The sequence below is a fragment of the Antedon bifida genome, chromosome 3 (genome assembly GCF_963402885.1).
Source record: "Antedon bifida chromosome 3, ecAntBifi1.1, whole genome shotgun sequence".
Classification (NCBI taxonomy): Eukaryota; Metazoa; Echinodermata; class Crinoidea; order Comatulida; family Antedonidae; genus Antedon; species Antedon bifida.
In genome coordinates this window covers 33,528,998-34,590,786 of record NC_136228.1, presented here as the reverse complement: position 1 = coordinate 34,590,786, position 1,061,789 = coordinate 33,528,998, and the positions used below count along the sequence as shown (strand labels likewise).

At 32.9% G+C, this 1,061,789-nt stretch overlaps 75 protein-coding genes and 2 long non-coding RNA genes across 129 annotated transcripts; 29 read left to right on the top strand and 48 right to left on the bottom strand.

Annotated features, from left to right (window-relative positions):
• Positions 1-52,030: 52,030 nt before the first annotated feature.
• On the bottom strand, positions 52,031-62,513 carry LOC144838421 (nucleotide exchange factor SIL1-like). 2 transcript variants are annotated; one of them, XM_078693770.1, is made up of 8 exons: positions 62,374-62,513; positions 61,726-61,985; positions 60,900-61,216; positions 60,371-60,556; positions 59,912-60,033; positions 57,720-57,987; positions 56,889-56,962; positions 52,031-52,844 (listed from the first exon to the last, which is right to left on the bottom strand). In XM_078693770.1, the coding sequence occupies exons 2-8, from the start codon at positions 61,979-61,981 to the stop codon at positions 52,568-52,570; spliced, it is 1,500 nt and encodes a 499-aa protein (XP_078549896.1). In that variant the 5' UTR covers positions 61,982-61,985; positions 62,374-62,513; the 3' UTR covers positions 52,031-52,567. The 2 variants fall into 2 exon arrangements, with proteins under 2 accessions (XP_078549896.1, XP_078549897.1); XM_078693771.1 differs by having other exon boundaries at positions 61,726-61,982; positions 62,374-62,507.
• Positions 62,514-62,736: 223 nt separating this feature from the next.
• Positions 62,737-100,033, top strand: LOC144838076 (nucleoplasmin-like protein ANO39). Of its 5 annotated transcripts, none has more exons than XM_078693428.1 (13): positions 62,737-62,895; positions 63,664-63,779; positions 64,509-64,631; positions 69,176-69,266; positions 69,565-69,713; positions 71,687-71,773; positions 73,917-73,982; positions 74,271-74,302; positions 74,494-74,605; positions 84,942-85,007; positions 88,875-88,946; positions 93,587-93,661; positions 97,813-100,033. In XM_078693428.1, the coding sequence occupies exons 1-13, from the start codon at positions 62,868-62,870 to the stop codon at positions 97,855-97,857; spliced, it is 1,062 nt and encodes a 353-aa protein (XP_078549554.1). In that variant the 5' UTR covers positions 62,737-62,867; the 3' UTR covers positions 97,858-100,033. The 5 variants fall into 5 exon arrangements, with proteins under 5 accessions (XP_078549554.1, XP_078549553.1, XP_078549556.1 ...); XM_078693427.1 differs by having other exon boundaries at positions 71,687-71,788; XM_078693430.1 differs by lacking the exon at positions 73,917-73,982.
• Positions 100,034-125,250: 25,217 nt separating this feature from the next.
• On the bottom strand, positions 125,251-144,411 carry LOC144838434 (fibroblast growth factor 8-like). The gene is made up of 5 exons (XM_078693786.1): positions 144,008-144,411; positions 143,710-143,743; positions 141,546-141,714; positions 128,178-128,281; positions 125,251-127,839 (listed from the first exon to the last, which is right to left on the bottom strand). Exons 1-5 carry the CDS (start codon positions 144,031-144,033, stop codon positions 127,633-127,635), a joined length of 540 nt encoding a protein of 179 aa, XP_078549912.1. The 5' UTR covers positions 144,034-144,411; the 3' UTR covers positions 125,251-127,632.
• Positions 144,412-153,568: 9,157 nt separating this feature from the next.
• On the top strand, positions 153,569-158,281 carry LOC144838423 (F-box/WD repeat-containing protein 4-like). The gene is made up of 9 exons (XM_078693773.1): positions 153,569-153,680; positions 154,263-154,456; positions 154,735-154,830; positions 155,374-155,556; positions 155,934-156,164; positions 156,332-156,397; positions 156,639-156,776; positions 157,381-157,522; positions 157,782-158,281. Exons 2-9 carry the CDS (start codon positions 154,263-154,265, stop codon positions 157,899-157,901), a joined length of 1,170 nt encoding a protein of 389 aa, XP_078549899.1. The 5' UTR covers positions 153,569-153,680; the 3' UTR covers positions 157,902-158,281.
• Positions 158,282-159,046: 765 nt separating this feature from the next.
• Positions 159,047-255,883, top strand: LOC144838419 (fibroblast growth factor receptor-like). Of its 6 annotated transcripts, XM_078693763.1 has the most exons (24): positions 159,047-159,062; positions 177,689-177,767; positions 188,989-189,218; positions 196,808-196,990; positions 197,468-197,559; positions 221,945-222,133; positions 235,953-236,006; positions 236,612-236,778; positions 237,408-237,528; positions 237,761-238,039; positions 238,505-238,692; positions 239,048-239,171; positions 240,079-240,272; positions 245,270-245,386; positions 246,956-247,088; positions 248,514-248,725; positions 250,395-250,522; positions 250,644-250,768; positions 251,077-251,187; positions 251,614-251,807; positions 252,243-252,365; positions 252,775-252,983; positions 253,297-253,402; positions 253,879-255,883. In XM_078693763.1, exons 6-24 carry the CDS (start codon positions 222,031-222,033, stop codon positions 253,993-253,995), a joined length of 2,805 nt encoding a protein of 934 aa, XP_078549889.1. In that variant the 5' UTR covers positions 159,047-159,062; positions 177,689-177,767; positions 188,989-189,218; positions 196,808-196,990; positions 197,468-197,559; positions 221,945-222,030; the 3' UTR covers positions 253,996-255,883. The 6 variants fall into 6 exon arrangements, with proteins under 6 accessions (XP_078549889.1, XP_078549891.1, XP_078549890.1 ...); XM_078693765.1 differs by lacking the exons at positions 159,047-159,062; positions 177,689-177,767; positions 188,989-189,218; positions 196,808-196,990; positions 197,468-197,559 and adding an exon at positions 204,371-204,427; XM_078693764.1 differs by lacking the exons at positions 159,047-159,062; positions 177,689-177,767; positions 188,989-189,218; positions 196,808-196,990; positions 197,468-197,559 and adding an exon at positions 204,394-204,544.
• Positions 255,884-263,792: 7,909 nt separating this feature from the next.
• LOC144838426 (uncharacterized) lies at positions 263,793-287,059 on the bottom strand. 3 transcript variants are annotated; one of them, XM_078693775.1, is made up of 4 exons: positions 286,933-287,051; positions 274,785-274,889; positions 266,948-267,097; positions 263,793-266,112 (listed from the first exon to the last, which is right to left on the bottom strand). In XM_078693775.1, the coding sequence occupies exon 4, from the start codon at positions 266,095-266,097 to the stop codon at positions 265,036-265,038; it is 1,062 nt and encodes a 353-aa protein (XP_078549901.1). In that variant the 5' UTR covers positions 266,098-266,112; positions 266,948-267,097; positions 274,785-274,889; positions 286,933-287,051; the 3' UTR covers positions 263,793-265,035. The 3 variants fall into 3 exon arrangements, 2 of the variants coding, with proteins under 2 accessions (XP_078549901.1, XP_078549902.1); XM_078693776.1 differs by having other exon boundaries at positions 263,793-266,109; XR_013611634.1 differs by lacking the exons at positions 263,793-266,112; positions 266,948-267,097; positions 274,785-274,889 and adding an exon at positions 284,316-286,155 and having other exon boundaries at positions 286,933-287,059.
• Positions 278,634-281,590, bottom strand: LOC144838429 (uncharacterized). Its single transcript, XM_078693780.1, has 2 exons — positions 281,143-281,590; positions 278,634-279,799 (listed from the first exon to the last, which is right to left on the bottom strand). The coding sequence occupies exons 1-2, from the start codon at positions 281,162-281,164 to the stop codon at positions 278,976-278,978; spliced, it is 846 nt and encodes a 281-aa protein (XP_078549906.1). The 5' UTR covers positions 281,165-281,590; the 3' UTR covers positions 278,634-278,975.
• Positions 287,060-287,187: 128 nt separating the features above from the next.
• LOC144838420 (NHL repeat-containing protein 2-like) lies at positions 287,188-293,069 on the top strand. Its single transcript, XM_078693769.1, has 8 exons — positions 287,188-287,322; positions 287,537-288,270; positions 288,519-288,733; positions 288,974-289,196; positions 289,504-289,626; positions 291,777-291,986; positions 292,123-292,339; positions 292,431-293,069. The coding sequence occupies exons 1-8, from the start codon at positions 287,202-287,204 to the stop codon at positions 292,691-292,693; spliced, it is 2,106 nt and encodes a 701-aa protein (XP_078549895.1). The 5' UTR covers positions 287,188-287,201; the 3' UTR covers positions 292,694-293,069.
• LOC144838422 (programmed cell death protein 4-like) lies at positions 293,057-307,444 on the bottom strand. Its single transcript, XM_078693772.1, has 10 exons — positions 306,980-307,444; positions 303,294-303,400; positions 302,425-302,538; positions 299,328-299,552; positions 298,154-298,251; positions 297,180-297,294; positions 295,337-295,444; positions 294,977-295,096; positions 294,449-294,588; positions 293,057-294,301 (listed from the first exon to the last, which is right to left on the bottom strand). Exons 1-10 carry the CDS (start codon positions 307,260-307,262, stop codon positions 294,250-294,252), a joined length of 1,362 nt encoding a protein of 453 aa, XP_078549898.1. The 5' UTR covers positions 307,263-307,444; the 3' UTR covers positions 293,057-294,249.
• An 894-nt stretch (positions 307,445-308,338) lies between these two features.
• On the top strand, positions 308,339-323,087 carry LOC144838417 (putative ATP-dependent RNA helicase DHX34). Of its 5 annotated transcripts, XM_078693758.1 has the most exons (28): positions 308,593-308,741; positions 308,930-309,519; positions 309,913-309,998; positions 310,105-310,182; positions 310,800-310,885; positions 311,411-311,548; positions 311,750-311,939; positions 312,324-312,541; positions 313,011-313,064; positions 313,223-313,450; positions 313,992-314,099; positions 314,419-314,515; positions 314,918-315,065; positions 315,432-315,606; positions 315,762-315,848; positions 315,948-316,022; positions 316,264-316,377; positions 316,460-316,615; positions 316,921-317,016; positions 317,228-317,374; positions 317,501-317,634; positions 318,112-318,222; positions 318,756-318,877; positions 319,114-319,281; positions 319,710-319,809; positions 320,053-320,189; positions 320,648-320,829; positions 322,967-323,087. In XM_078693758.1, the coding sequence occupies exons 1-27, from the start codon at positions 308,715-308,717 to the stop codon at positions 320,821-320,823; spliced, it is 3,846 nt and encodes a 1,281-aa protein (XP_078549884.1). In that variant the 5' UTR covers positions 308,593-308,714; the 3' UTR covers positions 320,824-320,829; positions 322,967-323,087. The 5 variants fall into 5 exon arrangements, with proteins under 5 accessions (XP_078549887.1, XP_078549886.1, XP_078549884.1 ...); XM_078693761.1 differs by lacking the exons at positions 308,593-308,741; positions 322,967-323,087 and adding an exon at positions 308,339-308,400 and having other exon boundaries at positions 320,648-320,983; XM_078693760.1 differs by lacking the exons at positions 308,593-308,741; positions 322,967-323,087 and adding an exon at positions 308,350-308,464 and having other exon boundaries at positions 320,648-320,983.
• LOC144838402 (uncharacterized) lies at positions 321,143-323,221 on the bottom strand. The gene is made up of 3 exons (XM_078693740.1): positions 323,191-323,221; positions 322,130-322,395; positions 321,143-321,775 (listed from the first exon to the last, which is right to left on the bottom strand). The coding sequence occupies exons 1-3, from the start codon at positions 323,219-323,221 to the stop codon at positions 321,194-321,196; spliced, it is 879 nt and encodes a 292-aa protein (XP_078549866.1). The 3' UTR covers positions 321,143-321,193.
• A 240-nt stretch (positions 323,222-323,461) lies between these two features.
• Positions 323,462-326,347, bottom strand: LOC144838400 (uncharacterized). Its single transcript, XM_078693739.1, has 5 exons — positions 326,341-326,347; positions 325,388-326,239; positions 325,051-325,269; positions 324,449-324,714; positions 323,462-324,094 (listed from the first exon to the last, which is right to left on the bottom strand). The coding sequence occupies exons 1-5, from the start codon at positions 326,345-326,347 to the stop codon at positions 323,513-323,515; spliced, it is 1,926 nt and encodes a 641-aa protein (XP_078549865.1). The 3' UTR covers positions 323,462-323,512.
• Positions 326,348-327,945: 1,598 nt separating this feature from the next.
• LOC144837471 (uncharacterized) lies at positions 327,946-333,308 on the top strand. The gene is made up of 11 exons (XM_078692605.1): positions 327,946-328,080; positions 328,314-328,563; positions 329,131-329,232; positions 329,646-329,778; positions 330,143-330,259; positions 330,601-330,743; positions 330,850-331,001; positions 331,292-331,360; positions 331,735-331,814; positions 332,292-332,446; positions 332,918-333,308. Exons 2-11 carry the CDS (start codon positions 328,347-328,349, stop codon positions 333,010-333,012), a joined length of 1,263 nt encoding a protein of 420 aa, XP_078548731.1. The 5' UTR covers positions 327,946-328,080; positions 328,314-328,346; the 3' UTR covers positions 333,013-333,308.
• Positions 333,309-334,754: 1,446 nt separating this feature from the next.
• Positions 334,755-348,662, top strand: LOC144838399 (uncharacterized). The gene is made up of 20 exons (XM_078693738.1): positions 334,755-334,910; positions 335,972-337,584; positions 338,361-338,883; positions 339,065-339,119; positions 339,228-339,326; positions 339,730-339,867; positions 340,236-340,310; positions 340,827-340,923; positions 341,121-341,216; positions 341,834-341,974; positions 342,251-342,317; positions 342,624-342,785; positions 343,071-343,151; positions 343,286-343,364; positions 343,608-343,726; positions 344,054-344,144; positions 344,735-344,863; positions 345,692-345,844; positions 345,990-347,381; positions 348,429-348,662. Exons 1-20 carry the CDS (start codon positions 334,888-334,890, stop codon positions 348,660-348,662), a joined length of 5,367 nt encoding a protein of 1,788 aa, XP_078549864.1. The 5' UTR covers positions 334,755-334,887.
• A 6,151-nt stretch (positions 348,663-354,813) lies between these two features.
• LOC144838005 (PWWP domain-containing protein 2A-like) lies at positions 354,814-364,710 on the bottom strand. Of its 2 annotated transcripts, none has more exons than XM_078693340.1 (3): positions 364,538-364,710; positions 362,900-364,259; positions 354,814-355,816 (listed from the first exon to the last, which is right to left on the bottom strand). In XM_078693340.1, exons 1-2 carry the CDS (start codon positions 364,681-364,683, stop codon positions 362,906-362,908), a joined length of 1,500 nt encoding a protein of 499 aa, XP_078549466.1. In that variant the 5' UTR covers positions 364,684-364,710; the 3' UTR covers positions 354,814-355,816; positions 362,900-362,905. The 2 variants fall into 2 exon arrangements, with proteins under 2 accessions (XP_078549466.1, XP_078549467.1); XM_078693341.1 differs by having other exon boundaries at positions 362,900-364,256.
• A 685-nt stretch (positions 364,711-365,395) lies between these two features.
• On the bottom strand, positions 365,396-382,945 carry LOC144838004 (uncharacterized). Its single transcript, XM_078693338.1, has 29 exons — positions 382,790-382,945; positions 380,751-380,846; positions 380,062-380,157; positions 379,133-379,309; positions 378,328-378,459; positions 378,032-378,169; positions 377,373-377,510; positions 376,937-377,068; positions 376,151-376,276; positions 375,691-375,828; positions 375,146-375,271; positions 374,592-374,720; positions 374,232-374,320; positions 373,686-373,872; positions 373,153-373,341; positions 372,503-372,695; positions 372,000-372,100; positions 371,471-371,633; positions 370,863-371,041; positions 370,324-370,416; positions 369,950-370,050; positions 369,497-369,715; positions 368,975-369,047; positions 368,686-368,771; positions 368,129-368,331; positions 367,123-367,617; positions 366,605-366,707; positions 366,416-366,503; positions 365,396-366,080 (listed from the first exon to the last, which is right to left on the bottom strand). Exons 1-29 carry the CDS (start codon positions 382,935-382,937, stop codon positions 365,893-365,895), a joined length of 4,326 nt encoding a protein of 1,441 aa, XP_078549464.1. The 5' UTR covers positions 382,938-382,945; the 3' UTR covers positions 365,396-365,892.
• Positions 382,946-399,643: 16,698 nt separating this feature from the next.
• LOC144837975 (high-affinity choline transporter 1-like) lies at positions 399,644-404,453 on the bottom strand. The gene is made up of 8 exons (XM_078693300.1): positions 404,201-404,453; positions 403,080-403,187; positions 402,626-402,781; positions 402,223-402,371; positions 401,749-401,868; positions 401,301-401,454; positions 400,809-401,014; positions 399,644-400,545 (listed from the first exon to the last, which is right to left on the bottom strand). Exons 1-8 carry the CDS (start codon positions 404,364-404,366, stop codon positions 400,024-400,026), a joined length of 1,581 nt encoding a protein of 526 aa, XP_078549426.1. The 5' UTR covers positions 404,367-404,453; the 3' UTR covers positions 399,644-400,023.
• Positions 404,454-404,806: 353 nt separating this feature from the next.
• LOC144837977 (high-affinity choline transporter 1-like) lies at positions 404,807-410,589 on the bottom strand. Its single transcript, XM_078693302.1, has 9 exons — positions 410,485-410,589; positions 409,160-409,359; positions 408,811-408,918; positions 408,543-408,698; positions 407,812-407,960; positions 407,493-407,612; positions 406,784-406,937; positions 406,447-406,652; positions 404,807-405,881 (listed from the first exon to the last, which is right to left on the bottom strand). The coding sequence occupies exons 2-9, from the start codon at positions 409,323-409,325 to the stop codon at positions 405,390-405,392; spliced, it is 1,551 nt and encodes a 516-aa protein (XP_078549428.1). The 5' UTR covers positions 409,326-409,359; positions 410,485-410,589; the 3' UTR covers positions 404,807-405,389.
• A 607-nt stretch (positions 410,590-411,196) lies between these two features.
• Positions 411,197-418,974, bottom strand: LOC144837993 (deoxyribonuclease TATDN1-like). The gene is made up of 13 exons (XM_078693323.1): positions 418,706-418,974; positions 418,325-418,345; positions 418,130-418,174; positions 417,877-417,926; positions 417,125-417,188; positions 416,537-416,680; positions 415,919-415,961; positions 415,514-415,599; positions 414,882-414,922; positions 414,058-414,134; positions 413,813-413,883; positions 413,312-413,444; positions 411,197-412,926 (listed from the first exon to the last, which is right to left on the bottom strand). Exons 1-13 carry the CDS (start codon positions 418,752-418,754, stop codon positions 412,821-412,823), a joined length of 930 nt encoding a protein of 309 aa, XP_078549449.1. The 5' UTR covers positions 418,755-418,974; the 3' UTR covers positions 411,197-412,820.
• On the top strand, positions 418,827-428,578 carry LOC144837982 (major facilitator superfamily domain-containing protein 10-like). Of its 3 annotated transcripts, none has more exons than XM_078693308.1 (14): positions 418,827-418,957; positions 419,923-420,113; positions 421,087-421,183; positions 423,272-423,375; positions 423,722-423,880; positions 424,204-424,395; positions 424,644-424,740; positions 425,264-425,369; positions 425,845-425,900; positions 426,103-426,155; positions 426,423-426,513; positions 426,797-426,844; positions 427,272-427,361; positions 427,472-428,578. In XM_078693308.1, exons 2-14 carry the CDS (start codon positions 419,943-419,945, stop codon positions 427,573-427,575), a joined length of 1,368 nt encoding a protein of 455 aa, XP_078549434.1. In that variant the 5' UTR covers positions 418,827-418,957; positions 419,923-419,942; the 3' UTR covers positions 427,576-428,578. The 3 variants fall into 3 exon arrangements, with proteins under 3 accessions (XP_078549434.1, XP_078549432.1, XP_078549435.1); XM_078693306.1 differs by having other exon boundaries at positions 418,859-418,957; positions 419,932-420,113; XM_078693309.1 differs by lacking the exon at positions 418,827-418,957 and adding an exon at positions 419,574-419,594.
• LOC144837999 (protein C10-like) lies at positions 420,824-467,219 on the bottom strand. 2 transcript variants are annotated; one of them, XR_013611597.1, is made up of 4 exons: positions 467,081-467,219; positions 466,431-466,607; positions 465,901-466,109; positions 420,824-420,834 (listed from the first exon to the last, which is right to left on the bottom strand). XR_013611597.1 is itself a non-coding variant. In XM_078693332.1 (3 exons), the coding sequence occupies exons 1-3, from the start codon at positions 467,133-467,135 to the stop codon at positions 465,985-465,987; spliced, it is 357 nt and encodes a 118-aa protein (XP_078549458.1). In that variant the 5' UTR covers positions 467,136-467,219; the 3' UTR covers positions 465,277-465,984. The 2 variants fall into 2 exon arrangements, 1 of the variants encoding a protein (XP_078549458.1); XM_078693332.1 differs by lacking the exon at positions 420,824-420,834 and having other exon boundaries at positions 465,277-466,109.
• On the top strand, positions 431,801-433,910 carry LOC144838398 (rhodopsin, GQ-coupled-like). Its single transcript, XM_078693737.1, has 3 exons — positions 431,801-432,674; positions 433,371-433,562; positions 433,836-433,910. The coding sequence occupies exons 1-3, from the start codon at positions 431,910-431,912 to the stop codon at positions 433,908-433,910; spliced, it is 1,032 nt and encodes a 343-aa protein (XP_078549863.1). The 5' UTR covers positions 431,801-431,909.
• Positions 434,313-447,666, top strand: LOC144837972 (AP-5 complex subunit beta-1-like). Its single transcript, XM_078693293.1, has 23 exons — positions 434,313-434,447; positions 434,904-435,119; positions 435,640-435,774; positions 436,323-436,400; positions 437,650-437,708; positions 437,932-437,983; positions 438,142-438,195; positions 438,424-438,585; positions 438,862-438,936; positions 439,390-439,533; positions 439,911-440,052; positions 440,269-440,422; positions 440,688-440,777; positions 441,099-441,234; positions 441,726-441,861; positions 442,203-442,309; positions 444,645-444,772; positions 445,039-445,165; positions 445,389-445,479; positions 445,674-445,773; positions 446,112-446,273; positions 446,828-446,940; positions 447,138-447,666. The coding sequence occupies exons 1-23, from the start codon at positions 434,388-434,390 to the stop codon at positions 447,302-447,304; spliced, it is 2,688 nt and encodes an 895-aa protein (XP_078549419.1). The 5' UTR covers positions 434,313-434,387; the 3' UTR covers positions 447,305-447,666.
• On the bottom strand, positions 445,238-485,336 carry LOC144837969 (uncharacterized). Of its 2 annotated transcripts, XM_078693285.1 has the most exons (10): positions 485,136-485,336; positions 483,141-484,757; positions 482,833-482,919; positions 479,684-479,854; positions 477,978-478,150; positions 477,442-477,564; positions 477,042-477,156; positions 476,511-476,688; positions 475,930-476,141; positions 473,546-475,271 (listed from the first exon to the last, which is right to left on the bottom strand). In XM_078693285.1, exons 2-10 carry the CDS (start codon positions 484,717-484,719, stop codon positions 475,051-475,053), a joined length of 2,859 nt encoding a protein of 952 aa, XP_078549411.1. In that variant the 5' UTR covers positions 484,720-484,757; positions 485,136-485,336; the 3' UTR covers positions 473,546-475,050. The 2 variants fall into 2 exon arrangements, with proteins under 2 accessions (XP_078549412.1, XP_078549411.1); XM_078693286.1 differs by lacking the exons at positions 473,546-475,271; positions 475,930-476,141 and adding an exon at positions 445,238-445,341 and having other exon boundaries at positions 476,667-476,688.
• On the top strand, positions 448,811-461,514 carry LOC144836822 (phosphatidylinositide phosphatase SAC2-like). The gene is made up of 18 exons (XM_078691695.1): positions 448,811-448,989; positions 449,312-449,392; positions 451,290-451,429; positions 452,543-452,659; positions 453,002-453,074; positions 453,506-453,657; positions 455,122-455,278; positions 455,856-456,035; positions 456,558-456,750; positions 457,196-457,273; positions 457,696-457,816; positions 458,109-458,355; positions 458,559-458,772; positions 459,070-459,141; positions 459,223-459,296; positions 459,561-459,689; positions 460,140-460,227; positions 460,503-461,514. Exons 1-18 carry the CDS (start codon positions 448,893-448,895, stop codon positions 461,347-461,349), a joined length of 3,060 nt encoding a protein of 1,019 aa, XP_078547821.1. The 5' UTR covers positions 448,811-448,892; the 3' UTR covers positions 461,350-461,514.
• LOC144837965 (uncharacterized) lies at positions 467,484-469,422 on the bottom strand. Its single transcript, XM_078693280.1, has 3 exons — positions 468,793-469,422; positions 468,514-468,653; positions 467,484-468,151 (listed from the first exon to the last, which is right to left on the bottom strand). The coding sequence occupies exons 1-3, from the start codon at positions 469,076-469,078 to the stop codon at positions 467,525-467,527; spliced, it is 1,053 nt and encodes a 350-aa protein (XP_078549406.1). The 5' UTR covers positions 469,079-469,422; the 3' UTR covers positions 467,484-467,524.
• LOC144837964 (histone-binding protein RBBP4) lies at positions 470,409-472,502 on the top strand. Its single transcript, XM_078693279.1, has one exon. The coding sequence runs from the start codon at positions 470,519-470,521 to the stop codon at positions 471,800-471,802; it is 1,284 nt and encodes a 427-aa protein (XP_078549405.1). The 5' UTR covers positions 470,409-470,518; the 3' UTR covers positions 471,803-472,502.
• A 1,538-nt stretch (positions 485,337-486,874) lies between the features above and the next one.
• LOC144838000 (uncharacterized) lies at positions 486,875-488,775 on the bottom strand. Its single transcript, XR_013611598.1, has 3 exons — positions 488,668-488,775; positions 487,928-488,009; positions 486,875-487,547 (listed from the first exon to the last, which is right to left on the bottom strand). It is a non-coding gene; the product is annotated as an uncharacterized LOC144838000 (long non-coding RNA).
• A 28-nt stretch (positions 488,776-488,803) lies between these two features.
• Positions 488,804-500,585, bottom strand: LOC144837967 (cohesin subunit SA-2-like). The gene is made up of 21 exons (XM_078693282.1): positions 500,571-500,585; positions 500,246-500,305; positions 499,432-499,608; positions 498,727-498,922; positions 498,099-498,297; positions 497,629-497,752; positions 497,063-497,241; positions 496,388-496,619; positions 495,849-495,963; positions 495,426-495,619; positions 494,544-494,693; positions 494,096-494,236; positions 493,808-493,878; positions 493,450-493,618; positions 492,642-492,894; positions 492,399-492,514; positions 491,559-491,660; positions 491,045-491,196; positions 490,516-490,638; positions 490,247-490,412; positions 488,804-489,840 (listed from the first exon to the last, which is right to left on the bottom strand). The coding sequence occupies exons 2-21, from the start codon at positions 500,288-500,290 to the stop codon at positions 489,799-489,801; spliced, it is 2,946 nt and encodes a 981-aa protein (XP_078549408.1). The 5' UTR covers positions 500,291-500,305; positions 500,571-500,585; the 3' UTR covers positions 488,804-489,798.
• A 692-nt stretch (positions 500,586-501,277) lies between these two features.
• LOC144837989 (alpha-N-acetylneuraminide alpha-2,8-sialyltransferase-like) lies at positions 501,278-506,639 on the bottom strand. Its single transcript, XM_078693317.1, has 7 exons — positions 506,494-506,639; positions 505,088-505,240; positions 504,414-504,555; positions 504,086-504,198; positions 503,837-503,926; positions 502,983-503,230; positions 501,278-502,485 (listed from the first exon to the last, which is right to left on the bottom strand). Exons 1-7 carry the CDS (start codon positions 506,607-506,609, stop codon positions 502,256-502,258), a joined length of 1,092 nt encoding a protein of 363 aa, XP_078549443.1. The 5' UTR covers positions 506,610-506,639; the 3' UTR covers positions 501,278-502,255.
• Positions 506,640-507,497: 858 nt separating this feature from the next.
• LOC144837984 (heme A synthase COX15-like) lies at positions 507,498-513,952 on the bottom strand. Of its 2 annotated transcripts, none has more exons than XM_078693311.1 (10): positions 513,796-513,952; positions 513,427-513,492; positions 513,009-513,160; positions 512,398-512,520; positions 510,395-510,581; positions 509,794-509,958; positions 509,441-509,522; positions 508,985-509,139; positions 508,682-508,795; positions 507,498-507,980 (listed from the first exon to the last, which is right to left on the bottom strand). In XM_078693311.1, exons 1-10 carry the CDS (start codon positions 513,859-513,861, stop codon positions 507,849-507,851), a joined length of 1,242 nt encoding a protein of 413 aa, XP_078549437.1. In that variant the 5' UTR covers positions 513,862-513,952; the 3' UTR covers positions 507,498-507,848. The 2 variants fall into 2 exon arrangements, with proteins under 2 accessions (XP_078549437.1, XP_078549438.1); XM_078693312.1 differs by having other exon boundaries at positions 513,427-513,489; positions 513,796-513,937.
• A 677-nt stretch (positions 513,953-514,629) lies between these two features.
• Positions 514,630-517,388, top strand: LOC144837200 (TM2 domain-containing protein 2-like). Its single transcript, XM_078692215.1, has 4 exons — positions 514,630-514,785; positions 516,294-516,375; positions 516,589-516,704; positions 516,898-517,388. Exons 1-4 carry the CDS (start codon positions 514,640-514,642, stop codon positions 517,109-517,111), a joined length of 558 nt encoding a protein of 185 aa, XP_078548341.1. The 5' UTR covers positions 514,630-514,639; the 3' UTR covers positions 517,112-517,388.
• Positions 517,389-519,054: 1,666 nt separating this feature from the next.
• LOC144837453 (high-affinity choline transporter 1-like) lies at positions 519,055-524,786 on the top strand. The gene is made up of 9 exons (XM_078692570.1): positions 519,055-519,243; positions 519,714-519,821; positions 520,014-520,169; positions 520,495-520,643; positions 520,865-520,990; positions 521,764-521,917; positions 522,423-522,628; positions 523,432-523,924; positions 524,507-524,786. Exons 1-9 carry the CDS (start codon positions 519,078-519,080, stop codon positions 524,587-524,589), a joined length of 1,641 nt encoding a protein of 546 aa, XP_078548696.1. The 5' UTR covers positions 519,055-519,077; the 3' UTR covers positions 524,590-524,786.
• Positions 524,787-525,920: 1,134 nt separating this feature from the next.
• LOC144837961 (high-affinity choline transporter 1-like) lies at positions 525,921-535,090 on the top strand. 2 transcript variants are annotated; one of them, XM_078693277.1, is made up of 10 exons: positions 525,921-526,156; positions 527,016-527,123; positions 527,376-527,531; positions 527,893-528,041; positions 530,666-530,791; positions 530,990-531,143; positions 531,464-531,669; positions 532,046-532,526; positions 532,853-532,907; positions 534,212-535,090. In XM_078693277.1, exons 1-9 carry the CDS (start codon positions 525,991-525,993, stop codon positions 532,888-532,890), a joined length of 1,584 nt encoding a protein of 527 aa, XP_078549403.1. In that variant the 5' UTR covers positions 525,921-525,990; the 3' UTR covers positions 532,891-532,907; positions 534,212-535,090. The 2 variants fall into 2 exon arrangements, with proteins under 2 accessions (XP_078549403.1, XP_078549402.1); XM_078693276.1 differs by lacking the exon at positions 532,853-532,907.
• Positions 535,091-539,634: 4,544 nt separating this feature from the next.
• On the bottom strand, positions 539,635-541,580 carry LOC144838397 (uncharacterized). Its single transcript, XM_078693736.1, has one exon. It carries the CDS (start codon positions 541,578-541,580, stop codon positions 539,661-539,663), a length of 1,920 nt encoding a protein of 639 aa, XP_078549862.1. The 3' UTR covers positions 539,635-539,660.
• A 3,481-nt stretch (positions 541,581-545,061) lies between these two features.
• On the top strand, positions 545,062-548,162 carry LOC144837986 (actin-2). Its single transcript, XM_078693315.1, has 5 exons — positions 545,062-545,267; positions 545,666-545,905; positions 546,390-546,636; positions 546,830-547,021; positions 547,506-548,162. The coding sequence occupies exons 1-5, from the start codon at positions 545,142-545,144 to the stop codon at positions 547,829-547,831; spliced, it is 1,131 nt and encodes a 376-aa protein (XP_078549441.1). The 5' UTR covers positions 545,062-545,141; the 3' UTR covers positions 547,832-548,162.
• Positions 548,163-548,215: 53 nt separating this feature from the next.
• LOC144837076 (uncharacterized) lies at positions 548,216-551,216 on the bottom strand. 2 transcript variants are annotated; one of them, XM_078692064.1, is made up of 2 exons: positions 551,073-551,216; positions 548,216-550,508 (listed from the first exon to the last, which is right to left on the bottom strand). In XM_078692064.1, the coding sequence occupies exon 2, from the start codon at positions 550,451-550,453 to the stop codon at positions 548,477-548,479; it is 1,977 nt and encodes a 658-aa protein (XP_078548190.1). In that variant the 5' UTR covers positions 550,454-550,508; positions 551,073-551,216; the 3' UTR covers positions 548,216-548,476. The 2 variants fall into 2 exon arrangements, with proteins under 2 accessions (XP_078548190.1, XP_078548191.1); XM_078692065.1 differs by lacking the exon at positions 551,073-551,216 and adding an exon at positions 550,889-550,907.
• Positions 551,217-551,686: 470 nt separating this feature from the next.
• LOC144838396 (uncharacterized) lies at positions 551,687-553,737 on the bottom strand. Its single transcript, XM_078693735.1, has one exon. The coding sequence runs from the start codon at positions 553,735-553,737 to the stop codon at positions 551,818-551,820; it is 1,920 nt and encodes a 639-aa protein (XP_078549861.1). The 3' UTR covers positions 551,687-551,817.
• A 9,433-nt stretch (positions 553,738-563,170) lies between these two features.
• On the bottom strand, positions 563,171-573,940 carry LOC144837996 (putative tRNA(His) guanylyltransferase). Its single transcript, XM_078693326.1, has 7 exons — positions 573,883-573,940; positions 567,581-567,730; positions 567,209-567,385; positions 566,300-566,469; positions 566,125-566,213; positions 565,745-565,852; positions 563,171-563,611 (listed from the first exon to the last, which is right to left on the bottom strand). The coding sequence occupies exons 2-7, from the start codon at positions 567,682-567,684 to the stop codon at positions 563,456-563,458; spliced, it is 804 nt and encodes a 267-aa protein (XP_078549452.1). The 5' UTR covers positions 567,685-567,730; positions 573,883-573,940; the 3' UTR covers positions 563,171-563,455.
• An 84-nt stretch (positions 573,941-574,024) lies between these two features.
• On the top strand, positions 574,025-587,801 carry LOC144837973 (protein regulator of cytokinesis 1-like). 3 transcript variants are annotated; one of them, XM_078693296.1, is made up of 15 exons: positions 574,025-574,140; positions 574,572-574,827; positions 575,188-575,421; positions 575,736-575,906; positions 576,352-576,501; positions 576,786-576,933; positions 577,250-577,386; positions 578,742-578,837; positions 579,327-579,473; positions 579,895-580,017; positions 580,456-580,566; positions 580,924-581,028; positions 581,708-581,872; positions 583,442-583,580; positions 586,259-587,801. In XM_078693296.1, the coding sequence occupies exons 1-14, from the start codon at positions 574,121-574,123 to the stop codon at positions 583,535-583,537; spliced, it is 1,959 nt and encodes a 652-aa protein (XP_078549422.1). In that variant the 5' UTR covers positions 574,025-574,120; the 3' UTR covers positions 583,538-583,580; positions 586,259-587,801. The 3 variants fall into 3 exon arrangements, with proteins under 3 accessions (XP_078549422.1, XP_078549421.1, XP_078549423.1); XM_078693295.1 differs by lacking the exon at positions 583,442-583,580; XM_078693297.1 differs by lacking the exons at positions 580,924-581,028; positions 583,442-583,580.
• An 8,185-nt stretch (positions 587,802-595,986) lies between these two features.
• Positions 595,987-663,494, top strand: LOC144837845 (E3 ubiquitin-protein ligase RNF38-like). Its single transcript, XM_078693121.1, has 11 exons — positions 595,987-596,070; positions 597,025-597,458; positions 608,601-608,686; positions 643,720-643,934; positions 651,083-651,323; positions 652,352-652,690; positions 654,701-654,859; positions 655,556-655,650; positions 656,909-656,987; positions 657,486-657,613; positions 658,047-663,494. The coding sequence occupies exons 2-11, from the start codon at positions 597,104-597,106 to the stop codon at positions 658,207-658,209; spliced, it is 1,860 nt and encodes a 619-aa protein (XP_078549247.1). The 5' UTR covers positions 595,987-596,070; positions 597,025-597,103; the 3' UTR covers positions 658,210-663,494.
• Positions 663,495-665,885: 2,391 nt separating this feature from the next.
• On the bottom strand, positions 665,886-669,848 carry LOC144836778 (4-hydroxy-2-oxoglutarate aldolase, mitochondrial-like). Of its 2 annotated transcripts, none has more exons than XM_078691630.1 (7): positions 669,591-669,848; positions 669,056-669,184; positions 668,605-668,732; positions 667,988-668,122; positions 667,582-667,668; positions 667,243-667,266; positions 665,886-667,032 (listed from the first exon to the last, which is right to left on the bottom strand). In XM_078691630.1, exons 1-7 carry the CDS (start codon positions 669,778-669,780, stop codon positions 666,883-666,885), a joined length of 843 nt encoding a protein of 280 aa, XP_078547756.1. In that variant the 5' UTR covers positions 669,781-669,848; the 3' UTR covers positions 665,886-666,882. The 2 variants fall into 2 exon arrangements, with proteins under 2 accessions (XP_078547756.1, XP_078547755.1); XM_078691629.1 differs by having other exon boundaries at positions 667,243-667,376; positions 667,572-667,668; positions 669,591-669,846.
• Positions 669,849-669,935: 87 nt separating this feature from the next.
• LOC144836779 (EF-hand calcium-binding domain-containing protein 9-like) lies at positions 669,936-671,808 on the bottom strand. The gene is made up of 4 exons (XM_078691632.1): positions 671,676-671,808; positions 671,374-671,522; positions 671,098-671,274; positions 669,936-670,431 (listed from the first exon to the last, which is right to left on the bottom strand). The coding sequence occupies exons 1-4, from the start codon at positions 671,806-671,808 to the stop codon at positions 670,219-670,221; spliced, it is 672 nt and encodes a 223-aa protein (XP_078547758.1). The 3' UTR covers positions 669,936-670,218.
• A 633-nt stretch (positions 671,809-672,441) lies between these two features.
• Positions 672,442-682,578, bottom strand: LOC144837980 (ectonucleoside triphosphate diphosphohydrolase 3-like). Of its 2 annotated transcripts, none has more exons than XM_078693304.1 (10): positions 682,428-682,578; positions 681,080-681,245; positions 678,248-678,368; positions 677,250-677,385; positions 676,426-676,594; positions 675,910-676,158; positions 675,081-675,347; positions 674,213-674,323; positions 673,683-673,808; positions 672,442-673,340 (listed from the first exon to the last, which is right to left on the bottom strand). In XM_078693304.1, the coding sequence occupies exons 2-10, from the start codon at positions 681,233-681,235 to the stop codon at positions 673,152-673,154; spliced, it is 1,524 nt and encodes a 507-aa protein (XP_078549430.1). In that variant the 5' UTR covers positions 681,236-681,245; positions 682,428-682,578; the 3' UTR covers positions 672,442-673,151. The 2 variants fall into 2 exon arrangements, with proteins under 2 accessions (XP_078549430.1, XP_078549429.1); XM_078693303.1 differs by lacking the exon at positions 682,428-682,578 and adding an exon at positions 681,672-681,786.
• Positions 682,579-683,471: 893 nt separating this feature from the next.
• Positions 683,472-700,513, bottom strand: LOC144837976 (ectonucleoside triphosphate diphosphohydrolase 8-like). The gene is made up of 10 exons (XM_078693301.1): positions 700,370-700,513; positions 699,482-699,734; positions 699,151-699,268; positions 698,183-698,336; positions 697,633-697,798; positions 695,801-696,049; positions 695,194-695,460; positions 691,084-691,194; positions 690,163-690,291; positions 683,472-685,188 (listed from the first exon to the last, which is right to left on the bottom strand). Exons 2-10 carry the CDS (start codon positions 699,617-699,619, stop codon positions 684,970-684,972), a joined length of 1,551 nt encoding a protein of 516 aa, XP_078549427.1. The 5' UTR covers positions 699,620-699,734; positions 700,370-700,513; the 3' UTR covers positions 683,472-684,969.
• A 1,039-nt stretch (positions 700,514-701,552) lies between these two features.
• On the top strand, positions 701,553-726,282 carry LOC144837968 (uncharacterized). 2 transcript variants are annotated; one of them, XM_078693284.1, is made up of 10 exons: positions 701,553-701,646; positions 701,951-702,208; positions 716,080-716,278; positions 719,545-719,781; positions 720,290-720,408; positions 720,708-720,879; positions 721,114-721,264; positions 721,574-721,907; positions 722,228-723,370; positions 723,401-726,282. In XM_078693284.1, exons 1-10 carry the CDS (start codon positions 701,626-701,628, stop codon positions 723,659-723,661), a joined length of 2,895 nt encoding a protein of 964 aa, XP_078549410.1. In that variant the 5' UTR covers positions 701,553-701,625; the 3' UTR covers positions 723,662-726,282. The 2 variants fall into 2 exon arrangements, with proteins under 2 accessions (XP_078549410.1, XP_078549409.1); XM_078693283.1 differs by having other exon boundaries at positions 722,228-726,282.
• Positions 726,283-727,195: 913 nt separating this feature from the next.
• Positions 727,196-732,016, bottom strand: LOC144837985 (26S proteasome non-ATPase regulatory subunit 4-like). Of its 2 annotated transcripts, none has more exons than XM_078693313.1 (11): positions 731,906-732,016; positions 731,256-731,396; positions 730,914-731,025; positions 730,641-730,727; positions 730,418-730,486; positions 730,205-730,266; positions 729,774-729,942; positions 729,556-729,676; positions 729,248-729,415; positions 728,784-728,854; positions 727,196-727,650 (listed from the first exon to the last, which is right to left on the bottom strand). In XM_078693313.1, exons 1-11 carry the CDS (start codon positions 731,929-731,931, stop codon positions 727,471-727,473), a joined length of 1,206 nt encoding a protein of 401 aa, XP_078549439.1. In that variant the 5' UTR covers positions 731,932-732,016; the 3' UTR covers positions 727,196-727,470. The 2 variants fall into 2 exon arrangements, with proteins under 2 accessions (XP_078549439.1, XP_078549440.1); XM_078693314.1 differs by having other exon boundaries at positions 727,593-727,668.
• A 34-nt stretch (positions 732,017-732,050) lies between these two features.
• Positions 732,051-735,619, top strand: LOC144837983 (uncharacterized). The gene is made up of 6 exons (XM_078693310.1): positions 732,051-732,385; positions 732,730-732,978; positions 733,122-733,272; positions 733,671-733,792; positions 734,148-734,573; positions 734,820-735,619. The coding sequence occupies exons 1-6, from the start codon at positions 732,181-732,183 to the stop codon at positions 735,029-735,031; spliced, it is 1,365 nt and encodes a 454-aa protein (XP_078549436.1). The 5' UTR covers positions 732,051-732,180; the 3' UTR covers positions 735,032-735,619.
• On the bottom strand, positions 735,522-744,357 carry LOC144837998 (ras-related protein Rab-24-like). 2 transcript variants are annotated; one of them, XM_078693330.1, is made up of 9 exons: positions 744,215-744,357; positions 743,551-743,770; positions 743,275-743,343; positions 742,818-742,896; positions 740,301-740,368; positions 739,785-739,890; positions 738,982-739,032; positions 738,523-738,582; positions 735,522-737,228 (listed from the first exon to the last, which is right to left on the bottom strand). In XM_078693330.1, the coding sequence occupies exons 2-9, from the start codon at positions 743,668-743,670 to the stop codon at positions 737,164-737,166; spliced, it is 618 nt and encodes a 205-aa protein (XP_078549456.1). In that variant the 5' UTR covers positions 743,671-743,770; positions 744,215-744,357; the 3' UTR covers positions 735,522-737,163. The 2 variants fall into 2 exon arrangements, with proteins under 2 accessions (XP_078549456.1, XP_078549457.1); XM_078693331.1 differs by having other exon boundaries at positions 744,301-744,355.
• Positions 744,358-744,421: 64 nt separating this feature from the next.
• Positions 744,422-746,312, top strand: LOC144837988 (transcription factor IIIB 50 kDa subunit-like). Its single transcript, XM_078693316.1, has 2 exons — positions 744,422-744,533; positions 745,014-746,312. Exon 2 carries the CDS (start codon positions 745,026-745,028, stop codon positions 746,151-746,153), a length of 1,128 nt encoding a protein of 375 aa, XP_078549442.1. The 5' UTR covers positions 744,422-744,533; positions 745,014-745,025; the 3' UTR covers positions 746,154-746,312.
• Positions 746,313-757,573: 11,261 nt separating this feature from the next.
• Positions 757,574-791,659, top strand: LOC144837392 (uncharacterized). 2 transcript variants are annotated; one of them, XR_013611469.1, is made up of 3 exons: positions 757,574-757,617; positions 768,120-768,288; positions 791,065-791,659. It is a non-coding gene; the product is annotated as an uncharacterized LOC144837392 (long non-coding RNA). The 2 variants fall into 2 exon arrangements; XR_013611470.1 differs by lacking the exon at positions 757,574-757,617 and adding an exon at positions 757,901-758,033.
• Positions 757,771-768,529, bottom strand: LOC144837391 (T-cell leukemia homeobox protein 3-like). Its single transcript, XM_078692463.1, has 3 exons — positions 768,098-768,529; positions 763,568-763,784; positions 757,771-758,005 (listed from the first exon to the last, which is right to left on the bottom strand). The coding sequence occupies exons 1-3, from the start codon at positions 768,450-768,452 to the stop codon at positions 757,771-757,773; spliced, it is 807 nt and encodes a 268-aa protein (XP_078548589.1). The 5' UTR covers positions 768,453-768,529.
• A 439-nt stretch (positions 791,660-792,098) lies between the features above and the next one.
• LOC144837992 (uncharacterized) lies at positions 792,099-796,038 on the bottom strand. The gene is made up of 2 exons (XM_078693322.1): positions 795,290-796,038; positions 792,099-793,770 (listed from the first exon to the last, which is right to left on the bottom strand). Exons 1-2 carry the CDS (start codon positions 795,786-795,788, stop codon positions 793,322-793,324), a joined length of 948 nt encoding a protein of 315 aa, XP_078549448.1. The 5' UTR covers positions 795,789-796,038; the 3' UTR covers positions 792,099-793,321.
• A 6,337-nt stretch (positions 796,039-802,375) lies between these two features.
• LOC144837994 (homeobox protein Nkx-2.3-like) lies at positions 802,376-805,054 on the bottom strand. Its single transcript, XM_078693324.1, has 2 exons — positions 804,622-805,054; positions 802,376-803,088 (listed from the first exon to the last, which is right to left on the bottom strand). Exons 1-2 carry the CDS (start codon positions 804,929-804,931, stop codon positions 802,559-802,561), a joined length of 840 nt encoding a protein of 279 aa, XP_078549450.1. The 5' UTR covers positions 804,932-805,054; the 3' UTR covers positions 802,376-802,558.
• Positions 805,055-806,881: 1,827 nt separating this feature from the next.
• On the top strand, positions 806,882-813,968 carry LOC144837991 (sideroflexin-1-like). Of its 2 annotated transcripts, none has more exons than XM_078693320.1 (9): positions 806,882-807,015; positions 807,399-807,587; positions 807,856-808,026; positions 808,181-808,279; positions 809,525-809,600; positions 810,352-810,565; positions 811,090-811,189; positions 811,613-811,660; positions 812,132-813,968. In XM_078693320.1, the coding sequence occupies exons 2-9, from the start codon at positions 807,421-807,423 to the stop codon at positions 812,226-812,228; spliced, it is 972 nt and encodes a 323-aa protein (XP_078549446.1). In that variant the 5' UTR covers positions 806,882-807,015; positions 807,399-807,420; the 3' UTR covers positions 812,229-813,968. The 2 variants fall into 2 exon arrangements, with proteins under 2 accessions (XP_078549446.1, XP_078549447.1); XM_078693321.1 differs by having other exon boundaries at positions 806,901-806,921.
• Positions 813,969-827,103: 13,135 nt separating this feature from the next.
• On the top strand, positions 827,104-1,040,307 carry LOC144837981 (uncharacterized). Its single transcript, XM_078693305.1, has 8 exons — positions 827,104-827,123; positions 1,036,972-1,037,194; positions 1,037,485-1,037,577; positions 1,037,779-1,037,856; positions 1,038,120-1,038,302; positions 1,038,667-1,038,792; positions 1,038,951-1,039,109; positions 1,039,260-1,040,307. The coding sequence occupies exons 2-8, from the start codon at positions 1,037,004-1,037,006 to the stop codon at positions 1,039,840-1,039,842; spliced, it is 1,413 nt and encodes a 470-aa protein (XP_078549431.1). The 5' UTR covers positions 827,104-827,123; positions 1,036,972-1,037,003; the 3' UTR covers positions 1,039,843-1,040,307.
• On the bottom strand, positions 829,885-836,506 carry LOC144836974 (transcription factor LBX1-like). The gene is made up of 2 exons (XM_078691935.1): positions 835,915-836,506; positions 829,885-831,511 (listed from the first exon to the last, which is right to left on the bottom strand). The coding sequence occupies exons 1-2, from the start codon at positions 836,258-836,260 to the stop codon at positions 831,012-831,014; spliced, it is 846 nt and encodes a 281-aa protein (XP_078548061.1). The 5' UTR covers positions 836,261-836,506; the 3' UTR covers positions 829,885-831,011.
• Positions 844,277-850,996, bottom strand: LOC144837838 (uncharacterized). The gene is made up of 13 exons (XM_078693116.1): positions 850,841-850,996; positions 850,125-850,508; positions 849,740-849,988; positions 849,453-849,587; positions 849,083-849,226; positions 848,583-848,714; positions 848,290-848,436; positions 847,565-847,876; positions 847,218-847,285; positions 846,608-846,824; positions 846,050-846,258; positions 845,717-845,810; positions 844,277-845,515 (listed from the first exon to the last, which is right to left on the bottom strand). Exons 1-13 carry the CDS (start codon positions 850,905-850,907, stop codon positions 845,367-845,369), a joined length of 2,307 nt encoding a protein of 768 aa, XP_078549242.1. The 5' UTR covers positions 850,908-850,996; the 3' UTR covers positions 844,277-845,366.
• On the bottom strand, positions 851,233-855,359 carry LOC144837839 (uncharacterized). Its single transcript, XM_078693117.1, has 12 exons — positions 855,177-855,359; positions 854,798-854,932; positions 854,548-854,691; positions 854,247-854,378; positions 854,020-854,163; positions 853,576-853,893; positions 853,076-853,143; positions 852,619-852,850; positions 852,205-852,471; positions 851,905-852,113; positions 851,684-851,813; positions 851,233-851,566 (listed from the first exon to the last, which is right to left on the bottom strand). Exons 1-11 carry the CDS (start codon positions 855,193-855,195, stop codon positions 851,703-851,705), a joined length of 1,779 nt encoding a protein of 592 aa, XP_078549243.1. The 5' UTR covers positions 855,196-855,359; the 3' UTR covers positions 851,233-851,566; positions 851,684-851,702.
• On the bottom strand, positions 855,499-856,726 carry LOC144838395 (uncharacterized). The gene is made up of 3 exons (XM_078693734.1): positions 856,533-856,726; positions 855,717-856,094; positions 855,499-855,599 (listed from the first exon to the last, which is right to left on the bottom strand). The coding sequence occupies exons 1-3, from the start codon at positions 856,597-856,599 to the stop codon at positions 855,499-855,501; spliced, it is 546 nt and encodes a 181-aa protein (XP_078549860.1). The 5' UTR covers positions 856,600-856,726.
• On the bottom strand, positions 857,081-862,082 carry LOC144837629 (uncharacterized). The gene is made up of 14 exons (XM_078692825.1): positions 862,032-862,082; positions 861,439-861,819; positions 860,981-861,223; positions 860,614-860,748; positions 860,364-860,507; positions 860,137-860,268; positions 859,894-860,037; positions 859,368-859,685; positions 859,074-859,141; positions 858,657-858,888; positions 858,022-858,288; positions 857,652-857,860; positions 857,456-857,555; positions 857,081-857,300 (listed from the first exon to the last, which is right to left on the bottom strand). The coding sequence occupies exons 2-14, from the start codon at positions 861,731-861,733 to the stop codon at positions 857,161-857,163; spliced, it is 2,427 nt and encodes an 808-aa protein (XP_078548951.1). The 5' UTR covers positions 861,734-861,819; positions 862,032-862,082; the 3' UTR covers positions 857,081-857,160.
• Positions 862,467-869,590, top strand: LOC144837481 (uncharacterized). Of its 2 annotated transcripts, none has more exons than XM_078692619.1 (15): positions 862,467-862,663; positions 863,133-863,510; positions 863,859-864,101; positions 864,277-864,411; positions 864,570-864,716; positions 865,090-865,221; positions 865,830-865,859; positions 866,351-866,665; positions 866,917-866,984; positions 867,418-867,649; positions 867,781-868,047; positions 868,210-868,418; positions 868,554-868,677; positions 869,037-869,142; positions 869,269-869,590. In XM_078692619.1, the coding sequence occupies exons 1-15, from the start codon at positions 862,597-862,599 to the stop codon at positions 869,360-869,362; spliced, it is 2,547 nt and encodes an 848-aa protein (XP_078548745.1). In that variant the 5' UTR covers positions 862,467-862,596; the 3' UTR covers positions 869,363-869,590. The 2 variants fall into 2 exon arrangements, with proteins under 2 accessions (XP_078548745.1, XP_078548744.1); XM_078692618.1 differs by having other exon boundaries at positions 865,830-865,979.
• Positions 869,862-872,332, top strand: LOC144837834 (transmembrane protein 128-like). 4 transcript variants are annotated; one of them, XR_013611552.1, is made up of 7 exons: positions 869,862-870,022; positions 870,620-870,806; positions 871,032-871,193; positions 871,479-871,663; positions 871,766-871,803; positions 871,838-871,872; positions 871,904-872,332. XR_013611552.1 is itself a non-coding variant. In XM_078693111.1 (6 exons), exons 1-4 carry the CDS (start codon positions 869,893-869,895, stop codon positions 871,660-871,662), a joined length of 663 nt encoding a protein of 220 aa, XP_078549237.1. In that variant the 5' UTR covers positions 869,862-869,892; the 3' UTR covers position 871,663; positions 871,766-871,803; positions 871,838-872,332. The 4 variants fall into 4 exon arrangements, 3 of the variants coding, with proteins under 3 accessions (XP_078549237.1, XP_078549236.1, XP_078549235.1); XM_078693111.1 differs by having other exon boundaries at positions 871,838-872,332; XM_078693110.1 differs by having other exon boundaries at positions 871,766-872,332.
• On the bottom strand, positions 877,384-884,605 carry LOC144837832 (cilia- and flagella-associated protein 206-like). Its single transcript, XM_078693107.1, has 15 exons — positions 884,587-884,605; positions 883,918-884,178; positions 883,483-883,573; positions 883,155-883,343; positions 882,723-882,881; positions 882,056-882,148; positions 881,651-881,763; positions 880,956-881,075; positions 880,645-880,749; positions 880,393-880,479; positions 879,872-879,976; positions 879,139-879,381; positions 878,567-878,710; positions 878,131-878,219; positions 877,384-877,686 (listed from the first exon to the last, which is right to left on the bottom strand). The coding sequence occupies exons 2-15, from the start codon at positions 884,107-884,109 to the stop codon at positions 877,545-877,547; spliced, it is 1,872 nt and encodes a 623-aa protein (XP_078549233.1). The 5' UTR covers positions 884,110-884,178; positions 884,587-884,605; the 3' UTR covers positions 877,384-877,544.
• On the bottom strand, positions 888,197-906,419 carry LOC144837831 (uncharacterized). The gene is made up of 20 exons (XM_078693106.1): positions 906,385-906,419; positions 904,860-904,916; positions 904,464-904,574; positions 903,843-903,869; positions 903,633-903,707; positions 903,305-903,370; positions 903,146-903,184; positions 902,599-902,687; positions 902,355-902,423; positions 900,285-900,470; positions 899,857-899,957; positions 899,477-899,572; positions 898,601-898,717; positions 898,083-898,236; positions 895,006-895,297; positions 894,029-894,148; positions 892,337-893,283; positions 892,014-892,153; positions 891,538-891,597; positions 888,197-891,202 (listed from the first exon to the last, which is right to left on the bottom strand). Exons 2-20 carry the CDS (start codon positions 904,880-904,882, stop codon positions 891,173-891,175), a joined length of 2,742 nt encoding a protein of 913 aa, XP_078549232.1. The 5' UTR covers positions 904,883-904,916; positions 906,385-906,419; the 3' UTR covers positions 888,197-891,172.
• On the bottom strand, positions 909,907-919,710 carry LOC144838006 (uncharacterized). Its single transcript, XM_078693342.1, has 21 exons — positions 919,641-919,710; positions 918,454-918,503; positions 917,923-917,985; positions 917,567-917,638; positions 917,297-917,371; positions 917,008-917,067; positions 916,464-916,520; positions 915,551-915,613; positions 915,195-915,266; positions 914,925-914,999; positions 914,610-914,669; positions 913,752-913,805; positions 913,439-913,545; positions 913,151-913,225; positions 912,988-913,059; positions 912,634-912,698; positions 912,306-912,342; positions 911,889-911,980; positions 911,552-911,597; positions 911,000-911,055; positions 909,907-910,843 (listed from the first exon to the last, which is right to left on the bottom strand). The coding sequence occupies exons 1-21, from the start codon at positions 919,644-919,646 to the stop codon at positions 910,808-910,810; spliced, it is 1,293 nt and encodes a 430-aa protein (XP_078549468.1). The 5' UTR covers positions 919,647-919,710; the 3' UTR covers positions 909,907-910,807.
• Positions 942,866-946,958, bottom strand: LOC144838003 (cell growth-regulating nucleolar protein-like). Of its 2 annotated transcripts, none has more exons than XM_078693336.1 (9): positions 946,814-946,958; positions 945,870-946,002; positions 945,448-945,568; positions 945,228-945,335; positions 944,995-945,078; positions 944,510-944,654; positions 944,081-944,146; positions 943,554-943,639; positions 942,866-943,134 (listed from the first exon to the last, which is right to left on the bottom strand). In XM_078693336.1, the coding sequence occupies exons 2-9, from the start codon at positions 945,992-945,994 to the stop codon at positions 942,994-942,996; spliced, it is 876 nt and encodes a 291-aa protein (XP_078549462.1). In that variant the 5' UTR covers positions 945,995-946,002; positions 946,814-946,958; the 3' UTR covers positions 942,866-942,993. The 2 variants fall into 2 exon arrangements, with proteins under 2 accessions (XP_078549462.1, XP_078549463.1); XM_078693337.1 differs by having other exon boundaries at positions 946,847-946,865.
• Positions 947,316-951,643, bottom strand: LOC144838455 (uncharacterized). 3 transcript variants are annotated; one of them, XM_078693824.1, is made up of 7 exons: positions 951,593-951,643; positions 951,486-951,520; positions 950,978-951,126; positions 950,018-950,582; positions 949,663-949,827; positions 949,198-949,382; positions 947,316-948,977 (listed from the first exon to the last, which is right to left on the bottom strand). In XM_078693824.1, the coding sequence occupies exons 3-7, from the start codon at positions 951,101-951,103 to the stop codon at positions 948,021-948,023; spliced, it is 1,998 nt and encodes a 665-aa protein (XP_078549950.1). In that variant the 5' UTR covers positions 951,104-951,126; positions 951,486-951,520; positions 951,593-951,643; the 3' UTR covers positions 947,316-948,020. The 3 variants fall into 3 exon arrangements, with proteins under 3 accessions (XP_078549950.1, XP_078549949.1, XP_078549951.1); XM_078693823.1 differs by having other exon boundaries at positions 951,486-951,626; XM_078693825.1 differs by having other exon boundaries at positions 949,663-949,821; positions 951,486-951,626.
• On the bottom strand, positions 963,635-976,451 carry LOC144836769 (sideroflexin-5-like). Its single transcript, XM_078691620.1, has 12 exons — positions 976,297-976,451; positions 975,917-975,985; positions 975,704-975,808; positions 975,028-975,082; positions 974,714-974,793; positions 974,444-974,500; positions 974,252-974,317; positions 974,014-974,104; positions 973,668-973,783; positions 973,245-973,330; positions 972,995-973,112; positions 963,635-964,023 (listed from the first exon to the last, which is right to left on the bottom strand). Exons 1-12 carry the CDS (start codon positions 976,339-976,341, stop codon positions 963,946-963,948), a joined length of 966 nt encoding a protein of 321 aa, XP_078547746.1. The 5' UTR covers positions 976,342-976,451; the 3' UTR covers positions 963,635-963,945.
• Positions 965,793-968,787, top strand: LOC144837319 (uncharacterized). The gene is made up of 2 exons (XM_078692370.1): positions 965,793-966,099; positions 966,906-968,787. The coding sequence occupies exon 2, from the start codon at positions 966,907-966,909 to the stop codon at positions 968,785-968,787; it is 1,881 nt and encodes a 626-aa protein (XP_078548496.1). The 5' UTR covers positions 965,793-966,099; position 966,906.
• Positions 970,039-971,919, top strand: LOC144837318 (E3 ubiquitin-protein ligase TRIM45-like). The gene has a single exon (XM_078692369.1). It carries the CDS (start codon positions 970,039-970,041, stop codon positions 971,917-971,919), a length of 1,881 nt encoding a protein of 626 aa, XP_078548495.1.
• Positions 977,644-1,007,294, bottom strand: LOC144837970 (cGMP-specific 3',5'-cyclic phosphodiesterase-like). 8 transcript variants are annotated; one of them, XR_013611595.1, is made up of 20 exons: positions 1,006,190-1,007,294; positions 1,005,141-1,005,999; positions 1,003,299-1,003,457; positions 1,001,626-1,001,715; positions 1,001,013-1,001,153; positions 999,766-999,831; positions 996,522-996,586; positions 995,521-995,584; positions 994,794-994,985; positions 991,828-991,971; positions 989,881-990,027; positions 989,158-989,265; positions 987,187-987,296; positions 985,709-985,796; positions 984,956-985,056; positions 983,979-984,195; positions 983,505-983,588; positions 981,999-982,131; positions 981,399-981,446; positions 979,020-979,095 (listed from the first exon to the last, which is right to left on the bottom strand). XR_013611595.1 is itself a non-coding variant. In XM_078693290.1 (19 exons), exons 2-19 carry the CDS (start codon positions 1,005,798-1,005,800, stop codon positions 978,866-978,868), a joined length of 2,745 nt encoding a protein of 914 aa, XP_078549416.1. In that variant the 5' UTR covers positions 1,005,801-1,005,999; positions 1,006,190-1,007,294; the 3' UTR covers positions 977,644-978,865. The 8 variants fall into 8 exon arrangements, 6 of the variants coding, with proteins under 6 accessions (XP_078549416.1, XP_078549414.1, XP_078549413.1 ...); XR_013611596.1 differs by lacking the exon at positions 981,399-981,446 and adding an exon at positions 982,692-982,776 and having other exon boundaries at positions 979,079-979,095; positions 982,014-982,131; XM_078693290.1 differs by lacking the exons at positions 981,399-981,446; positions 981,999-982,131 and adding an exon at positions 982,698-982,776 and having other exon boundaries at positions 977,644-979,095.
• On the bottom strand, positions 1,007,444-1,014,493 carry LOC144837995 (protein FRA10AC1 homolog). The gene is made up of 9 exons (XM_078693325.1): positions 1,014,403-1,014,493; positions 1,014,046-1,014,080; positions 1,013,890-1,013,935; positions 1,013,405-1,013,481; positions 1,012,703-1,012,871; positions 1,012,362-1,012,521; positions 1,008,583-1,008,795; positions 1,008,130-1,008,193; positions 1,007,444-1,007,761 (listed from the first exon to the last, which is right to left on the bottom strand). Exons 1-9 carry the CDS (start codon positions 1,014,418-1,014,420, stop codon positions 1,007,719-1,007,721), a joined length of 825 nt encoding a protein of 274 aa, XP_078549451.1. The 5' UTR covers positions 1,014,421-1,014,493; the 3' UTR covers positions 1,007,444-1,007,718.
• LOC144837813 (uncharacterized) lies at positions 1,015,229-1,018,682 on the bottom strand. 3 transcript variants are annotated; one of them, XM_078693078.1, is made up of 8 exons: positions 1,018,450-1,018,682; positions 1,017,806-1,018,096; positions 1,017,320-1,017,601; positions 1,016,726-1,016,941; positions 1,016,481-1,016,639; positions 1,016,042-1,016,210; positions 1,015,386-1,015,471; positions 1,015,233-1,015,331 (listed from the first exon to the last, which is right to left on the bottom strand). In XM_078693078.1, the coding sequence occupies exons 1-7, from the start codon at positions 1,018,454-1,018,456 to the stop codon at positions 1,015,420-1,015,422; spliced, it is 1,176 nt and encodes a 391-aa protein (XP_078549204.1). In that variant the 5' UTR covers positions 1,018,457-1,018,682; the 3' UTR covers positions 1,015,233-1,015,331; positions 1,015,386-1,015,419. The 3 variants fall into 3 exon arrangements, with proteins under 3 accessions (XP_078549203.1, XP_078549205.1, XP_078549204.1); XM_078693077.1 differs by having other exon boundaries at positions 1,015,229-1,015,471; positions 1,018,450-1,018,681; XM_078693079.1 differs by having other exon boundaries at positions 1,015,229-1,015,471; positions 1,018,547-1,018,671.
• LOC144837814 (putative cytosolic iron-sulfur protein assembly protein CIAO1 homolog) lies at positions 1,018,863-1,022,916 on the bottom strand. Of its 2 annotated transcripts, XM_078693081.1 has the most exons (8): positions 1,022,845-1,022,916; positions 1,022,284-1,022,471; positions 1,021,817-1,022,077; positions 1,021,378-1,021,469; positions 1,020,724-1,020,925; positions 1,020,181-1,020,268; positions 1,019,259-1,019,527; positions 1,018,863-1,019,180 (listed from the first exon to the last, which is right to left on the bottom strand). In XM_078693081.1, the coding sequence occupies exons 2-7, from the start codon at positions 1,022,420-1,022,422 to the stop codon at positions 1,019,290-1,019,292; spliced, it is 1,020 nt and encodes a 339-aa protein (XP_078549207.1). In that variant the 5' UTR covers positions 1,022,423-1,022,471; positions 1,022,845-1,022,916; the 3' UTR covers positions 1,018,863-1,019,180; positions 1,019,259-1,019,289. The 2 variants fall into 2 exon arrangements, with proteins under 2 accessions (XP_078549207.1, XP_078549206.1); XM_078693080.1 differs by having other exon boundaries at positions 1,018,864-1,019,527.
• LOC144837997 (clarin-3-like) lies at positions 1,023,659-1,028,533 on the top strand. Of its 2 annotated transcripts, none has more exons than XM_078693329.1 (3): positions 1,023,659-1,023,892; positions 1,025,657-1,025,836; positions 1,027,627-1,028,533. In XM_078693329.1, the coding sequence occupies exons 1-3, from the start codon at positions 1,023,700-1,023,702 to the stop codon at positions 1,027,920-1,027,922; spliced, it is 669 nt and encodes a 222-aa protein (XP_078549455.1). In that variant the 5' UTR covers positions 1,023,659-1,023,699; the 3' UTR covers positions 1,027,923-1,028,533. The 2 variants fall into 2 exon arrangements, with proteins under 2 accessions (XP_078549455.1, XP_078549454.1); XM_078693328.1 differs by lacking the exon at positions 1,023,659-1,023,892 and adding an exon at positions 1,024,424-1,025,025 and having other exon boundaries at positions 1,027,627-1,028,531.
• Positions 1,028,850-1,036,328, bottom strand: LOC144837974 (M-phase inducer phosphatase-like). 2 transcript variants are annotated; one of them, XM_078693298.1, is made up of 13 exons: positions 1,036,199-1,036,328; positions 1,035,502-1,035,715; positions 1,034,933-1,035,012; positions 1,033,858-1,033,906; positions 1,033,669-1,033,701; positions 1,033,396-1,033,516; positions 1,032,995-1,033,105; positions 1,032,486-1,032,587; positions 1,031,676-1,031,996; positions 1,031,454-1,031,543; positions 1,030,945-1,031,106; positions 1,030,179-1,030,424; positions 1,028,850-1,029,768 (listed from the first exon to the last, which is right to left on the bottom strand). In XM_078693298.1, exons 2-13 carry the CDS (start codon positions 1,035,639-1,035,641, stop codon positions 1,029,631-1,029,633), a joined length of 1,593 nt encoding a protein of 530 aa, XP_078549424.1. In that variant the 5' UTR covers positions 1,035,642-1,035,715; positions 1,036,199-1,036,328; the 3' UTR covers positions 1,028,850-1,029,630. The 2 variants fall into 2 exon arrangements, with proteins under 2 accessions (XP_078549424.1, XP_078549425.1); XM_078693299.1 differs by having other exon boundaries at positions 1,031,454-1,031,540.
• Positions 1,040,308-1,061,789: the final 21,482 nt, after the last annotated feature.

Here is a 1,061,789-nt window from a genome sequence, read left to right as displayed (position 1 = left end):
TCAACGCGTGGATGATTCGATTACGTCTGGACCTCGGCGGACAACTCGTGTTGATGATCGATCGTATCACCCAATTACTTAATTTAGTCTAAATTCAGTACAATTCGTTCTCTAGTCTGATTTAGTTCGAATCCTAATTAAATTTAGACTAAATCACTATAAATTTTGATTTTTTTCCCGATGTATCGGAGAAACCATTCGTTATATAATGACCTTTACTAAGATTTCTGGTTATAACTGTACTATACAATTGGATTACATGTAATTCTCCCATACGTATACAATACAGATAATTAGGTTATAAATACATTACCTTTAATTCCATTACATTCAATTGTATTATACCAACATGTCATTACATAAAATTGTGTTACATTAAATTGTATTGCATTTACACTAAGGAACATTGGATTATGTTTCCATTCTTCAAGCCTATAATGCATCTATCACCAATTCACAACATAATACAACATTACAATTATATCAATCAATCACCAGTTTCAATAATGTCTTAGACCAAGATGTTATTACTATATTACTACATTAACATTGTCATATTTCCATTCTGTAGGCCTACAATGTATTCCTTTAACTATCAATATATAACATTAACAGTATATTTCATTATACATTCAATTACATTCAGTAATCGTTAAAATGTACGGTACATTACATTACAACTCCAATATAACTTCAGAATACAATAGTGCCCCCCGCCCCCCATACCCAATAGATATTAATCCCAGTGTTATTATTTCCCTTCGTTTGTTTCTTCGTGAGTTTACTACAGATAACCTATGCATATTATTCAAGCCTGTAGCCTGAAGTGCCCTTTTAAAACTAAAGATCAGCAATGAAAAATGGTATATGGCTATTACTAGCCTGTAACGATGTATTTTCCTTTTGTGAAAAAACGAACCTCTTGCAAAGTACTTGGCTATGGGCTTGATATTATACATAGAACTACAAGCATTACATTATGTACAACAAAAAACAGAAGAATATAGATTATAATACAGCATTAACAAGTATAAAAACACAGTAAAATTATATACACAACCATAAAAGCACTATCTACCATAATCCTATACATAGCAATAACAATACAAGTATGGTGGAAAAATACAAAGATACTGTAGTGAAAAGTAGGAAACATCGATTAAAATGTCACTCTTCCCTGAATACAATACGTATAGCAATATAATAACCAACAACAACAAACCAAATATATCCCCTCCTCCACCACACCCTCAAACAATAAGAATGTTATACAGCCTAACATAGCCACTGTTCACAACAACACAACAATAAACTCTACATAATAAAAAAGGAACAACGATCACACTATACGGCCACATCACAACCCAGCATACTTTAAATCAACATGAAACACCTACAACACGAATCAGCGCAACACACGCAACACAACAAAATACACCCTATTATGTAAAACATGTCTCAACACCACATAGAACACAGCACTAACCGACAGAAGATAATGATACATAACCTGACTCAACACAACATTACTGTAATATACACACATTCAACAAAAACTAACCGACAATATATAACGATAAATAACATGAAACAACACTAAACACATAACATTCACCACTAACACAACATACTGTAAATCAACATTATTCAACACAACACTAATCCGATGAAACATACTGCCTAACAACATGACTCAACATAACACCCAGCATTAAATGACAAAAGATAATGTTGTATAACATAGTTCGACACAACATAACATTCGGTACTAAAACGCTAAAACATAATGTGAAACATGACTCAATACAACATAGAAAACACACACACACTAAACCGACACAGCATAATTTGAACGAAAACATGCCTAATAACATAGCAATAAAACATGCCTAATAACATAGCACACAAAACTAACCGACATAACAGAACGTAAAGGACACAACATAAAACAAACTAACCCACATATAATAATAATAACATGACTCTACACAAGATAGACACAGCTCTAACCGAAATATAAAGTGAAGCAACAATACTCAGCACAACACTCGGCACTAAAAGACATAAAATAATGTGAAACATTACTAAACAAAACATACATTCAGCACAACTCTCTGAGGCAACATAATGTAAAAAAACACAACAAAAACTCAACACCGCATTCACCACTAAACCGACACAATATTATACATTATAAATGTCAAACATGACTCAATACAACAAGCAGCACTAGTCGACATAGTATATTGTGAAACATAATAAGCAGAACATAGCACTCGGCATTAAGTCGACACAACATAGCACAATCGACATAACTTATTTTTTTATACAGTACCACCGTGCACTAACTGACAACATGGCTCAACACAACATAGTACCAGGAACTAACTGACACAAAATAATCGAAACATGATTCGACACAACATAGCACCAGGCACTAAATTGACACAACGCAATGTGAAATGTGACCTAATGTAACACTCATTCACTCACACTTAATTCAACACAACATAATGTGAAACAACATTACTCAACACAACATAACATCCACCACTGACACAACATAATGTGAAACAATATGACTCAACACAACATAGCATCCACCACTAACTGACATAACATAATGTGACACAACATGACTCAACACAACATAGCACACACCACTAACTGGCACAGCATAATGTGAAACAGCATTACACAACATAAGATAGAACTAAACCGACATAACAAAATGTGAAACAACATTACGCAACTCAGCATAGATCCACCACTAACTGAAACAGCATTACTCAACACAGCATACTACTAGGCACTAACCGACACAACATAATGTAAACAACATGACTCAACACAACATAGCACTCAAAACTAAACCGACACAACATGTGAAACAATATGAATCAATACTACATAGTACTCAAAACTAAACCGACACAACATAATGTAAAACAAAATGACTCAACACATCATAGCACTTAAAACTAAATCGACACAACATGATGCGAAACAACATTACTCGACACAGCATAGCATCCACTACTAACTGCCATTACATTTACTCAACACAGCATACTACCAGGCACAGCATAATGTGTAACAGCATTACACAACACAGCACTCAGAACTAAACCGACACAACATAATGTAAAACAACATGACTCGACACAACATAGAGTAATGTGGAATAACATGACTTAACATAGCACTCAGAATTAAAACCGACACAACATAATGTGACACAAGATGACTCAACACAACATACCACCATGAACTAACTGAGACAACATAATGTGAAACAACATTACTCAACACATCATAGCACTCAGAACTAAACCGACACAACATAATGTGACACAACATGACTCAAGACAACATAGCACTCAGAACTAAACCGACACAACATAATGTGACACAACATGACTCAACACAGCATAGCACCAGGCACTAACCGACAAAACATAGAGTAATGTGGAATAACATGACTTAACATAGCACTCATAACTAAAACCGACACAACATAATGTGACACAAGATGACTCAACACAACATACCACCATGAACTAACTGAGACAACATAATGTGAAACAACATTACTCAACCCAACATAGCACTCATAACTAAACGACATAGCACACGCCACTAATCGATATAACATACTGTAAAACGACATGACAACATAAAGTTGCACTCAGAACTAAACCGAAACAGCATAATGTGACACAAAATAGCACTCAGAACTAAACCGACACAGCATAATGTGACACAACATGCCTCTACGCAACATATCATTTACCACTAACTGGCACAACATAATGTGACACAACATGACTCAACACAACATAGCATCTACCACTAACTGGCACAACATAATGTGACACAACATGATTCAACACAACATAGCATCTACCACTAACTAACACAACATAATGTGACAAAACATGACTCAACACAACATACCACCAGGCACTTACTGACACAACATACTGTAAAACAACATGACTCAAAACAAAATAACACAATATAGCACTAAACCAACACAACATAATGTGACACAACATAATGTGACACAACATAGCACCCACCACTAACTGGCACAACATAATGTGACACAACATGACTTTACACAACATAGCATCCACCACTAACTGGCACAACATAATGTGACACAACATGACTCAACACAACATAATGTGACACAACATGACTCTATACATCATAGCATCCACCACTAACTGGCACAACATAATGTGACACAACATGACTCAACACAACATAGCATCCACCACTAACTGACACAACATAATGTGACACAACATAATGTGACACAACATGACTCTATACAACATAGCATCCACCACTAACTGACACAACATAATGTGACACAACATGACTCAATACATCATAGCATCCACCACTAACTGACACAACATAATGTGACACAACATGACTCAATACAACATAGCATCCACCACTAACTGACACAACATAATGTGACACAACATGACTCAATACAACATAGCATCTACCACTAACTGGCACAACATAATTCAACACAACATAATGTGACACAACATGACTCTATACATCATAGCATCCACCACTAACTGACACAACATAATGTGACACAACATGACTCTATACATCATAGCATCCACCACTAACTGACACAACATAATGTGACACAACATGACTCAATACAACATAGCATCCACCACTAACTGACACAACATAATGTGACACAACATGACTCTATACATCATAGCATCCACCACTAACTGACACAACATAATGTGACACAACATGACCCAACACAACATAGCATCCACCACTAACTGGCACAACATAATGTGACACAACATGACTCAACACAACATAGCATCCACCACTAACTGACACAACATAATGTGACACAACAGGACTCAATACATCATAGCATCCACCACTAACTGACACAACATAATGAGACACAACATGACTCAATACAACATAGCATCCACCACTAACTGGCACAACATAATTCAACACAACATAGCACACACCACTAATCGACACAACATAATGTGACATACATTAACTCAAACTCAATTATAGTATCCGATACTAAATTGACAAAACACAATGTTAAACAACATGACTCTATATAACGCAACACCAATATGTGTAAAAACACAAATATGAAGTCGAGTTTAATATATACAGTAATAGTATAATATATACAGTTTAATATAATATACAGTAATATGTTATGATGCCGCAAGCCTTGCTCTCGCCGCCGAGGGTTTCAAGTGCAATGTACACAATGACTTTTTGTTGAATATTTCATAAAGTTCAACATCCGGGTGTTGATGATCACTTCATACAATTACACATTTTGTTAACGTCAAATAAAATTGTGAATGATTCCTGAATACCTTCGAGATATGAATAATATTTTTGCGCATACACTAAGTATCAAAAGGTATCTGACTTGATATGCACTTCTTCACACCTAGAGCAACGCACATTCATTCCATGTCATTTGTCTTTCTTTCATAATTTCACTTTTTTCTTCTATTTTCGCTCCTCTAAGGGTGAAACTCCCTGAAACAAATCTACTTATTGTACGATGTGCTATAAATAGTTTACCAATGTAATTCATAATCAATATATGCAGATCAATAATCAATAGCTCCACATTTTTCCTTTTATTTAAGAAAATCAGTGAAACCTGAAAGAATGGATAATTAATTGATCTTGAAATATCCACATGTCATCGTACTATATTATATACCAATGTAATTCATAATCAATATATTTATGCAGATCAATAATCAATAGCTCCAAGTTCCAAATGTTTTCCTATCATTTAAGAAAATCAGTGAAACCCTAAGGGATGGATAATTAATTGATCTTGAAATATCCACATGTCATCGTACTATTATATACAAATCGTTATTTGTGACTGTTGGATATCTTATTTAAACTTTAGCATCATAATCATGCCCTAGAGGTATTCGAATTTTTCATAAAATTCAAATTGTTGATGAATACGATCGTCAAAAAACATATTTTCTTTCCAAGACAATTTAAATATTCATTCCCTAATCAAAACCCAAATACATATCACTCATGATCTCGTGATTATAAGTACCCACAATCCCTCAGCTAATTACGTAATTGTTAGACTAGTAAACACTAGAGACTGGCCAACACCATTGCTCCCATACCTCATTATCACCTACATCCTACGTCTCAATTCAAAGCTAACCGACCGACAATTCAACGAACATTTGTAATTAGCAGTTATTCATTAATGACATCTCACAAAGAAATGGTGAAATAAGAGTGGGACGTACACCCACAAAAGACACAAAAACAAATAACAGCTCACACTGCTTTCCACCACTTAAGCATATGTATATTACGATAATTTACTCACAACAATCCATCGAAAATAAATTGTGGTACTATCAGATAAGTTCGCGCATAACTATATATATTTAATAATGTTGTTCAGTACTTTTCAATAGCGCACACTCATTTAAGCCAGTTTTGCAGTAAATGCTTTGCTTAAATTACCAGTATTGTTAGATAATGGTTTCTAATAGATTTAAGCTTAAGACGTAAGACTCAATCACGATCCGTTGGATCATCCTTCATCGTATAAATTACGTTGCACTTGCTTTAACGTACAGAACACAAATAAAAAATGGCCGAACTGTTAGGGCAGGGTCGCTGTTTACCGTACCTAAAGAGACAACAATATTGGCATGGGTTCGAGGCCGACTCGCTCCTAGTTCTGGTGGCTTAACAAGATAATGACAATACAACGTAGGTCCAGTGTACATAATTTAACAGTGTGTGCACTTTAAAGAACCCATTCATCATTCGAGACGATTATTATTTATTATTATGGTTCTTGAGCAGAATAGAAAACAATGTAATGTTCAACAAATGATTCATATTCTAACAATTCCAAAACAATGTAAATAAAATATCAATACACAACGTTACCCAATAGCACCTCCTGTAGTGAGCATATTGTATAATAATAATAATAACTCTATTGTTGTAACGATGAATATATTGTGAACAATGATTCTATACTAAAACAGTAGTTAGAAGCAATGTATGTTTGCCAGGTAAGTTGCAATGTTTTGTTAAACAGCAATTAGACAACGCAATGCGTTAAACGCGTAATATGAAAATAATGACTGCGTCAAACGCGCGTAATATGAAAAGATGACTGCGTCAGACGCGTTAAACGCGCGTCATATGAAAATATGACTGCGTCAAACGCGTTAAACGCGCGTAATATGAAAACATGACTGCGTCAAACGCAAACTCGTTAAAATGTTTATAGTGGGCAAAAACCTATTGTTATGTGCAATATACCGTAATTACAAACATTGCTGGAAGTTAATTTATTGCATAAACGGGTGTGTGTCGAGTGGAGTTTTCAGGCTAAATAACTGTAAACAACAAGTATGCTTCTATGTGATATTTTTGGCGTGGTTATCAGCCGCTTAGTTCAAGATTAAAAATAAAAACTAGACGGATTTGTGTCATGAGTAGCTAAAGCATTCTTTTCTAGAGCATTCGTCTAATGCCGTCTTCTATAGGAACTAAGATTTACCAAAGAATGTGGTTAAAGAGAATTGATAAGTTTGTTGAGCATATATACAGAACAGTCTCCAATTAGACAGCTTTTAGTTTGAAATTGATACTATATTTTGTCGTTCCTTGGTATTACTAGCCGGGAGACCTGTACATCAAAGTGATCGATACACAATAATGTTATATAATTTAATGACATATTGTTATATTAATTTGTGTTTAAATTATTCATAGTTTATGCCTCTGTGTTAAAGTAATGTTAACAAAGAATACTAAAAGCGAATTGTTGACACATAAAATGTAACATATCGCAAACATTAACATACATTGAAATAAAAGAAATGTTATATTACAAAATATGTGTTATTTGTTATTAACTAAAATGAATGATAATGATTATGATAATTATGATATGATGATAATAATAATGACGATGATGATGATGGTGGTGGTGATAATGATAATGGTGAAAATGATGATGATGATTATGATGATGATAATGATGATTATGATGATCAGGAGGAGGAGAATCATGATATAATGATGACGATTAAAAAAAACACATGATGATGTGGATGACGATGATGACGGTGCGAATGTTGATAACTGAGATGGTGATACAATATTTAAATATAATATATACGCTAATGGTGGAAAAATCGAAAACCCTACTGCCGCAAGAGTAATATCTAATTTATATCGAGAGAGAAAAAAAATCAGCAGATCTTAAATCATATTGAGCAGAGTAATATGGCGTAATTTACTTTAAATATTCATGAATATATTGGATATTATATCGAACAAGAGTAAGAAAATCGTATCATATTTAATCGTATACAAATAACGTCAGCGTAAATTGTATAGGTCTATTGAACGTTGTACACTTGTAAAATATGTTTCTTTTGTGGGGCGACTTCTCCTTCATTAACTCATTGAAGGTTACGAGGCCATTGAAGGTCACGGGGACATTGAATACTACAATGTTGAGAATGTGTTGCATAAAACGTCCTTACACGATTGTTGTATGACGTAATTAGTAAGTTTATCAATACCTTTATTGAGTGATCGTCCTAACATAGTCGTTATTGATAGCCGTCAATGTCGTCACCTTTGTCGCCGCTCTCGTATCATTAAACTATAGCTTCATTCATTCTCATAATAAAAACACATCAATTGTAATAATTTGCCGATACTGTTCAACGAATAATTTATAATTATCATTTGTAAAATTGATATCAATTAAATCACTTCATAATTACACACTTTTAGTTACGACAAATAAGGGCAATGGTTGAAAAAAAAAAACTTATGACGCAACGCAAAGACGTACGCGCAACGCACGTTATCATTCATCTGACATAATTATAATCAAAACTCTTATCATGATATACGACTATTATATTCCATAGTAATAATTTTCTATGACCCATTTTTGAATTATTATAATTTGAGCTTTCAGAACAATGACCAATTACATATAATGAGCTTCAAACGATCGCTTTGAATATAATGAACCGCGATTTTGAATGTCATTATCGTAATTTGACATTATGTCAAATAATCATCAATGGTATATTTTCACAATTTAATACGATAATACCGAGTATAATATTGGCAATACATTTTCTTATGCTAAACCTATATTGCGTTGCGTAGAAACCGACATCGACATAAAAATTAACGTAACCAATGAAAACAGAAAATTGAATAGAAAGCTAACAGAAGAAGGGCAAACAGAAGAAGAGCTAACAGAAGAAGAGCTAACAGAAGAAGAGCTAACAGAAGAGCTAACAGAACAAGAGCTAACAGAAGAAGAGCTAACAGAAGAAGGGCAAACAGAAGAAGAGCTAACTGAAGAAGAGCTAACAGAAAAAGAGCTAACAGAAGAGCTAACAGAACAAGAGCTAACTGAAGAAGAGCTAACTGAAGAAGAGCTAACAGAAGAAGATCTAACAGAAGAAGAGCTAACAGAAGAAGAGCTAACAGAAGAAGAGCTAACAGAAGAAGATCTAACAGAAGAAGAGCTAACAGAAGAAGAGCTAACAGAAGAAGATCTAACAGAAGAAGAGGTACGAGGATCTCAGGATAACCGCATTGGAATAGAACTGGGATTTGTCTATACATCAATCTGTACCATAAATGTATTTAATGGAAATAGATTACATTCCACAGATGAGATGTTTAGCTTTTATACAAAATGTGTTTTTCTCAAATTCATTAATTCAATAACTGTAATGATCAAACTGTTGTAACTAACACGGAATCATACAATGTCTAAAAGGGGCATACATGTATATATTGTTTTAATAACATTACTATAGACTTTCAACATTCGAATTGTAATTGTTAACAACTATGCTCATGTAATTCAATAATATACCAATATGAATCAATCTCATTGTTTGGTTCATTAAGCCTAGAAGTAGGCTGGTCACAAGGATTTCGATTTATTATTCCCCATAGTGTCCATTTGTCCAGTACTATATTGACCATTGAATGCTACATTTCATTTTGAAATAATGATAAACAAACTGTTTGACAACACCAGCTAACTCAATCGATTTGAACGATCAATATCGTACTAAAGTTATTGGTATACATTCTCTTGTCAAATCGTTGTTTGAAAATATGCGATTTATGGGAAATGTAATTTAGAATTACGCGCGCGTATACATAGCTGTATAACGATGAGGAAAGGAACATTTGTTATATCGAGTAGTATTTCTAGTTTTCCGACCTGACAGAATTGTTTAAAGCTAATTTTAGCTGCCGTACTAACCAAAATACCAAACCAATGATAGAAAAAAAACGAATGTATAAGACGTCATTCACTTTATATAAATATAATATAAATTATTTTAATTTCAAATCAAATTATAAAAAAACAATTCGTTTCAAAGCAAATCCTCACTATTTTACCATTTTGCTTAAATTTTAGAAATTGTCTTTTAGGATCTATTTCTTTTTAGACTATTTTATTCCTACTAATATTTGTATATATTTTATGTATCCCTTTAATTTTTCACTCCTTTTTAAAACATTTTAAATATTGTCTGTCTTTGTATTGTGATTTTAAAGTTTATTGTAAGTTTTTTTAATGTCTTTTTATGAAAGTTTTTTATCTATTGCTCTAAAAAAACAGGACCATGATGTAAAACTGGTGCAATATCTATTATTATACCTGATATATTTTTATCCTGTCTAAATATGTTTTTTTTAAATAAATAGATGTAATACACTAGAAGTTGATGTTTGACTATGTCCAGGTAGGCTTGAATTCTTCTAATAATTGATTTCAATATTTTCTTAACCTTAATGCAGGATTATTAGCATAATCCACGCACATCCTTTGTGATTAGTACCATAATCCACCGGCTTTAGCTGTTGATTTAGTCTATCAATTCTTCCATAAAGCTTAAAAAGACTATTAATGTTAACTATTTGCTCTAACACAGATTTGAAGACGATATGTAAATATCAAACCGAGTGTAACATAATTGTCCAATGTTTCCGTTGCCGAAAATCAATGATGATCCGATTAGGCTGTATGAAATATTAGATACTAAGAGAGTTAGCTAATCGATCCATTAAACATAACAAACTTGATGCATTTGTAGTGAGTTATCTTGATCTTAAAGACAGAGGATTGATTAACATATATTTCTGCGGCCATTATTTTATCTAAAAGATATAGTACTGCATGTCTATCAGTCATAATACAGATTTAGTCAAGTACAGTACTATAAAAAAACAATATTGTAAATCTTATGTTTACTCAATATATAGAGCAGATGAATAACAAGTATGCATGTAGGTCTATACCAAATAAACAGATAAAACCTATCACATCACATGTAGGCGGATTTTCAAAAGAATCGCAGGAAAGGACAGTGTGGCGAATTATTTGACAGGAAACTTTTTGCTTCTCTCCATTTTGGCTTCATCTTTATCGTATCCTGACAAAGAAACTAACTTGGCTTCATCTTTATCGTATCCTGACAAAGAAACTAACTTGGCTTCATCTTTATCGTATCACGACAAAAAAACTACCTTTGAATTCATCTTGATGCTTCGAGAAATGTGTTTCTAACATTGTACATTATTTGATTTGATTGATAGCAAAAGTTATACAAATAAGTAACGAATACAAAGATGAAAAACAAATATGTAACAATCAGAAACTAATGCCATTCAGGCTAAAAATGTTTTCAAACCAATTAATCTGGGAGACAAAAAAAACATTAAGATTTAAAAAATAATTAATTAAAAGGCATACAATGCAATCAATTAAGCCCTACGCACTTATTAGAAAGTTCAAATATACCAATTTCAGTTTGGAACAATTTAGCTTAATTAATAAAACTATAAAAGCGGCGAAGCAACGCGTAATTTACAGAAGCACTAGAAATTGTGGAATTGGTCACAACTGCTTGATTGCACTAGTACTACTCGTTGATGCATATATTGATGGTCGTATTAGCTTAGAACCACTTAAACGACGTCGACGGACAATGTATGTTTGTATCACCAGGTGTAGAAATATTATACGGAAACCTGACACATCATCATACTTTGTTTTACAATGTATGTTTATGCAGATGCGTATACGACAACATGTTCATTGGTAACTACCACTGATCTACTTCCTGTGTTTCCCGGCTAAAATGAAAATAGGCCTCTATTATGACCAGTTCTCCGGAGTTTGTGGCATTCAATTTAAAAGATGAACTAGGCCTATGTTATATTTGTTATTCTGTAGATGTTGTCAACGTTTTCTTAGCCGTTGCTGTATTTCTTCAATCTTAATGTGTGTTTATTCTTTGAAAATAAAGATTGATTTTTTTTTTAATTCTTACGAAATTTTTACTTTTTAATTTGATTGATTCTTACGAAATTTTCACTTTTTGGTCATCCTCTTGAAATATGGTGAAATAAATAATAAAGAATTTGATTTATAAACTTTGGAAAATTAATGTGCTATCGCGTGACTTTAATGAGTACATGCGAAAATCTACCTATGGTTTCATGCAACGCATGTTGAATAGTGGTAACATCCTTGTTGCTTGTGTTTGCAAACATATGCTCCATAACTCCAAAATGTATTGTAGATGGAGAAGCATTCTATATACTTAAGTTTAGTTTTATGGTTTATAAGTTTATTAATATGGATGATATTTCCGAAATAAAATGAAATTGAATTGAATTGAATTGAAAGCATGATACAGCTTTTGTACGCGCAAGTCTCGTTGCTTAATACCTAATGACCCAGGTCAAGAAATAATGATTGTTTTTAAGACCAAAGAATATGAAAAAAAAACTGTAGTTAAATCGATGGATTCATGCATTGAACCGTTGGTCAACAAAACGGTGTGTTTGACCACTGGCCACTCAGTGGCTATAGTACACAATGTGTGTAACGACATATCCAATCATTGTATTGATCGAAAACTGGTGTTTGATACTGATGATAGGTATAACTACTCTTGTTAAAAGCAGTTCACATATCATTTATCATAATTTATTGCCTAAGTCTGCTTTATACTTATTGATTGGATTTATTGAAGGGTATGTCAAGTGGTCATTCCAATAACTATGATTTTATATTTTACGTGAGGAGGCTTGCTGCTGCAGACGTTATATAAACAACTTCGGTTGTTTTTTTTATAACCGTACTGAATATTATTACTGCATGTAAAGCTTCTTATTTTCATGGTCAATAATATTAACGCAAATAAAAATAAACGTTAACATGTTTATCAAGCGTTTCGCCGTCATAAATATAACGTAAACACCGGTATGAACACAACCGCACTTTTTATCATGTGATTCATACGCGCGCGACCGTTGCGCATCAGTCATCGTCATCCATCCGCCGCTCTGTTTGATAAACTCACTTTAAACAAATATAAACTGTCAATGTAACTATTTTCTAGTCCCGTCCTAGGCGTATTTGCTTGCACAAGTTATCGTTTAATAATACATGTTTATAAATAAAGAAAATCGGTTGTTGACGGTACTTAGGTTGATACCTTCCTACTACACAAATTAAATTAAGAAAACACATCTAAACTAGATTTATGAAAGTTGTTTGTTGTTTTAGAACGGAAAAACATCTTGGCGTCTTACTATACTTGGAAAACATATACTTTCACTGTACTAAAGAAAAGTATCACAGCTTAATACAGAAGTAGGCCGTGTTATTCTATTCCAATATAAATCATTCAACGCAATTATCGAGAGAAATTACTTTTTTAAGGTTAAAGTTCAAAAAATAAAAAAATAATATTAGTATAAAAAGTGTATAGGCAAATTTTAATGACAATATTTGATGAATTAATTTTAATAGAAAATAAATGGTTCCCGTCTGGTGAAAGTAGGCCTAAGTATTGAGATTTTCATGGGAGGCGTGGCGTGGAGGTGGCACTTATTTAAGCTTGGATAAAACGCAAGGGTAATTCGACAATCACAAATGGGCGGGGGGAGGGGAGAGATAAAAAAAAACCCTTCCGCAGCTTTTAAGAGATTAAATGTAGGCGTAGGTCTAAAATAGATTATTCAAGGGTTCATGAAATAATGTACCGGTTAAACTGGTATATATATTTCTTTTCCAATCAATATAATTTCTTCACTATTCTTTATAATTCAAATGCACATGGTAGACCTTTATAATAGGAATAATATTATTAAATTGCTGAATTAATAATATCATTATTGTACATTTCAAGGTCAATAAAACCATGGGTATTTATTAACGGTGTAATAAGCCGACCCATCAAGACAGACTAGCTGTCTACACACACAAATGCTGGTGGGCGTTCCATACAATTTCAACTTTTATAGAGGACGCTGTTTAGTTATATGTTGATACAGTACTCTAAAGTTATGTCTTCACTATCAAACTAGTTGGACAAAAAAAGTGTGCTGTGCCCAAATATGGTAGTGATATACCGAAATATGGTAATTATATGACATCATCATGTCCATATATCCACACATTTTTTTGTCACATAAAGTTTGATAATGTAGACAGAGCTTAATGTTGGTGAGTAATATATATAGGTTGTTGGTGGGCTAATGCAGGCCTGCATGTTGTCTATTATTGGTATGGCAAGTGTGGACATACTGTATGATACTGTATGTCACAGTTACGTCATTTTACCGTATTGCTGTAGGCCTATATAATAATTGCGCTCAGAAAACTTGAGAGGCACAATTGCGTGTTTTTTTTATATTTTGTGTATTTCACATGCCGTATTGCATGCTTTAAACATAATAAACCTAAATACTATATTAGACATGTCTCTTACTATAAACACATGGTGCTTAAGCTAGCGACGCAAAGACGTAACGTAACGTAAGTGATTTGACCAATCACAAGCGATGGATTATTCGAACAGTGGCTTGTCATTGGTCAACTCGCTTGTGTTGCGCGTACGTCCTTGCGTTGCTTTATTTCGACTGAAAGACGCACTCGATCATTGTGTTCGTTTAACGAAATAGTTTGTTACAATTACAATATTCATAATGTGAATGTTTTGGTGTGTTTTGGTACAATACATTCTACAGATCAATCTTGTTTTTGTCATATTCGATATACAGTTGATTGCTGAAATTCAAAGCTGATACCGCGGGCCTACACAAACAGACGACTATACCAACATGTGTACGTGTGTTACCAAACAGCTGTTGTACCCTGTCCAACATACGCTAATAAAGATGTTACCAATTTATGGATGACAACATTCTTTTATTGAATATGCTAGATTGGAAATAGAGCAATTTACTTTGTGAGAGGGGGGGGGGGGGGGGTTCTTGAAATGTGCATTTTGATGCTAAAGAAAGATAGAGAGAGTTTGCATGTATTGTGAGCCATGTTGGCTGCATTACAATGCAGAAGATAATCTCAAATATCTAATATTGATTGTTCATGTTTTAAAACTCTTCTGCACTTGAAAATAATTTGTCTAGCAAGCATCATTATAAGTAGGTCTATATTTAAGTTCACGGTATTCATGTGCTCCGTGATTATTTTCTTTTTGCTGCTTTTTTAAAATAGTGACATCTACAAAAATTGATATCAATAAGATGATTAATAAGTAAGCGATTACTCTGTGGCTATACTAAATTTGACCACGATGCTATTTTTAATAAGGACCTTGCGGACTTTAGCGAGGGCATAACTTCATGCATTTCATTTTTGTTGATCGATCTCGGAGAAGCGAGGTCTGAGTCTAAAATCGATTGAAATTTTTACTACGGCTTTTTAAATTTGCGTTGATACGGGATAGAATTCATGTCAAATATTTATCGACTAACATCACGTGCACATTTACAAAATATACTCCTCAAAACATACCCGTAATAATCGTACAGAATATTGAAAACAGTAACGGCAATAAATAGATTGTTATAGGCCTATTATGTTTTATTATTAGTAACAAATGGAAAGTTTTGGCTCAGAATGACGTATCTAGGACAGAATGCAACAGAATAATTATCCGCGTACAGGTACATGTACACGCATTATTACGATAATAATTATTACTTTCTCTGAATACTTATGTATTATTTTTTTTAAATTTAACATTCAAATATCTCTTCTAATTATACATAACCTGACAGAATGGGGTAATTGGTACTACATGTTTTAATATAGAACGGTGTTTACTATTGCTAGTCCGCTGCTGCTGTGTACATAGCCCATTTGAAATGCGGTCAGGACTCGTTTGTTCAATCTATACGATGCAGTGATCGTGCGAGTTCCTTTTGTAGAAGTGCGCCTGTGGCAAATATGCTACTGACAAGATTATTGACTTATTGATAATGATAAAAGCATCTTAATCCAAAAATATTAATAAGATTAGAATGCATTACAATCATCGATTAAGAAATTCCAATTGAGGGTGCTATAGATAACATTTTAAAGTAGGCCTAAGTTTGTTTTTAAATTGCATTTGTGTTTTTTCCATTTTAGAACAATCTGCTGCAGGACCCAACTTGCACTCATCATCATACAAATCTACATTTATATTCATAATTGTAGGCCGCGGAGGCCATTTTGGGGATCGGAAGGCAGGTTGGGTAAAGATGAATTTTAACACGACCACCCAAGATATAATAGATCACGGCCTTGTAGAAGAACACCTTTATTGTGACACAAGCTTTTCCGTGTTAAAATAAAGTATTTATTATTATTATTATTATTATAGTACTTCTAGCAAAAACGGGGTACTCAAAATACGGTATAAAATATAGGCCTACCTTATTTTTAACCGTATTTTGAGGATACAGCAGTGAAAACAGCCCCGATTTATGCACTTATGCTAATTTTGTACAAGAATACTATTAAAATCTGATGATTTTTAAATTGTTGTTTTCAATTGGTAAGATTGGTTTATTTATTAGACTGTGAAACCGTGTGCTGCCTATTATTGAAGCAAGTGCGATACGCACACATACCAATCAATATTTAGCGTCCAGAAACTCGGGCGTGGGTCGATACATATCTGATTGGTGCCCCGATGTTTAACATACTCTACACATCGATGAGTTATCCCATCTGCTAAAAAGTAAGTCGGCAATCTAGGCAACAACAATACGTAATGAACCAACCCATGGGATTTTGAATTGAATAGTAATATCTGTCAGGTTTGGTAAACTACATTTTTGATTAACGATTGTATTGAATTTGCTTCTGGGCTTAGGATTTGACAGTGTGTAATCGGTGGTATTGAGTTGATTGATTGAAGTTTGTCATAACATTTAACACTTTACAAATAATTAACAATAATTATTATATTTTTGATAGAATTAGTGACTAAGTTAGCACACTTATAAAGTCAAAGTAGTTTACATTTTGGTTCTGCTTCATTTTTTTTCACTCCCTCAGCCTGCTTTCGTGGCGCGCATTATTACGCGGATATTTTCGCAAGTTTTTTGGCATTGTTGAGTTGGATTTTGCGCGTATGCCTGCTTAGTGACACCGACTGTTCTGGGGATAAGATGTTGGCCATCTTTATATTATCTTAAGGGGAAACCACATGATTTAAAGGTGGTGTGTGGGAATATGAATTTCTATTGGGTTATCGCATGGTTCTTTGCTAAATCTCTTCTGTCATGAGAAGAGTAAAATTAATAATTTCACTCTTCATTGGTCATATCGATATACATTATTGAAAAGAATCTTGCATTTGTAAATGTGAATGGTTTCACTTAACATGTAATATTTATTCACTTTCAATCGTATAATATAAGAACGTACTTACCTGTGTTTAAGCCATGAATTATGTGTTTAGTTATACAACGATGGATTAGTACAGGAAAAACCCTGACATACATAATGTTGAACCTACAACATGGAAGAAATTTAAAACAATATTCTCAATTCTCATCATTATACAAATGTGCTATTGAACTAGTTAACACATTGATGTTAAACTTTTTTAACACATCATTTTTTCTTATTTAAACGCCATTTTCACTATTTCACTGATAAGTTTGATGAAAAAATGAATTCGCATAATAACGTGTGCGCGAGGGGGGGGGGGGGGGGGGTTAATACAAACAACCATGGGCCTATGTAAGTTATTTTTGTATGTAAGTATGTTTAAGTTTAATTAGCAAACATCAACATATACAAACAAAACAACAAAGTATCATTTGCTTGAGGTACGACTTAGAATCATAAGATACATAACCATACACCGCTCCTGCTCTAATTCCAATACGGTTATACAGATATACAGGTTACCATCCCGGAGTCTATGTCTTTTCATACATACTTGTTGTCATTAGATGCATGTAAATGGGTTTAATGACATTTATAGCAGCATTAAATTTGAATTTATCAAAATGTACCTTGTGGTAAATAAAAAGAATGCAATATAACATTAATGTATTTTACCGCCTGTACACTTTATATCATCGAGATCTAAATCCCAACTGACACTTTAAAACATTTTTTTCGAAAACTAAAACGTGATGGATGTAACTTTTACCAATTAATCTATATTCCAAATCAGTTTTAGGATCCTATTTAGTATTTGATTAAGTAAGAATTTATGCTGCACTTAAATGGGAATATATTTTAGATTTATAGCAGAAAAGAAATTTCATCCGAAGATCTAAAAAGAAAATGGAAACGTCAAGAAATAATATTTACGAGCCTTAAGGTAATATGCAAGTGTATTTTATTTCTACGTTCTTGCTTTAAATTGAAGTTATGTGATCCGATGAGATTGGGAGTGATTTAAAATCGAAACACTATAAAATAATTACATTAATCACAGAAGTTAGGTTTTCTTTTTATATTTAGAATATCATAAATCAAAAGCTGTATATTTGCTCTTATTTCTCAACATTTGTCGCGTATACATGCAGTTTAAATCTCTGTCTACACTATCAAACTAGTTTGGAAAAAAAGTGTGATGTGCCCAAATATGGTAGTGGTATGACATCATCATGTCCATATATGGGCACATTACATCTTGTTGTCATAAAGTTTGATAGTGTAGACAGTGCTTTATTTTAATTTGGAAACGGTATGAGCCAGCAATACACTGCCGTTTTAGTGTCTATTGTCATGTGTTTAATACTATTAACAGTAAAAATGCAAAGCTCTTCAAAATATTAATGTTGACGACCAAAATATTAAATTGAATAAACGATTCTAAATCTCTTCAACCATCTGCTTTTAATGATACCTTTGGATAGAATTCTGATTTTAACTTATGTTGAATCAAAATGTTAATGTATGATACTTTGAATTACAAAATGGCGTTGTTAAGGCTAGACTTAATGTCAGGGCAGAGTAAATACAACGTCTCTTAAAAACAATATGAATTGCAATACAAACGTCAAAAAGAAGTACAATCGTGCACGGTAAAAAATCGAGTAATAACATATATAACATATTTGAGTAATAACATATATAACACATTTAATTTAAACTCCTAATATGTTGCAGCATTGGAAACACAAATGGGCTAATTAGCAATGGCTGCTCTTCGTAGTTTCACGGTGACACAATCGAAAAGTTCATACTATTCCCGCATAATGATCAGTAATAAAACTTCGTTGATCTTACCGGGACGCGTTATCACCCAAAACATTAAACACAATGTTGTTCTCTTACGCAGAAAAACAAGGCCAACAGCCATAAGTCGCGTGCTAAAACGCATAGTGATACCGGACCGACAGACAGACCGACAGACCGACCGACCGACATAGTGAACTATAGAGTCGCGTCCACGCGACTAAAAACCCCGGTTAATGAATTTAACCAGCATAAACCCGTTGTTTGACAGTCAATGCTTGCTTTCAGTTGACCTTTTCCCGTTTAAACTATTAGCTGGGTTTTCAGGTTAAATTGTTTCCCGATCCTATTGTTTACAAATTACTTTGTTGAGGGGGACAACTGTAATTAGTACCTAAGTATATTAGATTTTTGTGGAAAGCAACGGCAGATGCGCTTTCTCATTATTCAAATTTACATCAAAAACCAGTAAAAAATATCGATTGAGTCTTAATCATAAGACTTATTTTTAATTAGTATAGGTAACCATAGAAACAGATCAAAGTCACCGTGAATCAGACCAGAGTAACCATAGAAACGTATGTGGTTACATGTTTTTTTAATAAAATAACAATTATTCTAATTTAACAAATTTGTATTATGAAATGATGTCACCGAAGTTCATACAAAATATAGCATAATCATATAATAATATTAAACGTGTTTTAATTTCTTCATATATCCAATTAATGATTGCTCTTAGGCGCACTAGAACTAGAACATGGCTTGAACTAGTAACATTCGAATGTTATGTTAACACATCACATGAAGTCTATCGATATAATGTTTTATATCTCCAGGACAATCGTGTTTGTTTTGCAGTAAAATATCTACAATAGAACTAGTGAAGTCAACAGACTGAATTCTCAATAGCCTCATTTAAACTAAGTGGAGCGGTAAAAATGTGTTTTGTATTAATGTAAATATTATATAAAAAAACATGCACTTTTTTCTTATTAAAGCTCCAGGCCTGGTAGATCATTACTTACAAATCAAGTGTCAATGTCTTTTAAAATCTGTTCGCCGCGTACCGCGTTCTTTTACGCCAACGCAACAAAGCGTGGACCATAACGCCTCATTAATATATTAATAAAACTATTCTTTATAACTAGATTATTATTATTAGTACCGTAGCTCACAAAATAAACATTTTGTACAAATTATATATTAACACTTAGGCCTAATGTTATACATAACGTAATGTCTTCTAATAATGTTTTTTTTTATGCTGTGGCTCATTTTATTATTATTAAAGAACAGTGGGAAAGAGTAATAAAAGAAAGAGTCAAATTATGAATTATACTATTATTATTATTATAGAGTGTCCCATTAATAGGGTATCTCCTGCTAAGTGTCCCAATGAAGGAGTTCGACTGTAAGTAGCCTATACTTATTTGAACGCTCTGACTACATTGTGAAGTGCATTTATATTTCACAGTTGTTCTTGCTTATAACAACATTTTTCAATAGATTTCAATAATTAAAATTTAATATCATTAAGTAATAATGAGGGAAGAGTATAGAATATTCAGTAAAAAACATCACTAAACAGTGTTAGAACGGATTGCTCCTCGGTGAGGTGTTTATCACAGATTGAATTCACAGTTCGTGTATTGCTAATTTAACGAGGTATTCATGATGCTATGTTATTGACATGGTTATTGCTGCTTGTTGAGTGTGATAATAGTACTGTCGTTCTAATTCCACACAATATCACCAATTCTAAACTGTAGTTCAAGGAAAATATAATTATCTCTATTTTTTTCCTAAATTCGCAATCAACAGCCATTTACAGACTGGAATACATAAAAAAAAGACAAAAGAACATCGACAAGGTCCACAAGAACCAATTAAAAAAAACAATTCTTAATTTTGGATTTAAATAAAGATAAACAATTAAAGAAAATATCAATAGTGGAGTCAAAGGCAATATATGAATTAAGTAAGTTTGGTCATTGCCCGGTTTCTCTAACATATATGTTACCATGTCGGTGAATATTCTTCTGACGACAAGTATACAGAACAACGACAAGCATGAGCTACAGTCAATCCATCCGTCCTCTCTATTTATAGCCGTTTTTTTGCATTACGTCATTCATTAATAATAATCAATTTGTAACTAGCGCCATCACAGTTAAGCGTGACTGTGTGCAATGTATTCGCGCGAATTTTAAAGCGTTGGCAATGCACATGCGTATAGCGTCTACTTTACGATGCAAACAAAAGGCGCAGGAATGTTCGAGTCATCTAGGAGAGATGATAATCCTATTCTACGAAAAAAATCGAGCTTACATTCTGATTCTTAAACAAATGGTTTGTTTTCCGTCCAACTTTGAAACAACATACCTTAAATGAGACAAACGAATCGTTTATGTTTGCAAATGTAGTATATCATGAAAACAAATCATTAGAAATACAGGCAAGATTATTAACAATGTAACTGGGTTATGTTGTAGAACAGTAATACGTCATGGCTTTATAACATTATGATCTTTGACAAATTACCCCAAGTTATTGTTTCCAAAGGGACTGTTGGTTTTTAACTGATAACACAGGCTCTGCTCCCGTTTAACACTGCTCTACTTATTCTATACATGTATGATATGTGTTCACAACTCAGAGCAGCACTCGAAGGCCTCCTTAATAAGTTTAATGTGTACAAACACATGATTCGGTGCCATTTTGTGCACTACTGTAACATAATCAATCAGTTTTAATGTGTCATAACATAATAAAGTTATACACTGTTATACTTTGTGATTACCATAGACCCACTGCAGAAACTAGGCCCCATATGTAATATGATTTATGGTTTTCTATAAACATCTTCACGTTTTGTTTAATGCATTTGCAAATTCTTACAACATTAAACATTGATTTATTTGTTTTTATTTAGAAAACCACGGAAACCAATTTATTGATTTTAAACATTTATTTACATCATTATTCACAGCAGCTATAATTGTAACATATCAAAGCCGAGTCGAGTATTGTTTACAAATAAAAGAGAAAGTATTATTTTCAAAGGTTTACACTTTAATTTATACATTATGCAAAACAAAGTATACATATACAGTATAATAAAACCCAGTTTTTTACACCATTTTTATTGTGTTATGATAGAGAAGTCGTCTTACCGTCTACGATCGATAACTTGGCCTATATTTATTCTTAAAATTCTATGAAATAAGATATTTTTACGATCGCATTGTTTTCACATTTTGGAGCGAAATCTAATTTACAAACGTTTACATAATCCGACCACAATACGAAGTATCCTTGAATTTGTTTTAACGATACGTACACATTATTATTCTTTTATCGTAGAAACAAATTTATGTTTGTTGGTTGTAACGAAGTAAGTCAGTAGACGAAGACGAATAACACGCAAGACAAAACGCATTTTCGTCATGTAGATTTAGTTTTTAAAAATCCACTAAGTGAGTTTAAAAATAATATACCTTTATTGCTCTACTGACTGCTGCAAATCGCATACATAATTATCCGACAAAGAAACCGGATTAAAACACGAAAATGTACTGTTTTTTAGCTGTGAATGTTTTAGAAACTACATTACAGATTGTCTTACGCGTCTTACGGTCCACAATCTAGCAAAAACTCAATGATATATTATATGCTCTGTTTTTTTTACGATTGCAAATGCACGCGAGACGACCTACAGCTTAACGTCCCTCCCAAAGGGACGTTGTGGTACTTAACGTTCATGAATTGACTTTTAACACACATGACACAGGTTTAAACTTTATTACCAATTATACATTTTAAGATTAGGCCTATTGATGTTTCAAATCCCTACAGCTCACTATGTCGGTCGGTTGGTCGGTCGGTCGGTAAACACTAACTTGAACACGCGACTGCAGCCATGTATATGGCCTTGTTAAAAACGTACATCAATTTAAAGCATGGCTAAGTTGGATGAGGGGCTAGGTTGAATAAGGGGCTAGTTGGGTGAATGATATGCTAGGCTGGATAATGGGCTAGGTTGGACGAGGGGCTAGGTTGAATGATGGGCTAGGTTGAATGATGGGCTAGGTTGGACGAGGGGCTAGGTTGAATGATGGGCTAGGTTGAATGATGGGCTAGGATAAATGAGGGGATAGGTTGGATGAGGGGCTAGGTTGAATAAGAGGCTAGGGTGAATGATGCGCTAGGTTGAATAAGGGGCTAGGTTGAATGAGGGGCTAGGGTGAATAAGGTGACCATCTTAATTCATGTTACAATCAATAATTGTTCATTAGTTTAAGGTCCCTATGACGTAAACAAAGTTGTACAATTTTCAAAAGTGTCTTTAATAAATTTACGTTACTTTAGTTACACCACTTATTACGGCCAAAGGTCATGACGGGTCACATGTGATGGAAGATAATCCTAGTGTCATGATTCAATTAAAATATTATGCGACATTAAAATGTGATGTTAGCGCACTTTTTATGTTCGAGGATCATTATTTTGTCATTTACTATCATGTTAGCGACATTTCGTTGCCATGACACGCCTTGTGACTACGGGCCTATCGATTAAAAAGTCATTCTGCGCATCTAATGTATTTGAGCATGCGCAGAATGATTTATATTGAAAGCTGTGGGGCTTTCATATTTAACACGACAGTTTAATAACATTTTTATAGAATGCAAATATGTATTTTATGCTGTAATTTAAATTCTTAAAGTCAGATAATCTATTCAACTAAAATCAATGTATCATTCCAGCCAACATCATTCAATTAATTGTTTTTATGGCAAGTTCGCCAAAAACAAGGTTACATTAACTTAATTCATAGCCTAGACAAACACAATTCAAAAATGTCATCGTAAAATAAATTACAACATGAACTTCGACTGAGAGTACAACCATTCCTGCTTAGAAAATAAATTCAGCGAAACATCTTGTACCCATTAAACATGTTATTCAAATTAATTAAATTACCGTAAGCGATGCGATATGAATTTATTTAATAAAAATAGTGACAAAGCGCGCGTGCGTAAAGAATTAAAAGTGTGGCTATAAAAGTGGTAATTAAATGAAGGGATGTTACTGTTTAATACAGTCTTTGTTGGCTTCTTGATTAGATTCAATAAATGTATAATAATATTCAGCTAATTTCTACCTGCCGCATCATTATACTGTTTAGTACCTGTGTAGTGTTCCCCACTAGGACGTAACGCAAAACAAAAAATGCATATAATTATTATGATAGTTGTCTAGTGGGATGCAGGAGTGATATTTTTTTTAGCATCAAAATGCAGTGTCGCGCTAACTATATACAGTCAATAGCCACCATATGTGATCTAGTATCACGGTTACAAGGACCACCAGTACCAGTAATGCAGGGACGTAAGCGCGCAACGCAAATAATTTGACCAATCATAAGCGATGGATTAGTCGAACTATTGCTTATCATTGGTCAACCCGCTCCAAGTGACAACCAAAGACACAAGATTCAGAGATACTCTCATCTATATAACTCGCGTCATAGCTTGGGTGTTGGAGGAGCGCGCGTGCGCAGTTCGATAAAATTAGCATAACACCACGACAATCCTCCTGCCTAGCTCCTATAATTGAATGTAACGAATAATTAGTTGGCAAAGGCGACTTTTAATCTTGACATACGATATGTATTCAACAATGCTTATTAATTCCATAACCTAATTAGATTAGTGAGATCCCCTATTTTCACTGGTCCCCTTGCTCCTATAACTGAACGCTCTATTGGGCAAATCGACTAAACAGCTGCTCATCAGACGTGTAATTACAGTTATGAAATCAGGGATATTTGTTTACCAGTCGACGCACTTTTTGTATTGTACAAATAATATGGGTTTTCTTGTTAATTGAAACTGATGATTATCAAGCTACTCTACGAAACCAAACACAATGTTTCATGTTGGTTTGTTATCAGTTACCTATTAGCAAATTTAACAGAACAGCAAAAAAAAAAGTTATAATAAACTTTTAGAAAATAGATGAAACTATTGCTTGACCACCTGGAATGCACTCAGCATGGTATTAAATATTCAAATGCATTCATAAACAATAGTTAATATGAAATTTAAGTTAATAAGGTGAGCATATTTTATTTATAAATATTGGTTATTTTTACATCAAACGTATAAATATTTAGTTGTTCAGGGTACGTCGAATATACAATATAGAAACATAGAAACAGTAGAAAATGACGCTGTTACAAATATACTTTGCTGTTTGTTATCAGAATAATGTATCTAAATGTTGAAATATGATATTAGTTAAATTAAAAAGCAACAAATATGTCATGAATAAACCTGGTTAAACTACGTCACGCAATACGAATGTGATTAAATGAGCGTAGGCGTACATTATAAACACATTAAGAAAATCTTGAAAGTCAAGTACGCCTTACTTTAATGCTATTAGAAATTCCGAATAAATATAATTGAAATGTTAGTTTTTATGTAAGTTGATTGGATGTTTCCATCAAGCCAACTTCCTGCTAGATCGCAAACTTATATCTACTTTGATATGTTCGGTATTATATAAGATTAATTTAAAGACGAAAACATTTATTACACTTTTAGATTTCAATACATTTAAGGCAAGGAGGGATAAGAATGCTTTTAGTCTGTTTTACGTTTTTATTATTTTTAATTACAACTGAATGTATATTGGTATACCAGAACATTATTTACTTTGTGGACAAATTCAAAAAAAGTATCATAGTTAGCTATGTTATAAATACTAAGGTCTTAGAACTTTTTTCCTCAAACTAATATGCGTAGAAAAAAAGTGTCTTTTTTTTTTGTAAGTTTTCCTCTTTTGAAGTGAGAGATGAGAACACAAATAACATAATGTATTGTAGTGTTTACTATACTAACATGGTGTTAATGTTATGTTATATCTCTCATTGAGAGCCTTGCAATCTGGCATTTAGATTTTTTAATAAACAAATGCTTATACATGCATCTTAATTTCAAATACTTATTTTTCTAGCCAGACGGTTTATTTAACATTAATGCTTCTGTTTACAACATAGCAGTGGAATGAACGAACGGACAAATGGTGGCGGCAGTGCAAAGTTATCGTATAATATTGACTTACAGGGCTTTCACATGAAATAAATAACTCATCGTAAAAAAGTCAAAATGGCGGCAACATTATCAACATCTGAGAAAGTATAATGCTGCAATTAATCCAGCCACATTTGTTTTATTACTAATATAATAATATTCCCAAATGTGCGACTTTAACGACATAATAGAGAATTAAAACTATTTATCATTGATAATCTTCGATGACAAGTTTTGAAAAGCTCTTTCATTTCCAATTTCGATGCTAAAATGTTAGATTCACGTAAAAAACCAACGTTTACAAACCGTGAGGGCTTAAGCATTTACTAAACACATTGAATCACTACTCAATCCTCACCACACAAATCTCATTCCCTGCATGTGACACGCGTGTTCGCTGAATGTGTAGCAACTACTGGGTACTCGAGATGTTTTTCCCTCGCGTTTAACACGATAATTACATGCGAGTACATCGTACAGATGGGTTAGTTAACTGCGATTCCTTTCGTTATATTAAATCAAATTAAAATCTCAAAGTATGTACCAGTACACCGGTATGAATGTTGTACATATGTTCATATAAGGACAAGAACATTTTGTAACATTTGTTATCTGTGTCATTTTGTACAAGTTCAATTCTCTACATATAGGCTCCAGTGATCTGTATTTATAATCAAAATGTTTTCATTTTTGACATCTTTTCTAAGCTCAAATTTTACTTACAATTTATGTTCAATATGATACATGCGCATGTTTGGCACTACGCTAATAAATCTTAATGCATTACCATGGCGACACTACACCTGCTCTCCGTTAAAAGCGCCATCAAGTTGGGTAATTTTAAGGGTATATTATATACAAATTGTTTGCTGAGATTTTGTGCGAAGCAATCTTAAAAGCTATAGATGAGAATAAACTACATGACGTCACAAAAGCTTCTAATCACGGAATTTAGAATTTCCTATAAAATAATCGTTTAAACAATGACGCGTAATTCATTTTCATGTAATTACAAATTCATCTAACACCACTCGGTTTAATTTATTAGACACATTAAAACTGTATTTAAAAGGTCAATGAACTGTTATATACGTAGAGTACTGTATATTGTGTTATTACACCATGCAATCTTATACATTTTATCAAGTAGTAAATTAGTATAACACATTTAGGACGAGTAAAGGGTTTTTTTGTGCATCCATCAATGTTGGCATTTGTAATGGAAGTTCAGTATGTGTGATGATAGATGATTATAGTTTTATTATATTATTATTTAACAACCACCAGCGCATAGAAGACAGCATTTCAGTCACAACCGGTACTTGTACGTACTTGTGGTGCGTCCAAGTGACAACCAAGCTTTATTGGGCTAGCGTGGTCATTTTTTGTTGTGCTGTAAGTGGGATTATTTAAATAAAGTTAGGGCGCTGATATTTTCAATCAATCAATCAATCATCGACATTTCTATTCCATAATCAAAATAAATACAATAAAAATGATAATGGAATGGGATACAAAATAAGCACAAGTGCTTTAAACATGTAACACTAACAAAATAGAACAAACATTGTGAACAAAAAAAGATTTTAACATATAATAATGTTAGTAAATTAATCTGAATTTTTGTAATTACACAACGAACGAGGTTTTACAACTTCCGCTATGTTCATCTATAATAAATAATTTTCCTTTCATAACATTTAACTTCCAGTTTATATTTTTTGTTGCTATTATTATTAATTAAATTTGTATCCGTTTTTTCGACAGGACCACAATGCAAAACAAGTATATTTCTACTTGATTGTGTATAATCCTGTATAAATATATGTTGTTAAATAAATAAATACATTTTGTTTTTACTTCAATATTTTGCGAATTCTAATATTTTAGCAAGACACGACCTGGAAGTCGAGACTTAATTATTTCAGCTTACTCATGCGTATGGTATACATGAATAAGTCGGTCTTATAACAGACATTTGATAACAAGACAAGTATAAATAAAAAGGCAAACTTAGATCACACATTTAACAAACTATAATCAATTTAATATGATGTAATCATACGGTACAACTAAATTGCCTGAACTTAGAAATATGTTGGATGGAATGTAGCCCCACATTGATGTCCCAGCATGCTACGGCGCACTTAATGATCATTTCGGAGTTCACTTTGATGAAAGAACATCAGTTGGTTCAAATAAGTGACGTTTAATGTCAGAACATGTATGAAATGTAAACACAGTTAGCATGACATCTTACATTTAAATTGATTCGATTAAAACTATGTTTACTGTAATTAAAGTGTTGTATTCAGCGAATTACTTCACGATATTTTATATTTTAATGGAGTTGTCTTACTGATATCATACATTATATTTAGGTCTATCTATAATAATTCAAGTACTGACACGTGGATGACGAGTGACAGGATTGAAGTTTGGGTTCCACTAGTGCGCACCGCAAGGTTTGCTACGCATATTGTTTCCCACTAGGACGCAACGCAGGGACGTAAACACAACGTGAAAGTGATTTGACCAATCACAAGTGATATATTACTAACTGCTGCTTAACTCGATTAAGTTGCGTCTACGTCCTTGCGTTGAGTTCTAGTATAGTGGGAACCAAGCTTTACGAACTGCCGCTTAACTCGATTAAGTTGCGTCTACGTCCTTGCGTTGAGTTCTAGTGGGAACCAAGCTTTACGAACTGCTGCTTAACTCGATTAAGTTGCGTCTACGTCCTTGCGTTGAGTTCTAGTGGGAACCAAGCTTTACGAACTGCCGCTTAACTCGATTAAGTTGCGTCTACGTCCTTGCGTTGAGTTCTAGTGGGAACCAAGCTTTACGAACTGCCGCTTAACTCGATTAAGTTGCGTCTACGTCCTTGCGTTGAGTTCTAGTGGGAACCAAGCTTTAGAACCACCAATGTTTCATGATATAGTCGACACCTGCGTCACCTAAATCAGGTTTTGTGCACAGCTAAAGCGTGGTTCCCACTAGCGACGCAAGGACGTAACGCAACGCAAGTGAATTGACCAATCACAAGCGATGGCTTATTCGCTTGTGATTGCTAACTGTCTATAACTTCGCTTGTCATTGGTTAAAACGCTTGCGTTGCGTTTACGTCCTTGCGTTACGTTCTAGTGGGAACCAAGCTTAAGTTGCGTCTACGTCCTTGCGTTGAGTTCTAGTGGGAACCAAGCTTTATAAACACCCAATGTTTCATGATATAGTCGACACCTGCGTCACCCAAATCAGGTTTTTTGCACAGCTAAATAAATAAAGAACCACGGGAGCCTATCAACCCAGTAAGGTAGCTACTGAGCCTACTTTGTGTCAGACACGAGTCCTTAGTCTATCGTTAACGAACAGTAGGTCGCATAAGTACCAGAAAAATAAATTGTGTTTGATGCAATTGTTTATGTAAAATTGAAGAGATGAATTATTATGAAAAAGATAATTTTTTTAGGTAATTGCCTTCATATCGTAGTGGCTGTTAAGATGTTACATTTGCCTACGCGAATTTGATGAATGGTTTATACCCATATAGAGGTTGAATGTAAAAGCATGGGGTAGAATGAGTATAAACACTCTATGGTAGAATACAACACAGTATACGGTTGTACACAGTACAGTTTAAATCAAACTTAACCTAATATTATTAAACTTGCTTGTATGTTGGGGTTAAGCTAGTTATGTTATGTGTCACTCCATATACATGTTAGCTATTTGCCAAAATACTTGATGTCTCGTCACTGTCAGACAGTCGGTAGGCTTTACATCTTTGGAATAGTACATATACATAATAGGCTATACATAATAAATTGAACTTTGAAACGTCCGTGGTACTATTAATTAATATTCCAATGTCACAGCTATTGATAAAATACTTCTATTGTTATGTTTTGTAAATAAATTTATAGTTATTGATGTGCTCTAAGTTTACAAAATTAATTAAAACCCTATTCATAGTCGCGTACTTCTGTGCGCTTCGCATCAATTGTAAATATTAATTTATATCGGAAATTTGCATTATTGTTTTTATTAATATTTGTTTTATATCTTTATTAATAATAATAGTAGTGCCTTTTGTATCATGCATGTTATAGAATCAAATAAGCTGATGCAACAAATAAGCTAGAAACACTTCATCCTTATTAATATCAGTAAACAATAGAGAAACAGAGAGCTGTAACCCCCGCAAGGAGTATAAAGAGAACAGGATCAAGAATCATGAATGTCATCATTAATGTCATCAATAATATCATTACGAATGTTATCATGAATGTCATCATGAATGTCATCATGAATGTCATCATTAATGGCATCATGAGTATCATCATGAATGTCATCAAATGTCGTCATGAATTCAATCATGAATTTCATCATGAATTTTATCATGAATGCCATCATCATGTCGCCGTCGACGTTTTTAACAACAAATATCATCATGAACATCATCATGATTATCATCATCATCATTATTATTATATGCATATATTCATTTTAAAAATGATGATATAAGCTTACTTTCCATTAGAACGCAACGCAACACTAGTAATTAGGCGGCCAATCACCACTCTACTGATTATCCGATTAAATTACTTGCGTTGCGATTACGTACTTGCATTGCGCCATAGTGGGAACCACGCTTTATAGTGTTTTAAAAAAAGGGGGATACGTCATTTTGAAGGGTGTATTGCACTATGAAATAATGAATATCGAAGTACAAATTGACGCCTTTCATTTCATCACGGACATCAATTTGGAAAACACCATGGGGAAAGTTAATTGCAAAACATTTATTGCAGTACTTTATTTCCAAAAGTACACCTGTTAAATATACAATTAATGTTCATAGCAAAATATAAGTAGGCCATAACAGAGGAGGCTTGTTCAATTCATAACGTTTAATGTGAGTTTTCCAATACTCTGATGGACTAAAAAAACTATACCGGTATTAAAAGAGGGCACGTATCAAAATGTGACTCCTACAGCTAATTGTGGCAATACTAAGAGCATCATAATTTTATTGTAAATTTTAAACGGAATTTGTAACATAGAGGTACACGTCCCAATAGTATAAGGGCAATGGTCACTTGTATTGGCGTATCTATGAGTAATGATCAAAGTCGTGTACCCGTATTTTTGAATGGTCACTTTTAGTCGCGTACTAATGGATATATTGACCACTGTAAGTCTCGTACTAATGGGTATATTGGTCACTTAAGTCTCGCATTCTTGAATGGTCACTTTTAGTTGCGTACTCTTGGATAGATTGACCACTGTAAGTCTCGTACTAATGGGTATATTGGTCACTTAAGTCTCGCATTCTTGAATGGTCACTTTTAGTCGCGGATTCTTGGATATATTGATTATTGTCAGTCGGGTACTAAAGGGTATATTGGTAAATGTAAGTCGCGTACTAATAGGTATATTGGTCATTGTAAGTCTCGCATTCTTGATTGGTCACTTTTAGCTGCGCACTCATGGGGTAATAATCACGGTTAGTCAATGTAAATGAACTCGTTGTTGAATGTATGCTAAAATAAAATTAATGTTTTCTTTCAACCTACTTAAATCAAAACGTTTACATTTAAGTTGGTGTACATGTAAGTATGCGTGATAACTTATGTCTTATGTATTCTGCATTAGAGGGGATATGACCCCAGCAGTAACTACAAGTTGTCAATCAATGTTAACAGTTACATATACTAAACGTATTGGGACATTAAGTTATCCGTGACAACTGTTAATGTTTTTAAGTGCTGTAATTATTTATTGTAATTATTTAGCAAGACAGTTCGTTGCTTTACGATATGTCTTATATCTTTAGTTTCACCAAATTACCACCTTATAGAAAGATGTATTTCAAATGTCCTTGTTTCTTCACTAAGGCCTGGTTTCCACTATGACGCAACGCAAGAACGTGTATACAGCGTCAGTATTTCGGCTTAATATAATATACTCCAAGTGTGAACCAAGCTTAAAGCTGAATGGTTCCAAGTTGGACGCAACGCAACGTAATTTGACCAATCATCACGACGCAATGGATCATCACCGAACTGTTGCTTGTGATTGGTCAACGCCTACGTCAAACTTGAAGCTAATTGGTCCCCACTAGGACACAACGCCAAGAGGTACGCGCAACCGATGAATGATGACAAATCATAAGCGAATGTTGCGTCAGAAGTGTGAACTGAGTTCTATTCACATTTTTCAATTTTCGTTGGCGTTTTCCTATATTCGATAGATTGATATCTACACACATCTCATACTGATAGTCCAGGACTGTTTATATTTTGCTATCGTTTGATTTAAACGATAACTTAATAATTTCTATTCTGTCACTAGAAATAGTGTAAAATGAATCAGAAAATCAAAAAGCGAACGACATTCAGTGGCAGCTATGGACATACTGGCGTTACGGATGACATCCCGTCGTCGTCGCCTGGACAACGTAATCCAGGCCGGGTAAAGAAGGCTTATTAATTTTCTCAATCTATTAAGAGCATTGTTTCAGTATTTTTTTAGTTTCAATTAATAAGTTTAATAATACCTGAATGAATGCTGCACTCTTTTCACATAACAGATTATTGGTTGTACACTATATGCTCAACATCGATTATAGTCTGCGTGGGCGTACGGTACGCGCTAAAAATGACATGAACAAATATGTCAAATTGGATAAAATACTAATTATGTATATTTCATGTGTTCTTACGACTTAAGATTTAAATCTAAAGATAATTAATACCAAAAGGCCTACAGGGATGCCTACAAGTCCACCAATATGATCAAAAGGAATAATATAATACCGAAGGCCTATTTGTACAATTCAACAACTTTATACACGCGCGTGTACATTTGATACAGAGTTGAAAAATATATTAAAACAAAACAAATATAAAGAAAAGGCCATCCTTTTAATCATCTTTCTTCAAACATGTACGTCATGATATTTGGACCTCACATAGAGAATCATTTCTATGCGCAGGTCCACCTGTTATTCACTTAGGTGTAAATTAAATTCCACACGTGGAAATATATGCACATCCTATAATGCCGGCCTAATGTCGCGAGTTTGGCGCAATCATGAAAGTTTGTTATCAGCGCTGCTTTTTCATCCAATTCGAGATTTACAACTGTATTATAACAGGTTTAATTGCAATGTTGTCGTATGCATATCAATTGTGATGAGGTTAAATTGGATATGCTATACGTATCGCGCCCAGGGGTGTCATTCTTAATGTAGCTACTGTGTTTAAAATGTGCTATCAATCGTCATGGCATACGATGGTGTTAACATTGACTTGATACTCTATTATCCTTTTTCCTTTTCGTATGTACGGGGTTCTTTTTCAGAAGATATTGATGTAAAAAATAATGAAATGTGACCTATCTGCAATTATTAAAGTTACTAAGACATTTTAAGACAAATTGCGGCTTGCGGTTCATATACGTGTATTATACGGGTATATCAATACATCGACACACACGTGCTACTTATTTCTCTTTCTATGAATTTACTTAAAAAAAACACACTAACTAAACATATAAAGTCTACAATCATTCTGAGCATCTGTGTAATTAATAAACAAGAATTAAACACATAAGGCATAAAATAATTGTGAGCATCTGCTGTGCAATTAATGTTTTCACGATGACCATCCCTTTGGTTTGGCATAGCAGCAGGAACAGTGTATGTTTACGCAAATTTGTTCAGAGTGTCGGTGTATGCCACCAGTGCCACATAAGGTATCGAAACGTTCATGTTTGACAACCCTTCAGTACGACAAACTACACACTGATAATCGATCAATTTTAGTCATGTTCTACTGCTTTCATCTAACATGACGTTTAAATATTTGCTGATCTACGAATCTAAAAGGAAAAGGATCACTTAATCTGTAAATATGTCACGCTATAGCCGACAAACTTCAATAGTGTCAAGTAGCAAATCATTTACGTCATGTCAGTGCGTATGTTAGGTGATGTTTGCTGCGTATTTAAGTTGATGTTCAGTGCGTATACTAAGTGATGTTTAGTGCGTATATTAGACTGCGTCTAGTTGATGTTTGTAGTGCGTATTCTTTGGATGGTAAGTGCGTATGTTAGTTGATGTTCAGTGCGCATGTTAGTTGATGTTCAGTGCGCATACATATTAGGTGGTGTTTGCTGCGTATTTTAGTTGATGTTCAGTGCGCATGTTGGTTGTTGTTTAGTGCGCATACATATCAGGTGTGGTGTTCGCTGCCTGCAGTTAATGTTCACTGTAAACGAAATGCGAGCTGTTAAGTTGTAAAAACAAATTTAAATATTATTTTTAACCAAATGACGTAATTCAGTAATAGTCATGCTTATCTTGAAAGAAATTAAATTGGATTCTAGTAATTCTTTAAATAGATGACAATTTATCTAATTGTAAATGCTAAAAACAGCAGTTTCGTTATATTTATTAAATAATAAATTATTTTTAATAGCACCATATCAATACGTTTGATTACGATATAGGGTTATAAGGTCACGTGGTAAATTGATGATTTATTTACTCTTAAACTGAAGCTTTTGATTATATTAGTATTTTGCTGAACCTGAAAATTAGTGAATTAAAAGGGACGACATCGGTAATAAACCGCACGATGTTAGGATACGTTTTACAATCAATTTTCAAGAGAATGGTTCTGAAATACAGTCGCAAGATATGGTCAAGTTATGCTCAAAACATGCTGTGCGCTATATTTCCATGATTGGTTAAAATAAGTAGTGCGTATGTAGTTGTGTGCGTGTGCGTGTAGAAGTGCGTGCGTAAACAACCAATGACTTCACGTATAAGGTCCTATATTGTGATCAAGATTGAAAGACCGTAAATTAGTGTTTTAAAAAATCAGAATAGAAAAAATGATTGACTTATTAATGCAAAATCAATCACATTAGGTCAAAAGGTTAGGAAATGACTTAATTAATCGACGTGTACATCAAGATCAGATTAAGGCATTGATTTAAGAATGATGACTGTCGCTTAGAATTTATATATATATAAATAGGTTAATTTAGGTATTAGGTATATTACAACACTACACACACCGATAGGCTGCTTTGATATAGGCCTAACGAGTTAATATTCAGTTAGCTCACGTATCACACTAATATTATATATAAATCGAGTATTTATTTATATATTATAAACAATTTAAATTTAGCCCATATTTTTTCAATTCAAATATGTAAACTTCAGACTTGAAATGATGCTGTATATTTTAGCTACAAATATCGAGCTTCCTTTCTAAAAATTGCTGTCCAATTTAAACCTGTGCAAAAAACAAGTTGTTCACTTTTCAACAGACACAGTGGGGATGCCAATATTATCTTTCAATCAACATTTTTCCAAATTACTTTGACTGGGATTGTTGAATTCTTCGCTTGAACCTTAACTGGAGAGTAGAAACTTTTGAACCATCGTCCTGGGAGGCACTAATAAGAGTGACGGAATAAGATGATTATAGACACCTTATGAAAACAAATTAAAGCAAAGGAAACGTCCATGATGTACAAAAGCTGTTGGAAAGGTGTCCTTATTAATTTTTTAATCCGTTTATAATTATTCTGATGTAAATGCTATCAATCTCCTGCGAATGGTCAGCGAGTGGTCAGAGTTTAGCCGCTATGGGTAGTAACACATGTTTATGTCATTCTTCGGTCTTAGAATCGGACATGATAAACGTGTAGCACTACAAAGTGGTTATCATTGGAGATTTCTCAAATCGCAAGTTCCCTATTATAACATTATATCCTTCTTGTTTCTTCATTATTCGCGTTTTTGTTATTTCATTTTATTAACATAGTTTTATTTATAGTATAGTTTTGTATAGGATGTAGCCATATGACGAAGATGGTACCTTGGTACCAAACGATTTTCGTCGTAATATAGCCGTGTTTGGTGTCATTTCAAAGGTCTTGACTTGGAGAATAAGAATATATACAGTAAAACATATTTATGATATTGTGACGTCATTACATTACTTTTGCTGTACCCTGAGTATCGCACATTCGTGCTTGTTATTTTCATACTTCCTTTTTTTTCATTACTGCCATAATTATCATTAACCCAGGGAAGAGTGAAATTACACTCTGATTAACCTAATCCTAATTTCCAATTTCCAAGCCCCTATCAATACCACAGTATCTATCATTTTATAATTGTAACTTATTAATATAAAGTTTGCATTTAACCTTCGGATGTAAGTCATAAGATAATGAAAAGATGATCGGCTGATGTTGCCAATGCAGAATGTCAATTTAATTATGAATAAATCGATCAAGAAATGAAAGACAGAGGAGAAATAAGAACATTTTTGATAGCAATAATAAGTCTACAACTACAATTACTGGGTATATTTTAAACATGGTTTATCTTATTATCTGCTTCACCTTGATGAAGAATTTTAATGAACTTGCTTTCTTGAAAAAAAAAAAAACCAATTGAAGACGCATTTTACATCCACAATGGCAAATTGAAAGGCATTGACAATATTAAAATATGTAATCTAACGATCTACGGAGAAATTGAGAATATTTATTTTTTTTATTATCCTTAATGGATTAGGCCTAATAGGTTCACTTGATGAAATTTGTCAACTTTTTTGTTTCGTCTGTTAACGACAGGTGAGGCTGTAATAATCACACCTATTGTGATTGTATATAATATCTGTAATACACTCAATCATGAAATTGATCCCCTTTCAGACGAAATGAAAACCAGAAGGATTCAAATTTACCGAGATCTTCAGCAAATATAAAAACAGTTATTTTGTTGTTGAAATCACATGATTTCTGTGGAAAATCAGGCAAAATGTTCCATATGGAGTATATTTTGTAAAACCACCGTAATTAATTCGTACTTCGGGTCGGACTAATATTATCTGCGCAGCTATGTTTCGGAGAGTGCGCAGAATGTCTTAGCGGCGCATAAGTGTGACACGATTGACATTCTGAAGTCCTGCGCAACTCACGTTTCTGCGCAACTCACGTTTCTGCGCATAACGTTTCTGCGCATCACGTTTCTGCGCATAACGTTTCTGCGCATCACGTTTCTACGCATCTCACGTTTCTGCACATCTCATGTTTCAGATCGTGCAAATAATGCCTCTCGATGGTTGCGTATCTAGTCGTCAAACAGTCCCTATTATATTTTCGTGCTGACCATAACACGTGTAACATGTTACTTCATAAGGATTTTATAATCTATAGCTTTTCTAACAAATGAACAAATGAATTGAGATCGAACATCGAATGCAAACTTTAATGGATTTAGAAAAGGTCACTTGTTGAAATTTGTCAAACGAATTCTCGAGCGTATTAGCAGGCGACAGGTGATCTGTGTATTGCACTGCTGTTACGTTTCATCCTTAACGGTAGTAATTAATGACACATATCAATTAAAATTTTGACCAATTTGACAATTATAGATATATCACCGTGACTGCATCATTGTCCTATACACATTCGTTTCTGTCACAAACTTTATGATATATTATTTTCCTTTTAAACCTAAGCTTGATGCGTTTTACTTGTTGTCTAGTCTATAGCTGAGCAATTTAGACTTTTATTGTTAAATACAATTATAACCTCTTGACCTTTACCAAGCAAACTCACTCACTAATCAATTATGATCGTCATAAGTTACAGAAGTGAAATTAAAAGTTTTCTATTTTTTATTTTACTTTTCCATTATACTTAAAGATGTATTGTCCAAAATATAGAAAATAAAGATAAACACAACTATGAATAGGTCACTTTTTATTTTTAATAAAATTATTCACTTTATTAAGACAAAAAAACAAAATGATATTCCAAGTTTTATTCATCGATTATTTTGTCTTTTTTAAAAGCGAAATCATTATTTTTCCACTTTTTTGTTTATGCGAAAGGGAATAACTTTCTTAAAAATAAAAAATGACCTATTCAAAATTTGTATTCATCTTTATTTTCACTGTTTTAGAATGTAAAAGTAAGATAAAACGAAACTGTGACTTCCACTTCCAGTTTTTTTTTCTTTAAATTAGTAAACTAGGTAACTTATTTTGTTCGATCCAATTTTTAGTTAAACTATTTTTTAAATAAATTATTTTTGGGGGACAACATATCCTATATATAATTATATATATTTACTTTTTTACTTTATTAATTTACAATCTTCAATTAACAGTGTCCCTGAGCTAAGAACCTCACTTTAAAATCTAATCGACATTTCAACAACTTAGTACTAATTGAAACATCTGATCACAAAATAATACGTACAAAGCGCTACAAGAATGCGATTTCGTTGTTAGCATTTGTAGATTAACAAAAGTGGTGTGATCGTAAGTAATATTATAAATTATCATCTGCAACGCGCACGCGTTTAGTTTGTGTCACACTGACGACACAAGATGTCATACGTATACAATAAATAAAAAAGAGTGTTTCTTTTCGGATGGAACTTCAATTTGCCGGAAAAATGACAAAGACCAAGTTCTAAAAGAAATCGTAAAGTTAATGTTGATAAAGTAATTATTTGCATCGCAAGCTGCATCGCAAAATAGAATATGGCTAATATTCTAGAAATAATATATATAACGTTTTAAAACATTTTAAAAATGTTATTTAACATTTGTTTGTAGACTACTTTGAATATTTATACAATCCAACTTTCTTCTTTGTGGAAAGACCTCATGATGGTATCAAGCACTTGTTAATTGAATGTTTCATATCTCTGCGTATGCAAAAGTCTCTGTGGCGGATTTGAACCTTCGACCTCAAACTATATAGCTAGTCATTCTGTTGTAAATTATTTTTATAGTAATCTTTTACCAGTCTGATATATCTATAAAGATGTTTATTCTGTTTTTCAACATTGGAGACTTTAAGACTACTACGCGAAATTCAACCTCACGTTCCTAGATTTTAGTTAGAATGTTATCTAACATTTTACGATTCTTGCCATCATCTCACTTTCATTATTGCTATTAAAAGTATTCCTATTTTTATGGCATTACGTTTAAACGGACAATAATCCTGGCTTTTAAAGTATGTTATCACTATTTTGGTATTGAGTTATTATATTATGGGTGCTTGGGGTATGGTTATTACATGTATTATCATTTCATCTCTCAATGCTAGTATCAATTACAGAATTTTGATATATTCTAAAGTATTCAATAATAATCGGGACAGTACCGTGCTATAGCTTATCAAATCATTGCATATTGTATGCTCAAAGCCAGACCACAGGCAGCTTTTAGATTATTAAAGTTATAATTCATTTTCTAAAATTATAATAAATAAATAATAAATAAAGCTGGTATAAGAAACGAAATAAAATGCAGTATGATCCAACTAAACTATTATACAGTAAAACAATAATATCGCGAGCTACACGAATACACGCATTTTTTCTGCGCATACTCCTGAGCGTGTGAAAATGACTTTCTGAGCGTGTGAAAAATGACTTTCTGACTCGACAGCGCTGCGTAGTCAGAGTAACGTGTGCAAAAGAAAGGTATCGATTATTGATTTAGTGGAGTTTAGGTAGCCTCCGTCTTACGAATTAAATGCTATGCCATCCATAATAAGACATTTCTGGACTCGGATAGGTTTATTTTGTAACATGGTCATGCTGCATTATGGGTAATACAAAACCATAAAACATATGTGAAGTGCAGATAATCAATCTTAGACGTTATAATTTGACAAAATCTGCAGTAGAAAATTACCCAAGTTGACATCACCTATAAAATATGTTCTAACTAAAAGGTTTCGGTGTCAAATCAACGACTTCAAAATCATTAATTGCATCCGAAGAGAAAAAAAACTTGAGATAGAAGTAAGTTGTATGTATTTCGTATCTTTATGCCAAGTTGTATACAGTAGCAGCATACTTACTGAGAATAACTTCGTGTTGTCTCATTTTGGTAATTTAGCTTCGGCATTCTCATGCTAAATGTCTAATGGATTTCTCTACTAAAATCGCTTCATAATGAGATTTTATAACCTAGAAAAATCCCACCTTTTTTACCTGGATTGCAAAGTAAAGTTTACCTGTTAGCATTTTCTTATTTATGGTTTCTGCTTGTGTGAATACTATTTTTGTACCATACTTGGGATCATCAATCACCCACTGGTCAATAACATAATTACACTGTCATCATCATTCAACAATATTGTATTTTGGGTAGAAAGCTTTGAAGCTTTGTTCCCACAAGTAAACGCAACGCAACAAATTGACCAATCAGAGGCGACGGACTAACCGTAATGTTGCTTGTGATTGGTCAAGTTACTTGCATTGTGTCCTGACGAACAATAAATACATCAAAACATCACATCTTTATACTAAAACATTTTAACAATGATAGCGAGGTAACTTGTAAATAATTTGGGGTTTTTATGAATTCATTGCCTATGGTATATCTTTTATGTACCATTATTTTTAATCATTTATGAACAGGGGTAAGATTTACTTCTGAGGAATTCCATTTCAATGCTGATACGATTCGAAATAGTGAATGACCTAAAATTAATTAGTTTTTACTTATAATTTGAGTTAATTGTCTTCGAAACTGGACATGACAAGAAATGTGGTTTAGAAAATCTAACACAACTGTTTAAATATTTGCACATACGTTGGTTTGGAGTCTCATGAGAAAAGCTTGGACAAAACTGTCAACCATTACCTATTTGTCTACCTATTAGGCACTTAGACCGTGCATAATATACCTCCAATGTTTTATACTATTAACCATTAAGCCTATTTGAAAGTTATATCATTTTAAAATTGTTATTTACAATGCATAATGGTTTTTAAAATGCTGACAGATAAATGAAATTATAAACTACTTTTTTATATAATTTGTTCACAAACTATTATTAAAATTATCAGGGAAGAGTTAAAATTCACATTATGCACTCCCACCTGGCTGTTATTACAAGATATGGCAAGGGTCTCTATACAGTAAAAGTGCGCAAAGTTGGCAAAACAAACACACTCCTTGAATGTTCAAATACAACGTATTTTAATATGTTGTATTTGAACATTAAACAATTAGTGGCGATAATATGGGCAGGTGACCTGAAGGTACAATAAGCATGCATGCCACTTATTGTGAAATGCACCCTCAATCGGTTGGGGGTGAATTCCGCGGAATGGCCATACAAAAACGTTTTTGAGAAACTAACAATTCTATAATATCAGACTAAAGAGATTTATTTTTCACGAATTGTTAATTAATCTACGTTTTACCGAACATTTAACAGTACATTGGCATTACAAGATAATTGACCTTTTTTATGAGATGGTAGAGTATGTTGACATTATACGGTTGTTATCTATAAGTAGGAGTTACTACTCCTGAATAAACCAATTTAGAGAACGAAAGGAGAATGTACAAAATGTCAACTATGTTCGTTTAAGTTTATGAACTTAATGTTCATTCATGTTCCTAAGAATAGCAAATAAGCTCTTGTCAAACATTGTTGATTTTTGCTTATGTTTGTTTGCCTACACGGTTTATTTTGACAGGGGATATTATTCTTCATTGAGTATTGTAGAGAATTAAACTCTGTCCCGTGGTTTGTATACCCACGGGGTAACATTGAATTGAGACATGTATTAAAATATACATCTCACTGCCTTGACACGTTTCATACTCGGTCACGTATGGAATTCTACGAGACATGGTCAAGTATCATTTTAGTGTGTTTGATTTCGGTTTGGGTCGTAGTATTAATTGCCATGTAAACACAGTGTAACGATTCTATAATTTGAAGAAGCAGTCTGATTGATGATGGGGTTATGACAAGCAGCGAAGCAGCCCAAATGAATCAATATTATGATTGACATTAAACACATTGGTAGTGTTTAGGCATCTGCTTGTACTGGGACGCAGTTTGTTGTTATACCCCTAGCGAAATGTAAACCTACCCTACTGATTGAAAGGCCTGGGCCCCGATTGAAAGGCATAGGCCTCTGATTAAGAGATAAGCAAAAGCGATGCGACTGTAACCTGTGGTATAGGCCTATTAGTAAACTTCTTAATATTCTTGATCTAGGCCGAACGTGACTTTATACTTGACCTTATTCTGTAATTGATTTCATAATTGTGTTATGTTTGGATGGGCTGTAAAACAACTTGATCATAAATTAGTAAGCAAATAGGGACTATGCGAGATGATGCACTTTCAAGAAAACCAGAGTGGGTTAATTAACCGGGTAAATAAAGCGTCACTGTGACAGCAGAGAAAAGTTTGGTTCAATTAAGAAGTACAGCGCAACTAATTCCACCAATCACAGGTGCCGGTTCAAACGCGTTCGGATCGTCCGCACGATCCGTGTTTTGTGTGACCAAATTACTTGTGTTACGTCATGGGAACCATCTTGTTTCATTTCATTTTATTCGAAATTAATATTATACATATTTATTTATTTATTTTTTATTTATTTATTCCACATTTATTTAGTCATCAATTCAGTACATCATAATTACAGTAACGTAAAAGGTAATCTTAATATCCATTGCGTTTTTGCGTAGCGGAACATACGCCTGTTAAACATTGATGTTCAAAACTAGATTGTTGTATACATTGCCTTTGTTTATGTATATGCACAGTGAAAGTAATAACTGCTTACAACAACTACGGTACAGGGACGTAACTGATTAAGACCGTGCGTTTGAGAATCCGGAAGACTATTACCGGCGCCTACTTGTCTCCTCGCGATTACTTTCTTGAAAAATTGAAACAAAAATGAAGAAAAAATAATTTGTCTTACAATATAAAGACACATGTCAATAAGTTCATAATTAATCTTTTACATGATAATTCTCTGATGCGATTTGGACAAAAGTGGCTGGCATGCACAGGTGCAATTGCGTCCATTTTCACCGATTCAGAATATCGTCACATACATTGAATTGGACGATCTCCAAATTCTCTAATTAAAGGAGTATAATTAAACCTATAAATACATACACGGTTTTGCATATAATCTATCTATATTTCATATTGTTAGACCTATTTTCGGTAAATTGAAAGCCAATACTTGTAACTTACTACAAACGACAATTTGTGTCTTCTTTCTAGGTGACTTCGTCCGGTATGCTATTACAATTTGCATATAAGCTGGACTCTCAACCACCAGGTTTTTCGTTTTATCCAGTCGTCAAAATTTTCATTACGAAATCCCCGATAATTGTTAAATATTGTAAATTGTTTTATGGTAATATTTAACTCATTTGTTATGAAATAGGAAGGAATGAAAAGATCAAGTAAAATATATTACAATTTTAATAGTATTGTGACCTTTAAGGAAGCCAATTATACCGTCTAAATCAAAGCCCTAGACGCTAGCCCATCACGGGCTTTTGTCGCGTTTTGCTGCTCTTTTCAGCCAGTTTATCATCGACTTGACAACATCAGCTCGTGGAGACAAACATCTCAGATTTTATGGTTTTTTCATAGCTACTAGAATTTGACAAGAGCCGCCAATGTTGTCTATAATAATGTGATTGACATCATATTATGTTGTGTATTATTATCGGATTGTCATACGTCGGGGTAATATCCATTCATTTATCACGAATGATTATTTTTTTTATTTTAGACGCTTCCCTCAGTAATAGCTCGTAGTTTCGAATCCCGTCACGCTCGCGTTTATAATCATTTCCTTGTTTGGAAGAACGTACGCGCAACACAGTAATAATTATGTCGATTGTGATTGATTGAAATATTTGCGATAGACGCAAGCCTCTTTTTGGATCCAAGCATCCAATGATGTAAAAATGTGTTGCGTTGTACTATTTTCCGGGCGGTCAAACGATAATTACTTACCTTCTTTCAATTGAAAATCGATTAAGTATGCTTTTTATCCATTGCCTGATTATTTATTCAACTATTTATGTTAATATTAATTTCTTAAGCCAAGTAGTGTGTCAGAATAAGGATTCAAATTATATGTTCCACTTTGTGCTTGATTTATTTGACATTTCAATTCAAATCAAACAACTTGTTATCCACTGTTGCTTTTTCTAGAAGCTTACCACTTTATTTAATACGTGGGCTCGCTTCATTCAACTATTACTTCTCCATATTCCTATTTAGCTTTGTTCCCACACACGCAACGCAAGGACATACGCATACCGTAAGTGAGTTTACCAATCACAAGCGACAGTTCGGATGATCCATCGCATCGTGATTGGTCAGATTACTTGCGTTGCGCTTACGTCTTTACGTTGCGTCCTGCTAATGCATGGTTCCCACTTGAGACGCAAGACAGGGACGTAACGCAACGTAAGTGAGTTTACCAATCACAAGCGATGGGTTATCCGAACGGTAGCTTGTCATTGGTCAACACGTTTGCGTTGCGTTTACGTACTTACGTTACGTCTTAGTGAGAACCAAGATTACCCAAGCTTTGTAGATAATGTGTTTGTGGAGACAAGTAAATACAAACTAATAACAGCGACGAGTAAAACCGCACATTGTGTTTTGCTTTATGTGTTTTTTATCATGTACCAATGAGGTAGTATGACAATATTGATCAATTTCATAGGATACCTGATATACCTATCAAGAAAAATAAACGTTAAAACTGAGTCTAGACAATACCCTTAGGCTGCTTAAAGAAGATGTATTGTTTGAAACAAACAATAAATTAAATTATGCACTTAAAACAAACAACGAAAAACAAAACGATTTATAAAACAAATGCAATAAGGCTTTTAAAAGTCTAGGAAAATGAATTACTGTTTGTAATCTACCAGTCAGTATTCGCTAACGATTCTACATGCATTGTACCGGCAGCCTATTCACATTAGTGAGAGTGGGATTATTTTAAAATAAGACCAAATTTACTAACACAACCAACATAAGCTCTTAAAGATGGAAATGATCTGAAAACTGCAATAAATTGTCTCTTAGTGTTATATTCATTGATATTGAAAGCGTTGGCTATTGTGCAATCGTATTCATCATTCATTTCGATTTAAAAAAGAGCTTAGAAATGTTCGATTAGTGTAAACATTCGTGTGAAAAGAGCTTAACAATGTTACGGACAGTTTCCAAACAGTGCATACATCACGAATACGATTTGTGTTTAGGAACTCCCGCCATCTTTGTCGCGTCTCCATATTATCAATAATAAAGTTCCTTTACACATTCCGACAATCTCAAAAATCCCATAATATACATGTTTGTAGCCATTAAAGCAATTTCGAATTCGTGTGTAAGTGTTTGCTTAATACCCAGTTCAAAATTTCCATTTAAATTATACGTTACCTCCACATACACGAGTTCGATAACCGGGAACCTACATGCTTTTGACGTAGGCTAAAATGTATTACCACGACCATAAGTTATCGTCATGTTTTACAAAATGACATGCTTTTCATCAATTTGGGGACCACATTATAGACAACGAGAGTTCGCTGTCATGTCTGTCGTAATTATCGATGAGCCTGCAAACATTGCCAGAAAATTAGCACAAAAAGTGGGTGGCGTAACAGTGACGTCACAAGTAATGTGTCTAATGATCAGATAATGAAAACGGGGGTAAAATGTAAATAGAAAATGTTTTTAATTGCGTGTATCGCCTGTTATGTACACATTTAAGCCTACTTCTACTGGTGTACAAACAATGTTTGTTGAAAAGACCATTTGAAAGTCACATAATAATTTTTACCAAAAATTAGATTTAAAAATATTTACCTAATAAATCATAATTTAAAGAAATAAGAGAAAAAGAGATAACCGTAAAACTGCAGTGTTTGGATTCAGTCTAAACGTAACTGTTTATTTTGTTTCGAATCGTTATTTTTTCCATACCTTTAGTAAAACTTCAAAGTTTGATTTTATTCTTTCTTATTTTTCATGTTTTAGGGACAATATACATCATTAATGTTCTGGTTCCGTGTATTCGGTACGTGATTTATGGCATTATTTTGAAAAAATGTCTTAAAAATACGATTACTGGACATTAGTAAGTAGATAAGTAAGAGACTTAGTCCGATGATTATTATACTGCATTAAAACTACGTGCGGACACGATCAGCTACGTGTGTACACGAATCAAGTTTAGTTACTGATGAAAAGACCAAAAAATAAAATATCCCAAAATAAGCTATGATCCATTATACTCATCAGATAGTCTAATGCTCTGTCTACACTGTCAAACATTATGTGACAACAAAATGTGATATGCCCATATATATGGACATGATGATGTCATATCACTACCATATTTGGGCACATCACCACCATATTTGGGCACATTACACTTTTTTTGTCAAACTAGTTTGATAGTGTAGACAGAGCTTAAATGGCAATGTAAAAAAATATACGTTTTTAAGCCTGATTATGAAAATGATATCACGGCGGGTGTGTGTTGAGTCCTTGGTCGCGAACACCTCCCTGGAATACCATATACGAATCCTCGTACGCACGTTGGTCAAATTACCTGCGTTGCGCAGGCGTACGTACGTTGTTGCGTCCAAGTTGTTTTTGCATTGCGACCGGGAATCCTAACTGGTTGATGCTTCCACGGAGGGCAGCATATCTATTGCTATGACGATCAGAGAGCAGCACATTGTTTCTTGCTATATGCACAGAATTAGCTTAGCCCTCGCGACAAAAACAAATCAATCAATCAAGCAATCGATCAAACCGATTATCATTCGATCGATCAACCAATCAATCGCTTAACCGATCAGTCATCACTTTAAACATGCGCACAATACGTCAATAATAATGCATCAACTTTCTGCTTGCTCACAACTTTTCTCTCAATGAGTAATTTTGTTTTTATTTATAATTATACGTCATTCTGGTGTGGGTGTATGAATGTAAATTGAAGTAGCAGACAGTTCACTGAACAAATTGGGAGGATACAACATGGAGTCCATATTAGTTAATGTCTTAATCCTTTAATCATTAAATCTTATTCGATTAATCTATTTTGATAAAAATAGTTGTCCACATTGGGCCTGTCCACTGAGTCCGAATTCCGGTTCGGTTGCCGGATGCAAAATTTAAAAATCGTTGTATCTTTTAGAATACAACCGTTTAACCAAACTCACTCCGGATTCCGTAAAAAACGCAACGTCGCGAAAAACTCATCTTGGTTTATAATGGGTACCGATGTGTAACGATAAACATAATCATTCGTATACTGTGTTATTCAACGAGTCACATAACATCGACATACTACTGTACCTACATATTTTTTATGATGCGTTTCATTTTCTTTTTTTATTACAAAAAAGGTTGATTTATCATGAAAGGTAAAATGTGAATGTTGCGGCACACTGCAGCGGAAGAAGGAACATTAATCATTAATGTACCTCTATGTCATTAATGTAGTATATCATTAAAACGTCTTTAATAAACTTGAAAACGAAAGCTGTATGCCGTCAGACGTAATAAGTAACTGTTGGTCATCACTCCGTGTACGCAGGCTACCCTCTAGGTCACAAAATATCATCATTCTCTAGCAGCATCTCAACAACATTATTTCACATTTAGTTTTATAAGCTCTAGACTTAGGCTGCGTTCACATCACGCCTGGATTTAGTCCGACGCCCTGAGACAAATATCGTGAAAATGAGTTCAATGGTAAAACACCCGTTCACACCCAATCCTACGATTTGAATTCGTACCTGATTCGGACTCCGAATTCGAGCGATGGTTAAGAAGCCACTTTGTTTACTGAATCGATTAACCAATTAACAATGAGTATGAATGATCTCGTTATAATGTCACATAAAGGTTATTCACTTTGGGCTATTAAAAATCTTATTTTATAAATCTTTATTTCTCATGATTTTGGGGGACAATACATCTTTAAGCAAAACACGCTATAGGCATAATTAGTTTAGTAATAAAAATAACCCCTAAAATCACTATAAGAGCACTTCAAGAGGAATTCGATTCATTTTGTTCTTCTTGTATAGAGTCTAGTAGGCTAATGATCATTTGCTACATTACTGCCGATTTGCAAATCACATCTATGGAATTAATTGATTAGATTGATAAAAGATTAATTGCTGTGGTAATGTTCGAGTCAGACCCGAATCAAAGACATTGTACCGACAAACAAGGACATAGTACCGATAAAAATAATCTATGTTCAAGTCAGACCCAAATCAAAGACATAGTACCGATAAACAAAGACATAGTACAGATAAACATAATCTATTTGCATTCAGAATATTGCCTTTGATATATAATTGATTTAAATATTTAAGAAAACATTTGAGCGAATAAAACGAACATAGTGGAACCATTTTAAAAAAAAATTTTTTAACATTGAAGGATCGAGTAATAGGAGTAGTGTCTAACATAGACGACAACAATTTACTGTTTAAATTTTCTCCGCAATGACAATTCGAATAAAACGCGGTTTCATCTAACGCAGACGACAGCAATTCTTACATTTTCCCCGACGACAATTCGAATAAAACGCGTTTTCATATAACGTAGACGACAGCAATCCTTACATTTTCCCCGACGACAATTCGAATAAAACGCGTTTTCATCTAACGCAGAAGACGACAGCAATTCTTACATTTTCCCCGACGACAATTCGAATAAAACGCGTTTTCATCTAACGCAGAAGACGACAGCAATTCTTACACTTTCTCTACACAATGACAATTCGAATAAAACGCGCGTTTTCGTTTAACGCAATTGCACATTTTGTCCACATTGCCCATTCCAGTTTTCTTATAACGCAATGTTGGTAAAGTGTGCACAACAATTATTAATATTCAACGTCGGCGTTTCAGGCGTTTATTCGATCATTACAGTAATTTAATTGTGTGTAACTAATGTTCTTGTATTTGGCCATGGGCATACCGCTAATATTATGACTAAAATGATTCGATTCATTTCAAAATTTAATTTGATTATTTTCTCATTTATCAACTGATGTAAATTTTATAGTACGATTAATGTTAATAGTTAATTATAAGTCCAAAGGTAAAATGGTGTTGTGATCGTGGTGGTGGCGATGGTAGGCCTTGATCATTGCCGATTGTAATGATAGCAGATTTTGACCGACATAATATCATACAAAATAATTTATTTATAATCAACACGGTGGATACTTGTCCGATGCACCTTAAAAACAATTGATAATCTCCTTCTTTCCGCCTCCTTCTTTCTGTATCCTTCTTTCCGCCTCCTTCTTTTCACCTCCTTCTTTCCGCCTCCTTCTTTCTGTATCCTTCTTTACGCCTCCTTCTTTCCGCCTCCGTCTTTCCACCTCCTTCGTTTAACCTCATTCTGTTCGTACCGTTGCTTCTGGCTCAGGGAAATGTTAACGTAACCCTATCTTAAAAGGTTTAGCATTAAATAATGAAAAGTGTCGTCGTCCGACCGGTGACTTCAAAGGCACATCATCATATTATCCCTTTCAATTATTTTGCATTTTGCATAATTTGAATATGATTTTTCTCTTACTGAAATACTAATAATGTATGGCTGCAACATGATTAGCATACCGATGTTATAGTGCTGATGAAGTTGATGATAAGTAGATAGCACCGACAAGCTTAACTTTGATTAATCTTAATTAATATAACTATAAAATCATACTTTTTCATTATCCGTCCGACACGAGCAATCATGCAATTATATAAAAGCTTTAAGCCTAAGTGAAGACAATATTGTTTAATGTATAAACATAATGTATATGGCGCCTTGTTATTTTAATTTCATTCAATTTCCATCCTCATCGAAAAAGAACAAATCATTTGCACAAAATATGTTCTAAATTTCTAAATTGAAATGTGCAAGCAGTAACAACAACATTACCTTACAAAGGTTTTTAAAGAAAATATTGAAATCGAGAAGCAGTGTTATCATGTCCTTCATCTTAACAATGTCATAATTAAATCTAACGCCACTACTGTTTATCCGGAATACATGCGTAATAGGCCTAATTAAGAAGAGAAATAATTGGATTGGATTAAGACATAAATTGATGACGTCAGGAGATGAGTACAAGAAAAATAAAAATGTCCAACGATTAGGGCCATATGCATAATTTGTCATTTTTTACTAAAAAAACAGGCTGTTTCTACTGAATAACAAAGATTTTGGTCGAGCATGGTTTGATTATCAAAAGTTAAGAAAAATGAAAATTGTACGTAGAATACATTATAAGCCTTGCACAACAATGATTGTATTTTGTTTAGCATTTCGTTCACGTCACATTTTCTAACGCATGGTTGATATTAATCTAGGCTCGTACAACCGACGAGGAGAATTAAATTACATTTGTGATCAAGTTAGATGTGAAGAAACAAGAAATAAATCATAAGTTATATCATTCTAAATCTCTTGGGATGTGCATAAGGCAATTCGACACCTTACAGCTTATTTAATTCACAATTTTGGATTCTATTCGGAGAACAAGCGAATCAAAAAATACAAAATAATGATAGCTCAAAAAAGAACCGCTAACTCAAATTAGCGAGCGAGCGGCGTCACAAATGGCGTAACCCTTTAACACTTAAAAACGCTGACTCAAAAATATAATTATAAGGTTTTTACGCCAAAATCGGTATGATTTTGTTGATGAACAACAACACTCTAAATACTATATATCCTATTTTGTATAATTTAGACTTTATACTGGTGGGGTTTGGTTACAATTGATAGGACTTTATGGCTTTATCTAGAAGGATTTAGAGGAATTCATATTTATATCCGAAATTATAAATCAAGACAGTCAGTCAATTCAATTTTCAATTGTTTTATTTTCATTTCGTTTACATAGTGCAGCTTGGTGGTCAACGTGATTGCCTTCCAATCCTAAGGTTCAATCCTGTCCTAGTGCCAGGGTTGTAACTCCACTCCCTAAGCCTCAAATCAGAATTCGTTTATAAGAACAATAATCATAAATTAGTTTATCCATCCTCTGTAATTGGCGAGTTGCTTGCTGTTGGATGCGTATGAAAAAAACTTATAAAAACCCGATTCGATGCCAAAAACTTAAAAAAAAAAACCGATCCGATAATAAGCTGACCATCATCCTCGTTACCATCATGATTTTCATACGAAAAGTATGTTATTTATTCATCTATTTAAATGCATAATGCTTATTAGTGCATAATTCATATTGTTTCTTGGTAAAATGAGATTATTTTACGTTGGCGGCACGCACAATGCAGCATCACATCGTTTAAAACATTGACTCGCTTTTTGTGAAATTAAAATCAGTCCGCGGGCGTTCAAAAACATTTTTTATACATTAAACAAAATAAAATACTACTACATATTATGAACAGTCGGCTTAATATTATTATATTATCAATTGTAGTCTCAAGAATCAAGTGAGAAACAAAAGAAAGCTCAAGGTTTTTTTGATTTAAATTGAATTCGATTTAACGAATTTATTTAACAGCCTATAGACTTAAACTGCCAATAAATAAGATAAGTGTCTTATGTATCAAATCAAATTCACTAGCATTGTAATTAATGTAGACAATTTTATTTAATGTAATACATACTTGATAGCTACAGGTACCAATTAAATAATACAATAATAGAAAATTTGAAATGAAAGTGGAAAATCTTATTAATTTAAAAAAAAGCAAATAATAAACATTCCTTTATTAATACACCAATTACTGTATGATTCCCACTTAGTTAAGTTTAATACTGGAATTTTAGTAAAGTACCACAATTTAATTGCTAAATCTAAACTAAATAGTCCCACTGTATAAAATATGATCTCTTACTTTATCCATAGAGATATTATAGCCTCTATGCTTTATCATGCTAAACATATCAAATACTATTTTTACAATAAAAGTTGTGATAAAACTTTATCGACAAGCACCAACATACTTCTGAAAAACCCTTCAGTGTCCTCGCCTGCTAACTCATCTCGAGCCAATCCGTCGTACTCTATCTTCAACATGTTAAGATGATCAACTAAGTCTTTAAAGTGTGCTTTGCACGGCGTGAGTAGACTGCTCATAGCAAGCAAAACTTTCTCTCTAACATCATGGTCACTGGAGAATATTGGACGCACTATCAAACACCCATGATCTACTATGATTTTAGATATATTTACTCTGGAAGAACAAAAGACAAGCAAAGGTTAATATTAATTTGAATAGAAACAAATTTAGTTTTTTAATTTCAGTGCATGTATTATTTTAGTTGAGTTTTGACTTAATATTAGTAAAAAGATAAATATTTTGACACATATGGCGTTTCATACATATACTACTTGAGCTTGTAAACTGTATTTTACGAAAAAGTTGACTGGTGGACTAACATAAAAAAGACAAAAATACAGACTTGGAGCAAGTCTAGTATTATTTATATACAAAGCATTTAAAGATTCATGTGGAAGATGTCTGCGAGAGTGAGGCGTAATGAAAAACATTTTTTTTTAGTAATCTAAAATAAAAAGCTTTAGTTTATCAAGATCAATGCCAATCATGTGGATGAGCATACTGAATAATAATAATAATAATAAAGTACCAGTGTTTTAATATTAAAACTCTGGACTAAAATAAATGAATTAAACTGAAATATGTTTTAATTATTGTAAGGTTATCCTGTGTATCTTGTGGGCCAATGCTTGCAATGGCATCAACCCAAGTGCTATCCTCCTAACCATGTCAACACTATTATATTATAACAACACTTAACAACTGCAATGCCCACCTTAATGATGCTTTTGAACTGCTAGGTGTCCTTTTAAAACTAGCTACTTTAGGTAGTAGAATTTTTGCAAGGTTGAATGTTAGCCATAAACTTGATTTTAACAGCCTTATCTGAGTACGAACTTAACATGCATGTCGTACATCCATTAAGAAATGCATAAAATAAAAGTAAAATTTACATCCGAGTTCCGAAGATATTTTGCATAAAACTGGAAGTAAGACACATGTACTGACGACAATTTTATAGTTTGTTCCATGTGCTAATTACATTCTTAGGAAATTCAACATAAATCATATCAAGGTATTTCACATTACCTCATCCTTTCAACATGATAGATGGCAAATTTTATAAATTACATTTTGACAATTTCTACATTTTTTGTAAACTATTGTTACATTTATTTTGTTGAAATTTTTATTTCCTGTAAATTAATCATGAATTTTTTTAATTGTCCTACAAAAAAATATCACTAAAATGTTTATCATTTTACATCAAAGGTCTTAAAAATTAAAGCTATCTTAAACGGATTAAAATCATGAACCTTTAAACTTTGATATTTTCATGTCAAACGCAACATAATAACTGGATTCTTTAATTGCCATTTTCGTTGATTTATATTTATTGTCGTTCTCACTGTATTTGTAGTTGTGGACTTGAAATTTAATAACATTAACAGCAATAATGTTGTCAAAAGTTTACGATTCATGAAAATTAATAATAAAATTGAACTCGGATTTCTAAACATGTTGTCACACATAACCTCAAGGTGGAAAACAAATCACATGACGTTTGTTATGCAACGTAATTTATCTCAAGGATTCAAAACAAAACTACAAACAGATAAAGATGTTGAGTACGAACTAAGTAGCAAAGTAATTAAGAAATTAATCAAATTGTAGTTTTGGGAGAAGACTGTACATCCTAGCTTGAACTTTGACGTCACACAAGCCAACTCACTCCAACAACATCAAGTCCAACCTCACTATTGCTGTTATTCATGTATGCTTCATAAAGGGCGATTTACACTAGTCAAGGTAACAGTAATAAAAATATAGAATCTCTGTTATTCCTTATGACCATTTACACAAAGCACGGAGCGGACGGGCGGTTTCCACTGAGGATAGATAGAGATTCTACATTGGACAAGGTACGCCGTATTCCCGTCACAAGATTCACATCTTTCTGGGATCTGCCTTCGTCCATTTTCTTTATTATCTCTTACTTTGTGTCTTTTGGACGTTAATAAATGTTCTTTGAATTGAATTCCGCTCGTCTGTGTAAGTTGGCCTTTATTGAAATCTACAAGTCCCAATTAACATCATCATCATCATGTCCCAATTTAACATAATCATCTGTCTGGTCCATATCATAATTAACCCTCGTTAACCTCCCTCATCGCAATCATTAAAAAAAAAACAGCACACACTTTACTCATTTCTCGCTATTCTTTCATATAGACAAGATCATTATCATTCATCAGCGCTCACTAAATAATAACCTTAATTTGCTTGAAATTCCATCAAAGGAACAAAGATTTGCTTTCGTAAGCCGCCTACAATTTATTATCAAATCATTAAAAACAGCTTCGGATATAAATTCATGCAACGTAGATAAATTAGATATTGATGAATTCTAAACTTCCTAAGTAAAATTACCTTAATAATGAAAGTTAAAACAAATTATTCCGCTTGTTATGACAAAATACAATTCTACTTTGTGATAAGTCGAAAACAAACTCATTATAATCGCTGCTTTAATTCTATTGAAAGCATAACAATAATGAAAGAGGCCAGGACAATATTTACTCTAGAAATAATTCACTACTGACGACGGTCAAAGCAAACTGTGCATCTAGAATTTACAGATAATAATTATTGGTATTTTTTCAGCGCTCTTACTAACGCTGGTGAGGAAATCGATTAAACAAACACTTAGATGTCAATTGCTAAACACCTAGCGTTGATAATCAAAGCATGCATGGAATGTTACTACAGCAATGACTTAAGCAAGTTTACTTTCCTTAAAGTGTTGATAAATACGATCTAGATAGATCTATTAATTGGAGATGTGTTTGCTGTACTTAGAACAACAACCTCTTTTCCAGCAAATACATTAGTCGCTGATTGATTCAACGATTCGATAATTATAAATAGGGTCAAATGTAGCTAATGCACAGCAAAATAATTTAAATCTAGGTAAATATGAACAGTGCATGAACAGTTGGTTAACCAAAAAGCCATCAGCAGTACGACTACAGACTGCATTAAGGCCAATTGATGCAGATGGCGCTATAGTCTTTTGAAAAATACGAGGATATATAACCCAGTGTGGTGTTCTTCTGAAGCATGTTTTGCCAGCAATATTTACTGGAATAAATTGGTTCTAACCGGTATAAAAACATAAATTGGTTCTAACCGGTATAAAAACATAAATTGGTTCTAACCGGTATAAAAACATAAATTGGTTCTAACCGGTATAAAAACATAAATTGGTTCTAACCGGTATAAAAACATAAATTGGTTCTAACCGGTATTAAAACATAAATTGCTTCTAACCGGTATTAAAACATAAATTGGTTCTAACCGGTATAAAAACATAAATTGGTTCTAACCGGTATAAAAACATAAATTGGTTCTAACCGGTATTAAAACATAAATTGCTTCTAACCGGTATTAAAACATAAATTGGTTCTAACCGGTATTAAAACATAAATTGGTTCTAACCGGTATTAAAACATAAATTGGCTCCAACCGGTATTAAACGGTGTAAGAAAATCATACATAAAGTACTATTTTTTCAATAGTGATATTAGGCCAAAAATTTACCAAGAACAATCAAAGGCTATATTTTGTCAATTGAATTGAGTATAATATGTATTGAGTTTAGATTAGATACATATCACCTAGGATCAGGTGTTCCGCTTAATTGTTAACCTTTTGAAAACTAGACAAGTGTTGAAAAATAGATTTCAAGTATATTATTAATTCAATTCCAAATAACACATTATTTTCTTAGAGCAACAGACAAATACAAAAAGATCAAAAGACAAAAACAAAAGACCATACAGTATAAAAACACAAAAAAAACAAACATAAAATTCTTAAAAATGTAACCATGTAACAGGAAAAGGGTAAACCTTTTTATCATTAAATGTTTCTAGAACATACCATTTTTAAAATGGTTAATATTTAGTATCTGTATAACACCTGATTACGAATGATGTGGACGGACTAAGTTTAATTTCGAACCGTAGAAATGTTATATAAAAAAAAAATGATTGTTTTCTATTCGTTGAATGGGGATATTTTCAGTCATAAAAACTTGTTCTATTCAACTCAGCTCCATCTTCTAGAATAGAACTTCAACTCATGAAATTATTATCTCCATTCAACCCATAACATTCATATTTGCAATGCAATAGATAATAAAATATGTTTACTTACTGGTTATACTGTTCTAGACGTTGCCTAGCAACTGTGTCTGAAGGATCATTGTCTACAGTTTCTTGTGCTGAATTCTATAAAATAAGTCACATCATTAAAAATAAATCTCTAAATAGCCTCATTTAGCTATTTAATTTGGATAAATTGATTTTTGTATTTTGTAGACTATTTTTATAATGTAAAAAGAGAATTCATATTAAAAACGATAATAGTGTCGGAGCGAAGAGGAATTTGTTAAGGAGGCCACAATCAACACAATTATCAGATGTTAAGATAGAAATCGCATAGAAAATCTTTCACATTCATAATGACAAATTCTAGAGGGCAGCATAAAGATTTTTCTACTTGTCATGATTTGGTATATTACAGTAAAAATGCTATACTGTATACTTTTTATTTATTTATTCAACTTCTCACTAACACTGTTAGTGAAGGATCGGGACCAACATGTGGTAAACACCTCTAAAAACGGTCCAGTCCCAATTGCACAGTGGCTGTGTGTGGCAGTGGCTGTGTTTGTGTGGACTAGTACACCGGGTAACCTCCTACTGGTCTCGAAAGATGTACTAGGTTCTTTAAAGTGCACATGAGCTATGTGTACACTGGACCTACGGTTTATAGTCCTTATCCGAGAAGACTCGTTCTACAACCAGAACCATGGAGCGAGTGAGCCTCGAACCCTTGTCGATGTTATGGCTACGGAATTACGGTTCCACTGTCTTAACCGCTTGGCCACTCACTCACTCAATACTATAAATATATATATTACTGTTGTTAATATTACTGTTTAAAAATAATTCACAAGTAATAATAGTATATACATTAACTTACATGCTCTACGACTAAATCATTCAATAAACTAACAGCACGAATTTGAAGTGGAAGCATTGCAGAACTTTCCCGTTGGAGAACCTGGGAAAGACTTGTCACGCCCCCTAGCGAAACAAACTTGCGTTGAGCATAGGGAAAGTGACGTATGAGGGACGAGAGTGCATACAGTGCTTTTTTCTGGACATTAAAAGACTGATCAAAATGCATCATACGAAGAAGTAGTGTCATAGCGCCCTCTTCAATACCTTGGATTTGTACTTTTGGATTGCTGAAAGATAATAATAATAATATGGGTATTTATTATTAGAAAATTGTTGAATCACGAAAAATAAATAAAAAACAACAGACAAAAATCTTTTATCTTTTGTAGATCTTGATTGTTATATAGAATACAATAACACAAATATAAAATAAGCCCACTTCCTCACAGAGCAAGGAATGCAAAGAATGTTCTTATGTATAAACTACAAAGCAATTTCTTTACAAATCAGATCGTTTACAGTTCTTTTTTCGTCAACAGTGTGACTTCCTCTAGCCAAAAACTAACCGCAGAATCCCATTGACAAAATATGTCGGTAAATTATCTTTATAGTGGAGATCTGCAAGTGTGTAAATCTATTAGTATTGTACAAATGACTATTAGATTAGAGGTATAGTGATATGATTATAGTTAATAATTTGTTGTTATGGATCTATGAGTGTCATATAGGGTTACCCTTCTCTTTTCAAGTTTGTAGATTTTGTTGTAGATAAGGTAGTTAGTCAGGTGTACTTGACACGTAAACTTTGTGGTCATTCACCTTAAATATCACAAATTTCACACAGATTTTTATAAAAATGATCATAATAATGGGTAGTTGTCTTATTAAAAATGAATTAATGGTTGATTACATTTTTACTCAAATAAAATCTAGAAATGGTTGCTGTGTTTTGTAACATTTAATTAATAAAACATTTTTATTTTTTATTGTCTGTATTGACATCCTCAGTTTCTAATAATAAAAATATAAACTTTAAAATGTTAAGCGATTCTTGAAAAAATATAAAAAATTTAATTAAATCCACATACTTAGACATAATGGGTTCACTAATCTGAAAGTCATTTACTAAAAATAATTTTATGATGACGTTAGTACGTCTATTAGTGTCAACTGAGATTACACACAGCAGAAATATTTAATACAATCAAATTTTGTAAAGCTTAAAAACCAATTATCTATATAACAATCACTTTTTATCACTGCATTCAATATATTCAATTAGCCTATATATCATACAACTGTTCAAATGCAGAGGCGTAGTGTCTATACTATCTACCTATTTACTACTTATTACTAGATCTTTATCTACAAATCTTGATTGTATTACTTACAAATAAGTCTGCTAATATCCCAACACGGTGTCAAATTCATCGCCTAGGGCTTTATTTCAGCTATGTATTAATTAAGTAACTTATTTGTCAGATAATCTTGGTGATAAGCAAGTGCTTTGATGTAAGTATACAAACTAACAAATAATTAATCTTTACATATTTGTAATTTATTGTCAGTGTCAACGCCCTTAATTTCTCCCACTTTTTAATTGTGGATACATTTTGCATTCATACAACATAAAGCATCAAGCAGGAGTTGTAGTTTGGTGGTTAAGATACTTGGCTGCCCAATCCCTGGTACTGGATTCAAATACTGTAGTCAGATTTCAGGATTTGGCCCTCTAAATTTCACAAATGGTAATGCAAAAAATGCACCATTTTTCAGCTCTTCATTTCACCATTTTTAGGTCTACCCTATTTCAAAATCCGCCACTGATTTGTTTTCCAAAGGATATAAAAATCTACTCCTAAAGTTACTTTGTTTGTGTAGAGCATCTTGTGTATATATTTCTCCTGTTAACAGGAATGCCACAGGATAATTGTATTATCAGTATACAGTACTGTGGAGTAGCTTTGCGTCAGGGAGATGTGTAATTGGTTGGCAAGATGTTTGCCATACTCTGACGTAATTTTGTACTTTATACTATAGCATAATTAAAATGATGTCAGAGTAGGGCAAACATCTGACCAGGATTGCCACATTTAAGAAATATAGTTAAAGAATTAAATTACTAGGCAATTTTCTTGAACATAGAAAGAAATAGTTTGATACAAATAAATTCAAAATTTAAACATTTAGAGAATATGGTTATCAACTTACCTCTGGAACGCAGAGCCTAACACAAATGCACATGCCTCCTTCATTTCTGGTTCGGTGTCATTTAGGCCTTTCACCAGCATTTTAAAACCATTGATACTTTCTAGATTTTGAGCATTATCAATCTAGATGGAAAAATAACATAGTGACAGATCATAGAAAATTGATAAACAAAGCAGTGTTATGTCATTGAGTGTCTTGAGCACTATTTCAGTGGATATATGTCTTTTCATTACTGTATGAGTATAATATAGCTTCAGGGACCTGCATACATAATAAGGCAGAAATCAGGAAGTTATACTGTACCAAGATTGCATTACAATACCAATAGATTTTACTAAAGATTAGTGTCCAAATTTAGACTAAATTAGATGGGATTATTATTTATTATTATCAGATATGCCAATATTTTAATTTTTTCTCTAGAACAAAATTTTCTTCTCGTTGAGAATTGAACTCTACCTGATGTACATAGTATTCCAAGTCGTGCAATACATTAATTTTCTGTTCTAAACTAGCGCCCTCTTCCTTGAACTGATCAACAAGACGTTGCATGATTTCTGTGTCTGTTTCAACTTTGACATTCATTGCTTTAAAATCTTGTTTCAACTCCTCATATGATCTGTACTTTTCTTGTAGTTTCTCAGCCTAAACAGAAACAAAATTTAAAATTAATTATAAATATAATCATTCTTGTCTAATAGCAGTATGAAGATTTATGTGACAAAAACATGTGATGTGCCTCTATATGGACATGATGATGTCATATCACTACCATATTTAAGCATATCACTACCATATTTGGGCATATCACACTTTTTTTGTCAAACTGGTTTGATAGTGTATCAAACTGGTTTGATAGTGTGGACAGAGCTTTAAATGTGGATTTATTTGAACCTTTCCTCCTTCCAATTGCACTGTATTGTATTAAAACAAAATGTTTCTAAAAGTATGTATCCAATAATAAATAGTAACTGATAGGCTTTATTACCTCTTCTTTGTTTTTGACGTCATCCATTCCAGATTTAAAGTTCTTGAGTGCATTTTTAAGATCATCTTTTGAGACTCTCTGTTCACCAAAATTAATCTCACTTTCATCCCTGTTATAATCTTTTAGATATTTCATCTTCTCTTTTTCCATATCAACAGATTCTTCAACTTCTCCCTTCACTCCTTCTCCTTCCTCACTTACAACTTGTAGACTGCTTCCTGCATTGCTGTTGTCATCTTCAGGATCCAGGAACTTTGCTTCTTTGATTCCTGTCTGGAAATCCATCCTGATGTGAAGGCCAGGAGGTATAGATTGCCCTACAAATAAAATGCACATTTTGTTCATTCATTTCCTTTTTATTAAACATATATCAAACAGTGTGTTTAAACTAATTAGGCATAAAAAAACATTATATGGAAAAAATAGCATCAGGTAAACATTAATTTATTTTTTAATGCCAAGTTGAATTAATTCAGTGGCACACGTCAAACAATACAAGTGTTATTTGATCAATATCATTACATTATTAGGGATATTGACATTAATGTGAGCAAGTGTGTCTGTAAATAGGCTGGCCCGCCACAAGATTTGTATCTTCTTGGGCACTGCCTACTTCCTTTTTTTGATACCTGTATACTTTTTTTATCATCAATTGACTTGTTATATATTTTACTTGAATTTGTTATGATTACCTCATTGAAGGAAGAAATAAATGTTAAGTTGAACTTGAACTGAAGTATGTTAACCTGAAGTTACACCATCACCACAAAAGGGAAAATCAGATTTTCTTTTAATCCTTAAAACAAATAATATTTGAATAATTTACCTGGTTTTATCACTTGCCATTCGTGCGTTGGTTGAAACATTTCTACAGGACCGCCATCAGACATTTTTGATTCAATATCAAGATCGTCGATTGGCTTGGTTTCAACCTCCTTCTCTTCATCATTAGTGTTGACGCTTAGAACAACAGATGGATTTAAAGAATCATCGTTACCAAGTACGGAAACATAACAGGAGATGGCAAACAGGTGTACCATACAGATGTGGAAGATACTCAAGCTTAGGTTTCCTTTATGCATACTTCTAAAACAGAGTTTGTATGTATACTTTTAGGAATTATTTTTATATAGACGACTATAATCTAAAAAATATAAAATATCCTTAATTAAATTATTTATTATTTAGTTACTAATAATACACTTGTTTAGCCTAGACTAGGTAGGCCTATATATTCAGGCTCTAGCAAATCTAGCCTATCTAGCTCTAGTAGTAGAGTGACTCCATTAGTTAGGGCTAGGCCTAGCTAGTAGTAGGTAGCTAGAAGAATCGCCTAGCCTACCACCCACTTACCTCTCACACAGCATGCTCTTTTCCTAGTACTACTAGTAGCGAGGCTAGCCTAGCCTAGAGGCTAGATTTTAAAGTTAGCTCTGGCTGGGCCTAGGCCTATTTACTATTATGAAGTACTAACCTTAGATGTAGTATGTATCAGTGACACAAATAAAACTTATCTTATACCTAATTAATACGTTTTTCAGGTTTTATAAAGGGTTATTAAGACAATTTGTAACACACCGGTTCCCACACGTGTAATTGTTGTTGATACACGTCATAACAACGTTGACCCGACAATATGACCTGTACTTGAAGAGTACATTTGTAGTACAGAAATCAATTTAATTCCATATTATTTTAATATTTATATAAATTAATAAATGTGTATCTAATAATGTATAAATTTAAATTTATATTTTTGTATTTAAGATATAAATTATAATTTAATATAAAAATGTTATTATAAAAGTGTAGAATAGTGGCCATTATGAAATTTGCATAAAACGAAGCACATGTTCCTTTTTTTTATTGAAGACCACAGTTCGTTGTGTTGACAGTTTCAAATAACAGTTTTTGACTAATTTTGTAGGCTATATAATTTCGTTTATTAATCCCTTTAAAAAAATTAAAATGGCAATGAACAAAGAATATTTTTGGGGTAAGTTAAAAGGTGAAATGCAATGTGGTATCCTTTTTAATTCAAGTTTTTCCAACTGTGTCGTCTTGTAGAATGGTGGCCACACGCTCTGCTGCTGGGAGGCATGATGCAGCGGGATGCAGCATGCTTGCTGTACACTGAAGAGACAGGTGGTTTGGTCAGTGGTGGGCATAGTAGCAATTAACGGCAGACTTTTTAATGACATGGTCCTAGCTATTATATTTAGCTATATAATTCTGACCTGTCCCCACCAAACAGAGTTTTCAATAAACTGAATGTGTATCATGTGTATGCCATCCATCATTGGATTGCGCAATTTTTGCATCAATCAATTACACTACAGAAATAATAATTAGGCCTCCTAGTAAGAAGGAAGGATGTGCGTACTTTTTTTAAATATAAGGTTTATCGCAAGGATGGTGATGAAAACCTTGCTTGACGCATGATGGAAATGATGCGAGTGCAACATTCGCTTGTTGTTTTTCCTCCACTTCTTTCCCACCATGCATTGTGCAATAGATGCTTCCTCACGATTATCGGCTATCTTTGATTAAACGCATTCATCAGACATTAGCATCTACGTCATTAATAGACTTTGTTGTAATTTTAAATACTGATGTTAACAAATTCCAAATTTTACTTAATTCAAAATAGAACATGGATCTATAAATGTGTATGATCAATCAGAAAGTTGTTTTGCTAGACCTATTTAGCAAATTTTTATGTTTTAATAAGTATTAAAAAATGTCACTTGTATTCATATTCTAGCTGCCCAACTAAGTAAGAAAAAACAGACAATTACTTGGAACCCAACGATTGGAGATGAAGATGATGATGACAGTTTTGATGAGAGTTCCGTCCAACACTTTTTATTTCTAAAACAGGTACTGTAACTACTTGTTGTACAAGGTTACCACACATGTCTAGATCATCTTATTCATGCCCTTTATTATTATAAAGCTCTGTCTACACTATAAACTCTATGTGACAACAAATGTGATGTGCCCATATATGGACATGATGTCATATCATTACCATATTTGGATATATTGCTACCATATTTTGACACATCACACTATTTTTGTCAAACTAGTTCGATATTGTAGACAGCTTTAGACATCCCCAGATTTTATACACAAGTAAAAATTGTATAATCTGAGACCTTATTAAAATACCAATCCCTTATGCTAGTCCATGCCTTTTATTATTAAACATGTGATACAGTTTCTGCAAGGACTCCTTTTTACTGTCTTCACAATGCCGCTCAAAATTAATAGGATTAATAACTGTACAACTATATTCATGAAAGATTGTGAAATCAAAACAGTAGCGTACTGGGTTTGGTCTACTAGTGTTCTTGCTTCCAACTAGTCATCCATTCATAGAAGCACTGATGAAAATCTGGTGGTGACTACAGAATGGTCCCGGGACATGACTATACTTTGGCTGTAGTTGAAGATTGAAATGTTTGGTTAGAATAGCGTATACGATGTTTAGTGTAAATAGTTTGATGCTTAGTATTGTACAGTATATTCAGAATAGCCACTCAATAATCTCTTTGCTTGTTTAAATGTCGATACTCTTATGTTTTTCTTTTTTTTTTAACATAACAGGCAGTTTTAGGTGCAGAGGTAAAAGACACTGAAAGATGTGTTGTACAGGTTACATCAGAGGACATTGATGGGGAAACCATTAAACAGCCTTTGTTTTCACTTAAACTTGGACTTAATGAATGTGTACGTATAAAAAACCACAGGTGTTTAGTTATTGAAAAATACTTATGTTTTATAAAAAAAAGAAGAGATTTCAAATCAACAAATTACAAAAGAAGTACAGTCGACTCTGCCTAAGTCGAATTCGCGTAAGTCGAAAAATCGCGAAAGTCGAATTTTTATGAAAGTCCCAATTCTTTCCTATACATTACTGTGTAATTTTTATTTGTAAGTCGAAATTCGTCTAAGTCGACATCTTTTTGCGGTCCGAATACACACATTATTTAGTGATTTATATCGTATAAGTCGAAGTCACAAATCACGCGGCAACAATGCGCTAAAAAAGCCGATGAAACGTACGTAATTCGATAAAAAAAAACGAGAGAGGGGATAATGTGGGACCATATCGGTTCTCTCAAGCAGGTTGTATAGTATAGGTGGCGTCCTACAACTCGCGCTAGTGTATAGTGTATGAGTTGTTTCAGAGTTGAGAACTTGAGCGGCGTTTTGTGGGTACCCATTTTGTGCTAGACAGATGGCAATAAACAATGGATACCGATTTCGAATAAGAACCGAAATGTATTTATTATACGTTTTCGTATTGTTTCGGGCTTAAACTAGGTATCCCAATGAAAAAATTTAAATTAATTTTTTTACTTTTTCTTTCAGTTAACCACAAAAAACTTAATGTAATTAGCATTTTGCAATTTAAATGATTGAAATCCGATTACCCGTTCTGAAGTTATGGTTATTTAAAGTGGTAAAAAAATACTCGATTTTTTGCCTAAAAATGGTGTTTTTTGCAGTTAAAATTGGAAGCATTTTTAAAAGGTTATAACTTTTACAATAATCGGTTAAAAGTTTTGATTTTTTTTAAACCTATAGATATCACAGAGTTGTACAACTTTATTTTTTTTGGAGTCTCAACGAAACCTATTTTTAAAATTATTGGTCCGCAAAGTTGGTCCGAAAGCATTTTGCGCCCATTTTTGCTGGAATTCCCTAAAAAATGAAAAAACTGCAATTTTTCAATGATCTGTAACTTTTGAACTACTGTACTAATTCATTTAATTTTTTTTTGTACTTGTTAGAATGTAGTGTATATTTCATTAATAAATATATTTGATATGTGTAATATGAAAAAAAAAATATTTTTTTAATGGTGAAATTTAAAATTATAAAAAAAAAATGAAAAAGTATGTTAAAAACTGTGTGTACTGTTTCCTTTCTTTCACACTAATTTTAGGTAAGTATGATTATTATATTATTTTAATATACTTTATATTCATAATTTCAATCATAAATACTAAATTATATATAACTTTTGAATACGTAAAACAAAATTTTAGGGCCGTATGATTATGACACCAAATCCAAGCCGGGCTAAGATGCTCTCTTTTTAATAGGCAAACACACAATGGGTCAAAATAAACTCATTTAAAATAATCAATGTTAATTAAAACAATTAATTGTTTACATGAATAGTATATATAACATTATAAAAATGGTTTTCTTTTCGTATTTCTAACCGTAAGTACGTTATTAAATTGAAATACGGAGCTAAAGTTTAGGCCAAATAACGGCTGACTCGCGATCAGCAGTTGCTCCCGTAAAAGTATTTCGGTCGCAGTTAATGACTTTCGGCCGCCGTATACAGAGTCAAATGTAAGGTTGGGAAATTAGCTTAATAAATTCCTTCGGTACATTTAAACCTAACGCATTTGCATTGTATACTTGCATAATAAATCTTCCGCACATTACACCAATTTTAAGTTGTTAAATTAATGCGTAAAACCAGATATTCTACGACGGAAAAGGACATGTCAATCTCCGACATCGCTGCTGTCACACATCTCGCGTCGAGCTGGCCGAACTCGAGCGAGGAAAACTAAACAACGTGTTCAAAATATGGAACGTACCATTCGCTGATAGGGTGCAATAATGTATTAAACGGAAAACGTCACAACAAACTAGCGCATATTTCACAGTACAATATTTTACTCACTACAATATTCACCGGATTATAATGGTTGAATCTTTAAAATTCTGAACGGGATTTACGCCTCATGCACCATTTTAAAATGTAGTTCGCACAATTACCATGCACAATACGTTTGTAATCTATGTTTTATCGATTTCAATGTAGATTTAGCTATAATTTAATACCAAAATCCATAATATTTTTCCATAAACGGTGATTCAAAATTGGATTTTTGTCACAAAAATTGAATTTTCGTTACTAAAAATCTATTTATAAAAGACGATTTTCATATCAAATTAAAGCTCATTTAAAGCCTGATAACATACAACAAAAATTATTCCGCTAGCTTCAATGGTAATCGTGCGATCGTGTTTTGAAAACTGATGGGGATTTTCCGATGAGGTTTTCAACGCGCGGAAATCGGCTCGACGGGATTTTAGAACCATTTTAAAATCGCATTTTCTGGGCGACTACTTCATTAATTTTAATTGTAAACACACTTATACATAGATTAAAACAAGTACTTTCAAACAATATAAATTTTGTAAGTATTAATTAAGAGTGAATACGATTTATTTACCATCAAATTCATACTACTTATTCGAATTTTGTTAATATTTCAAAAGTGATACCCCTCTGTGCGCTTTCATTGGGATACCTACTTAAACCATAAAAGAAAATACAGTTTATCATTGCCGATAAAAGAGGCTTAGCATTTATTAGGCCTAGCTAGCTAGCTAAGCAAACTCAATTCAAGAAGGCTCATCGCGTGGGCCGCGATCGCGACAGGGCAGGGTCTACTACAGGCCTAGCCATAGCGCGGCTAGTGAGTGAACCTAGGCCTAGCATTTTTTTTGCGAATCTGTAAGTCGAAGTTCGCGTAAGTCGAATTTTTATACCGGTCCCATTAGATTCGACTTAGGCGGAGTCGACTGTATCAATCTTTTTGCAAAGGGAACACACAATCATGATAAAGGTACCAAACTCTGATGAAAAATATCTATATTGACACCCTTTTTATCTAATTGATTGAGTATAATGTAATCTGAAAAAAATCCTGCCTTGAAAACCAATAAAATACTTTTAAAAATACAGTTAAAAGGCCTATCTCAACATTCATTTTTTATGTTTAACAAAATACTGTCTTAAATTAAGTACACACATGGCCTGGACATCTGACTCGATTGAGACCCTGGGGAATATAATAAACTTACTATGAAAGAAAGCATTAGTTCTAGGTCTTTGGTGTATGGTGATATCAGTTTCTGTGACTGTCTATTAACCGGATCTCAAAATAGTCAAATCGGAAGAACTTCAAATTACTTTTTATTTTTAATATTTATTCGTTGTAAATTTACTTTAAAAAGAAAAGCAATAAATGTTATTTTGAATTTTAAACAATTAAATCAACTTTCCCCTTTTCTAACCCTTGCTATAGAACATTCCTATTTGTAAATTGTTCAAATATATACATATTTATTCTGTCTGGATAAATAAAAAGTCTTTTGTTGTGTTGACTTATAAAAGGAGGGTGGTATTTGAAGAATTTTGGGTCATTTACCCATATTAAACTGCTTTTCACAATGTAACACAGTTTTAAAATCAATTTTTGTAAAAATTGTGCATGGTATGTGAAACATTGCTCGTGCCTATATATTTCCCTTTAGGGCTAATAGTGAAATAAACTGCTCAATTTAACACATGTTCAGCGACTAGAAATTATAAGACCTATAAAGAGTTGCCGTAATTGTCCCAAATATACCATCATCATGATGTTGTTTATATTACTTTGTCAACGGCCGACCAATTAATTGCACTCAAAAATAATCTACAAAGACTCTATAGGCTTGCGTGACAATTTACAAGTTTTTTTAAAAGGTAGAAATTTCTGATCGCAACATGATACTTTTGCCTGAGGCGAGATCACCTGAGAGAAATAAGGATTTTGTGTGTTGTAAAAGTCTTTAAAGAAATATAAACAGTAGAAATTGGTTTACAAAGTATTTGAACTGTTTCATAGCTAATCCTTGATACTTGTTAGGCAAACATTATCAGAAATATTTGCAATACTCTTGCTTGAATTTTTATTCTTTTCATATATCCCATTACAACGTATATTTTCAATATTGTGTATTTACCCAAGGTGTATAAAACGTGCAATAACAAAACATGTTTTGGGATCACTTTATTTGTACCCAAGCCTTTCTTGGCAAAAGTGTTCCAACCTTATATTTGACACCATAGTTTACAAAAATTATGTAAACTGACCACTATGTTTGAGATTCAAAATAAGTTTATACAGATTTTTTTTAAAAATAGTATCGTTTTTACTTACAGTTACCATCAGTAACATTTAAAAATGCTTTTCTAAAAAAAACAAAATTCTATACAGAACCCTGATCTCAAAATGTCTTAAGCTATCAAACTTTATGCAACAAAAAGTGTGATGTGCCCAAAAATGGTAGTGATATGGCATCATCATGTCCATATATGGGCACATCACATTTTGTTGTCACATAAATTTGATAGTGTAGACAGAGCTTTAGGAAACAATATGTCCATTTATCATTTTAAACTTTTATTGTAGACCACATTGGATGTAGGGTTCCAACCACCTGTTACCTTTACCCTAGTCAATGGTAGTGGTCCTGTGTATATGAGTGGACAACATGCATTAGGTAAGTTTGCTTTAAGTTCAGTTTGCTTTAAGTTAAGTTTGTTCAAAGTTAAGTTTACAAGAATATGGTTTTAATCTGTGTTATCTAGTAAATGCAAGTAAATTTAAGTTTGCTTTTCAATTAAAAACCAAAATATTTTAAATAATTTTAGGTTAAATACCTAGTTGTTAAAGTTGTAATCATAATTAAGTTTATTTCGTTCATGTTATATTTTATAGTATAGGACTCACTCAGTCAATTAATTTGAGGGAGACTAAATTATGAAACCACTTTGAATAAAATGTTTTTTTTTGTTCAGAATTGCAAGATGACAAACTAGATGATTTTGAGGATGAGGATGAAGTGTCAGATGAGGAAGAAGAGGATGAAGAAGTTAAAGAACTGAAAGAGAAAAGCAACAAAAGAAAAAGAGCATTTGATACTCCATCAGACATCAACAAGAAGAAGGTAATCTTATCTTGTTTAGTTGTTTGGTTATAGATCTATTACTCAATAAAGTTAAATTTATTTTAATTTTTCACACAAAAACATAGACACCAGTGTTTGTAAGTTTGCTCTCAGTTTATGAACTCCAGAGTTTTCACGTCACCAGAGCGTCAACACCAATTCAAACTTCTGAGTTTCGCTTGATGAAAGAGGTATTAGACTCAATTTCATAGTGTGGCATGCAATTTTGTTTAAATGAAAGTTTTTTTTTTTCTCTTTTGTGGCGTTAACCACTATTTATTCATTTCATCAACAGATTAATACAATTATTTCTAATAATAATAATAACTATTCATTGTTATTCTTACTTTTGTTTGGTTTATATATATATATATATATATACTTTTTTTTGTTGATTTTATCAACGTTACTGTTCTTGGAATCAGAACATTAATATTTCTTTTCTGTTATCCACCTTTTTTCATAATTTTCTAGTATTTTTGTTTTTGTTCTATAATTCTCAACATCTAAAATTGTGAACACTTGACTAATAAATGTACTGTAGGAGATACATTTACTAATGTAATATAGTTATTTTCGGTAGTATTTTTTGACATATAATTCATTTATACCCTATATACAGATTATATACATTATTTTAAAATACGAATATGAAAAAAAAAAAAAAAAAAAATATTAAAAATGCTTTTCTTACTCCTGTGTCTAGTTTTATGTCTCATGGTTATATTTGTTTGCTTATCTTCTCGTGCGTTACTTATGTTGCGTTACGTTTCTTTTTTGTTTTCAATATTAATTTATACAATTTTTTTTTAAATTGATATTTCATGTAAGATAAAATGAAACTGCCCATGTGTATTATACAACATTATTATGTAATATATTTTAAATAATCAGATTCACATCAATATAAATTATAATAGGTGGTTAAGGTAAGATCTTTTGTTTTTTTCCGCCATAAAAAGACGAGACAATGATCCGGTCCATTTGTTTAAACATTTTTCAAAGTATGTGCCTTGTAAACGCAGAAGCATCCAATAGAGAACATGTGGTCTACATATTTGTTTCCTGTACCTAGTACAATGTTTCGATAATTTGCCTCGATCCCAAATTTGTGCATGGTGTAAACGTTAATATATTCCCATAAGGGTTTTACTTCAGTGCATTCATAAAAGAAATGGGCATCATCCTCTACTATGTTGCATTGTAGGCAAGTATCTGTGTTGCTTATTTTCCATTTTAACAGCCTTCTTTTGGTGGGTGTTATACAATGCAATAATTTGATGTTCAACTGTTTAAGTTTATTATCTTTAATATCTTTAATTTTTCTTTTCCATGTTAGAGACCAAACGTTCTCCATGTTAAAATATGTTTCCCATTTTGTTTTACTTTTGGATGGTTCTAGACATTTTTCCTTAATAAAGAAAGAGCATATTTGTTTGCTACTCATATTCAAACATCAAACGTGTGTTGTTTTTGAGTACTTTTGGTTTTTATCCCTTAAAAAGATTTTCTCTTTCCATTCTTTTGGAATTGCGTTTAATACAATTTGCCATTCAGCAATCCAGTTTGATTTATACCTAAGCATATCAAGTAATTCATTTGCGTTAATGAACCTATTCTCAATTACAATATCCTTAATATTTCGCATACCTGACCTTATCCAGTTTCTAAAAACTAATGACATGTCATTGTATAAAATCATTTTGTTATACCAGAGTTGTTGATGCAATATATCATCATAACATAATTGACGTTTAGTCATACCACTATAAAGTTTGACTAAAATACATAGTATAGATTTATAGAAATCGGGTATGGCTTTAAAAATAGCATTTTTCTTATCAATATATGATGTGTTTTCAATAATATCTTTTGAGCCTATTCTATTAAAATACGTGTTTGGCAGACATTTCCACTTTAAATGAAAGTTCCTTGATCTTGTAAACCAAAACAAATGAAAGTTTTTTTTTCAGCAACCAAAGCTGGACCAAAGCGCATCATCAGCAAAATCAACAGGCGACGAAGATGATGATGATGACGAAGATGACGAGGACTTTGATGTGAGTTTGTTTTCAGTAGGTATCCCAATGAAAGCGCACAGAGGGGTATCACTTTTGAAATATTAACAAAATTCGAATAAGTAGTATGACTTTGATGGTAAATAAATCGTATTCACTCTTAATTAATACTTACGAAATTTATATTGTTTGAAAGTACTTATTTTAATCTATGTATAAGTGTGTTTACAATTAAAATTAATGAAGTAGTCGCCGAGAAAATGCGATTTTAAAACGGTTCTAAAATCCAGTCGAGCCGATTTCCAAACATAGATTACAAACGTATTGTGCATGGTAATTGTGCGAACTACATTTTAAAATGGTGCATGAGGCGTAAATCCCGTTCAGAATTTTAAAGATTCAACCATTATAATCCGGTGAATATTGTAGTGAGTAAAATATTGTACTGTGAAATACGCGCTAGTTTGTTGTGACGTTTTCCGTTTAATACATTATTGCACCCTATCAGCGAATGGTACGTTCCATATTTTGAACACGTTGTTTAGTTTTCCTCGCTCGAGTTCGGCCAGCTCGACGCGAGATGTGTGACAGCAGCGATGTCGGAGATTGACATGTCCCTTTCCGTCGTAGAATATCTGGTTTTACGCATTAATTTAACAACTTAAAATTGGTGTAATGTGCGGAAGATTTATTATGCAAGTATACAATGCAAATGCGTTAGGTTTAAATGTACCGAAGAAATTTATTAAGCTAATTTATCAACGTTACATTTGACTCTGTATACGGCGGCCGAAAGTCATTAACTGCGACCGAAATACTTTTACGGGAGCGACTGCTGATCGCGAGTAAGCCGTTACTTGGCCTAAACTTTAGCTCCGTATTTCAATTTAATAACGTACTTACGGTTAGAAATACGAAAAGAAAACCATTTTTATAATGTTATATATACTATTCATGTAAACATTAATTGTTTTATTAACATTGATTATTTTAAATGAGTTTATTTTGACCCATTGTGTGTTTGCCTATTAAAGAGAGCATCTTAGCCCGGCTTGGATTTGGTGTCATAATCATACAGCCCTAAAATCTTGTTTTACGTATTCAAAAGTTATATATAATTTAGTATTTATGATTGAAATTATGAATATAAAGTATATTAAAATAATATAATAATCATACTTACCTAAAATTAGTGTGAAAGAAAGGAAACAGTACACACAGTTTTTAACATACTTTTTCATTTTTTTTTATAATTTTAAATTTCACCATTAAAAAAATATTTTTTTTTCATATTACACATATCAAATATATTCATTAATGAAATATACACTACATTCTAACAAGTACAAAAAAAAATTAAATGAATTAGTACAGTAGTTCAAAAGTTACAGATCATTGAAAAATTGCAGTTTTTTCATTTTTTAGAGAATTCCAGCAAAAATGGGCGCAAAATGCTTTCGGACCAATAATTTTAAAAATAGGTTCGTTGAGACTCCAAAAAAAATAGAGTTGTACAACTCTGTGATATCTATAGGTTTAAAAAAAATCAAAACTTTTAACTGATTATTGTAAAAGTTATAACCTTTTAAAAATGCTTCCAATTTTAACTGCAAAAAACACCATTTTTAGGCAAAAAATCGAGTATTTTTTTACCATTTTAAATAACCATAACTTCAGAACGGGTAATCGGATTTCAATCATTTAAATTGCAAAATGCTAATTACATTAAGTGCTTTGTGGTTAACTGAAAGAAAAAGTAAAAAAATTAATATAAATTTTTTCATTGGGATACCTATTTTCAGCATACTTTCAAGCATACTCTTAAGCCTTGTCTACACTATCAAACCAGTTTGACAAAAAAAGTGTGATGTACCCAAATATGGTAGTGATACGACATCATTTCCATATATGGGCACATCACATTTTTTTGTCACATAATGTTTGATGGTGTGGACCTTCAAGTATATTCAAAATAAACTACTTTCCTGAAAGAAATTATTTTAAAATTTGATGATACATAAGTTTACATTGCAACAATCATATTTTTATTTCTCTGCCTGTTTACATTTACATTATAATTTAGCTTTTTTTGTTTATTTTGCATCTGTCGTTGGAGCCAGCTACTGTTCTTATTTCTTTGGATTATTATATATTTTTTTCTTAAATATTTAAATTTCTTTATCAGCCTAAAGCAGTGAAAAATGATTCCAAAACAAGTGAGGAAAATGAAGATGACGATGATTTTGAAGATGTAAATATTAAAGATGAGGCTAGATGTGATATATATAAAATGTGTTTATTTGTACTCTCATCTGTTGTCATTCTTAATCATCATCTGAACTAACACTTTTTGACTTGATATTGATGTTAATAACTTTAGGATTGAATTGTTTTGTTTTTCCGTTATGTTTTATCTTTGCATGAGACAAGCACCATTATTTCCACTTGTTTTGTGGACGAAATAATAATAATAATCTTATCTTATCTTGAATCAAACAAAAATTTGGCTATACAATATGACCCATTTATTTTCTTTCAGATGGAAGATGACGATGATGATATCGATGATAGGTATGTTTACAAAATACTTGTTCAACTTTTATTTTAAATGTTAACAAATCTTGTGTTTACTTAAATTTTTTTTTGGTATCAAAACATCAACTGATCATGAATTGAGATAAACATGTTTTTATATGATTTTAGTGAACTCTTTTAGTTAATATATAGAAAAATAAAACCTAAAAAAAACTGTTTGTTTTTAGTGAGGAAGATGATGAAGATGACGACAATGAGGAGGATGATGATGAGGAAGAAGAAGAGGAGGAGGAGAAACCTAAAGCTGTAAAGAAGAAAAATCAAAAAGAACAAAAAAAGGTAAAAAAAAAAAAAAAAAAAAACAGAATGCTTGAAGATTTATTTAAAAGTAATCATTATGGTGATTAAAGGACAGATACACATATTTAGTTTAAAAAAATAGATGTCTACATTTTAAGGTTGATTGTTTTGTACTTTTGAAATTGTGTAGACCCATAATCTCACTAAATCACTTAAAAATTAGAATATTATGTAAACCTGCAGATTGTGTAATAAAAACAATAATTGAATGCTTTTTTATTGTAATAGCGCCCTCTCTGAGACATTGCTAAATAAACTTTTTTTCATATTGCTAGTAATTATATATCCGTCTGCAACCAATTGTATCCGTAACAACAATGTAATTGTGTTTTAAAATATTGATTTAAGGGAATTGGAAATGTCAATATTTAAGGTCCTTTTTCACTTCCTTATTTTCATACACCTCTGACATGTGTACCCCGACAGGAAACATTTTAGGTTGTCGCAAATGTTTGTTGATGGTTTTGTTTTATTTGATAATCCTGAGTGATTCATTAATTTGTGTTTCCCCTCGTAACACTCATCGCTCAGTAAATCAGGTACAGACAAGATGGGTGTTCATAAGGGCACAGTAGGCTAAAAGACAGGAAGTCATAACAAGGCCACCAAGGAAGCTACAGGGCCTAGCATTTTTGTTTTGCTACTGTTGAAAAATGATCTGTTTTTAATAACTGTAGCCACTTTTAAAGCATTTTAAATCACTTTAATGTATTTTAAGGGTATGTGTCATTTTTTAATCCTTCACTGGATTACAATAAGGGTTACAAGATGGGTAACAACTGTTGTTAAAAACAGTCTATGTTATGCATCAGTAAAAGTACACATTTTATCATTTTAATACCACCTGTTTATGGATGCATGCCTTATCTTCTCTGTTTTCTTTGACGTGGAAGAGCACCATCAACGCTTTTTGCGGATATGGTGCTATAAAAATCTACATTATTATTTTAGCAAAAAATGTTATAACAACGTTCACAATATTTCATCTTATAATACCTTGCCATCCTCAGACCTCAGAACTGTTTTACCCTCTAAAAGGAAGGATAAGTGTACACAATCTGTTTAAAGCCAAATTTACAATGTCATTATCATTAAACTAGGCCTGAATATTTGTTTTTTTTATGCAAAGTTTGTGAATTGTCAACCAAAAATGACTCAAAACTGTTTATTTAAAAAAATGTAACATATTTTTCTGATGAATAACAATATTACATAGATATTTATTTATATAAGCTCAAAGCGGATCAACATTGCTAATTCAATATGTACTTGAAGTGTAAATAGACCCACATCTAACTTGATCCTTTAATAATACATTTAAACCACATATAAATTATTTACTTTGTACACTTCCAATTTACAAGTTTTTGTGTGGGATTTCTCATTATGATTTATTATTCAATCAATTACACAAGTCTATTTTTATTTTATTGTTGGTGGTCGTTCAGCTTTATTAGAAAGTTTCGGGAAAAGTGAATTTGTCCGGTAAAGGGATGTAACCCCCACAATGACTAGCATAAATCTATATAAATTTAATTCAACACCACTTTAAGGTAATTCGATGATGACAAATTAATCAATTCATTTACTCTTATTTATTAGCCGAGGGATCGTAAATTCCCCTTGTGGTTGCGAAGGGGAATGCCAATGTTTATTAGATCCTATTGATATAAATAAAATGTTTATGAACCAATTACTGACAAGTTTATGTGCATTAAATTTCTACACTTTTTGATGGATTGGAAGTTGTTAATTGTCTTGTGGTTTAGTCTCTTAATTATTTGCATCAACAGATGAAAAGATTATTCAATAATGTTGATTTTAACTTATTTTCTGCTGTGTCATTTCTTATCAAGGAAATTCTACTTTAAAATAATTCTTTATAATATTTAGCATAATGATTGCCTCACTCTGGAGGAGTGTTCTCTTTGAGTAAAGTAGTAAGAAACATGGGCACTATGCCGAGGTTTATGTTATTTTTTATAATGCCGTGGTGAATAGATTACATAGTTGTCGTCTGCATACAAAATCTCACCTAACATCATCCATGTTTTTTCAAGAATGAGTACCGAGAAAACATGACACTTGCTGTAATGTTATTTATTTATTTATTATTATTACTTGTATAGCGCACATTTATACAATATTTAATTATAATCAGCGGCGCTTCACATCAATCGGTATCGTAACATTGTTTGAAATATAGTGCCTTTAAATGTTTTTTAAACTGATTATAGTTGTCTAAATGTTTAATGTGAATTGGTAATCTGTTCCAAATGTTGGGTCCCGCTACGGCAAACGAACGGTCAGCAAATGTCTTTCGTTTAGTTCGTGGGATTGCCAGGTTAACATTGCTGGTGCTTGAACGTGTACTGCGAGAAACATTCCGCACAGTAAGAATATCTCTCAGGTAACTTGTTACTGTAACATGTAACACACTTGAGCACTCCTGAGTGGTACTGTATGTGCGCTATATAAATATTAGGTCTGACGGAGTATAGGACACAACTAGCTTGATTTCCACATCCTTATGGACTATACCAACTTCATTTTGATTAAAATGTTAAAATTTTGAAACCATATCATTATGTCTTATGTGGCCTTGCCTATCTTTTAGAGCATTTCTTCATCACACCTTTAATATACAATGGTTAAATTTCAATCCCTTACATTTTTAAAATCTTTTTTTTTTATATCAGTAAAAAAAGTTGTATTTCAATAAATTTATTATTTAAACAACTTGTTTAATAAAGAACTTCTAATATACCATGTCTTTTAATACCTATAACTATTAGTAAAAAAAAAAATTTGATCAATAAAGTAGTTATTGTTACCGAGAACACTTATTTAGTATTTAAATTTTTAATTCTATTTTCTATGAAATTATTTTAATTGGCCGACAACTATATTATTAAAACGGATGTTCTTATTTTATGCAATAGAATAATTGATGTGAATTATTTGTCTCTTCTGCATCAGTGATTCTTAAATTGCATACAACATTGAAAACAAATTGTCATCAATTGGCCGCTAATCCCAGCTTCCTTATTGCGTTGTTGAACAAATAATTTGAGGTCATCTAGGTCATTTCTAAATCGTCCGCCGGCCTTAAATGAATTTTACTTTTTTCTATAATTTATTCGGTTGAAATTGTATTTTCCTGCCCTTAGTACAATCCTTTCCATTTCAATGTTTCATGCGGGTCAAAGTAAACATTTATTTCTTTTCTAATTTCATAATAATAAATTACAATATTTCAAAACAGCAAAGCCTCTAAGAGTCGGCCCATTTCTTTTTTTTTGGAATCTTAGATCTTAAAGGGGGGTTCCGGGTTTAAAATGAATAGTAAAAAATGTAAAATATATTTGTTTGTCTCTTGAACGGTAAAAGTTTCAATTTATATAAGCGCCCAGTGAAGCAGAACGAAGGCTGTGAAATGAGGCCAGATTACAAGTGCAGCTACGGCGATATGACACTGTGTTACAGAATAGGAAATTCGTGAAATGGTCAATCTTCCGACGACTCGTTATCATTAACCATATCAATTACTTTTGTAAAATTATACTTATCTGATGTAATTTTAGTCGGTCTTCCCATTTATGAAGTCAATTTTCTATGAAAATTTATCAAAACAGTGAAAACTTAGATATGTTTGCACTTTACGTTTGCCGATTTTCGCACTGACTTAGGGAAAGCCTTCAAAATCAATGAAGTGTAACGTATACATTCCTGAGCGAGGAGAGCGAGACGACGATACACGTGCTCTCTCTGCCCATGCCTGGCATCGTCACGTGATAAGCAGATACAGTATACAATACCAAACTGGTCGGGTCGAGTATACCCCGTCTATAATCACATGAACGATGTACAGTATTTGATTGAAGGTCGACTCGACCTACCGGAATGGTATAGATAATATAGCTCGAATGAGAGAGTTGGAATATTTGTAAACATAAGTATTGCTAATTTTAACAAGTGTAGCCTATAGTAAAAGGCCTGGTAGTATCAATTCGCATAGGGTCTACTACACTAGCTAGCTCAATTTTTAACTGGGCCGGATCGGCCAGGTCTCCTTCCTACTACCTGGTCTACTTGCTTGATGCAGTATCCGCTTTTTTGGAGAGTAAACTAGGCCTACGATCGGGACACCATAGGCATACGTGCGGACGGCGATCGGACCTTGTTTTGCCTCAATATTTACAGCCGATTTTGTAGAACGTTTTAGGTTTAGATTGTTTGGTTGATAGGATGGGTTTGGATCCACTGAGTTTTGTTATTTATGGGCCAATCGTTTAGTAGTACTAGTAGGCTAGCTAGGCCCATGATGGGCCCCAATGTAAAACGTAGGGTAGCCATCGTGGCATGGAATCCCTAGTCAGAATGGCTCTCACCCATGACAAAAAATAATTTAGGCTAGGCCTAGCCTAGTACTTGAAGCCGATAATACGATCTGTACTATTCGAGGTATAAAAATAGTATAACTGTATACAATCTATATATAATCTGTACTAAATTTTGTATTTCATTAAATGTCAAATAAATATATGCTACTACTGTTATTATTACACTTTAGGCCTAGCTTAGAAAATCTACAAAAAATGTATTTCACAATGATCGGGTGGTTGTCGTTTGACAGGGGAGAGGGATGTAAATTAGTTGACAAACACACTGTACATGACGTCGCGAGTTTGGAATCCACTGATGACGTGATTTTGTGAATATCTCATGAATATTAATGAGCTTCCCTAAGCTGCTAAAAAACAGACTTTCCATGAATTTACCCTAAAATGGATATGAAATTTAATTTTTTAAATTTCTCGTTATTACTTCTTCATTCTGACATGTCTATATTGTTATAATATTTTTTATTTAATAAATAAACGATATTTAAAAGCAATTTTAAACCCAGAATCCCCCTTTAAGAGATCCTGATCAACTAGATATCAAATAATGTTCCAATAGGTCTGTTAATATTCTTGAAAGTTTTATATCATTCTTGAATCTTAGATCTTAAGAGAAAGTGATATCTTCCTTTTCAACTAGATATCAATTAATGTTCCAGTAGGTCTGTTAATATTCTTGACAGTTTTCTATCATTATTCATAATCCATTAGTTTGTTCTGGTATGTTTTCCTAGTTAATGCATTACATTCATAGTTTATAGTATTTGTGGTAAAAGTCATGATTCATACCGGAATGAAATGTTTTTTTTTTACTTAAATAATAATCATTTGGGAATCTAAAAATAACGTGAAATAGATTAATTTTAAACTTGAAATCAAATATTAAGGATATTTCCTAATAATATTCATTCCTCAGATTAAAAATTGTTTAAAATAACAAATTGGCTTTTTGTGTTGTAGAGATAGGGAAGAAGAATAGAAAAAAAGGGGGTGGAGTGTGGGGTAGGTCTGTCCTTTGCTATTCTTTCCATTTCCATCCAAGAATTGTTCAAATCAATGTGATGTTGAACTTTATGATGTTTGATGTTCATTATGTTGTTTTAATTACGATAATGGTAATTGAATTAAGGATTCATGTCAAAATTGATGTATTGTTCTAACGTACAGTATATCAATTAGGCATTCTGTTAAATTATATTGATTTAAACTGCAGAAACTATAAACTAATTAATTTTGATATTGATAAAATATTTATGTAAAAAGTTAGAATCCGAGTTAAAACTTTAATCTTCAGCGTGATTTCTCCCCTAAATTGGTGGAGGTGGTTAGAATGGTGTTTTCATGTAAAGTTTCACCTTGCACCTATATTTTGTTATTAACTTTTTTTGCTTTCTCTACATAAATAAGTCAGGATATTTACTAATAGTCATTCTAATGGACTCTGTTTGTGGGTTAATGAATACAGTATGGGCGCTAGTCTTAACGGTTTTTTTATGGCCCTGCAATTAACTCATTTTCTCGCTTAATGTAGCACTTATTGGGTGAAGTTATTGCACTGTTTTGTACCCACTTGGGAACTAAATACTAATAATAAACCTAGTTTGTTTGTTAATCAGAAAAGTTTGATGTCATATTTGTTCACAAGATCTTGGTCTACCCCGTTAATTCTCAACAGAAGTGTGTGCATATGTCGTGCAAATTAAAAATAATTTCTCCAACGATTTATAGCCTGTTGTTGCATTGTCGAACAGGACTTAACGTTTCAGATCAAAATCGCATTTCCTGATCTGAGTTTTTTCTGACACTGAAGCCTCCCAGCAATGACATTACCCCCACGGCTGTGATTGGTCAATCTCTAGTAACTGCCCGAGAATCGGCCACTCCAGACTATTCCCAGGGTACATTAAGGCTGTCAATGCAAAACATACTTTGTGCTTTTTGTTTATCAGCACTTCTTAACTGGAAACAGAATTGTGCAGTTTTGTTCAATTACTATTTCCTTCGTAGTTCAACCAACTCCTTATCTTGGTATTAGAAAAATGAATTCTTTCAATGTGATTCCCTATCTTAATCATTTTTGTATCACCTTTGTATCAGCAATTCAACAAGTGAATTTGGGAGAAAAAATAACTAAAGAAAGTAAACAATTAGCATCAATTTGTCTTAGTTTTAATAAAGTGGTATGTAATGTGCATGTTATCACTCTTGATTATTTTTACTTACGTCAGTATCATTTTTTTACATCCACCTGTTATTTTTTAAATATTTTAAAGCAAAACTTACCTATGGAAGAAATGTGTAACCACAATTATTCTGTACATAGATTATTTTAAGCCTAAAGCGATTGGAAATGACCATAATTCAGGTTCCATCATCAAGCCTGACCAGAAGATATCTGCTGAGGCTAGATAAGTAATAAAACCCAGTCATTCCTCTTATTCCACTCTCTGTTAAAGCGGCCTAGAAATGAAAGTGAAATGGGGAATGCACTTCATAGGTTCTTGCTGGTTTTGATGGAAACCAGATATTTTCTCCTTAGGATTGTCTGATGTGCTTTAGCCCTAGACACCACACTTTATGGTTAGGGTTGTCCAATGTGTGTGTTATACGGCCTTAACACGTTGAAACACCGGTTCTCGTCAGATCACCGAAGTTAAGCAACTTTGGGCCCGGTTAAAGCTTGGATGGGAGACGATCTGGGAATACCGGGTGCTGTATATGGAGCTGGGGTCCCATTAGGCAATTGAAATCAGCACTGCTGACTCTTATGGCAGCCCCTGCATCTACAGTAGTATCTGCCTCAGACGTATTGGCTTATGCCTCTCCTCTGGTTAAGGTGGGCACTGGATTAGAGAAGCCCTTGGTCAATGTTGGGACCAACCAAAGGTGCTTTAAACAGTCCTAGTCATCATTCAAGTGAATGTAAGACTAATTGCTAACTAAAAAAAATGTCCAATGTGCTTTAGCCAAGACATCACACTTTTTCCAAAGCCTTTCATTTAGACTTGTATTTCTTTTTCAATTATAAAACTATTCACATTTTTTTTAAATTTTGTTTAGTAAAGTATATTTTTTTTCATTAAATATTTATTTTTAAGACCGCTTTTGTGCTTTTATTATTTTTAGTAAGAGTAAGGTACTTATCAATTGACAGTGAGCGTGTGAACTTTGTAAATTAGCGGAGAGCACAGTTCACACCTTAGCAATTAGTGTGACCGTTGTACCTAGGGACTTGAGCCTGATGACCGGAGAGGAGATTGAACTTAAGGCATTTAAATGTCTTCAGATATAAAATGACTTGCAGTAGGTGTAATAGAAGGAAGGGAGAGTGATTTAGAAGTTAGCGCTGTCAGCTGACACTTATCAGAGACTTGGACATAATCTTGGGGTTATATCTAGACCGTGAAGGAAGAACTGAAGAATTGGTCGCTGGTCAACAGATTGTTCACATAGCTCATGTTCTTACATTGTATCTATGTTGAGTTTTTAAAGGATTTATTCATATCATTTATACAGTAAAATTCCTGCTTTAGGACACCTCTATTAGATACGTAGACAGACGTAATGGCTGCCGATGACCCTTAGAGGAGAAGAATGTTGTTGAAAAGATGTAACATCTAAGTCCACAGCGCCTTTGATCACTTGTTGCTGGAATTGGCGCTTTACAAATTCGTATATATTATTATTATTAATGGGGGTTCTACTGTATTTAAAATATAAAAACTTTAAAAGATTGTAGAAGTTAATTCCATTCAAAAATTGCGCATTTGATTTTTGGTCATCATAAGCCACAAGGACAGCCAATTGTACAAAAAAAAAATGCAACCGTAGTAATTTATCAACTAATTTAAATGTGTGTATGTCTTACTATTTTTTTCCATATCTATTTCCTTTAGTCTGATAAATTTTGATTAGAAATTTGTTTTTCTACGAACCTGTAAATATGTCTATAAAGTGACACGTTTGTGCATCTGTCGTAATCAAGTAAAAAATGTTGCCATTTTGAATTAGAAACATTACGACTTCCTTTCAGAATTGTACAGTAAGCTTCCTTATATTTGATGTCCTTTGTGTATTTGTCCCAAGACTCGAACACTAACCCATGAAGGAAATGTGCCGCAGAATGAGCAAATACATTTGGATAATACACATTCTATGTGTCTTATGATATCATAGGGTTATGTCATTTACTACACAATATATATTATTTCATTCACATTTATTTGAAACAGTCCAATAAAAAAAACCCAAGCATACATTTACAGGGATTGGAAATAGAATTAAAAGTTGTCTTTATACGTCACCAACCCCTAAACAGAAAAAGACAAATAAACAGCTTCTTGACAGTGACATATCATTTGCTAATGTTAGATATATAAATAATAATCATAAAAATTTCATAAGTGTTTCAGATATTTTATAAAAATTTAGCTATGGCACATTATGATATGATGATGGTTTGCATCAAAGATGAGGATTGTTGAGATACAAAATTCTTTATTAAAAACTGTCAGGTAGTATTTGCAATTTGATATATTTATGAACAAAAAATTGTTTCATTTAATCAAAGATGTGTTGAATGAAAGGATTATAACCTTACTTATAATAAACCTAAACAGGATGGATTTCAAAAACAAAAATTTGCTGTAAACCATAAAATATTACTTTACGCATAGAGGTTTCCGGCGTTAAAATTTAACTTTAAAAAATGTTTTAGGGTGGGATGAAGAATTTGAAGGTGGGTATCGCCACCCAGTTTCATCACGCACAATTACATCTACTACGCTGACTACTTACTTAATCTTGTGGATTATGTCCAGCCTCTTGACAAATGATTAGCGGATATGCAATCTGTCAGTCATGGAAAATGAACCGCTTCCACAGGGAATGTATATGCCATTGGGATGCTTACATTTGTTAGTACATTTAATAGTCTTGTTTAGATAATTGGCACTGGTCTTATATTAATAACATCAATATTTAATATAATTGACTGTCAATGTATAATATTACTAGTTAAGTATTAAATCAAATGTCATTATAATAATTCAGTCTATTAAATCAAATAGTTAACTAAGTCCAGCATGATGGTTTAAATCCGTATAAGAGTCGAGGGACTGTGTCAATTGACAGTTCATATTAAATTATGTTGCTCTAGTTGATAAAATATTAATTTAGCCAAATATCTTATGTATTTATTACTCATGCATTATAGTGCATAGTTTTTTTTCCCGTTTTTTGTTCTTAAAATAAAGTCTATCCACAATACAAATAAATATGGAATTTAAATGTAAAAAAGATTAAAAAAAATGTTATTACTTTTATGTAACTGTTAGTGTTAGCAGATTTTAATTTTTTATATTTTGTTTAAATTTTAAATCCAATATTGCAAATGCTATACTAACTCAATATGATTTACCTGTAAATGTAGAAATAGTATTTTATATTTATAGGTATTTTTTTTTATTAAAATTTTAAAATCTATTTAAATGTATGATAAATTTATTTTTATCCTGTGGCACTCACTATCACTGTTAATTTAAAAAAAAATAATTTAAATTTCCAAAAATAGCGAAACAACCTTGATATTACGAAATGTCATTTTATTAATATCTTACATAATTTGATATTCTTCTATTTATACATGTTTAATTTGCAAGTAATGTCGACTTTTACAAAATGCTTATGATATTTCACACATGGTTTCTGATATGATTTAATTAATTTTCTTAAAAGTTAATTATAGAAATGAGACAATCAATAAACAGGATATTAAAGTGTTTTCCCATTTCCGCTTTTAATGCCTTGTAGGTTTATCGTTATTCGTGAATTAAATAAAATGAAAAACTGAGGCACAATAAATGAAAGGTTTATAAAAAAATTGATAAATTCAAATGTCTTTTGTCTTTTAGAATACAAAGATGAATGGTAAAGCATCAAAAACAGAAGTAAAAACTCCAGGAGGAGGAGATGCTAAGGTAAGCTAGTATATGGGGCATAGAAGGTAAAACTTTGACAACATTAGAACAGTATAGGGGGTTCAAACTGTAACATTCGAGTGGCCGAGCGGTTAATTGCGTAGCCATAACATCGGCAAGGGTTCGAGGCTAACTTGTTCCAAGTCTTCTCAGATAAGGACTATAAACCGTAGGTCCGGTGTACGCATCTAGCTCATGGACCTAGTACATCTTTCCAGACGAGTAGGGGGTTACCCCGGTATACAAGTACACAAGTACACTCACAGCCACTGATCATAACTAGGCCCAGTATAAATAAATAAAAATAGCAAATTCATGATTGACATAACTGCTAAATTGTATCAATATAGTACAGGTACAAGTTGTATGTTTTTGACAAGTGGTTTGATCACTATAAACACAAGTAATATTTGTTATAAAAGGTGTTGGCTATCAACCATCAACTATTCTCCCTTCCTATTTCACTGAGCTAGTCAATACCAAACCAATAGTCTATGGAAATTAAGACTGGAAAAAGATAAAAATTATTTTTGACATATTAAACATTTCTTGAGGAAAAATATTTAATAAGATACACTATTAAACAGTTGTGGCATGGTTTTTAAACCTAATAACTCTGTAAGAGCCAGTATTTAAATCAAGCCTTAGATTTAGTAGTAAAGCAATTTAATCTTTGATTTATTTTTAACCATTAGTTTTTGAAAAAAGTAGTTGAAATGATGATTTAATTAATTACTAATATATTATGAATATTAATTTGCTATCCAATTTATATATAGGCCAAGTACACATCCTGAAATAAAACATACGCAGAATTTTGCCATTTGAATGATTTAAGTAGATTTCTTATTCTAATGGGATTGCAATATTTGACCGTAAATAAATATTATTTTAACCCGTCACCGTCTCATTTAATGTTGCTCTGAAAAAAAAATCGGCAGAAATCTAAACATTTATTCTCCTGTGAGTAGAGATTAATCTTATCTCTTTTTCTGCTGAATATTTCATTTCTTATTGGCCTTCAAAGTTATTTCAAAATGTAATTTTGGTTTTAAATTTTTGATTTGTCAAAAACAATTAACAAACTCATTTTTAGATATTTGAAAGGAAAACACATAAAAGCCAAAAATATTGTAAAGGAAAAAAAAATCATTTTTTTTACCCTAATATATTTAGATTTTAATGAATGCTTGTTTTTAAAGTATAGCATTAGAACATTGACATGTGAAATAGATAATTATTCTGTAATTCTAATTTAAATACAACACATGTATGCTAATTAGTTGAAAGCATTGTCCGTCTTGTCCATCAGAGTACATGTGTCGTACATTACAGTAATTGGCTGTAATGTAATTTTCACCTGTAATTAAGAGTGGACTCAGTTGTCGTTAAAATGTGTAAGAATGTTTTTCTGGGGAATCTCTTAGTTAAGAAAACACTAGTCATCCTTGTCTATAAAGATTGCCAAGTATAATATGATGCTTACCACGAAACCCACTTTCTCCACTACCTTTCTAAAACTGTCTTGAAAAAACTTAGTGTGAAATATTGGTGGTGACAGCTCTCTCTACTCGTTTAAATTTCTTATGAAAATAAAAGGCACATTGTGTGTTAAAGATATAAATATCTTTTGTATAGCTGTTGCCTAATTTACAATATTGTAACCTTTCATTTTGTTGTTGTTTATTGTATATTACACAAACAAATTATACAAATTCAAACATAAAGAAGTGAATGTTAAGGTACGCAGAGTAGCCAATAAGTTTGAAAATTATAGCCTTTCTCATGACCAAGTTTATACATTTCTTTATACTTTATTTCAATTGCATATTGATTGTATTACTTACAGACGAAATTAAAGAATTAGAGAAATGAAAATTAATAAATAACATGACATTGGACATTAGTGGCACAATTCTGCAATGAAAAATCACAAGTGTTTCCTCTGACTAGTTCATTAAAGCTTTCCAAAATGTATTTCCATGGACTACATTATTGGACAATGCATCCAGAAATATTGAATGTGATATGTAATAACATTTATCAATCTGGCCTCTGATGTTTTAATAACGCTGACCATGTGTTTTTGATTTCACGCTTTGAATATTGAAGCTGGCCGTGCGTTTTGTCAAAGTTGTCGGCGCAAGATCAGTTTTAATTTAATTTATGTTTTTTGATTGTGTGGTTTACGAATATATTTAGGTCACTTGTTGAAAATATTGCTTTTCTTTATTTAATGATTTAATTGTAAATTCGATATGAATTCTTCATATATATATTCTGTGTTGTTTCTTGGACCGCACCGTGGGTACCACCGATTGCATTGTCAACAAATAAATAAATAAATAATTAGGTACAATTACGACTTGCGGTAATTCTACCGTTGGGACTGGTATGCGTTTGAATGACCGTATCATTTTTTTTAAGTGGCTTTTTTTAGAATGTGACACAATTTGAGTCATTTTTCTTACACTTTGCATTTTTTTCTTTTGTAGACAATTTTTACATATTTTCTGTACAAAATTATTCCCGTATGACTCTGTAGATTGATTAATGCTGTTCAATAGGGGAGTATACCCAAAGAGACTTAAAATACTCATCACTTGTCTTATACAACAACATAAACACCTGTGTTATCGGATCATCTATAATAATTTGGACCAATACCAACATCACCTGACATGACTTTGGAAAATTAACGCTTGATTTCAAGAGTAGTACGTGTGTATATACTCGTCCATCCAGTTGTTGCAATGCGTAACACGATTTTTCGCAATCTAAGGTCCTCGATGAGATTAACCAGACTACCAGAATATATTGTTGAGGAGGGTTGGGCCGATAAATGTAGAGTTTCTTATTTCTTGCAAACATTCTGCCTACTAAATTGATTTAAATTTAATTTTTAAAAGTATTTTTATGCAACCTTTACTTTTTTGCTATTGTTTTTCTTTGGTTTTCATCTTCAATTTTTTTTTTTTAATGAAATTGTTTCTGAAAGACGACATTGAAATTGTTTATTGAAAATTCTTGCAAAAGAAAGTTGTTTATAAAAAGGCAGTCTATTGTCAGTGTTCCAGGAAAGTGGGTGCCATTTATTATAAATTAAACTTCTTGGAAAATAATTTACTAAAGGAAATGGGGCACAAATGAATCTGTAAAATTGAATATGTTAACATGTGAAGTTAATAGTCTGAACAATTTGACCTTATTAAACCCTTGTTATGTATAGATTTTATTTAATAATACAGACAAGTAAGCCCTTTAAAATGGTCTCTCTATTCTCTAGATAGTACAATAGAAAGAGGAACCAGTATGTCCTCTACTGGGACAAGTTTAAGCAGAGCCCCTACCTGGACCTATTTCTATAAACAATAAATAAAACATTGTTGGGTCGGCTTTAGTCAATCAATGATGGATGCTTGATCTGATTTTCTTTATTTCCTTGTCAGTTTTATACGGAATTTATTCCGAAATAAAATTGGCTAATTGTATGCATGTGTTTGTTGGACATTTTTTAGACTATGTTTTAAAGTGTGAATACTCATTCAGTGTTCATGTTTTAAAAGTCAGTTTGCACACATGAATTAACATTGATTTCGAGCACATCTTTGACAGTTGCTGTACTCTGTTGTCAATTAGGTCATCATATAGCTACATATACTGTTTTGACTGATTTATGTTCTTAAACGGTATATTGCGGAAAATGGTATTGGACCATAAATAAGCACTATAAGTTAAGTAACTATGACAACAGTGTGACCCTTTTCCCGCTCTCGTTGCTGCGCTTGAACAGTTGCGAATTGAGTTTCTGCAGACGTTACTGGTCCGTAATGATTTCTTAATTTGATCATTATTTCTTTTCTACAGGCAAAAGGAACACAGAAGAAAAAAGGAGGAAAACCACAGACCATACAGGAAATTAAGGATGACATAGCAAAGGTAAACAGATTATATTATCGGCCGGCTAGGTTGTGCGCGCCATACGCTGGCCTCTCTTTGTGTGGGTCGGGGACCCCTTGCATTTGACACCTGTGAGTTGAGGTAATCGTGCGGACAGATCGCGTTGCATTTGTGGCGAAGTAATTAAGGAAGTCAAGAGAGTTCACACTTGGAATAAAATTAAGCAACCTACCAATTGCGAATCTGCTAGATGTTTTCAAAACGTGAAACGGTTAAAGAAAACCAGACAAAGCTGTATACTTTGTTCAACCTTTTAAGAAATGTTTCGACTCTGTAAAACATGAATCGTATTGTTCAACCGTTTATGTTCAATTGCACCTCATTTTCACATTGGCAATCTTCCAGTAAATGAAGAACACAATTTGAATAACTAAACTAATAATCAGAATAACAAATCTATGTTAATAGAATTTCTTTCATAACTAATTTGATGTTTTGACTAATTTATACATTAACCCAGTATTTTGTGTAGCTTATGTTGGCATCCTTTGCAAAAAATTCAAATAATTGTGTGCGATCTGTTAAAAGTGAAGAGGGCCTGGGGGCAATCGGTTTAGTTATAACTAAAACATAATCTACTCTGATAACTGGTGAGAGCTCTAGTTTTTTAAACCAATACTTGTTACATTCATGATCAATTTGAATAAAAAAAACATTCACGAAAGTTGATAATCGCAAATCTTGCCAACCAACAATGACAAACGGGTGTGTAGACATTATGTCGCCATGATACTTCTCGTGATGAATCTGCAATTTTTTTTGTGAGGCAGTTTGTGCAGACTGGACGAGCAGTAGATCATCGTTCAGGATGACATAATTTTACACTTTCAGGTCTTTGGCCTTCTTTCTGCCAATACATGTGATAAAAAATAGGTTGGTTCGCGGAAAATGGTCAAAATTAGCTGTTGAAGACTTCCCTTCTATAAATTATTCCTTTCACAAATTATTATCATCAATTGTTTAACCTTTTAGGAAAAATTTTAGTTTTAGATTTTTTGGTTGAATGTGGTGAACTATGTAATTTGTTTAAATGTAGAATAATTTTAGGAGTAGTTTTTTCTTTCATATTATTATGACAATCAAATGGAAACTACAGTAGTATACATCCTGTTAATTAAAAAACATAAAAAAAAAATTAATTGAACAAGACTAATCCCATTGGAATATACTTCCCTAAAATTCAACATTATTCAGATGTGACCTAGAAGATTGTTAGAGGCGTGTCACTATAGCTGATGACACCAGGCAATACTATGGCGGAAACAAGATTACAACGAGTAATTCATTTACAGTATTGTATGCGATTTATTGGCCTGTTTGTTATGGATTTGTAATGTTCAATGCAAAATATCTATTGATTGAAGTAGTTTCACTTGGGTATTTTGTTTAAAATTGGGCTTTCGATGCCCTGTCGATTATTGTCTATCCATTTGTCAGTTGCATTTCTGAAAGGGATGTTTGTCTGCTACTTGTGTTCCCTGATAAGTGTGATTAGTCCGCAAACTCGCGAACCACGTCCCAAATGGGAGGCATCGCACTTGGATTAATCCGTCTAAGCAATGGAACCGCTTGAAGCATACGCGCATGCTCTCCTCACCCACTAGGGAGTTTTTTGGTTGGTTTCCTGAGAGTTTGCCAGAAATCCTTGAGGAATTGCAATAGCATGGAAAAGGCAAGTTCTTAGGAATCATCTACAGTATTTAAACCATGGAAATTCCAAAGATTTAAGTCACTAGCCATTGGTACACCGCAATTTGTGTAAAAAAAAATTTGTTTAAATTTTTGAAAAGTTGTTGGTGACCATGAGTCAGTTTCTATTAAAAGTTTGGAAGAAAGTTGCTTCTGTATTATTTTGTTATTAACAGAAAGTTCCTAGAGTTTAAACTAGGGTGTTTTGTAGGGATTTTTTTACTGAAAATGTTGTTAAAATGCTTATTTGCGACAGATTTTCTTACACTTACCTAATCAAGTTAACTAGTAAGGCCTGTAGTATATTTATGAGTTCCAAAAGTGAGGCTCCATCACGCTATCAAAGCAAGAGGTACTAATGAAAGTATCTATAAAGTTCCATACAGTAATGTAAATAATATTGCTCTTACGGAGACCTATTACATTGTTTAGCTAGTTTGTGACCAGTCATCCTCAGTCGCTTAGCCAACAACGAGGCTAGGATTGACTTTTTCAGAAACAAAGTGCCTACTTTAATTATTTTTTTTTTTGTGGTTTTACATTTTTTATTTCCCATTCATGAACTTTCAAGTTCAAATTATTTTTAGACCGAGAGCCAGATCAACACGGGGGTTGTTTTTCCCTGGGGTCTAAAATTTAATTTACAAAAATCACACATACGGAAAAAAGGAATACGTGTGCGGATGAGACCCTATTAGATTTGAAAAACAAATTTTTGCCTCTTAACCTGCAAGTCGAGATCCAAAGTCGGGGGTTTAAATTTACATGCTTGTTCATACAAGCCCAATAACTTTTTTAACAGTTTGAAATATTTGAATATAAATTGGATTCTTAGAATACAGAAGATCTTCGATTTCCAAAAGATAACATTAAAAATACAATTTTTAAATATTTATTTTATTTTGTTAAAATCTTATCCAAAAAATAAATAAGCTTGTGACAGATAATTACAATTGTAATTGCTTAAATAGTTTGTAACTGATTTTGTTCTTTCTAAATATAGATATGAAGTCTCTAAAGACATAAAAATGAATTCCAAATGTTTATGGGTCAGGTTTAATCTAAGATTGTCATGCAGTGCCTAATTACGATTTTAATGACCATAATTAATGGAAGAAGTCTTGTTAAGTTGTTTGAATGGTTTATCTGGATTCAAATCAAAATCAGTGTGTATTAGAACATGCTGTACACAATTGAATGTGACGCAAGTCTTGACAGCCAAACTGTAAAGTTTAAACTTTAAACATACAATTTATCTGATATATAATTATTATTAAGTATGTACTTGATAGGTCATGTAGTTTCACTTTGTCAAGAAACATAACAGCTCACTGTATCGGGATATCCAGTGGCCATATTCACCAATCATACTTACGCGAGATATTTCTCTTAAATATTAAGTATTTCACTTAAAGTCAATAAATATTTAAGTATTTCCCTTAAATTGTATTCACTTAGATAGGAGATTTGTTTTAATTTGAAGTGTGTTTCCCTTAGCCTAAGAGTGAATGGTGAATACGGTCATAGGGTTTTGAAATAAGGCAGGGCCTAAAAAACACGTAAAATGATGCTGCTGACATTTTTAATTTTATGTCCAATTTTTTGCATTATAATTTTCCAAATACCGGGCTGCACTCCACTTGAAGGGTTGGGTGTACCAGAGTATATTTACAATTCCAAATGTGAAGTGATATATGACGCATAATGCCACTCCCAACCAACTTATTAAGTCTTTATTCATTGTAATATTTCATTTGGCTTCATTTATATAATTTAAAATTATGCACGTGCGTTTTAAGAGGTCCTAACTCCAGCCACATGGGTTTAACTACCACCACATGTATGCAAATTAAAATATTCTTAGACTTGCTATATTGATTAAATAGACATTTAATATTTCCAGTTAATTTTAAAAATTCCTAAGCTAGCTAACCAGGTGAGTAGCTGGTTATGGTTTAGAAACAAAAGTGCTCACAGTAGCATCATGTGAGTTACCTAGTTGTCATTGTTGATTAGTAATTTGTTACCCTAGCGAGTCTTGATTTTTTTTTTTTAATATCGAGGAAGTTTGAAGTGTTGATAAATGTCAAACCAATTAAACCGCTTCAATTTTTTTACTTGTCAAAAATGGCTAAGAAATAGAATAGAAATCTCCTGCACATAACAGTAATTTGGTATTTAACAAAGGGGTTGCACAGACGCCACTTTATATAATTAATAATCACATTTATTGTTATTTTTACGGACAAACAAAACATAAATTTAATTTTCCAGGATGCATGCTACAAAGAGATGGATATGATTTTGTTGTAAAAAAACATTTCCTTGGGTGATACTATAAAGTATAAATAGATTTTGTAGGTGAACCTTGCCAAGCACTTTCATAACATTTCTTAATGTCTTCTGCTTCTTTTTTTTAAACATTTTTTCGGCCGTAAAGAAAACAAGGATATTAAATTTTATTAACTTTTTCTTCACTTTTATTTTAAAATTCTATGACGATAATCTGAAAGCACTCGTCTATCTTAACCGCCTATCAGCGAGAATCATCGTGCGAGCAATCTGAAACCAATCAAAAGCTTCATTGTCCACTCACAGACCTACCAAATTATCTATTCTACTCGTAATTTAATCATTTTTTGACGTGAATACCCATCAAAGAAACGGTAGCCACGGTCCAATACCTCTGACATAAAAACCGTTACATTGAACTCTTGTGGTCTGTAGTATAATAGATAGATAATCAATCTAGATTTAGTAATCAACTTTGTAAATGCTTTGCTAGGCTGCCGCTTTATATAATAAATACATTTATTCCTACACTGATTGACATAATTAGATTTTAATGCAGTACAGTTTCCCTATTGTACTTCTACTTTTATGTAGTTGACTGTTTCTGTGTTGTAATAATTTTCTTTTTTTTTGTCTAGTCGCCTGGCAAGCCTAAAAAAGAGGTGAAATTCTTCAATTACATCAAGAATACTTACCGAGTGACGGATCAACAGGTAACATTGATTTTATGTTTGAAAATTTGTCTAAAAAATCCACTTAACATTTAACAAGATTGCATTTTGAAATGATTTCTCCATTGTTACAAACTATGACATGGTTTACTGACTTATCAAACTTATTGGTGTCTGCTGCCACCTGTGTATAATGTAACCCCGACAACTGTTTGCAGTATCTGTTGGTCACACCTGTGGTCTTCTTCATTAGATATTATTGACCAATCATATTAAAGTGTCTGTCTGTCATCTTTATTGAATATCGTTGTTCAATCGAGTTGCTGTTAATAGTTTGGTCAGCTTTACTTTTTAGAAAAATCATTTGGGCAACGAACTACAACAAAGTAAAATAAAGTAAATTGTACGTTTTAGTAAAATAGTAAGTTTATTTAAAATAACCAGTTGATGGAGACCATTGACTTTAAAGTTGATGTTTAGTTAACTTATTTGATAAATCGATAGATCTTTCTTTTCGTCTCACCATAACTATTTTATATTCAAATGCAATATCAGTTTTCAAGCTGTAGATAGTAAGGTGTAGTGTTATAGAGTTTCAACATCGTTCAGACTATATTACCAACTTATTTATTCCTAATTGGTGAATAACAAGAACAATCTATTCCCTGAAACACGCCATTAACACTACTTTCATTCTATACATTGTTGATGAATTAAAAGGCAAAAAGCAGACAATTCTTTTATTCGACCGCAAGGAAGTTTGCTTTGGGTATAGTTTTATAGAGTTAATTTGCTTTAGAAATAATGATAAAGGTGTTTTATTGTTGATGAATCGAGCTTAATAAGGCCATGTATTTATGCATTGTCAAACAGTCCGGCTTTTGTGTTGTTGAAAATTGACACAAATTCAAAAGGAATTTTGCTTTTCAATTCTTATAAGGTTTACACAATGTGTTGTTGTTACAAATAGAAAAACATCTAATATATGGAATGTTACGATTAACAAAGACTAATTACTGGCATTAGGCAGTTAGGCACTACACATAACAATGATGAAGGGGATAGGTGCTACACATAGCAATCAGTAGCATAACGGCTATGAGTGCTCACTGGCCAAACCCAGGGGCCCTGGAGCTTATGCAGCCCCTGAGCATTGCTCAGAGGAAAAAACAGGCATTAAAACATATCGAAAAAGACTAACAACGTTCAAGGCCTCTCGCATTGGAGGGCTACTTAGGATTCCTAAACCAGGGGCCTCTGCATAACGCCACTGATAGCAATGATGGGGCTACGTGGTGCATGTAGCAATGATAAAGAGGATGATTGAACTTATGCTACAACTAGCAACAAAGAACGATAGGATTGAAGATGGTTGCTAGGAGTGTGCTTACAACGTCAAATTAATCAATAATCAATTTCCACAAAAAAAAAGTTGATAAATGGTACAAACAGTACTTAACTGTGCAGTATTTCTAAAATGTGTTACTGTCTCTTTACTACCCTGCATTGCATAGACAAAATTATTTTTTTGAAATGAACAGTCGAAAGGAGGAAATGATAACTTGTCAAGTGTATCGTGGTGTTAAGATTTAGGATAAGACATTTCCCTTGCGGGGAACGGCATAGGAGAAAAAAACGGCTCAAAAGGTGAACGAAGCAATTCATTGTTGTGTATTGTTCGTTGAGCCGTATGTGTAAATATTAGTGATTCTGGCATGACAATTCACAGTTGCTTATCTGCTGACACTGATAACGATCAGTTACATTTGACAACTAATTGCCGTGAAAGTTAACAAAAAGCACTTTAAAGGCAGAAAAAGTTAATTAATTTCTAACAAAGTTTGGCTGAAGTCAGTTCCAGTCATTGACACCTATACCTCCAAAGTTGAAGGGTACACAGTAGGATCTGAACCCGCTTATTCATATTCTTTGAGAGTTATTTCGTCCTTTCATAACGTTAAACATTAACCTATTCAAATGCTATTTTTAAAATGTGGTATAGTAATTTATTATGAGGTGATATGTTTACAATTGAAGATGTTATTTAGGGTTAATTAATCGGGATTAGATAACAAAGTAGGACCACAAATTATTATGTTTTTCAAAGTTGTACAATTGAGTTAAAAATCTAGTGGTAATAATTTATAATTAATGCATAGTAATAAGTTGCGAAAGTCTCTCATGAACTTTATACACCCTAAGGATGGCTTTATGTTAAATAGCCTGAGGCGTCTGCCTAGAGTGGTGTTTAAAAACTGAGAGCTAAACTAAGTTTTACTGGGGTTACGTGCTCTTATAAAGTTTACAAAGATGACTAGGGGACCAGTGGCCATATTCACTTTACCATTAAAATTTTTTTTAATCTATCAAAGTAAATTAAAATTTAAGGAAAACTTAAATATTTATTGAGGGAAGTGAAATACTTAATATTTAATGGAAATATCTCACTTAAGTGTGATAGGTGAATACAGCAACAGGTCTCATTGGTGTTGTGCTCTTATAGAGTTCACACAGAAGACACTGGGTCTGTGGGGTCATGTGTAGGTACAGTGTACGCAATGATTGGGGTTAGTTAATAGATATTGCTTGTTCTAAGCAGGAAATACTAGTGTCTATTGGTAGCAATAAGACGTACTAAAAGGAGTAAGACATTCACACTAGTGTCTGCTTTAATTACCTATCAGTTTCCTCTTGCTCTTGCTAATTATAATTGGGACGGTCGTACGATAAGTTGAATAGTGCGAACACGTAAAGAATTGCAATTGATAAAATGAGTGCACCTTTAGATAGGATAATGCGAGGGGTGAATGACCGGTCCGGTTTACGCCTCACCTTCTCTACAAATAGGCTTCATTCAAATATTTCTCTATAGTGTCTGAATATTTCATCGGCTTATCGAAAGAATTTTTACTTTAATTTGCAATTGGAATTTATTCTTGTCATAATTGTGATCATTAAAAGACTTAACTATTGATTGTTACCTAAAAGATCTTTTTACAAATGTTAGTACTCAAATGATATAAAAACTGCTCAAAGTTAGTTTTTCTTTCTGTCATATCATGTTTCTTAATAAAGGGATATTTATTAAATTCAGTTGAACATTAACATGAAATGCTTCATATTTGTGAGTAAAAGTTCAATATTCGGAAACCACTGAATTGATGTTGAAAATTGATTTAAATTAAAAATTAAAATCAATAATTTCTGAATAAATGTAAATAACAGGGCAACTAAAGTTTTTGAAAAGAAAAGAATAATATACAGTACTGTATATATTGTATTATAATTTTTCTAGTAGTTCACTAGGAGAGTTCCTTTATGTATTGAATAGTAAGGGCAAAAATACTACGGTGTTCCATGTTTTTGTAAAGCAATTTGACTAAATTCATGGAAGGTATGTTGTAAGTTTTCTGCTAACATGTTAACTTTTATTTATTATCAATAATTTAAATAAAATATTCATTAATTTGCGAAAGTTGATTTGTCTTAATTCATGATCTAGTTGTAACATTAGGTTACTAACCGTACGATTGCTTCACTCCAATTGACCCTTCCAATGGCTACAACTAAATGGTTTCATGGCCAATGTTTTACCCAATTAACACACTGTTATATTCGCTCTATTAAAGCGTCAGCCGGTTATTAAATGCTCTATCAACAGTTTGTTCTTAATTTGCATGTCCTACAGTATTGCTGCTGTCTTACGATTTGCTTAACAATTAAGTTAAAAATGTTTTTATGTTAATTACAATGTTGTGTTTGTTAATGTTTAGGTTGTATCCCAGTAAATTTAATTTATCCTTAAATAACCTATTTTGTAGTTTTAATAAAGTGATCCAAAAATGAACAAAAATAATTATTATAAACGGACAAATTATTAAAATTAACCAAAAACATTTCAATTAAAATGACAAGTTTTTTAGTTAAAATTGTGGGTTTTTTTATCCAATTTTGTGTCAGAAGTGAATAACTATTATGTGAAATTAAAATGGCATACTCAACAAAGCACATTATTAAATTATGTGTGTATAAGAGTGTTCAATAAATGCATTTTGTGAATAGATCATTTTACTAGTAATTTATTCGTAAATGTGTATTTTTTTATTGACTAACTTCCGCAACCCACTTGTTGGTTTATTCTAGCCTAAGGGTGTCTCATTCTAATAACACTTTTTTCTTTTGTTCTTTACTAGAAATTACAAGAACTATGGAATTGGCACAAGAACACAAACTTGTAAGATAGGAAGATGTTGGATGTTTGGCACAAATAATGTTAAGTAAAAATTGAAAAATAAATAAAAAAACGCCAATACTATTTTGTATTTTATTTTACCAGTTCAAATAATTGTGTGTAAATTATTAATAACAATTTTATATTCTATCCAAACGTTTCCATACCAGCCTCTAAACTAAAGAGAGAAAAAAGCATGACAGGTTAAAACAATTTTGCTCTGTAAAACCTTCTCTCGCTGATTTCTAAAGCATACTTTGAAAGAAAATGAGAAGAATGGTTGAGTGGTTTAAAATCATGTAACCTTAAACCATTTATAAGACCTTTCTATAGGTCGGCTGTCTTTATCATTTGCTACAAAAGCGTCATCGGTGTCTTTTTGTAACAGCATCCATTTGCTTAACTAACCATGTTTGAAAAAGATTACTGCCAATGTTGATATACTAAATGTACAAAATAAAAGCTCTATGCCCACTTTGTGTTGTATTAAGCAAACAGCAACTGATTATAAAAACATGATTGTTGAATTCTTTTATTCGATAACAAGGGTTTTGTCATTCTTATTCGTCAACAAGGTTCTCGTCTTGTGTCCTCTTGTTCGGCAATTGGTTCTCTAAGAGCGCTATTATATTGGCAAGCAGAGATTAGGTATTTTGCTTCCTCTAAACCACAGTAGTAAACACAGAACAGCATCAGTAATTGAATCTAAGGATTGAGTTACATTGGTGGAAAAAAAGTGGCGCTAAGCAGGTACTAGGCTAGGTGTCAACCTCAATTATTACTTTTCTACCTCTCGATCAACCAAAATGTATATGCTGTTGCGACAAGCTGTATTTGATCAAACTATAATTTTAAAATATTGTACTGTACTTCTTTATCTCAAAATGTTTTTAGGAGTATTTGGCAATATTCCTAAAACAAAAATTCCAAAGTCGACAGTTTTAAAGGTAGGGTTTGGTCTGTGTTGTCCTACCCTGTCATATAAATTTCAAATTCAATAGGGCCTATTAATAGATCATAAATTGCATCAATAGTAGCGATACCACACATGGTGTGTTATCGCGTTCTTTTAGTGTCATCAGCCCCTATTTAGCAATCGCCCATATTGTTAAGATAATTTTTTAATATGAAATGTTTTCCACCATTTCGTTATATCCGATTAAAGACAACTTAAGTAAATGCTTCAAGCGTGACATCCTTGTCAGATGGCATCCGAGCCAAGCAACAGGTTGGATGCTAATTTTCAAGTATGTTCGCTATTTTCACCGATACTCTCATCTGATGGCAAAGTAATGGAACCTGTTGATGAAATGGCTTAAACACTCCTGAATCCATTCATTTTGAATCTTCAATCAAATCATCTTAATCAGCAAGCGTACAAAAGGTCGTTCAAAATGTGCACCACTCGCGGCGACCTAGCACGATCAGCTGTGCCAACTAATTGTATCGTGTTGTCTCAGATAATAACACCATAATTATTTACTAAGTGAGCCACAAAATGGCTCATTGCAGGATACTCACCATAACCTTGGTTCTAATGGCTTAAAAAGTGGGACATACCTATTCACAGCAGTGCATCGGGCTCAGCACGCGTGCTAACTAGATGCACAAGGAGACCGACCGACCGCAGGCAAGTCTACTTTAAATAGTATGTTTTTTTATGTTATTGCTCAACCAGCCCTGGAGGTTAGAAAAGTTATAGCGCTTCACAAAAACATGTTTTCTATATTAAGGATTTCAAAGTCAGGGATTGACTATAAAAATATCCATGCATGATACTCTATTACCATATTTATGGGAATTTCTAATGTCATTTAATTTGTCACTTAATTTGTCATTGTAATTACCTTGAAGGGTGTTTAATGTTTAGTGATCTGTTTCATAGAAAAAGTAACAAACATTTAGGCATATTTTCTGAAATATATATAGTTTGTAAGATTATTATTTCCTTAAGTAATTCGTAATGATATAGCTGTTGTTTGGTACTGTACTTAATTGACCAGAATGGGCGTTTTAAGTAATTGCTCAAGAGCTGTAGGAAATCTACGTTGCAGGGTATTGGTTTTAGATTACTTTGGTTGCTTTAAGACCAGTTTACATTGTGCCTGTTGTCTTTACACAGCTCAACAAATTTATATTGTTCAGACGAAAAAGGTAAAATAAAGTGCCCATCTTTATACATATTATTGTGTGCTATGATTTTTTAATTCCACCTTCTGTCAATTTTACATAGTAATAGCATATTTTACTGTGCACTATTACATTACTCGTGTTTGTGTTGACTGGATATAACAACAGCGCCGCCACTCGTTAAATTAATGTTGAACTTAATTGAATAATTATGTAAATGTGTATATTGTGAATTATTATTTCGTTTTTGGTTTAAAAAAAAGAGTTATGGGTAGCGCTAGTCTACGGACAAATATTATGACAGGGACAGAATGATAGCAGTACCGCGAAAACGTCTCGTGCAAAAGTAGTACCACTGTTTAAAAGTATTTGGCATAATATGATCAAATGAATCTGTGTTAATGATCTAACGACGTTCAGACAGTAGGTGATAAAATCAGAAGAAAATAAACCGTGACCGTGAGAACATGGGTATGCTTCGCAGAACACTTTAAATCCGCCATTGTTTCACAAATCGTCTCTCGTACAGTGCATAAGTTGTCTTCAGTTCAATCATGAGAGTTTTTTATACAAAATACGATAGTTCAGTAATTCAGGATATTGTAGTAAATGTGTAATTTCTTGACGCAATTACACATGTGCAATTGCTTCATAGGTTTCTGAGAGTGCGCAGATTACGGATTATCTATCACTATGGTGATGCAGAATGCTTAAAATGCTTGTACAAATGTTGATTTCGGACGGTGGGACCAAACATTTATCGGCATAAATATATTTTATTCGAAAATTAATCTTTGAATTTTTTTAAGTATATGTCCAATGCTTATTAATAGATATAGGCATAATTCATCATTTTATGGTATACAATTATACTTTGGTTCACCGGTGTGAACTCAAACGGGGTGAGAATAATTCGGCGTGAAAAACAGGTATAACAGATTTTAGCATGTTTTTGTGTATCTGGTTAGGATTGCTAGGAAATGACAAATTGTCTGTTAACAGTAATATATTTGCTTGTCAAACAGTTTACACAAATTAACCAGGTTCTTTGTGTTTGGTCAAAACGGGTTTTTTAACTTCCAATTCTCACTTTGTCTGAAGTTAAAAACTGCAACTCATTGCAAGAAAGCTGCAAATGAAAAATAAGTAATTTCCTCCAAAGATCTAGCTTGTTTTTTTTCTGTTTTCGCTTGTTTTGTCTTTATCATGTTGTTCGATACAGTGCGGATGAACAAACTCGAAATTATTTTCTATTTTCATTTTATCCTTTGTGCAAAATTAGCAGTGATAATGTATAATTCGATATTAGTATGTTTGTTAAATTTTGTTGAGAATCTGTTGTATAGTATGTCATACGCTGCCTAAGATATGTATACGTAATGGTATAAAATTGCAATAGGGTTGGTGAAATCTGTCCACAATAGGTTACTTTTCTGTCCATAATAGGTTACTTTCTGTCCACAATAGGGACTAGAGGGCGCTGTTGTTTGTCCATAATAGGTTACTTTCTGTCCACAATAGGGACTAGAGGGCGCTGTTGTTTGTCCATAATAGGTGACTTTCATAATTGGCTGTCCAAAATAGGTGACTTTTTGTCCACAATAGGGGATTTTATTGGAGTAGTGCGCCATCCATTGTGTTGTCCATAATAGGTGATTTTTTTGGCGTACTCTCGTACGTACGGACGTACGTACGTAGTTTGTTTCGCGAGTAGAAGTAATACTAATTTGCTTTCTCTTCAGACTTTGACTCAAAGTTTGATTTGAGGCTACCGACCTAGGCCTATAAATTAGTATATTATTTAAGTCTCTCTAGCCTAGGGGTCTCTCTAGCCTAGGCCTAGTCCTGTTAGTTAGGCTACCTCTATACTATAGGCCTACTAGCCTACTAAGGCCTACTAGCCTACTACTAGCCTAGGGCTAGGCCTAGCTTAGATACAGCAGCAGGGTACCTCCCTGCTTACAGGAATACAAATGACATGGGCTCCATATTAGGTAGATATGTTTCCTACTACAAACAACTAGGCCTAGCCTCAGTTATCTTGTTTGTTTGTTTTTTTATTCTTTATTAATATAATATGAATATATATACAGACTAACATACTATTTTACTCGTAACTATATTGCCTATTCTGCAGGTCACTGGCGGACTAAGTGACTAGAGGCCTAGTCACTATTTAATACGGTCTTTTACTACTGCCACCGCTACTATACTTTGAAGACCGAAATCTTCAAATCACAAACATCTAGATTGAACTATTAAAATTTTTGTTTTTTTTTATTATTTTGTGAATGAACGAGTCTTATCCAGACAGTTCGGACAGTTAATAGGTTGGCAGTATAGTAGAACCAGAGCTAGTGTTACTGTGTTATTAATTATGTCATCTATTTAAATCTCACAATTGTTTTCCCATATTTTTTGCGTGTATTACAGATTGTGTACAGTGTATATTCTGATCAATGTTATAGTACAGTAGCATGGAAATGTCTATTAACTAGGCTAAGTAACAGATAGGCCCAACCTACAATTGAAGAAAAATACTTTACATATAACCCACTACATCTTTTAGGAGATTTTTCAATATGATCAAGATACTGTGAAATCCCAAAAAGAAGCCTATTTCAAAACAGTATTTGTTTGCAAAAGTAATCTCGAAAAGGAGGATACAAATGAGACAAACTGAATATTATCAGTACCGTAGTAGAAAAACTTACTGACAATACATTTGAAATGTTCTATTCATTTGCTTTGCTAGGAAAATAAAAGTAGATATTTCTTTGTTTATTTCCATTCATTATAAGCATTACAATCACCATACAAAGAATAGATAAATCCACTGACAAATTCATGCAGAAAATATTTCAAAATTTAATTAAATGTTATATTATTAAAGCATTCATTCAATAAAGCCTTTATCTTTAAACATTTAATATAAGTTTTTATATAGTGAGTATGGTAATAATTGACTCTGACAACTGGCATAAACATAAATTTAGTAAAACAATCCTACATATCTTTTTTTTAAATGCAATAAAATATTTAAACATAACTGTGTCCCACCATACAACATGACAATTTGACTCAGCATTACTAAGATTGAAGTTTGAATTGATTGAATACCTAAACATTATTATAGTGTTTAACTATTTCCTTTTTTTATTATAGGCATACAGATGTTTGATATTCTGCCCATATATCCTGCTGAAATGAAAAGGTACATCATTACAACATAATATCTTTGATCATATCATCATCGGTCAATACTTATAGTAATAAACATAATAATTATGGTGTATTTTTTTTATCTTTGCTATTTTTTAAATTGTAGTTTAACCATATTTTTACACTTTTAAAATTAATATAATTCAGTATTTTTGAATGTGATTTAGATTATGAATAAATTTAGAATACAGAACAAAATTGTTGATTGTACACTGCGTGTATGTAAACTGGATTTATTGTCGTATTCCTAATGATTCAAAATAATATTTATTTTGCTTCATTATTAAAGATGTATTGTCCCTCAAAAACATGAAAAATTAATTCAATCAGACTTTGAATATGTTATTTTGTAGTTTTAATAAAGTTAATCGAAAAAAAAACCCGAAAAAAAAAATAATGTTTTCACTTGTAAAATGACAAAATAAATGGTTAAATTCAACCAAAAATCCATTGGCTAGCAGCCAATTTGACCATTTTTTGCTTTAAATTACATTTTTTCAGGTAATACATTTTTTTTCAATCTAATTTTTGGTCAATGTGGATAACTATTATGTTACAATAAAATGGAATGGAAAATTTTTTTTTTAAGAATTATTTTTTCAGGGGGACAATACATCTTTAAACATTAAAATTGATTCATTTAAACAACAATATAATAAATGGATGAGAACTGCTGCTGTTGATTGACTACTCACTGGGATGATTTGTCATGGATTTTGAAACAAGGGACGACCTAAAATGACGAAATGAAGTGCTGAACTCTGATGTCTTTTGCAATATTAAATTGATAAAGTTGATTTTTATTATTACTGTTAACAAAACAAAAAAAACAAAAAATTAACGGTAAAGAGAAAACATTATCATATATCTATATAACCTATGTGGACTATCATCAGGAATTAAAGGTATAAAGGTATAAAAACGTATTTTACTAAAACAATAGGAAGATTCAAATGTTGTAAGCCTACATACAGTATTTACAAAAGGAATGGAAAACCCAAAGATGAAATGAAAAGCTGTTGGCAAGCGTCTTTAACTCCTATAATTTGTAACATTGTTGAGAAATTGCTTTGATGTATCTAGAATAGTATAATAATATACTAATTACATTTTTTCAGTTTGGAATTAAACAAATGTATAATTATTGAACTTTTACTTTCTAAGGTTTTCATTCATGGGCACAGTTAAAGGCTGTAAAGATTTTTAATTTTTGTTTTCTTGACTTTTCTTCTGCACTGGACGGTGTCTAATAAAAAGAACTTAATAACTCAGTAGCTGTTGGTGAAAACACCAATGGATTACAGATTTTATTTCAAATAAAGCGCAAGTCAAAGTTGGTGATATTGTAAATAATATTTCTTCTTTTTTAATTTGCTGATGATCACACCTTATCACGTCCTATAAAAATAATGATTGTATAATGCTTCAAATAGATTATATTTAATTGCTAAATGAGCAAATGTCAACAATCTTAAAACCTTAAATCCTGTACAATGTGCCATAATATTCTCTCAAACTATTTACATACACACTGTAACTTAGTGAACATTGTCTGATTCTTGCATTATGCATTATATAAAATATGTCTTGGTCAAGTTGAACAAAGCTCTATTACTCCTAGTGGTTAGATTGTAGTGTGGGCACCATTTGAGAAATATTATGTTTAGAGAATAAAAAGTATACAAAGGAAAACAACAAGTCTACCTTATTTTTATAGTTTGAAAGTGCTAGAAATATTACCTATTGGTTGATTGATCACTTTATTTCAGAATAAAAATTTCATACAACAATTAAAAAAAACCCGAAAATCACACTTTAATAGGATTTTTTCTCTCAAAACCTATTTGAAGACTCTATTGAAGACTTGTTTGAATTACATTTAAACTTTTATTAGGATTTAAGGTGTTGAAGGGTTACTAATACTATAGTTTTTTTGGTTTTGTTGGAATTCAAAAGGCAATTCATAATTCTTCCCAGAAAGCAAATTATTATTTACGATACAACTTTCCTACTATTAACTCAGACTTGGAGGCCTAGGATATAGGCCTAGGGCCTAGCCTAGGCTAGGCCTAGTTTAGTTAGTACTTGGTTGGCCACTATCTAGCCTATACTAGGGCCAGGCTACTTAATTACTAGTCTACTATGCTATGGAGTTTCCTACACATTACAAAAATCACCTATTATGGACAACATAATGGATGGCGCACTACTCCAATAAAATCCCCTATTGTGGACAAAAAGTCACCTATTTTGGACAGCCAATTATGAAAGTAACCTATTATGGACAAACAACAGCGCCCTCTAGTCCCTATTGTGGACAGAAAGTAACCTATTATGGACAGAAAAGTAACCTATTGTGGACAGATTTCACCAACCCCGCTCTAAAATTGTGAGCTCTGGCTAAATTGCCGGCAAAATTACCTATAGTCTGATTTTTCTTTTGAATTGAGATCGGTAAATTTGAACCGTCAATCGCTTTGATAAATCTTCTGTCATGTTCAACTGACAAGAAAATTAGCAATAATTATAGGGTTATTCTTTTAGGAAGTTGCATTCAATGTATTGTACTCGCGGCATGTGCTCGAGTTTCTTGAGGCATCTTTCCATCTTCCGCGTTGGCTTATACCGAACCAGTTTATCGATATTGTATCTCTAGTACCAATCCCTAGCGAGAGTACGTATCCGCCGCCCAGCAATGGTGCCAGTCTTTGTCAGTAACCTGCCTTACCGCTTCAACTCTGATTCATGTAGAAAATCAAATTTACGCTAAAACTGTTTTTCCAATATCACACGCTTTTTTTCCAAGTCGTAAACAATCTAGCGATTGCAGGACACTTTATAAGGTCAGATGAATTAATAAACATAATGTTCCATGTTTGATGTAGTGATAAGACTAGCGTGATATTGTAAACATGAAAATGTGTAGTCGATGATGAGACAGCAATTTTTCTAGGCTTAACAAACTTATTTCGTTTTTCTCACGAATTCTTTTAATATTCTATCATTTATCGGTGGTTTATCGAAATATCCTACAATATTGTGCCTTTATTAGGAGACGAGTAGCAAGCCCAATATCAAGAATGTAATGTTTTTAGAACGAAACGAAACTTGTAAGACGAGTAACTCCGTGGGTCATTAATATTAACATTATGCAATGTTATAATGAGATGGAATTCACTGCATCATCTTTGTCATGTCTGTCGGCATCATCTTCGGTGTTTATTATTGATATCGTTATGAGAGGCATCAATCATGTAATATTACTTTATTTAGATCCCTTTTAAAATACCGTTTATTTCAAGTCGTGATGTAATCTAACCGAATCAAGTGTTCATATACCTATCTATTCAGGTGGGCAGTGAGAATCTCGTCTTCTTCTGCTAAATTTAATTTAAAATGAATAGATCTATCGGCCTATATTAAGTAAATTATTTAAAAAATGTATGTTTAATTGACATTTTAAAGTTGAGGATTTGACATAATTGATGACATGTTTAGTGTGTTAGTTTGGTGGATGTTGATTATTAATTAATTATTTCACATTGCTTAAATTTCCCAAATAAAGCCAGTTTGTGTAATTTTGAGTAAAATAGAATAAAGAATCCCGGAGTAATGCAATCCAATCAATGAATTAATTCAATATTCAAACTGAACAATCCGCCGTCATCCCACCCACACATTCCATAACTCTACTTATTAATCATAATAATATTAAAATACGTATAAATAGTTCGCAGTACTTTAGACAAAACAACCGCAGAATGTTCCACTGCTCGGAATATGACTTTTGTTAAATTTTATTTAAATTTCTGTCTCAATGTAAACCTAAAATATAATTTAATAATTATTCAACCGTAAGCAAATTCTGCAATATACACAGTATACATATGACAGACATTTACCCCTATTTTACGGTTAGGTTAGTACCGGTACTATGGCGTCAGATGTGATACGGTACATTATGGGACACCGTATTACAGAATTATGATACAGTGTTAAAAAATAACCATTAACATTAGTCTAATGCGAAAGAGTTGTTTTGCGATTCTAACATTTTTTGCATATCAACCGCGAACTCTTGATATTTTGAAATGCTCTTCTCAATAGCTGTAATCGCCGTGGGCTGTTTTTGAAACTGCTTAAATACTTGTTTAACATATCTGAAAGAAAAACACCCAATTGCTAAGATTGCCCCAAAGGTTACAATTTTGAACTTGCACCCCTTCTGAACTCGTGACATAAAATCTGAAGAATAAATACTGCGATATACGGATCATTAAGCGATTCAATAATACGTCTATTACCCGATTCTTTATAGTGTGGCTATTATTATAATTCTATGAAAAGTTCTTGTAGAACAATCATTAGCTAGAAAAATTACCATTGGCCGGAGGTGATACGACCAATGGTCATTAACGACTAACAAGACCAGTCACTTATAAACTTTCAACGATAGATGTCGCCGTACTGTGACTATTTGTTGCTGATGACACCTCTTGTCGATGGCGCGCGCCTTTAAACAGTAAATACTAATAATTTCCTAATTAATATGGCATAACAAAATATGAAATGCATGGAACATCTCGGGAACATCGCCCATGTGCACTAGGCGGCCTACATACCAAACCAACATGTGTCATTCCTTTATCTCCTACATGACATTATTAGACAACCTTAATGTCATTGCTGCACATTTTTTATTTTGTATGCATCGCAATTAACATCAATTAAACAAAATATCTTAGTACACGTCTGTATAACTTTCGAATGTCTGAACCGTATCGGGACTTTAAATCAAGTTTTAACTGGCTACAAAATGTCAGATTCTCCACATTTAAGTGTTTTCTGCTATTAGTAAAATGACTAGTATGTTTAATCTTTTTTTGCAATCGTAAATTAAAATCGAAAAAAAATGTCTCGAGTTTTTTCCTGAGTAGTAGCAAGCCAGCATTCCTTCGTCGATCAACCAATATGCATCTATTTTGTATATACAAAATGACTAATTATAACACGAATGTCTTGATGTGTCATTTCGATAAATCACTTTTTAAATTAATGTTAGGGAAAGGTTTTAGAAATTGTACAAAAAGAACAGCTTTATCCATGCAAACACTGGATGATGACAGTTGTGTGACGATTGTCCCGGGCATAGAAGTAGTTATCGAAAAGGAACGCTTTTTGTACTTTAGACATTTTTCCGCAATGAGGTGTTTTGGCAAATGTACTATATCCATAGAATTCTCCCAGACAGGTAAACAAGATAAGAATGGACGCGTTAAAACTAACAAGATGAGCAATTGCGTAGTTTAAATACCTTAATGACTTTAATCCAGTCAAATGCAATTCTTATAGGCCTAATTGAATTAGTAAAGACGGTTTAAGCAATCAACAAAACAACATTAGAAAACTCATTAACGTCTCACAAACCGGAACGTGCCCAGTTTAGTTTCTCGCTGATTCTCGGTTGTTCATTATACGCTATCAATTTATAAGCATCTTATGGTCAGGTTGCGATTTAAATACTCTCTAATCTCTTCTGACTCTTTTAAACAAACACTGCATTGCAATGTTTTGCTTCGGCTTAAAAATTAAGATGAATACCATATCAATGTCTATCCGTTCATATATTTGCGATTTCGTTCGTTTTTCTTTAATTTAAATAAAAATAAATAAATATTGTCTCCATACATGATACTGTACGATGTTTATTGTCTCCATACATGATACTGTACGATGTTTATTGTCTCCATGCATGATACTGTACGATGTTTATTGTCGCCATGCATGATACTGTACGATGTTTATTGTCGCCATACATGATACTGTACGATGTTTATTGTCGCCAGACATGATACTGTACGCGAATCATCTCCGATTAACGAAGGCGGGTCTTTCACTTACATTATATAATTTACATAAAAATATCGTAGGTGTGAAATGTATTTGTAAAGTTTATTTTGTCAATTCACGTTATAATTATGCGTGGGGTGTGACGTAACATTGTATTTATTTTTGGATTACAGACATTTATGACATTTTCAATGTTTGTACTTTTAAATTCCGGCGTTAACTATTTTTAATTTGTTTTCTTTCACTTTAAACATACGGAGTCGTATGGGTTATTGAATGTAAACAACTTTCGTGCCATTTATAGAGTTATATAAAAAGGAATTTTAGGAATTGTGTATATACTTATTACCCCATCGATTAGGATGCCTAGATAGATATTATAACGAAGACTTGACAAGACAAGAAAAAAGTAAAAATTGTAGAACTCATGGTGGTCTAATATTCTTTTATGCAACCGTCATACCAGACTGCGGCATTTCTTTGATCTTCTTTGAAAGGTGGACACATCGATGTCGGTAGAAAGGTTTACCGACCAACGGCTTACTTTGTAGTCCATAGTTCTAGGAAGATGGTTTATTGTGACGTTACACGTTGGGCTTGTATCTGGACCGGGTTCGTGGCCTATTGTCATACGCACAATCTATACCACGTTGATAGACGTTTCGAAATTCAAATAATGTTGGAAGATTTGGTTAAGAATGAAGGGCACTTGAAAATAGTAAATTATGTATTTTGCAACTGTCACGTGACCTAGTGCCCTGGATTTTATTCGCATGAACGCGCAATGTTAACATTTGCTGGTAACATTATACACGTACAGTGTGCGAAATTCGAACGCGTAATATTAACATTTTGATGGTAACATTATACACGGTGTACTGTATTGCAACATTCGAACACATCATTAACATCAGTCACAAACATTTAATTTTTTATAAAGAATGCCTTAAATGTCTTACATTTTTACCTATTTCCAGAGTAACCACATGACTCATTGCTTACGCACCGCAATGTCGCGCCGCCGTGTGTTCGCGAACGCAAAGTCATTTTAATTGCGTTTACGATAAAACACATTTTTGATTTTACATATTACATGGAACCGAATAACTATACGGAGTATTCGTTTTACTCGACAACCTTCGCCATCATCTGCCTTAGAAAATTCCAAACATTGTAAGTGTTTCAAATATCGCTCGATCATTTGGAGTAGCCGGCATTTTAGAAGGTTGTTAGGGTTAGTAACAAGTTCAAATTGAACAACGGCAAACACCACAATGTAATGGGTTACGAGCGGCGGCGGCGGCGGCGCCGACATGTTAGGCCCACTCCTTATTTTTATAAACATCTAGATGTCATCAGTGTTTGGTATCATAATTGAGTTGATCAGATGCCGATAGAAAAACATAATCATTACACCGAATTATGGTACGCTTCATGGTTTTGATTTCCGTATAATTGGTGCATATTTGGGCTCGTCTTGTCTGGTACCTCAGGATAAGGGTTGTAATGCGACAACCTTTCGCTTCTTACGCCTGATTCACACCACAAACTGTCGCTTGAAATTGGTCAACTGTTCCCACTACAGACGCAACGCAAAGACGTAGACGCAACTAAAGCGGGTTGACCTATGAAAATAATCCATCGTTAGTGATTGGTCAAATCACTTACGTTGCGTTACGTCCTTGTTTTGCGTCTCTAGTGGGAACCAAGGCTTACGTCGCGCCTACTGTACTTCGATGTGTCGCGTTCTAGTGGGAATCAAGCTTTAGACTCAACGCGTACTTCGATGCGTCGCGTCCTCGCGCAACGCAAGTAATTTTACCACTCACAAGCTACAGTGGTTCGAATAATTCGTGATGGCACATACGTAAACGAGCCGACACGCGGACAGGATAGATGACCGACACCTTATAAGTAACATATCGTCTGGCTGACAGACGATGACAGATCGTTTCGCAAAGTAATTAGTCAACACGAATATCAAACTCCATCCCGCGAGAGATCGTAGACCAGGGTGGTCCTCCTAAATAGGTTCATTTTCTTTTTGACGGCTCAATGAAGAATCTAGACGTTTAGTTACATATTCTTGCAAATTGTCATTTTTGTTAATATTGCTAATACCCTATTACGTATAAATACGTTTCTTTAAATACATACAAATTGTGTAATTGCTAAGTCAATGTTTTAAATAACAATTCTCGACATAAACATTTTAACAAACATTAACACTTCATGTTAAATCAAGCAATGTGCCAATCATAGGTTGAATAGAACCATAGAATCATAAAACAATTCCATCAACCTTTACATTTTCGTCCTGAACAGCGATACGCATGTATTCCATTTCTGTGACGGTAGAAATTGGGATGATTTTGTTAAAATTACAATTTATTGAAATGTCACTTACTACTAGAAATTCCACTGTCATGGAATGATAGTAAGAAGTGCCTAGATGTAACCCATATTGTGTGCAATATGGCATTTTGCGGAAGCAACCGCAAATCATGTTTTCCTTCGGTCATGTTAACGCATTTAAATGTGAACATAAATATTTTCAAATTGGGCCCGAATTACACGTCAAATGCAACCGCTGGTAATTTGTTTTGGCCTACGGACATTCCGCCTTCTAGGAAAGCTAAACGATGTTTGATGACCGAGGCGATAAAGTCTGGTTCCGATCGGATATCCTCTCATTACGATGACTAGCCACCCTCCTTTGTGCTAGTTTACATAACGCGTCATTTCGTGTCCCAATTGGGGGAATCTGAAGCGGGCTCCCTGGGTAGCTAGGTGTTCTTAAACAAGCCGACGCTTACACTTTTGATTAACCTACCTACGAAGTCTACAGCCATTGATTTGTGCAGTATCGTTGACATAATGAAGCCTTGTTTTACTCTTGTCTAACCGTGTTTGCACCCTATACCCTTGTCATGGTGCATTTTGTTAGTCTGTCCTGTCATGACTCATTCAGGACATACGATACCCATTTCAATCTTGTTATATAATCAATATCACATTATTGTTTAATATCGCATGTCCATTAAAATGTATACGCATCATATTTTATGTTCTCTTATCTGAAAGCTCCGACAAGCTGGCTTTATTAATATACTGTGTCCAAATCGTATGTCCAATCAATGTAAGGTCAACATCATGGTAAAGGTCAACATCATGGTAAAGGTCAACATCATCGTAAAGGTCAACATCATCGTAAAGGTCAACATCATCGTAAATGTCATTGTTGAATTACTTGATACATAGGGAAGGGTCCCTATACTATGTCTTTTATTTTCGATGTTTAACTAACGCTTATTGGCCAAAAGTTTCTCCTCAAACTCTAAAATCCTTCAATGCAACCATTTACATCTTCAATATCATCATCACCATCATCATCATCAGCATGCCATTGATCATTACTATATCGCTGCCTTTAATTTGTGTCTTTGTATCAAATGTCTTGTAATGTTACTGAAGTAAAACAGTAAATAATTTCTAACAAGAGATTTGTCATAATGTGATGATTCGGCAGATGTTGTGTGATTGATTGACATCTGCTGTACATCTAGTCGTGCATGACCAACTTCAGCGTGTTTTTCTTCAATTTCTTCACTTTATTTTCTAGAATTCTCACGCAATAAAGGTTTGTCTGAAGGCGTAAGCTGTATATGGTTTTGATAATTATTACGGAATCCTTTTAACTAATTGTTTGATGAAAATTGTATGTTGTTCGTTTATATTTAGATGTACAGTAATAGATTATGATACCAGGTTCTCACGAAGGATTAATTGTTTCTATTTTTCCTTGAAATATAGATACTCACGTGACCCAACTTAATCGACGAATAATGTATAATTCTCGTCACACGCTTTCTTTTCATCTGGATTGAATTTCAATATTTATCAGTCCGTGTTTTGTAGTGGATTTCCCCATTTCTCATGACTTTGTTAGGGGACGTAAACATCCGTGGCCGAGGGCCACTAGTATCGTGTTTAACCACACCAAAAAGGTGTTTGCCAAGGCGCCTCACCGATGCTACATTATATTCGTATTATTTTTTATATATCAATATAACGATGTTGATAAACAAAACTTTTATTTAATAGGCCTGATTAAGGTTAATAAGTTTTTCGAAACACCGCATGCTTAAATCAGTAGGATAATGCTCATTATTGTATTCAAGTCTTATTTATAGTTTCATGTGATTCATATTTAACCATTACCAGATATTGCATGTATTTTGGCCCGTGTCACGGACAGCAATCACCACCCTGCTTCGCCAGCCCTGGCCTGCTAAGTGTTCTTAACTCGTGCCGTATTTACGTGGCGTGACTGAATCGTTTGTAATTGCCGATTCAGGCCCACCAATGCTAGCACACCTGTAGTGGCAACTAACATAGGGGTCACACCGTGTAATGAAAATGTTGCCTCTATGTTTTGTGTATATTACGTTTGTTGTGCGTGATTCTAGATGATTTTTGGTTTCCTAAATTTGTGCGTGTAAATTTCTTAAGTAAGTTGGCAGTTTTCCCTTAGTCATTGCTCTTTGTTTTGCCAAAACAACGTGCATTGGAAAAGTAGTGAGAGAACGTATGCGGTTTGCTAAAAGTACAACGTTATCAAAATGTTTATAGATTCCTTGGCGTTTTTTTCCTATTGAAGGCAGCAAACGTCTATTATGCTAATAATTTTGCTTCTGTTATCATGGTATGGAGTATATAACACCCTATTCAGGGACATCCCTATTAAGGGGACATTTGTCAATGAAAGAAAATGCCTATTGTGGGGACACCCCTAAAGCGTGGTTCCCACTGGGACGCAACGCAGGCAAATTGACCAATCAAACGCGATGGATAATTCGAACTGTCACTTGTTATTGGTCAACTTGCTTACGTTGCTTTAGTTAAAACTTTGTTGTTGTTGTTGAATATGCTCCATTGCGTACTGGTAGTTGATTATTGCAACATTCATTTTGATGAGATCATAAATTCACTTTAATTTACTTTAGCGGAATTGAACACAATATTGAGAATCTTAAATAAATATAACTTTTGTTGTTCATTCTACTCGAATAAATATTTTTCGATTTAATTAATGTTCAATTCGTGTTGTATAGGTACTTTATTGTTTTCACCTTTTCTTCCAGTAATTGTCAGCTTTGTTCTGTTTGGTATTAAACTCTTCCGTGGTGTTTAGTCTTCTTTATTCCCGGATCAAAATAATTATTTATCAAATGAGGCGAGCGAATGATTATTCTGTAGATCAGACATTAAATAAACATTTCAAGTATATTTTCACACGCTTTGTTGGTCATCACTGCGACCTTTTATTGTTATCATCTTACCAGTGCAATAAGCGCTGTTATTTTAATGATACAAACACGTTTTGTTCATTTAACTTTGTACAAAACTATACAGTGATAATTATAATATTGTAACACAAGTGGGTTTTGTCTATGTAATAGCTAAAAATAGTTCATCGTGCGAACCTTCGCAAATAAGGATATAATCTGATCTTCTGCAGCCAAATTTTAATCTTTTTAATTTGTTAAGAATATTTATTTTGGTGCCTCTCTATACCTCCGCTGCTTAAAGCGTGGTTCCCACTAGCGACGCAACGCAAGGACGTAACGCAACGCAAGTGAATTGACCAATCACAAGCGATGGCTTATTCGCTTGTGATTGCTAACTGTCTATAACTTCGTTTGTCATTGGTTAAAACGCTTGCGTTGCGTTTACGTCCTTGCGTTGCGTTCTAGTGGGAACCAAGCTTTATACTACGTCGTATACGGTGATGTATGTGTACACAAAAGTGCGACAGGTATGGTACGCGGTAAAGTTCGACAGGTATGGTACGCGGTAAAGTTCGACAGGTATGGTACGCGGTAAAGTTCGACAGGTATGGTACGCGGTAAAGTTCGACAGGTATGGTACGCGGTAAAGTGCGACAGGTATGGTACGCGGTAAAGTTCGACAGGTATGGTACGCGGTAAAGTTCGACAGGTATGGTACGCGGTAAAGTTCGACAGGTATGGTACGCGGTAAAGTTCGACAGGTATGGTACGCGGTAAAGTGCGACAGGTATGGTACGGTAAAGTGCGACAGGTATGGTACGGTAAAGTGCGGCAGTCATACGGGCTCTCGAGTCGAATTCCAGGAAATGCCGCGTTCCTTTAGTCTAACTTTTGACTAAAACGCCCAACCTATTTAATATAAGGGGATTAGTGTGAAGAGGAAATTGAGCTATATATAATTGGAAGTTGATGAGACCTGGTCTAGTCTACAAACAAACAATTCTATTCAGTAAATTTGCTAATTAATATCAACCACAGTTGACGTTTAAGCGTAAACAAATGGGATAATTTTATCAACGTATATATAGATACAAAATAATAATGATATTATTATCGTATGATTTAGCAATGAACTACGGGGTAATGTCCACCATGTGTGTACCGGCTACTCGTTGTCTCGTAGTTAGAGGCTGTGGTTGTTGTGACAATATCAATTCTCTGAAGGAGCATCACCCCATGCCCTTCGTAGTGTCATCATCACTGTTTAATGTTGATGAAGGCTGCCGACAAAATGGCTTGACCATCATAATATACAGTACAGGGACGGGGTGTCCATTGAATAGGGGTTGGCAGTAGGTTCGACATATATTTCTCCTCGTTCGTTCACGTGCAATGTTCCCTTCATAGAGATCTCCCCGTGAATAAAGGTGCCCCAGAGGAAGGGTTTTACTTGTTGTGTCTCGATAGGCCTTTTATAGCAAATTACTGACCACAAAACTTGGCCAAAACATGAGAAAAGCTAAAAACAAAGTAGAGAACTTAAAAACTGCAAGGGAAAAATAGCAAAGGAAGCTCTATGGGAGTAGGTAGTCCAGAGAAGAAGTAATAATTGACTAAATTGATAGGAACAAAACGAACTATAATATCAGTCTAGGTTCCAGACGGAGTTTTGTTTTAATATTAGTAAAAAGATAAATATTTTGGCACATATGGCGTTTCATACGTATACTACTTGAGCTTGGATATTTTCAGACAAAAATCGAAATAAAAACAAATAAATAAAAAAAAAAGACAATGAATAAAGACTTGGGGCAAGTCTATATATTATCTTACCGTGTGTTTGTACATAATCATCTCCTTAAAATAGGGTACCTTACCATAGAGAACTTAGTGTAATGAAATTATTCACTGCATTGTTGGAATGATTAACGATACAATGCGATCTATAATAAGTCATTACAGTCGAATTAAAATGGTCTCGAAAAGCCAACCAAGTGAACATCATCTATACACTACTCATGAGTGTTGTTTAGATTAATCACTTAAAATAATTGTATGTTTAACAAATTGAAAATCTATCCTGCTTAGACCCTTAAATCTCCTATTGATTTTTAAAAGGATCTCTTTGGTTTGGTCAACTATGGACAAATTGTTACCGATTATTTTGGCCTTGGCTATGTACTTATATTGACACCGGGGTCGATAACAAAGAAGTAGGTAATTACTGTGTTCCGTGTATAAATCGTTTTAAACGTATGAAATCACCTTCATTTTCTTCGACCATTGTAAATGAATTGATGCTTTACAATAGATGGACTGTAAAAGTCACATGATCTCTTGCAAGTTGCGAGTTGTTTGGTTACGGGGATTTGGATAGCCAGTGACTATTTTTAACAGTTTTAAAACATAGCATAAACAATCGAAAACATTGCAATTTCATTTTTTTTTAAATATTAATCTTTATGCCTATTGTCTTTCTAAAAAAAAAAGACAAAAAAATAATAATCTAAACGATTATTTTCTGGCCCCTGTATTTTCTGGCCCCTGTATTTTCTGGCCCCTGTATTTGTTTAGTAGAGGATCTGTGGGCTTCTTGACGTAATTATCTTGACCTGTTATAACGATAGTGAGAGAGTCGCGCACAAAAACGCGCTTGTCTATATTACGTCAATAATTGTTGTTGCTCGTGTGTGCAAATGTGCGCATTTGTGTGTAGTAAACCAACATTGAATGTCCGTTTAAATTATTTTAACCAAGTTTAATAATAGACGTCAAACATTGAATGATGAATATAATGTTTGATTAACAGTTCACCGTCCCACAGTGACCGTTTATGTAATCACATACCGAAGTTGTTGACGACGCCAAAAATATCAACCACATTTAGCAATGTTTTCATTCCTACATATTCAGACGAGCAATACCAAAGTGAAAGGGAAAAAACAATGCAAAACAATGTAATAAAATTAGATTTTGTTATAACATACAGCCATGGAGGTATAACTCCATGATACAGCCGGTCGGCCACCTAAACGTAACTAATTAAGTTGTTACAGTAATATTTGCAGTCGGCATTATGTCTTAAAACATTTTGAAAAAAAACACGAATTGTCATACTCAAATGGAAAATAATAATTAGTATGTGGTCCTTCTTCCCTTAAAATCTCATAACCCTGTTAGATCCTTATACCGCCGACATTCGAACTATCGATTGTGATTGGTCAACTCACTTGCGTTGCGCGTACGTCGTCGCGTTACGCGTCCAAGTGGGAACCAAACTTTTTATAAGAGGCAAGTTTTCATCGAGCCCAAACTTTGTGCTACGCCACCAATAAACGACGAAGCCGTCGTCACATTGACACCAACAATAGTTTGTTTGCCCTCGTAAAATGGTTGATTAACGTTTAATGTCAGTTGTAAATTAGTGTAAATGTCATCTTTAGTCCATACGTGGTCAATTTTGGCGCCGTATCTTTTAGTATATTTCATGAGCTGCAAGAGAATAGAGGTATATCTAGACGTACGGACGGGCGGGCTATTAACATTTAAAGACACTATACTATTTGTTTGTTAGTTATACCATTATAAACGATGAGTTAAGGACTTTGATTGTTTTCAGCACATAAACTTCGTAATTTGTGATCTTCACACTCGATCCTTTGGTCAGATAAATATCGCTTGATATCATTATGTCTGATGATGACCCGTTTATAATGCTGTTATAAAGTTGTTGTTCAGGCCTGAATATTTGTTCAACACAATGGAGGTTGTGACAGAACGGCCATCTACTCTCCTCTTCTTTAATAGTCTATGTTCTAGACTGTATAAATGATAAATATTTTGGCACACATGGCGTTTCATACGTATAATCTTAAGATCGCAATTCCAGACAAAATTCGAAAAGTACAATACAATACAAACTTGGGGCTGTGAATTTGAAAATTTATCAAAATTAATTTATAAAAAACAGGAACGCATTTACGAGACAACCAATTTAACATAATACAGTATATCTCCACAGCAGTATTGTAATTTGTAGGCCTACAAATTACCCATTCTCGAGATTCATATAGCATGGTGTTCGATGTGTATCGCTTATATCGCCATATATACATTGCAATTCTAAAAGTTGTTCTACAAATTTATTGAATTTATAATATGAATTTGTTGTTTAACGCCCATATTGAGTTCCGCATATTTTAAATTTTAAGACATTATTTTTGTCAAATATTTTGTTTGTGATTTATGAACTTCGTAAGTGGTTATGTAAGTTTTTGAAATTCATTTCATTGTAACACTTATTGATGAAATGAATTAAGTCCTGACTTTAAAATGTATTATGAATTGTTGACGCGAAATGCGTTCCATTATTTGCCACAGATATAAGCAAGTGTGGGGTAAGACAACAATTTTTCTCTCAAAATCGTTCTTGCATTGTGTGTAAAAAAAGTTAGGTACGATGGTACGGATTCTGACGCGCTCTAAACAATAAGCGATGTAAATGTTTGGGTTTCCACCACAACAATAAAACATGATGTCATATCCCTTCCATATTTGGGCATATCACACATTTTTTGTCAAACTAGTTTGATAGTGTAGACAGAGCTTAACGTTATGCTCGTTGACTCACCGCGTACTACCATCAATGGCCTACTTTTCCACTAAATATGACAATTCGATACCACAACACGTGCCTCCGCAGGAATACGCCTGTTGCTGAGTGTGATTGTTGCTTTAGGGCCAAAAAGAAACAAACTTCCAGCCTAACTTGAAAGAGAATCCTAATAATAAAGAAAACCGACTAAACTTGTAGGAAATGAAGATTAATTGAATTAGACAATCGGTAAACATCAAATGCTCGTGTCGGCAGCTGGATAACCGAAAACCAAACAAGTCAAACAGGTACTATATTCATTCCATTTATTTTGCTCGCTTTAATATAGATTTTTAGGATGAAATGGAAAAGATTGGCTTCGAAAGATAAATAAAGTTGGTGCTGTGTTGGATAACCTTTGATCTAATAACATAATAATTACATTCAAATTCAGTATTGAATTATCCTATGAGAACAAATAAATGAATAGAATGGGTTATTAATCGATCAATTGAATCATTAGTCGATCGAATGATTATCAAATGAATTCATTTTGTTTTATTTAAATTTTTTTAATTTTGAAATTAAAAAAAAAAGGAAAATTGATTATAGGCCTAAAGTAACTATAAAATCGATGTTCCAGGCCACCCACAAAATTTAAACACCGCATTAAAGTACCGCCTGCTGGACGGAAGCCATTTTATCACACTCAAACTTTAGTTCAACACTCGGCTTGAGTCGGTGGGTTGTCGAAAATTAGTATAATGATACCGAGAGAGGTCAGATGGGTCTAGAGTGCACCTACACATAATTATCATCATTCCATGTAATGACAATGGATGTTTTTTACACTAGGACGATAACGGTCGACGTTTCATACATAAAACAAAGGACATTTAAAAAGTTTTCATCCTAGAACTAAAGGATAATCATCTATGCTTTCTTTGATGAAAATAATATTTCCACACGTCCAATCAATTAATATCGTGCCAATACAAGGATGTTATTGTTTTTATTTATCATGACATCATTTGATTGGATTTAAAAAAATATTATTTTTATCCGAGACAACATAAATGATTATCCCAAAGTTCTAAAACGAAAAACTCCAATTTATTTTGTTTTATGTAAGAAAAATGTATGTTTACTTATTTATCGTCGATCGTTATTCTTCTAATGTAAAGGGGCCTTAGTAGGTCGACCTGACGTTGATCGCAACGATAATGAAATTATTTTATTGAAGTGTCTATTCCAATGACATCTTTGGTGTTTCTGCCTAATTGTCAATAGGTACACAATAAAGTGTACCACACACCAAAATCTATTTTATAAATATGAATTGTCCTAAACCTTTCATTTATTCCGACATTGCTACTCAAATAGCACTTGATATGACTATTAACGCCATAATTGTTGTTTTATAGACATTAAGATGAACATTCTTTGTCGAACTTGACGGATTGGCGACGAAGCGTTACTTAATTTTATTAAGTGTTGACATTGTACCCAAAATTGTCTAAGCGATTGTGTATTTATTCTTTTCATGATGTTTAACTCTTCCCATCGTCACCGTTGTCTACTAGCCACAGTGCAGTCTCCGGGGACCTGTTTTACCAATTTGGGGACATCGCGTCTACGCGTACTTGAAAAGTAGACGAACCAATTTAAGAGGCAAATATACAGTTCGGAGAAGAAAAACTTTATTAGTTGTGTATCAACTTATCCGTATTGTACATACTAAGCAAACATGCTTAGCTTCCAATTACATATTTTTTCTTCCATAGACTGGTTGTTTGTATACAATTTAATCAACTATTAAGGCTCTTATGACTGTAAATTTTCGTATAAGTTTGTTCAACTTTCTTTGTCGTAAACTTGGAAGTTGTCTTGCCGTATTATTTTACCCGTGTAGGTAACTGTGTGTGCGTGATGACTTTCAATTTTGTGTGCAAAGTTAAAATGGGAAAACAGGATGTAAAAATAAAAGAAGACGAAGAATGAAAAGCTACGGTACCGTATTTAGTATTTATTAAAGGAGTACAAAACGAAACATAAAAAGTTAAAAAGGTATCAAAACTGCAATAAAACAATAAAAAGCAGAAAGCGTAAGTTAAAATATTGAAAAATTACAGTCGTAAAAGATGCTAATATTAAAGAGAAACGAACTAGGCTAAAACACACAAAAATGAGACAGTGATGTATAGAGACTACGTACCCACATGCTATTAAGATAGTGGGCCTTATGTCACATTCTAAGGATTTGGTCAAATTTAATCAAATTGAGAAAACGTCTTCCAATGGAATTAATATCAATAATTTAACAATAATTGTGTTGTATTTCAGTTATTGATTGGTTTAATTTGACAGGATTGGATCAAGCTGTTTAGGCACTGTCCACATACCTTGTTCAGAAGTGTTCATTCACCGCCAGCTGTGATTAAACAGTGTTCTTTACTAATCACCGTTAGGCCTACATATTGCCTTCTATATACATCGAAAGAATGTCGAGGAGGCCCGGTACACACAAAAATAACTAGGCCTACAATCGTTAAATCAACCGGCATAATGTTGACCTACAACACCTTAACAATGTTATTCTTGCTGACTCGGGTGTCTAAAGGTAAAGAGATTGGGCTTAACAGGTATTTAGGCCGTTTACTTTAAGCATACAAACTTAACCATCTTGTGGTTGTTGGTCTATTGTAAACTTTGTCCACTGGCTCTTAGCTTGTGTATTATTCCAGCAGCTTTTATTGGCAAATAAAGAGAAATAAAAGACTTAAACTGTACAGGGTTTAATTTACCTTACAAGTCTTTGATCTAGGCCGATAATTGCTTCAAGAATTTGCCAGGAGAGTTTTCACCAGCAACAACAATCGTGGCGAATTCAGGGCACCGCGAAGAAGCGAGCAAAGTATTAATAATCATGCAAGTAAGGTATCATATTACACCGGGATAGTGGGCTACGTATTTTACCATTGAAATGTAACAATACTATGAATAAAATCTGCTGTTTTCACTGTTTTAATACTCATAGCTATAAACATTCCATTTACTTCTAATCCGATATGATATAGTGCATATAGGTTAACGACCAAGCAGTGTTAAATAATTAATACAACTGTGATATAAAGCCTCTTATTTTCTAATATTAGCAGACCCCGACTCCCCCTCCCCCCACACTGATAAGACAGGATAATATCTCATTGTAATATACACACTAAAGTTTAAAAGAATTTTTTTTAAACCAAAACCCCAAAACATACCAAAGTGTTATTAGTTTTTTTAAATTATTCCAACCATTAAAGTGGGTTTGCGGTACACCACGTGTTTCCAAAAAGGAAGTAAAATTTGAGAATGACGTATTCAAATTGTGTTCTAAACACTTGAGTTACAATACAAAGGTAAACGCGTTACCATATGACGCAATCAGATGATAACTGATACGCACATTGAATATGAGAAGAGAACAAACCACTTTGTTGAACGCAAAGTATCAATTTGCTTCATTGTGTTCACTCCTGTGTATTGTATAACTGTATATTCTTAAGAATACAGTATACTAATTATTGTTCTCCGTCGGAGATGTTTATCATTCTCTTGCAGTCACGCAGTAGCGTTTCCATACAAATTGCTTTTTACCTGTTTTACAATAGGCCTACAATCCCGCCTACAGTCTTTAGTAAGTTAATGACACAAGGATTTTACTTCGAACACAGCCTCTCTTCATGTAGATCAAAGAGTGTACAGACATTTTATAAACCGTTTGTTTTACTTAGTTTGCAATAGAAATGAAGTTTTAAAGATGTTTACAATGCAATAGCAAATAGGCATACAGCAGCAGTGTGTACATATAGTACATTCCTAGAAAATGAAAGTGTCCAGCCCCCCCCCCACCCCACCTCTGTGTTTTAACGACATTTTACGCTCAATAGAGAGTTCATCATTGACCTTATCAAACACTCCATTAGCGTGATTTACTGTATTAAGTACAAAACAAACAGTGTGATCACCTCATTAACACGTCATTATCATGTGTACACACATGGCATCATGACGCCATAATCAATAATGTATAATTAACCGTCATTTTCTGATTTCGTTTGTTAGTGGATTCAAACTCGTCGTTCAGACTGACACTTTCAGTAAATGTATTGAGACATTGACATCACGGAGTTCTTTGATAATAGAAATACCCACAAAACGCAAAGATGTGTCTTCTTTTTTATTTGTTCACAATTACAGTATTTTAAAATAGTAGAAATAGACCATCACAACTGTAGGCCTACTACATTTTATACTGTTTAGGTATGGTTGAATGTGACAATAATTTACATGATTGTACTGCATATTTCAATCTCATTCATAGGCCTACTGCCCGGCCTACTGTCGCATTTCATCGGTGATACGATATACTTTTTTTTCTTACATCGAGCTACTTTTACTTTTGTCATCAAGACCTTTCAGATCCGCCGGAAACAATTAATTTTCGTGACCTGTTAGGTCACACCATTCCTTTCATCGGATAAATGTGGGTGGGGGCTTTGAATGACTTTGGTCTATCATGTAATAATCAGAAAACATATGCAGTATAAGTAGTAGTAATACTTCTTGTCCGTAATGGACAATTTTCTTCCGTGGCAGTAAGAAGTAGAAGAGTGTTCTTGTGTTACGCTCACATTCTTTCGACAATTTTATTTTGATCTACTGTTCCCATTTTCTTCGACCTTTATGTCCATCAAAATTATTTGTTGTTCTTCTGACTTTAGCTTCACTTAATTATGCATCTAAGTGAATCTTGACAAACCTGGATTATGACACACCGTATTTTATTATACAGATCAAGCTTTGAGTGAATCATCCAAGACACAACCATGTAAATACGCATTACCGCTCCAAACACCTTAATAGCTATTAATCGAAGAAAGTAACCGTACCGCTAGTAAATAGCCTATCCTACAAATCCTTACAAGTTATTAAACGCTATAATAGATATGATTTATTGTGTAGAGATGCTGTACCTGTCAAAAAGAACCACTCGGGAACGTTTGAATGAGGTGTTTAAACATCATCGACTTCCGACTTTCTCTAAAAACTAATTCTATTTATAATGAGCCGCTTAAGTTATTACAGATAATATAATATAAAATTATTAATAGTTCATGGAAGAAATGTTTAAAAACCAATAAGTGATTTGTCAATGGGAATGTAGATCTAAGGAATATGCATATAAAAAACGGTGAGAGATATTAGAGTTTTTGTTATTCACAAATTCAATTTAGTGAAATTAAAGATTTTATCCAAACATTAGAATGATAATCTATTTCCTGTATTTTTTTTATTATGTTCCTTTTGAGAGTCCTGCATTTATGATACTCCGTTATTAGAAAATGTGGACGAAATTGGCGCTCAATACCTACTGTATTAACTTTTATTTAGAAAAGTACACTCATGATTTATAGACAACAACCATGCATATCTTCTTTTTCTCATTGAAATAAACAAATATTGATAATATTGTGATTCCGGATCTAAATTTAGATATTTTTTTGTATTAACCTTTAAAAGTCAAGTTTCATAAACAAATATTTTGATAACAGAAAGAAAAACAAAAACAAATGTTACATTAGAAACGATTAAAATGAAAAAAGCCGGGGAAATCCCGTATACTTCTTATGGTTTTGTTGAAATTAGTTAACCGTGTTAAATTTAGCTGATACGCACTTATGTCGTCATCAATGCGTTTAATGATTAGCAGTTAAAAATCGAATCCGAAAACATAATGTGATAATGAATTATATAGTTTTATGCAGTATACAAATTGAGTGACTGAATAGAACAGTTCAGAGTCATACACACTATCAAACTTTATGCCCATATATTGACATGATGATGTCATATCACTACCATATTTGAGCATATCACTACCATATTTGGGCACATCACACTTTTTTTTGTCAAACTAGTTGAATGAGTGTAGAGAGAGCTTTACTGTAGTAGAACACACACTGGCCTACTTATCATTGTAGGACTTTTATAAATCGCAAACCGGACACTGGATGGAACTGTTATTCTTTCAGACATCATATTTTCAAAATAGCAATCTGGATGCTGAGGCTAACTGCTCAAAACGAGTTAAAACATAAATTCATAAGGCCGCGCTAATATCGAACTTTTAAAGGTGAGAGGAGAGACTCACTTCCTCACGTCAATGCAAACTGCATCGAATAACACAATTTCAGAACTATAACAACAAAAAACACAAGATCAACAAACCGTTACAAAATAGGCATGATTTAAGTTTATTTGACGCAATATGAATACGTCTGACTTCTAACACTGCTTTGACCTTTGACATGATTGCAAGTTCTATGATAGACATTTTATACTGTATTAGTTTAATAATATTACGTAAAGTAAACACAAGTCCCGACATTTTCGCATAAAGAGTCAACGTAATGTAACTGCACTTTTGACGGCGATCGCCTTCCATACATGGTCTATTACGTTTCAAAGTGTAAAACAAGTAATGAATTTGTTTTAACTAATGTTATTATATCAAGGTATATTTGGATATTACTCTGCTCACAAAGGTTAAACGATCAAATTCAACTGTTGATAATTCATCAGTAATTAAGATAATAATAATGGAAAAATAAAATATAGTTTTAAAATAATAAATAACAATGGTAGAAAATAACAAATGTATTTATAAATAAATATAAAAATAACAATATATCAAAATTATATATTTATTCGTTAACCTTAAACAATGTGTTTTCTATAGAATATGGGATATAATTACGATGTGTATAGAATAGTCACCTCTCTGTTAAACATGTACGAAAACATTTTCTTGGAGATTTGTTTATCATAAATAACTGATGGGTGTTAATTGAGAATAGTTGATATCATTACTATAACCATAAACATTACCCTGTAAAAAGTTGTTTACATTTATCTAAACAACTTTTAAAACCCTTTATAATAATTTGTTATTTAACGATAAGCTTAGAGTTTACACTAGGCCAAAATAGATGCGTTTGATATTTATTTCGAAACTCATACAGGGCTGATTCAGCATGCATAGCATGAGCGTCAAAAACGCGTCTATAGGAATTATGACGCATAACGCGTTAATAAGTATAAACGACGCACTTGTTGCCTGAATCAACCCGTGTAGGAGGCATAGGCCTACATGATGTTTAGAGAAAAACTGTTTGCTGTGATAAGGTATCACGTTCAATCCTCCAACATAACAATGTGTGTAAGCCATGTTTTAATACATTTATCCTCCGTTTCCAGCAGATCATGATTGGTGAGTTTTGTCACTTATGTCATTTTAGGGACTATTAATTTAAAAGCGTATTAAAATCGCCTATTGATCTTTTTGTGTATGAACTAGCACCCCTGAACAAGTCTATTTTCTCCCAGCAGTGGGTTTACATCTTATGGCTAATATAATCGTGTCGGTGGCCTAAGAGAATATCATAGAACAATTGGAACATTGTAGAAGAACAATAAACAGATTTATAATCTAGTATGGTTAATGTAACTATATCTCATTACACATATATAATATTATAGTATACTACGTCATACGGTAAGCGTACACTTACATGACGTCATCATTTTACGTTACGTCACACTAGATCATATAACAAATTCATAACGTGTACGTATTGATCACGAATAATATTTAATACTTTTTCCGGTATTCTACAGTCTTGTTGTTTCAATTTACAGTATAAGAAATTAGGAAATACAATAGTATCTCCGTAACCTTTCAGGGGTCATTTACAACGAAAGGCTTGAATTACATAACTTTGAATAAATACAAAAATATTTTCTATGTCAATCAATATCTGCTCCATCTTGCCCAGTACTAATAAATATCAACACTGTTCAAGATTACTTCTTCCAGTTGGTCGTAATTGTTATGTTTTTGGATATACATATTTATCAATATTGAACCACTGTAGTAACGTGTAGTCATGATGCTTAACTCCTCCGCTTATAGCAGCATTCGATAACTTATTTCACTTTCTTGGATAATACATAACATACGTCGGATAACTCCTGAGTCGTTTATTAATATAACTTTTGATATAAATCGCTGAAGAAACGGTATTTATACCGTATTTTCGAGAATGATAGTACTATACAATAGCATACGGGTGGATGTTGATTGTTGCCAACTCATAGTGTCTTAATGTCATGAATAAACTTAAATCACTCGAGACAAGTTCTGATTGCAATCCGTCATCGAATTTCTACCACGTTTTAGTGTCGATTGTGGCATCCCAATGAGATAGGTGTATATTTATGCTAGAACGCATTGCACACGCATGAAGTTGTTGATAAACGCATAGTTGACGCGTTCCATAATCATTAGTCCTCGCTCTCCATAGTTGGTAATGTGCCTAATTGGTATATCATTTGAGCGTTTTGTTTTCCCTCAGATCCTTACGTTCAATTACGTCAACAAGTGTTTTTACGTGAACGTTATCAACGGTTGGCATTACGTTTCAGTGAGCTGGTTTACGTCTTCCCTCTCCTGCAATTCCACCTTACAATAAATAGTTCTTCTTGGAAGTCGAAATAATTTATAATATAACTTACTCATTTCATATAAAAATTACATCGATTTATACAATAGAATATATGTTGCGTCTCACTGTCTAGTTAATGTTTTTCACCTTTTATTTGATATCACATCTTTTAAAAATATAGTTTTTTTAGGATCTACCCTTGTGTTGTTTGCTCGTCTGGGATAGCCATCTCTTGAAAATAACAACTTCCACGTAAGTTTATCTACAGGGCTATACGTAGTATATAGATCCGGCGTGGTGTCTTCTCTGTAAAAGCAATAATACCTTTTTCTGTCTATTTTTGGCGACGTCTGCAAAATATAAAAAAACATCATTATTTATAAATATAACACACATTTAGAAAACAAACCAAAGCTTAATTGCTATCACGGACACCGACAAGTAAACCAAATTCATGTCTGACCTCATGTGTCACGGTTTTGGAATAATTTGCATACAGGTGGTCGCTTGCTGGATGTGTGTGATGGGGAATGCGGCCATAACACGTCAGTAAAGTAACGGCGTTAAGATTGTATCCTTAAATAGTGGCGATAATTATTTTATGTTTCTTTTTGTTTATATGTGTGTATACTGTATATCTCAATTTTCCTCCTGTATTGATTGAAATTGAAATGAAATAAAAACTTACCATTGCGACCATTTTGCCGTTTTTTCGATGAATGCAAAGATATAATTTACTTTTTTCGCCCATTATTGTAATTCCTTCTTTTCTAAAATCTGTTATTATCACAGCTGTAAGATAAAAACAAAAATGATTTAAAATAAACACAATTCATTCGCAATTAACAAAATAGGTTTGGTTCTCACTTATAGGCGCAACGCAATGGTGTACGCGCAACGCGGTGAATTGACCAATCACAACAACAGTTTGGATGGTCCATCGCGTTTTATAGTGGAAACCAAACGTAAGAGATATTTCTAGAATTTAACTTAGACAATATGGCATTTAGTATAGCAATAGTAATCCAGGCAATATTGAACTTTTGGCTTTTCTACAGCAAGAGTGCTTCGAAACTAGGTCCCATAATAGTACACTAGAAATATGATTTTGAATATTCCGTGAGAGACGTTGGATTTCTCAAACAAGTGGAATAATAGGCGAGCATATAGGAGTGTTTGCTCAAATTCAATGCACCATGTTGTTGTACCAAGGTTTCCTTGAACTTTCGAATAAGCTGATCATCGTAGCATTAATAACTAGCCCTGCTGTAAATATAAAATATGCATACTAAAATCCCCGCCCTGGGCCACCTTTAATACAAGCATCAACAACGGTTTGCAACAATTAAAGAAAATACCAAACCTTAAGGAAACTACAAAGTTATTCATCCACATACTACTGTGTTAATAGTGCCAACTATTCTTTTGCTCATTGCTATAAAGCTATAACGATCTGATTTCTACTGATAATTATATAATTTTCCTATTAATAATATTAGACGGAAGGACAGATCGAGTGTAGATAAGTGTTTTGTTATTATGTTGTAATTGTATCCACTGATTGAGGAGGGCAAAATAACTTGGTGAATGCCTTTCGATGGATAACTTGCATAATATTAAAGCCTATAGCATAATTCACAAAATACTCGTACAACCTTTATAGGCCTATAATACCTTTTTACAGAGGCTGTGATAAACACAAATTTATAACATTATTATTATTAATAAAAGGCTAAATGAAGTTTTTAAAAAATGGTTTACAAATACAAACTTTGATTTAAAAGATGATAATGACAATTAGAATTGTGAAAAGAGTTAAAATGAACGATAGAACTATAAGGGCACGAAAACTGTAAGGTTAAGGGCTTTTTCACACGCAATTCAATTCAGTAGATATGTGCCTATCTGAGAAGCTTTGAATCTTGGGAAAAAAGGTTGCACTTTTTATTCCATTAGGCAATTTAACTCTTTCAGACATTAATTTGATTTCAAACATGGATTACAAAAAGTATAACAGAAAAGGGGCATCATTACGCTATTGCACTGTAACACTGTATCCGTACATGCTAATTTGGTTTTACAAGAGTCAAAGCGTGTAATATCAGGGCATAGCATTGTTAACAGCTGCATATTATGTTTACTTGTTGAATCTGAAGAAAAACGATAATTGTTGTAAATCTGTGTTTCTTGCGTTGTTCAATGATATTTACACGACTGGGTCTGAGGTCACCCTCATTGTGTGCTCATCGGTTATAATAACTTGCTTATCGCTTAATTAGGACGTTCTAGCGTTATGAATTTCATCCATGACGTATTACGTTGGGAGGGATCCATTTTCGGCTCATTAGTCCCCCCTCAAACCTGATTGACCGTGCGGAAAACATATCTGCAAATAACCAATAAAATGACAAAACAAATGAGGCGTTTATTCCGATTGTTGGCCATTTCAAGGTATCGATAGTATTTTGTTTGCATTTTAAATAACACGCGGTTGAATAGAAATTCATTAGACGAACTTAACCGAGGCTCAGTATTAAATTAAATAACACTTTGCTTGTTGAAACAACGGTTAGCTACGCGCGTACGTGAGCTAAGCTAAGTTCGGTATGTTGCGCGTTGCAGGTGACTTATTGTAATGTATTTCATCATTTTGTAAACATTTATATTTTTACTATTTACTAATATTGCTACAATATAGGTGTATTCACACAATTATAAAGTTGACTACGCGCGCGCGTGTACATCCGAATGTGAACGCAAATCATCAGAAATATTCGTGCACTAACGATTAAATAGAAAACAAATGTTATCAATTTATTGATCAAATTGCTGTGAGCCATTTATAACTGAAACATGTTTCCGTTTACTGGCTAATTGTGGATAATTAGTTGGATTAGGAATTGATCAGGGCGTTTAGTGTGTCAGATCGTTATATCAAATAACTTTCATTTAGGCCTACAATAATCGTAATTAGCCTATGCCTGATTATCGATTGGTTTCTTGTTTAGGATTTTACCCTTTAATCTCATTGTACACAGAATTGATCCTTGATGAATATTACATTTTCATTTAAATGCTATATTAAACTAACTTTCGATAATTATGTTATATATTTTGTTGTAGTATGTTTTATATCATGTTGCAAAAAATGGCTAAATGTCAATAACTGGCGAACTGGTCTTTACCCAATGTGACAAATATCCCATAAGTAGGCCTATAGTTACCAACATCTTGACACAGACCTACAGAGCAGAGCTATACGAATCCGTGACTAATATCCGTGTCGAAATTCATTTAAAATGAGTCAGTCAGAATGGTTTTTTTTTTCAGAAATTAAAAAATGATGGTAATTTCTTTGATAGAATTGACGGACATTTTGACAGAAATTGTCAAATTGTTGGTTCTTTAGTTTTTAACAATTTTTAAAATAACTAGGCCGAATAATAAAATGTTACTGCATAAATGTCATATGACATATCCAAAGGTGCTACTTTCGTAACGTAATATCACCCGTCCTAAACAGCCAGTGGATATCGTTACCACCCATCATAACCACCAAATGGTCCCATCGTAACCACAATGGTCCCATCGTAACCACCAAATGGTCCCATCGAACCACTAAATGGTCCCATCGAACCACTAAATGGTCTCATCACCAAATTAACCCCGACGGTACCATTATAACGTTACACGAGGCGGCCTCTAAAACTGACTGACTGACTGCATACACTGTTTGAAAAGTTCTTCACACTTAAAGCTGTTTTACTTCATACTAAATAACGTAATTTGTGGAATCCGTTTGCTTAATTTAGTGAAATTTAGTCATCGTGTAATGAATATACTTACACTACATCACCATTCGTGTACAAATAACATTGTGTATATATGGACATAACATTTATACCGCTCCCTGATTGTTTGTGGTTTAAACACTCTTAAACTCCGTCATCTTTCAGTTGGCATAATATTTAGTTGTCGGTATGTGGTTGTATGTAGTTATATAGTGTTGTTATGTTAGGCTAACAAACCCTGGGGCCTAAAGTCCTTTAAACATGATTGAAGATCGACCTTTCAACAATCTCTTACAACAGATTCTGAATCATCGGCGGCTTAGAAGTTCAGCTAGTCATAACAGACAACAGAGAATGAGAAATTAGATATTGTGCGATCGCGTCGTTTGTATGCGTTTGTACGCGTTTGAACCAAAATAATAGACGCGTAAACTTTTATTTCTTTCATCAATTGCGATGTGTAGATTCTTAACTATTAGTAATTACCAATCTGTTTAATATATCGACATCCAGTTGATGGGTAATTTAGTTTTGTGTTAACCAATTGTTGAAATACCTTTGTAAAATCGAGTACCCAAATTAAGTACGCATTTGAAAACAAAACTTTAAACTTTAAACAGTTTTGTTTGCACTTTATCCGCCGTTGTATTTTAATGATAAATCGATTTAGCTGAATGAAACCGGCTAAGTAGATGTACTCTGAGCGTAAGGCATTATTTGCTTGTTGGGTTGATCTGTAAGCCTGTGCTTTGTGGAGAGGGCTTGCTAGGTTTCTATTCGAACCGACATGCATTGTGCCGAGACATTGAGGGTATTAGATGCGGTAAGAACCTTTGTATATTAACTTCATTAGAAGTTTATTGCTGTTGCAACGGGTCAACACTTTCCTCATCACAATACAAACATTGCTTAGAAATCCACTCAGCTCGTATTAAGTGGACTTTGTTTTGCCATTGTAGAAATAACACGGATGAAGCCTATATGAACACGGAGGAATGATTAGATCGTCTATTCCCACGGAATGATTCGATCGTCTATTTCCACGGAATGATTAGATCATCTATTCCCACGGAATGATTAGATCGTCTATTCCCACGGAATGATTAGATCGTCTATCCCCAGCCATCAACTCCTCCTTTCTACTCAAAACACTTTAAAAACATCAAATCAAACTAGAATTTAATTCGTCACTTTGACGAATTATAGGTGATCATTTTTATCATTTTAATGAAATTAACATTTTTTAAACATGCACGTACGTTAACATACGATCGTAAAAAGCTGATGTACGCCATCCTATGACATGATGCATATACACTTATAGTGCTGAGTTGTACCTATTATGTACAGTATATACTGTATATCTATATACAGTGTAGCATAGGTGAAATTACTGGACCCACATCATGTTCAAATTTGTTGGTATGATGGAATTATCAAAATAAACTCGAAGATGACAATTTCGAAAGATAATGAATTGAGCAAATAAATATAAGGATTGGAAGAGAATTTGATACGTAGAAGCGCAATGCGCGCTCATTGAAATTTGTATAACTTCGACTAAAGAAATATAAAAACTACGTTTTAACTTCAACTGGCCATATGATAACATCACAACATCCGATAGGCTTAATTTTTATATGAATTCATATCTACATTTCAACAGCTTTCATAATAAGTTATAATCTTCAAGGTCACCTTTAATTCTGAAGAGCTATTAGATATTCAAATGTATGGTGTAGCTAAAATTACACGACCTAGGTTATTCAAATTTTTACGCGTGATGACGTCATCGAAATAAAAATGTTGACAACTCATGAGAAAGATAATTAAATGAGCAATCATATACAAAAAATTGAGCGAAAATCGGGCGCAAAATAACCGAGATGCGCTCAGTTGAATGTGATAATCTATGACAAAAGAGAAAAAAACCTAATTTTTTAATTCAAGTGGCCATGTGATGACGTAATACCATTTTGTACGTCTAATGTGTATATACATTTATATCTACAACTCAATGGCTTCCCGAATAAGTTAAAAAATTTAGGGGTCATCGTCCATTCTGAAGAGTTATTTTCATTTAAAAAAAGACATATTTTTCACCATTTTCAGAACTTTTGTGAAATTAATGTGCGCATTTTGTCATTTTTAACATGCTCGTATAGCGTTATTTTAAGTCGGAACGAACTCAAATTCGGTGAATGTACTAAGGATGGTGAGTAGAATGCGATTTCTACAAAAAAAATCGTATTTTTACGCTTTTTAAGAATCGCGCGCTCAAAAACGCATTTTTGCGCAGTAATTTTTTGAAACACGCAAATGGCCTAATTCATGCTCTAAATTGATTAAAACTTAATTTTGAGCTTTTTAAATTTTGAACGCGCGATTTTACGCGCATGACCCTATGTGCGCGTGCGTTTTTACTTGCTAATATTTTTACCCTTGACCTGAAGTTTACGTGTAATAAATTTCATTAATATGTGATAATGAATTATGGAGATATGATTGATAATGTCATTTCACAAAATGGCGTATAAATGACGTCACGGATGAGTGATCACGCTGAAAAGCTTATTAGGACTAAGTTAAAGTATTTGAAAGACATTGTGAAATTTTGGTAATCATTGACATTAAACTTTTTTAGATATTTGTTACACAAAATAGTGCCCAGAAACAATAATAACAACTAGACATGTAACTCGTCACTTTGACGAGTTTGGTTTTCCGCCGCGCAAGTGGTGCAACATGAACGTGTAACGACGTACCTTTTAACATTAAGGGATAGGTTGAGGACAAAAGGAAGTGTTCACGTTGGCATTATGACCTGAACTGAAGAATATGATATGTTGTTATTGCTAAATTCTATTATTTCGATTCATATATAGTATACACAGTATAATCTGTATCCATATCACACAGTGTAGAATAGGTGAAATTACGGGACCCGCTATTTATTGCAAATTTTAAGATGTTGACGGTTTTAAAATGAAATGCAAAGGTAGCAATTTCGGAAGGAAATTATCTCAGCAACAACATATTAACGTCTAGAAGAAATTTGAATACGTGAAATATTGATGCGCGCTCTTTTAAATGTAATGAATTATGACGCAAAAGATGAAAATACGACTTTTTTCATTTAACTGGCCATATGATGACGTCACAACATCCGATTGGCAAAATGTTCACATGATTTCGTATCTACAATCCAATAGCTTCCATAAAACGTTTTAATCGTGATTATCAAATTTTATTCTTACGAGCTATAACAGATTAAAATTTACTGTAAAGATGAAATTAATGCCACACGTAATTTAAATTTTTAGGAATGATGACGTCATAAAAATTAAAATATTTCTAATTCATGCGAAAGACAGTTGATTGACATAGACAATATCAAAATTTGGGTGAAAATGGAAAACGGATAAGTGGAGATGCGCTCTATTAAATGTGATGAGCTATGACGAAAGATACAAAAATCCTAAATTTTATATTAGCGTGGCCATACGATGACGTCACAATATCCGGTTAGCCATATTAATACATGATCCGATATCTACAACTCATTAACTTCCAGAAAATGTCATCCACAAAAAGTTGACCGTCTAGTTTAGAAATTACGATTGTTTAAAAAAATGCATATTTTAAACGAATTTTTTAACCTTTTCATAAAAAACGCGCGCAAATTGTTCAATTCGACGTGCTCGTATGACGTATCTTTAAGTCGAAATTGTTTAAAATTTGGTAAAATTACTAGAAAAGGCTGGAAAAACATAAATCACGCGAAAAAAATACGTTTTCAATGCTACGTGCGCACCGCACACGTAAAAATGTGCGCACGCGTGGGAATTTTTGACATGCTTAAAACGACATGAAACGCGTAGAAAATTGATTATAAATTAATTTTGCGCATTTTGAAATTTTAAATGCGCGTGCGCGCGTAACTTTGTGTAAAACACGCAATTTTTTTTCCACAGAAAGTTAGCGCATGATATAAATTAAACTTTTGCAAAGTTTCAAGTTGAAATGTTATTTGGTTGTCGAGCTATGTTAAATACGAGAAAATCGTTAAATCGCGCGTACGTCACGTTGCGCAATTGTAAGCATCATGAAAAGCTTCGCTTGACGACGTTACATAAATGTCAAAATGTCAACATAGTTAAAAAAATGTTATGTTTGCAAGTTTTAGAGAAAAGCGTTACACAAAAATCATACAGAAAGAAAGAAGATGACAAAAAAGATGATGATGATGATTTCGTACAATCACAAGAGGTTTTCCTGCAACTTCGTTGCGGAAAACCAACTAGACATGTAACTCGTCACTTTGACGAGTTTGGTTTTCCGCCGCGCAAGTGGTGCAACATGAACGTGTAACGACGTACCTTTTAACATTAAGGGATAGGTTGAGGACAAAAGGAAGTGTTCACGTTGGCATTATGACCTGAACTGAAGAATATGATATGTTGTTATTGCTGAATTCTATTATTTCGATTCATATATAGTATACACAGTATAATCTGTATCCATATCACACAGTGTAGAATAGGTGAAATTACGGGACCCGCTATTTATTGCAAATTTTAACATGTTGACGGTTTTAAAATGAAATGCGAAGGTAGCAATTTCGGAAGGAAATTATCTCAGCAACAACATATTAACGTCTAGAAGAAATTTGAATACGTGAAATATTGATGCGCGCTCTTTTAAATGTAATGAATTATGACGCAAAAGATGAAAATACGACTTTTTTCATTTAACTGGCCATATGATGACGTCACAACATCCGATTGGCAAAATTTTCACATGATTTCGTATCTACAATCCAATAGCTTCCATAAAACGTTTTAATCGTGATTATCAAATTTTATTCTTACGAGCTATAACAGATTAAAATTTACTGTAAAGATGAAATTAATGCCACACGTAATTTAAATTTTTAGGAATGATGACGTCAAAAAAATTAAAATATTTCTAATTCATGCGAAAGACAGTTGATTGACCTAGACAATATCAAAATTTGGGTGAAAATGGAAAACGGATAAGTGGAGATGCGCTCTATTAAATGTGATGAGCTATGACGAAAGATACAAAAATCCTAAATTTTATATTAGCGTGGCCATACGATGACGTCACAATGTCCGGTTAGCCATATTAATGCATGATCCGATATCTACAACTCATTAACTTCCAGAAAATGTCATCCACAAAAAGTTGACCGTGCAGTTTAGAAATTACGACTGTTTAAAAAAAGGCATAATTTTGACGAATTTTTTAACTTTTTCAACAAAAACTCGCGCAAATTATCCAATTCCACGTGCTCGTATGACGTTACTTTAAGTCGAAATTGTTTAAAAGTTGGTAAAATTACTAGAAAAGGCTGGAAAAACATAAATCACGCGAAAAAAATATGTTTTTAATGCTACGTGCGCACCGCACACGTAAAAATTTGCGCACGCGTGGGAATTTTTTATATGCTTTAAACGACATGAAACGCGTAGAAAGTTGATTAGAAATTAATTTTGCGCATTTTGAAATTTTAAATGCGCGTGCACGCGTAACTTTGTGTAAAACACGCAATTTTTGTTCAACAGAAAGTTAGCGCATGATATAAATTAAACTTGTGCAAAGTTTCAATTTAAAATGTTATTTGGTTTTTGACCTATGTTAAATACGAGAAAATCGTTAAATCGCGCGTACGTCACGTTGCGCAATTGTAAACATCATGAAAAGCTTCGCTTGACGACGTTACATAAATGTCAAAATGTTAACATAGTTCACAAAATGTTATGTTTGCAAGTTTCAGAGAAAAGCGTTACACAAAAATCATACAGAAAGAAAGAAGATGACAAAAAAGATGATGATGATGATTTCGTACAATCACAAGAGGTTTTCCTGCAACTTCGTTGCGGAAAACCAATAAAGATTTGATACAATAACAATAGGTGATCATTTTATTCTAAATGATCACCTAATTAAAACATCGATATTTTATACAAAAGTTATTTTATACCTTTTATCCAGGGTGAGTATTGTAAAAGAAGCCTTGTATATTACTATAAACGAAGGCCGACGCTTATTAGGAATATCACCAACTCAGTATATCCGCGTATTACTGTTAATTAGTTGCGATTTTTTCTTTATAAAAAAAGACTTTCAAGTTCTTTAGTTATTCATTCGTTTTAATATAAACGCATTAAACCGTAAGTGGGAGTTAAACAGATCCGAGGCCGCGATGAGGGACGACGAGTGAGCGATACATTTAGCAAGTCTTGATATTGATAATTAGTCATAATACCAACGCAAAGTTTACGCGCGCGTACAAGAGCCGTACCGCTTTCATCTGTATATGAACGCGTGCGTGTTTTTCTTCTGTTCTTTTTCCGTATTTTATATGAGTATTCTGCTTTTAGAGGTCAATTTTCCATTGAAATATAAGGTGACCTATAATAATACAGATTTATTTAAAAAGTTCACTGTCATATATTTACAGTTCTAGACTTAGTACTTAGTTCTAGACTTAGTACGGCATTCATTCAATATAACTTCTATAGGACTCTGCTGCAGCATCATATTTTGAGGTCAACAAACGCCGCGGGCGGCATATATCAATGTACTTATAAACATTTACTTTTGAGAAAATATATTGTTATACGGCATAGTTGAGTTTTTCCACATGCCATAGTTTGTAAACAATATACTATAATGATTGTGTCAATTCCAGACTTATTCCTATAAATAAGTACCAAGATAAGTACCAAGTACACCTAATCAAACACGTGGTACAGTCCCCTGACTGTGTCTGGAGAAGGACTCCAGTAACTAAAAATTAAAACTTACCTACAAAATGGAGAGGGGAAGAAAAACATACAAATTAAACAATGCAATTCTTAGAAAGTATTGTGTAAAATATTTAGATATTTACGTTCGTTATTGTTAAGTGAGGCCTATCAAATTAGTCTTCTATTTTTTTAAGTAAAGGTAAATTCAAAATTGAATCTAAATATTTGTTTACTGATCTTGTCCGGTACGGTAGTTTTCGGCAAAATATATAATATATTATATATAATAATATATATATAATTAGGAACTATATTTAACAAACCAATATTACAGCAGCAGACGTCGGCACAATTTGGCAGTGGCAGTGCTGTACTCGACCAAAAGTTCAAACCATTTTAAATTAAAGACATTTTGTGAATCATTTCAATTGTTCAAGATACTTGTAACGGAAACGTAGCGTGAATTATAAGCATGGATTATTATACGATATATTGATATGTAAAACCAAGATCAGAAGGTGAATGATCAGAATAAATACCAGATAATAGTCAACAGATTTACTGGTTAAAGTTGGTTCCCACTTGGTGCAACAACGCAAGGGCGTAAGCGCGTCGCCGATTCGAAACACGCGACGCGCTCACTAGCTTGCGTCATTGCGTTGCGTCCTAGTGAGGACAAAGCTTAAAGCTACAGACTAGGTTTAACTAATAGGAAAAATAGATTCTGCATTTAACGCAAAACAACCCCCCAGAAAACTGCCCTTATCCAACTCCATAAGGGATTAGAAGAAAATTAAATTGTCTATTAAAATGTAAATGTTCCGGAATTTTGGCGATGGTCGCGAGTTCTTGTGAAATTTGGAACGTGTTACGATTAAACAACTGATCTCATGTTACAGTCTTACCCAATCGAATTATTACTAGGCACGTATAACCTGATTTGAGCTAATTATGTATTCACATAAAGCGATTAGTTCACTTATTCTGTTATTTTCATTTTTTAAACCCGAGGTCACTCGGTTATGAGTGAAATTATGACTAGATATTACATGCTTTTTATAGATTTTTGTTTGCAACAGTGAGTTTGAAGAATAACTTGTTGAACCGCCACCCAGGTATCAGATGCCACAGCGTCCTAAGCCGCTGACATGTCAGCTAAACGCCACTGTATTTTACCTTAACAACGGGACATGTGGGATAAACTTAACCTTTGTTGTACAAGATTCTCTAAAATTCATTCTTAGATGCAGAACCCTCCTAAACTTAATTAATACTTAAGTCCGAACTGTAAATACAAAGATTCGACAGGTTGCTTGAAGCTTGGCAAACCAAAAACGTAATTGGGTTTACTTTTTGTATTTGTTTGTTTTATTTGATGCTCATTTACAGTTTACATCGTGTTTCTTCAATATTATTTTAAAGGAAAGGTCATGTCAATATTTGATTTTAATAAAATTCCCCAAAAAATTCCCCAATGTGATAATTGTGTGTTTTGTTATTAAATAAACGTACATATTTCCTTAACAAGTGCACGTGTCCTTAAAAAATGCACATTTCTAATTTTAGCTTTTTAGAATTTTAAAACTCATTTCATACTTTTTAGTAGGCCTACTGTACGCCTAGTATTATAGTACAGTTGGATTTTCCACACGTGTCCAATGTATCATCGTCATTTTTCCAATACATCATTACCTTTTCAGTAAATTAACCAATAGTTCTACTACTTTATTAGAAAATATAACGCAGAATGGTTAATGAAATTAAGATCATCCTTTTTTATAAATTGGAAGGTTAGGCGTATACGGTACATGTTTTTGTTTTGCCATGCGTCTCTGAGGTTTATTTGGAACACACGATATTAGATTGCTTCCTAAATGGCTTTACGCTTTCAATTGTATTTGGCCACACTCCAGATATGCACACAAAAAAATCGCTATATATAAATATGGTTTATGATTATGATTCTATGATCCGTTGGTTTGTGATTGGTGAAATTGCACCAAATTAGCTAGAACAACCCCCCTGTACCTGGGGAAACCCCTTTCTTGAAGCAGTCCAATAATGTTTTATTTGTTTGCCAATCGTTTTATGAAACTATGCCGACTTTGATCTAAGTTTAGTAGTATCTGCTGCTAAGTTGTAATTGATTGGAAAGCCTACTCATGTATTCATAATAATACCTATATTATGTCACGTGACATGAGGTCCTTATGTGAATCGGATGACCAATGACATGCCTTACATTACTGTTATGTCATACACTACAAAATGTAATTTAAAATGTTTTCAAATGCTAATATCGAATTAAATTTATATCATACGCACATTCTTCATCAATAATAACAAGTGTTGACTTAAAGCGATTTTTTTAAAACCAAATTTAGTTTGTTTGCAGTGTATATCAACATTTTCATTATTGACTTAAACGTTAAGTTGTAAAGCACGTTATGATTAAGGCGTAGTAATACGAATGCTTGGTTCCCACTAGGACGCAACGCAAGGACGTAAGCGCAACGCAAGTTTTGACCAATCATAAGCAATGGATTATTTGAACTGTCGCTTCAACTCGCTTGCGTCACGTCCTTGCGTTGCGTCCGTAGTGTGAGCCAAGCTCTAGAAGCGCACGTTGTAACCTACTAATTTATTCGTTGCGCTTACTAAATTTAAATGCCGCTTTAAACTTCACGCGTGGTGGTACAGAAATATCCTTTTCTCATCCTACTGCGTTGCTAATAGAACTGTCGTGAGAGAGGCTACTCAGTGAACGAAATCAATCAACAGTGTTGATTTGGAAAGAGGTCGTACAGCGGTCTTGCGGGGTCCACAAACGGTTTATTGAAGCGCCCAATAGGGGCGACCACTACCTACAACAGGTATCCCGCGGATGGTTATCGTAACATCGTGGTAAGTCTGTGTTTTTAGCCTGACAATCTGTTTCCTTTTTGTTTCTTTTTTTGTTTGGACTAAACAGACGATTGGTGAAAACAGTTACATGTGTTGTAATACAACGTGTAAATGTTAACACACCAAATGTCAGTGCTAAACACCAACTCCACCTTAATATTACATGTCTTGTTTACTTAAGTGTTTAAGTAGGACTAAGTCGCTAAGTTAATGACTTGAATCTACTTGAATAGGTCAAACACAAGCTGGATACGAAGAAGACTTTAGCAAACACAAGCTGGATACGAAGAAGACTTAGCAAACACACCTTGTAAGCTTGTCTTCTATCTTAAATATGTTACACTCAACTTATAACAAAATATCTTATGAAATCTAAAGATCATACTTCAGCCACTATTATGCATATGTGTAAACACAAGCGAACGATACTAATGTTAACCTTCGTTCACACACAATTTGTCGCATCCGACACATGTAATATTCGTGTCAAATTAACATTGTAACATAATTTGTACGCACGTGTCCCTTGGTCACAGTGTTACTTAATAAGAATATTGTAACAATAATTATTTGTCAACAACTCACCATAAGGATCGTCCTTTTTAGCGTTAGCTGATATGTTTTTTCTGCTTACAATTCGTAAGTAACCCTGACTGACTCCGCTATATATTAATAATCGTTTCCCTGCTGATTTTTTCTGTGCGTTTGATTCTGGCCGATCACTCTCCCTTCTAATTACACTTTGCTGTGTAACCTACAAAAACAAATTGATATATTAAACATTATACAGTATCTTATTATAAATCTTCGGTGAGCCTATGAACACACAAAGCATGCATACGGTAGATTGTGAAAGCCGTACTATTTTCATCTTCCGTTTTTTTAATGCGTGCGTATAATCATGTACGGGTTATTATTCTGTTCCTGTTACTGACGAAATGTTAGATAAGCCTCTATCTATCTATCTATTTATCTATCTATATATACAGTACTATATCAGGCTTACTTAAATACATATAGTGTTCGTATTCCAAAGCAATAAAAAATAAAACGTCCTGGCCAAAGTTTCACGTCGTTGTTTTAATTGGCCAATTAATGTCATCGCTATGTCATCAGACGTAAGACCTTGTATATGGAATCGTTGATATTACTGAGCAAGCACATGGAAATCCAAATTAGTTCTTGCTAAATGTGTAAGATAGTTCGTAAGCACAGTTGCAAAGGGTTGTAAAACTCCCCAAGGGGTGGTGACGAATGCATTATCCCTTCCCTCAGGATTCGATAAACCCTGAATTCTTGACCTATCTTACACCATAATAATGTAAATATCACCTTAATCAATATTCATAACCAAAGCCTGTAAAATAATATTATATTGGAACGATACACGACTCAATCGAATTAAAAATAACTATCAGTAATGGGTCACCTGTTGATTTAGAAATTATTATTTATTATTATATGCCGCTATACTTGTCTAGACTGGTATCTCTAGGCCAGCAAATAAATGTCTTTGAAATGATACAGGAATAATGTTAATTGGAGTATCAGAACTACGAATAGAGCGAATTAATTTAGGCCGGTAACACACATTTTTGCGCACCTAGGCAAAACCATAAAATCGCTAAGTCATCAAACTTATACTTCGCTCTCTGACCCTTCATATCAGACCCTAACCCACTAAATAGTTCGGCGGCACCGTTCGAAAACAGACCTAGATCTGAAAAATATACCGGCCTGCGTGACGCATCCAAGTTTATCGTAATTAGACAGCGTAGTTTTCTCATTGATGGATGATAACAAAAATCTACCTCAATTTCTTTATCAACACGTCGTCTATAGGCATTCTAGTTGGTCTACAACACCCGTGTAAACATTCTAACAAAAGCAGAAGAGTTTAGACTCGGTTGTTTCAACAAACGAAAAATGAAAAATCTTTTATTAGTGCCGCCGCCGACAAACTGCAGAAAATATACTGATGGTAAATAAGAGATTTAAAATGATATAAGATTATATCTATATTTGTACGATGACATTTGCAGAAATGTTGCAAGTGACGAAATTTGGTGACTTTTTAAAGTTATTATGCCTACTGTATAAAATGAATGACCTAGGCCTACACTACATAAATGCAATTTTAGACTTTTTTTTAGACAGTCAGAACTTTAGGTATTAAACTAGTTAGACCTGGTTTTTAGTAAGTCCATGAGTAGGTTAAATACACCTTAACCACCGACTTTAAGAATTGAATGTATAGCCTAATCATCAATGATGCATGTTAAACTTGAGGCAGGTAAGGTTAACTAGGACATTGTGTTGTGAAATCCACCTTTTTGTTTAGGTTCTTCAAATAACAAAACAACTTGAGGTCCCCTGCTACGAAGGGACAGTACAGTTAAGGACAGGCCTTTTCACAACTTCTACAATATTATTATCGCCTTGTAAAATGACGTTTCACGCTACAAATCCGTCATATTAACCTGCTTGAGAGATCGGTCGATCAGGCGTACAATTTTGTTGTGTTTTATGTATCTTTCTTTGCAACAGCAGACGTATCTATAAGGAATATCATAGGACGCCCTTGGAAGAATAAAAAGTGAACTAAAAAGGCGTGTTGTGCAGAGATTCGTGTAACGCCTAAACTGTGATGTAACAACTCTACAGTTAAGAGGGTACTCGGGTGAGGGGTCAAAATATGCGCCTTATATAAATATACCAGCGATTACAAACAAATTAATTAGACACTCACCTGTATAGAGAGTACAATGAGGCAATGAAATAACCTGAAAAAAGAAATAAAAAACGCTAGATGAAAGATGACCGCTTATGGGAGTTTAAGCGAGCGTGTTGGTTATAAATCTTAGCCTTGTAAACGGCCTAGTCGCGTGCAATTAACCAGTAAAGCACGGTGTTGACAAGCTAGGCATTAACCATTCGCTCCACCTCCTCGCTGGATTGATATAAGGATCACTTGATATGTTTGTTTTAAACACAGATAACCCATAAGGGTGTGAGAATTGTGCGATATCTATAAAGAAAATACTTACGCAATCGTTAGCAAAGGATACCTCATTGCTTGAATAACTATCGAATATCGCACAGTATTGGTTTCTATTGATAAGCCTCTATACCAGGCCTGTCAATAATTGATCTCCAATGGGGAGCCGTTTATACGCCGACATGTGGTTTTTAAAACCTTCCCGATCAGCATAAAAAGTTTAACACATAAAAGAGTAAAAATCAAAAACAAACAGCTTTTTCTCTCGAATTTCAAAAATCGAGAAATATCTTCCGTTATCCTATGTCCAATTATATCATGATGCCGATATTTTCTGTATAAATTCCGTGAGGGGTAAGCACGTGGATGAGAGTATACACTGCCCTTGATTGAATGGTAAAGTTATCCTAGGACGCAAAACTCAATGAATGGATACGTGGTGTAGTTTAGCCTTATGAGGCGGCACACTCGTTCCGTTCAGTGTATTGTCACTGTGCTCGCTGATTGGTGTACCAACGCTATGCATGATTGCAAGGCATTATGTCCAATAAACTAAATTTCACCCGATGGGCGGGAATATTGACACCATCCGCAGACGATCGCGCAACAAATTAATAACGCTAAATGTATTAAGAGTTAGGACTGGTTAACCCACTACGTCACGTAACCCTCAATTAGACGTTTTATGCAGCGGCTATCGGTCACACTAATTTTGTTTGCAATCGAGTCGTCACGATAAGGATTTAGTTGGCGTTCTCTCGTTAATTAGTACGTAATTAGTATGAACCTGTAACGTTCATTCAGAAGGCTAACAGGCATAATCTGCTTTTGTACTACATTACAACATAAAATCACTAGCGATTGTCTTAAGTCGCTGCTTATTATTCTAAGTTCACACGTTAATTACAGAGGAACGTAAATACAGTGTGATACTAATCTATAGTTAATCAACCAATAACAGAGAAACTTTATATCTCAACAGATCGCTTGCCTATCAACCCTTTGACTTGGATATATACACGGTAATCGTCTTATCGTATGAATAGACTTGTGTGTTTGTGTATATATAACGTTTCACTTAATAAAAATAACCGTACATAAGAGAATTGGTACCGTAATTAAGCAGAGATTTTGAAATGAAAACCACATTAGTTAATTTTTTTAGATACTGTATTTTTTTCAGATTTAGTTTATCGGCAGAAGAACTTTGATAAAACGAAAATTGATAACATATAAATATGTAGCAAATATTTCCTAATTATGTCCTGTTCAGAAGTATTGTTATTGGTATCATAATTAACGGTCCTATAACAGACATTTATACATTATTTAATAGCCCGTACTTATATAGATAGCCCCTACAATTATTATTATTACCACCTCCTATTAATAGCCCATAAGAATTTATATGATTAGCCGTATTTCAAAATATGCGGTTTATTAATTTTATTTAAATTTGAATGAATCAACAACAAATTATATAGAAATACTGTACTTACAATAAATTCCAACTTATATCCATGACTTGAAGTGTTTATCTTTTAGAGGGCGCTGTTAACTTTTCCTCAATTCTCACAATAAGATCCCGACAACGAATGGTTGATAGATGGAGATAGCGTTAAGATCGTACTTATGTCTGCTGGTGCGCGAGAGTAAGTGCCTGCACTATCTCTATTTTAAAAAAATTAACGGTAATTATTTTTTTCCGTTTTGAAGAAAGGACAATCTCACGACGAATTCAAGATTAATATTGATCTGTCTATCGTTATTTGATCGTTTTTATCACCTCCGCAAACTTGTAGAAGTGGGCGGGGTAAAGCTTTTATTTCTGTTGTTGTACTGAAGTGATCTAAACATTCCGGTTTATATTAGTAGACACACTTTAGTGTCGGCGAGACTTGATGTGGATTTGTGCGCGCACCGTCCAAACTTTCCTGTAGTACTATGTACGTGACGTCATGATAAAGACATTTCTATTGTAGGCCTAGACATCATCACAAGGCCATGCTAATCGGCTCTCTATAAACGAACCTTTGCGCCGGTTATTGTTGAAATATCATGAAAGAATTTAAGTTATGCATGTGCAAAAATAAATAATTGTTTTTTGAAGGTGGCCGACGAGGGGAATACAGGTGAGAAAACAATGTTTGATTAAGGATATTCCAGATAAAAACCATAGTTTTCCTAGATCAATCCGCGGGCGTCGTCTGTGATGTGGCATCATTACATTGTACTGTCCGTGTGGCCCGGGCCGTAACAGCTAGCCCAGTATACAATACATCATCATTACCGCCAATTCCCTTTACGTGCGTTATTCTCGTACTTATCTGAAGTCATCATCATAGGTATGTTAAATGTACACATCCTTCAGTTTGATATCTGTGACTTTAATCAAAACCAGGAAACCCCTCACACGTAATATACACACATGGTTTATCATATTTAAATAGCCCCCTTATCAATATTGATAACAATGATATCAACATATATTGCAGAAATACGTCTGCAGCCTTTTATGTTTTTGTATGGGTTATTTTTTATACTCATATTAGTTTCACAGCCTCAAAGTGTGATGTGCCCAAATATGGTAGTGATATGCCCAAATAGGGTACTGATATGACCAAATATGGTAGAGATATGACATCATCATGTCCATTTATGGGCATCTCACATAAAGGTTGATAGTGTAGACAGAGCTTTAGTTAAGATTCTTTTCCCCTTTAAATTGAAATTGATGATGATCAATATGATGAGACAGGGCATTAACCCAAAACATATCGTTTTTTATCAGCGCGTTAAATTACTATATGATTAGTCACATCAATAATTAATAAAAGAATGGAATATTTTTGCTATTGTTATATCATAGCCTCTCCTTGACCGTCTGCGTCTGGCGGTAAACACTAACCGTTTCGTGTAAGTTGTTACTTTTGTTTTCGTACTAATAGCGTACCGGTACTAATAGTACCTGTAAACACGAACCTACTCTCTTGTTGACACTTACTAATACAATTAATAGCAACGTGCTTTGGTTTCTCTTTTTAAAGTTTTTACGTGGTTACGAAGCATTCAGAAGTATATCCCGTTACAGTAAATATATAATTTACCGCAAATAAGTCTTTTTTGTGCTGTACTTTCTTCCTCTTAAAATGTTATTAAAAGTTCGGATGTGATCTATTATGCAATCGATATTGAACTTCCGAAACTATTTTTAGAATTATTTTCTGAACTTTGTTTAGAAATTCAACGTGCTTTATTGTTATGGTAACAGATAACGGTAAGTGATCCGTTTATTTGAGTCGAATCAAAAGAAATGGAATTCTTTTTCGTTCAATAACCCTATTAACACGTTAGCCAATCTTTTATTCTATGATTGTCAGATTATTAATGGTGGATTATATTTTCAATTGTTCGTCTATTGGGGACATACTTTAGAAACCTCAAATAACGCTCTTTCGAAAGTGTGTACAACAGTCGTTCGACTTCGGGTCGTTCGTCCTGAGTTCGGATTTTTCGACGGTGATTTCGGGTCGTTCGTCCTGAGTTCGGATTTTTCGACGGTGATTTCGGGTCGTTCGTCTTGAGTTCGGATTTATCGACGGTGATTTCGGATCGTTCGTTGAGTTTGAACGGCGTTCCTTTAATTCATTATAGTATTCTTTATTGTCTACTTTTTTTATAATTTTGTCTCATTATCTTCAAATTTAAATAATTATTTAGTGACACTATCAATTTAATGCGCGTTCAAATGGTGATAATAATAAGCATAACTTTTGTACGCGCCCTGGTACGCGCGTGTATATTGTGTCTCCTTGTTACGTCACTTACAAATTAGTAGATGGATTTTACTATATCGTTTTTAAATGTCAAGTTGCTTCTTAAAATATGTTATGAAATTATTACCATAGTTTTCGAATTGATCACCAGTACAAGATCAACATTCATGAAATAGTATTCGGGTTATTATAAGTGTACATTTTAAAATGGTAACACACGATGAGAATGGCAGTGACGTCATGCTGAATCAGATCATTATGGAATGCATTCATTTAAAATATTAAACTATTAGTTTGAACAACGGAACATTTTAAATTATATTATCACATTGTTGATATTATGAGTTTGTTTGTAAATTGTTGCTGTTTCTGCTAATGCAACTTTCTTTCACTTTTCATGGTTAGTAGCATAATACTAAAAGTTTGTTGTTTAATTAAAATATTATATTGTAGTCACAATATTGTCTATACATTAAACATATTTGTAAATTACACATCCACCTACATTTTGACGGGTTCTATTTTGTTTTCTTCGAATCCAGCGAATTGATTCATCTAACAGGAACCCATCACACCAAACAATAGTTTATCGGAAGTAAATGCAACATCCTATTGGACAATGTCGACTATCTGTATTTGCTATTTTCAAACAATCTTGAAATTGTGTATCATGACATGCACTTAATTTGACGCCCATTTATTTTCATGTGCGCACACACCTCGTTAAAGTGCGCCCACTTACTTTCACGTGCGCACATCACTTTGGAGTGCGCCCACTTAATTTTACGTGCGCACACGTCCACATTGAAGTGCGCCCATTTACACTTGAAATGTGCGTGCACCACGTTGAAGTGCGCCCACTAACTTTCACGTGCGTACACCACGTTAAAGTGCGCGTTCAAATAATGTTATTACATTGATGACTTTTGTAAACGCCCGCGTCAACTTTATTATGTATCAAGGCTCATTTGAGTTGATGAGGAGGAAACGGATCCAGACATTTGATCCGATGAGTTTAATATCTATTATACGTGATATTTTTATTTCATATGCCAATATACCAACGTGTGGTCTGAAACGTGGGTGATATTTTAACATTAATCGCTTAATTAGTTTTTAATAGTTATGTTTATCACCACAATAAGGATATTATTAATCAAAAGGCTATTATAACACCACATGTAAGACAACACTGGTATTTTCAGCACGATTTTAACCACTTGGTCATAGCTATGGTCCCTGTCAAAAAAGCCTAGTCATGTATTTTCGCGTTTAAGCGTGGTTCCCATTAGAGAGACGCAACTCATGGACGTACGCGCAGCACAAGCGAGTTGACCAATGACAAGCCACTGTTCGAATAATCCATCGTTTGTTATTGGTCAAATCACTTACGTTGCGTTACGTCCTCGCTGTTGGCCAAGATTTAGATACCACTTTATAGTATGAGCGTTCTTCTCGCAAGGAATTTAAACAGACAATTCAACATGTATAATAATTGGAATATTAATCTGGAATAATACACTCACGATTCATTCACTTAAATAATGACATGGAACGGTCTAAACAAACGATAGGCCTCTTATTCTTCGTATTATCAATCGATTATAATTATCGGTTTAATAAGCGCACGAGTAGACGCGCACGAGTAGACGCGCACGAGTAGACGCGCGTGTCGGCGGTAAACATAACCGATATTACTTATAGTGCATAATGTCTTCTTTAATGTTATTTTCGGTATCTGCTAGTTAGACATTTCTAAGAATTTATTCGAAAGATGTAACTCTTGTTTTATCTATAGACGTCATCGAATGTCTTCAAACAGACAAATAAATTCCACCTATTTTTGCAGACAATTCCTCGAAGTTGACATTTACCGTGAGTGTGCAGAGGCGTATTTGTGCGTTTGGTAGCCGAATAAATACGCGCTTGTTTTCAAAAACCAGCTACAAATTGATTATAAATAAGTTTAATTGTGTACCCAACCACTTCATTAAGCTACATGTATCCACGCATTGTTTATTAAGCTCTATGTTGTCGTCCACTTTTACGTAATAAACGATGTAGATTATGAGTTTTAAAAATTAATGATGTTATTAATTTTGCTATGGGCATACGTCACTTGAATCTAATTGGCAACTTTTACGACGGAGGGACAATTTCTGCTCTCAAAATATCAAAAGGTTTGGAACCAAAACACTTGATCAACTTCCGGATCAGTGTGAGGAAACGTCAACATGACACATTAACATGCACTTCTGTTTGTTTTACGTGTTCGACCGGTATACTTAATTTGCTGTTATCGGGGTAACACTGAAAAAACACTCAAACTTGGTTGCTTGCACTATTACACAACGTTGGACGTATCCCCATCACGAGTAATTGACCAATCACGATACGCGATGATGGATCATCCGAACTGTTGCCTGTGATTGGTCAACTCAGTTGCGTTGCGCATACGTCGTTGCGTCAAGCGAGAGCCAAGCTTCATATTAGTAGAGAACGAATGTAAAAATAAGTTCTGTTTCGGCCTATTTGAAAAAATGTTTTTAAATATCTGACCTTATTAACGGCATTCCTACTCAAAATTGCAAGAATTTTAATTTTCAAATTAAATGCTTAAATCGATATAAGCAGACGACCTAAAGTCAGGCCACGGTACTCTGGCGCTAATGAAGTAGGCTTGAACAGGTCTCGACATCCCACCATTTTGACCATCACTTCAACTCTTACTAATGCTTTTATAGGTTAAATTTATTATATACATTTACGCAATTAAAGCATATTTTGAATTTCTGTCGTCGAATAAACCCACGCATTCTCAACTAGAACACGTTTGCTGGAAAAGTAATATTTCATATATCATGTGTATTATATAAAATATCATGCATAAGTTTTTATTTGATGGATAAAGAAATGTAAATTAGCCTATTCTTACGTCTTTCAAACACCGGACGCACATCAACAAAACGCCGGCGTTAACACCCTACATGTTGTGTGCGTGAACTCCGGAGGTTTGCTGGCGATGTGTGAAGGGTAATTAGTCTTGGTAGTTGGCACAGGGAGGGTGAGGTGGTACCATCGAAATATCCATTGAGTTTAATCCATAAAGTCAGTTGATTAAAAAACTTCCGATTCTACTAAACATAGCCTTATTAAAATTGTCATGGATGTCAATCTCTATTGAAGGTTTGATTACCGTTACCGGGACATCTTATTATTATGTCTTTAGGCAATGTGGCCAAGGATTACCAATAGTAAATTAATCACTGTCCTATCAGATAGGTGGTAATCCCTCGATACAGGGGCTATTTTGTGAACCAATTCACCGGGGTAATCCCCTACTCGTCTCGAATGATGAACTGGGTTCTTTAAAGTTCACACTGTGTACACACTGGACCTACGGTTTATAGCATTATCCGAGAAGACTTGTTCCACCACCAGAACTCGCTAATATATAAATATACATTAAACCCATTACCCCCAGTATTCTGGTTCTGCTAAACATAACCTTTTGGATGGATGTGAAGTGAGGTGTTGTTAATTACATGAACCCTGGATAATCCAGGGACTGGTAGAGAACCCGGTCATTCATTACAACATGTAATCACTCACACCAATGGTCACCAAAGCAGAAATCACAATCTGCTATTGTCACGGACTTTCATATTGACTCTTCTTAAATAATATCCAAGTGCAGAGCATACAATCATGATTACGAAAAATAACAAACAGTATCTACAATGACTTTGTAACAAGCGATATAATCAACGAATACGATATTCTTTTGAACAATGAAGACTTCAAAGGACGCCGACGACAATGCAAGATTGTCTAATGTGTTTAATGATGAGGTATAAATCAGCACAATATTGCGGGATCAAAGTCAAGGGCACAACAATACTGCATTCACAATAAACATTGATGATACGGACGAGAACATATCAATCGCGTACAACAGAACAAGGCGACTTATCACAAATAACGCGCGCAACGCACGCAATTTTACCAAATTACAAGTGGTATTTTACGGCCGCGTACAAAACGTGTTTATTCTTATCTCAAGCACGCTGGTGTCGATTAAGCTTGGTTCCCAGTAGTGAGAAACCAACTTCGACAAGGAAAGAGTGAGATTTCTGCTTTACGCTGGTATGGAAATCTCTGGTTATAATAGGGTGTCTACTAAAAAAGAAATAGTAGGCCTAAGTGGAACTTAAGCTTTGTTCACTTGGACGCAACGGATGGACGTAAACGCAACGCAAATGATTTGGCCAATCACTATCGCATTGCCATTGGTCAACTCGCTTGCGTTGCGTTTACGTAATTTTGTTGTGTCCTAGAGAACCAAGCTTCTTGTGCATCAAACCAAACTGTTATTTACAAAAAAAACACGTAAACAAAATTATGATATCTTAATCTGGTTTGATTAATAAACATGCTTGCATTTAACAAGGTAGAACGGATCTCGTATTAAACTCCCCTTATTACTTATTACATACACCCTGGAAAGGGAATCCACACTTTGGGGTTACTGTGTCAAACGATCGAACTTATCATAAGCTATCTGTAGTTTGATTGGTCAAATCTTCTCTTGAAACCGGACCATCCAATTGTCAGATTGAAAGAAAAGAATGAAGAAGTTTCAAGTTCCATTGTACCCCCGATATTGCAACCATTTATTAGAAAGCTTTGTCAATATACAAGTTCTTTAATTCCGTTCTTCCGTGTACCATCATCTATTGTGTTCGTGTGGACGATATTATACCTCCTGTGATGTTGGTAAACAATGCCTTCACAAGGATTGCTTGCTTGACACTTTACAGCGGTATCAGATGTATTTGTCGAACATATTGGATGAAAAGCGTACCGTGATGGCTACATTGAATCGTGGTAAGGCTTAACAAAGCTGGCCGTCTCGCTCCGCACTAAGCCGGTTTTTATTTACTTGAGTTTGCCCTTTGCTATTACTAGGAGAAAGTTGAGCCGCTTGTGTCAAACTCTGAGATTATATTTGTAATAAAGTATTTTATTATTAAGAAAATTGTGAAAAGTACGCAAATGGTCACTTCGTCAATTTGTTAATTTGTTGTGACTCTTACCAAGTGATAAAAACTTTTGGCGCGCGCGCGTAAAGTACGTCATGCGTCAACTATTCGGGCTGTCAATAATGCTAATTTCGCAATATAGAGCTAGGCCTATTCTTTTCTAATGAATAACAGGGGTGCATGCCATGTGACACATTGGATATTACTGTTATAAATATTTGCATAGGCCTATTCCTATTTGCAACTTTCCACTGATTTTGTGACATGCATAAACTGTAAGTTTTTCGGTTTCATAGAGGGCGTAATAATACCTGCAATCTGCCTGAAAACTTATTTTGTATCATAATTTTGAAAACGGATCAATTTGTATGTGAAATTGAGATGTCATATTTGTATCCCCCAAAATATTCAACAGCAAGAGAGAACGAGTATATAAAATGATGGGCGGAAGTTTTGCCAAGTGTAGACAAGGCTTAATACCGTTTTTTATTTTTAAAGATTAAATAAAGTATTCTAAAAAATGTGGGAAGATGTGTATAGGAATGAGGCTTCGTATGGTATCAGCCCTAATTTATAGATACAACCATTCGGATAGTCATATCAAAGATATTCTTTAATGATTATAATAGACTACAAACCATAGATAGCAAGCCGGATTATTATTTTCTCTATGTGTACACACCAGTGAGGTAAAGCCGAAGGCTATATCAAATCTTTGGTACACACCCCATGCTACCACTAGAGAGAGCAGCCGAGAGAGGGAGCCTTTTAAAAAATGTGTCTACTGCCACCACACGATCGATTGCATAATCGTTATTTCACAATTGTAATAACAAATACATGACTCATGAATGTGTAGAAATCTTATCAACAACTGTCACTAACTGTTTTAAATGCTATTTTGGTAAGTTAAGATACATTATTATAAATTATGTCTATTAGGTGTATAGATCTTATTAATGTTATGCATTATTATAATAATATAGTAAGCTAGGCCCTAGTTAGTAATAGTATAGCCTAGTAGGCATGTCGTGTCCGCGTACAGAGTACACTCACGTCCTACTATACCATACTATTACTAGGCTATGCTAGCTGATATTTTATTTATCTAGGCCTATACTTTTATACTAGTTATACTAGTACTACTTATATCTAGGCCTATATTTCAAATAGAAAAACACACCTAGCCTTTAGTTAGGCCTGCTTAACTATTGTAAGCATAATATAACAATACAACAACATTCATGGAAGTGATTAAATGGAGTTGAAGGACAAAGTATTATTGATTGTTAGCAACTTTTCTACCCCACTGCCTAGCCACTATACATCATTTCAAAGGCCTTTCAAATAGCATTATGTCATAAATACCCTGTTGAAATAAAGACTGCAAGATCTTCCAAATAGCATAGCATGTTGACAGTTGAATAAATAAATTCTGTTTTAAAAATTTCAATTTACGAATTAAAGCTTTGCCTTATTCCTATAGATGATGACTACGTGTTCGTTATTAGACTTAAATAAGGACGTGCTGTTCCTGCTTGCATCGTATTTATCCATAAAAGACCTTGGAAGACTCTCGCAAGTATGTCGGCAACTTCGTTTATTCTGCAACCAAGATGCTGTTTGGAGAAATGACAATAAAAAGAGGCTTCTAGCTACAAGTTCAAAGGGCAAAGGAAAGTAAGTTTATAATTTAAGTAAATCATCTGGGAGACACCCCATTATAATAATAATAATTTTAATTTGAAATAAGAGGTGTTTTTTCTATAAAATTTATGATAGATTTGTCTGTATTTATTGTCTTTTTTATGATAGTCCACCAGTCGGATTTTTGATGATTGTCTGAAAAGTAGTATACCATATGTGCCAAAATCTTTTTACTAATATTAAGTCAAAACCTAGACTAAATTTATGATAATCAAGAATTAATACTGCATAATATTTCACTTTCATTCCAGATATCCAAAACTGAATCTGAAGGAGATATGTAGAATTTCAAGAAATTGGGAGAATGGACTGATGAAAGATGTACAACTAATTAAGTTAAAGACACAGTAAGTACGCAATAATAAAATATTTTAACTGATATACAGTCAACTCATGTATACCAGACTCTCTGAAAACCAGAAACTCTCCCAAAACCAAAAGGTGTCCGGTATTGGGAGAGTTGTATTGAATTCATAAAAACTAGAATAATAATAATATCCTGGATTTATATAGCGCCTAATGTTGTGAAACCTCTAAGCGCTGAACATTATTACCCCAGTCATTTTTTCCTGATCAAACACGTATGGACATACTCCCATAATGCAGCTAGTAATCAGCGCAAAGTTGTGTCTTGATCTAACCGGGTTCCCATTTATACACCTGGGTGGAGAGAGGCAAACGTAAGTAAAGTATCTTGCCTAAGGATACAAGCAATGCGGCGGGAGTTGGATTCGAACCTCGATCTCACAATCAGTAGTCGAACGTCCAACACACTGCGCCACACGAAACAAGAACACAGTGGATACACAAGAATAAGTTGTTATCTCAAGAGATATGAATGTGAATTTAACTTTTTAGCATACTTACTTTTGTTTGTTTACTTCATACAGACTGCTGCCACATTTGCAACTTTATAAAGATCAACTGTATGTGAGCCACGGAGAAAGCGTTCATTGTTATCGAATTAAAAACAATGGCAACATTTCAAAGAACCCCGTCTTAGTGTGTTCCAAGCATGTACATGACATATGCCAATTTGTGGTTAAAGATGGCCACATTGTTACTGGGGCAAGGTATGATATCATTACAGTTTATAAAGCTCTGTTTACACTATCAAAGTTTATGTGACAAAAAATGTGATATGCCCAAATATGGACATGATTATGCCATATCACTACCTTATTTGGGTATATCACTACCATATTTGGACACATCACACTTTGTATGTAGACAGAGCTTTATAAAATCAATAGAAAGTGAGTTGTGGAGCTGTTGGTGAGGGTTTACATGCTTGGCTTCCAATCCCAAGGTCCAGGGTTCGATCCTGACGACTTTTTCTACTCCATTTCGTAAGTCTTAAATTATTGTACTCTTGGTTAATTTTGATTGTAAATGTAAATTTATTGTTTTTGTTTTCCAAACCTAGATACCTTGTTTTTATATCTTACAGAGACCATCAAATAAACATTTGGAAGCTAACCAGAGGACCAAATGTCCAGTTTGTCCGCACTCTGAGTGGTCATTCGCTTAAAGTTAACTGTGTTGATACACATGACGGCATGGTATTATCAGGGTCAGCTGACAAATCATGGCGCTTGTGGTCATTGGAGCATGACCGATGTCTGTTGGAGAGCGAAATGTCAGATAGGGTACTTTCTGTTGCAATAAATCCCTGGAATAAGTAAGTTACCAAGTACTTACTGTAAAATGAAGTGAACTTATCTAAACTAAACTAACTTACCAGTTAAATTGTTGCACCTACATTTTGATTCTAGAACTGTTCTAGAATCAAATGTAGGTCAACTCTTTTTGTTTTTAATTTAACTCTAATCTGATTTTGTTTTTCAGGAATATTATTACTGGTACGTCATGTATTAATGACCACAAACCACTTGATATATGGAATATTGAAAAGTAAGAACGTTTTAGTTGTATATATATAGATTAGTGCGGCCCATCCAATAATGTATTAATTAAATAAAATGTATCATTCCATTCAGTAGTACAGTAGTTCTAATAAACTTGGTTCTAGTGAGAGGCTGGTAACTATATTAGGTGTTAAATCATCCAATATTCTCCCCATCATAAATTAATTATTTGTAAAATACTAAATAACTAGTTTCTTTGAAAACAAGTTTGTTTGTGTATTTTTCAGTGGTAAACACATGTTGACACTTGGTAGTAACTTCAAGATGGGGGCAGGTATTTTAGATGTGCAATATGAGGATGCGAATACGGTACTGTCATGTGGTTATGATACATACCTAAGAATATGGGATACAAGATCTAGTAGGTATGTAGAATGGGAACGAGTAGGTATGTAGAATACGGTACTGTCTTGTGGTTATGATACATACCTAAGAATATGGGATACAAGATCTAGTAGGTATGTAGAATGGGAACGAGTAGGTATGTAGAATACGGTACTGTCTTGTGGTTATGATACATACCTAAGAATATGGGATACAAGATCTAGTAGGTATGTAGAATGGGAACGAGTAGGTATGTAGAATATGGTACTGTCTTGTGGTTATGATACATACCTAAGAATATGGGATAAAAGATCAAGTAGGTATGTAGAATGGGAACGAGTAGGTATGTAGAATACGGTACTGTCTTGTGGTTATGATACATACCTAAGAATATGGGATAAAAGATCAAGTAGGTATGTAGAATGGGAACGAGTAGGTATGTAGAATATGGTACTGTCTTGTGGTTATGATACATACCTAAGAATATGGGATACAAGGTCAAGTAGGTATGTAGAATGGGAATGAGTAGGTATGTAGAATGGAGTATGTGTGTGTTATGTCTAGGCTACAGCTAAATGGTTTGTTATTTTAATGTTTAACTATTAATTAATTAATTTGCAAATAACTATTATACTTGCATTTCAGATCATGCGTTAGAGAATATGAAGAGGTGGATGACAATGCTCTGTATTGTTTACAAAGTAATGGCGGGTATCTCATAGCAACTGGCTCAAATCGATTTGGCGTTGTCAGGTTATGGGACAAACGGATGACAGAGTGTTTAAGTGTGAGTAAATCTAACTGCCACTAACATCATGTTGATTTTTCTGGGGGACTAAAACTAGTTTGACAAAAAAGTGTGATGTGTCCAAATATGGTAGTTATGTGATATTATCGTGTCCATATATGGGCACATCACATTTTTTTGTAACATAAATTTTGATAGTGTAGACAGAGCTTTAGGATTATACTCTTGATAATACTTTGTTCTTCCAAGATTAGACCTATATGTTTTTATAAATTCATTTATATCATTCATTTTGCAGAAATTTTACATTGGAAACAAGAAAAGTGGTTCTGTTTATTCATTGCAATTCAATCTTACAAATATATATGCAAGTTTATCCCATTCCATTCAGACGTTGGATTTCTCCGACTCCAGATAACACTGAATTATAATAAGAATATATTTATTTTAATATAATAGTATTTAATGCAAAGTTTATAAATATTAATTGTTTTTAAACTAATATTAGATCATTGTAAGGTTTTTTTTAAATCCAAATTTAACTTTTGGGCTAATATTAAAGCATGGTATACAGTAGTATTATATTTGTGCAGTACATTGACAAAGTATTTTTAAAAATTTGATTTGAGGGATTACAAAGTTGGTATCTGATGAATATTATTAATACTATTCATCATGATACATGATTTTACATTTTAATAAAGATATAACATTCTTATAATACTAAATATAACTTAAGGCCAGAAAACTTAAATAGGATGGTGATAATAATAGAAAAAATAAATCATTTTTAACTGTAATTACGTTTATTTGTATGCTGTAAAAATTGTTATTTGTAAAACTTGTTTGGCGCCCTCTATACCCATGAAAATATTTATACTTTTTTTTGTTGACCACGTGTGTCGCGGGTGATTTGAACGGTCAGACAAGGCTAGGCCTATAGGTGTGGAGGCGAGGTGGTAGCCTAGGTAGGTGTATTTAATCAATATATTTAATAATAATTATGTTAATTGAATGGCCTAACCTTAACTGAAATGCTAATGCAAAAAGTATCTCTAATTTAAAAAGAGCCTAGAGGCCCAGCTAGCCTAGCTAGCCTAGGCCTACCTAAACTGGCTAGCCTGCCCTAGGCCTAGGCTAGCTACACTAGGCCTACCTAAACGTCCAGCCAGCAGAGAGGGAGGGCCCTCTATCTAGTCGCTCTACTAGGCTAGGGCCGGCCGAGCTAGGCTAGACCCACCAGGGCAATATAGTCCTACTTTAATAACCTATTATTGCCTAATCTGCCTAGGCTAGGCCCTAGCCTAGTGATTATGGCTAATTAATGAGCCACCAAATTATAACAATGTAGCTTAATAATAAAGTAGCCTTGTCTAGGCCTTTCTATGTTTGGTTTATAGAACCAAAGGGATGAAAATATTAATAAAATATTGTTTCAAGCTAGATAGAGGCCTAGCTAGCTTATAATATATGTATGCACACACCACAATTTTCTTATGTAGATTTCTTTTATTTAATTTTGTTTCAGTTTAGTTCACTCTTTCTATCATATCTCCTGCCTTCTTCAAGTCAAGTAAAGGTAAGAAGATTCAATATTTCAATAAACCGTTTATACCTTGGGAATGATGGAAGAAGAAAATGAATACAGGTTTAAAAACCTTTTTATGTGAAATGCTGGATACTTGATTGATTTAAGTCATGAATGTTCTGGGTGGAGGTGTGCAGGAACACCAACCCTGTATAGGTCTACAGCTACATCTCTGTGGTGCTAAATTCTGTTGTAATGAAAATTGTAATTCACTTTTCTTGTGACAATTCATCAATTATTGAAATCTTTAGTATTTAATAAGGTTAAACCTAGGAGTCATGTCGATTTAATTGCATAAAAGCTTTGAAAGTGTATCGATGGGCCTGTCCTACTTCAAAAAAAGATTGCACATATTAGATTGTTTAAAATTCTGCAGTTCTGTTTATAACAAGTCTACTATTATTAAAAGCATTAATCTAAACAAGTATCATTCCATTGTTGTTCTGTAATAAAATGTTAATACTTATCAATAACATAAGGCAAGCTAGTTATATGACCTTATTTGGAAATCATGAATATTCATTAGGTTAATATTAGTAACATATTCTTGGCATTTAGCAGGCACATAGATAAGTACAACCTAATACATTCATAATATAAATATTTATAAACCGTGGTAAAGACGTTAATGTAACTAATGTTTACAACATGAGTTAATGGCATCATGTTATAAGGAGCAGATTAATGTGTTAAACAGGAGCATTTATAGTGAAAACAGATTGCTTTTAGTTCAAATAAAGTTTACAAAATAAGTAAAGTATTCCTATATGCAACAACTGAGTCATTATTTCATTTAAAAACAGGATTTTTTGTATTTATGCCCTTTTAAAACCTTCCTAACTAGTACAATTCAGGTCCTTGTATGGAAGCATGCAATAGCAACCATTTGGAAATTATTTGTTTATATATATTACATATATTTTTCCATGTTATTAAACAAAACCATGGAACAAAACATACAACAAAAGCACACTCTTACAATATAAGGATCAAGTCAAGTCAAGTATCATTTATTGTCATTTGTTTTAAGAAAAAAACATAGAAATTTTGTTTGCTCTGTTGGCGGAGCACAATATCCAACGGACACAACACAAACTCAAAAAAAAACATTACAAAAAGTGTCTACATCATGTTTAAGGCTCTAATAGCTCCTGGAAAGAAACTATTTGTAAATCGTGCCTTATTGGCCTTAATAGAACGAAATCGCCGACCGCTGCACATCAACTGGAACATACTAGAGGCCGGATGAAATTGATTATCTTTGATAGCCACTGCCTTTTTCAGAAGACGATCCGAAAAAATGTTCTCCAAAGGCAATTGTGCAGATCCAATTATACGCGATGTGGTCTTGACTATTCTATTTAGGTCACGCTTTTCATTTTCGGTATTAATAATAATAAAATAGATATTATCTCTGCCTAGCATAGATCAACATAATATTGTCTATTAATTAGGGCATTTGGAGTTGACTGTAAGCTGCCTAATTTAAAACAGAAAACGTTCCTGTTTTTCAATTAATACATTTGATTGAAAAGTACAGTGCCTGTAATATGAAATTGCTTTAAAGATCTTTTAACAATGGTGTATAGCGCCCTCATATGGAATAAAAGGGGAAAAAAGATTACTAATACTTGTTAATTTGAATAAATACCAATAAATATTTAAAGTTTTTTTCTCATAAAAACATAATTGTATACACTTTACTTTAGATGTCTAATTATTTATATGAGTCAGATGGTGTGATATATAACACATTACATAATAACAGTAAACATTGAAGCCCAGTTAACCCAGTTATAAGCTCAGTTAACCCAGTTATAAACCCAGTTGTAAGCCCAATTTAACATTATCTGACAATTTTGGTTTTTTTTTTATATACTGTAACAGTAGGGAAATTTCATGTATTTTAAATGATAGTTAATACAGTACAGTATTGAACACAAATACTGTAGAAATAAAAACCTAGGACTCATAATTGAAAGTAATTTTCTGTCTTTAAACAATATTATTTAAACACCTGTTTCTCTCTCTCTGATTGATTTCTTTTTATCCTTCTTTCATTGTAGGCCTACTGTATATTTATATATATATATATTTATTTTTTATATCTTTGTTAATTTTGTGTTTTTATAGTTTATTTTGTATTTACTGTTTGTATTGTTTGAGGGTCCCTAATGATCAGCTGATGCTGGATGGACCACCCTCATAAAATATTGTTAAAATAAAATAAGAAAGCTAACGACAAAAGTTCAATAGCCTACAGTGTCAGGATTGAAAAGGCATAAAAGATGAACTACAAGCCTTGCAATGATCTTCTGTACTACAATTGTTTGTTTTAACATGTCCCTAGATTTATATGTGTTTCCCTAGACCCATTTACAGTGCTTTAATTTAGTAGTGGCCTCTTAGAAAAATAAATACAGTTTTTTATGTGTCTAAGGCATGATGTAAGTATACACCATTTGCTACACACATAACTATTGTAATTTTAAATGGACACTAATAAAAAGAAGTAGACCTACCATATGAGAAACTTCTTGGTGGGAATACTGTAGGCGTATTTTTGAATATTTATTACAAAAAGTCTGTTTATGCACCTTGATCTCTAGCTAGTATAAGTTAATAGTCAGTAGGAGGAAGAACACAAAACAACTAAAGCTCTATCTACACTATCAAACTTTAAGTGACAAAAAATGTGATGTGCCAAATATGGTAGTGATATGCTTAAATATGGTAGTGATATGCTTAAATATGGTAGTGATATGACATCATATTTTGTCACATAAAGTTTGATAGTGTAGAAAGAGCTTAACAACATTATGAATTGTAATGTCAATAATTTATCAGTAATTATATATCATTAAATTTGATAGACATATTCTGCTGATGATGTAATTAAATGTTAAAATATTTAATAATTCTAACATGATAGTATGTTTTCCCTGTGGCAGGGTTTTGAAATAGGAGAGGAAGTGAGAGGGGGCATCTTGTTGCTTGGATGGGCTTAAAAGTTCTGTCTTAATTAAGAGGACGGCGACGCATAGGATGCCAAGAGGGAGTCTTTTACATATTTGACTAAAATTGCCAGCATCTATGTAGATCATGTGTGTTAAGTTTTCATCTTGGCTTGCGACGACGTCAATTTGGTTATTTACTAGAATCCTCAGAGACACCACTTCTGCTTTGTTAAATTAGAACAGATCATGTATAATTTTAAATTTACTACATACTGCTGATGGAAATCACAGGTCGGGTCACAAATAAAATGTTTTTGTGAGTGTGTAAATGTGAACAAAAATAGCAATATAACAGCTGTACAACATTTTGTTACATTGTAGAGGCCTCCTACATGATCAGTTATATTTGCTTCAGATTGCCCTTCAAGTAAATTAATGTCATTAATTAATTAAAAACTAATCATAAATTGCTTAGCAACCTAATGACCATTTGAAATGAATGCTACGTTCTGGCCTAGAATCCTGCTGTTTGATAAGAATGTCCGACTGTCAACTTCATAACAAAATATTTTGATGGACGCTTGTCCTTTGTCATACTGACAGTGAATGCCTCAACAAATACAGTACAGTTGAACGATATCCCATCTTTACCGAAATACTGTACTATAATATATATTATTTGAATTATTTAAATACTATTTGTCCATTATCATAATAAAATAACAATAGAAATTCTTCTTAAAGATTGGTAAATATTAGTATGATAAAAATATATATATAAACAAAAAATTTAAATATAGAATACATAAACATTTTTGTACCAAGTCTATTTAATTGTTTGTGAAGCTATGGATATTTTGAGGGACCACAGAGGACTAGTTATATACAGTATTATCAATCAATATGTAAATAAATATGTATCTGGAATATTTTCTTTTTCTATTTCATGTACAGCTACAGAGCTATCAAATATCTGTTATGCCATATATTTTAATTTATTGGTTGTATTCTAGGATTATTTAACTGTTTTATAACAATTATTATATTAAAAATCCAAAGGCAAATTACTGAAAAAAATGACAATGCTGTGGCTGGATCTCAATGGAGATCTGTATCTGTATCCCGTCCGTAAACGAACAAACTCCATCTCTGGTTATCGCGTATGTTGGTTAGGATTAATTTAGGACACAGCGCAAGCCCTTCAATTTAGACTACAAAAGATATGTATATATCACAGGTACTACTACGGTACTGTATCTGTATCCGTAACGTACAAACACCATCTCTGGTTATCGCGTACGTTGGTAATAGTACGATAATAATAATACGATATACAAAGTAAAATTAGCAAAAAGCTAAATCAAAACGATAAAGTTAAACAGCCAGAAAAAAAAATTAGCAAATGCTAGCCCTTCATCAGTGCAAGGCTATTAATACAGTTTAAAGTTCACTAGAACAAGTACAATATCCAGAAATAAGTTAAAACTAGTTACAAACCACCAATTGCGTATGTTTTATGATTACACAGTTGATTCAAAATAGAAACAACTGGAATGCTATTGTTCTTAAGATTCTTGACATTGTAAATTACCCCATTACTAAACATGTGAAGGATACACATCCCTAGCCACCATACAGTCGCCAAATAATTTGTTATAAATAAACTATAAGATTAAACACTTGTTATAACATACAACATCCTTAAAATAGGTGGATCATTGGCCTACTGTTTCTTTGTCTTCTTGAAAATAATTTATATTATCATATATCACAATTTATTCTATTAATAAAAGGATGATTTTTTATTTATGCTTTGAATTTTGTTACTTCACTTTGTAGGCACTTTTGTGCTCAAAATTTAAATTGTTTTGTGTTTTCACTATAAAATTAATATATCTTATATAATATTAAATTATTAGAGAATCTTATAAAATGGCAAAACAGGTGAAATCTGTCAGTAATAAAAGTAAGTGCTTAATTTTAAGCAATAAGCTTAAGGGTCTCTTTACTCATATTGCACTTCTAGTTAATTCGGCACTGAATGGAAAAGTACTTATTTGGTTTTTTTTGCTTATTCATTCATAAATAAATGTTTTATCCAGTGAGTATTAAGCTCTGTCTACACTATCAAACTAGTCTGACAAAAAAAGTGTGATGTGCCCAAATATGGTAGTGATATGACATCATCATGTCCATATGGGAATATTTTTGATAGTGTAGACAGAGCTTTAAGGTTAAAATTTACATTTGCTTTGTGATAAAAAAAAAATAAATACAGTATACTGCTTTAGCGCTATTCACATTATTATTATGATGAGTCTCAAACATTGAAATCATGTGATCATTAGATAGATGACCAATAACACTAATATTCAGATCCTGTCGAGAACAACACTAGTTTTTAAAACGATATTGGCTGCAGTATGATCATTGGCTATGATTATTAGCTAATAAAATAGGTACGGTAGTTTCTAGTTAATTTCCTGAGAACAGAGAACTATTCACATGAACAACATAGTGGTAACATTTATGTAACTTTTTCACCTCGGTATAAGATGACTTAACAAACAGCCAACAAAGTTTAAAAATACATTTTTTTTCTAAAGAATATAGATTTCACGGTCAGAATTGCTTTGTACTTTGTTTTGTTTGTCATCAAATGTATTACCAGTTGTTTTCTGGTCACGCTTATTCTACTCACAGCAGCAGCTTCTCATCATGGGGGAGTTACTTATCGGAAGTAATAGTTTTACACTTGTGATTTCACAGTCTCTGTCTTTCTCATTACCCACACAATTAATGTTATCGCCCACAGCTTTATATTTGAGAGTATTTTTAAAAAGTTGTGTGGTTTTAGAGATTGAAACTTATGTAAAAGGAAATAACATCTATTATCATTAAATGGCTGTAAGCTAGTGAAGGCAGTGTGGGCTGCTGCCGTTAGTTGAATGATTTGATGTTCTTTAAAGTACTTTTTTCCACGAGTATTGTCCATTAAAATGAATAAGTTTAGGCTTAGTCATACAGTTGCTGAAAATGAAACATATGTTGCAATTTTCTTATTTTCAGCTCTATTTTATTTTTGTTATTTTTAGATATTTCTGAGAAGTAAGAAGCACAAATATTTCTTGAAATTTTCTCATTTTCAGCTCTGTTTTATTCTTGTTATTTAAAGAATAAATTTTATTTTTTAGATATTTCTGAGAAGTATGAAGCACAAGTATTGATTATTTAAATTGTTTGTAACTGTAATGGCTATATGATTAATAGTATTATTGACCAGTTAATAGTTATTGGCCAGTAGTTATTATTGGCCAGTTAATAGTTATTATTAGCCAATTAATAGTTATTATTGGCCAGTTAATATTTATTCGTCATCAAAATCTTTGTCGTGATCTACTGTCATCAATATCTGCATCATCATTAATAATCAGTCATTATCGTTATCATGATCATCGTCAAAACCAGCATATAAATGTAACTATAATTGGAACATTTTAACATTTTAAATATGCCTTTAAGGGTTCATTACACTTTGTCTACACTATCAAACTAGTTTGACAAAAAAACTTTGACGTGCCCAAATATGGTAGTGATATACCCAAAAATGGTAGCGATATGATGTCATCATGTCCATATATGGACACTTCACATTTTTTTGTCACAAAGTTTGATAGTGTAGACAGAGCTTAAGATGTACGAAAATAATGATGATGTACTGTTTGATCTGTTATCATTGCTGCTTGGTCACTGTCACTCTTACTCCAGAAAATTGACTTCAACGCCTTGTTTATTGCTGATTTGTCATTTTTGTTTACTTTCTTTAAAGCCCTAATGAAAGGTCACCTCATAAAACATCATGTAAAATAAATTGATATTCATAAATCATTTTTGTAAACGCTGAAATGCAATTTCTTGATACCATAATACTTTTCAAATTGCAATGTGTTTTAATACTGTCGTGGTTCGGGAATCCTTAATATTGATTTGCTAGGTTTAGACCATTAAGGTTTGGTTTGTGAAGCCATGTATCCCATGCAACAAAACAATACGCAAGATGAGGCTGCATTTACTCTGTATCATTTATTTTTCTAAACAGGAACAAACCCTATATAAAACAACGTCATAATTATTATTTTTCCAGCAGTGTAATATAATTCAACAATAAAAACAATCACAAGCAAGCTTACTATAATATGGTCACTTCACTAATTATCAATTAGTATTACTGTATATAACATTAGTATTACTGTATATAACATTTAACGAACTTATACCTGGATCCAATACACCAATTTCATACTACTAATCACATCAACCTGGTAAGTTATCCAATTAACTTCAACATGGTATGTGATACAACTAACTTCAACATGGTATGTGATACAACTAACTTCAACATGGTATGTGATACAACTAACTTCAACATGTATGCTATCTAATAAGACAAAGCTGTATATCAAAGAGAAATTATAAACAGTGAATTCATTGTCGTTACAAATAATGAACGATAACAACTTAACTCGGTTATGCACATGGAGTAATACTGTAAAACATTATGGTTGTATAGAAAATAATTATCTACTCACAGTATTGGCGAGAATCCACACTTAAAAGAAATACAGTATATAACATGTCTTACTCAGACAACAACTAAAACAACTTCTGCAGAACCAACGCTCACGCAGCCTATTCGATATAATCATTCACCTGATATGCAAATACGCCCGCGAATACCAGTAGTGAACAATAGCAATGCAATGCAATATATTGCGCCACCAATAATGTAGGTATAAGAAACTTCGGAAGCTTTCCGATCCATTACAATTTCCCCGCTTGGATGCCCTTTTGACCCAAAAGGAGCGAAACAAACAAATTTATTTTTGAAGAGTGGACATGGGTAAACGATATCGATTTTTGTGAACACCTTTTGTAGAACGAGATGATCGCCTTGGAATTACTCCCGAATCATCACGCTCAACATCTATTTGTTTATCAGAATTCACATCTACAACAATCTTAAAACTTTCAACATCATCGTCAGATTCAGACTCACAACTTTCATCTTTATAGTTTACATCCGCTTCTAGACCATCATACGGCAACCACTCATTCCAATCAAAATGTACCGGTTCTTCCACCACACTCCTAGGATCTGATCGCAATCGTCTGCGGTTAACATAATTCAAAGGACCCCCAACTGCAGAGCGGATACCAAAAACGTCTGCTTCTTTGTTAATAGTCTCAACAATATATGAGTGCTCCTCGAACTTATTAGCCAATTTATGTCTAGTATTAAAATGTCTTCGGCGAAGTAAAACCCGATCACCAATTTCTAATATTTCCTTCGGAGAACAAGACTTATAACGATGCTCTTCTTTAGCTGCTGCTGATTTGATTCTACGTGAAACCACTTCATATGCCCTCTTCATGAGATCAGCTTCTTTAGTCAAATAATCCTCAGACCAATCTTGTTCCGCACCTCCAATAAAGTGATCTAATGGAATTAATGGTTCACGACCAAACATAAGAAGATACGGTGTTACACCTGTAACGGTATGAGGGGTGGAATTATACATAAACACAATATGCTGCAGCAATTCGGGCCATTTGTGTCGATCTTTCGGGCTTAAAGAACGCAATAAACTGCATAAGGTCTTGTTGAAACGTTCGCACTGCCCATTACCTGCAGGCCAATACGCCGTAGTGCGAGATTTTGTCATGCCATAAAGACTACATATACCTCGAATAATTTTACCCTCAAAGGATCTACCTTGATCCGAATGTAACCGTGCTGGCACACCATAATGGGAAAACCAATTATCTCTCAATACACGAGCCACTGTATCAGCCGTCTGATCTTTACATGGGACCGCTAGTGAAAACTTACTAAACACATCAGTCATAACAAGAATGTCCTCATAGCCTCCCTTTCCACGATCCATCTTTAAGAAATCTATAGCAAGAATCTCTTCGGGACGAAAGGCTAGAATATGACGAAGAGGGGGTTTGACCGTTGGTGTAGGGACTTTACTAGATACACAACTAAAACACTTGGAAATATGCGTACGTACATCACCGTTCATACCTGGCCAGAAACATCGACGCTTTAGAAGTTGTATAGTCCGTTGAACTCCTTGATGAGCCCATTTATCATGACATAAATCTATAAAAAGATTGCGCAAATTAGTAGGCACTAACAATTGATGAATTTTACCATGGATATCTTCATTGATCTCTCTATACAGAACTCCACAAATCTCTCTATAACTTGTCCACTGTCTCAACCAGCCCAACATTCTAGAATTATCTGTATTGTAGCGGTCACCAGGACACCATTTTTCCATCCATAATTTCCAGATTTCTCCCAATTCCCTATCTTTCTTCTGACATTCTGCCAACTGCTCATGAGAGTAAGAAGGAAAAATAGACAATGCCTTGTTAATACTACGTGATGATTGATCAATCTCAATACATGGTTTACACTTATTAATTGAGGGATGAGAATCAACATATATATTAAGACATGAAGCGATAACTCCTAGATCTGACTTAAAATCTGTACACACGCTAATCGGACGACGACTTAAAGTATCGGCACATTTGTTGCTAGAACCTGGCTTATATTTGATTTCAATATCGAACATAGCTAACTGAGAGACCCATCTCATTTCTGTAGCGCCAAGCTTTGCAGTTTTTAAATGCGCTAAAGGATTATGATCAGTAAAAATGGTAACCTTTGAACCCTGAATGTAAGAAGCGAATTTATCCACCACTGCCCATTTTAGCCCCAACAACTCCAACTTAAAACTCGATAAATCAGGGTATCGGCATTCAGCACCACGAAGACTTCTACTTGCATAAGCAATTGGATGAAGAGAACCATTAGAGTCCTGCAACAAGCAAGCACCTAAACCTTTCAAACTGGCATCTACTTCAATAACAAATGGTTCATCAAATTTGGGATATACAAGAACTGGGGGTTTAGTTAAAGCATTTTTTAATTCAACAAATGCAGCTTCTTCAATTTCAGTCCAACGAAACCTGTGGGCCTTCCCCGCTTGTGTGTCAGACAACCGGGTTACCAAATGCAAAGGCGCAGCAATTTTGGCATAATTACAAATAAACTTTCGATAGTATGAAGAGAGTCCCAGAAATGATTTAAGTTCAGTAATGCTGTTTGGCGTTGGCCAGGTCAGTATCTTTTCTATTTTCCCATAGTCTACAGCAACTCCAGCAGATGAAATAACATGACCCAAATAGGTTACCTCCGTCTTAAAGAAATCGCACTTCTTGCCCTTAACCTTTAACCCATACTTATACAATCTAGACAACACATTTTCTAATCTAGATAAATGTTGTTTAAACGAAGAAGAAAATATCAAAATGTCATCCAAGTACAACACAATCTGAGTCAAATTCATGTCGCCTAATACATATTCCATTACACGTTGAAATGTTCCCGGGCTATTAGACAGACCCTGCGGCATACGAACAAATTCATACAGTCCCCAAGGAACCCTAAATGCAGTTTTATTAATAGATTCGTCTGCCATTATAATTTGGAAAAATCCATGAGATAAATCTAAGGTAGAAAAATAACAAGACCCAGTGAGTACTTCTAAAACCTCATCAATGCGTGGTAGGGGAAATGAATCTTTCAACGTTTGGAAATTCAACTTCCTATAATCAACGCACATGCGCAAAGACCCGTCTTTCTTTTTGACCAACACAATGGGACTTGCAAATTCGCTCTTGGACGGCCTAATTATTCCCTGGTCTAACATTTCTTGTAACATAGACTTAACACTTGATATAGAATGAGGAGGAATACGACGATATGGTAGTCTAATTGGAGTTTCATCTTTTAAATTGATAACATGAGGAATAACATCACACTTTCCAACATCAAAAGCACTATGAGAAAAAACATGATTATATTTGGACAATAGGTTAGTCACTAGTTGAGTTTCCACACAATCAAGGTTACCGTTGATAATTACCCCAGGCGGTAACTGCTGGCTCTCAGAATTTAACTCGGTACCACAAAAAGAATTAGAATAAGAGTGATTAATGTCATATAACTTACGCACAGAACCGACGGATACAAGTCGACTTTGGGTGTGGTCACTAAATTTACAATCATCAATATCAGATTTTACACTACCGTCAACAATGTCTGAATGTGAATCACAAGGAACAGTCACGTCAGAATGTTGCAAAGAAACTAAGATACTTGATTCATCCTCATCTACTTGCAAAAGAATTTCAGCCTTTCTATTCCATGGAGCATCAACATGTGTAGCTGTTACCTGTGAAAGATCACGTAATAGATGGAAACCTTGTAATTCGCGTAAAATGTTACACCCAATCAAAACAGGATATTCATTACTATGATTAGTTACAGTGACAGCATCTGAAACTACCAAAAAGCTACCAGTTAACTTTTGTTCACCTATAACAATGGGAATTTCTACATATCCTTCGATTGGAACCTCCACCCCACAAACACCGATAACATTCATGAAAAGTCCATTAACAGATCCCAGCTCTCCAACAATTGACTTTAACTGCTTATTATAGACCGATGACGGAATTATTGAAGCTTCAGCCCCTGTATCCAAGATACAACCTAACTCAGTTGAGCCTGTTCTAACGATAGTACATGGACTTCTGGCTACTAATTTATCTACTAAAACAGCATCGGAACATTTCAAGGATTGGGCGTTAGACATATTTCCATTATTGTCCGTGGCAACAACAGGGATATGAACTTCACGTTCAACATTACCAGTTGGAATTGGATGATTGGCTTGTGACTTAGAAACAGTATTAATTATATCTTGAGTAGGCGTATCTGAATCACTACGTTGGATACCCGGAGTATTAGAATTACTACTACGATTCTTATGTGGACATGCATATGAATAATGACCTCTTCCTCTACAAAACCAACACAACCCAGAAGGTATTTCACAATCAGATTTGGTATGACCATTTTTACCGCAATTGTAACATTTTAAAGGACCTGTAGAATTTTGATTAAACTTAGGTGGACTAGATATAAATTGGGAACGCTGAATTTCGCTAATTTGTTTCTTTAATGCTTGCAATTCTCGCTTTACTTCTGATAGTTCTGAGGGCCGTTCATTACATTCTACGCCATGTGCACGCGGATTTGTCCTAACAATATCAATTTTATACAACTCAAGAACTTCTTCGCGCATATCAAAAAAAGATTTTCCTCTAAAAGCTAGCTCAATGCGACGTAATTCACGCTTAACTGTAGGATCACGAACACCGTCCACTAAACGCTGCTTTAAAGTAGTATCTTGAAGATGTCTCAAAGCGGATTGCTCAGAGGGGCGAGACGCTTCGACAAGTTGGGAGTACAATTTCATTAAAGAAAGGCTATATTCAGCCAAGGTTTCACCCGGTAACAATTGCCTAGAATAGAATGCTGAACTATATGATGCAACAGAATCCTCCGATTTAAAAGCGAGTTCTAAAATTCTTATAGCCGCTTTCACATTCTTCCCATTTTCACACATGCTCATACTGCATTTAACCTCATCCTTCGCACAGCCACCAAGATGACTAATCAGGGTATCGTATCGATCATCATCGCCCAACGAATAATGATCACAATAAATTCGAAAATCTTCAAGCCATTCTTTTAACGTAAGGTCCCCAGGAGATCTTGGAACACCCTTAAATTTTACTAACTTAATCGGAGGAGCTTTCTGAACCGAAACGCCTTTTAAAACATTAGTTAATGCCGCAATCATATCATTAACGCCATCGCCGCTTGCAGCTGCTTCAGATTTAGATTCGCCTAGCGACATTGCAGAAGGTGAATTTGTGACAATATTATAGTAACTACAAATACTTTAAACACTACTACAATAAACAGAGTTTCAATACAAAAAATAAGTATCGTAAATGTAATACAAAAGTAACAATATTTCATATAAGGTAAGTATAAGCATCAATTCACAACATCATCTTAAATAACAACACACTGGCTGCCATGTCCATCGGAACAAAGATTCTGTAATATATATAAAACCATACACTTTCCGTTCTAAAATTAAATTAAGTTCATAAATCTTATCTGTCCAATACTCCTTGTCTTATGCACGATCCAGGGTTTGGTAAAACAATTGTTGAAAATACACAATGCAATCCTCCTTCAGGAACGCTTGAAACGTTGCATCCATCCTGTCCGTGACGCCAATTTGTCGTGGTTCGGGAATCCTTAATATTGATTTGCTAGGTTTAGACCATTAAGGTTTGGTTTGTGAAGCCATGTATCCCATGCAACAAAACAATACGCAAGATGAGGCTGCATTTACTCTGTATCATTTATTTTTCTAAACAGGAACAAACCCTATATAAAACAACGTCATAATTATTATTTTTCCAGCAGTGTAATATAATTCAACAATAAAAACAATCACAAGCAAGCTTACTATAATATGGTCACTTCACTAATTATCAATTAGTATTACTGTATATAACATTAGTATTACTGTATATAACATTTAACGAACTTATACCTGGATCCAATACACCAATTTCATACTACTAATCACATCAACCTGGTAAGTTATCCAATTAACTTCAACATGGTATGTGATACAACTAACTTCAACATGGTATGTGATACAACTAACTTCAACATGGTATGTGATACAACTAACTTCAACATGTATGCTATCTAATAAGACAAAGCTGTATATCAAAGAGAAATTATAAACAGTGAATTCATTGTCGTTACAAATAATGAACGATAACAACTTAACTCGGTTATGCACATGGAGTAATACTGTAAAACATTATGGTTGTATAGAAAATAATTATCTACTCACAGTATTGGCGAGAATCCACACTTAAAAGAAATACAGTATATAACATGTCTTACTCAGACAACAACTAAAACAACTTCTGCAGAACCAACGCTCACGCAGCCTATTCGATATAATCATTCACCTGATATGCAAATACGCCCGCGAATACCAGTAGTGAACAATAGCAATGCAATGCAATATATTGCGCCACCAATAATGTAGGTATAAGAAACTTCGGAAGCTTTCCGATCCATTACAATACTGAACTGCTCAAACTCACGTGTGTATAAATAGCATTAATTGGTCAAGAAAAAGCCAATTTCCTGTGAAAATGATGTAGGGAATCATTGATATTATTAGTAACATGTCTTATAATATATCGATGTGAACTTAATAATAAATTGTTTAATTATTTTTGGGAATTTATGTTGTATTGCAATGTTTCAAAATCGTACCATGGGGAAATGTTCATTATTTTAAGATACATTTAAAATAGATTTAGACAAATCTTGGTAATCAAACATTGATATTTTTCCCCAGTGTCTAGTGGATGAGGGAAAATAACATGAAAGTCACATTCAGAAATTGATATCATTAATGTTCTTTTTTGTCTTATTGTAATTATGTTTTTGTAGCCTCAATATTTCAACATATTTGTTTATTACTTTTCTCTGTTGTAGATAGCTGAACGTCCGTTTCTTGCTGTGACTAAATATATATCCACAGCAAGTCTTGCGCCAAAAGAAGACTGTTGACAAACGTTCAACAACTGTGTTGTGTGTGTATTTTTAATTTGTATTGTACAGTAACAATATTTAATATTATTATTAAACAAAATTGCTTTGAATTTTAAAATAATCATTTTTTTCTATCAGAAATTCTTTTTGTTGTTTTACTATTTTCAATTATTCACTTCCAAATAATATTATTTTTAACAAAATTCCTTTGGTTTTTTAAAATTACTGTACTATATAGCAATATCCAATTTGTTTTAATGTTCAGTTATGTTACAGTACAAATGTCATTTTTACTCGTTTATGGTTTGAAAAGTAAAAAGAATTTAGCATCTTTGAATTAAAGGACAGCAAAAAAATTTTACTTTATGAATTTTCTAAAAATAATAGCAATGATTCGGACCAATGACCAATCAATAAAAAAAACTTTCAGCTGTCCCGATCCATTCAGATTTGATTGTACAATTATAAGGTTGTGTAATGCACTTTTTTTTACTTAATATGCTTTTGAACCAATTTCTTTAATTGTTGATAGTTTTTGCGGTTAATGAGCGTCTCAGCTGTTTCCATTAGTACGTCGTTAGATCACTCATAATTAAAATTTCTTTCAAGATATTATATGGCGATAGTAAGCATTTCATTGGATGACTTCAACGTGAACTTTAATTCCCATGTGTTAACTCATCCCCTTGGTAAATGAATTCAGTTGAGATTATGCAATAATGTTAACATACGCCGCTAAGCTTATCATCCTAAATGGTGAAATATTATTACGGAGCGATCAAGCATTTCATGTAAAATGTTATCGGAAACTTTGCCTTTTGAATTAATTTACATATTGCCTTCACCTGTAGTGTTAATCTGGGTTCAAGTATTATTTGCATAAAATGTCACTTAACAGTAATCAAATTTAGAACTGTAACAGCAAAATTATGCTGAGAACCTTGACAAAATATTACATTGAAATATATCATTGCGAAATGGAAAACATTACTGTCAAATATAATTGTAAGTTACAATTATGTTTTATCTTCGGGATGTTGTTGTTGAAAATTAAGATTAGATGAAATTAGAAATGGCTGAATATTGGGATGGTGACCTTTTGAGACACGCCGAAGCATACAGGTAAAAACATCAAAGCTACTCAAGTAGATCACCTGTGACTAGTCCCCATTTGCTATCGCCTGTAATAATATTAATAAAGAAATGCAGTTTATAGTCAGTTAATATATATTTTATTTATGCGAAACCTGGCTCCAGTGCCAAACAAATTTAAACTTAATGTTTGAAGTGCGGAGAAAAATGCTCAGAGGGAATGCCAGTCATTTTATTTGTAATGAAATTTTGTCAGGTATGGTGCACAGCTTGCCAAAACGATCAACTTCTCTTCGTTAACGGTTCTGTATAATGTTTCCAATTTGATTCATTTTAATAGATAAATTTACCCTTTCTCGTTAAAAGGTTTAAGATAACTGAACTTTGACTGATACACCAGGTGATGGTTTAATATCAACTAATTTTATTTTCCTTCTTCTTCATTTAGAAATTGATTACTGTATATTTGCCATGACCTTTGCCAGGATTTCTAGCTATATTTTTACATTTAATAGTTTTTTATTTTTTCAGTAATCGTATTTGATGTATAAGCACACAACCCATCATACTCTTGAGGTTGTGGTGTGTGCGCATGTTTTCTTCTCTTATTATTATTTTCCAATAATGATAATTCCATTATTTATTGAATTGAATGAATAATACTTATTAAATATAATACTTTTAAATTGAATACTGCAATAGCAATTTAAAACCTCTTCAGCTGTTACTGAGAGGATTGCAATTTTATTGTGCATTTAGAACATAATTTAATCTTTTTTATATGACTATTGACAAGTTCCTGTAATTTCGATCCATTATTCAAGTATTTTTAGAGCCGGAGTTTATCCCTCCTTTCCACGGAATTAATCGCTAAATCCGTCAATTGAGTAATGAAGTGCCGTTAAACAAATCTTGTCACGTGACCAGGTTTAACATTCATTTTTCCTCGTATTCACTTTCATATTATTTTCCATAATTGAAAATGACTAGTAGGCCTACTAACATTACTAGTCCAAGTCCTGTTAAATTAATATCTGTCAGATACTGTTTACTGTATCAGGCCTAAATTATTTACTTAAAAAAAAAAATGTAATGCAAAACAAAACACCTGTGTGGATCGAGAACTAAGTTCGTTGAAGCTTATTCACAAAAACAAACCCAGAAATGGTGGAATAGCAAAAAACAGAGTGAAATTATATTACTATAAATTAAATAAAAAATCAAAACTATAAAAGTAAAACAGCCAGAAAGACATTGCAGAGCTTTCGGGTAATAACACTATCTCAATTGGACTCGATCATTATCAAAGTCAGTTTATTCTGTTTTATTTCATCTTTTGGTACGGACTTAGTGCAAATGCTTAAAATGCCCGAATATCTCTGCTTACAAATAAACAAGTATTAAGCCTCTTAAGTCAACTTTAAGTAAATTCTACTTTTTTGTAAATCCTTGAATCATCTGTTTTTATTATTTTGAATCAATTTGTTCTTGGAATTTCAGCTTTCTTTCTATGTTTGACATTAGTGTACACCTGTAATAATCGATCTCTAGGAACAAAGTATTTTGGAAAAAAAATAAGAAATATTTCTTAAAAAAATGCTGCTCATCTTACGATAACTACCGTCTACATGCATCTCAATATTTATCAGCAAATGTTTTCATAGACTCTCTTTTCCCAGACGTGTTTTAGGGTGGGCGCTTGCCAAGTCCAAGTTTCCAAATACTCATTTGTAGCCGTAGTAAACTATAAGCTACCGCATGGTAACTGTTTCCTGATGTTCTCGTGAATATAACTGCCTAAAGGAGTTGCGCGAAAACTTCCTTATTTGACTTTAAATACTCTATCCATCTATCATTGGCTTTCATAGAATTTGAGTATATTTCATCACTGTTTTACCATAGAGCAATACAAATTGCTCTCTGGTGTAACTGTCTCTTTATCTCTTGTGCACACTAGCTGTCAAACAACTAATTAATTATTGTCTTGCATTAATTATTAATTGTTTAATTATGATTTCATTTAACCAAGGACTATCAATATGAAACATTTTCCCTCTCTCAATATACATTTAACATTGACAGGCAAGAAACATGTGATGCTTTGCAAAGTCTACTAGCGACCTTTTAAGATTATTCTTTAATGTGAGGGCGCCATAAAAGCGTGTGCAAGTTTCAAGTTATTGATCTATCCATACTATATTTTGTGTATGACCTATTGAACTCTGTTATTTATACTGGTATAGTATATATTTTACTAATTTTTGTTGAAACAAAGGCCAATTTTTTTATGACAGTTTATTACATGTTTATCATTTATGATAAGCAGTTAAAGTGGCTCTAGTTTTAAAATTTTGCAATACAACATTTTAGGATAAACAAAGGCAATATTCGCCAAAGATTTTTTGCCTGAAATTGTGCAGCAGAATTGTGGTTGTGTTTTAATTATGATATTATACAAATATAATATTGACATGTCATCATTATTCTGTTGCAGTAACTATATTTTGTATTTGTCGTGAGGTAATTATTGCAACTTCTACAGTGAGAAGCGAGACAAAATAAAATCATACATTACTGCAGTAAAAATATAGTTACTGCAGTAGAATAGTTTTGATATACTCATGCACAAGAGATCTGGAACCAACTTCCTCGTTCCATCCATTACACTCCATCCCCTTTTCAATTCAGTCTCTCCTGACAACTCATCTATTTCAATAGTTATTCTTTCATGTTTCGCTGTGAGACTCTGGTAAAGAGCGCTTTATAAATGTTTGATATTATTTATATGATCCCTAAGTTAGATGGATATCTTTCATAATCAATAGATATAACATTAGTTCAATCACATAATCTTTAAAAAGGTAGTTTTTATCCAAATTTAGGACTGCCAAATATGATGGATGTTTAGCTATACATTGCTAGCTGCTTTCATAGGTCAATAGCTTTTAATATAACCTTCCTTACTAATCTTATACTTCCAGCGTGGATTACAGAATGTGTCTTAGATGATGTATTACAGCGTTGAAGTTCATGTGTTTTAAAAACATCTGCTACATAAAGGTAATGTTGTGATTATTTGTAGAAGTTTTTCAGAGATGAGAATCTTTTTTGATCAATGATACCAAGATAACCTGAAGAACATCTAGATATTTAGCAAGTTTGTCGTGCTTAGCATTTGCTTATTGGTTTTCAAAGCGGCAAGTTTATAATCTTGATCTACCGGACTCTATTCACCATACCGATCCTGCAACACCCGATTCCCAGTGCTGTATCTCCACATACTATCTATTTCCGAAGTATTATAGGAATATTTGGTAATACAGCATCTCATGTCATGTAAGGTTAGGTTTAAGGGTTGGGTTACTACTAGATACATGTGAAACACATGTGATGTTGTATTACCAAATATTCCTATGATACTTCGGAAATAGATACAGAGAATCGGCTGCCTGCAAAGGTGGAATTTTTAAATCAATTAAAAACTTTAAAACTGTTAATGTTATTTGCAAATTTCGGACCCCATATTGTAACAAGACTATGATATTTGTATTCAATATTTTTTATACCGATTTGAGGATATGCAGTTGAAACAAGTCCAGGTTTGTTATTCGTTTTCCATCATCAATTGAGTGTCACAGATCTAGGAGTTAGCTAACATAAAGCCGGCTTATATCACAATCAAACATTGATGGCAAATCACTCTTGACACTAAATAAGTAGTCTGTTGAAATCCAATCTATCAATATTCATTTGCCTTGTCATGAACACCACAACCATATATTGAATGTTATTGATGTATGTTAGGTGTACATTAGAAATAATGCTGAACACTTGATTGTATTATGTTATGTAGAACATTCACATTAGATCATAGACTCATACATTAGGTTGACTAAAGCTCTGTCTACACTATCAAACTTTATGTGACAAAAAATGTGATGTGCCCAAATATGGACATGATGATGTCATCACTACCATATTTGGGTGCAGTGCTTTGAGAGCTTGCTTATATGCGCTATATAAGAATGAATTATTATTATTATATCACTACCATATTTGGGCACATCACACTTTTTTTGTCAAACTAGTTTGATAGTGTAGACAGAGCTTTAGTAAGACAGGACTTATGCTCATTTTCCTTTATCAAACATGACACACATAGGATAACGTTTTTGTCAGACCTATAGTTATATTAGATTTTAGATTTCGTTGTTACTTTGTTAGAGCTCTGCACCTAAAGGCTTGGTTATTCATAAGTTTCCTTTTTCACTCAATGATCTATGGTACTATTCTCTCTTTAAAATTATTCTTATTTACATAAAAGCAATACAGTGAAAAAAATATTACTAACTACAGCTAAACAAATATATTAGACTTTTAAGGCTTTTAAGTGGCAGGAAATAACATTCTAATATAAATGGATAAATTATTGTAAAATTTAAATCTCTTAAAGAGCACAATAATAATTTGTCATCCCTCATTTAATCTTTAATTTATTTCCAATTATTCAGTCACAACTTAACACATTCCCATGTTTACTGGTGAGTGTTTGTAGCACATGGTAGTACCCTATACTGGGTCAATGTGACAATAGGCATCACTTTTAGGCATCTGTTTGGGTTGTAGACAGATGTAGAATACCATAAGGTAATGCTTAAGATTAATAGCACATATCTGTACACCTGTTTACTTTACATTTATCACCACAAAGTACTACTACTACTCTTACATGTAGCGTTTCTTATTAATGTTTATCACCACAAAGTACTACTAGTATACTACTCCTCTTACATGTAGCGTTTTATCACCACAAAGTACTACTACTACTCTTACATGTAGCGTTTCTTATTAATGTTCATCACCACAAAGTACTACTACTACTCTTACATGTAGCGTTTCTTATTAATGTTTATCACCACAAAGTACTACTACTACTCTTACATGTAGCGTTTCTTATTAATGTTTATCACCACAAAGTACTACTACTACTCTTACATGTAGCGTTTCTTATTAATGTTTATCACCACAAAGTACTACTACTATTCTTACATGTAGCGTTTCTTATTAATGTTTATCACCACAAAGTACTACTACTACTCTTACATGTAGCGTTTCTTATTAATGTTTATCACCACAAAGTACTACTACTATTCTTACATGTAGCGTTTCTTATTAATGTTTATCACCACAAAGTACTACTACTACTCTTACATGTAGCGTTTCTTATTAATGTTTATCACCACAAAGTACTACTACTATTCTTACATGTAGCGTTTCTTATTAATGTTTTAAAAAAAAGATATGAAATCCTCCAAATCATTAAATTAAGAACAAAGGTGTGACATAGGAAGTTGGTGTACACCACTCCAATGGTTGTAATCAACTTTCTGAGAGGATTATTGCTGTAGAGAAATTGATGCTCCTTCAGATCTCCTATAGAACATGATTAGTACCATTTTAACCTTTTAAAAGAAAAGTAAAAAGGTAACAATAATTTAAATATAGAATAGAATACATTTTCTTTGCAGCAGGAACGGGACAAAATTTTAGTAACCGGTTATTCTCATCTGCAATACAAAATAATGGTTGTTTGATAATACAACCGCAGACTTTAATCAACAGCACTGAAGTAACATTTGAATTGACCGCCAGAGCCCATTGTATTTGATGCTCATGATTACGTCCACTGATTTAAACGGTTATTTAGGAGCAAAAATTTGGCAGAAAAGCTTTCGAATATGCAAATTATATTTTGAAATAAACAATTTATTTGGCGCTATACAGCAGAAACAAACCCATAGTGTTTGCTAGGCATATTGTATCTACATTGGGATTGGATTTGACATTTGATTGGTACATATGTCAGGTGTTATACAGTAGGATTATTTAAGATTTATCAGCTTGATATCATCTGGCTATGTACATGGTTTATAGCATTCTTTATACCGCTGACCTTGTCAACAAAGCTGATGTAGTAAACAAAACAAAACTATCAATAAAACATATATCATTCAATTTGGCTTTTGTTATTGGCAAATGTTTTTGTTTGGCACCTCCAACCTCCACTAGAATACATACGATGGATGGATGGATGGATGGATGGATGGATGGATGGATGGATGGGAGTGGGATGGATGGATAGGATGGATGGATGGATGGATGGATGGATGGATGGATGGATGGATGGATGGGAGTGGGATGGATGGATAGGATGTTAAGAATGAATGGATGGGATAGAATTGAATGGATGGACGGGAGTGGGATGGATGGATGGATGGATGGGAGTGGGATGGATGGATGGATGGATGGATGGATGGATGGATGGGAGTGGGATGGATGGATAGGATGTTAAGAATGAATGGATGGGATAGAATTGAATGGATGGACGGGAGTGGGATGGATGGATGGATGGATGGGAGTGGGATGGATGGATGGATGGATGGATGGATGGATGGATGGGAGTGGGATGGATGGATAGGATGTTAAGAATGAATGGATGGGATAGAATTGAATGGATGGACGGGAGTGGGATGGATGGATGGACAGACGTACTGTAGGGGATGTTCAATAGAGAAACATGTTTATTTAAAACATTAAATCATGATGCACATTATATGATAATATACAAGTGAATAAAAAAGAAAACTGAGTAACTAATACCAGAGTATTATGAAATTTCCTGTAAAAGGATTATAAAATAGAAATCAGATTAACAGTAAAGTAATGGATAGAGATGTTATTATAAAAACCTGTAGGCCATCATCTACTGGACATCATGTACTGTGCATCTATAAAAACCTGTAGGCCATCATCTACTGGACATCATTTACATATAGCTACACTATATCTTGTACATTATCAGCTCTTTTAAATAGGACAAACGGGGGGTGGGGGAAGCTGGTTATATACATGTTCTATTCAAAATGTTTCAGAACAACACAAAGAACGGTATTTGGATATCATGCTGTAGGCTATTAAATGTTCAATGATATTGATAATGAGAAGTAAATTGTATTTAATCACAATGTTCTACTACTGATAATTGAGCTTTATAACGTAGGCGGTTTAAGATATAGCAACTTGCTCTCATCTTGGTCACTAAAGATGCTTGGAAAAGTATTGATATTAACCTTCTTAAACCAGAAGCCCTTTTTATCTAAGGCATTAATTGTGTTGTTACAGTGTTGTTCACAGACTAAAAAACCTGTTTATTTAATATGTGCACTTTGTGACACTCTAGAGATTTCCAACAAAATATTTTCAGAAATAAAGAATATATTAAAAGTTAATCCTGTAACTATTTAAAAGTCTTACTAGAAAAAAGATCAATAAAATTGACATAAGATAGAGGCTTGATTTATAGCAGCCAGCAGACCCAATGATTTGTGACGCCAAAGATAAGTAAAAAATATTTTAATATTATACAATCATACCAGTAATTGTTATGCATCATAATTTTAAAGTTTGTTTTTTTTCTGACTCATAGTTTAAACAAGTATTTTGAAAAATAGTATTTGCAACTAGCACTACAATGTCTTGCTAAAACTGAAAATAATAATCATAATTTTCTTCTGTTTTAAATAATAAATTTTAACGTCTCGCTATGCCAACACATGGCCACAATTCACTTCTCTCTCAATCTACTTTTTTCCTTGTTTAGTGAAACCCAAGTGCAAATGTCTTGTACCCAGAAGCACTGCACATGTAAATATGTAATTAGATCAAAAAGTCAAGGCAGGTATCTTCTAAAATTCCTTATTTCTCCTATATTATACCACAGCCTGAAGACATTCATACAAAGCCATTGCCATTACTACCATAGACATTCCTCTACTAAACGCCCCACAAGAAGAATCCCAACACACTACCAATGCTGGGATTATTTGCCCCTCTGTACCTTACCCCAGGCATAAATACTTAATTTTTCTGTCGTTTGAATTCTATGTGAATGTAAAATTGAAATGAACATAAAGTAATTTCAATACACACATGTGTATTAGTTTGTTTTATATTATTTGTATTTATACTTTTGCTTTTTTTTTCCCTTTGTGATAATATTTGTTTTTTTCTAAAAGGGTCTTATGACTACAGACAATTACTTGTCTCTGTAAAATCCCTGTAATGTAAATATTATATTTCTGAATAAATGTGAATTGACATGAAATGAAATACATCACAACTCAGACATAAATACTTATTTATTTTTCTGCACCATATTTAAATTTTTGTTGAGAAATTAAAAAGATTGACAGCAAAATATCTAATGATTTATTTTGAGAAATTTAAAAGATCAACAGCAAATATGTAGTTTATCGCTCCTAGAAAATTGTGGACTGGAGATTGGGGCATGCGCAGTTTAAAAGAAGGCGAGGCTTAGTGTGATTTGCCCATATCCAGCGTTTCCCGTCCTGGTGCATAGTAGTAGTACCTACTAATTCAACTATAGAGAAAGCTAGAACACATTGATTTTAAAACAATTTTTTTTAATTTTACTTAACAAAGGAAGATGTTTTATTTGCGAAATAAAATATTTTCTGTGTGTCTTTGATCACATTTTAAAATTTAATAGTGCTGAGAAACAATAAAAATATATAGACCTATTATTATCTACAGTGTATTGTGAAAAATGCATGTAACAATAAAAAAAAGTAATTTGGTTGTGTGGTTATATTTTACATACAGTTCATATACTCTGTTATATAAAGTTAGTATAAAAGGCAGTACTACATAATGCGTTATCATATCTCATAGTCATAGTCATAGTCATATATACTTTATTGTCCATTTAAAAAAACAGAAATGTGATTTGAAAACTGGCAAAATACAGAAATATAAATATAAAATACAATTTACAAAAACACACAAAAAGTTAAGAGGCTAAAAATTGTTAAAATTAGATAAATTTGTTAAATAAATACAGCGCCCTGTATAAACTACACCTTTCATATATTCACAAGACTACGATATTGCTTTATTAATAAATAAAATCATATTTTCTAAACATTTTTTTAAAAGGATATCTTTGTGCTTTATAGTATGGCCACTTATTTCAGTACATTTAGTAAGTGTGTGAGAATTACAAAAATGTTGTATGCTTAGCTTAAAGAATCTTCTTTGAGGTTTAAACCCGTAGGACTCTGCTTCTGAACTGGATGATATTGCACTTACAGACACTGTATATTATTATTTATACAAGTAATAGTATATAGTAACTTTTTTTTTTAGAATTTTATAAAATCTAGTACACTGTACTTAAAGCATCATGAACTTTTGAAACGCCCTCTTGTGAAACGATCATCCATTGCTTGTGGCAATCTGAAACCCAACGCTATGTATGAAACTTCTTAATTCTGCCAGGAACTGATCAAGGTATTTTAGGTCAATGTGTTCTGATTGGCATTCACTTAGGTGTTGGATAGGTATTTCTTTCTATTTAGGATGACACCCAAGGGATGATTTTACTTTCAATGATTTAACAACTCATTACATACATAGAAGACTATTCTATACAGTAATACACATATAAGAGATTCTTCTCTAATCTCAGATTTTCTCTTCTTTTTTTGTAAAGCTCTGTCTACACTATCAAACTTTATGTGACAAAAAATGTGATGTTCCCATATATGGACATGATGATGTCATATCACTACCATACTCGGGCATATCACTACCATATTTGGGCACATCACACTAGTTTCACAGAGCTTTAGACTGTGTAAACTTTCATTCTGATATATTTATGAAAACATTCAAACGCATATTGCTTCTGCATTTTAATAATAGTACAGTATTTTAAATATATATTACTAGGAAAATCCTACTTTTTGCAAAACTAGTTTTTTTGGTAATGGTAAATATAATATTTTATTTTGTTTATTTGTTTTAGGGAAAACTTGTCTAATTAGTTTGTGTCATTGTTTTTGTGTTACTTTTGAATTGACTGTAAAATTGGCAGTGAAACAGGCATTATATTCCCATGCTCTCACAACACCCTTGATCTTTACATGAAACAAACAAATTGAAAGATGGTTTCAATCAAGTTTATTGGCTTTCATAATGCTTGACGACAGTAAGGTCGACAGAACTTTCCTCATTTTGGTATCGCTCATTTCAGTCTCAAACATGCTGTGAAATCATTTTGGTTATATTTAATAACGAATTTTAATTTAGTAGTATTCTCTACACACCACATTAAATATTAAAACTTTTTTTTTTCATTTAATGCGCTTTGAATCCTCAAACTCAAAGCAGATTTCTATGCATCAACATTTACCAGACCTTAATTTTTGCATTCATTTTAGTTCATACTAGCAGTAGGTAACATTGGCTAGATCTAAGTAGATTTATTATTCATGATATCTTTTATTTCCGAAAAAAAAGCAAAAAACTGAAATAAAATATCTTTTAACAATTAAAAATTAGATAAATAAACAACAGCAATACTAGATATTATTGCACTTACTAATACTAAAAAAAAAACATAATAAAAATCAAGAAACAACTACATTCACTGATACAAAAATATCAATATCTATGTAAAATATCATTAACATACAATATTCACAATTTATAAAGTAAAAATGGGTATCGTTATAGATGAGATACAATATACAAAACACCAATTCTGTGTGTGTAACTAGATCGTAAATGCATCAAGAAAAAAATTAATTGAAATACCAAAGCATACCAAACAAAATTAGAAGATTCTCTTGAACACATCTTGATAACATTCATGTGTTTTCTTACTGTACACCTGCCTCGTGTTTGCTGGATATTAAAAGAAAAACATTTTCATTGAAATCTGAAAATTCCATATTCTTTAATTATCATTGTATGAGTATTTCCATTAATATAATCATAATTGTTTAATAAAAATATGATTCATCGTAATGTGCAATAATAACCTCTTTTCAATCTTTCACATTCAATTATGACTAATTATTCATGTTATTCATGTCATTATAGTTCTAATTATTATACATTTTATTATCATTCATCATCATCTATATTGATGCTGAATGTCGCCTTTAAAGCTGTAAGTTGTACACATATGGCTCGTTGGCACTTTAAAGAACCCAGTACATCTTTCGGAAGAGTAGGGGGTTACCCCGATGTACTGGTCCATTCAGCCCTTGTCGTTGTGGACAGACGAACGGGCGCCGTTTGGTGGCAGCACTCGACACGAAGGGACCTTTGGGGAGTAGAAAGTTGCTGTATGTGTTGTCCACACTTGTGCGCAATTCAGCCCAGTAAGCTGCTAGTCGTGGGTTATTCTCCCATTTCTCGAGTGTTTCATCTTGGAATTGAAAATAGTCTCATCACCATTTTGTATCTATGTCATAAAGACAAAACATTTATTAAAAAGGCTTTTCTATAAACGGCAGGCATTGTTAATACAAGATGTCACAATGCTGGATGGCTTTAAATTTGTTATATTTAGCCTGTAGTCTAAAAAAAAAATAAATACCCCCCAAAAAAAATCTATAAATTTTAATGGAAGGACTGTAACATTGTTAATACAAGCTGGTAACGAATGCACTTTTAATGAATTCTTATATCAATTTAAGAAGGCACTTAAATTAAATGATGTAATAATTGGTCCTCGTTGTATACGGTATATCACAAAATGTTCACAACATGACGCCAGCAACTCACCAACAGACACTCACCATATGTACATCATCGTCTTGTTATTAACCAATCAGAAAGCTTCTCTTAATTTTTTCATTTTCTTCATGTTTTGTTTGCGTGTTGATGATGCTAATCCATATTTTGTGAGTTCTTTATTTTTATTTATTTTTACAACATGACGCCAAAAATTCAACATTTCATTAAACCTTCTTCTTAGCCCATATGTTAGTTATGATGCGGAATTTTGTCTTAAGAAGATTTGAAATTGTCTGTCCTTTTTTGTAAATATTTTTTATTACACCTTATTTATAGAGGGTGACCCTCAAGGGGCCCTCTTGATGAGTGACAGTGGTTGTGTGTATACTAGTACACCGGGGTAACCCCCTTTTAGTTTTATCATTTTCAAAATTTTGAATGAATACAGAGTTTTAAGAAATCAAACATTCATTTAATTACCTTAAGACTGAATGATAATTATTATCTGTGCTAAAGTTCTTCATTGATTTAGGTGGAAAACCTCTAAACTAAATGTTTATTTGGTTATCCTGTTAAAGAGGTCTTGTAACAGATGTCATGCCATTGTTTATTATCACTGACTACAAACTAGAGTTCAATGTCCACAGTCATTACCTTACTGCAGTTTGGCCCTCTACAATAACATTATTATAGGCCAATAATTATTTTCTCTCACACCTGGTCCACAGCATTATACATTTCATTTTTTTCCTTAATTCATTTTTACCATATTTGTGAATACTGTGCATTTATGTAAACCGTATTTAATGGAGGTAAAATTATATATGAATATAAAATATGAAGGGCAAGTGTTGCCCGAAAGCTCTGCTACTTTTTCTTGCTGTTTTACTTTATCGTTTTGATTTAGCTTTTTGCTTACAGTATTTTATATTGTATCTCCATTGAGATCAGTAATTCAGTAATTTGCCTTTGGATTTAAGATATATTGCTCTGCTATAATTGACATTATTGGCAAAATGACTTTAATGTGTTAAATAAATTTGATATATTTAAGCGTAATTTTCTGCAATTAAAATATTACCGCTTGAAACCTAAGGTATTCTAAAACTTCAATTACAAGATCAGACGGTTTTCACACTACTTGAATACCATGACATTGTACTGTTTTTTTTATGTTTCATTACAAATTGTGTATACATTATCTAATGTCTGAGCTGGATATAATACCAAATTTGTCTCGAGAGAATTACATTAATTTTCATCAGACAAACTGACCTAATAAAGTTGCACTACAAGTACAAGATTTTTCCGAGGTGGCATTTTTAAACAAAAAATCATTCTCATAAACACCTTTTGTTGAATATGCCATTTTAAAGTTCACTTCGATCAAAAAGTGGATTTCAAAAATAAATTTAAACTGTAAAGTGTAATTTAAAGAAAAGAAATAGTCAACTAGAAGTCATTGTCTGCAAGTGATTTTTGGTTAGCTTTGGTTTTTTTTGTCTGGATAATAATTTTATTGCGTAAACTTAAAGCTTGCATGGCGAAATCACGTATATTTAGTTCTAAAAAGAACTGTTGAGTTTCTCTACGTTTTGATCAATATACTTTGATCGTCCTCAGGAATGAGAATGCATAATGTCCAGGCAACTGGGAATATAAGTTAAATAGGGTGGGACTGGTGAAAATAATTTGACTACTATTACTATAATACTGTAGTTTTGTTTCTATATTTTTTAATGTGTGCAAGTTATCTACGAGGCCCTCTGGGAATACAGTATAAAGGAGAAATAAATAAGTAAAAATAAAAGGTTTATTACTATCAATATATTGATAATAAATGTCTTGTGTATTAGAATGTCAATCATGCGTACCATAATTAACTTGAATTTATTACTGGCTCTGTTGGTCATGTAGAACATATACTAACCACAGAATAGCAATTACGCTTTTCACTACTGCTATCACCCACACTACTGTACATCTGATGATTATTTACTGTCCTACGCTTCCTTCCCACACAAAAATGCACACCTAACTCAAATCGACCAATCACGGGTGGCGGATGATCCAAACTGTTGCTTGTGATTGGTCAGATTATTTGTTTATTTTCATTTGTGAATGTTATTTTTAAAACATGTTTATAGCTTTATTTTTACATATATTTTAGAATTTCATTTATCTACCATTTTGTTTATTTTTTATTTATAAATAAATTTGATCTAAGTTTTAGGATTTTATTTATTGATCATTTTATATTCTGTTCTTTTTTATCTGGTAATACTGCTCTCAATTAGTGGATAGATAAGTAAATACTGTTAATCATAAGTAAATGAGCTATTGCTAGTTGAAATTTTCAAAATCAGTAACGTACAATTAGATTTTACAGTTACTTGAGACTTTTTTTGCCACTTTCTGTAAATTCTTTTTGTAGAATTAATGAATTATTACCAAAAAATGTATTGTTAGTAAAGATTGTAGTTGTAGTAATGTTTGCTGATGGGAAAAAAGGTCTAATATCTACACAAACCCTTGGTTTGTAAGGTTGATATATTTAATACAAGTTGTCTTAATTGCTAGTTGCTAACATCTACATAATCCATTGGTTTGTTGTCTTGAGGCGAACTTTAACAGGGTTCTCAAACAATTACTTCAGATGAGTTTTGTCTTGCAGGCGTCAGCGATCGGTGCCTGATCACAGTTCGACTAGACTTGTTCTAATAATCTGCTGTATCCAGAAACTCTTAATGTGAGAAAACGTCAAATCCAAGACATCCACGCATGTTCATGCTAAAAGCAAGAAGACGAGACATCGAGGGATGAGAAGCTTACTCGCTGTCATAAACAATTTAGCCCGCGTGCCGGTGTTGTACAAACGTCCTACCGTGCACAGCACGAGCAAAGGTAGGACTTCTCATATGCTGTTATCGTTCTAGGAATCCTGATTCTACTTTTTTGTGACTTGTCACATGTCTATGTTGACAGTGTTTATTTAGCCTGCCAATCAAGTTAAATCATTCTGACAAATTTAAAAGTCATTATCATCATGTCTAAATCTAATCAAACTTGCACACAGTATTTTGCCTTATCAATCATTTTACTTTTTCATTTGTTCATTACTTTCACTAACAATACAGTAAAACACCTCAATTTACGAATCCTAATTTTACAACAAAAGAATAAAAAAAAGTGTTATTGTCAAAAAAATATGAATTATTTACTCATGACTATGTAAAAAGAATGTTATATTCTTTCCACTATTTTTGGCAGGCATCCACAGACATTATAATTACGTTATTTTTACATTCAATTCTATTTATTATATCATTTGCATAAAATACATAGAAAATTGTGTTGCTCTGAGAATAGACTACAGCACAATACACACAAAATAAAAAAGTTGAAAAAAAAATTGACACATCATTCTGTAACATTCATTGTTCTAATGGCAGATGGGTATTGACTATTGCGGAGTCCATTGGTATGAGAGGTGATGGACCGGAAGCAGAAGCGTTGCTCGGGTTCTTGGCCCAGGTTATCATTGCCTGTGAGTCTTGCATTGACCCCCATTGACCCCGTACTCAGGTGTACTACTGAAATTTCAATTACTCTTCTGCTATACAAAATATCCATATATCCTCGGGTATAATCCCACCCCCTACTTTGTCTGATTTCACAACCAGGCATATCCCCGGGTATAGTCCCAGTATTGACCTTTGGTCTGGATGTAGGCCTCTCTCTCACCAGTTCAAATGAGTTTTTACAAGAAATGCTTATCAATCATTTTTTCCTGATCCTCGGGTATAGTCCCACCCCTCAAAGTTGGCCTAATTTCCTTTTGTAGGGAAGTCAGTGGGATTATACCAGAGGATCATACAGTACATACATTATCAAATAGTCATCTTTCTCTGAATTGAAATTTGTAGAATTGCAAAGTCTGCAAAAAGCTTAGCATAGTCACCTATAATATACGGAACACTTATACATGATTAGATGTATTTTCATAGTCATGTTTGTGGGGATTTACCAGCATCAGTTCAGCTGTGTGTGTGAAATTAATGTTTAAATTCAACTGACCTATTTCTGCAATTTCACATTTATTGAATACGGTGAGTGCAGATTTAAGATGAATCTGCTGTGTTTGACCTAACTAATTTCAGATTTAGGAAGCAAAAATGAACTGAATCAATTTGATCGGTATAATAATTGGTAAAATGATAGAATATGCTATATTTAATGTAATTAATTAAATGAAAAATGATTGAAAATACTGTAAAAAAAATTAATTACAAAATTAAAAGCAGAAACTACCTGTCAAATTAGACAGCCTAATGGTAAGGCATGGATTATTGATACAAACCGGAGGTGACCTCTGCTGACCTTTTAGCGAATCTAATACATTTGCACATTCTTTCGTGGAAGTTGAAAGTAGTACGCTTTATCTGGCTTGGAAAATTGACTCGTTTTATATTGAATTATATAATTGAACACATTTGAATCATTGGTGTGACCGTTTATTACCTTCTGATAACGCAGATGATAAAACTAGCATCCACGAAATGAGAATCCCAACGAGCATACGCTTAATACTTAAACTTTATTTTGTATAGTCTACATAACAACTTGCCGGGTACTTTTGAAATTGTGTAATAAAAATAAACGGTTGAAAACTAGTGCAAAGTATGCGGCCTAATTTCTTTTAATTATGTTCTTGTGAAAGTACCACATTGTCTCGGTCTGTAAACATTCATCATGTGTTTCAGAAATCATATGATTCGTCTTCAAAATAAAATAGTTTTAAATAGTTTTAAATAACTGTTTAATTTGATTCATTCATTCGCATTTATTTAGTCATCATTTATAACTTCAATTACAGTACATAATTGGATCCTGCATAAAGAAGTTTACAATTCTGTTTTTGCAGGACCTTTACATAAAAACATAAAAATAAAACATGATATAAATAAAATCACTAATGCAAATTACAAATATCGTATATGATAACATAACACATATATATGAATATATAATTTTAATTCCTTTTTTTGGTCTATATGTATAAAATAATTGAAAATGCATAGATGACACAATCAATTAGTTTCATTTGAGAAAGCAATTTAACCAGTTTTTGTGTTGTTTCTCCAGGCAAGGAAATGCAGGTAACTAATGTATTTATCACATACTATTTAACCTGTTTTTATGTAACCGTGAAAAGTAGCTTCTGACATGTGTACAATTAGTAAAAGATGCAGGTTAAAATTTAGTTCATTGCCATGTGGTTAAAGACTCTCCCTACGTTTTTTAGATCTAATTTAAGATCACAAACTATATTTAATGTAAAAATAATACTATATGGTCCTATTGCGATAACTTTTTTCGTCTTTAAACGGTGAAAATGTGAAAAATAAGTCGATTCTAATAATTATAGCGGCCTGCTATAAATCCCAAAATGCATTGCGCGCGGATTGATATTTTTGTTTTTCTTCTGTAATTCACCAACTTTTCGATCGATCGTGAGGCCAAAACAAATGGAAGACTCCTAACTTTTCAGCGAAAATACCGGGTTTTCCCCAATTTGTAACAATGGAGTCTGGCAAAAATAGAAAGACAATTTAAATGCAGCAACTATACAACGTCAGGCTAGGTATATAGCTAAATTGTAGGGAAGGTGTCTTTAAGATAAAAGTATTTTAGTCTAAGATAAGCAATAATAATAAGCAATATATGGTACAAATGTCCTTTTATATGAACTTAAAAAGTTTTTTTTATGAATTTTATTTAATATTTTTTAAATCTGTTTGAGAATTTTAACTTTTATGAATCCTCTTGTATCTAGGAGACTAGACTTTATGTTTGAATGTCCTCTGTATATTTTTGTATTGTTTTTAAGAGTAGTACAGTATAGATAGAGCTACCCTTGTAAAAAAAAGTTAACTTAAAAGAGGCAGTCTACATATTAACTCTTAACAAAACGTACTTACTTAACTTACAAACAAACTTAACAAATCATTTCTTTTTTTTATTCTGGAAATATACTTCATATTGGTTATGAATTGCTAACATTCATGCTTTTGTTACATAAGTGACATTTGTTTTGATAAATGCAGCGTTTTTTAAACATCTATTGGCAAGGTGATAGCTCTACTCATTCATGTATTATTATTCTGTGAAATTCAGCGTCAAAAGGCCTTCTAAGAATTCACATCAATTAATGAATATCAAACATTAAATATAACAATGTTTCTTGATAGGTGACATTTGGTAACATTTATTTAACCAATAGAACATATTAATAACAATTGGAATACAATATGTGATATGAATTTAAGGAAACAATCAAATTTGATGATAATAATTAATAACGCACGAGGATAAGATTGATCATATATTCTATCGGTTTGATTGCAAGCTCAAAATGATAAAGGGACAGTACAATTATAATATGGAGAATTTGAAGTTCAACGTTATTCAAGAACGAAAAAAATAGCTACAATTTATTAAACAATTATTTATATTGATAAACTAAGATATTATTTATTATCGTGTACATTAAAAATAATTTATCAAAAAATCAAACTTAAGTAATAACTTAATAATATTATCTGTTAGTTAGTCATATCAGCTCACTTTCTGTAAATAAAACAATATTCAGAAATATCATTAAATTTAAATATTTAAATAAATAAATGACTAATCCATACTAAAACCAAACATACAGAATTGAATTGAATGAGATGTCTGTGAGCCTGAGACCCATGGTTACAATAACGTAAATACAACCGTATTATCTTAAGCTTGACTTTAAAAGTACAGTCAGTTTATTGTTATATCACAGTATGTTTTATGACATGTTTAATCTTGAACTGTTGTTTTTTAATGATTACGATGTGCGACATTAGTATGCCAGATAAACATTGATATTCTTTGTGAATCATTCTCATAACATTTTAAATCATTTTCTTTTCTTGAATATTTCTTTATCATCACCCTTTCTCTAACATGTGACCGAGTAGTCATGGGATTTTTGATTTGAAATTGGAGTTGGCATCAGAAATGTGTTGAGAAATTAAAATCGACTGAGTAGGTTATGAACGACACAAGTGTGATGGGTAGGGTGCCTGGTGTCACTATTTTCTCCCTGTGTGAATGCACAACGTCCGATTACATCCCCTTGACAGGCCAACTACCGACGCCTCATTCTACCATCTGTCAGTAAACGCTTTAATACCAATCTGATTACCTTTAATTCAATTTATTTCATTCGTTTTGGACGTCTTGCCTACGTTTTATGTTTCTGTTTCATCTGTCCTTATTCTTCTTATAGTGTATTATCTATGATTAGGTTGGATATAAAGCATTCCTTAGTAATCGGCTTGTTTATCGTTCTATACAAATTGAGAACGTATCTGTAGGTGGTAATTATAAACCTATTTATTTCATTTTGTGAAAATATCTTGATGCAATTAAGGAACTCGTTTCTGTATCGATATTAATATGCGGGTTAATTTGGTTGACGTTGGTGAATGGTTCTTGAGCGAGCAGAATCGTTGCCAAAGAATATGAACTGCTTTTACATCTTAAATTTAGTTTATAAAATACAGTAGATCCCATACTTTTGGACACCACTCTTGAGAGGAGACTTCCTTGGGTTCTGAATGTGTCCCCTTAATAGAGGTTCTACTGATGTATAGTATCACATTTTTGGTTTGGTTGTTTTTTTGTACTAATGTTTGTTCAATTTTGTTAGGGTGATTTTTTGTTTTCCATTTTATTGTTTTTATTTTGATTTTGAAATAATGTTGATGATTGATTGATTGATTTAAAAATTTTTCTCAAATAAAGAATTTATTTTTTAAAATGTTGTAATAACTAATAAATAATTTCCATCTATTGCTTACTGGCATGGAAGAAGACCCTAGAGGAACTTGTACCTGATTAGGCTAGATAGCAGTACATTAATGAATTTTATCTCTTATCAACTCAGCAAGTATTGTGATAAATCTAAACAAACCATGTTAGTATAGGAATTAATTTTCTGTGATTATAGTTGACATGAATTGCATAACTGCAAGTCCCATGTTACTGCAGTATGTCCTCAAGGCACCCCATGTTACTGCAGTATGTTTGCTTTGTCCTCTAGGCATCCTATAGAGAAACTCTTGAGACAGGCTGAGAATTCTAAATTGTTATTGGAAGATAATATTGTATCTCTTCCAAATTATGTTTTGGATAAATCTTCTTATCTACACACTACACTAATTTTAATTAGACCTTTTTTCCCCCTTTTTTTTTTGATACCTGGGAAATATCATTTGGTGCTTTAGTACTATGTTCTGTCTTGGACGCGATGTAAGTGCAACAAAAGTAATTTGACCAATCACAAGTGATTGTCCAAACTGTCGCTTTGGTCAAATCACTTACATTGCATCTTAGTGGGAACAAAGCTTTAATGTTTTTTAGGCAAATATGTACAGAATCAATGTACTTCCTTATTGTATTTATGTCTTTGTGACTTCCTGTTTTACAAATTCTGGACATTCCTATGCCGTACATGATACATTTATTGTTACTTTATAGAGAGAGAAAATAAATCACAATTTAAACATTTGATGATAGTATAACAATTCTCAATATATACAAATGTTAAAACAAGAAAAAATATAGAAATTATCAATACAAATTTTAGTTTAAGATGTATACTGAATTAGGAGTGAAAGGAGGGGAAAGTAAATTGTGGCAATGAGATTTTTTTTTTCAACTACTGTAGGTAGCCGCTTTTCAAACCAGTCTCAAAAGTGATATTTATGGAAAAACATGTAGTAGACACATGTCCAAAATCTGCACTGGAATGTCATTTACAACAAGTCAATAATATTCTTTTCATGTCATTACCATGACAACACAGTTTTTCCATACATTTTGCAGCCATCTTGGATGAACCGTAAGCCAATTGAATTTCAGCGAGGTTGATAAGGCAGCTGTAGATACATCTCTTGAGAAATAGTTCAACTTGGTTCTGATTTTACTGCGAAATATTGTATATTTGTGTAATATAATACTGCACATGAATATTCACCTCACCTTACAATTATGGATGCTCAAATGATATTGAATTCCATCACCAAGAGTAAAATGTGTATTTTCCAACATTTCTGTGTATTTTAATAATAATATATGCCTTTATATTTATGTTTTATGTAATCATTTCCTCAGAAGGTATGACGCATTTTAGTTGCTAATATTTCTTATTTTATTTGATTAGAAATGTTTATTATGTAGCTATTGTAAAACATCACATGTCTTCTGAGATTTAACCAAGGCTATCCAAGGCATTATCAATTGATACCATATCCATTATATATCAACTTGTGAACTTGTAACCTTTATATTTTGCCTCTAACATTTACAGAAACCGACTGAAAATCTTAAATAAATTTTATTTATCAAACTACAGTATACTTATGGAACCGAGTGCTCACAGCCATGCTTGTAGGCTGCAGAATAATCAGAACTAGAAAAAACAAATATTAGATAAATACAATTCCAAAAACGTAAAAGTTATTACAAAACATCAACTAATTAACACTTTCTACAGGACGATAAAGAATGCCAAACACAAACATTTAGGAAAATACCATTTTCAACAGAACAAGCGTCCAACCAATTCCCCATCTTTAAATTTTTATTTTTATTGCCAAAAGAATTAATTAATAAATTGTCTAAATAAATCTAATATATTTATATAGTTGCTTTATTGAGGTTTTTAATTATAGAAGAATTAATTTATCTAACATATTAGGTTAATTGGAAATTAGTACCAGATGTACTATTAAGTTCACTGTTTAGTGCGCTTTCTTTAAGTCCCATTAGTAACTTAAAACACACTGCTGTTAATGACAAACTTGATGATGTCACTATACTTTAAAGTAACCATTACCAACAGAAATTTAACCTAAAAGTTACTCAGAAGTTTTACCTTATTTGAATCCCAATTGTAAAGTAAAATGTATGTAATACAGAAACATTTGTAGAGTGCGTTTAAAGTTTGTTGCATTGCCTAGAAGAAAACAAGATACAAAGTACAAAAGAGCGGAAATTAAACGATTAAATTAAAAGATTCTTCTATGAGTCCCAAAAGTGTAACTTGTAAAAGTAATGATAGTGATATATACAACTGTGTTCCAATGTCACTCTCTGAAATTATAATATTAGAAACTAAACAATACAATGCAAGAGGTTGTTGAGCGTTTTGTAAGCATCTGTCATCTGAGCAATGTGCTTTGAAAATAATATGGACACACTTTATACTTCTGAAGAATAAATTCAATCTGGCATACATTTTATAATACAGATTATATTATATTATCCTATAGTAATAAATTACTAATAATGTAGACTTATTGTTTGTCTCATAGTGCATTGACTCAACAATCATTTTTCATTAAATATCATAGATTTATATTTTTAACGTTAAGTTTGTTTGTGTTTTCCAGGTTACTAGAGGCGTTGTGATATGCTTATGCAGAAATACTCTACAGTGTAATATCTATGTCAAAAACTGCTTCTGGCCAAATAAATTTAAGCTAAATTGAAAGGTTGGTGGCTGTTACATATCATTGAGATTTGCCAGTAGGCGGATACTTCAACACTCGACAGTGAAAATGTCCGTATGAAAGGTAACCATCACAAATTAGCTGGGTACGCGAGCCGCATTGATGGTGTATCCAATTAGATAAATCCACAACCAAACAACAACCTGACAATAGACTGAGTGGCCAATAAATTATGACAGAGATTGTCCATTTACACAACCATCTGACAATAGACTGAGTGGTCAATAAAGCATGACAGATATTGTCCATTTAATCTCAATTTTACATTGTGTTTTTACAAAGTATACACTATACAAAAAGAACAAAAAATTATACCTACAAAGTATCCACTGTACAAATAAAGGAAAGGTTTACCAATCTATAAAGAGGACATCTACAAAGTACAGTGTAAAGAAAATTAATTAAAAATAATGTATGTTATTCTTTACTTTAATTTTGGAGAAGCATGACCATATAGTATCTCATAATGTTACAAGGGATATGTTTCTTTTCTCTTATGTAGATTTTTTCTTACATATAAATAACACAATCTATTGACAGACTACTCGTTTCTGGCAACTCATTGAGCATCACCCGTCAACAAAAATGTTATTTAGAGAGAAAAAAGGACATTTAAGGGGAGCTGTTGCGTAGTAAGTATGATAGGCCTACATTTAGATCACTAGATCATAATAGATGCATTCTTATTGTTCCCAAACAATATTCAAATTATACTTTTTAATTATCACTGACGCAATACTAGTGTTTACTAGTTCTCCATCTGTTTTCAACCACTAACTTCCGGTAGTCGCTTAATCATGTTGCTTAATAAAAATCAAGTCCCTCTGTCGATTCAGATGCGAGAAACAGTTGTGGCTTAATTCCAAGATCATTTCGGACTGGCTGATAGATGTGGCCTCAATTTGTAAGCTTTAGGCTTATGTTCACATTGTGCTGCCTACATTTTAGCTCAACACATGTCATTGAAAGCGTATGACAACTGTGGTGCCAACGGCATCACTACATTTTGTTTGTGTCCGTGTATTTGTCCATGTACTGGATAATTCTTTAGTAAGAAGTGTCTCATTTAAGGTTATTAGGAAATAATCATTACAAACTTACAAACAACATAGAAGAAGTATAAAGTACAGGTACTTAGTATGACTAATAATGGCTACACTATCAAACTAGTTCGACAAAAAAAGTGGGATGGTCAAATATGGTAGTGATATGCTCAAATATGATAGTGATATGACATCATCATGCCCATATATGGGCACATCACATTTTTTGTTACATAGAAAGAGTTTATGATAATGATATGACATCATCATGTCCATATATAGGCACATCACATTTTTAGTTACATAGAGTTTGATAGTGTAGACAGAGCTTTACTAAGAATGGGTGGATGGTGTATGGCATGATCAAACATGAAATTAAAAAAGTAAATAAAAATTCTTACATTTTTCTCCATGGTTTGTTTACATTACTGGAAAATTAACAATCATGTAGCATAATATTGCAGGATAGCATTAAAACTTCACTAGATGATGTCGAGTCGAAATTCATACTCGTCAAAAGACCTACAAACAGCTGTCAATCAGAATCAATCAGTTTAGCCGAGATCTGCGTTTCTTGTGTTTGTTTATGAAACCATCAAGGAATTAGTTCGGTTTTTGGATGACGGAATCGCCAGTACCTGAGTCAACACAATTATTAAACATGACATTATGATAAAGATTATCTATACATCACTGTCGTGCTATGACCAAAAAAATCTATCAAACTGAAAAAATATTATTTGTTATTCTGCTGGTTTATTGACCAGATGGACAAAAGGCAATGTTTGAATGTGCCCTCTATTGTCTTTGAATGACATATAGACCTAGACAATTTTGCATGCATTTAAAACTGTCAATATAATGCACTTATGTCAAAATCATAAATGAAAAATGTAAATTTTGACAGAACAAAAGCATACATACATGTACAGATTAGTTTTATTGACTATTGTAAAGATCAAGTTCTTCTTATGAATAGCATGGTACGATTTTCAGGTAAAATGACACTTTTATCATTTTTTTTTTTATTGTCAGTCGTCAGGGAATTAGTATCAATGTAATCCACCTCAGTAGTAGTGATGAATATATGGCTTTGAAATATTATACAGGATGAAAAACAAGCACAAATAATATGTTTTATACTCTGTATTATAATTGGTCAAATTTTTTACCATATTTAATGAGGGTGATCCATCCAGCTATTGCTGATCATTAGGAACCCTCAGAGGTTCACAAGACAAACATATACACAAGATGCTCTACATAAACAAAAAGTCTTATTACAAGTCTTTGAGAGTGGAGTTGTAATTTTGTCCTTAGAAACTCCACTCTAAATGTAAGTTAATTTGCTGTAGAAATTGCCAAAAAAGGTTGTTTTACCCCAAAAATAAGTAGTTAACAACAGAAATTAAATTTTAAAAAACAAATGACATATATCAAGTATGTAGTACACACACGGTTTGCTATGTTTTTTTTGGTTGTTTGCGATGTTTAGCAATAGCAATGCGGCTTATAAGAGATGCCCAGGCCAAATTGGACAGGCTGCTTTAACTTTATTAATTTGTACAGCTGGCTCCCCTAATGTCATTCTTTACTGAAAGGACAATGATGAATGCAATGTCAAATAATTTCTGCATTGCAATTGGTGAAAAATATTTATATATATATATATATATAAATCCAAAGGCAAAATACTGAATGACAACAATGCTGTGGGTATCCATTGGCTGGATCTCAATGGAGATACAAAAAAAAAGCGAAAAGCTAAATCAAAACAATAAGTAAAACAGCCAGAAAAGTTAGCAGAGCTTCCGGGCAACACTAGCCCTTCATCAGTGCAAGTGAAGGTACTTGGACAAAGATAGATAGATATATCAGGCAAGCGCTGCCTGAGTGGATAGGAATAAAAGAAATAAAACAAAAGATATATATATATATATTATTTTTATTGACCTAGTTATAGTATTTTATATATAAGTTTTACATTGTGTCTAGGGACTAAATACGACTAGCAATACTATTTTCTAGCTCCTATTACCCATTTAATTTACATTATATAAATATGTAGTTGAAATCTGATCTTGAAATAAATGAGGTAGGCCTACTAAAAAAGAAAGAAAAAGTTGTAATGATAGCAGTTTTATAACATTTGAAAGGTCGTTTGCCTACAGTTAATATCAAATTGGGGCGGGGAAGGCCCGGGGGAAGGACAATAATATCTAGTTGTCTTCCTTGAACTGTATATAAATTAATTACCTTTGGTTAGTGGATGTCAGTAACTAGTTGTGCCATAGAGGTTATATACAGCTAGAGAGTAAACTAGGAAACAGCGAAGTGATGGGAACAATGAAAATACGTTTTCAAAATGCCCATCGTATCTGTATATTGTTGGAAAACCTTGCAATTATTATTTAAGAGCTGGTTTTCATATATTTAATGAAATTTATATTTAAATGGGGTTCTTTCTTTTATAAGTATTTGCTTTCATTTTCCCCATTCTTTGTTATATATATATTGAAATTTTCATCACCCAAAGAAAATAAAAGAAGTTGTTATTGTCATTCATTGTCAATACAATTGTGGTGTGTGACTGAATAGGTCGCACAACTTATACCGGTATTCTAATTGGAAGATGGAGGATGCTGTTTCGATGCTCTCTCCATCCAATGATGGTTGAGCAGTGATTGTGTGGGAGTTGACTCTCTAGTTGTTGTATAATACCTCTATGAGTAGGCCTATATCAATCCTCGTGTTGCTTGGAAATACAAGATCTCATCACTATAGTTAACATGTGTAATGATGGATTGATGATACTAGGTCAGAGCATCCCTGCCAATCTTCATGAGTAACACGTAATGATGGATTGTCAATATGCCTGTCATTGACACGCTGATTGGTTGGTAACAGGCGAGTACGTACACACACCCCCACCTATTATTTCATGTATAGACATTAGAGTTTTGTTAAATACGCCAACACAATGCCTAAATTATGCTAATAACGTATTGTAATAATATAATAATTGTATTAATAAGTTTAGTTAAATACACCAACACATCCTAAATTATGCTAATAACGTATTGTAATATATAATACTTTTATTAATAAGTTTAGTTAAATACGCCAACACATCCTAAATTATGCTAATAACGTATTGTAATATATAATACTTTTATTAATAAGTTTTGTTAAATACGCCAACACATCCTAAATTATGCTAATAACGTATTGTAATAATAATAATAATTTATTAATACAAAATTTAATGAATATTTGAATGCATAATTATCTTCTCATACCAATTCAACAAAGTAAATAATACTATTCATTCATTCATTCTAACCATTTATTTATTAAAAGATGTAGCCTACTATTACTCATCTAAAAGGATAAATAAATGCTGTTGAATAGGCCATTGTAATATCGCGTATTAACTTAAGCCTACACTATTGGATTGAATTACCTGCCTATTTAGTCTATGGTACCGACTAAATTGATGAAAATAATCTTCTGAAATAGTGACGTAACATAATCAATCGATAATACAATAGTGATCGTTATTTTAGACGATAATTCGAATCAAGAGAGTGAGTAAAGCTCTGTCTACACTATAAAACTTTGTATGACAAAAAAATGTGATGTGCCCATAATGAACATGTAGATGTCATATCACTGCCATATTTGGGCACATCACACTTTTTTTGTCAAACTAGTTTGATAATGTTTCCAGAGCTTTACAGACCTCAAAATCAAATATAGTTTCATATTGAATGCCTCCTAACAATCATGTGAACTCGTTGATAAAAAAAACGCCAAATTTGCGTATTCAGGATAAAGGCCCATTTACACTACAGTAGGACGATAACGATCGACGATAAATAGATAAGCATGCATTTTTCTTACATAAAACAAAATAATGTAGTAAGGTTTTCGTTCTAGAATTATAGAATAATCATTTATGCTGTCTTTGATAAAAATAATATTTTTAAAAATCCAATCAAATGACGTCATGATAAATAAAACAAAAAAAATCGTTGTATTGTCACAATATTATTGCTCTTAGTCTTACTAATCATGACGTCAATTCATCAAAGGAAGAATAGATGGTTCCTAAATAGTTCTAGAATAAAACTTTTTAGATTTCTTTTGTTTTATGTATGAACAATGCATATTTGTTTATTTATCGTCAATCGTTATCGTCCTAGTGTAAATGGGCAAAGACAACACCCACTTAGCGGTGCTTCATCCGTACAAAAAAACGAACCATATAGTATAAAGTATAACTCATCGTGCTACCAATGTTCCCCCCCCCCCTCCCTCCCTCTCTTGTTCGTATACCATCTTTTAAATTGAGACAATCGTTAATTGTTAAAGGTATTATCTAATGGTGATAATGAACAATAGGTTATCGGATACGAACTTCCTGTATTTAACTGCTTGGCGCCGTACACCTACGCGGGTGTACCTTTGAAGGGATTCAACTAATCCAAACCATATAAAGAAATCCTGCATTATCGTTTGAATATAATCCGGGTATAAATGGGTTAATAACACGTGCCGTATAATACACGGGACATCAAAGTTCTATAAAGATGTATTTTTCCCCAAAAAACATGTAAATTGAAGATTAATAAAAAAAAATTAAAATCGATTTTGAATACATTTTGCAGTTTTAATCAAGAGTTATTCACTTCCGTAAGAAAAAAAATAATGATTTATTTATCTTTTAAAAAAGACCACAAACTGTCTATCCAATTGTTGGTCAAAGTGGATAACTAAACTAGTATGTGACATTAAAATGATAGGCCTATAATTTATATTAAACCAACAAAAAATCTAGCGCTGAATATTCCCAATAAAAGTCACGGGCCTAAAAAAAGACGTACAAAGTTCAAGATTTCTTTGAAATGCCGTGTCACACTCTGACGTCAGCACGAGGATCGTAAACTTTTGACAAAACAATTTATTGTAGAAAGATTTTCCTTGTTTGGCGCGCGACGGTCATCTTGTGGGAAGATAAAAAATAAAAATAAATTTTATTGAAATAATATAAAGATTTTTATATTAATCTCTAATTAAGAAACTTTTCAGAAAGTCATGATTCGACGTTTTCGATCTTCATTTTGATCAGGAATGATTTTATCGGCTTCTTTCAGATCGGACGGTAAAACCAGGGAGTTAAAAATATTATTTTACAACTCCCAGCTAAAAAAACTAGAGGATGATGTAAGTTTGTTTCTGCTGGATGACAGACAAAAATGTTCAGGGAGGCCACCACAGCCAATGATTGAATTAAACCCTCTAAACAGGTCCGTAAACAGACGTCTTGTGCCTAATAGTCGTAATCTTTAAACGTACCCGTGAAATAGAATAAAACAAAATTATAACTCCAGTCACGAGAGAGAGGAGTAATGCAAATATATTAATATTGTGTTGATGCTGTCTGTTAGAAGATTAAAGATGCTCTTTAAAAAAGACCATAAAGTATGAAATCCATTTTATTGATACGTTATGTCCTTGTGTAGCACCACCATAATGTTATTGACACTGTAGCCTACAATATAATATTCTAATACCCAAGGTTATTTATATAAAATTGACTACGAATTAATCAAGTATATAAAAGATACACCAACAGTATATTTTATATCAATAGAACAAATAAACAGTGCTTTGAGGAATTATGTCGCCGATTTCCGGTTGGTTTTGATTTTTATTTTAGCTATCACAATAAATAAATAAATTTCGTATACATTAATTATAAAGAAGCGAAACTCCGATTTATGTTTTATACAAGTATGGGTTAAATCTAAATAAGATTAATTTATATGTCTTCGTTTTTATATACTGCACTGTATAGCAGGCCCTACTCTAAATTGTGAAAATTCACTGATTTTCACAATTAAAAACAATCCTGCAGCGTTGTGTTAATTTAATTACAATAATTTCTTGAATCTGATTTGTAACAATTTAACATTTACAGTATTTTTTCCCAAAAACTGTTATTGTATTAGTTGAAGGTCTACCCAATTATATTCATTCATTTTTTCACATGTTTTAGCCCTCATTTTTCGTGCATTAACCCTGATTCCGATCGCCACCATTGGTGTACACCCTGTGGTAAACCCAACAACCATGCAAGGACACGGACCATTCCATTTTGAATGTGGGGTTTTTCAACCATTTATAATAAATATAATACTACAGATTTATACAATATATTTGATATAGATATGTAAAATATTCATTTTTGTTTCAAAACAAAAATTGTAGTTATAGTTTTCAGTCAGTTTTTCTGTGAATAATAGATTTTCCTACAATTTCGTGGAATCGTCATCGTCACTTTCCCATACCAGAAAGCGCCACCCAGGTCATAGCCTTGCGGCAATAGTTTTCGAGAAAAAAAGGAACGAAAGAATGTAAAAGGTTGTGATAGAAGATACTCTACAATAAAAAGGTAAAATCAGTTCTGGATTTGATCATATTTAATACTGTTTTGGAATAATATTTCATACTCAATTCGTCTTTTGTTCATATAACGTTGAAATCGTTCATATTCGTAGCGATAAATACAGTAAGTAAACTGTACTCTTGTTGGTAGTGAAGTAGTTTAGTGTGCTTTGTTCACGGATGGGCCCCGTGCGTGTGTGGGATTGTGTGTGGTGGGTTAACTACAAAATGCATTCATTGTTTGTGCAGTCGATGTGGCTACAAGATTATTTGAAAGTACAATTTGAGGGATTTCAATGGTTATTTTATGCAAATCGTAACCGTAAATTAATCGTAACACGCAATTAATAATGTAAACATAATCAATATTGCTTTAATACCGCTTGCAAATATGATGTAAACGTCTAAAAAAAACGTCTGTTCTTTATTTGTGTAGGCTGAAAATCAATTCATTTCTGTCTGAATGGCGGACTTTGATATGCAAGCATTGTATATGTTTATAAAATGATACTTTCCCTGTACAAATATGCTTACTAGTTTAATTTTTAATGTATTCTTTAACTTTATTATGTGTTCAATGTTGTATATTGCATTTACTGTTTCTATTTTAAATAAATTTTACATTTTAAACGTATGAAAAGTATTTTATTTGTTTTTGTTTTTAATTTAAATAAACATATATGAATTGTTTACTGTATTTGTAAAATATTAATTGTATGTAAGTTACAAAATGTTTGCGACATCCTTTTATTAATGATAAATTTAATTACAAAATGATTAAACGAACTGGGATACAAGCAGAAAATGTTAATAATAACCTAGAGGTAAATTTTTAATTTCCATGCGTAATCCATCCTAGCCCACGCATGATCATAGGCATACATTGTTGTTTAAACACGATCTACGATTGTATTGTTTTTTCAAAAGTACAAGACATTTTTTTAATGCAATCCTACAAGGAGTATTTTGTATTCAGATGGCCTAGTGGATCGTAGGATCAAGATGTCCTGCATCTTTAATGTAGGTTGTACATAGAATGCCAATGATTGAAACAAAAACAAAATGCTGTCCAATACAGCAACTAATTGAAAGCAATCAGGAAGTACTTACTCTACCAATAATTTCCTATTAGTTTTTTTTTTCCCTTCAATCAGTTAATCTTAATATTATTGCATGCACAATTACGGTGACAGTAATATACTTATTATATTATCTCCTTTTATCTCAATCGTCCGCTGAATTTAGATAAGAATAAAATTATACCTTGAACGGGAAAAATATAGATAACTGGAACTGCCATTTGATTTTAATTGTGTTGGTGTTTATGGGCCATCATACTAAATCCTTTGCTTAATTTAAACCAATTCACCAACCATTTATGTTCAGTAATTCTTAGTTCACGCTTGCTGCATGTTAAGATTTAAACTAGATGAAACTCTTTACTGTCTGAATGTTATAGTACAGTACATTGGTATATTACAAAAGATACATAAAGAAATACTAAGCTTACTGGTGCCATCAAACTGTAGCAAATTAAAACCCTACTGTGAGCACTGATATTCTAATTTATTGCTAGATTAAGCAATATACCACATTTCTTGAACATAGATTTAATAGTAAGGGAATTTGAGTTAGGAGGGGGTTGAGTTAAGTTGGGTTAATGCATACTACAGTGGATCTTGATTCAAGACGGTGCATGATATAAAATAATAATAAGGATAATTGAAATACTAAGTGGAAATGTATCAAAATTTGTTCCTGAATTTTTGGGAGACCTTAAAGGGTCAAAGGTTACCTAGCTAAAGCAGCTGCAAATTCATAGTTGAAATAGAGGTGATATTTTAGTTATCTTTTGGAATTCCGAATTTAATGATACCATGCTGTAATTTGGTTGTTGATAAATTCTGTAATTATGTAAGTAGGTTTGAAATGCTAGGTCGCATTATGAATATCTGTTCAAGAAAATTAATTAACTTTTTTAAGATTTTAGTGGAAAATATTTGTTGCTTTGCACTTTTAATGTAGTTTAGATATAAATCCGTATTTAGCAAGTAGGATTAAATTGAGTTCTAATGTTAATAGATAAACCTTTGCTACATACAGTATATTAAGCATTTAAATTAGCGTAATTAGCTGTTCCGACAATACAATTTTAAACTTTACATATTTTAAATAAATTATTCATTGATTTTCTTACATACCACCAATTTCGCATAATTTACAGTACACAGTAACTGTCATCAGGGAAGAATACTATAATTCCTAAATGGTACAGTAGATCGTGATCAAATAATGTTTGTTGTAAAGTTATATTTCAACAAGGTGTCCGTCCAATTAATAATTAATTATAATGCTGTGTATTTGTATACTGAAATTGATGTACGGGTAGCTTAAAATGGGTCTGTCAATCAGGGTCTTTTTGTGGGTGTACTAGCCTTAGGAATCATAAGTACTGGTCTGCACTGTTGACCAATAGTTTGAATTTCATGCGTTTGATATTAATTTCATTACTGAAATCGTGTTTGACAGCCTCAGGCAGTTTGTACATATTCAATCCTAGTTATATTACCATAGCTAGCCTCACCCTTTTCACCCACACCATGGCCTGAAGGCTAAGTTTGCTCAGTCCAGTTGAATAGTATAGTAGAGAGTTTTTGGATTTTGTACATTTGACCAAAGAACTTATAACACAAGAATATCCTGTTCGTCCGAAGCGCGTAACAATTTCGAAAGGCATTGTGGGATAGAATAGAGCTAATGGGTGGCGCCATTGTGAGCCATGGAGTAGGGCGCCCGCATCAAATTAGGAAGTCAAAATCATAAGAGGGGATCTGCTAATACTCTAGGGGGGATAGAGTAATTGACTGAGGAGTAGGGCGCCCGCATCAAATTAGGAAGTCAAAATCATAGAGGGGATCTGCTAATACTCTAGGGGGATAGAGTAATTGACTTCCTAGTTTAGAGGGGGCGCTGCTCCAAGCTGTGAAATGGCGTCGCCCAGTTTGACCTTTTAACCCTGTACTTCCGATACTGTGTTTTGAATGCAAATTGAAGAACAGGAGATTCTTGTGTTATAAGTTCTTTGATTTGACCAAAAAATATCAAAACAATTTGAATGTTGCAGTCATGTTAAATTGGTCTTGCCTCATGTACAGTACTATAATGCCGTATGAGACACCCACCAGAACCCACTCACCTTGCAATAGTATAGATTCCCACATTAACAATAATTGATTTTAGTGGTTAGATATTATTTGAAATGTGAACATTTAAATAATACTGATTGATTTGGAAGGGTAGGTGGAATAAAATAATTGTGTGGGCGTGAGCAATTAAAAGACTTGATTTGGAGTTGGTGCTATACTGTAGGTTGCCAGAAACATGTTTTATACTGTAGGTTTATCATCATTAATCATTCCTAAACAGTTTTTAATGATTGTCCATCTACAGGGGCGTTAGGGGTCGAAGTTGACAGATAACCAATCATTGGCGACTGTGATCTTTCAAGTATATAAATTTTATGCGAGTTCTATGCAAGTCGTGAGCTTTTGTGCACAAAATTGAACGTTATTAGTTGGCGTTAGTGAACGACTGACTAGATTCCAAGAGTTCTCATCCTCTGATTCGAGCAGCATCAATTCAGGTTCTGGTTCTTAAAAATTGTCAAACTGCACATTCACAATTACACACTCATATTTTAGGGAAGAAATGTAAAAATCTGTTGATGTTTTGTTTAGTATGTTCACATGTTATAAGCATACAAGATAATAAATTATGCAATGCATTGAACACCTAAAAGAAATAATTAATGATGGAAGATTAAACATAGAAAAAAATCAAGTTGACATTCTTATCGGCATCACTTAAGAAATGTGACAGTGAATGTGACATGCAAGACATTTTTGCGTGATAGGTTTTGCTCCTATTACATCTCTCTTGTGAAATAAAATATTCATGTGTCTGATAGAATCGTATTAAATTATGTTCTTCAAACTGATGGTTAACCTACTGTATTTTAACACATTGAATTCAAGAATAAACAGAAATTTAGGTTTCTCTTTGCACCATATGGAAAAATTGATTAGAAGGAATTAATATAATTTTGTGGAAAGAAAAAAAATCTTCTTAACGTCAAAGCTTAGGGTCAGTGGTACTGTACAGTAGCTTCTTGTCGTTGGTGGTAAAGTTTTGGGTTGGTGGTCAGTCAGTTGTAACTTCTTAGGGTCGTTAATACTGTAGCTTCAATATTAGGGATAGGGTCGGTGGAAACTTGTAACTTCTTAGCATCGTTGGAAGCTTCAATATTAGGTTCACTGATAACTTGTAACTTCTTAGGGTCGTTGGTAGTTTCAATATTAGCGATAAGGTCAGTGAAAACTTCTTACTATACAGTAGCGTTGGTGGTAACATTAACGTACAGTAGGGTCGGTGGTTGTAGGTTTTATGAAATGTCAGTGTCCTCAGATATCTTGCAGTTTACTTGCAGTCAATACAAATAATTTACATAAATTCAGAATTTTAGACTTATTTTGGGCAACATCCAGTCTCAAAGTACTTACTGTAGGTGGTTATTCAACTTGGTGACGCACACCTTTTGGTATCAGGATTTACTGTACGTGAGAACTTTATAAAAGCTGCTCATTGTGCCAGATCACAAAGTCATTCAATGTTTGTCGTTCTTTGATTTATTGATCTTTTTTTTTATACTGTATGTTTTTAGAGAAATCAAATATGACGGATTTACAAGTTGAAATATTATATATTCTAGATATAAGCAAAGTATTATTTGTAAGCATTGACTTGATTGATTACTTTATAGTGCTTTCTGTCATTTGGTCCATTAATTTTTGAGTTTTCTTTGTACTTGTTTTTTAACTATCTTTTGAAATATTGCCCCATACATTGCCAGTTTTCAATTGTTATACAGTAGTAGGTGTTCTACTTCTCTTTGACATACAGTATATACATACAATCTTACAATTTACCTGATATTTACAAAGTATTCGAAATCCAAGCAAGAACTCAAGATTTCTGGCTCATCATTTTATCATATAATCAGCCAAGAGAAAATTTCCAGACATGTTAATTCATTGAAGATATATTGTCCTCCTCAAAACAATAATTCTTTTGTTGAATACATCTTTATAATAGTTCTACTGTACAACTTGTACCACTTATATTGCGCTACATTGTATGCCAGTACTAACTAGGCCTATCACTGCATTTAACTTTCCATTTAGGTTTCTCAAGTAAGGCTGATAGATTATCATCTGTCACAACATTCCAGGCTTTCTGACCTTGCAGTGGCCTTCTGTCTAAACCTGGTCAAATTGTGAAATATAGTTTAGAAAGCATTTTCTTTCATTATTTGTTAATACTACTCTGTAATAGTTAAATCTATTAAGGGGACACATTCAGGGTGTCTCAGTAGGAGTCTCCCATAAATAGGAATGTCTCCTGAATAGGATTGTCCCCAGAGTAGGAGTGTCCCTTTGGAATAGGAGTGTCCACTCAATAGGTAGGAATGCCTCCTGAGTAGGAATGTCCCTTTTGTAGGAATGTCTCCTGAATAGGAGTGTCCCCGGAGTAGGAGTGTCCCTTTGCAATAGGTAGGAGTGTCCCTTTGCAATAGGTAGGAGTGTCCCCTTGCAATAGGTAGGAGTGTCCCCTGAGGAGGATGCTGTGATGTTTAAACATCCTTTTGTTCATTTCAATTGAAAGTGTCCCCTGACTAGAGGTTACTGTATGTACTAGAGAAATCAATTATTAAAGTATTATGTCCCATTTGATGTTTGATAAGTTTGTATAAAGTTTAAAATGAGAACAGAAGTGAGGAGAACGTGTTGGGACTGAAGCCAGCAAACATTTCAGACAGGACACAAAATGCAATAATTGTTAAATGTTAAAAAAAAAAAAGTATAGTATAAATCAGTTTTTATTTCCCAGACTGCCCTACCCAGAATAGTGAAGAAATAATAATTACCAGGTGACCAGTTGATGTCGTGGGTTTGTTACCATGGTAATTGATGTCTGGAATGCCATGATTCAGAATGACTGAAACCCCTTCTAGAGGTCGTTGGACTCTTCTTCCAGGAATTGATCATCTTGACAGACACCTGGTGTGAACAGTTAAGACAAGTAAACACAAATACCCCAAAACATGCTTTATTTATTATATTATTATTGGTTTAAAAAAAAATCATTTCAACTACATCCTGGTAAAAACATTTAATTCATAGACAGTTGAGAGATATTTAAGTAGCAAGCAGTATAGACCAGGAGCCCAGAGGGGTCAACCTAGCTAGAAAGTTAACCAATTTCTATGCATGTGGCAATTATCTACGTACATATCAATGTATGGAAATGACAGTCTGGCGCGTTTCTTTTGGTGGGTGTGGCTAGGAGGGACATTGTAAAGGGTAAAAAAAATGAGCTAGATCAGCTGAAAAGTTAACCCCATGAAATATTTTGCAAATTGTTTGACATAGAGTGAAATATAAGGAATGGCTATTGCCAGACGATTTTAGTGGTGGGGGGTGCCTGCCAGACCCCCATTTCTGGGGGGCCAAAAATGAGCTAGATCAGCTTAAAAGTTAACCCTCTAAAACTGGTGGGAAAATGTTCAATAAACTCTTAACTATCATGAATGACCACTGCCAGACATTTTCAGTGGTGGATTGTGCCCGCCAGACCCCGTCAAACACCCAACCCGCAAAAAATTGAGCTAGATCAGCTGAAAAGGTAACCCCATGAAATATTTTGTAAATTGTTTGACATAGAGTGAAATATAATGAATGGACATTGCCAGACGATTTTAGTGGTGGGGGGTGCCTGCCAGACCCCCATTTCTGGAGGGCCAAAAATGAGCTAGATCAGCTTAAAAGTTAACCCTCTAAAACTGGTGGGAAAATGTTCAATGTACTCATAACTATTATGAATGACCATTGCCAGACATTTTCAGTGGTGGATTGTGCCCGCCAGACCCCGTCAAACACCCAACCCGCAAAAAATTGAGCTAGATCAGCTGAAAAGTTAACCCCATGAAATATTTTGCAAATTGTTTGACATAGAGTGAAATATAATGAATGGACATTGCCAGACGATTTTAATGGTGGGGGGGGGGGTGCCTGCCAGACCCCCATTTCTGGAGGGCCAAAAATGAGCTAGATCAGCTTAAAAGTTAACCCTCTAAAACTGGTGGGAAAATGTTCAATGTACTCATAACTATTATGAATGACCATTGCCAGACATTTTTAGTGGTGGATTGTGCCCGCCAGACCCCGTCAAACACCCCCACTCCCAAAAATTAGCTAGATCAGCTGAAAAGCTAACCTTTTAAAACATGCTGTAGAATGTTCAGCATGATTCCTAGTATAATAAATGACCATTGCCAGACATTTTAAGTGGTGGGTTGTGTCCACCAGGCCCCCTCAAACACCCCACCCTCAAAAATGACCCAGATTAGGCCAAGGGTTAACCACTGTAAAACTGGTGGGAAAATGTGTAGTATACTGTCAAGGATATGAATTGTCATTACCAGACATTTTTATTTGCTCATTATAGAACCACCCCATCCATCCAACCCCTTACCTAATTCACAAATGTGCCACTATGGTACAGTATATAAGTTCAACATAGTGTAAAATAGGTATTCAGAACAGGACTTCTTTGTCTTTTTGTGGTGTGGAAAAAAGTAAATCAATTAGTCAATTGGTTTATGCAGTTAAAGGACATATTTAGAAACTGACTTATCTTCTATAATGGTTCACTAGAGAATAATGTTGTTGATTATCATCAACATTTCAAAACAAAGGCTGATTTTATTAAATGCATTTTGATTATGATAGAGAGTGGTACATCTTTAAATCAAGGTAAGTGTCCAGCTATGATTTTTTTTAATTGTGTATCTTAACAGTAATACTAAACAAATACAATTAGGCCTAGGCTATTTATGGCTCATTGATAGATATTCCACAGCGTTCAGTGGCGTAACAGCATGAGCGCTCAGTGGCCTATTGCTTAATATAAGGGGCCCAGTAAACAGCCTAATGCAACTATGAACCCAGGCGTTGACACATTTATGTTAATATTCATGTTTTACTTGTTAGAAGTATACGATTGATTACCATTAGGAATGTTGTTTCCTAATTTCTAATATTGTGGTTAGGAAGTCAGTGCCATGTCATTAATTAAGCTTTAGGCAAGTCTAAGTAATATGTATATGTATTGGTTTAATTATATTGTTTGAGATTAGGATACAGTGTAATTAAGAAAGACCTGGACAATGCTTTATTAGGTTGTAAGCACTAGTAAGGGGTATGGTGTTTATATAGTTACAGTTAATTAAAGTAGTGCAATAATATATTAATTCACTAATTGTAGAGTTGTGTTTTGTTCAATGTTTATGACAGCCATAATGAATCTAAAAGAAAAGCAAACAGTACCAAAAGAGCGAGACAAAGTATCTTTAAGAATAAATCAAGAGGAAACGCATTCAGAAGAAACATCAATAACCTTGGAAAAGTCACAAAGTTGTGCAGAAAAAATGCATCCATGTACAGTACAACTACAGAAGAGCAAGGAGATAAAGAATTACAACATAGTAAAACTCAAGAAAAAACCTCTGAAACTACAGAAGAACCGGATATAAGTGAAGCAGTTGGACCAGCAGCAACAAGTATTTTACCTGTATCTGTTAGTAAAGAGGTATAATGTGATCATTAATTTTAAATAGCCTATGTTTTTTCTCTTTGAAAATGTATTCTACATTCCATATTACTTTTATTTGTAGTTTAATTTAAAGTTTGAATATGCTTGACTTGGGACATTACATTTCTTTCAGAACACTGACCATGTTTCAAAGTGCTACATCTGCCAAACGGTAACGGCGGACAACGATTGTAAATTAAGAGCGTTCAGTGAAATGAAATGGTCAACTGTAAAGAATGCTGCTGCATTACGTAAGAAAATGAAGTCTGACAAATATGCTGATACAACAAACAAGATTTTTCTTATGAAACAACCTGAAAATTCAATCAGCTATCACCCTTTATGTCATAGGTATTACACTGCCGTGAAACAAGACAAAGTAGTGTTCTTCGGAAATCAGATGAATGTGGCATGTTAAAGGGAACTTGCATATTTTGTGGAAAAGGCCGAAAAAATGGGAAAGAAGAGAAAAGTCTTAAGATAGCAACTGTTTCTGGGTGCAAGTCACTTTCCCAGCGGGTAAAATTTTCAAAAAACCAATGTATCAATAGTCTAATTCTGTGTGCCGTTGATCTGCCGAGTTCAGTTTCTTCTAGAGTTGGCGTTCTACGGAGCAGTTGGAACGTACATTAACGACAGCGGTATCGAATATATTCTCCAAGAAGCAGATATCTTGGCTGAGGGGTCAATGATGGGTTTCATCAAAGGAAAGTGCACTAGAATTCACCAATTGCTTGCCAATGTCTTGGAGCAAAAGTTGTATAAACGCTTTCTTCAAGAAATAAATGCAGAAGATCATCACACATTTCAAGAAATAATGTCAACTGCACCTTTGGACCCATCATTGATTGAAGAACATATATCGGATCCTGTTGTAATTAATCACCTGCAGAAGTACGAGAATTACTTCAAGTCAGTGCTTACTGGAAATATAGGTTCAACAGCACAATTCTGGGCTATTTACATTTTTCTTATTAATCGACTCCATAGAGAACTTCAGAGATGTGTGAAAACAAATGATGTCACTGGCTACATTAATGTATTTCCAACCATATTATCTGTTTACTTTGCCCTGAACCGACCTAACTACGTCAGATGGGGAACTCTAGGGCCTATTCATACAGAAACTGAAAAACGCTGACCCAAAGTTGCTTGAAGTACTGGAAAAAGGAGCATTTTCCATCAGACGTACAAATAAGCACTACAGTAGATAAGCTGTTGACCTTTCCTTAGAACAGACGGTCAATCGTGATTCTTCTTCAAGTATGAGAGGGATTGTTGCCTTTCCTAATTCGGAAAATGCAATGCGCCGGTGGTCATTGACTATGACTCAACGAGCCATGGCAGTCACGGAGCTGAGAACATTTGCTGGTCTTGAATTGGGAGAAACTGTAACAGCTCAATGCCGTCTATCAAGAATAAAAAAGGACAAATTGACAGTGAAACGGAAGAAATAGAGATCGAAGAATCAAGTGATTCTTATGGCGATGCATGGAGTGAAGACTCTGATTCAGAAGAGGAACATATGGATTAATTTAAAATAATTTGTGCAGAAAAGTCATAGCTTATTAAATAAGACTGCTTTTTGTTGTAACTAGTGAAAACTACTGTAGATAGAATAAGGTACTATATAAAGTATCATATGCTAAAATGTCGGGTGTTGGGATATTTGATGTAGTTCTCATTTTAGTCATTCATGCTGTTTAATGGGTGTCTGGCGGACACAACCCACCACTTTAAATGTCTAGCAATGGTCATTTATTATACTAGGGATCATGCTGAACATTTTACAGCATGTTTTAAAAGGTTAGCTTTTCAGCTGATCTAGCTCATTTTTGGGAGTGGGGGTGTTTGACGGGGTCTGGCAGGCACAATCCACCACTGAAAATGTCTGGCAATGGTCATTCATAATAGTTATGAGTACATTGAACATTTTCCCACCAGTTTTAGAGGGTTAACTTTTAAGCTGATCTAGCTCATTTTTGGCCCTCCAGAAATGGGGGTCTGGCAGGCACCCCCACCACTAAAATCGTCTGGAAATGTTCATTCATTATATTTCACTCTATGTCAAACAATTTGCAAAATATTTCACGGGGTTAACTTTTCAGCTGATCTAGCTCAATTTTTTGGGTTGGGGTGTTTGACGGGGTCTGGCGGTCACAATCCACCACTGAAAATGCCTGGCAAGGGTCATTCATGATAAGTATGAGTTTATTGAACATTTTCCCACCAGTTTCAGAGGGTTAACTTTTAAGCTGATCTAGCTCATTTTTGGCCCCCCAGAAATGGGGGTCTGGCAGGCACCTCCCACCACTAAAATCGTCTGGCAATGGCCATTCCTTATATTTCACTCTATGTCAAACAATTTGCAAAATATTTCACGGGGTTAACTTTTCAGCTGATCTAGCTCATTTTTTTGACCCTTTACAATGTCCTTCCTAGCCACACCCACCAAAAGAAACGCGCCAGACTGTCATTTCCATACATTGATATGTACGTAGATAATTGCCACATGCATAGAAATTGGTTAACTTTCCAGCTAGGTTGACCCCTCTGGGCTCCTGCTCTAGTATTCAATTTAGTTCTACTTTACTGTTCTCTTGAAATCTGATATAGGACATGAGCTTATGACATCACAACCAGTTGACCAATGAAAAGCTTTTGTGAACACTTATATTACAGTGGTAGTGTGTGAAGTGATTTCAGGTCTTTATTCAGAACCAATCATGTACATTATACAGTAGGCCATTACCCCTCAGTGATCAGGCAATGTTGTATTGTGTAGGACGTGTATAAGAATAAACCAGGATATTACTACCGTTGGCTTGGTGTACTTGCACAGCAGTATCAACGCCGTATTTTGATACTTTTGGATTTTACAGTAACTTAGACCTGCTGTTTTTGTTACTGGTTTTTGTGTACAATCACAGCACTCCTGGCAACCAAGTACAATTGAAAATATTGGTAACTTAATGTTGAGAATTTTGTATGGTTTAACTATGTAAGGATCTCAGGATATCTAAACTGATTGGTGACGAAAGTATATTTCTGACTAGAGAACAGATTGAATATTTACAAGAACCTTTCTATTGAGACTCTATATTTGTGGAATATAACTTGCATATAGTTTCCAACTTTGGTTAAAACTCTTTTGCCTTGATAGCTGGATTGTATTATAGTAAGTATAAATTGTTTAGTTGTGAATATTGTGAGTGTGGAATACCAATAAACAAAGTTATATTATATCTGATTCACAAACATGTGATTGATAGCATAGATAATTCTCAAAAGTATTTGATACAAAATAATCTACCTTAAAATGGAAATAACCATATAACACAAACAAATATTCTATTTCACTTTAATCAGTACCATATTTTTATTTTGTTTTCAAAATATTATAAATTTCTACTACAAATAAGGAATTGACCGGTATATTGTTGCTTGCGATTTCTGGTCATTCATTTTAGGTATTTTTAGGTAGACACTTGCTGGCTAAAAAACGTACAGGGTGGGGAACATGTCCGACAACGATTAGCATTTAAGATGATGATGATTTTGGGTGTGGTTTGGTGTTAAAACGGAATTAAATAACCCATTGTTGTTATACTTTTTAGCTAATAAATACACCCAGCATTTGTTTCTAGAACTTGTTTAGACTTTCATATTGCATCTTAATTTTGTTTGATTTGACTTGTGTCCGTGACCTTCAAATAATTTATTATTGTCAATTAAATTGAAGATGATTTTATCACTTGACTTAATATCAATGAGCTTTTGTTCAAAATGACAAGGCATTTTCTTGGAAAATAAAACAATTGTTTAATGTTTTATCTACTTTTGATGAAGAAAGCGAAAAAATGTATATTTAGTAGTTTTGTAATTGGTTTTACAGGAAGAAAATTTCGAATTGAAACAAAAATAACATATTACTAATGATTGTTGTTATTCTTGATTGGTTTGTTTTTATCCAAACAAGTTCTTAGTATCTCAAAATAAACATAACTTATAAATTAGCTTTATATCCTTACATTTTACTTTATTATCGTCTACAATAAAACTGCTAAAGAACAGAATTTACAAAAATAGAAACTGGATTTTAAAATTTCTTTTTGGATGATACAGTATTAGGCTTCTTAGTGTTGGGTGGAAGCGTTTAAAATTAGTGATACATTTGATGAATTAAAAATATCATTCTGTGATTGAAAACTAGAATTAAATTTCAGTATAAGAAAATACTTAAGTTTAAGTGTCCACTACATTAACCTTTTCCATGCAATCATTTAAACAATAAGAAAATTATTTATAATTGACGACAGAGATTGGCACCATAAGCATCATAGAGCAGGGCATCACGTATGCAAAACCCAGGAGAGCAACAAATCGCTCTCCTCAAATCACCGAGGAGAGCAATTCGCTCTCCTTGCAAAAATTTTAAATCGCTCTCCTCAAATATTTATGTTGAAGTTGAAGGATGGTCGCCCTTATTAAAAATGGCTGGCCCTTATTAATTTTTTGTACACATTTTTTTGCCCGACAGGGGATAACCCCCCCCCCCCCCCCCCCCGCCGGGCAGCCAACAAAATTCCCCACACCCACCTTTACACACAATATTTTCCGTGGGGATCGTATTATTCTACAGTACAAAAAACTCAAGCCAATTTTTTTTTTATGGCCTGCCTGGGTAGATTGGGTTTCAGGAGCCTGGAGAATCCTGTCCTGGCCAACTATATGCCTTTAGCCTAGCTTTTCTAGCCTAGCTTGTTGGCCTAGAAATCAGACAGAAAACCTGAAAAGTATTTACCTGCAATTCATAAATTATACAATTCTAACATGCAACAGCCATTAAAATATTGATAATAAGTTACAAAGTGTCATTTTAAAATAATTAAGAAAGATATTTGATCGTGTTTACATGTGTCACACATGGGCGCACGCACAATAGGGGAGGGCTGAGAGAGCTTCTAGAAGATGCTGACGTCACACATCAGCACGTGTTTTGAGGAGGATTTGAGTGACCAAAATTGGTTAGAACTTTCGAAGAAATAATCCATCTTCAAAATGACATAATTAAAGCAACCAGCAGCTAAGCTTTTTTAAATAATAAACATTATATTTAGGCCTCCTATATTAATGTTTCCTTTTAAAATTAAATATATTTTATTAACTCGTTCCATAAAAACATAAAGGGAAAAAGTATTGGTTGGGACATGATCTTCCTGTAAAGGAGGTGTTTCTATGACACCGTACTGGTTGCACTATGAGGCGATGAAGTAAACTCGCCCTTGAATAATGCGCGCAGGCAGGGGAATCCCCTTTGTTGGTACCTCGCACTGTGAGATGGAGCGCGATGAATTGCTCTCCTTTTCGAAGGTTGTTGATTGCGATCGCGCTCGCGATCCTTAAAAACGAGGGACTGCCATTAGGCTTGTAGCTTTATAACTTAGCTTATATATTATTAGCCTAGGCCTAGATTGGTTTTAACTTTTAAAAATCCACGTGTTTTTAGGCTTCTTGACAGAAAAATCAACACTGTCAAAAGCTAGGCTCTATTTTGAAAATTAAGGAGCGCGATAAATTGCTCTCCTCGAAGCCTGTTGAGGAGCGCGGAGGAGCGCGGTCGCGCAGGCGCTCCTTATAAATGATGCCCTGATAGAGGGAGTGGTGTCTAAGATTGTCACAAATTGTAATATTTTTATACAATTCTTTGACTGGCATCATGTAAAATCCACAGACTAGCAACCTTAATGTTATCTTGCACAAAATATTAAAGTAGCAAGCATATTACTTTGTTCTGATTGATGTCTTTAATTTAGTATACTGTACACTTAATTAGTGTGTGTCAATTATAATAACTGTCTACACTATTGTGACCAATCAGGAAGTCTGAGACAAAGGGTGTTCAGGCGATAATTGACCACACCCAAATTTGAATGTAATCATTGGGTTGCACACATTTGATTTTGACTTTATTGAACAGATTTGAACATGTCTTTTTACGCTAAAATGTATGTACATTAGCTGTGTTCCTATATGGTATTGATTGATTTTAAGCCAATACTGTAAAATGTTAAAGTAATGTATTTTCAGGGAATAATTTCGCCAGTGTGGCATAGCAAAAAGCTATACAAAACAAAACAAAATTGTGTAGCAAAAAATACAATACAAAACTATGTTTCTTGACTCAAAAATCAGTTTGATTAGCAATATTGCTAAACAAAATTTTAAAATGAATTTTTCCCTGAATAATGTATTTAAAATAACTGCATTTCAAGTGTTGCTAGCCCAACTAGACACATACACATAGTAACTAATAGTAACATGTCATATTTTTAACTTTTACAATGGATATGCAGTAAATGAAAGACGTTATTGTGATCGTATTGTCAGTTATTGTATTGCTAAGTGGTTAGTGGGAATTATGTGGATTATTGAATATAGTAGAGTTGGTTAAAACAGGAATTCATAAGAGCAATTTTTCGTGAAAGCTTTTTAGATAAGGAAATGATAATAAAAGAAATTCTTAATTTTTCTAAAAATGAATGTCTGTGAAATCTTTGCCAACTATTTTCTCATAAGGTTTATCGAAAATAGCTTTATTTCGCGAGGAATGTTATTGCACAATGCATGATACAAAGGGTTTGGGAGAAAATATGTACGTACAAGCAACAAATCATGTACGTACGCATCATGATGTTTGCTCCAAAACCCTGCCACCATGTGTCACGTAAGCTATTTGCCAAGTGACTGTTAAGGAAGGTTTAAAGAAATATTCAATTTGGAATTCCTTTTAAAAAAAAAACAAATGTTTGTCAATGTCTATAATAATTCAATCAATAAAATAACTCTATAAAACCCCTATAAAAATTGAATAAATTACATTTTTTGTAAATTGTAAAATCAATATTGATAATATTTAAATGTATCAACGTCTACGCCTCAAGTGTAATTGTAATGCAACAACAAGTCTTTGTATTATGTTAAGTTCATCTTCCTCCTTCTGTCATAAGACCTGAGGTATGCATGTGATATGATGTATCAAGAACGATACACTAGAAGCCATCTGGATAAGAAAACATGTGCGCAGACAAGCGAGAAAACGCGAGAATTAACGATTCAGTCATTTGATCTTGAAATATTAATATATTATATTTCGCCTACAAGTGAAAATATGATTTAAGTATCATTTAAAGAATTATATACTGATTTATGGAAGGCTAGTTTGATCACATTAGTTTTTACTGATAATTCAATTTTGTATTAGAAAAGAATTTGATTTTTGGAAGTGTAAAAATGCTTTTAAAAAGCTGTAAAAGCTTATTTAGTCGTTAAAAATGAGGTCAGTTGATGGCAGCTATTTGGTACATTCCAATGAAGAGTATGTTTCACTTGGTCTCTACTGAAGACTCAAACTTAATTGTAATTGATTTGTGTGATTTTGTTCCGTCTAAAAGAATTTTACAATGGCAAAATATATTTGTATTATTTACATTATGGAATTGTTATATTTATACTATTTACCAGTTCTGTCAAAAAAAAACAACAATTTTTTCATATATTTTTTTATTTTTGTTTTAACAAATTAAAAAACTTATAGGTTGGCGTTACCAAGCACAATCTACTGTACGTATCCTGCTGTACCTGACTAAAATTTATACAATGATGATTAAAAGTGTTTTTCTAGCTACAAACAACTAATAAGATTTGAATACAGTAGTATTCTGGTAGCAGGTGCATTAGCTGGTCATTGTAAAGGCAATATAATACATTGGTAATTTCAGGTGTAGAGGTTGCTGCTTACCTTGACCCTCTCTTGAACTGTATTTGGAGTTATGACCCAATGAACAAAAACTGTACCCTAAAAGCGTAATACCAGATGAAGAAACTAGGAAAAAATCATCCCCATAAATTGTAGTTTGGGGCTAAATTCCCTTGTTACTATATTCATCAACCAAGTTTTCTATTCAAATTCCATATTATTTATTAATATAATCAATCATACTGTATATCATTCCTAGATAATCATTCTGAACTTTAGACTAAACTACTAATAGTCGAGTCCCACATCAAATCTTTTCTTTTTGTTTGTCCTAAAATCCAAATAGCATAACATTGGTATTGAACTAAAGTTTCAAATCAATAACTTGGAATTGAGTGATTTTTGTATGAATTTCAATTTTTATTATTAACCAACAATTGTTGTCCTTGAATCACGATAATTACATGGTTATTTTTATTCTCTATTCTACATAAAATATCAGTTATAGTCTTGGATTCTTTCAATAATTGAAAATCAAATCTAGGAATGCAATTTGCTGTACTGTACATAGCACCATTGAGGATTAAATACACATTTTTGTCCTCTTATCTTTTATATTTCTGCTTGAATGCTTTTTGTAATTTACTAGATCAATTTAGTCGCTACATATTTAAAGAATTTGCTTTAAAAAGAAGTTTTAATTGCCTAATTTAATATGTGTAGTTGTTGGTTTAGAATATAAACTTAACCTATTTGTAGATGATATGGTATAGTGATCACAAGCTAAACATTATTCAAAATGATATTGACTATTGATAACACTTCAAATTCACCCTGTATAGAGTAAGGTATGATTGACAGTGTCATTGTAACACCTGACATGGGTAGGTACATGTACTTGGTCAGGTATTCCAGTACATGTCATTCTAAAGGGAACATGCACAATGCTCCTTGATTTGTCTGTTTACGGCACTCTATTGTTCTCAAAACAAAGCAACCTGATTTCAGTCTATTGTTCTTTCTGGGCTAATTCCCATTGTGTGTTTTTTCTTCTAGGAATAAGGGTTCCTACTCTGATGTAAGGGGAAGGTGAAATTAGCCAGTTATAATTTCTCCAGTAATGAAGTAGGAACATATTAGCAATGAAGAGTAAGCAGACTAAATGCTGTACTGCAGCGTTGTTCTACTGCATATTAAGTGGACTATTATTGTCTAATGTAGCAGAGGAATCAATTATTGCCACAGGTGAGTTGATTCAAATAACATTCTTTTATCTGTTTACTACAACACAGTGCATTTCTATATCAAGAAGATCTTCTTTCAATGACATTAGTTTTTTTAAAAACAAAGTACATTGTTCGACTTTGTGATTATCTATGACATAAAGATAACTTATCACATTAGATTTACAACATGTGACCAATGTTATTAATGTTTCACAAGAATTATGGGTAGTAAATATAGAACTGAATGTTATAAATATTACAATATTAATTCCATAATACAAGTTTAAATAAAGTTAATATTAAAACTAATTATTGAAATTAATTCATATAAAACATGTCTTGGAATCTTTAGAATGTACTTTGTAAAAATACGACCATTTTAAGAATATTACTTTTATGATATGGTTCTTCTCTTGTATAAAGTAAACATACCTGCATATTTTGAGTACATTCATTGTGGAAAAAAAATTGAATATACTGTATATACAGTCCTCATAGCTTTAAAAAAGACCTTTAGTGTATTTACACCAACAAACAAAGCAGTTTGATCATATAATTCTGCTGAATTCCTTTAATATTACATTTTACAATAATAAAAATACCTTTCAGCGAGTTGAGAAGGATCTTATAATAAGTCTATAATGCAAACAATTCAAGCCCTCAAAGCATTTAATCTATGTATTATATTTAATACAAAGTTCAATAGATGAATTTCCTGTAAATTAATTTGTAAGGCAGTTAAAATAAAATATAACAGTTATTTGATTGTTTACATAAATAATGGGAGTCTGTCCATGTGATGTCCATTTAGCTTCAACTAAATCTCGTAAGTTTGTTCATTTTGATGAAAATAAATCGGCAAATGATTTCCCGCACATGGTTCGTGTTTCACTTACTTATTTACGCAAGATTCAATATAAAAATGAGTGTGATGTTTTGAAAGTGTTCGGTTCAAAGTAAACGCTCTAAACTAGGTTACGATTGGCTCAGTTTCACTACACTACCCAACGTAGATTATATTAGTAATTGCTGCATATACTTTTTAGAAATTATCTTACAGTTAATTGCCCACAAGAAAATTCAATCATTACTTTTGAAAATTGGGTCAAAGTGGGCTTATAAAAGAGGACCAAAATTGGTCAAGTTGCATGATGGGCTTATAAAAGAGGACCAAAATTGGTCAAGTTGCATGGGGGGCTTATATAAGAGGACCAACATGGGTTAAGTTGGATAATGGTTGTATACCAAACTAACAAAACATGGTCTGATTAAGCATTTTTCTAATTGCAGTCCATATATTTTTGTGTGAATTCTATTTTTATGAATGAAAGAATTTTAAAAGGTGAAACTTTTGTCGTCTTTAGTGAAATGTATACGTTTATCAGTTGTTAATGTTACTAAACCACAAATGTTTCCGTAATGTGGCAACATCAAAGTGTGGGGTCTGGTAATCAGGAATGTATTGCCCTAAACCAAGTCAGCAACTGCAGTGGAAAGGCCGCTGAAATACCACGCAGTAATTAAATTGGTTTCTGTACCTAACAAAAAACCCCGGCAGGGGATACGAAAAAGAAAGTAAGGATTTAGTATTCCATGAATTGATTTATTAGTCATTAAATAATTATATATCATTCAACAGTAATGTTTGAGTAACAATACATTACCACATGTACACTATTTATAAACCAATCTTTTTATTACCATACTAATTATAAAATCATTTAATTGAATATTAGGAAAGCTTTTATATTTCAGAATCGGTAAGAACTGTTTTCAATTTCTTAAAGAGATTCACAAAACACCAACAGGTTGATGTAATTATGGGAGAGATCTGTAATCATATTCGGCAGATGCGAGAAGTTGATTTATACATCTTTTTCTCAATTAAACAAGGGTTGTTGCATTGCCGTTGAATTATCAAATATAATATTTCACCTGACAGTTATAATTAGTGGAAAATATTCCGTCTCCCGAATGATATACGCACACAGATACTTGTGCACGTCGTTGTCGTGAGTGTTTCTTGACGCCATGGGGGGGAGTTGTTGCGCAAAGTATTAATGATGTACATTCTGTGAGCAGCTGTTGGCTACTGGCTTAATCATGGGCTTTAGAAGTCAGTGGGAGATATACCATTAATATTTGTCATCAACTTATCCTTTACCAAATTTACAAACAAAAAACACTTGAAAAAATAATAATGTGTAGAACTAGGACATTTATTAATAAGTTGTCTGGTTTAATTTGTTACATTTTTAATAAGCAAACAAAAAATGTGGATTGCTATTAATGAACTTACTTCATACAGTACAACAATGAAAATTAATATTTTTGAATATATATTAACTTTAATTTAAACTTTAATTATGACGATTATACAGTAAATCCAAAAGAATGAAAGCTTTAACTGGGAGGAATGAAACATTTTGTATCTGTGTTTCTTTGTTAAATGCTACATTTCTTCTGGCAAGTTCCACTCAAATAACTTAAACTAACACTTAGTACAAATGAACCAGAAAACAGACAAGTGTTTATCTTGTTAACCATCGATAGCGATATTTCAGTAATTTATTTCACATTTTAGGGTGAAGGATCTTTTGAATGAGAAACAAAGATGAATGTATCAAAGTCGTCGTCGTTAATTGTTATAAGGTTGATTCATTCACATTGTTGTGTTTTGTTGTGTTGTACTCCGTTGTTAATTTGCATATTTTGGAATTAGTGACAATGAAAGCATAGACTGTATTTTTGGTTGAATGCCTTGATTAACTATTGCATACTCCATTTGATTTTAAGAATACAAAATCATAGAATTTCTTCAGGTTGTTCAGCAAATTCAATAGTTGTAAGTATTCTTCATAATCTGTGTAAGAACTATTTTTCATTCCTTTTCAGTATTCCGAATTGACCCATTTTTATGAATAGCGAGAAACTGTTTAGTCAGGGTCACAACAGAAATAGCTGAGGTTTGTTTTTCATTTACAAGATCGCAAAATTTGAATTGGTTCTGATAGCATACAACGCAGATTGTGTCATACATATTTAAATTGATGATTTTTAATTGTTCCTTATTTTGCGCTGATTTAATATTTTATTAACTATTTGCACAGCGGATATAGTTAGGCTATTTCTATCTATAATTAATAATATGGATAGGCAATTATGCCACAATCTTTTACAAACAAATAAATACAGCAATAACATCAAATTTGCAAACGTACTATTTACTGTACTAACTGAATTGATAGTTTTGAAGGAAAATTTTACGATAATTTTTGATAATCTGTAAGTGGAATCTGTTTGTAACATTTCTTTGTTCGGCATGTCGCATGTTTTCAGCTAGAGACCATTAATAACTGTGCTTATTCTTCACTTTGCTAATGGACTTGTCGCTATACAAATCATATTGATTTTCATATGTTTTGTCCAGCCTACTGAGCACAAGAAATTAATTGACCTTCCGACCTTCTGTCCTGATTTACGAAATGAAAACAATATCATTTTTGCCGTCTTTATTATTGATTAACAATATTTGTTCAAAAATTGTTTTGTTAATTTTTTATTTTCTAATTGTTATTTTTTATCTATTTTTTTTAAAGACATCTATCAAGTAGAAAAGGCAACTGTTATGAAAGGCGTAAACCGCGTTTTTTGTGTTTATATTCTCTTTTTTTAAAACAACGAAAGACTGGTGAATGTATATCAGTAACTTTTGAATACGGAAAACTGAACCACTGTACTTAAAATGTGGGAACTTATTAAGCATGTACTTTAATCATGCAAACGAAGGAGAATATTAGTACTGTATTTTATATTCTGTTTGGTTTGAACAGAATATAGGACGCAAGAGACCTGCTGCTATACGTATGTACATCATCATTATTAATCAATTAAACGTAGTGGATTCATTTCAATAGTCTCTGGAGACATTAATGCTCTATTAAACATTTGATAGATAACCTTTAAACGCGCCTTTGTTGAAAATAATACAGTAAAACAAAGAATGTGCTACTGGTTTGGTTCATACCTTGTGTTCATTAAAATTGATAACAAAGAATATTAGAAAATAATTAATATGATTTATTTCGTTCATGAAATATGACGGATTTTACAATACCATTTAGCCACAATGAATTCTTTGTTTTGATGGATTGCGAGTCTCATAAGCTTAGAAAGCGCAACATTGATTATGTACAATGACATTTTCAAATCGGAATATGTTTATTGATCATGAGTGAGTCTCTGTTATCTTATAGTTTTACCACCAGCAGCGTTTACATTCAGGCCCTTTTTTTTCTATTGTTTTACGATTTCTTTACTCGTTCTATAGAGAAATCAAACTTTGCCATGAGCGTTTAGTTGTTTACCAGTACCTGTTAGTAAGTCTGTCTATTCTACCATTGTTTCGTAAGGTATCTTTACACCAATGTTTGCCAACCAGGTATTTTGTACTTTACTTTGTTTGCACCTGTTTGCCTTTCAAGTTCAAAGCCCTCATCACCTGGTACTCATTCACCCGCTATTAGTAAGAAAAAAAAACCAAAAATACATAATGACTCACAAAAATACAGCAGTAAAAACTACATCCAATTTTAAATGACATCGTTTTGTCTTTTTCATATTTAAAAAAGAACTGATTTATAATTATATATAAAAGTGGTAGTCCAAGATTGGTTAAAAATAAAACCATTTAATACTACGGCCTAGGATCAAGGAACTGATGCCAGTTACAGGTTTTGTAGTTTGTAACATTTACAATTCTTTATTAATACAGTCAACTCTCCATTGGGCTGGCCTAATGTGTCTGAAAAGTCTGTATTCAGAATGTGTTTTTAATGGTAAAAGTGAATTTTTTAGTTTTAGGAGATTTTCCAGTTTTTAGAGAGTCCAGTATTGGATGAGTTAACTGTATTATGACAAATCAATATCTACTCTACCAATTTGTTTGAATATAAGCGGGGATAATAATTTGGAAGATAAACTTTCAGAAAATATTAATACTAGGTCACGTTTAATTTAGGTACAGTAAACATAATATGACAGATATTTAGAAATTACCAAAAAAAAAATTATAAGTCAAGGCGTACAGCAGGCCTTGATCTATTGACAGGCACAATCTGCCTTCTCAGTGGTATTAATCCTGGTAAGTAGATGCACAGAAGAACAAGTTACTAGGCCTAGGATCCCCGATGAGCCACAAAGGTACAGGCATTGGCAGGATGTAATCCTTAAAAGCCTGGTCAATCTGTGAAGATTGTGTAGTGATGAGATGGTGACAGCCAATGTCATGCCTTTTAAATATTTAATTTGAATACCATGTAGTTACTCCTGAAGGGGATGTCACATGTAGAAGAACTCTTTAATACTTTAAATTATGTTTTCAATAAATGACAAAAATGTAAAAGTTGTTTATCATAATATTAATATCTGAGCTAACTTGTTGATTTTAGTAATTCTCTTTCAAGTATTTACAACTAGTTAAAAAAATAATACAGGTATGAATTTTATGAAAAAATAATTTACTGTAGGTATGAATTTTAGGAAAGAAATATACAGGTATGAATTTTAGAAACATATATAGGTATGAATTTTAGGAAAATATATACGGTAGGTATGAATATTGTGATCATTATCTTTTATCTTGTTATCCATCAGGCATGGCAGCAAGCTTACAAAATAGCGTTAAGTTTACATGGGTAATTGGCACTTACACTTTACCGCCATTTCTCACCTCCACCACAGGTGATGCCCTCGTCTCTAAACATAACTACAGTACAGTTGGAACAATCGTGTAACACAACTCAACCAAACTTTCTCACAAGTCAATATTTCTAAAAGTTCATCTTACTTTTACGAGTAATAACACGGCTAGATATGTTGCCATAGTAACCATTACAACTCTATCATCTTCTAATGTTCAATGAGGACCGATAATTTGCTAAATTTGTGGTCGGCTTACTGGTATTGGTGAGAAGTATTTGATAACTTCCGTTGCAATTACGGTCACCTTGTACAGTCATTATAAGTTCTGTATATAGGATTTTACTTCTCACACTAAATTGATAAGTTTTATAGCTGGACTGGGATCTCCTTAATAATTTGCAAGTTTGTAATCTGTTAATGTAATTTCATGCTATTTCAAGTTCCAAATGTGATTGATTTAAATTTATCAAGATATAGTCTGGTATCATCATTCATTTTTACTATAAGATAGGTTGATACAACAATATCCAGTATGTAGTTTATGATTAGTTCACCGTCACTTTCAGATTTAAAGATGTTTTTCCATTCTGTATCTGTCAAACAAGGTTTTTGCTTTTAAAATTATTCACAAGTTTTCATAACTTTTTTTGTCTCTTTGTTTAAGGTGTTGGTTCAGTGTTTTTTTTGGGGTGTTTTTTTTGTATGTATGTGTGTAATTGAAACAGTTCTAATTTTTGTCGACTGGGGTGTCTAGAAAACTTGGATCTAGAAAACTTGGATCTCGGATATATCTGAGCCTTCTAGATATAGAAAGTCTGAGAGACCATGTAACATGTTAACTTTAATCATGAATTTATCTGTTTTCAAAGATGTATCTATGATCGTACTAAATTTAAAATACATGGTAACCGACGTCGTCAATTGTTCTACTGCATGTTCAACACGTGTGTAATCGGACACCAAAGTTTGTGACTCGTTCCCTTAATTAAAGGATAATTAAATGAGTCGTAAATGATTTTGGAAGGATAAACAGTTAATATATTAATATAAACCATGTTTTTTTTGTTAAAAGCTGGCTAGTTCAAGGTGATAGTGATTAGTGTACTGTACTCATGAGGTGGTTACCTGTGGTTAATATTCAAGTACACCAAATTAACAACGCTTCTGTTCATCGACATATTGTACTACTATTACTAGTAGTAGAACCTGATGTAAAATTAATTACTCTAGTACTATGTAGTTCCATCCTTTTCCTCATCCATTTTTGGCATTCTACCAATATTTATATATATTTTTAAAATAACATTCAATGACATTTGTTTTTTTAAAAAAGACAATACTACTTTATACTTTATATTAACACATATCTTAATTTTGGTAGCCTTCTAGACTTTATTGTTTACAAGCGTTGTTGAAAAGTAGATGCATTGCAACATTCATAAATAAATAAAAAGAAAAGCCTTCTTTATCGATTCATTCATTCATTCTCTCCCATTTTCCCTTCCAATTTCATTATCATTTCTCTCCTACTGTAATTTCATTTCCATTTCCCCTCCCATTTCAAACGTACTATAACACTTATACCACAATTAAGATATTGATGGAATTATAACATTTTTAACAATGCAAAATTCTGTTAAATATATTGAAAGAAATCTTATCCAAATATAGTCGCCATTAGTCAAGTAGCTTTAGGCTGTTATTTGAACACTATTGATTATCAAATCTATTACTTCAATGCTAAAAATATTTCATCTCTAAACTTATTCTTCTAAAGAATCTGTAGATACAGCATGCATAAAAGATTAAAAGTTCAGATTTTACAAAGCAATTCTATTGTGGCGAGGATGGTTTAATTGTAGATATAGGAAGTCTATTAAAATATTGATGTCTTGAGGCTCTAGTTTGGTCAGCTACCTCTGGGTTTAATCAACAGCTTTTGTACGCTAGTAAATAATTTTCGTTCCTTTTGTGGCTGTTTCAAAATTTGATCCACACATTTCAAAGAACGGTTTAACCCTCTATTGTTTACCGCAAACTAGCTTTAAAAATTGTGAACAAACAAGAGTACAAGGTCGCTGAATTCAATTAATTCTTTTCAAAGTTAAATACTACGGTTTTGTTTCATTCTTAAGGTATTTATACTTTTCAAGCATTGCACGCGAAGTGGAGTAATTGACTTTTGTTTTTTGTATTTCAATTTGTTAGAAACTAACTTTTACACTTTGGTTATAAGTAGATTTGTTTTGGATTCAACCTTTATTTCCGATCTTTACTTACAAAACAATACAGTAACGTAGATCAATTACAAAAAGCAAAATTGTTTGTGTAGTGGAAAATGTACACTTTTTTTTCCTTGTTGCAAATGTAATGACATTTTTAAAAAGATGTTTCGTTCATTTTAATGTATGATATTTTTTTTCATATGCATGAGTGCTTTTAGTGGATTTTATTAAAAATGATTAGAATAAAATAATAATTGAATAAACATAACTATAGCTTTACTTTGGAATTTAGCATAGATTATCTTTAAAATACATAGATTTAAATTAATACAGTAAATAACTGAATATTATAATTCAACCTTGGAATGGAAACGTGATTGGAAATTAAAATTGGAATTTTTTTTAGTAAATTCAGAACAAAAGTTTTATAGGTTGAAAATGATAATCGTATCCGTTATCTTGCCTAGGATTTTTGTATCCTGTATAAATACCTTTTTTTATGGCACTTTACGGTTGAATTGTTGCCATTTGTTTGCTGGTATTTTAGTCTAGGATAATAAAAGCTGTTTGAATTGAAATGTACTTATTGGAGACAGTTTGTATGGCTGATTGCTAGTTGATTTTTAATGCATCTTCAGTCAACTGGTTCATCATATCTATACAGACAAAGGCTGACCTCTTTTACAAGCATTGTTAGCAATTTCTAGTTTAAGATTTATATGCACTTGTTCCGATCAACAGGATTTAATTGCCAGCCTGTGAAAAACATGTTTACACCGCTCACATTAAAAAACAATTTTTAGTTATTGATAGATATATGAATTTTGTTTTTCATATATTGAATTGCTAGTTTCTTTGTTACATTGGAAAGTTAATTAGTGTTGTCTATCTGCTACTTACTAACATTATTACTAATATCTAAAATAATGTGAAGTTGCTTAGCTACAATGTTATTAATAACATGGGGGTTTTTTTCTGTATTTTCAAAGAATTATTTTGATGTTATTGTCAATTTCGTATTTGATTTTCATTTTGTATATTTTTCTGATATAATGTACTCATAGTCATTGAACTTTTTAATTCTATAAACCGTTATTGTTTTCAAATAAACTATTTACCAGCCAAGAATGATTTAACTTGACGCGAGCTCGGACTTTAAACAATTAAAGCGAAGGTTTACACAAGCATATTTAGGTAAATCTAGAATAAACTTAACAATTCTTCTCAATTAAGTTGTAACTTAACTCTGGTATTTTTGTACCAAATTCATTTCCTGCGTTTAAATTCCATTTTTATGGTCTAAAGTCTATTGATATAATTTCTAAAGGTGGAAAAAAGTAAAAAGGTTCTATTAACAGCTGAAAAAAGGTGCGCGTAATCTGATCGCTCTATTATTTACTGCTCCCTTATTGAATATCAAACAAACAAATTTTCGTTTGACCCATTAGTTGCAAAGCCATTGTTTGTGGAGCTAAACAGGCATTCACAAGCCATAACTATTAACTCAATCATGCCTTAGGACCTTTACTACTCCCACCAAAAATTTGTTCTGAAAAGGTATACCAATACACAATACTCTCATTGTGTTGTTAACCTGCGTCAGTAAAATTGTTCTTTAAAATAAGTGTTTTTATTTCCCACTAGTGTACAGTGGTTATTGAAATCTGTTATGCTTTTTAGCATTATCATATTTCCAATGTATTGTACTTGTATAGACATTCAGACCCCAAGCGACACAGCTATTAGTCTATTTGATTTAATTTCTCTTGTTGGAGAGTTTACATTTATATCGTTTCACCTCATAAAAATGTGCCTAAAAAAAGATAGAATTATTGAAATTACATTCATTGAAATTGTGGTATCAAAAATTATTGTATAAAAATTAATTTTGTGATTTTATTGAATTCAAGTTTAAAACCCTTGGTAAAAAAAAACTCTTCTTTTTTTTCCAGTTTTATTTCCTTATTTCACATGCAACATTATTTATTTATCTCTAACAACATTTTTATAGGAAATATTAATTTATTTTGTTTCCATGATTTCTGTAAACAAATTTATTTTATTTTGAAATCGTGTAAACCAATCTAGATTTTTAACAATCTATCAGAAGTTAACATGTATTTTGCAATTTTTGAACGACTAAATATAAACAAATCAAAAGTCTGAACTTTGTAGGTTTATTACCCAAATTATTCGTTTAGTTCCTCATAACTTGCAAAATACCATGAACTTTTGAATCCAGGTAAGTGCTGCGTAGCTTAGCGCTACCCTGGGCATTCTATTGCATAGGTGTTATGTTATTTGACCAGGGTGGGAAAGTTGCAGTTTCCCAGCCAGTAGATGAACTTAAACAATATACATACTCTGTCAGTGATAGCATTGTTGTGTTTTTGTCAGTAATCCAAGTGGCTAATGCATTTATTTTTGATTTCTACTTGCGCGGTTCGTCTCCCGTTATATATCATCAAAGCTTTTACATCTGTTGTGGTAATTAATTATGTATTAACCGTTTAATATATGATAGAAAACAAAAGATAATTAAAATTCTAGGTCACATAAGTATTGAAACGCTTTCCTACAATATTGTTCATTTCTCATTTAATTGATCAATAATAATAATTAAATACAGAAACTGTTTGAATGTTACAGTAGCTGTCATTTTTTGACATTTTGCTCAAGATGATATTTTTCTATAAAAAAAACAGCTTGTTTTTATCACCATGGTGAAAACATTATATATGATAATTAAGGTTACTAAAAAATGTCTTCTTTTCATACAGTAAATAACATTTTTCAGATCTATACATTTTGTGTACACTAATGAGTAACTATAGCAACATCATCTATTATTAAAGTATAACTATACTATCTGGTATAATTGCGCCTTCCTGTTAGCAGCTATCCATCATGACTTTGGCTTTGCATATTATTGTTTGAAGGCACTAATTCTGCCTAATGAGTTATTTTAGTTCTTAGCTTAAAGGGGGGTTCCGGGTTTAAAATGAATAGTAAAAAATGTAAAATATATTTGTTTGTCTCTTGAACGGTAAAAGTTTCAATTTATATAAGCGCCCAGTGAAGCAGAACGAAGGCTGTGAAATGAGGCCAGATTACAAGTGCAGCTACGGCGATATGACACTGTGTTACAGAATAGGAAATTCGTGAAATGGTCAATCTTCCGACGACTCGTTATCATTAACCATATCAATTACTTTTGTAAAATTATACTTATCTGATGTAATTTTAGTCGGTCTTCCCATTTATGAAGTCAATTTTCTATCAAAATTTATCAAAACAGTGAAAACTTAGATATGTTTGCACTTTACGTTTGCCGATTTTCGCACTGACTTAGGGAAAGCCTTCAAAATCAATGAAGCGTAACGTATACATTCCTGAGCGAGGAGAGCGAGACGACGATACACGTGCTCTCTCTCCCCCCATGCCTGGCATCGTCACGTGATAAGCAGATACAGTATACAATACCAAACTGGTCGGGTCGAGTATACCCCGTCTATAATCACAACATGAACGATGTACAGTATTTGATTGAAGGTCGACTCGACCTACCGGAATGGTATAGATAATATAGCTCGAATGAGAGAGTTGGAATATTTGTAAACATAAGTATTGCTAATTTTAACAAGTGTAGCCTATAGTAAAAGGCCTGGTAGTATCAATTCGCATACACTAGCTAGCTCAATTTTTAACTGGGCCGGATCGGCCAGGTCTCCTTCCTACTACCTGGTCTACTTGCTTAATGCAGTATCCGCTTTTTTGGAGAGTAAACTAGGCCTATTTTAGGCCTACTTAGACGATCGGGACACCATACGTGCGGACGGCGATCGGACCTTGTTTTGCCTCAATATTTACAGCCGATTTTGTAGAACGTTTTATGTTTAGATTGTTTAGGAGTTTGGTTGATAGGATGGGTTTGGATCCACTGAGTTTTGTTATTTATGGGCCAATCGTTTAGTAGTAGGCTAGCTAGGCACATGATGGGCCCCAATGTTTTAAAACGTAGGGTAGCCATCGTGGCTTGGAATCCCTAGTCAGAATGGCTCTCACCCATGACAAAAAAATGATTTAGGCAAGGCCTAATACTTGAAGCCGATAATACGATCTGTACTATTCGAGGTATAAAAATAGTATCCTGTATACAATCTATATATAATCTGTACTAAATTTTGTATTTCATTAAATGTCAAATAAATATATGCTACTACTGTTATTATTACAGTTTAGGCCTAACTTAGAAAATCTACAAAAAATGTATTTCACAATGATCGGGTGGTCGTCGTTTGACAGGGGAGAGGGATGTAAATTAGTTGACAAACACAACGTACATGACGTCGCGAGTTTGGAATCCATGACTGATGACGTGATTTTGTGAATATCTCATGAATATTAATGAGCTTCCCTAAGCTGCTGAAAAACAGACTTTCCATGAATTTACCCTAAAATGTATATGAAATTTAATTTTTTTAATTTCTCGTCATTACTTCTTCATTCTGATATGTCTATATTGTTATAATATTTTTTGTTTAATAAATAAACGATATTTAAAAGCAATTTTAAACCCAGAATCCCCCTTTAACCTACAGCCTTTTTCACATTTCACATGACCTCTCAAACAAACTTGCCTATACCTGATGTTATTTATAAAGAAAATTACAATATTTTAACTGAAAATCATAGCATAATTGTGTATTATGACATCTTAATATTTATTTGAAATGAAATGGTCATGTGATAGAAAGCCCGCCAAGCAAGGTGATCTTAGTGTACTATTGTAATCATTGTATGTAAGAACGTTGGCGACCAAAACACTATCATCATCGTGTACACAATAGGCTTGTTGAACTCTAACAATGCATTCACAACCTTTGTACCCAAGTTCTGTTGGAGTTTATTTGCTGTCTTCGTTAATATTATAACTAAATCTCTTAATAAATAATTTTTCGATGTTGATAGTGAGTTATCAAATCATTAACAATCATCAATTAAACTTGTGGTTTCAGTTTTTTTTGTTTCGCTTTGGATGTTAGTCCCGCTGTTGTGTGGGTGAATGCATAATTTAACATAACAGCATTGAATCCTAATGAATTTAGTTGGTATGTTACTCCTGTAGCATGCTGGTGTAATAACTGTAGTAGTTTCAGTTTTGTAATTCCATTTCAAATACTGCACATACAATATACCAGTTTATAGCTCGTTAAAAATACATTTGAGTTGGTATGCTTAACACACTGTTTTAATACTGTAGTTTAAGTTTTGTAATCATTTCAGTAAAATACATTTTGATCATCAAACATTACACTCAAAATCTCACTGCAATATTCCAGTTTCTAGCCAGTTATGATATTTAGTAAATAATCAATGAAAACCTATAACATTGCTCAGTAAATGATTCTCTGAATTAATACACAAATAGGAAATAAAATTAAAGAGATTTTTAGCCACATTCATGAATCAGATTTTAGTGGCTAGTAGTATTAATGATTTTTTACAAGCTAAAACCACGGATACTATTACCATGTTGGAACAGTACCACTAGTGTGTCTCCCTTATGACATCCAGAAAGTGAAAATGAAATACAGTTTGACATGCTAGTATGGGTTGTAGTTGGCATTCCTGTGGGGGTATAATACCATCACAGGTTGTTGAACTCTTGCGTTATATTATTCATGTAGTCGATTTTCTTTCAAAGGTCGATAATCATTCACTATAGTCATAAAATGTCCTTGTGTATATATTACGAAATGTTATTAATACGGGCAGTGAATGGATTATTTTAACTGCTCTTCCTGATATACAAGTACTACCTCTTACATATTTCAATTAAACAACATCTTTTAGCAGAAAATTGAATTATTAGGAATTTATAATAAATGTTTTTTTGTTTTCTTTTAGAATCACCTTCTATAGATGGCTCAGAAAAAGTCCTGGTTAATGACACAGTCACAGGCAAGTCTATGTCACCTTTCTCCCCTTTCTTTGCTAAAGACCCCACTCATCCGTTACATTACTGTTATAACTTAAATAGATCAGGTATTAGGCTACGACCTCCAAGAGCAAATCTTTGTAGAACTAGAAAATCCTTCGTTGTAAATAGCATTCATATTTTTAATTCTAATGTAAGACGATAATGCAATTTTTAAATAGTTTTACATTTTTAACAGTATTTTTAACTTTTTATCTTGTATTTTTAATCTGTTATAATACTGCACGTTTTAAATTGTTGCAATATTGTTGTTTTAATCTACCAAGCAAAGTGAATTTCCATTTTTATGGACAAATAAAATTTCTTGAATCTTGAATCTTTCTTAAATGTGCTTTTGGGACTATTGTTTGTAGCAATACATTACCTTTAACTAAATGAGGCTAGACCAACAATTTAGGAAATACAGTTTTTAAAGCCATTTTTGAGATGTAACCTATGAAACCTCCTTCTTGTCTAATACTTTCTTTATAAGAATTCTCTAACAAAGTAAATGTTGGAATCCTACATAGCTAAGTGATGTCGACATTTTTTGCCGTTCATTATAATTTATATTTTTGTTCAAAAATAGATACACAAGAAAAGGTTGAAAAAGCACCAACATTTTACAAAGAAATGCAAAATATATATTATGTAGCCGTTGGCGAAACAATCAAGCTAAGCTGTCCAACGAATTTATCACCACCGCTCGTACCAGAATGGCAGAAAAATGGTGAATCGACTTGGACAACTGGCCAGGTAAACAAGTTTTCCCTAGCACTTTCATGGTATAAAGAAAATATTTTATTCACTAGCCAATAGTATTTTTTACACCTTATAAGCAAAAAGCTAAATCAAAAGAAAAAAAAACCAGAGAAAAATGTTTATCAAGATTTAAATTTAAATATCCATATTTGGATTTATTTTTCTTTATGTGAAATATAGACATTTTGTACTGAACACTTTTAATATATATATTCATTGAGAATGACATTTGAATGATTTGTTTATTACCAGTGCAATAAACTTATTTATGCATAAGTTTAAGGTCAAACAGGTTCATTAACAACTGTCATTTGACCTTGTCATTTAGTTGACCTTCATAGGCCATTTAAAAAAATTCCAATTATGAAAATATGTTGGTACTATTGTACGTACTTTAGAAACCTTATTAGGGGACACTATTAAAGGACAAATTGTAAAAATATGGTCCTCGGTCAAGTTGTCCTTTTAAGGGGGACAGCTTCAACACCAGATTGTTCAATGGTTAGCTTTAGTTTTAAAATATATTTCCCCTTGTATGTTTCTTAAGAAAGTGTCCCCTGAAGAGGGATGTCCCAAATAAGGAGTTCTTCTGAAATGTAAACATGCATTCAATTGTCTTACAGCATATGGTTGGTGAAAAGTTAAAACTAAGATCTGTGGTGTTAGAAGATAGCGGTAATTACACATGCATTGTGTCTAATGAATTTGGTTCTATCAACCATACTTTTGAAGTAGTAGTAAAAGGTGAGTATTCTCTGCAATGTTGTACTTTGCTTTAAAGAAATCGACTCTTTGTTTCATGCTCTATACATTTTATACATGGAAAATGTTTCAGAAGTTAATTCTGAATTTATAATATTTGTTTTACCAAAACATTTGCTTGCTTGCTTTTAATTGGCTCGCTTTTTACATTTTGTTCAATTAACAAAGGTGGCTAGTTGACAAACAAAAACACCCTGCTATTTTGTATTTGCAGAGCCTGGCCCACCGATATATTTAATGTCCGTGCATCAGGGTTATATCCGTGCTACAGAGGCCGATATTGTCACATTGACGTGCCCGATAGTCGGAGTTCCAAAAGTTGCCGTCGAGTGGTTGAAATCATCTCTACCAATTGTAAAAACCGGCAGAGTGGAGGTTGTTGGGGATGAGCTACGGTTGGACAGTGCTAATATGTCCGATAGTGGCAACTATCAATGCATTGCTTCAAATGAATTTGGTTCTTTGACAGTTAACATAACGCTTAATATCACTGGTAAATATTTGATGTCTAACAATGTTGTGTTAAGCTCTGTCTACACTATCAAACTTTATGTGATGTGCCAATATATGGACATGATAATGTCATATCATTAACATATTTGGGTACATCACACTTTCTTTGTCAAACTAGTTTGATAGTGTAGACAGACAGAGCTTAAGTATTATATTATGAAATACAAAATGAAAATCATGCAAGGTAAAATACTGTATATAACTGAGTATAATCCCTTACCTAATCCCTTACCTAATCCCCTTAATTTTTAAACTAAACATGGACTTCTGGTCAGTTTATTCCCAATTTTCACCAAATTTATTAGCCACACTCCTTGACACTATACTCATATACAGTAATACTAAAGAATGGAGAGAATTTTTACCTTTTTTAATTATAAGGTTTGTGTTTTTATTATTTTTCCTTAAACTTAAATTTTACCAATATATGTAATTTTTTTTTCAGAATCTCCACCCATAGTGAACCTAACGGGTAACATGGCACCCGAATTTAAAGATGGTTTAAGAAAGTTAGTATTGGTGCCAGCTCAGACTGTTATCAAATTAAATTGTCCGCACGATGCCTACCCCAAACCAACAGTCACATGGTTAAAAAATGGGAATGCTGATTGGACACGAATTGATAATAAGAAGGTAATCTTAGTCTAGTCAATTTAGTTTGTATCAGTATTTTATTACAAGACTTGTTTACAGATATATTTTCCCCCTGAAAAATGATTTTTTTGCATTTTTTGTTGTTGAATGTGCCATTTTGATGTTACATAATAATCACTTTGACCAAAAGTTGGATCGGGGGAAAAAAAGTCTTACTTCATTAAAACTACAAAATGACTTTTTTTTTTTAGCCTTCATGTTTGTGGGGGACAAATACATCTTTAACAACAATAAGGAGTGTTATTTGTTCAAAGTAAATCTATGTTATAGGATTTGGGATTTTATGAAATTTTCCATTATTTTTGCATTAACTTATCTGTTTTTCATTTATTAGCCGATTGAAATGGATGGGAAATTGAAGTTAAAAGACGCATTGCCATTTGACAATGGCAATTACACATGTGTTGTAAAAAATGAATTTGGTTCAATTAATTTTACATTTACAGTTATCGTAAAAGGTGAGTCTGCTTTAGGTTATATATCTTAGAATTAATAAAGCATTAAAATAGCAATTTGAATGGAATTTGTACACATTATCGAAAGGTATGTGTGTGTATGTTATATAGAAAAATGTAACAAAAGATATAATACAGTAAGCACAACGGCAGTTGGCAAACAAAAGTGTGACAGTGTAGACAAGGTTAAAATGGATTTAAAAGAAGAAATAAACATATCTTATATTTTTCCAATCTAAAGATCAAGGGACATCGTCACGTAAGCAAACCAATGCTTTTCTTTGGGTTTTGATACAAACGATTATAATGTAGAGGAGATCTTTATTTACAAAAAGCCGTAGTAAAAAACATAAATAATAATTACACAAGCTATAACAGAAACATCATTACTTGTAAAGTTCATATATAATTAGTTTGGTATGATAATAAAATATGGAGTCCAAGTAATAGTTGCTGGTGCTATCATCAAGGGCGGTCATGCATCGTTTACGTTTGAATGCAAATTATTTTTTAGTTGGGAAGTTAACTATATTCGTTTTTATTTTTTAGCTGCCATTTTTATTTTCCAGTATAATTTATATTTTTGTTTATGTTGAGTTATGAAAGCTTATAGGTTGAGTTAAATAGAATGTTTAACATTTTCTGATAAATCATTAATATGTTATGTTTTCATGTTATAAGAACATGGTAACATTGAAAACCCCCTTCCCCTTATGTTAAAGATATTCATCAAATCATTCATTTATGTTTATCATAAAGCCTTACATGTCATTTGGGGTTATTTTGGGTGTTTTTATAAACTCATCTCATGCATACCTGTAAGGTTAGATTTTTATATAAATCTTGAGCATGTCCTTATAAGGATTTTAATAATAATTATTTTATGAATGATAATGATATGCATTTTTAGAACGTCTTACCCATCGACCAATCATCAAACACATTAAACCAAGCGAGAACCAGACAGTGTACGTGGGCACCAGAGTTGTTTTTAAATGCTCGGTTCTAAGCGATCTTCATCCGTACGTGAAATGGTTGCAATGGAACAGCGATGGTAACTTCTCTGAGGTGTCAGACCGGAAACAGATCCTACAACAATGGGGGGTAAGTGACATTGATAGAACAGTTAAGACTTTGTTGATGTTATTAAAGAAATACATTGTTAGGCTATTTATTATGAAATATTTTACATAATATAAGATATTAACCTAAACATAAAGGTTAGGATGGATAAAACAAGAATAGGATCAGTACAACGAGTTATTCTACAAATAATTCAATTATCAATTAGTTTTACTTCTGGTAATTAACTAAATGAACCCTTTTTTTTATTGTCATTTTATTGTAACTTATTTCAACCATTGCATGTAAACAGTCTATTGTTTTTTTACCCTTGTTTACCCAAGTTTTACTTATTCAGAAGTTGTGAATATTTGTTATATTGTTGTCTTTCTTCATTCTTTTGGTTATCGGATTAATTCTTCATTCAATTTCATGTCTTCCCTTTTGAACCTTAACGCCCAATTTTTTTTTTCAATACAACACAGGATCTTTTCTGCACAACCCACAGTAATTCACTAGCAAAAACCTCTTTTTCTTTATAAGTTGAATAGCTAGGGAAGACCTTTGTTGTTTTATGGCCGTCCTTCAATAGCTATGGTTCAACTTTTATAGTTGAGGGTATCGGTAGAATTAGTTATATAATTTTATTCCTTTAAACCTTGTGAACATTGTCCTATATAGGAGGGCGGGGTGCATGGAATAATTTACTATTGCATGATTTTGAATGATCGAGCATGGATCCACAGCATGGTTTGATGTGTACAGCAGACCTAGATATCTAGGTCTCCTCAATTGATGTGTTAGATCTTAGGGGCCGTCCAAAAACTAATTTTCCGCGAGTTCCGCGATTTTACCTTCATAGTTCATTGAACCTCATTTCCGCGGAACGTGCGATACAAAAATATTCATTCGGAATGCTCGCGGAACGCAATTGATGAATATTCATATAAACAATCAAAATGTTGCCGCCCACATATCGCGAGTTCCGCGGGGAGCCTAATTAAATGTTTACAATTTACCAGGAACTACGACTAGGCTAAAACGGAAAAACATTACATTCAGAACTAATGAATCAACTAGGTCCTTTTACGACGATAATCTCGTATACAGTAGTATCCCTCCTAGGCCCAGCTAGCCGATATGTCAGCTAGCCCAGTCTAGTTAGTAGTACCCACGTCATACAGTAGTATAATAATAATTATTATTGTTTTGGCGGCCTACACTATAAATGATTTAATCCTACCTTTTGTTAGCGAATTATAAAAAACAACGACACCTAGGCTAGGACACCAACAATAAAATATGCAAAATAAATATATATTCCATGTTAAGATTTAAGATAGGCCTTTTAATAATTATTAAATACATGTGTAAAGAAAATGCCCGACTAGAATTTGGATGGAGGGAAAAAAACATGTGAATCGTGGGAACAGTTTAGAGCAGCTAAAAGAGTATTATATTACGTTTCATGTCATGTGACACAAAATCCAGGTACACGATCTTAATTAGCCACCCCTCCTACCGAGTTGAAAAAAAAACATGTGAGAGGTTGCGGTAAACAGAGAGTATCGTGTTTCATGCCATGTGACCAAAAAAAACTAGGTCTGTATAATTACGGTCTTCTGTCGGCAGTCCTTTTGAGCGACCGACTGAACGTTCTGATACTATATTATTTAGAATGAATTGTTTACGATCTTTTTTGTCGGGATCGTTTCTGGATCGACTGGACGTTCGCTATATTATTTTTATTAGTTGGCCTAGTTCATTGTGTTGGATCGTGTCTCTACGTTCATTTACAACGTGGGAAATTTATATTCGCCGTTGAGTAGGTATAACACGCACGAAGGAAACGAATACGATTACAAAATATTATATATTTTTATGATCAAAGTTGCTGCGACTGAGAGTGGATTCTGTGTATTGTGTACGATAGTTTATACCATGCATTGTACTTATATACTATATCGTTCTTAAAATAATTGTAACTACTGTAAAAATAAAAGATTATGCTTTAATACCTTCAAACTGTTTTGTTTTTTCTTTTGTCAAGAGTTCACAAAAATATTTTTGGTTTTTTTATTTTTTTTAAAACTTTTTATGGAGGTATATTTTTTGCGCGATGGACGTTTTGGCCCACTTTTTTTTAGGACGAAACGTCAAACTTTTAAAATGCGAAACAGAACAAAATTGACTATGTATGAAATATTATTGCCGATGACAAAATTGAGTTTTGTATTGTTTATATCCAGACGTAATTAAAACATTAAATTTAATTGCCACCGAGCGAAATTGTAGGCCCTAGGCTAACTAATCCGTCCAAGCTGCTACCCCCGCCTCACTCATCGGCCATGGTCCGCCGTTTCTCGCTCGACTCATCTATCCAGGAAATTCCCTATTCTATCGCGAGAACCATGATGTTGGTCTCAATAATACTAAACAGTGGGCTGATTTATAGTTTGAAAACAGCTTACGGCATTTCTTAAGTGAATTTTTATTCAACGTATTCATTCTTCTTTGATGAATCCTTTGCCAATTGCTGTGTAAATCAGTATTTAAAGTTGTGATGCGAAAAGTGTGTGTAATTATTCCACAGGTAAACCAGGCTTAAGAAAACCCATCGCCCAACAGGACCTCGTGGTGTGCCGATCTCGAGATCATCGTAAACAAAATTGGTAGAGTCCATTATGTATGGGGTGTTTCCAATTTACGAACCTATAAAAAACGCGCTTCGACCACTGTGTAGGCAAACTATTTATTTCGTTAAATCCCTAAATTGATAATCGCGTATTCTGTAATCACGTGACTGATGATGTAATCTCAGCGACGTACTAAATGCACGTGATTTAATGTGTTGGGGGAAAAAGCTTGCTGTTTACCACATTACATGATTCACGGTGCTATTCGCGTTTTCTTGACGTAAATCGGCGGCGTGTAAATGAAACAATTGTTTTCACCAAATTGCCGTTGTCGACATAGAGCGATCGGCGGCTAGCGTAGCTAAGCTAAAAAGTACGTATTTTTCAAAAATTACACTAGCCCAGCAAACATATTTGCTAGTTTTGAAATTTCAACTAGCAATTATGAAGAATCTACTAGCAAAATGCTAGTTTGCTAGCGTGAATTTCAAGCCCTGCTCTGGAGCTGGGCCGGGTCGCTGAACTTTCCGTTGTATATGGGTAAAAAAAAATAAAAATAAAAAGAGAGGCGGCTGGATAATCAGGAGCGGGCGGTGACGCTTAACAAGTATGTTTTTTTATTTGGCCTAATTGTAAACAATATTGAAATACAATTATTTGTTCTTCCGTAAAAATCAAGCGTACAAACGAGTTAACACTATATTCTCCAGTATCGGCAATACTTCCGCGAGTTCCGCGATATTGCAAGGCTTCCGCGAGTCTCGCGATATTAATTAATATTCATGAGTTCCGCGAGAAAATCAAGCTTGAATGATTTTGCCTCATTACCGCAAGAGACGTTCACTTTCATGGTTGAGTAAGTAATAGGGTATATAATCGCGGAACTCGCGGAAAATTAGTTTTTGGACGGCCCCTTAGCCATCTGTTAATGTTACCGCTGCTGCTGCTGCATGATTGACATAAGGTCCACGGACCTTGAATCTATTCTTTATGTACAATAATAGTTAATATTGTTTAGAAAGCTAGTATGCTTTGTTCATGATGTTAGATAGTAATTCATTTAAATGACATTGTCATCAGTGTAATTTATATCAAAGTGCTCTCTTTAAATCGCTGTCCTTTTTTTTTCTGTCTCTTTTTGTGCACGTATTTACGTGCGTGCGTATGTGTTTATGTATATGTATCTGCTCAGGAGTTCTATCAGGTGAGATTCCACTCTTTCAACATCAAGTGAAGCAACTTGATATTGGGTCTATGTTTACAATAGCATGTCTTTATAATCTACTTTGCATTTCTTGATACATTTTATACTTATTAAAAGATCTAAATTGTGGTTGGAAGAAATTAGAATTATATAAATTTTACACAATATATTCTTTTGAGCATTCGTTGCGCATTTTGATTACAAAATTTGAGTCCAACCGTGTTACATTTTGTTTGTGCCACTGCACGCATTTAAATTTCTTTATTTTCAATATTATATTCTGTCCAAATTGTTTGCATGAGATTGGTATATATATCACATTATCTTTATATCGGAGTATACACTATAGTATAAAAAATACATTTTTATATAATCATAAATATTGTATTATATTGCGAAAATATTTATATTTGGTTAGTTATTAAAAAAAATGTATAGATCATTCATGGTTAATTGTCTTACCAACTGAATTCAACAGCAAACAAACTTCATTTGTTTTTACATATCAATGGTCCGTCCATCCATGTTGTATTTGTGCTGACGTTTATACCATTATGTTATTTGTGTCTTTGTTTAAAATGTTGGCATGCTAGTATCAAATTGTTATTTACAATGAATTACTAAAATAATCAAATTCAACTTGGTGTTAATATATTATGACCGAATTATTATTAAATTGGTATTTTTTTTTATCCAACATAATGACATCGTTATTACATCATAAACATGCAATAGTATTACACATTAGTTTTATATTTAAAGCTATGTTATTTTTAGCATACATACTATTCACAATGTTAAAATAAGACTATAACACAACACATGACATGAGATATGCTGAGGGACAATTATTGTATTCACTATTATTACCATACATATTTATGGAAGAAACATTAAAACATTCATTTGTCTCTAATTTCAACACACTCATTCCCAACCCATCCACAATCTTCAACATGTACTGGCGGGTTTTAAATGTTGGTTCTGTATATTTTACATAACACTTGTGTTTGTTTTTTTGGAAATACTGTGTTTCTTGCATTTCAGTCAAAAATGTGTTATTAAAGAAGAGTTGTCATGGAAGACACCATCCTACTTAGCTTGTGATTGATCTCACAGTGTAAGCCTCATACAACGATTTTGCATGTGATTTAACATAGACTTTAACCATTAATGTTTGATTTTGCATGTGTTATTAGGAGTATTGGTTACAGAATCCATTCTGGAACTGCAGTTATGCCACGAGTATCGTCTTCAAAGATCGAAAGGCGCCCCCTTTCACGTGTCTCTCGACAGAGATGCGTAACGAGAAAGAGGTAGATTAAATCATAATTACTACTAATTAAGCTAATTTTAGCACGTAAAATAAGAGCTGAATAAGAAAAAAAGAAATAATACATCATCGTTTCAAATTATGGTTAACAACCTTATTAAATTATATAGAACATTAAAATTTGATGTGCATTTTAGTGGTATATTGTTGTCTGTTTCAAAACCTATTGCAACAGATATCACTATTATTTTAAATACATTTATTGAATTAAATCATTGCAAAATGATATGTTATTTCTTTTATGCTATTCTGCACCTAGTTAGAAGTACAATGCACATTTTTAATCAGTTTTTATTTCAGAATTGTGGGTAAGTATTGAGTTTAACAAACTACTAGTGCATGATGATAATCAATGATATTAATGCATGGTATATTAACAATACAATGAATAGTTAATTGCACAATTAATTTTTTTAATCAAATTTATTAATAAAGCTAATATAAATTGTTTGAAAATAATCTATAACTAATATTAATTTAATCAACTAACAATTATCTGGGTTATTTTGGTTTGTTTATTTTTGGGTACTTCTTTTTTTTTTAATTACCATATTCCTTCTGATAATACCTTCTTTTTTTGGTTCGTTGGTTACTTTTTTTCTCTTTTCTTTATAGCTATTTAAATATGTTAGTGTTACTGTTTATTTTACAGGAATTCTTATTGTTTTTACCGTTATTTTAGTTCTAGTTTATCGCTTATTATATAATCTCAATACTTACTTTTATGTTATTGTATTAAATACTTTCATTTTGTAAACATTCTTTCTAAGATATTTTTACATTTGTTTTATTTCTTTTTTAAATTGGTGATGGTACTTAGTATAAGAAAAGTTTCATAGATTTCAAAGCCGTTAAATGACGAGTACTTCAAATCACAGAATTTAAATTTGTTTAAAACAATAAATTTAAATTGGAAGTGCTTAGTTTAATCAATTATAAAATAAAAAATAAGACGCCTTTGGTAGCAAATCGATGAATCTTATTTGGTGTTGGGATTTTATTTATTTATGTTGAATTATTTCTTAATTTAATAATGGTCACTTAATGCTGTATAGGTCACTCTCCAATTGCATTTAGTTTTGTGGGTGCTTAGCCATGAATAAAACAAGTTGAAGACCGTTTTCACACTGCTCATACTTTGCTGGGCTTTGAAAAAAAACCAAAAATTGTCTTTTTGATTGGATAGTGATCTTATGCATTTTAAATGACTATTAAATACTTAAATATTACATACAGTCAACTCTCCTAATACCGGTCCTCTATGAAAACCGGAAACTCTCACAAAAGTAGATTTTTCTTGAGGTCCAAAAGGTCCCTAATTCTATTTATACCACTAAAAACACATTTGGAATAACAGACATATTAGGCCAGCCCAAAGGTGTGCAGTATTGTGAGAGTTGACTGTATAAAGTAACTTAAATATCATATGAATCATAATGTAAACTGTGTAACATAGTTACATAAATATTAGATAATTATTTAATATGTAATTAAATGCTTTATATAAGTTATATATGTATCAGATTGATAGCAATATATTTATTGAATACAGGGTTCAACTGACCTTACGGTGGAGGTTCTGACACTCGAGAACGTCCAAGTTACTGATAGCGGTCATTTTACATGCATGGCCAGTAACAGTATTGGCGTATCCGAAGAACATGCTTATTTGAATGTGTTACGAGGTAAATATTCAAATTTGATTTTGTCTTGATTTTAAATATATTCAACTATGTTTCAGAATATTCTGTACTGAGCGCATCAACTTCTTTATTTTTCACCCTGAAGTCAAAAACCAAAAAATGAGATTTCGAAGTGGCATATGATATCGCAAATGTGTAATTTTATACTGGAAACTAGTATGACTAGACAGTATTAAATAGCTTTAGCCTCTGTCTACACTATCAAACTTTTATGTGACAACAAAAATGTGATGTGGACATGATGATGTCATATCACTACCATATTTAAGCATATCACTACTATATTTGGGCACATCACACTTTTTTGTCAAACTAGTTTGGTAGTGTAGACAGAGCTTTAGCCTCTTTCCTCGTGGTTTGTAGTATCTTGTGGTCATTTCTCTTATGTCAATTTATTGTATTAAATTACCTCATGAGATATGAGGGTTTTTGTAATTGGGACTAATCTAAGCCATTGAAGCGTCTTCAAACGTAAATAAATCAAATGAAATGATGGTTTAAACATGCCATTTTGATGGTTGGTATATTCTCTTTCTAGGCTTTGAACCTACCAGTATTTTTACTAGTAGTAGTGGTAATGCTAATTTAGGTAATGGTCATTTATCGGGTTACTAATTCAAACATTTATCAGTGGATCAATTATTAATATTGAATTGTATTCCTTATAATTTCATGTATTTTATAAATTGGTATTCTATTCAAAATTATAGTTATATATCATTATCGCCCTTCACTATCATACCTCATGAATAATCATTAGTTGAATTTGCATATAATCTACCAAGACAGTCTTGGTAGTCCTGGTCCTCTACAAAATATGCATGTTGTTATCTACTCATGATACATAACAAGCAGATGAAAACTTAAGTTTGGTTTCCATTGGATATAAGCACACTGCAAGTAAATTGACCAATCACCTAAACTGTCCATTGTGATTGGTCCTTGCATTGCATCTCAGTGGGAACCAAGCCTTAGTTTGGATGCTTAGTTATTTTTAAATAGTACTAGTGGTCATTGCCCCTATTGTTGTATTATCATCTTAAGATCTTGGCGACTCAACTAGTACAATATCTACATCCATACATACTTAAGTATCTCTTAATCTCAACCATTGGAACTTGGTCCTTTTGTTTGATTGTAAATCTGAAAGGCAATATTTGCTTTGATAAGTTTGACATTATAATATTTGAGAACAATGAATCATTGTTGACGAGTAACAAGATGGCTAGCTATATGGTGAACCATCCCAAGTACATGCATGTGTGGCAAAATCTCTATTGTAGTATAATATACAGTATATTGGTAAAATATGACCAATTTTAGCATCTTTATTATTATATTTCTATTGTATACATAATATTACATAATAAAACAGATTTTATTAATATTCATTAACCTTTTTTTTAGTGCCAATAGACAATAGAAAAATGCCGACTCCGACTCCCGACTACGTACATAGAGCAAAATCAACAGATGCTCTGATGTATATCGCCGTCAGCATAGCTTGTATTTTTCTGCTTCTCTGTATTATTGTGACGTACAAGTGTTTTAATCGAAAGAAAGAAAGTTTACACACTCAACTTGCTCGCGTCAACGATAAAATGGTTCTCAACAGACAGGTGAATATCATTTTTTTTACACAATGAATTTAAGAATAGATACCTAAAAAAAGAAATTGTTTCTATCTTTTCTTGTGCTTCTTTTAAGGTTAGACTATTCTAGTCGCGCTAACCTCAGTGGGTTGACGCTAACCCCAGTGGGTTGACGCTAACCCCAGTGGGTTGACGCTAACCCCAGTGGGTTGACGCTAACCCCAGTGGGTTGACGCTAACCCCAGTGGGTTGACGCTAACCCCAGTGGGTTGACGCTAACCCCAGTGGGTTGACGCTAACCCCAGTGGGTTGACGCTAACCCCAGTGGGTTGACGCTAACCCCAGTGGGTTGACGCTAACCCCAGTGGGTTGACGTTAACTAATATACGCTACCATTCCATTCAAATAAGGTAGAATTAGTAAAAATATATGGAGGGACCTTAAGGTAATCGCTAATGTGCATTTTAAGGCATACTTATCAAGCAAAAAATATATATATTATTTCCATCCCAGAACCAGATGTTTGCATGCATGTTAGGTGATCAGACAAATTATAGGACTAAACCTAGCTTGTTCGCAATTTGGGAATTAATAATATTGGCTTTGTTTTAAGATTAATATAACAGTATAATTTAATTGGGGTTGACCCTATTAGTACTGCATGCTAATCTCTACCTACCAAATGACAACAGAACAAAAACACTGCATGTTGGGGCCCAACAGTAATAACAAATTGTATGATAGAGGGCAGTAGAGATGCCTTGATCACATGATCAGTGTAAAAGTGCTTCTTCTTATCTCTTGTTATAAGCTGTATCACTATGACGACGAAGGTGATTCAGCCCTCAAACGCTACATTACTGGGAGTATCACGGTATGATACATTATAAAATGTGTTCTTGCCAGGAATTGCATTGCAAAACAGTAATTATGAAAATAAGCTTGAGTCAACTCTACACAAACTCGCCAAAATCTTTGTGCCTAGAACATTATATCTATTATCATCCCAAATGTGAACCCGCCATTTAAGTAGTGTTTATTATCATAAGTTCTGTTTTGCAATGTACATCCCGATAAAGCATGTTGAACATGGTTGCTTGCTGGTTCTTTTTTTTTTTAATAGTAAATAGCTGAATGCTAGCCTTGTTTGTTCCAGCAGATGCTAGCCTTGCTTGTTCCAGCAAATTTGCTGCTAATGTCCGTCTTTATTTTGCTAAATGCATGTTATTTTTTTTATTCAGTTTTCCCGTAAATAAAATTGTATAATTTATTCTAAATTTAAAAACAAAAGGTAGTATATTTTGTATGTTAAATGTTTTCATATTTATAGCTTAGATATATATTTTTTTTCTCATTGGTGTTTGCATTTTGTACTTTTAATTTTTCCACATTTTTAGAAATTTATCGAGAAATTGTTGACAAATTTACTACCATGAAAGGTTAAATGATGTATTGCTATGTTTGTTTGGTGTTGTTGTAGGTTTGCCCTCTTGATGTGTTGCACTGAACACAAAAGCATAACCACTTCAAATGAGATGCTGTTTGTTGTGAATTTCAACACTGTACATTAATGTTATTCATTTTCATTGTCTATTCCATTTTTTCACTTTTGGTCTAAATGTTTATTTAAACGTACAATATACATTTTTTTCCTGATTTATTTAAATAAATTAATTTTATATATCGTTTTCTATAGTACTCTTCCGATTCTGGACGCTCTACTGCTCCATTTTTCCCTGTGAGAGGGCGCTTGTCATCGTCTATGACTGTTGTTTCTGAATTTGAGCTTCCGTTTGACCCAGAGTGGGAATTTCCTCGTGACAGGTAACATCTTTATACAAAGTCTTTTTAGTGTATATATTTTTGATTTTGAATAGATAAATATTTTGTAATTTCTACTATTACTAAAGTAATTTTAAAATGTTATTTCTGTTCACGTTCATAGATTAACAGTAAGCAGTAAAATCCTGGGTGAGGGCGCTTTTGGTCAAGTCGTACTTGGTGTCGCAGTCGGTCTTAAAGGTGCAAAAGAACATGAACCATATACTGTTGCAGTCAAGATGTTGAAAGGTAAGTTAAAGCTAAACTGAACATTCATTACCTCATTCCTGTTAAGTTCCTCAATAAATATTTCAGTTTATAACGCACATGAGTAGATTCTTGTCATTTGATTAGAGGATTGTGAGTCACATGATACTCTAAACTATTCCAATGAACCTTACATCATCAATAGTGCAATTTCATGAAATTATTTGTACTATTGCACTAATAAACATTCATTATTTGTATACTATTTAACCCAAATGCACGATATTTCATAACCATCCTCTCAAAGAAGGATTAATGTAATTATGACATACTATGACATTATATTGCAGCAAATGCCACTGACCGTGAACTCTCTGATTTAATGTCCGAAATGGACATGATGAAGAACATTGGCAAACATGTGAATATTATCAACATGCTGGGTTGCTGTACACAAGACGGTAAGTATTATGGGTAACAAATATAATGTACTGTTACCACTAGTAGTATGGTTATTGCTCCTTTTCTAAAGCTCTGTCTACACTATCAAACTAGTTTGACTTTGATGTGCCCAAATATGGTAGTGATATGCCCAAATATGATAGTGATATGACATCACCATGTCCATATATGGCACATCACACTTTTTTGTCACAAAAAATTAGATAGTTTAGACAAAGCTTTAGGCCTCTGTCTTCCTCTGGAATGGTTTACCCATCTCTATCCGTAAGCTCCTTCAATTGCTCATTTTGAAAGATCAAATTATTATTAGTTAATTAATTTATCTGGTGTGGGCTTAGTTCTCAGTGCAATTTTGTACAAAATAAAGGAAAAGAATTGGCAAAATAATTTATTTTTTATTCTGCATTTTGTAATATTTTTAATAGGGCCTCCATTTGTTTTGGTTGAATACGCACCAAATGGAAATCTACGTGACTACTTGCGGATGCGAAGGCCTCCAGATGGCATCCCACCTGAGAAGCTTGTGTTATTGCCAGAAATCCAGACACTGACTAACAGAGATCTTCTGTCAATGGCTTATCAAGTCGCCAAAGGAATGGAGTTCTTGGCATCAAAAAAGGTAAGAATCTAGAATCTGTTTTAATCACTTCACCTATTCCTAAAAATGCTTAGACATGAATAAACAATATAATATAGTAGAATAATAAAATGAATATAGTTCAACAATTAATTTAATAGTAATATGAATTATGTACAAGAATAGATTGCTTTACATAAAACTCTCTAAAAAATCTCTAAAAACAATACAACTTGAAACTTACTTACATACTTTGCATAACTTCCTTGTGTTTTAAGGAAGAAAATTTATGTTAAATCTCTGTCTACACTATCAATTTGTATGTGAAAAGAAAATGTGATGTGCCCGATGACATCATATGACTACCATATTTGGGCACATCATACTTTCTTTGTCAAACTAGTTTGATAGTGTAGACAAAACATAATAGATATATCTTTTTTTCTCACTATAATAATCATATATTATTATTTGTAGTGTATTCATCGAGATTTAGCTGCTAGAAATGTACTTGTTACAGAAGACTTGGTGATGAAAATAGCAGACTTTGGATTAGCACGAGATATTCATTATGTTGATTATTACAAGAAAACCACAGATGTAAGTTTAACTTTATTTATAGAAGTCTACTAACATATGAGTAATATAGATTTAATCGCACTTGTTTTCATGTAGCATTATATGAAAAATAAATACTCTTCCAAACACATTCATTCAACACATTGGGCCTTTATGAATTAATAATAGTAAACATTTATAAGGAATAACAGATAATTACAGATTCATTCATTCACATTTATTTAGTCATCGTTTATAATTACAATGTCAGTATATAATTGATGGCAGGGATCCTGCATAAAGAAGTTTACAATTCTGTTTCGCAGGACCCTTTTACATAAAAACATGAACAAATAAAACACAACATAAGTTAATTAAAAGTGAGAAAGAAACGACATTTGATAAGTAAATTGGAAGTGGCATAAACATTTACTTTGTTTGATTTGTACAGGGTCGTTTACCGGTAAAGTGGATGGCACCAGAGGCATTGTTTGATCGGGTGTTCACGACAGAAAGCGACGTGTGGTCTTATGGCGTTCTGTTGTGGGAGATAATGACGTTAGGAGGCACGCCCTATCCCAGCGTTCCTGTTGAGAAAATGTTTGATTACTTAAAGGCAGGCAAACGAATGGAACAACCACAGAACTGTCCATTGGAAGTGTAAGTGGTTTGCGTGTTTGTTTTAAGATGTACTAACTAAAACGTTGTGTATTTAAACATGTAATTGAATCAGCGAAATTGTACTTTTGCGGTTTGTATTCTCAACTACCCAATCCCTGGCTCCTGGGTTTCAAAGCCTGTCAGACTAGTTTCAAGATTTTGTTCGTATTTGTTTCTCATGTGAAATGGATTGCCACCTCTGACTGGCTGTCACTCTTGTGGTGATAATCTGTCTGAATGAGATTATAGTTAGCTTTATTTCTTATTATTTATAAGTGTAGACTGTCTAACTGTATTATGTATTATTATTTAGGTACCATATCATGCGTGAAACATGGCAAACAAACAGAGCATTCCGTCCAACGTTTCCTCAGTTAGCAGAGGATCTTGCAAGAACGCTAGAAATGTCAACAAGTCAGGTAAGTTGTGGCATATCATACCTTTCATTTAGAAATAATGGTATAACAATAAACATTGATATGCCCTGTCGCATACATATAAATAAATCGCCCTTCATCTTGCACTGATGAAAGGTTAGTGTTGTCTGAAAGCTCTGCAAATTTTTCTGGCTGTTTTACTTTAACTTTTTGGTTATTTTATTTTGTATCTCCATTGAGATCCAGCCACTAATACCCACAACATTGTCCTTATTTTCAGTAATTTGCCTTTGGATTTATAAGTAAATCGCCTATATATTATACTGTTTGATTTGATTTATTTACAATCATTAGTATGGCATCAAGGATTGCCCTCTGAACCGAAAAAGACGATTTACATCCTAGGGTTTCCATAAATATATAAATATTAAAACATATTGTCATTTTGAACACAATCATATTGTCATTTTGAACACAACCATATTGTCATTTTGAACACAATCATATTGTTTTTTCAGGAGTACCTAGAACTGGAAGCATTAGGGGATCACCCCCTCACTACTTTCCTTGATAGCGAAGTGGATTCGGGAAACTCCAGCTCGCACAGTCGGCACAGCAGCGAGTCGACTGTGTGAGTGACAACGAGCAACAAGAATCAGAATTTTGAGCACATTTGAAAATTTTAAATTGAAACAATGGAAACAGAAACAATTGAGAGACTTGTTAATGTGTGCTCTTAATACTGAAGTATTGAAGCTTTTTATCGCTGCAGAAATGGATGAGATGAACAATTGTAGTATACCAGTATTCAGATATATGATATGATGTTATGAGAAGAAGAAGAAGAATATATATTTTTTAAGTATTTACAATGTTTTAGTTGAATAGTTTTGGAAGGAATAAGTTTGAAGATAACGGGCAGATTTGATGTCTTTCTGTCTTGCGTTGTACAGTAGTTAAAAATTTGATATTATTTAATTCAATCTAATTTGTTACATTATTCTACCGATACACTGGTGCTAATCTCTCCGTCTCTACACAGACGATTGTTTTGGGATGTTTATGTTAGTATATGCCTTGATAAAAAGTGTGAACATTCGGTTGAAAAATATTGAGTTTGATCGCAGCTTTGTAAATTATGTGCTGCGTATTATTGCCTTGGTTACAATCAATTGCGAAGAAGCAATTTTTTTTATTAATCGAGAAGATTTAAGTTAAATTATATTAAAATGACACCGGTGAAAAAGTGTTAATATATAAGAGTAATTAAATTAGGACAAAGATAGCTACCTTATATTGAACATTTTGTTATCAGCTCGTGTATTCATTGTTCGTGTATTTCATAAGGAAAATATTTTATATAAAAAGTTTGATTTTTGCATACTATTTTCGTTAGTTGAAATAATGTAGAAAAAGACAAAGGGGCAAAAAGCTATTTTTCAAAACCAACCCTCCGAAGATTTTTGCTTTGGTACGCTCTTTATAGTTTTACCCATAGATGTATATAAATGTACAATTGACATTAGTTGTTGTAAGGAGTGTACTACGTAGTCAAACGAGAAAGCACAGTCTTTTTAAAACATTTTTTTTTTTCAGATTAAGGGATATAAAACATTTACGTGTACAATGTGAAAATCTGAACATTATGTCTAGAATCCACCGTTTTTTTAAACCTTTATTCTACTGCCTCTATTATATCTACAACTCAGTTTTTACCTATGTTTGGTATATAAAGTGTAAATTTTAGTTATAAGAAAATTTAAAGTGTATAAAAGGGCCAAAATGTAAACAAATTTATATATTCAGGTTCTCGTGGGTAATAACCAAACATGTTGTTGTCATGGATACTTGATATATCTTTATACGCAGCATTTGTCCATTTTAACACATCTACTATTTTTACTATAAATATAAGTTTATTAGTGATAAGAAGTAAAAAAGTTTTTAATATTTTACAAATAATATCAAAGTATCTGCTGAATTTTTTCAGGGGTTGATATAAGACACATTTTAGTATTTAAAATTGTGCAGTGTTTAATACATATTGCTTTCCAAGTTGTGTTATTCTAAGGTTTGATTTTCTACACATTTGGTACATTATACAAATGTTATTTAGTCATTATGTATCAATACTTGAATCAGTAAGAGTTTGTCATTTGTGTCAAAGGTCAGGACAATCAGCATGCACTTTTTGTAATACACTTTTTATTCTACAGATCGTGTTTATTGCATATCAAACGTGAATCAAATTAATTTTATGAAAAAGAAATATTTTATTTATGAAAAAAAAGATTATTTTGTTAAACTGCGTAAATCATTTACCACTAACTGTGCACTACTTGTTAAATTGGTATTTGATTTATTTTTAAACATTGGTTTAAACAATTACAAATTTGGATCGGCCAATAATTGGATATGTATCTTAATTTGAGATTGCCTGGTATATGATAAATAGTCACCCTGTATGTTAATATCGTTTTGGTTGCTTTTGCAAATTTTGGTAATAAAATAAGTTTGTTCCAAGCAATAGTGTGTATTTTGTTTTGTGACATGCATAGAATCACATAATGTGGTCAAAATTTGCCCATTTTTCGTGTGTCACACAGCCGCAATTACGGCTCTTTCGGACATGTAATTGCTGGTAACCAACGGTGAATAACGGTAAATAGCCACAACTGTACACATATAAATGTAAAAAGTAAAATTTAATAATAATCTTCGACAACCAATTCTTTCTTTTATGATTCAAACCCCCAAAAAAAAAACCCACAAAAAAAACCCAACCAATTCTCAAACAATGATACCGTGTTCCTATTCCCCACAAACTTTATGCAATTCCCCAAATTTCCCAATCCTTCCAAACCAAATATCAACAATCTTCTTATTTTTAAATAAATCCCCGAAACCCCCCTTTTCAAATACAATAATATCACAAGATGAATAATTAAACAATACTAAATGTCCACAATATCGTTCCTTCTTGCCTTCTCTCCTACGCTGACACAAAACAAATTAGAAAGATAAAAGTTAAAACGATTCTGCAAATAAACAACTCCCACGCCTCTGCTCCCGTTCTGCTTGTATTATCAATTATAATTCTTCCTATTTTCTGACATATAAATAAATCAAATATAAAGTTAAAATGTTTCTTGATGTCGTTCTGCCCTGCAATCCGCTCCCCGACCAATTATTTCTTTCTCCTTTCCACGTAAAATAATATCAGTATCAATCCAGTTACTCTTCAATATTTCCAAACAATTCTTTACATGCAACAACGTCTGCTGTTTCCAACAGTTATTTCTTCCGTCAATTTACCTTCACAATTTAAATTAATCCTCAGTAATCTCAACAATTAACAGTTCTACATTTAAGTACAGCCTTATAGTATTACTTCCAACTCACAATTTATTAACTTCATGTATATCACTTTATTTCCTTTCTGCTTCAGCTCTATATCACCATAATTATCTCCAACTCACAATTTATTAACTTCATGTATATCTCTTTATTTCCTTTCTGCTTCAGCTCTATATCACCATAATTCAATTACTTCTTCTCCTGCACGTCTTAGTTTCTCATATCAATATTCACCTATCCCTTTCTGGCTTAACATAACATAGCCCTCCCTCTCTGTCTCCTCTCAATTTCCATCTACCTCAAAATTCCCTCAATTATCCACATATCACCACCTTATCCTTCTCCACCAATCAGCAACTCACACACTAACTTAACTCTTATACCTCTCCTCCAATCAGCAAACACCACACAATCCTTCTCTGCAACACAAAAACTCTGCTCCACTGGCTTCACACAATAGCTTCCTAAAACAAAAGAAAGGTTCAAATAGTGAAAACAAAAGGAAAAGTAAGAATGACTTGCAAAATATATACACAACTTTATGTCACTTGTGACATTTACTCCCCTCTAAAAGAATAATGTATCAACATTTTCTCCATACCGTGACGGGTCCTATTTACACTCGACTTAAATAATCAGCTCCTACATTTTCACTGCCTTTAATCGCCTCTATTCGGAACTTGTACGGTTGTAGAGCCAGGGCCCATCTCATAATTCGCCCATTGGACAATTTCGCTCTGTGCATAAACACAAGCGGCTGGTGATCAGTTTCCAACGTGAAGTTTCGTCCATATAAATAAGACTCAAATTTTCGTACACTCCATACAATGGCTAAGCATTCTTTTTCCATCACTGAATATGCTTTTTCTCGAGGAAGCAGTTTCTTGCTAGCGTACGCCACGGGAAACTTCACGTCACCATACTGCTGCATTAGAACCGCTCCCACTCCATATTCGAACGCATCTGTTCTCAAAATAAAATCTTTGTTTAAATTAGGAAGGCATAAAATTGGAGTACTGTTTAATTTTTCCTTAAGTTTAACAAACGCACTTTCCTGGGCCTTCTCCCAACATATTCGGTTAGGTTCCCGATTCTTCGTTTTGTCGGTTAATGGACAAGCAATCACAGAGTAATTAGGAATGAACTTTCTATAGTAGTTGGTCATCCCAAGGAATGACCGGAGTTGTTTCTTTGTTTCTGGTTGTTTGGCTGACAAGATGCTTTGTATCTTCTCCACTCGAGGTTGAACATTTCCTTTCCCTACCACATGGCCAAGAAACTCGACTTGTTTGTTACTCACAGTTGTAGTTTGTTTCTCTGCAAGATCCTTGAATTTTGCAAGGCTGATATCTTGTTGCTGGGCGGTTTCCATAATTCCCGCTGTGATGATTTGCTTGTGTATTTCTGTAGTTTTAAGTGTTCTGAATGGTTTATCCATAGTGTTAGCTTGAGACCGGGTAACAACAGAACATCCTTGAAGATTTCGCTCTGTCCATGTGGGATCTGGATTTCCTGGTGCTCGTACTCCTGCAATATTACCTAATATCAAGTCATAAATAGGGTTATTCATACATAGTGCATACGTCTTTCCTGAAAAAAATGGAGTATTAACATGTATTAATGCAACCGGTAAGTTGCGGACCGTGCCATCAATCAGCACACAGGTTTTCTCCTTACCAGTAAGTTGTTCGGCTGATACAAGATCTTTCTTCACAACCACCCCACTACAGCCACTGTCACGAAGAACAGAGACGCAGCGTGACCCAACACAACCTGTATAAACGGGCATTTTACTAATTGAATTATTTAGAGCCGCTGTCATAATTGGAAGACAGTGCCCACATTGAAGAGTGACCTTATCACCATCATTATTGATACAACATTGATTTAAAGACTCTGACCTTTTCGTAACCATACTGGCCCCCACATCGGGAATTTCTTCTTTGGCATTACATTCGTGTTGGTTTGTACATTTCTGGCAATCAGACCCTGTTTGTGGTGAAGTAGACAACCCAGCGCAACTGTTGGCGTCCTGTCTACAATTTCTGGCAATATGTCCTGTTTTTAAGCATCGGTAACATTTTGGAGGAGAGTTTGGCTTATGCATAGTTGAGGCTCTGCAATTTCTAGCTAGGTGACCTACACGATGACATATAAAACAAGTTGGACTACGGAAATTAGAAGGGCTTTGTGATGAGGATGTACTGGGAACATTATTAGAGGAGAGTTGAGGAGAATTTGGCTCTTTTTGTTTAAACTCTATTGGTTTACCAAATAATCCCCCACGAGCTTCCAAATATTGCTCCGCAATTTCAGCCATCGCTTGTATCGTTTTCGGTTGACGTTCCCTTAGGAACAGAGCTAGGTCCTTCCCACACCCATCGGTAAACTGCTCTCGCAGCAATAAATCTTTTAACCCCTGAAAGGTTTTTTCCCCCTCTGCTAGGTCAATCCACCTGTCAAGATAATTGCTTATCCTCGCAGCAAATTGCGGGCCGCTTTCTCCGTATTCGGGCTTAGCTGTTCGTAACTTATGTCGAAATCCATCGGCGGTTAACTGAAACCGTTTTAGAAGAGCCAATTTCAACAGTTTGTAATCGTTAGCTTCAGCTGACGACAACCTGGAATAAACCTCGAGAGCCTTCCCAGTTAGTAGGGCACTTAAGTTAACCGGCCACTCAATTTCTTTCCACTCCTGACTAGTCGCATACCGTTCAAACCTTTTCAGATAGGCATCTAGGTCATCTGTTCGATCATGGAAAGGGGGTAATTTAGGTTTACTGGCCTTAACCCGTGACTCAGGATTGGGTAATACTCTACCACCCGGCCGTGCCCGATTCTTTTCTTGTTCTAATTGGATTTCTAACCTTCGCATTTCTATAAGATAGGCCTGATTCTCAGCTTCTTTCGCCCTTTCGTTTTCTCTCTCTTTTTCTTCACTCGCTCTTTTTCTCTCTGCTTCGTCCCTCTCTAGTAACTCTCTCCTCTCTCTCTCTTCCTTCTCTAGTGCCTCTCTTCTCTCTCTCTCTTCCTTCTCTAGTGCCTCTCTTCTCTCTCTCTCTTCCTTCTCTAGTGCCTCTCTTCTCTCTCTCTCTTCCTTCTCTAGTGCCTCTCTCTCTCTGTCTCTATTTCGCTCCATTTCTTCTCTCTCCCTGTCCCTGTTTCGCTGTTTTTCTTCTCTCTCCCTGTTTCTCTCTTCTCTCTCTAGTGCTCTCTCTTCTCTCTCTCGTGCTCTCTCTTCTCTCTCTCTGGCAGCTTCCTCTCTCTTTTCCACAAACTCTCTTAATTCCACTCCTTCTAACCCCAACGCTTTTCCTGCGTCAACAATTTTAGTGAGATCCATTTCTTAAGAAAAAAAAAAATATATATATATAAGTATCCAATATAAGTATACAGTATGCCAATAATATGGCAAATAGACAATCCAAGAATCCCGTACAATTGTTTCATCTACCAATGTTCACGCTAGGTTACAAAGTTTCCCGGACGAGCCCCCATAAATGTCACACAGCCGCAATTACGGCTCTTTCGGACATGTAATTGCTGGTAACCAACGGTGAATAACGGTAAATAGCCACAACTGTACACATATAAATGTAAAAAGTAAAATTTAATAATAATCTTCGACAACCAATTCTTTCTTTTATGATTCAAACCCCCAAAAAAAAAACCCACAAAAAAAACCCAACCAATTCTCAAACAATGATACCGTGTTCCTATTCCCCACAAACTTTATGCAATTCCCCAAATTTCCCAATCCTTCCAAACCAAATATCAACAATCTTCTTATTTTTAAATAAATCCCCGAAACCCCCCTTTTCAAATACAATAATATCACAAGATGAATAATTAAACAATACTAAATGTCCACAATATCGTTCCTTCTTGCCTTCTCTCCTACGCTGACACAAAACAAATTAGAAAGATAAAAGTTAAAACGATTCTGCAAATAAACAACTCCCACGCCTCTGCTCCCGTTCTGCTTGTATTATCAATTATAATTCTTCCTATTTTCTGACATATAAATAAATCAAATATAAAGTTAAAATGTTTCTTGATGTCGTTCTGCCCTGCAATCCGCTCCCCGACCAATTATTTCTTTCTCCTTTCCACGTAAAATAATATCAGTATCAATCCAGTTACTCTTCAATATTTCCAAACAATTCTTTACATGCAACAACGTCTGCTGTTTCCAACAGTTATTTCTTCCGTCAATTTACCTTCACAATTTAAATTAATCCTCAGTAATCTCAACAATTAACAGTTCTACATTTAAGTACAGCCTTATAGTATTACTTCCAACTCACAATTTATTAACTTCATGTATATCACTTTATTTCCTTTCTGCTTCAGCTCTATATCACCATAATTATCTCCAACTCACAATTTATTAACTTCATGTATATCTCTTTATTTCCTTTCTGCTTCAGCTCTATATCACCATAATTCAATTACTTCTTCTCCTGCACGTCTTAGTTTCTCATATCAATATTCACCTATCCCTTTCTGGCTTAACATAACATAGCCCTCCCTCTCTGTCTCCTCTCAATTTCCATCTACCTCAAAATTCCCTCAATTATCCACATATCACCACCTTATCCTTCTCCACCAATCAGCAACTCACACACTAACTTAACTCTTATACCTCTCCTCCAATCAGCAAACACCACACAATCCTTCTCTGCAACACAAAAACTCTGCTCCACTGGCTTCACACAATAGCTTCCTAAAACAAAAGAAAGGTTCAAATAGTGAAAACAAAAGGAAAAGTAAGAATGACTTGCAAAATATATACACAACTTTATGTCACTTGTGACATCGTGAATTTCGAAAAATGGCCAAAATATCCTCTTTTTTAATTCAATAATTATGCGATAATATTGCCATATATGCGCATATATTGCGTTATCAACATCTTATAGAGCCATAGTAACTAGTTATGTCAACAAATAAAAGGGTCGAAATTTGCCCATTTTTCGAAAATTTCCCTGTACTATAGTACAGGGATTTTTTCGAAAAATGGGCAAAATATCCACTTTTTTAAATTCAATAATTATGCGATAATATTGCTATATATGCGCATATATTGCGTTATCATCATCTTATAGAGCCATAGTAACTAGTTATGTCAACAAATAAAAGGGTCAAAATTTGCCCATTTTTCGAAAATTTCCCTGTATTATAGTACAGGGATTTCTTCGAAAAATGGTTAAAATATCCGCTTTTTAAAATTCAATAATTATGCGATAATATTGCTATATATGCGCATATATTGCGTTATCATAATCTTATAGAGCCATAGTAACTAGTTATGTCAACAAATAAAAGGGTCGAAATTTGTCCATTTTTCTAAAATTTCCCTGTACTATAGTACAGGGATTTTTTCGAAAAATGGCCAAAATAGTCACTTTTTAAAATTCAATAATTATGCGATAATATTGCTATATATGCGCATATATTGCGTTATCATCATCTTATAGAGTCATAGTAACTAGTTATGTCAACAAATAAAAGGGTCGAAATTTGTCCATTTTTCTAAAATTTCCCTGTACAGGGATTTTTTCGAAAAATGGCCAAAATATCCACTTTTTTAAATTCAATAATTATGCGATAATATTGCCATATATTGCGTTATCATCATCTTATAGAGTCATAGTAACTAGTTATGTCAACAAATAAAAGGGTCGAAATTTGCCCATTTTTCGAAAATTTCCCTGTACTATAGTACAGGGATTTTTTTCGAAAAATGACCAAAATATCCACTTTTTTAAATTCAATAAATTATGCGATAATATTGCCATATATGCGCATATATTGCGTTATCATCATCTTATACAGCAACACTAACTAGTTATGTCAACAAAAAAAGGGTCGAAATTTGCCCATTTTTCGAAAATTTCCCTGTACTATAGTACAGGGATTTTTTTCGAAAAAATGGCCAAAATATCCACTTTTTTAAATTCAATAATTATGCGATAATATTGCCATATATGCGCATATATTGCGTTATCATCATCTTATAGAGCTATAGTAACTAGTTATGTCAACAAATAAAAGGGTCGAAATTTGTCCATTTTTCGAAAAGTGTCCCTGTACTATAGTACAGGGATTTTTTCGAAAAATGGCCAAAATATCCACTTTTTTAAATTCAATAAATTATGCGATAATATTGCCATATATGCGCATATATTGCGTTATCATCTTTATAGAGCCATAGTAACTATTTATGTCAGCAAATAAAAGGGTCGAAATTTGTCAATTTTTCGAAAATTTCTCTGTACTATAGTACAGGGATTTTTTCGAAAAATGGGCAAAATATCCACTTTTTTAAATTCAATAATTATGCGATAATATTGCCATATATGCGCATATATTGCGTTATCATCATCTTATAGAGCCATAGTAACTAGTTATGTCAACAAATAAAAGGGTCAAAATTTGCCCATTTTTCGAAAATTTCCCTGTATTATAGTACAGGGATTTCATCGAAAAATGGTTAAAATATCCGCTTTTTAAATTCAATAATTATGCGATAATATTGCCATATATGCGCATAATTGCGTTATCATCATCTTATAGAGCCATAGTAACTATTTATGTCAACAAATAAAAGGATCGAAATTTGTCCATTTTTCGAAAATTTCCCTGTACTATAGTACAGGGATTTTTTCGAGAAATGGCCAAAATATCCACTTTTTTAAATTCAATAATTATGCGATAATATTGCCATATATGCGCATATAATTGTGTTATCATCATCTATAGAGCCATAGTAACTAGTTATGTGAAACAAATAAAAGGGTCGAAATTTGCCTATTTTTAGAAAAAAATCCTCCTGTATCATAATAGTAGGCCTACAGAGATTTTTTCTTTAAATGGCAAAATGTCGACCCTTTTTTTTCTCGAAATAACTAATTACTATATTATAATGCGCAGAATCACATAATGTGGTCTGCACATGTATGCGCAGAATCACATAATGTGGTCTGCACATGTATGCGCAGAATCACATAGTGTACTCTGCGCATGTCACCTAACAACAGTTCATATTTTGACAATTTTTTGGTAAATGTTGACTCTTTTATTTTTAAATAACTGCTTACTATATCATAATATTACAAGCGCATAATCACATAATTTGGTCTGCACATAATGCGCATGCAATACATTTCAAACAGTTAACTTTTTGGCAAAAAAACAATTTTAGAAGTAAACTAAATATAAAAATGGCGTAACGTCCCATATAAATTAACAATTGCGGTATGGTTACTTCAGAAGTAAACTAAATTACACTATAATATTAACACAAATATAAACAAATGACTTAAGTAATATGTAAATTTTAGAATCGCGTTATGGCTAGTGTAACCTAAATTAACACTATAATATTTTATCAAATGGAGTAACGTCCCATATACATTAAAACTGTACTTTAGAAGTAAACAAAACTATACAATATTTGCAGGAGAAAAAAGCATGGCTTAATAACTGCTACCTATAGCACAAATTATAAAACAAAAATATATAATAGTACTTTATAAGTACTTTATTACAAATACAGAGATATATAATATATCTATGTTATAAGTAAACTATTAAATAATATTACCAGGGGAAAACATGGCTATATATGAAAGACACTACTTGGATATGGTACTTTATAAGTATATTAAATTAACATTATTAGGCCTATTTATAGTAGGAAAATGGCGTCATGTTCAATTAACTTTACATAAATCGTATTTACAACAACGAGGCAACTGGCTTATACATTATACAAATTGAACTCAATAACATTAGGTCTTTTGAAAGCCTTATTATATATAAGCATTGTACCATTTCCCCTGTTGTTTGTACAGGCATTGTACTTGTTCCGTTAATCTATCAATAGGCTGCATTTTTTTGTGTTAGGTTTCCGCATAACATAAAAAAAACGACGAAACTGTATGGCAATATAAGCTGTATATTTTTTGTACGTTTACTCATACCATAGGAAAAAACTACGACACAGTACACGACGATATTGAAGTTGATGATGATGTCGACGATGATGACGATGTCGACGATGATGACGATGTCGACGATGATGACGATGATGACGATGTCGACGATGATGATGACGATGTCGACGATGATGATGATGACGATGTCGACGATGATGACGATGTCGACGATGATGACGATGTCGACGATGATGATGATGACGACGACGATGTCGACGACGATGACGACTACGATGATGATTATGATGACGACGACGACGACGATGATGATATGATTATGATGATGACGATGATGATATGATTATGATGATAACACTATGCGTCGTAATCGTCGAAACGGTTAACCACTTGTTGAAACCAACTTGCAAAGGCGGCAGACGAGACCAGATTGAGGGATTCATCCAGATAGCGGCACGCCATCACATTGTGCAGAGTGTTCAAGGGTACGTTCACTCTACGCGAATCCTCAGACGTTGGTAATTTAGCATTTTTTAGGATGTTTTCCACTCTGGTGTTCACAAATGATTTCATAGGCGTCAACATACTCAGCTGGCCCTGATTTAATGGCAAAAACATTATGTCAATGTTCTGTTCCTTTAACACGCTGTATTGTATCGCCGTTCTAAGCCAATTTTCCATAATAAAATACGTCTTTTTATTTGATACCTTTGCACCTACAGCCGACAAGAAGTTAACGTAATCAGACTTGCACAAGTCACCGTATTGTATTTTGTGCAAGACAAGCCCCGTAGTAGAAGATGCTGCCACCAGCATGTGGATCATATCTGAACCTGTTACTTTTCCAGTAGATACGGATGCATAGGAAAACAAACAATCCGTAATGAAAACGCAATGTTCTTTAACGCCATGGTTTTTAAACCATTTGGAGTAAAATTGAATGTGTTTACGTTCTTCACTTTGTTTGACCGTTGACACCGGGTTGTGTAAGACCAGGGCGCGTTCCAAATCATTTTTATCTAATTTGGATTGAACTTCCTTCGTGAATATTTCCGTTTCCAACAGAAACGACTCCATGTCGGCAAGAATATCATTGTAGTCCTCATTGGCTTTGCATTGATCAAGATACGTCAGAAATTGCCGTTGTTCAAAATGAGATGACCGCTGTTTCTTTGGACTGAACTCGTAATCAGACAGATGTGTTGTGTCGTCTTCTAACGAGTTCCTCTTTCTATGTAAAGGTGCCACTGTGTCGTCGTCTTCTAACGAGTTCCTCTTTCTATGTAAAGGTGCCACTGTGTCGTTGAATTCCATGATTGCATCCGGGTGAGTCGTCTCTGTCGTACATTCCTGTGAACATGTACATACTGCTGGTTGGTTCACTGACAGATCCAGCGGTGCTTCGTCGTAGCAACTCATCTCAAGTCAGCACTACTGTAAAATAATTGTGTCTTAAACACTTGTTTCAAAGCTAAACTATCTATAACTCGTAAGAAACCCTCTTGGTTTGAAAAATTACGACATAATACGGTCCACTACCGATAGCAATATCTGATGAATAGGACACGGAACCGCAAAATATTGTAGACTGCACAACATTGCATTGATATTACTTGAGCAGTATTTAAGGTTAATTCAGAATTACATTGTTGAACTTTTTTCTCAACAACAATGCTTCACGGTTGATCTGATGTTCTTGAATATCAATTGAATGAATCGTGATTGATAATGCGTCTCGAAAATATCGGCATTCTTTTGTATTACGGAATGAACTCATTGGTGCGTCGTTCACAATGTTTAGGTGGCATTTAATAATTCGAGGGAGGCATTTATTCGAAGGGGAGCTTATTTTTTGGGTATAAAATGATACCCTAAATGTCTCATTTTATTACTGTAATTAATATTATTTCCTATGTAAACAGATGGTTTAAAAATAAATAAATAAAAATAATGTTAATTTAATATAATTAATAATAAGCCATGCCGAATCCCGGAATGTACGACTCGTGATTCCCGATTGCATTGCCATACCTTCATCATGGAGCTGGAATTCATTCAAGGGTCTTCCACACCTGTTCCGGTCAGACGCCGGCAAATCAAATGGAACGTGAATGATATGCGCTGTGCGTTGCCGTGTAAAAACGAAAATTTACGTTAGATTTGATTTTCCGGCACCGGACCGGAACAGGTGTGAAAGACCCTTAACACGGAAAGAGAGAGCCACCAAGGCGCTTCCTGATTTGTATAAAAAAAAGGGGTAGCTGATTACCGGGTTCTTCATTATAGCCTATCAATGATCTGCCTCTTGGTAGCTGTCGTGTGGTCAAGACGATTATGTGAAAAGAACCAGGCGGCAATCGGTCACCAAATCGGTCATGTACTCCTGCCAAGATAACCATACCGCTGTGTGTTCGGTGTTCTAAACAAAATAATAAACAGTAAAAATACATTATATATATTTTTTTGTATCTCCATTGAGATCCAGCCACTGATACCCACAGCATTGTCATTTTTTCAGTAATTTGCCTTTGGATTTATATATATATATATATATATATATATAAAGCAATATATATACTAAAAACACAAATTGAAACTACACGCATTAGTGTATTCCGATGTTACCACTCGTCCTAAAGATTATTATAGTAGTGAATATAGAGGGCGCTGTCACGAATTCGATGTCAGAGCCATATATATAAAGAGTTACGACATTGGATTATAGTCACGTGATATGCAGATCAATTTGTGTCAAACTTGTCTCCGTTAATGCATGTAAAGTATAGGAGCAAGAAAATACTTTAAACTTTTTCTTATATTTAAAAAAATGTAATTGCACATTTTACGGTGAAATATCGATGTGCACAGCGTACAGAAGTACTTGCGGCAAAGAATATTGCGCGCGCGTGCGCTAGTACATTACAAAGTTCGATTGATTGATTTTGGAACGAAACATCCCATAACTACGTCCTATTAATAACAATTATGTAATATTTTCAATTCATAATGCATGCTTTGATGACTAAATAAAATAATAAAGTGTCGTGGATATATTTGTTAATATATTGAATAGGGTATGAACAATATTAAAATAATAAAGGCAAATTAGTACAAATGAAATGATGAACGAGTCTCTGAAAGTTTGTGTCAAAAACACACAGAGAGCCATATACTGTATAAAAAGAGGGGTGAATTTGTGTGTTTTTTGTATTGGTTCATGCTTTGATGTATCCTGACTTGCATGTAGGCCCTAGCATTTATTCTTTTGTTATTATAGACACAATATATATATGTTACCAAATTAATACCATTAATAAAATTAATTACTAAAATAAAAACGGAATATAAACGTTATTTCATAGACAAAAAAATCTAAAAATAATGCATGAACTATAGGAAAACGCTATACAAAAGAGACGCGCGCGCCCTCAGCGTGCGTATTCTTTGACACAAAAATGGCTTCTAATTTTCAATGTCGTAACTCTTTATATATATATTGGCTCTGTTCGATGTCTCTGTGTAGTTATTATAGTATATTTGTATTATTTGGCTAATATTACCCCTCTCGAATATTAATGCTATTTATTTACACATTTTGTTGTGCTAGGACCTGGGCTCGTGGTACGACGTTCTTTCGTAACAAATATTGATCGATCTTCTGATCACGATGTCGTATTTTATCTTTCAATGATTTAATTTCACCTCCCTGTGATCTAATTGTTTTGCAATCCATCGAAATACTGGTAGAAGTGTGAAACTGTTTTCTTTTTTAATGCAAAAATAAATAAATAAATAAAAAAAGGCCATCAATAGATTTAGGACAAAAATCAGGAAATTGTAATCAAAATCATTTCAATGGCAATACAGACAATCAATAAAATTGAGCTAAAATACAAAAACGATATACAATTCAATTCACAATTAAATTATAAATATACAAGACATTCATTCATTAATTTTCTTTATTTCGGATAGTACATCCATATACAAACAAAGGAGAAAATAACAATAAATATTATAATACAACGCATTGTTGTTTATCACTATATACATATTTAGTTAAGATAAATGTAGATATGACCATTATATTGTCGATCATACTTGTGTTTTAAAATAAGGAAAGAGTGGACACTTTCCCTGGTTAAAATGACCTAGGACTCGACATTCTGATACGATATGGGACGGGCCAGATTATCATTGTGCAACTTGTTTTGTCTTCCTTCCGGACATTCAATTGTCTCTCTTTCTACATTGTCTTTCAAGTAGGCCTACCTACAGAACATCTACGTAGATCGAACATTGCTTTCGTAGTATGTATCCTTCACATACGTACACAGCGTCGAGTTCATTGCCATACACCTCTATTGAATTTGAGTTTGCTCCGTTCTTATCCTTTTATATATGACGTCATCTAAAGTGAAGCACACAATAACTCTAATGTCCAATCAAAATTGACAACGCACATACAAGTTTTTTGTCGTGTTGCAGAAATCACATTACATTTTATGACTTAGTGCATGCAGTGTAATAAAAAGATAGCAAAACTCATCGCTGTTCGATGAATAGGCCTAGAAGCCCCTAACACACGACGAATACACCAACAATTTGCTACGATCAATAGTTGCAAGGACTTCTTTTGTATCACCTAAAATCTTCTTAAGATTAACCCGGGTGGTTAAGAAAGCGAACAATAGACGGTCTAATTATTTTGTTTGTTCGTTAACAAATATATTATCATCGGTGTAAAGTCTGGCGAATATTTTGCACGCAGGAAGAGATAGACCAGACGAACTACTACGTTATGCGAGACATCATGTACCACCAGCCTAACTCTCCTCGGATGATAACCGAAGTCAGAGACAAGGATGTTTTTGCAATTTTATCGCCTAAAATTATTCGCAGACAACGTTCGATGACTAATACTACTAACTTGGAAACTAGTACAAGTGTTCCGAATTTTCCACCGATTACGAGAACAAAAAGTGGAGGTAATGATGGACTTAGACGAAGCATGGATGATGTCGCGGGGCAGCATCAGACCAGTGAAGATTCAATTAGAAATTTATACCTTCCACATAAACCAAAACCACCTAGACCAGGAACGCCGACGTTTAACTCACCCTTCTTCAGACGTAAGGCACTTGCTATCAATCCACTAGAGAAAAGAGTGCTTTCAGAACCAGCCATAGGAATTTTAAGCAATAATGAGCAAAGGAACGGCCATGTTGGAACTAGAATAGGTTTGCAAAGCCCACGTTTGCCGAGCAGGACCGGCTCACGGAACTCACAGTTATCAAGGGCTAAACTTCGAACGAGTATGAGCTCGTCTGTATACGAATCTATATCAAATATTTCCACTTCTGAAGAAATAGGTCTTTCGACAGAACTCATAGCAGCAGCAGCAGCAGGTAAACAAGGATCAAATGATATTCCTAACAGACATTACAACAGACAACAATTTTGTAGCAACAGATTTGACCAAGACGATGACCAGGCGCACGAATTAAGCCACGATCGTATTTTTGAATCTGATGAATTAATGATGGACAAAATAACTGATTTGCCAACTAAGGATCTAGTAGATAAATGTCAAAAATGGTTGGAAGGTGTTGAGCATGCGCGAGATGATGTGCAGTGTTAGATATTATTTTCGTACAAACTATCAATGGATATAATATTGTTATGATTAAATGGAATAAACTTGATGTAGACATTAAACGCACAAAATAACTTAAATCTCTGGGAATTACTTCTTGAGTGACAAGGAATTGAATTTGTATTAAACACACCGAGCACAGAGTATCTGCTAATATTGTATTCTATTAATGTTATTGTTTTTACTATGCCATAGTCCTACATACGGCTTAAAAGATTTAATTTCGTTTTCACTTCTCTATTCTAAAACAAAAAGAAAGTAGGCCTACAAATGAAATTTAATGAAAATAATAGGAAACTGGCAAGAAAGCTATAGGCTATACAACTTTTAATTTGATTTACAAAAAAAATTGAATGGGCTGACGAGTAGGCCTCCTACGGGGCTTAATGTTGAGGTAATCTTTTTTCTCCCCTTAATAATCCCTGGACCCGTGTGTAAATTAGGCTTATGATCTAAAAAAGGAATCGGACTGGATGACTAAAGAGGTATAGCTGATATTGTACATTTTTAATATTCTCAAACGATCTGTACAAAATCGGTTGTGATTCTAAATGGTTTGGCGTTTTATCAGGGCATTCTTGGTCAAACAACCATTATTCAACAACATTATTAGATTGCCAAGGTACTGTATTTGAATTGCTATAACGGGATAGGCCTAGGCGAATATAAACTAGCTTTAAACATTTTCAACAATGCTCATTGGCGGATCCAGGAACAGAGCCTGAAATGGTAAATAATCTTATATCCTTTTTTTTGTATTATAATTTCAAAATGTGGATCCGCTTATGATGTTTACATTTAGGCCTAATGTTTGAATCCGGCTTGTGACAATGTATTTGTGACAATGCAAGCAACACTTTATTGACCAAACAGCAATTCTGCTGATGCTAATCTTCAATAAACCGGTTGGTTATTACTAAAGTTTACATAACACGCAGGACCTAGGAAAAAGAGTAAATGTTTGACGACAAAATCATATTTACAATCGAACAGAGGTTCTTTCATAGGATAATACAGTATATCATGGACCTTACAGACATTCAATCATAAATATGCCTATATACGCCAACATGTCTGTACAAAATCAACCAGTATAATATAGTCTACGTTTGTTAACATAAAAAAAAATTGAAAAGCAACCTATATTTTTTTATATAGAATACGATAATCACCATCTCTCTCAAGCTCTGTCTACACTACCAAACTTTATGTGACAAAAACTTGATGTGCCAATATATGAACATGATGATGCCATATTACTACCATATTTGGGCACATCACGCTTTTTATAAAAGTAGTTTGACAGTTTAGACAGAGCTTTAATCAATATAATATATGTTTTTAGAAGAGCAGCCTTTAATAAAAAGTAATTATGTCAATCTGTACAATAATATCAGAAATGGAAGTAAACTAGTCAATTTTCTCATTTTGAATACCTGTACGTCTAATTTTGAAAAACGTAGAATGGCTTTCGACCCGATTTGAAGTCAACCCGATAGCTGCACGAAGAATGGAATTTTCCACCGTAAATCCCACGGTAGCTCGAGTTCACACTGTTGCGTTTCACCGGTACTTAAAGATACCGTACCTGATATGTTATTTACAATGATCATGGAGTAAACTCCATGCAATGATACCTGGTCGGTGTTTTATGCATTGTAAAGTAAGTTCTTGAAGGTGGTAATTAAACATGACCATTAATCATCACATTGCCATTGCGGTCCTATTTTCAGCCGATTCTCGTTACTGTATCTATTTCCAAAGTATCATAGGAATATTTGGTAATACAACATCACATGTGTTTCACATGTATCCCTAGAGTAGCCTAACCCTTAACCTTACATCACATGTGATGCTGTATCACCAAATATTCCTATGATACTTCGGAAATAGATAGTATGTGGAGATACAGCACTGGGAAACGGGTATTCAAGACCAATGTATGCGCGCCTACTTTGATGTTAGTATCGAAATATCCCTATAATACTGTGACGTTTAACCCCTTTCTTTTAACAAATTACAATGTAAAGTGAACTTTGTATGCGTTATAGGGTAATAAATATATAACTGTCAATGCCTAGGCCCCCGCATTGCAACATGACTACTAAATGATGCACGTAAGCAAGGCATGCTTGTCTACATAAAGTGTGTTTACCTAATGCCTGCACATAATTTCACAGGTCTCTGAATATAATGAAAGATCAACTATTGAGGGGGTTAAATCGCCCGTGACGTCACGAAGTAGGCCTATATAAAACATTGCACGGTTCATGCACACCGATTATCGAACAAATGACACATTTTCCCACAAATTGTTTAACATTTTCATTTGCACGGCTGTCCTATAGTTTCATTTTTAAAAACTACTTTAAAGGTAAGCATTATTGAAAACATTCACATGCGTGCGCAGTGCAGTGTCGCTTATGATGGCATGGAGGAATGGAGTTTATCCTTTATGATACAAACGTTGGATACAGACGCGTTGGTCGAACAGGTGTTGAAATTAGCCGCCTTATCCTTACAAATAATCATAGTGAATATGTGAGTTTATATCGAATCGATTCGAATTGTGGAACTTGTCATCAGAAAAGATATTGCAAATGCATTTTGTTCATTCATGCATGAAATGCATTACGTGTACTTTATGGATACCAGAGCTATTATAGTCTGATTGGGCTCAACATCTCACTAGAGGGGGTTCTGTACTATCATGGCTCTGTCCGTACTCTTGCCAGTGCGCCCCCTATTTAACATTCAATGTTGGATCGTCAAACATTGTTGACGCCACCTATCAGCAACATTCTATTCTGAACAAAGGCACCGTAGCAAAGAATTAATTTGTCACATTTGTATGAAGTCTAATATAGTTTCTTCATAATCTTTCACGCTTCATAGAATAGAATATTTTAATATTTTTCTTTCTTTGATGGTTAAATGCAAAATATTGTTAATGATAAAAATCAATAAAGTTAATTTTGACAAACAAAGAGGTAGGAAATCAGGTAATAAGCGGGTCTTCCAATATTTAATAATATACGGGCCTGACTTCCTTACATTTTAAATGGTGTTTTCCCTAACAAACTATAGTAGGCAGTAAGCACTTTAATAGTCCATAGGTATTTCTCAGAGTGAGAATCTTTCAATGAAATCCGGGTTCTAGTAATTAAAACTAAATAGACTAATTCAAAACACATATGATAGATAATAATCCACATCCCTAAAATTCTAGAAGATAGAGACAAATGATTTACGATACGATTCTTTGTGATTGCGTGTTTAGAGCCAAAGAAAGACACTAGTAATATTCAATGAGAAGTTACAGCCACACCCGGGGGATGTTTATTTGACTACCCCCGGGGGACAGACGAGTTAGATGTCTAATTTGTATTGGTTCACTTTATATTGTAAGTGTTAAAAGTTCGCACGTTTAGCTCAAACTTAATCTGATCTAATAGTAAAATTTATGTAGGTTGTCAAGCGGTAACGATGATAAAGAATCGTAAAATGCTAAGATAAGCTTTGTATCATTTTCTCTATTATATTCAGGCCTACAATACTATTTTAACACAATAAGAATCAGTGTTTTTTTTTTCAATTTTTGCGTTGCGCATACGTACGTACAGTCTCGTAGCCTGTGATTGGTCAAACGAATTGCGCTTCGCATCGTTTTTCCGTGCCGTAATTATGTCAAGTGGACAAATGAAAAAAACCCACTCAATTAATTTGTGGTTGTTTAATATAGATATTGAACTTATTTTATTTACTATAGTAGTAGTATTATTATTATGTGGTAAAGCAACCTTGGCCAGCCTAGTTTTGCACTTCAAACCCTTAACCTAAATACGGACTGGACCATGCGGTAATTTTAGACAGCAGAGCCGACACAATTTAAGGGGTGCATTTCTCTTTCCCAGAGAGCGTACCGGTAACCTATCGTTGACCCAAGCATGTGTTTCACAAGTCATGTGACGACGAGTCTGCATTTGGTTTATATTATAATTTACACTTTATTACATCCGTACCTGGTTACCACCATTTTATAAAACTCGTCGGCCATGATGGCCTGCTATTACAATACATAACATTAAATAATGCTCGATAAACTAATTTGACAAAAAAAAGTGCGATGTGCCTACATATGATAGTGATATGCCCAAATACGGTAGTGATATGACATCATCATGTTCATATATGGGCACATCACATTTTTTTGTCAAACTAGTTTGATAGTGTAGACAGAGTTAATGACACACAGCTGTTTAATACTTACAATATACTTTAGTCTACCGTACCTACATTAATTTAAATAAATGTAAATTATATTTAAGTATTGAGCATGATACCTCATATGTTTCTAGGAAAACAGTTGATAATCGATTCTGCAGGGGTATACAATCTGACATAACATCATAAACAATTGTATATATGTCATGATGACGTGTATACTTACGTCACTGGTATTTATACACCCTCTTAACTTTAAAAATAAACAAGGTTTTCCAGCAAGGAGTGTTACTAAAAGGTGAACCAACTCTGGATTTTGGCAGAGAAAAACCTATGGGGAGATTAGAAAGAGAAAAGCGATATTAACATGAATTCATTACAATGTAATACTCATATTAAACAATCGAATTTGTCGACAATTTTCAATTCACTTGTTCTATATCAAATACTCAAAATAAAGATACTATAGAATACATTTAAAGTAGGCTAAATAATGTAATATGAAGCGTTTCGAATGATCAATTTAATTTAATATAGGCTTACTATACTATTGTTCAACTTTCGCCTTCCATGAAAAAGTTCCTGAAGATATTGATTATAATTAGGAGTAACCGTAAAACAGTTTAACTTTTTCAGGACCTTTATGATTGTGATTTGGTATCTACAATACTATTGGTCAATTGTTTGTATATACATGCACGTGACTAGTGCGCGTAATAGAAGTCAGTGGAGGTAACATTTTTAATGTGCAAGGCGGAACTTCCTTTTGAATATGTTCTTTATGATTTATGATGTATGGCGGTCTATCATAATAATAAAACTGTACATTATTAAAGTTGATACATTCCTTGATTTGCTTACTGTTATTTCTCCTTCGATTGGACAGAGAGGGGAGAGGGGGTTCAATTCCATTTTGGGAATTAATTTTTGTGACCGCGCAATAATAATAACTTATTTGAACAATAACTTTGTAATGGTGGCATACGTAGGCCTATAGGCCTATAAAACATTTTATTGAATTTTGAACGAAAACAAAATATATGCAAGGATGGAACTCTAAAACAGAGCCGGACTATGATATACTTGTGTAAACTTGTTTCGATTTGATTGTTCTCTGGGATATGTTTATCTTAGGGAAAAAAGTATTTGCTTATATATAACATGAATATCAATTTATCGACCGTATGCTTTTATCTACTATTGCACTGTCAATAAATAGATCGCAAATAAAGGTAAACAAGAAAGAACTAATTACGAATACTATTAATATCAAAGCAAACACGAAAAACCAACGAATAAAAGATAACGAAACAATCCAAGATCTCCATATCTCTTACTGAACTTTGTTAATTATGTTATATTTAGATAATATCAGTATAACACTACTTCATCATCTACTGTACGATTGTAAAATGTTTTATTTCTGATTGTTGAAGAGGATTAATTGGCAAAAGTCAGTAGATATGCAAAGTCTAACAAAATGAGACACATCACATGTGTAATTATGTGCCCATTGTCTGTCTTCAACATTGATATTAACATTTATCTATTATATTTAGGCTTTATTGCCTACTTTGGGTTCGATATGATTGCTAATTTTTAATTTAAAGATGGCCAAGGTAGTGATATTAACGTTTTATCAATTTATTGAAGAGGCATGGAGTTATAAAAACTCCATGGAAGAGGGTAGTTTTGATGTTTTTGTTACAGACCCAGATACTAAACGTATTAGGGTTTTAAATAAAAGGAGCGTAACAATACAATGACAGAATGGCATTAAACTTGATTGTTACAGGGTCCAATAGCGTCGTCGATATGTCTCGTCTAATGGGATATCAGGGGTCCTTTATAGAAATGTATTATCGGAAAATTACATTTGAACATTTCAAATTGGTATCCTAACATAGTTAATGTCTAGACATAGTCGTGGGTCAAAGGTCACGGTCGCTGGTAGTTAATCGTTCTATTATTATACCACTACCTAAATAAATTTAATCTTTTTTTTAACCTACAAAATAACCAAATAAAGTTACCTTGTAAATTGAAATTATGGTATGAAGGAAAAAGTTAAGGAAAACGTGATTTAATATCACGTACGGGTGAAAGTGCACACTTTTTCCAATATGAGGACTGTCTTCAAACTGTATCCTTGATACACTATTAATTGTGGCTTTTCTTGAAGCTAATAAGCAATTTCAAACTAGATTTCATGAGCGCAACAACATTTACTGTATGCTGACTTTGTAAACGACTTTGACAAAAATTGAAGTTCGGTTAAAATAAACTTTGATGGGAAAGACATTTACTGTGTAGTATTTAAACCCACTCCTGGGAAGTTGAATTTATGGAAGTTTCTATCTTATTAACCCTTTTCATTATAAGATTACCACTGCTGCAATGGGAATATACCCTGCCCCAGAATTTAACCAGGTTAAGGTCTCAACTCTTGCGCATGGCCGATTTACCGCAACAAATGTCATTAAAATATTCTTCCGCATTCCACCACCTGATGACCATACTTACATAAGTTTATCTTTTTAAGTTTTTGATTTTTTTCTAAATAGATTATACAAAGTATCGATCGATTTACACAGCATCGTAATCAAAATATTTGACCACTTTTTGTTTCGGGTTGTACAGTAATTCTCTCATTCTCATATATCATAAAATAATGTTCCAGATATAGAACATAATCTAAATTTAAATCACATATTTTCAATACTAGACCTTATATTATAAAATAAACTTGTATCAGGTATATTAAAATCAAAATGATATATAGCATATTTCATTAAATAATTTTGAAAAAAGGATTGATAAACAATTCAACAATTTAAAACGCGTACGGAGAATAAAAAGGATTTTAGAAGATTTCTGGAGATTACCAATTTACGGATGTAAAAGAGAAAACAATTTCCGTCGGACAACAAACAATAATAATAAAAGCGTAGAACTCAATTGTTATGTTTCTATTTACTAAATCGATTTGTTAGTCGCAATTGGTGCATATAATTTTTTATAATAGTTCTTTGACAGGAGATAAATCGTTTAAGCGTAGGCCCTATAGATTGTTTGTTGTCGCTATAGTAAGAGGAAGAAGAGGTGTAATAAAAAAGTTTTTAAGAAGAAAGCGAACAAAAGCTGAAGTTTACGGGGGTACAGTTAGTTCATGATGGATCTATTTGTTTACAGCGGAAGACAATGAGTTGAAGCAGAGTATCAAACGTAATAATCAGAGTTATAATCTCGGTGAGTAAATGGCCTCCATAATGCTCTCCAGAAAGAATAAAAACTATAATTAAAAAACGGATGGAATTATCAAACAAGTTGACAATGGTTGGATATTGATTACAAGTGAGAATTGAATCCGTTTCGAGGAATCGAGTAAGCTCCATAATATTATTCAGTCTAAATAACAACCTTACAGGTATACAGTCTCACTTTTTAACAGCCATAAAGAAAACATCAGAAAAACTTTAGATTTACTGCTCGAAGTATTTTACTTTGGGAAAAAACAAGTCATAAACAGAGGAATAATTGTTTTTCTTGTCCAAAACGGTTTATTGGACAAATGTCATTTTTAACCCCATACTAAATGTTTTGGTTGTGGTTAAACTGGTGTCTATTAAACGTATGATAAATGAACACTTTTGACATCTGTTGGGTAAATCCGGGTTGAGAATAGTGGTTATTAGTCGCCTTTCACCGACAAGGCACGAAAGGAGGAGATTTTCATCAAATCGCGTTCAATCCTCGCAAGTAGCACGGGACCAAAACGAAACAAAAATGACAAATAAAATTTAGGACAAGATATCTTAGTGGATTTGTGAGAATGTCTCCCAGTGTGTGTTGGTACATTCCGTTGTTATGGTTCGTTGGTCATATCGACAGGAGCCGGATTCGGCCCACCTTTGTATCGGAGATCAATGGACAATATCGTGGGCATCACTTCAACATTCGTTAAAAAGTTCGTTACATACAAGATGATGTTTACGATTTATCAAAGCGTTCACCTCCACGAAAAGCACGAAAAAAAACCACAACAAAGGCAGTATAGAAATTCTTTCACAAGAAATATTTTAGATGAAAATTTAATGCTATAGAATCATCATAAACAAACACATCTATTGTTATCCTTATAAACTATCATACATTACAGGGAGTCGTCGACATTGTTGTTGCGATGATTTGGGTAAATACCAAAATCACCTGGCAACCCCTATAAATTGTTTTCAAGTTTATAATTTGTTTCGTACAGTATAATGACTACAAATAGCAATTACGTAATATAATATTTATGTTATTCACACAAAAACAAAACCACACACACAATATTGTTTATCAAACGCGTAACTAATAGAAAGTATTACAAAATAAATATATTCTTTATAAATAATTTTTGTTTAAATAAGTTGTTTTAGTGAAACATTGAAATGGCTTCTTCTTCGTCTATCATAGGGAGAGATTGTTCTGAATTGTCTGATGTGTCCAAACTTTCCTTAGACCTAGACGTTTGAGTTTTTGTTTCAGTAGTCTGTCTTGCTGTTTCAACTTCCGTTAACCATTTCATAATTCTGTTTTTTGTTTTTCCGTCTAAATATTCTTCGTTCAATTGTCTTTTTCCTGGAGTAATTTGTGTAACATCTTCATTTTGTGCTAAACTTATTTGTTTCGATCCCTGATTGACGATCTTTGACCCGTTGTTATGTTTGGTAGTACGGCTGGTTTTAGGCCGAACTCGTTTAGAGCACTCACTAGGCCTAGAGCACTCACTAGGCCTACTGTTGGTTAGAGTAGACCTGGAAAACGTAGCAGAGTTTTCTCTATAATTATTATCACTGTCTGTAACTCGGAGTCTCTGATTTTCCTCTCTTATAGGTTTAATAGCAGTACAAGATAGCGTTTTCTTCAGTTTGGGTCGTTCACACGGACGCTGTGCGTCTTTCAAACTCGAACCTTTAGCACGTGTGAATGCATGCTTAGGGGTTGGTGTAGCAATTCTTGTTGGTTCTACTATTGGTTTAATCCGATCTTTTGGATTCAATTTAGATTCAGTAATGTATCCACCTTTTGGCCTGATTAAGACCTCGACAGTGATCGGCTGTGACGTGTTCTTGTCGTGTACACTGTTGTTGCTATTTCCTTTAACGTTTCGCCGATATGTATCTTTTCCCTCTGTAATTGGTGGTAAGTTGGTCCGCTCTGCCCAAAATAACGCCGTCATTTCATTTATATTTTTATCTGAAAAAGACGTATATTAATTATTCATATAAGTAGTAGTTAGAGAAAACTTGGACGAAACGCAAGAGAATCAAATCACAATTATTAGCACCAGTTCGTGATTGGTAAAATCACTTGCGTTGCGCTTACGCCCTGTGCGGTTGCGTCCTATCATGTTTACATTAAAAAACCACAAGAAAAAATATATTTATTATAGGAAAAATGTACTGAACATTATAACAGTATACAGACAGTACCAAGTACATTAAGCATGTACTAACATGTTGCGTCACTTTCCAACATTCTAACACGTCGCCCGTGTCAGCGTTCAACATACTTAAAAAAAAGATGATTTATGTTTATGTAACCCTAACGAACTTTGTGTGTATAATATGAAATAAGTAGTGGCCAAACGTCGAAAATTAAGTGAAATTAAGAACTTGTTGACGACAGATAGCAATAATTTAAAAAGTGTTTAGGGGGAATTGACGACAATAAAGCCCATACACAAACACGCATTTTAAATGACACTTGGTTTATAATAACAGTTGTATTGTGTTGGTAGATTTATGTGTTCCAAGAAATAGTAGTTGTGGCAAAAAGCATGTAAATCTTTCAATGTTACCTGGCTTACGTGTTTGTGCATTACAGTTCTTTGGCGAAAAAAAGATACCACCTTACTATAATATACAGTATCGGGAACGTATTATAGAGAAGGGCAAGTTTTTGTCCCGTTTCGTTTATTAGTCCCTTTTTGCCAACATCTGATTTAACATATCCTCTCATTACATTAAAGCTCTTGTTCTTTGGCAAAAACAAAATATAGACCTAAACTAGTCATATAAAGCGAAGTAGGCCTATAATATACAGTATTGTATTATTACATTATGGCAAGTGTTTTGTCCTGTTTCGTTTATTACAGTATTAAATATACTGTATGTTTTGAGATACTGAAAATATCTGTTAACATCCTTTCATTTATACATTTTCTTGTACAGTAGGCCTACTATCAAATTAATAAATTTGCTATTACCAGTCAAATTAAAATTTAATATTATTCAATGTTAATCTTTGGAATAACTGTGTCTGAATAATATATTTCAGAGAAGGCATCTCCAATACTTTTTTTACAACAAAGTTTTTTCAGAACTGTCAATTTAATAACCCTTTTCGAGGATGTTCCGAAAATCTTTATTTAAAATTATTATCATTAGGCCTATTTTACAGTAAATCTATATCAATAATCTAGGCCTAATTTAAGTCAAGCTCACTTTTAGGCCTACTACAGTTTTTGAAATCATGATCATAAACTAATTATTTGATTAATTATTGTTAATAAAACATTAATGTGAATGCATTCTTACCTTGTAATATACCTCTAACCATGATTATGTGCGCTTGTTAAAACCGGCTAAGTTCCAATATCTACTCACAGCAGCAACATGTTCTCGTAAAGGTAGATTCACACTGAATAATCGACAACTTCACAATCTTCTACGTTTTAAAGCCTAGGATCTGCCAACAACCAATCACAGTGCGCCGTTTAAAGTTACATAACAGTGACTGTACTTTGTCATTGTATGCTTCTAGCTCCTTCGTGATGATCGGTATCCTCGTCGCCGTCTCTATAGGCTTACGTGCCACTTCTTGGGTACATCCTGGAACTTTATATCCCCCACACGATGTTCACAATGGCTTGAAATACACGCTTTATTACCGAGCACGAAATACAGTTAACGGAAGGCTGGTTGTTCTATTGTTGTTATAATTGTAATTGTCTGTACAAATAAAGACGTCGTGATGATGTAGGCCTACGACCGACAATATATTCTACAATACTATTTAAAAGAATAAAGACACTAAGTTTCGTCAACAAAATTAATTCAGTTACGCCACAAAAACGAGGCGCGTTATCAATATTCGTACGCTGCGCACGCACGATACCTTGTGCAGATCAAAAGGCGTAAAACTGGGGCGCAACCGAGTTTCATCCAGATACCATATCGGATATGTTATCAGTTCCGTGTGTAGGCCTATTATCACTATCGAATCGAATGGCTTCACCTTCTATCAGTAATTTATTAATAAGAAAGATGTAGAAGTTTTTTCGAGCACGTGCATTTTTTTTCAAATTAAATGATGATGATGATGGTATTCACGCTCTTAATAGTATCATGACCATTAAATGTTATGACCCTGTTCGATCCTCCCAGGTCTGATTATTTGCTGGGGATGGATAGAATAGATTCTTGGAATTTTACCTTAAAGTCTCACAAAAACTGTCCATAAAAATGAGATAAAAATAAGATGATACAGAGGAACCACCGCTCCGTTTTTTGAAGCTCCCAAATGAGAGCTTTGTTGGAACAGAATTCGAGTGGGCACCTGTCTATCAAATAAAAAATCAGATTCAAGTTAACCAAGAGAACAATAATAAGAAGTAAAAAGATGTTGCTTATAAAACCTTAAAAAAATCAGTTGGTGTCGTCCCTTTAACGCAAACACACACAACGAGTGCCTCTTTCAGCTTACAGATGTTACGCAAATATTAAATGAAACTCCCCACTCTACACTTACTCTCTCTCTTTTCCGTATTTGAGCTATGTCTCGAAGAAATGTAGACGTGCAGCAGGCTTAACTATTAGGCCTAGTAAACTGGTATTTCATTATGCCTAACATACACTTAATTTTAATTAAATCAGGAATATACCAAGATAACTTTGCCAGCAGACATCGTGGTTTAAATTTTACGTTCAGACAGGCTAATATTCTACTGGCTTTCTTACCAGTCTTTAAACCATAAATCGTGTTTCTATGACAACGAGTGACAGAAATATCATGCGAGACGCACGTGCTATTGTTTGAACACGTACCAACAGGGTCAAATATATTTGGTATAATATTAAGTCTGATAATATAATTATGATTTAACGATTGAAAACCTTAAAATGTTCCATTAAAACCTATAATTAACTCAAAGCATATCATACACACGATTCTCAGTCAATTAACGGTGCATAGACCGGACGCAGTCCGTCCGATGTTAAAAACACATAGGCTAATTGAAAAAAAATTTACCTGAAAAAACTGTAATTAAAAGCAAAAAAAAGTCAAATTGGCTGCCAGCCAATGGGTTTTTGGTTGAAATTAACCGTTTATTTTGTCATATTATAAGTGAAAACATTATTTTTTCGGGGTTTTTTTCTACGGAAGTAATTAACTTTGTTAAAACTACAAAATGGCATATTCAAAGTCTGTTTTATTAATCTTAATTTTTTGGGGGACAATACATGTTTAATGTATACAGAAATATTACGGAATCAGAATCACAAAAGAAGAAAAAACGGTGTATGGCCACTGTTCCGTGGTGTGGCAAAATTACCAAATACCCCATGTTTGCACCGCACAAAGCATTCCAAACTCGTAGTAGGCCTACTAGAGAAGTAGCTGAATGTGGTCATTACCGCCAACACAATGTTCTCGTGTGTATGCCAGTATCGAATTACTGTCCAGTCACCCTGTTCTGTATTTACTCTCGAGTCTCGCGAGAACATCTTATACAATTCTTGTCATATTTTTAGAATAACGATGTTATACTTAATGAATAGATAAATAAACGCGTCATCAATAAATAAAACACGTCTCATCAATATATTGTATTATATGTAATTCATCATGTTTAGTAAAATACTTACTTCAGAGGTCAGTGACATTCAAGTTTGCGCGATTTTTTAGTTTTTTTTAAAGTGATTACAAAATACAAAGTAGGCCTACACATTTAATACAATTATTCAATTGTTAACCGCGCGGTTTGAACGTTTGGTTTATGCACATGCGTAGTCATATTCTATCTACCTTTTACCAAAGTGGCGCTTTTTACGATATGAACAAATTCGCAGACAATCAGAGCTCGGGAATATCCGATTCGCGCGCGAACAGATACGTCTAAAGGAAAATAAGCTTTAGGGCACAAGTTCTTGAGAATCTAACATTATAGAATAATAATAATTGAAAAGATAGATGAACAGAAATGTAAAATGATCCCGTCACTCATACTGTCTTCAATTAGTAATAGTTAAAACCGCCTTTAGTCGGAATTCAATGTGCGTGCTGGTTATTCAGTTGTCTACTACTACCAATATTTACCAAGCACCCTATCCGAGTCCCATATGTATACAAAGCAAATAGCAAATAGTTGTTATATTAAATACAGTGAATGAGATATCCTTAAACAATATCCGTGACGTAACCAATACGTGGAAATATTTTCACCGTCCTGTTTAATGAAATACTTCTAAATCAATGCCTTCGTTTGACCTGAGGTCAATGACATTAATTACTTGACATTAATTACGCAATGTTTCGTAATAATTTTTAAGAACATTCAGATTTTAACATAAAATTAGTAAGTTCCTAACGTTACGAATCTGCCTCCCTTCAATTTAGACTACAAAAGATAAATATAGCGCAGGAAGCCTACTTTGTTTCTACTACTGTAGGAGGACACAATTATTCATGTTCCGTCTAAATCATAATAAATTACCAACTCAATTTTACTCCTATTTTCAAAATTTTAATCATTCTTACAACACCAGATCTTCAACTGCAAAAAATCTAATATATGAAAAGCATACCATATTACTTAGAAGAACATCTTTTATTTACAATGGACCGTATATATGGAACAACTTACCGCTCAATCTAAAAGCAATAACCATCATAAATACATTTAAAACAAAATACAAACAAACACTTATTTCAAACTATTTAGAACATTAGTAATTCACAATTGCCTTAAGACTGTTTTTTTGTTTCTTTTTTGTGCCTTTTTGTTTAGTTTTATTTGTCAATTTGACGAAAGGAAGAACTTTTTTTTTTTTTTTTTTGTTCTCTCACTTAAATTAGATAATTAAATATGTTACTTATCTGGAGGACCAAACTTAAAGCCTTGGCTTAATGTGTCCTCCTCACACAATTGTATTTATTAATTTATGTTTCTGTTCATATTGTATTATATTGTGTGAAACAATAAACTTGAAACACAACGCAATGACGTACGTACGCGCGCAAATTTGACAGTTCTAATTATATCCATCTTCGCGTGTTCAAAGCTTCAAAGTGTGTAATTAAGCGCACAATTGCCTTTACTGAAGGTTGATGCTGAGGCAACTTACATGTTTTCTTTTAATCATCGCGAATAATGCTATTACATTGAGAAAGAACATTCAATGAAATGTTAAATGGTGTATTATTCACACAATAATACCTTTAAACTATCTCTCCACTCACCTAGATTTATTTTCGGCGAGAAGTTATTGATGTTTTCCTATCGTGTTTTCTTTTAATTACAACGCCATGTTATAACAACGCCGTTGTTAATTAAATAACTAGGCCTATATAACAACAATGGGCCAGTTGCGTGTACAACGTAACAAACTTGGCACTAGTTTCAGAAACGAAAATCAATAATAAAATGATAATAGCCTATACAACTTCTTTCACTGAAAATCAAAATTAAACAAAATACTGACGAGACGGCATCACTAACCTACAGGGAAGTCCCCATCACATCTTTACTGACGTCATAAAAATAGCAATCATGAAATTGATTAATAATAGAGCAAAACTTTTAGATAAAATTTCAAATAAGTAACGAAAAGTTTTCGTTTACGAAGCCACCATCAATAGAATCGTCCTCTTTAGTAAATCCACACTTATTATAAAAACCCATCCCTTTCCTATTTCCCTTATTTGTAGACACTATCATTTTTTTATATCCGTATTTGCAACAAAAATCTCGAGCGGAATCAAAAAGAAGTTTCCCAACACCACGACGCTGATACTGTCTATAAACACGCATGCGCACGAGTTCACCAGTGCGTCTGTCGGGAGTATTGACGACGGCGACGGTTCCGATCACTTTACCGTCAAAGATGGCTACTTTGAAACAACATCCCTCTCTTCGTACGAAATGAGTTGTGATGTCAGCCATTCTGGTTGGCAACTCTCTCTGGCGGAACTTATAGTGCAGAAAAGTGATCTCTCCAAAGCGGATACAGTAACACGTTACAAAAGCAATGCAAGTGTAATATAAAGATACTGTCGTATAAAGTGTTAAAAGGCATATGATAAACGTAATTCGAGTCATAAATACTGCAGTATTGAGAAATGAATAATTTGTAGTAAAAAAAAAAAGCGAAAAATCATAAGCTTCGTCGAAGAGTCGAACAGCTTGTGCATTTTCGTCAGGTTTGAGATCGCGCACAGAGAGCTCCTGACTGCTAAATTTCTTTGTAATACCGTCAGCCATTATTACGCTGTGACGTGTAAAGTAAAACACATTCAACTTTGTGGTAAGAAGTCCAAAGACGACAAAACTATAAAAAAAAAAATAATACGAAAAAACTTAGGCCTACTACAACATAAAACGGAAATGAAAATCACATTTAAAAGCAAAGAGTACCGTAGTAATATATGTATGCAAGTCAATATATTCAAAATGAAGTGTTTAAATGATCAAATTTGGTTTAAATGTATTTGAAATAAATTGTGAAACATTTTGAGATTGAGTGTGAAAAGAGCAAACAAACAAGCCATGGTTTAATTTAAGTTAAATATATTTCTTTATTGAAGCCATGAAGGTTACAATATTATTTCACACATTTTGATTTAAAAAAACTGTTGTTATGTTTGGTTAATAAATTATTGCATTTTTAATAAGACGTGTATATTCATTATTCGATTGAAGACTAGGCTTAGGCCTACTTACTACTACTACTACTACAGTAGCATGTGGTGGTAGTACATCCTAGTTACTACTACTCTAGTAACTACAGTACAATACAAGTCTATTATAGATAAGGCCTAGTACTAGTAGTACTAGGCTAGACTCATTATAGCTACCTGGGCATAGGCAAGCTACGTGCCTTCTTAGTTGACACTAGCCCTAGGTGCCTAGCCTATCTAGAGGTACATAGCTAGCTAAAGAGAGGGGCAGGCCCAGCTAGAGTAGGCGGGCCAAGGCGGCACTAGGCCTAGTACTACTAGTAGTAGCTGCCCTTCCTTCCCCTAGCTAGCCTGCGCCTAGTCAACAATGCATAGTTAAGTAGTAGACACACATCTATCAACGAAAAGCTAACAAAAGGCATACATACCATGCACAAAAGGTATACAAAAACCATGCACGTATCCCCAAAATAATGTTGGCCGTCGTCTGCCGTGCAACACACCTGGACTACTGGACCCTGACACCTGTGTGTGTGGTGTGTCACGTGTGTGTGGTCTCTGTCTGGGGATCGACTCAAAAATGAAAAATTTCGAAGTTTTGAACAACTGAATCGCTTTGGACCGCGAATGGCTTAAATTGTAGTACCTACTGAAAATAATAACAAAACAACTCTCGCGAACCGCGGAAGTCAGAAAGATGTTTTCATTAGAATTTCCAGAAAACACGTCCAAGATTGAGAGGGAAGAAGCAATTAATATATTCCTATCAAAAACTGAAGATGACTCTAAGATTGACAGACTAATATTCATTAAAGACGGTTGGTTTAGTTAATTTGTATTTATGTAGGCTTGAGCCCCTAGCCCATGGTTGTTGTTTTTCAAACTGATGATGCAGGGCCTTGCTGGTGTTTAAACAGGTGTTTCATCTCCACAAGGTCGTTTCGTACAATATAAAACAAATTCCGTTTTGTTAGGATTAAAAATAATATGACGTTTACAACAATAATACAGAATTTAATTGGTTTTTTTAAGGCTTAGAATGGATGAACACGTCTGAAAAATTGGACTTCACAACAAATTTGAAAGGCAAATTGGTTGTGCTAGACTTCTTCACGTACTGTTGTATCAACTGCATGCATATTCTACCAGATCTGGAAAAACTTGAAGATCTTTTCACAGTTGCAGATGGATTGGTTGTTGTAGGGGTGCATTCAGCAAAGTTTGAGAATGAGAAAACATCAGCCAACATTCTGAGTGCGATCATGCGTTACAATATCACTCACCCAGTCGTAAACGATGACACGATAACGCTTTGGAACGAACTGGAGATCACATGCTGGCCGACACTTGTTGTTGTCAGTCCTACAGGAAAACGACTAGTCACATACGTTGGAGAAGGCCATTTTACCGAGCTGGTAGAATTCTGTAAAGTTGCTCTTGATTTCTACAAATGCCGTGGACTTATTTCAGATCACAACCTACCAATAGAGCTAGCTAAAGATTCTTTACCAACCACAGTTCTCTCATTCCCAGGGAAAGTAAATGTGAGCCATGATGGTGAGCATTTGGTGATAAGTGATACTGGTCATCACTGCATTCTTATTACCACAAAGGAGGGTGTGGTCTTGCATACTATTGGTGGTAAGAAGCATGCTGGATACAAAGATGGGACATTTGAGGATGCACAGATGAACTGTCCACAAGGAGTTGTATGGCATCAAGATTCAATATATGTTGCAGACACTGAAAATCATCGTATTCGAATGGTAAACGATGGTTTATTCAATTTTCCAGCAAGGTTTAGTGATTAGAGATGTAACTGAAAAAGAGATGGCAAAATTATGGATGAATGATGTTTTGAAATTAAAAATAAAGCAGCTTCTTAATTTAGTAGAATGCTATTAAGTATTTGATCCTGATTTCCCTGCCCGCACAGGTAATTTAACTTCTGTAAAACTATTTTATAATATTTATAATTAATGATAACCTTTTTTTTATTTTCACTAAATTTTAGATTGACATGAAGAATAAAATGGTATCAACAATAGCTGGGACTGGTGAAATGGGCCAAGACAAAGAAGGTGGCAAGGACGGTGTGAACCAGCCTATCAGCTCCCCATGGGACGTCGCAATTGGCGGGCCTAACAACAGTGTGTTGTTCATTGCAATGGCTGGAACACACCAAATATGGACACTTTTTCTCCAGGACACTACTTGGCTAAAAAATGTGTTAGTTGACAAACTGGATAATAATATATGTTTATTATTAAGTATACTTTTCTAAAAATTAAGCCTCACATTGTTGGCCCTGGGTGAAGTGTTGACTGGTTTAAACAATTGTGTTTGTCGAGAAACGTATTAAAAGTTTATGTATATTAAAGCGAATTACATCAGCTCAGTGTTACAACATCACACAGCACCAACCATATATTTCACATATAAATAGTCATAAGGTTTTGATGTTTACAGGGTTTACAAACAAGGAGTATGCACAAGATTTGCAGGAAGTGGAAAAGAAGAAAATCGAAACAATTCATATCCTCACAAAGCGAGCTTTGCGCAACCCTCCGGCATCACATTAGCAGAAGACGAACGTCTGTTTATAGCGGACAGCGAGAGCAGCAGTATACGTACTGTGGCGTTGAAAGATGGTGCAACCAAAGCCGTCGTTGGTGGTGAACGTGATCCTATGGTAACATTTTGTATACTGTACTGTTAGTTTTTGGCTTTCTATTCAGGGAATACAAGATATAATAATGAAATACCCCAACAACAAAATGTCTCCTTGATAGGAGTGTCCCCTGAATAGGGGTGTCTCCTGAATAGGAGTATCTCCTAAATAGGATGTTCTCTCAATAGTTGTGTCCAAAAGAAAGAGTTGTACTGTATACAATTACAGGTTGACCCAATTAATCTTAAAGAATTGTTTTTTGCAAAAGAGAGTTTCTATAAATAAGTTTCCATGGTGTCGTACAAAAGTTTTTTATTCTTTATCCTAGAATCTTTTTGCTTATGGTGATGTGGATGGCAAAGCAGTTGATGCTAAGTTGCAGCATCCTCTAGGAGTGGCATGGAACCGAGTGAATCACAATCTGTATGTGGCCGATTCCTACAATCATAAGGTAAGTTGCAGCATCCTCTAGGAGTGGCATGGAACCGAGTGAATCACAATCTGTATGTGGCCGATTCCTACAATCATAAGGTAAGTTGCAGCATCCTCTAGGAGTGGCATGGAACCGAGTGAATCACAATCTGTATGTGGCCGATTCCTACAATCATAAGGTAAGTTGCAGCATCCTCTAGGAGTGGCATGGAACCGAGTGAATCACAATCTGTATGTGGCCGATTCCTACAATCATAAGGTAAGTTGCAGCATCCTCTAGGAGTGGCATGGAACCGAGTGAATCACAATCTGTATGTGGCCGATTCCTACAATCATAAGGTAAGTTGCAGCATCCTCTAGGAGTGGCATGGAACCGAGTGAATCACAATCTGTATGTGGCCGATTCCTACAATCATAAGGTAAGTTGCAGCATCCTCTAGGAGTGGCATGGAACCGAGTGAATCACAATCTGTATGTGGCCGATTCCTACAATCATAAGGTAAGTTGCAGCATCCTCTAGGAGTGGCATGGAACCGAGTGAATCACAATCTGTATGTGGCCGATTCCTACAATCATAAGGTAAGTTGCAGCATCCTCTAGGAGTGGCATGGAACCGAGTGAATCACAATCTGTATGTGGCCGATTCCTACAATCATAAGGTAAGTTGCAGCATCCTCTAGGAGTGGCATGGAACCGAGTGAATCACAATCTGTATGTGGCCGATTCCTACAATCATAAGGTAAGTTGCAGCATCCTCTAGGAGTGGCATGGAACCGAGTGAATCACAATCTGTATGTGGCCGATTCCTACAATCATAAGGTAAGTTGCAGCATCCTCTAGGAGTGGCATGGAACCGAGTGAATCACAATCTGTATGTGGCCGATTCCTACAATCATAAGGTAAGTTACAGCATCCTCTAGGAGTGGCATGGAACCGAGTGAATCACAATCTGTATGTGGTCGATTCCTACAATCATAAGGTAAGTTGCAGCATCCTCTAGGAGTGGCATGGAACCGAGTGAATCACAATCTGTATGTGGTCGATTCCTACAATCATAAGGTAAGTTGCAGCATCCTCTAGGAGTGGCATGGAACCGAGTGAATCACAATCTGTATGTGGCCGATTCCTACAATCATAAGGTAAGTTGCAGCATCCTCTAGGAGTGGCATGGAACCGAGTGAATCACAATCTGTATGTGGCCGATTCCTACAATCATAAGGTAAGTTGCAGCATCCTCTAGGAGTGGCATGGAACCGAGTGAATCACAATCTGTATGTGGCCGATTCCTACAATCATAAGGTAAGTTGCAGCATCCTCTAGGAGTGGCATGGAACCGAGTGAATCACAATCTGTATGTGGCCGATTCCTACAATCATAAGGTAAGTTGCAGCATCCTCTAGGAGTGGCATGGAACCGAGTGAATCACAATCTGTATGTGGCCGATTCCTACAATCATAAGGTAAGTTGCAGCATCCTCTAGGAGTGGCATGGAACCGAGTGAATCACAATCTGTATGTGGCCGATTCCTACAATCATAAGGTAAGTTGCAGCATCCTCTAGGAGTGGCATGGAACCGAGTGAATCACAATCTGTATGTGGCCGATTCCTACAATCATAAGGTAAGTTGCAGCATCCTCTAGGAGTGGCATGGAACCGAGTGAATCACAATCTGTATGTGGTCGATTCCTACAATCATAAGGTAAGTTGCAGCATCCTCTAGGAGTGGCATGGAACCGAGTGAATCACAATCTGTATGTGGCCGATTCCTACAATCATAAGGTAAGTTGCAGCATCCTCTAGGAGTGGCATGGAACCGAGTGAATCACAATCTGTATGTGGTCGATTCCTACAATCATAAGGTAAGTTGCAGCATCCTCTAGGAGTGGCATGGAACCGAGTGAATCACAATCTGTATGTGGTCGATTCCTACAATCATAAGGTAAGTTGCAGCATCCTCTAGGAGTGGCATGGAACCGAGTGAATCACAATCTGTATGTGGCCGATTCCTACAATCATAAGGTAAGTTACACCAAGTCAAACTAGACTAGTTCACACCAGAACAACACAGTTACAGCCAAGACAATGGCGTATACTGTAAAAATTAAATCAATGTTAGATACATATCCAAATTAATTCATGAAAAAATATATTTTAATTCTTTCACCCAAGATAAAAGTAGTTGATACAGTAAACAGAATGTGTACAACACTCATAGGCAGCAGTAAACCTGGTAAACAGGATGGTTCCATTTTAAAAGAGGTAGAATTTAATGAACCGGGAGGATTGTGCGCGACTCCCGATGGAAATGGTCTTTACATCGCCGACACAAACAACCATGCTATTCGCTACGTTGACTTGCTACAAAATACCGTTAAGGAGGTTTGTTAGATGATGATGATGTTGAAACCGGTAGTAGTTTAAATATATACCCTAAAGAAAATAAATAATTAAAGGAAAATCTTAATTTCAATCTCTTTGTTTCATATTCTGTGAAATTAACACTTGTTTATTTCAGTTAAAGATAATCACTAGTTCTAACCAATCAGAAACTAAGACATTTGATGATGGATCAAAGGTTACCAGCATCATTTCCAAGAAAACTTCTGTCACTCAGTTAAACGCTGTTAAACTTGCAACTATCTCACAACTGACTGTCCAACTGGATATAAGACTACCAAAAGATTGCAAACTAACAGAGGGCGCTCCGTCAATGTGGCAAGCATATTGTAATGGTATGATAAATTTATTTACAGTTAAGCTTAAGATCTAACGATTGGTTGAGAGACAAATACTAATAACTGAAAATGCTTTCTTGTATAACAGACTCATCTGGCGAGCAGGTTAAATCTCCCTTCCATCAGAAAATAACAACAATTGACAACATCGACGAACAACCATCTTGTACTTGGAAAGTGGATAGCTTTGTTGGTTTCCATGGCATCATTAATGTTGAGGTCAAAGTTTATTATTGCGAGGCATCTGGGATATGCAAGATGCAAGACATTCTATTCAAGCTTCCTATGGAAATCAGTAATGAAGAATCTGCAACTAATTTCAATATTTGTTTAAAACGTGACATTAAATAACCAAAGTTATATTTTTACAAAAAAATAATATTCAATTCTATATATTTTTTACTAATATAATACATAAATAATTGTGCTATTTCTTACTGTTTTTGTACCAATTGATAAGATGGCTGTAAAACCTTCTATAAAATGGATTAATCTAAGTCTTCCATGATTGGTGAAATGATAAACCTAAACAAATCTTAAATTGAAACATATATTTTTCAGATAAGCATAAAGCTCTATCTACACTATCAAACTAGTTTGACAAAAAAATGGACATGATATCACTACCATTTGGGCACATCACACTGTTTTTGTCAAACTAGTTTGATAGTGTAGACAGAGCCTAACAATGATAAAAAATGATTACAGACAATAAATTTTTTTGTCTTTTATTTCTTCAAAGTTTTTCAATTTTTTTTACATTTGTTGTGTACACAATTAAACCTGAACATACTTCTTAACCATTTTCTGTTTGATAACAGAATTTTTTTCCTTCGCACTTTTTAAATTTAAACCTTTCATCCTTAAATGTAACTTTAATAAGGCCAATGTTTTTAAACAAACTAAATGATTTAACGTACAAGATACTAGATAGGGTTACCAAAACATCTTCTAATGGACCTTTAAATTCACAATATAAGTCTGTTGCTAGACCTACAAACACTAGCACAATTTCAAGATCAAATTATACATTTAATATTTATTCTATGACAAATCTTGTTTTATTATATTTGTGATATTGTGAACAACTTTATTATATTTCACCTAAATGTGCATTCTTCCTTCTTACACTCTCTCAATCTCACTTTGTTCTTTTAATTCTCACGGAAAAAAAAATATAGAACTGCAAAACTAGATATTTGTTTCTTCTTATTTTACAAATTTGAACTTATAAGTTCTAGCATACAGACTTAAACTGTATTTATATATAACCTGTAGATACTGCCCCCACCAAATTATTTAATGTATGTTTGCCTAATTTTATTCACAGTGGATAATACCAGTACGGCAAATGATCTAAACTCTTTTTTTTCTGCATTTTTGTTTATAAGAAAAGAGATTTTATCATCACTTGCTACCTAAATATAAAGTGGATAATTAATAGGAGTGACATCCATAACAAAGTAAAATTTGAAAATTAAAATGATAACACAAAACCTTAAACGGGGTGCACAGACAACTAACACAGTTTAAATGTTGCCATTAATCTAGCTTTAGATGTTCATATTTTGCTAAGTACCTAAAGCATAGAAGACATTAATCATGGTACATATTAATTATTTTAATAATCAGTTATCTAACATAACAGAAGCTATGAAGTATTTTTTTTTATCTCCTAAACTTAGAATTTTCTATCAAAAATTATAAATTTATTTTCAAAATTTATCCTTACGGAGATATCAATACTAATGCACAATGCAAGTTAAAATTGCTTACCTTAATATTTAAAAACGGACTTTTTTCCTTAAAAAGAATACTGAATTTTAAATGAAGGTCTATATTTATAACAAACCACTACAATTTAAGTGTATTTAGCGCTGTAGACAGTTGCACTCTTTGAGCTCAAACTACTCCTTGAAGCGCCCGCCATCTCCCTCCGACACAAACCTCTTTCGAACCCTTTGAAAAAATTAGAAAATAATTTTTTTTCATAATCAATATAAGATCAAAATAAATTTTGCTTCAAAAAAGTTTAATTTCAAAGCATTTAGACCACAGTACATACTAAAATTGCATTATTGATAATAAATGAATATTGTTTGATACCTGCTGGGAAGTTGACTTCTGAGAACCTTAGTGAATACATGTTCCTTTTCACATATCTCAGCATACGCTTCCAGATTGGCGTAAGCGTGTGGAACATCTATGACTAAGTCGGGCATAATCGCATACACACGTTGGAATCCCTGATGAAAGAAACATAGATGGTGTCAAATTATTATATTACAAAACAAGGTGAGCTACTTCTAATGATATACATACAAATTGTCTTATGTAATATCTAGAACATTCATAATATAGATTTCTGGATTTGTTGATTATTAAAATTATCTAGACTCTTATAAAGTTAGTGTTTATTCCGTAAATGATGGGAAATTTCCCAATTATGATCTGTCTATATTTATGTACTTTTTATTGCAGGGAGACCTCACTGTTCATAGCCTCTGAATCTCTGTCTATGTTTTGTTATTGTCCTCTTTATTGTATACATTTGAATATCTGTTAAAAAGTCAATATTTACCGATCTTGAAAGCATTTCTCTTAAACATAATATTGAACTAGCAGAAAACTTACAGTATTCAATTGGTCAACAGTGACCACTCCAGTGTCGTACATGACCTTTAATAGTTTGCACATCTTATTTGCAATTGTGTGTCCAGGGTCCTCAAGGTGCTCAATAACCATTACTGTCAACTGAAAATAATAACATACAAAATAACTACTAATCCAGATATCCTGCCCTGCTGCTGCTAACATCATCTTTTTTACACAACTTTTTAACTGTCAAGTAAGTAAACAAACATTTTTATACCGCTCTGAGTTGACCAATGACAAGCAACACATCACTTGTGATTGGTGTTGCATCATAAAACTCACAATGTAACAAACCAGCTACTTAAGAAAAAGAAAAACTAACAATTATCTAAATCCTACCTCATAGACAACCTCATGGTGAAAATGAGGCACCTCTAAATCCCTTAGGCAGTGAATAGCTTCATCAATATCACCTGACGATAAGTACTCCTTCAATAACAGTACAATCTGATGAATAACACAAATCATTTCAATAATTAGACCAAGAAAAAAAAAGACCAATAGTAAATTTGGAATGTTTATACCTCACTTTTAATGTAATGGTACCAATTTTAATTTTTCACTTTGACGAATATGATCTTTGCGATAAAAGATAATTAATTTTCCTGCCTGTATTGCATGATAACTAATAATATATAACTAGTTTGTTTTTCATTTTATAAATCTAGGTATGGTTTGTTTTTGTTGCATTTAAGCATGTACATGTATTTTGAAATACAAAACATATTTTACTATAACAAAGTATTGTATTAGGCATATTAATAGTTAACAAATAAACGCATTCTGTGTGCAGATATCATATTGTTTAGGTTTTTTAATAATAGTCATGGTTGGACAGTTAAGCCTTGAAATTCAAACCTAAATTACTTTAACCCATTGACCCCCAAGTTTATTTTGCTCCCCGGGGACCCAAAAAGCATATGTCACATAATTAACCCTAACTTTTTTTCTAAACACAGACATTAAAAAAATTAAAAAAGAAAAATAATGGAAAGGACATTTTATTTCCAAATATGTTATCAAATTTGTGTTACAACTTATTTTTGCAGAGTACAGATTATGCAAATTTTAGAAATATTTTAGGAAAATTATTAAAAATTTGTAATTTATCTTTGACTACCAAATGCACAAAAAATATTAAATATTTCATAATAAAACTCATCTCTTCATTAGAACCTATTTCTTCTCTTCAAAATAAGACCAAACTTGACCATTATGAATGACCGGTTTCGAAATTATAAAGAAATTAGTAGACCGACTCATCCGAGGTTGACCATATGGGGCCTAGGCCTATCGGGAGCCGCCCCGAGAGCGTCGTCGCCGCTGTTTGTTCACCGGGAATGTTAAAAATAACATCCCGAAAGCGACTTGGAATTCGCGATTCTCACGCGCACCGGCATCCCTCGGGAGCTTAGTCCGCTATTTTAGATGTGTAGCTTGCAGAAAATTAGACGAAAATGCGTCGAAAACTTATGAAATTAAAACAAGTTTGGTATCAAAATGTTTGTCAAAAGTTATGCTTCAATAAACTGACCTTTGCGCAGAGTTTGAACAAATATTTCATGCCCATAATGCATCTGACATGTCAGGGTTCATATTACATTCAAAGGTAAACAATATGGCGCGGCCCTCGTGAGGACATGGTCACGACTTTTCTCCGGTAGAAAAATCACATTTTTACATGGAAATATGACGATTTAGACACTGTAACTGATACATAATCTTTATTTATTATACATTTATTGTATACATGCTTCAAAATAGTGATTATTACAAATAAAGATGGATTTTAGACGATTTTACGTTGTGTGTTTAGGCCTAGATTCATTCAACGCGCCTGTCGCGTTTCGAACAGCGTGCTTCGAAAAACGGTTATATTTTCGAATTTTATTTTCAAACTAACTTCAACAATTGTTTTTATATATTTAGAAGCATATTTTTAAAAAAGAAGTTGTGAGTATTTTGTATAATTTGTTGTCACGATTCATGCACAGCAAACTGCGCATGTAAATTCAATTTACTTTTTTTTTGTTGATAATTTGTTTACAATGACCTTGACTTTTAACCTCATGAGCGCTTTAAGCGCTTATCGTGGTGAATCGGTTAAGGGATAAATTACTAAATCTATTTGTTTAACAACATATGTCAACAAAGTTTTGAGGAAACAAGAAAAATACAATACCCTTTTGACAAGCAGCTTTGTTGGCTTTCTACCCCCTCCTACTCCCCATACATCATCAAGTCTACATAGCCCATGTTTGCGATTCAACAAATTATCGGCCTTGTCAAGAGACTCTCTGTAAAAAAACAATCACACAACATATATTATGATGGTGCTTTCGACATGCAACAACCTGGGACCTGAACATATTGTGTCATTAGTTGTCATCCTGAATTTAAATATTCAAAACTGAAGGTCAGTGATGACATTATGGAGGAAAAAGGCTAGGTGTCATCCAACATTAAGGTAAAATAGATAAGGTACCCAGCCTAAACAAACAAAAGAAAAGGTCAATTTCCCCATTTGTTATAAAGGAGAAAGTTTTAAAAAACAGATAGTATAGGAATAAATTGATTAACAAACATTGTAAATATTGTATCACTGCCTGAATATGGCCTGGTACGTAGTACAGAATCAGTAGTGTCACTATTTATCCATACATCTGAATCACAGTATAACAACGTTAATAGAGTAAATGCTGTTGATTAACATGCACTAATACACAAAGCCTCTTGGGATCATACATTATGAACAGACTGAATATTAATGATAAGTATCGTATGATATGCAACTCTTTACTTAGTGATGTAACGCAGTGGGCAAAAAACTCTGGTATTGGGTAGTTTCATTGGGGCTGCTCATGCGCTTGGGCCCTTAAGCTCTGGGGGCACCTGGTTTAGTGCTCCTAAGGGGCACTCCAACGCTGGGTAGCTGTATTGGGGCTGCTCACCCCCGTCTCTACTCTTTGTTAATAATAAGTACTTAAATTGTACTTTGTATAGGGATTACTGTATATCTGTTAATAAATTGCATTTATAAAGTCCCATTTTAGGATGACAGCACCCGGGTCAAGACATTTTAATGGTTTAAGTATGTGTCTAAGAAAATCAGAAGGAAAATGAAAGTGTTTAAAAACCATTGTTAAAAAGACTTACCTCATAATATCTGTATGAACTTTGCCCTTAAAATCTTGAATAAAACGAGGCGGAAGGCAGTCATCCGCGATGGCTCGTGCAATGAATTGCCCCAGCATCTGAAACACGCATTACAGTAATATTATTAATTGTAGTGTTTAATTTGTATCTATGTGTGTGTTCCAACATCAAACACATAGTATACCTATCTTTAGAAATTCATGCTATAACCTTATTAGTACAGTATCTGTTTACAGTTTACATTTGGGACACTGTCCTACTTTTGCTCAAAGCAGACACAATGGAATTTGAAAACAACAAGATGATCATACTGTAATACTAGACGAATTTGGTAAAACTGATACATATATTATTATCTATGGATTTTCACCTGATGAAATTATTTAATGTCATTATTTATTATCATCACACTGTTACTGTATTACATTACAGAATAGATAGCAACACATAATATTAATCTAATGACGTGACGCAGACCTAGACAACTTTATGAAGCGTGATCTCTCCTACAAAACGACCTCGCTGTCTAAAATGACGACACAATTCATTCACAATGTTGACATGAATTAGTATTTTTAAAGGTTTATTTTATCCGTTATTTATCGGTTAAATATACGATTTTATTTACAATTTCTATTTTCATGATGATGACTTTCTTTTTTGAATAAATGTTGATTGATTGATTATTTTATCATTATAGTGAATTTTATCATATTCCAAATTTGTATCGATCTTTTCACAAACACAAGTTTCTCTAAATAAATTAATATTTTATAATCAATAATAAGAATTGATTATACTGTAAACCTACCCAAGTGTACATTTGTCATTTGATTGAGTAATTGTGTAACATGTGCTGTTAAAATAATAGTTCTACAGAAAAGTGATATTTAATAGGACTAATGCACCTTCAGCTTTTTGTAAACACTTTGGGAATAAAAACAACATGTATTGTACAATGTCTATAAATGTTCTACCCTGCATTCCTAACCAGAGCCGCTGCCTTTTGAATGGCTTAGTCTCCCACCTAGCCTTACTTATTAATTGAAGATGGAAGCAGTGGATTAATTCAATAAAATATTAATTTGGAACGTAATATTCTAATTCTTCAAATCATAAACATTCATTACTTGTATTATTGTATTGTAGGTTGTCTGGCAAGGCAAGTACATACCTCAGGAGCTCCTGGGGTGTCGAGAGTCAGCTCTGGAAGGCCTTCCAACAACCTAAGGAATGCCATTTGCAAGTGGTCCATTGAAATCACTTTCTTGCCAAAGAGGTCAGAGATCAAAGCTGATGTCATCTCCTTGTGCATGGCTTTCTTCTCAAGAGCAAGGGTAACAGCCAAAGCAGGAACATTGTGGTGGTTGTCATTAATGTTTAGTTCTTCAAGGCAAGCCTGGTGATGAAAGAATAATTCAATAAGAATGTGCAGCATTAAGCTCTGTCTACACTATCGAACTATATGTGACAAAAAAGTGTGCTCATATATGGACATGATGATGTCATATCACTACCATATTTGGGCATACCATTACCATATTTGGGCATATCACTCAGAGCTTTATATCATGAATAATATATGATTATACAAAAGAGTGGGTGGGAGTACAATGACCACTGACCATCAGCAAAACCTTTATCAACAAGATTACACGTTGACCTTCAAGTATTAATCAAATCAAAACCCAAAAGAGGTTATCCTTAATCATTCTAGCAGGCGTAAATTAATTTAAAATGATATAATCAAGTTAAAGCATCAGTAATCTATGATAACACCAATACCAAACGGTAATGACCTCTAAGTTGTTGTTGTGACATGGAGTTGCATCATCATTATAATAACTTATTGATTATGTCACAGGCTGTTTTATTGACACCAATACCAATGGTAATGACCTCTGAGTTGTGACATGGAGTTGCATCATCATTGATTATGTCACGGTTTTATTTATTATGTCAAGGGTTAGTGACACCCTCCATAGTGAAAATGTTGGCTAGTTGGTGAAAAACTTAAGCAGAAGGTATGGAGATTGCAATCAATACTATAGGCCTATCCTCAAAGAATGGTCATATCACACTTAAAGCGATGACATTTCTTGTATTTTGTCCCTATAAAACTCATTTTTGTCTTTATCATTTCCAATTTTTTTTTTCTTGTATAATTATTTTTGCATAATATGTATTTTTATTTCTATATTTGAGACTACACCAGCAGTCGAGTACTGACTTAACTTTATAAAATTCTAGACTTCTATATTTACATTCTCTTGGCAATAATTTATTATAAAACATCGTTATTATCACTAGTTTTATGTCAACAAATGATATAACTGAACCATATGGTACATGAGTACACCATATGCTGTAGCTCATCACGTCTAGAGGAAAACAAACGACAACGTTAGTTATTATGTTTGGGTCAAATTCCATTTCAGGAAAGAAAAATAGAGTTGAAAACATAACTTGGAAAATTAAGATAGGTATTAAACCATGATGTTAGCTGCAGAAAATTAAGAGTGGGTAGTACACTAGGAAGAGTAGGTGGGTGGTAGCAACAGTACTATGGTACTAGGGTTGGTTGAACTAGGTGTAAAGCTCTGTCTACACTATCTAACTAGTTTGACAAAAAAAGTGTGATGTGCCCAAATATGGTAGTGATGTACCCAAATATGGTAGTGATATGCCCAAATATGGTAGTGATATGACATCATCATGTCTATATATGGGCACATCACATTTTTTTTTCACATAAAGTTTGATAGTGTAGACAGAGCGTAAGAAGTTTTAAGGGTGGATTAGCTGTGCCAATATGAGGCGCACATGGTGTCAATATTTTGAATAAGCATCTAACTTTAAATTTGATTGTGTTTTTTCTTTTTACTAAATTTATTCTGTGGATGACAATAATAGTTTGATTAACTTTTAAGCTTGCCAGAATCTCTTCTAATATCAAAACCATTCTAAAATAAACGAGTTGATTGCAATGGGGAGATGGGTAAGGACTTCCTGTACATTTATGGTGGCATCTGTAACGGGCCAGTATTACTTTCTCAACAGGAAGCAAAGAATTTCAATTTGGTCAGAGGCCAACAAAGTTGAACAACGCTTACTTTGCCTATCGTTGCACAAAATGAACAGTTGTAATTTTAGGTTGTTTTATTGCTTTTACATTTCACATCTCCTTTCAAACGCAGTAAAATAACAAATTAAAAAATAAACTAAATTGATGCTATGTTTTTCATATTTATAGATAGTTCTTAGTAGTACTAGGGACTACTACTACTAGTATTTAGTACCAACAAATTGTAAACAAGAAATACTGGTAAAAAAAATCCAATTCACACTCTTTATATTAACTTGGGTTTTACTTGTTTCTGTCTCACAAATGATTTCATCAAAACTACCCCCTACTTTGCAATTGCAATACAGAACATTTGATCCTTTTTTTTGTGTACGATTACAAATCCACCCATTTCACAAAGTAAGACTTCTTTTCAAAACATACCATCATATCCTTTGATCAATTTCCTGACAAATTTGAATATGGTTCAATTTTGGACATGTGCCAATTTTTTCCCAAAGGTGCAGAAGGCCACGTCCAGGGTAGGGCAGAAATCTCCCAGGGTAGCACTAGTTAGTGGGAGCCAGTGGACCAAAAATATGGAATTATGATTTTACTTTATCACTAATTTACAATAATAAGTAACTAAAGGCACAATTTTGCAGGTTTAAACATAAAAATCACAAAATAGTCCAAATAAAATTTAAACAATTAATTAATGAAGGTGGTCATTGGTCATAGTTATGTTAATTATAATATAAAATATAATATATTATAATTATGTCATTGTTATGTTAATGAACAGATTGTTAATTTTATCACTAGACCTGGTTCAAGAAGGATATAAGCAACAGAATAAGATTAGTAGCATGTAGAAAAAGCAACGGTCGGTAGAGCAGATCACAGATGCCCAAAAGCATTGTACAATATTACCATCTGTCCTGTTGTTATTAGGTTACCACTACCTCATTGCAGAACATAAGCATTGCAGCACTCCAAAGTGAATGATTTACTGTCTGTGAGAGATGTTCTGAAATGGGCATGTTGTTCCCCCCACCCCAGTTCGTTGTACTCTAAAAAGCTATCTGAGTGAGGCTGAATTTTGGCAGTTTCATCTCTGTTATCAAGTTTTCATTGTATTGTATCGAAATAAATCAAGTTAAATAAAATCAAATACCTTCTAGCTATCTAATTAAAAGATACTTACAATTACTTCAGCAGTATCCCCATGCTCAAAATACTCTTGCATAATAGGGGTGACGGTCACTTCAAATTCATCTTCGGTCAGGGTGGGGATAATTGTCTTCAGTCTGTAACCAGGCTGAAAAACATAAAATAATTCATTAAAATATCAAAATACATTTAAATAAGTTAAAAAAATGACAACAAAGTATTATAAGAAGGAAAATGAACAGTAAGAATGCTATGACAATCTAGCATGCTAATAAAGAGACTGGTGCCATTCGATTTTGAAATAGTTAGTTTAATTAGGGTGCTATAGGGTAAATGTGAAATAAAAAAATACATAGCACTTGCATAATTCTGCCTAATAATTTAAAAAATATACATTACTATTTCCGAAAAGCATTTAATATTTGTTAATCCAGGTCTTTGAAATCAAAATCCTAATTGACTTTGCTAATAGTCCATGCCAACTCATAACTCTGGCTTGCAATTAACTGCTTTTTAATGGACAATCACAACTAACAAAGTTGTCAGTAGTATTGAGTACAAAAACACAATTTAGTTCAAAAGAGAATGGAAAAAGACATTTCTTCTTGCTAATTACAGTTATTGTTTATGTTTCAGATAAAACATGGGCACTGAAGCTCCAAATAAACAGAACACATTTCATGTTTTGATCATTAACAAGTATCTGTGAGCATGACTAAAGAGTTTTGACAAAAAAGTGTGATGTTCCCAAATATGGTAGTCATATTCCATATAGTAGTGATTTGACATCATCATGTCCATATTTGGGCACATCACATTTTGTTGTCCCATAAGGTTTGATAGTGCAGACAAGGCTTAAGGGGTGTGTTTAAAGGGGCGTGTTTAATGGGGTGCTATACTAACCTGGGCATCAGAATCATAGTTGGGGTCATTTGAATCCTGGCAGTCAGCGTCATTCTCGTCATAGATAATGCCATCCTTGCCCCACGTTCCCTTTCCTCCAGCACCACCTACATAAATTACAAAATGAAATAGTACATTGAGATTTAAGCTTGGTGTCCATGTGGACGTAACACGTACTTTATCACAACGCAAACTGCCGTTTGTGATTGGTCACTTGCGTTGTATATGTGAACCAGGCTTTACAATCAACACAAAAGTTACCAAAAAGACAAATATGGAAATAGAGTAAAACATTAATTCAACGACACATAATCTCAACAAAGTAATCAAACAAGGAATTGTTTGTTATACAACACAAGGTGACTCTTTCAACTCTCGGAATTTAGAAAACAAATTATCCTCCTTACGAATTACACACAAGGGATAAACTATTCAATACAAAAATAATTCAGTTTTTACATAAATTTAATTCCTAAACAAATAAATAAATCAAATTCACATTTGAATATAAAAGAATGATAAAGGGTATGTTGGGTTTAATGGCAGGACTGATGGGAAGGATACGCCGCCATTGTGATTCTCCCAATAGTGACAAGTTTGTTGCTAAGTTCAGAGGGTAAACAGTTATTTCAAAGAGTGCTTTGTTGTTATAGAAATGACCTTGGTTGGTTTTAATTGTTCGGAGGGTGCTGAAGTCTGGTAATGTTAGCCCTATGGGTAAGCTGGACGCGATTTTTTTTTCCGTACGAGAGTTCCTCCATCGGTTCGTTTCGGACTCAATCGACTCTTCGGTAAGCCACCGATGCTCACTGATGCGTGACAACAACCACAAGACAAAACGTGAGCAGCTTTTTTTCACGAGTGATTTATACATTACTATACTATACTCACTGTAAATATAATAATAAATATTAATAGTAGTACTGAACCTCATAGTTTTAGTAACGGTAAGAGCATTATTATTATTGGGTGTAATAATAATAATAGGCCTAGAATGTTAATAATATAATACTGTATAGGCAGCCACAAACCAATGTATCATCAGATTCACAAACAGTAAACACACACACACACACAGCATCAGCATTTATTTATAAATAAGTCCAAATAAAATATTAGTACATTTCGCAAACTCTCTGTTAATTTTTTTTTCAACGTAGAGAAGTACTTACCGTAATTGAAAGAAATGTTTACTCATACAAGAAATTTGATTCAAATAAAATTATGACAAGATGTTAGTACGTATCAGTTATTTTTGTAATGTATTTTTAGGATATACTGTAATAATAATAGGATTTAGGCTATATTATTTTTTATGTATTTGTTTTATTCTTAAAAATATAATAAATTTCCATTTTAAGTGGGCCAATACAATTTCTTGAATCTAGACTCTTGGAAAATATAAGTTTTTAATTTTAACGATATACTATCCCCCTGAAGAAAAACCCCAATTTTTGTAAACATTTTATTGTTGAATATGTTATTTTAATGTCACATAATAGTTATTCACTTTGACCAAAAATTGGATTGGCAAAAAAACTATTTACCGGAAAAAACTATAATTTAAAGTAACAAATAGTCAAATTGTCTGTCAGGCAATGGGTTTTTGGTTAGATTTAACTGTATATTTTGTTTTTTTTTATAATTGAAATCATTTTTTTTTCTATTGAATTAAAACTCCCAAAATGGCCTATTATTAAAAGTCTGAAATCTTTATTTTTCATGATTGGGGATAATACATCTTTAACGTAAAATTTCCATCAGCCTACAATATAAATATTAATTTAATAATATTATTTTAAAAAGTATAAAAAACATACACTGTGCATAGGAATTCCTACTGTACATAATCATTTTAAATTCAAAAGTAATACATGGCATAGGCCTACACAAGCGTGGCTAGGCTAGCCATATAGCTACAATACCTAGGCCTAAATATCTACTATTGGGTCGTAGACCTAGGCCTAAATATCTTTAAAATGCTATTGGGTTCTTAATGTAATTACTAAGTAGGCCTAGGCCTAGTATTTATTAATTAATGTCAATCAAAGTTCGTATTTAGTGTAGATTCTTTTTACTGTTGTGAGACTGAGAGCCTGTGAAAGTAACTCGCGGTTTGTAAATTCTACAGTTTATGTTGTCACGCATCAGTGAGCTGACTTACCGAATACCGAAGAGAGTCGATTGAGGCCGAAACGAACCGACGGAGGAACTCTCGTACGGAAAAAAAAATCGCAAGCTGGACTACCTATGGTGTGTTTTGATTGTCTGACCTTTAACCTATGGATGTGTGGGACTACTTGTGGCATGTTTTGATCACCTGACCTTCCTCCAGGGAATTGTTAAACCTGTGTATTGTTACAGGTGCTGTTGGATTTCTCTATTCCAAGCATGCTAAGTTTATTTCTTCTATTCATTTTAATCAAAGCATACTTGTAGGTTCAGAATAAAGTAAAAAGACAGTAAATCTTAATTACTTTGATGAACATTTAATTTTACTCACAAAAATATCAATATCAATGTTATTTTACTTACTGAAAATTTAAATTTCAAAATATTCTCTATTAAAATGTATTCCTTTTTTAAAAAAAGAATTACATTAATTTCTGACATTTATGTTGGCTATGATTTCATTAAAAAAAAAACATTTAGATATGTGTATATAAGAGCCGATGTTTGTCATAATTTTTGAAAAAAAATAGTTTTTAGGTACAATTTCTGTAAATTTTAGTTTCTGTAATTATTAATTTACAAATTTTCTTAGAGTTGGTTGGCTCATATTGCAAATGGATAAAAATGTCTATACATTATATGTGTGTACATCTATTGCTGCCAAAAACATTGTGCTGTATTTCTAATTACTGGTTGAATAGACAGTCAGTAATGAGGTATTGTTGTGTGATTGGTTACGCTTCATTTAGCATTGCCCACCCACTTGTAGAGAACCATTGATTGGTGAAATTCATCCGGAGTTGATTATTAAGGGTATTGACATCAAAACTATCGGTGCATGTGGTAAAATATAGAAAAGACTCTGCACTGCTACTGTAGTTCTACACGGTTTCTGGATCTAAAATATCTTGTTGTAATTCCCCTGCAGACAATTGTCAAAACTGTTATTGATTATTTATGGGAGATTTTTGTTTGCTAAAAATAGGTTGTCTGTGGATGGATGAATGTTGGAATTTCAGACAAAAAATTCTGAAAATACAGTAGTTTAAAAGGTAAATATTTGACAACATAGAATAAGAGCGATAGTCTACTTAAGTATAACATTTTATTCAGCAATTCTATGGTCATTTATTACAATGCAGTGTTTCCCAGTTTTATTATAATTAATTAGTGCTTACTATTACAGTATTATACAAAATATACAATTAAATTTAAATTAAAACATTCAATCTTAAACATTTTAATTTGTCACTGGCATACCTTAAAAAAACCGAAAGACAAAAAAAATAATAATGTATAATATGTATAGGCCTACATAGCAACAGCAGATACACAACTTAAATACACAACAAAAACAAAATACTACTAAAATACTAGCTAAGCCTTGTTGGTAGGCAAGTTTAAGCTTGATAAGTTTCCTTAATATAATAATATATGCATCTCTACTGTACCTCACCCACTAAATAAGGCTAAGCTTAGGCTAAGCTAACTAACTAAAAAGGTGGGGAGCTTACCTTTCTTGGGCAAACCGCGGCCCCTACCGCTACGTGATTTTCTAGAGTTTTTCTCTTTATTAAAGGTGTCCGGGCTAACAATTGGCCCTGAATCCTTAGATGGACTGTGCTTAAGTCTCCTCTTGGCCTTGCGAGTCACTCTGGCCTGAACAGGAGACTCAGAAGGGATTAATTCATTGTTGGTTAGTTTGTTGTTGTTCGTCATCAAGTCCACCTCAAGACCTTCATCCAATCCATTCACGCCATTTTCAACTCCATTCTGCAGAACAACTGTCCCTTCCATGTCTCCTAGTTCGGCTCAACAGACCTTCAAAGCTCCCAAAATGTGAATATATAACACTCAGATAATTGGACTTTCAATAGAAACAAGTCCAATATTGGACATCAAAATTAAAAGACTCGTTTTTATGTTATATTTTCTCCTGTCTCTCGACAACGTGCAGCTACGCAGAGACTCAATGTTGTTTTGGTTTTAACCGCAGATCATGTGACCAGCTTCGTGTTTTCTCATTGGTCGGTTTGACGGAGTGTCTCAGCTCAATCGATTGAAAATTCCCAGGATGTAAACAAGGTCTCGTGTTTTGTTTGCACCTGGTGAACCCTGAACTTGATCGATAATGACGTCACATTCATTTCAATTCGATTCTTCGTCATCATGCATTCCGCAGAGGTCGTCCTCCTCAGCTCCGTGCGTGTACGTGTGCACCATGGAGGTATAAAAATAGACCTATATCTATTTTTATACCTCCATGTGTGCACGTAATAAATTATTTTAATTTATTCAGATTGATTAATTTACTTTATTATTAGTTTAAGAACAAAATATTGTCCTCCAGAATTAAAAAAATAAAGGTTTTTCTTGTTGGATTGTATATACAGTATGCCATTTTAAATGTCACATAATAAATTAAATTAAATTTATTTTTATTGCCTACATGTTTATGTTTCGTGATCATGTCTTGATGTATTTGTGTAAGGGGGCTCTAATGATCAGCTTCGGCTGGATGGACCACCCTCGTCAAATATTGTTGAAATAACAAAAATAATAAATAACAAAATAGATATTCACCTTTTTACCAACAATTGAATTAATTGAATCGAAAAAAATTATTCACCCGAAAAACAATGAAATCAATTGACTCCCAGCCAATGGTACTTTGGTTGTTGAATTTATCCGTTTATTTGGTCTTTTTTAGGTGAAAAGTTAAAACTTAGGCTACCGATATTTTTTCTACGAAAATGATTTAATTAACTTTATTAAAGTTATAAAAATTAAAATGGTTTGATTGATTTTTAGAACGTTCCCATTTAGCAGTCCGCCCTCTGTCGGCAGTGAAAGACTGGGGAAATATAGTATACCAAATCGGTGTGCGGAGCATGTTGCCACTTTATTTATGGATATAGTTTTCGAATAGGCCTAGGTAGGTAGGCCTAAGGAAGCTAGGCCTAGATTATATATTATATATATACAGTGTATATACTATAGTAAGTAAGATCTGAAAAACTGCATTAGCTCCACTTATGCATTTGTTTTAGCATAGTCTAGGCCTCTTACTAGGGCTAGCCTAGGCCTAGGCTAGCTAGAGGCAGGCTTAGCCAGGCTAGGCCAGGCCCTGTCGTTCATATCCCGATCGATGCTGCATGCACTGCAAGAAGGAGGTTAAACCCATGAATTCCCGTGGAGAATAGCGCAACGTTCAACCCTAGCTATCCTAGGCGCGCCTAGGCTAGTTTAATGGACTATGCGCAATCTGAGTTTATGGTAGGCCTAGGCCTATATATAATATTAAAATATTATAAATGCATTTAATAATAATTCTAAAGAAATTCTTGCGCAATGTAAAATTGTGCAAATCATGAATGTAGAAATGCTAATAATTAATAAATAGCCTAGCTAGGACCCAGTACAAGTTAACAGTAACAACATTTTTTTTATGCCATTCTCTAAAGGTCTTATTAATATTAATCATGAAAAAGGGGCAAAGATCCAGAAAACATGTTTCTGAAAGAAGTACGTCAGAGAAGAAATATGAGAGGGAGGATTACCGAGAAAAGAGAAGAGATAATCAATACAAGGAACATAAAAGAGACGAAGACAAAAAAAAGAAGAAAGATGATCATTACAAGAAATATGATGACAGACGGATGGATGAATATCATAAAAAAGAATATGAAACCAAAAGAAACCACAGAAAATGTGACAGGCAATTAAAAGATACAAAATCAAGGTCCTCATCAAATAGAGATAAAAGAAAAAAGATAAATAACAAACAAAAGCAAGATGGAGCCTGGAATAATTATGGTTACTCTATGGACGATATTAATGAATTTCTTCCCACAGAAGAGGAAAAGACAGAAAGTTTGACTGGTCCACCATCATCTGCGGAGCAGGAGAAGAGCCGGCAGAACAATAATTATCAAACAGAAAGTTTAGATGAGGAACGAAAGACCAAGAAGGAAGACAAGGATATGTTTCCATGGGAACAGTATAGACATTTATTGGATAGAATATTTTTTACAAATGAACATCGTATCAGAAGGTAATGTGATATTGTATCCAATTTGTATACAAGATTTATATTGTATACAAGATATATGTAAAGTTGTTTAATCTAAGGAGTATCTGTTTCTTCCACATTCCTCTCATCTCTGATTCCAAGTTAAAGCCTCCCGCTTCCTTTACTTTATCCTTCCTCTTGTCTATAAGGTCAATATTTTAAATGGGGAATAACCTGTGACCCAGTAGGCTGTATTGCGCACAGGTGTGGATGACACATACCACAACGTTCTTCTCCCCAAAGGGTCCCTTCGTATCTATTGCTGCCACCAAATGGTGCCCGTTCATCTGTCCACAATGGCAGGGCTGCATGGACCAGTATGCCAGGGTAACCCCCTACCATTTTGAAAGTAACGGTAAACATTTTATTTTTTAGAGGAAGTTCAGAACACGATGATTTTTGGAACTTCTTTTTACGTTACCAAACATTTCAAAGTAAAAGAAAGCAGTCATCTAAATCAAGTAAGGATTTTAAACTTGTTTAAATTAAATTAAACAAATAAAATTATTATTATTTAATTCTTGTTTAATTATGTGTCTAAAATATCAAACTAAATTTTTATTTCAGAAGATAGTGATGCTACTGGCAAAATTAAGGAGCAAAATGTGGATGACGAGTTAAAATATTACAGCTTAATTTGTAGAGGTTAGAAAATAAATCTTTTAGTGTCTAAACAATTTATCATCAATAATAATGATGAATGTAGACAAATTGTATTATTATAGGTTTAGCAATCTGATGATCTTAACTCCCTGATTAAAGCCGGCTTTATCAGATACACGGTGTTAATAAAGCCATCGCTGTTTAGACCATTGCTAATACCAAATAAATGTTCTTCATACTTGCTCAGTCCACAATCATAACAGTAGTTACATTTCTGCTTGAGAAAATCTATGTTCTATACAAGATCATCATTATGTGATCTAACACGGAAAACTTGTTCAATGTTTTGTATTTCACGATCAATAATACCACTGTCTATTATCAGCAAGGATATGTTGACGAAAACAGAGGTTTAAGACTTCTTGGAGTAGGCTTTCATTTTAGACCGCTTACTGTGGTATAGCAATGATCTCTAATAAATACTGTGTGTTGCGTCACAAATTATAGCCGGCTAAGCAGTAAGACCACTTATAACAATCCAAGAAAATGAGTATCACAACCTACAAAAAAAAACGAGGGACTGTTCCTTTGTAAATGTATGAAAACATTCAATAACTTTTCCAACAGTCCTAATGTAATACTTTATCAATTCTTTTCAGATAGAGAAACTGATTTGACACCTCAACACTTTAAAGAATTCAAGTTAGTTATTAAAATGTATTTAGATTTCTGCGAGAAACAAAAGGTTTGTATATTTTATATATTCTTTATTTATTCACCAATAGCAAATTGGAGCAAACAAAATAGCTTTCACTAATCGAGGGTTTGCCCCCCATACTAACAAATACATTGTATACAGTACAGAGTACAGTACAAGTTGATTAGAAGCATTTAATAGACACATTGAATAGCACTTTTAATCAATCAATCAAACAGCAAATGATAATGAATATTATAAAAGTGGAGTTGTAGCTTGGTGGTTAATGTGCTTGCCTTCCAATCCTAAGGTACAGGGTTCAATCCTGGCCTAGTGCCAGGGTTTTAACTCACAACTCTTTCAACTCTGGGAGACCAGTCTTTGACTGAAGAGGTCACCCAGTATAAATAAAATATTTCAGTATAACTCCACTCCCTTAGCCTCAAATGAGACTTAGTTTATAAGCACAATAAATTATAAAATAAAATAGTTTATCCATCCTGTAATTGGCGCTGTTGGATGCATATGAAATAAATAAAAATAAAATAAAAAACAACATTTCTTTGTTTTTAGGTTGAAAAGATTGCTAAACTAAAGAAAGACAAGAAAAATTTACCAATATATCAATTTAAGGACAAAATCGTTGAAGCATTACAAGAACATCAGGTGATCATTGTTGCTGGGGACACAGGGTGTGGAAAATCTACACAGGTAAATTCACTTTGTTAATTAAAATAACTTTTGAAATAGCATCTTGCTTACCTGGATAACTTAGATTGACCATCAGCATCAAAAGATAAACACCCCTATTCTGATAATGCTATGATCTACTCACAACCAAGTGGGAGGACCCCAATACAAATCCATTTCTTTACATGATATAATATTTTAAAATGTTCTTGTATATTACAGGTACCACAGTATCTAATGGAGGCTGGATACAGTTACATTGCATGCACACAGCCTCGGAGAATAGCTTGCATCTCATTGGCTAAGAGAGTTGGTTATGAGACACTCAATGAGTACGGTGATGAAGTCGGCTACCAGATACGATTTGAGTCAAGTAGAAGTAGTGCCACAAAGATTGTCTTTTTAACAGAAGGTAATATTTAGCATTCATTGATTCTTTTCAGTATACATTACTTAATCTTTAGTTTCAGGTTGTTCAATCACACAGCATTATTCAAGTATGATGATACTGTAAACATTAAGCAAAAACAAGTTTGCTCGGAGAGACCAAAAAAGCTCAAGGAGCTTTAAACCTCTGTCTACACTATCAAACTTTATGTGACAAAAAAATGTGATGTGCCTGTATATGGACATATTTAAGCATATCACTACCATATTTGTCAAACCAGTCAATACATGAAAGGGTTGTCTGTAATTTGTTTTTCTCAAAGATATTTAAAGTTTGTAATTTGAGTGGGTACGTATGCGAACTGCCTTCTTTTGGAGTTTAAACAGTTTAAAATGATTATTTTTACAGGATTATTATTAAGGCAAGTAGCTACGGAACCTACACTAGACCAATACAGTGTTATTGTGATTGATGAAGTACATGAACGGCATATTCACACTGACTTTCTCTTGGGTGTTCTCAAAGCCATTGTACAACAAAGAGATGACCTCAAGGTTGTTCTTATGTCAGCCACTATAAACATCAACCTCTTCTCAAATTATTTTGATAATGCACCGGTTTTACAGGTAGCCTATATGTATTGGTAACTAACTACTCCCACACCTGGGAATTATAGAAATAAGTTTTATTGACTAGGGTTATCAAGATCAGGGGCAGATCCACAAGTATCTATAGCATGAAGCTCCAAACATTAATTATTAAAAACTATTCACCCTTCCCCCTGACTTTTAATGATTATAATTGCCTAATACTTTTCCACATAAGGCTACAGTTCTGTTTCTAGCTTTAAATTTAGCTTCAATCCATGATCTCCAGCCTCCAGTCTTTCCTTCTCCACTGTGCGCCTCCAGGTTGTTTTGGGTCGACCCACAGGACGTTTCCCTTCTGGCATCCATGATAATGATTTCATACAATGACATTCAGGAGTCATTCTCAGAACATGGCCTATCCACTTCCACCTTCTCATTATATACAGTAATTACTGTTTAAATTTGCTTGGTCTAAACTGTTGTTTTGTTACTTTTTTGTTGGCAGGTTCCCGGTAGACTTTACCCAATTACGTTAGAGTATGTTCCTATACGTGAAGAGGTTTGTATTCTATTATTTGGTTTGTATTCTATAATATATGGTTCATTTATTTAGGTTTTGGTAATTTGGTTTACTCTTTTCTTTTTATTATATATACTGTATAGTAAATCAATGTATGAAAGTTCCATTAAAAATTATTTAAACAATTCTATTTATAGGAGATGACAAGTCGGGTGGAACGACTTGACCCACGACCTTACCTCAGAATAATGCAGCGAATCGAACACAAGTATCCAACAACAGAGCGTGGTGATCTGTTGGTATTTTTAAGCGGTATGTCAGAGATAGCTAGTGTTGTAGAGGCAGCAAAGATGTATGCTAGTAAAACAAAGAGGTGGATAGTTCTACCATTGCACAGTACGCTCTCAATTGCTGAGCAAGATAAGGTTAGTATGTACTAATGAATGATGTTTGTCCTAATCTGTAATTGTACTTTTATGCTAAGTACATATTGAGAACGCTTGAAAAATTGTCATCTATTGAATAAAGAATAAGCTCAGCCAATGATTTGACAGTGAAATATATAAACATCTATACAAACCACAACTCATTTTAAACTTACTGTATTTATTAGTAGTATTGAAAAGTTTGAGTGGAGTTGTGGCTTGGTGGTTATGATGCTTGGCTACCACTCCAAGGGTTCAAGTCCCGTCACATGTCAGGATTTTTTCTAAGGACCAAATTACTCCACTCCCAAAGACTTGTAATAAGACTTTGTTTATGTAGAGCATCTTGTGTATATGTTTGTCTTGTGAACCTCTGAGGGTCCCTAATGATCAGCAATAGCTGGATGGATCACCCTCATTAAATATGGTTAAAAAAAAACAAAACAAAAAACATTGTATTTAGTAAATAAATTGTACAATATGTTAAATATGGAATTATGGTGGCCCTAAATTCATGATAATACATGAAATATTCTTGTAGGTATTTGATGTTGCACCTGAGGGCATTAGGAAATGCATAGTGTCAACAAATATTGCAGAAACGTCGGTAACAATAGATGGTGTGCGCTTTATTGTAGATTCTGGCAAGGTATGTATACCAACTAAATGTACGCACCAATCATCTTTGATTAATTTAGAATGTAATTTGGACAATGTTCTATTTTGTAATTTACATATTAATATCGTGAGGTGGTTTCCTGAGTGATCGTACAATCAAAACGGTACTGGGTATGATCAACTAGCTTTTATGTTCCCAACTAATCATCCATTCATAGAAGCACTGATGAAGATATCAATCTGTGGCGACAATAGAATGGACCCGAGACCGGACTGTGGTTCTTGTCTTGAAGGCTAGTCATTGTAAAGTATTATATGTATATGTCTCTTGTTTTGTGATTGTTTTCAAGGTAAAAGAGATGAGTTATGACTCAAAAGCCAAGATGCGTAAACTGAAAGAATTTTGGATCAGCAGAGCAAGCGCAGAGCAGCGAAAAGGACGAGCAGGTAAGAATTGAGAAAGAATAAAGAGAAAGTCTAAATCTCTGTCTACACTATCAAACTAGTTTGAAAGAAAAAAAAGTATTATGTGCCCAAATATAGTAGTGATAGACATCATCATGTCCCTTATGGGCACATCGCATATTTTTGTCACATAAAGTTTGATAGTTTAGATAGAGCTTTAAGAGTGGTATTAGAGATTTGATACCCAGGTGTAGTAATGGGTACCTGATAACTAGCTGCATTATGGGTGTATGATTCTATGCGTGTTTGATCCAAAAATGATGGTAATAATTTTCAGTGCTTAGAACTGAAATTCATGTTATTATTTTAGAAAAAATATTCAAGTATAACATTTTGTTTGTAAAATTAAATTATTCAATTCACCCAACATTTTTTCTGTTCCAGGTAGAACTGGTCCCGGGGTTTGTTTCAGGCTGTATGATGAACCTGATTATGAGGAATTTCAAGATTACACCACCCCAGAGATTCACCGTGTTCCCCTGGACTCAATTCTACTGCAGATGATAGCGATGGGTCTACCAAATGCTAGACAGTAAGAAGTTTATATCTCAATTTGTAAACTTTCTGCTTTGTAAATTATAACCAAATTATTAATATTAGACAATCGTAATGTTGAGACATTCTCATATTTATTTTCTTCAAAGATTCTGTATATATTATTGTATTTTATACAAAGTTGAATTAAATTTTATTCCGGTTCTTATGTAAACAAAGTAATTGAGTTTGTTACTTTTTAAAAATTATTTATAACAACATATTTATTGATTTTGTCATTTTATTGACTTAGTTATTCAGGTATAAAAATTTACAACATGTAGCCGTATGACTAAAAACGTTGCATTTACAAAAACACTGTACAATTTACATAACAAACATGATTTTGTTGATGTTTTGATAGGTTTCCATTTATTGAGCCACCTCCTGCATCAAGCGTTGAGAATTCATTAGCATTCCTCAAAGAGCAAGACACGCTGACAGACAATGAACAATTGACAGCCATTGGTTCAATGTTAGCTAAGCTACCAGTGGATATTGTCATTGGAAAGATGCTTATAATGGGCACCGTCTTTAAGGTATGTGATCTCACTCAGATGATGATAACACTTTTAAAAACAAACAGTTCATTAATTTACTTATAAATGTATAATATATACTACAAACATTGAAGTAGGAAAAATATAATTTGAAAGGGACTTTGTTAATAATCAGCCTTGTATTGTGTTTATAGATGATTGATCCTATACTGTGTATTGCAGCATCGTTGAGCATACAATCTCCATTTACAAGTAAAGCCCATTCAAACCAAGACGCTATGGTAAGTTGAAATCAACCTAAAGCTGGTCTATCAACTCACTTGCATTGGGTTTCCATCAAAGCTTAAAATTTGGTGTTACACCATTTTTTTCATTCGCAGGCTGCAAGACGACCTCTAGAGTCTGATCATGGCGATCCTTTTACTCTCCTGAATGCTTATGATGAATGGGTTCAGGTAATCAAATAATATAACCTAAAGCTCTGTCTACACTATCAAACTAGTTTGACAAAAAAAGTGTGATGTGCCCAAAAATGATATGATATGACATCATCATGTCCATATATGGGAACATCACATTTTTTTGTCACATAAGGTTTGATAGTGTAAACAGAGCTTAAGACAAGTATTAAATTAATTATGTTTTGCAGACATTTTTACTTTGCCAATTCAATATGTGACTTCTATTCCTTACTAGATTAAAGCAGAACGTGGAAACAACTCGCGTAAATGGTGCCGTAGACGAGGTCTTGAGGAACAGAGGTTCTATGAAATGTCCAAACTGGTCAAGCAATTCAGCAATTTATTAACGGTAAGCTATTAAAATTTAAAGTTCTTATTTTGCAGTTTATGATCTTTTTTTTGTTGTTACTTATAAAGTTATTCCTTCGTAGGATTATGGGTTGGTGAAGAAAAGAGCTCCAAATGCCAGTGAGTTGACGAGCTATGGTCGACAACAAAAACATAGAGATCGTAAGAAACTAAGAACTCTAAAAAGACAACATCAGGGAACAAGAAGAAGACGGAAGTTCTTACGTTTGGAGGATGAGGTAAAAACAATTCGCTTCCTAAATTTTTATGTAGATTAAGAATAATACGTACTTGCTATTTCTTATTTCGATCCATCTACTTTCATTAACGCTTATAAAGAAATAGTGTTTTCAAAATCTCTGCAATTTTTTTCTGGATGTGTTAACTTTACCGCATTGAATAGCTTTCCACTTATATCATAGTATTTCCACTAAGATCAAGCCACAGCATTTTCATTTTTTCAGTAATTTGCCTTTGGAGTAATAAATACTATGTTATGATAATAATAAAGAAACTTTTAATTGTTATATTATTTATCTTATAGGATGTAGACGCTAGTGATGTGGAAGATAATGATAATCCAGAGAGTAACATTGCTGATTTAGAATTTAAACTATCAAATGATTTGAATCAGTTACAGGTTTGTTTACTGGCCTTTATCAAATTGATACTGTTGTACAGTATGTAGGTTAGACCATAGAGATATTCTACCGCCAAAACATTTTTCGAGGAGTGCCTTGAACCTGTGCGGATTGTGTAGCTATGGTTTGCGGCACCCCTGCCGTAACTGCTTGGCCACTCAACTCAAAGTTTTTAAACTAATATATGCGTTTACTTTTACACCATTTTAGGAATCAGCGAACGTAACAAGAAGTTTTACACTAGGTGATATAAACCTGTTGAAGGTTATCTTGTGCAGTGGTCTGTATCCGCAACTAGCTATAGCTGATGAATGCAACTCATATAGGAAAGATATGGATCAGGTCTTTCATACAAAAGTAAATGTTTTCCTGTTTCACCCATTCCATATCATTTCTCTTCTCTCTAGTCTGTTATGTCTGATATGATGTACAAATTATTCCCTTTTAGTGTTATATTTTTCTATTTTTGCCATTTTCAATTAGGCTAAGCCGTTTGTATTACTGCATCCAACCGGAGTGTTTGCCACAAATCCAGATGTTCTAGAACCGCCTACTGCTGATGATGAGTCCAATACCAAGGACGTCTTCAGTCATAAACACCAACTACTAGCATTTGTGTAAGTTTTATTTTTAATTTACCGGCATTATTAAAATTATAACTTAAACTATGTACCAAAATACAATTAAATAGCACTTAAACCAATTCAACGTATGGTGTACATTGCCTAGAATTTGACGGCTTTGGATGAATTCATCAAAGCCTAATCGCAGATCAAAGTCTGTTACGATAGACTATCTTGGCAGCGAGAACACTCAGAAACTGAGAGAAATACTATTAGAAAAATACAGAGAGCGACGGAGGCGGTATTTAATAATTTGGCCCATATTGAAGATACTGATAACTCAAGATTTGAATAAACTTTTGTGACTAAATTAATAAGTATGATCTGTTGTTGGTCTATATATCAATTCAGGATGACTTGAAAATTGTTTACGTTACTCTACAATTCTGTACATACACACAAACATACAAAGACATTAATTTGTAATAATTTGTTGTATGGGCTGAGCAATAATTGTTTTCATTTATGTAGGTCACTGTTGGAAACCACCAAACCGTACCTGGTCAACACTCTACGAGTACCTGCCCTGCAGACCATGTTACTCTATTCTCATAGTATAGATACAAACACAGATTATACGAGGTAATTACTCTACCCAAACTGGTCTCCTCAGACAGAAACCCTCCCACAATCAGAACCAAGGGTCACAAAATACTTCCTTTTTTACGAAAACTAGGCTTAACATATTTTTGTGAAATTTAACCATAAAATCTTTGTACTAAAACCTAGTTTTCCTTTAAGCTATGTCTACACTATCAAACTTTATGTGACAAAACTAATGTGATCTGCCCATATATGGACATGATGATGTCATATCACTACCATATTTGGGCACATCACACTTTTTTGTCAAACTAGTTTGATAGTATAGACAGAGCTTTACTCTTTACTGTTGTGACTCAGATATATCAAACATGCTTAGCAAAAAATTCACATTAACTTAAATCAGTGATTTTTTTTTAAAATAACCTAAGCAAAACTATTATTTTTCTTTTCTTAGCATAAAGAATAAAATCTTTTCTGGATTAGTTTTATTACCTGTACATATTGAAATGAATGTGTTTACCATAATAACAGTAATTTTCACCTGATTCTCATTATTGTATTTTTGAAAGGGTTGTGGCTGATGACTGGATAGAGTTTAAGTTCCAGACAGGGGACGATGCTCAGTACATGATCTCATCAGTTGTCCAGTTAAGGGACTCTTGGCAGAAGCTGTTGAATATGAGATTGAATGGTAAATATTATACACTCTTTTTATCTATTTTATCACTTAATTTTTTAGTCTTTTGATGTTTTAATTGCCAAAGAAAAGCAGTTTAAGCTTGGTTCCCACTAGCAACGCAACGCAATGGCTGAAGCGATGGATTATTCAAACAGTGGCTTGTCAATTCGCTTGAGTTGTGTCTCTAGTGGGAACCACGCTTTGTTAACGACGAATAAATAATCTTGAATCTTGTTCTTTTCTGCCAGACACAACAGGTTCAAGTGTAGACAAGCAGCCTGTTAATGTTGCATTGCTACAGCTTGAGAGACAGCTTGCTGACAAGCTTGTCAAGTTCTTGGAATCTCATATCAAGTATACAATGAGAAAATTAGCTGGTGCTGAGCTACAACACCTTCATATTGGTCCTACAGAAGGTACACTGTTTTTTTACTTTATAACATTAAAAACAAATAATAATTTGGTGGCTTATACACTTTTCACAAAATTGTTACAACTTGTAACCCGGTTTGATCTCCTTTCCGTAAAAAACCTCGAGAGAAAGCATATTTGCACGCTATTTGATCAGTTTCATACGAGGACATATACTCGCGCGCAGTAACAACTCTGGACATCTCTGAACAAAAAAACAGGCCTCTCATCGGTGTGTTTTTATCCCCGAGATTTCACAAGGAACCCTGTGAATTTTTCCACAAAATTGTCTTCACACTATGCAAACCTTGTTGTTGCAGTTGTTACTTTTTGCAGGTGTGAAAAGGGTATTAGTTGGAGATTTGATCATCCTCATTGATTAGCTTTTTTATCCTTTATTATATTCATTTCTAATTTTCTTGATTCGTTTTAGAAAGTGACACAGACAACTTTTTCGTGTTACAAAGCAAAGATTCTCAGCCACATCCTACAAAAGGTGGAACTCAGGTGAACAGTTACCTTACAATTGCCAGGTGAGTCCTCATTCCTAGTTTTCTGAAAATGGATGCAATTTTTGTGGGCCGAATATTACATTTTTTGTCCACCTTCATTTCTTCTAAGTACGTTATTGTACTGACTTTATTAGCTATACGGCGTCAATCAATCCTTTACATGATTTCTTAATTAACAAAATGAAGATACTGTATCTTCTATTAAGGAAATGGACCAAATGTGAATTAATGTTTTATTTTATTTTCCCATTGTTATGTTAATAGCCTTCAAGAAAATGAAAAATCCAAATTAGGGTTGTACAGCTCAGTATTACGTGAGCATTGGACCTGTCCGAAGTGCAATGAACCCATGATAGTGACAATGGTGGAACGATTAGAACATCAAAGCCAGTGTAATCAAAGTAAGAATCCACTTTCTGTTCTGTAAAAAATACATGGTCTTAGGCTCTGTCTAAACTATCAAACTTTATGTGACAAAAAAATGTGATGTGCCCATATAAGGTGATGATGTCATAACACTACCATATTTGGGCGTATCACTATCATATTTAGGCACATCACACTTTTTTTGTCAAACTAGTTTGATAGTGTAAACAGAGCTTAATACTCTCATTACCTAGTGAAATTCCATCAGGACGTTAACACTGGCATTTCGTGTGGTGTGTGTCTGTATGGCAAATAAGAAATAATAAAAAAATAAAGGGAAACGATAAAGTATAATACATGGTCTAAAGGAATGCAATCTTGTGAAGGAACCACTGTGAAATATTATGCTGCCATCCCTAGTATTATTATTTATTCAATCCAATATTGATTGATTTCCAATCCCTAATATACCAATATTCCAATTGTTTTTCAGTGCTAGATGAACCAACCGCAGCATCATCAGCAAACTCTACAACAGTTTCTGGCAACAGTGCTATAAAGAGACTCACAAAAGAATTTCACTGTGAAATCTGCAATAAGGACTTAAAACTCTCCAGTGTTGAGATTTTGAAACATAAACGATCCCACAAATCAGAACCTTCCGAATAGTAAGATGTAAGACTTTTACTTTAAACTTGTTGTTTAAACCATCAGTACCTTGATATTTTGAACAATAAAAGAATTCCATTGTTCTAATCAAAAGACCTGCAATACAAACTGTACTTTTTGTTTTATTATTATTATATGAATATCTTTTTAATAAAAAATAAAAATATTATTATCTTGTTTTGTTTGTTTTTTATGACAAAAATTGAATATCTATGAATAAAATTATATCTAGAACTAAATTTTTAAAATTCTACAAATTAAAATTTATTACATAATTTTACAATTTTTTTAGCAAAAATATTTAAAGTACCATGATCATTTTTTTAATCAATTAAATATTAACCATAATTGTATAAAATATTAAACTTAATTATTGACAACTGTCTGGTATCATTTCTACATCGGTTAATATTTCAATCGCGTGTGCGCTCAACCATTCAGCATTCGGAAACTGATCTTCGTCATCATCGTCATTGGTCATGTGATTGAAAATCCTGTTGAGCTCTACACTGGTTTCTGAAATAGAATGTATCGGTGCCATTGCGTCCTCCAAACAATGCTGTTGAATCTTGTCGTCGTGCAGCTCGGCCTCAAGACTCTGATTATTGGAGATGAGATGTGTCGCGTCGAAATCAAGATGAAGACGTTGAACTGGATATCGTAGAAGATTAGCACGTTTACTTCCCTGTCTTGTCTTCATTGGTGACCACATCACGTTTTCCGGTGTTATCGACGATTCTTCCATTTTTAAAACATCTTTACTTATCATCGTCTGATCTCTTTTCTTCATCTGTCCAATAGCAGTCTTCGTTTCTTCTGATGATGGTTTTAGAATAGGCATGACGTGAACCAGTTGAGATTCCTGATTGGTTGGATGTTCATGGATGGATTTCATCATGCATGTAAATTCCTTGGGATTATCTGGGTTAACTTGTAATGGCTCCAATACAAACTATACAATGCAAACAAATAATTATCTAAGTGCAACAATAATATCACCTCATTGTGGCTTGCTTAATGACACTGTATAATACTTCATCGTTTTATTATATTATGCTGTATTACTACAAATGAGGTACTTAACGGGTATATTTGGTGGTAAATGAAGGGCTTTATTAAGTAAGAATTTACTAAAATCGTTAGTTATCAAAATGAGGTACTGAATAAACTGAAATATTTGGTGGTAAACGAGAGAACAGGCTTTATTAAGTAAGAATTTTATTTTCTAAAAATGTTAGTTTTCAAATTTATATCGATTGTATGTAAGCAAATACTTAAACCAAAATAAATCTTTATTCGGGTCTACCTTCTGGCTTTGGACTGCTGCCGACACGTTAGTTGCACCGTTCTTTGCACCGTTCGTCGCCGCTAGCTGGGATGAGATGGTAGATTGAACGGATGCAGTCTTGTTTGCCGACATCTTTCTATATGACGACAGACTGCTAATATCGGCGGACTGCTGCTGCATCGACACCATGTGTTCCTTCATGGCTTCCTCTGATGGGAACAGGTTTGCCAACGAGTATTTGGACTCCCGTCGTTTCTTGGCTGGTCTAGGCTGATATACCCAACCTTTGCAAAATGAACAAGATAATCGGTTTCCGATTAAGCTTTGTCTACACCATCAAACTTTATGCGACAAAAAAATGTGATGTGTCCATATATGGACATGATGATGTCATATCACTACTATATTTGAGCATATCACTACCATATCTGGGCACACCACACCTGTCTAAACTATCAAACTTTATGTGACAAAAAAATGTGATGTGCCCATATAAGGTGATGATGTCATAACACTACCATATTTGGGCGTATCACTATCATATTTAGGCACATCACACTTTTTTTGTCAAACTAGTTTGATAGTGTAAACAGAGCTTAATACTCTCATTACCTAGTGAAATTCCATCAGGACGTTAACACTGGCATTTCGTGTGGTGTGTGTCTGTATGGCAAATAAGAAATAATAAAAAAATAAAGGGAAACGATAAAGTATAATACATGGTCTAAAGGAATGCAATCTTGTGAAGGAACCACTGTGAAATATTATGCTGCCATCCCTAGTATTATTATTTATTCAATCCAATATTGATTGATTTCCAATCCCTAATATACCAATATTCCAATTGTTTTTCAGTGCTAGATGAACCAACCGCAGCATCATCAGCAAACTCTACAACAGTTTCTGGCAACAGTGCTATAAAGAGACTCACAAAAGAATTTCACTGTGAAATCTGCAATAAGGACTTAAAACTCTCCAGTGTTGAGATTTTGAAACATAAACGATCCCACAAATCAGAACCTTCCGAATAGTAAGATGTAAGACTTTTACTTTAAACTTGTTGTTTAAACCATCAGTACCTTGATATTTTGAACAATAAAAGAATTCCATTGTTCTAATCAAAAGACCTGCAATACAAACTGTACTTTTTGTTTTATTATTATTATATGAATATCTTTTTAATAAAAAATAAAAATATTATTATCTTGTTTTGTTTGTTTTTTATGACAAAAATTGAATATCTATGAATAAAATTATATCTAGAACTAAATTTTTAAAATTCTACAAATTAAAATTTATTACATAATTTTACAATTTTTTTAGCAAAAATATTTAAAGTACCATGATCATTTTTTTAATCAATTAAATATTAACCATAATTGTATAAAATATTAAACTTAATTATTGACAACTGTCTGGTATCATTTCTACATCGGTTAATATTTCAATCGCGTGTGCGCTCAACCATTCAGCATTCGGAAACTGATCTTCGTCATCATCGTCATTGGTCATGTGATTGAAAATCCTGTTGAGCTCTACACTGGTTTCTGAAATAGAATGTATCGGTGCCATTGCGTCCTCCAAACAATGCTGTTGAATCTTGTCGTCGTGCAGCTCGGCCTCAAGACTCTGATTATTGGAGATGAGATGTGTCGCGTCGAAATCAAGATGAAGACGTTGAACTGGATATCGTAGAAGATTAGCACGTTTACTTCCCTGTCTTGTCTTCATTGGTGACCACATCACGTTTTCCGGTGTTATCGACGATTCTTCCATTTTTAAAACATCTTTACTTATCATCGTCTGATCTCTTTTCTTCATCTGTCCAATAGCAGTCTTCGTTTCTTCTGATGATGGTTTTAGAATAGGCATGACGTGAACCAGTTGAGATTCCTGATTGGTTGGATGTTCATGGATGGATTTCATCATGCATGTAAATTCCTTGGGATTATCTGGGTTAACTTGTAATGGCTCCAATACAAACTATACAATGCAAACAAATAATTATCTAAGTGCAACAATAATATCACCTCATTGTGGCTTGCTTAATGACACTGTATAATACTTCATCGTTTTATTATATTATGCTGTATTACTACAAATGAGGTACTTAACGGGTATATTTGGTGGTAAATGAAGGGCTTTATTAAGTAAGAATTTACTAAAATCGTTAGTTATCAAAATGAGGTACTGAATAAACTGAAATATTTGGTGGTAAACGAGAGAACAGGCTTTATTAAGTAAGAATTTTATTTTCTAAAAATGTTAGTTTTCAAATTTATATCGATTGTATGTAAGCAAATACTTAAACCAAAATAAATCTTTATTCGGGTCTACCTTCTGGCTTTGGACTGCTGCCGACACGTTAGTTGCACCGTTCTTTGCACCGTTCGTCGCCGCTAGCTGGGATGAGATGGTAGATTGAACGGATGCAGTCTTGTTTGCCGACATCTTTCTATATGACGACAGACTGCTAATATCGGCGGACTGCTGCTGCATCGACACCATGTGTTCCTTCATGGCTTCCTCTGATGGGAACAGGTTTGCCAACGAGTATTTGGACTCCCGTCGTTTCTTGGCTGGTCTAGGCTGATATACCCAACCTTTGCAAAATGAACAAGATAATCGGTTTCCGATTAAGCTTTGTCTACACCATCAAACTTTATGCGACAAAAAAATGTGATGTGTCCATATATGGACATGATGATGTCATATCACTACTATATTTGAGCATATCACTACCATATCTGGGCACATCACACCATGGAGGTATTTTTATACCTCCGTGGTTTGGCATAACTTTAGTTTGGCCGTTCTTTCTAGTTTCCATAATCAAGAAAATAAAGAGAAAACCACCAGGTTCTAAATAAAGTAGTACACATTGAAGCAAACTGATAACATTTTAAACATTTAGAAAACAATTTCTCTTGATAACTGACCTGGAAAATCGCGTTTGTGCTGTCTTTTTATGATGTCAGCTTTGTCGTAATAGCCTTGCTTCTGGTCTTTTGGCAGTGCGTTCCACATTTCTCCAAGTTTGACGCTAATCTGAGAGTTTGTGAGCCCATTAAAGACATTAGCCAGTATCGGACGATGTTCTTTGGCCCACACCATAAAAGCGTTCATTGGACGCTTTATTTTACTTTCTGAATCACTATCTAAAGTATTACCAACAAAAGTTATAGGTTATTATTCGCTATATTCAATATCGGTACCATCATTACAACTTATATATTAAATTATAATCTATGATGTGGTAGGATTAATAGGACATACCATTTCTTTTAAATGAAATCCGTTCGTTTGCAAGATATGCATGAGTAGGTTTTGGCGCAAAATGACTTGGCTGCTGATGAGAACCAACCGACGAGACCACGTGACGTTTATCGGTGGAACGTATTGCTTCTGTTTTACGGAGAACGACGTCGTCTTTATTGACGTTTGTATTTCGAGGAATGACAATTTTTCCCGGATTCGGTACCGTTATCTGCTTGAATGTAATCGAATTGGAAGTACTATTATTGATGGTTCTGATGACAGACGGCTTACAGTTAATGACGATCGTGTTTTTTGGTGATAACTTCTCTCCATAAATATTCTTTTTCTGATTATGAATGGCATTGTTGTTTTTAGCAATAACCCTCTCACTGACAGCATCATTATTCTTCTTCACAACGTTTTGAACTGAACGATTCAGGATTTCTAAGATGGCGCTGACTGACGGAAATGCAGCTGTACTAGATGTGTTTGAAGATTCACCAGCATTATTACAAATGGTGTGTTGTTCTTTGGACACTAATGACGACGTAACACCTGCTGTGTGTCTATTGCCTAGTGTCGAAGAAGTGTTGACATGAATTGTAACCGTATTTGGTTCCAATGCAGGTTTCGTACGTATGCAGTCGCCTTTGTGATCTGACAACACACTTTTCTGTACGTTTGATGGTTTTATTGACGTATTATAATAAGTGTTAGATGATGAAGCTTGGTCTAACGTGACATTACAGTTGTAATCTTTGGACGTTGTTGAGGTTTTATCTTCCTTGTTCTCAACAGGGAGCAACTCCCTGGACGTTGTTGAGGTTTTATCTTCCTTTTTCTCACCAGGGAGCAACTCCCTGTTCTCACCTGGTTGTTTGGACGTTGTTGAGGTTTTATCTTCCTTGTTCTCAACAGGGAGCAACTCCCTGTTCTCACCTAGTTGACTTTCACTTGATATACACACGGACAAGTCATTCTTTTTACCGTATGATTTTGTTTGGTTGGAAAGACAATGTTTTACTTCTGGACACACCATTGCTGATTCATTCTTACATGATGACGTAATAGGCACAACTGTAGGTTTACATTTGTGAGTAACCCAAACCGTATTTGAGGACGATGAATTTAGATCTTCCTTCAAGATCTTACACCCCGAACTTTCGATATTTTCTTGATTATTGAGCTTTTCTAACATACTTTTCAACCATCCTGATAAGCTAATATGATTTTGATCAAAGGACGTTTTTATCCTATCTTTAATTGGCTTTCTGTTGCTGGTGTAAACTATCGTATCCGATGCTTTGCTTTGAACTTGTTGCAAACTCCTTTCTGGGGTTAATCCAAGACTGCATGATGGTAGTTCACTCATAAAACCATTGTTGGTTGAGTTTTTAATAGAATTTAAAACGTCATTATTATTACCACGATGATTGGTTGTAACGTGACATTTTAATTTATTTTCATGATTGGTTTCTGAACAATTTAAAATGGAAACATTTGGATGATTTTGAGATAGGCCTATGATCTCTTTCATTGGTAAATTGCAGTTAAGTAACAGTTTTGTAGCATTACATGCATTTTGTTGTGGTAGGCCTATTGGTGAGTTGCAACCTGTATCTGGGGGAAACAAACAATACTTTATAAATATTTCCATCATCACAATAGGGCCTAGTTTTAGGTATAGGCCTACTGTAGGACTAGGCCTAGGATACATACATTCATAGGGCCTAGGGGCCTAGCCTAGGCATTTTTTTAAATTTCAAAATTCACTAGCTTTTAGAAAGTTATAGAGCCTAGGCTATGCTATGTCAAAATGTTACTTACTTGCTTTACACAGTTGGGTTTCCTTTGGTATGGATGTATCAAATAAATCCATCGAATTGCCTTTGTTAAACTTTGCAAAAACTATCTTACCGTAGTTGCACAAAACTCAAACGAAAAAAAATGGTTAATGTTTGCAATCGAATTTGGTTACCAAAGCAAGTTTCTTAGTTACAAGTCGCGTTTAGAACGCGCGTTTTTGACGCGTGTCGAGGAGCAACTGCTCGATACCATCCTCCTGATAGTGAATCAATCGGTTTTAAGAAAAATCAACAATTAAAATTGATTATTTAACTTTTAACGTTATATCGTTATATATTTTTTTCTTTTTAGTAAAAACATAAGTGATGTTTCTTTCTAGCAACGTGCGTCTTTTTGCGCGTAAAAGTCAGTATGATAATTAATAATTATGGTGACGTTACGAATTCTTAGTTACAAGAAGTCACGCCGCATGTGCGCAATGTTAACGCGCGTAATTCTAACAAGTCGCGTTTAGCTTGTGCGCACATGCTAAACGCGACTTGTAACTAAGAATTCGTTTGGTCAGTGTTTTTTTTGTATAAATACAAAAGAGTTTACAGTAGGCTTACTTTTCTTTAAGTAAAATCGTCTTACATACAGAAACATAACAATAGAAATAATATTTAACTCGTGACTCGTTGCGGTATACGAATCATTTTCCAATTTAGGCCTGATAACCTCCTTATTCACGAAGTCTAGTCCTTCTCTGTACAGGTGCTATTGACGTATGTAAATTCGCACCAGGTGTTACGTCACCGCCCCACAATACAGTGTTCGTTTTAAGCAATACGTTGCTTACTACAACGTGAAACAAGCTTGGTAGGAAAAATACTATATGGTAAAGCTTCAAAACGGCAGAAATTAAGGTAAGAATCTAAGTAAAGCGTGGCCTATATGGTTTTATTATCCTATCGTGCGTATAACATTGTTATTAAATGTAATTTTAACAATTCATTTCGCTATAGATATATCTGTATAAATTACGGTAGTATTAAGTATCGTGTGCATACTAAAATGAAAATAACAAAAGTGACTGATTATTTATGCAATAGTATGACAGTTCTTTAAACGATTTAATATACATGTTTTTGGATTTTAGCTGGTACGTCTATATGCTAATAACAACAGCATAATGGAGGGAGCGTATGACGATGACGAGCCGTCAACCTCAAAACGTATGGAACAAAGTAGTACACCAAGCGACATGCTTCGTCCCGTTGCTCTCGGGTTTTCCAGCCCAATATCCGTCCTTTCGTTTGGGAGTGAGTCCGACATAAAAGCTGTTATATCAGATGTTACGTCACTCTTAGTTCTTTCTGCCATGAACAACGAACTTCATAAATCGTCAGGTATGATTATAGGTTTTTATAGTAACAACATGATGCGAGCTCCAGAGATCAAAGGGCTTATCTGTGGCTGCGCTTATGTACGTAGGACAGTACGCAGCCAAACATATTAAGATGCTTTAAGGACTGTTACCAGAACCTATCTTGACAAGGCGAGCCCAGCGTCCTGTTGTTAGGTTGCCTTGCTTTTATCTATCTTATTTTAGGCATTGGCCTAGACTGTCGGGTCGTAACTTCACCCTTAAAATAGGTATGGTGATCGAAAAGCAATAGGTTGATGTTAATCATCGCTCTAAATTCCACTAGCGACGTAACCCAAAGACGTAATGCAACGTAAATGATTTGACCAATCACAAGCGATGGATTATTCGAAAAGTGGCTTGTCATTGGTCAACTCGCTTGTGTTGCGCGCGCGTACGTCCTCGCGTTGCGTCTCTATTGGGAACAGGCTATTAATTGTGAGGAGTTAGCCTACAAACTATTGGATTATTAAGCCACAATTTAATAAAATATTAGTTGCTTTTTTGTATTTCTTATTGTCTTTCTTCTTGATTTTTTTTAATTTTCAAGAATCAAGTGAGGTGACTCATGAGCAACAGGTCCGTCTGCTTGAAGCAACCAATGTCGTTATTACGTCACTCAATGAGACCATACCTCGACCTCTACAGCCATGTAAGTATCATGTATCAATGAAACAACAATAATACTGTAATAATAATAATAATGGTATTATAGAATTGCGGGTACTTATTGTTCTGTACATGTTTGATTATACAAGAAGAAAAAACAAATATTTCGTCAAACTTCAGAAGTGTGCATAAGCTTTCCTTCACGTGACTGTAGTGCCATCCCATTGCGGCGTACGTAACGTTTAAGCTTGGTTTCCACTATAGACGCACGCAACGCAAGGACGTAGACGTAACGCAATTTGACCAATCACACCCGACTGTTCAAATAATCTATCGCTTGTGATTGGTCAAATCACTTTGCGTTACGTCCTTGCGTTGCGTCCTGGTGGGAACCAAGTTCTTTGCGTCCTAGCGGCAACCAAGCATTAATTAAAACATGAACGTTATTTATTACAGCATTTACAGATAGTGAGGCAACACTTACCGATCCACATTCATTCAAACACTCAGAATCCTGCAACAGTTTAACATCCCTCGAATTCAAATCTTGCACATCCAATAGTTATTCTCAAACATCTGACGTATTCAGGTAAAATCACTCAACAGATTTTTATAATAGCATTAATATGTGCCCCAGTTTGAACGGATCGAAATTAGGAGGAGGAGGAGAAGACAGAGTAGAACGGTTCGGGATTGGTCTATTATAAAGCTTAGTTCACACTAGGACGCAACGCAAGAACGTCAACCGCAACGAATAAACCAATCAAGAAGTATTCCAACTGTCGCTTGTAATTGGTCAATTTGCTTGCGTTGCGTCCTAGGGAACCAAGTTTTATAGATACGTCTGCACACCTATTTGTGAACAGACTCCTTTTTTTCTTCAAATTATATTGATATATTCGAGTGAATTGTAATTTATAAATACCAGTGTAATAATGTAATTCTTGTCACAGGTCATGTGACTCTCAATTAGATGAAGACGGCTCCGATAGTGCCACTGAGTCGGACATCGTTGCGTCACGTCAACCGACAGACAGCGAACATGCACCATTTCTTATCGGCGGTGAAAGGTAAACATGCATTTCAAATTAACATTACACCCTGTTAATGATATCGGAATGAACCAGTTTAAAAAGTGTGATGTGCCCAAATATGCGATGATGTGCCATTTATGGACATATTACCATTTTGTCAGTGTGTCATTGATAGTTTAGTTATGTGTTATGTTAAAACATATTAAAATATTAGAAATGTGTGGTGTAATAGTAGGCCTAGTATATTCTTTCCTTTTTTTTCGTGCCGGGTATACCTATCGGGTTGGATTGGGTGCCGGCCGGTCATGTAACTTGTCACGATTAGGCCTCTTCACTCTTTTGTTCTACATAAAAGCTATCTCGTATCTCGTTTTTAGTGAATCTAATGACAACGGGGATTTTGATGAGTATGATAACGAGGAACTCAAAGAAACCTTAAAAAGTTTAAAACAACGTTTAGATGATCGAATAACATCAGCATTGAATGATGCTATGGCATGGCAACAAGCAAGACAAGATGGTATGATGTAATAGTTAAAAATAGAACCCTTCTTATCAATTAATCTTTGCCTAATCCATAAATTTTGACAAATATTAACCAAATTTACTTTTTAACTTGATTTCAGACAACGAAGACATGGCTCTTGTCCAGTATCTGAAAGAACTTCATAGCCAATATATACAGAATGGTCAGGTGACATTGAGTGACCAATCATGGTTTTCATTGTTAGTTGAAAAAGCTTTATCCAGTAGTCTTCACGCGCATGATATTGTCATGGTAACTATGCGTATATGAATACATCTTATTTTAGTTAGGTGTACCGCACCCAGTCTGTGGATTACGCTTGGTTCCCACTTAAAGCTTGGTTCCCACTAGAGACGTAACGCAAGGACGTAGACGAAACGCAAGCGAGTTGACCAATGACAAGCCTCTGTTCGAATATAATAATCCATCGTTAGCGCGCCGCATGTACCGTAATCTGACCAGACACGACACAAGTGGGAACCAAGCTTAATTTCACAACTTGATATATATTGGTTGCTTTTAATTCATTGTACATTTTGTAGCTTTCAAAGGAAATAAAATCGTTAAAACGAAATGCCGAGGTTAAAGAAGACAACGATGGACAAGCTCAGGTAAAAAAATATTTAACAACCTCAATCTCTGTCTGCACTATCAAACTAGTTGGACAAAAAAGTGTGATATGCCCAAATATGGTAGTGATATTCCCAAATATGTAGATATGACATAACGTTTAATAGTATAGACAGAGCTTTAGAGAGTCCGGAGATTATAATTATATAATATTAATACCGTTTGCTATAATACTACGATATTTGCGTTAGCCACGACAGCCTCGTTGTCACTATCACATACAATGGAAATAAGCTACCAAGCTTTTTGGGCTATCCTGAAAAAAATATTCTAATATGTAGTAATATGTACATTTTAAATATAATAAATATAAATATATGTTATTATAACGTCGCACTCGCCATCAATTTTTCAGGATACGAAAAGTGTTGACACAGCAATTCAGACTGAGCTATCACTGGACAGCGATAGTATTAGCTCACTTGACAGTGAGAGGTATGTATGTAGTAAAAATACTATGAACAAATAAAGATGTATTGTCCCCCCAAAAAACATGAAAAACGAAGATTAATAAAATCAGACTTTAAATAGTCCATTTTGCAGCTTCTTTGTTTTCACCTAAGTTATAAAAAGATAAAAACTTACAAACAATAAACGGTTAAATTCAACCAATAAACAGGCAGCCAATTTGACTGTTTTGCGTTAAATTACAGTTTTTTAAGGTAATTTTTTTTGTTCGATCCAATTTTTGATAAAGGTGTATAACTGTTATGTAACATTGAAATTGCATATTCAAAAAGTTTGTTTCAGGTGGACAATACATCTTTAAATGTATACCACGTGGTGGAACTACTTCTATGTAATTCTTTCATGTAATTTCTAACTCGGTTCTCTAATTTAGGCTTTACATTTTACACACGCACAAAACGGTAAAAATATAGTCGCTTTTAAAATTGTATTTATTTCATTCAGTGATGACCGAAATATGTCCCCAGATTCGTTGCTAATACCAGGGCATAGGCATAGCGACCTACACGATCGGTCAGTAGGGTCTCAGAGGTCGGCCTACTTATCTCTACCGCAGCAGAAACCGAAAAAGAAGTTGGAGGTGCCGAGCACCCTTATAGGTAAGCTTTTGTTCATTACAATCATTCTTAAGTTCTGTCTACACTATCAAAGTTTGACAACAAAAGTGTGACGTGCCCAAATAGGGTAGTGATATGCTCAAATATGGTAGTGATATGCTCAAATATGGTAGTAGTGATATGACATCATCATGTTCATGGCCACATCACATTTTATTTTCACATAAAGTTTTATAATATAGACAGAGCTTAAGGCTGGTATTAAGAAAAACTTTGTGGAAGACGCCAAACAACAAATATCGATAATTATTGTTCAAATATCGTTTCAGTAGGCCGTACAGCAACATCGTTTTAACATTTCGTTTACAGTTTTTGTTAAATAAGCCCATGCGAATATCATACGTCACACTATTATATGGGCAACACAATAAGTTCAATTCAAAATTTTGCGGGCCATTATATTTTGTTTTTAGGAAAAACGTGCACAAATGTTGCTATTTTTTTTTTTAACAGGTCAAAGTGTTGATTACACATCTGACGCACCAGCAGCATCTAGCTCGGGATGTTGTCCGTTTCTACGTTGTTTAAAGCGTATTTGTATGCACTGAATGTGACGCTTTGAGGAGAGAAAGAGACGGCAATTCACACCGCCCAGTCTGTACTTATTCGTACAGTAGAAGAGTGTGAGATTAAATGTAATTTTACTCTCCCCCAAGTACAGCATACAACAATTATAATGGACGTCTGTACTGCTATTGGTTTAAGAAATTTATAAATTCCTTTTTTGTTAGCCTGTTTGTTTCAATAACTCCTGATACAAAAACACACAACACTTGGGAAATAGTTACTTTAGAATATTATTGCACCTCATGCGATTGTAAATAAATTAAATATCGTGTTAACAGTTGTTTGGTATTGTATTTATTACAGTGTCCCTCTCATGGATCTGCCGTTAACAACTGCAGTGGTCTCGTACACAGCGCCTGAAAAATATAATATACCGTATTTATTAGAATAACCGCCCGCTGCTTTGAATAAACGCCCTCGAATAATCGCCGCCCCCCCATACAACATCATTTTTAATAAACGACCCCTCCTCCCCTTTCGAATAAACGCCCCGGGCCTTTATTTTATTCGAATAAATAAATACGGTAGTAATAATAATAATATATTATCGGCTCAAACTACAAAGTTAGGTTTCCTTGAGAAACGCAGCGCAAAGATGTAGGTAATCGCGAATCACAAGAAATACTTGTGAGGATGTAAATATTGAATCAAATTAAGAAATCCTGACATTTTTGCCGCAGTCTTCTTTCTCCATATTTCTTTTCTATTAGTGCTTCTTCTTTTAGTTCCGAACTAATATGCATTTGTATTTGTCGTCAGCAAATCATATTGACTGTACTTTCACTCCTTCAGTACAGTTTGCAAGTGCTTCTTCCTGCTAGTAGAAACAACTCCTATATTATATAAATTAGTCGATAGAATACCTCCTTGCCTGACTCCTCTACAAATCATTGCTGGTTCTCTCCATCTATCATAATTACTGCAGATTGGTTCATATAGCTCCCATATCATTTTTAACCCAAAATATGCATCTTTTTAACCAAATAATCCTATAAAAGGCGTTTTCATAATCCACAAACCAGATATACTGTAGTTCATTACCATGTTCTAGTGACTTTTCTTCCATCACACGTAAAATGCCTACTCTTGTACCTTTGCCTATTTAACAAAACCTTTGTCGTTTCCAATAAAAGAACCTGAGAATATTGTAAGGATAGTCGGATAGGCCTACTACTATCATTGTAATTGAGTGTTATTTTGGAAGTATGTGATGGGAGTGGAATCATTTTGAATGAATAAACAATGAAGGAAGGAAATGAAAATTAAAGGCAAAGTTTCCGTGTAGGGCAGGGTTAGGAGTGTCTTTTTTTGTCCTCGTTTTACAGATAAATTATTTTTTTCAAGTAGGCCTAATTAGAGACCATCATCAGCACCCCGCATTTTACCCGAGTGCTATTAAGAGTTAACATGTCATCATTCTATTCTTCTCTTTACGTTTCCTTCCAAACATTTTTTTTCACCATTCAAGAAAAAAGTCCGGGATTTCCCAAGTCAGGTAGGCTATGATCAGCTTCGGCTGGATGGACCACCCTCGTAAAATATTGTTGAAATAAATAAAAATAAATAAATCGCAAGATTCGCGTAAAGCAGCTGCGCATGATAATGCCCCAGGCCAGCAGCAGGAGGAGGAGAGGATGCGCGTATATTATGCGTGCGCATGCGCATAACAAATTGATAATGATGAGAGAGAGAGAGAGGCGAGAGCTGAGAGGGATGAGCTGAAAATAATATGGTGGGGTCCCTTGATTTCTCATCATCATAAAAGACATTTTGGTATAATTGTTATAAGTAGTAACTTAATAAGCCAATTAAAGGCCCCATTCAACGGAATAGAATATATTTACTATAATTATGCCATGAAAAGACATAATATGTGGGGGTAAGTTTTTCAAATACTACTATTTAGTAGGCTAGGCCTAGCTAACCCGACCAATCCAAGAAATCGTTGTCAGTGAAGCATGTTGTTTGTCTACTTGGCATGATGTTTCAATCTGGGCTAGCCTAGGCCTAGCTATACTTCCATATGCCAACGCAAACAACCAAAAAGCCTGGGCCTATTGTAAGTTTTGACGATAAAATCGTCTAATAGATAGGCACAGGCCTAGAGGCTAGCCCCCTACCCTAGTAAAAAAGTAGGATTTTTAAAATATAAATTGAGGTAGGCTAGGTCTAACCTGGCCACATTGAATTGTTTATCAATTGTTGTTTGATGGTCGCATTAGCCTAATGTTTAGGCATAGGCTAGTTTAGTAGTACTGTAGTAGGAAGCACTGTTTTGATATTTGTTAACTAGGCCTAGGTCTAAGATTAAGAATATTCCTACTTGATTTGTTTATATCATTATTAATATTATTAATTGATTGCAAAACACAAAAACAGCACATTCATCTCGGTACCGTATCCCAACTTCCGTTTGCTAAACTTCCTAAAGGTACGGTAAAATTTCATTCCTAAATATAAAACTTGTTCCTAAATATAAAACTCGTCCTAAATAATGTAACTCATCCTAAACAATAAAACTTGTCCTAAATATAAAACTCGTCCTAAATGTTAAAAACCTAACCCTCTAAATAATCTCTCTTAAATTAAAAAAAAAAATCGTCAAGCGGAGAATCGATCCTGCAACCCATAGGCCATAGCCTCATCACAAAACCATCACGCCACACAGCTAGCTTGCAGAAAACCATTTCCATAACCTACTTGATTAACATCTATGTTTACATACAGTAGCATCCTCTATAATTGTACCTTTAGTGTTTAGAAGTATGGATACGGTACCGTATCTTTAGACGTAACATTAATTAATACAGCACTTTTGGTAAACTTCTAATGACAAGGCCTGAGCATTGGTTAGGTAGTAAGCCTAGGCCTAATTAATTGTGTAATATAAGTTAAGTTCTCGGGGTATTGCATTCTATGAATAAGATTATTGCTTTTCAGGTCAAATCCCATCAGGAAGTATGTTCGTCTCTCAAGTAATTCTGAAAGAGGTGAAGATGGTGGACATAGCATTCCTGGTGTGAATTACATACATACTATGAACAATATAGAAGAAGTTAGAAAGCCAGCATTGCTTCCCACTCCACACGATGTGCTCCTCAAGGGACATACAGACCCAACCAGAGCAGACGGAGGTCACACGAGTTCAATACGGCCAGAGAAACCAGGTTTACTTCCAACACCCGTCACAAAAACGTTTCAAACTAAGTCTGGATTGTTTCCCAGCAGTCGCGACACAATCGGTTCACCTCAATCAGTTGGTAGACCAACAAGTGGGCCACCTCAATCAGTTGGCAGACCAACAAGTGGGCCACCTCAATCAGTTGTCAAAAGTGTCACAATCTGTTCACCTCAATCAGTTGGCAGACCAACAAGTGGGCCACCTCAATCAGTTGGCAGACCAACAAGTGGGCCATTAGTTGTCAAAAGTGTTACAATCGGTTCACCTCAATCAGTTGGCAGACCAACAAGTGGGCCACCTCAATCAGTTGGCAGACCAACAAGTGGGCCATTAGTTGTCAAAAGTGTTACAATCGGTTCACCTCAATCAGTTGGCAGACCAACAAGTGGACCACCTCAATCAGTTGGCAGACCAACAAGTGGGACACCTCAATCAGTCGGCAGACCAACAAGTGGGACACCTCAATCAGTCAGCAGACCAACAAGTGGGCCGTTAGTTGTCAAAAGTGTCACAATCGGTTCACCTCAATCAGTTGGCAGACCAACAAGTGGGACACCTCAATCAGTCGGCAGACCAACAAGTGGGCCACCTCAATCAGTCGGCAGACCAACAAGTGGGCCACCTCAATCAGTCGGCAGACCAACAAGTGGGCCACCTCAATCAGTCGGCAGACCAACAAGTGGGCCGTTAGTTGTCAAAAGTGTAGAGACTAAAGTCAAACCTCAAAACATAAATATTTCAAAATGTGACAATGGGTCTGAATTGGATGTTTTATCACCGACAAAAACTAACCCGACAACTTCCCCATACTTTCCGAACCTTGATGAATTCCTTATGTCTAACTCTGAAGATGAATTGCCCGTAAAAGATCAACCGCATGATAATAAAGAAACTAAAGATACTTCATCAGAAGTCAGTGGCAATATTTCTGGTGGTAATAATGTTGGCGGCAATAATGTTGGCGAAACCAAAAAGAACGCACATGTTTCTTGTTCGTTTATAGATCGTAAACGTTACCAATCTGGGCCTGGTTACGATGACATACTGAGAATGGCTAATGAGAATGTTAAGAAGCAACGAAGACTTTCACAACAAGATCAAGTTCACAAACAGGATAATAGTACCGCTGCTACAAACAAAGTTCTTCAACGAAGTAACAGTGCCAGTCCAAAAAAGAAAAAAGTGCATGAATCACCCAAGAAATTACTTGATACTTGCACTAAGAAGAAAGAACAATTGGTTATTGTACCAGAAGTACAAGTAAAGCTTCGCCAAAAAGGAATGCTAAAAATATGTTTGAACAAATTGAATATTGCTTCAGAAACATTAAAACTTAGTGAAGAACAAGACATTTGTGAGCATGATAATACAGGTATGTTCGATACAATAATAAGTTTACAAAACTGAAATAATTCAGTAAAATCATCTGATTTCCCAGGTTTTTGCTATTTGCATTAATCTTACATAAAATTTGCATTAATTATCTAACATTAAATTTACATTAATCTAACATTAAATTTACATTAATCTAACATTAAATTTACATTAATCTAACATTAAATTTACATTAATCTAACATTAAATAAATTTACATTAATCTAACATTAAATTTACATTAATCTAACAGTAAATTTGCATTAATCTAACCATCATTAAATTTTCATTAATTATCTAACATTAAATTTGCATTAATTTAACATTAAAATAGCATTAATCTAACATTAAATTTGCATTAATTATCTAACATTAAATTTGCATTAATTATCTAACATTAAATTTGCATTAATTATCTAACATTAAATTTGCATTAATTATCTAACATTAAATTTACATTAATGTAACATTTAATTTGCATTTATCTTGGAGAAAATTTGCATTTATCTAACATAAAATAAAATTTGCATTAATCTAACATAAAATAAAATTTGCATTAATCTAACATAAAATAAAATTTGCATTAATCTAACATAAAATAAAATTTGCATTAATCTAACATAAAATAAAATTTGCATTAATCTAACATAAAATAAAATTTGCATTAATCTAACATAAAATAAAATTTGCATTAATCTAACATAAAATGAGAGCAGGAAATAATAACAGTTAAGCAATGTTGACCACTAAAAGAGCAACAATTTTTCTTTTCAGAAAGAAAATCACTTTTTCAAAGTTTTTCAAATAGTGAAGAGATTCAATCAATTGTAAATGAGAAGTTGGAAGAAATAGAAATATTTATGGACACCAGTGAAACACTCTGTCACGATTTACCACCACCATCAGCTGATAACACTGAGGTTCCTCAAGACACCATCCAAAACCCTGCAGACAAAAAGAGAGAAGAATTTGGACTATTTGATCGTTTTAGATCATCCGTTACAGTCTCACCAAGTGAAACACAAAATGAGATGTCACAAGATTCACCTCCTAAAAACAACTCCCCAAAAAAGAACCTTTGTAAAATAAATCTATTAAACTTTAAAAAACTAAAAGAAAAAGTTTCTACAAGTGCTAGTTCCATTATGCAGATAAAATCTGAACCGTTACCATGTGACCCTGCAATTGTTCATCAACCAATTAGAGAGGAGAACGATGATTCATTGGATATTATTAGCAGTGATGACGACGATGATTTACCAGAACCATCTCTATTTTTAGGAAATGATACTAAAAGGTATTTTCATTTCAGTTATTCAGTTAACTGAATTATTAAGTTTAAAACTGAATTATTAAGTTAACTGAATTATTCAGTTAACTGAATTATTAAGTTAACTTATTAAACTAATTACATCTACAGTAGTTGCTATACTGTGTTTCTCTTCTTTTTTTAAAACTTTTTAATATTTTGATTTCAGGTCAAAATTGGAAAATATGACAGAAAGGGGGATCTCCTTCTCTCAAGACAGCCTGGTATGTAATACAGCATTTACAATATTTTCAAACCCTGACTTGAAATGTACTTTTTAGTTGAGTGAGTATCAGAATTATATAAATTAGTGTGCTTTGCTTTCCTTTCAGAGTGATTCTCTGTATGACAACTCTATAAATGAAACTGAACCAGAACCACAAAGATTTAAGTTATCCTTGGACTCCATGGTGCAGAATAAACAGAAAAATGTAAGCTTTATATAATTATTGTTATATATTATATACTACTCTTTCAAGTGACGTAATCAATATTTTGAACCAATTAGATGCATTGTACACAAAAAAAACACAGCACAAAAACCAAAGTGACGTCGACACATTCTCAACCTTAATTTTTTTCCTTTTCTGAACATGTGGTCTTGTTCTGAAGATGTCCGTCAGTACAATAAACTCTGTCTACACTAAACGTTATGTGAGAAAAAAATGTGCTGTGCCCATATATGGACATGATGATGTTATATCCCTACAATATTTAAGCATATCACTACCATATTTGGGTACATCACACTTTTTTTTGTCACATAAAGTTTGATAGTGTAGACAGAGCTTAATAAAAATAAATTAATGTAGATAATTAATGCATTTCTTTTAGGAGTTGAAAAATGCTGAGCTACAGAAAATGACTGAAGACTTACAGGAAGATTTGAAGACCAATTTGATGGACAAAGCTAACAATGATGACTTCACATCAAATGATATTCTACCAGATCATAAGAGACAACTGGATAATGTAATGTATCATTAATAATGATAAATGACAATTTCTATAGCGCTGGCATCCTCCACCCAAGGGACGCTCATGGCGCTATGTGCATTAATAACTTTAAAGAAGTGAACTTTATTATTCAAATATTAAAATAGATACCATATTAAAACGAAACAAATTGTTAAATAATGGGAAGTGTCAGTCAAAATTTACAAGCTATAAAAAGAATTGGAAAAATGAATGGAACATTCCCTAACTACACTAGAGTACAGGTTTTACCAATAAGTAATCATAGTCATATTCTCTATTTAACATTCACTTGGTTTTGTCATTAGTGAAATAAGCACTTTTTATTATGCCATATCATTATTTTGGTTTTATGTGTTTTATAGTTTGCAATTCCCACCAATCATATGCCCGATATGTATCCTGGAGACGAGATTTTCAATCTTAACCAACTTGGTAATGTAAGTATCCTTACTTTACTCTACACCAATTGCTATAGCAACAAAGAATGCACCATTAGTTGCCATGGATATCGTGAAAGCTTATATAAAATAGCTACAGATTTTTAAATTAAGTGCTCAACTGATAACAAAGAACATAAAGAACTCCATTCTAATTTATTTTAATAACATTTATTGATATTTCACTCAAATTAATTTACCAGGTACTCACTCTACTTTGTATGTATTGATGTGCCCTCTTTGTTGTACTCAGGTCTTTTATTCCAGTCCAGTACTGTTTGTCTAAATATTCTCACTTTTCTCCTTGATGTCTTTTCAAGTGATTAAGTTCACTTAGGTTGAGCCTGGTCTCTCCAATTTCGTTTTTTTTTGTTATGTATATACTGAAATAGACCGAATAAATAATGAAATGAAATTTATGGCATCTGTTTATCAGTAACTTTGTGGAATGTTTTCCTAACAATTCCAGGAGCCTCAGTTCAAATCCATGACTTTTAAAACTGATTGTCTTTTCAGATATTTTCCTTTCCGTCTACGTTACGCTTGGCTGACTGCGGCTTCATCCCAGTAAGAGGAAAGGCAACAGACGATCTCTTGTGGAAAGCCTCCCCAGGTATAACAACAATTATTTTTTTTAACTCCATCAAATAATGAAATACTGAATTTTCCTATGAAACTGGAGAAATTTAAAGATACAGTACCAAGCATTGGGTAATTTTATGTACACTATTAAAATGGAATGGAAGCTTATACAAATAATATATATATGAGACATCTGCAATTTGAATGAAATTATGTGTTTGATTTCAGATAATCTTGTTGGTGTGATTGATTCCTGTCTACTTGTTGAGGCTCATCTGGTTAAACCATGCCAGGATAGTCTGATGCTTTGGATATTTTATTTCAGTGAGTTATTTACTGTGTATTCTTTAGTCTTGCTATCATGATTTTCTAACACCTGTATTTCAATACAAATTTCAATAATTTAGCATTCAAATAAGCCCCTGCCCTTTTTCAAACTAAGACCAGCAGTAAAAATGATAATTAATCATAATTAATTAATTAATAATAATTTATAGGCATACAGTAAGTAGTAGAGCTAGTAGTAGAGCTGTAGCTTGAGTAGTGGAGCTGTATCTTGGTGGTTAGCATGCTTGCCTTCCAATCCCAAGGTCCGGGGTTCAATCCTGAATCCTCAATTGTGACTCACAACTCCACTCCCTAAGCCTCAAACGAGACTTAAACAATTAATAATAAATTATAAAATAGTTTATCCATCCTTGGTGAGTTACTTGCTGTTGAATGAGTATTTTGAGTATAAAAAGTTATACCTAGCTTACGAGACGTTTTCCGGAAAAAAGAAGCTGGTGATAGGTTTCGCAGTGCCGACTTGATCTTATTTGCTACACTCGTGTTAATTATTACACAGTGGCAGATCCACGGCTTGTACCTATACCACCCTGCCAATGTAACATTTCTGTATAAATACCTGACACATTTATTTTGTTGTGTTGTATGCATAGTGTCTATCCATGGTAAGGTCCACACCATCATGCAAGCGTTTAGGACAATGTGGTCTTTGATGAACAACTCAATCAGATTTAATCAAAGTAGAGTCTGGCTACCGACACTTAAACATATTACAAGAGTTTTATTAAATTATGGTAAGGCATCTTTTCTTTTACTTATTTCTTTTTTTTTTTGCATATTTAAATTTTAACTGAAATACAAAAACTCTAAGCTTTCCCAAATCGTATACTGAATATGATGTGAAAAATCAAAAAATGTACTGGTCTCACCAAATGCTTGATATGTACATCATTTGATTTACATGCTACTACTGTACAGTATATATTCCAATATGACATTATCTTTCTAAATTCTACTTTACTATGATTTTTGTAATTATTAATTGATTTTGTTAATTTGTTGTTTTATAGGTGCTTCATTTGAGGGGTTATTTCCTACACCTGGCTTGGAACCATCATTCACTCTCAATGAAGTTGTGTAAGTTAATACTTTGTTTTATGGGATATTGGATGGATAGAAAAAGATCTTAAGATATGTCTACACTATCAAACTAGTTTGACAAATATGGCAGTGATGTGCCCAAATACTGTAGTGATATGACAACATCATATCCATATATGGGCACATCACATTTTTTTTGTCACATAAAGTTTGATAGTGTAGACAGAGCACAAATGTACACACATTATAAGGCTATATTACTAAATAAAAAGCATTTCAAACATGATTTTAATTAGAGTTAATTATCATTTAAAACCACTTATTTTTATAAATTGTATTTAGAAATGAAAGTGGGAAAGGTAAAGAGAATATGGTTGAGGAAGGAACGGAGAATTCAACGAAGAATCAAAGTTGGACGGCAAAGAGATCCTTTCCAACGGTTGGATTGAACCATGTGATGAAGATCATCACACATGGTATGCTCTTAAGAGAGAAGTACAAGCAGTAAGTACAAATGGAAATTAAAATATTTAGTATTTTATTTCAAGAATAACAATATTACCCTGGAAAGCACCTAATGTTGTGAAACCTCTAAGTGCTGTACATACACAAACAAAATAACAAGCTTGTTACCTAGATACAAGCAATTCGACAAGCATTAGATTCGAACCCACGATCAGTAGTACCTAATAACCTAATAATTCGATTAACGTATACAGTACCTCTTTCATACCCTTCTCTGTACATGATCAAATTATCTAGGCATTAAAATATTTGCTATGATTTCAGACCTGTATTTTACACTGAAGATGAGTTGATGCAGTTGGTTGGGCTTGTTTGTCGTGTTGCCTTGGAAACAAAAGCAAAAGAGTAAGTAATATTATTAGTTTACAAAGTAATGTTGCAAATGTTTGGATTGCATTGTTTTAATACCAGTTTTCTTGATTCAAGATGTATTAGTTCTACTTATTAAAATATCTGTTTTCTTAATTTCACTTTAATAGCGACACACTCGGTGAAGATTTTATGCTCTGCTCATCTTCAATAATAGATGCATTTTCCCAGCAATCTTGGTCCTCAAAGGTATACTGTTTTAATTAATTAATTGATTAATTCATGCAAATCAAATCAAATCTTTATTTGTTTCGTATATAAAAAGGTGTACATGGAAAAATTGTTTTTCTCGACAGAAGATATGGTAAAACAAACAAAACAATTACATCATACATTTGTAAAAATTACAATTTACTCAAGACTCATTAAAACATACACCAATCCAATATAAAAGTACTGTGTTCTCTAATTAATTAATCTTTTTTATTTCAGTGCAAAGAATTATGTCGGGTTCTGCCAGGTTTAACTACTCATCATCACAACTTGGTTCACCTCATCGACTTGTTTCCAACGTTCACCGATAGAGGGCGGAGCATTAGACGTCTTCTAAGGTAGGAATTAATTATACACCCCAGATGTGTCTGACAAGAGAAGTCCACATCGTCTTGATCTCCTCACATCTCTCACCTAGTTACACCTGTAAAGGCCAATTTACACAGATTAGCGGTAACGGTAATAAAATTATAGAATCTATCTTATTCCTTATGACCATTTACACACAATGCGGAATGGATGGCCGATTTGCGCTCAGGATAGATACAGATTCTATGTGGGACAAGCTAAGGGTTTTCCACTTACCATTACCACTCTGTGTAAATTGGCCTTAATGGTTTGTATATAATGTATATCTTTGACTATGTTCTTATTTATTATTTCAGTTATTATGCCATCCTTAAATTGATGAGTGAGGACAGGCCTGCTGGAAGTGTCAAAATAGAAAATGAATATCTAACAAGTGAGGAACTTAGAGTAAGTATGGACTTAGCATTGTTTGTTGTTACATAATGAGCAGTAGATAGATAGATAGATAGATAGATAGATGAGAGCTATGAAGTGCTGTGAAGAAATTGAACAACATGTCAGCCAAGAGATTGCACACATTGACAAGGAAATTGTTATTCAGACAATACTAGGTTGTAGATATCAATTTGGGTATCAATGTAAACTTTTCTAGAAAACAAGAACAAGAGATAACAGTGTAATATTAAACAAATAATGCACAAGTCAGAGTGTGTTAGTGGAGATGCGGCGCACTTGAGGGTATTTAAAATGATGCGACATGCACAAGGCACAGCCGTTATGCCTTTTTGCTGCTCCCTTTTGCACTCATGTGTATGATAGTGAAAAAATAAAGAACGGCACACATGACTCATTTCAGCGCATATGATTGGCTACATCCCATGTTATAATAAGTATTATTGACTCTTTCGTTCTTTGTTTTTTTTATATATGTTTGTTTCATATGTTTATAATGCTCCTTGATTGTCAGCATACACTGTTTAGGGTCATCCTCTATAAGGTGTAATAACAAAAATAAAAATTGTTTTTTTTTATTGCAGGTGTGTCACATATTTCCTATATTGAAATCAATCCATCCAACAGAGAAGACTGACTACTATCAACTATACAGCCTGATTGTGATACTGAATACATGCATTGGTAATGAGAAACTTCCTCTTAATGAGAAGGTAACAATGATAATGATGATGATGTTTAAATTTAAGTTGTTTATTTATTTGAAGGCTTGCAGTGTATGTAACATCACCATCTTTCTGCCATCAATGGGACAACCTTATTCGGTTAAGGTTAAAAATGTAAAGCACTGTCTATCAAACTTTATGTGACAAAAATATGTGATGATGTCATATCGCTACCATATTTAAGCATATCACCACCATATTTGGGCACATCACACTTTTGTTGTCAAACTAGTTTGATAGTGTAGACAGAGATTTATGTTAAAGATGTATTGTCCCCCAAAAACATGAAAAATGAAGATTAATTAAATCAGACTTTGAATATGTTAATTTGTAGTTTTAATAAAGTTCATCACTTCCATAGAAAAAAAAAGAAAAAAAAAATGTTTTCACTTATAAAATGACAAAATAAATGGTTAAATTCAACCAAAACTCCATTGGCTGGCAGCCAATTTGACCATTTTTTTGTTTTAAATTACTTTTTTTCTCAGGTAAATACTTTTTTTTTTCGATCCAATTTTTGGTCAAAGTAGATAACTTTTATGTTACATTAAAATGGAATATTCAAAAAAAAATTGTTACAGAATTATTTTTTCAGGGGGACAATACATCTTTAATGTTTAGATGTAAAGTAATTATAGTAATGTTATTATTAATAATATAAAGAGAATTTTTAATGAATTCATGAAATATTCTCACCATCCAACTCATAAACATTCATTATCTGTATACTATTTAATGTATAATTGTATACAAATAATGTATTTTAATGTTTAATATTTTGTACATTATTTGAATTGTGTTCTTTTTGTTTTAAAGAGCGATTTGTATAAACTAGCAAAAAAGTTACACCTCATAAGCGCTAAAATCAAAGCATCGCCTCATTATCCATCAAGGTCAAAGGTTAAACATATTCTTCAACGATTACAAATCAAGTTTAACATCATGGCTGACTCCATGTTTACTAAACAGGTATTTATACATTTATTTCTTTTTTCCAAGAATCACTTTGTTTGATCATGGATTCAAAAATATTTATAATGTCATTTTATAGAATCAATTTTATTATAATAATCCTCGCCCTCTACAAACAGTTTTTAACTGCTTTCCACTGTAGGATGTTTACCCAGCATGCTTAGGGAGTATAGACTCCGACGAGGAGGAAGATGTAGGCTATGAAGAATATCATAACGTAGAATCATTTGAAGATGAGATAGTTATTATAGATAGCAAGGTAGAACGCCAAGAAGATGATTTAGTGTCTAGAAAGAAAGAACTAGCAACAGAGACTGAGCAAGGTAGAAACATTAGTAGCATTGATAATCGTTCATTGTCTCATAGTGAAGATTTAACAGTAAATGTTGAGAAAAACATATTAGTAGTAACACAGGAAAATGATGTAGAGCCTTCTTCTAGAGAAGAATTAATTATCACAAATGACCAACAGTTTTCACCTCAAGAAAGTTACGCAGAAGAGGAGAGTTCTCAATACAGTTCTGTTGGCAATATTAGTATTGGTGATAGTTATCAGTATAGCCATGTTAGTAACATTGGACAGTATAGTAGTATTGGGAGTTATCAGAGTAGTGAGAGTAGTGCTAGTATAGCGAGCACTACTTCTTGTAGTGGAGCGAGTTGTAACAGTTGTAGTGAGTATTCCGACGCCATTTGGAGTTCTACAACTTGTAGCCTTACAAATTCAGTTGAAAGTCCTAGTACAGAAGAATCATTTAATTTACGATCATCTTTACATATAAGCAGTGAAAGTAGTGGTAGTATAACACGGAGTAGCAGGTGTTCTACTTCCTGTAGTTGTAGTGAGTGTTCTACTGACAGTGGTAGTTGTAGTGAGTGTTCTACTAACAGTGTTAGTTGTAGTGAGTGTTCTACTCACAGTGGTAGTTGTGGTGAGTGTTCTACTGACAGTGGTAGTTGTAGTCTTACAAGTAGAAATGCTTCTGAAAGTCCTCCGTGTGATTTTATTGTCTCTAGTGCTTGGTCATTAGGACAGCCTTGCATTAATTATTATCCAGAAGAGTCGTATCAAGATCTGCGTTCATCTGCACCGGCATGCTTGGTTGAACATAAACCACGGCAGAAACGTGGTGTCCACATAGATGTGGACAGATCTAAAAGTAAGAGAATGTTGAACTTCCATTGCATTGAGACTTCTGATGAGAGTATAAGACACTCTATCGTGAAAGATGAAAATAATAAGTTAGTCATTGTTAGCAAGGAAAATGTTGAATCCGTAGGTAGCCAATTGTCGACAGGCAGTAGTGAAGTGGTGCTGTCATCCCTACCTCTGTCTGGTAGTGTTGCTAGTAATAGTGCAAGTATAGATACTATTAGTCACCATAGTCACAGCCAATCACATCAAAACTCACAAGACTTAGATATTGTTAGTCACCATAGTTACAGCCAATCACATCAAAACTCACAAGACTTAGATATTGTTAGTCACCATAGTCACAGCCAATCACATCAAAACTCACAAGACTTAGATATTGTTAGTCACCATAGTTACAGCCAATCACATCAAAACTCACAAGAAATAAACATTTCTAGTCAAGAAAGTTACACTAGTGTTCAGGATATCTTTGCTTAGAATCAAAATAGGAAGCAACATAAATTAGAGAAGTATATTGTTCTCAAATCGGGTATGATTTCAAATTTCTTAAAAACAACGAACATTAGAAATTTGTAACTCATTACCATATGTATTTTATTTTAATAATGTTGTTTTTACTAATATCATTTTTTTCATTACTAACTAACATAATGTTAAATGCAATGTGCACATTTATCATTCAATTTTACTATTCTAAATTTCTAGATTTTGTTTGTCCACACAAACAAAATATAAAGCTCTGTCTACACTATTAAACTTTATGTGACAAAGAAGTGTGATGTACCCATATCATATCACTACCATATTTGAGCACATCTCACTTTTTTGTCAAACTAGTTTGATAGTGTAGACAGAGCTTAATACCATATCTAAATTCAGAAGGAATTCTATAAAATTATAAATTCTATAGACCAGAAAAAACATTCTATAGATTCTAAATAAATTCTATAGGAATATGTTTGTTTTATTTTATATATATATATTTTATTGAACACTTTTATAAGGGAGGGTTATTACGTTTAGGCTCAGTTTGCTAGGGTCAGTTGGTGACCAACCCATCAATGTTAATAATTGACTAATGAAACCAATTTAAATAACTACCCCTGAACCAGGGAATACCTCTCTCCCTGCCTGAACTCACCCAATGTTATATTAACACATGTTACAGTTTTTCTCACATTGTTCATTTTTAAGATTTGCACTGGTGATATTGATTTGTAAGAATCCAATACTACTTTATCTCTAAAGTTCTGTCTACACTATCAAACTATGTGACAAATAAATGTGATGTGCCCATATATGGACATGATGATGTCATATCACTACCATATTTGGGCACATCACACTAGTTTGATAGTGTAGACAGACCTTAACACCTGTTACTGTTTTTTTTCTTCACATTGTTTTTTTCTTGTTCTTGTTCAGTTTGATGTTTCCACATATGTTTGCGCTAACCTTAATGACACGCCAGTTGAGTATTTGATTGACTCCAAAGACTCTGATGTTGAATCGGCAGACGATGACGATAATGATGACGCGGCGAGGGAAATCCATCGTCAAAGTGTTTCAAGCATTGATTCCAATGAGCCATTGATAAGTGATACGTCGCATGAAGAAGCAAATAATACCAAGACAGTTTTGATTTGCGACGACCTTTGACCTATGAACTAGTTATGTCATGTTATCTCAATGAGACTGTGCATCCTCACTTGGCCACATTTTTGCCAAATTAGAGGTCCTAGGTTGTATCAAATCAAATGATTCCTAATACTTCATTGCTTAAGCCTTGATTATGTGCTACTAACAACAACCTATTTCATGCACAGGTTATTTAATAATCTTAACAGAAACTTAAAACAAATTGTTTGTATTATTTATTTAATATGAGAACAATTTTTCTTTTGTTTTATTTTAAATTTTTATGATATTTATTATTTATTTAGTTATTTATTTTACACCACATGCAATAATGGACATTAGGCCTGTCTATAATCTTGCATATATTATTAATAATTGAAAATTAATTGTTAATAATTGAATAATATTGTAACCTTCAATAAAATTCTTTTTTTCTCCTTTTTATTTTATTATACTATGTATAAAACATAATAATAATAATGTTTTCAATTTGTATTACATTGGTATGCATGTGTAGATGTTATGTTGGTATTTATTACAGTATATATAGTTGACCCATAAGGGCTTAGTGGTATACAAGTAGAACGTGTGGGTGCTTTTGGTTTTCAATGGCCTAGGCACAGAATGGTAACCTCACTTGATTCCTGAACACATTTTTGGCAGATTTTAAGTCGAGACCAATGGCACAATATGTATAGATAGGCCATCATAAATTGATAGCTCCCTGTATATATGCTATTAAATATTTAATACTAAACTCTACAGTATTTAAAGGTACTTAAATATATAAAGTAATTATATAATATATATGCATGTGCCTGCAAATTTATATATACATACTTATATAATAATACAAGCTACTGTATATAGCGGGATTTATTATGATACATTATTTCTTATTAATTCTTAAGTGGAAAAATCTTTTTACTGTCCAATTTTTTTAAAGGTGAAAACAGGGTTCCATTGTAAACAAGGCACTAACTATGTTATATTTTATGTACAGCATTTTTATTTATTAAATTTCTTATAAAAACTAAAGTTTGTAATTAATTTCTCCGTTCAGATTTATCAAGTTATAAATGTAGAAGACTTTATTGTTTGGAAAACTAATAAGTTGGAAGAATAAAGTGTTTTTAAATAACTATGTTGTGTGTGTGCACTATGTCTATACAGTAGTGACATTCTGTTTTGATGTTCAGGATACACAAATAACACATGATTTTGAACATGTCACAAAGATGGCATGCACATATCACAATAGGTCTTGTCTGCTCACATTAGTTATGTAAAAAGGCTTTTATTTTTATAAAATTAATTAATATGCTATAATAATGCTATATACTACAGGTAGTACAGGAATTTTTTCAAAAAATGGCCAAAATATCCACTTTTTAAAAATCAATAATTATGCGATAATATTGCTATATATGCGCATATATTGCATTATTATCAACTTATAGTGCCATAGTAACTAGTTATGTAAAAAAATATAAGGGTCGAAATTTGCCCATTTTTTGAAAAAATCCCTGTACTATAGTACAGGAATTTTTTCGAAAAATGGCCAAAATATCCACTTTTTAAAATTCAATAATTATGCGATAATATTGCCATATATGCGCATATATTGCATTATCTTCATCTTATAGAGCCATAGTATCTAGTTATGTGAACAAATAAAAGGGTCGAAATTTGCCCATTTTTCGAAAATTTCCCTGTACTATAGTACAGGAATTTTTTCAAAAAATGGCCAAAATATCCACTTTTTAAAAATCAATAATTATGCGATAATATTGCTATATATGCGCATATATTGCATTATTATCAACTTATAGTGCCATAGTAACTAGTTATGTAAAAAAATATAAGGGTCGAAATTTGCCCATTTTTTGAAAAAATCCCTGTACTATAGTACAGGAATTTTTTCGAAAAATGGCCAAAATATCCACTTTTTAAAATTCAATAATTATGCGATAATATTGCCATATATGCGCATATATTGCATTATCTTCATCTTATAGAGCCATAGTATCTAGTTATGTGAACAAATAAAAGGGTCGAAATTTGCCCATTTTTCGAAAATTTCCCTGTACTATAGTACAGGAATTTTTTCAAAAAATGGCCAAAATATCCACTTTTTAAAATTCAATAATTATGAGATAATATTGCCATATATGCGCATATATTGCATTATCTTCATCTTATAGTGCCATAGTATCTAGTTATGTCAACAAATAAAAGGGTCGAAATTTGCCTATTTTTTTAAAATTTCCCTGTACTATAGTACAGGAATTTTTTCAAAAAATGGCCAAAATATCCACTTTTTAAAATTCAATAATTATGCAATAATATTGCTATATATGCGCATATATTGCATTATTATCAACTTATAGTGCCATAGTAACTAGTTATGTAAAAAAATAAAAGGGTCGAAATTTGCCCATTTTTTGAAAAAATCCCTGTATATAATATATAATACAGGAATTTTTTCGAAAAATGGCCAAAATATCCACTTTTTAAAATTCAATAATTATGCGATAATATTGCCATATATGCGCATATATTGCATTATCTTCATCTTATAGAGCCATAGTATCTAGTTATGTGAACAAATAAAAGGGTCGAAATTTGCCCATTTTTCGAAAATTTCCCTGTACTATAGTACAGGAATTTTTTCAAAAAATGGCCAAAATATCCACTTTTTAAAATTCAATAATTATGCGATAATATTGCCATATATGCGCATATATTGCATTATCTTCATCTTATAGAGCCATAGTATCTAGTTATGTGAACAAATAAAAGGGTCGAAATTTGCCCATTTTTCGAAAATTTCCCTGTACTATAGTACAGGAATTTTTTCAAAAAATGGCCAATATATCCACTTTTTAAAAATCAATTATGCGATAATATTGCTATATATGTGCATATATTGCAATATTATCAACTTATAGTGCCATAGTAACTAGTTATGTCAAAAAAATAAAAGGGTCAAAATTTGGTAATTTTTCGAAAATTTCCCTGTACTGTACTATAGTACAGGGATTTTTTCGAAAAATTTCCAAAATATCCACTTTTTAAAAATCAATAATTATGCGATAATATTGCCATATATGCGCATATATTGCATTATCTTCATCCTATAGTGCCATAGTATCTAGTTATGTCAACAAATAAAAGGGTCGAAATTTGCCCATTGTTTGAAAATTTCCTTGTACTATGTCAAAAAATAAATCAATCATCATCATCATATTCACATACTTTAAATATTTAATAATATTCATCCTTATCAAGTTAATTCATCCTCATTATCAAATACTTAGAGTCAGAAAACAAACAATTGTGTACAAAACAAGGGCTTTATTAACATGTATGAAAACATTTTTCTGTTTTTATTTTGTAACTTGGCTAACTATTAGCCAAAAGTTCATGAGAAATGTCACTCATAATAAAATTCAAATTATTAAAAGTCTAACTCTAAAAAGTCTATCAGTAAATTAAATAAAAAAAGCTTCATAACCGTAGCATCTTTGCCTACATTTCTAGTTGAGCTAATCAAATAATAAGGTCTATAACTAAATATCAACACAATGTAACATTAACAACATTGTGTCATTAACAACATTGTGTAACTGTTTGAAAGTTGAATAAGTGCTAGGAAGGTTTGCCGTACATCATGCGTTTCCGAACGGAAATATGGTTGAGAAATTCAAAACGTTTGCGTTCTTATGCTACAACCTGGAGAACGCGATTATAAAATAAACATTTACAACCTATTATGCATAATAAATAATCAATAACATTATGGGCAAATAGAAGCCACAACACGATACTCAATTCACACAAATGTAACAAAATATAACATATTGTTACATCTCGCACCATGGACCTAACTACAGGTCCATGCTCACATGCTAGTTTTTACGGTGAAAACTAAACACTGTGCAAAAAACAAATTTATTTTAAAAAGTTGCATGTATTCATTACAGACCTGGCTTAGTAAAGATTACACACTTGGTACGAACATGTGCTTATTTTATTTGGAACAAAAATCACTTTCCTTTTCGTACCGAGGTAACAAGCTGTTACAGTCTGTAACATCTTTTACGTGTGAATCGAGTATAAGACTTTATGTTAACAGAGAGTAATACCAGGGAAGAGTGACATTACACTCTTCTATGGTAATATACACTATTTTCAGGTATAAACTCTCCATTACATTACATTACTAATTTAATGTAGCGCTATTAGAATGAAATCATTATCAAAAACGCTGTACATTGAAATTATGTCCCATAAACTTGTTGGAAAAGAAACGTTTTTAGTTGACGCTTAAAACTATCAAAGTTAGTTTCAGACAGAATTGACACTGGAAGATATTTCCATAACAGTGGACCTGAGACGCCAAAAGCCTGTCAGCAAAGGTTCTCCTGGTTGTTGCGGGAACTTCTAGCTTACATGGATCGACGACCGACCACATGCCAGATCTGCTCTTCATTAATTTCACTTGATCACAAATGTTATTTTATCAAAAACAGTATTATTAATGGGTTTAAACATTTCCCCTTGAGAATATTATCCGGTATTTTACAACGGAATATTTTCTGTATTGCTGAACGCATTTGTATTTGTATCATCTGTATCTACTGTAGTATTAGAAAGAATATTACAGAAAAATTTATTTGTATTACTGGATATGACGCAATCACTTGATGACTTTAAATGCCAGAAAAAAATACAAAGTGAAAATATATAAAACCTGAAACATCCATATAAAGTAGAACATTGTGTTGGTGTATATGAATATTTTAAGTTAAGTAGTATACAATTTACTCATTGTTCTTTCTCTTAAAAAAGGTACTATAGTGATGAGTAATTTACACACAAGAGTTTACTAATCATGACTCATGTATGTAAAGTGTTGTCTAGTCACAATTTGTTTTCTCATTTTACAATTGTGTTTTCTACAAATCTAAATTAAATCAACTGAAGCTTCCATTATACAAACTACTGTATTTAACATAAATATTTAAAAACTATAAAATCTAATTTGAAAAAATAAAACCTAATTTATACTTTGCTTAACAAAATAAAATAAATACAAACTGAATTTTTGGGGGAAAAAGATTGTCAAACGTTTGCAATAAAGATAAAAAACCGTATTCAAAACTCACACTTAAGTGAGATTTTTTCCTAAATACTTCCTATAGTTGTATACACTTAGGCTCTGTCTACACTATCAAACTAGTCTGACAAAAAAAGTGTGATGTGCACAAATATGGTAGTGATATGACGTCATTGTGTCCATATATGGGAACATCACATATTTTTTTTTCACGTTTGATAGTTTGATAGAGTGTAGACAGAGCTTTAGATAGGATATTTTGTAACATTTTACTTTAGCCTTAACAATGAATGGTGAATACAGCAACTGGTTCTTTTAGGACTGTACTGGCAAATTAAAAGTAAACTAAATAATCGAAAAGGAGAATCACATCTGTTCTATAATTACAGGACAAATATTGTAGTCACAATAATACACATTGTTGTGTTATAACAATGTTGATAAAAAGCTGTTAAACCATTAATCTGTAGGAAACCAGCAACATGGAAATAAATCAAGGAGCCTACATGAAGTTAGGTCACATATTCATTATTGTAATACAATACAATACTAAACTTGGTTCCAACGCATTGGGATCTGAGGGGAGGAAACATTGGATACCCAATTTGGTTCCAACGCATTGGGATCTGAGGGGAGGAAACATTGGATACCCAATTTGGTTCCAATGCATTGGGATCTGAGGGGAGGAAACATTGGATACCCAATTTGGTTCCAACGCATTGGGATCTGAGGGGAGGAAACATTGGATACCCAATTTGGTTCAATGAATTGGGATCTGAGGGGAAAAACATTGGATACCCAATTTGTTTCAATGAATTGGAGTCAGAGGGGAGAAAACATTGGATACCCAATTTGTTTCAATGAATTGGAGTCAGAGGGGAGAAAACATTGGATACCCAATTTGGTTCAATGAATTGGAGTCGGAGGGCAGAAGACATTGGATACCCAATTTGGTTCCATGAATTGTAGTCAGAGGGGAGAAGACATTGGAACAGGAATGTCAACAGTATAATTAGCATATATTTACATTATTTACTATCAAATAACACATTGAGTTATCGTTTAATTTAATACAAAATAATGGCATTTAAATACACCTATGTCTACTATATTACAGTATATTACACTAAGAGTTGAAACCAACTCAAATCTTGGCACCATTAGCAGTTTATATACAATGGAAATTGGCATTAACCACAAAGATAAAAAAAACCATTTATACACCCCTTATCTCACAATGGTAGTGTCCATTGTGAATGGTTTATGTTCTTATTCTATTGTTTGTCACAAAAAGAAAAAAAAAACTCTTTTGATATTTATATGCCAGGTTATGCATGTGGGAACATTTTGTATAAAAACTATATTGTAATTGTATAGAACTTGTTACTATTAACCCAAAAAGGTATGAATAAAGTCATATACTGTACATATTAAATTGATTGAGTGCCAAAATATTAATATATTAAGTAGAATGTATTAGAATAACAACCCGAAAGTTCAATCATTACTCCACGGTTCAATGGATCGGAATTAACTGTAGTGTTTTATAATTTACTTAAATTTATTTGAATTTGGCTTCATTTATTTCCTTCTTGACGCAACAATATTAAAAGTGTCACATTATGTTATGTACATATTGCGACAAATGTATTGTAGATCAAAAGAATTTTTACTATAAGAAATTGTTTTATCAAGTAAGACAAAAAACCTCCATGCAGAGGACTTGATGAGCTGATCCCTGAGTGACCTTTAACCTTATCGTTTCATGCATATATTAATAGGTGGTTAGTGTATGCCTATTGGCTAGCAAGCTGTTAACATGGTTTGCTGTTAACACTTGGGTACTAAAGCTAACTGTGGTATTCCTTTCTCAAGGCCAACCTAGCCATTGGCTGTTGTAGGCCTTTTTGAAGACTTGGAAGGTTTTAGAATGTTTGTAGAGTAATGCCAAATATCTGAATCAATGAATGTCTTTTCCTTTGGTTTTAATCATATGGTATTCTGTCTTGTCCCTGAGATGCTGATGAATATTAATATATAGGTTTCTCCAAAACTAAAAGATATAAAAATTGCATTTGGTTATATAGTTTATGTGTGTCAAAGCCTCACATTTATATATACTGATTTGTACTATAAAAATACAAATTCATTCATAACAATAGATATTTACAAAAAACAAAATGTTATTGCAATACTGTAATGTAACAATTATTCATTTTAGTAAAAAGAGCCAGTGCGAAACTGACCAAATACTGCACACCGTTTCATTTTTAGCCCATGAAAAATATAAGGGAAGTTAATATAAAATATACAAAACACACTAAAATTATTCGTAGTTCAAGACATAACTGATCACCATGCTAGAAACAGCACTGAAAAAAAAGTGGATTTATGAATGATAAGAAAACTGTACGATAATTTCCATTGCTTGTTCAGTGCTAGACGACGTGGTCCTCTTAAATTTCTGTTTTTATAATGTTAATTCATTATTCATTCGTATGAATTAGAATAAATAAGTATAAAAAAAAGAAGAAAATACAAGAATTAATGATATCCGAATCTGAAAATAAAAGCAAAAACTCATGAAAATATAGTATATACATATATATGTAGACATACTATACATGCTTCTCTATGCGTTTGTATTCATGTACAGTACTGTACATACTTCTCTGTAAATGCATAATTCATGTTCAACTTCTTTGTGTGAAATCAGTAGGCCTATGTGAATATATATCAATGTTTGGTATTTATGTGTTTTCACAATGCAGGTTAAAACGCGCATGTCATTACAACATACAACATTACAGTAACTTTACTAGAAACAATATTCATGGGGACAGAGTGAACCATAAACATGGATTAGTTTCAAGCTTTTGCCATTGTAAAGCTCTGTCTACACTATAAAACTTTATGTGACAAACAAAATGTGGACATGATGATGTCATATCACTACCATATTTGGGCACATCACAGTATGTTTTGTCAAACTACTTTGATAGTTTAGACAGAGCTTTATTCCTCATTCTGGTTCTACTGGGAATTTTGGGAGGATTTTTATATACAGTATAGCATTTTTATGAAAATTGAGACATACACTATTTAAATTTAGAATTTAAAAACTTATAATAATTTATAATGTGTTTAAAATAAAACAAAGGGCAGGTTGAAAATTATTAAATTTAATACATAAAACATATATTAAAAAGTGTGTATTAATGTAAATGGTGTTTTAAAATATGTGTTATATGATAAAATCCTACGGTACTTATTCTTTGCTAATAGTCTATACTGTTTCCTTGAATGGATTGTAGTGCTGTGGCTCACCCTACTGTATAGACAGATTTCAAACTCGGCCTGGAAAAGAAAGATAACGATAAGCCATTATTTTTTTATTACAGTAACTAAAGCTCTGTCTACACTATAAAACTAGTTTGACAAAAAAAAAGTGTAATGTGCCTAAATATGGTAGAAATATTCCCAAATATGGTAGTGATGATATCATCATGTCTATATATGGGCACATCACATTTTTTTGTCACATCAAGTTTGATTGTGTAGTCAGACTCCGAGCTTTAATCTGATCCGTATATATATAAATTGACAAATTAAGAATTTATTATATTTGAAAGGTTTACAAAAATTAAAGGTCATTATACGGAAATGAAATAGTTTGTAAGCTTTAAATTATTTTCCACTTGTGTCCTAAATGTTTAGTTTAAATAAAACTATAGTTAATGTTAGGAACTAAAGACTGCTGATTCCCTTGACCCTCTTGTAATGGTACATATTCATTCTTGTTAACCTGAAAAAAAAAAACAAAAAAAAAACGGATAAAGATTATTAAATACATAATTATGATAGCTGAGTGGTTAAGACACTCGACTATCGTACAGAAAGTCCCGCGTTCAATTCACGATAAGAACAACTCCCAGTCTACTCAGCCTTTGTGAATGAGTACTGTTTTGTACTTGGTTGAAAAATACTAGGTAAGGAAAGGAACACAGGCTAGGCTTGCTATAGTAGTACAACTACAACAAGGTCTACTCATTCCCCACATTCAGAAAGAATAGGACACATCTTTGCTCAATTATATTATAATAATATAACGCCATGTGACCCACAACCGTCTAATCAAATAACAAGAATATTATGTTATACATGTATTAAATACTAGTTAGCTTTTTGAAATGCTTATTAGTACTACCGACTGAAACAATATGACTATGAGATCAGAGAAAAAAATGTTATAATTTTATTTGATCGATTTAAAAAACTAGAGGGCACTCCAATAGTGCATAATACCGTCTAATGTAAAATCCCCATACATAAAATTTCCCTACAATATATATATTTTTTTATTTTTGTGACTTAATGCTGTGTGTGATTAGGCTAATTTCACTACAGCCTTGTTATCAGTAAAATAGACATGAGTAGTGTTTGGGATTCTAAAAAAATTGTTAGTGGTTGGACACCCAGTTGGCATTGGTACTAAAAAAAACTACAAGGGCGTCGGTTCAGGAGAACCAGCGACACAAAAACCCCACCAGCCCGAAGAGGAGATATGGCTGTGTATCTTGTATCATGATGAGTACAACTACTAATTCCCCTATGGAAGGCCTTGGTGCACTGTATCTCACCTGCAATGCCCCTACGATCCTCTAGGTCATGGAACAACTAGAACTAGAACAAAATTGTGTCACGCTTTTAATTTTGAGCTCACAATCATATAATATTTCAGATATTTATGGTTTTGTTTTGAATATCATGCATGAACGAGTTTTTAAAGCAAGCATGTGCTAAAGAAGTGAAGACGGATTTATCTTTTGTATTAAAATACGCAGCCTGATCATTGTTTACATGGAGAAGAACACAAAGAGAGCCCTGCAGCCTTTGTGCCTCAGCTCAGCTGCTCATAGTTAAGCATGAATGAAACTTTAAATTAAGAATTTTATCAGGAAGCCATTCTGGGTTTAAATGGCAGGACTTTTAAGTAAAAATGTTTGTGCATGAAACAATTCCAATCATTTTTATCAATAGCTGTACAGTAGGCCTATATGTACTGTACAATATAGTTGTAAACGGAGTGAAATAAATTAAACTACTGTATTTATTTGAATGGTTTTTAGGGAGGCTTTTACTCGAGGCGTTTATTCGAGAAAGGCGTTAATTTTTTTGGGTGTAATCAAATAAATTCTATCTTAATATGAAAAACACGATTAATATCAAGAAGTGAAAGTAAACATTTAATCAAAATGCTCGGTCAATTGTAGATCATGTCAATCAATGAATTATATTACAAATACATTACAAAATGTGTTGTAATACAATATGTGAGTATATAATGCATGTGACGGGGAATTTATTTGAGGGAAAAAATAATGTCCCTAGGGCGTGGCTTTATTTGAACAAATACGGTATATATCCAAAATGCATTCTAGTCCTATCGACTTATGTTGTAGGCTACAATTTTCATTTCTATAATGCCTACTTAGTTATTCTTCTGTTGAGCTATGCACAGGTACATATATACTGTACTATATATCTATATAAATTTCATCTACACCTGTCAATGTCATTGTAACCCATATATGATATGATATGATATTTCTTAATATGCAGGAAATGATTTCGCCAGTGTAGCATAGCAAAAAGCTATACCAAAACAACCTTATTGCTACACATTTCTAAAATTGTATAGCGTCCACCTATGTACAATATCGCAGTGAATGGATGGTTTGTACCAGGGTGGGTTACAACAGGCATGTTTTTAAATTGTGATTCAAACCAGGATTTAACTGGGCATAATTATACCATGGAGGTATGAAACCTTCATATTGTACCTGAAACCTCAATTTAGTCTAGGCCAATTACTGCTGAGTACTCAAGTGATTACTCTACCACAAGACATTCCAAAATACTGAGTAATCAAGCAACAAGGTTAATGACTTTAAACTACAATAATGTGCATCTATCATGTGGGCGGATTTCATTATCAGTTGTTTTACTTGTGATTTGCTAATTAAGCACAGGGCTGTTATTATTATTGACATTTTTGTTAGTCACAATTTATCTCTAAAATGATGAAATGATATATACCATACGTACACTACAGTTGTTAAATATGTGGGGTTTTCTTTTCAAAGCAATGATTAAAATTGAATACATGCGAGTCTTGGAGATGAGTTACAGTGAATCTAGAAGAATTAGACATTACTGAATACCACAAGAAAAGCCGATGAATGAAAAGTTCAAGTTTGATCTGGACGAAACCGTGTCTATGCCGCAATGGTAGCGCGTCTGTCTCCAGATCAGAAAGTGCATGTTCAAATCATGTTGGGGTCATAAAGTCTATCGCCAAACTTTAAAGTTTTTTTAAGATTTTAGGAATCAAGTACAACTAATATCTAAAATCAAATAACCCAAGTGTTATACACAAATTTACTCACAGCCATTGGTTTTTGTTCTCACTTGAATTGCACTAAAAATCATGCCTAAATACAAATACTTTGCAGTCACTGTTAAATTATTTTTCCTTATTATTAGAATTTCACCTTCTAAAGTTGTGATTAATCAATACATAGAGAAATCTTAATTAAATCAGGGTTTGGGTTGATAAGAGATTAATAAAATATTCAACTAGAATTGCTCACAGTTTATGTGGATGAAATTTACCAAAATAGACATTTAATGTACTCAAAATGTCTAACCAAAATGTGTTTCAAACAAGTTTACAAATAAAGAATAGAATGGAGAGAACATTGTCATAAGAGGGCACATCTTTAACTACACAACATTAGTTGCACCACTCAATCATGAGGATGGATCCAAGTATGTATAGAACATTCTAGCAAGGATATAATATGTTATTATATTCCACAACACTGAATTTACTAACTAAAAAGAAACTAAAAAATGAACAAAGAAAACATTGACTCAAGTTGATCAAGTTCACATTGAACACACACGATGAATGATGATCAGGTCACAGACATATTATTTGGATTTTTTTTTCTCAACAAAATTCAATACAGCTAAAAATAGGATACTGAATTCTATATGAAAAGATAGGTTATATAGTTGGAAAATCTATAAACGTACCCTTTGGGAATTTGTTAAATGCTATGCCAACTGTACCATTCAGTTTAATTTGATTTGTAGATATTTTATACCTTTAGGTCAAATAAACCAATAAAAGTTGACCATTAATATTCATATTATATACTATGTTACAGTAGCTTGATGTGTAATGCATTGGATTCTACTCTACTGCAGCAGGAAATGCAAGCACACCACATAACCACGAAAAGGATGGATCGCAGAGACTAACTCTTGGCAAACAGCCAAGATAGTATGGTAATATGTTGCAGAAAAAGATTTAATTTTCCTACAAAGCTAGACATTCTGTATTTTATTTCTTTTTTAAATCGGGTTTATAGAGTAACAAGATTAATAGCAATTAAGAAAATTTTTCAAATGCTATAAAACTATGATCATATTATTACTGAATTAGGAGGGGAAGTCTACATTCTGTGAGTCAAAAGCTAAAATACAGCCTTTATTACGTTAACCAACCGCTAAAAATGACGACCACCCCGTCACCTATTTACACTATTACAAAATCATGTTTAGACAAATCCTTAAAATCAATGGCATTATTACAGACATACGTTGATTATGGTTACAATAGCTATGAAGCCTACCTTGTATTTCTTGGCTCTCTCAAAATTCTCATCTCAGTTTCTTTCCTGAAAATTGAATAACAATATTTTTATTATATGACTAGAATTCCCAACAACAATTTTGGCAAAATAACCAATTACATTTTAAACAATTGTTTTCATAATTATAATATTCCTACAGACCAAGTAAATAAAATCCCAAACGATGTTTTTAAAAACTGTTTGTATAATTCTTATCTGTTCTTATCATAATTTATCTTTTTGTGCGGAGACAAAATACCAAAAAGGGTCAACAACCATAGCAGACATGAGGGAATTCCATTTACATCCAGTACATATTACTTGAAACTTTGTACTGTAGTAAAAAATTAGATGAAAAATTAAGTTCTGTTGCTTAAAAATAAGCTTGAAAGTGGGTTTGTTCCTTTTCTTTTTTAGGAAAATTTCAAATTTCTTGTTGCTATAGTGATTTTAACAATTAATTGGTTGATGGGAGGTACTCAATAAGAAAAAACAACTACTTACTAAATTGTTAAGCTCATCCAAACATCAGAAGATAAATAAAAAGTGAATAATATGAATGCACAGTCAACTTGTCCAACAATTTTCAATCTGTTATACTGAATGCTAAAACAAGTTTCACAATTCCTGGATGATATTGTTATATCTAAACTAAATCTTATAAAAAAATAATTAACTCTCATTCTATAGTAATGACCTGTGAAAAAAAGATAATATAATTTGATTTATTTAAATGCACAACTGAAGCGCCGTTAACTAAGAGAAGAATTCTATGATTGATTAATAAAAATGTACAAATAATACAGTATGCCATTGGTTGTTTGAAACAATACATCGACTGCAAGTTTCAAATTTAATTTTCACGAAAAGACCTGAAAAATACAGTATGAACATGTGATTAAAATGATCTATAAAAAATAAAAGTTATTGAAAAAGACATTATCGGTAAAAATTAATTACATGCTGTAGAATAGGGAGCGTTCGATCTGCAATGACAAAGGGCATATGCATGTCATTGGCTCTTGTCTGGACTTAGATTCTGCTAAAAAAAAATTGCAGAGGGATCGAGCATCGAGGGAACACATCCCAATGTCACGTCATGTGCACAATAAAATAACATAACTTATAATAATAATAGCATTTATCATGAGGAACCTACTGTAATGGTACAAAGTAAACATTTGACTAAAATATGATGTTTGTAAAAAAAATTATTATGGCATCGAAAGAGGTTAATACAGTCAACTCTCCTAATACTGGACTCTCTGAAAACCAGAAACTCTCCAAAAACCAAAATTCATTTATACCATTAGAAACGCATTGCGAATACCAGACTTTCCAGAAAACCAGACAAATTAGGCCAGCCCAAAGGTGTCTGGTATTGGGAGAGTTTACTGTATATTCAATTCATTGAACAGTGTAAACATACAAACCTAAGATCACGGTTGCAGAGCAGACGTTTCAAACATGGTGTTAAGAGCTCGTACTTCAGGTGTCAAAGCAAGTGCCTCTGTGTTTGCCATCTTCACTGCTTCTTTGTAAACGCCTCGTCTTTTCTTATCGAACCTAGACTTGTAATATTGAAGAAAAGGAAACAGTTTTTCGACGTTGATGTACGATATCGTGTTGGCCGCAAACCACTTGATTAGCGCTTCTTGGTTGACGACCGTCCCGTTGTCTTGGCGGCTTACGTTCATTCTGACAACTCGTCCTGGCCACCATGGGAACCCGATAATCTTTCCCCATATGACATCACCTATACACATTATACGTCCGTCACCCAACACAACCCGCGTGATATTCTTTTTATGAACGTTGACTTTGACGCGTGATGGAGTCTTTCCGTCCGATTTATCTGAATCAATTTCGATTTCTTCTACATCTGATTCAGAATCATCAGAATCGAAATCATAAACATTAACATTTTGTGCAATTATTTTGCCATTTAATTTTAAGTTCGTACTTCCATTTCCGTTCATTTTCTTTGGAGCAGTTTTCGGAGTTCTATTTTCAACCGGTTTCTTTGAAGTTTCATCTGAAATTGAGTTTTTACCTGTCAATTTTGTTGACACGATTTCCTTTTTCGTTGATTTCTTACAAACGTCTTTTATTAACCCATTTCGTTTTACAACTTTACCAATATTTTTACTCTTTGCCAATTTATTAACGCCACAAATGTTTTGCTTGTTATTCGGTTTTAGTTTTGTGGTTTTCTCATTTGCTTTTGACTTCGCTTTTTTTAAAACAGTTTTTGCTCGTTCTAATTTATTTTGCTTTGATGTTTTTACAAATTGACTTAGTGGAAGGCTTACAATAATGTCCTTTTTCTCTTTCTTTGGTGCTGCATATGATATTTTTATTACTTGTTTTTCGTTACATATTGTATGCGTCTCTATAGAGTCGCTTTTCTTCTTTTTATTTGCAGTAAAGTCATTATCGGTCTTGCGTTTCATAGGTTTTACAAGTTTCATTGGACTTGGAATGTCTTTCAAACTATGTTTACAGCGACTACACAAAATGTTTCTTGGACGTAACCTAAAAGGTCGCGTTCTTGTACTCATTCGTTGTTTCGGATCGCTGCTGCAATTTCGTTTGGGAGACATTAAAAGAGGTCTTGGAGGTGGAAGAGGCAAGTTCTGATGGTACGTTTGTCTGTAGGCTAAAGTTGTGTGACCCTCAGTGGCTTTTGGTACGCTGGATTCCAGAGCCGATGTCATCGACTTCTCTTCATCACTTTGAGTAGCTGGATTGACTGGTGCTGTAATTGGTGGAGTCACTCCAATCGGACCACTGCTGGGACGTCAAAAGGAATATAATTATTAGAATATATATACAAAATCACATAATAATATAATCAATCAATTCTGGATTTTCATTCATTTCACACTTAGTCTTACCAAACAAAGCTAGGCCTACCAATACCATAGGCCACACTCTAGACAGGGAGGCGAGCACTACTAGCAGGCTAACTAGGCTAGCCTTCTACTGATGTACTATCTATATAGCTCAGCTAGGCCTACACACTCATAACAGAATGACACCAAAAAAAACAAATTAACTTTTTTGAATACCTTTTCAGTGCATCGATCAAAACACCCCGAAATACTCGATCTCCATGCCTCAGGCACACAACAAGAACATCATTTAATGAATCTTCAACTTCTGCAAGATATACTGTGCCTTTTTGTGGAGCTTGTTTACTGTCTTCGGTGGCCATTTTCCCGAAAGTAGGCCTCCTCCGCTATCTACACCACACACCACAACAACCGTACGAAATGAAGAAAGCTTGTGGTGGTGTACGAGTGTGGAAGTAGAAAGTGTGGAATTTGTACGCATGCGCATTATGAAAGGGTGCTATTGTAAATTTGATGGGGTATAGTGCTTTTGATAACCTTTATTTAAATAATCTGTATTATTATTATATAGGCCTAGTGCAGTATTACTATTAACAGTTTTACTTTTTCTAAATTTAAAATGTTTTTAATTTTGTTTTATGTGATTATAAATAATGGCATCCATAAAAAACTTATTGTTTGTACTGTATTGTGTTTTTGTTTTTGATTTTTTATGTTAAAAAGTCCTTTTCTTTCGATGTTTTCGACGTATGCTTTTAGCTAAACTTTTTCTTCTGTATTTGTACTGCTTTACAGTAAGCTCCAGGCCATGATTGTGCTCATAACCATTACGCCACTGATTTAACTACATTGCAGCATTTTAAAAAAGTCTTTAGAAACATCTGTTTACTTCTTATTTTGGTAGGATACAATAGACAGATGCTCCTGTGAATTCTGTCCCAGCAAGCTCTCATATGGGAGCTTAAAAGTGCTGGAGAACAAGTGATGTAAATGGTTCCTCTGCTCCTTTTTTTTTTCTTTCTTAGGATATTTAATAGATAATTTTTGTGCTTAGAAAAATTGTATTAGGCACTATAAGACTACCAATATAATAATTTTATTAACATAAATACCAACAAATATATACAACTGGAATTTTAACAAAAGTCTTGAGTAAGGAATGTTATTTTATCGGAAGACAGCTGCGATTCACACACACTTCAAAAACACACAGAATTGGGGTTGCATAACCAGGTCTATTGCACGCTTCAAGCACACTATCAAACTAGTTTGACAACAAACGTGTAATGCGTTAAATATGGTAGTGATATGCCCAAATATGGTAGTAATATGGCATCATCATGTCCATATATGGGCACATCAAATTTTTGTTGTCACATAAAGTTTGATAGTGTAGAAAGTGCTTTAGCCATTAGATCTACTTAAATGGATTGATGATTGCATTGGTATATTGTCATTCATTGAAAGGACAATTTCATTTTTCATATTCCTAAATTATTCCTTAAATTAAACATTTTTATTTTTATTGCAATTTTTAGTTCTTATAAATCCTATTGTTGTTTTTCCATTTGTCAGGACTCTATTTTGCCTTGCTGAAAATCATGCAGAAGTGCAGCCATTGATAGTCTCTGTTCCAGCGAGTTTGCTGGACTGTACAAGAACACCCTATTGCCAAAATTGAAGTCTAACAACTGGGTGTCCGTGATTGGAACAATTGGTGACGCACCAACTTCTTCATTAGAAAAGAAGAACAATTTATCTGAAAATCAAAACAATTATTAATGTAATTAATACATATTTTATAAACATATATATAAAAAAACATTTTCATCTTATGATGTTTATGTATAACTTTTATTGATCACAATCGGTGAATACTAGTGTAATACTGTATGTCTATAGGCATATTACAGGCCTATGCACATTGATCTTACTGTCTCATTTGTCAGGGAAGTCCCAACGCCACACCCCTCAAAACACTGAGCTTTGGTAACGTTCAAACAATCGGCGGTTTCCACACAGAACACATGCAGGAGAGAAAATACTCATTCTGCCCAGCTGATAACAATTATTTAAAATTTAATTAAATCTTACTTATTGAATGTCCGTTGACGGTAAAGAATATTGTGCCGGCAGGAAGCTGTAAACCACATCCAATAGTTGTATTATCATTACATCCAAACTAGAATATAAAAAAAATAAATTGTAAATATTTCATCACCGAAAACCTAGCACTGTTTCTTGGTAGGGTGAAGAAAATATCTTAAATGAAGGCTGTAATACCTGAATGTTAGTACCATCTGGTAACTGGAGACTACCATCAAAACTGTAGATACCACAAACTTGATCAGTGCCCTCAATACTACTGTATCCAACAGCAACCGATCTTAAAAAGAGAAACAAATTGTAAAAAAAAGAGTTTATATATAGATTGGCTAGTGGGTGGACCCCTGACTGGGAGCACAGAAAAATTTTATAAAACTAATTCACAATAAAATGAATAATTTCTTGGTAAATTTCTAGCAATTTTGCATACAATGATCTATAGAATATGTTCTTGCTTTCTCAACACAGACGTAGTACTGCGTGATTGCGTAGGAGGTGTGACTGGTGTATTGAAATGGTTGATTCAAGGCGACATATTATTGGTTACTTCTCCATGAAGAATCACTTTTTAACTGCGCTAACATTGGAGTCAACCCTCTAGCCAATCAATATATAAACTCTTTGTTAAGAATGTCTGAATCACATTTAATTTCTCACCACCGCCCATCTGGTCCCACCCATCTCCCTAGACTTACTTTGGTGAATCTGCTGTCACTACTACTTCATAATATAATGAAGGGCTCTCATCAAGATGTCTGATTGGTTGATTCAAATCAGTGTTATCATCAACTGATTTCATTGGTTGTATTTCAATTCTGGAATCCAAATAAGACGACGAATCACAAGTGCTATCTGAAATCATCTTAGGTTGTGAGCGTTTCATACCACCATCATTTTTTGGTACCATTCTGTCTCCTCCTCCTCCCATCAAATCCATACTATCCTCAATAAAAGTGTGATCTTCCTCATTTGTGATAATTGCCATTTCTTCTCCACCTCCATTTACTCCTTCAATCAAAGTCTCATCTTCAAGGTCAATGTCGATCTCCTCCTCCTCCTCCTCCTCCTCCTCTTGAAATGGAACCCACCATGACACTCCAGGAACGTCATGGTAACGAGATGAGAAGGTAACTGGGGTGGAGATGATTTCACGATAGGCAACGTAACCAGATGGCATAAGATTACCATATCTATGCAATAAATCAAAATTACATAACCTTTATTTTATGCTACATAATTGGTGAAGTGAAATATAACTATGAGACACCAAAGTTAACAGTATATAAATATTATGAAGAACACATAAATCAGAATACTGTGTATACTGTATATATAAATCCAAAGGCAAATTACTGAAAAAATGACAATGTTGTGGGTATCGGTGGCTGGATTTCAAAGGAGATACAAAATAAAATAAGCAAAAAGCTAAATCAAAACGATAAAGTAAAACAGCCAGATTAGCAGAGCTTCCGGGCAACAATAGCCCTTCATCAGTGCAACACTAGCCCTTCATCAATGCAACACTAGCCCTTCATCAGTGCAACACTAGCCCTTCATCAGTGCAACACTAGCCTTTCATCAGTGCAAGTGATATAATATGAATTTTAAACAACTAATTTTTAAGCTGTGAATTACATTCAAGATCATTAATTCTACAACCTCGTTTAATAGACAGATGCTAACAACATCTTCAGTGATTACCTGAACGGTTTGTCCCCAAAGTTGAAAGCAATTTGCTGATTTGTTGATAAGGAGCATGCTGGATAAAAAGATCTTTTCAAATCTATATTCTTAAAAGCCACGCCCATAGTGAGACCTCTCAGCCAATAGGAGACATTTCCATGCTTATCAATCAAACAACTAATGATGTCACTTTCTTTCCATTCCTTTCCATAATCATTGTTCTGCAATTATAATAATAATATCATCTTTATTTTTGTAACAAAAGTGGGAGTGGGGCAATCAAGTGGGGGTGGTGTACCCAAGGGTGATCCCCATGAGGAAAGGGAAGTGCCTTTTTGTGGAGAAAAAAAAACTCTCTGTAAATATCTTGGCTATGGGCTTGAGTTCTAATATACTTATTATAAAACAGTTACAGTTGTATTCAACTTTTAATAAGATTTGTCTGTAACTGGTTTAATCTAGTTTCTATAGATTACGGTCGCCTCGTTGATATATAACCTTTCATCATTCACCTCATGCCATTATTTGTACTATTACACTCATAAACATTCATTATTTGTATACTATTGTATTACCATTCGTTCTGTGATTGGTCCACTCCACGTCTTGCATCTGGCTCCATCAAAAGCATACGATTCAGTGTCATCCCCAATGCCCATCCCTACGAAATATAAATACTTTAACTGAAATGAAAACACTTTTTTGTTGTTGCTTTACAATTTACTGTAAACTCTGGACAAATAATAACAATAATAATATCCTGGATTTATATAGCGCCTAATGTTGTGAAACCTCTAAGCGCTGAATATTAGGCACATCACACTTTTTTGTCAAACTAGTTTGATAGTGTAGACAGAGCCTTACCTTTTTCAGGTTCTAAAGAACATTGTCTGGTTGCCCAACCAATTTGTACTATTCCAGAAGAGTATAGTTCTACCTAAATAAATAAATGTGACTAACTTATATAAAAGCAAATTGGTTTCATATAATGCAGTACAAAGATTTACATTTAGATCTACTGTAATGATATTTAATAATTATAACAGGGTCCACTAATATATCCTGAAAATGAAAAAAATCAAATTGAAGTATTGAATCATTAAATGGCTTGTTTGATTGTTTTATATTGTGATATAGTACAGTAATTATATTTGTGGATTTAGGTCCATTTTAAAATCTAATTTCTTCATAGCATCAATGCTATTCTTTTCCCATGTTTCATCTTTTTTGAGGTTCAGTAGTAGTACATAATTACATAAAGGAGGTCTTTTTCTGTCCTCAAAAATGAATTCAATAAAGTTCAATAATAGGTGGTTTTGTTGTCTCAATATAAAAACCTGAATAAATAAACTTATATACAACAATACAGTATACAGGGTAGCGTACCTCAAAGTACCATCCGATTGGTAAGTGTTTGCCTGCACTTGGTACAGAAATATTTCCAAGTATGCTTTCAAATGTCCAGCTATCATTGCGAACATCCAATGCATTGCCACTACAAATCAACGCTGGCGTTTTAGTTGTCAAGTCTAATCGAACTGTACTGTTATCACAATGAGTTAGTTCTACTGTTGACAATCGTGACAACGTTGAACAGATAGCAAGCTGTAGGGAAAACAAATTATAGTAGTACTATCTAAAATAATAATATGCAGGGTGATTAAATTAAACTGATTATGTATTTGAATTTAATAAATATTTCAGTTTAAATTTGAAGATTTTCGAAAAATAAAAGATACAAAAGCTAAGATGCCTGAACAGAAAAGAGAGTCATTCATATGTTTTCAGCTTTTTGTGTGGAAGGGGCTAAGAATAAATACTGTACGATTGAAAACTTACGCTGATAGATTTCTTCAAATTGTCCTGACTCAGAAGTAACGCCCATATGAGATGTATTGCTCCCGTCTTTATTAACAACATCTGCACAACTTTAAACAATTCTAATAAAAAATTGTATAAATAAACAAAATAGTAATACGATGCTTGTCGGTTTTATTTATTTATCGAGGGTAGTCTAAATAGTCTGAAGACCAGTTTCTATTGGAGTCATGCAAGGTGAAAGACCTTAAATTAATCATAGTTCTGCACTTTGTTAAGCTGTGTCGATTTTCCGCAGGGTGAGCACACAAGTTTGGGTTACTAGCCTCATCATCGGACAACTCAACCGAATGTAGTTTATTTATTTAATTTTGGTTACAAGTATCATGAATTACCTTTATCCTGTACTGCAGCTAAATTAACCAGAAATTGTATGGAATGTAGTGTTAACGAAGTGTAGACATCTGCATGCTCAATTTGAGCAAATCCTACAAGAAAATGTAAATAAGTTTCATCTTCATCATTATGAGTTTCCACAATCATCACAGAACTAGTCGGCGTGGTGGAAGAATTCACAGCTGGTTTTGGGTTAAGTTTTAACTACAATCAACTGCATGCTTACTCTGCCTAATCAATCTCAATAAGCTTTGGTTTAAAACTAAAGCTGGTAAATAAATATCCCATTATACATTTAAGTCTTTTAATTCAAATTCCTTTCAGTTCCCTGTGGTATTTATTCTCAGTATATGTTTCGTTTTCATGAATCTCCACACAGCTATGTGCCAATCGATATGCTCGTAGATGTATGAAAACAAAGCATTGACGTTTGTTTTGATTTGCTGGCGCTGGACCGGAACAGGTGTGAAAGACTCTTAATATAATATGCATTTAACTAGTAATAGTATTAATATGAACATTTATGATACTACAGTACCTCCTGGTAACTCGGACATCGTACTGTCGCCATAATCAACATTCTCCACAGTGCTAGCGCCACCAACATTTGCAACTGGTCTGAACGGTGTGCTGGTAGAGACGTTTGATAATGCATCTTGGATACTGTCTATACTAATGCTGTCTGCTAGACTATCCTGCCGTGTTTCACAGAAATATCTAATTCATTAAAAGTTCAAAAAAAAATTTGTATATATACAAAAGGCAACAATTTTTTAGTAGAGTTTTTCGTTTTTAATACCATGGATAAGTCAAAATCAGTGAAATTGGCTAGAGGTTAAGGCAGAGGCAACAATATCAGCATGGGTTTGGGGGGACTCGCTTCAGTTATGGTGGTGGAACAAGTCTTCTCAGACTATAAACCGTAGGTCTAGTGTACACAGTTATAACCTGTGGACATTAAAGAACCCATCATCATTCGGGAAGAGTAGGGGTTACCCTGGTGAACTGGTTCATAAAATAGCCCCTGTATCAGGGGGATTACCACCTACCTGATAGGAGAGCAAGTGATTAATTTGCTATTTGTAATTCTTGGCCACATGTGCCTAAAGACATACAATAAAAATAACAACAATTTGGAAAACTTACAAACTGCTGGGTACATTAGACTCATGTCCAGACCTGCTGAATGGTCTGGTGGATGCTAGACTCCCTTCCAGCGTAGCTTTAAGCCAGACACTAACAAGTTCATACAGCAAAGATGCAACTGCATTGACCGTATCATGTAAAAGTATTTTCTTACGATATACATCTAAAAATGAAATAAAATGGTCATATTATAGGAAACAAAGTTAGGTTTTTTATTTAACCATTTCATAGCCAAAGGTTACTCAGTAGTTGGACCATAGAGATAATAATATCTCTATGATGTTTGTCCAACCATAGAGATATTATTATCTCTATGGTTGGACAAACATCATGATGGTTCTTTAAGCGATGTTCTTTACATCATAACAGAATTTGAATTAAACGTTTTATTTTAATATCCAACACTATACCCATTTGCAAAGGATTTTCCACTGGCCAACATAGTGTAAATAAATGTTTAACTGATAACTCTTTCTTACTTTAAAAAACACAATATTAATTAATTGAAAACATTAATAAAAACAAATACCATTGACAGACAAGACAACTAGAAGCTTCAGGGCACCAAGACAATGAGCCACTAAAACCGGTTCACCTTGGCTTTCATCAACACCTTTTTTTGAACAATACCTACAAAATAAATAAAAAGTAATCTTTGTACTACTTTTTTTTAAAGATCTCAAGCAAAGTTCACATACTGTAGCTTACATGTGTTATATAGCTCAATTTTGATTTATCTAAAGCTCTGTCTACACTATCAAACTTTATGTGACAAACAAATGTGATGTGCCCATATATGAACAAGATGATGCCATATCACTAACATATTTGAACATATCACTACCATATTTGGGCACATCACACTTTTTTTGTCAAACTAGTTTGATAGTGTAGACAGAGGTTAAGGAGGAGTGGACCATCATGCACTTTGGGCATAAAACAAATACTGTGCATTAGTGTATGCATAGAGATATTATAGTTCACTATAATAATTATCTCTATGGTGTATGAGAACTTTGAAAGAGTACTTACCAAATTGGAGAGCTTAAATGAGGAAGCAATTGATACTGTAAAAGAACATCAATGTAATAATCCGGTCTTGCTAGAATCTCTACAAGTTCTAGACTGGACGCTCGGCTGATTGGACAGGTCAGCGGTAAGGACAGTAGCAGCTTTAACTCTGGATCCAATACTAATCTTATGACACGATTCTTTACAATTCGTTCTGCCAAATAAAAAACAACATTGGATGATTCATATAAAACCAAGAATGAAAATTGGGTCATTATTTAGTAAATGTTGAAATTGCTAATTAGTATTGCTTAATGATGCACTGATATTGTTAAAATAACATAGTATAATAAAACAGATTCCGAGGGAAGCCATGTTTGATCTTTATTTGATTACTGTCTGTAAAATGAAATTAATAGCTTAAATGTGTCACTTTGTTTGATCGCATAAAGGTCATTGAGTGGACCAACACTAAATGACCAAATGACAAAAATGAATGATGACTCAAATTATTTACTGCATAAATGTTAAAATACTCTTGGTGTGGCCTTAATAAAACACAAGGACACTAATTGTATTATAGCTATTTTTGACAATGACAAATGAATCTATTCATCTATTCTATTTAAGGGTGGTTAAAGCTACACAATTCAAACCAGTTGATAGTTTACCATATGGGAACTTTAATTGCAGATCTATCTCTTTGCAACTTTTACTAATATGCCAAACATCAAGTTTCTTGTCATCCTCTAAAATGCTTACAATCACACACATATGATCAACAGGAAGGCTCAAAAGGTCAGAGGTTAATGTGCCAGTTACTGTGGTGTGCTCACTGAATTTCAAGGTTTCTTTCAAGTCTATAAAACAGTACAACAATAATATAAGGCTTTATTTTTCTTTGTTTTGAAGCAAAAATATTATTCATATTTATAATATAAAGACATAAATAAACAATAAAATCATTCATATTTAATTTAACATCTCTGTTAAATTAAACTTCATTTAATTTACGCCAGTTCATATCAAACTTATAGCAAGATAATAATGATGACTAACTAGTTTGACAAAAAAAGTGTGATGTGCCTTAAAATATGGTAGTGATATACCCAAATATGGTAGTGATATGATATCATCATGTCCATATATGGGCAAATCACAATTTTTTGTCACATAAAGTTTGATAGTGTAGACAGAGCTTTACCTTTGAGAAGTCTTGGTCCAAATTCTCCTTTAATTATCATAAATACAAGATTGCCAATGGCATTTGGTCCAGCTTCCTCCAAACAAGGTATCTTAATGGCGGTCATGTCATCAGACATGGTGTCAAAGTTGAAACTTTGATGAATTGATTGACAGCTATGCAATGTATCCCACATCATAATGCTGATCTATTAGAAAAAATATCAAATATTAAACATAATTTGTTCTCTGTCTCTCCCTTTAAGCACAATGCTTAAGTAACAATCTGAGGGGAGGCTTTATCATCAAATCAGATTTTTATCTTATAAAAAGAGTTGCATCATTTAAGATTGAAGAGCTATGTAAACATTTTTTCCTTATGATATTTTGAAATAATTGACTTAAAACAAAGTTACGATTATTATTTTTTTAAATTCTGAATATGTTTATGACTATCACAAATAACTATATTTAAAATCACTTTCTAAAACTTCCAGACATTTTGGATGTATGTTGTTCAGTTCTAAAGGAGCAAAATGCAAAAGAAACCAATTACAGTATGACATACCCCCTGAGAGTTGAGGTTAAAATCTTTGTCAACAACACAGACTTTGGCAATATCAACGCCACAATGAACTTTAATTTGGAGAGCACCCTCTAAAGAAAGAAAAATAAAATCAATATATAAAATAAAACCTAAAATAATTGTAACAATAAATAGTGCTGGTTAATTTGATCATGGCTTATTACAAATACATGAACTAAAGCTCTGCCTACACTATCTATGTGACACAAAATGTGATGTGCCCATAAATGGACATGATGATGATTGTCATATCACTACCATATTTGGGAATATCACTACCACATTTGGGCACATCCCACATTTTTGGCAATGACTCACTGTAAAACTAAAAATAAAACATACCTACATATCCCATCATGACAAGAGTTTTGGCGGCCATTGTAGTCACCTGACTGTTGTCATAGTCACCAAGTGCTAACTCCATTAAAGTGTGAAGACCACCAGCTTTCAGAATACACAGTTTTACTTTATCTGTGAAAATCAGATAACTACACTATTATTGATCTATACTATTTTTTAAATAACTTAACATTTAACATACACAAAAACTGGACTTTTCTCATCTGCAAAAAGTAACAACTTGTATCAAGTTGTAACCAGGTTTGCATAGTGCGAAGACAATTTTGTGGAAAATCTCTCAAGATTTCACAGGGGTCCCTTGAGAAAAACACACTGATGAGAGTCTGTTTTTTGTTTGTTCCGAGATGTCCCGAGTTGTTACTGCATGCATGCATGTATTGCCCTGGTATTAAACTGAGCAATTACAGTAATCAAATAGTGTGCAATTTCTCCAGAGATTTTTCACTGTTCGCACATGAAAACGTTTAATAAATCAGGAGTTCAAAGCTGGTTGCAAGTTGTAACAATCTATGCAGATGTGAAAAAGGGTATTATACCTGAAGTCATGGCAAGGTTAAGCAGCAAGGCAGCAGACCAGAAGACCAGGTCAGGATCATGCATTTCAGAGAACTTTAAAATACCAACTAATGCACCAGCTTTTACTACACGTAAATGAAGACTTTCTGTACATAAAATTGAAAACGGAAAAAAAAATCAATATTAACTGGCTTAATAAGTGTTCACATCTTTGTCTTGTCTGTTTTTAACATCTCCCTACGACCATAAGGCCTACATATATGACTGACTTTGTAGTAGAACGAAAGAATTTAAATAGCTGGGTATTAACGAGACGATACCATGCTCTCCAAAAAATGATGTACAGTAGTACTTTTCCAGAAATTCCAGTTTTATAAAATTTTTCACAATGTATAAAAAGAAAACTTTGATGTATTTTTTTTGGGAAGAGTTGACTGTATAATTTAGATGGAAGATATAGTAGATCTTTAATGTTGATAGAAATACAGTAATGTTTAACAACATGGTTGCTAGCTAAAAGCCAGTTATTGGAATTATTACAAATTGTATTTATTGTAGAGCTTACCACACGAACAGAAGAAGCCAAGCGTTTCAGCAAGGAGGCGCAGTTGAACAGTGTCGTCCGTCGTCCTTATGATGCTGATAAGTGATTCTATTATTTTATCATTGGTAAAATTAAGAAGGTTTTCCAGAGCTCTTCTACCTAAATTATTACAAATATTACTTTTGATATTTAAAATGATTTGTAAACTAGATCAGCATTGCTGAAAAAGTTGGGTGTTGCATAAATTACACTATATATAGTTAACAATACCAGACACACACTTGGGCTGGTCTAATATGTCTGGGTGGCTGTAAACACGAATGAGTTTAAATGTTAGGAAAAAAGTTGGGAACTTTTGACCTCAAGGAAAGAATTTCTGGTTTTCAGAGACAGTCTGCTATTGGGAGAGTTGACTAATTTAATAATTTGTAGAATAGTACAGTACAATAGTATTAGTTAAAATAACTATTCAACACCGTACCGGTCATGGCGATACCATGCACCAAGTCAAGTGACCAATGCATCACTTCCTTTTCACCACTTGCAAGGCATGTTGGGATATGCTCAATCAAACCTGTCTGGTTTATCAATAGCTGTTTGAACTTATCTGTCAAAATCAAAGAATTAAATAAGTTAAATAAATGAAATATGCTTGGGTTTTAACTGTAGTTTCTCATCATCATCATCATCATGTTCAAATACATTAAATTTATTGCATTTAGTAATTTGGAAACATTTATATCTTTCAATTAACTTGTTATTAAATCAATTTCCGATTGTAAAGCTCTACACTATCAAACTATTTTCTAAAAAAACAATTTTGCCCAAATATGGTAGTGATATGCCCAAATATGGTAGTGATATGCCCAAATATGGTAGTGATATGCCCAAATATGGTAGTGATATGCCCAAATATGGTAGTGATATGACATCATCATTTCCATACATGGGCACATAACATTTTGTTGTCACATAAAGTTTGATAGTGTAGACAGAGCTTCAGACAGCTAGTGAAAAATTAATTTTTAAAACCAAAAAAGGAACTCTGCTTCAAAATACTTGGTTACCCAGATTTTCAGTTTTAATATATAGATTCAAAATAAGATTCAAGATAACTTTATTGTCAAGATAACATAATTTGAAATTTGTCTTCATGAAAGAGCCTAAAAACATTTTAGAATAAGTTAAAAAAGTTATATTTAAATTTCCAGTATGTAATGTAATAGGAAAGAATTGGGATCTTGATTTAGGAGAATTGTATATTTACCATTATGAGCAGACAAGAAGCAGATAACTCTTAGAACAAGAAGCTGTACTGATGCCTCTCCACCTGTCTGGAGAGCTTTCTGTAAACTGTTTATCAAAAATGGTGTCTCACATATTTCATCATGCATGAAATCTGAAATAAAAGAGAAAAAAGGATTTAGTTTAAGCATACAAATACAGTATAAACTCTATAAAGGGGACACTTTAAAGACCACTTAATAGCAGTATCTCCTGGATAGGGTTACCGTAGTGTTAAAACATAATTATATTTCCCCACATTTGTTCCACACTAAAGCATCCCCTTAAAAGGGCATTGTAACTACAGATACAAATATCAAATTTATTGTTAAAACAAATAAAATATATTTATGGATACATAAGTACGGTAACAGATTGAATAATGTTTATTTAAGAATGTGAAAAAAAATGTTGATTACCAGCAATGGAGAATTCATGAATAAGAGCTGCAGCCCAATAAACAAGCTCTGTGTCACCTGACTTCAGACATGTGACTGTCAGCATCAACATACCACTATCAGCTATTTTTTGTAAACCCTTTTTGCTCTTTTTTTTCTCTGTAATGATAAATAGAAGATTTGGCAATAAACGTGAGAGCACAAAATTTAGCCTCACTTTGAATTAACTCTTGTTATACTATTAGGGACTTTTAGATTTGAGTGAACAAGTGCATGTCCACATGGACTCGTCAACAGATTACATTAAGTGGACATTTACACTGACGTGCCAGTGAACATATGATGTAATGACCTTGGGATCATCTTGTAATCTCTAGTAGCATGCTCATCCGTGGAGCTTATTCCACAGATCCTGGTCCGGTGGAAGTGTATGGGCTTAGGCCAGCTAAGTGTGTAGTTTAGTAGGCCTAGCCTAGATCTTTAATTTTCTGAACAAAGGCTGGCTTCCTAGTGATAAGACCCATGCCATTATCAAAAGCTTTATTTAAAATAAACAATAAAAATTTATAATTCAGTGTGCACATATAATTTCAACGCAGTAGGGAAAATGAAATTAATTTGTAAGCATAACGAAGATACAAGGATAGTGAAGAAAAAAGAAAAGAATGCTTCGAACAAACCTTGTTGTAGATTATTGATAAAAATCACAAGAATTTGAAGGCATAATCTCTGAATAATATTATCACCATAGTTACATTGCATCATTGATGCTACAACCTCCAACCCATTTTTTCCAATGATTTCCTCAACTAACGTTTCTGGAAAAAAATTGTTAAAATACTTAGAAACATTGTATTAGGTGCTATATAACACTACCATTATTATTATTATACATTGCGGCTTATTTCCGTTTGTTGGCGTTTTACAGAAATATTTTTAAAAACATAAAACTTTGAAAGAATTTGATATTTCTTACCATGTAAACTTAACTGATGAATAACAAATATAGCAAAGCGAATCACCTCCTTACATCTTGTATTCTGAAGAAGTTTTAGAAGAACTTCAATAAACAGAGGACATTCCTCAACTAATACATCTTTCTTGAAATCTAATAAAACATAACATAATTGCAGTTAGATAATTGGCTCATTTGGCCAAGTCCTTATGATTATATACATTTATGATTCTCAAATGGAAATTGAGGAATGTGGGACTACATCAGAATGGGAAAAGTGGCTACCATTCACATTGAGACCAAACTTACTTCTTATCATCATTTGGCCATGTCCTTATGATTGGTAATAAACATTTATGATTCTCAAATGCAAATTGAGCCATGTGGGACTACATCAGAATGGGAAAAGTGGCTACCATTCACATTGAGACCAAACTTACTTCTTTAATATATGTAAATTAGGGCCCGTTTATACAACACGCTAATTCAACATGGTTCTTGGTTGGGGTGTAGAATAAACTGAACAGAAAGAGATTACGTGTAATTAAAAAACTACCGGGAAAGGATACTTAAAAAGGCTACTCGAGGACCGGGTCAAATTTGGCCGGGTGGTGTGCTGAAGTAGCCTTTTTACGTTGCCTCAGCCCTCTGTATGTAATAAAGATGACCCAGTTAAAACTCAGTTTAGAAGATTACAACTTCGAAAGTCTCTAAACCATGCCTTCTTAAATATCAGATTGATTTCTTAACATTAATTTATCATGCCTATCTTTTCCTTAGCAACAAACTCAAAGTCAGACTTTCTTGAAATTAAAACTTGTTTTACCTGAATTACACACGAAATCAAAGATGGCTGCTAGTGTCATACGTTGAATTCGCTCACACGTCGCTTGATGGTCTGCCTGCCGCTTGTTAATGTTAGAGCGTGGTTGTAAAGACCGAAGCAAACAATAGCCAAGTGTTTGTACAACCTGACGGTCTAAATTAAGATATCTACAGTCAACTAGAGAAAAAAACATATTTTTATAAGAATCATTATAAGAAGTTTTTTTATTTATTTATTCAGGTTTAATATAGTAAAAAACATGCAGCACGAAGGCTGAAATTGTTGATTTACAAAAATAAATATATGGAAACACAAATATTTGGATGTTTGGATGTAACTGTAATGGCCCCGTGTTCTCAGTTAAATGTTTCAATCAAACCAGAGCTAATGTATCAGTGATGTTGTAGCGTAGTACCCTGTGTAAAAGGAAGCTTGACTAATGTAGCAAGATAATACAAAAAATAAGTACTGTAATCATATAGCCTAGTGAGCTTTTGCATCAAGACAAAATACGAAATGAGACGGTAAATTAGAGTATGAAGTGATTTCCATTCTATTGTTAAATGTGTTAGCTTTCAAGACAAAAACTTACGATGGTAAGCCTTTTTCTAGGCCTAGCTAACAGACGGGCGGGCATGTTTAAGAACGTTCTGTGGCCTTAGGTCAGAGTGAATGTCAGTCGCAACAATCAACAGAACGAAGCATACTGGGCTTATACTATACGCATGCGCAGCATTTTAATCGTTTTATAATTACTGTCACATTTTGTTTCTGTTGCGATGAGGAAGCTCATATTTCTATGCCATAATTCAGCTGTGGTTTAAAAAAATAGTGGCGGTATCTAGCAGTAACAAATAACAGTTTTTTGAGGCTCTTACAAAATGTTTTTTCTTTGATATAACACAATAAAGTAATTATACAGCACTTACTACTTTTAAGAATAACACAAAGAACAGTGCATCCTTTGTGAGCACGCTCACTGTCTGAACTGTAGCATTCTTTGAGTACATAGCAAAACTGTGACTCTGAATAAAGAAAAGTTAATTAATGTAACTCAGACAGCATCACACGACAAGGTCCTGACGAGACGACTTGATGTAGCGTCAGGCGTAATATTTAAGTCGTTGAGAGAACTTTAAAAAAAAAACAATTAGAGACTAAGGAACATGAGTGGCATAAAATTGTCTGCCACTATTGTGCGAAATTTGGAAATGTATCAAAAAAGTTTATCTTGTTTGTTGTTACTATGGTGTTACACACCAGGGATAGCCCACTAAGTCTGTAGACTTATTTCTGGTTAGGTTCCTCTGGTGGTAAATTGAGCAGTGCACCAGGAGACAGTCCCTTACTCATTTTCGAAGAGTGTACTGCATTCTTTAAGTTGCACTGTATATGGGACCAACAGGATTCGATTTAGTGGACCAGAGGAAACGTATGGTATTTCACAGTTCAGCGCACAACAAGGCGGCTACCACCACCGCTTTAGCCAACTGTATATTATCATGGAGGATATATTTGTATAATTTACACTTTATACTTGGTTATAATCTATAGGACTTGGTATTTAGGAGGACCCTGCATAAGATGAGGCAAGTTCTAAACCTTCCTGGACCCTTACTTTGAGTTATTCTATCCAGAAGCAGTTGCTCAGCACTTCTTCTTAGACTTGCATTCGGAGATCTTGTGAGCACCGAAAGATCATCAATACTGATCTCTGGAACAACAAACAACTAAAACGTTAGACACGTGATTTAATGATTTGTACAATTTGTTGGTGTTCAAGAATCTTGCCTAGGCCTATGTTCTGTGTTATTTTGTGTTCACCTCTCAGGTATTGAATTGTACATTTTGCAAGACAATACTTGAGCAAATTCAAATTACAAAGACACTTTTTAGAATTCTCACAGGCACATATATAAAAATATACTAGAAAAATATATAAATAATAAATATCTTAAAATGTTTGTCTAGAGATACAGTACTGTATCCATACTTCTAAAAACTAAAGGTACAGTAATTATCCATACTCACTGCACAATATGAATAAGGCGTATAATGATATAAGGATAACTAGATTTGAACTCGTCACTACGGACGAGTTAGGTTATCCGCAGAGCAAACGCCACGCGCACGTCATACGTTAGAATATTGCGCAGAGAAAAACGATTATGCCATTGAAAAAATGTTAGTGCGCTCTCTATTTTGTGTCACGTCTAAGTATAATCAGCTTACACTATATGTTGTATACGTACTACATACAGTGAAGAATTGGTGAAAATAAGTGGCCCAAGTTATTGACGCTTTTGGACATGATGACGTCATCACAATTTAAAAAACGGTATATCATGCGAAAGATAATTGATTGGCCTAGACAATATAAAAAAATGGGGGAAAATGGAATACGGATAAGTGGAGAGGCGCTCTATTAAATGTGATGAGCTATGACGAAAGAGACAAAAATCCGCTATTTTATATTCGAGTGGCCATACGATGACGTCACTATGTCCAGTTAGCCATATCGATGCATGATTCTATATCTACAACTCATCATCTTCCATAATATGTAATAAAAAATAAAATTCACCTTGTAGTTTAGAATCTATGACTGTTTAAAAAAAGGCACAATTTTGACGAATTTTTGAACTTTTTCATCAAAAACGCACGCAAATTATCCAATTCCACGTGCTCGTATGACGTAATTTTAAGTCGAAATTGTTTAAAAGTTGGTAAAATTACTAGAAAAGGCTGAAAAAACATAAATCACGCAAAAAAATTATATTTTTGCGCTACATGCGCACGCGCGCGTGAAATTATTGCGCGTGCGTGGGAATTTTTGAAATGCTCAAAATGACATGAAACGCGTAGAAAGTTGATTAGAAGTTGATGTTTCGCATTTTGAAATTTTAAACGCGCGTGCGCGCGTAACTTTTTCTGAAACATGCCATTTTTAATCCATAGAAAGTTTGCCCTTGATATTACTTAAATGTTCACAAGTGTCATTACAAAATGACTTTTAGTTTTTAGTCTATGTTAAATACGCCAAATTCATAAAATCGCGCGTAGCTTACGCTGCGCGACTCTAAGGTAAAAAAACGAACTGTCCTGCACTTCTACAGATAGAGGTAAATCTTCTGACAAAGTTATACGATGTAATGTTGATCAGAATTTGAGATACACGTGACACAAAATTCTGGGAAAGAAAGAAGAATAAGATAGAAAAAAAAAAAAAAAAAGATCCTGACAATAACAAGGGGTTATCCGCCAAGTGCGGATAACCAATAATAATATGGTATAGGCCTATAATATCATAATAATAATATGTTTGACACCACTATAAATAAAAAATAATGGAACAGTCCTGCTTTCAATACATGCCAAAAACTCAGGTTGATTCTAATAAAATATTAAATTAACGCTCTGTCTGCTAATCCAATTCATTTTACTAATAATAAGTAGGCCTAGGCTTACCTAGTAGTAGTAGACCGCCTACTCTGGGGCCAAGCCTACTACCTAGGGCCTGCCTACTTACTAGGCTAGCAAGACTTATCTAGCCTGGGTGGCCTAGGCCCTAGTAGGCTAGTCCTAGGAGGCGTACTACTAGCCTACTATGACTAGGCCTATTCGACATTATGTAGCCTAGGCCTAGCCTAAACTGACCATTTTCGATGCGATCTTCAATTTTGCGAGACTTTTTTAACCTGTTGAGAACATAGCGTATATTATACAATATAAATGATGCACTTCCAGCAACTATCAAGGTACTACCTATAACAAAAAACACATTGTTCTTTGGTATATGAATCATGGTGTTGTGGGTGGGGGCCCACCATGTTTTTGTGATTTGTTGTTGATTAGACGGCGCCCTCCTTTTTCGTCGTCAAACTAAGGTCATGACCTCAATGGTTTTTTTTTATCCATATTTAATTTAAAGATGTATTGTCCATTTGTCAAATTCCAAAAAAATTAAAAATAAAAGATTTCGAAAAAAAGTGTGTCATTTTGAAGTATCATAATAGTTATTAACTTTCACCAAAAATTAGTCGAAAAAAAAATCATTTAACTGAAATACAGACGTTTTTTGGTTCAAAAAATAACTTTGACTTCCAGTCAAAGTTTTCGATCAAAACATATCTCATAATGCAACGCGCTTATTTGGCTACTCTGTATGCATAATCATAAAACTTCCTCGCGATCTGTGTGAAAACACCTTCTCAACCGTGACGAGTTGTAAACAATCCTAATTAGCATCATGCATGAAATCTTTGTTTACTTTCGCTCACGATGATTTTCCAGAAGAAATGTAATCAAGTTAATTTAGCTGTTAATTACGTAAAATTGTTGTTTTTGGCTCGAATTTTCGACTTAAAGTGAATATAACTTTAATATTACTTTGATATGGCCAATTTAAATTTAGAATATTCTGACCTTCATTTTTTTGTGTTTCAAGGGACAATACATCTTTAATTACAAAAGTATTGGAATAATGAACATACAATGAAAATAGTGCCATAACAGAAATTGGACATAGATTATTGTTCGATGTAAAAACACATTTTAATACGTCGAGTGCAAGTGAAGAATCGATGGCTCGTACACGAAGAATATCAAATGTATCATTAAAAAATTAATACATTAATAAAGATACATCAATCTTGACAATAAATAAAAAGTGATTGACGTCATCGTGTCCATATATGGGCACATCACATTTTAATGCGTCGAGTGCAAGTGAAGAATCGATGGCTGGTACATGAAGGATGTCAAATGTAAAACATGAATACATTAATATAGATACATCAATCTTGACAATAAATAAAAAGTGATATGACATCATTGTGTCCATATATGGGCACATCACATTTTAATGTGTCGAGTGCAAGTGACGATTCGATGGCTGGTACATGAAGAATGTCAAATGTAAAACATGAATACATTCATTATAGATACATCAATCTTGACAATAAATAAAAAGTAAGCATAACTGCTTTTGTTTCGGTTCGTTTATTCAAACAATACATTAAAGATGTATTGTCCCCCGAAAAATAAATAATTTTTTACAATTTTTTTTGTTGAATATGCCATTTTAATGTCACATAATAGTTATTGACTTCGACGAAAAATTGGATCGAAAAACTTTTTATTTACCTGAAAATATTGGAATTTAAAGCAAAAATTGGTCAAATTGGCTGCCAGCCAATGGATTTTTGGTTGAATTTAACCATTTATCATGTTATTTTAAAGTGAAAACATTATTTTTTACGGAAGTGATTCACTTTATTAAAACTACAAAATTACCTATTCAAAGTCTGATTTAATTAATCTTCATTTTTCATGTTTTTGGGGGACAATACATCTTTACACCAAATGATTAAATTCAACAAAATAATATGTAAATTCAATACATTACAATGCCAGTAGGTGTAATATTATATCCGTTTAAACTTACCCATCTAAACTGAACTAAACTATTATTTCAAAAACACTTGTAAATGCATTTTCTATGAAGCTAAATACTTAAATACTAACCTTAAAACAAATATATTAATAAATGCGTAGTATTATACATAATGCACCACTAAGTTTATTGTACCAAGTAAACAAGTAAATACTACAAATACAATAGTTATAATCTAATACTATGTCAGTTTGTGAATCAAAGTAAACATCAAGTAAAGGTTTGCTGATAACATTATGTTAAAATACATTGCTTCCCTGATGTTCAAGACACCTCACTGTCAGTCTTTAAGCAAAGGAGTTTAATATTAAATTGTTAACAATTGATACAATGCTATGCAACAGTCCATTCGTTCTATAATTCTAACTTGATTTTTGTCCAATACACATTGTATCACATCGCTATCACAAAAATATTCTTTTCTACAAAGTCAATAAAAATAAATTATAAAATACTAGTAACCTATTTATTTTTTATTTTTATCACTATCATAAATAAAGATCAAATAAGGCCTACATATTCTAGTATTATTCCAATGGTATAAATAATAGTTATTTCTTGCTTATAAATCAATTTAATTAACATTTTATGTATTTAAAAATTCAGTCTTTTTACATAATTTAAAAATAAAATACAAATGTTCAATCTTAATACTTATTTACATTATTTAGTCTGACCACGGAGGGTTTGACCACAGAGCGTTTGACCACAGAGGGTCTGACCACTGTTTTATACCATTTTAGTTGCATTCCATTAACACATTGTAAGAATTATATCAAACAGCTAGTAAATACAGTCAAAAAAGTGTAATTGTTTTTAAAATAAAATACATTAGAATCTACAGAGCCTTGATACGTAAACAACATAATAATATCTAGAGCTAGTGGTTCTCCACTGAAACTCTTGTTAACAAGGAAAACAGGCTTAAATATTACGTACGTATAGTTTTAAGTCGATTTTCAGTTTTTGTTGCATGCACGATACTACAAGATCAAGTTCCTATTGCATGCTACTCGTAGTGCGTGGTTGGTAATTTGTTGGATTACTATTATGTACATAGTAGCATGCAACGGTATAGGACATTGACCTTGTAGTATCGTACACGCACACGCAGCAAAAAATGTTGACTATACGTACATAATGCAAATACTGTAACTATAACCATGTAGTATCGTGCGCGCGAGCAACAAATAGCAAATATCGACTTAATAGTATCCAACGCGTTAAGGACGATCATAACTGCACGCGTATCGTGCACATGCAAATATTGAAGCAACTCAACCAATTCAACCTCGAAAATAGCACTAAATTTGACTTGACTTTTACATTTATGGGCATTATCACATTTGTGGGCATCTTTATCACATTTGTGGGTTCAATACGGACTTCATTTTGTAGGCTTAATTTAGCTGTTTTCATTTTTTTGTTTTTATGCTTTTTGCCGCCATTATTATTATAGATTTACTCACAGCAGAACCCTTGAGTTAGCCTCGAGTTACAGAGGATAATGTCATTCACATCTGACAGTGATATTGTGTGCATTTATGACAAAAATGTTACTCCTCTGTTTGAACAGTCTTTCATTATTGTACTAAGTACACTATCTGATAAACAACAATCATGCATGTTATTGTTAAGCAAAACTCAGTTGAGAGGACATACTAAAATAGAGAACCCAAAAACACCGTCAATGTCACTAAGATTATAACCACTGATGTCGAAGTATTTCAACTGAACTGAAAACTCTCTACTCACAGCGTTCATTACATCACCTGATAGATTACAATTATGCATGTCAAGTGTACCCCGCTGATGCATCATACTCAGTAAAGAACCCAGTGAAGCACCGTCAATGTCACTAAGACTATTACCACTCATATTGAAGTGTTGTAATCCCAACTGAACTCCTCTATTAGAAAACTCTCTACTCACAGCGTTCATTACATCACCTGATAGATTACAATTATGCATATCAAGTGTACCCCGCTGATGCATCATACTCAGTAAAGAACCCAGTGAAGCACCGTCAATGTCACTAAGATTATTACCACTGATATTTCTATTAGAAAACTCTCTACTCACAGCGTTCATTACATCACCTGATAGATTACAATTATGCATGGCAAGTGTACCCCGCTGATGCATCATACTCAGTAAAGAACCCAGTGAAGCACCGTCAATGTCACTAAGATTATTACCACTGATATCGAAGTGTTGTAATCCCAACTGAACTCTTCTATTAGAAAACTGTCTACTCATAGCATTCATTACAGTACCTGATAGATTACAATCATGCATGTCAAGTGTATGACACGGACTCATGTCAAGTGTACTATAAGGATTCATCATACTCAGTAAAGAACCAAGTGAAGCACCGTCAATGTCACTAAGATTATTACCACTGATATTGAAGCGCCGTACTCCCAACTGAACTCCTATATTAGAAAACTCTCTACTCATAGCATTCATTACAGTACCTGATAGATTACAATCATGCATGTCAAGTACATTCAACAGAAACATCATACTCAGTAAAGAACCCAGTGAAGCACCGTCAATGTCACTAAGATTATTACCACTGATATTGAAGTCACTAAATCCCATCTGAACTCCTCTATTAGAAAACTCTCTACTCATAGCATTCATTACAGTACCTGATAGATTACAATTGTGCATGTCAAGTGTACTATAAGGATTCATCATACTCAGTAAAGAACCCCGTGAAGCACCGTCAATGTCACTAAGATTATTACCACTGATATTGAAGTGTTGTAATTCCAACTTAACTCTCTATTAGAAAACTCTCTACTCATAGCAATCATTACAGCACCAGATAGATTACAATTATGCATGGCAAGTGTACCCCGCTGATGCATCATACTCAGTAAAGAACCCAGTGAAGCACCGTCAATGTCACTAAGATTATTACCACTGATATTGAAGTTTTGTAATCCTCTATTAGAAAACTCTCTACTCATAGCAATCATTACAGCACCTGATAGATTACAATCATGCATGTCAAGTACATTCAACAGAAACATCATACTCAGTAAAGAACCCAGTGAAGCACTGTCAATGCCACTAAGATTATTACCACTGATATTGAAGTGTTATAATCCCAACTGAACTCCTCTATTAGAAAACTCTCTACTCATAGCAATCATTACAGCACCTGATAGATTACAATCATACATGTCAAGTGTACCCCACTCATCCATCATAGTCAGTAAAGAACCAAGTGAAGCACTGTCAATGCCACTAAGATTATTACCATTGATAAAAAAGTGTTTTATTCTCAACTTAACTCCTCTATTAGAAAACCCTCTACTCATAGCGTTCATTACATCAACTGATAGATTACAATCACGCATGTGAAGTGTACTCAACTGAAGCATCATAATCAGTAATGAACTCAGTGAACCACCGTCAATGTCACTAAGATTATTACCACTGATATTGAAGTCTTTAATTCCCAACTGAACTCCTCTATTAGAAAACTCTCTACTCATAGCATTCATTACAGTACCTGATAGATTACAATCGTGCATGTCAAGTGTACTATAATGAATCATCATACTCAATACAGAACCCAGTGAAGCACCGTCAATGTCACTAAGATTATTACCACTGATATTGAAGTAACTAAATCCCAACTGAACTCCTCTATTAGAAAACTCTCTACTCATAGCATTCATTACAGTACCTGATAGATTACAATCATGCATGTCAAGTGTACTATAAGGATACATCATACTCAATACAGAACCCAGTGAAGCACAGTCAATGTCACTAAGATTATTACCACTGATATTGAAGTCACTAAATCCCAACTGAACTCCTCTATTAGAAAACTCTCTACTCATAGCATTCATTACAGTACCTGATAGATTACAATCATGCATGTCAAGTGTATGACACGGACACATGTCAAGTGTACTATCAGGATTCATCATACTCAGTAAAGAACCAAGTGAAGCACCGTCAATGTCACTAAGATTATTACCACTGATATTGAAGCACCGTACTCTCAACTGAACTCCTCTATTAGAAAACTCTCTACTCATAGCATTCATTACAGTACCTGATAGATTACAATCATGCATGTCAAGTACATTCAACAGAAACATCATACTCAGTAAAGAACACAGTGAAGCACTGTCAATGTCACTAAGATTATTACCACTGATATTGAAGTCACTAAATTCCATCTGAACTCCGCTATTAGAAAACTCTCTACTCATAGCATTCATTACAGTACCTGATAGATTACAATTGTACATGTCAAGTGTACTATAAGGATTCATAATACTCAATACAGAAACCAGTGAAGCAACGTCAATGTCACTAAGATTATTACCACTGATATTGAAGTTTTGTAATCCCAACCGAACTCCTCTATTAGAAAACTCTCTACTCATAGCAATCATTACAGCACCTGATAGATTACAATCATGCATGTCAAGTACATTCAACAGAAACATCATACTCAGTAAAGAACCCAGTGAAGCACCGTCAATGCCACTAAGATTATTACCACTGATATTGAAGTATTGTAATCCCAACTGAACTCCTCTATTAGAAAACTCTCTACTCATAGCATTCATTACAGTACCTGATAGATTACAATTGTACATGTCAAGTCTACTATAAGGATTCATCATACTCAATACAGAAACCAGTGAAGCAACGTCAATGTCACTAAGATTATTACCACTGATATTGAAGTTTTGTAATCCCAACCGAACTCCTCTATTAGAAAACTCTCTACTCATAGCAATCATTACAGCACCTGATAGATTACAATCATGCATGTCAAGTACATTCAACAGAAACATCATACTCAGTAAAGAACCCAGTGAAGCACCGTCAATGCCACTAAGATTATTACCACTGATATTGAAGTATTGTAATCCCAACTGAACTCCTCTATTAGAAAACTCTCTACTCATAGCATTCATTACAGTACCTGATAGATTACAATTGTGCATGTCAAGTCTACTATAAGGATTCATCATACTCAATACAGAAACCAGTGAAGCAACGTCAATGTCACTAAGATTATTACCACTGATAGTGAAGCGCCGTACTCCCAACTGAACTCCTCTATTAGAAAACTCTCTACTCATAGCATTCATTACAGTACCTGATAGATTACAATTGTGCATGTCAAATATGTCACTTTGAGCATATGTTGAAACACATAAAATGTGTGCAAGAGCCTTTCCTTTACCATCAGGTGATAATGATATTGCATTAAAAAAACTCTGTAAATATTTAAAAGGATCAAGTGTTTTATGAAATTCCCTCAAAATATTTAAAAAATGTTTATCAACGTTGTCATCTTTTCTTACAAACTGGATGAACATTCTTAATAAATTTGAAATTTCTTCCAAAATTTCTTTTATTTCTAAAGTTGTATTAGATATGTGATTAATCAATGTTTTTTCAACATTATCCAAATGATGCTGTTTTACCAATCCCAAGTAACTATCAATAGATTGATATGCTGTCAAATCATTTGTAATCCAATGCTTTAAAAATGTACCAGCATCAGCTCCAAGGAACCCAATTGCAAACTCCCTTGTCCTTTCAAAATAATCACTTTGTCTGATTTCTTTCCATTCTTTTTCATCTAATGGCGCAAATAATGGGTTTACGCGAGTGCATGTGTTTTCCATACCTTCAATCTCACCGAGTTTGTATAAATAAAATCCCACCAATGACTCAACTATTAATTTGTGTGGAGGCATATAATTCTCTTCAAAGCTAGACATTGAAATTGGTGCATCTTCATAAACAAACCCAAGTTTCAGAGCAATATCAATCATACTTTTGTCACCAAGAAGGTTTTTCTTCTTTATTGAAAGTTGATTTCTTTTTAAGCTATGATACATGCATTCCCCTAAACAAATCATAGCATTGATATACTCTTCTGGAGCATCATCAAATTTAGAAATAAAATTGTGTTGTTGTTGCTTTTTGATGAACTGATTTAAAATACTACGAAACATTTCTTTAAAAAGATCAGTTTTATCGTGAGGAAGATTTTGGTTGTCTGTCCACAAAACACAAATTGTGAGAAGTAACATTGGATTTGTGCACATTGAACATATTTCTTCATGTTCAAAACCACCAAATAACTCTTCTCTAAGGGATTTTCCTAAGTCAGGTTTTTCGAAATGCATAAAGTGATTGTCAATATATTTTTCAATGTTACTTTCTTTGAACCCTTTTACTCTTACGTGTACATCACACGCATTTATGAATGCATCTGTGTTTTCTGTTCGCGAGGTGAGTATCACTACACTACTCCTTAATTTTTCCCTTCTGAAAAGACGAATACAATTTTTATTCTCAAATTTTAATTCATCTAATCCATCTAACAACAACACAATTTTATTATCATTGTTTACAATGAATTCTTTGATTAATGATGTACCTTTTGCAATATTTGTTTTTAATTCAAATTCTTCCATATCGAGTTGCTTTATCATGAGATCTAAAATTGATTGATCTTTCTCTAAATCTCTTATATTCAACAGAAAAACAATTTTACCTTCAAATATATCAAATGACTTATCTGTACCTGCATTATATGCTATGTACCTTAATAGTGTAGTTTTACCTATACCACCTTCACCATCTATTAGGACTTTGCACGCAGGTGTGGATTTGATGGTAGCTAACACATCTTTTAATGTAGTTGACTCACTCTCCTTCGTTTTTATATTTCCTTTGAGTAGATCCAACTCTGTGAATAGTTCAGAAACATCGACTTGGTACAATTTATTAAATATTGCTGGTGTAAATTTCTTGGCATTTTGCAGAAATATCTCTTGTTTACTTAGTAGATATACTTTTATTTTTTCTGTAAGAGAATTGAAAAAGTAAATAAAATACATGGCACAACAATGACAAATAATAATTTAAAAACTAGAATTTAATTCGTCACTTTGACGAATTATAGGTGATCATTTTTATCATTTTAATGAAATTAATTTTTTTTTTTACATGCACGTACGTTAACATATGATCAGAAAATGTTGATGTATGCCATCCTATTATACGCTTATAGCGTTGAGTTGAGCCTATTATATGCCATATACATTATGTACAGTATATAATGTATATCTATATACAGTGTAGCATAGGTGAAATTACGGGACACACATCATGTTTTAATTTTTTGGTATGATGGAATTATCAAAATAAACTCGAAGATGACAATTTCGAAAGATAATGAATTGAGCAAATAAATATAAGAATTGGAAGAGAATTTGGCATGTAGAAGCGCTGTGCGCGCTCTTTGAAATTTGTATAACTTTGACGAAAAAGATGAAAAAACTACTTTTAAACTTCAACTGGCCATATGTTAACGTCACAACATCCTATAGGCTTATTTTTTATATGAATTCATATCTACATTTCATCAGCTTTCATAATAAATTATAATTATCAAGGTAACCTTTAATTCTGAAGAGCTGTAAGATATTCAAATTTACGGCGAAGGTGAAATTACACAACCTACGTTATTCAAGTTTTACGCGTGATGACGTCATCAAAATAAAAATAGTGGCAGGTCATGAGAAAGTCAATTAATTGAGCAATCACATACTAAAATTTGAGCGAAAATCAGGTACAAATTATTAGAGATGCGTTCTATTGAATGTGATAAAATATGACAAAAGAGAAAAAAAACTTAATTTTAAATTCAAGTGGCCATTTGATGACGTCACAACATTTTGTACGTCAAATGTGCACATGAATTCATATCTACAACTCAATGGCTTCCCGAATAAGTTAAAAAAATTGGGGGTCATCTTGCATCCTGAAGAGTTATTTTCATTTTAAAAATGCCTTATTTTTCACCATTTTCAGCACTTTGATGCAATTAATTTGCGCATTTTGTCATTTTTAATGTGCTCGTATAGCGTTATCTTAAGTCGGAATGGACTCAAAATCGGTGAATGTACTAAGAATTGTGAGTAGATTGTGATTTATACATCAAATTTTATTTTTTACGCTTTCTAAGAATCGCGTGCGCAAAAACGCGTTTTTGTGCAGTAATTTTTTGAAACGCGCAAATGGCCTAATTCATGCTCTAAATTGATCAAAACTTAATTTTGAGCGTTCTAAATTTTTAACGCGCGATTTCACGTACATGACCTTGAAACGCGCAACTTTTTATTTGCTAATATTTTTACCCTTGACCTGAAGTTTACGTGTAGTGAATTTCATTAATATGTGATAATGAATTATGGAGATATGATTGATAATGTGATTTCGCAAAATGGCGTATAAATGTCGTCACGGATGAGTGATCACGCTGGAAAGCTTATTAGGATTAAGTTATATTATTTGAAAGATATTCTGAAATTTTGGTAATCATTGACATTAAAATTTTTGAGATAATTGTTACACAAAATAGTGTACAGAAACAATAAAAAGAAAAAAAATAAAGATTTCATACAATAACAATAGGTGATCATTTAGCATTCTAAATGATCACCTAATAACATGCAATATGATGAAAATTTAATCCGTTTACGCCATAAACATACAAATGTTTGTTTAAAAAAAATTAAAATCAGAGTTTTGCAGTCCGCGAGAATGCAAAAATTGAGAAATGAAATGAGAGCTTTTATTGTTAAAACAAAATGTATTACAGTGGAAGGTTAGCATTTCTTGTTTTTAAATTTATGTGAAGAAGTATAAACAATACCAATGGCAAAGAAATTATAGTCAGTTACTGTACATTAAAATGACTTAATGTCAATATTTGAGATCTTATCTAGAATACTATTACAGAATACAAATGTAACCAAAACAAGAGGTTGCTGTTTGTAGGCATTTGCCGACAAACAGCAACATTTAAGTCAAAGTGGTCATAAGAAGTATACATACTATGGCTTTCATCTTGAAGTGTTACAGGAAAATCTGTACAGAACAAAATACACATCAAGTTAGAGTTGTAATGAGAATAGAGAATTATTGTGAAATTCCAACGTTGTATCACATTATTTCTTTTTGAGTGTACAACAAATAGGGATTTTATAAATTTAATCCTATCAAAAAATGTCATATGATCAGAAAGGTTTCTATACAATTGTGTAGGAATAAATATAAATATTTTAATGTTTAATAAGTTTTAATAGTTATACAGTTCTACAGAAATATTCTATGTTAAACCTGGTAAAAATGTCTTATAGAATTGTTGGATTCTTTAGGCAGTCAATATAGGTTTCTATGAATAAAATACTAATTTATAGGTTAATATTTGACTTCTTAGATTAGATTATTGCTAATTAAAATTATTATTGATTACCTCTTATTCTCAAAGTTGTATAAATAAAAAATTAAAATAAATGTGTATAGCGTGTATAAACTTAGATCTCGAGTACACCAGCAGTGAAGTCAACTGATACTAAGTATCCGTCAATGACAGCCATGTGTCTTCAGAAGAAGACGGCTACAAGTTTTGTTTTTGTTTTTTTTACCTTCTTGTCGATGTTTGGAACTAGATGGTACACATTTGTCATCATTATCCTCTCTATTTCCTAAAAAACAACAAAAAACAAACCTTAATAATATTTGTTAATGTTTACACAATTAAAAAACAATTTATTGCCATGGTTTAAAGATCCAAATTTATTATGAAAAGGGATGGTTCATTTTTGTTGTGTAAAATTGGCTGTAAAAGGTCGTAAAATACATCATTTTTTTTCGTTCAGTCTTCTGTTAAATGTTGGAAATTGATAACTGCTAATATATAAATATCAATTCACGTTTACCTTCTGCTCCTTTATTAGAACCTGATGCTTTACCATCGTCATACTCATACTCACTAACTCCTATGAAAATTTAAAAAAATGTTAATACCCCAAAAATAAACTGAAAATAAAAACAACTTTATGTATAACTTTTATTTTTACATACTAAATCCAACAAACTGTTAGTTGTGATAGTTTGAAGATTATAAGTTAATGAATATGACCAAGTTTTGTTTGAATTTAATACCTTCTTCTCTTTTTCTCTTTCTATGCACACCACTACGTGGTGGTTCATTTCTATGATGTACAATCAGTCGAAGAAGATCATCAAACACATCTTTCTTGTCTGGTTCTTTCGAAGGTTGGTCGGTTTCCAATCTGAATGTTACATCCCAAATGTTGGTGTAGTTATATCTTGCCAGATCATAGTAAGCAATAACCCTCTTTAACGCATCTGGATCAACATTTCGCAACTTTGTAAACATAAATTTTCGACGACGTGATATGTTTTCTTCTGTATGTTCAGCATCATTATCTCTAATATACTGGAGTACAAGCTCTTCAGCTTTCTTTAATTCACATAATTTTGTAATCTCCAATAAAAGATTAACATTATTAGGTGTTATTTTACCATTGTCATGTATTTCATTGAAAAAATCATTTCCAACGACATTCGGTTTTGTGAGGACCCCTATACGTAAATGCTCGAATAAGCAGAATTTTAACCAAAGCAACCGGTCGCCGTCAAAAAGTCGACCAAGATCAGACTTCAAATTGGTGAACTCTCGATTAGTTTTATTAGACACTGCCATTTAAAACGCGTGCGTTCTGTTTCCTACAAAAAAAAAAACATAATTAACAAGAATGAGTAATAAGAATTACAGTGGCCATTGCATGGTCAATCACATTTATCTTCATCATTTACTTTGAATTTTCTCAAAGATAAAAATCGAATCATCAATAATTTTTAGCTATTAACATTGCATTAGGGAATATTTGGTGATAAAAAGTGAAATACTTCAGATGTAATTTGTTAACAATAATACAAATTGAACAAAAAATCAAATTGAACTTCAAGATTTTGTTTTCTCGACGCTCCAAGTGATTTGCATATAGTCGCGTGAAAACCAGAGAGATGTAATAAGCCGAAGACTAGAGGACGTACTCCAGACTGAAAAGTGATTCCTCCAACAGGAGGGGGAACCAACAAGATGGCGGCCGTAAATGTGTTCAAAAACATTATTTAATATAAAAAAATAATAATCTAATATAATACATTAAGACCACAGTACTTGTTATAAAAAAAAACACAATTCGGCACCTCTATTTAAAAGTCAAATTTTTCTTTTTAATTAATAATAATGCTAGGCCTAGTACTAGTATTGTTGTGCGATATGTTCTTTGTAAGGCGTCATTTAAAAACTTTTATAGAATAGGCCTAGGCCTACTGTATAAGTGAATATGTACAGTGAAAATTGTATTATCAAAATGCTTGGTAAATTGTAGATTATGTCATTCTACTACAGATTGAAATGTGATACACAATTGTGTAGGTGAGGCTTCTTAGACCTAAAATACTTCAAATTTGGTTAGAATCATAAAACTTGGTATGGCAAATTGTGTCGAAAATTTGCAAATTTCAACAATTTAAACTACGATAATGTGCGATTCTTTATACCTCTTAAAACGTACCTCCTAAAAACACGAAAATAATGACAAATGATGCAGAAGTATTGCGGTATTGCCTGGTAAGGTTTTATGGTATAAAATGGAAACCTTATTTAAAATTGAGGGCACTTTGAACACTCCCAAAACGACACAATTGTGAAAAATGTTAAAAATAAATGGATGTAAAAAGGCGTACTGTACTTTGGACAAATTAACAACACTGGAGTTATACAATTAAAAGAAAGATTACAACAACAATATGGACTATAGGGGGTGCACTCAATTACGGGGGTACCTAAAATTTTAGAACACCGGCATTGGACCGTAACCGTGCCGCCGGTGTGAAAGAACATTAACTCTAGTCTTACACTCTTGAAACTCACTCAAGCGGAATATTCTGCGCCTTGAATTAAATCGCATAAAAATGCGCTAATACTAATAGACTTGCTTATCTTTATTTTGTTTTTAATTGTATTTCTTGTGCACAAAAAACAAATATTCCTAATAAAATGTCACTATTATAATAATAATGTTGTAGTGGCCTAGGCCTAGTAGTAGTCTAGAAAAATGCTGAATGTGTCCAACATTAACAAAATTAGGCAAAACTACCGTAACCATGGCCATGCGTCTCAATTGCCACTCAAACGACATTCTATCGTAGGCCTAGCCTAGGCTAGGCCTAGGCCTAGTTAGGCCTAGGCCTGGCCCTAGTAGTAGTAGGCCTAGGTAGTAGTAGGCCCACTAAATCATCCTAATAATAATCTTCAGTAAAAAAACATTTCAAACACCTCTTCGTTTTCAGGGATCCCGCGCAATGCGTACAAACATTCAATTTTGAAGCTTTTTATATCTAACAATCTGATATATATATCAGAATAATGAGCTACTCCTGGCGGCCATCCGCCATTTATTTTTGCTTTGTTGGGTGGGGCAGGAACCGGAAAACGATCTATATAGCGCCACGAATGTTTTGTAAAGTATGGCGCGCCAAGCTGTCATTTATTCGGAAATAAAGATATCTTAGTTTAAAATTTGGTCTGCCATATGAATAAACAAGAAATATTTCTTACAAAAAACGCTGCTCGCTTATTGAAAAATATTGTTTATTTCAAATTTGTTTTTGAATGTGTCATTTTGTTGTCACATAATAGTTATTTTACCTGAAAAAAATGTAATTTAAAGCAACAAATACTAAATTGTCTGTCAGACAATGGTTTTTGGGTTTCTTTTCTCTTTTTATATGTGAATAAATATTATTTTTTGGTTACAGAAGTGAATACTCAATTTCTGTCACTTTAGTTAATTTTATTGCTAAGGTCAAGTCTGGGGGTCACTTCTTCACCCTAGATATTTCAAGTGTGAAGTATCCTATTACAAACACAAACTTTAATGGACTGTTTTGATAATAATTCAATGAATATCTGACAGTGATTACAGCCAAAAGTCAGTATTATAGTCAAATGGGACTCATAAATACAAGAAGTGCTTTTGGGATTTGTAATTTTAGCATGACATGTCCTAATAGACTCTTTTCCCAGACGTTTTTTGGGTGTAGCAGCTGGAATCAATAAATTATAGTGGAGTTTACATTTTCGCATTTCTGTCGTCCTTAGATACTATAACTGCTGCCTGCTTTAGCTTTTGATTGAGTAGTCCTAATGGGACGTAGCGGGCTAGAGCAGCAGCGTGAAAAAATTGAATCATCTTTATTTGGGTCATGTACATTGACCAGCGTATAATTCTTCTTCTATAATAAAAAAAATCTACCATGTTCATTACGGCTCCCTGCACTATTTTTTTAAACATGATTTAAAATAGATTTTAGACCCCAACTCTTCCACCAGCAATATAATGTTCACAGCTTACGTCAATGTGCGTTTCTTGTGAAGAAAAATGATATTATGGTAATTTTTCCATAACCATGAAAAGAGTTCTCTCCTTTTGTTTGATTGTCTTAATCCCCGTACGTTTAAGGAACACACAATATGAATATTGGTAGGCCTATTATTCATTATAAGGTTGGTAATGCTTCTCGATTGCAGAATGAACATTCGTTAGTTATCAATAACGTTATGTAAATATTATTTTAAACGTTATTTTGAACGTTCTTATAATTTTATAAATAACGTTATGTAAATAACATATTTTGAATGTTATTCTGAACGTTCTTATAACGTTAGTTAGATGTTATCAATAACGTTATGTAAATATTATTTTAACGTTATTTTGAACGTTCTTAAAACGTTAGGTAAATGTTATCAATAGGCCTAATAATGCTTTGTAAATAACATAATGTTATTCAGAACGTTCTTATAACGTTCAAATGATAATATGAAAAAACATTCTCTGAATGAACATTGTTATACGAACATTCATAGTGAACTAACGATAACCAAAATTAACGTTAGCTGAACGTTACGTGTTTGCTGGGAAGTATACCGTTGTTAATGTTTTTAAATCATGATTATGTGTAGTTTTACGACTACGACTCATTTTACAGCCTATGACGGCAATATGCACATTTATCACTGATTTTAGGCTCTGAAAACAATTATATCGAAAAACTTGGTTGTCTGACGCGATAAATGCACACTACAATGTCCATGTATGACCACCATCGCGACGCGATCATCCTACCCTGTCGCGCGGCTTATTGTCAACTCGTACCACCGCCTTGCGCGTCTATCGTTTTTTTATGCGCTGCATCTCTCAATTGAGAACCTTTAGATGTTTATATCATGTCCTTATTAGGGTGAAATGCGTTTTTGCCTTGTCTTTGAAAACCAAGCTGTACGTAGCAGCCTAGTAAATATATGTTTGTTTGTGTTTTATACAGTATAACAGTTGTAATCCATGATGAAGCCAATAAAGCTTGGTTCCCACTACGCAACGTGACGCAAGCCGCAAAGCAAGCAAATTGACCAAGTAAAGCAACAGTTCGAATAATCCATCGCTTTGATTGGTCAATTTGCGGCTGCTTACGTTGCATTCTAGTGGGAATGACGCAACGCCAATATTATGTTAAACAAAAGAAAAATAAACAATATTTATCATAAAGTAAGTTTATTGAAGGAGTATATTAATGACATTGATGACTCATAATAAGCTTGATTCCTATTATTTGCGCGCAACGTAAGCATATACGCGCAACGAAAATGAGCTGCCAATCCCGGGGACCAATCACAATCAACAGGTAGTGATTGGTTAAATGGGGTTACGTTGTGTTGGGGTTTGCGCTTACGTTGTGTTGCGGTCGCGTCTTAGCCTAGTGGGAACCAAATGATATGTAAGCCTACTGAACTATTTAATTCCAAAATCAGTCTTTATATCACTTAAAACATGATTTTTATTTAAAATTAGATATACAATTTATTGAATCTATTGTGTACACTTAATTAACAAACTGACGGTACCTGACGGGAGTCTAGCGTTAATACAAATAAAGCTCGGTTCCCACTAGAACGTAACGCAAGGACGTAAACGCAACGCAAGCGTTTTAACCAATGACAAGCGAAGTTATAGACAGTTAAGCGTGGTTCCCACTAGCGACGCAACGCAAGGACGTAACGCAACGCAAGTGAATTGACCAATCACAAGCAATGGCTTATTCGCTTGTGATTGCAAACTGTCTATAACTTCGTCTGTCATTGGTTAAAACGCTTGCGTTGCGTTTACGTCCTTGCGTTACGTTCTAGTGGGAACCAAGCTTTAGCAATCACAAGCGAATAAGCCATCGATTGGTCAAATCCCTTACGTTGAGTTACGTCGTTGTGTTGCGTCTCTAGTGGGAACCACGCATTATGAATAATAATTAAACGGTTAAAGATGAAGTTTGTGAGAATGAGTTTCTTTCTATGCTTGCAATTTTTATAAATGATGTAAATCCGTAAATCATTATCAGTGCTTTATTGTTGAGTAGATCATTCATTGTGATCTAGGCCTACTTAGCTACTAACCCAACATTAACATACCGTTATCAGTGTATTATGTTTAATAAATCATTCATTATTAGTTAGCATAGATAACCCCACGTCAACAGTCAGACCGTTTTGCGTTTTGAAAGCGTTTTTCCCCTCATCTTCAGACTGAATGTTTGTCACACATTTTAACACATCCCATTTCTTATCTAAAATATTATTAGTAAATAAGTAATGAAATAGAGCCGAGACGACACACAGCGTTGTTAGTGAAACGAGCATCGCAAATGTCCGGAACGGAAATAATTGCTCGCCATCTTCATAAAACGGGTATTCTATAAAAGGTTTAAGGCCCAAAAGCGGTTCACCACCCCCAAGCCGCAGTATCAGCCCGAGAAAATAACCAACAAGCACACCGTACGTATTCGAGAAACTGACGTACACTACGCAGACAAGTTGAGGGAAAAGTACGACGTATACGAAATCGGAACACAGATAGAAGAGTCCATAAATTGAATCAATTGTTATTGCTAAAGTACTGGCGATAGTTCCTGATACCAGAATTGAGCATCTCATAACCCATATGATTTCTTTTTCACTTGCCTTGAAATAGAAAAAGAAAATACAATAGGGAAAATTAATTAACAAAAACAACTTGTTTCCCTTATTCTCTAGGACGTGTAGACGCAACGTGAGCGAGTTGACCAATGACAAGCGACAGTTCAAATAATCCATCGCTTGTGATTGGTCAAATCACTTACGTTGCTTTACGTCCTTTTGCTGTTTCTATAGTTGGAACCAACAATATAGTATGTGTAAATAATGTGTTCTACAATTAAAATTTAAAAGAATAAAAATATAATTACATTTGGTCTTATTATACGTTTGTATACATTTCTAGCAAACATCGAACTTGTTGAAAGTAGTGACGAATCGGCTGATGACATGACAGCGGCGCAGACAGCGCCAAGACCGATGATGGAGACGACTTGAGGAGTCAGGTATTGCAGCACTAGAGGAAGTACAATGTTGCTGTCTGTGATTTCTTGGCCATATGCGGTCTCATTCCAATCTATACAGCAAACAAGATTTTAAGATAATTACAGTAAATATTTCCATAAAAGAATTTTCCATAAGCTTGGTTCCAATTAGCGACGCAACGTAAAGGACGTATTGAAGCAAAGTTCTTTATTTCGTAATCACAAGTGGCAACAGACGACGCAACAGTGCTGCAAACATCGCAGATTTGAATTGATGCAGGTGGGGGCAAATACAATTATTGGAAGGGCATTTTCTAAGTTGCGTACGTTGCGTACTAGTTTTAGTTACATCACAGTTTTATCCATAAATGTACTTACTAGTACTAGCTCCAATGGCGCCCATGAGAAACGATGGAATTGTCATTATCATGCATCCGGCGGCACCAGCAAACGACAAAATTCGTGCATAACGAGGGGTTTTGGCAGACAAAACACGTTGAAAATACGCCTGCCATGGTACTCCACCTAGACTCTGAAAATTAAATCAATTGAGAAAAATAATGAACCATCCGCTAGTGGCAAAACTAGGCCTATAGGAATGTTATTAGGAATGATATTAGGAATGTTATTAGGAATGATATTAATAGATTATGAAAATGAATCTTTAAACAAGGACTATAACAACAGGCGGTGGTGTGGTTTGATTTTATCTGATATGATCCAATCAACCAAGAAGTATAACATGGCCAAAACAACTAAAATTTCATATGCATATATGCTGAAAACATATGTTAACTATAGTTTACAAAGAAGTTATCCGACGTACCAACAGCAAAACACCCTCGATCCAGACACCAGTGTATTTGTTCTCCCAGGTGCCAAACCAATTCGTCTCTGTGATACTCGTAACATGCTCGTTTGTCATAGCAAATGGAATCGCCAACCACTAAAAATACACAAACAAATAATTCAGACAATTATAAAGTTATTAAAGTTAAACTGGAGAGCAAGATACAGATGCAGATTAAGCCTAAAGCTTTGTTCCCACTAGGACGCAACGGAAGGATTTATACACAAAGCAAGCGTGTTGACCAATGGCAAGTGACAGTTCGAATAATCCATCGCTTTTGATTGGTCAACTCACTTGCGTTGCGTTACGTCCTTGTGTTGCGTCTCTAGTGGGAACCAAGCATTACTATGGACTGGAGGACGACAGTTATTAATTTTTATATAAGCTCAGCGTTGTCTTCCGTTTTTACAAATAAATATGACACTTAAAAGAACATTTCAATTCACGTACCAATCCGAAAAATATACAACTTAACTGGAGGACATCAGTATAGGCCACTGAATAAAGTCCTCCAAAGAGAGTGTAAGACATGGCAATACACGTTGATACGATTATAGCAAGCGTTTTGTCGATACCAAGGATTACACTGAATGTTGAACCTGCAAAATATACGTCATAGATATTGAAAGAAAAAACATGTATTCATCAACCATACTTAAGTGAGATATTTCTCTTAAATACTAGGTATTGAACTTAAGTCAGTAAATATTTAAGGATTCCCCAATTAAGTCTTGTTCAGAGAAGTGAACGACTACTAGTGGAATTGTAGTCCTAAGATACATTTCACACTTTTAAAATTTTCAGGAATTATAAAATAAAAGATTACGATATTTACTGTATAAAAGTCACTCACCAAGTGCTGCTAGAATGGCGCTTGACCAAAATATTTCTCCAGAATAAGCTGCCAAAAACATGAGTACACCGACTCGGTCGCCATACTTAATCTGGTATGGATCTAACATGGTTACGTAACGTTGCTTTCTTAGATGGGTAGCAAAGAACAGTCCATCTTAAAAGACAAGAAATAATAATTACTATTTACAGCTATAATTATTACACAATGCTTCTTTCTGTCGTGATTTTCATAAAGTAGGCCTATATTTGACTAGTCTAAGTTCTAGAATGTGTTTGACATATACTTCATATATGTATAATACTTGAGCTCAAACAAAAATCAAAACGTTAACACTAACATAAAAAGAGAATAACTACAGACTTGGGGAAAGTCAAAACTTAGGCCTACTTAATTGCACAGTGTGATGTTTTATACGTAAAATTAAATGAATTAAAAGAAGTAAAGCACGTACTTATAAACAAGCTGAGAGAGTACGCCCATGGGGCCTGTGCCCAAATTAAGCCAGTATCATAAATCGACTGTGCTGTACCGTTGATATACCCGCCGCCAACCCATGTTGCTGTAATAGTAATAAAAATATACATATTTATTTAGGATTGAAGCAGTTCAGATTAGCATCAAATTAGTGAGGTCATTTTCTCTTAATTAAACGCAGTTAATTAAGAGAACGTTTGAGACCGATAGCATAAGGCAATTTAACAACGCTCTTCGCCGCCATAGTTAAGACTATAGTCTTATAAGAATAAATAAAGATGTATGTCCCCAAAAACATGAAAAACTAGATTAATAAAATCAGATTTTGAATATGCCATTTTGCAGTTTTAATAAAGTTACCGTATTCACTTTAATTCTGTAGAAAAAAAATCAACAAACATAATTATTTCATTTATAAAAAGACAAAAGAAACGGTTAATTTTAACCAAAAACCTTTGTCTGACAGGCCACAAGTTGATTTAAATCTTAAATCTTGGACCAATTAGGGAATAGCGAGTTTGGACCAATCAGGGAAGAGCGAGCTTGGACCAATCAGGGAAGAGCGAGCTTGGACCAATCAGGGAAGAGCGAGATTGGACCAATCAGGGAAGAGCGAGATTGGACCAATAAGGGAAGAGCGAGCAAACACTGGCCTTCCTTAAAAGTTGAAAGAAGCAAACAATGTAGGATCAGGGAGACTTTCATTAAGGTCAAAGGCCGCATGATAGCCACCCAAAAATTAAATACTGGTAATATATACTTTTGTAGACAGTGACATTTAAATGTTGACTTTTCCATAAATAAACATACATTTTCTTTCAACTTACCAAAAATGGTGATAAATGTATAAAATGGCAAGTATAAATTATTAATTAAATTAAAGCATGAAAATATATTCAATTGATTTCAATAAAATAAAAAGAAAACCGTACATATAGTTCTCTTAAAACATCACATTAACAAATATTAATTTTTATTTAGGTATTTTTAAAAATTATTTTTTTAAAGGGACAATATATCTTTAAGTTGATCAATTAGTATAATACAATTTAATGACGACTCAGATTTATAAAATTATGATATTACAATAATTATGACCTGTCATAGTAAAAACACCGAGAAACATCCCGATGTTTCGTCCAGCCAGCATGACATCTTCCATAGATGATTTTCCTTTATTCTTCCTGGAAGCATAAATTCCAATTGCCAAGATGATGACGTAAAAGATGACGACACCGATAAGACCTTCCCAGTTCACCGCCATGTTTGTTGCAAAAATCGTTCAAATCTTGACAAAATACAAACAAAAACAGTAAGAGTTTTATTTTAGAAAATAAAGAATTTGAAATGATAACAACAAGGGTCACACGCATCTATAACCAAGGCTATATGTGTGTCCCCGTTACCGTTATAAAGGACTGATTATCTGTAGACCAATATGCAAATAATGCAACTTGCAGACCTAGTAGGCTATTTACATAAATAACTACGTAAACACTACACCGGCAAATTAGTGGATTTATACAGAGGGTCAGGCTATGTCAGACCACACTTAACATGAATCATACCGCCGTAAAATATAAAATAAATACAAGTTTAATCTAATATACATTCTAAAATAAACACTAAACTCTATATATAAATATTTATTTTTAAATTTACCTTTAAATTGTATAAAATTGCCCTAAACATTCACTGATTTACAGTAGCCCTATAGAATGATATGGTGCTGATAAACTATCCATTTTTCTAAATTATATTTACCTTCTCCAGACCAGACGTGTGATGTTAACTTGAGTGGCGAGTGCTTCTAACTGAAACTTGTCAAACATTCAATTATATATCTAACGATCGCGATGATGGTCAGCATTTTTTATCAGTTTTAAATCTTGGACCAATCAGGGAAGAGCAGGCAAAAGCTGACCATCATTAAATCTTGGACCAATCATAGAGCGAACAAAAACTGACCTCCCTCGAATCACGGACATTACGTGAAAATAATCAAGATTACAATTCACTAATTAAGTTTTATTTTGTTTGATTGTGTGCTCTAATTCTAGAATTTTTAGATGATGTAAAATATACAGAAATACCAAATGATCAAATAAACGTATCTATTTATTTCTATTTCTATTTATTATTCTTTATTTGAATCATTAGACTATATGACGTTGTTTGGTTAAGATGTCGTTAGAACTAAATGTAAAGAAAGTTTAACACGAATCGATTATACTTATCGATTTTAATCTTGTAGCAGTGAAGTTTTTATAAATAATAATTGTAACCATCATGGTTTGGACCTAGGCCTAAATATGTCATCCAGACCGACATCCGCCGCCGGTGATGTCATGTTTGTTACGCATTTAAAAATGTCCCATTTCTTGTCCAGGACATTTTTGGTAAATATGTAGTGAAATAGATAAGAAAAAAGGATAAGTGTTGTTAAGGAGACGAGCATAGAAAATGTACGAAACGGAAACAACTGTTCGCCATTATCAAAAAACGGGTATTCTATAAACGGACTGAGACTAAGCAGTGGTTCACCTCCACCGAGTCGTAGTGTTAGTCCTAAAATATACGCGACAAGTGACCCATACGTGTTGGTATAGTCAATATATACCACGCAGACAAGTTGTGGGAAAAGTACGACGTATACGAAATCGGAACACAGATAGAAGAGTCCATAAATTGAATTAATTGTTATTGCTAAAGTACTGGAGATGGCTCCAGATACAAGAATGGCGCATCTCATCACCCATATGATTTCTTCTTCACTTGCCTTGAAAAGAAATAATAAAAAGTTGATACAGTCGGCATCATAAAATGTAAGTAGCAGCATTGGAAGATAAAGTGGGTGGATTATTAAAAATACAGTATGTTGCTATGGGAATTGGTGAATTGCAAATGGAATAAAACCACAGAAACTATGTAATGCAGCGTATGAAGAAAACAAAAGACTTTTGGTAGAGGAAAAAAATAGTGCTGTTTTATATACTGCATGTTGATGAATGGTACAATTATACAAATGACAGGTTATGCGGTAGCATGAAAGTAGCGCTGCAATGATGTAACAGCAAAAAAAAATCTGTAGTGCACGTTGACGGAGTTAGGTTGATAGCTTGGGTTGAATGTGAAATCAAACCACACGACCGGAAAATCAATTCCACAATATGTTTTAGCCGATTAAGGCAAATGACAATGATCAGTGCTATATACATCGACCTGCAATACCCTTTGCGCACCATACCCTTCGCGCACCATAACCTTATTCAATTAAATTTAACTATTTGGCAATTACCGTACTACTTTAATAAGAAGAAATAAAAAAGAGAAAAAATACTAACATTTGGTCTTATTAGAAGCTTGTATATATTTCTAGCGAACATTGAACTGGATGAAAGTAGTGACGAATCGGCTGATGACATCACAGCGGCGCAGACAGCTCCAAGACCGATGATGGAGACAACTTGAGGAGTCAGGTATTGCAGCACTAGAGGAAGTACAATGTTGCTGTCTGTGATTTCTTGGCCATATGCGGTCTCATTCCAATCTACATACACAATTAATTTAAATTAAAAAAAACTTTATGTTTACCTGCCTTGCTAATATTTTGATGCCACCCCAAAAAAACAGACAAGAAAAATAATTAAAGTCAAGTCATTAATGTGTTACAGTACTTACTAGTACTAACTGCAATGGCGCCAATCAGAAAAGATGGTATGGTCATGATGATGCAGCCAAAGCCACCAGCATACGATAGAATCTGAGCGTGCCGTGGAGTTCTTGCAGACAGTGCGCGCTGGAAATAGACTTGCCATGGTACTCCTCCTAAAATCTAATGTAACATATAATCTAATTTTACTTAAATATTAGCTTACTATTAACAAGTCAATCTAACAACATGACACTGAGCTCAAGATAGGAACTCGTAACAGTACTTTGTCTGGCTGAGGTAAATACCGACAGTTGTACAACTGGACGTATTCTCCGCGGCGCGCGGTGTCTGTTAAGCGACGTGCTAATCGTGTCGCAGCCACAGATAAACCCTTTGATCTACGGAGTCCAGCATACTGTTGTTAGATTGCCTTGTTATTAATATGGAGCTTTCAATTTGCGACAACCGACTAGGTCATAGGTCGAAAATCTCTCTATTATCAAAAAGAACAATGGTGAACTGGAATTTGTTTATCAACCTAGCTGCTTTTCAACTTCAACAACTGCACCCAATTTTATTACTCTAAAACTCAACAATTAATTTCAGTTACCTATTATACATATTGTATGTTTATAATGATTTATGTATGTTTATGATTTTGTGAATGGAAATAAAGAAAGATAAAATATTGGATATTTCTTTCTTGAGAATACAGTAATGAAATAATTATCATACCAATAAAAAGGCATAGTCCAACCAGACACCAGTATATTTGTTCTCCCAGGTGCCAAACCAATTCGTCTCTGTAATACTCGTAACATGCTCGTTTGCCAAGGCAAATGGAATCGACAACCACTACAAATAAACATTACACGTCAGTTTAGAAAGTAACTTTTAAGCTTTGCAATTGAGAACTTGGTAATTATGTTGCTTTGAATAGAATTCTTCGTAAATTTTATTCACCTTCAACACCAGAAAAAAGAGTGTTACGCTAACAATTTACCTTTTTGTAAATATACACTTTGATCTTCCAAAATAAAAAAAAAACACTCACCAAACCAAAGAATAAGCACGTTAACTGGAGAACATCAGTGTAGGCCACTGAATAAAGTCCTCCAAAGAGAGTGTATGACATGGCAATACAGGAGGATACGATTATAGCAAGCGTTTTGTCGATACCAAGAATTACACTGACCGTTGAGCCTAGTATAAAAAAGAAACAAGATATATCTATAATTTGATTCGATTTGATGACTTAGATTAAATAAACGTCATCGAATTTACTTATTATTATTATCATCATTTCTAGCCATTTTCACTTCAAGTGACGGCTTCTCCAATTTGACTCAATAACTGTATATTTGGTGAATGTTTTCATCAATACTATACCAATTGCTTGGGAAATGTCATTGTGCCATTTCACTTAGTTCTTCCTTTGTCTCACTTAATTTGATAAGATGCCGCCATTAGATTTCTAAATTATACCAACTTTGTGTTTCCGGTATTATTTAGCACAACGCAACATTTGACCAATCACGACGCGATAGATCATCCGAACTTCGCTTGTGATTGGTCAACTCACTTTTTTTTAATTGTTTTTGTATATATGTGAACTTTATTCAATCAATCGTACATTGTTTTGGTATTATAATAGTAACCATAATAACGTATATTTACAGTGATTTTTACAAAAAAACAAAAAAAAAATTATAAAAGAGGGAAAATAGCTTTAAATCATAATAATCGGTTTGCTAAATATCAACAAATATTTCGTTATTGTCGTACCAAGAGCAGCAAGTATCGATCCAGACCAGAAAATCTCTCCAGAAAGAGCTGCGAGAAACAAAAGTCCACCCATTCTTTTTCCAAACTTCATCTGGAAAGGATCTAGCATGGTCACATAGTTTTTTTCTCGCATTTTCTTTGCAAAGAAAAGTCCACCTGATCAAAAAACATCATAAAATTGAAATAATATCTTAGGATATGTTAGTAGCTTAGCTAAGTTAGGCCTATGACTGATGACGTTTGCAATATGAGTCAAATTTGAACTTACTTATGAATAAGCTACTTGAATAAGCCCATGGGGCCTGTGCCCAAAGTAACCCCGAATCAACAATCGACTGTGCTGTACCGTTGATATATCCACCACCAACCCATGTGGCTGCAATAGTAAAAGTATTACAAAAATTAAGTGTACCGTTTAACTGATGAAAACGAATTCGTTCAGTCTTGTATTTTGATGGTGGTGGTTTTGTTTTGATGAAGTGATACATGAACAATGATGGTTTTGATATAAGTGATATTATAGTATTATATTACCGTATATTTTACAGTATAATACAGTGTATTATTAGTTAAATATATAATTACGGACTAGACCTATATGCTACAAAAGCTCAAACCTGTCATAGTAAAAACACCAAGATACATCCCGATGTTTCGTCCAGCCAGCATGACATCTTCCATAGATGATTTTCCTTTATTCTTTCTGGAAGCATAAAGTCCAATTGCCAAGATGATGACGTAAAAGATGACGACACCGATAAGACCTCCCCAGTTTACTGCCATTGCTAGATGTGTCCGTCAGAAGTTGAAACCAAATCTGAAAGAGTTACTTAAAGCGTAGCTCCGGGTTTTCTATTACTACAGTATACAAACCTTATAATATACCGTAAATCTTCTAATAGTAACCCACACTCTAATAGTAACCCACACTCTAATAGTAACCCACACTTTAATAGTAACCCCCTTCTAATAGTAACCCACACTCTAATAGTAACCCACACTCTAATAGTAACCCACACTCTAATAGTGACCCACACTCTAATAGTAACCCACACTCTAATAGTAACCCCCCTTCTAATAGTAACCCCCTTCTAATAGTAACCCACACTCTAATAGTAACCCACACTCTAATAGTAACCCACACACTAATAGTGACCCACACTCTAATAGTAACCCACACTCTAATAGTAACCCCCCTTCTAATAGTAACCCCCCCTTCTAATAGTAACCCACCTTATAAGTCAATCTATAATAATGACCCACTACTCTAATAGTAACCCATGGGGGTTACTATTAGTCACAAAAACGATTGACAAAATGATGATGATAAGGAGATAATGCATGTTGAGAGGATTGAGTGTTTTTGAGTTTATAAAGTAAAGTTAATTAAGTTCAACCAAATTTATTTATTCGTACCGTTTCATTATTTTGCTATGAGTTGCTGACCGGAAAAGGTGGGGTGGATTACTATTTTCAGGTGCCTAATTTAAGATTAGTAATAGTAACCCACTACTCTAATAGTAACCCACCTTCTAATAGTAACCCACTCTAAAAAACAATCAAAGAATAATAGTCCCGGGGTTACAAAAAGATTTACGGTAATATAACCTATACATTAATACGAAAAGGTTCAGATAGCGCCAAAGTACTTGTTCTGCTTTTCCGCTGTCGAAACATAAGTAGGGATTACAACATTATAAATGTTGCAAATAAATAAACAATATGAATTTCAACCCTCGGAGTTACCCTTTAACACACTGCCCTGTTTTCGTGTCAACTAGAGGGCCATCAATTGTCTTTTAAAGTAATCTACTAGTTTCTGTGCTTAATGTTTTATCTGAGCCACTTTAAGCCTAAAATAGTAATACTATACTATAACACAACTGTGCCTATCTGCTAATCCCGTTGAATAATATAACTGTTAAAAAAATAATAGGCTTACCAGTTAGATAGAATAGATTCTCCCGAAAAAATGATTTAATAATTCGTCAAAATCACAAACTATAATGAATGTATTCCTTGCCAAACCGCCAAATAAGGATGGTATAAAATCTTTGATAATTTCATTTTAAATGCGGGATGTTTCATTTTAAGAGAAAAAAAACCTTGGAAGGGATATATAAGCCTAGACCTACTATATGCCACACTTCGTCTTTATTTATTGTAGGCCTACATTAAAATACATCGAATTTTGTGTTTTTTCTTTTAAAAAACGATTTATGAAGTTTCCTAATATTGCATTCTGATTTTAATAAATGCTTTCTTAATCAGTTGTAGGTTGATATCAATGTACTGATCAGAGGTCAGTGTGCCAACCCTGGTGTTTACACGTCAGTAATAACTATAAAAATCATTGAAATAGAACGTCTTTCTATATCTACCCACATAAAAGTTTACCATACTGTATAATGACCTTTAATAATCATAGTTGCAACCTGGATACCCTCTTAATTTAGAATTAACTAGGCCAATCTATTTAATTTGAGTCATAAAATAAATATTAATGTGTTTCAAATGTTATTCTTTGATTTATGACACATCATCATTTCGTTTTCCTTTTTCTCGTCTTTTTGTATTTGTTATCGTTCCCGTTTTTTAAGGCTGTTTTGAGTCACCCTCATTAAACAAAGTTTAATAATAAAAAAAATCATATATATACACGTATATAATTTAATTTTCTCTAATGTGGTAGGTCTAATAGTATAGAATATAGCACTTTCTGTTTAGGCAGAGACATTAATTTTAATGTATGTTACTGCTCATTATACACGGTACTTTATGATTTAAGACAGTGTCCTGTTCTGGGTTCAACATGGTTTATTGTAAAATAATACATTTTCAACTTAAAATTGATCTCGACTTGTAGTGTTATTTTCGTCAGCATTTTCTTCTGTATCGAAAGAATAGTCAGTAATTGAAAATCAAGAAAATTACTACCTTATAACATAAAAGAAAGTGCTGTAGCACCACTTAAATTGTTTATAATTATTTTCACGATGTCTGTTCTGCTTTACCAAATTCTTTCAATCACCATAATCAAGCACTTGAACTATCACTACCATATATGGCTCAATTCCAGTCATGACAGACGATAACCCGAGATCCAAAGATTAATTTGTGCTTGATGCATTGTCAAATTATTTCTTCATTTTCCATTGTTCTCTTTTTTTCCTCCTTTACATTTCTATTCTTTTTCCCCTTTTTTCTTCTCTTCTTTCTCTTTTTCTATCTTGAATCTTCTTTTCTCTCTTTTTATTCTTCCTCTTTTCCCTCCTCTTCTTCCTTTCTAGTCTTCCTTTTTTTCTTCTCTTTTTATTCTTCCTCTTTTCCCTCCTCATCTTCTCTTTTCATTTTTTTTCACTTTTTCTTTCTCATCTTTTTTCTTCTCTTTTCTTTTCTCCCTTTCTCTCTTTTTATTCTTCCTCTTCCTTTCTATCTTCTCTTTTCATTTTTCCACTTCTCTTTTCTCATCTTTTTTTTCCTTTCTCCCTTTCTCTCTTTTTATTCTTCCTCTTCCTTTCTATCTTCTCTTTTCATTTTTCCACTTCTCCTTTCTCATCTTTTTTTTCCTTTCTCCCTTTCTCTCTTTTTATTCTTCCTCTTCCTTTCTATCTTCTCTTTTCATTTTTCCACTTCTCTTTTCTCATCTTTTTTTTCCTTTCTCCCTTTCTCTCTTTTTATTCTTCCTCTTCCTTTCTATCTTCTCTTTTCATTTTTCCACTTCTCCTTTCTCATCTTTTTTTTCCTTTCTCCCTTTCTCTCTTTTTATTCTTCCTCTTCATTTCTATCTTCTCTTTTCATTTTTCAGTACGTTATAGTTCATAATCTAATCATTAATGTTTAACTGAACACGGTGAAAGTTCAATCATTATAATGGATAATGCAAAACCAAATAGGTAATATAATTAAATAGATAGTGAACTATAGGCAAGAGCGAAGGGATGTCAACACGTCAGGGACTTATATTGGCTGCCGTATATCTGTTAACAAATATTATTTAGTATATAAAAATTATGACCTAAATATATGGGGTACATTTCTGACGAGATCTAATAAGATCGAAACAGTACTGTCTGCAGATATATATATATATATATATATATATATATATATATCTTTTATTCCAGTCCACTCAGGCAACGCTTGTCTGCTTTATATTCTCAATTCTGTCCAGGTACACTTGCACTGATGAAGCACTAGTGTTGCCCAAAAGCTGAAGAAATCCTGAAGGTTAAGATCCTGCATATTCAGATTTTGGTTACAATACTATTTTTATTTTCAAGATCTTTTGTCAAAGAAAAGATTAAGTGTATTCTGATACATTATATCAGAAAGTTCAGTTGCATCTTCTCCTCTGGTACCTGCCATAACTTCTAAAACTTGCCTACAAATGAAAAAAACCCCAACGTTTATCGTGTATAAAAGCCTCTACAAAAAATGTATTGGAACAGGAGATACATCCTCTAATACTCGATTCACACATGTAACAAACTGTTGCATGGATGTCTCTCAGGAATCTGACTGAGTTACAATGCTTTCACACACTAGTTTGTCATATAGTAATGTAAATTGCAGTGTAAAAAACTCATATTCAAATATGCGCAGATACCACTGTTGCATCAATGTTTGAGGCCTGTTGTTGCAAAATGTTACATTGATAACACAGAAACACTTTCATATGTTTGTACTAAGGTAACAATTTATGAAAATTGAGTATTATTTGCTTTATAAAGGATAATTTTACACAATGCTGCATAAATATATCTTACATAATGTGACATGGTTCATTGCGGCTTTTTACACATGACCCTTGCTCCCATTTTTCTTTTTTGCGTGTAGGAAAGGTAGTTTGTATGAACTTTGACCCAGCATGAGTAGGCCGAACTTCACACCATGGAGCATCTACATATGAAAAAAAATTAATTTTTTATGCAGTTAAATAGTTTTCCATTGTAGCTATGATATATAGCATTGCAATATGGATGTCTATGCAATACACAGTATGCACTACACTGCACAATACCTCTACATTATATTATACTGTGCAGTATACAATATACTGCACAGTATAATACACTGTGCAATGTATACAATACTGTACATTGCACAGTATATTATACTGCACAGTATACAATATACTGTGCATTATACATTGTATTGTAAAGAAGTACTGTATTTCTAAAATAGGTAACTAATAAATAGAAGTTTACAGTATAGTGTAAATTTGTAGAGAATTACTAAATCAAATAGATTAAAGTCGCCATTTTTACCCGTTTCTATCATTAACCATTCAGCAGGTATAGAACACATTGCATCAATGTTTTCTTGAGTTTTCAACGAACTAACAAATAAAAATGACACATTTAGTCAAACAATTGGTTTTAATCTGATTTTACCATTCAGACCAAAATGCAGTCTCACAAGAAATAATGAAGAAGTAGTCTGGGAGGAAGAATTTGATAAAAGTTGGGGGCAGTTTAACTTACTCAGTCTCAACTTAACTACTGTAACTTACCAACCATTAATTCCAATATAAAGACCTAAATCTGTAAAGGCCTTTGCTTCATCCTTTGACCCATCAAAACTGTGAACCTAATCAAATTACAGTATCACTTTAAGCTCTGTCTACACTAACAAACTAGTGTGATGTGCCGAATTATTGTAGTGATATACCCAAATATGGTAAGAGTGAGTGAGTGGCCGAGTGGTTAAGACAGTGGAACCGTAATCCAAAGCCATAACATCGGCAAGGGTTTGAGACTCATTCGCTCCATGGTTATGGTGGTAGAACAAGTCTTCTCGAATAAGGACTATGTATGCATATTGCTCGTGTGCACTTTAAAGAACCTAGTACATCTTTCGAGACGAGTAGGGGTTACCCTGGTGTACTAGTTCACACACACTGTCGTGGACAGACGTAATGGCGCCATAGTTGGCTGCCGATGACATGATGTGACTCTTAGGGGAGAAGAATGTTGTTGAAAAGGTGTAACATCTAAGACCACAGCGCTCTGATCTTCATTAAATAGCGCTATATAAATGTCGCATTTTTATATTATATTATTATATTATAGTGATAAAACATCATCATGTCCATATATGGGCACATCACATTTTTTATCACTGTGACAGAGCTTTAGTAGTAACAAATATGTGGGGCACTACAGACTCCAATCTAAAACAAGACTTAGACACTTCTGGGATGAGAAGGTGTAGTCTCTAAGTCATGTTTATTTTTTGTCAGGATTTTCAGATAAACTCAGATTTTTTAACCAAAAAAAAAGACTGACTTTGAAAAAGCATTTTATAAGGAAAGATGGTTGAAGATTACATACATACCACACCTCCTGTATATTTGTCTCGATTTCTCTTCATAATATCTTTAAAAAAAGAAATGAATATTTATTCTTATGTTATTCTTATCAACTACTAACTACTATCCTATTCAGACTGAAAGAAATTAAAACATTGGTGATGATGTTGGTGTTACGTAGTGGTAGATGTTACAGGTCCATCATCTCTCTTACACATTTTATCCAGCTGCCATTCGGGCACTGAATGCTTGTCAGTATGCCGTACGAGAGTGATGTGACACTTTGTAATTGTTTTTGTTAGTTTTTCATTTATCTGTTTTTGTATATCTCAGAGCAAACATAATTGTATACTTTATATATGCAAATGACAATAAATTGAAGTAATTTTCCACTGATGAATGGATGAATGAACTCACTAATTTGCATAATAATAATACTTCAGTTTAGTACTAACTTAGGCCAAGGTAAAACCAAATTTGGAAGTGGGGTTAAAGGTCACTATTTTACCACTGACTGCCGATATCAATGACTTGATTCTAACTTTCTCAACTGAACACCTGAAACTAACCAAATACGTCTGCATTTCAGAAATTCTGATGTTAATGGTTAGGAAAAGATGTTCAGCATTGCGAAAGTAAACTTTATTTGAGAACTCACCGATGAAATCGGTATGCGAGTTACGACAGTGAAGAAACATTGGAAGTTTTGACTTCTCTGCTAATTCCATTTGCTGCTCAAAATATCTATAAAACAAACAGAGGCAAGTTAATCCAAATCATACAGCAAATAAACAACATACAACCGCTAAAAATAATAACAAACTAAGAAAGCATCTTACAGAAAAAGTAGTAAAGTGGAAATAGTTGTACACTCACATAAAGAGAGCCAATGTTAGAAAGCATTCCACTGTTATGCATTCTAAATACATTAAGCCAAAACGAGAAACCATGTGTGTTAATGATGAATGTTTACCAAATGAAAGCTCAACGGAGCTCACATTACTTTTTGTCAAAATGGTACACAGAGCCTCATATAAGTCAATAATTTCTATATAAAACTTACTTTAACTGCGTTTCTTTTGGACAAAAGTGTAACCTGTCATAATCTATAAGGTAAAGATATTAAATCTAATAGTCAACTTGATTCATATATTTATATACAGCACAATAAAAAACAAATAGTTGAAAAATAAGGAAAAATATCTCTCATCGCTGTGTGAACCTACAGTATATCCAAGATTGGTCATATTATTTTTGACAACCTAGTAACAAGCTGGGTCATGTCAATCCATTCTGCGCATGTTTCTAGGTCCAGACGTCGACCGAAGATCATCAATATATAAGTTGTATGGCATCACAAATCGAAAGGTGTCTAGTACCCAGGCAATCTAACAACATGACACTGAGCTCACCTTGCCAAGATAGGAATTTGTAACAGTCCTTTGATCTTATGTCTGGCTGCAACAAATACCAACAGTACTGTTACTATGTACATATTTTCTACGGCGCGCGGTGACTGTTAAGGGGTGTGGAACTGATCGCACCGCAACCAAAGATGAACCCTTTGAACACCAGAGGTCAGCTTTCTGTTGTTAGATTGCCTTGCTAGTACCGATTAAGAGCATGGCTGCTAAAAGGGAGATAAAAGTGTAGCATTATACACCAATGTTAGAGTATATACCTAGACCACATTCACCTACAGCTACAACTTTGCCTTCTGCACCATTGATTAATCCAAGCAACTTCTGCATGTAGGTCTCTGATCCTTCATTCTCAAATTCACTGCACCTTGTTGGATGACATCCTACTGTACTGTATAAAGCATCTATATGAATTAAAAAATATTGAATATTCATAATAAAGACACTATCCCTACAATTGTTGATGTTTTGTAAAAATAACGCATATACTTTAAAAACAGGTCATTCCTTGTCTTAAATGCACATGTTACGGTAAATTATGATAAAAAGATAGAAACAATGCACTACGCAAGTAGCTCACGTCGAATGTCCTCTCGTGGACAGTTTTATAATTATCAAAAATTGGTGCGTAACTGTGCAGGCCAGGAACTCACTTGAAATTGCCAACTTGTTTGATAGAGTAAAGCAGCCATATTGGACAGTCCATCCCCACAGTGGGACATTATTTGAGCTGTAATGTTGTCCCTCTAATTGTATAATACAACCTCTATGTATCAAAATGAATGATGATCTCATAAAATGCATGTACAAATGTAAGATTGTTTTTAAAATAATTTAAATGTATATACCATTTGTTTTTGCTAGCTCCAGTGCCACTTTGCTGTCCTCAAGGTTACCTCCAGTTATTATCATCTGTAATGTAATAAAAAAGATGTATTCATTAAGATAAAAACCAATATAAACATATCATATTAAAACAGGTTTTTACATATATGTCTTCAATTTCAGTTTATTATTTCAGGAATTCCTAATTATGTATTAAAGGCAATGGTACACATAAGATAGAAAAACAGAAAATGAAAAATATGAAAAATTTGAAAAAAAGGACAAAGCAAAGCAGGAAAAATATATATTATATAGTATGTACTGTATGCTGCTCTGTAACTTAAACATGAGGGAAAATGTGAAAAATAAATATATAATAAAGAAAAATATTTAAGTAGTTGTTTATAACGGAATGTAGTATAGTTAAAATAGTAATAGCAAACCAAACAATTAGCAACAAATCTGCTAAATTACAGGAATTATTTAAAACCTACAAAATATTTACAGAAAAACAGTCGTAAGGATACATTTGAACAGTTGATAATAGATTAATTATTGCACAAACTTTGTTGTAAGCATACATTAATCTCTGTCTACACTATCAAACATTATGTGACAACAAAATGTGATGTGCCCTTATATGGACATCACTACCATATTTGGGCACATCACTAGTTGCAGTTTTTCTTGAAGAGTAAAATTGCTTAATAGTATTGCTTTTAATATTAATTGTTTAATATATTACAGTTAAAATAATTACAATTGCATACAATACCTTTTGAATGCCCACATTATGAGCTCTTTGTAAAACTTCAAGTAAGTCATCTAAGGATAATTTAAAAAAAAGACAAATAGCAGCATTAATAATTCTAATTTAGATGTCTGATATTATTTTTTAATTTTAAGTGAACTATGATTTAATCACAATTGTTTTTGTTTGAAAATACATCTTATTTTCATATCAATTCATGGTAAATATTTATTTAGTATAAAATAATAGTAAAAAAATGTTAAAAATTGTTATATACCTTGATGTCGTTGTTTCCTGTGATAAAGTCCTCTGAAAACTTTATCTAAGGAAATAAAAGATTATATTATAAAACTTTTTAGTGAGCCATCCTTGCTAGTACTATACTACTACTACACAAAACACAGTAGAAATCTAAATTTACAAACTATTTATTGAACATTAGCTCATTTTTAATCGTTGGTAAACAACTTACCTGTCAGATTTACACCAATATCTGCAAAACAATAAAAAATTACTTTATAATAATTAGTCTCCGTGACTGTGTTCGCGTAGTCATTAACAAACAAGTATATTATATCAAATTGCGCACAGATTTCTTTGCCGGACCTACGCCTACTACTACTCTACTGTCTGTACTACTCTAGGCCCCTAGTAGGCCTAGCTAGGCTAAAATTAGATTAGGAGGCCTAGCCTAGATAGGGCTGGGCCTACACAGGCTACTACTACTACTAGCCTAGCTTGTGTAGTAGTAACTAGCCTAGCTAGATGCACATTTTTTAGCAGTTTAAAGTCGCGTAATTACAAAAAAAACAATTGGCCTACTTTCTTAAATTACTTAGGTTATAATAATTACCAATTAATTTTAAAGTTGATATTTGCTTAGCCATCGAATCACATGCCATGTGCGCCAGATTAAATTATTACGTGACTGAAAGTTCAAGGGTTACGTTCACGCTCGAATGCGTTTCAAAAGTCAACAAAAGAGGAAGGTGGTGCTAGTGTGTAGTAGTGCTTGCTTCTTATTTTTAGGCCTAACTTAGTGGAAGGACGATCACAGCACAGGTAGTTGTTATATCCTGTTTGGCGTGGTGTATAACACAAGGAAGTAAGCATACTCTATATACACTATAATAATCTATATTAAATATTTGTAATGGCGTACACAGTTAGGTAGGCTAGGCCTAGTAGTAGTATGTAACGCGTTTGATTCTGTGTAACGTGTGCAGACAGTTGTGCAGATCACAAGATCACATTTTTTGCCTCTAAAAAAGTGTACGTGGTAGGTCTTCGATAGGAGGAGTGTGTTTGTTGAAATGGGACATCCAATCAAAATAGTAATAGGATTAGAAAAGTGAGACAGTCGCTATTTTTAATGATTTACCCTTTTTTCTTTGTAATATTTTTCTTTCCAATATTACATTTTATTTATAAAAATATTGTTTATAGAATAGTATACTTACTACCTAGGAGGCCTCAGGTAGACAATAGGCCTATTGTTAATAAATCATAAGCTTCTTAAATTTCTTTTATTGAATAGAAGTGTATCAATGATGACAATGCACAAAATGCTATTATGTTTCATTCATCCTGTATCAGGAACTAAACTAAAACTTATGAATGAATGATTTGTACTTTTAATATTTTATTTATGTGTGTCAGGAGTTGCAGCTACTGTATTTAAATAAAAAAAGAAATATGGTATTATATATTTGTATTATTAGGGCCAACTCTCCAAGTAGAAAGTTTGGTAAATGTCCTACAAAGACTAAATGCTATTAAGAGTTACTGTGTCAGCATGTCTGTTCAACCTTATGGTGTAGATATAATAAGAGCACTCTGAGATCATTTAAAGTATGCTATAACAATGCCTTGTATTGTATTGTTTGCTGCTGAAGCAGCCTAGAAAGTACTAGCATGTTGTTTGTTTTAAATGAAATTCCATCCAAAAATTTAATGATTGTTTCAATATCATGGAGATTGAATAACCGAAGCTTTGGATTTAGAGTATTTAGATTTTTTTATTTCAATGCCCTTAAATTTAATTAGTAAATTTTGGTCGGTTTTTCCTAGTTGGATTAGAGAGAAAGAGAATGGCTGGATCAGCACTTTCAGAAAAGAAGGAGATGGCTGGTGTTGACAAAGAGAAGATGTCAGGAATGGTGAAGATAGTGTTTGTATCGCTACTCCTTGATCTGTTAGCCTTTACCATGATTCTTCCATTGCTTCCTTCTCTTCTTGACTACTACGGTAATACTGATCAGGTAAAAACAAAACTTTGTTTAAAACATTACAGTTATATTATTATGTTATATATATATATATATATTATCAAATTATAATCAGTCAAAATATTGAATCGTATCACAATAGCATTTAGTATTTTATTACTTATCATTATTTTTATTTTTTAACACAGTATAACGAAAAAAAAAAATGCTTTTAAGTACAGTTATACTTCCTGTTAGTATTTAAGATAATTAGTTAATAATAATGATATACAAGTTCTTTTTTTTTTGTCTTGTGTGGGGTCGTCCCACTTTTATTATAATTTTCTGTTTTATTTGTATATATATTCTATATAAAAATAAAGGTACATTTGTAACAATTAATTATTTGTATGAATATTTCTCTTTCTATATTACTAAGATTGTTACAGTGTTAAAAGTAGTTAAAAAGTAGGCATATTTACATAAAAGGTGATTGATTTCAATATAAAACTATATGCTTTCATTTACAATTTTAAAGAAGATGTTAATTAAAAATATACAGATAAAACATAGTAATAAAAGTCTATGAACTGTCATTAAAATCATACTTATAAAATCTTGTTCATGATATACAAGTTCTTGTATAAGCGCCAAATTCCAACGAATGGATCATTGCTCATGGTGCTGTGGACTCAGATATTACACTTTTCAAGTACATGCTTCTTCCCTATGGGTCACATCATGTCAGTGTAGTCACTTTAAAGAGCTCCCTCATCTGTCCACAACAGTGGCTGTGTGTGAACTAGTACGCCGGGGTAACTCCCTACTCGACTCAAAAGAGGTTCTTTAAAGTGCACACAAACAAGGTGTGTACACTGGACCTATGTTTTATATTCCTTATCCGAGAAGAATTGTCCTACCACCAGAACTAGCCTCCAACCCTAGTATAGCTGATTACGGTTCCACTGTCTTAACCGCTCGGCCACTCACTCAATAGCATTATGTTTTATTTTAATGTTTTTTACAGAGCGGATTGTACAACAGTATGCTGTCCTCATGCACTGCATTCAGAGAACTCGTGGGAATACCTGACACAGAGAAATATAATTCAGTACTGTTTGGAGGTATACAGCTATATTCAACTCTTTAAAATCTGTTTTAAATCATTTATATTACACTTACCGTATATTTCGGTGTATAAGTCGCACCTGTGTATAAGACGCACCCCCTAAGTTGGAGTAAAATATCGGTATTTTTTATATCGTCGATGTATAAGACGCACTTTATATTTCATCAAAACAAGGTTTTTTTAAATTGTAATCAATATTATTGTAATAATATATGGCGCTAGTTCCGTTTCGCACCTGTCATTTATTTCGACTCAAAATTTGTTAAGAACCTTTATCGTGAGTACCACACCTTAGAATTAGGCCTCAAAAATACTTTTACGAAGGAGATCACATAAAAAGTGACAAATAAATGCTTTAAATTGATGAATTTACAGACGTCTTTCTCGCACATCGGTTCGTCAATTTGTTCAATGTTGTTGTTTTTATGGAGCGCCAAAAGAGCAATCATAATAGAGGGCTAAAAACTCAATATAATGCGTATATTTAATGCATTTGTTGGTGAAAATTACGTTCAATTTTAATATATTTTGTCAATGCAACAAAACCCTAGGCCTAAATCAGCATCACTACCTAGCCTAGGCCTAAGACTAAGAGGAATATTATTTAGATCATTGAGGTATAAACTACAGTACATGTAATATGATGATGAACTTGTCGATTTTCATTCTTAAAACTTAGTTAACGAAAACTGCGAAAACCATGTACAGTATCAACAGTAACATTTTTGTTGCATTGACATTGACAAAATATATTAAAATTGAACGTAATTTTCACCAATAAATGCATTAAATATACGCATTATATTGAGTTTTTAGCCCTCATGATCTATTATGATTGCTCTTTTGGCGCTCCATAGAAACAACAACCTTGAACATGGCGTATGGAACCGATGTGCGAGAAACACGTCTGTATATTCATCAATTTAAAGCATTTATTTGTTACTTTTTGTGTGATCTCCTTCATAAAAGTATTTTTGAGGCCTAATTCTAAGGTGTGGTACTCACGATAAATTTATTTAACAAATTTTGAGTCGAAATAAATGACAGGTGCGAAACGGAACTAGCGCCATAATATATTTTGTTATATCTACAACGGCGTCTTTTATTTAGGTTTTTTTCTTACCTAGGCTCGGCCGCACCCGCAACATCGAGTGCATGACCGTGTGTGTAACACGCACGTGTGTGGGCTAGCCTCGCTCGATCATTTCGAGAGGGCGCACGTTTTCACGGACAATCGTATTCGATTAGTATCTATGTATCCGAGAAGTGTGTACGCTAGGTCCATGCTATAATCAACTGGAGAATATACTAGTCGAATACCGTACACCATGTGGCCGCCAAGAAGGGCTTGCGCTAGGGGTACGGCGGTCGGCGATCGTGCGTATAACTATAAATAAATACTATTCCAATCGTAATCGTTTACAAATGAAATGTTATCGGAGCGCCTAAAACAGCTCCATAATGAACAAATCTTTTCATCATATTTAGTATAACATCACGCTAAAATGCCTTGAAAACTAGGCAGAAGCAGGTTGCCGTTACGTTACGGTTAGTACACTGTAGCTAGGCCTAGCCTACTCAGCAGGCCTAGCCAGCGAGGTGACGATATGTACAATCTGTGTGGTGAGGCATTTATGTTCGGTGTATAAGACGCACCCTTAATTTAGATGTCAAATTTGCGTGTCAAAAGTGCGACTTATACACCGAAATATACGGTAAGTCATTTCTGGTCACATATGGAAACATACTGTACTCCCATATAATACAGCTAGTAATCAGCACAAAGTTGTGTCTTAACCTTACCAGGTACCCATTTGTACACTTGGGTGGACAGAGGCAAAGTGCCTTGCCTAAGGATGATACAAGCAATGTGACAAGCGTTGGATTCGAACCCAAGATCTCACAATCAATAGTCCAACATCCAAAACACTGTGCCAAACGCCTATATGACAAAGTGTAACCTCATACTTGAGTATATAATCCATTGTTTTCCCCTAATGTTATACCCAGAGCCATATGTAGTGTAGGTCATATTTACTAAATGAAGACACTAGTCAAGTTTATGATTATTTCTAATTTGCAGGTATTATAGGTTCGTTGTTCAGCTTTCTTCAGTTTATAATTTGTCCAGTTTGTGGAGCGGCTTCTGATTATTATGGTAGAAGACCACTCATGATCATATCAATGGTAAATACAAACAATGAATACTGTATTTAAATCAATATTTACTGATGTGAGCATAATAATTAAATCTTCAAAAATGTTTTCAGCTGGTTTTATATAATATCTGTATACAATTCTTTACGTTAAACCATAACAAGATGCATACGTGTGCGATGTTTCAACCTGTTTCTTTTTTTTGTCACATAAAGTTTGATAGTGTAGACAGAGTTTATATATAAAGCGATTTTGTTCATGCCTTTTTTACATTTTATCTGCAGTCTTTAAACAAAGAGTTTCTGAGTGTGTATTCTGTATATATGAATTAGACCAACAAAGATGAATTGAACCAAATGTTTTCTTTCCTCTTCAGATTGGGATTGTTGCTTCTTACATCCTGTGGGCCATGTCACACAATTTTACTATCTTTGTTCTTGCTAGAATCGTTGGAGGCCTCAGTAAAAGTAATGTTAGTCTAAGTACTACTATTGTAACTGATGTTTCTTCAACGAAAACACGTGGTAAAGGAATGGTAAGATTTCAGGAACTTTCTGGCAATTCCAGGGCCGTAGCCAGGATCTGTCAAGGCACGGTTCGAACACTAAGTATTTGAGCCACAGGCCCCTATGGCGCACATATTTGGAGGATTTTTAGAGATGTGATGAGGGTATTGGGCATGTCGGGGATGGTGGTTCGCAGTTGATTAAGGGGGGTTCGCTGTAAACCCCTGGCTACAGGCCTGAATTAAGTTAGGGTGTTAAAAGATTATTGAAAGATAGTTACTTTTACTCTTTTCTACAATCATCATGCCATATTGCTTTTGTAAAATAAATTATATATTATATTTCTTTCCAGGCACTTGTTGGTATTGCCTTCTCTATAGGTTTCATTGTTGGACCTCTCATTGGCGCCTTCTTTGCTAGTCGTGGAGTCGGTGAGGGCACCGCATTCTATGTGAAGCCTGCTTTGCTTGCCCTCACCCTGGCAACGGCTGACCTACTTTTCATAATAGCCTTTATGAAAGAGACACTGCCAGAAGGAAAACGGGTAAGACATTTGTCATTATTTTGTTACAGTTTGGTTTAGTTGTGTCAGTGTATTTTATTCATAACTTGCCAGGATAATTATATGTTAGCATTTTTTATCTGGGAAGAGTGCTTTAACTTCAAAATAATTAATAAAATACCCCTATATATACATGGTATAATCTAGAAAGCAACTTTTGAAACAAGGTATTATTATTGATTTGATCATTATTTTGTAATCTTTTTTATATCAATTTTTCATTTTTTCAGGCAAACTCTTTTAGTAATTCACTAACTGATGTTCAAGACCTGATCAACCCTATTTCATTATTCAACTTTGCTGCTGTTAAGGAAGTTAGACAAAAATGTAGGTTATAAAATATTTATTTTACTGTTTGGTAGTAAACATTAAGCTGGTAATTGCTTTCTTTTAATAATACAAGGAGTGATTAAAGAAGTTGGGTCTCTAAAGAGCTAGATGCGTACAAAAAAACAATTATTAGAATTGAGTAGAGGGGATGAAGCTATCATGTGTCATAGAGGCCTTACTTTTTGTTGCTTAAACATTTTTATTTTATTATATATATAAATTTATTGTACATTTGATTGATTTGATTGATTGATATGATTGATTTGATTGATTGATTGATGATTTGATTGATTGATTGATTGATTGATATGATTGATTGATTTGATTGATTTATTGGATTAATGGATTGATTGCTTAATTGATTTGATTGATTTGATGGATTTGATTGAATGATTGATTGATTTATTGGATTGATTGATTTATTGGATTGATGGATTGATTGCTTGATTTATTTGCTTTGATTGATTGATTGATTTGATTGATTTGATTGTAACAATTATGTAATCTAATTACTTTTCAGCAATGCTGCGTCAAGTTGGCCTTTCATATTTCTTCTATCTTTTCATCTTTTCTGGCTTGGAATTCACGCTTACCTTTCTGGTACATAGAAGATTCAATTACACAAGGTATATACTGTATTTCATAATGCGCTTCACATTATAAATTTATTAATATATTTTTAATGATTAATGTATTTTATTTTATTGACAGATTCATTTATTTTGTTGAAAAGTTTCATCAAATTTCAATTTAGCATAATTGTATACTTTACAAAATATAATTTTGCCAAATACAGCACTTGCTTTGCTTTGTTTTTTAGCAAGATAGTGCCTACAATGTTCAACTTATAATTCTGAATTGTTGGTGTAAACATGTATATACTTACAGAACAAGAAAATCAGTTCATTAATAATTCACAAATAAAAAAAAGAAAAACTTGTATTCATTTAACATAGGCTGAAATATCAACATGTGCCCTCTGAGGCAATATTTCACTCACTTCACAATATATAAACAAGACACTAATGAAGATATAATTAAGATTATTTATAAATATTGATATTAGTTATATCCGTTTCTTTTTCTTCTTTTGCCCATCAGTATGCAACAAGGCCGAATGTTCTTCTTTATGGGTTCTGTCATGGCTATTGTGCAGGGTGAGTATCTTAAAAACAGTAGCAAGTTAACCTTAAGTATACCGGAGTAACTCCCTACACGTCTCAAAAGATGTACTATATTTTTGTATAACCTATGTGCTCTAATTTTCTTTTATATTGCTGATATAAAGTATATTATTATTTATTTATTATTGTTATAATTATTAATTACTGTATTAATAATTATTTTAATGTAATTAAGGTGGATATGTCAGACGAATTCAACCAGGAAAAGAAAAGAAAGTTGCTCTTATGGTGAGTTTTAAGCTCTGTCTACACTATCAAACTTTATGTGACAACAAAATGTGATGTGCCCATATATGGAAATGATGATGTCATATCACTACCATATTTGGGCATATCACACTTTTTATTTTTTATTTACTTTGATTAGTCCAATAGCAATTATAATTTGTTTAACTTAATTTGTAAAAACACAAGGCAGTCAGTCAGATATTTTGTTATGTGATTCTCAACCTTTTTTTGTACTGGAAAACTAATTTCAATGTTTGATTTTGTTAGGGTATTATTGTATTAATTCCTGCATTCATCATCATTGGCTATGCTACAACACCCTTCGTTTGTTACCTTGGTCTCACACTCTTTTCATTCGGTAAGTCTGTTTTTAATCTTATTATATTTTATACTTATATTAATGTACATTTTCTTCCATTTTTTCTGTATATATTTCAAATTGTGTATGCTTATATTTTTCTGTATTTATGTTATATATGTTTTAACTGTTTTATTTGCTTTTAAACCTTGTAACTGGACCATTTTGGAAAGCAATACTAAGTTACTGAAAATGCAATCCAATCAATCAAAAATAAATAAATAAAATAATGTGTGGCCTCTTGTTTTGCATTAGCTTTCACTGAATATTGTTTCTTTTTCAGCTTCTGCAACTGTAGTTCCTTGTTTAACAACTCTTGTATCTACATTTGGTAAGCCAATCAAAATCTCTAATTATTAGCCTCTAGATAATCAGTGCATACAGTTTAACTATACGTCACTACAGTCTTGTGTACTGAACGATAATACAGTCTACTACAGTTCCACTTTGAATCCAAAAATACTACTTATGTTGGGTTAGATTACATAGTAACATGGAACTTTTGATTTTGCAATGACCTATGACATCATAATGGAGATGCTATTTGCTTAGTCATCAGACCTTGGATTTTGTGTTATAGTCGTGCAGATTTAAAAAAAAACTGAAATCGCTAAATAGCTAGACGACGACCTAATAAACCTACTGTAGATTCTAGTCGATTCAAGCTTGTATTAATTATTTTCTTTCATATATTTTGTATATCAATTATTTGTTAACATTATTTTAAACTATTAGTTTTTATTTTATGAATATTTCAGGTAAAGATGACCAAAAAGGAACTGTTTTGGGGATTTTCCGATCGCTAGGAGCACTAGCTAGAGCATTTGGTCCGATAATTGCATCATCTGGTATGTACTGTTTTCAAATCTTAAGCCGACTAATTATTATTATTTGCTAGATGACTACAGTGTTATTGGAACAAGATATTCTAAAACCAATTTCTTTTTTTGTTATTTAGTTTACTGGAGCCTGGGTGCAACAACTTGCTACATCTTTGGTGGAGTGAGTCTTCTTCTACCAGTTGTAATTTTACAAAGGGCTGTATCTGTGAAAAGCGACTAATCAACACAATGTGGTTGATTAGGTACATGCAGTTTCAATGTAGTTTAATGGCAGTTGAATTGCAAGGGCTGCCAATGTAGTTTAATGGCAGTTTCTTTGCAAGGGCTGCCAATGTAGTTCAATGGCAGTTGCATTGCAAGGGCTGCCAATATAGTTCAATGGCAGTTGCATCGCAAGGGCTACCATTGTAGTTCAATAGCAGTTTCTTTGCAAGGGCTGCCAATGTAGTTCAATGGCAGTTGCATTACAAGGGCTGCCAATATAGTTCAATGGCAGTTGCATTGCAAGGCCTGCCAACGGGGCTGCCAATGTAGTTCAATGGCAGTTGCATTGCAAGGGCTGCCAATATAGTTCAATGGCAGTTGCATTGCAAGGGCTGCCAATGTAGTTCAATGGCAGTTTCATTGCAAGGGCTGCCAGTGTAGTTCAATAGCAGTTGCATTGCAAGGACTCCCAATGTAGTTCAATGGCAGTTGCATTGCAAGGGCTGCCAATGTATTTCACAGCTATAGCATTAAACATTCCAATAATTTGCAATGGTTGAGAGATCTGACAGTTTAAATTAATGATATACTCATAGCCTCTAACTATTAAAATTAGTCTATATGTTTTTCAATGATCTTCCCCAAGTTTCTGAGATTCACTCACATGACATATACATGTAGTACAGCACCTTAGCAACAGGTTGTTGCTTAGTTTAGAGATGCACGTCGAATATTGAATCCAAGAGTCCAGTAAGAATATGTGAAAGGAATGGGCTTGTCTATATTATGTAGCCATTATCACTTTAATTGTTTTACCAATATATGAGAGAATATCTATATTTTTGCACTGTTTACTTTTTCACCGATTTATATATTTATATTGAATATTCATTTTTAGTTGTTATAATAAGATAGATTATTAGAATCATGGACATCCAATGTAGTGCAGCAGATTTATACAATATATGAATCATTATTTTAAGATAAGAAACAATAAAGAATCTTGTTATTATTTCCAATTGTCTTTTGTGTTTACGTCTTGCGTTACAATGTAGATAATTAAGAACAATTATTCATTAATGTTATTTTTTTTTTATCTTTCAATCTTGCATTGTGCCCTCGTGGGAACCAAGCTTATACCCGTTTTTAGTCGCGTGCGTGCTAACGCGACTCTACAGCTCACTATGTCGGTCGGTCGGTCGGTAAACACTAACTCAAATTTGAGCACGCGACTGCAGCCATGTATATTATGGCCTTGTTTTTTCTCTTCTATATGTATATTATGTTGGTATAAGCAGACGATATACATAGGCTGGATAATTAGATAATTGGAATGAAAAAATAGGCCTTTTCACAACAATCATGCCCCTCCTTAAGCTGTTTCTGACTTTTTTTTTGTATCAATGCCAGAGAGTTTTTACCGATTCAGGTCCTCTATGATCCTTTGATTTTGATTTGTTCTATATCATTGGTTCCATTTTATTGTGTTACCGGTAGACTAAAGTTTAGGTGTACAGTAGCCTACATCTTGCCCTATGGCCATCTGTTGCTGCTGTGCTGGTCTCTGTGTGCAAGGCCATACTACAACTTACTGTCGAATACTTTTTGTATGTGACCGTGTTAAACCTTTTCAGTATTAGCTTGTTAAATCATTGAGTTGGTAAACTATGTTGTCAAATTTTGCAATGAAAATCCATTTCATACAATCATAGGATACTTTCACTAATGGTACCAATTGTCCAGCAAGATGTTCCCATTTATAATTGGGCCTTTTAAATACAATACAAAAATACATACTTTAATTTCTCGAAGTAACTATCGAGTTCCTGTTAAAAGCTTTGGTGAGTACTTATATTGATAATTACCTGTCATTAAGTATCATAAAAATATTTAGTTTTCCGAAGCCCTTGAAAAATCCGACATTTAAAGTAATGGGATACACTTAAATACGAAGAAATGTTTACTTTGCCCAGTCTGCAACAAGTATTTGGTTGGCTCACTGTTGTGTATTTTCTTTGGATTTGCAAGTCTCTTCGATGGTTACTGTGTAAATTGAATTCAGACCTTTTTTTTACGTTTTTGTTTGCAGTCAAGTTCAAATTATTTTATGACGATTTTCTGTTGCTAATCAAGCACAACTATTAATTTCAACTTAAACCAAAATGGATACAAACTTTAGCAGCGTGAGTGATGATGATGACGCTACATTTTTTGACGTGGATGCCGTGGTTGTGTATACTTCACTCTACACAATTCTTCTTTTAGGAATTGTATTTAATCTTATCGCGAGCATTTTTCTTTATAAATATTTAAAAAGACGACCAGATGAGAACCATGTAATACTTTTATTCTCCTTGATTGTTGTTGATTTAGTATCTGTAAGTATCTTTGCGATTCGTACACCAGTTTATTATCTAGCAGTATTCTTAAACAAACCAAATGTTTGGTGCAATTTTGTTGGTTTTACAAACTTTACATTTCCATTATCATCCGGGGCGATATGGACACTGATGTCTTTTGAGAGATGCGTTGCACTTTCAATGCCGTTCCGTTACGCAAACTATTTCCAACCAAAGAAGACTAAACGGTATGTTGTTGCTACGTTGGCGTTGATTGTGTTTTTGAATTCAGTTCCATTTGTTGGTATTGGAAGCTATGATGCTCTTTTGGATGAACCCGTCATATGTAGATACAGTTATTCCCCATCTGACCCTGCTATTTATATGGTTCATTTGGGGGCTTATTTGTTCTGTGGTTGGTCAGAAGTATTCATTGGCGCAGTTTGTAATATCGTCGTCGTTTATCAAATTTACAAGATGTCAAAGGTCAATTTGGTTGGCGTTAACCAAGAAAGTAGAAGTCAGGTTAAAAACATGGAAAGTGAAATGAACATTGCGAGGACAGTTGTCATCATATTTGTAGGCTTCACTTGTTGCTGGGTTCCTGTGCTGGTAGGCCATTTGTTGTTTTATGGTTTATTCCAACATCATACAAACATAACATTCAATGCAACATATTTGTTTTGCTGTAAAAATATTCAAGAAGTTCGCCCATAACCATTTAAAGATGTATTGTCTCCAAAAAACATGAAAAATAATGATTAATAAAATCAGACTTTTAATAGATTATTTTGCATTTTTAATAAAGCTAATCACTTTCGTATAAAAAAACAATTCATGTTTTCACTTATAAAATGACAAAATAAATGGTTATAATAAAACCCATTGACTATTTGATGCTTTAAATTACAGTTTTTTGGGTAAATACATTTTTTTTCGATCCAATTTGTGGTCAAAGTGGATAACTATTAGGTGACATTAAGATGGCATATTAAACAATAAACTTTTTTTGTTAAGAATTATTTTTTCAGGGGGACAATACATCTTTAACAGTATCTACAGTAAATTTATAATGTTTATTTCGTTCTTTTCAGATAGTACTGATGTTCAAGAGACTAGGAATATCTCTCCCCGAAGTGTTTGGATTCGCAGCAGGTCTACTGCTTATCGGAAATCACTTAGTTGATCCAATCTCGTTTGTATTAGCTCGTCCGGGATTTTACAAATTCATTCTTTCAAAGTTCTGTATATTTATCAATCGTAGTCCATCGGAATCGATAACTATGTCTGGCACAAGTGGTTTACAAGGATCTACTACATGTTAGTGTTATTCAAAAGCAGAATGTACTGGTGGTTAAAAGAAAAATGGAAGTGGAACCGTATGGATTTACGATGATTCTACGCCGCGATCCACTCTTGAATAGAATATTAGTAACTTCTAATGCAATGCATATTCAGAATGTTCAAATTTTCACCTCGTATTAAATACATCGTACATCATGTTCTCTTAGAAACTGGTTGATAGCATTAAGCTACTAATGGCCAGAGAACATGTGATACTTCCTACTCTGCTAAAATCGATTATAATAAGATAATAAGTTTGGTTAAATCCATAATTTTCAATGGATTTAAAATTTCCTTTTCAAGGTAAACAAATAATGTTTTTCATTTGTCAGTTTCGTGCACTGCAGTCGTTAGAGTAAAACAAATCTAATTACAATATCCATCTTTAAAAATTCACTCTGACTCATTTTCCACCAATAATATATCACTACGTAATATCGAATTATATAATCGTGATAAAGATTAATAAAAAGGTGATTGTTGTCGAAATGAACTTGTGTCTGTGTGTTGTTGTTAATAATGTGTGAGTCTACTGATCAATCGCTAAACTCCCAAGTTTATTTTGTTGAATGACCATCTGAATTTTCTAGGCCTAAACTTATCATCAACCGTCTTCAAGTTTTGCCAATTCTCGACAAAAAGCAAGGACGTACACATAGTTTGCAACATGGTACAAAACAATACAACAGAGTTTGACTACGAGTTTGAGTACGTCAACAAAGAAGACAGCAATATAGTTGTCTATATAATACTCACTGGCGCATTTGTAGCTAACTTTATTGCTGTTGGGTTTCTTTATAAACTTTTGCAGAAGCGTAAAGATGAGAACCATGTAATCATTTTATTCGCGTTAATCCTCGTTGACTTTGTATCTATAAGTTTATATGTGATTCGTACACCTATATATTATCTGGCATTATACGTAAACAAGCCAAATATTTGGTGCAGTTCTTACGGTTTTATGAATTACTTATTTCCGTTATCATCCGGGGCGATATGGACACTGATGTCTTTTGAGAGGTGCGTTGCACTTTCAATGCCGTTCCGTTACGCAAACTATTTCCAACCCAAGAAGACTAAACTGTATATCGTTGTTACTTTGATGTTTATGACGTTTGTATGTGCAATGCCGTTTGTTGGTATTGGACGATATGGTGTTCTTTTGTACGAGCCCATTGTGTGCATTCAACTCTATTTTCCTCAAGATCCTTCTCTTTTTATGGTTCATTTGGGAACTTATTTGTTCTGTGGTTGGTCAATAGTGATTATTGGTGCAGTTTGTAATATCGTCGTGGTTAATCAAATTTACAAAATGTCAAAGGTCACCTTGGTTACCCCAGAAGATAGAAGGCGAATGGAAAGCGAGATGAACATTGCGAGAACAGCTATCATTATCTGTATAGGTTTCACTAGTTGCTGGGTTCCAGTATTGGTAAGCAATAGTTCACAAGCATTTATCAACAGAGACGCGTGATAAGTGAAAAATGTGTGGGTATGCCTATTCCATCAACGCTCCAAGAGTAACGTTTGTCTACACTATCAAACTTTATGTTTAAAAAAAATGTCCATATAATGGACATGATGATGTCACATGGTGATATCACTACCATATTTAAGCATACAGTATCACTACCATATTTGGGCACATCACACTAGTTTGATAGTGTAGACAGCGCTTGTGATTATTCGAACTTTCGGTTGAGACTGGTCAACTCGTCGCTTAATGCGTTGCGACTACGTCCTTGTGTTGCGTCGCTAGGTGGGAACCAAGCTTAACTGTTCCTTTAGTCACACATTCTGAAATGAAAACTCACTAGATATCATTTATAACACTTTGTTATGATTGGTTTCCACTAGAGACGCAACACAACGACCCAGCATAACGCAACGTAAGGGATTTGACCAATCATAAGCGATGGATTTATTCGGCTGTCGCTGGTCAACACGCTTTACGTTGCGTTAACGTCCTTGCGTTGCGTCCTAGTGGGAACCACGCTTTACTCGAAAAGGTAGATGCTCACCGAACGCAATTGTGGTTATGTTTATACTTGTGTGTCTCTGTCACTTAGAATCATTCTTAAGCTGTTTCAGTTGAGGGGATGACCACTTTTCTTTCCTTTTTCTACAGATAGTGCTAACTTTTGTGAGACTTGGAGTGCATGTTAGCAACGAGCTTGCTTTCGCATCGGCTGTATTGCTTCTTACAAACCACTTAGTCGATCCAATCTCTTGTGTGTTGGCTCGTCCAGGATTCTATAAGTTCATTTTTTCAAAGTTCTGTATATTCAACTGTTCACCACCACGTCATATATTGGCGTCTGTTAGTCCATCCGACACATAATTCATAAGGAAATGATCCTGCAGTCCTGCTCGTCGTGTTAAAGGCTTATAAGTTATTTCTAGTAAAAACTGAGGGTATATAACTGTATGGGTTTAAAATTTACTACGGTACTGTTGTGTTAGAATTGTTGTAGACAAATGCAGGGGAAATGATAACATACATAAGAGAATGTATATAAATATTAATTATTAGTATAAAAGGTGGAACGTTTATAAAATGAGAATGATATTTTGTTCTTGGTATTACTATTAGGGTGTGTTGATAGAGATACTGGTGACCTTACCAAAAAAGATTCAGAATTTGAATCTCGACGAAACCGGTTTTTAGAGCTCATAAGTTTCAGAAGGGGTCCTCAACCCCCCTCAATATAAAAACAAGTAGATATTATGTTTATGAAAATAATATTCATATACAAAAAGAGAAACAATTGCGATATTCTTTAGATAAAATAAAATTTGTAAGTAGGCCTACATTTTAAGTATCAAATATTAATTACTTATTTCAGTGTTTGTTTCAAAATATAATAAAATTAATTTGTGTTGAAAATAAATAAAAACACTTTATTGGCTAAATTGTCATTTTGTACACATTTTTCAACCACTGTTACTTGTATGTGGGGAGTCGAGTATTATATGTTGAGCGCGCACATGTTTTATTTGGGAATTTCCACTTACCTTGCCAACTCTTATAGCGCCACCATGTTCAGATGCCCCAGATGTCAAAATGTCAGCCTCCAGTGTGAATGTTTTGCCGAACAACTCTTTAAATATATTGCGAAATGTGGTCGAATTCCGAAAATCTCCAATGACATTTTTCGTTACACACATGACTGATGAAGATGGATTTGTATTAGATCTCCTTCAGGTTGTTGAGCTATTAAATTTAGATAATCTGCCTGCCTGGGCTAGAGCCAGGCCAGTGGTAGGCTAGGCAGGCGGCGAACCCCTGCTGCTGGGCCTAGCTTGGCTAGACACCTAGGCCTACACTGTAGGCTGCTAGGTATATAAGCAAGCTAGGCCTATCGTAACCGAATAAATAATTATCACTAGACCTAGCTCTAGCTAGGCTAATCTGTCCTCTCTTTGTTTGTTGTTTTATTTAACAGCAGATATTTATGATGGCTAATTTTAATTTTATAATAATAAAAAAAAACAACTGTGATTTTGACATGACGAACGATTTCAGTGTGAAAATAAATGAGGCTTTGGGACTCAACTTCAACACGGTAAATTTGGAATAGATAGAATAACTATTATGTGACATTAAAATTTCAACAAAACAAATGTAAAATAATAATTAATATGTTTTTTTAAATACTAGTCTATGTACTCTGAAGACATACCAGAAAGTGTTAAGATTCAGATTATTGGAGTTCTGCAAGATAGTGCGCCAGTTTTATTGACTAACAGCACTAGCATTGAACAGACGATAGGTTCATTACGCAACATCTACCAGCAAGCAGACAGTAGACGCTGGCTCTTCCAAAGTCAAGTACTCGTTGCCATCACTACTATTTTGCTAGGATTAAACCAATTGGTATGATCATTTAAAAAAAAAACACTTCTGAAACACAGTTTCTATTCATCAAAAACATTAATTTAAATTATATTAAATTAATACATAGAATAATGTAGTCCTTATGTTGTAGTAAATAGGTTTGCGGTTCTCCAACCTAGGTCAGGTCAATCGATGTGTCGCCGGTCGTCACCTGGACCTAGAAACCATCAAACCTGTGTTGAGATGAAGAGCAATGACACAACACATCTCAATATTTCCACATGCATAATGAACTAACATGACTTAGTTTGGTTGTCAGTTATCTGTCTTCGCAAATTGAAAGTTCTCATGGTGTACCACAAACCTAACTTTACTAGTTTTTATTCGCATGCAAATCTTTAAACAATTTTGGTTCTGTAGTAGTTATGGCAATATCAAATTATTTATAATATTACTAGTCATGAGCAGATTTATAATAATATGATTTATAACTGATCCAATATATTAACAAACATGACATGGATGAATTTCCAAAATTTATTTATTTTTTTGTTTAAAGGCAGAGCAGAAAGAGCTGGTAGTGGATCTAATTAACCTGCTGTTAGGAGTAATATCAAAGATAAATAATGGAGCTGATCGACATCTAAGAGGTACAGCCTGTGAATGTCTAAGAGAAATAGAAACTATGCACCCTGTAAGTATAGATTTCGACAACCCTTTTAAAGCTACGTTTACACAGAGCCTGGATTCTGTATTAGCGTATATTCACAATAGATAGCCTCCGATTGCTCTTGTTATATAAGGCTACAGTAGGCCTAGCTGCCTCCTACCACATCCCCCTGTGAAGAGCCAATTTATTCTGGTCAATAGTGAACAAACCTATTGAAAACTATCAGCGGTGGATTCAAAGGAAGGGTGGGGGTGGCAGTCGGCCCAGGCCCCCTCTAAATTTCACAAATTGTTATGCAAAACATCAAATTCAATTCAGCACTTCATTTCACTACTCCCCTCCCCACCCCCTTTTCAAAATTAAACATCCTGGATCTGCCACTGATAACAACAAAATAGCCTAACTAGACTAAATAGCTAAAACTAGGCTACATTGAACCTGTCCTACCACATCAGTTCGGAGCCAATTTATTTTGGTCAATATTGCAAAAACACTGTATACAAAAAAAAAACAACAACCTGTAGAAAATAGGCATTGATTATCATTGCTTACTTATATTTTTTTTTCTGTAGGGAATTCTGATGAAGAAGGTGGAGCATCTTTATTCTATGATACAACTAGAGAGAACTCATGTCTGTCAAAGTTACATGGTTTGTTGATTTCAGTTTTAGAAGATGCTATTAAGAAAGAAAAAAACAATTAAATTTCTTATTTGTACATACAATACATATGTATAACTTTGTTGTAAATAGTTTTTACACTTTTCATCACAGACTGTTATATATATATTATATATATTTGGGTTGGTGATTCTCTCTTAATAATGTCACATGATAATCATCATAATAGTCACATGATAATCATCATAATAGTCACATGATAATCATCATAATAGTCACATGATAATCATCATAATAGTCACATGATAATCATCATAATAGTCACATGATAATCATCATAATAGTCACATGATAATCATCATAATAGTCACAAAAACATGTCCTTGAATAGCTATAAATAAACATAATGGTTTTAGAATATAAATTAAAGTATAGTAATTGCATCTTGAAAGCAATGTGATTATCAGTAATTGCATGTTGAGATTGCATTATAATTATATTTGAATCCAAAACCATTATGCTATTTACAATCAATGTCATTGTTGATGGAGTTAAGTACAGTGTGACGTCTTCACTTAATACTTTATTTGTTTACATCCTTAGGTCTGTTTCTGCTGAATAGACCTATTATTTAAAAAATGTAATTTTTATACTGACTGTATTTCTACTCAATTTTTGCTCCAAAATAACCATTTAAATCAGTGGGTGGTTGTTGACAAAAATCATCCTGGCGGTTAATTCAAACGTTACTTCAGTGTAGTTCACTCTAGGTCAGCAGCTGTCAATCAAATAACTGTTATTTTGTGTTGCAGCTAAAAGTTGCCCAGCAATAACCGGTTCTAACACCAAATTGAATGGGTGTTGTAACCGGTTATTTTGCGCTGCCTTGTAACAGGTTATTTGGTTGTCCTGTTTCTGCTCCCAAGAAATTGGAGTTAATTTATTCACACCGATTTTAACTGGTTATTTTTATGCAGCAGAAACAGGACCCTTGACTCGCATTTCATGGTTGATAAAAATATAACGGCACAGTTTTATGAATGAAATTTTACATGGAACATATATAAGACATGATTATTAATGTTAGTTTCTTTTAAATTTCATGTAACTTTCGGTAATTTAAATGATTACACAGGTATGTTTATGTATACTTTGCATTTAAATATAAATCATCCCAGAATTATATTTTCCTTGTTATGATAATCATCAGATGATTTCCTCTCACATTATTAAATCATCATTCCATGTTTTATCATTTTTGTACCTTTATATTTCACAGGCCCTGTTTGTTACTGTGCTAAACAATGTTGTAGTGTATGTAGCATCATCACAAACCAGGTAATATATATGTTAATGTTCTTTTATATTTGATGACTCAATTTATTGGTTAGTCAATCAAACTAGTTTAACAAAAAAAGTGTGATTTACCCAAATTTTCCCCATCACATACCATGTGTTCATATATACATTTGTTTGTCACATAAAGTTTGATAGTGTAGACAGATAATTTTTTTGACAAATCCACAAATAAAAATATTTATTCTTTTTATTCACTTCTCAGAAAAGACAGTTCCATATCTGATATGTTGTGTAATAGAAAAGAACCGTTAAAGGTAATGTACCAAGCCAAAATAAAAATGCAATCTAATCTAACTGTCTTATAGTTTTCAGCCAAGCCGTTTATCTACTTATTATTTAAAAAAAATGTCCATTCATTTGCATCTTTTTTAATAGAGGTTGATTATTTATTCTCCTTAAAATATCATTTCAGCCTCTAATTCTTGCTGAGGACTTTTCAAGCAACGCATTGCAGCTGCAACCCAAGGTATGAAATTGTGTCATTACAAATAAAATCAATTTTAATATCCAAAACCTGATTTAAACTGCCAAAGGAAAATAGTAATATCTCTGTGTAACACGGTTGGACCAAACCCACCTTAAGTTTTGGTCAAAGTGGGCACTGGACAAAATATTAGTTTCAGTATAAAACTATTTGTTTTACTTTACAGTCGGTTAAACCATTTATTAATACAAATATAAATTTTATTTTCAGAAGGAAACAATACTTTTACCTTCTATCATTGACACGTGTGAACTGAAAAGAGCGTCTGCATTTTTAATGGAAAGTCTGTCGTTAATGACGACACCTGTGCAGTGTTATGTACTAAACAACATTATGCAGTATATTGCTACAGTTCCTAGTCTTTCATCTTTGGTAAGTTAAGCTCTGTCTACACTATCAAAAAAGTGTGATGTGCCCAAATATGGTAGTGATATGCTTAAATATGGTAGTGATATGACATCATCATGTCCATATATGGGCACATCACATTTTTTTGTCAGTCAATGCAGACAGGGCTTTATATTCAATGAGTTTATGGGGTGAGCTTTTGGCACAGTTGGCAACTGTCAGTGTGATTTCAAGGTTGTTATAGACACAGTCGAATGTGTGTGTGAAATTGTTTGATAAATTGTTTCTTTTTGTATTTAGACCTTCAAGTCTCATTTATTAGAACTATTCTGTACTTCGGACTTGTCTCTATTTCATCTAGCACTTCAACTTAAGGTAAGAACTCTAAACATTAGATTCATTTTTTTTTATAAATAGAATAGTTAGGTAGAATATTTGCAAGAATATCTTAATTTATGATAGGATGTAATATGCTTTAATTAGCTCTTTTAATTTCATCCATTAAGCCTTGGTTCACACTAGCAGACTGTCAAAATCCAAATCGGGTCTAACGTATCGCAATCTGCGTATGAACTAATATTTACTTTAGGTCAAATCACGCTTTTGGCGACTCTAGTGTATTCGCTTTGTTTTTTGTGAGAGAAATGACTTTTGAAATTGCTTCATTTTTTTAAACTTTTATATCTAGATAATGCTTATCTAACCACTTTTTGTCTAAACCCAGGGATATTAGAATTAGATATTATGTTGATTTAATAATGTTATGTTTTAGTCAAGTGATAACTGTAGTACAATTATTTACAGTAATCATTACAATTACTTATTTAGGCAGTTTTCAAAGAGAATTTAATAAGCGATACAGAGGAGGATATGTTACTACGGCGATTGTTGCTATGTACTAATCATCCATCATTGACGGCTGCACATCGTCTTCTGTGTTGTGATTGGCTGAAATATTTTCCAGAAAATGAGGCTAGTTGTATTTGAAAATAAATGCATTTTTCTGGTGAATATAGAGGGATCTAACTGCTTTAATAATTATTTGACTAGTAAATTTAAATTTGCGGTACACCATTTGTTTCACCATGCCAACCATTCAACAATAATAATAATTATTGAGTTTTTAACGAAAAACAATTTGTGACTGGCTTTCTAAAGATACGCAAGAGCTAGAATAGTGTGTAATGGGATGATTAGTGTTTACGTATACAATTTTATATTCTAAAAATTACAATTAGATCCACTTAGATGTAGTTTTTCTTTCAACCTTGGAATAGCAAAAAACATGACGTACAATAATTACATAAAATATGGTCCATTAAAATTGTGGTTTATTTTTTCTATAATAGGATAAAGAAGTTTGTGCCTTACCAAAGAAAATAATGGTAAACAACATTAGTGCGCTGTTTCCAAAAGTGTTTGATGGCTTAGATACAACGCTGATTAAACTGAGCATGCTCAATGAGTGTTTTACGCCAAGCAGCTCAAACGGTACAAAATCTTTTAATACTAGATAAAATCAAGATTGCTTAATGTAAAAAGAAAAAGTACTTGAGGGCAGTACATTATTAAAAACGGTGTATCAATCTCTTTTACGTAATAATGATGTTAGAGGACAGTATACCATTAATTTTCAACATCTCAACATCTCATCCAAAGGTTTCGGTTTTATATAAAGTCTTATCCATTTTAAATAAATGTTCACAGATGCTTCTATCAGCATCCTAATGGGCTGTCTACAGCCACTGCAGAAATCTATTCGTCATGGAATTACGGGTCGATCAGCCGTGACTTTGTATCGAGCTTTGTTCCAGTATTTTAAGAAACATCACAACACTATTTTAAAAGACGATATCTTCAGGTAAATAATATTTTACAAATAATGGTTGTTATGAGTCGCATGGGAAAATATTTCATGAGTCGAAAGATAGACTGTTCTATTCAACAAGCTTTGTTAGACGCAACAATGTAAGGCACAACATACACAGCATGACCAATCACAAGTGACCGTTTGAATAATTCATCGCTTGTGATTGGACAAATCACTTACATTGCATCTTTAGTTGAAATCAGATGCTTGATACGAAGTAATTTAATATAATTATTTTCTTTGTTTTTTTTTTCAGTTTACTGTTAGGTACGGTTCTTAAGTATCCTGTATTTACACCTCATACCATCAACTTTCTACATTGTGTTCACCAACATGTTCCTCAAAGGTATTTAATTTAATCATTGAAAAATGACAATGCTCTGGGTATCAGTGGCTGGATCTCAATGGAGATACAAAAACCAAAAAGCTAATTCAAAACAGCCAGAAAAATTTGCAGAGCTTTTAGGGAAAACTAGCCCTTCATCAGTGCAAGTGTATCTAGTATAGATTGATTAAAGTAACATTAAATTACTGTAATTGTCTTTAAAAATTAATTTGATGAATATTTTATTTAAAAATTCATGATGCAGTATTTTTAAAGAATTTTTTATAGAATTATTTGAAAATATATCTATATTTATGAATTAAATAAATTTATATTTTTAAGTGATTTTCCAGTGAAGTTGTTAAAAGCAACAGCTGAAGAAATTGTAGAAATGGACAAATCTGTAATCTTGAAAAATCTCAACAATTACTTACTATTAATGGAAAGAATATCAGCAGAAGTGGATATCAACCCAAAGGTTTGTTTAGTTGTGTCCACACACTCAAGTTAATCATGCATAGAACGGATTTAAGCTAATCCAAATCATATCCATCCGATAAAGTGCTCATGTGATCCTTTAACTTTCTTACACCTGTGTGTGTCGTTGACTCCGATAAAACTTCCGGTACTTCTGATAAATTTTGTTACAGGCACAGAAACAGCATAATTAATCTCACTATAATTATCTTTTTATGTTATTAATCTCAATAAACTATTTATTAGCGTTTCAACACATCGTCTCAGCTCAACGCCATGCTGTGACCAAACAGAACTAATGATTTATATTATTTTGTTTATATACTTTTGAGTGTTGGTGTGGCATACCTTTTACCCCTCTTGGCACACTCTAAAGTCTATGTGTTGTTTTAAATGTTTGCTGAAATGAAGAAAATAAAATAAATAAATTAAGATAACATTTAGTTATTTTCAACAGTGTGACTGAATCTAAAAATATTTTGTTTCTTTCAGCCAATTTTATGCTTTTTACATCGGCTGTTGAAAAGCTCAAACTTGTGTACTGAAGGGAATTGGTTGCTTGGTAACAACATTCTAGGAGTTTGTAATAGTTGTATGCATTGTCATAATACAACAGATATCTTCACAGGTATATTGAATTCACAAATAATTATTCCCTTGAAAGAGACTATGACTTATAATTTAATATGGGACTGGTATATGAATTGGCACAGGTTCAAGGCACTCCTCAGGTTCTAGTGGTTAATTAAGTTTTCTCGATTAAGAATTGGAAGTACACCAACTGGCCACTGTCTACTAAAAGAATCTAATAAATCTTTTAAAAAGAGTACGGGAATACCCTGTTATTCATTACTTTGAGGAAAATATAATTTCTACTAATTTATGAACCGTAGGTAACTAAATCTTGGTACTTAGAAAGTGTAAGACAGATCTTTGGATTTGAAATTTATTTCTGTTCTTTCTTTATAGATCTTGGAAATTTACTATATGTTATGCTTACAGAATTCAACCAACTTGATGTACGAGATAGAGCAAGATTTTACTATGCTATTCTAACTAACCTATCTACAGAAAAGGTATCCTTTCAAATAGTTTGATTGATTTATTCAGAATAAATGGATATTAATCAAATTCTTTAAATGAACAGAATTCATAATATATTATACAAATAATGAATGTTTGTGAGTGAGTGTGAATAGGGTGTATGTTTTTGTGCTTTACTGTCAAAGGTGGGAGGCTAAGCTATTTAAAAAAGGAAGCATAGTAGAAAAGTTATAATCTACACTACAGGCTGGTTTTTGTTAAGTCACCTATTGTTGCACAAAATTATAAACATTTGTAACAGAAATATTAAAAGATATAATATTGTCCTCCCGAAAATATTTTTTTTAAAAATGTTTTGTTGAATATGCCATTTTAATGTAACTTGACCAAAAATTGGATAAAAAAATATTATTCACCTGAAAAAAATTGTAATTTAACACCAAAAAAATAGTCAAATTGACTGGAAGTCAGTGGGTTTTTGGTTGAATTTAACTTTGATTTAACTTTAATTAGTTATCCGCTTGGTATACCAAGCGGATAACTCCTTGTTATTGTATGAGATCAATATTTTTTTTCTGTATTATTCTTCTTTCCTTCCTTCCTTTTTGTGAGTCGTGTTTCTCTAAAATGTGTAAACATAACATTTCATAACTTTGACAACATATGGGCATTTACGTGAAGTTGTGCACCTCCTATTTTTGAATGACGTCATAGTTGCGCAACGTGACTTACGCGCAATTTTATGAATTTCAATGATTGATCATAGATTAAAAACCAAAAGTCATTTAGTATTGACACTTTGACAAAATTTAAGTCATATCAGGGGCAAACTTTCTACGGATTAAAAATGGCATGTTTCACAAGAAGTTACGCGCGCACGCGCATTTAAAATTTCAAAATGCGCAAAATTAATTTCTAATCAACTTTTTACGCGTTTCTTGTCATTTTGAGCATGTCAAAAATTCCCACAGGCGCGCAATTTTTTACGCGCGCGGTGCGTACGTAGCGTTAAAAACATATTTTTTTCTCTTGAATTATATTTTTCAAGCCTTTCCTAGTAATTTTGAAAACAATTTAGACCTTTTTCAGTTTAAATAACGCCATACGAACACGTTGAATTAGACAATTTGTGCGCGTTTTTTATGAAAAAGCTTAAAAAATCGTCAAAATTATGTCTTTTTTTAAACAGTCATAGTTTCTAAAGTAAACCGTTAACCGTTTATTTTTATTACAAAATCTAGAAGTTGATGAGTTGTAGATATCGGATCATGCATCAATAAGGCTAAAAAAACATTGTGACGTCATCGTATGGCCACACGAATGTAAAATATAGGATTTTTGTCTCTTTCGTTATTGCTCATCACATTCAATGGAGCGCATCACGCTTATCTGTATTCCTTTTTCTCCTACATTTATATATTGTGTAGGTCAATCAACTTTCTTTAGCATGAGATAAAAATATTTTAATTTTTATGACGTCATCATGCCTAAAAATTTTAATTACGTGGGTCATTAATTTCATCTTTACAGTAAATTTTAATCTGTAATAGCTCGTAAGAATAAAATGTGATAATCACGATTAAAACGTTTTCTGGAAGCTATTGGATTGTAGATACGAATTCATGTAAACATTTTGCCAATCGGATGTTGTGACGTCATCATATGGCCAGTTGAATAAAAAAAGTTGTATTTTCATATTTTGCGTAATAGTTCATCACATTTAAAAGGGTGCGCATCTATATTTTACGTATTCAAATTTCTTCTACACGTTAATATGTTGTTCCTGAGATAATTTCCTTCTGAAATTGCTATCTAAGTGTTTCATTTTGATACCGTCGCCATGTTAAAAATTGGAATAAATGGCGGGTCCCGTAATTTCACCTATTCTACACTGTATGTAATATGTATACAGCTTATACTGTTTGCATGTATATACTATATGACACAAAATTGACAGAATTCAGCACTAACAGCATATCATATTCTTCAGTTCTTGTCATAATGCCATAAACTTTATCTGTGTGCAATATTCCAACGTATGACGTGCACATGGCGTTTGTCGTGGTGCGGATAACTAACTCGTCAAAGTGACGAGTTTCATGTCTAGTTTTTAAGATTATTTTGTCTTTTTATAATTGAAAACATTATTTGTTTAAATGTTTTTTCTATTGAAGTGATTAACTTTATTAAAACTGCGAAATGGCCTTTTCAAAGTCTTTTTTTTTAATAATCTTCCTTATTCATGTTTTTGAGGACAATACATCTTTAAGTAATCTATTTATACTTAATTAACCAACCAAATGGCAAAGATAATTTATGGTTTTTATTATTTTTCATTCATAATAATTGCACTACTTATTTACCTAGGTATCAAGAGTGGTATCACATGCAAGAGATTCTATGAGTCATAGTTTGTCTACACTAGCTGACAGTATCAATATTCCATCATCATCACCCGTACAAAGATATAGAGAACCAGTGTTACAGTTAATGCGGTAAGAACACTACTTAGATATCTAGAATTATTATTTAGTTCACCATCACCACCATGGAGTTGGGTAGTCAAGTGGTTAGGATAGACCTGGGTTCAATTTCTGAAAATACTAGGGAGGATAAGGCGGCTTGGAAAGGAACTGGCCATCCCACCACATAATGCCAAGGCTTATTAGTAAAATGAGCTCCTAACAGCTCATTACCCTATGTTCAGAATTGAATACAGGACCTTTACCTTTACATACTTAAAATTATTATACCATTTTAGTGTTTCTAAAGAAGGACCTACGTTGTTGACACTACCAAGCTCAAATGTCAACATTAAGACATATTTTGACAAGATTCAAGACACTGCCTCACTCTCATCAGTCACTATTAATTATAGACTTCATTTTGTAAGTATGGTACAGCTTTAAATAGCCTCTCTATTTAGGAAAGGAGATAGTTTATGGTGTAGACATCACCCAATTCCCAGTGCTGTATCTTCATATACTATCTATTTCCAAAGTATCATAGGAATATTTGGTAATACAGCATCTCATTTATATCACATGTGGTGCCTGTATCATGACTGACTTCAATTGACTAAAAGTACATATTTTTTTTATTGTATTTCAGGATAAAGACTCAGAACTAGAGGATAGAAATCAAGATATTTATGCAATAGTTATTCATTTGGAGACTAGTAGTAACTACCACAAAATGGAAGGTATAAACTGTTTGTTTGTGAATTGGTTTCTCAATTTTATGTCAACTAAAAGATGAGGTCAATAAAATGATTATTTTACTGAAATTCAAATTAATATTTATAAATAGATTGAAAATTTACATTGGAGGTCAAGAAGATTGTTGCTTTTATCTGATTTATTGTTATTTATTGTAAATTAAATTTTGTTTTAATAGATTATCAAGTTTCTCACTTGGGGCAAGGAAAAGACCAAGGGGTCATAGTTCATCTTCAGTTTTCTCCTCTTTATACAATACCAACAACATTTAGTGTCAGGTATTTGTTTACTTGTTTACTATTTCATTGAGAAGACAAACTAAAATTAGTATTGTAAAGTATTTTTACTGTATCATACCATGCTTAAACTTTAAATTGAGTCCACTTGAACAAAGATATATTAACGTTCAAAAAGTCTAAATTCTTTCGTAAAATGCACAAAAAAAACAAGATTAATGGCCTGTTCAGATTTATTTAGTCCATGACAGGCATGCAATCGCTTACATAAAAATACAATGACATACAAAATATATAACTACAACTTAATGCTTTGATTTCCTTTGGCAGCTTGTACAAAAATGAAATTATAATAATTTTTTTTGGTATTCTTAATTCAGTGCCATATTTAGCTTAGCATTAAGCCGTACAGCCACATGTAAGCTAGCAGACTTGCATGTCAGATTTGAGGACCTTTTCCTACCGCTACCTGTTTCACCTGAACTAAGAGTTGTGCTTTTTAAAAAGCTTTGGAAAAATATCCGTGACCGTGAACAAGAAAGGTAAAATATCATTTTGTTTTTCTATCTTTATATTATATTAAAGATATTGTCAACCTAAAAAAATAATTGTTTAAAATTTGTTTGTAGAATATGCCAGAATATGTCACAAATTAGTTAATATTCACATGACCAAAAATTAGATTAGCAAAAAAAAAAGATTTTGGTTAAATGTAACTGTTTATTTTGTCTTTTTATAAGTAAAATCATTATTTTTGTTCGTGAAAAATTGCAAATTGGCCTATTCAAAGTCTGATTTTATAAATGTGTATTATTTAATCTTTAACTGATAAACATATGATTTTCATGCTCCTTCCTTATTCTTTCTTATTAAAGTGTTATTATTCTTATTTGTGTCAATTAAATTACCACAGTATCGTTAGCATTATTATTTTTGTTATTGGCAGTGGGAATGGTGCTGTACCTTCTTTATCATTCTCAGATTAAGGTTTCAAACCAATTTACAAGGATTATCCTTGTGACCAAAATGGCAATGATATCTAACCTCCTAACATGACTTGCTTCTACTGTGTCATGTGTTATGTTTACTCTTCTAGTTCACACTCTTTATGCACTGAATCGGTGTGTGTCCTCCAGATTGCTGATCACAAAATGGATAAGATTGTAACCGAAGAACTGACTGACTTTTTAGTTCTTCCATCTACCGTAGGTAAGATCTGATGATGCAATATATCATCTGTATTTGTGTTGTTTTCCATTTATCTGGTGTGACTAGCTGATTGAATAATGTCCAATGGTGTATAGGCCTACCTGTTTGATTTGATTGGTTGATTACTTGTCATCACACACCTCACAATCACAATAATTTTCTTTAACAATTTGAATTTATCTTCATTTGTTTTTCAGATAATCTTCACAAGAAATGTTTTTTGGGTATTTTTCTTCCACCTCAAAGTCATCTGTTGTTAAGGATTACAAGTAATGATAACAAATCTGTTGTTTCTATAGCAACAGACAATTGGAAGATTCTTGTTCTAGTTAATAAATATCTGCATGAGCTTGAGCATCGCTGACAACGCAAAAGACAAGATGAAATTTGATTTATGATATTTAGTTATAGCACTAAATAAATTACGCATATAGTATATTTTAAAATATATTTCTAATGTAATCTATTATAGTATACCCCCAATTTTAAAAAATGTTAAGATTATATTTTTACACATGTTATATATTTCAACATGACAAAAGCTCTGTCTACACTGTCAAACTAGTTTGATGTGCCCGAATATGGTAGTGATATGCTCAAATATAGTAGTGATATGACATTATCATGTCCATATATGGGCACATTTTTTTTGTCACATAAAGTTTGATAGTGTAGACAGAGCTTTACATGTGATCAAAATAAAAGTGCAGTACTGTAATATAAATATATCAGGAATCATTTATAAGTTTAAATATAAGGTTTGTAAATATTAAATGAAATAAAGTTTAATACAAAATCAATATACTACCTTGATTCTTCAGTTTTTTACTTGTAGATTGGCAACAAAGATTCATGTAAAGGTTTTCTATCATTTTGTTTTTCTGATCATACTACAATATATGGCCAAATAATCACTTTTGAAAAAGCATACCTGTCATTTGATTGGTTGATTTTAAACTATTTATACCATGCATTATTTGGATCCATTATCACAATAGTTGGTATATTGTGACTGTGGTTGAATACTCGAAAACCAACTTGCTGTGTCAGCTAGAATTTTACACTATAAAAGGTACAAAACTATATGAAACAATTCAGTAACATAAACCTACTTTTGACAAATAACTATATAGGTCTGTAAGAGGTGGATTGAATGCTTAAAAAAGTTACTTAAAAAATAAATCACTACAAGGGTGATAGGAACATATTGATCTAATTTACAAGGAGAACATAATATATTTGGTCAGTTGTAATCATATTCATTAATTAAATGGCAAATCCTTAATTGTTTATTGACTTTATTTAAAGCCTGGAGTCTTACTCCATGGTTAAAGTGGAAATAGTGGGTAAGTCCTAGTAGGAACCTTTTAGAACAAAAGAGTTGCCATATTGTACAATATGGTCACTTTATGGTCCCTGTCAATACATATCAATAGTTCTTGTTGTTTGACACGCCAACCGTAATTAATGTAATTGATCAATCAATCAATACTCTAATTTAGCTGGGGTAAGTTAAATTTCACTAATCCGACCTCAACATGCATACTACCAAATGCGCGAATTTTCCTCTTTACACAATACAGTAACTGCTACTATTCACTATTGACCAATGAGATCACTGGATTTTTTTCTAAACAAAAATCTGCCGATTTTTATTATAAATATGACATCTGCTAAATGCAAAAAGTGAGTATTTCTACTATTTTTAAATTCATATGGTGTCTAGGCCGATTAAATATTAATCTGTTGGAATAATTAAATTGGTAAGCTCACAGAATGATTCGTACTGACAAGTCTATTTCGTACACTTGGGAGCAACGCACTTTTTTTATTGATCAACAAACCGCAGCAACGTATTTCAGTGATGGTGGGGTGTGTGTTGTTATAATTTGTCATGATTATTAAATCTTTCTCTAAGCTATTTGTACTTTGCTTCCATTATCCTAGGTATAATGGAACTTCTTCAAGCAAGAGATCACTATATTATCCATGATAAAGATAACAGTCTCTGGTGTAATCGAAACGACGGCAGCCTAGTGCCGAACACAGGTAGGCGATAGCTAGCCCCAATATAACGATCATGGTGATACGTTCGTGTGGGAGAAGAACGCCTCCTCTAGGCTTACTGCTCGTCACTCAACAGATGGTTGGGTGTGGGCCTAGGCTTAGACTGTATTTATTATAAAGCATATTTACCTTTACAAACAGTGCACACTGAAGTGATAAGGTAATTCAACAAAGGGTAATATATAAATATGTCCATAAATAAAAGTATTAGGGCCTCTAGGCCTACTAAGTAATTTAAATAATAAAGAATACAATAAATTGTATTTGCTTTATTTTTTTATGAGAGTATCCATCACATCCACAGGTTCAGCTGTTGCTAATGCCTGGAACCCGGTATGTATTGGAAAGGTTGAAGGAGTAATTGGCAAAATTAGAGTATCACCTGGTAAGTATAGTAATTAACTTCATATAGGCCTAACTAGGCCCTATATAAACAAATTACAGTGTAGCGTAGTCAAACTGAGTTTCAAAAGATAAAATCTCGAAATTTGTATCGGGGAATCTCCGTCATATTCTCTGTAGGGTAGGTTTTCTCTCAGATGACTGACCACTACTACTACTAATTTACCTTGGCAACATCAATAACAATTTTTGTAAAAATAACCCCCAATCCTGTGAAGGGCGTAATTTTAAAAAATACCTTGCACAGTTTCAAATCTATTTTCGTCATAAACAATATAATTTTGCAGAATCTATAATTTATAAATACCTTTTTTAATTTATGTTTTTTTTTGATGAAAAATAGAATGAAAATAGCTGTCTATATTGAGTATGGAGTTAATAAGAAAAAATATTGCGCTATTTGCACTATTGTGTAGGATGTTTAATTATTGATCAATTTACATAACAGAAATGTTGCTTTATGTATACAGGCTATTTTACATTTAAGTGCACCTATGAATAGTACATTAGGTAATGAGGAAATAATACTACCTTCCTGTCAGTAGTCATTCCATTGTCAGTACTCTTCTGTAGGATTTTATTAAAACATCTTTTTTTTCTTCCTTTAAGCTCCGTCTGCACTATCAAACTAGTTTGACAAAAAAAGTGTGATGTGCCCCCAAATATGGGAGTGATATGCTTAAATATGGTAGTGATGACATCATCATGTCCATATATGGGGGCACATCAAAATTGGGTGTCACATAAAGTTTGATAGTGTAAACAAAGCTTTACATTTTATATAACCTACAAAGGAAGGTCAAGGTTAAGGTCAGGTCACATTACTGACTATTTTATGCATTTCTTGATGGATAGCTTTTAATTTCATAAGGGTCTCGATTTGTATAATATGTATTGCAAGCAATATTTAAAAACATGATGTACAAAACAATCTGAACAAAATACATACAATGTCTGTATTTTGACTATTTTTCAGCCTCAAGTATTTCTAGTCTGAGATCTCTGTCTGATCAATCTGTTATAGAATATCTTTTATCTCTTTAAACTCACTTGAATTCTAATAAATACATATCTCAACAACAAAACTAAAAATAGCTGGCTCACTGAAATTAAGAGATTTGAATTATTGATGGTATGCTTTACCTAACATGACATACTGTAGGATGTTATGTGAAGGAAGAAGATTTGATTGTTTTGATTAATGACTTGCATTCGTAGAAGGTCATAATAAATGGATAAACATCCAAACATCTTCCTAATTATCGTCATTTAAAACATTTCTGAATTAACTATTGCCAGCTGATACAAGCCCATAGCTGTGATTTTTATAAAGCTCTGTCTACACTATCAAACTAGTTTGACAAAAAAGTTTGATGTTCCCAAATATGGTAGTGATATGCCCAAATATGGCAGTGATATGCCCAAATATGGTAGTAATATGACATCATGTCCATATATGGGCACATCACCCTTTTTTGTCACATAAAGTTTGATAGTATAGACAGAGCTTAAGTGTTTTTCCCCACAAAAGGTGCAAATATTATCATTGAAGAGTATAAAGCGTATTTACAATAGCTGCTGATATCTATCTCTGTAGTTTGGACAGAGCATGAAAAAAAGGGGGTTTGTTAGGCCCAAATTTGTTTTCTTCTAATCACCAGGCTAGTTCATTATGAGTTTTACCATAGACCTATAATTTATAGGTCCATGGTTTTAATAATAATAATAATAACTTTATTCACAATCTCAGATCAAATTAAAAATATACATAAATAATTATATTTTAAATATTAAATACAAAAGTACATACACAATTATTTTACAGGCCAACTCATTGCCTATTCTTAATTGCGTAAAATTAACTTCATCGATTCCTTTAGATTGTGACTGGAAACTGCTGGTGATTCGGGACAGACATTTCGTTGGACATTTAGCTGGTGGTCATGATGTTTACTGTATTACTGACATTTGTATTATTCCTTTGTCTCTCACTGAAACAACTGAGAATTTACAACTGCAGGTAAAATGTTGCCTTTTATTTTTGTTTTTTTACTATAATTTAATTACATGGGGACATGGCCTTGATTATCTGTACAATATTAATATTTAATAAATAATGTAGCTATTATTCTCAATGTTATATAAATCAAAAATTTTAATCAAAATAATAATAATCAAAAGTGTATAGCATGGTATAAACGTACATCTTGAGTGCACCAGCAGTGAAGTCAACTGATACTGAAAGTACAGTTACAGTAAATGATATATTTTAAGTTTTAATATTAAAGTTGTAACAGATATAAATATAATAATAATTTAATTTAGCATTTACATATATAAACTATAGGCTTAATATAATTAATTATATTCTTTTAAGATATTAACTTCTATGTAATCATCATATATTATTTGTAATAATTAGTCACTGGTTGAAGGTACACACCTAATTGGTGACAGTGGCTTAGGCTGCTTTTGTGCTTTCCTGGCAGCTAGTGACTATGATTTTATATTTTCTTCTTGCGTCGTGTTTGTTTAATTTGTTGATTTGTATTATGTTTTGTAAAATGTATCTTTTGCCTGAATAAATAATAATAATAATAATAAAAATATTGTTATTTCTATTATCTGTAATTGCATTCTGAAACCGGGCAAGTAGAAACATTTTTAGGTCAGCCCAACAGTGGCAGGTTTTGTGAGTTGAGCAAATAAAGCATTTTAAACCAAGTTGATACATTCAACTACCTGTATATATATCTAGGATTACTGCAGAGGCTGTTAAAGAAAATCTCTTTGCACTGGGACTTAATCCTACATAATACCTTCATTGTACCCTCTATGTCCTTGACTGGCATAGTTAAAAAAAATAATAAATAAAAAATAAAATGAATACACATGCGTAATGTTTGTGACATTTGTGTACTTGTTTTTGTTGGTTATTTATCTAGACATTGGTTTGTTCATTCATTTACTTACTGTGTTTTATCACTTTTTAATATTGATTGATTTGTATTTTTTCATCTCTACAGTTTCTCATTCCATTAATTAATGATAATTTTGATGATATTTATTATTTAAATATGTATTTCGGATCTTTTTTTTGTTTGTACATTTGATTTGCATGTTTATTCTACAGCTATGCGAGAAGCATCATTTTGGTATAAAGAAGGCAAAGAAAATCTCTGGACCTGTTAATGAGAAAGTGTTTGATAAAATTGGAAATTCATTGAAAAAAGCCACTATTATTAAACAGGTACATTATTTAGTATTCAGATTTTATTTGATATTTTTAAAGTTGCCACCATTTAACAAATTCACTCATCATAATTTCAGTTTCCCGCTATTTCACAATATTACCTGGTCTAATAAATGTCACATGATGGTAATGTAAATATTTCTTTTACCAGATTTTACTGGCCTAAAGCACCTTTAAGTCACTACTCAAAACTCATATTTTCTGATATTTTTGGCAGCGCCATGAGCAATGATTGTTGGAATGGCGCTACAGAAATCAAACGATTGATTGATAAAGTAAAACTATCAATCATTTAATACTTTAGAAAATTTGTTTAATTATGTAAAATTAAACTTGCAGAAAGAGGTGAAAGAAAAAGAAAAACATGAAAAGCGTATTCTTGAAGAACTGTACAAAATGTTTGCTGGATCAGGTATTGAATGATGAATAAATAAATTATAATCAGTTATAATTTATTATTATTTATTTATACTGGGTAGCCTCTTCAGTCAAAGACTGGTCTCCCAGAGGACCCAGTTATGATCAGTGACTGTGAGTGACAGCATTATTCTAGCCATAGCACCAGATTTATCTGGAATCCATTTGATAGGATGAACTCTTTGTGCGCTACAATGCATCTGGAGGGTGTTTTAACTTCTTCAACCATGAAGCCTCTGTGGTCTAATGGTTATGAAGATTGTTTTGTTAGCGAGAGGTTGCAGGATCGAATCCTGACAGGCTCTTATCATATGATCAATTCATTAGACTATTTTTTTTTCGGAATCATTGTATATCTTACACAATATTCTAGAATAAACACTGTAATGAAATCTATCCTGATATAGCAATGTATTTAAATTTCAGGTTGGTTTTACTATAGTCCGACCTATGACCTTACCAACTCGGTACAAAGAAATCGTAGAAAGAAAGTCGATACAACCGAGCCACCATGGTCCCAACTTGATCAACGATTCTTTTGGAATATGTACATGCTACAAGATGTACTTAACTTTGAGGTAACTAACTAATTTATGCTGGATACTGAAATAATAGGAACTCGACTCGATTACACAACGATTTGGGAACAATTTGTACAAAATGTCTTGAGCCCAGAATTTGATTGATAATCAAGCATGTCAACTATTAGTGCCATAAATAATCTTGATTAAATGCAATGAAAAATAGCCTTTCAATGCTTTTAATCAAGTCTAATTGATTTCAATATTTTATTTAATAATCAATATCTGTTGGTGAATACCATTTTGCCTTCAGCGTAAACGCTGTATATAAAATGTCATTTAAAAATGATTGTACAAACTGGATGCATATATGTTTAGTTATTAATCTGTAGAGAGTTTTAAGAAATTATTACTGAAATGCATTATGTTCATTATCATAATAGTAATGAATGTAAGTAATGTATAAAATGAATAAGATATTTTAATCTAGAGATAGTGCTTCTGGACATCAATGCGTTATCATTAAATGTTCACTCGTAGTAATTATTAGGTACAAAGTTCAATTTAAAGAACACTTTAGAATAACGTAAATATTCCTTCTGAGTATATACATTTACTACTAGAACCTTTACTAGAATTTACTAGATCTTTTTAAAATGTACACACTCGGAAAATAAATTTAAGTGGTGTATAAGAATCTATTTCTACATTTTAAACTTTCAGTTTCATCAACATATTGCAAGAAAGAATTAATTTTCTTATATAAACATTACAGTTATACAAAACCAACTTTATTGGAGTTATGTGATTTTTACATTTTTAATTCCTTCAATATATGTGATTTTTGAATTAGATTTATTGAATAATTCTCTCATATTCTAATTGCATTTTGTATAATAACACCTCAAAGTTCAGTGGACTAGTTGTTACGCACACAATAACTTTCTTCTCCCCTAAAGGTCCCTTTGTGTCGAGTTGCCACAAAACTTTGTATTTCTCTGTTTGCAACCGAGGCTATTTATTTATTGTCCCAAGAACAACTCATTTTTCTGCATCATTATTACAGTTTTCTTAAATCTAATTTGGGTGATTATTTATGATTATTTATTGCTATTTGATTGATATTTACTATTATATTAAAGATGTATTGTCCCCCAAACTCATGAAAAATAAAGATTTTTAAAATCGGACTTTGAATAGGCCATTTTGCAGTTTTAATGAAGTTGTTCACTTCCATAAGAAAAAAAACGGGGGAAAAAAATTATTTCACCTATAAAAAGACAAAATAAACAGTTAAATTACCCAAAAACTCATTGTCTTCCAGACAATTTGACCATTTTTTGCTTTAAATTACATTTTTCTCAGGTAAATAAATTTTTTTCAGACCCAATTTTTTGTGAGAGTGAATAACTATTATGTGACATTAAAATAACATATTCAACAAAAAAATGTAAAAAAAAATTTTTTAGGGGGACAATATATCTGTAATATTACTAAAACTAACCCTTATGATTATTTTAGGACCAAAATCTAGCATCTAATTGGATTCTTCCCATAATACAAGGCTACGTACAAATTGAACAGTTCCCGGTCATAATGGACACGACGCCACCCAAATCTGAAGACGAAGAAACATTTACTGTTGCTGTTGTATCCAGGCGTAATAGACACCGTGCAGGTACTGTGCTACTTCTGATGTATGCCCATTCAAACGTCAAACTGGGTCAATTTGGAAGATTGTAGTTTTAACCAAAACTAAAATATATATGGGGAGGGAGAGGAGGATTTATTTGATTGTGACGTAATCAAATGTGTCTAGCATGCACTGTAGGCGTTCTTGCAACTGATAGTGAATGAACTTTGATAAGATTTTTTGGAAAACATTGTGATTCAAACTTTTTGAACTCTTTTTTTCTCTTAGTTTTCCCTTTTTATTTCTTGTAAGCGCATTGAGGCTTTGCATTGTGCGTTATATAAGTCCCATTTATTATTCAACTAATTGTCTTAATCCATTACTAGAGGGCTTTTGTTTTGAGACAGTAACGTATACAAAGAATGATTCTGCGTATAAACACAGTATACACTATTCATTATCACAACTGTATTTGGTAGTATTAATGTTTGTCCTTCATCTAACGTCCCGAAGAGAAACCTCTCCTTTTCTTCTGGTAAAAGTATTGGATACTTTAGTTAAGTCGCAAAAGGCAACATAAATGCCATGCTTACGAATTATAAATTATTTGTTGTTTTTTCAGGTACACGGTATAGAAGACGAGGTGTAGACTCAAATGGAGCATGTGCTAATTATGTGGAAACTGAACAGATAGTGCATGTGGCAGAACATTGCATGTCATTCATACAGGTTCGGGGTTCGATTCCAATCTACTGGAGCCAGCCGGGTATTAAGTACAGACCTCCACCAAGAATTGATAAAAGTAAATAAGATGATTATTACACTTGTGATATTGTTTTGTTAATTGTTATGATGAAGATGATCATCAATGAAACATTTTGTGCAGCAACAAGTGTACTTCATTTTTAGCTTGTGTTTACCAAATACACAACAATGTTTTAAGCTCTGTCAACACTATCAAACTTTATGTGACAAAAAAATGTGATATGCCCATATATGGACACGATGATGATGTCATATCACTATTATATTTGGGCATATCACTACCATATTTGGGTGCATCTAGTTTGATTGTGTAGACAAAGCTTTAAGGTGATTCCTGTTTCAATTTACGACGGGATCTAAGTATGCCGTGTTAAATAACTGTCTGCATGCGGAGACATTGGGAAAGGCTTTCTCGGTTGATTCCTCAACTAATCTAGGTTCAAGCAACCAATTACCCAATATGTCTAATTTCAAGGTCTCCTCAAACAAATTCAAATTTCTTACTTTATTTATTAGTTGATATATAATAAATTTAGTTTTTATTTCTGTAATTACTAAGATGAAAGTGAAACACAACATGCTTTTAGTAAACATTTTGAGGAGCAGCTTGAGATATACAAGGAAGTTGTAGTCGTGAATCTTATAGATCAGTCTGGAAGAGAAGATATTGTAGGCTTACCATTCCTGAAACAAGCTATTTTACTTAATTGTCCTGACCTCACTTACGTGACCTTTGACTTCCATGAACATTGGTGAGTAGTAGTATTTAAGTAATACCATTTTCACATCTGTAAAATGTAACACGTTGTAACCAAGTTTGCATAGTGTGAATACAATTTTGTGGAAAATCTCCTGAGATTTCACAGGGGACCTCTGTGAAACATACCGATGAGAGGCCTGTTTTTCGTTCTGAGATGTCCCGATTTGTTTCTGCATGCGTGTGTGTAAATCAAATAGCCCGCAACTATGCTTTCTCCCAAGATTTCTCACGGTTCGCGTATGCATGTATCTATGAAAACGTGTAATAAATCGGGATATCAAAACCTGGTTACAAAAATATATGCAAATGTGAAAAGTAAATAAAAGTAATATAAGTGTACTTACTCCTTATAATAATAATAAATGTATTCACTGTTGTTGTTACTCAAATAAATATACTGTACTGTAAATATAATGCACTTAGATTTGTGTTTTCAGCCAAGGTTTGAAGTTTGAAAGAGTTGCAATCTTGACAGAAAATAGCAAAGACCTATTGGACAATATGAAGTTTACTTGGTAAGATTCAATCTGTTACTTATTAATGCCAAATTCATGATTACAGAATGTAAAATTCTTTTTTATGAATTTTTAAGACAATCTCAACGTTAGTAGACAGTGTATTTTATAAGTCAAAGCTGTTTTAAAGTTTGTAAATTTATACATAATTATTATGTTTATTACCAGAGGGTCAAAAATAAAATAAAGTTGAGAAAAAATTTACGAATTTATTCATCATTATTGTATAAATTAATAACCAGTCTTCATTAATTTATAATAATGATGAATATTATAATAAATTATTAACCAGTGTTTATGTATGTAACTGATTTATTGGGATCTATGTAGTTGCATTAATTTACCAAAATACTAATAATTTTTTTTTTGACCAAAATACAGAGTACAGTGTTTTTAGGGTAACATTTTGCTTTTTCTGTAAGGGTTGACAAGAAAGGAATGATACTTGAACAGAACAGTGTGTTACGTATCAACTGTATGGATTGCTTAGACAGGACTAACGTTGTGGAATCTGCATTTGCACGAATACTACTACATAGACAGGTATACAAAGCATTTTTCAAGAAAAAAAATTCATTTGGTGACAATTGGTCCATGTATATGTAAAAACATGACACTATACATTTTTAGGAGCAGACAAGTTAGTCTTGTTTCTAATTTGTACCGCCTTCTCACCATACCTCGGCACAGCTTGTATAATTTATATTAATAATTATTTTTAAAACATCTTAACCTCTGGCTATGACCCTTAACTAATATTTTTATAGCAGATATAATATACAGAGCATTGTAGTTTTATTTTGTAACAAATCTATTGATGTCATTCTTTCTAAAGCTGACAAAACTTGGACTATTATTACCAGATGACAATCTTCCAGACATTTTAGGCAGCACATTCCGACAGTTATGGGCAAATAATGGTGACACAATTAGCAGGCAGTATGCAGGCACCGTCGCCTTAAAGGGTGATTTCACCAGAACTGGAGAGAGAAAGTTTACAGGTCTTATGAAAGATGGATATCATTCGGCCAGTAGATACATACAGAAGACGTTTAAAGACGCTTATCGACAAATGACAATTGGTAATAATAAAATTTGCTTGTTTTGTCCCCAAATAATAATAAACAATACAAAACATTATTTGTTTTATATTAATCCGCTACTTTAATCAATGTATCTATCAACTAGTAACACCATGTTCAACGGAGTATGAACCAATTCAGCCATCTTGTGTAATCATAATCAAATATGAGAATTAATTTATCAAAATAAAATTGTTTTTCAGATATCATGTTAGGTAATCCAGTAACGGGTGATCTGTTGCTGCTTAGTGAATCAACTGACAGTGGTGAGGTTGAGAGTGAAAACTCGTGGCAATTGGACAAAGAACAGAACATACAATACCTGATAGATGACTGTAAGAGAATGCTGATACCAAGAACAGAGATCAAAGACGTGTTAGGAGGATGGGCTTTGATGGATTGTGATGACGAACCAAGGTAAAGATGGCGAAGGAAGATTGCTATGAGATCATATTGTACTTATATTCATGTAAACACTTTCCAAGAGTTAAGCTCTGTCTACACTATCAAACTTTGTTTATCTAACTAGTTTGACAAAAAAAAATGTGATGTGCCCATATATGGACATGATGATGATACCATATTTAAGCATATCACTACCATATTTGGGCACATCACATCACACGTTTTTTGTCAAACTAGTTTGATAGTGTAGACAGAGCTTAATACTATGCCATGTTTAAATCTTTAGTTCATTGTTTTTATTCGTTTTAGTGAATCAGAAGAATTAGATGAAGGGGAGGATGTGATTCTGTTACTTACTACCAAAACATATTACTTTGCAAAGTAAGTAGACTAAGTATTGCAAAAGTAGACTACACTGATCATATCCAACTATGTATCATAATAAAATCTCTTTTGTTTTAGGTACAATGATGATGGAGAAAGAATCACAGAGTATGAAAGAATACCAATTCAGGAGATGCAGGCCATAGAAATAGGTAAAAACGATAGAAATAGGTAAAGGCCATTGATAGAGTATACTCCAAGCAATCGACCCTCTAGTAGTTTAAAATATCTCTATGGTATAGGCACATTTGTATCATACTATTTGTTATTCTTGACTGAATTGCAAGATTCAGCATTTTTAAATAAGAGGGGGTGGCGGCGACACCACCATGGCCTACACATTGTGAAATGGAGTGTTGAACTTAATCTTTCAAGACATAAAATAAATAATTGTGGCTTTTTCTTTTATTTTGTAGGCTCTGCTATAACCTTTTTTAGTGATTCTAAAGAGAAATGTTTACGGATCTGGTATTCAGTAAATGGTGAAGAAGGTTTCTTTCGTACTTTGAGAGCACTTCCGAAATTCCAAATGCAAACTAACGAAGGTAATGTAAGGCAGTGCTGCAAAGTGACTACAAAATATGTTTTTTTTTTATATTCATGATGAAATTGGTAAATTCAAGTTATGCCCTCAACAGACATCAGCTGCAGTGCAGTGCAGTGTCTACCATGACGGCAGGGGCTGAGACGGAGCAGTACACAGGTGGAAACCTTCTCCTCTTCTGAAAGATACATAGGGTTCTTATAAAGTGCACAATAAGCCAAATGTGTATTTGTTCTACCATCAGAACACTTAACCTGTGCCGATTGTATGACTCTGGCTACCTTAACCTTCTCGCTACTAGACTCGTCATGACTTTCAAGCATCAATATTGATATGTGTGAGCCTAGTTATTGTATCTTCTAGATCCACATTCTAATGTCGGTTTCATTTCAAATTTGGCTGATTTTAAAGCATATATCTAAACTCATAAGAACTGATTTTGTTTTAACAGATACATTGCAAGATGTAATTGCGAGGTTTGCTGAGGCCAGAGCAGCAAATAGTCTTGGACTGAAGGTGATGGAAGGAAAAATGCTTGGGTAAGTCAGTTTTATGTTATGTATTTGTCTTTTTGTACAACAAAATTTTTGTTTTTTTTACGTGTATTATCACAAGAAATTTAATTGAAAAATGAAGATGAGTCATAAACATAGTATAGTTTGTTGAGTGCAAAATAATTGTAATGGGCAGTTTGATTTTTATCATAATGTCCAAGAATTTGACCCTACTACAGTACTCTACCTGTATACTGAAAAATAGATTAAAATATGTTTTTAGTTCAGGTATTTATAGAAGCTTTTATTAATCTTGTTAGAAAACCGAGTAAATCGTCACCACGCATGCTGCGAATGACATCGCAGAAGAGATTTACCATGTGGTTACAAGATAAAGTTCTTCCAGATCAGATGAAGAATTCCGACAAAAAAAGAACTCAAAATCAAGGCAACAACTCAATGAGTAAAGCGTTCAAAAATGTTGGCGATCGCTTTCTCAAATTCAACCCATTGCAGAAGATGAAGTTGAAAAAGACTGCGGATGAAAAGGATGGTGAGCAGTCAGAGAAGGAGGGATCCAGTCAAGATATTCCTAATATATTTGTGAGTTCTGAACAGGAGCACAATAGCGCCGTTGACGGAGAGTTACTTATACCGTCATGCGGTATTCTAGCAACTGACCGCGACAGAAACACTAAAAGTCTGTCGAGTCGAGCAGTATTATTTACTAAAGGCAAAGACTTCCAAGACCAGGTTGCTATTTGTACAAATAATTTAGGACCAGAAGATGTGATTGATGCAGATGGCGCCACAATTGATGGAGATGGTGTGACAGAGAAACCTGAAGATGTAAAACAATCGGCTTCTAAATTTTCATTAGGAATGGATATGTTTAAATTGCCTGTTAAATCTCACAGTGAAAACTCCTTGGTTAGCTTCTTCAGAAAAAATATGACAGACACTGCAACCGAGAGCCCGCTGGAAGGGCTTGAAGAAGAAGATGCTAAGAAGGAGTCTCCGCTAGGAAGACTGGCGAATCCTCTAAAGAATATCACGGGGAACTTTAACCGGGGTGAGCTGAAACGCGAAGAGTTCGTTCGAAGAAAAGAAGAGCTACTGAAAGATCTGCAATGTGAAAACTGCCAAACTAACTTTATACAACTTTGATGTCATTGTTCTTCCACTGTAACCATTTATATTTATGTACTCCCTTAGTGTGGATTAATATGGTTTTTAAAACATTGGTCATGTATACATTAATATTTATATATTTGTTTGTTTTGTCATGTATGCATGTTTTTATCAATTTTACTTCGTGTATGAACAAAATGTTGGACTAATTCAAGATTTAAATTTTAGAACTTATATTAATTGTTAAAACATTTGATTATATATATATATATATATTTGTAATAACTGAAAATTTCAATCGTATTGCTTAAAAATTCATTCAGGAAAAATAAATAGTAAAAATTATAAAAAATAAAAAAAAATATGAAATGAATTGTTTTTTTTTCAGTTTAAAACTGCCAAAGATAAGTAGTTTTACATTTTAAAAGTATAAATTTTAGGTGTAAACGTGTTAATGCAATTTATATGATGTATGCAGTATTCTTGTATATGTAATTATAACACATCAAAGTGTATTCATGGTTATCTAGTCTATAGTGTATCCTTATCAAGATAGAAGCTGCGAATTAATTGAATAAAGCGTGGTTCCCACTAGCGACGCAACCTACGCAACAAAAATGCCTTTCCAATCATTGTGTTTCCACCGTCTGCGTAAAAAATGATTTGGTTCACCTCGCATATCTGACTACATGCTGTACTCTTTCTCCTATGTTCTTTCCCAGCGGTGTTATGTAAAATCAAACTTATTTGATTTCCCGTAACGATGTTTACAGCACTGTTGCGTCATCAGTTCCCACTTTTGATTACGCAATACAGCGTTTTACATTGCGTCCTAGTGTGAACCACGCTTAAAAGTTTCTTTCCTAAAAAAAAAAGTTTCTTTCTTACCTTCATGTTCAGAACAGTAGGTGTGTTATAAAACAAATTAATTTTTCTATTTGTTGGATGGGCAGAATATTTCTAATTGTTGCAAGCCTGACATGTTCACTTGCCAGTGTCAGTTGTCTTATGTGTTAAATGTTGTATATATGATTTATTTTAAACAAAATATATTTATATGAGCATGTTGTGCTATAATTGTATGCATTTTGTGTAAACTAAATATTTTTGTATTTTGTAATTGTTTGTTAGAATGTTGTTGACACAGCATTTGTTTTTTGGCATGTTTGTAAAAACAACTGACACTCCTGTTTGGTACTAGCTTCTCTGAAAAAAAAACCACTACCAACTGGTCATTTTGGTTGGTATCCCAATTTAAATTCTTTGCTAACATTCGTTGGGCATTTCAATATAGAAAATCATTTTCATGTGTGTAAAGTATCCTATTAAAATCAACCTTGAGTACAAAGCCATGTATATTTACCTTATACCTTAACTGTATATCTAAAAGTAAAGATTTTGCCAGTATTATTATATTCTTATCATTTTTAGTTTTTGAAGAAAATCATCAGTGAATTGTATAACAAGTGATCTCGTATAGCCTAGCAAAACGCTGGAGTTTACACACACAGCTAGGGAGTCAACCTGTGTTTTGTATATGGTATGCACCTGTGTGTCTAAGCATGGAGCTTATACTGTAGCTCCATGGTCTTGGTGATGTGAAGGGGTAATATGTTTGTTGCCTTAGAGATAGAAACATGCATAAGATATACAGTTATTGTGGTCCCTCTTCATGTATATGATCTAGACTCTCACTACGTATAATGTAAAATAAAAACACTAGGTGCGGACAGACAGTCCACATTTTATTAAGCATCTGAGTTTAAATGAGTGTTATATATTTTCTTTTCAGTTATTTTTGTTTATTTGTGGACATACGCTTGCAGTTGTTTATATAGATTAGTTTTTAGCTTATTACTTGCTATGTGTAGGTTTCTATATTCAGTTTTATCCAAAGTATTCATATTGAGGTATTTCAAGGGTTTTTCAGTATATTTATATATATAGACATACAGTATAATGTACAGTAAGTTCTACCTAGTGCAATGGAAATGACCATGTTGTTTAAATATAAATAAGTTTAAATATGTATAACTGACATAAGACATTAAATGTTTGCAGATAATGATTATATTTAATGATAATATAATTAGTTTGATCTTCCGTATATAATTTAAATTATAGAAATCTATATGAATATTAATTATTATATTCTTCTTGTCTCATCATCATTAATAATAATATTACTATATGCTTAAGTATTTTACCCCACTTCCTTATTTAGAATAAATAAATGTTGACATAATACTCTGGTAAATACATTGTTAGTTCAATCTGAGTTAAATCTCATCAGACTCTGGGTTCATTTATAGTATAACATGACCTGCCAAATATTGCTATAATTTAAAATGAGATGTTTTTCACATTAGGTGAATGTATGTTGATTCTTCCACTTACTTGTATACCAGAGTATTAAATTGGTCAGATGTTTTGCCCTACTCTGACGTAATTTGTACTTCATACATACTAAGTACACTGACGAATACTTACAAAAATAATCGCAAGTAATTATCAGGTGTTCAGAGTATTAAAGTCATTAAAGTTGTTCTCTATACAAACTAAACATATACAATTACCTATTACTTTTGATATACATACATACAATTGATTTTACCATCTAGATATTTAATACTATTGTGTTAATTAAGTTACTGTAGTAAATTGGAAAAAAATAATAATGTAACCTCAATGTGGACAGACAGTAAGATGTTATTTTTAAGGATTTTAATTACTTTTTACTACTTAATTTACTGATTATGCAAATAATTCTGAATCAAGATATATTATAAAGAAAGCATGTTAATAATATGATTGGAGGAAATTATTATTATTTATGTATTAATATGATAAAGATGAAATAAATACCTTTGGTAATATTATAACTTAAATCTTATTTTATTATCACTACATATTTCAATTATTATTAGAAATATGAAGTTACCAAAATGTACTACTGTATATAAAATGAATGTTCACGAGTGCAATGGGGCAGTCCAATGTGCATACATGGCAATATTATTGCATAATAATTGAATTTTTAAAAAAAGGGAAATTTTCGAAAAAGGACCCCTTTATTTGTTGACATAACTGATGATGATAATGCAATATATGTGCATATATGGCAATATTATTGCATAATAATTACATTTTAAAAAGTCGATATTTTGGGCATTTAAAAAAAAATCCATGTACTATAGCACAGGGACATTTTCGAAAAATGACCAAATTTCGACCCTTTTATTTGTTGACATAACTGGCTACTATGACTCTATAAGATGATGATAACGCAATATATGTGCATATATGGCAATATTATTGCATAATAATTGAATTTTAAAAAGTCAATATTTTGGCCATTTTTGAAAAAATCCCTGTACTATAGCACAGCGGAATTTTCGAAAAATGACCAAATTTCGACCCTTTATTTTTTGTCATAACTGCTTACTATGACACTATAAGTTGATGATAACGCAATATATGTGCATATATGGCAATATTATTGCATAATAATTGAATTTTAAAAAGTCAATATTTTGGCCATTTTTGAAAAAATCCCTGTACTATAGCACAGGGAAATTTTCGAAAAAATTACCAAATTTCGACCCTTTTATTTTTTGTCATAACTGGTTACTATGACACTATAAGATGATGATAACGCAATATATTGCATAATAATTGAATTTTAAAAAGTCAATATTTTGGGCATTTTTGAAAAATGACCAAATTTCGACTCTTTCATATTTTGACATAACTGGTTATTATGACTCTATAAGATTATGATAACGCAATATATGTGCATATCTGGCAACATTATTGCATAATAATTGAATTTAGTAACCAGTTATGTAAAAAAATAAGGGTAGAAATTTGGTAAATTGTAAAAAAGATCCTTGTACAGGAATTCAATACTGTTTATTTGGTTTCTGTTTATTTCACACAACATATTACACTATATACAAATAATTATGTACCAAAATTGTGTTTCTTTTCTACAACCAAAGAGGTGGTGGTGAACAACTCTTAGATTTCGGCCAAAAAAGTGGTGTTCCTTTTTAACAATACCGAATCTAATTCTAATAATAATATTAGATCAATAAAATATCTACCTTTACGTCTACAATATGCAAGAAAAAGAAATAAATTTCATGCGTACACTTTTTTAAATAGTTGTTAGAAGTCATTCATGTGAATGAGTCAATATTGATAAAAAGGCTATTAGAATCTTGCAATAACCCGAAATCTTTTAAAGCAAATTACAATTTCACTCTGCACATTTTATCATCTAAAAGTTTTGAAAGAAATGTTTGGGTTTACTGCTGAAAGAAAAAAATGGTATTCCATCAGAAAAAAATTGAGGAACAACAACATTTATTATTATCAGCACTTATTACTTTTTACCAAACAGCATTGATTGTAAGGAGGATGGGGCAACCCCATGGATCCAGTCTAGTCTATTAGAAGTGCTACACATTGTAAGAGGCCCACGCCTCGGTCAGTAACCCACGCCTCGGTCAGTAACCCACGCCTCGGTCAGTAACCCACGCCTCGGTCAGTAAATCGCTCCCATAGCAGAATAACTACTGTAACTATACATTATAGTTAAGTTATATTAAGTTAGATTAAATTTAAAAAAAACGAAAAAGATTGACAATTAATAGTTATAAATTATTATTAGCTAGGTAGTTGAGCTACTGGCAGAGCTGGTAAAAGGATTTCTTTTAAAGTTTGTGATAATCTTGCAATTTCTGGGTCTTCTTGTTCATACCATCTGACTTCATGTGTAAATTTAATAGCACCTAAACATCAAAGGAAAACACAACACAAATAGATGACTTATTTATGAATATATCATAAAACAGTGAAAAGAAGCACATCTAGGTTGTTCTTTTTTCAGAACTCTTGGGTACTCCTTTGAGATCACTGTTTAGGGAACACTTTTTCATGAAACAAACAAAGGACAGTATCTGTTTTACGACTATGGTCAGTGCCTAATCAAAGAGAAACTATGAAACCAAAGGGCAATATATGGATTTTTTTTACGACAACATGGTCAATCCTTATTAAGAGGACACTCATACTGTATTAAGTGGACACTTTTTTCGATTTAATTTGATTACCTTCTCCATCCCCTGTGAAGCCATAGTTTTGTAAAACATCCTGCTGTATTTGTGTTGCCACGGGAAACACCATCTGCATCATCTTCATCATGTCGTTACCAGCTGCCTCTCGCACCTCTCTCATCCGACTTTTATTGCTACGGCTTTCAAAAGCATCCAAAATTGCTTTTAAAATAACTAGAAAATATATAGTAATTATTGTGAATTTGCCAGAACTATTTTGTTTTGTCTGATTTAGGCTAAACATGGTTGATGATTGGGTCCAACGCCTTACATTCTTTGATCATGACATTAATATATCAAAATTAAAAAGACAAATTTCATTTGTCACAAGAAACAGATAAGATAAAGAAAAACGCGAAAGAAAAAACATCTAGCCTAGGGCTAGGGCCTATTAGTATTTACAAACTTATCATTGAAACAGAATATTTATAAATGCATTTTTTATATAAGTAAATGGGTCGACACATCCCTGGGCCCGGCCGAACCCTGCTACTTAGCAGTTCACCATCTAGAGAGGGCCTAAAACTAACAATCAACCAACCGCTCTCTCCCCCCTTTACCTAGCTAGCCTAGGGAGGGCCTAGGCTAGCCTCTCTCTAGTCTTGGCCTAGCTAGGCTAAAATAATAATTTACTTAGGCCTTATCACCTTTCGCTTCCTCATTACTGAGGCTGGGTTGTTGAATCTGATGAGATCTACTCATTGTGTAGATAAATAAACAATTCAGAGCTAACCAAAGAATGTTTTTATTTGTTTAGGCCTAGCCTACTAGAGGTCCATGTATCATCATACATAACCAAAATTTTGCGAGCCGGTGTAAAAACTAAAGAGGGCAGCAGACAGCCAAAATGTATGGTGCGCCAATTGGGTCTTATAAATGAGAGAATGATGCGTGCCGATAAGGCAATGCTAAACCATGGATATATAACCATGGCTAAACTAAAGTTTACGAGTCACTTTAGTTAGGTATAATTTTGGTAAATGAAATGTTTAATATAAATTGTGACGATCTTTATAGAAACATTTGAAGAAAAAAATCCCAAAACACGCCAAACTTTTATAACAATTTATTTACAAGAAAATATAAAATAGTCAATCATCTAAGTCCTTCATCTTTGCTTCAAAAATTTCCGTCTGTATTTTATGCTTAAGTGTTGCTTTAATTCTTTTATCTTTAATTGACTTAAGTTCAGTTTCAATATATTTTCCAAACACAAAATCTTCGTCAGTTTGATCCTGAATGTCTGGTGCAAGTTTCTTGTTTGAAGTCAGTTCGTCATTCTCAAGTTTTCGTTTATTTAGTTCCCCATTATCAAGTTCTCGTTTATTACTCATTCTCGATGTTTGCTGACTTAGCCTGGTCTCTGGTGTTTCAGATCTCATCTCTGTTCTCAATGTCTCGGTTCGTACTGGTTGTGTTTCAACTCTGTTTTGTAATTCGTTTTGTTGCATTGTGATCCTTGGCTTTTCTATACTTCTTGGCTTTTCTATTCTAATCAGTGGTCTTTGAGATGATTTAAAGTTGTCTGTTCTTGGTGTATCAACAACAGTCATCATCTCAAGTGATGCTGTTTCAGCAACGTGTTCATTTTTAAATGCTTCAGTTGTTGTTTGAAGTCTTGGTTCATGATATAAATTCTGTTGCATTTCTGATTTTATCATTGTTTCAAAATTGTAAGGAATTTCTTCTGATACATCATCAGTTGCTGCATAGGAAACCTGCGAAAACAATCAATCAAGAGCTACAATTAAACCTGATATCACTGGTCAATCAGGAGGGCGGTAATTTATTTAATGTCACATATGGGTGGGAAATCAATTATTGGCGTATTTTTTACGCGCGCATACAAATCCTGCTATTACGCGCGCGTTGAAAGGCCAACAGCAATACGCGCACACACAAAGTATGATACTGTACTATGCGCGCGATAAAAGGCTGATACTACGCGCGCGACCAAAGGCTGATACTACGCGCGCGATCAAAGGATGATACTAGACGCGTGTCAAATGTCTATTGAGTACAAAACCAAAACCATGGATGAACAAAACAAATACTGTACTACATTTAAATATCCACTTACATCTGCCGCCGCCGACTGTGCTGGATTCATGTATGACGTAATCCAAGAAAATTGTTCCACAACCCATTGGTGTCGTTCACTTCTCTTGCGAGACGCACTGTCATATGGCACTCCATTAAAATTAACACATTGAGCCGAATCTGTAAATAAAAGACTTTAATATTTATTGTTTATTCCAATTTCAATAGAATAGTGGTATATTAATTAACTACACAGTAATCTATCAATAAATGAACTTTATACCCCGACGATTTGAATTAGAGATATCAAATATATTACCTCTAATATTGTTAAGGTTGAATAATTCTCGAACACATTTAATTTCTGCTCGTAAGTTTTTCAGTTTTGTAGCTACAGTACTTGATGTAATGTCCTTATATCCCATGTCTCGCATTCTGGATGCTATCTGTTCGTGTATGGCATGTTTAGCGCGAAACAGCTTATCCTCCAACTTCTTCGCTGTTTCGGGAACTTTCCACATGTCTATTAAATCACATTCTTCTCGAGGTGTCCAGCAATGTCGTTTTGTTCGATCCTTTCTTTTCTCTCCGTAATTGTCGGCCATTTTCTTTATAAAGTAGATAATCTCGAATAGGACAACGGCGAGGCAAATGAAAAAGCATAGACGAGCTTGCCCAAGCTAATCATGCTTTATAGCCTCTTCCGGAAATCCAGTCGATTTACTGTAACCTGATTGGTTAATGTATGACCTTAAACAGCACGCCGCTTGCCCTTTCTTATCAACATTATCCAGATGTACTGCTGGCGCGAAGTTATTTATAATAATGCTACTTCCGTGTGTCTTTTGTCGATTTAATCTGATTAATGGTGTCATATTCGACGAGGCGACAGCATGGCAAAGCACTTATTAATATTAAAGGAGTAAGTGTGATTTTAAGCAGCCGGCGTAACTTGTTATAGGAATTCACAATTAACAACCCGCATTATTTTAAAATAATAACTGAACCCACGAAACAATATTTCTCTCGACTATTTGAAAAAGTGGCATAGCCCCCTCCATAGTTCATTTTTATGTAGCAGCTCTCTGGCGTAATTTGTATGGAACGCCATATGTGCAACGACTTTACTAAACGTAAATAACAAACACATTAAAATAGGTACGTTTATATTTCGAATATAAACGATTATTTTTCGCGATAATTTGTGTCGTTTTACTTTATTTATGCCTATGTTACATAAAGTTGTAAACCAACAATAGGCGCTACTATATAAATCCAGGATATTATTATTAAAATATTATATCTGTATATACAGATATCTGTGTAATGTATTTTATTTATGTGTATAGAGAACATGATAATTGTTTATTATTACCTACTGTGATCCACTCGTTTTAATCACAAATGTGAATTACGAAATTACGTAAAAATCAGAAATAGAGTATTTATTGCACTGCTATAGATAACATGAAGTAGGTCCAGCTGCATAGATAGCAGGAACAACTCCCTGGTTATATTATTTCATTAAATTGCGTTTATGTCGCGTTTTATATTACTCCAAAGTAAAGTATTAGAGTAATTTTAATAACTGACTTTCATTTCCCTATAAAATAATATTTAGGCGGCCTGTCACGTCTGTACACAAAAAACGAAACAAAAAAATGAGAATCCCGTCGGTGTAAAATTGTTTATTCTACCGCGGTGAATAAGAGTCTTAGTAATTAGTTTTGTAAACAATTATTTTATTACAATATATAATTATTTAATTATTTTAAATCAATGGTTTCTAAATTTGTAAATTTACCATAATATTCCGGGTATTTTGTCCACACAAAAAAGGCATTCAAACAAAAATATGTACACAGTAGCATTACTTACCTTGCGCCGCATGGTGGCGCTATATAATATTTGGCGTTCCATACAGATTATCTTTTCTCTGAATTGCGCGGGATATAGTAAACCAGGCCTAGCCTAACACTGACTGTGTAGTAGACAAAGGAAGGTGTTTCAATATCTTGCTAAATCAACTAATTTTTCTTGAAAAAATGACGGAAAAGGAAGGAGCTTTCGATGATGCTGTTGAAGAAAGAGTAATCAATGAAGAATATAAAATATGGAAGAAGAATACCCCTTTCCTGTACGATCTTGTAATGACACACGCTTTGGAGTGGCCAAGTTTAACAGCTCAATGGTTACCAGAAGTTACAAAACCCGAGGGTAAAGATTACACCGTGCACCGTCTGGTTTTAGGAACACACACGTCTGACGAACAGAACCACCTTGTAATTGCCAGCGTACAACTTCCAAATGATGACGCCCAGTTCGATGCCTCCCAATATGACAGTGAAAAGGGTGAATTTGGTGGTTTTGGATCGGTGAGTGGAAAAATAGAGATTGAAATCAAGATAAACCACGAAGGTGAAGTAAACAGAGCACGATTCATGCCACAAAATCCTTGCATTATTGCAACGAAGACACCCTCCAGTGACGTACTGGTGTTTGATTTTACAAAACATCCATCAAAGCCAGATCCAAATGGTGAGTGCCAGCCAGACATGAGATTAAGAGGTCACTCAAAAGAAGGTTATGGACTATCGTGGAACCCGAATCTTAACGGACATCTGCTTAGTGCATCCGACGACCATACAATCTGCCTCTGGGACATTAACTCCAAAAAAGAAACGCAAGTTAGCGTTGATGCCAAGAACATTTTTACTGGTCACACAGCTGTGGTTGAAGATGTGTCATGGCACCTCTTGCACGAGAGTCTTTTTGGATCGGTAGCTGATGACCAAAAGCTGATGATTTGGGATACAAGAGTTTGCAACACGTCCAAGCCGAGTCACGCCGTCGACGCTCACACAGCAGAGGTTAATTGTTTGTCCTTCAACCCCTACAGTGAATTTATTCTCGCTACGGGCTCTGCGGATAAGACTGTTGCATTATGGGACCTGCGAAATTTGAAACTGAAACTTCACTCATTTGAGTCTCATAAAGATGAAATCTTTCAAGTACAGTGGTCACCTCACAATGAAACCATTCTGGCATCTAGCGGCACAGACAGAAGACTCAACGTCTGGGACTTGAGTAAAATAGGAGAAGACCAGTCTGCAGAAGACGCTGAGGATGGTCCACCAGAGCTGCTGTTTATTCACGGAGGACACACTGCCAAGATTTCCGACTTTTCTTGGAACCCAAATGAACCCTGGGTAATTTGCTCAGTTTCCGAGGATAATATAATGCAAGTTTGGCAGATGGCTGAAAACATATACAATGATGAAGAACTTGATATTACGCAAGCTGAAGTGGAACCACCATCCACATCATAAACTATAAACTATTTTTTGTACCAACCCAATACAGGTGTAACCTGTCTTTTACCAGTAAATGCATGCAGACCAAATGTACACTTTTGCTTACAAAAATATTTAAATTTGGACAGTTGCAGAATATTAAATGTATTATTATCAACACATTTTATTTACTGCTATAGTAGTACAGTAATTCGAACTTGTCAAAGAGCGTGAGCATATCTGCAGCTTTTCCCTTCAAAAGTTAAGCTGGTAAATCTCTGCAAATGAATTTGTAGTATACTAAATACATTAAAAGTATCTCTACAATTAAAATGTTTAGTACTGTATGTTGTGCTTTCTAGAAATACTGTACTGTAGACTAGTAATAAATATGACCGTTGTATATAGAGCTCAGTTTACTAGAACATCACTGTCAGATTTGTGTTCATTTAGTACCGACAAAACTTATTTCTGCTGAGATACAAACCGTACAATTCTGGCATAATGGTTATGATATCGGTTTTTGTATTTGAAATTTATGTATAGCCTTTTTTATTCTGGGAAAAACCAAAATTAAGCAATGATGTGTGGGACTACTCATTCTGAATACATAAACGAAAACAAAGAATTGTTCAAATAAATTGAAATATTTTACAGTATTTTTAAAATAATTAGTTATATTCAATATCACTCGTATCAGTCTTCATTATGTAATTAAAGGCAGATTCTAAAAACATTTTGTAGTTGTTTGGTGCACGAGTTGTGACAGTTTGTCATTTGCCTGTTTTGAAAATATGTCTGTTACGTCCTGTTTACCTTCGATTTCCAGTACAGTACACAGCATTAGGAAATCAAAATCGGATGCAATTTGGTTATGTAAATGAAAAAAACCATATATAAACCATTAATAAATATGTATGTGTACAAAAACGAACAAGGCCCGCTTCTCTTTACCTTAATCATGGAGCTATAAAATTAGAATTTTATAGCTCCATGCCTTAATGTCGCACTTGGAAATTTGTTGGGCTTGGAGTTTCTTATCACAGCACATTTTTATTCCTTATACATTTTTAGCTCCATTTACGAATGAAAATCTGTTGATGACGTCATGTATAACAATATCTGATAGCCAGTGGACGTGCATACCAACCAACGGCGCAGATCCGTTTGTAATAGTGGGGAGGGGGAGGGGGGGACGTATAAAAATGAAATAATTTGCGAGCAAATCGAGCAAAATTAGGCTGGGGGCCGCCAAGGGCCCCCCGTTGGGTCCAGGAGGGCTAAGCCCACCTCTTTGAGTAATTTATAGATCGATTACTGAGCACATACAAATTCCGGCCGTAAGAATACAATTATTTTGGGTTACACACTTTTTAGGCACTGCTCCTGATGTGCCACTGGTTATATTCACACAAAATCTTTTCTTAGAACCTGTATTTTTCTGAAATTACATACGATATGTCATGCGTGTCATAGAAGTCTTCCTTTCTATTTCATTTCAACAATACCAACAATTTACGCACAAATCCGGATGATTAGTTCATACAATGGACAGACTGCTCCTGTTTATTTTATGTATTTTATGTGTACAGCGACTAATATATAATTTGACGCATTTACTTACCCAGATCAGCACAAATAAAGACAATCTCATACTCTTTATAAATAATGTATTCTTAACATGCACTATGTGTACAACAGCTTTACGTCCCATCCGAAGGACGAGGTAACGAGAGTTAAGCTTGCCTAAGAATACAATCAGTAGATAGGCTCGAGTACAAGAAATGCATACATTAAAGATAATTATATACATACATTAAATGATATTCAGCACAATTTATTTTGTATACTACTACTGACTAATAGTACTTTCATTACAGTTCTATGCATGTTACGTTATCAAATTATTACAATTGATACCGGGCTAAAATACTGGTATAAAATGCGGACAAATGCTACCATTTCTATTTCGGCAGGTAAACTACTGTTTTTAATTAATAAAAATACATCATAAATATCTAGTCTTATACTAGTGTACAGTACATACGTCAAACATGAAGGCTAGATCAAAATAAATAAATGTGGCCATGTTGACTGGTCAACAGTCACTGTGTAGATCCAGGATTTTTAAATAGGAAGTAAAAATGCTGAACCTTCTATTTCAGAAAATACATGACCGCTGATAATATACAAATAATGAATGTGAGTGCGATGGTACAAATAATCTCAAGAGGTATGAAAGGTTATATTTTTGGTGGTTTTGTAGTCTGCATCATCATGTGATTTAGTAATTTCTTTGTCACTCAACAGAAAAATTGCAACCGAAGATCGCCATTGTTAAAGAGATTGCGTAGTTCCATTCTTTCAATGACAAATTAAATAGTAATTCACTGCGCTGTCACAGGAGCATGCGCAAGGCATTATGCTGCTGTTGTTACGGGGTCCGCCAACAAAAATAGGAATACTCCGGGCGCTATGTGAGTGTAAAAATTGGGCACTTATTTTTTATCATGTGACCCACAATCATCCAATCTATTTAGGTGTTATATAATATAAACTAGTACATCTATGGTGTGACCTACATATAGAGTATATAATATTATATTATCATAAAATTAAAAGGAAAAATGAATAAACAAAAGAAAAAAAATTAAAACCTAACATTAAAATGTAAAAGTAAACAATTACTACTACTAGCATGTAGGTAACAGTGTGGGTCCAAGATTCTTTAATAAAAGAATAAAGGTGGGTGATTAGGAGGTAATTCTACCTTCTTTCAATTGCCATCTGTTTAAGGGCAACATATATTAAAGAAGAATATTAGAAGAATATTAATAAATTATTAATATTATTAACAGGTTCCTAAATATTTATGTCCAACCATTTTTTGAATTAGTTTTGGTGGAGGTTAGACTTTTGTAACTTACCTAAGCCCCTATAGATCTTCAAAATAACTTTTCTTTATGTGAAATACAGTATACACAGTATTAAAAATGCCCTAGGATAAAAATAAATACATTTACAATAATACACCTGAAAGCTACTTGGCATTACTCTATTAAAAATATATCAACTGACCTAACACTGGAAAAAATAACATTTACTTTACCATTACTATTCAACTTACTATAATAATATTGCACCTAGAATAACATTGAAAATGGTAAAGATATTGCAAATCGACAGATTTTACTTTAAGTGCTTGCTGTGTGAGGAATCTTGTACCACTCAACGCATTTTTTTCTCACCAGCGAAAAAATCTTTGCGTTGCCCCCAGAGCATTATTAGATTTGTTGCGATGTTTTGATGCACGAAAATGGTAGAACCCATTTTTTATTTTGACCGTGTACACGTAGGTTCAACCATTCTTGGCTGTTGGGTACACTCATTTGAAGATGTTCCATTACGTCAGCTGCTTCTGTTCCTAACTGTACAGATTCAGAACTGCTGCCTAGACTCCTTCTACATGCCTCACTTTTGGATGTACTTTCACTGTATTGAGAATCTACCAAAGAAAAATCAAAAGGTGATTGATTTATTTTTATAATTATATTTGATGTTCACATTCATTGACCCCATCAAGATCCACTACCTGATATCCAGGGTTTGTTGAAAATAAAAATCAATGAAACTGACTAAAATAAATTATGTACAATTAAGACTTAAATAAGCAAAACATTTTACAAAAATTAAAAACATCCTTGGTGCAAAATTCAGTATTAAGTAAGTACAGGTAAGTCAAGAAGTAAGCAAGTAAATAAGAAGTAAATCAAGTAAGTAAGCAAGTAAGTAAGTAAGCAAGTAAGTAATAAGTAAGTAATAAATAAGTAATAATTAATTAAGTAAGCAAGCAAGTAAGTAATAAATAAGTAAGCAAGCAAGCAAGTAATAAATAAGCAAGTAAGTTATAAGTAAGTTAAGTAAGTAAGTTAGTACTGTGAGGAATAAGGAAGTAAGTGAGTAAGTAATAAGTAAGTAATTAAGTTAGTAAGTGAGTAATAAGTAAGTAAAGTATTAATAAGTGAGCAGCTGAATAAGAATTAAGTAAGTAAGCAGTATGAAATCTTTGTTCAAATCCTGATGACAAAATGAATGTCAAACTATTGAAGTCCAATACAATGGCATGTACACCTCTTTAGTTTGTATCTACTAAGTAAACTTACTTATTTCATCAGCAGAGCCAGTTAAATGTTGAGTAACACCATTAATCTTGTATGGTTGTTGTTTTAGTAATTGTATTGCACTTTCAAAATGACCAAAAGCTTGAAGAGACGAGACTTTCTGAGTTGATTGTGAACATAGAACATCTGTCTTGGATTGGAACCAATGCTGTACATGACGGAGGTCAACTTCCAATTGGCATGCTCCATGAATACTGAATAATATAAAGTTCATTCTTATATACCGCATATAAACACGCTCTCATTGTGCTGTATATAAATTAAAATAGACGAGAAGTGGCAAGGATTTTTAATATTAATGAAAAACTTGACAACAACAAATAAAAGGAATAAATTAAATTCTGATGACGCACAATTATATTATTTATTATAGAGAAGAATTTTGATTGATTCAGGATTGTGATGTGTATACTTTTATATCACAATCCATATATGGACATGATGATGTCATATCACTACCATATTTAAGCATATTTAAGCATATTTGGGCACATCACAATTATTTTGTCAAACTAGTTTGATAGTGTTTAACAACAAGCCCTGTATATAATTTAATAACAAACCTAAACTTTGGTTTCTGCTTGAGGATATGCTGCATCCAGGTTTCAAACATGGTTGTCATAACAATTGTCACTATGGATACCTGAGCAGCTGGTTGTAGATAAGCAACAGCTTCTATGATTGGTTGAAGTATCGTCACTGTTGAATCTTTTGAATACTGGTTAGGTTCAGTTGGAAGAACTAGACAAAAAACATCAATTTTATTCAAAATAAAATACAAATTTGGAAAGTAAACTAGTAAAAACAATAGAATTTACCAGAATTTGTATAATTTATTGTATTGTAAATTATAGAGTAGGTTTTCTCATAGGGTTGATCACAAATAGCGTGCGCGACACATGGTGGGAAGGGTTTGAGAACAAACGTCACAACATGTACATACGTACAGATTTGTTGCTTGTACTACACAACATGATGTTTGCTCCCAAACCCTTTCCATCATGCATTATGCAATGACGTTCTTTGCGAAATCAAGCTATTTGCGATAAACCTTATTACTGATAATGTTGTAAGAAAAGTAGGCGTGTCCTTACCGTTTGTAGTTTTCCTCCTCCAGACCTTTGCTGCAGGCATGGTCTTCTGCCAATAATCACTACACAATTTACCACAATCTTCCGAAAACAGTTGAAGGGAATGCTTGGAGACATCCTACAAGATAAAATAATCATCAACATGTATTTTCAAAACATTTTCAAACATGATAAAAAGTACTTGAAGCACTTAAATAAGTTCTTCAACTAACAATGAATGAACTAACAATTCAACGAACACACTCCTGATAATGTCGTTGAGAAGTAACGACAAAACATGTTTGGCAATAAATTCAAAAGTGTTGTAATATTTATACAATGTTTATACTTTTATATATATTTTCAACTGCTCAGAAACATATGCAATAGGAATTTGTGACACACATGATTAGCAGATACTTACCTGGAGACTCTTAAGTACTTGGCATAATTGTGATGAAGAAGTTGACAGCATTTTTAATGAAGTTGTTTCCCGTAAAATTATCTCAAACAGATTTTCTGCTTCTACACATAGATTTTGAATAATCTGTAATTAAAAAATAGTCAGGAGATAAATGTTTTTAATTCCTCATGAATAAAATTTATTTTGTCAACTCAGAAGAAAGTAGACAGGCAGTTGATGATGCCAAAGGGAAAATACAATTGGGTAGCAGTTGGCTAAAAGACATTTTATCTTTTATTTCATATCCTGATACAACTATATTACTAAAAGCTGTCACAAAAAACACAGCCCACCCATTTTACCGTTTTTGTTTTGCTGCTTCAAAACAAAATATATTTTTTTTTGTGACAATCACAGTGCTCATTCGTATGTCGACTGGGGTTGAGATGACTTCCGGAAATACACTGGGTTCTTTAAAGTGCACATAAGCCACAGGACTGCCCCTGCCGTAACCACTCGACTCAATTAAATGAACTAATGAATATTCAATAGCCCACCTCATGATCACATTGTGTTACAAGCAGAAACTCTGAAATAGACCACGATGCCAGAAACTTCTGAGCCTTTGTCCAGCACCAGTAAGTTCCAACCTCAATCGTACTGACCAACTGGTGAGCTGCAAGGATGTCTAACAACTCTTGTTTGCAAGACTCCTTCTTTACCTTCGGCACTGAAAGAATAATTGAAGAACTTGAAAACGAATCCCAATAATAAGTTAGTGAACTCTTCTAATACTGAACACTATTGGGAATAATATGGCTGGTTTTCCTGAAAGTCTGGTATTCTAAATGTGTTTTTTTTGGTAAAAAAAGAAATTTGAGACCTTTTGGTCCCTAAGAAAAGTCTGGTAATAAGGTATTGGGAGAGTTTCTGGTTTTCAGTCCGGTATTGTGAGAGTTGACTGTATCATCTTCATTTATTTATTTTTATATAAAACTTTAATGTCACTTAAGCTCTGTCTACACTATCAAACTTTATGTGACAACAAAATGTGATGTACCTATATATGGACATGATGATGTCATATCACTACCATATTTGGGCACATCTCACTTTTTTTGTCATACTAGTTTGATAGTGTAGACAGAGCTAAAGATGTGCAAACCAAATCCTATGTTTTTGTGTTAAATATAATTTTGTTTATGAAAAAAAAGAAAGAAAATCTGTAAATACCAAGAGTGACATGGGGTTAGATTGTAAACTGATGCTTAGTTTTTATCATCTTAACTTTGTTTTAAGCCAATGATTGTGCTTAAATCAGTTTTCAAAATAACCTAAACTTAATTAGATGACGACGTCCATCCCATAAGATGGTTTGATTTTCCATTTTCTTAATTATCTTGAATTAAGTAAAAAGATTTATAAATATCAGCCGTGGTTTTTAGCAAGGTCTTATGATCAAGGCTTTAGCAATTTTGGCTTTAACATCAGCATCACTTAAGGGAATGTGTATGATAAATGCAAAATCATATAAGCAAAGGTAAAATTGTGTAAAAGAACAAATTATAAAGCAGTTTAAACCTCTCACTCTTATAGACCAATGTTGTACCTTGAAACTAATGCAGACAAATCACACGATTAGAGGATTTAGTGGAGGACTTAACTTTGTAAAAATCAATTGCGATAAGTATGACATGTTAGGCTTATCTTCTCTTTTTACAATTTAAACAGGCATTTAATTTAAAGAAAATTCTCAATTCTCAGAAGTTAAAATAATGATGCATTTTACAAAAAATATAGTCACACAGCATTTTACATACAGTTATGAACAATGAACACACAGCATTACATACAGTTATGAACACTGAACGCACAGCATTACATACAGTTATGAACACTGAACACACAGCATTACATACAGTTATGAACACACAGCATTACATACAGTTATGAACACACAGCATTACATACAGTAATGAACACACAGCATTACATACAGTTATGAACACACAGCATTACATACAGTTATGAACACACAACATTACATACAGTTATGAACACACAGCATTACATACAGTTATGAACACACAACATTACATACAGTTAGTTATACACACTGAACACATAACATTTTACATACAGTTATAAACACTGAAACACACAGTTATGTTGACTGAACACAACATTTAATTTATGCACACATACAGTACAATATGTGCACTAATTTTGGAGTTTCATTTAATTTATTTTGACAAAGCCTTACACATTTGCTTTTTGTTGAACATAAAGGCATTTTGGTTGGCAGTTAAACTGGTGACGAGTGGAATGATAGATGATTCCAAGTGCGAGCACGTCTTTGAAACATGTTGACCGGGTTGTAATGTAGCTTGCAAACACTTATCCGACAACGACGAACCTAATGCGTTACATAAACCTGTAAAATAAAAGTTTTTCAAAAAATTCATCTAGTTATTTTCTGCTTGCCATTTCTTTCCGACTGATTTAGATCTCTCTTTTCTCATCTGAAATTCAACCACTGTTATCTTTGCTGGTTTTTTTTCCTTCCTATAAATTGCCTTTGGATTTTATTTTGTTAACAAATTACACACCCTGTGCAAAGTTAATTCAAAGGGTTACTATAATATGCATACATGAATTCTAATATGGCATTTTGATACCAATGCTAGAGGTTGATTGATACTGTAATAGGAAGGTTGTTATGCACTGAACATTCTATTAACTCACTAATTATATACTAAGTAACAAGATTACAAATGCTTTCTAGGAATTAATGTTGTTTTTAATTAAGTTGAGTAGAAGGTCTTAATTATACTACCACTCAGCACAATTAAATTCTTGACTTCGTCGGAGGTTCTCCTCCGGAAGCTGGTTTCACCAGCAAGATTTACTGGAATAAATTGCATCCAACTGGTACTAAAAATGTTGAAAACATAAAACACTTGTCTAATAGTAGTGGAACTGGTTGGTAGGCTACAATGTAGCCATTGAAAACTTTAAAGATGAATTGTCTTCAAAAACATAGAAAATAAAGATGAATACTAAAACTATGTAAAATTATGTAATCTTGTAGTTTTGCCAAAATAAATGAATGAAAAATTAAATTATAAAAAAGAAAAAATTAACAGTTTCACGGGAGCAACAGGTTCAAAGAGCAATAATGCTATAGTTTTTCAATTGGATTGATAAAGTACAGTACATTTTTGTATAATTTATTAGATATCTTAAGCTTTGTCTACACTATCAAATATAGTAGTATGGTAGTGATATATAACAAAATATGGTATGATATGACATCATCATGTCCATATATGGGCACATCAACAATTTTATTTGTCAAATTAGTTTGATAGCAAGACTGTATAGGTACATTGTCTGGAATTGATTTCTAAATTGGGAGAACACTGCTTACTACTTTCAGAAATTAATGTCATAATTAAAAACTATAAATGAATGAATATATAACATCCTGGCCAAATGTGTGTGATTGGTTGAGAGGACAATCCATCTTAATGTAAACACACCCGCATCAAATACATATTACCGCTGAGCCATGACCTATTGTTAAGTTTTACTCAAACGTAAAATTCAGATTGATTTCCTAATGACTTTCACATTATGAAGGAATAATTTAAAATGAATAAAATTGTAATTTAACATGTATTATCATAAAAGTTATACTATAGTGGACCTTCTGATTTAAATCATAAAATGAAAGTATTCGGAATTGCTTGTGTTATAAATATAATCATGTCAAAAATATTGTCCCTCTGAAAAAAAAAATGTAATTTTGTTGTTGAATATGCTATTTTAATATTTTGAATATGCTATTTTAATGTCACATACTGTATACTAGTTAATCACATTTACCAAAAATTGGAGCGAAAAAAAAATTATTTACCATAAAAAAACTGTAATTGAAAGCAAAAAAATAGTCAAATTGTATGTCAGCAGACAGAATAGCCTATTTTGGTTAAATTTAATTATTTATTTTGACATTTTAGAAGTGAAATTATTATTGTTGTTCGTTTATTTTCTACAGAAGTGATGAAAACCTTATTAAAATCTGCAAAATGGCCTCAAAGTGTGATTTTATTAATCGTCATTTTTCATGTTTTTGGGGGAAAATACTTCTTTAAATAAAATTGTTAAGAAAAAGATGGTTGATAGATACTGTAATACAGTACAAAGAATAGGAAAATGCATATTTTGTTTTTATGCATGATTTGACTTTGGCTACTTGGGTTCAAATTATACAAACAAAAATACAAAATATATGGCTCTAGTCTCAAGATTTGAGAGAATAAAGTCTTGTTCGCACTGGACTTGAAAAATGGTAAATTTAACCACAGTAGTTATCAGAAGATTTGATTGTCCACACTTGGATATTTTCATGCAGTTTTACCGGAATTGTAGCCAGTGTTCAGATTGGATTTTCTTGGTCACTTTAGCTGGCGACTCGGTTAATTTGACCAAATTAAGTCCAGTGCACTAATCAAGGCTTTAGGCCACCAATTTGAAAAAAAAATGATTGTTATATAGAAATCTCCTGGATTTACAAAAATAATGTTTGTGATTATCAACTAGGCTACCAAAAATGAAACTAAATTTATCATAAACTAATAATCTAAAAGGATTTCCAAGGTAATAAAATTAGAAGCACTGTGTGGATCGGAGCTAGTACGAATTATACACAGCATCTGTAACTATGGTAACAATAATTTCGTTCATAATTACAAATCATTTACGCTACAGTATGTGGTTTCACAAAATAGTGATATGTGAAAACTAGACTTTAAAAGATGCTGTGAAGGAAACAAGTTAAGTGAACATATACAATTATAATTCATAAGTGCATGCATGTACAACTTGAAAGTAGTTTAATAATAACTAACAATAGCACAGTCCTTAAACAAACAGAATGTATACTAAATACAATTATTAACATTGATTGTTTTAATCTATTTCACTTAAATTTAACTTAACCTAACTAAAAGTCTAATAAAAAGCATCTTAGAGCTGCTTTCACGTCGCGCTCATATTCGGTCAGACACCCTGAGAAAATATCGTGGAATACGGGTTAACAAATCGTAAAATTAGGATTCAATAAAAATATTTCGCCAGAGTTAATCTTTCAGGACATGTATTAATTGTTTGTGTTTTGAACTTGAAATAAAGCATAATTCAAAAATATTAGCTCATTAGTTCATGGATAAAATATCTAAATGGCAAGACCAAGGATGGAATTAATTAACATACATGTGCATTCAAGTACAATGATTTATTCTACTCGATGTATTAAAAAGAAATAACAATTAATAAATTTTCATTACTCATATAATCTTCATCTATAACTACCAAAGGCTAATAAAAATAAGATCAATTTGAACTTACTAATATCAGAAGCTGCCATGGCAACCAAGTTGTACAATTGTGAAATTAAAGATTGGAATGAGATGACTGCGCTGGATGGAAGTGATTCTGTCAAGAAAAATTAAAAAAATAATCTGAATATTAATTTAATTAGCATTTAAAAGAATTCTCAGAGCACTATAAGAACAATGCAACAATTTCAAAGGGTGAGTATTGTATATATAATTTATATATAATTTTTAAAATTTAAATAGTACAGAAAAAAGCTCTTAAAATAATCTAAAATTAGCCAAAAATAAAGTAAATGATTAGGCCTAGACTGAACCCACCTTTGAGGCATAATATTTGTAACATATCAAGAATGATGATCAAATGTGTGATGCCACATTGGAAAACGTGTCCAATATGAAGATGGTAATCTTCTTCCACTCTAACTCGTACTAAAGTCAACACATTATGTAACTCCTTTCCTACAAACTTCCACAGCTGATCCATATACCAGGTGCACAGCATCTTCCTTGTTCCGAACGTTTCAGAATCTTCCCAACTAACAGATTTTTGCCTTCCGATCCGTCGTTTTTGGTTTGATTGTGAGTAGTTTTCTATTGTACTGTGCCGTTTTGGATTTAACTTTCCACGTGAAACTCTCTGCTGCGAGTTGTGAAATTTTGGATGGAGGAAGGCAGTTGAAAATGCTGCAATTGACAACAGTTGTGACATGAAGTCTTCTTCCTCAGCTTCAAGTTCTGAGAGCGGAGATGCCGCTCTTGACAACTTCACAGATTGTGAATCACTTTTTGACAATGAAGTTTTTGATTCAGATTTCAGCTTATCAACCAATGAAGATTTTGTCTGATCCATTTCACCGTTGGTGACGTACGAACGCCAATCTAAAGGCATCTGATGCTCTTTGAAGCTTTCCGAAAAGTTTTTATTCTCGCAAACAAATTTAATCGTTCTAAATGCAACTAATTTTGACCTTTCTGCAGCGACAAATGCAAGCAGACTATGCATGGATAGAGACCTCACAAATCCAGAAGCGTTGAAAGCATTTGCAACACCAAACGAGAATTTCTCTTCAGAATTCTTTTGATGTGTGCTGTCTTTTCCAAAAACTTGTTTAAAGATGGCGTTGTACTCTTCAACACCACGTGTTACACTCCATAAAAAATCTTGCTTAAGTTCATCGCCTTTGTAATAAGCAAACACAGACAAACCGACGCGGATCAAGTCATACAACCACAATAACGCACTCTGTTGTAATCTTAACAACTTATCTTTCACAACTTGTAACTCCGATATCAAATCCGAATAAAACGGATAGAGCCATTTTTCAGAGTGTACTGAATGCTGGATAGATGTCCAATAATTCAGAAAAACACGAAAGTCATCGCAAAATCCTTCAAGATATTCAAGTTTTGTTTCAAGGTTTTCAAAAGACAAATGCTCTTCATGACGAAGACGCTCTAACAGAATGTACTCATCGTGAACATTGGTTTTCAGATGCTGAACAAACGCTTCAAAACGTCGAATACGCACAATGCATTGTCTGAGAATCAAAGCTTTTGCACGGCCTGCCATAAGCACCTGTAACTGCTTATAGCATGTTGAGATTCCTACACTATGTCTGTTGTGTACAAAGGACATAGAATCTGAAGCTTTTAAGGAGATATGTTGACCAGGGTAGACTGGCCTAAAACACTTTTCTAATATTTCAACACCATGATTTATATCGTCCAATGAAAGATTAGAAAACTTAGTTTTACTTTTTGAGTTTTTGGATTTTGATTTTGACTTTCGAGGTGGGGGTGTGTCCAAATCTAGTGTTGGTTTTGTGTGAAAGTGATGCAAATTTTGGTGGCGCTGAATCTGTGTAACTGGCGTACCAACCATGACTGATGGATCCATTTATAGGGCTAAATTTTGAACAATTCAATAATCTGCAACTGAAAAAAAATTTAAAAAAAAGATTTACATTTTTTAGCACATCCTTTTTTTTGTTTAGAATCTACGCTAGCAGCCTTAAACATTATAGCCTAGGCTTATTATTACTTTACATTAGTGTTCCAAATAAAATATACTGTTGACATGAACCATAAAATAACCTAAGCGGATGACTATGATAGTTAGGCTAGGCCTAGCTTCAAGCATCCGGTGATAGAGCCCACCCAGATGCGCTGCCTACTTAGGGTTCTAGATAAGGGAGAGAGGCATGCGAACCACACACCATCACCACCAGGCCTAGAAATTCCAATAAATGTCTGTCATTTAAACCAGTTTAATTATAAAGTGTACAAACAAATCTAATTTCATAGTTAGCATACCTTATATTGAATCGATTGTTTGAATTACTTGTTGCACTACAACCTTGTTAATGTAGTAAACTGTGTTTTTAATTATACATTTCATCGACCTATACATACCACTGTTGTTGCTACCAAACAACTCTGTCAGAGTTATTTTAGCAGACGATCCATAATAAGGTATGTCTATTGAGGGCAGCATAACGAAAAAGTAGGATCGGAGAGGATAGGCATTTATTTTGTACCCCTAGCATTACTTTCTCCGTTTAACTCCCTGGTTTAACTTTATATTCAAATTTATTCAAATTTATTCAAATTATTTAAACATGCCTAAAAATGGAGGCATCGAATGAAAAAAATCGAATCTATTATCAAACAAAAACTACAATACTTTGGACATATTGCCAATTATTGTTTGGGAAAGTTGAGGGGAAACGAAAAAGAGGAAGACAGAGACTCAGATGGATTGGTGGTATAAGTGGTGCTACAAACCGACCAATAATCAGTTGCTACAATGAAGCTCAAGATCGGCAAGAATGGAGACACCTCATCAGAATGGTCACGAGTACTCAGATATGAGTAGAACGACGAGACAGAAAAATGGAGAAATTATCATCATTAGAGTTTAGATCTCTATCATTAAAATTACAATAAATACAAGATACAAAACAATGCTTTGTAATTTTTGTTTCAGTGTCATTTGGAAACGCACATGTGAGGTAATTGAATTATGTAGATACGTGGGATAATTTTATTTCTGGTGACCTATCTATTAAGGTTCAGTATGTCATAGGAAAGGACAAAAAATGAGATTTATGCTGTGTTTGACTTTTATCATATAAAATGTGTGACAAACCGTGCACCTTCTACGCATATGTGCCACTGTTAAACAAGTGTTCATAATAAATATTAATTATTTAAGGTACTGTAATAGTAACCGCTTTTAAAATGAACCATGTTTTTAAAATCAAGATCCTGTACGGTTTTTTCCCATCTGCCATAGCATCTTTTCTGTATGTTTTGTGTTTAATACGGTCTCATAGCAAACAATTTTCTATGTATATATATTTTTAATTCAAGTATTATGTAATAAATGGAAATAAATGGACGTAAAGCGCGCCGCAAGTAAGTTGACCAATCACGACCGATCAGCCAAACCGTCGTTTGGATTGGTCAACTCACCACTTGAGTTGTGGCTACGTCATTGCGAAGAGTACACACCCAACAAGTGTTTGCAGGCATATTATCTAGAAAAAACAACTACGTGACTTTCTAACCATAATGCTGAATTTATTGTCTGACGATGCATGAAATTAACGTAAAATGCTTCGATTATCATTAGTTGCCAATTCACATCACACACACAATAATTATCTGCCGCATGCCTATTATCTGCTGCAGGCCTATTATCTGCCGCATGCCTATTATCTGCTGCAGGCCTATTATCTGCCGCATGCCTATTATCTGCTGCAGGCCTATTATCTGCTGCAGGCCTATTATCTGCTGCAGGCCTATTATCTGCCGCATGCCTATTATCTGCCGCATGCCTATTATCTGCTGCATGTCTATTATCTGCTGCATGCCTATTATCTGCTGCATGCCTATTATCTGCTGCATGCCTATTATCTGCTGCATGCCTATTATCTGCTACATGCCTATTATCTGCTGCAGGCCTATTATCTGCCACATGCCCTATTATCTGCTGCAGGCCTATTAATATTATCGCATACATACAAATATTAATTATAGATAACAAGCAATTCAACTGAAAGCCAACTTTATTTCTTATGATTCACAAATTCACTAAAAGCTTCAATATAATTAATTTTCTTAGATTTAACTTCTTGCAACTAAAGAACGATTTTAATACATTTTTACGACATCACAATGTAACCAGACCAGTACAATGGGAATAAGCCCCTGAACAGTTTTAGTAGAAACAAATGCTATTGACACAAATTAGCGTGTGTGTCTGTTGGTCAATTCAAAGCTTCGTTATATCACTTTCTTATGTTTACATTTTAACATACTAAACCAGAAAATTCATTTACATAACTTTTGTCTTATTTATACGTTCTATTTAAATTGCGCCAGCCGAAAGATCGGTACAAAATTCAAATCAAATTCAAGCATTACTACAAAAGGCGACATAATCTCAAATTATATTTCAAAAACATATTAAATATGCCCTAATATTCATTATTATATTATCTAGACGATGTTCGCTTTAATGGCGGCGTTCCTCTTCTGTAGTCTTCCTGCTCTTGCAACCCAACTACAACTGGAGAGCAGCTAATAAAGAAACTGCAAGTAAAGAGAAGCTGAACGTAACCAGACTACCGGATCCGGTTGGAGGATCCGTTCCCATGCTAGTATTGGATGCAGGCTCCATTGTGGTATCCATACTCATTGTTGTTTCTGCCGCTTCCTGACCTGACGTTTAAAAACAAAACAGCACAAGATTACAATACGACAGCTAATTTTTTTTCTCGGACATTTACAGTAGAACCCCTCTTTTGGTACACCCTAAGGGCCCGGAAACTTTCATAAACGAACTAAGACATTCATTATCAACCACTCTAATCAACGAACTATTCAGAGAACAACCCAATTTATAATGGAATAGCCCGTTGAGAGAAACAAGGTAGAACTTACTTACAACCCCACCCCCATTCAGCAGCAGGGACACGTGTATTAGAGGAGATCCATTATTGGGTTAAGATGTTCCTTAATAGGCGTTTTGTAAAAACAAAGTGAAAATGCAAAATTCATACATAAATGAATAATGAATGGTATACAAAGTGAATATATACCTTGTAGCATGATAATCATCACGCTAAAAATGATAACGAGCGTGGTATGAAGAGCATTCATCGTGAGCATTGCAGAGACGATCTGTAACACAACAAATACATGAAAAATGAAGATTAATTAATTAATTGATTAAACTTTGAATAGGTTATCTTTTAGTTTTAATAAAATTAATCACTTCCATAGAAAAAAAAATTAAAAAAAAATATTTTCACTTATAAAAAGACACAATAGTTATATTCAACCAAAAACCCATTGGCTGGCAGCAAGATGTGACTATTTTTTGCTTTAACTTACAGTTTTTTTAGGTAAAAAACTATTATGCGACACTAAAATGGCATATTCAACAAGAATTACTTTTTCAGGAGGAATCTTTAACAAAATAAATAATTCACTAGTCCCGTCCAGTTTCAAAATATTGTTTTGAGAAGCAGGCAGTTATATATATATTTCTCCATAGTAGGCAGATAATTTTTTTCGGGAGGGAGAAGGCTGGGCCATCCCCTAATAATTGCCAATACAATGCAAACGATAGAACATTAGATTATGTTCAGCATAAAATATTGGCCCAGAGATAGAATATTCGTATCACTGAGCTATATCGCCTTTACGCAATTTAGTAAATAACAGACAAAAATAAAAAAAATATCGCATGCAGAAGAAATTATACAACTACAATTGTAAACAATAAGAGTAATTGTAAACATAGTAAAAAGTAAAGTAAATAAACATAGCATCTTACCTTTGATCAAATAAAAAGAGATAGATGATGTCTTATCTATAGCAGCCAAGAAATGAACTGGGTGTGCCTTATGTTGTAGTGAAAATTGATTACATGCATTGCTAATTTGAATAATAAAGACGACAGAATATGAGTACCACTTTTTTCTTTATCATTTAATATCAACAATAGATATAGATTAGAATTCAGGAGAGTGAAAATCGAATTATATTGCATAGTATTTATTAATGCTCTTTGAATTTTCACCATAATACTTAGCGTCGTATTTTTTCAATTTATTGATTTCTTCTTTGTACTTGTTTTATTTATGTTTTTCATTTACATTGTCAGTGTAGCGAGTTGCTATAGAAACTAACAGTATGCTAGAATGACTTTCTTAATCGAAATTATTATTTATATTCTATTATATATACTTCTATTATTATTCCGTCACTGAGTAGCGTCTTAATATTTCCAGTTTACACACTCAGTCATAATATTCGGAACTAGAGTTATTGTACCCTGTGACCAAAATGTGAGGGTCCAGTCCTAATGACCAACGACAATAAGTTTCGTTTCAGTTCATTTGAAGGGGTTGCGCCATACACTAAAATGTCCTCAACCCCAAACATACAACATACAGTACAATTAATATTAATATAAATATATAATAAAATAGAGATGATACACAGTGTAAATTTTGTCACTTAAATATTTTTTAAAATGTTGCAGTATGTTGTAGTATGATAATTGTTAATTTTAAACAAGTTAAAAGATATTTTCAGCATTGACATTTATCGAAATAAATGGTATTATGTTGAGTTTGCAGGTGGATAAAAAGACAGTGTATGTGTATTAACAAGATCTGGTTTCAGACTGATCTACCTTGGTTGGCAAATACTAGAACAATTGTTAGCCGTAAGAACTTACAGAAACAGTTGGAGTTCTTACGCAAAGTAGTCGACCATTGAGCCATGCTCCACGCTCCATGCTCCTAAGAGCCCAAAACGCGGTATCAAAAGAAAATTGGAATTGTCTGGTGGTAAGCATTAAAATAGCTGTTTTTATGTTAGTTTTAAATAATTCACTGAATTTCTTATTTCATATTTGTCATATTCAAATTCTTCTTCTTTACTTTCTTCCTCTTCCTCATTACTGTGCTTTTCTTCTCTTTCTTTCTGCTGATGTTGTTTTCTGCAAATTATTCAATCAATACTTAGTTCAGAAACTTTTTTGCACTTAATTAAGAATAATAATATAGTTTTGTGTTTACTTTTAAAAATAAAGAACAGATATCCGAAGTACTGTATTTTGTAATGAGATAGATCTTTGGGTTCTTAATTACATAATGGCAGTTTGCAAATTTGGGCTATTTCAAACTATTCGCCGTTAATCATTATGCAAGATATATTTCCAGGATGTTGCTTGACTTAATTAATTTCTTCCTCATACAAGTATAGGATAAATCCATGTTCATATTGACTTATAGTCACATTATAGTCATAGTTATATAGATAGCAATGTCGAGTGTTTAATCAAGTAGTACATTTGTAACAAAATTAACTTATTTAAAACAAAAAATAGCTGTTTTAAGGCTTACCACACCAGACAAATCCAGCTTTCTTTTGATACCACGTTTTGGGCGCATAAGAGCAGGGCTGAATGGTCGACTTGCGTAAGAACTCAGGCTGTTTCTATACGTTCTTACGGCTAACAATTGGTCGCTACCAATGTTTTCATCTATTTTCCAAACAAGGTAGATCAGTCTGCCGAAAAAAATAAAATAAGTAAACTTGAGATGCACCGTTTCCGTTGTGATGTCACATGACCTTTCACCGAATTAAAACCAGATCTTGTTAATATACGTACATCGTCCTTTTATCCAGCCGCGTAAGTTTGTAGCTAAATTCACCGAGTATGTCAAGATAGTCAATATAGGGGTATGTTTGGTGTTCTTCTGGCGAAGTCGTGAGACTGAACACAATACCATCTCTGTAAAAAACATGTTTAAACCTTATTATTTTTATTATTATTAATAGTTCAGATATTTGGGAGCTTTCCATTTGGGCATATTGAAATGTTTGTACTCTTCATATCGACACAGTTAGGTTATGTTCTTGATTGTCGCAAATCACAAAAGCACATGGTGGTTGGTTAAATTGATTTTGAAGACTTCAAACATACTAAAATGTTTGATCTTGATGACAGTGACTAAAGCTCAGTATAAACTATCAAATTTTATGTGACACAAAAAATGTGATGTGCCCATAATGGACATAATGTCATATCCCTACCATATTTGGGCATATCACTATACCATATTTGGACACATCACACTGTTTTTGTGAAACTATAGTTTGATAGTGTAGACAAAGCTTAAATGATTTCATGTATTTACTTGTGTAACGATGTCATGGCGTCTCGGCTTTTTACTTGTTCACGTCCAAACGTAAGCGAGAATCTTCGTGCAAGTTTTTTAATGTCATTCATCTGCTCTACCGATTTACTTTTCTCTATGTATCCCATTTCGCCTTTCATTTGAAAGAATAACTGATAAATAATTTAAACTACAGTAATATTATTGTGATTATAATTCTGAGCGTAACTATAACGAAAACAAATATAATATTAATGGTGAATAAATGTAATTTATAATCTGGAACCAGAGAAAGAGAATACATAAACACTCCTTTAACAGAGGATCTGTTTATAGTAAATTTTACTGTCGTAGCAACCAAAATAAATAGGAAAAATGACTAAAACAACATTAAAATTGGTTCACTTGGTTCTCTCTCGAAATCATCACCGTTTTCCGGTTGCGAATGTGACAACTCACTTCTCGGTGCGGTAGCATTTTTCTTCTAGTGGAAACAAAGCTTAAAACACACAAATAAATAACTAATAAATATTACCTGCCTGAGAGCAAGTCCCAGTGTCTTTGCACAGCTTATTTTGTCGATTTCTCTTGATTTGGCCAATGTTCTTTTGATGATAGCACCATAATCATTATAATACTGCAATAAGATACAATTCAACACGATAAATGACTCTATATTTGTTTACTGTAAATAAAGATATACATGGATCTCCTGCTGAGAAAAATGTTGAAATTGAAATTTAAATTTTGAAATATATATTTATATATTTTTTGAAATTGAAATATATATTTATACTGGGTAACCTCTTCAGTCTCCCAGAGGGCCCAGTTGGTGATCAGTGGCTGTGATGTACTAATACACCGGGGTAACCCCCTACTTGTCTCGAAAGATGTACTAGGTTCTTTAAAGTGCACACAAGCTAGATGTGTACACTGGACCTACGGTTTATAGTCATTACCCGAGAAGACTCGTTCTACCACCAGAACCATGGAGTGAGTGAGCCTCGAACCCCTGCCGATGTTATGGCTACGTAATTACGGTTCCACTGTCTTAACCGCTCGGCCACTCACTCACTCAATTATTATTATTATTAATATAAAGCCAGACTGTTGCAACACTCGCCTGCAGAAATAGTTTCATAGAGACATAGGCCTAAGTAACATTTTAAAAAAAAATTTATTTTATGTCTTTAGGCAATGTGGCCAAGGATTACCAATAGTGAATTAATCACTGTCCTATCAGGTAGGTGGTAATCCCCCTGATATAGGGGCTATTTTGTGAACCAGTTCACCGGTGTAACCCCCTACTCGTTTCGAATAATGAACTGGGTTCTTTAAAGTGCACACAGGTTATAACTGTATACACTGGACCTACCTGTATATAGTGTTTAAACATGCAAGTAGCCATTCTCATATCAATGATATTGGAGATGATGAGTTTGGAGAATAAAGACAAAAGGTTTCGACGTTTATGAAGAACCTCATCGTCATCTGTTATGAAAATAATAATTATAATAATCATTCCAACCTCAATTCACCGTGTACCGTGACACTGTTGGCGCCTCTAAAAATGTATCTATGTAAAATAAAACAGTGGTCTAAACATATGTATACTTACCATCATCGTCTTTTTCAACAAACACCTCATCTTCGATGACATCACTCATCAGTAGTTCAAGTGCGCTACTGGGTGCAAAGATCAATGAGCTACAAGTTAGATCAGAACTTAGCTCATTCTTACTAAACACAACCAGAAGATCAGAAATGGTAATGAAAGCTTGATGTTTGATGCTCGACGTACTATCAATAAGAAGGACCGTACACAGCTGAACCAGGTCAGTTACATGCTTCTTGACTCGGTTGATCTCATCCTGAAACAAACAAGGCCAACAGCCATAAGTCGCGTGCTAAAACGCATAGTGATACCGGACCGACAGACAGACCGACAGACCGACCGACCGACCGACATAGTGAACTATAGATTCGCGTCCACGCGACTAAAAATTACATTAGGTACGTTCATATAAAATATTGTTACCCAATTATGATGATCGATCTATGTTTTGAACAATTCACACAATAATCATATCGATTCATATTATGAAGTGTCTTGCATTGAAGCTGATTTATACATTGTTGAAGCATCGTTCATTTCATTTATTTATTTCCCACACATTGTACAAAATAGAACAGATATTTATACTTTAGAAAAGAAAAAAAAAGATACAAAGAGGACAATGTGTGAATGGAGATCAAAATGAGTAATAATTGATCACCATAAACAGTTGTCGACATGACAAGTAAACTATAAACTATATAATATTGACAAAAACAAATATTAAGGAAAGAAAAATAACGTTATGAATATGAATGAGATCATATTAAATAATGTAAATTATTAAGTTCATACTAAAGCCATGACTTACTCGGTCGGTGTTTTTGTCTTTTAGATTTTTAAAAGACCACATTATTTCATGATACGCACATACAATGGATGAGGCGTATATGTCCTCTGGTACGTCACCACGCTTAGGAGCTTGCTGGGTCAATGATACTAGAATATCGTACAGATTCCAACTAGTTAGATCATGACAGCTAGACAAAAAAACATACAAAATAGAAACTATTTGTTAAACAACTGCAGAAAAATGGGATTTAGATTCTATTTTGCTACACTTAATATTTGATGACAAATAGTAGAAAGGGCAAATGTTGCAAGAGGTTTGGGCCTATGATGATGTTTGATACCTGCCATTTATTAGCAACAATACAATACAATTTTACCTATAAAATACTGTAATTTTATTAAGGCTTGATGATAAATCGTAGACAACATTTTCATCCGGTTCACAAGTCTAAAAAATACATAGATATTATAACAAGATTGTGTTTGTTGTTATTTTTATCAATAATTAGGCATACTAAGTTATTTACAATCACCTTATCCACTCGAGTTTCAATCCTCTATATACAATAGTTGCAGCATAAAGCATTTATTTTCTAATTAAAAAGAAAATTTAGATTAGGAATATGATTTTTGTGAATTTTGTTTCGAAATTTGAATACACTTACTGCGTCAAAACTCTTAAAGCTTCTACGGACTCCTTCTGCAAGACTATCAAACAACGTTGTTCTAGCGACCTCGACGGTATGTGTGATGTTGAGCTGATCACAAAGCAGACTCTTGTATGTTTTAGAACATGCTTCAAGAACCTGTAATAAGTTGGTAAATTTTCCATTAGGCAAAGTTGTTCGCGCGAATCGAAAGCGTTAGTAGTACGCATGCGTATATTCATGTTTCCATCTTCTAAATCCCTCTCTACGCATGCGTATAACCTGATGCTTTCGTTTCGCGCGAGCAAATTTACCAAGTGGAAAATAAGCTTAATAACGTAATCAAATGTTTGTAATTGTATTGAAAATTAATGAATACGTGCTGCACTGTATTTGGCTGCAGTAGTTCATGGATACACAGGGTGCTAACTGAAAATTGTTTTTAACCGCTTATTAATTCACATACTTCGGTTTCTGTATGGCTCTTTACTATATATTTCATCTGTCGTAGGAGTGAATCCAAGTACACCTCTAGTCCACTCGTTGTATAGATCTCGAGATCAAAATGTTGTGGAATCTCGAGTAGGTTTGCTACTTGATCAGAATCTATACCGTACTATAAGAGAATTAATACCTTTATTGGATTAAATAATACACTTGTAATTTGTTCTTGAGCTATGGAGAATTTTGTGTATTCTTTCCGAAATAAAAGATGAAATGAAATGAGTACAATTGTGAACTTATGTTGATGAAATCTATAGTATCAGATTTTAGATTAACATGTTTGTTACTCGGGGTACCCGAGTCTAGGACTCTTTCATCTTCTCTTCCATCCGACACTATTGAGTAAAAAGTGCGATTTATAAAGTACTACTCCTCCCTTATTTGTTGTAGTATTGAGCTGGGATTTGGCATGAATATACTACAGGGACATGTCCTCAAAGCTATAGAGCCAGAATTTTTTTATTTGAAACCGGATGCAGCCATCTGACGTCTCGAGGATGGTACCGTATAGCCGTATTTGGTAGCGAGGTTATTGATGTGTATGTGACGTCACATCCCGTCTTATGACGTAATTACAGCTTCTTTTGTACCCAGATTACAAGAGAGAGAGATTGAGGAACAAAGGCGGGAAGGTGAAAGAAAAATGTAGACATTTTAAAATGTTGCGTTGTTGATGAAATCCTAGTATCAGATTTTAGATCAACATGTTTTTGAAAAAAGACGCCAGATCACAAGAGAGAGATTGAAGATCACAAGAGAGAGATTGAAGATCACAAGAGAGAGATTGAGGATCACAAGAGAGAGATTAAGGAACAAAGGTGAAAGAAAAATGTAGATAACACACTATTGAAAGAAGATCTGGCAATTTGACCATGAAATGCTGCGATAACTTCATCTTGTTGTCTTGCACAGTTTTCTTCTCTTTGGCAGACATCTTCTTAGATGACTTTCGACCTACGGGTGGACGACCCTGGGCCGCTTGCCGTACAACGCAAACCATGATTTTAATCAGTGCTGTTTCTTGTTTATCAGTAAGTGCTGCAATGGTAATAATCCGTTTTAGTAGGCCTACTCATACTAGCGTTAAATTGTCCAATTATTCAATTTGTCTCGCATAACAAAGCCAAATAAAAATTGTGCATTGTTAGTGGTGATATAGGCCTACCTTGCCCAGTATCAACAATCCGGCCAAGTACAAATCTTTACAATAGGAAAATCAAGATGTTTGTGTTGGGTGAGCTATCTTTTGCCAGACCTATATACTTACGTTTTTCTCCTCGACCTGGTCCATCAATAAGTAATTCAGTCATACAATCCCAATCTTTCACCATCTCATTCACTTCCCATAATGCATCTACTAGATATGCAGCATGTTTATTAGGCTAGAGAGAATGAATTGATTATTATATCCCAGTTATTCAAGTTATGTAGTGACAGGCAAAGAAATGGAGAAAAAATCAAAGAAATGGAGGTGGGCAGGACATTTGGCCAGGAGATGGACAGTCAGACTGACAAATTGGACTCCAAGAACCTACAAAAGAGGCAGAGGGAGACAAAAGATGAGATGGAGGGATGAACTAACAACACATGGTGGCATTGCATGGCAAAGAGTAGCTAGAGACAGAAGTGAATGGTCAATTGGTGAAGAGGCCTTCGTCCTGCAGTGGAAAGAAATAGGTTAAGAAGAAGAAGTGACAGGCAAAGAAACAGGTTTGAAGAATAGTGACAACAACAAGTCCATCAGTAATGACAATACTATTCCCCTCGATATATAATAACCTTCTCTATTAGTAATGCACACCATACCTCACTCTCTATAAAGAACAGGGCCAGATCCTTGATAAGTGAAGCATTGGCACTACGTCTTTTATCGACACTATATCGTTTGCTGGCACTACGTCTTTTGTTGAAAGCTCTATTTAATTTGAGTAATATTTCATTAAGAAACTCTGCTGCAGCCTGTGCCACGGCTCTACTTGCTGAGTAAACAAGTTGACAAACATCATTACAATCTTCAACTAAAATGTCCTCATCACACCTACAAACATAATTGAATTAACAGCATTTTAATTGGCAAAATAAAATTGAATCTTGAATCTTGATTACGAAAACGTTTATGCCACACATCACATCAATGACAATATAATAGCGTTTACAGTGTGATATAGGAATAATTTTAGGAAACTATATGAATGAGATCCCAGTTAAGCTTGGTTCCCACTAGCGACGCAACGCAAGGACGTAACGCAACGCAAGTGAATTGACCAATCACAAGCGATGGCTTATTCGCTTGTGATTGCTAACTGTCTATAACTTCGTTTGTCATTGGTTAAAACGCTTGCGTTGCGTTTACGTCCTTGCGTTGCGTCGCTAGTGGGAACCACGCTTAAGTGATTTGACAAGCGATGGATTATTCGAACAGTGGCTTGTCATTGGTCGCGTTGCGCGTACATCCTCGCTTTACGTCCAATCTTTACTTACTTTAAGATGAACGTGACAACTCTGATGGCCTGTACAGCAACATCAGTTTCCTTATCACGTGTCATGGCCACAATTCTGTCTTTGAACCGATTTGTGAAGTTTTCAAGTTTTAGAGTAAAGTAATGCACACGGTATAGATTCTGAAGACCGACTAAACATGTTAATCTCACATCTGCAACCTATAAAATCAATACAAAAATATTTAATAACTAATAAACACATTAACGTTGTCTATTTCTATACAAAGACAAACAAAAACGGTCTTTTTCTTTGTCTTTTGCGACCAAACGTTTTATTTCTTGACTGCAGAAACTGGAAAAATGTTAAATTATAAGTTTGCCTTTAAGGCTTGGTTCCTACTAGTGATTTGACCAATCACAAGCGATGGATCATTCGAACAGTGGCTTGTCATTGGTCAACTCGCTTGCGCTGCGCGTACGTCCTTGCGTTGTGTCTCTAGTGGGAACCATGTTAGTGCAACGCGAAATAACGGTGTTTTATTGACTGCTGTTGAAAAACAGTTTTTTAAAGAAAAATGATTCAAATCAAAAGAATGTAATAATTACGTCATCATCAAGTTTCCACCCAACATATTTCAGGTAGCGATCATTCAGGAACACGTGACTGTAATTCTGCATACATACACACATCTCTTCCACACATATTGCTCTTATCTCTGGCTGCGCGTCCCTACATACAAACAGATTGAAATTTGTAAAATCAGATGAGTGGTCTATCTGCCATATACAAGCAGCAAGCATTTGAATTTGAATTGTGTTGGTAATTCTCCCATATTTACCGTCAACACATTTTGAACGAAGGAAAATTGGAAAGTGCTTAATAAATTCCATAATTTCGGGTCATTGTAAAAAAAATCATTTTCTTCTCGAATGAAATGTATGCTTTTCGAATAAAATATTAGTTTTGGCAAATCTTGTGTATTGTATTGTATTGTATATATATACACAATGTAGAAAACAGCACTGCACTTTGCTAAAACAATTGTAAAGTCTTGGCCAATATTATATATAATTACCTGTATCTTTTAACAAAAATTCTTTTAAATATGTTATCAATCATTCGTAGACTTTCCTCCAAGTTACGTTTATCAATTTCAACCTTAGGCCTACTGGAAATATGCCGTTGACGCTTTTGACGTCGAGCATCACGCTCTCGTTGGGCGTTTTCAAGGCTGAGGGCAGCCACGTTTCCATAAGCTATCATTAGCTTCATAGCTGAAAAAAAAACAAGTATTTTTTAATGTTTCAATGAGTAATGTTACTACATTCACCACTGAAAATAACAAAAAGAGACACTCACTGCTTCCGAATGAATACGGTAGAAGAAATATTCATAGAATGGATGGTTACTATACAATTAATTAAAAAATACATACAAAACATGAATCAAAGGTGGGTTCAACAGTGACAGAATATGAACAAACTTTCTTATTAACTATAGCAGACCCTGTTCAACTGTTGTAGAATTAATGAATGCTTGGTTCCCACTAGGACGCAACGCAAGGAAGTAGACACAATGCAAGCGAGTTGACCAACGACAAGCGACAGTTCAAATAATTCATCGCTTGTGATTGGTCAAATCCCTTACCGTTGCGTTACGTTGCTTGGTTGCGTCTCTAGTGGGAACCACGTGTGTAGTCTCACCTGCTAAGGTACTGGTGTGTCGAAAAGCACAGACCCGAGAGCCACTAAGACCAGTCAAAAATAAAATTATGTCTTCCATCACGTGCTGGTCATAGAGTATACCATTATCTTGACATTGTCGAACCAACACTTGAATGAAGTCACTAAAGTTTGTCTTAAACTCCTTATACATTATCAGTGGATATTCTCTACTGTCCTGTTTTAAAACGCAGATACCTTACAGTAAGCAGGAGGGTCGGGTTTTTTATTATTAGTCCTGCTTGCATACTCATAAAAGGTGACATTCGCTGAATGATAATTTTAAGTTTATATAATAATAATGTAATGGAAGCTACACTTTTGAAACGTTGAAGGTGCGTCCAGAGTAAGTAAAATAAAAGTTAAAGGAAAAAATGATTTAACAGTAGGCCTATTTACAAGGAAACTAAATTATGTACAAAATATAAAAAATAACATTTAACAAAGTAATACAGGATTTAAAAAACAAAGAACTAATTATTTTCATTGTTGATTTCCCTTCTCCATTTCCATGTCCGTTTACAAAATCTATCGAATCGAATGCAACTTCAATATTTGTAGGAAGATCAAGTACAGGTGAATTAAGAACATACATTGTTCCATTATTAAATTGGTTCAAAAAATCAATTACATTCGATAGACAATGCCCAAGATCTTCAGTGGATTTAGATTTAAAACAAATACTACCTCATCGATCTCTTCAGCCATCCGTGTAATAATATCACTATGTTCTAGACTGGCGTACATATCAGTCGTAACAACACCGTCGTTACATCCTGAACTCTGTATGATAAAGTTGATCAATTCCACCAAAGCGGTTTCACGATTTGCCTTGTAAGTTTCAATCCATTCATCTACAATTACCTGGAAATGTAAATACACACTGTCAGGTTTTCTGTTATTGTGTTTTCATGGTAACCAAGTTCTGTCTACACTATCAAACATTATGTGACAAAAAAAATGTAATGTGGCCATAACTTATATGGACATGATTATGTCATATCACTACCATATTTGGGCACATCACACTTTTTTCTGTCGAACTAGTTTGATAGTGTAGACAGAGCTTTAGATAAGAAATATTGGCATATAAATGGATGTACCAATAGAATAGTGATATTTATCATGAAAATGTCTACAATATTTTGTGTACATGACAAAAAAATCATAATTTTTTTATCTATTTTTGTTTGTATATTTAATGTATATTATACATTTCGGGCCTACGCATTTAAAATAACTTCTGTAGACCAAGTGTCTAGCGAACAAAACAAAATACAATCTTATTATACTGATTGATCGATTGATGTTTTGTCTATTATTTCAGTCATATGCTAAGTTAATAGCCTATAGATAACCATCATAAGTTTGTGTACTACAAACATGATGAAATAACTATGTATGTATGTATACCATAATCAATTATGAAAAAAATATATATTCTTGCGTTAAGTTGAATGTATGTAATTAACTATAGACATTAATCATACTTAATACTCACGTGTGTTTCTCCTTGACGTACAATCTCATACAAAGTGACAGCCATCTTAGTAATTAATGACTGGAGAGGAACAATACAAACACAGGCTATACATTACAATAACAAAGAAAATAGAAAATAAGCAATATATTTGGGTTATTTGGATGATAATTGACTGGTTTTGAATGCCGTCAAAGCTACCGACATGGATAAAACTGATTATCGGTTGGTGCCTAAGGGCATTACAGAAAGAAAGACAAAAGCTGGAAAGAACATATACCTTATGGTGCTAGGCTTGCTGATGACAGTGTGGCAGCACAAAGGAACCTGTGGAAGAAAGTCTTACCTCGGTGGAAATTCGGTATGCGACTATGAAGTGTTCGTGAACCGTACTTCAGCTATGATTTGAATATTGGTGTTACTGAGTTATGAGCTAATTTGCATATTAGTTTACATGTGTATTGGTATATAATAAAGGTTTTTAAGTGAGCACTTATGCGTAAAGTCGAAGGACCAAAATGCTACTTAATGTGTAATAAAGACTTGACTTACGAAGAAAATGAATAAAAACGTAAATTTAAAATTGCAGCTTTGCCTTATCTAGAACAACCAGTAACCAGCAATAGAAAACAGTTTTGATGCAACGAGTTTTGACGCAAATTGCTTATTTCTTCTTCTTTGAAGACATAGACCTAAATTCTAAATGAAAAAGATACTAAAGAGAGTCAAAATATTGTGTTTAACGGGAATTGCAGAATATCTGACATATACAGGTTTCCCTCCAAAAAGACTCCAATTAAAAACCACGATCCCATAAGATACTATCTTTTAACATTTCCCATCCAGGAGACCAAGAGCAATTAAAGAAATATTATTAGAAAAATAATATTGTTGTTATATAAATGTACTGTATAAATCAAAATAATGCATATTTAAAGGCAAGCGTTCTGATGCGTTGTATGTATGAGCGTTGTATTGACACAATACAAAGGTAACACAACTGGCAGATGGACATTTAATTTGTTTTATTTTACTGTATTTTTATTACTCATATGGATTTCTGAAATACAAAAGAAACATTTACTTCAAATTTATTCATACAAAATACATTTGTTTTACTTAGATAGGGTTAATAATTCCCATTGTTGTCTATTAGAACTCCGTTCACACGACAGTGTCGTGTTGTTGAATAATGGAAAATCATTACACAAACGGAACAAGTGTGAACGTAGCGTAATGTTGTATAGTCATAATGTTGAGAAATACTTAGATATTCTATAATGTAGTTAACATCTAGCACTGAACCACGGGTAGAACCGCCATTCCAAATTTGAGGGAAATCACACAAATCCTGTGGTTTTTTTAAATGCAAGAAGAAAGACAAAGGTTCTTCCTATTGTCCACAATTATGAGTCTAAATAGAAAAGGGAAATTGGTTGCGCAATACAATGTTTTTGATAGAGCAAATAAGTTAATCTAGGCTTAACTCAACTGAATTTGGTTAAAGATGTATTGTCCCAAAAAAACATGAAGATTAAATCAGTTTCAACCAAAAACCCATTGGATGGCAGTCAATTTGACTATTTTTTTGCTTTAAATTAATACAGGTAAATAATTTTCATTTTCGATCCAACTTTTGGTCAAAGTGAATAACAATTATGTGACACTAAAATGGCATATTCAACAAAAAAATTATTATATCATTATTAAAAATATTTATTTAGTATATTTGGGATTTCCCCTAGATCTAACATCTAAAACAAAAACTATTGGCATAATAGCTGACCTACAAAACCTTTTGAATGAAATTCAAGTCGTTGTTTATGCACCAATCAATACAAATAATTATGTAAATCACAAAACATCTAATAATCTAAAGTATAGCCTACATATTCAACAAATGTTAGGCAGTCGTGCTACCATACAGGGTTTTACACAAGAATTTGACGTTGGACAACTGTGGAATCATATTATACGCCGGACTGGAAACCGTGTTGGAACGCGTAATTTGTGAAAGACTCTTTAGTCACGTCACGAATCACAGTTAGTATGAATTTGCAGAATTCCTTGTTTATGCATTTGTAATAGAGCGTTAAACTCATCACCGAAACCATGAGTTTTGGATGACCCACTTGTTGGCCATTCATTTGCGTAGTAATGGTAGCGTACAGGTTGATCAGCCCAGTTTAATGCAAACGGCCAAAATCCATACAAATGAACTTCACTGCAAAATGACAACGCATTTGTCACCCAATAAATACCTACAAAATTGAGAAAATGAAAATGATTACATAAATTAAAAATGATAATTGTTATAGGCCGAAAGATTGTCCAAAAGCAGGAATAACAAATACTGCGAGGATTTTGAAATAGGTAAAAGTTGTAAAGTGAAGGGCTAATGTTTCACCCGATTCCCAGTGCTATATCTCCACATACTATCTATTTCCGAAGTATCATAGGAATATTTGGTAATACAGCATCTCATGTGGTGCCTGTATCATGTAAGGTTAAGGGTTAGGCTACTCAAGATACATGCGAAACACATGTGATGTTGTATTACCAAATATTCCTATGATACTTCGGAAATAGATACAGTAACGAGAATCGGCTGAATGTGTTATATGTTGCATTTTGCTGGGCACAGGGGTGCAGGTCGGATAAATCCGCCTATAATAACTGAAACATCATAACATGTAAACAAAATGTACTGTAAACATTACATCACTAGTGTTTAGTGTCAAATGACGTAACAACTTACCGCTAGAAAGGTGTTTTTTAACGTTCACGCCTCTGGTGTGCCAAAAGGCACTCATCAATCGCCAATGGTTGGGATTTCCAAACAGAATTTTCAAATGTTTTAGTCTTGATCGAGTTGTTATAAGAAGACGTCTGCAAGTTTCCATGGTATTCGGATGGGCAAATGCAGACGCCCAAATATAATGATTATACTGCTGTACATATTTAAGAAACCTCTTACGATCTTTATAAAAAACAAATCCACCAAATCTGTAAAAAACATAAATAAATAATAAAACAATGTACAGTATGTTTAGTATCTGCATAGGCCAATAAACAAAATAGCAATAGACAAAATGTAGGCAATATATATACACTAAACCACAAAGTGTACAAAAGTATCTAGTGTCATTATATTTTAAAGATATATTTTTTTTAATTTTTTTGTTTTGAACATACCATTTTAATAATTTTATAAGTGAAATAATTATTTTTGTTGATTTTTTTTTCTACAGAAGTGAATAACTTTATTAAAACTGCAAAATGACCTATTCTCAAAATCTGATTTTATTAATCTTTATTTTTCATGTTTTTGGGGGACAAGACATTTAAAGTAACTTGTTTGCTAGCGGTTCTGGCGTTGCGCCTTAGAACTTATCTCTCTGGAAAGAATTCGGCGCATTATAAATATGAATTGAATTGATTAATCCAATCTTTCTAACGCTCATTATTTAGCTTTTGATGAGCAGTAATCTGGAGCTTCAAACAACCACCATCTACAAGGTGTAGATGCCACATGACCTATCTCGTGTGGTAAAGATACAGCACAGAATAGCCTCTTACCTAAATTTATGAATGTTTATGTGCAAAACCTACTGTTTTCCGATTTGTGATGGATTTAAAGTTGTGATGTCAGATCTAGAACCAACATCTTTCCTATGTCCATTAAGGGGAGGTAAGTTAAATCTGAAAAAAATAAATGACAGTACTGTGTTGAAACACCGGTTCTCGTCAAATCACTGAAGGATTTGAAACTTTTGAAACGTTGAGCCCAGTTGCAATCTTGGAGCGCATTTGGATTTCAGATACAAAAGAAACCTAACCTATATTTATTTCACAATTTACCTTATTACAAAGTCAGCATCATCAATCTGTCTTCCACAACTGCTGTTGTTTAAAATACCACTACTTCCTACAACACTACATACAGTAGGTCGACCAAAAGTTAAGTGTTGCTCCTGTAAAAACAAGAAACATTTTTAATAATTTTTATACTGTACTTTTTTCTTTTTTTTTAAATTAATAAATTAGACATTTTTTTAAATTACCATTTTTAAGCTCTGTCTATACATATGACAAAAAATGATGATGTCATATCACTACCATATTTGGGCACATCACACTAGTTTGATAGTGTAGACAGAGCTTTAGCTGATGATGATGATATTCTTACGTGAGGCAGAAAGTTGAACATGTCGGAGGGTATTTTCCTTATTGGTATTTCTTCTAATGCAAAATTCATTCTTTTAGCATTTGCCATGTTACGTCTTGAAGCAAATAACATCGAAGGATTTGAAACTTTTGAAATTTTACTTCTGCAAACAAAACAATAAAGTTAAAGATATATTGTCCATTAAAAAAAAAATTAAGATTAATAAAAAAAGACTTTGAATAGGCCATTTCGTAGTTTCTTTCTTTTTTTTATATAAAAATTTCATTTCATTTTGTAGTTTCAATAAATTTATTCACGTCCATAGAAAAAAACAATTTAAAAAAATAGTGTTTTCACTTATAAAAAGACAAAATAAGTGTTTAAATTCAACCAAAAACACATTGACTTCCAGCTAATTCGACTATTTTTTGCGTTAAATTACAGTTTTTTCAGGTAAATAAATTTGTTTTTGATCCAATTTTTGGTCAAAGTGGATAATTATTATGTGACATTAAAATGGCATATTCAAGAAAAAAACATTTTTTTTCAGGTGACAATATATGGTATAAATATATATATAAATAAAAAATAAAATATTGGTTGGTTGTCATCATTATTAAATAGTTGAAAATGTAGAAAACAAGATTAATGCATATGATTCACTTATTTATACAAATTCACAAATAATAACTCACTTTATATCATTTATTTTAGTTGTGTTAAAATGGAAATTTCCATTTAAAAGCTTGTGAATTTGCTGCAGATCAAAGCGTTCAGCTTCTTTCTTTGTCATCAAAAACAAATCATAGTCGTCATATCCAGTTTCCTCCTTTACCACATTACATTTCCTAAAATTATAATAGTACATCTTTTTATACAAATATTTAGTTTAAGCTCTATCTACACTATCAAGCCTTATGTGACAAAACAATGCAATGTGCCCATATATGGGCATGGTGATGACATACCACTACCATATTTAAGCATATCACTACCATATTTGGACACATCACACTTTTTTGTCAAACTAGTTTGATAGTGTAGACAGAGCTTAAGTCAATGTTGGGCAGATACATCAATGTATGTTGTGTTTTACAATCACTGACTACCTTATTTAAGCCGAAATTGATGTTGAATACTGTATTTATTCGAATAATATAGTGTTTTGATAAACTTGTTACTGTATTTTATTAACCTTGTTGTATTTTTCATATTTAGGTGCATGTTACCAACAGCCAAAACAAAAGCGCTCCACTAAAATAAAATCTCCCTCCGCTCTCCTAAAACCCCTGGGGCGTTTATTTGAATAAATACGGTATTATATCTTCAAACTTTGCTATTCCAGTATTTATTTATTTTAAAAATTTTATTTCAACAATATTTTATGAGGGTGGTCCATCCAGCATCAGCTGATCATTAGGAACCCTCAAACAATACAAACAGTAAATACAAAATAAACTATAAAAGCACAAAATCAACAAAGATATAAAAAATAAATATATATATATATATAAATATACAGTAGGCCTACAATGAAAGAAGGATAAAAATAAAATCAGAGAGAGAGAAGCAGGTGTTTTTTTAAAAGAGATTTAAAGGAGAAGAAATTGTAAGAGTTACGAATGCTTAAAGGTAGAGAATTAAAGAAAGAAGGAGCATTGAAACTAAAAGAAAGTTCTGTTAATCAGTTTAATGTATCTTAATTGTATTTTATCATTATTTGTTAAATATTAGATTAATAAAAATAAATATAATTTAAAGACTGGATTAAATACAATTAAAATCCCAAAGACTTGGCATTTTGTGTATGTGTTTGTCTTGTGAACCTCTGAGGGTCTCTAATGATCAGCAATAGCTGGATGGATCACCCTCTAATTAAATATGGTAAAAAAAAAACAAAAACAAAAAAACATAAACACACAATGTCAAAACTATTAACATTATTCAAACGTAATATTCTTGTACTTTCTTTTATATATTGATATTTCTAACGGATCAACGAGTTCATTAAGACGCCTGGCCTACAACCTTGGTTCTTTGGCCTCAGAATTAATTAATCAAATAAACAAACATAAAAGGCATTACACAATTGATTGATTACCTTCCCATTATCCTACAGAGTGGTTCAACCATCACCAAGCTCACTTTCATCAACAAAAGAAATAAACAGGCCGACAAAAGTAAACGGAATATCGTAGATCTGCGTCGTATTTCCATAGGAAGATTTTCACTGCTGTATAATTTAAATATTCTGTAAAACCAAAACTAATAGATGAAAAAAAAATTACAAATTTGTTATGTAGTTATAAGTTCAGTATTGGATTTAACTTTATATATTACATGATAACTTTTTAATAATTTAACTTTATACATTATATGATAACTTTTTAATAATTTAACTTTATATATTACATAACTTTTTAATAATTTAAATTTATACATTACATGATAACTTTTTAATATTTTATGAATAAATTCTAATTCCACCCCTGATAAAATCACACATTGACTTTTGTAGGATAGTTGTTTTTTAAAAATTAATTATTCCAAGACACTGCACCTTAATACATCTATTACTATTAAAAATAGAAAAAGCAACCAAAACATTAATTTGAAAACATCCTTACAACTCATTCAACTTATTATACACTATTACATTATATATATATATATATATATATCACATTACGAACTAAATATTAAGTAAAGAGAAAAATGAAAATAAATTCTACTCACCTTCACAGTGTGCATAACTTGTCTTGTTTGAAATGAATTTTAAAGAAATATTGAAATTTAACCATGGGCTTTTTAGCTACGTCGATCAGCTACGTCATTGCCCTATTTTCTTATATTCGTATTCACTTGAATTGATAATCAATAATCAATACAAAACAATCATTATGTTATTGTGTTACTATAGATCAAATATATCGACTTGATTTATCATTTTTTGGCATGAATTCATAGTTATGTCATTAACACAAAATCAGCTAAAATAAATATTCCACAGACCAACGCTGTTTTTCAATTTATGCTATGCAACATCATTTTATTTTTAGGTCTAATCATGGCAAGAAAAAAGACAATGCAGTGTTGTATGTAGAAATAATGATGATTTATTACTCTCTCATGATTCTGAACCTGATATCTAGAATTCATTTCCTTTCATTATTTATTCAGTCTACTTCAATATATTCCTAAAAAAAAAAAGAAATTTGGGAGACCAGGGTCAACCTAAGTGAACTTAATCACTGTAGCTGAGCCGGTTAACCCCAGTTTACAAATAAAAGACACAGAAGACAGTGATATCGAATCAAAATGAATGTGAACTTTTCTAATGAAGGATGATTTCTAGGACTGCAGCATTATTATTATTATTTACTTTCTATACAAATCTGCACTTACACAAATCAATTTATTATCAATGCTTATTTCGGTATCCTTCTAAGTTCATGCTTATTTCGGTATCCTTCTAAGTTCATGAGAAAACCAGAGAGCTATTGTTAACAAACTCAAAGATCCAAATTGATGAGATGCTGCCAGGCTAGTTGGTACATAGTACAATAATGTACATATACCTAATGTAACCTTAAGTATAAAAGAAAACAAAATATGTATAAGCAAAATCTATCCAATGCTAAATTATTGTAGTTGCCATGGAAAATGGTATATTTCATATATATTCATAACTTTCAAAAGCTAAGAGACCAAAATCACCAATCAATAATAAATAAAATAATAAACAAATGCCATAAATTCTCGGTTGGGGAACTTTTTTCACTCAGCTACTATTTTCATCTAAATTACCATTTTTAAAATGAATATTAATTAGAGCTATACGAAGATTGTTTTTGGGCGAATAAGTAGATTATGGTTAAGATTGCTTGCTTATGATTTCCAGGTAGTTGGGTTCAAGCCCTGGGACTCAAAAAAACATAAAAAAACAAATACAATTTGCGTCAGTAGGCTATAGATGTTAATACTTTCTTTAGATTTATACCATCACACTCATAAACATTAATTATTTTTATACTGCCATACAGAGCAGATGAAATTGGGAGAATTTTTTGGTTTATCCAAAATATCTGGAGAAATTGCATTGTAGCGGGAGACGACTATATATACACTTAATATTGAGCCATTATCGGGAGGATTCAGAGGTCTGTATGTCTATGGAGGTAATAGTATTGAATTGCAATATTCTTCATACAGTTTACTTTTGTATAGTAAATCTTTACCTTAATTTGGGTTCAACGACTTTATTAATAATTGTGGTAAATTATACTGACCTGTAATGCGACCATTCCCAGCATGCAATTGGCCGCAAGGTTTGCTCGTTTTGTGAGAGGAATTCGACGTGTGAGCGCCCACAATGACACAACAGCCAGTGCTGATGTAATTCCCTAAGATTAAAAAAAAATAATAGGAAAATAATGTTTAAAACAAAAAAAAACATTTCAACTCCATCATGGAATTCTAAAAAGCAACTAATTATATAGCACAAATCAAGGGTCAAAGTTTAAATAACAAAAGAAATATCACACTTTTTTTGTCAAACTAGTTTGATAGTGTAGACAGAGCTTTATACTTACTAACAACCTGTGGTCAAACTGAACTGTAGTAGAGTTTTCAAAAAAGTTTTTCCACTTAGGGTCAAAGGTCAGGATATCTTGTGGTATCCACCTGTTGGCCATTTTAGGAAACGAATTGTAAACAAGTCCAGCATCTAAGCCTGCTACAAAAGCTCCTGCCAAAATAAATCAATCAATACCTCATTTATCTAAACTTGGGTGGGTAGTTTATTTATTTCAGATGCACTTGCTTTTTGTATATACAATTGGACAGTCTTAATAAGGTGACATTTTGTCACAAAGGTGTATATCTTCACTGAATAGACGTGTCCCAAAGGAATAAAATTTCCTCATTTTATGTTAAACTTTCTTTATACTATTGACATTTTTTTAGTTTTGAAAATATGAAATATGCAGAGTATATTATGTATTATTTCTTAATATTCGACAATATGATAATTTCATATAAGAATTTACCTGATAATGCTGTAGCAAAAACAAGACCCACTGTACCATGTGCAAATCGTCGTACAACAGGCAGAAGCTTGCTTTCGGTAATCTGTATAAAAACAGCATTTCTATTTGTATTCAATAAATTGGGAGAAAAGCAGTCTGAACTACAATGTAATCGCCGTTCAAAAGGTCAGTAACCATGGAGAGTGACCATAGAATGTGCTTGCTTGACATCGTCAATCAGACATGCCAGTTGTAAGTTCTTACTTAGTCATGCACCATTATAAGGAACTTTGGGCACTATGGGAAATTCCGGGCACTATGAGAAATTCTGAACACTATGGAAAATTGCGGGAACTACGACTCCAATTACTTACTTGTATAGGTTTAAGAACATGAGATAAACCCTGCCAAAACATTAGAGCATAGAGAAGGAAAGCTGATCCTAGATGTGAGGCTAGTCTGTATTGGCTTACACGAGGCATGTCTGTTTTAGCTGGTTCTTCTAAACCACTCTTCACCATATACCAACCAAGAAGGCCCTTTAAAAGTTCAAGTGTAAAATACAAAACAAAAATCAGCTACAAAGAATAACAAATTAAATGTTGAACTGTTTTAATATTCACACAAAAACTGATGAAGTCTAGTTGACGAAACTGTCTTGAAACGCAAGTTAAATTTACTGGTTTACTATCAATAAACCACATACCAAGATGTTTTAATATTCATTTTTATTCAGAGTACTTTTGATTGAAGTTTTTAAAATACAGTAAAACACCTCCTTTGGAACATCCCTATTTAGGGGGGGCAGGGGGGGGGGCACCTTCTTATAAAATGAACATGGATAATTTTTACAGCAACCACTATGCAAGAAACACCTCTATTAAGGGGACAGTTTGTTGGGTAACAAGGTTATCCTCTTAAAAGGAGGTTCTACTGTATGGACCAATGAAAAAGAAGGAAAAAGCAATAAATTACCTGAAAAACTAATAATGAACCAAATAACAAAATCTTTGGTTTCAAAGCTTTACTAATCCAGCCTTTCCTCCAGAAATAAATGGCAGGTAAAATATACGCAACACCGATTGTACGACCCCACATACGATGACCCCACTCCATCAAAAAGATAAATTTAAATTCTTTCAATGTTATTTCACGATGAACACTACAAAAGAAAACAATTGATGTATCAAGATATTTGAATGATAAATTGCAATTGAAATTGATGTCACAAACATTAATCACAAACAAATTGACATGCTAGTATTGGTCCGATCTGTTCAATAAGAATAATTTACAAAATTAATAGTCATAACTTCTTAAAGGGGGATTCTGGGTTTAAAATTGCTTTTAAATATCGTTTATTTATTAAATAAAAAATATTATAACAATATAGACATGTCAGAATAAAGAAGTAATAACGAGAAATTAAAAAATTAAATTTCATATACATTTTAGGGTAAATTCATGGAAAGTCTGTTTTTCAGCAGCTTAGGGAAGCTCATTAATATTCATGAGATATTCACAAAATCACGTCATCAGTGGATTCCAAACTCGCGACGTCATGTATGTACGTTGTGTTTGTCAACTAATTTACATCTCTCTCCCCTGTCAAACCACGACCACCCGATCATTGTGAAATACATTTTTTGTAGATTTTCTAAGCTAGGCCTAAAGTGTAATAATAACAGTAGTATCATATATTTATTTGACATTTAATGAAATACAAAATTTAGTACAGATTACTCCATGGTACAGATTATATATAGATTGTATACAGTTATACTATTTTTATACCTCGAATAGTTCAGATCGTATTATCGGCTTCAAGTACTAGGCTAGGCCTAGCCTAAATCATTTTTTGTCATGGGTGAGAGCCATTCTGACTAGGGATTCCATGCCACGATGGCTACCCTACGTTTTAAAACATTGGGGCCCATCATGGGCCTAGCTAGCCTACTACTAAACGATTGGCCCATAAATAACAAAACTCAGTGGATCCAAACCCATCCTATCAACCAAACTCCTAAACAATCTAAACCTAAAACGTTCTACAAAATCTGCTGTAAATATTGAGGCAAAACAAGGTCCGATCGCCGTCCGCACGTATGGTGTCCCGATCGTCTAAGTACGCCTAAAATAGGCCTAGTTTACTCTCCAAAAAAGCGGATACTGCATCAAGCAAGTAGACCAGGTAGTAGGAAGGAGACCTGGCCGATCCGGCCCAGTTAAAAATTGAGCTAGCTAGTGTAGTAGACCCTATGCGAATTGATACTACCAGGCCTTTTACTATAGGCTACACTTGTTAAAATTAGCAATACTTATGTTTACAAATATTCCAACTCTCTCATTCGAGCTATGTTATCTATACCATTCCGGTAGGTCGAGTCGACCTTCAATCAAATACTGTATAAACGGGGTATACTCGACCCGACCAGTTTGGTATTGTATACTGTATCTGCTTATCACGTGACGATGCCAAGCATGGGCAGAGAGAGCACGTGTATCATCGTCTCGCTCTCCTCGCTCAGCAGGAATGTATACGTTACGCTTCATTGATTTTGAAGGCTTTCCCTAAGTCAGTGCGAAAATCGGCAAACGTAAAGTGCAAACATATCTAAGTTTTCACTGTTTTGATAAATTTTCATAGAAAATTGACTTCATAAATGGGAAGACCGACTAAAATTACATCAGATAAGTATAATTTTACAAAAGTAATTGATATGGTTAATGATAACGAGTCGTCGGAAGATTGACCATTTCACGAATTTCCTATTCTGTAACACAGTGTCATATCGCCGTAGCTGCACTTGTAATCTGGCCTCATTTCACAGCCTTCGTTCTGCTTCACTGGGCGCTTATATAAATTGAAACTTTTACCGTTCAAGAGACAAACAAATATATTTTACATTTTTTACTATTCATTTTAAACCCGGAACCCCCCTTTAAAAATCAAAATTATGATAAACAAATGTTCTCACTACTTATATTCTGGAAATTGTTTATATCGTTCAAATTCTTGTTTCCATTCCTCTTCACTTCTTGGTGGTTTCATGCCTTTAATCAAATGCCAATTAGTCATAGATAACCCAGATTCTGTCAGTCTGAAAGTAAGTAAGCAAGCACTATTAAATGAACAAGTAAAATACACATAATGAGGGTTCATGCCTTTTCTATGACACCATTAATAATAACTATTGCGATACTCAATTTATATCCTCCATTCTTTTTTATTTCTCTTTGTACTTTGTATGTATGTTTAAGAATGTGTATGATGAATGGAAATAAAGAATCACCCTCCTGGTGCGAAAAATGTACCTTTGCACCTGTTACCAAACCAACAAGACTCTAGGAAACATCACCAACATACACACTGGTTATATATGCACTACAACTGTACTGACAACCATACCACAGGGGCCCATCAACCACCCTCCTGTATTTACCTGGTTATACCGCCAAGTACCACTGCACCGGCTACCATACCAAAGAGCCTAACAACAACTTAACCATCCTATTACCTGGTTATACCGCCAAGTACCAAGCACCTTCTATCTTACCACAAGAGCCTAGCAACAACCATCCTGCTTACCTGGTTACACCGCCAAGTACCACTGCACCGGCTACCATACCGCAGGAGCCCAACAACCACCATCCTACAATCTTCTCACCTCGTGCTGGAACAGCTTTCTTTGTGGTTGTGTGACGTATAAAACTTACAAACGTATTCAACCTCGATTTCCTCTAAAAAAGACAAAAAATAAATCGGTGTCAAATACAAAAATGTATTTATTTTTGTTTATTTAATCATAATTCATTACAAAACGAAAGAATTTTTGAATAAGCACTATTTTTAACTAAAAATATTATCTATTTTTTTTCCTTTTCAATAATTAATAAATAGTCTTTACACAAATGTGAGATTTAATAGTGATACGAGTAAATAATAACTAGTTACTAGTAATGCAGTAAATAATGACGAATGTAAAATGCAGAAAATATTAAATCACCTGAAACACTGTATGTTTTACACAAGGGAAAACCGTTGAATATGAAAGTACTGTCCTGGACGGCTGCTGTGAAAATACAAAATGTTGTATGTAAATTTGTTGTAGGCCTAGTCTGCCAAGATAAAAAGTGCGATCAATGTTAATTATTATGGCGAAGGTTCCTCTCTCATGCCATGGGCAAATGTACTGTATCTAGCCTAGGTGCTACTGCACTTTTGCAATCTCTCGAGATTACCCCAAAAAATAAACATTCGGAGTGACCGTGAAGTCTTATGCCCAGTTTGGTGCGAAAGTACAGTAGCTTCAGAGGAGGACAGAGAGAGGAGTAAGTAAGTATAGCTAGCCTAGGCCTAGCCTAACATTGTATACCTTGTTTCTTAAAACTTGGCACTTAATTTGATTATATAAAAGATTGGATAGTTGACGACAGAACATAATTGAAATGTAAATAGGTCTAGGCTAGGCTATCCTCTTCTTAATCTTGATGTTTTTTGGTTATTTTGCATGCTTTTCGAAATCGAAAAAGTTTTTAATTTGTAGCGCCCCCTCCAACACCAGAGCCATATATAGAGAGAGTTACGGCATTGCGTTCACGGATTTTAGAAAGTCACGTGGTGTGCACGCCGGCCATGTTTGTGTCCAACTATGCCTATGTAGCGTATGGAGTCGAGTCATTTGCTTAAAAAATGTATAACATTCACAAGGCTTTCAATATCGAATTTAATATCAAAACAATTAATTTGTTTAAAGGTTTTTGTTAAGATAATAACGAAATCATAAAGTTACTGCGAACATGATTTTTAAACAACAAAATGTAAAAACAATGCATTACTATAGAGAATCGCTGTACAAACTAAACGCGCACGCGTAGAGCGTGCATGGAGCGCACAACCAGAGCCGTTCCGAAATTGCTATTTTTGTTGTTTTTAATCATGTTCGCAGTAACTTTATAATTTTTTTATTATTTTAACAAAAACCTTTAATCAAATTGATTGTTTTGATATTAAATTCGATAATTAAAGCCTTTTGAATGTTATACATTTTCAAAACAAAAGACTCAACTCCATACGCTACATAGGAATAGTTGGACACAAACATGGCTTCTAATCCATTCGAAGTCGTAACTCTCTCTATATATGGCTCTGTCCAACACAGCGGTACAGCGCCCCCTACAGGATGTATCCCCCACAATGTTTTTTTTACAGTCGCCGCTATGTTATGTTTTCTTTTATTACTCTCTCATTTTTTAATAATTAATGGTTATTTATTGCACATTGATGTACCGCAAAACACAGAATGCTTGAGTGAATCCTGTGTTACGTATCAACCCGAATCTCCACTCATTTTATGTTCATATCTGTAAGTGAAACGAGTCATATGACAGGCCTAGTCTTGCCTATCCTAGGCCTATAGGCCTAGCAAGAAGAAAGTTAGATAGAAAGATACCTAAGCCAGGGCCTACCTAGGGGCTAGGTAGGGTTGTTGGTCAACTCGTACCCAAACCAACCCGTACCCATGCCAACTCTAGGTAGCCTAGCCTTCTAGAGTTAAGTTAGCTGCCGCCTACCTAGTTTAGTGTAGTAGGCCCCTCTAGCTTACTAACAGAGAGAGATCCCTCTACTACTGGACTAAAAAACTGTATTGCCTTTTGCTTTTCTTTTTAATTTAGGCTGTAACACACAATTCATGAAGGATGTAATTTAGTTGGCGTTATTTATTATTATTATAGCCGCTGTCTGATGCCTATCTAGGCTAAATATAACTATTACTGTAATTTTTTTTAAAGTTAGGCCTAATTTAAGTATAAACTTTTTGATACTGACAGCCACAATATAACAGAATAAAATTATAATATAAAACCTACTAACTATGCATAGCCTATACGCAATGTGTATATGTAGCGTTTTAAATTTTACTAAAATACCTGCATGTAAAACAATCATATCGGCGATGAAATTTTTTTTTTTTTTCTTCATTTTGAAAAGTCATAAAATTAAGACACATAACTTGTCAATAAATGCAAAATGATCAAGTAGCCTATAACACTCATTGTCTTACAACACTGTTATTGTTTTAACTACTGTAAATCTATACGAAGGCCTACTACACATTTATACATTTATTATATTATCCTAAAAATTGAGCTGGTATCCACGCGTAGGTTGAAGAAAGATTCGTAATTGTGGCTCTGGTAACTAATTTTAAAATCATATTAAATTAACATTTTCGAAACTATAAATCAGGGATAATCTTTTTAGAACTTTCAAACAAGGGAGTATTTTTTTAATGATTTTTAAAAGCACATCACTCCATTAAAACCTGTAAAATAAAAATTAAAACACAAATTATGTATATAATAGGATAAACATTATAATGTATGCGACATTTAGCGCGACCAAAGTAACAACGCAATCGATATCAAACGCAACCGATATGATTAAAACAGCGTACTACTAGCGGCGGCGCTTCATAATCATACAGAAATAAAACCGTGGGCGACTTTGCGATGGGGCGACTTTGTGATGGGGCGACTTTGCGATGGGGCGACTTTGCGTTGGGGCGACTTTGTAATGGGGCGACTTTGCGATGGGGCGACTGTGCCGGGGCGACTTTGTTTTGGGGCGACTTTGCGATGGGGCGACTTTGTATTGGGCGACTTTGTATGAGGCGACTTTGCGATGGGGCGACTTGACTGGATCCCGCCTATACTACTACTGTAATTATTGGAATGACTCGAGACGACAAAAATGCTTTCTTCTTCCAGTCTATTATTATCATTAGCACTTTCTTCCCCATTCAGAAATACTTGATCTAAACCTACTATTAAACCTAAGGAAATATCTAATCTAATTTTCTTTTATTTGTAGACCAGAGGAGTTTATTGAGTGTGATCAGCCAGACAGCATAGACGAAGGCAATGAGACGTCTACTGAATATGGTTGTAAAACGGTAAATTGTTTTATTATTTGTTAATAATATTAATGCCTTATTCTTAGCGTAACATTTAAACCTTACTTAAAAAAGCGTATCACTTATCAGACTCACTAATATTATTAAAATTAATGATTTTAATTGTTGAATTGAATCCCTTAGCACGCCACCTTCTTTCACAGTTGATTTTTACAGAATCATACTTAATGTTTTTTAATTGTTTTCTTTCAGTATGGGAAAGTAAAATATCAAGATGTTGAAAGAACTAAAGTAAAATGTCGCCCCCTACCAGGTATTGAATGTTACGGTTCAAGAGAATTTGATAAATCTGGTGTTCCCTGTATAAAGTGAGTATTTTCTTGTGGATAGTGCTATCCCAGAATGCAATCGTTAAATACATTATGATTCAAAAAATTGCCAAACCTGATTTCAATATTTTTATTAACTTGATAATAATTAATTTCATTCAACAATTACTTTATTCTTCATAAATAACATAATCATATTCATTAACACTTTTAAACATTTTTTTTTATTAAGGTATGATAATCATCATTTTGTGTCAACATTACTCTTTTCAATTCTACTCGGATTTTTCGGAGTTGATCGTTTTTGCTTAGGACACGTAGGAACAGCAGTGGCCAAGTTACTAACGTTAGGTGGACTTGGTATTTGGTGGGTTGTTGATATCATCTTACTAGTTACTGGACAACTCATGCCTGCAGATGAATTCAGTTGGAGTCCAAATTGTTGATAAGATTTAGAAGTGAGGCAAAAACAATTGGGGTAGGGGGGTGGAGGTTGCTAGTGTTTAAATATGAGCTGAAATGTGTGACTTCTTGCACTTTAAAGAACCTGGTGCATCTCTTGGTACAATACCATGTGTAACATCTACTAGTCCACTGCGCTTGGATAATACATATAAAGTGCAATATAAATATGATGTAAAACACTTAAAACCGTTTGTATTAGGCCCTGTGTAAAAGTCAACCATTTTGATTATTATGAAATAATTATAATTCTATACAATTGCTCTTGACTAGAGTGGGTGTTACTGAATTTAACTTTATTTATTTATCTTTATTTATTATCTTTTTTTTTTATTAGAAGCACAGTCTCAGTGTGAAACAAGTATACAGTAAATAAAATATTAGACAGAAAAACAAATTACAAAATATTTACAAAGTATGCTTTGTCATGACAAACCATTGAAAAACTTTAAATTTTTACTAATATAGTAAAAACAAATTAAAATAAACTGAGAAAGATTAAAACCAAGAAATGTACAAAATTAAGTTTGAGAAGAAATTGTATTATAGATATCATATCGTCTGTTCCATGTATATTAGACAAAATGTTGATGCATATGTCTTTTTGGGTGTTGTGCAGTTTCTTGCAAAATGCGTTAAGCTAGCAACGCAACGTAAGTGATTTGACCAATCACAAGCGTGGATTATTCGAAAAGTGTTTTGTTATTGGTTATCTCGCTTGCGTTACGCGTACGTCCTTACATTGCATCTCTAGTGGGAACCACTCTTTAGCTGCACCCATTTGAGATGTGATGATAATAAATATAGCAGGGGTTTCTCCAACTTGTTTGTACATAAGTTAAACATGATATTTTATATATTTAATAAAAACATTACTATTAAAATTAATTATCAGAAACTTTTCGCTTTCAGTGTATTTTTAAACAAGAGAAAACAAATCATCACTTCAGCTTCTAATCTACTCGGTAATCTGTTTGTCGGTCGGATCGCAAAACGGGTTGACTAGATCAACACATCATAACTAGCTCAATACATAACTAGCTTATACAAATATCAAGCTTATACATCATTATCTTTGATACACAAACCTATCTTATGGTGCATGTGATATCACAAACTGTGTTTGGGAACCTCGTTCACTGGGGATGGACAATGGGAACTGGTTTTCAACGACGCCCACAAACTATTTGCAATTCTGCATCAATTGTTCTATGACATGAAGCGTACTATGACCTTCTAAATGGATTCACGGTTCTATGCCAACTTTTTGGAAAATGAAGTGTAGATTAAAATTTGTTAATTTTAATAATAAAGTTTTTACGCGATTAAATTAGTAAATTATCCTTAATATATAAGTTACAAATTTAACGTTAACTAGATTTTAGTTCTTCAATTTGACAACAAATAAGGCTATTATTGTGATCTAGTATATACGAACAAAGAGGACAACCCCCCCCCCCCCCCCCCCCCAACTTCCTATATCTGCACATAGCTGACCAACTCACAACTCGATTCATTCAATTATGGACTTTGATGATAGTTAACTGAAAGTTAGGCCTCCTGAACAAACATTGATTTTATAATAAAATAAATAATACCCCTATATTATACCTACATTATTAACTAAGTTTCGGCAAATAAAAATAGCATGACAAAGGCTATCTTTTATTGTTTGATGTATGGCAATGTTACGGTACTCACTATGTGACTCTTGTAAGTTTTTAGTCTTGTGCAATTTTATTACTACATTATGTCATTGATTGAGTAGCGAATCAGGGTTTGGACTTAAGTCATATCTCTTATGAGTGTTTGCACTGTTGTACTGAACTAAACTATCCTCTTATTCAAACAAACCAGACCATCACCCGACACGTTTGTTGAATTTATCACCAGTTTATGAGATATTTCCCTAGTGAACGGATCGTGAAACAGCTATAGAAAACTCTAAAGATGTCTGTAAATTGGGGTGGCCTCATTGGGGTGGTGATCTTTTATGTCATCATCCTAGCAATTGGATTGTATGCATCTAGGAAAACTAAGGGTAGCACGTCTATGGATGACGTCATGCTTGCTGGAAGAAGCATTGGACTATTTGTGGGTGTCTTTACTATGACAGGTAAGTAATCCCTACCGCAGTGTATCACGGGAAAACGATTTATGATGCTTGAGATCCCTGGAAAAGCTTCGCTTTATCCTAAACTAACCCCCTCCTCACCCCTCTCCCTTCACTACGGCCTGTAGGTCTACTATGGGGGGTACGAACTCAGAAAACACCATAGTAAATTAACATCAACATAACTGTGTATTACTACTCATAAAATGTAAAAATTCAATTCAACAACTTTGAAGTTTTCATTAGTTAACACAAGAAGAGACCGGCCTCAAAACTCTTTCAATAAATGTAGTCTTTAAATTTAGTTGAATTGAAAAGCTACTGAGCACCGGTGTACTGAGAGTAGCCTATTTTACCAAGAGACTGTATGCGCAGCTCTACGAAGAGCACTTTCTCCATAGACCAAAAGCATTGCAGAAGATCACAACAAAATAGTTATCGTAACAATTTATCTGTTTTCTATTTAATTAAAGCGACATGGGTTGGTGGAGGATTCATAAACGGAACAGCTCAATCAGTGTATGATTCGGGGTTACTATGGGCGCAGGCCCCATGGGGGTATTCCTGCAGCCTAATCATAGGTAAGAGTTGTAAAAATAAGAAAAGAAATTATGATATTTATTATTGAAGTAATATTGATTGAGTGTGTTACGAAATTTCGCTCATTGTAAAAATGGTCACCCACACAGTTTAAACGTTGAGACATGGTAAATAATAATCAATAAGTTATTTCTATTTCTAATTGTTGATGATTTGTTTTTCTATCTATCAAGGTGGACTTTTCTTTGCTAAAAAGATGCGGGAACAGGGTCACGTAACCATGTTGGACCCATTTCAGATGAAATTTGGCAATCGAATGGGTGGACTTCTGTTCCTACCAGCTTTATCTGGAGAGATATTCTGGTCGGGTGCTGTTCTTGCTGCGTTAGGTAATTAATCTAACATTCACATTCCCATTTTAATAGATATTACGAGATGTAAACAATTCAACCAAATAAGTAAACAATTTGGCGGATGAATATTCAAAGTGGAGAAGATTACATAGTTTGCCTACAGCAAACATCACGCACTCATGCCTTTCGCTACAAATCATTTTTGTTTCTCACATTTCTTCACTTAGAATTATTATTACCACAATTATTGTGGACTTATCTGAATTAATTAAACTTAATTACTTACATTATTTTTATAATTATGTTCATTATTATATTATTATTATTATCATAAATATCTTTTATGGTGTTCTATATATAGGATCAACATTTAGTGTCATTCTGGATATAGACACAACCATTGCTGTTATTGTGTCAGCTTGTATTGCCATGTCGTACACTCTATTCGGAGGTCTGTACTCAGTCGCCTACACAGATGTGGTTCAGTTAATCTGCATATTTTTTGGCTTGGTAAGTAATGTAAACGACCACGATATCCCAGTGCCTCATAATATAATACTGGTGGACAAAGACCACGTCGCTTTTAAGTGACACAACTTAAAACGTATCGCATGTTTAAAGTAGGCCTACATTATGAAATACGTCTATTTCGTTAAGATATTTATTAAACAATTCTTTTAATTAGACCTATTCTGCAGAAATTAATCAAAAATATTTTTATTTATCTTCAGTGGTTGTCAATACCGTTTGCCATGACAAACGAGCATGTCACAAGTATTGCTGAGACAAGTTCGACCTGGCTTGGAACTTGGGACAATCGTTACGCAGCTATCTGGTGTGATCTTGGCTTACAGTTGGTATGCATTTCATTCCAAGAGTGACACTAGCACGATGAAAGAGAAACACAAGTTAGTGACGCGCGCGTACACAAATACATAAGGCGCTGTATTATCAGCGTTTGTACGCGCGCATACACAAGTCTTGCGTTTCTTATGATGGTGTCTTTCTATTTTATTCGTTGTTAAGCTCTATCTACACTATCAAGCTAGTTTGAAAAAAAAAAGTGTGATGTGTCCAAATATGGTAGTGATATGACATCATGGCACATCACATTTTTATGTCACATAAAGTTTGATAGTGTAGACAGAGCTTTAGAATGATATTATTTTATTCGTTGTTTTAGTTTGTTTGAAGTTCCTTCTGTCACATTTCTCAAGTCAGCGTGACTGAGGACACTGCCATAAAAACACTAAGTATCAATAATTAGAAAATAAAGAATAACTTTTGGATTTTATGCGCGCATTGTTATATTAAAGGCATACTATCCGGTACATTATTTAATAAGCTTGATTCACACTAGAAACCAGCACAAGGACGTAGACGCAACGCAAATGAGTTGACCAATAGCAGCCTAGCAAGCAACAGATTTGATAATTCATTTGATTGGGTCAAATAACTTACGTTGCGCTTAGATCTTTGCGTTGCGTCCTTTTGAAATCAATCTTTATTTTAAACGCGCTGTTTATGCTTTAATGGTCGATTTGAAACCTACTATTAATATATTTATTAATAAATATATAAATGGGTTTATTTGTTAATAATATTCTTTATTTTTGTGTTTGATATATAGATATTTGGTGGTTTACCGTGGCAAGTGTATTTTCAACGCGTCCTGTCCGCTAAGAGTGCGCGGTACTCACAAATTTTGTCTTACGCAGCCGCTGTTGGCTGTATGGTCATGACAATACCATCGGTCCTTATTGGAGCAATCGCCACGAGCACAAGTAAGTTGCATCCTAGTATAGATTCTAGACCGAAATTAGTAAAAAGATATATATTTTGGCACATATGGCGTTTCATACGTATAATACTTGCTCACATTTTCATTAGTTTTAAAAAACAAAACGCCGACTAGTGGACGACTAACATAAAAAGACAATAACTGCAGACTTGGGGCAAGTCTTTGCATCCGTACTGTCATGGGTTAACAATTTACAACAACAAAAAAACAACCATGATTTAATAAACTTTTAAACCAGATCTATCTGCGGGATCCGATTTATGTGCCAATCCTTTTTAATCCACCCGACTCATAGGCCAATGTTTTACTTTTATTTGTTGGTTGATCATGTACCTTTTAATTGGTGGCACTTGTGACAAGAAATAAAACAGAACATATTATATTATATATCATTAAGATAGATCGAAGTGATACCGGTATTAAATTAATTTTAAAGAAAATGTAATATACTTGAAAACGCCTGAATATCAACAACGTTTTCTTTGTAGATTGGACTGCAACTGACTATGGCCAAGAAATCACAGACAGCAACATTGTACTTCCTCTTGTGCTGCAATACCTGACTCCTCAAGTCGTCTCCATCATCGGTCTTGGCGCTGTCTGCGCCGCTGTGATGTCATCAGCTGATTCGTCTCTTCTCTCGGCTAGCTCCATGTTTGCACGAAATATATACAAACTGCTAATAAGGCAAAATGTTAGTTTGGCACATTCGTATAAACGAAATCAATCAGAGATCTTCACGTTTTAGTAGTACAACTCTCATCGTGTTTAGGAAACAATATTATATAAGAAATAAACGATAAGCGAGTCAAATGGCCGAGCGGTTAAGGCAGGGGCGCCGTTTACCGTACCTAAAGAGCCAACAACATCGGCAAGGGTTCGAGGCCGACTCGCTCCTAGTTCTGGTGGTGGAACAAGTCTTCTCGGATAAGGACTATAAACCGTAGGTCCAGTGTACACAGTTATAACCTGTGTGCACTTTAAAGAACCCAGTTCATTATTCGAAAAGAGTAGGGGGTTACCCCGGTGAACTGGTTCACAAAATAGCCCCTGTATCTGGGGGATTACCACCTATCTGATAGGACAGTGATTAATTCACTATTGGTAATCCTTGGCCACATTGCCTAAAGACATAAAATAAAATAAAATAAAATAAATAATAATAAATAAATAAACATGAAAAGCGTGTTTTGTAAAGGCCAACTCAGACAGCGTCGTACAACAAGGCCCGACGAAACTAGTCGTCTAGTCAGAGTTGAATCCCGACGAGACGAGTCGTCTTGCGATAGCGTCGGGCGTAGTTTAGGTCGTTGCGAGAACTTTAAACTTTAATTTTCTCCCGACGATCGAGCCGACTCATCGGACCTTGTCGTACGACGCTGTCTCAGTTGGCCTTTACATTTATAACATATACAGGCCTACTCCTTATACTGTGGAAAATACTTTTAGGCCTACTTGTTTGAAATATTTACAATGCGTATACTTTTTATTTTTAAGGCAAGCGAAACCGAAATCATTTGGGTGATGAGAGCATCGGTGATAGTGTCTGGAGCAATCGCCACAACATTAGCGATTACTATCAACTCAATTTACGGGCTGTTCTACCTCTGTTCCGACTTTGTCTACGTCGTTTTGTTTCCACAACTCCTGTCCGTTGTATACATCGAATTCACAAATACGTACGGCTCGCTCGCCGCCTATATAGTTGGACTTACGTTACGACTCGGAGGCGGAGAACCACTGTTGAATCTCAACCCGTTTATAGAGTACCCGTATTTTGACAACGGTGAACAGTTGTTTCCGTTCAGAACATTCTCTATGCTGTGTGCTTTAGCTACGCTGCTCCTTGTGTCCCTTCTCTTTCATTACTTGTTCACAATGGAAATACTCGACAAAAAATATGATATTTTTAAATGTGTGACCAACGTGCCGACAGCAGATGTTGCTGAAATGTTAAATATGAATTCAATAGACGAAGATAGAAAAGAAGGTTAGTATAACGTAATTTTCAATATATAAACTAATCTGAATTGGAAGCTATTATAGCCATACCCGGTTGCCATATTTGACCCCTCATGAAACGTCACAAAATAAACATGAATATTCATTAGTCATATCCATAAGGTGTGACGTAAGAATTGAGCCACCCGGATAGTTCTGATATCAATTCAATTTATTAAAGTACCTCGTTAAAAAGATATAGAAAAAATATACAGTAAAAAAATTAGGAAAGAAATCAAAATGACATTTGTAAACAACAAACATATCACAGTTAAAACATTATTCTAATTTAGTGATGTTACTTTCAATGTATTGTTGATGATAATGAATATCTCTAATATTGTAACACGCACATAGATAATGATTCAAAAACATCAATACTTGGTTCGCACTAGTGACGCAACGAAAGGACGTAAACGCAACGCAAGCGAGTTGACCAATAACAAGCGACAGTTGATTGGTCAACTCACATACGTTGCGTTACGTCCTTGTGTTGCGTCTCTTGTGGGAACCAAGCATTACCCTCTTGCTAAAATCGTTGATTTAATTATCACCGCTATTCTATTTATAGATTTTGATTCTGAGGTTAGCAAGTCTAAGAGCGATACTGAGAAGGCTGGGATAGATAATCGTGGAGCTGAAATTGAATTGTAAAAATCTTGCGGAGAAGTAATAACGTAATTATTATGATATACCGAATGATGTTGCCAAACACTTGATCGCAAATACGATATACTGATTTCAAAAGCTTATTGGACATTGTTATTGCGAATCTTGATTTACGAAGATTATAATTATATTGTTCGTAAACATTACCTCCTAATAAAGTAACATATGATGAGCAACACCAACATTCTTTTATTTCATACGCATCCAGCAGCGACTAACAGGATTGATAAACTATTTAATCATTTATCGTGCTTATAAAGTCTCATTTGAGGCTTAAGCTTTGTTCCCACTAGAACGCAACGTAATGACGTAAGCCGTAACGCAAGCATATTGACCAATCAAAGCGATGGATTATTCGAACCGTACCTTGTGATTGGTCAATTCGCTTCCGTTGCGGCTTACGTTCTTGCGTTGAGTTCTAGTGGGAACCAAACTTTAGCGAGTGGAGTTGAAAGCGTCGTGAGTTACAACCCTGGCACTAGGTCAGGATTGAACCCTGGACCCTGAGATTGGAAGGCAAGAACGTTATCCACCAAGCTACAGCTCTACTGTTGCTGTGTGTCTAATGTTTAATTACTATTCCAAATTGTGATCATTCGATATAGGTCTATAGTATTATGATATAATTTTCTAATTATTTTAATTTACCGACATTGGCTGCTCCATGTGTAAGTCTAGAGATAGGACTATGTGCTCTCCAGTACGAATAATAAGAATAAAATACAGTAAGCTATAACTGAATTAAAACATTTTTTTAAAGTAAAATAAAACGATAATGATTAAAACGCATGAACATAACTGTTTTTCAAATAAACATACTAATGGTAAAATGTAAAATAACGAAATTAAATTAGGCCCCTATGTTTAAAACTGTAAACGACTCAAGTATATACAATGAGAACTAATCGATATATAAGCGGATTCTCACTGATGCGCGCGGTGGCGTATGCGCAAGGCTCGAATTTGCGAATCTCGCAATTAAATCCCACGTAGGCCCAGTATTACGAGATTAGATGAGATGACAGTTCGTGCGAGTCTACCGTGTGATCTACTGTTTTCTAGTAATAAGATGGGTTAGAAAAATAGAAAACTAACGTCAAGTGAAAAGAAAGAAAACATCGTATAAAAACTAATACGATCAAATAAAGCACGAAATAAACAGAAAACAGAAAACTAGTCCATACTGTAAGGAATTTATTTAAACGCCGCACCATGAGAGGCCTGGATGTGCTTTAAAATAGTTAGGTCCCTGGGGATTTGTCTGCTGCCGCCAGCGTTTAGTTATGCCATACATTATAACTGCAACAGTACAATCGCACAGGTTCATTCAGCAGTGTTGTCTTCTGTGTGTTGAGTTTAACCAAAAAGTTTGATACAAATCACAAAATGGCTGTAAATTGGGGAGGATTGGTTGGTGTTATTATATTCTATGGCATAATACTAGCAATTGGTCTTTATGCCTCAAGAAGAATTAAAGATAAGACTTCTATGGAAGATGTCATGCTTGCAGGAAGAAATATTGGATTGTTTGTTGGTATATTCACCATGACTGGTAAGTACCTTTATCCTAAAAAAAAGTTACATTTACACACTAGGCCTAATTATTTTCTTATAAAAACTATAATACTGACGAAGGCCTAATAATGTGTGGTTTACGTTTTGCTAAGACTATCAGGTCAGTTCTTTAATGTTAAAAAATAGAGATTTTAAAGTTAGCAAATCGGAGTAAGCCATTATTAATAGCTGAACTTAGCTTCGAATCCGGCTTTGTTATATTGTTCACATCTGCTAAAGAATATAACCGTTAATTATCTAATCTGACCTTCTTAATGTAGAAATCCTTGAAGGTCAAGACGTAACGTAGTAAAGCTTGTTTTTGTTGCATCGATGCAATAAATAATAGCTTGTTTATACGGTATATATTAATCAAAATCTGACATTTTGTACTTTTCTTTTTTTTCTTTTTATATTATATTTTTCCAATACAGTACATATTTTTTCACGCTTTGGAGTGAAAAAAAAGATCTATACTTACATTGAATTAGTTCAATATGTGGAACAAAATAAAGCTTTTAAAAGGTTCAGGGGAAAAAACTAAGGAAAATGTATATGGGTGTTATGTAGGCAAACGTAATGACTTATAGACAAACGTAATGACTTATAGACAAACGTAATGACTTATAGACAAACGTAATAACTTATAGACAAACGTAATAACTAAAAACAAACGTAATTACTTATAGACAAACGTAATTACTTATAGACAAACGTGATTTTGCAAATGTGATATTTTACCAACCACACCCACCACATACTGACATCCTAATAATATCGTAATATCTTAAACTTAGTGTTATGCTCTGGATAATTATCTATTTTTTATTCATAAATATTAATAAATTATACTACAGCTACTTGGGTTGGTGGAGGTTTTATAAACGGTACTGCTGAGGCGGTGCATGACAAGGGACTAGTATGGGCACAGGCCCCGTGGGGCTACTCGTGTAGCTTGATTGTAGGTATGTACATTTTATTTTAATCGGTGTTATTAAATTATTTATAAATATATATTTCTGGAAATATAGTTTTATTCATTATAACGTCTGATTTATCGTTTTAAATAGCATTTGAAGATATGACTGATTAATATGATAACGTCTAGTACACAATGTTAAAGGTTTTTCTTGTTGCTTACAAAGTGTTGGCGCGAATGTACTATTTTACACCTTTTTTGCTTTGTTTTAAGTTTAAATGTATATTTTATAATTAAGGTGGACGATTTTTTGCTAAGAAAATGAGAGAAAGTGGCTACGTGACCATGTTGGATCCATTCCAGAAGAAGTTTGGTAAACGAATGGGTGGAATGTTGTTTCTACCTGCTCTTTCTGGAGAACTATTCTGGTCAAGTGCAATTCTAGCAGCTCTTGGTAAGGCTCTGTCTACACTATCAAACTTTATGTGACAAAAAAATGCGATGTGCCCTTATATGGACATGCTGATGTCATCACTACCATATTAAGGCATATAATCAGTACCATATTTGGGCGCATCACATTTTTTTTTCAAACTAGTTTGATAGTGTAGACAGAGCTTAAGATAAAGTTCCAAACTTAAAGATGGGCCATATCAAGTTGTACTAGCTCTGGAACTTAAAGATGGGCCATATCAAGATGGGCCATATCAAGATGGGCCATATCAAGATGGGCCATATCAAGATGGGCCATATCAAGTTGTGCTAGGTCTAGAATAAAATCGTATTTTATTTAAAAACCTTTAATTATATTCTAGGATCCACATTCAGTGTCATTCTGGATATCAACAAAACAGCATCTATAATCATATCTGCTTGTATTGCTATGTTCTATACACTGTTTGGAGGACTTTATTCCGTGGCATACACCGATGTTGTCCAGTTGTCCTGCATTGGTCTTGGCTTGGTGAGTATTCAAACCAAACATTAATCCATACTTGCCAACACCCCACATATGCATCGACGAAAGATTATTTATTATTTAATTGAAAATCAACGAGTTCTTCCAAAAAATACAAAACAAAATATTGATCTTTAACAATAAATAATCCTTGCAATGTTTGTATCATAATTGATTTGATCTAGTGGTTGACGAAGTGCGATAACCACATCTTTGTTTAAATCCAAGATTTTCCAATTTGTCCAATATAAAAATGTATTTATAGGCCCAGTGTATGATATGTAATTTCTGAACTTGCCTGTCAAATTATAGTTTGTCAAAAGTCTGTCAATTTATATATATCATAATAATATACATCCTACACCTTTCTAAATATAGAATTGAGTCAAGTCGACCGACTCATTCAACGACGAATTCATAATTCTGATCATGCAAATGGCGTCTGCATAATCCTATCTTTTCCTATAACATGACTAATAAAAACGTGTAACATTATAGCATTTAAAAAAATGTATCATTATAAATATTAGTATGTTGTTTTTATACATAACCTATTCTACTATACTATTCTAAAACACCAGAAGATTATCTTTATTGGCCCACAAATAGGAATATATAATTTAAATTGACTATTTACACATTGAGTGCATTTATTTTTAATGTAAAGATGGCGTCTATCCTCCGGTTGTTCATAACAATTCGTCGTATTGCTTTGGATTACCATTGCTAATCGAATTCACAGTCGATACTCATGTATACAATGGTTTAACAAAAACACAATACACGATGTTGTTGTATTTCCGCGTGGAGTATTACGCTATTCATATTAAACAGAGCGTTACGTTTGTTTGTTGACAATACTTTCTCCTACTACCACTATTAGTTAAAAATCCAACCGCCATAACATCCAAAACGACAATAACAAAGTTTTACAATTTTAATGACACCAGCCAGTGAATGTTCGATTGGGGAGGTGGTGCATACTCCATTCGTTCCCTATTTTGTGTACGTTGATCAATTTTAACTCCATAATACAATATTTAGGCCATTATTTCATGGTGTAGCAAATTTTAGAAGCGATGCTTGGCCTACATTTTTGACATACCAAATTGTTGAATCTGGACTCGTTTAATGCTCGCGGTGGCCGGTTTCCAAAAGGCGGTTGTCTTAAAACAATATACTGATGTACATCATTTGTTTGATTAGAAAATACAAATTTCCCCAATTTTTTCCATGAGCTCATAAATCTTAATGGCCTTAGTGCTAATCTAGCATCAGTAGGCCCTTAATCTAGATATCGGATGCTGGTAAGATTATCCAATTAAATGGGTCAACTATCCGGTTTAACATTTACAGCAATCCGGAGCTTATTTCTCAGCATTCACTACTTGTCTTTGAAAAAAAAACAACATTTTACCAACATATGGCCAAGTGCTAAATTAATAGATATATTTAATATGGTTGAATAAAAGAGCGATTATAAACGTAATTATTGCGTACCCTGTGCATTGGTATTTTGTGAGACAATAATTATTATGCATGCATAACCATTGGATTTCCGCCATCTTTACATATAAAGGGTAGTTCCTGTGCATCTCATAATGAATGACAATACATTCTGGCTTGTTATTGTTATATTATTATTATTATGGAAAGATTGGCACATGCGCAGGCTATGCTATGTCAACTATTATTTATTATTTGATTGTTATTGTTGTAACATAGCTGAGTTACTTTTAGAGCCTTACACGTCTACTATACAGATATCCGTTGAAAGAGGAGTTGGGAACTGCAGACGGTTCCAGAAGTAAACTTCTCGGTGTGTGGGACAGATAAGTGCTCAACTTGTCCGGCATCGTTTGGCCAAAAGACCAACGTTTGTTTATTATACTGTCTTTTAGTATTAGTATGCTAATAATCGCTTAAAATATCTTGTATAAAATGCTTGTCGTCGGCTAAGTTATAGGATTATTTATGAAGATGAGTGGATAACTAAAACCACTCCAAACATTGTGAACTTTTCAAGAACTACTATATAATTATCTAAAATCTATAATTATGATGTTTTTTCCGCTTTAAAACTACAAAAAATGAACTCAAGACGACAAGCATTTTATCATATTTATGTTTTTATTTAAGTGAACCAAATTCAGTAATTTAATGTTTTGTCTTATAATTAATGTTTTGTCTTATAATATGTATGTTAGCTAACTTGCCATCTATAATATTTAAGATTAAAACATCATTATACATTATAGCTCCTGACGACATAAAATGACACACTAGGCCCTACTGAGTTTTCATATGCAGTTATATCTTTAGCGTCAATGACTTTTAATGTTGCCTAGAAAGACACTAAAAAACATGAATGTATCATAATGTACTATAAATAGAAAAGAAACAAAAATTAAACTAATATTCAACATCGTTCCCGGAAACTAAAACTAAAATTGAATTAGTGATGGCGCCTTCTAAACACGACTGACCTTGGCATTATTATTTAATTTGCATGCGAATAAAATAAAAATAGGAAATGATTTACAAAAATAACTGTAACAACTTTTTTTATATGTCCGATGAAGTCTAACATTTCCATTTTGTTTATAATAGTTCTTTTGTGTCATCCATAGTGGTTGTCAATTCCGTTTGCCTTTACAAATGAACACGTGAGCAGCATCTCCCTCACCAAGGAGGATTGGCTTGGAAGCTGGGATAGTAGAAAGAGCGGAATATGGGTTGACTATGGTTTCCTTCTGGTAGGCAACTGTTCTACTGTTCAGCCACAATATACTTTTATTTTTATAATAAGTTTAGTTTCAAGTCTAAATATACAGAATATAGGCCTACAGAACATAAATTAATAAATATAATTTTGTTCGTAGAATTAGCAATGTAATCATGAGGTTATTTATATTAAGCCTATACAGTATATAAAAGTATTTTGTCTTTTGTAGATTTTCGGAGGAATACCATGGCAGGTGTATTTCCAGCGCGTATTGTCTGCAAAAACCGCTCGATACGCGCAGATCCTTTCTTACACTGCCGGTGCTGGATGCATGTTTATGACCATACCGTCGATCTTAATTGGTGCCCTAGGAGCAAGCACAGGTGAGTAACATTAAAAGAGTTAACCATAGTCTGCACTCGAAAAAGTTGGCTAGTGAGTAGACCATTTTCAGCAGAAAAGAAGTTTGCAGAGACAAACAATCCGAGACTTTTGTTCGCAAACTCGGAGTTTCCTATCAATTGGTATAAAGTTAGATTGGATACCGTAACTATGGTAGACTAGGTTATAAAATAAGCAAATGGACAAGCACCTTTGAGCCAAAGTATTGGCACATTAGTAGAGATATACTGTACACATTGTGGTATATAGATTTGCCGTTGATTTTTTAACTACTGTTTACTTATAATTATCTTTTTTTCAGATTGGGAAGCAACTGATTATGGACGAAACGCAACCGATAGTAGTCTTATCCTACCACTAGTACTGCAATACCTTACACCTCAAGGCGTCTCCATCATCGGCCTTGGAGCTGTCTGCGCCGCTGTCATGTCTTCAGCCGATTCTTCTCTTCTCTCCGCTAGTTCCATGTTTTCCCGTAATATCTACAAACTACTTATAAGACAAGACGTAAATATATTTATTTTTTTATATAATATAAATGTAGACAAAGCTTTAGTTATATTATAACTAAAGCTTTGTCTACACTATCAAACTATTGACCAAATATGGTAGTGATATGACCAAATATGGTAGTGATATGACCAAATATGGTAGTGATATGACCAAATATGGTAGTGATATGACCAAATATGGTAGTGATATGACATCATCATGTCCATATTGGGCACATCACATTTTTTTGTCACATAAAGTTTGATAGTGTAAACAGAGCTAAGAAATTTAATTTATATAAAATAGTATATAAAGAATCTTTCAGAAACATGTTTCTGGACCCACAAAGAACTTTTTCTGAACTGTGTGAAACGATTTCTTTTTTTTTTAGGCAAGTGAACGGGAGATCTTGTGGATAATGAGATGTTCGATTCTGGTGGCAGGAGCCATTGCTACTACACTAGCGATTACTATCGATTCAATCTACGGCCTCTTCCATCTTTGTTCCGACTTTGTCTACGTCATTTTATTCCCTCAACTTCTCTGTGTTGTGTACGTCGAGTTCGCAAATACTTACGGTTCCATCACTGCTTACTTCATTGGTCTACTGTTACGACTCGGAGGTGGTGAAGAGATCCTTGGTCTAAAGTCATTTATAAAATATCCATATTACGATGAAGCGGAAGATCTCCAGCTATTCCCGTTCCGTACGTTTTCTATGCTCATGTCGCTTGGAACACTGCTGTCAGTGTCTTACCTAACTCGCTACCTTTTCACTAACGGGATTTTAGCCAAAGAGTACGATGTTTTGGAATGTGTAACTAACCAACGGAAGCCTGAAGATGCTCCTAAAATTACAATGAAAACAATAGGTAGGTTCCACATTCTTTATATCAAAATGTACTTTTTATTTTAGCCTCTTGTTACCTTGCACAAATTTAAGTTTTCTTTATTTAATCTTTCTTTGTTGGATGTCAAATACGATATTATACACCGGATTCGAAAATTGTGTTTAGTGAACAAAGTAAATTGAATTTTCTTTTAATTTATTTATTGTTTTAACGTACGTTTTATTAAATACTGTCATGTTTTTAATCTTTATCTCGTGTTTTGTATGTTATTTTTTTGCTTGTGGTATGCGCCTTTGTTTCTACGTGAAATCCCAACTAAATTATAAGTTATTTTATCGGCTTTGTAGAGAATAAGGAAACTTTCCAGGCACAGATGCTTCTATAATTCATGGTTTGACCCAGGTGACTCTTTTATTTTTCAAAATGCACTGGAATCAAAATCATCATATAGCCATCAATGGATGTGAAGACATCATTTATCACTATCAACTATTACCGTATACTGCCCCCATATGTGTTCGTCTTTATTCATTGAATTTCACACTTCACGCATGTATAATTGAACACAATTATTATTATTTACTGCATATCTACAGGCTTTTTTATTCACTTGTCTTGCCTTTCGTACAATAGCAACTATTCCGATACCGCAAATGCGGATATAGGCTACCAAAGATGGAACACTCTACGCACAAATTGTATGCACAAATCTGTGAAGCGCAATTATCTTTGGTCACCGCCGCGTCATTTTGACGATATCTGCGCGCGCGCGTGCGTACCAAGGTGTGATTGAGGGTGAAAAAAGTCGCTATCCAATCTGAATAGAACAAAAGCCTTTACATATATAAATCGCATGTGCGATTTGTGGAGTTAGCCGTATAGCATTATAAAGTCAGGATCTCTGTAATTGCAGGACTTTTTTCACTCTCATATAATACAGCATGCTGCATATAATCACCGACCTTCACAATCATACACAATGCAACTCTCACACTTCACAGTAATGCACCCCGTTTAGTCATGTTTTGTGTCAAGTGATACGTCATTCCACAATTCTTAACAAACTCATGTTAAATATAATTGTACTAATCGCATGGATATTTGTATCAATTTCTTTTTATGCAAACGTAAAACACAATTATTATTCCCATAATAGGCTACTTTGTTGTTGGTAGGGTCCTCATTGGATAAATGTAAACGTGATCTGAAAAGAGTTCTGGGAGCAAAAAAATCTGCCAACTTATAATCTACCGCAATTCATTCAAGTTCATTCATTCTTATTGTGTGATTGTATTGTTGTAATAGGACGAACACATACTCGTTCAAATATAACATGCTTGTCCCAAGAAGCCATGTTTACCTACCAAGCCTCATTAAGCCTCAACCTAAAATCTACCGCAATTAATTCAAGTTCATTCATTCATATTGTGTGATTGTATTGTAGTTGTAATAGGGACAAACACCTACTCGTTCAAATATGACATGCTTGTCCCAAGAACCCATTACCCACCAAGCCTCATTGGTCAACAAAATAATTGCACTGTTTATATTTGATTGTAGTCAACACCTACTCGTTCAAATATGACTATTCTTTGTCTCCTAATGGCATAAACCCCTCCACATTTGGTCACAAAATGGATGAAATAAAAGAGTTAGGCCTAATAGCCCAAGGCTAGAATTAATATTTGTTTTCCCTTTTTTTTTAGAGTTTGACAACGAAATACCTGAATTAAAAGATGGAGAAAAACCAAAGGGTGTTTATAATGGAAATGGCATGGTGAACCCTGGTGCTGAGATTGAGTTTTAATGAAACCACCAGGCGCTAGAGTATGTCATCTCTGTCTTGCTGCAGGTGCAGACCACCACCGTTGGGGGCGCGCATAAGCAGAGCGGGAGTTCTGCACTTACCGATTGAAAATTGTTAATGTGACATTATTGTCTAAAATTGTTTTATGCGAAATTGTAAATATATATATATTATTTTTCCTCCTGACAGGGAGATTACTCAAATACATAGAATTGCAATAAGTAGATTTAAATAAGTATGCATGTTTGGGAATGTAGTACTTAGTATAGTGTATAAAAAAAAACATAATACTTCTTATTCACGTGTGTCCTACTACCTATTGTAAATTATCCATGGCCAATTATACCCTCGCACACATCGCTGATATTAAGGGTTTAAAATAAATGTATAGAATAGAATTCTCATTTTTCCAGATTTTAAAATCAATCTTAAGCCACGTTTACACTGACAAAACATTTGCTTGCAATTTTTTGTTGTTGTAAAACACTGATTCCAATTCGTCAATGTGACCCCTGGTATATATCTTGTAAAGCCTGGTTTCCATAAAATCGCAGACAAAATCGACAAAGTTGAACTTTGCCGATTTGACTGCGATGAATCGGGGAGCCTTCCCGATTGCGTCGGCGACATCTGCGCGTGTAGCGATTTTAATGGAAACCAGGCTTAACAGAATGCGCACAATATTTGTTCAGTATTTGTTTTGTGTAAATTAATGTACTGTATATAGAATCATGATATTATGAATTTGTTAATAAAGTTGTTTTGCTTTCTTCTCAAATGTTTTGTATCTACTATTTATGTGTTTGTCAAAGATCAGCTGATGATATACAATCTTTGGTTATATTATAACCACGCCCACTGATAAAGCACGTGACGATAACTTTGAACCAACGGAGTTTAAGGAGATTACGCGAGACGTTTTCTGACCATATTTGGTATGAATTTCACAGTAAAAATATGGGGCGCGCAGAACTGGAACCACGACGCGCACATTTTATGTTTCACACACCACGTACCACATGCGCCGCGTCGAGGGGATTCAAAAGTAGTCTTTTGTAAGAAGATTTCAGACTGGCAGACCACGGCATCAGCTATCGAAAAGTGATTTTATTATTTTTAATTTTAGGGCCTAATTATTTTGAAAAAATCGACACTATACTGCCTATAATGTACTATAGGTGCCCGGTATAAAATGTCATGAAGAAAATGAAAATTTGTGTACGGTATTTCTTTGTTTTCGCTCTCTCCCTTTTCATTTATTCTTAGAACGTAATAATCTATAAAATATATTTTACAGTTTTTCTCTATATTATCTCTAGCTAGGCCTATATATAGAGATATATAAAAATAAGAACATAAATTGTATACACCAATATTAAGAGATAAGATAACTAACTTTACAAACAAGACTCATCATACTAAACTTAACATCACGCAAATGTTTTAAACATTTTAAAATCATATTTTAGGGAGTAATGGTTGGCATGGGACAGAAGGACAGCTATGTCGGCGACGAAGCGCAAAGTAAACGTGGAATACTAACATTGAAATATCCAATTGAGCATGGCATAGTGACCAACTGGGATGACATGGAGAAGATTTGGCACCATACCTTTTACAATGAGTTTAGAGTTGCACCAGAAGAACACCCAGCCTTGTTGACCGAAGCACCACTAAACCCAAAAGCCAATAGAGAAAAAAATGACACAGGTACTGCCTCACAGCATAGACTTGCCACATGCAATCATTAGATTGGATCTAGCAGGGCGTGATCTGACAGACTATCTCATGAAGATACTTACAGAAAGAGGATATTCATTTACTACAACAGGTAATTTAACAACAGGACACTGAACTCACCTTGCCAAGATAGGAACTCGTAACAGTCCTTTGATCTTATGTCTGGCTGCGACAAATACAACAGTACTGTACAAATATTACCGTTACCGCTCGTCCAACGTGTGGTTGGAGGAATGCAATGATGCGTTCATTAAAGTTAAAGCGATGTTATCAAACGAACCGGTGTTGATGGCTCCACAATTTGATAAACAGTTCTCGTTAATGATTGATGCCAGTGATGTTGGTTCTGGTGCTGTGTTGGCGCAAACAGATGAGAATGGTGTTGACAAGCCTGTGTGTTTCTACTCGAGAAAATTCAACCAGCATGAAAAGCGTTATTCTACTGTTGAGAAGGAGACATTAGCTTTGATGTCAGCGTTAAATTACTTTGAAGTGTGTCTTGGATCTACTCCGTTTCCAATTGTAGTTTGGACTGACCACAACCCATTAACGTTCTTGGCAAGAATGAAGGACAAGAATCAACGCTTGTTGAGATGGAGTTTAGCAGTTCAAGAAATGAATCTGGAAATTCATCATATCAGAGGAAAAGACAATGTTGTAGCTGACGCTTTGTCAAGAGTTTAGATAAAACATGCATGAAATGATTTTAAAAGTTTTGTTAATTTTAAAAGTGTTTATTTAATTATAATATGTTAGTTGTGATAGAGTGATGCATTAATGGCATACACGGATTTAAAGTACAGTAATTGGAACATGTGGAATTTTAAAGAAGCAGTTGAGGTAAATTCATATCAACGACCTGTTAAAATAACTATAAGAAAAGATTTAAGATGTTATATACAGTTACAGTATAAGTTTAATCATATCAAACTTTCTTTAAGTGGGGGTGTGTGATGGGTTTGTCACAGAGCCATATATATAAAGAGTTACGACATTGAAAATTAGAAGCCATTTTTGTGTCAAAGAATTCGCACGCTGAGGGCGCGCGCGTCTCTTTTGTATAGCGTTTTCCTATAGTTCATGCATTATTGTAACAGCCTCTACTGTTGGGCGTAGGTTTTTACTTGAACGATCAAATAAACAATCTCAGACAACTTGTAACGCATCAAACACTTTATTCAATTCTCAATGGCGATGGCCATGGCAACTTGCCGATGTGATGAAGATCACGATAATGACGCTGATGATGATCAGCTATTGAATAAAGACTGACTTTACTGATGGTGATGATGGTTTCAACTAGAAACAAAAGATAATAACATGTTTGTTATTATAACAAGCATTTACGTTTAAATAACTCTTACGGAGCTCCAAACATAACAATAACAAACACTTCCGTGTAAATAGCTCTTGAATACAGCCGTGCTCAATCAAGCGGAACGACCACTGTCCGCATCCTTCATCATCCCATGACAACCGCGGGAGAATGATTACGAACGTTACAAGTTTACAACATTATACAACGAGCATGAACATGCTTTCAATCTTGGCCATAGATAGGCCTACACTCCACGCACCATTTAGACGGCGTTCGGAGTAAAATTAACTATAATATAACTTCAATCAACTACTGCATTAATCATAATTTCTTATTTTTATCACAATATTATTCATTAGATGATTAAAACTTACGTTTGTGTCTCTTCTAGATAGACCTACGCATAGAACACATTATCTTTGTGAGCGGACATATTAGACAACTTTTAATTATAGAGGGCGCAAAAATAACAGATGAGCCGTAACAATTATTTTTAGATTTTTTTGTCTATGAAATAACGCTTATATTCCGTTTTTATTTAGTAATTAATTTTATTAATGGTATTAATTTGGTAACATATATATATTGTGTCTATAATAACAAAAGAATAAATGCTAGGGCCTACATGCAAGTCAGGATACATCAAAGCATGAACCAATACAAAAAACACACAAATTCACCCCTCTTTTTATACAGTATATGGCTCTCTGTGTGTTTTTGACACAAACTTTCAGAGACTCGTTCATCATTTCATTTGTAATAATTTGCCTTTATTATTTTAATATTGTTCATACCCTATTCAATATATTAACAAATATATCCACGACACTTTATTATTTTATTTAGTTATCAAAGCATGCATTATGAATTGAAAATATTACATAATTGTTATTAATAGGACGTAGTTATGGGATGTTTCGTTCCAAAATCAATCAATCGAACTTTATAATGTATTAGCGCACGCGCGCGCAATATTCTTTGCCGCAAGTACTTCTGTACGCTGTGCACATCGATATTTCACCGTAAAATGTGCAATTACATTTTTTTAAATATAAGAAAAAGTTGAAAGTATTTTCTTGCTCCTATACTTTACATGCAATAACGGAGACAAGTTTGACACAAATTGATCTGCATATCACGTGACTATAATCCAATGTCGTAACTCTTTATATATATGGCTCTGGGTTTGTCACACAGAAGTGAGCCCTCTAGAGTAGAAGAGAGGAGATGAAATAAAGATGGACGACAACTACAACGTGTTTTGTTATGTTCTTATTGTTGGTTTCAGCCTAACGAGCGAGCCCGTAACACATGAAATAAATTACAATATAGATTTATATATTGTCATGCCGCTGGTCGGTAGATAAAAAAAACAAGATTATAATACTGTAATTAATAATAATAAAGACATTTAATTATCAAAATACAGAACTTACACAAATGCAGGAAGCCTCAAATAATTTACATATAGGCCTAGTATATATTATTATGTATTTCAGTTTTATTAATAAACCACTAAATGATAAAATGGAGGGAAAAATAATGGACACACATTAAGGCATTGTGGATCAACTAAAATGAGTCAATTACCCCTTTTACACCGCCGAGCTTATAACAAACCCGGGTCGTGTCCGGATAAATTTCCTTTTTACACCTGATTCAAAACCCGGGAATGACACGGGTTGCGTGTATTTACACTGCAAAATACCAACCCGTGTAAATGTTCTAGATCAATCGAAATATCGCCCTCTCGCGCATGAAGAGACACCATAGTAACGGTCTGCTCATTATACCTCCTACAATTTTGTTTTATGGCAATACACACACAAATTAAGTCTACTCGTGAAGAATATTATCTTGAAATAAAAATGAATAACAAATAACCATAAGTTTTATTTATTAAATAAGCGAATAAACAAAATCAATCTTATCCTAATTTTATGTAAATTAAATACTATAGTGAGCGAGGATAGTAAACAAACGGGTAAAAAGATACGCTGAGCGTTTTACACCACAAACACGGGTTCATCCCGGGTGCGTCCCGGGTTGACTTGACGCTGAATACATTCCGCATCACTTACCCGGGTGATTCAGCGACCCGGGTAACTTTTTACGTCGTTTACACCGGCCTACATTTCCGCATTTTTGCGTCCCGGGTACGACTCGGGTTATACAATTCCGGATCAACTCCGCGTTTTTACTGGCGGTGTAAAAGGGGTATATGACGGTCTCATTGTTATCAACATAGAGGTATTAGGAATAAAAGTTATTCATCAATAATGGCCGCTTTTTAACATTTAACGGACGCGTCTGTAAAGTTGGTCCACACTTTAAATATTCCAACTGGTGATTTATACGGACCATGGACAACCATGCTATTTAAAAGATCACATTTATCTGAACTACCACCCCAGTTTTTAAAACCATCATGATGCATTGGGATCACGCCTTCTTCTTCTGCTAAAATTCCTTGAAACGCGTCATCAATTGGTATAAGGGGTGTTTGTAACGCTTTTAAATACATCCCGTGGATGACGTCACTGGATAAGATGTAACCACCACCAGAACAATATGGCGGAAAATATTTTCCACTATACTCCTTGTGAGATACGTAATATTTTGAATATTCTCTTCGTACAATTGGACTGCGGCGTAAGAGGGAACCCATGTAGAACTTTTCTAACGCTCTACCTTTCGCTCTAAGGTTTAGTATATAACTGATAATGTTTTCAAAATTAACAAATATATCATCATCCCCTTTAAACATATACTCAGCGTTTTGGCAATTTTCTGATACCCATTTTAGTCCTAGAGCAACTTTGAGTGTCAAATTGTGAAAACTTTCAATAAAGTCTGCCTGTATTATATCTCCATATCTAATTTGTTCGTTTTTGACAATTGATTTGTATTGTTCATCTTCATTTTTTTTTAGTTGGCGTCCCATTACAAACAGAAATCGGATAGCCATTCCGATAACGTTATGAGATTTTGCCCACGTTTTTCTGATTATGTCACGTTTACCGACATGCATTGGGAGTGTACTAATAAGCACAACCATAAATATATCATCTGGTTTTCCTTGGTCGTTTTTACAAAGATCAGGACTATTAACAAGAAGGTAAAATCCTCTATCAAACAAATCAGCATTCGAAACACTATTCGTCTGCATTATTAAATCCACTTCAGAATGTTTACACTTTTTAAAAAATTCGGGATTGGAAACATTCGCCCACAATTTAGCTGTTAAAAGTGATGTATCAAAACCACGAGCTGTAACAATGTTACGAAATAAGCAAGTATCATGGTTTAAATTTCTAAGCGTGAATCTTTTATCGTTAATAACTGTTACTCCAGTCTTTTCTGCTAATATTGAAATGAACACATCTGCAATTGGGATAAAAGTTGAATTGAACGCTTCTTTCAAAATAATATTTGCACCATTTGTTGAAAGTATTATTCCAGAATCAAGTGTACAAAATGGCGGGAAATATTTGCGCCCGAACTGCTTACGAGATATATAATATTTTGAATTTGGTTCTCGAATTGGCGCGCGATTTGTTATTATATTTCCCGATACAAACGTGGATTCTTTCTCTTTTTTTTTTACAAATATTGCAAAGAGAACATCATAATTTACAAAGTTTTGATCATTCACCATAAAAATAAATTTGGCTTTAGGACAAAATGTTTGTGCCCATTTCAATGCCATAAACACTTTTAAACTTGATGTTCTGAAGTTATCTTCAAACCTCCCTTGGAGCAAATCTCCATGCTTTTCATTCTCCATTGAAACAGATTCATCATATTGGAAGTTCGCATCCCTTCCTAAAATAAATAAAGTAACCATTCGTTTAAGTTTTCCGTGTTTCCCCCAAGATCTTCGAATTGCATTTCTCAAGTCAACATTTTTAGGACTTGAGTTAATAAATGTTATACCAAGAACTGATTTACTTCCGTGGCAAATGCTAACACCTTGATCAAGTTTTCGTGTCAGCATAACATCTTTAAGAACTTTTATGTTTAGCAACAAGTTTGGCTCAACATTATTTTCACTTTTACTCAAAATCGTTTCCTCTATTTCAATCGGAAAATTTCTACTCAGTCTTGATTCTTTGTTTTCTTCCAAGTAAAACACGAAAAGTAAAAATTGTAAAACAGTAAAAGATACAATTGCTCCAACACCCTTTTTAATTGCATTTCGTAATATCATTCTGTGTTAGTTGTGCCAAGAAGTCTGAAAAGAAAATGAGATAGACAGTTGTGTTCACCAACATTTCGACAAAAATGCTTCCTATAATGGTACTTTTCGACCAAAAAGTGTACGTTGTAATGTAAAATAACACATAATAGTTACCGGTAATAATTTAATTAATTTTTTCATATTAGTGATTATTAAATTTAGGCCTACAGTGTTCCTCAGTTTCCAGTTAAGCTTGAGGAAAAATATGAATACGTTTACCTTTCTTTAAACTTTACTTATTATTGATGAGTCTTGGCAAACTTAGAAATACTTAACTTAAAACTAACCTTAACTGAATTTAATCCAATTGGGTCCTTTTCTGTAAGTAATGTCAGAATGCTTTCCTTTTATATTCCTTTCATATAATAGGCCTACAGCCTATTATTGAGTGATACTCCAGTTGGAGTTTATCAATTATCCAATCAAGATCAAGATCAAGCATGCTGCATAATCACCGACCTTCACAATCATACACAATGTAACTCTCACATTCATTATAGTCGAACACCTACTCGTTCAAATATGACTATTCTTTGTCTCCTAATGGCATAAACCCCTCCACATTTGGTCACAAAATGGATGAAATAAAAGAGTTAGGCCTAATAGCTAAGGCTAGAATTAATATTTGTTTTCCCTTTTTTTTTAGAGTTTGACAACGAAATACCTGAATTAAAAGATGGAGAAAAACCAAAGGGTGTTTATAATGGAAATGGCATGGTGAACCCTGGCGCTGAGATTGAGTTTTAATGAAACCACCAGGCGCTAGAGTATGTCATCTCTGTCTTGCTGCAGGTGCAGACCACCACCGTTAGGGGCGCGCATAAGCAGAGCGGGAGTTCTGCACTTACCGATTGAAAATTGTTAATGTGACCAGGGCCGTAGCCAGGATCTGTCAAGGGGGGGTTCGGACAATAAGTATTTGGGTCACTGCGCCGCGGGTGGGGTCTGAGGTGAATTTAGTGACACCCCTTGATGGCCGGAAATGGTACTCTCGTACATAACATTCATGATAAATGGCACCTCTAATTGGCCGGAAAAACACTCTCATGCAGCATGCTACGATTGAACAAAACGATCGTACTTTTTTCCTCCTCCTCACGATAACATTTGTTGCCGCCGTATGTTAGATGCGCGTGCTCTGTGTGCGGAACCACCGCCGATTGTTTGATCATTCGGTATTTTGTTTTGCGTTCAAGTTACAAGCCCTCCAAAAAAAGCACAATTTGGGTGAGAAGGCAAATTCAATGCTTATTAAAGCCAGGGGCGGACCCAGGGGTGTTTCCCTTGTGGCCCGGGCAACAGCCTTAATTTCATACTAAATGTTGTTTCTGCCACTAAATTAAAATTGAGTTCCATTTCATCGTATACAATATCCATCCGGACCCGGAACTTGATAGGCTTAGTCATAAAGTAGTTACAGAGTTGCAGGGCTTTTTATTATTGTTGAATGTTTTGATATTTTTATTGTTAAAACGACCTTTACAACCAACATATTTCTTTTCATTTTAAATGGAACGCTACAAAAATAATCCTCTGCTTAATCGGAGCATGAATACCTATCAATCAATTTTCATGTCACGCAATCCATTTTTCAAAAATATAGTGGTATAATAATACCATTTTGAGGGATTAGTTACAGTTTGACTTTGAATAAACCATTGGTAATTTACTGAAAATCCAAAATGAACTTGTGTTATAATACAAACAACATTATTCAATCAAAGAAACGCTCTACTACACATGAGAAGTAGCCTACCCACGCATAGCAGTGTTACTAGAGCCATAACAGATTACCTCTAATCAATCATTCACACATGAATTCAAAAATTCATCGACAAACGAAATATAGCCTATATTCATTCCTTTTAAATATTAGTACGCGGTTGTCTAGCGGTGTCCTTTGTACGATCGTTTGTGCCCAAGCTCGCGTCAATATCATGTTACATCCTGGGACCAAAAATTCGTATTATTTTTCAGGTGAAAATCGGCAACCAATTCATTTGTTTAACAATAAGGTATGAGTTATTCACGAACGAGTTTACGAATTTTCAATTTACAAATAACCTTTTGTATTGTGGGGCACGTATTTGTTGGAGGATTTTCAGAGATGAGGGTGGTGAGGTACTGGGGATGTCGGGGATGGGGGTTCGCAGTCGGTTAAGGGGGGGGGGGGGGGGGTTCGCTGTAAAGGGGGGAACCATAACCCCCCCCCCCCCCCCCCCCCCCGGCTACGGGCCTGGCCACGTTTACACTGACAAAACATTTGCTTGCAATTTTTTGTTGTTGTTGTAAAACACTGATTCCAATTCGTCAATGTGACCCCTGATATATCGGCAAAGTTAAACTTTGCAGATTTGACTGCGATGAATCGGGGAGCCTTCCCGATTGCGTCGGCGACATCTGTGCGTGTAGCGATTTTATGGAAACCATGCTTAACAGAATGCGCACAATATTTGTTCAGTATTTGTTTTGTGTAAATTAATGTACTGTATATAGAATCATGATATTATGAATTTGTTAATAAAGTTGTTTTGCTTTCTTCTTAAATGTTTTGTATCCCCTATTTATGTGTTTGTCAAAGATCAGCTGATGATACAATCTTTGGTTATGTTATAACCACGCCCACTGATAAAGCACGTGACGATAACTTTGAACCAATGAAGTTTAAGGAGATTACGCGAGACGTTTTCTGACCATATTTGGTATGAATTTGACAGTAAAAATATGGGGCGCGCAGAGCTGGAACCACGACGCGCACATTTTATGTTTCACACACACCACGTACCACATGCGCCGATTCGAGGGGATTCAAAAGTAGTCGTTTGTAAGAAGATTTCGGACTAAAAGGTTAGGCATAGAGATATACTTTCAACGTAAGAACTAAAAAAGTTTATTCTAGGTTGTTTGTTCTAGTTATACCTAGGCCTAGGCTAGGCTTTATTAGTGTAATGGCATTATTTCGTTAAATGTCAAGAAAGTCCAATTAATAATCGACAAACCACCATGCGGCAAGGACAGGAGGTGCTCGACGGGGGATGGTGGGCCTGGGGACGGTGGGTAAGAGTGCGAGCGGCGGGCGAGACAGGAGGAGGCGGAAATCTATTTCATTAGGCCTACACGCTTACCTTTAGTGATGTTAAAGAGGCCGTGCCTACTACTAGCTAGGCCCCCTATCTTCTAATTTGGCTTGACTATGTTTATAATGAGAGAGAGTAGCTTAGTAGTAAACGGTAGATGGTATTACCTACAACTTCGTAGGCCTATAAATTAAATAATCTAGGCCTATGCCTATATGTATTCTCCTAGGCCTACATCTAGTTTGTCCTACCGATATTAATTATTATTAAACCATAATTATCAATTAAAAAGGCCTTTAGTAGGCCTAGCTAGGTAGGTTAATCTAGGCTATTGGTCATAATATGTATACTAGGCCCTAATGTTTTTCATCAAAATTAAACATTTTAAAAAGGTCCTACAAGCAACACTGTTTTTACAACTAAAATACTACTACACCACTAGCTAGACTACGATATGTGCGACGAAGATATAGCAGCATTGGTCGTTGACAATGGGTCAGGCATGTGCAAAGCTGGCTTTGCTGGCGACGATGCACCAAGGGCTGTGTTTCCTTCAATTGTTGGCAGACCACGGCATCAGGTATCGAAAAGTGATTTTATTATTTTTAATTTTAGGGCCTAATTATTTTGAAAAAATCGACACTATACTGCCTATAATGTACTATAGGTGCCCGGTATAAAATGTCATGAAGAAAATGAAAATTTGTGTGGTATTTCTTTGTTTTCGCTCTTTCCCTTTTCCTATAGTCTTTCAATTTTATATGTAAAATCAATTAAGAACGCAATAATCTATAAAATATATTTTACAGTTTTTCTCTATATTATCTCTAGGCCTATATATAGAGATATATAAAAAATAAGAACATAAATTTTATACACCAATATTAAGAGATAAGATAACTAACTTTACAAACAAGACTCATCACACTAAACTTAACATCACGCAAATGTTTTAAACATTTTAAAATCATATTTTAGGGAGTAATGGTTGGTATGGGACAGAAGGACAGCTATGTCGGAGACGAAGCGCAAAGTAAACGTGGAATACTAACTTTGAAATATCCAATTGAGCATGGCATAGTGACCAACTGGGATGACATGGAGAAGATTTGGCACCATACCTTCTACAATGAGTTGAGAGTTGCACCGGAAGAACACCCAGCCTTGTTGACCGAAGCACCGCTAAACCCAAAAGCCAATAGAGAAAAAATGACACAGGTACTGCCTCACAGCATAGACTTGCCCCCCCCCCCACCCCACCCCAGTCTGTAGTTATTTCGAGGCTTTTCGATGTTTGTCTGAAATACAAGCCCAAGTAGTACACGTATGAAACGCCATATGTGCCAAAAGATTTATCTTACTAATATTTTAATATTAGTAAGATAAAGTTTTCATACATTTTGATTGTATTTACTATTACTATTACCAAAATCACTAATCTGAACATAGTACTACATTCTATATTCTCCCATTCAATAGAGTTTTATAGAAATTACACTGACCAGGTATATGAAGTCTATACAAAAATGGTGCTGAATTCTGAGATAATGCGAAAACTTTTGTTACCAAAAACTGTAAATAGTAAAATTAATTATTGCCATGCAGTTACAGAATTGTCTTTGTAGCAGCTATGGTGTAGGCCTCTATGTGTAGAATACATTATTATTATTATTATTTATATTATTGATACATTCTTTTTCAGATAATGTTTGAGACATTCAACAGTCCTGCTATGTACGTAGCTATACAAGCGGTGTTGTCTTTATATGCGTCTGGGAGAACCACTGGGATAGTGTTAGATTCAGGAGATGGTGTCACCCATACGGTACCTATTTACGAAGGCTATGCCTTACCACATGCAATCATTAGATTGGATCTAGCAGGGCGTGATCTAACAGACTATCTCATGAAGATACTTACAGAAAGAGGATATTCATTTACTACAACAGGTAAATTAACAATGGGACACTGAACTCTCCTTGCCAAGATAGGAACTCGTAACAGTCCTTTGATCTTATGTCTGGCTGCGACAAATACAACAGTACTGTACAAATATCACCGTTACCGCTCGTCTATGTAAATTGGCTTTTTCTGTGTAGTTAGTTTCTATAGTAAAATTGTTTCGGTATTTTTATTTTTTAGCTGAACGCGAGATAGTACGAGACATAAAAGAAAAGCTATGCTATGTTGCATTGGACTTTGAGCAAGAGATGGCTACAGCGGCAACCAGTTCGCAACTGGAGAAAAGCTACGAGCTTCCAGACGGACAGGTCATCACTATTGGCAACGAGAGGTTCAGATGTTCCGAGACATTATTTCAACCATCCTTTATAGGTAGGTTGTCATGCAGTCAGTGGCGTAACGGCTATGAGCGGCCCGGAGCTTATAGGGGCCTGAGCAGTGCGCAAATAAATAAAATATGTTGAAAAAGACTAAAAACGCCTGAGGCCTCCAGCGTTGGAGGGCCACTTACGGTTCATAAAGCTGGGTTCCCACTATAACGCAACGCAAGGACGTAAGCCGCAACGCAAGCGAATTGACCAATCACAATGAACGGTTCAAATGATCCATCACTTGGATTGGTCAATTCGCTTGCGTTGCGGCTTACGTCCTTGCGTTGATTGCTAGTGGGAACCAACCTTAAACCAGGGACCTCAGGCCTCTTCGTTACGCCACTGCGTTACGCCACTACGTACAGTCCAGCCTCATTAAAATAGATATAGTATTTAAATGTATTTACTACTGTACAGTATTTTCCTATTCTTCTATTCTGTTTTTATTACTTTGAAATCAATTTTTCTTTTTTGATATTCTATAGGAATGGAATCAAGCGGTATACATGAAACATCATACAATAGTATCATGAAATGTGACGTTGATATTCGTAAAGATTTGTACGCAAACACGGTGCTGTCTGGTGGAAGCACAATGTACCCTGGCATCGCCGACAGAATGCAGAAGGAGATTTCTGCTTTAGCTCCGAGTACAATGAAAATTAAGATTATTGCTCCACCGGAAAGAAAATATTCCGTGTGGATTGGAGGATCAATTCTTGCCTCACTCTCAACATTCCAACAGATGTGGATTAGTAAGCAAGAGTATGATGAATCTGGTCCTAGCATTGTTCATCGAAAATGCTTTTAAATAATCTCCACCAAAGCCATTTGGCGCCAATAATAGGTACCTGTGCCTAAACAAATAAAGGTCATACGGAAAAAATGTATTGTTGACATTTTGATTTTATCTGAATATTATGCCAAATTGTGTTGTGTTCGTAATTCACTAACGTTTTAAATCTAAAGCTGCGGGTTTTTCCATTTGAACTTGAACTAGCCTATATTGAACGGCTCGCTTCATTGTATCAGAGCAACAATGGAGAATACTTATTTTTCCATTAGGCAACTAAGCCTACCCGTTTTGGTTGAATAATTGTTGTATAATAATTGTTTTGAATTAAAGTTGTTCTCGTATTTTATTTATTTCATTTCTAGTTCATATTTCATGGTATAAACAAACATAAAACGGTAACACAAACACAGACAAATAGATTCTGCAATTAACAATTCAAGTACTGTAGGGCCTACCATTTAAGTACTGTAACATCTATGTACGGTATATTGTTCTGTATATTTTAACCCACGCATCGTATTTATTCGTTTATGAAATATAGCCTACAGAAACCATGGAGGTAAAAAATATTATTGTTTACCTCCATGCAGAAACGGTGTTAACATCACATGATATAAAGTTAATCGCAAGCAGTAAGGTAAACTGAATTTTCGGAATAAATCAAATCATTTCATCCGATAGAGGACAAGCATAAGATACTTCTTGCGTGTAATTTTTCCATACTTCCTTCAATTTAAATGAAGTGTTAAACCCATGGACCGTCATGGATGAGATCAACGAGCAGTGATCGCTTGGGCCACCGTAGTTTTTGAACTGTTCAATCATAGTCGGGACAACCCCAACCTTCTTAGCTAATATCCCCTGGAACGCGTCATCAATCGGTAACAACGGCGTTTCTAGCGACGCTTTATACATAGCTGGTATGACTTCTACCGAAATGATATAACCGCCGCCGCTGCAATACGGTGGAAAGAACTTCCCGGAATAAACCTTTTCAGGTATATAATACTTAGATGTTGGTCTCCGGACCGTTATGCTCTTTCGCATAACCTGACCTAAATAAAATGGTCGCGGAATTACCTTCTGCTGCAAGAAGTGAACAATACGTTTAAAATTAACAAACATGTCATCGTCACCTTTATAAAAGTAGTGCGCGTGATTACAGTGACGCTTCATCCATTTCAGTCCGACTACAACTTTTAAACTAAGGTTTTTAAAAGATTCTATACAATTATACTGAATGATGTCATTATATTCAGACATTTCGGTCGATATTATTCGATTATGTAGGTCAGCATTCTCTTGTGGAATACCCATAACAAAAAGGAGTCGTATATTGACATTGTCTATTTTTCGAAATTTTCCCCAAGTGAGCCGAATTGCAGTGCGTCGTTCATAGTTGCCAGGTAACGAACTAATAAGCGCTACCAAATGCCTCTCATCTGAGTCTGTTTCAATATCTTCACACGCATGCTCATTTGCATGAATCAACTGTAAAGTTTCTTCAAAATAATGTTTGTTCGAAACATTGTAAGTAAGCACCACGTTTAAATCAGGGTTATCGCACGTTTTTAAAAATGATGTACTTGATACGTTTCGCCAAAATTCGATGTGCGACATTGCTGAAACCATTCCCTGAGAAGTTACCATGTTGTGTATTTCACATGCTAATGCATTTTTTTTCGAAAATAAATTGTTGTTAAATATTTTCATTCGTCCATGATTGTATTTGTCTAAAAACACCGCCAGAAACAGATCGATTCGAGAAATAAATGACGCACTTTTCGCCACTTGCAGAATTTGTTCAACAGCAGTCGACGTCAGCAAAAATCCCGCATCCTTCGCACAATATGGAGGCAAACTCCTCTCCGTGTATATTTTATCGGAAACATAGTTAACAGAATCCGGTCTTTTTGTGGCCTTTCTGTTGACCTCTAAGCTACCCATCCAAAAGCTTTTCGGGTAGTTACTTAGATTAACAATAACTTTATTTACCAACACATTAACGTTGACAAACATGTTATCTTGTACCATAATAACATATGGTATGTCGTGTGCTGACGACAATGTCCATGTTAACCCTGTTAATGATTTCAATGAATTGTTGTGAATATTGTCAACAAAATGTCCTTCTAAAATATCCTGTTCGGATGACTTTTCTTGTTCGATTTTAGCTGCCAACGATACGTCATCCTGAACCCCAATGACGAACACCAAACACACTTGATGTTGCGATAGCAGCTCTGAATTTGCCCAACTGTTACGAATAGCTTTACGTCGTTCAATATTCATTCGAATAGAATTCACGAGAACAATGACGTTATGTCTGTACTTATTGCAAGGTATTACAGGTGAAACATAACTAACATTTCTTATAAAGTTTTGAAAATTAGATTGTTCATGTTGTTCTAATTCAGCGGGTTCACGAGTTTGCTGTTTCCCCAAAGTATGCCGTCTCTTTATGTAAGATTTCCGATGGTCAATCTGATGGTCAGCAGCAGTTTGTTGTACTGATAAAAGTGAGAATACATCCGTTGGTGTACTCTGATAGATAACTCCAATCCAGGCATGCATGCATGCAAGACATATGGTACATATAAATAGTTGTAGCGTCGTTCCAAATCTTCGGGTAGTCATTATAAAAGCTATATTGATTTTCTAACTTTAGTAACGATCTTCTTCACTTTTCAATCTATAAAAATAATAGAAATCACCAAACTTTAAGAAAAATTGGAATGGAAAATTGACAAAGTGGATGTATTTTAACTCAGGGGCCGTAGTCACCACAGTGGTGTTTTAGAACACAAGTTTATTTCAATCGGAGTCTTCGAGGTAAAACAAAAGTTTAAAATGAAGTTAAAAATGAAATATAGATTCTATGACGTTTCGAACACATGTAGCCTACGTAACTTGTTATTTAATGCCACATAAGTGATATGCATTGAATACAAAAACTTAACAGTACTTTAAAGTACATGCGTCATATAGAATTAGGTAGTTAGCAGCTAGTAGACAAAAATACCACAATTTATAATATTGGTCAGAGCTAGATATAATATGCTGTGTCCCTACTGTAACAACATGCTGTACCTCGAGTACCTCAACTCCATGAATACAACCAAACCTGGTAATAACAATCGCACTCTTGGTTTGGCGAAATCAAGTCGTAACTAATAATGCCTAGTAAAGTAGACCTGATCATTATAATTTTATTCATTTAAGAAGTAGGCGTAACTATTTATGAGGTGTACTTTACCTGTTTTCTGTTTGCGTTTCTTCTTGCGTATGCCTTTCTATTGAATCCTTTGACAGGTAAACAAGACAAAGCCCTTTTATGTACAAATCTTTTATATTTCTCAAGCTTCAGCGATTTAAATATCCCACTCCACTTGAAAGCCACAATGATTTTGAGTTTCTTTTCATGGTTCTGACGCGCACTCATTCATGGACTTTAACCTTTGACCGCAAAATGTAGTGACGTCTAATAATTCTGGCCAGCTCTATCTATATTTTTGTTACATGTGTGTGATGGGTTTGTCACACAGAAGTGAGCCCTCTAGAGTAGAAGAGAGGAGATGAATAAAGATGGACGACAACTACAACGTGTTTTGTTATGTTCTTATTGTTGGTTTCAGCCTAACGAGCGAGCCCGTAACACATGAAATAAATTACAATATAGATTTATATATTGTCATGCCGCTGGTCGGTAGATAAAAAAAACAAGATTATAATACTGTAATTAATAATAATAAAGACATTTAATTATCAATATACAGAACTTACACAAATGCAGAAAGCCTCAAATAATTTACATATAGGCCTAGTATATATTATTATGTATTTCAGTTTTATTAATAAACCACTAAATGATAAAATGGAGGGAAAAATAATGGACACACATTAAGGCATTGTGAATCAACTAAAATGAGTCAATGACGGTCTCATTGTTATCAACATAGAGGTATTAGGAATAAAAGTTATTCATCAATAATGGCCGCTTTTTAACATTTAACGGACGCGTCTGTAAAGTTGGTCCACACTTTAAATATTCCAACTGGTGATTTATACGGACCATGGACAACCATGCTATTTAAAAGATCACATTTATCTGAATCACCACCCCAGTTTTTAAAACCATCATGATGCATTGGGATCACGCCTTCTTCTTCTGCTAAAATTCCTTGAAACGCGTCATCAATTGGTATTAGGGGTGTTTGTAACGCTTTTAAATACATCCCGTGGATGACGTCACTGGATAAGATGTAACCACCACCAGAACAATATGGCGGAAAATATTTCCCACTATACTCCTTGTGAGATACGTAATATTTTGAATATTCTCTTCGTACAATTGGACTGCGGCGTAAGACGGAACCCATGTAGAACTTTTCTAACGCTCTACCTTTCGCTCTAAGGTTTAGTATATAACTGATAATGTTTTCAAAATTAACAAATATATCATCATCCCCTTTAAACATATACTCAGCGTTTTGGCAATTTTCTGATACCCATTTTAGTCCTAGAGCGACTTTGAGTGTCAAATTGTGAAAACTTTCAATAAAGTCTGCCTGTATTATATCTCCATATCTAATTTGTTCGTTTTTGACAATTGATTTGTATTGTTCATCTTCATTTTTTTTTAGTTGGCGTCCCATTACAAACAGAAATCGGATAGCCATTCCGATAACGTTATGAGATTTTGCCCACGTTTTTCTGATTATGTCACGTTTACCGACATGCATTGGGAGTGTACTAATAAGCACAACCATAAATATATCATCTGGTTTTCCTTGGTCGTTTTTACAAAGATCAGGACTATTAACAAGAAGGTAAAATCCTCTATCAAACAAATCAGCATTCAAAACACTATTCGTCTGCATTATTAAATCCACTTCAGAATGTTTACACTTTTTAAAAAATTCGGGATTGGAAACATTCGCCCACAATTTAGCTGTTAAAAGTGATGTATCAAAACCACGAGCTGTAACAATGTTACGAAATAAGCAAGTATCATGGTTTAAATTTCTAAGCGTGAATCTTTTATCGTTAATAACTGTTACTCCAGTCTTTTCTGCTAATATTGAAATGAACACATCTGCAATTGGGATAAAAGTTGAATTGAACGCTTCTTCCAAAATAATATTTGCACCATTTGTTGAAAGTATTATTCCAGAATCAAGTGTACAAAATGGCGGGAAATATTTGCGCCCGAACTGCTTACGAGATATATAATATTTTGAATTTGGTTCTCGAATTGGCGCGCGATTTGTTATTATATTTCCCGATACAAACGTGGATTCTTTCTCTTTTTTTTTTACAAATATTGCAAAGAGAACATCATAATTTACAAAGTTTTGATCATTCACCATTAAAATAAATTTGGCTTTAGGACAAAATGTTTGTGCCCATTTCAATGCCATAAACACTTTTAAACTTGATGTTCTGAAGTTATCTTCAAACCTCCCTTGGAGCAAATCTCCATGCTTTTCATTCTCCGTTGAAAGAGATTCATCATATTGGAAGTTCGCATCCCTTCCTAAAATAAATAAAGTAACCATTCGTTTAAGTTTTCCGTGTTTTCCCCAAGATCTTCGAATTGCATTTCTCAAGTCAACATTTTTAGGACTTGAGTTAATAAATGTTATACCAAGAACTGATTTACTTCCGTGGCAAATGCTAACACCTTGATCAAGTTTCCGTGTCAGCATAACATCTTTAAGAACTTTTATGTTTAGCAACAAGTTTGGCTCAACATTATTTTCACTTTTACTCAAAATCGTTTCCTCTATTTCAATCGGAGAATTTCTACTCAGTCTTGGTTCTTCGTTTTCTTCCAAGTAAAACACGAAAAGTAAAAATTGTAAAACAGTAAAAGATACAATTGCTCCAACACCCTTTTTAATTGCATTTCGTAATATCATTCTGTGTTAGTTGTGCCAAGAAGTCTGAAAAGAAAATGAGATAGACAGTTGTGTTCACCAACATTTCGACAAAAATGCTTCCTATAATGGTACTTTTCGACCAAAAAGTGTATGTTGTAATGTAAAATAACACATAATAGTTACCGGTAATAATTTAATTAATTTTTTCATATTAGTGATTCACCCCCCTCCCATGAATGTACAATTACATGTTGATATGATTAGATTCCTTTCGTCAAATGGTTTGATTTAGTAGTTGGAGTGGTTTCACATGTACACACTCGACTGAAATAATTTGAATAGACCCAATACGGGATAATATTAAATTTAGGCCTACGGTGTTCCTCAGTTTCCAGTTAAGCTTGAGGAAAAATATGAATACGTTTACCTTTCTTTACCTTTACCTTTCTTTTAACTTTACTTATTATTGATGAGCAAAGTCTTGGCAAACTTAGAAATACTTAACTTAAAACTAACCTTAACTGAATTTAATCCAAATTGGGTCCTTTTCTGTAAGTAATGTCAGAATGCTTTCCTTTTATGATTAAAATATTGAAAACTCCAAAGTCATTATTATTCAATATGATTGGTCATCATTGAAAAAAGGTCACTGCGGATAAAACTTGAACTCAAATAAAACTTAAAACTAACCTTAACTGAATTTAATCCAAATTGGGTCCTTTTCTTTAAGTAATGTCAGAATGCTTTCCTTTTATGATTAAAATATTGAAAACTCCAAAGTCAGGGTTATTATTCAATATGATTGGGCATCATTGAAAAAAGGTCACTGCGGTTGTGAAAAACTGTTTAAACAAGACTATTGACAAAAGGACCCACTTTGAAAACAAAAGCCAAATAGGTTCTTGTTTGATTTGGTTGGGATACTTCAACACGACTCTCATCATATTTTACTAAGTTTTAAAACGACAAATGAGGAAATCTGTGAGAATTTCTACTCAGTCTTGGTTCTTCGTTTTCTTCCAAGTAAAACACGACAAATTTTAAAACAGTAAAACAGTCGGAGAGCCGCGTTGGGAAATATGACCGTTATCGCTGAATTTTCGACTTCGCATGACGTCATAAATTTTAGAAGCCCTCTCTCGGCACAGAAGCATCAACGTTTCGCGCGAAAACATTAGCATAAAGTATACGTCATTTAATAGCTGTTTAATAAACATTAGTAGGCGAAAAATTAACCATATATGGTAAGATCAGTTCCTTATATGTTTAAGATGTCGCAGGTCACCTAATTTTCTGAATAATTTGTTGGATTTGTTGTCAGCGACAATTTCTTTCCAAAGTTCGTGTGCGTCCGTCAAAACTGAAGTTTTCTAACAGGTGTTTGTTTACAAATTTTCCATTAGTGGGATTTGCATCCCATACAGTGAATTACCAAAAAACCGACGTATATGGATAGAGTAAGTATCAATAGTCTGTTTTACGTTAAAATTGGCTTGAAACCCTATTTAAGCTTCCTATAGCGAACATTTTAAAAAAGGTCCTCATGTCATATATTTTTACGTCTCGCGGCACTAGTTCCGTCGTGTGTGGTCCATGGTGTGTTGATTGTGGTTGTTGTAGGTGAGTATATGCACGACCTGGTGGATCGTTGTCGTATTATATCGGCCTAGGCCTAGTAACATGTTCTGTTAATAATTTAAATACTTTAGTTACAATTTAGTATTATTAAAGTATCGTTACAATCCTACTCTATATTGAAGATGCATTGGGAAGTTTTAAAAAGATAATTAAGCAAATCGCAGCCTGATACAGGTATAGGCCTACCTATTCTATAGTTAAATATTTATTTATAGTAAAATTATTGACAACTGAGGGGTACAATTTATTTATAATATTAATAATTATTACAATAAACAGACATAATGAAATTTTGTATTTGCTGCTTTTTCATGGTAGGCCTATATCTGAAAATGTTTTCAGGTTGTTGAATAATTATACTGTATAACGATGCAATGTTTTGTTCATATCATAGTGACAATTATTTAAATAGTTTCATTCATTACATTTCAGCTATTCATTTTCATTTTAGGTTTTTTGTTGGTATCAAGACTCGACGATTTTCTGTCTCGTTCTTCAATATGAGGTTGGACGGTGGAAGCTGTAATGGTTTTGTCGATTTCAATATCATTGCTGCAGCTGATAGTTTTTCATTTTATTCGCTAATAATAATATAACATATACATTCATACGCATTCAAGTTTTAGAAGCGTTTCAGATCAGTCAATGATAAGATATAAATTAAGTTGCAATTGATTGATTGATTTACTTTATCAACCAGAGTCACACAGATACATACAATATAAACATATAAAACAATCATAAAATCATTACAACCGTAAGACTCACGTAAGTTAATATGATATAGGCCTAGCTAGTTTGTTATGTTTGATGAACAAGGTGCTATTTAAATAAAAGCAAGTTTTTATATACAGTAGTAGTATTTACTATTTATATCAGTATTGTTTGAAAGATATTTGTATTAAAAACTGCTTTTTCACATTCTGTATACGTAAAAAAAAAATTGGTTGCTTGTGTGAAATGCAAGTTGTAATGTCTGTGAAGTTGGTTACTAGTTCCTAGTTCCTAGTTCCTTATTCAAATTCAATTAAAGGGACAGTCACAAATATTTTTAAAAACAGATTTTAATACGTAATAACTGTCTAACTGATTTGTTATTGCATCAACATGTTAGCCTTAACCTCCTCTACTTCTTCCGGTCAAAGTTCAATAACATTTTATGCATTTACACCCTCTACGGCGAATAAGTAACTAGCTTTTACGAACGTTATAATACTTGACCTACTTCCTTTTTTCAAAATATTTTGGTATGGATCGATCACCCTTGACCTACTCTTCCATTTGCCACCCCAGTTCCGCGAACTTTTTTGCGTCTACGCCCTCTACGGCGAATAAGTAACTGGCTTTACGAACGTTATAACACTTGACCTACTTAATTTTTTCAAAATATTTTGGTATGGATCGATCACCCTTGACCTACTCTACCAATTGCTACCCCAGTTCCGCGAACTTTTTTGCGTCTACGCCCTCTACGGCGAATAAGTAACTGGCTTTACAAACGTTATAACACCTGACCTACTTAATTTTTTCAAAATGTTTTGGTATGAATCGATCACCCTTGACCTACTTTACCATTTGCCACCCCAGTTCCGCGAACTTTTTGGCATCTACGCCCTCTACGACGAATAAGTAACTGGCTTTACGAACGTTATAACACTTGACCTACTTAATTTTTTCAAAATATTTTGGTATAGATCGATCACCCTTGACCTTTTCTATCATTTTCCACCCCAGTTCCGCGAACTTTTTTGCGTCTACGCCCTCAACGGCGAATAAGTAACTGGCTTTTACGAACGTTATAACACTTGACCTATATATTTTTTTAAAAATATTTTGGTATTAATCGATCACCCTTGACCTACTTTACCATTTGCCACCCCAGTTCCGCGAACTTTTTTGCATCTACGCCCTCTACGGCGAATCAGTAACTGGCTTTACGAACGTTATAACACTTGACCTACTTAATTTTTTCAAAATATTTTGGTATGAATCGATCACCCTTGACCTACTCTACCATTTGCCACCCCAGTTCCGCGAACTTTTTTGCGTCTACGCCTTCTACGGCGAATAAGTAACTGGCTTTTACGAACGTTATAACACTTGACCTACTTAATGTTTTCAAATTAATTTGGTATGAATAACATTATTTCACATAATTGTTTTCTTTGTACACTATAATGGGTAATGTATTAGGTAAAACAACTTAGTTAAAAAAATTACTTTCGATCAAAATTGTTGTATTCTCTTTACAACTTTTATACCTCATGGAAGAATATGTGCTTTTTAATTGGCAATATTAATGGTTAAAGGATTATTAATGAATATCTTAATTTTGATATTATAAAGTCTATTAGCCTAAACCGTTTTCAGGTATTTTTTAAAAACATTATTTCAACATTTATTTTTGTGCGCTATAGACGGGTACTGTAGAAAATATAGTTTAAAAAATATTGTTTGTATTGTGTTTAAAACGACTATTATCACTCAAGGACTAATGTGCGTTTGAATTGTTAATTAATAAAGGATTATTAATGAATATGTTTCAGGTAACAGTTGATATCATGAAATTTAAAAAATCCACATTAGTGCCTATTTCACCCAATTGTTTAGTTTGTGAGATATAGACGGGTACTACAAATATAGTTTTAAAAATATTACTGTATATTGTGTTTAAACGACTATTATCACTCAATGAATATTGTGCGCTTTTAAATATTAACAGTAACAGTATTAATGAATATGTTAATTTTGCTGTTATAAGGTAGTGTAAACTGTTTTTAAGTAACAGTTGCTGTAATGACATTTGAAAAAAAAAACATTAGTTCAGCTTTGTTTTTTTTTGTGCGCTTATAGATGGGTACTGTAAGATGATGTCATTGTAGGCCTATGTGGGTGATTTTTAATTCAGAGATTTGTTCAAACATTCTAGGTCTACAGTGGTAAAACATTTAGTAATTTATAGATTTTATAATAAAAGACATTTATGCCATAAACGATATGCGTAAGAACACCATTTAAACAACTTAATGTGATGCTTAACATTTAGATACAATTATCTTCCTACATCATATTACCTAGGAAACAAAATGCAATGGGAAAAAAAATTGCTTTTGACAGTTTTGAAAGAAATTATTGTATAATGTTATATAAGTTATGAAAGAGTAGTAATAGGCATATTTAAATTGTTAAATAAAAAATTATTTCAGCTACTTACAGTTCAACATTACATTCGTTACATTACAATTATTGTATTGTTTTTAAAACAGCTTTCATCACCCAGGGAATGTGCGCTTTTTAATTGTTAATTAATAAAGGATTATTAATGAATATGTTTCACATTAAAGGTTAAGGCATATTTCACAATATGTTAATTTTGTTGTTATAAAGTCTATAAGCCTAAACCGTTTTTCAAACACTATTTCACCCAATTGTTTAGTTTGTGAGGTATAGACGGGTACTACAAATATAGTTTTAAAAATATTACTGTATATTGTGTTTAAACGACTATTATCACTCAATGAATATTGTGCGCTTTTTAATATTAACGGTAACAGTATTAATGAATAATATGTTAATTTTGCTGTTATAAGGTAGTGTAAACTGTTTTTAAGTAACAGTTGCTGTAATGACATTTAACAAAACCGTCAGTTCAGATTTGGTTTGTGCGCTTTTATAAAATGGGTACTGTAAGCAAGTTTAAAAAGATATTACATTGGGATCGATTGCAACTGTTTATTGAAGTGGGGTGGTATTGAATGACTATGCAGTGTGTCGTCACATGTTGACGTAAGAAGTTATTTATTAGTTCTTAGTTTATATACTACGATAGAGCCTACTTTAAATGCTGTTTTAATTTCAGGTAGTCATGTTCTACTTGTGTTGAAAAGTGTTAATGAATAAAACGGAATAAATAACTTGTGGTTATCGTTTTTAACCAAACTGTTGTATTTGTGTTTGCTTCAGAAATTATCTTCTAGAATCGTAACAAGTCAAAACAAAACTAAAATGAATTCGCCGTAAAAGGACATAGGTAAAAGTTCGCGGAACTAGTTTGGCAAATGGTAAAGTAGTCAAGGGTCATCTACCCATAACAAATTAATTATTCGCCGTAGAGGGCGTCGATGCAAAAACTATTTGGAAAAAATTAAGTAGGTCAAGTGTTATAACGTTCGTAAAAGCCAGTTACTTATTCGCCGTAGAGGGCGTAGACGCAAAAAAAGTTCGCGGAACTGGGTGGCAAATGGTAGAGTAGGTCAAGGGTGATCGATTCATACCAAACTATTTAAAAAAAATTAAGTAAGTCAAGTGTTATAACGTTCGTAAAGCCAGTTACTTATTCGCCGTAGAGGGCGAAGATGCAAAAAAGTTCGCGGAACTGGGGAGGCAAATGGTAAAGTAGGTCAAGGTTGATCGATCCATACCAAAACATTTTGAAAAAATTAAGTAGGTCAAGTGTTATAACGTTCGTAAAGCCAGTTACTTATTCGCCGTAGAGGGCGAAGATGCAAAAAAGTTCGCGGAACTGGGGTGGCAAATGGTAAAGTAGGTCAAGGTTGATCGATCCATACCAAAACATTTTGAAAAAATTAAGTAGGTCAAGTGTTATAACGTTCGTAAAGCCAGTTACTTATTCGCCGTAGAGGGCGTAGACGCAAAAAAGTTCGCGGAACTGGAGTGGCAAATGGTAGAGTAGGTCAAGGGTGATCGATTCATACCAAAATATTTTGAAAAAATTAAGCAGGTCAAGTGTTATAACGTTCGTAAAGCCAGTTACTTATTCGCCGTAGAGGGCGAAGATGCAAAAAAGTTCGCGGAACTGGGGTGGCAAATGGTAAAGTAGGTCAAGGTTGATCGATCCATACCAAAACATTTTGAAAAAATTAAGTAGGTCAAGTGTTATAACGTTCGTAAAGCCAGTTACTTATTCGCCGTAGAGGGCGTAGACGCAAAAAAGTTCGCGGAACTGGAGTGGCAAAAGGTAGAGTAGGTCAAGGGTGATCGATTCATACCAAAATATTTTGAAAAAATTAAGCAGGTCAAGTGTTATAACGTTCGTAAAGCCAGTTACTTATTCGCCGTAGAGGGCGAAGATGCAAAAAAGTTCGCGGAACTGGGGTGGCAAATGGTAAAGTAGGTCAAGGGTGATCGATCCATACCAAAATATTTTGAAAACATTAAGTAGGTCAAGTGTTATAACGTTCGTAAAGCCAGTTACTTATTCGCCGTAGAGGGCGTAGACGCAAAAAAGTTCGCGGAACTGGAGTGGCAAATGGTAGAGTAGGTCAAGGGTGATCGATTCATACCAAAATATTTTGAAAAAATTAAGCAGGTCAAGTGTTATAACGTTCGTAAAAGCTAGTTACTTATTCGCCGTAGAGGGCGTAAATGCATAAAATGTTATTAAACTTTGACCGGAAGAAGTAGAGGAGGTCAAGGCTAACATGTTGGTGCAATATCAACTCAATTAGACAGTTATTACGTATTAAAATCTGTTTTTTTTTAAATATTTGTGAATGTCCCTTTAATTGAATTTGAATAAGGAACTAGGAACTAGGAACTAGTAACCAACTTCACAGACATGCAAGTTGTATCTAATAAAGTAATATTTATATACAAGTGTGACATTTACTGCCAGATACTGAAATACTGAGTACCAACCAATCACTGTAACAATACTCAAGTAAATGGTGGACTTATATTTTTATATCTTGGTTTCAGCTGGGCCCATAATTATCTTTTTTAAAAACATGACCATATAAAAATACACGTTTGAGTCTCTGAAACAAACATGCCCGATTTTATAAAACATTCCCCATATATAAATTGAAAATGGGTTTTTTTTTTTTTTTTTTTTCCATTTATTGTTTTTTTAACAGTTTTTTATTTGTTCTGGGCCTAGTTTCTCCTTCAGGCTTCTTCTTGCTTGGTATATGAGCAGAGCTGGGATAGACCTACCACCAGCCTAGACTATAGAATACCCAGCTAATATTATTAACACTCACTAGGGTAGGCCTACCTATCTAATATTAGTATTATATCAGAATTACTCAGCCTAGCTAGGCCTAGAAAATACTATTTTTAGGCCTAGCTAGGCTAGAAATCAAGTAAGTAATTATAGTAGGTAGCCTTTCCTAGCTCAGAAACCAAATAGAACAATAATCGGGGAGCAAATTGAAATCTTAGGCCTATGACGTAATACGCCTGCATGAAAACCGTATTGAACACAGACACGATTCGGTCCGGGACGATTCGTACCAGCTTCGTAAAACGTAAACAAAGTTTCAAAATGGCGATTTTTCGATCGAAACAGAACAGAAATGTAGTAGGTTTGGTTTGATTAGTGGGAGTTGCATCCCAAGAAAGCTTAAAATTAGATTTTTATTTTAATAGATAGCTTAATAGTTTATCTTGAAAGGATTTTAAATTCGCTTTGAAACCTTATCTAGAAAATATGAAATTTAATGATTTTTTACCATCATTTAAAAAAAAATTAAAGTAAAAAAGTTTATACATAAAATAATGATATTTCTTGAAACAAAAAATCTGTGGAATTTAGATCACAGTTTTTATCATTATTTACGCTTGTAGTTCAACTATTGAAATACGTTTATTGATTTCATTTAATATCAAAATTATACCATTTTCTAAGTGTACTAAAATAGCAAAAATGCCAACATTTTCCACGAAGCGCGCCCTCACAATGAATGAAATCAGTGATGCGTTACCAACGCGGCTTTCCGACTGAAAAGATACAATTGCTCCAACACCCTTTTTAATTGCATTTCGTAATATCATTCTGTGTTAAGACTAAGACTAAGAAGTCTGAAAACAGCTTTATTCACATCGCCATTTCCGCATGTCTCGGTCTAATCATGGAGGAATTATTTAAATTAATAATTAGGCCTAGGGCCTACTATTAAAAAATGAAAAAAAAAAGATTTTTTAAATACAATTTTAAATAGGTCGTTTCTTTTTTTTGCTGAAGTTGTTAACGAACAAAATTAAATTTATCCAAGAACCCATTGTTCTGAAAAGAACTGTTGAGTTTCTCGACGTTTAGATCAATATACTTTGATCGTGCTCATGTGAGTGAGAATTCTCATTCTCACTCCTGGGGACGATCGAAGTATATTGATCGAAACGTCGAGAAACTCAACAGTTCTTTTCAGAACTTACGTGGTGTAGGCCTACCGCAAACTACAATCAACATTTGATTTCGCCAGGCAAACCTTCAAACAATTTTTTTTCCTCCATGATTATAACTTGATAAACTAAGTATTAAAAATGTGTAGGCCCTATCTGTTTATTTTAGGCCTATTGATTTTGTATCTGCTTGTTGTCTTATATTTATTTTAAGAACGCACCGTGTATCAACGTGTGACGTGTCACAGTTGTAAAGGTGTTACACTTTTACAACGGTAACACGTTGCTGCAGTAGCTAACTATTATCTATTCACGGAGTTTATTCAAATAAAACTTAACTCAAATAAAACTTAACTCAAAACTAACCTTAATTGAATTGATTCCAAATTGCAATTTTTTAAGTTATAAGAATAATTAATTTTTAATGAAGGAATATTCAAAGAAAAAATACCTCCATAAAAGCAAATCTATTTTGATTTAACACGATTCCGCATGCCTCAAATAGTTACTTTTACTTGTTTTTATATGGAATTATAAAACCTTGAAAACACTGAATGATAATATGTCTACTTATTTTAATTGTTCGTCTGCAGTAAAACGGAACGTCCATCGTGAAAAAAAGATATATAGGAAATTAAAAAAATCACAAATGAATCAATGGTCATAATAAATTTTGTTTTTGTATCTCATTTTTTATTCTCATTATGGTGTTAACATTGTTGAGTGCAAGAAGGTAAATAATAACAAAGAACTTATAACACAAGAATCTCCTGTTCGTCCGAAGCGCGTAACAATTTCGAAAGGCATTGTGGGATAGATTTTCAGAATTAATTTAATTTATACAGATTTATTCAGTCATAACAATATTAACTGGGGCCCACACTAGATGCGAAGGCTTGTCTCACGAGGGCCCCGACAATACATATAATACATAAACAGAAATGTTAAACAAAACAATTGTTTTTAAAGATAATTGTTAACATTCTAGAATTTCTGTATTTTGAAGCCAGAATCCATCGCCTATAAGATCGGTATGGAGGTGTGTAACTCTTCGACGTGATCGTATGACAACTCTTTCTTGTTCTTCTACATCATCTTTACTTCGACATACTTTTAATACTTCTTCATCAACCTAACCAAGAATTTAAATTTATCATTATCAAAATGCAACACAGACCTCCCTACTCTCCCAACAACAGTCAGAGTCGATATTTCAAGTTGTCTCATACTCTCCTGTTAAAATGAAATTTATCCCAATTTTTTTAAACATTCCTACATAAATAAATATTTATTACAAGGTATTGTAGATGTAAATGCATTCTCTCAATGCATTGTCCAACTTTGAAAGTGACTGGCATATCCATTGTTTATTATAGACATTTTGTGGGAGGTTATAGACCGGCAGCCCAGAGACATTTCGTTAGATGAGCTAGGTACCAATATCTGACTATTTAAGTGTGTTGGGGGTCACTTGAAGTCAATGAAAATGGGAGTCTGCCGGGTACCCCCTGCTGCGTCTAGACCGGGGGGACCCCGAAATGTGCTAAAAAATCGGCACCGGTTAGATGAGAGAGATACCACCTAATTTTACCACCACGGGATGCCCATTGGCATCCTTATACCAGAATCACAAACGACAGACTTTTTGTCTGCTGCAATAGGCCCGCCAGACCCTCCGAGGGAGGGCCTAAAATGGGGCTAGCATAGATGAGTGAGGTACCACTCAAAATTAATGCCAAATGAACAAGTTGTGTTCATAAAATACGAAATGGATAACAACAGACTAATTGTCTGCTGCACCGCAAGTGCCAGACTCCCTAAAGTTAGACTAGAGACCCCCCTTCCCCCAACTAGCCCAGCCTAGATATTGTAGATACCACCAGCAACCAATTTTATATGATTTAGCACAATGTAAGCAATACCAAATGACCTATTACAGACTATCTGTACACTGTCTTGGCCCTGGCAGACCCCTCTAAAGTTAGACTAGAGACCCCCCTTTCCCCAACTAGCCCAGCTTAGATATTGTAGATACCACCAGCAACCAATGTTATATGATTTAGCACATTGTAAGCAATACCAAATGACCTATTACAGACTATCTGTACACTGCCTTGGCCCTGGCAGACTCCTCTAAAGTTCGACTAGAGACCTCATTTACCCCAAGTATAGCCTACCTTAGATATTGTAGATACCACCAGCAGCAAAAAAAACCCAAAACAACATGTTTAATTGAATAAAGTTTAACTTTAATCGACCTTCACAACCAAAATATTTCTTTGTATTTTAAATGGAACGCTATAAAAATAATCCTCTGCTTCATCGGAGCATGAATACCTAATAACCAGACAAGAACGTATCTTTATTACGTTTTACTATCAATCCGTTTCGCTGTAAAGGGGGGTTCGCCCGAACCTTAACCCACCCCCCCCCCCTGACTACGGGCCTGAAGGCAGTGTACAGATAGCCTGTAATAGGTCATTTGGTATTGCTTACAATGTGCTAAATCATATAACATTGGTTGCTGGTGGTATCTACAATATCTAAGCTGGGCTAGTTGGGGGAAAGGGGGTCTCCAGTCTAACTTTAGGGTGTCTGGTACTTGCGGTGCAGCAGACAATTAGTCTGTTGTTATCCATTTAGTATTGTATGAACACAACTTGTTCATTTGGCATTAATTTTGAGTGGTACCTCACTCATCTATGCTAGCCCCATTTTAGGCCCTCCCTCGGGGGGTCTGGCGGGCCTATTGCAGCAGACAAAAAGTCTGTCGTTTGTGATACTGGTATAAGGATGCCAATGGGCATCCCATGGTGGTAAAATTAGGTGGTATCTCTCTCATCTAACCGGTGCCGATTTTTTAGCACCTTTCGGAGTCCCCTCGGTCTAGACGCAGCAGGGGGTACCCGGCAGACTCCCATTTTCATTGACTTCAAGTGACCCCCAACACACTTAAATAGTCAGATATTGGTACCTAGCTCATCTAACCAAATGTCTCTGGGCTGCCTGTCTATTAAGCTGACACAGCCAATTTCGTGGACAGACGAATGAGCGCTAGAATTGACAGCACTGACATGACCCTTAGGGGAGAAGCATGCAGTTCCAAAGTGGAACATCCAAGTCCACAGCGCCATGAGCAATGATCGTTGGAATGGCGCTGTATAAATCAAAAATTATTATTCACTATAATAGACATCAAAATAAGTTTTTTAGCTCCCCCTGTCCTGATTCAAGTCTTTATTTTGGAGGAAGTAGCTTTACTTACCTTCTTCCATATAAGTATGGTACCTTTTCTGTAAAACTCATCTAATGTGTTGTAATTTATACCAAATTGAGAAAAAAGTAATTCATTCTTGTCACTAGAAACAGTACCCTAAAAGAACATTCCAGATGTACATAAAAAGAGACATTTCTAATCATTAGGCCAATTTTATGAGGCAAATGTATTTGTATAACAGTGGAAAATATATTCTTAAAAAGAAAAAATTCCTCTGGATATCCAGATTGTATTTATTAAAACCTTTTTTTTCTTTTTGAGGATCCAATAAAACTATTTGAATAAAACGTTTAAAGTTTATCGTTGAATTGTTTTTATTGTATCATATTGTATATAATTGATGTAAGTACACTTATGTGACCTTTTACCTTTAACCTTTCCTCTGCTTCTGTGTTGCTACAATGACCTTCCAAAACAAGTTTCCAGAAACAAGTATTGTACAAGTTGTTTATGTGACCTGAAATTATAATTTTTTTTTATTTAATCACAACAAGTAAACATTATGTGTGTTATCAGAAGTTTTGAAATAAAAAATAGACTCACAATCCGCCTGACGCCAACTAAGGTAATCTTTGAGGTTGTTGTTGCTAGGATACAAGACAACTCTCGCATCAAATGCAGGTGGGTATAGAAGCGTTGTTTGTTTTATATAATCTTTCCAATAGAACACGTACGATGATGAGAATAGTGAAACCAAGTTTGACATCAACTTGCTAAACAAAATAAAACAAACAGTTTTACTATTCATGGTACATCACTATTCATGGTACATTACTATTCATGGTACATTACTATTAAGGGGACATTACTATTAAGGGGACATTACATATTCAGGGGACATCACTATTCAGGGGACATCACTATTAGGGGGACATCACTATTAGGGGGACATCCCTATTCAGGGGACATTCCTATTCAGGGGACATTCAAACTCAGGGGACATCCCTATCAAGGGGACATTACTATTAAGGAATATTCCAACTTAGAGGACATCCCTGTCCAGGAGACATTCCTATTCAGGGACATTCCAACTCAGGGGACATCCCTATTAAGGGGACATTATATTAAGGAACATTCCAACTCAGGGGACATCCCTATTCAGGGGACATTGCTGTAGGAATATTCCAACTCAGGGGACATCCCTGTTCAGGAGACATTCCTATTCAGGGACATTCCAACTCAAGGGACATTCCTATCCAGGGGACATTCCTGCTCAGAGAACATTACTGCTAAGAAGACATTTTCTGGTGAAATGACTCCTATTACGGGGACTCTTTGGTGGAGTCCTGAAGGTGTCCACTAAATAGTGATTCTACTGTAAACAAAGTAATTGTTAATTTATTGAAATTGGAAAAGGAATTTCATTCATATAGAGATACTTTAGAGTAATAAAGACCCAAGGAGCCAAGAGTTGGTTAATGACCATGGTGGTAGGATAACACAAAGACAAACCTTTCTCTCCGACTAAATTGTGTCGTTCCTTTTCTAAAAACAAAGCTGTACTCATCACTGACACCATACGCTATCACAATATCTTTAAACTGGTTCATCACACATTCAGCGCATTTGTTCATTAGTAGAAGTGCGCCCTCATCATTGGGTTTCTCAAATTTATGGTCATCTGAAAACCTAATAATACAGTTTTTAAATAACTTTAAATGTATAGTATATAAATCAAAAAGCAAATCACTGAAAAAATGACAATGCTGAGGGTATCAGTGGCTGCGTCTACATTGTGGTGAATTAAATGCGAGAATGTATTACACGATTCTCATAATGCTGTATGCTCAAATCGATACTTTACTTACTTTTACTTCAACTTACTTGTGAAAACCTCTTCCATCAATTCGTACAACAATCCAACAGTTTGGAAGGCATGAATCATCTTTTTCAAATTGACGGACATATTCAAATTTACTCTTTGCCATGTTTTACTCAGGGAGATGTAACTCCCTGGTCTGAACACTTGAAACACTATAGGTATAAGATATATAATTAGATACATTTGATAAATTAATATTTGAAAACACAATTTATTAATAGACGGGTATGTATAATGAAATGATGGGATGAAGTGCAACCAAACAACAGGCACCATTCATTTTCAAAGTGAATAGGCTACTAAACCATCAACACACCCGGCCTAGCTAGGCCTATCAGTACTGCAGGAAGGTTGGGTTAGGTAGGTAGGGGGTGTGGACAGCCTTGCTGGTAATAGACCGGCAGCCCAGAGACATTTCGTTAGATGAGCTAGGTACCAATATCTGACTATTTAAGTGTGTTGGGGGTCACTTGAAGTCAATGAAAATGGGAGTCTGCCGGGAACCCCCTGCTGCGTCTAGACCGGGGGACCCCGAAATGTGCTAAAAAATCGGCACCGGTTAGATGAGAGAGATACCACCTAATTTTACCACCACGGGATGCCCATTGGCATCCTTATACCAGTATCACAAACGACAGACTTTTTGTCTGCTGCAATAGGCCCGCCAGACCCTCCGAGGGAGGGCCTAAAATGGGGCTAGCATAGATGAGTGAGGTACCACTCAAAATTAATGCCAAATGAACAAGTTGTGTTCATACAATACGAAATGGATAACAACAGACTAATTGTCTGCTGCACCGCAAGTGCCAGACTCCCTAAAGTTAGACTAGAGACCCTTCCCCCAACTAGCCCAGCCTAGATATTGTAGATACCACCAGCAACCAATTTTATATGATTTAGCACAATGTAAGCAATACCAAATGACCTATTACAGACTATCTGTACACTGCCTTGGCCCTGGCAGACCCCTCTAAAGTTAGACTAGAGACCCCCCTTTCCCCAACTAGCCCAGCTTAGATATTGTAGATACCACCAGCAACCAATGTTATATGATTTAGCACATTGTAAGCAATACCAAATGACCTATTACAGACTATCTGTACACTGCCTTGGCCCTGGCAGACTCCTCTAAAGTTCGACTAGAGACCCCATTTACCCCAAGTATAGCCTACCTTAGATATTGTAGATACCACCAGCAGCAAAAAAAACCCAAAACAACATGTTTAATTGAATAAAGTTTAACTTTAATCGAACTAACACAAAACAATTGAAAATATATCCCATCAATGACGATAAAATTCTAAAGGGAAAAATAGTTTAAGAGTTTCACTTAAAACTTATATAAGCCAAATAATAAAAACTTTTCAACGTATGATATGGTTGGAATCGACCTAAAACATATTTTACTGACTAAACGCTGTAGTTTTACAGAAATAGGCCTACTGCACATACAATTTTAAGTAAAAAAAAAACGATCTGTTGCCCAATGCTTTTTAGAAGAGTATAGTAATAATTTGTAACATAATGTGGTAATTACTATTAACATTTAAACATAATTCTGACCAAACCCAGTAGTATTAAATAAATAACCTAATCAAAGTTTTCTTTTTATTTAAATATTTCTTTGTTATATTATATTATATATAATGTAACTGTAAAACTGTAGGCCTAGTTGTAGCCAAATTAGAAGAGTATATTAATATATTTTTAACAAGTACTGTAGCCCAATGCTTATTATAAAAGATTATACTAATTTTTTTATCAGTTTTTATCAGTTTAATAGATCAGTACTACATAACTAGCCTAATGCTTATTAGAAGAGTATATTAATCATTATTTTGAACAAAGTTTGTGTATTAAATAAATAACTTTTACAATAAACTGGTTTCCAGAATCGGCATTACTCAAAAACCTTTTTGAAGATGTACCTGTGAGCGTTAGCGAAACCAACGAAGATGATATAAGTTCTGGGCCGGAATGGAGCGATGACACTGACAGTGAACTTGAGATGTTCTGTTTTTAGAAATTAGAAATTTACATACATACATAATTCATAGTTCTCCCGTTATACCGTTTTTATGGTTTTTATTTAATATAAATGTTTATATGTCCATGTCAATACAATTATCCAACTCTCACTAATGCAGCAAGGGCTACAATATAATATTTACTATAACATATACGTTTACATAGTAATATCCAGTATTTTGAGAGAGAAAAAAAAAATATTAAACACAATAATTATATTTTAAATACTTTTAATACTTTTACCAGAGTTTGGTCAGTAATATGTACATCTAAACATATTTTATTGTTAATAGTAGATTCCATTATAAAAATATTAAATATACTATTTTAATCAGCATTGGGTTACAGTACTTTTATTTTAAAGTTATTTATTTAATACACAAACTTTGTTCAAAATAATGATTAATATACTCTTCTAATAAGCATTGGGCTAGTTATGTAGTACTGATCTATTAAAAAGGTACACAAAATTAGTATAATCTTTTATAATAAGCATTGTGCTACAGTACTTGTTGAAAATATATTAATATACTCTTCTAATTGAGAATTTGGCTACAACTACTGTTTTTTACTTACAAATTGTATAATGTTGCCCGAGAGTAGCTCTGCTAACTTCTCTGGCTGTTTTACTTTCATCGTTTTGATTTAGCTTTTTGCGCTTTTTTTTGTATCCATTGAGATCCAGCCACTGATACCCACAGTATTGTCACTTTTCAGTAATTTGCCTTTGGATTTATATATATATAAAACAAAGAAATATTTAAATAAAAAGAAAACTTTCATTGTAAAGGTTATTTATTTAATACTACTGGGTTTGGTCAGAATTATGTTTAAATGTTAATAGTACATAATAACCACATTATGTTACAAATTATTATTATACTCTTCTAAAAAGCATTGGGCAAAACTTTCATTGTAAAGGTTATTTATTTAATACTACTGGGTTTGGTCAGAATTATGTTTAATTAATGTTAATTATATAGTACATAATAACCACATTATGTTACAAATTATTATTATACTCTTCTAAAAAGCATTGGGCAACAGATCGTTTTTTTACTTAAAATTGTACAGTACTACAGTAGGCCTATAAATAGTTCAGTATGTTGTACTGTCCCTAGAAAAAAGGTATTTAAAGTTATTTCTGTAAAACTACAGCGTTTAGTCAGTAAAATATGTTTTAGGTAGATTCCAAAAATCTCATGCTTTGAAAAGTATTTATTATTTGGCTTATATAAGTTTTAAGTGAAACTCTTAAACTATTTTCCCTTTAGAATGGTAATGGTCATTTTATCGTCATTGATGGGATATATTTTCAATTGTTTGGTGTTAGTTCGTTGTTTTGTGGGTTTTTTTTGCTGCTGGTGGTATCTACACTATCTAAGGTAGGCTATACTTGGGGTAAATGGGGTCTCTAGTCGAACTTTAGAGGGGTCTGCCAGGGCCAAGGCCAGGGCACATAACATTCATGATAAATGGCACCTCTAATTGGCCGGAAAACACTCTCATGCAGCATGCTACCATTGAACAAAACGATCGTACTTTTTATCATTGTTGAATGTTTTGATATTAGCCTAATTGTTAAAACGACCTTCACAACCAAAATATTTCTTTGTATTTTAAATGGAACGCTATAAAAATAATCCTCTGCTTCATCAGAGCATGAATACCTAATAACCAGACAAGAACGTATCTTTATTACGTTTTACTATCAATCCATTTTCATATCACGCAATCCATTTTTCAACAATAGTATAACAATAACATTTTGATTGAATAGTGAGGGATTAGTTACAGTTTGACTTTGAACAAACCATTGGTAATTTACTGAAAATCCAAAATGAACTTGTGTTATAATACAAACAATATTATTCAATCAAAGAAACGCTCTACCACTACACATGAGAAATAGATGTCGGTCGATAAACTTCTGACGACGACTAAAACAACGAAAATCAGCTAAATGTTAGTGATTTTATTTCATCTCTGGCTTGTTACATTTTTCATGACACATTACCGGACTTCCCCCTCCTCTCGCAATGAACTACAGTACAGATCTTCCCTATCTAGGCTTGTGTATGTAGCATACTACGCTATTCACAAATTACCCACGCATAGCAGTGTTACTACTTACAGATTACCTCTAATGGATCAATCATTCACACATGAATTCAAAAATTCATCGACAAACGAAATATAGCCTATATTCATTCCTTTTAAATATTAGGCATATTGCCAAGGCTAATAATCGATTTGTCCATAATTATTGCATTTTGCCGGGGGTTTTTCATAATGTAAGGCCAATTTAGGCCAAATCATAATTGTGCGTATAGTTTTGTATTTCCGATGCGTGTAGTACCCTATTTATCTTCATTTCCGTACGTTCGTAAATATTAGGCCGAATTTCCGTAGTAATTCCGAAATTTGAACCGTGTTATACCGGTAGCAGAGCAAAGTTTGCTTCTTTCTGCAAATGTCCTATCATTATTTTCTTTGTTTTATTTGGAGTGTGGTTTAAAACAACACTTTTGTAAAGTTTATAGTGGATAAATAAAAATGAATTTTTGGAAATTGTGGTTTTTACATCTGAATTCCAAATTATACAATTTAACCTTTTGCTCAATATATTTATAGCAACAGCTTCATATTTTTTGTATAACTTTTTAAAATTATTAATTGATAATTAATTTACATTAATTGAGTACAGTTATTAGAATGTATTACCGTACCAAAAGTACCTTCATCAGGGACTTCCATGTGACGTTCGCATTGAACGAAAACAAATTTATCATGAATTTTACGTGCGAGAGTACCATTTGCGCCCATCTAGGGGTGTCATTTAACAATTTGCTTGCTCAAATACTCAGTGTCTACAGCCCTGGAGTCTTTGAGCAACCCTCTTAAAATAGTCCTGCGACTGCCCTTGATAGCTCTATCTATGTTTATTTACAGCAATTTGTTGAGGAAACTAAATATATCAATGTAAATAGGTGGTATTGATACTGTTGAGTTGGCCTACGTATCGGCTGGTGGTCTAGAAAAAAATAATCGAATGCTATAGGCCTAATGTAAACTACAGTACATGATACCATAGATATTATAGTGTAATATATTAAATTCACTATAATCCTCTATGATGATGATACACTATACTTCATAGTCACACATAAATATTGTAGGTAACCGCAGCGTTCCATTTTTTGATGTACGTCGGAAGGCTATATACTTTATGCATACTGACTGCCAGTGATAAACAATAGGTACGCGTTTGTCTAGACGGTATGAGTTATTCACAACGAGTTTACGAATTTTTCAATTTACAAATAACCTTTTGTATTGTGGGGCACGTATTTGGAAGATTTTCAGAGATGAGGGTGGTGAGGTATTGGGGATGTCGGGGATGGGGGTTCGCAGTCGGTTAAGGGCGGGGGGGGGGGGGGGGGGTTCACTGTAAAGGGGGGTTCGCCCGAACCTTAAACCCCCCCCCCCCCCCACCCCCTGACTACGAGCCTGAAGGAAGTGTACAGATAGTCTGTAATAGGTCATTTGGTATTGCTTACAATGTGCTAAATCATATAACATTGGTTGCTGGTGGTATCTACAATATCTAAGCTGGGCTAGTTGGGGGAAGGGGGTCTCTAGTCAAACTTTAGGGTGTCTGGTACTTGCGGTGCAGCAGACAATTAGTCTGTTGTTATCCATTTAGTATTGTATGAACACAACTTGTTCATTTGGCATTAATTTTGAGTGGTACCTCACTCATCTATGCTAGCCCCATTTTAGGCCCTCCCTCGGGGGGTCTGGCGGGCCTATTGCAGCAGACAAAAAGTCTGTCGTTTGTGATACTGGTATAAGGATGCCAATGGGCATCCCATGGTGGTAAAATTATGTGGTATCTCTCTCATCTAACCGGTGCCGATTTTTTAGCACCTTTCGGAGTCCCCTCGGTCTAGACGCAGCAGGGGGTACCCGGCAGACTCCCATTTTCATTGACTTCAAGTGACCCCCAACACACTTAAATAGTCAGATATTGGTACCTAGCTCATCTAACCAAATGTCTCTGGGCTGCCTGTCTATAAGGCTAGAAGAATAGAGAACTACACACTCTATCTAGGCTAGCTTTGCTATAGATAGAAAGGACTAGACTAGCCTAAGCATAGATAATAACTACAAATTGTTGAAGCAACAAGTATTGGTTATAATTTAAGGATCATATAGACATACACACAAACGGTACAAAATAATTAAATCTGTAATAAGAATAGTTGATTTTAACCTTTTATAGTTTTAAACCTTTTTTACCGTAAAGCAGTACCACCCATGTGTATTTTTTGTATACACAAATGATAACGCCCTCTATTGCTCACCCAGTTGACCAATGAGCGTTCATATTTTTGCAGGACATTTTCAAATCGGGAAATCGGCCATGGTGAGTAGCTGTTTTTAAGAAGTGAACTAAAATTTTCAATAAAAAACATTACATTTTGGATTAAATTCTTTGCGAAAAGTAGTTAATGATGGCTGAGAATAAACGGTAAGTGAATTATGTACATTTTTATAAGAGATTTTCTGCTTTAAATATGTTCTAAAGGTCAGAAAATGAGAAAGAGAGTGGTGTGTGTGAGGTGGCCAAGTGAGAGTGTGACTGTGAGGGTTTAGCCTTTAGGCCTAGGCTAGGCCTAAATAAGCCTGGCTAGGCCTAACGTACTAGGCCTACTGGCGCTGCAGTAGCACCTAAGCTGTGTGTGTTATGTGCAATTTGAACGATTACCTTGTGCAATTTAAATCAAATTAGCCTATGTAGGCCTACTCAATTAATTCAAATTGTGTAGGAAATGTCAAACTGCGCAAAGTATTTTTTCAGTATTTATTGATAAATAAAACCATACAAAAAGCTTGATAACCAAAACCTTACTTTTTCACATTTTGAATTAAATTGACAGTACATTTTTCATCTTTAAACAGTGAGAGTATGAAATTAGAAATTGGATCTTGCTTGGACGCTGCTCTTAGCCAGCTGACTCACATATGGAACGAGATTGGAATATGCGAAGAACAACGACAAGAAAGACAGACTGTAGTCATGCATCATCTTCGTAATCTTCTACAAGAGATGGTTGACGAGGAACAAGAAATGAGCAACCGGCTTAAACAAAGTGTTGACAAGTGCCAGTGTGAACTGAAAACCCTTGTTCAAGAACTTGGAGAGGAGCATGTAAAGGTATGAGTAAAGTAAAGCTATCTAGGTTATTCCATCCAATTGTTCCACAGCAATTGAATACATTCTCTCAATATTGGACTCTCTGAAAACCATTTTCTTGAGTTCCAAAAGGTTCTCTTTTTATACCATTTAACACACATTCACAATACCAGCCCAAATATGTCCGTATTAGTAGAGTTGACTGTTTTTTCTCATTTTCAGTATCTAATTTACGCGGCTCGTATAATTGAACCTCTTCGTGGTTTTTTTTTTAAAAAGAGGTATAGATATTTTAACAAAACAAATTCTGTGTTTCTATAATTGGTGTCAACTACCTGTAATAAGTTTATTATAAATTCTAACTATTTTTAATATCTGCAGCCGGATGAAGGGTTAACAATTCTTCAGCTTGAGAAGCTTTTGCGATCCCAAGTGGATTCTCTGTCGAAGGTTAAGCAGCAACGACTGGATTATCTTAAGAGTTTAAAGGAGACGGAGCAGGCTCTATGCGACGCCCTCTGTGTTACACCACACTACATACCAACAGGAATTGTACCAACACAAAAAGACTTGGATAAACTTAAAGAACACATTGAATCATTAACTTCAGAAAAGGTTAGAATGATGGTTTTTATTTATTTTTTTTTTATGTATTTAGGCACATGTGGACAAGGATTACCAATAGTAAATTAATTACTGTCCTATCGGATACAGGGGCTATTTTGTGAACCAGTTCACCGGGTCGTTGGTTGTCAGAATGCTGCCTATTATTTATTCAATAACAGTTCAAAAGTACACATTTTAACAGGAGAAAGTAATACTGTAGGCATGAGGCCAAACAGAAAAATTCATACACAACTTTTAGCCTTCATTAATACCATTTGGATATTAATAGATTTTACTATTTTTATCAAATCTATCTTTTGCAGGCCAATCGACAGAGTATATTTTCGTCAACGAAAAAAGAGATTGTAAGTTTATTTGAGAATTTGGAACAAGGTCCGAATACGTCGTTTGAAAGAGAGGTACTTTGTGAAGAAGAGGACACGTTTCAGCTTTCATTGGCCAACTTAGAAGCCCTCAAGCAGTTACGAAACGATGTAAGTCAGTTTTTATTAAAGCATTGTATTCTGAAAATACAACAGTTTTTTTAGTTTTACTACATTTGAAGGGAATGCTTGGAGACATCCTACAAAATAAAATTATCAACATCTGTCATAAACATTTTTATTGTGAATCAATTTCAATTTGTATGTTCAAAGAAAATACTTGAAGTACTTAATTACATACTTCAATGAACACACTCATGATGTCGTTGAGAAGTAACGACTAAACATGCTTTGAAATGTCCAGGCATCTAGCTCAAAAGTAGGCATAAAATAATTTAAGAAACAGAGAAAGAAATCACATTGTAACGTTTTTTTCTAATTCGTTAATGGTGGTCTCTGCACAATTGATTTGAATAAACCATAATGATAATATAACTTTCACAATAAGATTTTACTGCAAATGATATTTAACAGTATATCTAACTTTTTACCATAGCTTGAAATTACCGAAAAAGAGAATGAAATATTAGCGCATGAACTTTATGACAAGATCAAGTCACTATGGAAACGGCTTAGGATTGATGAAGCGGAAAAAGAAGAATTTCAAATGACACACCAAGGCCATCGACCAAAAACTATACAATTTGTAAGATTTTTTAAAATGTACTATTTTAAAGATATATTTTCCCTCTGAATAAATCATTTTTTTAATGTTTTTGTTGAATATGCCATTTTAATGTCACATAATAGTTATTCCCGTTGACCAAAAATTGGATCTAAAAAAAAATTGTAAATGGGATTAACTTTATTAAAACTATGTAATGGCCTATTTAAAATCTTTTTTGATTAATCTTAATTTTTCATGTTTTTGGGAGACAATACATCTTTAAAGCTTTTGGATGAAACAAAATACTTTTCAATTTTGCACAGTTGAAAGAAGAATTACAAAGACTGAATGAACTGAAGAAACAGAATTTGAAGAAAGTGATAGAAGAAATGAGAGAAGAGTTGACATCATGGTGGAACAAATGCTTCTTTAGCCTAGAGCAACGACAAACATTTACTGCTGCATATGACGGTACTATAATAAAAACAATTCACATTAAATAAATCAGGTTTAATTGTTATTGGTATGTGCTATGATGAGTATTTTGAAATATAAAATGGTAATGTTTTGTGGATTTGAAATTAGAGAACAGGTCTCAATCGCATGTTATTGGTCCTCACGACTCTAATGAATCGCAAGATAGCGTATCCTAAATAAGCATTTTTCTCTAGTTAATGGTGAGTAAAGAAGATTGTGAGAAATAAAAACAATTGGTACAGGAATTGAATTTACAATCAAAATCATGATAATATTCTGGAATTATCATCTGCTTTCTCTTCTCTTCCAGATGAATTCACAGAGGAACTGCTTGAATCACATGACCTAGAAGTAGCCAGAATGAAAGCCTATTACGAAGAAAATGAAGAAATTTTAGAATGTATCAAGAAGAGAGAGGACATGTGGAAAAAGATGTTGGAGTTTGAGGTAGTCCATTTAGCAAGAGCTCAGTGTGCACTCATTGGTTTACCTCCAATTTCAATGTTTTCACCCATGTAACATTTATAGTACCATGCTTTGATGATAATGATTTCTCTATCCTGCTTCTATGTCATAATAATAGTGGTTCCCACTTAGACGCAACACAAGGACCTAGACACAACACAGAGTTGATCAATGACAAGGACAGTTCGAATAATCCATCATTTGTGATTGGTCAAATCCATTATGTCGCGTTACATCGTTGCGTCTCTAGTGGTAACCAAGCATTATATAGCTCCTAATACATTGTTTCTATGTGCTTTACACACAAAAATGATGTATTAAATATCCTAAGATAACCAAAAACAGGAATAAGTAGGAGGAGCCATTGTCTACAATATACATTCACTATGGCTGGCTTCATCTATAATATCCTTCTCACAACAGCAAAACATCAGAGTTTACACACACTGGGGCGCACCACACAAAACACAGGTGTTGATGCCCCGGTGTGTGTAAACTCCAGGGTTTTGCTAACTAACTTTGCCCTACTACTTACTACTACTACTACTACTTATTGAATGATCTACTTTAGAACTATATGTTTGTTAAATAGAATCAATCTTCTATTCAACTCATGAATATTAATTATTATATATCATCATTACTAATCAACTGTGTCATTCACTTGAACCAGTCATTATAATCATAGCATGGTACTTAACGGTGATAGTCTCCCTACAGCACACAGGATTTTACTCCTGTGTACTGTAGGGCGTATCATTACCGAATGTTAACAAAATAATACATGCAAGAATCGCATTAGCCATCATCTAATCCATTTAATAACCTTCTTTATTGCATCATCTTTACATATTTATTAATAAATATTGCACTTTCATTTAGTCTCCACACCAGTAACTATAATTTGATTTTTTGGTGATTTTTTTTTTAAATAGTTGGTAATAGCCATACTAACATAATGATACTCAATACCACAGTAGAATCATTTATTTTATCATTCATTTCTGTACATTTGCATAATTCACCTTATGTTAGCATTTCTTCTGTCAATATGTACATTTTAAAACTGCACATATTTTATCATTTATAATATGAGGAAAATGGAGCTTTTAATTGCAGGACCCTCCACCCAAAAAAAGAGAAAAGAAATCAACCAATTAAATTAATATACAATTAAAAGTAAAAGTGATTGATGATGGTTAATAGACCTATTTTGCTTGCATCATTTTGTGCTTCTTCTCTTATTGATGCATACTGTATCTGTATAATCATAGTGTCAATGTAAATATCATGTTAATTTATGCAGGTAAATATAACATTTGAATTGTACATTTTAGCGCAACGCTAACGATCCATCCCGATTCTTCAGTCGCGGATGTAACTTACTGCAAGAAGAGAAGACGCGGAAGAAAATCAATAAAGAGCTACCCAAGGTAACGTTTTTAATTCAGTATAAAAATAAAGAATGACACCTCATTACGGTCACTCTCCCAAACACATGTTTATTCTTCCTATCTAATCAGGGCATTTGATACCTCTTTGCAATTCCATAAGCAGACATAAATGTTGGGGTTTTTTTTCACGGGATATTCAAACATAAAAGTAGCATAATACCTAATACTAGGTAATAGCAAGTCCTAGCTCCCAATGGGCATTTCTGGGTCAATTTCAGAGTGTAAAAGTTACATTGTATGCTAGTTTTTTTTTCTTTAAATATTCTAAAAATTTATTTTACCAATGGAAATAAACTACTAAGCTACAATTTGATCTATCTTGGAAAATCTTTTATAAATGTATTTTTTTTGTAATTTGTATTTTTGTAATGTCAGTAGTTAATGTTATCAATTTTTATTATTTTTTTATAAAATGATTATCTAAATAAATTCAAATCAAATAAAAAAATGCCTGTTTATTTTGTCCAGCTCGAGCAGAAACTATCCGAAAGAATAGCTCGCTACGAGGAAGAGAAAGGGAAGGCGTTCCTTGTGGATGGGTGCAGGTTTATGGACTACGTTCAAGCTCAATGGGTCGCACACGAGCAGGAAAAGTTGATCCAAAAAGAAATGAGGGTAAATATGAATACAGTCGAATCTCCCAATACTCTCTGAAAACTGGAAGCTCTCCCAATACCAGACTTTTCTTGAGTTCCAAACTGTCCCAAATTTCTTTTTAATACCATTAAAAACACGTGCTGAATACCAGACTTTCCAGAAAACCAGACCTTTTAGCCAACTAGCCCAAAGGTCAACTCTCCCAATACTGGTCAGTGACCAGTATTGGGAGAGTTGACTGTATTACATTCTGCTATGGTTAAAAAGGAATGAGGAAAACAGTCTACACTATCAAACTAGTTGACAAAAAAAAGTGTGATGTGCTCAAATATGGTAGTGATATGACATCATATCCATATATGGTCACATCACATTTTTTTGTCACATAAAGTTTGATAGTGTAAACAGAGCTTTAGCAATAAATTGTTTTATTCCATAGATGAAGAATAAGCAGAAACAGACTCAAGAAGAGATGACATTTGGCAGCAAGCCAAGCACACCGTCAGCAAAACGACGCTTCATGGGTACACCAAACAAAACGCCCAGCAAGAAATTAAGAGGGGTATGTTTGCTGCAAAATTTATAGATAGAAAAATTCAAAATTATACATTGTAAGGTCAATAATTTTCGTCTTGTAAAAATAAAAATATTAAAAATGATAATACTGAGGATGATTGGCATGATAAATAATTCAGAACTAAAGCTCTGTCTACACTAACTTTATGTGATGAAAAAATGTGATGTGCCCATATATAGACATGATGTCATATCACTACCATATTTAGGAATATCACTGCCGTATTTGAGCACATCACACTTTTTTTGTCAAACTAGTTTGATAGCGTAGGCAGAGCTTAATGTGTTATGTTCATTTGTATTTTATGTTTCGATGAATAGTTTTAACGCACCTTGTTCATGGAAGTGGTCATGATATTACACATACTATGTTGCTACTCCAAGAATTATTTAGATTATTAATATGTTTATATTCATCATACAGATGAATGGAACTGTAGCCCCTTCACCAAAGTCGTTTGCCTCTTCAACGTTAATGCCATCGCCCTCTCCTCTTAGACGCCCTCCAAGAGGCAACACCACAAATCACTCTAAGGTAAAATGGAAATGTAAAAACGGTTGATAACTTAATATATATATATATTAAAATGTTATACTTTTTACCAGCACATATGAACTTTCATCCAAATATATTTATTTTATTTATAACTTGTTTTTGACAATGTTAAGTGGTTTGTCTACCTAGGTCAGCAATTTAACCTAGGGTTTATATAATCTAGACGATCAGTAAAATGCATTTTTTTTTTAAACTTGTGTAGCTCGCTATTTTGAAATAAAAAATATAATTCATAAATAATAAAATAAAAAAAATATTTTTAGATTATTGTGACTCTTTTAGCCTACAACTAGATTACGTTGCATTTGTTATTGTACTTTATAAATGTGTGTATAGGGAGTTAGAAATAAAACTAGCCAGTCAGGACATAAGCCTACAGTGCATATACCATTTCCGTCTCCTGGTACAAGGTCTTCTAGGTACGGCCAGTCTACTACTACTGTGAGTATTAGTTTAGGATTAAGTTACATATATTAGATTAGGATTTAAGATACTAGTATCAGATTACATTTTTGTTATTTAGTATTTAGGTTTATGGTTATATTAATTAATATGGTTTAGTTTCTAGATTGGATTATGGTTAACTTGATGCAGTAGTAACCCCTGGGACATCCGTTTTAAGGTAACAACCCTATTAAGGGGTCCCTGAAACTAGCAAGGAGGAAGATACTTTTCAACACTATGGCCAACCCCTATTCAGGGACAATAGCTTGCATTGGAAAGTTGGCTTCATCACCAATTGATCTGCTTTGTTGTGTTCCAAAGGTGTCCCCTTGATAGAGGTTTTACTTAAAATTTAAAGCAGTATCATCTCCTAGTAATAGGTTGTGCTAGTAATAGTACAGACAACAATACTTAAGCTTGGTTCACACTCGGACACAACACTAAAGAACTAAACGCAAAATCATCGTTGGTATTGTTGCTTGTGATTATTACGAAATAAAGATCAACTCACTTAAGTCGGGCCTAGGTCATAGCGTTGCATCCCAGTGGGAACAAAGCTTTTATGTCAAAGAATTTATGATGAGTATTTGATACGTATTAAAAACTTTATGCACATTGACAAAGGAAAGTTTATATATTACACAGGTTGTACCAATAGTTTTCTACTTTTTTACAGACACCAAATAGGTTACGTAATCCAGCTCGTGTCCAGCGCCGTGCGCTGATGGATAAAAACACACAGGATACCGTGCTAAGTGCGACCACTTTGAGCAGTGGCAGCATCCACGCTCATGCTAATCTATCTATCGCATCAACGTGTTCATCTTATTCTGATTTCACAGTAAGTTACTTGCTTCCATTACTCTATGATTGCAAGTTATAAAGCTCTGTCTACACTATCTCAAACTTTATGTGACAAAAAAATGTGATGTGCCCATATATGGACATGATGATGTCATATCACCACCATATTTGGGCATATTATCACTACCATATTTAGGCACATCACACTTTTTTGTCAAACTAGTTTTATAGTGTGGACAGGGCTTAACAGTAATGATTTGTGTGATGAATGTTATTAGTGTCGGTGTTCTCCCAAAGCAGGTTTTGCCAGACTAAATTAGATCCCCTATGTAGTAGTGGTAAGTTATGCCTAGCAATTTAAAAACATAGACCAAGAGCAATCAAAGACTATATTTTGTCAATTGGATAGACAATGTACAATATTATAATTATTTTGTTTGTATTATATAGCAGATTTAATAGTTAAATCTTATATATCAATAATTTGGTATGTCGCTTAATTTGCCACAGTTGATTTCTATATTGAGAGAACACTGACTACTAATTTAAATTCTACATAATTCTGTGTGGTTTGTTTTTTATTTAAAAATTCAAATTGTGTTTTTTTATAAAAACATTTTACTAACAAATTTTTCTTGGCTTGATTAATGCTTTACAAAAATGTTACATTAAAAAATATTTTAAAATGCTTTTTTTTTTTTTATTATTATTATATATAAAACGATTGCTCGTCAATATTCCCTCATGTAGATTCATTCATTCTCATTGCTCAGTCAAGTCAATCCTATAGTCAATATTTATTGCATTCATACCTAATCTGCTTGCTGTGCATTTACATATTTTGACATGTTTAGCTTACCATTATAACGCAGTATATATCATGCTACATGCCAGCTACAGTTTAAATAAAATGCTCTTTTCATATGATGTTGTTTCTATGATGATATAATTGAACCATATATTTTTTTATATATACCCTTAATGCTACAATAACATTGCAGATTATGATTGGGTGTATTTTTGGTGGAAGCTTTATAATAACAATTTAAATTGCGGGGCAACTTTGGGTTGCTGTATATAAACTTTCAATAGACTCTCTGTAATTACACCATTCAATTCTGGTTCCAGTGTACTGGACTTTATAATAATAATATTCATTCTTATATAGCGCTTGTTGATGCTTCTAAGCGCTTCACATTATTACCGGGACATACTCCCATAATGCAGTTAGTAATCAGCGCAAAGCTTTGTCTTGGTGGGAATATAATGTCACAAATGTGTAAAGCTTTGTCTACACTATCAAACTAGTTTGACAAATAAAGCATCATGTGCCCAAATATGGCAGTGATATTCCCAAATATAGTAGTGATATGACATCATCATGTCCATATTTGGGCACATCACATTTTTTGTCACATAAAGTTTGATAGTGTAGACAGAGCTTAACTGATTGGTGATAAAAATGTGGTCGATTTTGATCAACTTAATTGTTTAATTATTGGCTTTTGCTAGAAAAGATAATAAGATTTATAAAGCGCACATATCCACAAGGTGCTAAAAGAATGAAGTTCATAATGTAGCTTCTTTTTTCTTCACTACCCAACAGCGTGGCTTAAAAGAAGGCAATAAACCGTATGCTAACAGTAGCATCATCACCAGTCCCGCTAAATTGAAAATTTCTACCAAAACATTGAATGTGTAATGCCAATCTCAAAGCAGTAGTGGTGGCGGATTCATGTTATTTGGTAGGATTTGTTTACACTTTTGTTGTTTTCTTTGTCGTCTTTTGTTATTGGGTCATTTCATTCTGAATCAACAAAATAAAATGTATTGTACTTTGTCTTGTCTTACTTAAATCCTATACAGGACCAGATTTTAGTTAAATATGACCAATTGTTTAATTATTTAATATTTAAATATGACCAATTGTTTAATTATTTAATATTTAAATATGACCAATTGTTTAATTATTTAATATTTAAATATGACCAATTGTTGCCAAAATGATAAGTGTGTATTGTTCTCCAAAATCATGAAAAACAAAAGATTTATAAAATCATATTTTGAATAGGCCATTTTGCTTTTAATTTTAGTTTTAATGAAGTTATTCACTTCGGTAGAAAAAAAAAATGAACACAAATAATGTTTTCACTTCATGAAAAGACAAAATAAACCAACTGTCTGACACTGACTGACAATTTTACTATTTTATACTTTTAAATTACAGTTTTTTCTGGTAAATAGTTTGTTTGCCGATCCAATTTTTGGTCAAAGTGAATAACTATTATGTGACATAAAGTATATTCAACAAACAAAATTTCAAAAAATTACTTTTTCAGGGGACAATGTATCTTTAAATGATTACAATCAAAATAACCTTGAATATGTCAATACTGAAACTTGTTTATTTATAACAAGTTTTGCATACAATATCTTGAATAGCAAACAATATATTGTAATTTAAATTTGTTGATTTGGTATAGAATATGGCACAAATTACAATCCTCTAACTACATTCCTGTTTATATTCACTACTATTTTTGTTTTAATATTCCATTAGTTTTGTTTGGTTGTTGTGTATGTGTCTTTGTATCTTATCATTCTAACCATTTGCTACTAATAATTTACTAACCAACTGACACTGCGCTCATGCGTGACTGACCTGAAACGTTCGTGCAGGGAGCTGGTTCATGTACCGTATGAACTGAAATAGACACACAAATTCAATATACTCAACCACACTGTATACTTTAATTTTTTAATAATAATGCTACTTATTTTCCAACTGCGGGGAAACAAAAATTTGTTTTTCACTAAAGTTTTTCACTAGGAAAACTAATTAATTTATGACAATTTGATGCATTTTTATAAAACAAATTTGAAATAATAGAAAACACTATAGAGTATAAACATTCATTACATTGAGTCTATGTGTTCATAGTACTGTGGTTTGGTATAAGGTATTGATTTTTAGTGATTTCAACTATTAAAGCCTATTCAAATGGGCTTATACTATAATAGTACCTTTGCGACTTATTTCAGTGTCTCTTCACTGGTACAATCAAGCTGTATAATGCCATTGTTCAGTGACTTTAGCCTATAACATTGTTTAGTGGCTTCACACCATACACCTATTGTAACATTACATTTTAGCCTATAACATTGTTTAGTGGCTTCACACCATACACCTATTGTAACATTACATTTTAGCCTATAACATTGTTTAGTGGCTTCACACCATACACCTATTGTAACATCACATTTTAGCCTATAACATTGTTGACTTCATTCTAATTGTATTAAGCATCAGCTTACTGGTTGCTTTCTATAAGTTCAATGGACTGGCTGCCATTTCCTTTTATTCATAGTCTTGTGACACAAGCAATAACGTCTTATCCTGTTTAAACAGTATTGTTTCCTATTAAAACCGATTCACAAACTAATTCTGCAGTTTTCGAAAACAGTTTTGAAGTATAGTATTTAACGGTTGTTTACCGTAAATAATCGTTGGTTGGTTAAATCGCTTAAATATTGTTTTTCATCCAAATTTGAATTAATCTAATGATAATCTACAGAATAGATATTTTTTTCAAATTTAGTATGCTGTAACTATTTTGTTTTGTTTGAATTAGCCAGCAAAGATCACATTAATCCGATGATTTCGGCTGCATGGAATTATGAAAAATATTAATAATTGTATACATGAATTGATTAATTATTAATAAATTTGAATGACATGTTGTGTTTATTTTTATATTCATCAAACCAATCGGATAATAATATCATTTCTATTTATTAATGCTTTTAAAAAATTAATCATGTCACTAAGATCAGATTGTCCATATCTTAATGTTTGAAGCATTATAAATTGCATTTAATATTCATATTCACTTTTTGTCAGTTTATGCATCCGTTCTTAAATTTACCTCATAATTTTACTTATATGTCTTATCTTGAACTTTGCACTTTAAGCCAAGTGAAAGTTGTACAATTATAGGATTCTGTTACATATTGTATTCATTTTTTAACATGCATGTTTCAAGAATGTAGATTTGTAACTTTATGATTTTTAACTCATTTTAAAGCTGTGCTTTGTTACTGTATACATCATATCAACCAACATTGCTTTGTGTTTTCATAACACAAATAAAGTTTGTTGTACTGTGAAATTTCTTTTTTTTTATTGTAAATCTGACAACGTTATCTTATTTTGTTAAGAAGAACTTTTTAAATTTGAACATCAACATCGAGCAGCTTTTTGTTGATTTATTTTTTTTTCAATGTTTCTTCATTGTATTTTTGTAATCAATATTTTCATTTTTATTATTGGATGAATGAAATAAATTAATTTGTAATAATACTACAAATATATAAATGTTTCAAAAAGTACATAAAACAAATATTTTAATTTTTCTTTTTACAGAGGGCATTGAATTCCACAAAAACTTTGAATAAACGTAGCAGTGCGATACCACAGAGTCCATCGAATCAAAACCGGTACTACAGTCGTGTTGCTTATATATAGAAAGGCGGTTATCGTCAAAGTGGTGGTAGGCGTCAAAATATATTTAAGTGTACTACTTGATCATTGTTGGATTATTCCCATCTTTCAATTCCACAAAGAATTTTTTTAGAGACAACTTTTTACAATATTGATATACTAATTATACAATTATAGCATGCTAGTACCCTAATAGATCAAATTAATCTTTTCCATTTTTTTAATCGATACTATAGATTTGACTTTCTGTATTGTGCAGATATACAAACTAGTAAATAACGTTAGTGCTGGTATTTTGGTGTGATTTTTATTTTGGTACAAGGTATTGATAATGTGGTAATAGATTTTATTGAATATAAAGAGAAGTATTGGTTTAGAGGTCATCAGTGGTGGTCATAGTTTAAAGGTCACTGTTTGTCTACTTAGTAATGTGACTAATATTTTAACTTTTACAATGATGCTTTCAAAATAAAGTATGAGAGTTCTTTTTTATTGTGTGACGACACCCTTGGGTGTGATCAAACGCCCCTCCCATTTCCAAATGCAAAACAATAATATGTGGGTATACAGTATAGTGCACTACATTTTGATATGAGGTCAGACCTGGGTCTTCCTTTAGTCTCTGTCCACACTATCAAACTGGACAACAAAATGTGATGTGCCCATATAAAATCACGATGATGTCATATCACTACCATATTTGGGCGCATCACACTTTTTGTCTTGTTTGATGGTGTAGACAGAGCTTTAACCTAGAGATTGCTGATTTGTCAAAATAGTTTTTATTATTTTATGCTTTTGTTATGTTTTTCTGCACTATGACAAACAATCTTGCCTTTGTTGTTTTTTTTATAAGTTGAATTATGTAGTATCATCTGCACACTAGTCTTTAGTTTACTAATGTTATCATTCACTGTGCAGAATTTTTGTTAGATTATTCTGAAATAAACCTAAATTGGCATTTTAGTTGTTTTTGTTCTCATGAAAAGAGTACTGTACTCTGTGTTTTATCACAGGCTATACAATTTTAAATTTTCCATTTTGAGATTACCTTTGCCACCAGCTCTCCCAAGACACATAGGCCGCCTAAATTTTCCCCATTTTTTACAATGGCTTTTGAAAATCATTAGTTGGCTATCTAATGTGTGTGGCTATCTAAAGTGTTGGCTGGTTTTAGAGTTGGATTGAAAATGTACTCCAATAAATTATCATTTTAGTATTGTATTTTGTAAATATTTCTATATAGATTTAAAAATGACTAATATACAATCGGTAGATTATGCAATGTTTGTTGTTATGGCAATGAAAACTTGGTGTGTACATTTTTTAAATCTTCAACAATCAACAAATGAATCCAAGTAGATGTATGTAGTTGCCAGTACATGCTTAGTATTATCTTATTGATTTGTTTCCATGTAAATATTTGTATGTTTCATTTAAGATCAATAAAACACTGTAATATAGCTCCTGAATGTGTTATTGTGTCTATCCTTATGCCTAGTATATTGAGGTGCGGTTAGATTATCTCGCCCTTCCTCTATTAAATCTACCTTCAAAAGTTTAAACAAAAATTTTACAAATAAAAAACCTTACAGGCCAGATAGAGCATAGTGTCGCATATTACAGGGACCAGGGAAAATCGCCCCCGAAATCACATGGTCTTTAAGAACATAACTCTTTTATAAACTTTTATTTTAGTAGCTCTTTGTGTGTTATGACGCTTCCATTTTGGTATGTGGACGGGTCACCAGAGTGTGTTTTTCCTGTAAAATTGATCAACGACAACAGAACGGGCTTACTTTTTTACTAACAAAAATCACCCCACTCAACATCCATATTGTACAATCTGAATTATATATCCCTCCAACTTTTAATCATAATTTTGTGCTGTTGTCAAAAAGAATTAGAAGGGTGGGTGTATAATTATGGAAAAGGGACTGGGTGTATAGTTATAATAGAGGAAACAGCATTGTTAGTTGCCATATACAGTGTATCAGTTGCCATATGGTTTGTTTTATTAATTTTATTATGTGGGTATTTTCTGCTGGTAAGAAAATACAGTACTGTATTACTCATTCAATCTATAAAACTGTTTTAAATATTGATTGAATATTGATATTGATATATTGGTGATGACTTTTCAATGTCTTTTCATTTTACTTTCAACATGCAGGGGAAAATCTAAGCAGGCGCACGCTCTCCCTGTTTGACAGCTAAAATGAAAATATGACTATGTTTTGATATTTATTTTTGATAGACTATTAATATTGATAACCTACGTTTTACCATAAAATACTACTAAATATTGAATGTAGGATTTCTGGACATTGTGCCATTTCAATCCCAAAATATCTGTGTTTTTAAAGTAATAATATATTTAATTAAAATATATTTTTAGAAAGTATGTAATGACTGTTTGGAAAGTTTGTTTTATTTTTAGAAAGTTATCGTTTTCAAAACAACCCAATAGTTGTGGATTTTCCCACACAAGTTGCATGACACTGGCGTAACAATTATCTTTGTGACGTATAACCATTGTGTTTGTTAACAGGTGATTTAAGCTGGTTTTTATTCTTTTTCAATTTGCTTCCGCCAGTATACCAACACTAATGTAACAGATGGCAATTCTTATTCAAATTTCCTGGTGTGATGTCATAGCACATACCATTATGATTTTAGGGGTGATAATACTCAGTGTGCAAATGAATATCTTGTAATAAGACTTTGTTTATGTAGAGCATCTTGTGTATATGTTTGTCTTGTGAACAGGATTGCTACCTTTAAGAAGGATAGTGAATGAATTCGCTTATGGTTATCCTTGGCAATTTACCTAAACATATAATACAGTAAATAAATAAAATATAACTAATACAATGACAGTAACTTTAACAATGATAGTCACCAGTGCAGTAGTGGTAATAATTTATGATAAATTGTTATCACACATTGTTTGAGAATATGATACCAATATGATTAGGACTAATTTTAGAACGTTGTAATGTTTACTTTATGAATATTTGAATACTGCTATCACATTCGGTTTATAATCAAATCCATTTCCACTGGTTTATATTATTTTCATATAAATACAATTTTCGGTTCAACTAATGTACATTTATCCTATAAATCTTATAAAGCAGAAATAACTATCGTATGATCAAATTGTAACACTGTATTGCAAGAACAGGGTTGGATTGTATTGTGTATGAAAATGAAAAAAAAATATATGATTTGCAGTCTGATGAATGATTAAAATGTTATGGCCTATTCAGACCTACGGATTTGTGACAAGGCCGGGCGCAGGGATTTTGCCCAAGCAACACCCTTTATTTGGTCTTGGTTTAAATCTAATGCAGAACCTTAGATTTACTCCCTTCTGCCCCTATTAATTTTCCCTACAATTGGGACTGTGGTTTTGAATCATAATACAGCGTACAACACCATAGGACTTGACCTAGGGGAAAATTCATGTAAACTAGTGACAAATGCTGTATTTTGAAATAGAAGGGACCCAGGGCCTAAAATGACTAAGTGAGGAGCTGAACTGGGCCCCACTTGAATCTGTCTATGACCACCTACTATGACACTGACTGGCCTGGATGGGAACACTTGTAATAAAGACATTGGGGATTTTAAATATTGTAATTACAGAGACTGCAAATTGCAATGGAGTCCGTTTTCGTTTTTTACAATGAATGCACTGGCAATACACACATACATTATTTTGTTTAATGTATATGAACTGGATATGATATTTTTAATTGAGGGGCGGGCATAGAGTAATTATTCACCTCCTTATAGAGAGTTAAACAGAGAAAATTAATGGGGAAAAAATTTGTGAAACAAACAAATTATGCTTATCAAATCTCTTAAGTTCATGTGTGGTCCTAAAGAGGACCGAAAAAAAAAAAAGTTGAAAGTAGAATAGTTTGGTAGTCTTGTGGATGACAGGCCTTTATGGTTTGGTAGTCTTGTGGTAGATTGACCGGCCTTTATGGTTTGGTAGTCTTGTGGTAGATTGACCGGCCTTTATGGTTTGGTAGTCTTGTGGTAGATTGACCGGCCTTTATGGTTTGGTAGTCTTGTGGTAGATTGACCAGCCTTTATGGTTTGGTAGTCTTGTGGTAGATTGACCGGCCTTTATGGTTGGTAGTCTTGTGGTAGATTGACCGGTATTTGCAGTTTGGTAGTCTTGTGAATAATTGACCGGTATTTGCAGTTTGGTAGTCTTGTGGTAGATTGACCGGTATTTGCAGTTTGATAGTCTTGTGAATAATTGACCGGTATTTGTAGTTTGGTAGTCTTGTGGATGATTGACCGGTATTTGCAGTTTGGTAGTCTTGTGAATAATTGACCGGTATTTGTAGTTTGGTAGTCTTGTGAACGATTGACCGGTATTTGTAGTTTGGTAGTCTTGTGAATAATTGACCGGTATTTGTAGTTTGGTAGTCTTGTGGACGATTGACCGGTATTTGTAGTTTGGTAGTCTTGTGGATAATTGACCGGTATTTGCAGTTTGGTAGTCTTGTGAATAATTGACCGGTATTTGTAGTTTGGTAGTCTTGTGGATAATTGACCGGTATTTGTAGTTTGGTAGTCTTGTCAATAATTGACCGGTATTTGCAGTTTGGTAGTCTTGTGTATAATTGACCGGTATTTGTAGTTTGGTAGTCTTGTGAATAATTGACCGGTATTTGCAGTTTCGTAGTCTTGTGTGGATGATTGACAGGCCTCAGTGGTTCGGTAGTCATGTTGTTACGATTCTTAGTTTGGTAGTCTTGAGTACAGGAGGCCTTCATGGTTTGGTTGGTAGACTTGTTTTTGGTAAACTGGTTTCAGACTTGTTGTGTTGTGTTGAATGTAAATTTTCATTGACACCAGTAGTAATTTGGATTTACATTTTGATTGTCAATTACAGAAGTAATAATTTTAAAAATTGGCAATGTACACAAAACTAAAATGTTACATTAAAATTTTTGGCTTCCATGGTAAGTTATAAAAATAATTTATGAATAATTATTACATTACATATCTTGGAATATTTGTACAATCTTTCATAATTTAAAAACATCTTACTAATGTTATCAAAATGCAAGGTATTTTGTGTTTTAGAAACACGATCATACAACAATAATGGGTTACACAAAAAATAACTACAGTCACAATACTGTAAATTCTGTCAAATGAAAACAAATATTAAATATTAGGCTAATTTTGTTGCCTACCCTTGATTTGTTAATTAGGGTTTTTTCAGTAATACTCTGCATGGTTTTTATACTGTCTGGTGTTATTTTGACTAATTTCAGGCCTGGAACATCCACAGATAAATAATAATAAAATAACAAATGGTATTAGAAATAGTCACTATCCACATTGGAAGTACAGTAAAAGAATAAAATAAAAAAAAGAGTTGTTGAAAAGAGTTTCTTAAAGTCTACAGGTTAACAAAATTGGTTTTACAAAGATTTAAAAATTAAACTATGTTGAAAAAGCAATCTTATCTAAATCTTAACTATCGTAAAAGAACAATGTCTTTAGCACAAAGAATTTGAAAAGTTAGAACTTGAAGCATGAATTATTGCACGTTTAACCCACCCCAGACCCTTAATGGAATAACCTTCTCAATCGCATTTCACTAGAGTTTAATACCTCTAGTGTCCGCTCTCCGACTATGGCTAAATTTGCTATACCTAGCCTAGACAAAATGTATATTCATTTTGAACATTCACAAGGTAAAAAGCACCACATTTATAATATATCAAGTACTGTAAAATTCCACACGAAATTTTCTTATACTTTGCACTTTCGTTTGTTATTCCACAATTTATGCATAAATACTGCAATTAAGTTCTGTGCAAATCTTAGCTTCAAATTCTTCTTTACCTTAAACTATATACAACAACCAGTTGCTGGTTTTATCAAACTTGTACTGTACAGTATATAAAAATACTACATCTCTTTATACTTGGTCCTATAAAACGTTTTTAACTACAAATGTACAATTTTTGGAAGCCAAAAACCAAATTCGTTTAACAATATTCATGTTCACCAAAATGGAATGGTTGCAAATATTCAGTCTGAAAACATAATTTGAGTTGTCACGTTGGACCAAGCAAGAAAGTTTATGAAGCAACTTTTAACATTGTTTTTAAATTGTTCTCCATTTGTTTGAAAGACGATGGCGAATGTGGTAGCACATTGAAGCCCTGTATCCAGCCAACAGGTGGCGATGGTAGACAATCTGGCGGCGGTGCTTCGCTAAATTTCGCACCAGCATATGATGGTGATTCACGAAGTTTGCTCTCTTCCGTCTGCTGGAATCCTGGTTGCGGAGAATATCTTACTTGAAGTGGCGATTGCCTCTTATTAACGTTCATCAAGGGCATCCCATTGGTATAAAAATTTGATTTAACCGGATGGAATGCTGATTTTGGTGAAGATCTCTGCAGTTGTTTGCTTGAATTTGGACTGAATCCATTTGTTCTATTCTGCTGCTTCATCGGTGAACCACAACCTTGTTGGTCTTTGAATCGCTTCGGTGTCTTAGTGTGGCTGCTTCTGCGATATGGAGAAGCTTGCAATTGAGTTGGACCCATGTTTGGACTCATTTCAATTTTGTAAACTACTAAAGTTGCACTGATGGCCAGCAATCTTCTTGATTGGCAAAAACTTGGCCTACTAGCCTACACTCGATTATTATGGCTTAATTATTACCTTCGTGACAACTCAAATACGTATGAATACACGGAATATCTTATAATATAACTGTAACTATAAAATTATCTAAAATTTGACAATCAAACCACCAAATTCGGACAAAGACTTGCACAATGCCAGTTGAACAAGAGGTATCTGTGAACAGTGTTGATGATATTTTCGGGAGGGTGTGACCAATCTAAATGACGGTTGAATCCTTCTTTACACATCAAAATGTACTCATCCACTTGTTCTTAGAATTGTCAAAGACTGTCTAAACAGGTTAACTGACTTGAAAATCCGGAGTGATATAGTAAATATAGGCGAAAGTGCCTTAGAAAATGATGATATAACCACAACAAGCTCCTCTCTTCTCTCTCTCTCCTTCTGAAATGATCAGAACAAGCGCTTTGTTATCGCAAAATGGTTATAATGTTTGACCAATCAATGCGTGCTAATTCAATCACGTGACCGTTTCTGACCTTGTTGTGACGCTAACGTTTCTAATTTTATCTTGTTTACAAAATTCCAAATATGGAAACTGATAATTGTGTACGTACTTGTTTTACAAACAAATGGTATTTTGTAATTAAAATATCACAATTTCAACTCATTCTTACTTTCTTTCATATCCATAGTTCAGAATTTAGACAAAACTAGGCCTATCGTATGAGTAGATTAATTATTTAAAAAGTAGTTCCACGCTGAATTTCATTTATGCATCATGCAAAAGGAGTTAAGTGTCATATGACGTCATGATTTATCAAAACATTGGATTATTGGAAGACTCCATTATTATTGTGGGAAGATTTATTGAGGAAAATAACAATAAGTTTGATTCGATTTGAATTTATTAGGAAAATCATCATAAAAAATACATACAAAGTGATAACATAATTTACTGACATTACAAATAATACATTTATAAAAGATTTTCCAGGATGCCTAAAAAGCTTATTAGCTTATAAGTTTAGAGGATCATCTTTAAACTTTTTTAAATAAAACTGTTACGTCAAAAAGTCGAGCGGCGTTTTTTGTAAGAAATATTTTATTTTTGTTTTAATCTATTACCGAAAACAATATTATTTTTTTCAGGTAAAAAAATAGTACTGGTAATAGTATATTGATAGGCCTATATGACGATCATATCAATAAAATTTTTATTAAAAAACATTCTTTTTTTTACGTCTATAACAAAATGACATACCACCACCATATAATGAATGGGTGTGGCTATTTTTATTGACGGGGTGCAGTGGGTGGGGTGACGTTATGTCACAATATGCATAACACCGTACCGTTATGTAAAATTAAAAGGGTAGGTTGGCGGGTTTTTTTCCTTGGGTTAAAACAAATCTACGAACATCTCCATACATTATTAAATTACAAAATAAAACAACATTTTGTTCACACAGCATGCTGCACCGTTCACTCTGTCCTTTCTATACGACTCTAACAATTTTTTTTCAATTTAATCTATCAAAAGTAGTATAAGTTTTACACATCTAAATCATGCTGTTTATTCAGACCGAATTAATATAAAAGGCTAGAAAAAAATACAATATTTATTTTATAGACTAACGAGAGAGGGCACCAAACTATGAATCCGCGTACACGGTCCGTTTTTAATATAATACGACACGATTATGAAATAATTCACTGGATTCTTTTTGACTTTATTATTAACTTAGGCCCCTGGTGGTCAATCCATAGTTGTTGACACACTTTACATCACTTTTGTAAAATTAAGCAATATGGTCACAAATAAAACGTTATGTAATTTCGTTCTAAATATATAATTCATTGTATATTATTAAAATAATAATAATTTTGAATATGTATTTCATGTAAGTTTCAAATATATTTCCATGTTTTATTATTATGGACAATAAAGAATTTATAAATATAGTTGAAATTATATGGATGGTTCTTGGTCCGCCGGCCGCGTAGCCTTTAAGGCAGAATTTAAACATTTTGGATTTTCTGGAATAAATCTTATTTTTAATAACGGGAGCATTTTGATACAATTTTTACGGCCCTTTTTAATTTTTTCATATCTATAACCTATAAAAATCCCAATTAAACTGAGCTGATTTTGAAATTTGTTTTTGGCCATATAATAAAACACTGAAATTCAAAATTGTAATTATTCGGGAGGCGTTATTTTTAAGGTGTAGGGGGGCCTAATATGGTAACATGCATAATCAAATAAAATGTACCAACATGCTTGTAGATCATGTCACTCTATATTTATAATATATGATTTGATTACCATGTAGGCCATGCCTAGGTTTAATTTCGTGCTCATGATAGACTATTATAAAAATTATGAATAAACCTAAAATTAATATATATCTAAACTAATAAGAAATTAGGTTGGTAAATGAATACGGTATCTATTTTTCGGTCAAATAATTATACTAATTATACAAATATTATAATCATTTATACTTCTCATCAAAATGATCCGACTTACTCAGTCGTCTCCTGTTGAGAACACCTCATAGTAGCCAGTTAGTTGCCTTTTCTCTCCTTCTATTATTTTAATGTTATCTTAATATTTGTATGCATGATTATTTACAAAATCTTTATTTTTGGATGAATAAAAGAACTATGACAGGATACGATATTTAAGTTCCATATATCCCCAATACCACAATTGTTTTGTTTTTTTATGCTTTTTATTAGCACTATCAAAATTAACTGTAAGTTAATCTGGTGTTTATAATATGTAATTTCAGAGCCAGATAATTAAATATAATTTTCAAAGGAGTCACATTAATTTGTGTATAGTGCTCAATTATAGACCTATAAATTTAAATAGATTCACATGAAAGGATTCTATTCGATAGAAATAGTTTTAACGGAAGTGACGCCGAAAGTATTGAAAACACAGCGGGATCATCCGTGTCCGGAAAGAAGCTTGTATGTGTGAAAGGCGCTGTTTATGTGAACGACGATCGGGTCTACAGCAGTACACGACGAGATAAGAAAGGCTAGGTTGTTGTACGCTCTGAAAGGTCGGTTGCAGTAAATGGGTAAGAATTCGTCATTATTTATCGTTTTTTGATAAGAAATAAGTCGAAACGTATCAATATTCCAATGTAGATGATTATGATGCAGTTGATATGATATACTTATACACGTAAATAGGGTTAAATTAGTGTAAAATGTAAGATTACTTCGTTTGGGCTTACTGCTGGCTAGCGTACAATAGTCTGCTAAGCACATACTCAGCAGTGCCAGCGGCTCAGCGGTAACACCACCAATGAATAATCCGATTCGGCCTTCAGCGGCTTGCGGCAGTGCATTACAAACATTAACATAATTCTATATTGGTTGTTCGCTTGAGTTTCGTCTCTTGAAAAACTCATTGTGATGTTGATTTGTTTTAAAATATGTTTTCATTGGCAATTTTGAATTTGTTTTTTGAGAATATTATAATTCAATTCAAAGTGTACACTAAATAAATACATACATTCTTCTTGAAACTTCACAATATTGACAGCAAATTGTGGTAGTATGTAAACATTATCTGAATGCTGGTAAATAATAACTCGTCTAGACAAACTCAAAATTAACAACTTAAATGCTAATCATTTTATTTTAGATTTTTGGAACTATAAATTTGGTGGAATAATCTGAGGTGTTTAATCTGTTCAAACCCATTGCTTGCTCCAGGCAAGATTGTAATTTAAATTTGATAACTAAATATAATTAGGCCACACTTAACAAAAAGTATTTGTTTTGCGTCCCTCGAGTTTGACCCACCTCTGATTTTTTATTTATTATGTAAAAATTGGCTGAGAATCGTCGAAAAAGATCGTTTTAAAAAATATTTCTATATTACTATTTGACGCAGCATTTTTTAAATATTGTACTATACTTCTGTACTTTTCTAATTAGTTTTGCTACTTTTGAGGCCTAGTATGATATGGAAATAATAACTTTGATAAAATTTAATATTGTTCCTTATTTCAATTTCTTTATAGATTTGAGCAAAACTTTATTAACAAAGGAAACATTTACTTGTTGTGTGGAGATTTTCAAGATTATTGTGGATAGCATACTATGCCAGTGTCTTCGCCTCCTTCAATAAATGTCAACAAATCGGGGATTTTAGAAAAACCCTCATCTTTGTATAAAGAACAACGAACACAATATTTAAATCAGTCAGATTCTAGCCAGTATGCTCACCGTGAAGTAGCTATTCGCAGAGATTTGGACGATTACGCGAGGCCGCCCAGCACGTACGACCCAATGTATGGTCGTGGAAGCACGGTGACAACTACGAGTCCAAGGACTTCTCCATCTTACTTAAGTCTTAGGAATCATATTTCACTTGCGAGTCCCACCGAGACGGGACGTACACACTCCCCGGGTTACGATTTAAGGGAGACGACTGCTAGAAGACGGTCACACCAAGGTAAGTTGTAGCAAATTATCATTTCAAAAGTGCTGTGTATGTTCTGTCATGAATGACGGAATGAATATATTTGTCTAACTATATACAGTGTGACTAGTGACAGATAAACAATAATAGCTGATATGAATTTTGTTTTCATGATATACAGTAATTACAGGCTTCCAAATATTTTAATACAGTATATGCATTCCTCCTAGAATCCGTTTTTGCACATAAACATTATAATTATTAAGAAAAAATAACAATAATAACATAATAATAACACCGTCCTTGCAATATTGTTGCTGGTAAGATACTGACTGTATACTTGTTTGCCCTGAAGTCCAATTTTTAAAAATAATGAATTTATTTTTTTGTTATTATTACCCCTCATATCCTAGATATACTTGTACATGAATCATGTTCAATTTAATGTCTGCCAGTAATAAAACCATCCTACTTTGTTCATGGTGTATGTATCACTATCCTAACACCTGTGTTTTGGCACGTTGTTCCATTTATATCTGGGTATGTGTTGGATAGATAAACCAATCTACCGAGTGTTTAAGATGCTGTACAGTAGGCCTTGCTTGACTGATTTGATTCCTGCAGCCATAGTTCAATCATGCATGCTTCTCAACGGCCTAGCTTCAACCTCTAGCTCAAGAAATAAAAAAAAAGTCAAAATGATTATTTTCTTGAGGTTTTAAACAGTAATTTCCTTCTGACGTTTTGAGGTCAAAATACCAAGATTGACAGATTATAATCAAGATACTGTAGACCTATATGATATAGTACTGTACTTGATTGATAAACTCATAATCTGTCCACAGACGTTCCACACCGTAAGTTAACAATTTCAGGAGGTTAACATAATATTGTTAAACAATTTGATTCTTCACAAAATTTCGGCATTTCAATATTTACCAGAGGTGCATCACACATTCTGGCAAATAATCGGATGTGATTACTGTATGTATTAAATACAGTTTAAATAACCTTCTAAAAAACAGAATTCCCAGACAGTAACAAAATGTTTTTATCTATATCAAAACCAACATTTCGGGAGATTTTGTTAATATTTGAGAGATTAGATTAAAATTTGGGAGGCTTCTGGAGAAATTTGGAGAGTTAGGACGTCTCATTCATATTTTTCAGAAAAAAAAAATAGTATGACATCAGCTATTTTATGCTACAGTCTGAATAGTAATGAGATCAAATTGTCAAGGATTTTGACTCATGGCGTACCACAAAATCTGTATTAGAAACCTGGTGTTCCGTATTGGCTATATTACCGTCAACTCTTAATTAATTTAATATTAATACAAGTCATTGACATTGCTTATTATTCAATGTGTAATGGGATCTCAAAGATGTTTAACTATCATAGGATACTGTAGTCTTTGCTGCAATACGATTTGTTTTGAACAACAGTAAAATTAATTCATAGTGCGTAAGAACTTTTTCAGTGCGCGATCGCCTTCAACGCGCAGCAGCGGTGTTCATCCAACTGTTTCGGAATCGTCCACTCTTAGCGAGGGTTGTCAACGTTATTAATAATACGAAATCATAGCCTATAGCGGATAGGAGTAGGCTACCTAAGCCTAAATATATACATAAATCGTCAAATTCAGTAACCATATTTTAAAATTCTTTGCTTATGGTATGCTGCACAGCATGTATAGCGTGGAGTCACTTCCCCACGTATAAATGGATTGGTCCGTAAAGTACCTTGAACAATGTCGTATCGTACACTGAAGCCTAGCATCAGAAAGGACAATTTAAAATCATGAATTCATTAATGTAGTACACTGATTTGAGTTAATAGATAGACGAGAAGTATTATGAATATGTCAACGTTCATTAATATAACTTATATATGCAATACATAATGTTTTTAAATACAATTTTACAAAATACCTGACACACACATCCAACAAGAGAAGCGGGAAATCGAAACGGAATGCGCTATGGTAAAGACAGGCTTTTCCAAAGCTCCTGTAAGGCTTGTCCTGATTAGACCACATAATAAAAAGAGCTTGTGCCGGTTACAACTTTTGTCCAATCAAATTTATTCTTATATAGATAGACAGCAAATTAAATTTCGAATCGATTGATAATTAATATAACGTGATTACTTTTATTCTGAGGGCGCTACAGATCTTTGAAGTAGAAAGTGCCTCCAATATTATGTAAAAACCCGAAATTCACGCTGAGTACAACAGTGTATATTTTGCCTTCTGCCGATGGTTCAAACCGTTTACTGTACTTATAATTGGTGCCATCTTATAGGTTTTATCAAATCAAACAATTTGGTAGGTTATATAACTTTATTGGATAACTATGGGAATTTCTAGAGCAGAAAAACACCTGAAAAACAGCCATTTTTATCATTTTGCGTAATCAAGAGTGGCGCGTCCCCGTTTATGCGACACAAAACAAATCGTATTGTATAGTACAGTACTAGGTAGTAGTGGGCCTATTTAATCCTGATGGGAATTTTTTTTTTGCCCAGAATTTATAATACACAGATTTTGACAAATTACAATAATAGTGTACAGTACTTTTAAATCTAGCAATTTAGACATGCTCTATAAATTCAGAATCTGATTTTTGTTATCAGCGTAATCTTAATTGTGAACATTACATTATTATTAGTAATTTTATTTTCTATGGACCAGAGATTCCGAAATAAAAGGTTGAATGAATGAATTATTAAAAAATGTATATCAACTATAGTACTGTTACTGTACAACTACAGTATATTCTTGTGTATACAGTCATTTTGATATGTTGAAATAATATGGTATTGTAGTTTGTATACAGACATGCCTCTAATTGTGAATGTTTTGGATCTTTACTATAACATTTAAAAAAAAGTCACAAATAATTTTTTTTAAATAAATGATGAATATAATTTATGTACAGTAGATAGATAGCAAAAGATTATAAGCAAAAAAGACAAATCTGATATAATTAATATAGTTTGTCTTGTACAGTAATACTGAATATTTTAAAACATGCGCAGTTTGTTTGAGCATTTGTTTTTATATCTTGACCTGAAACTTAAAATTAGACTTCACTCACCATAGATAAAAGATAGCAGAGCAGGCACAGATAATAGCCACCCCTCCCCCAACCCCTAAAATTTAGCAGCCATGTGTTTTTAAAATAAAATAATGACTATTTTTATTTTTCTGCAACCCGTCAAATCGTTTTTATCATTTATGAAATATTCTATTTTAAGTAATCTATAATGCTAGATCTACCCCTGCAGAGTATAGATCATCTATTCTCTAAAATGCTGTGAATTCAAATACTGTATTGATATTTATAATCTTTGGACAATATAATATATATACCATGGACCGTACTTCTCTAGGTTAAAGCTGATATTTTGTTGCAGTTGCTCTATATAGTTTCACATTCTTCGTTTATATAAGTCAACTAATTTGAAATTAGTAAGTAATTTTACTAGTGTTGTCTGTACACATGGGAACCTAACACGTGTGTCAAGCGTGTTTGTTTCCCCTGAGATGTTTGTGTGAGCCAGTATGCTGAATGCTGGCTTATTGTTTCATTAAACAAAGGCCTCATTATGCCTAGCTGGTGATACAATTCTGCTTTGAACTGCTATGATGCTGTCAACTGATAATGCTTCAATCTGTAGAGCTTTATTAGAAATGAACTAGAGGCCTAGAAAAAAACATACCAAACCTAATGGAAAATGTTTAAAATAATATTATATATGTTATTATGTTATTGAAAGATTATAAATGTGTTATTAAAGAATTTAAAAATTTGTTACTATTTTGTTTAATTTTTTCAGATTTATACAGTATGCGAAAATACTGTCCACGCAAATAGAATAGATATGTTTTCATTTTGCCATCTTCACAGTCAATACATTAATAACTGTATTTTACATATTTACTGGTAGTGGTAACCGTATGTAGTACTTTAGCATGAACCCACATTAAAAATGTTAATGTGTATTGCTAAACCCTGCAAATTTCCAAAAAAAAAACATAGTAAACCTCATTGAAGTTAACCAACATAAAAGTGGTTGAATCATGTAGCACACAGCTCACTTGGTTTGGGACTGTCAGTTAAAAAAAAAATTTTATTTAACTATTTATTTTTGGGGTAAACTAAAACATCATTTTTTGGTTAAAAATGATTGATAAACCCCTCAAAACATACATGTAGCAAAGCCCATGAAAACCAAATACATTTCAACATTTTGGGTTCCTCCTTAAGATTAGAAACTTCTGCTTTAGGGTCACCACACCATATGCTAGATAGAGAGTTGGCCTATTGCTATTCATCATATCTTAGGTCATGAGCAATATGTTTAGCTTAGACTTAACCTGTAACAAAGCACTGGACCACCATGATATAAAATGACATGTATGTCTTTAGGTACATGCTCCAATTACTACATAATAAAGCAGCAAGTCTCTTTTAACCTTTAAGTCTGTAAGATCTTCACAACCGTATGCAAAATTATTAACACTTTTCTACTTGGTAGGTATATACAGTAATTGTACATGTACAGAACTATAGGCTACTGTACGGTAATTATTCCAGCTATTCAAATGCTGTACATGGGACCCACCCTGTACATGTCCGCAATAAAAGTATAATTTAAAGCACAAAATTAAAATCAAATGTGTGTTTTATTTGAGACTTAAGCTACGTTCACACACAGTAAGACTGGCGTGGCTTACCCAATCGTTAATGTAATTCATGAATGGAAATGCTAATGCATTCACATGTGTTGCGTTCGTTATATTAATAAATGGCGTTAGCTCAGAAGTCCGTTTATGTTTTAAAAGTATACAAACCCATTGTCTCAGTTTAGATTTTACACTGTCTTGATGACCTTGTTTTTTGGGGTTTTTTTTCCATTTCTTAAAATACAGCTATCTTGATTATATTCAGCGCTTGATTTCCAATTTCTGAGTTAAATTCTTTCCTGAAAGTCACTCTGCTTTTAGTATCGGCATAACCCAGCCTTACGTGTGGTGTGAACACAAGTACAGTAGAACCTCCATTTTACGTACGGTACGGGACCGAAAGGCGTACGTAAAACAAGGGATTCGTAAAATCAAGGTTGACCTTAAATTGACCCCAAATACGTAGATCGTAGCTAAAAAGGCTGCCGTGTTTGCCTACAGCATGCAGGTGGTCACTAGATTAGCTAGGCCCTTCCTAGGCCTAGACTAATCTAGGCTAGGAGGCCTAGCAAGATGTGAGGCCTAGAAAAGTACAGTATATACAGGCTGTGCGATTTATTTTAAATAAAGTGTTATACATAAAATATCAATGTTCTTGTATTTTCTATCAATAAAAACAGTCGCTGCTGTAGGGGAATGCACATGAGTTCCTCACACAGTCATGGCTTTGTGTTTTGTTGTTGTTAAATTGCGCCCTCAATGTAAGAAAATGATGACGTCATCGGTCATTTTAAGCGTACGTAAAATCAAGGGAACGTATAATCAGGGTACGTAAAACGAAGGTTCTACTGTACTATTCTACATTGCTAGCTCAAGAAGAGATACAAAAAAAAAGAACAATAGGGTAACGCTTGGTTCCCACTAGAGACGCAACGCAAGGACATAACACAACGTAAGTGAGTTGACCAATCACAAACGATGGATTATTCGAACTGTTGCTTGTCATTGGTCAACACGCTTACATTGCGTCCTAGTGGGAACCAAGCTTAATAATTAGTACAGTATGGAGTTCTTCGTTTTGGGTTTTTATTGTTGTACTTTTATTGCACTTTTTAAAATATGAATTTATGATGTGGAAAACCCTGACTTATGTTAGTATTGAATGAGAATCCTTGGACTAGTCAGTAAATGTGAAGCAGGATAAATATAATGAAATACCTTGGCAAAGCATGTTAGTATAAAATTTATGTGTAAAGCTCTGTCTACACTATCAAACTAGTTTGAAAAAAAAAGTGTGCCTAAATATGGTAGTGATCTGCCCAAATATGGTAGTGATATGACATCATCGTGTCCATATCTGGGCACGTCACATTTTTTGTCACATAAAGTTTGATAGTGTAGGCTTTAAAAAATGAAAATATGAATCAGACATTCAAGGACAAGTAAATCTTAATAATAAAATTTGTATTCATCATTTCAATAAAAAGAAAATGAATGCCATATGCTGGAAACCCATATTTATTCTAAAGGGAACATATTACAGCTAGGAACTAGACGAGTTTACACTTAAATTACTTAAAGTTATCAAAACGATACACAAGACACAAGTTTATACTTTATACTTTAAAAGAGAGGACTTGACTTATACAGTTTACATTATATCCTACAGTACAGGTATTTACACTTCATACATAAATTAGAGACAAGAATACTTTACAGTTACAGAGCACACTCCATACATTAAATTTGAGGCAAGAAACAGTTTACGTTACAGAGCACATGTTTACTGTTTACAACACATATAATTACACTTGAAAAAATACAAGTTTTATTGTAGAGACAACCTAATAACTTAATGTACTGTAACCTTATAAATATATAAAAGATCTTTCTGAAATTTCTGGAATGGTGATTAAATTACATTCAGTATAAAATCAAATTTGTCGTAGAAGTTGGCGACTTCATGAACAGTAGAATGGTGTAGGTACAATACAATTATTGACTTCATTATAATGCTGGACAGATAATAGATATCTGATCATCACTATTGATAACTGGCTTGCCTTATTGGTCTTTTGTTCTCGTCACAGGTGTCCCGCCCTATTGTATTATGCCCCCATTGTGCTCTGTCCTTTGTTTCATTGCTTTTAATTAGAATTGTTTCAGAGAATTCACTGTTGTAAATTTACAAGATTGATATTTCTATTTCTTTATTTCACAACAGCATTATGAAAAGAAACTTAACTATATGGTAGTTCAACTTAATTTCTTTTCTTATATCCTTTTTTGGAGAGAGATGACTTTTTCAGTAAATGGCACTCATAATGTAAATGGCACTCATGACATAATGTAATTGGGTCAAATAATAAATTGATATACAATCTTGAGCTAATACATAATGTTCCTTATTAAATACCTTATTATAAATGTACTATATTGTACCTTATTATTTGTAACAGACATTAAGACACAAGAACATTTATATTTCATTATATTCCTATGTTAAAATAAAAACATTTGTCAATAATTTTATTTGTTGGTGATTTTAGCCTTGAATTTTAAATTATAAATTGACATTTCTTATTAAAGTACAAGTCAGGGTCCAAGTGCAGTGTGTCTGGTATAGGGACCTTGTCTGGTGGGATGGCCTTCACCCCAACCCAACAGCCTGCCCTAGAACTTTAACAACTTTTATAATTTATGGCACATTATATTTTAAAAAATGCTGTGGTTACTGCTTATATAATTCAGAATAATTTAACCTGTCCTAGAACCTTAAATATTAACAACTATAATTTATTGAGTTTATTAATAGAAAAGTCAGTATGGTTACAGTATATTAGGGGTAGCCTATGTACTGCTAAAATTATGCTTATTAAATTTATGGTATAAACACACTGTAGCCGTAAGTGTTTATTACATGAATGCTTTTTCTTTTATAGCTACTGTAGTAAACTATGTATTGTTTTACTTCAAACTACACAATTCAAATTCTTGATACTTGTATTTATACTGTAAGAACTTCTTGGGTTCAACTCAAGAGCAGACTTGCTTTCCCTCCAGCTTCAAAATGGTCTGTTTAGGCATATTTTGAGCTGTCAACGGCATATTTTTGCATGCAAACTTTCAATTAATGATGGGATTGTACCATGTCAGTAAATAATATGTCAGTACAAGGTATACATAAATGACCCAACAATGACCTATTTAATGACCAAAAAAATAGCTAATCAATTTTTATTTTCATTACTTGCCATTTAATTGGCAGAGATCACTATTTTAGCTAATTTGTGTTTAATTCAACAATTACAGTTAATATGTCCTTGTCCTTTTGTTGCCCAGGCATTCATTTTTGTTAATGATTTATAACAAACATTTTTTAGCTGAATCGAAACTTGAGAAAAATGGAATGGAAATTTTGTAAATCTAAATGTAAACTGTTTCTCAGATTGTTGAGTAACTTTTTTTCGCCGCTTTTATTTATAATTAATTCATCACAAACTTTGTACATAGAAAAGAAAAATAAATGTTATAATGTAATAATATAATGTACTGTTTATTATGGGTGGATTCATGCTTATGAAGTCCGAAATATAGAGAAATTAAATGATATATCATATTGCCTGTACGATTTCCCACAAAGCCTGTATATAGTGAGTGCCTTTATTGGGATATAAGGAAAGGTATTAAGCCTTTCAGGTTGGATTTCATGTATATTGGATTTAGCAACTTCATCAATGCATGGCGTACACGATAAAAGGCTGAATTGACCTGAGTTAAAAGTGCAAAGTATACGTTGGCGTTGTATTCAAGTGAGCTAGCCTTAGCAATGATAAGCCTATGGTCCATAATAAGTGAGCCATGCTTTCCAATACAATAAATCAATGCTTTAGATTGTTAGGCTTATACCAGCTAATATTCTATGCTTATTAGTAAGTTGTTGTGCTTACATTACCTGGTAGTTTTCAACAATATACCAGCCAGCTACAGTAGTTATTCAACAAACGTTGCCCAGACTAAATTCACTGGCTACAGTACTTTAATATTGAACAAGCTTTAATCTGAATGGAGCATTCAACAAACATTAGGCAAAGCTGGTATTGAACTTAACACAAAGCTAAATTCAGCATAGTACTGTACTGTATTCAACAATCGCTAACTATCAGCTAGAAATTCAATTCTCAACCTTGGTTATAATACCATATTCAGTTTTGAAGTACAAATTGATCAATGTTGTCGCCAATGATCTTTTTTAATCAAGTATGTCTTTAATACATATGCATTCAACTATTCTCAAGGGTTTTTCTATTATTATTATTATTGATATTACTGTAGACCATTGTTACAAAGCAGTTGTAAAGAATAGTCAGTAGTACAGAAAGTTAATGTTTTTGTTCCTCCTTACTTATTATTGATACATCATATGTTAATTGTGTAGCATAAAGTACATTATACAGTGTATGCTTTATTTAAGATAAAGATTTTACAATCAACTTAGAAAGAGTCTAAAGCTCTATCTACACTATCAAACTTTATGTTACAAAAATTGGACGTGTCCACTTGCAACTGTTGTACACTCTTAGAAATGACCAGATAGTTGAGTTACAACTCAACCATCTATCACCATGGTATTGTCATAGCAACATCGTTAAAAAACATATAGTTAACGCTACAGTAACCAAATGGTTGGATCATGATTTGAAACTAATATTAAATATACATATTCTATGATAAACAGGTCATATGAATGGGAATAGTAATGATTATCTGCCAAAATAACTGAGTGATAAATAGAGTACAGAGTCAACCCAGTAGTGGTCCTTGTAACTGTGATATTAGATCACATATGGTGGCTATTGACTGTATACAGTTAGCGCTTATGGACACTGCATGTTGATGCTTAAAACAATCACGCCTGCATCTCACTAGACCACTACCATTTATATATATGCATTTTTTTTAAAGTAATTGTAGAGGAAACATGTTTAAAGTACAAATGATAATGGAGGGGTGCAATTCATAATGATTATGTCTAGTTCATGCCCTGTCCATGTAATGGGACGGTTTATGGGCGCACACATTCCTGTTGCATTGTGACGCACATTCAGCGCTTGTAATGTTCAGTCATGTTACCATGTAATTATCTAATAATGTTTATGATTAGCTACAATAGAGTAAACAAAGCAGAAGTTTTAAATGTCTTTTTAGAAAATGGCAGAAATTGTTTTAAAACAGTGGTAAACAGTTTGAAATAACAACACGCAAAATCAGTGGTCAGTAGAACAGAGAAAGCTTATGTAGGCTACAATTGGCAGGATACATATTCACGTTGGCTTTGGTAACTAAACATTGAGAAACACAAGAAGGAAGGAAGGAGATCTTAGTTAAATCTTAGTAGCCGCTGTTGTTGTAGGCCAATACGCCTTTACACTAATAATGATATAAAGCATTGATCCGTTCAATTTTGAATAATGATAATGTCTTGGAGCCTTGAACTTATTTCAATCATTGATAACATTAAGTTTATTTTGTGCTTAGCTTACAGTACCTGTAGTGAGAAAATAATAGGAAAAAATAATATTTGGTTTTTAAGATCCCTACATAAGTAAGAATGGTACATAGTACAGTAGTAGTAGTAGTAGTAAAAATATTCCAGTAACCCATCGAAAACAGCGACAACAAGCTTTGTGCGCTCTTCATTCCAAATATGATGATGTATCTCACCCTTGTCCCGTCCGCTATACAGTACCACTGTCTTCAATTCTTGTACTGGTGCTTTTTCATTTTCAGGTATGGGTATTGAACAAAAAAATGTTCAGTTCATATTGTTCTCTCACTCTATAGAGAAGGGGTTTGTTACACTCAAAGACAAACCACAATGGCCTGTGTCTAGTGTTTCCAGTGACATAACATAGAGGCCCGAGTCCTCAGCCTGGGTTTAGCCAGTGAGCGCTCGGAGACGTTTGAGACCCCCGCCTCGGTTTAGCCAGTGAGCGCTCAGAGACGTTTGAGGCCTACCCTGGGTTTAGCCAGTGGGCGCTCATATACGTCACGCCACAGAGTGTTTCTGTTCAGAAAATGTCTTTGTGGTTAATAACTCAACAGTACAAAACTACCATTAAAATACTGTGTTATGGAAAACCTGTGATATCATCTACCATCCAATGAATATTTTGAATATTAAAGTTGATACATAATAATGTGTTCAGACAATAAAGCATAATAATGATATCTACAATAATAATACAGTAGAGTGACGTAGTTAATGAAGGTCACACTGAAATTAATGGTTGGAGTGAAAGTGACAGTGATGACATAGATATGTGACAACGATGACAGAGATATGTGACAATGATGACAGAGATATGTGACAACGATGACAGTGAAGCATTTATTCAATACAATATATTATCACATTCACACAAAGTTTCCTTGTATTCCTAAGATCACAATCACATTTATTATGTATTTTTGTATATTTCAGAATCTTTTGGAAGTTCAAGTTATCAGAATCAAAACTCGCCATCGGTGGTGGTTGCCAGTCCACTTGCTGAAAATAGTGACAACAAGGTTTGTGCGCTCTTCATTCCATGATGTATCCCTCCCTCACCCCATCCACTTTACACTTTAAACTAGCCATATACTTCTTTAAACATAATAGAACTCCTTCATATGTACATAAGCCCTTTCATTCTTTACTTACTTACTAATAACCCTCGTCATTCTTTTAAAATTCAAAATGATTAAACAGTTGTCCAAAGAACCAGTTCTTAAATATCAGGGACCACTGACTTCTTTACTTAATAGTTAGTCTTTAAAACAAAATTGTGATTAAAGGAAAAAAAGGCAAAATCTACTTCTTTATCAGTGATCTTTGCAAGAAAAGGGAACAATCCATTGGGTTGTCAAAGGCCTCTGTTAAAAAGTGGTCAGGTTGAAACCTTACCAACCGTACTGGTGGCTACGGCCCAGTTTATACTCTAGAAAAAGGACTAGTCCCTCCTTTGTTCTATATTTTATTTATTATATCTATTTATTTTTAATACTTTTTTTTAAATGTAAATATAATTGTCCATATACTGTACAGTAAAAGCAGTACAGTACTGTTGAATTTGTTTATATTGCTTGACTGCATCGCTGTATCAAAATAATATTATTACAATGTTGGAAAAATTATCATTATGCACACACATCCCCTATCAGGTTTGTGGCTAATGGTAAATGAAATGATGAAATTAAATCATTAGTGGCATTTTAGTTAGTCTCTACATCATCAACAACATCATCAAATATTCATCATATTACAATTTATTGTATTATCTTTGCATCAGTTTCTTTTTCTAGACAATTTTTAGCATTAGCTTGACGACTTCACTCAACATTCAGTTAAACTCAGATTGGCAAAAAAAGAAAACTAAAATCAACTAAAATTCAACATCTTTAATTGCATTTTATCTGGATTGTGACGATAGTGCTAAAGTATAGGTTGATTATGCCTGCTGTGATAGACATCGGTCAACTTTGGCTTTGAATGATTTATAGTAGCTTTTGTTTTCGTGATGCGCCACTCGGCTATGTAGCTGTCGTGTAAAAAGGTAGACTATTTTGTGCCTATCTTATCTGGATAAACCGACAAATGCCATATTCTCCTTGAAGAGCGAGATATACTCGAAATTTGGAAAATTTCCATAAATGATACAGTCTAATGGACTGGTTTCTTTTCTCTTGCTGTTTAACTGTGTTCATCTGTAAGGCGGTTGCATTATGGATATACCTATGAAACGTAGTTAATACTGCATGTACATTACATAAGTTATCAACACATAGGTGTCACAGTATTACTGCTTTTAACTCCATTTTATGCAAGCTTTACTCTAGTGTGTGTGTGTATGTACATCTAGAGAGGAAAAGCATTGTAGAGGTTATGTTTTCATTAATTTTGAATAGAATATTTAATTTTTGTATCCATGGATGACAAATTGTGAGCAACTGTTAATGCCATACAGCATCTGTCTACAACACATAAACAGATGAAATTTATTCCTGTTTTATAGAGATATCTAAGAATTATAAAAGAAACTTTGATATATCCTAGCAAATGCTAACCTAGTTCTAAAATTGTCAACTTGTTCTTGATTAATTTTTCCTTTTCTATTTTCTACATGTTATACATTTACTTTTTATTGTGTCACCTTCATGTTGAGTTGATACATAATACTGTTAATACTTTTGAAAAATTGATGAATTATAATAATTTTTCTATATTGAATTTTTAACTAATTACTATAAATCATGAAATCCTGTAATCTTATTGAAAGCAAATTGTAAAAAAAAAAACATTTTTAGTCCAGATAACACTGTGTTCAGCGTTAAATCGTGTTGTTTCAGTGTTGTTGAGCATAGAATTACACAAGTTGTCTAAGCCTGTCTGCAGGCTTGGTAGGACACTATATCGCATGCGGTTTATAAGCCTACCTTTAGGCTTTTCCTGATGTCTGTTGCCTCAACTAAACTGATAAAACACAGCCTAGCTCTGTTAGCATTTCCTTATAGTCAAGAGTCTATTCCGTGACTCATAGGACAAAGCCCTATTGACCCGTCCATTTCTAAGGCCTCTAAATTTATATACAGCTCTTGAGAGACTTTCTATTAATGTTGAAAGAGACTAGTGTATAATGGTTTGCTTTAAAAAAAATCTACTTTAGCATTAAAATTATCAATCGTACTACATTCATTTATGTTTTTATATATTTTATATACAATTTTGTATCATTTTATAATACTGTAATAAATAAATGATGTATATTTTCTAGTAAATTATCTAGATTGAGAAAGTTTTTTTTTCCATTTTTAACCAAACTGGTGTAGTGTACTAAGTTTTGTACAAACAATACCAAAAGTACAACTACAATAAAGTACATACTTTTCTTAGCATTAAATATCTATCTATCTTTACCCCAAAACGTCCTCAAAGTTCTCAGAAAATATTATCTTCATTTTGTATCAAATAACCGATATAAAATCTGCTTAACTACTATCAAATTGAGACAATGTGGAAATGATATTATAAGTATAGTTACAATTACATGAACTCTGTTCTACGTTACATCAATGTTGAACGCATACGATATAGCTTACATATTATTACACATATTCTACCAAAACCACAATATTTGAGTATTTACTTAAACTAAAGAATGAACTATGTGGAAAGCATTTTGTGAACTTGTTCTTAACTGGCCTTGTTCTGATAGTACAGCCATACAATTAGCATATCGTAGCCCCGCAGCCAATAACATGATAGCAACCTAGGATGTTGGCATTATCAACGAAAGTAAAGCATTTCTTCAGTCAAATTAACTTTGTTAAAAGCTAGTTGGAAAGTTTAAAAATTGATTAAGAAAATTTGTACACCTAAAACAAAGTTTATATTTTGTTGATATTATATGAAATGGAATAGAGAAGGCAGCCAGTTTATTTAGGCCAAGCTACCTTGTACATGGCATATGTATGATCAAAAGTATAAAATATGTCTATACGGGTTTACAAGGTATAGTAGTTAAGGTATTAATATGACTCTTTCTTAAAATCTGTTAGCTCTCAACAGGTGAACACATTTCAACAAGAGATAATAACATTAAATGCTTAAACAACATTAGTCATTTTCTGGCAGGCATGGTTACATTAAAATCACCTGGGGAAGTTTGAAACATGTAATGAAAATGTGATATCTCTACACAAAACTTGTTGTTCCATTTTAATAATACACAAACAGAGATGCAATATTATTTATGAAAATAGTAGATGTTATATATTCAATCACGTTTATTTCGTTTCCACGAGATATGTTTTGGAGGTTTTATTAATTATTTTAAATCAAAAATAATCTTTTACTCCAAAACAAGTAGTTAATAACAAACTTGAAATGTTTTAAAATTGACATACTACGTGCGTGGTGCACTAGATGATTCAATCGATTTTATGTTGGTTTAATAGGGTTTGCTGTGTTTTTTGTTGGTTGTTCTTTTAATTAAGCACCATCTTATGAAAAATAAAACAGGAAAACAGAAAGTAAAGTGGCTTTCCATTTTATTCCATGGCAATTAAGTTAATTAATTGAAGTTAACAATAAGAAAAATGTTCCATATTGATCATTGTTATTTTATTCCGAGTTCATGCAGTATACTTCAGTATTTTTCTTTCATTTTTTATCAGTTTATTTACTGACCTAACATTTTATCTTCTGACTCATTCTGTAACTTTCTGGCATTTATTATCTAAGTTGAGTTTGCTCTCGGCGGAAATTCATTTACCAACACACGAACCTATTTCTTTTGTATTATTTACAACAGGTTCATTTTACCTATTCATCTTGTGTTGCTTTTAAATGTTAACTTAAAATTTGTTTTTTTACCTAATTTCATAGAAAAAAATGTTTAAAAAAAAAAACAAATCTTGGCCAATTGCAAGTTTAATATGCTTAAGCTCTGTCTACAATGTCGAACTTTATATGAAAAAATGTGATGTGCCCATATATGGACATGATGATGTCATATCTCTACCATATTTGGGCATACTACCATATTTGGGCTCATCACACTTTTTTTTGTCAAACTAGTTTGATAGTGTAGACAACAAAAATGTTGTTCAATATTGTCATGGGATCTTTTTTCAAATCTGAAATGCTACATTCTCTAATGGAACTATAAATCGAATAATTTCCAATGATCTATCAGTATTTCAAATTTATTTAAAATACAAGGGTATCCAATCAGATGTATGTATTCAACACACTGATTTAGCCACAGGCATACTACTGTATGCCTACTTTATGACCTCGGTTGAAATATACCTACGAGCCTTTATTCGTAAGAAAGGGAAATACGGTCTGGATGAAAAGGCGGCTCCGTACAGTCTACAGTCGTAGTGTCGTAGCCACTAGGCATGTTATCTTAAATGTGAGAAAGACTCTGAGATTGAGAAATTACACTTAAGTTGAAGTAAAATCAACTCCGTTTGCTTCGTTGCATTGCCTTCTCACTGTTGTGTAGTCTGCATGGATTCAAACAGCTTCTTACATATTCATACAATGTATATATAACTTTAGAAGAAATTTAGATTACGTTTTACAACATTACTACATATGCGTATTGAATTTGGCACTTTGACTTTATAAAGACACATAGTAAAAAATTATTACAATATCTAAAACTCTCAATTTGAAACTAGACATGAAACTCGTCACTTTGACGAGTTAGTTATCCGCACCACGACAAACGCCACATGCACGTCATACGTTGGAATATTGCACCCTGATAAAGATTATGGCATTATGACAAGAACTGAAGAATATGACATGCTGTTAGTGCTGAATTTTGTGTCATATAGTATATACATGCAAACAGTATAAGCTGTATACATATTACATACAGTGTAGAATAGGTGAAATTACGGGACCCGCCATTTATTCCAATTTTTAACATGGCGACGGTATCAAAATGAAACACTTAGATAGCAATTTCAGAAAGAAATTATCTCAGGAACAACATATTAACGTGTAGAAGAAATTTGAATACGTAAAATATAGATGCGCACCCTTTTAAATGTGATGAACTATTACGCAAAATATGAAAATACGACTTTTTTTATTCAACTGGCCATATGATGACGTCACAACATCCGATTGGCAAAATGTTTACATGAATTCGTATCTACAATCCAATAGCTTCCAGAAAACGTTTTAATCGTGATTATCACATTTTATTCTTACGAGCTATTACAGATTAAAATTTACTGTAAAGATGAAATTAATGACCCACGTAATTAAAATTTTTAGGCATGATGACGTCATAAAAATTAAAATATTTTTATCTCATGCTAAAGAAAGTTGATTGACCTACACAATATATAAATGTAGGAGAAAAAGGAATACAGATAAGCGCGATGCGCTCCATTGAATGTGATGAGCAATAACGAAAGAGACAAAAATCCTATATTTTACATTCGTGTGGCCATACGATGACGTCACAATGTTTTTTTAGCCTTATTGATGCATGATCCGATATCTACAACTCATCAACTTCTAGATTTTGTAATAAAAATAAACGGTTAACGGTTTACTTTAGAAACTATGACTGTTTAAAAAAAGACATAATTTTGACGATTTTTTAAGCTTTTTCATAACAAACGCGCACGAATTGTCTAATTCAACGTGTTCGTATGGCGTTATTTAAACTGGAAAAGGTCTAAATTGTTTTCAAAATCACTGGGAAAGGCTTGAAAAATATAATTCAAGAGAAAAAATTATGTTTTTAAAGCTATGTGCGCACCGCGCGCATAAAAAATTGCGCGCCCGTGGGAATTTTTGACATGCTCAAAATGACAAGAAACGCGTAAAAAGTTGATTAGAAATTAATTTTGCGCATTTTGAAATTTTAAATGCGCGTGCGCGCGTAACTTCTTGTCAAACATGCCATTTTTAATCCGTAGAAAGTTTGCCCCTGATATGACTTAAATTTTGTCAAAGTGTCAATACTAAATGACTTTTGGTTTTTAATCTATGATCAATCATTGAAATTCATAAAATTGCGCATAAGTCACGTTGCGCAACTATGACGTCATTCAAAAATAGGAGGTGCACAACTTCACGTAAATGCCCATATGTTGTCAAAGTTATGAAATGTTATGTTTACACATTTTAGAGGAACACGACTCACAAAAAGGAAGGAAGGAAAGAAGAACTAGACATGAAACTCGTCACTTTGACGAGTTAGTTATCCGCACCACGACAAACGCCACGTGCACGTCATACGTTGGAATATTGCACACAGATAAAGATTATGGCATTATGACAAGAACTGAAGAATATGACATGCTGTTAGTGCTGAATTTTGTGTCATATAGTATATACATGCAAACAGTATAAGCTGTATACATATTACATACAGTGTAGAATAGGTGAAATTACGGGACCCGCCATTTATTCCAATTTTTAACATGGCGACGGTATCAAAATGAAACACTTAGATAGCAATTTCAGAAGGAAATTATCTCAGGAACAACATATTAACGTGTAGAAGAAATTTGAATACGTAAAATATAGATGCGCACCCTTTTAAATGTGACCTATTACGCAAAATATGAAAATACGACTTTTTTTATTCAACTGGCCATATGATGACGTCACAACATCCGATTGGCAAAATGTTTACATGAATTCGTATCTACAATCCAATAGCTTCCAGAAAACGTTTTAATCGTGATTATCACATTTTATTCTTACGAGCTATTACAGATTAAAATTTACTGTAAAGATGAAATTAATGACCCACGTAATTAAAATTTTTAGGCATGATGACGTCATAAAAATTAAAATATTTTTATCTCATGCTAAAGAAAGTTGATTGACCTACATAATATATAAATGTAGGAGAAAAAGGAATACAGATAAGCGCGATGCGCTCCATTGAATGTGATGAGCAATAACGAAAGAGACAAAAATCCTATATTTTACATTCGTGTGGCCATACGATGACGTCACAATGTTTTTTTAGCCTTATTGATGCATGATCCGATATCTACAACTCATCAACTTCTAGATTTTGTAATAAAAATAAACGGTTAACGGTTTACTTTAGAAACTATGACTGTTTAAAAAAAGACATAATTTTGACGATTTTTTAAGCTTTTTCATAAAAAACGCGCACGAATTGTCTAATTCAACGTGTTCGTATGGCGTTATTTAAACTGGAAAAGGTCTAAATTGTTTTCAAAATCACTGGGAAAGGCTTGAAAAATATAATTCAAGAGAAAAAAATATGTTTTTAACGCTATGTGCGCACCGCGCGCATAAAAAATTGCGCGCCCGTGGGAATTTTTGACATGCTCAAAATGACAAGAAACGCGTAAAAAGTTGATTAGAAATTAATTTTGCGCATTTTGAAATTTTAAATGCGCGTGCGCGCGTAACTTCTTGTCAAACATGCCATTTTTAATCCGTAGAAAGTTTGCCCCTGATATGACTTAAATTTTGTCAAAGTGTCAATACTAAATGACTTTTGGTTTTTAATCTATGATCAATCATTGAAATTCATAAAATTGCGCATAAGTCACGTTGCGCAACTATGACGTCATTCAAAAATAGGAGGTGCACAACTTCACGTAAATGCCCATATGTTGTCAAAGTTATGAAATGTTATGTTTACACATTTTAGAGGAACACGACTCACAAAAAGGAAGGAAGGAAAGAAGAATAATACAGAAAAAAAATATTGATCTCATACAATTACAAGGAGTTATCCGCTTGGTATACCAAGCGGATAACTAATAATACAGAAAAAAAATATTGATCTCATACAATTACAAGGAGTTATCCGCTTGGTATACCAAGCGGATAACTAATTAATTTTCAATTTATTAAATATCAATAATACAGAATTTACAATTTTGCCAAATAGTTTTAACATGCTAACTTTAAGTCAATTTTTTAAAGATCAATAAGGGTTTGAATTGTTCAAAAGTATTTCAGACCTCTTTAAAACATAGTTATCAAATCTTTTTATGAATTGTGGTCCAAGTTTAGAAATGAATAATCACATAATGTTCTTTATCCATATATTTATGAAACACAAGAGTAATGGGATTTACAGTACGTCACAATTATATTGGTTTTGTCTTTTTTTTCTCCTCTCTTTTGTGGCGTAAGTACCACTTTTATTCACATTAATCTCATCTTAGTCTATGTCATAATATTTTTCCAACATAGGGCTAAAATGACATAATAGAGGAGTAGTCATATACCATTTAAGTATTTTTTATAGAAAAATATGCAAACAATTTTTGCCATATAGTAACAGTAGTGCACTTTGTTGTGGTTTTTTTTGGTAATTGGGTAAAACGAATTTTCTTTTTACTGATTAAAATGAATGAAGCAAGTACAGTATGAGTTTAGTAGCTTTGTTTAATGTGCTATGTTCTTGAGGGCTTACATTGAATAATGACTCTTGACTTCACATATGCTAATGTAATAGCCAGAACATTATTGAATTATTTTGCGATAGTGAACTTACTATTGGATAGGCATTGAATGGAGGATTATTAGTGTCTGAAACTCAAGGAAACACTTAGAATTAAGTAGCACATCATTATCATGAGATTTAGAGGGACAGTCACCTCAAGGAAAGCATTGATATTACTGTATTTCAGAAGCCCAATTTAAAGGGACAAAATAATCTGTACTAGTGCTTGCACGGAATGATGCCCCTTTTAACATTTTAAGCGATTAAATAAAAACTGTGACAAAAATAATGGATATTATTTCTTAAGTCCAATTTAAATGGACTGTGACAAAAAATCTGCACTATATGCTGAAAAATAGAAAATAAGAAAGAAGATGGTAGGATTTAAAGGGACAGTAGGCCTATAGGAAACTCACCTGAGTTTTAAAGGAAATAGAACGAGACTGTACCATTAGGATAATAGGACATTGCACAGATAGTGTAGCTATAGATTAATGTACTGTTGTGCTGAGAACATCGATGTTATAGTAGGCCTGGTGATTTATTATTTATTATAAGTTAGTGTTTTATCAGAAATGCATACAACATTTAGTATACTGCCCTCTTGTGTTGAACACATTAATTATTATTTTTTTGTAAGGAGTGACAATTAGAACAGAAAATTAAAAACCAGCAAAAAAATATTCTGCATGAGCCTGGGGAACAAACGAGAGTAATAAGTGTATTAATATTAGCCGTTTCTCGTCGTTGCTCTACCATCGTTTTCAACACGCCAATATTTGTACAATATTACTTGGGAGCTATTTGTTGAATTTACTATGGAAACCATTGATCAAAGATATCAATAACTGCAAATTATTCATTGTTCTTTCTTCCTTGTCGGAGACTGATATTTATTCTGGATTTGACTCTTTGTTGTGGTTTATCATAAAATAGATTTCAATATATTAATTGTAGAAAAGATTTAACTGAATATATAACAATAACATAAGTTATATTATTGTGAATAATAACTTAGAATAATATTTCCATTAACTCTTTTTGTGTTGGTGCTTAAATACAATTTCATTTTAATAACTATTGTTTACATAACCAATACTATTTATAATTAACTAATATATAATTTTGATAGTAATCAAGTTATATACCAATTTAATTAACATTTTATTGTAATTATACAATTTGTTTCATGTCTTTTCATCAAATTTTTGGAGAAACATCACTAAACTTTTTCCTATTTTATTCTTGTCCCAAAAATGGTCACATTCAGTTTAAAGAGTAAAGCTAAAAGCTAATCATCAAACAAATTTGTTTAAATTCTGGAATATGAAACTAAAAACAGTTTGTTTTATTTGCCTTAGTCATAAGAGATATTTTAGAAGATATTTAACAATGTTCTGAAAGCATGGTTTATTGCAAAATGTACTGGTTGGAACTTGGAAGTAAAAACATGATTCATCGACTTGGACTACCTGTAGTGCAGCAAGAGTCGACTGTCAGATCTGTGTAGCAAGACGAATGAAAACAAGTGGTTTGTGTAGACAAACGAGAGATGCCAGCCAATGCGTGGGCTCGCTTGTGTGTAGGCTTGCTTAGTAATCGCACTTTCTTAGAATTCGGGCTAAGATACCACATGGGTACCCTGCTGGTGGGAGTTTGTCTCTTTAAATTGCTAAGCTGGTCCAGTGTAGTTTGCATAACACACTCTGCAAAGCTTTGGTGAACTCTAGGTCAGCTTGTTACTATGCAAATATGATTAGGAATCCAAAATGGCAACTTTCTATTTAACTTTGTTTCGCTTTGGCTTCTTTAAATCGATAAAACAGAATAATCTCAATCCTACTGATTCTTCAGTATTTCAAGAAATTGAAATGTAAATCCAAGTTTGATTGTTTAATTAAATAGATGCTTTGGATCAAAGAACTGAAACCGTCACTTAACAAATAATTTATTCAATTAAAGCCAAATTGTTTACTAATTTTAGTGTTTTTCTTACTTTATATTTTTCACTAATTTAAAAATGGATCCTCTTGTTTTTTGTCATTAATTTTTATTTTAAAGTTATAATTATAGAGTAAACTAAATTGTTCAAACAAATTGAATAACAAATCTCCAAATAGGATTTACATATACAGTAATATTTACGTCTTTATTGAGCTTGTGAAAAAATGACGCATTCACATTCTATGTTTTAAACATTTGTTAAGAATCATATTTTCTTTTGAAGGTGAGACAATGAAGTTATTTAAATTCAAGGTGTAATTTTAGACCACTTTGTTTTTAATTTTCCCAAAGGTGTTTTTTCTTGTTATAATAGACTTCCTTTCTTCCGATGTCCTTGACCAATGTAAGCCAATCGTTTCTTGATTTAATCTGGCGCCCTCTAAGGAATGTTTACACAGGCAGTGTAATGAGATTCTCTTGCTTCATTGTGGAGTTGACCTGCCATCGTGTGCAGCCAATCAGAAAGCTAGATGGATATGCAAATGAGCTACTACTCTATAAATCAAAATAGGGATTATCTTAGGTTGAGATATGGAATAGTCCATTTATTTTAGGGGAATGTTTACATGTTTAGGGAATACTATTGCTTGCTTCAGAAATAGCTAGGTTTAATGAATAAAATAATAAATAAAACCGTACATTGGTATTTTATTGTCATTGTTTCTTTAATTTGATGAACACATTTTTGGCATTAATATTTTTTTCCTCGTATTCTTACTAAAACATTTGTAATTCAAATTTCCATATATATTTTTTTTGCAAATTTCAGCCTTTGGGCTGCATGTTTTTACTATATAAACCTGAATTAATAAATTTAAAAACAATTATAATGAGTTTCTCCTTTAGTTAGTGATAGAGGATCGTATTTATGAGTTTGTGTTACTGTATTTCATTAATATTAATTTATCACTTAAATTACCATTTGTACTTCAGATAACCATCATCATTTATTCATTTGCGTTATCTTTTGGTTAATGTCGTTCGGGTAAAGTTATCAGGCTGTTTGTGTGCTAGTTATCGTTGTTAAACTTGCCATATGTTACCAGAACGTCCAATACAATTGTAGCTTCATATCAATATTACCCAGAATACACCAGTGTTGTAGGTATCTTAAAACCCCATAAGAATTATGGTATTATAAGAGTCTTATAGTGACTGCAAAGAGGATCCAGTCATCATATATATGTATTTGAAATTAGCCAAAAAAAATCATTATTTTTTAGTTGTATAATATGTTGATAAAACAAGTAATGATTAAATCCAATATTTTAAATATAGTTTTTATGTATCAGAGGTACATTATAAAAACAGATTTATGTAACGTGACATGTTATAGCCATGTTTTTCATTTTGATTTGAGAAATTCATAGTAATTTAAGGGTTATTTATGTGATATGTCTACACGTTGTAAATCAATGATACCGAACTTCAAGGGGAAAAAATGATTGATTATGACAACCAAAATCTGTAGAGACTTATCAAATGAACTTTAAAAAAATAAAGTATATTTAATTTGGTCTGCTTTACCATTTATTTCACTGTTAGCTAGAAAGGTGTGATTTCAGGCTAGCTAGAGTCATCTTGATATTGTAAGTTTTACCCGAGATAAAAATGGCAAAATGTCTTTACAAATGTTGTTAAGCTCTGTCTACACTATCAAACTTTAACAAAAAAAATGTGATGTGCCCATATAGTGATAATGTCATTTCAATACCATATTTAAGCATATCACTACCATATTTTTTGGGCACATCACACTTTTTTTGTTCAAGTTTGATAGCATAGACAGAGCTTTATATGTTTTGGTTGGATTGAATTCATACAAATTCAAGAGATTGGAATTATTGAAAAATAATTGTGTATTTACGTATGGAATTTTTTTAAATGGATAGACAATTTTTTGTAATTTAACGCCATCATTTGAACAGTATGTGTAAACGCCAAAGACATTGAAATCATAAATAATTACATTTATGAAATTATAATATAGGCACAGACAAAATTCTAAACTGCCCAGTTATAAGTTATATACTGAAAATTGATTAATTAAATTAATTATAATATACTATTTATGCTTTACTTTATTTTATTTGTTCATCTTCTGTGAATTAATAATAATATTATTTATTAATAAATATTGTATTCCTCTTCGACATTAGATTTACATTTTTACAATTTAAACACAATTTAACAAAAAAACAGTATTTACATTTACGCTACAAACTTCATTGTATTTGTTTACATTTACTTCCTGTTGATTATTTATCCCCATAAAAAATAATGGACTATTCCAAAAAAGCCTGGAAGAGGTTTAGCCTTGGCATGGTAAAGGCTATGGTAATTGGATGGTATTCCCTTTGTCAATATGCTAGGCAGGGTTGTTAGACCTGTTCAATAAAACGCAAGGGCAAATGCCCTGCAGGAAGCCACAGAAACAGTGAGAGAGCGCGCTCAATCTTATCGCACCGTAGTAGTAGCACAACAAAGAGAAACTCAACCACATTTTCTGCCTTGCTCCTCGGTATATAATATGAAGGATGTTTTAATAGCATATGCAAACATATAAAAGATACGTTCTGTTTTGTGGGGTTTCACACAGACTAGATGTAAGTATTATCAAATCCTGTTGTTTTTCTTACCTGTTTTGCATTTTAAAATTTCCAGGCCATGTTATTATTATATTCAGATGTTTTGTTTTGCCATGAGGTCACGTTGGCCATGCATTCGTTTGTTCATTTAGGTCATTACATTGCAACTAATTTAAGTCCATGTCTGTATTGAATAAGTCTGTACTTATTTTTGTTTATCTACTTAACATTCAATACTTAAAGTAGTATATATATTAATTTTTGTGTAGATTTAAATTCTACACAGTACCCTCTATTAGGACCAATTACCAACTGTTGAGTGCATTCATTTCATTTTTATTTTTATAGAAGGTTTTTTAAGTTTCTTCTTAAATACAAATTATTACATGATAAAAAATTGATATATAGGTTTGGTAGAATAATATAGAATTATATTCAGATTTATTTATATAGCTAATTAAATTATTGTTTAATCTATAGGTTTAATTTCATATAGTATATTTAATTAATATTAATTTAATTAATCTTATACTAGTGAACATCAAGTATGTTTTTACTCTTCAGTAAAATGATTTATGTTTGATTTATTTTCTTTTTCCAAAATTATTTATAATAAAGAATTAAATTAATTCAGTAGTCATAAAGTATATTTGAATTTATTTACATATGCTACAAAACAGTAAAAACTGTAATTTATTATCCCTGTAGAAAAATGTCAGTAGTTGAAAAAAAGTATGCTGATTATTAATATTAAAATAATCCGGTAATAATTGTAAATACGCACATATTGGTGGTCTTAGACCGTACTTAAGGATTAAGGGAGATTAGTAGAGACAGTAGAAATATAAATTTGAAAGTTATAATTATCTAGCTTATGATTACTTATCCATATTGCATTGTTTTGAAGCAAGATGTGATTGGAGTCCTAAAATTGGAATACTATAAAAAAAATGATAATTATAGAAAGAAGATTGTAATCAAGATATATTATTTTGTTTATTCATTTTCTCGTTCATTCATTGTTTTCAGTGTCTGTTAGTAATACATTTGTGGTTTATTTGTCCATTTCTGATGTTACTATAATGTTTACTGTTATATACTGTGAGTGACAATTGCACTGCTCTTGTTGTCGTACAATTTCTATATAAAACCAGATCTATGGTTGTCAACAAAATAACAAGTTCTCAATGCTCTGCACAGTATTACCCTGGTCTTTCTTTGAATCTATCGTATGGAAATATACTCCCATAATAATGTAGCTAGTAATCAGTGTAAAGTTGTGTGTGATGGTACAGTAGATAATGCAGCTAGTAATCGGTGCAAAGTTGTGTGTGATGGTACAGTAGATAGTGCAGCTAGTAATCAGTGCAAAGTTGTGTGTGATGGTACAGTAGATAATGCAGCTCGTAATCAGTGCAAAGTTGTGTGTGATGGTACAGTAGATAATGCAGCTAGTAATCGGTGCAAAGTTGTGTGTGATGGTACAGTAGATAATGCAGCTAGTAATCGGTGCAAAGTTGTGTGTGATGGTACAGTAGATAATACAGCTAGTAATCGGTGCAAAGTTGTGTGTGATGGTACAGTAGATAATACAGCTAGTAATCAGTGCAAAGTTGTGTGTGATGGTACAGTAGATAATGCAGCTAGTAATCAGTGCAAAGTTGTGTGTGATGGTACAGTAGATAATGCAGCTAGTAATCCGTGCAAAGTTGTGTGATGTGACACCCCCTATTTTACCTGGCAACTACATCATGATAAAGTAATTCAGTTTTTAATTTAAAAGAAAATACTTATTGCAGTTGTGTAAACAAGACAATTTACATTAATACAGTAATAATGTACATTTAAAAACCATGGATAAATGTTTTTCTCATGAATCTTCTATTTTTGTCATATTGTTTGTAACCATCAACAGCAGTTGGATGCTTTAGTAAATTCATCATTTTTGGTAATACTTAATGATTTATGTTATGGAATACAATGGACTCATCTGAGTAGAAAGAACTTAGCAACCACACATCAACTGGTGTGTTTCATTATAAGAAATATCGTTTACAATGTAAAATTTAACATTTTATCTCATATAAAATGTGCATATTTATTGTCTTAAAGGAACAAAACAAATTGATTTTAAACAATTGATGATTAAAGTAGCATAACATAAATAATATATTGTTAGCACTTTCTGTATGTTGTTGTATTTGCGTACATACAAGTTCACCTTTCAAACACAGAGCTTGGGTTCAACTTAAAATCAAGAACTTAATTGATTTTTTCTGATATAATTTTACAAGAATTATGTAATGTGTAATAAAGATAAGGAACTAAATTTGCAGTTTTAAGTCAAATTCAATCCAAAAATGTTGCCATTTATAATTTTTTTCTAATATAACATTATTAATATTACATAATGTGTGTATACTGTATAGTATTATGCACTAGATTTTGAATTAAGCCTGATTGAATGTTCAAATCTCTCCTTAACTACCAAGATATCTTAATATGGAAATGCAATTTACCCAGTCGTCATTTTGTCTACATTTAAACAATTGCGCCTCAAACATGTTCGCACATTCTCTTATTTTTAATAAATAATATTCCCGTTGGAAAAAAATGAATTACTTGTCCTTGATAATGGGTAAACATTTTTTTATTTTATGTTTTTCTAAATCGTTTTGCTTATTAAACAAATTGCTTCTCGGAATTATATCTTACCCTAAAAATTACATCGTTATCAGAATATTGATAACTTTCTGCATGACACAAAAGGAAAAATGTGATGAAAACACCTTAGCTTTTAAACATGAAGTTGAGCGAACGCTTCGTCTGGCTCGAGAGAGCTGACGCCAACAAAAGCCTTTAGCAATCATTCGGTTTATGCTAAAGCATTTCCACTTGTTATAGTCTGCAACTACTGTAGCATCAAAGAATGAAATATGCAAATACATTATTGAAGAATAAACATAATTATAAAAACTAGAATTTAATTCGTCACTTTGACGAATTATAGGTGATCATTTTTATCATTTTACTGAAATTAATTTTTTTTTAAACATGCACGTACGTTAACATACGATCGGAAAATGTTGATGTATGCCATCCTATTATATGCTTATAGTGCTGAGTTGTGCCTATATGCCATATACAATATGTACAGTATATACTGTATATCTATATACAGTGTAGCATAGGTGAAATTGCGGGACACATGTTCTAATTTTTTGGCATGATGACGTTATCAAACTAAACTTTAAGATGACAATTTCGAAAGATAATTAATTGAGCAAAAAAATATAAGATTTGGAAAACAATTTGGCACGTAGAAGCGCTGTGCGCGCTCTTTGAATTGTGTATAACTTTGACGAAAAATATGAAAAAACTACTTTTTCACTTCAACTGGCCATATGTTAACGTCACAACATCCGATAGGCTTAATTTTTATATGAATAAATATCTACATTTCATCAGCTTTCATAATAAATTATAATCATCAAGGTAACCTTCAATTCTGAAGAGCTGTAAGATATTCAAATTTACTGCGAAGGTGAAATTACACGGCCTACGTTATTCAAGTTTTTACGCGTGATGACGTCATTAAAATGAAGATAGTGTCAACTCATGATAAAGATAATTAATTAAGCAAGCACATACTGAAAGTTGTGCGAAATTCGAGCACACATAACCAAGATGCGCTCTGTTGAATGTGATAATCTACACAAAAAGATAACAAATCCTAATTTTTAAATTCAAGTGGCCATTTGATGACGTCAAAACATTTTGTACGTAAAATGTGTACATGAATTCATATCTACAACTCAATGGCTTCCAGAATAAGTTAAAAAAATCGGGGGTCATCTTGCATTCTGAAGAATTATTTTCATTTTAAAAAAGACCTATTTTTCACCATTTTCAGAACTTTTGTAAAATAAATGTGCGCATTTTGTCATTTTTAACGTGCTCGTATAGCGTTATTTTAAGTCGGAACTGACTCAAATTTGGTGAATGTACTAAGGATGGTGAGTAGAATGAGATTTGTAAAAAAAATTCATATTTTTTACGCTTTTTAAGTATCGCGCGCGCAAAAACGCATTTTTGCGCAGTAATTTTTTGAAACACGCAAATGGCCTAATTCATGCTCTAAATTGATCAAAACTTAATTTTGAGCTTTTTAAATTTTTAACGCGCGATATCACGCGCATGAACCTACGTGCGCGTGCGTTTTTATTTGCTAATATTTTTACCCTTGATCTGAAGTTTACGTGTAGTGAATTTCATTAATATGTGATGATTAATTATGGAGATATGATTGATAATGTGATTTCACAAAATGGCGTATAAATGTCGTCACGGATGAGTGATCACGCTGGAAAGCTTATTAGGATTAAGTTGTATTATTTGAAAGATATTGTGAAATTTTGGTAATCATTGGCATTAAACTTTTTGAGATATTTGTTACACAAAATCTGTACAAAAAGAAATTGGGAAGTAAAATTGTTTTTGTATAAAAACAATTTTACACTAGAATTTAATTCGTCACTTTGACGAATTATAGGTGATCATTTTTATCATTTTACTGAAATTAATTTTTTTAAACATGCACGTACGTTAACATACGATCGGAAAATGTTGATGTATGCCATCCTATTATATGCTTATAGTGCTGAGTTGTGCCTATATGCCATATACAATATGTACACTATATACAGTGTAGCATAGGTGAAATTACGGGACACACATGTTCTAATTTTTTGGCATGATGACGTTATCAAACTAAACTTTAAGATGACAATTTCGAAAGATAATTAATTGAGCAAAAAAATATAAGATTTTGAAAAAAATTTGGCACGTAGAAGCGCTGTGCGCGCTCTTTGAATTGTGTATAACTTTGACGAAAAATTTGAAAAAACTACTTTTTCAATTCAACTGGCCATATGTTAACGTCACAACATCCGATAGGCTTAATTTTTATATGAATTAATATCTACATTTCATCAGCTTTCATAATAAATTATAATCATCAAGGTAACCTTCAATTCTGAAGAGCTGTAAGATATTCAAATTTACTGCGAAGGTGAAATTACACGGCCTACGTTATTCAAGTTTTTACGCGTGATGACGTCATTAAAATGAAGATAGTGTCAACTCATGATAAAGATAATTAATTAAGCAAGCACATACTGAAAGTTGTGCGAAATTCGAGCACACATAACCAAGATGCGCTCTGTTGAATGTGATAATCTACACAAAAAGATAACAAATCCTAATTTTTAAATTCAAGTGGCCATTTGATGACGTCAAAACATTTTGTACGTAAAGTGTGTACATGAATTCATATCTACAACTCAATGGCTTCCAGAATAAGTTAAAAAAATCGGGGGTCATCTTGCATTCTGAAGAATTATTTTCATTTTAAAAAAGACCTATTTTTCACCATTTTCAGAACTTTTGTAAAATTAATATGCGCATTTTGTCATTTTTAACGTGCTCGTATAGCGTTATTTTAAGTCGGAACTGACTCAAATTTGGTGAATGTACTAAGGATGGTGAGTAGAATGAGATTTGTAAAAAAAATTCATATTTTTTACGCTTTTTAAGTATCGCGCGCGCAAAAACGCATTTTTGCGCAGTAATTTTTTGAAACACGCAAATGGCCTAATTCATGCTCTAAATTGATCAAAACTTAATTTTGAGCGTTTTAAATTTTTAACGCGCGATATCACGCGCATGAACCTACGTGCGCGTGCGTTTTTATTTGCTAATATTTTTACCCTTGACCTGAAGTTTACGTGTAGTGAATTTCATTAATATGTGATAATGAATTATGGAGATATGATTGATAATGTGATTTCGCAAAATGGCGTATAAATGTCGTCACGGATGAGTGATCATGCTGGAAAGCTTATTAGGATTAAGTTATATTATTTGAAAGATATTCTGAAATTTTGGTAATCATTGACATTAAACTTTTTGAGATAATTGTTACACAAAATAGTGTACAGAAACAATAAAAAGAAAAAAAATAAAGATTTCATACAATAACAATAGGTGATCATTTAGCATTCTAAATGATCACCTAACTAGAATTTAATTCGTCACTTTGACGAATTATAGGTGATCATTTTTATCATTTTACTGAAATAAATTTTTTTTAAACATGCACGTACGTTAACATACGATCGGAAAATGTTGATGTATGCCATCCTATTATATGCTTATAGTGCTGAGTTGTGCCTATATGCCTATACAATATGTACAGTATATACTGTATATCTATATACAGTGTAGCATAGGTGAAATTACGGGACACGCATGTTCTAATTTTTTGGCATGATGACGTTATCAAACTAAACTTTAAGATGACAATTTCGAAAGATAATTAATTGAGCAAAAAAATATAAGATTTGGAAAAAAATTTGGCACGTAGAAGCGCTGTGCGCGCTCTTTGAATTGTGTATAACTTTGACGAAAAATATGAAAAAACTACTTTTTCACTTCAACTGGCCATATGTTAACGTCACAACATCCGATAGGCTTAATTTTTATATGAATTAATATCTACATTTCATCAGCTTTCATAATAAATTATAATCATCAAGGTAACCTTCAATTCTTAAGAGCTGTAAGATATTCAAATTTACTGCGAAGGTGAAATTACACGGCCTACGTTATTCAAGTTTTTACGCGTGATGACGTCATTAAAATGAAGATAGTGTCAACTCATGATAAAGATAATTAATTAAGCAAGCACATACTGAAAGTTGTGCGAAATTCGAGCACACATAACCAAGATGCGCTCTGTTGAATGTGATAATCTACACAAAAAGATAACAAATCCTAATTTTTAAATTCAAGTGGCCATTTGATGACGTCAAAACATTTTGTACGTAAAATGTGTACATGAATTCATATCTACAACTCAATGGCTTCCAGAATAAGTTAAAAAAATCGGGGGTCATCTTGCATTCTGAAGAATTATTTTCATTTTAAAAAAGACCTATTTTTCACCATTTTCAGAACTTTTGTAAAATTAATGTGCGCATTTTGTCATTTTTAACGTGCTCGTATAGCGTTATTTTAAGTCGGAACTGACTCAAATTTGGTGAATGTACTAAGGATGGTGAGTAGAATGAGATTTGTAAAAAAAATTCATATTTTTTATGCTTTTTAAGTATCGCGCGCGCAAAAACGCATTTTTGCGCAGTAATTTTTTGAAACACGCAAATGGCCTAATTCATGCTCTAAATTGATCAAAACTTAATTTTGAGTGTTTTAAATTTTTAACGCGCGATATCACGCGCATGAACCTACGTGCGCGTGCGTTTTTATTTGCTAATATTTTTACCCTTGATCTGAAGTTTACGTGTAGTGAATTTCATTAATATGTGATAATGAATTATGGAGATATGATTGATAATGTGATTTCGCAAAATGGCGTATAAATGTCGTCACGGATGAGTGATCACGCTGGAAAGCTTATTAGGATTAAGTTATATTATTTGAAAGATATTCTGAAATTTTTGTAATCATTGACATTAAACTTTTTGAGATAATTGTTACACAAAATAGTGTACAGAAACAATAAAAAGAAAAAAAAAAATAATAATAAAGATTTTATACAATAACAATAGGTGATCATTTTATTCTAAATGATCACCTAACTAGAATTTAATTCGTCACTTTGACGAATTATAGGTGATCATTTTTATCATTTTACTGAAATTAATTTTTTTTTAAACATGCACGTACGTTAACATACGATCGGAAAATGTTGATGTATGCCATCCTATTATATGCTTATAGTGCTGAGTTGTGCCTATATGCCATATACAATATGTACAGTATATACTGTATATCTATATACAGTGTAGCATAGGTGAAATTACGGGACACACATGTTCTAATTTTTTGGCATGATGACGTTATCAAACTAAACTTTAAGATGACAATTTCGAAAGATAATTAATTGAGCAAAAAAATATAAGATTTGGAAAAAAATTTGGCACGTAGAAGCGCTGTGCGCGCTCTTTGAATTGTGTATAACTTTGACGAAAAATATGAAAAAACTACTTTTTCACTTCAACTGGCCATATGTTAACGTCACAACATCCGATAGGCTTAATTTTTATTTGAATTAATATCTACATTTCGTCAGCTTTCATAATAAATTATAATCATCAAGGTAACCTTCAATTCTGAAGAGCTGTAAGATATTCAAATTTACTGCGAAGGTGAAATTACACGGCCTACGTTATTCAAGTTTTTACGCGTGATTACGTCATTAAAATGAAGATAGTGTCAACTCATGATAAAGAATATTAATTAAGCAAGCACATACTGAAAGTTGTGCGAAATTCGAGCACACATAACCAAGATGCGCTCTGTTGAATGTCATAATCTACACAAAAAGATAACAAATCCTAATTTTTAAATTCAGGTGGCCATTTGATGACGTCAAAACATTTTGTACGTAAAATGTGTACATGAATTCATATCTACAACTCAATGGCTTCCAGAATAAGTTAAAAAAATCGGGGGTCATCTTGCATTCTGAAGAATTATTTTCATTTTAAAAAAGACCTATTTTTCACCATTTTCAGAACTTTTGTAAAATTAATGTGCGCATTTTGTCATTTTTAACGTGCTCGTATAGCGTTATTTTAAGTCGGAACTGACTCAAATTTGGTGAATGTACTAAGGATGGTGAGTAGAATGAGATTTGTAAAAAAAATTCATATTTTTTGACGTCATTAAAATGAAGATAGTGTCAACTCATGATAAAGATAATTAATTAAGCAAGCACATACTGAAAGTTGTGCGAAATTCGAGCACACATAACCAAGATGCGCTCTGTTGAATGTGATAATCTACACAAAAAGATAACAAATCCTAATTTTTAAATTCAAGTGGCCATTTGATGACGTCAAAACATTTTGTACGTAAAATGTGTACATGAATTCATATCTACAACTCAATGGCTTCCAGAATAAGTTAAAAAAATCGGGGGTCATCTTGCATTCTGAAGAATTATTTTCATTTTAAAAAAGACCTATTTTTCACCATTTTCAGAACTTTTGTAAAATAAATGTGCGCATTTTGTCATTTTTAACGTGCTCGTATAGCGTTATTTTAAGTCGGAACTGACTCAAATTTGGTGAATGTACTAAGGATGGTGAGTAGAATGAGATTTGTAAAAAAAATTCATATTTTTTACGCTTTTTAAGTATCGCGCGCGCAAAAACGCATTTTTGCGCAGTAATTTTTTGAAACACGCAAATGGCCTAATTCATGCTCTAAATTGATCAAAACTTAATTTTGAGCTTTTTAAATTTTTAACGCGCGATATCACGCGCATGAACCTACGTGCGCGTGCGTTTTTATTTGCTAATATTTTTACCCTTGATCTGAAGTTTACGTGTAGTGAATTTCATTAATATGTGATGATTAATTATGGAGATATGATTGATAATGTGATTTCACAAAATGGCGTATAAATGTCGTCACGGATGAGTGATCACGCTGGAAAGCTTATTAGGATTAAGTTGTATTATTTGAAAGATATTGTGAAATTTTGGTAATCATTGGCATTAAACTTTTTGAGATATTTGTTACACAAAATCTGTACAAAAAGAAATTGGGAAGTAAAATTGTTTTTGTATAAAAACAATTTTACACTAGAATTTAATTCGTCACTTTGACGAATTATAGGTGATCATTTTTATCATTTTACTGAAATTAATTTTTTTTTAAACATGCACGTACGTTAACATACGATCGGAAAATGTTGATGTATGCCATCCTATTATATGCTTATAGTGCTGAGTTGTGCCTATATGCCATATACAATATGTACAGTATATACTGTATATCTATATACAGTGTAGCATAGGTGAAATTACGGGACACACATGTTCTAATTTTTTGGCATGATGACGTTATCAAACTAAACTTTAAGATGACAATTTCGAAAGATAATTAATTGAGCAAAAAAATATAAGATTTGGAAAAAAATTTGGCACGTAGAAGCGCTGTGCGCGCTCTTTGAATTGTGTATAACTTTGACGAAAAATATGAAAAAACTACTTTTTCACTTCAACTGGCCATATGTTAACGTCACAACATCCGATAGGCTTAATTTTTATTTGAATTAATATCTACATTTCGTCAGCTTTCATAATAAATTATAATCATCAAGGTAACCTTCAATTCTGAAGAGCTGTAAGATATTCAAATTTACTGCGAAGGTGAAATTACACGGCCTACGTTATTCAAGTTTTTACGCGTGATTACGTCATTAAAATGAAGATAGTGTCAACTCATGATAAAGAATATTAATTAAGCAAGCACATACTGAAAGTTGTGCGAAATTCGAGCACACATAACCAAGATGCGCTCTGTTGAATGTCATAATCTACACAAAAAGATAACAAATCCTAATTTTTAAATTCAAGTGGCCATTTGATGACGTCAAAACATTTTGTACGTAAAATGTGTACATGAATTCATATCTACAACTCAATGGCTTCCAGAATAAGTTAAAAAAATCGGGGGTCATCTTGCATTCTGAAGAATTATTTTCATTTTAAAAAAGACCTATTTTTCACCATTTTCAGAACTTTTGTAAAATTAATGTGCGCATTTTGTCATTTTTAACGTGCTCGTATAGCGTTATTTTAAGTCGGAACTGACTCAAATTTGGTGAATGTACTAAGGATGGTGAGTAGAATGAGATTTGTAAAAAAAATTCATATTTTTTACGCTTTTTAAGTATCGCGCGCGCAAAAACACATTTTTGCGCAGTAATTTTTTGAAACACGCAAATGGCCTAATTCATGCTCTAAATTGATCAAAACTTAATTTTGAGCGTTTTAAATTTTTAACGCGCGATATCACGCGCATGAACCTACGTGCACGTGCGTTTTTATTTGCTAATATTTTTACCCTTGATCTGAAGTTTACGTGTAGTGAATTTCATTAATATGTGATAATGAATTATGGAGATATGATTGATAATGTGATTTCGCAAAATGGCGTATAAATGTCGTCACGGATGAGTGATCACGCTGGAAAGCTTATTAGGATTAAGTTATATTATTTGAAAGATATTCTGAAATTTTTGTAATCATTGACATTAAACTTTTTTAGATAATTGTTACACAAAATAGTGTACAGAAACAATAAAAAGAAACTAGAATTTAATTCGTCACTTTGACGAATTATAGGTGATCATTTTTATCATTTTACTGAAATTAATTTTTTTTAAACATGCACGTACGTTAACATACGATCGGAAAATGTTGATGTATGCCATCCTATTATATGCTTATAGTGCTGAGTTGTGCCTATACGCCATATACAATATGTACAGTATATACTGTATATCTATATACAGTGTAGCATAGGTGAAATTACGGGACACACATGTTCTAATTTTTTGGGATGATGACGTTATCAAACTAAACTTTAAGATGACAATTTCGAAAGATAATTAATTGAGCAAAAAAATATAAGATTTTGAAAAAAATTTGGCACGTAGAAGCGCTGTGCGCGCTCTTTGAATTGTGTATAACTTTGACGAAAAATATGAAAAAACTACTTTTTCACTTCAACTGGCCATATGTTAACGTCACAACATCCGATAGGCTTAATTTTTATATGAATTAATATCTACATTTCATCAGCTTTCATAATAAATTATAATCATCAAGGTAACCTTCAATTCTGAAGAGCTGTAAGATATTCAAATTTACTGCGACGGTGAAATTACACGGCCTACGTTATTCAAGTTTTTACGCGTGATGACGTCATTAAAATGAAGATAGTGTCAACTCATGATAAAGATAATTAATTAAGCAAGCACATACTGAAAGTTGTGCGAAATTCGAGCACACATAACCAAGATGCGCTCTGTTGAATGTGATAATCTACACAAAAAGATAACAAATCCTAATTTTTAAATTCAAGTGGCCATTTGATGACGTCAAAACATTTTGTACGTAAAATGTGTACATGAATTCATATCTACAACTCAATGGCTTCCAGAATAAGTTAAAAAAATCGGGGGTCATCTTGCATTCTGAAGAATTATTTTCATTTTAAAAAAGACCTATTTTTCACCATTTTCAGAACTTTTGTAAAATTAATGTGCGCATTTTGTCATTTTTAACGTGCTCGTATAGCGTTATTTTAAGTCGGAACTGACTCAAATTTGGTGAATGTACTAAGGATGGTGAGTAGAATGAGATTTGTAAAAAAAATTCATGTTTTTTACGCTTTTTAAGTATCGCGCGCGCAAAAACGCATTTTTGCGCAGTAATTTTTTGAAACACGCAAATGGCCTAATTCATGCTCTAAATTGATCAAAACTTAATTTTGAGCGTTTTAAATTTTCAATGCGCGATATCACGCGCATGAACCTACGTGCGCGTGCGTTTTTATTTGCTAATATTTTTACCCTTGATCTGAAGTTTACGTGTAGTGAATTTCATTATTATGTGATAATGAATTATGGAGATATGATTGATAATGTGATTTCGCAAAATGGCGTATAAATGTCGTCACGGATGAGTGATCACGCTGGAAAGCTTATTAGGATTAAGTTATATTATTTGAAAGATATTCTGAAATTTTTGTAATCATTGACATTAAACTTTTTGAGATAATTGTTACACAAAATAGTGTACAGAAACAATAAAAAGAAAAAAAAAAAAAATAATAATAAAGATTTTATACAATAACAATAGGTGATCATTTTATTCTAAATGATCACCTAAAAAAATAAAAAAAATAAAAAAAATAAAAAAAATAATAATAAAGATTTTATACAATAACAATAGGTGATCATTTTATTCTAAATGATCACCTAATTATAATCGTGCACTGGTTAGTCATGGAAGTAAAAAATAGGGTGAAACTTTCTATTTTAAGATGTTTTCATGCTTGCATTATGTACAAGATGGTATTTAATGCTATTTAATCTTTTTGTTTAGTCAATACGTCTCTGAATGTGATCTAGTTCATAGACAAAGTTATTGATTTTTTTTTATTGTCATAAACCCTCCTTAGTATGGGAGTTCTGTAGTATGGGATTTTGGATTGAATATATCATTGGAAAACATAGAAATAAAGAAGAAAGGAGTAAAATAAATCAATAATGTCTTTTCCAGGATTGTTAAAATGTACTGGTAGGTTAAAGTAGGATTTCTGTAGGAGTAGCTGAGGCTAATCCTTTGTGTAACTACTGTAGTAAACATAAATACCTCTTATCAGGACTTCTGGCCCATGCCTAAATCCTGTTCTTTGTTTTCTGATAAGCCATGAGGTAAGCTTTGTTGCTCAGTGTTCTTGAGTCCACAGAAGGAGTCAGATGTATAAGAATTTGGTGTAAGAATATTTTGCAAACCGATTATTTTAAATAGAGAGCGAATTGTTATTCTAAGGTAGGTTATAGAGTTTCCAATGTTGCTTTCTTCGACTTTGATACATTTAACTATATATCGATTGTTTCAATGATGTTAAAAAATAATAAGATACTTTAGTACAGAAATAGGTTTAGCTACTATATTTTGTTTACATTTTTACCAAATTTGTACTTTATAAAATCTGGAAGGTATGTAAAAATAATTACAGATGTCATCTAATATTAAAATAGTTACCATAACAACCAATGTAAACATTGGATTGAGGATAATGAAACATTGGAATCAGAAGGAATTAAATACAGTATGTATTTCATGTGACCCCATTCTTAAAGTGTAATGTCTTGAATGAAGATGATCTAGAAAAGTAGAAAGTAAATGACTACAGTATACTCATTGTTTTTATACTAAGTTAAATATTTCATTGTTTTTTTTTTATTTTACAATTTCAGTAGTATAGTTAGTAAAGATTGGTTAGTTTAGAATTTCTTTGATTTTAATTTATTTTAAAAAAACTGAAAACTTGGCACTTTCTTTTGACTGTTTTCTTCTACTGCTTTGATTTAGCCTTTTGCTTATTTTATTTTATTCTCCAAGATCTACCCACACATTTTTTTTCAGTAATTTGCCTTTTGGAATATAAAATAAGACGTAATATGATACAATCTTCGGTTTTTTTTTTCATTCGTTTCATGTTTTAAAAATTATACTTGTCGAAATTAGTAGAGTGGTCAGTGAAGCGTGACAGCTGTAATTGGGTCAGAGTTTTAGTCACAATTAGTCTTAGGAGCAAAGATTTCTAGAGCAACAACCGGTATTTGCAATCGGCCATATGGACTCCAAAATAGAATCTTGTCACTGTGATTGGCTTACTATGACCTTTGACATTTTTATTTATTAATATGAAAAAAAAAAATAATGTTCACAGTTTTCATTATTTTCACCTTTTCGTTGGGTTGCTTCATTGCGTTTTAATTTGTTGAGGGAATTTTTAATCTTTGAATAAACCAAACGGAGATTAAACTTTGTATAGGAAATTTGTGGTGTAAAATTCACCAAAAACGAATAAGTTTGAGAAATTATAATATTTAGGAAATACAAAAGGTGAACAACAAAGAAAATCATTGAAGCTGATATTGCTTCTGTTAATAAATGTGTTGAGATATTTAGGTCATTCTACTCAGCGTAGGTCAAGGCGACACAAAGTTTAAATATCTCTTATGTTTTATGTATTGGTGGTTTTACTTCATTATACTGTGTCAACTTAAACCTGACCCTAAGAATTAGATATAATATTGCATACAATACATTGTATTGATCTTAATGTTGATAGTATTACTTAAAATGTATAGGACCGGAACAAGGGTTGCTAAAGGCAGTTAAGATTACCTTCTGAGGTTGTTGTGGTATATGCTTAATTGTTTATGAATATTTTATATGAACTTTAACCTTTCTTGTTTCATTTTCCATAAGTTCTTTTGTGTTTTGTTGAGATGGAAAATCAGATTAAGATCCAATTTTTTGTGACTCGTTTTAAGTACTTAAATACATTTAAGATGAGTCACATTATTCACTAGAACATGATTCATATGAAGTCTGTACTGACCTACCAGCTTTAATGGTAGTTTCTTATGAAGTAAAAATGCTTGTTTTTAGGGCCTTTACTTTTAAATGACACTAAAGTATAGACATTTTTCAAGTACTGATACTCTAAAATACATGTTTTTAGGGCCTACTACCACTAGACTATTTTCAAGATGGAAGTACTGCTACAATACATGTCATATTCAATGTAACAAACAACAGTAGCCGGAGTGAGCATTATAAACCTATAACAAATTCAAAAGTTCATTTTAATGGTTTATTTGAGAAATATTGATTTATCAAAACAAGTTACTAACCCACTTCATAATAATAACATAGTTCTAATGAAAAACATAGTACCAGCAAAATAAAAAAAAAACTTTCAAAAGATATATGATGATCATAGAATAAAAAGGAAGGCATTGTTGTTGAGGGACACTAGTGAACACCTTTGGTTTGTTTACAGCTTTCATTGTTATTATCTATTATTGCAGGTACACATTTCAATAAAGACAGATGTTTACAGTATTGTTCCTCAGATTTTAGAACATTTGGTTTTCATTTTCTCAATTTTAATACCAACTAACAGTTTCTATGTAAGTTATACGGGCAGAATCTCCATTTTGAATACCATTTTAACTTTAACCAGAACAACTACTACTGTATTTATTTGAATAAACGTCCCGCTTTGAAAAAAATGCCTCCCTCAAATAAATGCAACCCTTAAGACCATCATTTTGAATAAACTCCCTACCCTCCCCCTCGAATAAACAACCCAGGGCCTTTATTTATTTCCTCGAATAAACGCCCTGCCACATGCATATATACACAATATTGTATTACAACACATTTATATTTGTAGTAGAATTCATTGATTGACATGATCTACAATTTTCCAAGCATTCTGATTATTACTGTATTTTATCACTTCTTGATATATTCCCCCTAAAAACCGTCCTGAACATAACCACCCTGGGGCTCTATCCGAATAAATATGGTATACCATCAAGGTAAACATTACAGCATGTACATTTCTTCTTGGTTTTTCTTATGGAAATGTAGTTATAACATAACCTAATAGTAATATCATAATACTGTATACCAACCCAATGTACAAGTAAGTAGTAAACACACAATCCTTTAGATTATTTGCAATTCTGGAGTATCGTTTCGCACCACTTGATTTCTATACTAAATCACCCACTTCCTCTTGGCTTTGTTATGTTAAATTATGATTTAGTATCTGGTTCAATATGTGCCAAAACTCTTATTGAAGAAAGTGTTGTTTTGAAACTGTTAACAAAGAAAGGTTACCTTATTGTTTGTTGTATACATTGGCTGTGGTGTTGTAGAATTTAGCATTTGTAGAATTCAGCATTTGTAGCAACAAACACTTTTGAAAGGTTATTATAGCAACAATATCAACATACAAATAAATAGTCTTTCAAAGTCATGTTTTAGATTTTTTTTAAATTCCCAATAGAGAGAAAATGTGTAAAATATGAACCCTTAATCTGTTTGTATTTTAACTTCTGAAAATAATCACGAATATCAAGATTTTAATGAATTTGAGTATGACATAACAATTGTTTTAAATTTTAAAGTCAATTTGTTTTAAATCAAGTTGTTATAGTTGTTCAACAGACATTTGAATGTTATGAAATTATGGTTGACTTATACAAACCACTGTATGACTTATGGAAGTCTACACTATCAAATTAGGTTGACAAAATGTCCAAATATGGTAGTGATGTGACATCATCATGTCCATATATAGGCACATCACATTTGTTTTGTCACATAAAGTTTGATAGTGTAGACAAGGCTTTAGAAGCCAAACATACCTATTCAACTTTGTCTCTGTAACTTAGTAATAGTAGAAAAAAAATGCAATTGAAAATAATAAATATTTTTTTATTATGCAAAATATAAATGATAGAATAAATATTCTGCAATAAAAATTATATAATTATTATATTATAATAAAAGATTACAATACAATAATCACGCGAAGCCTGTTAACAACATACAAAGGACAAAATTGTATTGAGTATCGAGCTAACAAAGACCAGTATACATATCTTTAACCTTCTATTGCCTAGATACATATATTATAATATCATTTTGATTTGTTCTCTTGTGGCATTATTACAATTTGTACTTAACAATATGTTTTCATTTTCGCACAGACAGTTTTTGTGCAAACACATTTCCAATTCATAACCACTTTTACGGGATTTTAGTGCTCGTTTGTTACTGAATACAATGTAGGTTCACTTAATAATATGGGCCAGATATTCAGATTTTACTCAATTTTAAATGATACATTTAATTATATGCATATTTATTTGTTGTTTTTGTTACTGCTATTAAGGGGACACTTTCTTTTGAAACCAATATTAGGGGAAATATATATATTGTTAGATCCCATAGATTTCCCTTAGATCCCATAGATTTTCTTTAGATCCCATAGATTTTCTTTAGATCCCATAGATTTCCCTTAGATCCTATAAATTATATTTATTTCAATTTGATTTTTATTGTTACATGTTTATGTCTCGTCATGATGTATTTTTGTGAGGGTCCCTAATGATCAGCCTCTGCTGGATGGACCACCTTTGTAAAATATTGTTGAAATAAAAATAAATAGATTTCACTTAGATCACATAGATAAAGCTACCTTTTTAAAATTAGAAATAGATTGTACTTTAATAAACAAAGAAACTGAGCATGATTAATGATAAGTCATGGGTCAATAGTCATACAGAGATGCACTCTAGGTCGTTGCACTATCTCTATAGAAATAGTAAACAAAACACCCATAGATACTCCCACTATATCATACAGTAATGTCGCATAATATGAGTAGTCAGGAATATACAGTTACTACTCAGTCCAGAAGAGGTGTTGCCTTCCAGTAGTTTGTACTTAGGAACATTGAATTAATATCACATTCAAAGGTAAAAAGCTTATTGTATTTGCAATTATATGATAATTTATTACTGAACCCAACTGATGTATGATATCTATTGACATGTTAGAACTTTAGACTTTACGATATCACTTTAAACTTTATAATAACACTAATGATGTGATAGTATACCAACCACAAGAGGAACTTCTAATTAATTAATTTATTATTAGTATAGTATCTGCTAGTATTTGTAAGCTTTGCCTGAGAACTTTAACACCTGTAAAATTGTTGGTTCAACATCGGATTTCCCATGGCTGTATGAAATGAAGACTTCATTAACAGTACAATGTGATATTGCTGTTGTATTGTCAACAGAGATTTTCAATTTTCCATCTGACAAAATAAACACATGTATCTCAAACAACCACTAATGATTTTAAGAATTAGTCCAATGATTAAAATTATGTATTTGTGAGAGAGACAACCAAAACTGAGAATATTTAGGTTTTTATACCAGAACCATCCTAACACCTTCATTTATACTTAAATACCTAAAAAGTATTTACATTGAAAATTATTTTACTTCCTCACCCTTAACTTTTGCCATCTACCCTTAGATTTTTGTAACTAAATCTGAGACAAAAACGATTCTGAGACTAAATGCAGGCATAGTAATTAAAGGATGTGTTAAAGATAGCGAAGAAATGATCAAGTAATTCACAATGTATAGGCTGTAGCAGATTGTATATTAATAACAATGCAGTATGCAACAAGTACTTGATAGCAAGCCTGTTTGTTTTAAGTGTACACGTTAAACACAGCAGGATTCAACAGCTGAATGTGCAGGATCAATAATAATCAACATCATCATTGTTTCTTCGCAAAGAATTCGAATATCTCATCTTTTGTTTGAAACATGCTGTTAACCACTCTAAATGTAGTTCCATGCTGGGTGCTGTATGTGTCTGGTATGCTTTTTGCAGTGACCATGCTGTAAAAACAAAAACTCTTTTCTGTACTCTGATAGTTTTAACATGTTAGCATGCAAAAATATAAAATGTTTCGCCAGTGTTGTGATATTTTATGATGACTTTACCAGAGGTGTGTGCAATATGTGGACATGAAATTGAGAACAGCAATGTGTGCCTTCTTTAATCTGTTTTGAATTTCTTTGTTTCTTTATCTAGAATTTTCATAGCTTAGCAATAACCTGTGTACTCTATCTCATGCTGATAAAATGAAATAATGAATGATTTTAATAATTACTGTATGAGAGAAACAAGTTCAATAACCTATCCTACAAATATTCAGAAGCAAAATTACAATATTTGATAGTATTTTATTGTTGTATTTGTTTGTGTGATGCTCACTAGTAAGCACATTCAAAGGAAGTCTCTCCGCAATGTACAACTTGAAAAAAAACGTTTTTCTTATGTCGATTTCCAAGACAATATAAAGTTTAATGTGATATTTCTAGCTAAAACCAATAAATAAAATATATGAAATCATTTATTATGAAAAATTATGTAAATGAGACATTTTTTTGTTCAATACGTCTTGAATTTGCCATATTGACTGTCAATAACTACACAAATCAGTATTATTATAGTGAAATATAAATTGATTCATTGTTGGCTAGGTTGAATTAATTTGTTTTGGTCACCAAAACTGATATATTGCAAGTCTACATTTATTTTTAAGGGGTTATTTTCTCCTAGCCCAGCTTAATTTTTACTTAGCATTATTGTGTAGTCTGCACTCTTAAAAAGTAAGCCCTCTGTAGATAGTGAACTGTTTTAACCTTGTGGTTTTATTAATTGCTAATTTATAGATTGCTCTAGGAGGGTTGTTAATAAGTAAGAAGAAACGAGATAAAAGTACCTTGATCTTACGATAATCTTGTATTATTCATTTCAATGTATCATAGTTACATGCATGAAGTAAGCGTGTATTGGCCTAACAAAAAAAATTGTTTATAGTTGAAATTGCATGCATAAGTGAATTTTCTACAGCGCCCTAAATTTTGTACCAATCTTTCGGCCTATTAGCTGTTTTTAGGGGACCCGTTGTTAGGCGTTATCCAGTGAATTTTGTTTTAGATTTTTAATTCCAAACTGCTTTTAAATCTAGAATCTTTGTTTACATATTTTTAAGATGATTTTTCTGATGATCAGATATTGTTGATGACACTTGCGTTAACTACATCTTGCATTCTTTATGTTATTTTGTAAATTGAGGCATATTCTCTTGGGAGACTCTTTCCAAGAGCAAGGTACTCTTCTACATATCGTTAGTTTTTGCCGCAACGATTCATATCACGTAAGCATTTTAAGATCTTAATTGAGACTATTAAACACTAAAAGTGCAAATTAGTCATTGTAACTGAACAGTGTTAGCGTAGTGGCCATGACCTTCTGATTCTAAGCTTTTAACCATGATTGCAATTTAGACTTAAGTTTTAAAACAAATTTGCATAATATTATACATTGATGGTTGGCAATTATGGGGTTATATTGTTATTGTGTTTTAAGTTAATGCGCGTGTCCTAGTTTTAAATTTGATATCGCTAATGAGTACAAAAGATTGTAATTTAGTTGTCCATAAAATAGAACCTCTCCTTTGGGACAACACACCTCTAAAGCTCTGTCTACACTATCAAACTTTATGTGACAAAAAAATGTGATGTGCCCATATATGGACATAATATCATATCACTACTATATTTGAGCATATTGCTACCATATTTGTGCACATCACACTTTTTTTGTTAAACTAGTTTGATATTGTAGACAGAGCTTTAAGAGGACACAGATAGAAGGTATTCTTCTTTAGCTATCAATGAAATTGAAGTTATGTGGGAAAATGTTTTTTTTAGGCACTTTACTAATAAGTGCAGCTATACATAGCTTTACTGCGTGGTCTAGTTGAATAATCAAATCAACAAAACCTTGCTTAATTAATTTCATTGATGCAGAATGATTCTATTGCATACATTTCGATCATTAACATCATTGTAGTCTGTGAATAGCATAAGGCCCCCCTGTGTTTTTGTCAACTGGCAGGTTTTTGATATTAATTAGTTGATGTTAGTGTTCTATTAATGTATACTGCATTATTAAAGTTGTATACTACTAGATAAGAATAGTTTAATGTCTTGTGAGCCAACTCATCAATAACCTAATTACGCCATCAAGTTTTTTTTTTACACCATTCAACAGCAAATACATTTACTTACTTACTTACATGATGTAAAACCCATGCTTTTTAAGTCTCATACGAGGCTTAGGTAGTGGCCTGTATTGAGTGTAAAATTTGGAAATTTCGGAAGGATTTGAACCAAAAATGCTGGGATTCGCAAGCAAACATGTCAACCACCATGCCACTGTTTCAGCAACAACTCTTTAGTACATTTTATTAAAAAAAAACACAAAATAATCAAATATACCGTTGTGTCATTTCATGATGGAAGATTCATTTTAAAATAAACAAAATAAACACGTTTTACGTTTTTTTAAGTATATTTTTGATTTCTATGAGATCAAATGTCTCATCAGATTTCACCCACATTCTCCTTAACCTTGATTTTGAATATTTTCTCATTTATTATATTTTTTACATAAGATAGTTTTACAGGTAATTTGATAAATAATATTGTATATCAGTCATACAAGTCATTTATATAGTAGTATGTTTGTGTATGTGTTGACATCCTGCTATTTCAACCATGTGCTTGTTTTGTTCCGGAGAGAAATCTTTTACGAATTGTAACCAAGAGATCTTGGATATAGAGACCCGCGTTGCACCAAATTTTCGTTATATAAAATTGTAAGAAATGCTTATTTTTCTAGAACTTACTGAAAAAACAATTGAGCTCATCATATGTATACCTTGTGATATCTCTTTTATACAATTTATACAAATAAGTGCTGATTTTGGTAGCCAAACATTTTAATGACTCCTAGTCCTACAGTAATCCGGAACTATGAAAATGTATTTATGCATACTGGTGCGTATTAGTAATATTTTGTTAATTTTCTTATGGTTTTAAAACTAACAAACTGTTTATTATCTGTCTTTATAGAGTGAAAGCCCAACACGGAAACGAAGGAGAATGTCTCAAGGGTTGATTGATTTGGCAGCTTCACCGAGTCCTCCCTTAGTAAGACCGTGGCAAACACCAAATCAATCGCAACCCTGGTTGCAGCCGAGTTCAAGCATCAGTAATTATAACAATCCAAGATTGGGTTCAATAATTGAGCGTTGTAATCCACAGCCTAGAATTAACGACAGGAGAAGGTACGTAATTATGGCATGGATGTTATTGCGTTGGTAAAAAGGTGGGCGGGGACACTCACATTTAAAGTCTTCCATATTATAGTTCTCCGCTAAACATAACCTAGCCTAATATCAATAAAACACTATCTAAAGCTACACTATCAAACTTTATGTGATAAAATATCACTACCATATTTGCACATCACACTTATTTTTGTCAAACTAGTTTGATCGTGTAGACAGAGCTTTAGAAACCAAGGACTATGTTAATTCTGTTGCTACAGTACCCACACATAACTATTTGACACCTGCACTACCTACATGTACTAAACTCTGTCTGTTAAACAGTAGCTGTTAACTTTAAAATTGGGTAGCCTTTTTGTCTGTGTTGAATTTAATGTTCAACTATCAAAACAGTATAAATACACTGTATTATATTTCTATATCTTTGACACATGGGTGACATTAGTTTCTCCTATTTCTCTACCCTTTAAATCATCTAGGTCGTGAACTCCATCCACAAAATACTTTACACATTTGTCACATTTTGTAAACTAAGAATATGATTGGTTGACATTTGTAGTACCGAAAATACTTTCCCTCCTATATTCCCACTCAAAATTGTTAGACTTTAGTTCTGTGTCTGCTAATCTAAAGCTCTGTCTACACTATCAAACTAGTTTGATGTGCCCAAATAAGGTAGTGATATGTCCAAATATTGTAGTGATATGACATCATTATGTCCATATATGGGCACATGACATTTTTTGTCACATAAAGTTTGATAGTGTAGACAGAGTTCCAGAAAACCATACGGTTACCTAAAATGTTTTGTTTATTCTATGATAAAAATTGCATGAATTTTATTTAAACATACTGTATGAAACTGTTGGAAACTTGGCCTGTTTTGCACAAACTGTAATGAATATATATATATATACTTTGTTATTTGGAGACAGCACTGCAAGTCCAACAATAATGAGTAATCGCTCTCTGATATCATCTGCTTAATTCTCTAAACTTAGATTATGGCCTCAATGATTACATATAGAATGGACACTCTCTGCTATCAAAGAATAATCAATTTTATTTCTTTAAAGAAATAGTTATAGATAGTTCAATGCTTCTCTGACTTTCTTCTTTTGCATAACATAACAAAAATTGTACAAATATTTTCCAATAGTTTATACAAATTGTGTTTACTAATTCTAAAATTCTGTTTTGTGTGAATTCACCCATGCCAAACGTTATTCAATTATTCAACAGCAAAGATCACCTTCATCTGCAACTTTCGAAAAAATGTGTAAGATTAGTGTAGGAGATTAGGAGGGATTAAAAAATCCATCTGATAATTGGTAGGGAATAGATGCATGTCAAATATGGGCTGTTTAATCAAAACAAAATATATAAGACCTGCAAGATTACTTTGATAATCTCTGCACTTTTTGGATTATATCTCAATTTGTAATCAGTAAAAATGGTCAATAATCAAAAAAATATTTATAAATTTTACTCTAGAAAAAAATAATCAAAAAAACTTTCGTGAAATCAAATATGTAACAAACAAATTTATAACGCTTATTTATTTATTCTTAATTTCATTATATACGATACACACTTTCAGTACTAGCATACTGTGTTTCATAAGTGGTACAGTTGCATTTAAACTAAGATGTTGATCAAAGGCATACGTATGCTTATGGATAATATCATGTTGTGGAGGTATGGACAACAGAAACCCTGTCTGCAGTGTAATAAAGGACAACAATAGACAGATAATGAATATGCATGGATTTACGGAAAGTTGAACACAGTATATATACAGTAAATATTGAAACCTAGCAGCAGAGAAACCATTGGAACATACCGTTACTGAAAATTAAAGATAAATACAGTAAAACAATGATTTATGGATATTATGATTTTAATAATAATTTGAATGTTAAAACGTGGGGGACTTATGTTGACTGATTTGAAAACAGATGTTAAATAATATGTATTTGGTGAGTGGTTTGTTTGCTCGTATGTAGTCAGGACTTCCTCTTATGACAAAAGCCTTACTTATCTTCTGTATACTTCCTTCTTATATTTATTACAACTATTTTAAAGATAATATGATAATAAATGATGTTTAATTCAGTACTGGTGCACTTCCTGGTGGCCACCTGTTTGGTATCAGCATTTCCTATTGTATCCTGTAACCATATTGCTTATTGACAAAAACTGATAAAAATAAACCATGCTTATTTCAATAACAATGGAAATAACAATAGCATTGTAAAATTTCTAAACTTAATTATTTTTTCGTTGTTGTGGTTTTACTCTGATTTGGTTCTTAATACAATATGTTAACCACAAATAATTATCCAATGATTTTACTTTAAAAATAATATTTTTAATTATTCCACCTTATCCAGCTATGTTCTAATACTCCCGATATTTCTTCAGAACTCCCATGAATATTTAAAAAATTAACCAATTTTTTGTTTGAAAACAAAAACAATAAAAATTGTTCAAACCCATGTTTACTGTCCAAATTATGTTTATTTTTGTCTCTAATATTATATATATTACGTTCAATAAGTTGCTAGAATAGCGCGACGCTCCTTGTAACCATTGAAATATCGATCGCAGGGTATTTTGTGATATCGTAAGTAATATAGATGGCGTAAGAGCAACAAAAAAACTAGCTCGCATTAACCAGCCCACGATCTTCATTGCCGTGATTGCGCCAAAATATGTAAACCTCCAAAAGTTGTTAAATTAAAGGTTTGAACGTCTGCCTTATCTCATTAATTTCTATAGGTTTAATTACTAGTAACAATTGTAAAGCATGAACTGTTAATTGCAGTTTACTGCAGTATCATAATCATATGCTGCAGTACAATCGTCATCATGTTTGTAATAATTGGACGGATTGCATCCTTCCATTAATTTTTTTTGGTCAATATTCAAATTTGAAATTATCCTATCCAGTTACAATTAAGCCCATTAATTACGACTTGATTTCATTTTACTTCATTGTTTGTTTATATGACACAGCAGACCATAACAGACTATGAAACGCTGCTTTAAATTTCCACCAAATATTGTTGTACAGCAGGAAACATATTCGGAAAGTCATTTCCCAGAGCTTTTCCTGTATTAAACTGCATGTAATTGAGGGCTTGCAATGTGTCTGTTTGCTGAGGGCTTGCAATGTGTCTGTGTGTTGAGGGCTTGCAATGTGTCTGTGTGTTGAGGGCTTGCAATGTGTCTGTGTGTTGAGGGCTTGCAATGTGTCTGTGTGCTTGTGTGCTGAGGGCTTGCAATGTGTCTCTGTGTTGAGGGCTTGCAATGTGTCTGTGTGCTTGTGTGCTGAGGGCTTGCAATGTGTCTGTGTCTTGAGGGCTTGCAATGTGTCTGTGTGTTGAGGGCTTGCAATGTGTCTGTGTGCTTGTGTGCTGAGGGCTTGCAATGTGTCTGTGAGGTTGTGTCTTGAGGGCTTGCAATGTGTCTGTGTGGTTGTGTCTTGAGGGCTTACAATGTGTCTGTGTGGTTGTGTCTTGTAGGCTTGCAATGTGTCTGTGTGCTTGTGTGCTGAGGGCTTGCAATGTGTCTGTGAGGTTGTGTCTTGAGGGCTTGCAATGTGTCTGTGTGGTTGTGTCTTGAGGGCTTGCAATGTGTCTGTGAGGTTGTGTCTTGAGGGCTTGCAATGTGTGGTTGTGTGTTGAGGGCTTGCAATGTGTCTGTGTGCTTGTGTGTTGAGGGCTTGCAATGTGTCTGTGAGGTTGTGTCTTGAGGGCTTGCAATGTGTCTGTGAGGTTGTGTCTTGAGGGCTTGCAATGTGTCTGTGTGGTTGTGTCTTGAGGGCTTGCAATGTGTATGTGTGGTTGTGTGCTGAGGGCTTGCAATGTGTCTGTGTGGTTGTGTGCTGAGGGCTTGCAATGTGTCTGTGTGGTTGTGTCTTGAGGGCTTGCAATGTGTCTGTGTGGTTGTGTCTTGAGGGCTTGCAATGTGTCTGTGTGGTTGTGTCTTGAGGGCTTGCAATGTGTCTGTGTGCTTGTGTGCTGAGGGCTTGCAATGTGTCTGTGTGGTTGTGTGTTGAGGGCTTGCAATGTGTCTGTGTGCTTGTGTGCTGAGGGCTTGCAATGTGTCTGTGTGCTGAGGGCTTGCAATGTGTCTGTGAGGTTGTGTGTTGAGGGCTTGCAATGTGTCTGTGAGGTTGTGTCTTGAGGGCTTGCAATGTGTCTGTGTGGTTGTGTCTTGAGGGCTTGCAATGTGTCTGTGTGGTTGTGTTTTGCAGGCTTGTGTCTTTATGGTTTCAGTGATTGTCCATACTAACACAACAAAGGCCTGTTGCCATATGGTTAATGACCTTTTTATGAATGGTCAAATCAATTCTTTTGATCTATACAGTTCCTACTCCTGATTGGTCAGTTGACTGTTGCAATTAAACAAGGCTTACAATATGTTTATTGTTATGCTTGTTGTCTCCACTATCAACGTGATACTGTATTCCATTGCATATGTTCATCATATATTGATTAGTTGAGAACACTGAGCAAGACAAAACACATTTTTGATAATTTCATCAATAATTACTTTTAATTAAGCAGGCAGTTAAAAGATATAATAAATAGGTTAATAAATTATTTCTGAAAATATGATATTAATCATATTATTAGTACTATTATAACTGCAAAATAATAAAATAATTGTACTGTAATATTTAAATTCTGAACCAGTGATATACTGATAATTAATCAATTTATAGAATGAAAATAAAAACATCTTGAAAAATATTAGCCCCAACTAATATTTGAATATACAGTAGATACTGAATTTAGTTATTAATATTGGGAGGTAAAGTTGTACTGACATTTGACTGACCTTCAGTCGGTTGAGTTTATCGATGAACTTAGAATAAATATTCAATGTTTGTCCTACAATGAAGCAGAAGAATCTTACAATTAAATTAGCTGTAGATGGATCGTACAGCTGAAAATGCATTATGCATCTAGCAGTGTAGAAAAACAGATTACGAATAGTATAGTCATAGCTTACAACAGTAAAATGATATTACTGATTTTCAATGAATTATCCATGTTAATCCTTACATTAAAGAAGCAACAATACATTCACTTTTAATTCAATTAATATTCTTGTCCTTTTGTATTCTTTTTTAGTTACGGAGTTGTCCCTTTATATGTTTTTTATTTATTTATTCTTTCTTTTGATTGGATTGCATTTTCAGTAGATATATTTAGGATCACTTAAATGACATTTGAGTTTCCCAGTTACTTTTATTCTAGTTTCAGTTGGTAAAAGATTCCATTCTTTTCTTGTGTTTTTATTAGAATTTTAGAAGGAAGGGGAGAAGTTGAAATAATTCAAAATGTCTGAAATTGCTTTTTTTAAGCTGATAATTGACGATTAATTATTTGTGGTTTAGATTAATTGTTATATCAATTAAAATACTTTGTACAAGAACATATTTTTTGTTGATAATTAGTATAGAATATCTGCTGCTGTAGAGGACAAAGAATCTAGTTGTAATGAGGATGGAAATGGCCTTCGTCGTTGGCTGGTTTTACACAGAATTCTTTAATTTTTATGGAGACTGGTTTTTACACATATAGGTGTGAGAAAATAGCAGTTAACACTTCATTATATAGTTTTTCAATTCTACACAAGTAAAGAAAAGTAACAGACATGACTCATACAATATATTTGTTTGTGCGTTGGGAACAACACAAAAAGAACAGTTTCTAATACCTTATACTATACAGTACATACACAAAAATATATACATTTTTTTTTAGACTATTCATACAATATATACATTGTTGTTTTGCTTATATTTCTTGATAATAGATTTTCAATTTGTGATAATACTAGTCTGAAAAAACCTTTGTGTTATTTCTCACGTACTATGAGAGAATTGGCCATGCATCATTGAGTACATCTCTGAGAAAACAGGGTATTAGAGTTAATGTAGAACAAGCTAGCCTACTGGCTTCGTGACATTCTCTAGAGGTTTCTCTGCATATGCAAGCCTTCAACGTTTATGCTGCCTGATTACGATTTTCTGCTTAATAACAATACAGTTATAGGCCTACACAATCCAATGTATTCCATGGGAACAGGGATTAAGCCCGAACCATTATAAAATATTTGATCCTACCGCAATTGACGATTATCCGCGCATAAATAATTTGATTTCGATTGAATGCACTGAATTCGATAAAAGTGCATGCTGTTTAAGTAACTCGTTTTATGAATCATTTGTTGTTATTGTTCTCACGTTTTATTGTAATGGTACCTGTAATTAGCTCCAGTTTTATTCCTTACGTTACTGGACAAGTACAATGCTGTTTATTGTTTGAATTTTAATTTTGTTTTTCTAGTCTTTCAGTAGTAAAGTATACAATTAAACAACAAATGCAAGGCTGTAATAAACTGGAAAATCTCTTTATATAAGTTTTTTTGTTAAATGTCGAGTTAAAATAATTCCAGATATGATGCATGCTTAAAAATGAAATATTGTTTTAAGATTTAACGTTTATATTGTAAGATTGTGTGATTCAAGTGGTTTTTGATTGGATATACAGTTTCTCCCATTAACTGATTACCTTGAGTTGGCCTAATATGTAAGGTTGTCCTAGAAATTCTGGTATTTCGAAGTGTTTTTAATGGGAAAAAAAACCAATGTGATACACTTTAGACATGAAAACAAGTCTTTTTTGGGCGACTTTACTGGTTTTCAGAGAGTATAGTAATCAGAGGATCGACTAAATTGCAATTATGAGAGTTTTTTTAATGAAAAAAAAAACCAATGTGATACACTTTAGACATGAAAACAAGTCTTTTTTGGGCGACTTTACTGGTTTTCAGAGAGTATAGTAATCAGAGGATCGACTAAATTGCAATTATGAGAGTTTTTTTAATGAAAAAAAACACCAATGTGATACACTTTAGACATGAAAACAAGTCTTTCTGGGCGACTTTACTTGTTTTCAGAGAGTATAGTAATCGGAGGATCAACTAATTGCAATTATGAGAGTTTTTTTAAACTTTGTAATTGCATTTTAAAATGTTGAGAATTCTACAGAATTAAACATTCATTACAGCTTCCAATTTATATTTCTTTAAATTGAATTTGTAAATATTTTTTTTTCTCTTTACAGTCCTCAGGCAAGAAGACAGAGTCAAAGGCAAAGAGAAAGGTTATCTAGAAATCTTCATAATAACAATAGTAACAATAACATCGCAAGTGGACTAGCGCCCTCTAGTGACAGAACAGCATTCCAACCACCTTCAGTTCCGAACCAAAGGCCCTACCCTTCGTCAACGTCGCAAACAATGGTGCAACCCCATATTATCAATATCATTGATTTCAATGATTTATCTAGAAATAGACCCGTACCGGTAAGCCCTTTTACAGCTTTTTCTTCTGTATATTCTGTTATGGTGAGCAGAGGGTGAGATACTGTATAAATCACTATATTGATGAAATAAATTTTTTTTATGAGATAGTAATGAAAAATTATACACAAATGTTTTTTATTCATTTGTTATATTTCAGTTTAGAAATTATGTACCTTAAGCAAACAGCCTATAGAAGTATAATATCAATATCAGAAATGATTTTAAAATGTTTTAAGCACTTTCATAAATAGGTTAATATGACAGTTATAATAAAAAATATGAATATCTGTTTGTCGAACCTTTCAAAACCATAAATCTTCATTTCACAAAGAACAAAGAAACGGTATAAGATGATTTTATGATATTGATTATAAGATTATAATCAATAAGCAAACGAAACCGACGTGTTCGCAGGTGAATGCCCTTAGTACCTCAATTTAATTACGCAAAATTCAACAATAAATTGGAACAGTTTAATTTATCATTATATTTTCTGTTATTCTTTAAAATAGTTCAACGTTCCATCATGTTAACACAAACTTGCAAAATTAATTAAGGACCATGTCAAATTATTCTACTGTAGGCATTAGCTACAAGTTGTTTACTCTTTAGCCTGTTTATTCAATTACTTACGATACGATAGTATTTATTGTCATTTTCTACAACAAGGTACAAATGAAATTTGGTTGGTTGATTTACATTTGAAATAAATACAATAACAAAGAAATTATAGAGATCTAACAAACTTGTTAGTATATACATGAATACAATTATAAACAAATGATTGTCGGCAATGTTTAGTGTTTTGATTCAGAGTTATCAGTCTACCAGTTTGGCTAAGCGAACTTTCTTTAAATATTCATACACACTGCTTTTTGCAGTAATAACATGTTACTGCAGTAGAAATATTGTGTATAATCTTGCATAATCCAGGTTATGAATTTATTTAAATAATGACTGCTATTGCACTATTATCGTGGAATTATTATTATTATTATTATAACAAAAATTATGTTTATATTTTGCAGATGCCTGTGTCAACCTCAACAGTTCCCGTCTCCATCCCCGTCTCCATGCCGACATATGCAGTTCCCATTTGTACTGGTCACACAATCCCAGGTTGCAACCTCCGACATGGACCATACACAACGTTACCACACTGCAATACGCCTCACCCACCACCGTTCTGCGGGGTGGGCCACTTCCCTCTGTGTAGTGTAACGCAGCTACCAGGTTGTAATTCGCATCATATGCCAGTAACGCAAGCCGGCGTACAATCGTTCTTCACCCATGAGATGTTGGTAGCGCACCCTCATATACATCATCATGCTCCTCCTGTACCGTACATACCTGCTCCACCTCACCAGGTAAGATAACATACAAGATAAATAATACAATCAGCACTAACCCAATACCTGACACTCTTACAAATTATCCTGAATGTGTTTTTAATGCTAAAAAGAATTTGGAATCTGTTGGACTTCAATATAGTTCATCACAAAAAATGTAAAAGGATGTTTGCAGAGTACTACACACACCTGTATGCAGAGTACTACACACACCTGTATGCAGAGTACTACACACACCTGTATGCAGAGTACTACATACACCTGTATGCAGAGTACTACATACACCTGTATGCAGAGTACTACATACACCGGTATGCAGAGTACTACATACACCGGTATGCAGAGTACTACATACACCGGTATGCAGAGTACTACATACACCTGTATGCAGAGTACTACACACACCTGTATGCAGTGTACTACATACACCTGTATGCAGTGTACTACACACCTGTATGCAGTGTACTACATACACCTGTATGCAGTGTACTACACACACCTGTATGCAGAGTACTACATACACCTGTATGCAGAGTACTACATACACCTGTATGCAGAGTACTACACACACCTGTATGCAGTGTACTACATACACCTGTATGCAGTGTACTACACACACCTGTATGCAGAGTACTACACACACCTGTATGCAGAGTACTACATACACCTGTATGCAGAGTACTACACACACCTGTATGCAGTGTACTACACACACCTGTATGCAGTGTACTACATACACCTGTATGCAGAGTACTGCACACACCTGTATGCAGAGTACTACACACACCTGTATGCAGAGTACTACACACACCTGTATGCAGAGTACTACACACACCTGTATGCAGAGTACTACATTTTTTTTTTCTTACTATGTGGTACTCTTATCTTTGGATCCTTGTACTTTTTTTCTTATCAAATTTCTCGTAAGATATGCAACATAAATGCAATGTTAATAGTAGCCTGTGAGTATCAATCAGTGAACATCTGGCCTTTCAGACGATTTTGAAGTTAGGCGGATATTATGACACGATATAATGTACATTTAAGAAATTAGTGCAAGGTGGTTTTAGCGAAGTAAAAGAAATTCTAGTGTTTTATCAAAACAGACTTGTAGACTGGATTCTTGAACATCATCAAATAGGAGACGTTTTTCTTAATGAAATAGTCAACACTGTAGGCAACAGAAAAACATCCAATTTCACAAATATTATGCAGTAATTAAATGAAAACAATGAATTTATTGAATTAAAACATTGAATTTCACATATTATACATTCATTTTGCAATTATCGAAAAGGAATCTACAGAGATTTGAACCAATCACTGTTGGATTATCGGTTTAACTGCTGTTTTGTGTTTAATACTGCAAAGAAAAAGGTCAACATATCTGGTTAATTTAACCGTTGCCGTGCATTCGTTTTCGATGAGTTATTGTTCAAATTTTGCATCGTAATATCCAGTAGATGGAATGGTTATAAATCAAGCTATGTGTAGAATCAATCATTTGGTTACTAAATCATTCAGATTCACTTACTCAATCAATTTCATTATTGTTTTCTATGTACATTGATTATATAACCTTCTGGCTAGTGCTTTTCCAAAGTACTGAATATTACAGTGAAACAGTTTTTTTTTATAGTTGACATTTTATTAGGAAATTTAAATAAAATGCACTTTAAATATATAAATGGATTTTTGAATGAAAACAGTAATTGTATACTTTTAACATGTTTGATAAAAAAAAAGTATTTTTTAAAATAAGTTAAAACAGTTACATACTGTACAGTTGAGGTACCAGGTTTTGGAAAGAGTAGAGGCTTGTATTTTGATAAGTAATTCTATGTAGTTAAATTCTTCTGGGCCCCAGACATATCATGTTATGCTGACTCTGTTGCTTTTGAAGTCCCAGGACGTTTTTGATGTCGAATAAATAAAAGAAAGATGAAATGAAATGCTTTAGTGGTAGTGTTGAGGGTCTTTTATCATATTTTTATGTAAAATTTAATATTTATTTTTTTTTACTTTTAGCATCCTCGGCAGCCTGAAATGGAGCTAATATCAGAACGGCCGACGCCGTTTCACCATGTGCATTCCATACAGCACACGCATACGTTAAATCAGTCCGCTCCTATGCACGTAATCCCAGATAGTATGATACGAAATCCCACGGCAGATGTACTGCATATGGTAAATTGCTATTTATATATTTTATATATTTTTTCCAATAATACCAGTAATAATAGGAACGACATTTAAAGTCAATAATTTACCCAAAATATATTTTAACGAAAAGAAAGATAATTTATTTGTCTAGTGATAATAGTTGATAATGTGAAAATTATCCACCGACCAATATTCTGATCCATACTGTCAATGTGTAGTCCCTTTTGAATAATGTTTTCATCCTTTTATTCATTTTTACTTTTACCTCTCACTCACTTACTACTGCCTCATTGGGATTGCACGGAGCTATTTTCAATGTTAAAAATTATATTTAGTGATACGAAAAAAATATATATCCGCGTGAACGTTTGAATGTATTTAACGTTGATAGATTTATTTTGCCATTGGTCATTGAACTTGAAATAAGTGCATTTCATATGCCGTGATTCTGTAAGCTATAAATGAAATCCACATTGATTTTGAATACACTTTCATTATAATTTAATTTACTTCAATTTAGTAAGAATCGAAAAATCTTAGTCGGTATATAAAATAGATACAGTATGTAGACAGATTTAATATACAAAATAATTATCTAATTAAATAAACATTATATTTTAGATACTAATTTTGAAATTTTTTTTTATTGCAAAGTTCTAACATTGATGTTGATGATGTATGTATTGATTATTGATTAATATTGATTATTTTTACCTATAGCATCCAAGACTTAGTCGACCAAATCTCCCCCCTAGAAGGCAGATAAGGGGAATGTGGCGCAACCCTCCAGTACCCCCACTTCTCCTCCACTACATGTAAGTAATGCATGAATGATTTTCAATTTATCAGACCTACAAATACAAATTTCATTTGTCAGAAATATGATACAGAAGCTACTAAAGTGATATGAATATCGGAGAAAATATAAATGATTTTGGTTAATTTTATTTAAATAAACTCACTTTTGACATTACAAACATGTTGTCAACTCTTCTGACAGATTATTCATAAAGATATATTGTCCCCCTGGAAAAATGATTTTAAAACATTTTTTGTTGAATAGGATATTTTAGTGTCACATTTTCAATTGAATTAAATAATTTTAAACAGTTAACCCCTTATTGTTAACATTAATAATAATAATTGTATGAAATTAAACATAATTGTTTTTTAATAATCTCCTTAACTCAGTTAGCTAATGAATAAACATTAGAATTCAATTGTTATTAAATTACGCAACAAGTAATTTATTATGTGATAAATATAATTGTAAAAAAATTAACAGCAATAATTTAAATAATCACTGAATGATACATTTAATATAATTTATGCGTAAATGATTTTGTTGTATTGTAATATTAATTAATATGTGCATATTTACAAGTTGCGTACTTTAAAATACGTGAAGCAGCCAATTAAAAGCGCTTAAAGCGTGCAACATAAATAAACAGAGAGAAATATCCAGGGACATAGAACAGAGCTTGTATGTTTGATTACATATTGAGATGAGATTACTGATATAAAAAATGCGATGACTCATGCGAATATAAATGGACGTGTAATCAACCCATCGCTGAACAGCATCGTACGTGCATCACGTCTTATAACTCACAGTGACAAGCTTAGTACAGTCAGAGAATTGGGAGTGTTGTTTTTCTGATGAAAATGAAACGATATATTGCACGATTTCATTAATTTGAGATCGTTAAATATCAATTATCATTAACAAAAATTATTCTCAATATATTTATTATGTTATGATTCGATGCGATAAAATTATATTAGGCTTTGTTATTCAGATTTAAATATTTTAATATTAGAAATGAATATTCATAAAATATGCTAATTATTCACAGGGATTTATTGTCATAGAAATGATATAATTTAATTTAATTTCTGAGAACTGATGCGAGAAATATAAATTGAATAGATCTAGTTTGTTAATTTTATAATAATATTTTGAAATTAATATTTATTTAATATATTTTTGTGTATGTTGTAATTTGAAATAAAAGAATTTTAGTAAATAACATTAGTGAATATAATTATAATTGATTTGTGTTTTTTCCGTAGTGTTCCGAATGCTTCTGTAGCGCCATCAGCATATGGGGTTAACTTGGACAATGAAAATGCCGAAGTAGAAAACTATGAGGTACGTAGGCGCCTTTCAATTCCAAAACGCATTATTGTTATTCACTAATCAAACTTAAGTGAGATAATTCACTTAAACATTAATAAATAAATTAATTAATTTAAATAATTTGAATTAACTCCCAATAACTCTCCTTTTCTTTCCTCATTTGATTCATTTCACTAAGTTATTAATTATTTTATTTTATATTATTTTATTCGTACAGTGATAAAGTTGACTTAGTATTTTGTTTACTTTCTATTCTGTGTTTCTTGTAATTGTTCAATTCAAAACAAATCAAAGCTTATTATATTATAGGTCCTGTATTTTTTATTTATTTATTTATTTCAACAATATTTTACGAGGGTGGTTGATAATATGTGTATGTTTATATTGTAGATTGGATGTCGTCTATTGGCAATATGCATAAATAAACAAACAATAATAATAGTTTAACACAATGTAGCTGTAAACAAAATATATGGTATTGTAAATGACAATCTGTTTTTTTTGTTGTAGGCTTTGTTAAATCTAGCAGAGAGACTCGGTGAAGCGAAACCAAAGGGTTTGACAAAGTCAGCCATTGACCAGTTACCATCATACCGCTACAACCCAGATACACACAAATCTCACAATGACCAAACATGGTGAGTATAACCAATCAATAAGTAGGTCAGGTTGACCTATGACCTGCATATATTGTGCGCGCACATGTTTCTTCTGCGCACAATGATTTAAAATTATGTAATATAATCAGTCCTTGTGTTTAACTGAAATCTGAGGGAGTCCGATTAGGCCCTTTTACGACACATGACAGTTGGCAGTGATGAAGCATAGGGAGATGATACATACTCTTTTTTTTTAATTATGTAAGTTCTTTAACGTGTACTTCATGTACACAGGGCCAACAGCTACACGTCCCATCCGAAGGATGAGGTAATAAGAGTAAAGCATTTTGTCTAAGGATATCAAATAATTTACCTCATGGACTTACAGAAAAATAAATGGTGCTGACTTTACTTCAACCTATTTGATGTACACTGTTCTTAACTTTGATGAATTAAATATCTTTTCTTTCAGTTGCGTTGTGTGCATGTCTGAATTTGAGACAAGACAGTTGTTGCGAGTTCTTCCCTGTAGTCACGAGTTCCATGCCAAATGCGTAGACAAGTGGCTGAAAACAAACCGAACCTGCCCAATCTGCCGTGCCGACGCTTCAGATTTAGGAAATACGACGGAATGAGTTCATTTAATGGCGGACGACGTTTTCCTGTAGTCGGCAGGGTGCTTCAATTACCTGTTCTACTGAAACCGTTTTGCTCGATTGTCGTTTCTTGTTAGGCTATTAAAATGGTTGATAATCCAAATAGAATGCACTTGATAGGGTTAGCTTGTTTTTAAGCTTGTAGTGGTGGTGATGGTTCTGACCAAATTAACTAATTAACTCCTTTATTAATTAACTTCCAAGCTTGGAACAATAACATTTTTTTATTATCAATTCCAACTTTTTTTCTGATTTAAATATTTATATAATTTCTTCATTTAGGGTTTTTTTTAACGTTGTTCCATATAAGGATATATTACCATATATGGAGTATAATGGTTTAAGTTGTTTACCAAGTGTTTCATATGTTGTAAACTGCACCTTTAACTTCATATTATATTGTACATGTAATAATCAAATGATAAAATCACAAGAAGTTAGTGCCTATGTTAATTTGTATTCCAAAAATGCCTTTGAATTTCTGTAATGCCAACAGTATTTTTAGGGGATGTTACGTTTATGATTTTCTTTATGTTAATGATTTGTTTTTAAAATGTTTATGAATATGTTTGTGCTAGACCTTTTTGATATAGATTGAATCAGTACTGTAACTAGGGAGATGTATTAACAAACTTGTTTTTTGTTTGTTTATTTTTTGCGAGAGAATGATATAGTAGCAATAGATAGATATGTAGCTTTTCTTAGTATATTTTTGTTAATTGATGAATTGATTAGGTTTCCAACATGCTATGATAAAATGCTAATCAATTGTTAGTATTAATTTGGTTATTTAGTAATTTATATGTTTAATGTATTTCTGCATGCCTTATATTAATTGTGGTTTTGATGATTAACTCTTAGGCATCTAATTCATTTTTGCTAAATTGATATTTATTCAAAAATTAGGGGATAGTGCCAAATATTAGGTTTATGAAAGCATAGGGTTTTGAATTAGCCACAAAATACCATTGCCTTGTAACATGCCTGCTTGTATGCCCATAACCCAGGACTGAACCATTATAGTCCAGGACTGAACCATTATAGTCCAGGACTGAACCATTATAGTCCAGGACTGAACCATTATAGTCCAGGACTGAACCATTATAGTCCAGGACTGAACCATTATAGTCAAAGACACATCCAGCAGCACATGTCTTCCTATTTAATGTAGGCCATCCTTGCTTGCCAATAGTTAAAAATATACACATTTAAATTAAATACATTTTCAATCGTTTGCATAAAATAATAGGTGTTGTACATGCATGCTACTTGCATGTTGTCTGCACATATGCATGTACCATTCACGCTTGATATGCATGAATTCATTTTGGTAATGCATACATTTATGTTTGTACACATATGCATGTCATTCGCACACATTTACGTTTGCATGTTGCTTTATAACATTCAAACTTGTAAAATTGTTATTAAAACATGGACAAGTTTTTCACTCACTCATAAACACAAAATTTGAACATAAAGCCAGGACAATTCCTTTCCCATCACTGCCGTTATATATATCTTGATTGCTGCTTGGTCGCAAGTCGCACCTGGCCCAAACACACCAAACATTTTCATGTGCAATTAACCATTCGCATCATTGTATGCTAGTTTTATATGCTGTAATAGATTTAGAGCAGTGTTTTATTACTCTAGTATGTTGGAAATCTAATGAAACAATGTCTGTATTGTTGTACTAAATATTCATAGGTTCACACTCATTCTATGTCCTGGCATTTATTTTACATCTCCAGTACGTCTCTAGTGTGCGTATGTGGCTTTTTAAGAGTGGTTAAGTTTTTGCTTAGCTATTCTTTACTAAGCTATGTCGGCATCACTCAATGTTTGAATCACTGAGTGGCACTCCACGAGAACCTCTATACTTACTCATTTACAATCATTTTTTGGGATTTTTCTTTGAAATATTATGAATTGCATTATAGGAACTTCAAGCATAGTGGTGTTAGTTGTTAACTAAGTAATAATCTCACCATTAAATTGTGATGTAAAGGATTAATATATTAGTAATACATTTGCATATATCACTCGTTTATGGAATAACCAGCACAAGAAAAAAAAAAGAAAATAAAAGTATATGCATGGAATTTTAAACCAGAAATATGATGTTGTATGTATCACTGTTAATACCTGTAATACGCCATAGTAGTTTACAGCTAAGAACGTAGAAAATGTAATACTTCTATGTAAGGCATAGATAGTATATATTAATCAACTGCTTGTAAGGAATATGTTATCACAAATTATGTATCTGGTTTATAATAAATAAAAATTAAGCGATTGTAATATTTTAAAGAAGAATGAGACAATACTGCCTACGAAGCAGAATTAATTACTCGGGCAGATTCGATCAAATAAATTTATATTTTTTGAACTAACATTAGGCCTAGTGACTGGTTTTGCATGTTTAGAGGTTATATAACAGTATTTATTCAGTTGTTTTTAATTAGTAATTTGCAATATGTATCTATAGGTTTAGAAATTTGACTGAGATGGTTCAAATACTTTGCCGTGTATTCTGCAACTCTTACTGCTATCGATAGTCTGGGAATGCAAATAAATATTTAGAATATCTCCTACAAGTATTGTAGGTTTTATATCTTCTTCAATGAGAAGAACAATTAGTAAACAAAAACAGATTTTGCAATGAAAAAATGTAGAATATTTTGGTGAAATTTGAAACATTTTACATTAAAGAATGTAATTATCGAATTTGACAAAAATGTTCCACTAAAAAAAAATAAATAGAAGTGTTTATTTTGCTGCTAGTGTCTTTGTAGCTACCTCATTACTAACAAAATAGTGTGATTAATTAAAATGAATTAATTACAATTAATATGGGTTTACTCGAAGGAACACTAAAATGTATGTACAAATTGTGCTAATCTTGCTTTATTATGTTCACTGGGATTATCTATTTACACTACAGTAATATATATGCTATTTACACTCCAGTGACATTGGAGGCTATTTGTACTCAAATGTCACTTATGCTATTTAGTTTAGCTAAATCAGAAAATGTGCCTTTATAATAATTTAATTGATTAATTGATGAATGTATTTTTGTCAGTTTTATATTTTTATTTTGTAATGTTTCTTTAAAATATATGAAATATTTCAACCTTTGTATAAGCAGATACGCTGAAAATATTAATTTTTTTTATATTTATTCAAATTTAATCAAAATATTGACAATTCAACTTGTTTTAATCTTAACCTAACATTTACGATGTTGTAACTTAAACACAAAATAACATTAATAACTTGGTGAACAGTGTTTTCTATATCCACGTCACTTGATGCTATACCTTTGTTACTTGCAATTGTCAACATATTAATGTCAGTTTTGTTTAACTCGGTCATGTTTAGTGGACTTTGTTCTCTTTGGTTTTAAGAAATACATATTCAAACAATTCAGTCATAGTTTAGCTTGGGTTTGTCGGATGTTACACCAATTTAAGGTTGTGTCTAAATACTAATCAGGAACAGACATGTCAGTATAGATATTCAATATGCAACGTGTACTACTTGTGATTCTGTATGTCTGCATTACTCGAGCGATCTCTGAAGGTGTGCGCCCTCTAGCGGTCTGCATTTGACGGTTTGCGGTTTGGTCGTTTTGAGCTCAAAATAGAGTTAGGCATTGGTTGATATCTAGATGTAGAAAAATAAAACAGAATTATGCGTGATCAGCTAGTTTAGTAAACAAAGGCAAAATATACAAGCTTAACATAATTAATATATCAATATTTATGCCGAAAGCATGCAGTTATTCAAATGGTCATTATTATTCAAAGTACTTGTGATATATAGCTGAGAAATGTTGTGCGGTGCTCAGTTTTAGAGAGGGCCTTTTACTTGCGTCTGTATTGTATGAGAACGTTATTCTTGTCGTGTTAAAACTGCCGGTTATATAGCTAATATCTATAAGGACGGTTTTGTCGAGTAGGTGTCGTTTACTATCAAAAACCTGTGCACTCTACTTCTTGAAAAATGCTTTAGTTAACGATGGAAGCCAAGAAACAGCTCTGATTTTTGTTAGTCTTTAGTGACTTTTTGAAAAGAAAAGCATATGATCAGCATTTTTCCCAACTTGAATTATTTATTGGCTCTACTCAATGCTTATATTGTATACAAGCTTATAATAACCAAGAAATTATGAAAGAAATGAAAAACAGAGGCATGTATGTTTTTTTTATGCAAGTAACTATTTCTTTCCAATCTTAAAAAGATTATTGGTAGATTACAATTTTACCATTATCATTCTTGGTAAAAATTAAGCTCTACTAGATCGTATTACTTAACTAATCTTAATTAGTTTTAAGCATTGGGTGAGTTTTTAGCAATAATTGCTTAGCTGTTTTGGGGAAATTGTCACAATTGTTATATCTATGTCTATACTTGCATTCCATCTATTTTATATTCATTGTTACGTAATATATTACAATATGCCTTCTTATGTTTAATTTTGTTATCGCATTTTAAATGTTTATAAATCATTCTTCTTAAAATATATTTTTTCGGGGTGTTGCTTTTGAAATATTTTTTTACTATAATTGCAATTGAGAAATATAGTATTTTCTTTGAATTTCTTTTACATACTTTGTTGACGAACATAAATTAAACCTGGTTGTTGCGCTTACCCAGTCGAGAATACACTCAACTTTTAAGTCAATCCCTTAGATTAATTTTGTTACATGCAAATAGTTTTTTTCCAAACTTAGTAATTTCTCAGGAATAAATTTTAAGGGGTATTTTTAAGCGTCATATTGTGTATGTTGGGTTTTATTTGAATTAATTTCTGTATTTTGCTTACTCTTAATGTAAACGCATGTATTGTTGTCAGCTATGTAATGTCAATCATTTTCATCTCTCACCATGCTGCTTTTATCTTTATGTATGTTAACAAAAATCCAAAGAATCGTTATTGCACCAAATTGACTAACCGTTTGTTTGTGATAGGGGACTAGATATGTTAGCTTGTAGGATCTAAAATAGTTAAATATATAACATGTTAGTTGCAGCGGGTAAAGGACCAAGTATTGCTAGTTTATGGTATTGGTATTTTTAATAGGTTTGCTTGAGTTGCATTTTGGACAATCACATCTGTAATTTTGGGGTTTGTTATTAAGTAAATTTAAAAATGTACATCGTTCTTATTCTAGATTAAATGGACAGGCATTGTAGACTTAACATGTAAATAAAGTATATGGATATTAATTATACTTTAGATATGTACGCGTTACTTAGACCTAAAGACGTTATACTAAGAATATATGAAGTTAACAATTGACGATTTAAAAAATTGACAGGTAAAACATTAATTTGCTGTTACTGTAATTTAAATTCAGTTAAATAACACTTCTATAAGTTTGATTACTTATTAAGTAAATTTATTTACCTATTTTTAATTTTTCTAATTTTTAATTATGCAAATTAATTGGTATCAAATTGGTTATTATAATCTGATGCGTTTTGTTTTAGTATGCAACACAAAATAATGCCCGTCAAATGTACAATTGGGAACAATTATAATTATATTCTGCAAACCATACCTTGTCACGCCTACAATGGAATATGTATTCCCACGCCTTTATGCAAAGCATTTAGGTACAATTTTAGTTTTAAAATTAAATTTGCTAAGGTCTTTATTTTTCAATACTACTAGCGTAAGGGTTATTTAAACCCAGTATATACCTTGATTTTGTTTATTCATTTGCCGCCTAGTTTTGTTCCATTCGAATAGAATGAGTGTAAGCTTGGTTTTTTTTAATAACGTGGTGCTTATGATGTAATGTGGGTGCATATTAAACCCTCTTTGCTATTTTTATTTTAACAATTCATTTTTCGTTGCTTTTTTAACTGTTGATCAGTTTTAATATGTAACTGACGAGTGAAATCAGTTGCGAATAATTGCTTTGCGTTTTTTATTTACGCTGTTTATTACTTCCTGATTTAAATGTTTGCTTCCATATAACAGCTATCTTTTGTTTATTTTGATAAGACAGTTGATCAGATAATATTATTGGTAATTGTTTATATGCCCGCTTTATTAACATATGGGAATATTATTGCTTACACATCCTGCCTGCCATAGAGTTTCACAAGATATGTATGTGATGGGTTCATTATTATTCAATTAGCAGTTAGAATGTTGTCGTGTAAAGACCATAAATAATAATAAGTATTTATTATATCTTCCAGCTTGTCTATTTTTTAAAATCAATGTTTTTTTTAATTATTATTTTGGCTTCTAGAATAAAAGGGCGCCCTCTATAGGCATTTAACTTTTCAACGAGTTTTGTGTGGCTTAAATTAAAAATCATTTATGTGTATGTTAATCATTCCACACAATTCTTAACGGTATATGTTTATTTAGTTTATTGTGCTTATCATTACAATTAATATTACTACTATTATTATTAATATGATCGTTTTTATTAAATAATAATATGGATGTTATAACGGAGAAGATGATGACTGTAATTGTAGATTTTTAAGTATCTTGGAGTTGGTGTGTGTGTGCTTCATGCAGTTTTTGTACTATGGTCGTAATCTAACAGCCCGGAAAGCAGATAATAACACTGCATTAAAAGCATACTTGAGTCCGTGTCTTATTCTGTTATCTTATTCTTTTGTTTGATCAAGGCACAGGACCACGGCCCATTCTTAACACGTGGAAAAACATCTGTATAGACATATTCAATGAATCCCCTCCAATAATTACGCAACAAATGGCCATATTTTGCCATTTATGTATGCCGACATGGCAACATATATGCGCATACTGTTCGGTTGACTTTTCGAAGAATCCCTGAACATGGCCCAGGAGTTACTGCGAAAACATGCATATTTTGACCCACTTATATTTCGCCATATGATGATGATGATTACGCTACATATGACCATATATGGTGATGATTATGCAACATATGGCCATATATGATGATGATTAGACAACACATGGCCATATATATGATGGTATATGATGATGATTACGCTACATATGAGCATATATGATGATGATTATGCTACATGACCATATATGATGATGATTATGCAACATATGGCCATATATGATGATTATGCAACATATGGCTATATATGATGATGATTATGCAACATATGGCCATATATGATGATGATTATGCAACATATGGCCATATATGATGGTATATGATGATGATTACGCTACATATGACCATATATGGTGATGATTATGCAACATATGGCCATATATGATGATTACACAACACATGGCCATATATGATGATGATTACACAACACATGGCCATATATGATGATGATTACACAACACATGGCCATATATATGATGGTATATGATGATGATTACGCTACATGGCCATATATGGTGATGATTATGCAACATATGGCTATATATGGCAATTAGATTATGTAATACATGGCCATATATGACCAAGATGATTATTAGTTTGGTCTTTCCTTGCCTTTTATATTTGTTTTGACTTCTTTGTATTGTATATGGCAGAAAATTGAAAAAAAATTATTTAACCTATAGCCATATATGATAAAGACGCAACATATGGACATATGAGCATACCGACATGGCATAAATGACTATATATGGCAATATAATATACGCATACCGATTTTTAATTCAAATAACTGAATGTGTTTTATTCTATAAATGTTTACAACAAAATAATACAAATAAAAGAACAGTATTGTTTACTTATATATTATTATTCATTCATTTAAAACTGTTTATTTAAAAAAAAAGGAAAATGTTTAAAACATAATACTGTAAAATAAAAGAAACGTGTGGAACTGGAAACTATGTGACCAATCACGTGGAACAAGATTTTACACAGTAAAGTAAAAGGAATAATTTACATAAATAACAAACTTAAATTTACTGGAAAACCCTTTTAGTGATAACTATTCGTTCATAAAAAGGTGTGCACGTCCACATAGGTCAATGTACCTCCTTCACTGCTAAGTTACTAACATATTAATATTACTAGTAGTAGGCTTATGGTTAAAATAAATCATTAAATACTTAATGTTAGTACAATAATAATAATAATAATAATAGCGATAGCGAGGCTTTGCTTCGGGATGGTAGACAAAGGAGAAGGATATATATTTGAGTAACCCCTCGTTTACTTTCATTAACAGAATATGTCTATAATAATAATAATAAAGTTAAATTTAACATAGTACAAAACAATCAACAGAAAAGGATAAAAATCAAAAAGTAAATGTTTACCTCAAACAGTATAAAGTCTTTTTGTTCAAGTTTTTCTATGAGACAAAATTTAAGAATATGTTTAGTAGAAAACATAAGTAACAACCCAAGACAACCGAGTACAAGATATCCGATTTAAGTAGAATCAAACTTAGGACAATGTTCCCATCTCATATGGGAGCCACAAATTGGCTGTGCGCCTATTCAATCACACACCATATCTTGAGCTATGCGTATCATCATCATTAATTTCATTGCCATTCTCAAAATAGAATTATTCTACAAAAACTGGCATATATTGAAAAAATATTTATGTTTTATGTGGTTCAAAAAATGGTGGCCAGGTAGAACATAATAGGTTCATATCCTCATTTGTTGTCCATTAGTTCACACATTGGTATTTATTAAAGAAACCCATTCTCTGTGAATGAAGCCTTCACAAGTTTTTCTTGATCGCTTGTTAGTGGCTGAAGTGGTGATCGTGTTGGGCCACCATAATATCCGAACCATTCCATAGATTTCTTCAACCCAGGAACATTAAACATTCTTGTAACCTGAAAAAATTATAGAATAATTATTTAAATTGTATAATAATTTATTGTTTTGATTTGAAGACTAAAGGAATTGTTCTATGACACCATAGCATATATTATACACTGTAATATGATTCTGAAGCGTCCACATTTTGGGTGATGATGTTTTTTGTTCTACAACACCACCACTAGAGTGGCTTAATGACTTAAGTCATTTAAATTGATACTTACTGCGGCATTGGGTGCAATGATACGATGCTGTAAGCTGATGGCTTCTTTTGTTTTTCCATCTTTAAACAACTGATCCAGTTGACACATTTCAGAACCTAAAACGTTAGCTACGGCGGCTATTGCACCTACAGCACCTGAAAATAAAAGTTATAGTCGTGATGAACGAATGAGTGTAAAGAGTTTTATAGCATGCATTTTTGCTCAGCGGGCTCAACTATGAATTGATCAGATTAAAAATGGGAGTAATCCCTCCTCTAAATATCTTTCCATATTCTGCTGCAATGGGTTATGAAGCATTTTTGCTTGCCAAGCTACACTGCCTTACTTACCGACAGTACGTGCAGATAGGAAGAAGCCACCTGAACCAGCTAACACACTGAAATCATGCTGTTTTGTTTTATGAACCATTAAACCAATTTTAGCCACCTGTAAATGTTAACATATTAATGTTTATAACCATAATGTCAGATTAAGCAAGCAAATAAAGCTTGGTTCCCACTAGAACGTAACGCAAGGACGTAAACGCAACGCAAGCGTTTTAACCAATGACAAGCGAAGTTATAGACAGTTAGCAATCACAAGCGAATAAGCCATCGCTTGTGATTGGTCAATTCGATTGCGTTGCGTTACGTCCTTGTGTTGCGTCGCTAGTGGGAACCACGCTTTAAGGTGAATCACCAGAAAGGTGGTACTTCCTTTCTTTGGGTTTTCGTATCGTATTTTTAAAAAACAAACGTTGTCTTACATCGCCACCACTTTCTTTAACTCCAATGATGTTTGGATGTTCAGCTAATTTGCATATGACTTCTACACTCAGGTCAATCCCAGTATTTGCCGGCACACTATACAAAATAATAGGCACAGGGCTATTATCTGCAACCTGCAAAAATAATTTGATAAAATGTAAATTGTGACACATTGTGCGAATACAAAAATGATTGGTTTTCGGGTGTTTATGTTTATTTCTTTAGGCGATTTTTCACTAGGCGAATTTGCGCAAGAAGATGGAAACACGAATACGTATGCGTATAAGCTAATGCTTTCGATTCACGCAAACAAATTCGCCTAGTGGAAATCAGCTTTATGTGCATATTTATGTTTTGTTTTTATGTCGGTGTCTTCAACTCTGTCTACACTATCAAACTAGTTTGACAAAAAAAGTGTGATGTGGTAGTGATATGAAATCATCGTTTCCTATACATATATTATGGGAACATACATTTTTTTGTCACATAAAGTTTGATAGTGTAGACAGAGCTTAATATTTGAACCTTATGTGTGTACTAATGTTTGGTGCTTATCTTAAATACACCCACTAGTCCCATTATCATAATATGTTAAGACTTTAGATTTTGAATTTACCTTTGTATAATGTTGTAACAAAGCTGGATTGCTCATTCCACTTTTATAAAAGCAAGGAGTTATCACCAACAATGCATCAGCACCGGCGGAAGCCATTTCATTGGATAGCTGTATCGTATCTCTTGTGGCTACAAAATATTCAAATACATATAAACAAAAACTGTAAATTAAGAATAAGATATATACTGTATTGAGTTATGTTTATTTTAAGATTTTTGAAAACAATCAAATAAATAGAAATTTGAATTAACATTAATAAGTATGATACAAAAAAAAAAGATCTGACATAAAAAAGTTTCCTATTTTGATTTTGAACATCTTCTTCACCTATCTGCACCAATTGATGTAACATAACCATTGTGTCAGGGATAAGACAACATATATAAAAATAATAACCAATTTTTTTTAATGAAAAATATTTGAATAATGTTACAAACATTCATATACTAACATTCACAGCCAGAGCCTGCAATGATCACTTTATCGTCTGTAGCAAACTTCTTAACATGTTTTAATATTTCAACTCGTTCATCCTTTGAAAGGTATGCAAATTCACCATTTGATCCATGCACTGCATAGCCTAAAAACAAAGATTTGTTCCCAAAAAAAAGTTTAATATTGTCGTATTTAAATAAAATGTTTTTGTTGTAAATTACAGGTTGGCTATTTTAATATGGAACTGTGGGTCCATTTATTGTTTGAGGCTAAATTGACAAATTAAATGGACAAGCAACGTCAACATTTGCCAGTTGCGTTTTGTCTAATTTGGCGTTCCATAAATAAACTCTCGTTTAAAAAACAAATTAAAAAAATCATAAAAAAACGCGCACTTGTTATTTATTTGACCTGTGAGGCTGTGATAATTTAAAAAAAATTAAGCATGGGCTGTTAGGTTGGTCAAGCCAGTCTATATTCACGCAAAAGAGGTACGGGAACTTATATCGATCGGTTAGCTAAACTAGAGTAGAGGCCTAGGCTAGGCCTACCTTTGAACGGTATGCTATTCCAGCGGCGAATGTTCTCTTCGAGGTAGTCATACCGTATGTTTTCATCGGTATCAAAAGGGGTAACTATTGGTGGGAAAATACCAGATATATCTACATTTTTGGAAGCTGTTACCAGAGTTCTGGAATTGCTATAAACTATAATCGATCTTTGAACTCCAATGCGCCACATTCTCTTTTCTGAAATCGTGCTGAAAAAAGATTTTACCCATCTCTTATGGAAAGCCAAACCCGCAAAAAACTACAACAATATGCACTTCTTGTATTATATTATACAGTACAGTACAATTAATAATATTATAGATCATTTTATTGTATCGATCGATCTAAGTTGCATAAAATAAAACCTTCTTCCTCATAAACCTTTAATTCTAAATGTTATTTTAGTCTTATCTTAATCTCAGGTGGTCTAATTAATAATATATTATATTCATTTTTATCGTGTTATTAGCACGTTAAGCCATGGAGGTATTATCTATTTTTATACCTCCATGGTTAAGCACTGATGCTCTGCCCAGTTGTAGCCCTGCGAAAATCCGACGATACTGAGTAATATCGCATTCATGGTTTTCCCAAAGATCTTATAGCAACTCTCTGGGTTTTCCACACTTTACATAACGTTGCATCGGCTAAAAGTGTCCACTACGCCCTCTATAAAATCACCACGGCAGTTCCCAGCTTGAATCAATGCCTGTTTTCTTTTTTGTTTTTCTTCAATCAGTTGTTTTTGCTTCTCGATTTTCTCACGTTTTTGTCGATCTATCTCGTTTTGTCGATCAATACACGCCATTGCAAACATTTTAAATTCTTTGTAGTCAAGTGCCTGCGTAATAAAAAGACATACCCAGTGAACGATGTGTTTCCTCTATTTAAAATAGACTGTACCGGGGTTACATAACAGTATAATACCTGTAGGCCTACCAGGCGTACATAACAGTATAAATTAATACCTGTACCGGGGTACATAACAGTAATACCTGTACCGGGGGTACATAACAGTATTATACCTGTACCGGGGGTACATAACAGTATAATACCTGTACCGGGGTACATAACAGTATAATACCTGTACCGAGGGTACAACAGTATAATACCTGTACCGGGGGTACATAACAGTATAATACCTGTACCGGGGTACATAACAATATAATACCTTCACCGAGGGTACAACAGTATAATACCTGTACCGGGGGTACATAACAGTATAATACCTGTACCGGGGTACATAACAGTATAATACCTGTACCGGGGGTACATAAAATAGTGTAATTAATACATATACTGGGACTGGGGGTACATAACAGTATAATACCTGTACCGGGGGTACAACAGTATAATACCTGTACCGGGGGTACATAACCGTATAATACCTGTACCGGGGGTACATAACAGTATAATACCTGTACCGGGGGACATAACAGTATAATACCTATACCGGGGGTACATAACAGTATAATACCTGTACCGGAGGTACATAACAGTATAATACCTGATCGCCAGATACGTCAAAATGTTTGAAGATTTCATTCACCGCATCTCCGTAAAAATTGAAAAGAAATCCAAATGTACCGAATTCTTCTGCAGATATGCTCTGACTGCCGTCTTCATCAAGCAGTTCAAACACCGTCCGAGAATGACGGTAGATAAACTGTTTCTCTTCTTTATCCTGAAACAAAATTGAGAAAAATGAGGAAGATGGCGTGATGAAATAATGAAGATAATAATAATAATATAATATTAGTTAAGTATGATTGCGGTGGCCCACCTGTATTGAGATGAGTATACACACAAGCAGGTAGAATTCGTCAAAGTCAATCTGACCAGAGCCATCTACGTCCAACATATCGAAAACTTTGTATATACGACTTTTATTCAAATTTGTCACATGGTGCATGAACGTATAAAATTGAATATCTAAAAAACAAATAAACGGTATTATTGAATATCATAAACCTAGGCTAATGATAGAATAGTATTCCTAAATAGGCTAGACCTAGCCTAGTTAGGCTTAGAGGCTAGGCTAGGCTAGGCTTAGCTAGGCATAATGTTTCTAAACCACGTACCTACCATTAATTGCCATCTGGTCATGAACGTCCAATAGCTTAAAATATTCTAATACAATTTTAACATTCTTCGCTGTCAAAAAGCTGTACGTTTTATCCAAATGCAGGTACTGCAAAATGCTCAATTTTATTTTCATTTTTTTTACCGTAGCTGCTCTCGGTGTGGTTCCCGCAAAAAAATTTTACAAAGTATATTTGAAATGGACAGATTTAGTGCGCGAAATATAAATTCGATGGATAGAAAATGCGCGCGCGAGGTGCGTATAGTCACCACTTCAACGCGTAATTGACGGAAGGGTAACGTTAACGTTACGGCAGCAGAGAGGTAGTGGGATTGTTTACAATGGACATCTACCGTCCCGTATGTTGCGTTATCATTTGTGAAAATATAAAAGAATGCCCTAAAAATATTATCCAAAACTTTTATTTTTAGAATTCAAATATTCTGCACTACTCCATGATGTGGATCTGGATCTTCCTTTACCAACTTAGTCTCCGTCTACACTACAAAAAAAGTGTGATATGCCCAAATATGGTAGTGATATGCTTAATATGGTAGTGATGCGACATCATGTCCATATATGGCCTCAGCACATTTTTATCACATAAAGTGTGGTGTGTTATACGTACAGAGCTTTACACGCAAGAGAATGTTCCATTATCCGAAAGAGGGGTGTACACAATACAAACTCCGTTCTCATATTATTGCAATCGTTTAATTGGTGCATCAAGAACGATTTTCCAACTATCACAAGAATAAAATAACTCTATTTCTTTGTCTATTATATTTATTTCATATTTTACACTTACTATGGATCTATGTAAAAATCATTACAATTTCACATCAACAGACAACGTTATTACAGCATATACCGTAGCGTCTATGTGTCTCCAGGAATTATTACCTTTATTAAATATAATACATATATTCTTACTCATAATCGCACTTATTGCTGGAGTGTTGATATGGAATGGAGACTTGGAGAATTCTCAACTGCATTTTTTAGAAAGCCCAACGATACGGTAAATATTTCAATTATTCTTTATTCGTAGATCCATATTTCCACATAAATAAATCTTACACAATGTATGTCTACCTTTTACATTCACAATTTAAATTATTATATTATACATTATTTATAATTTAGCATTGAATAATATGCATCAATTTCTCCATGAGATCGCCGAGAAACGTCATTTGGCAATCGTTGGCTGGGAGAAGAATTTTTGCTCTGTAAACCAACAATCTATTTTGAAATCTACGTTAGTTTGTAGACATTATTGTCATAAATTGGCATTGTAACCAGAAACATGTTTACGTAGTATGGTCTTGTATTATTGTAAAACAAAACATAGGCCGTCTAACTTTTACGATAATAACCGGGCGACGAAGTGAAGAAACACCAAAACTTTTGAAATTAGGTTCACGTCATTATTAATTTGTAATAATAGTCCTAACAAACGGTTTACACAGTTTGATCTAAGCCCTTTTTCTGAGATTGTAAATAATTAAACAGAGTCCTATAACAGCGATGATGGTGAAGAGTACAGCTATGACGATGAAGGCGGGCGAGTTGATGGGTGTTTCTGTTTCTGGTGCCTCGGCAGGAATCATGTTAGTGGTGTTCAACATGAAGCCTAGCGACCAGGCTAAACTTACGCCGTTAACCTGAAACAAAAGAGAACAGTTTTATTATTGTTTCGGATTTCATTTAATTTATTTCATCCACTGCTACCAACGGCCAGTAAAGCGTGGTTCCCACTGACGGAAAGTGATGTATTGCGTAATCACAAGTGGGAACCGACGACCCAACAGTGATGTGCACTTGTGATTACGCAATACATCGCTTTGCGTCAAAACATCGTTGCGTTCTAGTGGGAACCACGTTTTAATGCAGTCAATCTATTCCCGTTTCGATTATCCGTTCAGTTGTCAATTTTTTCTTCATTCAGTGTAAATATCTTCATGGCATCAACAATTAAATTAATTAGATAATTCTACCAGACTTACCTTTTTAACGAATTTTATGTTCCAATTGTCTTCTGTGAATTTAAATCCCCTGGTGAGTACTGCATATACATAATTGATATTAAAACAATATGATTTCACGTATTCAACTTTGGTGATGTCTTTTACCTGGAGAAGTATAACATTTAAAATACAAATAAGGAAAGTAGAGATTATGACCGAAACAAATGGAGAAACTGACTTCCTATTTTTGAACCTACAATGAGGTAGAGAACAGAAGAAATGCATTAACAACTTAAACCCGCTTATATAAACAGGAGTATTAAGCTGCGTCTACACAAAATAAGTGTGTGTGCCCAAATAATGGTAGCAATATGACGTAATCATGTCCGTATATACATCATTTTCACATAACACGTTTGATGGTGTAGACAGAGCTTTACACGCAAGAGAATGTTCCATTATCCAAAGAGGGGTGTCCACACAAACTTCGTTCTCATAAGTAGCTTTCCTACACTACTAATATGCTGCTTATTTGTTTCCTTCTTTATGACCAACAATCATAAACTTACATCATTCCAGTTTTTCTGGCAAAAACTTAGACCGGTTTCGTGGATTTCTGATATTTTAGCGTTTTCCTTTAGACCCGTACCACTCACTGCGTAGAAAAATCCACTGAAAGCCTGCGAATTTAAAACATTTTACAAAATTTATAAATAGGCATAAATGGTAGTGTGTTGTTTTGAGCCCACTAAAACAAAAAAATGAAAATTCGTCTTTACTGAATATCCTAAAGAATGGGCCGGGGAATAAATTATTTTATTCAATTCACATTTATTCATTCAGCAAAAAATAATTCCAATCATCTATACTTAACTGAGTTTTATAAGCCAACTAACGCTTTGTTTCCACGATATATATTATATGCTGTCAATTGATTTGACCAGTCACAAGCGACAGTTTGAATTATCATCGCGATTGGTAAAATTGCTTTTGTTGCGTTCAAATGATAACCCAATCTTAAGCTTGGTTCCAACTAGCGACGCAACAAAACGCAGCAGCTGCATTGCGTAATCACAAGTGGGAACCGACGATGCAACAGTGCTGCAAACATCGCAGGTTTGACTTCACGCAGGCGGGGGCAAACACAATTATTAGAAGGGCATTTGCTTAAGCTTGGTTCCCACTAGAACGTAACGCAAGGACGTAAACGCAACGCAAGCGTTTTAACCAATGACAAGCGAAGTTATAGACAGTTAGCAATCACAAGCGAATAAGCCATCGCTTGTGATTGGTCAATTCACTTGCGTTGCGTTACGTCCTTGTGTTGCGTCGCTAGTGGGAACCACGCTTTACGTTGTGTATATTACGTTACGTTGCGTCGATAGGGAACCAAGAACATAGATACAGTCAATATGGAATAAAAAAAAGAAAACATACCATGAAGTTACCATATGGCGGTGGCTGGAACTGGCTATTTAGTCCACACGACTTATGGGTACATCTTGCGGACGATGGCACGATATTCAATGCCCTTCGTCTGCATTCAGTGCCATTGCCGACACCGACTAATTTAAACATTTTTGGTAGAATAATATCAGAAGGCTTTTGTGTGCATGGTAATGACCATATATCAGACTGTGGTATGGATTCGTTGAAACCAGTGTGTCCACACGGATCGTCTACTACATCTGCGAACCCTGCATCCTGTAATGAATAACAATTAAAAATGTAATCATTCGTGGAAACCCGCTTCAAACTTCATACAAATACACTCACTGACGGTCAATCGCCACCCACCACCAAGAGGGGTGAAGACCCCACGTACCCCAGGAGGGGTGAAGGGTAGGCCTACAATTAGTATACAAAATATAATTAACACGATGGTCTATAATTCCAGGACGGGTGAATGGCATAATTTATTTTATACAATAACAGGTTAACGCGATCTTTTGTTCCAATTTTAAATCAAATTGGTATCTAAATGAGAATTACAAACTATTAGCAATTAAAGATGAGATCATCGTCATCATGTAATAAATGGTTATGCTGCCATCTACTCAAGTAATACATTGAATTTAAACATTTCTTTTCAAACAAACAAATGGTTTTAAAAACTTAGTAAAGAAAATGTTATATTCATTCTGTACACAGACATGGACATTTAAAATGACACACAGTGATACTGTATAAATGTGAATATTTCAGTCTACTTTTGATGGACCCTTTTCATGAATGTACTTGTTACGTCTAAGATGCATCAACTTACCTTAATTAATTGGGCTAAATATTGTCTCCTAGCCTCATCAGCACCATAGCAAAGGTAACTCATACTATACACGTTGTAATTCACTCCATATAGTCGAAGTGTATTTATTTGTGCGTGCGATATGCTCTCTGCGTTTTCTGGTATAAATGAAATCTGCATCGAAGCGCCTCCTAGATCAAGAGCTCCTATAGTTGATTTAGGTTTGGAGTAAACTAACGAACGAGCATGCCGGGAGAACGTTTTTGGACTCTGAAATTATTTATAAAATATCATTAACATCATGGAAACAAACGATTCAAATATTTGACTGGAAGTTGGGTTTTGGTTGAATTTAACCATTTTTTTTATACGGAAGAGATAAACTTTGTAATTCTTTTTTTTTCATTAATTTTAATTTTTCATGTTTTTGGAGGACAATACATCTTTAAATATCTGGTATTTTCTTTTATGGTGCAGCGAAAGAGTTGTTATTTGTTATCTCAAATCGCTATAAAGATTATATAACTTATTAATTACCTCTTCTAGTGTTTTCATTATATAATTTGTTGATATCCAGCCTGAGATTCCCTCTTCGTCGCCGTCTATTATTCGGGCGTCATTATCGTTACGAAAGTCGAACTTCGAATTGTGTAGATATTTTCGTACCGACGTAAAAATAGCATCACTGATGGTCGGATTGCGCTCACTGCAGGAGAGCAATAAAAGTGGAATATTAAATGAAATGCGCGGTAATACCCGTAGGCCTAGCGAACATAAAACATACAGGATTGGATATTAATGTTGGAATTGATCGTGTTCTACATATTCGAGTAAATTAATATAGAATGATCGACAATGTAGATGGTAGCGTATTCAAATTAAACAGTGAACGATCGCAAAGTCAGGCGCTTTTGGCGTCAACTTTATTACACTGACTAGCCACATTACCGTAATGTACACGCATGCGTTACGGAATATACGGTAGATGAGAATTAGTGAGAGTTTGAGACACGCTTAACGGGAACGGATGTTAATACTGCACGACATTAGACGCTTTGTCCTACTTCGATAATATATGATATGAGTTTGTGAAATCAATACAAAATACACTATAAGTAAAAGTTATCCTATTGTGATAGCTTTAAGCAAGCCATTAAGAAGAGCCATTTAGTATTTTACTTAATACTGCAGAATTAGGTTAAGTCTGTTATATAATTCACATTCTGGTATACGCCTTGTGAAGTCATGTTTTACTGTAAATCATTCAAAGTATTAACGAAGTAGTATTCGTTGCTTACTCTTTCAAAACTGTTATAATTTCCCCTTTCAAAATTGTAAAAAAACAAATCGTATTAACTTACTCCACAATTCTCATTCCAGCTGTCGCTCCTAGAAATGCTCGAGTGACATCTTTCGGACCTGGTAACTCTGTCGCATTCACACAGGTTTCCAGCGCTGAGCCCGCGTCCTCTGGATGCGTGTCAAAGGTCGATAGTGCTAAATTATTAAGTAAAGTATGGTTTGGTTAAATTTGTTGATGTTGTTTGCTGATTATGAAAAGGACTATCAGACGTTTGGCATTATATGGAAATAAATCGAACCCTTTGAAATAGGCCTAACGCTTTTACTAGCGCCATGTACGAATTGTTCCTTTTCTTACATACGTACCTCCCACGCACTCTTAAGTGTGGTTCCCACTAGCGACGCAACGCAAGGACGTAACGCAACGCAAGTGAATTGACCAATCACAAGCGATGGCTTATTCGATTGTGATTGCTAACTGTCTATAACTTCGCTTGTCATTGGTTAAAACGCTTGCGTTGCGTTTACGTCCTTGCGTTACGTTCTAGTGGGAACCAAGCTTTATGTTCCGTGTTATCCGATCCGGGTTAATTATTACAACCTTTACGGTGCTTTCCAATAGAGACGCAACGCAAACGAGTTGGCCAATAACAAGCGAAAATTCGGATCATCCATCGCGTGTGATTGGTCACCGTGAAATCGTTTGCGTCTATGTTCTTGTGTTACATCTCTCGTGGGAACAAAGTATTAAGCGTGGTTCCCACTAGGACGCAACGCAACGACGTATTGACGCAAAGTGCTGTATTGCATAATCACAAGTGGGAACCGACGACGCAACAGTGCTGCAAAAATCGCAGGTTTGATTTCACGCAGGCGGGGGCAAACACAGTTATTGGAAGGGCATTTTGTGACGTTGCGTATGTTGCGTTGCTAGTGGGAACCAAGCTTTAGAGGCAAGGTAAGGGCCTACGCACAACGTGCGTGACCAAGTAACTTTCGTTACACTTACGCACGCCCTAGTGGCAACCAAGCTTTAAACTCCATAGCGTCCACTTACCTTCGCCATCAGTGCAAACAGCTGTTTCTTCTACTACCCCCGTGCCATTAACCTTGCCGCCTGGCCATCTATACACGAAAAGTCGTGTTCCCCTCGATCCAGCATCAAACACAACGCCATACTGTACATATTAAGATAAAGTAAAGTTTAATGCATCTCAATTTACAAACACAATACACTGGGTAGATAATTGTATAAAAAAGGCTCTCAAACCATTGAAAACACGCGTGCGCTCGCAGTGGCGGATCCAGGATTTGAAATAGGTACGGTGGTGAAGACAGGGCCTAAAAATGGCAAATTGTATGTCCCGAACTGAAATAAGTGTTCTATCTTTCGCATTACAATGTACAAAATGTTTAAAAAAATACTTGAATCCGCCTATGTACGTCTGTACTGAAATCCTATAGAGGAGCGACACTATTTGTTCCCCTCATCCAACCACTTTAATTGTAAAGATATATTAACACTTGTCAATGTGATCAGTCTAAATGAAATTCATTTTTAATGTGAAAATTACATTTTTAATGTTAAACATGAAATAAATGTGGCATTTTAAAGATTAACCATTTCATACATAAATCATTTTCATTTTATCGATTACGAACTCATTTGTATTAATGTATACGTGTTAACGATTATGAATTCGTTAAACCCTGTAGCTGCTGAATATAAATCAGCATTGTATCAACATAGAATAAAATTGTATCTTAAAAATCTAATCACTAAATTCGTTTAGAGTTTTAAGTTAGTTAGTCGATATTACGGTATAGATCTGTAGAATCGACGCTTTAAAACAAAGAGCATTTGTATTTAAAGTCACGAAAAATATACAGTTTTAAGATTGTTATTTACTGTTTTCTATGGATGTGAATTCTGAAATATAGAGAAATGAAAAATCCAATTTCAAATTTCCCATATATGCCTTTGTAGGCCTATATTAGTTGTGAAATTGAAGTCAGGCAATTTAACACTTATTTATAGTTTTAGATATTGTAATGTAATGATTACGAACACGTTCCTATGTACAAACCATTGAATATTTGTTATTACAAGTAAATTTCCAGTCATCATACACACAATGCATATTTTACGTTCCAATACAATCTCTATATTAAAGAAATTACATAATTGGAGAACAAACAAATATAAGTTCATTCTTGTTTTTTTTTTATTATTTAGTATTATACAATATCTAATATTCCAAAACAATCGTACAGTAGGCTTAGAAATCATTTAGTCTAAACATGCTTTGGGAATACGTAGGTCTTATTAATAATGTTGCATAATGTGGATGTTCCAACACTATATCAAGCTCCAGCAGACAATTTAAGAATACTAAAGTGATTCCAACACTCTAGCGAAACGTACTATTAATATCGCCGTATAATAATCGGAGCGTGTACTTGATTTACGATGTGTTTTACGCCTGAATTCATTACTCGCACATCTCCCACAAAATGATTCAGTTCCCGAAGCGTTGCTAAATGAGCGTTGAAACACCGAATATGAAATAATGAATGTATACTACGACATTTTCGCGCCATTTTCGTTTCTTGATTACTGGCACGAGTGAGCCCGAAGCGTCTTCGTACTGTGAACACCATACTATAATATATAACAATTATTTCACGAGTGAGCCCGAAGAATCTTTGTACTGTGAACGCCATATTATAACATATAGAAATGATTCCTCTCCCTTAAGTTTATTACGCACGACCCCGTGGGCTTTTAAAATCAGCAAAGACTTGCGTTGCGCTTACGTCCTTGCGCTGCATTATAGTGGAAACCAAGTGTTACGTTCTTACGTTGCGTCTAGTTGGATCAATAACGACGCGTGGGTCATCCAGACTGTATTGGTCAACTCACTTCCGTTGCGTCGTCTAGTGGGCACGAAGCTTTACGCATAGGCCTACAATGTAGTCAAACTTTTTAATTTAATAAAAGTACAATAAACGTTTACAGTACGTGTTAATGCATTTTTGAAGAGGTATTCTAACAGCTTGTTAGAATACATTTTTAATGACATTTACAATCAATATTGAAAGCAACTGGTCTCATAATATCTATTGCATGTATTATGTAAACCGCAGCTCCGTAATAATTGTACGCGTAGTTTTCAATGTTAATCTCGCTTTTTCTATTTAATGTTATGCTTACCGTTTAGTTTAATTGTTTTTTTTTAACAGTAGAGCATTTTATAAATTATGTATTATATGCAAAGGTCTTAAAATGTATTGTAGTATATGTATATTATTTGTTTGTTATTATCGGGATACTATACACATTTCTTTTGTGGTATGGTAGACTCACCTCCATTATTATAATTACACATAGCTTGTATTCTAAGTACGTCACTAAGTACCGACTATCAGGGTTAATCGGTGTCTTTAATATCTAGTAAATGGTTGTAACGTGAATGTTATACAGTATTTAGTACTACACAATGCACACAGTGAAAGCGTTATTGTTAAATAAAAAAACCTATTTCATTCAAAAAAATAAAAAAATAGGCCTATGTTTTGGGTAAAAAGTTATTATTTCTATCAATTAAATCATTTAAATAACGTAGTACTTAAGCTCTGTCTACCCTATCAAACTAGTTTGACAATATAAAATGTGATGTGCCCAAAAATGGTACCGATATACCCAAATATGGTAGTGATATAACATCATCATGTCCATATAATTATGGTCACATCACTTTTTTTTTGTCACATAAAGTTTGATAGTGTAGACAGAGCTTTAAACATACACACAAACGAAATGAGGCCACAACATTTCATGTTTAAAACCTACAACAAATGACAAGACAATGATATAAAATGAACATACACTGTCCGGTGTACCCATGTCCGTTTCGGGGTTTCCCCACGCACACCATGCGATCAAAGCCACTACGCCGGCGACCAGAAGCAACGAACCAACGAGGAAGTGCGCGCGTGATGGCATAACCACACGCGGCTCTCCTCCCGTCTCTATCTTCTCCATGGTGAAAACCCTGTTAAAATATAAACAGTTATTAAAATTACTGTAATAGAGTACATTATTACATAGTATTTTAGTAAAATACACGAATTGTCAAAATGGCCGAGCAAAATAATAACACGAATTCCGTAACTAGAGAGTTCAGATAATGATAGACCAATCAAGAGATACGTACACATATCAAATATATCTACAATTAATCAAGCCACTTCATGATGAATAATAACAATGAAAGATTGTGAAATATATTAGTCGATTAAAAATGTTTTTCGTAGGCTATACCACAAGTGAGCATTTGCTACACACTAGATGACATACCTACGGTAGGCCTACGTCTAAAGACTTTGTAAAGGCAAGATAAACTACTAATTTGTAATACAACAAGCATTAGGCCTACATCTTCTATTTTATATATGATAAAAGTACGAGTTAATCATACCATTTAACCATTTTTCTAAATGTTAGTGCAACTAGAGGTATAAATTGAATGACTGTCGATCTGGCAAAATAAAAACTGCAAATGGCTACTCTAGAATGTATGACGAACCTCGTAGTAAGCGTCACCTGCTTTTTATTCAAATTACGGTAGCGTTAGGAGGTTTTACGTCTTAACATAGGTAGGCCTATGTGACAGGCAAGGTAAACCTTAATGTTCATAGCATCTGAAGCTCTGTCTACACTATCAAACTAGTTTGACAAAAAAAGTGCGCAAATATGGTAGTGGTATGCTCAAATATGGCAGTGATATGACATAATCATGTCCATATATGGGCACATTACATTTTGTCACATAAAGTTTGATAGTGTAGACAGAGCTTTACATTGTATAAATTATGAATATTAGGGCCTAAACAGTTTTAGAAATTATTATTATCCTCTTTACCACTATGCGCACCTAGTTACCGTAAGTAGTTCAAATATGAAATCAAACAAACATATAGTTAAGAAATGCGTATACAGGTATTAAAATAAATAAAAATGATTTATGATATTGAAGATGATAATTGCGATGATTATGATGGTTATGGTAAAGATACATTTTGACAAAGACGATGCAAACAATGAACATAACGATGTTGATAGTCCTCAATATCGGAATGACTATAGCATTAAGACGATATAACGCAAGCATGAAAATAATGGAAAGAAATATATATAATTATGACGATAATAGTAATAACAAAATATAAGTTACCTTTATATATTTCTTGCAGCACCGGTTATATCCACGTTATAGTAGTTATAATATTCTCTGAAACATTCTTGCTTGCAACAACTAAGTACAGGCTAAAATTATCTTCTTTCATGGGAAACCGATGTAATCCTAATATTTACAAATCCTGTAAAAGTTAACAACCAATTAGTGTAAATATAATCCGCTTATCAAAATAAATTGTACGATGCTGTTAGCTCTGGGTTACACTGCAGCAGCTATACTCACCGTTTGGACTCAGACTCAAAGTCAAATGAGCAAATCCGTGGCGAATTCTGCCGCCCATTTCTACAGCATCACTAGCATCTAATATTCTCATTCATGATTCGTCGAACTATTCATTAACGTCAGCACGCTTTGATGGTGTTTCTGCTTTTATATATATTAAGTTCATTTTTCACCGTAGGCTCCAGTTGAATACAGAGTTCAACACAGACTTTAGACTCTTATGAATTTAGCTGTATTATTTCAATGTAAAGCTATTTTTCCCTTGGATAAGGTACACGGTAAATTAGAGTTAAAATACAGTTAATCATGTCACGAAAGACCAATAAAATTGTAAAACAGATGACAATTATTAAACGCTCTTAGTTAGGAGTACACGAAATATCATGTAAATAAAAGTGGGACAAATTTATCAGAACGTGTACGCACGAGTCGTACACTGAACTACGTCCCACAATTTCCCGGAAAATAGTGCAATTTTAAAATGTTCTCTATTTATTTCAAAACTGTAAGGACTGGGGGAATATCGCCTGGTAAATATTGTGAATGCTATCTCTCCTCTCGGACATGGGAAAGGTTGTCGGTTGTGACTCATCCTTCTTTCTCCGTCCCTCCCAAATGTACATAGGCCTACACATCTTTTCAGAAAAAAAGGTACAATTTTAAGATTTTAATTTATTTCATAATTGAAATGTAGAACCGGGGTATGATATACTATATTGGTAATCATATCATGGATAGGGAATACGATCGATTGCACCTTAGCCACCCACTCCACCCTCCATCGTTACTTTCTCCCTCCCCCAATGTACACGTCACGGCCGAGTTAAGTAAACGAGAAGCAGCCAAAGTAATATATCATTCTACAGTGTATTATATAACATCATGCTCAATCCATTAGCCTTATACATTTTGTGAAGACGCGGTGTTTCTTTCAGAAGAAACTAAGTCAATTTGTTCTAAGTGAACTGTATTGATGCTAAAAAGAAGGTTGACGAACCTCTCACCTTAATAAGACAACACAATACATGAAACAAACACATTATGTTTACCGACTCACAAAATCGTGTGTAAGCTACTAGTAATATTATTTGTCTGAAGATTTAGTTTATTACTAATACGGTAATATAAACAGAAATCCCCCGTCTTGGTAAGAGAATACTAGTATTACTATACACCATTTTTAGCCCGGAAATGTTAAAGCGTAGTTCCCATTTAAACACAATGCAATGACGTACGCGCAATGCAATTGAGTTGACCAATCACAAGCTCGGATGATTCATGCATCGTGATTGGTCCAATTTCTTGAGGCGCTTACGTCCTTACGTAGAGTCTAAATGGGAACCAAGCTTTAAAAAACGGGACCGATTTTAACATAGTCTCTATGATTTCGTCTCCTTTGCAGAAATGCTTGTAAAGCTCTGTCTACACTATCAAATGAGATAATGATGTGCCTATATATGGATATGATGATGTCATATCACTACCATATTTGGGCACATCACACTTTTTTTGTCAATCTAGTTTTATAGTGTAGACAGAGCTTTATACAGATATTAACCTTTAAAAAACACATTAAAATTAGAAGCACTTTTAATTTCAAAATATACATCTTAAACAGATTAAAATAAATACATAAAATGATTTGTAAAAATAAAAATTAAATAATACAAAAAAAACCCAGAATTTACTATTTTTCATTTTGTGGAAACAAAGTAACTAATCACGCTGTATTAATATATAGATAATATATTATATATAGATAATATATTATATATAGATATTATATTATATATAGATATTATATTATATATAGATATTATATTATATATAGATAATATAGTAAACTATATCTCTATGATTCACATTATCAATTACTTTCTGTGTTGTTACTTACCATATAAGTACAATTTATCATTCTTAAGTGTATTATAAGAAAACTTAGCCTACATAAAAAGAGTGCCAAATAGTAAATTTCATTGTGGATATTTTTAAAGTTTGTCTTATTTGGTAAATCTATATATTACAGTACTAGCACCTCTTCTAAATGTGATGAATATTTAAAGCTACCCTTTGGATTTCAACTTTTAATTACAAACATTATATTCATAAACTATACATTTATATTGCATTCTATCCTAAGAACATGTCCATAAGTATGACAAGCTTCAATATATTAAAAAATCACATCATCAACTATCATTTACATTTAGTACTGAAGATAACATTGGTCTAAATCTAAACATTTTGTTCTGTGGTTTTTAATTAAAGTTCATCTTTTTAAATTTAATATTTAAGTTTAAATTGACACGTACATTGCTTGGCTTTGTCGTCTTTTATATCTACGATGAGCAGCAAGTATTAACATGATTGTACCCAAAAACAGCAAAACACAATAAACGCCAAGCAGACCGTAGTACACGGGTTCATGTATCAAAATAGAGGGCAACTCTGGTGGAATACCATTGGTGGCGTTCACCATGTAACCTAGCGACCAGCCTACATTTGTGCCTTCGATCTGTAAATAATGAATATTAGTATTTATATAATTAAATTTAATTAGCATTCAATTTTAGATTCATCTAAACCTTTATCACAATGATTAAAGGTATTAAGATCATCATAGTCATTATCACGATGATCATAAATGCAATTATAATCACATCATAATCATATTCAATGTGACCCTTAGGGGAGAAGAATGTTGTTGAAAAGATGTAACATCTAAGTCCACAGCGCCTTTGATCACTTGTTGCTGGAATTGGTGCTTTACAAATTCGTATATATTATTATTATTATTATTACATCACATTCAATGTGATTAGAATCATAATCACATTCAATGTGATTAGAATCATAATCACATTCAATGTGATTAGAATCATAATCATACTCAATGTGATTAGAATCATAATCATATTCAATGTGATTTGAATTACATCCTATAAATCATATTCAATGTGATCAGAATCACATCATAATCATATTCAATGTGATCAGAATCACATCATAATCATATTCAATGTGATCAGAATCACATCATAATCATATTCAATGTGATTAGAATCACATCATAATCACATTCAATGTGATTAAAATCACACATCATTATGATCCATATCATGTAGTATGTATCGATTAAACTCTTTTAGTGCAAGTATAAATATTTATGAGATACTTGTATCATAATTACTTAAAATACTTTGAAATAGGAATGCTTTGAAATCAATATTAAGCACGTGCTTATTGTTCAGTTTATTAATAATGCATGAAAGTTAAAAGTGAAATCCCTCAGGATTACAAGCAAGGCAGTAAATGCCGTTAGATACAAATCAAATGCATATTTTAATTGATTCTATTCAAGTGACTGTTCACTTCACAATTATATTCTATTACATCTTTTACAATCTGACTGATCAAGCTTGCTCCACACTTGGATGTAATGACGTAGGCTGAATGCAAGTGAGTTGATAAAGGATAGCTCATTACCAGTAATATTGCACTACGAAGTTAATTAGTGAACATCAATTATTATTATTTTTATTGGTAGGCCTATACAACTCAAAATGTTTAAAAATGTATTCCCTACTGTATATATTATTATCTTTAAATGAGAATTAGGGATCAAACATTCTGTTAAAAACTTTAAAAATGCTCACTCTTCTATGGTTCCTGACCAAAACCTTTGACTAACCTCTCCCTATTGTATGTGCATATATTTTGGATATATATTTTATTTGTGGTGTTTTGTCAGTTCATATTTTTTGTAATTGTATATTTTCAGACATGTTAACATTGTATTGTGTACAGTGCAGTATTTCCTCCTGTATGGTTGACCTACTGAGGAAACATGCAAGAGTCAGCAATGACAGACAATGATTGAGGTAAACTGTTATTGCCAGCTAACATTAAAGTATGTACACATTATATAGACTTCATTTATCTTGTTGTCAATTATTGCAATGTAAAGTATGTTTGTAAGGCCTAAATCTAGACATACCTTTTGTAGGCAAGAAGAAGGGAAAACATGTACTATTCGTACTATTCCTATTCCAACAAAAACACTAATACTACCTGCTTTGCATTTCCTAGCAAGACACCTACACTATTTGTATAGTGAATACCAGTTCTGTCTACACTACCAAACTAGTTTCACAAAAAAGTGTGATGTGCCCAAATATGGTAGTGATATACCCAACTTTGGTAGTGATATGACCTCATCATGTCCATATATTTTTGTCACATAAAGTTTGATAGTGTAGACAGAGGTTAAAAGCTCCAGAGTTTTGCTAGGTGATGTGAAAGGCTATTAGTTGTTCTATTGTTGCAAACCATTGAACACATAGAATCTAAAGTTCTGTCCACACTATCAAACTAAAAAGTGTGAACAAAAGTGTGATGTGCTCATATATGGTAGTGATATGACATCATCATGTCCATATATGGGCCAATCACATTTTGTTGTCACATACAGTTTGATAGTGTAGACGGAGCTTAACAGTAGGATGATGAATGTGATTTTCAAAATTTTATTTGACCATTCAAGCAAATCAGATTTGTATATTACTGATAGCATTATGTTTCACTAAATATTATACATTTTGCAATGATTTAGTGTTCATAAGTTAACATTTTGTTGTCACATGAAATTTAATAGTGTAGACAGAGCTTTAGTTTTAACGAGATTCATCAATGTGTGATGATGAAATGAAAACACAAAATGGATTACTTTTCTCTTGTCAGAGCCTGTCACACACAAACCCCCAGTGGTTTAAATGCGATATCCACAAATATAAATATCACTCGTCAAAATTGTAATTCTTCAAGGAATGTCAAGCATAGCAAGGGATGTATTGTACGTATAACGACAAAAAAAAGACAACCAAAAAATCACTTCCTAGTAATAAAATCATAATTTATAGATGCAATAGAAAGCTACCTCTGTACATTGAGTGGTATTATAAACATATAAAATATAAATTGTAATTGTATATACATTTTAATTGGAATCTTGTTTCAATTTACAAGGAGTTATGCCATTAGAAGACTAAGCTAGCTAGGCACACACACGTTTGCGGATATTTTGGGGCACAGTCAGTTTTTAGAATAAGGATAAGGAGAGAAATTAGAGATAAATTACTATTTTTACGACTGCTACAAACACGTACTAACTTAGAATTGTTTTACAGGGGTAGATGTTTGTTATCCTCAGTTTTAAGTTCACGCAGTCACAACCATGTAATGAAATATGAGTTTCATTAATTAATGATTTCTAGCCGTCAACCAGAAATCAATTCATAGATGTTTTTGTCGGTATATCATAATCCATTCTCACCTGTTCTATGTTCTGACTAGGAAATGAATGAACATGTGGCGGATATTGAATTTATGCAAATTATATTTGTATATATTGTAGAGAGATGTTTATTCACAAACATTTAAATATACAAATTTAAAATTCAATGTTGTAAAATGTTGTAAAGCCTGGTTTCCATAAAATCGCTACACCGTTTCCATTGAAATAGCTACACGCGCAGATGTCGTCGACGTGCATGTTCAACTTTGCCGATTTTGTCGGCGATGAATCGTATACGCGTGTACCAAAGAATATTTAGCGCTCGCGTACTAGATCCCCGATAAATTCTAGCGTTTCCATAGAATCGCTACGCTCTGTCGGCGACACGGTGTAGCGATTTTATGGAAACCAGGCTTAATATGTAGATTGTGGCTTGATAGGTCACAAATGTATTCATGTTAGCAAAGTACAGTAGAGTGCCTCTTTGGGACACTCTTTATTCAGAGGACTCTTAAATTCCACTGTGAATCGAACAAGGGATACATATATGTTTTAACACTACAGCCAACCATTATCCAGTGGACTTTATTAAGGGTCTCCAAGGTGTCCACTTATAAGAAGGGGTTAAGAATATTTTGGCAAACTCTGAGTTATTTCAGTCTGAAAATGAAACTAGACCTATATAACTAGAATATTAAAATATATTGAATATATTCAATAAATTGAGAACACCAGCTTCAATTTAAATGAAATACATGTTGTAGATGGCAATCAGAAATAATTATTACAGCATCCATCAAAAAACTTGAGAATGTGTATGAGAAATAAAATGTTTTCTAAACTAAGTTGAGATCATCACTGAGATATATTTCGGACTAGAACAAAGGACTTTGAAACATCCTACAGCGCCACTAAAAATTATAAAGCAGGTCACTAAGTGAAGTTATGTTTTTCAGAGACATCAGTAGCAGGTAGTAGCTGGTAATGAAAAGTTAACCGCAATAATATGTTGATTTGACTTTTATTAAACAATTTGAACTAATTCTGCTGATTGGCTGAATGTTTATGGTCAGTTTTAACGCCATTGCATTTCGCAAGCCAACACAGAAAGCATTATCTGTCCACGTACTAATAATAATACCGATAATGTACATAATTTATTTCCTGTACCATCGTTTAATAAAATAGGGTTCAACTATAATTATGCATTGTCCTAGTTACCCATTGCAAGTACTATATACCAATTCACGTATTCAGTTCTAAACCCTATAAGCAATGCATTGAATACACTCACAGAATAATGATTTTCTCTTTAAAGCTCTGTCTACACTATCAAACTAGTTTGACAAAAAATGTGTGATGTGCCCAAATATGGTAGTGATACGCCCAAATATGGTAGTGATATGCCATCATCATGTCCATATATGGGCACATCACATTTTGTTGTCACATGAAATTTAATAGTGTAGACAGAGCTTTAGTTTTAACGAGATTCATCAATGTGTGATGATGAAATGAAAACACAAAATGGATTACTTTTCTCTTGTCAGAGCCTGTCACACACAAACCCCCAGTGGTTTAAATGCGATATCCACAAATATAAATATCACTCGTCAAAATTGTAATTCTTCAAGGAATGTCAAGTATAGCAAGGGATGTACTGTACGTATAATAAGGACAAAAAAAAACAACCAAAAAATCACTTCCTAGTAATAAAATCATAATTTATAGATGCAATAGAAAGCTACCTCTGTAAACTGAGTGGTGTTATAAACATATAAAATATAAATTGTAATTATATATACATTTTAATTGGAATCTTGTTTCAATTTACAGTACAAGCAGTTATGCCATTAGAAGACTAAGCTAGGCACACACACGTTTGCGGATATTTTGGGGCACAGTAAGTTTTTTAGCACTCAAGTTTCATGGATAAGGAGAGAAATTAGATAAAACTTACATTCATAACTATTTTTAAGACTGCTATAAACACATACTTATTTAGAATTGTTTTACAGGGGTAGATGTTTGTTATCCTCAGTTTTAAGCCTAAATTTGATGTCACAGATAACTTTTAAAAAGTTACAAAAGTACTGGACCCTCTGGGAGAACAGTCTTTGACTGAAGAGGTCCCCCAGTATAAAGAAGAGATAAATGAATGAACATGAATGAAAATAAATTGAAATTAAAACTTACGTCCCGGACAAATTCAATATTCCAGTTATCCTCAGTGAATTTGTACACATCTACTAACAGCGTGTACACATAGTTGATATCAAAACAATAAAGATAAATATTATCCCATATGTCTGGGATATTCTGAATCTAAATAAAAAATAATAAATAATGACGAAAATTAAAAATAAATAAAACATTGTAGTAGTCATAAGGAAAGGTCTTTCTTATGGTTGGTATCTAAAGCTCTGTTTACACTATCAAACTTTATGTGACAAAAAAAATGTGATGTGCCCATATATGGCCACGAGATGTCATATCACTAGCATATTTGAACATATCATTAGCATATTTGGGCACATCACATTTTTTTTTTTCAAACTAGTTTGATAGTGTAGACAGAGCTTTATAGAAAAAACATTTTGTGTATAGCCTATGATGAGATGATGACAAACAAACAAAAATATAATATATATATATATATATATATATATATATATATATATGAAAACACATTATTACATTGCAGGGAACAAGGAAATGGCCATTCTTAATTAGATATGGTGAGAGACAACTTCAACAAAAAAAAGTTGATCATCACATCACAGCCACTGGTCATATTAAACTAGGCCCTCTGGGTCAATTCATTGATGATGATACAATGATAACAATTATGATGCTGATAATGACAGCAATGCTATTGATTCTGAAGATAACCTTTCTTGGGTTTTGCCACTAAGGTATGTTTGTCCTTTTTTAGACAAATTTTCTGCTGGAATTTTGTATGTGCAATGAAATCTATGAAACAATTAACTATGAATAATGAAAGATAAGATTGATTGTAAATGTATCGAAAATGCTGTTTATATTCCCATCACTGTTAAACATCTCAAACATTCTGAATAATTCAAAACCTTTCTCAAAATTTAAATTTCAACTTACGTCCGTCAAATTTCTGCGGCAGAATTTGTCTCTGGTGACGTTCAACTGATTAATAGTGGCATTAGATGTTAGGTTGAGATTGTCGATAGCATAGTAATAACCACTAAATGCCTGCAACAAAACACAAGTTGAGAATTACGGAAGTGCAGTAGTCGTGAGTCCTTAGGGCGTCAGGCTACTCAAGTTTATTAAAAATCTAATTCTCAATTATTCTCAATAATGAGATATACAAAAATAATGCATTTTACATTTTTATTTTAGTTTTCATTATGTAAATGTTAATCATGCATTATGAATATTTTATATAACCTCGAAAACACAAATTCAATGAATTATTAAAGGTTTCTCACACATTACACTTCAATGTATATTGATGCCAGGAGAGGTATGAAGATGAGAATCTAAAGGGAAGATGATAGGCCAGGGACAGGTAGCATCAAATGCTATGCATTAAAGCTCTGTCTACACTATCAAGCTAGTTTGACAAAAAAAGTGTGATGTGCCCAAATATGGTAGTGATATGACCAATGATATGACATCATCATGTCCACATCACATTTTTTTTGTCACAAAGTTTGATAGTGTAGACCTGGCTTAAGGGAGTTGGTGGGAACAATTCCCAGTTACCTACATGTACATACAAGTAGTAGTGCCACCTTTTGACACAGCCTAGACTTCAACATTTGATTTAAGAAGTAAACACCTACAATTCATTTACTGCAGTAATTACTCCAGTTTTGTAGTCATTGAATGAGAAGAATATTTCTGTACTGCCCTATTCAACTCAGCTCCGGAATAGAATAGTCAATCACGAAAATATTTTCTCCATTTAACTCAAAACATTTATTATTTGTGCAAAATGTAATAATGTAATTTTAAATCATCAAATATAAAAATGAAGACAAATTAAAAAAGATAAGAGATAAAATTAAGGTTGTCAAAGTAATATATGCATTACTTTTATAAAACGTCAACAATTGTAGAGAATGGGTGTATAAGGTTGTCTTTTATACTGTAAATATTGACAACAAAGATGAATGTAAAGAATGAAAGCACTTTTCCTTCGCCATGCATTTTGTTGTTTTTACGTGGATGCTTGGTTCAAGGTTATTGCATCACGATTGATTTGTTCAATCATTTCATCGTTAAACGAAAATAAATGAACACTCAAGTCTTGTTTTCGATCAGTTTAAATTAATTTTACGGCAATAAGAAGTCACCATAAATGTGATGCGGCGACGAGCTGGATTCGTAGAATAATAATGAGTATGGATGAATTATGAGCCGTTGGGATTTAGGGAGAGTAAGGAACTACGAAACAAGATATCGTGTTATTATCATCTTTATTCTCATCGCGGGAAAAATGCTCTAGGGAACGAATGGGTAGATAGATAGATAGAACGAATGTATTAAAGTATAGGATGAAGATATACTATATAGATGGGTGTATGGTGCTAGATGAAGATATACTGTATAGATGAGTGTATGGTGCTACATGAAGATATACTATATAGATGAGTGTATGGTGCTAGATGAAGATATACTGTATAGATGAGTGTATGGTGCTACATGAAGATATACTATATAGATGAGTGTATGGTGCTACATGAAGATATACTGTATAGATGAGTGTATTGGTGCTACATGAAGATATACTGTATAGATGAGTGTATGGTGCTACATGAAGATATACTGTATAGATGAGTGTATGGTGCTACATGAAGATATACTGTATAGATGAGTGTATGGTGCTACATGAAGATATACTATATAGATGAGTGTATGGTGCTGCATGAAGATATACTGTATAGATGAGTGTATGGTGCTACATGAAGATATACTGTATAGATGAGTGTATGGTGCTACATGAAGATATACTGTATAGATGAGTGTATGGTGCTACATGAAGATATACTATATAGATGAGTGTATGGTGTTACATGAAGATATACTATATAGATGATTGTATAGTGCTGCAATAGGTTAAAGAGTAGCTCAGGGTTTGAAATCTTTATTGCTTATTAAAAAATATAAACCTTCGCAACCTTCACCTTGAGGTACGCAGCGGTAGACATTACCGGTCCATCATCTCCCGTACAATTGGGTTTTTGTTACAGCTTTTATCCAGCTGCCATTCGGGCACTGAATGCTTGTCAGTATACCGTACAAGAGTGATGTGACACTTTGTAATTGTTTTTGTTAGTTTTTCATTTATCTATGTTATGTTTTGTATGTCTCAGACATAATTTCTATTTTATATGCAAATTTTACATGTAATTTTCCACTGATGAATGAATGAATGACTGAACAAAATTTATGATAACTTCACTTATTTTATAACAGCGGTGAAGCGGAACGATCGCTGTGAAATAAGCTCTTTTAAAAAAAAAAGTGGTGCCACGCGACTTTTACATAGCAAAATACGATTTTTATTACAAATACCTACCTGGTTAACAAAGTCATTGAAAATCTGTATCTTATATATAACATTATGAAAAATTTTAAACCAGGATCTACGCTTTAAATTACATATATAAGAATGGATGATAGAATAGATTAAGGGATGTAGGAATGCGTGTATATAATTAATTAAACAGATGATTGAATGAATTGAAGAAAATTAAGAATGAGTAGATAAATGAATTAATGGATGAATAACAAAATGAATGAGGATAATATGGATAAATGAAATTAATTGATGGATAAATAGATATGATGATGAGGAGACAGATGGCTGGGTTGTGAAACATCATCTAATATAACACGTGCATGTAGAAAATAGTAGGACACATTTTTTATTTTATTTGTAAAGATTTTTTAACTGAAGCATGGACAACTAAATATTTTTATCTCTCCCAAATATATACATTTTCTATTATTATTTTATAAAATTGTCTACATAGCAGTATATATCTAGCTAAAAACAGGTTATCTGCCATTTGTTAGAAAATAAAAAAAATAATCAACGTTTTGTTTTCGTTAATGGAGAGAATTTTTTTTTTCATTCATTGAAAAATTGACGCTCTATTTAACTCGGCTCCACCTTGTTAAAATAGAGCAGTCAATTTTTCAAAATCTGGAACATTCAAACAAATTTGGAAGCAAAGATAAATGTGGGTAGAAAATGAAGTTAAGCTCTGTCTACACTATCAAACTTTATGTGACAAAAAATGTGATGTGCCCATATATGGACATGATGTTGTCATATCACTACCATATTTGGTCATATCACTACCATATTTGGTCATATCACTACCATATTTGGTCATATCACTACCATATTTGGTCATATCACTACCATATTTGGGCACATCACACTTTTTTGTTAAACTAGTTTGATAGTGTAGACAGAGCATTAGCAATATGAATAAACCTGATTTATTAAAAGAAGTTTCAAGATTGTAAATTAATTAGCAAGGTGAATTTGACGTCTTAGGAATTCTCTCAATGATTAATAAGCATCAAGGCTTGAATACTGATTTTCAATTACCACATAATTTAAATCAATAATCACACCATAACGATAAATATAATAAAATTAGCCATTAAAACCACGAAGAGAAATATACATTATTTATTATTATCCGTCCGATATGACGGTATAAAGGTTCTTTGAACTATCAACCCTACCACCCACACACTAATGTAATGTACCTTAACCTTCTATATGATTCAAATATAGGCCTACGGTGTTCAAATAATTTGATAGATGTATTATGTTTTGTCATTACTGCAAAATGAAAAATATAAGTTCCACTAATAGATGGGTGCTAGTATTAGCAAATTTAGGCAAAAAAAAGTGATGTGCCCATATGGACATGATGTCATATCACTACCATATTTGGGCATATCACTACCATATTTGGGCATATCACTACCATATTTGGGCATATCACTACCATATTTAGGCACATCACACTTTTTTTGTCAAACTAGTTTGATAGTGTAGACACAGCATTAGAAAAGTCCTGCCATTTGGACTAGTGTTGAATCCGATCGAAATGTGGATATTATTAGGCAGGTTAAAACCAAGCTTTTCTATGGATATAAGTTTAAACAAAAAAGAGAAATTAAATGATTATTGAAAAAAAAAAACTCCTTTAAACTTACCACAAACTTGCCATATGGCGTTGGTTGATGAACACCATCGAATGAACATGGCTCATCCTCACATGGCGCAGAAAAATTAAAAAGGTTACGAACTTTGACCAAACATTCATCAGGGTCACTTGTACCTATAAAGAAGTACTTGACATCACCAGTGTTATTTTGATCCGATTGGGTGCAGGGAGCCTTCCATAGATAACTCCCATACATACTCTCATTAAGTCCCAATGCTCCACATGGATTGGTCACTTCCTCCGAATAATTAGCATTCTAAAAAATAATAAAATTGATTAAATATTTCTTATACAAATAATTACCATGCAATAGAACCATTAAATAGAGCTATTACGGTGCATTAGAATAATTCATGAATTCTATTCTCTTTAATAATGTTTACAAAAAGCTGACCATGCCAACCATTAAATAAAACTATTAGTATTACCGTGCATTAGAACTAATAATGAACAGCACATAATACGATAGTAAGGTTGTTTTATACTATGGTATAACATAGGTGAATAATTTATTTTATTAAAAACATGTTGCAAGCCGTACCATGCAACAGAACCATTAAATAGAACTATAAATAATAATAAGCACTGAGCCATACCTCTACTAGACTGGCATAATATTTACGTCTTGCCTCATTCTTCCCATAGCACAAGTAACTATGAGTGTACACCACATAGTCACTGCCATAAAGACGTAGGTGCTGACTATCACCAACTGGAAGAGCTTCAGGAACCTCTGGAATAAAAGAGATTTGTGTTGAAGCTCCACCAAGATCAAGAGCACCAACTGTTGGCATCGCATTCTCAGAGAAAATTAAGCTGCGTACGTGTCTTTCAAAAGATGACCCCTGCAAAAATAAAAAAGCAAAGTTAATTATTTTATTTTATTACAATCATACCTTGGGCATATATTAATGTCTTATTAATTATCTTTTCTATATCTCTGATTCCATGCTAAGATCTCCCGCTTCCTCCACTCCTTGCCCATTCACTCTCTCTCTCGCCTATATATATTTTAACCCCTTTTCTGCCCTCCCAGATGAATTAAACAGCCAACCCATATTCAGGGTTTTTACTGCACTAATATTTGATAAATATATACACAAAGGATTAATTGGGACGAACTTTTTTTTTTACATTTTTTCCACATTTTTAAAATCTTTTTAATACAATTTAAAAATTCATAAGATTACCATTAAATTATACTAAAAATTAATAAATATGTAATTTTTATATAAAATGTAGCAAAGTAACTGCGTGATGTTCTCTATCAAACATGCATGTGGCCATGAGTGGTAATCTGTTTACAGGCATTCACAGAACTTTATGGTTAAATTTATGATAAGATTCAAAGTACTTGGATCATTGAAAGTACCTAGAGTGATGCTGTATCATTAATGGTACCATTACTAAGATGCTGTATCTCACAAACATGCACATTCCAAGGCTAAGCATATCTCTCAAGGGATGTTTACAATAAAATATTCATCTGTTGTACTGTTCAGACTCTCTGTACATACAAAGCGATATATTCTTTTCATGCTCAGATGTTAGTGGATATATGTATTTTAGAAATATTATTATTAGTTTTGGAGCAGAAGAAAAGAAAATATGTAAACGAAACCTTTAAATATCTAAAAAATAACATTTGTAATTTAATTATGAATATAAAATTAATCTTTTTGTTGGTTATTGGTGTCCTAATCCCTTTGCAGCTCAGATTAAGCTATACTAGGATTTGAGGCTGGTGAATCCTGCAGCTTACATTCACAGGGGCTGAATTTTGAACGTGTTGACTCCCTACTAATCACAAAGGACGCCCTGGGCTCTTTAAAGTGTAACCAAGCTACATGTCTACACTGGACATTGGTTTTACATTATTTTACTATTTACGATTTTTATGGACATAGATTGCAGCACCGAAGCTTTAACCGATCGACCTCTCAACCCATCTTGGTTTCGTCTGGTTTTTCGTTTAACAAATGGAATTAAAAAGAATTAATATATAGCCTTCTGTATAAACATGACAATGTTGAGGGCGACATTGTCAAATACACTGTTTATCACATTTTAGGTACTACACACATTGTTCATGCAATTGATTGATGTTGATGTTATGTGAAATATTTCCTCCATGGTGATACTGACTTTCTTATCGATAGCATTGTACTACAATACACCTTATGTAACTACTACCCGGATGAGTGATAATATTTACATACTCCAATATTTGTTTATGATTCTAAAGCTCTGTCAACACCATTAAACTAGTTTGACAAAAAAATGTGATGTGCCCATATATGGACATGATGATGTCATATCACTGCCATATTTGGGAATATCACTATCATATTTGGCAATTCACACCTTTTTTGTCAAACTAGTTTGATAGTGTGGACAACTTTATTCTTTCATTTTTTCTATCACTTACATCAACAAAGGAATGAAGAAGTATGTTGGTGGTGATCCAGCCATATGTACCCTCTTCTTCACCAGTGATAATACGTGCTTGATCATCAGTAAAATTAAATGGATAAGAAGCAATGGTTTGCCGAACAGAATCAAGAATGGCGTCACTTGTGTCTGGGTCAGTTTCGCTGTAAAGAAAAAAAATTATAAAATAATTTTGTACGTACAATCTAGGACAAGTGGCTACTCACAATAGTTTTAAGATGTTTAATCAGTTAAAAATGAGGGTCCTACTAACACCACACGACACATAATGCTATAAATAATAGTACTACTGTACACATGAAAACCAGACATATTTGGCCAGCCCAAAGGTGTCTGGTATTGGGAGAGTTGACTGTATTGGTCTTTGTAAATTTCAGTTGTCTACTGAGATAAACAAAATAAAAAATATTTTTCTACATTTCTTGGAGACCGAACAAAAAGAAAAATCTTTTCCAAAATCCTTCCAATTGTTCAACAACCTGTTTATTCATTCAACATGATGGCGCCCTCTATAACTTTTAACTTACTCAAGCAACCGCATGCCTGCCGTGGCACCTAGGAAAACAGGTGTTTCCTGCTGACGCTTCTGAGGAACTAAGCGTAGTGCTGTAGAGTCCAGACATCCTTCTAATGATGGACCAGCAAGTCTAGGTGTGTCTGTATAGCTTGAGATACCACTACCTGGTGGTATACAACGATAATAACAATTTTATTGAAATACACAAATTATGTTAAATAATTGTTGCTCATATTATGAGTATATTATTCTAGATTCTAGTTTTCACTTTTGTATAATCTCTGTTGCCCAGATTTATTTTGGACCCCGTTGGAAACAAGTTATCATAAAACTTTATCCTGGCAAAGATTTCTGGGTTTTGTTACTGTTCATGTCTTGCGCTTCGTAATTTTTATTTTTATGCCAAATTAAAGAATTACATTAGTTGAAATGGTCAATTTCGTAACAAAAAATGTAAACTAAAAGATTTAAACGCTGTGTCTACAATTTTAACAAAAAAACAAATCATTTAAAGCCAGTAAATTTAATTTTTCAATCTTTATCAATATCAATTTAAGTTTTGTTTTTTATGGTTTTCACTTGTGCATTTGTAACCTTTCAACTTTTGTATTGTTTTAAATATGTGCTTTGCTTTAAATTGTTTTGTTGTAAATAGTTTTGTATACTGATTAAAAACACTATTAATAAGTGATCAAGTTTTCTGTTTTCAAAGAAAGTTATTCTTATACTGTAATAGCACAATAATAGAAAATCATATAAGTAACCAGTAAAGCTCTGTGTACACTATCAAACTAGTTTGACAAAAAAAGTGTGATATGCCAAAATATGGTAGTGATATGCCAAAATATGGTAGTGCCCAAAGATGGTAGTGATATGACATCATCATGTCCATATATGGGCACATCACATTTTTTGTGACATAAAGTTTGATAGTGAAGAAAAAGAGCTACACTTTTACAAAACAACGTTCTCATTTACCGTCAGCTCTGCACATTCCTCTTTCTTTCACATTTCCAGTACCATTTTCTTTTTCACCAGGCCATTGATAAACAAATAAATTAGTATGCGAAGAACCTGCGTCAAAGACAATGCCATACTGTAAAAAAAAAATGATTTAAAAGAGTTACTGGTACTGGTGTTTGCCGATTTCAAGTCCAGATTTATTTCTTCTAAATCATATACACAGCTTTATAAACATTTATTATATTTTAGCTCACATCACTATACAGGTTGCGAAACACTAGGACGATAACAATTGTAATCTAGTTTAACTGTCAATCGTTATCGTCCTAGTATTAATTGGCCTTACCTCTTTATACAAATTCTCTTTGTTACCCCATAACAACCATCCTAAAATAAGGCCAGATCCTACAACACATAACACAATACCACTGAGGAGCAATATTCGGGTACATTTTCTTCCTTTTCTAATCTCAACTTCATCCATAATTATTTGACCAGTTTAAATCTAAGAATCTGCAAGTCTTCTGTTGTTGTTCTAAATGGTTATTTATTACATGATTTGGAGCGTTCTACCAATTTATTCAAGAATAATTGGTGATCTGTAAAATATAATATACAATTACTGTTAGTGTCATGCTAATCTACACCCTATAGGCTATAGCGCCAGTAGCCAGTTATTAATGTTAAATGCTATCATTGCTAACGATAACATTGTGTTTTTTTTCATGCAATTGTTACATTAAAGAAAAAAGTGTAGGCATTATGGACACAATCCGGTAGAAAAACAAATTATAAATTCTGTTTACCATATTGGCATGTTAATTAATGATGTACTCATACAGAATAGCTAGAAAGTAGCCTAAAATATTTACTAAATAGGTAGTCCTATTCATAGTATAAAAAAAAGTAGTATCAGGCGCAATTATAGAAAACAATCATCCAATAGTATTTTCCAGCTCTAGACTGGGCCATGGGTGGAGGGTATTTAGGGACAGTTCGCCCAGGCCGCTGAGCGTGAGCAGTTTGTAATTTACACAGGCCACAAACGTTGGTTGGCCGGCTGCTGGACGAGGTTGGACACATAATGATACAGCTAGCAGCCTAACTAATGGACGAGACAAATAATGTTAACGGGATACGCTTTCTATTGCGAGTATTTACAAAATAAATGTTCAAACAGACAAATTAGGAACTGATTATAAGGTGGAGCTATAATAAACAGACTGTCACTTACCCAATGTTCGAAAATAAAGCAATTGTTTGTGCCGGTTTTGAGTTCTAAAGAATCATCGGTGATTTCCAGTTTCTCTCTCTTCTCATCCACGTGATGCATTGGATTGACCTCCGGAACATAAACACAGCTAGCCAGTCCTGTGTGACCTATTTAAAGTGTGATGACGTCATGATATTGTTTGAAGTTTGCCTCTTTTTTCAATTTTGTTCCCCTCGTTTCTAATAAATGATGCATTCAGAAAAAAATTTAATTTTAAAATGTATGATTAAATTTTATAATTAATTAGTATACAAAATAGCACAATTCATAGAGTTTACTCTCCGCAATTTCTATATTCATTTTTATTATATTTATTATTTTAGTATAATTATTATTTGTTAGACCTATACTAAAAGTACTATAATATAATAATATATAAATAAAAATAGTATATAAAGTAGAATAATACAAAAATCCTGAATATGCCTACTATCAATTATAATTCTTTAATATTAATAACAAATAACAATAACAAAACAACACATTGTTTCCCCATGACATCGATAATTGACCTATGTTTTGGCCTACTATTACTAATTTAAACATTAAATTAATTCGAAATTTATCTAAAGAATACTAATTCAAAATCAATTATACGGCCCTGTCGTATCCCACAATGCACCATTGATTTAATATTAAATTAAATCAAAATTGTATTTATAACTAACAATTAATTAAACATGCCATGACATATAATTATCATATCTATTGTCCGAAGATACAATAAACAATTTATTGTATTCATATTGTTATAGAATATATACATACTGCATTATTGTGTTTAATAGTTATGGCTGTCGCGTTATTATTAATTCTAGATAGAGTACTTATTTTTTATATGAGCAGACAAATGAGCCCACTTTCCCGGAAGTGAAAACTCCAGTGGTATTTTATTATTCTAATTTAGTCCACCACTCATTTGTTTTAAATGACGAAAGAGCTCATAATCATCGACGCAAGCACTATCAAACATTTGAAATTAAACAATGATAATATCAAAATCGGAAGATTAGTCTCGTCCGGTGGCTTTGGTTTCGATAGAAGAGCCTATTTATACATGCAAATGATTTTGAACAAGTAGTAGCGGCCAAATAAATTATTCAAATTAGACCAAAGTAATTGTGACGTCACGATAGGAACAACAAGTGTGTATGTATGAATGTGTCTCTCTGCCGAGCAGCTCCGCGGTCGCTCGCTAATATTAACCGAAATTCGAAATGGACAAATATAATGTAGAAGTAAGTACAGTATTTCATTTTTTAGTAGTTAAATCTTGAATATATATAGTACAATATTGTGATATTAGTTTGATTTTAGGAGGTTTTGTTTAGGTGAATTTCAATGATATTATTGATGATGTCCGCGTTCGTCATCGCATAATACCAGCCCAACTGTTGTAATCAAACTTTGCTATCCAAAGTTGACCTTGTTTTATATGAGCAACAAATTCGAAATGTCCTTGGCAAACTTTATAAATTACTCATTATTTAGTAACTAATTCTGAATTTTAAATAATTTAATTAATTTTAATTAATTCTACAGTTTATTGGTTCATCTTGCGGCGAGCACGGTCCATACACATTTTATAAAAGCTTTAAATATTGTAAAGATGGCATCTGGAAGGTGTTGAATTTAGGCGAATTCTTTTACGTACGAACGTCCCGCACTGCCCCAATTTGCATCGCAGAGCTTCAGTTATTATGGAATGACAAGGGAAATGGAAACCAGTTACTGTCAAGTTGTAGACTTTATTATCTCCCAGAGCATATTCCAAATGGAAGGACTCAATTCCATGGACAGGTAAAAATATTTTAAATAAATTATGAAAATAATTTTTTTTATATACCACCAGCCAAAGTTTCTTCTATAAAAACGCCCAAACAATTTTTCAATTATGTTTTGTTAACAATCATGAAAGTTTAGAAAGCCTAATTTTTTAATTTGAATGATATTTTTTTTGTTGTATATTTTTTTGCTGAATTTAATTGATGACCTTTGACATTATACCAATTAATGTTTAAATAAACGTCTTTTGAAAGGAGTTAATTTACGATTTATACAGTGTAAATCCTTATAGAGCAATTTCCTGTTGTTTCATACTAGGACGACTCAATTTGATGTTTAACAAAGTTCACTCCAATTATATATTCCAATATTATAAATTGTTTTATTTTCACAGATAAGTTTAAAATTATTTTGTTCTTTTAAATAAATAATAATTTCTAATTAGAAATTCCAGTTTTAAAATAGTTATATGAAAGAAAATTAGTCTAAGGAATATTTTTATGAGACATTTTTGCTGGTATAAACTGTAATGATTATAATATCAATAAGCCCTTACTCAGTATTTGTGTTTTTCTTTTAAATTAATCTTGCTTAAATGTGGAATTAGCCATTTCAATTGAATTAATTAAATATATGGCATTATTTGACAGTTTATTTGATATTATTATTAACAAGACCAATTTTATCAAGTAAACTTTAGTTTATATTATAATATATATTCTAAATTTTGTAATTTTAATATATGGTAAGTATTTCAACTATTTTATTAGTAAAGTTTAATAATAACTTTGTTGGTTCGTTTCGACTGTTTAACTAAAATTTGAGGGATATTAATTGTTGGTGATTGTTAGAACGGTGCGTCATGGTTGGTGAACACTTTGTTAAGGCACAACTTCTACACAATGGACATATACAATAGTTTTATACTCTCTATTATCATGTTATAACAAATAGGCTTACCTTTCAACAAACATTCCAATATCACTAAGCTACCATACTTCATAATTATCTCGGTTGAATATTAATATGGAAATCCTAATTATATTAATTAGTTAATATTATTTAAATTAATTTTTTTAAATTTACCTATTTGATTTAGCAGGTTGTTGTTTATTTATAACTGTATAATATAACTTATATAAAAATAAGATAATTATAAAATGAACTAAAATGGGTTGACCAACTAGCATAGGTGTTTAGCACCTGTTTGGTCTTTCCTTGCCCCCTTTTATAATTGTTTTGTCTTCTTTGTATTGTATATGGCAGAAAATTGAATAAATAAATAAATAATTAAGGCATAATGATTCTATTCAAACTTATAATAATGAAATATTACTGGAAAAAAAGAGTTTATACAGGTATTTTTATTCCAGTAAGACTTAAATCCTTCACATGTTTTTGCTACAGTTATGGTATTGAATCAAGTTTTATTTGAAAAAAAAGTAATAAAATTGATTTGCAGGTTTATTTTATGTTATTTGTTCCTTAGGAAAATAGGATATAATAATGGATATAATTTTATTTAGAATAAACAAAAATATTAATATAGTATAATTACGAATTACAATATGTTTAAAAATAATCAATTGGAATATTATTTTGAAAAAACCCACAATATTATAAATAAACAACTAAATTAAAATAAAAAACAGTTTAAATATTGTTATAATATTGTAATTAATTCAGTCTTAAAACTGCCATTAAATACCTACAGCACCAGTAGTAAACCACAAAGTTTATATTACATTTATTTTATTGAGGTTTCCTTGTTTAACCTTCGACCCTAAGAATTCTAACGTCATGTTTAAAAAAACTGTAGGCGAAAAATAATTTAATAATAAAAAAACAGTTTCTTAATTTTAATTCAAGTTTGTGTTTATAATTCATTACCAATATTTTATTATAATTAGTTACTTTAGTGATTTACTTAAATATTGTTAGTGAACTTTCCTGCTGTGCTTAAGTCAGTTCTACTTGGCAGGGGTGTTGGCTTTCACCTATAGAAACACTTTGCCAGATGTAAATTGGTATACAGTATATACAACAAAACTTTGAAATGGAATATGGTCCTGATTAAAGGTCTTTTGAATTTAGTCAACTGAAGATGTATAAGGCCACACCAAATAAATGTCATGTTTCTCGTCTAAAAAATTGTATTTATAAATTTAAAAACTTTGGCTAACATTGATTTATTTTAAAGTTTTCTTTTGTTGAAAATAATTATATTTATATTAAATTTTTAGAATTTTGTTTTGTCAGAGCATGGAAATGAAATAAAATTTAAAAAAAAGCATTATTAAATATAATATGGTAATGGTATGGGTGTTGTATTTCATTGTAATACAGTACAAACTGTATTTTTTATTTATTTGATTTACTAAATCTAAAAATATATAACAAAGTTAAAAACTGTACTTCTAAAACATATAGAAAAGCTAAAGTATATTTTTTAATGACCAAAATCAAGATAGACTTTGAACTGTGTTGTATAATGATAAGGTATATTAACCACAGCACAAATGTACAGTAATGGAAAACCTTGAAACAGGTTTTATTTTTTAACAAATAAAACAAATCTACAATACTACCAGTACTACCCACATAGTAACCTACAGAACCATCTACACAATACTAATACTGTTAATAATAAAAAATAAGCTATTCAAATTTATTGTTTAAAACAAGATATTGAAGTTAATATAGTACTAAGTGAATGGAACAGTTGAACCAGCAGTAAGTTGTTACGACTGTGATAATAGATATTTTTTTGTAACCAACCATTGTTAAGTACGTTTTGCCGATAAATTCTGTTCTTTATTGAAGAATTATACTGATAATTTATCCATGATTAAATATACACATACTGTCATACTGTATGCATACTCTAATAAATATTTTATACAGTATGAATGACAACAGTGGTTAACTTTTTGAAATTAAAATATTTCATCACTACTACTGTAGGTATTATAAAATTAATAAAATTTCGTAAAATAATCAAACATTTAAAAACATATATTTTCCACATATAAAATAATTTATTTACAGTAAATCTAAGTGCCACCGTTGTAAAAGTGAAGTTTTCCAATAAAATTATTATTAGTACAGTAAATTCATAGTTTAAAAAAAAATTATTTTAAAATTATTTCTTACTCTCTATACACTTTCAGTGTACAATAACAAGTAAATGTTTTACTTTTTTAAATCACACCAAATAAATGTCTAAAAAAAGTTGTTAAATTGTCAAAATAAAATAAACAATTGTATTCATATCAATAAGATTCCAAAATAATTTGTTTTTTTTACAGTACTGTATTAAATTTAAATGGAACGACATCTTGGTATCATCAATGATATTTCTGAAATAGACCATACATATTTTATTTATTTTTCAAGATTGTTTTAGAATTATAAATAGTGAAACAGCATGAACCTTGGACGGCGTATTTATCAACTGTTTAGCTAGTTAAAAGCCAGATTGGTTCTGATTAAAAGATACCAATAGAGTGATTGTTATTAAATCCTGGCGTGCATTCCATTGTATTTTGTTTATGGCTGCGGATAACGACACTTCCACACTTCCTCAACTTCCACTCATTACAGCTTGAGGAAAGTTGATTTTACCATGAAAGAGTCAGATTAAATTACAAAAGTAGCTTGTTTGAAGAATAAATTTGAAGATAATTTGGAATTTATTTACAATTTTTTAAGAACAAAAACAAAATCATATGAAAAGTAAAATAGCTATTATTTAACAACGAAAACAAAATTATTTTACTAAAATTATTTTATTGAAAATGAACAAATAAAATTTGAAATTTAGAATCATATTAATGGCTTAGCTCACCTTTTTTGGAGTTTGTTTTATAATATGGTACAGTATATCAAACATATTTAGTGTAGACTCTGATATTTTCAAAATCGAAGAAAAAAATTAATACATTTATCATGGTAAGTATGGTAGTACAGTATGTTATCTTTTATTTACAGTTTTGCTTTAGCCTAGACAGCCTCTAATTTTTGTCGAAAGATTATGAATTAAATAAATTAATTAATGTAAAAGTTAACATTATTGATAGGTAATATCTATACAAATGTATATAGGTAATATATCATTAAAATGTATATAGGTAATATCTATACAGTAAAATTTATTAATATTAATATATAGCTGCTTGATTAAAATTTAGTAAATTTAATATATATTCAAATAAGATTTTTTAATTTGATATAGTTTGACAAATTAATTGTTGAATAATAAATTAAAGCATTCTATTTATAGCGCATTACACGTATGTAAATTCTCTTGTATCTGTGTTCACTGCACAATGCAACAATGCTACAGTAGATATGGTTAGTGATTTTGTACAAAAAAGTAGGTTAATAATTGAAAGATTATTCTATTGGAGGTTATTAGTGTGTATTATTAAACAAATTCACAAGTATCTAAGGTAAATTTAGTATCATATTTAAATTTTAATTACTTGTGAGCTTGCTAAATCAATGTCTTAATAAAACTTATGTTTTTCTTAGTAACACAAACTGTTGAATTTTATAAAGCCATCTTTTTGAACTATTAAGAAAGAAATATTTTAATATTTTCAACTTTATCGTTTGTTTACTAATAATACCATTCAACCAATGCTGCATGGTATTAATGTAAATTGTAAGTGACTTTGTTAATTAGAAATGTTAAGTCAGTACGGTGTATTTTTAGTTTAAAAACAAATGGAATATTTCAGATGAATTTAAAGATGACTTGCTTGAATCAGTAGTAATTATTCAGAAATGAACCACTTCCTAAAAAAATATTTGTGTACATACAACTGGGAGCTGTCTGTTGTGGTGGTTAACATGCCTGCCTTCCAATCCCAAGGTCCAGGGTTCAATCCATACCTAGTGCTAGGGATGTAACCAGAGCCTCTTTGTTCCACTCCCCTAGGCTCAAATGAGACTTACTGTAGTTTATACAATTATGGTATAGTTTATTCATCATGTAATGGCGAATTAGTTACTTGCTGTTGGTATAGTATTGAAATTTTAAAAAAAAGATAATTTGTAAATTTTTAGCACAAAATTGACATAATACATGAGTGTTATTTTAATGTAAACAACACAATGTACCCAATCAATTTACAATAAAATAATTTAAATAATATATTTTAAAATTCAATTGAATACTTAGTTTTCGTTTCCAAACAAAACAAAAAATCAATCAGGTATTTCTACTGTAAACTTTTTGACACAGTAACAAATTTGACACCTTTTAAATAAACACATTATTTATTATAAAACAACTATTAATTATTTATTACAAGAACAAAAAAATTAAACCTTCCATTAATGATTACATTAATGTTTTAATAATTGCTACAGTGTAACCTTGTGACGGCAAAATGTAAAGCTACTCTACATTTTTTGTTTTGGAAAACAATAGAAACAAAACTAGATGCATATATCTGAAAAATAACTGATAATAAAATAAACAATTGTTATCATAATTTATCAGAATAAAAATGTTTTTTAATAAACAGTAACAAACTGTAATAATACTTTTGATTAATATAGTAAATTCTTTTCTCAATATAATTTGAATATTATAATCAGCAACTTGTGACGATATTTGTACTGGTAGAGATGACAGATGTTGATTTTAGTAATCGGCCGATACAAAAAACAATAATGAACAAATTGAAATTGATAATTATTAATACTAATTTAATGATGTTTTAGACAACATAACAATTATGATACAATACAAGAAATAGTTTACAAGAAATAGTTTACAATAAACAGTTTACAAGAAATAGTTTACAAGAAATAGTTTACAATAAACAGTTTACAAGAAATAGTTTACAAGAAATAGTTTACAAAACAAGAAATTGCGAGTTATTGTAGTAAGAGGCCTACAGTACAGTATCTCTATAGTTATTATTTTACATTATTTATATAAATCCAAAGGCAAATTACTGAAAAAATGACAATGATGTAGGTATCAGTGGCTTGATCTTAGTGGAGATACAAAATAAAATAAGCACTGAAAAAATGACAATGCTATGGGTATCAGTGGCTGGATCTTAGTGGAGATACAAAATAAAATAAGCACTGAAAAAATGACAATGCTATGGGTATCAGTGGCTGGATCTTAGTGGAGATACAAAATAAAATAAGCACTGAAAAAATGACAATGCTATGGGTATCAGTGGCTTGATCTTAGTGGAGATACAAAATAAAATAAGCAAAAAGCTAAATTAAAATGATAAAGTAAAACAGCCAGAAAAATCAGCAGAGCTTTAGCAGAGTTATTTTATAGTTTTATTTATATATTTACTTTGGTATTTCACTATGGGCTTTTTTCTGCTGCTAAATGGCCAATAATTAATCATTTTGTTATTTACGGTAAAATATAATAAAAATTATATACAGTATAATCATTAACTATATAACATATCAAATTAATTTAAATATCATTAAGACTTATTCCAACCCAACTTGTGACAACTCAGTCAGGTAAAAGTGTAGTGTAGTTTTGGATGTTCACTAGTCATGTGGTTTTGATTGATGTGATTTCAATTCCAGATGTTATGAACAATGTTAAGACATATAACATCCACTTTCAGATATTTTAACATACTGTATGCAGTGTTGTATGAACATTATATTTCCCTGTACATTCTTTATTTCATGTTTTTATATAATGTGTTTGTATTACAAATATTTTATGAAGTTAATAATTATTTGAATATAAAAATTAGTTCTTATTTCTTTGTTTATGCTCTTTTTTCTTTACTAGTTGACTCTCATGAGGTTTTGTTGTGGCTGTGTGTATATTTTTCTTTTCCCCCCATCTTTTTAGAAATATAATTTAAGCAGATATTAACACGTGACATGAGCAGTAGAAAACAATGCTGTAAATTATAACAAAAATGAACAATAACTGTAGAAATAAAAGAGTTTAAATATAAAAAATATGGAGATATAAGAGTAACAAAGCTAATAAATATCTTGAATAAAATTTCAATTGAGTTAAAAATGTTTGATCTTTAAATTTACCCACCTGTTATAAAAGTCTTCTGTTAATTTGAAGTTTAGTTATTCTCGCTTGAAGACATTTTAACAAAGTAACTTTTGTTACTCATAGTCTAATATAAACCCACAGCCTATTATAACAAAATGTGAATTTATAGACAGACAAAACATTGACTTGTGCTGTTGATTTTACTTTATTATACACAATATCCTTGGGTTTTACATTGCCTATAATAAAATATTCATGCTTGCCAATTCAAGTTAAAAGTAAAAAATACCATTTATTTCTCATTTTAAATTCATAATAATAGTATATAATAATTTGAGTTATAATAGGGGACTTATACTGGGTGAAAAAAGCAACCCCTGTAAATTATATATTTTAAACCCATATTTAAGCATTAAATATACTTAAATATATTGACCTTAAAATTAATTGTATTAATTTTATGTATTTGATTACATTTTTAATTGGATTTTACACATGTACTATACATATTATTATTATATTAAAATATGAATATTCATTGATTCCAGATTTAAGTATAATATGGTAGGTTTGTTATCAATACATACTACCCTTAAATGTATTACAGTAATTTAATGCATTTGATTATAATTTTCCTTTTATTAATTCATTTATTTACAATGTTTTGTTTGTTCATTTGATTGTTGAGTAACTATTCATTTTACTCGGAAGTACTTCTAATGATGGACGGAACGTGATGATTGTTTTTTTTGGGAGTTCCGTCAGAAAAGGAAGTTACTAACTTTTAAACCATATGATCGTATTTTAACATTCCTAAGTTGAACAGTCTGTCTTACAAATTAGCTCATTTTATTTTTAAACTTTGTTTCTATCATGTACTGTATTGTAAATTCATTTTATATTTAACTTCTAAATATATTAAATTATATAAATCCAAAGGCAAATTACTGAAAAAGTGACAATGCTGTGGGTATCAGTGACTGGATCTCAATGGAGATTTAAAAAAAAGTGAAAAGCTAAATCAAAACAATAAAGTAAAACAGCCAGAAAAGTTAGCAGAGCTTTCGGGCAACACAAGCCCTTCATCAGTGCAAGTGAAAGTACTTGGACAAAGATAGATATAGATAAATTAAATTATATAAATATTTGTATTTGTAAATTTGAAATCATCATGTACGCTGAACGTCTTGCGACATATTTCATATAACAAAACAAAGCGATTATTATTAAGTTTGCATAGACTTATTTATTTTTCTTTTCATATTATTTTCTATTATTTTTATCCATGTTGTTTTGAGTCGTCTTCTTGGTCTCATGACTTTTCTCATAGATTCGGATAGAGCTCTTTGCCCTGGGATATCAGACGAAGATGAAATATAAAATAAAAATGAACAGAATTTATAAACCAACATATTATTATTATTAAAATTTAAAATACATTAATATTTTGAAGTTAGATCTTTGATTTTCCACTAATTTTACCAAAAATTAGATTCTATATTCTATTTGAACTTGGCTAATAAAGCTACAAGTTCTGGGCATAAAATCATGCCAATTCCAAAACAGAGATGCCAACATTTCATTTGATTTGAATATATCATACATTAAAAAATTAGTTCAGGAAAAACATTTTTATAATCGAAAGTTTAAAATCATAAGCATGTAATTATTAATTAATGATAAATCTGGTAATAGCATAATTTATAATTGAATATGGTATTCATTTATTATCGTCAGCCTGGTATTAATCGTAAAAGGTTTGTAATACCATCAGGCTAATTAATTCAACAAGTATATCTGTTCTATCTGACCTTTGAACTTTTTATGGTTGATTTTACAGTATGTTGTATTGTAAAAGCCTTCAGGATATATAAAGAAGAATATTTAATTTAGGGCAAGATTGGTAAATAACAGTTCAGTAGTTTTGCTTCCAATCCTAATAAATAAAATATTGTTGCATAATTTTGAAAATACTAGTCCAAAAAAATATTTATAATATTATAAATTTAACAGGCATAGATAAATTCATCATAGGCCTGTAGATAGTTGAAAGGTTGCAACACATTTGTTATGATATTTAATAATTTAAAAATAAAAATTTCAATTTTAAATGGTAAAAACTCTTTTTAGCGATTTCTTAAGCGCGTTCATTGTATTTTAAATCTCAATTTACACTTCCTGTTTATGATTGGTGTTTCCCACCAAACAAAATAATGGAATATCCCAGAATAAATTATCTTGGTAATTATATTTCAACCCTATTTAAAGAATGGAAGAGTCTAGAGTGACAAATATGCTTGTTTTAGTAGTTCTATACCTCTAACCCTTGGAACAAATTTGCTGTTTTTATCTATGTTTATAAGGGGAGTGATTCTTAATATACATTGCATATTATTCTGAACTATACATGGAAATATTTAGGTTGCAATGGTTTTTTTAAATATATTATCAAATAAATTAATAAAAATTTATGACATTGAAATGCAATTTGCATTTATATTTATAATATTTCTATAAAATTAAGTATTTCAACTTAAGTTTGTTCATATTGTTTAAAATATCAATATTCTTAATACTGCAGTATTATAGTAATAATAGTATAGATATTGATTTATATAATGATATTAAATTCATCTTTTTATACAAGGAGAGAATGGAAATTATATTTAACTTATGATAATATTAACATAATTTACTTGTGCCCGTATTTTTTTAATAAATTTTATATTAATTAATGATACCATTCTTTGCTATTATATGAACACATTTCATAAATTATAATTTTTTATTATATCAAGTACTGTATGTTTATGTGTAAATAATGTACCTGCATCTTATAGTACAATAAACATACAATCAATCAATCTTATTATACAGCCAGGCTGAGTGCCAGGCTTATCAATCTCGGGGTCATGGTTCAAATCCAATTCTCACAAGGAGTTTTTAAATAACTTAATTAATAAATTACAATAGACATTGTTAATTGAAAATAATTAAATTAATTTTTAAAAATTATAACATAAACTTGTAGTTTGTGTAAACTTTTATATTATATTATACAAGATAATTTAACAACTAGATACTTTTACAAAGTTAAAATTTATTTTAAAGTTTTCTAATAATAATAATAATATGCTTAACTTTGATAAACTTCTGAATATTCAAAATAATGCGATTAGGATTGATATTGATAATTTATTATTTTCCTGTACACAAATATTGCACTTAAAAACAAACTATGTTTTAGTTAAATTATATTAAGGCTAGATGCAGTCTCTTAAAGCAAGTTTTAATGAATCGTGAGTCATCTGAGGGTAGAGGGCTATAAGTTAAAGTATAAACATCTGGAGAACTGTAGATTCAGGAATACAGTATTGATAAATATTTATAATACTAAGAAGTATGGCAAAGGAAAATAGCAGACTTCGCAATTTAATCATTTTATTAGTGCTAAGGATATCTAGTATTTCTTTTTATTTTCAAATAATTTTGTAAATTCAAATTCCAAGTTTCTCTTTTAAATATGAATAAATTACAGTACAAAAACTACAATACAAACAACTAAACTACAGCATCAAAGAATTTTAAACATAATCATATTACCAATAGAAACTACATGTAAAACATTTATTATATTATTTAGTAATAATATTTCATTTCTAAAATAAACAATATAATTCCTCTAGAAAATATCTATTTGACATATTTTGTATAATCCGACGAATCATTGGCGGAATTGAATATGTAAATGGAGCAATAGAAATAATGCTATCTCTAAAGTGGACTTAATCTATTATAGTGTGCCGTTATTTATATAAGATAATGAAATCTAACTCCTCAATCGCGAGTGATTCATATTTTACCACATGCAGAGAAGCTGCACCGTTACTGAAAATCATTGACAATTAGAGCGAATGAAATGATGATGTATTATTTATATTGAACGTAACAGTGTTATTAACCTTGTTATGTACTTCTTCCTAGAAGTGATAATTACATTTAAAACTGCAATAACTCTTCAGTTTTTATGCAATAATTTGTTTTTAAAAATTAATTGTCAAATAAAAATATTTTTAATTTTGTTTCCACTAGATATATTTTAAATAAATTATATAGTATAAATTAACTGATTTCTCTATAATTAGAGTATACAAATTTAGTACACTGTGACTTATCATCAAAATAGGTTTCATTTTCTTTGCATTTAAGGCCATACATACATTTTTGTTCTCTGGTATAAAACCCACACAAACATCTTAAAGAGGATGAGACTGAGAGAGTCCATTTAGTGTTTATTTTTTACAAAAATATTGTATCTGCGTTCAATTTTCTTCTTTTCTTTCTTTTTTTTTTATTAAAAAAGACTTGATAGATCGAGTTTGATTTAGGTACAGTACCTGTAATTACCTGTGGATTATCTTTAAATTAATACACTACCCTTTGACCTTTAATTCCTTTGTAACTTTTGTGATGATAATGAGTTACTGATTCCAATACATGTCAGGGCATTCACATAAAAAACAAAACCCTCTATTGTATGCTTGCCATGGTTTAGTTGCCACAGCTTTATTTCTTTTGTATAAGTTTACACAGTTTATACATTTAGAAAAAAAAAAGTTTCGAATGTTCAGATAAAGTTTTAAGTTAATAAATAACACTCCCTTATTCTGTTGATTTGATAACATTTTCTAGAAAAATGAAAAATATATACAGGCATAGAAGAAATTCTGACCCACTCAGAAATTAAATAATTTGTTTAAACAATAAGATGAGGAAACCTGTGTGAATGTGAAAAAAAGCTGTCCCAACCGAGATTCGAACCTAAAACCTTCTATATTTTTCTTCAATATTCTCTTTTATTTCCTACCAGCTACGATATTCTTATTTCTTTTTTTTTTAGTACTGTATATAAAAAAAATTTTTTTTATGAAGATACTTTAACCTGAATTTTATTTGTATTTTTTGGTAAATTTTAAGTTCTTCTTAGAAAGTGTACAATACATGATTGAATAGAGATCAGAATTTCATAACAAGGGAATTGTTCCGAGTCGCCAGAAGCAGGTATTGTTGAAATGCTTGAATTTCCTCCAAATAATGAAAGTGAAGGATTATATTGGTATTTATTATCCATTGAGACTTGGCCTTCAAATTACAGTACTACATGTTAGGAAGTATCACAGGTTTCATATCATCTCATGTTGACAGCATTTATATCTTCTTCTTCAGACTTCTTTCAGCACTTCCTCATTCCTTATTACACAATGCAAAATTTAAAAACATCACACATATTAAGACAAGACATGAAACAATCAATATTCGACCTGTCCTAAGATTTCTGACAAATTTAGAACAATAAAAATCTGAACTTAAGCTGTTAATAAATTTTAAATTAAAAATTAGAATAAAAAAAAAAGAACCTTGAAATCTATTAAAATTAAGTGTGAAATTTTAAATTTATCCTTGGTGTGTAGTACTAAAAAATATACAGAATGTTATTTCTGCATTTGAGGTGATTTATGTCAATTTATGAAATAAAGAGTGGGAGTATTGTCTGAATATTATAAATCAATTATTTAATTTTACCGCATTGTTATGTCTGAGTATCACTTTAATCAAAATACACAATTCTTTTGTGATAACTATTTCTTTTAAAATTGTTGAAATCATATATATATTTAAATAATCCGTCTAAATAATATTTACTGAATTAAATAATAAATTGTGTACTTTCTGTAAACTTTAAATTAATAAATCAATATTTGCAGTTTAGTAAACTTTAGTCAATGTTTACTAGACTCAAACTTGTACTAATACTTAGTTAAGATTGTTGTACTACTGAACTAATACTTAAAATAAAAGAAACAATATTTCATAATATTTTATACAGTACTGCAAACTACCTGAAGAAAAAATGTTAAATTATGACTCATTAGAGCAATTAAATTTAATCCAAGAACAAACTTAATTTCATTTGCATAAATTAATTGTTTTCCTATTTCTTGTACCTCAATCACTGATGTCAACCAGTATTTGTTTTGTTTTCTTTTGCACAGTGTTAGTTGATCTCCGCTGCAGTAATTTTACTACATTTTTATCTTTTTAAGAAAGAATAAAAAGTTTGTACATTTCGTTAGAGTATCTCAGCAGTGTTTTTCACTCGTGACTCACTTGCTGACTAGTTGCCAGGAAATTTTATATAAATGGCAAATTATTTGAAATGTTTGTTGTTACATCTGATGCATCATATCCAGATGTGCATTTGTCTAGCTTTTAATTTATTTTAATCACAAAAGAGCAAACTTAATTTTGAATTCATTTTAATGTTTTCTACTTTCCAGTACATTATGAATTCAATTTTATTCAACTGCAGTCAATAATTCATGAATATATCGATCTTATTCATGAACTATTGTATATTTTATATATTTTTGCATAATTGTATGTTCTGTATTTTCATGTAGAGATAATATCGCTCTATGGTATTATGTTGTTATCAATAAACTTTGGCCAATTTGTTTTTCAATCCAGTTTTCTTACGTATGACTTTGATTCTTAGCCAGTACAGTACTTTTTATGCAAATCAATGATAATACTTTATTTATACACAGACACTTAACTGAACCATAAGTTGGTATAAAGCGGTGCTCAAAAGAAAAACACAAAAGCATGTGCTTGTTATAGAAAAGAAAACTACACTATTATAAACATTAGCTACCTACTTATAGCAAACAAAATTATAAAAATATTCTCACAATTAAAATGTAATAAAATAATAAGAAGATACCATTAATAATTTAAAAAAACCTATAAAATTAAGTACATAAATAATACATTTTTTTTAAATAAATAAATTTTGTTATTCTTTTAGGATGAAGTCGTAGCCAACCATAATAAAGTAGTATTAAAATTACACGACCTTCTTCAATGGATTTGTGAGGATCTTATCTGGCCGAACGGCACTGATACATTATGCTATGAAAAACATTCCACGAAGGAAGACTGTAGTCAACTGTGGATTTCAAGTGGACTGAATTTCAAAGAGGTTAAAAAATGCAAACTAGAGATTGGTAGGTTGGGCATATTATTACTCATTTAATTCTATTTGTTGAAATAGTTTTGCTTGGGCTGTATTTGCTGAAAAACTATTTATAAAACAAGAAATATTTCTTACAAAAAACGCTGGCCGATTTTTTGACATAACAGTTTTAATTATTGTTGTTTTTTAATTAAATGATGATTTTTTTAATCTATATTGTATTAATAATTTAAGAAATAATGATTTATTATTTAGTTTAATTAATATTAAGTACCCTTTTAACCACAAATTGTTGTGTGTTGCTATAATACAATGACAACATTAAACATCCATCACTCACAATTAATGTAATCAATTTAAAAAACATTAACGATCAAATACAGTCTATATATTGATCGATTGCTAGAAAATTAAACTGAAACAATCACAAATTTACAAAATATGTTAGTTCTTTGGTTTTTGTTATCAAATGAGCACATTCCAAACAGCAAGTAAAACATGATTGATGTTGTCAGTGTGAGCACTCTGCTACTTGTGATTAAAGTATGACCTTAGGTCGAATGTTATGCATGAGTGGGTTTGATATACCATACCTCTGTACACTGTTCCCATTAGCTATGCTAACTGCAGGCATTTCATGATTAAATTTAATCTGTGATTCATTTTGTAGAAATTAATGCTTATTTTTTTACTTATTTATTTCCCTTTGTGTTAGAATGCAACATTTTAATTTCTTATTGGTTAATTTTTACAAAATGGTTTATTTAAAATTAATTGGTATTAAAATAAATGAATGAATAAAAGAAAATTATAAAATGAAATGAACCAATTATTACAGTATTTAAATGACAATGAAATGAACAATAAATAAATGACACATCACTGTCAAAAATATTTTCAAAGGTGGTGATATATCAATAACGAATATCTCTTATCAAAATTATCATTGTCCCTTTAAGTGTCAAGTATCATGGCATATGAAAGTTAAAAGTTTCTTTTTAAAAAACAACATATGAAAGGATGTGTAAAATATGATTGCAAATTAACTTACAAAGATTGTTTTAATAGATTAAAGTTTTTGATTTTAAAATTTATGAGTCATCAGAAGTGAATCAGTTTATTTTGATTAAATAAATAAAATTAAAACAATTTTGAAAACTTATTGGTAATACGGTTGTCATTTATAACCTATTGGCATAGCAACACCTGTGATTTGAACTTTGACATTGGAACCAAAAACAAATCACATGGTATTGAATGGAACCTTAATAATTAGCCACACCCATCAGGTCACATGACTTTGATTGATGTTATTGGCAGACTGCTTCCTGCTGCTGAGGCAATATGATATATAATTTGTGCAAACACTTCTTATCAAAGTCCCACTAGATATACAACTGCCAGATAATAAAATATGAATAATTAGGTAAATTGTTAAAGTTATAACCTTTTTTTTGCTCTACTATAATTTGATAGAGGCAAAGATGGGGGAATATTATTAGGGAGGTATTATTTCAAATTGCCTATTAATCAAGAATTTGTTTTACAATTTATCACATAAATATTCATTCATATGGTTGGTATATTTATTAACAAAAATTAAAAAAAGAAATCACTTAAAACATATAGAGTAACAAATTTCCCAATTCAAATAAAAATAATGACAAGATTCAACAAGTTAAAATGTCGGTCGAGTAATAGTATAAACTGTCCACAAAGTACAACAAACAACCAAATCTGTAATTTGAGTTTTTGTATTGTTTCTGCATTTATATTCATAGAATATTCTAAAAATAAAAATGATATTCTGTGTTGGTATTTTCTTCATATCTCTCCTTAATAATATAGTTTTTGTCCTTGGTTTTTAATTATACTCTTTCTATACCTTAATTAATAAGCCTGTTTATTTAATAAAGAAGGTTTTTTGCCCTGAAACTATTTACCCAGAACCTTGACATAGGCAAGTTATAAGCAAATGAAATAGATTAATTTAAACCTATCCTGCCTACTACAAGACTGTACTTACTAACTGTAGTCACTGGAAATATAGATATATATTTAAAAGTTTTCATGGCGAATACATTTTAGGTTTGCTGTCCAACATGAGTTTCCAAACATCCTGCAACTGTATATCGTTTTCACCCACATTTATTTATTTTAAATTTCATTCTGAAATATCCTGATTTGATTGTTATAAATATTTGTTATATTGTAATATTGAAAGTATATTTCAATTGTTTTCTTAATGTTTCTAAATATTAGTACAGACTTGAAGAGATTTTGTTTCTGATCATGTTCTTCATAAATGTGTCTAATCAGATCATGTTCCTCATGAATATTCATAAACTTATGTTTTGCATGAATAATTTATAACCTTGTGTTTCTCATGAATATTTATAACCTTGTGTTTTTCATGAATATTTATAACCTTGTGTTTTCATGAATATTCATAACCTTATGTTTCTCATGAATATTAATAATCTCTATTGTTCTTATGATTATTAATAATTTGATGCACACTAACTCACATTAATATTATTTAATTCTTTAAATTTAAAAAATATATTGGAACTTGAAATTATGTAAAAGTGACTATACAATTTAACGGAAGCTCAATTGAGCAAAGAATTTAGTTTATCAAAGAAACAGAAGATCATTGAAATCATAAAATCAAAGTGATAAATGATAGTAGATTCAAAAGTCTTAAAACAGTGTCTTCATTTAGGGATCACCTCAAATTTCTTTCATCGTCACTTTATTTAAATAAGCATTTATTAACTAACAATTTCAACAGTTTGGTACAGACTGGTGACTAAATTGTAAAACAATCTGTCGCAAAATGTAACAAATTCACGCTTCAACAAAAAAGTTCATAAAGTAACAAATTCACACTCCAATCAAAAAGTTCATAAAACTAACATTTTGCATTCGCTTTGTAGGCATCGGATGGCCCATGTAAGATATTTTTGTGAGGCACTTGAGAGAATAATAAACATTTTGATTTGTGTTTTTTAAATGATTGGATGATACATTGCACACCTGTTGGGAAGCTGTGCTAATGTTGAATAAGAAATAAATTGTATATTAAATTATCGTTGTAACATAGCAAAGGAGTGGAATTAATTATGTACATTGGTGGATCAAACCCACTCCCCCCAGTTTAATGAAAAAGATAGATTACATTAATCGTCTATCTCGTCCTTGTGAGAAATCCAAGTGTAGTTCAATTTTCGAGCCAGAGTGCTTGACAGAATAAAATAATTGAATTGAAATTTAAAGCTGTCATTTTACTTACAGAAACTAAAGAGACACAAGAAAGGCCACGAGTTCACATTGTGAGCTACCCTAAGTACTGTCGCTATAAAGCGGTTCTAAAAAGAATCGAGAACACACCAGAGAGGATGCTGACCGATTCTTATGTGACGGTGTTAGGTGGAATCGTGATGCCGCATAAGAACACAAAACTTTTATTCTGCAGGGACACAACGGATATTCCTAGTCTTATTAATCATAATAAGATATGTGATGAATTAGGTAAGTACTGTACCGCCTCAAACAATCCTTGTGTTGCAATAAATAGTTTTAAAAAGAAAATATGAATGGAAAGTGAGTTTAAGAATGCATTTTCAATGTTTGGTTTCTGAATTGTACCTTGAATAAGTAAATTCAGGACTAACATGCCAAACTTACCTCGATAAAACAACATAGGCCTTTTCCCCTCAAGGAGAAGTAACAAGAACTCTGCACACCCCAGACAGTGGTATCATCCTTAAACCATGCCTTCAGGTGGGCAAAACAGCCCATGCATATTTTACCATCTACTTAACACTTTTCTAAACCTCTGTCTACACTATCAATCTAATTTGACAAAAAAAGTGTGATGTGCCCAAATATGGTAGTGATATGACATCATCATGTTCATATATGGGTACATCGCATTTTTTTGTCACATAAAATTTGATAGTGTAGACAGAGCTTAAGTGGAATTAAGGATAAAAAGGTAAATTTTGTGTTTTTATGTACATTTTCATTCATTTTTCAGCACCAAATTTAAAAGGCAGGCCAAGAAAAAAACGTACACTAACCAAGGGATCAAGTGTTGACGAGGATTATGAACCTGTATTTAATGGGAATAGCAGTAAAGAAAATGACATTAATAAGGTAAACAATGACATAGTATGTATTAACAAACATTTTGATAACCCTTGATGCATCATTAACTCTCAAAGTAAATAAAAGAGTTAAGCTCTGTCTACAAAAAAAGTGTGATGTACCCAAATATGGTAGTGATATGCTTAAATATGGTAGTGATATGACATCATGTCCATATATGGGCACATCACATTAAGTTTGATAGTGTAGACAGAGCTTAAGGCTAGAAGAGAACATTCAAAGTTCTAAGAAAAGTATCTACCAGTTACAATCTTTTTACAGAATTTCTACCACTGATTGTTTTTCAGGTTAAAAAGAGACTTCTAAAGGTGAAGGACAGACGCATCCGGCCGAAGGTAAAGATTACACCAAGAATAAACAAAGTTAATGAAGAGGCGATGTTCCTTGCTGATTTAAAGAAATTCATGAATGTTGAGAAGAAACCGATTGATAGAATACCACACCTTGGATTCAAACAAAGTTAGTAAATATATTACCTAACTAACTGGTGTAAGCACCAAACTAACTGGTTTAAAGACCAAACTGACCGGTGTAAGCACCAAACTAACTAGTGTAAGGACCAAACTGATTGGTGTGAGGACCAAACTGATTGGTGTAAACATTAAACTAACTGATGTAAGCACCAAACTAACTGGTGTAAGCACCAAAAGAATTTTACTTAACATAATCTTTTCACTCTTCATCTGTTTTTAGTTGACTTGTTCTTATTCTACAATGAAGTAAAGAAACTCGGAGGCTATGATGCCGTCTGTGATCAAAGAAAGTGGAAAGTAATGTATGATGTTTTAGGGGGAAATCCTGGAAGCACCAGTGCTGCTACTTGTACAAGGAGGCATTACGAAAGGTATGATGGTTCATCTACTCTTTGATATCACCATGTTATGTTATAACACAAATGCATCCATGCCATCGGATTGGTTGATCTTTAAAAACATTCTCTCCATTCAACTCATATACACATTCATTATTTTGTATACTATCAGCCAAAGTTGTTGTCATGGCAGTGTTGGTGATGACACAGGTTTAAGTGATGTTGTTGTCAGATCTTAGTACTATGATAACATGTGGTTAGCCTTATTCATTTTGCAAAAGTATTCTTTAGTAAAAAATATCACTTTTTTGTGCATGCTGAACAATTCTCTTTGTTTTCTAGACTGTTGTTGGCCTACGAAAGACATGTCAAGGGAGACATGGTAATCAGTCCTCCAACACCAAAGCAGAAGAAATTATCATGTAGTAGGGAAACACCAAAGCCCTACGTGCCTACTGACATCCAGAAACAAGATGAGACCAAGACACAGATTGTGACCGACACTCAAACCCAAAGCAAAACCCAAATCCAAACCAAGATAGAGACCTTGAAACCAGTAGTTAAACCAATTCAAAGACCTGCAAAACCAAAGGTTAAGAGACCAAGAGCAAAGATGTTAAAAGACCATGTAAGGGAGATGGAGGAGAGGAAACGACTAGAAGCATTAAAGGCCCAGGTAAGCATTGAGAAATTAAAATTAAGTTCCTCTACAAACTGTACAAACCATGACTTAAGCTCTGTCTACACTATTAAACTTATGTGATGTGTCCAAATATGGTAGGGATATGCCCAAATATGGTAGTCATATGACATCATGATGTCCATGTATGGGCACATCACGTAAGGTTTGATAGTGTAGACAAGGCTATAGAAAAGAACATCATTTGTAGGAGGTATGGAACGCCACAAGCAGCAGGATGGCTTTAGCAGATAACACATTAATTAGTATTGTTATCTTTCTTACTTTCATTGTTTCGTTTTCTTTTGTAATTTCAGCAACTTGCTTTTCTACAAAATAATAAGCCTGTGAGTCAAAACAACATGGCCGCCATCGTACATGTAAAATCTGACAATCAAGCCATTGCAATAACTCCAGTTCAAGCCTCTATGCAACTTCAAAATACTCCAGCACTTGCGTTAGCTGCAGCATCAGCTCCGGAAAAGACTGAAACTTCAATAATTTCGCAACCTTCTTATCCCATCCTAAAATGCATGAGTCCGACGCCACTCTTTGCAACCATCAAGCAAGAAGGTCAAGCGGCGACTGTTCATACGATCCCGAACCCGGGTATTCAATTTATAAACGCATTTCAACCCGTCAAGCACGAATCACAAGTGGACAAACCAATTTCTGCTGCGAATGTTTCTGGAAAGAGCCAAGCAACTACATCGCGAGCTTCTGTTATTCAGCATACGCATAAAAAAGAGGAATTGTTAGATAAACCTGGTATGGTACAACAGTGTGATCTTATTCTAAGGCAAAAAGCTAATTCTCAAATCAAGGTTGAGAATGAAAGCAAAGACTGTCCAAGTAAACCGCAAGTTGTATCAAGTTCACCAGAAGATACCATCATTATAACACCTAGATTAATACCACCAATGTTGTACATGCATCATCCACAAATGATGCTTACCACCAATCAACAAATTGCTCTTATGCAAAACAATTGTACCCAAATGTTACAGTCGCAGTACAAACATCCACAATTTAGAATGGACACTGATAAACGCGCAGCGCATGTACGTAATGGGTCGGTAGCAAATCGCGTCTACAGTGTCCCAGAACAGGACGAACCATGTGATCTTAGTCTTCCTAAAAAGAGAAAAACTTCGGAAACGGATGTGAAACTTGTTAGATCTACAAATAATGTACTACATCATCCAAGTAGCAACCGTAGAAATGAGAGTAGCATGCGCTCTAAGCATAGCAAACATGTTGATAGGCACTTTCATAAAACACACAAATATAAAATGACCCCTGATTCACGAGGATCGATAACACAAGGGGTAATCGATAATAGGAAGCGACCAACGCTTCCAAATAGTCAAATTTCGCCGTTGAAAGGAGCGCAAGCCGAATCGTCAAGATTCACTATGCCACAGGTTCCCACATTGACTTTCAACCCGCTTACTGGGCTACCGCTTACTGGGCTACCGCTTACTGGGCTAGTGGAAGGAACACAAAATAACAACCTTGTCTTCCCAGATATCAAGTCACCTCTTTTAGCATCAGCGTGTCCTCCTATGCCTAGGTTCATATCGGGACAGTTGATGAGCCCACAGCTTCTGCAAGCTCGACATGATCCAACTGCCGCATTTCCGGACTATCTACGACAAAGAATGTTTCTACCTCCTTTCACAAGTGCTAGCCTTGTCACATCGACGCGGGTTCCCTCTGATGCAAAGCAAAGCCCAGTCTACAGGGCATAGTACATTTTTAGTAGATCTGCACAGCACATGCACACCAGACCAAATGCATAGAGAAGAAAATGCTTACCTTACTGGCATTGGTAAAGGTTTGGTATTACAGTTATGTGGTCTAGTACAGGCCTGCATCTGTATTGTCACTTATGTTACCAGAGCCTAGACATAGTACATGCTTATATATTAAAATCTATATTACGTTTAGGCAAGTATAGAACATAGTACATTACAGAGCATATTAGTAGGCACTAAGTATTGTACTATATATTGGGTGTATAATTATGTTCATATAAGGTATAGTATATGCTTATATTCAAATCTAGAACATAGTGTACAATACAGAGAGTGTTGTAAAATGCTTGTATTGGTGTATACTTCTGTTCATAATACAGCTTTGTATATACTGTATCACAATATGTAAATAAAATGGTTACCAATTCCTTCCTATTACGTTTGTAAACAAAAACCTATGCATTCCAAGTGTATATTATTAAGCTAAACAAAAACAATTAAAACATACTAATTATATTGTAATGTACACATTAATGCTCAGAAGTAAGATACACCATGTAATATGTAATAAAACAACATTAAATTACAAATGTTATTTATGAAAATTTAATAAATTTGCATAATGCTATTTATGAAAAAAATAAATTACATAAATATTATTTTGAAAAAATAAGTTATATTATGTTATTTATGAAAAAAACAAATTATTACACAATTTTATTTATTATTTACAGATATATTGTAATTTTTAAAATGAATTATATTAACTTTTTTGTTGAATTACTTTACATTATTCATATGCCATGCATGTTATACTGTGTTTAGGCCCCATACATGTTTACAGTATCACACCAGTATCCACAGTCTACACATATTTGACTGCTCTATGATGCCAGTTTGAAAATGAACATAATGTGATCACAGTCTGTTTAAAATAATTTTTTATCAGGTTTTGAGAGAGTATTTATATGCAAAAAAATAAGTCTTCCACTTATTTCTAGTCACCTTTCAAAGAGTTTATAATTGGAGTTATAAAGTTGTCATTTTGTATAAAATCAGGTATAGAATTGGCTTATACATATACTGTAATAGGGAGCTCTCGATTTGTGATGATCTAACAATTAGTTATGTCATATTCATTCATTGTAGGAACATTGGCTGACGTCAATCCTTACTCAATTCCTCTGCACAGGTTGGCCAGATTCTATGTGCAGGTGATGACACAATTTGCATATAGGACCTTGGTGGTCACAAATTGAAAGATCTGATATACTATTATATTAAATTATCTTGATAGTAGTGTGTTATACAGAACATAATGTTCATTTTATAATATAAATTATAAGTGGAATTAATAATATTTTGTGCCTCAATTTTGTAATATTGATGACATCACATAAATAGGACCAATAAATTCAAGCAATAATACAGCATCTATGTTTGATAAAAATACCAAAATACTGACATATGCAAGTTTGTCTTCCAAGTAAGAATAAGTGCCATCACTACTGTTTAAGTGTACCACATACACAATGCAGTATAGAAAAAGATTTTTTTATATATATAATTGTTTATATAATAGTAACAATATGTTCTATATCTAGTTGATATAGTTACTGTATGGAGTTAAGCTCTGCCTACACTATTAAACTTTATGTGACAATAAAATAAGATGTGCTCATATATGGACATGAAGATACATATTTGGGCATATCACCACCATATTTGAGCACACTTTTTGTAAAACTAGTTTGATAGTGTAGACAGAGCAATAGTTTGCATTATAATATTTGCCATACATGGTGCTTTAATAATTGACAACACTGTCTTCCATTGTGATTATGCAGGTTTGATATTTTACATATTCAAACCGGTACATATATCTATGCTTGTTTTGTGTATCCATGCTATCTAGCCTTGCAACAGATAGGCCTACAGTTAAATGCAACAAACATTGTATATTATGTTAACCATTGTTGGTTTAACCATGGATGTACTATTAATCCAAGGCTTATTTAGGGGAACAAAATCCATTATTGATGTTTTAAAAAGTGCCTATGAAAATTCAAATATTTACTATGTGCCTTAAATCGCCTGTGTGTGGCTTTAAAAAAAATTATAGTTTTGTTATTTTTTATAGAAATGTAGTAATTCATATATTATCAAACATTTTTATTAATTTTTTTTGTTAAAATGAAAAATGTACTAGTCTTTTTTCATTGTAATTTTTTTAACTTTCATTACTTTTTCAATTGAAGAATTGCCAATACGTTGTTTAATTCCATGTTTTTTTTTGGTATTGAAAAAAAAAGTATATATATAAAACAGTACATAATATAATAATTTAGATTACGTAGTTGTCTTCCATACACGAAGCTAAATATGTAAACACATTTGATGTATAGTATAAATGCACCATATGTATGTTTTCATCAGTATTTTTAAAATTTAATTTGGGAAATGCTTATCAAGTTGTTTATCTATGCAATAATAATAATATAACATGTTATATCTTCATCATTGTATTATTTCCAATATCCACCACTATATTATGTGTATACATTTGTATACTCATATGTACTTATAAACATAATTAAATCTATAGCATTTTGAAAACACTTTCCATGAGTCTTCTTTTTTTTCTCTCATATCATTAATTGTGGATAAATGTCTCTTTAATATTTTATTTCTTTATTCAAATTTCTGCCAAGTACAAAACAATCGGAAGTATAAGACCTAACAGGTGTTAAACAACTAATGGTAGCAGTAGTGTAATGGCTATGAGCACTCATTGGCTAAACCCCAGGCAGGGCCTAGAGGAAGAAAGCTTGCTTAAAAATACATTGAAAAAGGCTAAAAACGGCAGCAGCCTCCAGCATTGGAAGGCTACTTAGAGTCCTTAAACCAGGGGCTTTGGGTCTCTGCGTTACGTCTATGCTAGTTGATCAACCTACCAAGACGCAACAAATAAAAATACAAATTACGTTCTACAACATCTAAAAGAAACTGCAACATTTTGAAAATGTACTATTTCAGCAGGATAATATCAAGACTAATCAGAAACAAACTGAATCACTGTTCTTTTAACAGAAATAAACATAATGTTTTTAAAACCAGTCGTATTCCGAGAGCAACTGTGCATTTCAAAGCCTGAAAACTGCAATATCATAATATAGAAAGCAATATTGATAATGTTAGTAACTACTTCGTTACTTCGCAAGTACATTCAGAGCAGAGCAAACATCTAACCAATTGAAAGAAATATTATGATTTGTTTTTGACCCGAAATTCATGTTGTAATAATAATTTATAATAGCGCACATATCCTCTAAGTGCTCAAGGCGCTAGCAACCACATACTGTAGCTGATTTAGTAACCAATTTCTTTTATTTATCCATTCATTCTAAAGCCTCCGAAAAGAGGTGTGATTTTAATGTTTCTTTAAAGAATTAATTGTATGGAGATACCTAATCCGTTCAGGAACAGTATTTCAAAGATGCGGAGCAACAACTGAAAAAACTCGATCTCTTTTGATTCCTCTAGTTATGTTTACTTTTCACATACAATAAAACAATCAACAAATTTGTTTTCATTTTACTTTAATAACATTCATGTTGTCAACTGAATCACAGTGAAAATAACACACAGCTTTTCCTGTTCGATTAGATTACAGTCCAAGGTGGCCCAGTGTACACTATATAACTAACAGAATACTTATATAACTATGCTATTTTTTGATAGGGTACATTATTTGAAAAGCATAATATTGTGCTAAACATGGAAAAAAAAGAAATAGAAAGGTTTCATTGTCCGTCTTTTTTATCTTCTTTTGTTTCTTTTGATTCGTCCTGTTGCGTGAGGGATCCCATTGCATTCCTAATGGCATCACTGGATGGATCAACACCTGGAAGATTTTGTAGGACTCGTTGAAGGAATGCGGGATCTGACATGACCTCAGCAAGGTCTTCAGCATCAGCGTCCATCTGTGAACATTATAACAACTATTAATTTCAACTCAATAACATTTATTTACATAATGATGATGACACAATATTATAAGAAATGTAGATAAAAGAAAGAAATTGGTCGGAAGTAAAAAGTATGTAAATTTGAATGCACTTCATATGTTAAAATAATAAATGTATTTAAATATTACTATTTAAAGATGTATTGTCCCTTTGACTAATTCCAAAAAAATAAAAAATAACAGATTTCGAAAAAAGGTGGGTCATTTTGAAGTATCACAATAGTTATTAACTATTACCAAAAATTTGTCGAAAAAAAAAATCATTTAACTGAAATACAGACGTTTTTTTGTTAAAAAAATAACTCTGACTTCCAGTCAAAGTTTTCGATCAAAACATACCCCATAATGAAACGCGCTTGTTTGGCTACTCTGTATGCATAATCATAAAACTTCCTCACGATCTGTGTGAAAATACCTTCTCAACCGTGACGAGTTGTAAACAATCCTAATTAGCATCATGCATAATGCATACTCGTGGTTTGAAATCTTTGTTTACTTTCGCTCGCGACGATTTTCCAGACGAAATGTAATCAAACTAATTTACCTGTTAATTACGTAAACTTGTTGCTTTTGGCTCGAATTATCGACTTAAAGTGAATAACTTTAATATTACTTTGATATGGCCAATTTAAATTTATAATATTTTGACCTTCATTTTTTTGTGTTTCAAGTTTCAACATCGTAAATCATAGTATTAAAATAAACTTCCCATTATAATTCCATCAAAACAAACTTAACTCTGTCTAAACTATCTATTTTGACAAAAAACAAATGTGATGTGCCCAAATATGGTAGTTATATACCCAAATATGGTGTCCATATATTTTTTTGTCACAAAGTTTGATAGTGTAGACGGAGCTTTAATGCGCCGATAGAGAGTAGCAAAAGAGGTGTGATAACTTTTGTCACCAATAATTTAATGAACTAGATGGATATGGATAGAAAACAGCTTTACTGATACTTGGTTGGTAGAGGGATCATTTCTAATTTAATTCCACATAAAGTTTGATAGTGTAGACAGAGCTTTAGATGCTTATTTACACTATTCATTATTTCATGCGTACATACGTGCACTAATAATTTACTTACAGGTGTTGGATTAGATGAATCGGTATCCATTGGTGTTTCTTTTGACTCTGTTGATTCCAGATCAGCTAATTCTGTTGATAAACCAGAACAATTACTATTTTATTTATTTTTTCTCTCTTGAAAGTGATGGCACTAAACAAAAATTAATTTAAGAACACAATGAAAAGCATAATACTAAAATATTCTGCGACAGAAAAATGAGTAATGTATATATATATCCCTATCAAAACATATATTTCCCATCTTTCATTTCATGGGAAAGTGCCCCCTTAATAGGGGTGTCCCCTGAATGGCTGTAGTATAGGGACATATATTTCCCCTCTTTTACTTTATCGGGAAAGTGCCCCCCTAATAGGGGTGTCCCAAAGGACTGTGGTAGGTAACAAATGCTCAGATTCGTAGCAATTTAAATGCAAAAATATATATTGTGACTACTCCTACTAACCACAGTCATATAAACTTACCAAGAGAACTTGCTTGTAGTGACATTTGCATAGCATATGCAATTTGTTCCTCTTCTGTCATTGCTCCCAAGTCCGGCATTGGTGAGATATCAGTATCAGCTGTGTCCGCACTAACTGGCTGATCTCTTGACATTGCTAAAGCTTGTTCTAACAGTGCATCTTCTGAATCTAAAATTAACACAATAAAGTCATAAACAATTTTAATCTTATAGAAATATGGTAGTGATATGACATCATCAAGTCCATATATACACATTTTTTTGTCACATAAAGTTTGATAGTGTAGACAGAGCTTATGGCTCACTAACCTGCTTCTACTTGCACTGCACTAGTAGGTGCATTTGTCACCATAGCTGTCTCTTCTATACTAGGTTGCAGGTTCTCTACATCATGACGTTGTCTCTGCTCTTCCATTGAAATTCTCAAAGCCTGTTATTAAAAAGATTGATTCATTATTGAATTTGATAGTGTGGACAGAGCTTTACACAATGATAACAAATGTGAATTATATTGAATTGCAACATACCATAGCCAGCTCAGGGTCAGATGCAGGATCAAAACCAAACTCAAATTCACCGCCGGAACCTCCAGGCATAGACGGCATAGCACCAGATCCATCTTCACCCATAACAATAGGAGATTGTCTCAACGCTTCAGACAGCAACGTGCCAGGGGGGATTGTTACAAGGTTCGACCTGAAATGTATTTATTGGAAATTTAATTTCTTGCGAATAATATTTATTCCTCATACAATAAATAAAATATTGGTTAAGATTTCATTTCTTTGATATTAGAATATAAACAACAATAACAAGTCAGGAAAAAGAGGAGCAACACAGACCACTATACCTCATTGAGTCACTAATTCCTAGTTTTACGAAATTATTGGTATATAACGTTATTTTTGTTTTGATAGAATTTAATATAAGTAGTAATTTATCTTGAAATAACACTTACCCTGTACCTTCTTTTCCATTAATTGTATTTACAAAAGAAGTCAGCTTCTCAGTATTGACATTCTAAAAAAAAACAAGAACAGATTAATAATGAAACTGATGAAAAAACTACCAACTGTACTAGGTACAGTATGCTTAATGCAAAAATCAACTTTAACAACATTTTAATTCACATTTTATATAGATGATTTTTTTTATCAATTTTTATACTCACATCTTCACCAAAGTTGATAATATCAACATTTACTTTTTCCTTCTTCAATTTCTTTGCTAATTTCAGGAGCTACAGAAAATGTCAATAAGCATCATTTAAACATTATGCATTTGCTTTTTCATTTAATATTTTGTGAAGGAAATATTTTAAATGTTTAGTAGCTCCTAATATAATAATGAATACTATTTCTGAAATAATATGAATGAATAAAAAATAATTTTACCTCTTTTTCCTCCGACTCTAGAGGGCTTCCTACGAACACAATAATCCTCATTCGGTGGTTTTTACTTTGTCTGTGTTTTAGCGCAAGCTATAAAAAATTAATATTTTGTATAAAACATTTTATTTTATTGTGGTTTAAAGGAACAGTTTTACACGATAAAAATTAATTTACTTATTTATAATTCATTTTTAATTGATACAGTCCGAGAGAGGCATTAGTTTACGCATCAGTGATTTCATACATTGTGAGGGCACTGTTTGGTTTATTACTTACATGAGCAACTCGAACTCCTGTTAAGAAAGTCATCTTTCCAGATGGTCGCATTTGATGTAGAGTAGCCAGGATTCGACCTACATCAGTTGTCAAAGTTACCAACACTTTCACACTGCAAATAAAAACAGTTTTTAAATTAGATTTTACAAAACTAATTAATAAATTCATCCACTTGTTTAATTACCAAAAATAAAAGAAAGCAAAAATTATTATTATATATATATTATTATCTTTTATATATTATTATTAAATGGCAATATGTTTATGCCTTGTCTACTTTTACAATGAAAGCCATATCACAATGGGATGTATGCCAAAGAATAATAAATAAGGTACACATACTTTGCCATTGTTATCAATCCTACATTATTTTCTGGATTAGATCGTGTTTTTGATGAGCAGACGAGGTTAACAGCATCTTGCTGGGCTTGTATTCTAGTTGGAACAAAATCACCATTTCTCATGTATTCACTGGTGTCAACACTGCAAAGATGATATGATAAAATAATAGAAAAATTATAATATAATTAATATAATAATAGCTGGCCTGCTTTAAACTAAAAAATGAAAATATTAATAATTAACAATAATATTTTAATAAATATAACAATATTTTGTTGTTGTTCATATTTTAAAAAATACGTTTATTCTAACCTACACAATCAGACATAATTGAGTCTTTTATTTCTGGCTAAGTCCATTGATGAACATAATACTCTAATAAGCCTATCTAAGCCCGATATCAACAAGGACAATGTGGGCAAAACATCGGTACCGGCGGCCTCTAAAAAACCAAGACTACCTCGCTAGTAGGCCGGCCTAGCCTTCAATTTTGCAGAGTCACTTACTTACGACTGTTAGTTCTATGACTATTCAATAAAAATGAAACGTAATTTTTTGACTGAAGATATATAAATAAACAAAAAGTCTTGCTAAACAATAATATATTGCAATTAAGTTAATTACATAGAAATAAATGCATTTAATCTTACCAGACTATTGTACTTTCGAGAACCATTTTGTCTTTAATTTTTGTTAATAGACTATTGTACACAGTCGTTACAAAGCATAGATATGGTAAAAGGGAGGCTGGTTTCAAGACTAGTAGTAAGTACTGGGTCAAAGTTGAAAATATGTAAACAAACGTTTGTCTTTTTTTGCTGATCCAAACAAAGTCTTTGCTGTTTTTAATTGATTTGTTGATTTAACTTACATTAAAACTTGTAAAATCATAACATGTTTCTTTTATTATAGTTAGACTTTAGATATGTCGACCTTGTTTGGTTTTGGTTACAATGGTTTCTCGCAAATCAGTGACAACAGTCCTAGTACTAGTAGTAGTAGTACTCAATCATCATCGAAGCAAAGTTTTAGTAGGTTTATTTCTACCCCATCAGAAATTTTCAGGAACCAATTAATCAATGATACTTTCAAGATAGTAATAACATGGTCTTCGATTCACTTGCTCAAAGGTTTGTTCAAAAAGAAATACATAGCATGTGTGGGTTAACTTGTAGTAAGATTTCATAAATCTTTTGATGTGCATAATAATTTGCATATGCACTAAAGCTCTGCCTACACTATCAAACTAGTTTGACAAAAAAAGTGTGATATGCCCAAATATGGTAGTGATATGACATCATCATATCCATATATGGGCATGATAGTGTAGACAGAGCTTTAAACAAGGTTACATTTACATTCAAGGTCACAAATTATTGCAAACTATTTTGTCTTAACAGTATAAATAAGCATTTATTGAGTTATCTTTATTAGATGTTTGTAAATATTTAATTTAATTTATTTACTATTTCAGATCAGCAAGTTATTTGCGCTTCAAAATCATGTTCATGTTGTTTTTCAAAATCAGTTGAAGATTTTAATAAACTGATACTTCTTGATGTTGATTTAAATGGTATTGCTGGTTATGTAATATCCTGTACAGAAGGACTAACTGTGATGAATGGATATGGCTGTCACGAAAAAGTAGATTCTGGCATTAAAGATTCAAGTAGCACATTCAAATCAGTTAGTTTAGGAGATACACATGTCATAGCAACACAAGGTTAGAAACCTCTCAGCTATGTATGCAACGCAGTCAGATATATTCTGCACATCCAGGGTAATGTTCAACTGTTCATCCAGGGACCTCCATCCTGTTTGCAACCATACATGCTTTCATTATTTCATTCCATTTATTTCTTTTAGCTGATGGTACTTTTGGTGAAATAATTTACGCTGACTCTCACTACATCTACCGACCCCTCTCATTGGCTAGAGTCTGTCAGGTGACCTGTGGCAAAGAACATGTCTTAATTCTGACAGAATCAGGAGATGTATATAGCTTTGGAATCGGAAGGTTTGCGATGCATGTTTTGATTTATTTTCATGTTTGATGTAGGTGATCTGTTGTAGTTTTATTTTGCTGGGTCAGACTTCAGATCACTAGCCTACCAGGTTGCACCTGATGACTGGAGGTACTTGTCTACACCAACAAACTTTACATGAAAATTGATGTGCCCATATATGGACATGATGATGTCATATCACTACCATATTTGGGTATATCACTACCATATTTGGGCACATCACACTTTTTTTGTCAAACTAGTTTGATAGTGTAGACAGAGTTTTAGATGTGATAATAATTAGGTTATTACTGTATTTTAAATTTGAACCTGACCTGATCAAGTAAAAGCTTGTACTATTCAAACTTTTTAAATTATACTATATCAATTAATTTTGTTTACCTATCAGTCGAGGACAGTTGGGTCATGGCATACCAAACTCGGAGAAAGAGCCTCGTGTAGTTGAGGCTCTTCAAGGAATTAGATTGTCTGCTGTAAGTTGCGGTGGATGGCACTCTGCTGCCCTCAGTGGTGAGGATTTATAAATGTTCTATAATAATTTTAAAGATTTACAGACACAAGTTTGAAATTTGGTGATCAGAACGGGACATTATCACTCACAAATTGGGTTGCTTTGGAACAAGCATCAAATCAGAGTACTATACAGTAGCTCAGTTTTTTAATTTTTAAAATAATTGTTTAAAGAAATTTAAAAATTGAGTTTATAAGTGATATTAATATTTTTAAATAGTTTGTGTAATGAAATTAAAGTAACTAGAGCAGCCTAGGATTACATGATATTAATTTTATCGTCAAAAACCTATATTTCTAAGTGTCAACATTACTGCAGTGTAGTCAATTTTTCTGTTCTCATTTCCTTTCCTAGCTATTGGTGATATATATATTTGGGGTTGGAATGAATCGGGACAATTAGGATTTCCAATGAAATCAAAACCAACGCTTAGAACACAACATAAGAAACTTAATACTGCAGACAGCAATTACCCAACTTATTGTGATAAAGAGACGCAAGAGAAGAGTTCCGAGAATATAGAAAGTAAAATTAAAGCTGAACAATCAGAGCATGAAATATTAAATCATAATAGAACAGTGTCAAACAATAAACTTGAATCATCTTTGGAAAGTGAGAAGATAAATGAGGATAAAGCATCATGTTCCAGAGTCAAAGATTTAAGTAGCCATGGAGACGTTGGTCTTCAGTTTTCCATGATACCCAGTCTGTTAGATTTCCCTGATGACATCACTGTGTCAAAGGTCAGCTGTGGATCAAGACATTCAGCTGCCGTTCTTGGTAAGTTTCATTTTTCTATTAATGTTTATTGCAAATAGCTTGATTTTGCGAGGAATGTCATTGCACAATGCACAGTGGGAAGTAAATCACATACGTACGCATTTGCTCGCAAACCCTTCCCATTATGCATCATGCACGCTATGTGGGATAAACCTTATTGCCACATTCATTTATTGCAATTTTAATTTTATTTGGTGGAATTTAAGTTAGTTTCAGACATCTATTAAGAATAATTTGTTTTTGTAGAAAATGGTGATTTATACACGTGGGGCTGGGGGAAGTATGGCCAGCTTGGACACGGTGATACAAACACTGTAGACCAACCAACACAAGTGAAAATGCTGCAAAAAAAGCGAGTAACAGATGTTGTATGTGGTGCATGGAACACGGTCATTGTATGTGAAACCCCTACCTTGGCACACAGCCAAACAATCCTGAAATCACTAGAAAAAACATAACACAATTTCAAAGGAAATTTTAGCCTCCCGATATTTTGAGTCATCTCCCGCTCTCCTGCTAAAATGAAATTTCTCCCAATTATTTTGGATAAACCAAAATTTCTGCTGATATGTATAAATCTATAATTTATACTACTCTAGGTATTGATAAAAATAAGACTAACTTAACTCCAACATTAATGTAATCTAAGTTTGAATAAAAAAATCAGAAAATTGAATTGGTGTATGTTCTTTAATTTTTAGCACACAAGATAAAAAAATAATTATCGATTACACTTACAGTTAAACTATTATAGATTAGACTATATTATATTATCTTTTCAAGCAATAAAATCATTCCATCAAATTGATGCACATTTGACCATTTATTTAGGGATAACAAATATTCAACATACCAAAAGAGCAGGTTTTCATTATATATTTTTATTTTATATATTCTTGTGGTTCACTCTTCTTAAGTCCTCAACCCCCCCCCCCCCCCCCAGGTTCTCATGACCATAGGTTCTTATAGCATACAACTATAGCTATCAGAAGAAATTTAAGGAAAACAATTGATGTTGAAAAAATAATGTAATTTTAATAATATAATTAAAATACAATACTAAACAAATAATAAAAAATGTTGCAATAAAATTGTCCAAAACAGAACGTTATAATAAAAACTGTTATCTAGGTTACATAAATGGTCTACTTGACTTTTAATAAGGATTTTACGATCATATTTTGTTTTACGAACCCTGATTTATATAATTGACTCAATTTTACGAAACCTAAAACCTAGCTGATAAAATATCAAGTCTCACATCAACTGAAGTCATTATATTGAACGATACTAAAGATTGCTATTAGATGTTCATTATAATAATCTGGTTTAGTTTGGATACAAGATGGACAAAATAATTCTGCAACATATACATTTGTCAGCAATTCTATAAGAACCAATACCACAGTGGGTATAGTCATTTGAAGCAGTACTGTACAGTATAACAGTATTAAATTTGGCACAAACATGTAACTATGATAATAACATGGGTCCCTCTATTATACTAGTTCATATATATATATGTAATGGATTGACAAATATTATAAATCTGCACATCAGCGTTCTGCAAAGTTTAGATTTTGTGGCCTAAAATTAGGTTAACCAGGACCAAGCCGTGGTTCAACCACCCAGCTAGACTAACTATAAATCTGAGGTATGAACATTTTAGGTCTCCGGAAATAGCATTTTAATTTTGTTTTTGAAGGTTAAAAATTGCGCCGATGATCCACCGAAACAAATTCAGCGCAGTTGCCCTTTATAACACAGATGAGTCGCATCACAATTCACAGGATTTTACATTTGGGTTTAGTATGTTTACAATCATTTTCAGCAAGATCAAATCATAACATACCACTTAACATCAAACACCATTCATCTCGACATTTTATTGTTTGATGATTTTTTCTCAAGCCACTCTGTGGTTCTTCAAAGATGTTTGTGTCCAAAATTTGGTTCAAAAGTAATTCAAGCCTATTGTATTTCAGGATGTTTAAATTCGCAAGTGATAGGATGGATGAAAACATTCATTATACTATCATCGTGATTCTGTAATTCATTTTTTTCGTTACTTTTTAAGCAGTTCAAAATTGATTGCACAAGGAATTTATTACATCATAAATGTTTCATTAAATACATTATAATATTAATAATGAAGAATATCATTGTTATTGTAGAAGCAAGGCATGAGAATACAATATCATACATTTGACTGACAGACACCACAAAAATTGATCATACATTGCAACATACACTTCAAGTCCTCTTCATTAATTTAGCCAGGCGCCAGCGCTCTACTACAAATCATATACAGCCTAGGCCTAGCTTTATAATATATTTTTTTATATAAATCCAGTGATTGAACTGTCACACTTATATCAGTGCTCTGATTGGTTGAATCTTTATTCAACAGACATGCTCATATATTTCTAAAAAAAGTTGAGCTGTACTCTTTTCTTTACAATTAATGTGTGGTCAGTGTGAAGTGGACATACACTGGACATCACAGTTTTGATGTGTCTGTCAGCCAAGAGTATACCTGTCATTGGCTTACATGTTTTAAATCAAATGAATCAATATGTTTATTAGTTAACTAGCTGCAACACCCTCTAGATCTTGTTTTATCTTCTTGTAAATCAAGGCTTTTTGGTGAAACATCTGAAAAAGTATTACATATAATAATGTTCATTTATGGAGATTATATTTTAAATCATTTTCCATATAAGGTGACCTGTATTCTTCATAATTCAGTGAATAAATAAAACATATTGGTATTATTAAAAGCATTAAATTGTATATTTTTGAAAGCACTCTGGGAACATCAATTACAATATATATATCTTAGAAATAAATTATCAACATCTTTTAAAAAATAAAACATTTTTTATAATATGTTTTGATAATGCGTGCGTTAGAAACTGACACTTTGTAATAAAACATTGCATTCTGGGAACCCCAAGGGGCAGTCACACATCCCAGGAGTCAACAGTCAATCCCATAAGTCTTCAAATTACTAAATGGAAAGCTTGTTATTGTAAATGAATCCATTTTGATTTACTGCACTGCCTACTCTATAACACTTTAAACAGATTTGATTTTTTTTTTTTTTAATGTTGACGCGATGTTACAAGTTCAGAATACAAATCGTTATCTTCTTAGTTGTAATTTAAATGCTAAAAAATCAGTAAATAACTTGTTTCTTCTATGGAAAAATAAATGTATATAAATTACTTTTACTAAATTACTAAAATTAATTTTCTCGGCATCAGAAATAGCACAATGTCTTAAAATAATCAAACTTACAAATAAACAAAAATTAAAAAATAAACAAACTTATAATTATCAATTACTGTTTGAATGTTATTTATTGTGTGCTTTGAGGAATAGGAAATGTCTTTTTATTTAATTTATGTTTTGTTTTATTGTTTTATGTTTTTATGCAAAAGGGTCCTGCGAAAAAAGAATTGTAAAGTTCTTTATGCAGGGTCCCTGCCATCAATTATATACTGAAATTGTAATTATAAACGATGACTAAATAAATGTGAATTGAGCATAGAGATATTATAGTCTATTGCAGTGTTTGGACAATGCAAGTTCAAAATTACTGAAGGACTGTATTAAAGTAGAACACATATTAAGGGGACACAAAGTCAAGTACTGTAAAGTCCCTTTTGATAAAGGTTGGCCCTTGTGATAAATTATATTAATAATAATATCCTGGATTTATATGCTCACCTAATGTTGTGAAACCTCTAAGCACTGAACATTATTACCCCAGTCATTTTTTTTGGATCAAACACGTATGGAAACACACATTATGTTACACACCCTTCTACACCCTGCGCCACACACCCTTGTGTTAAATTATATTGCCTTTGTCCATTTTCCGGTAAAGTATTTCCATAATAGGAGTGGCCCAAATGAGGGTACAGTATCACTATACATGTCTTACCTTCTTCATTATTCCTTGGGTCTTCAACATAATCTTTTGCTATTGAGGTAAACAATTCTTCTGCAATATAAAAATATATAAAATGAAACAAATACAAAAGAAATGCTCTGTTTCAATTTTGCCTGGTTGTCCACAAAAATAAAATAAAATAATTATGTATTTTGAATCATCCAGGGTTAAATCTGGTTATGAACCTGGTCAAGTTTCAACATTATATATTTTTTTAAAGATATTTTTCTACTAATTAATTGACTATGTACCGTAACTTAACTATTGTATTAATCTTCATTTTGCTCATTTTGTTTAATTCTGTATATTTTGTATAATGTATTTAACTACTCAGTTCGCAATTCAGTTTATACTGCCATGAATTGTTTTATGTATATACTTGTTGATGAATAAAAGATACCGAAATATAAGTACAAATTTTAAATAGAAAAATATGAAAATGAAACTTACTAATATTGTGTCCTGTTTTACTTGAGGTTTCAAACACCTTTGCTTTTATAGCTATTATTGTAAGATAAAATTAATATATTAAAAAAAAAAGAACATATTACTACTTTGTAACCACATGAAATTGTTTTAACATGTCTCCTCTCTTATTGATTTAATATCATTCTCATATGTGATACACCACCATAGTTAATGCTAAAAGTAAAGCCCCTCATGAAAAACAAGTTCATACCCTGGAAGTGAATCTACCAAATGTTCATATTAAGCCTTAATAGGAAATTATGGTTAGAAAATGTGGTAATGTTGGTAAAAATCAACTTTCCAATGGGTAATCAGTTGCGAATCCAGAATCAAAGGGTGATGGCCTGGGCCTAGAAATTCTGAATGTTCTAATCTATCTTTTCAACTGTATTTTCAGAAATTTAGAGGGCTTGTTTGATCTGCTGATGATAATGATGTCAGTACAACAAAGATGGTTATGAAAAAGATGATACTAAATGAAGACAATGATTTTAACAATTTATAACAAAGATGTATTGTCCCCCTTAACAAATAATTTGTCATTTTTTTTGTTGAATATGCCATTTTAATGTTGCATAATAGTTATTAATTGTGAAAAAATTGGATAAAAAAATATATTTACCTGAAAAATTTTGTCTTTTTATATGTGAAAACATTAATTTTTAAATTTTAAATAACTAAATTAAATTTGCAAAATGGACTATTTAAAGTCTGATTATTAATCTTCATTTTTCATGTTTTTGGGGGACAATACATCTTTATAAGAACAAACAAAATTGACTTACAATCTCCGTAGTCTGTGGTCTCATGATAATCCACCTTTCTGTTTTTTTTATTCTCTTCAGTGTCAACTAAATCTACTTTGGTGGCGCATAGATATATTCTACAATTCTGAAATATTCAAAAAGTAAAGGAATTTGAGTTTATTTTCAAGGATTCATCATAATTTAATTTTACCAATATAAATTCAATTTCCTTTTGTAAAATCCATTTATAAAACATAATTTTAAATAAAAATTGTTTAGGAACAAACTTCTCAAAATAGATAGTCATAGTGAAAATATGCTATATACTTATTAAATACTCACTGATTCTTTTATAGGTATTACTACTAATAAATGAAAATAAATTAATGAGTATTTAATACTATTACTAATACCTCAGAAAATAAATGAGTGTGTATTTATAAATACTAATAAAACTAATACTGATATAAATTACAGTATAACAAAATTATTATTTTAAAACTTACAACTCTCAAATTCAGTTAATTTAAATTTATGTGATTTTAAAATTCATACCTCTTCGTTCTTCAGAAGTTCATCAACCCAAAATTTCACCCTTTCAAAACTGGCGTTCTCGGTCAAATCTGAAAATTTAGAATTATAGATGTCACATCAGATGTCGCAATATAAAAACACATTAATCTTTCAAAATCAAAAATTGTTTAGTTTGCACGTCGTATATAAATAAAAAATTGACAAGTAACTGACATAAATGTACAGCAGAGATTGATATGTACGTAATAATGTAAATACCACATTAACCATTAATGTAATTAAATAGTGATTTATATAATGTTTTAATTCATAGCTGATGTTGTAATTCAATGTATTAAAATAATCACATTTAAAACATTATTTATGTTATGTATTTGAAGCTATAAATATGTTAACAAAGGCATTTTACATTACTTTAACACATTCATTTCCTTATATTTGATTCTTTACAACGAAAAAGAAACCTGTAAATTTTAGCGTAGATTTGTACCGACCAACGTGGAGATAAATGCTGATTGGCACAGAATACAAATCTGTATACTTTACATGCATGTCTTAACATTTCTTAAGCTCTGTCTACACTATCAAAATAGTTTGACAAAAAAAAGTGTGATGTGCCTAAATATGGTAGTGATATGCCAAAATATGGTATTGATATGACATCATCATGTCCATATATGGGCACATCACATTTTGTTGTCACATATTTTAATAGTGTACTTATTTGAGGTATGTCTACATCTACGTTTATTTTATTCCATTGGTTTTTTATAATTAGTAGAATTGATTCTACATTTTCCAACTAAAAGTAAAACAGTCACAGTTTTGCTTTCACTAAATCAAACACCATCAGTAAAATACTGAAACTGTTCTTTTATCTGATCTCCATATTTGACACTTAGGTCCTTGTAAAATGTAAATTGATTCACAAATAATGAATAATTTATATTGATATAGGTTGGTCACTTTAGGGGTCTCTGTAGGGGTCACTAACTGTTATAATGTAGGTCAGTGATTATATTTATTTTCAATTATTGGACGCCTAAATAGATGATAAAAAAGTATACAGTAAATATACAGATAAAAAGAAAAGTGAAAGGCTTAGATGACTTAATGATATACCACAATCCTGTGAAATGAGGGGCTATAAGGTTTTAACACTATGACCTACCCCTATTCAGGGACATTCCTATTAATGGGACACTAGGGGGTCATGGACGAGTTCTACTGTACTCATTAACTTCACTAATATATAATAACCCCTTTTCTATCAGTGGTTTTTTTTTTTTTTTAATTTAAATAAATTAAAACTAAAACATAATTCTAATCCATTGTGGACAAAACAACAATCAGTTTTGTGAAAATTGACATTTTAAGGTTGATATTACACATTTTGGAGGGTTATCAATTTGCTAATCTGATGCATTATATGAGAGTATGTTTCCATACGTGTATGATCCAAAAATTACTGAGGTAATAATGTGCAGTGCATTGAGAGCTTGCTTATATCCACTATATAAGAATGAACTATTATTATTATTATTTGATTTATTTATTATAAAATAAATGGAAGGAAATTCAGTAGACTCTGGCTAGTTCATAAATATTTAATGAAACTATTGTATTGTATTATGTGAAGGTAGCCAAGCTGGTGAAATACTACAGTACCTTACAGAATACATCCACTGTATCTATTGCACAGATATGACATATCATAAAGCCTTACATAAATAGTAACAGTCAAGTACTATCTTGTTTATATTTATACAGTCGTCATTTCATGGTAAGATTACAAAAGCCTTTGACTTGCCATTTTATTTATAGCTATTATTTTATAATGGTCCTTAAAATCATCATACTGCACTGAGTAAAAGATACCACACTTATTTAACATATCTTGTGTATACTCAAATAAGCCTAAATACACTTAAACAGTATACTCAAATAGATCTAACACTAACAATTAAATAACACTCAATCAAATACTGTAGATCTCACAGTACAGTGAACTCAAATAAATCTCACAGTACACTATCTCACAATACATTCAAGTAGATCTCCCACTACACTAAAGCAGATCACACACTACAGTACACTCAAATAGACCTCACTACACTCAAGCAGACCTCAAGAGTAAATTCAAGTAGATGTCACTACATTCAACAGACCTCAGGGTATACTCAATTAGACCTCATACTCCTACACTCACATAGATCTCACAGTATACTCAAGGGTAATCTCTTCTTCCTCGGTCTATTATAAAAAACATGCTATTGATAGACCTAGAACCTAGGGTTCCAGTGTCATAGAGTAAACCCTTTACCACTCGACCAAACATTTCGGTTGGGATAGTCACGTCAATTGACTATGATGGCATGGTTGTTCAGTCTAGTGTGACCGTGTATTCAAATGAGGCAAATGTGACCGAGGAAGAATAACTTACCATACTCAAGTACATACTCCTACACTCACATAGATCTCACAGTATACTCAAGTACAGTAGACCTCATACAACAGTCTCTTCAATATTAGACTTACCATAACATAAAATTGCTGCTTTCGCACCTCTGTAGTAGATTCTGCTCATTGCCTCATACCTTTCAGAGCCAGCTGTATCCTGTTAATGAACAAATTCAACATGATTCATTCTGTACATATTAATAGACTAAGAGTAAGTTTTAACTATTTAATTTATTATTTTCAAAATAACTTTTATTTATACACATTTGAAAACGTTGGTGCTTACAGAATTGAAACAGGAAACAAATATTATTTTGTTGTGAACGCTGAGGGTTTGAAAATTCTACACAAGTTTTTATGAACTGTTGGTACCACCAAGCAGCAATTCTAAAATGTTATCATTGTTACTTTTATGTGACCATATATGGACATGATGATGTCATATCACTACCATATTTGAGCATATCACTACCATATAAGGGCACATCATACTTTTTTGGTCAAACTAGTTTGATAGTCTAGACAGACATCTTACCCAGATTCCCATGGTAACTGTACGGTCTCCAATATCCACTTTTTTAGCTCCAAATGCAGCCCCAATTGTCTAAAAGTAATCAGAAAGGTTAATTAATAATTACTAATGAAAACAATACAATTGTCGCTGTTTTTCAACACATTAATAATTAACAAGCAAGATAAATAATTTTGTTTTTGATTTTTTATTTGATTTTACGTTGTTCAATGGCTTTACTACCATATTTGGGTACATCACACTTGTTTTGTCAAACTAGTTTGATAGAGCTTAACTTACATTTTGATAAGGTACATCACCATGAAAACGATCATGCAAGTATCTTTCTACTAAACTAGTTTTTCCTCCATACTCTTTGCCTAAAAGAACGACCTTGAGGTCTACGCGACTTCCACTCATACTTTTTCTTTGTAAACTTCAGAATATAAATTTGTTTGTATAATATTAATACTGTGTACTTTGGCCAACTTCCAGGTGAACCAGTCAGGAATTCATATTTCTGAAATAATAAAAATTATTAAGTTATTTAGTGCAGTTATTAGGCTAGGGCTAGAGGAATTACAAGACATAACTGTTTAAAAAGAATCCCAAATGTGAGAACATTTTTAACGGACTAGGCTAAATCAGTCAGGATTAAATAGAAATAGCCTAGACTAATACTAGTACGGGATTCAGTAGCCTAGCCCTACTAGTGATATTACTATTTTAGATAGATTTAGGCTAAAGTATTGGTACTACTTGCTTGTACCGTGTATGTAGGGGGAGGAGGAATAGTGTTTGGGGAAAACTAGAGAGAGGGCGCGGTTCAAAACAAGGGGATGGTGTCTTTAACCCAGGGAGGAGTGCACACTAAAATACAGTAAGTGAAGTAGGCCTACTACTAGGGCTAGGCCTAGCTAGGCTACTATTTAGCTAGCCTAGTAGACCTAGTTAAGATACTTACGGCCTAATTCTATCTACTATTACGTTGTGTAGTTTAAGATACGATGACCAGACAGCATGTGACAATCAATGATTATTGTAGCCTACGTTTATTTATGACTCAAAAATGACAGAAGCCAAAACCGTCCTTGTTTTTTTTTTCCAGCCAGAGGAAAAAGTTGAAAGGTTATGACACACTCATGACGTCGATGATGACGTAATCGACGATGATTCGACGTGCGAGCGGCAACATTTAGATGGTCGATGGCGTGGGAAAATCCCAATTTTTACCTTAATATTGTTCCTAAATGGTGGTACGTAGCCTAGGCTAGACCTATAATGTAAGTAATAAAATCCTAGGATTCTATTTTTGTTGTAAATAATTAGATTGTTTTGAGTAGTAGGCTTATTACAGTATAATATTAAGTCTAGTCTAGGCCTATCCTATCATTCTGATTGAGATTCGAGAACGTTGACCAAACGTTGTCGGACTGTCATGGTTGGGTGGAATTTATAGTCTGTAGATCGGCAGAACGGCCTAGCTCTATCTACTGAAGCAATAGGTGAAACATGAAATCCCATCTTTTGTTGTGTTGATTAAGAAAACATTTGTTTATCAAACTATCTATGCCCTCCTACTAGGCCTACGTCTCCTTTACATATATAAATATTAATTTATTGAAGTAATTATAAAATATTAATTTATATCAATTCAAAACTTTATTAATAAATATTAAAATATTTGTCTAAAAATATTACTTACTAACTAGTAAGGTTTTGATATAATGATTTATGCGGTATACAATGATTTTTATCTATAGATAAAAAGAAAAATGTCTAAGGTTACAATTTGTCCAGAGTGCAACTCTGCTGATGTTGAAAATGAAAACATTAATGGACATACAACTTTGATTTGCCTTAGCTGCGGAACAATAATCGATGATAACGACATCAATGAAGAAAATCATGATGCTGCCCCCATCTTTCACAGCAGTGCGAACTTAAAAGCATTGGCACGCAATCGTAGAGTTACATGTCTAGATCAAAATGTTTCAAAAACGAAAATAATGTGGGGAGAAATGGTAAAAACATTCTGTAAACAGTTTAAATTTAGTGTGGAGATGGAGAAGCAGGCCGTAGATTACAGCTATAAAGCGTTTGAAATGAAAGAGTTTTACAAAAGACACAGCGAACAAAAACGTGCGCTTAGTGCATCCTGCGTTTATCTAACTTGCCGAATGCACAACTGGCCGGTGACGATAAACTACGTTATTGACTTGTGTAGTGTGCAGCGTGAATATTTCGGAACTGTCTTCAAACAGTTAGTGAATTGTTTAGGTATTAATTTGGAGTTTATGAAATTGGAAGAAATTATTCCAACTTATCTTAAAGAAAGTGGACTTGAACAGTTGAATTTAGAAAAGAGTGTTCTAAACATTTGCTGTTTATCAAATGAAGCGTGGTTAGTTTCTGGAAGGCAGCCTATCCACTTAATCATAGCTGCGGCATATGTTGCATGGAGAGCAGTACCTGAAAACTTCAACAAAAAAATTACAGATTTTTCAAATCGTCTGACAGGAAAGACAAAAACTTGGAGGACAAGAGTTAGAGAAATTGAAAATGTTTTGTTTAAACTTGCGTGCGCAATTCCATGGAAAACATCAAACACTGTTAACCGTAACCGAATTGGCTTGTACGTGGATGATATCATGAAATACAAGCTATCACTGTTTTCACACTTTCAAATAAATGATGACAATGATGAAGATGAGGTAGTTCCAGGGAAGATGGAAGAAGATCCAAAAACCGTTTCAGAATCACAAGAATTGACGGATGAAGATCTACCAGAGGACCAGCTGCATATGTACTTAAAATCTGAACAAGAAGTCGCTACGCAGAAGATTTATTTTGATGACTATTTAGAATCATTACCTCCTAGAAAAAAGGTCAAATTTCACTAAAATTTCTTGGTTTATCGCACCAAATCATCCTATACTATGTTTTAATCTAATGATATTACTTATGTTTGTTTTCAAAATAAACTAAGCAATTATTTTTTTTCACATAAGAGAATATTTTCGCATATTTATTTAAAATAAAAAATATAACATTTTAAAAAAGTCCACTTTTTAAGATAAAAAGAACCGGTTTGATAAACAAAACTTAACTGCTTAACTAGCTTAACCAGTTCACTGCTTAACTAGCTTAACCAGTTAACTGCTTAACTAGCTTAACCAGTTAACTGCTAAACTATGCATAATAAAAACATTGAGAAATTTCAGTCGAAAAAAGAAACATTAACTGGTGTTGTTATACTGTATAAGCATAGAAAATAACATCAGTATTATTTAATTTTTTTATTGAAATTTGTCATATAAATGATAATACAACAGCAATGAAAACAGCAAGTATATCCTATGTAAATCAATTTGATATGGCTCTGTTAAATGTGATTACATAGCGCCCTCTACCAAGCATCACTTGATCAAGATTTAAAAGTTTTTACTTCTTTAAATTGATCACTCGCAATGCTATCATTAATCCATCTTATATTATCCTTGTTTAGTCAGATATATGTAATAAAACAGTAGCTGACAATAAGTTCTTTTTTTATGACAAACTTTTATTCCGTTTTTAAATCCAAGTCGGTCGTGTATTACTTTTGTATTTAATATATTTATTCTTCTTGTCTTTGCTGACAATCGTCCAAAAGCTCGTTAGTTTTGGTAGAATTTGATTTATTAATTCATTTAAAATGACAAAAAAAACCGATATTTTAAGACGTATTATCTACTGAAGATCACTGTAGATATGTTGTTAAAATCACTAGTGACTCATTTTGTCATGTATAGTAGAACATGCATCAATGCTGAGCTACTTTAGTTTCCAGAATTAGTACTGCGTGACGCGTCCTATCACATGATTTTGTTACGCCCACCAAATAATGAGTCACATGGGTATGTCGGATTATGATTACTTGAAATAATTTAGTTTGAGAATTAGATTTTTTTAAAATGTTTTTAAAGCGGAAAGTTACTTTAAAATAGTTCTTAAAATAGTTCTTAAAATAGGTATAATATTACACTAAAATAGTGAGTTATAGAATTTAGAAAGATACAGCTTTAAAGCTCTGTCTACACTATCAAACGTATTAGGTTTTTAAAGGGTCTCGACTTTGCTTATTTTCAGTTCCCTTTTCCATAAGTTCTTGATGACATAGTTTTATGGAATAAATTTATTTTGATTGATTGATCAATTTGACAAAAAAGTGTGATGTATCCACATATGGTAGGGATATGACATCATCATGTCCATATATGGGCACATCACATTTTGTTGTCACATAAAGTTTGATAGTGTAGACAGAGCTTTTAAGTGTAATATTACGTTAAAAAAAGTTAGGCCTACCATATGTTATGATAATAGTTAAATATTAAAATATTGTTTTCTATAGCAATATTAATATTTGGTGTTTAAAAAGATGTTTTCATATAATAATGTTTTGTTTAAAAATAAAATAAACACTTAAACCTAATAGTAATTGTCATTTTACTTAATGCAGTTAGAACTCCTACTCCCCTAAGAGGGGGACACCTCAGTGACCCAGCAAAGTGCCCCAAAGGAGTGGTTTTGTACTATCAAACTACGAGTTAATGTTGCTTGTAGAATCGGAACAGTTTTGATGTTGATTAGGCCGCCGACTGCTGCCACGTGTATATCATATTAGTTAATTATATCATCGAATGCTTTACACATGTACACGTGAGTGCTGACAATTGACCCATTTATTCCAACGAATGACAACTTTATTATCAAAAACTATAATTGTAAAATAATTCGCTTGCATCGCCTCCTCGTCGAAGAATCCGATTTAAACAATCACTTTTACAAAAGGAACATTAATAAAGCAGGTTGCTTTCTGAAATGAGTACAAAATGTCGATTAACCAATGGATGATAAGAACGCAGTGACGCATGGCGCGTAATTACAGTTTCAGCCAATCAACGGCTGATCTCGATGCATTATCTTACCAGTGGGAGCGATTAATTCATCTACAAGAAACTTCTGGTAAATATGATGTTTTGGGGCCAGTTTACCATTTGTTCGACTGTTTGTTACTATGTCACATGGTTCGTTTGGCTAGCCAATAACATTCTCCCAATGGAGCGTAATTGTCATGGTAACACACTGTGGCTGTTAATCATGTTATTACGGACACCTAACACAATCTATGATCAATTATATTTTGTTTCTTTTTGTCGTTTCTTTAGACCCATTATGTTTTTTTTTATTATAGACGGCATCATTAAAATGAAATTTACAAGCTATAAGAAGATGATCATGTATGTTGGCCATAAATTACTCAGCGAACGAATCTTTTAAGTAGTTCAGTGTCTTAGATACCATTAAACTTTGATGGAGACTGTAAGTGGACCGCTAAATAATAAAATGGATGCCAACTATCTCTCATAACTTCTCTATTGATTATCGTAAATGTATATTGATTCAAAGAGAGACCACACTTAAATGTGATCACAAACTATATAACTATAATATGATTAATTGGAATACTGTACAGTTACAAAGAATAATATCAATTTTATAGTAAAGTCTTTTGGTTGAGATTGTCTAAACACTATTTCGTTATATGCTACAATTCAACCGCCTTCTGGGGGATAAAACCTGTTTTCCATTTAGTGAATATATTCGCGCGCAAATCGAACTTTTTTTAATTCTGATTGGTTGCGAATTTTTTCACGTCACAAGGAGTACATTTAAATTTTAGATAATATGCATGCGAAATTTAGTTAATTTCGCGCATAGCTTGACCCGCGGTAGAATCTGTACCTATCCTGAGCGAAAGCCGCCCGTCCGCTCCGTGTTGTGTGTGGTCATAATGAATAACATAGATTCTATATTTGTTGTTACCGTTACCTCTCGGTGTAAATTGGCCTTTAAGGTGGACTGGCATGGTGTGAATCAAAGAGAAATCTGGCTTACTAAGTTCACATTGAGAAAAAGTAGATATATTAATACAAAAAGTACATTTTGTATTTTCAGATAATAAGTTCAGAGATGGCTAAAATTGTGCCTTAAAAGTTAAACCAACATTGTGTCGAACCAGAGGATAACAGTCCATGATATACCCTGTCTTGTTCTTGGTCAAATACATGCCGTTAGCCATTACTGCCAAGATAAAAGTTAGTACAAATCTTAGTTTTTGTTTTTTGAAAATTGTTCTATGACGCGCCCACTGTGTATCCATTCGTCTTGTCACACAACCTATTGTGTCGAACCAGAGGATAGCAGCCGGCTCAAGTCCATCATGGTAATACCCTGTCTTGCTCTTGGTCAAATACATGCCGTTTACTGCCAAGATAAAAGTTAGTACAGTAAAATCTTAGTTTACGTTTTTTGAAAATTGTTCTGCCTATGGCGCGCCCACTGTGCATCCCTTCGTCTTGTCGCAAACCTATTTATTTCGTTGTGATATTCATATCTCAAGAACATTTGATTTATTGGTGATAATGCTGATTCAATATCTAGCATTGCGTTCAAAATGATTCCTTGAAATATTTATAATATTGTCGTTAAATGAGTTGAAATCCATTCTGTAATTTTATTGAGCAATCATTGTAAAACATCGTCTTGTATATCTATGCCAAATCGTTACCTGAGAAAGATAAAAGGTGTTTTTTGAATATTATGTTTTCAGAATATTATATTTCTTAGTGTTGTTGAATGTTTTTGTTTATAGGTTTTTGGAAATTTTCCATTCCAAATTATACTAAAATTGTACTCGTCCAAAGCACCTGTATAATATTATAACTCTGTTAACTCTGTCTACACTATCAAACTTTATGTGACAACAAAACTTATGTCATATCACTACCATATTTGGGCATATCATTACCATATTTGTGTACATCACATTTTTTTTGTCAAACTAGTTTGAGAGTTAACAGAGCTTTAAAAGACGTAAAAGAGCTCTGCAGGAAACCGTACTAAATGAAGAGCCATTGGTGGCCAACCTTCGTACGTACGAATACGGCACGTAATGATGACGAAACTGAATAATAAAAAGAAAATGAAACTCAAATCTTGAACTTTAAAAAAAAAAGAGAAACATCATAGAGACATAAATCGTTTTAAATATTATTATTTAAACATTGAATTATGTCAATGTTTAAAAGAAATGTAAAATATACTACTGCGTAATAAAAATGTTTACATTTTATGTAACGAGGCAATCTTTTGTTTGTCGAATGTGTTATAGGTAGGTCTGTTTCTATGGCGTCCTGTATTTAACGCAGTAGAAATATTTAGTATCTTTTCACTTAATTTAGCTTATTCAACAACCATTAACATCAGCTTTCTGCGAGCAATATAACCATAGATGATACCCAATATACATAAATCTTAACGCTGATATCGGAATTATAATACCAAATAATCAGTTCGGACTAAACCAATGAAATCTCAATCCAGTTCTCAAATAGCCACATGAATTCCCCAGACATCCGCGCCGCGTGCTCCATCTCATTTTCTTAACATGAAGGCCTAGTTCATACAAAAGTGAAAGAGATTTACTAAAATAGCAAGATTAACTTTTAATGTTGAAGAAAAATACGTTTTCACCGACTTTATAATATCAAAACTATCCAATTAATATTGTGATTAAGAAGTATTTAGCGATGCTTAAGCAGATACTTATGATGTTCTGGCTCTAGGCATTTACATCTGTCGGCTTCTGGGTCGGTATGTTGAGAGTATGTCCTCAGCTGGAGCCTAAATAACAGTACGTGGCCTAGTCACCTTCCAGATTTTTTTTTAATGATACTGAAATTATTTCATTGGGCTGGGCTAACAACAAAAGATTCGTGTTCCTTTTTAAAACTTAAATAATTCGTTAATTGTTCTACTTCCATTTTTTCCATCATTGAAAACATTATGGTATCATAAGTGAACAACGATAGGTCTATAACAAGATACGCCGCTTATGCAAAAATAATTCTTTAAGAATTAGTAATTTTTACTTTCATTTGTGACTCTTAGTAAACATTTATTTTAAGCAAGTTAATTTAATGTACGCGCGTGTTTGCAACTGTCATCATCACTAATTTAAGTGTGAAATAGTATGTTCATTTTAAGAACGAACAAGAAATCAAATGTCTTAATTAGCCAAAAAGATATTAGCTATAGCATATAAATCTTTAATGTGACCACTCATCGACACGTGTGTATTATAAGTACAACACACGTTAAAAGGTGTTGAATTATCAATAATACAATCAGACTGATGTCTTGTTAGAAACAAAACTCGCTCGCTAATACCATCTGTTAACTTTCCAAAAAATGTAACCCATTGCAGAGCGAATCTGCAATCATATATTAAAAATAGATAATTGACTTGAGTCAAGTTTTAAATAATACTAATCCAGCTTCTTAAGCACGTACTTAAGTACTCTTAAGCACGATATAATATTCGTATGAATGTCAATGGATTGGTAATTAAGATGAAGTTAACCAACGCATGTGCACTGATTTGGAACAAAATGAAACAGCGCGTAACAGAACGCATCAAAACACTTGATATTCAACTTCTGAGTAATCACAAGATAAATACACATAAAAATCAACGACTTTTGAAGAAATTATCTAACGAATTTTTTCAACTGATAAGTTACTGATATATCATTCCAATTCGTGAGTTTTTTTGTCTGATTATTAGTTTTAATCGAATTGAAGGTCTACCAAGTTAAGTGTTGAGTTCCTTATACAAACATTTTAATCAAATCTGTAGTTTTTAAAACATAAGCATAATTATTATTTAAATACAGAACAATATTGAAGAATAACTGATAGACAATGAACTAAATAACATTACTCACTAATCAATTATTTTATTACTCAGAAATAATACACAAATTGTTAATGTGAGATTTTAAATATGAACATTAAACAAAAATGTTTGTTTTAAAAAAAGTTATAAAAATATATAATAAAGTTACAGATTATTATATTAATACACTTCTCGATTCCTCCTCATCCCCCACAAAAAAAAAATATTCAGGTAAAAGTAGACAAGTGACCCTTATGAAGCCGAAAATAAGCCGTGTTACATGAAGTAGAGATACGAATCAACGACAAACTTGTGGTAAAATGGTAAATAGAACTCAACATAATCCACAGTGGATATTCAAACAACAAAAACTATTTTATGGTAAAACATTTTTTTTTATTATAAATTCTTTAATGACGAAAATTGAGTAATAATCTCCGCGGCGGTCGTCGAAGAATATTTGTTATTTGTGCTTTTTGAATTGCTGAGATTCGTAAAGATTTATATTCTTCACACGGCTTGTTAGATTCAAAAACTATTATCGTTATACACAAGTCATTAGGCGAGATACAACACGATGTTTGAGACAATTTCTTCCGTTTTGTATTCCCTAATGATGTATATACACCGTACAGTTGAGATAAATTAAATCTAAAATAATTGTACATATACTTGTGGATGGTGTACGCTATGATTATTATGACTAGTACTTCACTCTTAATAACCTGCTTTAATAGGTGATTTGAAACACTTGGCTGGCCGCGTGCATGTTCAATTCACGGCCTGTTGCGGCTAGAGCGTTACTTTCAATTACTTTGAGCCAAAATACAAGAGTTTCTACCCTCACTTGTATACTTGATATATAATTATGAGTACTTGATTTTGTCTTCTTTTCACTAAGGCTTTGCTTTAACACTCTTAATCTCGATGTATTCTGTGATTTTAAGCACGTTATCACATGATATGCACTCGTGATAAATGGCGCGAAGAATAGTCGTTAACTTTTTGCCTCGTATCGTCTGCGTTTATGACGAAGTTTGTTGAATCGAATACTGCAAATTGCCATTTGAGTATGTCCTAGTAATTCAAACATAAATCGAATTTTTAAATCTTGTAAGTGATGGCAATAATTTCAGATAAATATCGAAAGATGATTAAAAAAATATAAGATACAGATATATAAGAACACTGAATATAGCCATAAATCAGGATCGCCTTCAATATGTTGTAATTCGATTTTATTGAAATATGTATTAGTTAATATCAAAATTAAATGCACATATCAAGAAAGTGTTTATGCTTGTCTATTCCAATTATTATAATTATTTTATTTTAAATTTCTTATTCAAACTATAAAGACGGGAACTTGCAAAAGTTGCATACAAATTTTAAAAATGTTCACAAGTTAAGATTGAATGCTTTAAAAAACGAAAAACAAAATAAAATGATATTAATAATATTTTAATATAATTAATATATATCTCCAAAGGCAAATTACTGATAAAATGACAATTCTGTAGGTATCAGTAGCTGGATCTCTAAGGAGATATTAAACAAAATGATAAAATAAAACAGCCAGAAATAAATTTGCTTTCGGGGCAACATACCCTTCCTCATTTATGATAAGTAATATTTGTGCCATTATCGTATGGTCATTAGAAAATAATCGTTATTATATAATATTTAATATGGCCCTGTGTTCCTACCCATAACATGTGAGCACATTTATAAAAATTATTACTTGTTTAATTAATTAATTTAATTAATTAAATTAATTCCATCTGGTTTTAGACGATGAAACGCCAGTTGAGAATGAAACCTGGCAGGTTTCGAAACGTTCTGTAAGTTCGATTATCATTTTTTGTTTTTTAACAAAAACAAATCTTTGTTATAATTATTACTTGTATCATGTCAACCGTATGATCATTAGTGAGTTATCATTATTATATACATTTACTAATATTATCGTGTTAATATTTAATTATGTTTTTCTGTAGCGTTCCATACACGAGGAAACACGTTATGTTTTAACGAGTAAAGATCTGAAATCGAATAGATTGTATCAAATCGAATTTTAACGCCTTAGTAGATTATCAACAATCAAATCACAATGAGTAATTGCTATAGTTATCTGAGTACCAAATGAATAACCTATCTCCATCATATACCGTTATATTACGTATAAGGCTCCATGGGTACTTTAGCCATTTAATGTAACGATAGATTTATTACATTAATTTTTAAAAAGAAATAATTATTTTAATTGATATAGACAATGTAAAGAACCTTGCGACTTTTTATTGGAATTAAAAAAAAAAGTACAGTTTTAAATGCTAATAGAAAATGATAATTAACTAGTATTATTACATTAATGTTTAATTTTAATTTATAATGTTTAAACTACAAATTCAGACTCAATTAGCGATTGATGCATCGAGTCTCGCGCGCACAGACATCATCATCATCGGAACAACGGTGAACAACAGTGAGAGAGCATTGATTCGATAAATTACTCTTTTGTGAATAAGTTATTTTCTAGATAATCATTTCAATAAAAAGAAATAAACGAAATAGCGGGTAATGACGAGTCTTATTTTTTTTCTAATAAGCGATTCGCATCATTGAATATAATTTAATTTGAATACAATTTGGCTATAAAGAATCGCACCTGTCTTCGATTCATTACCGTATAGTTTACAGCATAATGCTCTGTTAATACCGTTTCATCTTCAGACGAATTGACTCTTTATTGAGACAGTATTGGTTATCATCAAATGTGCAAGACTTTATCTGCATTAAGCTTTTAATGAATCAGCATCAATATAGTTGATACAAAAGAAAATTTGTATTGATCACTATGAATATTCGTCATAATCATCGTCATGGTCGTCGTCATCATCATCATCGTCATCGTAATCATCGTCATGGTCGTCATCAACATCATCGTAATCTTCGTCATCGTAATCATCGTCATCATTGTTATCGTCATCATCAGCATCGTTGTCATATCATCGTTGTCATCAGCATCATCGTTGTCATCATCATCGTCATAGTCGTCATAATCATCATCATCATCATCAGCATCGTTATCATCATCATCGTTGTCATCATCATCGTCATAGTCGTCATAGGCCTAATCATCATCATCATCATCATCGTTGTAATCATCGTTGTTATCATCTTCGTCGTCATCATCATCATCATCATCGTCGTTGTAATCATCGTCATCATCTTCGTCGTCATCATCATCATCGTCGTCATCATCATCATCATCATCGTTGTAATCATCGTTGTCATCATCTTCGTCGTCATCATCATCATCATCATCGTTGTAATCATCGTTGTCATCATCGTCGTCATCATCATCATCATCATCGTCAATTTCCCAGAATAATATTTTACGAAAGTACCGTCTCATGAAAGAGCGTTAATCAACGACTCGACATAAAATAACGTTTATACATCTTTATTATCATTTTATTGAATTAAACTTATTTACAAAATTGTATCGACGTCACTATTTGAAACACTAACACACGAAGGAGTAATTGATACTTGAATAATTTGAATAATGGTTATAACATGATATTATAATAAAGAAATACCGTACTAAAATTAGATATAATTGCACATTTTATATTTTTAGAAGAAACAAATATTTCATACCATACAAAATACGGTAATATAATTAAACGATTATTGGGTGGGGGTAGTTTATATAAAAAAATAATCAATGTATTTACACGTGATATATTATACTAATTTCAATAAAAGTTCTTGATAAGTTACATTATTTGAATTGATGCTCCGATTAAGGCCGGTTCACACTGAACAATTCAGTGTGAACCGGCCTTTAATACAGTTAAACCACGCGCCAGTATTAGTTCGTCTGACGCGCGAGTTTAAACGTTGATAAAATAGCATGATGGTCGACTTTACGCGCGCATCTGTCCGCCGTGTTGTGTATCCATCTGAACAAAACAGAAATATAATAAATAACTCATCATCCCAAAATTCGAATAAAGATAAAGACGATTCATTTTGTGCGTGTGCGATATACCAAGGTCAAGTTAAGACCCTCATGCGAGTGTTTTTAAACCGAACCCTGTCATTTAGCCCATAACTAGGCCAATATACTAAACCTTTGATTTATTTCTTACAATTTTATTTGATCCGTTGAATCTATTTCTTCTAATCACTGAATAAATCTGTCATCAGAAAGATTTTTCTTTGTGAGATTTTCTCTCAAAGTGCACATAGCTTGCTCACAAAATAAACATCAACAACGATAAATTTGTAACCTTAAACTAACCTTAAGCAAAAATAGTAGAAAGTACTACTGAACGATTCCCAATCATGTATTTCAAACGTTGTGTATTATAAAATCAATATACTGCATGAAAAAATATGGCCTATAATTACCGTAAAACAGTCCCATATTTAGTCTGAGGCATTGTACAACGTAAATTATTTCGTAAATAAATAAAAAGAGAGAATGAAGTCGTTGTTCACGTAAACGTATTTGGTGAATTATTTGCTGTCTTCAGTGACACGTTGGAGACGTGTAACCATACAGAGGTCCAACTCATCCTAAATATCGTTTGAATTATTTACTGTCTTCAGTGACTCGTTGGAGACGTGTAACATACAGAGGTCCAACTCATCCTAAATATCCTTTGAATTATTGTTAAACGATGGGGCTTTAACTTCCTTCATGTTTAAACAAAGCGTAATGGCATTGAACTATTAGAGACCTACTAAATATCAAGTCAGTTAATGAAAAATGGTATATTCAAAAAGAAAAAATCTCCCACCCTGGTTCCATTATTATTGTACACATTCATTTTTGTTGAAGTTAAAACAAGAAATTACAATATAGGTGGATTTTTCCCAAAAGAATGTTGCAAAATTAATTAATTTTTTTAGGTACAGCGTCGCATTTTATCAGTTTCAGCAATTACTTCACAAACTTAAAATTGCGTATTTGAGAAGAAAAATACGTTTCAACTGAAAATATTGCTCATATAGGATAACATTTGTAAAGTTCTTTATCTTATACTCACTTTAATTTTACAAGAAAGTGTAAATGGTAAATATTTACAGTAGTGGCATAATACCAGTGGATAGCGCCAGTCAGGGGCGGATCCGGGATTTATGGGGGGAGGGGTTGGGGTGGAGCCATATATAATTATATATACTTTATTCAAGGGTTTTGATCCTCCTAGATTCGCTAGATTCGCCCCCTGGCAGTATATAGGCATTTGAAACACCCAACACATTATTTACAGACAATATGATAATTATTCTACATATTTCAGCTAGTTCAGTATAATATATATTACATGTATATTAAAATGCTGGAATTTTTATATTTTATAGGAATGCCTTATTTGGAAATAATTGTGAGAGGAATGCTGAACAAGTAAACCATAGACTTGCGTTGGTTTGAATAGTTTTTGAAAAGTTTACTATTTAGCACCTGCTCAATTATTACGTAACGTATGACGTCATTTACCCGGAAGAAAGTCCATCCATTCAAAGCGTAACACCACCATACCAACGAAGGAAGAATCCAGTCTTGAGTAAGTAAAAAAGAAACACTGGTAGAAATCGAACAATTTCTCAATCCATTAGGCTTAGGCCCTAATGAATTATAGTTTATAAAAACCATTATTGTCACTTTTGTCATATTCAAAGTTCACTATAATATTATGTGTAATAAGCCTAGTACATTTTCACGTTGACGGGGATGATGGTGGCGAACAGGACATTTCAGCAGCCGATGTCTTCACCGGTTCACTACTCCACGGTTGGATACTTTGTAACGCGTTTAAGGAACTGTTGTGAACGCAAACTGCGTCACCTGTAGAGGGCTCCTGTAACTGTTTAATCATTGCTTCATGTTGGAGATTAAAGACAAAACGTGCTGCTGCTTGTCGTTCAGCTTCCCGTTCCTCTGCTGTCTGACGTCTAAAAAAAGAACAAAATAATATTATTGGTAAGAAAATAAACAATATTGAATTAAACAAATAAGTTTACAAAATTAATTATACTGTACATTAACCCATCCTTTGGGTGGGACATATTGCGTGTGTGAGATGAACGAGAAAAATATAGGTGGTAACGGTAGATCTCGCTATTCAAGGGACATCTCTATAGAGGACATTGTTTGGTTTATGTCCCACTAATATAGAGGTTCCTGTTGGCCTAGCCTACCTACTTGCCATAATTCACTTTAAAATCCAAATCAGTTTAAAAGCAAATAATAATCTAACGAAGGAAGAAAGATACGCGAGGGACAGTTGTTTAACTTGGATTGTATTGTGTTCCAAATGTTAAATTGATATTGTATCTTGAACTATGGTGATTCCTTGTCGTCTTATTAGCCAAAGGGTATATCATCATCCGATAGATTACCTATTCAATCAAGACTACAATACAAAATCAAACGATACGATTTCTAAAAATTGTTTGAAATTAAAATAATGAGCGAAAATACAAGTCACTATTAAGAATAGAGGGTAAGAAGAACAAGACAAAAATCGGTACACACACATCTGCGACAGATGCGCGCGTTTCCTGAATAGAGGACAGACTATCAATCTCACAAACCATCCTTCAGAATGGCGCCAAAAGTGAGCTTCAGATAAGTCAAAAGTCAAAGAAATACGTTCCTTCGGGCAAAACTTTTTTTGACAAATTCAACTTCCGAAACATTTACAAATCAGGTGTTATGTACCTCAGAACGTTCTTAACCCCATTACTGATATCAAAAGCTGCTTTCAATTAACATATTAACATTGATTTCTAGGCCTGTTGAATACTGGCGCCTTATACATCAATTTGTTGAGCACAAAGGGCTTTGTGATTGACTCAGAACGGTTGAAGATACCCGTGTTAGGCTCTGTAAATCAATACGACTTGGGGCTACATTTCTTTTGGATTGATATCAAAAATAAAAACAGATAAGCCTTAAGAGAAACAGCGAATCATACTTTTATCAAATAGATTCATTTATCTGATGGGAAATTCGACCACTGTGTTTAAACAGATTGTACACCTGCCTGGTATTTGAATAAACGACTCAATGTTACAGGCCTAGCCTAAATGTTCAATCGAAAAGTTAGTTTTTATTACCAAAAAAAAAGTTTCGCTGAATCTGTTTCCCTGAAAACAAACTAAATATTTATTTTTTCTACTTCTTTTCACGAAAACATGAACAATAAAGATGAATAGGCCATTTTTTTGCAGAAAGTGCATTTCTGCAATATTGCAGAAAGTGCATTTCTGCAGAAAAAATAATAAAAAAACAATTATATTACTTATAAAAAGACAAAATTAACGGTAATATTTAACAATCTTGTCTGACAGACATTGGTCTAACTTTCGATTGACTATTTTTTACTTAGAAAATATGTTTTTTCAGGTAAATATTATTTTTTTGATACAATTTTTGATCAAAGTGAATAACTAATACGTGACGTTAAAATGGCATATTCTAAAAATATTGTTTTCTTTCATGGACACATTTCTTGTGTGAACAGAGGCCTAACTGTAAATTCAATAAACTCCTGCAGACGTATTTGACGTTTGGACGCAATTGTTTGTTTATAATTGACTATCGGCGAATTTACACGTAACTTAAATTTAATTAATTTTAATAACAACACATCAGTGTGAACACAGTGATTGCTCACATATTTGTAGACAATTACTTCCAACGTACAATTTAATTACAACTTATCAGTGTAAACGCAATCTTGTTCACATATTTGTAGACGGTTACTTCTAAAGTACAATTTAATTACAACTTATCAGTGTAAACGCAATCTTGTTCACATATTTGTAGATGATTAGTGTAAACGCAAGATTTGTTCTTGTAATTGTACACGTAGCTAATAACATCTTTGATGATATATATTAATAACTCGTGTACATTATACTACATTCTACGGCATGATTGCTATTTGATTAAGACATCTACGTTAATTTACTATTTATGTGTAAAAGAAGCAACTCGTCGGAGACTGCTAATTCATCGCTATACATTGGGGATGCATTTGCTTGAAAATCTCTGCTCTATTAGAATCTCATTATAAGTAAAATTCCCATGTGTACCGTATTCATCTTAGTTGAGAATTGGATTGTCGTGAGGCGTTTCAGTGCTGGGATGCGCACCACCGGTTACCATATCTCTATCAAGAGAGGATCATGTTAAGTTGACGCTATAATGATTAAGACAAAAATATATAGAAAACACCACTTCCAATTTTGTAAGGATCACTTTAAAATTGACGTGATAAATTCTAAATTTTAACCGGTAATACGTTTAGATTTGTTGTAAATCAGTTTTAGAATATTTCAGATAAGAATTTGTTTAAGATTATGATTGCGTGCATAAAAAGGGGGCGACGCAGTGTTGACGCGTTTAATGACGCGCGTATTCTTAAAAGTATGACACTACCAGTCATCATAAACAAAATCACGTGCGTGTCAATAATTGTGTCACATGATCATTAAGTTGCTTAATAATGACGCAGTTATGATTAAGCAAGCTAAAATTACCAAAGTGCCAATGCCTTACAACAGTGTAACGACATTCTTAATTAATTTTGATTTTGATTTAACTTTAAAAAACAACACAATCTATAAATAGATCGTTAATTATAGATAATCGCCAAAGGCTTATTTCTCAAGTTTTTTAAAAATTAATCAAGGAGTGTTATTATATAATGACATATATTATTTAATGACATATGATTTATATAGAAATTAAACCTTTGCAATGAAGGTAATGTGAATACGAATTACCATAGTTTAAATATTCGGAAATATTCAATTGGACATAAACAATATTAATTAAAGTTCCATTTCTTCAAATTAAAAGATAATTATTAAATTAATCAACACGATTGATAATTATTGACGTACCGGTATCAGTGATACTTCAAAGAGATGAACTTTACGCGCGCGTACACCGTAACATTTTTATCAGCTTTTAAACGCGCCTAAAACGCGCGTGTAAAATGATGCAACTTAAGATGTCATCTTCATTATAACAATTTATTTCAATTATATTTTTCATTGTAGTCATATGCCTATAGCTATATATAAATTCATGTTTCAAATGTTTTCATTTCGACAAAAAATGATCGTATAAATCTAACGTCAACTCAATAATAAGTCTGTAGTGATTAAGTCAACTTAGCGACAAGATCAATTGTATTTAAAGTGTTTAAATCACGTTCACATTCCACCTGCTATTCTCTATCAACTGTAAAGTTTATAATTACCTTTGTTTTCTTTATTAGTTGATGATTTGTAATTTATTCAGTTTAAGATGTAATTATAGACAGCAATTAGATTAACAACGAGGTAAGGCATCTATCACATGGACGTTTCAAAGCACAAGTCTGCTGAAACTTGATCAAAAGCAATTAAACTTATAAAATTAACGCTGGGAAAAAAGCGACAAATCCAGAGAAAAAAAATCAGAGACGTCGATAACACAACATTTAAAACGAGTTGGATTTCACTATCTTCATAGAAAACATATTATAAATATAGACACAGTTAAAGTGATATTTTGTACCTATTTATTTAAGTTTCTATTTTTACGGACTTAAATAAAAAAAACTGTAGGGCTATCGAATAATAAAAAACGAACTATTTTATGCAAATTAAATTTATATACATTTCTATTTTTACGGATTAGATTTTTTAAAAATACTAAACTGTATCGAATAAAAAAAAATTGGACTATTTTATGCAAATTAAATTTATATACATTTCTATTTTTACGGACTTTAGATTTTTTTTAAATACTGAACTGTATCGAATAAACAAAAATTTGACTATTTTATGCAAATTTAATTTATATATTAAACATAATTATGCATATATACATAATATATTAAAGTAGATAAATGTATTAAACGTAATAATGATTGCGATAATTAAAGGTTTATCGCAAATAGCTTGATATATCGCGAGAAATGTTATTGCACAATGCATGATGGGAAGGAATTGTAAACAACAACACATCCCGTAAAACGCAACGCGCGTACTTCATCCCATCATGCTTTGCGACGCTATTTGCGATAAACCCAATTAGAACATTGTAAAAGATGTATACTGTTATTGTTCTATTTTGTGTATTGTATCTGTTATGAGGGTTCCAAATGATCAGCAATTGCTGGATGGATCACCCTCTTTAAATATGTTTCAAATAAAATAAATAAATAAATAAAATATGCCTACACTACAGTTCAAACATCACTTATTAGGAGTTTGTTTGGGTTATGTTGTCCACCACGTGGATTCGGTGTTTTTGACGAATTTATGGTTATTTATATTCCCAGTTCGTTAATTTTTCTTTTTCACTTTATTTTACCTTTTTTGTTACTTTAAAAATCGTAAAAATGCTTTTACCAAAATGGTGAATAGTTTCTGAAGTTCTTAATTAAAAGTTGTGTAAAATATAGGTCAACATATTGTAATTTTCAATATTTCAATCGTGTGTAGGCCTATTTTATATTTTTTAAATAAGCTATTATAAAATTTCATCGATACTTTGAGGAAAATGTTGGAATTTTCTGAAGTTATACTAACTAGAGTGCGTGGAAAGGAACTGGCCACCCTGGCCAAAGCTTAGTACAATGAGCTCCTAACAGCTCATTCCCCTACGTTCAGAATAAACACGGAATTCTCACCTTATACTAATGTCAACATGCACATTTTTTTTAATTAATTAGATATTTAAGCTATATATTATGTTTACAGTTTTAAAATGTCAAATTCGCTTAAGCTCCCGTTATTTTGGTTTTCAATTAACACAGCTCATTCGTGGGATCGCTTCAATACAACGATTAGGCCGTCCTGATGATGCATGCTGTACATTAGAGGTTAGTGCGGTTATACTCATGATTAAACATGAGTTCATTAGGTCTATATTCAACCGTTAAAGATATATTGTCCCCCTAACATTTTTGTTTTCAAATTTATTGTTGGATATGCCATTTTAATGCCACGTAATAGTTATTCACTTTGACCAAAAACTGGATCGAAAAAAAAATATTTACCTGAAAAAAATGTAATTTCAAGCAAAAAATACTTTAAATTGTCTGTCAGACAATGTTTTTTGGTTCAAATTAACCATTTCTTTTGTCTTTTTTATAAGTGAAATAATTTGAGATAAACTCCGTAAATTCAGACATGGTATTTTTTAAATATATATTTCAAGCTGGAGAAAAACTATTACATTCTAGCTTTGAAATATTTAATTAAATTTAAGACCGATTTCTTATTCAACCTAGGTTGATAATTTGGCTCTATCCTGATTGATATTCCATTAATACAGTGAGGCGAAAATGTCAAAAGGTTTCCTACTTTCTAGGAGTTTTATCAGATAATCTATATTGTTTTGACAACTCTTGTAACATGACCACGGTGCTGATTTTGCCATTTTCCCCGCTAACTTTTCTTAAACGAATAGTTAAACACAAAACCGATTGTAAAATATCATTAGCCTACCTCCATTTCGTTCTTCTATTTTGGAACCATGTTTTCACTTGTGCATCTGTCATTTTCAAAGCCTTTGCTAGCGATGCTCTCTCCGCCGATGCAAGGTACTTCTGCCGGTGAAAACGCTTCTCTAACTCGCAGATCTGAAGCCTAGAGAATGAAGTACGTGGCTTTTTTCTTTTTGGTGGTGTCCTGTTTTGATACGGATGTCCTATCCGACGAGTTACTGTGGTTAAAAGAAAATATACTGCTTAACGGTAGATAATTCACAAATTGTTTTTCAAATTTATTTTAAAACAAATGAATATTTTACTCTTGAAATAAAACAAAACAAAAAACAATCGATTACGTATAGAATCTAAAATGTAGGCCTACATCCGGAAGCAAATACATTAAAAAATATATAGGCTTGAACACCGTATTTGGCCTATACCAAGCAACACTTCAAATACGTATTTATAAGGTATATTTATGGTCTACGGGTCTTTTTGATTTTTTTTGGTTTTATTCATTCATCATAATAGTATTTAATTCGTTACATTATACATCTATTTAAATACGATACTGGCCCTTGATAATATTTAGACAACAAATTATGATTTTAGTTCTCATACGACAATCCTGCTATCCGTTTATTATGATTGACGTAAGAAGTATTCCATTTAAATCAGAACGCAATAATATCGAAAAATGAATTTATTCATACGTCTTTAAATTTGAATAACTAAGAAACCAAGTCTCCATGTATATACTATCAACAGTTTAAAGCACCATTAAGGTCTGATACATCATCGTTATATCTACCAGGTCAATCGAAGTATCTCATTTTCAAATACAACACTTGGATAATAATGCTATTAAGAAGATAAAGTATAGAAAATTAGCTATTTATATTCATAGTCAATATACATAGTTGGAAATTCACAAGTTTAGCACTTTTAACTACGACTAAAGATCTCATTTAAGAGTCACATTAACAGCATTATTTAACAGGCTTTTTATGTCGAACTTAATCCAATAAAGCAAGAAGTAGATATTAACATGCTAAACGTTTTGCTGAAAAAGGTTTACATTTAGCTCGCGACCTATAGAGGAATAAACTCAACATAATGTGTATTATATATACACACCATGTATCTTATTTATTTATCTCTTTTGAGACGTGGAACCACCAGTTTCATTCAATCATATCAATAATGCTTTAAAGTTGGTTAATGAATACTTTTTTATCCCGCTGTTTCGTTTTTTCGTTATTTTCTTATATTTTCTCCTTTCGTTAATATAAATAAAACAATATTTGAATAGTAAAATGTGTATATTTATTTTATTTTATTTCTTAATTTTTGCAACAATGTTGTTGCTATCTTATTATTATTATTATCATTATTATTATTATAAAAAAATAAATAAAAAACTTGTTGAAAGTAATATTTGTATATTCTACGTTTTTCACATTCCATTTCCAATCTTTATTCTTTATCGCTATCATTCTCTATAAAGATGACTGGTGTAAGGCCTTCTGTGCGACTTTCGAACATGACACATTGCAAGATGCAATTTTAGGAAGTTGTGTTAATAAGTATAATATTGTATGTCCAAATACAAGAACATAGATTCACCAGGCATTACATGCTTTACGATTAATCAATTAACATAGGCTATTATTACAATATGAATATCTTATACTACTAAAATGAATACAATTAAAATTAATTTAATATTTTGATTTAACGTTTATAATCAAATTAGAATTCGTTTCGACACATCTTTCTCTATTACAATACAAGGTTTGTTTTGCTTATATTGGAAGTTAGAACGAAATCTGTTTCACCACATACCTGTTTTTGTGGTTTAGTTTTCCACCTTGATGTAACATTCTAAAATGGAACCTATGTTATGGTTGCATCTAATGCGGGGAGTTATAATCGTTATACGGACCATCTAACCCAAAGAAGAGACTCAACAGAAAAGGGAAAAGACTCAAAGAAAATTAACCCTTAATCCTAAATAATAGTGCCATGGTACAAAATGGTTATTACTCTTAGAGAAAATTGACTACCAAAACAAATCAATCCTTATTAATTATCTAAATCACTATCAAACCACTGATATATACCAAACTGCTTTTGTTCAAGTGCTTTGTCATTATACTGTAGGACTGCACATGTACGGTAGTGATGTGAAAGTTGATAACATTCGAAGTGCAGAACAACCATTAAGATGCAGCGTGGCACCAAGAGGCCACTTAAGCAGTAAACATATGGGTTGCAAAATAAATTAAGGGAATCAAAGACACAATATATGTCAGGAAAATCATAAACCTAAAACATTATTATCTTTGAATTATAACATCAGACAGTTTGTCCTAATTTGTAAACAATTTAAATTTACCAGGCACCAGGTGACAAGCTAATTTGCATAATGTAATCTTAGGCAGTTAAGGTTATATCTGGTAATAACCTCTGTGTATATTCGTATACATTATGTTTTCTTTCTTCATTCATTCATTATATTTGGTCAAAATCATTTTCAACATGTACACAAGACAACAAAATACACATAAAATGGAGTTAAAATTGTATAAAACTGCAATAAAACAATAAAAAGCAGAAAAGCGTGAGTTAAAATAATGAAAAAATACAGTCATAAAAGATTATAGTAAAAAATGTTGAAAAGGGTTTGAAATACATTAAAAATTGAATGTTTTTTTCAGAATAGTTTTTATTTTTAATTTATCAAACATGAAAAATACAATACCCTTTGAATGAATTACAAAAAATGTATTTCTAAAATTACAAATGATTTAAATTAATTATTTTATTTGTTTAGTTTACTAGAATAGTACAGTACAGAATAGTTCTATTAATATCAATTTGCACACAAACATGAAAACATAAAATAATACGAATTTATCTATGTTTGCAAAAAAAGTTACAAAATGATTCAAATTCATTATTTTATTTGTTTAGTTTACTACTAGTTTTATTTATGTATCAATTTGCACATAAAACAAGCATAAATAACAGGCCCATGATTATCCATTGTTTCTCATTAGGAAATATTTATTTACCATATATACAATTTTTGAATTGAACATTCGTTTTAAGTAACAACAATATTTAAAAAAATTAATTAACTTTTATTGTAAGTCTTAGTATAGAAAAATATAAGAAAATTATTGAAAAAAAGGACGTAATATGGAATACAAAGTGAATTTACAAGATTTGAAATGTTACTGATGAAGTTGATCAAATTAACAAAAATGTGATAAATGAAAATAATATGATTTTATGGTGAAAAATGATATTAATGTGAATAAAAGTGGTGTTTACGCCAAAAAGGAGAAAAAATGTATTTGGTTTAACGATTTGTATGTGCCTGATGCATTTTTTCAACGGTTCGTCCTGGTAGAATAGACTCAATTCATTATATCTGTATTATTTCACAAACGTTCAAATGCATATCTTCGCATTATCGTTACAAAGGCAACCGTTTTGTTACCATCACTTATCCAAACGATGTATTACATCGTGTTTATGACTTCCTAATCTCATTTGGCAAAATATGAAAGTAATGACAATTATTCTCATCGTAGTTTAGACATGTAAAGAAATTCTTTTATTAGGTATGTCCGAAATACAGAATAATAGACCGAAACTTGATGCAGTTTCTGGCCTAACTTCAACCTCATTGCATGGTTTAACGTACGGTTAGGCCCTTCATACGATATAGCGAATTGAGAGGTTAGCTCAGTAATAGTAATACCATGAACCAACATAAAATTTATGCACTGTTATTTTGTACTAATTGATTTGTTTACAACATTCTGATTACAAAACTCTGTAATTAATTTCGTTTTAAATGTTTGCCGAATGTTTTGTGCCAAGACATTATTTCAAATTTGTACATGAATCTAGAAATTAGAATTATACTGATTACATCGTGCATGGTAGCAACATGGTACCGTAGCATTTTAGAAAGGCACAATATAAAATATTTATTTAGGCCCTATTGTTTATTTAAATAGCATTTAAAACATTTAATTATCAAAACAATTTTATAGTTTACATCTGATAGAAGATCTATTTTTATTGATAACTATGCATGTGTCTATAGGCCTATATTAACACATATTGTTGTATTATGATACATCATCTTAATTAATAATTAAGAGAAGAAAATTAATTAAATAATGTGGTTTTCTTTGTTATTATAATAAACAATAAGGTCAAACACATTATTGGTATAACTAACAAACGTATTTTAATGAAATTAGCATTCAAATTTTATGTATTTAGGACCTACCTGGTACTACGTTACTATTTTATCTGTTAAAATTTATTCTTAGCAATGTTTGTTCCATAATGATTAAAATAATCTATATTTTGATATCGAGTATTTGTATAGGCCTACACCAAGCATGGAGGAATGATATGCTTCACTATAATGCTTTTAACCATAATATAAAATGCATGGTTATGAGTTGACATTTTTTTAACGATGTATTTTACACACTTAATTATTAAAATGTTAACGAACCTGTTAGTCTTTCTTTTGCTAGACGTCTACTTTCCATCCACGGGAAAACTGCAGGGAACGGGATCTGGAGGCTGGGAATGGGACGATGTGCAGGAACACGAATGACAGCGGCGGCACAGTTCAAAGCACTGGCACTAGATGAAGGTGGTGATAGGCCTAGACTGATCTGAGGTACATGGATAAACGAAAAGGTTGGTCTATTCAATCTGTTAACCATCTCTTCTTCCTCCTCCTTATATGCATCTGGTTTACTTAATATACTTTTAATGCTGAACGGTAGTTTATCTGCAGTTTTTATTTCCCCAGTTTGTGGGATATCGTCCGTTTCGTCGCTAGATTCGAACCGATCATCCATTTTCGTTCGACAAATTCCTTCCTTGTGTTTGAAAAAAAGTTATTTTGTGATTGTCGTATCTCCGTACATCAATCGATTTCAACGTCATCAACTTAAACACTTGTAATATGTGCAAACTATTAACTATTTCTCGTCAACATCGTATTCATAGGGTATTTATGTCAATACTTCTGATTGGCTGTTTTTGACTTTTGACACAGAAACATCGTCGGATCATTCAACCAATCACAACGCTTACAAATCAATAGTAACGCTCATTAATCAGCACTATGTATGATATTTCGACAACTTTCAATTTCTCAAAAAAAAATTTAAATCACTGAATAATAATCCGCCTCAAATAAAATTTGCGGAATACGTGATTCTTACGAGACCTTGTCCCGGTTGCATACTCCTCTCCTTATTGCGTAGGCCTAAGCTGTTACTGGTTTTACGCGCGGTCGGTTGCTGTCCGCGTTCGTTATTCATAATACTTTAGGCCTAAATGCTAAATGATAGTCTGCTTAACATGAGTAGAATGGTGAATATCTATCATCATTGAAATAAACAATTTTAAATGCTATCACGACGGTCAAGTTGATGCCCGTATGTAAACAATGTTTATGAAATGTCTGTCGGCGTTTTATTTAAGCGCCTACGATTGCATAGACACACGGTGGAGCCTACATATTTAACTCGCGTTGTTTCAAATTGTTTATATTACTTTGAAATGGTAGAGCAAATTGTTTGCATAGAACATGTTTCTAATCACCTACTGTGTATATTACACCAAAGAATTATCACTTCACTTGACAACTCGATAGAAAATGGGAGTTATTTCGCCTGTCATTGCGACGTACAACTAAACACACACAAAAAAACCCCAGTCAATTTAGTCACACCAAACTTGTTCGCCCAAGGTTCTTTCGTTGATAAATACGCGCGAAATAAAATACATAGGCATATGATGATAATATAAGGAAATTCCACACCATGCGTTTGGTATTAATTTTCTGTTTAGCGTGATAAATGGACCAATTTCATATTTTATTAATTAGGAAGATGCTCGGCGATCCGAATCAGATTTGTGAGAAGGTGAGAAGATCCTAGGCGTGAGACGATTCGTGTTAGGATCGGTCACGTTAAGGGTTCACTTAATTCATATTACATCTTCATTATTCATACGCCTATAACTGACTTGTGTATAGGTTTACATACGAAGGATGATTTAGAAATAAATTATTTACAGATCACCGATAATGTAAGCGATTGTGACTTTGATTGCTAAAGTAAAATGATATTTCATTTTAAATAACATTTTTTTTTAAATCACAGCATTTAGTCAATCTGAACAATGTGTTTTAGAAAATTGAGTCTATAGACAGTAAGCATAATTATTTAATAGGTCAAACAGAAATCATTCCTCCAAATAATAATTCAATCTATTGTTAAACTCTGTCTACACTATCAAATTAGTTTTTTTGACAAAAAATAGTGTTACGTGCCCAAATACGGTAGTAATAATATGCTCAAATATGGTACTGATATTACATCATCATGCCCATATATGGTCACATCAGATTTTTTGTCACATAAAGTTTGATAGTGTAGACAGAGCTTTACATCACACTAATATCAAATATATTCTATTTTAGCATACATGTTTCAGATACTAGAGTATGATGAGAGTGAGCGATTGGTAGTAGTAACAGTACCTGATGTAAGCCTATGCGTGGATATAGAACTCTTATTTTCCGAAAAATGTTACAAAAAATTATAAAACGGTTTAACTTTCGCGTCAATAGTTCTTTTAATAGCACACGACATTAACCATTTAAATCTGCCATCTGACCCGCCATTTTTAACTCCATTGCCATCCATTATAAGCGTTAGTCTGGTCTCGCTTCACGAATAAGGTTAAGATGGGTAACTGCTTAATTGCAGTGTATTCTCTATAAGTATGTGATAGATATGTCACGCTTTGCTAATAACTAAAGTGACACACTCGCCAACAGGGCAATAGCACTCACTTTTAATGAGTTTTCTATCTAAACTGTTAAACCACTTCGTTACAATATTTTGTTAAATGTCTTCGTAAATAAACATTAACGTTGGGTACTTAGGAGTAAAGAGCGGCGTCATATTGTCCCAGATCACTTTTTTTTTCATAGGACAACACAAAGCATTCATAAACGCATCTTAGTTAAACGGCTGTCCCCAGAGACTAGTTATCATTAGTAAATCGTTGAGATGTAATTAGTAGTTATCAGATAGCTGGTGATATTTAACGGCTCAATTTATTTCTTGTTTGGTTCATTTAAGCTAATTAATGAGGACCTGTCCACATAAGAGTTAAATACAGGCCACTTGAGCAGGCTATCTTTAACAATAATAATAAAACGGACCTTTTCAAAACAATGTCTGTTACGACATGAAAGCCCAGTGGAGAATACAAAGATTAAACGGAATAAACGGATAACTACTAATCATTATGGTATTTACTTATTAAATAATCAATTCGATTTATTTCTTGATTTACATATCATTGGAAATTAGACTAACGCGTAACAGTGCGTATTGCGCACGCGTCGTTGCTAATTGCACCACGTGATGGTTGTTTAAGAACTAAGACACGATTAGTTGGTCTTATGAAGAGCTTTTAAAATTGATTTATTATACCAATCAATGGTTAGCTAATTTCAATATACAACATATTACATTCAGATATGAGAGATCATGGTAAATCGATATAAAAACAAACTTAACTGCTCTGTAAAACTTCTTTAAATACTCGCAGCAAAGATTTCTTTCCGAATATTGAATATATAATCTTTATTTTAAAACTCCCTTAATGCTATCACCTGTCTAGATTTTATCGTTCGTTTGTGTTTATTTTTCCGGTTTTATTTATAAGTATCGTTTGTGAATAATTGTCGCCATACGACTTGAATACGTCGGTGTATGTTTTACGCGCGTCTAAACTTTTGGGCCTCTTTTGGGGTCGAAACCGACAAAATAAGTGATTATATTTTATATAAAGATTGTTTTTATTTTATACAAGCAGCCGCGCTTTAAGATTTTATGTCAATTTTTTACGCTTCGATTAGTTTCATATCGTTTTTATTTTCGTTATTTTTACAGTGAATTTTGATCCCAAGTGACATAAGCGTGTATTTAAGTATGTATAGTTAATTTGACTTTTCTTCATAATTAGCATCTACTGCTAGATTTGCTAACATTGGAGTTTGATATGTATATGGTGCCGTATCATTAATGTTTAATCAAATTAATGTCGTTATCATCGTCATATTATTAATATAATGGAACCTCTATTACGGGGACACCTTTAGGACCCAATAACGTATCTCCTTGGAGGATGCCTCGTGAATAAGGTCGTTCAATCCACGATACCACATTTTTACGCTAAATTATGAACTTAAGCAACCAAAAATCATTAGACAGTGGTTATTAATTTAATTGTTTCTTTAACTACAAAACGATTGTAATAGCATTTCAATAGATTAGTCCAGAGCAGCTGAAATGACAAACAACAACATAAAAGATAAACGAAAATACACAGTTCGTTGTCCACTACAATTCATTACAATAGTCAATCGGTCTACGACGATCCTCTACACCAAATACAACATGCTAAATAATATTATTCCACTTTTGTGTTGTGTAAGTTAATTATCATAGTTCATTGTTTTGTCTGTTGTTGACGACCCGTCATTTACGGCGAGTCTGGGTTATAGCAGCAAATATGACGATTAGATATCCATCGATCATAATAATGATTTGTCGCGGCCAAATTTGTTTTTGTCATTGAATTTTGGACGGAAGTGTAACGAATTGATTTATTACACAAAGTGTATTATTCTAACTTTATTTATTACCAAGCGCTTAAGGGGACGCGCGTGCTTAGCAAGGACAGCGCCCGGTAGTCGCGCGCGTTCTAAACAGTATTTTGATTTATACAAACAATAATATTTGCAATCAATCATAGCTTGTACAAAAATAATAAAATAGTCACCTACTTTTATTTGTTTATGTTCATTGGAAATTAAACAGTCTGTGGTATGACAGGTTGTTCCACTGAATGACAATATTTAAATAATCCAAGAAAGAAAATGTATTTTAATAATTTGTTTGACGTATAGTACGCTATCATACGAACATAAAACATTTAACAATATAAATACTAATATATTAATATAATAATTAGCCCTGAGCAATAATGTTTTCCAAAAACTTGGTACTTGGGTTAATAATAATGATATAATAATTAAAATAATATTTTATCAATTATCAAAATAAAGTGATCTTGCATACGTTGTAAAGTGTAGGCCGCCCCCTAACTTGAAGAAGACTAAACTATTGAAAATAGAACAAGAAAATGAGTGGATTACAAAATATCATATTAATTAAATATTCATATTCTAACCTATTTCATTAAATCAAAATGAAAAAAAAACATTTTAATTTAGTAACCTAATTTTATTCACTTGGTGTCAGTGTAAGTTACACGAACGTGTAAACCATGGCTCCAGTCTAGAAAGACAAAAATGTATTTAAAATGAAAAGACGATTACAATGACATCACAATTGATTAATTAGGTAAAATTAAATAAGTATTTGAATAATTAATAATATAATATCAAGTAAATTGTAACTAGATCTCTTAGCCTGTCAATGAACACATTGTCATTGAACTCTTTATTGGTTTAAAAAAAGTGACAATGATATAAAAAAAAAAATATTAAAACAAAGAGATATTGACAGACCTCCTCGGTGAAAGTGGTGTCGATATAAAATATCATTTTTCTTATTGATTTATTCATTTAAAAAATATGTATATTAGACAACTATAATTTCATTTATGTGCATGTTTTATATTTGTTTTATTACCAATAAACCACAGCATTTAGGTGTTAATTTATAAAAGTAATTATTAAATATGAACTTTGAAATGATAACTATTGGCTGAACTCACACAATACAAAAAAAACCGATCTGGCTGAAAGCGCAATCTGGTAAAACAATAATACCGCCCTCTTGCGGTAGCAAAAAATATATTAGACTTGCTTTAGGATGCTTGAAAGCTCACCATTATTATGTCTAATAATCTTCTTATAAATATTATTTTGTTGTCATATTTATTTTTTAGATAGATGCACATTATATAAATTAATTTTTACCATTATTAAATTTCAAAATCAGATTACTGAAAAAAAAATACAACAAACGGTTGCCGGATCTTAATTTGAAATACAACACAGCAAAAAGCTAAATTAAAAGTTCAGATTTGTAAAGATAGGCCGTATTGCGGTACTTACTGTATTATGATATTAAATAATTATTAAATAATGTATATAATAAATAATAATCCGTGACAATGAGTTTAATTCGTTATTTAAAAAAGTAAATTTGAATAGGCCTATAAGGTAGTATTCATTGAGGCCATGCATGGTGTTTCCCATCAGTCCCACCTCCATACAATTTTGAATAAATAAGCTATACTATTGCAAATTAATACGATTTTATCAACAGAAACGAAATAAAAAGGGCCTACACTCCATACGAAAATTTCACCTATATACAACATTTTGTCGTAAAGAATGTGTTTGGTCAAAAGGGGGCGCCATACGACTATTTTATATCAATTTCGTATTTTTTCAGTTATATCAATTAAATTAAAACTGTTGTAATGGATAGAACCAAACAATCACTCTGTAATTATGCCCACTCTGAATTGATTACTAAATCCGTTTTTATTGATTTTAACTGACATAGATGGTTTCATTAGAAGGGTTTAAAACACATTAACTCCGAATTAGCTGCTAATGACCGAAAACACTATAGACTGTAATTCCTCTTTCTTCTTGTCTTACAATTGCCAATAAAACCCTAACACATCCTGAATGCTTGTGACATTCACACCCATCGAATTCAGAACCAGCTTAGTACCGACTTAATGTTTTATGGGTATTAATCCGTTAAGTGTAACCCAAAGGAAGTGATCCTTTAGGCCTAGTGTTATTACACCTGAAGTGAAAGATAATGGAGGTGCACACCTGACCACAGCAGGGTGTACCTATCTTAATAGGATGGGGTGTTAGGCCTACGGATTTGTTAATTCCTTTGCATATAGGTTTACAACCAGAAGAAACCAATATTATTTTTATAATTTGCGTCTCTTTTTATTAAAAATTTAGAAACAGTACCATTGTAATATGTTTTAACACCTTATAATTATGTTTCCTGTATATTTTAAAGATTAAAAAAATCCTTTAGAGGAAAGATGGCATACTTTGTCTTGAAATCTAAAGCTCAGTCTACACTATCAGACTAGTTTGACAAAAAAAGTGTGATGTGCCCAAATGTGGTAGTGATATGCCCAAATAAGGTAGTGATATGCCCAAATAAGGTAGTGATATGATATATCATCATGTTGAGATGATTGTTTTACGCCTTCTTCATTATCATTATGTAATTTCTTTGTAAAATGATTAAAAAAGGTTTTTATAACACGATATTACAGTAGCCTATTACAGAAGTATTTCTAGGGCTAAGATACCTGGTTTTGGAACATTGTAAAGTTTCCCACAAAGACTATTGTCTATGATCGGCCATCTAAACATAATTGAGACGTTTTAAAATGTATTTAGTGTAACACTGTTTAAAATGTATACATGAACGTACTTAGTAAAGTAGGCTTAAGTCTGTTTGAATGACAGTTTTCATTAATTCCTGCCTAGAGTCTACTCAAGTTCGACCTACACACGTGTGGTATTCCCTCATCTACTAACACTTAAGCTCTCTTTCATACACACTTGAAACTTGAAGGGGACAGGAATTAGTCAGGGGAAAGCAACGTCGCTCAAACTATTATCTTGTCTTTGTTTAGATTTTACAGGATCCCAACTCCAGCTATGAAGTAGAAATAAATGTTAATATTACAGTACCATGTTTGATAAATTCAGTGTGAATGCTTCTTCAAAATCATTAATTAATTTAAGCATGGATATGGCAAGCCAAGTCCGCCAAAAGTCCTCAATCCATACCATTCAAACAATGTTTTTGAATGGTATGGATTGAGGACTTTTAGCGGACTTGGCTTGCCATATCCATGCTTAAACAAACCGTCCATAAATCAGATGGTTTTAGCTTGGTTCCCACTTTTTGGACACGGCGCATTAAGGAGGACGACGAAGCGCAGCACAGTAATATTTTACCAATTACAACGCGATGGATCACTCGAACTGTCGTGATTGGTCAATTCACTTGCGTTGAACCTACGTCGTTGCGTTGCGTCCTAGGAAACTCAAAGCTTTATTTTCCACGTAAATTAGGTTGACCTATCTTGCATATCCTGACATTTTCTGGACGAAGAATAATTAATCTACATGGTCTATTTTTGTGACTTAATTGTCTGATGTATTGTTTATTTCAACTACGCTGATAAACCTTTATTAATTTGTCATTTATATAATAAAAAATTAAGAGAATTTAATAGCTTAGAATGGTAATTGAACAACATATTAATCAAACACATTTATCAAACGAAATAACATATTTCCAAAATGAAAAGTTGTGTTAGGTTGTCATACGCCCTCTATATTGGTAACGAACACATCCGACAGAAAATACGTCATCGCGTTCAATATTTAGGATAAGTTGTGTTTTCACGTGCTTGTTCCCAGACTGAGTGGCACCGGGGAAGCCGTTCTAGGAACAATAATGGCTAACGAGGCATATGGGACGCTAATGGACCAGCTTTCTAAGAACAAAAGCCTAAGTTAGTGAGGAATAACAGAAACTTAAATCTTCATTGTCATCGAACAAAAGAATGAGTTAAGAAGTATTGACCATAAAAGTGTCTCAGATTATTAACTTGGTAGAAAGTAACTTAGTCTTAATGAACACGATTGACTCAAAATAGCACTCAACACTCTGTTTTAATTGACTTCTTATTGTTTGTTATTTAACGTTTAAAAGCTCTTTGGCTGTTTATCTGACCCGAGTTGACGGAGATCGTGATTTGGGGCTTATTTACTTATCTGGTGGCTCAAACTCTGTTTATAATATATTTTCAGAATAAAACCCATCGTTAATCTTAAGTACAAGTACTTCAAATTATAAGTCTTAAAACTTTTATGAAGAATTTTTTTTTTACAGCTGATGATAATAATATTACTTTACATTATTGTCTGAGGCCTATTAAAAAACTACAAACCAAATCACAATGAAGCTTAATATAAATGTTTTACAAACTGACAATTAAAAATATCTTAAGTTTATTAGGAAACATATTTTTTGGCAATGGCAAAAGGTATTATAACGAGGCGCAACGCAAGGATTGATTACCTATGACGTAACGTAAGTGAATTGACCAATCACAAGTCACATTTTGATGATCCACCGACTGGTCAAAGCGGTGCGCGTGCGCTTACGTTCTTGCATTGCGTGGGAACCAAGCTTTAAATTTACATTTACTTTACGTATACATCCTTTTGCGTTACGTCCGAGGGAACCAATCGTACAAGGTTTACTAATTGTCATAATACTCTGAAATATAAAAAGGATGTAATCTGCCCATTATCTGTCAAGCTAGGCCTACTTGAAAACCTATCGAGTCATTAGGACTTTCATAAATAACTAAAGTTCTCACTGAAGATGTGTGAACGAACAATGCTGGATTTATATCTTTCATGTAAACTTTGTGTAATTGACAGGGCAGTGAAATGTTTCTTTATTTTGATTCTATGAGGGTTAATTTGCCGTAATTGATAATCGCAAATGGGATAATGGGCACCCATCGAGTCCACACCTGTGTCCAATCTTCGTCCGGGGAATCACAGACAACACCAGTATATAACAAAGTATATTTCGAAAATTTAAATGAATTATTATTAATGAAATATCTGAACCAAACAAAATATCTATATCTTAGTGTCAAAGAATACAACATTCACGACCCAATTGAGAATTGTAACTATTCGTTTGAGACAACGTAGACATTTTCCCGTTAAGACCAGGAAAGAGTCAAATTAGTTCACTCTTCCCTGGTCAAGACTATTAAAGGGACACTTTATTGATTACCAATTCCCCTTAATTGGAATTCTTTTATTGCATAAAACAATCTCAGTAAAATATTAAGACATAGTACAACATGAATAATAATTAAATTTGATACCATTCATTTTGTGCGGAAAAAAATTAATATTGTAAATGTCCATTATTGCAGATTTCCTAAAGGAATGTGTAATTTTAAAGTATAGTCAGGATAAAAAGATAAACATGTGAATAAAAACACTATCAAAACACAATTTACATTTACAAAATAAATGCTATAGATGGATTGAATGAAATATTGTGGCCAGTGTTACCTATAACCGTAACGAGTCGTTAATACATAGCCTTTGTCTTACTAGTGTTAATTATCCATAATATAGTTAGCAGTTTCTAATCATAATTTGTGTTGAATTGTTTAGTTGTCGAGTATCTTACTAATTAAGTATCAAACTTATCGTGATTGCTATCCGTTTTAACATGTTTGTTGCATTCTAATTATTGAATGTGTTGTTTAAAAAATTAGATTAACAGTTTGTATTTATTGTATTATTGGTGTGGCAGTCCTGGCTTTGTTTTAATTTAGAGAATCTTGATTTAGTTGCTACATGTTTTGATTTAATTAGACCTTGTTGACGACTCAATGCTAATTATTGGTGTTGAGTAAGTACTGAGCACATAGGCCTGTTAGGTTGAATTTCAATGTGAGTTTCAAAGAAAAACTCGGTGTACAAAATATATTTCTTATAATAATAATGTTTAACCCCAAATAATGAACACGCGTTTTACTGTACGATGTATTTTTTTTAAAAGAACGCCCTTTTTGCTGAAATTCCATATGCAAAATAGGCTTAGCTCAGGATAATAGTTTGATCAATCCTACTCAGCCATCAGGCAAATTTCATCTATAATTTTCCTAAAACAACATTTTCTTCAGAAGCTCGTTTCCCCTTTTAGGTCACGTGCTGGCCTCTTCTTTGTGCTGAAAATAAATGTGTTGTAAAATTCCTAGTTACGGGCTTGAAAGGAACATCTAGAAACGTCGTGATTATAACATGCTCTGTCTACAATATTAAACTTTATGTGACAAAACAATGTGATGTGCCCATATGGACATAATGATGTCATATCACTACCATATTTAAGTATATCACTATAATAGGCATATCATATTTTTTTTGTCAAACTAGTTTGATAGTGTATACAGATCTTAACGCTCTGTCTACACTATTAAACTTTATGTGACTGACAACAAAAAATGTTATGTGCCCATAACATGATGATGTTATATCACTACCATATTTGGGCACATCATACTTTTTTTTGTCAAACTAGTTTGATAGTGTAGACAGATCTTAAGACATTATTCAAACTATTTTTATGGTAGCTCGTTGATAACATGCGGTATTTTGATCGGGATTGATCGGGATCAATCGGAATGTTCGCAGTTCGTGCTTTTAAGGTGACTGGTCTTAACTCCATTTAGCTTTCACTAGATATTAATGGTTTGTGTATAATTTGGTAGTTTAAGTAAATCATTGATTGTGTGTGGTTCAACACTATCACAGAGTGCTTGTTTAGCAGTAACTTACATCATACACATAAATTTCAAACTGATTTCGCAAGTCGTTTATTTGTCTACTCCATTTTCTCTCGTAACTTTGTGTCGAGAAGTGTACAATAATACTTACCCTCTCTAAGGATAAAAAGGTTACGACCCAACGAATTAATTAAATCAAAGTAAATGTAAATGTTTATTTAAATGGTGAGGCTGATGTAATACATAAGAACTTGCGTGTAATGTGTGATTTAAATACGACACTGACGCGTTGTTGTTGACAAACGCGTTTTAAAATGGCAAAATCGCGTATTAAGGAACGCAAGATTTATACGACCGCGTATTAAGGAACGCAAGATTTATATAAGGTATATTAGTTTAGTAAACATAATGTGCGTTTGTATGTTTGAATAATGTCTGTCGTTTGGCAATGTTTATATTTGCTTGTATGGAATCTGTGTGGCATCACTTGTCATCGACATAAAGACCTATTAAATTTGTGATAATGTTAATACATTTTTACGACCACTTTTTAGTTCGTTATTATCAAACAATCAGATTTATTAACTTCCTGAATTCAAGATTTTACGATGTTACAATCTTCTCTGGTCATATATGGTATAATACTACTGCATTTAGTTTACAAGAAGGAAAATACTTTCATCAACAGAATGTCTGCGATGCGAAATTATATCCTCCTCTCGTGCTTAAATTGACAAATAAGTATATGCTCAGATTAAGAAATAGACTACCAATGTAAAACAAAAGTTATTCTAAATTGATTCTTAAATGCAAATAATTTGTTAAAATGAAATGTTTACAGTCCCAAAGGTAAACTCAGTTTCATGTAAGATAATAAGCACGTGACTCCCAATTTTAAGAAATTATCTCAGACTGTGTTCCCGTAGCCAAAAATTTACCGATAAAAATTAACTGATAAAAATTAACCGATAATTAACCGATAAAAATTAACCGATAATTAACCGATAAAAAATAACCGATAATTAACCGATAAAACTGTCTGTGGAAACAGAAATCGGATAATTATCGGATAAGGTCGATAATTTTTAACCTTTGACCTGAAGAACAAATTGTTGCGTTGTGATTGTGCATCTAGTTTTTAATAATGACTGATCATTTTAATTAATTACCTGATTGTTAAAAAAAAAAACAGATAATTTTGTTTTGGCTGCGGAAACACGAGGATGTGTACATGTAAGTTAACAGTCGTGTTTTGCAGTGTAAACCAACATGATGTGTGTATATATAAAGGCCTCTCATGAAACTATTATAGCTCAATACTTTTGGAATGATTAGTCTTAAGTTTGTTCTTAGGCACGTCTTCCTCCACTTAACTACTATGGTGGTATGCAAGTGATAGCATGTAATTTGTTTATGTATCTCCAGTACCTCAATCAGGACGACCTATGTGACATTGTAAAAACACATTAAAGGGACCAAAATCACAAATTGGTGACGTACAATCCATCTGTCAATCATCCTCAACGAGACAACATTTTTATCCTTGTATTCTTCGACTTGTTTTTCTCTTGTTTAAAACATTAATGATGCTTTGTGTGTAACAAATTCTCTTTGTTTGAAATAATTGAATTTATTTTGTGCATTAATTCCATGTAGAATCATGAACAAATTATTTTCGATGGTTGTACATGGGTGGGCCATGATAAACCAAGGTGATGATATAATATTAATAATAAATTGTTAATAGATTGATAAAATTATATATTCGTTAAACATGAAAACTATTAAATATAAACCATGAGAGAACATTCTTTTAAGCTACCAATGTTTATTTATTGATACACCTTAGGATAGGTAAGACATGGTTAAGAAGATGTCCTTTATTAACCCCGTGGGTATTATCTAAGCCCTCTTCGAAGCTAACCCCTGGACACTCTGTTCGACACTGAAGGGTACTCAGCTGTGCTTACGGGGAGCGAGTCGGATACGTATCATCCATGTTGAACCACCGCCAAGGGTGTCATACAAGCCTATAGATTGTTGTTCCTCTTTTCCTTTTGTTTAAAACAAAAATCAAATTCATTCCTCCTAATGTTACTTCTAATAAAAAGTTAACTGGAACTTCTTTTCAACAAAATAACATCAAATTTATATAACTTCTTTTATTTTTTTTGTAAATAAAGTAGATAAATAAACGACAAAATTAACATTTATAATTACAAAATTGATTTAAACAAAGAACAGGGGAAAATTCTTGAAGCAGATGCTTATAAAAGAAAAAAACCCATTTAAATATCAAATTCATTAATAAATGTAAATCAGCTCAATATTATAATTTCAAAGAAGTTTTCTTTGAAGTTTTCAATATCATGACGATCTTATAAATGACATGACATGTACATAGCCCGTGACCAATATGTCTTAATGTTTGTCAAAATGTTTAAGATAAACAAACATCTTTCTGCTCCTTTGTTCTTACAGAAGCAGGATGACGTTTTCAAGTAAGTAAAAGTAATTTTTTTTTATATTATTAAATAGAGTATAAAGAAGCCTTATTAAGGAGAGACCCGGACTCTCGAAACACAAAGTGCCTCTTAATACAATGGTCCTTTGGATATGGATTGGCCAAATGTTTTCAATTATAAGTTTCCCCGTAAAGTGTCCTGAAAGCATTATAAGATATCTCTATTTAAAACTAAGATATCTTTGTTTTTAATGGGGATCTCTATTGAAAACTAAGATATCTTTGTTTTTAATAGAGATCTCTATTGAAAACTAAGATATCTTGTTAATGATTAAATGACAGTTCGGCACGCCATACCTCTCCTCAGAAAAGTGTCCCTATTTGTGGGGTGTCCCCTGAATAGTGTAAGCATAGGCCTATATGTTTCACCGGAAAAATGTCCCTTAATAGAGATGTCTCTTTAACATGGACGTCCCAAAGTTAGAGGTTCTATTTTATCCTGTAATTCGAATTCAAAATTAAATGCATCTGACTTTATCTGAATTTATTTATAGCCACTTTAAGTTGAATTTATATTCGTCAATCGCAGGCCCTTCCATCTTTGACCTGTCATGAATGCCCATACACTCCAAAAACAGTGTTTATATTTGTTTAATGGTTGCAGCCTGAGCTATAAAAGAAAAGAAAATAACCATCAAGTCAACCCAATTTAGTACAGCATAAATGTGTATATTTTACAACGGAAAATGAGATATCATGTGTCGTAGGAACAGAGACTTTAAGATAACAACTTAAACGACAAGACATTTTGAAAATGTCAGTTTCAGCTCCGAGGCTTCCGTCCAATTCCGTAGGCCATATTCGCTAAGTTCTCATCTTTATAAAACTTTAAGAAAGATCCGATTACTGGTAGTGAAATTGTAGTCGACCCGAGTGCATTATAAGTAACTGCCTTACAAAAATGTACTGTCACTTAGTAAGTAGCGAGTTTATCTTGACTGTGATGACGAAGAATCCAGTTTGGGTTGTCAGTGATGAGCGGTGACCAACATGTCCATCATGATGTCATGAACGCTGTCCACTGATGATGAGCTTAGCGTCAATTTTGACATCCTTTTAATTTAATCTCTTTTTAATCGTTGTATTATGTTGTTGGAATATATTTTATGTAATTATGCAACACCTTATGAATCATATTAATTGATTAAGCATCTACTGCTCTTCTCACCCAAGTTTAAGTGCTGAGCTCGATTGTATTTCCTAAAGAAATCTCCGCATTGACAAAATCAGGACAGATTCCTTGTTGCATTGTGGTACACCACGTATATTAGTTCGTTGTTTATATATAAAATATAGTTTATTTTCTTGTCATAATTTGTTATCAATATCATATTTTTGGGGAGAGGAAAATAGACTATCTTTTTTTTCGTATCTTTTTTTTGTAAATGGCCTACACAAACCGAGTATATAGTATATATTTATATAACTGTACATATATCGTTAAAACATTGTTCAATTTTTGTTTTATGTACACGGCCCCAGGGACAACCATGTGTTGATCTGGGTCTCCATGGTAAAATAAAATTGAATTGAATTTGCAAGTGAAAAATTTAAATTCGAAAACAAGACTTCAGATATCAATCACGAAACATCAGTGAACTAAACAATAGCGTAGTTTGCAGGCAATATTCACATTCATATTGTTATTATATCCAATTGCTCTTCTGTTTATTAACGATTGTATAAATTTGATTTTGGAATATAATTGAGTAATTTCGACATGTTGTCTGCTGTAAAGTGTTGGTTAAGGCGGCGCAATGAGTGTCAACTTACCAGCTTTATAATAGCATGTCTATTACTTTATCGATTTGTTCGCAAGAGATCTTGAGAGCTTTTCATTAATTTGTATTTTGATAGTATGAGATGGGTTACAACATCAATTTGGAATTAGAAAGTGACTCGCAATTTGCTCAATTGTCACTTAAGTACAATATTCACGCGCAATTAATTATCAAATTAACACCGCGTACAGCGTTGAGCGATTGTGTAATTTGAATTAACGGACACAAACATGACACGCGCGTATTCTTCCACTCAATGATTCCACTCAATATCAACACCATAAATGGAATTTTGTGATTTGACAAATAACTTGTAAGCATTCTTTAAATTGGATGATATGCTGCTAAGATGGACAAACAGACAGACAGACACTCGTCGTATTGCAGAAAAGCAAACATGAACGCATTAAGAGAGCATCACTTTAAAACCGATTGGTTAATTGATATAAGCGTGGTTTTCATTAATTTGTACTTTACTAAAGGGCGGACTAGATTCACAAATAAATCATTCATTTGTTAATAGATGTGCTCATCTTCCTATTTCACTGGTATCCATCATAGATAATTGTTTTAAGATTAATCATAGTGTTTAATTAAATGACTAATATACGTAATGGAAACTGAATATTTGTAGAATATCATGATTACAGTACGTAATATAGAAACTGTAGAAGTTTATTAAAGCTCTGTCTACACTATCAAAGTTTATGTGACAACAAAATGTGATGTGATGATATGGACATGATGATGTCATATCACTACCATATTTGGGCATATCACTACCGTATTTGTGCACATCACATTTTTTTTTTGTTAAACTAGTTTGATAGTGTAGCTTTAGACATTTTTATTTATATCTACATTCACAGATTAACTTAATAAATTTATTTCTAAAAAAAAAAAGGGGGAAAAAAGAAGACAATGAAATTATTATAGATTAAATAATAAGAAAACGACACCATACAAAATCGAAGCTTTGAGGTTCAGACGAAATAACAAAATACTCTGTAATATTTTGAATAAAAACAAAAATATCAGATAAAATTAGCATAAATTAGCATAAATTATATTGTAATATAAATACTTATAATGATGATAAAGACGCAAATAATGCAATGAAATAATCATTTATTAAATTAAGCAAGATTATAAAAAGTTATGAAACCTAAACAAAAATAATTTACCATAAAATTATTAGACTGTACTCACTTTTAAATCTTTATGTTTAGGCTAATCAATAAAATATAAACAATTTAGGCCTATGTTATAATGTTTGCATATATTGTATTTAGGTAAAATAATACAACTTACTAATAATTAAAACAACTGGAATTAATTTTTGTTTTGATAATAATTTCTGATAACCTTTAGTTTGTTTAGTCTTTATTGATATTAATATTAACAAGTACATTATTATTTTCTTACAAGTTAATTTTAAAATGACGAATTAATTGAAAGCAACGTTTACTTTCATTTTAAGGGCAATTATACAAAGTTTAACAGATTTTAAAATGTCATTAAAATCGCAACATGAGTCGAAGAACACAATTATTCGCAAGGGACTGAGCATTGAAAGTGGCTTGTTAAAGTAGGCGGGTTAACGGGAAATTGCGTCGCAGCAGCAAAAACAAAACTTGTTGATGTCTTTATAAACGCTAAGTTCATAATGTGGTCGTTTGGTAGCAATTGGGAATTTGCTTTCTACATTGCAAAAGCCGGAAACTGTCTATTGTTTGAAGGTTTATAAAAACTGCTAAATCATAATTAGTTTTTATTCGTCACAAACTCGACAATTAGCGTTGATTACGGCGTTGGTGAGAACGTACGATCTAGTTTGTTAAGAGTTCGATCAAGATGCAGCATGGGGTATGTTTCTTATTAAGGAGGAACCATGATATGAAGAAACATCAGGAAGTGTTGATGATAACCTAAAATGCTTATCAAAACACATTCTGTTCATGTTTACCGTGGCAATTACATACCGTTTGCCTATGTCATCAAGATTATACTGTATTTTATAATTATTATAATGTAATTTACAATCACTGTAGTTGGAAACTTAATGCACAAGTTGTTTATCTCGGGCCTAATGATGATAATATAATATCATATTTAGTTAATAAAAGAACGATATTCACTCCTAAGGACGAAGTAATATATTGATCGAAGCGTTTTTCTAAAACATAAATATACGTGCGGTAGTTAACACAAACTGTTGATTTTGCCAAACAAATAAGCAAATGTAATGAGTAAAAAAATAAATAGGCCTTAAAGGCCAAATAAAATTATTTCGCAGAAACACAAATAATTACAAGATGCAGAATGGTTACGACAAAAGGCACCTAATTATAAGTAAACTTACACCAAAAATATAAATCAAATTCATCCACTAACAATAGAAAATAATTATAATAATAAATGCATGACAATCACTTTTTTCGTTTTTCTTTGTCAGTAGAAATAGAACATTTATCTATGTTGTTAACAAAGAAAAATGTTCTATTTCTGAAAAAGAAAAACGAAAAAAAGTACCTTCATGCATTTATTATTATAATTATTGTGTTCTGTAAAATTAAAAATACCAGCTTAGATCCTCATCTGCTTCTACAGAAGATTCATAATTAATAATATTTAATACAATTATTAGGGAAAAATTATAAATATAAATTGTAAAAATAAGTAAAATATTCTATATAAACGTGCCAGAACACAGATAAATTTTCTATTTCTACTGACAAAGAAAAACGAAAAAAAATCATACATCTATTATAACTATTTTCTATTGTTGTGTTCTTGCACGTTTATAAAATATTTTTCTTATTTTTACAATTTATATTGTATATATGGTATTAAATATTAATTATTAATTATTCGTCTACATAGAAGCACTATGAAGAGCTGGTATTTTTAATTTTATCTATCAACAAGTCGCCATATTTAAAGGAAATGTTGTACGTTAATTGAATCTGCTACACATCAAAGTTCATTACACGTTCATTATAATCTGACCGTTTTATGACCTCTCCTAAATAGTGAAAACGCCCCTTCCCCAAAATAAACGGTTTGAAAAAAGCTTTTAAATTCAATATAAACAAAAATATCTTGATTAACTTGAAGAGTTCCTCAATATGACAAATATAGTTGAATAAAACAAACTGTGAATAGACCACTTTGTAGTTAAAAAATTAACAAAGTATTAATTTCTTATTTAAAAAAAAGACAATATAAACGGTTACCGTACATTTAACCAAAAGCGCACTTTCTTCCAGGGAATGGACTCCCGGTTGACAATATATTCTTTAGGCCTAAACTTATCGAACAAATATGTTTTAATCGAATTCGTCGATGTGAATAACTATTAGGCCTATGTAGCATTAAACGGTCTATTTTAACAAATAACGTGTGTTCCAATTTGAGAAACTTGTTTGTTTGATAATATATTTATCCCACGACAAGTAAAAGAACCAATTATTTATTATTACATTTAGGCCTATATTGAGTCAAAAGAGTAAGTAATAGGGCATTTTAGGGCTTAATAAAGAATAGGCCTATAGGAATATGATGTAATGTTTATATAGAAAGTAACCCATTATTACCGTATTCTATATTTTTATTACATTGGTATTTTGATATTTAATTATTATTTAAACAAACTATTTGACTTTATCTTTTACCTCTATAGAGGTCTTACTTTGGCATATGTTTTTTTCCTCTTTGGCATATGTTATTGTAACGTTAACATACTAAGTCTTACTCTGATTAAAAAGGTACCACAGCTTGTTGTCTCTAAGCTCAAGATGAAATTCATAAAATGTGTAGTGTTCTATGACGTAATATAAGCACATTTGGATCCAATCGGGATTGTTATTGTTTTTACTAAATGACTGAGTAAGTAACTCCAAATGTTCATCTGAATGTGTGCAACTAAACACACGTAGGCAAGCATATACCCGGTAGATCTTGGACGAACGTTTAATGGTGGGATCAAATTTGACAGACTTCCACACCTCCACACCCTATACTGTATGTTGTATTTACTCCAGTAGTAAGGCCTAAACATGAATTAAAAGTCTGACAAATTTCTTAATAAAATTGAGTAGCCCTGGTTAACATTATGAACATACTTCCTCATCTTATTGTCCAAATTATTTTCTTCTTTCTTTATTTATTTTCTTACTGTTTACGAATTTAATTTTAATAATAATGTACCGTAAGCCTAGATAAAATATGCATTAAAGGAAAGGGGAAAAGTGAAGACCAACATGCGAGTTCTTTTTTCTTTTCTTACATTAATATACAATGAGAATTTTTCTTTAATTGAAACAAAAAATTTCTTTAATGTTCAATTAATGTTTAATTAATAATTCTAAAAAAATAAGGTATATTCTATATTTAACAATATATATAACTGTGTTATACTCAGAGTGGAGTGCTTCTTGCAGAAATTACGATTGGTGCTAATGTACTAAGTTATAGCATTGCAAATTGAATGACATTACAGTACTACTTGAACTTGTCAGACCCCATTTAAGAAATTGAAGTAGCGTATCATCCTCATCTCACGCTTGTCTTATAATTATTTCCTTTGTTAATAAGCCATGTCATTAATTTCATTATCCAAAAGTGTGTGCAACATTTCGAGTCAAATTATTATAGAACGACGCTTAAGTTACTGTTTTTGTTTATTTTTTCTTTAGATTAAAAGTGATTCGTTATTTCCGTAATCGGAAATGTTCAAATCGTAATCTATAAGATTTAAACGAACACTGATATTGATAATGGTATACAATTAGCGCCTCATATTCTTCCGGAGTGTCGTAACTCCCCAGGGGCAGGTGCTGTTATAATAGTGATAATAGTCAGTAACAGATGCTGGGCCTAGCTGTTGTGAGTGTCGGCGGCGCATCTTCCGAAGATGATGCTGCTGATGTAGCGATGAGGTTGAGTGAGTGAGTCACGTACCTAAGGGCCTAGTGATGGTCCCTAGTGGGCCTAACCTGGCAAATCAAGCGACAATGATGAGTCTGCATTTGAATCTGTACCACCTGGTTTAACTAAACTTAATACAACACACACTAATCTATTGTAGTGTGAAAAGAGCTGACTCACGACCGTACAACAATACAAAATGTACACCTGTGTTGATAGTTTAACAGTCATCCAGGCACAAGTTTAGTTTACACCTAACTTTTATTAAAGTTCATTGACAAACTTTTCTGTTCTCAAATCATCCTTTTGTCATCGTATGATCATCGTTGTTGTTATCTTTGTAAATATTTATCTTTATAAACATCGTCGTCATCATTATCATCATTATCATCATCATCATCGTCAACATCATTATCATCATCAGTATGCATCCTCATCTCACTATCTTCATTAAGAAGTATCATACATCATTACAATCATAATTATATTCTTTGGAATGTTAATGAAATACAATCAGTGCCGTATCCATGGCCCACCCTTTGAATTACACTTTCATTCATTTTCATTTCTTGTTTTATTAACTTCTCTTTTGAACTCGAAATTGAAAAAAACATTGAGAAAACATTTTAAAATTAAATTGTATGTTATGAAATTAATGAAATCATAATCTACAACATTTTATTCGTACAGTATTTAATTTAATCAATCTTATTTAATATTTTGAAATAGCCTATAGGCAAACCACAAAATTATTGTATTTGTGAAACAAGATATGTTGACAGGCGTGTTTTATGTTTAACAATCAAACAAAATAAATTAATAAGTCCTTATGATATGATATTCTAAGCCTATATTTATTTATTTGATTTATCCTACGAATAAATCATTTAATCAAGCCCACCTGCCTCTTTGGGATGTACATTGTAATTAACTATAAATTCAATTATTAATAAACGATTGGATATCCCGTCTAATTTGAGACTACATGGTTTGAATTAAGATAAGACAAACCATTCTCATGTTTTTAGCGGGAGTTTAAGTTTAAGTTATAAATAATGATTAATCAATATAATTAGTTATATAAGTTGATTAGAAATAATATATTGAGACTAGACTCTGACATAACATTTATATAGCGCTTTATGAACCAATCATTAGGTGAACATTATACTATTTCGGAAAAGGTGCGTTTATAAAAAATATGTAGGCCTATTGAGACCCTTGAAGATAATTTACAATATTTGAGTTTATAGAAACGAATTTAATGGTTTTATATTTTCAAAGGAATTATTATTTTATTTTATCATTTTGTATTTTATTATTTTTCGATAACTGTCTTGCGGGTTTAAATAATAAAACTTTTTATCATTTACGCTCATAGTTGTACGTTTTCTTTTGACCGCTCGCGTGCTAAGTATATTTGTTGTGCCACTAATACCAATTAGGCCAATGTTGATATGAATAAAAAAAAATTGATTCATCGAAACATGTTATACAATTACCTAGCCTTGAATTAATAATTTTAAATTATATCAAACGGACAGCACATCGTTCTAATGCCAACCCTTATACTTTTCCAACTGTTTAAAAGTTTATTGCAGTAACATCGGTGAAAATGTCTACCATGCATTAATTTTATTTCCTTGAACAAATTTGAATACTTTTACCGTATTGTACTACATCATTACTACAATTAGTTTGAAACTATTCATTTTAAAATTCTTGTTTCCAAACAAATGATATTAAACTTTATTGAAATTAATTTTTAAAAATATTATTCTTAATTATATCTAATTTAAATAGCTAAACGAGACTCTGTTATCGCCTTGTAGTTAATGACCCTTGATGACCTAAGTAGACTCATTGAATGTTATCGTCATTTTACGTTGTACATAATCACGGAACTTATGTTTTAATGTGCCACTTGGACTGAAGTGGCAATTAAATACAGACTTATGAAAGTATTTTAATTTGGAAATTCGATAAAGATTTTCCTTTTGGTCATCAAAACAGGGTTAACTGTTGAAAAAAGCGTCTTGGGTTAGTACCATGCCGGAATCGTGCGTTGTGTACTCGAAGTACGCATCACTTGCGAATTTTGTACGAGAAATCCGAGTTTGGTACCGTACGGTACTCTTAATAGTTAAGTTTGGTTCCAACAATAGACGCAAAGCTAGGACGTAGACACAACGAAAACAAGTTGACCAATCACAAGTTAGAATTATCCATCGCTTGTGATTGGTCAAATAACTTACGTTGCGCTTACTTCCTTGCGTTGCGTCTCAGTGGAAATCAAGCTTTTACGTGTCGTCGTGCGTACCACCGTACTTGTGCTTAGTAAAGTACGGTGCGCATCACAGCTTGTAAAAAGAGTCATTATCAATACTGGTAAATATAGTATCAACATCTTAGTTTAACATGTTTCCTCCCTCTTGACACTGTTGCCGAATCAATGTGATATCATTATATCATCGTATTGCTTGTTAACAGTAGTCCGAATTGACAATTCGATGTAAACTTCTTCGTGGAAATAACCAAAAAGTTCGAAAGTTCATGTCTATAGAACCTTGAAGGTCTTACAATTCAAACCGTGTCAATATTAATTGAAATAATCGATGTATCACATGAAAATAATAGTCCAGGCCGATCCGCAATGGATTGTTAAACATTTCGGTTTTCGGTTAATTTATAAAATGATATTATTATGTCTCTTTTGTGATGACAAGAAATGTATTTAAGCATTTTTTAACAAAGTTAAACTAATAATTATTCTTGTTTCAATTTCAGGTTTAATATTCTGGGGCCTCGGAGTGAAATAGATTAGGATCAAGTCATCGGTGAGTTTTAGCGACAAAATTACGGTAATTTCAGAATAGTGCAAGTCATGTACAATTTGACGATAGGCCCAAGAGTTTGTTGTGTCTTAGCTGGCAGATTTCGATTGCTTGTGACAGGCTGTTATGTAAAGTCATGGTGGTTTTACACTATGCACTGCCTAGAATACATTTAGTAGCGTTTGTTGGTTGTGAGTCTGTGATCCCTGGAGACTAGTGGTAGTAACACATACTCACGATATACGTAAATTGAATCAGTACAGAGTGGCTAGGAAAGAAGGCAATTTTAAAACTTGTTGCTGCGTACATTTTATGTCAACCGGGGCTTTCCATACAACACCTGTTCTACTGATATGCTCAAAAGATCACCGATAACTGTTACAAATAATGTTTGTAACAGTTACATATTATTATATTACGTAAGAGCATGTATACTTTGAACTTATCGAAACAGAAACTTTAATAATTCAACTTTTATAATATAATATTCATATATCAATGAAAAACATTAGTATTAATAAAAACAAAAAACCGGACGTTAACAGTGCAACCAGAATGTCCAATAAGTTTTTTATAAAGGTTACTTGCAATGTTTGACATCATTAATACGTAGGTCATTAAATACTTTAACCTACTGAACAATATGTTTCCTTTTGCATGAGTATCATAATCTCTAGAGGGAGATAATCAGGCTAGAATGTTCAATATTAACAATTATTCAGAAGTTTTAAACAGTTTTCTGTGATTCTCCTGGGCAATACCCAGCTAGATGACACACGATAACACGAAATACATGAACATAACATAAGTTGAACATAATTTGGTTAAAACAATAACTTATTTTGATAGAGGCTGGCCACACACGTCATGGGCGTATTCCTGGTTGTGGTTACAGTTTCCAAAGTGTTGAGCACGATCAACGGAAAACTCCAACCGAGTAAATGAATACGGAAAAACAAAAACAAAATACCACTAACTGATGTTTATTGTAAGTTTTATTTCTCGATTGCATCATTACTAAAACTGAATGTTTACATTTTACGGTTTACATCTGCATTTAATTGTATACAATATACTTTATTTTTACTGTGGCTTTAAGAGCTTTCACTTAAAATGTGGTCAAAGCTTGTCTGGGACGATTGCTCCTAATTAGCGATTCTTTATCAAACTAATGAGAAATGTACCCCAGACTGAAAGATTCTACACAATGCATAAGCGCTCTATAACACCGTTAAACAGCTAAGGTGTGAAGCTTAACAGTGTTGGTTACTAAACTCCACTGTCTTTGTTTTAATGGTACAGTGTTCACGCTGACTTCTACTTGTGAAAATATAACCGCATATAATAGCCAACGGTAAGAACTCATACAGGGAACCATTCTACTACGAAAACTCGAAATAATACCTTTAAACCATACTTTGCACCTGGCCATTACGTGATCTAAAAAGAATATTAATAATTAAGATGTACAATATAACAGTTATTCAAATGCATGACGTATGGTCGTTTAATACTATTATATCCAATTAATACTGTTATGGTAAAATAATTTTAATTAACCGATAATTGTTCGTTCCTTGTAAATTGCTGTGAGATTTATTTTGTGAGAAAATAATCACTAATAGCCCTATAATGAGACATAATTAAAACATAATTAGTGTTTTTGTTTGCATAAATATTGTTTAAGGTATACAAGATTTTATTTATCAACTTGGTCAAAGAAGTACTGTCTATAATATTCCATATCCATAAATAAATAAACACTTTTTTTTCAAATAGCATACAGTACTACAATTCGCATTGTACGCTTATGAGTATTATTAGACAATTTAGCCCTATAGGGCAACATTTCGCCATCATTATTTCGGCAATTTTTTTTCTCTAGGCGCACAAGTATAACGTCACATTTAGGCCTAAACTTACTCAAACTTTTGGATATATTCCTTATTATACTATTGGCATAATAATTTCAGAGTTATAAAATAATAGTTATTTAGATATTAAACAACTTGTCGATTTTTAAAAAGAACGATTATACAAATACAACACTAAGTCCCGACGTCGTACGTACAAACACTTGCTTAAATTAACATGTAAATTGATAGATTCTTCTCTCATTATTATGTCTATAATTTCTATATATGTACAAATTTACAATATATTTATAAGTACACTAAATAATTATTTACATATCAAATATCTTTTGGTTTTTATTTGCCGAATACGGGTAGGATGCTTCCAAAGTGTGGTACGGGTACCTGTCCCCAGAACGGATAAGGTACACTCGTACAGTACGGTGAAGGGCCGAGACCACACGGAGTACACTGTGGTACGCTTGGGATATCTGAGTAAAACAGTCTTGGTCCATCACTATACAATACTTTGACTGCTACCTTTTTGGCGGGAGGAGTCATGAGTTCTGCAGCAATTTGCTTCCGTTTTGTTTTGTATCGTCTGTTTTGGAACCAAATTTTGACTTGTTGCTCGGTAAGTTTTAATGCAGCCGCTAAATCTGCTCTTTCTGGACCCGATAGATATCGCTGATGGCTGAAACGTCTCTCTAATTCGAACACCTGAGCGTGAGAGAAGGCTGCCCTGGACCTCTTCTTCCTCGGCTTCAAGGATGTGGATCGTGGGCTAGAAGCTGAGTCATCACTACCTGTAAAAAGTAAAGTTAAATAGGAATAATAAAGTGTGACGTATACGTCCAGGTTTTTTAAATTCTAATATTACACAGGGGACCACTTTGTTAGCATTATCAAGAGAGATGTAAAGATTCTCAGACCACATCATAATCAACGTTTCCACTCATCTAAAGCTCATTTCCGGAGTGACAATGCAAAATAAAGGTAGGCCTAAAAGAAATACATTAAAATGATATATAACTAACTAAATTTGACTGATAAAGATACTATAATATGCAAAACAATGTGGTATTATGATAATTTATACGTCGGGAACCAAGAAACAATGTTTTGAAAAGGGTAAAATACTAACGGCAAAACAATTGAATATATTATGGTTATAACTAATAATTAATTTGGATACCATTTTTTATTTTAAAAAACATTTGGAAGAATCGTTGTAGTACAAACAAAAATTATTTTTTGTACTAAACTAAAAGAATAAGATATCTGTATGATTGTTATTTATTATTTTTAAATAAAAAGGCGTTATTCGATGACGGAGTTAATTATTGTATTTTCCTCTTTACTTTACTACTTTTATCGTATCCAGGTGTAATAATATGTTTATTATCATATCAGAATGTGCATTTTATGACCTAAAACATTATCTCGTGTGTGGGCCTGAGTGAAGTAAACTTGAGTATCACAGCTGACTGTTGAATAGATAGCAAACTTATACAATCGGAATGTGAATGGTGGTAAGTTGGGGAAACAACGTGGAAATATCAATTACACGCTTACTTGCCTGCAGCATGGTAATAAAGATGTAAACCGCGCGCTTATATAAGCAGACGACATATGAAAACTCATCGTCTGACAAAACTATGGCGCGCCATACAAAACAGTTATTATTTATACAGTGTTTAATCAGTAATTTTTTTTATAGAATTAACGAACAGTTGTAATAGTGTTATTAAAAGACATATTGTATGTATGCTTACCTGTGCAATTTAATGATATAAATCTCGTAAATAAAAAAAACACAGCATAGGCCTATTGCTATTTGTCAAAAGCACATCAATTTTCAGATGAGTACTTCAGAAGAAGTTTGATTTTGTTTAGAATATAAGCCTAATAAGTTTTCTATTATGGTATAGTATACCTATAATTAATGGGTATACGTATAAATATCTTATAATAAAATTATGTTGAGATGCTTTGGGAAAACTTAACCAATAAATGGGCTACAGAAGGTTTGTACTACGTTTATTAATAAATAAATAAAATAAATAATTATTTATAATATTTTATTTAAAAATTAACCCACTTTTAATACAAAAATCAATTTGAATGATCTCAAAATGAAGCTTTCTTAAAATGAAATTGATAATTGTTTAATATTTTATCGGGTTTACCAACCAAAAATACAATTTGAAACTTATTTTATTAAAGTTTATTTGGAGTCAGTTTTATACTGGGTTTATTCAGTGTTATCTATTTAAAACAACAATAAATAACGACATTTATTATTATAAAGATTTATGTTCTTACCTTCACTTTCAGATTCGTTGGCTTTTGAAATAGAATGATCATCCTCGTCATCAACAATAATAGAAATTCTGTCATCTATTGTCGATTCTGAAGGGTACGTTGATGACACCGTATCAGAGCCTGTCCTACAATCTGCAGATGGGAACGTAGGCACGGTATCTACGCCTGCTCTTGCTTCGGGTAACTCATCCATATTCTCCTCCTCTTCCATTTTATCAGGTAGGCCTAGCTCATTTTCCTTTAATTTGGACATTAATCTTTGCTGTAAAGTATGTTCTAATACAGATTTATCGTTGTTAGATGTTTTCGAGATTGCAGAAAAAGAAGTGTATGGATGGATTCCAGTATCTAAACCGTTCCGCCTCACGTCTGAAGAAGTAAGCATTCTCTGTTCAGGTATTTTAGTCCTATTACAAGCATTGCCATCCGATTTTTTACCTAAAATATCAAGAATTGAAAAAGGTGTCGACGAACTCTCTGCTGCCTGTGATCCAACCATAATGGAAAAAATAATTTCCAAAACGAAAACTTTTTGTTGATAAAGTTTTTTAAAAAACTTTTAAAATAGCTTTCCTAAGCTGATATGATCAGAACGTGTGTAGTAACGTGTTTTCGGCGCGACGAATAATTGTTAAATGAACTCCTGTTGTTGTTAAAACCGCTGTTGTACCAGTGGCTCATCAAGAATGATCAGACGGTATCCTAGCACAAGTCACTTATAATTGGAGGGTATTTAGAGTGTACAAGGGAGACAGTGGTTTTTTGATTATATCAATTATTCATTACTACACATCACTCACTATACATGACACGAAATAGCGAGATTGACGCGTGTAGTTTGAATTGTCTCAATAGGTCTCCGAAGACGATGGGAGGGAGATAGCTAATTCTGATCGTTTGACGCTTGCTGATTGGCTACTGCAATACACCTTAGCGGTTAACTTCTGTTGATTAAGGTGAGTGGAACATTAACATAGGTGATGTTTGTTTCTAAAAGGTTAATCACTGGTGTACACCCTTATTAAGTACCGTACTAATTGGAAGTAAGGACGATAAACTTTAATGAATGGTTTACGGGATTCCTGCGATTGGTAGCGTTATCTTAAACCAAAACCAAGTTGTCAAATTTTATTAAAATATTTGACCTACTTATTGTTTTTATTTATTATTATTATAATGTATTATCACAGCATAATATACGTTATTAGTTAATGACAAAAAAAAGAACAAAATGGTATAACGTAAGCATGGAGGTAAACAATTTAAAAAAATAGTTTTTACCTCCATGACATAATTACCTAACCGAGTCCTCAAAATGTAAATTACATTTTTGTCACTAATAACTGGTAACATTGTGTTACGAGTTGATTATTATTAGTAATTATTTTAGTCGTATATTATGAATATTACTGTATTTCGTAGTCAGTGTATTTCATACTCCTCTCACCCCCATGTTACGGTATTTATAATCATCTCCCTCTTCTCCCTCTAATCGGGCATAATATAATTTCTACTTCTTTTATCGGTTGTTCGGTCAGCTTATTTATTGCACACTTATGTTTCTATACTTCATTGTTTCTCTTCTCTTACTCATATCCTCTTACACAGTATATCTATAATACATATTGATATATAACCCAGACAACACAATCCATTTTCAATTTATTTTAAATCAATATTTAATAATCATTACAACGTTATGAATGACCTCAATAATAAAGGACAATAAGTTGTGACATATTTTATTCAGACATTTTATGGAAAGAAAAATAAAGAAAAAGTTTAATTATCATCGTTAGATAACAATAGCAGAGGGCAGGTAGATATTTGCATATCATGGTTCACCTGTAAAATCGAATCAAGGTATTAAACTCCTCACCTGAGTTCACCTGCTGTCTTATTTCCCTTTCATTTACCTCTTTTCCTGCATTTGCTGTTACGTATCTAAGAGGTCGACACCCTATTTATGTCATGTCACATCATTGTACTACTTAATGCCTAATTTCAGTTGTTGTCTATTATTAACAAGGATTTAATCATCATTGATTATTGTCTATTCATCACTTTAATCTTTATTCACACAACCAACAAAGCACTGACAGCTCGATTATAGAATATACACTTAGAAAACAAGGTAAAATGTATATAATTGTATTCAAAATACATTAAATTAATATTAATTAAACATATCTATAAATAATAATAATACAAGACGAATGAAAGTCGATGAGAAAAACGCCATTTTGACAGATATTAACACGAGAAAATGTCATGATGGAATGGTTCATACGTTGTGTCTTATACAAAAAAGACATAATTGGAAATGATACTATCGAAAACAAACACATTTGGCGTCTTAATTAATAGTTTTTCTGATGCTATAAGTCTGTCTCAGGGCTTTTAATGTAGTCATATTTTGGCATTTTACCGGACTTTCCGAAAATTGGAAGCTTTTTCTTCGCAGCTAGTAATATTTTGTAGAAAGTGTGTTGACTAGTGAGGATGCATTGATGTAGACGGCTACACGGTACAGCTGTCCACGTACCCAGCATAGCCTCTCGTACCCCACCGATGAAGTCATCAGAGATGATGTGTATCAAGGAGCTAACGGCGGGAAGCCCCCACTTCACCCTCATTAAAATCACCGTGGGTCACCTGGTAACGTGTTTATCCACTCTGCCACTGCCTAGCGTGACAATGACATTATCATTAACTGGTAATGATAAACTATCAAGTGTTCTTTATCGATCTTTATCGGGTATTAGTTGTCCAAATGTTGTTGACATGTTTGTAAAAGTAGGGCCTACGCTTGTTTTTTGGAAGTAATCCCAGTTCATCATTGAAAATAAATACTGAATTGAATGTTTGCCCTGGATAGTTTTAATACCTCAGTCGTTAGATGTCATCTCACATTTTCTTCATGTCTAAATTAATTTTCCTCAAAATAGGCGTAACTGGAAGTTGATGAAAACCAGTGAATTGATGAAGTAATAATAATAATGAGCGTGTGATTCATATCAGACAAAAATGACGGTTTTAAAATAAAAACAATGATGCGTGAGGTTTATGATTGACAGGCTGTCAAGTTCAGCTTGAAGACATAACCAGCGGGAACCATTAAAATATGACACGACCAGTTAATACTTGTAAAATATTAGCTGGTTTTAGGAATAACCAACCGTTTGGGTGGTCTTGTTTGGTGGCAATGTTTAGACAAGCGTCATTCCCTACGTTTTCTTATCTTTTGACAGCTAATGTATTTACGTCTAGTTTCGTACATCCAATTGGATAATATGTTTTTAAGTAGTTAGGTCGAGTGATTCAATGTAAGGGTGTTGCTGATTGGTTAATAGTACGTCATTACTGAACCATTTTGTTGTGACGTATGCACCCTTGGGACGATACCAGTGGTTTGTAATTTACTTGATTGAAGAATGTCAACAAATGTAAGTGCTTGTTTTCATCGAATTTACTTCCCCCCTCTAGCACTGTTGTAGTCAATTACTAAGCTAGCATTCCGTTGGCATTCGTAGGGACCGCCTCGAGATCTTTCGGGTCTTCCCCACGGCTCAGATACAGGTTTACTTGATACAGACCTACAGGACATCATTCCTTATATCCACAAACATAATGACGGAGGTCGCGAAGCTTTCTTATATATAAACATTTGTGAGTGCTACGAGTAATTTGAAGTTCTTACGTTAAGCAATATCTGTGATGGTGGTACTTTGTCACTCATTATAGACTTCAGATTGACAGATTCTTCCAATTGATTATTGAAAATTAAACAAAGACGGCGATGGTTTATCACAATCTTCGTCTTCATCTCATCAGTTATCTCATCATAACACAGTATTCAATAAAATGACGTCATAATCATCACCATCATTAGATCATCTTCACAACGTGCAATTTATTTATTCATATTAAATTGAATGTCATTTATAGTAACAATCACAAATTTAACGCCAACAAGCAATATTTAAAGATATATTTTCGCCTGAAAAAATAATCTAAACATTTGTTTTTGTCGAAAAGTCATTTTATGTCACAAAATAAGTTATTCACTTTGACAAAAAAAAGTTGGAAAAACAAAATATTTAACCGATGGAACCGTAATTTAATAGGGAATAAAGTTACCCGGAAGCCCCCTTTAAGTCAATGTGTTTCTGGTTAAATTTTACCGTTTCATCATTTCTGGTTTTTGGAGATGTTTTGGCAAAAATAACTAATAAAAGTAGAAATGGCCAAAGATTGATTTTATTCATCTTACATGTTTGGGAGAACAATACTTCATTGTTAACCGATAGCTGTCAATCATAAATAAAAGATCCGTTTCGTGAGAGGCATTCCCGCTGATAAGCAAGGACCACCAAACAACCGTCAAACAATGAAATGTTATATTATAATTACCACAAACCCGATACCCCTCTTGCAAGTTGACAAAACGTCAGATACTAGGGTATATCGTAAATGTAAGTTGTGAATATTATGTTATCGTGTTTGATTGATGAAATCTTGACAAACATCACCATGTTCTGAAGTTATGAATGACAAGTGTTGTCACGTGATTGGATTTGGTGACTTTTATGCCACTCATGCTATAATGTTTGGGACATTCATAATGACTCGTCAGAATTCTAAGTCGGCCTAGTTAAGTTTTAACTTTTTATGACTTGGAATAAGTCGAGATTAATTTTATTCAAATCAAGTAAAAAAAAAATGCGTTTACTTCAATTCTACAAATCAATCTAAAATAAAATAAACTCAATATCTGAATTAAACTATTAATATCGCTTATTGGGTCAGCAAAAGCAAGGAGTTTCCTCAGCTATGCAACATGTTCATTTACAGTACTATAACTGTACTCAATTACCTAATTATGACTAATTACAAAACAGATTTCCAGAGGGCGACATTCAAAATCGTTTATAAAATCAAACCGAGGCCATCAGTCCGTTGTGTCAGGTAAACTTTGTAAGTTCTCGAAGCAAAATTTAAAAACCGCAATTATATTAGTATTAGAAAATCGTAATTTGTTTACAAGTTGTATTTAAATTTAATTATCGTTGCTTTAGATTATTATTTCTTGTAGTTCTAGACTTTAATAATATTTATTATACACTCTCACTAGGCCTACATCGTCATTCAAGTAAATAAATAAAAAGGGGCATTTCAGTGACGTGAGTCCATCAGAAGTCTATTGAAGGTAAGTTTCTTATTTATAATAGTCTTTTTATAGTCCTATTATTGTCTGTGGGGCCGAAGTCATATACATTAATTAATTGTTTTTATATTGTTTGAATTAGTTTGTAAGAGTGTTGCATTAAAACAATGCCTCTATTTTATTAAGGAACTTGGTGAATATTAAAAATGTTTTGCCAAAATTGCCCCAAAAATGCATACATATCGTAATTATTTTTTGCAGTACACAATATTAGTAAAAAGAGGGCGCTAGACACGTTACGTAAAACCGGCCCAAAGATCATCTTCTCTAACTAACTACCCGTTAGAGGGCGTGAATAATTTTAACACAAAACGTTCCTATTATCTATAAGTTTAAACTTTTCATTAAAAAATCCGTTTTATTTAGACGAAAGTAATCAAAAAACGGTAGTATAAGTAGTGAAATGACTAGGCCTACTAAGCACGAGTACGGCTTAACAATCTGAAACAGTTGGTTTTAGTGTTCTTCCCCAGATTTTAATAGGCCAATATACAGACATGCAAAAACGTTATCATTACTTTCTGGAGGAGATAGTACATTAGCATTAGTACCGTGCTGCAATAGATTGCCTTGCTTGCTCTTATAACATGCATCAAACATAATCAAATAAATATTTTAGCGATAAAATAACTTTCTCTGAAACGTTGGTTAGTATACAGTACTGTACCAATGTTCTACTTATACTAATGTCGACATTCTCATATCGTCACAGGTTTCTTTTTATTCTTATACCAAAAATATGATGCAAATTATAAACATATTTTTTCTAAATGTACGGTAATTGTAAGAGAGAGCCTACAACCACGCCAACACCAACTAGGCCTACTTAAGTGGGACGAGATTTTTTTAGACCTAATTTATTAGTACGATGGTGTAACTTTACCCTGGACCTGGAGAGTACTATCATTTTGATTAATATTTTGTTTGTACACATGTCTATTTTGCTCACCCATTTCGCCAGGTGTAGATATATTCATATTATTATCAATATTAGCAGCTATAATAAGCTGTTTTATCATGACCGATGAGATACACCTACACCAATCTGGTTGGCAACGGGTTTTTTTTCATAAAGATGCCCTGGTAATTAGGCCTAGTTTAAAGGCTGCAGAACAATGTAGTTCACTTGTGCCGAATGAATGCCGAATGGAAGCCGATTGGATAGGAATTATACACGCAGCAAAGAGGTTCAAAACTTAGTAATTCACAGATTTATCAAAACTGTATACGCGCGCTGATGATGAGTGGGGCGCGCACCCGGGCGCGCATCGAGCAGACTTTTTTCCACGATTTTAATTACTTAACTATGCTGATTATCATTATATCATGATTGATCAACGTCATCGTGGTCAATTATTAAGCATCGTCGTTCAATCACCGTCGCATCTAATTATTACGCTGGGCTTATGTCGTTGCAACTTACGTCACCGCGTAAAAATATAAGGCTAGGAAGGTTATGGTGTTAAAATAAAATTCAACGTGATAAGTTTTTTCTGAACCAAGCTGACGCAACTGAAATAAATTAACACAATAAATGAAAACTATAATTTTATTGCAAATAATTTTGTTTATTTCGTTCGACTAAAAACTACAAAAATGCAAACGTTCCAGAAAGCTGTTTTATAGATTCGCTAAAATGACGACGTTTGTGCGTTTGGTATTAAACATTTTTACAAATATTTACATTGTATAATTTCTAAATATATTATCTAGAACTATATCTAAAACGTTTGTACACCGTTGCATAATTATTTGAGGCAATGGAAGAATGCATTATAGTTCATAAAGCTTATTACACATTCGAGTTGCAACGCAAAGGACGTAAGTGCATAAGAAGTGCGTCCTAGCGTTAAGCGTGGTTCCCACTAGAGACGCAACGAAAGGACGTAGACGCAAAGCAGTTGACCAATGACAAGCGCCGTTCGATTAATCCATCGCTTGTGATTGGTCAAATCACTTGCGTTGCGCTTACGCTCTTGCGTTGCGCCGTAGTGGGAATCAAGCATTAGTGTCTCTTTCAGTTTATTTCGCATACTCGATGATTACCAATGTCTAACATCTTGCATAGGGGACTGGATATAGCTACACTGTTGTGGCATATTATGCTGATTTGAAAAGTTTGTATTAAACGGTGACGACGAACAATTCATATCTACGAGATACTGAGATGTGTTGAAGTTATACGGTGGTGGCGATGCTAGGCAGGAGCGGCCGTCCCGGACAAGAACCGGTACAGAAACACGTCGAGAGGCTAGCTGACTACTGTGATCATCTAGCTCCAAATTTCTGTCCTGACGCTGTCTTTTACACTTGTATCGCCGATTTTGAAACCAGATTTTCACTTGTGTAGGCGAAAGTTTGAGTAATTTTGCAAGGTGTTCTCGTTCGGGTGCTGATAAGTATTTTTGCTGTTTGAATCGTCTTTCGAGTTCAAAAACTTGAGCTTGAGAAAAGAGGACTCTTGGCTTTCGACGTTGTCTGGGTTTCGTTTGTTTGGTTGGTTCAGTGCCTTTAGAAATGTTCACCACTATTTCGCGTTGTGTCATTGAATCCAGATGAGATAGTTCGTCGACTGTTGATTAAAAACAAATCAAATTTGTAAATTTAGAGATAAATGTAATAACGTAGAATATACAGTATTTAGTACAAAGGACGTAGTAATAAACCAAAAAAAGTTCAAATAAGTTAGCTTTTCGTGTCTTAAACTACCAGTCCACAGTCTTAAATAGTAGCTTAATTCTTTAATTGTGAATTTTGTTTTCTCGATATACTTTTCACTATTTCATATTTTGAATGTGTTATTTAGGATTATGTACCGTACCGTATACCGATATTTTGTTTCAATGTTGAAATCTGTAGCAAAACGCAGAGCAAATGTTGAAATTAGAAATAAAAATATGAAATATATATAAATATTATATTAAGATCATTTACTCCTTGTCAAATCGTATGCATCGATAACATTTGTTAAAATCAGGAAACATGGGTGTACCTAGGCCTATACGTCAAATTTCTGTGTGTTTGTATAAACTCACTGCGTTAGATCACACTCAACTCAAGTTGTTTCAAACTCGAGTTGTTGGATGATGTGTTTATTTTAAAACTTCTACCAGAAACTTAACAGATACTTTATGCTTTCCGCATCCTCTTGATTCCAAAAAATAACACAACAATTTGCTTTAGGGCACGCGTATTTATGTAATCTTCAAGGCTAGCAAAAAACACTTTTGTCTTTATTTAGGCCTCTATTTATCAAAGAACATTTGAATTTTTTTTTAATTACAGTGCAAGATCGGTACTGTCATGGTTCATAGTGATCCGGGGATGGTTTAAAGTCACTTTACTAGTTTGAGACATAAGTATTCACATTATAAATTAAATTAAATATTATTGTCCTTTCTTTCTTTAATATTTCCATTTATAATACATAATCATAAACATACATAAATAATCATAGTACAAAACAAACAAAAAATAATAGAAAGGAGGAATCTCTGAAGCATCTTATAAGTAGAAACCCCCTGTTACAAAACAATAATATAAATAGAAATACGAAAAAAGGCACAAGGGCATAGGCAACTAATTTAACTTTTAAGAAAATGCAACCAATCTTTTTTTAGCTTTACAAAAAATATTTTCACAGAGATTAAAATGTTTTTGAATTGTCTTCATTGCAAAGCATCATTCAGTACATGGCTTTTTACATAATTATCTCTTTGCTAATTAGACGCTAGCCTCAAGCTCAGTCTACACTATCATACTAGTTTGACAAAAAAAGTGTGATGTGCCAAAATATGGTAGTGGTATGCCCAAATATGGTACTGATATGACATCATCGTGTCCATATATGGGCACATCACGGTTTTTTTTGTCACATAAAGTTTGATAGTGTAGACAGAGCTTTAGAAATAAGTAGGTATGATTTATTTGACCTATTTTAAAATGAATGGTTTATAATCAGTTTACACAATGTTTACAATAAGTAATATAGGCCTAAAGATTAAAATACGGTAATCAATAGTCGCATATTGAAAAAACAAATTGATTTGGCCTAGGTATTTGGATATAGTTATGGTAATTTAGTTAATTAATTAATAATACATACCTTGGTCACATGTAGGCGATTGATTGTGCGTCTTGTATTTGTCCGGAATATCATGGATGAAGGATGAATAGACAGATTCCGGGTTCAAATCCATCTCTGTGCATTGGTTGCTGTGGGTCTCCTGCTGTTGGTGGTGATGCTGGAAGCCCGATGTAGCATGGGAATAATCAACAAATGGAAATTGGTACTGATGCTGTTCGGCTAAATTCAATATATCTTTCACCGAGAAAGGTGTACTATTAGCAGTTATGATTGAAGAAGGTGAGTAAGTGGTCATTGAGTTTTGCTGCTCAGTGCTCTCAAAATTCATGTTCGTTGCTTTGATCGTCCACTTCTCAAAGAAGCTCCACTTTTATAAAAACTTCTTGTGAGTTATTGACAGATCGGGTTGTTATAGGTGCGGCATAGATCACAGATTGACATATCACACAAAACCAAGACACTTAATACTTTCCAAATTTGGGAGGTCTTTTACGGAGCTTTAGATAAGAATTGATGACGCTATAACAATCACCCGACTTGATTGGTGAAATATTTAAAAAGGAAACGTGTAAATGGACAACCTATAAAACTCAATCAATTAAGCAGACGATACGCGGGCTTTGCTCGGAGGTTTTGGAGCCTATCTTGTCAAATTTGTTTAAAAGTTGCGACCCTGGGTTTACATAAGCAGACAATGTTTAGGCATGTGTGCTTTTACTACAATGAACAGGGTATCGGCAACGGGCTTGATTCGTGAGACGGTGAGTATACATTGAAGTCATTTCCTGTTTATCAAGCAATTGGATACCTAAAATTAGCACCAACATTTATATTAAACATCTTGCTTGGCAATTTAATGAATCTTTAGTTGGATTGGTAGCAGACAGGAGAATGTGTCTTACAAACATTGCTTATCTAGATAGAAACAATTTAGTGACATCTAGATAGCCGTTCGACCCTTGTTTACACGAGATTCATCGATGCAACGCTGAATGCTGTTAACTGTTATCTTGTCCATGCCTGCATCCATCACTGTTTGGTGTAAACTCTAAACAAGTTGGAGACACAAAGTATGCTTCGATGTCCTACTATCTCTCTCTATCTTTCTTTAATTGCATGCTTCGAATAGTGGTTTTATTTCGTGACTTTCCTATCGTAAACGAAGATAATTTTCACAGAAGTAAATCAATGTAAAGATGTAAATATTGGAAAATGAAATCGTCTTTTGTCTTACAGTAATCCTTACATTGCTTCCATTTTTTAATTCAGAAAATGTGTTTAAAATTATCAAGGCTTTCGGTTATCCGTAAAACTAAAGGAAAGAGAACCACCCCCCCCCCCCTTTTTTTTTTTTACATAACGAACAGAAAAATAGTCAGTGGACATATAAACTGATGCGAACAAAGTAGGACTATAAGAGGCAAACATATTTTATTTTTTTAATTTTTGGGAATTTAGAAGAACAAATATTTATTTACAATACAAATTATATTGTTTTGATGCCTTTATCAGTCAATGAAAAGAAAAAGTAAAACACATTTAAAAAAAGAATTTTATAGGCTATGTATGCATATTATAAAGTTTATTAAGTAATATATATATAAGTTAACAAACGTTTCATAACTAAACAACTTTTTTCATTAAACATGCAATATATTTTGTAATAGATAACATAACAAAAAAATATGCAGAAAATAATGTAAATATATATATGAGATTCTGTAATTGTTGAATAAAGGTGGTAGTTAACCACAAAAGATAAAAAAAAAAGTAATAATGAATGCAATTTCATAAACACTTTTAAAGATACGCAAAAACACAAATATTAAACGGTATATAATCTCTGAGTAGGGAGTTCAACAACTCCCTGGTCTTAAGCTCTGTCTACACTAGTTTGACAAAAAAGTGTGATGTGCCCAAATATGGTAGTGATATGCCCAAATATGGTAGTGATATGACATCATCATATCCATATATGGGCACATCACATTTTTTTGTCGCATAAAGTTTGATAGTGTAGACAGAGCTTTAGATAGTTAGCTAGGTGACATACTGCAGGCTTATAATTTCTTAACTTGTAATAACGTCCTCCTTTGGTTAATTACTTGTTTTTTTCGGATAGTAGTAACAACAAATTAAAAATCTTGAAAGGTTGTGGAATATCACACCTCACGCAATAACATTCACTTTTGATAAAATAAAGAGCAAACAAAAAAATGTCGACGACGTTTATTGTACGGTAGGCGTGCCATAGCTGGTTAATATTACATCATCGCCTTCAGGGGTCAGAAGGTCAAGGAGAGCTGGGACGATAAAAAGTACGAACCGACGTGGCTGCTTTATTTGCTATCTTCTTTCACGTCTCCCTGCCTGTTATGAACGAATAAATAATTGTTTATGAATAGCTTATAGGTATGCATAGGATGTGGTAGTTAGATAGAAGTGTTGTACTGTACGAGAATTTGCCTAGCATACCTCTAGGCTAGGCCTAACTGCGTCAGGCTGTCATCAGGCAGGCAGGGTGGATGAACCGCGTAGATCCCCTATGCCTACCGTCAATACTAATAGCTCAATTAAAACTAAGTCTAGCCTAGGAGTAGGTCTCTAATTAATGGTCTTCTACCAACTAGCTAATTATATGAGCATCTATCTTGTATAATTAATGTATATAATAATAAATACTGAAAAATGTGCATTTTAATTTTGAGGATATCTGCATTCATGATTCTATTCTTTTTATTAGTGACTGACTTTTTAAATTGAATTACAGTGTTGTTTTCTTTTTTTACATTTAGGCTTCTTCTTCTGGAAATTGTCATGGATTCTGAAACTAAACCAGCACGAATTAATCTGAAAGAACCAAAATGGGATCAAAGCACTTATCTTGGTCGAGCATTTCACTTTTTCACCGTCACCAATCCAGTTAATCTTCTTCTTAGTAGCAAACAATTAGATGATGCGAAGGCACTTTTACAACAATACAGGTTAATATACAATTTATGAAGAGTTACCATATTTACTTGAATAAACACTCCGTGGTGTTTATTGTTCAGGAGGGGTTTTAAGGGGGAGTTTAATTCGGTAGTAATTTGATAGTGTAGACATAGCTTTAGATCGAATGAGTATCGCAGTCATTACAGTTTCTCTCTTTTTCTCATACAACATTGCTTCTAGTATAAAATATTAAACTATAAATATGTTCATTACAGTGATAAAAATGAAGGCCTAACAGTACAAATTATTTTGTTACAGTGAATACAAAGAACCTGCAGGCACCACTGAAGAGCAACTATGGACTGCAAAATACCGATACGACTCGGCCTTCCACCCAGACACTAAAGAAAAAATGACTCTGATTGGTCGAATGTCCGCACAAGTACCAATGAATATGACAATCACTGGGTGTATGCTCACGTTTTATAGGTACTTTTGTCTAATTCCTTTTTTGTTGAATTAAGTTCAAAGTTGTCAAAGTAGTTTAATAATATTATTCGGTCACTAATATAATATAGATTATATAACCTGTAATGAGAATAGGTGAATGAGTTTGAGTTGAATTTGATTTTTTTTTTTTCAGGACTACCCCAGCTGTTTTATTTTGGCAGTGGATAAATCAGTCTTTTAATGCTATAGTAAACTACACCAACAGAAGTGGAGATTCACCAATTCCTGTAAAGTAAGAATGCCTGTTTAAAAATATGCCTATTATAATCAATCATGCCAGGGTTTTCAGTCCGATTTTTTCAATCAATGTATTGCCATTGTACTGTAAATGACACCAACAAAAGTGGGGATTCACCAATTCTTTTAAAGTAAGCATGACTACAATGATATTCAATCATGCCTAGTTTTCAGTATTCTTTTAATGTAATAAAACAAGAAATATTTCTTACAAAAAACGCTGCTCATCTCACGATAACTACCGTCTACATGCATCTCAATATTTTTCAGCAAATGTTTTCATAGACTCTATTTTCCCAGACTTGCTTTGGGGTGTGTGCATGCCCAGTCTGAGTTTCCAAATACGCATGGTAACTGTTTCCTAATGCTTTCGTTCTCTTAAATATAACTGCTTAAAATCAATTTTCTTATTTTCCTTCCTTTCAATTAATTAAGTCAATATAAACCAATCTGTCACTTACACTTATTCATTAGTTTTTATTTAAAGAACTACTACAGTATTGTATGATATGCAATTGTTTATAATGTGTTTTATTTCAGTACTTTATTAGCATCTTATCTAATGGCAACAGGAGGAGCTGTGTCCACAGCGTTGGTGTTTATAATGTGTTTTATTTCAGTACTTTATTAGCATCTTATCTAATGGCAACAGGAGTTGTTTATAATGTGTTTTATTTCAGTACTTTATTAGCATCTTATCTAATGGCAACAGGAGGAGCTGTGTCCACAGCGTTGGTGTTTATAATGTGTTTTATTTCAGTACTTTATTAGCATCTTATCTAATGGCAACAGGAGGAGCTGTGTCCACAGCGTTGGTGTTTATAATGTGTTTTATTTCAGTACTTTATTAGCATCTTATCTAATGGCAACAGGAGGAGCTGTGTCCACAGCGTTGGTGTTTATAATGTGTTTTATTTCAGTACTTTATTAGCATCTTATCTAATGGCAACAGGAGGAGCTGTGTCCACAGCGTTGGTGTTTATAATGTGTTTTATTTCAGTACTTTATTAGCATCTTATCTAATGGCAACAGGAGGAGCTGTGTCCACAGCGTTGGTGTTTATAATGTGTTTTATTTCAGTACTTTATTAGCATCTTATCTAATGGCAACAGGAGGAGCTGTGTCCACAGCGTTGGTGTTTATAATGTGTTTTATTTCAGTACTTTATTAGCATCTTATCTAATGGCAACAGGAGGAGCTGTGTCCACAGCGTTGGTGTTTATAATGTGTTTTATTTCAGTACTTTATTAGCATCTTATCTAATGGCAACAGGAGGAGCTGTGTCCACAGCGTTGGTCCTTAATAGTCAAGTAAAGGTAAACACAATCTTTGATTCATTATTACTTTTTGAACTTTCAGAAATATATCTATTTCTATTAAAAATGAAGATTAGGCACAGTTTTCATTATGTTCACTTAGTGCTTGATAACTTAACATCTTTAGGAAGACCCTCTCACAAATCCATTGCGAAGTACTAAGTGATAAAAGCAATTTATTCTTTTTTTTTATACTTGGCCAAAATTGTCTGGTGTGTTGTTTAAAATGCATTAAAAAAAAAATGCTGTACCTCATGCAAATTTCTGTAAATTTTCTAATTACCAGAAGTCCTAAGTTCCCTGAAATGTGCGGGTTTTTCCGATTTTTAATGCAGATCCCCGCCTCCCCGAAATTGGCTAAATTCCCCCGAAAATCTGTAGGATTTAGACCAAAGCCTAGCCTAGAGATTCAAAATCTACTTAATAACAAATTTATAATAGGCATAGGTGGCTGTGACCTACCATGCTACGCTTGAAAAAGTGTGTAGCATTACCCATTGTTTATTACTGAACAAAGACAGGTATTGGATATCCCCAGATGCTGTACGCTCGAGATTTGTATAGCTTAATATTAGCTTATATAGCACCCTCTATATGATTATAAATTAATATATACTACGCCCTCTATTGTTTACCTGAAATGTTGTTTTTTTCCAAAATCCAGGCTAACATTGTATGCATTGCAGTATTATGTTCACTTTATGTGCTATAATAATTTATTATTCTCATATAAATTCACTTATGTTTGCAGAAACTACCTAAAATTGTAGGACGCTACGTACCATTTGCTGCAGTAGCAGCCGCCAACTGCATCAATATACCAATGATGAGGCAACGGGAAATTCAAAATGGTATACCAGTATTCGATGTTAATGGTAACAGACTAGGAGACTCCAAAATAGCAGCTAAATATTCTATATTCCAGGTTGTAGTGTCTAGAATTGGCATGGCATTACCTGGCATGGGTGAGTCTGTGTGAATACATCTTCTCATTGTCTCTTTGTAAATACCATCCTAGCATGCAGGAATTCAAAGTCAAACGTGGTGCTAAATTTAAGGTTATGGCATGTTGTAGAGGCTGACTCCAATCCCCCAAAACCAGTAAAGCTCTGTCTACACTATAAAACTTTATGTGACAAAAAAATGTGATGTGCCCATATATGGACATGATGATATCATATCACTACCATATTTGGGCATATCCCTACCATATTGTTGTTGTTGCAATACATTATACCTTTTAACACACTAAATGAATCCAAGAATTCTCAACTTTTTGGATTTACCCATGTAGCCTTTTTTTTTTCAATTGCAACACATTTTTTGTTGTGCTGCATGTAATATTGTGTTGTATAAACACATCCTAAAACAATCTATGCATTAATTTAAGTTTCCCTTTGATTTGATTTAAGGTATGATTTAATCGAAGCATTTGAAAACTCTTTTGTTATTGAATACTTAGATGTGTATTGTCTGTTTTGTTTTATAGCAATACCACCATTGTTAATGGTGAGGTTGGAAAAAGGTTCTTTTCTTAAACGTTTCCCTGTAATGAATGCACCCATACAAGTTGGACTTGTTGGTTTATGGTAAGTATTACATTATAATGATGATATACACCTTTTATAGCAATGACATTCAAGGTACGTTTAAATGCATCTCTTTTGTAGCAATGGCCATGATGATGTGTTTAACAATATGTGATTGAAACTAAAACAGAATACTAAAAAAATACTAGAGTTTAAAAGTAACAAAACTACCAGAACAATCTGTACATGACAAAAACTACATACCCATCTCACAAAGGATTGAGAAGAAAAAGTCTTATTGCAAACCCTCAGTGTGGTACAATAGAACAGCAAAAATTGTTTGTTGTTCATCTTTAAATTTATGAATATTAATTTGTCAAGAACTGGAATATGTATGATGTTATTAGCACATTATATTTGATCATAAAAGGTTATTTTTTGTGTACTTTACGTTACTAATATTACATTTATTTTTATTTCCAGTTTGGTATTTGCAACACCTCTATGCTGTGCACTCTTTCCACAAAAAAGGTAAACAGATTGTCACTTATGTAATATAACATAAACTATTAATTAATGTCCTAATTAAACCATTTTAAATTATCATTCACAGTCATCCTATCACTGTTTTTTTTTATATATTGTATTAAAACAACCAAATTATTACTGTTTACACTTATTAAATTGCCTGGTAAATGGCTAGTGTTGCCCAAAAACTCTGCAAATTGTTCTGGCTGTTTTACTTTATCATTTTGATTTAGCTTTTTGCTTATTTTATTTTGTATCTCCATTGAGATCCAGCCACTGATACCCAGAGCATTGCCATTTTTCAGTAATTTTCGTTTGGATTTAAATTGTCTTTATCACATTGTCATTGTCACCTTCATTTCACTCTCATTGTCAATTATGGGACAATAGTGACATTAATATAAACTTACACATTTGTTACATCATCTGTTCCTCTAATGTTTATGTGCGCACTTTTTTTTCTTCATTTTAAAGTTCTCTATCTGTTGGTGCTTTGGAACCAGGCTTGCGGAAACGTATACGTGAAATAGACGTAGACATTGAACGTGTTTACTTCAACAAAGGCCTGTAGTTATATGTGGGGGTTAAATTATATTGTGACCAGTGGGTTTCAGGAATACATTTCAAAAAGCAATAATAAATATTGGTTTTCAAATAAATATGTACAATACTCATTAACCGATTCTCAGGTAAATAAGTAAAAAACTTATTCACTGATTTTCAAGTAAATAAGTAAGATACAAAATTAACTGATTTTCAAATTAATACGTACAATAATTATTAACTGATTTTCAAGTAAATAAATAATTAAATACAATACTTATAGACTGATGATCAAGTAAATAGGTACAATACTTATAGACTGATGATCAAGTAAATAAGTACAATACTTATAGACTGATGATCAAGTAAATAAGTACAATACTAATTTACTGATTTTCAAGTAAATAAGTACAATACTTATTGACTGAATTTCAAGTAAATAAGTACAATACTTATTGACTATTTTCAAGTAAATAAGTACAATACTTGTTTACTGATTTTCAAGTAAATAAGTACAATACTTATTCATTAATTTTCAAGTAAATAAGTACAATACTTATTGACTATTTTCAAGTAAATAAGTACAATTTCATCTGAAGAATTGTTTTGGTTTTATCATCGTATATCATGAGCTAATTAATTGCATAGATATGTTTAAAAGAAGAATCAGAATTTAAGAACACTCACAAGTAAAAGGAAATTAAAAGTATGTTGAGCATGACAAAATAATTTACATTTCCTTCCCCGTATCTTGGAACTAAAGGTTAACTGAGACTAATAACTTCAAACACATGTATTATTATAAGTTATTTTAAAGATATATTGTCCCCCTGAAAACATTTTTTTTAATGTTTTTGTTGGATATGCCATTTTAATGGCACATAATAGTTTGACCAAAATTGGATTGAAGCAAATACATTATTTACCATGAAAAAAAAAATGAATTTAATGCAAAAAGTTTTTTAACGGAAGTGATTAACTTTATTAAAACTGCGAAATGGCCTATTCAAAGCCCTTTTTTCAATAATCTTCATTTTTCATGGTTTTTTTGGGTGAAAATACATATTATTATTATTATTTTAAATATGATTTGCGGTTTTATCAATTGTGCAGTTTTGCAGTTATATTTCTAATAGTATTCATTTAGTAATCCAGTACACACACATGCATACAGACAGTTGAATAAAAAGAATTAAAATTTATTCATTTATTTAATACTATCAGTATAACATTAGTTGTGAACATTTTGTGTTGTTTTGTCAGATATTTACCGTCCATGTAATAAGCTTATTTAATTTTTACGTCATATATCCCCTACTGATTCCATCTCCTTTTGCTTATTTATTTAATTTTGCGTTTTCATCTAACAATTATTCATCAAAAAATAAAGCACAATCAAATGTACTAACAACGAAACTGAGTATATGTTCAACTTTTGTATAGTGTGTATTCAATACGATGTTTCTTTTGTTTTGTTTTATTACTGTATTCATCCTAGAATATAAGGATAAAATGTCAACCAAATTTCGCCAGTATTTTTAAATGAGTTAACGCCCTCTGTAGTTTTTAAGTTTTAGGCATGTCCAATATCTTTCTCAGTGCGTAAAATCAAAATCACTGTGTATATTGGTTACCGTTATATTAAACATAATTGGCATGTGCGTGTGCAATTATTGGTGAAAATGTACGCGCGCGTAAAATAATTGTTGGAGGTTGAAGTATAGGCATTTCCAATAATACACGTCTGTAGTATTTCGTGTTTGATAGTTCATTAGGGCCTATATTATATTGCGTAATATGATAAACAAACCATAGATTATACATACTAGCGCAGTGTGTTTGTTTTCTGTTTCGTTTATTCAAAAGTTGACTTTCTTATAAAAATTCATCACATCAAATGTGAGTAATTGTTTTTACTAATGGCTCTTGAATTCGTGGCGCTCTTCTGTACCGATGCTACTATATTTTTAAACAGTTGAGTATATTCAAACAATACTGATATTTCAAACATATTGAGGAGGTCCCCTTTAATGTTACTTTATATTATTAAATTTTGATTTTATTTAAAAGCAACTAAATACTTTTTATTGTTAAGCATATTATATATGAACGACATTAAAGAGGTAATATCAAGGGTGTTATAACGAGATATACAGCGTTGGTAGTCAAGGCTGACCCGTCCAAGGGGGAAAACTTTTACTTGTTTCTAACTTTTGTCATTATAACCTTATCACCTTTGCCAATAAAAAGTTAGTGACGCATAACTGTAAATTGTAGTAGAACAATCAATTATATAACCCAAATAAGACAATGTTGACAAGCGGTTGGTTAATGCAAACTTGACAATTTATGATTGGCCTCTTTAGAGAAAGTTAATAGCTAATTTTATTAACATCAATTTATTTCATAGCTTTATTGAGTTTAAAATCGTTTAATTTGCGCTATATCAAAATACGTTTATGCCTTGCTGAGGTTATTTTGCAATAATTTCTTGGCACTAGAGTGTTGGCACCCGGTTATGATAATTTAGTGTCCTTTCATTAGAAAAGTGTCCGCTATATATTTTATGGTTCACACAATTACAATACCGAGTTGATATTATTTGTCGGCACACTAAACAATTTACTTCTTACGATTTTTTTTTAACGATTTTTTTTTAATAACTTTCTTCACTTTAATAAACTCATATTTTGCATACATACTTAGGTTTTATCTTCAACAGTTCTCTGATCTTCTCTTTAAATCATCAAAAACATCTACCTTTAAAGATGTATTGTCCCTTGAAACACAAAAAAATGAAGGTCAAAATATTCTATATTTAAATTGGCCATATCAAAGTAATATTAAAGTTATTCACTTTAAGTCGAAAATTCGAGTAAAAAACAACAATTTTACGTAATTAAAAGCTAAATTAATTTGATTACATTTCGTCTGGAAAATCGTCGCGAGCGAAAGAAAACAAAGATTTCAAACCACGAGTATACATTATGCATGATGCTAATTAGGATTGTTTAGCCTACAACTCTTCACGGTTGAGAAGGTGTTTTCACACAGATCGCGAGGAAGTTTTATGAGTATGCATACATAGTAGGCAAATAAGCGCGTTGCATTATGAGATATGTTTTGATCGAAAACTTTGACTGGAAGTCAAAGTTATTTTTTTAACTAAAAAACGTCTGTATTTCAGTTAAATGATTTTTTTTTCGACTAATTTTTGGTGAAAGTTAATAACTATTATGATACTTCAAAATGACCCACTTTTTTTCGAAATCTTTTATTTTTTATTTTTTTGGAATTTGACAAAGGGACAATACATCTTTAATCATTTATTTAAATTTATTTTCTGTTAAACATTGTTTTTCTGTTTCTCTTTTCTCTTTTTAAACATTATTTTCTGGTAACCCATTTGTTTTTTTACCGATTAATTCATTTTTTTAGTTCTTACTACCACAAAAATATGAACATTTATGTGATTGATTTCAATTTATTAATAAATCTGTAACAATATCATGTCTTTATTTTTCACTTTTTTTAATATAAATGTGCCTCATATTAAGTAAAATCTTATTTTAAACCGATTGATTTACTGATGAATATCGAACGGATGGATTGTATTTTATTTGTATCTAAACTGTAGGCCTACGCATTTATTTTATGGAACCAGGGGAGTGACATCTCCTTCTGTAGGCCTAATAAAAACAATCGTGAAAGCAATTGTCATCACTCGGTTGGCTGGTCGTTTTTCCGATAATGAAAATGCCCATTTTTTATCTTCGACATGTCAACATGTCACATTTAATATTTTCTTCTCACGAATCGTTACGTAACGCTGTACGCGGGCGTCTATTGTATTACGTAATGTCCTCAAAGCCTGTCAAATTAGTCACATAAAGAAGATATATTTTCTTCACTAATTGTGATTGAAATACCACGTTTTTTTAAGTTGGTTGATAATTCAACAATTATCTACGGTACGGTACATTCATCATCTTCATTAATTTTTATTTATTCATTTCAAAACATCAAAGACAAAACAATCCTAATTAATATTGCATTCTGTAATTTGATGAACAATTTCGATCATCAAATTTCAGAATTAAATAAAGGGGTTTTAAAATTTAAACCTTTGAAAATCAAAATGGTATTGTTATTAGACTTATATTTTTATTTTGTCTGAGAATATTACGTATAACTATCTTGTGTGTTATTATTTTGTGTCATGGTTTTCAGGGTCAGGGTCAAGATGAATTTACGTTGCATTTCATCCATTAATTTTCTATTACACTACGTGACGAACACATCTCACCATGGTCCCATCATTGACGGATAGCGCCACCTATTGATAAGAAACTTTTTTGGTTAGGAAAAGTTCGTTGCGGACTGACACTATTATCTTAAATATATGCTATTTTCATGCTTAAGTTTTTTTAATACACTTAATTCGTTTTTAAGTAACATTAGCAGCTAGCACTACCAAATGTCCCCATTTTAGCTGTATTGTTTCCACGGTGGTTCATAATTCCTCCCCTTATACCACGTCACATGTTTGGCAGGCACCATGCAGTGCTCAACCAACCTGTATAAAAAAGGTGTCGAATGCTGTTCTTTTTTTTTGCACCCATGCTGGTTTGTTTGAGTTCTATGTTTTGGTTCATGTGGTTATTGGTATATTAATTTCAGACCGCCAGACCACACTGAAACGAGTCAATTATATAACCAGTTACATGGTCTTTTTTACTGTACTGTTGTACCTGTCTATAAAAATAAATATTACACTATGGCGATGTATGTTTGGTCAAATAAACAAATAATATTATTCCTTGCGTGTTTTAGCAATGTTCTAGTACATTTTAGTTGTTGCTTACCATTTAAAGAACCTTATTTATATTTACATTTAGAGTAATTATAGGCACATGGCCAAGGAATTACTAAATGAAAGTTGTCGAAATATGAATGTCGCATGTCTTCGGCGAGTCGATGACGTCGACATAGGCTCATAAAAGTTGAATGCAGACCCTGCTTTTGGAAGAAGAGCCAGGATATTATTATTAAAGGTAAGCCCTAATACAAAATGGAAACAAAATAAAGAATGTGTTATTTTTCCGGACGCAATTTGATTATTTACCGACACCATGCGATGGTGGCCATTAGATGTTTGACCCGATGAGTGCCTTTATACTAAGTACAGTACCTGGTAACACGAATATAACAAGAATGCCGAGTGAAACTATATTATGAAAAGTGACAGTTGATCATTGGATCTCGCTGACGTTCTCACGATGTACTCTGAATTCGCTAATTAGAAAATGATTATTTGAAATCCGTATTAGTAGTAGCAATGTCATACAAGACCCGACCACATTGGATGTTGACTTAACGCGTATGTGCGCCCCACTGCGTACTAAGCAGCGCTGCATGTTGCGTATCAATACAATACGTGATGTGACGAGGGTGTTAATAATTTCAAGTTAGCCAACTGACACGATACAGCCAGCTATTCCGGTCAACGACATAGTCGCGAAAATTAGACCAATTTAGCCGTTCCGATTCGATCATTATTTCGTTAACACCATTCGATGCCGAAGTTGGTGAGCTAACAGCGGCTCACCATTGAATTATTACACCTGTTAAATAGCTATTGTCTGAAATTATATATAATAAAGTTTGACATGGCGCTCGTTTGTAAAAGTGCAAATTAAGTTTATCAAAACAGCACCCCCTATCGGCAAACCAAAGAATAGCTTTGTTCCTCGCAGTTAGCGAAAGTGTTTGCGACAGTTACAAGATTCTGCCCTTTCGTCTACTCAAATAAGAACGGGCAGGGAAGCCGTCGTCAATTACGATAAACGTGCTTCAATACCAGTAAGGTTTTCAGAGGGAGTGATAACCAATAATGGAACCGATAGGTTTAACTTCTTACGAAGGCTTTTAGGCACTTTGAGGATCTCAAAATTCAATTGGTGTTGACATCAAATCCGCTAAGTTAATATCGGAATCTTATAGGCCACAATAAAGTAATTTATTTGAGAAGACCAATAACAAAACCAAAATGCCTTCACTCGACACCATTATAAACTCATCGGATGCATCTTAGTAGACAGGTTGAGTTGAAAACTAAGACGAGAAAATAACGGATTAGTACACAGGTACTTTTTCATCCGGCTAATTGACAAACAAGACTCCATTCCCACAAGCACTTGCTCAAACTAATTCAATCCTATATGACAGGTAAAAACAGACGCTATACTTTATATTGTTTATGCTGGCATTTGGTAAAGAGCGTACTAATGCGGCCTGTACATAATGTCAAGGGAGACTGGCTGCCATAATTGCTATTAAACGATCCGTATAGCTAGTCGTAAACGAATCATGCTAGTGTATTTAACAGGTGACGAAAAAGTGAAATGCAAATAATGAGTGAGAAGAAATAGCGTTAGAAAATCTGTTATTAGTCATCGTATCTATGTCAAACAAGATTGGTAAATCTCGGGAGAGATTTCTGATGAGATTATTTGAATTGATGTTGATTAGCAATCAAATAACCAAATACAATATAGTTTATTAACAACAAATAGTTGTGCGCACACACCCACTGAAAGTGCTGCTCAAGGCACTTTTATAAGGCCAAATAATATATTATTGTTAGTTTCCCTCCCTCTCCACCCCTCATCAATTGTTTCATATGACTTTTGTACTGTATTTGCTATTGTCTGTTTTTCGTATTCAGTAAAAATCAATTTTTCAAAATCGAAGTTTCGATGTGAAACCTAGAGCAACAACTGGAATCATTCTCACGTTAATCACAAAGCTAAATAGCTATGTCCAAAAATATAAAAAAAAAACATTTCAAAAAATCAAATTACGGCGTTAAATGGCATTTTAAATGTTTGTTTTATTATAACTAGATAACAATATAGTATCATATAATTGTGTGAAATTTAGGTAGTCCGGTTTGTATCACGTATTTAAACGTTTATGAATCAAAACATTAGTATAGACCTCACAGATTAAGTAGTACCCATACAGGTGGCCAATTAATTTATCAGTAATGTATTCCAGTTTATTAAATAGGATTATTTGTTATTAATAATATCCCGGCTTAAATAGATTACGGTAACGATGGCTGTCGTAAGTACGTACTTAGTTTGCAGATTGCTTGCCATACTAATAACATTAGTAGTAAGACAACAATTAAAGCACGTATTCTACACAATAAGAAACGGTCTCAAGCTTGTCTTTATTTACGAGCACATTTCACATTCTTTAATAATCGCTCCTCTGGGCAAATATATAAAAAAAGAAATTATATGACGAGTTTGAAGAAAGAAAACGCCTTGATTTCCCAGCGTTTTAGCAGATTCCCTTTTAGAAATAAGTCCTAAATTGACACGAACATCCTGTTTTAAAAAATGGCATTGAAGAAGCTCCAAAACTTTCATCGATGACAAAATGTTTAATCATTAATATCATTACGCTGTCTTAGTGAATCTCCTCTCTTAAGTAAATATTTCCGAATTGAGATTCGTTTTGTAAACAGTGGTGAATCGGTGTTGATAGTCTACAAGTAGGAATAGGTTAGACTCATGTTGCAGTGGATAATGCCTGCCGGATTCAATTTGCCTACAAAGTGTGTAAAGACAGCGAACGCCGCATCAAATCACAGAATCCTGGGAACTATATCAAACTTGTGTATTCCTAACCTACTTTTACGACTTCTCCTCTTCCTGTCTGTAAATTACAACTTATCTCAATTAAGTATATCTCATGTTATGCTTTATAATTTTATTTTTTATAAAGTAAACAACAAAACAGTGTAATTTTTGGTTATTTTTCATGGGAAACTGTAGGCCATTACATCTTTATATAATTTGAACATCCATACAAACTTGGTTTCCTCTAGGACGCAACGCAAGGACGTAAGCGCAACGCAGTTAATTTGACCAATCACAAGCGATTGGTTAATAGTCGCTTTTGTTACTATTATCGTCTCTACTTGCTTCCTAGTGGTAAATAGTCGCTTTTGTTGCTCTTATCGTCTCTACTTGCGTCCTAATGGTCAATAGTCGCTTTTGTTGCTCTTATCGTCTCTACTTGCGTCCTAATGGTCAATAGTCGCTTTTGTTGCTCTTATCGTCTCTACTTGCGTCCTAGTGGAAACCAAATTCTATCATCACTCTGTTAATTAATACTTAACGGTATTTATTCTAATTACATACAAAAAGGTCATTCATTTAAGAGTGACCTGTTGATAAAGATTTCTACTTAACGACATGATCTCGCTATTAAAGAACCATAAAGCATCGTTATTAAAATAATGTGCGGCTTTATGGTTTCCGGTAATCTAGGATTTATCTTAATTTCAAAGACCTTGATTCTTAACTTGAGTATCATAACGATGTTGTGTTTAGTGTAGCTACTAATTGACATTCTTTGTCACTTTTCGTGTTCCTCACGTGATAGGCTAGGTCAAACAATTGTCATTGGTGGATCAGATCGACGACATTCTCACACGCGCGTTCAACAAACCTCAACCTATGATGCGACATACATTAAACATAAATAATTCATTGACACTTCGTTATATTATTATATTATTGGTATAGGCCTATATTTATTTAACATTCTACATAGAAAAATTTGACGAATATTCAGTAATGACTTGGTCCAACATTAACATCTAAAGCTCTGTATACACTATCAAACTAGTGTGAAAAAGTGTGATGTGCACAAATATGGTGGTGATATGCCCAGATATGGTAGTGATATGACATCATCATGTTCATATATGGGCACATCACATTTTGTCACATAAAGTTTGATAGTGTAGATAGAACTTACAGCTTATATTCAAAAACTTACTAAAAATCCGCTTGTGATTGGTTAAATGACTTGAGTTGCGTGTCGTCATTGCGTTGCGTCCTAGTGGGACTTTACGAACATTGATAACTTAAAAATATGAAAGAAAAACGACGTTAGTGAATTGTTATTAATCTTTACAACAGTTGTTTTATTGTTGTATTCTCACCTCAGTTGGAAAACGAATAATAATTTACATCACTCAGCAAAACATTCTTACTAATTGACGACAGATAAAAATATGAAGCAAATTATCTAGGTCAGATTAGAAATGGTTAATTTCGTAGAATAAATCAACACTCTCATCCAAATCAAGAATTATGATTTATCGTTTATATAAAACACTAACGATTCGTGTTGCACTAGACAAGAGACCAATTTAAATCTCTTTCGTCTAATATGGATGTGATAATTTTTTTATTTCGATTCACATATGCATCGACGTCCATTTGAATTCTATAGCAGTGTGCATCATTCAAATTCTGTTAACGAATGTGTACGAATTTGGAATATCCACACACAAAACAAAACATTTAAATTCAGAAGGTGTAGACATAATATCATTAGATATAATTGTAATAATTCAATTACAATTATTAGGCCTTTGTTCGTTAAATTGATTCAAAAGCCTACCATATTACATTAATATATTTTGGATATTTCAATTTTAAATTTGTTAATATTATTAAAAAGTAATACATGGAATACACTGCAATACAATCTATGTTTTAGGTTTAATCTTCTGTTGGAGTTTCTTCCTTGAATCTGCTGGAATAAAAATGCTAAAGAGCTATACGAGACTAAACATTTCAGTCAGTTTATTTACACAATGGTACTGCATGGTTTCGGATGTATTTTTTACAAAAAAACTAAAATGTTTACAGTATCCGTCAATAAAATTGACATTTTTGGTTGTTTACGGCCCATTTTTCTAACGCCCTTCCGAATAGTCAAAAGTAATTTGGAGAAAAGACAGACGAAGGCTTTATAGAGCCTGGTACAAGACGAGAAAGTGTAGAAGTCATAATTTCTACAGGTCAAATTTGAATAAATTATTAGCAGTAGGCCTATAAATCTTAAAACCATTTTGTGTTTTTTTTTCAAATTCAGTCAATTTTTTTTATTAGCTTTTTACATTTGCGTAATGCTGTTTAAATAGGATCATTTAGATATAAGTTTTAATTTGCTTATATAAGCTCTGTCTACACTATCACACTTTATGTGACAAAAGAATGTGATGTGCCCATATATGGACATGATGATGTCATATCATTACCATGTTTAAGCATATCACTACCATATTTGGGCACATCACAATTGTGTCAAACTAGTTTGATAGTGTAGACAGAGCTTAAGTTTTGTTGTGTTCCAATTCATATTAATTGTTAATCATAACTTACCCATGCAATGTCTATGCGTTTCTATGAAGTTAAATAAAACGAGTACTGATTTTATTGATTATTTCCGAATATCATGAACAAAAAAATCAAATCGTCCTATATTTTATTTAAATGTATGATGAGAATGAACAGGATAAATCGAATTAAATTATATTAATTGTCATTCATTCGATATCTCAAGACCTAATTAAATCAATTTTAAGTTGAATATTTTTATATAAATAATTTTGGATGTCAATGATAGATAATTTTATTTCCCAATAATTCGTTTTAAAAAGTAGGTTATGTACGTCCAAATTGTGGCGTGTGCTTAATTTATTAATTTTGTAATATGACATGGTGTATGTTTGAAGCTGGAATTAAAAATGGCACTTTCCCATGGACTTGGACTACAAAAAACCAAATAAAAATTATTTTTTTCCTGCTCACTCGACCCTCATTTAAAAAACAATTTGCGCTTTACTAAATTGAAATTTCATTTTGGTTGTTGGTAGGTCTACATGACAGTAGATAATATAAATTATTGTGTTTTCTACTATACAGTACTAATTAATGTAATGTTTGTACTGATACCGATAAAAACATGCGCATACACAAACGCGTACAATAATTATCAACTTTTGTACGCGCACGCCACGATATTCGAGAAATCTCTGCGGCCGCGCTGTTAGATTGAGGTTTTCACACTAGGGAGGGGCCCAGTAAGTATTATCGAATATTAATTTAGCAGTAGGTGTTGTAAGCCCTTATTCGGGTGACTATCGAGGTAAAACATGTTCACCAGATGCAAATTATACTTAAACTTTTCCCGCAATGTTCAAGGACCAACTGTTCGGTTGTTTCTGTATTTTCTTTCTCAAACCAGACCGCGACACTTACAGTAGGCCTATACCATTAGTAACCCATGATGCTTGACGTACCTGCGTTTAATACCGGTAGGCCTGTTTGTTACCTATTAGTATTTCTTATTCACAAGTTATTGAATTCAAATATAATATAACAATATTTCTGCATAATATGTGAGATCACGTTTTCAGATGCATTATCTCCTCGCACAGCTTGGTGCGTGTACTGGGGGTACAGTCTAAGGGTAAGGGTGTGACGTAAGATGCCCCTTTTCCGATCGGCTATTAGTGCCAGGCGTCCTAAAGAGACACATCTCTCAGTATGTTACGAAACTGACAGATTTAGTTAGATTAATATGAACCTTTAGGACTTTTGACAGACAAAAACTATGACCATATAAAGCGTCACCAAAAAAAAAGAACACAAAATAAATCCCCGTAGTATTTTACAGTCATAGCTACATGTTAATTGGATTGCTTCTTTCTATCTTCTTTACTTTGTTTTTTTTTTTAATATGGCGAACCTTTTTTGTTTGTTTTTTATTATTGATTTGTTTTTATTACAAACTATTGCAACTTTAGATTTAAAATATATTTAGCACTTTAATTACGTATAGGCCTACAATATGATATTATAGACTAGTCGATGATGTACGCTAGAAGTTAGACCAATCAACACGCAAGCGCATGTTCGTTATTGTTTTTGTTTTATTTTATGTTGTCAATTTGAACACATTACGTGAAGAGAGACGAACGTACACGTACGCTACTACGCGTTCGTGTTCGCTCTGTGCAGGTGTCATTTATGACGGTTTGTTCCCTGCTTGTTTAATCATGTTTCCACTGGGAAGGGCCCTGTAAACATTTATATTACGCTTGTCAATTGGCACCAGGATACAAGGCTAAGTAGCAATGATGATGTCATGGCAACAATTTGACGCGCGAAGGCCAGATCGCGATGACAGATAAGCTTAACTCTACCGGAAACTCCGACGGTTTGAACCAATCAAAAATTAATCTCCTGTTCGTTGACAAACTTCTTGAATTCTTTCTACCTGAGCTAAATACTTCCTCGATGAGTTATGCATCAAATGTTTTTGGAGGAAACAAAAAATGTGTATATCCTAAGTGGTTTACAATCCTGAAAATTTAAATTAAATACGTATATAGTTTAAAGATATATTGTTGAATATGCCTGTTTAATGTCATACCGGTACTGTGCTATTCACTTTGACCAAAAATTAAACAAACAAAAATATTTACCTGAAAAAAAACCCGCGAATTTAAGTGAAAACATTAATTTTAAAGAGTTTTTTTAAGTGCTTAACTTTATTAAACTGCGAAATATCCTATTCAACGTCTTTTTAAAAAATAATCTTCATTTTTTATGTTTTTGAAATATAAATAACATATTTAGAAGCTAAACTTTTAAAACAGTAGCACGCTTCATGAATGGATAATTTAGCTGACGAAACAACATTAACAAGAAAACTCTAAAATTATACACATTATAAAGAGTATTATAATTATTTCATAAACAAGCATGAAACACATAACATAAACAAGAATATTAAACCTTAATATTGAATGTAGAAATAGCGCACAATTATAAGCTATTTAGCATACCTCTACAGATACAAAAGATATAAAAACGAGATAAGATGTCGAAAGGCAAAGCATCTGCCTTATTAATATTATCATCGATACAAATATATTAGCATGGTTTTACGAGAAGTATCTTATCACTTAAGCACATGTTTTAAGTTTTAAGTATTCCTCGTAGATTTGGTGAAAATCTGCAGCCATTTAACAAGTGTTGCTCTGTTTTACGAGTTAGTACAGTTTCATTGATTTACAGGAGCAGTGTGGTTCAGGCAATGTATTCGACTCTCACCTAGGGTGTGCATTATGCACCGTTCGGCGTGTTTTACGCCTCCCCTGGGACTTTTCAACGGTTAAAATTGATTGTTCACCCGGCTATCTGTCACGGTTAATACAAATGATATGTTCTACTTCAAACACTTGCTTTGTATACCGATACATATATGTATAGGATTTTACTTACAATGATTTTTTATTGATTACCTAAGTGAATTAGAGCTAAAATATTTGCCTTGTTATGGACAGGGTAACGAGACTAACGCATGTACCGTAACATTCCAGACAATAAACACAACTAAATCAATCTCATAATATTTACAGGTTAAACTTAACGGTATCGAAATCATAATAAATGACCTACAATTACTATCCGGTGTCAATAAAAATTATAAATATTTTAACGCGCGTTGAAACACTGATGTATATTTACCCGCCTGTTCCTACATTGATATTACAATCGCGCGCGTTCTAAAGCTGATGAAAATGTACGCGCGCGTTCTAAAGCTGATGAAAATGTACGCGCGCGTTTGCAAATGATTACAATACACGCGCGCGTCGATTTTATGTCTCTCCGTGTTGTCACTGAAGAAATTCTCCCTGCGTAAATGTATAGATCGTCGTTAGGCTACTCCGGTCATAGCTTTTCAACACGGCCTAGTTATGATTAAAGTATAAAATGATATATGATAAATTTCGTAGATATGGACTTGTATGATATATACAATAAATAAATGTATTGAATCTAACTATAAACGTATCTTTTCCTGTCAATTGACAGTGAGCACTAGTGTAAGTAAAGTGATTATTTTTTATTTTTCAATGAAACCATTTAAATCAAAAATTGATGACAATGTATACGCGCTCGTGTTGTCACCTTTTGTAGGCCATTTTGCTGTGAATTCTACCATAGGTTTGTACACGTTCTTACACCGATTTCGTATTTACAAGTTTAGTTTTAAATAAATTTTTAGTTTTAAATAATTTTAATTAAATAAAAATAAAGGGATCATAATTTTAAGCAATTTCCAAAATAGATTTATGAGTTTTTTAGCTACTAAATTATTTGTTACGTGTAAACAAGGAGGCAAGGATTTTTTTTAAAAAGTTATGTTCAACCGATTAATACATTACTATTATTAATAGAAAATGTAAAGGAAGCAGTATGTATAAGTAAAGTAAACGTGATTTTTAAATTCAATTTATTGTAGGCCTATATTGCTAATTTTCTATTGATGTTATCAGATGTCACTTTTGACTGATCTGCTATATAATAATGACTTATGTACTTTCAGGCCTACAGTATTATTAGTTAATTCCCTTTACTAACTAGGCCATTTAACATTATACAAAAGACACAGTACAGTGAATTGGGTCTTTAGATAGAGTGTAAAAAACGAGCAGCGCGATAAATCATTTGATATTATGAAAGATGAGTATTAGTCGATAGACGCCGTTAATATTTCATATAACCACGAGCTATGAATATATCTAAAGAGTGTTATTGACAAGATAATATATGTCATATTAATCTCCAATTGGAGCTTCAATCAAAATTTAAATTCTGTGTTCATTAGATTATGTTAGAACGTCACAAACCCGGCCACCAATTAAACCCAGACGAAACAGCATTGATCAACTGGGCCATTAGGGAGTTAATCATTTTGATAGTTAATTTGGTGCAAACAAAAGGGGTGTATTATTAATGGAGTAGATTAATTCGGGGTTTAGTGTTTAAGGTACCCCTTGTATTAGTACCATCAATCATTTCAAAGCTAGCTTGATGACAGCGTGGATGAGGCCTTCTGATGGGTAGGCTATCGGCCTGCGAATACCCGTTGTTAGCTTTGATAGACATTTTGCTATATTCCAAAGATTATAGTGTTTATCGCTATGTCCAAACAGAGATTTTATTTTAAAGCAAAAATACATAATATAATATAACTAATATAATATTAAAGTAATAATATAATTCGTTTAATATTGATTGAATATTATATATTCATCAAATGTTGAGTTGTTTAAGGTAGGTGCACATACTGTAGGGCCTATGGTTAATATACATCTCATTTCGTTTGTTTATCGTTCTAAATCTGAATGAAATAAAAGTTTATTATAACAGGGTTCCTTTAAATCAAGTCTTTTTTGGACCGACGTCAACCACTCAACCATAATTACAACTTACTGTAAATCATACATGACACATTAGTCTAGGTATTTTGGTATAAGTTGAGAAATGAGATCATTAGCGCTGTAGGCTTATGAATTATTGGTTCCTTTCGTCTCAAATGCACTACATATATTATTGCCCCGGCTTGTACATTTTAAAAACATATTCTGCGCCTTAAAAACGAAGATAATTTCGTAGGCCACATGATCTGAGCCTCTTGACCGACATCATTATGTCCCCGTACCACCAATGAATGCTCGTTTACATTAACTTGCTTACAGCTCTGTCTACACTATCAAACTTTATGTGACAACAAATGTGATGTGCCCATATATGGACATGATGATGTCATATCACTATCATATATGGGTATATCACTACCATATTTGGGCACACTTTTTTTGTCAAACTAGTTTGATATAATGTAGACAGAGCTTAACACTAAACGAATGCTGCCGTTTCGAAAGTCAGACAACCAGTTTCCATGTCAAATCATATATATTTGGCTGTTTTCCTCATTATATCACTTATCACCCTATATAAATCAAAAAGGTTAGTTATGCTAGCGATCAAAATTAAAAAGATATAAAATTAGTATGCCTGCCTCATTTAGCCTGCCATTAAAATGATGAAAAGAGAGAATTGTCAATAACGTGTGACGACACTGCTAAATAATGAAAGACTGATCAGGCGTTATATATACATATTTTAATGTTGAGGCCTATCTAGACTATAGGCCTAATCCTACCAAAATACTGTGTTTTGTTTGCTTCAGGTTCCACGTTTAATCAATTGTAATAATTGAGTGAGGTAACACGAATATAAAGATGGCTGGGGTAATGGATGATTAAGAGTGATTGGTGGTATGGGTGTTAAAATGTGATACTGAGTGACGATGTTTTTCATTTACCTTATGTTTTCATTTGAATTCAATTTCAATTAATTTAATTGTGTTAAGCTTGCAAATGTTATGTATACAGTTCTATTTTCGTTGAGTCTATATCATTAGTATGTTTTGATGCTCTAGTTAAATTAGTACCTGCGCCACTTTATTTACTTTATTGAGAACGGTTTTTTTTATAGTATACCAAACTAAATGATGAATTTGTGTCAGTTGTTCTGATTTGAAATAAATATATTATTATTGATTATCGGCCTATCAGGATAAATAGTGGTTGTAATGCTTTGTAAGCCTACTGTATTCGTTTATTGGTTAGGTTACCGACGTACCGTACTTTTTCCCGTAGTGCTTTTTCCGAGACTAAATTTAAACTTATATTTGTACTAATATTATTATTTATCTCATCACGGTTGCCATGATAATTTAGAAAATGAGTTTAAAACATATGGTTTACCAATTCTTGTCACCTGGCAATATGGTTAAATAACATTAATAATGCTATTGAAATAAGCCTAGCTACTAAACTCATTATAAATCAGTTCTTGATAATTTAAGTACGGCATTGAACACCTTGTTGTAACTTTTTGATACTGTTGGATGTTGGATACAGCAGCTGGTGCGAAAATCGCACGATGTTTCAACGCTCATGCGGCGATCCCCTCGCAAACGTAATTATATTCGTATGATCCACAGCAATTAGCGACACCAAGAGAGATAATATTTGAATACATGCAACATTAACATCGTTCAATTTTCACAACTGACAGTAAGAAAAACAAACAGTTAGATTAAGTTCAGGGTAATGTTGACGATCAGTGGCGTTCGCGTTAATTACTTACACACTGTGTGTTCTTCTAAATCATGGGAAACAACTCGGTTCGATGTTATCTATTCAGCTGATTAATTCGATTTGAATTAATACAACATCAACGCAAGAGGTTAACACATGTTTAAAACTTGTCCAGGGAAAATGAATTAATTAAAGATGAAAGCTAGAGGGGCTGTCGGTTACCTTTAACCTGTTTCGCCAACAGTTGCGTGACCCACGGGGACACGATTCCGTACGATACGTCACCGACGAGAACAGTCGCACGAGTATGCTGACCTACGGGACATGATTCCGTTGTAATGAGCAAAAGAGAACAGTTGATTATTTGTTGTCAATATTAACAGTACCTTATTTACTTTATCTGATAATAGGAAACGTCTTTTCTAATTAGTTATCGATTATCGAATGATTGATTATTAGTTAGTTGATTGAATTCTTTCTTTGTTAAAACTATATAGCTCCTATATTATGAAAATGTTAATTACACTGTACTGTGTACCAATATGAACGTGATTATTAATATGTTTTATTTAGGAGAAATGCATAACATAAGCGGTCTTCTCAGTCCACTCAATGTCAAAGTTTACAATGTTCATTTTAGCTGTCAGATGGCGAAGCACTGCCTTGCAGTCTTTATTTAAAAACTTCATCAATTAGTCATTATTTAAATAAAAAATGTCCGTATGTCTCATTACATGGTAGTAATAATAATGGTACAGGCTTTAATATAAGATAAAGCATAAGAATTGTTACCGATTACAGCCAATTAATTGAATATTACTACAACATCTCGTATATTTTTAAATTTTATTACTCATTTAAAATTCATAAATAATTAATAATTGAAAACAATGTCGCTTTTTTAAACAGCTGACGGTTTTTATTAAATAAAACAGATATAGGAATATCTATAAATTAAATATTCATAGGCCTATGCAAGCAACAGAATCATTAATTGAAAACATGCCATGCGGCTGCCATTACAGGTTATAGAGTTTATCTTCTTGTGAAGTAACATCAAACTTCAGTATCATTTACAACCAAATACCGAACGACAAATTTCGTTCATGGGAATGACCACACGATTTTCTAATCATGATCATTTAGTCTCCAACACTATATTCGGACATCCCTATTTTAAAGATAACGCCGCCAGTCATTAATTAATAAATATATAGGCCTTAAACTGTCAACAATCATGACATTTCACAAACTACTAAAATGAATATGCTGCGTCGATTGTTGAAAATCTATTTTTTTTTGTTTAAACAATGCGAGCAATACATTATATGCTCACAGATTTAATGTAATAAGTATTAGCATGTTTAGAAAGGGGTTTAATTGACATTTGACCTATGACCCTATTGGCATTTAACCTATGACCCTATTGACATTTTACCTATATGATAAGCCGTAATTGTCTGTAGCGTTACTCTTTTGTTTTCCATTAGAAAGAATAACAATAAATATTTCTTTTAAAGATGTATTGTCCCCCTTAAAACATTTTCGCTGAATATGCCATTTTAATGGCACAAAATAGTTATTCACTTTGACCAAAAATTGGACTGAAAAAACAATTATTCACCTGAAAATAATTTTATTATTTTATAAGTGAAAACATAATTTTGTTAAATTGTTTTTTCTATGGAAGTGATTAACTTAATTATTACAACTACAAAATAACCTATTTAAAGTCTTAATTAATCTTAATTTTTCATGTTTTTGGGGGACAATACATCTTTAGGAGTAACAATAAAGTTCATAAAATTGTGACTGAATTACCCTGTTTGTTGGAATGGCAAGAATTATTGTCCAGATTTGAAAGATCCACATAAACGCGTGTTCACACTTCTGTATATTATTTTATAATATGAATACATTGAATATTTACAAACATTAACTGTACATTAGTTTACATATTTTAGTTTGTTTTCATGTTTGTTCTTTATCAGAGTGTAACGAAGTCGTCATCATTTCTTCTCCTTCACTCTCTCCACATGAATCTTCTGATTCTTTAAGATTCTCTCGTTTTATCGTCGGTGCTCCATCATTTGATTCGGTTTCAGACGAGCAGTTTAATACTGTTCCGTTTAAATGAACTGAGATTTGAGTTTCATCTCCGTCGTCGTCATCCGAGTCTATTTGTCTTTCGTGCGGATTCGTTGCAGTTACGTCGGCGCTCAATTCGTCTAAATCACGCTTTAACTTAGCTCGTCTGTTCTGAAACCACGTTATAACTTGGGCATTTGTGAGGCCTAATGATGAGGCAATTTCATCCCTATCGGCAGGAGTGAGATATTTCTGATATAAGAATCGTCTTTCGAGTTCAAAGATTTGCTGGTTGGTAAAAGCGGTTCTTGATTTTCGTTTTTTTCGTGGCGGTTGACGGGCGAACAACGCAATTGCGTCCCTCTTGCCATGCGTAGCAGCAGCTAAAATGTAGAAAATATATATAGTATTAAAACATGTCAACGTGGAGTTTGAAATTAAAAAAAAAAAAATCAATCATATTATTAATTGTCTGAATTCATAAAAATGATTTGTATACGTCAACTTTTATAAATTGAAGACCATTTTGAAGTCATATTGTTACGTGATCCAACGATTTTATATTCTAAAAATTACACGAATATTTAATATTTCAAGCAAACACATCAATCAAAAGTCTTCGAAAAATTATAAATGTAATTTAGGGAAACATCAAGAACGTTTTTCGGACGGAAATATTCTTTTATAATGGAAGGTCTCGTTAGGCTATCAGTCCACTCACGAAATACCGCACTCAACTCCAATAATACTGATCGAAATACTAAGTAGCGGAGACAACTTTTCTGTGTATCATGATTTAAACTTTGGTTAAAAAGGTTAGAAAAAAATACGATATATGAACCACGAACCCAATAGATAAATATTGTATTAAGTGTAAGCTTATTTTTCAATGACAATACGAACTAAGTACGATCGCTCAACCCAGTGCCAACCAATGCCCTATGATGAGGTTCAAAGTAGGCCGGCTTACTTAATCAACATGATTAATTATTGTTTTCCATATGTTTTCCATATGATTTTCAAAGGTTATTAATGCTATATGAAAGGAGTAGGTGGTTGACAGGTACGCTGATTAATTGGTATAATATTGGAATAAACGGAAACAGAACTAGAGGCGGTCTGTTTTGTTCTATAGCATAATTGTTTTATCCCATTTTAATTGGCCAATTTGATTCAATTTTGAATTGTTTAACCTGTCTGGATAATTACAAAATTATATTTGCTCTACCTTCCCGTCGTGTCATTTTTTATCATCTATTTGGGTGTGGACTTCCGACTTTTTGATATAGAATGTCCGAAAGGTTGGCAGGTTGGTGGAGTGAAGTAAAGAGTATATGAAACAGAACTTGTGATTCATGGCCGTAAAGTCAATCAAACAGTTTAGCAATAAATTAACTTAAGTTCACACTTACACAAGTGTATACCTGGCTTCTGTTGAAAATTGTCACTCAGATTTGTCACATGTTTATTTTAGCAAATTGTTTCGCGTGAATCAGTAATAAATAGGTATATTAATAGTTTAGTTGGTAAGTAGGGTACCGGGTTGTATTTAATAATATTGTCAAAACAAAACCTAGCTTATACTGCGGTTGTTTTTCTCTAAAAACTTCACATAATAATATCAAGCCCGTTACCAGTGGGTTCGAAAGAAACCCCTTTTTCCAGAACCAGCAGCAAACGTACGTTCTAGTAGTTCTAGCTAGACCTAACTCATGTTTGGCCAATCCTACATACAGGCAAATTACTTTCAGCTAATATAGGCTAGGCCAAAATCCTTTTTTCTTTAGTACCGTAGTTCACACTTGCACTTGCCCCCTTTTTTGCGGAAAAAGAACCTCCTTATGAAAAATCATTGCTACGGGCTTAATTAATACTCAACAGGTAAAATAATGCTTAATCATTTATTTAAAATACTGTTTGTTAAACTAAGTAGGCAATGCCTAATAATATAAACACTAAACTCTACCTGTGAATTAGAAAAAGAAATACAGAGTAGTTACGATACGCGCGTTTAGTTCCCACTTATAATGTATAATTGTTTTATAGCGATGATCCTAAATTGACAAACATTTATCTTAGAAATCAATTGTTCTGTAATGATAATTATCATTCAATAATCCTAGTATTGTAATAATGGCTACCTTAATTTCTTTCGTCGATAAAAAAGTTTTTCTATTATTAAATTACAAATATTGACAGATGCCTTTAGAAAATAATTATTTATTGATTATTGAACTTTATTTAAAAAGGCACTAGGTAATTAATTATTGTTTGAATTCGGCCTCATTCATCATGTGGTTTATAACTTTATACATTGCATTATAAATGACCTCCTTGTCACAGTAAAAGTAAATACGATACGTTAAAATAGACAGTAATAAGACATAAAATAAACAAACTTGATGAAACATGTTGACCCAACCCACATTAAAGTGCTAATTCTAATACATCATGTCAATAAATAGGACTAACAGCCCGACAAGCATTCGAGGACTTAAAACGTCACATTTGATAGATAACTAACGCCCAATAAATAGGACTAAACCCAACAAGCATTCAAGAACATCGCATTTGATAGATAACTAACGCCCTGCCCTCTATCTATTTCATCTATCTATATAATTTATAAATTATATTCTTTATATTAGTTGTAATATCTACCAACAACATGCACATAACGTTGTAGCATTATCGGTAATAGAATACGAACAGTGACCAACTGAGACCTGTGGGAGGTCGCAGTTACAGAAACACCAAACACAGGTGCATAAACTCTACGTTTGACAAATCTTAATTTGCCGAATTAAACATCATCTAGATATACTTATTAACAATTACAAATAGAAGGAGAGCTATATCGTATGGCAATTCGTACAATATCCGTCATCTTTGTTGATGTACTTTTATAGGACAGTTCCTTGGATACCGTAGCTAATACTAGAATCAACGTAGGCCTATAGGCCTAGGCCAAATGTGAATAATTCGTTCAGATATTCTTGTTTTCATCCTCGTTGTTGATGCTAGGCCTAGTTAAAAAGGTGTTCTTTGTAAGTGGAAAACATAGTTTTACCAAGGCATTAATTATAAAAACATGAATTTCATTTTACACGCATGGCCTAATAAAATTATATTTCATTTATTTACACAAACCATATATAATACAATACAATGATGGCAAGTGTATTATTATTATTATACCCATCAATGTGAACATAATTTACCGAAAATAACATAACTTGGAACAAGTTGGTCACCTAAACAACTTATAAGTTCGGCTCTTCTCAAACTGTCCAAATAAAAACGCTTGAAACGAATTCGTAAATTGTGTAAATGTAGGATTTATAGTAAAAAAAATTGTATAGGCCTAACGTTTATTATAACCAATACTATGGACATGTTAGTCTATTTTAGTAGAAAATCTCTTAATACGAAAGTTAGAGAAAGGTTAATTCGATGTAGGCCTAAATGCAATTCGTTCATCATTTATTAAATTGTTCATTATCTGTTATCGAAACCAAGAATACGGTGGTACCACATCCCAAACAACACGCCCTTAGATAGAATCGATCCTTTTTTTTAAGTTGGACAAGCAAAAAAGAATATATAGCCCATATATGTAAACAATAACAGATAAATAGGCCCGGTTCATTCGCTAAGTATGACTCAGATGTAACATAGAATAACCCCAGATAAAACCAAAATACACATTGGATACATCTGAACGAACTTTTCATTAGTGAAGTCATCATAATGAAATAATAAATGACCAAAAGTATGAATTGAAACAATTTTTAAAAGTTGTACTTGCTGTGGGATTTTAGTTACTGAAATATCAGCAAAGCCATATCAAAATAGTAAAATATACAAAGTACAAGAATACATGGAAAGTCGAAAATTTAAAGTGTCAACTTATTTCCAATGGGGTAAAACAAAGTCAGTTCAAATCTGGTGCAATGTTTCATTATTATAGCCATATTTAGCAAGCAAATGCATGCAATTATACAGTGGCTTACATTTTCTGATGTAAACAATTTAACTTTTCAGGCTGTTTACTTTATCGTTTTGATTTAGCTTTTCGCTTTTTTTTTTGTATCTCCATTGAGATCCAGCCACTGATACCCACAGCATTGTCATTTTTTTCAGTAATTTGCCTTTGGATCAATTTAACTTCTTAATATATTTATATATTAACAAGTTATTTTTGTTTACATTTTGTTTCACAATAATTTTATAATATGTAACGTACGTATTACATACTAGGGCCTATTATGTTTTTCTTTAAAACAACAATACCTGGATTTAAGTTCCTTACTTGAATTTAATCAAAAAGTTTGTTTCAACTAGTGCCAAGATTATCACACAAGTGTGGAAGTATGGAATGAAGTGTCTCTTACTATTCATTTTTAATATTTATTTCCCTTTTAATTCTGATTTCGACTAATTAATCCATTGTTTTTAAATACATAATATTTCTTATTCTATATTTGTACCAACAATGATACGAACTTGATAAAAACACTGTAATGATTATTATACCAACAATGATAACGAACTTGTGGTAACATTGCGATGAATTTTGCTTTTGAGTGGTATAGAAAACTTCGAATTACTTTCTTAAATTGTTTAGAATAGAACTGTTTTAAATTATTCTAGATTAAAACATGAACATCAAGATGTTTCTTTAAATTGTATTTTAATTTTTTTAATACAGTTGTTTACTACGGGAAAAATGTCAATACCAAATCTGATTAAAAATTAAGTGAAAATATTGAGTCTTTATATTTACCTTCGGCGGCTTTAAGTATACCAGTTTCAAGACCAGTAAACGTCTTATTTGTTAGTTCTTCCAAGGCAGACAGTGGTGATCCACCGTCAGCGTCCCTGTTTGATGAATGCTTTCTAGATGATGTTGTCAAACTTGCGATAGTGATGGGGCAACGTTCCGCCCGGCTTAGAACTTGTCCTCCGACAGTTCTTTCTAGCTTTTGTATTTTTTTGCAATCACCTCCAGTCAAAATATCCTTAATTAAAAACGAGGTAAGAGGTTTTCCTGGATTTCTTGGTGGACTCAATTCGACACCAGCAAGTTTTTGAAGAGATCCTACGAGATCAGACGAAGCCAACATAGTCATGTTGATCGCTTCTTCGGGAATACTCGAAATTAAAAGATTTATTCCAAGAGATTGTTGCAATACACGTCTTGTGTTTATCGTGTGTTGTTCAGTAATACGTTAGGACCATGTGTTAATTTGTTGTATACATCATCCAGTTTTCCTGACTTTGGTTACTATACGTAACTAGCGTATTCGTTGTGACCCTAAAGGGAAGAGGAGAGGCGAAATACATCCGCCACTTGTCACTAATGTCGTTAGTCACGCTAATTGGTCAATCTTGTTTCTTATTGGCTCCTAATCTAATTAACTAACGCTTAACTGTGTTGTTTCAACCAATCAACGTATGACATGGATCAAATAAATTGATTACTTTACCGCCATGGTTTGTGCATACCCATCGCGTTAGGCCGTGGCAAGAGTAACAAATGCAAAATAAATACTCAACTTTGGCTAATCAGCTGCGATCAAATTTTCTAATATTCACAGGGAGCCACCTCCATGTAGGCGTTTGCAAAACAAACGTCGCAATAATCTATTTTTAAAACTTTGCTGAAAACTCAAACATCTTTCCAAATAGAACCCCCTGGCAACGAATCTACTTTGGTCTTTTCTTAAAACGATTATTTCTGTTTCTGTTTACTTGTAAAATTGAGAACATTTGTATTACTCCGCCACCTGCCGTTTGTCGGTCTTCGTCAATTGCGTTTATCAGTTTCGTTTGTATAAAGTAGTATTGTATTGTTTTGTTTTTAATTTAAGATTGTTGAACTCCATGGACCATGTGTACAAAACTCTGGTGTCCACATGTGATTGTAGAAATAAAATGATTTGTTTCTGATGATTTTCTGATGCAAAGTTTGCGTTACCAATGTTCAACGCAAAACTAGTCGAAATGAAGAATTATTTTTATGTTTTACGTCATAAAATAATACCGTACTGTACGATATTCGTAACATTATCACCAGGCGTACTTAAATGTACTGCTATAGATGGTTTTTAGTTATTATATAATATTTATTATCATCGTACTTTAACCCCATTCGACAAGTAGGCAAAGAAAGAAATAAAGAAAATATTATTATTAATAATGTGTGCCCTGTAGCACCGTTGAAACACAATACAACAACTTATAATAAATCTAATGTGTTGATATTTGATTTCACTGCTGACAAGAGGAATAACATTAATTTGATTGTTAAAAGTGTTACAAGTAAATAAATCATTATTTTTCTAAATATTACTGATTAATTAAAGATCTGCGCAACAGATGTACCAAGCTCAGCAGTCGAAATCAATCTTCTTGTTAGTTCAACCGACAGGTTTACATTGGTTAATAATGTGCCACGTGATTATGACGTAATCAACATGGAAGTTTTCCTTTTCGGTTTTTTTGAATTTTCATTTCATTTTATAGAAGCACCGTATGACGTAATGAATCATGGAAGTCTGCTTTTTTTTTCAGTTTTTATAACGTAAAATAAATTTCGTTGAATTTCCTTCATACCGGTACATTATAAGTTTTGCGAGTCATTCCTTGATGTTTTGTGTTACATTTTATAGAAGCACCGTATAGGCCTTCAGATGGTATGTGATTCGTTTTACCCAGATACTTAAATTGATTAATCAAATAACACTCAAAGATAATAAACGACTGGTATTTTGAGGAAACTAGTTTAACTACCATGCCCTTCCTACTTTACTTTAGCACTTCCCTGTCGAAAGCTGACAAGTTTTACAGTTTATTTTAGTAGTTTCCGTTAAATTTAAACCAACATTGATTACCAGACTTAATTTGTTGATTGAAATTTGTCGAGGAAGCCATTCTGCCAATTTCTAAAGTCTGAACAAAGATATGATATAATGGAATGTAATATTAATATTATATAATACGATATATATTTCGAACGCAAGCCACAGACACACGTAGGCTTAAATGTACAATCAGGCAGACAGAACATGTAGACAGACACCAATGTCAAGGTAGTACGTAATAATTTTTGATTAATTTCTTATCGTCTGATTACTACCGTTGATACTCTAGTTGACCTCTGACACCATAATTCATTTTCCTCTTTGAGCTCATCAATTAGTCTGATAGCTTTAATTTACCTCTTTCACAATCACATACTTCCGGTGTAAGCTAATTATTGTAATACTGTAAGAAGGAAGAGGATGATTGTAAATAAAAACATTTTCTAAAAGTAAAGTCAGTGAAGAAAACTTTTGAGTCATTTTCCAAATAAATTTAAATCAAATCAAACACTTTCATTAAGTTTCATGTTGCGCCTTTGGCGTTCCATATTATGATATGAGTGATGGGTTGATGAGATTGCTAACCACCCATAAGCTATAAATTTGAGTGTAGTTTGCATCATTATGACCGGGGGCTATGCAGCTTTTAACTGTTTGAACAACTGTAGTTAATGGTGTCATTCGATGAGCATTTTGTTGTTTATTTGCCGTCAGGATATTCTGGTGATTATACCTAACCTTGCTGATAAGCATTTACTTCACGCTTACTAATCACCTCTAATAACAGACGTATGTTTAATCATGCCATACAAGTGTGTTATCTCACTTTTCAATGATTAATATAAAACTTCCATTTCAAAATCTGAAAATGTAATTTAAACAAGAAAGATTTTTTACAAAAAACGCCGCTCGACTTCTTTTTTGACGTAACAGTTTTAATTGTTGTTCTTCCTTCATTAAATGATGTTTTTGAATTGGTATTCTACTTAATAATTTAAGAAATAATATTGTCAATTAATTTTTTAAAAACATGATGAGACTAACTTACGTCAGACAAAAAACTTTGAGAAAGTTATATTTTTTAAATCAAAAATCATAAAAGGAAATTCCAAAACATGATTATTATTATTATTAATTAGACGGATATTTCAAATTCAATTCAACTTCAATTGAATGTTTTCATCATAAATCATTATGTATGTGCATAATTGAAGAAGGGACTTCAAAGGTAAGGGATCGGTATAAATAGTCCATACTAATAATAATATACGATGCCTCCTAAGATAGGTTAGGCCAATCAAAACTTTGATAATATTGTCGTACAGTATTAGTCTTATAATCACTTAATGTGCCACTTTCCCCCCTTTTCTGCAAACCATGTACCCGTATACTATTGATTTATTTAAATTTAAGTTTCGAATAAAAAAATTTAAACATAAAAATTATGTTTATGGTTTCGATAAGTAAAGCATTCACCTTTCTAGGCTCATTAATGTCCATTTGACAGAATGAGCGTGTTGGCACAGGTGCAAGCATAAACACTGCTACCTGGTTTAACCACTAGCGGTTATTACAATCAACAAAACAGTGAGTCTACTTTATTGTTTCACAATGATGTGATTGTGGTTTATTACAAATATTTTCACCAATCTAGGTACCATAAAATATATATACTAATGTAATATATGAAATCATTTTTATTTCATTTATTCTCCTAAAAAAACAAGGACAGTACAATTAAAGGTACAACAGTAAAATAAAAAAGTGTCATGGGACAAAAGTGAACTAAATCACTGTCGAGTGGGAACCCTTAAAAATACATAAATTACAGTAAAACATTTTTAAATAGTCAATCTTTTTAATAAATCAATGTTGACGTTGTTATGATTAGGTCATATATTATGATAATTTGCATATCGTGCACCTGTATCAGGTGGCATTGATTTGTTTAAAGGTGTAGGTCTGCTGTGTGCATGCTCATTGTGGAAAAGTGTTTTATTAGCATTGCAGCAGGGAATAGTGTAATCAATATTTTGTGTAATTGTAGAAATATTATGTAATCGAACAAACGCGTCTTAACTGAAATTAAGTTTATACTTAATATCATCGAATTTTAAAACGTTTTAAATGCGAGTCATACCTTTTTATTTTTAATTTGTTATTGAAATCGAATCGAAGGCTTTAAAAATCTTTCTAAAAAAGAACAAACATTACGTAACTAAACGTGATATTGCAAAGAAAACGAACTCCGAACAAAACATTTGCTGAAATATATTTATTAGTTTGTGTTTGTTTCAAATAGATAAAAGAAAGCATCGCAGTTCTGGATTTATTGCATCTTGTTCTTGTTCCATTATGACATGAATTCTCTGAGAATTTGCTGCCAAGATATTAAAACTTGTCACAATTTATTACAATGTTTCACAACGATTGCAAAAAATAATTTATATTTGTGGCGTTAAGTGGCCAGTAAAGTAATAGCCGCACGTATGTTGTTGCAGATCGATGAGGTAGAAGGGTTCAAAGAAGTTAAAGTAACGACCCAATCTAATCAGGTGTAATGGAAATCTACATTGACTGAACAAATGACTTTTATCAACATACGGCTATCAAATTAAGGAAGGTCTGGGTTCCATATTATTTGTCGACATGTTTTGGATAAAGTTTAGATAATTGTGCCAAATGTCCCCTTAAATATACCTGCCGTTACAATCGATTTATAAGGCGCATGTGTTGGATGTTGGTATGACTTCCCAAGGCTACTTATACGCTAATCACTTCAAGACGTTCTTATGATAGTTGCCCTTACTCCCTCTGGAGAATTCTATCGGCAAATTTCAAAGGAGAATTGGGAATAAAAGGACATTTTTACAAACCACCGCTATAAATTATTACTTCAGCGGATGTGTAATAATGAAAGATGGAAAGTATTTCACTCAATTACAAATCCTTGAAGGGGTTTCCAAACATTGTGATTTGTTTCTTCTTTATATTGAAAACACTTTACGATAAAAACCGTCATTTGCTGGATTTACGATACAGGCCGTAACATAAAACGTCTTCAGCAAATCCAGTTTTAAGCCTAAAATCTCTACTCAATCAAATTTAAACTGAAAATGGTATATTAATTGAATGAAGTTATACTATAATAATGAACTGTACTATAATAATGACCGTATAATTGATCATTATCATAAATTCAGATGGTCATATTAAACAAGCGATTAGGAGTTAAGCGAAAAATACTAATAATTTACTTCATTGATATCGTTCATAAAAATGCATACCCTCTTATCAGCGTATGTACGCGCGCGTATTGTTTCGTACCGCGCGGCATGGGCGAATCATCTCCCTTTATTTCTAATAATTTGAAAGTTTTACCACCAGACAGAATGTTGACGAGATAAATGTAGTGTTAGGCTTGTCAAGTTAGTTCCTACCGGTATGATTAATGACAACCTGTCACCGTGAAAGCGACAGTTGAGCAACTGAGGAGCTTAAAGAGGGTCGATTTGAGAAGACCTAATTGATGTACATAACAAATGTTAAGGTATCATATGAGTGTATAATCGCCGGACCAATCCCCTCTGCTGCTACCCATCACAGGGTGTTTAACCCCTAATATGATTACCATGATTTATACGCTTCCTATAGCTGCCAGGTTGCATGCTTTTACTCCCTGTGGACCGGTACCTTGATGGGTTATGAACAAACAAGGCTGACAAAATTACCTTCTCAAAAGACTTCTTGTTTGCCAACAATGAAATTTTCTCGTAAATTATATTTTGTGTATAGCTGATGACAGATTGGCAATCTTAAGTCACAGTTAAGTAGTTGCTAATTTGATGATGATGTTTTCACACTTTGGTACAATAAAGCATTCAAACATCCTGTATAACTGTTAATACTGTACAAATAAATAATATTTTAGACCACTGATTTCCTAAGTAATGATCAACACATTTCACATCATGAATTCAATCGTTTTAGCATTAATCGAAGGATTTCTAGAAATTAGGAGAAAGCAGAAGAAGTTAGTACTGTAAAGTACTACTAGTAGTATAGCCTTTAAATTTTGATATTGTGTGGATGTCAAGAAGTAATTATGGATTCTTGGTTTTCAGTTAAAATATCAATATTGGCGCGATTTTAATATGTAGTACTACAATGAGTAAACATCGTTATCATTTTAATGTTCGTTATCTGTCCATCTTCGCATCTGATGAAACATGACGTATAGAAAGAATGTGACCGTTTCGATTTAACATCACATTATAACTGCTCCTAAACGGACGGTTATCTATCATCGATGGATCGTGTGAAAACCTCTAGGCTTTGACGAACCGCATTTTGTCAGCCTCTTGAGGGTTAAAGTTCACTTTTCTAATTGATGTCGTTTTCATCACCTTCGTATCGTTGGCTACTTGAGTGCTATTTAGGACAATGGTTAGGATGTCGTCTGATTTCATTGCTCATGAAAAATGGCCGCAATTTGTCAATCCATTAGGTAATGATGAAAGATATAAGCAGACATTGAAAAATCAAGTCCTTGTAGCCAAACAGTTTGCCCGTCATCACAACAAATATTATGTATGATATTGATGGGTTGTTGACGTAAATACATAATTAGGATGACAAAGTGTTGATGCAACCATCAGACTTTAGTGATTGAAGCCTGATTACTCATGCTAAGATTCTATGTTTATTCAGAGTTCTCTAAATGGAAAGATCTTTAACGAAAGTTTTTGTTTCAGTATGTACGGTAGGTAGGCATGGCTTACTTTTACTAATACATACGTATGCATATTTACAAGTTGGACAATTAAAACTGCTGTAGATTGTTTTCATAGGTACGGTAAAATCTAGTTTCCAATCGACCATTTTTCGCGCCGCTCCTTTAGGCAGTTATAATTCAAGAGAACGGAGCATTAGGAAACAGTTACCATGCGGTAGCTTATAGTTTACTATGGCTGAAAAAAGGGGTATTTGGAAATTCTGACTGGACATGCGCACACCCCAAAGAACGTCTGGGAAAAAAGAGTCTATGAAAACATTTGGTGATAAATATTGAGATGCATATAGACGGTAGTTATCGTAAAATGAGCGGCGTTTTTTGTAAGAAATATTTCTTGTTGTACTGTATTCCAAAATCTAAAAGTATGAAGCTATTATTGGTCTGTAGAGGGGGCAATCTTAATATTACCATTATTTTTTTTTTGTTTTTTTTTAGTCAAGCTCATCATTATACTTTAAATTATCAAATAGATCGAAAATTGCTTTAATTTATATCTTAAAGTTTTTGGTGGATCTTCTGGCATGATCACTTTAGTCAAGTCTGAACGGACGTTAGTTCGGCATCAGCAAAATGGTATTTTTTACTGTTTACAAACTAATTACCATTTTTTATTTTTGAAAAACATAATCGAACGTGTAAAAAATAAATGACGTCAGAATGATGATGATAAATAAAAATGATTGATTGCTTTTTGTTCTAAAAATGGAAAACAAGACATAAAAATGAATGTTGATTGTAACCTTATTGATCAACGATAGATTTGGTCAATCATAGGGAACCACGAGGGAATTATAAATCTCCATTACATTGAAGCAATCCAACAACAGATGTAAAGTTATCATTAATATGCTTCATATAACCACCATCAATTGATTTCAAATATATTACAAATATAATAGCAAGTTAAGCTCCCTCTAGTCATTAGCTAACAGTTTCGTTTGTCTAGGCCCTCGATGACAGACATTTCGCGGCTAATGACAGGCGTCAAGCGGGGGTGATTTATCATTCACAAGGGATGTAATAAGTACTGGGCTTAAACTACATGCCTACAAATAATGCATCATGGGATACTGGTAAAAATAAGGTACCCGTATAATGCACTTTATGACATCAGGATTACCATTATTACGCAAAACATCTTTGCGCATGCGTAGTTAATGAATTTGATTTAACCTACTTCGTATAGATACAGTTTTGATTATAAATAACATTGCTAAAATTCATATTTCATTTATTAAAATGATGGAAACATTATCGAGATACTTAGATATCCGTAATATTTCGTTATCCTTGGTTTAGTGATATAACGAATTATTTTGTTTTAAAAGAAACAATTTTCATGTTTTCATTTTCGCCGCTATTTATTGTAGCCCCTGGGTGCCTTTTTATGCTTCGTTAGTTTAAAAAAGAAGGGAAAACTCGCTAGTATAGATACAAAAAATTGTAGCCTAAAGTATGGTTTTCCTGCTGTAGTAGTAGTAGTAGTAGTTGATGTGGCAAAACTTTACAATGGCTATAATGCGTGTTCAATCTTTGATATCTTTATCGCTATATAAATTGACTTTATGAGCACATTTGTCACGACAATATCCATTTTACTTTGAATGAATAGATTCAAATACATATATTTTAGTTAAACATTTGTTTTGTTTTAGTATCATCGTTGACAATATAACGTGCTTAGCTTTAACGTGTATCATAAAAGTTGTTAGATAGCATAGTGAAGGTTAAGTAAGAAGCTCTCTCCCTCTGGACCCGACACAGATGAGCTAGCTAGATGTGATAATTGCTACATATGTCTGCTCCTCAACAATCCTGTACCGTACTCATACATCATACAATTATCGCGTAAATTACCTTGTCATTTGACAAGTCACAGCTGACGCAAGTTGTTAAACGTTTAGTTTGTTTACCAGATTCGATTTACTATAACAAAACTAGCATCGTATGCTGCTGTGCTTCTCGGGCTAACCTGCGAATCAATCAATTAAAAATACATAATATTGAGAAATGGAACAAATTTAGGCTATTAAATCACTAAATACTGATTTATTGAGAGGCTGTTTCACACTGTTATATACGGTATGCTTCTTTTTAGCAATTAAGATATCGATAGGTGGCAGTATATAGTTGTATCCTAAGTATAGTAGGCTTACACGAACACCTATTAAGGGGACACCTTATTCGGGACCCAGCAAAGTTTCCACTGAATTAATAGAGTGAAATCTTCTCATTAAAATAGGAGGTTCCCCTGAATGGTAACATTCCCTCGAATAGGAGCAGGCTTATTTGAAATGCAATATCGATTGTGTTAAAAGATAAAGTGTATACAATCGTGTAGAGGGCGGACTAGGGTCATTTTGTCTTTAAAATGGGTTATAGCGTCCTCTATTGCTTGCAACTTCGATCTATTGGTACCATTCGCTTTTAAAAACAGAAATATTGCTATCATGTTGTTATAGTGATTTTTATTTTTTTCTTAATAATTCTAAGAATTGATTTAGTAATTAGCAAAAAAAGTATCAAAATGAATGGAATGCTTTTTTCAAACAACGGGTAGAGCATAATGCTTATTCATTAAAATTTGAAAATTAAATCATTGATTCGTTTCATTGTCTGTCTTTGATCTTTTTCAGACATTCCTCTGAGCTCAGCTTCTAACCAATCGCAGAATGTGTCGATTTTGTCTTTTGGTTTCTCAGTACCTGCCTGTGTACAGACACATCCTGAAAATAAGGAAAAACCTTCACTGAAGAAAAGAAACTTGGATCCTTCCAAACGTCATTTTATTCATAGTTTACTTGTTTTGTTAACCGTCCTCATTATTTAAACCATCAGGCATTTGATCTATGTTAATAATCTGTTAATGTGTTTTAAAACATGTTGATATGATCAGTGGGCCTAGTAGGCCTATGAATATTTCTTACCTCCTGCAGGTTGAGTTGTCGGCTTGTTTACGTCGGTTTGAATTACTATATTTTGGGAAAATGTTCCATACCCGTAGACGTTCATTGCTGCTACCTACAATGCAAGTTTGGATACTAAAACATTTGTACGGAAGTTATGTCTACGACGTTAAATTGCAGGCTTTCGAAACAAGCTTAGTGGTTTCATTTTTTTAGATTCGTTATATATATGCTTGGTTGGAGTAGACGCAATGCAATCGAGTTGACCAATGACAACCGACAGTTTAAATACGCCATTGGCTGTGATTGGTCAAATCACTTAATAAGTTGCGTTTTACAATGCAAAACACTTACCTTCACATTGTATTCGGTCTCTGGATTGATGTTGTCAATATTTATATATGTATTATTTGTCTGAAATTGACTGATTTCAAACAAATTGGAAGTGATTCGGACTTGGTACCCAATGACGTCACACAGAATTGCATCTTCTGGTGGACTCCAGTTAATAGTGACGGATGATGCAGTTGTGCTGATCGAGGTTATGTTTGGAGCTCCCGGACCTAAAATATTTTAGAAACTTATATTTTAATTTGTTATTATTTATTATTAAAATATTTATATTTGGTAATCCACAGTGATTAAGCCTGCAGAAATCTTGAAGGTGCTATTATTAAAAATTATTTAAAATAACTAATTTTGTTTACTTAAAAGATATTTTGATTCAAGACATTGTAAGTGACTCACAGACTGAAGTGTATTATTTATAAATATATAGAGTGAAACTTCATATTATTAAGTTGGAAATAAAGATAATAACATTACACTACCGGTATTAAAATAGTTTCAAAGAATATTTTTCACATTATTTATTTTATTGCAGGTCCGTAATAAGTGCTTTATTTTATTTACCTAAGGGTTGTATTTTTAGGCGTTCTCCCCAATCTCCTGCAATATCTCTATTGTTGACAACTCTGGCATACACGTCATAGGGTACACATTTTGATGTTATAATTATATCTCTGTTTGTTGTGTTGAGGATCTGTACGGTTTCGTCGTATATACTCAATCTCAATTGATATCGAAGTATGTCATTACACTGAATTCGCTCATATGCATCGGATACACCCTTTATTGAAAAAATAGATTGGACAATTATTAGAACACACTTTAACAAACATTGTTCCAACCTTCTCCAACATTCTCACTCCTGAGGACGATCAAAGCATATTGATCGAAACGTCGAGAAACTCAACAGTTCTTTTCAGGACTAATACACGTGGTGTACCGCAAACTTTATAGGCCTATCAACATTTAATTTCGCCATGAAAACCTTCAAACAATATATTGTACCATCCTGCTATTAAAAACCTTTTTTAACATTATTTTTATAGATCGGAAGGTTTTCAAGGCTCATTTTGTATCAAAAACAACGAAGTGTTCCTTTTGGGAAGTAAATAAGGTCACAAAAAGGTAAGATATTTTGTAACATTCAATATAACCGTAAGTGAACAATAATTACCTGTATTTCTAAGTAAATATAATGGTCTTCTGCTGCTTTCAATTTTACGGTTGGTGCGTCTAGAGGTTCTTTTTAAAAGAAATTAAAATAATGGAACATGATAAGAATCTAGTAATAATTTAACAAAACAAATGTTATAATAATATGGATTGCTACCTTCTTCAATCAATAATGTAAATCACGTGTGTGTAGAATACATTCTACTCACAATCAACAGTATTATTCATTCAGCAGTCATTCATTTAAGGTAAAAATAAACAAGATTATAACAATATGATAGAAATGGGAGTTACAAAGGTATAAAATTGATTAAAAGCAGAAAACATGATAGCCCTTTCCCCTCTTACTTGAACACTTCATGTCTGCATACCCACGAGGACTTGGCGGACCAACCGTCTCTATACCCGCCACCAATCTGCTGTGCTGAGCATAGAATTCAACATTAGACGCTGGTAAAATGTTATCAATGGTTATAAAGCCGTCACTGTCCGTTAAAGTAACTGAAGTAAATGTATCCAACGGTGATGTTTTATACCATACTCTTGTTGTAAGGATAGTTCCTGTTCCGTGATCTTCACCTGGTACCCAAGAAGCGTCTATTGTCAATGTAGTTAGCGTTGAGGTGACGACAGTCGGGGCGACGCTACGAAATGGTAAAGCTACAAAAATAATAGGCTGAATTATTATGGTATTTATAATAATATAATATTTTATTCTATTTTTATTTTATGTCTTTGGCAATGTGGCCAAGGATTACCAACAGTGAATGAATCACTGTCCTCTATCAGGGGCTATTTTGTGAACCAGTATACCGGAGTAATAATGAACTGGGTTCTTTTAAAGTGCGTACAGGTTATAACTGTGTACACTGGACCTAAGGTTTATAGTCCTTATCCTGTTTCACCACCAGAACTAGGAACGAGCACCCTCAGCCGATGTCGTTGGCTCTTTAAGTAGGGCCTACGGTAAACGGCGCCCCTGCCTTAACCACTCGGCCATTTAACTCGCTCTTATATATATAATAATTTACATCGGTTTATACTAGCAAACAGCCATAATAAATGTAATATACCTATACTACAATCATGGCCAGCCCATGCCTCGTGACAGCCGACGTCACAGCTACCATCCGGATTACAATTACCATCATCCTTACAATGACACGGATAGTTACATAATATGCCAAACATACCATGTGTGCATCGAGACAAAACGGTTTCTTAAAAATAAAAACGTATTTTAAAGTGCATTGTAATATTAGGCCTACATATCAACATGGACAACATACGATAGATATTTGTAATGTAATTTAACAGAATTAGCGAAATAACCAGTAAACTAGCATGCAATAAATCGATTTCTTACTTTGGCATCCGGGTCCTTCGTAACCCTCTAAACATGTCCCATTTTCCCGGCATCCCCTACTATTGTCACAATCTTGTGGTTCGCAATGACAAGTTTGAAGACAATTTATTCCATAGTTCATTCCATAACACTCTATTGAACAATAAATTTTTCAATCGTTGGTTAAGGTAGAAGTACGTGTAACGGCCAACTCAGACAGCGTAGTACGCCGAGGCCCGACGTCTCGCCGGCAGAAACTAAAACATTTTTAATGTTCTCCTGATGACCTAAAAACCACGCCCGACGCTATCTCAAGACGACTCGTCTCGTCGGGATTCAGACAGCACAGACGAGTCAAGACCGTTCGTCGGGACTCGTCAAGACCGTTCGTCGGGACTCGTCAAGACCGTTCGTCGGGACTCGTCGACGATGCTGTCTGAGTTGGCCTGTAGCAAATCAAAGTTACTATCTGGGAATACGAATTCAGTCAGCAATCAATAAAATAAAATATATTAACCTACCTGTATAGCAATCGTTTCCGGTATACCCACGATAACAGGAACAGCCCACTGGGTCTGGAGGACAAAAAGTCGTTCCTAAACATGTTGGATTACTGCTGCTACAATTCATTTCACAATATCGGCCCCAGTTACTTGACTCACAACCTACCAAAGTAAAGATTTAATTAATGTTGAAGGAATTATTTAAAACTATAACAAAAATACTCTCTCCAGAGCGGGTTTCTCTCACCAACCACCCTATCTATACTCCAGTAATTTAATATCTTCCCAGTACAACTTCGGTCATTTTGATACTCCAATAAGTATTTCAAATGCAAAATATAAATTCGTATGAATCACATACCACCGATGGAAAATAAAGCAACCTTACCCTTTTCACAGTGTTCTCCCATAAACCCTACTGGGCAAACACAGACACCCGTCTTATCGTCACAAACTCCTCCATTGTAACATACTGGACAGTCTTCCTCACAACCGGGTGGATTCCATTTTGGTGAAGCGCATTCTGAGTAAGATATTTAAAAGGTTTTTTGGTTTAATATTTTTGGTTTATTTTTCTAAACAAGCACCAGACCGACTAAAATGAGGATTATTCATTGGTTATGTAATATTTCTAATACAGATAATTGTTGATTTGATATTATTATTTGTACTAACCTCTTACTATTAGTCTCATTATACCACCTCGAGTATACTCGTCAAACAAATAACATTGATACACTCCGTCATCTTTAGCACGTACATTATCAACCGTAACGGTCTTTAAACCACGCCACTCCATAATTTCTGGACCATAATTATGTATCCAATGAAAATCCCAGGTACTCGAACTTCCTCTGTCGAGATTGATAGTGGCAGATTCACCAACACCGACCGTTAGTGTTCGGTACTCCGTTGTAACAGAACCTTCGGAATAGATTGTATAATTATGAATAACCAAAACCTTAAGTAATACACATTATGTGTATTGGCCTATGAAATGTCATTTTATTCGTTTAATCGTGTGTTGTTTAGAGTTCTAACAAAAATGAATTAAACTCACCTAGATATCTTGTGACGACAACTGCTGATCGAGTAATGACGTCGTTTTTAGACACCTCGAAAGTAAAGACACCAACATCTTGTTCTATGGACAGATCTTTAACACCAAGATACATAAAGTCTTCATCAACAGAGTAAATAATACTGCCGGGCGGCGGTAAAACTCTGTCATCCGGCAAATCTATTGACAATTCACCTGGGGTTTGGTTCAAATCCCCTGAATGGCCAGTGTCAGCCCAACTGATGTTTTTCTTCTCATCTTTATACAACCTGCCAATGCTAACATCTGATGTCATACTGTTCTTTCCTATATACCCACGGAAATAGTTTTTCCCGTGTTTTCTGTGTGCGAGGGCTCTTGCCACTATGGTAAAATCTAAAAAATCTGAAAGATAAGATAACTTTATTCGTCCACAAGTGGAAATTATGATTGTCTCAAACACGCAGCAGTTAAGAATAGTATTAATTACGGTATATAATTGTCACCTAAACAATTTTAATTTTTGGACAACTTATAATGAAATGTGTAATGGTTCACTATTCGTTTACATAATATTTAAAACAACCAGCGAGAGGTTTCTCTATTTCACTCAAAGTCTCCGACAAATTATGGTCATAATTAGTTTAACTAGTTTGCCTATCATAGTTAATCTACTAATTCAGTAGACAGCATCTATAGTGAATGAAAATGTGACATAAATCTATATATAGTCTTACCTGAAGAGGCTTTTACTGCTGTAAGGAAACCGCAGAAAATCACGACAATCCTAAATATAACCAACATTCTGGAAACAGCACTGCATGGATTCTTAGGAGAGTGTGAAGTTGTCTACTCTACTTCCCAACGATATTAAGTTGATTTTAGCAATTACTTGCTTTTTATTATGCAAGATACCTTCATTGGCCCATAGAGGATATCCTTTAGTACTGACACCACTTGGTACCTATTGTTATCCTTTTGCTTCCTTTGCCAGGGGCGTGTGGGAAAGAGCTCGGTACCAATGTCATTTTATTGCAATCACGTGATCAATTATGTACAGGGTATCAAGTTAAACGCATGCGCACAAACCAGACAAAAGTACATTTCCTGACACGACCCTGCTAAATGATAAACCATTTGTACCCAAATGTTCCAATGAACCTGGATCCTTATTAAAGGGATAAATATTTGCTTTACCACCCTGGTTTCTTTTTCATAATGAACTTGTACACTGTTTGTTTTGGTTCTTTTCTTAATTAAACCATTGATTTAGTTAAAAATAATGGTAGGCCTATATAGTACACGGTGTGAGCTAAACTACTCCTATTAAAATTTAAAGATAACATCATTGATTCTTTTCATTAATTGTCTTTGATCTTCTTCAGACATTTCTCTGAGGTCAGCCTCTAACCCATCGCAGTATGTTCCAATTCTGTCTTTCTCGACCTTCTCGTCTAGCACTTCTGAAAATGAAGCATTAGGAGAATCGTAAAATGTTTACTACTTCTGTTAATTGTATTTATCGTTTTAACTAGGCTAACAGTTATGGTTTGTATGGCTAAGTTATAGATGTATCTCACCATTTGCTTCAGATATTTCTTACTGGTTATTGTCTCCCGGCTGATTTGCCGATTCTTTGTTTTCGACGTCAGTTGTAATCATTATATTTGGAGAAAATTCACCAAATCCTTTGATGTTTCTTGCTGCTATCTACAATTCAAATATATATTATTTTCATGTTTTGTATGAAATCAACTGATGTTTATTTAACATCTGTATCATTAATGTTTTTTCCACAAACCTTCACAATGTATTCAGTTCCTGGGTGAATGTTTTCTGCAACACGTAAATACTTATTAGTTGTAAGTTTGTTGATTGTAAACAAACATGATGTGATAATGACATTGTATTCAATGACGTCACACAAAGTTCCGCCATCCGTTGGACTCCAGTGAATAGTGATTGATGACGCAGTTGTGGAGAGTGACGTAATATTTGGGGCTCCCGGATCTACAAATAAAACGAAATGAGTTTTTGTTTGTTATTCAAAAGTTTACAATACAGCATTAAACATCGATATTTGTAAACTTAGTTGACTTACACGTTGTAGCAACAATTTCTTGCTGAACAGCAGTTCCGTTTGAGTTTAAATAAGAACTCCAAACTAAGAAGATGTACGATTCACACGCTTCAATTCCTTCATTAAGTATCACGTGAGTTACTGTCGTACTCCCCTCTTGTTGTACAATTCCATTTTGCAGCAATTGATAGAAATATCGAATATTTTCATACGAAACACAAGATGCAGCCGTCCATCTCATTATAAGTGCTGTTTCATTAGCAGTCGAGTCTTCATTATTTGAAGGAGCTAAAAATAAATAAAAAATAAATAAATAAATAAATAAAATAAAATTGTTGTCAAATATGAATATTGTTATGGTTAAAGTGCTTTCGATATAATAGAGAATTCTTTTTGGTTCCCTATAAGGGATAATAATATAACTATTTAATTTACCTAAGGGTGGTATGTGTAAGCGTTCTCCCCAATCTCCTGCAATATCTCTATTGTTGACAACTCTAGCATACACGTTATAGGCAACGCATTTTGATGTTATAATTGGTACTTGTCTGTAATAACCGTCCGTTGTGTTGACGATATCGTGTACGGTTCCGTCAATACTCTCGTATCTCACTTGATATCGTAGTATGTTATTACATTGAATTCGTTCAGGAGCATTAGAGACATTCTAGATGGAAAAGTAGTGTAATCCACAGTAGAAAGTACGTACGTTTTATATCGATTTTCTACTAAATATGCTACTTTTTAAAAACTTGTATAGATTGGAATGTTGTCAGGGCTGTAACAAGATAGAAACCAAACCAGACGCACGTTCTAGATGCCATACTAGAAATTAATCATACAGGTAAGGTATTTTGAACACCATAATATTAAAGAGATAATTGAAACGTACCTGTACTTCTAAGACGATATAATGTGCTTCAATTGCTTTCAATTCTACGGTTGGCTCGTCTAGAGGTTCTAAATGATATAATATAACATTTAACGTACAAATGATGTAGTTTACAGTCAATATACTGTATAGTTCAACGTTTTTATTTATTCATGAGGTCTTTTCTTGTGTTCGATACCCAACTAAACTCACTTGTTGTATGACATATTAAATGATGTAATTAGGAACATACTTTTAAAATTACATTGACAAAAAAAAAACAAATGAGAAAAAGAATTGTATATTAGTTTAGAATATAAAGGGAAATGAAAAAAAATGATAATTCTGTGGGTATCAGTGGCTGGATCTCAATTAAAATACAAAATAAAATAAGCAAAAAGCTAAATCAAAGTAAAAACAGCCAGATTAGTAGAGCTTTCGGGCAACAGTACAAGTGAGCGTACTTGGACAAAGTAGTAAAATTAATTAGTTTAGAATATAAAAGCATTATAAATTCTTACTTGAACATACGATGAGTGCATAGCCATTTGGGCTTGGTGGACCATACGTCTCGACACCTGCTACCATTCTGCTATGTTGCGTGTAGAATACAAGACGAGAATCTGGTGATATGTTATCAATAGTGATAAAGTCATCGTTGTTTGTCGTATTAACTGAAGTAAATGTATCCGATGATGATGTTTTATATTTATACCAAACTGATGTCGTAACAATAGTTCCTGTCCCGTAGTCTTCACCTTGCACCCAAGAAGCGTCTATTGTTAGCGTGGTTGCAGTGGAGCTGACGACAGTTGGCCCGGTGCTACGGTACGGCAAAGCTTAACCAAGAAAAGACAATTGGGACTAATATTACAACCATGATGAAGTAGTCAACCGTAATTGTTTCCAATTTAAGTAATGAACTTAGTTTATATTTCCTAAAAGCAAATATTTATTAAATATACCTATACTGCAATCATGCCCTGCCCATCCATGTAGACACCCAGCATCACAGCTCCCATCAGGATTACATTTCTTATCTTTCTTACAATGACACGGGTAGTTACACAACACGCCAAACGTATGGTGTGGACACTCTCGATTCAAAACTATAAAAAATAAATAAAATCCACCTTTATATTGTAATACTTTTTATAAGGTTTATTATTCTCAAAAATAGAATGAGTCTTACCTTGACACCCGGGTCCTTTGTAACCATTTGTACATGTCGCATTTTCCCGGCACCCCTTACTATTGTCACAATCCTCTTGCTTGCAATGACAAGTTTGAAGACAATTTGCTCCATATTTCAAGCCACTACACTCTGTTAAAATTCAATTCAATTTTTTTCAATTCAAAGAACATTTATTCACGTCCAGAAGACAAATAGTAACAAAAACAAAATGGCAAGTGATAAATGATGAATGTACTATGTTATGTGACTAATTTTATTTTATTCTTTTTCCTATGTAAATGATGACAAATTAACTGACCTGTTTGGCAATCGTTTCCGCTATAGCCACGATTGCATGAACAACCAACTGGGTCAGGAGGACACAACAGCATACCAACACAATGTGGATTACCGCTGTCACATTTCATATCACAATATCGACCCCAATTGCTCGACTCACAAGCTACCGAAATAATGGATTGTATTATTAAAGAGTTCACTTGAATAAGATCATTGGAAATGGGAAATACATGTGAGCGATTAGCGTCTGAATTTAATGCGTTGCTTACCCTTTTCACAATGTTCTCCCATAAACCCTGCTAGGCAAACACAGACACCCGTCTTATCATCACAAACTCCTCCATTGTAGCACACTGGACAGTCCTCCTCGCAACCAGGAGGATTCCATTTTGGTGAAGGGCAATCTAATTATAGTTTACAAGTGGAAAACAGTTAAATTAATTCAATTCTTTTTTTTTTTTTAAGTAAACATTTCCTCCTATCTTTTTAAATATTTCTTACAAAACAGTTTTTTCAAAAAATGTTCCATACTCCTTCATGTCTTACTTTGTTGGCATGGCATTAAAATACAAAAATGCAAAATATACAGAGTTAAATTCAGTAAAATACAGAGTTAGTCACTATTAAACTATTTGTATTTGTACTAACCTCTTACTATCAATCGCATTATACCTTGACGCCCATTAATACTAAAATAACATTCATACACTCCGCCATCTTTAGCGCGTACATTATAAATGATGATGGTCGATAACCATCTCCAACCTGGAACCTGTGGACCATAGTTATGTCTCCAACGAAAACTTGAGGTATGGGTACGACTTCTGTCGAGACTGATATCGACTGATTCGCCAACACCAACAGTCATCGTTCTAGAATCCATTTTAATGGAACCTGTAGATGAATAGTTTTATGATTGTTATGATTGTGATTTACTCTGGTTTTTGGTATTTTGCCTCAGTGGTCTTTTTCAGACTAGTTGGACAGCCATTAAACAAACAAACAAGTAGTGCGAAAGGTTCAGAAAAGTATTACATTTTTTCACAGCATTGTCGTCATCCGTTCGTTTGTCTATTGAAGGTGAAACTGTTTGTTCGTTTATGCTATTACCACAACGTATGTTTTTTTAATTTATCATAATTTTACATTTTGTAAAGAAGGCGTATAAAAAAATGGATGAAAACTTGCCGTAATTCGTGACAACAGCAGCTGATCTAGTAATGACGTCATCTTTAGATGCTTTAAAGGAATATACGCCGACCTCCTGTGCTGTTGGTAAACCTTTAACACCAAGATACATAAAGTCTTCATCAACTGAGTAAACTAAACTGCTGGGTGTGTTAAAGATTCTATCATCAGGCATATCTATTGATAAATTGCCTGTTTTTTGGTTAAAATCACCAGTATTACCAGTGTCGGCCCAAGTGACGTTTTGCTGGAAATCTTTATGCAAAATGCTAATGCTAACATCTGTTGTCATGTTACCCTTTCCTATGTATCCACGGATATCGTTATTACCACCTGGTCGAGCTCGTACTCTTGCCAGGATCGTAATGTCCAAAAAATCTGTAAATATGAGAGTGTTTTTTTTAAAGTAACGCCATGTCTGCCGGGCTCAACAAGATGAAAGATGACGTGGACCTCATTTAAATTGTATCTCCAGAACCCACCTGTGTGTTGACTTATAGTTAAATCATGGTTCATTTTGGCCTATTCCTTTGCATATTCAAAACAACTACGAGCAGAATGTACTCTGCACTGTCTGCAACTCAATATTACAATGATGAGAGGAACCGATTTTCTGATAATTTAATTTGGAATTTCTAATTTAGTATTATTATACAATACTAAACCAACAGACAAAGGTGTGAAGTAAACGGAAGTGTGGACATGATAGAGTTGGAATTGCATACCAGATTGGTACCATATTGCAACGACAAAAACTCTAAAACTAAATTCGTGTCCACACGAAGTTATGAACCAATAATAAATGCACAGTCTTACCTGAAGAAGTTTGTGCTGTTGTAAGAAAACAGTACAAAATCAGCACAATATTTAATGTAGCAAGCATTCTGATGCCAAATTCTGTTGTAGTGATGTTGTTTCAACTACTTATCAATGATTTTAAGTTGGTTTTAGTAATTACTTGCTGTTTTGTGAACCAAGATCCATTATGCCTTGAGTGACACATGATGATTTCCTTTATTATCGACACAACTTGGTACCTATTGTTATCCTTCTATTTCCTTTACCATGGGCGTGTGGGAAAGAACTCGGTACCGATGGCATTTGTCTATCCATAATTGATATCACGTGATTAGTGAGCAGGTTATCAAGGTAAAACTTGATGAACGCATGCGCACAAACCAGCTAATGCCAAAGTAAATTTCCTCGCATGACCTTACTAAAGGAAGTATAAGGATAACAATTGGTACCAAGATGTTCCAATATATTTGGATCTTGATTAAAGTGATTCTTGACCACCCTGTTTTCTTCTTACGTAGAACACATGTTTCATAATGAACTTGTACACTTTTTGTTTTGGTTCTTTTCTTTAATAAATCAATTAAATATTGACCTAACTATTTGAAAACTGTAAGAATATAGTATGAGTTTGATCAAAAACTACTCATTAAAACTTAAAAATCAGATCCTTGATTCGTTTAATTAGCTGTGTTTGATCTTCTCCAGACATTTCTCTGAGGTCAGCCTCTAACCAATCGCAGTATGCTCCGATTCTATCGTTCTCGTTCTTCTCGATTGACACACATTCTGAAAACAAAACATTAGAAGAAACGTAAACGCAAAATCTCTGAAAATAAGTCAAGAAAAAATAAGTCAAGAAGTTGACTAATTATGTTAATTGTGTCTTAACTATGCTAACCGGTTTTTTTTCTTATGGATAGTAGATGAATATAGCTGCTTACCATTTCTTGTTTTTTGTTGGTTATTGCCTCCCGATAGCTCAGTTGTAATCAATTTATTTGGAGAAAATTCACCAAATCCTTTGACGTTTCTTGCTGCTATCTAAAATTCAAATTAATATTCTTTTTTACGGTTTTGTGTGTTATCAACAGTGTTATGGATAGATTAATTTTCAAAATGTTTCAACACATACAGTACCTTCACACTATATTCTGTTCCTGGGTGAATGTTTTCTTCAACATGTAGATACTTATTAGTTGTATGTTTGTTAATTGTAAACAAACATGATGTGATAATGACATTATATTCAATGACTTCACACAAGCTTCCATCAACTGGTGGACTCCATTGAATAGTGATCGATGACGCAGTTGTGCAGAGTGACGTAATATTTGGAGCTCCCGGATCTACAAATGAAGCAAAATTCAAAAGCTTAGAATGTTCTTACTTTTATTCCCCTTCCTCATACATAAAACAGGAACGAAACACAGTTTTTAATATCAAATGATGGTTATAATTAATGGGCATACATTATTTTTGGATAAATAAACCAGCTCAGTTTACTTACAAGTTGTAGCAACAATTTCTCGCTGAACAGCAGTTCCGTTTGAGTTTAAATAAGAACTCCAAACTAAGAAGGTGTACGATTCACAGGCTTTAATTCCTTCATTCAGTAACACGTGAGTTACTGTCGTACTCCCCTCTTTTTGTAAGTTTTCATTTTGCAACAATTGATAGAAATACCGAATATTCCCATACGAAACACAAGATGCAGCCGTCCATCTCATCATAAGTGCTGTTTCATTAGCGGTTGATTCTTTGTCATTTGAAGGAGCTGTTAAAAAATTGAAAACACTGTTATAAATAATTCATACTTTTGTATACATCCAGTAGGCCTTTTCTTAAATTTGAAATGTTGCATTTAATTGCGGTTTAAATTCCATTCAATTTAGGAAATATAGTCTGTTAAGTAGGCCTATATGAAAAAATTATTCTTTTAACTTCAGTACAATCTTGATCTGTTTAAATGTTGTGCGTTATTATTTACATATTTACATTGTTCATAAGACAAACAACGACAATGTCATTGTTGCTTGTTTATTGTTTATCTTAAGATTTTTAAAATCAGAATTGACTTTTAAAAAGGCTTACTTTACAAACTTTTATTTCTGCTAATCCTTAGTTTTGTGCTGAAATATTTACCTAAGGGTGGTATGTGTAAGCGTTCTCCCCAATCTCCTGCAATATCTCTATTGTTGACAACTCTAGCATACACGTCATAGGCAACACATTTTGATGTTTCAATTGGTATTTGTCTGTTATAACGTTCTGTTGTGTTGACGATGTCCTTTATAGTTCCATCTATACTCTCGTATCTCATCTGATATCGAAGTATGTCATTGCATTGAATTCGTTCATGGACATCGGAAACATTCTAGAAAAATATTTGTAACTATTGGAAGGTTGTCTATTCTATATTTTCTTGTAGATAGCAAAAACTTGGTAAAACTTTTGTAGATTTATATAGAGCCAGTGTCAGCAGTAACTGTATATTATTTTTTTTTAAACATAGGCCTACGCCAATGTCAATTCGTAGATCTAGATACAATATAAACATACCTGTATTTCTAATACGATGTAATTGTCGTCAATTTCTTTCAACTCTACGGTTGGCTCGTCTAGAGGTTCTTGAAGGGTAAAATAATGCAAATTTTAGTAACAGTGATAGGTTTATTCTAAATATGATGCCGTTAATATGTGCCCTTTTCTTGAGTTCTTGAGAACTATTTCAACTCACTTGAATGATACACTACTCAACAATGCATTTATAAATATATAGAATGTTAAAATTGCACCGACAAAAGAAACAATTAAATCTGAAATGCTTATTGAATATTTAGGTAGTATTCTTACTTGAACAATTGAGCTCGGAATACCCTTTCGGACTTGGTGGACCAAACGTCTCAATACCCGCCACCATTCTGCTGTGATGAGCGTAGAATTCAACATTTGACTCTGGTAAAATGTTATCAATAGTGATAAAGCCGTCGTTGTTAGTTGTATTAACTGATGTAAATGTGCTCAATGGTGACATTCTATATTTATACCACAATGATGTCGTAACAATAGTTCCTGTCCCGTAGTCTTCACCTGGTACCCAAGAAGCGTTTATTGTTAGCGTGGTTGCAGTGGAGCTGACGACAGTTGGTGCGGTGCTACGGTATGGCAAAGCTTAACCCCAAAAAAAAGAAAATTGTTTGTTTGTTAACTATTTATAAATGTGGATGGTGGTCACAATAAGTCTAGACGTAGAGGCCACCATTAACAAAATAGAAATCAAGTGACAAATTGAGTTATAACCACAGTGATAAGTCAAATGTAATTGTGTTTTCAATCAAGTAATTTATACTTCACAAAAGCAAATACATTTTTAATATACCTGTACTGCAATCATGCCCTGCCCATCCCTGTAGACACCCATTGTCACAGCTCCCATCAGGATTACACTTACTATCACCTATGCAATGACACGGGTAGTTACACAACACACCAAACGTATGATGTGGACACTCTTGATTCAAAACTATATCGAAAATAAATAAAATATATTATATTGCAATACTTTTTATAAAGTTGTTATTCTCACGTAATTCTTTCAATAAGAACGAAGCTGAATTCTTACCTTGACATCCGGGTCCTTTGTAACCGTCTGAACATGTCGCATTTTCCCGGCATCCCCTACTATTGTCACAATCCTCTGAATTGCAATGACAAGTTTGAAGACAATTTGCTCCATATTTCAAGCCACTACACTCTGTTGAAATATAATTTGTTAAAGTATGTCCAATATTACTCCTTTTCCTATTATTAGAAAATACATAGTATGTAAATGATGACAAATTAACTGACCTGTGTGGCAATCGTTTCCGCTATACCCACGATTGCATGAACAACCAACTGGGTCAGGAGGACACAACAGCATACCAACACAATGTGGATTACCGCTGTCACATTTCATATCACAATATCGACCCCAATTGCTCGACTCACAAGCTACCGAAATAATGGATTGTATTATTAAAGAGTTCACTTGAATAAGATCATTGGAAATGGGAAATACATGTGAGCGATTAGCGTCTGAATTTAATGCGTTGCTTACCCTTTTCACAATGTTCTCCCATAAACCCTGCTGGGCAAACACAGACACCCGTCTTATCATCACAAACTCCTCCATTGTAGCATACTGGGCAGTCCTCTTCACAACCAGGAGGATTCCATTTTGGTGAAGGGCAATCTAATTAAGAATACCGTACATTAACATTTTTTGAACATTTCTTTTTTTACGGTAACGTCGTTGTAGACTATCTCTCTTTCTTGTAGACCTTTTTTAAAACTTAAAATGAAGGGAGTGGTCCTCTTTTTGTTTTTAAAACCTACTTTGTCATTTTTAGTTATACATTTTATTCACTTATTCTCACTATCAATAATTATTATTAGTTATTATTAATATTTGTATTTGTACTAACCTCTTACTATCAATCGCATTATACCTTGACGTCCATTAACATACAAATAACATTCATACACTCCGCCATCTTTAGCGCGTACATTAGGAATTACAATGGTCGAATAACCACCCCACTTCCAAATCTGTTCACCATAGTTATGTCTCCACTGTTTAGTCCAGCTGTTTTTACCCGTGTCGATGTTGATAGTGGCAGATTCACCAACACCAACCGTCAATGTTCTAGACTCCATTGTAAAATCACCTGCATTTTATTTGTATCAAAATATAATAAATACGATAACAAGAATTGAAAGATTGGATGGAGTTTGTATTTACTCTGGTTGCTGAATTAGCGATCATCTCTTTTACAAATCACGGTGGTTCCTTATTTTTGTGTCTATAGAATGTGCCATTGTTTATTCATTTATGCCATGAACACTTCTCAAATGTTTTTAATGTTTTTTTTACTTTACTTACCGTACATTCGTGTTACAACGACAGCTGATTTAGTAATGACGCCATCTTTAGACGCTTCTAATGTATGCACACCGACCTGTTGTGTTACTTCTAGATTACTAACACCAAAATACATAAAGTTTTCATCAATAGAGTAAGCCAGATTGCTGGATGTGTAAAAGAGTCTATCATCTGGCATATCTATTGATACATCACCTGTTGTTTGGTTAAAATCTCCCGAATAACCAGTGTCAGGCCAGCTTACATTTTTCTTGGAATGTATTAGGAACATACCAATGCTGACATCTGTTGTCATATCATTCTTCCCTATATATCCAAGGATGTCATGTCCATCGACTCCAGCTGCAAGTGCTCTTGTCAGTATAGTAATGTCCAAAAAATCTGGAAATATGGCAGAAACTGTATTTTGTGTCACGATAATCTTCTGAAGAGTTTGGAGAGTTGGACAGCGAGACGTTTCAAGGGATTGAACTGTCAGAACATTCTGTGGTGACTTTATGTTTATGTAAGCTAAATGGTTGTTGCCTAAGCTCGTGTTCAGACGGAAAATGATAACACCTAGGATTTATAAATAAAAATATCATGAGTCTTACCTGCAGAGGTTCTTGTAAGAAAACAGTAGATCAAAATCGACACAAACTTTAATGTAATCAGCATTTTGATCCCAACACTCCCAATGATGTTGTTTCATATACTTTAACTAACACTTGCTTACTTGCTTTTAGTAATTACTTGATTTTGAACCAAAATCCATTATGCCTTGATTGACACATGATGTTTCCTTTATTATCGACACAACTTGGTACCTATAGTTATCCTTCTATTTCCTTTTCCAGGGGCGTGTGGGAAAGAGCTTGGTACCGATAGCAATAAAATATCGATTATTGCTGTCACGTGATCAATTTATGTGCAGAGTATCAAGGTGAACCTTGGAGAACGCATGCGCAGAAACCATCTCATGCGACAGAGTAATATTATCTCCTCACATGACCCTGATAAAGGAAGTACTTTAAAGATTAACAATTGGTACCAAGATGTTCCAATGTATCTGGATTTCGGATTATAAAACAGTAAACTTAAAATAAATTACCGAAACAGCACTGTATCGAAAAATAACATAGAAGCTATTGAGAGTTCGTCAGTATTAGGCCTATCAACATGCATGCGATACTTTATATTGTGTCAGTAGTTTACTGTTTATCTATAACAACCCAAACTTCTTCGGGTAAGCCTGTGTTTTTTGCATTATGTATAACTATTAAGTTAAAAACTATTCTTCTATAATTTGAGTTTACGTACTGCTTGGTGTACCATCATCGGCAACTACGTTTTTTTCAATTGTTCTACGTCTGTAATTCAATAGCATAATTGATATTTAAACATTGTTAAATAAGTAGGCCTACCAGTATATTCCGAATATTTGTAATTCATGTCAACAGGATACTGTTACTTAGCCTACTTTTTAGGATGTAATTTCAATAAATAAACTTATTTTGAAGTACAGTATTTATTTTTCACATTATTAAATGCATTACTGTCAAACACGAAATTATAATCTCCGTTATAATTTGGTACTATGGCTATTTTTTTATATTATTTGCAATAATGGTGTGGTTATAACATCAAGAAACGAACTTCATATTCACCTTTCTATAAAAATAATTTGTAGTATTATAACATTATATTTATTTCAGAGGTTTTAGACATTACCATGTTGGCAACATCACTTGCCAGCGATACTCAAAACGAAGTCCGTGGAATTATAGTGAAAGGCAACATGACAACAAATGCTAGCGTTGGTATTTTGTATAAAGACGCCAAACAAAATGTAAGCTGGGCTGACACTGGTCATTCGGGAGATTTTAACGACACAACGGGTGATTTAACCTTAGATATGCCAAATGATAGAATATTTTCCACAACTAGCAAAGTGTCTTACTCTGTCCATGAAGACTTCATGTATCTTGGCGTTAAGAGTTTACCATTTGGTCAAAGGGTTGGTGTATTTACATTCGAAGCGTCTAAAGACGACGTCCATACTAGGTCAGCTGTTGTAGTAACTGAATTACATGGTGAGTTTTATTTCACATAAAACCTTACAAAAGGAGTATTTTTAGCATATAATATGTCTGCGCCCATGTGCTTGCAGCAATTTTATGAACAGTGCCCTAGCTATCTCTTGCTTATTGTACGATCTATGAGTAAGGCATGTCATAGTCTTCGTTTTATCATATACCTTTGCCTCTGATAAGCTTAGTTTGGTTTGGTCCACATTGGCCAGTCTATTTTCTTTGATGACCAACCACATTACGTACATTATCACTTTAACAGCCTAGTATTTCTCCAGAAATTCTCAACCATTATCTCTATATCCTTTTGGAAACAAATGGTGTACCGCAAACCAAATAATTATATTACAGGTACTATTACAATGAAATCCAGAACACAAACTGTCGGTGTTGGTGAATCTGTTACTATTTCACTGGATAGAGGCAGATACTTGTACTCTTTGCAGTGGAGGCATAACTATGGCGACCCAGTTACCAGGTGGTATTCTGAAACATCAATTACACTTAGCAATATACGCGCTAAAGATGGCGGCGTGTATGAATGCTACAAATATGAAACCGGACGGCATGGAATAATGAGGTTAATAGTAAGAGGTTAGTCACGTGATTTCTTCAGATCTTTTTACATTGTTCTTTATATCTGTAGTCAAATAACGACGACGAGACATGCGTAGTAACGCCTCTGAGATGCAGTCCATATCTATCGCGGCTTACGCACATTATCCTATTCATGTTATACTGAATGGAAAATGTTTTATTATCGCCATAGGTTGCCCTTCACCCAAATGGAATCCTCCAGATTGTGAGGAAGATTGTCCAGTATGTTACAATGGAGGAGTTTGTGACGACAAGACGGGTGTCTGTATTTGCCCCGCAGGATTTACGGGAGAACATTGTGAAACCGGTAAAAACACATTCTTATGTTATGGTTTGGTATAACGCAGCGCCGCGGCAGCCACACCACCAAACCAAGACTCAGACCTTCTTCAAAGTTCCATTCTTTATCAGTTATGCCATCTCTGCATATTCATATTGCTTAGTTTACATTCTTATCTTTGCTAGCTTGTGAGCTGCACAACTGGGGTAGGACGTGTGCTCTTGGTTGTACAAGTGGTAGCAACCCTACTTGTATGGGTGTGCATTTTTGTCCTCCTGATCCTGTCGGTTGTTCCTGTTATCGTGGCTATAGCGGAAACGATTGTCATACGGGTTTGTTGGCTGTAGTCACTTATTTTTTAATGCTTCATACACTGCGCTTAACGGTATTCGATGATTATTATGAACGTAAACACTTACATTTTGACGACGCAAGCTCAAATGCTTAATACATATTGCCAACTAATTAAAATAGTAAATGTACGAGATGTGCCCATATATGGACATGATGATTTCAATCCTGAACTATTCCACTCAACGAGATGTGCCCATATATGGACATGATGATGTCACATCACTATCATATTTGGCCATATCACTACCATATTTGGGCACATCACACATTTTTTGTCAAACTAGTTTGATAGTGTAGACAGAGCTTTAGATCTGAAACATTGTGTATTATGCATAATTATTTTTGTTACAGCTTGTACATATAAACAATATGGAGCAGATTGTCTTCAAACTTGTCACTGTTCATCCAACGATTGTGACAATGGAAAGGGATGCCGGGAAAACGTGACGTGTTCAGACTATTACACAGGACCCGGATGTCAGGGTAAGAAACCGATTCATCTTCGATTGTAAATTTTATTTTGCTTTTTTTTTTATTTCACCACCTTCTGTTCTTTTTTTATATATAGTTTTTTGTGTATTTTGGAGGATGTATTGTTCCCCCCAAAACATGAAAAATGAAGATTAATAAAATCAGACTTTAAATAGGCCATTTTGCAGTTTTAATAAAGTTTGTAAAAAAAAACCCACAACAAATATATTATTATTATTTCACTTATAAAAAGACAAAAGAAACGGTTAATTTTAACCAAAAACCATTGTCTGACAGATCATTTAAGCATTTTTTTTTGCTTTAAATTACATTTTTTCAGGTAAATAATTTATTTTTCGATCAAATCTATGGTCAAAGTAAATAACTATTACGTGACATTAAAATGGCATATTCAACAAAAATTGTGAAAAAAAAAGTTTGGAGAGACAATATATCTTTAATTATTTTTTTTATAAACATATGTACGTTTCAATACCGTCGACTTCTGTAAACTTTCTTTCGCAATTCCGTTTCCTAACTGTTACGCAATTAAGTTATTGATGTTTATATTTTGATACCTTAATAGGTTGATCTAATCAATCTGTTTTCTTTTTAAATAGAACGAAAACTAGAACGTAGCTGTCCGTACGGTACGTTTGGTTTATTGTGTAACTATCCGTGTCATTGTAAAAATGATGCTCCTTGTAATCGAGATGGTAGCTGTGATGCTGGGTGCCACGAGGCATGGGCTGGTCATGACTGCAGCATAGGTATATAGTTTGTTTTATAAATATTCTGTATATGATGTTCCTGTTTGGTTTATCAAATATTTTATACAATTTCATTAACCAATCCACAATTTGACGACGACGACGATGATGATGATGATGATGAGTAAGATGATGACGATGATTATGATTATGGTTACTGTAGTGAATCTGTACTATCCTTGATTTAAATACAATTAATGCTGAATTTTCAATAAAGTTCTATTTGTCGAAAAGTGGGGATGATCAAAATGAAAAGAAAAATGACGTAAAATAATCAAAATTACAAATTGTACAAGAAAGGATTAATTAGGGAAGTAAAAATACTGAATAATAACGAAATAAATTCTTTATATTGTCTTTTCTTGGTTAAGCTTTACCATACCGTAGCACCGGACCGACTGTCGTCAGCTCCACTGCAACCACGCTAACAATAAACGCTTCTTGGGTACCAGGTGAAGACTACGGAACAGGAACTATTGTTACAACATCATTGTGGTATAGAGCATTGGATACATTGAATACATTTACTTCAGTTAATACAACTGTCGACGATGGCGTTATGATAATTGATAACTTATCACCAGAGTCTGGTCTTTTATTCTACACGCAACACAGTAGATTGGTGGCGGGTATTGAAACGTTTGGTCCGCATAGTAGTATGGATATTGCCAATAACGTGTGCAAAAGTAAGAATGTTTATTTATTTATTCATCAGAATCATTATTGTATATATTTGCCAGTGCCCCTATGTTACGTACATTATATAGGTTGCTTTTTATTCTAATGATTTCAATAGGCCTACAGTACAAGATACATTATAGAAAATAACGCTTATAAGACCTCCACTATATTGGAGGTTTAGTATGTCATCGTTAACCGTTGGTAACAATGTTTTTTCTACCAAAGTATCTAAATGTATATTTGTGATCTCTTTTAGAACCTCTAGAAGCACCAACCATAGAACTGAAAGCAATTGAAGACAATTTCATCATCTTAGCGGTGAAGGTATTTATTTCATTATTTATATCGCATAAAAATATATTTAAAACTGAACTGCATAATCTAAATAAATAAAACTAAAAAATAACAATGGTTAAGTTGATTCCGGTTTGAAGTTTTTAAAATTGGAACAGTTTGTTTGACACAATTTGTGTTTGATTTACATACTGTAGTACGCTATAGCTGGACCCCAAGAAGATGCATCTATTCTATACTATAGGGTGTCTAAATAAATTCCGGTCATTTGATTGGACGAATGTGGGCCACATGGCGTGCAATAGTACGCACTATTACTATAGGACGTCAGTAGTATAATACGATACCATTTTGTGTTTTTAAACTGGTATAGGTATACTATTGAAAATAATTAACTATTGAAATAATAAATATTCTATAAAATCAAAACAATGATGAATTTTTATTTCTTAATTCTATCTAGAATGTTTCTAGTGCTCCTGAACGAATTCAATGTAATGACATACTTCGATATCAAGTGAGATACGAGAGCATTGACGGACATGTTGAAGGCGTAATCAACACAACCAAACTCAATCTCCAAGTGTCAATTATTGGAATATCAAAATGTGTTGCTTATGACGTAGACGCTCGAGTTGTTAACAGTAAAGACATTGCGGGAGATTGGGGAGAGAACCTACATATACCGCCCTCAGGTGAATAACAAGTTAAAGATCTACCAGATGTGTATACACTACCTGTGTTATGCTTCTAAAATGAGTAATGATGTGATATGCAACCGAATGTTGTGTTCAGAATTATTCCAAGTATGTTTTATTTTTCTCAGCGCCCTCAATTACCGAAAATTCAACCACCAATGAAACTACACTTTTGATGAAGTGGAAGCCTGCACCATGTGATTCCTATGGAAATCTGCATTATTTCTATCAATTGCTGCAAAATGGAAACGTACAACAAGAGGGGAGTACGACAGCAACTCACGTGATACTGAATGAAGGAATTGAAGCATGTGTATCGTACACCTTCTTAGTTTGGAGTTCTTATTTCAACTCAAACGGAACGGTCGTTCGGGAAGACGTTGCTGCTGCAACATGTAAGTTTAATTGACTTTGTCTATTCATTTCAATAAATTTTATTCGTTTTCAATGACGTGATGTTCTTAAAAAGAGGTCTGTGGAGTTGAGCGTCGCTCTTTGTCGCCGCACGAACTCCCCCACAACCCCATTTATTTATCCATTTTAATATATATTTATAGATTCAAACGCTCCAAATATTACGTCACTCTCCACAACTGCGTCATCGATCACTATTCAATGGAGTCCACCAGTTGATGGAAGCTTGTGTGACGTCATTGAATATAATGTCATTATCAAATCATGTTTGTTTACAATCAACAAACTTACAACTAATAAGTATCTACATGTTGAAGAAAACATTCACCCAGGAACTGAGTACAATGTGAAGGTATGTTTTTATGTTTATCCTATATTATAAATCTGAATGTCTGGTATTTGAAGGGTGTCATATGATTATCATTTTACATAATTCTGTTAAAGTAGGCCGGAAACAATGATAGTATTAATGTTTGTTTTGTTTTAGATAGCAGCAAGAAACGCCAAAGGATATGGGGAATTTTCACCGAACGTGATGGTTGCAACTGACGTCATTAAAAATGGACAAATCAAAAACATGCCTGCTGCTGCTGGAAACGCCGAAACAAATAGTAAGAAAATCTCAAATTTAATTCACATGTATTTAGCATCATGCGTGTCACAATTTAGTCTGGGTTCAAGACGGAGTTTTGACCTAATATTAGTAAAAAGATAAATATTTTGGCACATATGGCGCTTCATACGTATACTACTTGAGCTTGTAAATTTTCAGACAAAAATCGAAACGACGACGTCGTACGTGTGGACTAACATAAAAAAAGACAATACATACAGACTTGTCTAGTCTACAGAAAGTCTAGTCACAATTGTATTATGGTGGCTAATGGCACTCAGTATGTCTTTCTCTTCCTTAGGCCTTTTGTAAAATCAGCATTTGTATAGACCTATATTTATGTTATTTTGTTTATAGTTCAAAAGGATGAAGAAAGTAACAGCAATACAAGTTATATCATTGCGGCCATTTTACCATCACTCTTTCTACTTATCATCATCTTGTTGTTGTTGCTTGTCATCAGGTAACAAACATTTTCTCATATTAAATTAATTAATTAATATCATATTAGGTTTAAACACATAAACTTACAGAATTCATGTTTGTCGCATTACATGTCAAGTATTTGATGTATAATTATATCTTTCAGAAAACTTAAGAAACAAAATGCGTCGCAAGAAAATAGTAACCAAACAAATAATTATTTGAGAATGGATGCTGTGAACAACCCAGGAGAAGCATAAGGGTGAATTAGTATAGTTAGGAATTAGATGAATACTAAAATCTTTTTTCTTCAGATGTTTACCTTTGAAGAGAAAATGTTTTATAGTTTTACTCTTAATATTTTTTTAATATATTCTCAATGTACTTTAATTAATTAATCTGGTTTTTTTTCTGTGTGTTACCGCTTCGTCGGTCCTGTTTTTTCTTTTGTTTTTTATACCAAATAAAAAAATAAAATATATATATATATTGAAATAAAAAGTTCGTCGTTTTTTCACTTCTATTGTGAATAAATGAGGTTAATCATTTGGTAATCATGTTAAATAATTAGCATACACCAGTGTTTGAGGTTTGCTGTACATCATCGGATTTATAAAAGAATGAAATAAAGTTGAGAATTGTCTACACAACCGTTTCCTAATACAATCTACTGATATCGGTATAAAATAATATTACTTTGTTGCACGTTTTGCGTTCCATATCAATTTGGGTCCGAGTTCCGTTTTGAGTTGTTGACGAGTTCCGAGTTGGTACGTGTCTGAATGTCAACATGGCTAGCGCTGGTAACGCAGAAGAAAGTTACGAAGAAATACAGCTTGAAAGTACAAGAAAAGAAGAAGATGACTTTGATATTAGACGGAGAAAAATAGCCGAAGCATTTATCAATGCTTATGGGATAGGTAAGTATTTTATCTTAATAAATATTGATGAAAGGGTGCTAGGCCTAGCTAGGCCATATGGACGGTACAGGATCTTCCTGACCTTGGTAACTAAGAGAGAGTGTTGACTGTTGTTGGCGATAATTTTGGAGTCGGTTCGACCGGTTTAAGTCTAGCCCAGAATTAAGTTTATTCCAATGCTACTATAAATTGTATAATTTTGAAATAAATACACTAGGCCTATACTAATATTACAAATTAAAGATTAATCTCTAGCGAGGCCTAGGTAAGTAAAGTAGGAGTAGTAGATTCATTTCTAAACTAAATTCTATCTCTCATTCTACAGTATAAATATTCTATTTTAATATTAATTTAGCTCCCTACTATTCAAAAGAAGACACTAGCCTACTGTATCATGTGAAACCAAAAAAGGGGAAAATATATGCTCACTAGATCCTATTTAGAAGATACCCCTAAATGAATTAACACTTTGTGTCCTTCACTGCAGTTATAATGTAACTTTTTCCTATAATAAAATCAATTTATCCCAATTATCTTTAACGTAAGACTCCACACTGTGATTTGTATCAACATTAAATTCAATTTCAATATTTACAGATGTGAGTAAACTGAAAAACATCGACCCAGAACGATTGATTCAACTGCAAAAGGAGAGAGAAGACGAAGAGGCTAGGAACAGATCACCGTACAATTTACAGAATTTGATTTGGCTTCTGGCATTATTTTGTATTTTCTATTACACAGAATTTGTTCTTACGCTACAAACAGATCCAAGGATTAAAAGGTACTTTATCATGGTACATTTTATAAAGATCTGTTATGGTATAGCTCGTTGGAAATAAGGGGCAATATTTATACCACCAGCCTCTATTCAGGGGACACTTTATTGATTGGGCCCCGAGGGTGTCCCATTAATAGGGGTTGTATTGTATTTTTAACTTGTGTAAACGGTTTTACTTTATGCATAAGACTATTAGAATTAATCATCTCATTTTTTTTAAACTTACAGAGGTTGGTTATACACTGGATGTGTTCTTGTTGGTATAAATTGTTTTATAGGATTTTACCTTATTGTCATCTGTACCTGGATTAAGAAAATTGATAACTGGGAAAGTCATTTCCCATCAGCAATCCCCATGGCAACAGCATCGTTTATCCTGGGATCAATTTGGTAAGAAACAATTTTATCTATTATATACATGTATATCTCTCCACATAATAAACAATGAATAATTCATGACCTGACAATCTATCTCTCTTGGCTTTGTTTCGCATGCTTGCATGTGGCTGACAAATCTAATACGAGAAACGCAGGCACAACCACATTGGGTGAAGATGAGAGGGTTTGTTGCGCAGTAGTATGTCTGTACAAGTTCCTTTTTTCCTTCTATCCCCCTTTCTGCAAATTCCACTTTGTGATGACAATTTTGTCAGCTTAATGTTGTTTTATTTTCAGTCTAAATGTCGCACTCTGGCCAGTGTATGGTGTGCTCGCTCCAATTATATTGTTTACGTTTTTAATGGGTGTAATCATCTTGGCAACATTGATTCCTGGCTCAAAAAAGAAACAAGGCAGGAAAACAAAAGGAGAATACCAACAGGTCCCAACAGATGATAAAGACTCATTCAAGGAGGACTGAACATTTTGATTAGATTCACTCAAGAGGACTGAAACATATTGATTATAGATTCACTCTTGAAGGACTGAAACATACTGATTAGATTAATTCAAGAAGGACTGAAACATTTTGATTAGATTCACTCTTGAAGGACTGAAACATTTTGATTAGATTCACTCAAGAAGGATTGAAACATACTGATTAGATTCACTCTTGAAGAACTGAAACATACTGATTAGATTCACTCTTGAAGGACTGAAACATACTGATTAGATTCACTCTTGAAGGACTGAAACATTTTGATTAGATTCACTCTTGAAGAAAGACTGGATCATTTTGATTAGATTCACTCAAGAAAGACTAACATTTTGATTATCTGATTAATATGTTTTCTTTAATATATAATTTTGAAGAAAAAAAAGGAGACAGATTGTGGCAGTATTTTATATTCATTAGTTATATTTCAAGAGGAATCAGACATACGGGAACAACACACACAAGATACTACAGTACAGTATGTTTTATATTTTTGTTTTTATGCTACAGATTGCCTTCTGGATTTCTATATCAAGGGAAAATTACAGACATTAATAACTTTATTTTTATGAATTACATGGCATATCACAAACCTTGCTTTAAAACACAACACCAAGATTGTCGTGAATAAAGATTTACTTCGGAGTTACTACTATAGCATTTTATAACTTAGTTCTTGTTTTAATTAATTGTAGTGTATTACTTTTGTTTATATTTTTGTATTGATGTTATTAGTCGCGTGGACGCGACTCTATAGTTCACTATGTCTGTCGGTCTGTCTGTCGGTCCGGTATCACTATGCATAGCACGCGACTTAATGGCTGTTGGCCTTGTTAATTTAAGCGACTGATGTAAGTTGAATAGAAGTGCCTCCTTCTCTTGGATTGGTTTATGTATTTTATTTTAGTACGATATGTTAGTAATAGTTTTTAATATATTATGTTTTTGGCTCAAAGCCTGATGTTTGGTCCTGAAGTCAGTGTGGCAATGTTGTATGTACAGTACTATGCTGGCAATTATATAGTTTACATCCATTAAGGATAGATATCTCAATAAAGAAATAAACAGTTATTAATATTATATTAAATGATATTATGCTTTAGTTCTTCCCATTCTGAAACCTACTAGTACTAGTGCATGTTATCTCAATACATACTTTAAAATGTTTGATGTTTTGGGAATTGTGTACAAGGAAATTGTCAAAAAAAATGTTCTATCACAATGTGTTCTGTACATAGATATTTTGGCCATTTTATTTTTCTAAAAAATCCCTGTACTATTTTTCGAAAAATAGCCAAAATATCATGTGTTTAAAATTCAATTATTTTGCGATAATATTGCTGTATATGATCATATATTGCTTTATCATCATCTTATAGTACCAAAGAAACCAGTTTTGTCGAAAAATAAAAGGGTCTAAAATTGGCAATTTTTCGAAAAATCTCTGTACTATAGTACATGGATTTTTTTCGAAAAATAGCCAAAATATCATGTTTTTAAAATTCAATTATTTGCGATAATATTGCTGTATATGATCATATATTGCTTTATCATCATCTTATAGTACCATAGATACCAGTTTTGTCGAAAAATAAAAGGGTCAAAAATTGGCAATTTTTCGAAAAATAGCCAAAATATCATGTTTTTAAAATTCAATTATTATGCTTTTCAATAATATTGCTTTATATGATCATATATTGCGTTATCATCATCTTAAAGTGAAGCCATTTTTGTCGAAAAATAAAATGGTCGGAAATTGGCTATTTTTTGAAAAAATCCCTTACTATAGTACAGAGATTTTTTCGAAAAATAGCCAAAATATCATGTTTTTAAAATTCAATTATTTTGCAATAATATTGCTTTATATGATCATATATTGCGTTATCATCATCTTAAAGTGCCATAGAAACCATTTTTGTCGAAAAATAAAATGATCGAAAATTGGCTATTTTTGAAAAAATCCCTTACTATAGTACAGGGATTTTTTCGAAAAATGGCCAAAATATCATGTTTTTAAAATTCAATTATTATGCAATAATATTGCTTTATATGATCATATATTGAGTTATCATCATCTTAAAGTGCCATAGAAGCCATTTTTGTCGAAAAATAAAATGGTCGGAAATTGGCTATTTTTTGAAAAAAAATCCCTTACTATAGTACAGGGATTTTTTCGAAAAATGGCCAAAATATCAAGTTTTTAAAATTCAATTATTATGCAATAATATTGCTTTATATGATCATATATTGAGTTGTCATCATCTTAAAGTGCCATAGAAGCCATTTTTGTCGAAAAATAAAATGGTCGGAAATTGGCTATTTTTTGAAAAAATCCCTTACTATAGTACAGGGATTTTTTCGAAAAATGGCCAAAATATCAAGTTTTTAAAATTCAATTATTATGCAATAATATTGCTTTATATGATCATATATTGCATTATCATCATCTTAAAGTGCCATAGAAGCCATTTTTGTCGAAAAATAAAATGGTCGGAAATTGGCTATTTTTTGAAAAAATCCCTTACTATAGTACAGGGATTTTTTCGAAATATGGCCAAAATATCAAATTTTTAAAATTCAATTATTATACAATAATATTGTTTTATATGATCATATATTGCGTTATCATCATCTTAAAGTGCCATAGAAGCCATTTTTGTCGAAAAATAAAATGATCGGAAATTGGCCATTTTTTGAAAAAATCCCTTACTATAGTACAGGGATTTTTTCGAAAAATGGCCAAAATATCATGTTTTTAAAATTCAATTATTATGCAATAATATTGCTTTATATGATCATATATTGAGTTATCATCATCTTAAAGTGCCATAGAAGCCATTTTTGTCGAAAAATAAAATGGTCGGAAATTGGCTATTTTTTAAAAAAATCCCTTACTATAGTACAGGGATTTTTTCGAAAAATGGCCAAAATATCAAGTTTTTAAAATTCAATTATTATGCAATAATATTGCTTTATATGATCATATATTGCTTTATCATCATCTTAAAGTGCCATAGAAGCCATTTTTGTCGAAAAATAAAATGGTCGAAAATTGGCTATTTTTTGAAAAAATCCCTTACTATAGTACAGGGATTTTTTCGTAAAATGGCCAAATTATCAAGTTTTTAAAATTCAATTATTATGCAATAATATTGCTTTATATGAACATATATTGCTTTATCATCATCTTAAAGTGCCATAGAAGCCATTTTTGTCGAAAAATAAAATGATCGGAATTTGGCTATTTTTTGAAAAAATTCCTTACTATAGTACAGGGATTTTTTCGAAAAATGGCCAAAATATCATGTTTTTAAAATTCAATTATTATGCAATAATATTGCTTTATATGATCATATATTGAGTTATCATCATCTTAAAGTGCCATAGAAGCCATTTTTGTCGAAAAATAAAATGGTCGGAAATTGGCTATTTTTTGAAAAAAATCCCTTACTATAGTACAGGGATTTTTTCGAAAAATGGCCAAAATATCAAGTTTTTAAAATTCAATTATTATGCAATAATATTGCTTTATATGATCATATATTGAGTTGTCATCATCTTAAAGTGCCATAGAAGCCATTTTTGTCGAAAAATAAAATGGTCGGAAATTGGCTATTTTTTGAAAAAATCCCTTACTATAGTACAGGGATTTTTTCGAAAAATGGCCAAAATATCAAGTTTTTAAAATTCAATTATTATGCAATAATATTGCTTTATATGATCATATATTGCATTATCATCATCTTAAAGTGCCATAGAAGCCATTTTTGTCGAAAAATAAAATGGTCGGAAATTGGCTATTTTTTGAAAAAATCCCTTACTATAGTACAGGGATTTTTTCGAAAAATGGGCAAAATATCAAGTTTTTAAAATTCAATTATTATGCAATAATATTGCTTTATATGATCATATATTGCGTTATCATCATCTTAAAGTGCCATAGAAGCCATTTTTGTCGAAAAATAAAATGGTCGAAAATTGGCTATTTTTTGAAAAAATCCCTTACTATAGTACAGGGATTTTTTCGAAAAATGGCCAAAATATCAAATTTTTAAAATTCAATTATTATACAATAATATTGTTTTATATGATCATATATTGCGTTATCATCATCTTAAAGTGCCATAGAAGCCATTTTTGTCGAAAAATAAAATGATCGGAATTTGGCTATTTTTTGAAAAAATCCCTTACTATAGTACAGGGATTTTTTCGAAAAATGGCCAAAATATCATGTTTTTAAAATTCAATTATTATGCAATAATATTGCTTTATATGATCATATATTGCGTTATCATCATCTTAAAGTGCCATAGAAGTCATTTTTGTCGAAAAATAAAATGATCGAAAATTGGCTATTTTTTGAAAAAATCCCTTACTATAGTACAGGGATTTTTTCGTAAAATGGCCAAATTATCAAGTTTTTAAAATTCAATTATTATGCAATAATATTGCTTTATATGATCATATATTGCTTTATCATCATCTTAAAGTGCCATAGAAGCTATTTTTGTCGAAAAATAAAATGGTCAAAAATTGGCTATTTTTGGAAAAAATCCCTTACTATAGTACAGGGATTTTTTCGAAAAATGGCCAAAATATCATGTTTTTAAAATTCAATTATTATGCAATAATATTGCTTTATATGAACATATATTGCGTTATCATCATCTTAAAGTGCCATAGAAGCCATTTTTGTCGAAAAATAAAATGGTCGGAAATTTTCTATTTTTTTAAAAAATCCCTTACTATAGTTTTCGAAAAATGGCCAAAATATCAAGTTTTTAAAATTCAATTATTATGCAATAATATTGCTTTATATGATCACATATTGCGTTATCATCATCTTAAAGTGCCATAGAAGCCATTTTTGTCGAAAAATAAAATGGTCGAAAATTGGCTTATACTACCACTATAAGATGATAATAAAGCAATATATGATCATATACAGCAATATTATCGGATGTTTTAAAAACTTGATATTTTGGCCATTTTTCGAAAAAATGCCAATTGTCGACCCTTTTATTTTTCCGACATAACTGGTTACTATATCATAATGTGACATGCACAGAATCACATAATACCAACATATGATAAAGACTCATTCAAGGAGGATTCACTTCGATTAGATTCACTCAAGAAGGACTGAAACATTTTGATTAGATTCACTCAAGAGGACTGAAACATACTGATTAGATTCACTCTTGAAGGACTGAAACATACTGATTAGATTCACTCTTGAAGGACTGGAACATTTTGATTAGATTCATTCAAGAGGACTGAAATATACTGATTAGATTCACTCTTGAAGGACTGAAACATACTGATTAGATTCACTCTTGAAGGACTGAAACATACTGATTAGATTCACTCAAGAAGGACTGAAACATACTGATTAGATTCACTCTTGAAGGACTGGAACATTTTGATTAGATTCACTCTTGAAGAAAGACTGGATCATTTTGATTAGATTCACTCAAGAGGACTGAAACATACTGATTAGATTCACTCTTGAAGGACTGAAACATACTGATTAAATTCACTCAAGAAGGACTGAAACATTTTGATTAGATTCACTCAAGAGGACTGAAAGATTTTGATTAGATTCACTCAAGAGGACTGAAACATTTTGATTAGATTTACTCAAGAGGACTGAAACATTTTGATTAGATTCACTCAAGAGGACTGAAACATTTTGATTAGATTCACTCAATATCAATGACGTTTTATTTCTATTTCCAAAACAAAAAACCTTTGTACTTTTACAGAACAATAATTGAATTTATTATTATAGACTCACTCTTTATTTACAATTTCGTTTCAATTTTCTTGCAGATTTAAACCATAAATTAAAAGAACATAAAGACATACTAAGTTTGGTCTACATCTTGAGTAAGATCAACTTTTGTCATGACGGTGGTCTTACGCATTCCTCCACGGATGCCAGCCAGGAATGTCTGTGGACGTGGTACATTCGTGCCTGTACTTTGTAGTGTCTGTGTCTCAGACTCCCTGCAATAAGAATAGAACATAATTAGTAGTTATATCTCACATACTCTATCTCATATCTATTGCAATTATTCTACGTCAATGGGAGCGATATAGTATAATGGCATGGGTTCGAGACCTTGCTGTGGCATTTTAATTTTATCCTAAAGCTCTGTCTACATTAGTGATATGCCCAAATATAGTAGTGATATGATGTCATCGTGTCAATATATGGGCACATCACATTTTTTTTGTCACATAAAGTTTGATAGTGTAGACAGAGCTTTAGGCAAGATGGTTTACTTTCATTGCCTGACAAGATGTTGATGCATGTGTACAAAAAAGAATCATTTGAAAAGAGTAGGGACATGATTATCATTGGTTCATGAGAAAGTGTCCTCTTAATGGGCATGTCCCCTGAATGGGTGTGTCCTAAAGGAGAGGTTCAAATTCAAAATAGTAACATACTTTGGTAGGTAGACTTGTGTTACGTTGTCTCTTCTCAGGTTGCTTAGGTTTGTCTGTGCAGAGTGTGTCACCTTATTTCGCAGGTTGGCCTGTAAAAACAATGTGAAATCATTTTTATAAGATGAAATATCTATTCCAAATGTTTGTATTGGTCTTTAATGATAAAAATTTAATTTTTGGGTGAACTATTGATGGCAGATAGGAAGTGGAATGGAATCTAGTTATATAAGTTTGGGTATGTCCTGGACTAAGTAAGTAACTATTGATGGCAGATAGGAAGTGGAATGGAATCTAGTCATATAAGTTTGGGTATGTCCTGGACTAAGTAAGTAACTATTGATGGCAGATAGGAAGTGGAATGGAATCTAGTCATATAAGTTTGGGTATGTCCTGGACTAAGTAAGTAACTATTGATGGCAAACAAAACAAAACTGACCAGTTTGATGGCTTTCCTCCGCAGTTCCCACTCATTCCATTCGTAAGATTTGACAATGTTTGACTCTATCGGGTGCACTTCAGTCTGGATTCCAGCATCACATTTAGTAATTGGTTTCTCGATCATTTTGCCTTGGTCTCTCCCCTATCATTGCAAGCATTATTAAAGAATTAATTGTAGTTTCTACCAAAATTTCAGAAAGAAAATAAAGGCATGTATTCTCATATCCACCAAAATTGTGTCGAGATAGAAAATCCCAATGTCCATACATGTGCACAATGAATTAACATGCAGAGCTCGATCCTAATTGTAGTAAGGTTGTAGCTTGGTGGTTAACGTGCTTGCCTTCCAATCCCAAGGTCCAGTGTTCAATCCTGGCGCCAGGTAACTCACAACTCTTTCAACTCAACTCCCTAAGCCTCAAATGAGATTTAGTTTATAAGCACGATAAATTATAAAATAGTTTATCTATCCAGTAATTGATGAGTTACTCGCTGTTGGATGCGTATGAAATTAAAAAAACAAATAATAATAAAAGTCAAAAGCTTCAACTCAAAAAACAAATATTTTACCTGTGAATATGGTGTAATAGTCGCAAACTGAGCATGTAATTCCAGAAGCTGAATCAACTCTGGTGACTTCTTAGCGCATTCTGCGACCATTATGATGTAGGAATCCGGATCAGAGGCAAACTCGTACGCAGCTTGTTTCGATGAAAACACGTAGTGACGATTCTGGTAGCGCATCACTCCAATATCAGGGTTACCTGGAATCAGAAGGATGTTTTGTTGCACCAACGTCCAGCCGCAATATCCCTACAAAATAAATGTTCTGTTTTTACACGTCTAGCAGTAACAACATCAATTGCAAAAAAACATACAAAAAGGAGGAGAGAAGATGATTGTATGTTAACAGTATTGTTTTGATAAAGCATACAATTAAACTTATATTAACAAATTAATACACCCAATGTACTTTGCATTTAAGCTATTCCTGCCCAGCATTTTTCACTCTTTTATGTTGTACTGTATGTTATTGTCAGTGGCGTAATGCAGAGGCCTGAGGTTTAGGAATTCTAAGTGCCCTCCAACGCTGGAAGCCTCAGGCATTTTTAGCCTTTTTCGACATATTTTAATGCCTTTTTTTTCTTCTAGGCACTGCTCGGAGCTCCCATAAGCTCCAGGGCCCCTGGGTTTAGCCAGTGAGCGCTCATAGCCGTTATGCCACTGGTTATGTATTGTTATTATGCTGGTTGAAATAATAAACAAAAAAAACTATTTTTGTTTATAGGAATTTGAATACTACCTTGTATTGTAATACCAAACGTTCAAAGTTCTTGGTAGTCTCTGGAAACAACCACTCTACATTGTTCAGGTCGGATGGCTTCACACGATTGTCAGCACCTCCAGACTAACAAACAACAAAGATTAATTAGGAACCACTAATCTTTACATTTGTTACATCACAACAATAAACAGAAAGAAAGAACGAGTGCAATAGGCTTTGAACCTGTTCACTAGCATTATCAGTTGTAAAATATAATACAGTAAATAGCCCTATTAAGGGGAAACCTTTGAGTCATAAAGTGTCCCCTTAATATAAAACATATATTGCTCTTTCACAGGAAAGTCTTCCATTAATATGGATCGTATAAGCCTCCTACTAAATTTAGTTTAGAAAGTAAAGTATTGATTTGTCTCCTTGTACGGAAATTGGCTTGTATTGTGTAATTGACGAGTGGTGTACTCGCTAAACTTAAAATCAAGTTAGCCAAGATTATCGAAAAACATATTACACCTAACTGATGATTACTAAAGCCATCTTACCATTTTCACCCTGTCTTCATCTGTTAAAACTTGAATTTCATTGAGAGATTGATCAAGTATTTCATCATTAAACACTTCTCGATGACCCTATTTGGATTAGAAGTTGTTGATTTTTTGCATAAATTACTGATATGTTGAAAAATTGTAAGAAATCAGAGCCATGATTAATATAAAATTTATACAGAAAAGTTAATATTATTAATAAATATTTCAAACGTATAGTACAGCGAATGTTTCTATGCATGAGTTTACCTTGGTAAAAGGTTCAAGACTAGCCAATATGTTACTGAGCACGCTCAGTAATACCATCTCATCTTGAAAACAACTCCATAAGTGAGATAGATTGATGAACTGAGGCTGAAATAAAAAAAATATCATATTTTTTTATATGACACAGGCCAGATAATACACTTTTCTTTCAGCTGAAATGGACATAACACAGCCTTATGCAGTATTTATTGGGTGTGTGAAACTTTGGCATTTGGAACCATAAATGCTGTTAATCTGGGTTACCATCATTTCATCATTTCATCATTGCCATTATTTGCCATCATGTGACTTACATAGACTTGTGCTGTGGGTACTGCTGTTTTGGACTGGACAGTAGCTTGGAGGTGTTCCATTCTAGATGCTAGCTGGGATTCAAACATCTCAACCTGCTGAGCACAACTTATTACATCATTCTAAGAAAAAGAAATCAGTGTGAACTTCATTGTTAATAAAACTCGCATATGTAAATAATTAGCTATTCCAGGTGATGCTAATGTTATGTTAATTTTTAGAAATTATCTCTTCTGTTTGACAATCAAGAAATGTTTATTTGTGCATATTGTGTGTATGTTTTTTCATGCACCACTGTTGTAAAGGGGAAGATTCAAATACAGAATATATTACTTATGCTCATCACTTCCTGCTAGTGAGCATTCTTGTAAATGCTAAGTTAGAATTTTATTTGACAAGCATTAGACTACAGTCAACCAATACCTTTGGGCTGGCCAAATACTGTATGTCTGTTTTTCTCAAAGTCTGGTATTCAGAATGTGTTTTTAACGGTACAAAAAAGAAGAAAAGTTTTGGAAGAGAATTTCTGGTATTGGTAGAGTAGACCAAATTAGCTATTTTTTTCATCCATTCCTGCTTGGGATAAATTCTGCCAATGTTTAGAACAAAACTATTACTACTATGACTATTATTAAATGTTATCTATTGTTGAAACACCTGTGACATTATGTAAATATAAATGAATTCCAGGACTTACTAGGATAATCCTAAGGAATGCTTCATGTTGCCTAGCATTGATCATGGATTCTCGCAGAAGCTGCAACGACGGGCCATCTTGCATCTCATTGGCCATCATGTGCTCAATCAGGGCTGCAAGACGAACAATTTTTATCAAATCAATACTATAAATTAGATCACATTGTTGTGGATTGTCTTTCCTCTTTCAAATTTATTGGGATACATAATACAACAGTCACTAACTTCATTCATAGCTTCTGAAGCTACAAGATATTTCAAATACAATTTTCAGTTACAGGCAAGAATAATACTAAAATGTCAAAAACCCAAAGATACAGCAAATGTAATAATATGGTCATTAAACAAATTGTAAAAAACAGCAGTGAAATGTGCTGTCATCATTGTTAACAAGTAGCAGACTTACCAGTGTACTTAAAAGCAGTTTGGCATGTTCTTTGTGTGGCTGCGTCTACATTCTGTGTCGTTGCTGGTATAGCCTCATTTAATATTGCAGGCACTATTGAGGAGAAAACAACAAGGAATTGTTTCGGTCAAAAACAACATTGCATTAAAATATGAATTCATAGACATACATACCCTATACAATAAAACACAGTATGCGGTTGTTAGTATCTTTGTATCTATTTTTCATGATATTATATAATACTTAGCAGACAGCGTTTTAAGCTCGGCCTACATTATCAAATTGTATGTGACAAAAAAATGTGATGTGCCCATATATGGGCATGGTGATGACATACCACTACCATATTTAAGCATATCACTACCATATTTGGGCACATCACACATTTTTTGTCAAACTAGTTTGATAGTGTAATACAGTTTGTATAGTTTATATTTACATGTTTTATTTTTTTATACTATTTCATGCCATATTTTTAAAAATTGAATATAACATTGAATATAACATTGAATATAACATTGAATATAACATTGAATATAACATTGAACATAACATTGAATATAACATTGAATATAACATTGAATATAACATTGAACATAACATTGAATATAACATTGAATATAACATTGAATATAACATTGAATATAACATTGGTGAACAAACTTACAGTCATCTATTCCTTCCCCTCCTTTACTGCATTCTTTATTAAAAAGTCTGATGCCTGTTACGATGTTTGTTAGTTCCACTAGTTGGCGCTCTTTGTCACGCTTTGTCAATGACATGAATGTTCCAAGTTCAGTTTGAGGAAAGATGCTTTGCAGTGCCGCTGTAAGAAATAAAATAACTTAAAATGACTTTTTACCAGTTCAAATGCATACATGCATTCAAAAACCTTGTGAAATCATTGTATAGTTGGGGGCGCTATTTGTAACGATGCGATCCAATACTTTCAAACAGGTGTACTGTGATTGGTCAGTTAAATACCAGCACCAAGAAAAGAACAGGCCTCTTGCTGGTGTGTTTTTCTCAAAATTTCCTTCACACTGTTTGTTGTGTTTTCTGTTTGCATTTCCATCATAAAAAAAAGTTATATTTTTACCTGTAGCTTCTCTAACCACTGCTATATCAGTTGGTGAGCCAAGACCAGATCGCAGCAATACGGCAGACACAATCTTACGATACAAGCCTTCAAGCTCTTCCCTAGTTCTTGCACGGCTGTCTGTGATCTCCCGAATCACAGGCATCAATCGCTGTTCAAGAACACGCCGATGCTCTTCAAGAAAGTCTCCTAAAATTAAATAATTTGTAGATTTTATTATTTCATAATTTGTAAAAATGGGGTTAACCAACAAGCATAGGTGTTTTTCTTGACAGAAATGTAGATAAATAAATTGACAAATAAATAAAATAATTGACATTGTTGTTACCTCGTGTAGTGTAATTCATATCAAAGTAAACCTGCATCTTGACTGTATCCAGAGCTGGTGATCTTGTGTCAAGGAGTCTTTCAACACATATCTATAAATACACATTTAAAAGAGAGAAACAATTAGATCTAAAAAACGTAGGGAATGGCACTAATCATATTGTATTATGTTCAATTTTCACATAAATGACCAGTAGCAGTTGGTTCATTTTATTTATTTCATCAAACCAACAGCAACGAAAGTTGCTACTTAAAGGTAAAAACATGAATAAAATCATCATTTAGTTATGAATGCTTGGATAATTGGTGCACATAGAGATGAAATTATTATAGTAAATCAGAGTTATTTATAATATATATTTTTAATTAGACATGTGTAAAAAATGACACTGATTGTTCTAGATATTATTAACATGTCAGTTTTTGTTAATACTACCTTAATTAGCTTTTGGACATCATCTTTGGTTAGCGTCCTGTCAACATTAAACTCATTTGACGGGTCAAGTACGACCGCTTTGACCATGAATGCTACAAGTGTTTCTGAAACTGCTTGACCCTTACTCGCACATTCTTGAGCAATTTCACGTATTATGTTTTTGATGACACTTTCCGCCTGTGCACGGGACATTGTTCTCAAATATTTGTACTTTCGATTTCGATATCGTTTGCAATCTACAGTAGGCGCGCCTAGATAGAGCTGTGTCAATAAAACATTTCATATTGTTAATATTAATCATACTCCTGCACAAACTTCCTACATAGTCATAGATAGAGCTCTAGGCTACCTAGGCCCTTATGCCAGACCCGGGCGGGTTAGTAGCCTAGCTAGTGCGGTAAATCACTAGTAGGAGGCCTAGGCCTAGGCTAGAAAGGCCTCTACTAAGGTACTACTAGCCTAGCCTATTAGGGCCTATTAGGCCCTACTCTATCTAGGCCTATGCTAGCTAAAACTTTTAGGCCTAGCCTAGACTAACTAGCCTAAATAATAGTCTATTCTAATAATAAAATGTTAACTTATGTTTAGTTGTTTCGGTTTTTTACACAATACAAACACTGCAAGGAAAATAGCGATTTAATATGCCTAGCTGGGCTAGGCTAGACTTACGTGCCTAACTGATGGTGGTGAGACGCATTGTTGTTTATGTTTGCATGGTAACACACACGTAGGCCATAAGCAGTAAATTCTAACGTTTCATCTCGTTCCGATGTCATGGATCTACAATTTCTTTACATATTTAGAATAATAATTTTATAAATAACAACATATCAAAAGTTCTCCATAATCGTGTTAGACAATTTTGAGAAATTACTGTTTTATTTTGGTACTTTATTTGAATATACACCGCGTGAGTGATTTGGTCGGGCCGAACGTTACACGTTCAAATTATCCGCAACGTCAAAACTGTACCACGTGATCGTATTTCACCAATCATGCTCTGGTTACAGATGAGGGAATCCCCAAAACTCACACACGGCAACGTCACACGTGGACAAAAATATTCAATCATGAATGGAGTAACTAGACGTGGAAGAAAATTTGATTTCCCCACCGAACAAATGCTACTGTAAACGAAGAAATGATGCATCTTATGATCATCCTATTGTATTGAAATAGTCTCCTGCTCATATAGGAAATGGGATTTTTAGAATGTTACCAGTGTGCTATATTAATATTAGTACAGAAAGGCTAGCCTGGCTAGCTACGTCTAGGCTCTAGCCTAAAGGCTTAAGGTTGCACACTAGCCTAGGTCTGGAGGTGTATACTAGGCTACTCTCAAGATGGTATAGGCTAGGTAGGCCCAGCAACAGCACAGTACAGTTAGGCCTGCTACTAAACTATAACTAAATGGGCTATTATTAAGGTAAAACGGCGACAAACGGAATACAAAGACACAGGACAGGTGAGGATAGCATAATTTTAGTACATTTTGAGCAAACACAATAAATACACATTAAAATTAATATATTGTTATTTATTATTATTAATAATTACTGTTGTTTAATTCTGTTATTGTTTGAAATAATTAATTTGGTCTGGCCTACTAGTAAGCAGGCTTTCCCTATATACTGTACCTAGGCTATCCTATTTAGTATTATGCATTCATTCATCCTCGGACCAGGCCTAGTATTCATACATCAGCCCGGTATTATTTTTATTTATAAATGCTTCATTTTAATTTAAAATAATATATTTCATTTCAACTGTATCTTTTCAATTCAATTTATCTTCAATTTATGTCTAGGTTGTCTAGTGGAACAGAGGCACAAAAATGCTTAACATGTTCACTGATTCTGGTAAGTTTTGGATCCTTTTTTAATGTAGAGATGAGAAATGCCAAATGATTTATGTTTTGTTGTAATTATATACAATAGTAGTAAAATTAGTAATGAATGCAAGAAATAGCTGAAAAACATCCATTACTTAAAAAATGTTTTATATATCAGGTTGCATTGTCAATAAACACTATATAGTATTAGTAATGTAAAGTGTGTGGTAGAGTAAAGTTGAGAATGTTTTAACATTTCTGTGTATGGTTTACCACAAATCTGAACTAATTTTTAAATATAAAACCAAAAAGATTCATTGTAATTTAATAATATTCAGTTTAACTAAAATATTAAGTAATCGATATAAATTAGATAATCTATTCTTGATTATTTGTTACAGAAATGATACCAGCTTCAAAACAATTGTCATCATCTTGAATTTTTCATCAACTGGCTGAATGTAAAATACTTGCTGCAAATGTTGCTGAATCTCTGTTGATCACATTTTATTTCAACAGCACAATATGTAATTGTACCTACCTACCATGTAGTATGTACATACTGTATATGAAGGATATTCCACATAGTAATTATTACTAAATAGTTAAAATATATTTGCTATTTCCATTGTACACTGGCCATGCCGCACCTGAAATTGACAACTTTTCTAATTGACTACTAGTTATGCTGGTACAACGTATCTAGAGAAGAGTAGGATTATATACATTGTATATTGGGCAACATGTAGGGTTGTAAAAAAACACAAATCCAAAAGAAACAAAAACAAAAAATAAATGAAAATACATGTACCATGAGGTACATGTGTACACAAGGTATTTGTTTTTATATTGTGTGTATATATGTCCAGTTCATATCATTATCAACAATAATTCTCTCCACAAGAGTTACATTCATGTTATCATCAATATAACAACAGTAAAAATGGGATGGCAGGCCGACTTATCTGGTGTTTCACAGAAAAAAGGGGTTGTGTTTATGGAAGCTCCTGGCCTAAATTGGCACTAAAAACTCCCAAAAAATGCAATATTTAAGTTACAATAAATAAGTTATTGCATAATCATTTATTTTTTGTGTTGAAAATTTACTCGGGTGTCACTAACCTACTAGCATATCCATTGCATGAATATAAATATTATGGCAAGTCACTTTCTAAGAAATCATGTAGGCTTACGTACTCCTCAAAACAAATAAAACATCAAAATTATCTATAAAATTAGCAAATTCTCAGCTGGTGCAGCGCATCTTCCTATATAAAAAAATCATCAAGCTGGTTTGAAAAGGTTGTTTATCAACCCTCTCATGTAGTTGAACAGAAAAGGGATAGTATTTATGCAGGCGCCTTTTACGGTTTGAGTCGAGTTCACACAATATTGGCACTAAAAACAAAAAAAGTGCAATGTAAGTTACAATCATATTATTGCATAATAATTTCTTTTGCGTTGAAACTTCACTTGTGTGTCACTAACTCACTAGGATACCCATTGCATGAATATAAATACATAGTGAGAGTTGATTATCAAGATATAACTGCTCAAAAAACGACTAAAAAATATTAAAATTATCTATAAAATTGGCCAAATCTCAGTTTTTGCATCTTCATAAATAAAAACTTCCTGAAGCTGACAAGTTAAAACTTTAAATGTTGGTTAACAACCCTCTCAAATAGTTGGGAAAAAAAATATAAATAGGGTATGTCAATTAGTTACGAAGATATTGTGTCTGAAAAATCTTGAAAAGTGCATTTACAACTAAATAATTGTAATTTTTCAGTTTTCCTCGCATACAAAATACTTATTTTTAAAATTTAAAATTTTTGATAAGTGTTCACAATATACTGGACTACTCACAGAGAAAAGACAATTGCATTTGGACAAATACTTTTAAAGATATTGGCCCATAAAAGTACCTCCAGACCTCAAAAAGTGCCTTTTTTGCAGTAGTGGGGTACCTTTGACTCTGAGAGGCCATTGCTCAAAAGTGTACAGGTATTTCATGGAGAACTTTTGATATAGTATGGGTAACATATTCATTCCACAATATCAACTTTCAAAATGTAGATCCAAGAGGTGGGAACGAAATCCATGTTCTAGGCATCTTTTGAGCTACTGCTTATGGCCTAACGGTCGATCGTCCGCCTCTCCCGCCGCCGGCGGCCGGCTCTGTATTTTGTCAGAGCCATCCATATTATTATAAAGAGTTACGACATTGAAGATTATAAGCCATTTTTGTGTCAAAGAATTCGCACGCTGAGGGCGCGCGCGTCTTTTTTGTATCAGAGCCATATATATAAAGAGTTACGACATTGAAAATTAGAAGCCATTTTTGTGTCAAAGAATTCGCACGCTGAGGGCGCGCGCGTCTCTTTTGTATAGTGTTTTCCTATAGTTCATGCATTATTTTTAGATTTTTTTGTCTATAGAATAACGCTTATATTCCGTTTTTATTTTAGTAATTAATTTTATTAATGGTATTAATTTGGTAACATATATATATTGTGTCTATAATAACAAAAGAATAAATGCTAGGGCCTACATGCAAGTCAGGATACATCAAAGCATGAACCAATACAAAAAACACACAAATTCACCCCTCTTTTTATACAGTATATGGCTCTCTGTGTGTTTTTGACACAAACTTTCAGAGACTCGTTCATCATTTCATTTGTAATAATTTGCCTTTATTATTTTAATATTGTTCATACCCTATTCAATATATTAACAAATATATTCACGACACTTTATTATTTTATTTAGTCATCAAAGCATGCATTATGAATTGAAAATATTACATAATTGTTATTAATAGGACGTAGTTATGGGATGTTTCGTTCCAAAATCAATCAATCGAACTTTATAATGTACTAGCGCACGCGCGCGCAATATTCTTTGCCGCAAGTACTTCTGTACGCTGTGCACATCGATATTTCACCGTAAAATGTGCAATTACATTTTTTTAAATATAAGAAAAAGTTTAAAGTATTTTCTTGCTCCTATACTTTACATGCATTAACGGAGACAAGTTTGACACAAATTGATCTGCATATCACGTGACTATAATCCAATGTCGTAACTCTTTATATATATGGCTCTGTTTTGTATAGTGTTTTCCTGTAGTTCCATGCATTATTTTTAGATTTTGTCTATGAAATAACGCTTAGATTCCGTTTTTATTTTAGTAATTAATTTTATTAATGGTATTGATTTTTATATATATATTTTTTATAATAAAAAAAAAATAAATGATAGGGCCTACATGGAAGTTAGGATACATCAAAGAATGAACCAATACAAAAAACACACAAATTCACCCCTCTTTTTATACAGTATATGGCTCTCTGTGTGTTTTTGACACAAACTGCGCCGCTAACGTTATTAACATTCAGAGACTCGTTCATCATTTCATTTGTAATAATTTGCCTTTATTATTTTAATATTGTTCATACCCTTTTCAGTATATAACAAATATATCCACGACACTTTATTATTTTATTTAGTCATCAAAGCATGCATTATGAATTGAAAATATTACATAATTGTTATTAATGGGACGTAGTTATGGGATGTTTTGTTCCAAAATCAATCAATCGAACGTTATAATGTACTATTTTATATTAAAAATTGGGCGCGCCAAATTGGGTCCACGTAAGCACAGTGTATTAACATACGGAAAGATATTACAATTCAGTGACTTATTTCTATTTTATATAACTGTGCTCCACTGGCGCCAAATTAGGTCCACTTGAGCACAGTGTATTAACATACGAAAAGATATTAACATTCAGTGACTTATTTCTATTTTATAATCACTGTTCTCCACTGGCTCCAAATTGGGTCCACTTGAGCACAGTGTATTAACCTACGAAAAGATTTTAAAATTCAGTGATTTTTTTCTATTTTATATCACTGTGCTCCCCTGGCTCCAAATTGGGTCCACTTGAGCACAGTGTTATTAACATACGAAAAGATATTAAAATTCAGTGACTTATTTCTATTTCATATCACTGTGCTCCTCACTGGCGCCAAATTGTGTCCACTTGAGCAAAGTGTATTAACATACGAAAAGATATTAAAATTAGTGACTTATTTCTATTTTATTATATAGTGCTAAATTTGATCCACTGGAGCAGCTACCGTAGTAACTATTTCTATTTCGGAAGTAAATAAAGGCATAAATGGCGCTCCGTAGAAGTAGAGAATGCTCGATCGTCGAAATGACGCTCTGAATATACCTCGTATTTTGGCAGGGTACTCGCCAACCCTAATGGAGTGAGTCAGAAGCCTTTTAATTCTATTCTTGGCGTGGAAATTCCTCACACTAAATAATGTGTATAGATTTAATTGGGAGAGAAAATCTGTAAGAGCTTCTATCAAAATACACCGATGTACATTAAATTTGGATTATTAATAAACATTATGGTTGCACAACATACATGAAGCATGGTTGATTTGATTCATTTTTCTCTCACATCTATCACAACATTAACTTAATGACAAATGTTTTAAGAGTTAATTTTAAAAAAAAATAACGATAAATAAAACTGTTTTACATATTTCATGATAATAAATTTTTTTTTAAACATTGTATCTCATAGTCAGCCTATTTTGCAATGCAAAAGTTTACAGAACAATTTCAATTATTAACAAAACTCTAGCATAATTTTCGAAATGTGCTTCTTAAAATATCTACTTTCAAATAATTTTTCTACAGCAAATCAACCTTTCTCGAATTAAAAACAAGAAGTATTTGCGAAAGGTTAACCATTTAATAGCATGGCAGTTACTATACTATGGATGATAAGTCTTTTTTGTTACATTTTTTTACCAATTCTTTTTACCATGATCAATAGTAAATAAGATTTTAAGATTAAATTAACAATTAAATTTCTTGTTTTTTTAAAAGAACATCTTTTTAGTTAGCTCCTTGTTATAACTGAAGGGAAAACTGTATACAATACCATGTTAAGAATACATAATATAATTCACTACCACATTGTGTGGTAAGGAGGCATATAATAGAAATACTTAAATAGTAAACTCCACCACAATTATCTTTACATGATAGTAAACATAAATTTTAACTGCGTTCCAGATCCTTAAATGGTTGACTTTTCTTTGGATCGATAAATGATTTAAACAATTTAGTAGTACACCAAGATAATCAAGACAGGACATAATTTAAACACCAACCAGGTTTTTTTTTTTGGTAAGCAACTTAAAGATTTGATCACCACATTTGAACAAATAACCGTTGATAAGGATGCCAAAAGAGTACAAACCAATATAGAAACATTACGTTAAGGAGTTCCATGGGTATACATTTGCATTCTTTGTCATCTATATTTTATATAAGCTAAAGGTCAAATGAAATGCTAGCTTTGTAATAACAAAACAACATCATCTTGGTTACATTGTACTAGACCAGTTGCTCCACACCTATCAAATAAAAGTAAACATTTAAGATTAGTTTACTAGACCAATACCTTTCTTTAACAAAATGCATATAAACGGCTTACTAAACAGCCAAATAAATATACTTGTTGAGTGTCAACCTATACAATTGCGATGATGAACATGACATTTTTAGTCATTTTTTAGAATTGGTGACACTTAACAAGTATATATACTTTTGGCATAATATAAATAAATTCAACAAAATTGGTTAAAAAATAAGTGCTCAAAAAACTTAATACATAATTTTTGTATATACGTTTATTATAAAATTAGCTGCACTCAAAATAATAAGGTCATTTTATTGCCAAATAACTCACATTTTTCTCTGAAGCATCACCAGTACCACTGCTCCAACCTCCAAATATAGAATTAGATGTCTACAATGATACAAAAGTAACATTTTAGTTTGAATGGATTACCAAACTAGAGCAAAGTTCATTTGGGGGAGGTGTTTTTTTTTGTGTATATGGTAACATGCATAATCAAATAAAAACCCTCTAGATATGAAAAAATATAACACAATTATATATCAAGAAGTGATAAAATAATACAGTAAAAATTGTCTCAGAATGGTAATTTGTAGATCATTGCAATTAATGAATTTTACTACAAACAGAAATGTGTTGTAATACAATTAGCGTGTGTATATATGCATGTGGCGAGGCATTTTTTCAAGGAAATAAACTCGCCAGGGCTTTTATTCTTAATGATGTTCTATGGCAGGTGTTTACTCGAGAGGGATGTTTATTCGAATACAGTAAAATCACTTTTTTTTTAATCATATCAGACTGACCATCATAGCGGCATTCATGTGGAAACCTCCATCCACATTAGTACGTCTACCAATCACACCAGAGGTAGGCAGCTTCTGGTTTTTCAGAAGATTCTCCTCAGATTGTGGAGATGTATGAAGCCAGCTGTTACCTCCATCACCTGTATGTAAATGATGCATAAGCAATGTAATTAGTGAATGTGATCATTTTACAGCCTAGAATCAATTGGTGTAGTAAAGGTGTAGTTTTTTTTTATTAGTTAGCATACCATGATTGGAATAATACATTCTAGACTTGATTGCTTGATTGCCTTTATATTCACATATTATAGTAATTTACTAACCAGGTTTATATGACCAGATACCGATGCCAAGTTCAATACCTGAAGGCAGAGTTGAAAAGCCAGTTGGTGTTCGTCGTCGTTGTTGACGGCTTCGTTCACTACCAATTGGTCTGAGCTTCCTATCTGATAGACCACTTGTGTCATTTGATAGAACAGGACTGGATGATTCCGTGCTTGATCTGGGAGAAGGCAGTATAGTAACATTACAGAGATTGGACGATATAGGACCGCTTCGATTGAAACCTGGAGCTTTTGACTTTTCTACAACATCTGCAATGTGTGTTTCAGGTAGTGAAATGGGTCCAACTGCCTTAGCTTGGGGTGGCTGACCAATAGGTCCAACCCTGAACATATCAGTAGAAGCCATTGAAGATGCATCAGAAAACAGGTTGTATGTTCGTGTAGTAGTTGTTGTCACCGTCACAGAAGAGGGAGTCACTGTACTTTGAACACCAACGGAAGTAGGGCGACTTATAACCTGTTCACTGAAGTGTGAATTAGGAGTTCCAACGGCTGGCTGTATCATTGAATGGTTACCAATGTGATGCTGTACTGGCGGAGTGTGACCACTTATAGCATGAGGATTTCTAACAGCTACATCTACTGGCATTCTGTTGGGAAAGTTGACAGGTGTCTGCATACCTGGTGATGGCATTCTAGGTGATGTTTGTATAGCTGGATGTCTTATATGCATACCAACGCTTGAATTATCAGGAGGCATAGGAATTGGTGACATTCCAGGTGCCGGGGGCCTAACCATTGTAGCAGTTGGATGTCTCTGAAGCACAGATGGACCAGGTGGATAACCAACAGAGTTGATGCGAGATGTAGAGGATGTGACAGTAGCAGTGACCACCGAAGAATTGTGGGATAAATGAGCCTTTTTAAATTTTGGTATGATCTCATCTAACTCTTTCTTCACTGTAGGTACAGCTACTTTTTTAGACCTGAAACAAATCAAATCAATATTTATTTTCTTCCAAACAAGTACATACATATGTCCATATAATTTAAAGATGTATTGTCCCTTTGACTAATTCCAAACAAATTTAAAAAAAAAGATTTCGAAAAAAAGTGGGTCATTTTGAAGTATCATACTAGTTATTAACTTTCACCAAAAATTAGTTGAAAAAAAATCATTTTAACTGAAATACAGACGTTTTTTTTGTTAAAAAAATAACTTTGACTTCCAGTCAAAGTTTTCGATCAAAACATACCCCATAGTGAAACGCGCTTGTTTGGCTACTCTGTATGCATAATCATAAAACTTCCTTGTGATCTGTGTCCTTGAAGAACACCTTGTCAACCGTGACGAGTTGTAAACAATCCTAATTAGCATCGTACATAATGCATACTCACGGTTTGAAATCTTTGTTTACTTTCGCTCGCGAAGATTTTCCTGACGAAATGTAATCAAATTAATTTACTTGTTAATTACATAAACTTGTTTTTGGCTCGAATTTTCGACTATCCTATTGGTGCAGTTCCTGCTGTTTCTTAGGCTCAAATCTAACCCTAGTCATCAGCGCAAGCTTAGTGGTCTAGAGGTCTGAATGCTAGGCTAGTGATCTGAAGCTCATCGGTTCGAGTTCCACCCACAGGCATTCTCAGAGTAGGGCATGCATTCATAAATCATTATCAGTTAAGTTGCATATTGAGTGTTTTTTTTTCACAATCAAAATGTAAACTAACCTTCGTACAACTTTCCAGCCATCGTCTCGTCGTTGCGCTGTTTTAGTGCCTACTGATGCCACTAAGTTGTTATCTCCCATTAGCGAGATTGGTGTCAAACCATTGTAATCCTTAGATACCCTGTAAAAGAATTTTTTAAGATGTATTGTCCCTTGAAACAAAAAAAATGAAGGTCAAAATATTCTAAATTTAAATTGGCCATATCAAAGTAATATTAAAGTTATTCACTTTAAGTCGAAAATTCGAGCCAACAAGTTTACGTAATTAACAGGTAAATTAATTTGATTACATTTCATCTGGAAAATCGTCATGAGCGAAAGTAAACAAAGATTTCCAACCACGAGTATGCATTATGCATGATGCTAATTAGGATTGTTTACAACTCGCCACGGTTGAGAAGGTGTTTTCACACAGATCGCGAAGAAGTTTTATGATTATGCATACAGAGTAGCCAAAAAAGCGTGTTGCATTATGAGATATGTTTTGATCGAAAACTTTGACTGGAAGTCAAAGTTATTTTTTTAACCAAAAAACGTCTGTATTTCAGTTAAATGATTTTTTTTTCGACTAATTTTTGGTGAAAGTTAATAACTATTATGATACTTCAAAATGACCCACTTTTTTCGAAAAATGTATTTTTTTATTTTTTTGGAATTAGTCAAAGGGACAATACATCTTTAAGCTAATCATTAACACTTTTATAGCGCCCATTTCTATGAAAAGCTCATAATCAGCGGCACTTCACATTCACATTGGTTAAAACAAAAATCTTTAAACAATTCGTTCTTATTATACTGATGTTTCATTATTCTCACTTGCTCTTATTATTTCTTTGTAACCATGTTAAAGGGCCAACTGAGACAAGTTTACTTATAGGTTGATCTTCATTTTTATGCTATTTTGCGTTCTAATTTTAATCATTAAATGTGAAACCAGGTTACCAAAACAATAGATCTTAATCTAATTTAAATACTTACATTGGCTTTTCGATATGTCTATTACTATTTGCTTTTGTGTCTTTCGATGGCCTTTTTCTCCTCCCTCGATCATTCTTAGTATTTTCTCCTGATGTTTTATGATGTAGATCATTCTTAGAACGTTTTACTTCATTCTTCTCACTCTCTTTGGTGCTTGCTACGACCGATTTTTTGGTGAGCGCTTTCTCTTTTCGGTTGCTTGACTGAGGTGCTACAGTGTCCGTAGTTCGAACTTTGCCAAATGTTGTTGTGGTTGTGACACTTGGAGCTTCTATCGGTACTGTTTCTTCAACTAAACAATTTAATAAGAAAAAATAAAAGATTAGAAGTAAATTAGAACATTGTATTCAAAATTTATTGATATTCAGTCATGTTTTGTCAATTTTGAATAATATTCATAATTATGTACATAATTTGATTGTGTTCTATTAAAGCAAATTATAATTTTGATTTGATTTATTAATGAAAATCAAGAAATGCATTTTAAATTCCACTTCAGATTTTATTATATAGACAGAGTTGCATCAAGGCAATCTACCAACAGGACAGTGAGCTCGCCTTGTCAAGATAGGAACTCGTAACAATCCTTTGATCTTATGTCTGGCTGCGACAAATACCAATTGTACTGTACTATGAACATATTCTCTATGGCCCACAGTGTCTGTTAAGGGATGTAGAACTGATCATGTAGCAGCCAGAGTTAAACCCATTGCTCAGCATCCTGTTGTTAGATTGCCTTGTAGACAGGCAGCCCAGAGACATTTGGTTAGATGAGCTAGGTACCAATATCTGACTATTTAAGTGTGTTGGGGGTCACTTGAAGTCAATGAAAATGGGAGTCTGCCGGGTACTCCCTGCGTCTAGACCGGGGGACCCCGAAAGGTGCTAAAAAATCGGCACCGGTTAGATGAGAGAGATACCACCTAATTTTATCACCATGGGATGCCTAATGGCATCCTTATACCAGTATCACAAACGACAGACTTTTTGTCTGCTGCAATAGGCCCACCAGACCCCCCGAGGAAGGGCCTAAAATGGGGATAGCATAGATGAGTGTAGGTACCACTCAAAATTAATGCCAAATGAACAAGTTGTGTTCATACAATACTAAATGGATAACAACAGACTAATTGTCTGCTGCACCGCAAGTACCAGACACCCCAAAGTTAGACTAGAGACCCCCATTCCCCCAACTAGCCCAGCTTAGATATTGTAAATACCACCAGCAACCAATGTTATATGATTTATCACAATGTAAGCAATATCAAATGACCTATTACAGATTATTTGTACACTGCCTTGGCCCTGGCAGACCCCTCTAAAGTTAGACTAGAGACCCCCCTTTCCCCAACTAGCCCAGCTTAGATATTGTAGATACCACCAGCAACCAATGTTATATGATTTAGCACATTGTAAGCAATACCAAATGACCTATTAGGCCTACAGACTATCTGTACACTGCCTTGACCCTAGCAGACCCCTCTAAAGTTCGACGTTCGACTAGAGACCCCATTTACCCCAAGTATAGCCTACCTTAGATATTATAGATCCAGCAGCAAAAAAAACCCCCCAAAACAGCATGTTTAATTGAATAAAGTTTAAATTTAATCAAACTAACACAAAACAATTGAAAATATATCCCATAAATGACGATAAAATGACCATTACCATTCTAAAGGGAAAAATAGCATAGCATTGGGCTACAGTACTTTTATTGTAAAACTAACTTTGTTCAAAATAATGATTAATATACACTTCTAATAAAGCATTGGGCTAGATATGTAGTACTGTATCTATTAAAAAAGGTACTTAAACAAAATTAGTATAATCTTTTATAATAAGCATTGGGCTACAGTACTTGTTGAAAATATATTTTAATATACTCCTCTAATTAAGAATTTGGCTACAACTACAGTTTTTTACTTACAAAATGTTAATGTTGTTAATGTTAATAGTACATAATAACTACATTAAATTATTATTATACTCTTCTAAAAACCATTGGGCAACAGATTTTTTTTAACTTAAAATTGTATATACAGTAGGTCTATAAATAGTTCAGTATGTTGTACTGTCCCTAGAAAAAAGGTATTTCAAGTTATTTCTGTAAAACTACAGCGTTTAGTCAGAAAATATGTTTTAGGTACATTCCAACCATATCATACATTGAAAAGTTTTTATCATTTGGCTTTATATAAGTTTTAAGTGAAACTATTTTTCCCTTTAGAATGGTAATGGTCATTTTATCGTCATTTATGGGATATATTTTCAATTGTTTTGTGTTAGTTAGATTAAAGTTAAACTTTTTCATATAAACATGTTGTTTTGGGTTTTTTTTTTTTTTGCTGCTGGTGGTATCTACAATATCTAAGGTAGGCTATGGGGGAAGGGGGGTCTCTAGTCTAACTTTAGGGTGTCTGGCACTTGCGGTGCAGCAGACAATTAGTCTATTATTGTATGAACACAACTTGTTCATTTGGCATTAATTTTGAGTGGTACCTCACTCATCTATGCTATCCCCATTTTAGGCCCTCCCTTGGGGGGGTCTGGCGGGCCTATTGCAGCAGACAAAAAGTCGGTCGTTTGTGATACTGGTATAAGGATGCCATTGGGCATCCCATGGTGGAAAAATTAGGTGGTATCTCTCTCATTTAACTGGTGCCGATTTTTTATCACCCTTCGGGGTCCCCCGGTCTAGACGCAGCAGGGGGTACCCGGCAGACTCCTATTTTCATTAACTTCAAGTGACCCCCAACACACTTAAATAGTCATATATTGGTACCTAGTTCATCTAACCAAATGTCTCTGGGCTGCCGGTCTATTGGTTGCATGATCAATGATTATCAATTGACATCTAAATTTGTTGTTAATCTCTTTGAATCTATACATACTGCACAAAGAAAGGCAGTCTTTAATTAGTGTTAGACATCCTCAATTGTTAAATCCCAATTAAATTTTTAGTTTGATTGTATAGTTTCAAGTTTCAAGTTTCAAGTTCCATGGTTGCGAATTGACACCCACCCAGTCATCATTTCTTCTTTTACAGCTAAAATCATTCTAATGGAATGTATACATACTCTGAGCTGGAGTCTTTTCATCTTCCTCGTCATCTTCCTCTTCAGGCTTCTGTGATTGGTCATTGGCTGGTTTCACAGCTTTCTTTTCTCTCTTCTTTAATTTTTTCTTTTCTTTTCGTTTAGCAGCAGCAGCTTTTCTATTTTCTATTCTTGACTGCAAAACAATGATTTCATATTTAATTTTACAGTATTATTAGTTCAATGAATTTCTAGTAAAAATCATGTTTTAGGAAATTTCATCATTATTATTTTTTAAATACAAATTGTCTTTCCCTTATTAGGAATGACTGATGATTAAACTATGTCATATTAGTTCATTAAACTATGTCATATTAGTTCATTATGCACATGCATAGATATTTGGGCCCCTCACTCACCTCGACACAAGTTTAATGGTTTCTAGGTTCAGGTAACAACGCATTGATTGACCTGACCTAGGTTGGTTGTCGGTCCCCAATTGTCGCAAATCGAAAACTCCCTAATATCTGTAATATATATATAAATGAAAATGATTTTACCTTCTCAGATTCTTGTTCTTCTAGTAGTTTATCTGCATTTTTTTCTGCTTCAGCGGCTTTTCTATCTTTGGCCGTGACAATTATCTCCATACACTGATGACATTTCTTTAGTAGTTCCTAAAAGGAAAAGAAATAAAAATGGATTTAAAAACAGCTTCAGGAAAAGGAAAAATGGGAAATATGTATATTGGTTTCAGATATGTGGCTTATTGTTGTTTTCTTCGTTTTTATATATTTAGGAAAATTGCCCAAGATAACCATAAGACAAACATATACATTAGATGCTCTACATAAACAAAGTCTTTGGGAGTGGAGTTATAATTTGTCATTAGAAAAAATCCTGACAAATGACAGGATTTGAACCCTTGGATTTGATAGCCAAGTACAGTATCATAACCAATCCACAACTCCACTGCCACCAAGCCACAACTCCCCTCCCACCAAGCAACAACTCCACTCCCACCAAGCCACAACTTCACTCCCACCAAGCCACAACTCCACTGCCACCAAGCCACAACTCCACTCCCACCAAGCCACAACTCCACTCCCACCAAGCCACAACTCCACTCCCACCCAGCCACAACTCCACTCCCACCAAGCCACAACTCCACTCCCACCAAGCCACAACTCCACTCCCACCAAGCCACAACTCCACTCCCACCAAGCCACAACTCCACTCCCACCAAGCCACAACTCCACTCCCACCAAGCCACAACTCCACTCCCACCAAGCCACAATTCCACTCACGATATTGCATGTCGGATATTTCACTAAAATAATTAATTAAAAGTTCACTTCCACCTTGGTAAAAACTGAATCATAACTAAATAAAACAATGTTTGTTTCAGGTATGTGGCTGGTAACTGATATGTTTACCTTATCTGAAATGGTAGCAATAAACTTCTTACATTCTGTATCTGATGGAAATTGGTTGACATGTTCAACCATCCATTTTACAACTTTCACATGACCCTAAAAAAATCACAATGAGAGAAAAACAAGGTATACTCTATGCAAAATGACACATGTAGTGTTATACCCTACATTGAGGAAACAAGAAATTAACAAATTATCAATTGTAACTTCAGTAATCTTCTAACAATTTTATATTTGTTACATGTTACAGTACCAGTTCTTTTTCATCATCATGAATAGCACAAGAAACTGTTACCAATATTATATAATAATTAAAATCAATAGTCGCATGTGTACATAAATGTCAATACTCAAATTATTCATTAACAATTGTTTCAAACCTTGCGGAAGGCTGCCATAAGGCAGGAAACCTTGCGATTATTTTGGCTATCAATGTCAGCTTTGGCATTAACCAACAGTTGTACAACTTCCAAATGACCACCTAAAATGAGAAAAAAATTATTCTAGAAAGTGCTCCAAATTTATTTTATAAACATAAATTTTAACAATTAACATAGTTATATAACTTCAAAGATTTTATAAGCCTAACGCTTGGTTTCCACTAGGACACAACACAAGGACGAAAGAAAAGTAATTTGACAAAGCGCAAACGATGCATTATCCCAACCGTCGCTGGTCAACTCGCTTGTGTTGAGCCTACATCCTTCTGTTGTGTCCTAGTGGGAACCAATCTTAATAATGCATCTTTTATCAAAGAATTTAACTTAATTTGCTTCTAGTAGTATTAAAAAAAACAAACAAGAATTACCATTGCAGGCGAGCCATAGTGGAGAATTGCCTTTCTTATTTTTCTTGTCTACATCGGCATCATATTGGAGTAGTAGTTCCACAAACCAATAATGCCCTTTATCCGCAACAGTGGTTAATGCTGTATCCCTTGACGATGGAACTAGTACAGCATTCACATCGGCACCTTTTTCAATAAGAACTCTGCCTACATACAATATATAAAAGATGATATTTGAAACATATTGCTAGCTTATAAGATCATTCAAATTATTTTTACCTATTGCATGCATATTATGCTTACATTATATTTTAGATTTAACGCTTAAGACGCATGACCCCTCCAATTGTGGACCAGTCCACTCCACATCCAATCGGTATACACACACTGTACAGCCTAGATGGACGCCGGGGATGTCCAGGACTGACTGACGGCTGCGGCTGGCTGCCAAAGTCAGCCGTAGACATCAGGAGCGAGATCTCTGAAATCCGACGGTGGTCCAAATTGGAGGGGTACACTGCATCATTTTTGATTTTTAACTCCCTTCATGATTGCATTATATTTCTATGATATGTTTTTATTATGCTTGATCTCATTTCTTATATTTTATATTCTTTTTTTTTTTTTTTTTTCGCCTGTCTTTCAAAATTGTCATTTATTGTAATTGTAATGTGTCCATCTATGTTTTATGCTTAGGGACTACAAAGACAAGCCACTTTGGCTTCTGTGTGTCTTGACCATAAACTATGTAAACTATCTGTTGATGTTGAATAAATGTTGTTAATACAAAAAAAAAATCAAAATATATAACAAGGTTAGAATTACATATATATTTTAGTGTAAAAGAACAATGATTCAAACATACTTCTCTTGTTTTGAGGTTGATCTGGAAAGATTAAGAACATCAAGTCTTTTAAAGACATGATTCCATTATTTATTGGTTATCCGCAACTTATTGGTTATCCGCAACTTAGTTGTTATAGTAAGTTACTAAGTTATATCAAGGGCAAACTTTCTATGGATAAAAAATGGCACGTTTCACAAGAAGCTACGCGCGCACGCGCATTTAAAATGCGCAAAATTAATTTATAATCAACTTTCTACGCTGATTGTGACATTTTGAGCATGTCAAAAATTCCCACGCGAGCGAAAAAAATTACGCGCAAGGTGCGCACGGAGCATGAAAATCATGTGTTTTTCTCTTGAATTATAATTTTACAGTCTTTCCTAGTCATTTTGAAAAAGATTGACATCATTTCAAATTAAAATGACGTCATACGAACAGGTTCAATTAGACCATTTGCGCGCGTTTTAGTTGCAAAAGTGACAAAATATTGTCAAAATTATGCCTATTTTTAATCTATTATAGCTCCTCAGGATCATCCATGACCCCCATTTTTTAAATTTAATATGTAAGCAGATATGTTGTAGATATGAATTCATGCAGAATCTTGGATGTTATGACGTCATCGTATGGCCACACGAATGTAAAATATAGGATTTTTTACTCTTTCGTTATTGCTCATCACATTAAATAGAGCGCATCTCACTTTTACGTGCCTAAAATTCTTCAAATTTGTTTTAATGTAATTATTTAGATAATTATCTGCTAAAATTGTTATCTTTATATGCCAATTTGATGACGTCATCGTGTTAATAATTGGATTTAAAAGATGGGTCTCGTAATTTCGTCTATGTTACTCTGTATATAACATACAGTGTATTCTGTAAACACTGTAATATGCTGTATGCTACAAAATAGGTACAATTCAGCACTGTAAACATTCGTAATTCATGTCATAGGATGGCATAATAATTGTCGAAGTTCATATAGTTTAAAGTATGTGCATGTTGCGTTTGCGCGGATAACCCGAACTCGTCAAAGTGACGAGTTCAAATCTAGTTTTATTTTCAGAATGTTCTAAATAAAAAAATTAAATTATAAATGAAGATTAAAAAAAAAAGACATTCATTATTTGTATAATATCTATATTTTTTATGGATACTGAGTAACAAATAAAAAGCAAAAAATGAATCTTTGTTTCACTAGAATTGGTACTGCAGAAATTGGTTGAATACACTTCTCCATACCTGATGATGTATGCACATCTTGAAAATCTTCAACTTCGTCACTTATTTTCGTGGGTGGAAGAGTTGGTTCTAAGGAAAAATTAAATTATTAAAGTTTAAATTGTAAGATAAAATTTATTGTTTAACCTAATCGCATGCATTTTATCTCTCTGGTGCTAGGTTGTAAATAACTTTTTAAACTTCAATGACCATCGACAAGAACATGCTTAAATAATGTTAACATAAAATGTTAAATTAATGTTACCTTTCACCATGCATAGTTGTTTAACATCATGCAAATTAACTTTTTTTGCTCTAGATGTGGTAAACTTTTTTTTCCGATTTTCAGCATTTCTGTTAATATCAAAATGAAACACATAAAGACAACTTTTTCCTGTGCATTGAAAAAGTTGCATGGTAAGTAATCAGTTTTATTGTTTATTTTAAAGCTTGTTTGTTAATCCTGGTTCAATGAACAATTTGAATGTATATTGAATGTGTTTGTGTTGATTCAGTAATGCATGCTCTAATAAAGCTCCCTGGTTGGATCTGCCAAAAGTGTAAAATTACCAAAGACTACATAATGCCCTCATGCTTATTTTACTAATATTCCAAAACATTTCATGCAATATAGATTCTTCAAATTTTCATTGAACTTCCTTTTGGAAGTTAAAATTGAAATCCAAGTGAGTTGATTTTATTATTTTCCAGTATTAGTATATTAGTATCAAAAAAGATGCCAATACAAATGGTTACCAATACAATATACTTTTAGGAAGAGTAACAGCTATAAAATGCATCATTTCACTTACTCTAAATATTCGTTCATTCCATCGTTTTGGAATTCAGTCCTAAAAAAAAACATTAAAGTGAGACAATGAGAGAAAAACACATGTTTTGGGTGTGTTCACAGTTCATCTATGAATAGTTTATTATAAAAATTATAAAATGTAAAAGTATAAATAAATTACCTCGAACCTGGATACGTGACCGGGTAGGGAGAACCAGTAGTCTGTAATTCCCTGGGTTGGTCTCTCCTGAAAGTAGAAATTTCACAACAGAAATAAAGCCTAATTAAAAAATATTTTCAGTAACCTAAATTTAAAAAAAACATTTTGGGAGGCAGAATTTATAGTTGGGGTGGTAAATTATTTCTAAATGTGAGTCCAGATAATCTAATATTGTGTTGGAATGAGTTTTATGGGTAGGTACAGAAATTTATTTTGAGATCGTGTGTGTAAAGATTGAGAGACGAATTGACTACTTTGCAGTCCTACATGTTTTTGGTAATCAGCTTACATTTCAGGTGTTGCAATTTTTGTTTCACTCGGTTCAATGGATGCTGCTTCACTAGATTTGGCAGAATCTGCCAAACTATTTAAAACAAAATCAACATTATAAATTGCTAATTTACCAACATGTATAAAAAATGTTATACAAATACATTTAACAAGATAATTATTTATAATAAGAAAAACTTGCATCTTGTTATTGTCGGTTGATGCATACCTGAACACTCCGGTGTCTGAAACCACTCTGTAGCAAGAATAATAATAATGAAACAAAATTAATCAATTTGATTTACATAATTTTAAAATCCAATGGTGGTACAGTAAAAATATTTCACTTGAAAGATGTATTGTACCTCCAAAAAATTACTTTAAATACGCCATTTTGCAGATTTAATAAAGTTACTCAGTTCTGTAGAGGGGCAGGGGGACAAGATATCTTTAACGTACAGTATATAAAATATACATTTTCACAAATGGTGGCTCAATGGGCCAAATTGCATGTAATATTAATGTCAAATACCACCCTCCTTTCCGAGAATTTGAATTCACAGTCCCTGAGCATTTTCATGAGTAAACATTTTATAATTGAATATAATAGGCCTGGATGTGACACATACATACAACATCAGCATTCCAAACTGGTCTAATATATTATTCATATACTATAATTTATAAGAATGTTCTTAACTTGTGTTTTCCATATTAGATTATTTCGGGTCTAACACCATGTTACCATTATGGGAGAAATAAATTGACAATGTTATGAAAATAATTTACTGAAGCATTTTGAAAACAAACCTATTTAATACATTTTTAAATAAATAATGAACAAACTTACAATCCTCTATCACCCATTGAATCCTGACTGAAGAATCCAGAATCCACATTTCTGGAGATATCTATCTGATCATCATCATCATCAGAAACCTTCACTGGTTTTTTCTCATCGCTGTAAAAAGAAATATTCAGTAGTGCTATGTGTATACAGTGGTGTCTCTAACATTGAGCATGTGAATTTTTTAAGGCAATCCGCAACAATCAAAAAAAGCAAAACTAATATTTTTAAACTATTTAAATTTTCACTGATGATGTGCATGTGGGAACATGCTGTACCATCAATTTAAAATTCTCCATTACACTTTTGCTGGAATATTAAATAACTTTTAATTAAATGTGCAGTAGCACCTTGAAAGAGAAATAGACTTAATTTGAAAGTAAAAATAAAATATCTTACAAAAAATCTCTTTCTTCTGTCATTTTCACACCAGTTGAATCACAAGGAACCTTGTCACTTAAAAAAAATTACAAGAAGTATATAATTTCATTGTTCAATTAGTGAGTAATTCTACTGTAGATTTAACACACAAAAAATACCATTCATTTATTCCGTTTCAATTTGATTTTAAAATATTTTTAAAAATTGGTAACACTCGTCCTACTCTGATCCAGGATTTGAAATAGGGAGGAAGGGGGGGGGGGGGGTGCCAGACACAAAGTATTTGAGCCACAGGCCCCATGGTGTGGCCTGTGGTGAAGCGAATTTTGACACCCCTAGATGGTCGGAAATGCTACTCTCGCACATAAAATTCATGATAAATGAATACTCCCATGTATTGCACAGCAAAACGATCAGACTTTTTCCGCGGTTAAACAGAGGTTACAACATTTTTTGTGTATGTTAGATGCATGTTTTCTGTGTGTTCTTCACACAGAGTCAGCAGTGTTTTGTTTTGATTTGCATACCATAGACCTGAAGCCTACAGATGCACTCGGAATTTCAACCATTGGTATCATTAAATAAATTAAATGTATGCGGTATTCAGTCTATAATACGAAGCTATATGGCTTCCCCCTCCCCTTGAATCCACCCCTAAATCAGTCCGGCGAGACTGGTAGTATGCCTGATGCCTACTACAATTTTTCCTCTGATAATATAGGGGATCCGTTCCTGAACCTGACCGAAACATTTAATAACTTACTTGCTTGTGTTTGTCATCTTTTTATCAGTCATATTACAGTACATTAACTCTTAAATTCTTGAACTTTGACTCTTGTTATATTGTACTGTGTATTGTGATATTTTGTATATTTTGTAAGATCATTTTAATTCAGATCTTTTTATTTGAATTGCCCCGTGTGGGATGATTAAAGAATTTTGAATTGAATTGAAATATCATTTTTAGCCATGAACCCTGCAAAAGGACTGGGCTGGATGGACAGTGGTACGTTAAAAAAGCATAAGGAATGAATGCAATCACTAAAAATTATCCATATACCAAAATAAAAAATTGTTTTTTGGTGGCTGAGATGGATTTACCCTCGAGAGTTAATTGTATTTTCATCAATAAAATCATACTTTGATTTAAAATTTATCAAATGCAATTAACACTCTAAATATAATATCCTATTTTGTACAATTTACACTTTCTGGTAAGGCTTGATAATATAACCCAACCATAAAGCAATAATAATAATGCAATAAAATATACGTTTTCTGGGCCCGATCGTCTTGGGCCCGATCGTCCGTGGTCCCGATCGTCTGCTCCCCGCGCCAAAAGGGCTAGGCCTAGGCTAGAGCCGGCCTAGGCTAAAGTTTAATGGCTTTATAATTGAAAAATGGACTAAAGAATCTATTCTTTATTAGTCCATGATTGAACCTCCAACCACTAAAATAAATATTATTTATATATAACCGCCTAGGCCTAGCATATATATATGAATAAGTTATTAAATCAAAAACTGTTTGTTTGTTTACTTACCTTTCCGTCCGCAAAATGTGTGTTACTACTCTCTCTCTCCCCTCAGTTCAGTTTGAAGTTTTAGAACACGACGACAAACGGGTCCACCTAAAAACCGGAAAAAACCGGAAAAAACCGGAAAACGAGTAAAAAAGAAGAAACCGGAAGGAAACAAAAAATACCAGAAGAAACCTACGAAAGCCCATTAATGCCATTTTAAGTATATGTTTTTCGAACGTAATCCGTTCTAACGAATTAGTAATTCGTTTGAACGGATTAATAATCTGTTCAAACGAATTGCAACATATACAACAAGTGCCATTTAAAGTATATGTTGTAATTGTTTAAACGGATTACTAATCCGTTCAAACGAATTACTAATTTGTTTAAACGGATTACTAATTTGTTCAAACGAATTACTAATTCGTTCAAACGAATTACTAATTTGTTTAAACGGATTACTAAGTTGTTTAAATGAATTTATAATTTGTTTAAACGGATTACTAATTCGTTTGAACGAATTAGTAATTTGTTTAAACAAATTAATAATTTGTTTAAACGGATTACTAATCTGTTTGAACGAATTAGTAATTCGTTTGAACGAATTAGTAATCCGTTTAAACAAATTTTTAATTTGTTTAAACAAATTAATAATTTGTTTAAACGGATTGAACGAATTAGTAATCCGTTTAAACAAATTGCAACATATACAACAAGTGCCATTTAAAGAATATGTTGTAATTCGTTTGAACGGATTACTAATCCGTTCAAACGAATTACTAATTTGTTTAAACAGATTAATAATCTGTTAAAACGAATTAGGAATCCGTTCAAACGGATTAGTAATTTGTTTAAACGGATTACTAATTTGTTCAAACGAATTACTAATTTGTTCTAACGAATTAGTAATCCGTTTAAACAAATTATTAATTAAATTAATAATTTGTTTAAACGGATTACTAATTTGTTCAAACGAATTACTAATTCGTTCAAACGAATTACTAATTTGATTAAACGGATTATTAATTTGTTTAAACAAATTATTAATTCGTTTAAACGGATTACTAATTCGTTTGAACGAATTAGTAATTTTTGAACGGATTAATAATCCGTTTAAACAAATTAGTAATTCGTTTGAACGAATTAGTAATCTGTTTAAACAAATTAGTAATTCGTTTGAACGGATTAGTAATCCGTTTGAACAAATTAGTAATCCGTTCAAACAAATTAGTAATTCGTTTGAACGGATTAGTAATCATATACTTTAAATGACACTTGTTGTATATGTTGCAATTCGTTTGAACGGATTACTAATTCGTTTGAACAGATTATTAATCCGTTCAAACGAATTACTAATTCGTTAGAACGGATTACTTTCGAAAAACATATACTTAAAATGGCATTAATGGGCTTTGTACGAAAGCCCATTAATGCCATTTTAAGTATATGTTTTCGAACGTAATCCGTTCTAACGAATTAGTAATTCGTTTGAACGGATTAATAATCCGTTTAAACAAATTAGTAATTCGTTTGAACGAATTAGTAATCCGTTTAAACAAATTAGTAATTCGTTTGAACGGATTAGTAATCCGTTTGAACAAATTAGTAATCCGTTTAAACAAATTAGTAATTCGTTTGAACAAATTAGTAATCCGTTTAAACAAATTACAACATATACTTTAAATGGCACTTGTTGTATATGTTGCAATTCGTTTGAACGGATTACTAATTCGTTTGAACAGATTATTAATCCGTTCAAACGAATTACTAATTCGTTAGAACGGATTACGTTCGAAAACATATACTTAAAATGGCATTAATGGGCTTTCGTAAAAATTGGATCGAAAAAAATATTTATTTACCTGAAAAAATTGTAATTTAAAGCAAAAAATGGTCAAATTGGCTGCCAGCCAATGAATTTTTGGTTGAATTTAACCATTTATTTTGTCATTTTACAATTGAAAACATTATTTTTTTCGTTTTTTTTTTATGGAAGTGATTAACTTTATTAAAACTACAAAATAACATATTCAAAGTCTGATTTAATTAATCTTCATTTTTCATGTTTTTGGGGGACAATACATCTTTAATATTTTCAAAATATTTTGGTATAGATCGATGACCCTTGACCTACTCTACCATTTTCCACCCTAGTTCCGCGAACTTTTTTGCATCTACGCCCTTTACGGCGATTAACTACCTGGCTTTACGAACGTTATAACACTTGACCTGCTTAATTTTTTCAAAATATTTTGGTATGAATCGATCACCCTTGACCTACTCTACCATTTGCCACCCCAGTTCCGCGAACTTTTATGCATCTACGCCCTCTACGGCGAATAAGTAACTGGCTTTACGAACGTTATAACACTTGACTTACTTAATTTTTTCAAAATATTTTGGTATGAATCGATGACCCTTGACCTACTTTACCAATTGCCACCCTAGTTCCGCGAACTTTTATGCATTTACACCCTCTACGGCGAATAAGTAACTAGCTTTTACGAACGTTATAACACTTGACCTACTTAATTTTTCCAAAATATTTTGGTATGAATCGATCACCCTTGACCTACTCTACCATTTGCCACCCCAGTTCTGCGAACTTTTTTGCGTCTACGCCCTCTACGACGAATAAGTAACTGGCTTTTACGAACGTTATAACACTTCTGTTATTATTTTGTTATAATTGATTGATTGTTATTCTGTTATATTCTGATATTATTATGATATTCCGTAATAAAAATATGAATTATGAACATGAAGAGTTTGGTGGTTTTGTTTATGTGATCTAAATGTCTTAGTTGTGAATAAAGGAGAACCATGTAATAGTGTTTCAAGTAGTCCGACTTTAATGTAAACCTTTGGAAAAAGTGATGGAGTGTTGAGGTATGACTGAGTATTAGCGTTTTTTCAAAGTATGCCCTACGAATTTAAACATAAATCAATTTATAGGACACATACTTTGCATTGATGTTAAAAGTTTGGGACTAGATTTAATATTATATATGCACAGTACAGATATGACAAATTTATACAAACTGGGAACAACCTTGGTAGCCACGAAAAAAATGTATAAGTGCACAAAGGTGGATGTCACATGAGCCATAGGGTGTCAAATCGGCAACAGTTTTGCATGCCAATCATTATTTATTGAGTTTACGTCCGAACTGTTGACTTCATCGGCACCATAAAAGGATAAATAGAAAAGAGGTGCATTTTATTTATGAAGAGTGGCCAGAGTGACAGTTAACAAAAAATATTTCTTACAAAAAACGCCGCTCGCTTGTTGACGTAACAGTTTTAGAGATATATTGTCCCCCTGAAAAATATTTTTTTTTTGTTATTCACGTTAACCAAACAATTATTTTCCTTGTCTGTCAGACTGTTACGGGCTTCGCATGAGTCCGAGCGGTTTTACTTATGTAGTCAGATAGGAGAAACATCCGAGCGGTTTAATATATATAGTTATCAGACAAAGATGAACATAAAAAATGCAGTAAAGTTAAAGTAAAAGTATATTTCTTTAATGAACTGGCCTGTGTCTGTTCACCTTCCTACCAAAACTAAAAACTAAACTTAGAACATATCATCTTAACTATTTAAAAAACCCACCCTTACTTCTGATTGGCCAACAATATTCCAAGTAGTTTGATAAGTTAGCCTTTTTCAAAAATTGAGACAAAATTTACCGTTAACTTTGTCTGGGGCTTTTTTTCTAGGCCACATGGTACCATATATGTGTAACTGTAAGAGGAGTAACTAAAGGTTACTGGATGATAACCTCTATACTATGAGTTATTATCACACAGACAATGGTTTTTGGGTTATAATTAAATTTCTTTTCTCTTTTTATACGTGAATAAATATTATTTTTTTGTTGCAAGTGAAAGAATTTTGTATTTGAAGTAAAATAGAATATTATACTTATACTAAGAATTTATACTTTGATATGTCATAATGGTGCAATTGAAATTGAAAAATAAAAAATACTGAATCTGTAAAAGATGATGTGCTTATTAAATAATTTAAATAAAAATGATGTCATAAATATTATTACTTTCACTTTATTTCTGTCACTTTAGTTTATTTTATTGCTAAGGTCAAGTCTGGGGGTCACTTCATCAAGCCTAGATGCTTCAAGTGTGAACAAATTGTATCCTATTACAAACAAAAACTTTACTATTATATGGACTGTTTTGATAATAATTCAATGATTATCTGACAGCAAATTACAGTATTATAATATCGGTCTAGATTGACAGTCAAATGGGACTCATTGTAAATACCAGCCTAGACAGCCAAAATAATGTTTTGATTATTTGACAGTGAATTATTATAATACTGGCCTAGGTTGACAGCAAGAACAAAGTAATTATTTATTGACTTTTTACTTTCTGCATTGTTCCTTGTGCTGTAGGTTACATAACAAAACATGGTGTCTTTAACAATGATTCCTTTTTTGCTGTGCTCCAATTTCCTGATGATAAATAAAACATAAATAATATAATCAGGGAATATACAAGCATTTTTATATTACTAATAATTGATAATAAGACAAAATATATTTTAAAAAATGAAAATGTTTTAGTTGTTTGTTCATCAGAGAGAACTTTTTGAGCCTTAACCTACTCACCTCTTCTTCTGGTACGACAAGATCTTCAAAGGGCAAAGGACCCGACAAAAGACCATCTGAAAAAAAAATTAATTTGATGATCAAATGTGGATTACCTGGGGTATGAATCAAACATTAGGCATGTAAATGCAAGATCAGTGATTTTTGTCTGTATGAAAGAGTATGATTATAGAGATTGTGTGTTTAAATCCCACCTGCGAATAATAAATCTCAAATGTACAAACATTAACATAATGTCAAAGTTTGCCAGAAATCTCCTTAAAAAAGTCCCTGATCTGTAATTCCTCCGAAGAACATCAATTATTCCATTTACAGTATTTTTCTTTATACTGGGTATCTTTTCAGTACAAAGAGTACCCAGTACACAACATCAAACAAGGAAAAATGTAATAGTGTCTTGGTTATATTAATTTAAAATCTCAGTTAAGAAATTGCCTTACAAATTTGTTTCACAAAAGTCATTGGTAGGACAATAATGATTATTTTGTCTGTGAGGATGATGATAATGACCTTATTGTGATAATTATAAGGATGATGATTTTTGGTTTTTACCATTTCTTTGCTCATCCTCCATTTGGCGAAACAACCTAACCTGAACCTGTGAAAATATATTTTATTGTATAATATATACATATATTACAATGGCAAATATCTTTGAACAATTAAATCAATAGTATCCTGCCCATTTCAAATAACCACTAAATTAATTTTCTATTTTAATATTTTAGAACACAAAAAAGATGTATATTGAAACATTAATAGGTTCTGACTTTTCTCTAAAACAAACAACATCCTTCCATACAATATACAAAATTGCATAACACATTTGCATTGAGTTTGTTTCAATTATGTGGTTTAAAACCTAAACTGCAGTACGCTAATATTATACCTCAGCTCTTCCAAGAGGTGGCAATGCATTCTCATTTAGGAACCTTTGTCCCTCTTCACACCTTCTATCCCAGTATTTAACATCCTTGCCATCTGTGAAAGATTTTACAAAAGAATCAGTTCAGTTTGATAATTTTTATGTGTATTAAAAATACATCGATCATGAAATTACGTAGATTTCTAGCTTACATAACTACACATTTGCAAGGATGCAGACATTTTATGGGCAAATTTTGGAATTACACACTGAAAATCACATGTTAATACCTATCTTTTTTTTGCCCTTAAAATTAAAGTTGTGTTTGTCTAGGTGGGGATTCTAGCTTAAGCATAGATATGAACGCCATGTGTGCCAAAATGTTCTGTTTGCCTTATGACAATAATGATTATGAATATAAAGATAATGCTTTGTTTATACCATCTATTTGCCAATCCTTGTTGAAAAATACAGATAACTGAAAAATAATGTGTACAAATATTATATTGCATATTTATACATTACAATGGCAAACATTACAACCAATAATTCAATAATATCATGCCTTATTTAAAAAAACAAATACTGTATGATATGTAATGTACATATAGGTCCATAATTTAACTGGAAGGCTATGAAATTTTGATTTGGGCCCTCTATAAAAGACCAAATAGCTTAATGTTATAAACTCATGGCTTTTGAAATTCCTGTACAATTCCTGTGCCATATCGGTCTCTAAATATATATACTCAGTTTTTAAAATAATTACCTCTTGTTTCTCCTGTCGCTCTTTGGCAGTTCTCACCAAATCAGCTTGACTGTCATTATACAGTTCTAGGGATATAGTAAAAATAAAATTCATCATCACCTACAACTATATAAACACAAAGTCATACAAAAATTCAAATCATTTTTTTTTTAAATATGCAAAAATGTAAGCTAAGATTTTGAATAAAAAAAACATTATTGAGGATGAGAATACACTACTTAAGCAAGTAAATAAATGTGTAAAAAGTGTACTACTTTTTTTTCATGGTGATTCTAAAATACCGTAACAAATAAATATAAAATAAGTATATTAGGAAAGATAGAAGCAAAAATATTTTTTTTTTATTCTACCTACCAATCAACTTCTCTCCTATATAATTTTCCGCCCTACCGGTGTCTTGAACAGGGAAGGAAAGAGGTGCATCTTCTAAAAAATAAGAATATTTAATTTAATTCCAAGTCACTTTATTTTTTTTATTTAAGCAAGAAATAAGAGCAGTAAACAACCGAAAATATACCTTTTTTTTCAACCAAATTTGTAGCTGGCAACTCTGCTTCTGAAGTTGTAGTGCAAACAGTAGAATACTTAATTTCTAAGAAAACAAAATATAAACCAACATTGATTCATTAATAATATTTGAAATAATTAAACTTAATTTTTAATAGTGTATACAAATAAGTTATGCAACCTATATAAATAAATAACTGCTATTACCATTTTTATATTTGCACATTTTGGACTAGACTTAAAAATCTAAACACACAATTTGTACAAAATAAAATTAAAATCTACTCTATAATCTTACCTTTGCGCAAGTGGCAATTTAAATTTAAATTGTGTACATCGCACGGTAAAATAATGGATGTAGAGGTTTTTACTGGTGAAGCTTCCACTTTAGCTTCACCCTTTTTTCTAAAAAATTGAAATACAATGTACACTTGGTAGAATCACTAACAAATTATTAAAAAGCACATATCATAATTAGTGAAGTGAAAAGCCATAAACATAAAAACTTTTTACAAAAACTAATTTTTAAGATTGCATAAAGGATGTAAAATGTTTAATTGTTATGGTACTGTATTACTATTTATATACTTTAGTACTAAAATATAACCTACCTTAATGACTCCTCCAAGTAGTCATTCATACCATCGCCTTCGCTTCTACGTGATCTGGTTTAAATAAAGAGTGAAAGATTAAGGGTAAGGAATGACAGACAGAATGAGAGTAAATGAATGAGATTAAAGCAATAATATTAAAGGAATGAGAGTAAATGAATGAGATTAAAGGAATGAGATTAAAGGAATGATAGTAAATGAATGAGATTAAATGAATGAGATTAAAGGAATGAGAGTAAATGAATGAGATTAAAGGAATGAGAGTAAATGAATGAGATTAAATGAACGAGATTAAATGAATGAGATTAAAGGAATGATAGTAAATGAATGAGATTAAATGAACGAGATTAAATGAATGTGATTAAAGGAATGATAGTAAATGAATGAGATTAAAGGAATGAGATTAAATGAATGAGATTAAAGGAATGAGATTAAATGAATGAGATTAAAGAAATGAGAGTAAATGAATGAGATTAAAGGAATGAGAGTAAATGAATGAGATTAAAGGAATGAGAGTAAATGAATGAGATTAAAGGAATGAGATTAAATGAATGAGATTAAAGGAATGAGATTAAATGAATGAGATTAAAGGAATGAGAGTAAATGAATGAGATTAAAGGAATGAGAGTAAATGAATGATGGAATGGAAGGATGGAAGGAGTAAATGAATGAGACTAAAGTAAAGATAGAGAAAGAATGAAAGTAAAGGAATGATGGAATGAGTGGTGAGTATTCAATTATGTGTACACTATATGTATTGCTTCCTTAAACAGAGAACTGTATGAACAAGTAATGCACTACATCATACAGTATAGTAAGATTTTATTGAATAGATTTACAATGAAATAAGTTGCTTACGTTATCAATGTATGCTGCTTGTAAGTATCTCCATTTATATTCAAACCCAAAGAGGCAAGTCTGTAGATATAAATAAAACATTATCAACTTCATACAAAAAATAATCTAAATAATTGTTTTTATAATATCCATATATAATACTGTGTATTTGTCAAAAAATGCCAACAATTATGTATTTAATATTAAATTTGAAAAATGTATGTAATTCTGTTCTTTACCCCATATATTTATCAGGAATAACATAACATTGGCAAAAAATACAAACTTAAATTTCAAATTTCTATAAATATTTAAAAATAATGAAAACAACTTTACCTTTCAGCACTTTCTTCATCAATTGATGGAACTTTTAGATGGACACATTTAACAGCTTTTCCAGATTCTCCTGCACTGAAACAACAACCAAATGAGGATTGAGTACATATAAGTATATACAGTAGTATGTTGGTTCTCATGTAGTCCACTCCTTAAATTATAATTTTTAGCAATCTTTTTCATTTTTTAGACATGCTATGGTAGATCTTTTCATCTTTTGATAATTTAATTTTCCTCCAGAGCAATGTTTTACAACCTCCCAAAACTTACATGTTGACACTTGATGATGATAGTGATAATGAGATGGCACTTGAAGAGCTAGGATATCCAGAATCTTTTAGCCTGCAAAAAACACAAGTATTATTGATTCAGATACCGGAAAATAAAAAATTTAAAGATCATATATAAGTTAGCTAATACATCTCTTTCACGTTTGACAGTTTATGATGGCAAGTGTCTGTAGGCCTATTACTAGCATGGGCGGGTCTCGAACAATTTATTTGATTCTGTGGCGCCATGTCCGCAGGATTCCATCAATATTTTCTTGCATCAATACTTGAGCCAAACAACAATGATGTATACAGTAGGCTATATGAACGATGACAACTAAAAATGTATTCTCTTACTCTTCTGCCACCTTCTTTTTAATCAACAGACTTTCAGCTCCATCAACAGGTGGATTAGCTTCACTGAAATGGAGAGAGATATACATATATAATTTGAAACGATTAAGATGAGGAAATCTGTGAGAATGAGAAATAGTCGCCCCAACCAAAATTTGAACCCTGAACTTTCTGCTTGATATGCAGATTTCCTAACCATTATACCACTGGGGCTTTCATGGCATTGTTCAAACCTTGGATAACGACTCTTTAACACTCTCGGCGGAACAGGACTTAAGTCCCTTAATTGAGATCAAATTGATACATCCTCATCTTTTCAGTATTTTTATTCATAAAGTGGGATCTCCAAAGAGATACTTTCATATATATAAACACAACAGGCATACTGATCTTAAAAATACTGATAGATGAGGGCATAACAATTTGATCTCTGGTGCGCGTGCGTACTACAACTGAGGACTAGTGCTGTTCCGCCGTACCACGCCGAGACCGAGAGTGTGATAGAGTCGCTATCAATTGGGTTTGAACTATACCATGAAAGCCCCAGTGGTCTAATGGTTAGGACATCTGCAGATCAAGGAGGAGGTCCGGTTTCGAATCTTGGTTCAGGGGACTTTTTCTCATTCTCACAGATTTCCTCATCATATCGTTTCAAATTTATATATATATATATATAAATCCAAAGGCAAAATACTGAAAAAATGACAATGCTGTGGGTATCAGTGGCTGGATCTCAATGGAGATACAAAAAAAAAGCGAAAAGCTAAATAAAAGCAATAAAGTAAAACAGTTTTATATATATACTGTACAGTATTTATAATTGTGACATATTTTGTAAATTTGGAAAAAAAAATAATTGTATACTACACACTACTATTTATATTTATTAATACTGTAGTACTAAAATATAACCTACCTTAATGACTCCTCCAAGTAGTCATTCATACCATCGCCTTTTCCACTTCTACGTGATCTGTTTTAAATAAAGAGTAGATTAATTAGAGTGAAAGATTAAGAGTAAGGAATGAGGGTAAAGGAATGAGAGGGAATGACAGAAGGAATGAGAGTAAATGATAGAGAGAGAAGAAATGAGATTAAATGAATGAGAAAGGAACAAGAGTAAATGAATGAGATTAAAGGAATGAGAGTAAATGAATGAGAAGGAATGAGAAGGAATGAAGAAGGAATGAGAATAAATGATAGAGAGAGAAGAAATGAGATTAAAGGAATGAGATTAAAGGAATGACAGTAAATGAATGAGATTAAAGGAATGAGAGTAAATAAATGGCAGTAAAGGAATGATGGAATAAGTGAAGGCTCGAGTTGTGAATATTCAATTAAACGTGTACACTATATGTATTGCTTCCTTAAACAGAGAACTGTATGAACAAGTAATGCACTACATCATACAGTATGGTAAGATTTTATTGAATAGATTTACAATGAAATAAGTTGCTTACGTTATCAATGTATGCTGCTTGTAAGTATCTCCATTTATATTCAAACCCAAAGAGGCAAGTCTGTAGATATAAATAAAACATTATCAACTTCATACAAAAAATAATCTAAATCATTGTTTTTATAATATCCATATATAATACTGTGTATTTGTAAAAAAATGCCAACAATTATGTATTTAATATTGAATTTGAAAAATGTATGTAATTCTGTTCTTGACCACATATATTTATCAGGAATAACATAACATTGGCAAAAAATACAAACTTAAATTTCAAGTTTCTACTTTACTTTTCAGCACTTTCTTCATCAATTGATGGAACTTTTAGATGGACACATTTCACAGCTTTTCCAGATTCTCCTGCACTGAAACAACAACCAAATTAGGATTGAGTACATATAAGTATATACAGTAGTATGTTGGTTCTTATGTAGTCCACTCCTTAAATTCTAATTTTTAGCAATCTTTTTCATTTTTTAGACATTCTATGGTAGATCTTTTCATCTTTTGATAATTTAATTTTCCTCCAGAGCAATGTTTTACAACCTCCCAAAACTTACATGTTGACACTTGATGATGATAGTGATAATGAGATGGCACTTGAAGAGCTAGGATATCCAGAATCTTTTAGCCTGCAAAAAACACAAGTATTATTGATTCAGATACCGGAAAATAAAAAATTTAAAGATCATATATAAGTTAGCTAATACATCTCTTTCACGTTTGACAGTTTATGATGGCAAGTGTCTGTAGGCCTATTACTAGCATGGGCGGGTCTCCAACAATTGATTTGATTCTGTGGCGCCATGTCCGCAGGATTCCATCAATATTTTCCTGCATCAATACTTGAGCCAAACAACAATGATGTATACAGTAGGCTATATGAACGATGACAACTAAAAATGTATTCTCTTACTCTTCTGCCACCTTCTTTTTAATCAACAGACTTTCAGCTCCATCAACAGGTGGATTAGCTTCACTGAAATGGATATATACAATGGTTAGGACATCTGCATATCAAGCAAGGTTCTGGGTTCCAATCTCAGTTGGAGCGACTTTTTCTCATTCTCACAGATTTCCTCATTTCATCGTTTCAAATGAATTAAGTATATCACCATGCAGTTTAGAATAAATATCTGAATCCAATTTTGTACTATATATTGCTGTGGCAAGGGATATATGGTACCGTATCTTTTTCTCTGGCTGCTAAAGGTACGGAATTGAGAAGAACATCCCTCTAGGCACTGGTGAGAAAAGATGATGGTGAGTTTCGAACTCATGCATGGCTTCACCATCAACTGGCTTGTGCAGAATGCCTATAACCTATTTGATAAATATCTATACTTACATAATGCCCTCTATAATTACCGTACCTTAGTTTTTAGAAGTATGGATACGGTACCGTATCTCTATACATAATGGATTTTTAACAATTTAAATAACTTACATATCCTTTGGCCTTTGCGTAGCTTGATCTTTATCCATCTTATTTTCGATCTAAAAAATGTAATGGTTTACTGTAATTTATTGTTCTTCAAGATAAGAGGCGCTTGCCCTACTGTGAAGCCAGCAAGGGAAGCAGGAGGCCTCCTAAAAATGTAGGAATACAGTAGGCATTCCATATTAATAGTGACATTGTGTATGGTTATGACTAACGGCTAAAGGCCCATTTATACTACAGATGGAAACAAATTTGAACAAAATCGAAAAGGTTTATAGAACAACAATTTATGCGGTCTTTTTAAATCTGTAATTGATTTTTTCAGTATCAATATTTGGAATGTTATTGTTGGGTTTTCAAAATATCTATATATTGGACACTGTAATGAATAAGTTTTGTCGATATATGTTGGGAGTAGGAAAACATGCCCCCACCAACTGTTGCAGTACAGGGTGAACAATTTTAGTTCTCACAGTTAACATATTAAAATTCTGACACAAACTTTTAAACTTGGACAGGAATAGAATTTTATACCAATAATATTTGTTTCAACTAAGAAAGGCAAACAATTTATTTACCTGAAGAACTGTCAGAAGTAAAATAAAACTACAAAATGGCCTAGGCCTATAGATTTTATTCATGTTTTATTCCAAACTTGGCTTAGGCGCCTCTCTTAATTTTAGTAAAGTAATAAAATAAAAATGAATCATGAATAAACAATTGAAAGTGAGTAGGCCCTAGGCCTACGTCCAACACTGGATAGATAATAGGCCTACATTAATATAAGCCCCTGGGCCCTATGTAGCCTGCAAATAATATTGCCATTGGGACTAACTTACCAAGAAAAAAATGCAATTAATATTATTTTTGAAAGAGCATTAGGCCTATTATTAATATTAATAATTATGAAAAAGTGTTGACTTCTTTCGATATTGCTGTTGTGCCCTACCACTCACCTCACACCCAGATCAATTCTAGTCATATATAGCCTTGCTTAGATTGGTCTAGGCCATATCCCGATCCTCCAGGCCTACTCCTACTAGACTGGGGGTGTACCTAATAAAAGGGCTTAGCTAGCCTATTAACTAGGCCTAGATTAGGCTTCTTAGATAATGGCCGTATCACAATTAACAATCATCACAAAGGCAATGTTGTATTTTATAATAAATCAAAACACATTACAGTTTACTCACATGCATAAAAAGACGATGAAAATCAGTGATTTAAATACGTAATAAAAGCTTGCGGATCGATCCACGCTTGCAAAGTTCAGACTAAACTAGAATTTAATTCGTCACTTTGACGAATTATACAGTCGGAGAGCCGCGTTGGGAAATATGACCGTTATCGCTGAATTTTCGACTTCGCATGACGTCATAAATTTTAGAAGCCCTCTCTCGGCACAGAAGCATCAACGTTTCGCGCGAAAACATTAGCATAAAGTATACGTCATTTAATAGCTGTTTAATAAACATTAGTAGGCGAAAAATTAACCATATATGGGAAGATCAGTTCCTTATATGTTTAAGATGTCGCAGGTCACCTAATTTTCTGAATAATTTGTTGGATTTGTTGTCAGCGACAATTTCTTTCCAAAGTTCGTGTGCGTCCGTCAAAACTGAAGTTTTCTAACAGGTGTTTGTTTACAAATTTTCCATTAGTGGGATTTGCATCCCATACAGTGAATTACCAAAAAACCGACGTATATGGATAGAGTAAGTATCAATAGTCTGTTTTACGTTAAAATTGGCTTGAAACCCTATTTAAGCTTCCTATAGCGAACATTTTAAAAAAGGTCCTCATGTCATATATTGTTACGTCTCGCGGCACTAGTTCCGTCGTGTGTGGTGCATGGTGTGTTGATTGTGGTTGTTGTAGGTGAGTATATGCACGACCTGGTGGATCGTTGTCGTATTATATCGGCCTAGGCCTAGTAGTAGAGTAGAACTAATGAAAAAAAGGGGCCAACCTCAAAAAAATTGCAACAAAAGGTTTTTCAACGGATTTTGGTAGTATTGGGTGTACTAAATAACAGAAAAAAAGTCTCAAGAATTTTGACCACCGGAAAGTGGTTTTTTTTCAAGATGGCCGCCAAAATAGATAAAACGTTAAAATGTCAATACCTCCTAAACTACTTGGTCTATTGATATGATTTTGGTACCAAAATACTCAGAACATACATATTTATATTTGCCCTAATAGAACATTTTGGCCAAAAATGACCGGAAATGCTATTTCTTGCATGTTTGACCTTTGACCTTGATATGTTGTATCTTGGTAACAACTGACCGTAGGGAAACAAATTGTGACTCAAATTGTTCAGAATGTACATATTTACATTTATTGTAATGAGACATTTTGTCAAAAAATGGTTAGAAGTAAAGGTTATTGACCTTTAACCTTTATCTATGTAGAATGTCCATATCTCGGCAACTATGTGTGGTAGAGATTTAAAATTGGGCTCTAAATACTGAGCATATGCTTATTTATATTTACTCTAATGAAACAGTTTGACAAAAAATGACCAGAAACGACATTTTTTGATGATTGACCTTGATATGCTATATTTCGATAATGACTGACTAAGACATACTATTTATGGCTCAATTTGTTCAGAATATAATTATTTTTATTTCGTATAATGGTCCAATCTACCCATGGAATTAAGAGCTTTCCTGGGTAACTGTAATATTTATAAAGACTTTTAGAATATGAGTTCAAGTTCAAATTGTTCAGAACATACTGTATACATTCTTAATAATAATAGTGAATAAAAAACCCGAAAAGTAAACAAAAACAAATATAATAATAATTTTTAATTTCTAATTACGGTATAGCAGCAGTTGATTGGATATTGTGCATGTATTTAGTACGGCTTCCTAAACAACTTTTTTAACTTCGTCTTCATCATCGTCATCAATCTCTCTATCTACGTTGTTCCATTCTTCTAGTTGACACACTCCCCAAACTGAAGTACATGCCAATCCATAGCATCTACAACTGCAACATACAGTTTTACATCCAGTAGTACAGTTACAATGGATGATTTTCAAAAGTTCTTCTGAAGCAGCAGTTTCAATCGTCATTATTGGCACAAATGTTTTATTAAAAACTTCCCCGACTTGGTAGCATCCATGGTATTATCTTTCTTTATCCATTGCATGATTTGATAGTATACTCTAAGACTGTGACATTTTGTAGCAGATGAGGTTGGTGGTAGTAGTTGTTGAGGTTTGATAAATTATTTACCCTCAGCAACTTTCTTATTAAACAGCTTGTTGATTAATGTAACCAGATTGAAATCTGTTTTAGGATATAAAATCATCCATTGTAACTACTGGATGTATGTTGCAGTTGTAGAAGCTATGGATTGGCATGTACTTCAGTTTGGGGAGTGTGTCAACTAGAAGAATGGAACAACGTAGATAGAGAGATTGATGACGATGATGAAGACGAAGTTGGAACAGTTGTTTAAGATGCCGTACTAAATACATGCACAATATCTAATCAATTGCTGCTATACCATAATTAGAAATTTAAAAGTTATTATTATATTTGTTTTTGTTTACTTTTCGGTTTTTTATTTACTATTATTATTAAGATTGTATACAGTATGTTCTGAACAATTTGAACTTGAACTCATATTCTGAAGGTCTTTATAAATATTACAGTTATTTGATTCCCAGGAAAGCTCTCTATTTCATAAGTAGATTAGACCATTATACGAAATAAAAAATAATTATATTCTGAACAAATTGAGCCATAAAAGGTGTATCTCAGTCAGTCATTATCGAAATATAGCATATCAAGGTCAATGGTCAAATATGTCGTTTCTGGTCATTTTTTGTCAAACTGTTTCATTAGAGTAAATATAAATAAGTATATTCTCAGTATTTAGAGCCCAATTTTAAATCTCTACCACACATAGTTGCCGAGATATGGAAATTATACACAGATAAAGTTAAAGGTCAATAACCTTTACTTCCAACCATTTTTTGACAAAATGTCTCATTACAATAAATGTAAATATGTACATTCTGAACAATTTGAGCCATCATTTGTTTCCCTACGGTCAGTTGTTACCAAGATACAACATATCAAGGTCAAAGGTCAAATTGTCAGAAATGGTATTTCCGGTCATTTTTGGCCAAAATGTTCTATTATAGCGAATATAAATATGTATGTTCTGAGTATGTTGGTACCAAAATCATATCAATAGACCAAGTAGTTTAGGAGGTATGGACATTTTAACTTTTTATCTATTTTGGCGGCCATCTTGAAAAAAAACACTTTCCGGTGGTCGAAATTCTTGAGACTTTTTTTCTGTTATTTAGTACACTCAATACTACCAAAATCCGTTGAAAAACCTTTTGTTGCAATTTTTTTGAGGTGAAACCTTATTTCTACTCTACTATAGTAACATGTTCTGTTAATAATTTAAATACTTTAGTTACAATTTAGTATTATTAAAGTATCGTTACAATCCTACTCTATATTGAAGATGCATTGGGAAGTTTTAAAAAGATAATTAAGCAAATCGCAGCCTGATACAGGTATAGGCCTACCTATTCTATAGTTAAATATTTATTTATAGTAATTTTAATTATTGACAACTGAGGGGTACAATTTATTTATAATATTAATAATTATTACAATAAACAGACATAAGGAAATTTTGTATTTGCTGCTTTTTCATGGTAGGCCTATATCTGAAAATGTTTTCAGGTTGTTGAATAATTATACTGTATAACGATGCAATGTTTTGTTCATATCATAGTGACAATTATTTAAATAGTTTCATTCATTACATTTCAGCTATTCATTTTCATTTTAGGTTTTTTGTTGGTATCAAGACTCGACGATTTTCTGTCTCGTTCTTCAATATGAGGTTGGACGGTGGAAGCTGTAATGGTTTTCTCGATTTCAATATCATTGCTGCAGCTGATAGTTTTTCATTTTATTCGCTAATAATAATATAACATATACATTCATACGCATTCAAGTTTTAGAAGCGTTTCAGATCAGTCAATGATAAGATATAAATTAAGTTGCAATTGATTGATTGATTTACTTTATTAACCAGAGTCACACAGATACATACAATATAAACATATAAAACAATCATAAAATCAGTACAACCGTAAGACTCGCGTAAGTTAATATGATATAGGCCTAGCTAGTTTGTTATGTTTGATGAACAAGGTGCTATTTAAATAAAAGCAAGTTTTTATATACAGTAGTAGTATTTACTATTTATATCAGTATTGTTTGAAAGATATTTGTATTAAAAACTGCTTTTTCACATTCTGTATACGTAAAAAAAAAATTGGTTGCTTGTGTGAAATGCAAGTTGTATCTAATAAAGTAATATTTATATACAAGTGTGACATTTACTGCCAGATACTGAAATACTGAGTACCAACCAATCACTGTAACAATACTCAAGTAAATGATGGACTTATATTTGTATATCTTGGTTTCAGCTGGGCCCATAATTATCTTTTTTAAAAACATGACCATATAAAAATACACGTTTGAGTCTCTGAAACAAACATGCCCGATTTTATAAAACATTCCCCATATATAAATTGAAAATGGGTTATTTTTTTTTGTTTTTCCATTTATTGTTTTTTTAACAGTTTTTTATTTGTTCTGGGCCTAGTTTCTCCTTCAGGCTTCTTCTTGCTTGGTATATGAGCAGAGCTGGGATAGACCTACCACCAGCCTAGACTATAGAATACCCAGCTACTATTATTAACACTCACTAGGGTAGGCCTACCTATCTAATATTAGGCCTAGTATTATATCAGAATTACTCAGCCTAGCTAGGCCTAGAAAATACTATTTTTAGGCCTAGCTAGGCTAGAAATCAAGTAAGTAATTATAGTAGGTAGCCTTTCCTAGCTCAGAAACCAAATAGAACAATAATCGGGGAGCAAATTGAAATCTTAGGCCTATGACGTAATACGCCTGCATTAAAACCGTATTGAACACAGACACGATTCGGTCCGGGACGATTCGTACCAGCTTCGTAAAACGTAAACAAAGTTTCAAAATGGCGATTTTTCGATCGAAACAGAACAGAAATGTAGTAGGTTTGGTTTGATTAGTGGGAGTTGCATCCCAAGAAAGCTTAAAATTAGATTTTTATTTTAATAGATAGCTTAATAGTTTATCTTGAAAGGATTTTAAATTCGCTTTGAAACCTTATCTAGAAAATATGAAATTTAATGATTTTTTACCATCATTTAAAAAAAAATTAAAGTAAAAAAGTTTATACATAAAATAATGATATTTCTTGAAACAAAAAATCTGTGGAATTTAGATCACAGTTTTTATCATTATTTACGCTTGTAGTTCAACTATTGAAATACGTTTATTGATTTCATTTAATATCAAAATTATACCATTTTCTAAGTGTACTAAAATAGCAAAAATTCCAACATTTTCCACGAAGCGCGCCCTCACAATGAATGAAATCAGTGATGCGTTACCAACGCGGCTTTCCGACTGTTATAGGTGATCATTTTTATCATTTTAATGAAATTAACATTTTTTAAACATGCATGTACATTAACATACGATCGTAAAAAGTTGATGTACGCCATCCTACGACATGATGCATATGCTTATAGTGCTGAGTTGTACCTATTTTGTGTCATAGAATATATACTCTATACAGTACAGTGTACAGTATTATATCTATATACAGTGTAACATAGGTGAAATTACGGGAACCACACAATGTTCAAATTTTTTGATATGATGGAATTATCAAAATAAACTTGAAGTTGACAATTTCGAAAGATAATGAATTGAGCAAATAAATATAAGAATTGGAAGAGAATTTGGCACGTAGAAGCGCAATGCACGCTCTTTGAAATTTGTATAACTTTGACTAAAGAAATTTAAAAACTACTTTTTAACTTCAACTGGCCATATGATAACTTCACAACATCCGATAGGCTTATTTTTTATATGAATTCATATCTACATTTCATCAGCTTTCATAATTAGTTATAATCTTCAAGGTTACCTTTAATTCTGAAGAGCTATACGATATTCAAATGTATGGTGTAGCTGAAATTACACGACCTAGTTTATTCAAGTTTTTACGCGTGATGACATCATCAAAATAAAATGTTGACAACTCATGACAAAGATAATTAATTGAGCAAGCACATACTAAAATTTCTGCGAAAATCGGGCTCAAATAACGGAGATGCGCTCTATTGAATGTGATAACCCACACAAAAAGATAAAAATTACTAATTTTTAAATTGAAGTGGCCATTTGATGACGTCATACCATTTTGTACGTCTAATGTGTACATGAATGTGTATCTACAACCCAATGGCTTCCAGAATAAGTTAAAAAAATTGGGGGTCACCTGCCATTCTGAAGAGTTATATTCATTTTAAAAAGGCCTTATTTTTCACAATTTTCAGCACTTTGATGCAATTAATTTGCGCATTTTGTCATTTTTAACCTGCTCGTATAGCGTTATTTTAAGTCGGAACTGACTCAAATTTGGTGAATGTACTAAGGATGGTGAGTAGAATGCGATTTGTATAAAAAATCGCAATTTTTACGCCTTGTAAGTATCGCGGACGCGAAATACTTTTTTTGCGCAGTAATTTTTTGAAACACGCAAATGGCCTAATTCATGCTTTAAATTGATTAAAACGTAATTTTGAGCTTTTTAAATTTTTAATGCGCGATTCCACGCGCTTGACCCTACGTGCACAGGCGTTTTTATTTGCTCATATTTTTACCCTTGACCTGAAGTTTACGTGTAGTGAATTTCATAAATATGTGATAATGAATTATGGATATATGATTGATAATGTGATTTCACAAAATGGCGTATACGTGACGTCACGGATAAGTGATCACGCTGAAAAGCTTATTAGGACTAAGTTAAAGTATTTGAAAGACATTCAGAAATTTTGGTAATCATTGACATTAAACTTTTTGAGATATTTGTTACACAAAATCTGTACAGAAAGAAATTGCGAAGAAACATTTTTTTTACAAAAACAATTTCTCACTAGAATTTAATTCGTCACTTTGACGAATTATAGGTGATCATTTTTATCATTTTACTGAAATAAATTTTTTTTAAACATGCACGTACGTTAACATACGATCGGAAAATGTTGATGTATGCCATCCTATTATATGCTTATAGTGCTGAGTTGTGCCTATATGCCATATACAATATGTACAGTATATACTGTATATCTATATACAGTGTAGCATAGGTGAAATTACGGGACACACATGTTCTAATTTTTTGGCATGATGACGTTATCAAACTAAACTTTAAGATGACAGTTTCGAAAGATAATTAATTGAGCAAAAAAATATAAGATTTGGAAAAAAATTTGGCACGTAGAAGCGCTGTGCGCGCTCTTTGAATTGTGTATAACTTTGACGAAAAATATGAAAAAACTACTTTTTCACTTCAACTGGCCATATGTTAACGTCACAACATCCGATAGGCTTAATTTTTATATGAATTAATATCTACATTTCATCAGCTTTCATAATAAATTATAATCATCAAGGTAACCTTCAATTCTGAAGAGCTGTAAGATATTCAAATTTACTGCGAAGGTGAAATTACACGGCCTACGTTATTCAAGTTTTTACGCGTGATGACGTCATTAAAATGAAGATAGTGTCAACTCATGATAAAGATAATTAATTAAGCAAGCACATACTGAAAGTTGTGCGAAATTCGAGCACACATAACCAAGATGCGCTCTGTTGAATGTGATAATCTACACAAAAAGATAACAAATCCTAATTTTTAAATTCAAGTGGCCATTTGATGACGTCAAAACATTTTGTACGTAAAATGTGTACATGAATTCATATCTACAACTCAATGGCTTCCAGAATAAGTTAAAAAAATCGGGGGTCATCTTGCATTCTGAAGAATTATTTTCATTTTAAAAAAGACCTATTTTTCACCATTTTCAGAACTTTTGTAAAATTAATGTGCGCACTTTGTCATTTTTAACGTGCTCGTATAGCGTTATTTTAAGTCGGAACTGACTCAAATTTGGTGAATGTACTAAGGATGGTGAGTAGAATGAGATTTGTAAAAAAAATTCATGTTTTTTACGCTTTTTAAGTATCGCGCGCACAAAAACGCATTTTTGCGCAGTAATTTTTTGAAACACGCAAATGGCCTAATTCATGCTCTAAATTGATCAAAACTTAATTTTGAGCATTTTAAATTTTTAACGCGCGATATCACGCGCATGAACCTACGTGCGCGTGCGTTTTTATTTGCTAATATTTTTACCCTTGATCTGAAGTTTACGTGTAGTGAATTTCATTAATATGTGATAATGAATTATGGAGATATGATTGATAATGTGATTTCGCAAAATGGCGTATAAATGTCGTCACGGATGAGTGATCACGCTGGAAAGCTTATTAGGATTAAGTTATATTATTTGAAAGATATTCTGAAATTTTTGTAATCATTGACATTAAACTTTTTGAGATAATTGTTACACAAAATAGTGTACAGAAACAATAAAAAGACTAGACATGTAACTCGTCACTTTGACGAGTTTGGTTTTCCGCCGCGCAAGTGGTGCAACATGAACGTGTAACGACGTACCTTTTAACATTAAGGGATAGGTTGAGGACAAAAGGAAGTGTTCACGTTGGCATTATGACCTGAACTGAAGAATATGATATGTTGTTATTGCTGAATTCTATTATTTCGATTCATATATAGTATACACAGTATAATCTGTATCCATATCACACAGTGTAGAATAGGTGAAATTACGGGACCCGCTATTTATTGCAAATTTTAACATGTTGACGGTTTTAAAATGAAATGCGAAGGTAGCAATTTCGGAAGGAAATTATCTCAGCAACAACATATTAACGTCTAGAAGAAATTTGAATACGTGAAATATTGATGCGCGCTCTTTTAAATGTAATGAATTATGACGCAAAAGATGAAAATACGACTTTTTTCATTTAACTGGCCATATGATGACGTCACAACATCCGATTGGCAAAATTTTCACTTGATTTCGTATCTACAATCCAATAGCTTCCATAAAACGTTTTAATCGTGATTATCAAATTTTATTCTTACGAGCTATAACAGATTAAAATTTACTGTAAAGATGAAATTAATGCCACACGTAATTTAAATTTTTAGGAATGATGACGTCAAAAAAATTAAAATATTTCTAATTCATGCGAAAGACAGTTGATTGACCTAGACAATATCAAAATGTGGGTGAAAATGGAAAACGGATAAGTGGAGATGCGCTCTATTAAATGTGATGAGCTATGACGAAAGATACAAAAATCCTAAATTTTATATTAGCGTGGCCATACGATGACGTCACAATGTCCGGTTAGCCATATTAATACATGATCCGATATCTACAACTCATTAACTTCCAGAAAATGTCATCCACAAAAAGTTGACCGTGCAGTTTAGAAATTACGACTGTTTAAAAAAAGGCATAATTTTGACGAATTTTTTAACTTTTTCAACAAAAACTCGCGCAAATTGTCCAATTCCACGTGCTCGTATGACGTTAATGTAAGTCGAAATTGTTTAAAAGTTGGTAAAATTACTAGAAAAGGCTGGAAAAACATAAATCACGCGAAAAAAATATGTTTTTAATGCTACGTGCGCACCGCACACGTAAAAATTTGCGCACGCGTGGAAATTTTTTACATGCTTAAAACGACATGAAACGCGTAGAAAGTTGATTATAAATTAATTTTGCGCATTTTGAAATTTTAAATGCGCGTGCGCGCGTAACTTTGTGTAAAACACGCAATTTTTTTTCCACAGAAAGTTAGCGCATAATATAAATTAAACTTTTGCAAAGTTTCAAGTTGAAATGTTATTTGGTTGTCGAGCTATGTTAAATACGAGAAAATCGTTAAATCGCGCGTACGTCACGTTGCGCAATTGTAAGCATCATGAAAAGCTTCGCTTGACGACGTTACATAAATGTCAAAATGTCAACATAGTTAAAAAAATGTTATGTTTGCAAGTTTTAGAGAAAAGCGTTACACAAAAATCATACAGAAAGAAAGAAGATGAAAAACTAGACATGTAACTCGTCACTTTGACGAGTTTGGTTATCCGCCGCGCAAGTGGTGCAACATTAACATTAAGGGGATAGGTTGAGGACAAAAGGAAGTGTTCACGTTGGCATTATGACCTGAACTGAAGAATATGATATGTTGTTATTGCTGAATTTTATTATTTAAATTCATATATAGTATACACAGTATAATCTGTATCCATATCACATACAGTGTAGAATAGGTGAAATTACGGGACCCGATATTTATTGCAATTTTTAACATGTTGACGGTTTTAAAATGAAACGCGAAGGTAGCATTTCCGAAAGGAAATTATCTCAGCAACAACGTATTAGCGTGTAGAAGAAATTTGAATACGTGAAATATTGATGCGCGCTCTTTTAAATGTAATGAATTATGACGCAAAAGATGAAAATACGACCTTTTTTATTTAACTGGCCATATGATGACGTCACAACATCCGATTGGCAACATTTTTACATAGTTTCGTATCTACAATCCAATAGCTTCCAGAAAAAGTTTTAATCGTGATTATCACATTTTATTCTTACGAGCTATAACAGATTAAAATTTACTGTAAAGATGAAATTAATGCCACACGTGATTTAAATTTTTAGGCATGATGACGTTAAAAAAATTAAAATATTTTTAACTCCTGCGAAAGATAGTTGATTGACCTAGACAATATCAAAATCGGGGTGAAAATGGAAAACGGATAAGTGGAGATGCGCTCTATTCAATGTGGTAAGCTATGACGAAAGATACAAAAATCCTAAATTTTATATTCGCGTGGCCATACGATGACGTCACAATGTCCGGTTAACCATATTATTACATAATCTGATATCTACAACTCATCAACTTCAAGAATAAGTCATCCACAAAAAGTTGACCGTCCAGTTTAGAAATTACGACTGTTTAAAAAAAGGCATAATTTTGACAAATTTTGACGAATTTTTTAACTTTTTCATCAAAAACTCGCGAAAATTATCCAATTCTACGTGCCCGTATGACGTGATTTTAAGTCGAAATTGTTTAAAAGTTTGTAAAATTACTAGAAAAAGGCTGGAAAAACATAAATCACGCGAAAAAAAAAGTTTTTTTGCGCTACGTGCGCACGCATGCGTAAAAAAATTGCGCGCGCCTGGGAATTTTTGACATGCTTAAAATGACATGAAACGCGTAGAAAGTTGATTAGTAATTGATTTTTCGCATTTTGAAATTTTAAACGCGCGTGCGCGCGTAACTTCGTGTGAAACATGTCATTTTTTGTCCACAGAAAGTTAGCGCATGATATAAATTAAACTTTTGCTAAGTTTCATTTGAAATTGTTATATGGTTTTCGATCTATGTTAAATACGCGAAAAACGTAAAAACGCGCGTAAGTCACGTTGCGCAACTCTGACGTCATTCACAATAAGAGGTGCACAACTTCACGTGAATGCCCATATGTTGACAAAGTTATGAAACGTTAACTGTACACGTTTTAGAGATACGCTCTGCACAAAAATGACGGAAAGAAAGAAGAATACAGAAAAAAAAAAGATGAAACAGGACAGTTCCAAGGAGTTATCCGCTGAATGCGGATAACTAAAAAGACTAGACATGTAACTCGTCACTTTGACGAGTTTGGTTTTCCGCCGCGCAAGTGGTGCAACATGAACGTGTAACGACGTACCTTTTAACATTAAGGGATAGGTTGAGGACAAAAGGAAGTGTTCACGTTGGCATTATGACCTGAACTGAAGAATATGATATGTTGTTATTGCTGAATTCTATTATTTCGATTCATATATAGTATACACAGTATAATCTGTATCCATATCACACAGTGTAGAATAGGTGAAATTACGGGACCCGCTATTTATTACAAATTTTAACATGTTGACGGTTTTAAAATGAAATGCGAAGGTAGCAATTTCGGAAGGAAATTATCTCAGCAACAACATATTAACGTCTAGAAGAAATTTGAATACGTGAAATATTGATGCGCGCTCTTTTAAATGTAATGAATTATGACGCAAAAGATGAAAATACGACTTTTTTCATTTAACTGGCCATATGATGACGTCACAACATCCGATTGGCAAAATTTTCACATGATTTCGTATCTACAATCCAATAGCTTCCATAAAACGTTTTAATCGTGATTATCAAATTTTATTCTTACGAGCTATAACAGATTAAAATTTACTGTAAAGATGAAATTAATGCCACACGTAATTTAAATTTTTAGGAATGATGACGTCAAAAAAATTAAAATATTTCTAATTCATGCGAAAGACAGTTGATTGACCTAGACAATATCAAAATTTGGGTGAAAATGGAAAACGGATAAGTGGAGATGCGCTCTATTAAATGTGATGAGCTATGACGAAAGATACAAAAATCCTAAATTTTATATTAGCGTGGCCATACGATGACGTCACAATGTCCGGTTAGCCATATTAATACATGATCCGATATCTACAACTCATTAACTTCCAGAAAATGTCATCCACAAAAAGTTGACCGTGCAGTTTAGAAATTACGACTGTTTAAAAAAAGGCATAATTTTGACGAATTTTTTAACTTTTTCAACAAAAACTCGCGCAAATTGTCCAATTCCACGTGCTCGTATGACGTTAATGTAAGTCGAAATTGTTTAAAAGTTGGTAAAATTACTAGAAAAGGCTGGAAAAACATAAATCACGCGAAAAAAATATGTTTTTAATGCTACGTGCGCACCGCACACGTAAAAATTTGCGCACGCGTGGAAATTGTTTACATGCTTAAAACGACATGAAACGCGTAGAAAGTTGATTAGAAATTAATTTTGCGCATTTTGAAATTTTAAATGCGCGTGCACGCGTAACTTTGTGTAAAACACGCAATTTTTGTTCAACAGAAAGTTAGCGCATGATATAAATTAAACTTGTGCAAAGTTTCAATTTAAAATGTTATTTGGTTTTTGACCTATGTTAAATACGAGAAAATCGTTAAATCGCGCGTACGTCACGTTGCGCAATTGTAAACATCATGAAAAGCTTCGCTTGACGACGTTACATAAATGTCAAAATGTTAACATAGTTCACAAAATGTTATGTTTGCAAGTTTCAGAGAAAAGCGTTACACAAAAATCATACAGAAAGAAAGAAGATGAAAAAAAAGATGATGATGATGATTTCGTACAATCACAAGAGGTTTTCCTGCAACTTCGTTGCGGAAAACCAACTAGACATGTAACTCGTCACTTTGACGAGTTTGGTTTTCCGCCGCGCAAGTGGTGCAACATTAACATTAAGGGGATAGGTTGAGGACAAAAGGAAGTGTTCACGTTGGCATTATGACCTGAACTGAAGAATATGATATGTTGTTATTGCTGAATTTTATTATTTAAATTCATATATAGTATACACAGTATAATCTGTATCCATATCACATACAGTGTAGAATAGGTGAAATTACGGGACCCGATATTTATTGCAATTTTTAACATGTTGACGGTTTTAAAATGAAACGCGAAGGTAGCATTTCCGAAAGGAAATTATCTCAGCAACAACGTATTAGCGTGTAGAAGAAATTTGAATACGTGAAATATTGATGCGCGCTCTTTTAAATGTAATGAATTATGACGCAAAAGATGAAAATACGACCTTTTTTATTTAACTGGCCATATGATGACGTCACAACATCCGATTGGCAACATTTTTACATAGTTTCGTATCTACAATCCAATAGCTTCCAGAAAAAGTTTTAATCGTGATTATCACATTTTATTCTTACGAGCTATAACAGATTAAAATTTACTGTAAAGATGAAATTAATGCCACACGTGATTTACATTTTTAGGCATGATGACGTAAAAAAAATTAAAATATTTTTAACTCCTGCGAAAGATAGTTGATTGACCTAGACAATATCAAAATCGGGGTGAAAATGGAAAACGGATAAGTGGAGATGCGCTCTATTCAATGTGGTAAGCTATGACGAAAGATACAAAAATCCTAAATTTTATATTCGCGTGGCCATACGATGACGTCACAATGTCCGGTTAGCCATATTAATACCTGATACGATATCTACAACTCATCTACTTCCAGAATATGCCATCCACAAAAAGTTGACCGTCTAGTTTAGAAATTACGACTGTTTAAAAAAAGGCATATTTTAAACGAATTTTTTAACCTTTTCATAAAAAACGCGCGCAAATTGTCCAATTCGACGTGCTCGTATGACGTATCTTTAAGTCGAAATTGTTTAAAATTTGGTAAAAATACTAGAAAAGGCTGGAAAAACATAAATCACGCGAAAAAAATACGTTTTCAATGCTACGTGCGCACCGCACACGTAAAAATGTGCGCACGCGTGGGAATTGTTGACATGCTTAAAACGACATGAAACGCGTAGAAAGTTGATTATAAATTAATTTTGCGCATTTTGAAATTTTAAATGCGCGTGCGCGCGTAACTTTGTGTAAAACACGCAATTTTTTTCCCACAGAAAGTTAGCGCATAATATAAATTAAACTTTTGCAAAGTTTCAAGTTGAAATGTTATTTGGTTGTCGAGCTATGTTAAATACGAGAAAATCGTTAAATCGCGCGTACGTCACGTTGCGCAATTGTAAGCATCATGAAAAGCTTCGCTTGACGACGTTACATAAATGTCAAAATGTCAACATAGTTAAAAAAATGTTATGTTTGCAAGTTTTAGAGAAAAGCGTTACACAAAAATCATACAGAAAGAAAGAAGATGAAAAAAAAGATGATGATGATGATTTCGTACAATCACAAGAGGTTTTCCTGCAACTTCGTTGCGGAAAACCAATGATGATGATGATTTCGTACAATCACAAGAGGTTTTCCTGCAACTTCGTTGCGGAAAACCAAAAAAAAAAAACTAGACATGTAACTCGTCACTTTGACGAGTTTGGTTTTCCGCCGCGCAAGTGGTGCAACATGAACGTGTAACGACGTACCTTTTAACATTAAGGGATAGGTTGAGGACAAAAGGAAGTGTTCACGTTGGCATTATGACCTGAACTGAAGAATATGATATGTTGTTATTGCTGAATTCTATTATTTCGATTCATATATAGTATACACAGTATAATCTGTATCCATATCACACAGTGTAGAATAGGTGAAATTACGGGACCCGCTATTTATTGCAAATTTTAACATGTTGACGGTTTTAAAATGAAATGCGAAGGTAGCAATTTCGGAAGGAAATTATCTCAGCAACAACATATTAACGTCTAGAAGAAATTTGAATACGTGAAATATTGATGCGCGCTCTTTTAAATGTAATGAATTATGACGCAAAAGATGAAAATACGACTTTTTTCATTTAACTGGCCATATGATGACGTCACAACATCCGATTGGCAAAATTTTCACTTGATTTCGTATCTACAATCCAATAGCTTCCATAAAACGTTTTAATCGTGATTATCAAATTTTATTCTTACGAGCTATAACAGATTAAAATTTACTGTAAAGATGAAATTAATGCCACACGTAATTTAAATTTTTAGGAATGATGACGTCAAAAAAATTAAAATATTTCTAATTCATGCGAAAGACAGTTGATTGACCTAGACAATATCAAAATTTGGGTGAAAATGGAAAACGGATAAGTGGAGATGCGCTCTATTAAATGTGATGAGCTATGACGAAAGATACAAAAATCCTAAATTTTATATTAGCGTGGCCATACGATGACGTCACAATGTCCGGTTAGCCATATTAATACATGATCCGATATCTACAACTCATTAACTTCCAGAAAATGTCATCCACAAAAAGTTGACCGTGCAGTTTAGAAATTACGACTGTTTAAAAAAAGGCATAATTTTGACGAATTTTTTAACTTTTTCAACAAAAACTCGCGCAAATTGTCCAATTCCACGTGCTCGTATGACGTTAATGTAAGTCGAAATTGTTTAAAAGTTGGTAAAATTACTAGAAAAGGCTGGAAAAACATAAATCACGCGAAAAAAATATGTTTTTAATGCTACGTGCGCACCGCACACGTAAAAATTTGCGCACGCGTGGAAATTTTTTACATGCTTAAAACGACATGAAACGCGTAGAAAGTTGATTATAAATTAATTTTGCGCATTTTGAAATTTTAAATGCGCGTGCGCGCGTAACTTTGTGTAAAACACGCAATTTTTTTTCCACAGAAAGTTAGCGCATAATATAAATTAAACTTTTGCAAAGTTTCAAGTTGAAATGTTATTTGGTTGTCGAGCTATGTTAAATACGAGAAAATCGTTAAATCGCGCGTACGTCACGTTGCGCAATTGTAAGCATCATGAAAAGCTTCGCTTGACGACGTTACATAAATGTCAAAATGTCAACATAGTTAAAAAAATGTTATGTTTGCAAGTTTTAGAGAAAAGCGTTACACAAAAATCATACAGAAAGAAAGAAGATGAAAAAAAAGATGATGATGATGATTTCGTACAATCACAAGAGGTTTTCCTGCAACTTCGTTGCGGAAAACCAATAATAATAAAGATTTTATACAATAACAATAGGTGATCATTTTATTCTAAATGATCACCTAACTAGAATTTAATTCGTCACTTTGACGAATTATAGGTGATCATTTTTATAAATTTATTGACATTAATATTTTTTAAACATGCACGTATGTTAACATACGATCGGAAAATGTTGATGTATGCCATCCTATTATACGCTTATAGTGCTTAGTTGTGCCTATTATATGTCATATCACATTATGTACAGTATACTGTATATCTATATACAGTGTAGCATTGGTGAAATTACGGACACACATCATGTTCTAAGTTTTTTGCACTGATGACATTATCAAAATTGTGGATACCAATATCGAAAGATAATGAATTGAGCAATAAAATATAACAATTAGAAGAAAATTTGGCACGTAGAAGCGCGGTGCGCGCTCTTCAAAATGTGTATAACTTTGAAGAAAGAGATGAAAAAACTACTTTTTAACTTCAACTGGCCATATGGTAACTTCATAACATTCGATAGGCTTAATTTTTATATGCATTCATATCTACATTTCACCAGCTCTCATAATAAGTTATAAACATCAAGGTCAACTTTAATTCAGAAGAGCTGTAAGGTATTCAACTATACGTTGTAGGTGAAATTACGTAACCCCCGTTATTCAAATTTTAAGATGTGTTGACGTCATCGAAATGAAAATATTGGCAACTCATGAGTAACATAATTGGTTGAGGTAGAATATATTAAAAATTTAAAAAAAATCGAGCACAGATAAGCGAGTTACGCTCTGTTGAATATGGTGGTCTATGACAAAATGGGAAAAAACCCTATTTTAAAAATTCATGTGGCCAAATGATGATGTCATACCATTTTGTACGTCTAATGGGTATATACATTTATATCTACAACTCATTAACTTCCATAATAAGTTAAAAAAAATGGGGGTCATCTTCCATTCTGAAGAGTTATATTAATTTTAAAAAGGCCTTATTTTTTACCATTTTTAGCAATTTTGTACAATTAATGTGCGCATTTTGTCATTTTTAACGTGCTCGTATAGCGTTATTTTAAGTCTGAATGGACTCAAATTTAGTGAATGTACTAAGGAAGATGAGTAGAATGCAATTTGTACAAAAAAATTGTATTTTTTACGCTTTCTATGTACGCACGCGCAAAAACGTGTTTTTGCGCAGTAATTTTTTAAAACACGCAAATGGCCTAATTCATACTCTAAATTCATCAAAACTTAATTTTGGGCTTTTTAAATTTTTAACGCGCGATTTCACGCGCATGACCCTACGTGTGCATGCGTTTTTCTTTGCTAATATTTTTACCCTTGACCTGAAGTTTACGTTTAGTGAATTTCATTATTATGTGATGATTAATTATGAAGATATGATTGATAATGTGATTTCACAAAATGGCGTATAAATGACGTCACGGATGAGTGATCACACTGGAAAGCTTATTAGGACTAAGTTAAAGTATTTGAAAGACATAGTGAAATTTTGGTAATCATTGGCTATAAACTTTTTGAGATATTTGTTACACAAAATCTGTACAGAAAGAAATTGGGAAGTAAAATTGTTTTTGTATAAAAACAATTTTACACTAGATCTGAAACTCGTCACTTGAGGACGAGTTTGGTTATCCGCCCGCAACAAACGTATCTTGCGCATTCAAGTACTTTTCAATCATGACTTTTCCAAAAAAGTAGCCTATTCAAAATTAAAACTGCCCTTTCAGTGTAATAACCTAATAAATCCTGTTAATTGATTGTTTTCCCGTGATGGGATTCGAACCCGGTACCTCTGATACCAAAGCCGGTTGCACTACACATCGAGCCATATGAGCACCTGGTGAAGAAAATCCGAAGAAAGAATCCTCGTTCATTCGGTATGTCGTGAACCCCCTCGATGCAAGTTGATTATTACATATCGAACTTAAATCATAATTTTTACTATGATGAAATCTTCACAAATTTTAAACAGTCACATATTATGAAAGTGCATACTTTCAAGTTTTATATATTAACATGTAAAGAAAAAAGATAAACGTTATGTTTATTGTTTTACTCTTTGAATATGTTTATGTTTGTTTGATGATAATTATTTCAAAAATTACATTTAATATGCAAATAATGTTGCCATCAAACACTTTTTAACATTCAAGACTATTATAAATTAGACCTATGATTCATACACTGCAAGAAAATAAAATAAAAAATGGGGGTAACCTTGCATTCTGGTGAACTGTTTCATTTTTAAAAGTAGACATATTTTGCAACATTTTCACAATTTGTTGACGTTTTCGTGCGCAACCTGTTATGTTTAACGTGCTCGTAGAACGCCATTTCAAGTTGAAAAGTGAATAAAATAACGTAAAATTGTTAACCGAAGATTTAAAAACACAAATCGTGTAAAAGAAATGCTCATACGTGTTCCCTGCGCCGTGCGCGCGTAAAAATGTGCGCACCAGTGGCAATTTTTTAAACGCTTAAAATGACCTGAATCGTGCTCTAATTTAATCAGAAATTGATTTGAAGCATTTTAAAATTTCAAACGCCGTTTACGCGCGCACTTTCTAATGTTACAAATTGCGGTAGCGTTAAAAAAGTTAACTATTGATGTGAAGCAAACGTGGCTGAAAATGACGTTAAAAAATATTCGTTTGTTTCGAAGTTATAACCAATTTAAGATTTTCAGAAAATCACGCGTAACTTACGCTACGCGGCTCTGACTTCGTCAAAAAGCTTGGCTGGACAACTTCAGTAAAATGTCTAAATGCTGAACAAGTTACAACATATTATGTTTACACGTTGAAGAGAAACAGCGTGCACAAAATAAGAAGAGTAAAATATTTCAAACGCAATTTACGCGAAAACTTTCTAGTCTCCAAAAATTTGTTAAACATTCCAAAAGTTAGCCATTGATGTGAAGAAAACGTGGCTGAAAATTTCGTTAAAAAATATTTATTGGTTTCGAAGTTATGACCGATTTAAGATTTTCAGAAAATCGCGCGTGACTTACGCTACGCGGATCTGACAGCGTCCAAAAGCTTGGCTGAACATCTTCAGTTAAATGTCTAAATGTTGACCAAGTTACAACATGTTATGTTAACACGTTGAAGAGAAAACGCGTGCACAAAATCTGAGAAAGAAAGAAGAATAATAAAAAAAAAAAAAAAAAAAGTAACACTACAATTCCAAGGGCTTATCCGCTTGCGGCGGATAACCAACTAGAATTTAATTCGTCACTTTGACGAATTATAGGTGATCATTTTTATCATTTTAATGAAATTAATTTTTTTTTTACATGCACGTACGTTAACATATGATCAGAAAATGTTGATGTATGCCATCCTATTATACGCTTATAGCGTTGAGTTGAGCCTATTATATGCCATATACAATATGTACAGTATATAATGTATATCTATATACAGTGTAGCATAGGTGAAATTAGGGGACACACATCAAGTTCTAATTTTTTGGTATGATAGAATTATCAAAATAAACTTGAAGATGACAATTTCGAAAGATAATGAATTGAGCAAATAAATATAAGAATTGGAAGAGAATTTGGCACGTAGAAGCGCTGTGCGCGCTCTTTGAAATTTGTATAACTTTGACGAAAAAGATGAAAAAACTACTTTTAAACTTCAACTGGCCATATGTTAACGTCACAACATCCGATAGGCTTGATTTTTATATGAATTCATATCTACATTTCATCAGCTTCCATAATAAATTATAATCATCAAGGTAACCTTCAATTATGAAGAGCTGTAAGATATTCAAATTTACGGCAAAGGTGAAATTACACGACCTACGTTATTCAAGTTTTTACGCGTGATGACGTCATAAAAATAAAAATAGTGGGAAGTCATGAGAAAGTCAATTAATTTTGCAATCACATACTAAAATTTGAGCGAAAATCGGGCACAAAATAACAGAGATGCGTTCTATTGAATGTGATAAAATATGGCGAAAGAGAAAAAAAACTTAATTTTAAATTCTAGTGGCCATTTGATGACGTCACAACATTTTGTACGGAAAATGTGTACATGAATTCATATCTACAACTCAATGGCTTCCAGAATAAGTTAAAAAAATTGGGGGTCATCGTGCATTCTGAAGAATTATTTTCATTTTAAAAATGCCTTATTTTTCACCATTTTCAGCACTTTTATGCAATTAATGTGCGCATTTTGTCATTTTTAACCTCCTCGTATAGCGTTATTTTAAGTCGGAACGGACTCAAATTTAGTAAATGTACTAAGGATGGTGAGTAGAATGCGATTTGTACAAAAAATTCGTATTTTTTACGCTTTTTAAGTACAGCGCGCGCAAAAACGTGTTTTTGCGCAGTAATTTTTTAAAACGTGCAAATGGCCTAATTCATGCTCTAAATTAATCAAAACTTAATTTCAAGCTTTTTAAATTTTTAACGCGTGATTTCACGCGCATGACCTTGAAACGCGCAAGTTTTTATTGTCTAATATTTTTACCCTTGACCCGAAGTTTACGTGTAGTGAATTTCATTATTATGTGATGATTAATTATGGAGATATAATTGATAATGTGATTTCACAAAATGGCGTATAAATGACGTCACGGTTGAGTGATCACGCTGAAAAGCTTATTAGGATTAAGTTACAGTATTTGAAAGATATTGTGAAATTTTTGTGATCATTGACATTTAACTTTTTGAGATATTTGTTACACAAAATAGTGTACAGAAAGAAGAATAAAGATTTCATACAATAACAATAGGTGATCATTTTATTCTAAATGATCACCTAACTAGAATTTAATTCGTCACTTTGACGAATTATAGGTGATCATTTTTATCATTTTACTGAAATTAATTTTTTTTTAAACATGCACGTACGTTAACATACGATCGGAAAATGTTGATGTATGCCATCCTATTATATGCTTATAGTGCTGAGTTGTGCCTATATGCCATATACAATATGTACAGTATATACTGTATATCTATATACAGTGTAGCATAGGTGAAATTACGGGACACACATGTTCTAATGTTTTGGCATGATGACGTTATCAAACTAAACTTTAAGATGACAATTTCGAAAGATAATTAATTGAGCAAAAAAATATAAGATTTGGAAAAAAATTTGGCACGTAGAAGCGCTGTGCGCGCTCTTTGAATTGTGTATAACTTTGACGAAAAATATGAAAAAACTACTTTTTCACTTCAACTGGCCATATGTTAACGTCACAACATCCGATAGGCTTAATTTTTATATGAATTAATATCTACATTTCATCAGCTTTCATAATAAATTATAATCATCAAGGTAACCTTCAATTCTGAAGAGCTGTAAGATATTCAAATTTACTGCGAAGGTGAAATTACACAGCCTACGTTATTCAAGTTTTTACGCGTGATGACGCCATTAAAATGAAGATAGTGTCAACTCATGATAAAGATAATTAATTAAGCAAGCACATACTGAAAGTTGTGCGAAATTCAAGCACACATAACCAAGATGCGCTCTGTTGAATGTGATAATCTACACAAAAAGATAACAAATCCTAATTTTTAAATTCAAGTGGCCATTTGATGACGTCAAAACATTTTGTACGTAAAATGTGTACATGAATTCATATCTACAACTCAATGGCTTCCAGAATAAGTTAAAAAAATCGGGGGTCATCTTGCATTCTGAAGAATTATTTTCATTTAAAAAAGACCTATTTTTCACCATTTTCAGAACTTTTGTAAAATAAATGTGCGCATTTTGTCATTTTTAACGTGCTCGTATAGCGTTATTTTAAGTCGGAACTGACTCAAATTTGGTGAATGTACTAAGGATGGTGAGTAGAATGAGATTTGTAAAAAAAATTCATATTTTTTACGCTTTTTAAGTATCGCGCGTGCAAAAACGCATTTTTGCGCAGTAATTTTTTGAAACACGCAAATGGCCTAATTCATGCTCTAAATTGATCAAAACTTAATTTTGAGCGTTTTAAATTTTTAACGCGCGATATCACGCGCATGAACCTACGTGCGCGTGCGTTTTGATTTGCTAATATTTTTACACTTGATCTGAAGTTTACGTGTAGTGAATTTCATTAATATGTGATAATGAATTATGGAGATATGATTGATAATGTGATTTCGCAAAATGGCGTATAAATGTCGTCACGGATGAGTGATCACGCTGGAAAGCTTATTAGGATTAAGTTGTATTATTTGAAAGATATTCTGAAATTTTTGTAATCATTGACATTAAACTTTTTGAGATAATTGTTACACAAAATAGTGTACAGAAACAATAAAAAGAAAAAAAATAATAAAAAAAAAAATAATAATAAAGATTTTATACAATAACAATAGGTGATCATTTTATTCTAAATGATCACCTAATTATGTTAAAATTATTGATGATGATGTAATCGATGTGTTTTTAATAAAACATTAAAAACACACCGCGCCACCAACAAAGTGTTTTTTGGCGGGGAAACTTCCGGGGGATATCGCGACCACCGTGTGAGGAGAAAATTAAATCATAATGCTCTATGGATGTAGACCTCATCTTATAGTATATTGTTGATCTGTATAGTAGTAGGTGGTTTTATTTTTTTTATTGCATTGTCTATCAAAGTTTATTATTTGTTTGATGTTCACCCTTATGTTTAAATGAATATCATAGATTTCTTCAATATGTTTTTATTTTTTGAGTTTATTTTTATTGATTCATTATTAAAGACGTTTGATTTGTTTAGCTCCTTGTTCTTGTCCAATTATAAACAAATCTATATTTTCAAAACAAAATTTGTGATTGAAAAACTGGTTACAAATTAAATTATTTTATTTAAAACAGACTTATATATCTGATATAGGCCTACCACTAAAAATAGATGATGAGCCATGATGTACTGTAATCAAATAAGTAAAATATTCAATCTTTTGTTGAAACTAATCCACTGTCGTAATTAATTTAATTCTTTTATCTTCTGTTTTTAAAGATGAGTTGGAGTTAATTTTCTTGTAAAACTTATCCCTTAATTCTTCTTCTGTTTTACTGTTTCCATTGCTGCTCATGTACTCAGCTATTACCTGCAACAAAAGACAGAATTAATCAATAATCAACTTTAGTACCGAGTCTACTAAAACAGGACTGCACAATGGAACATACTAAAGCTCTGTCTACACTATCAAACTACTTTTGACAAAAAAAGTGTGATGTGCCCAAATATGGTAGTGATATGCCAAAATATGGTAGTGATACAACATCATCTTGTCCATATATGGGCACATCACATTTTTTTGTCACATAAAGTTTGATAGTGTAGACAGAGCTTTAATATGACTGAACCTATTTTTCCAATCAGTGTCATTATCTGACTGATACCAATATATTTCTTGCATAACCTTTTTAAATTGGTAACAATATTAAATTTTACAAACACAAATACAAACACACTTTTATGTGCAGCTTTATGTGGTCTACAACAAAGCAAAGAATACATATCTACCTTTTTTCTTAATTTCTTTATTGACATTTCATTATTTTCTTTTTCTCGTAATATCCGCTTAATCACAGAGCTCCACTTGAATTTTTCTGAGCAAAAAATAAAAGATAAAAACATGAACTGTTAAAGAAATATATTCAATCATTTCAAGAATTTTAGCTTACTCCTGGGACAATTTTTACAGAAACAAAAGATATAATTTATTAAAAAGAAATTAGTGCCTAGGCTGGAGGGGGTTACCGTGCATCCCCCTACAGTAAAACTTCTTTGGTATCACTTTCTTCCCACATATAGAGTGAAAAAATCGATGTCAACAAGAAAAATATAGGGATGTGTTGTATGTACTTGCGTCATATGTAATGATCATAGGCGTTTTACTTCAAATATTTTTTTTAATGGAAACAATTGAATTGCAGTACAATCTGAATTGGGCCAAATTTACATTATAATATAAAAAGTACAAAACTATAAAATTCCATTTAAAAGTTCTTTGGAATATAAAATATGGCAACAAATTTACAAATATTTACCTGTATGTTTAATATCATGACTTATTTGTAAACAAGCTTGTTTAGATGAAACTTCACAATCATCACCTATAGCAGGAAACATAACATAATATCAAAGACTCAGTTATTTGATTTTAAACAAAATGAAATTGAATTAAAATATGTTAACTCTAAAACAAAAACAAATTTTACAATTGTTTTCATAATTCTCAAAAAAAAATGAAATTGAATTAAAATATGTTAACTGTAAAACAAAAACAACAAATTGTTTTTTCATAATTATTTTACTCCTGTTTGATTGTGTACAAGATATCTCAAAACAAAATCAATTGGTTTATTGACATACGAATCCATAGATGATACCCAATATTAATTAATGGTATTAGAAAGGCGCTCATTAAAAAAAAGTATGCACGTCTGTGTGTCAATAATGTAGCTAATTCACGTTACCTTCATCATCAGAATGCGTCCTCTTCTTCTTCCCGTTGCAACTTGATATACTGCCCTCCACTTGTGTGGCATCCGTCTCTACAATATTCTTTGTTTGTTTATCGTTCTTTTCACCATTTTTTTTGCTAGTGTCTTCAGTTGTTTTCTAGATTAAAATTAATATTGATATTAGTATTTTGTATCAAAAACCTCGCACTTAAAAAACACTGGAAAAAAGAACACTTTTAAAATCGTAATTTAAAGCAAAAAATAGTCAAATTAGGTGAATTTGTTTTTTCTGCGAAAGTGATTAACTTTATTCAAACTAAAAAAGAACCTTTTGAAAGTCTAATTTGATTAATTTTCATTTTTCATGTTTCTCAATTATTATAATTAGGAATACAGATACAATTTGTATGTATTAAGAATAACATTACAATTTTTAACAAAATAAATGTTAATGGAGATAAAAATGTGGTCAGTCAGTGGGTCTATATCAAACTTACTTTGTCATCTGGTCCTGATACAATCAGCCATGCCTGCTGCATTAAATGTTTGTCATATAATCTCAAACTATTCTTAAGAAAATTCTGTAAAACCCAATAAAATTATTCAAATTATTTTTCATTCACAAAACATTAATAACAAAAATGATATTACTCTACTGTACTAACAATATGGCTTTTTAAATTATTCATAGACCAAGGCCCTACGTTTTTTAAAGTTTTTATGCACTTACTTCAAATTTTGTTTTCTTGCGTGGTATATTTGGGTACTCTATGATCTGGTTTAGTAAACTTTTCATTTTAGGGTTGGTATGACTACTGGTAGAAGCCTCTCTCACTCTCTAAAATAACATCAAATCAAATATATTTCATAAAAAAGTCATTGAAAATAACATTGATTGATTTTTGCTACCTTATTTCTCCATGGGTGAAAATAAATGAATGTTGTTTTACCTCTAACCATGCAGCCTGCTTCACATCACCTTTGTTTGGTTTTATATTACTAACTTCCTTTTTACTTCCATACTTTTCATTTTCTGTTATGCATTTTGTATGTTCTTTGTAGCCGTCTCCTCTGTGGAATATAGATATAAAAATAAAGAATATGTTAGCATTAATGAAATTTTCAATTTCAGAATTATAGAGAAAAAAACATACTGCCAACCACCATGCAATGTAGTTGACAACTTTTAATGATGAGGGGTTGCTTCATTGACATTTGTTAATTTACAAGACCAAGAACTGAACATTGTAGCTAGTAGTAGCATTCATTTCTTCAATGATAGTAGCTAGCGTGTACAAGGCTGGGGGTTTTTGTAGACGGACTTCCACACTCTGCCTCTGCATACTAAAATATATTTTAGCAAAATACTTACACAAAATCTTGGCCACAGTCCATACATGATAGAACCTCACATTGCCGACACTGCTGTAGGTAATGTTTCTCAACTTGCGCTTTCTTCACAGACTGACCACACGCATTGCAAATAAAGAATACCATATCTTAACCTAAACAAAATATAAAGTGGTTAGAGTTCTGCAATGACTCGATGTAAACAACTAATGGATTAAAGTATAATATCATTCTGGCATAAGCAGACTGAATGGTGTACACTCGGCCTCTTTTGCAAGGTTACCCATATCTATTTTTATCTCACCCTCGTCTTGAGGGTAGGTTAAAGGGATAAAGATTAGAGGGATGTCTGTTTTAAAAGGACGATAATCTGTAATTAAATGCACTTGTCAATTGTATTAGGTGACCATGACACACCCATTTTGACGCACTGTGACCATGTTGTTTATGAATATAATATGGTGGGTGATAAAGTGACGGACACACCACTGTTCATTGATGTGGCGTACCATCTAGGCTTTTTGACGCACCCAACACCCACCCACCCACCACCCTGCGTCAATTTTTTCGATGGATTTTAATCAGTGAAAACATTTTTGTTAAATTTTTTTTCAATCATTTGTCATTATTATTAGCCTAGCCTAAGCCTAGCTAGTTAGCGTGATCCGGCCTAGCTTGAATTTATAAAGGAGGCTACCGCTGTCCGGTTTCCCCGCTGTCCTAGCTAGCGAGGCCTAAGTCCATACCGCCTCTCTAGGCCTATAAGTGAGGTCTAGCTAGGCCTAGATTTACTACTAATACTAGCTTAATGAGAAGGTCTAGCCTAAGGGCCTAGGCCTAGCTTCTTATTAGACTAAGGCCTAGAGTGGCCTAGCAAAATTAAATGGTATTAAGTAACACACTAGCCTAGCTAGGCCTCGTGGTAAGTCTAACTAGCCTACTAAAATAACAGTCTTTGAAACTTACAATAGGAATAATAGGTATTATTAATTAACCAACTTTTATTACACACAATAGTACCACGTGTCTCTCTCTTAAATTCGGACGACGATTGATCATTCTATGCAACGCCAACGGTGCCTTTAAAAAAATCGTAGACGCGCGTCTTCATTTCAAAAGCTCGACTATCAGTGTGGTTCTCACTCTCTAGGCGCATCACCACAAGCACCACAAGCACGCAAGCAATTTGACCAATCACGATTCGACAGATGATCCGAGATCGTGTGGTGAAAGTAATAAAACACAATAAGACATCTTTGGAGTTTCTTAGATATCCTTCATTTATGATGATGACACACATAATTAACGTTATATAAATTCAACTATTGAATCTTATCATCAACGCCCTGTCAAGGTTCTACGGCATGTATTTCATTGCTTGGAATATGCATCATGCTTCTCTACTTTAAGTTCATTCTTAGTGGATCTGATCTTATTATATCTACAAATTAAATAAAATAATAATTAATTATAAAATCAATGTTTTTAATGTATAATAGCTGCGACAGCTTTTTCACATTCTCACAGATTTTCTCATCTTTATCCTTTCTAAATATATAAGTATTTACATATAATATTTTACAGATAGCACAAAATGTTCCTACCATTTAAGAAATCACACTTAAAAATATGATATATTGATCTCTGGTAGGTCTTAGTTGTTGAACAAAAATGAATTACTTCTATTGTTCTCAGACCTATCCATAATTCAAATAAAAATAAACATTCACCTTGGTGCGAAAAGTTCTGTATTTCGATGTATTCTGGTGGAGAGTCACATTTACTATTTACACTTTACAACAATAAACAATATAAAAGTATTTCAGGTATACAGTAGTAAATCGTTAGTGGTGTTGTGTGGAAGAGCAGGGCTTGAAACTTGTAAAATTAAGTGGATCAGCCAACCGGTAATTGGAACTTGTTCCTCAATTTGTCTGCCCTCCTCCTGTATGTAGTTTTTATTCACTTATATACATTTATTTGAAGGAAATAAATATATTATTATTACAAGTATAGTTTTTAATTGCACATTTTCCAGATCTACTGTACATGACTGTAATAGTGTAGACAGAGCTTAAGAATGTTGTCCTGTACAATTTGATAAGTTGCACATTTCCATATTACTGGGAGACATTTTACCACAACTACTGTAATTGCTATACAAAGTGGTTTGTTAGAATGCTTTTTTCATGAAGAAAAGAGCTGCTTCTGCTCCTGCAGTTACGAGTTTCGACGTGAATGATTGGCCAGCGGCCGAAGCTGAATTGATTGAAGGATCCACGGAGGTCTCGTCACATTGTGCCACCACATCTTGTCTATCCTCCTCCTCTCCCTTCCCACCATTCCCCTGAACACCTTCAGCAACCAATTCCCTATCTTCTTGATGTTTCCCAACAAATTCATGAACACTTCCTGCATTCACATCTTCTTGGGACTGCATCGATTCCATTTCAAATTCTGCATGTCCTGATCCACTTTCTTGCATCGATGGCTCAACACTTGATCCCTCATTCTGTGAAGACATTAATTCCGTTTCGCTCGATGCTGCAATATCCACAGATGCCGGTAGATTTGACTGTTCTTCCGTCGATTCAGGGTCATTTGAGCTCTGCTGTACCAATGCAGTTACACTTGATCTGTCAGTATTCACAGATGCTGGTTCCTTTGGTTTAGTTTGTGCTTCCAAAACCGAATGTGGGATGTAGGGTTCACTTACAGCAATTTGACTATTGAATGGTGGTTGGTTGTCATCTCTCAGGGTCACTGGTAGTGAGGTAGGCACATACGGCAATGTTTCCCCGCAACTAACTAAAGAGCTGCCGCCCCTCAGTGCTCTCTCTTGTTTTGGCTGGTTATCCTTAGGTTTAACATTACTTTCTTTATTGTCAGACTTTCTTGCAGCTGGGCTTGTCATAGGATTTATGTTGGACTTTAGAACAGGGCTGGATATACCAACATCTGATGCCATTCCTTGTGATCTGGATACCTTTACCGGAGATTCTTTAACACTGCCAACATGTTCATTCTCATTTTTTATATCATCTGGAATATTATAATGTTCTTTCTCTTTGCCTTCTTGTTCTCTCATCGTCAATATATCAGATGCTATCTGGCTTACTTGCTTATTTCCCTGAAAATATATTGGAAAGTCATACTTTATTTTGTCTAGACGACATATTTGTAGTGAATTGGATGTAGTGAATGAAATAAAGAGAAAAAGTAAAAGAGAATTTGGTGGAACAAAAGATTTATTGTTTATTGACTAAGTTATGTTGTTTGAACACTGTTACATTCTTAGTGTGTGTTTAAATCATATAAGTTTCAAAAGTTCATCATCATCATAGTCTTACCTCAATTTTCCCTTCTGTTTTTATTTCATCAATATTATGGAATTGTCGAATATCAGATATCAGATCAACTCGCTTCAATTCTTGTAAACGTTCAACTAGTTCTACCAATTTCATTCCAGATGTTTTCAACTTTTCATACATCTCTGAAGCATCCTGTATGTTGTCAACTTCATCCACAGACATATCTAAGAAAATTCAATACATAACCCTTAAATATGTTTAGCTATAAGAACAAAATGTATTTGATTGGTATAATAATACACTTAATACAAATAATACAGCTAGTAATCAGTGCAAAGTTGTGTCTTGATCTAACCCTAAAGTTCAGTACTTTTTTATTGGCATGCTAAAGTTAAAAAGGCTTGTTGATACTTATTAACATTAAAAAATAAACAGTACTCAAAAGAAAAAACCATATTCAAGTCCCCAAATGAGTATGCTAAATATTATTTAAAGATAATTTACCCAAATTAGCTGCCAATGATTTCCAGTTATTGTTTGGATATAAGTTGTGGTTCATTTTTTTATTGAATGCTTCTCGTACGCCTTGTTTAGCTTGTCCTAAGGTCAGTTTATGTATATCTACTACGTCAGATGTCCGTCGCTGCAAGCCTTCTTTGTTATCTTGATCTGTGTTTTAAAAAAAAAATATTAGATTTACTAATGATTTAACAAAAGGTATGCAGAAAGTAATCACAATTAGCTAGATAATATTATGAATATTACTATAGATATATTCATGGAGAAATAACTTATTTCTCCATGATATATTATACTATTTCTATATTACCAAAAGCATACAGTACAAATCCATACTTACGAGAATGGGAATGGTGATATTCTCGATAGTCACCACCGTACCCTACATCTAGCCTTGGGCTTGTAGGAGTTGACGGTTGATGAATTCCCGCTGTTGTCATTGCAGGGGTCCGTTGTTGACTGTAATGTTGTATTGGACTTGAGGGGGGCAGGACAGGACTTAAAAGAGTCAGGACAGGACTTGTTGTTGGTATTTGGCTTGAAGTAGATTGTTGTTGTTGTTGACCAAGTACTTGTGAACTTTGTTGTTGAACCTGTTGATGTTGTTCTGCAGTGGAATGCAATTTACTGAATTTTGATCCTAGATCTGAGCTTTCCTGATGAGGAGAAGAGACTGTCTGCTCAACTCTACTAGTGGATGATGCTCTCTTGTATGCATCCGTTTCAACCTGATGTTCTTCCTCATCATCATCTTTCAACAAGTTCAGTAACTTTTCATATTCACACTTTTTCAGTGCTGCCATTAGGCAGTCATACCAATCACTGTCAGCCTTTGTCAACTTCATGAGTAGTTCCTCTGCTCCTGCTTCATCCCCGTCATTTATTTTTCTGCATGTTATACCTTCCTAAATAGTAAAATTTCTTTTTTTTTAGTACTCTTGGGTGGGATTCGTTTCAAGATGGGCTTCTTTTTGAGATGGGCTTCTTTTCGAGAATAATAAATAATAGAAAATAAAACGAAAAATGTTGAAAGACCAGTGTTGCCTAAAGCTCTGTCTACACTATCCAACTATTTTGACAAAAAAAGTGTGATGTGCCCAAATATGGTAGTGATATGACATCATGTCCATATATGGGCACATCACATTTTTTTGTCACATAAGTTTGATAGTGTAGACAGAGCTTTAGGATGGATGGATGCAACTGGGGTAATAAGACCTTTGTGTATACAGTATTTGGTTTTCCTTTTTCCCGCAAACACATTACAGAAAAACTGAATAATAGCAATAGGCTAATTCACCTTGGTTCTCTTATGCATTTTAGGGAAAGAACCCAACATTGCAAGGGGGTGCACTGTTTCAACAAACTCGTTATGGTACTTGTTAAGGCGCTTCTTTCTTTCATCATTCCTCTTGTTCTTATCCATCTTTTGGATTATTCAACCTGAAACTGTAATAATATGCAGTATGTGAATTTCTGTGCAATTACATACCTGCTCAGAGGTATAAGGTAAATACGAGATGGTAAATGCAACAAGCAATTATTTTACTTCTCGCATAGCAAAACATTTGCTTGATTTGTTTGCAATGCAGCATTCAGCCTTTCTAAAAACTGAGTAGGCATAGCGGCCTAACTAAGCTATATAGTGCAGGCTACATGGCTACACGACACACAGTCAGTTCCTTCCTAGCCTAGTAGTACTCAGCCTCTGTTTCAGTAGATTAGGTAGGGCTAGAGTTAGGTTTAGGTAGGCTGTACTGTACTACACTCACAGGGCCTAGCCTAGAACTTTTAGTAGTCATACTTACACTTTACTTATGTACCGTATTATCTCTTCCTCATACTATAATTATTACTCATGTGCATACTATGAAATTTTATTGCAACACAATAAATAAACACATGTCGGGTTTACCTGTATCTATTTACAGGTATATTATGTAGTTGTTTTTTGATAACAGAGAACTATCACTTATGCCATCCTCGTATATAATTAATTTCGTACGGAAAATACAATTTATTGATTATATCATTAGGTAGAGTATCAATCTTATAATTAATTATCAATAATATATATAATTTTTAAAATGTTAGGAATATATTTTAAAATAACTATAAATAGATATATAATTTCACAAACACAAGATGTTCTTTTCTGCCTGAAACCTAGGCCCTAGGCCTCCTCCTCCTCTGCTCTCACTTCGTTCGTTTCGCTACCTGATCCGTGCTGGCCTAGGCCTAGGCTAGACTGGATATTAAGATTGCAAGCCAAAAAGGTAGATTTAGAAGCATATTTTATTGATTACCCATCATAAGTGTCACCCTTAACAGATAGTTAAGCTATGCTTGTAGGTCATAGCTTTTTTTAGACAATATTTTACCCTCCAAAAAGCCTAAAAAGGGCAGATTAGGCCCTACTAGTAGGCCTACTAGGCTATAGATAGGCCTAGCCTTAGGCTAGCCTAGGCCTAGTTAGGCCTAGGCCTAGTTAGGCCTAGGTAGGCTAGCATCTCTCTACTCTAGCTAGTAGCCTAGGTAGGCCTAGTACTACTAGGCCTATAGCCTAGGCTAGGCCTACTACTAGGGGCTAGCCTAGTCTAGCTAGCCTCTAGCTAGGCCTAGGCCTAGTAGGCTACTACAGTAGTACTACTACTACTACTACTAGCTAGGCTAGGCCCACCTGGTTAGGCCCTACTAGGGAACTGGTAGCTAGCTAGCTAGGCCTACTTACTAGCTAATAAGTAGCTAGGCCTAGGCTAGCCTAACTTGCTAGCTCTATGTATTCTAGTTAGGGCCTAGGCCTAGACTAGTTTATTAGGCCATAGTTTAGGCTGATTATGCCTGCCTAGGCCTAGTTAAATAAATAGGCATATAACCAGGCTCAGTCTAAACACTCTAGGCCTATCTATATGAGACCTGTGCTATTAATTATAGGACTAGGCCTAGTAGGGCCTTGCTAGCTAGCCAGCAGAATGGTATAGAGAGACATAGGCCTAGCTAGGGATAGGCTGGGGGGTCATAGACAGCCTATCTATATAAAATATTAGTGTGTAAGTTGATTTCATTGCTAATGGCAAGGTATTAGGCCTGTTTATTTTCAGGTTGAAAGCAATGGATAAAGAGAGATTCAATTCTACAACAAAAGAGACAAAAGTCAAACTCAAACTGATAATTAACAATGTTTCCAGTTAATTAATGTTAATTATTTTGATAGATTGTAGTGACCCTAACTACCTTACTGTTTGTGTATGGCTGTAATATTATATTAAATGTCATCACAATTAGTAAGGTTGTGAGGCTTCACAATTTCAAACAACTCTTCTTGTGTATCTTCTTCATGTGGATGGATTAAAAAATACTGTGAGTATTGTACAGAAGAACAAACTCTTTATATGAATATATCATCATCAACCACAATATCAAATATGATCAGTGTAGTTATAATTTGATAACTGAGCACTCATCTTTTAATATCTACATCATCAATAATTAATATTAATACTCTACATCACATTGTTGGATATGATCAGTGTAGTCATAATTTGATAACTGAGCACGCATCTTTTAATATCTACCTTATCAATAACTATTAATAATATCCTATATCACAATTTTGGATATGATCAGTGTAGTCATAATTTTATAACTGAGCACCCATCTTTCAATATCTATTTCATCAATAATTATTATTAATAATCTATATCACATTGTTGGATATGATCAGTGTAGTCATAATTTGATAACTGAGCACGCATCTTTAAATATCTACCTCATCAATAATTAATATTAATAATCTATATCACACTGTTGGATATGATCAGTGTAGTCATAATTTTATAACTGAGCACGCATCTTTAAATATCTAAATCATCAATAATTAATATTAATAATCTATATCACATTGTTGGATATGATCTGTGTAGTCATAATTTGATAACTGAGCATGCATCTTTTAATATCTACCTCATCAATAATTAATATTAATAATCTATATCACATTGTTGGATATGATCAGTGTAGTCATAATTTGATAACTGAGCACACATCTTTTAATATCTACCTCATCAATAATTAATATTAATATCATATATCACATTGTTAGATGTGATCAGTGTAGTCAGAATTTGATAACTGAGCATGCATCTTTTAATATCTACCTCATCAATAATTATTATTAATAATCTATATCACATTGTTAGATGTGATCAGTGTAGTCATAATTTGATAACTGAGCACGCATCTTTTAATATCTACCTCATCAATAATTAATATTAATAATCTATATCACATTGTTCGATATGATCAGTGTAGTCATAATTTGATAACTGAGCACGCATCTTTAAATATCTACCTCATCAATAATTATTATTAATATCATATATCACATTGTTAGATGTGATCAGTGTAGTCAGAATTTGATAACTGAGCACGCATCTTTTAATATCTACCTCATCAATAATTATTATTAATATCTTATATCACATTGTTCGATATGATCAGTGTAGTCAGAATTTGATAACTGAGCACGCATTTTTTAATATCTACCTCATCATTAATTAATATTAATAATCTATATCACACTGTTGGATATGATCTGTTTAGTTTTTTAATATATACCTTATCAATAATTATTATTAATAATCTATATCACATTGTTCGATATGATCAGGGTAGTCATAATTTGATAACTGAGCACGCATCTTTTAATATCTACCTCATCAATAATTAATATTAATAATCTATATCACATTGTTGGATATGATCAGTGTAGTCAGAATTTGATAACTGAGCATGCATCTTTTAATATCTACCTCATCAATAATTATTATTAATAATCTATATCACATTGTTAGATGTGATTAGTGTAGTCATAATTTGATAACTGAGCACGCATCTTTCAATATCTACCTCATCAATAATTAATATTAATAATCTATATCACATTGTTCGATATGATCAGTGTAGTCATAATTTGATAACTGAGCACGCATCTTTAAATATCTACCTCATCAATAATTATTATTAATATCATATATCACATTGTTAGATGTGATCAGTGTAGTCAGAATTTGATAACTGAGCACGCATCTTTTAATATCTACCTCATCAATAATTATTATTAATAATCTATATCACATTGTTAGATGTGATCAGTGTAGTCAGAATTTCATAACTGAGCACACATCTTTTAATATCTACCTCATCAATAATTATTATTAATATCTTATATCACATTGTTCGATATGATCAGTGTAGTCAGAATTTGATAACTGAGCACGCATCTTTTAATATCTACCTCATCAATAATTATTATTAATAATCTATATCACATTGTTGGATATGATCAGTGTAGTCATAATTTTATAACTGAGCACCCATCTTTCAATATCTATTTCATCAATAATTATTATTAATAATCTATATCACATTGTTGGATATGATCAGTGTAGTCATAATTTGATAACTGAGCAAAAATCTTTTAATATAGATACATCATCATTAATTAATATTAATAATCTCTATCATACTGTTGGATATGATCTGTTTAGTTTTTTAATATCTACCTTATCAATAACTATTAATAATATCCTATATCACAATGTTGGATATGATCAGTGTAGTCATAATTTTATAACTGAGCACCCATCTTTCAATATCTACCTCATCATTAATTAATATTAATAATCTATATCACACTGTTGGATATGATCTGTTTAGTTTTTTAATATATACCTTATCAATAATTATTATTAATAATCTATATCACATTGTTAGATGTGATCAGTGTAGTCATAATTTGATAACTGAGCACGCATCTTTTAATATCTACCTCATCAATAATTAATATTAGTAATCTATATCACATTGTTCGATATGATCAGTGTAGTCATAATTTGATAACTGAGCACGCATCTTAAATATCTACCTTATCAATAATTATTATTAATATCATATATCACATTGTTAGATGTGATCAGTGTAGTCAGAATTTGATAACTGAGCACGCATCTTTTAATATCTACCTCATCAATAATTATTATTAATATCTTATATCACATTGTTCGATATGATCAGTGTAGTCATAATTTGATAACTGAGCACGCATCTTTTAATATCTACCTCATCAATGACTATTAATAATATCCTATATCACAATGTTGGATATGATCAGTGTAGTCATAGTTTTATAACTGAGCACGCATATTCTAATATCTACCTCAACAATAATTAATATTAATTGTCTATATACCAATATCGAATATGATCAGTGTAGGCCTAGTCATTTGATAACTGAGCATGCATCATTTTATATCTGCTTCAAATATTAATATTGTCTTAATATAATAAGTAGTTTGAAGGATGTTTGCAGATGGCCTTTTTTGCATTGTAAAGTTTACACTTTAAAATCTGTCAATTTATCCAAAAAGGTCAAACTTTGACCTATTTTAATAAAATCATTTCAAAAGTTGTCTTCTTTTATAGTTTTAGTAGTGATAATCAATATTAAGTGGTTTGGACGATGTTTGTGGGGTGTTTTTATAAAGTTTGCATTAAGTTTACATAGTAAAATCTGTTAATTTATCTAAAATTGTCATTTTTCACTCTAAAAAAATCAAACTTAGAGCTATTTCAATAAAGTGATTTCAAAAATTGTCTTCTTTTATAGTTCTAGTAATGATATAATCAATATTAGGTGGTTTCAATGATGTTTGTGGGGTGTTTTTTTTAAAGTTTATGCAATTTACATGGTAAAATATGTCAATTTATCAAAAATTGACATTTTTTATCCCAAAAAAGTCAAACCTAGAGCTATTTTAATAAAATGATTTCATAAATTGTCTTCTTTTATAGTTCTAGTAGTGGTACAATCAATATTAAGTGGTTTGGATGATGTTTGTGGGGTGTTTTTTTAAAGTTTGCATTAAGTTTATGCAGTTTACATCAAAATCTGTAAATTTATCCAAAATTGACATTTTTCACCCTAAAAAGTCAAACTTAGCTATTTCAATAAATTGATTTAAAAAATTGTCTTCTTTTACAGTTCTAGTAGTGATATAATCAATATTAAGTGGTTTGAATGATGTGTTGTGTTTTTTTAAAGTTTGCACAGTTTACATGGTAAAATCTGTCAATTTATCCAAAATTTTCATTTTCACTCCAAAAAAGTCAAACCTAGAGGTATTTCAATAAAATTATTTCATAAATTGTCTTCTTTTATAGTTCTAGTAGTGGTATAATCAGTATTCAACTGTTTGAATGATGTTTGTGGGGTGTTTTTTTTAAGTTTGCATTAAGTTTATGCAGTTTACATGGTAAAATCTGTAAATTTATCCAAAATTGACATTTTTCACCCTAAAAAATCAAACTTAGAGCTATTTCAATAAAATTATTTCACAAATTGTCCTCTTTTATAGTTCTAGCAGTGGTATAATCAATATTAAGTGGTTTGGATGATGTTTGTAGAGTGTTTTTTTAAAGTTTGCACAGTTTAAATGGTAAAATCTGTCAATTTATCCAAAATTTACATTTTCACTCCAAAAAAGTCAAACCTAGAGGTATTTCAATAAAATTATTTCATAAATTGTCTTCTTTTATAGTTCTAATAGTGGTATAATCAGTATTCAATTGTTTGAATGATGTTTGTGAGGTATTTTTTAAAGTTTGCATTACGTTTGCGCAGTTTACATGGTAAAATCTGTCTATTTATCCAAAAATGACATTTTTCACCCTAAAAATGTCAACCTTAGAGCTATTTCAATAAATTGATTTCATAAATTGTCCTCTTTTGTAGTTCTAGCAGTGGTATAATCAATATTAAGTGGTTTGGATGATGTTTGCGGGGCTGTTTTTTAAAGTTTGCACAGTTTACATGGTAAAATCTGTCAATTTATCCAAAATTTACATTTTTCACCCTAAAAAAATCAAACCTAGAGCTATTTCAATAAAATTATTCCATAAATTGTCCTCTTTTATAGTTCTTGTAGTGGTATAATCAATATTAAGTGGTTTGGATGATGTTTGCGGGGCTGTTTTTTAAAGTTTGCACAGTTTACATGGTAAAATCTGTCAATTTATCCAAAATTTACATTTTTCACCCTAAAAAAATCAAACCTAGAGCTATTTCAATAAAATTATTCCATAAATTGTCCTCTTTTATAGTTCTTGTAGTGGTATAATCAATATTAAGTTGTTTGAATGATGTTTGTGGGTGTTTTTTTAAAGTTTGCATTAAGTTTATGCAGTTTAAATGGTAAAATCTGTAAATTTATCCAAAATTGACATTTTTCACCCTAAAAAGTCAAACTTTGAGCTATTTCAATAAATTTGTTTCAAAAATTGTCTTCTTTTACAGCTCTAGTAGTGGTATAATCAATATTAAGTGGTTTGAATGATGTTTGTGGGGTGTTTTTTTTAAAGTTTGCATTAAGTTTGCACAGTTTACATGGTAAAATCTGTCAATTTATCCAAAATTGACATTTTAAAACACAAACTAGGTCAGGAGCTTGTAAAAAGTGAAAGAAGTCATTATATTTTAATATTGTTTGGTCTACCCATAGTTATAGGTAATAAAGATACCTATCATAGTCAAATGGCAATAACTGATTAGCCGAGACCAATGACATTTAAAACAACTCCTACTTAAAATTCCCTACTTATACAGTACAGCAGCTTTTTGATTGGCTGCAAGTTTAGTTTTCTGTTCGTTCATCAGAAATGGTACAACTAATTATTAATCAACAAGATTACTGGATTCTTTAGTATTTCTGACACATTTCCTTTTTAATTGAATTATTAATGTAATGGAAATTCGTCATAGGCCTATTATAGCAACATATCATTTCTGGAAGAGTATTATTACGGTCTGTATAGATCGATGTTAAAACACACGTCCTCATTTATCAAATTATTCATCCACTGCACATTTATTCTGTTCTGAACTGAGACCCTCAATAGAAGCCAAAGCATGTCTCATGATGGCCCCTACAATACATATGAAACATAAAAAGATATGGAATATTTTTATTTTTACAACGGCACACGTTTATCATAAACGATGCGTTCTTAAAAGTATAAATTTAAACAGCAAACGGATACAAATCAATAGGGTGATTAGGAACAAAAGAATAACACATTTTCAAAACCCATCGACTCGATCTCTCGTATACAGTAAATTTAACAAAATCACACTGATCATATCCAACATTAAGTACTAATAATTATTATTGATTAGGTAGATATTAAAAGATGCGTTATATCAAATTATGAATACACAGATCATATCCAACAATGTGATATATATTATTAATAATAATTATTGATGAGGTAGATATTTAAAGATGCGTGCTCAGTTATCAAATTATGACTACACTGATTATATCCAACAATGTGATATAGATTGTTAATAATAATTATTGATGAGGTAGATATTAAAAGATGCGTGCTCAGTTATCAAATTATGACTACACTGATTATATCCAACAATGTGATATAGATTATTAATAATAATTATTGATGAGGTAGATATTAAAAGATGCGTGCTCAGTTATCAAATTATGACTACACTGATCATATCTAACAATGTGATATATGATATCAATGCTAATTATTGATGAGGTAGATATTAAAAGATGCGTGCTCAGTTATCAAATTCTGACTACACTGATCATATCCAACAATGTGATATAGATCATTAATATTAATTATTGATGAGGTAGATATTAAAAGATGCGTGCTCAGTTATCAAATTATGACTACACTGATCATATCGAACAATGTGATATAGATTATCAATAATAATTATTGATGAGGTAGATATTAAAAGATGCGTGCTCAGTTATCAAATTCTGACTACACTGATCATATCGATCAATGTGATATAGATTATTAATAATAATTATTGATGAGGTAGATATTAAAAGATGCGTGCTCAGTTATCAAATTCTGACTACACTGATCATATCGAACAATGTAATATAGATTATTAATAATAATTATTGATGATGTAGATATTAAAAGATGCGTGCTCAGTTATCAAATTCTGACTACACTGATCATATCGAACAATGTGATATAGATTATTAATAATAATTATTGATGAGGTAGATATTACAAGATGCGTGCTCAGTTATCAAATTCTGACTACACTGATCATATCGAACAATGTGATATATGATATCAATGCTAATTATTGATGAGGTAGATATTAAAAGATGCGTGCTCAGTTATCAAATTCTGACTACACTGATCATATCCAACAATGTGATATAGATTATTAATAATAATTATTGATGAGGTAGATATTAAAAGATGCGTGCTCAGTTATCAAATTCTGACTACACTGATCATATCGAACAATGTGATATAGATTATTAATAATAATTATTGACGATGTAGATATTAAAAGATGCGTGCTCAGTTATCAAATTATGACTACACTGATCATATCGAACAATGTGATATAGATTATTAATAATAATTATTGATGAGGTAGATATTAAAAGATGCGTGCTCAGTTATCAAATTCTGACTACACTGATCATATCGAACAATGTGATATAGCTTATTGATAATAATTATTGATGAGGTAGATATTAAAAGTTGCGTGCTCAGTTATCAAATTCTGACTACACTGATCATATCGAACAATGAGATATAGATTATTAATAATAATTATTGATGAGGTAGATATTAAAAGATGCGTGCTCAGTTATCAAATTATGACTACACTGATTATATCGAACAATGTGATATAGATTATTAATAATAATTATTGATGATGTAGATATTAAAAGATGCGTGCTCAGTTATCAAATTATGACTACACTGATCATATCCAACAATGTGATATATGATATCAATTCTAATTATTGATGAGGTAGATATTAAAAGATGCGTGCTCAGTTATCAAATTCTGACTACACTGATCATATCCAACAATGTGATATAGATCATTAATATTAATTATTGATGAGGTAGATATTAAAAGATGCGTGCTCAGTTATCAAATTCTGACTACACTGATCATATCGAACAATGTGATATAGATTATTAATAATAATTATTGACGATGTAGATATTAAAAGATGCGTGCTCAGTTATCAAATTATGACTACACTGATCATATCGAACAATGTGATATAGATTATTAATAATAATTATTGATGAGGTAGATATTAAAAGATGCGTGCTCAGTTATCAAATTCTGACTACACTGATCATATCGAACAATGTGATATAGCTTATTGATAATAATTATTGATGAGGTAGATATTAAAAGTTGCGTGCTCAGTTATCAAATTCTGACTACACTGATCATATCGAACAATGAGATATAGATTATTAATAATAATTATTGATGAGGTAGATATTAAAAGATGCGTGCTCAGTTATCAAATTATGACTACACTGATTATATCGAACAATGTGATATAGATTATTAATAATAATTATTGATGATGTAGATATTAAAAGATGCGTGCTCAGTTATCAAATTATGACTACACTGATCATATCCAACAATGTGATATATGATATCAATTCTAATTATTGATGAGGTAGATATTAAAAGATGCGTGCTCAGTTATCAAATTCTGACTACACTGATCATATCCAACAATGTGATATAGATCATTAATATTAATTATTGATGAGGTAGATATTAAAAGATGCGTGCTCAGTTATCAAATTCTGACTACACTGATCATATCCAACAATGTGATATAGATCATTGATATTAATTATTGATGAGGTAGATATTAAAAGATGCGTGCTCAGTTATTAAATTATGACTACACTGATCATATCGAACAATGTGATATAGATTATTAATAATAATTATTGATGAGGTAGATATTAAAAGATGCGTGCTCAGTTATCAAATTCTGACTACACTGATCATATCGAACAATGTGATATAGATTATTAATAATAATTATTGATGACGTAGATATTAAAAGATGCGTGCTCAGTTATCAAATTCTGACTACACTGATCATATCGAACAATGTGATATAGATTATTAATAATAATTATTGATGAGGTAGATATTAAAAGATGCGTGCTCAGTTATCAAATTCTGACTACACTGATCACATCGAACAATGAGATATAGATTATTAATAATAATTGTTGATGAGGTAGATATTAAATGATGCGTGCTCAGTTATCAAATTATGACTACACTGATCATATCCAACAATGTGATATAGATTATTAATAATAATTATTGATGAGGTAGATATTAAAAGATGCGTGCTCAGTTATCAAATTATGACTACACTGATCATATCCAACAATGTTATATAGATTATTAATAATAATTATTGATGAGGTAGATATTAAAAGATGCGTGCTCAGTTATCAAATTATGACTACACTGATCATATCTAACAATGTGATATATGATATCAATGCTAATTATTGATGAGGTAGATATTAAAAGATGCGTGCTCAGTTATCAAATTCTGACTACACTGATCATATCCAACAATGTGATATAGATCATTAATATTAATTATTGATGAGGTAGATATTAAAAGATGCGTGCTCAGTTATCAAATTATGACTACACTGATCATATCGAACAATGTGATATAGATTATCAATAATAATTATTGATGAGGTAGATATTAAAAGATGCGTGCTCAGTTATCAAGTCTGACTACACTGATCATATCGAACAATGTGATATAGATTATTAATAATAATTATTGATGATGTAGATATTAAAAGATGCGTGCTCAGTTATCAAATTCTGACTACACTGATCATATCGAACAATGTGATATAGATTATTAATAATAATTATTGATGAGGTAGATATTAAAAGATGCGTGCTCAGTTATCAACTTCTGACTACACTGATCATATCGAACAATGTGATATATGATATCAATGCTAATTATTGATGAGGTAGATATTAAAAGATGCGTGCTCAGTTATCAAATTGTAACTACACAGATCATAATACTGTACACATAGTCCTATGCAATTAGACATTGATTTAGTAGTACTACATATCATTTGTTATATTAAGAATGTTGTTTCAGTGTTATTAAAATACTTATCGAATTTTTTTTTAAATAAAAATATTAGTTTTGGTACCTATAAATTGATATATTATAATAACATGCTAGATGTTATAATAATGTGATCTTTATTACAACTAAGAAACAATTATATACGAGGATGATACACACTGATAGCTCTCAGTTATCAAAAAACGACTACACAATATAGCTCCTATTTATATTCTTTTTTTTTGTGCAGTGATGCGTGTAAAGCCTTTAAATGATGTGACGTAAGAAATGTTTCTATGACGCGCCTTTTACGACAAAAGGTAATGCAGCTTGCTTGTACCATGTGCTGTACAGTAAAAAATACTGTGTGGAAGCAGGGAGATGGTGGAAGCAAGGCAATCTAACAGGATGCTGAGCTCCGGAGATCAAAGGGTTTATCTGCGGCTGCGACATGATCCGTTCCACACCCCTTACGCAGAGAATATGTACATAATAAACAGTACTGTTAATATTTGTCACAGCCAGACATAAAATCAAAGGACTCCGAGTTCCTATCTTGGCAAGGCGAGCTCAGTGTCCTGTTGTTAGACTGCCTTGGCATGGTGGAAGTACATTTTATACTTTTTTATGTGCAACAGTTGAGCAAAATGTGCATAAAATTAACTGATTACATTCGATATACAAAAATATATGATATGATACGTCTATATAAAAATTTCATCTTGTGATATGTTGTATTATTATTGTAATTTTAGTTGAGATTCTAGCCTTGCATATATGCATATTATGCGTAGATCAGTGAGAATTGCTTGCTGTGATCGACATGATTTTACATCTTATTTGTGTAAAGTCTTATACATGTTTAGATTATACTACTCAACATTTTTTCTTTCCAAACAAATGTTTAAAATGCAGATAAAAAGAAATACAACTTTTATCAAATTGATATATCTTTATTGTATATAAAAATACAAGTTCATTCATTCATAAATTATTATATATACTTGATTAATATATTTATTCTTATTGTCCCTTAAACTGATGAAGGGCTAGTGTTGCCCGAAAGCTCTGCTAATTTTTATGGCTGTTTTACTTTAGCATTTTGATTTAGCTTTATGTTTATTTTATTTTGTATCTCTATTGAGATCCAGCCACTGATACCCACAGCAGTGTTATTATTTTCAGTAATTTGCCTTTGAATTTTTGTCTATTATTTTAGACACACACGTTGACTCATATCTATAAATATCTACAATCCCTTGTTGTACATCAACGTCACTTCTTTCGTAGAGTCTTGAATCTCTTTCTCCAGCTTGGATGTTGCAATCTGGAAAAACGATTTGTATTCATTAATTATTATTATTATTATTTATTTAGGCAAAAGATATTACATTTTACAAAATATAATACAAATCAACAAATTAAACAAACACGACGCAAGAAGAAAATATAAATCATAGTCACTTTGTTTGTTTGTTTGTTTGTTTTGTTTGTTTGTTTTATCTTTATACTGGGTGACCTCTTCAGTCAAAGACTGATCTCCCAGAGGGCCCAGTTGGTGATCAGTGGCTGTGATGTACTAATACACAGTGAGTGAGCCTCGAACCCCTGCCGATGTTATGGCTACGTGATTACGGTTCCACTGTCTTAACCGCTCGGCCACTCACTCACTCACTAGCTGCCAGGAAAGCACAAAAGCAACTGTCACCAATTAGGTGTGTACCTCCAACCAATGACTACCAAATAAGTAATACAAATAATATAAATAACATAGATAGTGCTTGTATTTCTAGCCACACAACTCTCTTATATATATGATGTTTATTGTAACTTGAATTATCTTATTAATTATGTGTGGAAATCAATAAAAACAAACTATTTCACAAAAACATCATTTAGGTGTTATTGAAATGATGCAGATAATATTCATGTTACTTTTTAAAAGAATTTTCTTTTGTTTATTGCTTATATTAAATTGCTTTACAGTTTATTTTAATGCAATTAATTCAATGGTAAAATTAATTTGCAAAACTGGCACATTTTGGAAACATCAAATTTTGGGCAACAGTGACATTTGGGCAAAAACAGAACTCCGAGTGGAGTTGTGGCTTGGTGGTTATGATGCTTGGCTACCAATCCAAGGGTTCAAGTCCCGTCACATGTCAGGATTTTTTTTACAACTCCACTCCCAAAGACTTGTAATCATAAGACTTTGTTTATGTAGAGCATCTTGTGAACCTCTGAGGGTCCCTAATGATCATCAATTGCTGGATGGATCACCCTCATTAAATATGGTAAAAAAATACAAAAAAACTCTATGGTTCATGAATGTCTGCCATACCACAAGACCTACAGTAGCAATAAGGAAATAGAATATCCAAAAAATATGTTCTTGTGGTATACAATGCATTTGGGAAAATATACTGTACATATTAGTAGGGAATTGATTGCAACTGTGTAACATTGTGCGATATTCTAGGCACAATATATGAAATTTAATAAACTCACTTGACATAAATCTACATCGTACATATATTGGTACAGATATTAAACAATGCTTTAGACTTGAGACCATGATTATCTAGTTAATAAGATAATTTGAGATCAGCAATTGCTGGATGGATCACCCTCATTAAATATGGGTAAAAAAAAAAATGTCTGAAAATATCGAAGCCAATATACACTTGCTTGAAACACTGATTTGATTTTCATATATTTGTAAAATATGTAAATATGTTTATAAAATGTAAATAAATCTAGTGATCACATTATTAACAATCTTTGTAAATGTGTTTTATTATATCTATTTTACCATACAATGTAGCATAATTATATTGCATGAATTAATTTTAAATATATTCAGTTTATGTTACACAACAAAAGTGAAAAAAAAATCTGCAATGCAAATGGTGCTAGTTTTTTTTTAAAACAAACAAATGAAAATGTGTAAACTATTTTAAAACGGGATAGATGATAATGATGATCCTGTCAAGTGTATAGCAAAATATAAGAAAATTAATGAAAAAGGGAGTAATATACAGAATTCATATATGTAAATATGTTACTTATGAACTGTAACGACATTTACAAGTTAAATAATACGATTTTATGTAATATGAGATAATATGAATGTGAATAAAAGTGGTGTTTGCGCCACAAAAGAGAAAAAAAAAAACCAATCTTTGTATCCATGTTTTTATATCCTTGACATTGTTTGTTCAGGACAGGATTTACCCATACATATACATACTAACTACTTTGTTATTGAACATACAGGATTTCCCATTTCGCAATAAAAGAATACATAATAAAAATAAATAAAATAAATAATACCACACAGTTGAATTTCAAACCTCCACATCAGCAAGTAACACAAAAGCTCTTCATTACCAGATTAGTCAAGGTAAGTTAATATTAATTTAAAATAAGAATTAATAAACATATTATTAGCAGCAATAACTGTATAATGAGTCTCAAATATAGAAAATTACTTTAGTCTACAAGGGGTACAATACTACAAACACAATCAATCAAAACATTTATTTCTTCTTTTTCCTTGGAACCACCAGTGTGGTAAAATTGTGTTTCGACATGTTTAGCATTGCTTTGATCCACATCAGCGCGAATGGCGCAATTGCGGAGGTGGAACGTACCGTAAAGGCAATGTTTTGTCTACTCCAGATCAAAACGAAAAAGGCGAACTGATTTTTAACGTCCAATGGCATTTCCTTTATTGCTTATCAAGCAGTAAAGTCATAAATTTTCATATTTTAAAGAGCCAGTGTTAATTTATTTATATTGCAACAATCTAAATGAAACGGAAAACTAGGCTTATGAAGCAGCAGACAAATTTGTCCGCTTTTTCCAGTAAGTCACAATCTACTGACTTTTTCATGTAGAATGTATCACATTGATATGCTCATAAATTAAACCGAATAATGAAAATTATTATACAACATAGATCGTGGACAATGACAAAATCGGGGGTGAAAATTTACAATTTTGATGTGCTCAGAAATCGATTGAGACAACCTATAAATTACTTTACAGCCCCCTGGATCCCAACCGGGGCCCTCCAAGCCTAATGTTGCAAAGTATTTTTTAATTTTGTATACGTCCCCCCACTATTAAAACCGGATCTGCGCCATTGATTGGTACGTATTACAATTATAATCATCATTTTTCAAATTATATACTTTACTATTGCAGGATGGCGACAGGTAACAATCCAGAATTTTCAAAGAAATCAGAGATGAAATGTATTTGTGAAAATAAAGAGGTTGAACATTACTGCCAGGAATGTGAACATTACTTGTGCCATACCTGTAGCAAACCACATAAACTACTTCCAACAACCAAAAAACATACTCTACTCTCAGCAGAAGAAGTGCAGTCAATGACGCCACAGCAATTTGCATTATTAAAACCAGCCATTTGTTTTACTCATGATAAGCCACTAGAGATGTACTGCACAACATGTAAAGTACCAATATGCATAAATTGTACAGTAACAAAACACAAGGCAACAGCAGACCATGACACAATTGATGTTGCAACAGCGTTCAAAACATTTAAGGAGACGGCAAAAGGGTTACAAAGAGCTGCTGATAAATACACAAAAAACCTAAACTATGGAATACAATCAGGTAATACGATTGCTGAGAAACTCAAAGAAAGTAAAGAAACAAGTTCAAGAGGTATTAGACACCAAGTTCAGGAAATGATAAACATAATCAAGAAAAATGGTGATAAGATGGAAAAAAAAGTTCAAGCGATTTATGAAAATTATACAGCTGTAAATGATGGACACATGAAGAAATTACGAGAAATTAAATCCGAATTGAAAGAAAATGAGGAATTTCTTGATGAGTTAGTAAAGAGTGAACCAGCAACTGCTATGACATTAAGTGAAAGTGCATTAACAACACTGAAAGATCAAATTAACAATTCTATAGAAACCAAGCCACAAGACAATGGAAAGATTTCATTCTTTGGAAACATAAATCAAATTTATTTACTGAAACAACACAACATAGGAAATGTTACGCAAGTTATAGACTATTTGACAGTTAAAGCACCAGAAGCAGTGACCCAAGGTCAACCAATTGTTATCAAAATTAGCAAACCACAAACATGTATTTCACCAAAACTGAAAGCAACATGGACACTACCTTCAGGAGAAATCAACAATGCTCTTGTTGAAGATGATAACAATGACAATTATGTTATAAGAGGAGTATGTACAACTGAAGGAATCTGTACATTAAATGTACACACCAATGATACACCAATCAGCCAATCACAAATCAAAGTAGAGAAGGAAGGATTGGTAAATGAAATTAAACTTGACGTCAAAACTTATGGACTTGTCAAGTGTGATGATGGTATTTTGCTGGTTTCCTGTTTTACAAATGAAATTTATAAATACAAACAATCAGGAAAATATGTAAACAAGATAATACTACCAAAAGGTGTTGAAGTTAACAGAATGTACAAAATGAAGAATGACAAAATAGCATTCAGTGATACTGGTAATAAATGCATTCAAGTATGTGATATGAATGGTAAAGTGATCAACTCAATTGGCAAAGGTAAATTGAAATACCCATATGGTATCCATGTAGATAAGGCAACAAATGTTGTGTATGTAGCAGACTTCACAAACGGATGTTGCATTTTAACATTTGACATTAATAGTGGTGAGGAGTTAATGAAGATAGGACAACAAAAAGGAGGTAAATTTAAATACTCTGATGTTACACTTACAAAAACTGGTAAAGTGCTTCTACTAGATTATAAAAATGATCAAGTATTATCATATGATAAGGACAACAAGTCATCGAAAGTACTAATAGATAAAGGACTTGAAGATGGTAAGGTGCATAGACCATGGGCAGTTGTAGTTGATGATGATGATGATAACATCATTGTAGCAAGTGCTAAGAAAGTACAACTCTTTAGTAGTGATGGACAATTCATCAAAATAATCAGTGGAGATAATTCACATCAGTTATGTGTCATTTCAAGACACCCACGCAAGATTGCCATACCAGATTGGATTTATAACATAATTCAAATATTTAATTATTAAAATTTACAGATAAATCAATATCCTAAGTTCACTATGAGATAATTAATTAAGATAATTTAAGATCAGCAATTGCTGGATGGATCACCCTCATTAAATAAAATGTCTGAAAATATCTAAGCACTTGCTTAAAACACTGATTTGATTTTCATATATTTGTAAAATATGTAAATATGTTTATAAAATGTAAATAAATCTAGTGGTCACATTATTAACAATCTTTGTATCCATGCTTTTTTATCCTTGACATTGTTTGTTCAGGACAGGATTTACCCATACATATACATACTAACTACTTTGTTATTGAACATACAGGATTTCCCATTTCGCAATAAAAGAATACATAATAAAAATAAATAAAATAAATAATACCACACAGTTGAATTTCAAACCTCCACGTCAGCAAGTAACACAAAAGCTCTTTGGTACCAGATTAGTCAAGGTAAGTTAATATTAATTTAAAATAAGAATTAATAAACATAATATTAGCAGCAATAACTGTATAATGAGTCTCAAGTATAGAAAATTACTTTGTTGCTTTAGTCTACAAGGGGTACATTACTACAAACACAATCAATCAAAACATTTATTTCTTCTTTTTCCTTGGAACCACCAGTGTGGTAAAATTGTGTTTCGACATGTTTAGCATTGCTTTGATCCGCATCAGCGCGAATGGCGCAATTGCGGAGGTGGAACGTACCGTAAAGGCAATGTTTTGTCTACTCCAGATCAAAACGAAAAAGGCGAACTGATTTTTAATGTCCAATGGCATTTCCTTTATTGCTTATCAAGCAGTAAAGTCATAAATTTTCATATTTTAAAGAACCAGTTAATTTAATTATATTGCAACAATCTAAATGAAACGGAAAACTAGGCGTATGAAGCAGCAGACAAATTTGTCCGCTTTTTCCAGCAAGTCACAATCTACTGACTTTTTCACGTAGAATGTATCACATTGATATGCTCATACATTAAACCGAATAATGAAAATTATTATACAACATAGATCGTGGACAAAGACAAAATCGGGGGTGAAAATTTACAATTTTGATGTGCTCAGAAATCGATTTAACAACCTATAAATTACTTTACAGCCCCCTGGATCCCAACCGGGGCCCTCCAAGCCTAATGTTGCAAAGTATTTTTTAATTTTGTATACGTCCCCCCACTATTAAAACCGGATCTGCGCCATTGATTGGTACGTATTACAATTATAATCATCATTTTTCAAATTATATACTTTACTATTGCAGGATGGCGACAGGTAACAATCCAGAATTTTCAAAGAAATCAGAGATGAAATGTATTTGTGAAAATAAAGAGGTTGAACATTACTGCCAGGAATGTGAACATTACTTGTGCCACACCTGTAGCAACCATCATAAAATACTGAAAATATCAAAAAAACATACTCTACTCTCAGCAGAAGAAGTGCAGAAAATGACTCCACAGCAATTTGTATTATTAAAACCAGCCATTTGTTTTACTCATGATAAGCCACTAGAGATGTACTGTACAACATGTAAAGTACCAATATGCATAAATTGTTCAATAACAAAGCACAAGGCAACAGCAGACCATGACACAATTGATATTGCAACAGCGTTCAAAACATTTAAGGAGACGGCAAAAGAGTTACAAAGAGCTGCTGATAAATACACAAAAAACCTAAACTATGGAATACAATCAGGTAACACGATTGCTGAGAAACTCAAAGAAAGTAAAGAAACAAGTTCAAGAGGTATTAGACACCAAGTTCAGGAAATGATAAACATAATCAAGAAAAATGGTGATAAGATGGAAAAAAAAGTTCAAGCAATTTATGAAAATTATACAGCTGTAAATGATGGACACATGAAGAAATTACGAGAAATTAAATCCGAATTGAAAGAAAATGAGGAATTTCTTGATGAATTAGTAAAGAGTGAACCAGCAACTGCTATGACATTAAGTGAAAGTGCATTAAAAACACTGAAAGATCAAATTAACAATTCTATTGAAACCAAGCCACAAGATAATGGAAAGATTTCATTCTTTGGAAACATAAATCAAATTGATTTGTTGAAACAACACAACATAGGAAATGTTACGCAAGTTATAGACTATTTGACAATTACAGCACCAGAAGCAGTGACCCAAGGTCAACCAATTGTTATCAAAATTAGCAAACCACAAACATGTATTTCACCAAAACTGAAAGCAACATGGACACAACCTTCAGGAGAAACCAACAATGCTCTTGTTGAAGATGATAACAATGACGATTATGTTATAAGAGGAGTATGTACAACTGAAGGAATCTGTACATTAAATGTACACATCAATGATACACCAATCAGCCAATCACCAATTAATATCAAAGTAGAGAAGGAAGGATTGGTAAATGAAATTCAACTTGACGTCAAACCTAGAGGACTGGTCAAGTGTGATGGTGATTTGCTGGTTTCTTGTTGGACAAATGAAATTTACAAATACAAACAATCAGGAAAATATGTAAACAAGATAATACTACCAGAAGGTGTGAGAGTTTACAGAATGTACAAAATGAAGAATGACAAAATAGCATTTAGTGATTTGAGTAATACATGCATTCAAGTGTGTGATACGAATGGTAAAATAATCAAATCAATTGGCAAAGGTAAATTGACAACCCCATATGGTATCCATGTAGATGAGGAAACAAATGTTGTGTATGTAGCAGACTTCACAACTGGATGTTGCATTTTAACATTTGACATTAATAGTGGTGAGGAGTTAATAAAGATAGGACAACAAAAAGGAGGTAAATTTAGATACAGTGATGTTACACTTACAAAAACTGGTGAAGTGCTTCTAGTAGACAGGGAAAACCATCAAGTATTATTATATGATAAGGACAACAAGTCATTGAAAGTACTAATAGATAAAGGACTTGAAGATGGTAAGGTGCATACACCATGGGCAGTTGTAGTTGATGATGATGATAACATCATTGTAGCAAGTGCTAAGAAAGTACAACTATTTAGTAGTGATGGACAATTCATCAAAACAATCAGTGGAGATAATTCACATCAGTTATGTGTCTTTTCAAGTCACCCACGCAAGATTGCCATACCAGATTGGGTTTATAACATAATTCAAATATTTAATTATTAAAATTTACAGATAAATCAATATCCTAAGTTTACTATGAAATTAATCTAATGATAAATTACTGGAAATAGACTAAATATAGTATAATCACATTTTTCAGTACAAAAATTCTTCTTGTTAAACATGTTTACCAAAAAGACAACCTACAAACTTATTTAGTGTGTGATGTTTTCTTGGAACAGTTTAAACTTTGCACTAATTTAGTTAATGTATTGTGATATTTTTATAATAGTTTAATGTTTATGTGATATTTTCTTGAAACAGTTTAAGTTTAGCATTCATATTGTGTATTTTTTCTTGATAATTAAACTTGGTATCCATTTATTAGTATTATTATTGTATTTATTATTTAAAATCAAACAACTCCTGAAATCCCACTTTTTAAATTTGCATTTTTCTTTCATTTTAGTTTTTGCTCTTCTTTTTTCTGTTGATTGTTCAGCGCTTAGAGGCGTCCTGTATTTTGCGCTAACATTATTATTATATTGTTTTTTTATTTTTTTTTTTGTGATTTGGAAATGATTAATGTTAATCATAAATCAGCAGTTACTGCTATTAATCATGTACATATTTAAATAATAAACTATTTGATCGTGATTTTATAGTTTTCCTGTGTATTTTATTATGAAATGTTTTATTTCCCATACAAACTGAATTTATATATCATCATTTTTTTTATTCAGTTACCATATTCAAATACAAATCTCTGGTTGCGGCTTATGGCAATTAAATCTCCTGCTACTGTTTCTTAATTAATTAATTATTAGTTGTTCTTGTGAACTGGGCTACTATACCTCCAATATTTTATTTTTTATGTATAAGACTTAAAGTTTGTCTCTAAACTTATTTTGGCCTTCTTCTGCATACTTTTTTTTTTACTAATGTAATTTTGTTCTTTCATTGTACATGTTATGCGTGTGCAGAAAAACAAACTCATGCACTGAGCCTAAAGGGGGCTTTTTACTGCTACCTGACTTGCAGTTAGAGAACAGTGAACCACATGTGATTGTTAAACATACCAAGGCTCACTCATATTAGATTATACTTGTATGGTATGTAAATCATTTGTAGAATTTACCTGTGAAAACTGAGGGAAAATACTGATAGCAACCGGAAGGGCACATCCAAATGATAAGGTCACTACGACTGCATTCACAGCTAAAGTTAACCGAGGATTACCACGCAAGAATTTAGTCCTGAAACAAAGCAAGATAATACATAAGTTGGAACTTTCTTTTCAAAATCAATGGCCTCAGCAGGAAGACCCATTGAAATAAATGGTCAACTACAAAGGAGGTATAAAAGAGATTGCACATGTTGAAACTTACTTTTCCAAATAAGACATCAAAATTGGTGGTATCAGCAGGATAGGAGCAGGAAGAACCATTCGAGTTAGTGCAGTCTGCATCAAGGCCTAACATTACATACAAAATAACAAACGTATTTGAAAAAAATCAACATTTACTATTGTGCTTTCAACAAGTTAGATAAACTAACTAAGACTAAGTTTGGTTCTCATCAACCACCATGAATAAAAAAAGTTCATCTTTCATATTTTTTTAAAATAATAAATTCAGGGGTTAAATGATGATTGATTGTTAATGATTTTGAGATTGCACATATTATTAGAATCTGGTGATAAAAGCTTACACAAAATACTGCACCAACATTTTTTAGAAGTGCTGGTGAGAACCATAATGTATTTCCCATGGTGTAAAATTACAAGAGTCGTGAACCAACAAGAATCTCACCTTTTTAGCTGCTATTTTAGATGTTCCTACAGAATTACCTTTGTCGTCCATTACATCAATTCCTTCATACAATTCACCATATCTCATTAAGATACAGTTACAAGTACTGGCAGTTGCTACAAATAATAATAATACAAACAGTGTATAATAAATTGCATTGGAAGACTGTAAACATGGAAAGGTTCAAAGGGGGAGGGGTGCTTTGGTGGTGATTGCGCAATGAAGTCAAAGGGGATGAGTGTAAGGGGAACGGGGGTTGTGTAAGGGGAATGGGGTACAAAGAGGATGAGTAAGGAGAATGGGGTACAAAGGGGATGGGGCAGTAGATCAGCGAGGAAATACTTACCTACAGCAGGAAATGGAACGAACCTCTGAACAAGGAATCTGGTGCTGGCTTTTAATTTAGTTGCTCTTTTAAGTAACATATTCAGACTCACCTAAGGTATGAGAATAAAGAAAATCAGGTGGTTTGGAGGGGGGATTCAGTAGGGTGGGGGATTAAGCATTTATTCCAGCATTATTACTAGGCAGTGTACAGTTTCTCTACAAAGTTACAAAATACAAAAAAAAATTGTTAAAATTACCGCAATTGTACATGCACTACCGACAGCTGCAAAGTAACCCATCAAAAATCTGCTTAAAGGTGTCTCCTGAAATGATAATAACGTTTTTAATTATCATAAAAATACAACATACGTACACACTATATATGCTTACTAGAGCTAGTGATCAAGATATATATGTTCAGTCATCATTATTATTTCAATGCAACTTACCTGGCTTGCATTTCTGTTGGCATAATTAACCATAGCATTGTGACTTTGATTTGTCCACTGTAAATAATAATAATTAACAATAATATAAAAATTAAGCCCAGTCTGCACAAAATTCTAAAAAAACTGAACATGCAACAGAACTGTTCAGTAGTACTTTTACCATACATTAGAACTAATACTTAATGTCATGTGATACAAATTAACCAATAAGATAGTAGGATACACTGTGTCTTAATTTATATACACATTGAATAAATATTTTGTCCATACCTGCCAAAATATAGTACTTGCAAGTGTGGGGTTTGGTAAAAGTAAACCAACAACAATAGGCGAACCAAATGGAACAAAACCTAAAGAAAATCAACAACTAAAATACAAAAACTAAACTAAGAAATATAAATAAAAAGTGCTCCGAAACTACAGGTTACACAACATTTAAATAACTGGAAAATTGTGGATGTCAATGTTATTGTTATCATGCAAACAAAAAAAACAATATAACAAAAATAAGTAATGTAGTAGATTTTAATTCATTTTGTATAAATGCTTGTAAACATGTGCCAAATATTAAATATTCTTCTTACCAGACATCCTAAAAGGCATGAATACCTTTTCTCCTGTATCAGGATGGATGATTGCCTGGGAAGATAAAAATATGTAATAAATGGATGTGATTTGAATGCAGAGGATTTTGAAAGGTTAACTGTTCTACTAAGAGCATGAAACATTCTCAACATTTTTTTAAAAAGATGAATGTACATTTTAGAACCATTTAATGTAACTTTTCTGTTCAATACTGAATTGCATGTGATAAAAATTAAATAATAAATCAGATATGTGAAGGATACACTCCACGTTATGATAATAAAGCCTTGTTTGCACTGGACTTTAAAAATGGTTAATTTAACCATGGTAGCTTTACCGAATGTCATCAGAAAATTTTACCATCGTTCACATTTGGATATTTTCACGCAGTTAGGTTTACCAGAATTTTACCAAAATTTAATTGTGATGTTAAAAACAAGATTGACTCACATGTGTTAACATGAGTCGTACGTTCAGACTGGACTTTTTAGCCGTGTGGGTAGTTTTACCAAGACCGGCAGGCAGTGGTCGGTAAAAGTAACTATTGGACTTGGTTAATTCATGGAGGTTTTACCGCCATGGTTAATTTAACTTTGTTAAAACGAATTGTAGCCAGTGTTCAGATTGGATTTTCGTGGTCACTTTTAGCCAAATTTGACCAAAGACATTGCCAACCTGTTTTATTTTTTGTGCTGCCCATAATTGCTGATTTGTTATTCCTTCCGGTAACGTTCCATTCCTGAATGCTTCCAACAAACTAATCGACTCCTGTAATTTTTTCTACAAAAAAAAAAAATAGCAATGAATAATATACCTGTAATAAAGAATATTGCAACCACATTGCAACCAAATGACACAACATTTAAAAGAAAAAACTACTGTACTTACATTTGATGTAAACAACGTTCTAGGATCAATAATGTCAAGAAAATGGTAAAGACGCCCAATAAATGTAGTCTGAAATAAAAGTAGATTGGCGATGAGGTTTGAAAAGTGGAAGCGGATATCGATTTATAATAATGGCAATATACAGAGAGCTGGTGGTCATCAGTGCAAGCGTACTTGTAATGTACCAGTGACCAGTATGTAGAATGTAGGCCTAAATACTAAAGAGCCTCTTAGAGGTATCTACCGTGGCTCAATACAATGGTCTTACACCACCAATCATTCATATATCAACCAACCAACAAGTGGCCTAACAAAGTCTAAGCACTAACTCAGTCAGTGGCCTACCACGTCAAACGATTTTCACGTTGCTGTGAGCCTACCTGAGGAAAACGTGATTTATTAAGTTCAAAACTTGGATAATCCATGGTGTTGTTTACTGCTATGAAAGCACGAAAGATAGAAAAGTATGCACTTAGACTAAGACTTCGGCAAAGTTTAGGGAATCCTGATGTTCACCTGTCCTGTTGAGATTGCACTGACCTCGATGGGCTGTACCATTTACTTTTGGGGGTTTTAAAATGTAAATAACACTTTTCACCAAATAGTAATAAATAAAAAGTTTATTAAAACATCAGTTCAGTGAAAATCTTACTTATAATAGTAAATTATAAAATGAATACATTTTTTCCACTCTACATTTATTTCTTTTCCGAGGTTGTGGTGGGATTTCCTCCCTATTGAAGTGACTGATTTATGCCTTTTTGGTTCCTCTAAGTTTTTCCCTGCCTTATTTAATGTCATTTGCTGTTAACTTGTTGTTTTTGTCTGCACCAGAAGGAGAGTACTTACATAGTGACTTCGTCACTTTTCTACAATCCGCCAGACTGGTGTCAGTTTTTTTTGTGTTTGTATTTTTGATTGTATTATATGTCTCCTGGAAAATAAATGAATTGAATTGAATTAAATTTTGAAGTTTTAATAAAACAGTGTTTAGTTATTTAATTTGCTCATTACACTGGAAATAACAATTTTCTTTCTTTTCTATGTATTTTTTTAAAGGAAAAAAATGGCCAAAACAAATATATGTATCAATACACCCCACACACACAACCCAAAAAAGGCACCATGATGCACACTTTTAGGATAAAACAAATAGAATTTAAACTAAAAGACAGTAAGTGAATTCTTGAAATATCAAATTTAATATGATTTTTTCTGAAACAATCCAAAATACAGTAGCTGTATTAAAACAATACTAAATTCAACTCAACACATTGCCACCGATCAACTTATAGCACCTATAAATATACATACAATACAATTGCACGTTCATATCTTTTATCAATCAATCGAACAATACTAAAATGGCATCTCTGTGTACATGCAAATTTATAACATTTTAATTTTTGAAAAATGAATACAAAGATTATAAAATCACTTTTTCACATTGAAAATTATTGTAGTAAAATATCTTTTTTTTTAATACTTTAAAATTGAGCAAATGTTTTAAAGATGCATTTTTGATTTAACATTTTTAAGATACGTGCGTCAAAAACCCTGTGCTTCTTATATAACTATTCACACCCATAATAAAGTTTGTAGGCGCAAGAAATTCTTATTCAACAAATCAAATATATTCAAATTAATAATCTTCAATGGGTAAACAAAGACTATAGATTTTAGTTTAATCACACTATCAAACTTTATGTGACAACAAAAATGTGATGTGCCCATATATGGACATGATGATGTCATATCACATGTTTAAGCATATCACTACCATTATTTGGGCACACCACACTTTTTTTTGTCAAAATAGTTTGATAGTGTAGACAGGGCTTTAGAAAAGTTTTCCAAAGTGTGTTAGTGTACTAGTTGACAAACTGCAGAAAACAAGTTTGCAAATTAGTCTGCAAATTCAAGCAAACAAACAAACGTTTGGTAAAGGTTTCTAGCGTCTAGGTTACGTATAAAAGCTAATTTTAATTAATTTTACACTTTAAATAGGATTTGAACTCCGCATAAAATCATTAAACAAACAGCTAGCGTCACAATACATACATAACTAAATTTAACTAAATATATATTTATATATACTTGGTAGATAAAAGTGAAAGATAAAATATCAGCGAGGATCTATTATATATAATTAAAGTCAATAAATAATATTAGTTTAGAGAATATATCTTTAAATCAGTTACACAGCTCCTATATAGTGTATGTAAAGTTTATATCAGAAAGCACAAACACAATTAAATATATTCTACAGTTCTATATACAATTGGAAATAATTATGTAATTTGAATGTCCAATATTACGATTTACTACACTATATAAGGTAAGAGCAGTTTAATATTATTGAAAACAAAAGACTGCTTTATATACATACCAAATAATGAGGGTGTAGTCAAATGGCTACAGTAAGTAATATAATACACTATATGCATAAAACCATACATGGTTATTTAAATAATACATCAACTTACAAAAACAGCTATTTGACTATAACTACAATTTTATACATTTAGTAATAAATAACTTCAAGAAGTATAATGCTAATTATATGCCCATATTCTACTGCATTGTTGAGTTAGTGACCACAATTGAATTGGCTTCAGTGATGTATAAATAGAACACATTTTACTGCGATGTTTTTGAGTTAGTGACCACACTTAAATGGGCTTCAGTTATACAATAAAATTCAGTTTCTGCGATATATTTTTGGCCATTTACCACAATTTAATTGGCTTCAGCTATACAAAAAAACACATTTTACTGCGATGTTTTTGAGCTAGTGACCACACTTAAATGGGCTTCAGTTATACAATAAAATTCAGTTTCTGCGATATATTTTTGGCAATTTAACACAATTTAATGGCTTCAGCTACACAATAGAACACATTTTACTGCGATGTTTTTGAGTTGGTGACCACAATTGAATGGCTTCAGCTATACAATAGAACACATTTTACTGCGATTTTTCTGAGCTAAAGCCTCTTTACACTGACTGCTCATGCTCACTTTACCATGCCCGCTTCTCCCACTGTGCATGGTAACATTGCTCTCTTTTTTACTTGCTAAGTCAGTTTGCTTAGTAGATTGTGGCATGTCCTCAGCTATATGTTCATCCTGGTTATTCTGAGAACTTTGAGCTTTTTCAATATCTTCCTCTTTTGTTCCTATCAGAAAAAAGAAAAACATTAATTAGTAGTGTTTAATAATGTACATACTCTAGGAACCCAGTAGGAAATCAAAGGAAAACTTTTTATATTCATTTTATGTAGTAGATACAGATGTGACTTTAATAACAAGTGTGTGTAACTTTAATGAGAATTTTAATTGAAGAAACGCATTATGTTTTTGATAATTTGTCTTTCTACAATGTCCAATGACGATAGTAAAGCGTGGTTCCTACTAGCGACGAGATGCATGTACGTACAATGTAAGAGAGTTGTATATATATGGCTGCAGTCGCGTGCTCAAATTTGAGTTAGTGTTTACTGACCAACCGACAGACCGACCAATCGACCAAACATAGTGAGCTGTAGAGTCGCGTTGCACGCGACTAATAATAACATGAGACAGTTAATAATAACTAATAGTTAAAAATCCATCACTTGTGATTGGTCAAATCACTTATGTGTGCTTGCATTGCGTTCTAGTGGGAACCAAGCTTTAAGTCACACTGAGGTTTGCAAAGCCTAGCTGAGCTATTTGGAGAGATGGACATAATATCTAGATATTCAGTATTCAAACTAGTCTTGGTATCTGTGACATTAAGTAAACTTAACATTTAGTCTATATCTTCATCAACCATGATAAACATGGAATTAAATTTTGGTACAATGTTAAATAAAATGATACTTCAACTTTTTTAATTTGCAAGAGAGTCCGTTTGCCGGGCCATAGCCATGTTCTGTCATGATGGAAGCGATCAACTCATGGCTTGGTTGTTGTAAAAAATGCTAATGATATTTAATCAATGGGATACATCACAAGTGGTGACTACAACCATGGTTTGAGTACGACTCTGATGGTGGTGACCACAACCATGGTTTGAGTACGACTCTGATGGTGGTGACCACAACCATGGTTTGAGTACGACTCTGATGGTGGTGACCACAACCATGGTTTGAGTACGACTCTGATGGTGGTGACTACAACCATGGTTTGAGTACGACTCTGATGGTGGTGACTACAACCATGGTTTGAGTACGACTCTGATGGTGGTGACTACAACCATGGTTTGAGTACGACTCTGATGGTGGTGACTACAACCATGGTTTGAGTACGACTCTGATGGTGGTGACTACAACCATGGTTTGAGTACGACTCTGATGGTGGTGACTACAACCATGGTTTGAGTACGACTCTGATGGTGGTGACCACAACCATGGTTTGAGTACGACTCTGATGGTGGTGACCACAACCATGGTTTGAGTACGACTCTGATGGTGGTGACTACAACCATGGTTTGAGTACGACTCTGATGGTGGTGACTACAACCATGGTTTGAGTACGACTCTGATGGTGGTGACTACAACCATGGTTTGAGTACGACTCTGATTGTGGTGACTACAACCATGGTTTGAGTACGACTCTGATGGTGGTGACTACAACCATGGTTTGAGTACGACTCTGATGGTGGTGACTACAACCATGGTTTGAGTACGACTCTGATGGTGGTGACCACAACCATGGTTTGAGTACGACTCTGATGGTGGTGACCACAACCATGGTTTGAGTACAACTCTGATGTATGTTAGAAATTGAATGAACATTATGTTAAAATGAATGGTCAGTTTTTGGTTTTTGTAAGTGTAAAGCGCTAGGTAAATAGTGCTTAATAAAAATTTAAAAAAAAGTTTTTTTTGCGATAAATAAGTAAAAGTTGCATCAAATGATAGATTAAAGTGATATTTGTTTTTGCATTATGGTACAATGAAAACCAAGTTTCAATACCATATTCTAATTGGTTTATTGTGATCAATAAATAAAAGTTTAAAAAAATGAATGAAGTATGTGATTATTACGCATTTTTTGCTTAAGCAATTGTTGTATTCGATTGAGAACTTTTGTTGTCAACATAAAGATTCATTGAGTACTTTTTGTATTCAAATTGTAAATTTTAAACGGATTGTGCTCAACAGAAAATCATTCAAATAGACAACGTTAAACAATGCAAGCTTTTTCGTTAAGAACAATCTCAATGCTCAAAATACTCCATTAAATAAGTACGGAAAAACTGTACTCAACGGTAAAAGTTCCAATCGAATATGACAAATGATCATTATTACTACTAATCTTGTTTTAACAGATTTTGTAATTTTTTATGCAATAGCTTACCAATACTTATGTACATATTTTTTTTTAGCAAAATTGTAAATGATGTTTTAGTACAGTTAATAATAGTTTTTAAACAATGATATTAAAAAAAAATCAACCTCCAAATCGTGCAAATGTTTTTGTTAATGAAACTTACACAATTTTTTGTTCAGATTCATGTGAAATGTGGTTACAGGATATTAGTCTGTAAAGTATGAGAAGTAAAGAAAATGTCAACAGACACAGTAATCAAGTACACCTTATTTGACCTAGTAAAATGGTGGCCTGATAATTGAGTTTAGAACGTTCTTTTTCAGTTCATTCACTTGCAGGAATATGATGGCCTAGCCCTGGTTGACCCAGAGACAGCCTGCTCCTAGTTTAATGGTTGGATCCAAGCCTGTAGCTAGAATGGTTGAATCCAAGCCTGTAGCCAGAATGGTTGGATCCAAGCCTGTAGCCAGAATGGTTGGATCCAATCCGTAGCCAAAGGGTGCAAAAATCTTATAAGCTAGGCTAGATCAGTTAGGCCTAATTTATTATCACTTTGCTGCAAAAAGGGGGATTAATTCAAACCCTCGGATTTGGGATCAATCATTTGATCTGAAAAAGAACCTATGCGTGGGAATATATATAGTACTTGGTCAAATATGGTAACACATAAAGTAAGATAATTATAACACAAAAGATTAACTGGTACAATAAAACACTGGGCGTGGTATCCGTACATAAGGTAAACTACATCACAGACAACTACCTTTTCAAACCTTACCCTCCACAGTTTCATCAGTTTGTACTTTAAGACTTTCATGCAAGTCTTGCCAATGCTGGCGATTATTTTGCAGCCCATCAAACATGGTCTTCAATGGACTCTTCATTTTAGCAAATGTCTAATGTTAAGAAACAACACAATCCAAAAACACAAAAAAAGGGGTTAGTAAACAAGTATAGTATTTAAAAATCATGCAAGTTTATAAAAACGTTATAAAATAAACAAAAAAAGCATTTTATATAATTTTAACATTATCATCATAAAAAGCATACATGCTAATATTGTTATATAAAAGTTTATCAAAACTCTGCACCAACATATTGACTAGAGGTTCCAACAAGAACTTTTAATATATTTCCTCTGGTCTAAGCATTCTCAAACACACTGAGGAGTATATGTAGTACATTACAGGTTGGGCAAGATATAATTACCACACTAACAAATTATTTAAATACACTGTATATAGAAATCTGTAAACATCAAAATTGTGATTAATAAAATACATTTAAAAATATAGTTAGTTGCAAAACTTTGAAACGTATTAAACATTTTTAAAAAAACATTGTTAACGGCAAAATGCTTGGAACTGGATAGTTAGAGATTAACAAATATATAAAAAGGAAAAATCTCAAGCATAAAGAACAATAAAGATACTTGAATGATTTTATTTTGGCTAACCGTCACTAATAGCTTGCCAGTTTTTGCGGTTGTTCATAACACCGACATACATTGGCTTTAGTCCTGGCCAAATCTCTGAAAATTTCTAGAGAATTTGAATATAACAATTACATGAATGTTTCTGAAGAAAAATCATAAATATATTCTGCTCGTCGAGGGCTAAGCTACAACACAACGGATGTTTAATCATCACTAAGTACATGATCTGGCCTTTGGCTATTATATGATAATACGAAATATCTCATTAAATATATTCTAAAAATAAGCTTTGAGAATTAGTTTTTTAAATTAATATACTGTATATGAAATTAGCTTGGAATGAAAAACAAAGTAGAGTATATTCTAAAACAATTCAAATTAATATCAATTTCTGATTCAGCAGAATTTAATCCTATTTTTAGTTTCGTATCAAATGTTTAAGACAAATCTAGTTCAAAATCTTAAAAGGAAAAAAATATTTTAGAGTTACTAGATGCAAATTTATATATGTTGAAATTGTAATTTGGTTTTGGTCACTTTCCATATTAAATTTATTTGGTATAAATACAATAACTAAAGCTCTGTCTGCATTATCAAACTTTATGTGACAAAGAAATGTGATATGCCAATAATATGGACATGATGTCATATCACTACCATATTTGGGCATATCACTACCACATTTGGGCATATCACTATCATTTTGGGCATATCATTCCCATATTTGGGCATATCACTACCATATTTGGGCATATCACTACCATATTTGGGCATATCACTACCATATTTGGGCACATCACTACCATATTTGGTATAAATACAATAATTTATTACCTTGTAAACAGGCATACAGATAGCATCAATGAATCCAACTTGCATCTTGGGAAGGTCGTCTTTCTTTTCTCTGTCCATCATGGCCTAAAAGAAAATAGTAATTTATAAAAAGCAAAAATATAAAGATATTGTTTGAGTTTTTGAAGATTATCATGGCAGTAACCAAGTATAAACTTACTCGGTTGATTGAGTATTGAATAATGAGTGGCCGAAGACAGTAGATCCATTCTCATTATGGTTGTTGGTTTAACTGGTCTAACCCAGCACAAACTTACAATTGGTTTAACCCAGCACAAACTTACAATTGGTTGTTGGTTTAACTGGTTTAACCTAGCACAAACTTACAATTGGTTATTGGTTTAACTGGTTTAACCTAGCACAAACTTACAACTGGTTGTTGGTTTAACTGGTTTAACCCAGTACAAACTTACAACTGGTTGTTGGTTTAACTGGTTTAACCCAGTACAAACTTACAATTGGTTGTTGGTTTAACTGGTCTCTTTCCATGTCACCTTGTTCAAAGAACTCACTAGCAACCATTTCAGCAACACGTTGTTGTACTTCCCATGGCTTAGTTATTGCGGATACGTCACATGCTGTCATCATCATAGCGCGTAAAAGGTCACGATTATCGTCATTTGTCCAGTCCGGGTTGCCACATTCCACCATTTCAAAAAAGTTGTTACGTTTCCTATATGTACATAATAATACAACATACAATATAGGCACCACAAACATATTTTAAATAACGCATGCTCTTTTGAAGTTGCATGGTGTTTAATGTGAAAGGGGTCAAAGTTCATTTAATCAACATGCAAATAGCTGTTCTGAAATAGAAAATATCAGTTTAATGGTTATTAATAGATTGCTTAGAAAGTTAATTCTAATCTCAAAAAGTGATTCACCATGGAAATGGTCCATCGAATGTGGCCAATCAGATACACCAGTTTTATAGTCATGGCCCCTAGCCAATCGCGCACCACTACACTAAGTATTCTCATATGCAACGATGTAAGACTTTTCAAAAGAAAACAACTATTCTATAACAAAAATATATTATGAATTTTTTTATATTTTAAGTTACTGTTTTTATACTACATAATAATTTTGAACAGATATACAGAGGCCATATTTAAGAGCCCTAGCCTCGTAGGCATCACTCCGCTCTCTAGCCAATCTATTATTATCTCAATGTCGATCAATTAATAACGCAAATGTTTCTGAAGTAGACCTCATGACCTAGTGTGTGGATAGCCATTTAAAGTTCTTGCTTATTATAAACCGTATGGTCAGTTTTGCGTAAATATACTTTGACTGAAGTTCCATTTATGCACTTAAAGGCTGACAATGTGCTGTTATATTGACAAACTGCACATCCATTATCTTTATTAACCACTTAGAATTATTTCAAAAGCCTACTACAGTATGAATTCAAACTCCTTTTCACTTACTTGAAATAAAGAGCAAGATCTGTTGCTAGAATCGCTGATTCTAACATCTTCAACACAGACTGATAATCTTCTGCGGACAAGGACTGGAAAATGTTGTTATTCTGCAAAATAATGTTTTCTTTAAAAATAATGTTTTCTTTAAAAATAATGTTTTCTTTAAAAATAATGTTTCTTTAAAAATAATATTTCTTTAAAAATAAGGTTTCTTTAAAAATAATGTTTCTTTGAAAAAAATATGTCTATAATTTACATGGGCAGTAAATTTAACAGGATTAGGAAGGATAATGTAAATATAATAATTTTATAAAATAATCCTGTCATAAAGGCTTATCGCAAATAGCGCGCGCGACGCATGGTGGGAAGGGAGCAAATGTCAAAACACATACAGTACATATGTTGCTTGTACGTACACGTCGTGACGTTTGCTCCCATCATGCATTGTGCAATGACGTCCATCATGAAATCAAGATATTTTAGATAAACCTAATTACATGGCCCAGGAGGAGAGCACCTGATACAGGCTACTATAAATAAGTAAAATGAGGGGGGGGGGGGGGGGGGGGAAATAAATATATATATATGAAGCACATCAGTTTCTGAAACTGAAAACATCAATGACAGCTTGATGCTCTCAATAACTGTTAACAAAACAAGTTACAAGTTCTTGTGCTTTCCTGTATGCTAGTAAACAATACATATAATATACCAAAACAAGACAGCAATAAATAATAAATTTAATAATTCTGAACCTACTTCACTATTTAATATCATAATGCAATGATCAAAGTGATGATGCTCCATTACTGAGGTTGTGTACAGGAGAGCAAGAGGTGACGCTGTCCTGAAACAAACAACAAAATTTTTTATTTTTTTATAATAAATAGACACATTAAAAATGTTAAACCTGGAGCTACATTTAAACAAATGAAACAATTCTATCAATTTGCATAAATTGATAGCAGTGCAACACAGGTATATCTTTTTTGAAAGATGTATTGTCCCCCAAAAACATGAAAAATGAAGAATAACACAATCAGACTTTTAATAGCCATTTTGCAGTTTTAATCAAGCTATTTCTGTAGAAAAAAAAACAAAATCAATTATTATTTCACTTATAAAAAGACAAACTGTTAAATTCAACCAAAAACTCATTGTCTTACAATTTAAGTATTTTTTGCTTTAAATTACATTTTGTTGAGGTAAATAACTTTTTTTTATCCAGTTTTTGGTAAAAGTGAATAACTATAATGCGACATTAAAATGACATATTCAACAAAAAATGTTTTACAACTTATTTTTCAGGGGTAAAATATATCTTTAAAGGTTTGCTGTCAAAACTATACGTTTCACATAAGATTTTATGTTTTGTAACGTGATATTGAAAAGCAAAATCTTGCGACCTTCCGACATCAAAGTGTGTTCAACTCAATGTCATGCATATTAGATGCTTAAGTATACCTAGCACTGCCTTAATAATCTGAAATCCATTATGTAAAATGAAATACAAATTTGAAATGAGTGCCTGCAAATTGCTGACGGCGAGGTACAGAGTTTAATGTTGACATTCTAAAAGTAAATGGATTAAAAAGGCACAATTTGCATTTCGTACACAGTGCAAGAACTGCAGTCGGTCAATTAGTCTTAACAATATTACTTAAATGTGTCCTTCGGTCAAATATAATTAAGTAATTCTAGTCATTTAGGCCACTACAGCCAAAATATAAGTGACACTACAAAAGTCACGTCACATCAAGAATTTAATAAGATAAATTATGGTATTATCATGTTTTGATGACTTGTCAGTAATTTAATTTGAATATGTGATGATTATTTTCTCTTATTTTGTCATCTAGCATAGGCATAATGTTTCATCTGTAATACTGGTGGTTGACAATAAATTACAGGACCAAACTTGATTAATTTCTTCATTTTAATGATACAGCATTAGACATTTTACATACCCAGAAACATATGCATGTTTACTAACGAACTGGTTTTTAAAATTGAATTTAACCTTCATTCTGGTTTTTTTAAAGTGAAATCGGTATTTTTGTTCATTTCTTTCAGATTTGGGAGACAATACATCTTTAAGAATGAAATATTGAATAGAAACTTCTTATATATACACATATGATTACAATTAACATAAGGAAAAAAACTAAAACAAATATAATCTTATAGCATACATAAACCTGGCCTAAATATATGTGTATAAAGACACTACTACATACTTTTGTTGGAATGTGTTGTTGGTACCCCTGTGATCTAGATCATGACATAAACAAGCAACTATGAGCACCATATGCTCAATATCTGAGAACACGTGTTCCATATCACCTGTCTGAAAAACAAAAAGTGATGCCATCTTCAAGCACTGTCTACACTATCAAACAAATATGGACATGATGATGTCGTATTATTTTATTTATATAGCGCTTTTCCAAATTAGTGTAAAATGATCAAAGCGCTTTACATCAGCACACCCAACAATGAGTTACTTCTTAGGAAATAGATGTGTTTTGAGGGCTTTTTTAAATTTTAAAACCGTGGTTTGTTCCCGGATCACTTATCATATCTGGGCATATCCTACCATATTTGTCAAACTAGTTTGATAGTCTAGACAAAGCTTTTTAACTTAAGCAAATACATAAATAGACCTGTCAGTTCTGGTCTGTGTATAAATATACCAATTTTTTAAACCCCACATTACAGCAATATTTCATATGATTTTTTAATACTAATTTAAAAATCTTAGAAGTAGAAATAAACAGTATGTACATCATACTAAAAATAGGATGAAGTATTATATCAATAAATTAATCTTTAAATACCTCATTACGTGATCAGATGTGTGCGTAATAAATCTTTATTATTATTAATGTGTATTACCAAATAAAATACCATGTTCAAATATAATCCCACCTAATCCTCCTAATTTAGGCTAAATTCAGACAAAAGAGTTAATGGATAATTCCAATGTTAATGCAATTCAAGTATATTAATCTTACCGCCCATTTTTCACCAAATTTCATACCAGACCCCAGCGACTTAATCAGCTATGTATGGTATTAACATAAAGAAATCTATATATTATGATATATATTATTAACTATCTTTATTCAATATTTTTATTATAATTAAATTTCACTAACAGGCTCATTAACATAACCAAGCGATATAATAATATATATTGATGGAATTGATTGGAATTGATGGAAATTGTTGGAAATTGATGGAATTGATGGAAATTGATGGAATTGATGGAAATTGTTGGAAATTGATGGAATTGATGTAATGTAATTGATGGAAATTGATGGAATTGATGGAAATTGATGGAATTGATGGAAATTGTTGGAAATTGATGGAATTGATGTAATGTAATTGATGGAAATTGATGGAATTGATGGAAATTGATGGAATTGATGGAAATTGTTGGAAATTGATGGAATTGATGTAATGTAATTGGTGGAAATTGTTGGAAATTGATGGAATTGATGGAAATTGATGGAATTGATGGAAATTGTTGGAAATTGATGGAATTGATGTAATGTAATTGATGGAAATTGATGGAATTGATGGAAATTGATGGAATTGATGGAAATTGTTGGAAATTGATGGAATTGATGTAATGTAATTGATGGAAATTGATGGAATTGATGGAAATTGATGGAATTGATGGAAATTGTTGGAAATTGATGGAATTGATGTAATGTAATTGATGGAAATTGTTGGAAATTGATGGAATTGATGGAAATTGATGGAATTGATGGAAATTGTTGGAAATTGATGGAATTGATGTAATGTAATTGATGGAAATTGATGGAATTGATGGAATTGATGGAAATTGATGGAATTGATGGAAATTGTTGGAAATTGATGGAATTGATGTAATGTAATTGATGGAAATTGTTGGAAATTGATGGAATTGATTGGAATTGATGGAAATTGTTGGAAATTGATGGAATTGATGTAATGTAATTGATGGAAATTGTTGGAAATTGATGGAATTGATTGGAATTGATGGAAATTGTTGGAAATTGATGGAATTGATTGGAATTGTTGGGAATTGTTGGAAATTGAAGGAATTGATTGGAATTGATGGAAATTGTTGGAATTGATGGGTATTTTATAAGACCCTAAATAAACACATCAGGGAGCATTATTATTATATATACAGCTAACACATCGGAGGGTATTATTACCTTCAGCATACAGAACATAGTTTGAGCAACATTGAAGGCATGCCTCCAATTATGGTAGAGAACAGCCCTGTAGTTCTTGCGTACACTTAATAGCCAGCTACACATTACCTAAGGCAACAAGCAAAAGAATTTCAAATATAAATAACCTGTCATACTTAAATAACAACATAGCTGGCTGGCAGTCAGTGTGTATGTATAAAGCTTAGGTTAGTCTTTTAAGTATGAAAATAATAATTAAGATAAAGTAAAACATAATTTATTATTTATTTTTTTAAATAAGAAAGAAGAAAGAACCCCTCCTTTGGGACATCTCTATTCAGGTGACTTCCCTTACAGTATATGGACACTTTCTTATGTCCCATATGGTGGGTAACCTTAATAGGGTTCTACTGTACTTTCAAAGCTTAGGGTATTTGCTGCTGATTAGTATAATCACTTTATTTTATACACAAATAAAAGACGACTTTAACATTAATTTATTTTTATCACAATAAACCACTACTGTATTAAAAAATAATTAAATGAAATATGTTTAAATATGTTCATCTTCTTTTCTAAGATGAAATGTTTTCTTTGCATTTTATCTAATTTCTGTTTTTATATTGCAAAGTGAATTTTAATAATGTAATATGTATTGTTTTATATACAGTATATAAATATATCCGAGTCAGTCTATAATTAGCACCTCACTTTGATATCAAATGGAATATAAAATCAACTTACTTCTTTTGGAATGTGAAATTTGCCAAGGAAATCAAACTCCATCATCATACTCAAAGTAGCTTGTAATGTCTCCTCCTCTGTTAGCTGTAGATCATCAAATTCAAAGGAATATAGATGTAGATCCTGACATGTACCTGGTACAGCACTCTAAAAAAACACAAGTTATTCCTCATGATGATTATGATGATTTAATTGTGATATTGTAGTTTTATTTCATTCATACAGCCTCGTGGAAGAATTTTGTTGTGTTTTGTTGTGAACGAGGCTCCGTTTTAAAATAAAGATCTATTATTATTATTATGATTGTAATCCAAAAATAAAATGATGATTTAATTGTGATATTGTAGTTTTATTTCATTCATACGGCCTCGTGGAAGAATTTTGTTGTGTTTTGTTGTGAACGAGGCTCCGTTTTAAAATAAAGATCTATTATTATTATTATGATTGTAATCCAAAAATAAAATGATGATTTAATTGTGATATTGTAGTTTTATTTTTATTTATCTTTTATACAGCCTCGTGGAAGAATTTTGTTGTGAACGAGGCTCCGTTTTAAAATAAAGATTTATTATTATTATTATTATTGTAATCCAAAAATAAAAAATAATGTTTTCACTTAAAAAGACAAAATAAACGGTTAAATTCATCCAAAAACCAATTGACTTCCTGTCAATTTGATTTTTTTGTTTTAAATTTTAGTTTTTTCTTATATAATAATATAATTTTATTTTTCTATCCAATTTTTGGTCAAAGTGAATAACTATTACGTGACATTAAAATGACATATTTAACAAAAAAAATGTAAACAATTATTTTTTTAGGGGGACAATACATCTTTAAATTCATCTAAAACCCCATTGACTTCCAGTCAAATTGACAGTTTAAATAATTTTTTTTCGATCCAATTTTTAGTCAAAGTGAATAACTATTATGTGACATTAAAATGGCATATTCAACAAAAACATTTTCAGGGAGACAATATATCTATTTCACATTGCATAAAAGCTTTCTTCCAATGTTTGCCATCCTTAATCATAAAATCCATACCGATTTCCTAATGATAGGTTTGTGTGGTAATAATATGATTGATTGAATTCAACGGTGTGTTGAAGCCAACAATTCTCCCTTAATCATATTGCAATCAGAAATATAACGACGACAACGATGTTACTTGAGGTGCTTCACGTTAATTGACAATCGATATGGAAATAAAGTAGAAAGAAAGCAATCAGCTTTAGTATGATTCTTTAAGTAATTAATACTGTCTTTACAATCAATATAATGAGGTCAGGAATGAGCTAGAGTTGTAACGAAAATAATTAAAACCAAACTAAGTTATGCAACTAAGTTATTAACATTTTTATTTAAGGTGTTACAAATTTAAAATTAATTTCTTTAATAATTGTCTTTACAATCAATATAATGAGGTCAGGAATGAGCTAGAGTTGTAACGAAAATAATTAAAACCAAACTCAGTTATACAACTAAGTTATTAACATTTTTATTTAAGGTGTTACAAATTTAAAATTAATTTCTTCAATAATTGTCTTTACAATCGTGTGGTTAAGCAAAACCAAAAATCATTTTATGCATGAATGAATGAATGAACGTGTATAGAAATTATTTCTCTCTCAGGTGTGTGCTTATTCCAACGCTTATCAAAAATCTTCAAACCGAGACATACTGTATTGGAAATAAACTATCCATATTTGATATTATTATGTTCAAAAGAAAATGGCATATTTGTATTTGGTGACATTAAAATGGCATATTCAACAACAAAAAGTTTAAAAAATATTTTTTCAGGGTGACAATATATCTTTAACTTGACTCTTGAGGTCCTTTTGTAAGACAAGACAATGTTTCAAAGGAAGGCCCAAGTTATGTATTTCTGATTAAATGTAAAAAAAATAAACTTATGAGTTTGAGACTTAAAACCTGACAAACCTGTAATCTGTTGATTTCATCTGGTTGTGCACATGCATGGTATGAGAGCACCTCAATGGCAACCTTTTGTTTGGCCATCAGCAACGTTGCTTTCTCGTACATCTGAGTGTTGTGTATTCCAAGACCACAAAATATAGCAAATGTCTAACAATCAAAAGTAGAGAAATAAAATAATATACAACAAATATGAAAGTAGTGGTTATCAATAAAAGGTGATGTAATGCAAAGCTCTGTCAAAAATATGTGATGTGGACATATATGGACATGATGATGTCATATCACTACTATATTTAAGCATATCACTACCATATTCGGGCACATCACACCATTTTTGTCAACTAGTTTGATAGTGTACACAGAGCTTTACAACCAGAACTAGTAGCAGCTTATTTAATCAAAAATATGATTGATCATCTATAATATTGCTGTAAAAGAAATATATGTGATACAAAATAAGCCTAGTACCACGAATTATAAAAATATTCAACCATAATTATGAAACATTACACTACTTGATCAGAATACAAAAATATTATATAAATCTGAATGCAATTAAAGTATTGACCAACAACCAAACAACTAACACAAAAAAAAACATCAATATTGAAAGAGAACATAATACCATATATTTATAATAACGCAAACAAGTATTTATGTTGAGTAGTAAGTTATTACTTAGATAGTATAAAAGCCATTACAGCACTCGGTAATAACCAAAAAGCTACATTAAAATATAGCTGTGCCTGTTTAAAATAATCACTCTCAAATGCCAACTTATCTTAATAGATATCTTTCAAGAGCGCAATAAAACTTACTAGCTTTGATTGCTTTTTGCATTAAATGTCATTATGTGTTTTCATGTGTATTATACATAGCTACCCCATTTTCATGAAAGCATAGTCTCACAGCTCTGTTTACACTATCAAACTTTATGTGACAACAAAATGTGATGTGCCCATATATGAACATGATGATGTCATATCACTACCATATTTATATATTATTATATATTATTTATTTTCAAACAATTTTTCAAAACATTGATTTTATAGGTATGACTCATGTGATTGGTCAAACTTGAAAAAAAAAAAATAGTTTGATAGTGTAGACAGAGCTTAAGAAAATAATTAACAAAACAAACGCGAACTGACATTAAGTTTAATTTTACGACAATATAATAACTATGTATTATGCAATCATTTATATAACATGCACCTAATACCTAATTTGTGTTTTAATCACAACTAAATTAAACTAAAAAGTTAATATATTGTATCATAATATTTGAAAATATAGACATTTCTGCCTCAAAAGAACTAACCGACATTAAGGATAAACAGTTCTCGACCCATGAAGAAAAATGAAGTCCTTATAAAGATCTTAATCAAAAGTGTGTTGTGCCCAAATATGGTAGTGATATGTTCAAATATGGTAGTGATATGACATCATCATGTTCATATATGGGCAATCACATTGTTTTGTCACATAAAGTTTGATAGTGAAGACAGATCTTTAATGCGTACTAATGTAACTGAAGTGAGATAAACTGCTAACACTCTATTACAAATGAGCAATATTCAAACAAAAATTCTATTCCTTTGTATCCAAGATGTAGGTCAGGTGATCCTACCAACAATTAATACGCAATCTTTTCAACTACAAAAACGGTGACAAACAAAACTCTTCAACTTAGTCTACAACCAGTTTGGCATAGCAAACAAACAGAATAAAATAGAGTATTAAATGTTTGAATTTCTATCATACTACTTTACTCCAGACACTCTTGAAAAACTAGTTTTAATAAATGTGATATTTAGTATGTTTAAATGTAGACATGTTAAACGAAGGTGACATTTAGAATGTCCTTGTTTAAATATGACATAAGCAACAAGTAATGAGGATGACATTTAGTGTCTTTGTTTAAATGTAACACAAGGGACATGTAGGGAAGGTGACAACATTTGTGGACAGGGATCAAATATTATTCATTGGTCATGAAAGATATAACACTAATTATTGTAATTATTAATTCAATACATTTGTATAACACCATTCCAAAGATCATTGCTTTACACTAAGTCATACATCATATGAAATGTATGGAAGGTTTGTGGATAATGGTCAGTTATTTATCCATTGGTCATTAAAAGCCTTGTACGCAATATGACCATGACAATTATTAATAATTCATTACATTAATATGAAACATAGGAATTATTATGGATAATGATCACAGAAATACTCATTGGTCATTTTAATGGTAATAGGTAGGTAATGGACTATGGCCATGGTAATTATAATTACCCTGAATATTATAACTCAATACAATACTTGATTGGAATAGCCAAGTTTATACATACAGTACAATCATGTTGTAGTAGCTACAAAAACTAAACTAGTAAAACTAAAACTCATTTTTTGGGTATTTTTGACAATTCTTGTACAGTATCATGTCTTGTGAAAATAAACATCCAACAGTATAGTGTCTGCTGAGGGCAACTGGGCACTACCATAGCATATAACTCCTAAATATTAACTTAGCCTAACTGTCTCAATACACTATACTACAATCCCACATGGGATGAAGATTGCTGTTAGAAGACTCGATACTGTAGGATATTATTTGTTGCTAGACCTGCTAATATATTGTCTAATAAATATCACATATTGTGACGCTCTTGTATTGATAACAAACAATAACAAATAATAATACATTTCCTATATATATCCTTATTTTAAAAATAATATTTTTTTGAAAATGTGTGTAGAATGTATTTTTTTTTGGGGTTTAATATTTCTTTGCTCTGTTCTGGGTTGACCATCAAGCAGGTGTTTAGCACTTGTTTGGTCTTTCCTTGCTTTTTATATTTGTTTTGTCTTTTTCTTTGTATTGTATATGGCAGAAATTGAATAAATAAATAAAGCATTTGTAGATAAGAATACACAAAAGAATAATGTTCCATTACCTCAAACGTAGTTTCATCTTGTTCACTAAACATGCTCCCATTCTCCTTGTTTAGAAGTTGCGCTATGCCTATTACAACACCTTCACTGTTGTATATGGGCATGCAAAGAGCTGTTTTGATTATGAAGTCTTTGTTTACTGGACATCCTCCTTTAAATTCTGTCTGAGCTTGGAAATCACAAATGTTCAACGTCTATATAAATATAATATCAATAACATTTTTAGAATATTTATGTTTGCGTATTGCACTTTCAGACTATTGTATAAAGCTCTGTTTACACTATCAAACTTTATGTGATAAAAAATTGTGATGTGCCCATGGACATGATGATGTCATATCACTACCATATTTGGTCATATCACTACCATATTTGGGCACATCACACATTTTTTGTCAAACTAGTTTGACAGAGCTTTAAGCGCATTAAAAATATGTTCAAAAATCAAAAATTATTAAAAATTTATCAAAAATATATTTATTACAATGTGTTTATTAAAATGTAGTTAATAAAAATGTATTATTAAAAATTTTATTAAAAATGTGTTTATTTCAAATTTAATTAGTAAAAATGTCTTGCTTATTATATTCTCATTACAAAATCTTGTCTTGTCATACTGTACAACATATATAGACATGCTGAGTATATATGTGTAAATAAATAAATAGTGTGTTAATATAAACATGCCGTTTGACATCCTATAGTTATCTAGCTATTGGATATACTTACCTGTTGATTGGTAGCCACATGCCTAGCCATTTGACTATGAACTGAATCTTTTACTTGCTCGGGGCTTTGGACACAAAACATTGCATTATGACGATTTTAATCATATCACCAAATAATTGTAAACATTAAAATCAGATTTTTTCATTACAATCATATTTTTAGAAAGTAAATCCCCTGCGATAATACGAATTCTGATAATTGTTTAACCGAGTGTGAATTACATGAGGGCGTGTGGCGCAGTGTGTTGGATGACTGATCGTGAGATCATGGTTTTAAACCAAGTCTCACTGCATTGCTTGTATCCTTAGGCAAGACACTTTACTTACATTTGCCTCTCTACATTCCACTTGGGGTAATAATGTGCAACGCATTGAGAGCTTGCTTATATACATTATATAAGAATGAAACTACTAAACTATTACTATTATTGTTACATTACAATTACTTCAGCGTAGGGCAGAACATCTCATAAACTAAAAATACAATTCAGTTTTGGCTTTACTATAATTTTTTGTTTTAAAAAATAAACTTAATTTTTCTCTTATTTTAAATTTACACAAATAGAATTTTGTGATCACTAGCGTTTAATTGACTGGTGTTAACAGATTGAAATTGCACAACATCGCAATTTGACAGAATAAAATCCTTTAATTTTAAAAAGGTCAGGAAATGAATACGAATTGATGGATTAACCAGGTGAGATGAAGATTACGTGAGTTTAAAATAATTACAGTATGACCACATAGCACTGTATCAAGCGAGTGAGATAAGATATCAGGTGTGTATGTATCTAGGCAACAGTCAATATTAATCAAACCTTTGCCGATGATGATAGTCAAATATTGTAGCACGATAATTAAAGCAAACATACTTTGCACAGTATATTTTCACTATGATACAGATTACATTTACATTTAATACGTCAAACATTTCAAAATGATTAAATTACTCAAATTCAGAATTAGATTATAATTCATAAATTGACATTGCGTTTACTGTACCTTAAGGTCGTAATCTCATTTTTTGATTCATAGCACAAATCAAACGCCTTGAAGAAACTCACTTCCTGTATAAGAAGAAAAAAGACATTTCAATGACAAGAATGATAAATATATCATTTCTTTTAAACTCTCTTTTCATACACCATCATTTTGTTTGGTGTGAAATAAAAAAAAAACAAACAACTCAGAGTAAAAAAAACCAGGGATTGGGGAACATGTACAAGCACCGGAAATGCACCAATGACACACCGAGACGCAATGTGAAAAGTACCGGTGTGGTTCACGGTCAGAAGGTTACCCTTGGCCGAACATTTATCTATTTAATTGTATTTATCATCCATATCGACATACAGGGCAGTATTTATTTTTTTTATTGCAAAACTTGCAATAAAAAAATTTATTGATGTGAAATGGGATCTCTCCAATGTTGATGTCTCTGGAGTTTATTTATTTTTTGTTTTAAAAATGTATTATTCCTCTTCCCCTCCCTTTTGAATGGTAAAAAGATGGACAATCCATTTTCAAATTCTCTCTTTCCATTTCACTATTAACTAATTAACACGTAGTTACTGAAGTAACTGCATTAGGATAACTTTGAAATGATCTAAATCTACTTTAAAACAGTCAAATTTAAATATATTTATATATTTATATACATGTTATCATTCATTTCAATGTGCCTATGAAGAATAGCTAACTAGAGTATAACAACAGCAGCATCAATTTAGTGTTATCAAACAAAGCAGGTAGTACGTGTACCGGAGGTGTGCCTTGATAAACATAGGAAGAATAAATGAGTATGGTAAACATGATATAAGTACAGTACATTCATTAGCATTCTTTAGTCACCACATATCCGCATACTAAATCATGTTGTTGATAACAAAACACCCAACATTGAGAAGGGACAATATCTTTGTTATGATAAGAACTGGTATTACCACTACGGTCCATTGGCTCTAGTGTTAAAACATATTTCTCCTCACTCATTTCATAGGAAAGTGTCTATTTAATAGGGTGTCACCTAAACAGGGGTGTCACCTAAACAGGGGTATCCCAAAGGATGTGATGTTCTGTATAAATCAACAGGCAATACAAAATAAAAAGTACACTTTTTTTTTGAAGTGGTACTGTATTTTGATTTATAATGATAATCTAAAGTAGTTTTAACATTTTTTTAAAATACAATTAATGTTAATTTAATATTTATATTTTCTCAAAATATCATAATGAATGATTATGTGAACTAAAATTAATTCTGAAAGGTACATATTTTGGGAAAAACCAGACATTTTAGGCATGTTTCGATTTTCTGATAGTTAATAATAATAATAATAATAAATGAAAACTTGTATAGCGCCGTTATCCCCACCTATGTGGAGCTCATGGCGCTTTGTGCATTAGCAACGTGCGAGTACATCAGCGAATAGCGACTCTATCTTTAAAAAACATGTTTAATGGTGACTGGGAAAACCTGGACAAATAAAATAATGGTCTATCAGATACAGTTTTAATTTGTTTCTAAGTAGTATATAAATCAAGAGGCAATCTGCCACTGCCTCTTTAAAGTGAATTAATTTTCAAAATTAACCATTTGGTGTACGTGCTGTAACTAAGGCAGTAATAAATGAGGTATTTTCAAATCACTTACTACTTAGCACAGTATGTAGTATACTGTAAATTGCCGAGAAAATAAAAAATTCATCCACAATTGACGTCAATAGTTGACTTTTACATAATATTAATCAATTTGTAATGTACTAGAGTTCAACTTAACTAATTTTTGATTTTGTTGTAGTTTATTTTTTATAATAAAAACAATATTACCACGCCGCACGGTGGTGAAGATATACAAAGAACATTAAACTTAATACAACTTTCCTTTCTGTAAATAAAAAAAACAATTTCTTTTTGCTGCCGATTTGAAAGGTTATTCAGCATTAAGTAGGATAGCACAAAACAGATTTTCATGACATGCACGCAATCACCAGCCCACGTTTGTGGTTCTACCTGGAGATTATGCGAAGGCTTAGTCCTAAAATTGAGACATTAACTTACGATTGACACACATGCAGGGCAGCAACATGTACAAAAGAAAATGTCAATTTCTGGTCAATCATGGAACTTTCATTCAGTTTCAAGATCGACCAATTAAAAAAAAATACAAGATGCACTAACAATAATTATAACACACTTGAGAGTATCCTTGCTATCTGATTGGTTATTTTTGTATCACATGCCGTTCAGTATTAGTTCTACTAAAGGGTAAAAGTGATATTCAATGGTACTATTAAATGGTAGGCTAATATTGCATGTTTAAATTTTTGTAAACATTTTGGAATGCGAGGCTGGTGACGGTTACCAACCTAGCGTGCACTCAATCATCTATAACTGCTCTACTATGCAGCCACAATTTGAGCACTGCTTTTCATAATGGCCATAGCCTTCAACATTTATTCAAGTAATAATAACAGCAAATTGAATACAAATTTACTTTAGAATACCTCTGTACAAGGTGTGTTATAAAACAAATAATTTCATTGAATGGAACCTTGCTAATCAACTTGTAAACATTCACTAAATGCAATAACAATAATGTAAAATACGCAACTAGGGTGATAGAACAGTGTACACTGAAAATACCAAGAAACAAACAAGCAATTAACTGAGTATCAAAGTTAATACAAATCTGTTAAAAACAGTGTTTTGAATAACAATTAAAGATGAATTATTCCCTTTTTTTTGTATAAATGCCATTTTTAGTGGAACAATACATCTTTAAAGAGCTACACAAAGAACAATAAAGGAATGATTTTAATTGTTTAATTATCATACTAAAAATAAGAAAGAAAAATAATTATTTTCCACAATAATGTATTAGTAGAGAAACAAATAGATTAGAAAAACAAATAAATGTTAGCACTAAGAATTTAATTAAATTAAGATTTAACAAAATTAGTACTGGAATGTTAGAATTACGGGAGCAGAATGGGTTAATTATTAAAGCTTTGTTTCCACTGGGACGCAAGGCAAGGACAAAATCGTAATGCAAATAATTTGACCAATCACAACGCAGTAATCATATAAATTGTCTCTTGTGATTGGTCTGTTCACCTGCGTTGGACTTATTACGTCCTTGCTTTACGTTTGAGTTGGAAACAAGCTCATCAGTGTTTATATTGCTCTTTAGACTAAAAAAATAATCTAACAAGACAAATAAAACAACAAAGTTAGGTAAACCTACCTCTTGAGATAAAATTGGTTTCTGCTGTTTGATTCGTACAGACGTCTCAAAAAGACTGTGAAGTCCCTAGTACATAATGCATGCATGAAGTGCAGACGAATTAATGAAATGATTTTTGTTGTGATATATACAGAGAAAGTGTTTTATGCGAACATATAAAGAAAAAAATATTGAAAAAAAGGTAAAATAATAAAAAAAAGAACAAGACACTAAGTGATGCAAAGAGTGTTACATAATAAATGTGTAGGGCTGACAAGAGAGAATCTTGATTGTTAATTGATTAAATAAACAATAAAATATGGTCTATTTGTTGTCCTTGTATTCCAGTCCACTCAGACAGGACAGTCACTGTCTTTGCCTCTCACTTGCCTTGTGAAGGACTAGTGTAAAGAAATGTTCTCTCTGTTTCACATAAATTTTTTTGGCTTAATTTTGTTTGTATCTCCATTGATATCAAGTCACGGATACACACAGCATTGTCATTTTTTTAGTAATTTGCCTTTGTATTTATATAATTTTATGATATACAGTACAGGGAATAATTTCGCCAGTGTAGCAGAGCAAAAAGCTACTGTATACAAAACTACCTTATTGCAACACATTTCTTAAATTGTGTAGCAAAAAATACAAAACTATGTTTCTGGACTCAAAAAATCAGTTTGATTAGCAATATTACTAAACAAAATTTCAAAAAGGAAATTTTTCCCTGATATATGGTACAGTACAATTTGAAAACCCTCTTGGCAGCCCCAGATATGGTGAGGCATTTGGTCAGTAATGAATGGAACAGAAGCATCTTTATGAATACAGAACTGTTTGTGTATTAAACTAGTTCATATATGTTAGTTTGCATACTTCTTAGACAGACTACCGTCTCAGATCTCCCTTAGGTACTCAATACAATAGTAGGTACTTAAGCCTGTTGTCACAACTACTTACCTTTACCCTTTAAGTATGTCTGCTTAGCTTCTTAAATCATTTTAAATATAATGTCTTAAGTTTTATAAATCCTGTAAGACTTCCCTTTAAATTCCTCATTACTTTATTAACATCATAGTAGTGCTTATAAATTAATGAAAGTGCGGTATAATAAATAATTGAGATTTTATAGTTCCATTAAAAACCATATTACACAATTAAATGAAATGTAATGACATACATTTGATTCATCTCAGGATGTGCAAACAATACTCAAATAAAGAAGATAAGTAGATTTCTGAAATGTAATACTGTTAAAATAAACTCACCGACGATTGGTGTGTCTGTAGTATAAACACCATACAGCGTTCGCACCTTAGCAACTCCATAGCCTCTACCATTATCTGGTTCACTACTTTTTGCAGATCCATTTGTTCTTCAAAAATTCCTCGTGCAAGTTGAAGCATCATCTAAATTATCAAATTAATAACTATTTTATACTGTTTGGTAATCAACTCCTAGATGAGTAAATGTTATATTAGTAGAAAAGCCAAATTTGTAATTTTTTTGCCATAAGGAATCCTGAGTTAAATAAAGCAATCAATGTCCTTACTGTATATTTCGTAACATTAATTGGTACCTAAGGAATTTAGTACTTTTCATGTATTTTATGTGTGTGGTTTGTCTGTGTGAAGTTTCCTTAAATTGGGAAGTACAGTATAGTACGATGATGGATCAAGTCAATGTCTTTTTTTTTTCCTACAAAAGTGTTTAACTTTATTAAAACTGTGAAATGGCCTATTGAAAGTCTTTTTTTATAAATCTTCATTGTTCATGTTTTTGGGGGACAATACATCTTAATTCTACTGTATTATTATAATATATAAAACAATTTTCAGTCTTAGCCTAAAATTGTTTTTTCTGGTATTTTTATAATCTTACCTGATTCCTTTTATATTCATTGATTGAGATTTCAAACAGTTGAGCATTTATAATACCTATCCCACAAAAGGTAAGGTAGTTTTTGAATACCTAAAAAGTATAAACAGATAAAATGAAACTTTATCTTTATCAAAGTAGACAACTTGCTAATAACTGTCAAAATTACATAGCTGCGACATTCTTGACTGGTGGTGCCTAAGATTTCGGACGCTAGTAGACATATACTATACACAAATAACTAGTTTATTTAACTAATTAATTGCTAATTTTTAGAGGCTGTCACTGTCATAATATGCTTCATATAAAGGCCAACTCAGACAGCATCGTACAATGAGGCCCAACGAGATGACTGACTGGCCCTCGCCCTCTGAGTTGGCCTTTAGGGACAAAAACTCAAGAGCAAGAGGCGTACAAATAAGGCAGCTTATTTTTCGCGCCGCGTCTTTTAGGCAGTTATATAGAGGATGGAAGCATTTTTGCCGAATAGTGTGTATAGATGGAAAATTCTTTGATTTGTGTGTACATTTGTCGGCGGCTGGGAAATTAGAGTTTTGTTTACTGGAATGTTGGGGTATGTGAGTCACTAATGCCTTGGGAAGTAACGCCTCTACCCCGGAATATGTATAGTACAATATATTTTAGTTTAGTTTAGGACTTTGTTCATTACTCTATTTTACCTTTTACTTAAGGTGTCTGAATACAATTATATAAAGGATAGATTAAATAATAATATATATTCGTACTAACATGTATATATATAAAATAAGTAAAAAAAAAAAAAGAAAAAGAGAGAAAGGGTAAAGGGAAGAAGGGAAGAAGGAGAAGAAAAAGGAAAAGAGAAAAAAAAATAAATAAAAAAAATAATAATTATAAATAAATAAGATTAAGAAACTCAGTTTCTCTCTGTAAAAGAATAAATAAATAAATAAATAAATAAATCCAGTTGCAACAACAATAAGATTAAAATTTGTCCAGGATGCTTTATAACTTTATTCATTTTTAAGTCATAAATTTTAAAATAAAATGATTAATACTACTAGCTACGACGTCCACTATTAAGTTAGATATGATAATATAAAACAAAATCTGAAAAAAGTGAGTGAAGAGCGAGCCATTACGATTCAATATTTTGAACTTTAGAATATTGAATAATTATGAATTGCCTCGGTTTTTTTTTTTTACTTTATAATATGACAAAGAAGTATATTTAAAGCAAATGAAACTAAAACATTATACAGTTTTATTGGAGTAAAATAAGGCAATAAAAAACTATCAAAAATTCAATAAGTGGACAATTATTAAATTTATATTTAATGTGATGAATATATTAAATTCTTCAGGCTGTTTTCAATTAATGCAAATTAAACTATAAACTCATCTATGGAACAGTTTCATTGGATTTCAATTTAATGGATACAGCAAAGATAATACCGAGTAAGTCCTTACTCGTATTTGTGTCTCATCAGAATTAAAATTTAATAACAACACAGGAAAGGTTTAATTTTAATTTTTCAATGTCATTTAAACCAATCACATTAGACAATGATGATCAAATTGATGGTCAGACGTGAATAACAGCCAACATTCTTCATTATAACACTTGTATTCATTCATTATAGTTTCATAATTAGTCTTTGTCTCTGTAGGTGAAGACAATAATTAATGGATCTAACCTCTTCGTCTTTAGCAGTAAACTCGTGTGAGCCAGTGATCTTATTCATAACCTGTGCTACACCAATCACTTCGCCATCATGGTTACAGATTGGCATACACAGTATACTGTGGGTCTTATAGCCAGTTCTTCTATCAACTTCACGATTGAATCTTGGGTCCTGAAAATAACATTTTTTTTAATATGAGTGCAGGCCTTGTCTTTTAAGGCGAGCGAGTGCGATCACTCACCTAACACACTCCTAAACTGTCCTTGAGGAGTGCGATTCACAACACGCTTAAATTTAATTTCTACACACCAAAATACAAACAGCACACCTACAGCACCCTGAATGTATTGAGAAGTGCAATTTGTAGCACACCTATAATTTTCAAAAGACAAGGCCTGGAGTGTATGTGTGTGTTTTAAAGTGTTACGGTTCAACAAACAACTTCTGAATTTACACCAAAAAAAAAAAACTTATGAAATCATCAAACCTATGAAAAATGCAATAAAATGAGTGTTTAAACTTGTACACGCTACTGGGAGCTCTTCTTGTTGTTAGTGTTAAAGCTCAGTTTCCAATAAGATACAACCTAAAGACATAGGTACCGTATGCAAAATACAAATGGATGCAAACGTTTACCTTTTTTACTGACAGCATATGGAAAATCAAATCAAACTAGGCTTAGTCAACCTAATCTGTTAAATACAGTATTATTATTTTTTATTAATTTGTACGTAATTGTACTTTTTATGGATCAAGGATTCTGAAATAAAAGATTGAATGAATGAATGAATGAATAAATAAATGCACACAATAAATAATTAGCAGGTTATATTGCATTGCAACAGATTGTTTCTTAAGTGGAAACCACACTAATTAAGCATTGGTGTAATCATGATATTTGTGTTCTTTGATCAAACACTTAATTGTCTAATGTCGTATTTTTTACCTACACAACTGTTCACATCTACATCAAAGCTACTCAACACTTTATTAGTTAATTAGAAAAAGGCTAACTTTGTACTTGGATACAAGTTTTAATAATAATAATAATCTAGCCCGAGTTTATTGACACAGAAGGTGTGTTCTAGAAATCCATTATTCATTTTCCAAAAGTTCTGCCACTTGGAAAAAGCACTATAGTTTACGAACATTACGGAATTTTAAGTCGTTTTTAAGCACATTAGAAAATAACTGTAATTGTATGCCCTTGAATTATCTGAAAAAGCGCTCTTAATAATATTTTTATTCCTGCAGAGTTGACAATTGCTAATTCTCTATCGTTTGTTTGAATGTTTTATCTACAGAAAATCAATGGCTGGGTGGGTTTAAACAAATTTTGTAATGGCCTTTAAAAATGCAAATATTACGAATTTATAAATAATGATCTCTTTATATTGTCAAAATGTAAAATAAAAATGTTGGCCCATAGGTCTATTTGAGGATACAATTAAATAACTAAAGATATAATCTTTTATGACATCACCACCAATATCAATTACTATATAATATCCTTGGGTATAATCCCACCACAAACAGGCATATCCCAGGGTATAGTTCCAGTATTGACTTTTGGTCTGGATGTAGGCCAGTTCAGATGAGTTTTTACAAGAAATGCTTACCAATCATCTTTTCCCTGAACCTGCGTTTCCACGGGTATAGTCTCACCCCCAAAGTCAGCCAAATTTCGTGTTCTAGTTGGGGGAGGGGGGGGGGGGGGGGGGGTAGAATTATACCAGAGGAGATAAGGTATCTAAATTGCAGTAAAATTCAGTTAATCATTCAAGCAATCAAACAAAATATAAAGTACTTAATATTTGGAAAAATACAATTAAATGAAATTTTGATAGAACTTACCTCATATGCATCTTTTATATTGACAGTCTCTTTAGTTTGCGCCACATGTCCTGCAATTCCATGACCAAATGGTATCTTAATTTCTTCTTCAGCAGTGTGAACTGAATCTTCCACGGTTGAATGCTCCGTCACATCAAATAGCTTTGAAACTAAAAATCGCTGATCTTTTGGTCCCCGAACAAGAAACAAACTACATCGATCTCCGTTGGTCAGTATACTAACATTCATAAGAATTTTGTGGCACAGTGTGTTCATGTCAAGTTCATTTGCAATATCCCGGATTAATTCCATGAACAATTCTTTTTCATCAAGTTTGGCAAGAGCACTCTTGTTGCTAAATTTACGTTTTCCTGATCCACCAATACAGGTCGGCGAAAGTAAATTTCTGACATTTCCACTCATGCCAGTAAACGACTTTCTGAAATTTTTCAGAAGTGTGCCCCTGCTTCCTGACATTTCTGGCAAAGAATCTGATGCTACACCTCCTGTAGTAAACATTGACTGATCTTTCTTGGAAGCAAGCCATGAATTAACATGCTCATACGTAGCTTTAGACTGGAATATTTCTGCCATAGCATTTGGATTTTTGTCCAAATATTCCTTAACTTTCTCAAATGTAATTTCATTTGGTGGGTTTGACTGTTTTGTAATACTTGCCATTTTTAACGGATGTCAGGTCCTGTAGGCTTAGAGTAATGTCCAATCCGTTGCTTCAGTAATTAATTTCCATCATCAGCAACAAGAAAGAAATGCCTACCACCTAAGGCTAAGCCCGGCTTATCAACCTACTCCTCAGGAGGCTTAGCCTAGGCCTAGCTTAAAATCGTGGACGGACAGTGAACGTACAGCGCACACAAAACTGTGTAAACAGACACAAGTTTATTATTGATGACAGAAATGTCAATATCAAGCCTAATAACACATTAAGCTGGGTTAAAATCCCTTATAACCGTACTCTGTTGGGACATATGGACACATCTAATCACACTCATTCCCAATTAACAACATAAATTGCTGAATATAACAACAAAAATAGTTTATATTATTACCTACACTCTAGGCTACATGAGGCTAGGCGCTCTGTTGATTTGCAGCAGGCAAAATTCAGGCGAACAAACTCAGTCTTCGGCCTCCGCTGTACCGCCAAAAAGAGACACACGATCTTTCGCTAACTACAGTGCGTAATAAGTTCAGATTCATAATGAATATTCATTAAGGTGCCTAAATGTACAAATGTCATTGGTTTATTGATATGACTAATTAAAAAGCAGCAATGTGATTGGTCAGATGGTAAAACTCGAGTTTAAGGCGTTAAATAAACTTTTTTTATGTATTATTCTTTCGAAAATACATATTTAAAGATGTATTGTCCCACTGAAAAATATTTTTTTTAAATTTTTTTTGTTGAATATGCCATTTAATGTCACATAAAAGTTATGGACTTCGACCAAAAATTGGATCGAAAAAAATTTATTTACCTGAAAAAACTGGAATTTAAAGCAAAAATGGTCAAATTGGCTGCCAGTCAATGGATTTTTGGTTGAATTTAACCATTTATCATGTTATTTTATAAGTGAAAACATTATTTTTTTCCGTTTTTTTTCTACGGAAGTGATTCACTTTATTAAAACAACAAAATAACCTATTCAAAATCTGATTTAATTAATCTTCATTTTTCATGTTTTCGGGGGACAATACATCTTTAAGTATATATTCATTATTTTACTCTATATGTATATATAATCTTCATACAATTTTATTTGAACAAATGGGTATTCAGACTGGAATTAAAGTAGGCTAAAAATCAAAAACTGACATAACAACTATGATCATTGTACATTGAAAATAAGTCACTGTTTCCTTTTAAAAACTGTTTAAAACTGATTCCAATTGTTCTCACTTGTTTGGATTTTTACATTGAACTAATAATTTGAATGTAGTAAAAATACAAACTAAACAAAATATTGTTGTAGTAATTCTAGATGCTTTTAAAATGCATTTCTACAGTTTGTAGATTAATTAAAACTATTTATTATTATTTATTTGAGCTTCACATTTTTACCTTTAAAATATTTTAAACATTTCTTAAACAGTTTTAATTACTGTAGTATCAGTATTAATTGTTGTAGACCTTTATGGTATTTCAATTTGCTTATTAAAGTTGTTTTAATTCTTATAATGCTTTTATACATGTATGTACTGCACCTATGAGCAATCACTGATTGGATATATTGTGCATTAAATGTTTTTATTATTATTATTCACATGGCAAAAGCAGTAAATACACACCTCTGAAAACTCACTCAAGTTAAATAAACTTTAAATGTATTTAATAATGACTATAACATTTCTCATAATCTACATCTAGTACACGAACGCCCAAGTGTTCTCATTGGTTTTATGTTTTGTATTAAAAATTGAGAGAGATGTCAAAGATAAAGTTTCATATTTATCTAATCATAAATTATCTTCATCAGACCATCACACCTGTATAAGATGTGCACCAAAGTTATTTGTCAACAGAGATCAAACTTGTATACAGTTTCTTGCCAGCGACAATCTCACATTGGATATGTGATTACAAAAACATATCCTCAAAGTATTCTTCAAATTCGTCTTCCCTGAAAAATAGAGAATAAATGTACTACTGTATTACAATGGAGGATAACGTATTTCTCCCTAGTACAGTACTACGTTTATCAAACGTCACAATTACTAAATACTGTTTTACAAATATTCCTATAAAGAAAGCAAAATGATTCTAATATCCAGCATTATTTTAAATCCATTTCAGACAACTTTCTTAAAACTGAACTTCTTGGGCTGGCTTAAAATAGTTTTGCTTAGTTATGCATGAATTGTTATATATTTAAAATAATATTAATGTGAATACTGGTAACTTAATAAACTTGTTAAATATCACTCAGAAATATTGTATTTTTGGTTAACTCTACTTACTCATGTCATAATCAGTACCAAACACCCTTACCTTGTTTTCTTTTCAGGTAAACTTACAGGACCTGACCACACATTAGATTCTTTATGAGTATAGCCTAAAAAACAAACATGATAAAGCAAAGTAGCAATAGAAAGGATATGTATATATATAAAACGATTTATAGATTATCATCAAGAAGGAGAGAGTCAATAGATAATAAAATATTACAAATATTGACAGCTAATTGGCATAAAGGCGGTTTATAGGAGAATTATACAGATATAAATAGACTCAATTTCATATTGCAGTTTTTCTTTAAAGCTCTGTTTACACTATCAAACTAGTTTGCCAAAAAAAAGTATGATGTGCCCAAATATGGTAATGATATGCTTAAATATGGTAGTGATATGACATCATCCATAAATAGGCACGCCGCACATCACATATTTTTGTCACGTAAAGTTTGATAGTCTAGACCGAGCTTAAGAAACAATAGTTACTTACTTCCTTCTTTACTTGTAGATTTATCTGCCTCCTCCTCATCATTACTCGATTCTTCACTTGAACTACCATGTTTTGACTTCTTATGTTTTCTTTTATGTTTCCTTTTATGTTTCTTACTTGATTTTTTAATATGTTTTTGTTTTCGTGGAATCTTTGTAACTTCTTTTTTCTGGTGACAATAGTTTAATTTATATGAGCAGTCAGGACAAAGACCTTGAAAATATAAAAATTATAAAAGTAGTTACAGTATTTAGAAGTTTTCAACATAATTATTATTAAGAGAAACGATCCCCTCCTCTTTTTCGAATAGTGTACCAAGTTTTTTTAACATGCAGTATATGTACACAGGACCAACAGCTTTACATCCCATCCGGAGGACAGGAAATACATAAACATTCAGCATAATCATTATTATTATGCAAAGAGAAACGATCCCCTTCTCTTTTTTCGAATAGTGTACCAAGTTTTTTAACATGCAGTATATGTACACTGGACCGACAGCTTTACATCCCATCCGAAGGATGAGGAAATACATATGTAATGAAAACAATATGAAAGGTTTTATTATACCAATAATGGCAGTGTACACCCCATTGTGTCAACAAGCCACTAAGTAAACATGACCATGGTAAGTAATGAAATTATTTATCAGTAACCTTAAAAGATAACACACTAAATACAACTTTGTACCGTTAATATATGCTACTGTTTGGACTAAAAAACACATTGCTATTTTATCATTCTGGTGACTAAAGTTGTAGCCACCAGTACGGTTGGTAAGGTTTCAACCCGATCACTTTTTCACAGAGCTTTTGACAACCCAGTGATTTGAACAGGGATTGTTCACATTTCTTGTGACAACTGCAACACGATTTTTCTTTTCTTTCTTCTTCTTCTATCACTGTATATGTTTGGTTTAGGCCTACCTAGGCACAAACAGTGCTATATCAGTGAGTATAAGGGTACAAAAGACAGACTAGCATTCAGTTAAGTTTTGCAACTAAGTATAAGGAATACTTAGTTGCCATTACCAAACCATAAGGATAACAGAAAGGAATAGGTTAGTAACCTATGGATGAACTCTAAATATAGAATTAGTATTGAAGAATTTTTATGAATTAAAAGATTAAAGAAACATATCCAGCAAAATGCAGTCTATGTCTAGTACGCTGAAACGAAAGCTGTCTAGAATACCATCCGAAGGATTTGGGCTTGGAAGCACTCTGCTACTTAAACCTCATGAAATCTCATATAAAGACTTGGACATTCAAGGGAGTTTAGAACGCAAGAATGGACTTAAAGCATCAAGAGTTCTTTGGTCTAAGAAGGCAACAGTCCTGTGGGAAGTCGATAGTATCGGACAAGATATCAGCGATTTGCTTGAAATAAAACATTCAAATGTTTTGAAAGTTTTTGGTTCAGTTGTTTCTGATAAACCATCTATTCCTATTTTACTTTTAGAATATGCATCTGGAGGCAACTTATTCAACTACATTCATCGATCGGATACACCGATACCAAAACAGCAATTTTTTAACTTTGTTTACGATTCATTTCAAGCCGTTGCTTATCTACATCAGTCTAACATTGTCCATAAGCATATCAAATCTAAGAACTTCTTGGTCTTCCCACAAGGTCTCAAAATCTGTAATTTCAGTAAATTAAAAACTGAAAAGAACAGTGATGGAGTAAGCGAGGATTGGAGATGGTCAGCCCCTGAAACGTTGATTCATCCGCAACAAGCAAGTAAGCAGTCGGATATTTACTCTCTGTTGATAGTTGTATGGGAACTACTGACCGGTAAGCTACCATATGCAGAACTAGACGTCAGATGCAAACCAAGAATTATTAATGAAAATCTTAGACCATCACTCCCAACGACCATTAAAAGAAGCATGGTTAAGATCTTCAGCAACGGTTGGCACCAAGATCCTGCTAAGCGCTCCAGCCTCGCTGATACGCAGCAAGACCTTTCCTTGTACGCACTTGAAAACGGCTTGGCCTACTATAAATTCAACCAATCATCGTTTGACATGTTGTCTGTCAAAGGCAAAGAAAAACTACAGGAATGTAAATCCGTCTTGGACGTTATAGCTGTATCAAACCGGACAGTAGCTGTTCACACAATCTCAAACAACAGAACATACAATGTTGACATATTTCTCATTCACAATGACTCCTTTGTAGCAGTGAATTCTGTAAGTGATGAAAATTTGAATCAGATAACCTTATACAGGATCTGCGAAATGAAACAGAAGATCGTTGCGATTGGTGGAAAACTCGATTTTGATGACATCATCCTGACGACTATAAGCATCGAAGGTCAACGAGAAGATGAATGTTTATTAAAAAGCCATTTTGCTTGGTATAAATGTCAAAGTATAGCTTGTGACAACCATGGCAACAGGTATATACTGATACTGCAAGCTACCCATACCTGGCAATGCTTGAAGTATGATAAAGATGGTAAACCAAGTGGTTTAATATTCACACATAGAGGTCTTAGTGCGGCGCCGAAAGTACTAATACAAAATAACTCTATCTGGTGCGCGCTTGAATCAAATATTGGAGTTTATGATCTTGTAGGAAATAGACTAACTACTTTGAAGTTCTCATTTGAAGATCTTGCAATCTCTAAAGCCGGTTTCCTGGTTACAACAGTTGCCTATGAAAATAACTTACATCTGCTAAGCTATACAGGTGCACAGATCAAAACATTTACAATTCAAAAAGATGAGAATGATGACACACAGGTTACATTCCTAACAGATAAGAGTATGGTTCTTACAACCAATGATACAATTGAGTTGGTTGAGCTTTTCAGCATTGACTAACATGTGGTGGTCGATTGGTTATGATGTATTACTGCATTGGCTACCCGATCCAGCAGAGAATTGATTTTAAGATCACACTGTATCTGTACAACAGTGTTCATAAAGTTGCCCCAAAATATATGCAAGATATCATTAATTTGCATGAGCCTCGTCATTCTGGCGTTAGATCATCCATGGACAATTTACGCCTTTCTGTCCCTGCCACAAAAATGGGTTTTTCCGACAGTGCGTTCTCTGTCCATGGTCCGAAACTTTGGAACAGCATCCCTTTGGATATCCGACAGGTTCCTAGCCCTTTTAAGAAACAACTAAAATGTATTTGTTCCCTAAGTAGCATTTTCATTTATTTTTTGTATGTGGTTTTTGATAATCTTTCTGTACAGCGCTTTGATCTTCTGGAAAGGCGCTTTATAAATAATGAATAATAATATTATAACACACCTAAATATATATTCTTGTCATTTGATTGGATGGTATAATAATGAATGTTTGTATTCATGGAATGGTACAAATAATTTCATTCAGTGAAATATGAAATTCTATTATCATCTTTCACAAAGGAAATTATTTGTACTATCGCACTCATAACCATTTATTTGTATATTATCAAGTTATTAGTAGCCATACAATAGCATTACTATATAATCATATGCTGTTAATAAATGAATAATCTATTTTAACTCCTGGGTCAAATCATAAAAAATAGTAATTTCAATTAAGAACATAAATAAGCCCTATATCAAATTATTCATACAATAAATGAACATGAATAGCCTTATTTCCTGGAATGTTCTTTTTATGATATTTTTTTTTTTCATCATTGATATACGTTCAATAAACATTAATATTAAAATCATTGTTGTGTTGTCATTTGTAATCAGTCATGGTTTAAAATGCAACAAAGGTACCGACAACCACCATAAATGATTTTGAGAGACAACTTACGTAATTTCACTAGAGCGTTTTTCTTTTCACCATGTTCCATGTACCCAAAGTTTACCTCCCATGTTTTTAAACCCTCCGACTCGGAACATCGTTTATTACCGCATGAGAACTGTCCTTTTCCTGTAATAACTTCATTGTCTACTCGCCACCTAAGAGCAATCTTTAAAACAAGTATGTTTTAGTGCGAGTCAAATGGCCAAGCGGTTAAGGCAGGGTCGCCGTTTACCGTACCTAAAGAGCCAGGAATATAAGCCGACTCACTCCTAGTTCTGGTGGTGCACCCTCAAAAAAATGTTTATTCTTATTATGATAGGAAAACTAATTGTAATATTTTGACTAACCTTATTATCTTTGTAACAGCTTAAGTCAGATATACAATACTCTTTGAACAGTTTATCCCAGTATTTTTTAGCAAGTTCCTTTGCCCAGTTTTTGTCTTCTTCATCAGCAGCTGTCCAAAGAAAGCGATGGTTTTCATGGATCACATCAATATCTGTTTTATCATTTGACCTGAAATTAAAATCAATAATTTTTTTCACTTTCATTTTTCTCACTTTTTAATTAATTGAAATATTGCATATAGTATATCAATTGTGTTGTGTAGCGATATGTAAATTGTATATGAATAATACTGTCAAATTATAGTGCTCATATTCGGTATATGCAGAGGTGTTGATGATAAGAAACCAAACAGACAAAGAAGGATTTACATTGAACCAGGACATCATTCTGGAAACCTAAAGCCTTGTCTACACTATCAAAACTTTATGTGACAAAAAAGTGTGATGTGCCCAAATATGTTAGTGATATGCTTAAATATGGTAGTGATATGACATCATCATGTCCATATATGGGCACATCACATTTTTTGTCACATAAAGTTTGATAGTGTAAGGCTTTAGATATGTCTTTTACGTTAGCAATGCTATCAAGACACAGTGTCCATCTTTCCCAAGATACATTTCTCAACAAGTTGCATGTAACTTCTGGATGGAAAGAAAAACAGATGTATATATTATTACATTTAATAATGTGTGGCATACCTGTCCCGTTGGAGTATTTGAGTTGCTCCAGGATAATACAGCATGTAGTTATTCACAAACTGCTTATGTCTTGTGTACTAGGCAGAACATTAAGGTAAACGTTTGAACAAGCCAATGAGTAATACAACTTTCATGTGCACTTACCTAATGGTTTTAAATTTGTATAGCGTATAATACAAATAGTCTCTATGCACTGTGGACTCTTTTCAACTACATGTTTCTCCCCAAAGGATCATGTCACGTCAGTGCAGACACTTTAAGGCTCTCTCTCATCTGTCCACAACACAGTGGCTGTGTGTGTAGTAGTACACCGGGGTAAACCCTACTCGTCTCGAAAGATGTATTAGGTTCTTTAAAGTGCACACGAGCTAGATGTGTGTACACTGGACCTACAGTTTATAGTCCATCTGAGAAAATTTGTTCTACCACCAGAACCAGGTAGTGACTGAGCCTCAAAGATTTTATTTTACAAAATAAAAGGATACTGCATCTACTGCCAATAGGTTAACCCTATAGTTTGCTTGCTTATGCCTGTGAAATTAATCCAATCAAAAATTCATTATTTTATTGTGCATTATTGATCTCTGCATTAAAGAAAAGGATAATTTCACTTTCTTGATTAATAATAAAGCATACTTTACCTTTTAGTCTGACTTGCACCTTCATCTCTGGATGCCTAATAATGAATAAGAAAATACGGGAAATGATTACGCATTCAATTTTATACACTTTTTTGTGGTACGAATAGACCAGACCCACAGCCAAAGGTGCGTCAAAGTGGGTGTGGGCCTAGGCTAACTTGCCATCAGCATACACACAGTTGGCCTGACTAGAGGAGCGCCTCCTAGATCTAACTTTAGGTTATACACTAAGCTTAAATTATTTTAATCGAGGCACCTCTTACTTTCATTTTTTTTAAATTAATTGCACTATAAATTTAGTGACTGAGCATAATAGTAAAATTATTATTATTAAAATAAGTTACTTAAGTAACTTACCCTTTTCAACTTCTCCATATTGACAAATTGTTGAATGCAATTAATGTAACGGAAGTCACACGTGCTATGGCGCTGCCCTCATGCGGGGGTGTGTAGATTGTTAACGTACGTATAATCATAGAGATATTATAGTGAACAATTATCTCTATGGATTAACCAACATATTTTTATTTTGTTACACGTTTCCATGGTAACAAAATGTCCATAAATTATTAAAAATTGTGCATTTATAGTACAATTAACTAGTGAAAAAATGGGCATAATGTGATTCATAATTAAAGAACTATCTTTGATTTGTATGTATTTTTGCGATTAAAGGACATCTTTTTAATAATTAATCATTTAATATATCTGAAGAAAGAACAATGATTAATTTTTAAAATGTCGAGAGGCGTTTTTTGTAAGAAAAATTTCTTGTTTATAAATATATTAATATTATAATATTACATGAGAAATTAAACGTAATGTGAACACTTAATGGAACAAAATATTAAATAGAATCAATTACATTCATATGTATTCTACCTTTATTTCAACTATTCTCAATCAAACTCATAAAAAATACATTGACTAATTGTCAACTTTACATAAATTTATATTTATTTTATTACTGTATTTATATATTAGAGAAAAATTAAAATTACTATTTTAAAAAATCTATAGAGATCCAATGTGTATTTCAGCCATAAGTTAACATTACTAAAGTTGCATTATAGCTGTTAAAAATATATTATTGATAATCTTGAAAAATGTTATCTTCGTCATAAATACATAAATAAATGTTAAAATGTTGTGGGAACGTACTAACCCATAACCTTTCCCCCAACTACCCCCTCCCCCTCCAAGTCATGCGTGTAAACTTACAACCACAAAGAACATAATGCACAAGACCGTTGGCAATTAGAATGGAATCATGGAATAACTATTTACTCGATTAATAGAAAATGCCCTGACTAACAATGATCAGAACACGGATTGAAATAAAAGAACATGATTCATTTTTCCATATCAAACATATTAATTCAGTTTGTCCCTGCTTTCCATTTCCTGAGTATATTCACTGGAATCTCTGGAAAAAAGGGAAAGATTATAAATAAATACACATTGGTCACACAAGTAAAGTTAAAGAATCTTTGTAAATCATAAAACTCTACGAAAATAAACTTATTATATTTAGCCTCTACGTGTGAATTTGTAATTAAGGTAAGTAAATGTGATTCATTGTGTAATTGTTGTCTCGGCTTCAATCATTAATTACAGTTTCTCTATTTTAGGGAGTTGACTCTCTGGACACAGTCTAAAGGTGGAGTTATGGAAGCAATGTACATCTTTTAAGACGTCAGTTAAGTATTATATCAGGAGTTAGTAAAGGCAACCAGGAAAGCCGGAATAAGGATGAATACTTTGTGTGATTTAAATTTGGTAAACTGGTAAAGCAACAGAAAAAACCGGTTATCAAACAAAATTCATGTAAAACACTAAGCAATAAGAAGATTATTCGGCATTAAGTCTGAATGCCTTAATTTTTAAAACCTTTTCTTAAGATAAGAAACCTTAATATTGTGAGTCTGAACGTAACCATACTATAATGCATGTGCTTGGAAACTTTGCTTTTCTACACAATGCAATTTAATCTTACTTTGTAACTATTATGTAGCATTTAGTATCTTCAGATTCCTGTAATCGTATTTGTCGTTCAATTGCTCCGACCTTTCCTACTACACTGTATCGAATAAGCAGCTGGCATTCAATTTCTTTGATATCTTCCAACATGCAATTCGTTGTTGCTATTAACACATTGCCATCCCCTACAAAGTTGAACAAAATACTTAATTAACAATCAACAAATCTGTATTATCTATATTAGCATACCATCTTTATTTAGAGTTGCCTATCCAGTTCTGTGAAGGAACTGAATGATTATTAATAATGGCCCTCAAATAAACATAAAAGTATATACAAACATATAAAATACTGGATATAAATTGTATAAATATTGTATATATTACTGTATTGAACACTCGCATTAAATGTTTCTGGTTTAGTTAGTAATATAGATAGGACATGTATTAACTCACCTTTATTGAAATTTGTCAATGTCTGTTTGCTGGATGTGCCAGATGAACAAAGGAACTTTGGTTGAACTTTGAACTTTTGTGTACAAAGTTCCTTGTTTGCCTTATCTATTGCAGAGTATACCTTCTTGGTGACTTCGTCGTTGTCGGTGATTATCACACCTGTTGAAACAGACACATTAAGTACGAAAACGCTTGTAATTAACTTTAATTTTTTTATACCAAAATGTCATTTTAAAGTCACTGACCTCTGATAAGTGGATTCTTGAGAAATTCCAATTTCAGCCGTCGTATAAGTTCTTTTATCGGGTCACTACAAGATGAAATTCTGTCATCTGGACGTGGGTGGAGATAGATAGTGGTATCTATTACTGTAGAGTCAGTGTGAATATCTGATGCACTGTCCGTCTCTATATCATCAAGATTGATGGATTCTATACCATTTATTGTCTCTGAAAGTGAAGCTGACGAAAGAAAAACAAGTATTTAAAGAAGTAGAAGAAGTCGATTTTTATCGAAGAAGAACAGGAGATTGAGTAAGGATGTAAAGAAAAGAAGGCTGATATGGTATGGTCACATGCTCAGATTAAATGAAAACACACCAGCTAAGATCGCACTCAGAGAAAGACCGAAAACAACATGAATGGCAAACATCAAAAAGGAAACGCTTGCTCAAAAACGTACTGAGATGATTAGCATTTAAGATGATGAGTGGCATGTGAAAATTCCCTAATATTATCAATTAAATCCCACATGTTCATACCACCCACATACAATTTTGGAACAGCATTAGCACAAACTGAACATAAAGTTCTTATTTACAAAATAATACATTGACATACCATGTTCAGCTTTAGTCTTTTTAACCATCTCAACAAGATCAGGTCGATTAATTTCAGTTAACAAACGTTCAAGCTCATCGAGTTTACTCTCATCTATCAATCTACGGTCTTCTAATGCAGAAGCAAAATCTATGAAGTTATCGATTTTTGCAAGGACATTCTTTGGTAGAAGAGCACGGAGTAAGTACTTTAAGTTGGCTTCATCTTCTTTTTCCAAAGCATGGTAGATGTCTAACATCATCTTCAAAAATACCTTTTTTGGTAATGCCATTCTTTGGTTGTCTGGTCAGATAGAAACAAACAAAATTCAATTTTAATTAATTAATTAATCATCAAAACTGTATTCATTTTTTGACTTCTACTACTGTACTTCTATACTTGATGAATCTGTAGGCCAATTGTCAAGGAGAGCCTTCCAGCAAACCAACTTAACCCTCCCCCACCCTCTCCCAGGTCTTACTTTAAAATAATGTGTTAACAACATACCATGTTTTATTTTATTCCCATTCTTAAGGAAATCAACAAGATCAGGTCGATTAATTTCATTTAACATCCGTTCAAGTTCTTTAAAATTACTTTCATTGACCAGAATTCGATTTTCTAGTGCTGTAACCAGATCTGTAAATTTCTTAATATTTGCAAGCACATTCTCCGGGAGATGAACACGGTTTAAGTACTTGAGTTGATCTACTTCATCTTTGTCCAAGCGAATTTCCAAGTCTAGCATTAACTTTAGAAAAACTGTTTTTGGTAATGCCATATTTTGAGCTGGCAAATCTGTAGAAAAACAAATTATATTTTTATATAAATTTTATATTCTAATTTTTTTTTTAAAGAAATATTTTATTTAGTAAAATAAAAAAGAATTAAAATAGGTCTAGAAACTTGGGAACTTCTGGTTAGACCATTCAGAGTGCAGTGGTGTCTGAATTCCATTTCCAAAATATAATTATTATTATTTATTAATAAATTTAATATGTTAAATAATATTAAATAGTTTATTATTATTCTACAATTTTAGGCTATTATTTACGGCGTATTGCTATATTGTTACTTTTATTTTTAAATGTTGTTGAGGTCGACTTTTCCCTTTTAGGCCTAGGCTAGTACACGCGTGATCCCATACTTACCACCCATCTCCACAACACCACCACGTCCACACACAGCTCAGCCTCCTACTAAACTAATATATGGTGGGCTAGGCCTAAACTGCTTACAGAAATGGACAGAAATTTACAGTTACTTAAGTAGATTGGCAGGCTGTTGACATTCAATAATTAATTTTCAGAATATATAACGATAATTCAACGGTTCAGGCTCTCTCTACGCCGCCCAAACACTGCACAAACTGCGCCAGAGTACGTTCATAACACCACCACACAAACACCGGGGCGGGAACATGGACGGGAAATAACCTGCAAATTAATGTTGCTATTTATAGAAATGGAGCTAGACCAATTGGATTCGACCATTTTGTAAACGCATTATTACGTCACTGCTTGTTACGACATAACATTTTGGTACAATATGACTCATCACTCAACATTTGTTTTTTTTTTATTTATTTATAATGCCTTCATCAATGCATAGATTTTCTAGAACTGGTATGATCAAATACAAAGAAATACTGCATCTTTCATTTCATCTTCTAAGATGTTAATGTAACAATTGTTTTCATCTAAATGAAGCCCACACTCTCTATAGAAAATTACATTGACATGATGGTTATTCTACCTATATTTTTGTTTGGGCAATTACATTACATATCATTTCAGGAAAACAAAATATTCCTTTATAACAAATCAAAGATCACTTGCACATTAAGGGTTAGTATATATAGTATAATTTCACTGTACAATTTTGCATGACCTTGTGTACACGATAAAATCTATCAGACTTCTTTGCCCTTAACCCTTGTACATGTCGTCATTCACTGAATAGTCTTTCATTACAATCGTTTTTAAATCGAATCAACCGTCATTAAAATTCCACAGTTTGATTTCACAGTCATCACTACATGAAGCCAATAGCCCGGGTATTTTTGGATTCCAAGCGACACAATTAACATCTTCATTATGACTTTTGTTTTGTGAAGATACAAGTTGAAATGCTGGTTGATTTGAAGCATCATGAACACTGGTGTCTTCTTTGAAAATACGCAAACAATCATCTCCTGAGGCTGTAGCTAAAAGACCTGTTAATTTGCACCTAGTTGTAGAAAAAAATTGATTATTTTTGTTTTATTGATTGCTGAAAAAATTACATTTTGTAATTGTTCATTTTTAGTTTGCAGTTGATTATTCATTCATCTTTTTATTTCGGAATGCCATGAACACATAATATATCCATAGCAGAAAAAAAAAGCTTAGTCTAAGAAATCATTGAACATTACAAATTGAGGTTTTATATCGACTTTGATTGATAAAAAGAGCCAGTATTAGGAAATATTTTAGTGTTTTTTAGTATACCTTTAGTTATACTAAATGATTATGAATTTAATTAATGCAATACTTTTAAATATAAACTTAAATGTTTTTTACTTTTATAATGTTCTGTCCTGGAGAAAACATTTTTCCATGTACCTTTTTTGGTTTTTGAACAAATAAAGATTTACATTACAATTTGTTTTGATGCGTTTGTGTTATTCCATCATCCTAGATTAAGGACGAAGAAAGTAACTCTAAAGTAACACTTGAACCCCAACCAAGTGGTCTAATGGTAAAGGTACATCAGAACCGGCAGAGTTTGATTGATTGATCTTCAATTTCACAGATCTTTTAACTATTTCAAATTTGTTTTCATTAAATTCAGTATTTCTGGACTTTATATATATTAAGTATTATCAAAATATTACTACTTACCAGTGTAAAGAATAAATTGGCCTGGAATGGTAACCTGATAAAGTACAAACACATTTCCATGTTGGATAATTCCCAACTGTCAGAATTCCTGTTAAACACAAAACAAATTATAATTAATAGAGTATAATTCTTATTTTTATGTATAGCATTCAATAATTATTTTAATTAATAACCAAAACGCTTGGCAAAAAAAAGCATTCAATTTTTGTTTAAAGTTGTATTATCCCCCAAAACCATGAAAAATTAAGATAAATGAAATCAAACTTTGAATATGCCATTTTGCAGTTTTAATCAAGTTATTACCAACAAAAATAATTATTCCACTTATAAAAAGACAAAATAACTGGTTAATTTAAACAAAAACCATTGTCTGACAGACAATTTAGGTATTTTTTGCTTTAAATTACATTTTTTAGGTAAATAAATATTTTTTCAATCCAGTTTTTGGTCAAGGTTAATTATTATGTGACATTAAAATGTCATATTCAAACAAGCAAAGGCTAAATCAAAACGAAAATAAACCAGCTAGCAAAATAAATAAACCTTGTTGATTGTCCGGTTGATATTGCTTCCAAATCTTAATTGTTCTATCATCGCTGCATGATGCTAAGCGGTCGCCAGTTTTATCAAATGACAGACTCCAAACTGTTGATTCATGACCTTCTAATGTTGATACACAAATCCAATCATCATCATCTTCTATAAATATCTTGATCGTGTTGTCATAACTGGCTGACGCTAGAAGCTAGAGAGAAATCAGTTGATAACTTAAAAATTGTTGTATTCGATTGGGAATTTACTGTTGAGTATAGTTTTTCGGTTGAATTTTGAGCGTTGAGATTATTCTCAACGAAAAAGCTTGCATTGTTAACATTTTCTAACATTTTCTATTCTAATGATTTTATTTTTTTTCTCTCTCTCTGTGTGGGCAGCCTATTTTTTCTAATGATTTTCTGTTGAGCATAAAAAGTACTAAACGAATCGTTATGTTGACTATGAAAGTTCCCAATGGAATACAACAATTATCACCTCTTCTAAAACAGAACACATTTAATGGTTTTTCTGAGATCTTAATAAAATTCTGATTTTGGGAGGTTTTTGGTTTTCAGAGTTTTAGGACAAGTCACTGTACTTGCAGAACATATGGTAAGTCAAAAGACAACATGTTAGAGTTTAGCATAAGCTGCACATTGTTACCTCTTTATTTGGGTGCCACACAACTTGTTTAACGTCTTGAGTGTGAACGGATAAAACACTTGCACATTCGTAATCTTCATGATCTTGATCCACTTGAAAAAAAACACATTGTTATTTATGAATAAATGTAATGATTGACCATTCTAAAGCTCTGTCTACACTATCAAACTGTGACAACAAAATGTGATGTGCCCATATGGACATATCATATTTGGGTATCACTACCATATTTGGGCACATCACACTTTTTTTTCAAACTAGTTTGATGTGTAGAAAAAGCTTTAGAAAGTATATTTCATCAATTGTTGATCAAATATTTTGTACTGTATGTCAGTATTGGTTTAAATATACTGAATACTGATTAAAATTCAATTTTAATTCTGAACAGTAACTATTATTTTGATTATATTCGTTAAATGAAAGATGATTTATTCAATACCTTCCCATATCCAAACACTTTTATCTCGACTACAGGTAGCTAATAAATTACCAGATGGCGCCCATGTAACACATTTTATTTCGTTTTCATGGCCTTCTAATGTGGCTGTACATTCAAATTCTCCTCCTCGTTTATCCCATATACACGTGGTGGCATCAAAGCTACAAGAGGCTAGGAAGTTACCGCAAGGTGACCAGGCAACCCTTCTAATGGTCCTTGTGTGTGAATCCTGAAGCACTGTCTTACATATCCATTTTTCACCTATATTTTATAAAAAATAAATGTTCCATTAAACATGTATAAAATGTTAATTATAATCAGCAATTACATAAGGGAGTCCAGTCTGGGATGTAACCATGCATGCCCCAAGATTTGGAATTCTCTGCAAACTAAATGTAAACAATTTGCTGCTGGAGGTAAGCCACTTTGTGGGTTTTTTTTCTTAATTCAATGCAAGATTAGTTTACCTTCTTTACCCCAAACTCTGATGGTTTTATCACTGCTACAGCTAGCCAGTAAAGTTCCCGATGGATTCCAAGCAACACTCCACACCCTTTGCTGGTGTTCACTTAGAATTTGAACTTCATTCAACATTCCAGTCATCATATAATATAGTTTACGTAACAAGATTCCTTACAAATTAATACACTCGTTTCTGTAAAAAAATAATAATAAACACTCAAAATACTGTATAATCAGGGAGTTGTACAACTTCCTGGCATAATCAAGATTTTTTAGGGACACATGGAATTTTCAGTCAAAGACTCAAACTAAAAGGATGGGATGGTTCGACTGAATCGTCCAACCAAAATGGGGCGAATCGTCTCACAGTAAATGAGAGGCAGATTCAGAGGATACTGCACTAACTTTATTGGCCTGAATGAAGATAGTAGGTCTAGCCCTAGCTAGGCTAGGCCTGAAACCATATAGAAGACTAGTAGTAGCAACCAGTCCGTTATTTATGTAGTGTAGTAGGCCTAGTCTTAGACCAATTTTTACATTATTAAGTAAATTTACTAATCCTGTACCGGTAAAATATGCATTTTTATATGATTTTCGGAAGTCGAAAAACACACACGATGCGAAGAGCTATAGAGGGAGACACACTTACACATATGGAACGCTGTATAGGCAAAATTTCTTCATATGGCATGTCTAACTGTCATTTATTCCGAAAATACCAAATAGGGGCCTAATATTGAAAAAATAATATTTTGGTAGTTTTTTATTCAGAAAAAAAGAAATCTTTAAAAAGCGTGTTATCTCTGTTACATACTAAGATATTTAATATATAGACAATTTAGGTACTTTTTGCTATAAATTACATTTTTTATATAGATGATCTTATCGGATAACCAATATCGTTAATTAAAAAAGTGTCTTTTGCAACTAAAGTTAGTACTGTAGGCCTATTTCTGATTCTCTGTGAATTAGCAAATACAATAGTGGTAGTAGGCCTTAAATAAATCCTTAAATAATTTAGTGTAAAAATGGAAACATAATAAATGTGAATGGTATGGCTTAACAAAACAATTCGTTAAATACAAATGGATCGCTCTATGATGCTCTATAATAGCCATTCCTTGGTACGCAGTGTGGTAACTAGGAATCGATCAACTAAACTTTATTGTTGATTTATTCTAACGTTTTAATTTATTCTAAGATCCTGAAGATACACTTTGACGACCTATATTTGTATATTGTACACGAACGACGACATTATCAGAATGTTTCAATCCAAAGTCCAAATTCTAGTTTCGTAGTTGTGTGGATGATTGTGTCTGATCAAACTCATTGTGTAATCTACAAGAAAAAAGGTTTTATTTTCCATGATGGACGTAAAAAAGTTTTACTGGGTAACATTCGTCGATGCATGTTTTTGTATGGTGATGTTAATGGCGTCTTTAGCTACACCAAACTGGATTACGTCTGACGTTCACCGGGTAATCGAAAACTCGGCACCGGTTATGGATGCACTCCTCAACGACACAACCGGCTATGTGTATTTTGGTGTCATAAAGGGATATAAGCAGTTTAATTACGGCTTTGGGTTGAGGCAATCCGTGCAATACGATGGTGAGTTTTGTTTTCAGATATGATACTAAAATGCTTCTGTAGTGTATTTATGTAAATTATAGATTATTCGTCAAACTTTATTAATAAATCAGATTTTTTGTTTGTTTAGAATTCACCCGCAAATCTGCTAGTCCTAACTGAGCCAGTTACAAAAAGCATGTTATAAAAGAAATAAAATAGCCAAAAGTGAGTGAAAGGGACCAAATGGATAAGTTTATGAATAACCCCCCTCCCCCATCACCCGATACCGTTTTAAGATTAATACGATTGGTCAATACTTTTGGCCATACCCTTGGATTATGTTAAATATTTAATTCTGACACGGCTTGTATGTCATTGCTTGAAGTATTCTGTGTTACTTTCGTTTCTGGTTTTTCCTAATTAAATTCGGTTTTTATATAATAGTGTTTGTCAAACAATACAATCCATTGTTGAAAAAACTGAGCTATTAGTAGTTCTCTATAGAGTGCATTATTTGTGAATCACCCATGTGTAACAACAAAAGTATTAAACAGAACAATTACTTTAGTGGAGATACTCGTACCAGAGAGGTGAAAGCAACAGAATGTTTACAATATGACTCTTTTTACACTTTGTGTGCCATGTAGGAATTGTATTAAGCGATTTTAGAAAGGATTGATTTATAGAGCATACAACATGTCTGTGAGAAATCAAAGGTTTATTTTGTAGCTTACTATTTTCGTCAACAGTCAATCAGTAAGACGGTCTGCATTGAATACGATATGATGTCCATTGCTTCTTGAGAAGCTGTCGGTTCACACTGGAACATGGTTTATGCGTCAGAATCGTAGGCCTATATGGGTCTATTGTGAAAAACGGCTATTTCTGATTATCCACACACAATATGTGTCTGCGGTATAAAACGTTCTTCTTTTTAAATTTCGTGACGTGTTTGTGTATAGTAATATTGCTATGTACTTCAATTGGAACACCGCATTGGATTGAAGCAGAATCAAAACGAAATTCTAGTCTCGGTGGGGGTGTTTCAAATGTAATATCTACTAATGACGATGAGCCTGGTCCGAATCGAGGTTTTATACATTTTGGGGTTGTTCGTGGTTGTAAAATATTTAATTATGGATTTGGTGCTAGAGATTACAAATGTTTTAAAGGTATGTATGTTGTCGTCCGCGAAGCAAACTGTGCCCGTTTACGACACAATCAATACTAATAGATATACACAACAGAAGAAATGTGCCCGTTTACGAAATACACAAGAGAAGTTCACTTTTTAATTTATGATTATTCAACCACGAATGTTAGTTTATTCTGTAAATGGTATCTGAAAGAAATTTAGTTTTAGAAGAATCTAAGTCACTGATCAAGGCTTTCAACAGACCATGTCATAACATTGTTATTTTATGACTAATCGTACAATCACCAATTTACACAGTATGGGAAAGCCATGAAGTTATATCAAACGGCTTTATATTCAGTAAAGCTCTGTCCACACTATCAAACTTTATGTGACAAATGTGATGTGCCCATATATGGACATGATGATGTCATACCACTATATTTGGGCACATTACTACCATATTTGGACACATCACAATTTTTTAATAGTGTAGACAGAGCTGAAGTCATGGTGTTTTACTTTGTGACATTCGTTATCAAAGGAAGGCTTCATGGATATTATCTTTCATATATCCCGTCTCTACATGTTTTCTTAATTCTTTTGAATGGTACTGAAATTTAATATTTTAATAACTAAGATTTTTTAATTGTTTTTCTTTGAAATAGTATCTGAAGAACATGCAGGTCTTTATCCAACTGGGTTACTGATAGTGGTCATTGTATTTATGGTAATAGCAGCAATCTTTGCAATGGTGGCTACTATATTTGGCATGGTCAATGCAATCACACGACCAATTGAGGCCATCCATGGACCAAAAGGATTGTTTTTGTGGAACGGCTTTGGAGGTAATAAATACAGACAATAAATAATTTAATTTTTTTTATATAACCACGACCGGACTACACATTCATCTTTTGAAACATCTTCTAGTTTAGTGTCGATCATCATTCTTTTCATCAAGCACCAACAAATCATCATGATACTCATCACAAGACGATTAGCACATCTTTATTAGATAGGCTAAAGCTCTGTCTCTACTACAGTATAACTAGTTTGACCAAAAAATGACCAAATATGATAGTGGTATGCCCAAATATGGTAGTGATTTGACATAATCATGTTCATATATGGGCACCGTCACATTTTTTTGTCACATACATTTTGAAAGTGTAGCCTAGACAGAGCCTTTTACTATAATACAGGATTTTCATGCATTTGTACCACATATCTCTGCTATCTGCATCATATCTTGCCAATTTGGTCAACGAAGAAAGAAAAGATATTTACTTAAATTTCTCCATGGTTGGACTAACAAAATGTGATTAATAATAATACTATCTAAATATTGATATTGATACGCCTTTCGTCACGCTCCAATGGTTTCTGTATGCCAATCCAATATCAGAGTGGCAAATATTAAATTACCTAACAATAGATTCTGCATTGTATTGAGTTAGATATTCAATTCCAGTGTTGATATCTTGTGATATTCAGCGTTGAAATCTGACAGGTATTCTATGCTAATATGAAATCAATACTGATTATGATAATCCCTGTGAGGTACGGGCGACATCAGGTCAAATGTTGTGCACTTATTCTGTTAGCCTATACCATTTTTCATAAAATTATTAAATTCTTACATTTTAATCCATTTTTACCTTCCCTGCTGACTTGCTCTTGCCTTTTTTGACTTTTGTTGTGTTTTTTCCCCTTTTCTTTTGTTTTTTAACTTTTATAAGATTTTCACATTTTTATGCTATATTTTTGACATGTTCTTTACATGCAATTTTGCAATTTAGATGTGCATTTGGTCTTTTTTTTTAATTTTTATGGAAAATAAAGAGAATATATATTAGATTATATTCAGACGTGAAAGTCAAAGGCAAATTACAAAAAATAATAAATGATGGTGGTTAAAATTGAAATTGAAGAGTATAAAGTAAAACTTTGAAAGTCATTGCAAGTAATTTCATCGTCAGTGGATTCGTCGTCAATTCGGTTGAGAAGGACGATATCAGTGCCTTGGTGTCTTTAGTCCATGGTCTCATACATGGTCCTGATACTAAGTAAACCTAACAATTACCTATTTTTGACATTGTGAGAATAATTAAGACAACTAATAATTGAAGGACGGTAAATAAGTAATTGTTCTTATAAATGCAAATGAAGGATTTAGATAAATTGTTAGGACTAACCTTGATACGGCTTACCATCAATACAGTAAAGCCTATCCAAATATTCCAATTCCCTTAATTGCATACGTATACAAACATATTCATACTCTAAAGATGTAAAAGACATCAAAAATAAAGATTAATAATATTTAAAATTTCGAATTTTGACATTTTGTAGTTTTAATAAACTTATTCACTTCTGTAGAAAAATAATTTTACTTATAAAAACACAAAAGAAACGATTAATTTTTACCCATTGTCTGACAGACAATTTAGATATTTTTTTGCTTTAAATCACATTTTGTTCATGAATATATACATTTTTTTCGATCCAGTTTTTGGTCAAAGTGAACAATTATTATGTGACATTAAAATGGCATATTCAACAACAACAAAAATTTAAAAAATATTTTTTAGGGGGAAAATAATATCTTTAAATTAGTTTTTTTTTTTTCTTTTAGCAATCTTCTCTGGCATATCGATGTTCATGTACGTGGGTTTATATGACAATACATTTGAAGGCGGGGAGGTATTGAACGCAGAAGACACTGGTCTACCAAACTACTTCACAACCGATTCTGCAAATTATGGTTATTCATTCTGGTTGCTTGTAACGACCTTTGGACTATTCTGTGTCAACCTTATTTTATTAATTATTGCGCATAAAATAAATGACCCGAATTTTCGATGGAGGCAGAGAACACAGGAGATATCAACCATACAAACAACTGAGCTCGCTCAGAGCATCATGTATTAGTTCACAGAAAACAGTAGAACTCGTCTCAAGACACTTTCAACGGGACCCACAAAAATGTCGCCTTAATACTCTGTCTACACATCAAACTAGTTTGACAAAAAAGTGTGATGTGCCCAAATATGGTAGTTATGTGACGTCATCGTGTCCATATATGTGGGCACATCACATTTTTTTTAAACATAAAGTTTGATAGTGCAGACAGAGCTTAATATGGGAATGTACCCAATTAATAGAGCTTTTATGAATAGGGGTTTACCGTTGTGTTCAAACCCCTTACTTAGGGATTTCGCTGTTCTGCTGTATTTTCAAGTGTTTATACATTGGTTACAACCCAAAATAGATGTCGTCCAAGGTTGGACAGATAATGTACTTTTGTGTATATTATATATTATACTGGTTTTTTTTATCAACCGTCTTCTGGTATTTTTTATTATAGTTTATTTTGCAAATTAAAAACCAATGATTGTATCGATGCCAAGTATATTGATGTACATAGAATCTGCACTATTTTGCAGTAAGTCCAATTTAAAATATCGAAATTATTGAATATTTTGTGACAATTTAAAATCCTAACAAATTAAAACATATTTTTATACTTGATTATAAATAAATATAAATTGACGCTAATTTTGTTTACTCTTTATTTGTGTTTTTTTCTCAATTACCATGCATCACATAAAAACATACACATTCAAGTAAAACGATTTATAAAAATTATGCGAAATTTAATTTTAAAAGTGAATAAACCAAACGTCATGCGTGTCCATGCTTTCACACATCCCGTTGATTTAACCTGGACAAGCACAATATAAAATTAAACACCCATTACCCTATTCTCATAATTCACGATCTAAGAATGTCAAAATTTGTTCTGTGTTTGGTTCCCACTACAGACGCAACACAAGGATGTAACGCAACTTTTAGTGATTTGACCAATCACAAGCGATGGATTATTCCAACAGTCGCTTGTCATTGGTCAACTCAATTACGTTGCGTCTATCTTGCATTACGTCTAACATCTAATATTTCAATTCTACATTTTTAATTTTTTGTGTCTACATACGTAGGCCTACATGATTTTATTATTTAAATACCTGAGTTTACAAACCCAATAGAAATACACAGAGGAAAACAGCATTCTTAAAAATACAGTACCTAATAATAGAAAGAAAAAGTAATATTTAAACTATTTTTAGTGACTAAATAAACAAAAAAAGAATATATATATTTGGTACTACATTGCTAGTAATCTTAACACATTGGTTACAATACAACATACATTCTATGACAATTTTAATCTAATATAATATGAATCCACAGCAGTACACCTTCCTTTCAATAAAATTATTGGAGATAATGATGATCTATTTCGTTCATTAATTTGTGTGTAGATTTAATATAAATAAGTTACTATAATCACATTTATTTATGAAATGAAATATGAAAATATAGTATTAAAGTTATTTTAAGTTGTTCATATTATTATATGAAATTGAAAAAAAATATGTAAATAATTTTTCTGAACATTACAAATGTTTATACGTATTGAAAACTGCTTGCTATCGCATGTAAGAATTTTACAAATATAATACATACAATTTTACAAGATAACCAAACACCAAATTGTTTGAAAAAATAAACTATTCAGATTGTTGTATTAAATAAATGGCATAATAAAATGCAGAATATCATTATAATTATTATCAATCTAATTCTCTTGTGACCGTGAGTGTTTTAATCGACTTCTTTCGCCAGCCCACGATTTGGATTTAGCCCTGAAATGTTTCAAGTCATGAGAGTGGTCCTTATCAAGCATTTCTTTGTATGTTTGAGGCTCGCATAATTCCTGTAAAAAGAAAGTTATTATCATTAATATTATTTTGGATTAATTCATGTGGTAAGTGAGTGAGTGGGTGGTCGAGTGGTTAAGGCAGTGAAACCGTAATCCAAAGCCATAACATCGGCTAGTGTTTGAGGCTCACTCGCTCCATGGTTCTGGTGGTAGGAACAAGTCTTCTCGGATAAGGACTATAAACCGTAGGTTGAGTGTACACATCTAGCTTATGTGCACTTTAAAGAACCTAGTACATCTTTCAAGATGAGTAGGGGGTTAGCCCAATGTACTAGTACACACGCACAGCCACTGATCATAACTGGGCCCTCTGGGAGAGGTCACCCAGTATAAATAATAAATAAATAAGGTGAGATAATGAATAGCAAAAATAAATACTGAATAACTACTCATAAATGATTTACCTTTTGTCTGTGAAAAAACTCTTTGTAACCTCCTTCTAATAAATACAGTTCTGGATAAAAAAGTGCTGGATAGTTTTCGTGATGGAAATCACGATCCTTGTTGCGTAAATAACGAGATAAATCAGGTCCTCGTTTTGATGAAAACTCGCAGTGAAACACAATGACTCGACGCTTTGTTAACTTAGAGGGAGCTTTATCCAAGAAAAATGAGGTAATGTCTGTCTTTCTATACTTATTTATTGCACCCTGTCAAAATGAAGATAAAACATAAATTGATTTTAAAATAAATGTTCAGTAATAACAATAAAGACAATTAGCATTTTTAAATGTTACACATTGCTTATGATATACTGTAGATGTAGCAGGTCATTCACTATCCTGGAATTCATGTGGTCGCTCATACTTAACCAATGTAGACTACAGACCTGGGCTGTAACCACTAAGGTGTCAACTCCTAATAATGAATTGCCTCATTTGAAGAGATTGGTATCTAATAATTACTTGGGTGGGACCTAAATGGATAAATTTGGGAGGGGACAAAAAGTAGGGTCACTGAACTGATAAGTCACCTCCCTTGACTGTTCCTTAACTTACAGTCATGTATATTCTGTAATTAACACATTTACATACACAATTTGGAACTAATAGCTATAAGACAACTTAATCATTCTATGTGTACCTGTATATAGTGTAAATAAAGTACCATTAAGAAATTAACAATTTAAACTCTGTTATAAATAGTGCTACATATATCTTATCTCCATACCTTGATGTGGCCACCCAAGTACTCATAAGGGTAGCGACAGTCTACTATAAAATACTCCTCTATTTCAGCACTAAATTCATTGTTTAACAACTTTGCAAGAGTATCTGCTGATATGCACTTGAGATCCCTGTGTTTTCCAACAACAAGAGGTAAACAGTAGGGCTGAAAAAAAAACATTTAACCAATATTTCAGTACATACATTATGTACTATTCTGTGCATTTTATATAGTTTTTATAGCATATAGTTTTATTTATATAGGTATAATTAAGCTAATTATTATTATGTTAGTTACAGAATACTATAGGTGGATCTGAGCCAACCCACAGTATTCATTTTGCTTGGCGTAATTAAATATAAAGAAAAACATAAAATTGCAAAAACGCTATAGGTCAAGTTAAAATACTGTTAAAACGATTACAAATTATTAAAATTCCCCCCAAAACAAATTACAGTATAGAGTTATTAATACCAACAACAGAATTACTTTTTGAAAATAAAAATATGTACCTTTGATTGGTCACCTAAAAGATCCGCTTGGTCGGGCTTCGATGTCGGCGAAAACATGGACTGAGACCGTCTACAAGGAATATTTGACTGCTGAAAAAAAAACCCAAAAAGTTTAATCAATGAAAAATGAAAGCAACTGCCAAAAACTGAAACATAAAGTTATTTTAATATGGAATAAATTATACCACCATGTCTAATTTAGAAAAACTATCACAGACTTACAAGAGGTAGACGTGGTTTCTGGCTGCTGCTACTACTATCAATTGAGCAGCTGCGTAACTTTTTTCTTTGGATGGGACTTGGATGATCTTTTGGTCTTTCGTTTCTTTTTAGTAATGACCCTTGACTGGGAACCTTAAATATACTCCTCCTGACTCCATGTGTAGCTGGTATAGAGACTGGTGTGTTATTGCCAATCTTGTTCACATCAAGAGTTTGAAGGGGGCCTGGTGGGGTCACTTTTATTTTGGTAGTGGGTGAAGACTTTTTAATAATAGGCATTGATATTAGGCTATCTAACCCAGACGGTGCTGCTTTGTTTGGCTGTGAAAATAAAAGACACATTTATTAACATTTTCACAATGCTACTGAGTTACATTGATGAAATTTTACATAAGATATCCAGTAGGTAAACATCCTAAGTACAATACTTAACAGCATCTGGTTGCAAATTTGCCAGTCAATTTAAACAAAACAGTTTTTTAAGCCTTATTAATTAAGCATTACCCAAACTGTTCTAAAGGGAATTATGAGTGAAGCTCTGTCTACACTATCAAACTAGTTTGACAAAAAAAAATATGATATGCCCAAATATGGTAGTGATATGACATCATGTCCATATATGGGCACATCACATTTTTTTTGTCACATAAAGTTTGATAGTGTAGACAGAGCTTTAAAGGTCCAACAAAGAGTGGGAGCCTCTTAAAAACGTCATACACAAACTTAAAATCATCTCTTATGTATCTCTTATATATCTTATGTTATATTTCTATCTGTTGTGATGATAGCAATTATGTTATTTAAGTATACCTCTATATTTTCAGCATCCATAAAATCTAGAAAGCCATCATCTTCTTCTTCTTCGCTATTTGTTAAGGAACATGATTTCAATTTCACTTCGTCATCTTTAAACTGCGTACAGAAAACAAATATCAATCATCTACTTATATTTGGAAATAACTTTATGGAATAGAAAGGCAGAGACAGAAAAGGAAATACTTGTGGAAGGAACAGATGACAGCACGGTTCAATCATTTAAATGATTTTCCATTAATTGACAAAATGGAGTCAATTCATCTTCTGTTCAGTGATATGAGTGTGAATGGAGCTTTAAGCTCTGTCTACATTATCAAACTTTATGTGATAAAAAAATAAGATGTGCCCATATATGGACATGATGATGTTATACCACTACCATATTTGGGCACATAACACTTTTTTTGTCAAACTAGTTTGATAGTGTAGACAAAGCTTTAAGGTGTTTGGAAGTATTGATTACTATAGTGTGAATTAGAATAAATGCAAAGAAATCTACTTACCAGATTGGCAGGAGCTGAAATGGACCTGAATGGATGGTCCTTGCCTGAAGGAGCTGACGGTTTAGCAAACATGAACTTGTCGTCTGTTTTAAGCGATGACGCTATTTCGTCCTAAAAACAAAATCACAAGAAGTTTAACTAAACATGCTAATAAATTACAAACACATGCATAGAATGCATGAAAATAAATTCACAGAAGTTTAGTAATTAATAAAGCTCTGTCTACACTATCAACCTAGTTTGACAACAAAATTGTGAAAATATGGTAGTGATATGCCAAAATATGTTAGTGATATAACATCACCATATCCATATATGGGCACATCACATTTGTTTGTCAAATAAAGTTTGATAGTGTAGACAGAGCTTAACAATCTGTACATTCAGTTAAAATTTCTCACCTTAATTTCATCCCCGTCATCATTTTCACTAAAGAATTTTTTCATTGAAAAGACTGGGGTCAGTGGAGTTGGACTACAGATAGGTGGCTCTGAGGTAGTACGCATTAATCGTCTAGCATGACTGAAAAATAAATATATTTTAATTAGTTAATTAGTCAATTTCACTTCCTAGGTTTAATTCATACTATACCAAATAATATAAAAGAACAACATATACATTAATAGATTCAAAAATGAAATAATACACATTTAAAAGAATTTGCTAAACTTTACCTTGGTCTGGTCTTCATAAATTCATTTCTAGAACTGACAATAAAGCAAATAAAATTGTAATTATATAACATACAAAAATAATAAAACATTTAATATGGTTTGTTACGTTAACACTTAAATTTTATTCAATGATTTGCAGTAACATTTTGAATGAATTGGAAAGAAATTAATTAAAAATCTAAATCATACCTAGACTCTGAGGTTGTATCAACAGATACTGGAGAATCTAAGGAGATACCTGAAGAATAAAAAACAGCATTTAATATGTTTCTATGATATATATTCTAAAGGTCTGTCTACACTATCAAACTAGTGTGTGGTATTCCATATGCGAAAACTGTGTAGACAGAGTTTAATGAAGAAAAAAAAACTGCCATATCATATGGCTCAGAAAATAAGTAGTTTTTAAGTGAGAGCGTGCCTCTTATTTTGGAGTGATGTTCATTAACTATTCTAGAAAATACATCATTTAACTTTATATGCTATAGACACTTTGTGCCTATTTTATTTTTAAAATTCAGTACCTGCATATAGGAAAGGAGCGATGTTTATATTACTGTATAATTAAATTGTATTCAAAATACTAATACATAATTATCTTTGGTATAATGATTTGGAGGGAAGCCATTTAATAAAATATTATTTACTGAATTTTGTTCTTATTTTCAATAGTTTGTCTTTTAGTTTCCTTAATCTGTTTGCTTCTGAATAGACACACAGTAGTTAGTTTAAGATTAAAAGCAGAGCATTGGAAGGTACAAATCAATAAGGTGAGTTTACTGCAGAAGAACAATTGATTCAATAACAAAGAGTTAATTTGTCACTGAATTAGGAAGGGAAAATGTCCAGGTGACAGCAAGGAGATTAGGGAGAGATGGAGTCTAAAGCCTAGCACAATACTTAAAGACAAAGATGTTGAACACAATGCTTAAGTACACACTAATATGTAAACACAATGGTTCTAGCAGGGTCCTGTTAGTGTTAACTCCCAAAAGGTTGCCCAGCCTACAAAACATTACATTACATTGTAGCCTTTGTAGAAAAAGAAATTATACTCCCAAATCAGTCATTAATTTTCCTATTGGTTAAGCTAAATGACTTACTAAACAGCAATTATGTAAAAAGTATTCAAATTAGAATTTGATGCAGGTACTCAAAGAGTACAATGGAGGTGTAATTTTTCTTTGTTTTGCAATAAAACTGAAATTATTTTCACCATTTTACATAATTATTAAATAATACCAACAAGAATATTCAATGTTACCTGCATCTGAGCTTAATGAGGATCTTGAGGAGGCTGGTGATTCACATAATGATAAACGCCTTCTAGGTGTTCCTCCAGCACTGAAAATAAAATAAAGCATTGAAAATATAAAATAACAAAAGCTCTGTCTACACTATCAACTTTTATGTGACAAAAAAATATGATGTGCCCATATATGGACATGTCATATCACTACCATATTTAAGCATATCACTACCATATTTAAGCATATCACTACCATATGTAAGCATATCACTACCATATTTAAGCATATCACTACCATATTTAAGCATATCACTACCATATTTAAGCATATCACTACCATATTTGGGCACATCTCACTTAACTGAGGGTTATACAAAATCACCAACAACATGAAGCATCAGAATTAGTGTATTTAGTGAAAATGTTAGACTGTGTCGGTTTGTCTGTCATTAAAATGTGTGTTAAGATAGTGAGAGTTGGTGGCTAAGGTAAAGCTATCTAAATTAATGAATTAATTCATGTTCGACAACATAATAGCCATGTCAGGGAAATCGGGATGAATGTTTGTTTTAATAAAAACGTACCATGAAAGACTAATAAGGCTATGGGCTAGGTTACTCATTGGAGATTCTACAGAGTTTCTGCTAAAACAGGGCGAACACACATCCTTCATTCCAAGAGGTAATGACATCTTTCTTTTGATATGACTTGACCGTCCCTCCATACTGACCGCTGCTTCTCAAGATGAAGGTTAGAAATATTTTATTTTCTATTGCATTTGATGGTCTTGTTTGTTATCTGTAGAAAAAAAAGATTAGAATTTGACTCGGGCTTAACCTTCTAAAGAGATAAAAAAAGTAGGCCTTTTGCAGAATTTACGCCTAGCCTACAAAACTAGGGCTTATACCAAAAAAGTTTTAAAAGCGGATAAGCCCTAGCCTAGCTAGCGAGCTGGTTGAGAATGCCGAACATTTTATAATTTTTACAAACGAAAAAAGTAGTACTTAGTGGGCCTAGGCCTAGATAGACTTACCTAGGCTACCTCTCTAACTAAAAAGTATGGTCAGTCTAGAGTTGCCTAGCCTACCCTAACTAACTCTAAAAAGCCTACTACACAGGCTACATACAGTACAGACACAGGCTAGCCTATAATACAGCCCTGTCTCTGCTGCATGCATGCTCTGGCCTAGCTAGGCCTACACAGCTAGCTGGGGCCTAGGCCTAGCCTATAGCCTAGTTTATTCTACAATAATTATTACACTTAAGTTCAAACAACCTTACTTTTTTTTAAATATAACAAGTTAATAACTTTGTGAAGTTTATGGTCGTTTATAAATAATCTAAATGTCCATAAAATATGAACAAAATTTCACATCAATTGTTTACCGCCATTCATTTGAAACAAAACAAGGGAAGTCTTCTTCCCTGGATCCCAAGTATTGCGCATGTGCATATCTTGGGTATCGCCGATACCATTTTCTTAAAGTAATTACATAAATTCATTCATGTAGAAAAAATAAATAAAACTACATAATTTATGATTTGATATTGCCTGACAAAATAAGGTATACTATTCACTAAATTTGTGCAAACTACATCTATAATATTTACAAACGATTAAAGAAATAATATAAAGTATCTGTAGTCACTCTTACCTAAATAGTTAAAATACATTGGTCCTTACTTACTGAACAGGATGAAATGCCTCACTTAGAAAAAAATATCACTTATTTTCCAGCATTAAAAATCTATTACATGCTAAAAATATTACTATAATGGTATCAAAGTTTACAGTATTGGTGATTTATACCACGAATCTATAATTACAGTCCATTTCTTATACCATTTTTCATTCATTTCCTCTGGCCTTTTGTATATAAAATCATGAATATTCAAGAGTAGGCGTGGTTATTTCGTCTTACGTCATCAAGTGTACGCTTCCAATTTCGCGCGAAATTTGACGGCGGTTGTCCTTTTATTGACAGAGTAGATTTCTTTCGTGGCGGTTTGGTTTGTCTCTCGTTTCGTTTAGAAATAAATAATATATATTATACATATTGTTACATTTTAGTTCATATAGTGAGTAATGATAGGATTGAAGACAAGAAACAGCGAGATAAATTGTGAAGAAATGATGCACAGAAACCCAAAATCATCCGACTCGGTAAGGCGAAGAGCTCATGACCAGCGCCAAAAAAGCAGCAACAACGACGATCATTTCTACTCACGGCGGCGGTCGATAGATCGTGAGATAGGTCTGTCCACCTCAGACTTAAGGTAGGTACAATTAATAGGCCTAGCTAATACTAATAGTAATACTAGTACTAATACAATAGGCTAGATTTGTCGAAGTTAGTAATAAATAGGGTATGTATCATGTGTATTATTACTAATTAGTGCTCCTGACAAGATGAAATGTAAAACGTACTTTTAAGAACTTTTGCCGAATAAATAATAGGCCTAGGCCTAAATATTATTATTATAATACCTAGCTAGGCCTATGTATATGGTGTACAAACAATGTTTATTGTTAATTAATAACGGATTTCATGAATTTATCTTTTCAGAAACCGAAAGGAGTCTTCAAGCTGTGGTTATGACCGTGATAGAAGTCCAAGAGTTACGAAAAACAGTTCGTCATTTAGTGGGAAATCAGAAGAGTAAGAAAATATTTTTAAAAATCATTTAATTAATTGTTGTTATTTATCATTTATTTAAATTAAATGCACCTCAGCGAGTGTGCAACAAGAAGTAGGCATATTCTATTAAAAAAATAAAATTATTTTTCTTAAAATAATTAGTTAAAATGTAGTTTTCACATTATATTTGTAATTTGTTTACACTGTATTATTTGTATTTAGACGGAAGCGTGGCTATGGAAACGAAAATAGAGAAACGAGGAGAAGAGAACAACATGGAAAGAATGATAGATTTGATGAGTAAGTATTTATTTACAAGTAACAATAATAATTAACTCTTGTAACATGACCACAGTGCTGATTTTGCCATTTCCACTTTAACTGATTACTATACAACCATGATTCATCAAAAGTTCTCTAGTATGCTAAAATGTTTAAAACTGTATTTTCAGTTTAATTTACTACAATATATATTGACCAGAGTCAGATTCATTTTGAATATTACTTTTACTTACTTAAACAATTACCATATTAGTTTTTAATTCTTGTACATATAATTTCAGTTACACCCCAGAGCGTAGGAAATTTACAAATCGAACGACGAGTGAAAGTAGCAGTGATTGGGGGAGCATGGTCGATGAATTTGAACATCAGAGAACCAGAGTTTTACAAGACATGGCGAGATATAAACGTAAATTGCTTCTATCTGAAGAAAACAGATTCAGTACTGAAGAAGTGAACAAAATGTAAGTTCTTATGAAACTAACAAAACAGAAAACACAATCAAGTTATTTCAAACCATTAAAATGATACTTTGTAACAAGTATATTCCTGCATAATTTTAAAAAATAGCACTATTAGGTATTTGGTATTAAACAGGACTACCCTTATGTGTGGTTGTTAAAATTACGCAAATAGTTTATGTAATTAACTAGAGAAGGAACTCAGTGACCTCAATTCTGCCTTACTTATTCTACTTTATCTGTGTGCTAGCTCAGATATAGGACAATACTCTATTGTTTCAGTATCATCTGAAATAATCTGAAAACTGACTAAACACATGGAAACAATTTAATTAATATTCATTTATCTAACTTTTAAATATTTCAGTGAACTCAAACGAGAACCACGAACGCTCCTGGAGACTGATGAGGTTGTGTTGATTCGAAGACAAAAGCAGATAGACTACGGAAAAAATACAGAAGGTTACGAGAACTACATCCAAACAGTACCAAAGTAAGATTTAATGTTTACTAATTATTAATGTTTTACAATATACAGACTTAATGTATTGTGATGTTTTAATGATTTCATTTGATATGTTGGTGCTAATTTGTTCTCCTTTCAAATTACCCCCTCTGCATTTAAAACAACAAACTAATTTTTTTTTTAAGGAACAAACGCACTAAAAATAAGCATGCAGTGACACCAAATAAGTTTAAACTGTACAGCCGTCGGTCATGGGACACGCAGTTGAGACAATGGAAGCTAGCCATCCATGAGTTTAGCAGCGAAGGAAGAAAATGTTGGAATGAAAAGAGAAAGGCTAGCACGTAAGTAACACACTTCGAGATAATGAAAGTAAATTCAGATAAACTGGAATCTGATCTCAATTTGTCAAATACTACAAATCATTAAATGCAAAAATTTCCTCAACTGTAAAAAGCTGATTCTTTCTTATTTGTGGTTTTTTGTTTTTAAAGGAAATCGTTACGCTTCAATGAATACAATAAAGATGAAGATCAGGATAACAAGATGGAAGTTGAATATTCATCTCTTGACACATCATTGACCTCTGGTATCAGCGACGACATCTCAACTTCGTCCAGAAGTGAAACACCACTAGATTCCAATTTTGAAGATGACATTGTGTCTGATGATCAATGTGATAATATGAATGATTTTATACCAACTTCTTTCCGTCAACCCGAGGTTCCATACAACGCAACTATGACTCCATCTGCAACACCAGTTACCTCTGATACAAAAGCACCTTCTACGAGCCCACCTCTTAGCCCCGCAGCTCTCATCGCTGCCCTGCAACACCATGGCATGATTGGTTCTTACACTCAGCATTCAGGTATGAATTCTATGCAGCAACAGCAGATCAGCGTACAAGTTGATCCAAATAGAAATGGTATAATGCATGAACCAAGTCCTTACAATGACATCACTAATCAGAAGTTTGTTCCAACCAATGCTGCTATTGCTGAACAACGTAAAACTGTCTTTGATCAGTTTAATTTGGATGACTGTTTCATACAGGATTCTGAATACACACTTTAAAACTGAAAATATCCATCCATTGAGATTCGTCCCAATTTCCTGTAATTAAAATTGTTAGTCTAATTTTTCTTATATAGCTATAATATTAATTACAGTAAAACCCCTTCTTTGGGACACCTTTATTCAGCAACATCTTAATTAAGGAGACACTTTACGGCAAAAAACAAAGTAGAGGAAATATACTTAAAACACACCCTCAACTTATTAAGGCGACGATTTGTTAGTAATGTTTTTAAATAATATACAAATTCTCTCCAGTCACTTACAAATGATGTGACTGGTGAATATTATAGTACAGTATTAAATATTATGTTCTTTATGGACATTTTACCAAACTAATGTTCAGTAAATAACATTTTTAAAGTATTTTAGGAATTTTATATTTACTGTACCTGTGTAAATAAGTTTTATGATAATGTGTTTAAAATGTTTCAGAATAATAAGAGAAATTCATAATAAATGTGTCATTTTTTTTTTTCGTTTTGCGAGTGCTAACAAAAATCCCAAAATTGATATATAAGCTAAGCTTGCTTCCCGCTTGGATACAATGCCACAACGTAGGCGCAATGCAAGCGAGTTGACCAATCACAAGTAAGGATTCAGTGACCCTTGAGTCGTGATTGGTCGAACAATGTTTTTGGCTCTGAATAAATCGGACCTTTGATCAGTTTTAGAACAGTTTATTTTCATCAAAATATACCAAGTATAGAATTCATACAGAGATACAATACATTATCTTACTATCTACTATCTTATTAATTCAAAATGCAGAGCATTACAATTTTTATATTAATCTAAGATCCCAGATGATAATTCTGAAAAAAAATTATTTAATATAAACCATACAAATACTGGTACAGGAACCAGCAAATATCTGTTAATAATCTGTATTTTAAATTACATCCTTACTTTGGTAGTCTACTTTCTTTGTCATTATAAACACGATGACGTTTTATTCCTTAGTACGCTGTGATATACAACGCTAATATTAAAACTAGAATTTAATTCGTCACTTTGACGAATTATAGGTGATCATTTTTATCATTTTACTGAAATTAATTTTTTTTAAACATGCACGTACGTTAACATACGATCGGAAAATGTTGATGTATGCCATCCTATTATATGCTTAAAGTGCTGAGTTGTGCCTATACGCCATATACAATATGTACAGTATATACTGTATATCTATATATACAGTGTAGCATAGGTGAAATTACGGGACACACATGTTCTAATTTTTTGGCATGATGACGTTATCAAACTAAACTTTAAGATGACAATTTCGAAAGATAATTAATTGAGCAAAAAAATATAAGATTTGGAAAAAAATTTGGCACGTAGAAGCGCTGTGCGCGCTCTTTGAATTGTGTATAACTTTGACGAAAAATATGAAAAAACTACTTTTTCACTTCAACTGGCCATATGTTAACGTCACAACATCCGATAGGCTTAATTTTTATATGAATTAATATCTACATTTCATCAGCTTTCATAATAAATTATAATCATCAAGGTAACCTTCAATTCTGAAGAGCTGTAAGATATTCAAATTTACTGCGAAGGTGAAATTACACGGCCTACGTTATTCAAGTTTTTACGCGTGATGACGTCATTAAAATGAAGATAGTGTCAACTCATGATAAAGATAATTAATTAAGCAAGCACATACTGAAAGTTGTGCGAAATTCGAGCACACATAACCAAGATGCGCTCTGTTGAATGTGATAATCTACACAAAAAGATAACAAATCCTAATTTTTAAATTCAAGTGGCCATTTGATGACGTCAAAACATTTTGTACGTAAAATGTGTACATGAATTCATATCTACAACTCAATGGCTTCCAGAATAAGTTAAAAAAATCGGGGGTCATCTTGCATTCTGAAGAATTATTTTCATTTTAAAAAAGACCTATTTTTCACCATTTTCAGAACTTTTGTAAAATTAATGTGCGCATTTTGTCATTTTTAACGTGCTCGTATAGCGTTATTTTAAGTCGGAACTGACTCAAATTTGGTGAATGTACTAAGGATGGTGAGTAGAATGAGATTTGTAAAAAAAATTCATGTTTTTTACGCTTTTTAAGTATCGCGCGCGCAAAAACGCATTTTTGCGCAGTAATTTTTTGAAACACGCAAATGGCCTAATTCATGCTCTAAATTGATCAAAACTTAATTTTGAGCGTTTTAAATTTTTAACGCGCGATATCACGCGCATGAACCTACGTGCGCGTGCATTTTTATTTGCTAATATTTTTACCCTTGATCTGAAGTTTACGTGTAGTGAATTTCATTAATATGTGATAATGAATTATGGAGATATGATTGATAATGTGATTTCGCAAAATGGCGTATAAATGTCGTCACGGATGAGTGATCACGCTGGAAAGCTTATTAGGATTAAGTTATATTATTTGAAAGATATTCTGAAATTTTTGTAATCATTGACATTAAACTTTTTGAGATAATTGTTACACAAAATAGTGTACAGAAACAATAAAAAGACTAGACATGTAACTCGTCACTTTGACGAGTTTGGTTTTCCGCCGCGCAAGTGGTGCAACATTAACATTAAGGGGATAGGTTGAGGACAAAAGGAAGTGTTCACGTTGGCATTATGACCTGAACTGAAGAATATGATGTGTTGTTATTGCTGAATTTTATTATTTAAATTCATATATAGTATACACAGTATAATCTGTATCCATATCACATACAGTGTAGAATAGGTGAAATTACGGGACCCGATATTTATTGCAATTTTTAACATGTTGACGGTTTTAAAATGAAACGCGTAGGTAGCATTTCCGAAAGGAAATTATCTCAGCAACAACGTATTAGCGTGTAGAAGAAATTTGAATACGTGAAATATTGATGCGCGCTCTTTTAAATGTAATGAAATATGACGCAAAAGATGAAAATACGACCTTTTTTATTTAACTGGCCATATGATGACGTCACAACATCCGATTGGCAACATTTTTACATAGTTTCGTATCTACAATCCAATAGCTTCCAGAAAAAGTTTTAATCGTGATTATCACATTTTATTCTTACAAGCTATAACAGATTAAAATTTACTGTAAAGATGAAATTAATGCCACACGTGATTTAAATTTTTAGGCATGATGACGTAAAAAAAATTAAAATATTTTTAACTCCTGCGAAAGATAGTTGATTGACCTAGACAATATCAAAATCGGGGTGAAAATGGAAAACGGATAAGTGGAGATGCGCTCTATTCAATGTGGTAAGCTATGACGAAAGATACAAAAATCCTAAATTTTATATTCGCGTGGCCATACGATGACGTCACAATGTCCGGTTAGCCATATTAATACCTGATACGATATCTACAACTCATCTACTTCCAGAATATGCCATCCACAAAAAGTTGACCGTCTAGTTTAGAAATTACGACTGTTTAAAAAAAGGCATATTTTAAACAAATTTTTTAACCTTTTCATAAAAAACGCGCGCAAATTGTCCAATTCGACGTGCTCGTATGACGTATCTTTAAGTCGAAATTGTTTAAAATTTGGTAAAATTACTAGAAAAGGCTGGAAAAACATAAATTACGCGAAAAAAATACGTTTTCAATGCTACGTGCGCACCGCACACGTAAAAATGTGCGCACGCGTGGGAATTTTTGACATGCTTAAAACGACATGAAACGCGTAGAAAATTGATTATAAATTAATTTTGCGCATTTTGAAATTTTAAATGCGCGTGCGCGCGTAACTTTGTGTAAAACACGCAATTTTTTTTCCACAGAAAGTTAGCGCATAATATAAATTAAACTTTTGCAAAGTTTCAAGTTGAAATGTTATTTGGTTGTCGAGCTATGTTAAATACGAGAAAATCGTTAAATCGCGCGTACGTCACGTTGCGCAATTGTAAGCATCATGAAAAGCTTCGCTTGACGACGTTACATAAATGTCAAAATGTCAACATAGTTAAAAAAATGTTATGTTTGCAAGTTTTAGAGAAAAGCGTTACACAAAAATCATACAGAAAGAAAGAAGATGAAAACTAGAATTTAATTCGTCACTTTGACGAATTATAGGTGATCATTTTTATCATTTTATTGACATTAATATTTTTTAAACATGCACGTATGTTAACATACAATCGGAAAATGTTGATGTATGCCATCCTATTATACGCTATAGTACTGAGTTGTGCCTATTATATGCCATAATTATATACATTATGTACAGTATATACTGTATATCTATATACAGTGTAGCATTAGTGAAACTACGAACACACATCATGTTCTAATTTTTTGGCACTGATGACATTATCAAAATAAACTTGTGGATAACAATATCGAAAGATAAAGAATTGAGCAATGAAATATAACAATTGGAAGAAAATTTGGCACGTAGAAGCGCGGTGCGCGCTCTTTAAAATTTGTATAACTTTGACGAAAGAGATGAAAAAATTGCTTTTTAATTTAAACTGGCCATATGATAACGTCACAAGATCCGATAGGCCTAATTTTTATATTAATTCATATCTACATTTAACCAGCTCTCATAATAAGTTATAAACATCAAGGTCAACTTTAATTCAGAAGAGCTGTAAGGTATCCAAATATACGTTGTAGGTGAAATTATGTAACCACAGTTAATCAAATTTTAAGACATGATGACGTCATCAAAATGAAAATATTGGCAACTCATGAGTAACATAATTGGTTGAGGTAGAATATATTAAAAATTTAAAGAAAATCGATCACAGATAAGCGAGTTGCGCTCTGTTGAATATGGTGGTCCATTACAAAAGGGGAAAAAACCCTATTTTAAAAATTCATGTGGCCAAATGATGACGTCATACCATTTTGTACGTCTAATGTGTATATACATTTATATCTACAACTCATTGGCTTCCAGAATAAGTTAAAAAAATTGGGGGTCATCGTGCATTCTGAAGAGTTATATTAATTTTAAAAAGGCCTTATTTTTTACTATTTTTAGCACTTTTCTACAATTAATGTGCGCATTTTGTCATTTTTAACCTGCTCGTATAGCGTTATTTTAAGTCGGAACAGACTCAAATTTGGTGAATGTACTAAGGATGGTGAGTAGAATACGATTTGTAAAAAAAATTCATATTTTTTACGCACTTTAAGAATTGCGCACGCAAAAACGCATTTTTGCGCAGTAATTTTTTGAAACACGCAAATGGCCTAACTCATGCTCTAAATTGATCAAAACTTAATTTGGAGCTTTTTAAATTTTTAACGCGCAATTTCACGTGCATGACCTTGAAAAATGTAAGTTTTTATTTGTTAATATTTTTATCCTTCACCTGAAGTTTACGTATAGTGAATTTTATTGATATGTGATAAAGAGTTATGGAGATATGATTGATAGTGTGATTTCACAAAATCGCGTATTAATGACGTCACGGTTGAGTGATCACGCTGAAAAGCTTATTATGGCTAAGTTAAAGTATTTGAAAGACATTGTGAAATTTTTGTGATCATTGTTATTCAACTTTTTGAGATAATTGCTAAACAAAAGTGTACAGAAAGAATAATAATAATAACAATAATAAAGATTTTGTACAATAACAATAGGTGATCATTTTATTCTAAATGATCACCTAATAATAACAATAATAAAGATTTTGTACAATAACAATAGGTGATCATTTTATTCTAAATGATCACCTAAAAAAGATGACTAGACATGTAACTCGTCACTTTGACGAGTTTGGTTTTCCGCCGCGCAAGTGGTGCAACATGAACGTGTAACGACGTACCTTTTAACATTAAGGGATAGGTTGAGGACAAAAGGAAGTGTTCACGTTGGCATTATGACCTGAACTGAAGAATATGATATGTTGTTATTGCTGAATTCTATTATTTCGATTCATATATAGTATACACAGTATAATCTGTATCCATATCACACAGTGTAGAATAGGTGAAATTACGGGACCCGCTATTTATTACAAATTTTAACATGTTGACGGTTTTAAAATGAAATGCGAAGGTAGCAATTTCGGAAGGAAATTATCTCAGCAACAACATATTAACGTCTAGAAGAAATTTGAATACGTGAAATATTGATGCGCGCTCTTTTAAATGTAATGAATTATGACGCAAAAGATGAAAATACGACTTTTTTCATTTAACTGGCCATATGATGACGTCACAACATCCGATTGGCAAAATTTTCACATGATTTCGTATCTACAATCCAATAGCTTCCATAAAACGTTTTAATCGTGATTATCAAATTTTATTCTTACGAGCTATAACAGATTAAAATTTACTGTAAAGATGAAATTAATGCCACACGTAATTTAAATTTTTAGGAATGATGACGTCAAAAAAATTAAAATATTTCTAATTCATGCGAAAGACAGTTGATTGACCTAGACAATATCAAAATTTGGGTGAAAATGGAAAACGGATAAGTGGAGATGCGCTCTATTAAATGTGATGAGCTATGACGAAAGATACAAAAATCCTAAATTTTATATTAGCGTGGCCATACGATGACGTCACAATGTCCGGTTAGCCATATTAATACATGATCCGATATCTACAACTCATTAACTTCCAGAAAATGTCATCCACAAAAAGTTGACCGTGCAGTTTAGAAATTACGACTGTTTAAAAAAAGGCATAATTTTGACGAATTTTTTAACTTTTTCAACAAAAACTCGCGCAAATTGTCCAATTCCACGTGCTCGTATGACGTTAATGTAAGTCGAAATTGTTTAAAAGTTGGTAAAATTACTAGAAAAGGCTGGAAAAACATAAATCACGCGAAAAAAATATGTTTTTAATGCTACGTGCGCACCGCACACGTAAAAATTTGCGCACGCGTGGAAATTGTTTACATGCTTAAAACGACATGAAACGCGTAGAAAGTTGATTAGAAATTAATTTTGCGCATTTTGAAATTTTAAATGCGCGTGCACGCGTAACTTTGTGTAAAACACGCAATTTTTGTTCAACAGAAAGTTAGCGCATGATATAAATTAAACTTGTGCAAAGTTTCAATTTAAAATGTTATTTGGTTTTTGACCTATGTTAAATACGAGAAAATCGTTAAATCGCGCGTACGTCACGTTGCGCAATTGTAAACATCATGAAAAGCTTCGCTTGACGACGTTACATAAATGTCAAAATGTTAACATAGTTCACAAAATGTTATGTTTGCAAGTTTCAGAGAAAAGCGTTACACAAAAATCATACAGAAAGAAAGAAGATGAAAAAAAAGATGATGATGATGATTTCGTACAATCACAAGAGGTTTTCCTGCAACTTCGTTGCGGAAAACCAACTAGACATGTAACTCGTCACTTTGACGAGTTTGGTTTTCCGCCGCGCAAGTGGTGCAACATTAACATTAAGGGGATAGGTTGAGGACAAAAGGAAGTGTTCACGTTGGCATTATGACCTGAACTGAAGAATATGATATGTTGTTATTGCTGAATTTTATTATTTAAATTCATATATAGTATACACAGTATAATCTGTATCCATATCACATACAGTGTAGAATAGGTGAAATTACGGGACCCGATATTTATTGCAATTTTTAACATGTTGACGGTTTTAAAATGAAACGCGAAGGTAGCATTTCCGAAAGGAAATTATCTCAGCAACAACGTATTAGCGTGTAGAAGAAATTTGAATACGTGAAATATTGATGCGCGCTCTTTTAAATGTAATGAATTATGACGCAAAAGATGAAAATACGACCTTTTTTATTTAACTGGCCATATGATGACGTCACAACATCCGATTGGCAACATTTTTACATAGTTTCGTATCTACAATCCAATAGCTTCCAGAAAAAGTTTTAATCGTGATTATCACATTTTATTCTTACGAGCTATAACAGATTAAAATTTACTGTAAAGATGAAATTAATGCCACACGTGATTTACATTTTTAGGCATGATGACGTAAAAAAAATTAAAATATTTTTAACTCCTGCGAAAGATAGTTGATTGACCTAGACAATATCAAAATCGGGGTGAAAATGGAAAACGGATAAGTGGAGATGCGCTCTATTCAATGTGGTAAGCTATGACGAAAGATACAAAAATCCTAAATTTTATATTCGCGTGGCCATACGATGACGTCACAATGTCCGGTTAGCCATATTAATACCTGATACGATATCTACAACTCATCTACTTCCAGAATATGCCATCCACAAAAAGTTGACCGTCTAGTTTAGAAATTACGACTGTTTAAAAAAAGGCATATTTTAAACGAATTTTTTAACCTTTTCATAAAAAACGCGCGCAAATTGTCCAATTCGACGTGCTCGTATGACGTATCTTTAAGTCGAAATTGTTTAAAATTTGGTAAAAATACTAGAAAAGGCTGGAAAAACATAAATCACGCGAAAAAAATACGTTTTCAATGCTACGTGCGCACCGCACACGTAAAAATGTGCGCACGCGTGGGAATTGTTGACATGCTTAAAACGACATGAAACGCGTAGAAAGTTGATTATAAATTAATTTTGCGCATTTTGAAATTTTAAATGCGCGTGCGCGCGTAACTTTGTGTAAAACACGCAATTTTTTTCCCACAGAAAGTTAGCGCATAATATAAATTAAACTTTTGCAAAGTTTCAAGTTGAAATGTTATTTGGTTGTCGAGCTATGTTAAATACGAGAAAATCGTTAAATCGCGCGTACGTCACGTTGCGCAATTGTAAGCATCATGAAAAGCTTCGCTTGACGACGTTACATAAATGTCAAAATGTCAACATAGTTAAAAAAATGTTATGTTTGCAAGTTTTAGAGAAAAGCGTTACACAAAAATCATACAGAAAGAAAGAAGATGAAAAAAAAGATGATGATGATGATTTCGTACAATCACAAGAGGTTTTCCTGCAACTTCGTTGCGGAAAACCAATGATGATGATTTCGTACAATCACAAGAGGTTTTCCTGCAACTTCGTTGCGGAAAACCAAAAAAAAAAAACTAGACATGTAACTCGTCACTTTGACGAGTTTGGTTTTCCGCCGCGCAAGTGGTGCAACATTAACATTAAGGGGATAGGTTGAGGACAAAAGGAAGTGTTCACGTTGGCATTATGACCTGAACTGAAGAATATGATATGTTGTTATTGCTGAATTTTATTATTTAAATTCATATATAGTATACACAGTGTAATCTGTATCCATATCACATACAGTGTAGAATAGGTGAAATTACGGGACCCGATATTTATTGCAATTTTTAACATGTTGACGGTTTTAAAATGAAACGCGAAGGTAGCATTTCCGAAAGGAAATTATCTCAGCAACAACGTATTAGCGTGTAGAAGAAATTTGAATACGTGAAATATTGATGCGCGCTCTTTTAAATGTAATGAATTATGACGCAAAAGATGAAAATACGACCTTTTTTATTTAACTGGCCATATGATGACGTCACAACATCCGATTGGCAACATTTTTACATAGTTTCGTATCTACAATCCAATAGCTTCCAGAAAAAGTTTTAATCGTGATTATCACATTTTATTCTTACGACCTATAACAGATTAAAATTTACTGTAAAGATGAAATTAATGCCACACGTGATTTAAATTTTTAGGCATGATGACGTCAAAAAAATTAAAATATTTTTAACTCCTGCGAAAGATAGTTGATTGACCTAGACAATATCAAAATCGGGGTGAAAATGGAAAACGGATAAGTGGAGATGCGCTCTATTCAATGTGGTAAGCTATGACGAAAGATACAAAAATCCTAAATTTTATATTCGCGTGGCCATACGATGACGTCACAATGTCCGGTTAGCCATATTAATACCTGATACGATATCTACAACTCATCTACTTCCAGAATATGCCATCCACAAAAAGTTGACCGTTTAGTTTAGAAATTACGACTGTTTAAAAAAAGGCATATTTTAAACGAATTTTTTAACCTTTTCATAAAAAACGCGCGCATATTGTCCAATTCGACGTGCTCGTATGACGTATCTTTAAGTCGAAATTGTTTAAAATTTGGTAAAATTACTAGAAAAGGCTGGAAAAACATAAATCACGCGAAAAAAATACGTTTTCAATGCTACGTGCGCACCGCACACGTAAAATGTGCGCACGCGTGGGAATTTTTGACATGCTTAAAACGACATGAAACGCGTAGAAAGTTGATTATAAATTAATTTTGCGCATTTTGAAATTTTAAATGCGCGTGCGCGCGTAACTTTGTGTAAAACACGCAATTTTTTTTCCACAGAAAGTTAGCGCATAATATAAATTAAACTTTTGCAAAGTTTCAAGTTGAAATGTAATTTGGTTGTCGAGCTATGTTAAATACGAGAAAATCGTTAAATCGCGCGTACGTCACGTTGCGCAATTGTAAGCATCATGAAAAGCTTCGCTTGACGACGTTACATAAATGTCAAAATGTCAACATAGTTAAAAAAATGTTATGTTTGCAAGTTTTAGAGAAAAGCGTTACACAAAAATCATACAGAAAGAAAGAAGATGAAAACTAGACATGTAACTCGTCACTTTGACGAGTTAGTTATCCGCACGACAAACGCTACGTGCACGTCATACGTTGGAATATTGCACACAGAAAAAGATTATGGCATTATGACCTGAACTGAAGAATATGATATGTTGTTAGTGCTGATTTCTGTCAATTTTGTGTCGTATAGTATATATAGTATAATATGTATACATATTACATAAGTGTAGAATAAGTGAAATTATGGGACCTGCCATTTATTGCAATTTTTAACATGTTGACGGTTTTAAAATGAAACGCGAAGGTAGCAATTTCAGAAGGAAATTATCTCAGCAACAACATATTAACGTGTAGAAGAAATTTGAATACGTGAAATATTGATGCGCGCTCATTTAAATGTAATGAATTATGACGCAAAAGATGAAAATACGACATTTTTTATTTAACTGGCCATATGATGACGTCACAACATCCGATTGGCAAAATGTTCACATGATTTCGTATCTACAATCCAATAGCTTCCAGAAAACGTTTTAATCGTGATTATCACATTTTATTCTTACGAGCTATAACAGATTAAAATTTACTATAAAGATGAAATTAATGCCAGACGTAATTTTAATTTTTAGGCATGATGACGTCATAAAAATTAAAATATTTTAAAATCATGCGAAAGATAGTTGATTGACCTAGACAATATCAAAATCGGGGTGAAAATGGAAAATGGATAAGTGGAGATGCGCTCTATTAAATGTGATGAGCTATGACGAAAGATACAAAAATCATAAATTTTATATTCGCGTGGCCATACGATGACGTCACAATGTCCGGTTAGCCATATTAATACATGATCTGATATCTACAACTCATCAACTTCCATAATATGTCATCCACAAAAAGTTGACCGTGCAGTTTAGAAATTACGACTGTTTAAAAAAAGGCATAATTTTGACGAATTTTTGAACTTTTTCATCAAAAACGCGCGCAAATTGTCCAATTTGACGTGCTCGTATGACGTAACTTTAAGTCGAAAGTGTTTAAAAGTTGGTAAAATTACTAGAAAAGGCTGGAAAAACATAAATCACGAGAAAAAAATATGTTTTTAATGCTACGTGCGCACCGCACACGTAAACATTTGCGCACGCGTGGGAATTTTTGACATGCTTAAAACGACATGAAACGCGTAGAAAGTTGATTAGAAATTAATTTTGCGCATTTTGAAATTTTAAATAAGCGTGCGCGCGTAACTTTTTGTAAAACACGCAATTTTTTTTCAACAGAAAGTTAGCGCATGATATAAATTAAACTTTTGCAAAGTTTCAATTTAAAATGTTATTTGGTTTTTGACCTATGTTAAATACGAGAAAATCGTTAAATCGCGCGTAAGTCACGTTGCGCAATTGTAAACATCCTGAAAAGGTTCGCTGCACAACTTCATATGAATGAAGATATGTTGGGAAAGTTACGAAATGTTATGTTTGCAAGTTTTACAGATACGCGTGACACAAAAATTACAGAAAGAAAGAAGATAAAGACTAGACATGAAACTCGTCACTTTGACGAGTTAGTTATCCGCACGACAAACGCCACGGGCACGTCATACTTTGGAATTTTGCACACGGAAAAAGATTATGGCATTATGACCTGAACTGAAGAATATCATATGCTGTTAGTGCTGAATTCTGTCAATTTTACGTCATATAGTATATACAGTGCAAACGGTATAATCTGTATACATGTTACATACAGTGTAGAATAGGTGAAATTACGGGACCCCCCGTTTATTCTTATTTTCAGCATGGCGACGGTATCAAAATGAAACACTAAGATAGCAATTTCGGAAGGACATTATCTCAGCAACCACATATTATCGTGTAGAAGAAATTTGAATACGTAAAATATAGATGCGCGCCCTTTTAAATGTGATGAACTATTACGCAAAATATGAAAATACGACTTTTTTTATTCAACTGGCCATATGATGACGTCACAACATCCGATTGGCAAAATGTTTACATGAATTCGTATCTACAATCCAATAGCTTCCAGAAAACGTTTTAATAATGATTATCACGTTTTATTCTGACGAGCTATAAAAGATTGAAATTTACTGTAAAGATGAAAATAAGTGACCCACGTTATTTTCATTTTTAGACATGATGACGTCATAAAAATTAAAATATTTTTAACTCATGTGAAAGATAGTTGATTGACCTAGATAATATAAAAATAGGGGTGAAAATGGAAAACAGATAATTGGAGATGCGCTCTATTAAATGTGATGAGCTATGATGAAAGATACAAAAATCCTATATTTTATATTCGCGTGGCCATACGATGACGTCACAATGTCCGGTTAGCCATATTAATGCATGATCCGATATCTACAACTCATTAACTTCCAGAATATGTAATAAAAATAATTTTTACCGTTTAGTTTAGAAGCTACGACGGTTTAAAAAAATGCATCATTTTGACGAATTTTTGAACTTTTTCATCAAAAACGCGCGCAAATTATCCAATTCGACGTGCTCGTATGACGTAATTTTAAGTCGAAATTGTTTAAAAGTTGGTAAAAGTACTATAAAAGGCTTGAAAAACATAAATCATGCGGGAAAAGTATGTTTTCAACGCTACGTGCGCACCACGCGCGTAAAAAATTGCGCGCGCGTGGTAATTTTTGACATGCTTAAAATAACATGAAACGCGTAGAAAGTTGATTAGAAATTATTTTTTCGCACTTTAAAATTTTAAACGCGCGTGCGCGCGTAACTTTGTGTGAAACATGCCATTTTTTTTTCACAGTCAGTTAGCGCAAGATATAAATTAAACTTTTACTAAGTTTCAATTTAAAATGTTATATGGTTTTCGATTTATGTTAAATACGCGAAATTCGTTAAAACGCGCGTAAGTCATGTTGCGCAACTCTGAAGTCATTCAAAAATAAAAAAGCACAACTTCAAGTGAATGCCCACATGTTGACAAAGTTATGAAATGTTAACTTTACAAGTTTTAGAGATACGCTCTGCACAAAAATGACAGAAAGAAAGAAGAATAATACAGAAAAACTAGATTTGAACTCGTCACTTTGACGAGTTCGGGTTATCCGCGCAAACGCAACATGCACATACGTTTAAAATATATGAGCGGCGAAAATTATTATGCCATCCTATGACATGAATTAAATATGTTTACAGTGCTGAATTGTACCTATTTTGTAGCATACAGCATATTACAGTATTTACAGAATACACTGTATATGTTATATACAGTGGTAGCATAGACGAAATTACGAGACCCATCTTTTAAAGCCAATTATTAACACGATGACGTCATCAAATTGACTTATAAAGATAACTATTTTAGAAGATAATTATCTAAATAATTACATTAATACAAATTTGAAGAATTTTGGGCACGTGAAAATGAGATGCGCTCTCGTTTAAACGCAATGAACTTTTACGCAAGAGATGAAAATACGACTTTTTTTATTCAACTGGCTATATGATGACGTCACAACATCTGATTTGAAAAATGTTCACATGAATTCGTATCTACAATCCAATAGCTTCCAGAAAACCTTTTAATTATGATTATCACTTTTTATTCTGACGAGCTATAACAGATTGAAATTTACTGTAAAGATGAAAATAGGTGACCCACGTTATTTACATTTTTAGACATGATGACGTCATAAAAATTAAAATATTTTTAACTCATGCGAAAGATAGTTAATTGACCTAGACAGTATTAAAATATCGGGTGAAATGGAATATAATACGTATAAGCGAGATGCGCTCTATTTAATGTGATGAGCAATAACGAAACAGTAAAAAATCCTATATTTTACATTCGTGTGGCCATACGATGATGTCATAACATCCGAGAGGTAAAAATTCTGCATGAATTCATATCTACAATTTATCTTCTTGCATAATAAGTTAAAAAAATTGGGGGTCACCTTCGATCCTGAAGAGCTATAATAGATTCAAAATAGGCATATATTTGACAATATTTTGTAACTTTTTCAACTAAAACGCGCACAAATGTTATAAATCAACGTGTTCGTATGACGTCATTTTAATTTGAAATGATGTCAATCTTTTTTTAAATGACTAGGAAAGGCTGGAAAATCACAATTCAAGAGAAAAAAACATGTTTTTCATGCTCCGTGTGCACCTTACGCGTAAAATTTTTCGCGCGCGTGGGAATTTTTGACATGCTCAAAATGTCATGATCAGCGCAGAAAGTTGATTATAAATTAATTTTGCGCATTTTGAAACTTTAAATGCGCGTGCGCGCGTAATTTCTTGTAAAACACGTCATTTTTAATCCATAGAAAGTTTGCGCTTGATATGACTTAAATTTTCACCAAGTGTCAATACAAAATGACTTTTATTTTTTATCCTATGATCAATCATTAAAATTCATAAAATCGCGCGTAAGTCACGTTACGCAACTCTGACGTCATTCAAAATATGGAGGTGCACAACTTCAGGTAAATGTCCATATAATGACAAAGTTATACAAAAGATATATTCACAAGCAATAGGGGATATGCTGTAGACAAAAATCCGGGAAAGAAAGAAGAATAACAAAGAAGATGAAAAAGATATTTACAATCACAAGGGTTATCCTGCAACTAAGTTGCGGATAACCAAAAAAAAAAAAGATGATGAAACAGGACAGTTACAAGGAGTTATCCGCTGAATGCGGATAACTAACTAGACATGAAACTCGTCACTTTGACGAGTTAGTTATCCGCACGACAAACGCCACGTGCACGTCATACGTTAGAATTTTGCACACAGAAAAAAATTATGGCATTATGACCTGATCTGAAGAATATGATATGTTGTTAGTGCTGAATTCTGTCAATTTTGTGTCATATAGTATATACAGTATAAACAGTATAATCTGTACATACATATTACATACAGTGTAGAATAGGTGAAATTACGGGACCCGCCATTTATTCCATTTTTTAACAGGGCGACGGTATCAAAATGAAACACTAAAATAACAATTTCGGAAGGATATTATCTCAGCAACAACATATTAGCTTGTAGAAGAAATTTTAATACGTGAAATATTAATGCGCGCTCTTTTAAATGTAATGAACTATGACGCAAAATATGAAAATACGACTTTTTTTATTTAACTGGCCATATGATGACGTCACAACATCCGATTGGCAAAATTTTTACATGATTTTGTATCTACAATCCAATAGCTTCCAGAAAACGTTTTAATCGTGATTATTACATTTTATTCTTACGAGCTATAACAGATTAAAATTTACTGTAAAGATCAAATTAATGACCCAGGTAATTTAAATTTTTAGGCATGATGACGTTATAAAAATTAAAATATTTTTAACTCATGCGAAAGATAGTTGATTGACCTAAAAAATATCAAAATCTGGGTTAAAATGAAAAACGGATAAGCGAAGATGCGCTCTATTAAATGTGATGCTCTATGACAAAAGATACAAAAATCCTATATTTTATATTCGCATGGCCATACGATGACGTCACAATGTCCTGTTAGCAATATTGATGCATGATACGATATCTACAACTCATCATCTTCCAGAATACGTAATAAAAATAACTTTTACCGTTTAGTTTAGAAACTACGACTGTTTTAAAAAAGGTATAATTTTGACAAATTTTAAGGAATTTTTGAACTTTTTCATCAAAAACGTACGTAAATTATCCAATTCGACGTGCTGGTATGACGTTAATTTTAAGTCGAAATTGTTTAAAAGTTGGTAAAATTACTTGAAAAGGCTGGAAAAACATAAATCACGCGGAAAAAATAGTTTTTAACGCTACGTGCGCACCGCGCGCATAAAAATATGCGCACGCGTGGGAATTTTTGACATGCTCAAAATGACATAAAACGCGTAGAAAGTTGATTAGAAATTGATTTTTCGCATTTTGAAATTTTAAACGCGCGTGCGCGCGTAACTTCGTGTAAAACATGCCATTTTTTTCTCACAGTCAGTTAGCGCAAGATATAACTTAAACTTTTTCTAAGTTTCAAATTAAAATGTTATATGGTTTTCGATCTATGTTAAATACGCGAAATTCATAAAAACGCGCGTAAGTCACGTTGCGCAACTATGACGTCATTCACAATAGCGGGTGCACAACTTCACGTGAACGCCCACATGTTGACAAAGTTATAAAATGTTATGTTTACACGTTTTTGAGTTACGCGTGACACAAAAATGACAGAAAGAAAGAAGAATACAGAAAAAAAACTAGACATGAAACTCGTCACTTTGACGAGTTAGTTATCCGCACCACGACAAACGCCACGTTGACATCATACGTTGGAATATTGCACACAGATAAAGATTATGGCATTATGACAAGAACTGAAGAATATGATATGCTGTTAGTGCTGAATTCTGTCAATGTTGTGTCATATAGCATATACATGCAAACAGTATAATCTGTATACATATTACATACAGTGTAGAATAGGTGAAATTACGGGACCCGCCATTTATTCCAATTTTTAACATGGCGACGGTATCAAAATGAAACACTTGGATAGCTATTTCAGAAGGAAATTATCTCAGGAACAACATATTAACGTGTAGAAGAAATTTGAATACATAAAATATAGATGCGCACCCTTTTAAATGTGATGAACTATTACGCAAAATATGAAAATTTGACCTTTTTAATTAAACTTGTCATATGATGACGTCACAACATCTGATTGACAAAATGTTCACATGAATTCGTATCTACAATCCAATAGCTTCCAGAAAACGTTTCAATCGTGATTATCACATTTTATTCTTACGAGCTATAACAGATTAAAATTTACTGTAAAGATAAAATTAATGACCCACGTAATTTAAATTTTTAGGCATGATGACGTTATAAAAATTAAAATATTTTTAACTCATTCGAAAGAAAATTGATTGACCTAGATAATATTAAAATCTCGGAGAAAATGGAAGACGGATAAGCGTGATGCGCTCCATTGAATGTGATGAGCAATAACGAAAGAGACAAAAATCCTATTTTTTACATTTGTGTGGCCATACGATGACGTCACAACATCCGTAAGGAAAAAATTCTGCATGAATTCATATCTACAACATATCTGCTTACATATTAAGTTAAAAAACTCGGGGGTAACGGTTGATCCTGAGGAGCTATAATAGATTCAAAATAGGCATAATTTTGACAATATTTTGTAACTTTTGCAACTAAAACGCATGCAAATGGTCTAAATCAACGTGTACGTATGACGTCATTTTAATTTGAAATGATGTCAATCTTTTTAAAAATGACTAGGAAAGGCTGGAAAATCACAATTTAATAGAAAAAACATGATTTTCATGCTGCGTGCGCACTGCACGCGTAAAATTGTTCGCGCGCGCGGGAAATTTTGACATGCGCAAAATGTCATGAATGGCGTAAAAAGTTGATTAGAAATTAATTTGGCGCATTTTAAAATTTTAAATGCGCGTGCGCGCGTAACTTCTTGTAAAACACGCCATTTTTAGTTAACTAAAAGTTTGCCCTTGATATGACTTAAATTTTCATAAAGGGTAAAAAAAAAATTACGCTTGGTTTTTAAGCTATGATCAATCATAAAAAATCATAAAATCGCGCGTAAGTCACGTTGCGCAACTCTGACGTCATTCAAAATAGGAGGTGCACAACTTCACGTAAATGCCCATGTGTTGACAAAGTTATGAAATGTTATGTTTACCCATTTTAGAGAAACGCTCCTCACAAAAAGGAAGGAAAGAAAGAAGAATAATACAGAAAAATATTGATCCAATACAATCACAAGGAGTTATCCGCTACTAAGCGGATAACTAACTAGATTTGAACTCGTCACTTTGACGAGTTAGTTATCCGCACGACAAACGCCACGCGCACGTCATACGTTGGAATTTTGCACATGGAAAAAGATAATGGCATTATGACCTGAACTGAAGAATATCATATGCTGTTAGTGCTGAATTCTGTCAATTTTGTGTCATATAGTATATACAGTATAAACAGTATAATCTGTATACGTTTACATACAGTGTAGAATAGGTGAAATTACGGGACCCCCCCGTTTATTCCAATTTTTAACATGGCGACGGTATCAAAATGAAACACTAAGATAGCAATTTCGGAAGTACATTATCTCAGCAACAACATGTTAACGTGTAGAAGAAATTTTAATACGTAAAATATAGATGCGCGCTCTTTTAAATGTGATGAACTATGACGCAAAAGATGAAAATACGACTTTTTTTATTCAACTGGCCATATAATGACGTCACAACGTCGGATTGGAAAAATGTTCACATGAATTCGTATCTACAATCCAATAGCTTCCAGAAAACGTTTTAATCATGATTATCACTTTTTATTCTGACGAGCTATAACAGATTGAAATTTACCCTAAAGATGAAAATAAGGGACCCACGTTATTTTCATTTTTAGACATGATGACGTAATAAAAATTAAAATATTTTTAACTTATGCGAAAGATAGTTGATTGACCTAGAAAATATCAAAATCGTGGTGAAAATAGAAAGCGGATAAGTAGAGATGCGCTCTATTAAATGTGATGCGCTGTGACGAAAGATATAAAAATCCTATATTTTATATTTGAGTGGCCATACGATGACGTCACAATATCCGGTTAGCCATATTAATGCATGATCTGATATCTCCAACTCATCATCTTCCAGAATATGGAATAAAAATAACTTTCACCGTTTAGTTTAGAAACTACGACTGTTTAAAAAAAGGTATAATTTTTACAAATTTTTGAACTTTTTCATCACGCGCGCGTAAGTTCGTGTGAAACATGCCATTTTTTTTCCACAGTCAGTTAGCGCAAGATATAAATTAAACTTTTGTTAAGTTTCAGTTTAAATTGTTATATGGTTTTCGATCTATGTTAAATACGCGAAATTCATAAAAACGCGCGTAAATCATGTTGCGCAACTCTGACGTCATTCACAATAGGAGGTGCACAATTTCACGTAAATGCCTACATGTTGACAAAGTTATAAAATGTTATGTTAACACGTTTTTGAGATACGCGAGACACAAAATTGACACAAAGAAAGAATAATAAAAAAAAAAAAAAAAAAAAAAAGATGATTTCATACAGTTACAAGGAGTTATCCGCTGAATGCGGATAACTAAAAAGATGATGAAACAGGACAGTTACAAGGAGTTATCCGCTAAATGCGGATAACTAAAAAAGATGATGATGATGATGATTTCGTACAATCACAAGAGGTTTTCCTGCAACTTCGTTGCGGAAAACCAATAATAACTAGAATTTAATTCGTCACTTTGACGAATTATAGGTGATCATTTTTATCATTTTACTGAAATAAATTTTTTTTAAACATGCACGTACGTTAACATACGATCGGAAAATGTTGATGTATGCCATCCTATTATATGCTTATAGTGCTGAGTTGTGCCTATATGCCATATACAATATGTACAGTATATACTGTATATCTATATACAGTGTAGCATAGGTGAAATTACGGGAAACACATGTTCTAATTTTTTGGCATGATGACGTTATCAAACTAAACTTTAAGATGACAATTTCGAAAGATAATTAATTGAGCAAAAAAATATAAGATTTGGAAAAAAATTTGGCACGTAGAAGCGCTGTGCGCGCTCTTTGAATTGTGTATAACTTTGACGAAAAATATGAAAAAACTACTTTTTCACTTCAACTGGCCATATGTTAACGTCACAACATCCGATAGGCTTAATTTTTATATGAATTAATATCTACATTTCATCAGCTTTCATAATAAATTATAATCATCAAGGTAACCTTCAATTCTGAAGAGCTGTAAGATATTCAAATTTACTGCGAAGGTGAAATTACACGGCCTACGTTATTCAAGTTTTTACGCGTGATGACGTCATTAAAATGAAGATAGTGTCAACTCATGATAAAGATAATTAATTAAGCAAGCACATACTGAAAGTTGTGCGAAATTCGAGCACACATAACCAAGATGCGCTCTATTGAATGTGATAATCTACACAAAAAGATAACAAATCCTAATTTTTAAATTCAAGTGGCCATTTGATGACGTCAAAACATTTTGTACGTAAAATGTGTACATGAATTCATATCTACAACTCAATGGCTTCCAGAATAAGTTAAAAAAATCGGGGGTCATCTTGCATTCTGAAGAATTATTTTCATTTTAAAAAGACCTATTTTTCACCATTTTCAGAACTTTTGTAAAATTAATGTGCGCACTTTGTCATTTTTAACGTGCTCGTATAGCGTTATTTTAAGTCGGAACTGACTCAAATTTGGTGAATGTACTAAGGATGGTGAGTAGAATGAGATTTGTAAAAAAAATTCATGTTTTTACGCTTTTTAAGTATCGCGCGCGCAAAAACGCATTTTTGCGCAGTAATTTTTTGAAACACGCAAATGGCCTAATTCATGCTCTAAATTGATCAAAACTTAATTTTGAGCGTTTTAAATTTTTAACGCGCGATATCACGCGCATGAACCTACGTGCGCGTGCGTTTTTATTTGCTAATATTTTTACCCTTGATCTGAAGTTTACGTGTAGTGAATTTCATTAATATGTGATAATGAATTATGGAGATATGATTGATAATGTGATTTCGCAAAATGGCGTATAAATGTCGTCACGGATGAGTGATCACGCTGGAAAGCTTATTAGGATTAAGTTATATTATTTGAAAGATATTCTGAAATTTTTGTAATCATTGACATTAAACTTTTTGAGATAATTGTTACACAAAATAGTGTACAGAAACAATAAAAAGACTAGACATGTAACTCGTCACTTTGACGAGTTTGGTTATCCGCCGCGCAAGTGGTGCAACATTAACATTAAGGGGATAGGTTGAGGACAAAAGGAAGTGTTCACGCATGACCTGAACTGAAGAATATGATATGTTGTTATTGCTGAATTTTATTATTTAGATTCATATATAGTATACACAGTATAATCTGTATCCATATCACATACAGTGTAGAATAGGTGAAATTACGGGACCCGCTATTTTTGCAATTTTTAACATGTTGACGGTTTTAAAATGAAACGCGAAGGTAGCAATTTCGGAAGAAAATTATCTCAGCAACAGCATATTAACGTGTAGAAGAAATTTGAATACGTGAAATATTGATGCGCGCTCTTTTAAATGTAATGAATTATGACGCAAATGATGAAAATACGACCTTTTTTATTTAACTGGCCATATGATGACGTCACAACATCCGATTGGCAAAATGTTTACATGATTTCGTATCTACAATCCAATAGCTTCCAGAAAACGTTTTAATCGTGATTATCACATTTTATTCTTACGAGCTATAACAGATTAAAATTTACTGTAAAGATGAAATTAATGCCACACGTAATTTAAATTTTTAGGCATGATGACGTCATAAAAATTAAAATAT

What these genes read in the sequence shown, in the direction of transcription:
- LOC144838006 (XM_078693342.1), bottom strand. An exon ending in TCATCATCAAGTGTCAACAT is followed by an intron (nt 917,372 to 917,566) that starts GTAAGTTTTGGG and finishes TTGTTGTTTCAG; the next exon opens with TGCAGGAGAATCTGGAAAAG. An exon ending in AAATTGCCACTTGCGCAAAG is followed by an intron (nt 913,226 to 913,438) that starts GTAAGATTATAG and finishes TTGTTTTCTTAG; the next exon opens with AAATTAAGTATTCTACTGTT.
- LOC144837076 (XM_078692064.1), bottom strand. Translation starts at nt 550,453, where the DNA reads ATGACTACCCGAAGATTTGGAACGACGCTACAACTATTTATATGTACC.
- LOC144837998 (XM_078693330.1), bottom strand. Translation starts at nt 743,670, where the DNA reads ATGAGTGGAAGTCGCGTAGACCTCAAGGTCGTTCTTTTAGGCAAAGAG. An exon ending in AGCAGCAATTTTATGTTATG is followed by an intron (nt 740,369 to 742,817) that starts GTAAGTCTAATA and finishes CTAAATTTTCAG; the next exon opens with ATTTGACCGAGAACGCCAGT. An exon ending in GACCACAGACTACGGAGATT is followed by an intron (nt 739,033 to 739,784) that starts GTAAGTCAATTT and finishes TTACAATAATAG; the next exon opens with CTATAAAAGCAAAGGTGTTT.
- LOC144837319 (XM_078692370.1), top strand. Translation starts at nt 966,907, where the DNA reads ATGGCGACAGGTAACAATCCAGAATTTTCAAAGAAATCAGAGATGAAA.
- LOC144838399 (XM_078693738.1), top strand. Translation starts at nt 334,888, where the DNA reads ATGAAAAGACATAATATGTGGGG. An exon ending in ATCTTAACCAACTTGGTAAT is followed by an intron (nt 340,311 to 340,826) that starts GTAAGTATCCTT and finishes TTGTCTTTTCAG; the next exon opens with ATATTTTCCTTTCCGTCTAC. An exon ending in AGCAATCTTGGTCCTCAAAG is followed by an intron (nt 343,365 to 343,607) that starts GTATACTGTTTT and finishes TTTTTATTTCAG; the next exon opens with TGCAAAGAATTATGTCGGGT.
- LOC144838421 (XM_078693770.1), bottom strand. Translation starts at nt 61,981, where the DNA reads ATGCATAAAGGAAACCTAAGCTTGAGTATCTTCCACATCTGTATGGTA. An exon ending in ACGTCAAAAACAAAGAAGAG is followed by an intron (nt 60,557 to 60,899) that starts GTAATAAAGCCT and finishes GTTTCTGTTTAG; the next exon opens with GCTGAGAAACTACAAGAAAA. An exon ending in TTAGGCTCTGCGTTCCAGAG is followed by an intron (nt 57,988 to 59,911) that starts GTAAGTTGATAA and finishes ATTATCTTTCAG; the next exon opens with CAATCCAAAAGTACAAATCC.
- LOC144837629 (XM_078692825.1), bottom strand. Translation starts at nt 861,733, where the DNA reads ATGACAACAGATGTCAGCATTGGTATGTTCCTAATACATTCCAAGAAA. An exon ending in AGGGCATGATTGCAGTACAG is followed by an intron (nt 859,686 to 859,893) that starts GTATATTAAAAA and finishes TTTGGGGTTAAG; the next exon opens with CTTTGCCATACCGTAGCACC. An exon ending in GAACAGAATATAGTGTGAAG is followed by an intron (nt 857,556 to 857,651) that starts GTACTGTATGTG and finishes TTTGAATTTTAG; the next exon opens with ATAGCAGCAAGAAACGTCAA.
- LOC144837845 (XM_078693121.1), top strand. Translation starts at nt 597,104, where the DNA reads ATGCCAGTGTCTTCGCCTCCTTCAATAAATGTCAACAAATCGGGGATT. An exon ending in AGAATTAACGACAGGAGAAG is followed by an intron (nt 643,935 to 651,082) that starts GTACGTAATTAT and finishes TTCTCTTTACAG; the next exon opens with TCCTCAGGCAAGAAGACAGA. An exon ending in CCGAAGTAGAAAACTATGAG is followed by an intron (nt 656,988 to 657,485) that starts GTACGTAGGCGC and finishes TTTTTGTTGTAG; the next exon opens with GCTTTGTTAAATCTAGCAGA.
- LOC144837453 (XM_078692570.1), top strand. Translation starts at nt 519,078, where the DNA reads ATGTCTGTAAATTGGGGTGGCCTCATTGGGGTGGTGATCTTTTATGTC. An exon ending in TGCTGTTCTTGCTGCGTTAG is followed by an intron (nt 520,170 to 520,494) that starts GTAATTAATCTA and finishes TTCTATATATAG; the next exon opens with GATCAACATTTAGTGTCATT. An exon ending in AGACGAAGATAGAAAAGAAG is followed by an intron (nt 523,925 to 524,506) that starts GTTAGTATAACG and finishes TTCTATTTATAG; the next exon opens with ATTTTGATTCTGAGGTTAGC.
- LOC144837983 (XM_078693310.1), top strand. Translation starts at nt 732,181, where the DNA reads ATGTCGACCTTGTTTGGTTTTGGTTACAATGGTTTCTCGCAAATCAGT. An exon ending in ACATGTCATAGCAACACAAG is followed by an intron (nt 732,979 to 733,121) that starts GTTAGAAACCTC and finishes TATTTCTTTTAG; the next exon opens with CTGATGGTACTTTTGGTGAA. An exon ending in TATAGCTTTGGAATCGGAAG is followed by an intron (nt 733,273 to 733,670) that starts GTTTGCGATGCA and finishes TTTACCTATCAG; the next exon opens with TCGAGGACAGTTGGGTCATG.
- LOC144837838 (XM_078693116.1), bottom strand. Translation starts at nt 850,907, where the DNA reads ATGTTGGTTATATTTAGGATTGTCGTGATTTTCTGCGGTTTCCTTACA. An exon ending in TGGCCATGATTGTAGTATAG is followed by an intron (nt 847,877 to 848,289) that starts GTATATTACATT and finishes TTATTTTTGTAG; the next exon opens with CTTTACCATTTCGTAGCGTC. An exon ending in CCTAAAAATACAACCCTTAG is followed by an intron (nt 846,259 to 846,607) that starts GTAAATAAAATA and finishes AAAATATTTTAG; the next exon opens with GTCCGGGAGCTCCAAACATA.
- LOC144837970 (XM_078693287.1), bottom strand. Translation starts at nt 1,005,800, where the DNA reads ATGGCAAGTATTACAAAACAGTCAAACCCACCAAATGAAATTACATTT. An exon ending in AATGAGATTACGACCTTAAG is followed by an intron (nt 995,585 to 996,521) that starts GTACAGTAAACG and finishes TTGTGTCCAAAG; the next exon opens with CCCCGAGCAAGTAAAAGATT. An exon ending in TCTGTATGCCTGTTTACAAG is followed by an intron (nt 982,132 to 983,504) that starts GTAATAAATTAT and finishes TCTTAACATTAG; the next exon opens with ACATTTGCTAAAATGAAGAG.
- LOC144837969 (XM_078693285.1), bottom strand. Translation starts at nt 484,719, where the DNA reads ATGGATCCATCAGTCATGGTTGGTACGCCAGTTACACAGATTCAGCGC. An exon ending in GTTCAACAAAAAGCAAATGT is followed by an intron (nt 478,151 to 479,683) that starts GTAAGGCTTTGT and finishes TTATTCTTTCAG; the next exon opens with TGCCGAAGGTAAAGAAGGAG. An exon ending in AAGTACTTAAGAGTCTCCAG is followed by an intron (nt 477,157 to 477,441) that starts GTAAGTATCTGC and finishes TTTATCTTGTAG; the next exon opens with GATGTCTCCAAGCATTCCCT.
- LOC144837973 (XM_078693295.1), top strand. Translation starts at nt 574,121, where the DNA reads ATGATGGCTGAGAATAAACG. An exon ending in TTGGAGAGGAGCATGTAAAG is followed by an intron (nt 574,828 to 575,187) that starts GTATGAGTAAAG and finishes TAATATCTGCAG; the next exon opens with CCGGATGAAGGGTTAACAAT. An exon ending in AATCATTAACTTCAGAAAAG is followed by an intron (nt 575,422 to 575,735) that starts GTTAGAATGATG and finishes TATCTTTTGCAG; the next exon opens with GCCAATCGACAGAGTATATT.
- LOC144836974 (XM_078691935.1), bottom strand. Translation starts at nt 836,260, where the DNA reads ATGACTATGTTGGCTTCGTCTGATCTCGTAGGATCTCTTCAAAAACTT. An exon ending in TATACTTAAAGCCGCCGAAG is followed by an intron (nt 831,512 to 835,914) that starts GTAAATATAAAG and finishes TCTACATTTTAG; the next exon opens with CTGCTGCTACGCATGGCAAG.
- LOC144837813 (XM_078693078.1), bottom strand. An exon ending in AAAGACTAAAGCTGAACATG is followed by an intron (nt 1,016,942 to 1,017,319) that starts GTATGTCAATGT and finishes TTCTTTCGTCAG; the next exon opens with CTTCACTTTCAGAGACAATA. An exon ending in CAAGAATCCACTTATCAGAG is followed by an intron (nt 1,016,640 to 1,016,725) that starts GTCAGTGACTTT and finishes CTGTTTCAACAG; the next exon opens with GTGTGATAATCACCGACAAC.
- LOC144837985 (XM_078693313.1), bottom strand. Translation starts at nt 731,931, where the DNA reads ATGGTTCTCGAAAGTACAATAGTCTG. An exon ending in CAGGAGTTCGAGTTGCTCAT is followed by an intron (nt 730,728 to 730,913) that starts GTAAGTAATAAA and finishes AATTTTTTATAG; the next exon opens with CTTGCGCTAAAACACAGACA. An exon ending in CTGACCCTGAGCTGGCTATG is followed by an intron (nt 729,677 to 729,773) that starts GTATGTTGCAAT and finishes TTTTAATAACAG; the next exon opens with GCTTTGAGAATTTCAATGGA.
- LOC144836769 (XM_078691620.1), bottom strand. Translation starts at nt 976,341, where the DNA reads ATGGATTATCCAAGTTTTGAACTTAATAAATCACGTTTTCCTCAG. An exon ending in GAACGTTGTTTACATCAAAT is followed by an intron (nt 975,809 to 975,916) that starts GTAAGTACAGTA and finishes TTTTTTTTGTAG; the next exon opens with AAAAAATTACAGGAGTCGAT. An exon ending in CAGCACAAAAAATAAAACAG is followed by an intron (nt 975,083 to 975,703) that starts GTTGGCAATGTC and finishes TTATCTTCCCAG; the next exon opens with GCAATCATCCATCCTGATAC.
- LOC144838426 (XM_078693775.1), bottom strand. Translation starts at nt 266,097, where the DNA reads ATGAGTTGCTACGACGAAGCACCGCTGGATCTGTCAGTGAACCAACCA.
- LOC144837834 (XM_078693111.1), top strand. Translation starts at nt 869,893, where the DNA reads ATGGCTAGCGCTGGTAACGCAGAAGAAAGTTACGAAGAAATACAGCTT. An exon ending in ACAGATCCAAGGATTAAAAG is followed by an intron (nt 870,807 to 871,031) that starts GTACTTTATCAT and finishes TTAAACTTACAG; the next exon opens with AGGTTGGTTATACACTGGAT. An exon ending in TTTATCCTGGGATCAATTTG is followed by an intron (nt 871,194 to 871,478) that starts GTAAGAAACAAT and finishes TTTTATTTTCAG; the next exon opens with TCTAAATGTCGCACTCTGGC.
- LOC144837832 (XM_078693107.1), bottom strand. Translation starts at nt 884,109, where the DNA reads ATGTCCCGTGCACAGGCGGAAAGTGTCATCAAAAACATAATACGTGAA. An exon ending in ATGTCCAAAAGCTAATTAAG is followed by an intron (nt 883,574 to 883,917) that starts GTAGTATTAACA and finishes GTGTATTTATAG; the next exon opens with ATATGTGTTGAAAGACTCCT. An exon ending in GGAGGAAAGCCATCAAACTG is followed by an intron (nt 878,220 to 878,566) that starts GTCAGTTTTGTT and finishes TTGTTTTTACAG; the next exon opens with GCCAACCTGCGAAATAAGGT.
- LOC144837981 (XM_078693305.1), top strand. Translation starts at nt 1,037,004, where the DNA reads ATGATAGGATTGAAGACAAGAAACAGCGAGATAAATTGTGAAGAAATG. An exon ending in TACATCCAAACAGTACCAAA is followed by an intron (nt 1,038,793 to 1,038,950) that starts GTAAGATTTAAT and finishes TTTTTTTTTAAG; the next exon opens with GAACAAACGCACTAAAAATA. An exon ending in GAAAAGAGAAAGGCTAGCAC is followed by an intron (nt 1,039,110 to 1,039,259) that starts GTAAGTAACACA and finishes TTGTTTTTAAAG; the next exon opens with GAAATCGTTACGCTTCAATG.
- LOC144837999 (XM_078693332.1), bottom strand. Translation starts at nt 467,135, where the DNA reads ATGAGTAGATCTCATCAGATTCAACAACCCAGCCTCAGTAATGAGGAA. An exon ending in CAGTAATGAGGAAGCGAAAG is followed by an intron (nt 466,608 to 467,080) that starts GTGATAAGGCCT and finishes TATATTTTCTAG; the next exon opens with TTATTTTAAAAGCAATTTTG. An exon ending in CTTCACAGGGGATGGAGAAG is followed by an intron (nt 466,110 to 466,430) that starts GTAATCAAATTA and finishes TTTGATGTTTAG; the next exon opens with GTGCTATTAAATTTACACAT.
- LOC144837974 (XM_078693298.1), bottom strand. Translation starts at nt 1,035,641, where the DNA reads ATGGAGGGACGGTCAAGTCATATCAAAAGAAAGATGTCATTACCTCTT. An exon ending in AGCCTTATTAGTCTTTCATG is followed by an intron (nt 1,035,013 to 1,035,501) that starts GTACGTTTTTAT and finishes TTTTATTTTCAG; the next exon opens with TGCTGGAGGAACACCTAGAA. An exon ending in CTCATTAAGCTCAGATGCAG is followed by an intron (nt 1,033,907 to 1,034,932) that starts GTAACATTGAAT and finishes TTTATTCTTCAG; the next exon opens with GTATCTCCTTAGATTCTCCA.
- LOC144837980 (XM_078693303.1), bottom strand. An exon ending in TGTTTGCACTGATGGCGAAG is followed by an intron (nt 677,386 to 678,247) that starts GTAAGTGGACGC and finishes TTAATAATTTAG; the next exon opens with CACTATCGACCTTTGACACG. An exon ending in GCTGGAATGAGAATTGTGGA is followed by an intron (nt 676,595 to 677,249) that starts GTAAGTTAATAC and finishes GCTCTCCTGCAG; the next exon opens with TGAGCGCAATCCGACCATCA.
- LOC144838423 (XM_078693773.1), top strand. Translation starts at nt 154,263, where the DNA reads ATGATGACTACGTGTTCGTTATTAGACTTAAATAAGGACGTGCTGTTC. An exon ending in GCAATAAATCCCTGGAATAA is followed by an intron (nt 156,165 to 156,331) that starts GTAAGTTACCAA and finishes TTTGTTTTTCAG; the next exon opens with GAATATTATTACTGGTACGT. An exon ending in GATATATGGAATATTGAAAA is followed by an intron (nt 156,398 to 156,638) that starts GTAAGAACGTTT and finishes TGTATTTTTCAG; the next exon opens with TGGTAAACACATGTTGACAC.
- LOC144837988 (XM_078693316.1), top strand. Translation starts at nt 745,026, where the DNA reads ATGTCTAAGGTTACAATTTGTCCAGAGTGCAACTCTGCTGATGTTGAA.
- LOC144837964 (XM_078693279.1), top strand. Translation starts at nt 470,519, where the DNA reads ATGACGGAAAAGGAAGGAGCTTTCGATGATGCTGTTGAAGAAAGAGTA.
- LOC144837200 (XM_078692215.1), top strand. Translation starts at nt 514,640, where the DNA reads ATGTTATGTTTTCTTTTATTACTCTCTCATTTTTTAATAATTAATGGT. An exon ending in CTCATTTTATGTTCATATCT is followed by an intron (nt 514,786 to 516,293) that starts GTAAGTGAAACG and finishes TTTTATTTGTAG; the next exon opens with ACCAGAGGAGTTTATTGAGT. An exon ending in CTGAATATGGTTGTAAAACG is followed by an intron (nt 516,376 to 516,588) that starts GTAAATTGTTTT and finishes GTTTTCTTTCAG; the next exon opens with TATGGGAAAGTAAAATATCA.
- LOC144837318 (XM_078692369.1), top strand. Translation starts at nt 970,039, where the DNA reads ATGGCGACAGGTAACAATCCAGAATTTTCAAAGAAATCAGAGATGAAA.
- LOC144838420 (XM_078693769.1), top strand. Translation starts at nt 287,202, where the DNA reads ATGTTTTCATTAGAATTTCCAGAAAACACGTCCAAGATTGAGAGGGAA. An exon ending in ACTACTTGGCTAAAAAATGT is followed by an intron (nt 288,734 to 288,973) that starts GTTAGTTGACAA and finishes TGATGTTTACAG; the next exon opens with GGTTTACAAACAAGGAGTAT. An exon ending in TACAAAATACCGTTAAGGAG is followed by an intron (nt 291,987 to 292,122) that starts GTTTGTTAGATG and finishes TGTTTATTTCAG; the next exon opens with TTAAAGATAATCACTAGTTC.
- LOC144838004 (XM_078693338.1), bottom strand. Translation starts at nt 382,937, where the DNA reads ATGATTCATATACCAAAGAACAATGTGTTTTTTGTTATAGGTAGTACC. An exon ending in TGTCATGATGGGATATGTAG is followed by an intron (nt 374,321 to 374,591) that starts GTATGTTTTATT and finishes TTCTTTCTTTAG; the next exon opens with AGGGTGCTCTCCAAATTAAA. An exon ending in CGTCAACGGACATTCAATAA is followed by an intron (nt 366,081 to 366,415) that starts GTAAGATTTAAT and finishes TTTGATTTTCAG; the next exon opens with ATAAATTGTTCTTCTTTTCT.
- LOC144837967 (XM_078693282.1), bottom strand. Translation starts at nt 500,290, where the DNA reads ATGGCTGTCACTTTGTATGAGATTGTACGTCAAGGAGAAACACAC. An exon ending in TGCCAGATCTTCTTTCAATA is followed by an intron (nt 494,694 to 495,425) that starts GTGTGTTATCTA and finishes ATTCTCTTATAG; the next exon opens with TACGGTATAGATTCTGATCA. An exon ending in GCCATGACATCGTTACACAA is followed by an intron (nt 490,639 to 491,044) that starts GTAAATACATGA and finishes TGTTTTTTACAG; the next exon opens with AGATGGTATTGTGTTCAGTC.
- LOC144837996 (XM_078693326.1), bottom strand. Translation starts at nt 567,684, where the DNA reads ATGGCAAAGAGTAAATTTGAATATGTCCGTCAATTTGAAAAAGATGAT. An exon ending in CAATTTAGTCGGAGAGAAAG is followed by an intron (nt 566,470 to 567,208) that starts GTTTGTCTTTGT and finishes TATTTTGTTTAG; the next exon opens with CAAGTTGATGTCAAACTTGG. An exon ending in AAGCAGAGGAAAGGTTAAAG is followed by an intron (nt 565,853 to 566,124) that starts GTAAAAGGTCAC and finishes ATGTTCTTTTAG; the next exon opens with GGTACTGTTTCTAGTGACAA.
- LOC144837976 (XM_078693301.1), bottom strand. Translation starts at nt 699,619, where the DNA reads ATGGATGAAGTTGAGATTAGAAAAGGAAGAAAATGTACCCGAATATTG. An exon ending in GCAGGCATGCGGTTGCTTGA is followed by an intron (nt 697,799 to 698,182) that starts GTAAGTTAAAAG and finishes TTTTCTTTACAG; the next exon opens with CGAAACTGACCCAGACACAA. An exon ending in TTCTTCATTCCTTTGTTGAT is followed by an intron (nt 696,050 to 697,632) that starts GTAAGTGATAGA and finishes TTATTTTTGCAG; the next exon opens with GGGTCATCTTTTGAAAGACA.
- LOC144837989 (XM_078693317.1), bottom strand. Translation starts at nt 506,609, where the DNA reads ATGGAAATACGACGCAGATCTACGATATTCCGTTTACTTTTGTCGGCC. An exon ending in CTCTGTAGGATAATGGGAAG is followed by an intron (nt 505,241 to 506,493) that starts GTAATCAATCAA and finishes TTATAATTTTAG; the next exon opens with GAAATGTAATGTGGTAAAGG. An exon ending in TAAAAAACACCTTTCTAGCG is followed by an intron (nt 502,486 to 502,982) that starts GTAAGTTGTTAC and finishes TCAATTTTGTAG; the next exon opens with GTATTTATTGGGTGACAAAT.
- LOC144837984 (XM_078693311.1), bottom strand. Translation starts at nt 513,861, where the DNA reads ATGTTCTGTCGTCAACTATCCAATCTTTTATATAATCAAATTAAGTGC. An exon ending in GCCAAGTTTTAAGAAACAAG is followed by an intron (nt 513,493 to 513,795) that starts GTATACAATGTT and finishes GTATTTTCACAG; the next exon opens with CAGCCGTCCAGGACAGTACT. An exon ending in TTTTGCTACAGCATTATCAG is followed by an intron (nt 509,140 to 509,440) that starts GTAAATTCTTAT and finishes TTATTTTGGCAG; the next exon opens with GAGCTTTTGTAGCAGGCTTA.
- LOC144838422 (XM_078693772.1), bottom strand. Translation starts at nt 307,262, where the DNA reads ATGGAAGGGACAGTTGTTCTGCAGAATGGAGTTGAAAATGGCGTGAAT. An exon ending in CCGCGGTTTGCCCAAGAAAG is followed by an intron (nt 303,401 to 306,979) that starts GTAAGCTCCCCA and finishes TAATTTATGTAG; the next exon opens with GTGGTGCTGGAGGAAAGGGA. An exon ending in GTTCATACAGATATTATGAG is followed by an intron (nt 297,295 to 298,153) that starts GTAAGTCTTTTT and finishes GTTTTTTTACAG; the next exon opens with AGAGTCTCTTGACAAGGCCG.
- LOC144837997 (XM_078693328.1), top strand. Translation starts at nt 1,024,758, where the DNA reads ATGTGTCTGCGGTATAAAACGTTCTTCTTTTTAAATTTCGTGACGTGT. An exon ending in AGATTACAAATGTTTTAAAG is followed by an intron (nt 1,025,026 to 1,025,656) that starts GTATGTATGTTG and finishes TCTTTGAAATAG; the next exon opens with TATCTGAAGAACATGCAGGT. An exon ending in TTTGTGGAACGGCTTTGGAG is followed by an intron (nt 1,025,837 to 1,027,626) that starts GTAATAAATACA and finishes TTTTTCTTTTAG; the next exon opens with CAATCTTCTCTGGCATATCG.
- LOC144837972 (XM_078693293.1), top strand. Translation starts at nt 434,388, where the DNA reads ATGACATTTTTCGTTACACACATGACTGATGAAGATGGATTTGTATTA. An exon ending in AAGTGGATATCAACCCAAAG is followed by an intron (nt 441,235 to 441,725) that starts GTTTGTTTAGTT and finishes TGTTTCTTTCAG; the next exon opens with CCAATTTTATGCTTTTTACA. An exon ending in TAACTACCACAAAATGGAAG is followed by an intron (nt 445,480 to 445,673) that starts GTATAAACTGTT and finishes TTGTTTTAATAG; the next exon opens with ATTATCAAGTTTCTCACTTG.
- LOC144836822 (XM_078691695.1), top strand. Translation starts at nt 448,893, where the DNA reads ATGGAACTTCTTCAAGCAAGAGATCACTATATTATCCATGATAAAGAT. An exon ending in CAAAATGTTTGCTGGATCAG is followed by an intron (nt 453,075 to 453,505) that starts GTATTGAATGAT and finishes TTTAAATTTCAG; the next exon opens with GTTGGTTTTACTATAGTCCG. An exon ending in GACAATATGAAGTTTACTTG is followed by an intron (nt 457,274 to 457,695) that starts GTAAGATTCAAT and finishes TTTTTCTGTAAG; the next exon opens with GGTTGACAAGAAAGGAATGA.
- LOC144838419 (XM_078693763.1), top strand. Translation starts at nt 222,031, where the DNA reads ATGAAGAGTAAGCAGACTAAATGCTGTACTGCAGCGTTGTTCTACTGC. An exon ending in AGATCCTACAACAATGGGGG is followed by an intron (nt 240,273 to 245,269) that starts GTAAGTGACATT and finishes ATGTGTTATTAG; the next exon opens with GAGTATTGGTTACAGAATCC. An exon ending in AAATGGTTCTCAACAGACAG is followed by an intron (nt 248,726 to 250,394) that starts GTGAATATCATT and finishes CGTTTTCTATAG; the next exon opens with TACTCTTCCGATTCTGGACG.
- LOC144837982 (XM_078693308.1), top strand. Translation starts at nt 419,943, where the DNA reads ATGGCTGGATCAGCACTTTCAGAAAAGAAGGAGATGGCTGGTGTTGAC. An exon ending in ACTACGGTAATACTGATCAG is followed by an intron (nt 420,114 to 421,086) that starts GTAAAAACAAAA and finishes TGTTTTTTACAG; the next exon opens with AGCGGATTGTACAACAGTAT. An exon ending in TGTCATGGCTATTGTGCAGG is followed by an intron (nt 425,901 to 426,102) that starts GTGAGTATCTTA and finishes AATGTAATTAAG; the next exon opens with GTGGATATGTCAGACGAATT.
- LOC144837993 (XM_078693323.1), bottom strand. Translation starts at nt 418,754, where the DNA reads ATGGCATGTGATTCGATGGCTAAGCAAATATCAACTTTAAAATTAATT. An exon ending in CCAAAAGAAACGCAGTTAAA is followed by an intron (nt 415,600 to 415,918) that starts GTAAGTTTTATA and finishes TTTGTTTTATAG; the next exon opens with ATATTTTGAGCAGCAAATGG. An exon ending in AATGAACCATGTCACATTAT is followed by an intron (nt 412,927 to 413,311) that starts GTAAGATATATT and finishes TTTCATTTGTAG; the next exon opens with GCAAGTTTTAGAAGTTATGG.
- LOC144837471 (XM_078692605.1), top strand. Translation starts at nt 328,347, where the DNA reads ATGGAGGGAGCGTATGACGATGACGAGCCGTCAACCTCAAAACGTATG. An exon ending in CGAACTTCATAAATCGTCAG is followed by an intron (nt 328,564 to 329,130) that starts GTATGATTATAG and finishes TTAATTTTCAAG; the next exon opens with AATCAAGTGAGGTGACTCAT. An exon ending in CAAACATCTGACGTATTCAG is followed by an intron (nt 329,779 to 330,142) that starts GTAAAATCACTC and finishes TTCTTGTCACAG; the next exon opens with GTCATGTGACTCTCAATTAG.
- LOC144838402 (XM_078693740.1), bottom strand. Translation starts at nt 323,221, where the DNA reads ATGGAATTCTTTTATTGTTCAAAATATCAAG. An exon ending in TTATTGTTCAAAATATCAAG is followed by an intron (nt 322,396 to 323,190) that starts GTACTGATGGTT and finishes CATTTTGCAAAG; the next exon opens with GTTGGGTATATCAGCCTAGA. An exon ending in CAGCAGTCCAAAGCCAGAAG is followed by an intron (nt 321,776 to 322,129) that starts GTAGACCCGAAT and finishes TGCATTGTATAG; the next exon opens with TTTGTATTGGAGCCATTACA.
- LOC144836779 (XM_078691632.1), bottom strand. Translation starts at nt 671,808, where the DNA reads ATGAAAATAAAATTGAGCATTTTGCAGTACCTGCATTTGGATAAAACG. An exon ending in TGACCAGATGGCAATTAATG is followed by an intron (nt 671,523 to 671,675) that starts GTAGGTACGTGG and finishes TTTGTTTTTTAG; the next exon opens with ATATTCAATTTTATACGTTC. An exon ending in GTATACTCATCTCAATACAG is followed by an intron (nt 671,275 to 671,373) that starts GTGGGCCACCGC and finishes ATTTTGTTTCAG; the next exon opens with GATAAAGAAGAGAAACAGTT.
- LOC144838417 (XM_078693758.1), top strand. Translation starts at nt 308,715, where the DNA reads ATGGACTATGCGCAATCTGAGTTTATG. An exon ending in TTATTGTAGATTCTGGCAAG is followed by an intron (nt 314,100 to 314,418) that starts GTATGTATACCA and finishes ATTGTTTTCAAG; the next exon opens with GTAAAAGAGATGAGTTATGA. An exon ending in ATCAGGTCTTTCATACAAAA is followed by an intron (nt 317,375 to 317,500) that starts GTAAATGTTTTC and finishes ATTTTCAATTAG; the next exon opens with GCTAAGCCGTTTGTATTACT.
- LOC144838398 (XM_078693737.1), top strand. Translation starts at nt 431,910, where the DNA reads ATGGTACAAAACAATACAACAGAGTTTGACTACGAGTTTGAGTACGTC. An exon ending in GTTGCTGGGTTCCAGTATTG is followed by an intron (nt 432,675 to 433,370) that starts GTAAGCAATAGT and finishes CTTTTTCTACAG; the next exon opens with ATAGTGCTAACTTTTGTGAG. An exon ending in CACGTCATATATTGGCGTCT is followed by an intron (nt 433,563 to 433,835) that starts GTTAGTCCATCC and finishes TATTACTATTAG; the next exon opens with GGTGTGTTGATAGAGATACT.
- LOC144837965 (XM_078693280.1), bottom strand. Translation starts at nt 469,078, where the DNA reads ATGGCCGACAATTACGGAGAGAAAAGAAAGGATCGAACAAAACGACAT. An exon ending in CAACCTTAACAATATTAGAG is followed by an intron (nt 468,654 to 468,792) that starts GTAATATATTTG and finishes TTTTATTTACAG; the next exon opens with ATTCGGCTCAATGTGTTAAT. An exon ending in CACAGTCGGCGGCGGCAGAT is followed by an intron (nt 468,152 to 468,513) that starts GTAAGTGGATAT and finishes TTGTTTTCGCAG; the next exon opens with GTTTCCTATGCAGCAACTGA.
- LOC144836778 (XM_078691629.1), bottom strand. Translation starts at nt 669,780, where the DNA reads ATGTGGCGCATTGGAGTTCAAAGATCGATTATAGTTTATAGCAATTCC. An exon ending in GAATAGCATACCGTTCAAAG is followed by an intron (nt 669,185 to 669,590) that starts GTAGGCCTAGCC and finishes CTTTGTTTTTAG; the next exon opens with GCTATGCAGTGCATGGATCA. An exon ending in TGCAGGCTCTGGCTGTGAAT is followed by an intron (nt 668,733 to 669,055) that starts GTTAGTATATGA and finishes AATATTTTGTAG; the next exon opens with CCACAAGAGATACGATACAG.
- LOC144838396 (XM_078693735.1), bottom strand. Translation starts at nt 553,737, where the DNA reads ATGATATTACGAAATGCAATTAAAAAGGGTGTTGGAGCAATTGTATCT.
- LOC144838434 (XM_078693786.1), bottom strand. Translation starts at nt 144,033, where the DNA reads ATGAGGTATCCTTTGCTAACGATTGC. An exon ending in TCATTGTACTCTCTATACAG is followed by an intron (nt 141,715 to 143,709) that starts GTGAGTGTCTAA and finishes TTGTTTTTGTAG; the next exon opens with GTTACACAGCAAAGTGTAAT. An exon ending in TAAAAAGGACGATCCTTATG is followed by an intron (nt 128,282 to 141,545) that starts GTGAGTTGTTGA and finishes TTTATCTTACAG; the next exon opens with CTGTGATAATAACAGATTTT.
- LOC144837995 (XM_078693325.1), bottom strand. An exon ending in AAACGCTCTAGTGAAATTAC is followed by an intron (nt 1,008,796 to 1,012,361) that starts GTAAGTTGTCTC and finishes TATATTTTCAAG; the next exon opens with GTCTTTGTCCTGACTGCTCA. An exon ending in ATCTACAAGTAAAGAAGGAA is followed by an intron (nt 1,008,194 to 1,008,582) that starts GTAAGTAACTAT and finishes TTTGTTTTTTAG; the next exon opens with GCTATACTCATAAAGAATCT.
- LOC144838395 (XM_078693734.1), bottom strand. Translation starts at nt 856,599, where the DNA reads ATGCTTGCTACATTAAATATTGTGCTGATTTTGTACTGTTTTCTTACA. An exon ending in AACAGCACAAACTTCTTCAG is followed by an intron (nt 856,095 to 856,532) that starts GTAAGACTGTGC and finishes TCATATTTACAG; the next exon opens with ATTTTTTGGACATTACGATC. An exon ending in TGCTGTTGTCACGAATTACG is followed by an intron (nt 855,600 to 855,716) that starts GCAAGTTTTCAT and finishes CACCTTCAATAG; the next exon opens with ACAAACGAACGGATGACGAC.
- LOC144838005 (XM_078693340.1), bottom strand. Translation starts at nt 364,683, where the DNA reads ATGGCCACCGAAGACAGTAAACAAGCTCCACAAAAAGGCACAGTATAT. An exon ending in TTGATCGATGCACTGAAAAG is followed by an intron (nt 364,260 to 364,537) that starts GTATTCAAAAAA and finishes TTGACGTCCCAG; the next exon opens with CAGTGGTCCGATTGGAGTGA.
- LOC144837839 (XM_078693117.1), bottom strand. An exon ending in GGGAGAACATTGTGAAAAGG is followed by an intron (nt 854,692 to 854,797) that starts GTAAGCAACGCA and finishes TTATTTCGGTAG; the next exon opens with CTTGTGAGTCGAGCAATTGG. An exon ending in CGGAAACGATTGCCAAACAG is followed by an intron (nt 854,379 to 854,547) that starts GTCAGTTAATTT and finishes GAATTTTAACAG; the next exon opens with AGTGTAGTGGCTTGAAATAT.
- LOC144837991 (XM_078693320.1), top strand. Translation starts at nt 807,421, where the DNA reads ATGGATTCTGAAACTAAACCAGCACGAATTAATCTGAAAGAACCAAAA. An exon ending in TGTATGCTCACGTTTTATAG is followed by an intron (nt 808,027 to 808,180) that starts GTACTTTTGTCT and finishes TTTTTTTTTCAG; the next exon opens with GACTACCCCAGCTGTTTTAT. An exon ending in CATGGCATTACCTGGCATGG is followed by an intron (nt 810,566 to 811,089) that starts GTGAGTCTGTGT and finishes TTTGTTTTATAG; the next exon opens with CAATACCACCATTGTTAATG.
- LOC144837994 (XM_078693324.1), bottom strand. Translation starts at nt 804,931, where the DNA reads ATGAATTTTGAGAGCACTGAGCAGCAAAACTCAATGACCACTTACTCA. An exon ending in ATCGCCTACATGTGACCAAG is followed by an intron (nt 803,089 to 804,621) that starts GTATGTATTATT and finishes TTTAATCAACAG; the next exon opens with TCGACGAACTATCTCATCTG.
- LOC144837977 (XM_078693302.1), bottom strand. Translation starts at nt 409,325, where the DNA reads ATGGCAGTAAACTGGGGAGGTCTTATCGGTGTCGTCATCTTTTACGTC. An exon ending in ATCGATACTTGCTGCTCTTG is followed by an intron (nt 407,961 to 408,542) that starts GTACGACAATAA and finishes TTTTTATACTAG; the next exon opens with GCTCAACGGTCAGTGTAATT. An exon ending in TGGACTATGCCTTTTTATTG is followed by an intron (nt 406,938 to 407,492) that starts GTATGATAATTA and finishes ATGTTACATTAG; the next exon opens with ATTTTAGGAGGAGTACCATG.
- LOC144838400 (XM_078693739.1), bottom strand. An exon ending in GATTTCATTTAAAAGAAATG is followed by an intron (nt 325,270 to 325,387) that starts GTATGTCCTATT and finishes GTAATACTTTAG; the next exon opens with ATAGTGATTCAGAAAGTAAA. An exon ending in GCACAAACGCGATTTTCCAG is followed by an intron (nt 324,715 to 325,050) that starts GTCAGTTATCAA and finishes CATTTTGCAAAG; the next exon opens with GTTGGGTATATCAGCCTAGA.
- LOC144838455 (XM_078693824.1), bottom strand. Translation starts at nt 951,103, where the DNA reads ATGGATAAGAACAAGAGGAATGATGAAAGAAAGAAGCGCCTTAACAAG. An exon ending in ATATCACCATTCCCATTCTC is followed by an intron (nt 949,828 to 950,017) that starts GTAAGTATGGAT and finishes TTTAAAACACAG; the next exon opens with ATCAAGATAACAAAGAAGGC. An exon ending in ATCATTGGCAGCTAATTTGG is followed by an intron (nt 949,383 to 949,662) that starts GTAAATTATCTT and finishes GAATTTTCTTAG; the next exon opens with ATATGTCTGTGGATGAAGTT.
- LOC144838429 (XM_078693780.1), bottom strand. Translation starts at nt 281,164, where the DNA reads ATGGTTAGAGGTATATTACAAG. An exon ending in GGTTAGAGGTATATTACAAG is followed by an intron (nt 279,800 to 281,142) that starts GTAAGAATGCAT and finishes CGTCTTTTTCAG; the next exon opens with ATAAAAATATAAATGAAATG.
- LOC144837986 (XM_078693315.1), top strand. Translation starts at nt 545,142, where the DNA reads ATGTGCGACGAAGATATAGCAGCATTGGTCGTTGACAATGGGTCAGGC. An exon ending in TTGGCAGACCACGGCATCAG is followed by an intron (nt 545,268 to 545,665) that starts GTATCGAAAAGT and finishes ATCATATTTTAG; the next exon opens with GGAGTAATGGTTGGTATGGG. An exon ending in ATTTCAACCATCCTTTATAG is followed by an intron (nt 547,022 to 547,505) that starts GTAGGTTGTCAT and finishes GATATTCTATAG; the next exon opens with GAATGGAATCAAGCGGTATA.
- LOC144837831 (XM_078693106.1), bottom strand. Translation starts at nt 904,882, where the DNA reads ATGACAGAAGAAAGAGATTTTTT. An exon ending in ACAGAAGAAAGAGATTTTTT is followed by an intron (nt 904,575 to 904,859) that starts GTAAGATATTTT and finishes TTCTTTTTACAG; the next exon opens with CGATGAGAAAAAACCAGTGA. An exon ending in TTATGGCAGCCTTCCGCAAG is followed by an intron (nt 899,573 to 899,856) that starts GTTTGAAACAAT and finishes TGATTTTTTTAG; the next exon opens with GGTCATGTGAAAGTTGTAAA.
- LOC144838076 (XM_078693427.1), top strand. Translation starts at nt 62,868, where the DNA reads ATGGCAATGAACAAAGAATATTTTTGGG. An exon ending in ATGACGATGATTTTGAAGAT is followed by an intron (nt 73,983 to 74,270) that starts GTAAATATTAAA and finishes ATTTTCTTTCAG; the next exon opens with ATGGAAGATGACGATGATGA. An exon ending in TTAAGGATGACATAGCAAAG is followed by an intron (nt 88,947 to 93,586) that starts GTAAACAGATTA and finishes TTTTTTGTCTAG; the next exon opens with TCGCCTGGCAAGCCTAAAAA.
- LOC144837968 (XM_078693283.1), top strand. Translation starts at nt 701,626, where the DNA reads ATGGACAAATATAATGTAGAA. An exon ending in TGGACAAATATAATGTAGAA is followed by an intron (nt 701,647 to 701,950) that starts GTAAGTACAGTA and finishes TTAATTCTACAG; the next exon opens with TTTATTGGTTCATCTTGCGG. An exon ending in AAAATGCAAACTAGAGATTG is followed by an intron (nt 716,279 to 719,544) that starts GTAGGTTGGGCA and finishes TTTTACTTACAG; the next exon opens with AAACTAAAGAGACACAAGAA.
- LOC144837481 (XM_078692618.1), top strand. Translation starts at nt 862,597, where the DNA reads ATGCATGCGATACTTTATATTGTGTCAGTAGTTTACTGTTTATCTATA. An exon ending in AACAACCCAAACTTCTTCGG is followed by an intron (nt 862,664 to 863,132) that starts GTAAGCCTGTGT and finishes TATTTATTTCAG; the next exon opens with AGGTTTTAGACATTACCATG. An exon ending in TTGTTGTTGCTTGTCATCAG is followed by an intron (nt 869,143 to 869,268) that starts GTAACAAACATT and finishes TATATCTTTCAG; the next exon opens with AAAACTTAAGAAACAAAATG.
- LOC144837814 (XM_078693081.1), bottom strand. Translation starts at nt 1,022,422, where the DNA reads ATGATGACTGGAATGTTGAATGAAGTTCAAATTCTAAGTGAACACCAG. An exon ending in AAGTGTTTGGATATGGGAAG is followed by an intron (nt 1,021,470 to 1,021,816) that starts GTATTGAATAAA and finishes TTTTTTTTCAAG; the next exon opens with TGGATCAAGATCATGAAGAT. An exon ending in CCAATTTATTCTTTACACTG is followed by an intron (nt 1,019,528 to 1,020,180) that starts GTAAGTAGTAAT and finishes TTCTACAACTAG; the next exon opens with GTGCAAATTAACAGGTCTTT.
- LOC144838003 (XM_078693336.1), bottom strand. Translation starts at nt 945,994, where the DNA reads ATGGTATTCTTTATTTGCAATGCGTGTGGTCAGTCTGTGAAGAAAGCG. An exon ending in AGCAGGCTGCATGGTTAGAG is followed by an intron (nt 945,336 to 945,447) that starts GTAAAACAACAT and finishes ATGTTATTTTAG; the next exon opens with AGAGTGAGAGAGGCTTCTAC. An exon ending in TATCAGGACCAGATGACAAA is followed by an intron (nt 944,655 to 944,994) that starts GTAAGTTTGATA and finishes ATTTTAATCTAG; the next exon opens with AAAACAACTGAAGACACTAG.
- LOC144837975 (XM_078693300.1), bottom strand. Translation starts at nt 404,366, where the DNA reads ATGGCGGTGAACTGGGAAGGTCTTATCGGTGTCGTCATCTTTTACGTC. An exon ending in TCGAGGGTGTTTTGCTGTTG is followed by an intron (nt 401,455 to 401,748) that starts GTACGTCGGATA and finishes TTTAATTTTCAG; the next exon opens with AGTCTAGGTGGAGTACCATG. An exon ending in AACGTATAATAAGACCAAAT is followed by an intron (nt 400,546 to 400,808) that starts GTAATTATATTT and finishes TTCTATTTCAAG; the next exon opens with GCAAGTGAAAAAGAAATCAT.
- LOC144837391 (XM_078692463.1), bottom strand. Translation starts at nt 768,452, where the DNA reads ATGGATGATCGGTTCGAATCTAGCGACGAAACGGACGATATCCCACAA. An exon ending in AGCAAAAGAAAGACTAACAG is followed by an intron (nt 763,785 to 768,097) that starts GTTCGTTAACAT and finishes TTTTAACCACAG; the next exon opens with TAACTCGTCGGATAGGACAT. An exon ending in AATAGAAGAACGAAATGGAG is followed by an intron (nt 758,006 to 763,567) that starts GTAGGCTAATGA and finishes TTCTTTTTTTAG; the next exon opens with ACGTCAGACAGCAGAGGAAC.
- LOC144837961 (XM_078693276.1), top strand. Translation starts at nt 525,991, where the DNA reads ATGGCTGTAAATTGGGGAGGATTGGTTGGTGTTATTATATTCTATGGC. An exon ending in TGCCCTAGGAGCAAGCACAG is followed by an intron (nt 531,144 to 531,463) that starts GTGAGTAACATT and finishes TCTTTTTTTCAG; the next exon opens with ATTGGGAAGCAACTGATTAT. An exon ending in AATTACAATGAAAACAATAG is followed by an intron (nt 532,527 to 534,211) that starts GTAGGTTCCACA and finishes CTTTTTTTTTAG; the next exon opens with AGTTTGACAACGAAATACCT.
- LOC144838397 (XM_078693736.1), bottom strand. Translation starts at nt 541,580, where the DNA reads ATGATATTACGAAATGCAATTAAAAAGGGTGTTGGAGCAATTGTATCT.
- LOC144837992 (XM_078693322.1), bottom strand. Translation starts at nt 795,788, where the DNA reads ATGGTTGGATCACAGGCAGCAGAGAGTTCGTCGACACCTTTTTCAATT. An exon ending in CAACGAATCTGAAAGTGAAG is followed by an intron (nt 793,771 to 795,289) that starts GTAAGAACATAA and finishes TACTTTTTACAG; the next exon opens with GTAGTGATGACTCAGCTTCT.